At 41.3% G+C, this 1,153,433-nt stretch overlaps 6 protein-coding genes and 1 pseudogene across 22 annotated transcripts; 3 read left to right on the top strand and 4 right to left on the bottom strand.

The window, feature by feature from the left end:
* Positions 1-19,372: 19,372 nt before the first annotated feature.
* On the bottom strand, positions 19,373-398,738 carry KIAA1328 (the record flags this gene model as incomplete). 3 transcript variants are annotated; one of them, XM_082668274.1, is made up of 11 exons in its annotated part: positions 19,373-19,996; positions 74,381-74,489; positions 93,850-94,031; positions 163,991-164,098; positions 170,363-171,036; positions 265,114-265,233; positions 343,858-343,981; positions 383,962-384,056; positions 391,680-391,822; positions 392,553-392,588; positions 398,657-398,738. In XM_082668274.1, the coding sequence occupies 11 exons, from the start codon at positions 398,712-398,714 to the stop codon at positions 19,786-19,788; spliced, it is 1,860 nt and encodes a 619-aa protein (XP_082524400.1). In that variant the 3' UTR covers positions 19,373-19,785. The 3 variants fall into 3 exon arrangements, with proteins under 3 accessions (XP_082524400.1, XP_082524401.1, XP_082524402.1); XM_082668275.1 differs by lacking the exon at positions 163,991-164,098 and having other exon boundaries at positions 398,657-398,714; XM_082668276.1 differs by lacking the exon at positions 163,991-164,098 and having other exon boundaries at positions 265,114-265,227; positions 343,864-343,981; positions 398,657-398,714.
* LOC309831243 (large ribosomal subunit protein uL4-like) lies at positions 164,375-207,233 on the top strand (annotated as a pseudogene). Its single transcript has 2 exons — positions 164,375-164,425; positions 205,942-207,233. The product of its transcript is annotated as a large ribosomal subunit protein uL4-like (transcript).
* Positions 398,739-399,080: 342 nt separating the features above from the next.
* TPGS2 (tubulin polyglutamylase complex subunit 2) lies at positions 399,081-449,491 on the top strand. The gene is made up of 7 exons (XM_082668329.1): positions 399,081-399,201; positions 415,527-415,606; positions 436,072-436,159; positions 438,265-438,393; positions 444,829-444,942; positions 446,733-446,893; positions 448,209-449,491. The coding sequence occupies exons 1-7, from the start codon at positions 399,111-399,113 to the stop codon at positions 448,437-448,439; spliced, it is 894 nt and encodes a 297-aa protein (XP_082524455.1). The 5' UTR covers positions 399,081-399,110; the 3' UTR covers positions 448,440-449,491.
* A 14,886-nt stretch (positions 449,492-464,377) lies between these two features.
* Positions 464,378-958,517, bottom strand: FHOD3 (formin homology 2 domain containing 3). Of its 7 annotated transcripts, none has more exons than XM_082667774.1 (29): positions 958,249-958,517; positions 897,800-897,906; positions 884,259-884,323; positions 751,731-751,798; positions 744,846-744,951; positions 676,961-677,055; positions 660,702-660,813; positions 653,155-653,249; positions 646,097-646,240; positions 634,652-634,890; positions 611,376-611,468; positions 608,242-608,595; positions 607,754-607,828; positions 603,812-603,925; positions 582,598-582,732; positions 578,501-578,551; positions 572,561-572,775; positions 545,746-546,042; positions 536,937-537,817; positions 519,269-519,427; positions 509,512-509,694; positions 507,754-507,873; positions 506,861-507,022; positions 501,278-501,468; positions 495,361-495,553; positions 485,069-485,092; positions 483,530-483,704; positions 476,660-476,821; positions 464,378-464,980 (listed from the first exon to the last, which is right to left on the bottom strand). In XM_082667774.1, the coding sequence occupies exons 1-29, from the start codon at positions 958,411-958,413 to the stop codon at positions 464,898-464,900; spliced, it is 4,863 nt and encodes a 1,620-aa protein (XP_082523900.1). In that variant the 5' UTR covers positions 958,414-958,517; the 3' UTR covers positions 464,378-464,897. The 7 variants fall into 7 exon arrangements, with proteins under 7 accessions (XP_082523900.1, XP_082523901.1, XP_082523906.1 ...); XM_082667775.1 differs by having other exon boundaries at positions 582,598-582,696; XM_082667780.1 differs by lacking the exons at positions 884,259-884,323; positions 897,800-897,906; positions 958,249-958,517 and adding exons at positions 798,145-798,213; positions 845,403-845,690.
* Positions 958,518-981,449: 22,932 nt separating this feature from the next.
* On the bottom strand, positions 981,450-1,039,057 carry MOCOS (molybdenum cofactor sulfurase). 7 transcript variants are annotated; one of them, XR_014297519.1, is made up of 16 exons: positions 1,038,908-1,039,057; positions 1,032,617-1,032,706; positions 1,031,175-1,031,241; positions 1,029,653-1,030,297; positions 1,026,610-1,026,686; positions 1,023,673-1,023,872; positions 1,017,327-1,017,443; positions 1,014,907-1,015,353; positions 1,010,312-1,010,474; positions 1,000,922-1,001,000; positions 998,218-998,342; positions 993,545-993,650; positions 989,984-990,122; positions 988,513-988,658; positions 984,992-985,096; positions 981,580-981,708 (listed from the first exon to the last, which is right to left on the bottom strand). XR_014297519.1 is itself a non-coding variant. In XM_082667404.1 (15 exons), exons 1-15 carry the CDS (start codon positions 1,039,047-1,039,049, stop codon positions 981,556-981,558), a joined length of 2,655 nt encoding a protein of 884 aa, XP_082523530.1. In that variant the 5' UTR covers positions 1,039,050-1,039,057; the 3' UTR covers positions 981,450-981,555. The 7 variants fall into 7 exon arrangements, 3 of the variants coding, with proteins under 3 accessions (XP_082523530.1, XP_082523532.1, XP_082523531.1); XR_014297521.1 differs by lacking the exon at positions 981,580-981,708 and adding an exon at positions 985,214-985,319 and having other exon boundaries at positions 984,995-985,096; XM_082667404.1 differs by lacking the exon at positions 988,513-988,658 and having other exon boundaries at positions 981,450-981,708.
* A 14,600-nt stretch (positions 1,039,058-1,053,657) lies between these two features.
* On the bottom strand, positions 1,053,658-1,104,428 carry ELP2 (elongator acetyltransferase complex subunit 2). Its single transcript, XM_082667731.1, has 22 exons — positions 1,104,276-1,104,428; positions 1,101,167-1,101,245; positions 1,098,136-1,098,206; positions 1,094,297-1,094,453; positions 1,093,826-1,093,903; positions 1,092,345-1,092,409; positions 1,091,540-1,091,606; positions 1,090,731-1,090,871; positions 1,089,070-1,089,165; positions 1,087,912-1,088,012; positions 1,087,593-1,087,724; positions 1,084,019-1,084,168; positions 1,081,021-1,081,209; positions 1,078,618-1,078,687; positions 1,077,994-1,078,089; positions 1,077,781-1,077,838; positions 1,077,094-1,077,166; positions 1,061,101-1,061,293; positions 1,059,604-1,059,725; positions 1,057,937-1,058,070; positions 1,057,075-1,057,188; positions 1,053,658-1,054,198 (listed from the first exon to the last, which is right to left on the bottom strand). The coding sequence occupies exons 1-22, from the start codon at positions 1,104,411-1,104,413 to the stop codon at positions 1,054,042-1,054,044; spliced, it is 2,481 nt and encodes an 826-aa protein (XP_082523857.1). The 5' UTR covers positions 1,104,414-1,104,428; the 3' UTR covers positions 1,053,658-1,054,041.
* Positions 1,104,429-1,104,996: 568 nt separating this feature from the next.
* Positions 1,104,997-1,129,344, top strand: SLC39A6 (solute carrier family 39 member 6). Of its 2 annotated transcripts, none has more exons than XM_082668055.1 (10): positions 1,104,997-1,105,277; positions 1,107,503-1,107,642; positions 1,109,131-1,109,314; positions 1,110,149-1,110,318; positions 1,111,055-1,111,273; positions 1,121,649-1,121,754; positions 1,123,971-1,124,348; positions 1,125,443-1,125,523; positions 1,127,144-1,127,334; positions 1,128,103-1,129,344. In XM_082668055.1, the coding sequence occupies exons 2-10, from the start codon at positions 1,107,607-1,107,609 to the stop codon at positions 1,128,253-1,128,255; spliced, it is 1,518 nt and encodes a 505-aa protein (XP_082524181.1). In that variant the 5' UTR covers positions 1,104,997-1,105,277; positions 1,107,503-1,107,606; the 3' UTR covers positions 1,128,256-1,129,344. The 2 variants fall into 2 exon arrangements, with proteins under 2 accessions (XP_082524181.1, XP_082524180.1); XM_082668054.1 differs by having other exon boundaries at positions 1,106,911-1,107,642.
* The last annotated feature ends 24,089 nt before the right edge of the window (positions 1,129,345-1,153,433 follow it).

The raw sequence follows: 1,153,433 nt of genomic DNA, 5'->3' as shown, positions 1-1,153,433 counted from the left end.
TTGCAAAATGACCTAACCTCCCTGAGCCTCAATTTTCCTATCTCTAAAAGGGGGATAATAATACACCCCGCCCCCAAGAGTTGTGAGCAGTAAACAGAGACAGACACAGCCAGACCACATCCCAAGGGTCCTCTGAGTTGTAAACTCCTTAATAATGCAGATACTCAGAATGAGAAGGTCAGGCTCTGATCCCTTCTTCCTTCCCTTTCCTTAGTTCCATTCCCCTGACAATTCCCGTCCCAACAGAAACGAGCTTGAACTTGACACCAGACCACTTTCGGTCGTTTTCTCTTGAGTTCAGTCAGCCCGTGACACTCCCAGAGAATGCCTGTCATGCTGGGGTGCACACACCTCTGTCTCTCGCAGCTCACACTCCTTCCCAAGTACCCACACACCTCTGTCTCTCGCAGCTCACACTCCTTCCCAGGTACCCCGATTCGCGGATGCTCCTCTGCCCCTTCCCTTTCCTTTCCCCACACCACTGTGGCTGTCGTTGTCTGCAGCCATCCTGTCCCGGTTCATATGCCCTCAGGCTGCAAATTAGTTTGGTCTTTGCATTTAAAAAGAAGTGCTATCTATTGTGGGGGGGCTTCCCTGGTGGCGCAGTGGTTAAGAAGCCGCCTCCCAATGCAGGGGACACGGCTTCCATCCCTGGTCCGGGAAGATCCCACATGCTGCGGAGCAACTAAGCCCGTGCGCCACAACTACCGAGCCTGCGCTCTGCAACAAGAGAAGCCACCTCAATGAGAAGCCTGCGCACCGCAAAGAACAGTAGCCCCTGCTCGCCGCAACTAGAGAAAGCCCGCGCGCAGCAACGAAGACCCAACGCAGCGAAAAATAAATAATTTTTTTAAAAAGTGTTATCTATTTTTTGGAATAGGTAACATATTGATATATTTTAAAATTCAAAAAAATATGAAAAAGCATATAATGAAAAGTCTTCTTCCCACCCCTGAATCCAGCCACCCATTCCTGTCTCCAGAGGCAGCCAGTGTTACCAGCTGCTCTTGTTTATCCTGGTCTTTAGTGTGTAGATGTGTGTGCCTTGGTGTAAGGAACTCAGCTATCACCCTCACTTTCGGGGGGCAGACCCAGAGCCAGGCAGTGCCATGCCCAGGCCTGAAGCTGGCCTGTGGGATTCCCAGGAGATGAGCCCAGGCCTGGGGCTGCTGAGGACCCCCTGGCTGAGTAGAGGAACTGGGGACTGTCCAGTCCACACTAATCAACTGGGTGCTTCCCTCTGAGGCCCGGTGGAGCTGTCATTGCCGGGGTGCTTGCCCTGAGCTAGACACTAAGAGCTGCTTAATTATAATCTCATCTAATTCTCTGAGGTTGGTGTTATCATCCCTATTTGACAGATGAGGAAACAGGCTCAGAGAGGTTAAGTCCTGGCCAAGATGACCCAGCATCAGGGTTCCAGCCCAGGTCTGTCTGCAGAGCTCTGCTCTTAATGTCAGCATCTTGTCTCCCTCAGTTGTAAATTCTCTGCACAGTCGCTCCCCTCCAGCCCTTCTCTTGTGTCTCCCATCTCCTTTCCCTCCTTCTCACTTTTTTTCCTCAATAATATCAATTCTACCTTTAGGGAATGGCATCGCCTCTACTGACTTAGGTACCTGTCCTTTTCTTCCCTCCTCTCCTTGATTATCTGGGCTGGTCCGGAGCTCTTAAAGGTGAGGGAGTGCAGGTTACTGAACGTGACCCTCCCCGCCTGTTGGTGAGGACAGAGGGAGTACGTGGAGGGAGACAAAAAAAGACCCGGTTAAGCTTTTATTATGAACAAGGAGAGGAAATTAAATTGAAATAGATGGAGAATTTGTTAACATTTTATGCAGCTACCTGAAGTTCAAAACCCTTTTGAGCTGTGTCAGCACGATTTTCCCCAGCACAACTCTGGAAAAAACTACAAGTACATTGTTAAGATCAGTGCAAACTCGTTCTCCATCACTAAAAGTCAAGGGGAAATTGTAGCCAATCCTGAATGCCCCACGCTCCACTAACTGAGGCATGAAGATTCCTCTCGGCTCCAGAATCTCCACGTGAATCATCTTTGCTGTTGCCCTTCTCTCCCCACCTCCTCCTGGGGCCTGGCTCCGGGAGCCGTGGGCATGCGGGTGGCAGGAAATCCAGCGCAGCAAGGTGCTGTCAACCTGCATCCCTTCCGCTCCCTGAAGAGGGGCTTCGGAAGCAAGGCGACTGTGGGGCATTTTCACTCTGCACAGGCAGCTCCTGGGAACTAACACGAGGGCCACCAGACAGACCCACCCCCTGCCCCACTGCACTCCAGCCCTGCTCGGGGCCTGGGATCCCATGCTTAGGCCTTTTTCCTTGGGTGAGACTTGGGCCTCAATTAGTTCTGCTTTTTTAATGAACATCACCTTGGGATGGGGGTGTACATGTTTCCGCACCTGCTCAACCAAGTGCACATACCAAGTGCCAGCTGGGTGGTGAGGATCCAGGGGTGGGGTGATGACGACGTACACACGCAGCTGCCTTCTGGGCACAAGGCCGGGTGTGTCGTGGGTGAGCTCTCTACTCCCGGGAGCCGTCCTGCAGGGTGCTGCCAGATGGCCAATCAGAGGCTTGGGGAAGGTAAGTAACTCGCCCCAAGTCACACTGCAAAATCAGCTGCGCTCGGGCTTCCCTGGTGGCTCAGTGGTTGGGAGTCCGCCTGCCGATGCAGGGGACACGGGCTTGTGCCCTGGTCCGGGAGGATCCCACATGCCGCGGAGCGGCTGGGCCCGTGAGCCATGGCTGCTGAGCCTGCGCTTCCGGAGCCTGTGCTCCGCAACGGGAGAGGACACAACAGTGAGAGGTCCGCGTACTGCAAAAAAAAAAAAAAAAAAAAAAAAATCAGCTGCGCTCACCCCTCCCGTGGGGTTTTCTGACAGGTAGAAGACAGCTTCAGGACGACGTGATAAATTGTGCAGGGGCCCCAGGGTAGCCCCGAGGAGGGAAGCCCAGTAGCCCAGGCTGGGGAGGAGGAGACCCTTGGGCCGAGTGTTGGAGGGTGTGCAGGGGTTAAACAGACCCCAAGGGAGGGGGACATGGAGGAGCAAAGGACCCCAGACCTGAAGAAGTGCAAGATGTCTCAGGTAGGTGGGGAATATGCTGGGGAAGACACAGGGCCTTGTCTAAAAAGACTCCATTACTGATTGCCCAGGCAGTGTCCCGGCTACTTCACCGACACCATCCCAGTTAACCCTCCCAAGAAGCCTTGACCCAAAACTAAAAATAGAACTACCATAGGACTCAGCAATCCCATTACTGGGCATATACCCTGAGAAAACCGTAATTCAGAAAGAGTCATGCACCACAATACGCACTGCAGCATTATTTACAATAGCCAGGACACGGAAGCAACCTAAGTGTCCATCAGCAGATGAATGGATAAAGAAGATGTGGTACATATATACAATGGGATATTACTCAGCCATAAAAAGAAATGATATTGAGTTATTTGTGGTGAGGTGGATGGCCCTAGAGTCTGTCATACAGAGTGAAGTAAGTCAGAAAGAGAAAGACAAATACCGTATGCTAACACATATACATGGAATCTAAAAAAAAAAAAAAAGGTCATGAAGCACCTAGGGGCAGGACGGGAATAAAGACGCAGACCTACTAGAGAATGGACTTGAGGACACGGGGAGGGGGAAGGGCAAGCTGTGACGAAGTGAGAGCGTGGCATGGACGTATATACACTACCAAACGTAAAATAGATAGCTAGTGGGAAGCAGCCGCGTAGCACAGGGAGATCAGTTCGGTACTTTGTGTCTACCTGGAGGGGTGGGATAGGGAGGGTGGGAGGGAGGGAGACGCAAGAGGGAAGAGATATGGGAACATATGTATATGTATAACTGATTCACTTTGTTATAAAGCAGAAACTAATACACCATTGTAAAGCAATTATGCTCCAATAAAGATGTTTAAAAAAGAAAAACTAAAGAGAAGCCTTGACCCTGTATTATAGGCGGGCTTAGTGATGTGCTGGAAGTCACATGGTTTGGCAGAGCTGGGGTTTGAGCCCTGGTCCCCGATAGGAGGTTCCACGCTTGTAATCACTGTATTACTCTGGAGGGGGCTACCGTTCCAAGACACAAGTGTAAGAACCCTTCACTTGGAAGCCTCTTACTGGCTGTATTTCCAAGCCTCAGACAAAGACGCACAGCCTAACTACAGGACAGGAGAGTGGAGGCGGGACTGGCCTGGAAAGCCTCAGACCCCTGTGCCTCAGTTTCCTCCTCTGCAAAGTGAGGTCTCAAGGATTCGGCAGAGCGCCCACGTGCCCAGAGCTCTCTGCTAAGTGCCAGGAGGGAGAAGAGGGAGGGCAGAGGAGGGATGCCCCGAATGCCCTCAGTCAAGCTCTCGAGATGAGAGTCACCTGGATGAGGGAACTGAGCACCTGGATGAGCAGTGCTTTACCCACCCCTCTATTCCACTCTCGACTGGCAGATGACACTTGCTACCTTGTCCCGAGTGCAGGGTGACCTGGAGAGGCCTCGGGCTTGAGGCATCCTCTTTAATCAAGAACCACCTGAGAGCATTTTGTACTTTTAGCACCGAACTCAGTGCCCAGCACAGAGCCGATGCCCGATGATGTTTGCTGAATGGACGAGAAGAGGTGCAGGGTTGGGAGACTGCCTCTCGTGAGCCCCTTCCGAAGCACCCAGCGCCTGCACCCTCTCGGCAAGGCCCCTCTGCCCTACCTTGCCCAAACTCTGACCAGAAATCAGAAGAAAGCCTGGTCTTCTCAGTACCCGGGGAGCTCCCGGGATGACAAGGGTCCTCCTGGGATGAGGGTCCTACCGGGGCCCTCAAAGATGGCTTAGGACACAGATTCTCCTGTTTTCCCAAGTTTCTGACCATTCAAATTCTCCTGCCCTTAGTTCAGGGTCCATCTGCTCCAGGGGGGCTCCAACTCAAACTGAGCACCTATTTTCTGACTTCCTGTTGCCCTCAGAGTGGGGACCACTTCACTGGGCCCTTGTTCACACTGTTCTCCGTTGCTCTGAGTGTGTAGCTCCCTCCTAGCTGAAGGCCCTGAGGATAATCATTGTCTCCTTTTCCAGCCTGTCTCCTAGTGCTGGGATGGTCAAAGAGGGCAGTGGGAACACAGCAGAAGACTACGGACTTAAATGGAATGTGCCCAGTCGTCCTCAATGCATGCTGAAACTCGTGGGTCAAAGGTAGATGAGACATGGTGTTTACATAGTCTCAAGTAACCCCCTCCTGACACACACACAAGATCCTTATAAATTACACAGGGAAAGGTAGTGATTTTACAGTGGAGTGACCTGGCAGACATCGCTTTAACCTGGTGATCAAAGTTAATATCACCTGGAATGAAGGAAACAGCCATCATGGGCCTCCTGGTATAATCACTGAGAAGGACACAACATCACCTATTCTTGCTGAAAATGCACAGCTGAATTTGGCCATAAGAAAATAAACAAACCCAAATTGGGGAACATCCTACAGAATAAGTGGTTTGTACTCATCTAAAGAGACATGATGACTAAATACAACTTTTTTTCTTTAAGTTTTTATTTTATATTGGAGTATAGTTGATTAACAATGTGATAGTTTCAGGTGTACAGCAAAGCCACCCAGCCATACATATACATGTATCCATTCTCCCCCAGACTCCCCTCCCATCCAAGCTGCCACACGACATTGAGCAGAGTTCCCTGTGCTATGCAGTAGGTCCTTGTTGGTTATCCTTTTTAAATATAGCAGTGTGTACATGTCAATCCCAAACTCCCGGTAACTATCCCTTCCCTTCCCCCTTCCCCCTCGGTAACCATAAGTTCATTCTCTAAGTCTGTGAGTAAGTTTCTGTGTTGTAAATACGTTCATTTGTATCATTTCTTTTTAGATTCCGCATATAAGTGTTATTATACGATATTTCTTTCTCTTTCTGACTTACTTCGCTCAGTATGACAATCTCTAGGTCCATCCATGTTGCTACAAATGGCATTATTTCATTCTTTTTTATGGCCGAGTAATATTCCATTGTATATGTGTACCACATCTTCTTTATTCATTCCTCTGTCAACGGACATTTAGGTTGCTTCCAAGTCTTGGCTATTGTAAAGAGTGCTGCAATGAACATTGGGGTGCGGTGCATGTATCCTTTTGAATTATGGTTTTCTCTGGATATATGCCCAGGAGTGGGATTACAGGGTCGTATGGTAGCTCTATTTTTAGTTCTCCATAGTGGCTGTACCAACTTACACTCCCATCAACAGTGTAGGAGGGTTGCCTTCTCTCCACACCCTTTCCAGCATTTATTGTTTGTGGATTTTTTGACGATAGCCATTTTGACGACTAATGCAATTTATGATCGCAGATTAGATCCTGGCTAGATTTTATTTTTCTTTTGTCGAAAAGGATATTTGAGGGAAGGAAATTAAAAAGTTAAAAAGGAAAGTTGGAAAATTTTAAATATGGTCTGTAGATTAGATACTAGTGCTCTATTAATGTTCATTTCCTGATTTCAATCATGGTCCTGTGGGTATGCAAGAGGATGTCCTTGTTTTTAGGAAATACATACTGAATTATTAGGAGAAAGAAGAGTATTATGTCTGCAATTTACCCTCAAATATTTCAGAAGAAAAGTAATAATATGTGTGTTCGTTTATATATGTGTGAGAAAGAGTGAATGATAAAGCAAATGAGTTAAAATGTTAACACCGGGGAATACGGGTGAAGGGTGTACAGGAGTTCTTTGTATTATTTCTAAAACTTTTCTGTAGGTCTGACTTCAAAATTAAATGTCTGAAAAAAAAAATCTGGCCAGTTTGAGCATTAGCTGGGCCAGCCTGGGGACAGTTGTCAGCCGTTTGGACAGGGTGCTCCAGGGACCAGCACCCCTCCCACCCCTTCTTCCCCTGGAAACGTCCCGGGGATCTGAAAGGAGAAGCTCTCCGACATGGACATGAGCAGCTGGTGTCACGGGCTGCCTGATGGGGCCACTGTGGCTCCTGCCTGTAGGCCACTGAGAAAACACTAGCCAGCCCTGGCTCCTGGGGGTGCCTACTCCCACCCTCATCCCCAGGAGCAGCCTGACTAGCAAAACAAGAAAACAACATCATCTTCAGTTCTGAAGGGAGATGGGACAGATTTGAAAATACTAGAGGTGGAGAGTGGAGACGGGTGGAGAGTGGAGACGGGCGGAGAGGGAAGGGCTGCGAGCCGCTCACAGGCGCCCTTATGGAGGTGGGCGGACCGCAGCCCCAGGGACCCCTCTAGAACAACTCTTGACTCTGTCTGCTCCAGACAGCTCTGAAGGCTGGGGTCTGGAGAGTCAGGGCTGTGGAAGCAGAGGTGGCCAGGACGCTGCATAGGGTATGAGGTGATGAGAGCACAGTCCCCACTCCCAGGCTGAGGGGAGAGATCGAGGTAAACAGTATTCTGAAATAGGCAGCTGTGCAGTGGGCTGCCCTGCTGGAGACTAAGGACGGGGGGCTGGGAGCATCAGTGAGGTGGGGACCTGCAGCAGGTAAGCAAGACGGTGGGGGGCTGGCCATCCTAGGTTTGCCTGGCTGCCATGGAACCCGCAGTTCTCCGTGCTCCGGAGGGGCCCGCTGCCCCTTGCCAGACTTTAGATAAATGACAAAAGCACCCGATATGTAGAAAGTGCTTCTCAGCTGTTTACTCAGCAGATGCCTGAGCATCCTTTCGCCGCATCCCCATGTAGTCTGTGGGCCAGCCGTGCACGAGTGTGCTGCCCTACATTTGGCAGGTAGAGGCACTGAGTTTGCACTGGTGAAGGGACTTGCACATGTCACACAGCTACGGTGGCACAGCAAGGACCTGAACCTCAGCCTCTGACCGAGCACTAGGTAAACTGGAAAACTGTTGCTGAGTAACGGAGTCTACACAGTTCTCTTTCCGCTGGGCCCTGCTGCTCTCCAAGTTTAAACACTAGGCCTAGCAATGAGCTCATTCATCTTGGGGTCCCTGTCTCCATGCCTTTGACACAGTGTTCCTCTGTCTGGGGCACCTTCCTTCCTTCCTTCCTGCCCTGGCCCAGCAACAATATCTTATCTTCCAGGAAATTCTGATTGAAGTCCCCCTCCTAGGGGCTACCGTTCAGGCCTCTGGGGCTGCGCCGACTTCTGGGCACTTTAATTGCAGCTCGACACAGTTCCTGGGTGCTGCTGGAGGCCAGGAACCACATCACTGGACTTTGTCTTGTACCTAGTGGACAGTTCAAAGATGCTTTAGAGTTTCCTGAAGACCAGTGATTCCTGAACTCTTTGGATTACAGATTCCTTTGAGAATCTGATGAAAACTATGAATCCTCTGGTCCAGCCAAGTGAGGAGGGAGGTGAGACAGGTAATGAGAGAGGGCTGTACGCGGGGCAGCTCTCTAGCCAGACTAATGCTTTTGGAAGGGATTTCACATCATGGGAAGAGAGAGTTTTCCTTTCTAATAGAGCCCCACTCTAACACCTCCCCCTGGACAGGACAGAACAGAAGGCCGCTGGAGTCCCTGGCCGCATTTCTCCGTTCAAAGGCTCAGCTGGCAGATTTCAGGGAGGTGCCCCTAGCCAGGCCCTCTCGGGCTGTGGCCACACGTGCTGCCCCTCCTGTCGGGTGAGAAGCAAGCAGAGAGGCGGGGAGAAGTTCTGATTGGGGGTCACGCTCTCAAGTCCCTTCTCAGACTCATTGCTACTCAACTTCCTTTTTTCTCCAACTCAGTAAATCTTCTATTATTCTCCAAGTTGATATAGTAAGCTGTGTCATTTTGAGAAGAAATACACAATGGTATATTAGAGGAATCATGGATCCCCTCATTCATGCTTAGAAAAAATTTATTACAATGTAAGAAAGTCTGAATAGCATGAATTTATTATAATGATTTAACACTCCTGCACTTGAGTTAAAAATGCCCCTCCATAAATAACTTTCCCTGGAAAACATAGCAAATTTACACAGTTTACCATTCCTCAGTGTTATATAAATCCAGCAAGCTTAAATCACTTCCAGCTGGTGGGTGAACACCACCCACTGGGGCCGAAGCTCATCCTGTCTCAACCGGAAGCCACAAGAGGCAGGAGAGCAAACTCCCCTTCCTGCAGCCCCTCCTCTCAGCACCAGACAAGCCCACCGCAGAGCTTAAAGTGGCTCAAGTATGGGGAAGAGAGGGACAACGAGGGGGAAAACCAGAGTTTATAACTGCTGCACAGGTGAAGGACAGTGGGCCCTGGGCATCCCCGCAGCCGTCAGGCCGTGGGCCGTGGTCTGCGTGCCGGTGCCAGGGCGGCGCCTGCCAAGGCCGCCAGCCGTCGGCTGCGGAGGAGGGGGCGGGAGAGGCCAGCGCCACACGCTGCCCAGACCTCAGACGGGGCCTGGTCTTCTGGCCAATCACCTCTTCAACTCCTCACAAACGCAGCCCTGCGCTTCCCTCCTGGGCCTCTGGCTCCTCCTGTTCCAAGGAGCCCCTCTCAGAGCCTCCTCTGGCCCCACTGGTCGCCCTGCCTGCCCTACTTTCCTGGACGCTTTGGCCTCGTCATTCTGGCTTTCCTCTGGGCTAGTTTCCAGGGCTAGGTCAGCATGCCAGGCCCCAAACTTGTAAGGTAGGGATATCATCTCCATTTTTGCAAATAATTTTCTAAGTTATTATACCTGAGGCTTAATGGGTATGAGTAACTTGCTTAAATGTACACAGCTCTCAGGTGGTAAGGCTGGGTTGATTCCAAGGTCAATATATGCTGTATTTAGACACTTAACATTCTAATAGGGAGGACAAACAGTGCACAAAACAGTGCAGCACAGTTTGAGGTGGGCTGTCACAGAAGGGCTCTACAGGGTATTGTTGGAGCCCAGAGAAGAGTTGATGCTGATGTCTGGGGGAGGGGGGCGGAGAGGAGAACATGGCAGCGATGACACTGGAGCTGGCTCTGGGAAGATTCACCCCAAAGGAAGGGCCTGCAAAAGCCACGTAGGCAGGAAGGAGCGGCGCGCCTTCGGGAGACACCAAAGGCTGTGAGGTGCCAGGGAAGCAGAACGAAGGGAGGGCGGTGCAGGGGAGGGGGATGTGGGCCAGGCGCGGGGAGCCTGGGACGTCCCTCTCAGGCGTGTGCTCCTTGCCCGAAAGCACTGCTGAGTCCTTGGATTTTAGGCAGGGAAGTTACAAATCTCAGATTTGTTTCGGAAAGAAAAGCCTAGTCAGTGTGGGGACGCAGTGGAGGCGTCCCAAGCCCCACTCTCCCCCAGGCCTCTCAGCACGGTCCTCTCTTCCTCATGAGAGACTTGCAAGCAGCCTGGAATAGTGTCAAGAGTGCTGGACTTTGGAAACACAGCTCTGTTTCATTTCTTCCCTCCCTCCCTCCCTTCCTCCCACGCACCTTACCTATCCATCTGTCTGATAAACAATGAATGAGAGCCTGCAATGTGCCAGGAACCATGCTAAGCTCGGGGGAGTTTGTGATAAATGAGACCGACAACTTAGTCTGACTGTATAGTCTAAAGGAGGAATCAGACATATAGGTAACCCAGCACAGTAAATGTTACTGTGTGCAAAGGGATAAAGGATGCACAAAGGGCTAAAAGAGCTCATAAGACAGTCAGGAAACGAACATTACAGTGCCTTTAGGAACTAAGAGAAGTTCATGGTGGTTGGAGGACAGAAGTCAAGAGAAAGAAAGCAGGAAAAAGGGGCTGGAGGTCTCCAGACTGCAGTGGAGCCTGTGCACTGCGCTCGGAAATCCAAGCTCTCTCTTAAGGGCAATGGGAAACTACCTAACATGCTAAGCCGGGGTGTGACATAATGACGACCCTGGTTTTCTGGAGAATGGTAATAACAGGTAACCCATATTGAGTGCTGATTTATTCTCTGCTGAGCACTCTTCACACATTAGTTCATTTAACCTTCACAGTAACCCTGTGAAGTAGGTTCTGTTATGGTCTCCATTTAATGCTAAGAGTGAGGCAGAGAGAGGTGAGGTCACATACTGAAGGATGAATCCAGGCCACCTGACAGGAAGGTCAGTGAAGAGACTGTTGTACTAGAGAAGCGTCAGCAGAGACAGAGAGAGAGAGCAGTGGGCAGGCTGAGAAGTAGGAGGACTTGGTGCTACTTGGAGGCTGAGGGGAGGAGAACGGAAGGAGTGAGAAATGACCCTCCCAAACCCCAGTTTCTGAGTCTGAATTCCATTCATTTGGAATGGTCTAGCGGACGACCTTGGTTAAGTCTTGGTTAAGTCTTTCATTATTGGTGCCAAAGATATCACCCTCAGATTTTAGGTGTGCATCGATGTAGCCTAGCCTCATTCCATAAAGGATTTGAGGTGGCTCACAAGAAAAACCCCATATAATGAAATTATTTTTTTTTTAAGTATGAAAGGAGGCCCCGTCTCATAAGGATTGAATAAGACACACAGGGCCAGCCCAGGGTCTGGTGCCCAGTAAGTGCTTTGTGAGTTTCTGATGTTTTCCTGGCACCCATCGGCCTCAACTCACATGCCTGATGTTCTGTATTTATTCCCCCTTTCTGGGGCAGGGTCTGGGTTTCCATCCGTCTTTCCTGGCTCATTCTGTCCCTCCCACGTCATCACCCTACAGTGATGTTATTTTTGTTCCCCATCTCTATTTCTTCCTATCCATGGCTTTGTTCTCCCCTTTGTTTGTTGAAAGTAGTCCCTGATTTTTGCATCTCCAAGGAGCCCCTTTGATGATACCCCCATGTACCCCACGTTGGGAAACGATCTGTTTCCTGAAACGCATATATAGATTTATCTGCCCGTTTTTATTAAGCACAGATTAACGTGTTGTGCATATAGATATGCCAACAAATCAGAGGTGACCCCCCGCCCCAATAACTGAGGTCATCACAACTTGATAGAGTGATTTCCAGTTGAACATAAAGAAGTAATGTTACAGTTGGCCTGTGCAGCTTTTCTCCACAGACATGCAAGGTTTCCATCAGTCTTTCTAAAATCATGAGAACTGCTCACGGATTACTGGTAACCCCTGTGGCGACCAGGCTGGGAATCAAGGGGAGGCCCCCACCAAGTTGGAAGAGTGCCCTGTAGCCAGCCCGAACTTTCACTTCCATCAACCATTCTGGTCTCGCCTTCCTTTCACAGGCTGATTTCTAAGATAAGCGGTCCTGGACTCACTCTCCCCTAACACCTTGCAAAATGGCTTCACCCAAGCTCAGTTCAGAGCCATAGTGATCAGGTGTTTACTCTTGACTTTCCAGCACTCCTTGGCTGGCCAGCAACCAATGCCCATAGACACTTCTTTTGTGATAGCTTTATGAGATCTAATTCACATACCATACAATGTACCAATCTGAAGGGTACAGTTCAGTGGTCTTTAGTATATTCACAGTTATGCAACCATCACCACAATCAATTTTTAGAACATTGTCATCACCCCAAAGAGAAACCCCATACTCTTTAGCAGTCACTCTCCATTACCCCTATGTACCCCTGCCCTAGGCAACCATTAATAGACTCTCTGTCCCTGTAGATGTGCCTATCTGGACATTTCATATAAATGAAATCATACCGTGTGTGGTCTTTTGCGACTGGCTTCTTTCACTTAGCATGATTCATGTTGTAGGACATACTTCATTCCTTTTTATTGCCAAATATTCCACTGTGTCTATATGCTACACTTTGTTTATCCATTAATCAGCTAATACACATTTGGGTTGTTTCCACCTTTTGGTTATTATGAGTAATGCTGCTATGAATATCCATGCAAAAGTTTTTGTGTGGACATATACTTTTATTTCTCTTGGGTATTCACCTGCGAGTGAAATTGCTGGTCATATGGTAACTTTTTTTTTTTTTTTTTTGCGGTACGCGGGCCTCTCCCTGTTGTGGTCTCTCCCGTTGCAGAGCACAGGCTCCGGACGTGCAGGCTCAGCGGCCATGGCTCACGGGCCCAGCCTCTCTGCGGCATGTGGGATCTTCCCAGACCGGGGCACAAACCCGTTTCCCCTGCATCGGCAGGTGGACTCTCAACCACTGCGCCACCAGGGAAGTCCCCATATGGTAACTTTATGTTTAACTTTTTGAGGAAATTACAGATTGTTTTCCAAGGCAGCTGTACCATTTCACATTCCCACCAGCAGGGTATGAGGGTTCATGGACATTTCTTACTTTCCTTTAAGATCTTCCCCTTTGACACTACTGGGGTTTAGCACCTTATCAACCCTCCTGTCTACTGCTTCCGTGAAGGGAGCTCCACTGGAGCAATTTCTGACTTCTTTCCGTATCTCCTGCTCATCACTCCCTCCTCGATGCTCTATTATTTATCTTTTCAGCCAGTGGCAATCTGACTTTTGGTGCACATTCTCAACTGAAGCAAGGCTGATCTAAGTGCTGCATTCGAGGTCTTTCTTTCCAACTCAGTCCCGGGCATGTGACGTGGATCCTAGGTTGTCTGATCTGCAGCCCCTACCTCTCCTTTGGTTGGGTCGTCACAAGGTCCACACTTGGGAGGAGGTATTAGCAAGCCTGATGGTAGCGGTGTATCAACTCTACACCCTTCTAGCCAGTCCTGCGGACGAGGGGTGGCAATCTCTCAACACCTCACCTGACCTATGGCGACAGCTTTGTAACAATTGGTGTCTCTGCCTAAAGTGCCACCCGCTTAGGCTAGAGGAAGGCTTGTACAGTAGAAAGAGCACAGCTGTGGAACTGGACAGCTCCAGTCTCCAGGCCACTTACTAGCTCTGCCATTTAGCAGCTGAGGCCCAACGCCTAGCCTCTCCAAGATCAGTTTCCTTACCTCTAACAGGGGTATACTGCCACCTATGTTTTGGGATTGCTGTGTGGATTAAATGAAATAAGGTATCTATGGACCTTGCTCAACACTGAGTAGGCACACAGTAGATGTTTCCTTCCCAACCTTATCCCATCCCCTCTGATAGAGCCTGACACTACTGCAAGGTAGATATTTCTAAACAAGTAATTCCAAAATAGTTTACGGATTTTGTTGCTTGAAGGATGGAACTCCACTGCCTGACATTTAACATTCTTCACAATTTGGGCCCAGCATATTTCTCTCGGTGTAGGTCGATGCCTCCTCTTGTGGAACCTCACCTACTAGCTGTGATCTCCTCATCATTCTTTCAAAACACATCTTGAGCTTTCTTGCCAATGAACACTCAACTTCTGCACTTTCCCACCCCCCAAGTCCTTCCCCACTCTCCATCCATCTTAGATACTCTAAGATACTCCAAAGCCTAGGTCAAATCTCCCTCCTTTTACTCCTTCTCCCACAAATCCTAAGTAAACTCAGCCCAGCAATTTGCTCTCTGAAACCATAGTGTTTACAGCTTCCTACCTGTTGCTGGAAGACATACTGTAATGGCTTCTGTTTTATTATTGTTAAAAATTTGAAGTACAAAGCTTTGTCTTCTATCTAGTCTGTAAGTTAACTGAGACATAAATGATAATAATGATAGCTACCATTAGTGGAACACTTTGTATGTGCCAGGTACTATTCCTAGGCCCTTCACATACATTATTTCACTGAATTTCACCCTTACAACCATCCTATGATGTATGCATTATCATCCCAATTTTATAGATTAAGAAATTTAGGTTTAGTGTGGTTCATATATTGCCTAAGATTATTCAGCTAGGAAGCAGTGTAACTGAGATTTGTATAAGGTCTACTGAGTTCCACAGTTTGTGCTGTTAACCTCTTCCTTAGTGGGATCAACAACATCTAACACAATGCTGGGCCCAGGGGAGCCACTCAACTGGCCAACAGCACTGATGAAGACAAGCCTTGGGTTCTGGCAAGTCATGGTCAATGCGGTAGCCCCACTAGCAACATATGATATAGGTCATTCCTACTGGTTTTACTAGCCACCTCCCCTACCAGTTGAAGGTGTGCCTCACCCTAATTTTGGCCACTGTCTTAAGAAGTCTTAACTAGGGCTGTAACAGCCTGTATTATTTAGAGAAGACAGTGATGTCCATCATGCCACCTGGAGAGATTTACCTTTTTCCCAGGGATGTTTCTTGAGACAGCCTTCCCATGGCCTCCACCTCCACAAACGGAAAGCAGCTCCAGACGGTGGCACTTGAGGGTTACTGACCTAAACCCCCCGAGGAATGGACACGCTGCATTTTTGCCCCCTTGGCCCAAGTGGTTTGTGAGAGCTCACTTCTAACAGATGGTGGTAGAATGTTCAGTCCTAGCTGAGATTCTTAAAAATGTTCATCTTGGAACACCAGATCAAGGTCGTGATGCCCTGCAGTGGGGAGGGTAACATCTTGGCAGCCAGACTGGCCACTGACAGGATGAGAGCTCACCTTTCTCTGAACTTTCTTCATCTGTAAAATGAAAGTGATGGATTCCATGGGCTCTAAGGTCCAATCCAGCCACAGAATTCTGTGACTCTGGAAGGTGATGGGATTATGGGGGGGGGCAGTAAGGAGTGGAGGTAGAAAAGGCCCTGAGTATTTTCTAGGTGCTCACTCAATTCTGAGTGTGAATGTGGTGGAGGTGGATGGGAGGGAGAACAGCCATGGAGCTGAAGCCTGAGAGGGTAGAAAGTCCCAATCCTAAATGGAACAATGGAGCCCAAGGGGCTCAGGAACAACCCACTTTGAATAGCAACTCTGAGGAACTCTCAGGAACGGTGTAGCTGGCTACTCATTTATGAACCTGGCTCTCTGGCTGCCAGGTTACTCTTCCTCTGAGGACCAGGGTGTCACCCTCACCCTACTCATCTCTAGCTTTGTTCCTAGACTCAAGGGTTATCTTATTACAATCGGGGCAACGATTACTTAGCTCATTTTCAGCTTGGGAGCCAGGTGAGTGATTTTGTCCTTGCCACCTCTGTCTCTGAGGGGAGCTGCAAAGCCTCCTGGCTCAGGGGAAGGTGTCAGGCTGACTGGGGGAGCAGGGGCAGGACAGGGTCTCTGGCTGTCTTGGTTGAATCCACAGAACTGGCTGTCTCGGTGATCTCAGAACTGGGCATTTCAGGTACCCAAGCCCTCGCCTATGTTCTCCCAGCACTGAAAGCCAACTAGGCAGCACTATTTTTCCTGTGTCAAAGTGCCGAGACATTTCGTTGCTAAGCAGTTTTGGGGAAAAGCACAAAGAAGGGACTCAGAGGTGTGCAAAGATGGAACCTCCCATTCTAGTGACCACACAACCTAGAGGAGGCTTGGTGTTCGTGTGATGGGAGTGAACCGGACTCAGCCATGTAGGACGTGGCAAACTACTTCCTTTCTTTCAACTGACCATAGGTTCCTGTTGTTTTAATAAATACTGAGAGAAGTAACATTTTGATAACCTGAGGCTCTTCTCTTGCTTTCAAGCTATACTCCACTTATCCGATGGGGGATGTTCAAGGAACAATTCAATATCCAAACCACATGGGGAGGGCTTCCCTGGTGGCGCAGTGGTTGAGAGTCCGCCTGCCGATGCAGAGGACACGGGTTTGTGCCCTGGTCTGGGAAGATCCCACGTGCCACAGAGCGGCTGGGCCCGTGAGCTGTGGCCGCTGAGCCTGCGCGTCCAGAGCCTGTGCTCCGCAACAGGAGAGGCCACAACAGTGAGAGGCCTGTGTACCGCAAAAAAAAAAAAAACAAAAAAAAAACAAAAACAAAACAAAAAAAAAAACACATGGGGAAAACAGCCACTGAAACATTGGTTATGACGTCAGACTTCGTCCAGCCCTGCTCCTTTAGGCCTGTTCCCTCCCCAGAGTTTCTGACCAGCAAATCTCTCATGTGAACAATGGTGCTGAAAACAGCGCCAAGTGGAAGGAACGGCTCTGGGGGAGGAGAGAGTCCCTCCATCCCCATGACATTTGGGGAGCTCTGGACAATTCCCCTCACGGAGGTCAGGTTTGTAAACACAAATGTGCCTCCTGGAAGGGCGGCTGTCAGAGAAAGCTTCTCCTTGACTGACTTTGGTCTTCTAAATCAAGCACTTTGGGCCCTGCGTAAGGAGCTTCCATGGGCGTTTGTCCTGCCCCGTTTTGTAAACACTGATTGGTCTTTCTCTCCCAGAACAGTGGGAAGCAGGGTAGGCAATGTGGTAACACTACCTGCAGCATCGCCAACACGTGTCCCGTCTTGCTTTGGGGAAATGGCTGGAGGCTGGGCAAGTGCATTACAGCCACTCACTGTTGGGAGCGCTTAACAGGGAGGAAAGGCAGATTCCTGTGTGCCAGGCCCTCTCCCTTGGTAGGTTAGTCTTCAATTAGGTCAAGCCTCTAGGCTCCACAAAAGCCTCGAGGCTCTAAAACAACCTTTAATACATATATATAGATCTCAAAGTGAGACACAGATTAAAATGTTAACATATATTGTTCAATTCATAATGAAGATGTTAGACTAGACACAAATTCACATCCTATTGCCCTGACGACCAGAAAATGCCTACAGGATAGAGAAAGGCAACTGGTGGGGGCAGGGAATGTGGCATATGAAAAATAGGTTGATTGATGCTCTCCTGAAAATCCATCTTTGCTCTTCCAAATTGCTCATTCAGGAGAGGCAAAGAAGCAATTAAACTCCATCTTGTGGCTTGTGACCCCCCAAAGCCTTTACTTTAGGTCCTGTTTGATTGTTCTAAGGCAAACAAGCTTCTTGAAGAAATCACAATCTTTTTCTTGGTCTTTCTGGCATCCTCTTACTCCAGAGAGCAGTAAGGGCACTGGTGTCCAGAATAGGAAAGTGTGATTATGGATGATCCGAGGGAGCTGGGGGTACTTAAGGTGGTCATGACACGTGGGGCAAGGAAAAGGTAGCTTTGGAAACCTAACTTTAACTGAGAAAATGGTCAAGGGCTCTCCGTCTGTTTTCACCCAGTTTTTGGCCACACCAAAGAAAGCTCTATTTTCCAAAGGCTTCTGGAATGGGATGAAACTGATTCAGTTGCTTTCTTAGGGGTGAACTGTAAGAGGAAACTGTAATCTGCAATAATTTTCAACCTTTCAACTGAATGACTACAACTGGTTTGTCCTGACCTGGTATCTACCTCAGATTAAGAATATAGCATGGACATATATACACTAACAAACGTAAGGTAGATAGCTAGTGGGAAGCAGCCACATAGCACAGGGATATCGGCTCGGTGCTTTGTGACCACCTGGAGGGGTGGGATAGGGAGGGTGGGAGGGAGGGAGACGCAAGAGGGAAGAGATATGGGAACATATGTACATGTATAACTGATTCATTTTGTTATAAAGCAGAAACTAACACACCATTGTAAAGCAATTATACCCCAATAAAGATTAAAAAAAAAAAAAGAATATGGTATTGGTAGGCTATATTCTTCTCTCCTCCAAAGAACAAAAGGACCCAAGTGAAGGAAGGTTGGGCAGAGGTGACAGGGCCTCAGTCTGAAGAGACAATGAGATGTGGATTTACCCAGACAAGGAAGTTGCTCCAGAAAGCTCTTGTAGGCTGAAGTAATCTAGTTTTGATAAAGACTTCAGGGAAGCTGTGCAGTCTCACTAAGTGCCGGCTGCCCTGCATGGTCTGACGTTAGCTACCAATAATGACTGACAGGCCAGGGGCTGGCGAAAGGGAGAGAGAAAAAAGCAACACGCTCCACACCAAATAAAGTCATCAAGTGATGCATATCTTCCCCTGGCTTCCAATGAATGGCAAGTGTTAAACTCACTGGCTTTACCAGGCTCATCATACTGCCCATAAGCTTGAGACGCCTCTAGAGTCCACTGTAAGCTGAGGGACCCATCTCAAGAGCCCTGCCGAACGGGAGAGCAGAGAGAGTACGTTTCGAGTGCACTTCTTCCACAGGCTTTCTCTGTGAGGCCTAGTGGGAGAAAGGGGGAGACTCTGCGTGGGGTGGTGGAACATTATCTGGCAAGTGGAGGTGGTTCTTTGGGGCCATGAGACAGTGGTCTTGAGCAGAGCACGCAAGGCCTGGTCAATCAGGGCCTTGACTCCACATGGGGAGAGAAGGGAGGCCAGGGGAAGTCTGTCAGCCTGTAGCAGCTGATGGGAATTTCACCAGGGTGAGTAAAACAGACACTTGGGGCAAGAAAAAATACTGAGAGAGTGCTCTTATTTACCCTGGGAAATGGCCGACCATAGGACAAGCATTTCAGGCCAGTGCCTCCCCTAGGGCAGTACTCGCTTGTGCAATCTCATGCTGATTTCTAAGGGTTGGGAGGGCCTCCCTCTAGCTCATTAAGCCCTTTTGGTTATAGGGTGGGCAGCGGCCAGGCTGATGACTGCTGAGACTGACTCACAATTGGCCCTCAGTGTTGCTTGTGATGGGAGAGGCACCACCAACTCTAACCTCTGAATTAACTGACTGACTTAGAAAGAGGTAGGTGGTAAGAGAACAGGGTGGAGAGGTAAAAGGGTCTATCTTTCTGAAATTGCTTATGTTACAAAGGGGCTACGTTTAAACTAGAGGGATCTCTCAATGGAAAGGTTTTCCTTGTGTACAAAAGAGAGCCAACCTTTTCCAGCAAAATATTGAGAAGGAAACACTTTTGAATGAGGCTGAGTATGCAAAGGCCTCTGCCATGCAGAAAGTGTCCCATGTTAATGTTCTAATCTCTGCTTGGCATAGAAAAGCTACTGTCCTCCACCCCCATCCATCCTTAATGTGTTGTCTACTGATTGGTCTGATCAGAAACACCCTGGGTTGTTAGAATGATTTCTATATTCGACACGTAACAGGATGCTAGTGAGATAGGTCCCTCCCTGTGAAAGGAGAGACACAATTACGTTGCAGTCAAATAATTAAAAATCCTGGATCAGTATATAAAAACACCCACTCATTTCTGACGGAAATTTTGCAGCATGTACTTCAGTGTCAAATGAAAAAGATATCTTCCAGAATTTGATCCTCCTCCAGGTCTTCAGGGGTCCTGTGTGCCCCGGTCTTGTTCCAGGTTGATTTCAGAGGACTGAGTAGGCAAGTACTGTGATGCCATGACCCAGCTTCTCTGGAGCGATGGGGCCGCGGTTTGGAAGCAGTCTTGGGACTCAGAGATTGAACCAAATCCAGTAGAGATGTCTCATACCTGTTAACACATACAACCCAGACAGAAAATGATCAGATCAGTAAAACATTAAAATCCAAAACGCCCACAGAGATGGGCTTCCCAGGGCAAGAATCAGACCACAGATCACATCATACGCAGGAGGGCCTTCTAGGGGAACTTTAGGGAAGTTCAGAGGGGCTCTGCTGTCTGTCTGTCTCTAAGCTCTTCTTTTCTGCTGACTACTAACATTCTTTTCTAACCTGTGAAGACAGACCGTGGGGTGGACAAAGTAATCATGATAACAATAACAGTATTAGTAGCAACATTTATCGCAGGCTTACTAAAGCATCAGGAACTGTTCTCAATGCTTTACATGTATTTCACTTTCATTTAACCGTCTACATAATCCTATGAGGTAGGTCCTGTAGTACTCTGATCCCCATTATATACACGAAGAAAGCAAGGTTCAGAGAAGTAACGCGCCTAGCAAGAAGAAGACACTACACGGCAGGGTCAGGATTTGAACCCAGGTCATTTGCTTCCAGCCCTTGTACACAGGACACTATGCTGCCTCTCAACTTCTTTGCAGCCAGACAGACTTGGCTGAAATCTCTGCTCTACCATGTGCAAGCTCTGTGACTTAGGGAAAGTTATTCAGTCTCTCAGTTTAGTTTGTCATGTGTAAGGGACCAACAGAAATCCTGTTAGGATTAAATTAATGAGTTGGTATAATTAACCTGTGATAAGTACTCAAATGAAATGAACCACCACCAACCACAACAAAGACCGGTTTTCACCCAAAGAAGGTGATGTTGTGTATATGGTGGGACTGGAAGGAGTCCTCTATTATGAGCTCCTTCAGGAAATCCAAACAATTGATTCCAACAAGTACTGCTCCCACTTAGACCAACTGAAAGCAGCACTCGACAAAAAGTGTCCAGAATTAGTCAACAGAAGATGCATAATCTTCCATCAGGATAACGCAAGACTGCATGTTTCTTTGAAGACCAGGCAAAAACTGCTACAGCTTGGCTGGGAAGTTCTGATTCATTCATCGTAATGGAAAATATTTCAATTCCCTGGAAGACTGTAAGAGGCACCTGGAACAGTTCTATGCTCAAAAAGATAAAAAGTTTTGGGAAGATGGAATTATGAAGTTGCCTGAAAAATGGCAGAAGGTAATGGAACAGAAGGGTAAATACGTTGTTCAATAAAGTTCTTGGTGAAAATGAAAAATATGTCTTTTATCTTTACTTAAAAACCAAAGGCAGAGGAGAGGGGGAAGACGGCGGAAGAGTAAGATGCAGAGATCACCTTCCTCCCCACAGATACATCAGAAATACATCTACACGTGGAACAACTCCTACAGAACACCTACTGAATGCTGGCAGAAGACCTCAGACCTCCCAAAAGGCAAGAAACTCCCCACATACCTGGGGAGGGCAAAAGGAAATAGAATAAACAGAGACAAAACAATAGGGATGGGTTCTGCACCAGTGGGAGGGAGCTGTGAAGGAGGAAAGGTTTCCACACATTAGGAAGCCCCTTAGTGGGAAGAGACTGCGGGTGACAGAGGGAGGAACTTAGGGGCCGCGGAGGAGAGCACAGCAACAGGGGTGCGGAGGGCAAAGCGGGGAGATTCCCGCACAAAGGATCGGTGCCGACCGGCACTCACCAGCCCGAAAGGCTTGTCTGCTCACCCACCAGGGCGGGCGGGGCTGGGAGCTGAAGCTCGAGCTTTGGTCGGAGCGCAGGGAGAGGACTGGAGCTGGCAGCGTGAAGGGGTTAGTGCGCCACGGCTGGCCGGGAGGGAGTCTGGGGAGAAGTCTGGACCTGCCGAAGAGGCAAGAGACTTTTTCTTCCCTCTTTGTTTCCTGGTTAACAGCTGATCTTTCAGCAGAAACTCTGCAAGCCAGAAGGGACTGGCAGGACATATTTAAAGGGATGAAGGAGAAAAACCTACAACCAAGATAACTCTACCCAGCAAGGATCTCATTCAGATTTGATGGAGAAATTAAAACCTTTACAGACAAGCAAAAGCTGAGAGAGTTCAGCACCACCAAACCAGCTTTACAACAAATGCTAAAGGATCTTCTCTAGGCAAGAAACACAAGAGAAGGAAAAGACCTACAATAACAAACCCAAAACAATTAAGAAAATGGGAATAGGAACATACATATTGATAATTACCTTAAATGTAAATGGATTAAATGCTCTCACCAAAAGACACAGACTGGCTGAATGGATACAAAAACAAGACCCATATATATGTTGTCTACAAGAGACCCACTTCAGACCTAGAGACACATACAGACTGAAAGTGAGGGGATGGAAAAAGATATTCCATGCAAATGGAAACCAAAAGAAAGCTGGAGTAGGAATTCTCATATCAGACAAAATAGACTTTAAAATAAAGACTATTAAAAGAGACAAAGAAGGACACTACATAATGATCAAGGGATTGATCCAAGAAGAAGATATAACAATTGTAAATATTTATGCAACCAACATAGGAGCACCTCAATACATAAGGCAAATACTAACAGCCATAAAAGGGGAAAGCGACAGTAACACATTCATAGTAGGGGACTTTAACACCCCACTTTCACCCATGGACAGATCATCCAAAATGAAAATAAATAAGGAAACACAAGCTTTAAATGATACATTAAACAAGTTGGACTTAATTGATATTTATAGGACATTCCATCCAAAAACAACAGAATACACATTTTTCTCAAGTGCTTATGGAACATTCTCCAGGATAGATCATATCTTGGGTCACAAATCAAGCCTTGGGAAATTTAAGAAAATTGAAATTGTATCAAGTATCTTTTCCAACCACAACGCTATGAGACTAGATATCAATTACAGGAAAAGATTTGTAAAAAATACAAACACATGGAGGCTAAATAATACACTACTTAATAACGAAGTGATCACTGAAGAAATCGAAGAGGAAATCAAAAAATACCTAGAAACAAATGACAATGGAGACACGATGACCCAAAACCTATGGGATGCAGCAAAAGCAGTTCTAAGAGGGAAGTTTATAGCAATACAATCCTACCTTAAGAAACAGGAAACATCTTGAGTAAACAACCTAACCTTGCACCTAAAGCAATTAGAGGAAGAAGAACAAAAAAACCCCAAAGTTAGCAGAAGGAAGGAAATCATAAAAATCAGATCAGAAATAAATGAAAAAGCAATGAAGGAAATGATAGCAAAGATCAATAAAACTAAAAGCTGGTTCTTTGAGAAGATAAACAAAATTGATAAACCATTAGCCAGACTCATCAAGAAAAAAAGGGAGAGGACTCAAATCAATAGAATTAGAAATGAAAAAGGAGAAGTAACAACTGACCCTGCAGAAATACCAAAGATCATGAGAGATTACTACAAGCAACTCTATGCCAATAAAATGGACAACCTGGAAGAAATGGACAAATTCTTAGAAATGCACAACCTGCCAAGACTGAATCAGGGAGAAATAGAAAATATGAAGAGACCAATCACAAGCACTGCAATTGAAACTGTTTTTAGAAATCTTCCAACAAACAAAAGCCCAGGATCAGATGGCTTCACAGAAGAGCTAACACCCATCCTCAAACTCTTCCAAAATACAGCAGAGGGAGGAACACTCCCAAACTCATTCTATGAGGCCACCATCACCCTGATACCAAGACCAGACAAGGATGTCACAAAGAAAGAAAACTACAGGCCAATATCACTGATGAACATAGATGCAAAAATCCTCAACAAAATACTAGCTAACAGAATCCAACAGCACATTAAAAGGATCATGCACCATGATCAAGTGGGGTTTATTCCAGGAATGCAAGGATTCTTCAATATATGCAAATCAATCAATGTGATACACCATATTAACAAATTGAAGGAGAAAAACCATATGGTCATCTCAATAGATGCAGAGAAAGCTTTCGACAAAATTCAACACCCATTTATGATAAAAACCCTGCAGAAAGTAGGCATAGAGGGAAATTTCCTCAACATAATAAAGGCCATATATGACAAACCCACAGCCAACATCGTCCTCAATGGTGAAAAACTGAAAGCATTTCCACTAAGATCAGGAACAAGACAAGGTTGCCCACTCTCACCACTCTTATTCAACATAGTTTTGGAAGTTTTAGCCACAGCAATCAGAGAAGAAAAGGAAATAATAGCAATCCAAATCGGAAAAGAAGAAGTAAAGCTGTCACTGTTTGCAGATGACATGATACTACACATAGAGAATCCTAAAGATGCTACCAGAAAACTACTAGAGCTAATCAATGAATTTGGTAAAGTAGCAGGATACAGAATTAATGCACAGAAATCTCTGGCATTCCTATACACTAAGGATGAAAAATCTGAAAGTGAAATCAAGAAAACACTCCCATTTACCATTGCAACAAAAAGAAAAAAATATCTAGGAATAAACCTACCTAAGGAGACAAAAGACCTGTATGCAGAAAATTATAAGACACTGATGAAATAAATTAAAGATGATACAAATAGATGGAGAGATATACCATGTTCTTGGATTGGAAGAATCAACATTGTGAAAACGACTCTAGTTACTACCCAAAGCAAGCTACAGATTCAATGCAATCCCTATCAAACTACCACTGGCATTTTTCACAGAAGTAGAACAAAACATTTCACAATTTGTATGGAAACACAAAAGACTCCAAATAGCCAAAGCAAGCTTGAGAATGAAAAATGGAGCTGGAGGAATCAGGCTCCCTGACTTCAGACTATACTACAAAGCTACAATAATCAAGACAGTATGGTACTGGCACAAAAACAGAAAGATAGATCAATGGAACAGGATAGAAAGCCCAGAGATAAACCCATGCACATATGGTCACCTTATCTTTGATAAAGGAGGCAGGAACGTACAGTGGAGAAAGGACAGCCTCTTCAATGAGTGGTGCTGGGAACACTGGAACACATACTTTTACAGGTACATGTAAAAGTATGAGATTAGATCGCTCCCTAACACCATACACAAAAATAAGCTCAAAATGGATTAAAGACCTAAATGTAAGTCCAGAAACTATCAAACTGTTAGAGGAAAACATAGGCAGGACACTCTATGACATAAATCACAGCAAGGTCCTTTTTGACCCACCTCCTAGAGAAATGGAAATAAAAACAAAAATAAACAAATGGGACCTAATGAAACTTCAAAGCTTTTGCACAGCAAAGGAAACCATAAACAAGACCAGAAGACAACACTTAGAATGGGAGAAAATATTTGCAAATGAAGCAACGGACAAAGGATTAATCTCCAAAATTTAGAAGCAGCTCATGCAGCTCAATAACAAAAAAAAACAAACAACCCAATCGAAAAATGGGCAGAAGACCGAAATAGACATTTCTCCAAAGAAGATATACAGACTGCCAACAAACACATGAAAGAATGCTCAACATCATTAATCATTAGAGAAATGCAAATCAAAACTACAATGAGATATCATCTCACACCAGTCAGAATGGCCATCATCAAAAAATCTAGAAACAATAAATGCTGGAGAGGGTGTGGAGAAAAGGGAACACTCTTGCACTGCTGGTGGGAATGTGAATTGGTACAGCCACTATGGAGAACAGTATGGAGGTTCCTTAAAAAACTAAAAATAGAATTACCATACGACCCAGCAATCCCACTACTGGGCATATACCCTGAGAAAACCAGAATTCAAAGAGTCATGTACCAAAATGTTCATTGCAGCCCTATTTACAATAGCCAGGAAATGGAAACAACCTAAGTGTCCATCAACAGATGAATGGATAAAGAAGATGTGGCACATATATACAACGGAATATTACTCAGCCATAAAAAGAAACAAAATTGAGCTATTTGTAATGAGGTGGATGGACCTAGAGTTTGTCATACAGAGTGAAGTAAGTCAGAAAGAGAAAGACAAATACCATATGCTAACACATATATATGGAATTTAAGAAAAAACAATGTCATGAAGAACCTAGGGGTAAGACAGGAATAAAGACACAGACCTACTAGAGAACGGACCTGAGGATATGGGGAGGGGGAAGGGTAAGCTGTGACAAAGTGAGAGAGTGGCATGGACATATATACACTACCAAACGTAAAATAGATATCTAGTGGGAAGCAGCCGCATAGCACAGGGAGATCAGCTGGGTGCTTTGTTACCACCTAGAGGGGTGGGATAGGGAGGGTGGGAGGGACGGAGACGCAAGAGGGAAGAGATATGGGAACATATGTATATGTATAACTGATTCACTTTGTTATAAAGCAGAAACTAACACACCATTGTAAAGCAATTATACTCCAATAAAGATGTTAAAAAAAAACCAAACAAAATAAACAAAGGCAGTTTTTGGCCAACCCAATAAAATCTGATGGGACAAGGGAGCATGTGCATGAACAGAGGAGATATGCCAGGCATGTATATGTGGGTTCTGGCCCACAGCACAGTGTGTATGCCGAACAGTTGGCTGCTTGCTTGGTATGCACATTCATGCCAGAAGCAGTCTGGGGTGGTGCAGGGCCCCAGATTAGTGATGGTGATGGTGGCAGAAGCAGCAGTGGTGGTGGCAGTCGTGGGAGGCTGGCTTGCCTATCTTCCCAGAGCACATCCCCAAGGCAAAAATATTAGCTCTCTGGCCTGAGCACTGGGATAAGAACTGCTAGTGTTTAGGCAATAAACGTGAATAAATTATTACAAAATAAAAGCATACGCATGGACATTGTAATACAGCATATCAAAGAGATATCAGAAATCTTCAAAGAGTTTAGAATCTCTGGTTTTAAAAACTGCTGCAACATTGCAAAGCAAATATCCACAGGCTGAGAAACAGAAATTAAATATAAAGGTTGTTGCATTTGATGGAAAAGAACATTGTTTTTATATACAGCTTCAAATGAACCAATTAATGAGGAATACAGTTTTAAAATTATTTTTTTCTTTGTAATTTAAGATACAGTAATAGAAAGCATAATAGGCATTTTGAATTACCTACAAACCATTAGGTGACTTTCGGTTTCTCATATGACCTCTACAAGTTACAGAAAATGCCAGAGAAAACATTAAAATGTCATTGTACAAATTTAAATTTATACACATACATGAAACTATGTGTATGAATAGTTAAATCTTTTAAAAAAATTGTTCCATAAGAACCATCAGTTCTAGATATACCAAAATATACTATTTATATTTGTATAATATACAAAATATACTATTATATTTTGAAATAATTTATCAGAAATCTCTCCGAATGTCACAGCTTATAAAATATCCTTAACAGTTCCAGTGTCAGTTGCCTCAGCAGAAAGATCTTTCTCAAAATTAAAAATTACCAAAATTTATGTGTGATCTTTCATTTGCCAAGAGCAACTAATCTGCTTTTAAGTATATCACTTAAAATAAAGTTGCTAAAAGTATAAACTTTGATGATCTAATAAATGAATTTGAAAAAACAGGAACCAGAAAAATCTTATGATCAACCAAGTTATCACATTAATAAAGTATTACTATTTATTATATTATATAAAATTATAACATCAAAAATATTTTTTTTGCTGTCTGCAGGTTTATATTACTCATGTATCACCTGTTATTTTATAAATTTCTTCTTAAAGGAAAATGCTTTGTAGTTTAGTCCCTTTAACTGCATTTTTCATCCTACCTTTTGAACAAGGGATTTTCATTTTGCACTGGTCTTGTAAGTTATGTAGCTGACCCTGCCCTTAAGTCCCAGGCAAGACCCTGAAATGAAACAATTTCAAGGTCCAGTGCATAAGCTGCACTGGATGAAAAGCTAAACATGATGCAGGAGCTTTCCCTTCCCACTCTCTTTTTTCACCTTTGGTGATTTCAGTAGACCTCTCCCGATTACTCTCCTCTTCTCTTACCTTTTAAATGATGGAATGTCCCAGGGCTTAATCTTTAGTTCTCACGTCTTAGGTAATTCCATTCATTCTCATGACTTTTAATAACAGCAATATGTCAATGACTCCTAAATGTCCAGCTCTACCATCAGCCTCGCTCTCGAGCTCCAGACTCATACACCCAACTGTTGCCTGATACCTCCACTTGGATGTGCGATAGGTATCTCAAACTATCTAAAACAGAACTATTATTGTTTTTTCTCTAAATCCCACTCCTCTCCATCAACGCAGCTGCTCAGGGTTGCCAAAAACCAAAAACCTGCTGGTATGCTTGATTCCTACCTCTGGGCCTGTGCGTGTGTTGAATCCTCTGCTTAGGATGCTCTTCTCTCAGATCTTATTTGCTTTTATCTTTCAACAGTTACAAGAGTAGGGTCATTATTTTGTTTATGTTATTATCTCCAGTGCCAAGAATGGTATCTGACCCAAGGTAGGAGCTAAATATTTGTTGAAAAAATGAATGGTTCTATGGTTCAAGTTTTAGCACCTTCCTCCATAGGCAGCTTTTTAGATCTTTGGACAGCTAGTCTTTTAAAAAATTACAATATATTTCAAACAGTATGGAAGTATTACTCATCCAATTATTCTTCTTGTTCTTTTATAAAAAAGGATAATATACATATGGATTGTATAAACTACTTTTTCACTTAATATATTGGGAATATTTTTTCCATATCAATTTTTTGTAACATTATTTTTAATGATTTCAGATTACTTTGTCTCCTGGAAGCACTCTTAATTTAGTTAACCAATCCACTATTGAAGAACACTTAGGTTAGGTCCAAGGTCTTTTGAGACTAAATCAGCTATGTCTCTCATTCCTTTTTTCAATCAGTCAATGCCCAAAGGGTATTCTCTACCCCAATTCATCATAAATTAGCAAAGTACTGCTATCCCTATTACGTTCTATAGTTTTACTCTCTTTTTTTCCCAACACTTCCCATCTCCTATTTTAACTGAAACTTGATTCTTTCCTGAGGTCAATGTTTCCCTTACATCCTTCTCAGTGAGAATTGTTAACACTCAATATACCTTATATATTTCAGGGCCAAGAGGTAGTATTTGGATCATCACTGCTTCCATTTTTGCTTTTTGATCATTATTTTCCCTGTCTCTCATTAAACTCCCAGTGCTCTGAGGATTCTGTCATCTGCTCTACCACCTTCAACCTCTCTTCATCTGTAGCATCTATTTACCCATTCACTCTCAATCACTGATGATAACACTTGATTCAGTCTTCTCCTTCAACTGTTACCATCATCCCTGCTAATGTCAACATTACATGAATGACACTCAACCAACACTCTGACTTAGTTCTTTGACCTCTCAGGTCAAATACTTTCTCAGTAAGGCTTTCTTTTTATATCCAGGAACTTGTGACCAATTAAACAGCATCTCTTCTGGATTCAGTAATTCAAACATCCTACTACTTCCTGATGCCCACATCTTACCCTCAAGCTTGGTTTTTCAACTATTCCCACTATCTCTGCCCATTGGTCTCAACGAACCATTAATTCAAACAATCATTGCTCTAAGAACTGGGAGTGAAGTGGTGAACAAGATAGCTCAAATCTCTGTCCTGTGGGACCATTAATAGCTTACCTTCTTCCCAACCCTTTACTTCTTATTGAACTTGAATTTCATGGTCCAGCATTCCAAACACTCATTTAACAAAGCTCTTAAAAACATGTCCCCTGTATATTTGTCCCCTCCCCTAAATCTGGCAAAATCATAATACTGCATGAATCCAAATGTCTGCCTTTTCTGTGAATTGTAGTTGGGAAACTTAGTGTAAATAAAACAAAATCCAAGAAACAAGAAAGAAACAAAGAGCAGATCCAATATAGATTCCTAGTCACTAACCTTAAATGGGTGCTAAACATTTACTTTTTTTTTTTTGCGGTACGCGGGCCTCTCACTGTTGTGCCCTCTCCTGTTGCGGAGCACAGGCTCCGGACGTGCAGGCTCAGCAGCCATGGCTCACGGGTCCAGCCGCTCTGCGGCATGTGGGATCTTCCCGTACCGGGGCATGAACCCGTGTCCCCTGCATTGGCAGGCAGACTCTCAACCACTGCGCACCAGGGAAGCCTGCTAAACGTTTTCTGACAGAGCTACTGTATTTCTCTAATCAGCTGTTCTGCTCTCTTCATTTTCCCTTCTCGCAATTTATGCTAAACAGATGGCCTTGCTTCCCACATCAGAGAAAGGAGGTCATTAACGAGAAACTGTCGTCACTTTGTCACAAGTCTTTCAGCACCTATCATTTCCTCCTTTTACACTGAAGGAAGTGATCCTTCTCTTAGACAAGGCTAATCACTCCATTTGTGCTTCTTAGGAACCTTTTAGTATTGACTATCCACTCTAGAACCTTCAATCTTTTCCTGTTTACTAGATAACTAAGAGCACTTAAGACATTCTTTCATTTCCATAACCACACCATTTCTCAATTTTTTCCAACCTGGCTTTCATCTTCTGTACTAAAATTGAACTCACCAAATTTCACCAGTGACTTCCATGCTGCTAAATCCAATGGACATTTTGTAGTCCTTGTTTTACATAATGTCTCGCCAGCATTCAATGTGGCTCATTGCTTCTTATAAACTTTAAACTGTTTTATTGGGGTAAAATATGCATACATAAAAGTACACCTATTTAAAGCATTCAGCTCAGTGATTTTTAGTTTAACAGAGTTGAGCAACTACCATAATTTAATTTGAGAACATTTCATTCCCCGCCTCCCTCCCCCCCCGAGAAACTACCCATTAGCAGTCACTCCCTATTACATTCCTTTTTTTGCCAAATAATATGCCACAGTATGAATATACCACATTTTATTTATCTTTCATCACATGATAGACACTGGATTGTTTCTATCTTTTGGCTATTGTGAACAGTGCTGCTATGAACAGTCATGTATGTGTTTTTAGTAAACATATGTTTTCATTTCTCTTGGGTCGATACCTAAGGGTGGGATTGCAAATTCTATGTTTAACCTTTTAAGGAACTGCCAGACTGTTCTCTAAAGTGGATGTGTCACTTCATGTCGGTATTTGGAGGTCTTTTTTCTGGGACTATTCAGCTTCTTCAGAGAAGAATCTTTCAGTATTCTGGGAGGGAGATGTGGTCTACTTCTGGGACAGGGAAGGAGGTCGACTTTTTCCATTTTTATACTTTGAATTCATCCCATTTTCAGTGCTTATCTAATCTTCCAAAGTACATGACATTCCTGTGTCTTCTCTTCTCTGTTGAATTTCTCCAGAGAATTCATCTCCAGTCTTTTGTCTGGGACTAATATTCCATATATGGCACTGTGGCAGGAGTACTGGGTTTTTTGATTCTTGCTTCAAATGTCCACCTCATTTCTAGTTCTACCTCATACCACCACTCTTTACTGTTCACGTTGCTTCCAATTCCCAAACTTTTACAAAGTTCTGTGACATCAATCTCTTTTCATTTGAATACCCTTCTCAGTGCTTTCTATGTGGTAGCTTCCTCTGTCCTGTCTAGTAAGTTACTAACCCTACATTCATTTTCCATTTTCCAAAAATGTATATAGATGTCAGGTATATTGATGACTCTTCTCCCATTTATTCTTGTGGATTTACACCTTTAAAAACATTAATTTACTCTCATCTTACTGGTGTCTCAGGAAATAGAAGAGATAAATACAAGTTCTCAATCATCTTAGCTAGGAAATACATTTGCAGAAAGGTTCCATAAATTTCTAGGTTTATTATTAGAAATTTCTGAGTTTTTTCATCGCTATTATAAATGAGTTTCCCCCTCCCCACTTTATCTTTCAAATAGCTAATGTTGGTATCAAGATTTATAGTAATTGAGTTTTTTGGTTTTTGTTTTTTTGGCCACACCACACGGCATGTGGGATTTTAGCTCCCACGTCCTCTGCACTGGAAAAGTGGAGTCTTAACCACTGGACCACCAAGGAAGTCCCTACAGTGATTGAGTTTTGTACATTATTGAACTCTCAATTCTTTATTTTTTCAGTTGATTTTTATGGGTGAACAATTACAAACCTTATAATCATAAGGTTTATGTGTTCTCCCATATTTGTATTATTTTTTCTTATATTATTGTATTGGCTAGAACTTCCAGGGCAATACAAGTTTTATAGCCACCTTTGTATAATTCTGATCTAAACAGAAATTATTCTATTTTATCACTATTAAGTATTTCTCATCTAGATACTCTTTATTATATTAAGAAGTATTTTCTCTTTTGGCTTACTAAAAGCAGGAATGAAAAATTAATTTTACCAAGTAACTTTTAAGTATATACTGAGACGATAATACACTTTTTCTTTTTTGGCATATTGTTAAGAAATATTCTATTTTTGGCTTCCAAAATAGTAGGCGTATTTTAATTATTAGAATACATTCTTCCTGGTTATATAGTATTATTCTTTATATTTACTCAGATTTTTATGATTATTTTAGGGTTTAAAACATCTATATTTATAGGAAATATTTGTTCATAATCCTTCTTATGGTTCTTTATATCCCTATATATTAGTCTTACCTCAGTGGGAGAAAAGGAATAGTACCAATTTAAGAAAGAATGAATTTATAAAGAAGGTAGAAGGATAACCAATTACCACACTGGACTAGGAGACCTAAAATAGGTCATCTCAGGAATCCTAAAACAGTTCCTCTCAGAAGTTTCCTACTTTTTAATTGCTAAAGCAAACCTAGACTGGCATTCAGGTTTCTGAAAAATAGAAGATATTGCATATTTTATAAGTGCTTCCCAATCATCTGTCAAACATCAGCCAAAAGGTTAGTTAAGAAAAAAGGGTGGTCTTGAACCTGCGTATGAGGCTGCAGATCTCATAGAAGAACTACTCACATAGTTGGAGAGAAAGTCAGATATGTGCAGACACAGAATTGAGGGTAATACTCAGAAAGTTACCTTTCTATTTCTTGTTCTCCATTCAACAGAGGCGCTGTCACAAAAGGACGCTGCTAATCCTAATTTAATATATTTCTTCTTGAAGTGCATATAAGCCACAGAGTGAATACTATGCAAAGTCAGTGCACCTTGGAGGGAGGCTAAAGAATTTACCAGAAAGTCGACGGGTATACGGGAGATCCTCTAATCAAGAACAATTTTAATATAACATATTAAAAGGCACAAATAACAGAGTAAAATCTTTTAGTCATGTTATTATATTTATATTTTGTATAATATTTACATTTTATCTAAGACTCCATTTCTTACAGGGAAGAAGAAGGAACTAAAGTAGCCACAATAATTTTGAAGAAAAGAACAAAGCTGGAGGGCTCATATAACATGATTTTAAGACTTACTGTAAAGCTACATTAATCAAGACAATGTGGTATTAGTGAAGAATGGATAGACAGATCAATAGAAAAACAGGCAGAGTCCAGAAATATACCAACACAAATATGATCAACTGAGGTTTTTACAGATGTACAAGGTAAATTCAGTGGAGAAAGGATAACCTTTTCAACAAATAGTGTTAGTGTCTAGTTTCAACAACTAGACATCATGTGCAAAAACAACCTTTAGCATAAACCTCATAACTTATACAAAAATTAACTGTACATTCACCAAGACAGAACACATTCTGGGTCATAAAACACAGCTTAACAAACAGAAAAAAATAGAAATCATATAAATCATACAATGTCTGCTATTAGACCACAATGGAATTAAATTAGAAATCAATAACAGTTATTTTTATAACTGGAAAATCCAAAAATACATGGAGAATAAACAGCACACTTCTAAATAACAAATGGGTCAAAGAAGAAATCTTAAGATAAACTTAAATATATTTTGAATTAAATAGAAATGAAAACATAACTTATCACAGTTTATGGGATGCAGTGAAAGCAGTGCTTAGAGGGAAATTTATAGCATTGAATGCATACATTAGAAAAAAAGAAAACTAAAATCAATCGGAAATTTATAGCATTGAATGCATACATTAGAAAAAAAGAAAACTAAAATCAATCATCTAAGTGTCCACTTTAGGAAACCAGAAAAAGAAGAACAAATTAAATCCAAAAAGAGGGGATGTATGTATATGTACATCTGATTCACTTTGCTGTACAGCAGAAACTAACACAACATTGTAAAGCAACTATACTCCAATAAAAATTAACAAAAAAACCTAAAGCAAGCAGAAGAGAAGAAATAATAGGAAGTAGAGCAGAAATCAGTGGGACTGAAAACAGGAAATCAACAGAGAAAAATCAATGAAACCAAAAGCTAGTGTTTTGAAAAGATCAATAAAATCGATGTCTTCAGCCAGGCTAATTAAAAGCAAAACAAAGCAAAACAGATGGCACAAATAACTAACATTAGAAATGAAAGTATATCACTACAGATCCTATGGACATTAAAAGGATAATCGAAGAGTTCTATGAATAACTCTATGCTCATAAATGTAATAACCTAGATGAAAAGGAACAATTCCTTAAGACACAATTTGCCAAATCTCACACAAGAAGAAATAGACAATCTGAATAGGGCTTTATCTATTAAATAAATTGAATCAATAACTAATAACCTTCCAAAATAGAAAGCAGAGGCCCACATTGGTTCACTGGTGAACTCTAGCAAACATTTAAGGAAGAAATTATAAGAATTCTCTACAAACTTTTTCAGAGGACAAAAGAGAGGGAATTCTTCCTAACACATTCTATGAGGCCAGATTACTGTAATACCAAAACCAGACAAAGAGATTACAAGAAAAGAAAACTACAGACCAATATCTTTTATGAGCACAGATGGAAAAATTCTCAACCAAGTGGGATTTATCTCAGTAATGCAAGGCTGATTCAACATTTTAAAAATCCATTAATGTAATCCATCACATCAACAGGTTAAAAAAAACCACATTATCATATCAATAAATGTAGAAAAAGTATTTGACAAATCCAACACCCATTCATGGTAAAAACTCTCAGTAAACTAGGAATACAGGGAACTTCCTCAACTTGATATGAACATCTACAAAAAACCTACAGGTAACATCATACTTAATGTTGAGAAACTTGTAGCTTTCCCACTAAGTTCAGATACAAGGCAAGAATATCCTTTCACCACTCCTTTCCAACATCATACTGGAAATGCTAGCTAATGATTAAGATCAGAAAAGGAAATAAAAGGTATACAGATTGGAAAGGAAGAAATAAAACTGTCTTTGTTCACAGATGACATGATTTTCTATGTAGAGATCCAAAAGGATCAAACAAAACCCTCCTGGAACTAATAAGCAATTATAACCAATGTTGCAGTATACAAGGTTGACATACAAAAGTCAACTGCTTTGCTATATAGTAGAAATGAACAGATAGAATTTGAAATAAAATTAGCACCCCCCAATGAAATGCTTAGGTATAAATCTAACAAAATGTATAAGATTTATATGAGGAAAACTACAAAACTCTGATGAACAAAACCAAAGAAGAACTAAATAAATGAAGAGGTATTCCACATTCATGGATAGGAAGACAATATTGTTAAGAAATCAGTTCTCCACAAGTTGACCTACAGACTCAACATAATCAATCCCAATCAAAGTCCCAGAATGTTATTTTGTGGATACTGACAAGCTGATTCTAAAGTTAATGTGGAGAGGCAAAAGATCCAGAACAGACAACACAAAAATGAAGGAGGAGAAAAAAGTTGAGGAGTGACTTTACCTGACTTCAAAACTTACTATAAAGCTACAGTAATCAAGACAGTGTGGTACTGGCAAAAAAAAAATAGACAAATAGATCAACAAAACAGAATAGAGAGCCCACATAAGTATTGATATAATCAATTGATCTCTGAAAAAGGAGCAAAGGCAATGGAGCAAAGATAACCTTTTCAACAAATGCTCAAAGATGGCCTGGAACAACTAGATATCCATATGCAAAAAGATGAATCTGGACACAGACCCTACACCTTCCACAACAATTAACTCAAAATGTAAAATGCAAGACTATAAAACTCCTAGAAGATAAATAGGAGGAAACCTAGAAGACCTTGGGTATAATTATTACTTCATAAATACCACGTCAAAGGCACTATCCATGAAAGAAATAATTGATAAAATGGACTTCATTAAAATTAAAAACTTCTGCTCTGCAAAAGACAATCTCAAGACAATGAGAAGACAAACCACGGACAAGGAGAAAATATTTGCAAAACCCACATCTGATAAAATACTACTAACCAAAACATACAAAGAACACTTACAACTCAACAATAAGAAAACAAATGACCTGCTTAAAAAATGGACCAAAGATCTTAACAGACACCTTTCTGAAGAAGATACACAGATGGCAAATAAGCATATGAAAAGATGCCCACATCTATGTCATCAGGGAAATGCAAATTAAAACAACAATGAGATACTACTACACACTTATTAGAATGGCCTAAATCTGTAACACTGACAACACTAAATACTGGGGAGGATGTGGAGCAGCAGAAACTCTCATTCATTGCTGGTGGAAATGCAAAATGGCACAGCCACTTTAGAACACAAGTTGGCAGTTTCTTACCAGACTAAACATATTCTTACCCTATGATCCAGTAATCATGCTCCTTGACATTTACCCCGAAAAGCTGAAAACTTATGTCCACACAAAAACCCGCACGTAGATGTTTATAGCAGCTTTACTCATAATAGCCAAAACTTGGAAGCAGCCAAGATGTCCTTTAGAAGGTGAATGGACAAATAATGATGTGAATGAATGTGGGACATAAAGACAATGGAATATTATTCAGCACTAAAAATAAATGAGCTATCAAGTCATGAAAAAACATGGAGGGGCTTTACATGCATATTACTAAGTAGCCAATCTGGAAAGGCTACATACCAAATGATTCCATCTATATGACATTCTGGAAGAGGCAAAACTACAGAGACAGTAAAAAGATCATTGGTTGCCAGGGGCTGGGGAAGTGGGATGAATAGGCAGAGCACAGAGGGGTTTTACGGCAGTGAGAACACTCTGTATGATACTATAATCATGGATACATGTCATTATAAATTTGCCATAACTCATAGAATGTACAACACCCAGAGTGTACCATAATGTAAACTATGGACTTTAACTGATTATGATAGGTCAATGTAGGTTCATGCATCAGTTGTAACAAATGTACCTCTCAGGTAGGGCTTGTTGATAATGAGGGAAGTTATGCAGGTGTGGGGGCAGGAGATATATGAGAAATTCCTTTATCTTCCTCTTAGTTTTTCTGTGAACCCAAAACTGCTCTAAAAAAATAGTCTTTTTAAAAAGTTAATCTAAATGGATCACAGGTTTAAGTGTGAAACATAAATTGTAAAACTTTTAAAAGAAAATATAGGAAAAAACATCTGTGACCTGAAGTTAGCCAAAGAAATTTTAAATACGACATCAAGAGCACAATGTATAAAATAAAAAATTAGATTTTATCAAAATTAAAAACATTTTATCTGTGAAAGATACATTAAGAGAATCAAAAGACAAGTTCTATATTGGAAGAAAATACTTGGAAATCACATATCAAACAAAAGACTTCTATCCAGAATATATAAAGAAGTCTCAAAATGATACTGGATAGAAATTTGGACGGACACAAAGTGGTGTATACATATGTATAAATTAAATGTATAATAAAAATAGCACAAAAGCTGGGAGGGGGGAAAGTGAGAGTATACTGTTGTATGCGTCTTATACCATACATGAAATGCATGATGTTACTTAAAGGTAGACTGTTGCAATTATTTGGAACTATCGTGAATGGCATTGTTGCATTAATTTCAGTTTCCAATTGCTCTTTGTTAGTAAATAGAAGTACTATTGAATTTTGTGTGTTGGCCTTTTATCCTGCAACCCTTAATAAACTCATTTAGTTCTAGGAACCTCTCTGTAGAGTACATGGGATTTTCTATGTAGACATCATTTCATCTTTGAACAGGGACAGTTTTATTTATCTTTTCCCAATACTTCATCTGAAGTACTTTTAGCATTTCTTTTAGAGCAGGTCTGCTGTTGATGAATTCTGTTCCCTTCATCTGAGAGCTTCTTCATCTCACCTTTATTCGTCAAAGATATTTTCAATGGAGATAGAATTCTGAGTTGAGAGGTCTTTTCCCTCAGCGTTTTATAACTTCTACTGTCCTTGATTTCTGATGAGAAATATATAGTCATTCGAATTGTTGTTCCCCCGTATGATATATGTCCATTTTCTCTGGCAGTTTCCAGTATTCTTTCTATATAGTTTTCACAAGTCTAATTACGATGGGTCTAGGAGAGATTTCTTTGAATTGATCTTGCTTGGGTTTGCTGACCTTTGTGAATCTTGTGTCTTTTACTGAATACATTTTCTTCTAATATTTTTGTACTTTATGTTTTTTCTCTTTCTAGTATTCTCACACAATTTGATGAGGCTCTGTTTCTATATCTTTTTCAATCTTTTTTTTTCCTGTCTGTTGTCCAGACTAGATAATCTCCAGTGATTTATCCACAAGCTTACTGATTCTCTCCTCTGTCATTTCTATTCTGCTATTAAGCTCATCCAGTGGATTATAAATTTTCAGTTACTTTACTCTTTATTTATTTTTTTTCCAGTACGCAGGCCTCTCACTGTTTTGGCCTCTCCCGTTGCGGAGCACAGACTCCGGACGCGCAGGCTCAGCGGCCATGGCTCACGGGTAAAGCCACTCCGTGGCATGTGGGATCTTCCTGGACCGGGGCATGAACCCGCGTCCCCTACATCGGCAGGTGGACTCTCAACCACTGCGCCACCAGGGAAGCGCCCAGTTACTTTACTCTTTTAGTTCTAAAATATGCATTTGGCTCTTTATATTTTCTATTTCTATGCTGATATTTTCTGTCTTTCCATACGTTTGAAGTCTGTTGACCCTTACTTCATGAAGCATGGTTATAATAGTTGCTTTAAAGTTGTCTGATAAATGCTACATCTGTGTTATCCCAGGTTTGGCATCTATTGATTAAAAGACAATCAAACTCTTGGGAGAGGAGATTTTCAAGGTTCTTCATATGCTGAGTAATTTTAGTCGGTATCCTGGACATTTTGAATATTTATGTCACCTAGGTATTGTTTAAATCCTAAGGAGATTCCTGATTTTGTTTTGTTTTGTTCTATTGTAGCAGGCATTAAACTAGGATTGGTTCAGGACACAGTTCCAAATGGTTTTCTTAGTGTTGCTATAATGTCAGTTAAGTTTTCAAAGTATTTGCAGTGTTATTTGGATAAGTCCTATCTGCATCCTACCCAGCAGACAGTGTGGGATCTGGGCAGTGGTCAGTCCTCTAGTTCAATGCCTGTGATTGGCTGTCCATGGGAGGGGTCAGACATGTTTTTCTGTAAAGGACCAATGTAAAGTAAATATTTTAGGCTTTGCTGCCAAGAAGCAAAATCCATGAGAAGGTTTTCTTACATAACAAGGGAGAAAACAAATTCCACAAAGTTTATATTGGCAAAATTAAAAATAGAATAATTGAGTATACTTTTAAAATTTTTCATTCAGGTCCACTAATGAGAAGACTAGAATTCTTCTTTTTTGGAGGGGGAGGGGAAATAATTTCACTTAATTAGGGTTCAAAGTTAATGTTCCCTATCATCCAAATTGAAAATGTTCATCTGTTAATGCTGATCTGTAATGAGATTTTTAACATTTTAATATACATATAAATATATATGAAATATATGTAGTATATTTTATTAAATATGTTATATAATAAATATATAAAACATCAAATAATATTAATATTATATTTAATTATATAAGTATAATATAATTATAACATAATTATACTATAGTTATATATATTTATAATATATAATACATATAAAATGCATAATATATAAAATATAATACATACAATATATATTATAAAATACAATTATTATAATTATATATAATCATAACATAATTTATAATTTTAATAAAATTTATTATTAAATTATATATAGTTATAATTTATAATTGTATATAAAGTATAAAATATAAAACATAAAATATATAAAATATAATACATAACATATAATAATATTATATATAATACTATATAACGTATTATATATTATGTACTATATATATTATAACATTCAAATTTACATATAATATATTATATTATATATTATATACTGCAATACATATATTATTAATATGATGCATATAATGTATTATATACATTATATTTACTATATTATAATATAGAATATATATTATGTTATAAATACATTATATATAATATATTACAGTATATATTAATATAATGTGTATATATATAGCATTAATATTATTATCAATATATGTTATATAGTATTATATATAAATAATATATTTATATGAAATAACATAATTATTATATATTTAAAGTAATATATTTATATATAATATATAAAAATATATTTATAATATTAATGTTATATATGATATATATTATTATATTATATTAATATATATTAAAATGTATAATATATATTAGTATATTAATATTATACATTATGTGTTATATTATATAATATATAAACTTGAAAATATATAATATATTATTATTAATAATATATAGTATAATACACCATATATTAATAATTATTATATTATTAATTATACAATAATTAATAATTATCAGCAATATATTAATATATTATACAATTTAAATACTAATATTTAATAATATATAAAATTATATTTATATGTTATATTTAATATATAATATATATTTAAAATATATGAAATATATTTTAAATGTATTTCATATGTGAAAATGCAGACTGGTATTGTCAAATAGTGATATTAATCCACAAGCATATGATTTTAATTTAATATATATAGAATTCTATTAGATTCTTCTCTTAATATTTGCCTTTTAGCATGTCATTACATTGAAGACTAATCACTCCAATTGATGGTTAGGCAGAATGGCACAGTTAAACGAATTTTGCAATGTAGAAATATCCTTTCCCTGCATTTGCATCCAAGTCACAAAAACGTTCCTAAAAGTGTAGGTTGAGCTCAGAAATCATATCCATGACAGATTTTTATGAGAATGAACATCTCACTTCTTTTAGGTTTTGACAGCATGAGAAGCCATAATTCAAAAAGAGTCATGTACCACAATGTTCATTGCAGCTCTATTTACAATAGCCAGGACATGGAAGCAACCTAAGTGTCCATCAACATATGAATGGATAAAGAAGATGTGGCACATATATACAATGGTATATTACTCAGCCATAAAAAAAAACGAAATTGAGTTATTTGTAGTGAGGTGGATAGACCTACAGTCTGTCATACAGAGTGAAGTAAGTCAGAAAGAGAAAAACAAATACCATATGCTAACACATATATATGGAATCTAAAACAAAAACAAAAAAAAGGTTCTGAAGAACCTAGGTGCAGGACAGGAATAAAGATGCAGACGTAGAGAATCGACTTGAGGACACTGGGAGGGGGGAGGGTAAGCTGGGACTAAGTGAGAGAGTGGCATGGACATATATACACTACCAAATGTAAAATAGATAGCTAGTGGGAAGCAGCCACATGGCACAGGGAGATCAGCTCGGTGCTTTGTGACCACCTAGGGATGGGATAGGGAGGGTGGGAGAGAGATGCAAGAGGGAGGGGATATGGGGATATATGTATACATATAGCTGATTCACTTTGTTATACAGCAGAAACTAACACAACATTGTAAAGCAATTATACTTTAATAAAGATGTTAAAAAAAACTGTGTAAAAACAACAACAAAACAACTTGATATTACTTGTGATTCACAAAAGGTTAGTTCACTGAAATGACTATCACAGTACAAATTTGTATATAAGCATCTGTTTTGCCTTTTAAGTTTAGGTTGAATTCATTAAGAAACATTGTCAAACCTGCAGCAAAAGCTAATTTTCAAAGTGAATCTCAGTAATAGAAGTCAAAGGGGATTTTTCTCGTTCAGAAAAATTTCAATTTCAGTCCTCAAAAAAATCACAAAACTGGGCTTCCCTGGTGGCGCAGTGTTTGAGAGTCCGCCTGCTGATTCAGGGGACACGGGTTCGTGCCCTGGTCTGGGAAGATCCCACATGCCGCGGAGCGGCTGGGCCCGTGAGCCATGGCCGCTGAGCCTGCGCGTCCGGAGCCTGTGCTCCGCAACGGGAGAGGACACAACAGTGAGAGGCCCGCGTACCGCAAAAAAACAAAAACAAAAACAAAAAAAACTCATGGAACTGATGATGGTTAAGACCATGAGGACAAATGAAGTTTGCCATTGACACTACTGATTTAATAACCTGTAATAAATTAAAATATGTTCCTCAAAGTAGCTGCTGATGAATAAGGTGATGAATAACAATAAGCTTTAAATACCTTACATTTTTCACAAGCTTTATAAATTGGGTTAATTAAACCTTTTTCTGCTCCATACATAATTTTGCCACCATCAGTTGTAATACTAGAGGATTCCACTTAAGGTTGTACTGAAAATATATTTTCTCAACTTCCTTGAAAATATTCTTGCCTGTAATTTTTCCACATAGACTATTCACAGAAGGTAATTCTTCAGTCACTGGTACAAACTTGGCACTTGGCACTGACTCCAACAGAACCCAATCTGTAATATGAGTCAACTCATTAAGAGTCAAGGAAAACCACCTGAAATCATTTGCCTTGTTTTTAAATTGACTATTGATGCTCCTCTTAATGTTAGCTTTTTAAGCAATTTTAGACACTACAGATATCTAGAGCTCTCTCTTTTTGTAGCTCTCTCCTGTTCACTCCTCTGCCCTGCAAACACTAGCCATCTTGGTATCCTCAGACTCCCAGCTCTGCCTCCTCAAGTCAGTGAACTTGCTGGGCTCCACAGAGGTTCCTGATTTGTGGCCTAGAAATGTGACTGTAGAGCTACCTCATTTATTTCTCCTCTTTCATGGATAACTGTCCTTGACGTACAATATTTGAAAACAGTTGTTTCATGTATTTTGTCTGTTTGTTTTCTTGTTCAGGTGGGGGAATAAATCCAATCCCTGTTACTCTATCTTGGCTGGAAAAGGAAGCACCTTGATAGGACCTAGACTTGAATTTTAAGAGCAAGCTTTAAGAATATGCTCTAAGTCACATCACAGACAAAAGTAAACTCAAAATGGATTAAAGCCTTAATGTTAACACCTGAAACGATAAAACTCCTAGAAGAAAACATAAGCAGTACACTTTTTGACATCATGCTTAGAAATTTTTTTTTTAGGCAAGGGAAATAAAAACAGTTAAACATTTTTTTGATATTTTGATTGATTAATATAAATCAATGAATTAAAATTGCTTGTATATTAATTTAAAAAATAAAATCAATCGCAAGATTAAAAAAAGCAAATATAAACAAATGGCACTACATCGAAATAAGAAGCTTTTGTGCAACGAAGGAAACCACCAACAAAAGGAAAAGGCAGTCTCCTTAGTGGGAGAAGATATTGCAAACAATATATCCAATAAGGATTTAATACCCAAAATACACAAAGAGCTCATGTAACTCACCTAATTTATGACAAAGGAGGCAAGAACATACAGCGGAGAAAAGACAGCCTCTTCAATAAGTGGTGCTGGGAAAACCGGACAGCTACATGTAGAAGACTGGAATTAGAATACTCCCTAACACCATACACAAAAATAAACTCAAAATGGATTACAGACCTAAATGTAAGACCAGACACTATAAAACTCTTACAGGAAAACATAGGAAAAACACTCTTTGACATAAACCACAGCAAGATCCTTTTTGACCCACCTCCTAGAGAAATGAAAATAAAAACAAAAATAAACAAATGGGACCTAATTAAACTTAAAAGCTTTTGCACAGCAAAGGAAACCATAAACCAGACAAAAAGACAACCCTCAGAATGGGAGAAAGTATTTGCAAATGAAGCAACGGACAAAGGATTAATCTCCAAAATATACAAGCAGCTCATGCAGCTCAATATTAAAAACAACGAACAACACAATCCAAAAATGGGCAGAAGATCTAAAGAGACATTTCTCCAAAGAAGATACACAGATTGCCAACAAACACATGAAAGGATGCTCAACATCACTAATCATTAGAGAAATGCAAATCAAAACTACAATGAGGTATCACCTCATGCCGGTCAGAATGACCATCATCAAAAAATCTACAAACAATAAATGCTGGAGAGGGTGTGGAGAAAAGGGAACACTCTTGCACTGTTGGTGGGAATGTAAATTGGTACAGCCACTATGGAGAACAGTATGGAGGTTCCTTAAAAAACTAAAAATAGAACTACCATACGACCCAGCAATCCTACTACTGGGCATATACCCAGTAAAGCCATAATTCAAAAGGACACATGTACCCCAATGTTCACTGCAGCCCTATTTACAATAGCCAGGGCATGGAAACAACCTACATGTCCAACAACAGATGAATGGATAAAGACAATGTGGTACATATATACAATGGACTATTACTCAGCCATAAAAAGGAACAAAATTGGGTCATTTGTAGAGATGTGGATGGACCTAGAGTCTGTCATACACAGTGAAGTAAGCCAGAAAGAGAAAAATGAATATCATATATTAACGCATATATGTGGAATCTAGAAAAATGGTACAGATGAACTGGTTTGCAGGGCAGGAATAGAGACACAGGCATAGAGAATGGACATGTGGACACAGGGGGGAAGGAGCGGGTGGGATGAATTGGGAGATTAGGATTGACATATATACACTACCATGTGTAAAATAGACAGCTAGCGGGAACATGCTATACAGCACAGGAAGCTCAGCTTGGTGCTGTGATGACCTAGATGGGTGGGAGGGAGGTCCAAGAGGGAGGGGATATAAGTATACATATAGCTGATTCACTTCATTGTACAGCAGAAACTAACACAACATTGTAAAGCAATTATACTCCAATAAAAAAAAATAAAGGAAAAGGCAGCCTCCTTAATGGGAGAAGATATCTGCAAACAATATATGCAATAAGGATTTAATATCCAAAATATACAAAGAACTCATATAACTCAACATTAAAAAAAACAAACAACCCAATTAAAAATGGGCAGAGGATATGAATAGACATTTTTCCAAAGAAGACAAGCAGATGGCCAACAGACACGTGAAACTATGCTCAACATCACTAATCATCAGAGAAATGCAAATCAAAACCTCACTGAGATACCACCTCACACCTGTCAGAACGACTATTACCAAAAAGACAACAAATAATAACTGTTGGCAAGGATGTGTAGAATGCTGTTGATGGGACTGTAAATTGGTGCGGCCACTATGGAAAACAGTATGAAGGCCCCTCAAATCATATGATCCAACAATTCCACTCCTGGGTATTTACCCAAAGAAAACAAAAATACTAATTTGAAAAGACATATGCACCTTAGTGTTCACTGCAGCATTATTTACAATAGCCAAGATGTGGAAGTGACCTAAGTGTCCACTAATAGATAAATGCATAAAGAAGATGTGGTATACATATACAATGGGATGTTACTTAGCCATTAAAAAAAATAATAAATTTGCCTCTAGTGACAACATGGATGATTCTAGAGGGTATCATGCTAAGTGAAATAAGTCAGACAGAGAAAGACAAATACTGTATGATCTCACTTATATTTGGAAACCAAAACCAAAACAAAGAAAACAAAATGAAAACAGACTCAGAGATACAGAGCACAAATGGGTGGGTGCCTGATGGGAGGAAGGTGGGAGGATGGATGAGATAGGTAAAGGGGATTAAGACGTACAAACCTTCAGTTATAAAATAAGCCACAGGGATGTAACATACAGCATAAGGGATATGGTCAATAATATTGCAATAACTTTGTATGGGGACAAATGGTTATTAGACTCACCGTGGTGATCATTTCATAATGCCAAATCACTATGTCCTACACCTGAAACTAACATGATATTATACATCAACTATATTTCAATTAAAAAAAATAATATGCTTTAAGAGGGTATCCTGCTTCCTTATGGTATTTAGGTTTTGCCACTGGAGGTATTTAACCGTGCCTGCGAATGTTAATTATTTTGCTTAAAATAATTACTATTTTACTATTTACTATGATTTTACTATTTCCAAAAGTAACACTTTTGGAAATATACTTAGCATTTGCATTCTAGAGGGCCAGAACATAATGCATTTATTTCCCAAAATACCCAGATTAAAGTTACAAGAAAAAAGCTGCATGAATTCATGTAATGGCAATCCACACTTCCAGTTTCTCAGGGACCAAAAGGATAAGTAAGACATTCACAGGGTGAAACAGATCTCAGAGGCAAACAATCACATTTTCAAAAATGTATATCAATGTGATCCAAATCAACATCAAGAATTAACTAACAAGAAGAATCAGGCTAAGGTCTCAGGAAGGAATAGAGAAAACACAGACAGAACTGTATATTGGAACAAATTCTTGATTTCTTCTTCCATCAAAGAGATTAGACAGCTTTCAGGAATCCCTTTGAAAGGTAAGATTTCTAAGAAAAAGTAATTTTAGTTTGAGGGCTCCAATAAAGCCATTGGCATTACAGGAATTTTCACAGTTATTTTTTTTTAAAGTTGTCACTAAACATAAAAGCAAAATTAAAACTTTTGCTCCCCTACTTCCTTCCCCCAATTTCTCCACCTTCTAGTCAATGACTTTGCTGTGTACTTCATTGAAAAAATATAACCACAGGGAACTAAGGAAACTAAATTACTCTTCTGATCACCCAATTACCAACTTCCTTGCATCTGCATCTGTCTTGTTTCTTCCCTCCCTTACAATGGAAGAAGTGGACCATCTCCTAACAAAAGCTGACCCTTCCTTAACTGCTCTGAATCCCATCCCCTGTCACCTTCTTGGGGATCATCATCATTTGATCATCTCTTCTCTCTTCTTCAGTATCAGTTTTTCTCTCTCTACTAAATCATTGCCATCAGCATCACCTGGTACCTTCCAAAATTAAAAAACATCCTTAAAGTCCTTCCTGTGTTAGAAAAATCGTAGCTTATAAATGAAGAGGGAATAACAATAGAAAAACTGTCATTTTGCAGCCCCTAATCTAGTTAGCAGTCATCAATGGCTGCTAAATTCCTAAGTGAAAGGTCAATAGTGACCTTTATAATAGATGGATCAGGATGACATCATCTAAGCACGCTGATACATCTTAACATCATGAAAATAGGACAACCAGTAATTATTTTCTTCCTAATATACTACAACAGGAAGTACACAGCATCACCTATGAAGTATTCTTACTATAGAACAATTAGACTTTAAACTAACCAAACCTCTCCATCTACTTTGTCAATTTGCATGAAATGCAAAGTACAGAGGAAGAGGCTAAATGATATAAGGATGTCATTATCTAAGTCCCAGAATATGTGAAATTCCACAAAACAAATGACTCAGCTACTTCAGCAGATAAATGTCATTACAAAAGAAGGGAAACCTGTTATAGATTAAAAGGGATTTAAGAGATCCATCAGCCAAAAGCAGTATGTAGACTTTAATTGAATAGTGATTAAAAAAATCAATGATAGATATGTATGTTTGAAACAAATGGGGAAAAACTGAATATGGAGAGAGTACTAGATGATATTAAAGAACTTTTATTTTGTTGGGGGCGTGTTAGTGGTATTGTGGTTATGTTTTAAAAAATAATTATCTGTTAGAAATACATATTGAAGTATTTATTGGTAAAATGATATGATGCCTCGGATTAAGAGGGAATAGTGAACACTGAAGGTTGCTGAAACTCAGTAAAGCATATGGGTCCATTATATTCGCTCTATTTTTGTGTGCATTTGAAAACTTCCATACAAAATTAAAAAGAAATCCTCCCTTAACTCATATTCCCTTCTGCTTCTTTCTATAACAAGCTTTTTGAAACAGTAGCACGCACTGTCACTTCTTCCTCACCTCTTATTTGGTCAGCAATCACTTCAACTTGGCTTTCTCCTGACCACTTTCTTGAAACCATTCTTCCCAGGGTCACTGAAAAACCTCCATTTTGTCAAATCCAGTGGACATTTCAGTTATAATATTTTGACCTCTTAGACTCATTCTACAGAATTGATCATATCCTCCTCCTTGAAATACTTTTCTCTCTGTTCTTGGTTTCCATGACATTACAAACTCCTGAATTTCTTCTGGACTTTTGGGCCGCTTCTCAAAATAATTTGCTAGCTCTTTTTCTTCCATCCAACTTAAAAATACTGACATTCCTCAGGGCTTAGGTCAGAGGTCTCTTTTCTGCTTTTCTCCTTTTACTCTTCCTTTTGAGCCAACCTCAGTATTATATAACATCTCCGTGCCAATTCTTGAATGTATTATCTTTAGTCCAAGATCCAAAATCCAATCATTTACATGATTTCTCCACTGGACATCTCAAAGCATCTCGAACTTAACTTTCCCTAAACCAAAGTCTTCATCTTTGCCTCATACCTACCTTCTCCTCATGGCTAAATTTGCTTCCTCCTCTCCCAGTTTTCTCATTTCAACAAAAGCTCTTTCATCCACTCCATTACTAAAGCCAAAACCTAAGAATCATCCTCGACACCTCCCTCTCTTTACTGCCCTCTCCCCTGTAAGGTCCTGTTGGTTCTGCTTCCTAAATATATTATGGCTTGATTGTTCTTATTCCATTTCAACCTTTGGGTCCCAGTTCCTATCATCTCCCATCTGTATTACTGCAACAGCCTCAATGGTTTCCCATTTTACTCCTGTTCTCTTCCACAGAGCAACCAGAGTGAACTTTTACAAAGTCACAATGGATCCTGTCAATCCCGTTCAGGGACAGCCCCTTGCACTTAAGTATAAAATAGCTAACAAGGGCAGTGTGATGGGTAAGTTATGTGTCAACTTGGCTAGGATGTGGTACTCAGTTGTTTGGTCAAACAGCAGTGCAGAAAATATTTTTTAGATGTAATTAACAATTACCAGTTGACTTTAAAGCAAATTATCTTTGCTTTAAAGCAAAAGATATCTTTTGCTTATCTTTGTGTGTGTGTTCTTAAGGGCGGCCTTAAGAGCAAGGATTGAGGTTTCCTAATGGAGAAGGAATTCTGTTTTCAGACTGCAGCATAGATATTCTGCAGGAGAAGGAATTGTCTTAAGACTGCAACATAGATATTCTGCCTGAATTTCCAGCCTGCTGACCTGCCTTACGGATTTCAGTGTTAAGACTGCAAACATCAACTCTTACTGAATTTCCTCACAACTCATGAATTCCTTACAATAACACCCTCTATATCTCTCCTAATTGGTTCCATTTCTTGGGAACAAGACCCCGAATGTCCTGTCTCCTGCCTGCTTCTCCTTTCTCATTTCACATATGACTTTCTGCTTCACTCATTACAATCCAGCTACAATGGCCTTCTTTCTATTTCTGGAATGGACAAGTTATTTCCTGCTTTAAGACCTGCATATTTGCTCTTTCATCTGTTAGGAATGTTTTCCCTCTCTCATTCTCTTTCCTTTCTCTCCCTTTTTTTACTTTTTAATACAGAAGAGTGCATATAGTATTTTATGTATAGTTAAGAATAATAACAAGATAAACACTTGTATATCAACTATCTACCTATTTTTCTCCTGTAAAACTGTAATTCATCCTACTGGATATCAACTGAAATATCACTGCTTCAGAAAAGCCTTCCTTAACTCCACTATCTAAATTAGATTGCCCTAGTTATTTTTTTCTCATAATAATCTTTTTTTTTTCTTCCTAGTATTTATCACAATTTGTAATTATTTATTTGTATGTGTTTATTTGTTTAATGTCTGTCTCCCTCATTACACTGGAAACGAGGGCAAGAAACATTGTATTCTTGGGCTTCCCTGGTGGCACAGTGGTTGAGAGTCCGCCTGCCGATGCAGGGGACACGGGTTCATGCCCCGGTCCGGGAAGATCCCACATGCCGCGGAGCAGCTGGGCCCGTGAGCCATGGCCGCTGAGCCTGCGTGTCCGGAGCCTGTGCTCCGCAAAGGGAGAGGCCACAACAGTGAGAGGCCGCGTACCACAAAAAAAAAAAAAAAAAAAAAAAGAAACACTGTATTCTTAATGTAAAGTATACAATAAATAACAAATGAAACTACCTTGTCACAATTGTTTTCTTAATTATAATTGCTCAAGTAATATGAGTATGTTTTCATTATAAAAATTCAAATATATAGAATTATACAGAGAAAAATAAAATTCCCTTCAACATGTTATCTCCTACCAAAATACAAATCCCATTCTGTTTCCCAGAAATCAGTGTAAATAGTTTAGTATATATCCTTCCAAATCTTTTTTATACAATTACATGCTTATATGTGCATACACAAATAAACATACATTGACACACATGTATTGATATTTAAAAACTTAAATTGAGCCATGCTTATGTGTTATGATCTATGATCTGCTTTTTCACTTAACAGAATGTTTTGGAGATCATTCCACAATAATGCATATAGATCTACCTAATTCTTGTAAACTACAGCAGTATTATATTTTATGGAGATGCCATCGCTCTAATTTTATTAAAGAATCCCCATAGCTTTTATTATCTTACTCTAGCTATATTTTGTATTTATTCTGTTATCTGAAGAAAAAAAATCAGTATTTAGTCATTAGTGTTGATTTAAGGACAGTTTGCTTGAAAATATTTCCTTTAAAGTATGCTTTTCTTAAACTTCCTTTCTACTACCTTCATATAAGATAATGTCAACATAACTTGCTTTAATGAGCAGAAATAAGATGAAAAGACACAATGAAGGGTTCAGGAAATCTCAGCTAAAATAGTTCTAATTAGGTTTGTTTTACCATGCCATAATCTAGCCAGGTTCATAAAGATCTAGCTAGCATCTATCTTCCTTTCTGAGATAGTGAATTCAGACAGGCATCAGTGATCCGCATGAGATAAGTACTTTTTTCTCACATTCATGCCAACCAGTCCCCACAGTCTATAAGCAAGGTGTGCGGAGCCCAGGCATCATTCTGGTACAGGCACTGGAGAAATTAAGAGTTCCTCCAGGTTCTCTTCTGCCTTCTTAATGCTGTTAGTTCTATAGTATCAGTTAAACTGAAATTATGTTGGCTGAAAAGTTTAACTCCTATTTCGTGATCTCAGCCTCTAGATCTACAAAGTCAATATTATCTGTTGTGTTAGGGCTTTTAAAAGTGAATCCAGTTGATGAAACTGTTACTCTGATAAGTCATTACCACTTAAATAAAGTTGTAGCTAGAGACTTTCAGCAAAGTAGAAAAATTCAATGGGCTAAATTCATGAGTATATATACTTCTAATAGATGACAATTCTATTTTATCTATTTTAAATGGCATGGCTTTTCAGACACCAGTGGGAAACAGGCAATAACAAAGTGAATAAATATGGAAGAATTTGGAAATCTTCATGCCCAAGACTTTTCTATTCAAGGAGAATAATATCTTAGTCCCCCTTATAGGGCTGAGCATAATCCTACTATAGCATTTCTGGTAATATCTCCAAATTTATATTCTTTATTAAAACACTTCATTCAAGGTAGTGGTAAGAGCTCAGGCTCCAAAGTAAAGATGCTGTATTTGAATCCTGGTTCTACCAATTTCTAACTAAGTGATTTGGAGCAAGTTGCTTAGTTTTTCCAAGCTTCAGTTGCCTCACCTTTAAATTGGGGATAAAGACAATGTTTATCTTTGGAATTATGATAATGTATGTAAAGTGTTTAGCTCTATGCCTGGCATATAATAAGTGCTCAATTAATGAAAGCTATTACTATTTTTTTTGAAGTATTGTTAGGAAGCAGGATATAGGCAGAGAAAGGGAGACTAGCTAGAAAGATTAGAAAAGAACTCTGGATAAATATGCCATTAAAGCTATCATAACAAACTATTACATGAATGAATGCAGAGTGAAACGACTGAAGACAAATTAAAGGTAGAATCAGCTGAAAGGGCCGTGAAAAGTAATTTGTATGGGAGAGTTTTCTGCATGGGAAAAAATGCCATAGAACCCAAGTTAAAAGATGAAAGAGAAGCTGGGAAAAATGTTTGTAACATGTTACAAAAAGAACTACTTTTTTTCACATATAAAGAAAATGACTAACATATTAGTGGAAAAATAGATAAAAAATAGAACAATAGTTTGTAGAAAATACAAATGACTCAAATATAAAACTTCACTAATAACAAGAAAAATGTAAATTATAACTAAAAGATACCATTTTCATCTCTCAGATTGGCAAAGAACTAAACTTTTTGATTATACTCTTTAAAGTATAATAAAACAGGCACTTTCAAATATTGCAAGTGGGAACATAAGTTGTACAACCTCTATTAAAGCAATTTAGCAGTATCTATCAAAATTTATAATGAATTTATCTTTGACCCACAATTACATTTCTAGGAATTTATCTTACATATATCCTCACACATTTATAAATGACATGTATAGGAATATTCATTGCAGCATTATAGTCTGCAATCATGAAAGACTGAAAATAACTCAAATATTCATTCACTAGTGGGCTGGCTAAATGCACTGTGGTACATTCATACAATGCGACATCGTATGGATTTTAAAAAATGGGGTAGTTTTACAGTGCACAGATTCATATACATAGTCAATATTGTATATGTATAACTATCCCTGAAAAGACACGCAGGAAACTGAGAGAGGTTACATCCAAGGAGGGCGCTTTGGCTGGCTGGGAAACTGGGGTGTGAGAAAGCCTATTTTCACTAAATATCCCTATGAATTTTTATTTCTTGAATACGACAATAATTATAAAAGCAATTTAGTTCAGTTCTCTGTCTCTGAAGGTGAATATTTAACCCAACTGGATTTGAAATTCCTTAATGGGTTCCTCCTGAAATCTGTATAGCCTTTATCTAGGAGAACAATATGAAGATATAATTTAGAGAAAAGCAGAGACAATGCCTTTTATGGAGATTCCTGAAGTAGGAATAGATAAAATAAAATGGTGATGTGGGCCCAGAATCCTTATCTGTAATTGTGAAATCTTTTTTTTTTTTTTAAATTTATTTGGCTGCACCGGGTCTTAGTTGTGGCATGTGGGATCTTCACTGTGGCATGCGGGATCTTTAGTTGCAGCATTCAGGATCTTTAGTTGCAGCATGCTTGATCTTTAGTTGTGGCATGCAGGCTCTTAGTTACAGCATGTGGGATCTAGGATCTAGTTCCCTGAGCAGGCATTGAACACAGGCCCCCTGCATTGGGAGCACAGTGTCTTAACCATAGGGAAGTTCCGTGAAATCTTAAGAGTAATGAAAAGTGGAAGTTTTTTTCATAACCTTTTTGGTAGCAATATCTGACCTAACCCAAATTTATTTGGTTGTAAAATCTGACCTGAACTGATATGAGGCTATTTATACTTATTGTTTATTACATTTAATGTGAATAATCATACATCATATTGTATCCCACATGGTATGTAAACCATGTTAGCTTAAAATTTTGTTAATTCTGAAATACGTTTGGTTCTAAGAATTTTGGATGAAGGACTGTGGACCTGTACGATTTTCTCTCCTGGCTGTCAGTCCTGAGTTAAATCTTCACACAAAAATATTATCATTACCAGAAAGAGCCTTCTGACAGTTAGTTATCCAATCCTCTTCTTCAACAATACCCAACACTCAAGGTTTATGAGATGCCTACTTTTGGCTTTTTGTTCTTACTCTTTGGGAGTTTTGGTTAAAGACTATCACTATGCAAGCAACGTACCTGATCTCAGAGATTCTGATATGGAAAGAAAATTTGGGCAAATCTGATAATTTATGCAACTATAAAAATGAAATTGTTTAAGAAGAATTTATTTTCTTTCTGTCATTGTAGCAAGAGCTACACACAGGTTAAAAAGAAAATTACCACCCCCCTCCCCATGCCTGTACTTTTCAGTATTGGGAAACTTAAGATATCTTAATTATTTTCTAGTGTCTTAATCATTTTGTGAAATCATGAAGTTGGATAATGGTCATTTAATATAAAATGTTCTCTTTTCTGTGGAATTGTAGCTTCTTACTAATTATGAATTAAAGCCTTATATAATATGGCTGGAAGCCAGAATGACAAGTGAAATTTAGAGACCTCAACCTTGGTTATCTTGAGAGAAAAGCACTGTTAGATAGTTTGGAGTCAAAGAATGTTATCTTCTAGGCTCCAGTTGCAAAAGCAGTAAGCTGACTTCCGGAGAACACGATGCAGAAACCAAAACCGAGAGGAGAAATACCTGCTTGTGAACTCTACCAGGCCGAAGTGATGCAGGTTACCCTGTTTATTAGCCTGCAGTTTAGAAAATTCAGGGCACGTATGGATATGCATTTATTCCATTGTATGCTACACATTACTGAAAACACATTCTACAATATAACATAATTCATCCACGCATTGTTTGAAATTTAAGATTACAAAACTAAATGGTAGTGTTTTGTTTTGTTTTGTTTTTTTTGCCTCTCCCGTTGCGGAGCACAGGCTCCGGACGCGCAGGCTCAGCGGCCATGGCTCACGCGCCCAGCCGCTCCGCGGCACGCAGGATCCCCCCAGACCAGGGCACGAACCCGTGTCCCTCGCATCGGCAGGCAGACTCTCAACCACTGCGCCACCAGGGAAGCCCCGGTAGTGTTTTGTTTTATGACTGCCTGTACTTTCAAAAAGAAAGACGATATGGCTAGATTGACTTTATAACTTTTATATGCACCTATTAGGGAGAACAACACAACAGAAAAGAAACAACCCCCAGCCCCTACACACACACAGTTTCCCTATGTGTGTGCCACAGGCTGTTACCTTTAGTTTAGGTAAAACCAGGTGTTCAGGGCTGTGTTAGTGGGGAGAGCATGAGCTGGAGATTAAGGTGTTCTGCGTGTTCTCTGTGCCACAGCTGAAGCTGGGAGACTTGAACTGACTGGAAGCAAGTTGGAATGGAAGTTCTTTGGAAGGAAGGGACCTCAGATTCTTCCAGTTTAATATAGCAGATTATACCCTTTCATCCTCTGGTCACAAAGAAGGTGATACAGGTTGGCAGAGGGCAAAGTCATGAAACAACAGAAACTGGAGGACATACAGTTAAAGAGCTCATGCACTTTGTTGATAAGTATAGGTAGCTCCCAGAAGAGTCACTACTTAAATGGTTTTTCAGGATTGTGGACTCAGACTATTTCCCTAATTCTGGACACAGCTGCATAAAGAGGCATGTATTGGTTAACATATGACCCCCAACTAGTCACAGTCTGTGACGGCTTGGATGAAAATTAGAGATGGGGGAACATCTAGCGTTTTGGGGTGACTAAGGGCAACAACAGAACACAGTATGTATCCTGGAAAAGGCAATTGCCCAACTCCCCTACTAAATGGAACACCACTGGTACAGCAGCTGATATGCTGTGAATGCAAGTCGTGTTGGACTGGCGTTACTGTAACCAGGATGTTCTCCTAATGAAGATGCCTGTGACCCAGACCACCATAAGAGATGTGATTAGAGTACACCTAATGTTCTTCCCAAATTGCTTTGTTGCTGGGGGGTGGTGGTGGGGAGGCAGGTATGGATAAGAAATAATGCAAGAAACTATGTCTGATTTACTGTTCTAACTTCTTTCAATGGGCTTTACTGATGCTAGGAAAATTAGAATGATTCAGTAGAAAGAGAGGAAAGGAAGGGGAGTCAACAGAGGAAAAAACAAAATAGGATGAAAATATTTCAGTTGCTGTAAACACATGGAATGGAAAAAGCAGAAACTGATGGGGAAGAAACCAGAGTGTTGACAGAGCATTACCAAGACTGGGGAAGCCACTGGCTCCGGCAGTAACAAGACCCAGACAGATCAACTATCTATCCCAGTTTGGAAGAATTTAGAAAATTGGATGACAAGGAAAAGCACAGTAAATTTGATATTGAAATACAAGAGGTGTCAGTAAGAAAGGCTGAAACTGATGAAGACTGATGGGAAGGCCAGGATCTCCTGGCTCATTAGAGCTGGCATGGAGCCAGTATAGTAACTGAACCTGACGTCCATTGTTTGGGTCAAAGTTAATGATAAAATGTAAGGAAGGAAGTAAGAGAATAAATAAATGGCGTATGCTACGGTGAAATCCAACCTTACTTTGGTGTCTTAAGAGAGGCTAAGAGCAAGACAATAATATTCTTTCTTAGCTCAAACTCCAGATGCCTGGAAGGTAAAGCAACATGGCTTACCAAAGCTTCCTCTGCTTCTGAAAACTTGCAAAACAGCATGGCGACTGGCAAATAGGAATGGTATCCTCCAGCACACACCTTTGTCTCACATTACTCCTAACCAGGAAGATTACATTTAATCACTCTTTTTTCCTCTACAAAGAAATTCATTCTCACAGTGTGATTTAACTTTAATACGTATTTTTCTCATCTAAAAGGTAGACATGGGAGTCATGTTTAGAATATACCATACGTTTATAGCAGTGATTTATACTTCTGATTAAATTTGTGTATAGATCCAATAAAGAAGAAAAAAGGAGGGAAGTTTATTGGAAACACAATCACATTGTAGCACCCCTAAGGTAACTTATGAGAGAAACATGTACATTCTCATTCCAACAATCAACCTTGCTAACAGGTCTATCTATGCACTTTTATTTAGCACTGCTAATTCTCGCCTACCTCTTTCTTATTTATTCATGGAATGGTTAACACAAAGAAGAGTTTTTGCTTTTTAAACTTCCAGATATTTCGCAATTTAGAAAGAGTTAGTCTAAAAAAAGGAGAAGTATATAAGAAGTGAAAGAAAAAAAAAAGGATTAGAAGGAAATATACCAAATACTAAACTATTAACAGTGGGTAGAAGGATTATAGGTGGTTTAAAATATCACTTTTAAAGATATATATTCCACCACAATTGTCCCAAGTAAGCACAGGTGCTTAAGCAATTATTGCCAATTCACTGGTGTCAGTTTCTTTAAAAACAAATTAGCAGAGAGCAACAGCCAGCACTACCCACCACCAGTCCCTCCCATCAGGAAACTTGCAGAGGCCTCTTAGACAGCCTCAAACACCAGAGGGCAGACAGCAGAAGCAAGAAGAACTACAATCCTGCAGCCTGTGGAAAAAAAACCACATTCACAAAAGAGAGACAAGATGAAAAGGCAGAGGGCTATGTACCAGATGAAGGAACAAGATAAAACCCCAGAAAAACAATTCAGAATAATGATAGTGAAGATGATCCAGGACCTAGGAAAAAGAAGAGGCAAAGATCGAAAAGATGCAAGAAATGTTTAACAAAGACCCAGCAGAATTAAAGAACAAACAAGTAGAGATGAACAATAAAATAACTGAAATGAAAACTACACTAGAAGGAATCAAAAGCAGAATAACTGAGGCAGAGGAATGGATAAGTGACCTGGAAGACAGAGTGGTGGAATTCACTGCTGTGGAAGAGAATAAAGAAAAAAGAATGAAAAGAAATGAAGACAGACTAAGAGACCTCTGGGACAACATTAAATGCAACAACATTCGCATCATAGGGGTCCCAGAAGGAGAAGAGAGAGAGAAAGGACCCAAGAAAATATCTGAAGATATTCTAGTCAAAAACCTCCCTAACATGGGAAAGGAAATAACCACCCAAGTCTAGGAAGTGCAGAGAGTCCCATACAGGATAAACCCAAGGAGAAACATGCCGAGACACACAGTAATCAAATAGGCAAAAGTTAAAGACAAAGAAAAATTACTGAAAGCAGCAAGGGAAAAAAGACAAAAAACATACAAGTGGGGCTTCCCTGGTGGCGCAGTGGTTGAGAGTCCGCCTGCCGATGCAGGGGACATGGGTTCGTGCCCCGGTCCGGGAAGATCCCACATACCGCGGAGCAGCTGGTCCCATGAACCATGGCTGCTGAGCCTACAGCACGTTCGGAGCCTGTGCTCCACAATGGGAAAGGCCACAACAGTGAGAGGCCCGCGTACTGCAAAAAAAGGAAAAAAAAGAAAAAAAAATACATACAAGGGAACTCCCATAAGGTTAACAGCTGATTTCTAAGCAGAAACTCTACAAGCCAGAAGGCAGTGGCATGATATACTTAAAGTAATGAAAGGGAAGAACCTACAGCCAAGATTACTCCACCTGGAAAGGATCTCATTCAGATTTGATGGAGGAATCAAAAGCTTTACAGACAAGCAAAAGCTAAGAGAATTCAGCACCACCAAACCAGCTCTACAACAAATGCTAAAGGAACATCACTAAGTGGGAAACACAAGAGAAGAAAAGAACCTACAAATACAAACCCAAAACAATTAAGAAAATGGTCACAGGAACATACATATCAATAATTACCATAAACGTGAATGGATTAAATGCTCCAACCAAAAGACACAGGCTGCCTGAATGGATACAAAAACAAGACTCACATATATGCTGTCTACAAGAGACCCATTTCAGACCTAGGGACACATACAGACTGAAAGTGTGGGGATGGAAAAAGATATTCCATGCAAATGGAAATCAAAACAAAGCTGGAGTAGCAATACTCATATCAGAAAAAAATAGATGTTAAAATAAAGAATGTTACAAGAGACAAGGAAGGACACTACATAATGATCAAGGGATCAATCCAAGGAGAAGATATAACAATTATAAATATAAATACACCCAACATAGGAGCACCTCAGTACATAAGGCAACTGCTAACAGCTAGAAAAGAGGAAATCGACAGAAACACAGTAATAATGGGGGACTTTAACACCTCACTCAATGGACAGATCATCCAGACAGAAAATTAATAAGGAAGCACAAGCTTTAAATGACACAATAGATCAAAGAGATTTAATTGATATTTATAGGACATTCCATCCAAAAACAGCAGATTACACTTTCTTCTCAAGTGTGCACAAAACGTTCTCCAGGATAGATTACATCTTGGGTCACAGATCAAGCCTCAGTAAATATAAGAAAATTAAAATCATATCAAGCATCTTTTCTGACTATAACGCTATGAGATTAGAAGTTAATTACAGGGAAAAAAACATAAATAAAACAAACACATGGAAGCTAAACAATACACTACTAAATAACCAAGAGATCACTGAAGAAATCAAAGAAGAAAACAAAAAATACCTAGAGACAAATGACAATGAAAACATGAAATCCAAAACCTATGGGATGCAGCAAAAGCAGTTCTAAGAGGGAAGTTTATAGCAATACAAACCTACCTCAAGAAACAAGAAAATCTCAAATAAACAACCTAACCTTACACCTAAAGGAACTAGAGAAAGAAGAACTAACAAAACCCAAATTTAGCAGAAGGAAAGAAATCATAAAGATCAGAGCAGAAATAAATGAAACAGAAACAAAGAAAAAAATAGCAAAGATCAATAAAACTAAAAGCTGGTTCTTTGAGAAGATAAACAAAATTGATAAACCATTAGCCAGACTCATCAAGAAAAAGAGGGAGAGGACTCAAATCAATAAAATTAGAAATGAAAAAGGAGAAGCTACAACAGACACTGCAGAAATACAAAGCATCCTAAGAGACTACTACAAGCAACTCTATGCCAATAAAATGGACAACCTGGAAGATATGGACAAATTCTTACAAAGGTATAACCTTCCAAGGCTGAACCAGGAAGAAATAGAAAATATGAACAGACCAATCACAAGTAATGAAATTGAAACTGTGATTAAAAATCTTCCAAACAAACAAAAGTCGAGGACCAGATGGCTTCACAGGTGAATTCTATCAAACATTTAGAGAAGAGCTAACACCTATCCTTCTGAAACTCTTCCAAAAAATTGCAGAGGAAGGAACACTTCCAAACTCATTCTATGCGGCCACCATCACCCTGATACCAAAACCAGACAAAGATACTACAAAAAAAGAAAATTACAAACCAATATCACTGATGAATATAGATGCAAAAATCCTCAACAAAATACTAGCAAACGGAATCCAGCAACACATTAAAAGGATCATACACCATGATCAAGTGGGATTTATCCCAAGGATACAAGGATTCCTCAATATATGCAAATCAATCAATGTGATACACCATTGAAGAATAAAAACCATATGATCATCTCAATAGATGCAGAAAAAGCTTTTGACAAAATTCAACACCCATTTATGATAAAAACTCTCCAAAAAGTGGGCAGAGAGGGAACCTACCTCAGCATAATTAGGCCATATATGACAAACCCACAGCAAGCATCATTCTCAATGGTGAAAAACTGAAAGCATTTCCTCTAAGATCAGGAACAAGATAAGGATGTCCACTCTTTCCACTATTATTCAACATAGCTTTGGAAGTCCTAGCCACAACAATCAGAGAAGAAAGAGAAATAAAATGAATACAAATTGGAAACAAAGAAGTAAAACTGTCACTGTTGGCAGATGACATGATACTATAGAGAACCCTAAAGATGCTACCAGAAAACTACTAAAGCTAATCAATGAATTTGGTAAAGCTGCAGGATACAAAATTAATGCACAGAAAATCTTGCATTCCGATACACTAATGATGTAAAATTTGAAAGAGAAATTAAGGAAGCACTCCCATTTACCACTGCAACAAAAAGAATAAAATACCTAGGAATAAAACTACCTAGGGAGACAAAAGACCTGTATGCAGAAAACTATAAGACACTGATGAAAGAAATTGAAGATGATACCAACAGATGGAGAGATATACCATGTTCTTGGATTGGAAGAATCAATATTGTGAAAAGGACTATACTACCCAAAGCAATCTACAGATTCAATCCAATCCCTATCAAACTACCACTGGCATTTTTTACGGAACTAGAACAAAAAATCTTAAAATTTGTATGGAGACACAAAAGATCCCAAATAGCCAAAGCAGTCTTGAGGGAGAAAAATGGAGCAGAAGGAATCAGACTCCCTGACTTCAGACTATACTACAAAGCTACAGTAATCAAGACAATGTGGTACTGGCACAAAAACAGAAACATAGATCAATGGAACAAGATAGAAAGCCCAGAGATAAACCCACGCACCTATGGTCAACTAATCTATGACAAAGGAGGCAAGGGTATACAATGGAGAAAAGACAGTCTCTGCAATAAGTTGTGCTGGGAAAACTGGATAGCTACATGTAAAAGGATGAAATTAGAACACTCCCTAACACCATACACAAAAATAAACTCAAAATGGATTAGAGACCTAAATGTAAGACCAGACACTATAAAACTCTTAGAGGAAGAACACTCCTTGACATAAATCACAGCAAGATCTTTTTTGATCCACCTCGTAGAGTAATGGAAATAAAAGCAAAAATTAACAAATGGGACCTAATGAAACTTCAAAATTTTTGCACAGCAAAGGAAACCATAATCAAGACAAAAAGACAACCCTCAGAATGGGAGAAAATATTTGCAAACAAATCAACGCACAAAGGATTAATTTCTTAAATATATAAATAGCACATGCTGCTCAATATTAAAATAACAAACAACCCAATCCAAAACTGGGCAGAAGACCGAAATAGACATTTCTCCAAAGAAGACATACAGATGGCCAAGAAGCACATGAAAAGCTGCTCAACATCACTAATTATTAGAGAAATGCGAATCAAAACTACAATGAGGTATCACCTCACACTAGTTAGAATGGACATCCTCAGAAAATCTACAAACAACAAGTGCTGGAGAGGGTGTGGGGAAAAGGAAATGCTCTTGCACTGTTGGTGGCAATGTAAATTGATACAGCCACTATGAAGAACAGTATGGAGGTTCCTTAAAAAAACTAAAAATAGAATTACCATATGATCGAGCAATCCCACTACTGGGCATATACCCAGAGAAAACCATTATTCAAAAAGACACATGTACCCCAATGTTCATTGCAGCACTATTTACAATAGCCAGGTCTTGGAAGCAACCTAAATGCCCATCGACAGATGAATGGATAAAGAAGATGTGGTACATATATACAATGGAATATTACTCAGCCATAAAAAGGAACGAAATTGGGTCATTTGTTGAGACGTGGATGGATCTAGAGACTGTCATACAGAGTGAAGTAAGTCAGAAAGGGAAAAACAAATATTGTATATTAACGCATATATGTGGAACCTAGAAAAATGGTACAGATGAACCAGTTTGCAGGGCAGAAATTGAGACAGAGATGTAGAGAACAAACGTATGGACACCAAGGGAGGAAAGCAGCAGGGGGGTGGTGGTGGTGGTGGGATGAATTGGGTGATCGGGATTGACATGTATACACTGATGTGGATAAAACTGATGACTAGTAAGAACCTGCTGTATAAAAAAATAAAATAAAATTCAAAAATTCAAAAAAAAACATTCTGGAGTAAATTTTATCATCTGTGAATTATATCTCAATAAAGCTGCTATTAAAAATCGAAACAAGGGCTTCCCTGGTAGCGCAGTGGTTAAGAATCTGCCTGCCAATGCAGGGGACGCGAGTTTGAGCCCTGGTCTGGGAAGATCCCTCATGCTGCAGAGCAACTAAGCCTGTGCACCACAACTACTAAGCCTGCATGCCTAGAGCCCGTGCTCTGCAACAAGAGAAGCCACTGCAATGAGAAGCCTGTTGCACTGCTCCCGCTCGCCGCAACTAGAGAAAGCCTGCAGGCAGCAACAAAGACCCAATGCAGCCCAAAGTAAATAAATTAAATAAATAAATTTTTTAAAAAATTAAAAAAAAAACCTGAAACAAAACAAAAAAAAACAAATTAGCAAACATATCCTTGAATGGCTCTCCCCTCGCCCCTACCCAACAGCTCTCTAAAAGGTTACATAAATAAATAAATAAATAAATAAATAAATAAATAAATAAATAAAAAGGATTAGAGTTGGCATGATGAGGGAGTGAGAGTTGGGTGCCTGTGTCATAGCCAATTGATCTCATTCAGTAGTTAAACCTGACTGGACTATAGGCTGCAGGTGGTGGCAAGAAGGTAAATTTGAAAGAGTTCATTGTAGGCCACACAGTATTTCATAATTTTTGTAAAGGCTAAATGAATACATCTCTTAGAAGTTAATGTTAAATAATCTATGATAGTAAGCTACAATTCTAATTCTGTGATATCTTTGATCTTCAACCTCTGATATGGAAAACTTCAGGAGGTAAGCTTTTTATTTCATCTAAAAAATCCGTTTTAATCAAATATCCAATTTAAATAATAAGTTCCGATTTGTTTCCACCTGGTTTGCTATTAACTTATTCTAGACATTTCCTTATACTGACAGCTTCCTCTACTACAATGTTTCCTTTTCTCTTTCAAATAAATAGTTGTGTGAAGGAGAAATTTTGATTTCTTTGCCAGCAATGACTAGCTAAAAAAAGATCTTGGGGACTTCCCTGGTGGCGCAGTGGTTGAGAGTCCATCTGCCGATGCAGGGGATACGGGTTCGTGCCCCGGTCTGGGAAGATCCCACATGCCGCGAAGCGGCTGGGCCTGTAAGCCATGGCCATTGAGCCTGTGTGTCCGGAGCCTGTGCTCCGCAACAGGAGAGGCCACAACAGTGAGAGGCCCGCGTACCGCAAAAAAAAAAATGTATAAAGGATGAATTCTCCATGTATGCTAAGAAACACAACTGCCCGCAAGGCTTTTACAAGACATGCAATTGTATACAAGGTTGGTCTGCTTTCTAAATAACTTGCCATCCTGGTATTAGGCTGGAGCCTTCTCAGGTCTAATGACTGGCTCTGGTTTTCAAGTAGCCCATGTCCTGTGACAGGGAAATCCTGAAGCAGCGTCCCTATTCTAATACAAGTCACAATCCACCTCAGAATTTTCCAGCTTTCCCAAAGGAAGAAACAGCCTCTCATGTATAATAGTAATTACTCTCTCCTTGCTGGCCAAGAGGCTTACATTTCAGACAAGTTGATCATTTTATAACATTTAAGGACAAGTACAAAGCAACGAGATGATGCGCTTTCAATCTCAGTAATAGTCTTACTTTAGTATGCACCCACGACAGAAAGAAAATCAATGAAATGCTTGGTAAGTAAACAGGTAATGCAATGGCCAATTACTCTTGAGCTTCAAGACCAACTTGGACTCTTTCTTTCATGGGTAATGTTAGGATTTGTACAGCAAGTGGCTCATTCATATTCCCTATAAAGATATAGAAGACATATCCCAGACGTCTTAAGGCTAATGAAAATAATTAGCCTTAATTACACATAAACACATAAATTAATTACACATAAATTATTAGCCTTAATTACACATAAACACATAAATAAAATATTTAACACATAAATAAACACATAAATAATTAGCCTTAATTACACATAAATAAACACATAAATAAAATATTTATGTGTTTCCCTTTATTATTTACAAATAACTTTCATATGTACCTGTCTCTTAAGTTTTGTGGTTAAACTCACAAAAGTTTACAGGTAATACAAAATGTTAAAATGAATTTCTCCACAAGAAATAAAGAGAAGGTAGATTGAAAGAAAATAAAGGACTGTCATATCTTTTTTGGGGGGGAGCTTATTAATATCAAAAGCAAATAATTTATGGGGAAAATATGAAAAGTGTTAAATATGTTAAAAGTGGTATATATACACATATCAATACATATATTTGAATATATAAACAGTGTACAAAAGTGTCCAACTGAGCTGAAAATGCATTAGTCAATGACCATTAACTACTACCTTATTCTGTTCTCTTCACTGTAAGTATTCTCATTGATAATGTCTTTGATTTACTCAGTGGCATACTTGGCACTATCATGCACAATCCTGACCATTCTTTTCCTAAGGCAAAGCATGTAGCCTACACTAATATACAGTAACCTTTTTCAATATGACTAATGACCTCAATTTGGACTTCAAGGGGGACTAACTTCTTTCTGTTTTTCTCCTAGTGTCCTTCCTAAAGTAAAATCTAATGTTTTCCAGACACAGTTTCGTTTAAACCTAAAAATGAAAAAACCTTCAGTAAACACATGTTCACAGAGCATAATCTCAGGAAATGTAAATTACACCTGGCCCCCTGTCAACTGGGAAGGCCAAAGATATCCGAGGAATGGCTCTTCCCTGTGCTATGAATGACATGGTGCCAAGTTTGCTTATCTACTTAGCATTTCTAAACTACCGGCCAGCGGAAACCCCAAAGATTTCGAAGAGAAGTTTAAACCATGTTATTCTGAAATCAATTACTTAATTTTTAAAAATTAATTAATTATTATTATTATTTTGGCTGTGTTGGGCCTTTGTTGCTGCGCGTGGGCTTCCTCTATTTGCAGCGAGCAGGGGCTACTCTTCGTTGTGGTGTGTGGGCTTCTTATTGCAGTGGCTTCTCTTGTTGCGGAGCACGGGCTCTAACCCGTGTCCCCTGCATTGACAGGTGACTCTTAACCACTGTGCCACTAGGGAAGTCCATATTTAATTATTTTTGAAAATACTCATCTCTTTATTATTTTCTCCTCAAAATGTGTAAATTACTCTGAAATCGAGAGATAGATGTACATGTTTTCATTTTGATTTCATCTCTAAACAAAGGGTATGGTTCAGACATAGGATGGACAGCTGGAAAACTGAGGTTCCATGTGGTCAAGGGACTTTGCCAAGGCTCTGCTACTGCTAAGCTGTGAGGCAGGATGAATACAGGTCTTTGGACTTTAATTCTCAAGGCCTTTCCTGTAAGCCATGTTGCCTGTCTACATGCAAGGATTTTTAATTTGAGAAAACCAAAACAAAGAACTGGCCACAGGCCTAAGTAGCAGAAGCTCTATGATACGGCTGAACACAAGATAATGGAGTGGTATATATTCTATACTAAGTGAAAACAATTGTGAGATGTTATCTAAGCAATCAAATCCCAATGCAGGGACTTCCCTGGTGGCGCAGTGGTTGAGAATCCGCCTGGTTCAATTAATCGGGTTCAATGAATCCAGGTGAGGGCTAGAAACAGGTACTTTGTCAAAGGTTCCTAAGTGATTTCAATGTGCAGATAGATTTTAGAACCACTGCTCTGAAGGGAATTAAGCCCTTTCAGAATTTTTACAAAGAGCTAATTATGAGAAGAAATCCATTATCAATAACTTTGAATGCAGGGTTATTCAGTTTGCTTCTAAGCCACATTTCTGCACAACACTGTCACTCAGTGCATTTGGCAAGGGGGAGCCTGTGTCATTCACATGTACTGTGCTCCAGGTGCCCCCCAAAATCTTGTTGCCCAGAGCATAGAGAAAGAAGCTAACACTGAGGGCACACTGTGGCCCAGAACCAAGTTAAGGCTTTGGATACCTAGTCACGTTTAATCCTCTGACCAATTTGCAAGGCAGTTATTAATACTCTTATTTTCACATGAGGAATCAGGTTCAGGCATGTTTGCAAGCATGTTTCCATGGTGAATATTAAAAAATACAACCCTATCGCCCACCTCTGAGATGAGTCTAACTCTATTCCTAACCTTTTGTCAGGGAACGCACATAGAGTTTAGAATTAAAATAGCAAGGTCCAAATCTGAGCTCTGTTTCTTATTGCTTGTACGGTCCTAGGAAGTTCTACAATGACAACTACTATTAGCCAGGTACCAAGACTCTGCTAAGTACTTTATATAAACTATGTTGCTTAACCATCATGACCAGACTATGAGGGAGATATTGTTACCCCCATTTTATAGATTAAACTAAGTGATTTGTTCAAAACCACATAGGCTAGCATTCAAACCTAGGCCTATAAACCTAGGTGTTATAATTATTACCCCTGGGCTCTTAAATGTTCTATTGCCTCTCTGAGCTTTGTTTTCTCATGATTGTGAGGATCACATTAGGTAACATACATAAAAGAATTTTTTTTTTTTTTGCGGTACGTGGGCCTCTCACTGTTGTGGCCTCTCCCGTTGCGGAGCACAGGCTCCGGACGCGCAGGCTCAGCGGCCATGGCTCACGGGCCCAGCCACTCCGCGGCATGTGGGATCTTCCCGGACCGGGGCACGAACTCGTGTCCCCTGCATTGGCAGGTGGACTCCCAACCACTGCACCACCAGGGAAGCCCCCATAAAAGAATTTTTATAAAAGCATTTAAGTGCCTAGGACAGCAAGTGGCACTCAACAAATGTTTCTTAACATTGAAGTGAAGGGAATTTGATAATCTTGGACCAAAGGCACAAGTCTAAAACAGCAGTTGACGAGGCCAAAAACTGAAATGATAGCAGGAACTGGCAATACTGAACAGATGTCACTAATTGCAGCATTTTCCAGAATTCAGTGCCCTGGACAAGACCCACCAGGAAGCATAATCCTCACCTACTGCTGGCTCAACAAAGAAATAACATAATTATGTCTTATGTTCCAAGGGTAACCTTAGATTTTTTGCAACTACTTGGAACTACAGAGCATAAAATTTTGAAATGGGTTTACCTCCTATAAATGTGTGCCCTTTGTTTCTTTTTAAATATTGTTTTTAAAACTACGTAATACATTGTTGTTATAGAATATCTGGAAGATATAGAAAAGTGTTAGCAATAAAATAGCTCCTATAATCCCTTCCCCTAGAATTTAGAGAGATTTCCTGAAGCCAAGGACTAGAACTCTAAGTGGCTAGTAAGCATAAATTGTTGTAATGTACACTTTCCCTACTGTAAGTTCATCCTATGTCAAGAGTGTCTTGACAAGATTCCTCAAACTGAATTCATTTCTTGGAATTATACTGTGTCTTTATTATTTCTACTTAGCCTATTTGTTTCTGTTTTCTTAATTTACACACTCTATAAGCAGTGTTTGCAAGAGGAATGGATGATTATATTAATGGCTTTTAACAGTGGGAATTATTACAGTAACACCCCCAAATCATGGCTTAATTAAAAGGAACATCTTTTCATCAAACACCTAAAAATTTCCATGCATTCAGCTGTTCTTGGTAGTAATGTACCTGCCAGCAGGGAATTTCAATTTATCAACCTAGCTTCAATAAAAATCCTTTTGAATGGCTGGACTTTTCATCCTCCTGATAAGGAAGACAGGTGTATTTATAACTTCATATTTTCTTTTACATATTCAACCAATTATTTTCTGAAGTTTTTGGATTATCCCTTTTTATTGCCATCATTTATGTGCAATATATCATTCAATTTTGTTTTTATTTTGTTATTTGCAATATACACAAAATGGAAAAGTTATAGTAAATAGCATTTTGATTGTGTGTAGTGTGTAAACTATTATTCGGAGGGCATATAAAGCTAAAATGATAGTTCTTGGCCTAGAAGCCCACACTTGTGGAAATCATTTTGAAAAAAATCTAAGAAGAAAATTTATCTAATACTTTGAAAATGAATTTTAATAGTCATTAAAAAGAGCTTTACAATGATACGTAATTTGTATAAACATATATTGTGAAAGGACATAGCTGAACTTGCCCAACACAAGATCTGATACATAATAGGCATTCAGTGAATAGTAGCCAGTATTGCCACATATGGTCACCACTCATGTGCTCTATTGTATAGCAGCAATGAGTTCTGCTATTCAAACCTACCACATAAACCCAAGTAGTGCCTGTAAGGCCCTAGTTTGAGGTTTGGGATTTTAATTTAGTTCCTCTTTCTCTACCTTGGAAGGATAGCACATTATGTGCTAGGCACATGAGGGGATCTGGTTAAGTTCTAAAAATATTTGTGTGAATGTACAGGTGAGAAAAAAGTCTGATTTTTTTAAAAAAAGGATTTTGTTACAGTTAGGATTCTGGGCACAAGTGCAAGAAAGCGTTGCAATTTGGCTGTTGTGTGTAATAGAAACACAGCACTTCCCCTTCTGTGTAAGACTAAGTTTCTTCCTATCAAGTTATAAAAACAAATTCTAGGGCTTCCCTGGTGGCGCAGTGGTTGAGAGTCCACCTGCCGATGCAGGGGACGCGGGTTCGTGCCCCGGTCCGGGAAGATCCCACATGCCGCGGAGCGGCTGGGCCCGTGAGCCATGGCCGCTGAGTCTGCGCGTCCGGAGCCTGTGCTCCGCAACGGGAGAGGCCACAACAGTGAGAGGCCCGCCTACCGCAAAAAAAAAAAGAAAGAAAGAAAAAAAAAACCAAATTCTAACTCTTAAAGTAAGTTTGTCGGATTCCTACTCTAAATCAGAATTTTATAGGCTTAGTGCCTACACCTAAGAACAAAATTCAAGTTTCACACAGTGTGAGAAAATGAAAAAACAATGAAATTTGGGATGAGAAGAAAGAAAGAAGTAAAAGACATCCAAATAGTTAAGAAGTAAAATTATCTCTTTGAATGACATGGTTTTATATGTAGGAAACCCTAAAGACTCCACACACAAAAAAAACCTGTTAGAACTAATAAATGAATTTGGTGAAGCTGCAGGATACAAAATCAAGATACAAAAATCAGTTGTGTCTCTTTACACCAACAATGATCTATCAGAAAAGGAAATCAAGAAAAAAATCTCATTATGATAGCATAAGAAAGAATAAAATACTTGGGAATAAATTTAATCAAGGAGGTGAAAGATTTGTACACTGAAAACTATAAAACATTGAAGAAAAGAATTGAAAAAGACACAAGTAAATGGAAAGATATCCTGTGTTCATGGATTAAAATAATTAAAATTGTTAAAATAACCATACTACCCAAAGTGATATACAGATTCAATGTAATCTCTAACAAAATTCCAATGAAATTTTTTGTAGAAATAGGAAAAACAACCTTAAAATTCATATGGAACCACAAAAGACTCCGAATAGCCAAAGCAATCTTGAGAAAGAAGAGCAAAGTTGGAGGAATCCCACTTCTTGATTTCAAATTATATTACAAACAGTATGGTACTGGCATAAAAAAAGACACATAGACTCACTGGAGAGAGTCAAGTGCCCAGAAATAAACCCAAGCATAAATGGTCAATTGATTTTCAACAAGGGTGTCAAGATATGCAACGGGGAAAGGATAACCTCTTCAATAAATAGGACAGCATGTGGGAAAACTGAATATCCACATGCAAAAGAATGAAACTGGACCCTCATCTTACACTATACACAAAAATCAACTCAAGGTGGATTAAAGACTGAAATGTAAGATCAGTGACTATAAAACTCCCAGAAGAAGACACAGGGAGAAAGCTCCTGACATTAGCCTTCAAAATGATTTTTTGCGTGTGACACCAAAAGCTCAAGCAACAAAAGCAAAAATAAACCAGTGGGACTACATCAAATAAAAAAGCTTCCGCACCGCAAAGGAAACATTCAACAAAGTGAAAAGGCAACCTACAGATGGGGATTAAAATATCTGCAAGCTATGCATCTGATAAGGGGTTAATATCCAAAATATATAAGGAACTCTTACAACTCAACAGCAAAAAGCAAAGAGTCTGATGAAAAAATGGGCAAAGGACTTGAATAGACATTTTCCCAAAGAAGACATAGAAAAACACTGTCTTCAAGACAGAAGTTTAAGTTTTAGATTGCAGGGTACTTGGATCCTTCCAGCCTGGGTTGGCAGAGTGTGGTCTCAGGTTCCCAATATTCTGAGCCTGGGTCCCTCAATCTCAAACTCAGTGGGCAAGGAGTCTCCACAAGCCACCTTCAAGTCAGCCGTGTGTGAACAGTTGCCTGTGAGCATGACTGTGCACTGGGAATTGCTCTATAGAAAGCTCGGCAAGGTGGAAACTTACAGCAAAAATTTCAGAACACATAAAGCGTATGGTCTGACAGCAAAGGAACAAGGTCTTAAAAAAAAAAGAACAAATTAAGCTATTATTTTTTAAAAGTTCCCCAAATAAGCTATTAAGTCCTTCAAAGCACATACACAAATATTTTCCAACCTCCCTCAACAAAAAAAACAAGCTCTACAAAATGATCCCTCTTGACATAGCTCAAAAAACAAACCAAACAAGTAAAACAAAAAACATCAACTTGGTGTTGTGATAAAAACGAATCTTTCTGAAAAAACCTAGAGTAGTGAGGTGAATAGTGCTTCCTAGAAATAGGCTAACTACAGTTCCAGTTCCAAAAATTCACTAATTGGGCATGATTTGGTGAGATCAGTCTTTCTCTCTTCACATCTCACAGGGAAAAATAAAAAAAGAGGTCAAGAGTACCAGTCTTAACTCTTACGAGTCAGGAAAGAACAGAGAGAAGGAGCCTTAGTAACCTTTTACTTCAGGGGCTGAGCGTGTAAGCCTGCTGCTGCAGGCCTGGTATTTACCTCTGTCTATCAGTTTGGAAAGAATCATTATTGCGCTGTCATATGACTGAGAGATAGAAACTCCACCGGTATTTTAAAAAGTGACAAGATATCTGTTTCACTGAACAATTCCAGAAGATAGTCTTCATTTTAATATAAAATGTTCCAGATTTACATACCTGAATAGAAAAAAGACACCAAAATAGAAAAAATATACTGCATGCAACAGACTTTTCTCCTTGGTCAAATTTGAAATAAAAGATTTGAAGATCCAAAGCTACCTTAATGCAAATATCTGCCTGTTGCAAGTATACTGTTTGATGAAATTGGCATACATCAAGTACAATTAGAAAGCTTATTTATAATGAAGAAATACACAATTCTGCATCTTAATGGGGATGACAGTTACAGCTGATGGTTGTTAATTAACGTTAACTTCTTTTGCTCTGGGTCTCAGAGATTTCTTATAAGGTCTGTATGCTGGCAATGGACACAGCTAATTCTGCAAGGTACAAAAGGGGTAATTATCAGCAACATTTGTGCTCCTAACAAATTCATTGGTAACTTGCCCAGCTCTGGCTCCACACTGGAGACCTGAGGATCAAGTAGAATTGGTAAACTCTGACTCAGTGTCATGGCAGGAAAGGTATTTGTTCAACTTTCTGAGCAAAGGCTCACCTACCCACCAGGTGTTCGGAATGACAGAGAAAAGCCCCTCCAGTTCTCTCTCCTGGTGGAATGGTCTGTGGGTGTTGCCTGTTCCAGGCAAGCAGAAATGCAAGGCATTGTTTAGTTCAGTGGTGCCACCCTCCTGTACCGAGATGCCCACTGTGCTTACTTTCTTGGACAGCTCAGGGGTGTGTGATCAGTATTGGAGGCCGGAAGTAAGATGGAAAGGGAGAAGCACTGCAGGTCTCAGCACAGAAAACTATTATAAAGCCCTCTTTGCTTGTGCTGTAAATTACATATTTATTTTGTTAGCATGAGATAGATGAATATTTCCACATACAAAGGTGCCCTGCTAAAATCAGGATAAGTGATATTAATGTCCTCTGGTCAGTATTATTGAACCTCGAAAGCAATAAACTTTATGCGTCAATAAATATTACATTTGCAACATAATTAACATTCCTTTACTGTCTCTAGCACTTATTACACATTGTAACCACAAGTCTACAATACATTATTCACATTTGGGGTGTCACCAAGTGATGGATTGCTGTAGGAGAGGCTGTCCTTTAAATAAATCAACAAATAAAAATGCAAATGTTAACATTTTCAGCCACAACTTCTCCCATCTTGAATGCAGAATGAAAATTTCACATTACATTGACACGCAGCAGAGAGAACAATTAACAACGTACACTGTGAATGAGAAAGATGACTTTGCCAAGCTAGGTTTTATCACCTGCACATGGACCCACATGGGACTCTTATAGATGCCAGCACTTTTCAGAGAACAAAGGAAACCTGTCGCCCACTGGCATCTGTCCCATCCCCATCCTTTTCTGCAGGTCTTGAAAATTCTTGGAATTTAGGGTGGACAGGGAAAGGACTTTTATTCTTGTTCTCCTCAGTACTTTCAAAGGTTTCTTGGAATGAAGAACAACAGGCTTTCCTCTTGCGTTGAGTTTATATGTAAAAGCAGTCTATAAAAAATGCCTTTTCTACACTTTGAAATAAAAATAAATCAAATAATCTTGATTCTGAAGTCTGGAAAGCAACCACTGTGCCTTCCTGGTAACTGATTTTCATAGTACTGAATCTTATTCTTTCAACTCTGCACTTTGTATAATAGACCTATAATAGGCCATCAAGCACTTCTAAGGATAAAATCTGGTGTGCTGCACATTGTTTTGTTTAGCCAAATGCTCATTATTTAAGAAGCTTCTGAGAATCTGTATTTAGCTGAACTGCAGCATTAAGAACTAATAGATAAAGAATCCTTTTTTTAAGGTTTGTAGATATGAGTCTTCACAGCAATTTTAACCTGGGCTTGTAAAACTCTACAAAGTTGATATGGCCATTTCAGAAAATGTGTACTGAGGATGTACTATAAAACCCTTACTGGGGAAACATTTTATTCTTCTTTTTCATGCTTTTCTCTAAACTGAAGTGCAATCATCAAAAACACATTAGAGTAGTGTTAAAGATCTCATTGAAGATCTTAGTGTCAAAGATAGGAAAATTCATTAAGTTTGAAAATCCAGATTGTCTTTCCTCTTTACCTATAACTCCTCCAAAGAAATCCCTCAAGATGAGCTAGGATGGATCCTCTCTGAGCACAAGCGTTCATCCACAATGTTAAGTGGTCCAAGGTGGAAGCCCCATCAACCTTTCAGAGCCACAACTCACTGTAGGTCTTTGGCAAAATGCCATGCATGGTAGCATTAAAAATAAAAGAAAGGAGTAATGGACAAAGAATGTGGTAAACTAGTTAAATTTTCTTTTGACTGTGGGTGGCTTCCAAAATAGGGACGTTGTCATTGTCAACTATTATAATATTTAAGATCATGGGCTTTGGAGTCTGAAATGCTGGCTCTACCTCTTACTAGCTATGTGACCTTAGGCAAGTCACTCAATCTCTCTGAACCTTAGTTTCCCGATTTTTAAAATGAGTATGATAGTAGTACCACCTCATAGGCTGTGATGAAGATTAAATCAGATAATGCGTACAAAGGGCTGGGCACATAGTAGATGCTTAATAGATGATAGCCATTATTATTATCCTCTGTGTTAAGAGTCATTTCCCAAAAGTTCTTAATTAAGTCTTAAAATCTGTATTTATCTGATAAGATGCTAGGAATTTAAGTGCTCAATCATATCCCCAAGGAAACATAAACCAAGCCCCTTTGGTGTTGATGTTTATATATTCAGCCTTAAATGTATAATATGGGAGTTGGCTTATTAGATATGAGAGATTTTAATAACATAGTTCTTTTCCTGACTCCAGAAAAGGCTGATCAAAGTATTAACTCCTCAAATGTCTCTGGTATAAGTAAATGTTGACAGTCACTTAACTGTAGTACAAAACCCACTACAGTTTTTAATATCAATGAATTCAGTTAGTTAAGCTTACAGTCCAAGTGTATAACCATTCCATGATAAGTTGGGAAGGACCTGCTGCTAAACAGATTTTTTGATGAAAGGCAGGATTAGCTTTGTGTTTCTGTGGAAATCCTTGCCAATTGCCATTATCAATTAAGGAAAAGCATGCATAAAGGAAAGGGCTCCATGAGTTCAACCTGGTCATATCTAGATGCTTCCAAATAAGGGCCTCTCTTTTGAGTAGGAGGCATTAACAATTGTCAAGATTTTTCAATACTTATTAAATAACTCAAAAAAAGTTCTTATCTGCAGAATATTAAAACAAAGAATCCCTGAAACTTACCGGGGAGTGTCATGTTGCAATGATGCTGTGGTTGTGATTACAAGCTCCTTTTGGCTTCCTGTTGTCATAGGAGATGTGGACGCATCTTTTCTAACTTCTGCCATTGTCCCTGCATGAACAATAAAGGAAATAATTTGGGCACTTAATAAAAGGAAAAGTCTATTCTGAGTAATATATTCGTATAGGAATCCCCAAGCTTTAGAAGCAAGCCATTTTCCCCCATGAAATGAAACAATGGCAGATGGAAAACTCGGTGAGTTGTTTTGGTTTTGTAAACATCAGTGATCCATAATATCTTGTTTTTAAAAAAGTGCATTTGTGCAATAACAGACTAACTAGAGATTTTGTTTTTAAACCTGATGGCCTATCAAAGTCCTGCTGATTTGGGTTTATTGTAAAAATGCCCAAGGAGGTAGACTGGTTTATTTTGTTCCTTTTAACTATCAATATCATAAGAAAAGTTCTTTCCTCTCTTTGACAAAATTGATAATTCCAGCACTTTGTACTTCTACACCCTCCAAATTAAATTGATCCTAACCCCAGAACTTTCAAGGTAGACATAAATCTTGAATATTTCTTTTAAAGAACTCAACATGTAAGATGCTAAACAAGTAAGATGCAAAAACAAGTAAGATGTTAAAACAAGTAAGATGCTCAACTAACCATTCTAGGGCTGATTTGGCCTTTGTTCCTTTCTAGCAAGAAATGTTTAGTTGATAATTACTTTCTTCTTCTGGAGTGCTCAAGACTAAGATGGCATGGACAGAAAGACCTTTTGTTTGTTTTATAATTATTATTATTTCTAATAATAAGAAATTTATCCTCCTTTTTAAAAAAATTAACAAAATTGCCAACTTTTTATTTATTAAAAATACAATAAGGCTTTTTCACATATCAAATTCTCATGTTATAGCTGGAAGAGACCTTGGACATCATCTCATCCTGCTTCTTATTTGATAGATGCTTTTTGTAGGATGAGCTTCAGTAATGTTTTATTTTTTAAAAAAATTTTATTGGAGTATAGTTGATTTACAATGTTGTGTTAGTTTCTGCTGTACAGCAAAGTGAATCGGTTATACATATACATATATCGACTCTTTTTTAGATTCTTTTCCCATATAGGTCATTACAGAGTAATGAGAAGAGTTCCCTGTGTTATACAGTAGGTCCTTATTAGTTATCTATTTTATATATAGTAGTGTATATGTCAATCCCAATCTCTCAATTTATCTCTCTTCCCTGCCTCCCCACTTTCCCCCTTGTAACCATAAGTTTGTTTTCTACATCTGTGACTCTGTTTCTGTTTTGTAAGTTCATTTGTACCATTTTTTTAGATTCCACATATAAGTGATATCATATGATATTTGTCTTTATCTTTCCGACTTGCTTCACTCAGTATGACAATCTCTGGGTCCATCCATGTTGCTGCAAATGGCATTGTTTTGTTCTTTTTCATGGCTGAGTAATATTGCATTGTATATATGTACCACTTCTTCTTTATCCATTCCTCTGTCAATGGACATTTAGGTTGCTTCCATGTCCTGGCTCTTGTAAACAGTGCTGCAATGAACACTGGGGTGCATGTATCCTTTTGAATTATGGTTTTCTCAAGGTATAAGCCCAGTAGTGGGATTGCTGGGTCGTATGGTAGTTCTATTTTTAGGTTTTTAAGGAACCTCCATAGTGTTCTCCACAGTGGCTGTATCAAGTTACATTCCCACCAATAGCGCAAGAGGGTTCCCTTTTCTCCACATCCTCTCCAGCATTGGTTATTTGCAGACTTTTTGATGATGGCCATTCTGATTGGTGTGAGGTGAGGTATCATTGTAGTTTTGATTTGCATTTCTCTAATAATTAGCAGTGGTGAGCAGATTTTCATGCGCTTTTTGGCCATCTATATGTCTTCTTTGGAGAAATGTCTATTTAGGTCTTCTGCCCATTTTATGATTGGCTTATTTGTATTTTGATAACGAGGTGCATGAGCAGCTTGTGTATTCTGGAGATTAATCCCTGGTCAGTTGCTTCATTTGCAAATGTTTTCTAACATGTTTTGGGTTGTCCTTTCTTTCTGTTGATGGTTTCTTTTGCTGTGCAAAAGTTTTAAGTTTAATCAGGTCCCATTCATTTATTTTTGTTTTTATTTTCATTACTCTAGGAGGTGGATCAAAAAAGATATTGCTGCGATTTATGTCAGAGAGTGTTCTGCCTATGTTTTCCTCTAAGAGTTTTATAGTATCTGGCCTTACATTTAGGTCTTTAATCCATTTTGAGTTTATTTTTGTGTATGGTGTTAGGGAGTGTTCTAATTTCATTCTTTTATATGTAGCTGTCCAGTTTTCCCAGCACCACTTACTGAAGAGACTATCTTTTCTCCATTGTATGTTCTTGCCTCCTTTGTCATAGACTAGGTGACTGAAGGTGCATGGGTTTACCTCTGGACTTTCTACCCTGTTCCATTGATCTGTATTTCTGCTTTTGTGCCAGTACCATACTGTTTTGATTACTGTAGCTTTGTAGTATAGTCTGAATTCAGGGAGCCTGATTCCTCCACCTCTGTTTTTCTTTCTCAAGATTGCTTTAACTATTCAGGGTCTTTTGTGTTTCCACACAAATGTAAAATTTTTTATTCTAATTCTGTGAAAAATGCCATTGGTAATTTGATAGGGATTACATTGAATCTGGAGATTGCTTTGGGTAGTCTAGTCATTTTCACAATATTGATTCTTCCAATCCAAGAACATGGTATATCTCTCCATCTGTTAGTGTCACCTTTAAGTTTTTTTTCATCAGTATCTTATAATTTTCTGAGTACAGGTCTTTTGCCTCTTTAGGTAGGTTTATTCCTAGGTATTTTATTCTTTTGGATGCAATGGTAAATGGGATTGTTTTCTTAATTTCTCTTTCTGATCTTTCATTGTTAGTGTATAGGAATGCAAGAGATTTCTGTGTATTAATTTTGTATCCTGCAATTTTACCAAATTCATTGATGAGTTCTAGTAGTTTTCTGGTGCCATCTTTAGGATTTTCTATGTAAAGTATCATGCCCTCTGCAAACAGTGACAGTTTCACTTCTTCTTTTCCAGTTTGTAGCCCTTTTATTTCTTTTTCTTCTCTGATTGCTGTGGCTAGGACATCCAGAACTATATATCTTCTTCATGGATTGATCCCTTGATCATTATGTAGTGTCCTTCACTGTCATTTCTAATTTAAAATTCTATTTTGTCAGATATGAGTATTGCTACTCCAGCTTTCTTTTCATTTCCATTTGCATGGAATATCTTTTTCTAACCCTTCACTTTCAGTCTATATGTGCCTCTAGGTCTGAAGTGGATCTCTTGTAGACAGCATATGTATGGGTCTTGTTTTTGTATCCACTCAGCCAGTTTATGTCTTTTGGTTGGAGCATTTAATCCATTTACATTTAAGGTAATTATTGATATGTATGTCCCTATTGCCATTTTCTTAATTGCTTTGGGTTTGTTTTTGTAGGTCTTTTTTCTTCCCTTCCTCTTTTGTTCTCTTGTGGCTTGATGACCATCTTTAGTATTGTGTTTGGGTTGCTTTTTCTTTTGTGTGTGTGTTATCTATTGTAGTTTTCTGGTTTGCATTCCCCATGAGCTTTTGAAATAGCAGTCTATATATATACAAGGTTGTTTTAAGTTGCTGGTCTCTTCATTTCAAATGCAATTCCCATTTCCTGCATTTGTACTCTCCTCTGCTCATGGCTGCTGATTTAGATATCATATTTGTGTGTGGATGATTTCCTCCTTTTACTGTATTTTTGCCTCTACCAGTGAGCTTTCCCATTTGTGATTTTCTTATTTCTAGATGTGGCCTCTTTATTTTCCTCCCTGCCTAGAAAAGTTCCTTTAGCATTTGTTGTAAAGCTGGTTTGGTGGTGCTGAATTCTCTTAGCTTTTGCTTCCCTGTAAAGCTTTTGATTTCTCTGTTGAATCTGAATGAGAGCCTTGCTGGGTAGAGTATTCTTGGCTGCAGGTTTTTCCCTTTCATCACTTTAAATATACTGTGCCACTCCCTTCTGGCCTGCAGAGTTCCTGCTGAAAAGTTAGCTGATAACCTTATGGGGATTCCCTTGTATGTTATTTGTTGCTTTTTCCTTGTTGCTTTTAATATTTTTCCTTTGTATTTAATTTTTGACAGTTTGATTAATATAATACAATATAATATTATAATTAATATATAATCTCAGGCCCTTTCTCTTTCTCTTCTTCTTCTGGGACCCCTATAATGTGAATATTGGTGAGTTTAATGTTGTCCCAGAGGTCTTCATTTCTTTTCATTTGCTTTTCTTTATTCTGTTCTGCAGAAGTGATTTCCACCACTCTGTCTTCCAGCTCACTTATTCGTTCTTCTGCCTCAGTTATTCTGCTATTGATTCCTTCTAGTATATTTTTCATTTCAGTTGTTCATCTCTGTTTGTTTGTTCTTTAGATCTTCTATCTCTTTGTTAAACATTTCTTGTATCTTCTCAGTCTGTCTCCATCCTTTTTCTGAGATTTTGGATCATCTTCACTATCATTACTCTGAATTCTTTTTCAGGTAGATTGCCTATCTCCTCTTCATTTAGTTGTTGTTGTAGGTTCTTTATCTTGCTTCTTCGTCTGCAATATATTTCTTTGTCATCTCATTTTGTCTAACTTACTGTGTTTGTAGTCTCCTTTCTGCAGGCTGCAGGACTGTAGTTCCTCTTGCTTCTAGTGTCTGCCCCCTGGTGGGTGAGGTTGGTCCAGGGTCTTGTGCAGGCTTCCTGGTGGGAGGGAATGGTGCTTGCCCTTTTGTGGGTGGAGTTGTGTCTTGTCCCTCTGGTGGGCAAGGCCATGTCGGGAGGTGTGTTTTGGGATGGCTGCAAGCTTAGTACGACTTAGTACGACTTGGACAGGCAGCCTGTCTGCTGATGGGTGGGCTGTATTCCTGTCTTGCTGGTTGTTTGGCCTGAGGCATTCCAGCACTGGAACCTGCAGGCTGTTGGGTGGGGCTGGGCCTTGGTGCTGAAATGGGGACCTCTGGGAGAGCTCATGCCAATTAATATTCCCTGGGGCCTCTGCTACTAGTGTCCTCACCCCCACAGTGAGCTACATCCAACCCCTGCCTCCCCACAAGACCCTCCAAGACCCCTAGGTAGGTTTAGCCAGGCTCCTGTGGAGGTACTGCTTTGTGCTGGGTCCCAGTGCATTTGAGACCTTGTGTGTGCCCTCCAAGAGTAGAGTCTCCATTTCTCCCAGCCCCGTGGAGCTCCTACACTCAAGCCCCACTGGCCTTCAAGGCTAAATGCTCTGGGGGTTCTTCCTCCCGATCCCAGACCCTTAGACTCTCTTGAAGGGCTATTTTTATATGGGAACGTCCCTGTGTAGCCTGCATGGGTTTGACATATATATATATATATATATATATATATATATATATATATATATATATATATATATATATATATTTATTTATTTATTTTCGGTGCAAGGGCTATGTTTAGTATGGATGTCTGCTCCCTCTTTCCTCAGTGTATGCTGGACGTTATCCCCTTGATAGGGGTTTGACTGGTGTTGTGGTGACTAGAGCCTGCCCTGGGTATTGTGTGGGGCCTCCCCTTTGCTCTGTGGTTGTCGGGGTGGGGTCTGCTCCCTAGTTGGAGTAGAGACCCCAGATCTGTTTCTTAGCTGTGTTTCTGATCTGTGATGCGAGGTAGGTGGGATTGGAGCAGTCCCACTGGAAGAGAAGCCACTGAGTATTCCTCCTCTGGAGCTGTTCACCTGTGAGCATGCTATGTTGTGTCACCTTCCACCTGTTGTGTGAGCTCACAAGTTACTCTGTTATTGGCACTATTCTCAGCCCCATCTTAACTGTGGGTATGCTGTCAGTTGGCCCTGGAGTCTCTCAGGCGTTGTTTTTACCAGGCCACCAACATAGATACACTGAAGTCACGTCCCAAGATTGCGGTAATCCTGGATCTGGACCCACTGTGGCGCTATGGGCGCTATGGGGGCAGCTCTAACTCTGACCTGGACCAACCCCTGCATGTACGTGCCCACAAAGTTCACACCTGCTAAAGCCAGACCCACCTCAGTTGCAGGAGCACTTGTTGTCTGTTCAGATGTTCTGCAGGCACTGAGTTTACCAAGCCAGTTGCAGGGTTTTAATCTGTGGTTTGTGCAGGTAAAAGGAGAGATTTCAGCTCTTCTTCCTTAGTCACACAGCCCCTGGGGCTCAGCTTTGGTTTCAGCCCCACCTCTGCATGTGGGCCATCCATAGGCATCTGCTCCCTGCCCAGTCGAGAGTGGGTGGAGGCAGTGACGGGGGTGCACTGGCATGCTTTGGTGGGAGGGGGCAGAGGTGGCGACTGATGGGGACGTGCGAACCCGCTCCAGCAGGAACCCCTCCTACTGCCTCTGGGGGCGGGGGCCGGAGGGCGGGGAGAGAGACTGTCATGGTGACCCTGCCCTTCACATGTCACTTAACAATGGCGCTTCACTTCTATGGTGGTCTGGGCTTCCTCCAGGAGCATTCCCAGTTGTGGAGTTCCTCACTCCCAACCCTTCAGGCTGTCTCCACACAGCCCACAGCAATTCTCTCCCCAGTTCTGCTCTCCAAACCCCACATTCCAGCATCTAGCCCCTGTCCACACCAGCAGACACACAACTCAGGCTGGGGCATGCAGGGCTGTGTCATGGACCATCTGTGTAGGTCTCACTCTGTCCTGCCTGCCACAGACTGGCTGCTGTGCTCTCCTTCAGGCCCCTGACGCTCCCCTTCTGTCTCAGCTGATCTCCCCACTGGCAATGGGGGTTCCCTGGGTGCAGGGACCTCTCCTCTCCTTCAGCTCCTCCCAAAGCCCCCACAGGGTGCAGGTCCCGTCCTGCTTCCTCTTTTCTTTTTTTCCTTTTCTCTTTTCCGTCCCCCCGGTTATGCGGGGATCTTTTCTTATCCTTTTAGGTGTCCGAGGTCTTCTGCTAGTGTTCAGCAGGTGCTCTGTAAGAACTGTTCCATTTGTAGATGTATTCTTGATGCCCCTGTGGGAAGAGGTGAACTCCATGTCCTCCTACTCTGCCATCTTCTCCTTCTCCCCACTGCTTCTTAATATTATTTTCCACATAACACAAAACATTCCTGTCTTTTTCTTGGAAGACTATAAAAATCTCATTCACAATTTTCTTCTGGTTCCTAGGAAACTGTTGCCCAGGCTACTGAAAGAAGTTATTTGGGAAGAGTCACTATTTCTTTGAGAAAAGGGTGAATATTCAAATGACCTGAAATCAGCTTTGGCTCTGGAATACCAGACCAAGAATACCACGTGCTAACTCTGGGAGTGGCACAGTTTAAGTGTGACCAGAGAAAATCAGGTCTGGAGAAGGCAAGAGTCTTATATCTGCAGAGATTAGCATCAAAACAATCACCAAGATCCTTGGTATTCAAAAGTCACACTCAATATTGACTGTTCTCTATCATGTAGAGATATAAAAGACCAGTCATCCAAATGTACAATTCAGACTTATATACAAACCTGTGGGACCTTCAACCTAAACCAGTACTTTCTCATACTGGACACAAACTCCATTAGTTCATACAATGCATTCAGTCAGTAAATGTTTACCAAGTACCTAATGATTCACAGGGGCTGGTGCTAGGATTAATCTCAGGCTTAGTTTATGGAGAGGGGAAGGAAGATGTGAGAGTAAGAAATGAGATACTGTGAACAATCTGGTAAAGAATCATAAATAACTCAAGGCAGTACAAGGTAATAATAACCGCTAACAGATATAGTATGCTTAGTATGTGCCGGGTACTATTCTAAGCCTTTTCCATATACAATGTATTCTCTTAAAAAAAGTAGCTTTATTGAACTATAATTTGAATACCATAAAATTTACGCCTCTTAAGTGTACAGTTTGATAAATAGTAGTAAATTTATACAGCTATGAAAGCATGGCCACAACCCAGTCTTTAATATTTTTGTCATGAATTTACTTATTCACTTTTGTAATTCAGTTTTAGAATATTTCATCACTTCAAAAAGTTCCCTCATGCCCATTTGTAGTCAATCTCTTCTCCCTGTTTGGCCTGCTCCCATTACCCTCCAGCTCTATCTTTATAGTTTTGCCATTTCCAGAAATAGATACTATTTCTTAATATATAATTTACAGATAAGGAAAATAAGCTGTAGGGGACTTAAATGACCTGCCCAAGATCACAAAGCTAGTAAGTGACCAGCAGTCATATCCAGCCAATCTGATCCCAGGGTTTTTACCATTATGCTATACTGCTGTAAAAAATAATAGGAGAAGTCTGAGGAATTAAGAAGTGGCAGAGATCACATCTGGCTGTAGGATTAGGGAAGATCTGATGCAGGAGGTGAACTTTTGAAAGAAAGGAATAAGGAGCATGGAATTAGCAAAAGCATTAAATTAGAAAACCTTAAGGCTAAATAATGTATTCAGGAAATATTTATTGAGCATCACTATGTCCTTTTAGCTTGCTAATCACTTTAAATCACTTTACCTGCATTATCTCATTAATCTTTATAGCAGTCCATAAATTATATTATTGTCCTCAATTTACAGATAAGGAAGTGGAAACTGTGAAAAGGTCAAGCAGCGTGCCCAATATCACATAGGGGCTGGTCGGAACAAGGCTGGGCTTTGAATGCAGTCAAGGTCTATTTGCCTCTGAACTGCAAACTCTTAAACATTGTGTTAGTTGAGCTCTAAAATAAAACAAAGCAGCAACAACAATTAAAAAACCCAAACTGGGACTTCCCTGGCGGTCCAGTGGTTAAGACTCTGTGCTCCCAATGCAGGGGGCATGGGTTCGATCCCTGGTCAGGGAACTAAGATCCTGCGTGCCACATGGTGTGGCCTAAAAAATAAATAAATAAAAATTAAATTAAAAAACAAATAAATGAATAAATTAAAAAAACCCAAACTGATCTTTGGGGAGATTATTCTTGTGGCAGAACTTAGAATAGAGTGGAACAGAGACAATGGAGGCAGGCAAAGCAGTTCACTACGACTACAACTGCTGGGTGGAATCTTGGGTGACAGAAGGGGAAATTAAAATAGGTAATAGGAGGAGAAACAACTGGAAGGGATTTGTGGCTGAGGAGAGAGGGGAGAAGAAATGCCTGGTAGTGAGAAGAAGAGAAATATCTTTTTAGTCGCTATCATGGAAAACCTGAACATCAGTCTTTTTTTTTTTTTTTCTGTTTTGATACTTCTGTCAAAAACTTGGTTGAGACAATTGATATTTGATGGGGAAAATTTTAAAAAGAAATTTTAACAGAGCGTGCAGGGACTTCTATGTACTTCAGGAGTACGTAGAATTATGAGGAATCCCTCATAATTGCAGGCACAATAATGTATGTATACATGCTCATTCATTTTTCTGGGTAAAGAGACCATAGTTTTCATTATATTCTGAAAGGAACCTCAAAAAGTTAAGAATGATTGCTCTAAGGCATAGGGCAAGTTTATTCCTTTTTCTTAATTCTATAAGCTCTATTCCTTATTAAGTTTCCAGAAAGCTATATATCAGCTTTTAATTATATTTGTTCCTTCTATAAAATTTGATTTAATATTAAGTATACCAACAATTACGTAGTTAATGCATATTCATAGAATGACATATCTCTCTATATTTATACACACACACACACACACACACACACAACCACACACACACAAACACAATGTACACATTTTAAAAATAAAAGTGCTGGTAAGACTATCATCCACTAAGCAGATAAATCTCATGTATAAATGCATATGTTTATATATATGTAAATATATGTGAATATATTTATGTAAATAAACACACATATATTTTTGCATACACAGATGGAATTGAACATAATGGATCATGTCCCATTTATATAGAGCTGGTGGTATGTCTGCTCATCCATCAATCGACATCTCATGATAAGAGAACTTCTTAGAGTTAACATTGAAGAAAACTCTGTTTCTTGACCCTTTGTTTCATTTTGCATTTTTAAAATAGCTGAGCTATATTATAGCATTCAGTTTAGTTTAAAGAATAAATGATAAAGAAAATACCAGGGTGAGCCCTTTCTAGATCAAGAAATAAAATACTGGCAGCATACAACCTGGAAGCATCACCAATACCCCTTCCTGATTACAATCTCTTCTCACATCCAAGAGCCAGCCACTATTCTCCAAAGTACTCCCTTTCTATTCTCTATAGTTTTACCACTTATGTGTGCATCCCAAAATGTGATTTAGTTTTGACACTTTTGAACTTTATACAAATAGAAATATACTGTATATATTCTTTTTGAGACTTTTTTTGCTCAGTATTATGTCTGTGAAATTGACCTGTGTTGATGATCTACGTAGCTGCAGTTTGTGTTCTTTGCTATACAGTATTCCACTGTATGCATTTATGACTTTTTATCCACCCTGTGATTGATGGACATTTGGAATATTTCTGGTTTGGGGCTAATGTGAATAATGCTGCTGTGACAGAGGCCGCTAGTTATCCACCAAAACACACTCTTCCCTTCTTCCGGGCTACACAGCTAGATTATATTCCTCAGTCTTCCCTGTAATTATGTATGGTCAGGTGGAAAACTAGTGGGCACTGCGTGGGCCATTTCAGGCCTGTCCTATAAAAACCTTGAAGCCTTTCACGTGCACTCTTCCATACCCTTCCTACTCTTTGTTGACCTGCTATGGCAGGGCCAACAGTTTCTTACACAAACTCTTTTAGAAAACAAAGGAGGAAAAAAAGACTTCCTGACTCATTAAAAAAGAAAACTGGTGAAATACACATTTACCATTTTAATCATTTTAATGTGTACAATTCACTGGCAATAGGTGCATTATAATGAATGTTGTAAAACCATTGCCACGCTCTAGTTCCATAACTTTTTCATCACTCTAAATGGAAACCCTGTACCAATTAAGCAGTCATTCTCCTTTTTCCCCTCCTCCTGAGCCCCTGTGAACCACTAATTTTTTTTGTCTATTCTGGATATTTCATGAAAGTAAAATCATACAACATGATTCCATCAACATGGCCTTTTGTATCTGGCTACTTTCACTTCGCAAAATGTTTTCAAGGTTCATCCACATTGTAGCATATATCAGAAGTTTATTCCTTCTTGTGGTTAAATTATATTCCACTGTATGTATATATTGCATTTTGTTTATACATTCATCTGTTCATGGACATTTCTGTTGTTCCCACCTTTTGGATATTATGAATAGAGTTGTTATGATCATTTCTGTACAAGATTTGCTTGAAAGCATTTTGTCAATTACTTTGGGTATAAACTTATGAGTGGAATTGATGAGTTATATGGTAATACTGTTTAATGTATTGAGGAATCACCAAAGTGTTTTCCACAATAGCTCCATAATTTTAAAGTTCTAGCAGCAATGTATGAGGGTTCTGCTTTCTCTGCATCCTCTCTAACTTATTTTACATTTTAAAAATTATAACAATCGTAGTGGGTGTTAAAGTGGGTATCTTATTTGATTGGATTTCCCTAACAATTAGGGATGTTGAACATCATTTCATGCTTGTTGGCCATTTGTACATCTTCTTCAGAGAAATGTCTTTTAATGTACTTTGCCCAGTTTTTAAATGGGTTGTCTTTATGTTTTTGAGTTGTAATAGTTCTTTATATATTCTGGATACCAGACCCATGTAAGATACATGATTTTCAAATTTTTAACCCACTCTGTGGACTATCTTTTCATTCTCTTGATAGTGTTCTTTGGCACAAAAATTTTTAATTTTCATGAAATCAAATTAATCTATTTTTTCTTTTGGTTGCTTGTGTTTTTGGTGTCAAATCTAAGAAACCACTGCCTAATCCAAGGTCCCGAAGATCTGTACCTATGTGTTCTCTGAAGAGCTTTATAGTTTTAGCTCTTATACTTAGGTCTTTGATTCACTTTGAGTTAATTTTTATATATGGTATGAGGTATACAAATGAAGGATACAGCTTCATTTTTTTCACATGTGGATAGCCAGTTGTCCCAGCATCACTTGTTGAAAAGACTATTCCTTCCCTATTGAATTGTCACAGCACTCCTGTCAAAAATCAATTGTATCAACTATCTATCTATCTATCTACCTACCTACCTACCTATCTATCCATCTCTAGCTATCTCCTTATATCAGTACCACACTGTTTTGATTACTGTACCTTTGTAGTGAGTTTTGAAGTGACGAAGTTTGAATCCTCCAACTTTGTTCTTCTTTTTGTTTTTGCGATACATGGGCCTCTCACTGTTGTGGCCTCTCCCGTTGCAGAGCACAGACTCCGGATGCGCAGGCTCAGCGGCCATGGCTCACAGGCCCAGCTGCTCCGCGGCATGTTGGATCTTCCTGCACCGGGCACGAACCCGTGTCCCCTGCATCGGCAGGTGGGCTCCCAACCACTGCGCCACCAGGGAAGCCCTGTTCTTCTTTTTCAAGACTGTGTTAGCTATTGGGAACCCTTGCAATTCTTTATGAGTTTTAGGATCAGCTTTTCCATTTCTGCAAAAAAGTGTTGTTGGGATTTTGATAGGAATTGCACTGAATCTGTAGGCCAACTTGCGGAGTACTGCCATCTTAAGAATAGTAAGTCTTCAAATCCATGACCGTGGGATGTCTTTCCATTTACGTCTTCTTTAATTTGTTGCAGCAATGTTTTGTACTGTTCAGTGTACAAGTCTTGCACTCAGTTAAATTTATTGCTAGGTATTTTATTGTTTTGATGCTGTTATAAATGGAATTGTTTCCCTGTTCTTTTTCATTAGTTCATTACTAGTGTATAGAAATACAATGGATTTTTGTGTTAAATTCTTTGCTGAAACTTTGCTAAATTCATTTATTAGCTCTAAAAGTTTTTGTGCAATTAGCTGTAGTAGTTTTTGGTTTTCTTCTGCATTCTCTAGGATTTTCTATATATAAAATCATGTCATCTGCTAATGCAGTTTAACTTCTTCCTTTCCAACTTGAATATGTTTTATTTCTTTTTCTTGCCTAATTTTTCTGTCTAGAACGTCCAGTAAAATGTTGAATAGAATTGGCAAACGTGGGAATACTTAGCTTGTTCCTGATCTTAGAGGAAAAACTTGCAGTCTTTCACAATTGAAAATGACATTAGCTGTGGGTTTTTCATAGATGCCCTTCATCTAGTTGAAGAAGTCCCTGCTACTCCTATTTTATTATTGTTTCTATCATGGAGTGTTGAATTTTGTCAAATGTTTTTTCTGTGTTAAGATGATCATATTTTTTCTTTTTATTAATATGGTATATTGTATTGATTGATTTTCATATGTTGAAGTAGCTTTGAATTCCTGGGCTAAATCCTATTTGGTCATGATATATAATCCTTTTAATATGTTGCTGCATTCAGTTTGTTATCATTTTGTTGAGGATATTTTCATCTATATTCACAAGGGATTTTGGTCTGTAGTTTTCTTGTGATGTCTTTGGCTCTGGTATCAGACTAATGCTGGCCTCATTTTAATGATTGAGTAAGTGTTCCTTCCTCTTCTATTTTTTGGGAACAGTTTGAAAACAATTTGTGTTAATTCTTCTTTAATATTTGGTAGAATTCACCAGTGAAGCCATCTGGTCCTGGGCTTGCCTTGTTGGGAGTTTTTTGATTACTGATTTAATCTCTTTACTTGTTATAGGTCTATTCAGATGTTCTACTTTTCTTGAGTCAGTTTTGGTAGTTTGTGTATTTTTAGGAATGTTTCCATTTCATCTAGGTTTGTTGCCTTTTGGTTGTCTACTGTTTGTCTCAACTGTTATTTTTTACCCCAGGCGGCAGTGCTCATTTGGCTTTCAGTGTTTTCAAAGAATGTCCTACGTGTAACTGCTTCTCTGTCCTGAAAAAGTCCAGAGGTAGGAAAAACAAAGGCAGTCTCCTTGTATCAGTCTTTTGGGAAATCCACAGACAGGTTGAAACAGACAAACACAACTCCTTGAGAACAAGGTCTGCTTCCTCTGGGACCAGGTACTCACACCTGGAACTTGGCTGCCATCTACAAGACTGCTGCCATGCTGTGGAAGGGGGCAGGGCAAGGATAAATTAAAACTTTATTAAGTTCTCCTATCATGTTTCAGTGGCCTTTTTTTCTGGTTAAGAATTTGCTTGGTTTCCATAAATCATTCACCATCTTTCAGAGCTCTGATAATGTTGGTTCTGACAGTATGTGCCAGGTTTTTCAGTGTTTCTGGCAAGGGACAAGCCCCTGGAAGTCCCTACTCTGCCATTTTTGCTGACACGCTCCTGACTCATTTATGACACTAGTATAACTCTGATACCAAACCTGACAAGGTCATTACAAAAAAAAGGATATTACACACCAATATCTCCCAATCAGTGTAATTCATCAAATTAACAGAATAAGGAAGAAAACACATGATCATCTCAATAGGTGCAGAAAGAAAAGATCTGATGAAATTTAACACTCATTACGACAAAGGCTCTCAGCAAATGAGGATGGAACTTTCTTAACCTGATAAAAGGCATTTACAAAAAGCCTACAGCTAAAATCATACTTAATGGTGAAAGACTGTCTGCCTTCCCTATGACAGTGGGAACAAGGCATGAAGTCCACTTTTACCATTTTATTCTACATTGTAACAGAAGTCCTAGAGAGTACAGTGAAATAAGAAGAAATAAAAGGCATAAAAAGATTGGAAAGAGAGTAACTGTTATGGACTGAATTGTGGTGTCACCCTCCACCCCCCCAGCAATTCATATGCAGAAGTCCTAACCCCCAGTACAGCTCAGAATGGGACTGTATTTGGAGACAGGGCCTTTAAAGAGGTAATTAAGGTCAAATTAAGTCATATGGGTGGCCCCTAATCCAACATGACTCTTTGTCCTTATAAGAAAAGGGAGACACACCAAGAATGCACATTCACAGCAAAAAGGGCAAATGAGGACACACTGAGAAGGCAGCCATCTGCAAACCAAGGAGAGAGGCCTCACGGGGAATGACTGGAAAGGAACATGAGGAAGTTTTCATGAATAATGGAAATGTACTATTTCTTAATTATGTAGGTATATCCAATTGTCAAGGCTTATTAAACTGTACTATTAAGTCCTGTGCAATTTTATTGTATATAAATTAAACCTCAATTAGAATAAAAGAAAATGAAAAAAACCCCACAGTTTTCTTGCCTCTCAAGCAGTGCTGTTTTTAAGACCCCGCTCTACTCACTTTGACATTACCAATCAATCAGCATTAGGACTTTGAAGGGACCAGCACATACACTTCTTAAGCCACTAGATCATTGCAGGGACTGAGGTCAAAAGGTCTAATTGATTAGATCCTTGTTGTGGGAAAATGGGGCAAGGACACAAAAAGAAAAATTAATATTTATACAGTCAACCCTTGAACAACGTGAAGGTTAATGCGAGTGTAACTTAGAGTAGGCCCTCCGTATAGGCGGTTCCTCCACATCCGTGGATTCAATCAATCATGGACTGTTTAGAACTGCAGTATTTACTACTGAAAAAGCTCCGCATATCAGTGGACTCGGTAGTTCAACCCTGAGTTGTTCAAGGGTCAACTGTAATATATTAATTCATTAAACAAATACATTACAAAACAAAAACATTAATACCACATGTTAAGCAACATTCAAGGAAATGGGGAAACAAAAGTGAACATAAGGAGTTCTTATATTCTCATGGGAGAAGACACAAAACATACATAATAAGCAGGTAAATTATATAGTATTTTGAGATACTTGTATTGCAGAGGATAGGAAATGTAGAGCCTCTGGTTCAAGTTACTATTCGATATATAGCAACTTCAACTCTGAATTTTAGTCTCTTGCGTTTGAAGTTTTTTTTTGAGTGGGCTGGGCAGGACGATTTAATCTACATGTTTAGGTTTATTCATAGCTCTGTACTATGCTTGTCTGCTGTGTTTTAATGATAAAGGTATCAATTTTTAACAAATCTTTTAGCTCAGACTACTGGGAACCAGAAGTAATATATTGTGGTATCCTTTCTAATGATTAAACATATAATGATAATGCTAATGCTAATAATAAAAGAAACATAAATAAATGTTCCTTAGAGGCAAGATGGAAATGGTTTCTGTACTTTAGATACTCCTACTTGCTTATTTCTTTAATCAGGACTGCAATATTAATCCAACATGGGCTACAAATAACGCTCACATCATTGCAAGCACAGGCTCACGTAGAGGAACAACTAGGAGCTTCAGAGATTATTTCTCACTTCAGATCATTCCTTCATTTCCAGTAAAAGAAAAATGTGTTTGGGAGTCTCTCAGGGAGTCTCAACCAGTGACAGCTGCTGTATGTTATATAACCTATAAAACCCCGAAAGACAAAATGAAGGGCATGGTCAATACCATCCGGTAAATCCAACTTACTCTAGGTTCAGCCTCTCTCATACCCTCTCAAAGTGTTAAGGGGAGTCAGAGATCGATGTCAGAGAAATAAACAGGAGGTAGCTCTAAATGTAGTATTGGGCTTTTAGTATTGGGTTAGTATTTTCCTAATTAATTCTGGAACATGCGTGCTCAGTGGCCTCACAACCTCTGCCAGCCCATCAGCATAACAGGAAAAAATATTCTCCCAGCTTTGAGGGCTCTTATAAAAGAGAGTCAGTGATTGTTCAGGAAGGGGAGGTTCTAGGCAAGCTAGGAGAGAATAAAAATACTGCTGTGTAGGGAGGAAAAAAGAAGAATGAAGATTGGGTATTTTTAGATTTATGCCTTTGGCTTAAAAGTTCTTGACGCAAGTTTGGATTTTCCTAAGTAATGTCTCCTTGTTCCACAGAGCTCAATAAAAGCAACTAAGACAGAACATTCCAAGCATCTATGACTGGAAAACAATTTACATTTTAAGCATAATTCTGACAATACTGTACTGTACTGATATTTTTGCAATCACAAGGTTATTTCTTGAGACAAGAATCAGGTCTGTTTTTTTTTTTTTTTACATGTTTAGTATTAATAAAGTCGACAGAATGGTGAGGAGGATAGGAGAGGTAAAGGAGAAAGAGACTGATAATAAAGATTAATGGTCCTTCAGTAAATGTCCTATGTAGTACTTAATGATTAAAGGACAACAAAAGTAACAAAGGATATAAAACAGAATAATAACATATTTTAAAACTTAGACATACTAAAGAGAGGAAAGCAATTAAGGAGATGCTAAACCAAGCAGTGTAACTTAGGTAATTGGTGTCAGGTCATTGACTCATGCTAAACAGGGGGTCCAATCCTGCTACAGCACACCTTGGAAAGTTGGTCTCCCACAAAAAATGCCAATGCAATAACTTTGCCCTGTACTGTGATCTGTGTATACCACCAGCTCTGCAACGGGCAGAATGGCTCAAAGGGGCCGTTTTAGCTCCTCAATGATCAGGTATACCATAATTTTGCTAATGGCTCCATATTAGAATAAAAGAAGAGAAAAATACAAGATAGCATTTCTTATTAGTAGAAGAAAAAGTTAATAGTTGCTGTGAATACCTTGAAACAAAACTCTTTTAAAAAGATGAAAAATTTTCCATTTTTCTCACTATAATGCTACAACCCTCCCCACCCCCCAAAAAAAGAGAAGGAAAAAAAAAAAACTAATGAAAAAAAATAAAACCATGAGTGAAAACTGTTCTTGAAAACTGCAGAATTATAACAGCTTTCTGTTGGTTAAATTGATTGGTATAGTAACATTATAAAATGACTATTAGGACTCATTGTGCACAACAGAAAGTCCTGAAATGTCAGCAGACTACACAGCAAAAAGTAATGGGTTCTGAACCCCTGTTAGTCAAAAATGATATTGTTTCAAATTAGAAATTGATTTTTTTTTTTTGGACAAAAGCCCTTTCTAGACTTCTGGCTTCTGTAGCTGGGCCTGGGAGAGATTAACCTCCACCATGGCCAGGGCTGGCCTGATGATACCTTTCTCAAAGTGCCTTTTCAATTGCAGTTTTCTAATGTTGCTGCGGTCTCAACCAATAACACAAGTTATTTGTCCCTTTGCTATCACACTGTATTTTTCTCATTTTGCTATTTTATTTTACTGCTGACACACAATACAAATTTATTGTCAAGTTAATAGAAGACTATGTTGAGCCTTGCAGTATAACTACCACACCAATTCTGACTGGTTCTCCACTCTCCAAAGTGCAATGACTAAGAATAGAGGGAGCCAAAAGTAAGAGTTTCCCATCTCTGAAGGACTATTAATAGAGAAAGTAGAGAAGATGCCATCTCAGATACTAAGTCTCCTCAATTTCAGTTTTGTTTCTGTTAGCAAAGTCTAAAAAGACAGAAGTTGTTCTAAGTTGTCCTAAAACAACAGAGGTCTGCAGAACTTTTGCCCTATGTCAAACAAAAATGTACCTTTGCTTTTGTTTCAAATTGTGGATAGTCTCCCTTCTGAAGCTTGGACTAATTATCATCTCTCAGTTATCTGGGAGAGGACTAAGCGATTTCTAGATTAATCATAATTAAAACCAAAAAACATGACAAAGTTGGCAGCTCATGAGGAAAGGTAGAGAGTAGTATACCTGTAAGATCTCATAAAGCACTGCTCAATTCTCAAATAAATAAATGTGAACGTGGTTAGAGAGATTATGAAAAGTTGGTTGATTACCACTAGCAGTGGGCAGTGCTAGCTAGCCCAGTAAAATAAGAGGTAAACAAGGAGGAAATCAGGGTAAATGGTTGTGAGCAGGAACAAAAGATGTCTGGGAAAGAGGCGTGAGCAGAAGGGGGCTCTGAGACCTTTTGTGCCCTTTGTTTTCTGTACATCATTTCTGACTGATGAAGCTCAGACTTGTTCCATTCTGTCCCAGAGTCCCTCCTTTAACGATTCCAGGAGAGATTTAAGCCAAAAGTCACTCCAGAAACAACTGAGAAATGCAATTAAATTTGACTGCCTCACTCAACCTTTCACATAGTTATTTATAATTGATTTCTTTTAAAATATCTACGATATATAAAATAGGAAGGATTATTGGCACTTCAAAGACTGCTAGGCAATATAGGCTTAAGACGTATGAGATTCTGTTTTAGACGCAATGACCTCTCCTCCACCCTCCTTTTATTTCCAGTTAATCGAGGATTAACTGTAGTTATTAGAGTTTACTTTCCCAGCAAAGATTTATGTTCAGTTTCTTGTCCTCTTTATTTGCTTTAAGCATTATTTTATGTCTATGACCACATTTACTGCTTAATAATTCTTGCAGTTTGCTGTTTGCAAAAAGAGGGACACATTAGACAGTTTCTCATATGAGTGTTCTAAGAGAAATGTTGATGCAATTCACTGATCTAGGTGACGTGCTACCTTTGGCCTTGCAGGCCCATGTCAGTCTGTAACACATTTAACTCTTGTTCAGGGTTATAGGAAATCATCTGGAGCTCATGGCTAGCAGCCATCAGCAACCAACTGCCCCCAAGAGCTTCCTGTTTTGCTACTACAGATGCTGAGCTTACCTCTTTGGGGCTGATATGCATCTTTCTTTTGACCTGTCCACAGGGCATCATCTTCCACATGTGACTGAAACCCAACTGTCTTCTTCTCCCTTCTATTCTCTCCATTATTAGTGAAGTCTTGGTACTTTTTGCTGGATGATGATGTTCCAAGCGTCCAGACATCACATTTTGACTTCAATAAACTGAAAAGAATAAACATTTATGAGCTGTAGGCAGCACAGCAGGGGGTATAGATCACACAAAGGCATATACATTCAGTATGAATTGAAATGCAATTCATGGCAATAGAAACTTTCTTTTTCTTATCTTTTATTGATGTATAATTTAAATAATTTACTGAAGGTCTATTTTGTGTTCTGCCAAAACAATTTTGGAGAAGAAATGGTTTTTATCCTCAAAAAGTTTATATTTGGGGTTGGGGAAATGAGACTCAGACCCTAAAACTGCTAATAAAGCCATAGAGTATGACTAAGAACCAGAGTATCTGTAAAAATAAAAAGTATGCTAAAAGAAGACTTGCATAACTAAAATGTTTCCGAGTACTAAAAATGAATGAGGGATGAAAATATCACCAATTTGCTTCAAAATGTATTTGTGTTTCTCATTTTCAATTGTTATAGTATTTATTATGTACTCAGGGTATGTGAGGAATAGTACTATAGTGCTTGTGGGAGAATTGGTCTCTGTCCTCACATAATTTCATTATAAAGTCAACAAGGCAAATATGGAGTAAAAGAAATTTTAATGAAAATAAACACATGTGCATATGTTTTTTTCTCCAATGAACTATGTTCCCACCATTAGCACAATTCCTCTTATAACATTTTATTTTTTAGAGAGAAATGTTATGATGATGTGTATCCCTTACTATTCTACCAGCCCCTTCCTTCTAATTTAAGTTCACCATAGACTCATGATACTTCAGTTTTGTCTTCCCCATGACCATAAACAAGGTGAAAATTAAAATGAAGAAAAATAATTTATTCAAAAAGTAACATTCTAAAAACTAGGATATTTAAACTCCCCAGCAGCAGAGGCAATCTCTAGACAAGAATAGGTTGATGGAATATTACTGGATCCATTATGAATGCTAGGTGGTCCTTGACCAGGATTGAAATCACATAAACCCATCAAAGTCACTGGGCTCCTTTTGTGTGGATCAGAATTTTTAGTAATGTTTGCTCACATCATAATTTATTAATAAAAACCAATACATTAAATGGTTTTATGTTCAGCGTGGTGAAAAGAAACAAACTATTAGCAGTATGGCTTTACAGGGGAATAAAGCAGTGTATTAAATTTATACACTTAAAATTTTTTTTACCAGAACCCAAGGATCACTTTCCCTTGTGGACCTACCAGTGGAGGCATATCTTAGCTAATGTAACTTCTACTCATGGGACAGGAAAATACAGAGAATAAAACTGTATTACTGTTAATGAAAGATAAGTTTACCTCAACCCAGAAGTCCCAAACCCTGGCAAATCCAACAACGACATCTCTACTTGTTCTTACAGAAAAGTTAATGTGACCAAGACTACTGGGTTTCCCAAAATCATACATTCTCAGGTCAGCCAAGCTCCCAATACTAGCCAATGTTGATCACTCCCAATACTGAATAGTTCCTTCCATTTTACACAGAAGCTTGTCTGTACCTTTATTCCAAATCCCATCCTGGGAACCTGGGTTCTAATTTCCCTGAAATAAAGATGACTATATAAAAAAATTTCTTCTTTCATTTGCATTTATTTCCAACTTTACCCATCTACTATTCTTCTATTAACATCTCAGAAGGAAATCACACCTTTTACTCATACTCTTGATACCATTTTGACCCCTTCCCTCTGTGACTATGGCCTGCCAATCATCTCCTTTTCTTATAACTTAAAAACTCCTCCTCTCAAATGAATTCTCTCCTAGGATTACAAATAAGACCAGACTTTCCATTAAAAATCAAAACCTAAATCTAAATCCCAAAACTATCCCTTAAGTGGAAAAGTATAATAGTACTCAGTGTCAGTGAGAGTGTTGGGACAGGAGGATTTTAGTATAGTACTAGGGAAACTGCAAATTGGGATAACCCTTCTGTGAGTGATTTGTCACTACAAAATAAAAGTGCACCTAACCTCCTACAATTTCACTTTTAAGAAGTTACCCTATAGAATTACATAAACAACAGTGGAATTAGAAAATTTTCTCACACTACACACAAAAATAAACGCAAAATGGATTGAAGACCTAAATGTAAGACTGGAAGCCATAAAACTCCTAGAAGAAAACATAGGCAGAACACTCTTTTGACATAAATCATAGCAATATTTGTTTTGGATCTGTTTCTAAAGGCAAAGGAAATAAAAGCAAGAATAAATGAATGGGACCTAATTAAACTTAAAAGCTTTTGCACAGCAAAGGAAACCACTGAAAAAATGAAAAGACAACCCACTGAATGGGAGGAAATATTTGCAAATGACATGACTGATAAGGGGTTAACAATCAAAATATATAAACAGCTCATACAACTTAACATCAAAAAACCCAAACAACCCAATTTAAAAAATGGGCAGAAGATCTGAATAGACATTTTTCCAAAGAAGATATACAGATGGTCAACAGGCACATGAAAAGACATCGCTAATCATCAGAGGAATGCAAGTCAAAACTACGATGAGATATCACCTCATACCTGTCAGAATGGCTATCACCAAAAAGACAACAAACAACAAATGTCGGCAAGGATGTGAAGAAAAGGGAACCCTTGTATACTGCTGGTGGGAATGTAAATTGGTGCAGCCTCTATGGAAAACAATATAGGGACTCCTCAAAAAGCTAAAAATAGAACCAACATATGATCTAGCAATTTCACTCTTGGGTATACATCTGAAGAAAACGAAAACACTAATTTGAAAAGATGCATGCACCCCATTGGTCATAGCAGCATTATTTACAGTAGCCAAGCTATAGAAGCAACCTAAGTGTCCATCAACAGATGAATGGATAAAGAAGATGTGGTATATATATACAACGGAACACTACTCAGTCATAAAAAAAGAATGAAATTTTGCTATTTACAACAACATGGATGTACCTGGAGGGTATTATGCTCAGTGAAATAAGTCAGACAGGGAAAGACAAATGCTATATGCTATCACTTATATGTGGAACCTAAAAATTAAAACAAATGAATGACTATAACAAAATAGAAACAGATTCACAGATAGAGAGAACAACTAGTAGTTACCAGTGAGGAGAGGGAAGAGGAGAGGGGCAGGATAGGGGTACGGGATTAAGAGGTACAAATTACTATGTACAAAATAAGTAAGCTACAAGTATATATTGTACAACACAGGGAATATAGTCTGTTTTATAATAACTATAAATGGAACATAATCTATAAAACTTCTGAATCACTGTCTCATACACCGGAAACTAATACAGTATTGTAAATAAACTATACCTTAATTTAAAAAAATAAATAGGGACTTCCCTGGTGGTGCAGTGGTTAAGAATCCACCTGCCAATGCAGGGGACATGGGTTTGAACCCTGGTCAGGGAAGATCCCACATGCCATGGAGCAACTAAGCCCATGCTCCACAACTACTGAGCCTGCACTCTAGAGCCCATGAGCCACAACTACTGAGCCCGCATGCCACAACTACTGAAGCCCGGGTGCCTAGAGCCTGTGCTCCGCAACAAGAGAAGCAACCGCAATGAAAAGCCCATGCACTGCAACGAAGAGGATCCCCCACTTGCCACAACTAGAGAAAGCTGGTGCGGAGCAACGAAGACCCAATGCAGCCAAAATAAATAAATAAATACATTAAAAATAAATAAATAAAATCCTACTATCATCATTTATAAAATAAATAAATAAAATAAATGAAAACAGAGAAAAAAAGAATGAGGTAGTTCTCTATACTACTGTGAATAAACTTCATGACATACTATTAAGTAAAAAAAGGGCAATTTGCAATAATAGAATATATAATATGATCTCATTTTTGTAAAAACAAAAATATACAAAAAATATTTTTTAAGTTCTGGATGGATAAATAACAAATCAGAAAAGTAGAACAGAGTTACTGAGGGAACAATTTTTATAATTTAATTTATATACTTCTGAATGTTTAAATTTCTTCCAATAGGATGCACTTTCATAATTACAAAACAAAAAATTTCACCATCTCCTTTATGTTACCATCTTCTCTCCTTCCCTTCTTTGCCAAACTTCTAGAAAACAATAATTTTAACAGATATGCCTACTAAAACTATTTTTTAAAGAACAAATCTAGTGGCGTATTCTCTTTCAACCATCTTGCTTGTTATAAGACTACTTCACAGCAACTGACTCCTTCCTTAAAACTTATTTCCCTTGGAGTTCATGACATATATCTTGATTGATTTTCTAGTTTTAGGAGGCTGCTGCTCATATTCTTTTATTGGGAGCTCTTGTACTTCCCTTCCCCTAAATGCAGATATTCCTGATGATTCTGCCCTTGTCCTTCTTCTCTTCCTCCCTTAGCACTTTCTTAGTGATCCCTGTCACACCACTGTATCTTCAATTATGATTTCTAAATAGATTCATCTAGCCCACAATGTTCTCCAAAACTGCTGACCTCTTCAACTATCTGTTGAAAAGCTGTGAAGAGATGCCTTGTCCTACCTCCCAAAACCAACTCACGCTAAAGCAATGAATAATCTTTATCTTGAAACCTGTTCCTTTATCTGTTTCCATTCTCATTTAATGTATCACCATCCTCCCTGCTACTCAGATGAAAAACTTCAGCTGTCTCAAATTCTGCTTTCCTTATTCTTGTTCAATAAATTGCCAAATCAATCATTCATTTATATATTCCTTAGATATTTATTGAGGACATACTCATATGTATGAAGGGGCTGGGGTGGGCAATAGGGAAAAGAAATATTTACTGAGGACTTGTTATATGCTAGGTGCTAGGTATACAAACCAGCAAGACCTGGTTCCCGCTCTCCAAGTGATTTTAATGGCGGAGACAGACATGGAAACAGATTTTTTTTAATATGATATGATACAAGTTATGACTCAGGAATATGTGTGGTGTTTAAGGGAGCACAAAGGCAGGGCATCTAACTGTATTTGAATAACTGAAGGGAAATTCCTGAAGCTTTCAAACTAAGTCTTGGTGGATAAGCAGGGGATAAGGAAGGATAGTAGGATGGAAGGCAGAAGAGAACAGTATTAGCAACTATACTAATTAGTAAAACTTCAGCATATATTTTGGGCAAGTTAAATCATTTGGTATACTGTTAACTGTTATAGCATTGAGTTTGGGGTATTGGGTGGGGATAAGTGTGAGGTGAAGCAAGACAGATGGGCTGGGTCAGAACATAAAAGGTTTGGTTTTCCATGTCAAGGGGCTTGAACTTTATTTTGTCGGCAAAGCAAAGTCATTGAAGGGCTCTAAGGAGAAAAATGACATGATACAACTTGAATTTATGAAGAATTGCCCTGGCACAATTTAGAGAATGGATTGGATGAGTGGGAAGGCTGCTGAAATAGCTGTGATGAGAGATGATGAGGGTCTAAATAGAGAAGCAGTGGTAGGAATGGGAAGGAGACAACTTTTAAAATACACTTAGGATTTAAAATTGGCAGAATTTGATACGTGTTTGAATGTGAAAAGTGAGGGACAGGAGTGAGTGAGAATGAGTGGCAGAATTTGGGTGGATAAGCAATATAGAGAAGGTGGTGGTGGGGGGATTAAATGTAGCTTGAGGTGCCTATGAAGCATCTGGAAAGACATTTCAAGAGAGCAATTGGATCAATAACCCTGCAGTTTTTTGCTTGTTGGCTGACTGACTTGAGAAAGCATGTGCTTTACTTTCAATTTCATTGGTGAAGGAGGAGGTAAATTCATTCCTGTAGGTGAAAGAAATGGGTATTGAGAAAAGTGATGATTTAGAGAAGGTATTTAGGGAATTCAAGGTAAAAATGACCAAGAACAAAAACAAGACTGTCCTGCAACGTTTAGGGCTATAACAGAATTAGAAATCATAAATTTGTATCTGGGCTCAGGTGCACAGATGTAAAAGCAGAGAAAGCAGCCTGAGAGCTTGATCCAGGGTTAGGATTTTTTGTATAGGGTGTGGCAGACTAGAGGTCAAGGGAAACTTGTATGCTAATAAGGGAATAGTTTAGGTCAACCATTTGGTCCAGAATGTACATGGGGAAGAAAGTGAGACAAAGAGGGGCCTGAAAGACTGGAAAAAAAAAGGGGAGAAATGAAGGATTTAGATGTCTCTTTAAGATAAAACAAAACAAGAAAAACAAACAAAACACTTGGTATAGTCTATATGAGAAATGAGAACATGAACGGACCCAAGTGAAAGAGGTGAACTATAAAGGGGGTACCAGTCAGCGATTTCTGAGATGGAACCACAGCAGGGGAAAGCAAGCTCCGGATGGGGCCAGGGACAATACGGCTAAAGAAAACGAGTGAACCACGGAAGACAAATCTCTTTAGCTATGGCAACGGAGAGATCAACCACGTGAATACTGGAATCTCACAGAATGGGGTTAGGAGACGTGGGGGAGGAAGTGACTGAGTGGATGTCAAATTCCTAGTGAGATCACAATGGAAAACAAAGAAAAGGAAGGATGGACTGTAAGGCCAGATATCCTGAGATTCACATAAACAAGGAGGTTCACTAGAGAGTAAACTAGTTAAAAGTTTGAGATGTTGGAATGAGGAGAACAGGAAATGCTGGCACTACTGTCTCTGTTGTTTGCCAAATGTGACAGAAAGAATGGCCTGGATAGTAGCATTCTCAGAAAAGATGCCAAATTTAGGCAGTGATTCACAGCCTGCTATACATTAAAATTACGTGGGAAAATTTTTAAAAGAGCGATGGGCTGTCCTACCCATTCTTAGAAATGGAATGAATCCATCTGGAGTGAGCTGCATTATGTGCCTCCCTCTCTCACCCTCTCTTGTCCTTTTTTTTTAAAGCTCCACAGGTAATCCCAATGTCCAGTCAGTGCTGAAAATCACTAACTTATGGCCAAGCATGAAAATATTTTTTTTGTGTGAAAAGGTTGAGGATGAAAAGAGTTTATTTTCTATGAAATAGGTGTTTGGAAAGGCACCTTTAGGAAATCCTGGGGGCAGCAGGAAGGAAAGGGGTGTTAGGGAAGGAAAGGTAGACTTTTAAGAGAATAAAAGTACAAGAGAGAAAAATCAATACAAATTACTCAAATTTTGGCATGAGTCACTTAACAAAAAATGAAGGGGAACATGTCCTCGATTTAGAAGACTATAAAATCTAGGATGGGGAAACATGTATTAAATCTTTCCTTCCTTTTTCCAGTGGCCAAATTTGGGTGCTAGTCATGCCATGTCTAAACAATTGCTATATCATCCAGTTTCTGGCTCAGTCATGGAATCAGCCATTTCTTCAAGGAGATCTAGTATCTTTTAGTTAAAAAAAAAAAAAAAAAAAAAAAAAGAGCTAACGGAATTGGATTATCACTGTTCCTAAGTTCTCATAGAGCAAGAGACTATATGCATGTATGTATGTATATACACATGTTTATTTATATATCTAGAAATATATTGAAAATCATGAGTTTACACTAATGTCTTCAATTCCAAACCAACAGGGTTCATTTTAGTTTTCTACCTTTCCGTATATGTAACTCCATTCTGTAACAGTGAAAAAACTTGGCTACCATTTTCCTTAATACAATTACTTACTCATTTTGTATGAAAACTGTATTCCATCACCACTGCCATGATCCCTTCCCCTCCCTCCGTTGTCAGTCACCACCACATCGCTCCGGGTGTTTCTGCCAACACACCTCTGTATAGGCACTCTCCCCATTAAGCTCTGAGTGGGCTACCTCTGCTGTGAGAAAGCCCTCCTATCTCAGGCTCTCAAGACCCCATGCATGGCTGACCTCCACATGGATACCATCCTCATTTTGTTCAAGCTCCAACACCCTACACCAATACAATCACCAGGATGAAAGCACTCCCCACCCTGCACAAGCTCTGACATTCAGTGCCAAGCTGCCCTCCTCTGTGGATCAAGCTCCAACCCCATGATCAAATAAATTTGGGGTATGATGTTAGGCTGGGTTCAAGGTTAATTTTTTTCATATCTATATGCAGTATATCCAGCATTATTTATTTAAAAGACTTTCCTTTTTCCACAGAATGCTTCATACCTTTGTCAAAACGCAGTCAAACATATGACTGTGTGGGTCTATTTCTGGACTCTATTCTGTTCCATTGATAAATAGCTAATATATAGCTATCATATGAAAATAAATTTGATTTTTATACATTGAACTTGAACTCTGTGGTTGTGTTAAATTGACTTAATAATTCTAGCAGTTTTGGGGTAGATTCCTTAGGATTTTTCTATGTAGACAATCATATTATTTAACAATAAAGACAGTTTTACTTATGTATTTCTAATATTTTTCATGCCCAATCACATCAGCTAGGACTTCTAGTACAATGCTGAATAGAAGTGGTAAGAGTGGACATCCTTACCTTATTCCTAAGTGTTCATCACTAAAGAGATGTATCTTTATCTATATGCTCTATCTGATTTCTAGCTTGATAAGAAGTCATTTTTAAAAAATGAGCATTGGAAGAGTTTTTTGCATCTGTTTGAAAAGGTGTTTTTCTTCCTTACTATGTTAATATGGCAAAGCACATTGATTGATCTTCAAATGTTAAGCCAACTCTGCATTCCTGGGATAAACTCTATTTAGTCAAGCTGGATTATATATATATTTATATATTCCAGGACTTAATTTGCTAATATTTTGTTAAGGAACTTTTTTTGTTTTGCATTTATGTTCATGAGGAAGATTAGTCTGTCATTTCTTTTCTTCTCATGCTTTTACCTGGTTTAGGTATCATAAAAGGAGTTGGGAAAAGTTCTTTCTTCCTCTAGTCCAATGGTTCTCCAGTGGGGTAGAAGAAGAGGATTTTGCCACACAGGGGACATTTAGCAATGTCTGGAGGGTTTTTGATTGTCACAGTTGTGGGGGTTGCTAATGGGTAAAAGAGAGGGATGTTGCTAAACATCCTGCAATGTACGGGACAGACCACCGTCACCCCACAACCTCACCCCAAGCTATTATCTGGTCCAAAATGTCAAGAGTACCAAGGCTGAAAAACCCTGCTCTAGTCTTTGAAAGAATTTGTGTAAGACTGATATTTCTTCTTTAGGTGTTTGGTAGAATTCATGAGTGAAGTCTTATGGGATTGTGATTGTAGTTTTATTCATGGGACATTTCTTAATTAAAAATTAAATTTGTTTAACAGAGGGCTATTCAGATTCTCTACTTTTTTGGTATCAATTTTGGTATATCATCAATTTCAAGGAATTTATATCATTTAAGTTATCAAATGTGCTTACAAAAATTATTCATAATATTCTTTAATTACTTTAAAAATATTGTTAGAATCTATGGTGATATCTTCTTTTTCATTCCTGATACTGATAATTTGTTTTCCTCTCAATAATAGGTTGATCATCTTGAAAAGGCTTATTGATTTTATTTACATTTTCAAAAAGTCAACTTTTAGCTTTACAGATTTTCTCTATTGCCTGTTTTCCTTTTCACTGCAAGACTTAACAAACATTGGCTGCTACAATGATGAAAGCAGAATATAAATACAGAAATAATACAAATTGGGCAATGCTGAGAGAAACTGGAGTTCTGGCCCAGAATGGAAGATACTGTTAATGTCCCCTGAGACACTAGAAAGTCCATATCCTGGATAAAGGCTTACTGTAAAGCTCTAACAAAGCCTAAAATCAAGCTATAGGAAAATGCACAGGGACAAAAAAGTTTGGAGATTGATTCTTACCAATTTAGAGGGGCTTGGAAAGCACTTCAGGCTTTCCAGAGAACTGTCCTTACAAAGTATATAACCAAACCTATCCAAGTTCAAGGTGAATAGGAGGTGATTGAATTGCCGAGAAGAGCAAAAATCAACATTCTTTAGAGAATGATAATAAAATCCGCATCTCTAAATGTATCATCCATAATACCCAGAGTACAATACAAATTGTCAGACACAAAAAGAAAAAATATGTGATCCATAGTTAAGAAAAATATCAATTAAAATCAGCCAAAAGATGCCCCAAATGTTGTACCTAGCAGATAAAAGACTTTATTTAAACCAGCTATTATAAATATATTGATGGACATAAAGGAGAACATGGTTTAAATGAATGAAAAGACAGGCAGTCTCAGCAGAAAGAGATAGAAACTCTCTGGCTGGAAATTAAAGTGACTGAAATAAAAATTGGAAAATGGAGATGAGAGGTTAAAGAATAAGTGAAATTAATGGAAGAATCAACAAAAATGACCCAATTTGAAGAACATAGGGAAAAAAAGATTGAAGAAAAATGATGAGTCCCAGAGATTTTAGAGACAATATTAAACTGCCTAACAAACATAACTGAAGTTGCAGAAGGAGAAGAGACTGAGAATGGGGTAGAAAAAATATTTGAAAAAATATATGTTAAAGAAACAATGTCAGAATATTTCCAAATTTGATGAAAAAGTTTGACCCACAGATCACAGTCAAACTGTTGAAAACCAAAGATAAAGACAACCTTGCAAACAACCAGATGAAATGTCAATTACATAAAAAATAATGATTTTAACAGTTAACTTCTCATAAGAACAATGAAAGCTAGAAGATAGAACAATATCCTTAAAGTGCTAAAAGGAAAAAACAAAACAAAACAAACCCAAAGTGTCATCCTAGAATTCTGCATCGCATGAAAATATCCTTCAAATAAAGGAGGGAGAAACAACATTTTCAGATAAACAAAAACAGGGAAAATTTGTTGTTAGCAGACCTGCACTTTTGGATTGAAAGAAAATGATATTAGATGGAAATATGGATCTAAGAAATGAAGAGCATCAGAAATACTACATATGTGAATAAATATAAAACTCTCTATGTTCTTATTCTTCTCTTAATGTCATTAAAAGATATATGAATGTTTAAAGCATGGGATTTATAATGCACTTAGCTGTAATGTATATGACAATAATATCAAAAAGAACGGAGAATATATCTATACAGTATAAAAGTTCTTACAGTCTACATAAAATCACACAATGTTAGTATTATATAATAAGACTTTAATACGTTAGGAAAGCATATTATAATCCCTACAGAAATCACTAAAGGAAATGCAAAAAGGTATAGCTAATAAAATATTAGAGGAATTTTTAAAAAATTGAAAAACAATTATTATTCTCCCTTTCCCCTCCCGATAAAAGTAGAAAAGGAGAAACAGGAACAAAGAATAGATATGATTAGCAGGAAGGAAAAAAAGAAAAGAAAAATGTTAGACCTAAATCCAATAGTTTCAATAATAAATTAAATCAGACTATACTACAAAGCTACAGTAATCAAGGCAGTATGGTACTGGCACAAAAACAGAAATATAGATCAATGGAACAGGATAGAAAGCCCAGAGATAAACCAACGCACATATGGACACCTTATCTTTGATAAAGGATGCAAGAATATACAGTGGAGAAAATACAGCATCTTCAATAAGTGGTGCTGGGAAAACTGGACAGGTACATGTAAAAGTATGAAATTAGAACACTCCCTAATACCATACACAAAAATAAACTCAAAAAATAAACTCAGAATGGATTAAAGACCTAAAAGTAAGGTCAGACACTATCAAACTCTTAGAGGAAAACATAGGCAGAACACTCTATGACATAAATCACAGCAAGATCCTTTTTGACCCACCTCCTAGAGAAATGGAAATAAAAACAAAAATAAACAAATGGGACCTAATGAAACTTCAAAGCTGTTGCACAGCAAAGGAAACCATAAACAAGACCAAAAGACAACCCTCAGAATGGGAGAAAATATTTGCAAATGAAGCAACTGACAAAAGATTAATCTCCAAAATTTACAAGCAGCTCATGCAGCTCAATAACAAAAAAACAAACAACCCAATCCAAAAATGGGCAGAAGATCTAAATAGACATTTCTCCAAAGAAGATATACAGATTGCCAACAAACACATGAAAGAATGCTCAACATCATTAATCATTAGAGAAATGCAAATCAAAACTACAATGAGATATCATCTCACACCAGTCAGAATGGCCATAATCAAAAAATCTAGAAATCAATAAATGCTGGAGAGGATGTGGAGAAAAGGGAACACTCTTGCACTGATGGTGGAAATGCAAATTGATACAGCCACTATGGAGAACAGTATGGAGGTTCCTTAAAAAACTAAAAATAGAATTACCATACAACCCAGCAATCCTAATCCCACTACTGGGCATATACCCTGAGAAAACCATAATTCAAAAAGAGTCATGTACCAAAATGTTCATTGCAGCTCTATTTACAATAGCCAGGACATGGAAGCAACCTAAGTGTCCATCAACAGACGAATGGATAAAGAAGATGTGGCACATATATACAATGGAATATTACTCAGCCATAAAAAGAAACGAAATTGAGTTATTTGTAGTGAGGTGGATGGACCTAGAGTCTGTCATACAGAGTGAAGTAAGTCAGAAAAAGAAAAACAAATACCGTATGCTAACACATATATATGGAATCTAAGAAGAAAAAAGAAAAAGGTCATGAAGAACCTAGGGGTAAGATGGGAATAAAGACACAGACCTACTAGAGAATAGACTTGAGGATATGGGGAGGGGGAAGGGTAAGCTGTGACAAAGTGACAGAGTGGCATGAACATATATACACTACCAAACGTAAAATAGATAGCTAGTGGGAAGCAGCTGCATGGCACAGGGAGATCAGCTCGGTGGTTTGTGACCACCTAGAGGGGTGGGATAGGGAGGTTGGGAGGGAGGGAGATGCAAGAGGGAAGAGATATGGGAACATATGTATATGTATAACTGGTTCACTTTGTTATAAAGCAGAAACTAACACACCATTGTAAAGCAATTATACTCCAATAAAGATGTTAAAATTAATTAATTAAAGTGAATTAAACACTCAAATCAAATGGAAGGGAGATTGTCAGGCTAGAGAAAAATGCAAATCCCAAGCCATATGTTGTTTACAAGAGTCATACTTTATTTTTATTCTTTTTAACATGTCTATTGGAGCATAATTGCTTTACAGTGTTGCGTTAGTTTCTGTTGTATAACAAGGTGAATCAGCTACATGTATACACATATCCCCACATCCCCTCCCTCTTGCGTTTCCCTCCCACCTTCCCTATCCCACCCCTCTAGGTGGTCACAAAGCACCAAACTGATCTCCCTGTGCTATGCAGTTGCTTCCCACAAGCTACCTATTTTACATTTGGTAGTGTATATATGTCAATGCTAAGGAGTCATACTTTAAATGTAAAAGAATAAATAGGTTGACATAGAGGATGGAAGGTGATAAGCCAAGCAAACAGTACACATGGAAGGCTAGAGTGATTATATAATGTCAAATAAAGTAGATGTTAAGAAAACGAGTAGAACCAGAGATAAAAAGATATATTTCATCATGATTAAAATATTTTATCATGATTAAAGGGGCAAATCATGAAACATCCCTAACAGCCCCAAATATATTTGTATCTAAAATAGTTTCCAAATACACACAGCAAAACTCATAAGGGTAAAGAAGGAAGTAAAGAAATGCACAATCATATTTGGAGATTTTAACATCTCATTATCAATTGATAGGAAAAAAATGAAAAAAATTTAGTAGGCTACATAAGATCTGAACAACACTACTTGTCAATTTGATTTAATTGACATGTACAGAACATTATACTCAATAGCAGAATATGAATATTTAAAAGTGCACATGGAATATTGACCAAGATAAATCATGTTGAGTCATAAAATAAATTTTAATATATTTCAAAAGAATAAACACTTATAGAGTATGTAACCACAATGGAGTTAAATTGAAAATAAAAAGATATCTAGAAAAATCTAAAGTATTTGGAAGTTTTATAACATACTTCTAAGTAACTCATGGGTCAAAAAAAATCACAAGAGAAACTAATAGCATTTTGAAATGAATGATCACGAAAATACAACCTATTAAGATTTGAGGGATACAGAAGGCAAGTGCTTAAATGCTTTTACTAGAAAAGAAGAAAAGTTTAAAGTCAATGACATAATGGAACTTCCCTGGTGGTCCAGTGGTTAAGATTCCATGCTCCCAATGCAGGCGGCACAGGTTCAATCCCTAGTCGAGGAACTAAGATCCCACATGCTGCACAGCATGGCCAAAAAAAAGAAAGTCAATGACATAATATTCCATTTTATTAAGCTAGAAAAATAAGAACACACTAGATATAAAGCAAGTAGAAAGAAGGAAACAATAAAGAGTAGAAATCCATGAAATAGATAACAATAAAAATACAAAAGAAACATAAAAGTCAGCCCTTTGAAAATATTAATAAAATTGATAAACTCCTAATCCAAGACAAACTAAGAAAAAGGGAAAATTTATGAATATCAAGAATCAGAGAGGGGATATCATTATAGATGCTACAGATAGTAAAAGAATATTAAGGCTATCTCATAAACAACTTTATGCCACCCTATACAATAACTAAGATGAAATGAAATGCACACATTGCTTGGAAAATATAACTGGTTAAAACTGACTCAAGAAGAAACAGGAAATATATGAATAGCCTCATATCTATTAAAGAAATTAAATTCATAATCAAAACATCCCCACAAAGAAAACTGATCAGATAGCTTCACTGGTATATTTTATCATATTTAAGGAAGCGATACTACTAATTTTAGACAAGCTTTCAGTAAATAGAAGAGGAGTGACCTCTTCTCAACTCATTTTATGTTACCATGTGATACCAAAACCTGATTAAGCTATTACAATAAAGTAAAATTACAAACTAGTATCGCTCATGAACACAGACACAAAAATCCTCAACAAAATATTAGCATATCAAATCCAGCAATATATAAAAGGTACTACATCATGGCCAAATGAGTATTTTTCCAAAAGGTAATGTTGGGTTAACATTAAAAAAAGTAAATCCACGTAAACTGTCACATTAAAAGAATAAAGGTGCAAAACCATATGATTATATCAATAAATGTAGGAAAAGCATTTGACAAAATAAAAACTCAGCAAACTAGCGAACTTATTTCACCATGAAAATTCTGTCATACATTACTAGTCCTACAGTTAATGTGTACTACCCTTCTGGAATGTATTTGGCAATATGTAGGTATCAAGAACTATAAAAACGTTCACATAAAAAAAAGGGGGTGGAACTTACTTTAAGCTGATAAAAGGCATCTATCAAAAATCTATATTTAACATTATATTAATTGGTGAATTACTGGATGCCTTTTCCTTGAGAACAAAGCAAGGGTGTCTTCTTTAATCATTTCTCTTTAATATTGTATTGAATGTCCTAGTCAATGCAACAAGTTAAAAATAAGAAACACAAGGCACGAAGCTTGGAAAGGTTTAAAGCTGTTATTATGGCTGTTCATGTGATTATGAACTTGAAAATCCTAAGGAATCTACCAAAAAACCCCCAAAAACAAAAAAACCAAAACAAACAAACCCCCTGCTAGAATACATGCATTTAGCAAGACTGTAGTATATGATGTAAATATTTAAAAAATCAATATGCTTTCTATATACTACTAATAAATTCAATGAAAAAAATGCAAGATTGTTACACTAAAAACTACATAATATAACTGAGTTAAATTTTTAAAGATCTAAATAAATTTAGAGATATACCATATTCATGGATTGTAAAACAATATTTTTAGGATGTAAACTCTCCCCAACTCGATCTAACCACAATTCCACTTCCTTAATAGAAATCAAAAACTGAATCTAAAATGTAAAGAAAAGAAGTTGGAATAGTTAAAAGATTTTTAATAAGAAAAATATTTGGAAGACAATCTAATTTCAAGATTTTTCTATAATGTTAAAGTAATCCAGATTGTGTAACATTGACAGAAGAATGGACATGAAGATGAAGGGAATAGAAATCCATAAATGTGTGTCCATGTGTGTACATATCCAACTGACGTTTGAAAAGGCATCAGGCAATGAACGAAGAAAAAATAGTTTTTTTCAACAAACGGTGCTAGAATAATGGCATATCTGTACAGATAATGAATGAACCTTGAGCCCTATCTCACACCACACAGAGAAATGTATTTGAAATGGATCATAGACTTAAATATAAAGCTATATAACTTCTATAAGAAAATACAGGAAAATATCATTTTAACCTTGATCAATAAAAAGTTTTGCTCTTCAAAAACACCATTAAGGAAATAAAAGAGCAAGTCATGCCCTGGGAGAAAATATTCACAAAACATATACCTGATGAAGGTTTTATATCCAAATATGCAAAGAATTCTATGTGCAATAATTGAGTTGTTTACCCAATTAAAACTGATTAAATAGAGACTGGTTCAAGATGGCGGAGTAGAAGGACGTGCTCTCACTCCTTCTTGAGAGAGCACAGGAATCACAACTAACTGCTGAACAATCACTGACAGGAAGATACAGGAACTCACCAAAAAAGATACCCTACATCCAAAGACAAAGGAGAAGCCACAGGAAGACGGGAGGAAGGGCACAATCACAATAAAATCAAATCTCATAACTTCTGGGTGGGTGACTCACAAATGGGAGAACACTTATACCACAGAAGTCCACCCACTTGAGTGAAGGTTCTGAGCCCCACGACAGGCTTCCCAACCTGGGGGTTGGGCAACGAGAGGAGGAATTCCTAGACAATCAGACTTTGAAGGCTAGTGAGATTTGATTGCAGGACTTTGACAGGGCTGGAGAAAACAGAGACTCCATTCTTGGAGGGCACACACATGGTAGTGTGTGCATTGGAACCCAGGGAAAGAAGCAGTGACCCTATAGGAGACTGCACCACACCAACCTGCTAGTGTTGGAGGGCCTCCAAAAGAGGCAGGGGTGGCTGCATCTCACTGTGAGGACAGGGACACTGGCAGCAGAAGTTCTGGGAAGTATTCCTTGCTGTGAGCCCTCCCAGAGTCTGCCATTAGCACAAACAAAGGGCCTGGGTAGGCTCCAGTTTGGGTTGACTCAGGCCAAATAACCAACAGGGAGGGAACCCAGACCAACCCATCATCAGACAAGCAGATTAAAGTTTTACTGAGCTGTGTCCACCAGAGCAACACCCAGCTCTACCTACCACCAGTCCCTTCCATCAGGAAACTTGCACAAGCCTCTTAGATATCCTCATCCACCAGAGGGCAGACAGCAGAAGCAAGAACTACAATCCTGCAGCCTGTGGAACAAAGACCACATTCACAGAAAGATAGACAAGATGAAAAGACAGAGGGCTACGTACCAGATGAAGGAACAAGATAAAACCCCAGAAAAACAACTAAACGAAGTGGAGATAGGCAACCCTCAAGAAAAAGAATTCAGAATAATGATACTGAAGATGATCCAGGACATCGTAAGAAGAATGGAGACAAAGATTGAGAAGATGAAAGAAATGTTTAACAAAGACCTAGAAAAATTAAAGAATGAACAAACAGAGATGAACAATACAATAATTTAAATGAAACCTACAATAGAAGGAATCAATAGTAGAACAACTGAGGCAGAAGAACAGATAAGTGACCTGGAAGACAGAATGGTGGAATTCACTGCTGAGGAACAGAATAAAGAAAAAAGAATGAAAAGAAATGAAGACAGCCTAAGAGACCGTTGGGACAACATTAAACGCACCAACATTTGCATTATAGGGGTCCCAGAAGGAGAAGAGAGAGAGAAAGTACGTGAAAAAATATTTGAAGAGATTACAGTCGAAAACTTCCCTAACATGGGAAAGGAAATAGCCATCCAAGTCCAGGAAGCCCAGAGAGTCCCATACAGGATAAACCCAAGGAGAAACATGCCGAGACATATAGTAATCAAATTGGCAAAAATTAAAGACAAAGAAAAAGTATTGAAAGCAGCAAGGGAAAAACGACAAATAACATACAAGGGAACTCCCATAAGATCAACAGCTTACTTCTCAGCAGAAACTCTAAAAGCCAGAAGGGAGTGGCATGATATATTTAAAGTGATGAAAGGGAAGAACCTACCACCAAGATTACTCTACCCAGCAAGGATGTAATTCAGATTCGATGGAGAAATCAAAAGCTTTACAGACAAGGAAAAGCAAAGAGAATTCAGCAACACCAAACCAGCTCTACAACAAATGCTAAAGGAACTTGTCTAAGTGGGAAACACAAGATAGGTACAGGACCTACAAAAGCAAAACCAAAAACAATTAAGAAAATGGTAATAGAAACATACATATTGATAATTACCTTGAATGTGAATGGATTAAATGCTCCAATGAAAAGACACAGGCTGCCTGAATGGATACAAAAACAAGACCCATATATATGCTGTCTACAAGAGACCCACTTCAGGGCTTCCCTGGTGGTGCAGTGGTTGAGAGTCTGCCTGCCGATGCAGGGGACATGGGTTCGTGCCCTGGTCCAGGAGGATCCCACATGCCACGGAGCGGCTGGGCCTGTGAGCCATGGCTGCTGAGCCTGCATGTCCAGAGCCTGTGCTCTGCAACGGGAGAGGCCACAACAGTGAGAGGTCTGTGTTCCACAAAAAAAAAAAAAAAAAAAAAAAAAGAAAAGAGACCCACTTCAGACCTAGGGACACATAAAGACTGAAAGTGAGGGGATGGAAAAAGATATTCCATGCAAAAGGAAATCAAAACAAAGCTGGAGTAGCAATACTCATAGCAGAAAAAATAGACGTTAAAATAAAGAATGTTACATAAGACAAGGAAAGACACTACATAATGATCAAGAGATCAATCCAAGAAAAAGATATAACAATTCTAAATATATATGCACCAAACACAGGAGCACCTCAATACATAAAGCAACTGCTAAGAGCTAGAAAAGAGGAAATCGACAGTAACACAATAATAATGGGGAACTTTAACACCTCACCCAATGGACAGATCATCCAGATAGAAAATTAATAAGGAAACACAAGCTTTAAATGACACAATAGACCAGACAGATTTAATTGATATTTATAGGACATTCCATCCAAAAACAGCAGATTACACTTTCTTCTCACGTGCGCACAAAACATTCTCCAGGATAGGTCACATCTTGGGTCACAGATCAAGCCTCAGTAAATTTAAGAAAATTAAAATCATATCAAACATCTTTTCTGACCATAACACTATGAGATTAGAAACCAATTACGGGGAAAAAACCGTAAAAAACACAAACACATGGAATCTAAACAATACATTACTAGATAAGCAAGAGATCACTGAATAAATCAAAGAGGAAATCAAAAAATACCTAGAGAAAAATGACAATGAAAACAAAACAATCCAAAACCTATGGGATGCAGCAAAAGCAGTTCTAAGAGGAAAATTTATAGCAATACAAGCCTACCTTAAGAAACAAGAAAATCTCAAATAAACAACCTAACCTTACACCTAAAAGAACTAGAGAAAGAAGAACAAACAAAACCCAAAGTTAGTAGAAGGAAAGAAATCATAAAGATCAGAGCAGAAATAAATGAAACAGAAACAAAGACAACAATAGCAAAGATCAATAAAACTAAAAGCTGGTTCTTTGAGAAGATAAACAAAATTGATAAACCATTAGCCAGACTCATCAAGAAAAAGAGGGAGAGGACTCAAATCAATAAAATTAGAAATGAAAAAGGAGAAGCTACAACAGACACTGCAGAAATACAAAGCATCCTAAGAGACTACTACAAGCAACTCTATGCCAATAAGATGGACAACCTGGAAGATATGGACAAATTCTTACAAAGGTATAACCTTCCAAGGCTGAACCAGGAAGAAATAGAAAATATGAACAGACCAATCACAAGTAATGAAATTGAAACTGTGATGAAAAATCTTCCAACAAACAAAAGTCCAGGACCAGATGGTTTCACAGGTGAATTCTACCAAACATTTAGAGAAGAGCTACCACCCATCCTTCTCAAACTCTTCCAAAAAATTGCAGAGGAACGAACACTCCCAAACTCATTCTATGAGGCCACCATCACCCTGATACCAAAAGCAGACAAAGATACTGCAAAAAAAGAAAATTACAGACCAATATCACTGACGAATACAGATGCAAAAATTCTCAACAAAATATTAGCAAACAAAATCCAAGAACACATTAAACGGATCATACACCATGATCAAGTGGGATTTATGCCAGAGATGGAAGGATTCTTCAATATATGCAAATCAATCAATGTGATACACCATATTAACAAATTGAAGAAGAAAAACCAGATGATCATCTCAATAGATGCAGAAAAAGTTTTTGACACAATTCAACACCCATTTATGATAAAAATCCTCCAGAAAGTGGGCATAGAGCGAACCTACCTCAACATAATAAAGGCCATATATGACAAACCCACAGCAAACATCATTCTCAATGGTGAAAAACTAAAAGCATTTCCTTAAGGTCAGGAACAAGACAAGGTATCCAGTCTCACCACTAGTATTCAACATAGTTTTGAAAGCCCTAGCCACAGCAAACAGAGAAGAAAAAGAAATAAAAGGAATACAAATTGGAAAAGAAGAAGTAAAACTCTCACTGTTTGCAGATGACATGATACTACACATAGAGAATCCTAAAGATGCCACTAGATTAAGTACAGGTAATCAATAAATTTGGTAAAGTTGGAGGATACAAAATTAATGCACAGAAATCTCTTGCATTCCTATACACTAACAATGAAATATCTGAATGAGAAATTAAGGAAACAATGCCATTTACCATTGCAACACAAAGGATAAAATACCTAGGAAAAAACTACCTAGGGAGACAAAAGGCCTGTACTCAGAAAACTATAAGACACTGATGAAAGAAACTGAAGATGATACAAACAGATGGAGAGGTATACCATGTTCTTGGATTGGAAGAATCAATATTGTGAAAAGGACTATACTACCCAAAGCAATCTACAGATTCAATGCAATCCCTCTCAAATTACCAATGGCATTTTTTACAGAACTAGAACAAATATCTTAAAATTTGTATGGAGGCACAAAAGACCCCGAATAGCCAAAGCAGTCTTGAGGGAAAAAAACAGAGCTGGAGGAATCAGACTCCCAGACTTCAGACTATACCACAAAGCTACAGTAATCAAGACAATATGGTAGTGGAACAAAAACAGAAACACAGATCAATGGAACAGGATAGAATGCCCACTGAGAAACCCACGCACCTATGGTCAACTAATCTACAAGAAAGGAGGCAAGGATATACAATGGAGAAAAGACAGTCTCTTCAATAAGTGGTGCTGGGAAAACTGGACAGCTACGTGTAAGAGAATGAAATTAGAACACTCCCTAACACCATACACAAAAATAAACTCAAAATGTATTAGAGACCTAAATCTAAGACCAGACACTATAAAAGTCTTAGAGGAAAACATAGGAAGAACACTCTTTGACATAAATCATAGCAAGATCTTTTTTTGATCCATCTCCTAGAGTAATGGAAATAAAAACAAAAATAAACACATGGGACCTAATGAAACTTAAAAGCTTTTGCAAAGCAAAGGAAACTACAAACCAGACGAAAAGACAACCCTCAGGATGGGAGAAAATATTTGCAAACGAATGAACAGACAAAGGATTAATCTCCAAAACATATAAACAGCTCATGCAGCTCAATATTAAAAAAACAAACAACTCAATCCAAAAATGGGCAGAAAACCTAAGTAAACATTTCGCTATAGAAGACTCACCAATGGCCAAGAAGCACATGAAAAGCTGCTCAATATCACTATTAGAGAAATGCAAATCAAAACTACAATGAGGTATCACCTCACACCAGTTAGAATGGGCATCATCAGAAAATCTACAAACAAGTGCTGGAGAGGGTGTGGAGAAAGGGAATCCTCTTGCACTGTTGGTGGGAATGTAAATTGATACAGTCACTATGGAGAACAGTACGGAGGTTCCTTAAAAAACTAAAAGTAGGGCTTCCCTGGTGGCGCAGTGGTTGAGAGTCCGCCTGCCGATGCAGGGGACACAGGTTCGTGCCCCGGTCCGGGAAGATCCCACATGCCGCGGAGCGGCTGGGCCCGTGAGCCATGGCCGCTGAGCCTGCACGTCCGGAGCCTGTGCTCCACAACGGGAGAGGCCACAGCAGTGAGAGGCCCGCGTACCACAAAAAAAAAAAAAAAAAAAAAAAAAAAACTAAAAGTAGAGCTACCATATGACCCAGCAATCCCACTACTGGGCATATACCCAGAGAAAACCATAATTCAAAAAGACACATGCACCCCAATGTTCATTGCCACACTATTTAGAATAGCCAGGTCATGGCAGCAACCTAAATGCCCATTGACAGATGAATGGATAAAGAAGATGTGGTGTGTATATATGTGTGTATATATATATATATATATACACACACACACACACACACACAGTGGAATACTACTGAGCCATAAAAAGGAATGAAACTGGGTCATTTGTAGAGACGTGGATGAATCTAGAGACTATCATACAGAGTGAAGTAAGTCAGAAAAAGAAAAACAAATATTGTATATTAACGCATATATGTGGAACCTAGAAAAATGGTACAGATGAACTGGTTTGCAGGGCAGAAATTGAGACACAGATGTAGAGAACAAATGTATGGACACCAAGGTGGGGAAGTGGCTGGCAGGGGGTGGTGGTGGTGGTATGAATTGGGAGATTGGGATTGACATGTATACACTAATATGTATAAAATGGATAACTAATAAGAACCTGCTGTATAAAAAAATAAATAAAATTAAATTTAAAAATACTGATTAAAAAAGTATCTTAATGGATACTTTGCAAAAGAAGATCTATGAGTGGCCAAAAACAACATTAAAATATGCTGTTCATCATTAGTAATCAGAGAACTGTGTGTTAAAGCCACAATAAGGTACCATTTCACATCCATTAAAATGGTTAAAATGAAAAAGTCTGACTATACCAAGCCTTGGCAATGACACGATGCAAATAGAATTCTAATACTTTGGTGGTAAGACTGTAAAGTTATACAACTCTGTATAATAGTTTGGCGATTTCATATATAGTTAAGAATAAAGTTAGAATATGATACAGTGATTCTACTCCTGTCTGGTTACTTAAGAGAAAGAAACCATGTCTACAAAAGATTGGTATACAAATGTTTATAGCAGGTCAGTTTTTCTGTCTTCTGCCCAAATCTGGAAACAATGTAAATGTCCATCAACAAGTGAATTGATAAACTTGTTGTGGTGTACTTATACAGTGCACTGCTACTGAGGAATAAAAAAGTAAGGGACTAATGAAACATGCAGCAACATGCATAAATTTCCAAAACATATGGTGAGTAAAAGATGCCAGTTACATGCATACTGTATGATTTCATTTATATGAAGATTTAGAATAGGCAAAGGTATCTTAAGTGATAGAAATCAGATCATTAGTTGCCTGGGCCAGGGGTTTGTGAGGGGATTTACTGGTATCCATCTGGGACGATGAATGGATAAAGATGAATGGATAAAGTATCCATTTCCATCTGGGACGATGGATACTTTTTATATTAATTGGAGTGTTAGTTACACAGGTAAAAACACATCAAACGTCTTGTACATTTTATTAAATGTGTATTTCAATAAAGTGGATCAAAAAAATAAAGTTAAAAGAGCAAAAAAAATTTACCGAAGAAACTTTTTGACATGCTGAGAGAAAATCAAAATTAATAGCTATATTTTATTTCCAAACTTACACAGAATCAGGTACTAAGCTGAAGAACCATTCACTGTCCACATACTTTGTACCATTCATTCTCTATGTGAGGCACCATAAAGTCAAAACCTAATTGTCAGATGATCAGTGTTTCTCATCACTTCATACAGTCCAGACAAAATGTGTATAAAATTCATTGAGGGGCTCTAATCTAAAACATCATTTACTGATATGATGAAATTATTAGAAATAATTTTCTGCTATTCTTATCTAGTATCTGTTGGAGCTGTTAAAGTGATAGTAAAATGGTGAAAATCAAGATAGCAGAAGAGGTTAAACTCATGGCATTTAGGACTGCCACACTGTATAAGCCACTCTTAAGGTACTAAGATTTTATTGAATTATATCTCCATATTTTAACATTATAAAATACTAGATGGGAAACTTTGGTAGCCCTGACTTAGGATGGGGAAATAACAAAACATTTTCAGTTCTTCAAGTTCAATAAAATTCTAATAATCCAAAACTCCTTGAACTTTTCTATTTTGCCCAAATCTAATATCGCGATAGTCTGTCTGAACTTGAATAGTAAATTGTAGATGTCATTCAGGACCAACTGAATAACACTTGTATTTGCATTCCTTAAAAAGTAGAAAAACATTAACCTTTTGTTTTATTGAATTAAAATGCCACGGAAATGCTGATGTATTCTTGAGAGACTGGAATACTTTTACAAAGAAGAATAGCTGTCATTTATTAAACACAAAGAACAATTACTTGATAGGATGCCTTCTGACAAAAAGCAGATTGGTATTCTCATCATAGAAAAGGCATTATAAAAAAAAAAATCTAGCCCAGACCTCTGAGATTTGAATAATTTAAAGCTGCATTTGGTGCAATTTGAATTTTTCTTTAGGGAGGCAAAGTTAAATACCTTTAATTTGTTCTAATTATTTCAAATTTGCAAGTTAATTATGGCTGATCATTAAATAACAAAAAGGACTATCGTCTCCATAGAGTTTTACCTCCTACCCTCTGAATTACTTAAGCTAGATTTTAGTATGCATGAATTAACTTTCTAAATAATCACACGGTTTGACTAAGTGGCTCAGTAAAATGAGCTCTGATCCTCAGAATAGGCATTAATGGACATTAGAAATGCTATTGGGACTCATGTTACTTACATTATAAGTATTTTTAATGGGGCTTTATTTACTAATCTTTATGTACTATTCAAGATAGAACACCAGATAGATACATTATTCTGCTTTACTGGAGGAAAAGTTCAATCTTTGAGACAATAAAAACAAATGTCCATTTAATACCAACTAAATTCATTTTAAAATTATGCAGGCATGTGACGATGGATTTTAACTTGTTTTAGCTGTTCATCTCAATGAATCAATCCAGCAAAAATGGTCTGCTTGGTCTGTAAATGGACTATTATGGATCTACTGATGCGCTAAGTAGCAAAAGGAGGTCCAATAAGCTAGTATTTAATTCCACCTGCTACTTCCAAAGAAAGAATTCATGATTTATTGTGTTGTGAGTTTCTAGTTATCATTTCTCTGCATACTTGGCTACCAACGAATGTGAAGCCAGATGGCACATAACCCTAATGCTTAGAACTCTTAAAAGTAATTTTTCTAAATGTCCCAACTAAATCTTTACACTCCCCAGAAATGGACCTGTCAATGAACAAAATATTCTGAGATCAAAGAGTTTAAAGAATAAATCTTCAAAAATGAGATATTCCATATACTGTCAGATCTTTATATTTTCCCACTCCAAATTATTAATACAAATTTTATTTCCATATATCCAATAAATATTATCTGAGAGCCCACTGTGTGTCAGTTCTGTGTTTGGGTATGGGAGTACACAAGGGAATAAGTGACTATACCTTTGAATATTTGCAAGTAAACAAGAAGAGATAGCTAGCTCGACAATGAACATACAATGGCAGGTGTGATGATGGCAGTATAAGCAAAGTGCTACATGGAGCTGAAAAATGTAACAGGAAGCTTGCAAGAAGGGAATGAGGGGTCATGAAGGGGATGAGGTAAGAAAAGTCAGTTAAAAGAAAAGATAACTTTATCAGCGTATAATATAGAAAAGGCACTGGCCTGGTCCCTGGTTCCAAAAGTTGTAGCCATCCTAGTAAAGAATTTACTTATGAAAGGATGCCAAATCTCTCAGGTATGCTGGGTAGAATAATGGTGTCCAGAAGACGATAGGTGAGCAGAAAACACCTAACTTAGATGTGTATGGCACAGGAAAGAGAGAGTCTGACCCTAGTTAGCCCCGTGTAATAGTTTAGTATATTAGTTTGGGTCAGACAGAACTGGGTACTCTAGAGCTATTTATAAGTTCTTATAGATGTGATTTCTTAAGCAAGTTACTTAAAGTTACTGAGCCTCATTTCCTCATTTATAAAATGAGATAAATAACAGTGTGTAGGATTGTTGTGAGGATTAAATGAATTAACATATGTAAGATACACAAAAGAGTGCCCAGCACATAAACACCACCTAAATGTTAGCTTCTATTCTTATCATTATTTCTATTACTATTAAATGAAGCAACACTTAAAAGACTTAGAGCAACATCTAGTACTTTGTAGTTGCTTAATAACTTATTAGAGACTAGCTAAATAAATGGATGGTATAATCACTCAGAATTATGGAGAAGGAGTAGGTCACTGGGGCAGTGGGAGAGATAACTAGATTAGATTTGAAAACCTTGAATTTGAGGGACCCTAAGTCATTTGGGCTAGATAATATTAATATTATCATGCAGTTATAAGGACAGGTTTGGACCTCAGGAGGGAAAAGCTGAGACCGGAGATAAAGATTCTAGAGTTATCAGCATGGAGATACGATCTAAAGTCATGGGAATGAATTAAATTTCCCACAGAGATATCTATTGAGAAGAGGGAAGAGAATGGAATTGTCACTACTTAAACAGTAGGTAGAGGCAAAGGAAACCATAAAATACTCTGGGGAGAGGGGAAGCAAATGCCAACAGGGAGAGAGACTCTCCAACAGGGAAATAAGCAGAGAAAGAAAGAATAGTATCTAGAAAACAAGTGAATGAAGGTATATCAGAAAGATTAGCTGTGTTGCTAGCTATTGAGAAGTCAAGTAAGATGAGGATCGAAAAGTAGTAAAAAGATTTAGGAATTAGGAGGATACTTGTGACCATGGGAGCAGGGTTTTAGTTGCATGATACAGTAGAAGAGGAATAAATGGACGATGAGGAAGTGGAAGCAGAGACAATGTAGATTATGCTATCAAGAAGTTTGGAAAAAAGAAAGAGCAGTGCGGGGTTTTTGTTGTTTTTTAAAGAAGGATCTTTGAGCATATAGAAGAAGAACCCAAAGACGTATGAGAAGTATTGATGCAGTGAAATCGTTGAGAAAATGGGAAGGGGATGAGAACGAGGTACTGATGCAGGAGGTATGCGGATTTGAGATACACTGTGGGACCACTAAGCAGTAATGCTGTTGGGCACTTTAAACTATGAACTCTGGAGAGACGTCAGTGTTTCACACAAAGATAGGATCCTCACCATATAACTAGAAAGGAGGGCAGACCTCATTTTTAGTGAAGGCACACTTTGTACTTAAAGATGTCACTAGATTGTAATTTGCTCCCTCACCAAAGGGAATGTAGCTGGATTTTCATTAATTATAATATCTTTATTTTAATTCTTCTCAGAAGCAGCAGCAACTGAGGGAGAATCAGGAAAAAGAGAATGGTGATGAAGCTGTGCTAAATAAAACACTACTGTATCCATCACCAAACCACTAATTTAGAGTTCTGTTGCTCTGATCCTAGAAATGCCTTCAGAATTTCTCTATGGCCTTCAATAAGGAAAATAGCTCTTTAAGCTAATTAATGCACATTTTAATGTAGAATGTACACTTTTTAACTTTTTAAAAGTATGTTTTTACATACTTCTACAGTCTTCTTTTGAAGATTGACAGTTGGGAAGATGAAAATGTCAGTTCAATATCAACTAAGAAACACAGGTATAAACAAAGATTGCCTACTACACAATCAATTTCCTAAGGGCAGATTCTGTGCCCTCCTCTTCTTTGTAACCCCAGCAATGCCTTCTATGGGGGTGCACACAGAGAAGAGGCCCCACATACATCTACTGAAGAAATGGTTATAATTTGGAAGGCATTTGTGGAATGAAAACAACAGAACTCTGAGTTAGTTAACTATTACCTCTTCCTTGCATTGTGGACCATTCATAGTCATTCCTAGATCTATAATCCATATTTTAATTTCATCAAAACGTGCACTTACAAAACTTCAAAAATCTGGTATAAGATGAGATTTGCAAAAATGTAAAGCAATGATACTCTTTTCACTAAATTTTTTTGTTTTGGAAAATATAGTTTTCATAAAAGTATATTATTTATATCAATATGCAATGGGTTTACTATTATTTTTAAATGAATAAATATTTAATTTTTCTGTTTTTATTTCTAATACAGTAATAGATATAATCCACATTAAATAATGTACATAAAAGCTCCTGGGGGAACTCCATAAAGTTTAAGAGTGTAAAGGGGTCCTGATATCAGAATATTTGAGAACTGCTACTCTATGTAGCATGATAAATGATGAGTCCATGGAAATAATTACCAACATGCTCTTTCAGAAGTTGAATTTGGCATCAATATGGAAGATTCTAGAGAATCAATGGCAGGAATAAATTTTCCTGCAAAAAGTTTTAATTTAAATAGTATATAGTAAAATTGACTTTGGGGATAAGGTATATTTTCTGTGAATCTTAACACATACATAGATTCTTTAAAGCATCACCACAATGAAGATACAAAATCGTTCCATCACCCTAAAAAACTTCCTCTACTAGTCCTATGTAGTCACATACTCTTCCCATCCCTAACCCAACTCTGGCAACCACTGATATGTTCTCTATCACTATGGCTTTGTCTTTTCCAGAATACCACATAAATAAAATCAAACAGGATTTGGTTTTGTTTTGTTTTTAAGATTGGCTTCTTTCATTCAGCACATCTTTGAGATTCATCTAAGTTTTTGTATATATCAATATTTCATTCCTTTTTATTTCTGAGTAGTATTCCATTGTATGAACTTACCACAGTTTGTTTATCCATTCACCCACTGAATAAACCATTGTGTGGTCTCCAGGTTTGGACTATAGTAAATAAAGTTACTATGAACATTCAACTAACTAAAGGTAGCTCCTAAATTTCAGTCAGAGGATACAGTAGGAAGTCTTCTGGCTCTTACCACTGATAATAGTATGTATAAAAAGGAGCCCTGTTCCTGCATTCTCAACAAAAGTTTTGTGACAAATTTCAAAAATACCATCCAAATTTTCTGAGATCAGACTACATCGTTTACATGAAAGGGAATTCCTATTCTCCATTTATTGAAGGAAAGTAAACTTGCCTTCCAATAAACACCTTGAGAATTTATCACGAGTTCCAATTCCAATTTGCCCTTCCCTTTTGTCCATTTAAGAAACTCACATTAACCTTGCCTGATCAACAATCATCATGAAAATAACCCATTTTCTGGCATTTACAGAATCATGTGTTTTGGGGTCTGACTGCTGAGTAATACCAATTAGCAAGAGGTCAACAGGCTTTCTCATCTCCTTGGACCAAACAGAATGAAGAATCTCCCTCTAGAGCTTTGATTATTATATAAGGGGAAAACCAAACTGGCAATGTGAGACTCAGAATCAAACTTTCTATAAAAATCCTGGGCACATCAGCATGCTACAAGATCTTTTATGTTTTCATACACTCAATATGACCATAAGTATATACACACCATTCTCTACCACAGGGGTCTCAGAACTGGCTCACAGCCACTGACAGCAGGAAGCTTTGGGTAAATGAATAGCAATTTTGAAATCCCTCCCCACCCCCCCCTTTTTTTTTTTGCCAGTGGGTCCTATTCATAGAACCATCACCCACTGAAGTAAATGAGAATGTAAAAATAGAAAGCTGGCAAATAGAAAAGATAGCATTTTAGAGGGGTTTAAAGAAAACACTGAAAAGGACCCATAATTAGAGCAGCCAGCTTTGAGCTATAAAATTGTGGTTTTATTATAGTTTGTATGGGCCATGGCCTGGCACCATTTGACCCAGAACCCTCCAACAGTATGAAAAGCCCCAGAGTATAAGGATAAAATGAAAGCCTTTAATTACCTCAGTATGACTCATTTAAAGGAAATCAATCATGCTACCTTAATGTTAATAGTTATATATAATTTACACAAAGACAGTCCTTTTTGCATGTTTTTCTCATATAACGTTTCTTGCTATTGGTGTTACTATATAGTTACCAGATGAACCATAGTTTTAAAATTCTGCTAAAATTTAAAATTGATCTCGGTTGAGTTGTGCTGTTTTGCAAAGGCTTCTGTGCAGTATGTTTCATCAAAAACCTTACTGCTAGGTGTCATGCTGAATCTCTTGTTGGCGATAAGTGAGAGGTCAGAACAGGGAGTTGCTAAGTATGAACATAGCATAACCACTTGGCCACGAAAAACAAATCATGACAGCTTATTATGTCTATCAGCTCATTCATTTAGAGATGCAACTTCCTTTTACATTGCTCAAAGGCTGTGCAAGCACAAAATCAACGGATGAGAAGCCATGGTTCAAAAAAGGTTGACTTCAGATAGCACTACTCAGCCACCTTTGGCACATACCTGTTCTGGAAAGAAAAGGCAATTCTGATACAGCTTTGAATCTCTAGTGGTCATAAAAGTATGTAAATACTATTTGCTAAAGATAATGACAATAATAGCATTATAATAAAATGTTTACTGTTCATCAGTTACATTATAGTAGGACATGTAAGAATTATAAAGTAATTCACGTAACAAGCACAACCTGAGCATAGAAAGGATTTTTCTCTAGTTGGTTCCCAAACTAGACAGCAGAATCTCCTGGGAGCTTTCTGAAAATACAGATTCCTGGGCCCCATCGATGGTTACCGTGATTTAATAGGTTGGGGTTGAATATCCTTAGTTTCCTCCGTTATTTCTCCTGTAACATGGATTTTAGTTCCCATACCTCCATGAAAGGACTAAATAACACCTATCTATAAGATTACCTCTAAACACTGTTTTATCTGCATCCCACAAGTTTTAATATGTTGTGCTTTTACCTTCATTTAGTTTTATATTTTCAATTTTAACTGTGGAGTCAGCTTGCTTTACAAAACAAGCTATATTTTCACCAGATATCATATTATAATTTTCCCTGCAGCCCTACAAGCATGGGTGTTATCATTCTTTAATTTTTATCAGTATACAAAATGAGAAGTGACAGTTGACTGCTTTTTCCTTGATGAATAAGAAGCCAATCATGTAAGAATCTAGGAACAGACCATTCCAGGCAGAGGAACCTGCCAGTACAAAGGGACTGGGGTGAAAATAAGCTTAGCATATTTGAGAAACTGAAAGGCCACTGTGGCTGGAATATCCTGAGCAGAGTGACAGCTGTATACAACGAGCTCAGAGAGGTACACAAGGACCACTTCATGTAGGGCCTTGCAGCGTTTGGATTTGTATTTCAAGTATAATTGGAAGCCATTAGAGGGTTTTCAGCAGAGGACTGACATGATTCTGACATATGCTCTAAGAAGGATGGGTTGTAGGAGTTTCAAGCAGAAATAGGAACATCAGTCAGCAGGCAACTGCAATAATCTGGGTGGAAGTGGAAATGGTGGTAGTGTGGATTAGAGTAGAAAATGGAAATGGAGGGAATTTGACAGAACGTGGATAATTTTAGAAGTAGGGTCAATAGGACTTACTAATGAACCAGATATGGAGGGTGAAGGAAGAAGGGAAATAAAGTCAAGGTGGTTTATGTAGTTTTTGACTTGAGCAACAGGACACAAATCTACTTGAAATGGGTAAGAAGAAAGGTATAAATGTGGGTTTTCCAAACAACTCTTTTGGTCACCTTAGTGGTATTCTGTAGGAGAGAGTGGTAACCATGTATTCAATCTAATTTCTTAGATCATAAATAATTTTATAATTAAGAATCATGTTCAGAATCAATGTCTAGTTCATTGGCATATGATATGCAGAATCCATCGTTTTAAAATTTTTTTTTACTGAACTTTAACCGTCTAGCCTCCTGGTACCTCCAAAGTTTTCCATAAATCTTCAAGGTTACCAATTAACATTTAGCAGCCTTATTTACAGGAACTTTTACTACCCTGAGATGTATATAAACTAAGCTGGAAGAGTTGAATTTATACATCTATATCCAAGTATGTATGTAAACTCCTCACCTATCTTTTGCTTCAGTTTTCATGTACGAACCATTGTTCTGCTCTTTCTAGACCAAAGATCATTCATCTTGTGAAGAAAAATAGTAATGGGGTAGTGTAATAATAATACATAATAATATTAATAATTATTATTATAAAAAATATAGTAATAGCAACTGGAACACTCTTTGCTATGTGTTAACACATCATAGGTCCTAAATAATAAGGCTGTTCTTGATTTGCCCTTAATCCTTTAAACAAAATCAAATAAGCTACTCCAGTCATTCATGACATGTTTTAAAATCTTAAACGTATTTTGGACTTTAGTATATTTTACAGTATTCTTACTGTTCTTTGAAATCCTCTTAAACCTTACCCTTAGACATATCTTCCTATTTTTGCAGTCATGATCTAAAGAATCCTCTCTTAATTCCTCAATTAATTACATTTGAATGGTTAGAATTATACTTTTGATAGTTTCCCAGCTCTTTCAACTCTTATACTTTTGAATTTCAGATCAGAAGAGCATGCTTCTCTTTTCTCTGCCTTTCTTAAGTTTTGGTTACATATCTAATTATTATGAATTTTTCATTTGTCAGAAGTAGGATGACTATGTCAACTCTACTGGTTGTCTTCATCTCCTTTTAGGATATGAAATGCTAACATGAGGCAGTCAAGACATCTTAGAGTGAAATAAAATTTCCAGGGTCCTTTCTCTTTGATTTTAACCAAATGCTCTCCAGTATAACGACAACAAGTGAGAGTGCCTTTTCTCTTAAATCTGACCTATAGTCATACTTTCACACTTAATGAATAAATAGATTTGAAAAGTCTCAACGGGTTTATTTTTAATAACAGTATAGACAGAGGTTCTAATGATAGCCTACTTTCTTATGAACTATGTCAATTCTATATACCTCCAAATGAATATAAGAGAATTATCAACTAACCTGATGAACTCCATTCTCATAGAAGACAACAGTAGATTTTCTTGATCTGCTAGAACTTAAACATTTTCTTTACTGCTTTTGTGATTTAAAATTGTTGGACATATACCTAGTGGTAACTGAATTTATTCTTTCTCAAATTTCTTTATTTAGTTTACACACTGATAAAATGAGATTTGGATTATGCTTCTACAGGTTCTTTAAGCTCTAAAACTGTAAAATTCCATCTTTATACTCTGGTTTTTATTATTTACTTATAACTTTTCAAGAAGCACAATTTCTCTCTCAAAAAACTAAAAATAGAACTACTGTATGACCCAGCAATTCCACTCCTGAGTATATATCTGAAAGAAACAAAAACACTAACTCAAAAAGATAGATGCATCCAATGTTCATAGCAGCATTATTTACAATTGCCAAGATATGGAAGCAACCTAAGTGTACATCAACAGATGAATGGATAAAGAAGATGTGGTGTGTGTGTGTGTGTGTACATATATATATACTCACACATATACACACACATATATATATATACAATGGAACACTACTCAGCCAATAAAAAAGAATGAAATTTTACCATCTGCAACAACATGGATGGACTTGGAGGGTATTATGCTAAGTGAAATAAGTCAGACAAAGAGAAATACTATATGATATTACTTATATGTAGAATCTAAAAAATACAACAAAATAGTGAATATAACAAAAAAGAAACAGACTCACAGATATATAGAACAAATTAGTGGTTACCAGTAACATATAATACTGTACATCAAGTATACTTCAATAAAAATAATAAATTAAAAAAAAAAAACCCATAGGAAAGCCAAGGTAAGAAATGCTATCTGACTCACTTAAAAAAAAAAAAAAAGGAGTATAAACATATTGATTGCCTCCAATTCTAAAATATACATTTTAACCTTAAAAAAATGTAAAATTTCTACTGTATAAGTATGGTAGAACAGAGATTGTTTTTCCTCTTTATACTGACATATTTTTCTACTTGCCACCTACCTGATAGTGCTTTTCACGTTAAGAAAGGAGGAAATTTCTAAAATCTACATCCTTGCTTGGAATCTTATATTTCCAGATTCCTTTTATATTAGTTTCTTCATTTTTTTTGTTCTAGAAGCTCATCAAACTTTCTAATGAGGTAGAGTTTAAAATGGTATCCTTTTCTACTTTTGCCTCAAAGACACTTGCTTTCACATAAAACACTTATGATTGAAAGACAAATAGAGCAAAATTTCTACAGTTTATCAGAATAGTAAACAACCTCATGCCTAAAACTTTCACTTTCAAGCAGAACTAGAGCCTTTTCTGGTTCTCTTTATGAGTTCCTGGGCTGGCTCTCTGGATGAACTGCAAGACCTTTTGATTTCTTGAATAAAACCATTCCTTTCTTACACCATCCAGAATTTTTGCCCTTTACTTTACTAACAAAGAACAAAGATTATATAATCCCTTTACCAAGCCACAAGGAATTAGAAATAATTACTCATCTTTCTCATTCTCCATGAGCAGTAAGCTCAAGTTGTGCTTTTTTTTACCCTTCCAGCTCAGCCAAACTAATTTCTGTGTATCATTTTACAAGCAAATAAGCAAATAAAAACCAAAACACTTGACATTAATATTCTATGGAGGGCATTTTAGTAAGTGTCACTGAGATTCAGTGCATTGAAGTTCTGTTTACAATCCCACCTTTTCTTATTGCTAAAGCAGTGCAGCTACCATTAGATCACACTAAGAAGTCATGGACTAATTAATACACTGTAAAACCAAGATGAATTTTTTTTTTAAAACCTATGCTTTCTGGAGGGTTTTTATAACAAATGGGTGTTGAACTTTGTTGAAAGCTTTTTCTGCATCTATTGAGATGATCATACGGTTTTCCTCCTTCAATTTGTTAATATGGTGTATCACATTGATTTATTTGCATATATTGAAGAATCCTTGCATTCCTGGGATAAACTCCACTTGATCATAGTGTATGATCCTTTTAATGTGCTGTTGGATTCTGTTTGCTAGTATTTTGTTGAGCATTTTTGCATCTATGTTCATCAGTGATATTGGCCTGTAGTTTTCTTTCTTTGTGACATCTTCATCTGGTTTTGGTATCAGGGTGATGGTGGCCTCATAGAATGAGTTTGGGAGTGTTCCTCCCTCTGCTATATTTTGGAAGAGTTTGAGAAGGATAGGTGTTAAGCTCTTCTCTAAATGTTTGATAGAATTTGCTTGTGAAGCCATCTGGTCCTGGGCTTTTGTTTGTTGGAAGATTTTTAATCACAGTCTCAATTTCAGTGCTTGTGATTGGTCTGTTTATATTTTCTATTTCTTCCTGGTTCAGTCTTGGAAGGTTGTGCTTTTCTAAGATTTGTCCATTGCTTCCAGGTTGTCCATTTTATTGGCATAGAGTTACTTGTAGTAATCTCTCATGATCCTTTGTATTTCTGCAGGGTCAGTTGTTACTTCTCCTTTTTCATTTCTAACTCTATTGAGTCTTCTCCCTTTCTTTGTTGATAAGTCTAATGGTTTATCAATTTTGTTTATCTTCTCAAAGAACCAGCTTTTAGTTTTATTGATCTTTGCTATCATTTCCTTCATTTCTTTTTCACTGATTTCTGATCTGATCTTTATGATTTTTTCCTTCTGCTAACTTTGGGGGTTTTTTTGTTCTTCTTTCTCTAATTGCTTTAGGTGTAAGGTTAGGTTGTTTATTTGAGATGTTTCTTGTTTCTTGAGTTAGGATTGCATTGCTATAAACTTCCCTCTTAGAACTGCTTTTGTTGCATCCCATAGGTTTTGGGTTATCGTGTTTTCATTGTCATTTGTTTCTAGGTATTTTTTGATTTCCTCTTTGATTTCTTCAGTGATCTCTTGGTTATTAAGTAGTGTATTGTTTAGCCTCCATGTGTTTGTATTTTTTACAGATTTTTTCCCTGTACTTGATACCTAGTCTCATAGCATTGTGGTCAGAAAAGATACTTGATACGCTTTCAATTTTCTTAAATTTCCAAGGTTTGATTTGTGACCCAAGATATGATCTACCCTGGAGAATGTTCCATGAGCACTTGAGAAGGAAGTGTATTCTGTTTTATAGGATGGAATGTCCTATAAATATCAATTAAGTCCATCTTGTTTAATGTATCATTAAAAAAATTTTTTTTAATGTATCATTTAAAGCTTGTGTTTCCTTATTTATTTTCATTTTGGATGATCTGCCCATTGGTGAAAGTGGAAAAAATAATAAATAAATAAATATTGTTACTCATTGGGGGGGAAAAACTGATAAATTTGACATTAAAATAAAAAAAAACCCACTTTCTCTGATTCATTTGCATATTATTATGTCTTTATACTTTCCTGTTTTAAAAAATAAAGTTTTTAGCTTGGAATAATTTTAGATTTCCAGGGGAGTTTCAAAGACACACAGATCAATGGAATACAATAGAGAGCCCAGTAATGAACCCACACTTATATAGGCAATTAATCTATGACAAAGGAGGCAAGAACATAGAATGGTGAAAAGACAGCCTATTCAATAAATAATGTTGAGAAAACTGGACAGCTACATGCCGAAGAATCAAACTGGACTACTCTTTCATACCATGAACAAAAATAAATTCGAAATCGATTAAAGACTTAAATGTAAGACCTGAAATAATAAAACTTCTAGAAGAAAACATAAACAGTATGCTCTTTGACATCAGTCTTAGCAATATTTTTTTTCGGATATGTTTCCTCAGGCAAGGGAAACAAAAACAAAAATAAACAAATGGGATTTTATCAAACAAAAGCTTTTGGACAGTAAGGAAACTATCAGTAAAATGAAAAGGCCACCTACTGAATGGGAGAAGATATTTGCAAATGATGTATCTGATGAGTTAATATCCAAAATATACAAAGAACTCATACAACTCAACATAAAAAAAAACCCCAATTAAAAAATGGGCAGAAGACATGAATAGACATTACTCCAAAGAAGACATACAGACGGACAACAGACAAATGAAAAGATGTTCAAAATTACTAATTATCAGGGAAATGCAAATCAAAACCACCGTGAAATATCACCTCAACATGGCTATTAATAAAAGATGCCAAATAACAAGTGTTGGCAAGGATGTGCAGAAAAGGGAACACTCATGTAGTATTGGTGGGAATACAACTGGTGCAGCCACTATGAAAAACAGTATGGAGATTCCTCAATAAATTGAAAATAGAACTACTATATGATCAAGCAATTACACTCCTGGGTATATATCTGTAGGAAACGAAAACACTATTTGAAGAGATACATGCACCCCTATGTTCATTGCAGGATTATTTACAATAGCCAAGATATGGAAAACCCAAGTGTCCATCAATAGATGACTGAATAAATAAGCTATATATATGATGGAATGTTACATAGCAATTAAAAAGAATGAAATCTTGTCATTTACAACAACATGGATGGACCTAGAGAGTATTGCGCTTAGTGAAATAAGTCAGACACTGAAAGACAAATACTGTATGATTTCACTTGTATGTGGAATCTAAAAAACAAAACAAATGAACAAACATAGCAAAAGAGAAATGGAGTTATAGATACAGAGAACAAACAGGTGGTTGTCAAAGGATGGAGGTTGGGGGAAGAAATGGGTGAGGGAGATTAATAGGTACAAACTTCCAGTTCCAAAATAAATGAGTCACATGTATGAAATATACAATGTGGGGAATCTAGTTAATAACTATGTATGGTGACATTGTAACTACACTTGTTGTGGTGCTCATTTTGAAATGTATAGCACTACCAAATCATTATGGTGTGTAAGAGGAACTAACAGTGTTGTATGTCTATCATACTTCAAAGTAAACAAAGAAACAAACTCTTAGATCAGATTTGTGGTTCCCAGAGGAGAGAGGTGTGTGTTGGGGGGAACTTGATGAAGGCAGTCAAAAGGTACAAACTTCCAGGTAAGACAAACAAGTACTAGGGATGTAATGTACAATATGATAAATATAATTAACACTGCTTCATACATAACACCATATGTTATACATGAAAGTTGTTAGAGTAAATCCTCAGAGTTCTCATCATAAGAAAAAATTTTTTCTATTTCTTTGAGAGGATGGATGTTCACCAAATTTTTGTGATAACTTCATGATGTATGTACGTCAAATCATTATGATGTACACCTTAAACTTATACAGTGCTGTATGTCAATTATATCTCAATAAAACTGGATTAAAACAGCAGCAACAAAAACAAAGCTATATTAATCAAGATAGTATGTTAATAGTATTAAGAAATTGATCTAATTTAACAGAATACAGTTCGGGGGAACATAAACAAACAAATAAAAGGTTTTTAAAAGTTAACATCTTTTGGTAGTATATATAAGTCCATGCCACTCTCTCACTTCAGCATAGGGAGATCAGCTCCGTTCTTTGTGACCACCTAGACAGGTGGGATAGGGAGGGTGGGAGGGAGATGCAAGAGGGAGGGGATATGGGGATATATGTATATGTATAGCTGATTCACTTTGTTATAAAGCAGAAACTAACACACCATTGTAAAGCAATTATACTCTGATAAAGATGTTAAAAAAATGTTAACATCTTACAATAGTATGGTACATTTGTCGAAACTACGAAAACAACATTGGTGCATAACTATTAACTGCACCCTAGACCATTTGGATTTCACCAGGTTTTACACTTACTGTTGTTGTTCCAGGATATTCCACACTGCATTTAGTCATCATGTCTTCTTAGTTTCCTTTGGCCTGTGACAGTTGCTCAGTCTTTCATGACTTTACTTGACCAGTTTTGGGGGGAAATGGTCAGGTATTTTGTACAATGTTCCTCAAATTGGACTTGTCTTTGTTTCCACCACCATAAGTACAATGCTATTAGTGTTTGGGAAGAAAACTACAGAGGTGAAGTTCGTTCCTTATCACAACATATGAGGGGTTACATGATATCTACATGACTATTCATTGGTGATGTTAGTCTTGATAATTTGATTAAGGTAGTATTCACCATATTTCTCCACTGTAAAGTATGGCTTTCCTCCTTTCCAAATCCTTCTTATTCCTTGGGTGTGAGTCACTAAGTTACACTCAAGCAGAGTGAAGTTCAAGCTCTACATCCCAGAGAGGGAAGTATTTACTTAAATTATTTGGAATTCTTCTGAAGAAAGTTCTGTCCCTTTTCTTTCATTTACTTATTCATTGATCATCCATTTATATCAGTATGGTCTCATCTACGGTTATTTTGTACTTTGGGTTGTAATCTAGTATCACACTATTTGATTTGTTGATCAAATTGTTCCACTTTGGGCCATTGGAGGCTCTTTTAGGTTAGCTCCTCTGTCCCCTTGACATTCCATCATCCTTTTGATTTTTGAGTACTTTCTTTCTTTCTGGCTTCAGGCTCATCTTTTCTTTGTCCCATCCTTCGAATTAGGCATTTTTCTTAGGAGTCTTGGTTTATTTTACTGGAGAATGGTATTTAGAAACCAAGACCTATGTGCTGGGTGTGCTCATTGCTACTCTGTATCATTGCTTCCAGCCAGGACCTCTCAGCACAGGAAATATATATTATGTATACTAACCTATATGTGTATGTGTGTATATATATATATATATATGTACACATCCATCTCTGTGTGAACACACACACACACACACACACACACACACAAAATGAATTATGTCCCCCTAAAATTCATATGTTGAAGCCCTAACCTCCAATGTGATGGTATTGGTATTTGGAGATGGGGGCCTCTGGGGAAGTAATTAGGTTTAGGTTATGAGAGTGATGCTCTATGATGGGAGTAGTGCCATCATAAGAGGAGACACCAGAGATCTTGCTCACTCTCTCTCCACCATGTGAGGACACAGTGAAAAGGCAGCCATCTGCAAGCCAAGAAGAGAGCCCTCACCAGAACATGAACATGCTGGTACTCTGATTTCACACTTCCAGCTTCCAGAACTGTGAGAAAATAAATTATTTTTGTTTAAGCCACCCAGTCTTTGGTATTTGGTTATGGCAGCCTGAACAGACCAAGACAATACATAAACATGTATATATACTAATGTCTCCAACTCTAATCTAGTACTACAGTATTCATTCTAGCCTTATGCTTTTGTTTATGTTTAATTTTTCCCTCTGTCTTTTTTCAAATTATAGATTGTAGGTATCTAGTATTAGTAGCTGTCAGGGGGCTGGAGATATATCTTACTGGAATAGACATTTACTCTAGATATGGATTTGTCTTCTGTGCCCACATTGCTTATACCAAAATTACCATCCATGGATCTACAGAATGGTTTATTTATCATCATGGTATTTTACACAGCATTGCCTCTGATAAAAGAACTTACTAAAGGGAGGAAAAATATTCATTGTATATCAGTCAAGGTCCAGTGAGGAGAGAGACATTATAGAATTATTTGAACAGGAAATGTTTAACATTAGGAATGATTAATTATAACATGGAATTGAAGTCATGAGTGATTGGCTAGCAAGAGGTACATGGAACTCTGGAGAATATAGAAAGAGTAGATAGAAAGAGCAGTTACCACCCCTAGGTGCTGAGCTAGACTCATGAAGATGAAGCCTTCACTCACAGAGGTTAGATTCATATTTTATTGGAGGGAGCACGGCCAACAGAACTTTCTGGAAATCTGACCTATGATCTTGCTAGAAATCCATCTTCTCGGACAAGGGTTGGCAAACTTTTCTGTAAAGGCCAAATGGTAAATATTGTAGGCTTTGTGGGACATACAGTCTCTGTCACAATTACTCAGTTCCGCAGTTGGAATGCAAAAGTTCCCGGTACTGACTAGAGGAATGGCTGTAGCTAGGTTTCAGTGAAACTTTACAAAAACACCTGGTGGCTCGATTTGGCATGCAGGCCCTAGTCTTTCAATGCCTCCTCTAGAGTGTCTGGGAGTTCTGTTCAAAGGATGATGTCTCACCAGAGGAACTCTGCTACAAAACAGCCTAGAGGGGAGAGGGGAGTATTGGGGAAAGCTGCTGGCTGCTGAGTGCTGCTTGGAGCCTGATGCTCGAGAAGCCCACATTGCTAAGGGAGCTGGGTGCTGAGGAAGCTGTGCATGATGCAGGAATCACTTATTTGTCCAGTGCTCCCCCCCCCCAAAAAAGGGCCTTTAGAATTCTATTATAAGTTTTATATTTACAGTATTTTCATTCCTATAATACATTTGTCTCTCATAGCTCATGTTTATTAATAAATTATTAAATATTCCTTCAAAAAAAAAAACTTACTTCACAGCAAGTTAAATAGTACAATATGCCCATGCTTATGGAATTCACTTGTCTTAGCATATCCCCCATTATCCTGAAGCAGCTATCCTGAAGAACAATGAAGTGGCCTTTAATGACTTGCAACAATGCCAGCTTGGAGGCAATACCTTGTGGGGCTGAAGAAAGGTCCTCCAGGATGCTCTAAATATGCTTTAAATCAGTATCCAGTATGTGGCGCTGTTTCTCCCATAGCCGTGATTCACAAGTCCAAGAAAGAAGATGGAAATGGAAGTAGCCCACTCACCACTGACCAGAGTGATCCGTTAGCAAGTTTTTTGCTTTCCTTCCCCATGAACTTAGGGTCTATTGGTCTAGAGGTCTTAGTTCCAAAGGGAGGAATGTTTCTACTAGGAGACACCACAGTGATTCCACTGAACTGGAAGATGACACTGCCACCCAACCACTTTGGGCTCCTCATGCCTCTGAATTATCAGACAAATAAAAGGGTTACTGTACAGGCTAGGGTAACTGATCATAACTACTGAGAGGGAAATGAGCTGCTATTACACAATGGAGATAAGGAGAAATATGTTTGGAATACAGGAGCTCCCTTAGGGTGCCCTGTGATTACAAGTCAATGGGAGGCTATAGGAATCCAATTCAGGCACGACCGTTAATAGTCCACCCCTTCAGGAGTGAAGTTTTGGGTCACCCCACCAGACAAAGAACCACGACTAGCTGAAGTGTTCGCTGACAGCAAAGGGAATATGGAATGGGTAGTGGAACAAAGTAGTTATAAATACCAGCTACAGCCATGTGGTCAGTTGCAGAAATAAGGACTGTAATAGTTGAGTATTTCTTCCTTATTTTGTTATAAATATGTTTGTATACGTATATTAACCAAATATTTTTGTTTTCTCTCCTATCTTATCCCTTTATCACCTAAGATGTGTTAATAATAATTAACTTTACATCACAACATTGAAATGAAAGGATATCAAGGAGAAGAGTGACCATCACCCAAGGACTTCACATCCTCTTCTGGGGAAAGGATGTTCTGAGTTGTATTTGGGATAGTTGTATCACATTATGTGGGAGTACTCCTTTTTTATTATCTCTATTTAGAGATTAAATACAGTTTAAGGAGATGCGTATGGGTGCCAAGTTGACAAGGGGTAGACTGTGATGGTCTTATTTATATGTCAACTTGGCTAGGCTACAGTTCATAAATCAAACACTAAACTAGGTGGTGTTGTGAAGGTATTTTACAGATGTGATTAAAATCCATAAAATCTTAGGTAATCTTGATGGGTGTGATTCAATTTCTTGAGAAGCCTTCAAAGCAGAGTTGAGGCTTCCCTGAAAAAGAAAAAAATCCCCACTGTGGACAGTAGCTTCAGCCCTTACCTGAGATTTCCAGCTTGCCCTTACTGATAGCCTGCCTTATGGACTTCAGACTTGCCTTAGCCAGTTCCTTGCAATACATCTCATAATACATACCTCCTACTGGTTCTGTTTCCCTGGTTGTCCTTGACCTATACAATCCTTCACCATACCACATGATATAATAAAGAAAGATTCTCTTTCCATCAAATAGCTAAGGGTTCAGATTCAAGGTTAAAGGATTAAAGCTTGCACACCCTATTTACCAAAAGAGAAAATGCCAAATAGCAAAAGCAACACAGAAATCAATCCTTTTCACCACTGGAGAAAGAGAAAAACAAATGAGTTGAGTTCAATATAAAATTTTTTTTCTGTAGATTATCAAAAATTAGCACCGTTTCATATGTAATAGCCAGTTCTTCTGAGACAGGCATCCACCTACAGCAAACCACCACAGGATAATCAAGATCATAACCATATCCGCAGACACTTTATGATCAAAAGGTATGCTCAGAAAGTCATTATTTCTTTTCATCTTACCTTCAAATAACCCCCTAGTTACCCGATCTACCCAGAGTTCCTGAATACACACTTCTACAAATAAAAGAATGCCTTGATTTTTAAACTTTTGCATTTATATGTGTTTGTCCTCTGCATATTCAATTGTCCTGAATCCAAAAATCAGTTTTTAAACTATATCCAGGCAGTTAGAAAAGCCACCCGAAGCTACTGTTAATTAAAAATAAAAAAACTTTTATGGCACCTAAAAACTTTACATCCTTTCAGAGAGAACTGTTGGGACTGCTGAAAACAAGAATAAATAAATTGACCTAATAATCACTAGCCTTAATCTTGCTGCCTCCACTCTTTTATAGGCATATAAAAGTCTTATATGCCATGGTGGGGGCTTCCCTGGTGGCACAGTGGTTAAGAATCCACCTGCCAATGCAGGGGACACGGGTTTGATCCGTGGTCCAGGAGGATCCCACATGCTGCGGAGCAACTAAACCAACACGCCACAGTTACTGAAGCCCGTGCGACTAGAGCCTGTGCTCCGCAAAGAGAAGCCACCGCAATGAGAAGCCCATGCACCGCAACGAAGAGTGGCCCCCGCTTGCAGCAACTAGGGAAAGCCCTCTTGCAGCAACGAAGACCCAGCACAGCCAAAAATAAATAAATTAAAAAAAAAAAAAAAGGTAGCATGATGGTGTACTAAGGACACAAAGAAAATAAATCAGAATCAGTCTTTTAGTTATTTATTCTCTACCTGTGTTTCATTGTTTTCTTAGAACCTTTTTTCCAATTGATTGTGTAAAATTCAATGTATAAAATTTAAAAAAGGAACATTTAATGTATCTTTTAAAAAAAAGTCATATGCCAATGTGACGCTTTTGGTAAAATGCTTTTGGCTTCCATTCATTTTGTCTTAGCTCTTACTCCCTCTTCCCTCTGCAAAATATCTTATGTGCAAATACTTCAACTGTACAGATGAAACACAGATTCCTTTCATAGAAAAATATTATGTATTTGTAGAGAGATTCACAGATTCCTTTCACAGAAAATATGTTCACAGATTCCTTTCATAGAAAAATATTATGTATTTGTAGAGAGAAAGAAGGACTCAAGAATGGACATATTTTATCAACTAGGTAATAATATCCAGAAACAGTCCTTTGTATTCTACCAAAGATTTGATATGATAATTAAATCTGCATTTGTAGGCTTCATACTAATCTCTATTTATTGGGGCTTGCAAAAAATGCTAAAAAATAAATGATATTTTTAAACCAACTGACACCTCTAGCACAACTGTTTTTCTCTCTCTCCTGGGAAACAATGTTCACTATCCAAGATGCCACCTCTGTTCCATATTGTGACAAGAACCCATATGTTTCAGATTGGAACAGGACAGGCAGTTACTGTCTAAAAAGAAATCAAATAGCTCTTATTCTAAATAAATCTGGGAATGAGGTTATCAAAGCAAGCTGCACTGAAACTTCCAATTCCCCAATCCCGCTAATATTGTTGGCTGTGAGAAAATTATTTTCACAAAGATTTGTGTAAGTATGTTAAAGCAAAAGGTGGAAAACCACCATGTTATTCATTTGTGTGCAGCTGATAAAGTGTAAATATTTATACAATTTGTTATCCAGCTCCTTGTATTTAACCAGTGGTAGGGGTAATATTCTTCAGATTTTTCTAATTTCTATAGATGATGCTCTCTATCCTCTACCCACATGTACATATAAACCAGACCCTGGGAAAATGCTATGCAGCCAAATAATCTAACACCCTGAAAAATCGATGACTTGCCAGTTCAGAAAATACTTATCCCACAAATTCATTATGTTCTAAGATGACAAATGTGATTTAAATTATCCAGAGCCAAGAACATGTAGATATCACACATGAAGAAGCTAATTCTAAGGATATGCTATACAAGGGGCAAAGGTTTGTCTTTTCCTATTTGAGTGCTATCAATCTGCAAAGTAACAAAGCATGTGCAGACAATAGCTTGGGAGAACTCTAAGTAGCCTTATGTTTCAATCTATAGCTATTATTTGAAAACCTGTGTTTGTGCTAAAGGTAGAGAAGGGAGGACACTAGTATGGAATGTAAGAAGGAAGCTTTGCTCTTGAAGGCTATGTAAGGTCATGGTAAGGCACGGATAGAACAGGCACCAGACTGAGGGATGTGCTTCCATCCCCATAGTGCTTAAAATTAAGAAAAAGGAAAACTTGGTTTAATAAATTATATATTTATCACCAGTTTATCTTTAAAAAATGTTTGGTTATATAGTTTTTTAAAACAAAATTGTCATTCACCAGGAAATAGGTCTCATAAATAGAATTTGAATAGTATTTGCTCCTGCTTGTCATATCATTGTATCTGTTATAAATAAAGAATGGGATGCCATCTTGGAGAACTAAGTTTTAAAAAGCAATTCCCAAGTACAGGAAGGGGTAAGAAAAATCTTGAGGAGAAAGACAGAAAGGCTGATGCAGTCTGAAAGCAAGCAAAGCTTTGTACTATCTCTTTTGTTCTTAGCTATCTTTATTTTGAATATTGAAACATACTAAAAATGGAAGACAATTTTTTAAAGTTTTACTGAGATAAATTTAAACATATACTATAAAATTCACCCATTTAAAGCAATTCTTAGTAAGTTTAGTAGGTGCACTTAGTAAGTGCAACCATCACCACAATCTAACTTTATAACAGTTCCAACACCCCAAAAAGAAACCTCATGCGTTTTGCAGTTCCTCCCCATTCCCACCACCCGCATTAGGCAATCACTAATTTACATTCTTTATTTATAGATTTGACTTTTCTGGACATTTCATGTAAATGGAAAGACACAATTTGTGGTCTTTGTGATGACCTTCTTTCAGTTAGCATGTTGTCAAGGTTCATCCTTGCTGTAGAATGTATTAATATTGTGTTCCTTTTTATTGCCAAATATTACATTGTATGGATATATGACATTTGTTTACCTATTCACCAGCTACTGGACATTTGGCTTGTTTTTACTTTTCGGCTATTCTGAATAATGATGCCATAAGCAGTCACACAGAAGTCTTTGTGTGGATGTATGTTACCTGGGAGTGGAATTGTTGGGTCATATGGTAATTTTAAGTGATGATTTTTATATTTATCAAAAAGGTGAAGGATTTAAAAAGATTAAAATGTGGGTCTAGAAGAAAGTACTGAAGAGGAAAGAGATTTTTATATTATAGCTCCAAAAAAAATTGAGAGAAGATATGAAGATCACAGTCTAATCCCTGAAAATTTCTCTATTATCAAAGCTATGTAATATTCAACTAATAGGACAATTTTTTCTCATTTTACTTTAGTTATGCTTTATGCTGCAATGTCTCTGAGCCCTATTTTATAGTTTTACTGATGATGTCTAATGTGTCTAAGGTAGACAGCAGTGATCCCCACCCACGTTAGTCAGACATGTTGTTAAAGAATTTTAAGAGAGATAAATGTTCTCTTTTTGCATGAGTGATTCTTTAGGCCAAAAGGTTATCTATGAGTTACAAAGAGCAAAGAAATGAAGAGAAGTTAGAAGGCAGGGGAAGATAATCAGAAGGGGGGTTGCTATGCCAAAAATAATTGTAAAATGATATTGCCAAATTGACCACCAAAGTGGCTCTAGCAATTTGCATTCCTACCAGCAGTGTATCAAAGGGCCTGTTTCCCCACAGCCTTGTTAACACTTGATATTATTAAACTTTTCAGTTTTGCCAATTTATTGATTTAAAATCAGTTTAAATTGATCTTAAAATTTTACTTTTGCTGTTTTTAATTTTCATTTTTCCAAGATTAGTTGTGAGAAGATTTTATATATGTACTGGCTATTTGAGGTTTACTTTTTGGAGAGTTGCCTATTTGGGGTAGTTTATCTTATCAGATAAATCAGAAATTCGAGGGAATTTCTACATTATAGATGTAATACTTCTTATTCATTATCTTTTGATGACTTCTTCCTATACCTTCTTTTGAGGCTATTCCAAGCATCCTCCTACCAGATGCTATCCTTACTGTCACCATTTTTAGTAGATGATCTCCCTTCTTACTTTACTGAGAAGATTGGGATCTTTAAAAAAACCCATTCCACAAATATTTTATAAGCACCTACTATATGCTGAAGATACAATCTGCAAAACATGTATAAGATATATCAACTGTAACACATATTGTGATCTATGCACTCATGAAGCTTAAAGTTGGGTGTTGGTGTGCAGGACTTCAGAGTACTGAAACAGGGAGCAATGGGAGACATGCTTTTTACATAGGGTGATCAGGAAAACACCCTCTCAGGAGATGATATTTAAGCTCTCATCTAAATAGGTTAATAGAAGGAAGAACAGGGTTAAGAGTGCTAAAGGCAGCTATACATATGATGCAGCACGCACTAGAAACTGAAAGAAGACCAACGCCAATGGTTGGAACATAGGATGCAAGGAAGAAAGTGCAAAGTCAAGATAGTAGAGCATAAAGGGCCCTAAAGGCCATGGTAGGAAGTTTGAATTTTAAGTAAAATGGGTGTAGGGATGACTACGTGTTTAAGACACAGAGTGGTATGAGATGAGATAAGTAGAAGCCAGATCATGTAGAACGCTCTAAGCCAGCCAAGGAGTTCAGATTTTATTCTTTGTGCACTGAGGGCTTTGAAGAGTTTAAAGCAAGAAAGTAGATTGATATTTTTGAATGATTTTTCCAGCTGCTGTGGAAAATGGATTGTAGGGGTGGTAAGAACAGAAATAAATAAAGTGGACTACTTAGGAAACCTCTGCAGAAGTCCAGGCTTGGACTGTGGTGGGAGGAGTGCATATATTTTGGAGGTAGAATAGAAACAAAAGAATGTGCTTATAGATTGTTTGGAGGGGAGAAGGAAGGAAGGAGAGAAATCAAGAACATTTTTTGACTTGAGCAACCAATATTAATTCTTGAGATGGCGAAGTCTGGGATGGGGTGAATGTGGAGTGGGTGGTGGAAAAAGGCCACAAGATTTGTTTTAGCTTTGTGATCTGTGAGATGTCTATCTGTGAGACAGTCTAGTGGAAGTTGTGTGGACAAGATCTGTGGGTTTAAGGCCTTGAGGAAAGGTCAGGACTGTAGAGATAAATTTGGGAATTATTAGCATATGGATGATATTTAAAGTCAAGGGCCTACATAGGGAGAATGTGTAGAAAGAAGAAAGAAGGTATGGGTCCAGGTACAAGCAGAGAAAGAGAAGCCAGCACAAATAATTGAGAAATTGACAAGTGATTTGAATTGATCCCCCTGCCTTTTCTAGGACTACACTCCATTAATTATGGAATTTCTGTAATCTCTTCCTTAACTAGCCACTTCCCCAAGATTATAAAAACGTTTAGGTCATTCCTATTCTTAAAATTATACTCCCTCAACCAAATTTCTTTCCAAAGTACCATTTCTGCCTTTTCTCCTTTGTTTCCATGACACTGCCCCAGGCTGCTTCTTTCTCAACTTTTCACATTGTCACTCTTCTTCTTTCAGATTCCCACATGTAGGCATTTTCTAAGGTTCTGTTTACATTTCTCTATAAACTTTTTCCCAGAAATTAGTATCTTTTCTCACAGGTGCAACATCAATGCAGATGACTCCCAAATTTAAATCTTTAAATTCAATTTCTTTTAGGAAATTTAGATCCAAATTTCTACTTATATCCTCCCCCACTCCTGCCCTTCCTCCTCCCCCTCCTCCCTCAGGCAAAGATAGCTTTGCTGGAAACCTGTTTAATAATCATGAACTGTTAGAGATGGAAGAAACTCTTAGTAAAATCCAGTTTAACTCTCATTTACAAAGCAAGAAGATTGAGGCACACAGCAATAGTTTTAAAGCCACACGGCTAATTATTAGAAAGACTAAAACCTGGAATTCTTGATTCTTATTCCAATGGTCTTTAAATCAACTTAATCTTCTTCATCACAAAATCAGTTCTTTTTTCTTAGTTTTTTATTATTCCAGTCACACAGGTCCATAATCTTTGGCCTGAGAGTAAAACCCTTTCATAATCTAATCTAATTTACTAATGTAATCTTTGGTTTCATTTTCCCTAACTCTTCTGGTCATACTAGAGCATACTTACTGCTGTGCCTCATTGTGTGATTTCCTTCCTTTACTCAGACTGTTTCCATGTCTTCTCCCATCAGAAACACACACATACACACACCTCTCTATATATCCCATAGCCTATCAAAATTCTACCCTATATTTTAGGACTTATCTTAAATATTACCTCTTAGAAAAACCTTTTTCTTAATTTCTTTGTATTTCTTTCATAGCTCTTCTATTCTTTATAGATGATAAATATTTGTATATTTGCCTTACTCTACTGTTAGGGGCTTCTTACATTTCCTACAGTACTTAGCAAGCCAGATTTTTAAAAATAATAGGTGTTTAATAAACTTTTTGTTGAATTGCTCATTATTACATGAAAATACAAAAATGGTCATATTTTTAGAAATCTGCAGATTTACAAAACTAATGTTAGTTTATAAGGGTCATCTTTGCATAGCTGACGAACAAACATCAAGCAAACTAAAAAACAAACCAGAGAACCTATGAGCAATCAGAATTGCTCATGACTTTTTGAGTCTTTACCATCTTTCATGTGACAGTTACCTTCCAATGGTTTGGCTCAGCTGTGCTCTACTATTTGCTCATATTTGTCATTCAGGCCTCACATATTATTGATTCTCATTCTATAGCATTAATGCAGGAAAGCAGCAATGTGAGCTCCCTTGACTGTGATTCTTCCCACAGATAATAGAAAATAAGTTGCAATTAGATTTTGCTAATTGTATATAATTAACTCAAAATGAGCTGTTAATTATAAAAAATATGTTTTTCACTTCCTCATTATCTCATTTATTTTAGTTCCAAATTCTTAATGCCTCACTTGAGTGATTTAATATTTTAAATACACAGAGCATTTTTAATACTGAGATAATTTAAATTTCCAAATAAAGAAAATTCAGCTTAAAATTAAATTTTATCTAGGGAGTTCTACTGGCAAAATCAAAGAGCCTGCAAGGTAGAAAAAAGGTCATTTCCCATAACAATTCTTGATTACATTTTTTAAAGTCAGCAGACATTTTCATTTAAATAATTCTACAAAGCCTGCTCAAGGCTGTACACTATTCTCCCTGGACTCATCCCTACCTCTTTCTTAGGTTTGGCTATCATTTCCATAGCCAAATGAATCAAGAAGACAAATGAACTCATTGTCTCTACTTCTTTTAATCTCACATTAGATTAAATAATTTAAGGGCTGCTGAGTGACAATTCTTGGCTTCCCAATGACCGTCAGACTTCGGAAACAGTTGCCAGAGTTTCTTCAAACCCTTATACTACATATTAAAATTTTAAAAGATCTATGATCTTATCGAAGACATATTAGGGAAGACATTTTTTGGAAGCAGTGCATAGTCTTACCTTATTTTTGTCATAATTATTTGAATGTAGGACATGCATGCCCAGATGCACTAAAGTTTAAAGCATGTCCATCTCTTAGATTGGAGCACTAGTTTCTAAAGCATTTAATACATCTACCTGACTAACAGTGATGAAAACTTTCATAAATTGCAAGTGTGAGTATGAATTGCTATAACCTTTTGGAAAAGAAAGTTAGCATGGATTATTATAATTGTAAATTATATAAAATAGCCTAACATAAAAATAGCCTTTGACCTAGCAATTTCATTTTTGGAAATTTATCCTAAAATAATAAAAGTACCAGAACACAAGAATGTAAGTACAGTCATGCTTATTACAGCATTCTGTGCAGTGGTAAAGAACTTGAAACAATATCAATGTCTGACAATAGAAGTGCTGAATAACTTACAGTGTATATTATTTCATGTTTCTATAGAAACCAGGAATGATTATCCATTTATAGGAAATAAGTTAGTATTTGTATTAACTTTGTATTGCCAGTATAACAAACTACCACAAATTTAGTGACTTAAACAACACAAATTTATCATCCTATAGTTCTGTAGGTGAGAAGTCTGACACAGATCTCACTGGGTGAACACTGAGGTGTCGGCGGGTCCTATGTTCCTTTCTGGAGGCTGTAGGGGAGGATCTGTTTTCCTTGCTCATTCAGGCTGTTGGCAGAATTCCGTTCCTTGCAGTCTGAGGACTGAGATTCCCACTTCCTTGCAGGCCAGCAGATGAGAACTGTTCCAAACTTCTAGAAGCTACTTATATCCCTTGGCTGGTCATACATCCTTCCTCCATCTTCAGAGCCAGCAAAGGCAGGTTGAGGCATTCTCTGCTTCATATCTCTCCTCCTCCTTTGTCTTACCTCTCTGACACAGCAAGGGAAGGTTCTTCATTTTTCAGAACTCATGTGATTAGACTGAGCCAATACAGATAACCCAGGATAATCTCCCTCTCTCAAGGTATGTTCCCTTGATCATAACTGCAAAGTCCCTTTAGCCACGTAAGGTAACATACTCAGAAGTTCCAGGGATTAGAACACTGATGTCTCGGAGGGACAATTATTCTGCTTACTACAGTTCTACATCTAAGAACCTGACAAATGACCATTAAAGCACCATTAAGTGGAATAAAAAAAGATTAACAAGCAATGTGTTCAGTTTGATCTCAAATGTATATAGATGTTTATATACATGTAAGCATAAAAAAAGTATAGAAAGATAAACATCAGGGTGCTAACACTAATTCCACCAAAACAGGATAGGGAACAGGATAGTGAATGAAAGATGACTGATCTTTTCTTAATGTGTCTTTGGATGTTTTATTTTTACAAGTGTTTTTCTTTTGAAATTTAGAAAAAGTTTAATTAAAAATAAGGTGAATTATAAGACAAGATGTATAATATAAACATACATCACATGTTCATAAAAAAATAAGACCTAGAAGTTACGACCTAACATTACCTCTAGATGATATTATGGGTATGCTTTCTTTTGGCTTACCAGCATTTTACATACTTTTCCTACCATAAGCAAGTAAATATATGAAGATATAGGTAAACATGAGTAGCACTAAGAATAAGTAAGAAATTAAGTTAAAAACCTATATAATTAAAAAAAAACATATATAATAAAAAGTTCTTACACATCAACTAAAGACCCATACATAGAAAATGTGGATACAGTCAGGAAATAAAAATTCTACAAAGAAACACAAAAATTCTACAAAAAATTCTACAAAGAAACACAAAAATTTCTATGTATTAATAAATACATAGAAAAACATTCAGCTTAACTGAATATTGAATAATTGCAAATTACAATAAGATTCCATTTTGGTACCTATTAAACTCCCAAATATTGCTTAATTATACAAATCAACATTGGAGAGCCAATTTACATGGTTGATTGAAAACAAACCACTATTCTTTTATGACACCTCTCAAATAATTGTAAAAGGATAAAAAAAGACATAAAACAATGTGGTTTCCGGAAAATAAAGAGGAAAGGACAACAAACGAGATGTTGCAAAATTTAAAAAGCCTGGAAATAAGACATATAAGTTCAAACTCAATTAACCAACCTGAAAAATCAAAACTGAAATATTGGCTGGCTGAAATGGAGGAGGGTGTTAAGCTGAAACATGCCAGAGAACTCCTGACAGGCTAAGAGATTGAAGGGACCAAGTAGGGCTGCACATCGAATGAAAGCATGGCTGGCTGGAAGTATGTATAGCAGTAAAAATCCAAGAAACCCTCCTCTATCTCCAGAGCCAGTCAACTATCTCTTTCCATCTTGTGAGATTGGAGGCTTATTTCCCTAGAGTGGTTGAATCAGACTGACTCTGGTCTTAGGGGTCTACAATACAGTTGAGGGCAGAAATACCACAGAGTTAAAAGGGGTATTAAGTAAAACCCTACATATGAGTGATGGGTCTCATTCCTCTTCTTCCACTGAGCTCCCCACATTAGCAGCCAAGCTTATATAATGCTCCCATTCTTTCTTCCCAACCAGACAGAAGGTTTATGCCTACGAAAATTGATCATCTAACAGAAAAGACCCACCAATACTAACAGGCAGGGGAGTCCCAGGGTCCCTACATAGTCACCCCACAGTGAAGTCTATCAGTTGACAAGCCCTGCTCATATATAATGAGAACTTTCAATAGCTTTTCACCATTTTGTTTGCAAATATAAATAGATCATCAGACATCTGTGGAAAAAGGAAACTTGAACTTGGTGAAAATAGACAACAACTGTAAATAAACAGAAACTTTAAAAACTGTTATTAATACCCTCAGAGATAATAAAAAATATTGCAATAAGCATGGTCTCTCATATTTTTTAATTTACAGAGTAAAATGTTCTTAGAAATTATAGCAGTAAAAAATTTAACAGAAGGGTTAAAAAAATAAAGTTCAGGAAGTCTTCTAGAAAGTAGGAAAAAAAGACAGATATGAAAGATAAGAGAAAAAATAAGAAAACAAGAGATTCCAAGAGATTCAACATCTGGCTAATAGCGTAATGAATGAAAAAAGGCCCAACTTATGCACATCAGCAATAATTTTTACAACAATGCAGAGAAAGATAAGATCCTTATAGTGTCCATGGAAAATGGGTCACATAAAAAAGATAACGAACTCCCTCCTGTGAGAGCACCGGAATCACAACTAACTGTTGAACAATCATCAACAGGAAAACACTGGAACTCACCAAAAAAGATATCCCACATCCAAAGACAAAGGAGAAGCCACAATGAGATGGTAGGAGGGGCACAATGACAATAAAAACAAATCCCATAACCACTGGGTGGGTGACTCACAAACTGGAGAACAATTATACCACAGAAGCCCATCCACTGGAGTGAAGGTTCTGAGCCCCACGTCAGGCTTCCCAACCTGGGGCTCCGGCAACGGAAGGGGGAATTCCTAGAAAATCAGACTTTGAAGGCTAGAGGGATTTGATTGCAGGACTTCAAAAGGACTGGGGAAACAGAGACTCCACTCTTGGAGGGCACACACAAAGAAGTGTGCCCATCAGGACCCGGGGAAAGGAGCAGTCATGCCATAGGAGACTGAACCAGACCTACCTGCTAGTGTTGGAGGGTCTCCTACAGAGGCTGGGGGTGGCTCTGGCTCACCGTGAGGACAAGGACACTGGCAGCAGAAGTTCTGGGAATTACTCCTTGGCATGAGCCCTCCCTGAGTCCACCATTAGCCCCACCAAAGAGCCCGAAGCCTGAAGTGTTGGGTCACCTTAGCCCAAACAACCAACAGGGAGGGAACTCAGCCCCACCCATCACCAGACAAGCGGATTAAAGTTTTACTGAGCTCTGCCCACCAGAGAAACAGTAAGCTCTACCCACCACCAGTCCCTCGCATCAGCAAGATTGCACAAGCCTCTTAGATAGCCTCATCCACCAGAGGGCAGACAGCAGAAGCAAGAACTACAATCCTGCAACCTGTGGAACGAAAATCACATTCACAGAAAGATAGACAAGATGAAAAGACAGAGGGCTATGTACCAGATGAAAGAACAAGATAAAACCCCAGAAAAACAACTAAATGAAGTGGAGATAGGCAACCGTCTAGAAAAAGAATTCAGAATAATGATAGTGAAGATGATCCAGGACCTCGGAAAAGGAATGGAGGAAAAGATCGAGAAGATATAAGAAATGTTTAACAAAGATCTAGAAGAATTAAAGAACAAACATCTAGAAGAATAAAAGAGCAAACAAACACAGATGAACAATACAATAACTGAAATGAAAAATACACTAGAAGGAATTAATAGCAGAATAACTGAGGCAGAAGAACGGATAAGTGACCTGGAAGACAGAATGGTGGAATTCACTGCTACAGAAGAGAGTACAGAAAAAAGAATGGAAAGAAATGAAGACAACTTAAGAGGCCTCTGGGACAACATTAAATGCACCAACATTCGCATTATAGAGGTCCCAAAAGGAGAAGAGAGAGAGAAAGGACCTGAGAAAATATTTGAAGAGGTTATAGTCGAAAACTTCCCTAACATGGGAAAGGAAATAGCCACCCAAGTCCAGAAAACACAGAGAGTCCCGTACAGGATAAACCCAAGGAGAAACACAGCAAGACACACAGTAATCAAACTGAAAAAAAATAAAGACAAAGAAAAATTATTAAAAGCAACAAGGGAAAAACGACAAATAACATAAAAGGGAACTCCCATAAGGTTAATAGCTGATTTTTCAGCAGAAACTCTACAAGCTAGAAGGGAGTGGCACAATATATTTAAAATGATGAAAGGGAATAACCTACAACCAAGATTACTCTACCCAGCAAGGACTCATTCAGATTCAATGGAGAAATCAAGAGCTATACAGACAAGCAAAAGCTAAAAGAATTCAGCACCACCAAACCAGCTTTATGACAAATGCTAAAGGAACTTCTCTAAGTGGGAAACACAAGAGAAGAAAAGGGCCTACAAAAACAAATGAAAAACAATTAAGATAATGGTAATAGGAACATACATATCAATAATTACCTTAAATGTGAATGGATTAAATGCTCCAACCTAAAGACACAGGCTGCCTGAATGGATACAAAAACAAGACCCACATATATGCTGTCTACAAGAGACCCACTTCAGACCTAGGGACACATACAGACTGAAAGTGAGGAGATGGAAAAAGATATTCCATGCAAATGGAAACCAAAAGAAAGCTGCAGTAGCAATACTCATATCAGATAAAATAGACTTTAAAATAATGTTACAAGAGACAAGGAAGGACACTATATAATGATCAAGGCATCAATCCAAGGAGAAGATATAACAATTATAAATACATATGCACCCAACATAGGAGCACCACAATACATAAGGCAAATGCTAACAGCTATAAAAGAGGAAATCGACAGTAGCACAATAACAGTGGGGGACTTTAACACTTCACTTACACCAATGGACAGATCATCCAGACAGAAAATTAATAATAAGGAAATACAAGCTTTAAATGACACAGTAGACCAGAGAGATTTAATTGATATTTATAGGACATTCCATCTGAAAACAGCAGATTACACTTTCTTCTCAAGTGCACACGGAACATTCTCCAGGATAGGTCACATCTTGGGTCACAAATCAAGCCTTGGTAAATATAAGAAAACTGAAATCATATCAAGCATCCTTTTTGACCACAATACTATGAGATTAGAATAAATTACATGGAAAAAAACATGAAAAACACAAACATATGGAGGCAAAACAATAACCAAGATCACCAAAGTAATCAAAGAGGAAATCAAAAAATACCTAGAGACAAATGACAATGAAAACATGACGATCCAAAACCTATGGGATGCAGTAAAAGTAGTTCTAAGAGGGAAGTTTATAGCAATACAATCCTACCTCAAGAAACAAGAAAAATCTCAAATAAACAATCTAACCTTACACCTAAAGGAACTAGAGAAAGAAGAACAAACAAAACCCAAAGTTAGTAGAAAGAAAGAAATCATAAAGATCAGAGCAGAAATAAATGAAATAGAAACAAAGAAAATAATAGCAAAGATCAATAAAACTAAAAGCTGGTTCTTTGAGAAGATAAACAAAATTGATAGACCTTTAGCCAGACTCATCAAGAAAAAGAGGGAGAGGACTCAAATCAAAAAAATTAGAAATGAAAAAGAAGTTGCAATGGACACCACAGAAATACAAAGCATCCTAAGAGACTACAAGCATCTCTATGCCAATAAAGTCGACAACCTGGAAGAAATGGACAAATTCTCAAGTAACGAAATTGAGACTGTGATTTAAAACCTCCCAACAAACAAAAGTCCAGGACCATATGGCTTCACAGGCGAATTCTACCAAACATTTAGAGAAGAGCTAACATCCATCCTTCTCAAACTCTTCCAAAAAATTGCAGAGGGATGAACACTCCCAAACTCATTCTACGAGGCCACCATCACCCTGATACCAAAACCAGACAAAGATACTACAAAAAAAGAAAACTACAGACCAATATCACTGATGAATACAGATGCAAAAAACCTCAGCAACATACTAGCAAACAGAATCCAACAACACATTAAAAGGATCATACACCATGATCATCATACTTAACCTCAGCAACATACTAGCAAACAGAATCCAACAACACATTAAAAGGATCATACACCATACATCATACTTAACAGTGAAAAGCTGAAGGCATTTCCTCTAAGATCAGGAAAAAGACAAGGATGTCCACTCTTATCACTTTTATTCAACATAGTTTTGGAAGTCCTAGCCACAGCAATCATAGAAGAAAAATAAATAAAATGAACCCAAACTGGCAAAGAAGAAACAAAATGATCACTGTTTGCAGATGACATCATACTATACATAGAAAATCCTGGGGTTTCCCTGGTGGCACAGTGGTTAAGAATCCTCCTGCCAATGCAGGGGACACAGGTTCAAGTCCTGGTCCAGGAAGATCCCACATGTTGTGGAGCAACTAAGCCGATGCGCCACAGCTACTGAGCCTGTGCTCTAGAGCCTGCGAGCCACAACTACTGAGGCTGTGTGCCACAACTACTGAAGCCCGTGCACCTAGAGCCTGTGCTTCAGAACAAGAGAAGCTACCACGATGAGAAGCCCTTGCACTGCAACAAAGAGTAGCCCTGCTTATTGCAACTAGAGAAAGCCTGCGTGCAGCAGCGAAGACCCAATGCAGCCAAAAATAAAATAAATAAATTTATATGTAAAAAAAAGAAAATACTAAAGTCGTTACCAGAAAACTGCTAGAGCTCATCAATGAATTTGGTAAAGTTGCAGGATACAAAATTAATAAACAGAAATCTGTAGTATTTCTATACATTAACAGTGAAAGATCAGAAAGGGAAATTAATGAAACAATTCCATTTACCATTGCATCAAAAAGGATAAAATACCTAAAAATAAACCTACCTAAGGAAACAAAAGACCTGTATTCTGAAAACTATAAGACACTGATGAAAGAAATCAGAGATGACACAAACAGATGGAAAGATATACCATGTTCTTGGGTTGGAAAACTTAATATCATCACAATGACTATACTACCCAAGGTAATCTAAGATTCAATGCAATCCCTATCAAATTACTAATGGCATTTTTCACAGAACTAGAACAAAAAAATTTTACAATTTGTAGGAAATACAAAAGAGTCTGAATAGGCAAAGCAACCTTGAGAAAGAAAAATGGAGATGCAGGAATCAGGCTCCCTGGATTCAGACTAAGCTACAGTAATCAAAACAGTATGGTACTGGCACAAAAACAGAAAAATAGATCAGGATAGAACAGGATAGAAAGCCCAGACATAAACCCATGCACCTATGGTCAGTTAATCTATGACAAAGGATGCAAGAATATACAATGGAGAAAAGACAGTCTCCTCAATAAATGGTGCTGGAGAAACTGGACAGCTACATGTAAGAGAATGAAATTAGAACATTCTCTAACATCATACACAAAAATAAACTCAAAATGGATCAAAGACCTAAATGTAAGGCTGGATACTATAAAACTCTTAGAGGAAAACAGGCAGAATATTCTCTTACATAAATCGCAGCAGTATCTTTCTGGATATGTCTCCTAGAGTAATGGAAACAAAACAAAAGTAAACAAACAGGACCTAATTAAACTTAAAAGCTTTTGCACAGCAAAGAAAACCATAAACAAAATGAAAAGACAACCTAAAGAATGGGAGAAAATATTTGCAAACAAAGGACCAACAAGGGATTAATCTCCAAAATATACAAACAGCTCATAAAGCTCAATATCAAAAATACAAACAACCCAATCAAAAAATGGGCAGAAGACCTAAATAGACATTTCTCTAAAGAAGACATATAGATGGCCAAAATGCACATCAAAAGATGTTGAACATCACTAATTATTAGAGAAATGCAAATCAAAACTACAATCAGGTATCACCTCACACCGGTTAGAATGGGCATAATCAGAAAATCTATAAACAACAGATGCTGCAGAGGGTGTGGAGACAAGGGAACTCTCTTGCACTGTTGGTGGGAATGTAAACTGATACAGCCACTATGGAGAACAGTATGGAGGTTCCTTAAAAAACTAAAAATAGTATTACCATATGACCCAGCAATCCCAGTACTGGGCATATACCCTGAGAAAATCATAATTCAAAAAGACACATGCACCGCAATGTTCACTGCAGCACTATTTACAATAACCAGGTCAAGGAAACAACCTAAATGCCCACCGACATATGAGTGGATAAAGAAGATGTGGTACATATATACAATGGAATATTACTCAGTCATAAAAAAGAACAAAATAATGCCATTTGCAGGAACATGGATGGACCTAGAGACTGTCAGACTGAGTGAAGTAAGTCAGACAGAGAAAGATAAATATCATAGGATATCCGCTTATATGTTGAATCTAAAAAAAAGGGTAAAAATGAACTTATCTACAAAAGAGAAATAGAGTGACAGATGTAGAAAACAAACGTATGGTTAGCAGTGGTTAGGGGTAGGGATAAATTGGGGGACTGGGACTGACATATACAGATTACTATATATAAAATAGATAACTAATAAGGACCTGCTGTATAGCACAGGGAACTCTACTCAATAGTCTGTAATGGCCTATATGGGAAAAGAACTTAAAACAGACTGGATATATATATATATATATATATATATATATATATGTATAACTGATTCACATTGCTGTACACCTGAAACTAACAAAACACTGTAAATCAACTATACTCCAATAAAAATTAAAAAAAAAATTAACAGAAAAAAAAAAGAAAGAAAAGATACATGTACTCCAATATTCATTGCAGCACTATTTCCAATAGCCAAGACATGGAAGCAACCTAAATGCCCATAGACAGATGAATGGATAAAGAAAATGTGGGGTGTGTGTGTGTGTGTGTGTGTGTGTGTGTGTGTATACACACACAGACACATACATATACATATATAATGGAAGATTACTTAGCCATAAAAAAGAATAAAATTATTTTTATTTACAGCAATGTGAATGGACCTGGAAATTATCATTCTGAGTGAAGTAAGTCAGACAGAGAAATACAAATGTCCTATGATATCACTTATATGTGGAATCTAAAAAATGATACAAATGAACTTATTTACAAAACAGAAATAGGCTCACAGACATAGAAAACAAACTTATGATTACCAAAGAGGAAAGGTGATAGGGATGGATAAATTAGGAATTTGAGAGTAACATATACACAGTACTATATATAAAACAGATAAACAACAAGGACCTACTGTATAGCACAGGGACTATACTCAATATCTTGTAATAATCTACATGCGAAAAGAATTTGTAAAAGAATATATATATATATATATATATATATATCTGAATCACTTTGCTGTGCACCTGAAACAAACATAACATTGTAAATCAACTATACTTCAATAAAAATAAATTATTTTTATTTATTAAAAAGACAAATACCGTATGATTCCAGTTATATGAGGTATCTAGAATAATCAAAGTGTAGAAACAAAATAAAATGGTGGTTGCTAGGGGATGGAGGTAAGAGGAAATGAAGAGTAGTTATTAATGGGCACAGAGTTTCAGTTTTGTAGGATAAAAGAGTTCTGGAGATTGGTTTCACAACACTGTAAATATGTTTACTATTATTGAATAGTATACTAAAAAATGGTTGAGATGGTAAATTTTATGTTATGTGTATTTTACCACAATTTAAAAAATTAATTATGGCAAAATTGTGCTAAAATAAGAATTCTTGGGTTCTGATAATGGCTGAGTAGCTCCTATAGGATCAAATCTACACATAACAACTATAAACTCTGGGAGGAAAAAAATAACTTGAATGCACTGAAAAGTGGCCAAAAGGAAGCAGAAACTGTAAGAGGATTAGCACTTAAAAGAAAACAGTGGCACTGGAAGAGTTCCTGACTTTTTTTAATGGCTTTTAGCTGAAAGTAGGCTTAAAGAACCAGAGGATAGAGTCTAGGTTGACCAAAGTAGCTAAAAAGTGAAAAATCTTGGAGTGGAGAGAGAGAAACAGGAAAGCCTCAAATTCTATGCAACAACCCTGCCAGTTTGGGCTGACCCCTGAACTACACATGAACTACACATGAACAGGGCAGACTTAAGCAACCTAATTAAAGTTAAAATAACTCAATAGTGATTATCGCTGCCACTTACTCCAGGGAGATAGAGCTTGGAATCTGAGTTCAGTTAAATTAACTGCCCACTAGCACACAGAAAATTAACATTGTTCAGAGAAATACAGGCATACCTTGAAGACACTGTAGTTTTGGTTCCAGACCACCACAATGAAGTGAATATTGCAACAAAAGGAGTCACACAAATTGTTTGGTTTCCCAGTGCATATAAAAGTTATGTTTACACTATATTGTAGTCTATTAAATGTGCATAAGCATTATGTCTAAAAAAAAAACCCACCTTAATTAAAAAATACTTTATTGCTAAAAGATGCTAACCATCATCTGAGCTTTCAGCAAGTCATAATCTTTTTGCAAAGTAAAATCAAAGATCACTGATCACTATAACAAATATAATAATAATGATAGTAACAACAATAATAATATTAGAAATATTGTAAGGATTAGGAAAAGGTAGCACAGAGATACAAAGTGAGCAAATGCTTTTGGAAAAATGGTGCCGATAGACTTGCTCGACACAAGGTTGCCACAAGCCTTCAATTTGTAAAAACCACAATTATTTGTGAAGCATGATAAAGTGAAGCATAATAAAATGAGATATACCTATATAACTGAATTCTAGAGTTACTCACAATGACCAGGAAACAATCCAAAATTACTAAACATACCAAGAAACAGAAGAACGTGACCAACACTCAATAGAAAAGTCAATTAGTGGAAACAAACCCCAAGATGAACCAGGTGTTAGAATTAGCAGACAAGGATTTTAAAGGAAAAAACACACCTGTAATGAATAAAATAGAAAATTTTAACAGAGAAATAGAAATTATAACAAAGATCCAAATGGAAATTCTAAAACCAAAAAAACCAACATCTGAAATTAAAAAAAATCATTGTATGGGCTTAATGGCAGATTAGAAATAACAGAAGAGAGTTGATGAATCTGAGGATAGATCAATAGAAATTATTCAATACGAAGAATAAAGAAAAATAGATTTTAAAAAATTAGCAAAGAGCCAGGGACCTCTGGGACAATAAACTAAAGCTCTAATATACATGTAAACAGAGTTCCAAAAGGAGAGGATAAAGAGAATAGGGAAAAAATATATTTGAAAAAACACTGGCCAAAAATTCTTTATATTTCATGAAAACAGCATTCTCAAACATTGATTTTGGGGTGTAAACTGATTTAACTTTTTATGAAAAGCAATTTGGCAATGTGAATCAAGAATCTTAAAAGGGGGGAGAGGGGGAAGATGGCGGAAGAGTAAGACGCGGAGATTACCTTCCTCCCCACAGATACATCAGAAAAACATCTACACGTGGAACAACTCCTACAGAACACGTACTGAATGCTGGCAGAAGACCTCAGACCTCCCAAAAGGCAAGAAAGTCCCCACGTACCTGGGTAGGGCAAAAGAAAAAAGAATAAACAGAGACAAAAGGATAGGGACGGGACCTGCACCAGTGGGAGGGAGCTGTGAAGGAGGAAAGGTTTCCACACACTAGGAAGCCCTTTCGCGGGCGGAGACTGCGGGTGGCGGAGGGGGAAGCTTCGAAGGCACAGAGGAGAGCACAGCAACAGGGGTGAGGAGGGCAAAGCAGAGAGATTCCCGCACAGAGGATCGGTGCTGACCGGCACTCACCAGCCCGAGAAGCTTGTCGGCTCACCCGCTGGGGAGGGCGGGGCTGGGAGCTGAGGCTCAGGCTTCCATCCGCACGCAGGCAGAGGACTGGCGGCGTGAACACAGCCTGAAGGGGTTAGTGCACCACCGCTAGCTGGGAGGGAGTCCAGGGAAAAGTCTGGACCTGCTGAAGAGGCAAGAGACCTTTTCTTCTCCCTTTGTTTCCTGGTGCGCGAGGCAAGGGGATTAAGAGTGCTGCTTAAAGGAGCTCCAGAGACGGGCGCAAGGCGCGGCTAACAGCGCGGACCCCAGAGACAGGCATGAGATGCTAAGGCTGCTGCTGCCACCACCAAGAAGCCTGTGTGTGAGCACAGGTCACTATCCACAACTCCCTTCCGGGGAGCCTGTGCAGCCCGCCACTGCCAGGTTCCCGGGATCCAGGGACAAATTCCCCGAGAGAACGCATGGCGCGCCTCAGGCTGGTGCAACGTCACGCAGGCCTCTGCCCCCGCAGGCTCACCCCGCATCCGTACCCCTCCCTCCCCGCGGCCTGAGTGAGCCAGAGTCCCCCAAGCAGCTGCACCTTTAACCCCGTCCTGTCTGAGCGAAGAACAGACGGCCTCCGGCGACCTACATGCAGAGGCGGGGCCAAATCCAAAGCTGAGCCCTGGGAGCTATGCCAACAAAAAAGAGAAAGGGAAATCTCACCCAGCAGCCTCAGGAGCAGCGGATTAAATCTCCACAATCAACTTGATGTACCCTGCATCTGTGGAATACCTGAATAGACAATGAATCATGCCAAATTGAGGAGGTGGACTCTGAGAGCAAGATTTATTATTTTTTCCCCTTTTTGTGAGTGTATGCTTCTGTGTGAGATTTTGTCTGTATAGCTTTGCTTTCACCATTTGTCCTAGGGTTCTATCCGTCTGTTTTGGTTTGTTTGTTTTTACTTTTAAAAAATTTTTTTCTTAATAATTATTTTTTATTTTAATAACTTTATTTTATCTGACTTTTATTTTCTTTTATCCTCTTTCTTTCTTTCTCCTTTTCTCCCTTTTATTCTGAGCAGTGTGGATGAAAGGCTCTTGGTGCTGCAGCTAGGAGTCAGTGCTCTGCCTCTGAGGTGGGAGAGCCAACTTCAGGACACTGGTCCACAAGACACCTCCCAGCTCCACATAATATCAAACGGCAAAAATCTCCCAGAGATTTCCATCTCAACACCAACACCCAGCTTCACTCAATGACCAGCAAACTACAGTGCTGGACACCACATGCCAAACAACTAGCAAGACAGGAACACAACCCCACCCATTAGCAGAGAGGCTGCCTAAAATCATAATAACTTCACAGACACCCCAAAACGCACTACCAGACATGGACCTGCCCACCAGAAAGACAAGATCCAGCCTCATCCACCAAAACATAGGCACTAGTCCCCTCACCAGGAAGCCTACTGAACCCACTGAACCAACCTTAGCCACTGGGGAAGACACCAAAAACAATGGGAACTATGAACCTGAAGCCGGCAAAAAGGAGACCCCAAACACAGTAAGATAAGCAAAATGAGAAGACAGAAAAACACACAGCAGATGAAGGAACAAGATAAAAACCCACCAGACCTAACAAATGAAGAGGAAATAGGCAGTCTACCTGAAAAAGAATTCAGAATAATGATAGTAAAGATGATCCAAAATCTTGGAAATAGAATAGAGAAAATGCAAGAAACATTTAACATGGACCTAGAAGAACTAAAGGTGAAACAAGCAACGACGAACAACACAATAAATGAAATTAGAAGGGATCAATAGCAGAATAACTGAGGCAGAAGAACGGATAAGTGACCTGGAAGATAAAATAGGGGAAATAACTACTGCAGAGCAGAATAAAGAAAAAAGAATGAAAAGAACTGAGGACAGTCTCAGAGACCTCTGGGACAACATTAAACACACCAACATTCAAATTATAGGGGTTCCACATGAAGAAGAGAAATAGAAAGGGACTGAGAAAATATTTGGAGAGATTATAGAAAGAGATTATAGAAAACTTCCCTAATATGGAAAAGAAAATAGTTAATCAAGTCCAGGAAGCACAGAGAGTCCCATACAGGATAAATCCAAGGACAAACACGCCAAGACACATATTAAGCAAACGGTACAAAGAAAACATATTAAAAGCAGCAAGGGAAAAACAACAAATAACACACAAGGGAATCCCTATAAGGTTAACAGCTGATCTTTCAGCAGAAACTCTGCAAGTCAGAAGGGACTGGCAGGACATATTTAAAGTGATGAAGGAGAAAAACCTACAACCAAGATTACTCTACCCAGCAAGTATCTCATTCAGATTTGATGGAGAAATTAAAACCTTTACAGACAAGCAAAAGCTGAGAGAGTTCAGCACCACCAAACCAGCTTTACAACAAATGCTAAAGGATCTTCTCTAGGCAAGAAACACAAGAGAAGGAAAAGACCTACAATAACAAACCCAAAACAATTAAGAAAATGGGAATAGGAACATACATATCGATAATTACCTTAAATGTAAATGGATTAAATGCTCTCACCAAAAGACACAGACTGGCTGAATGGATACAAAAACAAGACCCATATATATGCTGTCTACAAGAGACCCACTTCAAACCTAGAGACACATACAGACTGAAAGTGAGGGGATGGAAAAAGATATTCCATGCAAATGGAAACCAAAAGAAAGCTGGAGTAGCAATTCTCATATCAGACAAAATAGACTTTAAAATAAAGACTATTAGAAGAGACAAAGAAGGACACTACATAATGATCAAGGCATCAATCCAAGAAGAAGATATAACAATTGTAAATATTTATGCAACCAACATAGGAGCACCTCAATACATAAGGCAAATACTAACAGCCATAAAAGGGGAAATCGACAGTAACACATTCATAGTAGGGGACTTTAACACCCCACTTTCACCAATGGACAAATCATCCAAAATGAAAATAAATAAGGAAACACAAGCATTAAATGATACATTAAACAAGATGGACTTAATTGATATTTATAGGACACTCCATCCAAAAACAACAGAATACACATTTTTCTCAAGTACTCATGGAACACTCTCAAGGATACATCGTATCTTGGGTCACAAATCAAGCCTTGGGAAATTTAAGAAAACTGAAACTGTATCAAGTATCTTCTCAGACCACAATGCTATGAGACTAGATATCAATTACAGGAAAAGATCTGTAAAAAATACAAACACATGGAGGCTAAACAATACACTACTTAACAATGAGACGAGCACTGAAGAAATCAAAGAGGAAATCAAAAGATACCTAGAAACAAATGACAATGGAGACACAATGACCCAAAACCTATGGGATGCAGCAAAAGCAGTTCTAAGAGGGAAGTTTATAGCAATACAATCCTACCTTAAGAAACAGGAAACACCTAGAATAAACAACCTAACCTTGCACCTAAAGCAATTAAGAGAAAGAAGAACAAAAAAACTACAAAGTTAGCAGAAGGAAAGAAATCATAAAGATCAGATCAGAAATAAATGACAAAGCAATGAAGGAAATGATAGCAAAGATCAATAAAACTAAAAGCTGGTTCTTTGAGAAGATAAACAAAACTGATAAACCATTAGCCAGACTCATCAAGAAAAAAAGGGAGAAGAGTCAAATCAATAGAATTAGAAATGAAAAAGGAGAAGTAACAACTGACCCTGCAGAAATACCAAAGATCATGAGAGATTACTACAAGCAACTCTATGCCAATAAAATGGACAACCTGGAAGAAATGGACAAATTCTTAGAAATGCACAATCTGCCAAGACTGAATCAGGAAGAAATAGAAAATATGAACAGACCAATCACAAGCACTGAAATTGAAACTGTGATTAAAAATCTTCCAACAAACAAAAGCCCAGGACCAGATGGCTTCAAGGCGAATTCTATGAAACACTTATAGAAGAGCTAAGACCTGTCCTTCTCAGACTCTTCCAAAACATAGCAGAGGGAGGAACACTCCCAAACTCATTCTACGAGGCCACCATCACCCGGACACCAAAACCAGACAAGGATGTCACAAAGAAAGAAAACTACAGGGCAAAATCACTGATGAACATAGATGCAAAAATACTCAACAAAATACTAGCAAACAGAATCCAACAGCACATTAAGAGGATCATACACCATGATCAAGTGGGGTTTATTCCAGGAATACAAAGATTCTTCAAAATACGCAAATCAATCAATGTGATACACCATATTAACAAATTGAAGGAGACAAACCATATGGTCATCTCAATAGATGCAGAGAAAGCTTTTGACAAAGTTCAACACCCATGTATGATAAAAACCCTCCAGAAAGTAGGCATAGAGGGAACTTTACTCAACATAATAAAGGCCATATATGACAAACCCACAGCCAACATCCTCCTCAATGGTGAAAAACTGAAAGCATTTCCACTAAGAACAGGAACAAGACAAGGTTGCCCACTCTCACCACTCTTATTCAACATAGTTTTGGAAGTTTTAGCCACAGCAATCAGAGAAGAAAAGGAAATAAAAGGAATCCAAATCGGAAAAGAAGAAGTAAAGCTGTCACTGTTTGTAGATGACATGATCCTATACATAGAGAATCCTAAAGATGCTACCAGAAAACTACTAGAGCTAATCAATGAATTTGGTTAAGTGGCAGGATACAAAATCAATGCACAGAAATCTCTGGCATTCCTATATACTAATGATGAAAAATCTGAAAGTGAAATCAAGAAAACACTCCCATTTACCACTGCAACAAAAAGAATAAAATATCTAGGAATAAACCTACGTAAGGAGACAAAAGACTTGTATGCAAAAAATTATAAGACACTGATGAAAGAAATTAAAGATGATACAAATAGATGAAGAGATATACCATGTTCTTGGATGGAAGAATCCACAGTGTGAAAATGACTCTACTACCCAAAGCAATCTACAGATTCAATCCAATCCCTATCAAACTACCACTGGCATTTTTCACAGAACTAGAACAAAACATTTCATAATTTGTATGGAAACACAGAAGACCCCAAATAGCCAAAGCAAGCTTGAGAACGAAAAACAGAGCTGGAGGAATCAGGCTCCTTGACTTCTGACTATACTACAAAGCTACAGTAATCAAGACAGTATGGTATTGGCACAAAAACAGAAATATAGATCAATGGAACAGGATAGAAAGCCCAGAGATAAAGCCACGCACATATGGTCACCTTATCTTTGATAAAGGCGGCAGGAATGTACAGTGGAGAAAGGACAGCCTCTTCAATAAGTGGTGCTGGGAAAACTGGACAGGTACATGTAAAAGTATGAGATTAGAACACTCCCTAACACCTCACACAAAAATAAGCTCAAAATGGATTAAAGCCCTAAATGTAAGGCCAGAAACTATCAAACTCTTAGAGGAAAACATAGGCAGAACACTCTATGACATAAATCACAGCAAGATCCTTTTTGACCCATCTCCTAGAGAAATGGAAATAAAAACAAAAATAAACAAATGGAACCTAGTGAAACTTCAAAGCTTTTGCACAGCAAAGGAAACCATAAACAAGACAAAAAGACAACCCTCAGAATGGGAGAAAGTATTTGCAAATGAAGCAACTGACAAGGAATTAATCTCCAAAATTTACAAGCAGCTCATGCAGCTCAATAACAAAAAAACAAACAACCCAATCCAAAAATGGGCAGAAGACCTAAACAGACATTTCTCCAAAGAAGATACACAGATTGCCAACAAATACATGAAAGAATACTCAACATCATTAATCATTAAAGAAATGCAAATGAAAAGTACAATGAGATATCATCTCACACCGGTCAGAATGGTCATCATTAAAAAATCCATAGACAATAAATGCTGGAGAGGGTGTGGAGAAAAGGGAACACTCGTGTGCTGCTGTGGAAATGTGAATTGGTACAGCCACTATGGAGAACTGTATGGAGGTTCCTTAAAAAACTACAAATAGAACTACCATATGACCCAGCAATCCCATCACTGGGCATATACCCTGAGAAAACCATAATTCAAAAAGAGTCATGTACGAAAATGTTCATTGCAGCTCTATTTACAATAGCCAGGAGATGGAAGCATCCTATGTGTCCATTATTGGATGAATGGATAAAGATGATGTGGCACATATATACAATGGAATATTACTCAGCCATAAAAAGAAACGAAAATGAGTTTATTGTGGTGAGGTCAATGGACTTAGTGTCTGTCATACAGAATGAAGTAAGTCAGAAAGATAAAGACAAATACCGTATGCTAACACATATATGTGGAATCTAAGAAAAAAAAATGTCATGAAGAACCTAAGGGAAAGATGGGAATAAAGACACAGATGTACTATAGAATGGACTTGAGGATATGGGGAGGGGGAAGGGTAAGCTGTGACAAAGTGAGACAGTGGCATGGACATATATACGCTACCAAACTTAAAACAGATAGCTAGTGGGAAGCAGCCGCATGGCACAGGGAGATCAGCTCGGTGGTTTTTGACCACCTAGAGGGGTGGGATAGGGAGGGTGGGAGGGAGGGAGATGCAAGAGGGAAGAGATATGGCAACATATGTATATGTATAACTGATTCACTTTTTTATAAAGCAGAAACTAACACACCATTGTAAAGCAATTATACTCCAATAAAGATGTAAAAAAAAAAAAAAGAATCTTAAAAGGATTTATACGTACTTTAAGCTAGTAGTTCTGCATACATTAAAAATGTATGTACAGAAATGTTCCTCAAAGCATAATTTATTGTATAATAGTAAAACCTTATATTATCCAATAACAGGCTTATTGATAAATATTGAGTAATATTCATCACATGATAGATATTGGTTAAATGAATTAATATCATGTTTTCATAAAAAAGGACATCAGAAACTGGGATACACAAAAAAAAGCAAAAAATAAAATTCTGTATAAGCATAATCCCTATTATGATATAGAAATTATTATTATGAAAGAGAGAGGGGAAAAGGCCTCATAGGATTGTCTCTGAATGGTAGGATTATGAATGATTTTTATTTTCTTCTTTACACTTTTCTATATTTTTCAAAAATTTATAATGTGAATATATTTATTCATATGATCAGAAAACTGGATTCACCAATATGAAGCTATAAATATATACCAACCATATCCTTAATATCTGTGTGCTACATATTTTGCCTTCACCGACCACCCAAGTTTACCTTGGTCCAGAGCCACTCTCATTCATATCCAGCCTCAGCTCTCGGGGTGTAGTAATGTCTTTATTAGCAACCAGTTCTCTTGACTTAAATACAGCTTGAGTTCTTAACCTGTAAAAATAGATTTAGACATAGAAATAGAACAAACAATACTAAAATTTGTATGGAACCATAAAAGACCCTGAATAGCTAAATCTTGAGAAAGAAGACCAAAGTTGGAAGCATTACATTCTCTGATTTCCAACTATATTACAAAGCTATAGTCAAAACAGTACTGGCATACAATTCAACACTAAAACACCAAATAAACAGGTTAAAAAAATGGGCAGAGGATCTGAATAGACATTTGTTCAAAGAAGACATACAGATGGCCAACAGGGACATGAAAAGATGCTTAACATCACTTATCATCAGGGAAATGAAAATCAAAACCATAATGAGATATCACCTCACACCTGTCAGAATGGCCATTATCAAGAAGACAGCAAATAACAAGTGTTGACAAGGATGTGAAGAAAAGGGAATCCTCGTGCACTGTTGGTAGGAATGTAAATTGGTGTAGCCGCTATGGAAAACAGTACGGAGATTCCTCAATAAATTAAAGATAGAACTATTATATGATGTAGCAATTCCACTCCTGGGTATTTATCTGAAGAAAACAAAAACGCTAATGATTCAACAGAAAAGATACATGTGTCCCTGTGTTCACTGCAGCATTATTTACAATAGCCAAGATACGGAAGCAACCTTAGTGTCCGTCAACAGATGAATGGATAAAGAAGATGTGGTATATGTATATAATGGAGTATTACACAGCCATACAAAAGGATAAAATCTTGCCATGTGCAACAACATGGATGGACTTGGAGGGTATTATGCTAAGTGAAATAAGTCAGACAGAGAAAGATAAATACTGTATGATTTCACTTATATGTGGACTCTAAAAAACAAATGAACAAACATAATGAAACAGAAACAGAGTCATAAATATAGAGAACAAATAGGTGGTTGCCAGAGGGGAGAGGGGTCAGGGTAGGTGAGAAATAGGTGAGGGAGATTAAGAGGTACAGTACAAATTTCCAGTTGCAAAATAAATGAGACATGGCTATGAAATGCACAGTATGGGGAATATAGTCAATAATTATGTAATATCTTTCTGTGGTGACACATGACAACTAGACTTATTGTGGTGATCATTTTGAAATGTATAGATATATCAAGTCACTATCTTATATACCAGGAACTAACATAGTATTGTAGGTCAATTATACTTCAAAAACAAACAAAGAAACAAACTCATAGGAAAAAAAGGTGAGGTTTGTGCTACCAGAGATGATAGGTAGGGAGAAGGGGAATTAGATAAAAGTAGATAAAAGGTACAAACTTCCAATTATAAGCTAAACAAGTACTAGGGATGTAATATACAACATAATAAATATAATTAACACTGCTGTATGTTATATATGAAAGTTGTTAAGAGAGTAAACCCTAATGGTTCTTATCACAAGGAAAAAACATTTTTTTCTATTTAATTTTGTATCTATATAAGATGATAGATATTCACTAAACTTATCTTGGTAGTCATTTCATGATGTATGGAAGTGAAATTATCATGCTCTACACCCTAAACTTATACAGTGCTGTATGCCAATTATAGTTTAATAAAACTAGAAGAGGGGCTTCCCTGCTGGCGCAGTGGTTAAGAATCCACCTGCCAATGCAAGGGACATGGGTTCAATCCCTGGGCCGGGAAGATCCCACATGCCACGGAGCAAGTAAGCCCGTGTACCAGAACTACTGAGCCTGCGCTCTAGAGCCCACGAGCCACATCTACTGAGCCCATGTGCCACAACTACTGAAGCCCGCACGCCTAGAGCCTGTGCTCCGCAACAAGAGAAGCCACCGCAATGAGAAGCCTGCGTACCACAACAAAGAGTAGCCCCAGCTCACCGCAACTAGAGAAAGCCCGTGCACAGCAACAAAGACCCAATGCAGCCAAAGATAAATAAATAAATAAATAAATATATTAAAAAAAAAACTGGAAGTAAAAAGAGTAAATCAGAAATAAATAGAAGTGAGAAAAATACTAAATCAAAATACAAAATCAAATGAGTAGACACACCCACACATACAAACTGACATATAAACAGTCACAAAGACCAATAAAACAGAATAGAAAACCCGGAAATAAACCCTTGCATATGTGGTCAACTAATCTTTGATCAGGGCACCAAGAATACACAATTGGGAAAGGATAGTCTCTTCAATAAATGGTTTTGGGAACAATGGACAGCCCCGTGCAAAAGAATGAAATTAGACCAGTATCTTACGTGTTACACGTCACATAAGAATTAACTCAAAATGGGTTAAAGACTAGAATGTAAGACCTAAAACCATGAAACTCCTAGAAGAAAACATAGGTGGTAAGCTCACTGACATAGTCTTGGTGATGATCTTTTGGAGCTGACACAAAATATAAAGGCAACAAAACCCAAAAATAAATAAGTGGGACTACATCAAACTATAAAGCCTCTGCACAGCAAAGGAAACCACCAACAAAATGAAAAGGAGACCTACCAAATGGGAGAAAATATTTGCAAATCATATATCTGATAAAGGGGTAATATCCAAAATATATAAAGAACTTATATAATTCAATAGCAAAAACCCAAACAATCCAATTAAAAAATGAGCAGAGGATGTGAATAGACATTTTCTCAAAGAAGGCATACAGATGGCTAACAGATACATGAAAAGATGCTCAATATCACTAATCATCAGGGAAATGCAAATCAATACTACAATGAGATGTCACCTCATACCTGTTAGAATGGCTATTATCAAAAAGACAAGAAACAACAATTGTTGGTCAGGATATGGAGAAATGGGAATCCCTATATATTCTTGGTGAGAATGTAAAGTGGTACAGTCATTATGGAAAACAGTACGGAAAATCCTCAAAATTTAAAAATAGAACTACCATATGATCTAGCAATTGGGTATTTATCTTAAGGAAATGAAATTTGTATCTTAAAGAGATGTCTGCATTTCCACGTTCATTGCTGCATTAATCACAATAGCCAAGATATGGAAACAACCTAAGTGTCTATTGACAGAAGAATGGATAAAGAAAATGTGAGATACACACACACACACACACACACACACACACACACACACACAAACATACAAACAGTGGAATATTATTCAGCCAGAAAAAAGAAGGAAATCCTGCCATTTGCAACAGTATGCATGAACCTAGAGGACATTACATTCAGTGAACATATCAACATACCAAAATATGTGAGACTAACAGTGCTGAGAGGGATATTTATGGCCCTAAATGCTTCCAGTAAAAAAGAAGAAAAGTATCAAATCAATAATCTAAGTTCCCACCTTAAGACAGAAAAAAAGAACAAGATAAATCCAAAGCAAGCAGAAATAAGGAAATACTAAGAAATGAATCAATTAAATAAATGAGACCCGTATTATCTTGATACCAAAACCAAAGCCAGTATAAAAAAAGAAAACTACAGACCAATATCCCTCATACATATTGATGTAAATATCCTTAATAAAATATTAGTAAATAGAAATTTGTAGTATATAAAAAGTATTATACACTATGACCAAGGAGATTTATTCCAGGGATACAATGCTAGGTCAATATTAAAAAGAACTGTCAATGCAACCCACCATATTGGCAATCTAAAAGAGAAAAATCAAACAATCACATCAATTAACACATAAAAGGTATCTGACAAAATTCAACAGTCATTATGGAAACTTTATATCATCTACAATAAAAAAAATCAAACTTCATCAAAATTGAAAACTTTTGCTTTGTGAAAGATCCTTTTTGAGACTGAAAAGACAGGCTACAGACCAGGAGAAAATACTTGCAATCCACCTATCTGACAAAGGACTTATATCCTTTGAATATATAAGGAACTCTCAAAACTCAACAGGAAAACAATTCAAACAATCCGGTTGGAATATGGCAAGAGATATTAAAGGGACAATTTACCCAAAAGGATGGAAGGAGGGCAAACTAGCAAATGAAAAGATATTCAATATCACTAGCCATTAGGAAAATGCAAACTAAGACGACAATGAAATATCACTACACACAGATTAGAACATGTCAAATAAAAACCTGTGACACTATCAAATGCCGGAAAGGAGGTGGAGAAATGATCTTTCATACTGGTAGAAAAGTATTTTAAACTTAATGTGGTATAAGTTAAGTATGATCTTATCATAAGATTTAGCAATCTTACTCCTAGTTTTCATTTGTAGAAACAAAAACCTTAGGCCACACTAAAACTTGTATTAGAATATATAGCAGCTCTATTTGTAGCAGAAAAAAACTGAAAACAACCAATTGTCCTTTAACAGATAAATGGTTAAACATACCATGGTATATCCATATCGTGGAATAGTACTCAGAAATCAAAAGGTACAATATATGCGACAACCTAGATGGATGTCAAGAACATTATGCTGAATGAGAAAAGCCAATATCAAAATTTCACATACTGTATAATTCCATTTATATAACATTTTCAAAATAACAAAATTATAGACATAGACAACAGATTAGGAGTCTCCAGGGGTTAGGGATGGGGGCACAGAGAGTGACTCTAACAGAAGAGTACAAAGGAAATCTTGGTGGTGCTGAAATAGTCCTGTAGTTTGATTGTGGTGGTGGTTACACAAATCCACACGTGATAAAATGGCATAGAAATACACATACACACTGTACCAATGTTAATTTACTAGTTTTGATAATATATTACAGTTGTATAAAATGTAGTCATTGGGAGAAGCTGGTTTTTGCAACTTCTATCAATCTAATTGTTTCAAAATAAAAAGTTTTTAAAAATCTCTATACATATGCATAAACGTTTACAATTTATATACACAAAACTTGTTCAAAATCTGTGTTTCATAGCTCTTTCATCTAAGCTGGGGTGATCAAGAGAACAATAAAGACTTTATTATCATTATGCAGCACTATTTGAACATACAATCCTGTTCAAATGAACATGATGCCTAGTCTAAAATTACCCTTTCTCCCCTGCTAGACTGTGACCTCTTTAAAGACCGCACTTGAAATTTTTTTTACCTATCCCAAGTACCTAGAACCATTCCTCACATAACATAGGCATTCGATAAATGTTTGTTGAATGAAGTTCTCAGGAGAGACTACACATGAACTGGAGTATTAGAGACTGGGGTCATAAAATTGAAGCAACATTTCAGCCTTTGGTTACAATCTTGTTACAAGAGACTTCATTTTCACTTCCTTTAAAAGCCTCCAGGTTTCAACAATGAAGAATAAAACTGATCATGAAGAGAAAGAGGAAGACCACTTTTGCTTCCTAGAAGAGTCAGTATTACACTGAAGGAAAAATGTCAAGATGGAACTTTCAAAGAAATTAAAATTTAAAAAATATTAGGCAAGATCTGAAAATGAAAGAAAATTAACTCCAAGAAGTAAAAGAAAATAACACTAGTATTAAGTGTGTCTGTATAGGATCTATGTGTCTAAGAATGCGTACAAAGGGGAAATGGTATGTTTGACCAAGGAGGAAATGGCAGGGAAAGACGCGCACACACACACACACACACACACACACACACACACACACACAAAAATTCCCTATGAAAACTTGAAACTTACTTTTTAAAAAAGACATAAATGTCATATTTTCTTGTGTTTAAAATACAATTGTGTCTGATTTATTACTATTTTTAAACTAAGATAACAAACTTTATGACTCTGCATGTAAAACTATGCTGAACACTACATGATATAAAACAGGACTTTAGCTTTTGAAACATTGTTCTCAGGGAAAAATTGTTAGAGGAAGAACAGTTTAAATGTGGGTATGTGTATAAGAAACTGGTTATTGAACAGGCTATGCTTCATGACCAGAAAAGACTGAATTTAGAAGGTTCCCATCATTCGTTGCATGGAATGATGACAGCTAGCCACACTTCGGTCTGATTTCACATCCTGAAACCTCATGCTTTTACTTAATGGTAATATTCTCTACAATGACATCAAACAGCAAAGGATTTTGTGTAACGGTAATATTTAAAAATACTGTCTTTCGAATCCAGCAAAAATTATACTGGACTACTGAGAAGTAGATATTCTAAGCTAACATTTTGGAAGACAAGGTAATCTTTCAAGTCTTCCCCAAAAGACAGTGCAATTTACTTGCAAGTCATAGCTGCTGTGCATCTTGAGCAAACCAAAGTCCCGAGGAACTTCTGTTCCTACACATCTGTTATAGTAACACAGCTGTCATTTTATACTGTGTTCTCCAAGCTATAGATACTGCTGAAAGAACAGGTAGGACTCACCAGTTACAGTCCAGTCGAGACTGATGAAGCTGCTGCTGCTTTAGGAGTAGTTTTGTCTCCTGCTGGGCCAGTAGATGCTGAAGGCGTTCCTTTTCAATTTCCAGCTCCATTTTCTGAAGCATGAGTTGCTGCCTTCTATCTTCTGAGAGCTGCTTTTTGACATCAGTTTCACTAGGCTGCAGTGCCCCTTGGCCACGCATCAGAGATGCCCAGGAAAGCCCACAATACCTGCATGATTCCAGATGTGTCCTGGAATATTCAGGGACCATGTTTGTCGGATGGCTCTCACGAACATGATCCGCATTTTCAGAAAGTCTATGACCACAACACTGACTAGGTGGAGTAGCCTTACGGTGTTGGCATTCCTTCATGTTCAGGTCCTCTGGTGGAACTTTCTCTGTAGGTACTGCATCTACTAGTTTTTTCCCTGGGGATCCATAATTACATGTTCTGGTCTCTGATGGCACCTTGTCCACATCCTCTTTGGGATAATGAAGGGCTGCTTGTTTCAAAGAATTATTCCTAAATTCCGCAAGGGATTCTGAAGCTGAGTCCTGATTTGCAGACTTAGGCCTTTGCTTGGTTTGAGTGTGGGTTTGTGGTTTGGCTACACTCAAGTAGGAACCATCCAGTTCCACAGATGAAGACCAGAGAGTGCTTTTCCTATCGGATACCTAAAAGGAATCGCAAGATCACTTGTCAAATAAGAGCACAACAGGAGTTCTTTTGACTTTTCAGAATTCAGTGATATATGTTTACCAAGACAAAGCTGTGTTTTTGTCTTCTTAATTAATAAATGATAGTAGTCACATAGCTAAACAGACATGTGCCATAAAGCTAATCTCATTTTCAAACAATCTACATTTCAGTAAATCCACAAGGATGAGAAAAAGAAAGTGTTGCCGCTCGCTGCTTAAGCAAGATTTCAGGAATTGCAAATAATGAGGGGTATATAGCATCAACTTTGAGAAGAAGAAAAACATTGAATGTTAATGCCTTAAAATGTTTAATTTTGAATACTAAGCCAAGAAATCCATTCAGCCACCTTAAGTATCTTTCGATTGGCCATTACATAGCATGAGGTTTGATGTAGAACATTTCACCTTATACTGAACAGGATGTTAGTTACTGCTAGAAATTTGATGAGTTCTTATAAATATCTTTACAGCACACAGACAAGACCAAGCACTTTCCACAAAATATGATTCTAATCAAAAGCAGTTATTTAAATACAAAACATATTTAATTTCAGCTGTAAACGTAAGTGATTTTTCAATTAAGCTGTTCAAGTGATTATAGTCTGATAGAACTCAGGCAGAAAGGAAGAGTTGCAAACTACCTTTGACAGGCCAGTAGAGTGAGCTTTCCCAGCATTTTAGCCTCAACCCTGTTTCATCAAGGAGAGCAAAACTTAGTTTGTATTAATGACTCTCAAACTTTAGGATGTATCAGAATCACCTGGAGGGCTTGTTCAATGTGAATTGCTTGGCTTATTCCCCAGAGTTTCCAATTCAGTAACTCTAGAGTGGAGTCAGAGAATCTGCATTTTTAACAAGTTCCAATCTGGAACCACACTTTGAGAACCACTGGTCTGTACCATGGGCCATTGGACTGCTCCTTTGTCCCTCTTTTAAGGACCACTTTGATTACATCGGGCCTACCCATGTAATCCTGGCTAATTTCCTCATCTCAAGATCCTTAACTTAATCACGTCTGTAAAGCCTCTTGTCATACAAAGTCGCTTGTGCCATATAAAATGACATTTACAGGTTCCAGGAATTAGGACATGGACATGTTTGGGAGGCTATTATTCAGTTTGCCCCAACTTCTTTTAAAGTAAGAACTAATTCATAAACAGTTGAGATGGTTATGTATTCCAGAGACATGTACTCTAGAATGAATGAATAATTGAGATCCCTAGCAGAGGGGGGAAAAAAATCCCACCAATTTACTTTGCAATAGTTGAAAATGATGAACTGATTGGTAAAAAGTGTCACCTAACATATATATAGCAATACAATTTTTCCTCTCCTATGATAAAAGGGGGCTATTACAATGACTCTTTTAAGATTTTGAGTTTCTAAAGCAATGCTAAAGGAGTTCTGTTTAAATTAGAATGAGCCACATCTGGGGAGATGACTTGGGCCTCTTCAAAGAAGCCATGTAATTTTATATGCTGAGCAGATGACACTGAGCAGATGACAAGCTACACAAAAGGAACTAGTCCTAGGGCAAAATTTATGATAAACTACCTCATTAAAAAAATTAACCTTATTTTACACCTAAAGGAAAACTCTAGTCCACATTCATCTCCCCTATTCTGAACTTCTGTAGCACTTACTGTCAACAGAAATATTTAACATTTATCACCTGCTATTTTGTATGATAAACCATCTTTTTATAGATTATACTTTTAAAATGAGAAATAAATTTTTTAAAAGTCCAGAAACTTAAATCAACTATTTTATATCATCATACAGTTTCTAATCCATGTATCATTAATGTAACAGTAGATAGCATGTATATATTATTTTATATTCTCATTTTTGTTCCTTAACATTATTTACATATGTGCATTTTTAGGTATTTATATAGCTTACACTTACTTTAATGGTGTTGAGTGTTACATTATTCACAAATGTCAGGTATTTGGAATATTTCTAAAATATTTTGTAGTTAGCTTTTATGTTTTTGAGAGGCACTACAACTTAATGATTTCCATGCATGTTTTGCTCAGAGAATACTGCTTTGCCAATTATCTGCTGGGTGACTGTGCAACTTGGTAGACCGAGTTCTAAGATGGTCCTCAAGATTCCCATCCTTTTGGTGTCCCCACCCTGTATTATCTCCTCCCCTTAAGTGAGGGTAGAACTTGTGAATATGATCAGATCAATCCTGTGGTTATGTTACCTTATATGGCAAAAAGGACTTTGCAGATGTAACTGAGGCTCCAGCTGACTTTGAATTAATAAAAAGGGAGATTATCTCATGCGGGCCAGACCTAGTCAGGTAAGCCCTTTAACAGAGGGTCTGGTGCCCTCCCCAAGATCAGAGATTCTCCTGCTGGCCTTGAAGAAATAAGCTACTGTGTGGTGGGAGGGCTTTTTTTTTTTTTTTAAGATTTTATTGAAGTAGAGTTGATTTACATGTTGTGTTAATTTCTGCTGTACAGCAAAGCGACTCAGTTACACATATATATTGGGTTGACCAAAAAGTTCATTCAGTTAGTGAATACATTGTTCAATAAAATTCTTGGTGAAAATGAGTCTTTTATTTTTACTTAAAACCGAACGAACTTTTTGGCCAAACCAATATATTCTTTTTCATATTTATCATGGTTTGTCACAGGATATTGAATATAGTTGCCTGTGCTATACAGTAGGACCTTGTTGTTTATCCATCCTATACATAATATTTTGCATCTGCTAACCCCAGACCCAGATATAGAGAACAGTCTTGTGGTTGCCAAGGGGCGTGGGGGTGGGGGGAAGGAATGGGAGTTTGGGATTAGCAGAGGCAAACTATTATACATAGGGTGGGATGGCTTATGGAGGGGCTCATGTGGCAATGACCTCTGGAGCAGAAGGCAGTTTCCAGACAACAGTGAGCAAGAAAATGAGGCACTTACCATACATATGCAAGGAAATAAATCCTGCCAACAACCCACTGAATGTAGCCCAGCTGGCATCTTGATTGCAGCCTTCTAAGACCCTGAGCATAGGACCCAACTAAGCTGTGCCAGACTCTTGAACCACAGACACTGTGAGATAGTAAATGTGTGTTGTTTTAAGCTGCTAAGTTTGTAGTAATTTGTTACACAGCAATAAAAACTAATATAACATATTATCCAACTTGCCTGAGCCTCAGGTTCCTCAACAGAAAACCAGGGATTAAAAATAGCAGCTACATCAAAACTGAACGCGGTGGTGAGACAGATGAGCAGTTATCAAGGGTGCTAATTTATAAGGGTACTAATTTACAAAAAGGAAACACAAACCTTATATTTATCCAACTTCTTTCAAGGAGAACATTGTGGTGTATGTGTGCGGGGGGAGTGGGGTGGGGTGAGATCACCAAGGGGCACATTCAGTTACAACAGATTATCTCTGAACTGTCTTCAAGGAAAATGAGTTCAGTTATCTATCTTCATTTTGCTACAGTGAGGTTTGTAGTTGGGCCAGAGTTGAATTGCTTGAGATAATAGAGAGGTTCTTCATCTTTCTCCTTCATATAAAGGATGTCAGTCTTAACACTAACATCTTGCACTGCCTCTTAAGGTTGTTGTGATGATTAGATGAGATAATTCATATAAAGTGCTTTGAATGGGGCTTAATTTGCCTTTGCGACACACGGAAGTCACTGTGGGCTTAAATGAAACTGATGTATTTTTCTTTCTGGGGCTGCTCCATGCTTTCTATATGATATTTACAAATATAACTTCTCTTAACTAAGGCTTAAACTAACAACAAATCCCAAACTGCTGTCTCTGGTATATGGGTTTGACATGAATTTTTCAGATATATAACACTAACTTAGAAAACATTAGATATATTTTTAAATGGAGGCATAACTTATACATAATAAAATGCACATATCTTAAGTATACAGCTTGATGAATTTTTATACTTGCATTTACCCAAGTAATCATCACCCACATCAAGTTATAGAACAATTCCATTACCCCAGAAAGTTCCTTTGTGTTCTTTCTAGTCAATATCACATCCTCACACTCCCAGGAGTAACCATTGTTCTGATTCTTATGATCATAGATTAGTTTTGCCTATGTTGAACTTCATATAAATGGAATCATACAGTATGCTACCCTTTTGTACCTGATTTCTTAAGCTCAACATAATTTTTGAGTATCTTCTGTGTTGTTGTGCATATCAATAGTTCATTCTTTTTTACTGCTGCATAGTACTTCATTGTATGAATAAAGCAAAATTTGTTTCTCCTTTTATTGGATTAGGTTGTTTCCAGTTTAGGACTATTATATATGAAGTTGCTATGAATATTCTCATACAAGCCTTTTTTTTAGACATACACATTTGTTTCTCTTGGGCACAGGGTAGGCATATTTGACTTTATTAGAAACGCCAGTAAGCTTTCCAAAGTGGTTATTCTGTTTCACACCCCCATCCGCAAATTAAGAGAGTCCCAGTTGCTTCACATTCACAGCAACACTCCCTAGTGTGTTTCATTTTTAGACAATCTGGTGCCTGTATAGTTAAATAACACTGTGGTTTTATTTTCCATTTCCCTGATATGTAATGATATTAATGAACATATGCTTGATGGTCATTTGGATATCTTCTTTTATGAAGTTCTTGTTGAAACTAATATATTTAAATAATTCAAAATAATTTTTAAAGGAGTGAAGATGAGAAATGAAAAATGAAGGTCAGGGAAGACAATGTCATGCAAATTGTTTCTGATGAGATAACTTGGCTCTAAATGGTCACCTTCATTGACCACTGAATGCAGAACATGCTCCCAGAACACCCTGTCACTTTGGCTGCTCTCAACTCAGAGTTTACCATATACTGTGCTAAATGTTTTACATATTCAACCTATTATTCTTAACAACAATTCTGTAAGGTAGTTATTATAATTAGCATTTTACAGATGAGAAAATGAAGTTCAAGGAATCAACACAACTTTCCCAAGGTCACATCAATATAGTATGTGAGACATGGGGCTATGCCTCACTCCAAATCCATAATCTTCCATTGCTTCCTGCTGTAGATCTTTTTAAAAAAATTCTTTAATATGAAATACATGAAACATAGAAAAGTACACAAAACAGTTATGAGCAAGGCAATGCCCAATGTAACTACCATCCAAGATACAGAAGACGACCCTTGTCTTCTGTACTCAGAAGACCCTGATGGCCCTGAGCAATCACCACTCTCTACCTCTCTTGCCAAAGGGAATGACTACCTTGACTTTAATGGGAATCACTTCTTTGCTTTAACACTTCTCTGCTTAAATATCCATACTAGAGTTCAGTTTTACCTGCTTATTTTTAAAGTATAAATGAAATCATATGATATACATTCTTTTGTGTTTAACTTCTTTCACCCAAAGTTATATTTGTGAAGTTCATACATAGTGCTGCATGTGGCTGTATTTTCATAGCTTTATAGCAGGGGTCAGCAAATTTATTCTGTAAAGGGTCTGACAATAAACATTTTAAACTTTGCAGTCCATACAGACTTTGTCGTAACTACTCAGTTATGCTTTTGTAGTGTGAAAGCAAGAGATAATACATAAATGAATAACTATTCTAGGAAAACCTTATTTGTAGACACACTGAAATTTAAATTTCATATACTTTTCCTATTTCATGAAATATTCTTTTTTTCCCAACCATCTAAAAAGCTAAAACCATTCTTAGCTCATGAGTTGTACAAAACGATACAGTTAGCTAGATTTAGCATCCCACAGTTTGCCAAGTGAACTTGATAATTACGTTGCGTGCTCTTCCATTTAAAGGAGTCTATGAATATCCTAAGATATGGTCAAAACTCAATAAGCAAACTGAACAATATGACTTGGGATGTGCTATCTATTTACATGTTTTCTGTGTGATGAAAATGAGTTGGACTGAGTGCTTAATTAGAAATAAACATAAAGCATGTAGAAGAATATACCTGGGCAAGTCACACACATTGTATAAATTAAAAAAAAAAAGTTTAGACAGAAAATGATCTATGGAAAACAACAGATAAAAATGTTAAGTTCAAAATGGTAGCATATTAGGATTTGTCTTATATAAAAGGTACCATAACCTTGGCTACATCTTTAGACTCTAGATGTGGCAGAAATGAAGCCATAAAATCTTTGACAGGGTATGCTGTGGGATTTACTGTACAAAAGAAAGATGAGGAGAAAATGCAGGCAATACTTGGCTTATGACAGAGTAGAAGCATAATAGCTCTTAATTTGGGTAGACACAGGCCAATGACTAGATAAAAAAACACCAATGAGAAAAGTATAAGGTTTAAAAAAAAGTGTGAGAGACTTATCTTGGACACAAAGAAGAATTTTCTGATACTGAAAGTTAGTAAATTTCTGAGTTGGAAGGTTTTCAGAATCTTTAAGATACTCTTTTAAAATATGACAGATATTTTTAAAAGACTTCATAGAAAATAAAGGATGTCTATTTTATAAACATTTATGATATGATCTTGTATGCATGCATGGAAGCACACACAGGTGTGTAGGCACATATATGAACATACACATTCCTATGGTAATCTAGGGCTTTCTGGTGTTCTCACATAATAAAAAATAACTGCAGTATTGCTTCGTGAAACACCATCAACAAGTAAACAGTGATGTTTTATAAATTTCTGCAAATCATTTTTGCAGGCCTGGCCAATCTCTGCTATGAGCCGTAAGGAGAGAGCCAAACTAAACTGCAGTAATTATTTCCTGCAACAGGTTGTTATTTATATAATTAGGAAGAGATTACTTACAATGCATTTATGAGTTGTTAACTACAGGATTAGTCAATAGCACCAACAGATCTTATTGGTATTCATTTCTCTAATGGTAAATAATAATTTACGATCCTGGCAAGCACCTTATTAAACAATCCTCATATTCCCACGGACAGCCTTATAAGAATAAAAATCTCAATTTTGTAACTTCAGAATTTCCCCCTATCCTCTTTATTTTATGATGAAGTCAGAAATTCAAGAGCTAGATAAATATTTCTAAACCTAAACTACTGTGTGTGGGGCAGGTCATTGTATTACCCAGAACGTTTGGAGTTAATATAAAATAAGGCACAGAATGACAAGTTGCATTTTTAGTCAGGCTTACATGAACCAGTTGTCAAGCTGACAGAAGCTACGTAATGCAACAGCTGCACTGTATGGTTTGCCAAAGTCTCATCCCAAATAAATGTTCATTCTCCCCAGTGCAATTAACTCTCCTATACTGGCAGATTTTGCTAGATCATCAAGGTAGATTACCTTCTAGTGTTATGAACTAAATACTTACAGGTGTTATATCATCAGTTATAACTTACAAACTTTGGCATTTAGCAAGACATCCAGGCAAATGAATCATCTAATTTATGAATTATTTATAAGAAATTCACAGCATGCTCCTGGCAACATCCATGGCCTTTTCCAGGTCATATGACACCAATTAGAGCTGAATTTTAAATTATTCAATAACCTGAACTCTCTTGTCATTTAACATATAGATATCAACGCAGCAAACAAGTTAAATCTAATGGGCCCTCGAGGTTTAAGCTTCTCCACTGCACAATCGCTAAAGCTGTAGGCCATCAACGGAAGTAACAGAATGCAGCAGTCAAACACATTTGCAAGGCTCTAATAACTTTTTCTATTTCCCAGGGACTGTGGCACAATCTAGGATTATTGAATCTAAAAGGCACTGAAGCCAATAATTATGAGATTTAAAAAGTATAGGCACACAAGATTGTACAAAAGACAGAATATTAGCAACAGATACCAAATGCGGTACCAACTCTTAAGATACATACACTATGGGTCTGCCAAAATTTTTAACAGTAATTACCAGACTCAGAAAAGGCTAAACCTCATATTCTTTAATCATTACTACATTTCCTGAAAGCTGGAATGTGTTGATTTGCTATAAAAATGAATACAGAGCACAGAATAATTGACAGTATACTTAAGGTCAAAATACCTTGATTAGAATTCCAGTACAGCTACTTGGGAATTCTATTATTTTGCGCAAGTCATTTTACATCTCTTAGAGGCGATTTAGATTGTTAGTAAAATGGTTGGGTTTGATAAGCTCTATAGTTTATGTTATCCTTAAGTGCTGAAAACCCTCGGATTGGGTTGTTGTACCCCAAGGAAATGAGAGAAAAGAAAAGGATAGATGAGAAATTATACCAATCAGTAAATGTTCACCTATCAACTAACAGACATACTAAAAAATTACTGAATGCCCCTTGGTTCTATTTCCCCTAGCAAATTCTGTGTTTTAACATTACTGCCTTATATGACTCACATGCTCAAGAACTTAAATCAGCATCTTAATTTATCTATCTGGTCACTAAATCTGAGAGAGACACAAATGAAGATTGAGTAAGACAAAAATACAATTGCGAGGAGAGTCCTAAATATTTGATGGGATTTAAATATTTTGATGGGATGGGACAATCATTCACCATAGAAATACATAACAGTAGTACTGATTCAAATCACTTCCACGTATATGATCATAATTGCTAAAAGAAAAAAAAAAGGAGCTTTATACACGGTTTTCTAAATCTACAAGAGGAAACAGATACCCAAGGCTAGCTTTAATTATTTAATGAAGATCAGAAAGAAGCTAAAATAATTTTTATAGAGAAAACGAGACAAAGCCAAATTAGAAGTGGTGAGGACAATCTTCACAGGTACAAAATAAAAACAAGACATATTGAATAATAAAGCCAAGGGCACTTGGATTCAGTTAGGGATGCAGCACAAGAAAACGATCCAAAAGAGCTAACACCAGTTTTCCCCTGCCACTCCCTTGGCGTTACGTTTGGACAGAGTATCCTGGGGCTCACTGTCCTCTCATATATCCCTCTAGTAACAGCCAGGCTCAAGGATGGAAACAAAAACTGCATGTAGGCAAGATGTTTCAATGCAGTTTTTCTTCTTAAAGGAAGCAAACAAGATTAGTTTGTGTCAAATGAAGGAAAGTTTTAACAAAGTATTCTTAATACACCTTCTAGAAAACATAAAGTTAACACTATTTGAATGTGACCAACTGTCCCTGAAGGGGAAATCAGAATGCATTTATGTTGTTGGTTGAGGGGAAAAAGTATTTGTGTTATATTTTTGAGACTAGAAAATAAAAATAAACTCTCTTGAAAAAGAGCATTTACAAAATACCAAGAAATATAACCTATAGTCTACTTGCAGGAAATAGGAGGAAGGTAAAACCAGGCTCTTTATTATATCAAGATGTCCCAAAGTGAATCACAGCCCTTTTACTAAAGATTAGTGTCTTCCATATTCATTTCTCCCCCATATAAATGGCTGCAGACCGGAAATGTTGAAGAAACCTAATGAGAAGCATTTCTGAATGAACAAAAAACTACCAAACCAAAGAGGTGGTCACCCTTAAAGGGCAAGCTCTCCCTGGGAGCTCAAGATTTTTTAGAATTCTTAGTCCTTTAATTATATAGTACCAAATCCCGACTTTTAAAAATTTAGAACATTTTTTACTAGCTATTTTAGTTTACTGTAAAAAACCAAGAGAAAAGATTTCATTTAGAAACTGATAAAAGATAAAATGAGTGATGCAATTTCCTAGTACTCAAATGCCCTAACTCCTTTTTCTATGCTTTGAAAGTCTACTCTTGTTTTAAGGCTGGCTTAGTACCACTGCCTCCCACTGTAGTTCCCTCACTTCCCAAGCACAGATAAGCTGTGCCTTCCCCAGGAGGCACCCAAGGACAACTCTGTTCAGCCCTTTATTGTCATATTTATTTCATCCTGCTCTATCGCAGTTAGCTGTTTTCACATCTTTAACTTTCTTTGTGATGTGTAAGAATGTACATTTCTCCTTGTGGAAATTGTGAAACCTTTGAGGGCAGTGACCTCAAAAGATACCATCACTTTCATTCATTGCTGTATCTCAATAAGAGATAATAGGTGCTCAATAATTTTTTTTTGCATACAGTTTGGCCCCTCTCCAGTACACGTTGTACGGAACTTGAGGAGAGGGGCAATTTCATATTTCAATGACACTGGTCTTTATAAATAAAAGATACTTAAAGTAATAAATATTTGTGGAATGAACCAGTAAGTAGGAAGCAGGAGCAGCAACAGCTAAATGACCTAATTTGTATCCTAAGGAATTTGATAACTTAGTTTTACTTATTATAAAATATATTGTACTTTTTGCAGGAGCCACTTACTTCTTCTATAAGTACTTTTTTCCAATAAGTCTTTAAAAGTTAATAAAAATTCTATAAATGCAGGAAAAATTCCAACTATATCTCTATATTACACAGGGTCAATAAACACAGGAATCTCAATGCCTTATTTGGTTTGGATCTATGAAACAGTAAATTACAAGAGCACTTTTTGCTTTTCAGATGAGAATCTAAACTTAAAGCACATCATTATATTACTTTCTAAAATGTTCGATGAAATGGTTTTAAAACAAGAAACTATGTTGAAAGACCACAAAATGTGTGCTATATCAACCTAGATTAGGGATAGGCAAACAGACTGGTTGTAAGACACACCTGAGAATAAAAGGCAACTAACTGCCTCAGGATTCCTACTTTGAGTTATTAAAAAAATATGTCATGACATAATTGACTTTCATATCATAAACAAGGCTGACATATTTTGAGAGAGACAACATTAAGTTCAGAAGGAAGATTTATGAAAATTTTGGACAAGCCGGGCTTTCAAAAATGTAAAGTTAATTGTGTTTTCCCCCAATCCTTTTTCAGTTAAGGGTGTCCTCCAATTTGTAAAAGATACTCCCAAACAAATACAGTCCTAGAACTATTTAAAAAAATACTTAAAATAATACATTATTAAGCAATATACATAATAAACAATAATACATAAATAAGCAAAACTTTTGCAGCTAACAGTCAAATCTTGCATATTTGTTTAACAATAGAAGGGAAGGGTATATATAAACAAAATACTATGGATAAACACATTTGGTATTATTATCCTCCTCCTGCTCTATAATTTTACCCAAAGGTATAGGCTGTCACCTTGGGGTGAGTGAGGAGGACGGGCATCTGGAAGTGCCCGTGAGATACTGTCCTAGCTGCCAGGAATACAAAGTTTGATGAGAATCCCAACATTCATGGCTCTCAAATTTTGGCTAAGGAGGAAAACATTTTATGTGATAAGAGTGTTATTGCAAAGAGTTGAGGACCATTAGTGATGCGACCTTTGCCTTTAGTGGGGGGAGGGGAAGTTGGGGCATTTTCATAATAGAGGGGGACATTTAGACTAAATTATGGAAGACAGATTGGAGTTTATTAATGATAAAGGTATATGTGAAGGTGTATAGTGTATGTAGGGTAGGACATTTCAGGCAGTGGGGAGAATATAAGTAGAAAACCAGAGATTATGAAAATAAATATGTATGGTGAACTCTAAGTAGTCCAGGGCATGGTGGACAGGGTGAGGCAGAATGAATGAAGCCAAAATGTCAGAGAGGTGGCAGAGTACAAATGGTGTAACTGCCATGTTAAAGAAGTTTCACTTTAAATTGTTTATGCCCACCTAATACAGAAGATGGCCAATAAGCCATTTGTGGTGGGCAGCTGGAAGCAAACGAAATAACAAAAGGCAAGATAATCTACTCAGTACTTAAAGGAATCGCGACATGAAATATAAATGGGAGATAGTAAAAGACAAAAAAGGAAAGGAAGACCTATCATAGACCAAAACATTAACTAAACAAATTAGTGTAATTAAAATTAAAGTGTTTAGATCTACATATTATATTGAGTGATCTTTATAGAGAGTAAGGGAACTCGGTAGAGAGTAGGTGCCTAGCCAAGGCACAAAAAGGAACTATAGCAGGAGGAAGTTACCAACAACCTTTCTACAATTTGTTGATTAAGTACCCTATAGAACTCCATCAGGATCCAGTACCTCCAAATTCTCAAAAGGGTTGGACAGAATACACTGTAGATTAGTTTGTTTTAATCCTCCCTTCATGAATAACTATGAGAACAAAATATATTATATATTTAAAAATCTGTTTGAAGGCATTGAAGTGTTACCAAGGTAGTGAGGACATGAGGGATCAAGATCCCAGATCAAAGGTAAACAAGAAGGAAAGAAAAAAAAAAAAAGACAATTGCTCAGCAAGATAACCCCTCCCCCCAAAAAAAAGGTAAACAAGAAAAGTTAGCTTTACATTAGTTGCCACTCTTCTGTTCAAGACAGAAGGAAGTGCTGGCTGAGAAGCTGAGAAGAGCTTTAAGCAGTGTCACAGGGGTGGAAACAAAATTTAGACTTCAGAGCCTTCCAAGAAAGAGGTCCTGTCAAAACCCCTAGACTCTCAATTGAGATCCCTAAAAAGCTAGTAATAAGAATGTAATAGAAAAGCCCATACTACAATTGGACTTCAAATCCACTCAGTCTAAGACTGGGTTAAGGTTATTTGAACCATGCTAACTGCCTGCAAGAAGCAGCAGCAAATTCTCTCTGGAGAAAGATAACATCAAACAGAAACTCATATTATATCTAATTTTTCCACAGACAATGTCTAACATTCAATAAAAAATAATGAAGCATACAAAAAGATAAAAATAACAGACTTACAAGAGAAAAAAAAGTCAATAGGAATAGAGCCACAAGAGGTTTACATATTGACATTATCAAACATGGACTTTAAAATAATTGTGATTTATGTGATTAAGAAATTAAACGATATGATGAAGATATTGCAGAGAACTGGAAACTAGAAAAAATCAAATGAAAATTTTAGGACTGAAAATACAATGAAAAACTTATCAGCAGATTAGATATATCTGAGGAGACAATTAGTAAACTGGAATAAAAGTCCAAAGATAATATCTAGACTAACATGAAGAGATGGACATAAAAGGATGGAGAGATGTAAAAGAATGTGTGAAACATGATGAAAAGAGCCTAAAATAAATGTAATTATAATACTAGAAGAAAGGAAAAAGACAGAATGAGGAGGAAGTAATATTTGAAGAGATAATGCAGAGAAGTTTTCAAAACTGTTATCAAGCCACAAATTTAAGAAGTAGCGTGGGGCTTCCCTGGTGGCGCAGTGGTTGAGAGTCCGCCTGCCGATGCAGGGGACACGGGTTCGTGACCCGGTCCGGGAAGATCCCACATGCCGCAGAGCGGCTAGGCCTGTGAGCCATGGCCGCTGAGCCTGTGCGTCCAGAGCCTGTGCTCTGCAATGGGAGAGGCCCGTGTACCGCAAAAAAAAAAAAAAAGAAGTAGCGTGAATCCAAAGGAGGATAAATACAGAGAAAGCCAAAATCCACCACAGAGCACAGCATAGTAAAATTGGTAAAAATCAAGGACAAATAAAAAATTCTCAAAAGCCAACAGAAAAGCAGGCACTTCACAAACTTCAAGGAGACAATAATAAAACTTACAAATGACTTTTAAAGTTAAAATAATTCTATTACCTAACAAAAATATTCACTAAAAATGAAAGCGACACATTTTTGCTTCCAGTCCTGAGTAGGTCAGAAATTAACCTCCAAACTGAAACAAGAAAAACTGATCTCAAGAAAAGAAGAAAAACCTATCTCAAGAGTAGGAAACAGGTAGCAGAGATTGTGTTGTCTGAGAGAAAAGAATAAAATTCAGTGAATTCAACAATAGCCTATGTTTTCTGCCTGAAGGGAACTTCTAAATTGCAGCACAGAGGAGGGACACAAATGGAGCCGAGCAATCTCACTGAGTTGAGGAATCAGAGATTAGAGTTGGGGGAAGCAGAAATGGCTAGTATATGAGGGACTAAGTATCCAAGGGAAGGGAGCGTAAGGGTCTGCTTGAGTCTCTGGCTGAATACCAATCTGTGCATGTGCAGGATGAAAACTCATGAGGAACTCCAGGGAAAGAACAATTACGGGGAAGCTGCAAAAAGAACAATTCACAAAACTCAAGAGATGGGGAATTCATACCAGTCAGAGTGGAGAGGTCTCAATGAATACAGCAGCATTCAAGACAGATCACAAAAGGGCCACACCTTAGGTGTGTGGCAAAATTAACCCTGGAGTAAAGGCTAAACTAGAATTACTCTAAAACTGCTTAAATAAAGGCCTTGAATTGATCAAACTAATCTTAAAGCAAACTTACTGCTGTCCAGAACAAACCTCAACACTTTGTAGAGGAACAAAACCAAATTCAGCACTGAACAACAGAAAATTCATAATGTATGACATTCAATTACTAGACAAATGAAGAAACAAAAATGTGACCCATAACCAGAAGAAAATCAATCAATAGAAGTTGAAAAATAACAGAAATGATGGAATTATTTTAAAAAGACCTAAAATGAGCTACTACAAATATTTTCAAAGATATCATGGAAAACATGATAAGGAGAGAAATGTAAGAAATATTTTTTTAAACATGGAATTTCTGGGGAAGAGAAATATAACGTGTTAAATGAAAATTTCACTTTATGAGATGAACAGTACCTTAGATACCTGCAGAAGAAATGATCAGTGATCATGAAGATACAGAATGACAAGTTATCCAAAATGAAGCAGAGAGAAAAAAAAGATGAGTCAGTGAAAGAGAAAGGGGAGGGGAGGGGAGAAAGAAATAGAATATAGGTAACATTTATAAAATATGAAACAATCTAATGTTTTTATGTATGAATATTTGTTTATATATATATACATGCATATATGTATACATACATGTGTACATACTCACACATACTAAAGTGCCAGAAGAAAACAATGGGGGTACAACAGAAAATATACTTGAAGGGATAAAAGCCTAAAATTTTTCAAATTTGTTAAAGAAGCTCAATAAAGCCTGTGTGGGAAAAATATAAGGAAAACCACATCAATTCACATCCTAATAAAATAACTGAAAACTAGTGATAAGAAAAAAAATCTCAGTAGTAAGCACAGAAAAAGGAAACATTACATATAGAACATAAAGAACTATGGCAGACTTCTTACTAGAAATTATGCATGCCAAAAGACAAAGGCATGATATCTTTAAAGAGCTTACGGAACTATCAACCTAGAATTCTATATTCAATGAAAATATCCTTCAGAAATAAAGAAGAAATGATTTTTTTCCCTCAGAAAAACAAAAGCTATGATAATTCATTGACAGCAAATCTGCACTGCATTAAATGTCAAAGAAGTTTTTCACGCACAGGCAAATGACACCAGATAGAAACCTGGACCTGGTAAAAGAAAAATAAAATGTTACAAACAGTAAGTTAGTTACAAATGATCACCAAGCAGATAATATAAAAGGCTTTTCTTTCTCATTAATTGATCTCTTTAAAAGATTGTTTAATGCAGTAATAATAACAATGTATCGATATTTTAAATATATGTAGAAGCAAAATGTTTCACAACAATAGCACCAAGGACAAAAGCATATTGATATAAGGTTCATATATTCTATATAACATGGAATGATAGTATTTGAAAGTAGAATGTAGTAAGTTAAAGGTTAACATTATAAAACTTAGAACCACTAAAAAACAAAACATAGAAGCATAGCTAATACGTCAATAGGAAATCCCAAAACATAATCAATTAACCTAAAAGAAGAGAACAAAAAGAAAAAGTACAGATGGGACAGAGAGAAATTAAAAAGCAACATGGTAGATTGAAATACAAACATATCAATGATTACAACTAATGTAAATGAACTTAATGCCCCAAATCAAAGGACAAGATTCTCAGACTGCATAAAAAAGCAAGACTGAATTATATGCTATCTACAAGAAACTCACACAAAATATAAAGGTGAGGACAGATTAAAAGTAAATTGAATAGAAAAGAATGTACCATTCAAACATTAGTCAAAAAAAGTTGGAATGGTTGTTAATTTCAGACAAAGTAGACATCAAAACAATAAAACTGCCAGGGAAAATGCAGACATTTCATAATGATAAAGGGTTCAGTTCATCAAAGCATCAAAGTAATCCAACTGAGTATGCACCTAACAACAGAGTTTAAAAATATATGAAGGAAAAATGACAGAATGGAAATGAAAAATAGAATAAAAAACAATAAAAGTTAGAGATTTCAACACTCTTCTGTCAGTAAGCAATAGAGGAAGAAGAAAAATCAATAGGGTTATAGAACACAAATGAGACTATCAACCAATTCAATCTAATTAACATTCATTTTAAGTGCACATGAAAAAGCTACCAATATAAACTATATGCTGAGCCATAAAACAAGTGTCAGCAAATCAAAAAGAACTGACATTGAGACAAAGAAATTAAACAAGAAATAACAGAAAGCTATCTGGAAAATCACCAATTATTTTAATATTCAGTAGCACACTTCTAAATGTACTATGGGTCAAAGAACTCATAAGGGAAATTAGAAAATATTTTGAACTGAATGAAAATGAACACATAACACATCAAAATTTAGGGGGTGCAGTTAAAACAGTGTATAGAGGGAAATTTATAGCTCTAAACACCTATTTTAGAAAATAAGGAAGATCTCAAATCAATACAGTGTTTCCATATTAAGAAACCAGAAAAAGAAGAATACACTAAACCCCCATAGCAATCAGGACAGAACTAATAAAGATTAGGGCAGAAATGAATGAAGTATAACATGGACAAACAGTGAAACAATGAAAACAAATCCTTTGAAAAGGTAAAACTTTAGACAGATCAAGACAGAAGACAAACTACAGTACCAGGAATCAAAGACAGACACCACTACACATCCTAGTCATTAAAAAGATAAAGAAATATGAATAACTTTATGCCAATAAATTTGACAACCTAGATAAACAAATTGCTTTAAGGACACAAATTACCAAGACAGATCAAGACATAATAGAACACTTATTAGCTCTAAATCATTTAAACAAATTGAATTTGTAATTAAAAACTTCTCATAAAGATAGCTTCAGGCTCAGATGGCTTCACTGATGAATTCTCTTAAAATTTAAGTAAAAAGTAATACCAGTCTACACAAATTCTTTCATGAGGTAGAAGAAAGAGGAACATTTTATGTGGCTGATTAAAAAAAAAAAAAACCCAAAGGCTTTACAAGAAAAGTATAAACCAAAATCCTTTATGAACATGAATGAAAACATTCTTAATAAAATGTTACCAAACTAAATATAGCAATATGTAAAAAGAGTAATATAAAATGACCAAATGGGATTTATCACAGAAAAGGTAGATTAGCCTAACAATTGAAAATCAATCCACTATATTGATAGAAAAAAAGATAATTATATGATCACATTGATATAAGCAAAAACAGCATTTGAGAAAACTCAACAACCATCTAGCAAGTTATAAAAAGAAATTTCCTCAATTAGATAAAGGGTACTTACGCAAAAACCATAGCTACAATTAGACTTAATGATGAAAGAAATAATGCATGCCATATGAGATTGGGAAAAACCCCAAAATGCCCACTCTCAGCACATCTCTTTGCATCTCCTCTGTATCGTATTGGAGATCTTAGCCAGTGCAATAAGGAAAATGAATGAATAAGTGAATGAATGAATGAATGAATGGCATAGAGTTCAGAAATTAGAAAATAAAACTGCCATTATGTATAGACAGCATGATCATATATGTAGAAAATCATAAGGAATTCAGAATATCAAAATTACTTATTAATTTTAGCAAGCTTGCAGGGTATAAGGACAATATATACAAATAAGGTATATTTCTATATTAGCAAATAGAAATTGTAACAAAAATAATATTTATAGTAACATCCCAGATATGAAATCACTTAGAGATAAATTTAACAAAATATATACACTATTATACAGTGAAAATTAAAAAGTACTACTGAGAAAAATTGAAAAAGACCTGAATATATGGAGAGAGAGATTGTGTCCATGGATCAAAAGACTCAATATGGTTAAGATGTCAGTTTTCCCCAAATTGATTTATAGATTCAGTGAATTCCCAGTATATTCTTTTGTAGAAGTTGACAAGCTTAATCTGAAATCTATATAGAAATTCAATGCAACTAGAATAGCAAAAACAATTTTGAAGACAAAGAATAAAGTTGAAGAATTTACACTGCCTAATTTCAGAATTTCTTATAAAGCTATGTAATAAAGACATTGAGGCACTGGTATTAGGATTAGAGAGATAACTGGAAAAGGGTAATGAGTCCAGAAATGGACTCACATATAGGTGATCAATCGTCTCTTGACAAAGGTACTGTATTAGCTTTCTAATGTTGTGCAACAAATTACCACAAAGTTAGAAGCTTAAAACAACATACATTTATTATCCCACAGCTTTTGTTAACTGGGGTCTCTGCTCAGAATCCTAAAAGGCTGCAATTAAAGTGTTGGCCATGGACAAATATGAAGCTTGAAGTCGTCTTTCAAACTCACGTAGTTGTTGGCAGAATTCATATCCCTGCAGTTGTGGAATCCATGGAGGCTTGCTTCTTTAAGTCCAGCAGGACAGCTCTTTACAGAGAGGGCCCTACTCTCTCTTTTAAGGGCTTCTGCTTGATTAAATCAGGTTACCTAGGTTCTCCTTTTTGATTAACTCGAAAGCAACAAATTTGGGACCTTAATTCCATCTGCAAAATTCCTCTACCTTTGTCACCTTCTGTTGGCTAGATGCAAGTTACAAGTTCCACTCCCATTCAAAAGGAAGGAATTGTACAAGGACATGACACATTAGTGGTCACCTTAGTGTGTGTCTGTCACAGGTAGGAAGGTAACTCAATGGGGGAAAAGATAGCGTATTCAACAAATGATCCTGGACAACTGCACAGCCATAAGGAAAAAATAAAACTTCAATCCTTACATCACTCCATACACAAAATTAACTCAAAAGGAGAATATAAAAAAAGAATGTCCATATGTGTATAATTGAGTCACTTTGCTGTACAGCAGAGATTGGTACAATATTGTAAATCAACTATACTTAAATAAAAAATAAATTTAAAAAATAACTCAAAAGGAATTATAGACCTAAATATAAAAACAAAAACTAAAATTCTGAAGAAAACATGAGATAATCTATGCAACTATATAGTAGGCAAAATATGGTTTCCAGATTTAGCAAATAAAAATACAGGACTCCCAGTTAAATTTGAAATTTAGATAAACAACAAATAACTTTTAGCATACATATGTTACATTACATAGGACATACCAATATTTTTAAAAATCCACACATGGGTTATTGGTGGGCTCGGGTAGTTAAATCGGACACAGACTCTTCCAGGTGATTTTGAAATCATGACTGAGTCATGAGCTGCAGACTAGTTTTGTACTAAAACCGTGGTATAATGTGTGATATTTCAAGAATAGTTTGTCATTTTTACCCCAAAATTGTATTAAAATCTGAGAAAATTTTTTAATTACATGATTTTTACCTATAATAACTGAGTTGCTGTAGTAATACTGTTTTAATCCTTTTTTTTTTTTTTTGGAGTATGCGGGCCTCTCACTGTTGTGGCTTCTCCTGTTGCGGAGCACAGGCTCCGGACGCACAGGCTCAGTGGCCATGGCTCACTGGCCCAGCCGCTCCGCGGCATGTGGGATCTTCCCAGACCGGGACACGAACCAGTGTCCCCTGCATCGGCAGGCGGACTCTCAACCACTGCGCCACCAGGGAAGCCCTAATCCTTTTTTTAAATAAATTTATTTCATTTATTTATTTTTGGGTGTGTTGGGTTTTCATTGCTGCGTGGGGCTTTCCCTAGTTGTGGAGAGCGGGGGCTACTCTTCCTTGCAGTGTGTGTGCTTCTCATTGCAGTGGCTTCTCTTGTCGCGGAGCACAGGCCCTAGAGCACGTGAGCTTCAGGATTTGTGGCACGCGGGCTCAGTAGTTGTGGCTCGCAGGCTCTAGAGTGCAGGCTCAATAGTTGTGGCACACAGGCTTAGTTGCTCTGCGGCATGTGGGATCTTCCTGGACCAGGGATCGAACCTGTGTTCCCTGCACTGGCAGGTGGATTCTTAACCACTGCGCCACCAGGGAAGTCACAATACTGTTTTAATTCTTAATCAATCCTGTTTCTAAATTGTGATTTTATATTATTAGCTAAATTAGGGAAGTAATATTTTACTTATTTATTTACAATTTTATTTTATATGTAGTGAAAAAAGCTTCACTGGACTTTTTGGTCAAGAAAAGACATCCCTTTTTTTATTAAAAAAAATTGAAGTATAGTTGATTTACAATATTGTGTTAGTTTCAGGTATATAGCAAAGTATGGTCACATATGTATTCTTTTTCAGATTCTTTTCCATTATAAGTTATTACAAGATGATGAATGTAGTTCCCTGTGCGATACAAAAAATCCTTGTTGTTTATTTTATATACAGTGGAATGTATCTGTTAAACCTATACTCCTAATTTATCCCTCCCCCCGCCAAGACATCCCTTTTCTGAATACAGAAGTAGTTTATTACTATAAACCAAATAATGATGATGGAAGTGATTCTAAAGAAATAAAGGCCAAGGGGTCATACTAGCTTTACTTCATACTAGTTTTACTTAGAAGTGCGATCCCTCATATACTGAGTTCAGTTTTGTGGCCATAAATGACAGTAAAGTGCTAAAACCACAGTGTGTTACCCACCGATATATTCTGGCTAAAGAAGCAATGAAATTATCAAAAGTTAAGAAGCATTTACATACATACATAAAGAAATAAGGGATTTTGAAATAAAGAGTACTGATCCAACAGAAGCAGTGTACAATATTCACATATAATCATTACTATTTTGTAGGCTTATAAAGTAGCAATTTGGTTTGCTAAGAACACAAAGACCATGTACAATTGTTGAAACATTAGTGCAAGACTGTATCAAAGGTGTATGCGCGATGTTGGGTAAATTTGTAGAAAAGAGAGTAGCTCAAGTACTCTTTTCTCATGACACTATAGCTTGATGTGGCTATGCAGGAACTAGCTAGTAATTCAAAAACAACTCCATATAATAAAACTAGCAAAGTGTTTGTCATTGGAAGCTGAAGAATGCAAATATTCCACTAACATGCCAGTTTTTCTAGTACACATGCATTTTAAACATCATAATGATATGAAGAAAGAACAGCATTTTTTGGCCTCATTGCCAACAAACATAACCAATTTTGAACAGTATAAAACTATGAAGGCTTACATTATCCATAAATGTCGTTTGACAGCACAGCAGCAATAGGAAAATATTCTGGACCATGAATCAAATTATAAATAAACATATTAATTCCTTCATCTAGAATGTTTTACTATTTAAAAAATCAGGTGAATTAAATAGTGTGCTTAGCAACATGTTAAAAATGTGGATTTTATAAAGGCAAATGCATAAAATTTGAGTTTATTCTATTTATTTCTAATACAGAAGCCAACCGCTAACAAATTACATGCTGAGGCATGATGGCTATAGAAGGGAAAAGTTTTGTTGGGAATTTGGAACAAATCTTAAGTGTTTCTGCAATGTAAGAAACTAATTTGGTCACAATTTTTATAAGATAGGAACCGGAGAGCCAACGTGCCTTATCTGACTGATATTGTTATTTTTTTACTGATTTTTAATACTTCTTTGCAAGGTTGAAATCCAACATTGTCTTCAATGGCAGATCAGATTGAAAAGCAAAAATGAATGGCAGTACTTTGGAAGAGCAGCGTCACTATGTATTTTTATGTCATATTCCATAATTTCAATAAAATTTATTTGTGATGATTTTTTTTTTTTTTTTGGGCCCCACTGTGTGCCATGTGGGATCTTAGTTCCCTGATCAGGGATCGAACCTAGGCCCCAGCAGTGAAAGCGCAGAGTCCTAACCCCTGGACCACCAGGGAATTCCCTATTTATGATGATCTTGATACTGAACATCTGTGAAAAATTATCATTGAACTCCTCTCAAATTAGATGTTTCAAATTTTATTTTCCATCAAAATAAGATCCATGCATAGAAAATCCATTTCTTTCATTGAAAGAATTTTAAATTTAACTATAATTTTAAAGAATTGTTGAAACTGGTTAGTGATAAAGGGCTAGAGACAAATTTTGAAAACATACCACCACTTCCTTCATTTTGAACAAAAAGTTAAAAGTTTAGAATGAATAATCAAAGCTTATTGAAACTGCTTTAAAATCTTTTCCATTCCTAGCAATATACTATTGTGATATTTCTCTATGTGAGTGTTAATAAAACAAAACAGAAAGAGTTTAAATATATGTTATCACCTGTGAGTATCATATCACCTCTCCAAACAAGACTGCACAGGTTATAAATGAAGGAGCAAGCTTGTGTATCACATTAAAAACTTTCAATGTTAACATACATAGTACTACTGATATAGCTGGCGCTCATTCAAAGTGTGTACAGGCACTTATTCTGGGGGAATTGTGATTTCACACATACATTTTTTTTTTTTTTTTAGTTATGATTGCAAACAAGAAAAAGTTATGTAATAGTCATTCTCTGTATTAATCACCTGTATGCATACTTTCAATGAAGCTTTTTATCATTTTTTCCTATGTTGTGCCTGTTCAGATTATGTTTACTAAAATATAATCTGCCTATTGAAACTTTTAATAAAAATGTCACATTTCATTTTATAGTATTTAATTTTTAATAAATTTTTAAAAAGTTTTAGTCCATGGAGATGGACAAAAATAATCAAACCTGGTTCTTCACCACAGGTAATTTAGGAAGCCCTGACCCAAATCATCTAGAACACAGTGAGTCTATTAGAACACTACTTTGAAAAGATGGATTTGTTCCAACATGATTTATATATTAGGGAATAATCTGAAAATAATGCAAACTTCATGTTTGCTCCTGAACAGTTCTTTTTGTGAAACACACTACGTGAACACAGAAAACTGCACCCAGCTGAACTGGTCCATGTAGGAATTTACACAATGCACACACCCACACACCTGAAACAACCATCAGTTATCTCAGTTCCTCAGGAATGTAACACTACAAGGTTGTGCTTTGCTATCCTTTTACATTGTGAACTTTTCAATATAAGAAAACAATCTCCTAAATGTCTAAGCATCCTGGTTCAGAAACATCAAGCAGTACATGCAAAAGCCAAGTTTCAAGTATTGAGGAGAAGCTTGATATAATAAAGTATTTGGAAAGAAACATGGGAATGTGTCATTCCCTGAGCAACGAGCATAAAGGAATCCACATTGAGGACCATCAGAGACAATCTGCAAAGAAGTCTATGGCTGATATAACTTCAAGTGCTACAAAGTCATTAAGAACACGGCCTAAAGAAAAAAAACAATGGAAAGACTGGTGAACATTTAGATTGAAGGCCAAACAGCAAAATAACCAAGAACAACCTTTTTCACAAAGAGAAAGCAGTATCAATATACAATGACCTTCAATGTGAATCACCCAAACGTGTAGAAGTGGCTCCTTTTCATGCTAGTTATGGCTGGCTTAATGCTTTCAACTACCACTTTATCTGTCTCACAAAGCTCATAAATCCAGGGACTATTGCTATTTATTTTAGAGAAACTGAAAAGGGATACTTTGCAACTGAATAATGATATGTCTGAGAATTCCTCAAAAAAGTAAATGCTAAACAGAGTTTTAAATAAAGTTAGAAAGCAAAATGCGTGAAATGTTATAGTGCATGAATTATGAAGTTAAAGGTCAAAACTCCTACCCATTTTGTTTGAGATGTCTTCAAATACGGTACTTGCTTCCTATTTTGAGGGATTCACCTTATACAATCAAGCATATGGAACCAACAAAGGTGCCATTTTGCCTGCCATTGGTAGCTTAATTTTAAAGTTTTTTACATTACTACTAGCTTAGAAAATAGCAACATGAAAAGGCATGGCAGACAGTGAAAGCATTCCCCAACTCACAAACATCCATTGGCAAAGGGTGGAAGCCATATTGACTCAAGGTATTTGAGCACAACCTATCAACAATCATTAACTATTTGCTAATTAAGTTATGTTGACTCAGCACTGTCCCCTATGAAGCTACATTTAAAAAGAAAACAGGAAAAGGTTGAGCAGAGACATCAGTGGACACACATTGAAGGGAAATATATTCTACAGAATTAACACAGGCAAGTCACAAAACAAACAAAGAAAAGGACAGCAACAAAAATAACCTTCAATAAGAAGCCAGAGTTGCTACAATATATTACATAAAACGTCCAGTTTTCCATGAAAAAATTACAAGAATTTCAAAGGAATAGGAAAGGGTTACCCATGTTAAGAAAAAAAAAGTCAACTGTCTCTGAAGGGGCCCAAATATTGGACTTACAAAGGTTTCAAAAGAGCTATTATAAATATGTTGAAAGACCTAAAGAAAAACACATTTAAAGAATTAAAGGAAAGCATGATATTGACAACAAATGGAGAATCTCAGCAAAGAGATAGAGGGAAAAAATATATATGAAAGAACCAAATGGAAATACTGGAATTGAAAAGTATAATGAGTAAAATGAAAAATTTAGTAGAGGGGCTCCTCAGCAGATGTGAAATAGCAGAAGAAAGAACAGTAAACTTAAAAGTAGGTCAACAGAGATTATTTAATCTGAAGAGCAGAAAAAGAAAAAAAGGGATGAAGAATAATTAGTGTCAGAAACCTGTGGGTGACCAAGAATACCTACATACATGACATGGAAGTCCCAGAAAGAGAGAAAAGAGAAATGGGGGAGAAAAATATTTGAAAAAAATAAATGACAGTCAAAATATTTTTATTTTGATGAAAAATATTAATCCACAGATCCAGGAAGCTCAACAAATTCCAAGAAGGATAAACATAAAAGATCCACATTTAGACAAGTTATGGTCAAGCTGTTTAAAGCTAAGCAAAAAGAAAATCTTCAAAGGAGTAAGGGAAATGATTTATTACATATAGGGAACAAGAACACATTACACACACATACACACACACGCGCACGTGCGCACGCAAAGAAATCAAGGAAGACACAAATAAATGGAAAGATACTGCTAAAAAAAATATTAACAACTAACAGCTTATCAAAAACAGTTGAACAAAAAGGCAGTGGGATGGTACAAAGTTCTAAAAGGAGTAAACTGTCAACCAAGAATTTTATATCCACCTAAACTATCCTTCAAAATGAAGGCAGAATAAAGATATTTCTATGTTTAAAAACAAAGCAAAGCAAAACAAAAAGACTTAGAGAATAGTTGCTGGTAGACCTGCTCTATAAGAAATGTTAAATGAAATCCTTTAGGCTAAACAGAAATTTACACCAGTTACTTCATTGTACAGACATAAAGGACACCAGAAAAGATAATCTTGTAGGTAAACGTAAAAGAATTTGTATATGTGTGAATTCTTAATTGCTTTATAAGACAATTACATAAAAATCACAGTTATAAAACAGTATTATTGGGCTTTTAACATGAAAAGATTATGTGTATGACAACAATAGCATAGTAGAGTAGGGAGGAAATGTTATATTGGAGCCAAGCTTATATTTTACTGGAATACTGTTAGAATTCATCTTAAGGAGATTATGGTAAATTAAAATGCATATTGTAATCACAAGAGCAATGATTTAAAAAATAGCCAAGGAATTAAAATGTTACACTACAAAACATTTATTTAACACAAAAGAAGGCAGTGAAGAAGCAGCAGAGGAAAAAAACCACATGAGATATAAAGAAAAAAAGGAGCAAAATGCAGGATATAAATCCAACCATATCACAATTACATTAAATGCAAATGGATTAAACTTTCCAAGAAAAAGGCAGGGATTGTCAAACTAGATAAAACAACAAGATCCAAATGTATGCTATCTATAATAGCCACACTTTAGATTCACACATAAATAGCCTGAAAGTAAAAGGATGGAAAAAGATATACCATGCACATAGTAACATAAGAGAACTAAAGTAGCTATGCTAATATGTTTAAGTAAAATATATTACTAGTGATGAAGGACATTTCCTATTGATAAAATGATCAATTTATAAGAAAAAAAGTGATTATAAACTATTATAAACTATTATATGAACCTAACAGCTGAATTCTCAAGGCGCATGAATCAAAACTTGAAAAAAACTGAGGGAGAAATAAACAATTTAATAATAAGAAATGGGAGACTTCAATACTCCACTTTCAACACAAGGTGGAATAACTAAACAGAAAATCAGCAAAAACATAAAAGAACGATAAGCCAACCAACCTGACCTGACATCTATAGAACATTCTGTCTAACAACAATAGAAATCATATGAAACATTCTTTGGGGAAAATTTTTTTTTGCTACAGCATAAAACAAATCTTAACAAATTTCAAAGGGTTGAAATTATGTGAAATATATTTCCTGTACATAATGAATTTAAATCAGAAACCAACAACAGAAAATAATTTGGGAATTCAAATGTTTAAAAATTAATGCATGTCTAAATAAATCATGGATCTAAGAAGAAGTCAAAAGGTGTTACTACTATGATTATGTTATGTTATATGGCAAAAGAAAGATCATCTGGATGGGTCTAATCTAATCATAGAAGTGCTTTAAAAGGAAAGTTTTCTTCAGCTGGTAGAAGAAGGGGAAGTCAAAGAGATTTGAAAAAACAAGAAGAAATCAACATGCTGTTGTTGGCTTGAAGATGAACAGGGCCAGGTGATTAGAAATGTGGGCAGCCTGTCAAAGTTGAGAGTGGCACCCAGATGACAGTAAGCAAGGAAAAGGGGACCTTAGTCCTACATTGCAAGGACCTGAATTATACCAAAACCTGAATGAGTTAGGAAGTGGATTCTTCTTCAGATTGTCCACAGGAGAGCCCAGGCCAGGGGACCCCTTCATTTCAGCCTTGTGGGACACTCAGCAGAGAACCCCATCAAGATCAACCAGGCTTGTGACCTATAGAACTGTGAAATAATCAATGAATGTTGTTTTAAAGTGCTAAATTTATTATAATTTGTGACACATAAATAGAAAACTAATAGAACTCATAACTAATAAGGAAACTGAACAAGTAATAAAAAAAATCTTTCCACAAAGGAAAGTTCAGGCCCAGATGGCTTCACTGATTAATTCTCTCAAATATATAAAGAAATAATAACCCCCATTCACAAACTTTCAGGAAGTAGAGGAGGAAACACTTCTCAACACATTCTATGAGGCTAGTATTACGATAATATCAAGCCAAAGATATCTTAAGAAAAACAAGGATCAGTCTCTCTAAGAATGTAGACCTAAATATCATCAACAAAATATTAGTAAACCAAATCTCACATAAGATAAAAGAACTTATACACAATGATCAAGTGAGATTTATTTCAGGAATGTAAGGTTGGCTTAACATCAAAAAAATCAATTCAAGTAATACAGTGTATTCATAGAATGAAAAACAAAAACCAAGACCACACAATTATCTAAACAGAAGCAGAAAAAACGTTTGACAAAATTCAACAACCATTCACAATAAAGACTCTCAGCAAAATAGGAAGAGAACTTTCTTAACTTGATAAACAGTATCTATAAAAAAACCTATAGCTATAGGTTTTATTTAAGAGTACTTAATGGAAAAAGATCAAAAACAAAATATGCATGTCCACTGTCATCTCTTCAAGTCAACACTATACTAAAAGTTTTAGTCAGTGCAATAAGGCAAAAAAAAAAAAAGACATTATGGAAAGAAAGGAAAACTTATTTGTAGACGTCATGATCCTTTATGTGGAAAATACTGAGGAATCTACAAACAAAACAGAAAAACTACTAGAATAGTTAGTTCAGCAAGGTCACAAAATACAAGATCCATATACAAACATCAATTTTACCCTTAAACAACACAGGGTTTGAACTGTGTGGTTCCAGTTACACAAGGATTTTTTTTCCATGAGAAAAATAACTCAATTTAAAAATGGGTAAATAAATGGGCAAAAGATATAGTAGGCCTTTAACCAATGAAGACATACAAATGGATAATAACCATATGAAAAGATGCTCATCATTATTAAACATTAGGAAAGCTAAAGTGAACAGCCTGGGACTTCCCTGGTGGCGCAGTGATTAAGAATCCGCCTGCCAATGCAGGGGGACATGGGTTCGCGCCCTGGTCTGGGAAGATCCCACATGCCTCAGAGCCACTAAGCCCGTGCACCACAACTACTAAGCCTGTGCTCTTGAGCCCGTGAGCTACAACTACTGAAGGCTGCGCGCCTAGAGTCCATGCTCTGCAACAAGAGAAGCCACTGCATTGAAAAGCCCACGCACCACAACAAAGAGTAGCCCCTGCTCGCTGTAACTAGGGAAAGCCCGCACACAGCAATGAAGACCCAACACAGACGAAATTAATTGATTGATTAATTTTAAGAAAATAAAGTGAATACCCTGTTAAAACCAAGGAGAGAAAGTACTTCACATCTACTATAATGGTGATAACCAAAAATATAGAAAATGAGGAGTTGGAGAAACTGGAATTCACATATACTGTTGGTGAGAATGTAAAATGATATGGCCATTTGGGAACAGTTTAGTAATTTCTTCAAAAATTAAGCATAAAATTACCATACTACCCAGCAATTTCTCTCCTAGGTACCTATCCAAGAGAAATGAAAACATATGTCCACATAAACACTTGTAACACAAATGTGCACGATGACACTATTCATAATAGCCAAAAACTGTAAACATTCCAAATCTCTATTAACTGGTGAACTGTGAAACCAAATGTGGTGTATCTATAAAATGGAACAATAAAAAGAAGTATTCAGCAATAAAAAGAAGCAAACTACTGATACATGCTCCAACATGGATGAACCTCAAAAAATGATGCTAAGGGAAAGAAACCAAATGTAAATGGCTCTCTATTGTATGACCCTATTTATATGAAATGTCCAGAAAAGGCAAATGCATAGAGGCAGAAAGCAGACTAGTGGTTGCCTAGGGCTGAGGGTAGTAATAGGAATGACTGCAACAGGGCATGAGGGATCCTTCAGCAGGCATGGTCCTTAATGGACCAATGCTGGTTGAATGTCATAAAACTGGATTGTGTGATGGTTGTATATTCTATAAATTTATCAGCATCATTCACCTTTAAAATGGGTGAATTTTATAATAAAAAGACAACATTCATTCATTCACTAACATTTACTGAATGCATACCTTGTACTAAATACTGATCTAGGTACTACGGAACCATCAAACATAATGAGCCTGCTGTAATGAAAATCCACATTTTCGTGGAAAGAGACAAATTAGTAAACAAACTAATTACAAGGTCATTTGTCATTTTTTAAGTAGTATAAAGACAATAAAAATCAGGCTTTTTGATGAAGAATAACTGGGGTGAATGACAGAGGCTCAATGAACCCTTTCCACTTCTTTTACTTGCCTCAAGATTTCTTTACAAGGTCCCTTCTGCTATGATAGACAACATGTCATTAATACAGGAGATCCACACTTCATCTTGTTTCAGGTGGGCCTTTAGAGCCTATTGGCTGGAAAGTAACTTGATTTGGGAGAGATTTATTACACAATGCCCTGAATACTTAATGACAATATAGAATTAGAGAACAATACAATTTGTAGAAAACAGGTGGAAAGAGGTAGTTAACTATAATGACAACAAAAAATACAAGTGGGGCAGATGTTGCTTACTTCACTGCTGAGAGGGAGTGATGATGAATACTCAAATCAAAAATTAATCACTGCACAATTTATAATATATAGCTTCTTTAGGGCCTGAAAATCATTATGATATACTGTATACTGATAACTTTTGGACATATTTTGGCTGAGATCATGATTAGGATGATTATTTAAGCTTGAAACAGTCTAAAGAGCACAAAAACTTAAATTAGTTCTTTAGACTAAGTCTAGAAAGTAGGAGAAGCCCTGCTCACAGAAAACTGTCCTAAAATGCTGCTGTGGAGGAGGGAAGGGGTATGGGTAGCAACAACACAAACCTGAATTCTCACAGCACTTTTCATGTAGGATGGAAGGGAGTGAACCCAGGCATTTAAACCAGGCCATTACTCTTGGCAATGATTCCAAATATTGGGTTGGCAAAAAAGTTCGTTCGGGTTTCCCATAACATCTTACAGGAAAACCTGAAAGAACTTTTTGGCCAACCCAATACAAAAAGCAGGTACCTGTGAGCACAGACTGGCCTACTCGCAACAGCCTTCATGTTTCTACACGTCTCAACAAGAACTAAACAAGTCAAACTGTATGGAATATCTGTGCATGCCATCATCTGTTCAACACAGCCGATCCGTCTAAATGACCTGTATGTAAAGGGCTTCCACCAATAAGTCTCACCTAGGAAGACTGGCACAACTTGGGTAGGCACAGACAGCATCCTCAGTCTATCAGGTTTATTAGCGGAGTCCTAAACACCTAGTAATTTAAATGACACTACAGTCAACGTGATTTTGATTAATCTCTTAGCGAGAAGGACAGGACAATCGGCTTCTTCCCAAGAAGTATTCAAACCTGGAAGTCTTGCTCATTAGTATAATATTAGTCACAGTTATAGTTCCTCTCCCAGTTAATATTTTTCAGGCTGGTGCAATGGGTGTCCAGCATAAAGTGGCTGCTAATCCATAAGGTATTTAATATATTTCTTGGAAATACAAATAAACAACTGTACATGTTTGTTAACTTGGCTATGAAAGACTGCTAAATCAGCCTACTTTAGTCCGCAAGAAAGGCATTTTCCTTAGTTGTCACAATGTTGCCTTTCAACGCTCTCTGGAAATCACTCTGACCAAGTGTGGTTTCTTTCACAGGGCAGCCAAAGTTGCTAGGCAGCACCAAACACACCTGCAATCAAGTGCTTACAAAACAGAGTGAGAACTTTTTTGGCACTATTAAGAAAACAGAAACAGTCATTAATGTAAGACCTTCCTAATATTCGTAAACCCAAACCTGACACAGAACCTCTCTTCTCCTCGGAAGGCATACTTTGAGGGAAAGGCAGAGGGGAGAAAGCTGAGGCATCGTGGAGAAGTAGAGAGGAACAGAGGGGAGCAGAGAAGAGTAGAGGAGAGAGGAAAGGAAGAGCAACATTGAAAAAATAACACTTTAGTACAGTTCATACAGGTTTTTAAAAACTATTTTAAACTCAAAGGACTCATTTTTGTGTTAAAAATTGCATATTTGATTACCTCACTCCAAACCAAAATTAGTTTAAATCCTTCTATCTACACAGAAAAATCATAGAAAAAGGACATAAAGAATGGATAGAAGTGATGACAAAGAGACTTGTCAGTTTCCATCTTATAGACTTTTCCTGTTTTCTAGTACTTGTGTGATTAAGCACACTGCACACTGATCATTTCTTCAGACAGAAAATATTTCTAACCTATCTGTACCAAGAAGATAATTCAGGAAGATGTATTTATAAAATGCTGCATGTGATAGGACTCACCAGCAGTTTGATTAACAGAAGACATTTATTTCTATTACACTAGCACAAATATTCTCCAACTTTAGTGTTCATAAGAATCACCTGGAGGGCTTGTTAAAAATGCAGATTTCTGGGTCCCACTGCCAGAGTTTCTAATTCAGTAGGTATGAGTTGGGTCCTGAGGATCTGCATTTTTAGAAAATTTCCCAAGTGATGCTGATGCTGCTGGTCTAGGAGACACATTTTGAGAACCACTGTGCTACCAAATGCCTCCTGACTTGATGAATGTGTTCCATCTGGCTGTGGGAAGTCAGTGTTCAGATATTTTTCATTCCCTTACCTCATACAATGGGCCAAACACAATTTCCTTTCCTGCTCTGGTCTCCTCCTCTATGACTGGTTTATACCTAAACATTTATTATTTATCCTCTTTTTGTGAATATTGGAACAAATAATTCTTTCCCATTAAAGTGGGTACCTTCTGTCCACAAAGTATCTTTTTCTCAAAAGTCTCTGTGCGTTCTATATGTAACTAATAGAAGAAAAGTATATTTGGAGTTCTTTTCACTCCTTTTGCTCTCCCCTTTATTCTTATTTTATATCCATTACTTTTCAGCATCTTTTAGTTCTGCACAGTAGCAGATGAACCTCATTCAGCTCTTTTGTTCAACAATGTTGATTAAATTTTCTCCTTCCTACGTTATCTGAATTTGCTTTTATTTTAAGACCAAATCTACTTATGACAAGAGCACACATAAACCCTTGGGATGCAGAGGATAATTAACCTATCCGTAACTACATTTCATTTCTCTATCCTTTCAGGGTATTAACAGATTTTCACAAAGTACTGCATCATACAGAAGGCACATGGGATATACCTGATAGAGCACCTTTTAGTGGGTGAAGTCACAGTTTATTTCATTTTATTTTTTTAAAGAGAATTCTTTATTTATTTATTTAATTTATTTTATTTTTGGCTGTGTTGAGTCTTTGCTGCTGTGTGCGGGCTTTCTCTAGTTGTGGAGAGCGGGGGCTACTCTTGGTTGCAGTGTGCGGGCTTCTCATTGTGTTGGCTTCTCTTGTTGCAGAGCATGGGCTCTAGGCGCATGGGCTTCAGTAGCTGTGGTGTATGGGCTCAGTAGCTGTGGCTCACGGGCTCTAGAGCGCAGGCTCAGGAGTTGTGGCGCATGGGCTTAGTTGCTCTGCGGCATGTGGGATCTTCCCAGACCAGGACACGGATTCGAGTGTCCTGCATTGGCAGGCGGATTCTTAACCACTGCACCACCAGGGAAGTCCCCAAAGTTTATTTTTATTAAGAGTTAAATCTGATTCCTATAAGGAGATGTTAATAAAGCTCAAAGACATGCCCAAAGTAACTGAATCTAGAGCCAAAACCATGAAGTTTGGTTTCCAGCGTGAAGGCCAGATATTTATATTTCTGTAGTTCTTATTTAATCTCTATTTCTCTTTTATTACTTTGGACTCTCAAAATAAGTATTCTTTACAAGATTCCTATTACACATCAATTTGGGCTTTAATTACAAGTTACAATAAATCTGACAACAATGTATCTTCTCTTCCCTTAAATTTTCTCAGTTAAGTATTTTTCTGGTCCATAAGGTTATATTTTTACCTTCTTTAAAAGAGCAAAAAGCATTCAATACTATATCTCCTATAAGGTTTTGTTACTCTGCATTTGTTATGCTCACAATACACTTTCTCCCTCCCATAAAGCCTCTTTGTTTTCTTAAGAATACCATTAAATTTGTATGCTAAAATTTAAAAACTACATTTAAAAGATAGTTTCAATGAAAATTTCCATTTTGGGGTATTATAGAGGGGGATACACTTACCTGTCCACTACAAACTAGAAAAAATATATAAAACAACTGTTTTCAGACATTGGACAGCAGCTAGTAAAGGTATATGATCCCTGGAAGAAGGCAAGCAAATGAGCTAAGCCCTACAATGGTCCTTCATTTCTGTTTGGACAAACATCCCAGACTACGCTAGAGGGAGGGTAGTGCTAAGCAGAACACAAAAGTCTTGGTGAATTACGGAGACAGAGATCGGAGTTCAGGGAGGCTGAGGTGGCTACAAGTTACAGAACAGAGTCCCAGAGAAGAGAGAGCTATTCAGAAAAATAGCTGAGTAATCGGCACATAGGCCGTTTGAGTTTTTGCTGAATGCCAAGACTGCACATGTGTAGAGCTAAACTGCGATAGCCTGGGAAAAGAACAACCAGGGAGTTGGAAGTAAAACAGTTCCCAGAAGTCACACGGAACAGGGAGGTGTACAAGTTTTGACCAGTCAGAATGAGAAAGTCATAGCTGATCCCAGGATACTCAGTCCTATTGAGAACCCAGAAAGAGCTAACTAAATGGTTGTTAGAGAAAAATCTAGCCTACAGACTAGTCCTAATAAAGCCTAAACATAAGCTTCTGAGAAGTCAAGATCTACCAATAACTTAAATGCCCGCTAGGACACTCTAAAAAGGAAGACAACAAAATCTAGATACTCATTAATGTAACATACACACTAACGAACAGCCAATAAAAAATTACAAGACATACAATGAAATTTGACTAGTCAATCAAGAGGAAAAAACCCAGAAATGACAAATTAGCATATGAGGATTTTAAAAAATCTATTATAAATAAGCCCAACATAATTAAAGATTTAAAGAAAAACATGAACATAATAATAAGATATAAAAAATAACCAAATGATAGTCAATAGATGAAAAGTGACAAATCTAAAATGTTAACTCCATGCAGTAAAAGTTTCAGGAGATTAGATGTTGCTTAAGGAACTTGAAGACACAGAAATAGACACTATCCAAACTGAAACACACAGAGAAAAAAATTAAGATTGGGGAACAAAGCCTTAGTAACTTGTGGAATGATACAAGTGATACATGTAATTGCAGTGACAGCAGAGGTGAAGATAGAAAAAATATATGAAGAAATGATGATTTAAAATATTAAATTTAATAAAATCTATAAACCCACAGACCCAAGAAGCTCAATGAAACTCAAGCAGAAAAACACAAAGAACACCAAGGGGCACCGTTATCAACTTGCTAAAAACTAGTGATAGAAAGTTCTTGAGCAGGAAGATTAAAAAACACATGACATACAAAGAAATAGAATAAGAATGAATCTTATTTTAAAATCTCATTAGAAAAAAACATACCAACCAGAAGAAATTATAGAATATTTTAGAAGTGGTGAATAGAAAACAAAAACACACTGCTAAGCCAGAACTGTATAAAAATTTCCTTTAAAATTGAAAGTGAAATAGATATTTTCACACAAACAAAAGATAGAAGAATTTATTACCAGATAATCTGTATGGCCATAAACAAACAAACAAACATATATCTTCAGGTATAAATAAAATAATACTAAATGGAAACTTGGAAACAAACGAATAAAGACTTCCAGAAAATGGAAATATAAGCAATATCTTTTCATATTTAAAATTTACCTAAAACAAAGATAATGAGCCCAAGCTTTTCCCATGGGAGCCGCCAGGTCGAGAGGAGCGTAGTCTTCTCCTCTCACTGCCATGGCATGTGCTCATCCACTGATATCAGTGTTCTCTTAAAAGGAGGAGTCATCTGGCATAAATGTCACTTTACCTGCTGTGTTCAAGGCTCCTGCTCAACCAGATATTGTGAACTCTGTTCACACCAACTTGCACAAACACAGCAGATAGCCCTATGCTGTCAGTGAATTAGCAGGTCATCAAACCAGTGCTGAGTCTTTGGGTGCTGGCTAGGCTCTGGCTCAAGTTTCCAGGGTTCGAGGCAGTTGGACTGACTGTTCTGGCCAGGGTGCCTTTGTAAATAAGTATCATGGGGGCCACATGTCTGTGCCAACCAGAACCTGGCAACATTGGCACCGCAGAGTGAACACAACACAGAAGTGATATGCCATCTGCTCTGCTCTGGATGCCTCGGCCTTATCAGCACTGGTTATGTCTAAAAGTCATTGTATTGAGGAAATTCCTGAACTTCCTTTGGTGGCTGAAGATAAAGCTGAAGGCTACAAGAAGAACAAGGAGGCTGTTTTGCTTCTTAAGAAATCTAACAGGCCTTCTTAAGGCATGGAATGATTTCAAAAAGGTCTATGGCTCACAGCAAATGAGAGCTGGCAAAGGCAAAATGAGAAACTGTGTCATATCCAGGGTAGGGAACCCTGCATCATCTATAATGAGGACAACGGTATCACTGAGGCCTTCAGAAACATCCCTGGAATTACTCTGCTTAGTGTAAGCAAACTGAACATCTTGCAACTTACTCCTGATGAGCACATGGGACATTTCTGCCTTTGGACTGAAAGTACTTTCCACAAGTAAGATGATCTGTATGGCATTTGGCGTGAAGCTGCCTCCTTCAAGAGCAACTACAACCTTCCCATGTGCAAGATACTCAAAACAGACCTTTGCAGAATCTTGAAAAGCCCAGAGATCCAAAGAGCCCTCAGAACACCACACAGATTCATCTGTGAGTCCAGAAGAAGAATCCACTGAAAAACCTGAGAATCACGCTGAAGCTAAACCCATATGCAAAGACCATGCACTGGATGGACATAATTCTTCTCTAGGAGAAGAATCACAAACTCTGGATGGATAAGGCAGCAGAAGCGTTAGCAGCCATATCGGATGAGGAAGGGGTTCTGGGCAAGAAGCCTGTGGTGGAGAAGAAAGGAAAGAAGGCTGCTGGTGTTAAGAAGAAGGCTTTTGTGGGGAAAAAGGCTGCAGTGACCAAAAAACCACCAGCTGAAAAGAAGCCCACAGAAAAGAAACCCACCACAGAAGAAAAGAAGCCTGCTGCATAAACTTTAATTTGTGCATTCCATAAAGGTCAGATCATTTCGGACAGTTAATTCTGAATAAAGACCTGATCAAAGAGGCAAAAAAGAAAAGACAACAAAAACAAAAAAATGAGCCCCAAGTAGAGATAATGCTAAAAATGTTGACATATATACATTACTATGTATGAAATAGGTAACTAATGAGAACCTACTGTATAGCACAGGAAACTCAGTGCTCTGTGGTGACCTAAATGGGAAAGAAGGGGGGACATATGTATATATACAGCTGATTCACTTTGGTGTACAGAAGAAACTAATACAACACTATAAAGCAACTATACTCCAATAAAAATTAATAAAAAAAGGCAGGAAAAACTAAAGAAAAACTGAAAAATTGGTGAAAAACAGAAAATAAATTACAAGATGGTAGATTTAAACCCAACCATATTGGATAATTAATCAAGTGTAAAAGATACTAACACTCCAATAAAAAGCCAGGGATATCAGACAGGATTATAAACCAAAGCCAACTACATGCCAAATCCAACTATGAGAACCCTACTTTAATTATAAAGACAAAGATAGGGAAAACTAGAAGGATGGAGAAGAATATACTCTACAAATTCTAATTATAAGAAAGCTGGAGTGGCTATATTAATATCATACAAGGTATTTCAGAACAAGTAATATTATCAGGGACAAAGAAGCATGTTACAAAATGAAAGAACTTAATGCACCAAGAAGACATTACAATCCTAAATGCAAAGGCATCTGATAACTGAAATTCAAAATATGTGAAGGAAAGATAGAAATAAAAAGAAAAATAAATCCATAATCATATTTGGAGCTTTCAAAGCTCTCAGTTAATGACAGAAAAAACAGACCCCAAATCAGTAAGTATATAGAAGACCTGAACAAATACTATAAAAACATTGACCCTATTGCTATATATTGACTACTCCATCCAATAATTGTAGATTAGGTTACTTTTACATGTGGATGAACTATTCAGCAAGATAGGTCGTATCACAGGATATAAAACAAGTCTCAATAATTTCAACATATTGAAATTGTGGAGACTCCATTTTCTGACACAGAGGAATTAAATTAGCAATAAATGTCAGAAAGTTATCTGAGAAATCTGCAAAAATTTGAAATTAAGAAAAATTTATAAATGATTATAAACCGTTCAAAGAGGAAAACACAAAGGGAATTAGAAAATATTTTGGGGCTTCCCTGGTGGCGCAGTGGTTGAGAGCCCGCCTGCCAATGCAGGGGACACGGGTTCGTGCCACGGTCCGGGAAGATCCCACATGCCATGGAGCGGCTAGGCCTGTGAGCCATGGCCACTGAGCCTGCGCTCCGCAACGGGAGAGCCCACAACAGTGAGAGGCCCACGTACCGAAAAAAAAAAAAAAAAGAAAATATTTTGAAAAAAAAAAGCACAACATAAGAAAGTGTGGGATGCAGGTAAAGGAGTTCTCAGAGGGAAATTTATAACATTAAATGTTTATAACTTTAAATGTTTAAATGTGTAAATCTGTAATTTTAAATGAAAAGAATAAAGTCCCAAACCAATGATCTAAATGTCAATCTTGGAAGTTAGAAAAAGAAATGCAAATTAAAACTGAAATAAATAGAAGGAAAAATTAACATAAGGCCAGAAATAAATGATATAGAAAACAAACAATAGAGAAAATCTAATACAAGCTGTTTTGTTAAAAAATCAATAAGATTGATCAAGAAAAAAGATACAAATCATCAAAATGAAAAAGGGGCACACAGATGCAATGCCACAGACATCATCAAGTTGAAAAAGGAATATTATGAACAACTTCATGCTACTTATATGACAACTTATGAAATGTACAAATCCCTTAAAAGACAGAAATTACCAAAACTGACTGAAGATAAAAGAGAACATCTTAATACCTCCATGTCAATTAAAGAAATTATAATATCACAAAGATAGAAAATAGAAAAAGGAAGAAACAATTTCCAATTCATTTAGTGAAGCCAGAATTACCTTAATACCAAACCAGATAACTACTAGGAAAAAAAAAAAAACCTACAAATAACTTCACAAAACATAGATGATGTTAAAATGTTGGGGAAACAAGAAAAATAAGACAATGCAGAGATAACGAAATGGTCAGTTGCTCCTTGCCAACTGCTGCCACAGTCTCCACACACAATCACTGTCAGCTGTAAACAAATTAAGCCCAGTGGTTCACAGGTGTTCACAGTCATAACACAAAAATGAACCTTCCTTCAGAAATGTAGCATTTAAAAGTTCTGAGGTGGAACTAAGAAAGATAAAAACCAGAATCAAGTGTACTGCTTGCTACCTTATGCTTCACTCCAACGCAGATTTTAAGTAGTCTCCTACTGGTATGAAAAAATATGATAACCATCTGCATTTAAATGTTAGCAGTGGTATTCAAAGAATGTATTAGAACTCGCTTGTTTACTGTTAGTCTTACAGCAACATGATCAAATTATTTGCCTGATGGACTATGGAAACTTTATCCTAAGCCAGTAGAATATGTATGATGGCTTAGATTTTCATAATTATTTTTTCATCTTAACATAACTCTCATCTCCCAAAACCACTTCTTAACAATTTAATGAGAATAAAACCACAGTAAGATAATCTCTATTTCTTACATTCAGATTAAAAATATAAAACCACAGAAGTAAAGGAGTAAACTTGGAATTCCAACCAGTCTCCAGATTCCTTAAACTGCTGTGTGATGACAATACTGTGTACCAAGCAAAAGCATAAAGTATGTTTTAAGAGATTTTCCACTGGAAAATATACACAATTTAACATTCAAAGGTCTTTAATTTCCCACGGCATTATCAAATAGCAGCCTTTTCTCAAGGCACTTTGCTATCTAAACAGAAGACAGCAACAGAAACAACCCGCCAGTCCCTGTGCAGTGAAGTTCTCCTAAGACTGCAGTACCACCCTGAGACTTTAGCCACCTTTGAATTTAAAGCCGTCATTCTAAAATTTTAATAGGGAGTATAGTGGGTGATAGAGGATTTAAATCGGGGCTCACTCCTAGTAAATTCTCATTATTATATGAATTTTGAAAAATTAAAATTATATCCTCTATCTATACTCCATTAATAAATTTAACCAGAAATTCTATACGATCAGAAGAGAAATTGGCAATTCTTATACTCCTGAGTGTCAACAGCAGCTCTGACCTCAATTTCACTGAAGCACACACCTGGGTGGGTCTCTGCCAGGTCAAGTGCCAACTAAATTCTTCAATTAAAAAAAAAAAGCGTTTAAGGAACATTTACGCACTAACTGCTGCAAGGTAACTTTCAGGAAACTATCTTAACACCAAAACAAACACAAAGAAATCCTACCAAATAATTTTTAGAAACTGTGAAATGCCATCTCTAGAGTCAGAAGTTGGTAGTTGGTAGTTGTGTTAAGGACATTTTTCCTCCTTAAAAAGAAGTTTCTTATACAATAGGTTTCATTACAGGAATGTATTGATTGAAACTAGTTTCACTACCACTAATGTTCTGCTTAATTTTAAAGATAACATAATACTGAACAGAATAATGTGTTCTATTAATAACATTTTATTGAAACAGTAGACTGATTTATTGCATGTTTGTCCAAATAAACACCCAGATCATTTGCCATAAATCTTCTTGAGTCTAAACAGAAGGCTGACATGCAACTTGATAAAAATAAAAAGTTATCATAAAACATAATGAAAAATCCAATCTGAAAATTAAACAGTGCACTGCCCAGCTTCATGCTTTGTTTAGGGTCTGAAGCTTGCAATGAAGATGAAAGAATTGCTCTAGTTTACTTAAAATGGCTATTGTGAGTCTTCATTTGGGAAAAACTATAAAAATAATTAAAATCTGTTAGAGGAAGTCTGGCCATTTAGTTTCTGAGGCAATTCACTCTAAGCGCATTGCTCGTACACTTTAAGATAAAATAGCTTATTTTTTATTTAAAGATACTTTTTAACTTGAACTTTATTTTGTGGGGGTGAGAGAGGGCCGAACTTAACAGGCTTGTGTCCACGAACTAAAATACTTCTCCCTGGAGCTTTAAGTTTGCAGTGAGTCTACTCAGACCCATTCTGGTGGTGTACGTACACACAGGAGTGTGCATGTACACCAGCTATGTCGTAGGTGATATGTGAGAGGATGCCATCAGGGCATTCCTCTGAGAACAGTGATCCACATGCCACTTGGAAGGCAACATTTGCATTTCACAGCCAAGAGATAAGGCTGTGTTCTACTACATATTCTATATAAACTTAGTCCTTTATCTGTAGCTGATCTGCCTCATGTAGAAAGTTGTTAAAGATCTCTTCTATATTATTTACCATTTCGAAAAATTCTTGTTTTCTAAATTTATGTATGGCATTCTCGATATTAGGAAGTCTAACTTGTCCTGTAATCTTTCAAATTAATTTTGAAAAAGAGAAGTTATTTAACTATCTTAAAGAAATAGCAATGTTTGCTACACAAATTTAAAAGTAGGATTATAGAAACTGCAATATATTGACTTCAGTACAGTTAGATGTAAGAGCTCTATATTTAAAGCACCAGAATTTAATAACCAAGACTCAACAGTGCAATTATATACTCCAGCTTACAGAATACCCGCCACCTGGGTAAATCCTTCATCTACTGTATAACATATCATAATTCATTAAGCAGTCCCTTATTGATGGAAGCTTAGATATTGTGCTGACCACTGACGCATGGCTTACTCCACACTCCATTTAATTATAAAATGTGGGAAACTACAGACTCCCTTCTATTAGCCAGAGCTCTGGATGTCAATTAGGTTCTGCTTATTTCACATGATTTTGGGGGTCTTCTTTGTTTGTCTCTGCTGGCAAGGACAATGGTGAAAACATGAGAATTCTCTCCAGCATTAACAAAATAGGGAACATTTTTCAGTTTTTTGGGGTAAGAAGCAGCAGTGTGGCAGCAGGAGAAGCACCAATGGCTTGTTGACCTGGCTTCCTAACCTTTTGGTCTCACTGGTGGGAATCTATTCTGTGGTTTCCTGGATGTCCAGAGACCAGTGCAGCAGCAGTAGATGCTTTGTTCTGGATTCCAGCATAGCTCCAGTGATGGTCTCAGAGCATTATGCCCTGAGTATATAAGTTCTATATTGTTCTGAAGTCACCACCCGAAGTCCAACATAAAATCGCTTCTTAGGCCCTTCCAAAGCTTTTATTCCTAGTATATAAAATTCCTTCTTGTTTAAAATATCTTGAATGGTTTCTGTTTCCCACATTGAACTCTGACTGACAAGTCTTCTGCTCTTACTAACAATGAATTCTTTTTTTTTTCTGAATAAAGATACAATTTATGTACAATAAGATTCATCCTTAAGTCTATGGTTTTTCAAGTTTTAAGAAATGAGTACAGTCGGGTAAGCACCATAATAATCAAGAGAGTTCCATCATACCAAAAAAACTCCTCATGCTTTGTAATCAGCCTTAAAAATTCTTGATTTGCTTCTGTCTCTGTAGTTTTCCTCTTCAGGAATGTCATATAAATGGACTCACTCTTTGAGTCTCGCTTCTTTCACTTAGCATAATGCATTGGAGATTCAGGTATGTAGTGTGTATGTTAACAGTCCGTTCCTTTTTTTGCTGAGTAGGGCCATGTGGATTGTTTCCAGTTTTTAAGGAATATGAATAAAGCCACTGTAAATACTCACATATAGGTTTTCATGTGAATATAGGTCTTCATTTCACCTGGGTAAAAATCTAGGAGGTAATCCTGGTAAAAAGTGGACCTGGACTAGGGTGGAAGCAGTGAAGGCGGTAAGCAATGGTATTAGTTGTGATATGTTTAGAATGGGCTGGATGTGGTGATGGATTGGCTCTGGGGGTGAGAGAGAAAGAAAAATGTCAATTATGACTTCAAAGATTTTTCCTGAGAAACAGAAAGAATAGGAATGCCAATTACCGAGCTAGGCAGATGAGAGAGTTACAGGTTTGGAAGGGAAATCAAGAGTTCAATTTTAGTCACACTAATTTTGAGATGTTAGTGGACAGACCCAGTATATGTTTACTGTTAGCTTCATTAGATTGAAACCCTTTAGGGTACAATCTGTATCTTTTACTGATATACAATTTCCCACAATAGTAAGGGAATGGATTAGAAGGTTTGGGGGTGTTTTTCACCCCTAGAATTCTGCAGTGAGAATCAGGCTGTCACAGGTATAAATTTACAAGTGCACTAAGTTTCTTGTATTCCACAAATGGCTACTTAAAGGGTCCCTATAATTTAGGTAAGTATGGCATTGCTCTGCGACAGCTTCAAACCAGCATTTTTAAAGCAAAGAAATACCATTTTCTGGAGAACATGAGGCAATTTCATGGTTAGGGAATTTTTTATGTTGAATTTTCCATTTTTTGTTTCCATCAATGATTGCTATACCTCTATCCTATTTTTGGTCAGAACAAACAGCTTTAGTTCCTTAGATCTTAGTGTGGCATGATTTCAAATGACAGCATCATTTTAACTGAATTCCAAGGCTAGACATGGTGTTTTAGCTTTGATGTTGCCCCCATAATCAGAAAGGGATCCCCCAAAGCTCAACCAACATTACCTCTTATCCTTCCATAGTATATACAATGCTTAACCTCCATCACTTTCCCTTTAATGGATCTGCAACCCCAGGCAATGGAGACTCAGGTAGTTAAGTCCCTATGTGATCCAAGCTAACTACAGATCTAGTGGAAGCTGAGGAGACCAAATTATGGCACTAGAATGAAATATGTTATAGTAACAACAGAAAAGTTCTTCATTAAAAAAACCCACAGAATGGTACAACTCCCTTCAAGATAATCTTTAGAAAAAGATACTTTCTTCAAATGCCTCTTTGCCCAGATAAACATAAGCTCTTCCTTATTCTTTTCAATACCTAAGACCTCTTCATTACTATTTATATTTTAGCTGCCCTAATCTTTATGACTAACAACTTCTAAATAAATACTCTACCAGTTAGTAAATGAGTAAGGAAAGAGAAATCCATTAGCTTAAATAAATTAGGTGTTTTCTTTTTCTTGTAATGAAGCCTCTGGAAGAACACAGTCTGCAGCTGTTACAGCAGTGTCACAATGTCATCAGGACTTCAGTTCCTTCTATATTTTTGTTCAGACATGGACTTGCCACCTTCTACTCACAAAATGGCTATTTAATCTGCAACATCAGGTCAGCATTCCATAGAGCAAAGCTTCTCAATCTGGCCTCTTGACATTTGGACAAGATGATTCTTTGTGGTGGGAGACTGTCCTGTACGCTGTAGGATGTTTAGCAATACCCACGGCCTCTACCTGCTAGATGCTGCTAGCAACTGTCAGTTGTAAAAACCAAAGATGTCTCCAGACACTGCCAAATTTCTCCTGGGGGTCAAAATCATCCCTGGTTGAGAACCGCTCCCATAGGGGAAAAAGAGACTGGACAAAGGATGAAAAGAGGCATAAAATCGAGTGTAGCAGACAGTGGAGCCTGCTACACTCCCACCCCACCCCCACCCCCGGGCCCTCCTAAGGGAGTTTCTTAGAAACCCCATGGCACAAATTCTACTTACATCTCACTGGCCAGACCTGTATCCCAGTGCCACCCCATCTGCAAAAGAGGCTGGGTAATGCGGGTTTTATCCTGCGACACTGTTACTCTCAGTAAGACTGGCATTCATTTAAGAAGGAATAAGGGAAGAATAGATAATAGGTAGGCAACTAGCATTCTCTGTGACAGAAAATGTTTCAGTACTTTATTTGCAAGACAATTTTGTGCAAACTGACATTCTTGAGCATATCCTTGCAAAGGCTCCCAAGATTTTAAAAAGAAAGTTTACCTTGATTTGTGTCTTATATAAAAGACTTAACTCTTTTTTGGCAGAGGCTGACTTCTCCCTTAAGAATTGGTTATTCTTTCCAGCTTTTTGTACGTAATCTTTTTCTTCCTTCTGGACATAAGTTAGGTTTTAAGGCTCTGTTCATTTTTTTCCCCAATCTTTCTTTTTTCTTTCTGTTTTAAAAGTTGAAAAATATCTATTGATCTATCTTTAAGTTTACTGACTTTTTTTTTTCTGTCACTCCACTATGTTGATGAGCCCACCCAGTGAATTTTTTATTTCGGATACTGTATTTTTTTGGTTCCAAAATTTCCATTTGGTTGTTTTTAATAGTTTCTATTTCTCTACTGAGAAATTAATTTAAAGTGTTTACATTTATGCCACGCAGAATTGCTATAAAAGCTTCTTCAAAGTCTTTCCCTGATAAATTTCAAAATCTGGGTGACCCTGGGGTTGGCATCTCTCTTTTCCTTTGAGAATTGTTTATAATTTCCTGGTTTTTTTGTAGGCAGCATAATTTTGAATCATACCCTGGACATTTTAATGTTATGCTGTATTGGCTGTCAGTCCTTTGATCTTTTATAATCTGCTAGAGGATTTGTTTGTCTGTTTTAACAGGCAATCAGGTCAGTTAGGTTCAGACCACAAGTTCTTCCTCACCTCCTCTGAGGAGTGGTTCTAACTGAAGGCCAGTTCTCAAAGACTGTGGTATGCTGTTGTGGGTTTGTCTGACACATGCACAAACTAGTACTTGTGCTGGTTATACACAAAATGAGGGGACACCCTCCCCAGCTCTCTTTTTTTCCTAAGATGTCCTCCTTAGTCTTCATCACAGATGCCCCTTTCTGGGTTATCTGGCAGGAAAGACAGGGTTTCTCTTGTAGCACTTCTACTATAGCTGCAGCCTTGCAACTGGGTCTGTTTTAGGAGCAAAGCTGGGAAAGGTAGAAAAAACATAAAGATCCCTCCCCCATACTATTAAATGCAGGACCCATTTACTTGATTTCTCTGGATAGAAAAATGAGGTTTCTATCAGAGTTTTAATTGCCAGAGCCACTGTTGCCCAGCTCCATAACTGGGGGCAAAACCACGGGAAAAAAGAAACAAAACAAAATAAAACACTAGGAAACGCACCCCAAACTAGTTGCCCCTCCAGGTTTTAATTTCCCAGCACCAACTGTCTGCTTTTGATTATTTATGTAGTTGCTTTTATATTTTGTCCAGAGCTTTTAGTTCTAATCAGCAGGAAAGGTAGGCTATAGGGGGCTTACCTCAACGAGGCAGGAGTATAAACTTTCTAAAATGTCTTTTATGTGTCATAGAAGTATAAGCTTCTATGAAAGTCATAGGAACTAGCTGCACAAATCACAAAACCTTAGTAAGTTAATAACAAAAAATAAAGAGCAATTAAATACATTCATTCTTAAATCAAAAGTGTTAAAATAAACAATAATCAGGATGAAAAAGGAATTTTTCATAGCCAAGTGTCTGAACTAATAAAGTCAGACTGTCAGTGGGTCAATCTGGTTATGGAGAAAGAGACCAAAATACTTTTATTATTCTTCCTTTTAAAGCAACTTTTTGGGAGAGGGAGTGAGGGGAGAAGGGGACAAGCCTAATAAGAAGCAAGGCATTTAATACGGCAAAGTCAAAGCATCATCCAGGAACCCTAGAGTGGCTTCCTCCTATATGAATGTCTTACAGTGTCACAGACATAACAGGAAAGCAAAGCCAGTGTGTATGTCCAGGTTAGACACAGGCAGTACTCGAACAGATCGAAATGTCTAACTCTAGACATGGGAGTTTTCTCCTAAAACATTGCCAAGATAATGCATGCTATCTTCAGCCTCTTGGTATAGTTAAGGATGGATGAAATATATATTATAGTCTCTCTTGGAATTAGAAACAACATTAAAGAGTACAGCAAAATAAACAGGGTACTTCAGAGAAAATTCTTGAGCTTTTCTCAATCTGCAAATGTTAATGCCAGAACTCTAATACAAAAACACCTCCCCTTTCTCCTGCTCCCCCACTATTTAATTACTTTTTCTTGGTAAGGGTTGGTATACTAACTAGAAACCTTAAGCTGTGGCAAGACGTTTATTGCTTCATGTTATCTTCTCATAGCTTTAAAGAAAAAAGAACCCAAATATTTATTTACTTTCTGTTTTTAAAGTTTAGAGCCCTTTTAACAGACTCAGCAATCAATGAGAACAAATATAAACATTCTCATCTACTCCAATAACAACCAAACAACTGTCTTAGAATCCTGGTCCACATCACTATAGCCGTAACTAATTGACCTTCAGCAAGTTACTTACTCTCCTTGACCTCCATAGAAGAGGATAATGATGGTGCTTACCTCATAAGGTTAAGGGACGAGAATTAAATATGTCAATATATATAAAGAGTATAAAACAGCATCTAGTAAAGACTATGTGCTATATAACTATCAGCTATCATTGTTGCTGTTATTAAAATAGTATGAGTCTAACAAGGTGGAAAAGTGGGAAAAGAATGGATTTTAGAGTCATTTGATAATGTGCCCAACACTCACTGTGTAACCTTGGGCAAATTACTTAACCTTAGAAAAGTTATTTCATCCTTTGTAAAAAGGAGTAAATAATAACTACTTATGGCAGTTTGAGGATTAATAAAAGACACTGTTTATAAAATAAATTGCACACAGAAGCAATCAATAAATAATAGTAATTATTATTATCACCATCACCCAGCTTCTCCCCAAACAATAAGGAATTCTTCTGCCCTCTGTAGAAATCACACATTTTACTTTGAGTTCTTCAAAAGAAACCAGAAAGATGCAACTTTTCTTGCATTGAAAACCACTAGAACTTTCCTTCATTCCAAAAAAGGAGAAGTAGGAGAAAGGTGTATTTAACTAAAGTTTTTGCCAAATCCAATCCTCTGACAAAAGAATGATTCTCTTGTTAGAGGTCTAGGTCAGAACATATCAACAAAGCAGTTTCATCATTATGCATGTCTCATTTTAAGAGCAGTCACTTCATGTTGTTGCTTTACTAATGCATCAGTGATTATTCTGGTATGGAATGGTTTTTTAGTTGACACTTGTAAAAATAAAACTGGACCTTAGATTAAACTTGGTGGATTGAATAGTAGAGGAATGGCAGGAAAGGAATATAAAAAGGTATAGACATACTGAGAAAAAAACTGGAAAAGATACCAACAAAATTTTGGATGTTAGAAAGCAGGTGGATGAATCAGTAACTGATTTAGCATGAACAAAGCAGAAACCTCACTCAGAAGCAGGCTGACTGGTAGTAGCTCAGGAATAGGAAACACTGGGTATTACCAAAAATGAGAGAAGTGAGGCTGAAAAGAGAAGGACTGATAGAAAATCTCTTCAAGGAGACACTAAGTTTTAGGAGGAGAGTTTTTAAGAGTTCACTCAACAGAAACTCACTGAGAGCTTTCCTATACAACATCTTAAAGCACATCAGAGACAGGCATAGAAAAATAACAGTATGAACTTACTCCACTCATGAATGTCTGTCAAATGAATGAATGTATCCATGTATTGTCATGAGTTGAATTCTATAACTCAAATTAAGTAGGTTTATTTCTTATTAAACTACTATACGGTATAAACTTTCTTGATATGGAAAGTTTATAAATGGACTCATAAGCTATATAACTAACACCCCTAAGTCTATTATTGTCCCACTAACTGATTTGACGTTGATATTGCTGTTTCCCACAACTGTCTTAATTATCCCATCATGGAGTTATAGCTTCAGCTTTCCTTTTTAAATCTATTTTCTATATTATTTGGAAAGTAATCAATAAACACAGAACTAGAAATATCAACATTTAAAGGAGGAAATAAAATGAAAAATAAAAACATCTCCGTTCCCTACTACCAATCTCACTCCTCAGAGGTAAACTTTCTTCTCTATTTCTGACTTTAGTTATTCAGTGTTACCTCCAAAACTTTAAATTATATGTTTAGACCTCTATTTCTTCTGTAATTACAGTTACAGATTTGTTAAGGAAAATCCAGTATTTTCCTCCCTATGAAAGATATACAATTTAGCTCATTTACACTACATCCTTTAAAGTTTTTCTTAGCCGTGTTTTTATCTTTAGTTCTTCTGTACATTACCTTTCTAACGTTGAATAATAATTATAATCTCTACTTGATCCACTACTTTAGATTGTATCTCTGTAAAATGAGAAAGTCAGTATCCATACTTTCTTCCACCTCCATGCATCCCCTTCCCTATCTAATTCTAAGGACCAATGAATAAATGGAAAGAACAAATATGAATGAGGAGTCAGGGAAACTGTTAATTTTTTTAAGTTCTAGAAATCACTATTAACTGTTTACACAAGGAGCTACCTCAAGTGAGGGCAAAGCAAAGCCTGCCATTCCCACTGTCAGTATCTACTATTAATGTTATGAGTTACTTTTTTCTCTCAACAAGCACCTCTGATTTCTCAGTATCTACCATTTAAAATTTTTTTTATTCTTTGAGCATACATTTCCACTTTAGGGAATAGAACTTGCAAACACATTCAAAATTATGTGTACAAGGATATTCACTGCAGTATATTTTGTAATAGAAAATTACAAATAACCCAGACATGTATCAATAAGGGATTGAATAAATAAATTGATATATCCGCACACTAAAATGCTGAATGAACATTAAAAAGGATGCCGTTAATATATACATGTAATCCCCTGGAAAGTACAGGATACATATTATTAAGTAAGAAAATAAAGTTGTAAAAATTATATGTATAGTATTAACCTACTATCCTAAAAATTAAAGTATTAGATCTGCATAGAAAAAAAACTGGAGTAATATACAAAGTTAACTAGTTACTGCTGAGGAAGGAGAATACAGAGGACTTGGAATTAATACACCGTACATTTTTGAATTGCATGAATATTCTAAGGCCAGAATATATTAGCTTAACAATAACAAAGAAACAATAAACAACCTTAAAATATAATATACTAACAATAAACTATCTTTAAACATTTTCTGTTTTTCCCGGCTCATGTTCACAATGACTAAATACTAATCTCCCCAGCTATTTCTGGAGTTCTTGGGACAGAACCTCTCTCCTAAATGATTTAAAGAAACCAAAGGGGGCTTCCCTGGTGGCGCCGTGGTTGAGAGTCCGCCTGCCGATGCAGGGGACGCAAGTTCGTGCCCCGATCCGGGAAGATCCCACGTGCCGCGGAGCGGCTGGGCCCGTGAGCCATGGCTGCTGAGCCTGCGTGTCCGGAGCCTGTGCTCCACAATGGGAGAGGCCACAACAGTGAGAGGCCCGCGTACCACAAAAAAACAAAAACCAAAAACCAAAGGGCCATGCTGGAATGAAAAGAAAAGCAGAAAAACATTAAAAAAAATTTTGGGTGGGGCTTCTGTTAGTTCTTGTAGATTTACCCATGTTCTCTCCTTGAGAACCTATCCAAGAGCAAATGCTAGTCTAGATGGACCACAGATCTAAGCTTAGGCAGTAATTCTCAGGAACTCAAATAACAGTTGAACATAGTAATCCATTTTATAAAGCACAATTTTTCCTTGTGCTTTAAACCAAATGAATACTGGTGGCTACAAAAATTTTATTCCTAGAAGATTAAAAAAAAATCCTTTATTCATCAATCTCAATTTTATTCTCAAAGTGCTCAATTCTGATGAATTCAGTACCTCAGGACCAACAGAAATGAAAACCAGGTGTGATAATCCCTAAATTGACATAATAATTCTGACTGAATGTCATAAGTACAAAAGATGAATAACTAAACATAAGGTCATTCCCAAACACATGATATTTTTGGTTTCCACCAGAACCTACTCCACAATCACAATAAAATCAATTATAACAATAAATGATGATACCAACTGGAAAGCTAACTGTTATATATTACTTACTGCATGCAAGGTACAGTTCTACTTGCATTTATTAACTTTTCAATCCTGAAAGATAATCTATGAGCTCTATTCATTACATTTTCCCCATCTTTCAGATGAAGGAATTGAGGCTTACTGATGTTAAATAACTTGCCAAGGTGGTAGAGTTTAATATATAGAAACCCAAGCATTCTGGATCCAAAGTTCATACTCTTAAGTGGCATTCAGAAAGAATCCTTGAGGAATGAGCAGAAAAATATCTTGTCCACCAAATAGCAAGCCCTAGAGCAAGACTATAATTATAAGTAAACATCCCCAAATATGGCTTAAGGAAGTAGAATGCTGTAGCTTATCCAATGGTCACTCAAAATCTTTCACACCCACACAATATTTAAAAGCCATGAACTATATTCTAGGGTACAGCCAAATGCCTAACATTTCTAACTCATGGTGATGGTTGTCTATTTATTCGTCAGGAGGGAAGTAATTTATTGCAGAGTAAACAATGAAGTGTGCACAATACCTAACTATATCATGTTAACAGTCATGGTAAAAAAGAATTGAAACATGGAAATTTCAGGTTTTATAGCTACTTCTTCAATCTATATTCACTTATATAAAGATGTCACAGTCCAGGCCTAGTCCTCTGTTCTCTGGGGGCCCCCGCCAGGCCTCGTGGGCCCTAGGGGTGCAGGAGGGAGGTGGGGGGCAAAGAGGAATGGTGGGCAGGGAGGGGCTCTCCAGGATCAGAGGATCAGGAGAGGTGTGGAGGGCCTCCAGAAAGTGGGCAGAGACGGAACATACCTCAACATAATAAAGCCCATATAAGACAAACCTACAACTAACACCATATTCAACAGTGAAAAGCTGAAAGCATTTCCTCTAAGACCAGGAACAAGACAAGGATGCCCACTCTCGCCCCTCTTATTCAACATAATTTTGGAAGTCCTAGCCATGGCAATCAGAGAAGAAAAAGAAAGAAAAGGAATACAAATTGGAAAAGAAGAAAACTGTCACTGTTTGCAGATGACATGATACTATATAAAGAAAATCCTAAAGATGCCACAGAAAACTACTAGAACTACTAATCAATGAATTGGTAAGGTTGCAGGATACAAAATTAATGCACTGAAATCTCTTGCATTCCTATACACTGACAATGAAAAATCAGAATGAGATATTAAGGAAACAATCCCACTTACCATTGCAACAAAAAGAATAAAATACCTAGGAATAAACCTACCAAAGGAGGCAAAAGGCTTGTACTCAGAAAACTATAAAACACTGATGAAAGAAATCAAAGATGACATAAAAAAATGGAGAAATATACCATGTTCTCAGATTGGAAGAATCAATATTGTGAAAATGACTATACTACCCAGAGCAATCTACAGATTCAATGCAATCTCCATCAAATTACCAATGGCATTCCTCACAGACTTAGAACAAAAAATTTTACAATTTGTATGGAAACACAAAAGACCCTGAATTGCCAAAGCAATACTGAAAGAGAAAAACGGAGTTGGAGGAATCAGGCTCCCCGACTTCAAACTATACTACAAAGCTACATTAATCAAGACAGTATGGTATGGCACAAAAACAAACATAGATGATTGGTACAGGATAGAAAGCCCAGAGATAAACCCACGCACATATGTTGACCTAATTTATGAAAAGGAGGCAAGAACATACAATAGAGAAAAGACAGACTCTTCAATAAGTGGTGCTGGGAAAACTGGACAGCTACATGTAAAAGAATGAAAATTAGAACACCGCCTAACACCATACGCAAAACTAAACTCAAAATGGATTAAAGACCTAAATGTAAGACTGGACACTGTAAAACTCTTAGAGGAAAACACAGGAAAAACACTCTTTGACATAAACCAGAGCAAGATCTTTTTTGACCCACCTCCTAGGGTAATGAAAATAAAAACAAATGGGACCTAATTAAACTTAAAAGCTTTTGCACAGCAAAGGAAACCATAAACAAGACCAAAAGACAACCCTCAGAATGGGAGAAAATATTTGCAAATGAAGCAACGGACAAGGATTAATCTCCAAAATATACAAACAGCTCATGGAGCTAAATATCAAAAAAACAAACAACCCAGTTAAAACATGGGCGGAAGACCTAAATAGACATTCCACCAAAGAAGACATACAGATACCCAAGAGGCACATGAAAAGCTGCTCAACATCACTAATTATTAGAGAAATGCAAATCAAACTACAATGAGATATCATCTCACACTGGTCAGATGGCCATCATCAAAAAATCTAGAAACAATAAATGCTGGAGAGGGTATGGAGAAAAGGGAACACTCTTGCACCATTGGTGGGAATGTAAATTGATACAGCCACTATGGAGAACAGTATGGAGGTTCCATAAAAAACTGAAAATAGAACTACCATATGAACCAGCAATCCCACTACTGGGCATATACCCTGAGAAAACCAGAATTCAAAAAGAGACATGCACCACAACGTTCATTGCAGCTCTATTTACAACAGCCAGGATATGGAAGCAACCTAAGTGTCCATCAACAGATGAATGGATAAAGAAGATGTGGCACATATATACAATGGAATATTACTCAGCCATAAAAAGAAACGAACTTGAGCTATTTGTAACGAGGTGGATAGACCTAGAGTCTGTCATACAAAGTGAAGTCAGAAAGAGAAAGACAAATACCATATGCTAACACATATATATGGAATTTAAGAAAAAAAATGTCATGAAGAACCTAGGGGTAAGACAGGAATAAAGACACAGACCTACTAGAGAATGGACCTGAGGATATGGGGAGGGGGAAGGGTAAGCTGTGACAAAGCAAGAGAAAGGCATGGACATATATACACTACCAAACGTAAGGTAAATAGCTAGTGGGAAGCAGCCGCAAAGCACAGGGAGATCAGCTCGGTGCTTTGTGGCCGCTTGGAGGGGTGGGATAGAGAGGGTGGGAGGGAGGGAGATGCAAGAAGGAAGAGATATGGGAACATATGTATATGTATAACTGATTCACTTTGTTGTAAAGCAGAAACTAACACACCATTATAAAGCAATTATACTCCAATAAAGATGTTAAATAAATAAATAATAATTTAAAAAAACTGCAATGAGGTGTCACCTCACACTGGTCAGAATGACCATCATCAAAACATCTACAAACAATAAATGCTGGAGAGGGTGTGGGGATAAGGGAACCCTCTTGCACTGTTGGTGGGAATGTAAATTGATATAGCCACTATGGAGAACAGTATGGAGGTTCCTTAAAAAACTAAAAATAGAACTATCATATGACCCAGCAATCCCACTACTGGGCATATACCCTGAGAAAACCATAATTCAAGAGGACACATGTACCCCAATTCATTGCAGCACTATTTACAATAGCCAGGACATGGAAACAACCTAAATGTCCAACGACAGATGAATGGACAAAGAAGATGTGGTAAATATATACAATGGTATATTACTCAGTCAAAAAAAAGGAACGAAATGGGGTAGTTTGTAGAGATGTGGATGGACCTAGAGTCTGTCATACAGACTGGCATACAGTGACGTAAGCCAGAAAGAGAAAAACAAATATCGTGTATTAACTTATTTGTGGAATCTAGAAAAATGGTAAAGATGAACCTATTTGCAGGGCAGGAATAGAGACTCAGACATACAGAATGGACATGTGGACACAGTGGGGACGGGGAGGGTGGGACGAGCTGGGAGATTAGGTTTGACATAAATACACTACCATGTGTAAAATAGATAGCTAATGGGAACCTGCTGTATAGCACAGGGAGCTCAGCTCAGTGCTCTGTGACGATCTAGATGGGTGTGATGGTGGGGGGATGGGAGGGAGGTCCAAGAGGAAGGGGTTATAGATATACATATAGCTGATTCACTTCATTGTACAGCAGAAACTAACACAACATTGTAAAGCAATTATACTCCAATAAAAAATAAAAAAATTAAAACAATTTAATTTAAAGTTAAAGACACAGTTAAAGACATTTAAAAAAATTATCTGGAGAAAAGATTCATATAAAATTTATTTTCAGAAACTGATATTCAGCCTTTTGCTATCGGAGTTGATTGCTCTTATATGTAAACTTCATTTTAGTTTTTGCACATTTGAAAATACAAAGACTGACATTTAAAGCCTGTGTAATGTGTCATTAAAAAGAAATTCAAATGGGAACATTTCTACTTTGTCAGGAATATATAGTTTGTTAGGATAGTGGCTATACTAACTGCTTACAAGTTTGAGTACTAAATATATCATGAACTGTTAAGTATATTACAAGGGAAAAGATAAAGCTGAAACAGGGCTGGAGAATTTGTTCTGATCCCAATGAGGCCAGGCAACTAGAATGTTGAAGGAAGATCATGCAGTTTTCCAAAAAGCTGCTTTATTGAGGTATAATTGACATGTAATAACCTCCACATATCTAAACTGTACAAACTAATAAGTTTTGGTATATGTACATACCCAGGAACCATCATCATAATCAAGATAATGAACATATCCATCACCTCCAGAAGTCTCCTTGTGTCCCTTTTTTTAAATGTAATTTTTATTTTATATTGGAGTACCATTTATTTACAATTGTGTTAGCTTCAGGTGTATAGCAAAGTGATTCATCTATACCATATATATATATCCATTCTTTTTCAGATTCTTTTCCCATATAGGTTATTACAGAATATTAAGTAGAGTTCCCTGTGCTGTACAGTAGGTTCCTGTTTCCTGTGTCCCTTTGTAATCCTTTCCACTTACTCCCCTACCCCTGCAACTGCCCAACCGGACAAGCACTAATCTACTTCCTGCCATTAGAGATTATTTTGATTTTCCTAGTGTTTTATATTAATGGAATTATAGTATGTAATCTTTTAAGTCTGGATTCTCTAACTTAGCTTAATTATTTTGACATCTATCCTTGTTGCATGTATCAGTAGTTTCCTCTCATTGCCAAGTAGTATTCCATTATATAAGTATACCATAATTTATCAATGCACCTGCTAATGACATCTAGGATGTTTCAAGTTTGGGGCTATAAAAAATAAAGCTGTGGGGCTTCCCTGGTGGCGCAGTGGTTGAGAGTCCGCCTGCCGATGCAGGGGACACGGGTTCGTGCCCCGGTCTGGGAAGATCTCACATGCCGCGGAGCGGCTGGGCCCGTGAGCCATGGCCGCTGAGCCTGTGCGTCCGGAGCCTGTGCTCCACAACGGGAGAGGCCACAACAGTGAGAGGCCCGCGTACTGCAATAAAATAAAATAAAATAAAATAAAGCTGTGAAAATTAGTGAGTGGATATATGCTTTTACTTCTTCTGGATTAATAACTAGTAAAATGGATGGAGCACATAGTAAGTGTATGTTTGGCACTTTCTTAAATAAACTTTTGTAAAGTTGTACAATTTTACATTCCTATCAGCAGTGCATGAGAGTTACAGTTCCTCCACATCTTTGTTTGACAGGGCTTTTAACATTTTGACCAATAGCCAAATGTTGAATAGAACATTTTGACCAATAGCAAGCTTTTAACATTTTGACCAATAGCCAAATGTTGAATAGGTGTGTAGTGGTATGTTATTATGATTTTTATGTTCATTTCCCTAATTACTAATGATATTGAGCATCTTTTTAAGGTGCTTATTTGCCATCTGTACATCTTCTTTCATGAGGTATCTGTCCAAATATTTTTCCCATTGTTTTAATTCAGTAATTTGTTTCCTTGTTACTGTGTTTTATGAGTTCTTTATGTATTCTGGATGAATTTTTATCAAACATACTTTTTAAAATATTTATTTATTTAGGCTGCTCCAGGTCTTATTTGTGGCATGTGAGATCTTAGTTGCGGCATGCAGGATCTTAGTTGCGGCATGCGGACTTTTTTTTTTTTTTTTTATAAAAATTGATATACTTTATTTTTTAGAGAAGTTTAAGTTCACAGAAAATTGAGCAGAGTACAGAGTTACCATATACCTCCTTTCTCCCAACCTCAGTTTCTACTGTTACTAACATCTTACATTACTATGGTGCATTTGTTACCGTAGCTGAACTAATGTTAATACATTGTTAATAATTAAACTGCATAGTTTACGTTATGGTTCACTCTGTTATACTGAAAGTTCTATGGTTTTGACAAATATATAATGACAGTTATCCACCATCACAGCATCATAAAGAATAGTTCACCGTGGTAAAAATCACCTCTACCTATTAATTCCTTCCCTGAACTCCTAACAAAGAGTGATCTCTTTACTAGTAATCTTTTTACTATCTGTAAGTTTTATCTTTTCCAGAATGTCATATAGGTGGGATTATATACTATGTAGCATTTACTGACTGACTTCTTTCACTAAGCAATATGCTTTTTATGTTCCTCCATGCCTTTTGTGTCTTGAGAGCTTGTTTCTTTTTATTGCCCATTAACATGCTCTGGATGCACCACAATTTACTTATCCATTCACCCTTTGAAGAACATCTTAGTTAATTTTAAGTTTTGCAAATTCTGAGTAAAACATTTATGAACATTTATGTGAGGGTTTTTGTGTGGACGTTTTCAGCTCATTTGAGTAAATACTTTGGAGCATGATTGCTGGATCATATGGTTAAGAGTATATTTCATTTTTTTTAAAACTACCAAGCTGTCTTTCAAGGTGGCTGTGCCGTTTCGCATTCCCACCACCAATGAATAAGAGGTCCTATAGCTTCACCCTCACCAGTATTTGGTGCTGTCAAATGTTTGTAGATGTTCTTTAGCAAATTGAGAAAGTTACCCTCTATTACTAGTTTGCTAATGTTTTTATAATACAGCGATGTTGCATTTTGTCAAATGCTTTTTCTACATCAATTGATATAATCATGATTTTTATTCTGCATCCTGTTGACAGGATGCATTACATTAATTGATGTTTGAACATTGAACCAACCTTGCCTACTTGAAATAAATGCCACTTGGCCATGATGTACAATTTTTTATTCATTGTTGTATTTGATTCACTAATATTTTGTTGAATATTTTTGCATATGTTTATGAAATATTGGTCTGTATTTTTCTTTTCTTATAAAGTTATTGCTTGGTTTTAGTATTAGAGTAGTGCCGGTCTCATAGAATGAGTTGGAAATTGTCATTCATCACTGCTGGGAGAGTAACACATCTATGATTCTATGGAGTGAAGGCAATGGGAGTCCCATATTTGGTAAATCTTCTGGATTCTGTCCTAGGTGCTTACTCTCTTGGCTGATTTGAATCTGTATCCTTTCCTTGTAATAAAACATGTAATAAAATTATAACCATGCTTTTTAACAGCTTTCAGTTATTTTTGTAGTCTTTCCAGTGAACTGTCAAACCTGAGAATGATTTGGGGAATCCACTGAACTTGCAATTGGTGTCAGAAGTGAGGGCAATCTTGGAGACTGTTCTAACTTTGCAGTGGGCCTAAACTCTATACACCTTTTTTTTTCATGTAAAAGCTTTTTTTTTAAAAAATATACATATATTTAAGGTGTAAAGCATGATTATTTTATATGTGTAGTTTAATGACTGACACAGTCAAGCTAATTTTCATATCTTCTCACACAGCTACCATTTGTGTGTGTGTGTGTGTGTGTGTGTGTGTGTGTGTGTGTGTGTGTGTGAGATGAGACAACCTGAAATCTACTCTCATAGCAAATTTCTGGTATTCAACACAGCATTATTAACCACAGTCATCGTGCTGTACATTAGCTCTCTAGACATTCATCTTACATAACTGCAACTTTGTGCCCTTTGTCCAGCATCTCCCTGTTTCCCTACCTCCCTGCCCATGATAACCACTGCTCTACTCTCTGCTTCTATGTATTTGACTTTTAAAAATTGCACATGTAAGTAGGATCATCTTTTTGTTTATGCCTACCTTATTTCACTTATAATGTTCTTTTTATTTCTCTTTTGGCTTAAACAAACATTTATTTCTCAAAGTTCTTGTCAATATCTGTAAGTCTGCTTCTACTTGTTTTATTCACTACTTCACTGTATATTTTAGATTCCACATGTAAGTGATATGATACAGTATTTATCTTACTCTGTTTGACTTATTTCACTTAGCATAATGCCCTCCAAGTCAATACATGTTGCTGCAAATGGTAAAGTTTCATTCTTTTTTATGGCTGAGTAATATTCTATTGTGCATATATATATATATATATACCAGAACTTCTTTATCCATTCAACTGTTGATGGACACCTGGGTTGCTTCCATGTCTTGGCAATTGTAAATAATGCTGTTATGAACAGTTGGGTGCATGTATCTTTTTGAATTAGTGTTTTTGTTTATTTGGGTACATACCAAGGAATGGAGTCGCCGGGTCATATAGCAGTTCTAATTTTAGATTTTCGAGAGACCTTCATATATTCCACAGTGGCTGCACCAATTTACATTCCCACCAACAGTGTAGGAGGGTTCCCTTTTCTCCACATCCTCACCAACATTCGTTATTTGTGTTCTTTTTGATTATAGGTATTCTGACAGGTGTGAGATGATATAGAGACTACTACAAACAAGTATATGCCAACAAAATGAACAATGTAGAAGAAATGGACAAACTCCCAGAGAGGCACAATCTCCCAGAGTGAACCAAGAAGGAACAGAATATATGAACAGACCAATCATCAGTAATGAAATTAAATCAGTAATTTAAAAACTCCCAACAACCAGAGGTCCAGGAACAGACGGCCCCTCAGGCAAAATCCACCAAGCACTCTGAGAAGAGCCAACACCCACCCCTGTCAAACTACTCCAAAAATTTCAGAGGAAGGAATACTTCCGAACTCATCCCACGAGGCCAGCATTGCCCCAGTTATCCAAACCTTGTATTTGTCAAAAAGTTCTTTTTATGAATCTTCTTGAAGATCTTTATTTTACAAGAGCATCAGAGTAAAACAATAATTGTTCTCATCACCCGCTTGGGCATTAGCACAAGGTGGGAATCAGCTGCATTCTTTATTTATCCCTCTGATTTTTCTGGAAACTTTCCTTTAAGGAGAAATCACTGGGTTCTGCGGAAACTGTGAGTGGTGACTATCAGGTAAATCTGAGACCAGACCAAGTTCAACCAAAGTTGTCATACTTACTTCCCTTGTAGGATTCCACATGGTATTAAGAGGCACTGTGGGAAGAGCATATTAGTAACTGCCATGTCTTGGTCCTGTGGATTACCTCTGCCCGGGGAGAAATTCCAATGGCAGGCATGGGTGACACATGCTCTTCCTTAGCAGATAGCAGCCTGGGAACTCGTCTGACACTTTGACCTCCACATGGAAAAATCTTTTCTTTTTGTGAATAAAGGTGGCCTTGGAGGTCCAGATTTCAGGGAACTGGCCCACAGTCCCCAGGAGGGTCGCGGCTTCAGCCGGTGGGGCCTCTCCAGAGCCGGCAGTGTCGTGAGGCCGCCCTGACCTGAGGCTGCAGGGCAGCCAGCATGCGGACTTCTTAGTTGTGGCATGCGGACTCTTAGTTGTGGCATGCGGACTTTTTAGTTGCGGCACGCATGCGGGATCTAGTTCGCTGACCAGGGATCGAACCCCGGCACCCTGCATTGGGAGCAGAGTCTTATCCACTGGACCACCAGGGAAGTCCCTATCAAATATTTGTATTCCAGATGTTTTCTCTCAACCTGTGGCTTGTCTTTTCATTCTTTTAACAGGGTCTTTTGAAAAACAGAAGTTTTACATTTTGATGAAGTCCAATCTCAATTGGTTCTTTTATGGATTGAGCTGCTGGTGTTGCAGCTAATAAATTTATAACTGATTGCAAAGATTTTCTCCTGTTTTTTTGGGGGGGGAGTTTTGGGGTTTTTTTTTGCGGTACGCAGGCCTCTCACTGTTGTGGCCTCTCCCGTTGCGGAGCACAGGCTCCAGACACGCAGGCTCAGTGGCCATGGCTCACGGGCCTAGCCGCTCCACAGCACATGGGATCTTCCCGGACCGGGGCACGAACCCGTGTCCCCTGCATTGGCAGGTGGACTCTCAACCACTGCGCCACCAGGGAAGCCCGGGGTTGGGGGAGTTTTATAGTTTTAGGTTTTCATTGTTAAAAAGAAGACAACCAGCTCAAAATGAAGTCACTTGTCCAAAACCCAGGTCACCAAACTGAGACTTAACACCTAACTTTTACAGTTTTCAACCTTTCCCAGGAGAGGACTCTTAATCCAGTCAATCCAAAATTACCTATGAGGGGACTTCCCTGGTGGCACGGTGGTTAAGAATCCACCAATGCAGGGGACACAGGTTCGAGTCCTAGTCTGGGAAGATCCCACATGCTGCAGAGCAACTAAGCCTGTGAGCCACAACTACTGAGCCTGAGAGTCACAACTACTGAAGCCCGTGCACCTAGAGACCGTGCTCCGCAACAAGAGAAGCCACCACAATGAGAAGCCTGAGCGCTGCAATGAAGAGTAGCCCCCACTCACCGCAACTAGAGAAAGCCTGCATGCAGCAGTGAAGACTGAACGCAGCCAAAATGAATAAATAAATAAATAAAATAAATTTATAAAAAAAAATTATCTGTGAGGTAATGCACCTGATAGATCCCTGCCCTCCCCCAAAGGATGGTGACCTCACCTGAAACAATGCACTCTTTACTAGTAACTTTCTTGTCCTGCTCCCTTCTGCCTATAAGAGTCTTCCATGTTGTATAGCTCCTCAGAGCTCCTTTCTATTTACTAGAAGGGATGCTGCCCTATTCATGAATTGTTGAAAAAAGCCAATAAGATTCTTAAAATTTACTTGGTTGAATTTTGTTTTTTAACAACATTTAGGTCTATGATCCATAAGACATGATTTAATGGGAATACTCTACCTAATGCCCCAAGAATTATAAATTTTATCCCTCTGGTTGATAGGAACAGTTACTATTCCCAGTTGTTATTTTACTAATATGAATTCTAAAATGAAATGGTCACTTTCTCTGAAAGGTTCCTATCACTTGTTCCTCACCAATTAGGTTTTCCTTGTTAGGTGGAATTAACTCAAAATAAGAGTACTTCTCACTACCTCCTTCCCTTCATCTAGACCAGTCAAACATCATTACATATTCCAAACTGACAACAGTGAGTGTTCTAGCATGTACCCAATATTATACATTTAGAGCCCCTATTGCTATCTTATTTCTATGCCAACCTTTACTTCTTTTTTAGGGCAGCATCATCTACTTCCTATTCTGTGGACTCCCACAATTATATCACTTCCATATTTCTTTTCTATTGTCTTTACCCAAATGCTCTTAACTATGATTCCACCTGAAGAACAGAAAGGTTTCTTTATTCTTAAATTCTTAAATCACTTGGAAGTATGAGTTGACATTGATTTAGACTTGATTTAAAGGCCCAATTTATATTTCTCAGTCTGCTCATATACTGGCTACAGTTTATATCTATGATAGACACAAGGGCTTCTCTAAGATGCTGCAGTTCAATTCTAAGGTTTCTAAGTCTCAAGAAGCATATCGATAGGCATTCATGCAATACTAGCCTGGAGCTTTAGGGGAGAAAGAAATCTGTGGTTAAAGGCTCAGATGCAACTTTGAGACCATACTCTTGAAGAAATGAGCAAAGCAAATCCAAAAAGAAAAAAAAAAACAGTGGCAAGGATCAAGAGGAAAGAAGATTAGGTGCTCTAGCCTACAAGAAATTGAAATGGCTCCATTCGGCAAAAGTAGGTGTGTAGTACACCACATTTCCATTAATCTCTGAGTGATCTAATGATCAACAAAAAGCCAGTAAAGAGACTAGACATAAGAAAAGTTAAAAACAGATTAAAAATTCCAAGTCTGAATGGCGACCGACGCATACCCAGATGCAGAAGAGAGTTAACGTAGCAGGCTTGAGACTGTTCTCCTTAGAAGAGCCTACTTACAAGGCTGGCCCTTGGATGGCATTTGGGAAATTGGATTTGGGGAGTATGCCCACCATGTCCTAAGTGATAAGAGTATTTTATTGTGCCTAAATTGTTTATACAAGCAATATGTTTTATACTGAATAAAACTGGTACATGCTAGACAGAGGGTGCCAACATGACCAGCTTCCAATGAAGACCTTGGGCACTGAGTCTCTAATGAGCTTCCCTGGTAGAGAGCACTTCACATATTTCATAATTAGATGCTGGAAGAATTAAGAGTGTAATATAAGTTAGCAGGTCCCCTGAGAAAGAGAACCAGGAATGGCTTTCTTGACATAAGAGAAGCCATTTTGGCCTAATTCATTTTGTTATCTAAGCCCAGCCATAATGCCTGCCCTTGAACAGGTCTCAGTAATTAATGATCGTAAGGGAACAAAGGAATGCAGGAACAGAGAAAGGGCAGCCAAACAATAGTGCAGTGATGAAGCAGAGTCCCAGTTCCTCCTCAAGGGGTATACATAATATATCTTTGAGTTCTGCAGGAACAAAGGTCCCCACCCAGGTGGAGGACGGAATGATGAAGTGGACCTTCCTGACTTCAATCTACTAAAGCTTGGACTCTGTCGACCTCTGCTCCAATTCTCCTGTGCTCAAGCTCTTCATGAATATGCATGTACCCTCAGCTTAAAGCTTGCCCAATTTTGCTGTTCAGTGAGACACTGCTTTGGTCAAGATCTCTGGTGTTCTCCTTCCTTGCTGCAAGCAATAATAAACCCTTCCTTCTCTTGATCTTTGGCTTGATTGTGTCTACTGGCTCAACACCCACCAAGAGGTGAAACCAGTTTTCGGGTAACAAGTGAACTGGTGTGACTCCACTTCGACAAAATTCTTATAAGGCTGTACATGATTTTCTCCAGACTTCACCCCATGTACCTTTTCCCTTTGTTGATTCTGCTTTGTATCCTTTCACTGTAATAAATCTTAGCCGTGAATATGACTATATGTAGAGTCTAGTAGGCCCTCCTACCAAATCACCAAATCACCTAGTGGGGGTGGTCATGGGAACCCTGATACACTCAGTTTCTGAGTTTAATAGATTAATATGGTCCCTTGCTTTAAAAATAAAAAAGAGTGATATGAAGGTGGCACATAGTTCCAGCTGGGTGTGAGTGCTGTGAGAACTCAGGCAAATGCTGAGAGCAGAGGTGCCAAGCAAGAATCATTTATGTAGCAGAGTGAGGGTAGATGGAAAAACAGCAGTCACTCAGCCTGCCAAGCAGGTGGCTTTCATCAAACACTTACTTCATGCCCAAGGCAGAGCAAAATATTTAAGCCTACACATCTTTTGAGAACTTTGAACACTGTGCAAAGATTTAAGCCACACAGAGCAATAGATTACAAATCAACAAAGCATTAAACTTAAAAAATTAATACTTTGACTCAGTCTGGAAGGAGAAATGAAGCTACCAACATGTTTAGCTAACTACCTAGAACAGTATTACCTCCCAGTGCCAATGTAAGGCCTTACTGATACACAGTGAAAGACAGGAACAATGGACTGAGAGGTTCAGTGCTTAAATAGTGCTGTATTTGGGAAGACACATAGGTTACCATTTATGTTCATACCGCCTTCTAGCCTATTCTCTCAACATGTTGCCTCTATAAGTAGTATATTTATATCTGACTGATTAAAAAGCATGCCTATCACTGTTTAGAAAGCTATTAAAGTAACCAGGAAGATACCATACTCTAGAGAGTATTTATCAGAGCTTTCTGTTAATCAGTACATTGGTTGAAATGAAATAAATTTACTTAGCAATACAGAAATCATTCATATAGTATGGGACATTACGATCATATAACAACACCAGTGAAACACTGAACTCCAAATCCTAAACTAATCTGACTGCTCCAGTCTCAGAGATTTCCTCCTGCTCAATATTCTTCAGATTTAGCATCACAAAAGTTAGAGCAGGGAAACAACCTTACGTAACATCAGGTCTGTTCACATTTGATAAAACAGACTTAATATAACCCTCCTGTGGCATTTAGAATAGAATATCTTGCATTGTTTTCTTGTCCATCAGACTATCCATCTTTCCTTCTCTTCTTTCCTCCTTTTCCTCCCTATGTATCATCTGTTAAGTCTCTTTAATCAGAGTAAGTCATTAAAAGGGAAGTCTTGCATCTACTTTGGGTTTTTGGTGGCAAATGCTGTAAACTGTAAAATGAAGACTTGCAATAATTATACTTAATTTTGACATTGAAATTTTCATTGGGTTTGATTCACTATTGTTCAACAGTAAATTTTTCTACTCGTATAAAGGTATAACATATGCAATAACATATCAGAGAATCTTTCTGAAAAGGATGGATCTTACTTAAGCTAACAAGCCCAGCAGTATTGATCTCTTTAAATAATCAGCTTATTGATTATGGGAACTTATAAACTTCTCGTATCCAGGCATTAATCACCACTCCCGAACTGCACTATTTAAAATGGCAGTCACTAGCCATGTGTGCCTACTGAAACTACACTAATTAAAATGAAAAGTCCAGTCTCATTACCCATATTTCAAGTGCTCGATAGCCACACTGATGATGTGTTACCATGTTGGACAGTGCACACTAAGAACAGTTCCATCAGCACAGAACTGATGGGACAGTTTTATGGGACAGAACTGCTCTAGGAGTTGTTCTACTTCTTCTATTAATAGGGAACTTGGATTTACAACAGATTTCTCAGTCTCTCTGTCTGCTTTACTTATATTCCATGATGTGCCTAATCCAGAGGCTTTCTATCATGAAAAACAGTAAGCATATACGTATCCTTACATAAAAAAATCAGTTATAGAAATAAACAGAGTATTTAAAGTAGCCATGTCATAGAACTTTAAAACTATTATTTCTCTAAAAGATACAGGATTGGCCAGTGATTCTGAGATGGACAAATGCTTTAATTGGTCTTAAACATTTTTTTTAATTGGAAAAGTTATTTAGAAACTATCATTTGGTTGAAGGTGGTCAAAAAGGACAAACTTTCAGTTACGAGATAAGTTCTGAAGATATAATGTACAACATAATATGGTTAACGAGACCATACTGTATATTCAAAAGTTGCTAAGAGAGTAGGTGCTAAATTTTCTCATCGCAAGAAAAAAAAATGTAACTACGTGAGGTGATGGATGCTAACTAAGCTTACTGTGGTAATCACTTTGTAATATATACATATATCAAATCATTATGATGTACATCTTAAATTTATATTATTTTTATGTCTTTATATCTCAATAAAACTGGAAAAAAAGAAAGAGAAAAAAGGGAAACAATATCAAACAACAAAAAAGTGTAAAAATAAGGTATATTAACACTCATATGCCCTTTTCCCAGATTTACATACTTTTTACATTATACCCCATTTTATCATTTGCACAGATATTTGCACACATACATATGTAATATTTTTCTGAAGTATTTGAGAGTAACTTACATATATCATGACCATTTATCCCTAAATACTTCACTGAGCATTGCTTATGAACAGGAATTTTCTTACATATATAACTACAGTACAGTTATCAATTTCATAAACTTTATCTCACCTATCATCCACATTATGATTTTATCAGTTGACCTAATAATATTTTTTATATTATATTCCTCCCAACGTGGTTAGACACTGCATTTAGTTTTCATATCTCTTAATTCTCTTTTAATCTGAAATATTGCCATAGGCTTTGTCTTTTATGACATTTCCATTTTTGAAGTATACAATTCTTTTCCTCCTTTATTTAGAAGAAAGTTTGTCAATTTGTGTTTGATGTTTCCTTGAGATTTAGATTCAGGTTGTGTACTCTCACTGGGAACACTGAATAGGTGATGTGTTCTCAGAGTTTAACACCTGCAGACATGATCTCTCCATGCTGTATAATTACTGTTTTCTTTTTCTTCCTTACAATTAATAAACAGTCTTAGAGGAAACACTTAAAGACCGTGAAAATATCCTGCTTCTCCTCCTCATTTCTCCCTAGATTTAGCAGCCACTGACGACTCTTGCTTGATTCAACCTTTTCTATGATGGTTTCAAAATAATGATTTTCCTACTTTAGCACTCCTTCCACATTTACTAGCTGACCTTGCAAAATTTTACTGTAAATAACAACCCTACTTCCTCCCCAGCCACCCACACATATATGTATATATGTATCTGCCTGTCTGTTTGTCTATCTATCTATGTCTCTATCACTGATATACACTCATGAATGTCTATTTTCCCCCCAAAGTATATAATTAATTCATTACTGTTCTTAATTATTTAGTTTATTTAAGTAAGTCCTTATTAAGTAAGATAGTTCCTGTATTTGGTGATATTATTTAAAAATGAAGCAATGACTGGGTTATTAACACAATGCCAAACTGGCTGGAAATGTCAGGCCTGATGCCTGACCAGAAGAAAGTCGGGGAGGAGGAGAGGAAGGTAAGAGAAATGGAGAAGGCTGGATGGTGTGGAAGTGTTCCCACATGGACATCAGACTCATGAAAGAAGGGTAACTAGAATTAAAGCAGCCACAGGCTTTCCAACTATACCTGTTAGTCGCAAATGGAAATGTCCTATTTTACATTTTGAAAATTGGCTTCCCTTTAAGGGAAAACATATGGTTAATGATTTAAGCTTCTGTGCAAGAAAATTCCTGAGAAATTGTGATGCACAAAAAAATGGGGCTAAAATAAATGTAAAAGAATGACAACAGTGGCAGCACTAGTTGAACATGAATAGAATCAGGACTACAATTAAATATAAAAATATGGTTATAGCTACTCTTGTAATTCAGCATCTCCACAATTAGTTTTTTCCTCACTAGGACTAAAAAGTATGCAGTGCTGTCTTGCATCCTCCCCTCCACTATCCAATTCAATCAGTGCTCAGAGATCCTAAAGAAATGTGATTTTTTCCAGTGGTTAATTTGGAGCTGTAGCAAAGGGCAGACTTGTCATTAAATAACTACCCTTGAATAAAAGAAATCTCAGGAAGTAAAAGAATGAGAAGACAACTGTTTCTGCATGTGAAAATTTAGAAATAAGTTTTCCAGCTAGGTATGTTCAAGATGACAATCGTAACAATTGATTTTCAGTTTTAGAGTATGGTGTGCTTTAAAGACAGAAAAAGTAGAACTGGAGTGACAATCCCACTGGTGGCAAGACAGGAAAACAGGGCTGCAGCCAGCAAGGAAAGCTTACTAGGCAATCTTCTGAGAGTTTGTGAGGTACATATGTCACTCAATAGAGACAACTTTCATACAACAACTTGACTCATAGGAGAGTTCATTGATGGTAAAAAGAGAAAAAGAGGGAGAAAAAGGTTGAGCAAGGGGCAGGAAAAGTGAAGGAGAACTGAAGGATAAAAAATAATAGAAAGTTAGAATGAAAAGGGCTAAGGTCTTTCTTCTTTCCTTCTACTTTCTCATTTTCTATCTGAGAAAATGGAAGATGAGAGAAATTAAATGACTGAACCAAGTTCACACAACTGAATAGTAAGAAGAGCAAAAATTAGAGCTCCAAACTCATTTTCAACCAAGCAGCTGAGGCAGAACAGAAAGAGCACTGACTTTCAGTAATCTGACCTTCAGATTACAAAGTCTGGGTTTGAATCTTTACTACCACTGGCTCATTCTATGGGCCTAGGCAAAGTCATGGCATTTCATGAACACTTTGAAGAAACTCATTGGCAGTCTAAGAAAAGTGAGTTAACAGAGATTTCTGTGAGTGGAGACTAGGGTAGCATTAGCAGCTAGCTGTTAAGTCAATGTTAAGAGGTCCCCAACACTGAACTCTGAAATGTAAGTAGTGAGACCTATAGAAACCAGAGAGAACCTATTACCTCAGTGTACACAAGAGATAAAATTCCAAATAGTACTGAGGATATTTTAAACAGGGTGAATTTGGAAAAAATACATTTGCATTTTCTTCTCTGTTCTCTCTGCCTTTGAAACCCAACAACAAAGTTCTAGAAGTAGTAAAGGGCTAGACTCTTAGTTTCTCTTCCTAATATTGAGTTTTGAGAGTTCTTCATATATTTTGGATACAATTTATTTTTGAAATTTTGAATTTTATTTTTTTTACAGCAGGTTCTTATTAGTTATCTATTTTACACATATTAGTGCATAATGGGATACAATTTTATCAGATGTGTGATTTAAAAATATTTTCCTAGAGTCTGTGATTTGAATTTTCATCCTCACCACAGTACCTTTAGAAGACTAGTTCTTAATTTTGATGAAGTGCAATTTATCAATTTTTCTTTTATAAATCATGCTTGTGGTATTGATTCTAAGACATTTTCCCTTAACCCAAAGTAAAAAGGTTTATTTTTTTTCTTTTGGTTGGTTTTTTTTTTTAATGTTTTCTTCTAGAAGTTTCATAGCTTTAGGTTTCACATTTAAGTTTAGCTATAATATATTATATATAAGTCTATATATAATATATATATATTATATATATATATATAAAATATATAATTAGACCTTAGACCTATATAATTAGACCTATATATAATATATATAAAGTCTAACTCTGGATGCTGTATTCTGATGCATTGATCTGTTTATCTTTACCATATTGTCCTAATTACTGCAATTTAAAAATAAGTCTTATTTGACTCTTTGGATTTTAAAATGAATTTCCAATTCAGCTGTCTATTTCTACAAAAAAAGCATGCTGGAATTTCAGCTGGTATCAGTTGAATCGTTAGGTCAATTTTGGGAGAATTGACATATTAACAATATTGGTTTTCTGATCCACAAACAGTATATCTTTCCAATATGGGGGTGTTAATCTTTTGCAGAGCAGCTATCAGAGTACGAGTCACATTTATCCCTAAGTATTTCATATATTCTGATGCTATTATAAAATGGTATTTTAAAAATTTAACCATTTAAAATGTTTTTAAGTTTTAACATCCTACTTTGTTGTTAACATGTAGATATACAATTGATTTTTTAAAGTTTTTGGGGTAAATACACATATGATTTTCCATCTTAACCATTTTTAAGGGTACAATTCAGTGGTATTAAATACATTCATAATGTTGCATAACCAACACCACCATCCATCTTCATAGCTGTTTTCACCTTGTAAAGCAGAAACTCTGTATGAATTAAACAACAGCCTCCCATTCCCACCCTACAGCCCCTGGCAACAACAATTCTACTTTTTGTCTCTATGATTTTGACTACTCTCAGTACCTCATATACGTGTTATACAATTGGTTTCTATAAATTGATCTTGTACTTTGCAACCGTCCTAAACTCATAACTTCTATTGGCTTTTTTTGTAATTACCTGCAAAGTCTGTTTGTACACTTATGGTTTATGGTTTACATTTTGATCATGTCACCTTCAAATAAAGATAGTTGTAGTTCTTTTACAATCTGTATGTCTTTTTCATGACTTACTGCACTGGCTAGACTCTCCAATACAATGGTGAATAGAAGAAGTGAAAGAAAATAACCCTGCCTTATTCCTAATCTGTCACCATTAAAAGTATTATGCTAACCACATGTTTTTCTGAGATGTACTTAATCAGGATAAAGACATTCTCTTCTATTCTTACTTTTTGAAGCTTTTATCATGAATGGAAGTGGGTTTTCTCAAATATCTTTTTTGCATCTACTGAGATGAGCATATGTTTTTTCATTTTTAGACTGCTAATATGGTAAATTACACTGACTGATTTTCAAATGTCAAATCAACTTCACATTCCTGAGGTAAACACTTAGTCATAATGTATTATTAGTTATATTTTTTGAATGAAATTGCTAAAACTGTGTTGTATTTTTGCATCTATTATAACTGAGAAATATTGGTTTGTAGTGTTCTTTCCTTGTAATCCTCTTGTCTGTTTTTTAATCATAGTGTTGGCCTCATATAAGGAGTTGAGAAGAATTACCTCTTGAATTTTCTGGAAAATGTGTGTAGAATTAATACTATTTCTTTTTTTTTTTTTTTGCGGTACGCGGGCCTCTCACTGTTGTGGCCTCTCCCGTTGCGGAGCACAGGCTCTGGATGCACAGGCTCAGCGGCCGTGGCTCACGGGCCCAGCTGCTCCGCGGCATGTGGGATCCTCCCAGACCGGGGCACGAACCTGTGTCCCCTGCAACGGCAGGCAGACTCTCAACCACTGCGCCACCAGGGAAGCCCAATACTATTTCTTAAATAAATAATAATGTTTGGTAGAATTCACCAGTGAAGCGATCTGAGCCTAATGTTTTCTTTGTGGGAAGGCTTTTAGCTACAAGTTCAATGACTATTATAGGGCTATCCAGTTATCTATTTCTTCTTAAGTAAGCTTTGGTAGTTTGTGTCTTTCAAGGAATTTATAAGTTGTTAAATTTATCAACACAAAGTTGCTCATTATACATCCTTATTTTCCTTTTAATATCTGTAGAAACTGTAGTAATGTGACATATCTCATTCTTCCTGCTGGTAATTAGCATCCTCTCTTTTCTCTTTTAAATATTTATTTATTTATTTTTGGTTGCGTTGGGTCTTAGTTGCAGCACGTGGGATCTTTCGTTGCGGCACACGGGCTCTTCACTGCGGCATGCAGGCTTCTCTCTAGTTGTGGCACGTGGGCTCCAGGGCGCGCAGGCTCAGTAGTTGCAGCACACGGGCTCTGGAGCATGTGGGCTCTGTAGTTGTGGCACGTGGGCTCTAGAGCACATGGGCTCTGTAGTTGTGGCATGTGGGCTCCTAGTTGTGGCGCATGGGCTCAGTAGTTGTGGTGCGTGGGCTTAGTTGCCCCACAGCATGTGGGATCTTGGTTCCCCGACTTGGGATTGAACCCACATCCCCTGCATTGGAAGGCATATTCTCAACCACTGGATCACCAGGGAAGTCCCACTTCTCTCTTTTTTTCTTGAGCAGTTTGCCTAGAGGTTTATCAACTTCACTGATCTTCTCAAAGAACCAGGTTTTGATTTCACTTTTTTTTAGTTTTCTATTTCATTGATTTCTGCTCTAATCTTTATCATTTCTTATCTTCTGCTTACTTTGAACTTAATTTTCTTATTGTAGTTTCTTAAGGCAGAAGCTGAGGTCATTTACTTGAGACCTTTCTTTTCTGATCTAGATGGTTAGGCCTATATGCTTCTAAGTACGGCTTTACCTGTATTCCACAAATTTTGATGTGTTTTCATTTGCATTCAGTTCAATATACTATCTAATTCCCTTTGATTTTTTCTATGACCCATGGGTTATCCACACTTTTGTTATTTGCTTCCAAATATTTGGTGATTTCACAGATAACTTTCTGTTATAGATTTCTAAATTAATCCTACTGTGGCCAGAGAAGTACTTTGTATAACTTGAATTATTTTAAACATATTGTGACTTGTTTTATGGTACACAATATAAATTATCTTATTAAATGCTCTGTGTACACTTGAAAGAATTGTATTAGATTATTGTTGGGCAGAGTTTTAAATGTCACCTTAAATTGGCTGATGTAATTCTACTTTTTTACATCCTTACTAAATTTTCTGATGAATTGTTCTGTCAACTGTTGAAAGAAGGATATTAAAATATCTGACTAAAATTGTCAATGTGTCTATTTCTCCTTGTAGTTCTATCATCTTTTGCTTTACATATTTTGAAGCTCTGTTATTAAGTGCATAAACATTTAGCATTATTATATTCTCTTGATGAACTGAACACTTTATCATTATGAAGTGGTCTTCTTTTTCTGCAAATATTCTTTGCTATGAAATATACATTGTCTAATATTAACACAGCTACTCCAGTTTTCTTTTTATTAATGTTAGCATGGTATATCTTTTTTTTCCCCATCCTTTTAATATTGTTTTTTGTTTCCTAGGTGTCCTTTCTGTTCTTTGTTCCCTTTTCTCTCTTCTTCGGCCTTCTTTAGGATTATTTCTCATGATTCTAATTGATCTACTTTGTTGACTTATTAGCTATAATGTTTGTCTTATTATTTTGGGGATAGATTTAGAGTTGCTAGCATATATCTTTAACTTATCAGTCTACCTTCAGGAGATATTATGCCACTTCAGACATCATGTAAGAAACCTTACAACAGTATAACTTATTTATCCTCACCCAGTCTTTGTACTACTGTTATACATTTCGCTTCTACATACCTTATATATTCCACATTATATTATTTTTCTTAAATGTGTAAACTGTCTTTTACACTTAAACAGACATAAATAATATGAAGAATATTATTTTATATTTATGTTTAGTGCCTTTCTTCTTACTGGCTTTTCTTTCTTCACACAGCCATCTTGTATCTCTGCTCTGCTTTTTGTATTGTTCTCAAAAGGCTCATTCATGTATGCCCTGCCCAATTATTTATCATAAAGCACTTGTCATTATCTGAAATTTCAAAAATTTAATTTCTTTTATTTTTTGAGATTATAAGGTTCATGAGGGCAGGATCTGTACCCACATAACTCAGAACAATGAGCACATAGTAGGTGCTCTATAAACATTTGCCAAATAATTCCATCTTTACCTATTTGTTCCACTTATCTTTCTTCCATATTAGAAAATTAATCTTTACACACTGACATGAACATTAAAATCTCAAATCAGATAATGAGCATTATAACTGTAATGACAGAATTAATCAAATAATGTACCAAGGCTCAAAATCACATTCATTTGAAGAAAAGCAACAAACAGGCTAGCAAAGGTTCAAAAACAGTTAATAATTAAGGGAAGAAATAATTTAATGTTCATTGAATAATGAAGACAATAAAAATCAGGTGGCAAAAGTATCTGAAATTTAATTTAGCTAACAGGCACTTGAAGGAAGATAAGTTATAAGAAGGTTTGACTCCATAAACACAGTCAAATATTACATTTTTGTGTTTACCTGCACGGTGCCTGTCAAATTGCTTTGTCAGTAATGCCTGATATATGAATTTCAATATTCCCATACAAAATGGGGGGAAGAGTATTTAGGACTTCTTCCAGTTTAGAGAGGCTCTTGGATCAACAGCTTAGCTTTGAAAGAGTACAGATGGATACCAGGCGATGTCAATATAATATTGAAGAGTGGGCGAGATCTCACGCTCTGATTTCTTATCTCAGCATGCTGATGTTAACTCTGCAAAATCAAGTACTACTAATGTGGCTGCTTATATACCACAACAGAACTGGTTCCACATCAAGCCTTTCTGTTGCATGAGTAAACATTCATTCATACTTTGGCTGAGACAATCTATCTATTTATTTTTAATTGTGGTCAAAACCACAAACATAAAAGTTACCATCTTAACCATTTCTGGTCTGCAGTACAGTAGTGTTAACCATATACATTGCTGCATAACAGAACTCTAAATTTTTCATCCTGCAAAAGTAAAACTGTCTATTCATTGAAAAGTAACTCCCCTTTTCCCCCTTCCCCAGCCTCTGTCATCCACCATTCTACTTTCTGTTTCTAAGAATTTCACTATTTTAGAAACCTCATATAAGTAGAATCATTGAGGCAATCTGTTGAGTACTAGATTCCCTTTCCTATCCCATGATGCTCTATGACAGATGGCGCAGTCTTAGAGCCAAAGCTCATTTGAAATAAATGAACAACATAACTAGCTTTCTGTGATCTAGGGTTGAGAATCAATATCAAATAAATAGTCAAATATAAGGACAAACATTCTTGACTCCAAAAAGAACGATCATGAATCTAAATTTGTCCTACACATTTTAACCACTGTATCCCAGTCATACCTAATGTAGAGAACATACAAAGTTTAATATTATTAGTATCATATTATCAGTTTAAACACCTTTCAGATTTCATTTTGAATCTATAAACTACTAGTATAAAACATATTTCTTCAAGTCAATAACCAGGTATCAATGTCTAGACTGCATTTTTCAATAGATTTTATGGTTTGAAAAAATATTTGTGGAATATGCAAGTATATATAAAACTGTGCACCAAGTACCAATAATCAATTTGATTTGAAACAATTAACATTAAGACAATAGTAAATACATGTCTAAAATGTTGATTTGGTTTTCAGCTATTATGATACTTGTAGTATGTCACCAAATAATTATTTATTATTATTAAATTTAGCCTGATTCGAAGATCTGGAGTAGGTATGCATGACTTTCACTGGAGTTTACAGAGGCTTATCCCTTCTCTCACACTGGTAGCAACTGGTCTATAATAATTTGTATAAGTGTCCAAATAAATAATAAAAAGGAGATGATAAATAACTGGTAAAACATACAGCAAAGTAAAATATTTAAAACCTAGTAAGAATAATTCATTCTGCAGACTGGTCAGCTACCACGACAACATCTTCAACATAAAATTCCCATACAGTTGACCTCTGAACATGGATTTGAACTGCGCAAGTCCACTTCTGTGTGGATTTTTTCAATAAATATATTGGAAAAATTTTTTGAGATTTGTGACAATTTGAAAAAACTCACAGAGGAACCACGTAGCCTAGAAATATAAAAAAAAAAATTAAGGAAAAGGCATGTCATGAATGCATAAAATATATGTAGATGCTAGTCTATTTTATCATTTACTACCATGAAATATACATAAATCTATCACAAAATGTGAAAATTTATCAAAATTTACACAAACATACTGTACATGGCACCACTCACAGTTGAGGGAAATGTAAACAACCATAAAGGTTTAGTTTTAAATCATAACTGCATAAATGAACTGTACATGCTGTAGTACTGTAATAACTTCTCAGCCACCTCCTGATGCTATTGCGATGAGCTTGTGTTGCAAGTATGAGTATCCGCTTAAAACATCATGTGACACTTATCATCTCTGCATGAATAGGTTGCCTCTCCAGTAAACTGTGTAACTCAGTAAAAAAGTGATCTCTTGTGGTCCTCGTGTATTTTTCATCGTGTTTAGTGCAATACCATAAACCTTGAATAAAACCATGGGACCCATACAAAGTGCCACTAACAATGCTGGAAGTGGTCCCCAGAGGCAGAGAAAAGTCATGACACTACCAGAAAAAGTTGAATTGCTTAATATGTACTGTAGATTGAGGTCTGCAGCTGTGGCTGCCCACCATTTCAAGTTAAAGGAATCCAGCATAAGGACCATTGTAAAAAAAAGAAAAGGAAATTCGTGAAGCTGTTGCTACAGCTACTCCAGCAGACACAAAAACCTAACACTTCTGCGAAATATCTTTTTATCTCATACTGAAAATGCAGCGTTTATGTGGGTGCAGGATTGTTATAAGAAAGGCATACCAATAGACTCTAACATGATTTTTTAAAAAAGTGAAGTCATTATATGACAACTTAAAGCAAAAGGAAGATAAAAGGTCTAAAGCTGGAGAATTTAATGACAGCAAAGGATTTTTTTTGTTTTGTTTTTTCGGTACGCGCGCCTCTCAGTGTTGTGGCCTCTCCCGTTGAGGAGCACTGGCTCCGGACGCACAGGCTCAGTGGCCATGGCTCACGGGCCCAGCTGCTCTGCGGCATGTGGGATCTTCCCGGACCACGGCACGAACCTGTGTCCCCTGCATCGGCAGGCAGACTCTCAACCACTGCACCACCAGGGAAGCCCCAAAGGATGGTTTTATGACAGAGCCAATCAAGGAAATCATGAAAGAGATTGTGGATATGGGGGAGAAAAAGGTGGGGGGGTGAAGGGTTTTAAGACAAAGATCTTGGAAAAATTCAAGAGATAACAGACACCACACCAGAGGAATTAACAGAAGACAATTGGATGAAGATGAGTGCTTCTGAACCAGTGCCAGATGATGAGAAAGAAGACATAGAAGAAACAGTGCCAGAAAACAAATTGCATTAGACAGTCTGGCAGAAGGGTTCAAATTATTCAAGACTGCTTTTAAGTTATTTTATGACATGGACCACTCTGTGATACAGGCAATGAAACTAATGCAAACAGCAGAAGAAGGATTAGTACCATATAGAAACATTTTTAGAGAAATGAAAAAGCAAAAAAGTCAGACAGAAATTAGGATGTATTTCCATAAAGTTACACTGAGTGTGACTGCCTCCCCTTCTACCTCCTCCATCTCTTTCACTTCTGCCACCTGAGACAGCAAGACCAACCCCTCCTCTCCCTCCTCCTCCTCAGCCTACTCAACATGAAGACAAGGATGAAGACATTTATGATGATCCACTTCCACTTAATGAATAGTAAATAATCATCTGAGTTAATAAACAAACTAATCTGTTGGATATGTGTGTGCGTTCATGTGAAAATCAAATAAATGTACAGTAAGAACTGTGTGAGACCTTTTTGTGTCACCATCATAATCACCTAAGTTTTCATGATATAGAACATCATGTGCAAGACTTGTATTGAAGTGGATAGCCTTTCCTTACATAGGCATAAGGTGAGTGATATTTAATATAAAATTAATAATGTGTTAGTTTTCTTACTGCCTTATAACTTTGCTTTCAAAGAATTACATTACCATACAGTATGCCTCTCTCATACTTCGAGGAACTATGTATCAGTCTATCATCACAGGTAAGTGTTTTTTAAAAAAAAGTAACAATGTTTCCAATACTATATTATGAATATGACTATAATACTGTATGCCATAAAAATTGTATTTGACAATGATTCATTCATTAGTGTATAGGCTAGGCTACCTTGAAGCAATCGTTATCGATTATACTAGGCTACCATGAACAATTGTATTGTTGCTTCTTCATTACCAATGGATAAGTCGTTATACCTGTAAATAAAGATGAATTTCTTTTTCACATTATTTTTTCATTTTGATTCCAGTGCTAGTGTTATATGTATAACATCTACAGGGTTTTGTATCATATAAGACAATGTTTATATAGGTACTGAGAGACAGCCAATTCATCTTGTAAACAGAGACAGCCAATTCATCTTGTAAACAGATGGAAACGTAAACTTATGGTATTGATAAATACAGTACAGTACTGTAAATGTATTTTCTCTTATGATTTTTTAAAATAATATTTTCTTTTTTATAGCTTACTTTGTTATAAGAATAGGGTATATAATAAATATAGAAAATATGTGCTATTCAACTGTTTATGTTATCAGTAAGGGTCAACAGTGGGCTATTATTAGCAGTTAAGTTCAGGGGGAGTCAAAAGTTATATGCAGATTTTCAACTGTGTGTGGGTTTAGCACTGTTTCTAACCAAACAAACTTGGGACCAGGATATAGAGAGTAGGCTATGGCCAGAGCTAGAGTGGGTCTGCCCTGGTTTAAACTCTGTTCCAGCCTAACAAGGAAAAATTGGCTGGTTTGGGGTCTCTACCTTTGCCTTTAAGTCCTGATGTAACTTTCTTCCCCCAAGGTTGCTAATTAAAGAATAATAATAAAAAAAAAAATCCAATCCCCACATTGTTCAAGGGTCAACCGTATTCAGATATCAGAGAAATCAAGTATTTAGAAAACAGGAAATAAAGATGTAAAATTCCATAAAACAAAGTAGAATCTAACTAGAGAAATATGTCCTAAGAACTAATTTCCAAATACTCAAATACCACTAAGGCATACAATTTACTTAACTTTGCCTCCTGTGGCAGGCAGGCAGCTTCTCAGATGGCCCCAATGATCACAGCCTGTCTCCTGGTACTGGTGCCCTTGTGTGTGAACATCTGCCCCGGCATGTAGGCAGGACCTGTGACTTGCTTCAAATACAGCAAAGGTGATGAAATGTCATTCCCACAATTAGGTTATACAAAACAGCAACTTCTATCTTGCTAGTAGACTCTAGTGCCTTCTTGACTCACCTGTTTTGATGAAATAAACAGCCGCATTGGAGAGGTCTATATGACAAGGAACTGAGGTTGGCCTCCAGCAAAGAGCCAGGTAGGAACTGAGGCCTGCAGTGCAAAAGCCCACAAGGAACTGATTCTTTCCAACTACATGTGAGAGTGGAAGTGGATCCTCCCCCAGGCTGTTAACACCTTTGTTGTAGCCTGTGGAAGACCCCAAAGCACAGGAACTAGCCAAGACTTGACTGGATTTCTGACCCACAGAAACTGTGTTAGGTGTGTTTTAAGCTGCTACTTTTGTAGTAATTTGTAATAGAGAACAGAAAACTAATACACCATCTTTAAAGTAGAGATATCTCAGAGTCTTATGACATTAATTAAACGACTTATTGAAGATGGCGGAGTAGAAGGACATGCTCTCACTCCCTCTTTCGAGAACACCAGAATCAAAACTAACTGCTGAACAATCAACGACAGGAAGACACTGGAACTCACCAAAAAAGATACCCCACATATAAAGACAAACGAGAAGCTGCAATGAGATGGTAAGAGGGGCGCCATCACAATAAAATCAAATCCCATAACTGCTGGGTGGGTGACGCACAAACTGGAGAACACTTATACCACAGAAGTCCACCCACGGAGTGAAGGTTCTGAGCCACACGTCAGGCTTCCCACCTGGGGGCCTGGCAACGGGAGGAGGAATTCCTAGAGAATCAGACTTTGAAGTCTAGCAGGATTTGATTGCAGGACTTTGGCAGGACTCAAGGAAACAGAGACTCCACTCTTGGAGGATACACACAAAGTAGTGTGCGTGTCGGGATACAGGGAAAGGAGCAGTGACCCCATAGGAGACTGAACCAGACCTACCTGCTAGTGTTGGAGGGTCTCCTGCAGAAGTGGGGGGCAGCTGTGGCTTACCCAGGGATAAGGACACTGGCAGCAGAAGTTCTGGGAAGTACTCCTTGGTGTGAGCCCTCCCAGAGTCCGCCAGGGGGCAGACAACAGAAGCAAGAAGAACTACAATCCTGCAGCCTGTGGAACAAAAACCACATTCACAGAAAGATAGACAAGATGAAAAGGCAGAGAGCTATGTACCACATGAAGGAACAAGATAAAACCCCAGAAAAACAACTAAATGAAATGGAGATAGGCAATCTTCCAAAAAAAGAATTCAGAATAATGATAGGGAAGATGATCCAGGACCTCGGAAAAGCAATGGAGGCAAAGATTGAGAAGATGCAAGAAATGTTTAACAAAGATCTAGAAGAATTAAAGAACAAACGAACAGAGAGGAACAATACAATAACTGAAATGAAAAATACACTAGAAGGAATCAATAGCAGAATAACTGAGACAGAAGAACGGATAAGTGACCTGGAAGAAAGACGGGTGGAATTCACTGCCGTGGAACAGAATAAAGAGAAAAGAATGAAAGGAAATGAAGACAGACTAAGAGACCTCTGGGACAACATTAAATGCAACAACATTCGCATTATAGGGGTCCCAGAAGGAGAAGACAGAGAGAAAGGACCCGAGAAAATATTTGAAGAGATGATAGTCGAAAACTTCCCTAACATGGGAAAAGAAATAGCCACTGAAGCCCAGGAAGCGCAGAGAGTCCCATACAGGATAAACACAAGGAGAAACATGCTGAGACACACAGTAATCAAACTGGCAAAAATTAAAGATAAAGAAAAATTATTGAAAGCAGCAAGGGAAAAATGACAACATACAAGGGAACTCCCATAAGGTTAACAGCTTATTTATCCTGAGAAAGTCTACAAGCCAGAAGGGAGTGGCATGAAATATTTAATGTGATGAAAGGGAAGAACTTACAACCAAATTACTCTACCCAGCAAGGATCTCATTCAGATTCGATGGAGAAATCAAAAGTTTTACAGACAAGCAGAAGCTAAGAGAATTCAGCACCACTAAACCAGCTCTACAATAAATGCTAAAGGAACTTTTCTAAGTGGGAAACACAAGAGAAGAAAAGGACCTACAAAAACAAACCCCCCAAAATTAAGAAAATGGTCATAGGAACATACATATCCATAATTACCTTAAACGTGAATAGATTAAATGCTCCAACCAAAAGACACAGGTTTTCTGAATGGACACAAAAACAAGACCCATAAATATGCTGTCTACAAGAGACCCACTTCAGACCTAGGGACACATGCAGACTGAAAGTGAGGGGATGGAAAAAGATATTCCATGAAAATGAAAATCAAAAGAAAGCTGGAGTAGCAATACTCATATCAGATAAAATAGACTTTAAAATAAAGAATGTTACAAGAGACAAGGAAGGATACTATGTAATGATCAAGGGATCAATCCAAGAAGAAGATATAACAATTATAAATACATATGCACCCAATATAGGAGCACCTCAATACATAAGGCAACTGCTAACAGCTAAAGATGAAATGGAGAGTAACACAATAATAGTGGGGGACTTTAACACCTCACTTACACCAATGGACAGATCATCCAAACAGAAAATTAATAAGGAAACACAAGCTTAAAATGACACAACAGACCAGATAGATTTAATTGATATTTATAGGACATACCATCTAAACCCAGCAGATTACACTTTCTTCTCAAGTGCGAATGGAACATTCTCCAGGACAGATCACATCTTGGGTCACAAATGAAGCTTCAGTAAATTTAAGAAAATTGAAATCATATCAAGCATCTTTTCTGACCACAATGCTATGAGATTAGAAATCAATTACAGGGAAAATAACGTAAAAAACACAAACACACGGAGGCTAAACAATACGTTACTAAATAAGCAAGAGATCACTGAAGAAATCAAAGAGGAAATCAAAATATACCTAGAGACACATGACAATGAAAACACGATGATCCAAAACCTATGGGATGCAGCAAAAGCAGTTCTAAGAGGCAAGTTTATAGTTATATAAGCCTACCTCAAGAAAGAAGAAAAATCTCAAATAAACGATCTAACATTACACCTAAAGGAACAAGAGAAAGAACAAACAAAACCCAAAGTGAGCTGAAGGAATGAAATCATAAAGATCAGAGCAGAAATAAATCAAACAGAAATAAAGGAAACAATAGCAAAGATCAATAATACTAAAAGCTGGTTCCTTGAGAAGATAAACAAAATTGATAACCATTAGCCAGACTTATCAAGAAAAAGTGGGAGAGGACTCCAATAAAACTAGAAATGAAAAAGGAGAACCTACAACAGATACTACAGAAATACAAAGCGTCATAAGAGAGTACTACCAGCAACTCTGTGCCAATAAAATGGACAACCTGGAAGAAATGGACAAATTCTTAGAAAGGTATAACCTTCCAAGACTGAACAAGGAAGAAATAGAATATATGAACAGACCAATCGCAAGTAATGACTGAAACTGTGATTAAAAATCTTCCAACAAACAAGTCCAGGACCAGATGGCTTCACAGGTGAACTCTATCAAACATTTAGAGAAGAGCTAACACCCATCCTTCTCAAACTCTTCCAAAAAATTGTGGAGGAAGGAACACTCCCAAACTTATTCTATGAGGCCACCATCACCCTGATACCAAAACAAGACAAAGATAGTACAAAAAAAGAAAACTACAGACCAATATCACTGATGAATATAGATGCAAAAATCCTCAACAAACTACTTGCAAACAGAATCCAACAACACATTAGAAGGATCATACACCATGACCAAGTGGGATTTATCCCAGAGATGCAAGGATTCTTCAATAAACGCAAATCAATCAATGTGATACACCATACTAACAAATTGAAGAATAAAAACCATATGATCATCTCAATAGATGCAGAAAAAGCTTTTGACAAAATTCAACACCAATTTATGATAAAAACCCTCTAGTGAGTGGGCACAGAGGGAACTTACCTCAACATAATAAAGGCCATATATGACAAACCCACAGCAAACATCATTCTCAATGGTGAAAAACTGAAAGCATTTCCTCTAAGATCAGGAACAAGAAAAGGATGTCCACTCTCACCACTATTATTCAACATAGTTTTGGAAGTCCTAGTCATGGCAATCAGAGAAGAAAAAGAAATAAAAGGAAAACAATTTGGAAAAGAAGAAGTAAAACTGTCACTGTTTGCAGATGACATGATACTATACATAGAGAATCCTAAAGGTGCCACCAGAAAACTACTAGAGCTAATCAGCTTTGGTAAAGTTGCAGGATACAAAATTACTGCACAGAAATCTCTTGCAATCCTATACACTAATGATGAAAAATCTGAAAGATAAATTAAGGAAACACTCTCATGTACTACTGCAACAGAAAGAATAAAATACCTAGGAATAAACCAACCTAGGGAAACACGAGACCTGTATGCAGAAAACTGTAAGACACTGATAAAAGAAATTAAAGATGATAACAACAGGTGGAGAGATATACCATGTTCTTGGATTGGAAGAATCAATACTGTGACAATGACTATACTACCCAAAGCAATCTACAGATTCAATGCAATCCCTCGCAAATTACCAATGGCATTTTTTACAGAACTAGACCAAAATATCTTAAAATTTGTATGGAGACTCAGAAGACCCCAAATAGCCAAAGCAGTCTAGAGGGAAAAAAACGGAGCTGGAGGAATCATACTCCCTGATCTCAGAGTATACTACAAAGCTACAGTAATCAAGACAATATGGTACTGGCACAGAAACAGAAATATAGATCAATGGAACAGGACAGAAAGCCCAGAGATAAACCCATGCACATACGGTCAACTAATCTATGACAAAGGAGGCAAGGATATACAATGGAGAAAAAAAGTCTCTTCAATAAGTGATTCTGGGAAAACAGGACAGCTACATGTAAAAGAATGTAATTAGAACATTCCCTAACACCATACACAAAAATAAACTGAAAATGGATTAGAGACCTAAATGTAAGACCGGACACTATAAAACTGTTAGAGGAAGACATAGGAAAAACACTCTTGGACATAAATCACAGCAAGATATTTTTTGATCCATCTCTTACAGCAATGGAAATAAAAAGAAAAATAAACAGATGGGACCTAATGAAACTTAAAAGGTTTTGCACAGCAAAGGAAACCCTAAGGATGAAAAGACAACCCTCAGAATGGAAGAAAATATTTGCAAATGAATCATCAGACAAAGGATTAATCTCCAAAATATATAATCAGCTCATGCAGCTCAATATTAATAAAACAAACAACTCAATCAAAAAATGGGCAGAATGCAGTGGTTGAGAGTCTGCCTGCCGATGCAGGGGACACGGGTTCGTGCCCCGGTCCGGGAAGATCCTGCATGCCGCGGAGCGGCTGGGCCTGTGAGCCATGGCTGCTGAGCCTGCGCGTCCGGAGCCTGTGCTCCGCAACGGGAGAGGCCACAACAGTGAGAGGCCCGCGTACAGCAAAAAGAAAAAAAAATGGGCAGAAGACCTAAGTAGACATTTCTCCATAGAATACATACAGATGGCCAAGAAGCACATGAAAAGCCGCTCAACATCACTAATTATTAGGGAAATGCAAATCAAAACTACAATGAGGTATCACCTCACCCCAGTTAGAATGGGCATCGTCAGAAAGTCTACAAACAACAAATGCTGGAGAAGGTGTGGAGAAAAGGGAACCCTCTTGCACTGTTGGTGGGAATGTAAATTGATACAGCCACTATGGAGAAAAGTATGGAGGTTCCTTAGAACACTAAAAATAGAATTACCATATGACCCAGCAATCCCACTACTGGGCATATACCCAGAGAAAACCGTAATTCAAAAAGACACATGCACCCCAATGTTCACTGCAGCACTATTTACAATAGCCAGGTCATGGAAGCAAACTAAATGCCCATCGACAGATGAATGGATAAAGAAGATGTGGTACATATATACAACGGAATGTTACTCAGCCATAAAAAGGAATGAAATTGGGTCATTTGTAGAGACATGGATGTATCTAGAGACTGTCGTACAGAGTGAAGTAAGTCAGAAAGAGAAAAACAAATATTGTATATTAACGCATATATGTGGAACCTAGAAAATGGTATAGATGAACCGGTTTGAAGAGCAGAAATTGAGCCACAGATGTAGAGAACAAACGTATGGACAGCAAGAGGGGAAAGCGGCGGGGGGTGGGGGTGGGGATGTGCTGAATTGGGAGATTGGGATCGACATGTATACACTGATGTGTATAAAATGGATGACTAATAAGAAAATAAATAAACATTGAAAAAATGACATTAAATAAGTAAAACTAAATTGCCTAAAATACAGATATTAGATGGTTAGTTCTACTCATTTTCTAGTTAATTAACTTGTGGCATTCCAACCAACAGCTGGAAGAATATAGTTTGTTTAGAATATAAAACAAATTTTGGTAGCAAACAACTTTATAGTAACTTAAACCCTGTACTTTATTTTCATTGTATTTTTAAAATTAATAGACTTTTTGTTTTTTTTTTTTCCGGTACGTGGGCCTCTCACTGTTGTGGCCTCTCCCGTCGCGGAGCACAGGCTCCGGACGCACAGGCTCATGGGCCCAGCTGCTCCACGGCATGTGGGATCTTCCCGAACTGGGGCACGAACCCGTGTCCCCTGCATCAGCAGGCGGACTCTCAACCACTGTGCCACCAGGGAAGCCCCAAAATTAATAGACTTTTTAAGAGCAGTTTTAGATTTAAAAATTGAGCAGACAGTTCCCATATAATCCCTCTCTCCCCCTCATGGTTTCCCTGATTTTTAACATCTTCCATTAGCGTAGTGCATTTGTTACAATTGATTAACCAGTATTGATGCGTTATTATTAGTCCATAAAATCCATAGTTTAATTAGGGTTCACTCTTTGTGTCTTGTGTTATACAGTTAGTTCTATGTATTTTGACAAATGTTCTAGCTATTCATCCCTCATTCCCTCTCCCTGACTGCAGGCAACTGCGGATCATTTCACTGTCTGCATAGTTTTGGCTTTACCCTACACTTTGGGTTGTGATCTCCTCCAGTAATATAGCTTACTCTTTCCAGACCAGATAATATACGATGAGTCAGAGCCAGTAAATGTGACTCAGTATTCATGCTTCTCATGTTCCCTATTAGAGTTATTATCATGTTCTTTATTAGAGTTATCCTCATTTATATTTCAGCTAATTCTTCTGCATTTTGATAAAGCATTACCTTCTTTGGTCAGTCTCTCTCTCTCTCTCTCTCTCTCTCTCTCTCGGAGAGAGAGCCTTAACTATTTTCTTACAATAAATTGTTTAAATTGTCACATTTTAAGTTTACTTTCTGGGTAAAGGACATTACAGTAGCAGACAAGCCAAAATTCTATGCACTGGGCTTAAGAATATATTTGATTGGGGCTTCCCTGGTGGGGCAGTGGTTGAGAGTCCACCTGCCGATGCAGGGGACGCAGGTTCATGCCCCGGTCCGGGAAGATCCCACATGCCGTGGAGCGGCTGGGCCCGTGAGCCGTGGCCGCTGAGCCTGCGCGTCCGGAGCCTGTGCTCCGCAACGGGAGAGGCCACAACAGTGAGAGGCCTGCATACCGCAAAATAATAATAATAAATAAATAAATTTAAAAAAAAAAGAATATATTTGACTGGTGGTGGAGGGAGACACAGAACTGCCTTTCTAACTGTTTGTTTAGCCCAATCCTCACAGTTCACAGTGACATAGAAATTCAATAAGCATAATCATCTTAGGATTCAGAATTCATATGGCACAGTATGCTACACGCAGACAACAGAGCCTTGCCTGCACCCGAGACCTTCATTATCATTATGATTCATGCCACTGGATCACATTTTAAATAAATCTATGTCAAAATGAATCCTACAAACACTTTTAATATTAATTCCTATTAAACTGAGAATCTTTGCAATATAACTGATATAATACCAGATTTATTAGGTTCACCCATCTGTGAAGAGTAGCATTTCCTTGGTTATTAAAAGTATATATTTTATTGACTAGGATTGTTTATTGACTTAAGGGTACAGCTGTTAAAGTGATCTGGCAATCGATCCTACAAGCACACTGAATTTATCAGCAAGATACCCAGACATTCGGAAATGGTCTTAATATTACGGCTCCAAAAAGCAAAGCTTCAGGCAGTATTCTAGGATCTCTTGAAATTTGTAGTTACTTGAATACCAGATCATTCACTGGTCTTTTTTTTCTTATTAAGGACTTCATGTACCATAAAAGTAATACTCTATTCTTTTTTTTTTTTTGTAGTTAAATAAGTTGGATTTATTATTTGCTGCAGCGAGGGGAAACACACACCTTGGGGGAACATGGATGTGTTAGGAAGATCCTACTATATAGGATTTGAGCTTTGATTGAGTAATTTGAGGGAAGCAGGTGGGAGTTTGCTCTAGATTGGATGCTGTCAGAAAACAGGGATGATTCTATGAGTGGATATCTCAATAAGTTTTATCTTTAGGGCGGGGAGACTCACAAGAGGATAAGCTATAATTGGTAAAGAAGTAGCAGTCACTCATTTTGGCCAAGAGAGGGGATGTATGGTAACTTGTGGGCTGCACAGTGACCTTGGTTTTGTCTGTATTTAGATATAATTATGAAGTGGCCTTGTTTTGTCTTATTTTATCATGGTCTCAGAGTAACCTTGCATGGGGTTAGTGTTCTGTGAGATTGTTTCTGTTCAGTAGGGGAATAACATGGCCCACAGTGAGTGCTAGGCCAGTTTTCAAGTGTCACGTACCGCCCCCTCCTCTTTTTTTCCTTTCTCACAAGTTCCAGGTGATGCTGATACTACTGGTCAGAGACCACCAGCCTTTGAGGACCACTCTCTGAGAGGGTAAAGAGACCTGAGACCTATGTTTGGAACAGGTACATAATAAAGTAATACTGTATTCTTCTTAATTAAAGGCAGTACTTCTGGTTACTATTAATTACATAAGACTAAATGAAATACTGCGATCAATGTTCAAGTTCAGGTGGTCACTGTAATACGCATAAAAAACACTGTACCTAAAGAAGAACAAAAACTGGTACTGAGAAAAATCAATATATGAAGTTAGGCTTCAAAAAGGGTGTCTTCAATGTTGGAATAATGTTGAAGTTAATTTTTGTGCATGGTGCCAAGGGTCTAAATTTATCTTTTCTGCATGTGTCCAACTGTCCTATCAATGCTTGTTGAAAAGATTATTTTTTCCGCATTGAATTGTGTTAGCACCTTTGTTGAAGATCAGTTGACCATAATTGCTAGAGTTTATTTCTGAATTCACAATTCTGTTCCACTGGTCTAAATGTCCATCATTACGGCAGTACTATATTCTTGGAAACTGTAAGTATTAGTTTTCTATTTCTGTATAACAAATTACCACAAACACAGCAATTTACAATAACACAAATTTATTACTCCACAGTTCTGTAGGTCAGAAGTTCAGGCAGGCTTGGCTAGGTTCTCTGCTTAGTTTCTCACAAGACTGAAATCAAGCTATCAGCTAGGCCAGGTTCTAATTGGAAATATCTGAGGAAGAACCTACTTCCAAGCTCAGGCTGGTGACAGAATATAGTTCCTTGTGGCGGCAAGACTTAAATCACTCTTTTCTTGCTACTGGTCAGAGACAGCTCTCAGCTCCTAACCCCTTCCATCTTCAAAGCCTGCAATGGTATGTTGAATACCATTCTTATGCTTTAAATCTCTCTTTCTCTTTTGCTCCCAGCTGGGGAAAACTCTCTGCTTTTATCATGTAATTAGGTTAGGCCCATCTAAATATTATCTCCTTTTTATTATATAACATAACACATTATGGGAGTAAAACCATTTCGGCAGGGGTCAAAAGTCATGCAAGTAAGGTTAAAATTCTATCTACTATACTGTACCTTTAGAGTAAACATTAAGATTAGAAAGAGTGATCTTATACTGTACTGTTCTTCCTCAAATTTTTTGGCTATTAGTATTACTCTGCATTTCCATATAAACTTTAGGATCATCTTATCAATTTCTATAAAAATGAAATTATCAAAATTTGCTGGAAATCTGATGGAGATTACAACAAACCTATAGACTAATTTGGGGAAAATTGCCATTTTAATAACATTGAGTCTTGCAACCCATGAACATGGAATAATATCTTAGATCTTTATTTCTCTCAGCAATGTTTTGTTATTTTCAGTGTTTTTATTGCACTGCTTTTATTAAATATATCCATTTTTGAATTGTTCATTGGAATTAAATAGAAATAACATTGACTTGCATACTGATCTTGTATCCTGCAACTTGCTGAACTTATTTATTAGTTCTATCATGTTTTTGTGTGTGTGTGTTTGTGGATTTCTTAAGATTTTCTACATATAGGACCATGCTGTCAATGAATAAAGACAGTCTTATTCCAGTAATATAGAGAAAATTTTCTCCAACAGTTCTGCCTTCTGTCCTCCTCCCTTTGTGCAAGTACACATACACACACACACACATACAACGTCTTTATATCTTATAAGCTCAACAATACAGTTTTATAATTATTGTTTTATTCAGGTGTCTTTTAAGTTTTCTATTTAAGAAAAGAGAGATATGTAATTACTTTTACCAGTGCTCTATTTCTTTATGTGAATTTGAGTTGCTGGCTTATGTCATTTTCTTTCATCTGAGCAGACTTCTATTAGTATTTATTGTAAAGCAGATAAGCTAGCAATGAATTCTCTCAGTCTTTATTTATTTAGGAATGTCTTTATGTCACTTTCATTTTTGAAGGATAGTTTTATTTGATTGCCAGTTTTTTTTTTTCCTTCAGCTCTTTGAATATGCCATCCCACTGCCTCGTTCCTCCACTGTTTCTGATGAGAAGTCAGCTGTTAATCATATCTTTGTTCTATGTACAAATCTTTTATTCCACAAGGAGTTTAGTAGTACATTTGAGTCAGACATATAACAGATATCCAAAGGGCATAACATTTTTGATTTGGCTTCTTTGTCAGTTAGAAGTGTGGTGACACCTCTGGACTGCCAAGCAAATCTGGGCTTCTTATAACAGACTCAAAGATAGCTTAGTATAGATAGAATTAAAATAAATATTACACAGTAAATACGCATTAAAATGCATAAGTAGGTTAGACAGAATTAAAATGGTAAGGAGCTCTATTAGCACATGCCTATATGAGGGAGTTAAAAAATGTTTAACCAAAAGAATACATGAAAATAATCACAGAATAGGAAATAGTCCCAAGACACTGTGGCCCTAAGCACTACAAAAACTCTTTTAACAAACTATAGAGACAATAGTAATGGAAACCACCCAGAAACAATTAAACATGCACTCAGCAATGATTTACCTATTATAATTCAGATTCTGTCCAGTCCATGACCTAGACCTAAATAAAGACAGAACAAGTAATCATAGGAAAAATGGAAATGTTTCTATAAAAGGCCTTTTACTAGATCAGAACAGCATGGATTCATTAATATCCATTGCCCATGGCTGAAAAGTAATGATGATTTTATGCATTTTATAGAAAAGGGGGAAATCTCAAGATGAATCCAAATCTACCTTTTTATATCTACTTGGCAAAAACATGGAAGAGTTAAGAAAAACATTAAGGCAATCTTGCATAGTGACATTTTCAAACTGCAGCGGGAAAAGCTACTCAAAGTGCTGCCTAGGCTTTCTCTTAATATAAAGAATACTATGGAAATACCATACCTCTCCTGAAATGATACAGCCTATCAAATAAGATTAAAATAGAAGTTATAAGCATCAGAGTTTATGGTGACATTATTTAAGTTCAGATTCACACACACACAAAATAGTAACACTCAACTGTGACAAGAAGAGCTATATTCTAAAATGTACTCTGGTTAAAACTATGGTTACTAGATACTCCCATGTCCAAGAACAAGGTTATACTGTGGGTAAGTATTGTTTCTTAAGATAAGGAAATGGAGTAACAGACACACATCAGTGAGGTATCTCAGTCTAAATAGAACAAGTGAAAAATCTTTCTAGATTCCACAATGAAGAACCTGTAATGCTGAACAAATTACAAGATGAATGGAGAATGCATTCATCTTTGAGGCAAAGCAAGAAAGAGGATGGGGGGAAAAGCAAGGAAAAAATTTGCTCTGTAAATGGAGCAACTTCTTTTCAACCAAATGGCAGAAGTAAAAAGAAAACCATAAGCTAGCACATTCTTCTGAAGAACTGCAAATTTAATAAAATTATAAACAAAACCTATAATGAGCAAGTTGAGCCACATGGCAACCAACACAAAGAAGAAACAAAAGAAGTCTCTTAAAGTCAAATGAATGCCTTGTGAAAAATGAACTGCTGCATCTCTATCACAAAATCTGAAGGTGAGTTTAAAAAAACCTTACTTCTTTTTGCCTATTTATTTATTTATTTATTAAACATCTTTATTGGCGTATAATTGCTTTACAATGGTGTGTTAGTTTCTGCTTTATAACAAAGTGAATCAGTTATACACATACATATGTTCCCATATCTCTTCCCTCTTGTGTCTCCCTCCCTCCCACCCTCCCTATCCCACCCCTCCAGGCGGTCACAAAGCACTGAGCTGATTTCCCTGTGCTATGCGGCTGCTTCCCACTAGCTAGCTATTTTACGTTTGGTAGTGTATATATGTCCATGCCTCTCTCTCACTTTGTCACAGCTTACCCTCCCCCCTCCCCATATCCTCAAGTCCATTCTCTAGTAGGTCTGTCTTTATTCCTGTCTTGCCCCTAGGTTCTTCATGACTTTTTTTTTTCCTTAGATTCCATTTATATGTGTTAGCATACGGTATTTCCTTTTCTCTTTCTGACTTACTTCACTATGTATGACAGACTCTAGGTCCATCCACCTCACTACAAATAACTCAATTTCGTTTCTTTTCATGGCTGAGTAATATTCCATTGTATATACGTGCCACATCTTCTTTATCCATTCATCTGCTGATGGACACTTAAGTTGCTTCCATGTCCTCGCTATTGTAAATAGAGCTGCAATCAACATTTTGGTACATGACTCTTTTTGAATTCTGGTTTTCTCAGGGTATATGCCCAGTAGTGGGATTGCTGGGTGGTATGGTAGTTCTATTTTTAGTTTTTTAAGGAACCTCCAGACTGTTCTCCATAGTGGCTGTATCAATTTACATTCCCACCAGCAGTGCAAGAGGGCTCCCTTTTCTCCACACCCTCTCCAGCATTTATTGTTTCTAGATTTCTTGATGATGGCCATTCTGACTGGTGTGAGATGATATCTCATTGTAGTTTTGATTTGCATTTCTCTAATGATTAATGATGTTGAGTATTCTTTCATGTGTTTGTTGGCAATCTGTATATCTTCTTTGGAGAAATGTCTATTTAGGTCTTCTGCCCATTTTTGGTTTGGGTTGTTTGTTTTTTGGATATTGAACTACATGAGCTGCTTGTGAATTTCGGAGATTAATCCTTTGTCAGTTGCTTCATTTGCAAATATTTTCTCCCATTCTGAGGGTTGTCTTTTGGTCTTGTTTATGGTTTCCTTTGCTGTGCAAAAGGTTTGAAGTTTCATTAGGTCCCGTTGTTTATTTTTGTTTTTATTTCCATTTCTCTAGGAGGTGGGTCAAAAAGGATCTTGCTGTGATTTATGTCATAGAGTGTTCTGCCTATGAAAAAACCTTATTTTGAGAACAAATAAAATTTTATGTTTACCTGACATTTTGGCTACTCACAGGAAAATCAAATAATTTCCCACCATCTCTAGTGTATTTGTGCTCCGGCATTCAAAAAACTGGATTTCAGATTAAGATCCAAAAGAGGGTTGGTCATAGAAACAAGGGCTTGTAAAGCAAATTTTCAATATTTTTTAGCTATCTCAAAGTTTTCTTGTCTTTCTCTCTTCAAGAAAATATGGAGTCAGACTGTTTAGGTTCATATCTTGATTTCCTAACTTGCTACCTGGATGACAAGGCAAGTCTCTTTTTCTGCCTGGGATTCCTCCTCTGTAAAATGGGGATAATAACTTCATTGGGCTACTGAGGGACTAAACGATTTAATGTGTGTTAAGAGCTTAGAACAGTACCTGGAGCACACAGTATTTACCATAATAAATTTTGTTAAATAAAAATTAAAACTTTATTAGGCCAACCTATATTAGGTTCTGAGTATAAAGAAACCACCAGGATGCTGTTTTTAAGAAAGCTTCGTGAGAGAGTTGGATGAATAAACAATGATTACAAAAGAACAAGAACAGTGCTATGATACAGATGAGTAGTCTATTTGTGAGCACATAAAGAGGACCTCTAACTTTACCACATCCTCATTCAGAGTGTTCACAATGATGCCCTTCCTGACAGGAAGTAGATTTGTCCACCAAATCCACCCAATTCCCATGAGGGTGAGTGAGAAGGTGCTTACCCTTGCTTAGCTAAGAGAAGCCTGTTCACAGCCTGTTCACAAAGAACAAATCAGATAACAAAGGAAACGGGTGACAATCTCCACTTGGTATTCAACAAGAAACTTATTTTTCCTCTCTAGGTTCAAATAGCAGAGTCTACAAGTGCTCTCAATTTCATTTTCATTGTATGTACGACATAATCTAAAGTCTGACCACTGGGCACTTTCTGAAAACGTGGTTTTAAAACTTTCTCACGATTAAGTCAAAATGAAAATTCAAAAGTATCTCCTTTTTTTTTTTTTTTTTTTTTTGCGGTAGGCGGGCCTCTCACCGATGTGGCCTCTCCCATTGCGCAGCACAGGCTCCGGACGCGCAGGCTCAGCAGCCATGGCTCACGGGCCCAGCCGCTCCACGGCATGTGGGATCTTCCCGGACCGGGGCATGAACCCGTGTCCCCTGCATCGGCAGGCGGACTCTCAACCACTGCGCCACCAGGGAAGCCTCCCAAAGTATCTCCTTTTGAGAGTATACTTTCTCCATACCTGTGACCAACAGTTTCTTCCTAGTATTTGTAATTTTTTTAGTTTTGCTCCTCAAGGTTGAGGTTAAGAGAGGCAGTGTTAACTATGATTGGTCTCTAGGGAAACCTCTAAGAATCACTCTTTTAAACATAAAACACTACCCTTTAGAAAGTTTTATTTTCCCCTCATTTCAGCAGTAGATAGAAAAAGGGCTAGGCCTCCTTATCTAGATGTCTTTAAACTCCCTAATGACTATTTCTTGACTCAGTCTATATCCTTAACTACTGGCAATTGAAAAGTCACTCAGCCTCTCCTTCACTACCCTTGGCCAACGTTTTTGTGCCCTTTAACATCTGTCATAGAGGCAGAGGGAGTGGAAATGTAAAGACTAAAGTCAGAAATCTGATCTTCATGTTACAGTTTTCTCTAACCCGACCATGAGAGCATTAGGAAAGTGCCACCTTAAACACTGCCTCTGCCCTTTTCAAAGTGGCAAAACAAATCCAGATAAAAGGATTAGCTTCCACCTTCCTCTGCCTCATTTTATAGCATAGGTTTTCAGAAAACAGAACAAAAGAAAGTATTTCCAGTTAGAATACAAATTAACCATTCATACTGTGGTTCTTTCTTATAAATATTGTGACTTCAAAAAAAAAAAAAAGGGAGGTTACGTTAAAAGTCTAAGCTATGCCACATTCCAGCAAAATTATTATTGTTTCTTTTCTTTTTACTTTTCCATATGTCCAAACTTGAGGTTTAAAAATGGATTTTCTTAGCCGAAACTCTGAACCCATCTGAGACGGGGTCTCTAGGTTGAACAGAACAGCGTTCTTTAGAAGGTTTACAGAAAACCATTCAAGACCTGCTACTATTCAAAGGGAGAGGATAACCCTTTAGTTAGTACATTATCCATGTTTTAATAATAATATGAATGACTCTGACACTCTATATAGTGTTTTCTACAACGTTTTAATACAAAAGTTATCCTCATCCATTTAAATTCATTTGGATATGAAAAAGACAACCAATGTCACTTGCTAGAGGGCAAGAAGTAAGTCTTCAGAATTTGTTTCACATCACAACTGGCAGGGTTCTGAACTTTCATTTAATTATATAATATATACTATTTGATGATATGTATATAAATGTTAATATGCAAACACTCTCATATATACTTATGTGATTAATACATATATACAAACACAAAATCATGCTAAATGTTCCAGTTTTCTCCAGTTAAAGCTTTTACAATTTGCCAAGACACTTTCATTACTCTAAAACTCTAAACATGAGTTATAAGAGGCTTATGAGTAAAAAAAAAAAAGAGCCCACCTGATCTTCATTAAGTAACAAGAGCAGTGGGTTTTCTTTACCACTCCTGCTGTGCTTTCATACAACCAGGAGCTTCCCTCCTGACCCAGAGCCTGCTTCAAGTAATCATTCCTGACCTCTGGGCCCCAGGAACAGAAGAGGAAAGGGAAACAGGGAAGTAAATGAAGCCAACTCAATCACATGCTGTAACTGTAGGTCTAAAGACAATGTTGTATACAGTGAGACAAAGTAAAAGGCAGATAACTCTTCTGACATCTTGCTGATCCATTAAAGACAAGAAAAGGTAAGAAAAAAGATGCTTACCTGTTGTTCCTGAATTTTAGCAGCACCAAGTTCTGAGAGAGACACAGTGAGCTTCTCCTGCTGTTCTGATAGATATTTCTGATAGAGGCTTAGAAGTTCTTGGCATTCTTTATACTGTAGCTGAAGAGGTGAGATTGCAAATTAAGGGAAAAAGCTAATAAATGGATTTAAACTGCATATATCGGTATTGTTTTTCAGATTTCAACAAACAAAATAGAGACAGAAATGTAACCATACTTGGTGAGAGTGCAGGTAAGCTATAGTCTTCAGATGAACACAGCATATGTACCCCCCTCAAAATCATGAAACAGTAATTCACAGGGAGTAACAATGTTTATCCTATTAAAATTTTTCTTTCTCAAGTCTTTAAATTTGATAAAAACAAACATATGCACAAGAATGAAGGTGGACCCCCATCTCACACCATATATAAAACTACCTGAAAATGGATCACTGACCTAAATTTAATAGCTAAAACTATAAACTTTATAAAAGCAAATCTTTGTGACCTTGGATTAGGCAATGGTCACCTAAAAGCACAGTAATGAAGAACAAATAAATAAATTGGATTTCAAATTTTAAAACTTTGTGCTTCAAAGGACACTATTAAGAAATTGAAAAGACAACCTCCAGAATGAGAGAAAATATTTGCAAATCATACAAATGATAAGGTCTGGTATCCATATATATGTAAAGATGTTATATGACTCAACAATAAAAACTATTACCTAATTAAAAATGGGCAAAGGACTTGAACAGACATTTCCCAAAATAAAATATACAAATGGCCAAGCAGCACAAGAAAAGATGCTTTACATTGTTAGCCATTAGCTACTAGGAAATGCAAATCAAAATCACAGTGAGATACCACTTTGCATTTACTAGGATGGCTATAATCAAAAAGACTGACAATAACAAGCACTGGCAAGAATATGGTGAAATTAGAACCCTCCCACTTAGCTGATGGGAATGTAAAATGCTGCTGCTTTGGAAAATAATTTAGCAGTGCCTCAAAAAGTTAGACACAGAGTTACCATATGACCCACAATTCTACTCCAATGCCCCAAGATAATTGAAAATATAGGTTCACATTAAAAACTTATACATAAATCAAAGCAAGATCCTTTCTGACCCACCTCCTAGAGTAATGGAAATAAAAACAAAAATAAACAAATGGGACCTAATGAAACTTCAAAGCTTTTGCACAGCAAAGGAAACCATAAACAAGACCAAAAGACAACCCTCAGAATGGGAGAAAATATTTGCAAATGAAGCAACTGACAAAGGATTAATCTCCAAAATTTACAAGCAGCTCATGCAGCTCAATAACAAGAAAACAAACAACCCAATCCAAAAATGGGCAGAAGACCTAAATAGACATTTCTCCAAAGAAGATATACAGACTGCCAACAAACACATGAAAGAATGCTCAACATCATTAATCATTAGAGAAATGCAAATCAAAACTACAATGAGATATCACCTCACACCAGTCAGAATGGCCATCATCAAAAAATCTAGAAACAATAAATGCTGGAGAGGGTGTGGAGAAAAGGGAACCCTCTTGCACTGCTGGTGGGAATGTGAATTGGTTCAGCCACTATGGAGAACAGTATGGAGGTTCCTTAAAAAACTACAAATAGAACTACCATATGACCCAGCAATCCCACTACTGGGCATATACCCTGAGAAAACCAGAATTCAAAAAGAGTCATGTACCAAAATGTTTATTGCAGCTCTATTTACAATAGCCCGGAGATGGAAACAACCTAAGTGCCTGTCATCGGATGAATGGATAAAGAAGATGTGGCACATATATACAATGGAATATTACTCAGCCATAAAAAGAAACGAAATTGAGCTATTCGTAATGAGGTGGATAGACCTAGAGTCTGTCATACAGAGTGAAGTAAGTCAGAAAGAAAAAGACAAATACCGTATGCTAACACATATATATGGAATTTAAGAAAAAAATGTCATGAAGAACCTAGGGGTAAAGCAGGAATAAAGACGCAGACCTCTTAGAGAACGGACTTGAGGTTATGGGGAGGGGGAAGGGTGAGCTGTGACAGGGCGAGAGAGAGTCATGGGCATATACACACTAACAAACGCAGTAAGGTAGATAGCTAGTGGGAAGCAGCCGCATGGCACAGGGATATTGGCTCGGTGCTTTGTGACAGCCTGGAGGGGTGGGATGGGGAGGGTGGGAGGGAGGGAGACGCAACAGGGAAGACATATGGGAACATATGTTTATGTATGACTGATTCACTTTGTTATAAAGCAGAAACTAACACACCATTGTAAAGCAATTATACCCCAATAAAGATATTAAAAAAAAAAAAAAACTTATACATGCATATTCAGAGCAACATTATCCATAACCGTGAAAAAGTGAAAACAATCCAAATGTCTATCAAGTGACAAATGGATAAACAAAATGTGGTATACCTATAAAATGGAATATTATTCAGCCATAAAGAGAAACAAAGTATCCCTACATTCTACTATATGAGTAAAACTTGAATATATTATATGCTAAAGAAGCCAGACACAAAAGGCTACAAATTCTATGTATGTTGTTGTTTAAAATACCTCTTCCAATGAGCCAGGGAAAAGAATACTTAGTTCTAAGTATACCAGATCACAAGTAAGAGTTACATTCATCCACGTTCACTTTCTGTCCTCTTCTCCAATTTTCTGAAGTACCCATTATGTGAGAAAAGCTAAATGGGGAAAAAAAGAGAAATGTCCAGAATAGGCAAGTCCATATAGACAGAAAGTATATTAGTGGTTGCCAAAAGATGGAGAAGGGACATAGGGAGCACTCGCTGATGGGTATGCGTTTTATGGGGGAGGCAATGAACATGATCTGGAAGTAGAAGGCTGTCTTTGCACACCTTTAGGAATATACTCAAAACCACTGAATTCTATACTTCCAAAGGGTGATTTTTATTGTATGTGAATTATATCTCAATAAAGCTATTACTAAAAAATTCAGGGTAGAAGTGATGATACTGTTCTGGTCAAAGTAATTACTGCCTAATTTACATAGGAGGTTCTAACTATATTAAACATAACAGGATTATGATTAGATTTTTGTCCTATTTGTTTGGTTTTGCATAATGGCAATTTAGTCAATATTTCATTAATAAAAGCATCATCAGGAAATTTTCTGCCCATATACCTCCCTACATGTTTTACAGTCTAGTATGAAGAACACAGCAACCTAACTTGGGGTACCCTCTCCCACAGCTCCTCAAACTTGCAAAGTGCTCAGGAAGAAGATACTAAACTGCACAGATCAGGTGTCTGGAAGACAGGGAGTTCTATCCAAGGGAGAGTTCTCTGTTCCTTATTTCTCACTGTGGTAATTTCTTCCCAAGGCTCATTCTTCTCTCAGATCATTTCTGAATCTCTCTAACACCTAATTATATATGCTGTTGTATAAAAATTACTGTCCAATAAGATTATTCTGTATAAATACTTTTATAACAGGTCATCATGATTAAGGGTGGGAATAGTATTTCTTAAATGTCAAAAATGGTGACTGGCTTCAGTGTTCTTCTTAACATTTTCATAACCATATCATTGCTTCTGGGCAGATTCCTATTCTAATAACTTTTGCCAATCCTGACTGAATAAATAACCAATTGCTTCATTATTCTCATTGTTAACCTTTAACAAAAACCAGAGATGGCTTGCAGAAGAGGAGCTGGTTCATAATGAAAGGATAGGTTACTAAGCTAAACAATACATTAAGTAGAAGAGCATGTTTAATACTCAGCATCTTAAAAACAACCACAACAATACAATGAACAGTGGTCTAGATAAGCTAATATGTTTTCAAAGCCAATCTATATCAGACCAGGTTGGTTTTACATCTCCATGCTTTTCCTCAGCAAGTTCAAAAAGACAGGAATGATTTGTGGCGGTCCCAAGAGCCTCTGCCAGCTATGATGTATATAAAAAGAATTTTTTATTCTAGCTGTTACCATAGGCAATAATGTCTGTAATAGGTGAACATATTAGCCTGGACACAGAATATGAATTTGTCTCGAAAAAGCCAGCACAATTATACAGTCTAAGAGTTAAATGTCAGCATTTGAAGACAAATTATAGGCAAATTCATTTAAACACATGCTATGTGGCAGAATATAAAAACAAGCAGTCCTATCTTTATCAATTTTTTATATCTGTATTGATTCACCAGATTTTGAAATGCCCTCCCCTTTCCTGTAAAATCCAAAATATATGTACATGCAAAACAGTAATTTTCCTTCCTCCTTAGCACAATGAGACTTCAACCCTCCATCTGGAGAGAGAGATTTATGTTAGGAAAATATAAGTAAAATGCCTTCTTAACTGATTTGGGGGAGGGAGTACAGTGAGAAAGAAGACATATTTAACTCAAGTCTGGCCAACTGACAGAAAAGAATGCAACAGATGAAGGAAATTGAACCTAAGGGAAGGTGTGCACCAACCATGATGTGAACCTAGCATACTGCTGGTCTGCCCAACGACCATCAAGAACTGAGAGAAACTGCAGTCATCACAGCCTCATCAAAGAAAGCAAGCTTCGTAAGATAACAGAAATAAATATAAATTAATATTGAGCAACATCACATCAAAACCTAAACATATCAAATTAATTAGCTGAAATGGATGTTGGAAATGGTCATTTTGCAAAGCTTAAAGCCTTAACTCCAAAATGCATTATATAGAAAAATAAAACTAAAGATTGAAGCAGAATGAATAGGGAGATGAAAGAATAAAAACTGTGTGAGAAAAATTAGGGGTGGAAGTAGAAGGACCAGAAGACAGAATATACTAGTAGTATGCTGTCCAAGTGATTGTCTTAAACTGGAAGAATTCCTCTGGTGGAGCAGAGACCACTCCCATCACCCCATCTCACCCTTGCCTCAGGTATTTAGGATACTTGAATCTGGTAGTTTACTACGTAAATCCTGATCTAATACAGAATGAAATGAAGAAAGGTCTCCATGAGAGGAGAAAAGGAAGAATAATCAATTTTTTAAAAACAACTCCATTTTGGGAACCGACTCCTCAGAAAAATGGCTGATTCCCATTCTGGGGTAGGGAAAGTACAAAATGAGCTTGAAATTCTTATTATTTTAATGTAAGAAAGTGTTTAAAGACGAATAGATGAGGGCTTATCAAAAGGAACAGCAGCAACCCTGAAGGGGACTCAGCCAAATTTGGGACAATCTGAGCATCAAAAGGAATGACTCTAATTAATAGCAATTTAAATAAATAAAAATCTACCAGTTCAGAGTGATACTTCAAAAGAAGGGAAGACTGAAAGTGGAAAAAATTGAAGTTCTTCTTTATAGAAAAATGCTAATTATTTAGAAGGAATGGTCAAATTTTAAAAATCACCACTTTGCAATCCCCAATGTAATAACTAATTCAGGCGAGGATCATTAATTGATATTAAAACCAGTACGCAACAGGTTAATAAATAACATATTCATAAGGTGTCAAGATTAGTTATTTATAGCAAAGAAGAAAATGTACCTTTAAATGGTAAAATCTGGTAGTCATCACCTAAACAAAGTAAATTAATGTAGGATTACTAATAGTGAAAAAAACAGACATTATGTACCTCTTAATGTCTGAAGCAGGCAACATCACCTAAGAAATATTCTTGCCAAGAATGTTTTACCTGAATCAAACCAAATCTGTAAATCTAACTCCCACTGCACAGGAATTAAAAGAAACAAAGGAACAAATTATATTATACCACAAGGAAACAATCAGACAAATCCATAATGTGGGAGATTTTGCAAAGCACTTGACCTGAACTCTTCAAAAAGTAAAGTCATGGGGGAAAAAAGTGGGTAGGCCTATTTTAGATTAAGAGAGCAAAGACACAACCAAATGTAAGCCATGAATCAGACTGAATCCTGGCTCAGGAAGAGAAACAGCTATAAAAGACATTCTTGGGACAACTAGGGGAATTGGAATAGGGACTCAATACCAGTTGATATTATAGAATTACTGCTTATTGTCTTATGTATCATAATGTGGTTTATAAAGATTCTTATGAATGTGAAGTACTTAGGGGTGACATATGACACCTGCCACTTTAAAGTAGTAAAAAAAATAAGCAAAATAAATTTTATATATGTAAGTAAATAAATTTATTTACTTATATAAATTTATAATATAAATTAAACATAAATATGTATATAGATTTGTGTATATATATATATATATACACATATATGAGGAGGCAAAGCAAATAGAGCAAAATGTCAACAACTGTGGAATCTAGGTAGCAGGTATATGGTGGTTCATTGCACTATTCTGTCAACTTTTCTATATATTTGGAAACTGTCAAAATAAAAAATTGTAAAAATACTTTTTTTTGTTTTTGTTTTTTGTGTTTTCTTCTTCCTACTATTAGTCAGTCACTTCTTGTCTTCCTACTCCCACCATAAGTTATCATGAAAGAAGCAGAAACCTAAACATCAGGTCAGACTCATAAGAGTTCTACAACTCCATTTATCCGTGGTCATTAAGTCAGGTGACTAACTCTTAGTATGGTCTAATGATACACTAACTGGAACCTGTCATTTGAGCGAAGAATAGGCACATCCATGGCAGCAAAAGGCCATATAAAAAAGGCCCATTAAGGTTTCTTCCAGTTATTTAACAAAGGTACTAAGGTAGAATGAGGAAAAGCGCAGACTTAGGTGTCATCCAACACTCTTGGCTCAAATCTTAATTCTGGTACTTAGTAATGATATAACTTTGACAAGAAACTTCTCTGACACCCTCACCTGGGAATAATAATACCTACCTCACTTCACAGGGCAACTATGAATATGAATGAGCTAATAAAAGAATTTAGCATAGGGCAGAGCACAAGCATACATTCAATAGACTTTTTACATCAAGGGAACAAGAGATAACAAGTGCTGGTGAGGATGTGGAGAAAAGGGAACCCTTGAAAACCACTGATGGGAATGTAAATTGGGGAAGCCTCTATGAAAAACAGTACAGAGGTTCCCCCCAAAATTAAAAATATGATCCAGCAATTCCACTTCTGGGTATATACCTGAAGGAAATGAAATCACTATCTTGAAGAGATATCTACACCCTCATGTTCATTGCAGCATTATTTGCAACCGCCAGGACATGTAAACAACCTAAGTGCCTGTCAACAGATGAATGGATTAAAATGTTATACACAAACACACACACACATATACATATATACGATGCAATATTATTCAGTATTAAAAAAGAAGGAAGTCTTCCCATTTGTAACAACATGGATAAAAACTTGAGGGCATTATGCTAAGGGAAATAAATCAGACAGGGAAAGAAAAATACTGCATAATCTCACTTATATGTAGAATCTAAAGAAACTGAACTCTAAGAAACGGAGAGGAGATTGGTGGTTGCCAATGGCTCAGGAGGGTGGGGGAAATGGGTGAGCGTGGTCAAAGTATACAAACGTACAGTTTTAGGATGAATAAACTCTACGGAATGTAATGTACAACATGGTGACTACAATTAACAACACTGTATTGTATACTTGAAAGTTGCTAAGAAAGTACATCTTAAATGTTCTCAACACACACACACGTAATAGGTGTGTTAACTAATCTTATTGTGGTAATCATTTCACAATATATACATATTACATCTTAAACTTACATAATGTTACATGCCGAATACATCTAAATAAAGCTGAGATAAAAAAGACATCAAAGGGTTTAGAGAAAGATTTAAATAAATAAGGATAACATGTTCTGGGAGAGACATTTAAACAAAGGGTACAATGAACTTTTTTAAATGGGGGTAAGTAGTCACTTTGGCAACACTGAGAGGAAGTCAGAAAATGTTTCAGAGAAGATGTGACCCTAGAAATGAATTCTGGAAGAGGAGTTTACAGATGCACTGGGTAGGAAGAGAAGGGAGTACCCTTGGCTGAAAGGTCATCAGGAGCAAAGGCATGGAGAAATGAAACAGATTTGCACATTAAGGGAACTGCAAATAGGACAGTATGGATGGTCAACTGGTGGTGAGTAGGGAGAATGAGTGAAGAGGCTGCAGAGACAAACAGGGGCCAGATCTTGAATGTTACACTACGTTGTTTGGATTTTATTTCTATATAACCCATTGATGTCTTACAACCTATTTGTATGCTGTAAAGATACCTTTGGTCAGAATGTGAAGGGTGGAGTGGAGAGCTTGAAGAGAGAATGAAAGCAACCAATTAGAAAATGGCTATAACAGTCTAAAGCTAGAGATGAGAGGGGTCTGAATTGAAGTAATAACGGTAGGAATTAGGAGGTGACTGAGTTGAAGAGGGAAATTTAAGACAATGTCAACTTATAAATTGGGTAGCAAGGTGTATGACCAGTTGTATGATGCACAGTTCCATTTACCAAGACAGGGAATGCAGAACAAAGAAAAGGTATGGGGGAAGGGGTGCAGCTTTAGACACACTGAGCTGGAGATGCTTGGGGAGCATTTAGTTGAGATGGCCAGTTGGGACATTTGAATCCCTAGGCCTGGAATTCAAAGAAGAGGTCTCATTAGAAACAGAGATTTGGGAGTTAATCACTTTGTAAGTGGTGGCTGAAGACACAAAAGTGTTTAACATTGTCTAGGAAAGTATTCAGTTTTGTTTTTTTGTTCATTCTTTCATTCATTCAACAAATAAGCACCGTTAGGCCAGGAATATTTGTCTGTTTTGTTTACTGCTGAATTCCTTAGCTTACATAATAGGAGCTCAATAAACACTGAATAATATTTACTGAGTACATTAACACCAGAGACTGTGCCAGGTGCTAGACATACAATGATGAACAAGACCAACACTGTCTCCTGCAGGGAGCTTACCTCCAGCAAGAAAGGCAGGTAATCAAGCACATACTTAAGATAACAAATGATGAAAGCAATAGCAAGAACATTGATGTAGTTCTATGCAAGCACTTCCTAAGGGGACCCAAATGATGGAGGAGCCAGGGAAAGCCTCTTGGAGAAAAAAATGTTCAAACTGAGAGAAGAGAAGAGGGCCAATGTAACAACATGTAAAGGGCAGGCAGAGAGGAGGAATCAATAGAAAGATGTAGTCAACTGTGCCCAGTGGTGCAGAGGCCACACTAGTTAAAAGATGACATTGAGGAGGCTACAGTGACCCTTGCCAGAACACAAGTTTGTTCACCATTTCCCCCACTGTTTGGCTAGATCCTGTTTTCCCATCAGAGAGAAGCTCCTGAACAGAAAGAGCTATTTTATTCAGGGTCCCTCAAGGTAAAGACAGCTGACCATGTGCCTCCCACTCTCACGCAGTCCATTAGTCATGAGGCTCTCAGGGGATCTAGAACTCAAAGAGCTTCACTAGGGCAGGTCCTCCTTTTACTCTGAACACCTACATACTACTTAATATATAAAGAGAGCACATACTCAGTATTCTGCTTCAAATGTTTTGCCTACCCCCAGTCCTACGCAATTCCTACTTATCCTTTCAAATTTAGCTGTATGTCAGCTCTTCCTCCTAACTTTGACCTCCATGCAGAATTAAGCACTTCATTATAGTAAATAGCATAGATAAAATTATTTGATTATGTTACTATCACCTGAAGTGGCCTGTGAGTTCCTGAAATCATAGTATATTAACCTTGATCTCTCTCTATCACAGCAGGCACTTTAAAAATGAGAAATGAATAAAGGAATAAAACTAAAGGAGTGCCTACTGAATTTCATGTGAGGTTTGGATTTGGAATCAAAGCAAACCAAAGATAGGCTATGTGGTCTTTAGCCAAGAAGACACCTAAAAATACCAATTCATTAAAAATTTTAAATTGTTCTAACCTCACAGATTTTCCTCTCTTGAAGCAAATAAAGTTTCTGATCATGTTATATTTCTTACTGCACAATCATTTCCTTTTTTCCCTTTTCAAAAAAAGAACATATTTTCTGAGATAAACAGTGAGGTCCAAATTATATATCTAGTTTGGCACTCAATGACAATATGTGCAATTGAAAACAGATTATTGGTAAAAGAAAAACTGATACCAAGATGAACTGACTAGCAGAGCTAGACAAGAATTTCATATGAATGTTTATACTCTTTTATTAAGTTGTGATCTGTACTGGGGTACAAACCACTGATACAAGTCTGAAATTATCCATTTAATTAAAAGAGGAATTTATGGGAAATTTCCGGACAACAGTAACCTGTTAGGAAGGGAAACAAATCTCCAAATCAAACAGGGGAAAACTCAATGCTCTGGACACTTACAAAGGGAAGAAGAGGTAAATGCCTCACCCATTTTCTTCTGGACTCTACTCATTCTGTTTGAATAATAGCAACAAAACAAGAAGCCATGGAAAGATACCTAATTAGAATATATAACTAGCTTTATAAGAGTTTTCTAAGCCTTACGGTCTTTACCTTGTTTCTTGCAGAGTCACAGAACAACATGGGGCAGAAACAGACTTGGAACTAAGATGCTTTACATCATGTATTTCGCTCAGATCATTGAAGCCTGAGGTTTTCCAGGAAACCAGCTATACAATGGAGACACAATATTTATTTCTCCAACTTTAAAGGCAAGGACCCTTATTTAAAAGTTCATATGCAGATATCTTAAAAAGCAGGCTATCAATGTACCAGGTCGATTAGAATTTTGAATTCTTTATACTAGTTTCCTTTCCACATAACACTCTAAGGATATACATTTTTTCAAGCATTCATGGTAGATGTTAAAGACAAGGTTACAAAAACATTTCTAATGAAAGTCATGCATTTTATCTTGCTTCTAACCTGCCTAAAAATGTATCTTTTGTGTAAGGATCCCTGTTTCAGCTAGACCTGAAGTATTTTCTCCATTTGGAAGGCTGCTTTAAATCAATACAACCTTTTTTTTAAAACATCTTTATTGGAATATAATTGCTTTACAATGGTGTGTTAGTTTCTGATGCATAACAAAGTGAATCAGATATGCATATACATATATCCCCATATCTCCTTCCTCTTGCGTCTCCCTCCCACCCTCCCTATAGCACTCCTCTAGGTGGAGACAAAGCACCGAGCTGATCTCCCTGTGCTATGGGGCTGCTTCCCACTAGCTATCTATTTTACATTTGGTAGTGTATGTATGTCTATGCCACTCTCTCACTTAGTCCCAACTTACACTTCCCGCTCCCTGTGTCCTCAAGTCCATGATCTACGTCTCCATCTTTATTTTTTGTCCTGCCCCTAGGTTCTTCAGAACCATTTTGTCTTTTTTTTTAGATTCCATATATATGTGTTAGCATACGGTACTTGTTTTTCTCTTTCTGACTTACTTCACTCTGTATGACAGACTCTAGGTCCATCCACCTCACTACAAATAACTCAATTTCGTTTCTTTTTATGGCTGAGTAATATTCCATTGTATACATGTGCCACATCTTCTTTATCCATTCATCTGTTGATAGACACTTAGGTTGCTTCCATGTCCTGGCTATTGTAAATAGAGCTGTAATGAACATCATGATACATGACTCTTTTTGAATTATGTTTTTTCTCAGGGTGTATGCCCAGCAGTGAGATTACTGGGTCATATGGTAGTTCTATTTTTAGTTTTTTAAGGGACCTCCATACTGTTCTCCATAGTGGCTGTATCAACTTACGTTCCAACCAACAGTGCAAGAGGGTTCCCTTTTCTCCACACCCTCTCCAGCATTTATTGTTTCTAGATTTTTTTGATGACGGCCATTCTGACCAGTGTCAGGTGATACCTCATTGTAGTTTTGATTTGCGTTTCTCTAATGATTAGTGATGTTGAACATCCTTTCATTTGTTTGTTGGCCATCTGTATGTCTTCTTTGGAGAAATGTCTATTTACGTCTTCTGCCCATTTTTGGATTGGGTTGTTTGTTTTTTGGATATTGAGCTGCACGAGCTGCTTGTACATTTTGGAGATTAATCCTTTGTCAGTTGCTTCATTTGCAAATATTTTCTCCCATTCTGAGGGTTGTCTTTTCGTCTTCTTTATGGTTTTGTTTGCTGTGCAAAAGCTTTGAAGTTTCATTAGGTCCCATTTGTTTATTTTTGTTTTTATTTCCATTTCTCTAGGACGTGGGTCAAAAAGGATCTTGCTGTGATTTATGTCATAGAGTGTTCTGCCTATGTTTCCGTCTAAGAGTTTTATAGTGTCTGGCCTTCCATTTAGCTCTTTAATCCATTTTGAGTTTATTTTATTGTATGGTGTTAAGAGGTTTTCTAATTTCATTCTTTTACATGTAGCTGTGCAGTTTTCCCAGCACCACTTATTGAAGAGGGTGTCTTTTCTCCATTGTATATTCTTCCCTCCTTTATCAAAGATAAGGTAACCATATGTGTGTGGGTTTATCTCTGGGCTTTCGTCCTGTTCCATTGATCTGCATTTCTGTTTTTGTGCCAGTACCGTACTGTCTGGATTACTGTAGCTTTGTAGCATAGTCTGAAGTCAGGGAGCCTGATTCCTCCATCTCTGTTTTTCTTTCTCAAGATTGCTTTGGCTATTCAGGGTCTTTTGTGTTTCCATACAAATTGTGAAATTTTTTGTTCAAGTTCTGTGACAAATGCCATTGGTAGTTTGATAGAGATTGCATTGAATCTGTAGATTGCTTTGGGTAGTAGAGTCATTTTCACAATGTTGATTCTTCCAATCCAAGAACATGGTATATCTCTCCATCTGCTGGTATCATCTTTAATTTCTTTCATCACTGTCTTATAGTTTTCTGCATACAGGCCTTTTGTCTCCTTTGGTAGGTTTATTCCTAGGTATTTTATTCTTTTTGTTGCAATGGTAAATGGGAATGTTTCCTTAATTTCTCCTTCAGATTTTTCATCATTAGTGTATAGGAATGCAAGAGATTTCTGTGCATTAATTTTGTATCCTGCAAATTTACCAAATTCATTGATTAGCTTTAGTAGTTTTCTGGTAGAGTTTTTAGGATTCTCTATGTATAGTATCATGTCATCTACAAACAGTGAGAGCTTTACTTCTTCTTTTTCGATTTGGATTCCTTTTATTTCTTTTTCTTCTATGATTTCTGTGGCTAAAACTTCCAAGATTATGTTGAATAATAGTGGTGAGAGGGGGAAACTGTGTCTTTTTCCTGATCTTAGTGGAAACGGTTTCAGTTTTTCACCATTGAGAATGATGTTGGCTGTGGGCTTGTCATATATGGCCTTTATTATGTTGAGGTAAGTTCCCTCTATGTCTACTTTCTGGAGGGTTTTTATCATAAATGGGTGTTGAATTTTGTCAAAAGCTTTTTCTGCATTTATTGAGATGATCATATAGTCTTTATTCTTCAATTTGTTAATATGGTGTATCACACTGACTGATTTGCATATATTGAAGAATCCTTGCTTTCCTGGGATACACACCACTTGATCATGGTGTATTTTCCTTTTAAAGTGCTGTTCGATTCTATTTTGCTAGTATTTTGTTGAGGATTTTTGCATCTATGTTCATCAGTGATATTGGCCTGTAGTTTTCTTTTTTCGTGATGTCTTTGTCTGGTTTTGGTATCAGGGTGATAGTGGCCTTGTAGAATGAGTTTGGGAGTGTTCATCCCTCTGCTATATTTTGGAAGAGTTTGAGAAGGATAGGTGTTAGCTCTTCTCTAAATATTTGATAGAATTTGCCTGTGAAGCCATCTGGTCCTGGGCTTTTGTTTGTTGGAAGATTTTTAATCAGAGTTTCAAGTTCAGTGCTTGTGATTGGTCTGTTTATATTTCTATTTCTTCCTGGTTCAGTCTCGGAAGGTTGTGCTTTTCTAAGAATTTGTCCATTTCTTCCAGGTTGTCCATTTTATTGGCATATGGTTGCTTGTAATAATCTTTCATGATCCTTTGTATTTCTGCAGTGTCAGTTGTTACTTCTCCTTTTTCATTTCTAATTCTATTGATTTGAGTCTTCTCCCTTTTTTTCTTGAATGAGTCTGGCTAATGGTTAATACAACCTTTTTTGAGTTACAGGAGCTAGCCTAGAATTGTAGAAGAAAAGGCTGTTATCACACCCCTCCCCTCGTCAGAAGCTACTTTATAAGGCAAACTGCAGTAACAACGATTAACAGTTGAAAATTTCAAATTTCAATAGGGGTAAATTCCTGACAACACAGACAACTGAAAATGGTCTGCACACTAAGCTCTCTAGACTGTGAAAGGCCAATAAGTGAAGTTATGTGTATAATGCTTTGTGAAGCAGGGCTAAACATACCAAGCCAGGGCCTACTATCTCCAGCCATGAGGAACAGGGTAAAAGCACCTTAGAAAGAAGTCATCTCATTCTGCTCCCTACCTTCAAGAAGAAGAGTCTTGTTCTTGTCATTAAATTAAAACCCTTCATCAACTATCAATATCAATATATACAACACCTCTCTCTCTTCATACACCTCTATTTGTGTACTTGAAGTATTTATGCTGCTGTGTAAGATCATCCATTTCTGAGTGGAAATGTAAAATGAGTGTAAGAGGTCCCTTAATCTTCTCTTTTCCAAACTAAATAATCCAGGGGCATTACGCTTCCCTCATATAGTTCATCTTCCAGCCCTTATCAGTTTTGTGCTTGTCATCTCTTCCTTCTTCAGTTCCTCATTAGAGTTCTTTTATAAGAGTCAGACCACCATCGCCTACTAAACAATTAAATGTTTATCACCAAGAATAGGTACCTGCATTAGAATATCTGAATACGGCTCAGTATAACCTCTACTTGGGGGTGGGGTACTTCTAAGTGCTTTAAATAAATTATATTTAACCCTCATCAAAAGAAAAAAACATAAAGTACTATTATTACTCTCACTTTAGAAATAAATTTGCAGCACAAATAAATTTGCAGCACAGAATGGCTAAACACTTATGCAAGGTTAGTTACTCTGCCAGTGAGCTGGGATTTGGAGTATAGTATACACAGGTATCACCTGTGAATCTCGTTAGAAAGCAGACACTGATTCAGTAGATCTGAGGTAGGGCCTAAGGTTCTACATTTCTAACAAGCTTCTGAGGGATGCTGATTGCTGGTCCAGGGACCACACTTTCAGTGTGCATATCACCTCCCAGAACCCTCCCTACTCCATATCAGTGGGAGGAGGCCCATCCTCCTTCTTTACGTTGAAGTGTAATACATTATTGGACTCCGTTGCTTCCTCCCTTTAATCTATCCTTACAAATGATGATGCTTTTTCTCTTTTTTGGTCAACTGTTTTGTTTTGGAAAGAAGCATACAGAAATACATTTCTATTGTGGCTGACTACTGAAGTCATAACAATTAGCAAGTATTAACTGTAAGGCTTGACAATCTATATTGGGGAAGAGTCCACAGGAAAAAACAAACAACCACATTTTGTCTCTTCTACTTTCAAATAGATATCCAACCCCTACCTTGCCCAATCACACTTTTAAGCCTAACTTTATAACTTCTGAATTCAGTTTAACATTGCAGACCATTAGCCTTGGGGAATAGCACTCTCACCAAAGTTGCATGCACTTTTTAGTGCAGTATGAAAATATGACCAATATAATAATTCTAAGTAAAAAATCAAACAATTTCCATAAAATAGTATTCATAACTAGAGTAAAAAAGGAGAGTTCTTATAGAATGGAATCACATCTAACATTTTAAGGTTAAATTGGAAGAAGCAGCAGGAATATCTCATTTCTTCCCTCTTTGAAAATGACTAGGGCTACTGCTCACAAATGTAAATTACTGCACAGAGAACAATTAAGTAACATCTATCTGCAGGTTTATTATCTAAACCCAGCAAATGCTGCAAAAACCGAAGGTAATAAAGCATTTTATGAACAACTTCACTTCACTGGTTCCTAACCTAATTGAGCTTACGTGAACTGTTTAACAGAATGATATTTAAAAACCTGTTAAAGAACCAGATTATTTACTTGACCCTCCACTCAAGAAAAGTTATAGAGAAACAGCCCAAAATATTCAAGGAGAAAAGTTTTACAGTGTCATTAAAATCAAGAAGTTAGGTTTTTGACTTACTATTTTTTAACAATATTGACTATGAAATAAATTAATCCAAGAGGCCACATTTAAAAGAACAATCCCCTGGGCTTCCCTGGTGGCGCAGTGGTTGAGAATCTGCCTGCTAATGCAGGGGACACGGGTTCGAGCCCTGGTCTGGGAAGATCCCACATGCCGCGGAGCAACTGGGCCCGTGAGCCACAACTACTGAGCCTGCGCATCTGGAGCCTGTGCTCCGCAACGGGAGAGGCCATGACAGTGAGAGGCCCGCGCACCGCGATGAAGAGTGGCCCCTGCTCGCCACAACTAGAGAAAGCCGTTGTGCAGAAGCGAAGACCCAACACAGACAAAAATTAAATAAATTAAAAAACATTTAAAAAAAAAAAAAAAAAAAAAAAAAAAAGAACAATCCCTGAGACCTGTGTTTTTATCCACATATGCTTAACAGAGAATTGAAATCTACCATAAAATTCAAAAGTAATGAACTGAATAGCCAATGATTTATATTCTATTTTTTGACTAGTTTAAGAAATTCTACTAGGAGGCAGAAACTTTATATATTTAGTTTCTGTCTAGTAGTGATATTTTTTTTTGAAAAATCAATTTTAGCTAAATCAATTCACCCATGTCTGCACTGGGAGGGAAAATATCATCTTATGGACTAAGGTAAAGTGTCTAAATACAATAGGATATGTTCAGAAAATTGAGTCAATTTAAGTAGCCAGAAAAAAAATTTTAAAGAAAAAAGTAAAATAAGTATAATGGGATTTCTGGTTCCAGAGAAGATGGCGTAAACATAATTTTCCCTATCTCTTTCACAAATGGTAGTTAAAAGTCCTGGTCATGATATACAATATAAACATAAGAAGACTCTAAAAGATGGAGAGGCGGTAGAATGGCTAGGAGTCTCAATCTGGTGAACAACACAGAGGAGAGCTGCCTAGTTTTGTTTTTAACCTCATATATCCAGGACTGAGTGCTGGAGAAAACAACCACCCAGAAATGGCAATGGACACAGACAAAAAGAAAAATCCAAGAGAGGCCTGCTTTCACCAGCCAAAAGAAAAAATGGGGGGGGGGAACCTAGCAAAATGTAAACCTTTTAGACAAGAACTGCCTTAATCGAGCCAAACACCACAGAAAAGATTGCGACACTACCCCACCTCCATCAGCAAAGGCTCAGTGAGGAACTTAGACTTCTAGGTGTCCCTCTATTCCCCCACCCCTCTCTGCTGGGGTGGTATCAGAGAAGACTGAATGGGGAAGACTGATGGTAATGACTCCCTCCCCTACCTCTTTCACCCTCATGATTATCAGCAGAGGTCTCTTAGTTTGGACTTCCACTCCCATCTACCTTTAATGAGGTACCCTTCCCTACTGGGGTGGTGTCAGAGGAAGCTGAGTGGAAAGCCAAGAATTTCATGACATATCAGCAGTAACAGTGGAGGCCATCTGGGAAGCCCCTGTCCAAGCCAGGTGGTGTCAGCAGAGGTCTAGTACAGCACTGAACTTCTATTCCCCACCCAGCAGTAATTAAGTGCCCACCTCACCCTGGGTGTCAAAAGAGGCTGAGTAGGGACCCTGGACTTCCACTTTCACCTAAATGTAATGAGGTGAAGCCTCCTCTTTCCCCACTAGTGTGATGTCAGAAAAAGTCTGCTAAAAGAGATGATTTAAATAAGACCATAACATAACACTCAAAATGTCTAGAATACAATTAAAAATCACTTGTCATACCAAGAACCAGGATAAACTTGAATTAGAAAAGACAATCAACAGATGCCAATACTGAAATGACACAGTTGTTGGAATTATCTGACAAGAATTTTAAAGGCGCCATCATGAAATGCTTCAATAAGCAATTACAAACACACTTAAAACAAAATGAAAAAAGTCTCAGCAAAGAAACAGAAAATATAAAGAACAATCAAATGGAAATGTTAGAAATGAAAAAAATAATAACCAAAATAAAAAGCTTACTGGATGGGCTCAACAACAGAATGGAGGGTACATAGGAAAGAATTAGTGAAGTTGAAGATAGAACAATACACCTTTTCCAATTTGAATATCAGAGAGAAAACAAACAGACAAAGAAAATAAACACAGCCTCAGGAACCTGAGGGACTATAATAAAAGATCCAGCGTTCCAGTCACTGGAGTCCCAGAAAGAGAGCAGAAAGAGGGTGCAGCTGGAAAAATATACAAAGAACCAACACCTGAAAATTCCCCAAATTTGGCAAGAACCATAAACCTACAGTCCAGAAGTCAAGCGAGGGACTTCCCTGGTGGCGCAGTGGTTAAGAACCCATCTCCCAATGCAGGGGACATGGGTTTGATCCCTGGTCCAGGAAGATCCCACACACCATGGAGCAACTAAGCTTGTGCACCACAACTACTGAGCTCGTGCTCTAAAGCCTGAGAGCCACAACTTCTAAACCCACATGCCACAGCTACTGAAGCCTGCGTGCTCTAGGGCCCCTGTGCCACAACTACTGCACGTGCATGCTGCAACTACGAAAGCCTGCACCCCTAGAGCCCATGCTCTGCAACAAGAGAAGCCACCACAATGAGAAACCTGTGCACTGCAATGAAGAGTAGCCCTTGCTCGCCACAACTAGAGAAAGCCCGTGTGCAGCAATGAACACCCAATGTGGACAAAAAAAAGAAGTCAAGCAAACCCCAAACAGAATAAACCCCAAAAAATCCACGCCAAGAAATATTATAATCAAACTTCTGGAAACTAAAGACAAAGAAAACCTTGAAAGCTAAAGAGAAGCAACACCTCATTTAAAGAAGGAAAAAATTGAATTATAGGACTTCCCTGCTGGTACAGTGGTTAAGAATCTGCCTGCCAATGCAGGGGACATGGGTTCGAGCCCTGGTCCAGGAGGATCCTACATGCCGTGAAGCAACTAAGCCCGTGCTCCACAACTACTGAGCCTGTGCTCTAGAGCCCGTGAGCCACAACTACTGAAGCCTGTGCGCCTAGAGCCCGTGCTCCACAACAAGAGAAGCCACCGCAATGAGAAGCCTGTGCACCGCAACGAAGAGTAGCCCCCGCTCGCTGCAACTAGAGAAAGCCCGCATGAAGCAAAGAAGACCCAACCCAGCCAAAAATAAATGAATTAATTAATTAACTTAAAAATTTTTTTTTAAATGAATGACAGTGGATTTTCATCATAAAACATGAAGGGCAGAGGAAGTAACACATTCTTCAAGTGCTGAAAGAAAAGAACTATTGACCCCAGAATTCTATATCCAACAAAAATATCCTTCAGAAATGCAGGAGAAATCAATAAATTCTTAGATGAAAGACAGCTAAGAGAATTTATATCTATTCTAAAAGAGTAGATAAAGATTCTCTAAATAGGAAGGAAATGATGAAGGAATTTTGGAACATCAAGAAGGAAGAATGGAAAGAATACAAATATGGATAAACAGACTTTCCTTTCCCTCTTAAATTTTCTGAATTATGTTTGACAGCTGAAACATAACATTGTCTGATGTGAATTTAAAAAGACTTATAATGGAATGGTAATGCTTTAAGCAACTGTGTCTGGAAGCAAAAAACTTACTCATTTTTAAGTACATCGTATTTCACTGAAAAGGCAGATGGCCAACATGACCTTATTAAATATCCCCAACTTCCATCTCAACACATCATTCCCTCAGGTCTTGGCATTCAATAAATGTTGAAAGAACGAGTGAATGAATGAATGCTTTCTAAGACAAACTTCTCCATCTGTATTTCTGACTTCACCTTCTTCTATATCATTCAGACACTGTCCTATAAATTATACTATCTTTCTCATGGTCTCAACAGATTTTGGCTCCTTCCCATAAGTCTTCAACTAAGTGCATCTTAAGAAACTCCCTCCTCAAATAAACCTCCTCCTTGAACAGCCAACATCTCTCTCTCCTCCCCATTACCAAAACTCTAAAAAATTAATCCATATTCATTATCTCTATTTCTCATGTCCAATTTAATTTTGGCCCAAAACAATGTTTCCCTGTCTTCTCAGTTTATTTATACTGTATTCTTGACAAATAGCCTCTAATCTATTAATTTATAAATATAACACCCTGATTTTATCTTCCTTGCTGGCCACTTTTTCCCCTCTTCAAAGGATCTCCTCTTCTGGTTTCTGAGCTACTGGCCCATTCTACTTTTTCCTTACTGATTTCTCCTTTTAAATCTCTTTCACTGACTTTCCCTTGCTTATCCTTAAATGCAGATATTCCCTAAGATAATGTCCTAGAACTTATTCAGTACCTTTTCCCGTGACCCTATATAATACCATAGCTTCAAATTCAATATATATGCTGGTGATCCCCAAATTTCTGTTTTTTAGCTATTCAAGAGAAGTGACTATGCTTCTATAGCAGTCCCATGTTACAAACATGATTATTATCCAGTAGAGTACATGCACATACTTGGCACTATGTTTTATAAAATATAGGTAAGATATTTGCTAAACTTCTAATTTCTGAAATCATTTTCAGTATTTTCAAATCATAATGTTGAGTTTTCATATTTAAATAACCAAAGTTAGTGCTCCAAAAAAGTTTTCACATCCTACTATCATTTAGAGCATCATCATTATATTGTTGAAGGATGTCACTTTATTATAAAGTGCTAATACATACCAGTTTCATTTGAAGGAAACATGAAGTTTACTTTACTAGAGAATAATATGGCACAATCAGTTCCTGACTTGATTACCCTTTGAAATGAATCCAAAATGACATATGCTATAATACAAGTGAATTAAGTTAGGGTACCATATACAACAAAAAAGAAATCACACTGAATAAAATTAAGGACTATGTTATCCATCAATATAAAATTTTTTTCTTTTTCTCCAACTGGTGTCAATAAGATTACAGTAATATTCAGGTTTCTAACCCCCAAAATTAATTGTTTTCTAATTTCATCTATACCACTTGTGCAACAATTGTTTTAAAATGACTTAAAAGCAATGAAAAATGCTAAATAACTCCCCACTCTGATAAAATCACTGATATGACTTATTTATACTAATGGAATAAAGATCACAAGCACTACATTACTTCACTGAATTTAACATTTTCAATGATCAAGCAGTTTGTGTGTATCTTCTCCCCAGTTCCGGTAATGGCCCTGAATATACAGACCACGTAAAAATGATAGGCTGTGTTTTAAGATACAGAGATCACCATATGGGTATCAACAGGTATTAATGCTATGCAAGCCAAGAAAATATGTAAGGAAGACTTAATAACAAACGAAATTGTGTACTTAAATAAATACTACAAACAAAATTTGCCTTTACTCAAGGCAAATCCATTGTTTTATAATAGAGATGTATTCCAAGTTGGATACCTGTGGAATTTCACACGAGTGTTAGGTACTGATTTTCTGACACTCCCTTTGAATATACAAGTCCCAAACAACCAAGGTAGGCACTCTGAACATCTTTTCCCTGGCATGTTCCTTCAATTAAAAAAAGGGTTGTATGTATAGATGCCAATGGGCCATGATGCTTATAACCAGCAAGCACTCTAAGTAGCACTGTACCAAATCCTGTTAGCGCTCAGGGAAGTAAATTTGCTTTGGCATCATTTCTAGGGATGCCTCCTGGAATAAAATTTGGGAATGTTCTGTCTCTAGGAAATGGTGGAGGATTTTTAAATTTACATATTTTCAATCCAATTGCCAGCAAAATCTCCCTTTTAGTAAGCAGTAAGAATTATGATAATGTAGCTGAAAACAACACTCCCCAGAATACAGACATAACCTCTCAGCTGTGTGCTTCACTTTCTATCATACACAAGAGATCCGTTAAAAATGAAATGCTAGCTCCACTGGGTGGCACATGACTAAGACATAAGAAGGGTTACTCCTACTACTAAAAATTATTCTGCCTTTTGTTTCCTCATGAAAAAAATATTTAGATTACCAAATTAAAACAAATAAAAGTAACACTGCATAATTTAGCTGTCGTTTTCTACCAAATTGCTTATAACTGTAACCATAAAATGATAATAATCTACCATATGTGCAGCTGCAAAACTAAGAAAAGCACTGGTCAGTGCTGCTGAGAAGTGTGAACCTACTACTCTCCCTGGTGCCTGTGCAACTGAATTGCAATAAAATCAAAGTTTCATTTCTCCAAGTAGGAAATTTTATATACTGTCAGTTCTGCCATAAGGCTTGTTTTGAAAATACAAATTTGTTTCAGTGCATTTGATGTATCTGAAAATAATCTGAGCAGAATGTGACTCTCAACTCATAAGAAATGCTAGGTGCAGGCAGAAAATGGCAGCCAGCTGACTCAAGCCCAGTAGGAATACACAAAAACACACCCACACACCTCACACCTCAAACATCTACCAGCTAAGGTAGTTCACCCTGTGTTATGGCCACACACACACACACCTAGTGTTAAAACTTTCTATACAATCTCAGTAACTCTTCTTCTACCACTTTACAATAACTCACAAACTGCAACCCTTTTCAGTATCCATTTCCATCAGCATACTTCAGGTATTTTCAAGGTAAAGCACCATGTTTATTGCAGTATTTATGCGTTTCTTAATTAATATTTGTAAAACTGTGCTATCATTTTTATTAGTTTCCTTTAAAAAAGTGTTGCAATGATGAAGTTTTGAGTGTTGTGCCCCTAAACACATTTTTGCCATAAGTGGGGTTTTGGGGGCATGATTTTGCAGTGTGATTTTTAGGAACATGTATGTCTCCTTTTAGCAGAACTAATTGTATAATAAATGGTAAAATGTATGCCTCTACTATATTTGTGTATAGGACAAGAGTAAATATAAATAATTATTTAAATTTTGTAACTTAAAAAATGTGTTTTATGTGTTTATTTTCATGAGAGTATTACTGACTTTTTCTATCTCCTTTTAGAAAATCTCTTTTCTCAGTTATAGACCTTTATAAGAATTCAGGAAGGAAAAAGTTTTACATATATACATAATACAAAATTTATTATGTGTGTGTGTGTACACACACACACACACTGCCACTTTTCCCATTCAAGCTATTAATCATACCAAATAATTTGTGCTCCTGCTATGACTTGACAACCAAATTCTTTCCAGAAGTCTGAGGTGAGAAAAGGTCCAAATGACTCAGAAAACAGACAGGATGATTCCTTGTTTTGTGTTCGTATGTCACTTAAAACCGGAATTAACCAAAAAGTTGCATAAGAAAGTAAGCAATCCATTAAGGAGAGAGACTGGGGTTCAAGGCAACACAAACAGCCCAAAGAGCTGTTCTCACCAATGATAAATGCAGTTTCTTATAATAGGTTTTCCATTTTTCTGAAAAAATACCCGCATTGTATTCAGATAAAAGGGAAGTCACCATAACCTTTAGGAATTCATAAGCCTTCACTTAGTTAAATACTCTTGCTTACATCCAATGCTTCTCAATCACAGCAAGGTTTGTCAACTGCATACCTTCCTTATCAGAGTATATACTTCAACATTAGCAGTTTGTCTACATCGGGTTTAACCTTTTCACATTATCAACCTACTGTAAATAAAGAAAAACTTACTGTCAGGCAGGAAAGTCTAAGTGTGGGGCATGGAGCATCGGTATCACCTGGGAGCTTTTAAGCAATGCAAAATGCTGGGCCTCTCTCCAGATATGGCTTAGTCTGCATTTTATCAAGCTGCATAGGTGACTGATGTACACATTAAAGTCTGAGAAGCACAGGTCTAAACTACTGTATGACAAACTCCCAGGCTCCATTTCTGCCTGTTTTGCACTTCTATGAAGTTAAGAAAAACAGATTTCCTGACACCAAAGTATAAGTCTTTTACAGTGAATTAACTGGAACGCTAATTTACAAAAAATATGCTGCCATTTTGTTAGTCTTTCTAACCTTGTTAGAACACAATCTGTTTGGATCACAATGGATAAGAATGGAGAGTATGGTCACAAAAGATATGTGAGATAAAACTGATTAAATATGACTAAATATTAATTCCTAAAAAGGCAGAATTTTATATATAAGTATATATAAAACATTTTTTTTCATTTATACATGCAAAACAGTAGACATGTGTGCAATAAAAACCCTAGCAACTCATGCTTATGTCATATGCCTAGGACATATTTCATTAATTAGACAAACATTTAAAAAACTACAGAGAGTTAATGTTTCTTCCCCAATTGTATATAAAAGCACTAAATTGAGTGACCTGGTTACAATGAATTAAAACCTACAGAAGAAATGGTTTAATAATGGTACCTTTATACAATTCAATGTGATAGGACAATTTATCACAGATTTTTACTGAAAACCAGTATACAGCTCATTAATACATGCATATTGCCATATAATTTTAAGTGCTAAGCACCCAGAAATTCTCTGGTAAAATGTCCCCTGTTATCTCAGTCTATCTCCTTTGACCTCTAAATAGGCACACACACAGTATACATTTGACACAGACTAGCCTGGCTGCTTCATTAGGACAAAGGGCTGCAAAGTGCTGAGGGATACAGCCTCCACTTTCCCTATTTTTTTTTTTGTGTGTGTGTGTGTGTGTGTGTGTGTACGCTTTTATTTTTTAATTGAAATGTATTTGACATATCACATTGTAAATTTAAGGTGTACAAAACACATGTTAATTTGATAATTTATATATATACTGCACCAATATGATTGCATTACAGCGAGAATTAGCACCTCTATCATGTCACATAATTATCATTTCTTTTTTGTGGTGAGAATATTTAAGACCTATTCTCTTGGCAAGGTAATAATTATAATGCAATATTGTTATCTATATTCACCATACTGTGCATTAGAGTTCCAGGACTTGTTTATCTCCTAATCGCAAGTTTTCCTCTCTCCTTGATCTGTTTCTTACAAGTCCATGACAAAACCAAACCAAACTAAAACCAAAATCCCAACTACGCAAATATATGGTTCCAGATAACATAATGAATCAGATGGTCATATGCTATCTGGGATGGCAAAGATGGCATTATCTGGGCAGCTATTCACGAGCAGGGGAGATGCCCTTTTCCTTAAAATATAAACTGAAAGGCTTATACCAAAGGAGCTCCAAATTTGCTATTTTTAGTAAGTGACTTCAGGTCTGGGTAAGTGGGGAAAGGGAAAAGGGAATAGGAGAATAGAATAAAGGAAAATGCAGCAAGGAAGAAAATATGTATGCTCAGGCAAACAGACTAACCAGTAAAGGTCAAAAACAAACAAAAGTGCAAAAAATAAAACAAAAAAATTTCTTCCTAATTCACTGGGCGAATTATAATGTCTTGCTTTCCTCGGAAAGATAAGGGTACAAATTCTTGAACTGATATGTTGGAATTCCAGATATAAGTAGTATTAAAAATCAGATTCAGCAAGAGAAGAAAGACAAAATAAACTATGCTAGCTAATAAAAGCACAACAATAGAGATTAAGACAAAAAAGGGAGACCTGTTTGGATCTAGAGATTTCATTTAGGATGGATGCTTTCCACCCAAACATTGGCAAACTTTTTTTAAAGGTCCAGATAGTATTTCATGTTTTGCGGGCCATACTGTATCCCACAAATGAACAACTCTGTGATTGCAGTGTAAACATAGGTAATACAGAACCAAGTAAGCATGGCTGTGTTCCAAAAAAGCTTAATTTACAAAAGTAGGCAGTAGCTTGGATTTGACCTGTAGGCTGTAGTTTGCAAGTACTGCTATAGCCTAGCTTAGAACTAGAAAAACTATGGCTGCAACTTTCCTGGGGTTTTATGAGAAACAGAAATGATGAGTGAGAGTCACTTGGCCTCCAGCAGGAAGTGGTCTCTAAGATCTCTGTCACTGATTTTGAGAGTGATTAGCCCTTTGAAAACTAACTTGGGCTAGTATTTATATAGTTATTACAGACCTTGTTCTATCATATTGCAGTGACATATACTTTTCCTTTCCCTAAGCTTCCTTCTTGTTATTTTCATAATAATAAAAAAACAATTTTCCACTGGAAGTGCTAGCCAGAGCAATTAGGCAAGAAAAAGAAATACAGTTGGCTGTCCATATCCACAGGTTCTGTATCTGAGAATAGAGGGTCAACTGTACAACACCCATCTTGAGGCAGACTCAAGATGCCTATTAAAAATATGCTCCTGGGCTTCCCTGGTGGTGCAGTGGTTGAGAGTCCCCCTGCCGATGCAGGGGACACGGGTTCGTGCCCCGGTCCGGGAAGATCCCGCATGCCGTGGAGCAGCTAGGCCCGTGAGCCATGGCTGCTGAGCCTGTGCGTCCGGAGCCTGTGCTCCACAACAGGAGAGGCCACAACAGTGAGAGGCCCGCATACCGGAAAAAAAAAAAAAAAAAGCTCCTATCCTTTCATTTCAGCACTGCTACTATTATTTTAAAACGTACTACTATTAGCCTCAAAGTTAGAAAAGGCAGTTCTATATGTGATGTATTTCTTCTTAGAGCTCTTTAAGTCATATATAAAAGATATATCATGATTATAAGGGAGGTCCACTCTGCTTAGAATGTAGAAAGTCTCAAGAGGTTACTCCCACACTAATGATGAGAAAGAGCCAGAGAATCTGTAGACCTTTTTTGCACCCATCAGAGTTCATGTCACAAGAACTGAACTCCAAAAGTGACAAGCCTCTCCAAGGAGAGACAGGACACAGAACTCAGAGGAAGAAGTGGTCATCATAAAAGGCAGATAAGAAAAAACAGCTGAAAAATTATAAAATTTTAATAAAGGCTGAGTGTGGGCTAATATGACAGCTTACACATTCCTGGGAGCATCAGACATAGAAGACATAGGAGAGTATGCATTCCCTCACCAGATTTTTCTCACAGGCCCCTACCAGGGGCTTATAGGACATATAATGAAGCAAGAGACCTAAGAGAATTCCCATCAGTGATGCCTATGTACAAAACTCTGCCTACTTCTTGGATCATTCTCTTATAGAAAGCAAAAGCTAGAAGTTTCTATGAGGTCAGGAAACACTGCTGCCCTACCTATACCCAGAGAGACCAGGAACACTAGGAAAACCCTGCCAGTACTCCAGAACCCACAATAAGCACAAGGTAGCAGAAGCCCTCCACTAGAGAAATTTCAAGTCTGGTGCACTGAGGATAACTACAGTAATAATAAGACACGAATCCAACTGAACAATTGACTAGAATGACTCAAAGCACATACTAACTGCCTGCCTGATAGAGGAGAGAGGTGCCTTTTCTGAGCATAAATACTATTGACCTCAATCTCTGCTGTTCTTTAGCACACAATATCAGGTATTAAATAATAAATAAAGAATTCCTTGGATGGCTTTATCAGCAGACTTGATACAGCACAGGAAACAGTCAACTTGAAAGTAAGGCAGCAGAAATTAGCCAAAATGAAACACAAAGAAGATAAAAAGAACAGAGCATCCCAGATCTGTGGTACCATCGCAAACATGTAATACCAGAATCCCAGAAAGAGAAAAGAGAGAGAAGGGGATGGAAGGAATGTCTGAAGAGATAATGAATGGTCAAGAACTTTACAAAATTAATGAAACACAACAAACCACAGACAAAAGAAGCTCAAGGAACTCCAAGCAGGATAAACACACACACATACATACATACACACATACATACATACACACACACACATCCCTCCCTAGACATATCATGGTCAAATTGCCGAAAACCAAAGCCAAACACAAAATTTTGAAGACAGCAGGAAAAAAGCATTTTAAAGTATTTTAAAAAGCATATCACAATAGCAACCATATTCCACATTTGTGACTTGATAGTTAAAAATAATAAAACAGGAATATCTAACACTTACTGAGTACTTATTACATGTCAGAAACTAAGTGTCACAAAACCCCTATGAGGTACATTTAATATCTTATTTTACAGATGAAGAAACTGAGATACCAAGAGGTTAAATAAATTGCTGAGGGGCTTCCCTGGTGGCGCAGTGGTTGAGAGTCCGCCTGCCGATGCAGGGGACACAGGTTCGTGCCCCTGCCCGGGAAGAACAGAAAGTTCTTCTATCACTACTGCGGTTGGCAGTGAATGTTAGTATAGTTTACACAGCTCCTTCTAAATTAGGTAAATACTTCTGGGCAACAAGAAATCTGGACTTTAAATGTACCGCATGAATATATTTTGGTGCTGAATTGCACCTACTTGTCCTTACAATGGCACTCCCATTTGAAACCACTTTTCTCCTTTAGAGGACAGTGAACATAATATCAAGGAAAAAGTTATTACTATTTCTAAATTGTCTCTGCTCACAGCAGGCAGTCTTCAGGCAGCAATTTTGTCATAGCATTATGATTAATTTGTTTTCAATAGGCTTTATTTTAGAATAATTTTAGATTTATAGAAAAGTTGAAAAGACACTCTCCTCCAATTTTCCCTATTGTTAATATCTTATATCACTGTAGTGTATTTGTCACACCTAAGAATCCAACACTGTTACATTACTATTAACTAAACTCCAGAGTTTATTCAGATTTCACTAATTTTTCCATTAATGTCCTTTTTCTATTCCACAGTCCTATTCAGGGTACATTGAGTTTATCATGTCTCCTCAGTTTCCTGTAGTCTGTGACAGTTTCTCAGTCTTTCCTTGTTTTCCATGACCTTGATAATTTTGAGAAATACTGGCCAATCTCCAATCTGAGTCTGTCTAATGTTTTTCTCATGGCTGGAGTGGGGTTATGGATTTTGGGAAAGAATGCCACAGAGGCGAAATGCCATTCTCATCCCATCACAGCAGGGGTATCTGAGAGCCACAAGATTTTGGTGATGTTAACCTTCATTACCTGGTTAAAGTAGTGTTTGCTGGGCTTCTCCATTGTGAAGTTATTATTTTTCCTTTCATTCTCTATTCTTTGAATGCAAGTAAGTGAGACTATCTCAGGAGCAGAGGATGGAAATTAAGCTCCACCTTTTGAAAGGGGGAGTATCTACATTTATTACTTGAAATTCTTCTATAAGAAAGAGTTGTCTCTCCTCCCCCATTTGACTAATTTATATTTAAGCTATTGTTTAACATGGGTAAAATGATCATATAAAGTACATGTTTTTAGCTGAGATTTCACTCTCTTAAAGCCAACGAACAAGCCCCTAGCCCACTTTTCAGCCCAACCGAAAAGAAACAAATTTAAAGTGTCACAGTTGAGTAAACAATTTTGCCCAGCATCTGTATAACCTTAGGAAAGAAGCAAAGTTCATTCAGGGTATGCTTTGAATGGAGGAATATGGAACAGGACTTGGTATTCTCATCACTGAGCAACCAAAGTCTGTCTCCATTCCTCCCTCCTTCCCTCTCTCTCCCTTCTCCCCCTTCGGAGTAGAGGTGTTCCTCTTTCCTGATAATAACACAAAGATGCCTCGTGCTGGCATCTGCTAGATGCTGCTAGAATTTATATCTCTAGAGGCCAAACAAGGCATGATAACCAGATATATTAAAATAAGAATTTCAATTATTCTTGGTTAGACTATAAATAATTTCTCAGATAATCTATCCTTCATCCCATCAGTTAGACCCCAGGAAACAGAACTCCTTGAGCAAGGAGCTCAACTCACGGTAAAATGAATGTGAAACTGCTTAGAAAACCGCATACCCAGAAGACCTACACTCAAAAGCTACAAGAGCTGAGGGTTTCAGACAACAACAACTAAAACAGTAATAAGAAAAAAATAAGGGTTCAGAGAACTTTTAAAAGAAGAAGAAATCAAAGGGCAGAAGAGAGAGAAGAAGAAAAACTAGATGAAATCAACATAACCCTCGAAACTAAATCATTGGTAAGAAATACATGAGTCAATTTTTTTTTTCAAGCAGGCTAAATTGTAACTAATGTAACTAGCATGAACATATCTAAGGAAGAGTGACCTGTTTGCACAGTACAAAAAAGGCTTCAAACTTGTTTAGTGTATTCTAGATCTGCCCAGGAAGAAGGCATTCAGCCAAATGGTCCGCTAATCACAAATATTCTATTTCTCTTCCTCACTCAGTCCAGCCTTACTCTTTTGTCTCATAACTTCACTGTTCATACGATTCTAATTGGTCCTCCAGAATCTCTAATATTCTACCAAGATATGTCTTGGTGTCTTCTGGCTTTACCTAAAATCCTCCCTCCCATCTTCTTAACCTTCAATTAAACATAGATTTCACCTAAAAGTAATCACAATTCTGTAAACTTAAAAAATAAACTTTAGGGTTTACAAAATACTTTTTCTCTTATTCCCTCACTTGATCTTTATAATAATAAAAACACCATGGTATATTATCATCTTACAAATAAAGCAAGGGTAACTTACATGGTTGAAGTTACCCATATCAGTTCTGTTACTCCCAATGACCCTTTACAAATTCACCTGAAGTGAAGACCTGAATTCACTTGGTAGTTCAGCGTACTGTAATTCCTAAAGGTCCCTAGTGACTTCTTGTTCAACGAATCCAATATATACTTTATGGTTCTCCTTATATGACTTATCTGTACAAGTAACTCTCTTGAAATGCTATTTTCCTTCAGCTCCTTCTGACCCAACTTTTTATTAACACTATTCCCTTGTCTCTATTCCTTCTCATTCTCATTCTAAGGCCCTATCCCTTTACACCTAATAAATGTTAGGGTCTGTCTTTGGCTTTTATCTCTCTTCATGTTGTATGTTCTTCCTGGGCAATCTCACCCAAACTCTAAGCTTCAAAAGACAATTATATTCTGACTCCCAGAAGTACATATCTAGTCCCAAATTTTATTCTCAACTCCAGACTCTTATCTGAATTAGACTGGGCCTATCTTCTAAGTTAATGTGGCCAAAATTAAAGTCATAACCTTTATCTCTTTTTAAAACCTGCTTTTCCCCATATATGTCCTATCCCATCTCCCTACATGCCTAACCCAGAAATCAGAGCCACCCAGATTCTGTTAGCTCCACAATCATCACACCTACTCTACCTCTAAATAGCTGTCAAGTCTGTCTCCCCCTTTCTATCCTCATCATCTCTGATTTAGCTCAGATTTTAGCATCTCTCCCACCTGGACTACTGCTCTACTACACAGTAAACTTCTGAACACTAATTTCACCCTTTCAATCCATCTTTTGTCTTGCTGCCTAAAAGATTCTTTTACAACACCAGTCAGATCAATTCACCAGGCCCTACCTTCAATTATCAAAAGTAAACACCAAACCTCTCCCCCACCCCAAGCTGATAAGGGTAAGCCCAAATACCTTGGCCATTCAAGACCCTCAGTGATTTGGACTAAGCTTACCTTTCCAGCATCATTTCCCTCCACCTTGCCTTTGCAACTTCAACCTCACCATTGCAACCTGTACTTTCAGTAAATCAAACTCCTGAAATTTCCTAAACACATTATGACAGTGCTGTCCAACAGAACTTTCTGTGATGATGTAAATGTTCTATATCCATTCTATACAGTACCAGTCACATGTGGGCATTTGGGAACTTAAAATACGTTGTGGTGACTAAGGTACCGAGTTTTTTATTTTATTCAATTATAATTAATTTAAATTTAAATTGTCACATGTAGCTAGTGGCTTCCATATTAAAGAGGGCAGCTCTATGCTCTCTATAACTCTATATCTTGGGATGCCCAGAATGTTCCTTTCTTTACCCCTTACTTGCAGGCATGGTCATTTTCTATTCACCTTTCAAGCCTCAACTCAATGACTATTTTATTCAAAGTCTTCTTTGCCCCATCAACTCCCACAATCCCTTATGCCAAAAAAAAGTACCATTTATCATATTGTGTATATTGTGGTCATTCTTTCAAGAATTATTTACTCAGGATCTGTTATGTGTTAAATGCTGTGCAAGACACTGATGTCACAAAGAATAAGTAAACATTTTGTAATAAGAAATTCATTGTTCACTAGGACAAACAACTGCAAGCTGATTAAGAGGTGCTTTACTGGAATTATCTGCCAATACTGTTCTCTGAATAATGCCATGCTTATTTACATCTTGATGCTTTTTCACATGCTTTTCCTTTTGTGTGACATTCCCTCCTTTGCCTTCTCTATTTGATAAATTCCTTTGTGCTTTAAGATTCAGATCAAGAGTCAATTCCTCTGGGAAGTCTTCCTTAATCCCTAGCCTCTCCTCTGCTCTCTGAAATCTCACCCTGCAAATATCTCTATCATAGACTTAGCACACTGCATTACAAATATCTTGTTTGTTTCCCCCATACAACATGTCAGACAGTGCTTAGTACATAGCTGGCACTCAAAAACTGTTTGTAAAATATATGTCTACATACTAAATAAGATATTATCAATTAATATTATTCTTACTTTCACTTCTGCCAATAATATATATATACACAACTCTGACTTTTCACCTGAGCCTTATAGGCAAATTTCCATTTACTACTTTGGTAAATGGACATATTCCGAAAGACCTACACACTAGTCAAACTGAACACATCCAAAATTTATTTAACTTATCCCAAACTACCTGAGCCTTCTCCTGGGTCCCTGTCTCTTCAGGGGACCAATACCTACAGGGAAAAAAAAGGATTTTAAGCATTTTGAAACCAAGTACAATATATGTTAAACATGGTTCACCTTTACTCAAAACACTACAATCACCTAACACTATTTTAATCTTGCACCACCTCTCCTCTTAAATCAAACTAAACAACTTAAGGATCACAAAATGGCCATTTTATAATTTTGGTTATATATGCTCAGAAGAGTTTTAAATCAAAATGACATTAATATCTTCCAGAGAGTTTCACAGAGCAAAACCAAAATTACTCAAAAGAATATATATTACTTTTATTCTTTATCCCATTATCCACAATTCCTATTTAAATATGAAATTAAATAAAATAAATGATAATAAAACAGAAGGGGAAAAAAAACCACAGGAAAAGAAGTGTCCCACCAAGAAAAATAAAAATGTATTTGTTGCGCTTAAGTATTAAAGTTCCATACATATGTGAAAGTAAAGAATCATAAATCAATTTAAAATGATGATTTGGAGTTCTAATTCCAACTACCAGCCTTGCTTCTAATCTTAACTGGAAAAGTATAAAATCTTCACATTTAAGTATGAGTGTAAATTTTTCATAAATACCCTAGAACAGGTTGAAGAAATTCTATTTCTAGTTGGCACAGACACTTATAAGAAAGGGATGTTGAATTCTGTCATATTTTTTTCTCCATCTATTGAGATAATCATATAGGTTTTTCTTTTGGTTTTGGTTAATATGGTGAATTACACTGATTGATTTTTGAATGTTAAACCAGTCTTTCATTCTAGAAAAATTTGGTTATGATATATTATGGATTTTCTATATTGTTGGATTTGATTTGCATATATTCTATTGAGAATTATTGCACCTATAATAATAACAAGGAATGCTGGGGACTTCTCTGGTGGTGCAGTGGTTAAGAATCCACCTGCCAATGCAGGGGACACAGGCTCGAGTCCTGGTCCGGGAGGATCCCACATGCTACGGAGAAACCAAGCCTGTGCGTCACAACTACTGAGCCTGCGCTCTAGAGCCCGCGAGCCACAACTACTGAGCCCGTGTACCACAACTACTGAAGCCAGTGCACCTAGAGCCTGTGCTCTGCAACAAGAGAAGCCACCACAATGAGAAGCCCACGCACCACAATGGAGACCCAATGCAGCCATAAACAAACAAACAAACAAGGGATATTCGTTTGCAATATTACTATTTCTTGTAGTATCTTTGTCAGGTTCTCCTATCAGGAAACTGTAGGTAATGAGTTGGGAATTTTCAGAAATATTTTCAGAAAAAGTTTGTGTAGGACTATCTGCAAGGTTTGATTTGCTCAAATCTTGCACATTTCCAGAAGTGCCTGATTTTGTGACTGGCTCTTGGCTGACTCTTGGGAACTGAACTCTTAGAATGCTCTAAAAAAATTGTTTTGCACATTTGGAGTCTTGAATGGCACTGTACCAGTATGTCAATTTGTCTAGATAGTTTATGCAAACAATGTGGTTTATAGTGAATACCTGGCTTTCAGTAACTACAGTGGTCACACAGGCACTGCGTGACTGATCTCCAGTAAAAACCCTAGATTACTAGGATCAAGCAAGATTCCCTGGTAGACAGCACTTATACATATCACTTTTGCTTTGTATCCTTTTGCTTTTTTAAAAAAAATGTCCCTATGAGTATGATGACTTCTGGGTCCTAGGGATCCTTGCAGCAAATCACTAACCTTAGAGGTGATCTTCGGGACACCCAATACAGTGTGATACTGGGGACCACTGAAAGACACTAGTAGTATTTTCTCCTTAAACACTTGGCATCATTTACCAGTGAAGCCATCAGAGCTTGATATTTTCTTTATAGGAAATTATTTTCCTCCCTTAATTAACAGACTTTATCTTTTAGAGCAATTTTAAGTTTATAGAAAAACTGAGCAGGAAGTACAGAGAGCTCTTATACAGTGCCCCCCACCCCCAGTTTCCCCTAGTATTAACACATTGCATTAGTGTGGTACATTTGTTACATTTGATGAACAAATCTTGATTATTTCTAACTAAGCTTAATAGTTTACATCAGGGTTCACTCTTTATGTTGTACAGCTCTATGGGATTTAACAAATGAATAATGTCATGTATCCACCATTACCGTATGATACAGAATAGCTTCACGGCCTTAAAAAATCCCCTGTGCTCCACCTATTCATCCTTCCCTCCTTCCCGACCCTGGGTCCCTGGCAACTACTGATCTTTTTACTGTCTCTATACTTTTGTCCTTGCCAGAACTCATATATTTACAATCATTCAGTATGTAGCCTTTTCAGATTGACTTCTATCACTGAACAACATGTATTTAAAGTTCCTCCATGTCTTTTTGAGGCCTGAAAGCTCATTTCTTTTAACAATGAATAATATTCCACTGTATAAATACACCACAATTTGTTTATCCATTCACCTATTGAAGAACATCTTGGTTGCTTTTTTTTTTTTTTTTTTTGGCGGTATGCGGGCCTCTCACTGCTGTGGCCTCTCCCGTTGCGGAGCACAGGCTCCGGACCAGCGGCCATGGCTCATGGGCCCAGCCACTCCACGGCATGTGGGATCTTCCCGGACCAGGGCACGAACCCGTGTCCCCTGCATCGGCAGGCGGACTCTCAACCACTGTGCCACCAGGGAAGCCCTTGGTTGCTTTTTAAGCATTAGCAATTATGAATAAAGCTGCTATAAACATCTCTGCGCAGGTTTTTGTATGGATGTAAGAGTTCAATTCATTTGAATAGCAAGGAGCATGATTGTTGAACCACATTTTAAGACTATGTTTAGCTTTGTAAGAAACTGCCAAACTGTCTCCCAAAGTGGCTGTACCATTTTGCACTGCCATCACCAATGAGTGAGAGTTCCTGTTGCTCCACATCCTCATCAGCGTTTGGTGTTGGCAGTGTTTTAGATTTTATCCATTCTAATAGGTGTGTAGTAGTATCTCATTGTTGCATAAACTTGCAATTACTAATGACATATAAAATTGAGCATCTTTCCATATGCTTATTTGCCAAGAGTATGTCTTCTTTGGCGAGGTGTCTGTTCGTATCTGTTGCCGATATTTAAAACTGAGTTATTAGTTTTCTTACTGTTAAGTTTTAAGAGTTCTTGATATAGTCTGGGTATAAGTCTTTTATCAGATAATGTGTTTGCAAAGATTTTCTCCCAGTCTATGGCCTGTCTTTTCATTCTCTTAACAGTGTTTTTCACAGAGAAGTTTTAAATTTTAATAAAGTCCCACTTGTTAATTTTCCTTTCGTGAACTGTGCTTTTGGTGTTATATCTTAAAACTTATCACCCAACCCAAGGTTACATAGATTTTCTCCCATCTTCTAGAAGTTTTGTTGTTTTGCATTTTATATTTAGGTCTATGATCCATTTTCAGTTAATTTTTATGAAAGATATAAACTCTGTGTCTAGATTCATTTCTTTGCATATGGTTGTCCAGTAGTTTCAGCACCATTTGTTGAAAAGACTGTCTTTTCTCCATTGAACTGTTTGTGCTCCTTTGTCAAAGATCAGCTCACTATATTTGTGTGGGTCTATTTCTAGGCTTTCTATTTAGTTTCATTGATCTATTTGTCTATTGCCAATACCACACTCTTTTCATTACCATAATTTTATAGTAAGTCTTGAAGTTGGGTAGCATCAGTCTTCTGACTTCATTCTTCTTCAAAAATGTGTTTGCTATTCTGGGTTTTTTACCTTTTTGTATAAACCTTAGAATCAGTTTGTAAATATCTACAAAATAACCTGCTGGGGTTTTGATTGAGATTGCATTGAATCTATAGATCAAGCTGGGAAGAACTGACATCTTCCCAATGTTGTCTTCAATATCTGAACACAGAATCTCTCAAGTTATTTAGTTCTCCTTTGCTTTTGCTCATCAGAGTTTTGAAGTTTTCCTCATTTAGATCTTGTATATACTTTGTTAGACTTATACCTAGGAATGTATTTCTTTCTCTTTCTCTCTGGCTGTGAATGTAAATGATGTTATATCTTTAATTTCAAATTCAATTGCTCATTGCTGGTATATACGAAAGCAATTGACTTTTGCATATTAACCTTGTATCCTGCAACCTTGCTACAATTGCTTATTAGGTTCCAGGAGTTTGGGACTAGATTCTTTAGAATTTTCTACAGAGACAATCATGTCACCTGTGAACAAAGGCAGCTTTTTATTTCTTCCTTCCCAATATGTATACCCTTTCTTTTCTTGTCTTATTGAACTAGTAAGACTTTTAGTAGGACATTCTGTAAGAGTTTTAAACTACAAGTTCATTTTTAAAAATAGATATAGAGCTTGGTAGAAGTCACCTGTGAAGCCATCTGTTCCTGGACTTTTGTTTGCTGGGAATTTTTTAATCATGGATTCAATTTCAGTACTTATAATTGGTTTGTTCATATTTTCTATTTCTTCCCGGTTCAGTCTTGGGAGATTGTACCTTTCTAAGAATTTGTCCATTTCTTTTAGGTTGTCCATTTTATAGCATTTAGTTGCTTTTTATTTATGGCATATAGTTGCTTGTAGTAGTCTCTTGTGTTCCTTTGTATTTCTGTGGTGTCAGTTGCAACTTCTCCTTTTTCATTTCTAATTTTATTGATTTGGACCCTCTCCCTTTTTTTCTTGATGAGTCTGGCAAAAGGTTTATCAATTTTGTTTATCTTTTCAAAGAACCAGCTTTTAGTTTCATTGATCTTTTCTACTGTTTTCTCTATTTCATTTCTCTCTGCTCTGATCTTTATGACTTCTTTCCTTCTACTAGCTTTGGGTTTTGTTTGTTCTTCTTTCTCTAGCTGCTTTAAGTATAAGGTTAGGTTGTGTATTTGAGATGTTTCTTGTAAGCTGTCAAATTTATATGCATAAAGTTGTTCACAGTAATCCCTTATTCTTTTAATAACTGTAGAACGTAGAAATGAGACCTATCTCATTCCTGATCTGGCAATTTGTCTCCTCTTTTTCTGCCTGATCACCAGTATGACTAATGTTTTATCAAATTTATTATCTTCTCAAAGAAACATGTTGGCTTCACTAATTTTTCGCTATTGTTTTTCTGTTTTCTGTTTCATTGATTTCCTTCCTGGTCTTTATTATATTATTTCCCCTGCAAAGTCCTGATTTTATTTTTTTTTATTTTTCTACTTTCTTAAGGTGAAAGCTGAAGGTACTGACTGGAGACTTTTCTTCTTTTCTAACATAGGTGTTCAGTGCTAAAAATTTCCCTCTAAGTACTGCTTTAACTGCATCCAAGTAATTTTAATATGCTATGTTTTGATTTTTGTTAAGTTAAAAATACTTTCCATTTGAATTTCTTCTCTGGCTCATGGGTATTTAGAAATGAAAAGCAAGAAAAAGGGGAAAAAAACCTCAGTCATAAATGTCTTCATTACTTTTTGACATAGAGGAAGCACCATCTCTTCTAAAAAACAAGGTTAAGAATTATATTCCAAGGGTTGATATAGTTTCTTTCACTATAACAAGTTCTGTATCTAAATGTTATACATACACTTTAAACCAAGAGATATCAAAGGCATTTGTGCTAAGTACCACTTAAATAGTAAAAGATTTGTAATAGGGGACAAATGAATGAAGCAGGTAATACTGCAGACTGAAAGAAAGAGATCAAAGAAGAGTGCAAAAATATCAGATGAGTTTATTTGATGGGCTGCAGGGGAGGGGGATGACAAAAGGATATTCTTTTTTTTGGGGGGGGGCTACGCAGTCCTCTCACTGTTGTGGCCTCTCCCGTTGCGGAGCACAGGCTCCGGACACGCAGGCTCAGCGGCCATGGCTCACGGGCCCAGCCGCTCTGCGGCATGTGGGATCTTCCCGGACCAGGGCAAGAACCCGTGTCCCCTACATTGGCAAGTGGATTCTCAACCACTGCACCACCAGGGAAGCCCCAAAAGGATATTCTTTCAAACTAATTTACATATATGAGAATAAAAATGGGAGTAAGATAAATGTCCAGCAATCGATCTATAAATATATTAACATATATATTGCAATACTATGCAAATAATAAGAGTAGAATTACGATAGCAAACCAAAAGGCAACAAGATTCCTCTCAGGGAAGTGTGTAAAATGTTCCCCAAATAATCTCTATTATGAGAAACACATTTCCAACCTAAGTGACTTAAAGGATGAAACCTGAGTATAGTCATATGCTCATTAACCCAACACTTGTGTTCTCTATAAAATATGAAACAGTCTACCTTTTTTAGACTTCTATTGAGCTAAAAAGTTTTTCCCTTTTACAAAGGCATGCATAAAAGGAAGAAATATTACCTCAACAAGTCCAAATGTAAACATTTTTAGATGTAAACAACTCAGAAGGGCATTCACAGGCCAGCCTACTAAATTTGAACTAATGAAAAAGCAGCCTATTAAGTTTTAACAGAGAACCACATTTAACCCCTGTGGCAAAATACCAAGAAACTTCTCAATACCTGAATCAGAAGGATAACATGTAACATGATGGATTCTTCATGACTGATTTTCCAGGATGATGCAGACCCCAAATATAAAATCTTAAATTACTGAAAAATAGCTCACCAACTCCACCCTTCACTTAAAGAGGCAACCAAATTGCCAACTGAAAGCTGGGGTTAGGAGAGGTAGGCAAACATGTTTGGACTAAATCAAAGTATGGTACCATACAGAGGATGAAAGGAAGAGAAAGCAGACCCTGCCTACTCAAGGATTCTATGATCAGGAGGTAAGTGTAGGCAATTAACATTCAAAACACAGCAAACAAAGACAATGGCATCAATGCCTGAAAAAAACCTAAGAATGGTGTTAAATGCTATCCCTATCCTGCTGAGATCTATGTAATCTTCTAAAATATAAAATAAAATGAAATGCTATGACTTGACTCAATAATACAGGTTGTCTCTATTAAAAAGTATTCAAAAATTTCCAAACCACATCTGAAATAAACTAAGTGTAAGTACTTTGATAAAAACGTGAATAAGGGTAAATGAGCACTAGGAGTGGGTTCCTAGAATAAAAATGCAACCATAACGAGGCAGCTTGTCAAAATCCAATAATTTATATGAATCTTGGAAGATTCTGATAGTGAAAAGAATGGACCAGACAAGTCATACTAAACTTGTAAGCTGGATATCTGTTAAATTTAAGACCTTAGATGACCTCAGGTAAAAATATATCTAGTATTTCATTCAACCTGAACTACGAAAAAACTCTCTGGTTATCATGACCATAAAAACTGTCTTTTCAGGGACTTCCCTGGTGGCGCAGTGGTTAAGAATCCATCTGCCAGTGTAGAGGACACAGGTTCGAGCCCTGGTCCGGGAAGATCTCACATGCCGCAGAGCAACTAAGCCTGTGCACCACAACTACTGAGCCTGCACTCTAGAGCCTGCGAGCCACAACTACTGAGCCTGTGTGCCACAACTACTGAAGCCCACGCACCTAGAGCCCATGCTCTGCAACAAGAGAAGCCACTTCAATGAGAAGCCTGTGCACCACAACGAAGAGTAGCCCCCAACTGCTGCAACTAGAGAAAAGCCTGTACACAGCAACGAAGACCCAACGCAGCCAAAAATAACAAACAAACAAACAAACAAAACCTGTGTTTTCAGGAGCTTCTGCTTCTACCCATGAAGGAAGGGTTGGGACAAAAATTGCCCTCCTGTCATGAGTAATTAGAAAAGAGGACAAAATATATGAAATAACTGTGTTCAGATGATGGACAATGGACAGAGCAGGATTACAGTGCCAGGGAAAAGATTTTAAGTTACGTAAGCCCTATACTTACCTAAGCCTTCTGCTTAAAGGAAGTTGCCAGGCCACAGCACAGTGAGAGGAAATCCCTATTGAACACGGCAGGCTTGCTGAGTTAAGTAAGAGACTGACATACAGGGAGGCCATGGATGCTAGTATTCACATGGTTAGTACCAGGGAAGAAGAAGCTGCACAGAGAGAGTGTTCTGGAGAGCTGCAGAGGGATGCAACCTTTGGCTGAGTACTAATCTGCATACTGATGAAGTGAAACACCATGAAGTCAGTGAAAGAACCACTGGGAAAGCAGAAGGCTGGACAATCCCAGAGATCACACAGGGGTGAAAACAGGCAGCATTCCCATCAGCCAGAGTAGAGAAACTATGTAATACAAAAGGTATTTGATAGGCTCCTCAGAGAGGTCACACCTTAATAATGGTGACTTAACCCTAGAATAAAGGTTGACATAAATATACTCTAATAAAACTTAAAAGCAAGATTTGAAAGATGTAAACTATTTCCAATAACTTATTTTAGTGTCTGAACAAAGACCAAAACTTTTTACGATCTACAAAAACTGAAACAAATTAAGGTTCACAAGGTAGAGCGTAAATGTTATTCTACTTTTGCAAGGTTCCTTTAACAAGAAATAGTACAATATTAACTCTATGTAGATTTTGATAATTTAATGTTCATACTGTAATCCCTAGAACAACTTAAACAATAATGTAAAGTGGTAAAGCTAAAATTCCAATAGAGAAATCAATACAATATACTGAATATTCAACTAACTCAAAATAAGGCAAGAAAGCCGCCTCAGAGACAAAACACAAATATAACAAAGGGTAAGCCAACAGCACAATGGAAGACCTAAATTCAACCATACCAGTAACTAAATAAATATAATAGACTAAGCACTCATGATTAAATACAGAGATTGTCAGACTGGATAAAAAAATACCCAACTATATGCTATATATAAGAGAGGCACTGGAAATAAAAGTAACAGATATTATAGATTGTAAGTATGAAGAATGAATAAGATATATTATGGAAACAGTAAGCTTAAGAGAGTTGTGACCATATCAATGTCAAATAAAATAGATTTCAAGAGAAGAAGTATTACCACAGATATAGAAGAAAATTTCATAATAATAAAAGGATAAATCCATCATGCACATATCACTGCTTCAAATGATACCATCAAGCACCTTGATCCAACTGACAATTAAACTGAAAACACTGTAACAACAACTGTAAAATATATATTCTTAACAAATGCACATAGAATGTTCTTCAAAATATACTACATACTGGGCTGTAATACAGGCATACCTCAGAGATACTGGGGGTTTGGTTCCAGACCACTGCAATAAAACAAACATTGTAATAAAGCAAGTCCAACAAACTTTTTAGTTTCCCAGTGCATTTGAAAGTTATATTAACATTATACTGTAGCTTATTAAGTGTGCAATAGCATTATGTCTAAAATAACAAAGTATATACCTTAATTAAAAAATACTTTATTGCTAAAAAATGCTAACCATCATCTGAGCCTTCAAGAAGTCATAACAGTAACATCAAAGATCACAGGTCACCATAACAAATATAACAATAATAAAAAAAGTTTGAAATATTGTGAGAACTATCAAATGTGACACAGAGACATTAAGTGAGCAAATGATGTTGGAAAAATGGCACTGATAGACTTGCTCGACGTAAGTTTGCCACAAAACTTCAATTTGTAAAAAATGCAATATTTTTGAAGCGCAAAAAAGCAAAGTACAATAAAATGAGGTATGCCTGTACAAGTCTCATTACATTTAAAAGGGTAAAATTATACAGAGTATGTTCTATAAGCATAAAGGAATTAAATCAGAAATCAATACAATACACTTCTAAATAACTCACATGTCAAAAAAATATTTTTTTTAATTCAAGAGTATTTCAAACTGAATGATAATGCAAGTACAGTATTTCATAATTTGTGGAATGCAGCTAAATCAGAGCTTAGATGGGTATCTATGTATTTAAATGCTTATGTTAAAAATGAATGAAGGCTTAAAAACAACGATCTCAGTTTCTATCTTCAGATGCTAGAAAACGATTAGCAAATTAAGTCCAAAGTCAGTGGAAGGAAAGAATAAATATAAGAACAGAAATCAAGAAAATAGAAAACAGACATGAAAGGAAATTAAGAATGCCAAACACTGGCTTTCTGAATATTAATAAAATTGGTACGACCTTTGCAAAACTAACAGAAAAAAAGGAAAAACACTAATTACCAATATAAGGAATAAGAGAAGAGGTGTCACTATAGATGTTACATAAATCAAAAGGAAAATAAGGAGAATCCCACTTCCCGTAACAGTGAAGTAGTTTGATTTGAACCAACCCTCCTAGAGATAACAAATTAAAGCTCTAAAATTAGAACACTCCCTAACACCATACACAAAAATAAACTCAAAATGGATTAAAGACCTAAATGTAAGACTGGACACTATAAAACTCTTAGAGAAAAACATAGGAAGAACATTCTTTGACATAAATCACAGCAAGATCTTTTTTAACCCACCTCCTAGACTAATAGAAATAAAAACAAAAATAAACAAATGGGACCTAATGAAACTTAAAAGCTTTTGCACAGCAAAGGAAACTATAAACAAGATGAAAAGACAACCTTCAGAATGGGAGAAAATATTTACAAACGAATCAATGGACAAAGGATTAATCTCCAAAATATATAAACAGCTCATGCAGCTCAATATTAAAAAAAAAAAACAACCCAATCTAAAATGGGCAGAAGACCTAAATAGACATTTCTCCAAAGAAGACATTAGTGATGGCCAAGAGGCCATCACTAATTATTAGAGAAATGCAAATCAAAACTACCATGAGGTGTCACCTCACACCAGTTAGAATGGGCATCATCAGAAAATCTATAAACAACTGCTGGAGAGGGTGTGGAGAAAAGGGAACCCTCTTGCACTGTTGGTGGCAATGTAAACTGATACAGCCACTATGGAGAATAGTACAGAGGTTCCTTAAAAAACTAAAAATAGAATTACCATATGACCCAGTAATCCCACTACTGGGCATATACCCAGAGAAAACCATAACTCAAAAAAACACATGCACCCCAATGTTCATTGCAGCACTATTTACAATAGGCAGGTCATGGAAGCAACCTAAATGCCCATAGACAGACGAATGGATAAAGATGTGGTGTATATATATACAATGGAATATTACTCAGCCATAAAAAGGAACAAAATTGGGTCATCTGTAGAGGCGTGGATGGACCTAGAGACTGTCAGAGTGAAGTAAGTCAGAAAGAGAAAAACAAATATCGTATATTAACGCATATATGTGGAATCTAGAAAAATGGTACAGATGAACTGGTTTGCAAGGCAGAAATAGAGACACAGATGTACAGAACAAATGTATAGACACCAAGGGGGGAAGAGGGGGGTTGTGTTTGTGGTGGGATGAATTGGGAGATTGACATATATACACTAATATGTATAAAATACATAAGTAATAAGAACTTGCTGTATTAAAAAAATAAAATTCAAAAAGAAATAAAGCTCTAGACATCAAGATTCTAGATATTAAAAAACAAAAAAACAAAAACACTATCTCAAGGCACTAGAGGTTAACCAGAAGCAGAAAAAATGGAAGGGGAAATGACAATCGGAAGAAGGGTGCACTGCGTGAGCTTCCTGTTCTTCGGAAAAATAGCTTAGGAAAAAGCTTCTTAGGAAGCTTTTTACCAGAGTGCAAGTCCCAGTAGATGTTCAGCAGAATTGATAGATTTTAGAGAAATCATCTTATCTGTTATTAAATTAGAGAACAGAATTAAGGATGATTATGGCAGCTTGAAACTGAGGAGGAATATTCCAGGAAGGAGAAAGGAAGTGCACAAATCCTATGTATTAAACTCTGTTTAAATCTCTGGGCTGACACCTGAACTACACATACAGTCTCCAAGCAGCCCAGCTAGGACTAAACGAACTGAGCAAGGATTTCAGCTACTGCCCAATGTTGGAGAGTTTAGAGTCCTAATTCAGGCAAAACAAAACAAAACAAAATTCAAAACTCTTTAGAGTAATATGATAGAATACTAACTGTCTACAATGTATCATTCATAATATGGAGGAGAAAATCCAAAATTATAAGAAAATGTGACCCATAAAGGCAATCAATGCAGATCTTACCCTAAAATGACCAAGACATTAGAGTTATCTGACATGGACTTAAAGTAGCTATTATAACTATGTTCATAATTAATAAACAGATGAGGAAATCTGCACAGAGGAAGAGAAAATGCAAAAATTACAAAACAGATGTTTTAGAACTGAAAACTTCAATATTTGAAATGAAAATTTCACTAAATGGGCTTTAAAAAACAAATTGGAGATGTCAGAAGAATGAGCCAGTGAGCTTCAAGACATATCAATATCTATCATCTAATCTAAAAAGCAGAAAATAAAAAGATCTTAAAAATAAACAGAGATTCATTGGACTTTGACACAGTAATAGAGGGACACATACATGTAAACTGAAGTCCCAGGATTAAAAAAAAGTGAAAGAAAAAGTTAGAAAAATTTTTTGAAAACATAATGGTTGAAAATTTCCCCAATAATTGAAAAATATAAATGTGTATGTTCAAGAACCTCAGTGAACCCCATATAGGAAGGAAAATCACACCTAGACATAGCACAGTAAAACTATTTGAAAAAAAGAGAAAGGAAAAGAAAACATTACATACACGTGAAAAATATCAATCATAACTTACTTCTTATGAGAAACAATGTAAGTCAGAAGAAAATAGAATAACATCTTTAAAGAACTGAAAAAAATGAATAACGTATTATGAACTACTTATGCCAAGAAATGCAGTAACATAAAGAAAAAGGAAACTCCTTAAAAACACAACTGACAAAAACTAAAATAAGATGAATTAGAAAATATAAATAGTTTTTAACATATCAAAGAAATTTAAAATTTTTTATTAATTTTAACAAAGACAACTTCAGGCTAGAAAGCTTCACTGGTGAATTCTATCAATGATGTAAAGAATAAACACAACCAATCTTACACAAACTTTTTGGGGAAATAGATGAAGGAACTTTCCCTACCCACTGTACTGACTTCCATAACAATAAAACCAAAATCTGAAAAAGATATTATAAGAAAAGAAAACTATAGAACAATATACTTCATATGTTAGAATAAAAATTCTAGATAACTTTAATCTGGTGATATATGCACAAGACTCTCCATCATGATCAGGTAAGGATTATTCCAGGAATACATTTCAAATTAATATTTGAAAAATCAATCAATGAAATCCACCATATTAACTGAATAAAAGACAAAGACTATATGATAGAATCAAATAAATGCAAAATAAGCCTTCAAGGTAGTTTAATCCATTCACAATAAAAATATTCAGAAAACTAGAAGTTATTCAACCTGATAAGAAATCTATGAAAAGCTTACAGCTAACATCATAGTATATATTATGAAAGACGGAATGTTCTCACTAGTATCAGGAAGAAAGCAAGAATGTCTGCTCTATTCAACACTGTACTGAATGTCCTGCCAGGAAAATAAACTATGAGGAAAATTAAAGGCATACAGATTGGTAAGGAAGAAATGCTTCCATCTGTAAACCGTTTAGGTAGAACACCCCAAGAAATCAACAAGTAAACCTGTTAATTTCATTTAATCAGTTGAGGAAGGTCTCAGTATACAAAATCAATGGACAGACATTACTTACGTTGTTCTTTGCTAGCAGCAAACTGGAAAACAAAATTAAAAAAAAAATCTTTCACATATAACAGTATCAAAAAACCAAGTACTTAGGAATACATTTGACAAAAGGTATGCAATACCTTCACACCGAGAACTTTAAAACATTGCTGAGAAAAATTAAAGAATAACTACATAAATGGAGAGATGTAACAATTTTAGAGATTGGAAGACACAATATTAAGATGTCAATTTTCTGCAGATTAATTTATGGATTCAAGTCTCCTAATCATAATCCCTGCAAAGTTTTTTCTTTTTTTAAATAGAAAACAACACGTTGATTCTGCAATTTATATAGAAATGCAAAGACCTAAATAGCCAAAACAACCTTGGCAAAGAACTAAATGGAGGATTTGCATACCTGGTTTAGACATTTACTATAAAGCTACAGTACTCAGCACAGTATTGTACTGGCATAAAAATAAAAAATACATCATATGGAGTCCAGAAATAAACATTTATCATCAACAAAGATGACATAGCAACAATGTGATAGATATTTGCATGTTGATTTTGTATCCTGTAACATTTTAAACTCATTTAATAACTGTAGTTTTTTTAAAGACTGTGAGATTTTTATGAAAGTAATCAAAGTATTAGAGCTTAACGCTAATACCTAATCCTCTCTTCCACCACTATGTCCAGGATTTTTTGCTGTCTCATCAAAAGGCCTTCCTTTATGGATCACATGCTTATGTGCTTTGGCACACAAAGAAAGAGACCGACTCAACTGAGCAGTCTTTGTTTCTCACATTTCTTTACTACATCTGTATTATACTCTAAAGATATTATGGTAGGAAAATGAAATGCTCAAGTGATTTCACAAGATCACCCTAAGAATTTATCATGAGACAACCTTCCTGTATTTTTTCAGCTAAAATTTATACTACCTGGACGGTATAAGATGACATTCCAGATTATACAGAACACCCAAAAGGGACCTGGAAAAAACCCCAAATCTACTTTGGAAAAACCTAACATTATCACAAACAAATCTCAAAGAATTCCCCAAAATAAAATTGCAAAGCAAATAAGTAATTCACAGCCCCAAATTCAGTAACTACACAGCAATAAACACCATGAGTGAGAATCAGCAAAACAACAGACAGCAGATATACACCTACAAAGGCTTCACAAGGCTTCACATTTTGAAATTATTTCTCAAGGAATGTAAAATAAAACATATTTAATAAGCCTAATAAAAAAAATGAAAATATAAACAGAATAGAGAAAACGATTAAGAATACCCAGAAAGACTTGAGGACCTAATAACACTTTTTAGCTACGAAAATATAATGACTGAAATTTAGAATTTCAATGAATGCATTTAACACAGTAGCTTCGACAGAAATAAAAAGAGAAATAGGTTTTAAGAGAAATCTGAAAAAGTTAGCTAGAATGCTGCATATAAAACAAAGAAATAATATGAAGAGAGATGAAAGTATAAGAAGGATGGAATGAAGTGATCTAAAATATATCTACTCAGTTTCCTGAAGGCAAAGAATGAAATAAATGAGCAACAGTAATATATAAATAATTAACTAAAAATTTTTCGCTAGCAATGAAAAAAAATCTACAGATTTAAGATAACAAATGAATCCTAAGTAGAATAAACAGAAGGAAATTCATACCTAGAGTCATCACAAAGACGCCACAGAACAAAACAGATAAAGAAAGGAGAACTGAGAATTATGCAAACAGCTCTATAAGAACAAAAATAGAAGCCATAAGACAGTGGAGTGTTATCTTCAATGAGCTGACAAAATGTAACTGTCAACCTAGCATTTTAAAAATGAAGGTAAAATAAGAACATTTTTAGACAAAAGTGTAAATGAACACCAGGAAATCCTCACAAAAAGAAATGCTAAACAACATACCTGAAACAGAAAGTAAGTGATGCCAGGTAGAAGGTCTCAGATGGAAGAAATAATTTGTGGGAATGTTTTTTAAGCTATAACTCAAAAAAGCTTTTAAAAAACCCTATAACTCAAACTATGTAACAATGACAACATATAACTCGAGAGCAGTTAAGAGAATTAATGTGTTCTATTGAAGAAGGAAAATGATTAACTTTAAACTTTGATAAGTCAAATATATATGTGAAAATCTGTGGAGGAACCAGTAATAAATAGATACTTAGAAACAAAGTGCAGAACTTTCTTTTTTCATGAAAAATATTTATAAGTGCACACAATTTAGTATAAATATTTATAATTAATAAAGAATTTCAAAATAAGGGCAAAAACATCTCCTAATAGTGTGAATTAGGGAACATTAATTTCTTTGGTTAGTAGGGGAGAGACTTAGCTTGACAGAGAATAAACAGTGTTGTAGCACAGAAAACAGACAACATGAATAAATAAAAGGAAAGAAAATGGGTGAACTAACGAGAAGACCTGTTTTAGGATAAAATGGCTACGTAACATGGGAGTCAACTAATGCAAAGACAAATTGCCAGACGGAGCATAAATAAAAATAAGCCAATGAAGTATTTGAAACTGTGTAAAACTGACTTTTATGCTCTTAAATGTACTAAATGACTATTTGTATATAATGGAAAGATTACGATCTGTAGCTGTCAATATAGAAGAGACTGCCACTTAAACATTAATCTTTGTAGTAACATTGGAAATTAGAGGAAACTCTACTTAAACATTATTTTTTTGAGGCATGCAAAATAAAAAATATATAGACAGATATAATTATAACCAATTAGACCACCTTAATTCAATACAATACATAAAATACGTTACCTTTTAAATTTTTCATCTCAAAGCCAACTGCTTCTTTAGTATAAAAGTGTCTCTGGCAGGGGGACCTTCAAGATGGTAGAGTAGTAAGATGTGGAGATCACCTTCCTCCCCACAAGTACATCAGAAATACATCTACATATGGAACAGCTCCTAGAGAACACCAACTGAACACTGGCAGAAGACCTCAGATTTCCCAAAAGGCAAGAAACTCCCCCACGTACCTGGGTAGGGCAAAAGAAAAAAGAAAAAACAGAGATAAAAGAATAGGGACAGGGCTTCCCTGGTGGCGCAGTGGTTGAGAGTCCGCCTGACGATGCAGGGGACACGGGTTCGTGCCCTGGTCTGGGAAGATCCCACATGCTGCGGAGCGGCTGGGCCCATGAGCCATGGCCACTGAGCCTGCGCATCCAGAGCCTGTGCTCCGCAACGGGAGAGGCCACAACAGTGAGAGGCCTGCGTACTGCAAAAAACAAAAAAACCCAAAGAATAGGGATGGGACCTGCACCTCGGGGAGGGAGCCGTGAATGAGCAAGAGTTTCCACACACGAGGAAGCCCCTTCACTGGCAGAGACGGTGGGTGGGTGGGGGGGAAGCTTTGGAGCCACAGAGGAGAGTGCAGCAACAGGGGTGCAGAGGGCAAAGCAGAGAGATGACTGCACAAAGGATCGGTGCCGACCAACACTCATCATCCTGAGACACTTGTCTGTTCACCCGCCAGGATGGGTGGGGGCTGGGAGCCTGAAGGGGGCTAGTGCACCACAGCTAGGTGGGAGGGGGTCCGGGAAAAACTCTGGAACTGCTTAAAAGGCAAGAGACCACTGTTTCGGGGTGCATGAGAGGGAATTCCTTCCCAGTCTGCCCACAGAAGGCAGAGCACCACCTACGAGCTCCAGAAATGGGCACGAGATGTGGCTGTCAGCTCGGACACTGGAGACAGGCATGAAGCTCTAATGCTGCCACTGCAGCCACCAAGAATCCTGTGTGCAAGCACATGTCACTATCCCCACACCCCCGGGAGCCTGCGCAGCCCACCACTGCCAGGGTCCCATGATCTAGGGACAACCTCCCCAGGAGAACACACGGTGCGTCTCAGGCTGTTGAAACATCATGCCGGCCTCTGGCGTCACAGGCTCGACCACATTCCAATTATGACTACAGTAGCCCTCCCTCCCCTCATCCCCCCACATGAGTGAGCCAGAGCCCCCTAATCAGCCGCTGCTTTAATCCTGTCCTCTCTGGGCAGGAACAGATGCCCTCAGGTGACCTACACGCAGAGGCGGGGCCAAACGCAAATCTGAACCACAAGAGCTGTGCGAACAAAGAAGAGAAAGGGAAATTTCTCCCAGCAGCCTCGGGAGCAGCAGATTAAATCCCCACAATCAACTTGAGGTACCTGCAACTGTGGAATACATAAATAGACAACAAATCATCCCAGAATTGAGGAGGTAGACTTTGGGAGCAACGGTAGACTCATGGATAGCTGTCTGTGACTGACTTGTTTCTGATTTTTATATTAGTATAGCATTTAGGGCTTTTTATCACTGGTGGATTTGCTTATTCGTTTAGTTGCTCTCTTCTATTTTTTTTTAATTATTATTACTTTTAAATTTTTTTATTTTAGTAATTTTTAAACATTTTTTTATTTTAATAATAAAAACTATTTATTTTTTTTTTCTTTCTTTTTTTTCCCCCTTTCATCTGAGCTGTGTGGCTGACAGGGTCTTGGTGCTCCAGCCTGCTGTCAGGCCTGAGCCTCTGAGGTGGAAGAGCAGAGTTCAGGACACTGGACCACCAGAGACCTCCTGGCCCCATGTAATATCAGTTGGCGAGAGCTCTCCCAGAGATCTCCATCTCAATGCTAAGACCTAGCACAACCCAACAGCCAGCAATCTTCAGTGCTGGACACCCCATGCCAAACAACTTGCAAGACAGGAACATGACCCCACGAATTAGCAGAGAGGCTACCTAAAATCATAATAAGGTTACAGACACCCCAAAACACACCACCAGACGTGGCCCTGCACACCAGAAAGAAAGATTCAGTCCCACCCACCAGAATACAGGCACCAGTCCCCTCTACCAGGAAGCCTACACCACCAGTGAACCAACCTTACCCACTGGGGGCAGACACCAAAAACAACGGGAAGTATGAACCTGCAGCCTGCAAAAATGAGACCCCAAACACAGTAAGTTAAGCAAAATGGGAAGACAGAGAAATATGCAGCAGATGAAGAAGAAAGGTAAAAACCCACCATATCAAACAAATGAAGAGGAAATAGGCAGTCCACCTGAAAAATAATTCAGAGTGGGCCTCCCTGGTGGTGAGGTGGTTAAGAATCTGCCTGCCAACACAGGGGACACAGGTTAGAGCCCTGGCCCGGGAAGATCCCACATGCTATGGAAAAACAAAGCCAGTGAACCACAAACACTGAGCCTGAGCTCTACAGCCTGCAAGCCACAACTATTGAGCCCATGTGCCACAACTACTGAAGCCTGCGTGCCTAGAGCCCATGCTCTGCAATAAGAGAAGTCACAAAAATGAGAAGCCCGCACACCGCAACAAAGAGTAGACCCCACTCACCACAACTAGAGAAAGCCCGCACACAGCAACAAAGACCCAACAAAGCCAAAAATAAATAAATAGATAGATAGATAAACAAATTTATTATAAAAAAATAAAGAATTCAGAGTAATGATAGAAAAGATGATCCAAAAATCGGAAACAGAATGGAGAAAATATAACACACGTTTAACAAGGACCTAGAAGAACTAAAGAGCAAACAAACAATGATGAACACAATAAATCAAATTAAAAATTATCAGAAAGGAATCAATAGCAGAATAACTCAGGCAGAAGAATGGATAAGTGACCTGGAAGATACAATAGTGGAAATAACTACCACAGAGCAGAATTAAGAAAAAAGAATGAAAATAATTGAGGACAGTCTCAGAGACTTCGGCGACAACATTAAATGCACCAACATTCAAATTATAGGGGTCCCAGAAGAAGAACAGGAAAAGAAAGAATCTGAGAAAATATTTGAAGAAATTACAGTTGAAAACTTCCCTAACATGGGAAAGGAAATAGCCAATCAACTCCAGAAAGCACAGAGTCCCATACAGGATAAATCCAAGGAGAAACACGCTAAGACACATATTAATCAAACTATCAAAAATTAAACACAAAGAAAAACTATTAAAAGCAGCAAAGGAAAACCAACAAATAACATATAGGGAGTCCCCATAAGGTTAACAGCTGATCTTTAAGCAGAAACTCTGCAAGCCAGAAGGGAATGGCAGGGCATATTTAAAGTGACGAAAGGGGAAAACCTACAAACAAGATTACTCTACCCAGCAAGGATCTCATTCAGATTCGATTGAGAAATTTAAACCTTTACAGACAAGCAAAAGTTAACAGAATTCAACACCACTAAACCAGCTTAAAACAAATGTTAAAGGAACTTCTCTAGGCACAAACAACAAGAGAAGGAAGTCACCCACAATAACAAACCCAAAACAACTTAAGAAAATGGTAATAGGAACATACATATTGATTATTACCTTAAATGTAAATGGATTAAATGCTCCAACCAAAACACATAGACTGGCTGAATGGATACAAAAACAAGACCTGTATATATGCTGTCTAAAACAGACCTGCTTCAGACCTAAGGACACATACACACTGAAAGTGAAGGGATGGAAAAAGATATTCCATGCAAATGGAAATCAAAAGAAAGCTGGAGTAGCAATTCTTGTATCAGACAAAATAGACTTTAAAATAAACATTATTACAAGAGACAAAGAAGGACACTACATAACGATCAAGGAATCAATCCAAGAAGAAGATATAACAACTGTAAATATTTATGCACCCAACACAGGAGGACCTCAATATATAAGGCAAATGTTAACAGCCATAAAAGAGGAAATCGACAGTTAAAACAATCATAGTAAGTGATTTCAACATCCCACTTTCACCAATGGACAGCTCATCCAAAATGAAAATAAATAAGGAAACAGAAGCTTTAAATGACATAATAAACAAGATGGACTTAATTGATATTTATAGGACATTCCATCCAAAAACAACAGAATACACTTTCTTCTCAGGTGCGCATGGAATATTCTCCAGGAGAGATCATATCTTGGGTCACAAATCAAGCTTTGGTAAATTTAAGAAAACTGAAATCGTACCAAGTATCTTTTCTGACCACAACACTATGAGACTAGATATCAATTACAAGAAAAATACAGTAAAAATACAAACACACAGGGGCTAAGCATACACTACTAAATAACCAAGAGACCACTGAAGAAATCAAAGAGGAAATCAAAAAATACCTAGAAACAAATGACAATGAAAACACGACGACCCAAAACCTATGGGATGCAGCAAAATCAGTTCTAAGAGGAAAGTCTATAGCAATACAATCCTACATCAAGAAACAAGAAAAATCTCAAATAAAGAACCTAACCTTAAACCTAAAGCAATTAGAGAAAGAAGAACAAAAATCCCCCAAAGTTAGCAGAAGGAAAGAAATAATAAAAATCAGATCAGAAATAAATGAAAAAGAAATAAAAGAAACAACAGCAAAGATCAATAAAACTAAAAGTTGGTTCTTTCAGAAGATAAACAAAATTGATAAACATTTAGCCAACATCATCAAGAAAAAAAGGGAGAAGACTCAAATAGAAATGAAAAAGGAGGAGTAACAACTGACACTGCAGAAATACAAAGGATCATGAGAGATTATTACAAGCAAGTATAGGCCAATAAAATGGACAACCTGGAAGAAACGGACAAATTCCTAGAAAAGCACAACCTTTTGAGACTGAACCAGGAAGAAATAGAAAATATAAATAGACCAATAACAAGCACTGAAATTGAAACTGTGATTAAAAATATTCCAACAAACAAAAGCCCAGGACCAGATTGTCTCACAGGTGAATTCTACTGAACATTTAGAGAAGACGTAACACCTATCCTCCTCAACTCTTCCAAAATATAGCAGAGGGAGGAACACTCCCAAACTCATTCTGCGAGGCCATCACCCTGATACCAAAACCAGACAAAGATGTTACAAAAAAGAAAACTACAGACCAATATTGCTGATAAACATAGATGCAAAAATCCTCAACAAAATACTAGCAAACAGAATCCAACAGCACATTAAAAGGATCATACACCATGATCAAGTGGGATTTATCCCAGGACTGCAACGATTCTTCAATATAAGCAAATCAATCAATGTGATAAACTGTATTAACAAATTGACGGATAATAACCATATGATAATTTCAATAGATGCAGGAAAATCTTTTGACAAAATTCAACACCCATTTATGATAAAAACTGTCCAGAAAGTAGGCATAGAGGGAACCTATTTCAACATGATAAAGGCCATATATGACAAACCAACAGCCAACATTGTTCTCAATGGTGAAAAACTGAAACCATTTTCTCTAAAATCAGGAACAAGACAAGGATGCCCACTCTCACCATTATTATTCACCATAATTTTGAAAGTTTTAGCCACAGCAATCAGAGAAAAAAAAGAAATAAAAGGAATCCAAATTGTCATTATTTACAGATGACATGATACTATACATAGAGAATCCTAAAGATGCTACCAGAAAACTACTAGACCTAATCAATGAATTTGGTAAAGTAGCAGGATACAAAATTTATGCACAGAAAACTGTTGCATTTCTATACACTAATGATGAAATATCTGAAAGAGAAGTTAAGGAAACACTCCCATTTACCATTGCAACAAAAAGAATAAAATACCTAGGAATAAACCTACCTAAGGAGACAAAAGACCTGTATGCAGAAAACGGTACGACACTGATGAAAGAAATTAAAGATGATACAAACAGATGGAGAGATATACCATATTCTTGGATTGAAAGAATCTACATTATGAAAATGACTATACTACACAAAGCAATCTGCAGATTCAATGCAATCCCTATCAAACTACCAATGGCATTTTTCATAGAACTAGAACAAAAAATTTCACAATTTGCATGGAAACACAAAGAACCCCAAATAGCCAAAGCAATCTTGAGAAAGAAAAACGGAGCTGGAGGAATCAGGCTCCTTGACTTCAGACTATGCTACAAAGCTACAGTAATCAAGACAGCATGGTAGTGGCGCAGAAACGGAAATATAGATCAATGGAACAGGATACAAAGCCCAGAGATAAACCCACACACATATGGTCACCTTATCTTTGATAAAGGAGGCAAGAATATACAATGGAGAAAAGACGGTCTCTTCAATAAGTAGTGCTGGGAAAACTGGACAGCTACATGTAAAAGAATGAAATTAGAACACTCCCTAACATCATACACAAAAATAAACTAAAAATGGATTAAAGACCTAAATGTAAGGCCAGACACCATCAAACTCTTAGAGGAAAAGATAGGCAGAACACTCTACGACATAAATCACAGCAAGATCCTTTTTGACCCACCTCCTAGAGAAATGGAAATAAAAACAAAAATCAACAAATGGGACGTAATAAAATTTAAAAGCTTTTGCACAGCAAAGGAAACCATAACAAGACTAAAAGACAACCCTCAGAATGGGAGAAAATATTTGCAAATGAAGCAACTGACAAAAGATTAATCTCCAAAGTATACAAGCAGCTCATGCAGCTCAGTATCAAAAAGCAAACAGCCTAATCCAAAAATGGGCAGAAGATCTAAATAGACATTTCTTCGAAGAAGATATACAGATGGCCAACAAACACATGAAAGGATGTTCAACATCACTAATCATTAGAGAAATGCAAATCAAAACTACAATGAGGTTTCACCTCACAATGGTCAGAATGGCCATCAACAAAACATCTACAAACAATAAATGCTGGAGAGGGTGTGGAGAAAAGGGAACCCTCTTGCACTGTTGGTGGGAATGTAAATTGATACAGCCACTATGGAGAACAGTATGGAGGTCCCATAAAATAATAAAAGTAGAACTACCATATGATCCAGCAATTCACTACTGGGCATATACCCTGAGAAACCATAATTCAAAAAGAGTCATGTACCACAATGTTCACTGCAGCACTATTTACAATAGCCCGGACATGGAAGCAACCTAAGTGTCCATCGACAGATGAATGGATAAAGAAGATGTAGCACATATATACAATGAAATATTGCTCAGCCATAAAAGGAAACAAAATTGAGTTATTTGTAGTGAGGTGGATGGACCTAGAGTCTGTCATACAGAGTGAAGTAAGTCAGAAAGAGAAAAACAAATACCATATGCTTACACATATTATGGAATCTAAAGAAAAAAAGAAAATGGTTCTGATGAACCTAGGGGCAGGACGGGAATAAAGATGCAGACGTAGAGATTGGACTTGAGGATACGGGGATGGGGAAGGGAAGCTGGGACAAAGTTAGAGAGTAGGACTGACATACACACACACTATCAAATGTCAAATAGACAGCTAGTGGGAAGTAGCTACATTGCACAGGGAGATCGGCTCAGTGCTTTGTGACCACCTAGAGGGGTGGGATAGGGAGGGCGGCAGGGAGATCCAAGAGGTAGGGGATATGGGGATATATGTATACATATAGCTGATTCACTTTGTTATACAGCAGAAACTAACACACCATTGTAAAGCAATTATACCCCAATAAAGATGTTAAAAAAAAAATAGGCCACAGATATTATCAGACACCTCACCAAAGAACATAGGTGACAAATTAGCATATCAAGACATGATTAAAATCTAATGTCAGCCTTCCCTGGTGGCGCAGTGGTTGAGAGTCCGCCTGCCAATGCAGGGGACACGGGTTCGTGCCCCGGTCTGGGAAGATCCCACATGCCGCGCAGCGGCTGGGCCCATGAGCCATGGCCACGGAGCCTGTGCTCGGCAACGGGAGAGGCCACAGCAGTGAGAGGCCCGCGTACCGCAAAAAAAAAAAAAAAAAAAATCTAATGTCATTAAGGAAAGGCAATGAGCTACCACTGCATACCTATTAGAATGGCTAAAGTCCAAAAACACTGAAAATAACAGTAGTTGGTGAGAATGCAGAGCAAGAGTAACTCTAATTCACTGCTGGTCGTAATGTAAAACGTTGCAGCCATTTTGGGAGAGAATTTGGCAGTATCTTACAAATCTAAACATATTTTTACCATTCAATCCAGCAATCATTTTCCTAGATATTTACCTAATTGTTTTGAAAACTTATGTCCACACAAAACTTGTCTGTAAATGTTTATAATAGCTTTATTCATAATCACTAAAAAACAGAAGCAACCTAGATATCCTTTAATAAATGAGTAGATTAACTAACTGTGGTACATCCATACGATGTAGTACTATTAAGTGATAAAAAGTAATGAAGTATTAGGCCCTGCATAAACATCAATAAGTACTTACCAGCAATGATGAGATGTTATTCAATAATTTGCAGATATGGGAGTCAGTGAATGAGCTGTGCTTAGAGGCAAAAAGGAAGGTGGTCAGTAAGACAAAGGGCAACGACGGCTCATTGGTAGAAATGACTGTGTAATGATAGCAGAGCAACATTTTTAACGAACTTAAGGGAAAAAACTTTAAAAATGAAGGAAAAACAAAGACTTTTTCATATATTCAAAAACAAAGAATTCATACCAACACTAATTGTTAATGGAAGTCTGTCAGGCAGAAGGAAGTCGTAACAGAAATATGGACTACATGAAGAGCACTGGCAGTAGTTATAAGGGTAAATATATGTTGTCTTATTATTTAAACCTCCTTAAAGATAACCGATTTCTAACACAAAAAATAAGGTATGGGTATAAAATTAAAATGTATCTTGACAACTGTACAAAGATCAGGGAGTGAGAAATGGTATTACACTATTGTAAGGTAGTTAAAATGGTATAATCCATCATTGGAAGGTTGACTGTTAATAGTTAGGTGAATATATACACCTTAGAGCAACCAATACCAAAAAGAACAAAGTGATAACTAATAAGCCAACAAAGGAGATAAAAATTTTTAATATTCAATTAATCCAAAGGCAGAAAAAAAAGGAAAAGAGGAACAAAGATCAAATAAGACAAATTGCAAAATGATAAACTCAAAACCAACATATCAAGAATCATAAAATGTAAAATGGTCTAAATACCCTAATTAAAAGGTATAGATGTCAGATTGGATTAAAAAGCAAGACTCACCTATGTCCTGGCTACAAGAAATGTGCTTTAAATATAAAGACACAATTAGGTTAAAACATAACGGATACAAAAAATATACCATGATAACACTAATCAAAAGAAGCTGGAGTAGCTCAAGAAATATTAGTCAATGTAGATTTCAGAGCAAAGAATATTACCAGGAATAAAGAAGGTCATTTCACAATGATAATGAGGTCAATTCATCAGGAAGAAATAATCTCTAACTTCTGTGCAACTAAAAGCAGATCTTCCAAATACATGAAGCAAAAACTGAAAGAACTTCAAGGAGAAATAGATAAATCTACAATTATACTCAGAGATTTCAATTCCTCTTTCACAGTAATTGATAAAACAAGTAGATGAAAAATCAATAGGCATAGAGAAGCTTTACAGCACACATCTGACACTTGTAGAATAACCCACCTAACAGCAGCAGAATACAAGTTAATACAATACACTCCTCTCATATACACATCCCTTCATTATCCAAAGATATTAATTGGAAAGTGAGAACTGAGAAAAGAGAGCAAAAGCTTTTATTTATCCACTGCTCATATCTCTTACACTAAACATTCCTTATTGAAAGAAATTAGTACAAATACTACTATACAGGGGTCTTGTTAAAATGCAAATTCTGAAAAAATAAAATCTGGCACGAGGTCTAAGACTCTGCATTTTTTTTTTAAGATTTTTTTTTTTTTGATGTGGGCCATTTTTAAAGTCTTCACAGAATTTGTTACAATATTGCTTCTGTTTTGGTTTTTTGGCTCCGAGGCATGTGGGATCTTAGCTCCCCAACCAGGGATCAAACCTGCACCCCCTGCACTGGAAGGCAAAATCTTAACAACTGGACCACCAGGGAAGTCCCAGATTCTGCATTTCTAACAAGCTTCCAGGTATTGCTGGGGATGCTGACATTACAAGTCCATGGAGTATGCTTGGAGTTGCAAGGGACTAGAAGATGAGAGGAAAGTGAATAAAGCAAGCCAGGATCACTTTAGCATTGCCTGCTTCTAGGAAGTTTTCTGAGTGATTCTAATGTGGTTAGTCATATGAATTATTTCATTTAACCTTCAAAACAACTCCTTGAAATAAATACTATTATGATCCTCACTTTTCAGAGAAGGAACCTGAAGTTTAAAGAGTTATTTACACACATCACAGAGCCATCTAACCACCTGGCTTAGTAAAGCACAGGTGTTCTGTGCAATATATGAGCTCTATGGAAATTTTTTTTTCCCAACATTTCCCTTAAAATCACATCAATTTCAGATTTCTCTTTCTTTTGGGTCCTCCCTCACACTCCTCACTTGAAAGACCTAAGCATAACCACAAAACTGAGCAGAGAACTTTCACAAATACCATTATACAATTGAACTGGCAAGTATTACTGTAAATATATACCATTAAACATATTTTGGCTGGCTTTTCTGTTGTGCTTAAAACAGATGTTTAATATTTTACCTTAAATAATATAATTAATTCATACAAAATTAAAGGTAAGAGAGCTAAAAAATTCTTTCATTGTAATGTTAAGTTATATAAACCTATATACAAGTAGCTACTCAAGTGATGATTAAATGATGAACTAGGAAAACATGAATACACCACACTGATGATTTCAATAAAGCAATATTCTGCATTATTCCAAAATATCCCATAACGTACATGTATTGTTTTTGAAATCAGGAAAAACAGGGTAAAAGTTTTTAATTAAGTAAGGCATTAATTTTCAAGTATTCCAAAGCTCCCCCATGTCCTCAAATACTAGCACTAATCATATAGCTGAGGAACGATTAACAGATATATATTTGTAAATATCTCAGGCTAGACAATTTTAAGAGTAATTACTGTCATACCCAGAAATGACAAAATAAATAAAATATACGAACTGAAAAATCAAATACCCTAAATTAAAGTTTCCTTAAACAGGTGTAACACAGTGGATGCCGAAGAGTCCCTGCAGTTTTGCACAACATGTGGCACTCAGGCATCTCACAGTGCTTGATGTTTATTTCAAAGCACTTGCACCTCTCTATAAGGGTGGTGGTAATTGTGTTCCCCCAGCCATAAAAGAGAAAATAAGTATAACCAAACAGGTAATGTCCTCCTACTGGCTGGCACATTATGGAAAATACCTGACTTGGTCTCAAATTTTTAACTTTATAAGAAACCTACAAAGAGACTGTCGTAAAACAAAATTTAGAATTCTTTTATCCTCTCAAGTCAGGGCTTGGAAACCAGTCACATAGCACTTAAAACACACCTCCTTTGCCACCTTGAAGGTAGTAACGTTCTACAGCAACAGAGACATTCAGGGGCAAGTTGTCAAAATTAACTATCATGACACTTTAAAACTGAATAGGCGGATGAAATTTTCATTTCATCATTAAATCTCTTTCCAGAAAAGAGAGAAATGTGCACAGGGAGGAAAAAGATAAATGGTATTTTCTGGTGACAGGGAATGTATTTCTTTAGTTTTGTGAAAAACTGCACCCCACCAAAAAGAGTTTCGTTGCTAAAGAATACAATCACAAATAGTTTTATAAATAACTGAAAATATCGCCTTGCTTATAATAAGGCTAGATTTTAAGAACTTTCTAAAATTTTTCACATACAATGTCTACCTGGCAACTATGAAGGCTACATTTTCCCTAGGCAGAAGGGCATGACCAATGATTTCAATACCATAGTTCAGAGGATCCCATTGTTGTGAGAGGTACTAATCTCTGAGAAAATTCATTAAAAAGTTGGGGTAAAACTGAATAGCTATGAAACTCCACCTCCATAGTAGTTTCTTCACAGCCCTTATCATCCTTCTTCCCTGGAAATTTCCCCAAATTTCAGTTGCCTCCTGACCTGTTTAAGCCAAATAACATTTCTATGCAAATAATCCTTTTATGCTACATCAGTTTTATGCTCTATCAGTTCTAAAATATTTTTAGCAAGTAATTTGGGGCAAGAGCTCTTGAAGATTTTTCTTTAGCCTATCTTGCCAGAATGCCAACCTTGCATTTTGAACTTTGCAGAGTCAGCTCTGGCACTGCAGGTCCACTAAGAGTCAACAATAAAATGCCACCTTGAGCTGTAAGAACACAAGAAAAGAAAGGGCTGGAAAAAAAAAAAAAGTGGTAATCCCCAAAAAGACCTGAATTAACTCCCAAAACAATTCTTTAATTGGTTGCTCCTGTTTAAACTTTTCCAACCAGCTGTTCAATTGACAGCATTCACAAAAGCATCCACAACGTTGGAGAAATAAAAGCTGATAGTACACATAGATGTCCAAAAGGCACTGAGTTTTTTCAGAAAATCTGTCCTTTCATATTAGTTCTGCTACCTCACTGACATGCTCGTGGCATCCCATCCTGCACCCCTCCCCCACCAAGTGACTTTTTTACATTGAGCATTTTCTAAGTGCATACAAAAAGCTTAGATGCCCAAGAGTATTAACATAACAGCTTCCACCATGAGCTATTACAATCTAGGTTCTGAAACTAAAGGAACAAAAATACAGGGAATACTTTCAAAACTAACGCTGTGGCCTGATATATGCAAAGGCACTGAAAAGCGTGCATCTCAAGATCAACATTTCAGAAGCAGAATTCTAAATATTCATAAGCAACAAGATCTTTACTAAGACTCATATCGCCTCATTCAAGACAACAAAACTAACCTTAGTCAGGTAAATAGCTATTCATAATGAAGTATTTTGAAGAGAAAACCAGATTATAAAAGTTTTATTTCATAAACCTATTTATATGGAGACAGACTCTATATCTAAAAGTGCAGATTTAAAAAATTTCCTTTGCCATTGGGGGGATGGAAAAGCATCCCTGATTTGTATATTAAAGCACAAGCATCTGTCCTACTGATGATATTCTAGGGAAGCACATTAGCATAAAATTTAACGATGTCAAATAAGTGGATGTGAAATAGGGACTGCGTAAAGACACTATTTCCAAGGCTGACAGAAACATCACTGTTTAGAAATGCAAATGAAACCATTATGTTCAATAATTATATGAAAATATGAACAGTTCAGCATGTTTTCCAGCCCTGATGGCAGTTAATGGGATGTACGCTTATGTAAATAACTACTATTAAAGCTAATGCTGAAAAAAACTAATAAATTCATACTAAAGCAACTGATTTAGTATGCTTTTAAAACCCAGCAGTGCTCACTTATTAGAAAAGAGTGCATTATTATGTTTAGAACTCATTACTGCTACAAGTCACTGCAGCTCCATCAATTACCATGCATTAATGAAAATGGGACACATACAAAAAAAAAATTATCGCCTCTCAGCAGTTTTCTTTAATGACAAAATCTAGGGGTATTACCATCATGGGGCCTTGTAGGGAACTTATCCATACTATAATCTTTATTACTAAAACAGTACTCCCAATACTATTGCCCTTGGGTATTTTGATCATAAGAAGGGCTAACCTTCATGTAAAAATATCAATATTTTACAAGATTGACCATTTAACATAAATAAGAAAGTTTTAATATTTGAACTGCACTTAAAAAAATTTATTAACATATATGTGGCACATGGTTCTTTATTTTTTATGGAGGCTAAGAAGTGAAAATACACATTGGTAATCATACCAGTATAGAGGATAGACAGTTTCATTCGAAGATGCTGCCTGATAAAACAGATAAATCCCACTCAGTTCTACATTTATGTCTCAGTGAATTCCATAGAACTAATTCTACAGAATTAGTTGGATTGGATATTTAAGAACAAACCTAAAGTTTCCTTCTTGGCCGTAAGATGGACTTTCTTGAAATATATTAAATATTTAGTGCAAGAAATTAAGAAGCTGGAAAATCCCTGTTGTTTAAAATTCAAATTTGGCTAACACCTAATAGCAAGGAAATGCTGACAGAGCAGGAATGCAAATATAGAAATGCCTTTGCCCTCACTCTACTTGTGTCAACTTTCACAATTTATTCTGTTTCTTTAACATGTGTAATTAAGCTGATCCTTTAGCCTTTTCTAGCATCCAGGAAAAGAGAAAACACTTCAGCACCTACCAAATGTGAAAAATATTTGCTAAATCTCAGACACAGTCTTGTCATATATAATGAGTACATGTTTATTTGAAATTATAACCGGCACATCAGCCCAAGCATTTGCAGTTTTAGTTCTCATAAGTTTATTCACCTCCCAAGAAGCTTTTACTACAATTTATATATATATCACCATGTGGCGATAAAGTGCTATGATCATTCAGTTCCAGCAGTAAAGTACAAGTTCTCTCTTCAGAGTCTGATCAAGCAACTCATGTATGTTTAAAATTCGTTCATGTAACAAATATTTTTTGAATACATACAGAGTACCAGGTACTATGCTAGACTCTCAATGTACAGTAGTGCACAAGACAGAAATGATGTCCCATGAGGGAAATAGAGAATAAATAAATATGTAATCAAATGTCAAGTACTATGAATAATCAATGTTCATTGACAACTTAAGAATGAAAAAAAAAACTTTTAGAAAACTAGATATAAAATAGAAATTCCTCAGTATGATAAATGGCACCCATCAAAATACCATACAGCTAAATCAATCTTAAGGATGAAATATGTATTTCCCACTAACATGTGGAATAAGACAAGGATGTTCTCACTCATCATTTCTGTTCAGTACCTAACTGGAGGCACTGCAATAAGGCAAGAAAAAGAAATAAAAGGCAGACAGAGTAGACAAAAAGAACTAATTGCTTTCATTTGCAGATGACATAATTGGTTGAATATAAAACCCGAAGAAACCTGTAAAACAACTATTACAATTAACAAGTGAGAATTTAGCAAGGTCAGAAGATATAAAATCAATATACAGAAATTGACTATATTTCCAAATCCAACACTGAAAATTAAAACTAAATTGAGAACAAACTTTTCAAAATTAACAGACTCCTTCCTGCTGATTAGAATGTGCACACGATGGCTGAAGCTTAGAATGCCAAGATAAAAAAGTTGTGGCTCCCCAAAAATCTATAGAGTCATCATATCTACCTCAAATTGCCAAAACTCAGATGTCTTTTACATGAAAACTAAATAAACATATATCCTGTTTCGATTACTGTTAACTTTGGCATTTCTTGTTATATACAAGGAAGCTTAATCTTGACACAGATTCACAAAATATCCTTAAGTAGGTTCCATCTAATCCTAGTCTTTTCAGCTTTGTTTCTATATTACTTTCCTTGTGATCTCTTCTACACCTTGTCAGAACAGCATGAGATTCCTTAGCAATTCCTACCTGATTTCTCTTAACAAAAAACTTCCTTAAAACTGCTTTAAAAATTTTAAAGCACGTTCACTCATATAATCAAAAAACATTTTGCTTCAAAAACTATATTGTCTCTTCAAAAACTAGAAACCTAGACACACTTTGGGCAACAGAAATCTGAATGAGAACTCTAAAGGCAAACAACAACAGCAACAAAAACTTCAAATAGAAGACAGCATCTGAAATAAAAGATAACTTTTGAAAGATTTATAATACAGCGTGATTTCAGAAACATGGCAGGATGAAAAACTACTTTTGTCTCCCCACTTTAATCTACAACCAGTAATACAACCACAACTCATCAAAGGTGCCTCTGCCCGACACAACAGGATGCCGGAGAATTCCACACATCTGTACGTCTAAAGGTGGGTAGGCTGAAACACATAGAGAAGGCAGAACCAAGGGAACAGCAGAGATGGTGCTTGCAATCCTGGCCCTCTGACCATGGCAGCAGAGCCCACAGCTACAGAGAACCTAGTAGCAGCAGGGAAGGTGGTGCACACAACTCCGGCCACCAAACGGCACCAGTGACCATGACTGCAGGTAACCTGGGCAACAGCAGCAGTGGGGCCTGGGACCCTACCTCTCCAATGCTGAGGTGCCCATGACCCCAGCCTCTGCCCCACCATCCACAGTGGTGGAAGCCACAAACCTTACAAACACAAACACGGTGGAGGTGCCTGTGCAATCCCAGTTTCCCCACCAATGCACCACTCAGCCCACGGTGTAGCCTGTGTCTCAGGGGATCCCAGACAGAAGGAAAGAGCCCACCATCCTGATGGATGACAGTGGCTCTGGAAGAAGCAAGGCAGCAACAACCCAGGTGGCACAAGGAGCAATAATGGAGGCAAGAAGCCACACCTCTTACAGAGATGGTAGAGGTTGGAAAGTGCCACTCTCAAATATAGAGGCAGTGCAGGTAAGAGAAGCCAAAAACTTGTGTGATAGTGCCATCTACCAGAAAACAAAAGAAAGGAAACTAACTCTTAACCTGTCATTTAACTTCAAATGAGCAGGCAGAGGAACAACTCAAGCAACAAGAAGAACCACAGTAACACCATACCACAAAAAGAAAATGACAATTCTGCAGAAACTAAACTTCAAGTCATGGAATATTGCAATCTAACTGATAGAGAATTCAAAATAGTTGTCATGAAAAAACTCAACAAGATACTAGAAAACTCAGAAAGGCAGTTTAATGAGCTCAGGAATACAATTAATTAACAAGTGGAATACTTTACCAAAGAGACTGAAACTCTAAAAAAGAATTAAACAAGAATCAATCAAATTCTTAAGCTGAACAACACAATAAACAACATTAAGAATGCACTAGAAAGCACTGGAAATAGAGCAGACTATATGAAAGAGAGCTAGTGAGCTGGAAGATGAAATATAGAAATGATACAAGTGGAAAAGGAAAGAGAAATAAGATGTAAAAAAATATATAAGGAAATCCTATGAGAGCTGTTCATCTCTTTTAGAAAGGGCAACATTAGGATAATGGGTATCCCAGAAGGAGAAGAAAGGGAGAAGGGAGCAGAGTTTATTTAAAGAAATTATAGCTGAGAACCTCCCAGACTTGGGAAAGAAACTGGATATACAAGTCCATGAAGCTAAGAGAACATTTAATTACCTCAATGCAAAAAGACCTTCTACCAGAAATATAAAAAAATTGTCAGAAGTCAATAACAAAGAATTTTCAAGGCAGCCAGGGAAAAAAGGATGATAACCTACAAAGAAACCTCTATTAGGCTATCAGCAGATTTCTTAGCAGAAACCCTACAGGCCAGGAGGGAGTAAAATGACACTCTCAAAATACTGAAAGATAAAACCTGTCACCCAAGAACACTCTATTCAGCAAAATTATCATTCAGATATGAAGGAGAAATAAAGACTCTCCCAGACAAACAAAAGCTGAGGGAGGTCATCAACACTCGACCTGTCTTACAAGAGATGTTGACAGGAGTATTTCTACCAGAAACAAAATGGAAAAAATATACAAAACTTTGAGCAGGTGATAAATAGACAAAACTGGAAAACTGCATCTATCAGAATAGATTTTAAACACTTTATTATAGTATAAAAGTTAAAGGGGAAAAAAAGAAAGTAAAAGAATAACTATAGCTATCTCCATTTGGTAACAAACCCACAACATAAAAAGGGATAATTTAAGACAACAGAAACGTAAAAGGTGAAGAGGAAAAGAATGGAACATAAATCCATTGCATTTCTATATGCCAATAATGAGCTAGCAGAGAGAGAAATTAAGAAAACAATCCCACTTATAATTGCAACAAATACAATAAAATACCTAGGAATAAATTTAACCAAGAGGTGAAAGACTTGTACACTGAAAACTATATGACATTATTGAAAGAAACTGAAGAAGACACATATAAATGGAAAGATATTCCATGCTCCTAGCTTGGAGAATTAACATTATCAAATGTCCTCATTACCTAAAGCAATCTACAGATTCAATGTAATCCCTATCAAATAACAAGCGTTGGAGAGGATGTGGAGAAAAGGGAACCTTCATAAACTGTCAGTGGTAATGTAAATTGGTGTAAATACTATGGAAGACAGTATGGAGATTCCTCAAAAAAAAATTAAGACTAGAACCAGCATATGATTCACTAGTCCACTTCTGGGTATTTATCCAAAGAATATGAAAACACTAATCCAAAAAGATATCTGCACCCCCATGTTCATTTCAGCATTATTTACAATAGCCAAGATATGGAAACAACCTAAGTACCCATGAACAGATGAATAAAGAAGATATGATATATATATATATATATATATAGTAATACTACTCAGCCATAAAAAAGATGAAATCTTGCCATCTGCAATAACATCGATGGACCCTGAGGGTATTATGCTAAGTGAAATAAGTCAGACAGAGAAAGGAAAATACCATGGGATGTTGCTTATATGTGGAACATAAAAAACTAATAAACAAAGAATAAAATAAATGAACAAACCAAACCAAACAAAAACAGACATGTAGATACAGAGAACAGAGTAGTGGTTACATGGGGGTAGGGGGAAGGGCAAAATGGGTAAAGGGGATCAACTGTACGGTGATGAATGGAAAATAAATTTTTGGTGATGAGCACATTGTAGGGTATACAGAAGTAGAAATATAATATTGTACAGATGAAATATAATGTTATAAATCAACATTAATAAAAAACAAAATAAAATATATGATAACTTGAAAAAGAATTATAATAGCATTTGCTTTGGTACAAAAAGAGGCTTATTTAAATTCACAGCATGCTTGAAATGATAACATTTTAAATGTGTGAGGGAATATAATAAAGAATAAAAATAAAATGATTTATCAAATATATCTTCACATCCATTTGTATGTTGTAAACTTTTCCAGGGAGAGAAAATATTTTTGTAGACTTCAAATTTTTATAGAACTTTTACAATTTTGATCACCTTTTGTGGTAAACAGTTCAGATATTATTAACATGTTAAATAAGATAAAATTCAGACTTGCAGAGGTTAGTTTATCCAAGGTCATATAGCTAGTTTAAAGGTAAAATGAAGTCAAGATTTCAAGTTTATGATTTTCGTGTTCTTTCCAAAATACTACAGTGTTTTTATTATGTCACATATTGAGATAAGCCATATTTGAGACACCCAATTGCTAATTAACTAAAAGTTTACAAAAGAATTGTTTATATAGATTTTTTACTTAATAAAGATAAAAAAGCTGCCTTAGCAGCATAAAGCACTTCTCTGCCATCTCAAATTACTGTATAATACTATATGAAGAATATGCTTATAAAGGCTGTGATATCTCTAAATGATTACACTATCACACTAAAACCTCCTCTCACTCCCTTTGCCTCTAGACTGTTAAACTAGTCCTTGTGCTTTTAGCCTGGCACACGGATGCCTTGGGGTTATTATGTGAGACAGAGGTAGCTATCTGGCGACTTTTCCCTGCACTCAGCTAATAACTATTCTCTTCTATCACCATATCCTAGGCTCTCTTCTCAATTGTCAAACTTTCTCTAGTACAAATTTCTCATTAGGGTAATTTCTATTATTTCTAACCTTCTTTTGTATTGCTTTCATCTTTCTTTTTCTCTCCTTTGCCTGTTGCCATTTTTCCTGTGTTTATCAGCCTTTGTGTAGATAAAGGTCTTTTAAAGGTATGGCCAAAAAATAAGACACACACATTATAACTACTATTAGGAAAACTGACCAACTGGAACACCAACTGGAAGATAAACAAGTATCATCTTTAGATATTTAAGTTTTCTAGGTCATATTTATTTAGAAATTCAAGGAATGTGTAAGACTTTTGTTAGGAAGGGTTCTTTCTCCATTTTTCACCAGCCTGAGCATTCAGGAAAAGAGTTGAACAGCCTGCGATTTCTGTATTAACAAAAGATAATGAAATTGGGAGAAGGTGACAATCCTTACCATCTTATCTGTAGGGAGATCCATTTCAGATATTCAGTTAATTTTTGTCATTACATGACTATACCATAATCAGATTTACTACATCTGAAAATTTAGAGTTGGAAATGTAAAATCTTGGGCATAAGTATAAAAATAAAAAAGGAAATGCTATTGTATAAGTCTATAACTGAGGTGAGAATATTACCATCTGAATCATTTAACTATTCAAAAGTGAAGGCCATACTGAGGTTAAGAACACTTAAGACAAATTTGCTACTGGTCAATAATAAAGTCATTCATCATATTCTTCAAATCTAAAGCAATTACAAGCTGTGGTATGGCAAATGGATTTAGCTGAAGAGATTACATCAGAACAGTCCTTTAAAGAAGATCAGTTAATGTAAAAGGCTAAATGAAATAATGAACTCTCCTCAACAATAATTATTATGGAATTGATTTATCAAAAGCCTATTTCTTCATGCAAGAACTGTTGAAACTTCCCAAAGTAATTTTAAATTATGCTAAACAGATTAACTACCGTTTATCCAGTACAGAACTATTACTAAAAACAAATTTAGTTAAACAGAAATGTAGAAAATAAATATTTTTGAATTTCAGTCTGCTTAGCTTATTTACATGTGGGCATCAAAGTGAATACTTTAGCTACTAGGGTAGGGCTATTTTAGAAGCCCCAATCCACATCTATTTGAATTCCAGTATCACTTACCATAAAGCAACACAGAAATTGCTCTCTGGGGGTGCTCAGGCTCCACATCTAGAGCCTTCAGCAAGTCAAAGAAATCAAAACACTGTCAAAACCAAACCTGCAAAGTAAAGCTATTTGTTTTATTATAAAATGGTACACCACAGATATTAAAAGGATCTCAAACAATAAGGCAGAAAAATCCTTAAAAGCAAATCTCATTAAAAAATACAAAATAATATCTTAAAAATTAGTGTTCAAAGTTCAATAATACCCAACCAGGAGACTAAAAATAAAGGAAAACTATCAGAGAATGATACCTGAAACCACACTAATTATTTAGAAATTTAGAAACATTACCCTTCTACAGATACACTGAAAGGCTTTTTCAACATATACACAGAATAGAAATACCAAAGAACTAAGTACACATTAAATACTGTCTAAATCTGCTCAGGTTGACAAAATACCATAGACTGGGTGGCTTAAAACAGAAATTTATTTTCTCATGGTTCTAGAGGCTGGAAAGTCCAATCAAGGTCTCAAAGGATTTGGTTTCTGGTAAGAGCTCTCTTCCTGGCTTTCAGATGGCTACTGTGTCCTCACATGTGGGGGATGCAGAGAAGGGAGGGAGAGAGAGAGATCTCTCTTTCTTTTCTTATAAGGCCACAGTCCTATTGGATTAGGAACTCATCCACATGACCTCATTTAACCTTAATCACCTCCTAAAAACCCTTATCCAGATAGTTACATCGGGGGAGGGAGGGAGGTGTTAGGGGTTCAACACACGAATTTTGGAGGGACACAATTCAGTCCATAACAAACACTAAAATAACAAACACATACATACGTAAACAAATGAACCTTGCTAAGCCCAGAATAGAGGGCAAAGTGGTTGAAAAGCACAATCTTATATCTTAATACTCCAAAACATCTAAGTTTAACAGTTAGATATATTTATCACAATTTCTTTAAGACTTGTTTCATTTTCACAGAAGAAAAACTAAAAATCAGAAAAGGTACTATGAGATGGAAAGCAGATCTTAATCATTTCCTAGCACATTTGTTTCAACATATAAATATACTCAACATTCTTTTCCAGCCTTAAAACAAAACAAAAAACATTTCTTCAAATATAGATACCCTTTGGCTAGATAATATCTCCTTTTCTTCACAGCCTTCACTTTCTCTACTACTCAAGTCTAAAGCAACTAAATTGGCTTATTCTTCTAAAATGAAATTGACATGGTCTTGCGTTCAATGACTGTGTAAAGTCACAAAGGTATAAATTAACTGATCCAAGACTGACGTAAATTTTCTTATTCAAAACCCAGTACTACTGAAAGAGCACTACAGTTGCCCAAGGAAGCACAAGATGCACAAGTTAGGGCAGTTGGTATAGGTATGAATGCTTGAAGAGTTCTAAGAGTCAAATACTGTTAAAAAAATTTCAGAAAAATGTCCTGAAGTCTCAAAGAAAACTAGCGAAAGGAACAATGACAAATAGAAATAAACTGTAATAAGTAGGAAAAACTAATGAATTTTTCCTACCTCGTATGTAGGTACCACACAAGGGAGTCATAAAAATGAAGGTCACATGTGTTACATGATATCAGTAACGGAGGGCTTGAACGTCAAAATTAAGAAGACGCGTTTGATATTTTAGGTCATAAGAAGCCAAAGCAAGTTATTAAAAAGACAAGTGATGTGATAAAAATAGTCCTCAAGAAAGATTAATCTGGCAACAGTGATGAAATGAAGTCAATCAAAGGGTGGCTGTAGATAATGGAGATGGGCAAAAGGATACTACACAGGAATGCAGTGAAGTGTCAGTGAAAACAGCAAAAGACAATGGGTTCACAACTTCTTTATCCATATATACAATGGTATATTACTCAGCCATAAGAAAAGAACAAAGTAATGCCATTTGCAGCAATATGGATGAACCTACAGATTCTCATGCTGAGTGAAGTAAGTCAGACAGAGAGAGACAAATATCATATGATATCACATGTGAAATCTAAAAAAAAGGCTACAAATGAACTTATCTACAGAACAGAAACAGAGTGATAGATGTGAAAAATAAACTTATGGTTACTGGGGAGTAAGCAGGGGGAGGGTAAAATTGGAAGATTGGGATTGACACATATAAAATACACTACTATATATAAAATACATAACTAATAAGGACCTACTGTATAGCACAGGGAACTCTACTCAATACTCTGTAATGGCCTATATGGGAAAAGAAGCTAAAAAAGAGTGGATATATGAATATGTCCAACAGATTCACTTTGCTGTACACCTGAAACTAACACAACATTGTAAATCAATTATACCCCAATAAAAATTAAAACAAAAAAGACAATGGGTTCAGAATAACATTTCAGAGGGAAAAATGATAAAGACTTGGTGACTGAATAGAAAAGCCAAAATACAAGTGAATCTCAGGAACATTCTACATACCTGGATTTCTGGATAATTAGGTTACACTCTATTAAGTAATGCTCCCCCCTCCCATTTTTTTTAACCAACTTTGGATAAAAAGCACTGTAAAATCTAATTTTTTGATAAAACTGTGCTTTAACTATAAAGCAGGTTAGAAAAGTAAGGCTTATTGATATTTGTATCATTCACTGCTGCAGAAATAATTTGGTGTAAAGACAGTTGGTGTCAAAAAGATTTCACTCTTAACTCTGCAATGGGCTGTTTCAGTTACCTCTCCAGTCCTATATCTTTATCTGTAAAATAAGGATATGAGTATCTGCCTCACCTAACTTAATCAGGTTATTGTGAAGATTAAAAAGTATAAGTGAAAGTACTCTGTAAATAGAAAACCAACACACAAATGTAAGATGTCTTACTAACAGAAGTACTAGAAGTACCAAGAAAAGAGAATGGGATAAAAACAATTTAGCATTATTTTGATGCCTCAGAATCATCATTACAAGTGTTAAGTACATCATTTAATATATGATGGCCTTGAGATATACCTAGGTGGGGAGAAGCTCTAGACTGCTGTGCATTTTCAGTTTTTATGTCATTTTTAATAGTTTTAATAGCTGACTCTCCTGTCAGCTTCAATATTCTCACTGTAGCTCCTTTCCCTACTTCTAATTTTCTACTTCTAATCTACAACGGACTTACAAACTAGATACCAGATAATGAGTTTATTATTATACATGTGACAGCCTCAGGAATTTTCATATAAGAAAAGTCCATATATAGGGGACCAGAGCAGGTGAGGAGTACTTCTTTTTATTCTTATTCTTGGATGAGTTCCAGAAAAGTAAAGTGTAAATATAACTCACTACCACAGAGTAACTCAAACCCTAAAGGCTTATTGAAATGAAGTTGTATATAGATAAAATTTTAATATATTTTTTTTACTTTCTGCAAGCATCTATCATTAATTTCTCCCTTCAGTTAGCATTAATATCTAAGTATTTTTAAGAGAACAACATAATCTTTAAGAACAGCTTAAAGGGACTTCCCTGGTGGCGCAGTGGTTGGGAGTCCGCCTGCCAATGCAGGGGACACGGGTTCAAGCCCTGGTCCGGGAAGGTCCCACATGCCACAGAGCAACTAAGCCCATGCACCACAACTACTGAAGCCTGCGTTCTAGAGCCTGTGCTCCGCAACAAGAGAAGCCACCACAACGAGAAGCCCGTGCACCGCAACAAAGAGTAGCCCCCGCTCACCGCAACTAGAGAAAGCCTGCACGCAGCAACGAAGACCCAACGCAACCAAAAATAAATTAATTAATTAAAAAAAAGAACAGCTTAGGCAACAATAATACTAGTAATAACTAGTTCTTTCCTTAAGCATGCTTATTTCTTTGTAATACAAATGTAAAGGGTTATTTAATCTGTTATTATGATTTATAATGACATTACAGGACAATATACAATAATAATGGTCCAAAACCTGCTTAAGTTATACAGCATCACAGAGCAAATAAAATGGCCCCCAAAAGCACAACTTCTACAGTACTAGAGATAGTTATTAGATTAGTAAAACAATATTGTCTAGCACTTGTTGAATGGAATAAACTGACTATCCAAGTGCACAGAATATATCCTACCACCATAAAATTCAATTTGTAAACATAAAAAAACAAAAACCCAATATTTATTCAAAACCAAAAGGCTGATAAGGCGTTGGGCAACATACTTTGCTATGTTCATATACCACATTGCCAGACACCACAATACCCTCTCCTCTGCCTATAGGCTTCTTCACTAAGTTTAGATTTTTAATTCTCCCCAAACTATTTCCAGGACTGGAGAATCTCCTGCCTTTTCTTATGAAGGATCAGAAAGATTAACTAGAAAGGGAAGACGTACCCTTTCTTTTGAAATTCATTTCCTTTCTCATGAAACTTATTTCTATTTACTATTTTTCCCACCCTGCCTACCCACCCAAGACCACTGCATCCAGATCTATGATAGAGCTTCCTACAGTATGGTTCCTATTCTTGGTAAAAGTCTATCAGATCGTGGTAGTTCGGCTCATGTAGCAGAGATGTATATAGTTAAATGGAAAGCTGTGAATACCTCTGAAGTATTATTGCTATTTGCACAAATGATTTCTTTTCACATAATTAGATAAAATTCTTGTGAATTTTCTCTAGTCTAATTTCAGTACAGACATACTGAGACCTTTGGCTCATTCTAAAACATTCCTCAAAAAGGTTAAGGTTGGTTCCTTTAAAATTCTTTCTTCAATGGGCTTGAGAATCTAAGCTCTAAGTACCTCTAAACCTCTTCAATTTACTAAGTCTCAATCAGAGAGACAATGGAAACAGACCAGAAGGAGAAAAAACCAAACATTTCTGTCAGTCTGGTTTCTGGGAGAGGAAAGTAAGACCTGGTTTGTTCTCAATGAGCACCTAACTGGTATATATGATGCAGAAAGGTTTCCTCTTTCATAGAAATAGAAGATAAAGCAGAGAACAGATCAATTTCACTCTCCTACTGGGCCTCTAAGCAGCCTAAGCACCTGCTTAACCTAATGAAAACCATCAAAACCCCACTGAAGAAAGGCACAGAAGTGAGAAACAGAGAAGCTAGTCAACTCATCCCTCATCCATATTAACAGTAGTAATAACGAGAATTGCTATCTTCTTTTCAGTGTCCCAAAGTATGAAACACTGCTAGATTCTTTACACACACAACACAAAGAGTCTGCCAAATTTCAACAAGCCTGCAAAAAAGGCATTATTAGCTATCCATATATTATAGATGAAAAAAGAGACTTAGAAAAGTTCAGTAGCATTCCCAAGGTCAGACAGCTAGGCAGTGCTGAAACAATTTTGACTCTAAAGCCCATTGTGCTTTCTTCTCTGTCACTTCCCTTGCTCTGTCAGTTAAAACAGTGAAATCAGAAAATATCAGACTTTACTTTCCTTCTGTAAGCTTTTGATACCATCCTGACCTGAGACCTATGTTCTGGAAATATAATCAGCTCAAACATTAATCAACTTTTGTAATGGCTACATCCTCTATGTCTTATACTATTACATGCTAACATCTTTTAGAATTACTCCTATTGGACATATTTCTCTCTACATTTCAGATTTATCTCTCCATTCATACTCATTTAGCTAGGCAAAAATCAACTAGGTTCATCAGACTGCTTGACTTTGTAAATGGCATATTCATTTACATAGTTAATTTCTCAAGAAATAAGCTTTCTTTGTTCAAAGACTGAAAACTACCAAGGATTTTTATGTTTTAGTAATAAATTCTCTATTTCATGTAAGAACAAATCCTTCAAAAGCCTGATGCAAATGCAAATATGTAAAATATCTTTACTCTTTTCTACTAAGGGACTGGACTGGTCTGGGTTCGTATAGTTGATCAATAAATCCTGTTATTAGAACTTTTAAAACAAAAAACCCATAAATTAGGATAGCACACCTTTAAAATGCCAAAAATCAGAATCCATATAGTTCCTCACACAGAAACAGGCTTTAAAATAATTTGAAATTATCTGATTTCATGCATGAGTCTGAATCATTCATATACGAGAGGTTAATGCATCTGTAGTTAAAACTGTATTGTTTTAAATCATATCCTTGTTTTATGTTTCTAAGTTTTACAGAGTTTTATGTACTGTAAAATCATCTGTATTATCCTTTGACAAGTTTATACTGGTAAAGGGGATTTGTACTTGAGCAATCTACTTGGAATAAAAACCATGGATGTCACTGGTTTTTAATCATACCTTTCATTCTCTTTTCTTTGACAAATTCTACAAATACCACTTATCTTTAGGTGATTCAAAAAATCTTAATTGAACCAATTATACTAACTAAACCATTTTAATTTTTGAACATGGTCTAATATTTACTCCAATCTTCACTCACAATAATAATAAACGCTCAAATCAAATCCTTTTATACCAAATGCAAAATTGGTCTAACTACAACACATGTCTAAGACTTTGACTTCTTTATATGCCTTTTCCTTTACTTTAATCTTATAAGGTAGATGGGGGCGAGCAAACTTTTCTGCTGAGGGCCAGATATAAATATTTCGGGCTATGTAGGCCACAGGGTCTTTGTTGCAACTGCACCACTTGCAGCTGTAGCGCAAAAACAGCCACAGAAGATACATAAATGAATGTGTGTGGCTGCACTTAGCTGACACCCTGATAGATCTGGCCCATGGCAGTAGTTTGCTGACCTATGTGCTAAGAAAACAGGGAAAACTGTGTCACTACAATCACCTGGGGGTATCTTAATATTCATCCTGATAGAAGAAACTATTCTGCCCATAACCATGCTGAGTTTAGACTGCTTCGACACTAAATACAATTAATCTTGATCCAGAAGAGTGCTAAATGTAATAGTCCACCAAAGTTAAATTCTGCTTTACCAGACAGACACACATTTTTGTGTGTGTTTTGTGTGTTAGGTCGCACCCTAACTGTGGCCAGGATTTCTAAATTGTCTGCTACCTCCTCCTTCTCTCACTTTATTTCTCCAACTCACCCCAATTCCACTTAACATAATATTTATTTATTTATTTATCTTGTTCCGGGGAGATCAAGGTATCACCACCTCCTCTGTATTTAAAAAGTGATTTCAGGGACTTCCTGGCGGTCCAGTGGTTAAGACTCCGTGCTCCCAATGCAGGGGGTATGGGTTCGATTCCTGTTTGGGGAACTAAGATCCCACATACTGCATGGAGCAGCCAGAAAAATAAAAATTAAAAATTTTTTTTTTAAAAAAGTGACTTCAATTTCCCCTACTTCTGCTACCAGAGTTGGAGGCTGACTTCATTTCCAATCCCCTTCCCTGCTGCCTCCCACTGTCTAAATTGGATAAGCTAAACGCTCACTTCCTCAGCCTCCCTTGCAGGTTAGCATGCCCATGTGATAAAGTTCAGGACAATACATATCTCATGAAAGACTGCTGTGGGGCATCGTCGAGGGAAATGCCCTGAGAAAGATTTTATGTATTTTGAAAAAGGACAGGGAGTCACAACTACCAGAACGTCTTCCTTCCCCTTTCTTTCTGCCTTAATGCAAATGTAATGCCTGGAATTGGAGTAACCATCTTGAAACCTGGAATCCTGCAACCATTAGAAGAAGCTAAGAGAACTGTACGGACCCAGCACTGAAAACTTTAAGCCACTGAATCAATGCCAGAGGCCACTTATCTCCAGAATTGTTATGTACAAAGAAATAGACCCTGTAAAGTGAACTTCTGTTACAAATAAAAGCATTCCTAGTCCACCTTTTCTTGAAAGTGCTAGGGTCCTGAGTCACTATTCCTTTTGCAAAGTGAAAGACTAACACTGGCTGAGCACAGATGTGAATTCTGACTAAACAGTGCTATTTTAACCAAGAGAGAAAAGTAGCAAGAAGAAAATCACAGAGGTGGGGGCATAGGCTGAGAGTTGACAACCCAGCGCAATAAAGTCAAAGAAAGCAAAGAAAAGAGAAGGCCCAAGATGATTATTCAAATGCTAAAGAAATATAGAAAAAAAAATTGAAAAAGTACTCCTTTCAAACTGTGGGGCCCATAAAACTAACAAATGTTCTACTCCACAAATCAAATCGGAGAATTCTGATTCTATTAATTTGCAATCATGCACTCCCACTGTTTGAAAAATACAAGTTCAGAACTCAATTTTTATTGTTATTTTTTGTGCTTTTTTTTCCAGTGAATTAATTTATCTTTATGCTTCTATTTCCCTGGTTTTCACAAAGGTATAGTTACTGTCAATACATGATCATTTTTGACACTCAAAGAATCTTCAAAAAAATTATTAAAATCAAGTAAATGGGGGACTTCCCTGGTGGTCCAGTGGTTACGATTTTACCTTCCAATGCAGGGGGTGCGGGTTGAATCCCTGGTCGGGGAGCTAAGATCCCACATGCCTTGGGGCCAAAAAACCAAAACATAAAACAGAAGCAATATTGTAACAAATTCAATAAAGACTTAAAAAATGGTCAACATCAAAAAAAAAATCTAAAAAAAAAAAAATCAAGTAAATGATGCTACTGACAATAAGGACAATCGTTCCTTTAAGCATTCACATACTCCTTTAGCTGGCAGATCCTAACTTTAGGGACAGTCACTTCTCTTTTATACCAATGTCACTGCAAAAAACACCCAAAGATAAGTATCTACCCAGTCAAAGCAAACTTCAGAAATATGCTTATTTCAACTCACATATCCCTTAAAGTACAATTCTTAAGTTAAAACACCATTTAATTTTACTTTCTTACAAATAATGAAATTATACATATTTACACTCACACACACATAACCCTCTCTCTAATTCTAAACCCAATAGTTTTCTCTTCCATGAGAATAGTTTGGTAGTATTATGTTGCAGTATAAACATTTATCAATTACAACATCTATAAGTTACAACGCATTTTTTTTATTTTTATGATTTCAGAATAGAATTCCTTAGAACTGTCAAAGCTTTACATAGAAAGAATACCAAACACAAAGAGGGTTCAGGCTCAATTACAGTAGTGGAACGGAATTTAATAAAGTTCCAATACTACATTTTAATGCCCAAATTTCTTATTGTCTCTTTGAATTGACAAATGTGTGCTCCACAGTATAACAGCAGCAGTGGAACAGCTGGACGACTGTATCAAGCACAAAGGAAGCAACAACACATGCTGTTAAGTGTCGTTCTGATTGCCTAAAAATGGCAGCCCATGCAGATTTACTCTCTGTTATAAATTAAAACAATTATTTCTCTGGAGTTTACATTTTCTTCATGAAAGAGTCAAACTTTCTGCACGTTAAGAAAGAGGACTTTCAAAAAGGATATCTTCCCTTTCTTTTATGATCAGTTCATTCTGTTCTTCCAACTGCCTGATCTTCTTCTCAAATGATTCCTGCTCAGCTTTGAGTCTTTCTTCTGTTACTTCCTTTTCCTCACTTACTCTGAAAGAAATACAAGTGAAAAGAAAATGCCCATGAGAATAAAATAAAATATGTGCCTACAGCTGTGGTTTACCAAAACTAGATTTATTCCAGAGGTATGCTGGTTTCTTCAGGGATACTTTATGTTTTTTGAATTTTTTAAAATTAACCTTTCACAAGGCAATATTCCACACCTTTGTAATAAAATATGCATGTGGTTTTTACATCAAGAACTTTTGCAATAATCAGAACTGTCTTAAATATGGAAAGTCCTATACTTTATGGGTTCCCAAATATGATCCAAGACTGAAAAATATCGAATTTTTAAAACAAAGGTTTCACCTTTTCATTATCAAATAAGGCACAATTTATTTTGATTTAGATCTTTTTCATACTTCTATTTAAACCCTGTCAATAAAATAAACAACATATATACTACGTAAATATTGCATTAAACATACATAGGTGATTTTACTTTTTCCTGGTACTAATACCCTGCAATCTTCAGTAGCATATAAATAACTGGACTGGAATTTTTAAATGGCATTAAGATACAAAAAGGTTTGCACATTTATTCTTAGTTCAAAAAGGGGTTATAAAGTAAAAAACACTGACCAAAAATATGTATCTTTAATGCTTAACTCTGAAAGGTATTCCAACTCAATCCTATCAAAAATGGGTGGTTTCTGATAAGAGCACAGAGGGGGGAAAAAAAACTAAACATTAGAACTTACCTTAAAATGACAACCCTAATTTTCATGTTACTCTGTGAACAGAGATGTTAGCTCTGAATTTCTGTCACTGGTGATTAATTCTCCAAAGAGAGTACAACACATTTTATTCTATAAGATCACACAGGGATATGTGTTAGTGAAATCCACAGGGAAGCCAAATCTTTTCTTTGAGCATCTAAATTTATTTCCTCCCACACCTGTACTCCACCAGAGCAATTTCTGAATAACATGAACTCCACAGCCTTTCCTTTGTTGCTAGCTTTCTGGTGGAGATATTAAGATCAATGAAATAACAGAATGAAAATTAGAATTTTGAATGTTCAAGAGTTGACTGCATCTTGTCTTTGAATTAATTTGTGTGAAAGTGCAGGGCATATAGTAATGTTCAAAAAATAGCTTTATTTTTTCTTGCTTATCATGACATTCCAATCATTTTCCCGACTCCTATTATTTACATTTAGCATACTACTAGGCTCATGTATGGGACTCAGGACCTTCTTTCTACGAGCATAATCTCTAATACAGATACAATTACAAGGAATCCACACAACTAAACAAGGAACAAATATACACATACGTAGAGGATTTATAATCTCGTCTCAGGTTAGCCTGCTCCCTTGTTGCCATCTCTTTACAATGCCTTCGCTATTCTTGTCATTATCCTCAACCACATTTATACTAACATCTTTCACAGTAATTCCCCACTGCCTCTTAAGTTTTTTCTAAAATTGTCAAACATTTGAACCATTAATTCATTCTATCATCCAAATCACTCCTCTTCAATCTATCAACTGGCTTCTGAAACACCTTTGCTAGGAAACTGTTCCAGATCAAGTACACCCCCAAACTGTAAATCAGAAAACCACGTACATATGGTGACTGTGGCAAAGCATGCTTATTTCTCTGGGCATCATTACTCCCACTCATAAACAAAAAAGGCTAGACAATTTTAAAAATTCCTTCCAGCTTAAGTTCTATAATTTCCTTTACTATACTATAAACATACTGGAACTATATATATGTCCTTTACAAATATGGAGAGCATTTGTAAAGAACTAAGAAAGATGTTAACAAACATCTGGTCAGGGTACAAGGCATACAATACTGTAATCTATGCAAAAGCTACAGCCATAGGATGAAAGAGGCAGTGGAAGAGGATGACAAGAGAAATATTAAAAAGTGTAATGATGCAAAATTTCGCATGAGGTTAACGTAAAACAAAAGAAGTGATGAATCTGTAGGATTATGCATAAAAGAAAGATGAAATAGGTAATGCTATATATTGTAAGGAGAGAATAAACACTGTCAAGGTGAGAAAATATGTGGCAAGTTCTCTCCCTGTTTAGATTGGTCAAATCTTAAAGATGAGACTGAAGAGGAAAATCCATAAGCAGATAAGAGAAGATTTATTTTCATTTACTTATTAAAAAATATTAACTGAATGCCTACTATAGGAAAAAATAATCACAGTAAGTTTATCCAGTTATGGGATATCCGAAAGGAACCTCACAATGGCCCCTGTCATTTCAATTCCATTCATAAAAGCCAAATAAATATGAGGAATGACCCAAAGATTTGTTTGTTCAAGAAAGCAAGGCTTCCAAGGTCATAAAAACAGTAACAACAAAGTACACTGCCACATTTACCTAACATTAAAGTAAATGAAGAAAGTATGTCTAGAGACTGCCAGGTCAGAACATATACCCCAGCATTTACTTACTCTCTTTGTCAAACCTGAAGAAAATCCATGAAAACTCTAGGGATCACTGACGGCGAAAAATGCTTGTACATATATTCAATAATGCCAGTGGCTATGATGAGCTTCTCCCAAAACTTAAAGTGCTCTATCCAGAAGAACCACTCTTTCCTAAATTTAGTTTCTAGAGATATTTAAAAATTTTGTTGCTACACTATTTAAACAGGGCTTTTTTTTTTAAAAAAAGAAAATCTTTTCTGTTACGCTGCTATGATTAGACTACCCGTTAGCAATTATTATGCTCTGGAAGGCTATAAACTTAACAAGCTGTGTTAAGCACAAAAGGCAACACTTCTATAGGCCTATCTAAAGATATGCATGGCTTCTCTGTGGTCTATTAGCATAGTTAATAGGAGCAAGTGTATTAATACAGCCTTTAAATGCAAAGGACTTGCCAATAAAACAAACTCGAGATTTTATATCCACTCTGAAATATGTCTTCCTGTTTAATTTATGTTCAATAATATTTCCCATGAGGTGTATGTATGAGAAATTATCTGGTATCATGATCTACATTTTTATCAAAGCATTCTCAGACCACAAAGTAACATAAAAATACCTAATCCTCTATCTCATTTAGAGTACAGCAATAAGCTAGTTAACAAAATGAGAATGTAAACACAAAAAAGGGAAATATTTGACTAATAGGATAGAAAAGTTGAAAACTCTGGTCAAGAGGATATTCCCAGTGTTGATTTGTTAATTATTTACAAGGAGGACAATAGTCTGTTCATAAAGAAATAATCATTTCAGCATTTATTTAACATCTCAGAGTATTTCTCAATTATGTCCACAAACTGTACTCTTATCTCACAAGGAATGATAATTCATACACTTAGAGTTGGGTGGTTCGGCTGAAAACCATGGCAAAAAACCTGAGTTTCCTTGAAGGCTTATGTTTTAGCTTAAACATCCCTGCACATTCTGTATTTTTCTCCATAAAACAATCTTTTCTGTTTTAATATAAAAAGTTTCCCCATACCCATCTATTCTAAACTTTTTAGTAAAACTAATGTTCTAGGAAGAGATTTATTTTATGGCTTTACATATCCCCAATGTTCTTCTAAGTACTCCAGAAATGTCTTTCTAATGTGAAAGACAAGGTCAAGGCAACGAAGCTTCTATCCCAAAGAGAATTAGTTAGAGCTCACCAATGGTCAACCAGATAAATTTCTTTCCCTGGTTGATATCTCACATTTGGAAGCAGAGAATGCTGGTAGCATTCTATAAATTCTCAATATTAACTTAGTGGATAAGATTTAGAGAGATTAGATGTCCTAGATTTCACAGAACATCTAGCAGACAGAAAGGGATATACTGTTTTTAAGCAAATGTAAATGCATGGTGAAAAAGAAGAGCTTTCATCATTAAAAAAAATATATTTATACAAATATATATATATATGGCAGTGAAATCATCTTAATGCCCTCTTTACAAATTTTAACATTTGACTGTAATTTAAAATGTACTGTCTAAAGGAACAAAGGTGCTTTAAGAAACGAGAAACACAGCAATCTATGTCAAAAGAGCTCTAAGAACTACAAAACAACAGCAAATGAATGTAGATGCAAAAAATCCTCAACAAAATACCAGCAAGCACAATCCAGGAACATTTAAAAAAAAAAAAAAAAGGATTATACATCATGCCTAACTGGAATTTAACCCAGGAATGAAAAGTTGGTTTAATAATCAAACATCAATTAATGTAATATACCATATCAATAAAATAAAGGACAAAAACCACATGATCATCTAAATAGATGCAGAAAAGGGTTTGAAAAAAATCCAACAATGATTCATGATTAAAAAAAAAAAAACCTCAGTAAATAGGAAGAAAAGGAAACTTCCTCAACCTGAAAAAGGCCATCTACGAAAAACCCACATCTAATACCATATTTAATGGTGAAAGACTAAGTGCTTTCCCCCTGTGATCACAAACAAGTCAAGGATGTCTGCTCTCGCCACTGCAAGTCAACTTTGTATTAGAGATTATAGTCAGGGCAATTAGGTAGGGAAAAGAAATGAAAGGTATCTAGATTCTAAAGAAAGAAGTCAAACCATCTCTATTTTGCGTGACACAATTTTGTACACAGAAAATCTAAAAAATCCACTTAAAAACTATTACAACTAATAAAGGAGTTCAGCAAGGTTACAGGATAAAAGATTAATATACAAAAGTCAACTATATGTTTATACAATGATAGTGAACAACCCCCAAAAGAAATTAAGGAACCAATTCCATGTATGTCTGCATCAAGAAAAATAAAATACAAAGGAATAAATTCAACAGAAGAAGCAAGACCTGTACACTGAAAACTATGAAAACATTGTCAAAAGAAATTAAACACCTGTATTAATGGAAAGACATTCCATGTTCATGACTGGAAGACTTAACATTGTTAAGATGGCAGTACTCCCCACATTGATCTTCAGATTCAACTCAATCTCTATTAAAATCTCAGCAGGTTTATTTGCAGAAATTAACAAATTGATCCAATCCTAAAACTCATATGGAAATGAAAGGGACTCAGATAACCTAAAATATTCCTGAAAAAGGAGAAAAAGATGGGGATCTCACCCTTGCCAATTTTAAAACCTACTACAAAACTACAATAATCAAGAGTGTGGTACTGGCATAAAAACAGACATATAGATGAATTAAACATAAATAAACACTCATTTTTATAATAAACTGATTTTTCAACCAGGGTAACAAGAAAATAAAAGGGAAAAAACAGTCTTTTCAACATGCAGTGCAGGGAAAACTTGCTATCCACATGCAAAAGAATAAAGTTGGGCCCCTATAACTCACAGCATTTACAAAAATTAACTCTAAATGAATTAAAGACCAAGATGTGAGAGCTAAAACTATAAACTCTTGGAAGAAAATATTGGCATAAATCTTCACAACCTTGAATTAGGCAATGGTTTCTTAGATATGACACCAAAAACACAAGCAACAACAACAAAAATAGATTGGACTTCATCAAAACTTAAAAACATTTGTGCTTCAAATGACACCATCAAGAAAGTGAAAAAACAATGCACAGAATGGGATCAATTTTTGCAAATAATATATCTGATAAAGGACTTGTAAATGGAATATATAAAGAACACTGAGAACTCGACAATAAGAAGACAACCCGGACTTCCCTGGTGGCACAGTGGTTAAGAATCCGCCTGCCAATGCAGGGGACACGGGTTCGAACCCTGGTCCAGGAAGACCTCACATGCCACGGAGCAACTAAGCCCTGTTGCCACAACTACTGAGCCTGCACTCTAGAGCCCACGTGCCACAACTACTGAGCCTGGGTGTCACAACTACTGAAGCCCGCATGCCTAGAACCTGTGCTCCGCAACAAGAGAAGCCACTGCAATAAGAAGCCTGTGCACCACAACGAAGAGTAGCCCCCACTCGCCACAACTAGAGAAAGCCTGAACACAGCAACGAAGACTCAACGCAGCCAATAAATAAATAAATATTAAATTAAAAAAGACAACCCAATTTAAAAGGATCTGAATAGATATTTCTTCAAAGAAGATACACAAATAGACAAAAAGTACATGGAAATATGTTCAACATCATTAGCCATTATGCAAAAGGACAGATAAGAATCTTCACAGATTTCTGGTGGAAACATAAAACGGTGCAGCCTCTCTGGAAAACAGTCTGGCAGTTCCTCAAAAAGTTAAACAGAGTTACTATTTGACCCAGCATTCCTAGACATGTATCCAAGAGAAATGAAAATGTATGTCCACACAAAAACTTACACATAGGGCTTCCCTGGTGGCGCAGTGGTTGAGAGTCCACCTGCCGATGCAGAGGACACGGGTCCGTGCCCCGGTCCGGGAAGATCCCACATGCCGCGGAGCGGCTGGGCCCGTGAGCCATGGCCATTGAGCCTGCGCATCCAGAGCCTGTGCTCCGCAACGGGAGAGGCCACAACAGTGAGAGGCCCGCGTATCGCAAAAAAAAAAAACAAAAAAAACCTTACACATATTTGTTCACAGCAGCATTATCCATAATAATAAAAAGTATAAATAACCCAAATGCCATCAATAAATGAACAGATAAGTTAAATGTGGTACTGCCTATAAAATTTAATATTATTTGGCAATAAACAGAAGTGAGATACTAATACATGCTACCACAGAAATAAACCTTGAAGTTATCATGCTAAGTTAAAGAAACTAGTTTAAAAAGACTACATATTATATAATTCTATGTATATGAAATATCCAAAATAGGCAAATTCATTGAGACAAAACTAAAGAGTGGTTGTCTAGGGCCAGGAAGGTTGGTGAGAAGTGAGGAGTGACTGCTAATGGGTACAGGATTTCATTCTGATGTAATGAGAATGTTCTAAAATTGATTGTGGTGATGACTGCACAACTCTGTGAATACACTTTAAAAAAACTGAAAAATAAATCAAAGGAATCCAAATTGGGAAGAAAGAAGTAAAACTGTCACTGTTTGCAGATGATATGATACTATACATAGAAAATCCTAAAGATGCCACCAAAAAACTACTAGAACTCATCAATGAGCTCGGTAAAGTTGCAAGATACAAAATTAATATTCAGAAATATGTCACATTTCTATACACAAACAATGAACTATCAGAAAGAGAAAATAAGGAAAAAATCCCATTTACAATTGCATCAAAAAGAATAAAAAACCTAGGAATGAACCAACCTAAAGAGGTAAAAGACCTGTACTCAGAAAACCATGAGACACTGATGAAAGAAACTGAGGACAACACAAACAGATGGAAAGATATGCTGTGTTCGTGTATTGGAAGAATTAATATTGCTAAAATGACCGTATTACCCAAGGCAATTTACAGATTCAATGCAATCCCTATCAAAATACAAAGGACATTTTCACAGAACTAGAACAAATAATTTTTAAAAATTGTATGGAAACACAAAAGACCCCGAATAGCCAAAACAATCTTGAAAAAGAAGAACAGAACTGGAGAAATCACACTGCCTTACTTCAGACTATACTACATAGCTGCACTAATCAAAACAGTATGGTGCTGGCATAAAAAAAGACATTTAGATCAAAGGAACAGAATAAAGAGTCCAGAAATAAACCCATACACTTATGGTCAGTTAATCTACAACAAGGAAGCAAGAATATACAATGGAGAAAAAACAGTCTCTTCAGTAAATGGTGCTCGGAAAACTGGACAATTACATGTAAAAGAATGAAATTAGAACATTCTCTAACACCATACACAAAAATAAACTCAAAGTGGATTAAAGACCTAAATGTAACACCAGAAACCATAAAACTCCTAGAAGAAAATACAGGCAGAACACTCTTTGACATAAATCGTAACAATATTTATGGATCTATCCCCTAAAGCAGAAGAAACAAAAGCAAAAATAAACAAACGGGACCTAATTAAACTTAAAAGCTTTTGCACAGCAAAGGAAACCATCTACAAAACGAAAAGACAACCTACCAAATGGGAGAAAATATTTGCAAATGATATGATGATAAGGGGTTAATATTCAAAATGTATAAACAGCTTATACTCAACATCAAAAAAGCAAACAACCTGATTAAAAAATGGGCAGAAGATCTGAATAGACATTTTTCCAAAGAAGACATACAGATGGCTTACAGGCATATGAAAAGATGCTCAACATTGTTAATCATCAGGGAAATGAAAGTTAAAACCACAATAAGATATTACCTCACACCTGTCAGCATGGCTACCATCAAAAAGAACACAAGTAACATGTACATCTGAAACTTATACAATATTGTACATTAACTATACCTAAAATAAGAAGTCTGAGATGAAAGGTGGAATGCATGATTTCCCCTAAAATTAATATAATAGTTAAGACATCAAAAATGGAAATGACAAAAATGAATCTGAATACAGGAAGAAAGATCAGGTACAGAGAAAACTGATAAAAAAAAAATGTTGCTTTAAAAGAATAAAACACATTTTCCAAGGAACAAAGCATAAGACGCAGCATGATATGTAATACTTAAAGCTGTGAGATGTCTGACAATTTAAATTCATGTTTAAATTTGAACCCCCCCAAAAGTTAACATCCTAATATTCACTGGTTATTTCTTTCAGTTCAAGTATATCCTCATTTTATGAAGCAGCCATAATAATTTTCTTTTTTTTTTTTTTTTTCGGTACGCGGGCCTCTCACTGTTGTGGTCTCTCCCGTTGCGGAGCACAGGCTCTGGACGCACAGGCCCAGCAGCCATAGCTCACGGGCCCAGCCGCTCCGCAGCATGTGGGATCTTCCCGGACCAGGGCACGAACCCGTGTCCCCTGCATCGGCAAGCGGACTCTCAACCACTGTGCCACCAGGGAAGCCCCATAATCTTAATACCAAAATCTAACAAGGACTTATGGAAAACAAAAATTATAGTCCAATCTATCTAATAAATATAGCGGAAAAAATCCTAAAAAACAATTAGCAAAGCAAATTCAGTGTTACAAAAAGAAAATATATCCAAGTTCAGTTTAGCCCAGGAAGGCAAGATTTATTTAAGAGTTGAAAATTAACTGATGTAATTCACCATATTAATAGAATAGAGGAGAAATCTTACATAATCATCTCTAAATGCAGAAAAGGCATTTGTCAAACTTCACCTTATTCATAATAAAAACTCTTCTACAATCTAGGAACTGAAGGAACTTCTTCAATCTAATAAAGAACATCCATGAAAAACCTCCAGTATCGTATCTATGAGGATGAAAAAAGAGCACTTCGTCCCTTTCCTTGTACTTTAGGAATAAGGCAAGAGTGTCAACTATTACTACCTCTATTCAATAATGATTGGAGGTCCTAGCCAGTGCAATAATGCAAGAAAATAAAATAAAATGCATACAGATTGGAAAGAAGTAAAATTTTATGTGCCAATGATATGACTGTTATGTAAACAATATTAAGGAATCAGAGAAAATATATCAGAACAAGTAAATTTAGGAAAATCACAATGTTATTGCGGTAGCCAGCCTCTAAAATGGGTCCTGGTGATCCCTGTCTCTTGCTATTCATGTCCTTCTTTAATTCCCTCCCCTTGAGTATGGACTGACCTAGTGATTATCAAAGTTAACTGAATGTAACTTCTGAAACTAGATTACCAAAATATAGTGACTTCTGTCTTGATTGCTCTTGCTTACTCTGATGGGAGCCAGTTGCCAAGTTGTAATCTACCATATGGAAAGGCCCTAGAAACAAGAAACTAAGGGAGGCCTCTAGCCAATAGTCAGCAGGGAACTGAGAAACTCAGTCTCAGGAAGACATAACTGGAAATTGTAGGAAGGAGAAGTAATACATGTGATGGTAGAAAGTTTACCAACATCCTTAGACATGTGGAAAGGAGGAAATGTGCCTAATGAACTGGGTAACTAATCTAAGGAGATTTCCAAGTAAAGTGTTGAAAGTACTGCCTGGTTTCTTCCTGGTGTTTACAGTAAATTGGGAGAAGAGAGAGATAAGTTGAAGGAAAGACTATTAAACCAAAATGAGGCAGGGTTTTCATAGTTTCAAAAATTCTCAGTCTCTCCAGATAGCAAAACTGCTAAAATTAAGAAATGTCTTCTGAGTAGATTTCAAAACCAGGACACTGCCAGGAAAATAAAGCTCTGGAGATAAAGACTAGGTAATAACTTCTTTTGAAGACCTCAGAAACATCAAAGTTGATGCCTCAATAGAGTCAAATGAAAAGCACTTTGAAGACATTAAGGTTGGGTCTCACAAATTCTCTCAAACAATGGGGCCTCTGGGAAGCTTACTAGTATTTTAAATGGCTAAAATTTTGTGATAATGTTAGGCAGCCATAGATAACTAATACAGATTTTAACATTAATCAGTCACTTTAAACTCCTCATCAGATCATTCCACCTGCATCTGCTGCTTTATCTCTTTCCAACATGTTGTTTTCTCTTGCCTTTTCATATACTCATAGTTTTATTAATATCTGGATATCTTGGGTAGGACAGTAGTAACTGAGGCAAATAATTTCTATGCTTGGTAATGAGCAGACTTTTCCTTTGGCCAGGTGTTTAGGGTAGAGGTTGTATTTATCTAATCACATGTTAGGCAGGTTTAAGGTTTACTGTTGCTACGGTTACTCTCAGTACACCACAGGCTTCAAATTCCTCTAGGCATAATCACCCCCTCAAGTGGACCAGATGTTTTCCTCAATGTCTGCTCCACCCTTAGCTTTCAGTTTTCCCCTCTAGAGGGTCTGTCTCTCGTGAGGTTCTCATTAGTATTCAACTGCTACTTTTTTTTTTTTTTTTTTTTTTTTTTGCGGTACGCAGGCCTCTCACTGTTGTGGCCTCTCCCGTTGCGGAGCACAGGCTCCGGACGCGCAGGCTCAACGGCCATGGCTCACAGGCCCAGCCGCTCTGCGGCATGTGAGATCTTCCCGGACCGGGGCACGAACCCGTGTCCCCTGCATCGGCAAGCGGACTCTCAACCACTGCGCCACCAGGGAAGTCCTCAACTGCTACTTTTATTAGACACTTATTAGTCTAGGGATGGGGGTCTGGATTGGAGTGGTATTCTCTATTATTCTAATTAGGCTTGTGCTAATCAGACTGTATGCCTGAGTCTTACAAGTGCTCCTGTCTCTCCTCCATAGTTCTGTGATCAGCATGTAACCCTGCCTTCCCACCAAGTTATTTTCTGCTTACCCCCAACTTCAGTGTTGTTTTTTTTTATCTTTTTTCTTTAATTTATTTTTTTTATACAGCAGGTTCTTTTTAGTTATCTATTTTATACATATTAGTGTATATATGTCAATCCCAATCTCCCAGTTTATCCCACCTCCACCACCCGCTTCAGTGGTTTTTACCAGTGCCATATAGGCTACATTTTACAGAATCCCTCTTCCTAAACTTACGGTTTTTGTTACATAGCAAAGATACAGAAGGATCCATGAAATATTTTGCGCACTTTCCATAACAACTGTTGTTCCTCCTCCCAGGCCTGTACCAGGAGGGATGCTTAATCAGGACTCTCATCAAGTGGGGCCTATGGAGAAAAAGTTTGCAAGAGAGTTCAAGCTGCCCCTATACTTGCTGCCCTAGGGGGCTCCCTATTCTTACCTGCCCACATCTGGCCTCTACCAATTTGTTGCCTATTGTAGCTGAAATGTTCTTACCCATTTCCAGAGGTGTCTGCCCCATGTAAGCTAGTGCTCACACCTCATCTTTCCCTGTAGGCACAGGTCTCTCCTGAGATTTTGAGTTAACTGGTTGAACTGAGCGTTCTGTTTCAAGAAATGTCCAGAGCTTGCAGTTTGTTCCACATTTTTTTTTTTTTTTTTTTTGCGGTATGCGGGCCTTTCACTGCTGTGGCCTCTCCCGTTGCGGAGCACAGGCTCCGGAACGCGCAGGCTCAGCAGCCATGGCTCACGGGCCCAGCCGCTCCGCGGCATGTGGGATCTTCCCGGACCAGGGCACAAACCCACGTCCCCTGCATTGGCAGGCAGACTCTCAACCACTGCGCCACCAGGGAAGCCCTCCACCTTATTTTTAAGTGTAAGGTTGGGAGCAACATTCTTTACAGTCATGTAGACTTAGCTACATAATTATTTATACATATTTATATATTAGTTTTTGCTCCTGTTAAATTAAACAAGGCCATTAGACTGAGGTGCTTCTCGTACCTTAGGAGCCTACTTAAGCAAACCAAAACCTATGCCTATAATGTGCCAAGATTAAGAAGTCAAAACCCAGGACTTACCTGGTGGCGCAGTGGCTAAGACTCTGTGCTCCCAATGCAGGGGGCGTGAGTTCGATCCCTAATCAGGGAACTAGATCCCACATGCTGCAACTAAAAGATCCTGCATGCCACAAGTAAAAGATCCTGCATGCTGCAACTAAGACCCAACACAGTCAAATAAATAAATATTTTTTTAAAAAAAGGAATAAAAACCCAAGAACAACCTGTCACAAACAGCCACCTAGGTTTTCCCAAATAAGGCAATTGCTTAAGCTACAGCCAATCAAATACTTTCCTTGCTTTGCTTCTGAGCTTGCTTTATAATAAAGTCTCTCCCCTCACTCTTGTGCGTAGAGGGCTCCCAACGACTTCTGGTTCAAGGCTGCCCTATTTGATTTTTGCTCAAATAAAGTCTTAAAAATGTGATATGCCTCAATTTATTTTTGAAAACTCTTATTTTCCTCCCAATTTTCAAAGCTGGAACAATTTTAGCAACAAAATAACTATAACATTAGATTATAACCCACAGAACTATGATATTTATTAATGTTAAAAGATAACCTGAGGCATTATTACATTACCCACAGGAGCTAGGAAAGAGATTTTTACAGAGAAGGGGTGGAAGCCAAGCAAGGAGAGTATTTTCCTGGCTACAGTGTAAGCAACTGCGTTATTTAGGAAAGCCCAGGTGGCTGTTTGTTATGGGTTGTCCTTAGGTTTTGATTTCTTAACCTTGAGGCATTAAAGGTATAGGTTTCGGTTTGCTTATTTAGGCTGCTAAAGCATTAAAGCCTCCTCAGGCTAATGACCTCCTTATTTAATTAATTTAATATTACTTTAAAAGGAGAAAAATAGCTTTCACAGTGAAAAAACCTGGCAAAAGCTACCTTAATCATGCGATCAAGGTTAATATCATCAGTAAAAAGACATATTAATTTCAGGTAGCCCCTGCTATGACATACTGGAAAGGCACATCGCTTCTGTGGTATTCTTGCCAAAAATGCATAATCTGAATCTAATCAAGAGAAAACACTAGACAAATCCATATTGAGAGACATTGCACAAAATATGTGATTAGTGCCAAGGTTATGAAAGACCAAAGAATTATCACAGATTAGAGAAAACTAAGGAGATGTGACAACTAAATATGATGCAAGATACTGAACTGGATATTAGATTAGAAAAATGTTATCAGTGACATGACATTGGTGAAATGTGAATAAAATCTATAGTTTAACTGACACTACTACATTACTGTTAATTTCTTAGTTTAGATAACTGTACTATGATAATGCAAAATGTTAACAGTATGGAAAACTGAGTAGAGAATATATGGAAATTCTATCTTCATAACTTTTCTGTAAGTCTAAAATTATTTCAAAATAAAAAGGTTAAAAAGAAACAAACTCAACCTAAACATAAACAGAGTATGTATGGGAAGTAGGGAGAGTGTCAAAGAGGGATTTTTCTTTATTGCAGTTTTTTTTAATAAGATGACAATTTTAATATTTGTGTAATTACATTAAAATTAGGAGGAAAGGTATACCATAAAGTGAATAAAGATGCAATTTCTGGCTCTGTAAGAGCGAATATAAAATATCACTCAATATTATCCAATTCCCTTTGTTGTGTCCTAATCAATTAATTTAAAAACTACTAGAGAGACCTTCAAGATGGCAGAGGGGTAAGACATGGAGATCACCTTCCTCCCCACAAATACATCAGAAATACATCTACTTGTAGAACAACTCCTACAGAACACCTACTGAATGATGGCAGAAGACCTCAGACTTCCCAAAAGGCAAGAAACTCCCCACGTTCCTGGGTAGGGCAAAAGAAAACAGAAAAAAACAGAGACAAAAGAATAGGGACAGGACCTGCACCTCTGGAAGGGAGCTGTGAAGGAGGAAACGTTTCCACGCACTAGGAAGACCCTTCACTGGCGGAGACAGGGGGTGGCGGTGCGGGGGGAGCTTCGGAGCCATGGAGGAGAGTGCAGCAACAGGGGTGCAGAGGGCAAAGCAGAGAGATTCCCGCACAGAGGATCAGTGCCAACCAGCACTCACCAGCTTGAGAGGCTTGTCTACTCACCTGCCTGGGTAGGTGGGAGCTGGGAGCTGAGGCTTGGGCTTCGGAGGTCAGACCCCAGGGAGAGGACTGGGGTTGGCTGCGTGAACACAGCCTGAAGGGGGCTAGTGCACCACAGCTAGCCAGGAGGGAGTCTGGGAAAAAGTCTGGAGCTGCCGAAGAGGCAAAAGACCATTGTATCGGGGTGTGCGAGGAGAGGGGATTCAGAGCACTGCCTAAACGAGCTCCACAGACGGGGCGCTAGCCGCGGCTATCAGCGCAGATAGTAGAGACAGGCATGAAATGCTAAGGCTGCCAGCAAGAAGCCTGTGTGCAAGCATGGGTCACTAACCACACCTCCCCTCCTGGGAGCCTGTACAGCCCACCACTGCCAGGGTCCCATGATCCAGGGACAACTTGCCTGGGAGAACGCACAGTGAACCACAGGCTGTTGCAATGTCACTCCGGCCTCTGCCACCTCAGGCTCGCCCCGAATTCTATGCCCCTCCCTCTCCCGAGCCTGAGTGAGCCAGAGCCTCCTAAACAGCTGCTTATTTAACCCCGCCCTGTCTGGGCGGGAACAGATGCCCTCAGGTGACCTACATGCAGAGGCGGGGCCAAATCCAAACCTGAGCCCCTGGAGCTGTGCGAACAAAGAAGAGAAAGGGAAATCTCTCCCAGCAGCCTCAAGAGCAGCAGATTAAATCTCCACAATGAACTTGATGGATCCTGCATCTGTGGAATAACTAAACAGACAACAAATCATCCCAAAATTGAGGTGGGGGACTATCAGAGCAACAGTAGACTTGGGGTTTGCTGTATGCGAATGACTGGTTTCTGGTTTTATGTTTATCTTAGTTTAGTATTTAGAGCTTATTATTATTGGTAGACTTCTTTATTGATTTGGCTGCACTCTTCCTTTTTTTGTTTTTTTTTTTACATATATATTTTTTTCCTTTTTCTCTTTTTGTGTGTATGTGTATGCTTTGTGTGATTTTGTGTGTATAGCTTTGCTTTTACCATTTGTCCTGGGTTCTGTCCATTTTTTTTTTTAAATATAGTTTTTAGTGCTTGTTATAATTGGTGGATTTGTTTCTTGGTGTGCTTTCTCTCTTTTTTTCCTTCTATCCTTTTTCTTTTTTTCTTATTACTTTTTAATTATTTTATTTTATTTTTAATAATTTTCTTAATTTTTTTATTTTAATAACTTTATTTCATTTATTTTTTTCTTTCTTTCTTTCTTTTCTTCTGAGCCATGTGGCTGACAGGGTCTTGGTGCTCTGGCTAGCTGTCAGGACTATGCCTCTGAAGTGGGAGAGCCAAGATCAGGACACTGGTCCACCAGAGACCTCCCAGCTCCACATAATATCAAATGGTGAAAGCTCTCCCAGAGATCTCCATCTCAACGCTAAAACCCAGCTCCACTCAAAAACCAGTGAGCTACAGCGCAGGACACCCTATGCCAAACAACTAGCAAGACAGGAACACAACTCCACCTATTAGCAGAGAGACTGCCTAAATTCATAATACGGTCACAGACACCCCAAAAAATACCAGTGGACACGGACCTGACCACCAGAAAGACAAGATCCAGCCTCATCCACCAAACACAGACAATAGTGCCCTACACCAGGAAGCCTACACAACCCACTGAACCTTAGCCACTGGGGGCAGACACCAAAAACAATGGGAACTATGAACCAGCAGCCTGTGAAAAGGAGACCTGAAACACAGTAAGTTAAGCAAAATGAGAAAACAGAGAAAACCACAGTAGATGAAGGAGCAAGGTAAAAACCCACCAGACTAAACAAATGAAGAGGAAATAGGCAGTCTACCTGAAAAAGAATTCAGAATAATGATAGTAAAGATGATCCAAAATCTTGTAAAAAGAATGGAGAAAATACAAGACATATTTAACAAGGACCTAGAAGAACTAAACAGAAAAGAAACAATGATGAACAAAACAATAAATGAAATTAAAAACTCTCTAGAAAAAATCAGTGCAGAATAACTAGGAGAAGAACAGATACGTGACATGGAAAATAAAATAGTGGAAATAACTACCACAGAGCAGAATAAAGAAAAAAGAATGAAAAGAAATGAGGACAGTATTAGAAACCTCTGGGACAACATTAAACACACCAACATTCGAATGATAGGGGTCCAAGAAGAAGAGTAAAAGAAAGGGACTGAGAAAATATTTGAAGAGATGATAGTTGAAAACTACCCTAATATGGGAAAGGAAATAGTAAATCAACTCCAGGAAGCGGAGAGAGGCCCATACAGGAAAAATCCAAGGAGAAACACGCCAACACATATTAATCAAAACTATCAAAAATTAAATAATTGATATTATTAAATAATTATAAATAATAATTAAATAATTGGTAATTGATATTTATAGGACATTCCATCCCAAAACAACAAAATACACTTTCTTCTCAGGTGCTCATGAAACATCTTCCAGGAAAGATCATATCTTGGGTCACAAATCAAGCCTTGGTAAATTTAAGAAAATTGAAATCATATCAAGTGTCTTTTCTGACCACAATGCTATGACACTAGATATCAATTACAGGAAAACATCTCTAAAAAATACAAACACACAAAGGCTAAACAATACACTCCTTAACAACCAAGAGATCACTGAAGAAATCAAAGAGGAAATCAAAAAATACCTAGAAACAAATGACAATGAAAACACGACGATCAAAAACCTTTGGGATGCAGCAAAAGCAGTTCTAAGAGGGAGGTTATAGCGATACAATCCTACCTCTAACAAGAAGAAACATCTCAAATAAACAACCTACACTTATACCTAAAGCAATTAGAGAAAGAAGAACAAAAAACCCCCAAAGTTAGCAAAAATAAAGAAATCATAAAGATCAGATAAGGAATAAATGAAAAAGAAATGAAGGAAACCATAGCAAATATCAATAAAACTAAAAGCTGCTACTTTGAGCAGATAAACAAAATTGATAAACCATTAGCCAGATTCTCCAAGAAAAAAAGGGAGAAGACTCAAATCAATAGAATTAAAAATGAAAAAGGAGGACTAACAACTGACACTGCAGAAATACAAAGGATCATGAGAGATTACTACAAGCAACTATATGCCAATAAAATGGACAACCTGGAAGAAATGGACAAATTCTTAGAAAAGCAAACCTTCCGAGATGGAAACAGAAAGAAATAGAAAGTATTAACAGACCAATCACAAGCACTGAACTTGAAACTCTGATTAAAAATCTTCCAACAAACAAAAGCCCAGGACCAGATGGCTTCACAGGCAAATTCTATCAAATATTTAGAGAAGAGATAACACCTATCCTTCTCAAACTCTTCCTAAAAATTCAGAGGAAGGAACACTCTCAAACTAATTCTATGAGGCCACCATCACCCTGATACCAAAACCAGACAAAGATGTCACAAAAAAAGAAAACTACAGGCTAATATCACTGATAAACATAGATGCAAAAATCCTCAATAAAATACTAGCAAACAGAATCCAACAGGACATTAAAAGGATCATATACCATGATCAAGTGGTGTTTACCCCAGGAATGCAAGGATTCTTCAAATATGCAAATCAATCAATGTGATACACCATATTAACAAACTGAAGAATAAAAATCATATGCTCATTTCAATAGATGAAGAAAAAGCTTTTGACAAAATTCAACACGCATTTATGATAAAAACCCTCCAGAAAGTAGGCACAGAAGGAACTTACCTCAATGTAATAAAGGCCATATGACAAACCCACAGCCAACATCATTCTCAATGGTGAAAAACTGAAACCGTTTCCACTAAGATCAGGAACAAGACAAGGTTACTCACTCACACCACTATTATTCAACATAGTGTTGGAAGTTTTAGCCACATCAATCAAAGAAGAAAAAGAAATAAAAGGAATCCAAATCGTAAAAGAAGAAGTAAAGCTGTCACTGTTTGCAGAAGACATGACACTATACATAGAGAAGCCTAAAGTCTCTACCAGTAAACTCCCAGAACTAATCAGTGAATTTGGTAAAGTAGCAGGACACAAAATTAATGCACAGAAATCTCTTGCATTCCTATACACTAATGATGAAAAATCTGAAAGTGAAATTAACAAAACACACCCATTTACAATTGCAACAAAAAGAATAAAATATCTATGAATAAACCTACCTAAGGAGACAAAAGATCTGTATGCAGAAAATTATAAGACACTGATGAAAGAAATTAAAGATGATACAAATATATGGAAAGATATACCATGTTCTTGGATTGGAAGAACCAACATTGTGAAAATGACTCTACTACCCAAAGCAATCTACAGATTCAATGCAATCCCTATCAAACTACCAATAGCATTTTTCACAGAACTAGAACAAAAATTTCACAATTTATACAGAAACACAAAAGACCCTGAATAGACAAAGCAATCTTGAGAAAGAATGCTTGAGGAATCAGGATGTCAGACTTCAGACTATTGTACAAAGCTACAGTAATCAAGACACTATTGTACTGGCACAAAAACAGAAATATGGATCAACGGAAATGGATAGAAAGCCCAGAGATAAACCCATGCTCATATGGTCACCTTATGTTTGATAAAGGAGACAGGAATATACAATGGAGAAAAGACAGCCTCTTCAATAAATGGTGCTGGGAAAACTGGACAGCTACATGTAAAAGAATGAACTTACCACACTCCCTAACATCGTACACAAAAATAAACTCAAAAGGGATTAAAGACCTAAATGTAAGGCCAGACACTAAAACACTTAGAGGAAAAAAAAAGGGAGAACACTCTTTGACATAAATCACAGGAAGATCCTTTTTGACCCACCTCCTAGAGAAATGGAAATAAAAACAAAAATCAACAAATGGGACCTAATGAAACTTCAAAGCTTTTGCACAGCAAAAGAAACCATAAAAACCACGAAAAGACAGCCCTCAGAATGGGAGAAAATATTTGCAAACGAAGCAACTGACAAAGGATTAATCTCCAAAATATATAAGCAGCTCATGCAGCTCAATATCAAAAAGACAAACCACCCAATCAATAAATGGACAGAAGACCTAAATAGACATTTCTCCAAAGAAGATATACAGATGGCCAACAAACACATTAAAGGATGCTCAACGTCACTAATCATTAGAGAAATGAAAATCAAAACTACAATGAGGTATCACCTCACACCCGTCAGAATGTCCATCATCAAAAAATCTACAAACAGGGCTTCCCTGGTGGCACAGTGGTTGGGAGTCCGCCTGCCGATGCAGGGGACACGGGTTCGTGCCCTGGTCCAGGAGGATCCCACATGCCACGGAGCGGCTAGGCCCGTGAGCCATGGCCGCTGAGCCTGCGTGTCCAGAGTCTGTGCTCCGCAACAGGAGAGGCCACAGCGGTGAGAGGCCCACGTACTGCAAAAAATAAATTAATTAAAAATAAATTAAAAAAAATTTTTTTTTAAATCTACAAACAGTAAATGTTGGAGAGGGTGTGGAGAAAAGCAAACCCTCTGGCACTGTTAGTGTGAATGTAAATTGATACAGCCACTATGGACAACAGGATGGAGGTTACTTAAAAAACTGAAAACAGAACTACCATACGACCCACCAATCCCACTACTGGGCATACACCTTGAGGAAACAATAATTGAGAAACAGTCATGTCCCACAATGTTCACTGCAGCTCTATGTACAATAGCCAGGACATGGAAGCAACCTAAGTGTCCATCGACAGATGAATGGATACAGAAAATGTGGCACATATATACAATGGAATATAACTCAGCCATAAAAAGAAATGAAATTGAGTTATTTGTAGTTAGGTGGAAGGACCTCAAGTCTGTCATTCAGAGTGAAGTAAGTCAGAAAGAGAAAAACAAATACCGTATGCTAACATATATATGGAATTATATTTAAAAAAAAGGTTCTCAAGAACCTAGGGGCAGGACAGGAATAAACACGCAGATGTAGAAGCAAGAAGAACTACAATCCTGCAGCCTGTGGAACAAAAACCACATTCATAGAAAGACAGACAAGATGAAAAGGCAGAGGGCTATGTACCAGATAAAGGAACAAGATATAACCCCAGAAAAACAACTAAATGAAGTGGAGATAGGCAAGCTTCCAGAAAAAGAATAGGAGATAGGTAAGCTTCCAGAATAATGATAGTGAAGATGATCCAGGACCTCGGAAAAATAATGGAGTCAAAGATCGAGAAAATGCAAGAATTATTTAACAAAGACCTATAAGAATTAAAGAACAAACAAACAGAGATGAACAATACAGTAAGTGAAATGAAAACTACACTAGAAGGAATCAATAGCAGAATAACTGAGGCAGAAGAACGGATAAGTGACCTGGAAGACAGAATGGTGGAATTCACTGCTGCGGAACAGAATAAAGAAAAAGGAATGAACAGAAATGAAGAAAGCCTAAGGGACTTCTGGGACAACATTAAACGCAACAACATTCACATTATAGGGGTCCCAGAAGAAGAAGAGAGAGAGAAAGGAACAGAGAAAATATTTGCAGAGATTATAGTCGGAAACTTCCCTAACATGGTAAAGGAAATAGCCACCCAAGTCCAGGAAGTTCAGTGAGTCCCATACAGGATAAACCCAAGGAGAAACACGCCGAGACACATAGTAATCAAATTGGCAAAAATTAAAGACAAAGAAAAATTACTGAAAGCAGCACGGGAAATACGACAAATAACATACAAGGGAATACCCATAAGGTTAACAGCTGATTTCTCACCAGAAACTCTACAAGCCAGAAGGGAGTGGCATGATATACTTAAAGTGATGAAAGGGAAGAACCTATAACCAAGATTACTCTACCTGGCAAGGATCTCATTCAGATTCGATGAAGAAATCAAAAGCTTTACAAACAAGAAAAGCGAAGAGAATTTGGCACCACCAAACCAGCTCTACAATAAATGCTAAAGGAACTTGTTTAAGTGGGTAACACAAGAGTAGAAAAGGACCCACAAAAGCAAAGAGCAAACAATTAAGAAAATGGTCATAGGAACATACATATCGATAATTACCTTAAAAGTGAATGGATTAAATGCTCCAACCAAAAGACACAGGCTGCCTGAATGGATACAGAAACAGTAACTTATGCTGTGTACAAGAGACCTACTTCAGACCTAGGGACACATACAGGCTGAAAGTCAGGGGATGGGAAAAGATATTCAATGCAAATGGAAATCAAAAGAAACTTGGAGTAGCAATACACATATCAGATAAAATAGACTTTAAAATAAAGAATGTTACAAGAGACAAGGAAGGACACTACATAATGATCAAGGGATCAATCCAAGAAGAATATATAACAATTATAAATACATATGCACCCAACATAGGAGCACCTCAATACATAAGGCAACTGCTAACAGCTAGACAAGATGAAATCGAGAGTAACACAATATTTGTGGGGGACTTTAACACCTCACTTACACCAATGGACAGATCATCCAAACAGAAAATTAATAAGGAAACACAAGCTTTAGAGGACACAAAAGACCAGATAGATTTAATTGATATTTATAGGACATTCCATCCAAAACCAGCAGATTACACTTTCTACTCAAGTGTGAATGGAACATTCTCCTGGATAGATCACATCTTGGGTCACAAATCAAGCCTCAGTAAATTTAAGAAAACTGAAATCCTATCAAGCATCTTTTCTGACCACAACGCTATGAGATTAGAAATCAATTACAGGGAAAAAAACGTAAAAAACACAAACACATGGAGGCTAAACAATACGTTACTAAATAAGCAAGAGATCACTGAAGAAATCAAAGAGGAAATCAAAATATACCTAGAGACACATGACAATGAAAACACGATGATCCAAAACCTATGGGATGCAGCAAAAGCAGTTCTAAGAGGCAAGTTTATAGTTATATAAGCCTACCTCAAGACAGAAGAAAAATCTCAAATAAACAATCTAACGCTACACCTAAAGGAACTAGAGAAAGAAGAACAAACAAATCCCAAAGTGAGCTAAAGGAAAGAAATTACAAAGATCAGAGCAGAAATAAATCAAACAGAAATAAAGGAAACAATAACAAAGATCAGTAAAACTAAAAGGTGGTTCCCTGAGAAGATAAACAAAATTGATAACCATTAGCCAGACTCATCAAGAAAAAGTGGGAGAGGACTCCAATAAAATTAGAAATGAAAAAGGAGAAGCTACAACAGACACTACAGAAATACAAAGCATCCTAAGAGACTACTACAAGCAACTCTATGCCAATAAAATGGACAACCTGGAAGAAATGGACAAATCCTTAGAAAGGTATAACCTTTCAAGACTGAACAAGGATGAAATAGAAAATATGAACAGACCAATCACAAGTAATGATTGAAACTATGATTAAAAATCTTCCAACAAACAAGTCCACGAACAGATGGCTTTACAGGTGAATTCTATCAAACATGTAGAGGAGAGCTAACACCCATCATTCTCAAACTCTTCCAAAAAATTGTGGAGGAAAGAACACTCCCAAACTCATTCTATGAGGCCACCATCACCCTGACACCAAAACCAGACAAAGATAGTACAAAAAAACAAAACTACAGACCAATATAACTGATGAATATAGATGCAAAAATCTTCAACAAAATACTAGCAAACAGAATCCGACAAGTTAAAAGGATCATACACCATGATCAAGTGGGATTTATCCCAGAGATGCAAGGATTCTTCAATATACGCAAATCAATCAATGTGATACACCATATTAACAAATTGAAGCACAAAAACCACATGATCATCTCAATAGATGCAGAAAAAGCTTTTGACAAATATCAACACCCATTTATCATAAAAAACCCTCTAGTAAGTGGGCATAGAGGGAACCTACTTCAACATAATAAAGGTCATATATGACAAACCCACAGCAAATATCATTCTCAATGGTGAAAAACTGAAAGCATTTCTTCTAAGATCAGGAACAAGACAAGGATGTCCACTCTCACCACTCTTATTCAACATAGTTTTGGAAGTTCTAACCACTGTAATGAGAAGAAAAAGAAATAAAAGGAATCCAAATTGGTAAAGAAGAAGTAAAACTGTCACTGTTTCCCGATGACATGATACTATACATAGAGAATCCTAAAGATGCCACCAGAAAACTATTAGAGCTAATCAATGAATTTGGTAAAGTTGCAGGACACAAACTTAATGCACAGAAATCTCTTGCATTCCTATACACTAATGATGAAATATCTGAGAGAGAAATTAAGGAAACACTCCCACTGACCATTGCAACAAAAAGAATGAAATACCTAGGAAAAAACCTACCTGAGAGACAAAAGACCTGTATGCAGAAAACTATAAGACACTGATGAAAGAAATCAAAGATGATACAAACAGATGGAGAGATATACCATGTTCTTGGATTGGAAGCAGCAATATTGTGAAAATGACTATACTACCCAAAGCAATCTATAGATTCAATGCAAGCCCTATCCAATTACCAATGCCATATTTTACGGAACTAGAACAAAAATCTTAAAATTCGTATGGAGACACAAAAGACCCCAAATAGCCAAAGCAGTCTTGAGGGAAAAAAACAGAGCTGGAGGAATCAGACTCCCTGACTTCAGACTATACTACAAAGCTACAGTAATCAAGACAATATGGTATTGGCACAAAAACAGAAACACAGATCAATGGAACAAGATAGAAAGCCCAGAGATAAACCCATGCACCTACGGTCAACTAATCTATGACAAAGGAGGCAAGGATATACAATGGAGAAAAGACAGTCTCTTCAATAAGTGGTGCTGGGAAAACTGGACAGCTACATGTGAAAGAACGAAATTAGAACACTCCCTAACACCATACACAAAAATAAACTCAAAATGGATTAGACACCTAAATGTAAGATCGGACACTATAAAACTCTCAGAGGAAAACATAGGAAGAACACTCTATGACATAAATCACAGCAAGATCTTTTTTGATCCAGCTCCTAGAGTAATGGAAATAAAAACAAAAATAAACAAATGGGACCTAATGAAACTTCAAAGCTTTTGCACAGCAAAGGAAAGCATAAACAAGACGAAAAACAGCCCTCAGAATGGGAGAAAATATTTGCAAATAAATCAACGGACAAAGGATTAATCTCTAAAATGTACTGGCAGCTCATGCAGCTCAATATTAAAAAAACAAACAACCCAGCCCCAAAATGGGTAGAAGACCTAAATAGACATTTGTCCAAAGAAGACAAAAAGATGGCCAAGAAGCACATGAAAAGCTGTTCAACATCACTAATTATTAGAGAAATGCAAATCAAAACAACAATGAGGTATCACCTCACACCAGTTAGAATGGGCGTCATCAGATAATCTACAAACAACAAATGCTGGAGAGGGTGTGGAGAAAAGGGAACCGTCTTGCACTGTTGATGGCAATGTAAATTGATTCAGCCACTCTGGAGAACAGTATGGAGGTTCCTTAAAAAATCAAAAATAGAATTACCATATGATCCAGTAATCCCACTACTGGGCATGTTCCCAGAGAAAACCATAATTCAAAAAGACACATGCACCCCAATGTTCATTGCAGCACTATTTACAATAGCCAGACCATGGAAGTAACCTAAATGCCCATCAACAGACAAATGGATAAAGAAGATGTGGTACATATAAACAATGGAATATTACTCAGCCATACAAAGGAACAAAATTGGTTCATTTGTAGAGACGTGGATGGATCTAGAGACTGTCATACAGAGTGAAGTAAGTCAGAAGGAGAAAAAGAAATATCATGTATTATTGCATATATGTGCAACCTAGAAAAAATGGTACAGATGAACCAGTTTGCAGGGCAGAAACTGAGACACAGATGTAGAGAACAAACTTATGGACACCAAGGGGGGGAAAGCGCCAGGGTAGTGGTGGTGGTAGTGTGATGAATTGGGCGATTGGGACTGACATGTATACACGGATATGTATAAAACTGATGACTAATAAGGACCTGCTGTGTAAAAAAAATAATAATATTAAATTTTTAAAAAAAGACGCTGATGTAGGGAATAGACTTGAGGACACGGGGAGGGGAAAGGGTATGCTGGGACGAAGTGAGAGAGTGGCATGGACATATATACACTAGCAAATGTAAAACAGATAGCTAGTGAGAAGCAGCCACATAGCACAGGAAGATCAGCTCGGTGCTTTGTGACCACCTTGAGAGGTGCAATAGGGAGGGTGGGAGGGAGATGCAAGAGGGAGGAGATATGAGGATATATGTATAGCTGATTCACTTTGTTATACAGCAGAAACTAACACACCATTGTAAAGCAATTATACTCCAATAAAGATGTTAAAAAAATAACAACTACTAGAAAATATGCAGCATAATATATGACAAGAATTGATTACCTCTTCCACAAATGCTTTGAAAAAGTAGATCATCATGTAGCAAATACTCAATAATTGTTTTTCAATAAAAACTGGGTAATTAATATGGTTAGAATAAACACTTTCAGTTATAAAGTACTAACCTGATAATACTCAAATCACAAATGCCATAATTCAAGCTATAGTTCCAATTTTGAGACACCAATCTAATAAAATAGTTGTATAAGAATTTCTGGTAATCTATGCTCTTCACTCTTCCCTTAGTTCAATGTTTTCCTTTCGCCTGTTGATTTCAGATGTAAGAAATCTGAATCCATTAAAACAGGCATATAAAAAAAAGAGAATAATCAGCATATATAAAGACTCTTGGTAAAAAAATAAAAATTGCCTGAGAAAAGAATGAAAAGCTACTGCATATACTTACATATCACATGTACCTACAATTGTGGCCTTTCAACTTTTCATAACCAAACTGTGGCCCAAGCATAATTCTGAGTAGGTCAAGCAGGCATAATTCTGCATAGATCCAGCAGGGTCAGAGGAGCCTGTCCACATTCAAATGGCACTGTGCATGCTTCCAGAGGCCATGCAGAAGGGAGGAAAAAAATGCTATAGAAAAATTAACCTCTTTTAGGAAGAAGTATCCGGCCAGAACCAAGAGAAAGATTGTACGCTAGTCACTCAAAAACTGTTCTTTCAATTCTAGAGCTCAGAATCGACAATCTGAGAATGCATTTTGGCATATTAACTGTTCTACAGCATGAAGATACACTAGAGTTCAGAGAATGCCTTTCTAACTAAAGCAATTTAAAAATTCCTTATCTTTTCTTGAAATTTACTATATAATCCATTATAAATTCTATTTATACCCCGCCCCAAGTCCATAAAGGCTTCAAATGGGAAGAAAAAAAACTGAGTCACTGAAAAATTAAAGTCTAACCTTCTTATTGTACTGCAACGTACACTTAATTATGACCCAAAATTATGATTGTTTTCAAAAAATAAAAGACAGGAATAAATATAAAATAATGATGACCTACTTATTTTACAATGGGAATCTAATGGTGCTACACTTTCTATTTTTCTTCTGAGAAATGTTAAGTAGAAATAGCAAACTGTCCTCTAGGAAAAATCAGAGTATCTGAGCCTAAAAAAGAACCCTGTCCTCAAATGAGTTAGCACACAGGTATTCACTAGGGAACCATGCACTATGTGACAGTGTGGGCTCAGAACATGAAATAGTGGAGCTTTTCTAAGGCTTCTTAGAATATGGCTCATATACATCAAAAACTGCAATTGTAGCCAAGATTATTTTAAAACTTTTTTTTCCCTTTAAAGAATGAGCTATAGTACGGTTTGTGCAGTAGTCTATGGTACCCCTGCCCATCTTAAAAAGTCGCAGTAAAAAAATGCAAATGCGTAAATAAAGAACTGTCACCATCTTTCAGCACAAGCTACAATATTTTGCAGAGCCATTCATTTTTCAAGTCCTCATAAATGAACTACTTTTCCCATCCATGCAAACAATTCATTAATTTTACTGTAAAAGACTTTCTGAGGTCACTTAATTCAGCAATCTTGAACAAAAAGAATTTTCTCTAACCTAATACCTCTTAAAAAGATTAATCAATATTCCACTTATCCTTCTGCAAATGTAAATCAATGCTGGACACCTCAGGGAAACCCTTTTATTTACTTGAAACTCATATATCAAGTCATGTCTTATACTCTCTTTTATAAACTAAATAATATATAATATTCCTAATTTATCTTTGTGGTATGTGTTATCCATTAGCCTGTAAATTTTGATTTGTATTTGTATTCTATTATTTTATTAGTGTAGTTAACACAAGTGAAAAAGTTCTCTGAGCATATACAGATTATTAAGGAGGCATCTACGGATTAAAAACTCACACCAAGTGTTTTTATCTATTTGTTTTCTTGCCAAATAGCATAATATTGTTTGCTCATGTTCAGGTTAAATTTAACTAGGAACCATGCATTTTTTTTCTTTCACTCACTGGGCCTAACCAGTAAGCCTCTCTCTAAAATGAATTTTTTTTTTTTTTTTTTTTACGGTAAGCGGGCCTCTCACTGCTGGGGCCTCTCCCGTTGCAGAGCACAGGCTCCGGACACGCAGGCTCAGCGGCCATGGCTCACGGGCCTAGCCGCTCCGCAGCATGTGGGATCTTCCCGGACCGGGACACAAACCCGTGTCCCCTGCATCGGCGGGCGGATTCTCAACCACTGCGCCACCAGGGAAGCCCGTAAAATGAATTTCTAATTTATTTTTATCCTAGGCACTTAATAACCTGTACTTGTCACTACTGTCTTCTGTCCTGCTTGAATGAAACCATTTTCCAAGCTCTTATACCAATTCTGAATTTTATTTATATTTTCTATTAACATTTACTTTCATTTAGAAACAGCAATAAATCTTATAGGCATCTTTTTTATTCTTTCATACATAACACTGATAAAGATACTGACTAAAAAGGACCTCACAGCTAGATTCTCAATGGATCCCCCCAAGATATACGTAAGCCAGTCTTAGAATTTGGATATATTTGGTTTTCCCTCTTATACTGATAAAGTCAAGGCCATGTTTTTATTAAAAAGGCTATGCTTTGGTAAGAATGCTTTTCATCTCAAAGGCAACATTAAAAAAAAGATACAGTTATCACTTTGCCTTTATATTGCATGTTACTCTGTAATTGCAAACACGCTGTTTGTTTTGTATGTTGTACTGAGAGTTACTGAATACTACAGAATTCTGAAAATAAGCTTGTTAATGGTCAACTCTGGGTGCTAAGCACTCAGTGACTTCTCTCCTAAAACAATGTTAGTAGATCTGCACAGTAGCTGAAATTCTTAAGCATACTATACTTGAATATGACATAGGAATACGTAAGATTTCCTAAATCTTCCAGCACTTTCCCCATTTGGTTTGACCTTTATCACAACCGAAACAACCTCCATTCTTTATGCCTAATTTTTACTGAAAAAACATGAATTGAAAACAACTTTCAAAACTTTAGCCTCCTAATAACCCTCTATTAATACATTTTCATTATTCTCTATTTATTCAAAAGTATATTAGTTTTAAAAAAGCAATAGGGCTTCCCTGGTGGCGCAGTGGTTGAGAGTCTGCCTGCTGATGCAGGGGACATGGGTTCGTGTCCCGGTCCGGGAAGATCCCACATGCTGCGAAGCGGCTGGGCCCGTGAGCCATGGCTGCTGAGCCTGCACGTCCAGAGCCTGTGCTCCACAACTGGAGAGGCCACAACAGTGAGAGGCCCGCGTACCGCAAAAAAAAAAAAAAAAAAAAAAAGCAATGTACCAGGCAAGGTAGGCAGAACACAAAAGAATCAGAGTTTTTGTCTTATTTTATATGACACGAGTTGGAAAGCAAAGTATATAAATATAAAACAATGTGTTTCTTCAAGAATAAGAAAATACATCTAAATGTCCTTTACGCAAAGAGAAAACTTTTTTCTCTTCTAAACTGAACATTGAGTTTTCATTTCCTATTTCTCTTCTTCATTTTCGACTTTCCTTTTTCTTCCTGAACAATTAAGTCCTAAAACCATGACACAGGGCAGAGTCAGAATCAGAGTGACATCAAGAGGTGCACAGAAGGTCTGCCCAGTGGGATGTCACTGGCCAAGCTAGTTGAGGGCATCAACAAGTGAGGGTAATCGAGCACGGGCAGCAGAGCCTCAACGAGATGAGAAGAGCATCCATGTGGAGGGGTAGCCCAGCATGGGTGTCAGAGCCTAAGTATTTGAGGTAGTTATCCTTGCAAGAGGATGGGAGTGATCCAGCATCGAGATTCAGAGTCCCAGTATGGTGAAGAGGGGTCTATGCAGGGGTTGGGAGTGGGTGCTGGTGTAGAGTAGTCTACAAAAAGTAAAGAGAGCATCCACACAGTGTTAACCTGAAGCAGGTTATCACAGCCCAAGGAGGATGAAAAGGACACACACTCAGAGGGCAGCCCAGTGAGTAGTATCAGAGCCCAGGCAGAGTGAGAAGGGTCAATCTCAAGACGGGGCAAGCTGGTGAAATGTCAGAGCCAAGATGAAGAAGGAGGGCATCCACACAAGGGAGAGGACCAGCATGTGGAGGTCAGAGCCAGAGAAAGGTAAGGAGGACATAACTGCAAAGGGGTGGCTTGGTGTAGGGTGTCAAAGCCTAATCAGAGGAAAGAGGAGAGGACATCCAAGGAGTGGAGACATCTCAACATGAAGAGTCAGAACCAGAGTGCAGTGAAGAGGACATTCAGGCAGAGTATGGCCTGGGTTGGTGTGCTGGAATGTAAGCAGAGAGAAAGGGCATCCTTGAGGGAAACTCGTGGACGGTAATGGGGAGTTCAGCCTCCAGCAGGATGAGGTGGCTTCTGTGCAGGAGAGGGAGTAGAGGCAGAGATGGAGGATTAGTTACATACAGGATGATCAAACAAAAAAAGGAAATATATTAAAGATAATATAAACCAGGTTTTTCAATGTAAACTGGGAGAATTACAATTATAAACATTTTCTTCAAGCACTCATGAACACTCATCAAGATCAACCATATCTTGGGCCATGAGACAAACCTCAAAAAAATTTTGCAATTGTTCTCTTAGCATAAGAGAACCAAACTAGAAATCGATAACAGAAAGACAAGGGGAAAACCTCCAAATGCTTGGAAATTATACAGTGCAGTTCTAAATAATCCATGGGTCAAAGAGGAAGTCTCAAAGGAAATATTTTTTAAAAATACATAGAAGTGAATGAAATGAAAATACAAAAAATCAAAACATGTGAGATGCACTGAAAGTAGTAATGAGAGGGACTAAATAGTTATATCAAAAAAAGAATAGTCTCAAGTTCCTATTTTAATAAACTAGAAAAATAACAAAATAAATATAAAATAAGAAGAAGGAATAAAATAACAAACATAAGAGCAAAAATCAATGAAATTGAAAACAGGAAAAATAGAGAAAAAAATCAATGAAAGAAAAAGCTGGTTCTTTGAAAAAAAATCTCTAAAACTGACAAGCCTAGCAAGACTGACAAAAATAAGAGTGAAGATACAAATAATATCACAAATGAAGCACTATAGACCCTGAAGTCATTAAAAAGATAATAAGAGAATACTATGAACAACTTTATGTTGACATAAATTAGAAGAAATGGAACAATTCTCAAAAGTCACAAACTCCCAAAACTCAACCAAGACAAAATAGACAACTTAAATAATCTTATAATCATTAAACAAATTGAAACTGTAATTAAAAAGCTCTTCAGAAAGAAATATCTAGGCCCAGACGGTTTCACTGGAGAATTCTATTAAATATTTAAAGAAGAACTAACACCAATTTTATACAATTTCTTCCGGAAAATAGAAAAGGAGAGAATACTTCCTAACTCACTTTATAAGGATGGTACTAAAAGCAGACTGAGGCAATAAAAAAAGAGAAAACTACCATCTAATACCTCTCACAAACTTTGATGTAAAAATTCCAAACAGGGAATCTCTGGCAGTCCAGTGGTTAGGACTCACCGCTTTCTCTGCTGGGGCCGAGATTTGATCCCTGGTTGGGGAACTAAGATCCCGCAAGATGCGTGGCGTGGCCAAAAAAATAAATAAATAAATAAGTAAAATAAAAAAATTAAAATTCTAAACAAAATACTATAAAAGCAAGTCCCGCAATGTAGAAAAACAATTATAACAAGTGAGATTTATTACAGGTATGTAAGGCATGTCCAACATTTAAAAATCAATTTTAAGATAACCCACCAAATAAATAGCTAAAGAAAACTCATATGATATAGAGGCAGAAAAATGTATTTTACAAAACCTTGCATGGAATCATAACAAAAACTCAGCATAGAGAGAAAGTTCCTCAACTTTAAAAAGAGTATCTACAAAAAATCTACAGCTAACGTCATACTTGATGATAGATTGAATGCTTTCCACATAAAATCAAGAACATAGTAAACATATCCTCTCTCAACACTCCTATTCACATAGCACTGGGAGTCTTAGCCAGGACCATAAGAAATAAAAAGCATACACATTCAAAAGAGAGTAATAAAACCGTCCCTATCTACAAATGACATAATTGTCATTGCCCCAAAGAATCAACAGTAAAACCTCTAGAACTAGTGAGTTCAGCAATGCTCCAGGAATCAAGATAAACACGGAAATTTCAATCACATTTCAAACAGCAAACAAACATGAAACGACAAACGTGAAAACCAAAATTTAAAACACAATACATTTATAATTGCTCCAAAGAAAATTAAATACTTAAACATAACTGTGAGAAAACACATACAGGATTTATATCCTGAAAATTATAAAATGCTGATGAAAGAAATCAAATAGCTAAATAAATGGAGAGTCTTGCCATATTCATAGATTGGAAGACTCAACAGAGTAAACATGTCAATTTTTCCCAAAACTGATCTATAGTTTTAATGTAATAGCTATTAAAATACCAGCAAAGTTTTTTTAATAGACATTGACAATCTTCTAAAGTTATCATGGAAAGGCACAGGACTAGAAGAGCTACAATAATTTTGAAAAAGAATAAAATGGGAGGAATCATTCTATCCAATATTAAGGCTTACTATATAGCTACAGCAATTAAGACAGTTGGCAGAAGGATAGAGACATAGATCAATGGATTAGAAAAGAGAACTGAGAAAGAGACATATGCAAATATGTCCAACTGATGAGAAAGAGACATATGCAAATATGCCCAACTGATTTCTGACAAAAGTATAAAAAAGATTTCAACAAATGGCGCTGGAGCAATTGGACACAGTAGGCAAAAAAAAAGGAAGCTCAACCTAAACCTCACACCTTATACAAAAATTATTGCAAAATGGATCATGCACTTAATACAAAACATAAAACTATAAAACTTTCAGGAAAAAACAGGAGAAAATCTTCAGGTACTAAGGCTAGGCAAAGAGTTCTTAGACTTGACAATAAAATCATGGTCTGTAAAAGGAAAAAACTGATAAACTAGACCTAGTTAAAATTAAAAACATTTGCTCTATGAAAGACCCTACGAAAGGGATGAAAAGACAACCTACAGACTATGAAGAAGTATTTGCAAACTACATATCCAACAAAGGCTCTCTATATAGGACATATGAAGAACTCTCAAAATTCATCAATAAAAAAACCCAAATATTACACAGGAAATGGGCAAAAAGGATGAAGAGACATTTCTCTGAAGAAGATGGCAAATAAGCACATGAAGCAATGTCCAACATCAATATCCATTAGAAAAATGCAAATTAAAACCACAATTAGGTCTTCCCTGATGGCGCAGTGGTTGGGGGTCCGCCTGCCGATGCAGGGGACGTGGGTTCGTGCCCCAGTCCGGGAGGATCCCACATGCCGTGGAGCGGCTGGGCCCGTGGGCCATGGCCGCTGGGCCTGCGCGCCCGGAGCCTGTGCTCCGCAACGGGAAAGGCCACAGCGGTGAGAGGCCCGCGTACCTCAAAAAAAAAAAAAAAAACGCAATTAGATAACACTAAATACCTATCCAAATGACTACAATACAAAATAATTATAACAAACGTTGGCAAGAATGCAGAGGATGTAGATCTCTCTTGCATTGTTGGTGGGAATGTAAAATGGTAAACCCTCCTTGAAAATAGTTCAGCAGTTTCTGACAAAACTATATATGCATTTATGACACAATATTCCAAGGAAATGAAAATGTTACGCTCACACAAAAATCTATACATTGAATATTCACAGCCGTTTCATTTCTAACAGTCTGAAGCTGAAAACAATCCTTTAACAGGTGAATGGTTAAAGAAAATGTAGTACACCCATAGCATGGAATACTATTCAGCAATAAAAGGAACAAACTATTGATACATTCAACAACTTGGATGGATCTAAAAAGTACTATGTTGAGTGGGAAAGAAAGCTAATCTCAAAAGGTTACATACTGTATGATTCCATTTATATACCATTCTTGAAATGACAAAATTATAGAGATGGAGAGTGGATCAGTGGTTGCTAGGGATTAGGGAAGGAGAAAGCAGTACAAAGGAAAATAGCTATGTTTATAAAAGGACAGCATGAGTGACTCTTGTAACAAAACTGTTTTGTATCTTCACTGTGGTGATGGTACACAAATCTACATATGTGATAAAACTGCACAGAACTAAATATACACACAAGTAAGTACATGTGAAATCTATACAAGGTTGATGAATTCTATCAATATCAATTTTCTGGTTGTGACATTGCACTACAGTTAATCAAAATGCTACCATTGGTGAAAACTGGGTAAAGGGGACATGGACTATCTCTCTGTATTATTTCTTACCACTGCAGATGAATCTATAATTACCTCAAAACAAAGTGTTCTTTTTTTAAAATGTACCACTGTGCTATTCCATTTTTATTTCTGTGAGTCCTGGATTAGAATAAAATAAAATGTCCATGAGTCTGGTAATGATAAAAACAAATGGGACAAATGGATTTCCACATGCAAAAGAACTAAGTTGAACCACTACCTCTTACCATACACAAAAATTAAACCAAAATGAACCAAAGACCTGAATAAAGAGCTAAAACCATAAAACTCATAGAAGAAAACATAGGGTTAAATCTTCATGATCTTTGATATGGCAGTAGTTTCTTAGATATGTCACCAAAAGCACAATCAACAGGAGAAAAATTAGAAAATTTCGACTTCATCAATAGTAAAATCTTTTATGCTTCAAAGGACACAATCAAGAAAGTGAAAAAACAACTTACATAATGAGAGGTTATTTGTAAATCATGTATCTTTTAGTGGTCTAAAATCTAGAATATGAAAAAAAAATCTAGAATATGTAAAACTATTACAACAACAACAACAAGACAAACAACCCAATTAAAAAATGGGCAAAGGACTTGAATAGACACTTCTCCAAAGAAGACTTACAAATGTTGACATCATTAGCCACTAGGAAAATGACAATCAAAACCACAAGCAGATACCACTTCATACTTACTAGGATGGCTATTATCAAAAAAATGAAATACAACAGGTGTTGGTGAGGATATGGAAACACTGGAATCCTTGTACACTGTTAGGGGGAATATAAAGTGGTTCAGCTGCTGTGGAAACGATTGGTAGCTCCCCAAAAAGTTCAACATAGAACAACCTAAGACCTAGTAATTCCACTCCTGGGTATATAGCCAAAATAACTGAAACAGGTGTTCAAACAAAAACTTGCACATGAATATTCATAGCGCACTACTCGCAACAGTCAAAAGGGAGAAACCCAAATGTCTATAAACGAATGAATGGAGAAACAAAATGTGATGTATCCACACAATGGGGTATTTTTCAGCCGACCTTGAAAACATTATGCTAAGTGAAAGAAATCAGACACAAGAGGCCACATATTGTATGATTCCAGTTAAATGAAATATCGAGAGTTAGCAAATCAATACAGACAGAAAACTGATTAGCTATTGTCAGGGGTTAGGTGGAAAGGGAGAATGGGCAGCAACTGCTTAATGGGTACAGTTTCCTTTGGAGTGAAAATGTTCTGGAACTTAAAAGTGATGGTTATGCAAAACTGTTAGTGTACTGAATGTCACAACAGGTCAATGGTACGTTATATGTATTTTACCACATTATGGTAAAAAACACAATGATTTGACATATATATAAGGTTCTAGAATAGTAAAACTTGCAGACAGAGAAAGTAGAATGGTGACTGCCAGGGGCTGGCAAAGGGAGGAATGGGGAGCTTTAATGGGCACACAGAGTTTTAGTTTTTCAAGATGAAAAGGGTTCTGGAGACTGGTTGAACAACAACGTGAATACATTTAATACTACTGAACTGTAGATTTAAAAATTGGTTAAGATGGTAAAATTTATGTTATGTGTATTTTACCATAATTAAAACATAAAGTTAAAAAATATATAATGACATTTCATGAAAACTACAAGCATTTCTCATGTTACAAAAATCTCTAATAAAATATTAGCAAATCAAACTCAGTAATAGATGAAAAACAAAACCAAAAACCACCATGACCAAATGAGGCTTAGGCCAGGAAGGCAAGGTAAATTAAGCATTCAAAAATCAATCAACATATTTTACCAGAGTATAACAGAGAAAACAAACCATATTATCAGCACAGTAAATGAAGAAAAATCATTTGACAAAATTCTACTCCTATTTATGACTAAAAAAAAAAAAAAACCTCACCAAACTAGGGACAAAAATAAATATCCTCAACCTGATAAAGAACATCTACAAAAAACCTATAGCTTACATTGTGCTTAATAGTTAAAGATTTAAGATAACAAAAAGAAGGCAAAGATGTCCACCCTCGTCACTTTCATTCAACACTGTCCTGCAGGTTCTAGCCAATGCCAAAGGGCAAGAAAAAGAAAAAAAGAATCTATAGATTGTAAAGAAAAAATAAAACTGTTTTTATCTGTAGATGACATAATCTTGTATGTGGAAAATCCAAAGTACTCTGGCAAAAAAAAACTACTAGAACAAGTGAATTTTAAGAAGTTGATGGATACCAAGTCAATGTTAAAAAATCAATTCTGTTTTTTTTCAAATTAGAAATAAAATTTAAAATTCAGTGTACAGTATAATATAAAATTAAAATTACACCATTTATAATAGTATCAAAAAACATAAAATACTGAAGGATAAATACCACAAAATATGAGCATATTTTACACACTGTACCCCTGAAAACTACAAATCCTGCAGAAAAAAATGCAAGAAAATCTAAAAAAATAATGGAGAGATATGACATATTCATAGATTGGAAGACTCAGTGCATGTTAATTTTCCTCACTTTGATCTGTAAATTCAATATACCCCAAACAAAATTCCAGGAGGCAATGTTCTTTTAGGAATTAATAAGCTGACTCTAAAATTTAGTGGAATGCAAAGGACCTCAAAGAGCCAAAACAATTTTCAAAAAGAACAAAAAATCAATAGGATTTACCTGATTTCAAGACTTACTATAAAATGACAGTAATCAAGTTACTGTGGTATTGGCATCAGGGCAACATATAGGTCAGTGGAATGAAATAAAGTGCCCAGAAATAGGCCATGCATATATGGTCAACTGATTTTTGACAAGGAGGCGGAGGTTAATTCTGCAGAAAAGATATAGTCTTTTCTAACATAGGAAAAAATCTTTGCTACTGTGGGATGGGCAAGATTTCTTAGATGGAACACTAAAAACATCAACCATAAAAGAAAAAACTGATGAAGTGAACTTCATCAAAAGAAAAAAAAATTGCTTTTCAAAAGAAAATATTAAGAGCATTAAAAGCAAGCTGCAGGTTGGGAGGAAAAAACAAATATTTGAAAACTTACATCCAGAATATATAAAGAACTCTAATACTTCAATGTCAAGAAGGAAGCGGGTGAGTGGGAAAAAAAAAAAAAAAAACAGGCAAAAGATTTGAACAGACACTTAACAAAAGACTGGCCAATCATCACATTAATCATTGGGGAAACACAAATTCATTCCACAAGGAGATATCACTATACTCATGAGAATGGTCAAAATGCAAAGAAATGATAATACCAAGAGTTATTGAATATGCAGAATGATGGAACTCTCGTAAGTTCCTAGCGGGAGTGTGAAATAGCACAACTAAATTGGGAAACAGTTTGGCAGTTTTTTATAAAGTTAAATATACACTTAACATATAACTGAGTAATTCCACTCCTAAGTATTTACAGAAGAAAAATAAAACATCATAGCCACACAAAGACTTGTACATGAATGTTAAAGTAACACCATTCATAAAAGGCAAATACTGGAACAACCCAAATGTCCATTAATAGATGAATAGATAAACAAATTAAGGTACAGGCATACAATGAAATACTACTCAATGATAAAAAATGCATTACTCCTATACAAAACAAGTTTTTAAAAGTCTCAAAAACACTATGCTCCGAAATAAACCAGATACTAAAGGACAAATATTATATGATTCTACTTATATAAGGTATCTAGAATAGCCAAATTCATGAAGCACATAGAACAGTGGTGACCAGGGAATAGGCAGTGGGGAGAGTGAGGAGTTATTTAATGGGGACAGAGTTTCAGCGATGAAAAAGTTCTGGGAATGGATGGCAGAAACGGTCACACAGCAACACGAATGTACTTAATATCACTGAACTGTACACTTAAAAACAGTTAAGATGGTAAATTTTATGTTATGTATATTTTACCACACACCAAAAATCATTTTGCTGAGGGAAAAAAGCCAGACAGAAAAAAGTACATACTGTTGGGCCATTTATACTGGTGTGTCAGATATAAAACTAAGCAGTAATAATAGAAATCACATCAACGGCTGCCTGGGATGGAGGATAGAGGAGGGGACTGACTGTAAAAGTTCTCAATGTAACTTTCTGGAGTAATCTTACATTTGTCAAAACTCAGTGAAATATATAATTAAAACGGGTACATATTATCGTATATAAATTGCACTTCCATATATTATATTTTAAAATAAATGAATAAGTTTGAGGAGGGGATGAAATGCAACAGAGTAGAAAACAGTATTATAGATATTACAGACTCTTTTCTAGGAGTGAGGTTATGTTGTAGTACAAAGAAGGTAGTAGCTAGAGGGAAATATCTGGTCAAAGGAGTATATACTTTATTTCTCAAGCTGAAAGAGAAATGACTGTATTTAATGCCAACAGGAAACCAGTTATTTGAAATCAGGTTGAAAATTCAGAGGTAAAAGAACATGAAGGCTAGAAATGTTTTGTTGCCAGTGTTTGAGGTACATGGAATTCTCTCTACTTTCCCACTAGCACAAAACTGTCTTGAAAAAAAAACAGTTTGGCAAGTATGAGTAGAAAAACATAGACTGAAATATCCAGCAGAGGAAACTTAGCAAATTCAAGGAATCAAGAATACATTATTCCCATATACCTGTATGTTAATAGTTAATATAGTAATAACAGGGGTTTTCAGCAGTCAAATTTGTACTAATATTAACCTTGTACTAACACAATGACCTTCTACCGAGAATTGAGCACTTTGCTAGAAAGCAGCAGTTTACTGAAACCAAAACAATATACTCTAAGATGTCAAGTACTCTCTAAGCCTGGTAGCTGAAAATGTATCAGTCAGGACAATAATGGCAATTCAGGACCAGTATATATGAAGTCAAACTAACTGTAATTGCTTTAAGGACATCCACATCCATCTTCGTGGTAAAAAGCCTTGTGAGATGATCATAAATTAAATGTTTAACAATTAAATATTTTCCCAATACAAAAAACACTACTTGAGATCATGAAAAGTCTACTTCAGGGAACAAAACAGTCAAAGAAGTCTAGTGAAAGAGGTTACTGCTTATCTCAGGTGGCATATCACATTCAGACTAAGGCATGTACTTTGAAATCTCAGACCTTGTAACCTAAGCCCCCAAAACATCACTGCTTTTTGTCATCTTTTATACCTGTGATTCTATGATTTAATAAGGTAATTTTTAACTTCGGTCTTTCTAGAAAAGCCTCTACAAACATTCTTTTAAGGTCTCAAAATGAAACACTTCATGTAGTTATCTTTAATTAAAAATAGAGAAAGAAGAAAAAGACCTACTATTTCCAAACATGCAATTCAATGATAAAAATAAATATAATTTTATCAGTTTTTAGGTATGGCCTTCCCCTAAACTTAACTTTTATAATTTATATTAACACATTCCTCTATAAGCATCTTCATTTATTATTTAAGACCCCAAAACTTGATATGTATATTAACAAAAAATTATACAAAGTAAATATTCTTCATATACATCATTAATAAACTGGAATAGTTTATTCCAGCTAAGAACAGCTAAGAACTCTCATTCTCAAAATTTAAAATCCCTTACTTGAAAGTATCAGAAGTTAGCAAAATGACAACTAGTATTCTTGTGAAAGATCACAATAAAATGAATGTTCTTTTCTGTTTCAGATACTAAAGCAAAACCAAAGTGCTATGCCTCTGATTACAATATCAACCTACATCAATAGCAGAGCTAAGTTTCAAAATGTTCCCTCTTGATAAATGACTGCTGCAGATATTTCCATGAAACAATTTGGGAAATTAAACCAGAAAACATAACTGAAGAGTGTTTCTTTTCCATTTTACGTTTTCTTCTACTTTTCTTTTTGGCACCACAGGATACCTTTTATTCTAAAAGTCACTGCTCCCATAAGATCAATGACACAATGACACAATGACATGAGAACATATTTGTAATTTTCTATTTTCAAAAAAAACCACTCTCTCATATAGTAATGCATTTCATATAAGGTTTTGTCTCACCTGGCCAGTTCTTTAATTAAGTTTGCAATGCGTCTTTTATCTTCAAGACATAAATCCTTCAATGATGCACTCTTTATTCCTCCCCTGCAGAAATTCTTAAAAAAAAAAAAAAAATCCTTCTGATCAACTTTCACAAAAAACAATTTTTAAGACTTTTTGAGAAATTTCTTAAAATAAGCACAGGAGATGAAATTTCTTGGATCTCTTTTATCTGGTAAAATAGAACGCTATTTACCCATTTCATTTAAACCTACTGTGAACTCAACACAGGCTAAGGAACTATCTGTCCACCAGGGGACATCTGAAATTTACACAGAAAAGCACACAGAAAGAACTCTTAGGCGGAAATGTGCCTGCTTAAGTGTTAGGGAGTATTAAGGAAACAACTTTCCCTTGATGAATGTCACAGAAACAAACACCTAATGGAAGATACTGAGAATCTTTCCTACACCATAGCCCCACAGCTGCTTAAAGATATACTAAGGCTGGCAGCAGAAGCACCAGTTCTAAGCTCTCAATATATCCAAAGGTTCATTCCAAAGGGTATTAGACCAAAGAGTAATAGTAATAATAGATAACATTATACCTAGTATTATTAGGAATATTCTAAGTATTTTATACTTATCCATTTAATTTTCACAATGTTATTAGGTAGGTATTATTCCTATTCTATGAGGAGGTTACATATCTTGCCTAGGAATATAGCAGTTAGGTAGCAAAATCAAGACTCAAGCATTGATTCCAGAGTCTATGTTCTTACCCACTCTACTATCCTATCTCTTGTGCTATAAAAAGTTCTCCTAGTTATTGAACATCAAAGGGGGGTTTTAAAGCCATGAAACCTAGGGATTCACAAGGGAACTGGAGGTAACATGTAAAAGGAACATGTTAAAAAAAAAAAAGAATCCTTGGCATTTGCCTAACCACGAAGTAGGTTAGTCCAATTACTTCAGGTGGCCAAGAATAATCCAAGACCCCTAAAATGAATCCTGGAATTACTGCTATCCAAATATGGAAAAGACAGGGGAGAAAAAGGAAATGAGAAAGAGGATATGGTAAAAAAAAAAAAAAAAAAATTAAATGGGTTTGGCTTTAGATGTTAGATATGGTCAATTTAAGATGCCAGGAGGATATTCATGTGGAAATGTTTAGTCAGGAAGTTAGAAATGTGGGTCTGGCTCTCAAGTCAGAGTTTTAAAGATTTAAAACTCAGCCATATGTTATTATTGGTAATGTTTAGATTTTTATTATTTTCTTTACACTTTCCTATGTTGTAAAATTTTCCTTAAAGAAAAAAATATTAGTTTTTAAAAATCATCTCCTAACCGAAGAAAATAAATTAAAATTGGTTTTTGAAAAGACAAGAGGAGAATCAGAAGCATACGACACTGTGGGAGAAAAAAGTTTCAAGAAGAATGTGGGGTTAATGGTGCTAATGATCAAAAAAGTTAAACAGAATATAAAAAGAAGTCACTGGATTTGGCAATGTGAAAAATTGCTGAAAACCCTTTAAAAGAAATTTCAGTAAACAAAAAAGAGAAACCCTTGCACACAGGCAAGAACTTCAGCTGCATTGTGTTTAGGCAAAAACCTGAAGACACAAATGTTTGTCAACCAGAGTTAAACTGTGGTATATTTATACAATGGAATTCTGTAGCTACTGGTTGTTACGCTGTTGACATTCATCTTCAAACCCATCCCCCATGCTCTGTTTTGTGATGCTGAGGCTGAGACTCTGGAAACTTCATTTCTTCTTTGCCACAACGTTCTGTTAAACTCTGCCAACAGGAAGAACCAGAGGCTCTTAGAGGAAGAAAGGACACATTCCTTTCTCTTTGCTTCCTGTTTCTATCAGTGCCACCCCTGTCAGAGATCTTTACCCTGGCAAGAACAGCTGATTCCAGTTGGTAATTCTTCTAGTCCTCATAGAACCAGCCTTTATCATATCTGCTTGGGGATAGCAATACCAGTCAGGCTGGTTTCCCATCATCAGAGGTCAAAGTTCCAGCTCTAAGTGGCTCCCCCTCCAAGCTTCTAGGTTTTAATAATTCCAACTTGTTCTGTTTTCCCAGCCCTAAAGATGGTGGTTGTTTCTGGCAGTTACTACCTACACGATAACCTAGTGTGCCCCTTTTGCTTTTCAGTTCTCCAGCACCAATTTAACAAGTCTTTATATTAAATACTCTCAGTTAAAATAACTGACTAAACCCTGACTGAAATATCAGTGAAAGGAAATGAAATGTAACCATATGCAACATAAATAAATCTCAGGAACATAATGTTGAACAAAAAAGCAAATCACACAATACGAGATCATTTATATAAAGTTTGAAATATATATAAAACTAAACATTGTTTAAAAAATAAATACATGTTTAGACCATATAGGACAGGGGTTGGTAAACTATGACTGCAAGCCAAATCTGGCCCAAAGCTTGTTTTTGTAAAAAAGGTTTATTAAAACACAGCCATGGGGGACTTCCCTGGTGGCGCAGTGGTTAAGAATCTGCCTGCCAATGTAGGGGACGTGGGTTCACGCCCTGGTCCGGGAAGATCCCACATGCCGTGGAGCAACTAAGCCCATGCACCACAACTACTGAGCCTGCGCTCTAGAGCCCGTGAGCCACAACGACTGAGCCCACGTGCCACAACTACTGAAGCCTGCATACCTAGAGCCCGTGCTCCACAACAAGAGAAGCCACCGCAATGAGAAGCTTGCGCACCACAACAAAGAGTAGCCCCCACTTGCCGCAACTAGAGAAAGCCCGCGTGCAGCAACAAAGACCCAACAGAGCCAAAAATAAATACATTAATTAATTAAAAACAAAACAAAACACAGCCATGCACATTCTTTTATACATTGACATACATAAGGCTTTTTCCACACTATAGTGGCAGACTTAGATAATTAAGACAGAAACCATGTGTCTCACAGAGGCTAAATATTTTCCATCTGGCCCTTTACAGAAAAAGTTTGTCAACCCCTGATATAGAAAAACAAAAGAATGACAAACACAAAATTCAGGATAGAGATTACCAAAAAAGATGCTATGCTATAATAAGGGAAGGATACATCTCTACAGACAGACACTACCTCAGACTGCAAGGAAGTCTGAGACTCTTCCTAGTCAATCTTTCTTTCTTTCTCCTCTCACAGTTGCCAGACTTGTAGTGAAATTTTAAGTCTCTCCTTGAATTACAATAGCATCATGGTAATTCAATGGGGAAAAGAATGGTCCTCTTAATAAATGATCCTGGACCAACAGACTATCAGTATGGAAAAGTGAACTTGCTATAAAGTTTGTTGCATTTTTAAATCTCTTTAGAAGACAGTTGAAATAAAAGGAATCCAAACTGAAAAGGGGTATGTAAAACTATCTCTATTCACAGATGGCATGATCTTATATATAGAAAATTGTAAGGAATTTACCAAAAAACTATTAGATTAGAACTAATAAATGAATTTAGAAAGGTAGCAGGATAAAAAATCAACTGTTTCTGGACACTAGCAGTGAAAAATCCAAAAATGAAATTAAGAAGACAATTCCGTTAATAGTAGTACCAAAAAGTATAAAACACAATACTTGAAAATAAATTTAACAAAAGGAGTATAAGGCATGTACACTGAAAACTATAAAACATCACTGAAAGAAATTAAAGAAGACCTAAATAAATAGAAAGACATTTTACACACCATATTCAAGGACTGGAAGACTTAATAGTATTAAGTTGAGAGTACTCTCCAAATCGATCTAAAGACTCAACACAACATAGGGGTGGGGGAGTAGGAAATACAAACTGTGGGGTGTAAGACAGGCTCAAGGATGTATTGTACAACACGAGGAATACAGCCAGTATTTTGTAATAACTGTAAATGGAAAGTAACCTTTAAAAATTGAATTAAAAAATTTTAAAAATTAAGAAAAAAAGATTCCCAATCTCCTAATTTATGAGATTAACATATACACAGTACTATATATATATATATATAACAGATAACCATCAAGGACCTACTGTATAGCACAGGGAACTAGACTCAATATTTTGTAATAACCTATAAGGGAAAAGAATCTGAAAAAGAAAAAATATATATACACATATATAATATATAGGTATATATACAATATATACATAAAAAACTGAATCACTGTACTATACACCTGAAACTAACATAACATTGTAAATGAACTATACTTGAATTAAAAACTTTTTAAAATTTTTTTTAAAAGATTCAACACAGGGCTTCCCTGGTGGCGCAGTGGTTGAGAATCTGCCTGCTAATACAGGGGACACGGGTTCGAGCCCTGGTCTGGGAAGATCCCACATGCCGCGGAGCAACTAGGCCTGTGAGCCACAACTACTGAGCCTGCGCGTCTGGAGCCTGTGCTCCGCAACAAGAGAGGCCACGACAGTGAGAGGCCTGCGCACCACGATGAACAGTGACCCTCGCTTGCCACAACTAGAGAAAGCCCTCGCACAGAAACGAAGACCCAACAAAGACAAAAATAAAAATAAATAAATTAAAAGAAGGTTCAACATTAAAAAAAAAAAAAGATTCAACACAATTGCTACTGAAATCCAAGTTGACTTTTGTGCGGAAATTGACAAGTTGATTCTATAATTCTTATGGAAATGCAAAAGACCCAGAATAGCCAGAACAACCTTGAAAAGGAAGAACAAACTTGGAGTATTTACACTTCCTGATTCCAGGACTTACTGCAAAGTTACAGTATACTAAAGCAGTGTGGTACTGCGATTAAAATAGAAATATAGATCAATGGAATAGAACTGAGATTACAGAAACAAACACATTTATGATTAACAGATTTTCAACAAGGGTGGCAAGACAATCAAAGGAGAAAGAATGGTCTTTGCAACAAATGACGCTGGGACAACTGGAAATCCACATGCAAAAGAATGAAGTTGGGTCACTACCCATAGCATGTACAGAAATTACATCAAAATGGATCAAAGCCTAAATGTAATATCTAAAATTACAGAACTCCTAGATATTGGTATAAATCTTTGAGACCTTGGTTTAGTCAATGATTTCTTAGATATGACAGCAAATAAATAATTAAATAAATAAAAGGAAAACACTGATAAGCTGGACTTCATCAAAATTTAAAACTTTCAAGCTCCAAAGGACACCAATAAGAAAGTGAAAAGAGGATTTCACTTGTGGCACAGTGGTTAAGAATCTGCCTGCCAATGCAGGGGACACGGATTCGAGCCCTGGTCTGGGAAGATCCCACATGCCGCAGAGCAACAAAGTCCATGTGCCACAACTACCGAGCCTGCGCTCTAGAGCCAGCAAGCCACGACTACTGAAGCCCCCTTGCCTAGAGCCTGTGCTTCGTCCACAACAAGAGTAGCCCGCACAACACAACGAAGAGTAAGCCCCCATTTACCACAACTAGAGAAAGCCCACGCACAGCAGTGAAGACCCAATGCAGCCAAAAATAAAAATAAATAAATAAATAAATTTTATTTAAAAAAATAAAGTGAAAAGACAATTCACAAAATTGGAGAAAATATCTGCAAATCATATATATGACAAGGAACTTGGAGATGGAATCTATAAAGAACTCTTACAACTCATCAATAAGAAGACAACCCAATTGAAAAAGATCTGGATAGACATTTCTCTAAAGAACACATACAAATGGCCAAGAAGCACATAAAGAGATGATCATTATTGGCCGTTAGGAAAATACAAATCAAAACCACAATGAGATACCACTTCACACTCACGACGACAATTATAAATAAAAAAGATGGATATAAAGTGTTGGTGAGAATGTGGAGAATCTGGAATCCTCATATATTGCTGGTGGAATGTAAAATGGTATCGCTACTTTGGTAGTTCATCAAAAGGTTAAACAGAGAATTACTATATGACCCAGAAATTCTACTTCTAGGTGTATACACAAGAAAATTGAAAACATACATCCACACAAAAACTTGTACATGAATGCTGACAGCAATATTATTGATAATAGCCAAAAACTGTAACAACCCAAATGTCCTTCAACTGGTGGTTAAACAAAATATGTATTGAGCCATAAAAAGAAATGAAGTAAAGATACATGATACAACATAGATGAAACTTGAAATCACTATACTTAATGAAAAAAGCCAGTCACAAAAGGCCACATGTTACATTATTCTAGTTATATGAAATGTCCAGAACAGACAAATACAGAGACTAAAAGCAGATTAGTGGTTGCCAAGAGCTGATATGAATGGGGAATAGTTTCTGTTCACTATAAAATACACAAACTATTATATGAAAAAATACTTTCAATTTTTTATAAGAACTTGCAAATTCAACTATTCACATCCTAGTGTGAAGTGTACACACTGGGGATATAAGTAACATAGGCAGGCTTTTTGAGCTAATCACAGTTAAATCCTGTAGATAACTAAACGTAAAACAGTTGACCCTTAAACAACATGGGTTTGAACTGCGCAAGTCTACTTACAAGCAGATTTTTTTTCAATAAATATATTGCAAAACTTTTTGGAGATTTACAACAATTTGTATAAGCTTGCAGACGAACCACAGAGCCTAAGAAATATTTTTTAAAAATTAAGAAAAAAGGTGTGTCATGAATGCGTAGAGTGTATGTAAATATACATATAACATTCAAAATATGTGTTAATTGACTATTTATGTTATCAGTAAGGCTTTCATTCAACAGTAGGCTATTAGTAAAGTTTTGGGGAGCCAAAAGGTATACGCAAATATTCAACTGCCCGGAGTTCAACACCCCTAACACCTGTGTTGTTCAAGGGTCAACTGTAATCAGTAACAAACTAGACATTGAAAATTTCAATATCTGAACATAAACCAGGGACTGAAAAACATTTTTTATATAGAATTCGATAGCAAATGATTTTGGCTTTGTGAGCATTCATCTTTACAGCGCCTCTGCCATTGTAATACGAAAGTGGCAATAACATAACACTAAAAGACTGAGAGTGGCTGTGTTCCAGTAACACTTTACTCACAAAACAGGAAGAAGCAGATTTGGCCTACAGGTCATAGATTGCCAAACCCTGAGTTAAACTCTGGTTGGGGAGACAAAATATAACAAAAAGTAAAGTGAAATAAACCAATCAGATAGAGCATATACCAAAGGAATGTACAGACACTATTAAAGAGGCGAAGAAAGACAAAGGAGAAATCAATGACTGAGCTATAAAAATAAAGTCTTTATGATATTATTTGCCAAACGAAGGAAATAATAACAATAATAATACAGGCTAATTTTGTTTTAATAAAGCATTTTCTTATATACAAAGGTTTATCCACCATCAACTAACAAATTTACATGAACAAAAGTCACAAAGGACACCTAATAAAAGAAAAAAATTGTCAATTTGATTTACTAACTCCACACAGATCAGGATTTAAGTCTTTGGAGACATACTAAGACAATAAATGTTTCTTAACTAAGGCTTAAAGCAAGCCTGGACATTTTGGAACAAAATGAGTAACACACATTTTATATTCATACTAAGCAAAGCATCCTAGAATCCTCTGTATCTTTAAAAATGCTTGTAGATCATCTAATGTTCTTTCAAGGGCTCCTCTACCCTTATCTATCAGTTATTGGTCAGCATAAAAAAATGACTTACTGGTTAGCATTTATAAAGACTGGAGAATAAGGAAAAAAAAAAAAAACAGAAAAAGAAAAAAAGAAATTACTGACCTGTTCATCTACTGAATCCCCTGCACCTTTTAAAGACTCCATGGAGACTGAAGTAGCAGTCACCCTGGAAGTCTTAAGTTTAACATCAGCTTTTGGATTCACCATCTTGTGTCTTGATCTGATATTTCCTCCTGTAGAAATTCCTAAGGATTTCCATCAAACAAGATTTCAAAATTATATCTTTTCATTCTCTTAAACCCTCCCCCCATCAACCTCCTCCTTGATATCCTCTACTTATGGCACTTGATGGGGAAATCTCTTACTTTATAAACTTCATTTTAAGGCTCTGTTACTAAATAATGAATCATGAAAAGATGATGTTTTGCATGCAAAGATTCAACTGAAGTATTTTTAAATGGGGATGTGAACATCTGTAAGTCACATTAAAACCAATAAACTACAACATACCATACATACCTTAACTTATTGAAAATTAAAAATCTGATTCTTCACACAATTAGGATGCCTCCAGTGGTTCAGTTTTACTACTCATCTCTTAACAACCAGTAAGTAAGCTTTAAAGTCTATTACATAAACACTATATAAAGAAGTTTTCACATTTTTTTGAAATATAAAATTTAAACTATTATTTGTAATATGACAAGAAAGGAATCTCTTGCTCTTTAACACATGAATGAAGTATTCTGTAAATTCATCAAAAGCTGACTTGCCCAGCCAGCCCCTAAAATAAGGCAGTATTTCAAACCTTAGTGGGGTCATACCAAACATTAAAAAAAAAAAAAAAAAAAAAAATTAGGTTCTGATGAACTGTTCTGCATCTACTTATACCTGCAAAGTTATCCTAATGTTTTTATTTTCTCCTAACTCTTAAGAAGCAAAGGAAGTTTACCAAATTAATGCATAAAATCATACCTGGAACATACACTACTGACTGTTCTTCATCAGAAACTATGCAGGAAGACATAAAGGAAAATACTAGAAAAGATTATCCAACATCCAAACATTGCTGTTCTGTATTTGTTATAATTTGTAATTTGTTTTGACCTGGGAGTTTATAACTAGCTTTTAAAAACAAAACTAGAAAGCACCATAATTAAAATAAATGTAGCAAAATTAATAATCTTTTAAAGTTAATCTTTATACATTCACAACTATCTGCTTTGTAAAAATTTTGGAAGGCCTTGTTCCATAAAAGTTTTATCCATGCTTATTCCCAAGTGAGATACACTACAAATTAGTTTCCTTTCATTTTCTTTCCTTTCGTAAACAAGGAGTTAAATACTCCATTTTGCTCATCATCGGTGAATGACAAGTTATTTTAGGCATGAATTCGTAATTTCAAAGGGAGCTTTAGCTTTTAATTTTAAAGTAAGCTTCAGCATTGACATATATACAGTACCAAATGTAAAACGGATAGCTAGCGGGAAGCTGCTGCATAGCACAGGGAGATCAGCTCTGATGCTTTGTGAGGACCTGGAGGGGTGGGATAGGGAGGATGGGAAGAGGCTCAAGAGGGAGGGGATATGGGGATATATGTATACTTATAGCTGATTCACTTTGTTGTACAACAGAAACTAACACAACATTGTAAAGCAATTATACTCCAAAAAAGATATATTAAAAAAAAAAGAATCTGTAATTTCAAAGTGAGCTTCAGCTTTGAAGAACAAACACTGTTTGGGGGCAAGTCAATCATGCCAACACAAAAAACATTTTTTATTCTTCTGCAGTATATTCATGAAATGTCTCAAGAAGCCCTACTATTTAACAAGTTGAAGAAATTTAAGACAAAAAGGACTATTCTGAATTTCAAAAGGAGAAATTCAGAAAGGCTAGAACACTGCTATAGAAAGGGAACCAATATAATAAGAAAGTTTACTTTCCAGAAATAAAATTTTATTCAGAACTATATCTAAATCCAGGTATGTCCACCATTTGATAACCTTCTATTACACTTCCAGGAAGTAAGTGTCTAAACAATTTTTTTCAAATGATCTAGAAAATACTAAAGTTTTGTTACTTTATAAAACACTTTCTTTTCCAAAATTTGTAGACAAACCAATTATTAACTATTTCCTCCTGGGAAAAGGCTGGAATAAAACAGTGGATTAATAACATGTTAAAAAATCAATATATTTCAGTTCAGAATCAATTCTAGTATTGGAATCTTTTCAAGGAATGCTGATTGGAAATGCCTAGAATCCCTATGGAACACAAAGATGGTGCTTACTGTCTGAACTGCCAGGTGGTTTCTAACAGCTCTCTGCAGCACTATCACAGCTTCAAGCTTTTGGCTGATAGGGCCTCTAAAAACTTTAAATTCCCTTACACATCAGGGATGGAGCTTAGAAAATCTTAGGAGGCACATAAGACAAGTAAACAAGCAAAAACTTAGACCCCACAAGTCCAAGGAAATTGACTGCAACTAACACTGGAGCAGAGAGAGAATTTCTAAATTCACTGACATACAATCCAAAAAAAAATCCTTACAAAATGAAATTGTGCACGCTCTTTAACAGCAGATTCATTTTTTACATCCCTTGGGACTGCACACACTGCAGGTGCTCAATAAATGTTTAATCATTTGCTGTTGGAAATATACACATGGGAGAAAGTACCCAGCGGAAAAAAGTCAAGATGACCCAGGACATGTTCCATACGGCAGTGTCTTCAACTAGAGTATAAAGTAGTGATGAATTTGCAGAACATTCTCCATCTCCAAGGATGACGTATGGAAAGACTGACATAACAGAGTCCTGGAAAACATACTACGCTTCTCTGGATCATTCACAAAGGAGCCTGCTCAACAGCTGGAAGAGACCAGCCACTGAGGACCCCACTCAGCTGCACCTTGATTTGGAAGCTCATCAAGTATTTTACACTTTCTCCTCTCTTCTCAAACCAGATGCCACTTCCCCCATCCTTACTCTAAGCTAATAACTTTGCTTCCTACTTCTTTAAGAAAAACCAACTGTAGAAGCCTTCCACAAGCTTCTGTTTGCAGATCACATGATACTACATATAGAAAACCCTAACGACTCCACCAAAAAACTGTTAGAACGAATAAATAAATTCAGTTTGTTTATAAACAAAAGTTGTAGGATACAAAATCAATATATAAAAATCTGTTGCATTTCTATACAAGAATAACCAACTATCAGAAAGACAAATTAGGAAAATAATCCAATTTACAAATGCATCAAAAAAGAATAAAATATCTAGGAATAAACTTAACCAAGGAGGTGAAAGATCTATCCACTGAAAACTATAAGACATTGATAAAAGAAAATGAAGAAAACACAAATAGATATTCCATGCTCATGAATTGAAAGAATATTGTTAAAATGTCCATAAAGCAATCTACAGATTCAATGCAATCTCTATCAAAATTCCAATGCCATTTTTAACAGAAATAGAACAAACAATCCTAAAATTTGTATGGAACCACAAAAGACCCCAATTAGACAAAGCAATTTTGAGAAAGAAGAATAAAGCTGGAGGTATCACACTTCCTGGTTTCAAAATATTACAAAGCTATAGTTATCAAAACAGTACAGTACTAGCATAAAAACAGACACAAAAGACCCCCATGATAGCTACACTTTTCCTGCTTTATTTTTCTCCATGGCACCTGTAATCACTGGACATATAATATTATTTTACTTATTCATGAACTAATCTCATTTCACTAAAATGTAAGCAGCAAGCGGGTGAAGATTTGCATCGTTTTGTTCAATGTTGTATCACCTAAGGTCAAAGCATGCCTGGCTCATGGTAAACCATCTATGAACGAATGAAATTGATATTTATTTAATCCTATGAGGCACTGTCCAACAACTCAGTGTTATCCTTCTCTTTTTGTCCTATTCAAAATATGCACACAAAACCCACTAGCTACATCCATGCCAAATTTCTTTTCAAGTATAAAAACGCTAAATAAACAGACCTTAACAAAAGTTTTTATAAATAAGACAGAAATATTTGAAATTGCCTCCATCCAACCTATCCTTTCTAATCATTTGTAATCTATCTTCAGCTCTTTATCTTAAGAACCCAAATATTTACCTTCTTCAAATACAAAGATTCCCAACAAATATATATATTTTATGGCAAAGTCAAAGAGACACAATATATACGAAATGTATATTGGACCTCTTATTGGGTTCTATGTGCCACCTTAGTTCTACTTGGTTCATTTGGAAGTGCCTCAATAAGACAAGTACAGCAAATTATAAAGAGTCTTTAATGCCCAAGTTTCCGGAATTAAAGTAGTAATGAGAAACCCAAGGCAGAAGTGGTAGAGAGAAATAAGTATACCTACCCTAACCAGGATCTCAAGAAAATAAACTTAGTACTTCCCACTCTACCCTAACCTTATGAGTTTGAATCACTTACCAACAACGTGCGTATTATTATTACTAACCACAACTATTTTCCTGACTAGTGTATTATTTTAACATCAACGTAAAGTCTCTATTTTTAATTAAAAACTCAATGGCAGAGATTATAGCTACCGCAATGTTTTGACCAGGTCCTTTACAGTTCTAACTAACATCAAGTTCATAATATTGTTAATGATAATACACTTGAGTGCATTTCAGCAAATTTAGATACTGAAGAAACACTAACTTCTTTTGATATTACCAGGAGCTATAATGAAGGAGGAAAGCAGTTTATGGCCAAACGGGCATATTCTACTTGCAGATTTAAGCCATAAATGACAACATGGCCTACTCATTGTTTACACATTGGGTATAAAGACATACCTTGTGCAAAACAGCACTGCTGAATCATATTGTGCAGGAGATACATAACTCATAAGAACAACAGTATGAAAAAGGTGATATTCAGTCACAGATGATCTGTCCTCAGATGACAGAAACATCTAGGACTAGGAAATCGCTCAATCATATTTCTCTAATTGCTTAGGTGAAACACTGAAAATCTTTCAATAGTGTGAAAATAATACCAGATTATAGGTGCATAATTTTTGGTCTTTTTCTATTGAAAGTTCTAATTATAAATGCTTTGGGGTGGTCTGGGAAGTCATCATTGTGACAAGAAAAGAGATCAAGATCAAAAGACACGTGACTAAATCAAATGATTGATAATTATTGTTATGCTTTTTAGCAAAGATTCAGTAACAAATTTATATTTGACATTGCTTTTATGTCCTATAGAGATTAAAATGAAAATATCTGAGTCTGGATATTAATTGGTCATTATGTGGAATAGGAAGGGTGATAGTGGTAACCTTGCAATTCCTTTCAAGCATCTGAATTTCTACAGAATGTAATCATCACCATTTTCCCCATATAATTTCAACTCCCCACTTTGAATGGGAAGATTAGTATTTTACATAAATGTTTAGAGTAAGGGAGAGTGTAAGACAAAAGGAAGGCTATGTGACTTCTATATGAAATAGGGAGTAATATGACTGCACGAATAACTGAGAGTACAGTGTTGCTAAGACCAGGAGCATAGATTTAGTTTACATACCTATTAACTTAATCAGACCCACTGCAACAGACTGTCTCCCCTCCCCACGCCCCACACACATTCTATATCACAACAATATTCTTACATATTCTGTATCAGCACAATAGCATTGGTTATACAGAAAGTTAAGGAATAATAACCAAAGCCACATGGATGGTTATGAAAATGATTACACTAAAGAAGCACATTATAAGCTAATAATCTTCAAATATCTCTATCACAAAATTCTAACAATGCAGAGGTAATGTTTCATGAGAAAGTATGACTCATCCCAATTTCCTAACTTCCTAATTCAGCCCACTTGTTCCCAGTGTACATATTCTACTGATAGGTAAAGAAAAAAATATTTTATTTGCACAGTGCATCAGTGTGCTTTTATCCACCGTGTACACGATTTCACTTGATTCCCACCGACCTATCACACACAAGTGTAATTATGTTTAGAAAGTGCATAACACTAAACACGGAGCAACAAGAAATGCAAAAATATCCCACTCTCCACGGCATGACACTTTAATCCTAGTAATTCAACAAGGGTAACTGATAATACAACGTTCTAAGTTTTACTGAGAGCTAAGCAGAATGTGCAAAGAAAGATTCTGCCAAAGTTAAGAGCAATGCTTCCAACAATGCCATCACCAATCCTAGTAAACAGACAAAAAGACTTGCCTCTGCGGGCACCCAATACACTGAATGCCTTCCTTTCAGGTAACACTCCTCTAACATGAAACAAATTATCAGAACCAAAGATCAGCCTAGAACAGTCTACCTAACACAGGGAAAGAACCAGTTTTGTCAGACATCTCATCATAGATACTAATCTGGGAATACTACTGCAAGGATAAAAGCGCCACAGCTTCTCTACCATAAAACAACCCAAGAACTTCAGTCCTGCTAGTGGGACCCGCAATCTACATGCAAATCAACACCACTTCCAGGCCCTAAAATCTGCATCGCGTCCTATTCCATAATCATCATCACCAGATCATGTCCGCGTGAAACCAAGTCCACACTTCTCCAAAGATCTCAGTATGAAAATAAATCACCACTGACAGGCCTTCTAAGTCCGACAAGGTCCCGACTTACTCTTAACAACGCAGACTGAGGACACTCCTAAACCAAGACAAAAAGCTCTTGGACCACCCAACACCATGCACTCCTCCACAAGCTCACTCCGAAGAGACTAGGCCGGCCGGAGGTCATCCCGGGCAGAGGGACCCTTCCAGCCCCAGGAGAGGCCAAGACTCTAGGCCATCTTTCCAGAGCTCACCGCCAAGGAGGGCTGGGAAACATCTGTGCCGAGTCCCCACGCCTGAACTCCAGCCTGGAGACAGTGCAGGCTCTCTGACACCTAATACCCAAGCAAGAGCATAGCCCAGCACCCGGACGGCGGCCGGACGGGACGGCCCCGCCACCGGGGTCCGCGGCAAGCTTCTTCCCTGCACTCCGCGTCCCTCGCGACCGTTCGCCGCACCGGGTAAAGCGCCGGCGCCCCCTGCCAGGCGGGCAAAGGATACAGTCGCGGCTCCAGAACGCCGCCGCGCCGAGTCGGGAGGGGCCCTCCACGTCCGCCATCTTGAAACAACCGCCACTCGGGGCGTCCCGCCGAGGCCGTCCAACCCCGGCCTCCAGGCCCGGTCCCGATTGGCCGCACTGCGCAGAGGCCCGCCCCCGCTTACGCAGCCGGCCCCGGCGGGGCGGGAGGGTCCGGGCGGTGGAGTCGCCGTGTCCCGGCGGCGTGGTGTGGAGCCCCCGCCGGGGCGGCGGGAACGAGCACCTCGTAGAACTGCTACTCCCAGAGCAGCCCGGGCCCCCCATCTCCGCCCAGCCGCGCTCTCAGGCTCCGAGCACTACAACTCCCGGCATGCCGTGAACTTGACGGCCGCGCCTCCCGGGCGGAGTCCGGCCCTCCCGGCCGCCCGGCTCCCCCGCCCTGTCCCAGCCGCTCCTCAGACTGCGCGCGGAGCTGGGATGCAAGCCATGGAGGAGACACCGCCCCCGTTGCTGGGCAGCAACAAGCCGCACCTGGAGAAGCTGACCTTGGGGGTCACCCGCATCCTAGGTGAGTGGGACGGGGGGGCCGTGGGGGCCACTGCGGGACGAGGGGTGTGCCGTGGAAGCACGGAGGGAAGGCAAGAGCCGGACCCTGTAGGCCAGTGGGCATCGCGGCTGTAACTTCCGTTGTTAAGGGGGAAATTGGGGAATGGGGTGCTTGACTAGGCCGGGGAAGGGTTTGCGGGGAGTGTGGATACAGAGATGTGAAGCTCGAAGGTCGCCCCACCCGAAGTCCCACAACAGGGCCCAAGAAGGTCGGGCATAGATGTTCAAAGGGGAGGCAGCAGGCACCTGACAGTTGGGGGGTTGGCTGTCCCGAGAGGCCTTCTTGGCCTCTGGTAGCAGAGAGAGCTGGGGGAATGTTGCAGCCAACCTCCCAGGGTACCAATTCCCATGCGCCTCCCCGTACATGGTACCTGAAGTGGTCCAGAGGAATCAAGGCTGGCACCATTGAATGAATGGGTGGTTTTCCTTTACTAACCTTTAATAAGCACTAACCTTTACTTAGTACCCACCGCTCTGTTACATGCTGGGGCAACAATAAAATAAAATGAAATGAAACACAAACACAGTTCAGTAATCTGTTATCGCTCAGAAGTAGCACACAGGAGGAGGTGATTGACCTTACCTGGAGAGTTAAGAAATACGTCCCACGGGAGATGATGCTAAATTTTGAAAGACAAATGGGAGTTAGCCAGATAACTAAGGAGGAAGGCAATCTAAGCAGGTCGGAACAGTATGCTTCAGTGCCTTCCCATCGCATTCATAATAGAATCCAAATTCTGTACCATGGCCCACAAGTCGGCTATAATTTGCCCTCATCTGTCTTTCTGACGTTATTTTCACTCTGGCTTTGCCGCAGTAGCCTCCTTGTACCATTAGCACACTAAGCTTATTCCCACTTAAAGGCTTTTGCGATTTACTAGACCTTGCATCTGGAATTCTCTTCCTGTCAATGTCTGTCTCCGACTTCATTCATATCTCTGATTGAATATCATGAGCTCAGAGAAACCTTTCCTGAATATAGTCTTAATAACACCCTTCCCTATTACTCTGTTCCCTTAACCCACTTTTTTTTTTTATCCTCACGGCTTTGTCACTACTTGAAATTATATATTTTACTTGAGATTATATATTTATTTGGTTGGTTTTTTTGTCTGTCTTTTTTTCTGTAGTAGAGGTCCATGAGAATAGGAACTTTGTATTGCTCTTCCCTGTATTCCCCAGTGCCTAAGACAGTAAATGAGGCATGAAGCATCCTGATGTGTTTGGGAGAAGTGATAGATTTTAGAAATGAAATTATAGAGTAGGGCAAGGAGAGGTCTAATCATCAAGATCACCCATATCCTATCTCCTCATTCTTATCCAAACTTCTGCCCTGTTGCTTCTTGTACTCCTGGGCTTAGGCAGGTCTTGCTATTCCACAGGCATGCTTCATTAGTATCTTTATAAGTCTAGGAAGTTTTCTCTAAATAAGAAGTTATTTTCTTTTGATAAATGTTTAATCCACTTAAGTCAAGCCAACTAAATTTCCCTTAAGCTGTCAGCTCGATTTAAAGACCTAAATAATTAAGTGACTGTAAACATTTTAAATTTCATTTATGCATTTAATATATTCTATCTATTAAGCATTTCACATGTCTGGCAAACTGGTAATAGCTACAAGTCAAAAACTACATGAGGAATTAACTGACTCTGTTAAACTTTTAGGAAATCTAGCCTCCTGTAAACAGTCTATTTATAAACTTAATCAAAACCTAATAATTTCAAGTTAAAAAGCACAAGTCGAAAATCATTTGCAGACATACCTCAGAAATGTTGGGGGTTTGGTTCCAGACCACTGCAATAAAGTGGATATCCTAATAAAGTGAGCCACACAAATTTTTGGTTTCCCAGTCCATATAAAAGTTATGATTACACTATACTGTAGTCTATTAAGTGTGCAATAGCATTGTGTCTAAAATAAATGTATATACCTTAAAAAAACTTTATTGCTAAAAAATGCTAAATATCATCTGACAATGCAGGGTTGCCACAAACCTTCAATTTGTAAAAAACACAATACCTGAGAAAAACAATTTTACTGCACAAAAAAGTGCAGTAAAATGAGTATGCCTGTATATTATTTTTTCACATTTGTTTTTTGTTTGAAAAGATAATATATTAAGGGGATTTTTTTTAAAACAAGGCAGCTGAAGTCAGTGGTGGGTGTATGGTAAACAACCTCCCTAAAAGATATGAAATGACTCCACAATTGCATTTTTATCCAAAACCAAACTCTCAGCATTGCTTAAAGACAGAGAATACCATCTGTTCAGAATGGCTGAATAAAAAGAGAAAAAGCAACAAATCACAGGGCCAGACCCTAATTGTTCCTGCCACACTCCCTCACTACTAGAAGGCTCTGTGACAAGCAGACAGACCCATGAAGAGGCTAGTTGGAACAATCAACAGAAACTAGAAACTAGCGTCAGTAACCTAGAAATCTTTTTAAACAGCACAATAATGCAAAATGAAGGAGAGAAAAGTAAAACCCATAGAGAACTAATGCTAAAATCAGGAAATAAAATGTCCAACAGACAGCTGAGGAAAACTCTTAACCAAAAACCAACTGTGAAGCAGAAGAAAATGGTAAGTCTAAACTCCAGACAAAATTAAAATACATGAACAAGTATAGAAAATTCAATGAAAGAAAGGGTGAACCAAGGATATAATATCTAGCCAAACTGTCTTTAAAATAAAAGAACTTAGGGAATTCTATACCCATGAACCCTTCCTGAGGAATCTACTGGAGGATAGATTTCATCAAATCAGATATAGCTTGGGAAACCTTCAGCAAAAAAACTGATGCTGAGCATCATTTTCATACAGACACATACACGTGAACATACATAAATACATACACATAAGACTAAAGCAAAGATGGGAGGAGAGTGGAAGAATGATATACCAGTTGTTATCTATTATGACAAATTAAAAGGGCATTTGAAAGGGTATAAGTACAATGTAACTGGTGGGCAGATTTCTTAGATGACCTCCAATGCCACCTACCTGTGTATAATACTTTACTCTTGAAAATGGGCAGGACCTGTGAAGATGATGAATGTCATTCTATGGCTTAGGTTACATTATATGACAAAGGCGGAGATTTTTTGGTGTATGTAATTGAAGTACCTAATCAGTTGACTTTGACTTAAAAGGGACATTATCCTAGGTAGGCCTGACCTAATCAGGTGAGCATTCTAAAAGAGGGTATAGAAGTCAGACAGATTTCCTCCTGGGTTTGAAAAAGTAAGCTGCCATGTTGTGAGAGATCCTAGGAGAGGACCAATAGCAAGGAACTGCTAGTGGCTTCTAGGAGCTGAGAGCAGCCTCCTAGCTCATGGTCATCAAGAGAACAGGATCCTCAGTCCTACCACTGCTAAGTGTGGTAATTTGTTATGCAGCATAGAAAACTAGTACATATTTTATTACCTGGAAGTGGGTGCTTCTGTAACATATACCTAAATGGAAGTGTCTTTGGAACTGGGAAGTGGCTGGAGGCTGGAGGAACTTTCAGGAACTTGATAGAGAAAGTCAAAATCACCATGAAAAGACTGTAATAGAAATCTGGACTATAACAATATGGAGAATACTGCTGGTGAGGACTCAGAAGGAAATAGCATAATGGCAGAAATAAATCCTACCTTATTAGTAGTTACATTTAATGTAAATAAACTAAACACTCCCATGAGAAGGCAGAAATTGACATAAGATTTTAGAAAAACAAAAACATGATTCAAATATACCCAGTCTACAAGAGACACATTTTGTATTTAAAGACACAAATAGTTAAAAGTGAAAAGTTGGGGGAAAAATATACCATGCACCTAGAACCCAAAGTAGAGCTTGAGTGGCTATACTAATATCAGGCAAAATAATCTTTAAAACAAAGTTCATTATTAGAAACAAAGGAGGAGGGCTTCCCTGGTGGCGCAGTGGTTGAGAGTCCGCCTGCTGATGCAGGGGACATGGGTTCGTGCCCCGGTCCGGGAAGATCCCACATGCCGCCGAGTGGCTGGGCCCGTGAGCCGTGGCCGCTGAGCCTGCGCTGTCCGGAGCCTGTGCTCCTCAACGGGAGAGGCCACAACAGTGAGAGGCCCGCGTACAGCAAAAAAAAAAAAAAGAAACAAAGGAGGACAGTTCATAATGATAATAGGTGTCAATGCTCAGAAAGGCAAAACAATTATAATCTATGTGTACCTACAAAGGCCCAAAATACATGAAGCAAAAACTGACAGACTTGAAAGGAGAAGTAGACAATTCAACAATAATAGTTTGATACTTAAATGCCCTACTTATAACAATGGATAAAACACCTAAGCAGGAAGTCAACAAGGAAATAGTAAACTTAAGCAACACTGTAAATCGACTATACCTAACAGACATCCATAGAACACTTTACCCTAAAAGAGTAGAATAAAAATTCTTCTCAAGTATACATGGAGTAACCTCAAGAATAAACCATATGTTTGACAAGCTGAAATAAATTTTAAAGGATTGATGTCATACAAAGTGTTCTCTGATGATAGAACACATCCAAACTGTGGGATAGAGTGAAAACATAAAAACAAATCAGACTTCCTCAATCTGATAAAGGGCATCTATGAAAAATCCATGGCTAACATTATACTCAATGGTGAAAAACTGTATGATTTACCATTAAAATCAGGAAAAAGGCAAATATTCATGGGATCCCCAGCACCACACCAGGTTTGACAGTTCACTAGGAGGATTACAGGACAGACAGTCATGTGATTTATTACAGCAGAAACAAAGGGAAAGGTGCATGTGGGGAAATCAAGGAAACCAGATGTAAGTTTTCTCTCAGTGAAATCACATGGGACACAATTGTTCCAGCAACGTGTGACAACACATGTGAAATGTTGTCTACTAGGGAAGCTTATTTGAGCCCAGAAGTCCAGACCTGTTATTGGAAATCCATCATTCAGACATCCTCTACCTAGTATGTACCAAATTTGAGACTCCCAGCGGAAAGCTTGTGTTCAGCATAAACCATATTGTAACAACAGGTAGGTACAATGAGCCATTCTTTTTTTTTTTAAATAAAGTAAGCCATTCTTACCAGGCAATGGTGGGAACCCTCCTGAAATCCAAATTCCCAGATGCCAGCCAAGAACCAACCTTACAAGCAGGCCTTTCTAAATATTGCAGTCTCAGGCATGCTGTGTTCACTCTTTTTTGCACATAAGAACTCTCCTCTTACAACTTCTATTCAGCATTTTACTGGAGATTCTAGTCAGAACAATTAGACAAGAAAATGAAATAAAGACATACAATTTGGAAAGAAAGAAGTAAAGAGCTATTTGCAGATAACATGCTCTTGTATATTAAAAAAGTCCTAAGAAATCCACCAAAAAAAGGGGAAAAAACCCTACACATTAGCAATGAACAATCCAAAAATAAAATTACAGAAACAATTCAATTTACAATTGGGTCAAAACAGTAAAATACTTAGTAAAAAGTTAAATTAACAGAAGTAAGGAGTGAACGAGCACATTAACAGAAGTGCATGACTTGTACACTGGAAACTACAACACAATATATAAAGAAGGAGCACCTAAATAAATTGGAAGACATCTCATGTTTATGGTTTGGAAGTCTTAATACTGTTAGAATCCCATACTCCCCAAATTGATCTAAATCTACAATCCCTATGAAAATGTCAGCTGCCTCTTTTGCAGAAATTGACAAATAACCCAGTCCTAAAATTAATATGGAAATGAAGGACACCCAGAATAGCCAAAACAATCTTGGAAAAGAGGAACAAAAATTAGAGGACTTAAACTTCACTATTTGAAAATTTACTACACTTGGGATAACGAAAATGTTCTGCAGATGAATAGTGGTAATAGTTGCACAACAATGTGAGTGTACTTAACTGTACACTTCAAAATAGTTAATATGGCAAATTTTATGTATATTTTACTATGATAAAAAAATTTACTCCAAAGCTACAATAGTCTTCACTGTGGCACTGGCATAAAGATAGAAATATAGATCGATGGAATAGGATTGAGACTCCAAAACTAAACTAACACATTTATGGTCCACTGATTTTCAACAAGGATGGCTGTACAACTCAGTGGGGGGAAAACAATCTTTTCAACAAATTGTTTTGTGACAACTAGATAGCCACATGCAAAAGAATGAAGTTGGACTCCTACCTCAATTCAAATACAAAAATTAACTCAAAATGGATCTTAGATATAAATGTAAGTGCTAAAACATAGACCTTGGATTCATTTTTAATGACTTTGGATTAGGCAATAGATTCTTAGATCTGATGCCAAAAGTACAAGAAACAAACAAACAAAATAGATAAATTGGACTTCATCAAAATTAAAGATGTTTGTGCTTTTAAGGATACCATCAAGAAAGTGAAAAGACATCCACGGAAAAGGAGAGACTTTTTGCAGATCACATATACAATGAGGGACTTATGGGTGGAATCTATGAAGCTCAACAAAAAAAGTCAAATAACCCAATTTAAAAGGATCTGAATAGATAAACATTTGTCCAAAGAAGACATACAAAGGCCAATAAGCATGTGTAAAGATGGTCATCATTGATCATTAGGGAAATTCACATCAAAACCACGGTGAAATACCACTTCACACCCACTAGGATGCCCATAATCAGAAAGACTGACCTAAGTGTTGGTAAGGAAGTGGAGAAACTGGAACACACACATACACCACAGGTGGGAATGTAAAATGGCACTCTCACTTTGGAAAACAGTTTGTCACTTCCTCAAAAAGTTAAACATAGTTACCATATGACCTAGCAGTTCCACTTCTGGTTATATACCCAAGAGAAATGAAAACATTTACATGCAAAAATATGTACACAAATGTTCTTAGAAGCATTATTTGTAATAAAGTAGAAACAGTCCAAATGTCCATCAACTGATGAATGGGTCTAAAAAATGTGGTATATCTATACAATAGAAAATGTTGGCAATAGTAAGGAGTAAAGTACTGATACATGCTACAATATGGATGAACCTTGAAAACTAAATGAAAGAAGAGTTATGAAGCCCATGTGTTGTGTGATTTCATTTATATGATCTATAGTAGGCAAATCTATAGAGACTTAAAGTGAATTAGTGATTGCCAGAGGATGCTGGAAATGGGAAAGGGTACAAGGTTACTTTTTCAGGAAAGGACACATAACTCTGTGAATATACTAAAAACCACTGAATTATATACTTTAAAAGGGTGAAATTTATGGTATGTGAGTTATATCTCAATAAGGCTTTTTTTTTAAATAAAAAGGAATCCTAAAAACAGCCCTCCAAGATTTCCTGCACCAGGACTGTGAAACTGATGAGATATAACACCTGTGATTTGTTGTGTTAAATGGCAAAAGGGAGATTATCCAGGTGAGCCTAATCTAATCACATGAGCCCTTTACAACATGCTGTTAACAGAAGGGGGAGTCAAAGAGATTTGAAACATGAAAGATTTGTTATGCTGTTGCTGCCTTGAAGGTGGATGGGAACACATGGGAAAGACTACAGCTGAGAGTGGCCCCAGGTGACAGCAAGCAAGGAATGGAGACTTCATTGCTACAACCACAAGGAGTTGAATTCTGCCAGTAACAGGAATGGAAGATGACCTGGAGCACCAGATGAAAACAGAACAGCTGACACCTGAGCAGTCAGTGCACCTGGCTTATGGATTTCAGCCTCAGCAGAGAATCCAGTCATGCTGTGCCAGACTTCTGAGCTACAGAACTGTGACCTAGGTGTTGTTTAAAGCTGCTAATTTGTGGCAATTTATCATGCATCAGTAGAAAATGATACATTCCCCCGAATATTTTAAAGAGAGGAACGAATGATACCCATCTCGAAAAGAAATATGTGTAATGTAATACGTATAATTATAAAATATTAAGATAAAGCTGAGACCAGACATATCCCTCATAGCAACAAATATGAATGGGCTTAAGTCACCTAGTAATAGAAAAAGATTTTAAATCTAGCTTACAAAACCCAACTTTTTGCCGTTTCCCAAAACTAAAACAACTAAAGCAAACTAATTCAGAAATATTAAAAATGAAGAGATGGATACATGTTTTGGGATCCCACAACTGTCCACAAGTTCAGTGATTCACTAGAAGGACTTACAGGATGCAGACAGGACTCCCAGCTATAGTTTATTATATCAGTCAGCTGGTGCCTGGGAATCTGACCTTTGACATATCAGGTGGCATCTAGAGGAAGCATGTATAGGCTTCTGCAGTTTTCCCTGCTGCCAGTGGTCGCGTAGAATACACTCCTTCCTTAAGCAGTGAAGTGCTGCAATATGTTTGCAGTGTTTCTGCCCAGAGAAGCTTGCCTAAGACTCAAATTCCAGAGATTTTACTGGGGCCTGGTCAGGTAGGCAAAACAACCAGCCACAGCTATTGTTACCAACCCTTTGAGTTAGGCCCCAACAAGGGTCCTTCTGCCCAGTATCCTTAGAGCCAATAGAACGAGACCGAGTTTGGTTCAGAAGCACAGGAAAGTTTTATTCTTTGGTCAAAGAATGGAAAGGTGCCAGCTCACACTCTAGAGTCCAGCTCTCCCTCACAGGCTGTGGGTGGGGCTGCTTTGTAGGGTTCTAGTCAGTGGGGAGGGAAGCGGGTAGAGTTCTCACATGGCAGCACAGCTGTGCTGTTTGCGCTCCAGATTGCAGTGCCAGGCGTAGCCTCTCTGCCCACGGCCCACTGAGGCCATTTTGAGTTGAGGTGTTACACACAGAGCTGCACACAGTCCATTGAGGTGTCTGCACAGCCATTTTGCACCAGGAGCTCTGGTCTGAGGTGCTGGGTGCGAGGCCTCTGCACACAGTACACTATGAACAAGTGAAACAAGATGAAGCACAAAGGAAAAAGAAAAAGGTTAGACTTTATTACCCAGATTCTATTTTTTATTTCCTGGGAATTGTTAATTCTGGCTTTGCGGGTGACAAACCCCTCCTCCGGTTTTTGTCCTGCTCCATTCTTGAGGGGCGCTGAGGGGTGCAGGTCTGTCTTCTGTAACTACTTCCTGCTGATTTCAGGCATTGTCATCACCCCGGGTGGAGGAGTGGAAGTCCCCAGCTGCCTTTAGATCTGTGTGGTTGTACCTAGGCCTTGGCCCTGAGCAACCACCATTTGTCTAACCTTTTGGGAACAAAGGACTTCAGACAATTTAAGATACATGGCCTAAGAGAACAGTGGTTACATGTCAAATGACAAGAGAATAATGGTGATATGTCAAATTTTTCCTAAAAATGAAAATATCTCGGTCTTTGGCCTGTGGGCAAGTCTGCCCTGATGTCAAGGCTCAGTGCCAGGGCTGCGTCTCCCTGGTCATGCTTTTGTTGTTTTGCAGGAGAAAAGCTTAGGGTCTTAGAGAGGATCACACGAGTAGTCAGGGGCGCCATTGCCCCATGTTGTGTCTCTGCAGGTTGGGGCTCGGGGGTCTCTTCCCTTGAGTGCAAAGTCCCCGTGGAGTGATCCCTGCAACTTCAGGGCAGAGTGGGTGGTTAGGCTCACCAAGTGGGTTCTGTCCGACTTAGCCGTGAGCTGATCTTGCAGCTGCTGGGTTTTGAGATTTTTAGGTTCACCCAGGCCCCTGGCCAGAAGGGGTGGAGGGCCAGGTCAGTGGGTGTGGGCAGCACCTGGTCACCATCTTCTGTGACAGCTTTCATTATTTCTCCTACCTGGAGGGCATGCTTGAGTTGTTCCATTTCAAGGGGGCTAAGGTGTCCCTTCTCTTGGACTTGGGGAATGGGTCTACCATACATGAGTTCAAATGAACTTAACTTTGATTACCCCTTGGGGTAACCACATGCAGAGCAGGGCTATCGAAAGCAACTTAATCCAGTGTTCTTGAGTTTCCTAACATAGCTTGGCTCAGAATGATTGGACCTTGAGTTTCAGGGTATGATTGGATCTCTGTCCTTGATGATTGGGGTCTCCAGACTGAGTGCAAGGTCCGTTTTATGCCCAGGGCACTCATTACCTCCTTCGTCACTTGAGACACAAATGCTGTACCATTATTGCTTTGCAGGGATCTTGGGAGCCCAAACCTGGCGATTATATCTTTTAGTAATGCCTTAGCCACTTCAGCTGCCATTTCAGTTCTAGCAGGGAATGCTTCTATCCACTCAGAAATTGTGTCTACTAGCACCAAGAGATACCTGAAATTGCCCAGTACTCTTGGCATGACGGTGAAATTAATCTGCCAGTCTTCTCCAGGATATGTCCCTCTGGTCTGAATGGGCCTGATCTGGGGGCCTCTGGAGGGTCTGGTTTGGGGGGTTGTTCATTGTGCAGATGGGGCATGTCTCATCTATCCGACTGATTATACTTTTCATGCCAGGAGTTACCATGAGCTTAACTAACCAATTATATAGGGCTTCCTTCCTGTAGTGAGTCTTTTGATGAGCCTCTCTGATGGCTTGACAAGCTATAGTTTGGGAAAAGAAGCATTGACCATGTTCATTAGCTAGCCACCCATGGCCTCCTAGGTCTCTGTTGAAGCCCAATTTTCAGTCTTTGTCTAATTTTGTAGATTTTGTACAGTCTTTGTGTAGATTGGGGAATAATTGGATGGATCTGGCCTTTGAGGTATGAGGGGTAGTTGACAAGTTACAGTTTCTAGGACCACCCTTTTGGCAGTTGCATCCGCTTTGTTTCCCTTTATTACCTCTGTATTCCCTTTTCGTGAGACCTACAGTGAATCACTGCCACCTTTTTTGGAAGCTGTACTCCTCCTACGAGCTTCAATATGCTTAAGCCACGTTTCACCTGTTTATTCCCTGCAGTAAGCATACCTTGTTCCTTCCAGATAGCCCTGGCTGTGGGTAGGATGGCATACACATACCTGGGAATCTGTGTAAACATTTAAGATTTTCCCTGTCCTGTGCTCTAGGGCTCAGGTGAGGGCTATCAACTCCACCTTTTGGGCGGAAGTCCCGGTGGGGGGATGGGGGTGGGTAGCTTCTCACTTCTATGACTTGGGTGTGGGAGGTTACTGCATGTCCCACCAGCCTTTTCTCCTCTCCCATAAAACTACTCCTGTCTGTGAGCCATTCCTCTTTGGCATTTGGGAGAGGCTCACTTCCTAGGTCGGGGCAACTGGAATAGACTGTGTCTGTGGTTTCTATACGATCATGCTACAGGGGCCCTGTTTCTGTGGGTAGCAGGGTGGCAGGATTTAGTGTGTGACAGGTTTTTGTGGTAGCCAATGGGTTGTCTAAAGGCATAGCCTGAACTTGAATCAACCTTCCAGGGGATAACTATTCTGTTCCCTTAGAACTTCCTAAAACCTGAACCTGGTGTGGAGTCAAGCTGAAATGTCAGGTGCAGCTGCTTTGCACTAGGAACTCTGTTCTGAGGTGCCAGTACAAGGCCTCTGCACGCAGTACCCTATTAAGGAAGTGAAACTAGACCAAGGCGAAAGGAAATAAAAAAGATTAGACTTTACCTTATTTTCCAGATTCTATGTTTATTTCCTGGGAATTGTCAATGAGCTTTGCCCATGACACTATGGAAATTTTAGACTCCCAAAAGGATAGCAAATGTTTATTGGTTTAACCAAAGATGGGCAAAACAGCCTTATCAATGTAGAACACGTGCAAAGGCCAGATTACGAGGCCCCAGCTACAGGTGAACCCTACAAGCTGGTCCTTCTAAAGATATTAACCTCAGGTTGGCTATGTGCAGTCCACCCTACTCCACCCCCAGCCCTCCAGATGCCTCACCTTCAAGCCCTGGCTTCATGTATTCTTCTTACCCAATTCTTTGATTTGTGTAATAAACTGTTAACTTGTTCTCTTTGAATAATCTTATGTAGTCTTAAGTTTTATTTTCTGACTCTAAAGGCCTTCAGTGTCATATCTTGGATTCCAAAACCTCTCACACTTTTTGTCTGGTTCCGTGGCCACAATTTTTAAATCATATAAATGACCACTTCCTCTGACCTGCACACATTCACTTGTCCTGAAAGTGCATCTACAGATGCAAACTGTCTGTGTCTATCAGGGTTCTTAGTGGCAGACCATAGAATACATAGCTAGTTTAAGGCTAGAAGTACACTCTAGCTAGTTAAGGCAGAAGGGGCCTGATTAAGGGGCATTAGCCCATAAAATCATTGGAAGATTAAGCGGAACAGATTCTAAGCTGAGAACCAAACTGAAAAGGGGATGCTAAGTGGGGCGTACCTGCAGCTAGTGTGGTTAGGAAGCTGCAGAATTGAGAAATTGCTGCTGCTTCTGCCACACGACAACTCTCAACCCCATGAGATCAAAACACCTTTGCAACTACGACTGTGAAAAGAGCCAGTCTCCCCATTTGCCCCTCTACCTCACCTGCTCATTCCCTCCTTCCAGGTTTTATGGGAGTGGTTTTCCCTGCAGAAAGCTTGGCCTCCAGTGGGTGCCTAGCTGCAGTGGAATCTGGGAAATGTAGTCTTTAGCCAGCCAGTCTCTAAAATACAGGAAAGCACACTGGAAGGAGCAGGAGTAGGTGTTAATTAAGCCAATCCGCAGGAATGGCCATGTCATCCTTCAAGGCCCATATCAACTGTGCATAGTTTGTGACAGCAGGTCCTCATGGAATACCTCAGGGATTATTGACTCAGTGACTGTTTTCTACTAGGCAGTCTGTTCCAGTTATTTATTCCTGGGTAACAAACCACCCCAAAACAGTGGTTTGAAACAGCAGTTTACTGTCTCTCCCAGTCCTGTGGGTTGACTAGGCCCAGGTGGGACTATTCTCATTTCGAGTCTCTCAGGTGTATGCAATGAGATAGCAGATGGGGCTGGAATTATCTGATGGCTCAACTAGGCTGGAAGTCCAAGATGGCTTCTGCACTCACATGTCCGGCCCCTCCGTGCTCCTCAGCATGGCCTCTCTGTCCAGAAGAGTAGCTTGGATTTAGTATGTGATGGCCCAGAGCAAAAAGAGGAAACGGGAACCTAACAGTCCTCTTGAAGTCCAAAACTTGCATGGTGTCTCTTCGCCATATTTTATTGGTCAGGGCAGTCACAGGCTAACCCCTGTTAACGTCTCTTCACAGAGGCAGAGAAATAGACTTCACCTTTCATTGGAGAACTGGTGTGGGCAGGGAGTGAAGGAAGGAAGTGATAGCACCCAACTTTGGAGTAGGCTACCACAGAGAGTTTTCATCTGTGGCATGTCATAGTTACCTAGAGCAGACTGTGCTGTGTCTGAAGCCCTGACCTTCATATCTTCATTCAGTATTTCATTTCATACTCTGCCATACAGATTATTCCAGCCAGGCAGCTCACAAATGCTTGTCATTGGTCACAAAGGCAGGAGAGTAGGGATGGCTATATCTAGTCAGATACTACTTCTCATGTAGCATATTAATAAACCAAACACAACTTGTTATTGCTATTGCTTTCTAAACATCCTCATGATGTTTTTGGTTATCTGTAGTATTATGATTTATAATAAACATATATTTAGACTTCATCCCTGTTTCAGGCAGAGTTCCTAAAACCCCTCGAATTTCCTAAGTGGTAGGAGAGAATGTGTCTTTTGTTATGTTAATTAGGTGACTTTTGGAAAGTTCTTGGGTAACCTAAAGATGGGGCTGGTTCCCAAGGGAACCAACCAGGATTAGAGGGTTGGAACTTTCACTCCCCCACCTGATTTCCAGGGAGGGGAGAGAGGCTGGAGGTTGAGTCATTTGCCAACGGACCAGTTATTTAATCAAGTATGCCTATGTAATGAAGCCTCGGTAAAAAACCAAAAGGAGAGGGTGCAGAGAGCTTCCAGACTGGTTAGCCAGACACTTCCTCATGCCACTGTGCCAGGCCCCAAACTCAACGAGGACAGAAGCCCCTTTGTTCAGGACCTTGCCCTATGTATCTTATCTCCCTGTTGATCTGTAATATCCTTTATAATAAACCAGCAACCTGGTGAGTAAAGGGGTTTCCTGACTTCTCTAGCAAACTTATCAAACCCAAGGAGGGGATCATAGGAACCCCTGATTTATAGCTAGTCTGTCAGAAGCACAGGTAACACCCTGGACCTGCAATTAGCATCTGAAGTAAGGGCAGGTTTGTGGAACTGAGCTCTTAACCTGTGGGATCTGATGCCTTCTGGTAGATAGCGTCAGGATTGTGTTGAATTGTAGGACACCCAGCCGGTGGTGAGGGGAAAACTTCCCTTCATGTTGGAATTAGCTACTAAGGCAACATGGTAGCAAAAGCATTAGGCTTGGTATCTGAGGCTGTGGTCAGAGATTTAGTTCTGTGAGATTATTTAGTATTGCTGAGCCTGTTTCCTTATCTTTAAAATAAAGTCACGATGCCTGCTTCACACGATTGTTGAAAGAGTAAATGAGATAACTTGTACCAGTTCCCAGAAGTAGAGCATTATACAAATGGAATTTATTGTGCGTCCCTCTCTTCCTCATCCCCAGCACCTCCTCCTTATCAGTGCTGAAGTATTGGGTAGCGGGGTCTCTGCAGCAGGTACTTCCTAAGCAACTTGTTATATGAAAGTTCTTAAAGTCAGTATGTTGACCAGTTGTCCTATCCCGGAGGTGTTCAGAGGTTGAAAGTGAAATGTTCTCATCTGAAGTGTATCACAGCAGTTCTGTCTGAGCCTGTAGCCCCTCCACGTAGGTCTGTTATAAACTGAAGAAGGGTGTGTTGTGTCTGTCTCAGCTTATTGATAGTGACGCTGTTGGCTAGGAGTACCTGAGGCACTCACCTAGGTCTGTACTACTTGGATGAGCTCTACAGACATTTCCCTGACTGGAGCTGATGTTGTGGCTGGACCAGCCGTTGTGGTTTTTATTATGATTGAAGATACACCTCAGCAACAACTGTCAGGGAACTTTGAAAAAAATTTTTTTATTACGCACAGGTCCTGGAGGATACATGGTATGCCCAGGGCCACACAGCCAGGTAGCTGGGAGTGAGCAAGCAGAGCTGGGTCTTTGTCTTTATTAGGGTCCAAGGACTTGGTGTCTAGGGTTTTGTGGGTTCACTCTTTATTGGTGAATTTAAAACATAAGAGCAAGAATTAGGGCATGAGAAGGGAAAAGGTGGGTGACCACTCAAGTGGTCCGTTACCCAGGGCTTTCTGAAAGGGGAACTCCATAGGTGGGGGTGGCCTGGTTCCTTACCTAGTTACTTAGTTAGTAGCTGTGTCATACAGCTACTGTGGCAATTTGTTTATTCAAGATGGATGTATTTGAAATGGATGCCTCGGCAAAACTTAATGTCAGGCACTTACATTAGCTGTGTGTCCTCTTGCAACCCTAGACACCAGATTACCCTGTGAGTACAGTCAGATGACATCCCTATGTAACCAGCTGGTTTGTTGGCAAGGAATTCTATATTCTGTCCCACTGCAGGTGGAGCGGTAGGATGCTAAGACTGATTAAAGCTAGTCTCTGCATTTGCATAGGATTACTGCTTTAAAGGGCTGTGCCAAGGGGCATGTAGTGACTTCTGCACATGCTCTTCATTTCTCAACTAGACCCATACTTGGAGTCAGAGGCTTGGCTTTGTGGCTTTACCTCTCAGGCTCAGTGTCCTTGCTGTAAAATTGAATAATGACATTTATTAGTCACTATCTTGGCTTTCGTGGAACAGTGCCAAATAGGACCACCCTTGAAGGGCCAAGACAGTGTCTTCCATCCTAACCAATCATGGGGATAGCAAGGACTCACCCCAGGTCAAATGGCTTGAAGCTCACAGTGGTTTTCTACCACAGTACCATGCTTCCGAACATATTAGGAAGAACACTGAACAGAAGGCAGAAAAAAAATTGTATATATGGTACTTTTTGCTTTTCCAAAGCACCTTCATTTCTGTTTCCTCTGCTTCGCTTATCAAGGAAAGTATTATTGTAATTCTTGTCTTACTAAATGCAAAGGGAAGTGAGCACTCATGTAAGGTTACACAACTAGTGAATGCATAAAGCAAGACTAGGATAGGTGGAGTCCAGAATTCTTAGCTGGTATATTGGACTATTGCTGCATCCCAAGATTTGAGCCTTCTGAAAACTTAAGGGAAACTTTATGATGCATAGAAAGGATACTGGCATAATTATTACCAGGAAGACTACATGGTCTTAGGTTATGGGACCAAGTGCCTTTGAGGGACCAATTGCTTTTATCACAGGGGTAATAAATGCTCCTCAGAGGGATCTGGTATTCCTAGAGCAGTCTTCAAGAGCTAGTCAACCTCTAGTGTAGAAATACGTGAGAATGGACCAACTGAAACTCTACAGACTCTCTCTTTCCTCTTTCAGAATCGTCCCCAGGTGTGACAGAAGTGACCATCATAGAAAAGGCGCCTGCTGAACGTCATATGATTTCTTCATGGGAACAAGTAAGTGTTGCCCTATTGAATCCTCACCTCCCAGCAAAGGGAGGTCAACTCAAATGCCCCTGAGAAAGAAAGATTGGACAGGAAACCTATTCTTATCTCAGGCCACAGCCACCTTCAAGGTAGGGTTCACCTTTCTCTCTGTTCCTGTTCAGGCCGTTTAACACTCCCTTCCATTCCATGCCATCTCCCCAACACAGAGCAGCTCCTCTGAGCCTGTCGTATGGAGGCAATGGAACGTTTGAAGTTGTATATACAACAAAGCTGAAATCCAGCAAGGAAAGGAAGAATTAAGTATTAATAAGTGTGTGGGGCAGAACGTGGTTAAATGTTGCAGAGAAGTATCAATACTAACCAGATTAAAAGTGAATGCTTTCCAACCCTCCTCTGAACTTCCATTCATTCATTTATTCAATAAACGTTTTAGGCCCCTAAAATGGGCCAGGTATTGTGCTTGAGGTTGAGTCCTGGAGAGTCAGTGATAATCAAAAAAGAGCACAGTGTCTTACCTCTTGATCTTACTGTCTAAGGCATAGTATAAGTCATTCCAAATATAATTACAAAGCAGATCAAGTTCTGTGAAAGAGAGGTAAAGGGAGCATTGTCAGGAGGCCTGACCTAGTCTGGAGGTTGAGAAACGTTTTTCCCAAAGAAGTTTTGAGAAGTTGTTAACCAGATAGGTGAGATCTGGGAATAAGGGGCTTTTAGCCTGTGTGAAGGCTTCAAGATAGGAAGGATTACATTTTTCGAGAGTATAAGGAAGGTCCATGTGGCTAGAGCACAGGAGAGCAAGGGAGAGAGGTTGACAAGGACCAGGACATGCAGGGCTTCGTAGATCATCAGGATTTCGTTCTTTATCTTGGGAGAAAAGGGGAGCCCCTGAAATGTTTTAAGTAGAGAAGTCAGATTTCTGCCCATGAATGGAAAGTGGTCCATGGACTCCTTGAAATATGTGTTAATTTATGAAGTATGTACATTTTTCTGTGGAAAGATCTTTAGATTCTGAAAGGGGCTTGTAACCCCATAAACCTTAAGAACATGTTTTTGTATGATTTTTTTTTTTTACATTCAAACTAGAGGCAATATACTATGTGCCGTTTTGTCATTTAAGCAATGGAGAGCAGAAGTTTTGGTCTGAAATTCACCCGCCCCACTTCTTCACCCGAGGGTTAACTGAAGAGCACATTTCCACAGGAGCAAGCTAGGCAGGGCCCCTCTGACTCGTGCCTGCTCCCAGAAGTACCTGTACCAGAGGAGCAGGAGGGCCCCAAGGAGCTGGTAAGTCCCTTCTCTAGGGGACTGACCCTTGAGAACTGTGTCCTTGGAGACGGCCCAGCCAGAGCACAGCCATCATGTGGTAAACCTGCTGTCTACAGATGCATCTATATAGCCAGATAATATTTTTTCCTTCCAAGAAGAGGCCCACTGCCTCTGCCCTGGGAAACCCACTGAGATAAGATAATGGTAAGGCTAGAGGCACTGATGTGAGGAAAACAGCCTAGAGTAGGAGTCTTGTGCCAGCTCAGGCCCTTGGCTAAATATCATAACTTCTCTGTGTCCCCTGTTCATCATCCATAAAATAAATGGTTTGACATTAGTGTTATTTTTTTTTTAATTTTATTGAAGTATAGTTGATTTACAATGTTGTGTTCATTTCTGCTGTTCAGCAAAGTGACTCAGTTATACATATATATTCTTTTTCATATTCTTTTCCATTATGGTTTATAACAGGATATTGAGAATGGTTCCCTGTGCTGTACAGTAGGACCTTGTTGTTTATCCATCCTAGATACACTAGTTTGCATCTGCTAATCCCAAACTCCCAGTTCTTCTCTCCCCCCTTGCCTCCCCCGTTGGCAATCTGTTCTCTATGTCTGTGAGGCTGTTTCTGTTTCATAGATATGTTCATTTGTGTCGTATTTTAGATTCCACATATAAGTGATACCATATGATATTTGTCTTTCTTTTTCTGACTGATATGATAATCTCTAGGTCCATCCACATTGCTGCAAATGGCATTATTTCATTATTTGTGGCCAAGTAATATTCCATTGTGTGTATGTATGTGTGTGTGTGTCTCTCTCTCTATATATATACATATAGACACACATACACACCACATCTTCTTTATCCATTCATCTGTCAATGGACATTTAGGTTGTTTCCATGTCTTGGCTATTGTAGATAGTGCTGCTATAAACATAGGGGTGCATGTAGTTTTTGAATTATATTTTTGTCTGCGTATATGCCCAGGAGTGGGATTGCTAGATCATATGGCAACTCAATTTTTAATTTTTTGAGGACTCTCCATACTGTTTTCCATAATGGCTGCACCAATTTACATTCCCACCAGCAGTGTAAGAGGGTTCTCTTTTCTCCACCCCCATCTCCAACATTTATTATTTGTAGACTTTTTTTTTTAATTTTTGGCTGCATTGGGTCTTTGTCGCTGCGCGCTGGCTTTCTCTAGTTGCGGCAAGTGAGGGCTACACTTCATTGTGGTGCGCAGGCTTCTCATTGCGGTGGTTTGTCTTGTTGTGCAGCACGGGCTCTAGGCGCGTGGGCTTCAGTAGTTGTGGCACGCAGGCTCAGTAGTTGTGGCTCACGGGCTCTAGAGCACAGGCTCAGTAGTTGTGGTGCACGGGCTTAGTTGCTCCGCGGCATGTGGGATCTTCCCAGAACAGGGCTTGAACCCCTGTCCCCTGCCTTGGCAGGCGGATTCTTAAGCACTGTGCCACCAGGGAAGCCCTGGAGACTTTTTGATAATGGCCATTCTAACTAGTGTGAGGTGGTACCTCATTGTAGTTTTGATTTGCATTTCTCTAATAATTAGTGATGTTGAGCAGCTTTTCATGTGCCTCTTGGCCATCTGTAGGTCTTCTTTGGAGAAATGTCAATTTAGGTGTTCTGGCCGTTTTTCGATTGGGTTGTTTGTTTTTTTGTTATTGAGTTGTATGAGCTGTTTGTATATTTTGGAAATAAAGGCCTGTCAGTCACATCATTTACAAATATTTTCTCCCAGTCCGTAGGTTGCCTTTTCATTCTGTTTATGGTTTCCTTTGCTGTGCAAAAGCTTGTAAGTTTGATTAGGTTCCATTTATTTATTTTTGCTTTTATTTCTATTGTTTTGGGAGACTGACCTGAGAAAACATTGGTGGATTTATGTCAGAGAATGTTTTGCCTATATTCTCTTCTAGGAGTTTTGTGGTGTCATGTCTTATAAAGTCTTTAAGCCATTTTGAGTTTATTTTTATGTATGGTGTGAGGGTATGTTCTAAAATCATTGATTTACATGTGGCTGGCTGTCCCACTTTTCCAATACCACTTGCTGAAGAGACTGTCTTTACCCCATTATATATTCTTGCCTCTTTTGTTGAAGATTGTCTGTAGGTGTGTGGGTTTATCTCTGGGCTCTCTATTCTGTTCCATTGATCCATATGTCTGTTTTTGTGCCAGTCCTATGCTGTTTTGATTGCTATAGCTTTGTAGTATTGTCTGAAGTCTGGGAGGGTTATGCCTCCTGCTTTGTTCTTTTTCCTTAGGATTGCTTTGGCAATTCTGGGTCTTTTATGGTTCCATATAAATTTTAGGATGATTTGTTCCAGTTCTGTGAAAAATGTCATGGGTAATTTGATGGAGATCACATTGAATCTGTAGATTGCTTTGGGTGGTATGGCCATTTTAACAATATTAATTCTTCTAATCCAAGAGCATGGGATATCTTTCCATTTCTTTGAATCATCTTCAGTTTCCTTTACTAGTGTTTTGTAGTTCTCAGCATATAAGTTTTTCACCTCCTTGGTGAGGTTTATTCCTATTTTTTTTTTTTGGATGTGATTTTAAAACGGACTGTTTACATTCCCTTTCTGATATTTCATTGTTAGTGTAAAGAAATGCAACTGATTCCTGTATGTTAATCTACCTCTTCCCTACCAATTTGAATACCTTTTATTTCTTTTTCTTGTCTGATTGCTGTGGCTAGGACTTCCAATACTATGTTGAAGAGAAGTGGTGAGAGTGAGCATCCTTGTCTTGTTCCAGAATTTAGCAGGAAAGCTTTCGACTTTTCACCATTGAGTATTATATCGGCTGTGGGTTTGTCGTAAATAGCTTTTACAGTAAGTCCCCTACATATGAACAAGTTCCATTCCAAGAGCGAGTTTGTAAGTCCAATTTGTTCATAAGTTCAACAAAGTTAGCCTAGGTACCCAACTAACACAATCAGCTATATGGTACTGTACTATAATAGGTTTATAATACTTTTCACACAAATAATACATACATAAAAAACAAACAAACACAAAAAATAAAGAAAACATTTTAAATCTTACAGTACCTTGAAAAGTAATGTAGTACAGTACAACAGCTGGCATACGGGGCTGGCATCAAGTGAACAGGCAAGAAGAGTTACTGACTGGAGGAGGAAGAGGAGGTGGGAGATGTTAGAGCTGAAGGATCATCAGCAATAGGAGACAAGGGCAAGCTGCAATTTCACTCATACCTGATGTTGATGGCACAGGTTCTGGCTTTTTGCTGGATTCAATTCTATCCACCTTCTTGAAAAAATGATCCAGTGATGTCTGGATAGTACCTCTTTTTTTCTCGTCATAGATGGCCCAGTAGCACTGGATTGCATTCTGAATGGCTCCTGCAGCCTTTGTGTACCATCCTATGTTCAGGTCCTGTGCCTCAAAAACTAACGGTGCCTCCTCAAATAGAATAATTTATGTGATTGGACATGCAAATGCATGTTTGCATCTTTGAAAGTTCGCAACTTGAAGGTTCGTATGTCGGGGACTTACTGTATTATGTTGAAATATGTTCTCTCTGTACCCACTTTTGTAAGAGCTTTTATCCTAAATCGATGTTGAATTTTATCAAATGCTTTTTCTTCATCTATTGAGATGATCATGTGGTTTTTGTCTTTTGTTATGTGGTGTATCATGTCATTCAACACACGCAAATCACATTGATTGGTTTGTGTTTGCTGGAACCATCCTTGCGACCCTGGGATGAATCCAACTTGGTTGTGGTATATGATCTTTTTTATGTGTTGTTGGATTGGGTTTGCTAATATTTTGTTGATAATTTTTGCATCTATATTCATCAAAGATATTGGCCCGTAATTTTCTCTTTTTGTAGTGTCTTTGTCTGGTTTTGACATCAGGGTCGTGGTGACTTCCTAGAATGTCTTCAGGAGTGTTCCTGCCTATTCAGTCTTTTGGAAGAGTTTGAGAAGGATCAGTATAAGTTCTTCCTTGTATGTTTGGTAGAATTTGCCTGTGAAGCCATCTAGCCCTGGACTTTTGTAGGGAGGTGTTTTTTTTTTTAATTACAGATTCTGTTTCACTTCTAATCATCAGTCTGTTCAAGTTATCTGTTTCTTCTTGATTCAGTTTTGGTGGGCTGGGTGTTTCTAGACAGTTGTCCGTTTCTTCTAAGTTGTCGAATTTGTTGATGTATAATTGTTCATATAATTGATATATTAATTGTTCACTTGTAGTTTTTTGTATTTCTGAGGTGTCAGTTGTGATTTTTGCTCTTTCATTTCTTATTTTGTTTATTTGAGTCTTCTCTCTTTTCTTCTTGGTGAGCCTGGCCAGAGATTTGTCAATTTTGTTTGCCCTTTCGGAGAACCAGCTCTTGGATTTTATTGAGTTTTTTTTCTATTGTTTTTTAATCTCTATTTATTTCCTCTCTGAACTTTATTAGCTCCTTCCTTCTGCTGACTTTAGGTTTTGTTTTGTTCCTCTTTTTCTAATTCTTTTAGATGTTGGGTTAGGTTGTTTATTTGAGACTTTTCTTCTTTCTTAAAGGCCTGTGTTGCTATGAAATTCACTCTAAGAACTGCTTTTGCTGCATCCCATAGATTTTGTATAGTTGTGTTTTCATTGTCATTTGCCTCAAGGTATTTTTTAATTTCTTCTTTAAATTAATCATTGACCCATTGGTTTTTAAAAAGCATGTTGTTTAGTCTCCATGTAATTGGGTTTTTTTTGGTCATTTCTTTTTCTGTATTGATTTCTAGTTTCATGCTGTCGTGGTCAGAAAAGATGCTTGAAATAGTTTTTATACTCTTAAATTTGTTGAGGCTTGTTTTGTGTCCTAGTGTGTGGTCAATCCTAGAGAATGTTCCTTGTGCACTTGAAAAGAATGTGTATTCTGCTTTTTTTGGATGTAATGTCCTGAAAAAATCAATTAAGTCTAACTATGCTATTGTATCATTTAAGATGTCTGTTGCCTTGTTGATTTTCTGTCTCAAAGATCTTTCCATTGATGTGAGTGTATTCCTATCAATTTCTCGCTTTATGTCTGTTAGTAATTTTTTATGTATTTGGGTGCTCCTATATTGGGTGTATATATGTTGATGAGTATAATATCCTCTCCTTGTATTGATCCTTTTATAATTATATACTGTCCTTCTTTATCTTTCCTTATAGCCTTTGTTCTAAAGTCTATTTTGTCTGATGACAAAATGATGAGTAGTGCAACCCCACTTTCTTGTCATTTCTGTTTGCATGAAATATCTTTTTCCACCCCCTCACTTCAATTTTTGTGTGTCCTTTTCCCTAAAGTGGGTCTCTTGTAGGCAGAATAATGTAGGCTCTTGTTTTTTTAATCCAATATACCACTCTGTGTCTTTTGACTGGAGCATTTAGTCCATTGACATTTAAGGTAATTATTGATAGATACGTATTTATTGCCATTTTAAATTTTATTTTCCCGTTGCTTTTATATTTCTTCTTTGTCCCTGTCTTTTTGTTTTGCCTTTTTTGTGTGGTTTCATGAATTTCTTTTGTATTATACTCATGTTCTCTTTTTTTTGTTTTTTTTTAATCCATTGCATGTTTTTGCTTTGTGATTACCCTGTTTTCAAGTATGTTAACCTCTTCCTATATCTACTTGCCTTATTTTTTTAAATCTATTTTAATTAATTATTTATTCATTTATTTTGGCTGTATTGGGTCTTCGTTGCTTCACATGGGCTTTCTCTAGTTGTGGCGGGGGGGGACTCTTCATTGATGTGTGCAGGCTTCTCACTGCGGTGGTTTCTTTTGTTGTGGAGCACGGGCTCCAGGCACGCGGGCTCAGTAGTTGTGGCTCACAGGCTCAGTAGTTGTAGCAGGCGAGCTTAGTTGCTCTATGGTATGTGGGATCTTCCCAGACCAGGGATCAAAACCATGTCCCCTGCATTGGCAGGCAAATTCTTAACTACTGCACCACCAGGGAAGTCCCTCTACCTGCCTTAGACTGGTAGTCATATAGGCTCAAACACATTCTAGGAAAAAAAAAAATCTACATTTTATTACTCTTCTCCCCCACATTTTATGATTTTGATCCTCTTTTACATCTTCATTTTCATTCTTTTGCTGTTCATTGTGGTAATCATCACTTTCACAGAAGTTTTTTGATTTTTTGTTTTAATCAGTGTACTGGGTTATTTAAGTGATTTACTCTTTCCTGTAGATCCTTACTTCTTTTTATTTAGAGAAGACCTTTCAATATTTCGTTCAGGGTAGGTTTAGCATTGCCGTATTCTTTTACTTTTGCTTGTCTTTATCTCTCCTTCTATTCTAAATGATAATTTGGCTGGGTATAGCATCCTAGGTTGCAGTTTTTTCCTATTCAGGACTTTGAATATATCTTGCCACTCCCTTCTGGCCTGCAATCTTTCTGTAGAGAAATCAGCTGATAGCCTTATGGGGGTTCCCTTGCAATTAACTTTTTGTTTTCCTCTTGCTGCCTTTAGAATCCTCTCTTTTTTTTTTTTTTTTTTTTTTTTTTTTTTTTGCGGTACGCGGGCCTCTCACTGTTGTGGCCTCTCCCGTTGCAGAGCACAGGCTCCGGACATGCAGGCTCAGCAGCCATGGCTCATGGGCCCAGCCACTCCGTGGCATGTGGGATCTTCCCGGACCGGGGCACAAACCCATGTCCCCTGCATCGGCAGGCAGGCTCTCAACCACTGCGCCACCAGGGAAGCCCCTCTATCTTTAACTTTTGTCATCTTTATTATAATATGTCTGGGTGTAGGTCTGTTTGCATTTACCTTGTGTGGGACAGTCTGTGCTTCCTTTACCTGGATATCTGTTTCCTTCTTTAGGCTTGGGAAGTTTTCAGCCATAATTCTTCAAATACATTTTCAATCCCCTTTTCTCTTTCTTCTCCTCTGGGATCCCTATTATTTGTAGATTGGCATGCTTTATATTATCCCATAGGTGTCTTATACTGCTTTCATTTTTTTTCATTTAGTTTTCTGTCTGCTGTTCTAATTGGGTGATTTCCATTATTCTATCTTCCAAATCACTTATTCATTCTTCCACACTATTCATTCTGCTATTCATTACCTTTATCTCAGCTTTCATCTCGGCGAGTGAATTTTCTAATTTTTCTTGGCCCCTCCTTATAGTTTCTACAGTAGTTCCTTTTTATAGTAATCTGCATTTCTATCAATAGTCCTTCTTAATTCCTTCAGTATTTTTATTATCTCCTTTTTGAACTCAGTGTCTATTAGACTGAAGAGGTCTGTTTCATTGTTTGTTCTTTCAGGGGAATTCTCTTGATCTTTTAATTGGGAGTGGTTCTTCTGCTTCATTTTACTTATATTTCTCTTGCTCTATGAGTTTAGGAGACACAATTATCTACTGTGGTCTTGGAGGGCTACTTTTATGTGGGAGTATCCCTGTATAGCCTGTGTGGGCATAATATTTTTTGGTGCAAGGGCTCTTCTTAGTGTGGATGTCTGCCACCTCTTTCCTCAGTATGTGCTGGCCATTATCCCCTTGATAGGAGGAGTGACTGGTGTTACGGTGACCAGAGCCTGCACTGGATATTGAGTGGGGCCTCCTCTTTGCTCTGTGGTTGTCACTGCCCTGTCAGGGGCCGGGTCTGTTCCCTATTCGTTGGAGTAGAAGCCCCCAGATCCATTTATGAGCTGCAGTGTGAGATAGATGGGATTGGAGCCCTCCCACTGGGAGAGGAGACACTAAGTATTCCTCTGCCAGAGCTGTTCACCAGTGAGTGTGCTTTGTTGTATCACCTGTCACCTGTTGTGCGGGCTCACAAAGTACACTGCTGTTGGCACTGCCTTTGGCCTGTCTCAACCTTGGGAATGCCATCTCAACCCTGGGAATCCCGTCTCAACCTTGGTGTCCCTCAGACATTGTTTTCACAAGGCCACCAGTGCAGATCCACCAAAGTCAGGTCCCAGGACCTCATTAGTCACACATTTGGACCCACTGTGGCAGATATGGAGGCAGCTCAGACCCTGGCCCAGCCCAGCACCCCCACGCGCATGCCCACAAAGCCCACAGCTGCTAAGCCAGAGCCATCGCAGCTGTAGGCACACCTGCTGTCTACTCAGATGTCCTGCAGGCACTAAATTTACAAAGCCAGTGGTGGAGGTGTAAATCTGTGGCTCGCACAACCTCAGGGTGAGATTTCAACCCTACTTCCTAAGGTGCGTGGCCCCTGGGGCTCAGCTATTGTTTCAGCCCCACCTCTGTGAGTGGGCAGCCCGCTGGCATATGCTCCCAGTGCCCCCGAGGCAGCAGCTGGGGCATGCTCTCACAGAGCCCGCGGAGGCGGGGCCGGCACATGGAGAAGGTGGCTTTAATGGCAGCCCCGCCCCTTCCTTCATGCACCACTTAACAGCGACGCTTCACTTCTGTGGCAGGCCCAGGCTTTTTCCGCGAACACCCCTGTTCCAGCTATGCCACACTCCACCTCCTTCAGGCTGTCTCCGCGCAGCCAACAACAGTCCTTTCCCCAGGTCTGTTCTCTAAACCCTGAGTTCCAGCACCCAGCCCCGCCCATACCAGCAGACGTGTCCCATGCTGGGGCATACAGGGCAGTGGCGCGGACTGTCTGTGCGAGTCTCTCTCTGTTCTGCCTGCTACAAGCTGGTTGTTGCATTCTCCTATGAGCCTCTGAAGCTCCCCTTCTGTCCCAGCTGATCTCCCCACTGGTGAAGTGGCTTCCCAGCGTGCAGGAACCTTTCCTCTTTATCCGCTCTCCCCGCCGCCCCCCGGCACAGGTCCCATCCTGCTTCCTTTTGTCTTGTCTTTTTTTTCTTTCTTTCGTTCTACCCGGTTACATGGGGATCTTTCATGTCCTTTAAGGGGTTTGAGGTCTTCTGTTAGTGTTCAGTAGGTGTTCTGTGAGAATTGTTCCATTTGTAGATGCATTTTTGATGTATTTGTGGGAGGAGGTGAGTTCCACATCCTACTCTGCCATCTTGATTGGAGCCCTTGACATTAGTGTTATTGAAGGATTCATCCACTTCTAATATTTCGTGATTCTTTGCTGCAAATGCAGAAGAAAAGGTTGAAACTAAAACCTAAATGACTGTATACCTGCTGCAGTCTCCTAAGGTTAGAGAAAAAAAATGCACAACCTCTTTTTATTTTAATAAAAGGCAGTTTCAAACTGCCTGGTTTTGTGCCCTTACATGATTCATGTTCACTGTGCCTGCTACCTGCCTTTTGTAATGATGGTAGTTAGTAAGACGTAATGTCTACACAAAGCTTTTCATCACTATGAAAGCATCTGCCTCTTAATCCACACAGCATCCTGGGGTCAGGAGCGTTCTGTTATTAAACATTTCAGTGACATTTCATAGTTGCAGAGTGCTGTACAATTCTTGATTGGTTAGACTTTTCAGTCCCCAGATAAAAATTCAATTTACTGGTGGTGAAACTATGGCCCAAGAGACCAAACAATTTGGCAGAATATCCCCTCTCTTTTTAGCCTCACTTTTTCTACAGTCTGCAGAGAAGAGAGTGGGTTCTGAACGTTCTTGCAAACGTGTCCCTCACATGCCCCTGCTATGAATTTATTCTAAGCACCCCTGGTGGGAGAGAGCAGCCTACAGCATCCTTTCACTATGGAACCCCTCACATTGTGCTCTCGCTCTGCCCCAGTAGCTCTTCTGTGACAGGTAAGGCCCCTCTCTCCAGTGCCTCACTTCCTCCCTCTGCACCGACAACTGCCCTAGAGGGTCTTCCCCATCTCTTTAAAATTAAAAACAAAAACAAAACTTTCAACCTTACGTCTCCCTCTGGCTGCTTGGCCATTTGTTGCTTTGCACAGCCAAGCATGTAGGAAAATGGTCTAAATCAGGGGTCAGCAAATGATTTCTTTAAAGGACCACATAGTAAATATTTTTGGCTCTGTGGGCTGTACAGTCTGTATCTCAACTACTCATCGGCCATTGTAGCACTAAAAGCAACGATGGATAGTACTAAAATGCATGGGTGTGACAGGGCTCCGATTAAACATTATTTACAAAACCAGGTGGCAGGGCAGAGACCCCTGGTGTAAATTACTGCCCCCTTCCTTCACTTCCCAGTCACTTCACCCTTTTGCATCCTCTGTTTCTCCGCCACCATTCCGTGGACATCGCTGTGTCAAAAATCACCAGGGGCCTCTTCATTGTTAAAGCCATCTTCTCTCTTGACATCTTTCCTGCATTTCTTGCTGTTAACCACCCTCCTATACCTAGCTATCTCCTCCCTTGGATTCTGTAGCTCCACCCTCCCTGATTCTTGCCCTGCCTTCTGACTGTTCCTTCCTAGTTATCTCTGCCTCTACAGATCCACAACACTCCTCTGTTACACATTTGTCTCTGGATCAAGTAGGAATATGTTTGGCTCAAAGAGGTATAATATTAAACTAAGGATAGCTTAAACAAATGGTAGTTAACTGTTCTTACATAGCAAGATCTGAGGTAAGCAGTTGTAAATTGTTCATTGGCCCTGACAGTGTTCAGCCATTATCTCTGTAATTCTTTTGGTCTTTTCCTTTATAGTGGCCAAACGACCACTAAGGCCCCACCTGTCACCTCCAAGCTCAAGGCAGGGAAAAGGTAAGGGATGTTGCCAGCTATACCTGTCACGTTTTAATCGGGAAGTGATAGTTTCCTAGAAACCCCGTCATTGGACTTGGGTTTACATTTTAATGTCCAGCACTAGTTACAGAGGAGGTTCTGAAGACAAGCATTCAACCAGGCACATTACCATCTCAAACAAAATGAGTGTTCTGTCAAGGAGGAAGTAGAGGAAGATGGATTTGAATACGCAACCCATGTGTCTGCCACAGTCTTCTCTGCACCTTGCCTCATTCCTTTCTGTTTCTAGTGCCCAACACAGTATTTATTCCACAACAGACACGAATAAATGTTGAATGAATGAGTGAATTAGGTAAAACACAAAGGGAGGAAAGAGTGTGGAACTTACCCAAGGTCACCCAGCTTCTTTTCCATAAACAGTTCTTAGTTGAGTCCCGAGAGTGAGGCCGCCACAGCCACCATCTCCGGAGCAAGGCGGCCACAGGTGCAAAGGCTTCCCCCACTAATGTCGCCGTCTGTAAGATCCTAAGGACTAGTTACGCCTGGGGGCATTGCTGTTCGGAAGGTTGTCTTGGCTGATACCTGCCTTATATAGAGTTTCACCAAGACATGTGGTGCCCCAGACAGGCCAGTATTTATATTCTTTTTTATCATGCATTTTTAGAGGGAGACTGATGGTTGTGTGGAGAAAGGATTTAGGGAAGAGTATGCTGCCTCTGCTCTGCGTCTTAGGCAACTCAGCTCTGTCCCCAAACTGTTATACCTGCCCCACCAAGACCAAAGGTTCGTTAACCAGGCCTTCCCCCTCTCCTTAGGAAAGAGTTTGAGAATATACTTGAGACTTCTCCTGAGGATCTCACCCCATCCCTCCACAGCCCATTCGGGTTTTCCTCCATTGCATGGGACATCCTCCCTGAGAAGAGTTTCAGTAGATGCAGGTGTCCTCACTCTCTCACGTTTCCAGTTAGATTTTAGTGCTCCTCATTGATGGGCATTCTGGGCAACCCTTCCTCTGCTGTTGTTGCAAATGGACTCATGGAAAGCCTGTCCACTGTGGATAAGCACCTACAGAAACATTAATTTCCATGCTCTGGCCCCTGGCCTCTTTGCCAACCTGATCCTGCACCTCCCCACCAGCCCACTTCCCTGGTGAAGTGGCCTCTGAAAGTGAGGGAACAGTGGGCCACAGGATTCTCAGAAGTACAGCAGGTGAGCAGGAGGCTGTGGACGGCCCTTACCCCTTCCCTCAAGGCTCAGGCAGTGCCCAGGAAGGCTCTCTGGGAATCCAGCTGACGACTCCTAAAACGTCAGAGTGGCTCTACGGTCCAGCTGATGAAGCAGTAACACAGCTTGTGGTGGACTCTTTCTAGCATAGCTTAAAGAAACTATTGTAGATAGCCTCCTCAGGAGGAGGGGAAGAAAATCAAAAGTTGGGAGTTATGTGACAGAATCATCACTGGGGTGCAGGGAGATTGCAATACCATGTTGATGCCACTGTTATTTCAAACACTGGTCAGCAGTGTTCCTCTCCCTTCTTGACTTTCTCCCAGATCCTCTCTCTAATCCTTACACCCCGACTTCCATTTGCTTTCTTCCAGTCTTCTTCCTTCCCCTTCTTTTTCATCCCCTCAAAATAGAGACTGAGCCTGAATCTGGCAAGAGAAGCCCTCTGAAGTGGGCAGATTACTCTCCACAGAAGAGCAGTCTTTTCCCACACTGTGCAGGAGAGAAATTAAAACAGCAGCAACTCTGAGTTACTGGCCAGGGTGTAGGAGCACCTAAAAGTGGTGCCCTGAAAGCCACACTCAGAAGGAAGCCCTACCATGCAGGCTGCCCACCATGCAGGCTACAGCAAGGAGGCCGCACAGCTGGGCCCAGCTGATTTATATGAAAATGACAATGCAGGTTTAATGTTTTTTTATTAACTTGGTTTACTTGACATTTTGCATGTTTATGTTATTATTTGAATTGTATTAAATATTTTATTTCACTGTTTTTTTCTATTTTTATGAATTTCAAATATTTTTTAAATACCAGTATAAAGTATTACCAAAATTTCCTTCTTGAGTGAAATCAATACTGTAATAAATGTTATAGTCACTATTATTGAAACTCTCCAGCCTAACTTAAAGGTGAACAATGGCTACCAGCCCATCTCGGCTTGGATCTCATGGAATCTGGGTTAAGAAAGACTTACAGACAGTAGTTTCCTTGTCTCTACCACTAGATGGCACTAGTGACCAAAAATCTCACATTGGATGCTGGCCTTTGGGGATGACAGAGGGAGCAAGAACTTTGTCAGAACACTGACAGCTATAGGCTTCCTGTGCTAGGGTCCCAGGGATGGGAGAAAGGCATTCCGTGTACACACTTTTTCTCTCGGAAAGCACAGAGAATGTGTCATACTTGGAGGCATTAGGAGAAAGCCCTAAACTGCAAATAACTTAATGAGCAGGAAAATAAATGGTTAGCCCAAGGAGTCAGAGAGTTCTTTATGTTACTCATCTCTGAAATTGAGAACTAGATGGTGAAGAGAGAAAAAACAAAAGAAGATCAGAATGCATATTTTAGTTCTTAGATCAAGAAAATGCAAAACCTGTTTCATTAAAATGACAACTATTTTATATTTAACAATATAAAAACTGCTTACAATTACCTGCAAGCTTGAAGCTTGCTTCTCACATATAGTTCTTGAAGATGCTATTCCCTAAAACCATAATAATTACCCTGATTACCTAATCTCTCTTCCTCCCAGGCTTCCACCTCCTCCCACCTCCAGTGTTTTGTAGACTCAATCTTAGAGATTATTCTTGAACCTGGATTCACAGAGTTTGACACTCAGGGTAACTCAGCTAGTGGCAGAAATGGGAAATAAATTCAGATCGTACTGCTACACTCAACTTCCTCACACATTGGGTACCTGGAATTGACTGACAGTATGACCTAAAGCAAACTTGATGTAAGCAGTGTTCAGTAGCACATCTCAAAAAGGTCCAATAATCAAAAAGTTTGGAAATTGCCCCTCCACCTGTATAAACATAAGACATGATAAGAAGTCAGAAAAGTAATTGGAGAGCTCATCCTTCTGTACTCAGTGGTTTGATTGGCTAGAGAAGACTGGCCAGACATGTGCACAGATGTGAGTTACTTAGAATTTAATGCGTGCTCCTAGTACCTCCTAAAAGGAATCAAAGCTGTTCCTTTGTTCTTTCCACACCAGTTTGGATGATTTGTTGTTCATATGAAATATTTTTTTATATCCTATTGTGCTTCTTTACTTTCTAAGAACTTTCAGAACTGTTAGGTTTATTGCATTAAATGCTCTAGAAGTATTTACTTTTTACCTTTAAGATGTTCTCATTGAGCCAATAATTTGTTTCAGGAAATAATTTATGAGCATGGGTCTGAAATTTACAGAAGTGATTGCTTTGCTCCAGCATCATCAAAATTTTGTGTAGGATCTCCTCTCACACCACGTTCCTCTAGGTCTCCTCCTCTTCTTCCCTTGATCCCCTTTCTCCAGCTAACTCTCCAGAGAGGCATTACCACAGCAGAACACACACCTACTCTGCCTTATCAGGTGAGGCAAAAAAGAGGTCAAACTGGTGGCTCTGCTCTGTCTCTCTAATAGCATTTTTTTGTTGTTTAATTTTTATTGCAATATAATTGACATATAACATTTTATTAGTTTTATGTTACAAAATAATGATTTGATATATATGTGTGTGTACATATATATACACACACACATGTGTTGTGAAATGACAGGTGTAATTAACACCCATCTCAAGAGTTAACAGATTTTTTTTCTTGTGATGAATAACTTTAAAGATTTACTCTCTTAGCAACATTGAAATATACAGTACAGTATTGTAAACTGTCATCACCTTGTTGTACATCACATCCCCAAGACTAGTTTATCTTATAACTGCAAGTGTGTACCTTTTGACCACCTTCACTCATTTCGCTCACCCGCACCCCCCCACCTCTGGCAACCACCAATCTAGTCTCTGTAGTTATGAGTTCAGTTTTCTTTTAGATGCCACATATTAGTGAGGTTATATAGTATTTGTCTTTCTCTGACTTACTTCACTTAGCATAATGCCCTTAAGGTTCATACATGTTGCCACAAATGTCAGGATTTCCTTTTTTATGGATGAATAATATTCTGTTGTGTGTGTGTGTGTGTGTGTGTGTGTGTGTGTGTATACACACACACACACACACACCCCATATTTTATCCATTCATCCATCGATGGACACTTAGCTTGTTTCCACATCTAGGGTACTGTAAATAATGCTGCAGTGAACATAGTGGTGCAGATATCTTTTCAAGATAGTGATTTTATTTCCTTCATATAAATACCTAGGAGTGGAATTGCTGGATCATATAGTAGTTATATTTTTAATTTTTCAGGAACCTCCATACTGTTTTCCATAGTGGCTGCACGAATTTACATTCCACTAGCGAATGCACCCTTTTCTCCACATCCTCACCAACACTTGTTAATTTGTTGTCTCTTTTGATAATAGCCGTTCTAACAGGTGTGCAGTGATATCTCACTGTGGTTTTGATTTGTATTTCCCTGATGATTAATGATGTTGAGCATCTTTTCATTTACCAGTTTCATCTACCAATTTCATACAATTGGCCATTTGTATGACTTCTTTGGAAAAATCTGTCCATTTTTTAATCAGCTTGTTTCATTTTTTTCCTATTGTTGTATGAGTTCTTTATATATTTTGGATATTAACCTCTTATCAGCGAATTTTCACAATCAGTGAAAATTGTGAATATTTTCTCCTCTTATCTAGGTTCTCTTTTCATTTTGTTGATGGTTTACTTTGCTATGCAGAAGGTTTTTAGTTTGATATAGTCCCACTTGTTTACTTTTGCTTTTGTTGCCTTTGTTTTTGGTGTCAAATCCAAAACATTATTGTCAAGACCAATGTCAAGGAGCTTGTACCTATGTTTTCTTCTAGAAATTTTATGATTTCAAGTCTAACATTCAAGTCTTAACTCGATTTTGAGTTGATTTTTGTATATGGTGTAAGATAGTGGTCCAGTTTCATTCTTTGGCATGTGGTTGTCCAGTTTTCCCAACACCATTTATTGAAGAGACTGTTCTTTCCCCATTGTGTATTTTTGACTCCTTTGTCATAAATTCATTGACCATGTATGTGTGGGTTTATTTCTGGGTCTCTGTTCTGTTCTGTTGATCTGTGTGTCTGTTTTTATGCCAATATACTGTTTTGATTACTCTCCCTTCCTACTCCAGTTTGAAATCAAGGAGAGTGATTCCCCCAGCTTTGTTCTTCTTTCTCAAGATTGTTTTGGCTATTTGAGGTCTTTTGTGGTTCCCTACAAATTTTATGATTGTTCTATTTCTGAGAAAAATGCCATTGGAAGTTTGATAGGGATTGTATTGAATCTGTAGTTTGCTTTGGGGAGTATGGACATAACAATATTAATTCTTCCAAAACATGAACATGGAATATCTTTCCATTTATTTGTATTTTCTTCATTTTTTCCCCATCAGTATCCCCATAGCTATTTCTAGCTATTTTGTAATTCTTCTATTTCTTTCTTCTTCTCTTGCTTCCTTTGTGATTTGATGATTTTTGGTAATGCTGTGCTTAGACTCCTTTTTCTTTATCTTTTCTGTGTCTGTTATGGGTTTTTGCTCTGTGATCACCATGAGGATTATATTTAAATGTAACAGTCTATTTTAAGCTGATAACAGCTTGTTTGAATGCATTTTAAAGCTTTACATTTTTACTCTTCCCACCACACATTTTAAAAGGTGTCACAATTTACATTTTTTTATCTTGTGTATCCATTAACAAATTATGGTAGTTATAGTTTTTTTTACTACTAAAATATAGTGTATTTTACTATAGTTACTTTACTCTGTCTTTTAATCTTCATGCTATATCTATAAGTGATTGACCCACCACCATGACAACATTAGATTATTCTGAATTTAACTATACATTTACTTTTGCCAGTGAGATTTATATTTTCATATTTTTTCCTGTTACCAATTAGCACCCTTTTGTTTCACCTTAAGGAACTCCCTTTAACATTTGTTGTAAGGCTGGTCTAGTGGTGATGAGCTCCTTCAACTTTTGCTTATCTGGAAAATTTTATTTCTCCTTAAATTCTGAAGGACAGCTTTTCCAGGTAGAGTATTCCTGGTTGGCAGGTTGTTTTTTTTTTCTTGCAGCACATTGAATATATTGTGCCACCCTCTTCTGGCCTGCCAAGTTTCTACCTAAAAATTTGCTGATAGTCTTATGGGGGTTCCCTTGTACATAACAAGTTGTTTTTCTCTTGCTCCTTTTAAGATTTTCTCCTTTAACTTTTGACAATTTAATTATAATGTCTCTTTGGATTCTTCTTTTTTGGAACTCTGGGATTCCTGGATTTATTTCCAGGTAGTCTGTTTCTTTTCCCAGGTTAGGGAAGTTTTCATCCATTATTTCTTCAAATAAGTTTTCTGCCCCTTTCTCTCTCTCTTCTTCTGACACCCCTATAAATGTGAATATTGATCTGCTTGATGTTGTCCCATAAGTCCTTTAAACTCTATTCACTCTTTCTTATTCTTTTTTCTTTTAGCTGGTCTGATTGAATGAATTCCAATACACTGCTTCTAGTTCCCTGATTCTTTCACGTCATCTAGTCTGCTGTTGAACCCCTTTATTGAATTTTTCAGCTCAGTTATTGTATCCTTCACCTCTGTGGTTTCTGTTTAGTACTTTCTTATATTTTCTTTTTGTTGAAATTCTCACTTTGTTCATGTATTGTTTCCCTGACCTCTGTGAGCATCTTTATGACATTATTTGAGCTCTTTATCAGGTAAAAATTATTTATCTTAATTTCATTAAGGTCTTTTCCTGGGGTTTTATCTAATTCTTTCACTTGGAATATATTCCTCTCTTTCTTCATTTTTTTGACTCTCTATGTTGGTTTCTATGCATTAGATACAATAGCCAGTCTTGAAGGAGTGGCCTCATGTAAGAGATGAACCTTATTATTCAACCCTTCCGTGGCTCTTGGTTGTCTCTCAAACCTTTGTCAATGTCCAGCCTACTTTGTTCTTAGTGGCTCCCAGTAGTTGTGGGTATACCAAGACCTGTCAGTGTCCCAAAGAGAAGGATCTCAGCACCTAGATGCAGGCTGATTGGAAGCTGGACACTCAGGCAGCAACTTTTAAAGTATGCCCGTATACCTCTTTCAGGGGAAGACTGAGAGATGGGCATTCTGTCTGCTCCCTCTGCACTGAGCCCTAGGGGGATAGCAAGTTAAGAACTATTTCTTTGTTTGCTACCATGCAGTTGAGCCCATGAACACAAGCCGTGCTGCTCACCAGAGCCAGATATCAAGGGATGTGTCCTCTGAGCAGCAGCCACAAAAGCTGGAGCACCAGCTGTTTGCACAACCTCCATTCATAGAAACACTGGTGACCCAGGGCAGGGCAAAGGGAGAGCGCAGAGACGGCACCCACTGGCCTCCCCAGTCTCTGGAGAGGATTGCAGTTGGCCCCTAGATGTTGTTAAATTATAAGCCTGACCCTCAGGCTGCAGTTAAGATCTATAAATAGGCCTCTTTCACTTACATACTGGGCATTTCAGTCTGCTGCCTCTGCCCTGTGCCCTGGTGGCATAGCTTAACATCTGCTACTCTGTTTATTAGAGTCCTGTGGGACCCAGGAACATAAGCCTTGTTGGCCAGCAGAGCCAGGCAATCAAGAGGTATGTCCCCTGGGCAGTAACTGCAAAAGCTGGGGTGCCAGACGTGTGTATAAGCTCCTTTCCAGGAGATACCTGCTAGTGAGGCAGAAGGAGAGCATGAAGATGGTATGGTGCCCACTAGCCTCCCTGGTCTTTGGAGAGGATTACAGTTGGCATCTAGATGTGTACTAAATTAAAAGCCTGCCCCCTCAGGCCAAAGCTTTTAAGATAAGCAAATAGGCTTCTTTAATGAAAAGACTGGGCATTTTAGTCTGCTGCCTCTGTACTGGGCCCTGGGGGTATGTCCATGGTAAGTCCATGAGAGCCCATTAAGAACTATCTCTTAGTTCACTACAGCCTTATGGGTCTCTTGGACCCAAACCCCACTGGCTTTCAGAGCTAGATGTTATGGAGGCCCATCTCTCAGGTGGAAGTCTTAAAAGTTGGGGTGCTAGATGTAGGGTCCAAGCCCTTTGCTCCTCAGGGAGAATCCAGGAGTTGTGAGTTCCCTCCTCATTGCGTGTCGCCCTGCCGGGAGTGGGTTTTATAGCAAGGTTGTGATCAGCCTCTCATACCCATTTCAGTGTGTCTTCTTGTTCAGTCGATGCGTAGGAGTCGCTCAGCTAGTTTCTGGATTTCTTTCAGAGGGATTGTTGTTCAATTTGTAGCTGTAGATTCAGTGTGTCAGTGAAACGAGGTGAGTGGAGGAGGCTGCTTTGTTGCCGTCTCAAACCAGAACTCTCCAATAGAGTTTTACAGGTAATTATTCAGAGTTTGTCTATTTTGGGGCTCTGAAACACAGTAAATAGCATCCCCAGATGCTTTGAGGCATAGCCCTACGCCCTCCTTCCCAGCCCTGACCTAACAGTCTGCTTCTTTGTGGTTCTAGAAAAATAACTGTGTGCTGCCTGAGGATCTGAAAAACTTTTACCTGATGACCAATGGCTTCCACATGACATGGAATGTGAAGCTGGATGGTGAGTCAGCCTCCTTGCTGTAGAGGAACATTTCCCTGGCTGAGAGGTTAGATGAGACAACTCTGAGGGCCTTTACAACTTATGAGTCTGAATCTGGACAGTTTTTGTGGGTTCTTCTAAAGTGCAGTGTCCAGAAGCTGTGATTATCTCCCAAAGCTAACACATGCCATCATTGCATCACCCACTGCCTCCCCAGCCCCCGTGCCAGGGTCTACCCAGTACTTAACTGGAAGCTCAATTTAGAGGCTTCTTGTTGGCATGAGGTGGAGGGAAAGATTAGTCACTACACAAAAATCCTGAGCCACCTCGAACTTAAATCCTCTGAGGATTCCACCTTGGAGCAGTCTCCTCAGGATGAGCTGCAGTGACAGCCTCTGGTGGTCATAAGAGGGGCTCCTTCCTTCATTCCCAGCATGGTGGAGGCCTCAGGGCTCCGAGGTCTGGACCGCTGACCCTCAGACCAGAGCCTTTCCTTCTCTGCCTCACATCTCCTCAGCCTGAGTCATCAACCGCTTTAGTTCACAGGCCATCATCCTTGGTATTAAATACATCCAGGATAAACATTTCTATCGTGAATGTGGGAAATCGCACCTTGGTACATGTCAGAGATTCAGGTACTATGCAGGCATGAAAGTCAGTGCTGCACATTCAGGTGAAGACTCTAGTAACATTCCACAGACTAGGAAATCCAGATCTAGCCCCTGGAGTCCAGTTCATTCCTGACACAGACTGCCCTGTCCTCAAGAGGACTTTATTATCTCCAAACTGCAGCCACATCCCCAGATCTACTTTGGTCCTTGGGAATCAGCCTATACCTCTCCTTACTGCCACTAAGAGTGCAGTCACTTCTGTGACACAGCAAATCTGCAGAACTGACTCCTCCCCTTCATTGCTGCTACCTCCTAGGTTCCCTTGTTTTGGTGACTCCCCAAACCTTCCTGTTTTTCTCGCAGCTGACCAGGGGCATATTTTATAGCTTACTACTAAGCATTTAACATGAACTTCTGGCTTAGAATCATTTCCTCCGATGGTCTAGAAACCATTGTTGTCACCAATATCAGAAACCCTCATGGCCATGGCCTTTGGAGTCTGGAGCAACAGAGAGAGTGGACAGAGGCTAGAGTGACTGTCACATTTTCCCTTGCCCACATCACGGAGACAGGCTAGCCCCTTCAGAAGCCTGCATCAGAAAAGAAACATTTCATGAAGGTTTTATGAATGAGTCCCTATTCATTACTAATACTTTTTTTAATGTAATCCTCCCAACCCATCTTCTTATCCTTATCCCCATTGCTGTACCCATTCTTTACTGGATGGCTAAAATCATTATCAGAAAAGCCAGCAAAGGCAGCTTCCAATGTTTACCTCCTTAGTGGTCTTTTCTTGGACATTCCATGGTCTGTACACCAGCTGTTTTATTGCCTTAAGTTATTCCAGTTTTTTAGCAGTCATATGTCCAAGTCTTTGTGTGCCATCCCATGTCCAGCACCCTATATTATAAGAATTCTGTATGATAGATAAGGAAAATACATAGTCTGCCTATTTCTTGTTTATACCTGAATTACAGAAGACTGAACCAAGCAAGAAGCCTTTCAAGACAGTTTGCTCCGTTGAGTAAGAAAAAATGATAAGTAGAGGGGGAGATAGTTTCCATAGTGAAAGCTTATGACAAGAAGGGTAGAAGCAGTCAGTTATATAATCAAAGCTGTTACTCCTTTGGAAAGTATAACCCTTCATTCAAGGGATGGCGGGAGCAAAAACATTTTTTAAGTCCTTTGCTCTTCAAACTAGGGCCCCTACCCTAGAATTGCCAGTTCTTTTTGAGAATCCCCTTTTAAAATTTCCTTTGGTGCTCCACCCTAACACATGCAGTGGGGACTCTTCACTCATGGCCCCAGCTGTTTGCTTTTTTTTTTTTTTTGCATAAAAGGCTGGTGCTTTGGAGCATGTAGTGCATTGATTCTCTCCTTTCCACTTTCCATTCAATTCCTCAACCCTGGGATCAAATAATAGCTGGGCTTAAGTTACTCAAGCAGAAGCCCTTCTGATGACCATGGTAACTAGCTTATTACTCCATGTAATTCTTTTTGTTAACATTCCCATAGAACATACCATTCCATTGGGCAGCATGGCAATTAACAGCATCTCAAAACTGACTCAACTCAACCAGTCTTCCCTGTACTCACTTCCTAACGCACCAACTCTTGCAGACCTGGAGGACGATACACAAGAAGGTAACTAGAGGGACTTCTGCTTTGAGTTAGAAATCAGCCTGCTTGTTTCCATTTTATAATGTTGAAAATAATAGGAAGAAATTGTGGCATTGTTACATGTTCCCCTAAACCCAACCCTTCCCATTTATGGCTTCTCTGAACCATGGAAGTAAGGTTAAAAAAAAAACAAAAAAAAAAACAAAAAAAACCCAGCCTGTGTCAAAAAAGGAAATTTTCATGAAGAAAATGCCAGGGTTGGGATCTTTGTTTCCAGCACCCACTTCAGTCCCTGGCACATAGTAGGCAGTTAATGAATACCTGGTAAGTGAATGAATGTTACAGATTAAACTTCACTCCACATTTCAGTATTGAGAGGTTTCAGGGACCGTGACAGTCTAAATGCAGCTCCCTTCCTCCCTTCAGGCTCTTTGCCACTTCTGATTGAAATGGCTTATAATTCAAATGGCTGCTAAAGCTATGATCAACTATGTATAAGTGAGGACTTCAGTCAGAACTGTGTTTGGCTGCATATAACAGACCCCCCATTACAATGTTTAAATAGTTTATTTTTCTCATAATAAGAAATCTGGAACTAGGCTGGTGTAGCTGCTTGAGAAACTCAATGATAAAGTCTCCCTCTGGATTCCTGGCGCACCAGCCTTTGTGTTTGTTTGGTTTTCATCCTCATGTTTGAAGAATGTGGTCTCTACCTCCAAGCTTCAAGTCTATGTTCCAGGCAGGAAAAAGAAGAGTAAAGGGCAAAATAACTGTCTCTTGGCAGACTAGTTTCCTTTTTGTCAGAAAAATAATAGTTTTTCCAGAAGCCCCTCCCAATAACCATTCGCCAGAATAGAGTCAAAAAGGTTACCCATAGTGCAAGTGAATTTGAGGAGATAAGTATTTTTAGCTATGTAGTATTGCCTCATCAAACAGAACTGGAGTTTTAAAAAGGGAGAATGAATATTCAGTAGGCAACTAGTGTCTCCAATACTAATGCCTTGGAGTGCATTGAAATTCTGACAGAGAGAACTGATGCAAGGCTTTCTCCTTCAACTGGACAAGCAGCTGCACAATAGGAGGAGGAGTACAAGAGCTGAGCCTGGAAAGTGTTGGGCCCTGGGAAGAGTTTATCACTTAGAAATGTGTGGAATCCTCAAGGATGGGGAGAAGGTCACATTTGCTTCATATGTGTATACTGGGGCTCTCTAACCCCTAAAAGGCAAAGGAGTTGTTAAATAAGTAGAATGGGTGTACCCTGCTTTTGACGCTGGTAGATAAAGGTAGACTAGATGATAGGATTTCAAGGGACCTCAGCAAAGGACAGGTAGGGGTAGAGACCACACTGTCCTACATACTGATGGGGATAAAAACCACGTGGGCTTCTGGCACCTTCTGAGTTCATGCTTTTTAGGATAGTCCAACAATTAGACCTAAGTTTCATTAACTTAAGTAGAAAAATGCTGACTTTTCTCAGGGGACTCAGCAGTTAGAAAGAGGACAATCAGGAAGCAATATCAGAATACACAACCAGAGAAATAACACTGCTAGAGGACACAGATGAAAACCTAAATAAAAACAAGAACACTTAAGGGCATTTAAGACAGCACAAAGACTTCCTATAGAAAAAAAGTAAAAATTCTTGATTAAACAACTGACTAGATGAATTGAAGACAAGGATAAATATTGAGACCTGAGTTAGTAGCCTGAAAAAGCAAGTGCAAGAAATATCTAAAAGGACAGATAAATAAATTTTAAAAGGAGAAATGAGTGAAAAGGTGGAGGGTGAGAGAAATAGAAAATACATCCAGGTGACCTTCCATTGGAATTACAGGTGCTCAAAAAGAGAAAAAAAGCTGGAAAGGGAATAATAAATAAACAGTAATAAACAAAAACTTTTATTCAATCTGCAGATTGAAAGGGCTCTCCTAGACAAATTGAATTCAGGAGAAAACAGACACCTAGGCATTACATGATGCAGAAAAAAATCACAAGCTTCTAGGCAAAAATAACAAATTACTTGTGAAGAGAGAATAATCAGACTGACATCAGACTTCTCACCTGCAACAGTGGAAACTAGAAGGCAGTAAAAAAAAACATAGGTTACTGAGAGAAAAAGTGAAAATCAAGAGTCCTATATATACAGATGAAACATACCTCTCAGGTTATTAGAAGAATATTAAAGGATGTGTAAAACTTTAAGAACAGAAATACTCCAACCAAAAGACAGATGAAACGGAATGGAGATCTCAAGATGCAGATATATAAAGAGGAAAAGAAACAAGAGATTAGTGAACCTCCTATGAAAGAGAAAGACTTAATTAAATCTTAATATCCAGGAATGTATACAACTTTTACATAAGAACTCTTGGAAAAAAAGGGGACATAGTGCACAGAATATGTCTAAACATATACCCTCAGCTAAACCTAACAGAAAGGAGAGAGGCAAGATATAAGAGCTTTATGCGTTAAATTGTGTCCCTTCCCCCTGGAAATATTCATATATTGAAGTCCTAACCTCACTCCCTCAGACTGTGACCTTATTTGGAAATAGGGACATTATAGAAGTAAGTAGGTAAGGTGAGGTCATATTGGAGTTGGGTGGAGCCCTAATCCAATATGACTGACAACCTTTTAAAAGGGGAAATTTGGAGATACAGATAGAAAAGAAAGCCATGTGAAGATGAAGACAGAGATGGGGTGGTACTTCTACATACCAAGGAAAGCTAAAAGTTGCAAGCAAACCACCAGGAGCTAGGGGAGAGGCATAGAACAGATTCTTCTCCACAGCCCTCAAAAGGAACCAACCTTGACCTTGGATCTGTGGCCTCCAGAAGCGTGAGATAACAAATTTCTGCTATTCAAGCCATTCAGTTTGTGGTACTTTGCTACAGTAGCCCTAGCAACTGATACAAGGAATGTTCCAGAGAGTCCTTTTAAAAGAAAATGTAGGACAAAGAGGAAAGGAAGTAGAAAGTGGAAGCCCTCATCCTACTCTAGGAAAGAAATAGTATGCCTTGTTGGGGGAAACAGAGTGTCTTGGTGTATTGGTTTTCTATTCATGTATAACAGATTACCAAAAATTTAATGGCTTGAAACACTACAAATTTATTTGTGACATTGTATATTTGACCTTATGATTCTGGCCATATGGCATACTACCTTTTACCAGATCAGGACTTGTGCAGATAATACTCTAAACTCTGGGGAAACTTTTAAAATAATTACCTAAAAGGACTGGAGAGTAACCAAAAATAAGCAGAAACTGGAGTGGCATCTACAAATGGCACAAGGGAACCACACTGAATGATTTTCCTATTTTTATAACTTTTCACCTGAGGGCAGACCCCAGTCAGCATCAGTCAAGGCTGCTAAAACTTGGTGGGAGCCTACAGTCTGGACTTTTTATTTCATCCAAGATGGAATAGTAGAGGCCAGATTTATCTTCCCACCTGGAACAACAAAAAAACCAAAAACAGACAAAATATATAAAACAATGGATGTTGTCAAGATACTGACCATGAGACAGGGAAGAATGATGAGCTCTGAATGATGGGAAGCAAATGAGGTGAACACTAGCTTATTATCTGAAAGTTTCCAGTCGACAGCATAGAGAAGGGAACCCAAGGAGAACCTGTTGTACCTGTTGAGAAGACATAACTAAGAGCCCAGCTGGATGAAGACAGGTAGAGTTCACAGGACTGAGTAACAGAGAGGAATGAGCTGCATAGAGAGAGAACTGCAGAGATCTGCAGAGTGTCCTCAAGTATTCAGGAAAGAACTGATGAGCACACACATGTGAAGATACTACCCAAGGCCAGGGACAAAACCACCCAAGAAGATTAGAGGGAACAATGCCTGGTACTCACACTGAACCAGGAATAGTGTCCATTTCTACTGTCCAGGTTGAAACACCTCATGGCTTACATAGAATTAGGTAGAGTACTCAGAAGGGTCCTGCCTCAGTAATGGGGAAAAAATTAGCCCTAGGTTAAATGCTGCCTTGGGTTCTGCCTGTCAAATACTAAGCACAAGACCTGAAAGTATCTGTTTTCAAGTAATTTAACTGTGTCACAGAACAAAGTTCAACAATATTTATAGAAATATAAAAATAGCAAGCACTCAACAATGCAAAACTAACAATTTCTGGCATCCAATCAAAGATTACCAGGTATGCAAAAAAGCAGGAAAAAATGACCATAATGAGGAGAAAAATTAATTGAAACCAATCCAGAATTGAGATACAGTTTAGAATTAGCAGATACAGACTTTAAAACAGTCATTACTGTATTCTATATGTCCAAAAACTTAGTACAGACATGGAAGATAGGAAAAAACAAATCCAAACTTAACTTTTAGAGATGAAACTAGTTTCTGAGATGAAAAATACACTGGATGGGACTAACAATAGTTTAGATATTGCCAAAGAAAAGACTGGAGAACTTAAAGACATAACAATAGACAATCCAAAATAACACAGAAAGAAAATAAAAAATTATTTTAATCAAAATAGCATCAGTGAACTGAGGGACAACAAATGGTATAATGTATGTATAATTGGAGTCCCTGAAAAGTGGGGGATGGACCAGGAAATACTATTTGAAGAAATAGTGGCTCAAAACTGTACCAGTTACTTGGAAACTTAAACCATATCTAAGAAGCTTAACAAGCCAGGAACAAGAAACATGAAGAAACAATACTAGGAAACATAATCAAATTGCTCAAAATCAGGGATAAAGAGAAAATCTTAAAAGCAGTCAGTGGAAAAAGACAATTCCATACAAAGGAGCAAAGATAAGGATAATAGCATATTTCTCATTGGAAACAATTCAATCAAGATAAAATACTCAGGGAAGGGGGAGGGATAAATGGGGAGATTGGGATTGACATATACATACTACTATATATCAAATAGATAACTAATAAGGACCTACTGTATAGCACAGGAAACTCTACTCAATACTCTGTAATAACCTATATAGGAAAAGAATCTAAAAAAGAGTGGATATATGTATAACTGATTCACTTTGCTGTACACCTGAAACTAACACAACATTGTAAATCAACTATCCTCCAATAAAAAGAAAGAAAGAAACAATCAGAGGAAAATCATGCTGTTAGACCGGAATAAAAAATAAATACATTAAAAATTTAAAAATAAAATATTCTTTAAGCAAATTCATTTGATTAAAAAAAAGTTAAAATACTCAAAGGAAAAAATTGTCAACCTAGAATTCTATACCCCATGAAAATATCTTTCAAAAACAAAGGCCTTTTCAAAAAGCAGTCTGGCAATGTCCATTCTATAATACTTCAGGGTGTCTAGCCATATAACAAAAACACCAGAACAAAGGGACAGGTACAGAGATGATTACTGTAGCATTTGTAGCAGAATAATATTGGCCCCCTATCAATAGGTGGCTCACAGGATAAATTAGGGTGCATCCACTCCCACAGACTGTCAGGCAGCCATTAAAAAGAATGCATTAGAGTTACAACCCTTAGAGGGCTTTCCACATTGTATTACTGTATAGAAAGTAAGATTCAGGTAACATGTGTGGTATCCCATTTTTATATAGTAAATGATCTCACAAAATTTAAATGTATACCTATATGTCTGCCTAGGACCATATGAGATGAAGAATATGAAGGTATAACCGCCAGGGGAGGGTAAAACCATGTTAAAGAAAGAAACAAAAAAAACACAAAAAGTCTTCTTATTTAGAAATGTAAATATTTATGCATTTATGTAAAATTATATGTATGGGTATATGTGTAAATCAAAAATATTATTTTTATATACTCTGTTTTATCCAATCTCTCCTAGGTTTGTTAAACACTTTCTACTCTAGTCACTAATGCTAATCATTATTGCATAATTACTATAATGAAAGAAGCAGGAGAGAAGGTTTCTGATGGTTGCATTTCTAAGAATTTATCTTTTTTTCTGTTACATCATGGTATTTCGTTTCTAGGTAGGTATTTCTAACAGAGCCAGACTTAGCATTAATTATAATGTTATAATAGAAATAAACATAACATGCCACGAATATACATTTTAGACAGAGGAAAAAGGATTCTAATCAAAAGATCATGAAGTGCTATAAACGAGGGGAAACCATGTATCTGGGGAAAAAGAAAAAAGTTGTTCAGATTACTCTGACTTACGTAGTCCCACTCCCAAGAAGTTCAGTTTGCTGTCCTCATGCCCCCTTCCCCAGATTCCATGACACTCTGTTGGTGGTAGGGGAGCCCAGACAGAGGCTTAGACCATGAATAAGACCCAGGACATTTAGAGTATAGAATACATTTGGTCCACATTTGAAAATAATAGTTAAGAATATGTTTGAGATAAGGCTTTTTTTCCCTCTGTTTTTTTTTCATCCAAGCAAAGCTGGATGAATAAGTATGTTTGAGCTGAGTGTGTTTGAACATTACCATTAACTTCTGGGTTTGCAGCTAGTGAGAACCAGCCAGAGAAGCCTCACTTTGATTCTCGCAGTGTAATATTTGAGCTGGATCCTTGCAACGGAAATGGGAAGGTTTGCCTTGTCTACAAAAGAGGGAAACCAGGTAAGAATCATGGCAGGCATGGTCCTGTAGCTTGGGAATGGCCTTGGCTGACCTTGCTCTCCAGCCATCACACAAAAGGCATGCTCTTCCCTGACCTCCTGAGGTGCTGCTGGGTCTCTTGTAGATGCCAAGACCCAGAAAACCCCTTTGGTCCTCTCTGAGCATCCCCCTCCAGGCCAATTACTAGAGTCTTTTTAAGCTATTGTCATTTGTGTCACTTGTGAGTTACTGCAAAATAATAACATTAGGATAATAAGTGAATAAATGCTAAAAGAAATAGTCATTCTGTTTATAACTCCTCTAGCAGGCTCATGCATTAGAAAAGCATCCAGGAAAAACATTGTCTTTCTTTTACACGTATTTATGTAGGCCAATTAACAGCAATAAAAATCTGAATTACTAGACCTCAAACTAAGATCCCAGATGGGAAATCAAGAGAAGAAGGCTCTGGCTTCTTGAGCAGTGGGCACCGCCTGGCCCCCTAACAGCAGTTCAGTCCCTAGGAACTACAGAGTTGGACAATGTCCAGCCCTCTTCAAGTAGCTTTCTGCCTGCAAAGGGTGAGAAGACACACCAGGGTTTACCTCTGGGGGAAAGGAGAGATCATCTCCAGCTGGAGGAGTCTTTGTGAAGTAGCCTTTGAGGCGCATCTTTTTTTAAAAAAAAAATATTTATTTATTTATCTATTTGGTTGCACCGGGTCTTAGTTGCAGCATGTGGGGCCACAACTAAAGAGCTCGTGTGCCACAACTAAGGAGCCAGTGAGCCGCAACTAATGAGCTGCATCTTGAAGTAGAGGTCTGAATGAGATATGGGGGGTGTGGGGTGTGGGGCAAAAGGGGGCATCCAAGCAAAGGGATATGGGTAAAAAAAAAAAAAAAAGTTAAAATACTCAATGCCATGAGAGAATGCACCTGATTTGGGGGGAATGACAATTCCAGTTCATTGGCCACGTGGTTCATCTTGTGGATGAGGAGGAGATGACACCAGAAGCCCTGTGATTCCCTCTCATGTGGAGTTTTGAAAGCCAGGTGAAGGGGTTTGGATGTTACGTGGAAGTAGGTGGGGAGTCAAGGTTATTTAGCAGAAGTATGGCAGGATTCAAATGAAAATGTGACCACAAGCAGAAATGGAAGTGGAAGGTACTGGAGGATGGAGGCCACTTAGGGAGATGTTACAGCCATTAGACAGGAGATGAAATAGGAGAGGCCTAGGAGATGAACTAGGAGTACTAAGAATGGACGGTCAGAAGCAAGCGTGAGGCAGGAGCTGGTACAATAGTGCCTGCTTCAGCTCAACCAGCACATCACACAGCCGCACAGGCAGGAGTCCCAGGAGAGGAAGCTGGTCTGGGCTCCTCCATGGTGGTGTCTCACAGCACTTCTAATTCCTGACAGACCTGAGAAAGCCAGAACTGTTCAGACAGAGTGCCTCTCCATCAGGAAGGCTGAGACCACAGTATGTACCTATTGGGGGAGGGAGAGTGTTGAGTCCGCACAAGAAAGGAGTGCTGCTTAGATCGCCTGAATGCACAGATGGCCAAAGCCCAGCAGACAGATCAGTCGACTGACTGATCAAGAATTTGTAGAAGAATATAAAGAAGCCAGTAACAGTGGCCACTGGAGAACAGAACTGGGAGGTTGAAGGGAAAAAAGGGAACTTTTACTTATAGTTTACATTCCTTCTACTATTGAAATTTGTTTTAACCATGAGTAGATGTTGACTTTATAGATACAAGGAAAAAAGTGTTAAGCCATCCCTTCCTTTATGTCCTTTGTCTGCTATTTCAGCATTAGCACAAGACACTGAGATCTGGTTCCTGGACAGAGCATTATACTGGCATTTTCTCACAGATACCTTTACTGCCTATTATCGCCTGCTTATCACCCACCTGGGCCTGCCCCAGTGGCAGTATGCTTTCACCAGCTATGGCATTAGCCCACAGGCCAAGGTAAGGGGGGACCACCTGTCATCTCAAACTGTAGAATGTATCAGAATCTTCTGAGGAAATGCTTAAATTGCAGATTCCCAGCTTCCTCATCTGATGCAGGAGATCTGGGGTTGAGCCCAGGAGCGTGTATTTTCAATAAGCAAGGCAGGTGCTTCCAATTTAGGTGGACAACCTCACTTTATACTAATCTAGTTAAATGGGTCCCAAACTTGGCTGATCCTCAGAATCACCTGGGGAGTTTTTAACTTCTAATGAAAAGGGGTTGGTGGTGGGGGGAGATTAGGTTTGACCATTCATTTTGGATAGGCAGTACATGCATACAGGAACAGTGAAAAATCAGTCTGTTACTCACTGGTTCTCCAGCTTCCCCATCCACTTCCCCACAGGGAGCCACTGTTAGTTTCTCTTGTGCCCTCACTGAGATACTTTATTGGAAAGAAAGCATGCATGCATGCATACAGTTTTTGGTTCCTTTTCTCTAAATCACAAGTGCGATATACTATTCACATTGTTCTGCACCTTCTTTTCACTTAACTCCATGTTGAAGCTCATTCCCTATCAATATATAGAGAGAGCTGTCTTTTTCAATGATATAGAGTATTTCAAAGTATGGCTGTGCCTCATTTATAGATCCAGACACCATTTTAAACATACAGATGTCAGGTAATGCTGATATACTGCCTGGTTTGAGAACACCAGGTGTGTCTAGAAGAACTTTTGACTGGGTGGCAAAAAATGAGGGACTCGATGAATGTACCCATCAAGTGGACCTCACTTTCCTCAAATGTCACATGACAGTGACATACATCCAGGCAACATAGTGGGTGGTTGTGATCAATGAAAATAAATGTAGATGCCCTTTGCCCTCAGCTGCCCAGAAAGCCTGTAGGGAAGAGAGCAAGCAACTTCCCTCAGTAGAGGCCTGCTCTGGCCTCTGTCTGCTCCTTCCCTGTGGGAAGGATGCTACCAAGTCCACCTGATGGGCAGTGGCTGGTTTGGAGGCAGAACAATTAGGACACTGTACCCTGATGATTTGGGACCTAGCATACCAGGCTCAGTGCATACTAGGTTAGAAGGAAGCGCATTTACTCAGATTCTTAGTCCTCATGTTTAAAGGTTATGAGACCCCATAAAGCAATGTGTGTCTTCCCTTTTACCTAAAGGAAGTGCTAATAGATTTTAGAGGCAGTTTTTCCTAAAGTCTTTTACTCTGCCTCATCTCCCCAGCTCTCTACCCCTGTATCTCCCCTGAAGAGCGTAAACACATACTCCTCTCCTTTGAATTGTGACCCTCTCGCCTAATTCTGCCTTACAGCAATGGTTCAACATGTATAAACCCATCACCTACAACACAAACCTACTCACGGAAGAGACCGACTCCTTTGTGAACAAGCTGGATCCCAGCAAAGTGTTCAAGAGCAAGAACAAGACCTTAATCCCCAAAAAGAAAGGGTCTGTTCAGCCTGCAGGTGGCCAGAAAGGGCCTGCAGCTCCTCCTTCCACCACTAAATCCTCCTCTGGCTCTGGAAACCCTGTCCGAAAATGAGCGCCCCACCTCCAGCTCCCTGCCAGCCCCACAGCGATGATTTCCATGCACAGATGCCCCAGGCGTGGCCCAAGCCTCAGATTCTGTGTGTGGAACCATAGTCCCCTCCCCATCTGAGTGACAAAATCCTAGGCCTTTTTTACTGCCATTGGCTTGAGCCAGGACTTGGAAAAGCATACTCAGGTCTCCCCAAGAATCCTTCCCTCATACCCCTTACAGCAGGTTGTACCACCTACTGATTCTGGAAGCTGTGGAGAATGTAAGGTGCTGTGTAAGTGACCAAGAAGATCTGTTAAGAGCTTTCTTCTCTTTCTACTCCAACCCCCTACCCCCTCAGCGGTAATTAGAGAAGTCCCCCATAGAAACCACTGGTTTTGACCTATGAAGCATTACAACTATGCTGCTCAATTGGTAGCCACTTTTTAAAGCAGCTAAATTTAAGCCATGTTAAAAATTCAGTTCCTCAGTTATGTTAGCCACAATGGGAGTATTCATGTGGCTAGTGGATTCTGTATTAGCACAGAGATGATCAAACATTTCTATCATCGCAGAAAGTTCTATTGGGCAGCACTGCATTAGAATACTTTTGCATTATCCTTCCTCAGATCAGTTAATTTTGTTAGAGAATATTGATACCTTAATTTGATGGGTTATAATGTTCCATGAAAAACCTTGAATATACATTTTTATGTTCTTTATATCCTTCACCACAAAGATCTTGCGTTGCTCATTTTCAGTTTCCTATAGTTTCTCATCTTCATCGGTTTCCTAGAAAGCTTCTTGTTTCCAGTTTTGTGATGTGATATTTGCACATTTGCCAAAATTATCTTTCTCACTTGTTTTTAAAAGAAGAGGTGATTCTGCTGTACCATTAAAACCAAAACAAAATAAAATCTCCCAAGCATTGCTTTGCCAGGACTCTTCATGCAGAGTTTTGATGAGATCAGTCACTGCTGACAAGAGCCTCCACCTGCTCTACCTACTCACAATTGCTTAACAATTCATTGGGTAGCAGAAAAGAATAGAGAGGAACCAAGTTGTCAAGGATAATAGCTGAGGTTTAGTCTTCCAGAAGCATTTTTCTGCCAAAACTCATCAAAGAGAGAACCAGCAGTGCCAGATAAGAGATTCCAGCATTTGGCTGCTTCCCCAAGTCAGGGTTAGAAGGGAATTGAGAAGTTGTGTCATCTTCCACTGTGGCAGGTGTCCTTCCTCTAGAGATCATGGAGCCCCTGAATTATTTCTTAAGTCCTGGTCCAGCTCTGGATTTCATAAATGAAGCAGCAGAGGAGCCACGAAACAGTGGTGGCCTTCAAATCAGTGACAATCAGGTGGACTCCCCAAAGGGCTGTAGACAGAAGGGGGTTCCAACAAGGAAAGATTTGAGACCTGCCTCAGGAGGAGCAGAGCACCCAAGAGCGGAAATGGCTACCCAATATATAGGACCCAGTGCAGAATGAAAATGTGGGGCCTTTTCTCCAAAACTCAGATAAACAGTACCATTAAAAGTACTGGACTTCCTTGGTGGCGCATGAGAGTTCACCTGCTGATGCAGGGGACACGGGTTCGTGCCCCGGTCTGGGAAGATCCCACATGCCGCAGAGTGGCTGGGCCCATGAGCCATGGCCGCTGAGCCTGCACATCCGGAGCCTGTGCTCCGCAATGGGAGAGGCCACAACGAGAGGCCCGCGTATGGCAAAAAAAAAAAAAAAAAGTACTAATACGGAGTAGCAATTCTAATATTAGACAAAATAGACTTTAAAATAAAGACTATTACAAGAGACAAAGCCACTACATAATGATCAAGGGATAAATCCAAGAAGATATAACAATTGTAAATATTTATGCACCCAATATAGGAGTACCTCAGTACATAAGGAAACTGCTAACAGCCATAAAAGGGGAAATCAATATTAACACAATAACAGTACGGGACTTTAACACCCCACTTTCACCAATGGACAGATAATCCAAAATGAAAATATAAATAAGGAAACACAAGCTTTAAATGACACATTAAACAAGATGGACTTGATATTTATAGGACATTGCATCCAAAATCAACTGAATACACTTTCTTCTCAAGTTCTTGTGGAACATTCTCCAGGATAGATATCTTGGGTCACAAACAAAACCTTGGTAAATTTAAGAAAATTGAAATCACATCAAGTATCTTTCCTGACCACAACGCTATGAGACTAGATATCAATTATAGGAAAAAATCTGTAAAAAATAAAAATACATGGAGGCTAAAAAATACACCACTAAATAACCAAGAGATCACTGAAGAAATCAAAGAGAAAATCAAAAAATACCGAGAAACAAATGACAATGAAAACACAACGACCGAAAACCTATGGAATGCAGCAAAAGCAGTTCTAAGAGGGAATTTTATAGTAATACAATCCTACCTCAAGAAACAAGAAAAATCTCAACCTAACCTTACACTTAAAGCAGTTAGAGAAAGAAGAACAAGAAACCCCCAAAGTTAGCAGAAGGAAAGAAATCATAAAGATCAGATCAGAAATAAATGAAAAAGAAATGAAGGAAATGATAGCAAAGATCAATAAAACTAAAAGCTGGTTCTTTGAGAAGATAAACAAAATTGATAAACCATTAGCCAGACTCATCAAGAAAAAAAGGGAGAAGACTCAAATCAATAGAAGGAGAAGTAACAACTGACACTGCAGAAATACAAAGGATCTTAAGAGATTACTACAAGCAGCTATATGCCAATAAAATGGACAACCGGGAAGAAATGGACAAATTCTTAGAAAAGCACAACCTTTGAAGACTGAACCAGGAAGAAATAGAAAATATAAAGAGACCGGTCACAAGCACTGAAACTGGAACTGTGATTAAAAATCTTCCAGCAAACAAAAGCCAAGTACCAGATGCCTTCACAGGCGAATTCTATCAAACATTTAGAGAGGAGCTAACACCTATCCTTTTCAAACTCTTCCAAAATATAGCAGAGGGAGGAACACTCCCAAACTCATTCTATGAGGCTACCATCACCCTGGTACCAAAACCAGACAAAGATGTCACAATGAAAGAAAACTACAGGCCAATATTACTGATGAACATAGATGCAAAAATCCTCAACAAAATAAAGCAAACAGAATCCAACAGCACATTAAAAGGATCATACACCCTGATCAAATGCAGTTTATCACAGAAATGCAAGGATTCTTCAGTATACACAAATTAATCAATGTGATAAACCGTATTAACAAATTGAAGGAGAAAAACCATCATCTCAATAGATGCAGAAAAAGCTTTTGACAAAATTCAACACCCATTTATGATAAAAAAAAAACCCTCCAGAAAGTAGGCTTAGAGGGAACTTACCTCAACATAATAAAGGTCATATATGACAAACCCAAAGCCAACATTGTTCTCAATGGTGAAAAACAAACCATTTCCTCTAAGATCAGGAACAAGACAAAGGTGCCCACACTCGCAACTATTATTCAACATAGTCTTGGAAGTTTTAGCCACAGCAATCAGAGAAGAAAAATAAATAAAAGGACTCCAACTCGGAAAAGAAGAAGTAAAGCTGTCACTGTTTGCAGATGACATGATACTATACATAGAGAATCCTAAAGATACTACCAGAAAACTACTAGAGCTAATCAATGAATTTGGTAAAGTTGCAGGATACAAAATTAATGCACAGAAATCCCTTGCATTCCTATACACTAATGATGAAAAATCTGAAAGAGAAATTAAGGAAACATTCCCATTTACCATTGCAACAAAAAGAAAATACCTAGAAATAAACCTACCTAAGGAGACAAAAGACCTGTATGCAGAAAACTATTAGGACACTGATGAAAGAAAGATGATACAAACAGATGGAGAGATATACCATGTTCTTGGATTGGAAGAATCAACATTGTGAAAATGACTCTACTACCCAAAGCAATCTACAGATTCGATGCAATCCCTATCAAACTACCAATGGCATTTTTCACATTTTCAGAACTAGAACAAAAAGTTGCACAATTTGTATGGAAAAACAAAACAGCCCGAATAGCCAAAGCAATCTTGAGAAAGAAAAACGGAGCTGGAGGAATCAGGCTCCCAGACGTCACACTATATTACAAAGCTACAGTAATCAAGACAGTATGGTACTGGCCCCAAAACAGAAATACAGATCAATGGAACAGGATAGAAGCCCAGAGATAAACCCATGCACATATGGTCACCTTATCTTTGATAAAGGAGGCAAGAATATACAATGGAGGAAAAACAGCCTCTTCAATAAGTGATACTGGGAAAACTGGACAGCTACATGTAAAAGAATGAAGTTAGAACACTCCCTAACACCATACACAAAAATAAACTCAAAATGGATTAAAGACCTAAATGTAAGGCAAGACACTATAAAAGTCTTAGAGGAAAACATAGCAGAACACTCTATGACATAAATCAACAGTAAGATCCTTTTTGACCCACCTCCTAGACAAATGGAAATAAAAACAAAAATAAACAAATGGGACCTAATGAAACTTAAAAGCTTTTGCACAGCAAAGGAAACCATAAACAAGACGAAAAGACAGCACTCAGAATGGGAGAAAATATTTGCGAATGAAGGAACTGACAAAAGGATTAATCTCCAAAATATACAAGCAGCTCATGCAGCTCAATATCCAAAAAGCAAACAACCCAATCCAAAAATGGGCAGAAGACTTAAATTGACATTTCTCCAAAGAAGATATACTGATTACATTAAAGGATGCTCAACATCACTAATCATTAGAAATGCAAATCAAAACTACAATGAGGTATCACCTCTCACCAGTCAGAATGGCCATCATCAAAAAAATCTAGAAACAGTAAATGCTGGAGAGGGTGTGGAGAAAAGGGAACCCTCTTGCACTGTTGGTGGGAATGTAAATGGATACAGCCACTATGGAGAACAGTATGGAGGTTCCTTAAAAACAAAATAGAACTACCATACGACCCACCAGTCCCACTACTGGGCATATACCCTGAGAAAACCATAATTCAAAAAGAGTCATGTACCACAGTGTTCATTGCAGCTCTGTTTACAATAGCCAGGACATGGAAGCAACCTAAGTGTCCATTAACAAATGAATGGATAAAGAAGATGTGGCACATATATACAATGGAATATTACTCAGCCATAAAAAGAAACGAAATTGAGTTATTTGTAGTGAAGTGGATGGACCTAGAGACTGTCGTACAGAGTGAAGTAAGTCAGAAAGAGAAAAACAAATACCGTATGCTAACATATATATGGGATCTAAAAAAAAAAAAAAAAAAAAGGTTCTGAAGAACCTAGGACCAGGACAGGAATAAAGATGTAGACGTAGAGCATGGACTTGAGGACACAGGGAGGGGGAAGGGTAAGCTGGGACGAAGTGAGAGAGTGGCATGGACATATATACACTACCAAATGTAAAATAGATAGCTAGTGGGAAGCAGCTGCGTAGCACAGGGAGATCAGCTCGGTGTTTTGTGACCATCTAGAGGGTTAGGATAGGGAGGGTGGGAGGGAGATGCAAGAGGGAGGAGATATGGGGATATATGTATATGTATAGCTGATTCACTTTGTTATACAGCAGAAACTAACACACCATTGTAAAGCAATTATAGTCCAATAAAGATGTTAAAAAAAAAAGTACTAATTTGTTTTACCTTTCTTCTGTGGTCTCTCTCACAACTTGTTACAGTGTTTTATCTGTTTGCTACTTGATGCTGTTCTAGGAAAAATTAGAACTTTAAATTATTAGTGTTAATTTTATCATTGCTCTTTCTATTGTGCTATTCCAGTTTTTAGTGCAGCTATAGAGCATTTAACTCATGTACAGCATCACCAAAAATTACACAATTATTACTTTATACCTTTTATATGCATATATGTTTCATTCTTATCAGAACAGTGGAAACAACACGCAAAAGTAGCTCAACTGATATTTCACTTCCTGATATGTACACATTCTATCAACACTCAACTTACTGATGACTAAGGAAGGACTGAAAGAGAAATTTTGAGCTGCCCTATGTTTTCCTTCTGTGTCATCATTTCAGCGTAAGTGGCTGGCTAATACAGGAAAGTAACATGAGTAAAAAAGGGAATGTTTGGGTGCCATGGTCATTCATGCTTCTTAGAATGCCATTACCTTCTTTTTGCATTCAAATCAAGTCTGGTTCAAATAGAAAGTATGACCTTTTGGGGCCCTTGTGTCCCCATTTTCTCAGTTGTAGACATAACATGCTTGCCTTGTACTTAACTCTGAACCTCCCTGGACTCTCATGTATGGTGGGCCCACTAGAATTCTGTGCTCACGAGAATCACGATGGCTGTAAATGAAAGAGGTGGTAAGGAACAGTGGACACACATATTGCACATATCTCCTCTGCTCACGTGTATGCTTGTCTCATCACGCTTGACTTACAAAACACAAGTTCAAAGATAAAACTAAGAATTTCAAGGCAGTAACAGGAGAGCATTAAAGCAAGTGTGAGGCCTTCTGAGTGTGGAGCTCTGTGTGACTTCACAGGTCACATGCCCATGAAGCTGGCCCTGGTGAAGGGGGAAGGGAGCATTCCTGGCAAAAGGCTTCAGACAATGCATAGGTTGAGTGGGTTACATGGGGAAAAGCTCACAAGGATACTAATGTTTTGAAACTAAAGCAACTAAAATGGCAATAGGCACTACTATAAATCAACTGCCCAGGAAAAAGACTCTATGCTGGAATTACAGAAAGAGAATAAATGGCAGGATGCTTCACGATGCCTCGATGTAGGTAGGACTGCGTGAAGTGCCACATCGTCATGCTGCTTGCGTCCTACAGCAGGGAAGTACCCAAGCCAAGGATAGGCATGACAAGGGGCAGCTTGCGTAGGATAATCCACAGAATATGGGTTATTCCTGTGCTCCCCAAAGGTGGGCATGCATCAGTGTCACTGGAATTGTGTGTAGAAAATAAGAGGCATAGATCCCACTCCAGACCTACTAAATCAAAATTGCAAGGAAAGATTCCAAGCATCAGGGCTTTTAATCAACCACAATGACGACAGTAATGTTCACTGACTCTGAAACTTCCTACTTAATGGGCCTGGGTGGTTTTGCTTTCATTGCAGGAGAAGAACTCAAAATGTTTTTAATCTAGTGAAGCATATACAATGACTGGAACAGAAGAACCAAGGGACCTTTTAGTTTCTGTATGAAATACATCCATTTTTAAAACTTTATATTATGGAGAATTTTAAACATTTACAAAGATAGAATAGTATAATGAATCCTCATGTATCCATCACCCAGTTTCAACAATTATCAGCTTATGACCAATCATATTTATCTATACCCCTGTTCTTTATCCCTTTAATTTTAATTTTTAAATAATTCCATTTTAACTTACCTGTTGATTTAAGTTATACTTCTGTGCATTATATTTTAGCAGTTGCTCTAGAGATTACAATATGTATTCTTAACTTTTTTTCTGTTCAATACAGTAGCCATTTATATATACATAGGGTCCCTGGTAGCCATATTTGTGTAGTATAACTCTGCCTCCTTGACTACAGTTGACTGACACTGGGAGAGTACCAATCCAAATTGGAATCTTGTGATTAATTTCCTTTGGCTTAAGCCAACGCAGACTGGATTCTGTTTTTCCCACCAAGCATTCTCTGGTTAACACATCAGCCTTCATTATGGAGTTACTGTGAAGATTAAATACACAGGTAAGAACTCAAAGTTTAGTCCCTTCTTCCTTTGTAACGCGACTGTAACCTTTCTTTCTAGCCGTTAACTTTCTACATGAGCCATCTGGCTCTGCCTACTGCTCCTCTCACTTTGCTTCCTAAACACCAGTGGGGTTCTCCTTCTGTGACTTTATACCTATAATTTCCTACCTGCCAGTGCTAGCCAGTTGTGCCACGACTTCCTTCCAAGGTCCAGCTCCAGTCCACCTCCACCTCAAAGCTTCTGAGAAGCTGAGCTCACAAGGAGAGCCCACTCGAGGGGGGAGCACTTCATGCCTGTACCGCTCAGTTAACTTTTAATCATCTTGCCTTGTTTCCTCTGTGTCCTCAGTGGTAGTTGAGATGGGGGCCTTAATTTACCAGTGCAAGCTATGCTGCTTATTGTGAAACCACATGAAATATTAGATTAAACTTAATTCATAATTTTGTGCTAAATCAGGAGCTGCCACATACTTAAATCCAGGATAGACCAATAGAACAGACTACCAAATAATGAGAAAAAAAGTTGTGAAAATGCCGTTAGTTTAAGTGTTCCTTTAAATCCTCAAAATGCAACCAGTGCTTTATTTTAGAGGCAAGGCAGCTCAGAGACCACCTCTCTCAGGAGACCCTGTTATGTGATATGTTGCTGCTATGCCAATGTTTTGGCATCCAAACAGTCTCTCCCAGACTGCCTCTTGCCACTCACTGGCTGTGACTCAGAAATCTTTTATCAGACAATGTCCCTCTGTTTGTGATTTCAGAAGTGGGATGTTTGTGGGCACACATCCTTATGTTTCCTATAGCACCCAACACCCAGGCCTTGCCCAATATCCACCTTGGTAGAGGCAGCACTTCAAATAAACGCAGCCATCTAACTGGATGTTTGCCAATATCCAACCAATTCGTCTCACATGGATAAACTCATATTGAGAGAAGGCCTCCCAGATGATAAGGGTGAAATGCAGTAGTGAGGACCATGGTGAAAGCAATACAAGAACGAAGTGATGCTTTGTAAAGCTTTATTACAGGGTGGATTTAGCTGTTGGAGATGTGTTCTTGGCCATGGCGTATATCACTGGGTCACGCATACAGCCTTGATGTGGACTCTGCTGAGGGGAGTGCGCATCCTCTAGGTGGGGTGTGTAGGGAGAGAAGAGTGCGTATCTCATGGCAGTGAACATCAATCACAGAATTCTCCACTGAGGACAAGAACTCTCAAGGCTCAGGGCACAATGTAGGCAGGCAATGGACATAGCTTCTTAGACACTGTACTTAAGTTCTTGATAGAACAGCAGTCCAAAGCAATTCTATACACAATTTCACATAAAAACTTCCTTTTTGTAAAATGAATAAACAGCAACAAAGTACATAAAAAGATGTGATCTCTCAGACCTGTGATATCCAGTACTGTACAGTAGTGACTAACCACAGGTAGCCATTAAACGTAAATAAAATTCTGCTTGTCTCTCTAGTCACATTTCAAGTGTTGCATAATCATGTATGTCTAGTGGCTTCCGTATTGGAATAGGGCACATATAGAACATTTCCATCATCACAGTTCTATTGGGCAGCCCTGTCTTAGACCACACATGCCTTGTTTTTACATAACAAATCTCAGAATAACTGCTGCAAAGCCCTTTCATAACATGCTATATTCAACAAAGAACAGGGACATTTACTCGATTTAATATACTTTTATAAGATACAGCATCCTTTCATCCTTTATTTTTACAACCCCTGGCTCACATGGAAGGCCAGGGATGAGTCAGCATGCCACTGCATACCTTGGAAAAGGGCCCATTTCTCTGGCTGCAGAGTGGCCAGTGTGGGTTCTGGGCTTTGCCCCACATTGTAGCCAACGGCCCGGGAGCAGCTCAGCCTCTAGGGCTCTGCACGGTCTCCAGCATGGAAAGCTGAGGTAAATGAAGGTGCAAATTTTCTACATCTTAAAGCAGTTCATCTCCTCTGCCCTCCCAGGAAGCAGGTGGGCCTGACTGAGAACACACTCCCAAGTTCAGAAGTAATCGCTCAAGAAGTCACATTTCTCAAATCACTTTCTCTTCCTCTACAGATCAGTTACCTTTTTCTTTTTTCACAGCATGAAGAGTGGCAAAGAATACCTCGGAGAGCAACCAGAGCAGGGACACAAACAGCCCTCAGAATAGTTCAAGACCAACACAGACACCTCGTCCCTCAAGCAAAAGCTGCACAGTGAGGGACAATCTATTAAGGGCAAGATTAAACCTCTGGGAAAACAGCTTACCTTTACCAAGGCTCCAGTTCCCAACTTTATACCTTTAAGCTGTTTTTTCTTTAAATGAGGTCATCCCTTGGGAGAGATGGAGACACAGATTACACTTGAGGATCTCTGTTTAAATCTCTGGTGGTTCCTGAGGCACACCTGCTCCCATAGGTGGCTCTAGACCATGGCCACACAGGTTCTAGACAGAGTGTTGGGATTCTAGAGTATAGGCTTGTTGAACAACTTAATAAGAAAAACTGTTTTCCTTTAAACATGTGATTCTAAAACAGACTGCTGTGACCTTAATTACCATCCTCACAAATCATGTTTTTGGCCATTTAAAAAAATGGGAAATCACCTTGAATATTATAATATCAATAATAGGAAAAATTCAATCAAGCGCAAGACAAATTTAAAAATTAGTCTTACAACATTCTTCTATAAACACAAGCTTATAAAGCTTAATTTAACCCAAAGGTGAACTTCCATTTACAGATGTTGATTTAGGAAGTTGTTTAAACTTCTGTAACCTTTACAAATTTCAGGACAAGTTCTTCTTCCATAGATAGACAAGTTGTTTTTTTTATACCACCTACTGACGGGCTTCTAGATCAGAGCCCATTTTCCACTGAGACTGCATATCTGAGGATGGTTTACACTGGGAATGGACTCCTTTATTCCCTTGTCACTTCCAATCTTAGGCCTAATGTTCTGAGCCAAGAAGCGCTCTCATGTTGGTTGAATTCCTCTAATTCTGTAGCCAGGTCTACCACCAGCTGCTGTGTGCTGAGCTCCAGTCAAAATGACCTAAATCAGCATACCATCAAGGACACCATTTTTTTCTGAGGCTGGATAGAACAGCTACAAAAGCTTGCCCAGGCATCCATCTCTTTCTGTATAGCAACATTTTAGATTCTTATTTGAAACTTGGGGTTTACAAAAATATAGTTTTTCCATTGGGTACTCAATTCAAATGTTTTTTGGAAGGGGTGACTGCTTCTGTCTCCTAGCCCACTGCCGTGCCCAGAAGTGTCTGGCTGTCACCCTGTGGAACCCCCCTCCCAGAAAGCAGCACAGGGTTAAAAAGCATTTCTAGGCAGGGTCTCTCTGAAGGAAAATGAGACTTCTGGTCTGTTTTCTGAAAGAGCAATAGCCAAGGCCTCTGCTTAGCTAGGCCAACTGAATAGTCCAAGTACTGCAGTGACCTATCGCAGTCCAAGAAAGCCTGCCGCTCACAGAGGAACAGAAGGTGTCCTACTTACCTCGTGGTGGATTTAATGCCATACCTTTAATGTGCTGCGCCAATCCTCTGTGGAATATCTTTATTTTCTTCCAGTTTTATTTAGATATAATTGACATATAGCCCTGTGTATGTTTAAAGTATACAGCCTAATGATTTGACTTACATACATCATGAAATGATTACACAGTAAGTTTAGTGAACATCCATCCTCTCATATAGATGCAAAATTAAAGAAACAGAAAAAAAGTATTTTTTTCTTGTGATAAGAATTCGTAGGATTTACTCTCTTAACAACTTCATATATAATATATAGCAGTGTTAATTATATTTATCATGTACGTTACATCCCTAGGACTTATTTACCTTATCTGGAAGTTTGTACCTTTTGACTGCCTTCATCCAATTCCTCCTCCCCCCACCTGCTGCCTCTGGTAACCACAAATCTGATCTCTTTTTCTAAGAGTTTGTTTTGAAGTATAATTGGCCTATAACACCATGTTAGTTTTTTCCTAGTGTACAACACAGTGATTCAATATTTCTATACATTTCAAAATGATCACAAGTCTAGTTACCATCTGTCACCATACAAAAATATTATGTAATTATTGACTATATTCCCCACACTGTATATTTCATACCTGTGACTCATTTATTTTATAACTGGAAGTTTGTACCTCTTAATTTCCCTCACCTATCTCTCTCCTTCCCCCAACTCCTTCCCCTCTGGCAAACACCTGTTTGTTCTCTGTATCTATGAGTCTGTTTCTGTTTTGTTTGTTCATTTGTTTTCATGTATAGATTTCACATTAAAGTAAAATCATATGGTATTTGTCATTCTGTCTAACTTATTTCACTTAGCATAATACCCTCTAGGTCCATCCATGTTGTCACAATTGGCAAGATTTCATTCTTTTTTTATGGCTGAGTAACATTCTAGTGTGTGTGTGTGTGAATATATATATATATATATATATATACCACATCTTCTTTATTCATTCATCTATTGATGGGAACTTAGGTTGCTTCTATATTTTTAGCTATCGTAAGTAATGCTGCAATAAACATAGGGGTGCATATATCTTTTCTAATTAGTGTTTTTGTTTTCTTCAGATAAATACCCAGAAGTGGAGTTGCTAGATCATATGGTAGTTCTACTTCTAATTTTTTGAGGACCCTATATACTGTTTTCCATAGTGGCTACATCAATTTACATTCCCAGCAACAAGGTTTCCCTTTTCTCCACATTCTCCCCAATACTTATTTGTTGTCTTTTTTAGGGTATATCTTTTTTTTTTTTTTTTTTTTGCGGTATGCGGGCCTCTCACTGTTGTGGCCTCTCCCGTTGCGGAGCACAGGCTCCGGACGCGCAGGCTCAGCGGCCATGGCTCACAGGCCCAGCCTCTCTGCGGCATGTGGGATCTTCCCAGACCGGGGCACTAACCCATGTCCCCTGCATCGGCAGGAGGACTCTCAACCACTGCGCCACCAGGGAAGCCCCTGTTGTCTTTTTTTTAATAGTTATCCTGACAGGTATGAGATGATATCTCATTGTAGTTTTGATTTGCACTTGTCTGATGATTAGTGATGTTGAGCATCTTTTCAGGTGCCTATTGACCATTTATATGTCTTCTTTGGAAAAATGTCTATTCAGGTCCTCTGCCCATTTTTTTAAACTGTTATTTATTTATTTTTGGCCATGCCATGCAGCTTGTGGGATCTTAGCTCCCCAACCAGGGATCGAACCTGCACCCCCTGCATTGGAAGCATGGAGTCCTAGCCACTGGACAACCATGGAGGTCCCCTCTGCCCATTTTTTAATCAGGTTTTTTTTTCTTTTTTTTTATGTTGAGCTGCAGGAGCTCTTTGGATATTTTGGATATTAACCACTTATCAGGTATATTGTTTGCAAATGTCTTCCCACACTCAGTAGGTGGTCTTTTCATTTTGTTCATAGTTTCTCTGCCTATGCAAAAGCTTTTTAGTTTGATGTAGTCCCATTTGTTTATTCTGTTTCCCTTGCCTGAGCACAAAAAAAAAAAAAAAAAAGTCAAAGACCATACTGCCTGTTTTCTTCTAGAAGTTTTATGGTTTCAGGTCTTACATTTAAATCTTTAATCCATTTTGAATTTATTTTTGTGCATGGTGTGAGAGTAGTCCAGGTTGATTATTTTGCATGTAGCTGTCCAATTTTCCCAACACTATTAATTTAAAATGCTATATTTTCCCCATTGTGTATTCATGCCTCCTTTGTTGTAGATTAATTATGACAATATAAGTGTGGCATTTCTGGGCTCTCTTTTCTGTTCCATTGATCTATGTGTCTGTTTTTGTGCCAGTACCATACTGTTTTGATGACTGTAGCTTTGCAGTATAGTTTGAAATCAGGGCGTGTGATACTTCCAACTTTGTTCTTCTTTCTCATGATTGTTTTAGCTATTCAGTGTCTTTTGTGTTTCCATACAAATTTTAGAATTATTTGTTTTACTGCTGTGAAAAATGCCATTGGTATTTTGATAGGGATTGCAATGAATCTGTAGATTGCCGTGAGTAGTATAGTCGTTTTAACAGTATTCTTCCAATCCATAAGCATGGTATATCTTTGTGCACCCTCCCCTCCATCCCCAAATCCCTCAGTGTTATTTTTTAAATAGAAAGTAAAAACCTTAAGACTCCAAAGAAACCAAAACCCAGGCATCTTTAAAGTATTTGCCTTTCTTTACCAGCAGTTTTGTAATTTCAACCCAGATTAAGAAATAGACACAAGAATATATATGGTGGTGACCAGCACAATTAGCAACAGCATCTCACAAGTGTGAAGTATCATTCACTTTAATGCTTCTCAAAAGTCTTTTAGAGAAATTTAACCTCTTGAATTAAAAACACTAATAGAGGCAGCCAGAATGAGTGGCGACAAGGAGAGAGGAAGTGAGCAATAGAAAAAAATCCTTCAGATTCACTAAAAACTACTAAACCCATTCCCAATAAAAAGAGACACGCTTTACCTAGCTGTAACCAAGAAATTAGTTGACCTAGCTTACTTCCTCTGAGAATTTTTTAATCCCTAAAATAAAATTAACATTAGATTTATTCAGTCACTTCCTTCCAAATGTGACCTTTTATTCTAAAGCAGTAACTCTCAGCAGAACACCAGGGGCCCCCGGAAGGGCATCAAAGTATTTGTTCACTAAATGATGAAAAAAAAAAATGCGTCTTCCTTCTGTTTGCCCACCACAATCCCCAGTGATACAGATATTCCATGTTCATATTCAGTGCCGAGGCTCTCATAAACCACTAAATCACATGCAGAATATTATACGTTATTTAGAACCATAAGGAAATAAACATTGATACTCTATGCACCCTTTTCAATAAAGTGATTAAATAAACTCAATTGTCTGGAATATACAGGCCTAACTCTTGTAGGTTCCAGACTGGGGGGCTCACATGCATCATGTATTATTTGACAAATGCCCGCTTGGAAGAGCTCCCTGTCTCCCTGATAGTGGAGATGCAGAAGATGGGGTGGGGGGAACAGTCACAGAAGCCTGTGGGGTGGATATATTATCTTTAGCTCTTTAGACTACAGGACTGCATCCTGTCTCTAAATCACATTTGCCCAGATTCAGGAATGCACAGTCACAGAGGTTTTGAAAGTGAGGCACAGGGGACTTCCCTGGTGGCATGGTGGTTAAGAATCTGCCTGCCAATGCAGGGCACACAGGTTCGAGCCCTGGCCTGGGAAGATCCCACATGCCACGGAGCAACTAAGCCCGTGTGCCACAACTACTGAGCCTGCGCTCTAGAGCCCACGAGCCACAACTACTGAGCCTGAGTGCCACAACTACTGAAGTCTGCATGCCTAGAGCCCGTGCTCCACAAAAAGAGAAGCCACCACAATGAGAAACCCGCGCACCACAACGAATAGCAGCCCCCACTCGCTGCAACTAGAGAAAGCCCGCGTGCAGCAACGAAGACCCAACACAGCCAAAAAATTAATTAATTAATTAATTTTTTAAAAGGCACAGATAGAATTGGTGACCTGATGATCTTTTGGCACCGCCCCCATTGAATACCTGCTGCAATTGTTGACCCTTCCCTATTTTCAGAGGCAGAGTTTCTTCACAGGGAGCCATGTGACCCTGGGCTGAGGGTCTCTGTGGAGGGCTTGGCCACCACCTGGGCATCAGGCCCCTCAGCGTGGCTCTTCAGTTGCTGAGAGCTCCTCACAGCGCCTTGCCCTCTGGACACCTGAGCTGCTGATGACCTGCACTTGAGTGCCCAGGACAACACTTCTGAAGTTCTCTGCAGGCAAAGCTTTAAATTTTCATTTTGTTTTGGTGACTTGGTAAATTTTTTTGAGAAAATGAATTTTTACATAACAAGCAAGTGAATGAGTTGCAGAACAGTTCAGGTTTTTAAAATGCTACTCTAATTTTTGTTTCTACATCACGAAGGAGCAAAAACAAAGCACACGGGTAACACAATACCCGTGAGGTTATTGCTAACTTGTACTGCCACAAAGATTGATGCCTAATTAATCTGGAGTTACAAAGAGCACATGTCAGTGCTTCTCACTCAATTAACAACAAAAAAAAGGAAACCCAAAGGGCCTGGAGGCCATTCCGAGCCACGGTCCTTCTGATGAACCCAAGAAAAGGTTTTGCTGATTCAGAAGGGGGCTAGCCTATGGAGCCGTTTAAAGTCCTGCACCAGGAGAATGAAAATTTCCAGTTATGGCATTAAACTCTATTTATTTAGTATTTGAAACATGGTGTACATTTCTGAATTTGTATAAACATTTAGTACATCTAAAATCCACAACTGGTAGACAACCTGTGTTTTCTTTTGTGTACAATTTCGGAGTTTACATCTGGATATTCTGGTGTTATGGAGAGACCCAGTCTGTGAACCTAATCAAACTGCCTCATGACCATAGTAACTGTGACAGAAGTGATTTGCTCCTTAAAAGGGATGTTCCTTGCACAGAAAAGGTGCCACGCTTTGGAACTACTAAGCCAGGTGTCAAGGAAACAAGAGAAACACAGCTGACATGATGAAGAACGTCTGTGAAGGGGACTCCAAGATCCATGTTCAGTGCACAGCGGGCTACGCAAGTCACTCGGTGACACCTAGGCATGGGCACCCCTTTCAGAACCTTTGGGTGTCAGAGTCTCCTCACCTCCCACCGGAGGGGTTCCTTCCAGCAGGAGCTTGCACTCTGCATGGGCACACACCTTAGGGCACCAGGGGGTCACAGCTGCAGCTCTGAGGTGCCCACCAGGCCCAGGGCTCTGGCTTCTTCCGGAGTCAGACCGCTCTTCAGGGTCCTCCGCACTGCAGCGGCGCCGGCAGACCAGAGGCGAAGGGACAAGAAGAGAAGGCGGTGTTAGCAACCGGGCACATGGCAGTCAGGCCACAGGCCTCCTTCCCCCGAAGGACTCCCAGAGGAGTCACAGCGCTCACGGACACTTGGCCCCGTCCTACTCCTGCTGAAGTGCCCTGGCTGGCTGGCCGCCAGGGCAGGGAAAATCTAGGGGCTGCCAGGGACCGACCTGAAGATGACACAGGCACTGACCTGGAAAGTCAGGCAGATAGGGTACCTCGTAAGAGGAGGGGGGGGGGGAGGAGAGGCCCACCCTCATGAGGTGTCTGAGAAATGGTGCAAACTACAAAATGCAGGTGGCATGTTGAGAGCTCAGCCTTTCCCAGCATAAGGAGCAGATCAGAGCTGGAAAAGGAATTACTGAGCATAGGAAAATGCAAATTCCAGTGATGCAAATTAGGTAAAATAATCCCGCAAATCTGCAGGGACATACCTCTGTAGAGGCCCCGCAGCAAGGCATTAACGGAACCCGGCACAAGGGGTAGCTGTCAGGATGAGCTCTCCACGAGCATCAGGGTCTTAGTCTCAACTCATCAAAGGGCCTCTACAGAGAATAACCAGTGACTCCTTGTAGACTGGATGCCAAGGAGCAAACTGCCAAACTTCTGAGTGGATTTGGGGGATGTTCTCTGTGAAACACACAAGGCTCAAGGAGGACCAGTGACCTTCCCGCCCTGAGGTTTACAACTGGCAGCTGGAGGCACACTCATATTTAACTGACTTAGAATTGGCTTATGTTTAGCCTGACATTATGGGTTTTTCATTGTTTAGTGTTGATCAATTTCGATGTCAAAATAAAGGCTGAATAAGGCTGCATGATGAGGCAGCTGCCCCTTCCAAGACTGGTTCTTTCATTTGAAAGGTTCCTAATTACATTTTCCTTAGTTGATAAATTGTATTTGGCCTACTCTGTATGGAAGTCATACAGAGTTTTGGGTATTCTATTTTCAGAAGAGATGTGTTACAGATCTACCATCTACCATAAATCCTCAGTCAGCTGGAGTCCCTAAGATCCTCAGGGAAGGCCCTTGATCAGAATGTGGAGAAAGTAAAGCTCACCCTTAGTGTTTTCCCACCTTCCTTGCCAGGCCTAATTCCCCATGCCCCCTCTATGACAAGAGGGCCTGTGTCCTCTGAGGCCTCCCCAGAGGTGAGGGTCCCACCTCGTGTGTCTGCAGCAACGCCCAAATCGACGCCTCCCCTGGGCAAAAGCCCACTTAGCCCACGGACAAAGAATCGGAAAGAGCTAGGCCTCTGGTAGAACAAACAGCGGCTAATATCTACTAATAAATACTTTCTTCTCTCCCAGGAGTCAGCACTCTGATTGGGAGCCAACACCCAATCCATCAGTCTGTCAGTCAACAAATACTTCATGGAGAACCTATTGTGCGCTCAGCACTTTAACTCAAAGAATGGACACACTTAGGGAAGATTCACAGACATTAAGCATGGGTTTATAGATGCACAAAGCTCTGTGGTGAGGGGTACCGTCAGATCATGCCACCGCACGCTGCTGTATTTTCAAGCCCAGCTCAGGGCCCTAGAGCCACCCGTCCGCAGCTGTTCCTACACTGGCTAACCCTCCCGCAACCCCGGACCCCTTGGGCTCCAGACTGAGTATTTAACTCATCCAGACAAAATGTTTGGCTCCAGAGCCTTGGCTGGAGGCAGACTGCATTTAACTGAGTAATGGAATTCGTTCTATGGGGCGGCAATAAAAATACTAGTTTGTAATACCCTTTATGTTCTTTAAACACTCCTTCAAGTGTTTGTTAAAGAAAGATAATAACTTTAATGGCAGAAAACAAGATGAAATATTTCTCATCCTTGACAAGGACTGCTGAGACCTCTTATCCAAGATCCAAAATTCTGCCTGAATAAGTCCATGCTGCACTAGGAGGGCATCTCACGTTTCCTTAGCAGCAGGAGGTGGCATGGGCTAGGAACCACACCTTTGTGCCTTGAGGTATACACACGTGGCCAAATGACCACAGAAGACTCCACGAACTGATGGCATTGAAAGATGCCTCTTACAGTTCTGTTCACATGTCTGCTTTAGCCCTAGAACTATAGGGTTCAGTTCATGTAAATACTTGAGTGAGGATCCTGGCACCTTACGGAACAGGCAATAATCTGCTAATAGATATGGGCATCGGGCCAGCCTATCTGGGACCAGCTCAGAGAACAGAACAAAGGTTAATGGTGCTGCACCAGCCTTGCTGCCCTCAGCCTCACGGTCTACTCGCAGCTTTGATGCACGAGACCCCTGAGGACCCTCCTGCCCCCTCCAGCCTGGGCTTTCCTCTGCTGTGGGGAAAAGCCAGTATAAGTGAAGGTCCCTTTGCTTGCCAGATGTGTCCCTGAAAGGCAGGTATTCATAGAAAAATCGGCCCCATTTATGGAGTCCTACTTTCTGCGGGCCTTCACGACAATTCAGATAAATTCTCCCAGAAATACATTAACCCTGAAAAGGACCTTAAGAATTTGAACCCTTCCCTTGTTAAAGACTCTTGAAAGAAGGTGTGAAATGAAGGTAATCAGTTGAAATCAGTTTTGTACCCTGATTCCAGTCCTGCATGCAAAGGGCCTGTTACGGTGTCTGTCCATCTACCTGCTCGTCAGTTAACTCATTCATTCAATAAACGTTACATGAGCCTCCACCTTGAGCCAAGTGTCCCACCAAGGAGGCCGGGAGCTGACAGGAACACGGAGTGAGGGGAAGGGCGCAGGGCAGCAGACCCTGTCCGCACAGGAGTTGGCTCTCACGCAGAAAGTTTCCAGAAAGCAAAAAAGGGCTGAGGACATATGAGAATGAGAGGACCAACACACAGGAGCTGGCAGGATATGGAACTTGCACAACAGGAACAAGCCTTCCATCAAATAGGGAATTCTCAACTAGCACTTCTCAAATGCTGGCAGGCGGGGGGCAGGGGGGAGGGGTGCAGGGGGGAGGGCTGGCTGACATCTGATAAGATAACGTCCGGGCCCCTCTCCACTGCTCCCCCTTCCTGCTTCCCACTTGAATGCCCTGGCTGCAGCAGAGCTGCTCGCCAGCCTGTCACATGTGACAGCCTCCCCGCCCCGCAGCTGCTTAACAGAGAACAGGCCCTGGAAATGTTTATCCCTGTCTGCCTCGCGCTCCTTCCATAGATGGCATGGGGCACTCTGCCGGCACCAGCAGCCACTCGATGCCCCAGGCACTTGGGACGGCTCTCACGATGTCAGCAGCGGGGTCTGACACAGAGGTGCCTCTGCTGTCAACACGCAGCACAGGGGGGTCTGGGGCTCACGGAAGAATCATAAGTTCGCTTTCTCTTACTTTCCCCCCTCCCTTGAATTGAAAAAAAATGTTTTGATCCTACAAAGTGCTCCCAGGCAACTCTTTGCTGATGTGCATCTGAGAATAATGGCAGTGGTGGCTGCCATTTCCTGAGCACTACCATGGATTCCCTCACCCCATATCTGTGGAAACCCTACGAGATGGGGACTGTGCTCATCTCCCCAGGGAACGAGCAGCAGCGGCATAGAGAGATCGAGTCTCTGGCCCCTACGTACACAGTAAGGGGAAGAGAAGGATTGGGGCCAGGACGTTTGAATCAGAGCCCACCCTGGAAACAACTGTGCCCTGACGCGCCTGGCAGCACATGTTCTGACAGTCTTTCATGTTGATGGCAAATGGACCGAGTTTTACTTCCATGTGACGGAAACCCACATGTGTGCTCTTTCACCTTTGGATCACTGACAGGGTTTTTTTTTTTTTTTTCATTTTTTGCACATAATGTCAAGCAATTTGGAAATAAGTTGTGTGTGTGTGTTTTGTTTTGTTTTTTTTTTGTAATCCCGAAGATCCTAAAAATTGTTCTATCGAGTATACTAAGAGCACTGTGTCTAGGATGACAGGGGCTCATAGCAGAACTTGAAGATATCTTACATGTTTGCTTCTTGGGATTGGGAGGTAACTGGCCCCACTGATATTCAAATGCTGCTTGTCGATTTGTGCAGCCCTTGTTCCTGGAGGGACCTGTTTGCGACTGGAGAAAAACGGCAGGCCTAGTCCTGCCTCTTTGGACTTAACTACTGGGAATCGTTTTAAGGTGTATCATTCTTAGTGATTCGATGTTAGATATTCTGTGGGATTTTCATGGGTTTGGGTTTTTTTGGTCAACGTCAATTATTTAACCATTTGGGTTATTTTTCTTACTTCCACCCTCCGTCATAAAATCCCATCCATTAAAAGAAGAGGTTTCCCAAACTGACAGCATTCTACAAAATAACTAACTGACTGGTACTTTTCAAAAGTGTCAAGGTCATGAAATGTTCTCCACAGATCAGAGGAGACTAAGGAGACAGAACGACAATGCAACGTGGGACCCTGGGTGGGATCGTGGAACAGAAAGAGGGCATTAGGGGAAAATGCTGAAACCTGAGTCAAGCCTGCAGCTGAGTTAATTTTCTGATGCATTGTCCGACCGTGTGCAGGGTGTTAACATGACGGGAAGCTGGGCGAAGGATGTAAGGCAACGCTCTGTGCTATTTTGGTGATGTTTTTGTTAAGTCTAAAATTCTTTCAAAATCAAAAGCTAAGAAAATAAAACGTGGAATAACAATGACAAGAAGCCAAGGTTCCCAGACCTGGTTGATTTAAACTCAACTTCTTAGACTCAGCCTGGGCACAAAGACCCAAGGTCTCTGGGAGAGGCCCTGACAGTGCATTCTAACCTCCCCAGGAGATTCAGATCCCTGACTTAGAACACTGCCATCTGAGTGAGATGCGGGGAAAGGGGGCCACTCATGAAGGCAACGGCCTTTGTGGTGATAGGGCTGAAGTCTCCGAATTCTGCCTAACCCGGAACTAAGTTCACTCATGCTGAGATGGCTCTCGGCAATATTATGGTATCAGGCGCTTTCTACAGCCACTGGTCTGGCCACGGTCTTGGCTGCGCAGTGCCCCTACCCCACTTCCCTCCTCCATCTGTGGCTACGTTCACACCCCGTGCTCCTCAATAATCTCTTTGGTTCCTAGGTAAGCACTGAACAGAAAGCAATCAGTTGGAATGCAAAAGCAGACTGCTTCTTATGAGTCACGTTGTTGGGGAGGACAGGGAGAGGATGGAATCTGGCCTGGGTGGAAAGAAATGAAACAGTTCTCTCCCTTGCTTTCTGAGCTCAGAGTTCTCAGCATTATTGCAAGTCCTGGGCAGGACAGAACTGCCTTCCCCCTTTCCAGATGAAGTCTAGCTCTTTAGTACTTACTGGGATGTCACAACAATACTAGACACATACATTGCTAACAATCCAGGCTTCCGTGCACAGGGGCAAGCCATTGCACCAGTGTCCTGGGGGTAAAAAGAGAGGGGAAGATGGGTCTGGTCTACAAATTACAGCAGGCCAAGTGAGGTGGACAATGGTGGACGAGGAGCCAGGAGGGTGATGGGAGCAAAGTGATAAGGGGGCAGGTGTGGTTTCTGTGCACAGGCTCATGGGTGACTTCCCTGGCAGCTCCTAAACGCTTGCAGGCAGCTTCACATTCCTACCATGTTTGGGACCCTTGGACAGAAGTGTGAAGGGAAGGAGGGTGCTGAGAACCCGTCATAGGTGCCCCGCTTAACCCTCACAACCATCCCGGGAGGCTGGCACGACCGTCTTCACTGTATCAAAGAAGACGGAGGCTCAGTGAGGCCAAGCCATTTATACGGGAACAGTCTCCTCGGCTGTATGACTGTGCAAATTCCCAAGCATGGAACTGGATTCCATCTGAACTTGGTAGCAAAGGCAATGAACTACTGTAACCCCCTGCCAGTAAGGTGCTTGGCACTTTCCAAAGCACCCTTCCTAGAACCCTCTACTTTGCTCTCACGCAGGAAAGGCAAATTCTCAGGTTCCTCTTGTTTACTGATTCTCCCTCCTCTTGAACTTCCACTCTGGGGAAAAAGGGTGCCTGGCATACAGACAGACACAGTGGAGGACACACAGCCAGCCTCCTTTTTCAAAGCGCTAGTTCCCAATTTGGAAGGGAGATTTGTCCGAAAATACAACAACCAGAGAGTCATTCAGGGCAGTGAGACCCTTCCAAGCTCTTCCGGCACCACCTGTCTAACCCCAAAGCTTCTACCTAAGCTTCTTTCCACATCAGAGTCCTGGCTACCAGCCTGACCCTGCTCTAGAGCAGGGGGCTGCTTCCACCCCCTTGGGCTTGGGTACAAGGCCCGTACACCCTTGTTTAGGACCTGTCTCCAGGTGACTTGGAGTCTGTTCTGATAGCACCTGCTCTGATCTGGGCCTCATTTCTCTCACCTGTCCACAGACTCCGTCAAACCCCTTCACAGTCCCTTTCCTGTGCCCATCCAGCCCGGCCTCCAAGACCTTCCCAATGCAGAGCCAGGCTGCAAATGCCTTCCTTACTTCCCCATCTTCCTTTTCTAGTGACAAGGGCTTGACACCCACCATAGGTTTAAAGTCAGCCCCAGTGAATCTTAGAGCCGCTGTCAGCTCCATCCCCTCTGGTCACTGTAGTCCCGAAGCCTTACGTTGGCCCTCTAAAATGCAGTGACTCTCCACCTGGGTTTAGGGAGAAGATTTTGATTCTCTCTTGGACTTATTCTATTTATCCTCCTGTCATGTGTCCTGTGCACAAGGGTGGCTGCCCTTAGCTGTCTTTAGAGGAGGAATCAGTCCAGCTTTAATGAGCTCGAAGAATAATGAGGTGCTGAGTAAATAGTAATGATGTTGAGAAGACAAAAATTTGATTGAGAAACTTTGGTCCTTTCCACTAACATCTTATTTTACTGTATTCTAAGAGCATCCGTTTTAAAGTCTCTGGCCCATTCCATTGTCCCTATAAAAGAATATAAAATTTTTAAGTAGGGAAGAACTATGTAAATAACACGCAGGGAAATTTTTCTTAATGGGATTAGTGGGAAAATTCCTGAACATTTTCAAATACCACTTTGGAAAATTAGAGACAACTAAACTAAGCTGAGTGCTGATCAGTTCCAGGGATCAATCTAATATTTTGTGAGGCATATCTCCCATTTTCCCTAAAACAGATTCAATATTTTTTTTTTCAGATTCATTCGTTCTCCTTCTCCACGGAATCCTACTTAACAGATAGCATGGCAACAGCCCTCAATATTCTGTAAAATAAGATTTTAGTTATATCGAATCAACGTGAATATGTCACATGCCTTTCAAGAGGACTGTCGAAGCCTCATAAGAGACGGGGTGAGATGAGAGCCTGAAGTCAAGTCAGAGTTCAGTGTTCCTTTCCTAGCAGCCCCTAGAACCAGGCTTCTGGCCCTTCCCGTTGAGAAACTGTTCTTATGTCCCTAAGACACTGTTAGATTATTTGTAGGTCACATCGAAGTGATTGCATTTTTAAAGAAATATAGCCCTGAGCCCAAAACTGCATGGTCACGTCACAGGTGGGGCCCAGACTCCCCTTGAAGAGAAACTCAACAGGAGAGGGGGCATTCAGCCTCTCTAGCAGGAAAGAGAAAAAGGCCAACTATGAGTCCCTAATCCCTGCTCTGCTCTGTGATAGTCCAGGGTAATGGCTCCCTGCAGACAGCCAGCTGGGCAGAGACCCTCTTCCGAAGTTGGGTCCCACAGAAAAGAACACAAGGGGTCCTTTTCTTCCCCAGGCCCCAGGCCCGTCCTGCAGAATCACAGTGGGAAGGAGATCTCAGATGCCCGTCAGCTTCAGGGTTTTCTAGGGAAGACCAACATCCGGGAGGCCTAAGAGAACAAGTAGCCCCGGGACAAAGGACTTGCCCCAGTATGATGAAAAAAGAAACCCAAATAAGGAGAAAACAAAGAGCTTGGAGAACGCTCTCCTTGGCCATCTCCACCAGCCGACTCGAGAGCCGTGGCCAGAATCTGGGGAAGCATATGAGGCGTGTTGTGTTGACATTTCACAGGCTAGAAATCAACTGGACAATTCGCAACATTTTACTTAATGAGACCCCGATGGCACCAGCTGGGAAAACAACAGAAGGGGCAGAGCCTGGGAACCTGCGAGTCCATTACGGTGCCCTCGGTGCGTCCCAACTGGCTGCATATTTCAGGCTTTAAGCAGGACATTTGGTGGATGTAGGCCTAGCCACCAGCATCAAACACGAAAGCAGATGTTTTAAGCATCTCAGAGGATTCTTGAGGGGCTTGCAGGTCATACATTTCTAGGTTATGAGCTGGATTCTGTTTGGTTTCTTACAATAGCTGGACTATTATTGTCTTTAGCCAAATGAGGTATAGCCCAAATATGCTGGTTATTCGTTTATCCACTTGCCACATGGCCACCATTACACAATCAAATCAAACGCAGCATCGTTTCAGGGTGAGGCCCCAGCCCAACACTTCACATCGATTTTGCAAACTGTTTTTTTCTCATTCCTTTAACTTCTTATGAAAAGCTAGAGTTTACATCCCTTTATATTAGAAATCAAAGTAACTTCCCCCATCTTACATTTCTGTGGATGGTGCCATTACTAATTAATTAAACCTGCTAGAGATAAACATTTACATACATGCAGTGCTGTATTTGTTGTAGTAACTGCATCACAGGACAAAATGTGTTGGGCTAAATAAAAAGAATATAGGGCTGTTTTGCATAAGATTGGAATGGAAACGATACCACAGGAAATTATTTTATGTCAACCACAAAAACAGGCAAAATTTCTCTCTGGCCAGATTGAAGAGGAAAACTCATTATGACTGTGTTATTGTTCCCAGTGACATTCTGTGTCTCTCTAAGAATCTGTTTCTCTCCAGACCAGAGGGCAGGGCCAACACTCTTTGCCAACACAGACATGTAACCTATAGGAGGAGTACATACCCTGGGCCAGGCCCCTCTCAGGCAATCTCCCTTACTGAGGTCCCTGACCCAACCCTGCCCACCTTCTGGAGGGCACTCCCTGACCTGGCATCCTTTCTCAACTCCTCTCCCGTGGTCTGATTCCCCACATGCTTTTCCCAGCTCCTCCCAGTGGAGACTCTTGCACTAAGGTTGCCCACTGCAGGAAGGCCAGGCGTTAACTGGTGCAAAACTTCTGCCATTTGGTTACTGGTTTATTGAAGTAAATAAGAGGAGGGCAATAAAGGGCAAATGCTGAAGATAATCTACTTAAGGCACCTGAAAAAGCCTCTCATAAGTTTCATTTAAAAAACTATTTAAGAAAGAGATTTCTGTTCACGAAAAAGAGCAAGAGAAAAACAGGCAAATGGTATGGATAAGCCATACACAAAAGAAGAGATGCAAATCACGAGAGGCTCGACCTTCCTAGTACACTAGCAGGGAAAAGTAAGCTAAAACCATAAGGAATACTATTTCACACGCTTCAGACAGGCAAAAAGCCAAGTGCTTTGCTGGCCTGGCCTGGAGCATGCAGTGTGGAGAGAGTGTGGGTCAGCCTCACCCCTTTGGAGATGAGTTTGCTCCCCAAGATGTGCACACCTGGGGATCCTGCAGTTCCAGTCCTGGCCTCATACCCCGTTGACCCCCTCCATGTTATCGTGCATGGGGTCCCCTGGGGATCTTGTTAAATGCAGATTCTGAATCAGTTGCCCTGGAGAGGTCCCCCTGAATATGCATTTCTAACCAGCCTCCAAGAGGTGCCCACACTGTCTGAGGAACAACTTTAAATAGCAAGTCCCTAGCCAAGTTCTTACATGGGAGCACCAAGAGAATGGCAAAGAATTCACAGCAGCACCAGGAAATAGTGAAATGTCGGAAAAAATAAATGTAAAGGTCTTAGATATTGATGTTGGAGCCCACAAACATATTTCTGAAGATGTAAAAAGCCAGTGCCCCTGAATGACAGTTTTCCATTCAAGAAACAGAGGGAATGTGGCAGGGGGCGCACAGAGTGGAACAAGAGTCCTTCTCCTAAGGCCACTAATCACCCAAGGGGCCTGGGCAGGGCCCAACCGCAGAGGTTCTCAGGTGGTCAGCTTGGGTACAGCCCAGACATCTGGAATTTTTAAAGCTCTGCAGAAAGTTCTAATGTGCAGCCATGGTTGAGAGCCACAGTTCAAGAAGTTACTCAGGGGCTTCCCTGGTGGCACAGTGGTTGAGAATCTGCCTGCTAATGCAGGGGACACGGGTTCGAGCCTCGGTCTGGGAAGATCCCACATGCCGCGGAGCAACTAGGCCTGTGAGCCACAACTACTGAGCCTGCGCGTCTGGAGCCTGTGCTCCGCAACAAGAGAGGCCGCGATAGTGAGAGGCCTGCGCACCGCGATGAAGAGTGGCCCCCGCTTGCCACAACTAGAGAAAGCCCTCGCACAGAAACGAAGACGCAACACAGCAAAAATTAAAGTCTTTAAAAAAAAAAAAAAAGTTACTCAAAGTGTGTACCAGCAGGATGGACCTCATCTAGGAGTGTGGTGAAAACAGACTCTCAGCCACCCATCTCACTGAATGAGAATCACATCCCCCAGCCCCAGCCCCCAAGTTCTGTGGTTTGAGAAACTCTGCTTCTCCCTGGTGGAAGTGTCAAGTGATACTTTCTTTTCTGGGGAAAAATTCCTGTCAGAATCTAAAGCCAATGATATAAAAGGAGCAGGGTCCGAGAGTCTGCAGCAATTTGGTTTAGTGTTCTTTACCCTGGAAACAAGCATGTCAATGGGTCAAACAGAACCAAGGCATCCAAAATATGCAGCCCAAAACTCAGTCACCTCTTGTACGAATCTCAAAGGTGGCAGCGCCTGGGGGGCTCTGAGTATGAGTTCTTACTGAACTCCTGCCTCCTGACAGCCACTCTCCCTCCTTTCATTTTTGGGAGCCAGGAAATGAGGAGGCAGCCAGATTTCCTCTTTACAAAACATCATAAATCCCTGTCCTAGGGATTGACCTTCAGTGACCAGCACCAGGCCAAAGCTTGGGGGCTGAGGTCTCTTCTGAAATGCACTAGGGCCACGGCCATGAAGGCAGATGTCAAAGGTTCAGAGAACCCTGCTTCTCTACAGTGAGCCATCCCTGTGAGAGTCAGCATGGTGCCCACAGAGGCAACTCCACACCCGTCATTCGGCGGATAGGGGCAGGTAACAGGCTGAGACTACAAGGGCGAATAAGTCGCTTTGAATCCTCTGTTTGGTAGGAACAAAACACAACTGGTGAACCTAGGCTAACATGAACTATTTTAAGCATCCTAAGGACCAAAAATCGCTTGCTACCCCTGGTTTCACCTTCAGCATGTTCATGAGCAGCAGTGAACCCCTGGGGGAACAGTCTCCAGCCCAGAAAGTAGCCCCTGATGCTGGGTGAGGGGCAATAATATGGCCTCAGCAAAGCATCCAGGGCAGTACTTGGCAACGGGTCCCACTGTGCCCACCCCTGCACATCAGAGTCATCTAAGGGCCTTTCACACCTTCCTGGGGACAAAGTGTGAATTGGGGGAGGCCTGACCAGAAATAGCAAATACACTGGACAGGTGGCTGCAGCATCCCTCCTCCCTAGTGGCCAATGCCGACTGTCCAGCACGAACTCTTTTGCCGATGGGCACAGGTGGGCCCTCGGGGCACCACTGACAACTCACCGGAGCCCACCCCTGAGTCCCTGCCCTTCCTGGGTCATACAGAACTGGAGGGCTGGTCCCTGCAGGCAGAGTCCCACATCCCAACTCCAAGGCACTTACGAGACTTCCGGTTGGCCCGGGAGCGCTTCCTCTCCCGCGGCACCACTCGCTGACTGGGCACTTGGGTGGCTGACTTGACGATGCGGTCCATGATCTCATCAGCTGCATCATCCGTGACATTAGGCGAGTCATCCATTCCCATGGTCCACGAACTAGTGGATCCTGAAGAATTAAACAACCAGAGAGCACGAGGTACTCAGAGAGAAGGAAAACACAGCACTGCTCCTGAAGCAGCCAAGCTCATCAGCCACAGAGCACAGCAGAGGCCAGAGCCAGGGTTGAGCCTCCTGATGGATCTAAGGGTGTTTCCCCCATCCCCACTGCAGGGGCACCACAGTGACCTGTGACCATCACCCTCCAGATTCTGACCTCCCATGAGTCCATACCTGGGGCCCTTACGTCATACTACCCTGTCACACAGCTGTGTTGTCATCTCTCACTGTCGTGGATGTGCCTCCACCTGCCAGGTCCTGTGGTCGTGGAAGGGCAGACTTCCCACGCCGTGTGCCGCTATGTACATCACAGATACCCAGTAGAGTGCTTCCAGAAATGTCCAGAGACATTTGTTAAGTCAGCTCCCCATCTGTGGTTGTATGTGCCTAGTGAATGTCAATTAGCCCTAATTTCTCATTCAGTTAAATAAAAATCAATGGATTTTGTAACATATAGCTTATCTTTGGATTAACTAGCCTTTAAAAATAATAACAGGATTGCCCTCTTCTACCAGGAAAAGGGAGTTAACACAACATTTTCTTTGGTACATTCATCTGCTCCCTGACCAGAAAAAAATATGTTTATAAATAGCTGTATGTTAAGACAGTCCAAGTCTGGCATAAAAGCATCTGCCCTTAGACCAGCAAGAAGAAAATACCACAAAAACATGGGTTCCCGAGTCATATGAAACACTTAGAAATGAATGCTATTTTAATTCATCAAACACTGTGCCTTCGTGACTGATCAACTTCCTTGTGAAATCTCTTCTCTAAGATGGGAAATAGGCTTCTGTAAGAAGAAAGATGTACAGTGTGCTCAAAATTGTGAATTTCCTCGACCTATACTTCTCTTTGTAATAGACATACAACTTTAAAATCCTGCAGGTGAGTGTTCTCAGACTTTTATGTTTATGGAACACAGGTACCTGAACTTGTCCAAGGTCCAGCTAAAGCTGAAGAACAGTCAGCTTTTCTCAAACCACAGGTGAAAAAATGTTAGTAAATATATATCTTAAATTTTGAATTCTATATTTCTATACTAATTTTTCAAAACTTTCGGTGTTTGGATATTGATAGAAATAGTTGGGAATAGTTGATTACAGTTCAGTAGACGGCACATTTTATAGACATGTGTTTGTGGTTGAAAGTTCACTGCAAATATGTAATATGCTATAATTTAGTCATAATTTCTGCTAGTAAAGTTCACATGACTGAATTAAATAAACACGTTGCAAAAGGAGTACCAGGATTCCAGTGTTGGACCACCTGCACTATTTGAGACCTGTGGCCACAGGACAACAATGCTTTCTGATGACAACGTTTTTGTTGTGGTCATTTATAAAAATCGTTTTGCGTTACGAGCGGGAGCAGGCCTACAACACTGGGATATACAAAGTCAGGACATTTTACTTTTTCTGCTTGTGCCCAAGGGAGTTTGATCTACTTGCTTCCATCAGAAGACTAGCTTTTTCAGCATCATAAAACCCTTTAAAAATATGTTCTTCTCAGAAACGAATATTTGAAATTGCTGAATTTTTCTGCATTCTCAGGCTGGTCCAGGTGTTCAAGTTGGAGGCAAGAGGCCTCATAGTGGCACAGCTCTCAGGCTGGGGCTCTGCAGAGCCTCTGAACCACGGCCCTCCTCATAGCAGAGCCATCCATACAGCAATTGCTTTTTGCCCAGCAATTTCCTGTTTTCCCTTTTACCTACTGATTTATAATTCTGTGCCTCATTTTGAAATGCCAAGCTACCCTTCCCAAAACACACAAAGCTCAATCAAGTGTCTTTGCTCATAATATAATATAATTTGCTCCTGATGAGCCAGAAATGAAGGCATCATCTGATCTTTCCATGAGAATTACCTATACTTTCATCTTATAAATTCCTGGGAATCTGCTTTCACTGTGATGGGTCAGGAGATGCTTACAAGGAACATCTTGCCATTTGTCCAGGACTGTCAGACTCAGTTTTGTGATGCCATCATTTTCTCATGACCTCATTCTTGGTTCTGCTTTCTTATCCCCTTTCCCCTTGGTTACTGTTGTCACTACCTGATTACCATTTATGCCCATTCTTCTTGGTCGTGTATATGCTTCTCTTTCTGGAACCTCTGCACTCACATACAGCCACAGGAGAACACTGCCCATAACTTACAGACTCCAAGGGGCCATTTGGCTCCCCATGGTCTCCCAAGTGTTAGCCAGGCATTTATATATACTGAGATGTCTGTAAAATTATTATATATAATATATAGGAATATATATAGATAGAGATATGGTGGAGGGGATAAAGCATTATAGACCTTGATAGGACTATATCACTTTATTTGAATTTTACTTTTGAAAATATGTAAACTGTAGTTTGAAAGAAACCACTGTAACTAATTTTTCCCTTAAAAATCTAACTTAAAGAAATAGTCTAAAAGGAAAATAATTATATCCAAATAGATATTATATTAATGTAATAAACTCTTACCTTTGCTTTTGAAAGAATTTCCCTGGGTATAGACTTCTAGTTTAGAAAGTTCTCTTTTTGGCAATTTAAAGATGCCATTCCACTTTCTTCTGACTTCCATAGCTTCTGTCAACAGTGAGTCATCATTCTTACTGTTGCTCCTTAGAAAGTACATTCTTTTCTCTCTGGCTGTTTTAAAGATTTTATTTATATCTTTGGTTTTTGGCAGTTTGCCCATGGTATGCCTAGATGTGGTTTTCTTTGCGTTTACTCTCCTTGGATTTGTTACGTGTTTTAAATATGTGGGTTGATATCTATCATGAGCCTTTGGGAAATTCTCAGCCATTGTTTCTTTAATTTTTCTTCTTACCCATCTTTTCTTTCTGGTACTCCAGTTACAGACACATTAGACCATTTGACTGTGTCCCACATATCTCTTACATTTTGTTCCATTTTTTCTATTTTTTCTCACCATGCTTCAGTTTGTACATTTTCTATTAACCCGTGTTGTTTGAATTCACTAATCTCTTTTGCTGGGACCAGTCTGCTGTTAAACCCATGATATCAGTTAATCATGTCAGATCTTTCTTTTTTTCAGTTCTAGAATTTCCATTTGATTCTTTTTTATAAATTTCAACCTTTTTATCAATTTGTCTCTATTTTCCTTTATTTTTGTTAACACTGATAAATGGTTAAATTTGACTGCAAATTTCAACCTCTGGATCACCTGTGGATCTGCTGCTCTACTTTTCTTCTTGTCAGCCATGTTTTCATGTTCTCTTGGCTCATAATTTTGACTACGCACTGGACTTTGTGTAGAAAAGAATGCAGAGACTGAAGTCGGTGTCATTTTTCTCCAGTCTTTACCCTTTCCTGTTAAGCAGACACAGTGAAGGACTGAGCAGGGTTGGGGCCAGACAGCAGTTTTCATTGAGTATCAGTCCACCCCTGTCTTTAAATATTCTGTCTTTAACTATCTGTATGCATTTGTTGAAGGCGCTTACTCTAGCTTGTCTTTGTTTCCTCAGAACTTCAAGACTGTAGGCGATTTCCTGCAGCCTTTCTGGCCCAGCCTGCCCCTCCCCATGCTGCCCCAGCACTTAGCAAATGTCTCATGGAGAAAACTGTCTGCATTTGAAGATCCTCTAGCTCCAACCTCTTACGCCAGCTCACATGACCACTAGAAGTCCTGCTGGCTTCTCTTTACTATTGAAGTCACTCTGCGCATGGCAAGTCCAATTCTCAGCCTGTGCCCAGACTTGGCAAATGCTCTTAGAGAGGTGCTCTCAGCTCACCTAGAATTCTAGTTTGTCTAGTCCTCTTCCCTTTCACAGTTCCCTGGTGGATTTTGAGAGAAAGCTTTTGTTATGTTATTAAAGTTTCTGGTTATGGCAGCAGGAGTGGTGGCTTGTTCCTCCCTACGACATGCCACCTGGAAGCAGAAGTCTCTGCATGTGCAGAGAAACTGAATAGCTTTCCTTTCTAATCCCTTTCATCAATTAGTGAAAAGGAACCCATATTGTACAAACCTAGCAATATCTTTTTCTCTTTGTCCTTTCCAGTCAGGAAGGATTTTCTATTTTCTCTTTTAAAATTAGCACAGCATGTTACGTTCCATTACAGATACTGGACTCCATCTCCCAAGGTGGCTTTCATTGCACTACCCTTGCATCCACCAAGGTACAGTGGCTCAAGACTCCTGATGGCTGGGGTCACTGTGGCGCAGGTACTGATGCTGCCCTTGATCTCCTGGTGTCCACGGTTAGCCTAGCAGACAAAGCCTGCAAGAGCTGCTGAGGCACAGACAGACTCATGCATGGGATGTCCTAGGCCTTTTGGGAGACCAGTGATTCCCATCCCCATACCCCCCAACACTGCAAAGCTGCTTTATTTTATTTTTATCCTTGTTTTACACTTTGTCTAGACTGACAGTCACTACTGCTCAGCATTTAATGCTGTAATTTTCTTCAACTTCTGACCTTCCCCACTTTCTTCTCTCCTCTTATATTCTGCCTTATTTACACACTCTTTCTCTCCTGTTCCTTCTTGGTTTTTCTGAGAAATGGAGGCGTTTTATAGACAGCACTGGCCAAGAAGAGGGCACCTTTCTTTCCACATAGAAAACCAGACAATCAGAATGTCCCACACGAAGTGCTCAGGACTGTGGTTTGTCACAGCTGCATCTGTCTGATGTTGGTCACCAAAAGTCTGCCTTTGTGTTGCCAAAGCGTAATTTATTTTCTTTCCCTAATTCCACATCCAAAACTACCTACAAGTCAGAGGGTTTGGAAAGACCAAATCCCAGAGAACCTAACCTGTGATTCTTTGATGTAATAATAATACCTGCATGTATTTGGGGTATAGTCTGGGAATCAAGACTGTAGTAGGAGGGATGACTTTTCTACGTATCATCTGTGTCTCAGGCAGGATAACACTGGGGAAGGGTGGGTGGAGGCGGCCCTTTTTCCGGCATAGTCTAAGCTGTATATCACAGAGTAAAAGCCCTGTTAAAGGTCCAACGTTGAGAAGAGGAGAAGGAACTAGATTCAGTGACACTGCACTCATGTGAAATAAGAAAAACATTTGGTCATTTATAAAATAGCCTGAAGTGCAGCTCCACTTGGGAATCCCGTGTAAACCTTACGGATCTAGAACTCAGCCTGGAAGCCCCTTCAACCCTCCTCCTCTAGAGCAGCTTGTGGCCCTTGGTTCACAAGAAGCTACAAGAAACCATATGCACCACGTGACTCCCTTCCTGCCAAAGAACACCTGGAACTGCCTTTGTTTTTTCTTTTATGTTAAAGTTGTTATTCCTATCATCATTTTTTAATACTTAACATAGTTGACAACAGCAAAATTAAAATTAAAAAAAAAAAAAGGGCAGTCAGCAAAGCTAGATAGAAGTCACTGTTGGGTCTTCTCAGGAGTTTCTCCAGATCACAGCCCTCTAGATCTTGGCTGCCTTTCTAACATCTCGTGAGCCTGGATGTTCGCTGGAGCCTAGCAAGGGCCTGATGGGCGCTGCACACTCATTCGTTACTGAGGTTCTGTGACGTGTAAGGTAACCCATGATCCAGTTCACCCGGACTGCACAGTTTTATTTATTTTCCCACTGTAATTACTACTTGAACCCCTTTTACACACTAAAACATTCCAATGTGGGCAATAAATGCATGGTTTCTTCTAGCTTGTGTGCTAAGCAAACACCAAGAGGACAAAGCTGGTCCTCCAGGAGTTCATCCTCTTTAGTTATAAAGTTTTTAAGTTCCTGAGAGCTAAACTGGAGTACGTGGCAAGGCAGAGAACACGGAGGAGGTGGATTCTGGAGGTGAAGAGGGGCAGGCAGAGGAGAGGGGACGGGATGAGCAACGGCAGGGGCTCAGGCAGACACAGGGTGTGCAGAGTAGGGCACTGCCCACAATGTGGGGCTGAGTGAAAGCCAAGCGTGGGAGCCAGGAGGGGACCAGACCCCAGGGAACCTCAAACAACAGCATGAATCGAGTGGGCTGGATCCTGCAGGCAGCGAGGAAACTTAGGAAGGTTCACGTGGCATCAGACTAGACCAGGGAAATACGGGTAAACATTCTCAGATGCAAAGTGCATCTCAATTCTTAATTAAAACAAAAAGTCCCTTCCAGGTTATGAAACAAACCTGGAAGCTCTTATCTGTCTTTACCATCTTGAAGTTTTAGTTTCCTCTCTGCCTCCAAGGATTTCAGAAGCAAAAAGGGACAGCGTTTTAATCCAAGGGTCATCAAACTTCTTCTGTACCCCGCCTGAGAGTAAAAACAGTCTCTATGGTCCCTGTAGTCTCCGTCGCAACCCCTCAACTCTGCCACCGCAGTGCAAAAGCACCTAGACAACACACACACAAGGAAGGGTGGCTGTGTTCCAAGAAGACCTTATTTACAAGAATAAATGGCTGGCTCAATTTGGCCTGGGGGCTTAACCCATGAGGATTCGTTCACAATACTAATTCCTCTTGTTCGAATTAAGTTGTGCTTTTGGGAAGGGTTGCTTGTTTTTGAGATGAAGCTACTGAAGGTGGGTCACAAAGGTGTGAGTGAAGGAAAGTATGATGACGTCAGCACGGAGAACCCTGGGGAGTGGACGGCCCTGAGCAGCCACTTCCTGGGTACAGTAATCTGTACCCTGTGGTGGGGACAGACACCATGGGGTGGCCACCCTGGAAGAGGGCGTTACCTCGGCTTGCTCGGCTGCGTGTGCGGACGCCCAGCACAGGGGTGGCATCCTCCAAGGCAGGGGACGAGGTTTTCAGCACAGCCTTCATGTTCTCATGCTCGGCAGCATCCTCGGCATAGCTCAGGCCTTGGGGCTGGCTCGGGGGCGCCGGGGAACCGCTGGAGAACTTGCCAGACTGCAAGAGCAAGAGGGGTTAGGGCGTGAGGTGACTAAAAGCCAACTCAAGCTTAGAAAACCTTTAGTTGAGGAAAGGCTTCTCTTCTCTGTCTTTTGTTTACGTGCATTCTGCAAACAAGTTAGTGATGGGCAGTCAATGAGGGGTCAATGAACTAATGACAAAGCATCTGCATATCCAGGAAGTTCTCTTATCAGAAAGAGAAGCCTTGGCCCCAGAAGGACCACACCCATCCCTCCAGGTAGTGGGTCTCCCAGCTCACTGCAGATCCCCTCAGCGGGAGCCAGCAAGGGGCAAAAGACTTCAACTCTGGGAAAAATTCAGAAACCAAATCTGTTTCTAACACCACAGCCTTGATAGGAGCATTGAAATATGCTTGTTTGTCAAATATAGTGAGATTTATTTTTGAAAACGTAGTGCCAGAAAGCAGTTAGAAGTTTCTCATATATCGCTTAAGATGGTACAAGTTGAAAAGTGGGATTCAGTTTCAGAATCATACAGTGTTAGGAGTTGGGAAGGATTTTTCCAGAACTAGTCCCACCTCACTTTACAGAGAAGGAAACTGAGGCCATCCAAGATTAAGTGACTTGCCAAAGGCCCCAAAAGGCTTTGATTCAGGGCCCAGATCAGAACATGGCACAGAAATTCATGCTGAAACTGAGTTTGGCAACACTCGCTACTTCTCCTTGTGTCAAAAATTTAGTTGTTTTCACAAGCATTACACTCACATGATGATATTCTCTAATTCTAGCTGAACAAAGACAGCATATATGTTTTACAAGAGGTATGCTAGAATATCAGGCCATATGCACACAATGCCAAACATCTGGATGAAAAAGAAAAAGTCAGTTAGAATAACGTTTGCAAAGAGCAGCTCCATAGACTTCTGGCTCCCTCTTTGTATCCAGTGTATGAGCCCTGGTGCTAGAGCCTGGGACACATCCGTGACTTGTACCATCTGCACAGCTCCTTCCTCATCCTTCAGGGCTGAGCAGCCCTGCCTTGGTCTCTGGTTCTGGCATCTGCACCAGGGTCAGGGGGAGGAGCTGCTGCCCATCCCACCCCTCTGTCCATTTGTCCATCAGTAGGAAGAGATCTGCTGACCCTGCCACTTTTGACAGGGCCTGGAACTCAGGGACAGCTTGGAAAATGCAGTTACCCTTCAGTCAGTCCCTGGCACACACATCATGATAAGAACCCGTGTAAGGGGGTTAGTGATCACATGGAAACCCAGCAGAAAACAGTCATGCAAGGTTTAAAGCACTGAACGGGGCTGACACTTCATGCTGCTTATGTCAGGTTAGATTATACGGCACGCTTGAGAAGGTCACACGTGGCATTCTTTGTGTTTATAAACATCCTACCTCAACTTCATCCTCTTCATCAGTCTACTCGAGAGGAAAGGACAGGACAGGATGGGAAAGACAGAGGGGATTCTTAGAAGGCACAGAAGTCAGCAAAGATGAGATCATCTGACTGTCACATCAAATTCCAAATAAAGAATTCAGCCACCACAACCAGGGTGCACCCTGTTGATTTGGGAGCTGCTGAGCCCTGCCTGCGAAGCCCTCCTGTCTGGACATTCTCTCCAAGAGCCCCAAGACCGGTCCTGACCAAAGTCAGGAGGGACTTGGAGCTCCAGGCCCGTCTCCTGAGGCTGCCTAGGAGGATGATAACCGGCTTACCTGGTCCCCTGACCATTACAGACCTCACTCTGTGCCCTGCCGCTCAGCTGGCCATGCTCCGTGAAACCACCACCTGCCAGCAATCAGGACCTCAGTTTACCAGCTTCCCTCTGCCTGTTTCCATCCATCAGCTATCGCCCCCACCTCTCATCCCAAGTGCTGGACCTCTCCCTTCCCAGGCTGCTGGGTCTGGGTCCCCATGAATCCTTCTACAGACAGGCCAGACAGGACAAGTGGGACAACTGCCGGGCAGAACAGGTCCTATTACACTTTCCGCAGAAACATGAAATTCAGTTCTTTTTAAAATCTTACCTGTCCTTCACGGAGGCTGTCTGAACTGACACGCCATTCTTTTAATTATCACCAGACAAACTGCTTTACGTAACTAAATACAATATCCCTTTTCCAAAAATAAATTGAGGGTGAAAGTCATGTCAATTTCTTAATTTTAAATCAAACACACCCTCAATTGAACTTGTGCTTCCACTGAGGTTACAAGCCAGGCCAGCAAATCCGGCACAGGCTTTTGAGAACTGACTAAACTTTTGGGAGCTGAAATGACAAAATGCTTCCAGTTCTGCACTGCCTCTAGGCAAATGGCCTTGTGACAAGAGATGACTTTTTTTTTTAACCTTAGAGCTTTTTTTTTTTGAATTTTATTTATTTTTTTATACAGAAGGTTCATATTAGTTATCCGTTTTATACATATTAGTGTATACATGTCAATCCCAATCTCCCAATTCATCCCACCACCACCACCACCCCCGCCACTTTCCCCCTTTGGTGTCCATACGTTTATTCTCTACATCTGTGTCTCTATTTCTGCCCCTCAAACCAGTTCATCTGTACCATTTTTCTAGGTTCCATATATATGCATTAATATACGATATTTGTTTTTCTCTTTCTAACTTACTTCATTCTGTATGACAGTCTCTAGATCCATCCACGTCTCTACAAATGACCCAATTTTGTTCCTTTTTATGGCTGAGTAATATTCCATTGTGTATATGTACCACATCTTTTTTTTTTTCTTATTTTTTATATTATTTTTCTTTAATGGAGTATAATTGCTTTACAATGGTGTGTTAGTTTCTGCTTTATAACAAAGTGAATCAGCTATACATATATCCCCATATCTCTTCCCTCCTGCATCTCCCTCCCTCCACCCTTGCTATCCCACCCCTCTAGGTGGTCACAAAGCACTGAGCTGATTTCCCTGTGCTATGTGGCTGCTACCCACTAGCTATCGGTTTTATATTTGGTAGTGTATACATGTCCATGCCACTCTCTCACTTTGTCCCAGCTTACCCTTCCCCCTCCCCGTATCCTCAAGTCCATTCTCTAGTAGGTCTGCATCTTGATTCCCATCCTGCCTCTAGGTTCTTCATGACCTTTTTTTTTTTTTTTTTTTAGATTCTGTATATATGTGTTAGCATACGGTATTTGTTTTTCTCTTTCTGACTTACTTCACACTGTATGACAGACTCTAGGTCCATCCAGCTCACTACAAACACCTCAATATCATTTCTTTTTATAGCTGAGTAATATTCCATTGTATATATGTGCCACATCTTCTTTATCCATTCATCTGTCGATGGACACTTAGGTTGCTTCCATGCCCTAGCTATTGTAAATAGAGCTGCAATGAACATTGTGGTACATGACCCTTCTTGAATTATGGTTTTCTCAGGGTACCTGCCCAGTAGTAGGATTGGTGGGTCTTATGGTAGTTCTATTTTTAGTTTTTTAAGGAACCTCCATACTGTTCTCCATAGTGGTTGTATCAATTTACATTCCCACCAACAGGGCAAGAGGGTTCCCACTTCTCCACACCCTCTACAGCATTTGTTGTTTGTACATTTTCTGAGATGCCCATTCTAACTCGTGTGAGGTGATACCTCATTGTAGTTTTCATTTGCATTTCTCTAATAGTGATGTTGAGCAGGTTTTCAGGTGCTTCTTGGCCATCTGTATCTCTTCTTTGGAGAAATGTCTATTTAGGTCTTCTGCCCACTTTATGATTGGGTTGGTTTTTTAATATTGAGCTGCATGAGTTCTTTATATATTTTGGAGATTAATTCTTTGTCCATTGATATGTTTGCAAATATTTTCTCCCATTCTGAGGGTTTTCTTTTTGTCTTTATTTATTTATTTATTTTTTTGCGGTACACGGGCCTCTCCCTGTTTGGCCTCTCCTGTTGCGGAGCACAGGCTCCAGACACACAGGCTCAGTGGCCATGGCTCATGGGCCCAGCTGCTCCACAGCATGTGGGATCTTCCCGGACCGGGGCACGAACCTGTGTCCCCTGCATTGGCAGGCGGACTCTCAACCACTGCGCCACCGGGGAAGACCTTTTGTCTTGTTTGTACTTTCCTTTGCTGTGTAAAAGCTTTTACGTTTCATTAGGTCCCATTTGTTTATTTTTGTTTTTATTTCCATTACTCTAGGAGGTGGATCAAAAAAGATCTTGCTGTGATTTATGTCAAAGAGTGTTCTGCCTATGTTTTCCTCTAAGAGTTTTATAGTGTCCAGTCTTACATTTAGGTCTCTAATCCATTTTGAGTTTATTTTTGTGTATGGTGTTAGGGAGTGTTCTAATTTCATTCTTTTACATGTAGCTGTCCAGTTTTCCCAGCACCCCTTGTTGAAGAGACTGTCTTTTCTCCATTGTATATCCCTGCCTTCTTTGTCATAGATTAGTTGAGCATAGGTGTGTGGGTTTATCTCTGGGCTTTCTATCCTGTTCCATTGAACTATATTTCTGTTTTTGTGCCAGTACCATATTGTCTTGATTACTGTGGCTTTGTAGTATAGTCTGAAGTCAGGGAGTCTGATTCCTCCAGCTCCATTTTTTCCCTCAAGACTGCTTTGGATCTTCAGGGTCTTTTGTGTCTCCATACAAATTTTAATATTTTTTGTTCTAGTTCTGTAAAAAATGCCATTGGTAATTTGACAGGGAATGCACTGAATATCTAGATTGCTTTGGGTAGTATAGTCATTTTCACAATATTGATTCTTCTAATCCAAGAACATGGTATATCTCTCCATCTGTTTGTATCATCTTTAATTTCTTTCATCAGTGTCTTATAGTTTTCTGCATACAGGTCTTTTGTCTCCCTAGGTAGGTTTATTCCAAGGTATTTTATTCTCTTTGTTGCAGTGGTAAATAGGACTGTTTCCTTAATTTCTCTTTCAGATTTTTCATCATTAGTGTATAGGAATGCAAGAGATTTCTGAGCATTAATTTTGTATCCTGCAACACTACCAAATTCATTGATTAGCTCTAGTAGCTTTCTGGTGGCATCTTTAGGATTCTCTATGTGTAGTATCATGTCATCTGCAAACAGTGACAGTTCTACTTCTTTTCCAATTTGTATTCCTTTTATTTATTTTTCTTCTCTAATTGCTGTGGCTAGGACTTCCAAAACTATGTTAAATAATAGTGCTGAGAGTGGACACCATTGTCTTATTCCTGAACTTAGAGGAAATGCTTTCAGTTTTTCAGCATTGAGAATGATCTTTGCTGCGGGTTTGTCATGTATGGCCTTTATTATGTTGAAGTAGGTTCCCTCTATGCCTACTTTCTGGAGAGTTTTTATGATAAATGGGTGTTGATATTTGTCAAAAGCTTTTTCTGCATCTATTGAGATGAGCATATGGTTTTTATTCTTCAATTTGTTAATATGGTGCATCACATTGATTGATTTGTGTATATTGAAGAATTCTTGCATCCCTGGGATAAATCCTACTTGATCATGGTGTATGAGCCTTTTAATGTGTTGTTGGATTCTGTTTGCTGGTATTTTGTTGAGGATATCTGCACCTATATTCATCAGTGATATTGGTCTATAATTTCGGATTTTTGTAGTACCTTTGTCTGGTTTTGGTATCAGGGTGATGGTGGCCTCATAGAATGAGTTTTGGAGTGTTCCTTCGTCTGCAATATTTTGGAAGAGTTTGAGAAGGATGGGTGTTAGCTCTTCTCTAAATGTTTGATAGAATTCACCTGTGAAGTCATCTTGTTCTGGATGTTTGTTTGTTGGAAGATTTTTAATCACAGTTTCAATTTCATTACTTGTGATTGGTCTGTTCATATATTCTATTTCTTCCTTGTTCAGTCTTGGAAGGTTATAACTTTCTAAGAATTTGTCCATTTCTTCCAGGTTGTCCATTTTATTGGCATAGAGTTGCTGTAGTAGTCTCTTAGGATGCTTTGTATATCTATGGTGTCTCTTGTAACTTCTCCTTTTGCATTTCTAATTTAATTGATTTGAGTCCTCTCCCTCTTTTCTTGATGAGTCTGGCTAACAGTTTATCAATTTTGTTAATCTTCTCAAAGCACCAGCTTTTAGTTTTATTGATCTTTGTTACTGTTTTCTTTGTTTCTATTTCATTTATTTCCACTCTGATCTTTATGATTTCTTTCCTTCTACTAACTTTGGATGTTGTTTGTTCTTCTTTCTCTAGTTCCATTAGGTGTAAGGTTAGATTGTTTATTGAGATTTTTCTTTTTTCTTGAGGTAGGCTTATATTGCTGTAAACTTCCCTCTTAGAACTGTTTTTGCTGCATCCCATAGGTTTTGGATCACCGTGTTTTCATTGTCATTTGTCTCTAGGTATTTTTTGATTTCCTCTTTGATTTCTTCAGCGATCTCTTGGTTATTTAGTAATGTATTGTTTAGCCTCCATGTGCTTGTGTTTTTTATGTCTTTTTCCCGGTAGTTGATTTCTGATCTCATAGCGTTGTGGCCAGAAAAGATGCTTGATATGATTTCAATTTTCTTAAATTTACCAAGGCTTGATCTGTGACCCAAGATGTTATCTATCCTGGAGAATGTTCCATGTGCACTTGAAAAGAAAGTGTAATCTGCTGTTTTTGGATGGAATATCCTATAAATATCAATTAAATCTATCTGGTCTATTGTACCATTTAAAGCTTGTGTTTACTTATGAATTTTCTGTTTGGATGCTATGTCCATTGCTGTAAGTGAGGTCTTAAAGTCCCCCACTATTATTGTGTTACTGTCAATTTCCTCTTTTCTAGCTGTTAGCAGTTGCCTTATGTATTGAGGTGCTCCTATGTTGGGTGCATATATATTTATAACTGTTATATCTTCTTTTTGGATTGATCCCTTGATCATTATGTAGTGTCCTTCCTTGTCCCTGGTAACATTCTTTATTTTAAAGTCTATTTTTTCTGCTATGAGTATTGCTACTCCAGCTTTCCTTTGATTTCCGTTTGCATGGAATATCTTTTTCCATCCCCTCACTTTCATTCTGTATGTGTCCCTAGGTCTGAAGTGGGTCTCTTGTAGACAGCATATATATGGGTCTTGCTTTTGTATCCATTCAGCGAGCCTGTGTCTTTTGATTGGAGCATTTAATCCATTCATATTTAAGGTAATATCGAAATGTATGTTCCTATAACCATTTTCTTAATTGTTATGGTTTGTTTTTGTAAGTCCTTTTCTTCTCTTGTGTTTCCCACTTAGAGGAGTTCCTTTAGCATTTGTTGTAGAGCTGGTTTGGTGGTGCTGAATTCTCTTAGCTTTTGCTTGTGTGTAGAGCTTTTGATTTCTCTGTCAAATCTCAATGAGATCCTTGCTGGGTAGAGCAATCTCAGTTGTACGTTCTTCCCTTTCATCACTTTAAGTATATCATGCCACTCCCTTCTGGCTTGTAGAGTTTCTGCTGAGAAATCAGCAGTTAACCTTATGGGAGTTCTCTTGTATGTTATTTGTCGTTTTTCCCTTGTTGCTTTCAGTAAGTTTTCTTCGTCTTTAATTTTTGTCAACTTGATTACTATGTGTTTCAGCGTGTTTCTCCTTGGGTTTATCCTGCCTGGGACTCTCTGTGCTTCCTGGACTTGGGTGGCTATTTCCTTTCCCATGTTAGGGAAGCTTTCAACTATAATCTCCTCAAATATTTTCTTGGGTCCTTTCTCTCTTTCTTCTCCTTCTGGGACCCCTATAATGTGAATGTTGTTGCATTTAATGTTTTCCCAGTGGTCTCTTAGGCTTTCTTCATTTCTTTTGGTTCTTTTTTCTTTATTCTGTTCTGCAGCAGTGAATTCCACCATTCTGTCTTCCAGGTCACTTATCCGTTCTTCTGCCTCAGTTATTCTGCTATTGATTCCTTCTAGTGTAGTTTTCATTTCAGTTATTGTATTGTTCGTCTCTGTTTGCTTGTTCTTTAATTCTTCTAGGTCTCTGTTAAACATTTCTTACACATTCTCAACCTTTGCTTCCATTCTTTTTCCGAGATCCTGGATCATCTTCACTATCATTATTCTGAATTTTTTTTTTTGGAAGGTTGCCTATCTTCACTTCATTTAGTTGCTTTTCTGGAGTTTTATCTTGTTCCTTGATCTGATACATAGCCCTCTGTCTTTTCATCTTGTTTATCTTTCTGTGAATGTGGTTTTTGTTCCACAGGCTGCAGGATTGTAGTTCTTCTTGCTTCTGCTGTCTGCCCTCTGGTGGATGAGGCTATCTAAGAGGCTTGTGCAAGTTTCCTGATGGGAGGGAATGGTGGTGGGTAGAGCTGGGTGTTGCTCTGGTGGGCAGAGCTCAGTAAAACTTCAATCCACTTGACTGCTCATGGGTGGGGCTGGGTTCCCTCGTGTTGGTTGTTTGGCCTGAGGCCACCCAACACTGGAGCCTAGCAGGTCTCTGTGGTGGGGCTAATGTTGGACTCCAGGAGGGCTCACGCCAAGGAGTACTTCCCAGAACTTCTGCTGCCAGTGTCCTTGTCCTCACGGTGAGCCACAGCCATCCCCCACCTCTGCAGGAGACCCTCCAACACTAGCAGGTAGGTCTGGATCAGTCTCCTATGGGGTCACTGCTCTTTCCCCTTGGTCCCAATGTGCACACTACTTTGTGTGTGCCTTCCAAGAGTGGAGTCTCTGTTTCCCCCAGTCCTGTCCAAGTCCTGCCATCAAATCCCTCTAGCTTTCAAAGTCTGATTCTCTAGGAATTCCTCCTCCCGTTGACAGACCCCCAGATTGGGAAGCCTGACCAGGGGCCCAGAACCTTCACTCCAGTGGACTTCTGCGGTATAGTTTCTCCCGTTTGTGGGTCACCCACCAAGCAGTTATGGGCTTTGATTTTATTGTGATTGCGCTCCTCCTACCATCTCATTGTGGCTTCTCCTTTGTCTTTGGATGTGGGGTATATTTTCTTGTGCGTTCCAGTGTCTTCCTGTCAATGATTATTCAGCAGTTAGTTGTGATTCTGGTGCTCTCACAAGAGGGAGTGAGTACACGTCCTTCTACTCCGCCATCTTCAACCTTAGAGCTTCTTTATTTCACCAGCTGGCTGGCATTTTGTTGGCAATTAGCACACATGCAAGGTGCTGCACATACAAATCTCTAGCCCTCTTGATATCCCCCAGTCACTGGCATTTCATTTTCATAGAAAAGGAAGCTGGGGTTGGGAGAGATTAAGTCTCACCCAGGATGACCACGGTCCTTGGCTGGGCTGTGGGAATCCTTGGATGGACAGCCTGCATTCTCACCACTCATCTGGGGTGTGATGACGGCAGAAAAGGCCACACTTACCTTGTGCTGCCTTGTCTGTGTCACCATTTTGCCTGGCACTAGTTTGGGCCACAAGGAACAAGGAATGACTTAGTTTCTCACTGAACCTTACATGGCAGGACTCCTGGATTGTAAGAAAGGAAGCCTTCTGCATAATCAGAAACAGAGAAAGAAGAGGAAAGACAGGCACACAAAAGCAGATGTGGGGCTACGAATGCAGGGTCTTCAGATTTTACCCAGACTGCTCTGTGTCTTATAAAATAATGTTTTTTCTAAAGTCATCTCTGTTTAATTGCAACCACTTCCACCATCATTATTCAGCATCTATATTAAAAATGACTTACTACAGTTTTCTCTAAAAATCACTTCCAGCTCTAATGCTCAGGGGCTCCGTGATTCTCTATTAAGAGGTTTTGTTTTCAGTGGTCTAAGTTGTGCATATATGTTGTTTTCTACCCAGATCCTGACATCTTTGGGGTACAAGCTTGTCTGTTATTGCACTCACATCTTCCTAGGTGCCCTGTGCCGCTTTCTGGGCACACGATAGGCGCCTAATTGAGAGTTGGAAAAACTTGAAGCTAAGTACTTTGCTTCGGGTGACAGTGTCCTAATTTTCCAGCAGATGGCAATCTCTCTACATGAATGGTGCCACTTGGACCACTAAAAACAGGGACTACCTTGAGGATGAACCCTAAAAAAGTCTGCACTGTCCAGACTTTAATGAGAATTTAAGTATTTTTGAATCCAGTTCTAGAAACATTTACCCCTGTTTATAAATAGTAATACTGAATATTTTCAGAGAAGGACAGAACTTAAAAATTAGTGGGATCTGTAAAAAATCTCAAGAATTTGGCAAGAAATTCTGGTGTGTTTTCATAACTATAAGCATATGCATATTGGTCTTGTATTTTTCACCCTCCAGTATGTTTCATTTCCACAAACATAAGCACTTCCCTTTTAAAACTTTTAAAAATAATACTTTGGAATGAAATGTGGGCTATAGTTTGCCCAAATGGATTCAGTTTGCTTCCTTAGTTGCTGTCCTCCAGGAAGCTGAAGATCCGATTGAACCCAGATTTCAGGAGAGGAGAGAGAAGACTCAGCTGATGGCACTGGCCTTCAGAACAGTCTGTAGAAAGGGTCCATTCTGCAGAAAAGTGATCTGAGCGCTCCCTAAGGGTCCAGAAAATTCCAAGGAAACAAGGGATCAAGGGTGGGGTGAATGGTGAGGGGATTAGTCCCTGGTTCTCCTTAGAAATGCCTTAAAATGGTAACAAAATTGTAATGCATCCAAGAAAGTTACACCCTCAGGAACGTGGATAGTAACCATATGTCTTCTGTTTCTCCTACAGTGTGAACACCCGTCTGGCACATAAGGCAGCCTCGGTGAGTTCTTAAGTGATTTTATTCCTCCCGGAAGAAATCTGCCTGACTTGGGTTCGGCAGAGGTTTGCAACCCCAGGATGATGCCACTCCCTATGGCTTACTCCTTTGCCTATCCAGTCCCTGGATCACTGAGAGGCAATATGACGCTCAGATATATATAAAGGTGGGCTAAACTTCATAAAGGCTCGTTAGAGAGGCATCTGCACTGTGTGTCTTTGTCTGTCTCTGGCATCCTTATGCATTGCTTTGCCTTCCACTTACAAAGCATCTCCCATCTGATGTTTTCCCACTGCACCCGTGGTGTGGGTGGGCTCAGGGCTGAAGTAGAAGAGATGGGGGAAGAGCCCAGGAGCAGGGGAGGCATGCAAGTGTGCAGGGCCCCCCCAAGGGGCTATTGGGAACTCCTGCTGAATGAATTCACTGTCCTCTGGGCTCTCCTTCCACCCTGATACCCTCAAACTCAAGGGACTGCCAAGAGCCCATCAGATTAAGTCTTTGAGCAACCACATCAATTATTTCTCCATTCGGATGCCTAGAATGGGTGGTCCATGTGTCAGCTGATTGGTTACATAGTATCATTGTGATTATTAAAATCCTGAATCAATTCCCAAATAAGTACATTTGTCTTCCTATTATAAGTGCCGTTATTTTATTTTTTATTTTTTGCCGTACACGGGCCTCTTGTATTTTTTCTTCTCCACTTCCATTCTATCCACATTGCAAAGGTTGAAAATGGAATCAAGCATTTAAAGTCATCAGCATCATACAACACACCAAGTTAATTAATTGTGTGGTGGGTTAAAGTTCCTCCACCAGCCACGCATCCTTAATTTATATCTTAGTTCTATGTTTTTGTTTCCTTTTTTTGGCCGTGCTGTGCGGCATGCAGGATCTTAGTTCCCTGACCAGGGATTGAACCCACGCCCCCTGCACTGGAAGCGTGGAGTCTTAACCACTGGACCGCTAGGGAAGCCCCTGTAGAGAGGTTTATGGTTGATCAGACTTTCAGAAGAAATGAAATAAAGAAACTGGTTTCATGAAACTTACATCAGTGATCATCTTCCCTCGGGTCTTATTTCTCTCTCTGTGGTTGGCCCGTTTCTGTTTCTGCTGCAAAACTCTTTCCCTGGTGGTGCGATACTCCAGTGCAAACTCACTGATGATCCTACAGAACTTGTTTATGTTCACTTCCCGAATCGCATAAGGTGGGTGACCCATAAAGAGCAGAAAGGAGTGGAACCTGCAGTGAAGAAACAACGGTGGCAAGGGCTTCAGGTTTAAGGAACAAAAATCAGTTGCCTGCAAACTTTCAGTAAAAAACCAATCAGCCAAAGACATGCTCTTCATTCTTGGGGCTCTGAGGTTGAAGAATGAAAATGCAACCAGAAATCAAGTTCAACTCACTTTCTCACTGACAAAGGTGGTGGGATTTCAGGAGATTAATTACCTTTTCTTCGTGCTTACCTGTGTTTTAATGTCTTTTAAAACTGGGGTGTAAAGCTTTTTTTTAATATAAATTTATTTATTTATTTATTTTTGGCTACAATGGGTCTTCATTACTGCACACAGGCTTTCTCTAGTTGTAGTGAGTGCGGGCTACTCTTCATTGCAGTGTGCGGGCTTCTCCTTGCAGTGGCTTCTCTTGTTGCGAAGCACAGGCTCTAGGTGCACGGGCTTCAGTATTTGTGGCTCGCGGGCTCTAGAGCACAGGCTCAGTAGTTGCGGCGCACGGGCTTAGTTGCTCTGTGACATGTGGTATCTTTCTGGACCAGGGCTCGAACCCGTGTCCCCTGCATTGGCAGGCATTTTCTTAACCACTGTGCCACCAGGAAAGTCCCAAAACTGGTGTGTAACACTTTTATAAGAAAAATGATAAAGTACTATTTTAAGAAAAATATTGCATAGTTTCTAGATCATATGAAAACTGAATAAGGGATAAAGAAATGTAGCTTAGCAATTTTTTGGGAACCCACTTTAATGAATACGTGGAATTGACATGAACATATTTTGAATAACATGTTAATTCGTGACTTGTAAAAAGATGCTTAAAGTAAATATTTTGAAATATTTTCTTGCAATATTATATGCAATCTTAATTTAATTAGGACACAACAAACAAGCAGCCCTAAATCAATTTATTTCAGCTATTTAGTATATAAATTAAAAATTACTGGATTCTATGTACTTAAAACTTTTGGAAAAGAAATTAAATGAACAAAGAAGTTCCCAATTTTTAGGTATTAAGGAAATGAGAAAGAAGATAGTAGGAGACAGAGGATAATTTTTATGTTGAATAAACAGTATTATATAACTGATACCATTAATTGTATAAAAAAACTTTTCTGATCACTCTTATTTGTACAGCTTGAATAGGGGTTTGGTTTATTTTTCAAATGAAGGACAGTGGCTTATTCTTTTTGTGAAAAATACTAAAGGAAAGCATATGACATGCATTTAAAGGGGGATAAAAAATGCTGTTTAAAACCAAAAATGCTAGCTAAAACTATAAAACTCAGAAGAAAACATAAAGTATAACTTTTCATGAGTTTGGATTAGAAAATGATTTCTTAGATATGATACCAAAAGCATAAGCACCCAAAGAAAAAAAATAAACTGGACTTCATCAAAATCAAAAACTTTTGTGCTTCAAAGGATACTCTCAAGATTGAAAAGACAACCCAAAGAATGGGAGAAAATATTTGCAAATCACATCTGATAAGGGGTTTGTATCCAGAATATATACATAAATCTTACTACTCAACACTAAAAAGACAAATAAAAATGGACAAAAGATTTGAACAGACCTTTCCAAAAAGATTATTGGCAAACAGCTAATAAGTAAATGAAAAGATGCTCAACACCATTAGTCATTAGGGGAATGCAAATCAAAACCACATTCAGACACCACTTCACAATCACTACAATGGCTGTAGTAAAAAAGACAGACAATAACAAGTGTTGGTGAGGATGTAGAGAAATTGAAACCCTCACACAGTACTGGTGGGAACACAAAATGGTTCAGCTGTGGTTGAAAAGACACAGTTCTAAAGAGTCAAACACAGAGTTAACCTATGACCTAGCAATTTCATTCCTATACATTTACTCAAAAGAAATGAAACTATGGGTCCACACAAAACCTACACAAATTCCATGGCAGCATCATTCACAATAGCCAAAAAGTGGAAACGACCCAAATGTCCATCAACAGATGAATAAACAATATTTGGTGTATCCACACAAAACTGGCCCCGCTACCTCTCTGACCTCATTGCCTAGGACGCCAGACACACAGGACTCCTGGTGATTCCTTGAACAAGCCCACCTCAGGGCCTCAGGCCCCCAGTGTGGTGTGTAGGGGACCCTCGGGGGACACAGCTGAGCTGAGAGCCTGCAGGGACTCTAAGGAGGGGCGGGGTGGCCACTCCACTGGGAGGACCACAGGCCCTAACAAGGCATCCAGTGCTAGCTCTTCCCTACGCCCAGAACATTCTTGCCACAGACAGCTGCCTGGTTGGCTCTCTTACCCCACAAGTCTCTGCCCAAATATCACCTCTTCAGAGAAGCCTCCCCTAACTGCCCTGCATAAAACAGCATGTCCTTATCACTCCCTATCCCATTTACACTCTTAATTTTTCTTCCTGGCTCTTATTACTGCCTGACATTATATACTGGAGATATGGCATGATATTATATATATCAGGATAGGATAGTGTAATATACACATGCATTGCCACTTATCACTACTCAAGATCTGTGTGTAAGAGGAATCAAGGGAGGATCAATCAGCCCACAGCTGGGTCCTCTTTTATACATAAGTACTACTCAAGATTCCTTATCCTCTGCTTTCCAGAACATTGTTTTTATCTAGAGGGGATCCAATCTTAACATATAAGTTGGAGATATGATTCAAGTACAGTAAGTCCCCTACACACAAACCTTCAAGTTGCTTTCAAAGATGCGAACATGCGTGCCAGCCCCTGTATGCAGGCTGTTGTACTGTACTATTGTACTTTTCAAGGTACTGTACTGTAGGATTGAGTGTTTTCTTTGTTTTTGTGTTTGTTTTTTATGTATGTATTATTTGTGTGAAAAGTATTATAAGCCTATTACGGTACAGTACTATATAGCCGATTGTGTTAGTTGGGTACCTAGGCTAACTTTGTTGGACTTAACGAACAAACTGGACTTAGGAATGCACACTCGGAACGGAACTCATTTGTGTGTAGGGGACTTACTGTATATATTTTGTAAACAGGGGAGAGTAATAAGCAGCAAGTAAAATTCACACCTGAAAAAAGATTCAGATGTACCTTTGAAAGGAAAGAAACTGTGGCATTCCTTCAGAAGAATAAAGTGGGTATGCCTTTAAGGGAGTAAAACATTTCAGGGATTTTTGTTAGTTGAGTTTGTAACTTTAATAACACATGACAAGAAGGTCTTACGGTTATGGAGGGGCTGGTTCCCCTCATCAGTGTCGTGAGGCACAAGCCAAACATCTGTGATATGTTCCACCTTCCGCCCTTTTCCTCATGTGTGCCACTGAGTAGGGTGTCTGGCCCGGAGGGGTGGATTTGGGGGCACCGGGGGGAAGCCAGTGTGGGTGTTCGCTTGTTTTCCACCTGTCTCTCCCCGGGGAATGCCAGGTCCTTGCTGTAGTTCTCCGTGCCTCTCAGGAAGGCATTTCTCCCCACTCTCACCTGGTCCCCTCTGCAGTGCCTGCCACGGTGTAACTGCAGCCCAGTGACTCCATGGGAATTGGCAAGTCAGTTTGTACATCCAGAGTGGGACTGGCTCTCACTGCAGCAACGCAAAAGGGCAGGTTACTCTGCAGGTTTGGACATCCAGAACAAGATGTTCTTAGCCAGGCAACAGTTTGAAAGTCAGGTTTTGCCTAAAGAGAATTGTCTAAGTTCTTTTTTCTGCTCCTTTATTAAGAGGGGTCACTAGAGTCACTAAGCGGGGGTGGGGGGGCGTCAGACAGGAAAGGGAGCTGGAAGCACCTGCCCCCGTTAGCTCCATGACAGAGGGGAGCAAAGAAGGTGGGCGGCCAGATGGGTGTCCAATAATGAGCATCAGGGATCCAGGTCACACAAGAGCAACCAGCATCTGGGCAACCAGCTTACCAGGGAGAAAATCAGAGCAAACACCATATGCATAACATACATATTCGCACATGCCATATATATACACACACACATACACACACATACACACACACACACACACACACACACACACACACACACACACACACACTAGCTTAAGGAACAGATATATGACCAAGCTGAGTCTTAAACTGTCTGGGATAAGATGGTTACTGTGACCAGGCATAATAACTTTACAAGACTTTCATAAAACTGCTCCAGTTTCCTGCCATTCCAAATGGAAACTATTTGTTTATTTGAGTAGTTTTAAGTTGGAAATTGCTTGTATCATACAAAGCCTGGAGGGCCAAAGCAGCTTACACTCTCTGTCTCCCCTTTTTAGCCATGTTAAAAGCAGGGTGTACTTTGCTTGTAGTAAGAAATTTGACAAAATCTCTGATAAGATCCTCCTACCCCGAAGGCAGCTGTGAGGTCCAGATGAAGTACAGGGAGGGGGATTTACAGTTGAACAACTAAATTCCAAAAGTACTGAGTAATGGTTAGTTGTCAACCTGGAGGGAAGATTCTGTTCCTTATTCCTATCCAGTCTAACATTTAAAGACTACCCTCACCACCCCCCGCCCAGAAAAGTCTGGATCAAGACCCAGGAGGTGTGATCACCCAAATAGCACGTGCCACAAGCTGAGAGAGGGCTCACAGGCAGACAAGAGAATGAGGTGTTTTCAAAGTTCTGTATGGGTTCAAGAAAGGTGAAGGAAGGAAGGAAAGACAGAGTACGGGGCAGGGGGGAAGAGATAAAAATAATAAAAAATGTGAAATGTACAGGGATAAATGAAAATACCATACATTTGTTTAAAAATAATAATAAAGTACTCAAGCACAAGAGTGGGAGTGGGCTTGAAGAGCAGTTCTCTGGGGAAAGCCTGTGGTTTAGATGACCCCAAGGGAGGGCTCCCTTAACAGAATTGCAAGGAGGCCTGTTTCAGAGGGTCTGTTATCAGAGCACCTGCTCCAGGGAAACCGCAGCCTGTAGGCCTGAACATTTGCTCACCAAGGTGCAAGGCCCAGCACACAGCACGCAGACCCAGACACCAGGGGGAGGGACCGGCAACCATGTTCTGTGACAAGACAAAGGGGAAGAAAGTGGGGGATGCCTAGCAGGAAATGGCTTGACCTGGGGAGCTGGAAGACCTAGCCCTGGTGCTGCCACCACTTACAAGGGAGACGGCCCCGGATAGCCATGGAGCTGTCCCAGACCCCAGCCAGCCTCCCTGTAGTCAGGCAAGGCCTGACACATCACTGCTGTGTCTCCCAGGGTCCTCATGGATCCTGGGACTTGAAGGAAGGCTGATCCAGAGGATGGGACCCATGGTGGGACCCAGGCTGTCTCTAGGAGGGCTGCAGCACAGAGTAGCCGTCTGAGAATCGGTGAGAGAAAGGTCTCAGGAGGCAGGCTGTGCTTGATATGAGGAAGGAACCTTCCTAACAAGCCAAGCTGCCTTCCAAGGATGTGTACTTTCTGCAGGTAGAACTGTTCAGGCAGATGCAAAGATGCAGGGGCCAACTTGCCAGAGATCTTACAGATGCAATTCCTGATCGAGTAGGATTTGTGGATGACAGCATCTGTGAGATTCCTTCCCATCTCAAGATTCAACGGCATCATATTATTGGTGTGTGTGTGTGTGTGTTTGAGAAAAATTAAGTGCTCATGAAACAAAAAAGTCCATAAAAGGTGCACTTGCTATGTACCAAGAACTTACAGGACGATGTTAGTAAATTTAACCTTCAGATCTTGGTTTGCAGAATATCTTCAACATGCCGTTTTACTGATGTTTGCATAAGCTCCTCAATCCACTCACCTGTTAATTATTCTTCTATGGACAATCTTTAAAATTATAATTCTCTCTGCACAGTCTTTTAGGAACTCTGACATTCGTTGTTTTAAAACTGGTTTCATTTCATGTTTTGCAATTGCCTTGAGGTGATCCCATGAAGCTTTGCATCGTCTCTCCATCTGACATAAATTATCCTGAAGTTGATCAAAGTCAACCTGAAAATCAGAGAGAGAACATTACCAAATGCAATGAAATAACCGGACATCAACCTGACCCAGGAAACGGAACTGCCTCTGGGAAGAAACAAACATCAAAACCCAATTTACATCTTGAAATACAAACATATTTATGGCCTAAAAATTATCCACATGTCTTGACATCAAATTATTTAGTAATAAAACTTCTCCAAATGAACTCAACGCAGTGTCACCTTTTTTTTTTTTTGCCGTATTTGGAAAGAAATCTTAAAGTCTTTGGGAACTGTAAATTAAAACATGATATCAAGGAATCTAGTACAAGATGAACTGAGCAGATATCTCATAAAATTTTTCAGAGCTCTCTTTTTCTTTAGATATTTCACTTGAGGTTGGAGGAATGCACCATAGTCCTACATGGATGGCCTTGATATGCTGGAGCCAGTTAAGGGGCAGCCAGAGCTTCCCTTCACCATGATCATTTTTACATTGTGTGACAAATTACTTTATTTATCCATTCATTCTCTCATTCAAACAACACTCAGGGAAAAACTAGTGCATGCCGGTCCCCCTCCCAGGTATGAAGAAGACAAAGATCAATGCGGAAAGAGACCAACTTGCTGTTCCCAAGGAGGCTCATAGTACAGACAGGTGGTCACCGAGCTCTGAGTATGTACAGAACCCACCAGGCCTCTGTGTCTGGGTGAGTATCGGGGTGTGTGGTCCATCCCATCTGCCAGCAGATGCAAACCATGTGTACAAAGAACAGATGTGACAGAACATTCACTTTGCTCTTCAGGGAAGTGGGACCAATTTGGATTGACTAAAGTGGACTGAGATGAAGCTTTCTAAAAGAACGCTTTGATAGAATTTCTAGACTAAAAATTATGGGAATCAGAGAGTTAGCCGTGAAATAATACACTTGAAGGTATTTAATGGAGGGAGATGTGAGATAGGGGAAAGAAACTGAAAAGGCTAGGAGGGGAGGAAGAAATAGATAAATTGGTGAGCTGAAGGGAGGGGACTGAGGTGGACGGAGAGTGAGAGATGGTGGGAAAGGGTGAGAGCCTGGCAAACAAAGGTCAGGAGGAGAAAGAGAAGGTGGGGAGAGGTAAGCCGCCATCGCTTAGATGCCGTGACTGTGGTCACCAGAGCAAGGCTTGGAGGCGAGTGCCCAAGGGGACTGGCTGGAGTGACCTCAGACCTCCAGCTCCGCCCTGAGAAAGACAATGGAGGAGGCCAAGTCAACAAAAGTTGAATCCGTGAGAAGATCTGTCACCAAACAGGATGAAGGTACGCTGAGCATAGGAGATGCCCAAGGGGCCAGGCAAGACTTCACACGTCCTGGATTTCTTGGGTGCTATGGTGCCAAAAACAGAAGGCAAGTTGAGGCAGAGGCTGGGGATTCAGGTGAGCGGCGAGCACTGTGGAACTTTGAGAAAAATAATTTGCCTGAAAACAAAGGAATTCTGGATCCAGATTAGAAAAGCTCCATTTTCCTATGATACGATGGAGCTGAGAAAAAATCTGGCATCTACCTGAAAGAAAACGGAATGCAGGTTTCGAAAAGAAGGACTGAATATTTCAAAGAATAAGTCTAGAAAGGGTTCCAGACGGTCTGGGATTGACACATAATATCTAAGAGGTCTAGGAGATTTGATGCCAATTGTAACAGGTCTAATCATAGCTTCGCCACCTGTCCTCATTTGCATCTAGCAGCAACCTTGATCCGCAATGTCTGTAATAACTTTAATAAGCGTAGTAACTTCAGTTCAGCTCAGAATGTACTGAGCAGCTTGGTACAGTCTAACCAGGTGACGCCTGTCCAGCACTGCAGTGGACACAGAGCGGTCGGGCAGAAACCACGTTAGAGATGGTTTTCAGGGAAGAGAATCCACTGTGAGCCTTTAAAGGTAGTGGCAGAAAAAAGTGACCTCACTGCCAATGGAAACCAGGTGGAGAGCCTTTGACCGAAAGGTGTTTGAGGGTGGAGCTTAATGCAGCACCTTTTGAGGAGACCTAGAAGGCTGCCTCAGCTGGCTGTCTCCTGGGGCTGACGAAACCACCATGATCTGAGTCTTCACAGTTACTTCATGGCCTCAGATCCTGTAACTGGCCCCACTTCATGGGGGAGAAACTGTTGCACAGAAAGGTTAAGGAACTTGTGAGAGGCCACACAGCTGGTTAGTGGTAGAGCTGGGATTTGAACCCACATCTCTCTGGCTCCAGAGTCTAAGTTCTCAACCGTCATGCCTTAAGCCTAGGTTTGTCCCTAAAAAATGCCACCCCAGGGAGAGAGCTGGCCTGGCCTTCTGTTGTGAGAAGGAAGTCCTCACCAGGAAGCCCTCTCCTGAGGACTGCTCCACATGGGCCACCTTCCGTGTGTAGAAGGACATGGAACCGTGCTGTGAGGTAGTCAAGTCTTATCAAGTTAGTCTGGGGTGGAGCGGGCCAACTCAGGGACGAGAGCCAGGGCTGCAGAAGGGATGGGGCAGGGAAAACACACAGTATGAGTAGTCTGGTGCTTTAACAGCAAATTCTTTGACACTCAGCCCTTCAGAACGTAAAGCCTAAAATCCTTCCCCTTGAATGTGAGCCAGCTTTAGTGACCTGGTTCTAACAAATAGAATGTAAAAGCTAGGTCATAAATGGGGAAGAGCTTCTGCCCGGAGCTCCTGTGTGCTCTGTCTCAGACCACATATTTGGGGAAAGGCCATCTGCAAAGTCATGAGGACATTCAAGGAGCCCTGGGAGAGCCCGACCTGGGAAGGAACTGAGTCCTCTCTCTAAGAACTAACAGATGAGTGAGCCACCATGGGAAAAACTTCCCAGCCCCAGTCGAGCCTTCGATGACTGCAGCCTCAGCTGACATGTTGACTGAAACCCCAGGAGAGAACCTGAGACAGAACCACTCATGAAATAATGTTTCCTATTGCCAAAATTCATATGTTGAAGTCCCAACTCCCAGTACCTCAGAATGTGTCCTAATCGGGAAACAGGGTCATTATAGATGTAATTAAGTTAGGATGAGGTTGCAATGGAGTAGGGTGGATCCCGATCCAATATGACTGGTATCCTTATAAGAAGGGGAAATCTGGACATAGACACACAAGGAGAACACCATGTGAAGATGAAGGCAGAGATGGGGGTTATTTCCAGCAAACCACCAGAAGCCAGGAGAGAGACATGGCACAGATTTCTCTCTCAAGAGAAACTGACCTGGCCAACACCTTGATCTCAGACTCCTGGCCTCCAGAACTGGGGAACAAATTATTTCTGTTTTTCTAAGCTCCTAGTTTGTGATACTTTGTTACAATCCTAGGAAACTAATACATTATCCTGAGCCACTAGCTTTTGGAGTGATTTGTCACACAGCTGTAGATAACTAATACATGCGGGTAAAAATGTAAGGAAGAAGAGCCTGCACGGTCACCTGCCTCCACTCCTGGAGCTGTGGGGTCAAGTCAGTGATCACACTTCACTGTCGCTCTCTGAAAGCTAACATAACTTGTCAGCACTCTGCACAAGCCTGTGAGTCCCCCCCTCCGCTGCCCCTCTAGGAGCAGCCAGAGCTATGCCCACCTCCACTCATTTCCACCAGCCCCTGGTGGGACAGTTTTCTTCCAGATGCCAAAGTAACCTGCTCTTCGTGGGTTGCAGTGAGGACACCCAAAGTGACACACCAGGGGACGGAATGAATGCAGCTGGGGCTGGGGGTCCTTGAAGCTGATTTTGTACCTGTCTACACATAAGAGCCCCTCAAAGCCCCCCAGAACTTTGGGAGTAAAGGCTAAGAAGTGGTGGTAGATGCCCTCTTGGCGTCCTGTTGTAAGTCACATGGACCTGGGTCAACAGTCATCCTTCGTAATTGCCGAGGTTAATGGGGAGAAGCTACCTGCACGTCTGGCTTGTGTAGCCAGTCTTTAGGCAAGGAAAGGCCTGATACTGAGGGGGCCCAGGGCAGTCACTGGGGGCCAGCCTGGTGTCAGGGCCCCTAGGCCAGGGCGACTTTCATCAAAAGCAGGCTCCACCCAGCAGAAGGACCTGGAAAGAACAAAGGACTACTGATTTGTAAAAAGGGAACTGATTCGTTCTGGAAACAGGACCAAATGAAGGGGATCCAGAAGCCCTGTCTCAAGAATTATAGGCAGACTCTATCTCAAGAATTATTACTAATAAACTGTCTTCTGAGAAGGTGCTCATGGGGCACCTAGAAGACCCCCGTTGGGACACTCAGAAGGGCTTTTGGAACACTGAAGTAATATTTCTAGAGACTTCAGAACAGTGCCTGGCACAGAGTACATACAGAGAGAGCGCCTGTGAAACAGAAAAGTCTGTCCACTCTCAGAGCTGCAGGATCGCTGGCCTCGCCTGTTTCTGCCTCAAGGCAGGACCACCGTTAGGCTGGCTCAGGGCGCCCAGCTCAGTGGACCTGGCAGCTGCTGGCCTGAGACAGGTGAAGGAGGGTCCCAGGCCCCAGGTCCCCACAAGCCAGCTCTGTGGGAGAAGGCAGAGAGAGGGAAAGCTCCCTGAAGGGGAACCTAGCAAAGCCCTTTCCCCCTCTGCCCACCACAGTCTCTCCTATGTTCATCGCTAGATTCCAATGTGTCTCAGAGCTAAACACTGTTCTGCTTTCAGCTCCCCAGACAGGTTGTATTTCTGGGAGTTTCTTCCACACTGACCTGGCCCTACTGAAGCCCATCCCTGTGAGTTCCCTGTTGCTTCCAAGACCCTCACATCTCCCAGTTCTGTTGTGTTTGGGATCCCTCTGGGGTTGTTTGGCCCCAGGGATGCTCCTGCAGCGGGGCAGCTGGCTATCCAGCTCTTACAACTAAGCCATAAGCTCATGAAGATTTTAACTCTGCACTCAGTTTAAGAGTTTGCAGCTGAGGGGCAATGCTCTACGCTGTTTATAGCCCTATAAAACTGTTCCCTCGGTGTAAGATCATAGGCAGGGCCAATCTGTAGGGGTCAGCGGGCCAGGCGTGCCCTCAGTTTCCTGGCTCCGCACCTCACTGCAGGGTCCTATGGAAGTTTGAGGAGGAGGCCAATTGCATCTTGTGCACATTTTTGCCCACCTAAAACCAGCTGGGTGATTTCACTGCTCTGGAGAAGCCAGCCTGGTGAGTAACGCAGCTGAACAGGGGACCCCAGGGTTAGGACTGACTGGGATGGCAGGCTTGCTTCACATACCTCAGCAGGAAAGAATCTGACAGAGAACCAGAGATGGGAAAATGATCTCAAAAGTCCATTAGACATGGCACGAGACGAGTTTTATTCACAAACTCTAGAGCAGGGGGTGCAAGCATTACTTGGGCGTTTTAGTTAACAGAGCCTGTGCTCCGCAGAGATGACTGATGCAGAGCCAGCCTCTGGGGACAGGCTCGCCCGCTCTTCCGAGCCCCGGACATACCTTGGCTGACCTGGTGACGGCCCCAATCTCTGAGTACAGATCAGAGCTGTCCGGGAAGTTTTCCACCACCATGGTGCACACGTGGTGGAGAAGGGACTGCTTGTGCACGGTGTCTTTGACTTCTGGAACCTTCTCGAGGTAGCTTAACTCAAACGCTTTGGCCTGTTTGGGGAACATTCAATAAAAGACAGGAAGAACAAGTTTCACGCAGGTTCTCAGAAAGGTCCAAATGGTTTCAGAATCAATGCTGTCTTGAAGGAGCCCAATATTCAGTTCCTCTGTGAGCGAAGCATCTCAGGCCACACGCTCCATCATCCTTAGCTGATTCCACACGGACCAGCCACCCTGAGAGCAAAATGAGCCTCCAGCCCTTTCCCACCACGCCCATCATCCACGGACTATCCCAGGGCTCTGCTCCTAAATCAGGGTGCCGGGATAGGGCGAAGGGGGCGGGGTCTCTGCCATGTAGGTATCTACAACTTCCCTAATCCCTTCCCTGCTGCTTTTCTACTTCCTGGCCGAAGAGAGACCATTAAAACAAACAAAAAGAAGTTTGTTTATAATGTGTATGAGTACAAATATTTAAGTGATAAGCTCAGGGGAAAAAAGGGAAAAAGAAAAAAACAGGGTAGAAGAAAATAGCTCCAAAGTCAATTTTGGGAGGAGCCAAGCTTCACAAGGAATAAAGTGCTTATTTTTCTAAGTTTTCTTATTTATAGCAAGATACAGGCTTGAATAAATAGGCCCTGATATTTTAAGGACAAAACTTCTAGATTTTCACCAAAAAACACAAAAACTGTTTGTTCAATTGTGCTTTGGAGGACCAGAGGTATGACCTCCACTGGCAAGTGAAGGGCAGGGATTTTGTGAAGAAAGCGATGGGAAAGACTTACATTAGTTCCATTTAGAAAGTTCCCAATGGCTAAGAGAGTAGACAGGATAAAGCCCAAGGTTTTATTGTTCTCCAACTGGTCTATTCCTTCCTTCAGGTCCAAAAGTGGTTCTGCCACTTCCTTTCAATTAAAAAAAAGTTAGAAGAAGGTGATAGAGAGCGTAAATTTTGGTTTTACTTTGTTCTTTTTAATTTTTGTACAAGGTCATTACCAGTGGAGTTCTCCCAGTATAAGGCAATCCCATGTGATGGAAAAGAGCAGAAGGGCAGCAGGAGAAAGTCTAGCCCCAAAGTCTCCTCAGTGCAGACCAGCTGGGTACCTGTGGCTCACAGGAGCTTGGTTGGGTGACATCTGCTCTGTCATCCCCTGTTCCTGCCCATCTCCCAAGTTCAAGCAGGACCCTCAGGTTATACTCTCCTCCCATTCTCTCTTCTGACCATGGTTGATGTCTATGAAACTCTTCACCTGCAGGTTCCTTCAGCATCAGAACCAGTCTTCCTCTTTGCCTTTCTCCTCCCAGGCAGATGACACTGGAAACTGTGGCCTCATTGTCCCTGGACCCAGGTCTCCTAACCTCCCCTCTAGGCACTCTGTGGCTGGCCACCTCTTGGCCTGGGTTACTTTCTAGAAGGCCATCATCCTCATTACGCCAACTTTCTTCAAAACTCCCACTCTCTCAGGTGTCTAGCCTGCCCTGTGGCCTCATGGCCTCAGTCTCCCCTTCCCTCTGTCTTGTCGTTCTGTAACCACCCCCCACCTCAGCGTCCTCACTGAGGCTCTCCCCACGCATGGACCCCAAAGCCAGAAGCTTCAGCTGCATTCTCTTCAGCCTCGCTTCTGCTAGGCCGGCCCTCCCAGCCCCTGGCCAAGGCTGACTCGATGACCTGTTTTCTCCCTGAAGTTACCTCACTTTTCTCCAGAAAATCATCTGAACATGCTGACTAGTTCTGCAACCACGTCACCCTAGCAGTTCTAGGCTTCTTCAGCCCTGCCTGATTCTCGAATAGAGTCAAATATAGTTTCCTCCTGAAGCAGCCTTAGCCCACTGCTACCTGCCTGGCCCTCAGAAAGGACCGTGCTCCCTCCTTTGCGGAAAGAGGAAGACCACACATCCTCTCCACTTCCTCTGGGCACTTACTCTCAGTCAAGCTCACCTCCAGCTCACCATCCCTCCCTCCCTTGTCCTCTCCATGGTTCCTTCTTCTCAGCCTGCAAAAAATACTCACCTCTCGCCCATCCGGAGAGGACACCTGCTTCTTCTACTTTCTACTCGGGATGAGTGTTCCCATGCCTTCACTTTCCTTCTACTCTCCTCTCAACCTCTTGCAATCTGTTCATCTCGGATTTTCTACTGTGATACTCTCTCAAAGGGACCCAGTGACCTGCTGGTTGCCACAGTCAATGGCAGTGAGGTGACCATCATCAGCTAGAAGGATTGCAAGTCACTTCCCATATTGTGTCTTTCTGTACTGTCTAAATTTTCTACAATGAGCATATAGAGTCAGAAAAACATTTGATAGTTTTTTTTTTTTTTTTAAGCAGTCAAGTATCTGAGGCTGGTGCCAGACAGACACTTTAGAATAAGCCCTCACTGGTAGGCTGCACATCACTCAGTGTAGACACGACCCCATCACGATCAAACCCTCACCCTTCAAACCCTGTCTCAGGAATGATACTTCACTATGTTCACCGGTAAAAAAATGAACATTCTCAACTCTGGGGGCATAGGACTGGCTGCCTCTCTTCCTAAGTGCTTACCTTTTCTGTAGTTTCATAATCCATTTTGAACGCCCAGAGGTGGAGCCGAGCTGAGAGCTCGCTGATGGAGCACAGTGTAAGGAGGAACTGCTCTGCACTGCCCAGGGGCACCTCAGGGTTGGCCAGCTGCGCTTCCTGGATTTTCTGCTTCTCTTCTTCAGTGGGAATCATGGTTAGAATTTTCTGGAAAGATGGAATGATACAGTATATTCTTAGTGATGGACCCCTCGATGTTTCCAAATTCATATGGTAACTTCCCAACCAGGTAGTAGAGATGTTCTGCTGTCAGTGCTCTTATCATATACAGCTGCTATATACCAAATAAACTTTAGAGTGGAAAAGCCCTACGTAGCATCTAAATTTACATTCATTTGTTTTAACATTCTTTCTCTTTCTTTAAATCTCCTGTTCCATAAGCAACTTGCCCTAAATTTCCTGGTCTTGTACATGAAGGACATTCTAGGCAAGAAAGGGATGGGGGTGTGAGAGAAAGGTGAAAGAATAAGATAGAAGATTAGAGAACAGCTCCCCGTTCCCTAAGAAATAGAGTAAAATGTGTGAAGCATATAATCTTCTCACAGATTAATTTAAGAGCTTACAAAAATAAATCATTTACCAAGAGCTCAGACTAACTTTTGTACATGGGCCATATTGTAACTTTAATTGTTTTAAATATTTCAAGTATATTTCAAATTTTATATAGAAATGAAAACATCTTAACATCAGGCTCAGCTCAAGTCTGACTGAGGAAAAAATGATGATGGTACTTATAAAGAGCAATACTTACCTACTAATGGAAAGAGTATCACTTTCTGCTTTTATTTGTTTCTGGTAAAAGTCAATTGTGGAAGGCAGAGGGAGCAAACAGGCATCAGAAGGACTCTTATAAGTTCAAATTCCTTAGTGATTACATTTTAAAAGAAGGTAAAAATTCCCATCACGTGACATTTAACATACAACATTACGAAAGAGGAGGTGTCATTATTTTTCTCTCGTTTATCAAATGAGAGTATCAAAGCAAAGAAATACACATTGTGCCATACTTTTCGGTAACTTATGTTAATTCATTAATTCTAAGTGGCTTTGGTTACTGCTCTACAATAGCAACCATCTGGATAAAGTGTGGGAAGGAGTTCCGGTTCTGGGGGAGATAGATAGAGTAAGCAATACTCTGTCTGTCCCACTAAATGCAACTATACACCCTGGACAGCAGGCATGGAGCAGGTACTTGAAGACTTTTAAAAAAAGAAATAGTGGTAGGTGGATTGAGGAAGAAGACCAGAACTGAAAGTTCAACTGAACTGGTAATGAGTTGACCATTTTTCCTCTGGTATTCCCTAGCCTGGGCTCAGGTAGCCCCAAAATCTGGAAGAGGGTATCGGGTGCAGACAGAGAGAACGCCAGGGGAGCCCTCTAGTTCTGACTCGAGGTGTGGGAAAGGGCCTCCTAGCGGTGGCAGCAAGGTTGGCAGGTCCTAAAACTCAGATGAAGTGAACATTCCTCTCCAGTCAGTGGAGCTGTGTTCCCAAGAGATGGGGCAAACCCCTTATGCTTTTCTTTTCTATCTTCTCTCTGCTTGGCCCCAGACATGGGCACAGTCATAGCAAGTGCATGGTAAAGTGAGGTAACTAAAGACCCAGCTTTCACTGGAGGACTAAAAAGGAAGGCCCCAGAAAACCAGAAAGCAGTGGGGAGGTCATGAAACATGAAGAGCCTGCAAAGCAAGGGCACCAAGCTGTTTAAGAACTTCTGAGACTCTCCTTGAGCTGTTCATGTGTGAATCTGACCTTCAAAAGCACATTAAAGACTTTGAGACCTGAACTGCTCTTTGAAAACTGAGCTGACGCTGGAACAACAGTCCACAGAAGGTGGGTCAGAATCTGTGGCTTGAACTCCAACAAGTGATGGAACAATTCTTAATTCTTTTTATGAAACCAGAATGACCATGATACAAAAACCAGACAAAGTTAATCTAGTCGAGAAAAGAAAACTACATACCAATACCCTGATGAATCAGATGCAAAAATCCTTAACAAAATATTTTAAAGTATATAAATAAATGCCAATATATTAAGATATATAAATCTATTGCTATATTTCATATAGCAATATATTTTAAAATAGCCACAAGTTTGGTTCAATATGAAAAAAATTAATCAATGCTATTAATCTACCTGATTAACAGTGTGAACAAGAAAATTCACACAGTCATTTCAATTGACTCAAAAAAGTTTTGATAAAATTCAATTTCCATTCATGACAAAAAAATCTCAGCAACCCAGTAATAGAAGGCATTTCCCCCACCTGATAAGATACATTTATAAAAAAAAAAAAAACCTACAGCTCATTTCATACTTAATGGTGACAGAATGCTTTCCCTCTAAGAATGGGAACAAGACAGGGCGTCCACTCTCACCATTCCTATTTAACATTGTGTGGAAATCCTAGCCAGGTATATAAAATTTTAAAAATACATACAGATTGGAAAGGAAAAGATAAAACTCTTCCTACCACAGATGGTATAATTGTCTACATAGGAAATTTTGAGGAATCTACAAAAAACTTATGAAACAATGAGTTAAACAATGTTGCATAATATAAGGTCAATATACAAAAAAATCCATTTTATTTCTATATATTACTAAGGAGCAATTACAAACTGAAATTTTAAAAAAAATGCTGTTTACAATGAAATACTTAGGTATGAATCTAACAAAGCATGTGTAGGATCTGCATTTGGAAAGTAGAAAATGCTGATGAAAGCAATCTAACCGTCTAAAGACGATCTAAATGAAGAGAGAAGGAACAGTGTTCACAGACTGAAGGACTCAACATAGTCAAGATGTTAGTCTTCCCAAAATTGATGTATAAATTTAACTCAATTCCAATCAAAATACCGTGATTTTTTTTGTGGATATAGACAAGCTGATTCTAAAAATTGTATGGCAAGGCAGAGGACCAAAACAGTCAAACCAAAATAATTTTGAAAAAGAATACCCTTGGAGGAGTCATACCACTTGACTTTAAGATCTACAATAAAGCTGCGGTATTAAGACAGTGTGGCATGGGCTGAATGATAGATACAGAGACCAGCGGGACAAAACGGGGCACCCGGAAATAGACTACACAAATATGGCCCAGTGATTCTGACAAAGGTATGAAGGCAGTTCAGTGGACAAATGGTAGTGTTTTCAACAAATGGTGTTGGATGGACCAACTGGAATCCATATGCAAAAAGTGAACCTCAACTTAAACCTTCCACCTTCTACATAAGTTAACACAAAGGGGATCATAGATCTAAAAGTAAGAAGCAACACTACAAAACTTTTAGAAGGAAACACAGGAGAAAATTTTTGTGACACAGGTTATGCAGTGAACCCCTAGACATGATACAAAAAAAGAATAGGTTGATAAATTAACCTTTATCCAAATTAAACACTTTTTCTCTGTGAAAGACACTGTTAAGAGAATGAAGAGACAAGTTACAGTTCCTCAAAAGATTAAACATAGTGTTATCACATGACCCAGCAATTCCATTTGTATTTACCCTAGAAAAATTAAAACAGTATTCACACAAAAACTTGTACATGCGTATTTGTAGTAGCTTTATTCATAACTGCTATGAAGTGGACCAAGCTAAATATGCTTCAACGGGTGGATATTTATATTTACAAACAGCCAGTGGTACATCCCTACAATGCGAAGATACTCAGCAATAAAAAGGGACCAACTGTAGATACAAACTGCGACTTGGATGAATCTCAGAGGCATCGATCATGCTGAGTGAAAGAAGCCAATCTCAAAAGGTTACTCGCTGTATGATTCCTTGTGTATGACATTCTCGGAAAGACAAAACCATAGTGATGAGAATCAATCAGTCATTAACAGGGGCTAGGGGTGGGTTAAGGGTGTGACTAGAAAGGGACAGCACAAGAGCTTTTTGGGGAGAGGGGACTGCTTTGAATTTTGACTACAGTGGTCATTGCATGAATTTATATATGTTTTAAAACTCAATAGACCTGGACCCCCTCCAAAAGTCAACTTTACTCTATATTAATTAAAAAAAAAAGTCAAAATAAAAGACTGGGCACTTGACACCAGAATCAGCAAACATGCAGATATCTACATGATTGTGCCTTAGGATGTATCTGGGTGGGGTAGCAGTTGTCCTAAGCTTCTGAAAGTGTTATCAGGGAGGGCTGTCTCAGGAGCTTATCAGAAGCCAGTGATGACAAACTGTATTGAAGACCTGTTTTGGGCTGTGGTCAGAGTGAGGTCACAGGTGGTGAGCCCTAGATACCTCTTCTTCCAACATCCTCTTCATCACGACCCCAAACACAGATTATGTGGGTGGAATGGAGCACTGGGGAGACGTTCAGTGATGATCCTCCTTGTTCTCCCACAGGCTGATGCTACTGATTCCACCTGTCCACACAGATGGCATTTAAAAAGGACCAAAACAATCCAAGCAGATGTCACTTCTTCCAAAACACCCAGCATTTGAACTCAACTGGTTTTCAAAAGAAAAACTTAAGTAAGAATTTGTATTTTAATTTTCTTAATGCTCAAATTGTTTTAAGCATGTACAAGAATTCCGAAATATAAAGTTGTCAACGCTTTTCCCCCTTCCTCAGAAGGCATTTTCCTGGGATGATTTTTGTTTGCTTTTTTCCTTTGGGAAAGTAATCAAACACTCTTTTGTTTTTCCTTTCTCTAATTTAAACCATTTGTTCACTACTGAAGATTTATGAGGTTACCATCTGCCAGTTTATTTTACTTATTTTTTACACATCACTGACAATAAAAATAGCCGTAAGATGGGGACAGGAGATCAACGCTACCTCCTATGAGGTGATGGTCCCTTTTTTCCATGAGCAGATGACAAGGGAATGAGCATACCTTTAACTTGCTCTTTACCATGTCAGTAGATTTACTGATGTTTCTGTGATGACCATTTGGCTTCACAAGAAGAAAAACATCAAACAGGCCCATGACATAATAATCTCAGTGTTTTTTTGCTTTCTTCCAGACAGTGTTTCTCCAGCACTGCTTTAACTATGCTTGCTTTTGTATCTGAAAATCATATTTCAGATGAAAATTCATAAGTCTTACTTATTTTTTTACAGACCCAAATGCTTTGGGGTTTGGCCATCTCATTCACTTGCAGATGAGACCATACTAAGTAATTATCATGTCTTGTGAGTTCTTTTTTTTTTTTTTACCATCCTTCTTGTAGTAAAATTGTTTTACAATGGTGTGTTAGTTTCTGCTTTACAACAAATTGAATCAGCTATACATATACGTGTATCCCCATATCTCCTGAGTTCTGGACAGAACCCTGGCTATGACTCTGGATGAGAATCTAACAGCAGAAAGTTGGAGCCTTTATGCAGGGCTTGGACGCAACTTGCAGTCTCATGAGACAATGGCATTCTCTTCATGCACTTCATCTCAGGGAGGGGCTTTTTTTTTTTTTAGTTAACTTCTCAAGTTTATTTCTTGATAGTATCTTCTTTCGTTCTTATGATTACTCAAGTGAGGCATGTAAGGCAGAAATTATGCACCAAATTTACAGATGAAGATGCAGTGCCTGAAGCTAGGCTGGATAACCAAGGTAGCGCTGGAGAACCACCCAGGGGCTCCTCTTACTTTCTAGCACCACCTCCATGCTCATGGCGATTCCACAAACTACCAGTGTGGGACATTCTCATTCCTGGCACTGTGGACCCACTGATGGGCGCCTGCACTCAGGCTCATCTGCGCGTGTCCAGCGCTCACTCAGGGACCCGTGGACGGAGTTCCCAACACAAACTGCTTGAGAAGATACTGTAGCTTTGTACAGGTGGCCAAAGGGAAATTCTGTTTCTAGGATGCTGACTGGCCTGGCAGCCAAGCAGGGCCAAGTTAAATGTCGTTTGGGGCCATTCAATTGTGTTACCCTCTGAGTAAACACAGACTCTAAAAATGAGAAAAGCAAGGAGAAAAATGAAAACCCTTCCTACTTCCATCTGTGATACCTCAGCAATGTTTTACTTGGGAAAATACCATTAATAATACTTACAGGTGCCCCCAAACCATATTCTAAAGTTTAATACTCTTATGAAAAACGACTTCCTTAATGAAGTTACTTGCTCCCATGGGTTTTCATGATGAACCAGATACAAAACATGGGGGTGACAAACAGGATGTCAGTGAATACATCCTAATCACGTCCAGGTACACAGAGGTTTCGTTTCGAATGACCCCATTAAGCCGTGGTGCCACGCTACAGGGCCTGCATCCAAGAAGCAGACGGCTTGGCAAAAGGCCATTTGGGCATAAGCTGGAAATCATATTAGTGGAGATCTGTAAGGACGCAACTTACATCTCTTCTCAGTCCTGACTTAACTCTTGAACAACAAGCCTAGACAATAAGCTTTGGGGGAGTAGCTCTGCACTTGGATGAAGACCATCTCTACCCCTTGGGCCCCTGGGATCAGTGGCCAGAGACAGCAGGTAACAGCTGGGAGGGCCTGGGTTCTGTCTTCCCCACAAGGACTGGTTTCTTCTGGATTCTCAGCTACAGCTGACAAGAGTTGAAAATATACACAGTCTCTGGATTTGCCCAGGCAGCTTCAGATGAGGGGTTCTCAATCAGGGTGATTCTGTCCCCAGGGTATACTGATGAAGTCTAAGAGACATTTTTGGTTGTCACCCCTGGATGGGTTCCACCGGCATCTTGTGGGCAGAGGCCAGGGATCCTGAACACCCTACGTTGCACAGGGCAGCTCCCACAACAAAGAACTGTCCAGCCCAGAATGGCAATAGTGCCAGCTGATAAACCTTGCTTTCAAAAACGGTGTGGTAAAAATGTGTAACTCCATGTCTTGTGACTATATATGAGTTTAGCGAGCACTCATGACACAACAAGCTCTCAGGAAGGGTTAGGCAGTGATTTCCATGGCTGTGTCCTCTCACTGTACCTCATTTCATATGACAGCTACTCCCAGAGGAAAACCCTAGGCAGCGCTGTGATGCGGACTGCGTTGCCTCATGCATCTTCTCACTCCCCTTCCAGATTCCCTCTTACTCTTTTCGGTGGGTGAGCCCAGGCCCAGACAGCCCACCCAGGCTGGCCGCCGCCAGAGCTGGCCTGTGGATTGCACTTCCGGCTCAGGCTCTAGAAATCACATTTCAGCTCGACCTCTTGCTGGCTTGTGAGCTTGGACACAGACAAACGTTGGAACTCACCCTCTTCATCTTTAAGATGAAGAACATAATAGTATGTACAGCGTAAGGGTCTGATGAGCGTCTGTGTGAAGCACCTACCTGGTGTCTGGCCCAAAGCAGGAAACCTAGGAAAGTCAAGTTTAGTGCTGTGCTGCTCCCATATCCGTCATCATTATTGTACCTAACATCATTCCTTCCTGGATTGAAAAACCAGTCAGAAAAGGAAAAAATAATTTGATTCATTCTAAAATCTAACTAACTTATTGTATCTGAAACTCTCCCCACCCAGGGAGACTGACATTTCAGGAAAGAAAAAAGGCAAAACCAAAGGCATCCACCTCTCCTGATGGACTTTCAAGTTCTCATGGCAATAAGGGGAAATATTTTTAAAAGGGGAAGTTGTCATTTTTTCCTTCAATCAAGCTGGCCCTGGCTGCATTTGGAGCCTATGTACGAATCTGAAGCTTTTACAGTCTTTAAAAGATCCTGTGAAGTAAATAGGATGGCCAGAATGTGCGCTAGGGCCTCCTACTCTGTCTGTCCTATGTGAGAGACACTCTGCACTTGGTTCGTCCCGCTTGGCAGCTCCCACCTGCCCAATGCCCTTCTCTCTTGCTGCTCTGTGCGTCCCAGGGTGGAGGTGCCTCACACTGAGGCTGGGCCTGCTCCCTTCTTTCTCGCTGTCTGGCAGCTGCCTCAGTGTCCCTCTCTGTATTTGCCTACTGTCACCTGCTCTCTCCTTTTTACACCCTCCCCGGTGTGCCACGTGCCCTCACTCCCTGGCTCTGCTGACCTGCTGTGCTGCATGGCCTGACTCCAGGGCTCGGGCTCCACCTCCTCTCCAGCCAGAAAGAAGTACCATTTCCCTCATCGTACCTGCTCCTGGCACAGGCTGTGTGTGTGTTTCTCAGGGCAGAGTTGCTTAGGCCTCGTACTGGTTTCCTAGGTTTGCCATAACAAAGCGCCACAAATTCAGGGGTTCCAAACAAAGGAAATTTATTCTGTCACCGTTTGAGAGACTAGAAGTCTAATATCAAGGTGTCGGCAGGGCCATGCTCTTTCTGAAGACTCGAGGGAAGAATCTTTCTTTGCCTTGTCCTCGCTTCTGGTAGTTGCCGGCAGTCCTTCATGCTCCTTGGCTTGTAAACGCTTCCCTCCAATTTCTGCCCCCATCATCACACGGTGCTCTGTTCTGTGTGTCTCCCTGTGTATCCTCTGTGTTCCCATGGCATTCCCCTCTCTGTGTCTATGTCCAAACTTCTCTCTTCTTAGAAGGATATCAGCCAGTGGAGTAGGACCCACCCTAATCCAGGATGACTTTATCTTAACTTGATCATGTCTGCAAAGACCCTATTTCCAAATAAGGTCACATTCTGGGGTTCTGGGTAGGCATGGATTTTGACGTTTGTACTCAATCCAGTACAAACCTCTGGAACATGGCTTTTCCTGTGGAGGTCTGTGCTTTCCAAAGCACAAAGTCACGGCTGTCCTCCTGGGTTCAGGCGTCACTTTGCCCCATGGGCCCCATTGCCCCCTACCACACTCAGGGCTGGAGACGCGTAGGGCACAGCCCCCCAGGCCCTCCTCACTTTCAACTCTCCCGCCAAAGCCCGCTCTCCCTCCCTGCAGCCAGCCTTCATTGGCTTCCTTCGCTCTCGAGGCTTTCAAATAAGACTGGGTATGAAGGAATCTCAGATATGGAGAGCCTTTAAAGGAACCCAGGGCTCTTTGCCAGTAGAAGGATGGGGTGGGTGTCACCCAACGTCACGAAGCAGTGTCTTCAGATCCCCACTCTGACCCAGTGAGCCCCCAGGCCATCCACCCATCTGTAGGAATCTGTGGGCTGAGCCACTGGTTTCACTCACTCTTTCTCTGTTATAAGAACAGGAGATTTAACTTCCTACAGACAGGCACCAGCCCACAGCGAAGGGTGAGCAGGGCCTGGTGGAAGGGCACTGGGCCCTGGCAGAGCAGGGGAGCTGTGGCGCCAGCTGGGCCGCCTGCCAGCCATGTAGTCACAGCCAAGGCACCCAATCTCTCTCCACTTGTGCCACTCAGATGAACAAATGCTGCAGACTCAGTTGGCTTGGGTTTTCCAGCTGATCACATGAAACCCATCTCTACACACCCCAAAGGGTGCCAAGAGAGAAACAAATCCGCTAACACGGAGTGAGCACGTATGGAAAACCCTACTTTTGAGACTGTTCATTAAACGTATTTGGTTTGAAATGATGTGAAAGAAGGCATCCCAGCCCCACCCCCGTCGCGGTTGTCAAATTCTTCCACATCGAGGCAGGTGGAATGTGGTCAGAAGGAAGTTAGTAAATGAACCAGAGAGTGAGGATCTCTGAATTTCCTAGGCAAAGTGGGGCTTCTTTTCCCCCAGAAGTTAAAAAACAAGATGTGAGAATTATTAACATTATTCAGAATCTGGCTGAGACAGAAAAATGGCAAGCCACCCTGTGGAGAAAGTCACACTGGACACAGTAATGTTTACATATGCAACGTATTACAGAACACAAATAACGCTCCACAGAGCTCCCCTTACCTCAATCCCTTCTTTGTTTAAGGCATATTCATCAAAATTCAAAATGGCTATCTTAATCGTTCTTGGAGGGGGCAGTACCGTCAGACCGATATTAATAGCATTGCTCCTCTTGGAATCCAGGACGATGATCTCCTGCTTTTTTCCATCTGCAGCAGTTTTCTTGTGATAAAATAAGGAGAATCCAAGATTAATGCATCATCTTTGGTCCTCTATTAAAAGCAAACTCACAACTTACTTAGACATGAAAACAAATGCCCTCAGTTTAGCTCAGGGAAGGACTGGCTACCTCTCAGCACAGCAGAGATCAGGGATTAGTTCCAAGAGGCCGCCAAGAGCAGGGCAGCAATGGAACTTCGCGAGTCAGACACGTTACAAAATAAAATTGATTTGCCTTCAATTGGGAAAAATGTGATATTTTGCAAGGAAAAAAAAAAACTGTTTTTTTTCCATAGAAGCAGTGGAAACAAAACTCAAACCTCTCAGAGTTCCCTTCCTGCAGGCTGCAAGGTGTCGGAATGTGCCTTGCTTGGCCCTGGAGCGTGTGGTGTGTGCCCAGAGATGGAGAAAGCTGGTCTGCGCACCGAGGAGACGGGAGCCAGCGGGGAATCCGGCATCGCTGGCCGGTCAGCCCTTCTGCATCTCAGGAGCTCCTCTCATCATTCCAACATCCTCCGCCCCGACACCTGAGCACTTCCGCCTCTCCTGCTACACACAGCCATCTGGGCAGCTGCCCAGTGGGTGGGAGAAGAGGAGTGAGGGATAAACTGGCAAAGAGGCCGAAGAGGGGGACCAAGTCCCCACAGAGCCCTGATGTATGTGGCCTCCCTGCTGGCCTGGCATCCTCGGGGCAGTCCCTGCGGCCAGCCCCGGGCTGGCACACGGCCAGAAGCCAGGAAGGTGTGAGGTGCTGAGCCAATGCTCACCTCTGCCCAGAGCTGTGACAAGGCCCCCAGCCTTCCCCTTCAGCTCTCGGGAAGTCAAGGGCGGGTGGCAACTGGGACAGGTGGAGGGGGGTCGGCCAGCAAGCTCCCTGTGCTGCACAGCTTCCCTTGAGGCCACAGGGCTGGGAGGAGGATGATTTTGATTCATGAAACAAGCCTGGGGTGACGAGGATGGGTAAGACCCGTCCAGCACAGTGATGGGGTGTGCTCACCGTGTGAGGGACCCAGCTGTGGGGTAACTAACTCACCTGGTGGTGGAGGGGGTTAGGGTCTGGAGAAGGTGCCACCTGAGCTGGACCCTCAAGACTGTCTAGGACTAGCCTGGGGCTGGGAGAGAATATAAGGAGAGAAGTGCCTTTGTCTAGTTCCAGGGAACTGCCAGGGATGAAGCTGGAGGTTTGGAGGCCATATGGGGGAGCTCCATGAATCAGCTGCTCAGAAGCCCCCTGCAGGCAGGTCCCAGCTGAACAGCTGACAGCTGAGGCCTCAGCCCCTCCTCTGAGGAAGGGAACCAGGCTGGGCCTGGGAGCAGCTGAGCCGCCCAGGGAAGCTGGTCGCTGTAGCACAGGAGGTTGGGAGCTGGCAAGGAAAGACGGCTGCGGCCCCTTAAGTCCTACTGAGCCCTTCCAAACTCAATTGCTAACATTCTATTTTAGGTCCTTAAATATGCATTTGGGAATAAATTACAATTTCTTCATGAAGAAAATAACCGAAAGCATCCCAGCTGTTTGGCCGCCTGGAAGCCGGGAGGAACAATTCCTGTGGGTGTGCTCGTCGGCTTGGAACCGTGAGCTCCCAGGGACACGCGGCATAAATGCACCCTCACTCTGTAGGGCAAGCTTGTCTTCTATATATTTAAGCAAATAAGCTTATCAGGAGCCCCTGAAATTTAGCTGAAATCTACTTTAAAATATTATTTTGTGTACAGAAGGCTAAGAAGGAATGAGAAAAGGTTTGACAAAACGCTGATTACAGGCAATGAAGACAGATGTGATGACTTGCGATGCCCACGTTAGGGTGCGGGGTGTCCACCCCTCCAGGTGCTACAGGGAGCCTGTCCAACATCCATTCCCTCTTCTCTGCTCACCAACAGGGACTTGATTTTTTTCAGGCTGGTAATATGTCAGTGAAATCAGCCACCTCCCTGGACCCTTGGCAGGTAAGGCTGGCAGTTTGGGTTTTTGTTTTCCTGATTAAAAAGAGATAGACCCAGTGAGCCATGCCTTTTGCCTTTCCTTCTTCTTCCTGCCTAGAATGTGGATGTGAGGCTCAGAGAGACAGCAGTGAGACATCTCACGAGCATAAGGAATGAAGCCACATGGACGGCAGCATGGAAGATGGAAGAAGCCTGGGACCTGGCATTGGAGAGGCAACTACCCACAGCCAGGCTCCAGCGCAGGAAGCATTTATGGGAAGGCAGGGGTTCCCTGGGAATCATTAGCCCTTAGCCCCCCATCTATAGAGTCCCCGTCATTCTAGGAGCCTGCAGAGATGACTGAGCAGGCCCAGCCCAACTGCAGTCTTTGTGCAAATGAGAAGAAGATGCCCACCTCCAGGGAGACACAGCCCCATGGCAAACAGCTTGAGAGGGAAGCACCGCTCAGATTTCAGCCCTCCCCCCTCAGCCAGCATCCACGTGCAGCAAGCAACCCACACAGACTCAGGGGTGGCTCTGAGCCTGAGATGTCCTTGCCCCCATTCTCAGTAGAACTCAGTTCACACCAACGGACACACCCACACCCACACCCCCATAAGTCGGGAAGAAGCAAGCTGCTGGGCATCCTGAGATAACGGGGAAGCTACACGTTTTCAGAGCACTTCCATGGGGAAGCTATCTTAACAAACGACGCTACACGTTTTCAGAGCACTTCCAACCACTTCGCAAAGGAAGGAATGAGAATTAAAGTCATATCTGAAATTGAATTGTTAAATCTCTGGATTTTAGCCAAGAGGTATTTTAAATGCTCTTCTTCATAATTAAAACAGACTCCACTGGATGCTACTGACCCCTCAAGTGCCTTGGCGGCTGTCCTGCCCGACACGAGCCGGGGGGGGGGGTCATGCGGGCTCGTCCAACTCTCTCCTCCCCTCCCACAATGAACTGGAGCAGCGCCTGAAAGAACAAGCCAAAGTTCTCCGTGCCCGGAGGCATGAGTCCTGTCTAGGGATTAGCCATCATCAGTTCTGATCCATTTCAATCATCTTTCAGGGTCAAAGCCCAGACCAGCAAGAGTGACCTTCACTACGTCCTTCACCTGGTCCTGTGTCTGAGTCACTGTCGCCCATCCTCTTCCACAAATCCTCTCGTGCCCCGTCCTTCATTCCTGCCACCTGCACCCTGAGCCTGACCCCTGGTGCCAGCCTCCCAGGGCAGCCCACCACGGGCCTCCTGCTTCCAGCCTCTTCTCACCCCCAGCCCAGTCATCCTACTCTTGCTAAGAGTCTTTCTCAGGCACTCATCTCCTTATTGCACTTCTTTGATCAGACAGTCTGTGACTGTCCATTGTTTGAAATGAGAAAAATAGGAAATTGGTCAATGATAGAAAGAGGAGATAAAGCAGATAAGACCCAGTGTTCCCTGTAAAGGAGGTTAGGAAATGTTAAATGACCCTCTAAAGGCATCTGGAAAGGAAGGGCTAAGATGTGATGGGACAAAGGTGGAACAGGGTTGGGAGGATGATAGGAGGTGATACTTCTGGGCAGGAGATGAGAAAGTTGTTTTGCATTTTACTTGAGCCCAGACACACCCCCGAAAACAACACACAAACAAGGAAACAAAATGCCCAAACCTCCTGAAATATCAATACAGGGCCTACTTGAAGGAACTGACAACATTTTCTTGAGAGAAGAAGAAAAAGATGTGCATAAATGAGAAACATCATGTTCCTGGATAGGAAGCCTCAGTGTTGTAAGGATGTTCATTATCTCTCATCATGGAATTTATATATAAATAATATATATATTTAAAATGATTCTAATCAAATTCCAACAAGATTTTTTTGGAATTAAAAAATATTCTAGAGTTACTATGAAAGAATATATGTGTAAAAAATCCATAAGTAGAAATATATATAATATCTACCCAATTAGCTCTAAAAAGGTATTATAAAACGGATATAATTCATGTGTAGCACTGGCACTAAACAGCTACAATGATAGAACAGAATAGAATGAAAGTACAGAGAAAGCTCTCATACAGCGATCCAGGGCATTCCAACAAGAGCGCAAGATCAGTGAGTCACAATCCATCATGAAAGCCCAATTCTAATACGGAACCAAAGAAAGTAACTTTAAGTCAAAAGACTCAACATGGTAGGTTAACATCATGACAGACTGGATTGACTGACATCTTCCTTCTTTAAAAAAAAAAGCCAGCAGAAAGCAAGAACACAGGCTGTGTGGGAATGTCATCGTGGTTGGAGTATGCCACACCCCATGAGACCGCTCTGCTGATAGGCTGTTATCAGCGATGGTCCATGACAGCAAACCCTGAGCAGGAAAAGAGGCTGAGAAGCAATCTCAGTCCTTCAACTGCCTCTTGCTGGTTGGCAGGGTATCTTCCCACATTTATTTATTTTTTGCCTTTCTTTGATATAGATCTCATTTCCTGAGTACCTGTTAGGCTCCTACACCTTGAATGGGGACATTTTTCATGGAGACCAACAAAAATGTGGGGGGCCACGATGCCACCGGCAGCAATGGTCGGTCCTGGGACAACAGGAAATAAGCATTTCTGCCTCAATTCTTTGATAAAAGGTCTATCAGCCAAACCTCTGCCCTCAGTTCTCAAGAATTCACAGGGCAGAAAGGATGCTGAGGGAGGCTCCTGTGGGTGGGGCTTCAGGCACAGGATGCTGGACTAGGGAGCTGCTGGAAGTGAAAATGGGAACAACTGTCTCTGGGGCAAGAGAGTTGCCCCAACAACAGAGTGGAAGTGAGCAGAGTTGGGGGAACCAGGGTGGGGATGTCTTTGAACGTGAAATTTCCCCACGTACATCCAGAAGTTCTCAAGGTAAAAGAGGAACTTACTTCTTGAAGGGGCAGGAGGCACTCTAGGAAGAGGCCAGGCTCTGATTTGCTTCCAGAAAGCCTAGTGAAGCTGAACTTCTGAGCTGAACGAGCCAGCAACACCCAGAACCTCCTTCAAAACAACAACTATCAGGGAGCCTCCAACCTGCCAACAGTTGCCCTTCCAGAAATACAGTCTCTGGAGAAATGCTTCTGGTTTGCATGGAATGGAGGGCTTCTGTTTGATTTTGACTTGGCCAAGAAGATTGCAGGGAGTGGGGAGAGGGTGTAACAGCCAAAAGGGTGAGAGACTGAGGTTACCCTCTATAGCAAGAGGTGCTGTCAGGGCCAGCAGAGACCTCTTAGAGAGAAGGGGCAGGAAGGAAGTCACCAAGGCAGTTCAGCTCCTTTCTCCCAAGCTGTCCAAGAGGGCTGAGGGTCCAGTTCCAGGAGGCAGAAGTGAGCTCCTCCAGGAGGAAGCTTCAAACAGGCGGTGCCCATGACCACAAGACTTACAGAATTTCTAAGAAGCAAAGAAGAGGTACTCAATTTAAGCAGTGAGTGCTAACTGCCAAGGCTTAGAGGTAAGGGCTGTGACTTTCCTCTGCAGCCCTAGATTCACCTGGTGGTCAGCTCCCTGGGTGGGGGCCGTCTCTCTAGAACCAACCAGCTCCAAGAGGTTGGGCCCTGCAAACTCAGCCACTCCAAGGGGCAGAAAGTCACATACGACAGGAATATTTTTTAGAACGGTTAAACCACCTATTCAGGTCTTCTCAGGGGGACTCCGGGGCAATGCCAATCCTGATACAGAGATGGATGACCACAGGCCTCGCAGGGAGGAGACATGCAAGTCAGGTTTTTGGATAGAACAAAGTATTGCCTCCAAGAACAAGTCTTTTAGAATCTGCAAGTAAAGAGACAAACTTGATTCTGAATGGTTATGGGGTGGGTGACCGCCATGTAAGAGTGACCACAACCTGACAGCATTCAATATCCTGAGGAGGAGACCATTACTCCCCCTCGTAATCATTCAGTTTTGGAAAAGAGAAGGGTGAATATTCAGGCAGCAGTTAGGAAAAAGTGGAAAGGAAAACTTTAACGCTAAATAGTAGTCATTAAGCTTAGAGGCTAATTTAAAATCTCACATCGGAATCTCAGGAAAGTCATGTTGAGACAAAGGCTAAGAAAATCAATAGCATAAAAAAAGACTGACCTGTTAACACAGCACAAAAGCACATTCTCCCCTGTTGCACTGGGTCTACCGAACAACCCTGGGAGGTCAGGCACACAGGATCACGCCTGGTTTCTTTCTTTTTTTCCCCCCATAATCAAAACCAGGCTCAGAGAGGTTGACCGACTTGCTCAAGGTCACACAGTTAGAGGTAGAGTCCAGACCAAATGAAATTTAAAGTTTCAGTAGCAAAGCATACAGATCATTAAGGAGAAAGAGAGAATCTTTTTTTTAAAAAATGACAAGATTTAAAAATCCCCAAGGGAAGAGCACGAGGAAGTGTTCAGAGCATGAGCTTGAAAGTAGCCGAAACAAAACGTCATCCAGGGATGACACGAACAGATTCAGGAGCCCTGAAGGGTAACTGCAAATATGCAGAGCATCAAGTCACCAGGGGGGTCAGCTGGGGTCTGACCCATTCACAGCCTGGAGACCTTGCCAAGTCACTGAATCTCTCTGTGTCTCCTGTCCTCTCTGGGACCCAATCTCACAGGGTTTGTTGTGAGGATGAAAGGAGACAATGGATATAAATCAGTGAGAACAAGGCTTGGCCCCTGGTAAGCACAACAGAAGTGTCTGCTGGGACTATTAGAAGAGTATTGCTGGTATTGATACATGTAAAGTATTCAGGACAATACCTGGAAAATAGTGCTTTCTAAGAATTAGCTCTTAGCTTTTTTCACTACCAATGACTCCTTTTTTTTTTTTTTATCATTTTAACCTAATAACATTGTATTTTAAAAATATATGGTTTACCAAAGTGTATTTTTCATAACTAATGCATCTACCACGCTTACTGATCAAAGGCACCTACATAAACAGGAGCGTCAGAGCAGACCGGTGTCCCCACCCTGAATAGTGATAGTTGCAGGAGACAGTGCAGGGACTTGATACTCAGTTTAGCCTGCAGAGCTGCTTCCCGGGGACATGGACAACTTGCCCGGGGCTTCCTGAATGAATGAAAAGAGCTTACGGATGCTCATTAGAGTCTGTGCAGACTCCCAGGCACATGGACAGTGCCTGGTGTGGGAAGTAGATCTAGTAAATGAGCCGTGGCACACCCTGATAAAGACGGCCAAGGTCCAGAGAAGGGCCACCTTGAAGGCATAAAATTCCACGTGGGAGGAGAGGACAACGTGAGCAGAGTAGGGAGGGGAGCACGGGCAAAGACTGTGGAGGCTCACAGTCTGGGCAGGTGGATAGGGCTTGCCTTCCAAAGTTTTCTGAAATGTTGACACGGAGAGTCACCCCTTTGAATTTTTAAAGAGTAATTTTACTAGACACAAAGGATGCAGTTTTTAAAAAGCAGTTATTCAGCACACAGAACTTGTCATCACAGAGGGTGCTGTGACTGAAAACAGAAACTGGGCTAAGGACATGATTTATTAAGAGAACTCAGAGTCTTGGAGAATACCGCTAAGTTTGAGAGCATTTCCATGAAAGGCGACTGACCTCTCAAAACGCTTGTCAGCATCACTGTCACAGACCCTGGGGCTGGCTCAGCAAGGCATGAGCTCTAGAAATGGTAAATCATTCCTCCTCGTTCCCCGCTAACTGCCAAGAGTGATGCTACAGGATATTTTCGAAACTGTCCATTGAGAAAGTGACAATGACAGTGATGCCACAATACAGATGTCATAACGATGTGACTGCTATGGAATTTCCCTAAGTCCTGTAACGAGGGAGAAGGCCATATACATGGGAAAGCATTAAGGCAAAAGACAACAACAACATCGAAAAGCCAAAGATACCCCACATCCAAAAGCCAAAGAAACCTAAATAAAAGCTGAAAAACCTTTAGTTAGGAATAGAGTTTCTGAGGACCTGGCCCGAACAGGCTCGCTTATTGGTAAGTTTAGGAAAAAAATGTTAACTTCCCATATTTGTTCTTAGAGTCTTTTACAGCAGAGGCCAACGGAAAAAAAAATACATTTCCAATGTTAATGTAGTTTATCTAGTACCCTAACCAGCAGACTTTTGAGAGGGGAAGCGAGTACTCTTAATAATTATGCTGGGACCTCCACACACACCAGGATCATCTTGGATACACTAGGGTGTGTGATCACCCCAGATAAGCTCCAAAGTTGGGTTTGGAATTTCCAGGGAGAATTCAGGTTTTCTGAGGGTGCTGTTCAATAAAATAACATACTTCCTTATGATCTGAACTTGAATATAAGGTAGGAAGATTTTCCTCTCTTCTCAGGAGAATAAAATGGAGGTGGACGTGAGGGGCCAGTGAAGGAGTCAATGTGGAAAGTGATGGTGGGAACAATGCCCCCCTCAATGGTGCCTCATTTTTCACCTTAAATCAATGGTTCACAACTTTGGCTAGGACCCTGGGGAGATTTTCAAAATAACCCAGGTCAGGGCTTACCTCAGACCAATAAATCATCATCTCTGAATTTTCTTAAAGAGTCACTGCTAATAGTTTCTGATATATTTCGAAACTTCAAGGTAAATAAAGTTGAACAAATTTCTCCAAATCCATTCCGGAGCCCCCTCCCCTTAATAAAGCAATGAACCCAGGTGAGTAAGACAGCAATGAGTCCCCAAAGGGGAAAACAGGACACTTCTTCCTTCTGTGTGCCTCTTCCACTCCATACCTTTTGTGGTCTCTCTGGATCTGAGAGTATAAAAGCTGCCCTTTGGGGGCAAGAGGGAATTGGCTGTCCTGGATTAGGCACAGGGGTAGAAGGTCACTTCCTGAGGCTCCTCAGACTGATGTCAAGTCCATGGAGGGTACCTCCCCACCCCCAGGGGCTTTCTGCCCTGACATCCTACCCTGGGGTCATTTTAACCACCTCTTAAGCCATTCTCCACATCTTAGACTGGCAGAAGAGACTCAACATGATGAAATTTAGTGCAGGATTTCTGTCTCTTTCCTCAAAATATAATTAAAATCATCTTACTAAAAAGCTATATAGAGAGATTGGTTCAGGATGGTGGAGTAGAAGGACATGCTCTCACTCCCTCTTATGAGAATACCAGAATCACAACTAACTGCTGAACAATCATCAACAGGAAGACACTGGAACACACAAAAAAAGACATCCAAAGACAAAGGAGAAGCCACAATGAGATGGCAGGAGGAGCACAATCACAATAAAATCAAATCCCATAACTGCTGGGTGGGTGACTCACAAACTGGAGAACACTTATACCACAGAAGCCCACCCACTGGAGTGAAGGTTCTGAGCCCCACATCAGGCTTCCGAACCTGGGGGTCCGGCAACAGGAGGAGGAATTTGCAGAGAATCAGACTTTGAAGGCTACAGAGATTTGATTACAGGACTTCAACAGGACTGGGGGAAACAGAGACTCCACTCTTGGAAGGCACACACAAAGTAGTGTGCACATTGGGACCCCCAGGGGAAGGAGCAGTGACCTCATAGGAGACTGAACCAGACCTACTTGCTAGTGTTGCAGGGTCTCCTGAAGAGCGAGGGTGGCTGTGGCTCACTGTGAGGACAAGAACACTGGCAGCAGAAGTTCTGGGAAGTACTCCTTGGTGTGAGCCCTCCCACAGGCCGCCATTAGCCCCACCAAAGAGCCCAGGTAGGCTCCAGTGTTGGGTCACCTCAGACCAAACAACCAACAGGGAGGGAAGGCAGCCCCACCCATGATCAGACAAGTGGATTAAAGTTTTACTGAGCTCTGCCCATCAGAGCAACACCCAGCTCTACCCACCACCAGTCCCTCCCATCAGGAAACTTGCACAGGCCTCTTAGATAGCCTCATCCACCAGAGGGCAGACAGCAGAAGCAAGAAGAACTACAATCTTGCAGCCTGTGGAACAAAAACCACATTCACAGAAAGATAGACAAGATGAAAAGGCAGAGGGCTATGTACCAGATGAAGGAACAAGATAAAACCTCAGAAAAATAACTAAATGAAGTGGAGATAGGCAACGTTCCAGAAAACAATTCAGAATAATGATAGTGAAGATGATCCAGGTTCTCGGAAAAAAAATGGAGGCCAAGATCGAGATGATGCAAGAAACGTTTAACAAAGACCTAGAAGAATTAAAGAAAAACACCTAGAAGAATTAAAGAACAAACAAACAGAGATGAACAATACAATAACTGAAATGAAAAATACACTAGAAGGAATCAATAGCAGAATAACTGAGGCAGAAGAACGGATAAGTGTCAGAAGACAGAAGACAGAATGGTGGAATTCACTGCCATGGAACAGAATAAAGTAAAAAGAATGAAAAGATATGAAGAGAGTCTCAGAGACCTCTGGGACAACATTAAATGCAAAAACATTCGCATTATAGGGGTTCCAGAAAGAGAAGAGAGAGAGAAAGGAGCTGAGAAAATATTTGAGGAGATTATAGTCGAAAACTTCCCTAACATGGGAAAGAAAATAGCCACCCAAGCCCAGGAAGCACAGAGAGTCCCATAGAGGATAAACCCAAGGAGAAACACACCGAGACACATAGTAATCAAATGGACAAAAATTAAAGACAAAGAAAAATTACTGAAAGCAGCAAGGGAAAAACGACAAACAACATACAAGAGAACTCCCATAAGGTTAACAGCTGATTTCTCAGCAGAAACTCTACAGCCAGAAGGGAGTGGCATGACGTATTTAAAGTGATGAAAGGGAAGGACCTACTACCAAGATTACTCTACACGGCAAGGATCTCATTCACATTCGATGGAGAAATCAAAAGCTTTACAGACAAGCAAAAGCTAAGGGAATTCAGCACGACCAAACCAGCTCTACAACAAATGCTAAAAGAACTTCTCTAAGTGGGAAACACAAGAGAAGAAAAGGACTTACAAAAACAAACTCATAACAATTGAGAAAACGATAACAGGAACATACATATTGGTAATCACCTTAAACGTGAATAGATTAAATGCTCTAACCAAAAGACACAGGCTTGCTGAATGGATACAAAAACAAGACCCGTATATGTGCTGTCTACAAGAGACCCACTTCAGACCTAGGGACACATACAGAATGAAAGTGAGGGGATGGAAAAAGATATTCCATGCAAATGGAAATCAAAAGAAAGCTGGAGTAGCAATACTCATAGCAGATAAAAGAGACTTTAAAATAAAGAATGTTACCAGGGACAAGGAAGGACACTACATAATGATCAAGGGATCAATCCAAGAAGAATATATAACAATTATAAATATATATGCACCCAACATAGGAGCACCTCAATACATAAGGCAACTTCTAACACCTATAAAAGAGGAAATTGACAGCAACACAATAATAGTGGGGGACTTTAAGGCCTCACTTACACCAATGGACAGATCATCCAGACAGAAAATTCATAAGGAAACACAAGTGTTAAGTGACAAAATAGACCAGAGATATTTAATTGATATTTATAGGATATTCCATCCAAAAACAGCAGATTACACTTTCTTTTCAAGTGCACACGGAACATTCTCCAGGATAGATCACATCCTGGGTCACAAATCAAGCCTCAGTAAATTTAAGAAAATTAAAATCATATCAAGCATCTTTTCTGTCCACAACGCTGTAAGATTAGAAATGAATTACAGGGAAAAAAACATAAAAAACACAAACACATGGAGGTTAAACCATACGTTACTAAATAACAGAGATCTCTGAAGAAATCAAAGAGAAAATAAAAAAATAACTACAGACAAATGACAATGAAAACACGATGACCCAATACCTATGGGATGCAACAAAAGCAGTTCTAAGAGGGAAGTTTATAGCTATACAAGCCTACCTCGAGAAAGAAGAAAAATCTCAAATAAACAATCTAACCTTACGCCTAATGGAACTAGAGAAAGAAGAACAAACAAAATCTAAAGTTAGTAGAAGGAAAGAAATCATAAAGATCAGAGAAGAAACAAATGAAATAGAAACAAAGAAAACAACAGCAAAGATCAATAAAACTAAAAGCTGGTGCTTTGAGAAGATAAAATTGATAAACCATTAGCCAGACTCATCAAGAAAAAGAGGGAGAGGATTTAAATCAATAAAATTAGAAATGAAAAAGCAGAAGGTACAACAAACACCGCAGAAATACAAAGCATCCTAAGAGACTACTACAAGCAACTCTATGCCAATAAAATGGACAACCTGGAAGAAATGGACAAATCCTTAGAAAGGTATAACCTTCCAAGTCTAAACCAGGAAGAAATAGAAAATATGAACAGACCAATCACAAGTAATGAAATTGAAACTGTGATTAAAAATCTTCCAACAAACAAAAGCCCAGGACCAGAGGGCTTCACAGATGAATTCTAAGAAACATTTAGAGAAGAGATAACACCCATCCTTCTCAAACTCTTCCAAAATATTGCAAAGGAAGGAACACTCCCAAACTCATTCTATGAGGCCACCATCACCCTGATACCAAAACCAGACAAAGATACTACAAAAAAAGAAAATTACAGACCAATATCACTCATGAATATAGATGCAAAAATCCTCAACAAAATACTAGCAAACAGAATCCAACAACACATTAAATGGATCATACACCATGATCAAGTGGGATTTATCCCAGGGATGCAAGGATTCTCCAGTATACGCAAATCAATCAATGTGATACACCATATTAATAAATTGAAGAATAAAAACCATATGATCATCTCAATAGATTCAGAAAAAGCTTTTGACAAAATTCAAAACCCATTTATGATAAAACTCTCCAGAAAGTGGGCACAGAGGGAAACTACCTCAACATAATAAAGGGCATATACAACAAACTCACAGCCAAGATCATTCTCAATGCTGAAAAACTGAAAGCATTTCCTCTAAGATCAGGAACAAAACAAGGATGTCGACTCTCGCCACTATTATTCAACATAGTTTTGGAAGTCCTAGCCATGGTAATCAGAGAAGAAAAAGAAATAAAAGGAATACAAATTGGAAGAGAAGAAGTAGAACTGTCACTGTTTGCAGATGACATGATACTATACGTAGAGAATCTTTAAGATGCCACCAAAAAACTACTAGAGCTAATCAATGAATTTGGGCAAGGTGCAGGATACAAAATTACTGCACAGAAATCTCTTGCATTCCTATACACTAATGATGAAAAATCTGAAAGAGAAATTAAGGAAACACTCCCATTTACCACTGCAAGAAAAAGAATAAAATACCTAGGAATAAACCTACCTCGGGAGACAAAAGACTTGTATGCAGAACACCATAAGACACTGATGAATGAAATTAAAGATGATACAAACAGATGAAGAGATATACCATGTTCTTGGATTGGAAGAATCAATATTGTGAAAATGATTATACTACCTAAAGCAATCTACAGAGTCAATGCAATCCTTATCAAATTACCAATGGCATTTTTTTACAGAACTATAACAAAAAATCTTAAAATTTGTATGGAGACACAAAAGACCCCAAGTAGCCAAAGCAGTCCTGAGGGAAAAAACAGAGCTGGAGGAATCAGACTCTCTGACTTCAGACTATACTACAAAGCTACAGTAATCAAGACAGTATGGTACTGGCACAAAAACAGAAACATAGATCAATGGAACAGAATAGAAAGCCCAGAGATAAACCCACCCACCTATGCTCAACTAATCTACGACAAAGGAGGCAAGGATATACAATGGAGAAAAGGCAGTCTCTTCAATAAGTGGTGCTGGGAAAACTGGACAGCTACATGTAAAAGAATGAAATTAGAACACTTCCTAACACCATACACAAAAATAAACTCAAAATGGATTAGAGACCTAAATGTAAGACTGGACACTATAAAACTCTTAGAGGAAAACATAGGCAGAACACTCTTTGACATAAATCACAGCAAGATCTTTTTTGATCCACCTCCTAGAGTAATGGAAATAGAAACAAATATAAACAAATGGGACCTAATGAAACTTCAAAGCTTTTGCAAAGCAAAGGAAACTACAAACAAGACAAAAAGACCACCTTCAGAATGGGAGAAAATATTTGCAAACAAATCAATGGACAAAGGATTAATCTCCAAAATATATAAACAGCTCATGCAGCTCAATATTAAAAAAACCAACCCAATCAAAAAGTAGGCAGAAGACCTAAATAGACATTTCTCCAAGGAAGACATACAGATGGCCAAGAAGCACATGAAAAGCTGCTCAACATCACTAACTATTAGAGAAATGCAAATCAAAACTACAATGAGGTATCACCTTACACCAGTTAGAAAATCTACAAACAACAAATGCTGGAGAGCGTGTGGAGAAAAGAGAACCCTCTTGCACTGTTGGTGGGAATGTAAATTGATACAGCCACTAAGGAGAACAGTATGGATGTTCCTTAAAAAACTAAAAATAGAATTATCATATGACCCAGCAATCCCACTACTGGGCATATACCCAGAGAAAACCATAATTCAAAAAGACACATGCACCCTAATATTCATTGCAGCACTATTTACAATAGTCAGGTCATGGAAGCAACCTAAATGCCCATTGACAGACGAATAGATAAAGAAGATGTGGTACATATATACAATGGAATATTACTCAGCCATAAAAAGGAACAAAATCGGGTCATTTGTAGAGACGTGGATGGATCTAGAGACTGTCATACAGAGTGAAGTAAGTCAGGAAGACAAAAACAAGTATCTTATATTAATGCATATATGTGGAACCTAGAAAAATAGTACAAATGAACTGGTTTGCAGGGCAGAAATTGAGACACAGATGTAGAGGACAAATGTACGGACACCAAGGGGGTAAAGGGGGTGGTGGTGGTGGTTGTGGGATGAATTGGGAGTTGGGATTGACATATATACACTAATGTGTATAAAAGGGATAACTAATAAGAATCTGCTATATAAAAAAAATAAATAAAATTCAAACAAAAAGCTATATATATATTATACCTATATACATATATCTCCTGCTGTGAGATAAAAGTAGATCCAGTTCCAGAAACTACTTGGAAAGGAAATCAAAAAGCACACCTTTCCGTCCTTATCATTTCCATTACGTGGTCACCCAGCCTTGCATCTGGCACATGGCTCTTTAGAGGTAACTCGGTTGGTCATAACCATGCCCTGTATCTCTAGTCTGGTGTAAGTTTTCTGATGGAAACTACAACTGATTCCCTTTGCTCTGTGCTGCCTTGTGAAGTCTATTTTACTTTTGATGCACTCTATCGCGTTTAATGAAAAACTTCTCATGAGCCAGAATTCGGAAGTGGCTGTTTACAGCTGAGTTTTATGAAAATCACAGTCGAGGATTAGAAACAGAAGTAAAATTGGTTGTACCTGTATGGGTAACATACACATAACAGGTTCAATGCTCCAGTTTGTATTCTCACCTTTTGTAACATTTATCAATTACCCCCTACTCACATTTCCTAGCCTCCCAAGATGGTCTCCTGGGTCTCACTGTAGAACATTCTGGAATCAGTTTGGTAAATTTTTCAATATATTACTCTTCCTCTTATGCTCTCACTTTATAAAAGCTAGGCGAACATTTGTCCTTAAGCTGGGAAATAAAGGATTTTAAGAGGTTGCCACCTACTTCAAGCACGACTGGAACTTTGGGCTACTGAGAGGGCAGCAACCAGGCTCTTATCACCGACCACAGTGGGATCAAGAGGAGGCGGGGGAGGTGAACCCATTTTCTGTATTCTCAAGGAAGCTTTTAACTTTGCCATTTCCTTTGTAAAAATGAAGTCAGAAGTGCCTTCACTGCCAAACTGTTACTCTTTTATTCTTCCCACCCTGAGTCAAGAGCCAGCCTCCCCGTCAGCAACCTCCGAGGCTGAGGAGCAACCAGGGAAAGCCCAGAGGGTGCAGGCAGCCACGCGGGACGATGGAGACGGGCCAACCAGATCAGCGTGTTGGAGCGTGAAGGGAGTGAGGGCACATCCTAGGTAACTCCCGGCCACCACGTCTGCTGTTTCAACCCCGCCAGGCCAGTTTTCTCCCAGATGCCAGGTCTGACAGTAAGAATTGAAGGGGGCATGAGGGTGGCTCATCACCACACGTGACCAGTCCTGGGAAGTCAGGACACAGAGACACCAAGAGCAGGTGCCCAACATCACTTCTCTTAGTGTCATTTTCTAGAGAGGACAAGAGGGGGTCTACTTCCAGTTGGAGGAGAGGACTGGTGGCACGATTTTCTGTATTGGATCCTAGCAATTTGATTTGTAAACAGGAGAAAACTTTAATCTTGACTCGGGGGTGGGGTGGGGTAGGGCTGGAAATGGTTTAGATTCACATCCTTGCTGGGACTGGGCAGAAATCATTGCAAGGGTAAAAGCCAACTCAGGAAGAGCAGCAGGTAGATCCAGACCCCCAGGCACAGGTTTTAACAGGAAGTTGACTGCTTACAGCTCCCGCCCTAGCCTTTCAGCATCACACAGTGGTGACAGGCGCTAACTCCATCACTCGGTCCTCGTCTGAAGGATACTCCTGTCCTGAGGATGCTGCACATACTTTTTGATTCAAACTCAGTGCCCGATTGGCAGGTCAGGGAGCCCAACTCAGGCATCTTTATACTCACCCAATACGATGCTAAGTGAAGCAACCCATGGAGCTGGAATTAATTCACAATAATAAGTTCTTACATGTTTAAACTATACTTTACAAAGCATTTTCTCTTACCCTTAGTTCCTGAGAAGATAGTCTTAAACCTGTTTTAAAATTGTAATATACCCAGAATCACAAGAGTTTTTTTTTTTTAAAAAACAGTTCTTTAAGATATGTAAAGGAGACCCTATTAATGCAGTGAATTATAAGAAATAAAATCTGTGACAGCATCATGCAGCCTCTTCCTCAGTGTTCATTAGCCATGACTTTACCTTTGATGTCCAGTAACTTCATGCACAAGCTTTCCATTTATAAAAGTGGATAGAATATCTGTTAAAAATATCACAGCAGCAATGCCTACAGGGTTCTCAAACATCTATGAAAAATAAGCAATCTAGATGCATGTGTAATGTTTACAGGATGCTAACTATATGGTTATTTGGAAATATCTAGATAGTTGCAGCATGCTGACTCAGCCAGGGGATTATCTGAAGAAATGCCACGCGGATTGCCTTTGTGAAAGCACTGTGTGGTTACAGCTGAGGTTCAAACTACTACTATCAACCATAAACAACAAAGGTTACGTGTGAATAAACACATCCCCGGGACGAAGTCGGTATGTTTGATTAATTAGCAAGCCTACTTTTCTCTAGAGAATGTCAACATCTGCTGTCGGGCCATACTAACATTCCCTGGGTAACCCTTTTGTTTCTTCCTCAAGGTTACTGGGTTCTGTGAAAGCTATTTCGCCTGTTGGTGTTAGTAAGCTGCTGTCCATGTTAGCAATGAAGTGTCCCTTACGCATTTAGCTCACACCTAGCATGTGGCACTGAGAGTACTGTATTAAAGGTTAGATTTGTATACCAACTCGCTTTTTTAGCAAATAGCAAGAGCAACATGAAGGGCATTTTATATAGAACAAATCTCTCCATTCCACCCAACAGCTGAAAGTAACTGCAAACCAAGAGGCATGCTGGATGCTAGCGGTACCTTGGAGACAGCCAGTTCCTTCGATTTAGACTCAAACAGGTGCTCCAGCTTGGAAGTGTCCACCTTAATAGGTTCCAGTTTCGACCACAGGAATTCTCTGCAGCGGCCGTTCTTCTTACACGGCCACTCAAAAGGCCGCACTTCATTCCAGAACAGACGGATGGTCTTCTTTTTCTTGGTGAATGCTGGCTGACCCCTGGGTACCTGGGGCCACCCTAAGCCCTGAGGAGGAGCACTGAATACTGGAGGAGGAGCCAATAAATTACCGGGGACTGGAGGGGGAGGCACGCCGTCCAGCAGGGGTGGAGGGGGAGGGGGCGGCAAACCGAGAAAGGTGGGCGGGGGTGGGGGAGGCAGCCCCGGGGCCTCCCTGTGACCCAGGTCCACGTCCAGGACGTCAATGTCGTCCTCCTCTCCCAGGTCAGTGAAATCCATGTCTTGGATTCTGAGCTCCCGCGGATTGGCCATGAGCTGGTCCCAGATGTAGTCAGATTCCGTCTTGGGCTGTGCCGACACCTTCTCCGTGACCTTGTCATTGGGCTCGGCATCAGGGCAGACGGACCCTCTCCCTAGGTCCCCGCTGTTGAATTTCTCAGCAAAGGCTTTCACGCTGCCCCGATTGTCCAGACAGCCAACGTCCACCCTCCTGACGCTCTCATCCTGGGCCAGAGAGTTGGCCTGCAAGGTGGATATCCGGCTGGCCAGGCTGGCTACGGCCTCCGCCCCCTGCGCGGTCCTCGTGGTCTCGCCCTCCCCCTTCTCATCATCCGTGGGCTTTCTGTTATGGGCATACAGCATGTCCAGCATGAACCGTTTGCTGGTAAGGATGTCGCCACACTGCTCATTTACACCGGCATCCTGAACACCCGCAGACCACAAACCTGAAAAGTTCACAGGAAAACAAAAGATGAGAACGTGGCATGGGCCTCAGTACTATGAGAAAAGCAGCTAGGCAACATGTGGACATTGCACACAGAGGGATTCAGGAAGGCACAGAAATAAAGCAATTGGAGAGGAAGGTGGTCATGCCTGACAAGATGCTCTTGATCAGAAAGAGATGCTACATCAAAGAGCCAATGACCCACTCTAGGACCCAAGACTCTTGTAGGTATGACACCGCTTGTGGCTCTGGCCTAGGCTCATGGGAAAAATTTTCCGCACCTTTGCTGCCCACCCATGACAGCTGGTCAGGACCCACCCAGGATAACTAAGGGGCTTCTGCCCTAACTACACACAGGGAGGCAAGGAAATGCTCGCTCACCCGTGGCAGATGTTGGAAAGGCTGTAGAGTTATCCCCCTTTCTCCCCCTACTCCACCTCTGCACCAGGGCAGCCAAAGTGTCTGGAGAAATGCACAGACCATGCCATTGGTCACACTTTTAAGTTCATGGCCACCAGTCTTCAGGTGATGCTGCCTGGCGGTCCCATCCATGACCTCTCCTAGATGACTTTTCACACACCGCCACTCTCCTCTAGCATCCCCCACCCATCTCATCCTCTGCAAGCATGGCCTTGTTTCCTGTTTCAAAAACTTAATAGACAAAGTCAGAGATCTTCCAGGGCCTCCATTCTGCCTCCACCCACCCACCTGCACCTGAACCCTGACCATGGCCTCTGTCCTGTGACACTGACAAACCGTCCTCTTAGCGGGGGTCAACCGCTCCACTCGTGCATTCGGAAGCCACTCCAGCAATTCTCCATCCTGCATCTCCCATGCTCCCCCTACTAGGCCTTCCTACTGGCATATAAACATGGTATAATTTTACCCATGAAACAAAAACAGAAAACCTCACTTGATTCCACTTATGCCTCCACCTATAATCCAAATTTTCTCCTTTCTTTTAAAGGAAAGCTGCTTATAAGAGTTGTTTTGCTATCTCCAGTTTCTTTCTTTATTCTCTCTTGAAGCCAGTCTAGTGAAGTTTTTGCTCCCTTTCAAAGAGGCTCCTTTCCGGGTGACCGATGACCTTGCTGTTGCACTAGACGCAGCTGTCGCTCCCTCATCCTTGACTTATGTTCTTCACTTGGCCTCCCAGACATTGCACTCACTTGCTTTGCCTCCTTCTTTTTGGCTGCTCCTTCTCAGTCTCCTGGGTTGGTTCCTCCTTGTCTTTAAGTGTCCCTGGACCTCTTCTCTCCATCTCCTCTCACTTTCTTAGTCACCATCTCATTCAGTCTCAGGGCTTGAAATACCACCTTCTGCCCTCACTCCCATCCACTCACTGAAACTGCTTCTCCTGCAGTCATTTCCTACCTCAGACATGGCTACTTCACCCATCTTGCTGCCAATTCCAAAAGCCTCAGAGTCATCCTTGACTTTTATCCTGTTCTTTCACCCCACACAGCAGGGCATCCTGTTAGCTAAATCTTCATGTTACATCCGGAATCCAGCCACTTTTCTCGTCACCACTCCTGCCATGACCCCGGTCCGATCCAGCATGGTTTCTTGCCGACGGTATTGCAGGGGAGCCCCTAGCTGGTCTCGGCTTCCACTCTTGTCCCTCTGCGGTCAGTTCTCAACACCACAGCCACGCGATGTGTTACAATGTCCGATCGTATCTCTCTGCTTAAAGTCTTCTAATAGTGCCACATTTCACTGAGACAAAAAGTCAATGACCTGTCAATGTTCCCAAGCCATGTGTGATGCCACCTTAATTTTCTTTCCTCTCCTACCACCACCTCTACCACTGCCACCACCCCAGATATACACACGTGAACCTCTTCAGCTACAGCAGCTTCCTGACATTCCTAGAACTCACCAGGCGTGAGGTGATCCAGCCTCAGGATCTTTGCCCCTCCTGGGACAAACCCAGGTAATCACACAACTTGCTTCTCAACTTCCTTTAGGTCTTTGCTCAAATAGTATCTTCCCAGTGAAATCTTCCCCGATCACCTTATTTAAAATTGTGCAAACCTCCCTCTCCCCCCCAGTTTCATCCTTTCCTGCTTTATTTTCTGCCCAAGCACTTCTTACTGTCTAATCTTCCACACGTTTCCCTTTTTGATTTTACTGTTGCCTCTGCCCCATCACTGGAATGGTTATCATTACTTGTTAAGCTGTGCTCCTCCTTGAAATGTAAACGCTACAACAGCAGGGGTCTGGGTTTGTTTTGTTCCCTGTTGTATCCCCAGCACCTAGGATGAATGAATGAATGAATGGTCACCAATGTTATCCCTCTGAATTTGCTTCCTAAGGGCCAGCAGGGCTGTGCAGTGGGCATTTCAGGATGTGAGTTCCATCAGATATCTAGGGCCTGTGTGGATACTTGTTTGGGGAGGGGGCAGAAGACCTAGGCCGTGGACATGAGCATCAGGAGTCTTCTTTCTACCAAAGAAGAGCCAGATCAAACGGGCTGGGGGGGGGGGGACACTGGTCTCTCCCACATAGCTGGGCCTTTATCTTGAGGAGGTATTTACTGGGGAAGCACAGAGGCCCCCTGGTGCTCCATTTTTTCCTGTGTAGCTTTGTCCTCTATGTTCTCCTCGACAGTGGCCTAAGCTCACCAAGCGACCAACACCAGAACAAGGAGCTCTTAAGCCCTCTTGTAGGTTGGTTTCACAAACAAAATACACTTAGGCGATAACCACCATCAAAGAGAGAAGAGGTGGCATTTGAGGACACGACGGAAAAACTTCTACAGCTGGTCAGACAGTGCTGTAAATAGGGAGACTGCTTTGATGCCAGGAGGCTGTGGCAGATAAAGTGGCTGAGTCTCTCTGAACAGACTGCCTCACTCTCTCCATTTATTGGGAAATGTTGGCAGTTACTTATTTTGGCAACAGGGGAAAGAGCATAATCATAATCAGGTAACATTCTGAATGCTGGTTTTCTCGTTTACATTCTTCATTCATTTAGGTCTTTTTAAAATCATTATGTACGGTGCTTCTTTGTCCCTAGTAATTTCCTCTGCTCTGAAGTCTACTTTATCTGATATTAATATAACCACTCCAGCTTTTCTTTGATTAATGTTGGCATGATATCTTTTCCCAACTTTTAACTTTCCATCTGCCCATGTCATTACGTTTGAAATGAGTGTTGTATATGATAGCATGTAGCTGGGTTGTGTTTTTATACACTCAGCAAATCTCTGTCTTTTAATTGATATGTTAGGGCTTAAGTCTGCTGTTTTATTTGTTGTGTTTGATCTCTTTGTTTCAGTGTCTGTTTCTCCTTTCTCGTCTTGGGTGGATTACTTGAACATTTTTTAGAATTTCAACAGGATTCATTTAGAGTGTTTCTGAGTACATGGCTTCATGTAATTTTCTTAGTGGTTGCTCTAGGTATTACAATATATACACTAACTTATTTAGTCTATTGGTATTTACTACTTTGAAGTGTAGAAACCTTACTTCCATTTCGAGCCCATTACCCTCCCACTTTTAAAAATACAATTGTCTTAAGTACTTCCTCTACATGTACTGAACACCATATATCAAATGTAATTTTTGCTTCCACTATCAAATATGATTTAAGAAGCTCACGAGTAAAAAGAGAGCATTTTTTAATTTACCCCTATTTTTATCCATTCTGTTGTTCTTTTCTTTCTGGAGTCCCAAGCCTTCTTCTGTCATCATTTCCTTTCTGTTTGGAGAACTTCCTTTAGCCATTCTTCAAGGGTAGGTCTGCTAGTGTCAAATTCTCCTAGTTTTTCTTTAACTGAGAATGTCTTTACTTTCCCTGCATAGTTAAAGGCTACTTTTACTGTATATGTAATTCATGGTTGATAGTTCTAGTCTTTTAGCACTTGATAGATGCTGTGCCCCTTCCTGCTGGCCTCCATGTTTCAGATGAGAAACCTGCTATCCTTTGAATTGCTGTTCCTCTATAGGTACCACGTTATTTCTTTCTTTCCAAAAACTATTTTTTTGGTTTTTAGTTTTCAGAGGTTTGCCATTTGTCTTGGTGCAGATTTCTTTGGATTTATCCTTGTTAGGATTTGCTCAGCTTCTTAAATCTGTAGATTTATACTTTTTGCCAAACTTGGGAAATTTTCAGCCATTATTTCCTCAAATATCTTTCCACACTGCACTCTCTCTCCTCTTATTCTCAGACTCGGATGAAATGAATGTTAGTTTTATTGACATAATCCCATGGGTCCCTGAGGCTCTGTTCATTTTTTCTAGTCTATTTTTTTCTCTGTTATTCAGATTTGGTAATTTCTACTGATCTGTTTTCAAGAACACTGATTATTTTCTTTGTTGTCTCCAATCAACAATAAAGCATGTCAAAAATTTTATTTCAGTTACTGTATTTTCCAGTTCTATAATTTCCCTTGGGTTCTTTTTTAATAACTCCTATTTCTTTGCTAAGATTTTTTTTCATGTATTTCCTGAGTCCTGAGTGTTTGTAACTGTCCACTGAAGCATTAGTATGACGACTGCTTTAAAATTTTTGACAGATAATTCCAGCATCTGATTCATCTCAGTGTTGGCACCTGTGGATGGTCTTTTCCCATTCAAGATGTGACTGCCCTACTTCTTGATATGATGAGTGATTTTCGATTGTATCCTGGATATTTTCGGTATCATCTGACAGACTCTGGATAATATTCAATCTTCTCTTTTAGCAGGTAGTCACCCTTTTGGGGTGTAGCATACAGGGCTTGGTGCAGGTAGATGTTCAGCTCCCTGCTGGGTCCCACTGTCACCACCCAGGAAGAGGGCTGACTCACACTCCCTCACTGCAGATGGGTAGGTTGGAGGTTCAGCGCCCCCTTGACCCCACCAGCATCTTCCCAGTGGAGGTGAAGCACTAACTCACGTTGGCTCATTGCCTCCAAGTGAGGTGAAGGCTCAGCTTCCCACCAGTCCCCACTGACTCTGGCTTGGGGAGAACAGAGTGCAGACTAGTACCACCTCCAGCCACATCATTCTACCTTGTTTATACCAGATGGCGATGGAAGCTCAGCTCTCTGCTGTGCTCCCATCAGCATCAGGGACAAGGATGGTGGTGGTGGGGACAGAGAATGCTATTAGTCCCCTCTCCACTCCTCATTAAGTCTAGCTCCTTCTGGGTGAGGGTGAAGGCTCAGATCCCCACAGGACCCCATAGACACTACGCTGTTGGAGGAATTGGGACCCACTTGCTTCTCCCCTTCAGGGGACAGACTGAGCTCCCCATTAGGCCAACACCACCCCAGCAGGGGAACTGGAGCACTACCTGCTTCTACCGGGCAGGGGATAGAAGACTGGCTCCCTTCTGAGTCCCGCTGACACCACAGAGTTGAGGAGGGGAAGGAACGGCAGAATTGTCACTCCTATCTCTATGGGGGTGCTGTATAGAAAGCCACTTCCTCTTCAGTCTCACTGAAACCACTGGGTTAGGGGGAGAGGTGGGACAGTGGCAAATTTTCCATTAGACCTTATTTAGGATAGAGCACTTATTAACAGCAGAAAAGATTTTCTGTTCTGTTAGGCAACGCCTTTTCCGATCCTTTGGCTAAGGGAATCGGCTTTCCTTGAAGCTGCACTGCCATGTCGTTCAAGTCTAAAGCCTCCTAGGCAGTCTGCTTCATTCTTTCCAACTTTCAGAGTCCTCCTATGATTGGCTGTTCTGTTACATCCAGGGTGTTGGTATTTTAGTTGTAAAACGGAGGACCTGGGAGCAATGGGGGCGTCTCCATCTTAGCCAGATTCATTCATTTATTCATCAGTGGTTTTATGAGCCCCTACTATGTTCTGGGCACCCAGCCAGGAAGTAAGAACTCACAATGAATAAGATAGACAACCCCATCCTCACAAAGCTTACATTCAAATAGAGACAAAGGACAGTTATACAAGTAACTACAACAAAGTGTGATGAATGCTACAGTAAAGCCTCTTACTCTAATGCCAGGGAGTGGAACACATGAAAACAAAGAAAAATAAAAACACACATCTGCAATAAGTTGGGTCTCTTTCAAGCCCTACAAATTCATTCTCAAGTAATAAGTACAACTGTGAGAAATAAGACTGGGAATCACTTTGATTGCCTTTGTGATTTAATTGAGAAAATTCTGAAAAGCAAAAGCTATGGTGAGAGAGCTTCTCTGTCTCCACAGCGGCTGATGTGCCCATGAGCAGCGGGAATTTTTAGGAACCAATAAGCTACAACAAATAAACATGGTCACATCTCTTAACAGCACCAGACTGAAGCAGAAGTCACTGCAAAGCTCCAATTCCTGAACACCACCAGCTTTTGGGAGAAAGTCAATGGTTCTTCACTGGGAGCAGAGTCTCCATTTTTGGAAAGTTGTCCTTATTTGGAAGGATATTGGGCAATCTGATCCACGAAAGCTCTGTTCCCTGGCTTATTTTTACTAATCCAACTTGTTTATATGTTTTAGGCCTGCTAAACCTAGTTATGATGAATAATACTTCAAGCTACTCATAATAGAATAAAACATGATTTAAGGCCAAATGATCAAGCAGACTTACCCGACACCCTGTACTGTGACCATAATTACATTAAATGTGAATAACGACAAGTAGAATTTGAGAGTGTAACTGTAATCTGACTTTGAAAGAAATTTAGTGTCAATATACGTAATCCTTTTAGCACATACATCTTCAACCAGACAAGATTTTCAATGCGATAATTCCTAAGACATAAAGTATTTTAAGTCCTCCTTTTTCACTATATAATGGTGACCAGTGATATATAGAATAAAATCGAATAATATAACTGTGAAAACTCAAATATTAACTATTTAGACTAAGCCATTGATTGACAGGTCTCCTAGGAGACATTATGGCTTCATTCATTCATTCAATCTTTGTTCACTCATCCAGGCTTCAGGGACAATGTATTCTTAATCTGTGAACTAACATATCATGCCTGGGTTGTGCCACTCATTGGCAGGCCCTTGCAGCTGCCCTTTGGGCCTAAGATGTAAGTTCCTTGAGTCTGTGTCACTGTGTAGCCTTAATGAAGCCTGGCCCATAAGACATGCCTTCACTGGTGAGGAGAGTCAGTTGAAAGAGGTGGCTTCCTGCCACCCTGAGAGTGTACGGATCGTGGGTAGGAAAACCAACTCCATGGTGTCACATATGAATCATAATTCAAATGATTATTTGAATCGTTTACAATTTCTAGAACCCTCTGTGGCACCCTCCCCAAGTCCCTAGTGAGGACTAACATTCCATTTGATCCCTAAACATAAAGTCACCATTAAACAGGAGAAACTGAATGAATATTGGGGATAACACCAAAAAGGTATGATTCCATAAGAAAAAGCACGTACTTAGTATCGAAGAAAGAGTGGTCCTGAGCATATTGCGGAAAATTACCTAAAGGACATACATTCCAGCTGAGCACATCAAATTGATCTCTGCATGCTGTGAACTGGCAGGTTTTCAAAGCACTCCTATGATTCATTTCACCAAATCTGCTCTGGTCTGCAATGTTCAGTCATAGTGGCTTAACACACTTCCTTGCAAACACTCTTTCAAGGGAGTAGACAACAACATGACATGTCTCTAAATTTAAATCAGAAAAAAGCCACACTTACTACTCACAATTAAACAGTTAGAAGGAAATGAGGAATTTCTCTTCTGGGGTTTGTTCCTCAGGAAAAGTCCCTTGTTGCCCTCATTATCAGGCCCTTTTCCCAGCTGTAGAAGTGATGGTGCAGCCTGTGGCAGAGGGTCAGGGCCCTTCTGCAGGGCAGGAAGTTGCTGGCTGGCTGAGTGGGGCCACACCCCCCTCCAGACACTGGGGGACAGTCTGGGGAGTGAGCTGGGCCAGCCGGTCAGCTCAGAGGCCAGCAAATCAGGTCCCCTGCCCCGGCATTCCCTGGGATGTGTTCACGGGGAAAGGGGGCCTCCTTACCGGTCCCCCTGTCCCGAGAGAGCTTGTCCTCCTTGTCCTCCCTCTCCAACGTGCTGCTGGAGGACGAGACGCTGGAGGCCGAGCAGTTGTCCCGCTCGTTCACTGCCTCATTCTGTTGCTCCTTCTCGCTCAGGGAGGCTCGCTCTTCAGCCTCTGGCTCCAGGGCCCGCTCCACCTCGCTCTCTGCTCCCACGTGGGCAGGGGCTAGTTCCCGGCTGGCCTCATCGGCCACCCGTCCCGCCTCTGCCTCTGCCTCTGCTTCTGCCTCTGGTTCGGGCTCAGGATCCCCGGTGCTCGCTGAGGGAGATAACAGTGGAGATTATGAGCAGGACAGGAATTTCTAGGAAGCGTCGAGTGAGGGTGAGATTGAACATGAGGCTGATTTCTTCGTGCTGTCTGAGGCAGGCAGAATTCTAAACTGGCCCCTGAGATTCCCGTCCCCTGGTTATTCAGTCAAACACAGACTGAGGCACTGCAGGGAAGGGGCCGTGCAGCTGGTGTTCACATCTCAAGTCTCTTGACCTTAAGATACGGAGCTTATCCAGGTAGGCCTGATCTAACCTGGTGAGCCTTTTAAAAACAGAGTGTTTTCTGGTTAGCATCAGAAAAGAATGTCAGAGATTAGAAGCACAAGAAATATTTGATGAAGTACTTCCCTGGTGGCGTAGTGGTTAAGAATCTGCCTGCCGATGCAGGGGACACGGGTTCGATCCCTGGTCTGGGAAGATGCCACATGCCGCAGAGCAACTAAGCCCGTGCACCACAACTACTGACCCTGTGCTCTAGAGCCCACGAGCCACAACTGCTGAGCCCGTGTGCCACAACTACTAAAGCCCGTGTACCTAGAGTCCACGCTCCGCAACAAGAGAAGCCACCGCAATGAGAAGCACGCTCATTGCAACAAAGAGTAGCCCCCAACCTGCCGCAACTAGAGAAAGCCTGTGCACAGCAACGAAGACCCAATGCGGCCAAAGATAACTAAAATAAATAAATTTATTTTTAAAAAAGTATTTGACACATCAGTGCTGGTTTTAAAGATGGGGGGGCCGTGTGATGAGGAATGTGGTGGCCTCTAGAAGCTGAGAATGACTCCTGGCCGACAGCCAGCGAGGAGCAGGGACCTCGGTCCTGCAAGCACAAGAAATTGAATTCTGCCAACGACCCGAATGAACCTGGAGGTGGACTCTTGCCAGCGCCTCCCGATAAGAGCCCAGCCAGCCACAACCTTGACTGTGGCCTTGTGATACCCCCGGCTGAGAACCCAGTTAGCCATGCTGGGCTTCTGACCTATGGAAACTGTGAGATAATATAAATGGGTGCTGTTTTGAACAGCTATGTTTGTGGTAACTTGTTACACAGCAATGGCAAACTAATACATGATCCTTTTGCCTCTTCAGGGAAAGAGGAGAAAAGTCCATGGTGAATCAAGCTGATAAGCAAAGAGCAGCCTGATGTTCTATCAGTGGCTAAACCAGTGAGGTCCATCACCCTTTGCTTGAATTACGTTTGCTCATAACGTGAAGTTATTCCATACACTTGAAAGTGACTTAAAAGAAGCACTCACGGGCACAGAACTCTGTAAACATGTCGGGGCTGGAGATTTGCTGCTCAGTCTCCGTGGGTGTCCCCTAGGAAGCAGGGAAATGGCACAGTCTGCCGTAGGCATGTTTTTGCTGAGCAACCCTCTCAGATGTGAGCTGTGAATGGGTAGCAAAATGATTGGGAATTAAAAAAAAAAAAAAATGTCATCTGTGAAGGCCAGAGGAGGATGAGTCACTCCTGAGGGTCTGACCCTCATGGCTTAGCAGAGCCACATTGCTGGAATCCTGGCAGTGCCACCAAGAGCATGTGCTCCAGCCCTACGTACATACTGCTCGAAGCAATAGAGATTCAGGCAGGATTGGTGCATGTAAGGGGCCTGCCCTGACCCTATAAGAACAGGCGGATCAGAGGGCTCTCTCTCTCTGTGGAGATATCCTGCCAGCTCAGGTGAGCAGGGATGGCTGGCAATGGGGTGCCCAGAGCAGGTCTCCCAGTAGGCCAGGCCTCACTGGGCAGGGGGCCCACCCGCCCTCAGCGTCCCTGCAAGAAGTCATTCTGCCAGGACTCACTGGGTCCAGAACCCCCGCCCCTCACCTGCTCTCAGGCTGCCTTCCTCAGAGAATGAGTATGGAATTGTGGGGCAAGAGAGGGAGGCAGTGCAGAGAATGAAATGCCAGCCTCTCCTTATATCCTGGGTAACTTCCAACCTCCACACGGAAGAAATCCTCCTCCGTGGGAACTGCACCAGTGCCCTTCAGGTAGGAACTGGGTGTAGAGGACAGAGGGACTTCTGCCCGCCCGGGCTTGATGACACATTATACGTCTTCTGCTGGGGACTCCAGCCTAGTACATGCACCTGCTTCCTGGGGAGAATGGGGGAAATGAGGACGGGGTGGCAAAGGCCCTCTGCTGTCTGCTGGGTGTCCTTGCTGGGTGTCCCCAAGAGGGATGGTTTTGGAACTGGTGATAAGAGAGCAAAGTTTCCAGGCTGAGATGCACTGGCTGGCAGTAGCAGGAGGAAATTGAAGGGCACACGACTGTGAACCCGTGTGCTCAAGATGGGTGTGTCAGGCATTCATCCTTCCTTCCTTCTTTCCTTCCTTCATTTATTTATTTAGGCTGCGTTGGGTCTTCGTTGCCGCGCATGGGCTTCCTCTAGTTGCGGTGAGCAGGGGCTACCCTTCGTTGTGGTGCGCGGGCTTCTCAATGCGGTGGCTTCTCTTGTTGTGGAGCTCAGGCTCTAGGCGTGTGGCCTTCAGTAGTTGTGGCACACGGGCTCAGTAGTCGTGGCACACGGGCTTAGTTGCTCCGCGGCACGTGGGATCTTCCCGGACCAGGGCTCAAACCCGTGTCCCCTGCATTGGCAGGCAGATTCTTAACCACTGCGCCACCAGGGGAGTCCCAGGCATTCTTCCTTAAAAGCAAAAACCAGGCTGGGTACAGGGAAAGAGTGAAAAAACCTTTGAGAAAAATTCCCTTTGGTGCTGAAGGACTTTTTATGGTATTTCTTTTTCATTTGATAATAGAGCATTTAGCAAAGAGAAACAGAGCCCCATCGTTTTGCTAGCACGGCAAAAGCATAGTTTTAGCAACAGCAGTGTCATCGTTTGGTTGACAGAAAGCATATGTTCTTGCACACATTTACTTCAGAATAGCCACATCAAAACGAGAATGTGTTTCCAACAGCCTAGCATGTGGCGTGCATTGAAGTTTTAATTGGTGAGCATATGGCAAAACTGGCAAGGGTGCCTCTGTGGGGCTTTACCACTGACGGGGAGATGGGTGCAGTTGGTTGCCATCAGCCTGAGTCTACTCATCATCCCCAGGAGACTGGCAGACAAACCAGGAAGGATCCACGATTCGATGGCTGTTTTGACTGCAGCCTACATGCATGTTTCCTTCCACTTCAGCAGTGACTCTGGCCCCTGATCAGCCAGCAGTTGCAGGAACAAGTGAGGCAATGGACATGCAAGCTCTAGAAAGCCACACATTCTTGGGAATAAATAGTGTAATTTCATCCCCCTACGTTCCAGCCTTACTTCCTGGAGTCAGACATTTAAATGTGCTCTAGAGCCGCTGGGGTAGTTTCTCTCTTTCATCACTGCTGCAGAGGAAATCATCTCCAGAACTACCTCTTGACCAGAATGCAGGCTCAGCGTCCGCAAGGCCTCACTGCACATCTGCGGGGTGTGAAGCTGTTCTAATGTTCTCCAAAGATGGAGAATGGAGCTGAGAGAGAGCAAACACGTGTGGCCGCTCATTCCTGACACCCTCTGCACTCAATACACCAGGCGACACACGTGTCAAGGGCACAACACACACCCCTGCTTTCAGAGAGCTCACCACTTGGCTAGTGACACAGGACATAAAATCCTATCAATGGGGGTCACGGTGGTATGCGGCCAGGTACCCAAGTGAGGGTCCTGGGTACCAAGCGGCAGGGAGTCCCTGGAAAGGACCCACGGCTGAGCCCTCTTCGAGCTGTATTAATCAAACACAGGACTGACAAGGCACAAGTTCTCTGGGGACCAAGACTCTGCCTTCCTCTCACGTCCAAGGGCCCCCAGTGTGGTCTTGGGGCCAGCATCTTCTCACAAAGTTCTCATGGACACAGGAAACACTGTGAGACTACACACTGAATTCCCGAACGTTTCTGCCCGCCTTCCTATTCTCTTTCATCAGGACCTCGGTCACCAGCAGTCCCGTCCACATACTCACAACCATTCCTTCAGAGTCATTGCCCTAAGCCACACCAGCTGCCCTCTCAGCAGACCTGGTTTGAAAAAGTATCATCTACCCTTGCCGAGTCCCCTGGAAATAGGAGGGACCGTGAAAGTCGGCAGGAAAAGTCCTCAAGGGAGCTAAGATATTTGTCAATACCAAGGGATGAAAATTGCTCACAACTTCTCACTGATACCCAACAACAGTACCAGTGGTGAGAGGCACATGGACACACAAGACAGACCCAGCTCTTGTTGCTATGGAGGTTACAGGGATGCTAAGAGATCCTACATGTCACCCGTGGCCTCAGCACGGCAAAGGTGGGCAAACCCTAACACCAACGGACACAGGGAAATCCCAGCCCCTCAGCTCCCACCAGACACAATAAAAAACATTTATAAACATGATGGATATTCTAAGAGCAAATTCATGTTGCCCTGAGAAGGTCTGGCAAGGGTTTTTGCAAAGCCTAGGACGGGTCATGAGTCTCTGTGCCAAAAGGACATTTAAGCAGAGTCTCCAAGGATGAAAAGGAGTTTAAGAGGGAAAACTGGACACAAATGTTCTGGGCAGAAGGAAAGAGCACATGCAGCCGGGAGCACAGGGTGGGCAGGAGGAATGAAAGCTGTCCGGCGGCAGTGGCTGGGGCAACGGGCCTCATAAGGTGAGTTAAGGACCTGGGGCTTTACACGGAGGGCAGTGATGGCTGCTTCACGGAGAGACAGGCCACATTTCACTTTGTCTGAGAGGACCCCTGACGACACCCAAATCACAGGCAAACCACACTTCTGGCTGGGACAGCTGAGGTGGGCCTGTAGCTTCAGAGGAGGCTCTTAGTCAGTGTTGGGTGAGCATTCGGGAAGCAAACCCCACAAAGAGACTGAGGAGGAAGAGGTGAATGCCAGTCAGGGGGGCTCAAGAGAAGAAGAAGATGAATAAATGGCATCAGTGGAAGAACACGTGGGCAAGTGACAGAGATTCTGGACAGTGGGAAGAAGTTTTCCATCCCAGGATCCCCTGGAGGAAGCAGTGTGTTTGCATTCGAGGAGAGCAGGGGTGCTGCAGGCCTGTGGCCCCCTTTGGGGCGCTGTTCCTGAGCCCTGCGCACCAACTCTCTACTAAACCCTCAGACCCCTCTATGGGGAGGGGTCTCTTACCGCCCTCAGAAAGCTGAGGCTGGGAGGGAACAGCGAAGGCCCAGGCCCAGGTGCCCAACAGCCCTTCTCCCCATGGTGGGTGCGAGCTTGGAAGTGAAATGAGGACATGGCAAGATATGCCTGGCAACATAGAAGGCGTCCAAAACTGGGATCTGTCTTGCTGGACCACAGCCTGAGAGAGCAGACTGATGGGATCTTGGCATTGAGAGAACATACTTAGCAAAGGCCAGAAAAATGTATTTGGCCAGAACCTGCACTGACCTGATTCAGAGAACTTTAAACTAAATTTTAAGGTTGGAGGTGGGGGAGTATAGGGAGGAGAAAAAAAACCCAACGAAACAAAATTAAACTGTATAAAAGGATATGGTAAGGGATAACTCATGGAATGTGGAAGATATAACAGGAAGGAAGAGGTCCACGGTATATTCAGAAGGAAGTAACAAGGAACCTGGCTGCTGCCAGCCTGTGGGGAAGGACCCATAACCTGAACACGGCCACTATAGGGAATTCTTTAACCAAAGGAAATAGACATTACAGGAGAGAGAGGCTGGGGAGCCAGGGTAGGAGCCCATCAACGTGAGAACCACAGTGAAAGAGGAAAAACCTAAGTGTGTTTGTTGAGAGTAAAAAAGGGTGCCCCGTCTGATGACTGGGACGTCCCTCATGCAGATCACAACACTGGGGTGAGAAGAGGAAAGAGCAGGCCTTGAGGACTTCAGCTCATCCCCTGTTCCAAGTCAGCCGGGGCAGACATTGACTCAGACTAGCTAGTTCAGCACCAACTTCTCATCTGATTCGCAAAATCTTACTCGACATCAGGCCCCGTTTGGCCTTAAGTGAAGTAAAAATAAATGCTACCGTCTATAGAGTGCCTTCAACACACTGGTGCCGTCCTAGGAACTATAGACACGTCACCCTATTTAATTCTCATGCCAACAATATGAAGATTAATGTTCCCATGTGAGAAATGAGGAATGATGTTCGGAGAGGTTAAGTAACTTGTCCAGGGCTACACAGCATACTGAACACTCTCGGCCTGCTCTTCTAGACCCATTCTTTGTGCTGCTTTGTGCCCTGGGAGGCTGGTCTCTGCAGAGTTTGCGTTCCCTCTCACTTTCAGACAGGTCGGCCCCGGGAGGTACCTGCAAAGCTAGGAGGAAGGAGAGGCTGGCGTATTTATGGGGGGCCACTTTGGCAGAAGGTGCCAGGCCAGCTTTTCTGTCCCCAGGGCTCCCTCCCAAGGCTACAGCTCTTACCAAGTCCTAGCTGTTCACTAAGTTTTTCCAGGCCTGGAGGCAGAAACAGTGTTGGCAGTTTCCCACTGCTGCTAGTCTCTGGGTGCTTCCCTGCCCTCTGATGGTCCCGCGACCCTCTCCGCACCTCTGCAAACCGTCCCTTCACTGCCTGCCTGCGGGCACCCTCTGAGCATGCGTCATCTACTTCCAACAGAACCTTGCTGATGAGCAGAGCTGGGATTTGAACTTGGATTGGCCTGATAGAAAAGCCTGGGCTGTTAATCATAATGTTACACTGTGCGGTGGGTGACTTAAGCCGCAAAGGACAAGTATATAATCATTCCTGAAAGAACAAAACAACACAAAACAAAAAGTGGGCACAAATGTTCCAGTTCTGCTTTCATCAATGTCCCTGACAGCTGAGTCCAGAGTGTCCAACTAGAATCTCCCGTCATGCAATTTTTCTTTGAAGAGATAAATTGCTGGTAGAAAGATCTGAACTTAATAAGTCTTTGGGTGGCTTCAATTGATTTCAGTCTGTGATGGTGTCTCGATGACTTTGCCAGGACTTGGCTTTCTGGCAGGTCTTATGAAACTGAGGGCTGGGCCAGCCAGTTCTATAATAGTTGCTCCAAACTGTGTAGATTCCAGGGACCTCCCCCGTTCAGAGCTAATAACTAACACCATCGACTTTAAACTTGTGGTTTAATCATATAAATGTGAAAAAGGTCCCATGAGATGAAGCTCACAACTTTGAAAATTCTTTAGATTTTGCTTTTGGTGTTGGGCCAATTCTTGCAAAGCTGTTCACTCAGATTCACTCTAGAGCAGGATTTCTCAGACTCAGTACTTTGGATATTTGGGGTCAGATAAGTCTTTGTTGTGGATGGCACTGTATCCTATTATCCTGTGCATTATGGGATATTTAGCAGCACTCCTCGCTTCCACCCACTGGAGGCCAATACCACTTCCTCCCCAGTTGTGACAACGAAAAATGTCTTCAGATGCTACCAAATGTCCCCTGGGAGCAAAAAATCACTCCTGGTTGAGAATCATTGCTCTACAGAAATAGTTTCATTAGGATGGGCACAAATTCAGCCTACTTCAGCTTTCCCAAAAGACACTACCTGCAAAATACTGATTCATGGGTCTAATGAATTTGTATGCCTTTAAAATTAAGCCCAGCTTTGTCCTCAAAATTAGAGCTAGATCTTCCAAACAGGTTCGGGCCTAAGCCACCTCTTAAGATGAAAACCATATATGGTCAAGATTACCTTCAAAAGTCCTTTTGGAAGATGCCACCTTGTAGGATCCCACACCCACCCTCAGAGTTCTGACAATCCAGGTTTTCACTGAGTTTCAGTGTAACGGTGTAAGAAGTCCTGGGCTTATAGTCACGGGCCATGCTATCTCCAAATACAGGTTCTTAAACTCTTAAATCACACTGGGTGCAGCAAGTTGTTCAAATGACAAGAGGCACATGAGAGTCAGGAATGGCTCAAGAACAAAACAGATCCATGGCCCTCATGTTGTGTTCACCTGGGGACACACACCTGAGTTGTATGTTAAGCAGAATTACAAGCACTATTTAAATTGTAATTTTCACTCCCCCCTTTTGCCCCTCAGATTATGCTCCTGATTAAATTCACTTGGTTAAACATGTATATGATATAACTCTACTGTAATATCATATAGGACAAAAAAAGAAGAAGCCAGTTTCAGGTCCAATTACTGTAATATTGATTAATATATAGATTCTATTTCACACTAGAAACAGAAAATGAAAAGCAATTTAAGATGACCATATCATTTACTGCTCTGCTGTTACCTTGAACTCAAACCATATCACCCCAAACATCAACCCACGGTTATAAAGACTTCCTTTGAGCTTATTTAAATTCTTCTTCTAAAGTCAGATAGATAGGCCTTGTCTTGGTTCAGTGTCAAACAAGAATAGACTCCAGTATGCGTTCATCCTTCCATTCCCAGTAGGGCTGGAGAAGCTCCTGGGTTAATGACATGCCCATTTCCTTACAAGAGCAAATAGAAAGACAAGCCCTTCCTCAAGGATGAAGACACTGTCTAATTCCAAACCGGCAATGCATTTCAACAGCACCCCTAGCTCCTGTCAGGTCCCAGACAGAAACAGCAGTGACATCAAAACCCAAACTGCTATTGTGGAAGAGATACACTAGCATTAAAATGGATGGTCCTGAATAATAACAGCTAGCAAAAAAGTGATCAAACTTGAGGGTTTTTGCTAATTCAGGCTTACCAGGATGTAGCTACTCTTAATGAGATGTTCTAATGTGATTAGTAGCAACACTCATTCATCCTATAAATACTTACTGAGACTTCCCAGGCGTCAGGCCTTGTGCTAGGCACAAGGAAGTCAGATGTGAAAAAATATCTTCCCTAAACTATTTTTCAGGCTAAAGTGGCCTCTTAGGTAATATCCAAGAGACATTATAAGATCAAAACAATTAATATCGAAAGAAAATGTTAGCTCTTCCTGCCAGCAGAGTCTGGCCAAGCCTAAGCAGAGCCAGCTGGCCTGCAATTGGGGTATGACTAGAAATCCCACTTTTAAATTCTCATCCCTAAAAGCTGACCCTTCCTCACTTACATCTAGTCACTAATAGATGTGGCTTTCCACTTAGCCAGTAATTCAGTTTATTTGCACTTGTTAGCAAATTTATTCACAAAGAAATGGAGAAAAGTTCACTTAAAATAAGGAGTATTTTTAAAGGTAGTTGAAGGAATATCTTAATTGTCAATTTGTCAAGAGTCATCCTCTGAATTTTCTCCCGCTTTTAGAGTTAGATCCTGAGAAAGAAATGGTCTACGTACATTATGTTGACTTTCTGCCCGAGTTCTCTGTCTACATTAGGCCACCAATACTTCTTCAGTCTTTACAGAGGGGCCTATATAGTCAAAGATGTGCCCTCTGTCATGGTCCATGCAATAAATTTCTGCGTACAGGGGAAACAGCTATCTCTGTAGATTAATGTACTTGCTTACTTTTTTTCATTTATTAGCTCATAAAACATTTCCTGAAGGCTTATTCTGCTTCAAGCACTGGAAGATAACAAAGGTGAGTACAGGCACTAGCCCTCCTCTGAGAAGCACACAAAGGAGAGAGGACCACTTGTTGTGTATACAGTGAAATAAGTCCTATATCCCAGACATGCACAAGATGTAAGGAAAACACAAGAGAGGGCTCAAAGAGGCTTTAGAGAAGATGCTTCAACTAGATGGATAAAAGTCCAGTGGGCATCCCATGGGTGAAGGCACTCAAGTACAGAAGCATGCCTGAGAGAATAGAGCACTTTTCCATGACTGAGGGTGGTTTGGTCCTGATGGACAGTAACATGTACAGGTGGTTACGGTGGTAAGAGACTGGCTGTAGGACTGGATAACCAAGAGTCTTGAGTGCCATGCAAGATCTTACCTTCACACTGTAGATGATGGAGAGCCACTAGAGGATTTTAAAAACAAGATACAGACATGATTCTTTTTTTTGGCTGGGCTGTAAGAAGAACCTGGAAGAGGTGAGATATAGTAGAAGCTACTGAAATGGTCCAGATGACATATGGTTAAGATTGGGACTAAGGCATTGACAATGGGGAGGCATGGGAGGGGGCTGATTTGAGAGAAAGGAGCACATAAACATTTGATGATTGACTTGATGTAGGGGTGAGCATTGAGGGGGGAGGCAAAGTTACATGTCTGCTTCCAATTTAAATAACTAGGCCAGGAGAGATGGTCTTAACCAGATGAGGACTAGGAGGTATGAGAAGGTTAGGGGTTTTATGGGTGAGAGATGAGTGACATCTCCCATCGAAAAGCCCCCGAATGGCACTTGGTAAGTCTGAAGTGTCTAAGGAGTATTCAGATGGCGATGCCTAAGGAGACTGGATACATGTGTCCTGAGCTCAAGAAGGCCACGGCTGGAGATGCAGACCTGGCGGTTTTCAGCACTTGGTAGGTAGTTAAAAATTCACAGATGGGGATGTGGAGGTGCAGCCAGAGGGTGTGGCATGAAGATAGGGGGTTGCTGGGGAAGGAATATTGGAAAAATCTGACACTTAGGGGGCAGCCAGAAGAAGAGTCAGTAAGAAGACTGAAACAAGATGCTGAGAAAGGTTGAGACAAAATGATGAGAAAACAATGATGACAGAAGTAGAAGACATGAAAGCCCGATAACGTGTTGAGTCTAGAGATTATCTAGAAGATACACAAGGATACAGAGCTGCTGGATCTAGAAAGTCAACAAAAAGCTACTGGAACTTCCCAAAGTACCTGGTGGAGGCAGCTTCTTCAGAAGACATTACAGCTTTGGAAAGCTCTAAAGATTCACTGAACCCAGGAATCCTCTTGAAAAAGCACACTTTTAAGGACTGGAAAACCAATGTTTGATTATCTTGCCACACTGCCGGCGTTGTATCATTCTGTACAAATGTTTTATGGGAGTGGGTGGGGGAAAGACAGGGGTGTGGGGGAGGCAGAGGTGCTGGGCGGAAAAGAGGAGTGGTGGAGATGGTGGAGTACAGTTTGAGCACAGATAAAGATGCTAGAAGAAACCTGAGAGTTATTCTTCTTTGCTATTTCCGAGCTCTCAGTCACTGACTCTGGAAATGTGAAGTACTACACTGACTTAAGAATGTTCACTGTCCCTACCTGTGCAGGGCCTTCTGACTATACCTGGAAGCATTTACCCAAGGCTTTTACCTGGGATGAAAGGCACTGATGTCCTTGCAGATTCGCCGGTAGCACCTCCAGATGCAGACAGTGCCTGCTCCGGACTGGGCTTTACAGCTCCTGATGCTCTTTCTTTTTCTCAAATAAGAACAAACAAGGTAATGGCTGTTTAAAACTTGAATTTTTTGTTTACATTAAACAGATCTTAGGATGAAAATTTGATTGTAAAAGTTGGTTGAAAACCATTATAACCCAAAACTTGGAAATAGTTCTCCATGGGTCTATCATGTTTCTGAGGTCTTACAAGCTGATGCATTGAAAGCCTTTGTTCTGGACTATCTAAGGATGTGTGCATAGCAAATAGCCTTGAAAGACAGAGAAAGAGTCTCCCTCTGGAGCTAGCTACTGCCTGGTTTATTGTGCACTGTGATCAAGATCATGTTTCCCTCTGGGACAAAGGGAAGACACACTTACTGCCCAATATAAGATTTGACGTCCTTAAACTCAGGGTTCCATTCAGTGTGTGTGCAGGTATCACTTGGGCTTATTCACATCACCCTGTGGAAACTGGGGCTTGGAGAAATGGCAAAATGCTGGTATTTTGGCTACTACTATTGCTATGAGTAATAAAGTCCTTTGTTTCTGACCCAGGAGTTTCGTGTCTTCTGACAACATCCATGAGACAAAAGCAGGCTAATTTACTAGCTTATAAGTAGGGTAAAGTCTCGGATCTTTCACAGATTTTGATGCCTATTTGCCATCTATGAAATTATCATGCTGATCATATAATATCCTTCTTTAAAAACTTTCCCAATAAGAAGAACTACAGTCCTGCAGCCTGTGGAACAAAAACCACATTCACAGAAAGATAGACAAGATGAAAAGGCATAGGGCTATGTACCAGATGAAGGAACAAGATAAAACCCCAGAAAAACAACTAAATGAAGTGGAGATAGGCACCCTTCCAGAAAAACAATTCAGAATAATGATAGTGAAGATGATCCAGGACCTCGTAAAAACAATGGAGGCAAAGATCAAGAAGATGCAAGAAATGTTTAACAAAGACCTAGAAGAATTAAAGAACAAACAAACAGAGATGAACAATACAATAACTGAAATGAAAACTATACTAGAAGGAATCAATAGCAGAATAACTGAGGCAGAAGAAAGGATAAGTGACCTGGAAGACAGAATGGTGGAATTCACTGCTGCAGAACAGAATAAAGAAAAAAGAATGAAAAGAAATAAAGACAGCCTAAGAGGCCTCTGGGACAACATTAAATGCAACAACATTCGCATTATAGGGGTCCCAGAAGGAGAAGAGAGAGAGAAAGGACCAGAGAAAATATTTACAGAGATTATAGTTGAAAACTTCCCTAACAGGAGAAAGGAAATAGCCACCCAAGTCCAGGAAGCGAAACGAGTCCCACACAGGATAAACCCAAGGAGAAACACACCGAGACACATAGTAATCAAATTGGCAAAAATTAAAGACAAAGAAAACTTACTGAAAGCAGCAAGGGAAAAATGACAAATAATATACAAGAGAACTCCCATAAGGTTAACAGCTGATTTCTCAGCAGAAACTCTACAAGCCAGAAGGGAGTGGCATGATATACTTAAAGTGATGAAAGGGAAGAACCTAAAACCAAGATTACTCTATCCGGCAAGGATCTCATTCACATTCGACGGAGAAATCAAAAGCTTTACAGACAAGCAAAAGTGAAGAGAATTCAGCACCACCAAACCAGCTCCACAACAAATGCTAAAGGAACTTCTCTAAGTGGGAAACACAAGAGAAGGAAAGGACATACACAGAAAGTGGGTTCAAGAATGCAGGATAGAAGGGAGATTCGGAAGATAGCGGAAGAGTAAGACGCGATCACCTTCCTCCCCACAGATACATCAGAAATACATCTACACGTGGAACAACCCTAAAGAACACCTACTGAACGCTGGCAGAAGACCTCAGACCTCCCAAAAGGCAAGAAACTCCCCATGTACCTGGGTAGGGCAAAAGAAAAAAGAAAAAACAGAGACAAAAGAATAGGGACGGGACAGCAGTGGGAGGGAGCCGTGAAGGAGGAAAGGTTTCCACACACTAGGAAGCCCCTTCGCGGGAGGAGACTGCGGGTGGCGGAGGGGGGAAGCTTCGGAGCCGTGGAGGAGAACACAGCAACAGGGGTGCAGAGGGCAAAGCGGAGAGATTCCCGCACAGAGGATCAGTGCCGACCGGCACTCACCAGCCCAAGAGGCTTGTCTGCTCACCCGCCGGGGTGGGCGGGGCTGGGAGCTGAGGCTCGGGTTTCAGTGGGAGCGCGGGGAGAGGACTGGGGTTGGCAGCATGAACACAGCCTGCAGGGGGTTAGTGCACCACGGCTAGCCGGGCGGGAGTCCGGGGAAAAGTCTGGACCTGCTGAAGAGGCAACAGACTTTTTCTTCCCTCTTTGTTTCCTGGTGCGCGAGGACAAGGGATTAAGGGCGCTGCTTAAAGGAGCTCCAGAGATGGGCGCAAGCCGCAGCTAAAAGCGCGGACCCCAGAGAAAGGCATAAGATGCTAAGGCTGCTGCTGCCGCCACCAAGAAGCCTGTGTGCGACCACAGGTCACTATCCACACCTCCCTTCCAGGGAGCCTGTGCAGCCCGCCACTGCCAGGGTCCCGGGATCCAGGGACAACTTCCCTGGGAGAATGCGCGGCGCGCCTCAGGCTGGTGCAAGGTCCTGCTGGCCTCTGCCGCCGCAGGCTCGCCCCTCATCATGCCCCTCCCTCCCCCCGGCCTGAGTGAGCCAGAGCCCCCAAAGCAGCTGCTCCTTTAACCCCGTCCTGTCTGAGCGAAGAACAGACACCCTCTGGCAACCTACACGCAGAGGCGGGGCCAAATCCAAAGCTGAGCCCTGGGAGCTGTGAGAACAAAGAAGAGAAAGGGAAATCTCTCCCAGCAGCCTCAGAAGCAGAAGATTAAATCTCTACAATCAACTTGATGTATCCTGCATCTGTGGAATACATGAATAGACAACAAAAAATCTGAAATTGAGGAGGTGGACTTTGAGAGCAAGATTTTTATTTTTTTTTCCCTTTTCCTCTTTTTGTGAGTGTGTATGTGTATGCTTCTGTGTGAGATTTTGTCTGTATACTTTTGCTTTCACCATTTGTCCTAGGGTTCTATCCATCCATTTTTTGTTTGTTTTTACTTTTTAAAAATTTTTTCTTAATAATTAATTTTTATTTTAATAACTTTATTTTATCTTACTTTATTTTATTTTCTTTTATCCTCCTTCTTTCTTTCTACATTTTCTCCCTTTTATTTATTTATTTATTTCTCCCTTTTATTCTGAGCCATGTGGATGAAAGGCTGTTGGTGCTGCAGCCAGGAGTCAGTGCTGTGCCTCTGAGGTGGGAGAGGACAACTTCAGGACACTGGTCCACAAGAGACCTCCCAGCTCCACGTAATATCAAATGGTGAAAATCTCCCAGAGATCTCCATCTCAACACCAACACCCAGCTTCACTCAACGACCAGCAAACTACAGTGCTGGACACCCTATGCCAAACAACTAGCAAGACAGGAACACAGCCCCATCCATTAGCAGAGAGGCTGCCTAAAATCATTATAAGGCCACAGACACCCCAAAACACACCACCAGACGTGGACCTGCCCACCAGAAAGACAAGATCCAGCCTCATCCACCAGAACACAGGCACTAGTCCCCTCCACCAGGAAGCCTACACAACCCACAAGCCACTGGGGACAGACACCAAAAACCATGGGAACTACAAACCTGCAGCGTGCAAAAAGGAGACCTCAAACACAGTAAGATAAGCAAAATGAGAAGACAGAAAAACACACAGCAGATGAAGGAGCAAGATAAAAACCCACCAGACCTAAAAAATGAAGAGGAAATAGGCAGTCTACCTGAAAAAGAATTCAGAATAATGATAGTAAAGATGATCCAAAATCTTGGAAACAGAATAGACAAAATGCAAGAAACATTTAACAAGGGCCTAGAAGAAAAGGGAAAAAAAAAGGATCCAAACTGGAAAAGAAGAAGTAAAGCTGTCACTGTTTGCAGATGACATGATACTGTATATAGAGAATCCTAAAGATGCTACCAGAAAACTACTAGAGTTAACCAATGAATTTGGTAAAGTAGCAGGATACAAAACTAATACACAGAAATCTCTGGCATTCCTACCACTAATGATGAAAAATCTGAAAGTGAAATCAAGGAAATACTCACATTTACTAATGCAACAAAAAGAATAAAATATCTAGGAATAAATCTACCTAAGGAGACAAAAGACCTGTCTGCAGAAAATTATAAGACACTGATGAAAGAAATTAAAGATGATACAAATAGATGGAGAGATATGCTATGTTCTTGGATTAGAAGAATCAACATTGTGAAAATGACTCTACTACACAAAGCAATCTACAGATTCAATGCAATCCCTATCAAACTACCACTGGCATTTTTCACAGAACTAGAACAAAAAAATTTCTCAATTTGTATGGAAACATAAAAGACCCCAAATAGCCAAAGCAATCTTGAGAATGAAAAACGGAGCTGGAGGAATCAGACTCTCTGACTTCAGACTATACTACAAAGCTACAGTAATCAAGACACTATGGTACTGGCACAAAAACAGAAAGATAGATCAATGGAACAGGATAGAAAGCCCAAAGATAAACCCACACACATATGGTCACCTTATCGTTGATAAATGAGGCAGGAATGTACAATGGAGAAAGGACAGCCTCTTCAATAAGTGGTGTTGGCGCAGTGGTTGAGAGTCCACCTGCCAATACAGGAGACATGGGTTCATGCCTCAGTTTGGGAAGATCCCACATGCCACAGAGCGGCTGGACCCGTGAGCCATGGCCACTGAGCCTGCACATCCAGAGCCTGTGCTCCCCAACGGGAGAGGCCACAACAGTGAGAGGCCCGCGTACTGCAAAAAAAAAAAAAAGTGGTGCTGGGAAAACTGGACAGGTACATGTAAAAGTATGAGATTAGAACACTCCCTAACACTATACACAAAAGTAAGCTCAGAATGGATTAAAGACCTAAATGTAAGGCTGTAAACTATCAGACTCTTAGAGGAAAACATAGGCAGAACACTCTATTCCATAAATCACAGCAAGATCCTTTTTGACCCACCTCCTAGAGAAATGGAAATAAAAACAAAAATAAACAAATGGGACCTAATGAAACTTCAAAGCTTTTGCACAGCCAAGGAAACCATAAACAAGACCAAAAGACAATCCTCAGAATGGGAGAAAATATTTGCAAATGAAGCAACTGACCAAGGATTAATCTCCAAACTTTACAAGCAGCTCATGCAGCTCAATAACAAAAAAACAAACAACCTAATCCAAAAACGGGCAGACGACCTAAATGGACATTTCTCCAAAGAAGATATACAGATTGCCAACAAAAACATGAAAGAATGCTCAACATCATTAATCATTAGAGAAATGCAAATCAAAACTACAATGAGATATCATCTCATACCAGTCAGAATGGCCATAATCAAAAAATCTAGAAACAATAAATGCTGGAGAGGGTGTGGAGAAAAGGGAACACTCTTGCACTGCTTTTGGAAATGTGAATTGGTACAGCCACTATGGAGAACAGTATGGAGGTTCCATAAAAAACTAAAAATAGAACTACCATATGACCCAGCAATCCCACTACTGGGCATATACTGTGAGAAATCCATAATTCAAAAAGAGTCATGTACCAAAATGTTCACTGCAGCTCTATTTACAATAGCCAGGAGATGGAAACAACCTAAGTGTCCATCATTGGATGAATGGATAAAGAAGATGTGGCACATATATACAATGGAATATTACTCAGCCATAAAAAGAAACGAAATTGAGTTATTTGTAGTGAGGTGGATGGACCTAGAGTCTGTCATACAGAGTGAAGTAAGTCAGAAAGAGAAAAACAAATACCGTATGCTAACACACATATATGCAATTTAAGAAAGAAAATATCATGAAGAACCTAGGGGTAAGACAGGAATAAAGACACAGACCTACTAGAGAATGGACTTAAGAATATGGGGAGGGGGAAGGGTAAGCTGTGACAAAGTGAGAGAGTGGCATGGACATATATACACTACCAAATGTAAAATAGATAGCCAGTGGGAAGCAGCCGCATAGCACAGGGAGATCAGCTCGGTGCTTTGTGACCATGTAGAGGGGTGGGACAGGGAGGGTGGGAGGGAGGGAGATGCAAGAGAGAAGAGATATGGGAACATATGTATATGTATAACTGATTCACTTTGTTATAAAGCAGAAACTAACACACCATTGTAAAGCAATTATACTCCAATAAAGATGTTTAAAAAAAAGATAAGGATCTACAAAAACAAATGCAAAATAATTAAGAAAATGGTCACAGGAACATACATATAAATAATTACCTTAAACGTGAATAGATTAAATGCTCTAACCAAAAGACACAAGCTCGCTAAATGGATACATAAACAAGACCCATATATATGCTGTCTACAAGAGACCCAATTCACACCTAGGGACACATACAGACTGAAAGTGAGGGGATGGAAAAAGATATTCCATGCAAATGGAAATCAAAAGAAAGCTGGAGTAGCAATACTCATAGCAGATAAAATAGACTTTAAAATAAAGAATGTTACAAGAGACAAAGAAGGACACTACATAATGATCAAGGGAGCAATCCAAGAAGAAGATATAACAATTATGAATATATATGCACCCAAAATAGTAGCACCTCAATACATAAGGCAACCGCTAACAGCTATAAAAGAGGAAATTGACGGTAACACAATAATAGTGGGAGATTTTAACACCTCACTTACCCCAATGGACAGATCATCCAAAATAAAACTAAATAAGGAAACAGAAGCTTTAAATGACACAGTAGACCAGATAGATTTAATTGATATTTATAGGATATTCCATCCAAAAACTGCAGATTATACTTTCTTCTCACGTGCACATGGAACATTCTCCAGGATAGGTCACATCTTGGGTCACAAATCAAGCCTCAGTAAATTTAAGAAAATTAATATCCTATCAAGCATCTTTTATGCCCACAATGCTATGAGATTAGAAATGAATTAAAGGGAAAAAAATGTAAAAAACACAAACACATGGAGGTTAAACACTACATGACTAAATAACCAAGAGATCACTGAAGAAATCAAAGAGGAAATCAAAAAACACCTAGAGACAATGAAAACATGACAATCCAAAACCTATGTGATGCAGCAAAAGCAGTTCTAAGAGGGTAGTTTATAGCTATATAAGCCTACCTCAAGAAACAAGAAAAATCCCAAATAAACAATCTAACCTTATACCTAAAGGAACTAGAGAAAGAACAAACAAAACCCAAAGCAGCAGAAGGAAAGAAATCACAAAGATCAGAGCAGAAATAAATGAAATAGAAACAAAGAAAACAATAGCAAAGATCAATAAAACTAAAAGCTGGTTCTTTGAGAAGATAAACAAAATTGATAAACAATTAGCAAGACATCAAGAAAAAGAGGGAGGGCTTCCCTGGTGGCGCAGTGGTTGAGAGTCTGCCTGCCGATGCAGGGGACACGGGTTCATGCCCCGGTCCGGGAAGATCCCACATGCCACGGAGCGGCTAGTCCCGTGAGCCATGGCTGCTGAGCCTGTGCGTCCGGAGTCTGTGCTCCACAACCGGAGAGGCCACAAGAGTGAGAGGCCCGCATACCGCAAAAAAAAAAAAAAAAAAAAAAAAAAAGCAGAGGACTCAAATCAATAAAATTAGAAATGAAAAAAGAGGAGTTATAACAGACACCACAGAAATACAAAGTATTCTAAGAGACTACTACCAGCAACCCTATGCCAATAAAATGGACAACCTGGAAGAAATGGACAAATTCTTAGAAAGGTATAACCTTCCAAGACTGAACCAGAAAGAAATAGAAAATATGAACAGACCAATCACAAGTAATGAAATTGAAACTGTTATTAAAAATCTTCCAACAAACAAAAGTCCAGGACCAGATGGCTTCACAGGTGAATTCTATCAAACATTTAGAGAAGAGCTAATACCCATCCTTCTCAAACTCTTCCAAAAATTTGCAGAGGAAGGAACACTCCCAAACTCATTCTATGAGGCCACCATCACCCTGATACCAAAACCAGACAAAGATACTACAAAAAAAGAAAATTACAGACCAATATCACTCATGAATATAGATGCAAAAATCCTCAACAAAATACTAGCAAACAGAATCCAACAACACATTAAAAGGATCATACACCATGATCAAGTGGGATTTATCCCAGGGATGCAAGGATTCTTCAATATACGCAAATCAATCAATGTGATACACCATACTAACAAATTAAAGAAGAAAAACCATATGATCACCTTAATAGATGCAGAAAAATTTTGACGAATTTCAACACCCATTTATGATAATAACTCTCCATATAGTGGGCATAGAGGGAACCCTACCTCAACATAATAAAGGCCATATATGACAAACCCACGGCAAACATCATTCTCAATGCTGAAAAACTGAAAGCATTTCCTCTAAGATCAGGAACAAGACAAGGATGTCCACTCTCACCACTATTATTCAACATAGTTTTGGAAGTCCTAGCCACAGCAATCAGAGAAGAAAAAGAAATAAAAGGAATCCAAATTGGAAAAGAAGAAATAAAACTGTCACTGTTTGCAGATGACATGATACTATACATAGAGAATCCTCTATGTATAGAGATACTATACATAGAAAGATGCCACCAGAAAACTACTAGAGCTAATCAATGAATCTGGTAAAGCTGCAGGATACAAAATTAATGCATAGAAATCTCTTGCATTCCTATACACTAATGATGAAAAATCTGAAAGAGAAGTTAAGGAAACACTCCCATTTATCATTGCAACAAAATGAATAAAATATCTAGGAATAAACCTTCCAAGGAGACAAAAGACCTGTATGCAGAAAACTATAAGACATGGATGAAAGAAATTAAAGATGATACCAACAGATGGAGACATATACCATGTTCTTGGATTGGAAGAATCAATATTGTGAAAATGACTCTACTACCCAAAGCAATCTACAGATTCAATGCAATCCCTATCAAATTTCCAATGGCATTTTTTTACAGAACTAGAACCAGAAATCTTAAAATTTGTATGGAGACACAAAAGACCCTGAAGAGCCAAAGCAGTCTTGAGAGAAAAAAACGGAGCTAGAGGAAACAGACTCCCTAACTTCAGACTATATGACAAAGCTACAATAGTCAAGACAGTATGGTACTGGCATAAAAACAGAAACATACATCAATGGAACAAGATAGAAAGTCCAGAGGTAAACCCACACACCTTTGGTCAACTAATCTATGACAAAGGAGTCGAGGATATACAATGGAGAAAAGACAGTCTCTTCAATAAGTGGTGCTGGGAAAACTGGACAGCTACATGTAAAAGAATGAAATTAGAACACGCCCTAACACCATACACAAAAATAAACTCAAAATGGATTAGAGACCTAAATGTAAGACCAGACACTATACAACTCTTAGAGGAAAAACACAGGCAGAACACTCTTTGACATAAATCACAGCAAGATCTTTTTTGATCCACTTCCTAGAACAATGGAAATAAAAAAACAAACAAACAAAAAAAAACAAATGGGACCTAATGAAACTTTAAAGCTTTTGCACAGCAAAGGAAACCATAAACAAGATGAAAAGACAATTCTCAGAATAGGAGAAAATATTTGCAAATGAATCAATGGACAAAGGATTAATCTTCAAAATACATAAACAGCTCATGAAGCTCAATATTAAAAAGACAAAAAACCCAATCCAAAAATGGGCAGAAGACCTAAATAGACATTTCTCCAAAGAAGACATACAGATGGCCAAGAAGCACATGAAAAGCTGCTCAACGTCACTAAGTATTAAAGAAACGCAAATCAAAACTACAGTGAGGTGTCACCTCACACCAGTTAGAATGGGCTTCATCAGAAAATCTACAAACAACAAATGCTGGAGAGGGTGTGGAGAAAAGGGAACCCTCTTGCACTATTGGTGGGAATGTAAACTGATACTGCCACTATGGAGAACAGTATGGAGGTTCCTTAAAAAACTAAAAATAGAATTACCATATGACCCAGCAATCCCACTACTGGGCATATATCCAGAGAAAACCACAATTCAAAAAGACACATGCAACCCAGTGTTCGTTGCAGGACTATTTACAATACCCAGGTCATGGAAGCAACCCTAATGCCCAACGACAGATGAATGGATAAAGAAGATGTGGTACATATATAAAATGGAATATTACTCAGCCTTAAAAAGGAACGAAATTGGGTCATTTGTTGAGACGTGGATGGATATAGAGACTGTCATACAGAGTGAAGTAAGTCAGAAAGAGAAAAACAAATATCGTATATTAACGCACATATGTGGAACCTAGAAAAATGGTACAGATGAACTAGTCTGCAGGGCAGAAATTGAGACACAGATGTAGAGAACAAATGTATGGACACCAAGGGGGGGAAAGCGGCGGGGGTTGGGGGATGGTGGTGTGATGAATTGGGCGATTGGGATTGACATGTATACACTGATGTGTATAAAATTGATGACTAATAAGACCCTGCTGTATAAAAAAAATATAAAATAAAATTAAAAAAAAAAAACTTGCCCAATGCCATTCTGTTCCTTATCTTTACTTAGGTATACTTCAGGTAAGATTTATACTTTTCTTTAAAAAAATTCAAGACTATTTAATGTTTTAAAATTTGGTACAAGAAAACACATTGTAGGCAACTGTCGTTCTCTGTAGCAGGAAAAAAGGGAAAGTTTTTGCCTTTTTCCATTTCTTAGAGACAGAGAAATGGCAAGCAGAAAAACCCAATGATTCGTGAAGGCTCTCAAAAAAGTTCCACAGCAGGTTTTGCAGGCAGGGCCTTGGCCTTGGGTTGAGTTCCTAAGAGATTCTGTCTCACTGACCAAATGGCATTAAGTAGCAGCAGTCAGGTGAGTTATGGGAAGCTGGGGCGGCCCTGAGTCATAGAACCACAAGGAATCTAGTTTCCTGCCAATTCATGAAATACTAGACTGGAGGTGTCCAAAAGCTTTATGCAAGGGGACCAGCACGCGTTAGGCTGATGATTGACAATATTCCATCGCTGCCGTGTCCTTTGGAAATAGGATGCTAGACGTTTCTGATTTCTGCCATGTGGACTGGGTAACCTAGGAGAGTGTCTCTATACCTGAAGGAAACTGAAAACATGTTACACAATGAAGGTGACAAGGATGCTCAGTCAATGACTGGTAACAATGACAACAGCCGTGATGATAAATGAAAATGATGAAAAATGATTATTCATTTAAATAAACTGATAACTATATGTCTGTATTTTATTTCCAGGTGTGAAGATCAGGAAGCTAGAGGAACTATCATATTTTCCAGTACTTTAAACGTTTGGATCTGTGAGAGAAAATATTAGTATACCATGTCCGTAATATCTGTAAGTGCCTCCTGCTGAGTGCTGGTGAAGAGGCCATGGCCATATAAGCCATATTTTATATCTTCAGGGCCAAACAATGAGATATTTGGAAATATCTAGGAATTGATTACAGGTAGAAAAAAAAATCACTGTCGAACATATTTATCCTTGACATAAAATTAATAGAGTATGGTAAAAATTTTAAATGCATCTCTAACATTATTTCTGTGTGCAAAATAGAGAGTACTGAGCTAAAAGTAAGAAAAATAATCTAGCCATGATGTATGCTTTCATGGCTGTATCAGTGAGTGAAAGCACCTCATAAACTCTTGGCAGCAGCTTTCTTTTACTGGGAAATGGTCATTTCTCTCCATTTGGCCTCAAGAGGGACTCAGGTATGCAAGCCAGGGAACCTGGAAAGAACACAGTTCTAGCTTCCACAGAAGGCAGTTCAACCTTGGAACACCCTGCAGGGACCATCTTCAACCTGGTTTTGAGATGACTGGTTTTCTCCACTTTGTTTCCACAATATAGGTTACCTAGATCTGACACCCACTGGCACGATAGGTTACCTTGCTGTATTGACATCACTGTGGGTCCAGAGATTATCATTATCTTTAATCCTCAGAATAACCTCCTCAAGAGTCACATCGAAGAACTCTAGCCCAATAAGAACACTGTGCCTTTTTCTCTAACTAGTGAGAATAACTTGTTTCCAGAGTCATCTATAAGTTTCTTAAAATAATAGGAAGTAAACTTATTATAGAAATTCTGATGGATACCACCAGGCTCAGTGAAAATAAGGAAAGGGTAATTAAAGCAATGGATGAAGAGTGAGGCCCTTCCATGTTTACCTAAAATGGGGGCTAACTGTCTCGGTTAATTAGAGCACAGTGAAAATGAGAAGACATGTATATGTTTGTTCACCACTTGGGCCTGATAGTTTCACACAAAGGAAAAATATTCAGACCCTCACCACCAAGCTTAGGCACCAGTGGGACAAACGCCTGCTGTGAACCACAAGAGGGCCAGGTGAAAAATAATTCAAGCACACGCTGACTTGATGGTGGGAGCAGTGGCATAATTTACACAAATGTTACAGCTGGGAAGGTTCTGGGCTGAAAGATCTCACTAGATGGCACATAACGCTACAGGTATTTGACCATTAGCCCTCCCCTCTTTGTAAATATATTTTGTAAGAGAAAAGGTAAAGAAAGCTTTAATGTTTCCATATCTTCTGCTATCAAAAGTTCTCCAGAATCCAAGTAAGCACTCACCAAGTGACTTTTAACCCTGAGGTATATCTAATTCAGGAACAAATACCTGCTTTCCCTTTTTTTTTTTTAACAGATGTAATTCTGAAATGTAGATCACAATTTTTACAGACACTGGGGAGAGGGTCAGCAAGGGGATGGCGTGGCATTCAGGGGAGCACCACCACGAATGTCACGGCACCGTGATTGCCCTGATAAACGGCTTGGTTGGAAGTCAAAGCAGTGGTTTTACTCTCAGCATGGCATCAACAAGATCTGAAGCACATCTTCCATCTATTTGAGCCTCAGTAAAACACGGATAATAGCATTTCCCCTACTTACTGAGATGCACCACAAGGTATTAAATAGCAGCATTTGGAAGGAAGGCACTGAGCACTACAAAAATGTGAGATGAATTATTAGCATACGAGTCCACAAGGATAAAGAGTGAAAAAGTGAGTCAACCCCCGGCACGTTTGGACCACGTGCCAGGTGTTTGGTGCAGGACAAACATCTGGATGTGTGATTATATTTTGTATTCTTCCTTCAGCTGTTAGAATATTCTAAATATTAGGGATCAGCAAAAAATTACTTTGAGCTTTGAAAACGGGACCTGGTGAAAAGTTTAGACTATTAATTGGGAGCTGGCAGAATGCTTTCAAGAATGATCACAAACCAGGCTGAGAAAAACCTTTCTGTCATATATACAGAAAGGCTTCTGTCGTAAGGGCAAAGGCTCCAAATCAGGAGGAAGCTTCAGCAGTTCTCTTTGACAGCATCCTCTTATAGCATTTCTTCTTCTACCCTTAGAATTTCCAGTTGTATAATTCAGTTATGTATTAGGACAAGGTGTTAGAACACTTTGCGGGTTCCAACTGATTTGGATGATAATGAGTTAACATACGATGGGCAGCACTTCTAGATTCTACAAGAGCCACTGCTTCCCCCCTCCCCCCAAGGAAAAAGCAAACGTCAATGCTACTTTATTAATTTTTAATTATGTCTAAATTGAAGCCCAGTATTCCTTTTCCTGATGCAGATACCACTTATGGTGTGATTTCAGTCAAAACATTTTCTTAGTCTCTATTAATCCCTTCTCTGTAAAGGAAAATGACATTTGCTATTTATCTCTCTGAAATCATACTGAAATAACTTTATTTTCCCCAAATGCATATTACGTATACACAAAATAAGTATTTTCTACGTTCTTACTGAAGTTTAAAATATTGTCTTTTTAATGGGATAGGATGGCCTCAAGTTTGACTATAACTGTACAAAATGCTCGAGGAACTGTCTTTTTGCCACAAACATCAAGCAGATTAAAAATCTTGAGGACAAACAATATTTACAGATACTGACAATTCCTTCTCAGCTTGGGGCCATTCTGTACTTCACAGTTTGGACAAAACCATTCTGTAAAGTGCTGCAGATACAACTCTTAGAGTTAAAAGTCCCAAGATTAAGTCCTGAGCCACAGCTTTGCAGGGGAATATTTTTTATATTGCCTCTGGAAATACCACAATTTAGATAGAACAGTGATATCAGACAAAGTTGAAAAGCACACTGCTGTTACAGAGCAGTCTGTTTTCCTGATTCTCAGAGTCTTAATATTTTAAGACTGTCATTACTCATTATGACTGAGCCATCTGCCCGCAACAATTTTCCATGGCTCAGGGACCAGGAGTGACTGGATGTGATGGGAAGCTGGGGTGCAACCAGCCTGCTCAAGCAGATTGAGCCCTGAGGCTCAGCGAGCCAGCAAAGAATTGGACAGACAAGATTATTCCATTACATCCAGTTCTGCTGAGGTCATGGAGTCCTGCCTTGTTTAAATTAGACTTTACGCCATATTTAGTCAACCCTCATAGAGTTAAAAGTTTAGTGTCTCTGTTGTCTTCAGTTGGCTAAGTCTACATCAGGCTGCAAGCCATAACACTCAATTAAACCAAACAGTTCTGGCTGCAGAGCTAGTCAACACGCAGTGTTAGGTGCCTGTAGCCGAGAACCATCCTCCCTGATAATGTGAAAGAAAACGGACCCACAATTCACAGAGCCATCAGGAAAACTGCTGATGCTCTAAGGCTGCAGTGTACAGTATCATCGTTTTTCTCCAGATAAGCTAAGACAAGAGGGACTTTCTCCAGGGAGAGCCTGTCTGACTGCACACAGGCATCTACACCCGCCCCACACCATGTGCCAATCATCTTTACTATAGTCTATTTTTTCTTCTTCGATATTTAACTTCTATTTTCACGAGGTCCACGTTTCTTTGCTCACGTTGATTAATTTTATCCTCCATCAGTTTAACTTAAACCAGACCAATAATTCTTACGGGAGAAACATTTAAGAGGGGTCACTTTATCGGGCAGATCCAATAGATAAGTAACATGCAAATTACAGAGTAATAAATTAATCCTAACTTATTACCCTGTGAATTAGGACTGAATGTCAAAGTAAGTCTTATTTTTGGCATTCTCCCTTTTCAGTGATCACACACTGCAATCTTCACAATAAATAATTTTGCTTTAGTAAGTGGCTCTGCAGACCCCTGGTTATTAGGGACAGCTCAGGTCACAGTCACCCCCGAAGCCTCCCATCAGTTGCCTCTCAGTATGAGTTTGCATGTAGGAATGGTTACTGCTGCCCAGAAGAAGCCTGTCTGATGTTAATTAACTCATCAGTTCCCCTCTACTCTCCCTGCACTCACCTTGGGGATGCTGAGCTGTTCCTGGGGAGGAAGATGATACCGTGAGAGCCTCTTGCGAGTCTAGAGATGAAGGGCAACGGCTCAGGCGGGTGGGTGAGGCAGGGGCTGCCGGTGAGGTCAGGTCCAAGGAGAGGTCAGCTCTACCCCGGCTCACACTTCGGCTTCTCAGTTCCTTCTCATGCGCCTCAGCTGCCAACTGCTCCAAGTATTTGTATCTGAAAGTTAAATTCCAAAGGGTTTCCGTAAAAAGAAAGAGGAGCCCGTGGCTGATGCTTGTTTATGGATGAAACACCTGCAGAGTGAGCTGGTTTCCTGATGCACAGAGTACAGCGCAGGGCTGGCTGGAGGGCCCGTCTGCCAAAAACACCCAGCAAAGCCAAGATGCTAATGATTAAAAATCCTGCATCATTCATAACCAAACAAACAGGGGGAAGTGGCAACATCACAGTCTCCAGATACTAGATCCCTGCTGCAGAATCCTATTTTGCTCTTTTAGGAAACATTTGTACCAGCAAGCAAAACAGCATTAATGACCATCAAAAAGCCCCAGCAGTGACAGCTGAAAACCACACTCCCTCAGAGCTCGCAGCTGTGAAATGCGAGGGTGCCTTGGTGCGGCAGAGAGGAACAATGCCCCAAAATACCAAAAGGTTGTTGGACGAAGCCCTCTCTGGATTTCTGAACCTGCTTCAATGCTAACAGCAATGTGGCTGGAATTCACTTTGTTCTCTCGGTGTCGACCATGGAAAGTTTTTTATATTCTAAAATATTTCTGAGTAGGACTCAGACATCCAATAGCTTGGACCTGACGTCACATATAGTTTATTCATCAAAGTCAGTTTAAAAGAACAAAGATACATCTGTTTTGCATTTCAGGCAGGCAGAACCCAGTAACTGTTTATTAAGACCAGCTACCAATCATCTTCCTCATAGTGTGCTTTATAGATCAGACCAAAATAACTTTGAAATATGTGCCTCTTCCAGATGTCTGCTAATTTTACCCACCATTATTTGTTCAGGAATAAATTTATCAACTCAGCTGTAGCAGGTTTCTGACTATCGTACCCTCCATGAAACTTTGAGACAGCTTATTCCAGACCCTCCCTCACATCGATCCAGGTTCACTGCTTCAGTTTCTTCCAATGGGCAGGCCCCCACCCCCAGACACTGCACACCGCACTTTTACTTCAGCCTGATAAGAAAGGCAGAGCGCACAAGTAAAACCTTTCAGAAGGATGCATTTAAAAAGCACGTGTTTCTTCGTCCATCCTTCGGGGGGCGTGGCCCCCCACATCTGTAGTCATCACCCCTTCTCTCTGCCAGTCCCAAGGCAGTCAGTCTGCCCTTCAGGACAGGCTCGCACACGCGTCTCCCTCCGGGAGGCCTGCCTTGACCACCACAGCTGGAAGTGATCCTGGCCTTGCCTCTGAACTCATGTCGGATATGTAGTCCATTCAACTCAGATGGCATTTTACATTTACTGCCCGGCATATGTAGTCGTCTTTTCATGTGTGCAGGTCTGTTTTCAACAAACAGATAATAGGATTTTTGAGACCAGGAAGGTTACCATCCTTTGCCCTTTCCTTCGGCACTGTGCATTCGTTGGCCAACGGGAAGCAGGCGACGTGTGCATTGAGGGACCTGCCAAGCAGTAGCCTACCTGTACATCTCCCTGCAGCCCAGGGCACCAGGGGGCAGAGCCAGCTGACTGCACTTTCCTGGGGAGTGAGTGTACTTTCATGGTGAATCTCTGATAAAAGACGTGGGACGGATCTGCATTTACAAACGTCTGCGTCACCCTTACCGGGTGAAGCTAGACCCAGAAAGAAAGCTTTAGAAACTCTGGACTTTCCTTGCCAACAATGTCACCTCTCGAACAGCGCGAGAGGGGCCAAAAGGAAGATATTTCTGAACTTGAATCAGACCAGCAAGGAAAAACCACCTGGCTGTGGAAGTGACAGGAAACGTGGAAGAAAGTGTTCTTGAGGGCAAGAGTCAGAGCCCATATTTTAAAAAGTCTGGGGGCAAACGGAAGGCCAGGAATGCTACGAGCCCAGGAGGAGTTCCTGAGCACAGGTGTCCCCACATGGAGTCCAAGCCATCTGCGACAGGATGGGGGACAGGAAGGAACAAAGTGCAAACCAAGGGGCCTGCACATGTCCAGGAGATCGGAATCCTGGAGGAGGGAAACAGTGCCCTAACAAAATCAGAAGGGTCCAGGGAGAGAGGTAAGAAAGCCTCACACAAAACACTTCAGGCCAGGAGGACAACCGATCACTAACCTCCATTCAGCTGGCCTGGCCCTGGACCTGGCCTCTCCATTCCCCTCCCTGTGGGCAGCCAAGCTAGCAGGTATGTACTGGCAGCCAAAGGGTTCACCCCATTTTCCGGGGGACCCCAGGGGTGGCTCATCCAGGTTCTGGGTAGACATGACTCGAAGACTACTCCTGTGCACCCCTCGGCTCACAGATGTCATCCCTGAGGATCCTTTAGACAGGGGGAGAGTCAGGGGTTGAAGCTGAATCATTCCGAGGATGTTTACATGGTAAACCAAAATGGCAGGGGAAGGGGCACGGGGCCTTACTAAATGGGTAGAAATTTTCAGTTCTACAGATAAAGAGTTCTGGAGGCTGGTTGCACAAATACGTGAATGTATTTAACACTACTGAATTATACACTTAAAAATGGTTAAAATAACAAATTTTATGTTATGTGTATTTTTCCACAATTAAAAACTTTAAAAAATGGAAGGGGTGGGGAGGCCCAGGTGTCAAGAACCACTAAATCTTTCAGTGTTCCCCCGAGATGGGCCAGAGTGGGGAGGGTAAACGGGCGTGCACGGGGAAAGCCAGGCTACCCGGCATGGAGAGCTATCTCCCACAGAACCTGGGGAGGAAGCTGGACCTATATCCCGACCTTCCCTTAGACAGTGACTCTAAGTGGTACTTGATCTAGGAGCCCGCCAGCCCATCTGATGACTGTCACATCTCTGGCTGCCTAGCAACACCACCCCCAACCCACAGACTCTGATGTAGCCTCCCAGGTACAAAGCACTGGGTTTTCTATCCACAGACCACAGCCCCCCAAAAAGGACTTTTTCACCTTTGCTACCCTTGTTGAAACAGTCTCGTTGTCCTGCCTCTGTCCATGTCTTTGTCTTTTTGTTATTTATTAAATATTCTGTTGCGTGCCTGTCATGTGCTAAAAACTGCAGTAGGCACTAGAGATTTAATAATACATAAGAAAAACCCCACCTTCTTGGCACTCATAGTTCAGGCGGAGGTACAGAAACAAACTTTGGTATGAGCTCAATACCCAACAGGGTTGCAGGTGGCAGGGCTGGTACTGCCATCAAGGGCACATACGATCATCTCTTTTCTCAGGGTCCAACAGAAACCCTGCTTGACTTTCAACTATACCGACTTACTAATGACTCTTCCTGCCACCCAACTACTCGGAAATTCTACCTTACATTAAATCAAAACCTGGCTCCCTCTAAGTTCTACTCTGTCCACAGACCGTGCTCAGAACCCTCTCTTACTGCTTCATGATCACTTTCAGGCATAATTTCCCAAATCCTTGCCCAGTCCCAACTTCCCCCCTTGCACTCTGTCCTCAGAACCTGTTTCCCATAAGGTACCTCCTCTCCATGTCCCGCTGTCTCCCTCAGACTACTCTCCACCCTGACCCCCACCCCACTCCAATAGTTCCCAGCCTGCATCTCATTCCTTACCACACCTAAAAAAGGATTATTCATGAATGTCAAGTCAATCAATATCAGAGAGATCCTCTCTTATAATACTTAAAAAAAATTAGAAATAAACCTAACAGAAACTTACTCTGGGTCTGCACCATTATCAATAAAACACTGCCTGAAATTATGGAATGAGATGACATGAATTGAAATTTTAAAATTACAAAATTCATTACCCCTCAAAATAGCAAAATGACATTTATCTTGTTACACTCGATGATATGAACCTCAAAAACCCTCTGCTGTGCCTCTTGCTGTCTTTTTGATTCTTTGCATTAGGGGAAAGAGTCATGGGACCAAACAAACATGAAGAGTTAGAGTCCTCTTCCATGTCTCTTTCCACCTCTGATCTCCATTAGTTTCCCTATCCATTTCCAAATTCCATTATACTTGGAAATCTTATCTTTTCCTAGCTCAACAGGAATTCCCAACTGCTTTCCAACAAGGGATGAAAGTATATCTCCCTCACTTCCATCTTTACCAGGTAATTCAAGCATCCAACTAACCAGGAAAAGTGGCTGGTCCAAATCAAAGGAAAATGCTTGGCTGCTTCCCCAAACCTCTGGGGAAACAGGGGTGGGCTGTAAGGAAGGAATCCCCCGTGGAGCCATGGAGAGCCCACTCCTGCACCAGCTAAGAACGCCCAGGCAGATAGGTGGTGTGGGGCTGAGGTCGGAGAGCAGAACGACAAGGGAGAGAAGAGGAGTGGAAAACTCCTCTGCATGAATTTTCCAGGTATAAGTGATGCTCCACTTTGGGGGAAAGAGCAGTAAATAATACTCGGAAAGAGGTAGTAGCCCTAAGGGATCTGGGAAAAATTTGAGGTCAGTCTGAATCAATTCAGACCTTGACACAGCACCTGGTCATCTCTCCAGGAGCTTTGAGGACTTGCCTGTGCAGACATAACATGACAGTCAAGTTGTCCAAAAGTTCAAAAAAGTGCAGAATCTGGTGGGGAATCTAAAAAATAAAATTTGATTTCTTAAACCTGGGTGTATACGTCATGTCCCCCAATGTCAAAAACAGGTACTAATTAGACACAAAAAAGTCTCTTTGTTTCTTTGCCAGCAACTTTCACTCTAAACTTGCTGGCCACAACTGATTACCAGGATGGCAATAATCTAACAGAATGCCGGAATTAAAGCAATGCCATGGTTTTGTTTATGAGGCTGACGTAAGCATCTAATTTTTAAATTGAACACAGGCAGTATCCACTCTTCCCTGCCTCAGACTGTCCTGATCTATTTAGCTGATGGTGTCTAAAAAAAATTAGCACAATTCCACTTTTTATTGGCATAATTCAGAGACTATTAGGTTCCTGACTGGCTCTGGCATGAACTCAGCCTTTCAGCTCTCCATGCAGTAACCCCATCTGGTGGTGGAGGGAATAACTGCAGGCTGTACAGTGCTGGGGGTAAACTTGCCTTTTGCTGGTCTACTTCCAAAAACAATTTCCTGTGCTTATCTAAGTTTACCAGACACTGAATACATTAACTTGGCGTGGTTTAATGGGATTCAAAGTATGTTGCTATTGAAATGAACATTGAAATGGTTTACAGCTTAAATATTTTAAAGCTGTTGGTTCTTTTGCTCATTTATTCGATACATCCTTCTTAAGTGCCTGCTATGTGCAAGCCCTGTGGCGGGCACTGGGACACCAAGGAAAATCAGGTATGGTTCCTGCCATCCAGGAACTGAGTGCGGTTCAGTAGGAAGACAGGCAAATGATCAGGCATCTCCATGGAGAGTCTCAGGAGGGTGTGGCACCCCAGCCAGTGCATGGCATAGTGTGTGTGCTCAAATATTTGTTGAAGAAATGCTGAACAAGTGACTTGGAAACACACAGGAGGGACACCTAACCCAGGCTCAGCAGTGGTGGTGCAAAGCATTTAAAATATATACCATATGCCAATATGCCAAATGAATATGCTTATTTGGTGAACAGTTTTGGAGGAACAGACACATATCTCACACCATGAGGGCACTAAATAATAAATCTGCACTTTCTTGGAAAATTGAGATAACCAGGACACTCTATTCTGCAAAATGCCAGGTACCCAAGGTCTTAGGTGTCTTAGGTGAAGCTATTATATTTTAATTAACACAGTCTCCTCTGCATGCCTGGTTGAGTGCAAAGTCACGTGCCATTTGGTTACAAGGGGAAAGAAACGAATACAAATACAAACCTTTCTTCTCTTGCTTGTCTTTGCTCTTCTCTTTTGTCTAAATATTCTCGGCTAATGGAAATATGCAGAAGAAATGAAATGGGAAAGGAAAAGAACAGAATTAGATGCTCATAAAATTGCCAAGAAATCATTAACAGAGTATATAATGAAAGCCCACTATCGTATCAGAAATGGAAAGTGGTTGTCATTGAATTTTTAAAAAATAAATATAAAGGCTATACTTTAAAAGTACTAAATATAATGAGTTTTCTATAAGATCACAGGGATGAAAACATGGGATTACTGGATTCACTCAGAGACTTTGCTAATTACTCTTCAGAAAGAAGACTAAGTATACGAGGGGAGGGGAGATAAAAACATTTTTAAAAGTTAAAACAATTCATAAATAAAATATGGCAATGACAAGCAAGCAATAGCTTTCAGAAGTGATTAACACATAATCAAGCTCTGGTAACTCCCCAACATTCATCTCAAGAATTAAATCTGAGTGGGCCCAAGTGTCTTGGCCATTTTGTGTTGCACTCTACAGTTTGCATGTTCCTTCCAGGGCCCAGGATTCTTTCTCCACATCCCTCACATTCTCGGTTTCTAATCAGGGATCACTGGAAGCTCTTGCTTTGTGCATTCTCTCTTGTCTTTATCCACAAGATGTCCAAATTTGTCTAATTTTAATTTTTGTTTTTCTGTTCCTACTGGAGAGGTTCCAACTTGAATCTAAGTTTAAGACTGTGTGGTCAGTCACTTCTCAGTTAACCATTTGTTTTCCTGGAGAATTCTGACATCACAGTTTTCTACCTCACAAGGTAGCTTAAGTACTCCACCCCTCTGTGCACTGATAACTGGATATAAAGGGGTACTAAGTCAGAGCAACTAAAGCAGGTTAGGAGAGGGAGAAAAAGCAACAAAGACACAAATTTGTTATCATTTATAAACATCCATTCTCATCACTTACCACACTAGAAATAATATTTCCCATAACCCAGGAAACTTAAGATCATATTCGACAAAAATAACAACAGATAAGAATGCTTTGCAAAGAAAAAAGCACACGGATCATGACTAACTTAAATCAATGAAGTGGCTGATAAAGGATCAGCCATTTGGGTAATCCCAGGGACTACTCTATAAAGCTTTTCCTATTTCCTTCTTTGAATTTCTTTTCATTCACATCCTCAGATTTTCAGAATGGAACTGAAGTCATCATAATTAATAGTTCTCTGCAGTCTTTACTGATGATCAGCATTCCTTTCTGGACAAGGATTATTTTGCCAGGGTCTCTCTATGCTCTTAAATGATGAGTGAGATCCTTTTATGACCAAGAGGAAATAGTGAATAGCTATGAACGTGATCTCTGAAGACAGGTTGCCCGGGTCTAATTCTCACTCTGCCAACATGTGTGCTGAATATATATTACAAGGCACTCTTGTCCTATTCTTCTGGGACTTCAAAGATATAAATACTAGATGTATTGTTTCACAGGTCCATGAGGCACTGTTCATTTTTTTCAATATTTTGTTTTGTCTTTCAGATTGGAGAATTTCTGTTGTTTTAACATCAAATTCACTGACTCTTTCTTCTCTCATTTCTATTCTGCTGTTGAAACCATTCAATGAATTTTTTATTTTGGTTATTGTATTTTTCAGTTCTACAAGTATTTCCATTTGGTTCTTCTTTATATCTTCTATTTCTCTGCAGAGACTTTTCATTTGTTTCCAGAGTATTTGTCTTTATATCTTAGAACATGTTTATAATAACTGCTTTAAAGTCTTTGTCTGATAATGACAACATCTATGTCCATTTGTGGTTAGCATATTTTGATTCTCTTTTCCTTTAAGAGTTTTCCTGTTTTTCTGTGACAAGTTGTTTTGGATTGCATTCTGTACATTTTAGGTATTTTGTAATGAGACTCTGGACATTATTTAAATTCTATGAAGAATCTTGATTGTTTTCTTTTAGCAGGCAATCAACTAAGTCAAGCTCAGCCGGCAAGTTCTGACTGCCTTCTGATATCGGTTCCAATGTTAGCTCAGTGTTCAAATATTTTTAGTGCTATTCACATCAGGCCCTTATATGCACCACCCAGTGGCCAGTCTGGGACCTGAGTGTGTTCCACTCAGTACTTAGTTCTTAAAGCCTGTGGTATGCTGTTTAGGTCCTGAGCCACATGTGCACAAAACTAGAGAGGATCTCAGGATTGGTCTCTTGATGTCTCTCCTCTTTGTGGCTTTCCCAACATTTTCTGGATTCCCTGGGTCTCCCTTCCTGGTCCTCTAGCCAGAAAGCTTGGGCTTTATTTCCCCTGCTCTGCTGCAGACTTTCAGTAATTCTATCTGCATATAGGGCAATGAAGCAGGATGACACAGAGGAAAAAAAGTGCTCTTGCAGTCACGCTCTTCTGATCACAGGAAGGGTTCCCTCCCTCAGAGTTTTAGGCGCCTGCCTGGACACTGCTGCCATCACTGTGCTTCTGTAACAATATAGCTTGGAGGCTGGGGTAGGAGAGAAGAAAAAAATAAGAAAAAACAGGAGACTTCTCAACTCTCTGACCCTCAGGAATTCCTTTTGCAGCTCCCCAGTCCAGAAAAAGAGGGCTTCTTTTACAGCTCTTTCAGTTCACACTTGGTATGTGATTCTGAGTTTTGGAGTGCTGTTGAGTACATGCCATGTGATATTGGAGGGAAAAAATGGTAAACTCTCACTGGTTTGGTGGAGCTTTGAATGCTAGTCTCCATCCCCAATTCACCTGCTCCCTTTCACAGTTCAGAGTTCTCAGAGCTCCATGCTTTAAATCTGTCCATGATTTATGGTTGCACTGAATGATGTGGTAGAAGAGACAGGAGGGAGTGTGCTGATTCCATCTTTCCCAGCACTGGTACCCTGTTTTAAGAGGTTTTCAATCAAAATCTTTAGATGTGTCAGCTAATCTCTGAATTTTCCATGTGTTTCAGTCAGATTCTCTGCTGCTATTTGGTGGTGAAATATGTGAATCTCTCAGAAGGCACTGAATCAGGAAGCATTTAACCCGTTCCAGTGGTTTTACAAATCGGTCTTTCCAAAAGTGACAACTTCCAGAGCTACCTCATGAGAAATGGTGCATACAGGTCTGGTCTTTCCATATATCATTTGGTAGAAATCTGACAGCTCAAGGTATATACCACACAATTATGGTATGAGAAGGATGTTGGTTTACTTCACGCAGCCCATTAGCCCCATCTTACAAAAGTCGGGATTAATGTTTCACCCACAGACTTGGGATACTTCTTTTCATATAGTAGTGAGTTACGGTCAAGGCAAGCTCACAACTCTGCTCATGTTTTGGTCATTTCTACAATTATACGTACTCTTCCTGGCTGCTGGAAAAAAAAACATTATTGAACTTGTAAATCCTCATTGACAATGCTTTACATTCTTTGTAGATTTCACTGGGAGTAATCGATCGGAATACTTTTCCCAAAAAAGTGAACTGAGGAAAAAGGAAGTGGAGATGGGAGAGAAATAAAAAAAAGAAAGAGTGTGGAAGCTATGGGAGAGGTGAATGGGAAGATGAAGGAGGGGGAAGGAAGGAGATGGGGAAGGCAAGAGGGAAGTAGGGGAAAGATAAAGGGGACAAAAGAATAGTAGAAGGTATGAAATGTGTAAGGAAAGTGTCTGGCGTTTTATAAAGCACTGCCCAGCTTGAACCCAGGCAAAGGGAGTGTTAGAAGGTTGACCGGGAAGATGGGGGCAACGGGGACAGCTGATCTGGCTGAAGGAGAAAAGGAGTGACGCTGGACTCAGCGGGGCAGACAGGCCAAGACATGGAAGCTGGAGTGGGCCACACCAAAGAACACATCCTTGGAGCTGGACAGAGACCAAAGCGATCAGGGGGACAATGGGCTGGGAGTAATCAGCACAATGCCTCTTTCTCCCCCATAGAAGGAAAAATTATTGCTTAAAAAATATGAAATATTGCTACAGGGAGTAAGAAACAAACCAGAAAGTGGGAAAAGCATCTTCTTTTAGGCGTCCAATAAAATAAGTATTAACCATATGCAATGGTGAAGGCATGTGATTTAATTTTCAGCTCATTCTTTAAAAAATCTTAAAATCTGTCTTACCTGAATTTGTTTCTTTCCTCCCGTTCTATTCTCTGCAACCTTTCTTCTCTCTCCTGTCGCCGCCTCTCTCTCTCTGCCGCCAAGGACTCTTGGTGCTGCCTAAAGGATGACGTGAGAAGACCACTCAGTGATGACCTAAAGATACAATGAGTTAATGTTTGATTGGCTTGTCCAGTGATTAAAAGTACTAATGCAGGAATCAGTGAGTCCTTGGTTAGAACTGAGGGTCTGCTAGTACCTAGGTAATACATGGGGAAAATTACTGAGTGTCTCAGGTCTTCTGTTTCAAGATCTTCATCTGTAAATGGAGGTAAATAACCTGCTTCATGTGCTCAGAGGACAGAAATGTGATAATGCATATAAAATACTAAGCAACATGCTTGGCATACAAGCAGTCATCAATAATCAGTGCTATTATTATCAATAAGTATTCTAGGAATATACTTAAAATATATATACATTATTCTCTACACACACACACACACATTTTAAAACTGGTCTATGATAAGACTTTGATGAGCTGGAATCAACATTCAATCTAAAACTTTTCTATTTTACATGTACTAAAAATATTTTGCTATACACCAGTTTCTCAATATACCTCCAAAAATAGCTATGTCATCTTAAAACAAGATGTTGGGATGACAGATAAGGAGAAAAAGACAGCAATGGTCTGAAATCTCAATGCAATTAAGGAAGTTTCATTCCATGTCAAGAAGCATCCATGAACATGCAGCTTATTCAGGGGACGGCACTTGACTCTGGTAATACCACACAAACAATCTGGACCGTTCACTGAAGATGCTGTGTCGGGGAAGGTCAGCTGTGTGACTGCCTCAGTGAAGAATCACAGGAAATGTTAAGTCAGGAGAATGGGTAGAAGGCAAAATTAGATAACTACATGGAAAATAAAGAAGAGGGTTAGCTGGTAAGAAGAGTCTGTTGGACCCCTGGGGAATAATAAACATAATCTGTTACAGACAATTGGCCCTTCATTTATTGAGGGGGAAAAAAAAACTTCTAAACTAAGACACAAATATTTCTAATATATAGCTTGGGTAATAGCCTACTTGAATTTGATGAAAATATACCTGTCTGGTGGGGAACACAAGGTCCTCCCAGGAGAAAGATGTGACTCTTGCATCACATACATTCTGCCGTAAGTCACACAGCTGCTCTCCCTAGAAAAGGTAAGTCACCTCTGGATATCAATCAGAAGTGGGAGGAGAAGTAGAGGGAAGAAACCACTATCCCCAGTAGCTACAGGGAGGGAGTAACCAAATCCTATGTAAGCAGCTTTTGGCAGGAAAGAGCTCTCTGCAGGAGAGAGCTCCTTTTGTCTTGTCACTTTAGCAAAGCTATATTGTAACTAACCTTAAACCAGGAGCCCCCATGCCCTACTCATCTCCGGCCCAAGCATACGTTTTAAACCTTTTGATCACACAATACCTTGCTTAACCTGTTGGTTCTTTCCTTAGATCAAAGAAGTAAAAATGAAGAATAAGTAAGTAACAGATGACTAAATCTTTTCCCCAGCTTCCCTGTCAGTAATCCTATGAACAAACTGTTAAAACAAGATAGCATCTAAAGAAAGATTACAAGGAGTTGACAAGCCTGCATGCAATGGGAGATGGCAATGAAGCTGACCCCCTATCTCAATGATTGAGATTACTCCCCCTTTTTCCCTTTAAAAATGTTCATGGCTGAGCAAAAGCTTCAGAGTTGGTTTTGAGACATGAGTCCACCTTCTCCCCAGGATGCCGGTTTTCTGATTAAAGCAAACTTTCTGTTTCTACCAGCACTTGAATCTTTTCAATTTTAATTTAATTTTACTTTTTAAAATTAAGTTTTATTGGAGTATAGCTGCTTTACAATGCTGTGTTAGTTTCGCTGTACAGCAAAGTGAATCAGCTATACGTATACATATATCTCCTCTTTTTTGGATTTCCTTCTCAGTTAGGTCACCACAGAGCAATGAGTAGAGTTCCCTGTGCTACACAGCAGGTTCTCATTAATTACCTATTTTATACATAGTAATGTACATATATCAATCCCAATCTCCCAATTCATCCCCCTTCCCCCTTCCCCCTCCCCCCACCCGGGGGGGACATCTGTTCTCTACATTTGTGTCTCTGTTTCTGCTTTGCAAGTAAGTTCATCTGTATCATTTTTCTAGATTCTACATATAAGCGGTATTGTACGATATTTATTTTTCTCTTTCTGACTTACTTCACTCTATATGTCAGGCTCTAGGTCCATCCACATTTCTGCAAATTGCACAATTTCGTTCCTTTTTATGGCTGAGTACTATTGCATTGTATATATGTACCACATCTTCTTTATCCACTCTTCTATTGATGGACATTTAGGTTGTTTCCATGTCCTGGCTATTGTAAATAGTGCTGCAATGAACACTGGGGTACATGTATCTTTTTGAATTATGGTTTTCTCCAGGTATATGCCCAGGAGTGGGATTGTTGGGTCACATGGTAGTTCTATTTTTAGGTTTTTAAGGAACCTCCATACTGTTCTCCATAGTGGCTGTATCAATTTACATTCCCACCAACAGTGGAAGAGGGTTCCCTTTTCTCCACACCCTCTCCAGCATTTATTGTTTCTAGATTTTTTGATGATGGCCATTCTGACTGGTGTGAGGTGATACCTCATTGTAGTTGTGATCTGCATTTCTCTAATGATTAGTGATGTTGAGCATCTTTTCATGTGTTTGTTGGCCATCTGTATCTCTTCTTTGGAGAAATGTCTATTTAGGTCTTCCACCCATTTTTTTGATTGGGTTGTTTGTTTTTTGATATTGAGCTGCATGAGCTGTTTGTATATTTTGGAAATTAATCCCTTGTCAGTTGCTTCATTTGCAAATATTTTCTCCCATTCTGAGGGTTGTCTTTTCATCTTGTTTATGGTTTCCTTTGCTAAAGCACTTGAATCTTGAGTATTGACTTTTGAGCAGAGAGCAGCCAGACCTAAGTTCATTAACACCTATATTCTGGGCTCACTAGGCAGCTACTATAGCACCTTGGACCTGTAGGCATAGATAGAATTTTATTTATCTTTCATATAAACAAAGTCCAGACTAGCTTGTGTAATTTCTATCTTATTTAAGATACTGTTACCTATTTATTTTTCTGTTATATACAGCCAAATCTAATCCACGATCAGAGTGGAGGGGTTTCTTATGCCACTCACACAGTGATTGAGAGAAATTGTTATGAATGTAACAGACTTGTTTAACTTGATTAATAGGTTTAACCTAGCAGATGACCATATATAACCTGGTGCCCCAAATTAAAGAAAATGCAATCTTCTCAAATACACAGGAACTATTCAAAAACTGATGGTCAATCCTGTGACAAAGTTCAAGCGTGAATGAATACCAAGAATTGGTTTTCATGTGGGCTACCTTCCTAATCACAATGCAGTTGAGTTAAAAATAAATAATAAGAAGATACATCTGAAAAATCCATATAATTGGAAAAATTTAAAACCTTTCTAGTTAACTCAGGTCAAAGAAGAAAATTAGAAAACATTCAAAGAGTATCATAATGAAAAGACTATATATCAAAACTTTTAGGATGCTTCTAAAGCGTAATGAGTGAGCAACTCAACAATTTGAAAAGCAAGAATGTAATAAATTCATTACTCTTAGGAATAGAAGAGAGCTTTCTAAACCTGACAATGGGTATTCAGTAAAAAAAAAAAAAATTTTAACTATGGTAAGCGTCATTCTTAATGCTGAAACATTAAGAGCAGTTTAACATTAGAAGTGATACAAGGATACCCCCAGAATTGCCTGTATTTGAAGTTATTCTTAGCCAGTACACTAAGTAAAACAAATAAAAGCATAAGGAAGGGAAAGAAATACGTCATTATTTGCAGATAATATCAGCTTTTTAGAGAATCAAAAAAAAAACCCTACAAGTTATTAGAATTTATAAGAGTCTAGCAAGGTTCTCAATATAAAACGTACAAATAGCAATTGTATTTTCATATATCAGCAACAATTTACCAAGTTAACCACAAGGTAACTATGAATTACTTAATTATATGAAAGACATTTATAAAACTTTATTAAAAGACCCAAATGAATGATAATTATATCACATTCACATATAGAAAGATTCAATACAGTCGAGATGCCAATGCCAATTCTTTTTCAACTTATACAATTCTAATACAATTCCAAATCAATTTTATTCAACATTCCAAAAGGATTTTCCATGGAACGTTACAAGGTGGCTCCAAAATTTTTATGGAGGAACTGAGATCCAGGAATAACCAAGACAATTTTGAATAAGAACAAAGTGGATCACTGGCCCCACTGTATATCAAGCCCATTCTAAAACCACAATGATTAAATGTGAATGTGGTCTTGGTGCAAGAACAGAAACATGGAATGACACAGGCTCATACACATACGGAATCTTGATTCATGATAGATGTGTCATTACTTATCAGCAGGAAGGAAATGAACTATTTAACAAATGGTGCTGAGACAACTATTAGCTACATAAGACAAAATACAGTTAGCCCTTCCTCATACCAGACACAAAAATAAATTCTAGGAAGTTTAAGTGAAAACGTAATAAGCAAAACTTTACAACTTCTAGATATTAGGATAAGAATTTTTTTAGACAAGAAACCCAAAAGGGAAATCAAAAAGGGAAAATTTAATACATATGCATATGTTAAAATTTAAAATTTGTATACATTGAAAGACTAAGGATAAAGAAAAGCCACAGCCTGGGAGAAGCTAACTATAACACATACAAACCACAAAGTATTAGTAAACTCAATACAAAGAGAACCCCTCTAAATCAGTATGAAAAAGACAAACTACCCAGGGGAAAAATGGGCAATGGAAAAATGAGCAAAAGAAAATGGGCACTTCACTGAAGAAGAAAATTAAATCGCCAATAAATATATGAATGCTACTCATCTTCACCAGAAATCAGGGAAAGGAAATGTAAGCTAAACCCATAGTGAGATATTGTTTCACACCTCTCAGGGTGAAGGTCGACAAAAATTAGTGCCTGATGACACTAAGCACAGAACGAGACAACAAGAACTCCTATATATTGCTTCTGGGAGTCTAAGTTGATAAAATCATTTTGGAGAAACTTAATACATTTGAAGATGTGCATATCCTGCAACCCAGCAATTCCACTTCCAGGTTTATACTAGAGTAACCTTTGCATGTATAAGGATGACAGACATGTACAAGAATACAAAATATTACACCGTTTTGTACTGTTAATAGCTAATAATTAGAAACAGCATAAATATCTACAAATGGAATACTCTATACTTGAGCAAATGAATGAAATACAGTGATACGGACTAACTTGGATGATTCTCAAAAGCACAATATATTGATAGTGACAAGTAGTTTGAAGAACATGAACAGCATGCTATCATTTTTATGAAGTTTAAATACATGCAGAGCAAAACCACACACTATTTAGGGATACATGATATTTAGAAAAATATAAAAACATATATGGAAATGGTAAACACCAAATTCAGGGTAGTGGTCATCTCCAGAGAAGAAGAAAAGAGATGAAGTCTTCAATTTTATATATAATGTTCTTTATTGCTCTATAATTTCTGTAATTATCTACAATTTTCTGTAAGCCTGGAATACATTTTTAAAATTCATTCCACTTCTCTTTAATAATCAAAAGTCCTTGGGTAGACAAATAGCTCACAGTTAATATAAAGTATCTTTGAAGCCCCAAGCTAGCTGAACATTAAAAGTTATGTCCAATTACAAAATTTAAAAACAAAACAAAAAATAAGGTACCCTACATAGGACAATTATTTTAGGCGAATCTGATTCTAGCTCGGCTCCCAGCCTGCCCTGTGTGGTGGTCTTCGTAAGGATCAGCAGCTTCATCTCTTGAGTTCTCTTTTCAGAGTGAGGAGAGAGAAGCTCTTGGGTGAGGAGCCAAATAAGGACCTTGCCATTTCCCCTTATGCTTCTGACTTTAAATTTGTTCTTCTAACTATATCAGCTTGTTTCAAGAAAACTTCATGCATGGTAACTTAATAATGGGTCATTAGTGGCTATGCTAATGAGGTCACAGTGAAGCTTCTCTATATCGTTCATTAACATCATTTCCTTGTTTCAAATGAGAATATTGCAGCTTGTTTAAAATCAGAATAGTATTATAACTTGAGAAGGTAAAAAGTGTTCAATCTTATCTAGTGGATGCTGTCATTCCTTCCTGGGTGCCTCTAAGGAAAGGGAATGCAGATGATCCCCTGTCCATTGAGACGCTGCAAAGGCAGACCTCGTGTTGGCTCTGAGGCCAGTGTATATCAGTGAACACACAGGCAGGCAGTGTTGACAACACGTGGAGGCTCTTTCCTTTCAGAACTGAGATGTGAGCTGCTAATGCAAAGCAATGAAGACTGGTTCCTCTTTTCCTAAAATGCAGCAAATGCCTTCTACAATTCAAGATCCATTCTTTTGGGTGCCCTAACACAGATTCCTATAGCAGGAAAGGGCAATTAAAGGGCCTCACGAACATATAATCTACTTTGGTCATACTGGGAACAAAGAGTTATACATATAATATTAATAACTTAAATTCCCCTCGATCTCCCTCTACCTAGATAAGCCAAACATGTAAGAGTATAAACCCTGGCCTTATAAATCCTATTTCTGGAAATAAGCTTACCTATAATACCAATGCTGGAATGCATTCAAACCATACAAAGGGAATATCCCAAATCATTGCTAGAAAAAATTAAAATACCCAAACACCAAAATTCAAGGTAGTATGGTGAATTTTTCTCTTTATAAAGGCATCTTTAGCAGATTTTTATCTTTCATATTCAATCTTTCAGGAAAATGCCTGTAGTGATTGGAAGTTGCTGCATTGTTTAATCTTGGCCAGGCTGGGGACAAGCTAGGGTGTAAAGGAATAAGCACAAGGCTTTGGATTGAGAAAACCTGAGTATGGCCAGTCATTTTTACCTCTCTGAGCCTCACTTTACCTGCGTGTAAAATGGCGATAACAATACTCCCAACTCATGAAGTACTACTGGTTTACATGAGAGTGTGCCCATGAGTTTGCTTAGGACAGCATCTGGGCCACAGTAGACACTGAACACACATCACTTTATGTTGGGAGTCTAAACTCTACAGATGCAGGGGAGTTCCAGCCTGAGGTTCCCAGCCTCAGGGGCCAGAGTGGGATGTGGGTTTGATCTGAACCTTCCCATCATGGCTACAAGCTGGGTCCATCATCAGGACTGCGTGCCACCCGGAATGCACCTGGAAAGTTGAAGTCATCTAAGTTACACCCAAGGCAGCTGCAACCAAATGAAGCCACATAAGAATGCGGGTGGCCAGAGGCCAGAGAGATTTTGCAAGGGAGTGGATGATATACTCTGAGTGAGATGAACTGCAGTATTTAATCTTGGCCGTAAAAGTCTCCAGGAACTGCCCCAGAAATCCCATCTGGTTCAAGCCTCCTTTGCTGGGACGTCTGGAACAGGAACTCGATTGCACTGAAATATGGTTGATAATAATAGTTAACATTTATGGAGACAATACACTGTGCCAATTATTTTACACAAAATGGCTCTTTTAATCCCTACCACTTCTTGTACTAAGTTCTATTATTATCTCCTTTATAGATGAGGAAATTGAGGCACAGCAAAGTTAAATTTAGGATGTAGCAGAGCTGAGCTTTTAAACAGGCCTATCAGGCCAGAGCCCCCATATTGACCTATATTCCTTCTGTCCCCACACCACGGGTACTTAGTAAAGTACCATCCCTGTAGTACTTGCCACAGTACATGTCTCAGCTTAAATATTTACTTTTTTTCATTTCTTTCCTAAAAATGACCACTACCCTAAATTTGGCCTTCATCGTTTCCATATATGTTATTATATTTCCTCTTGCAGTCTAAGTTTCTGGGTCAGATCCTATTTTCTCATTCATCTCTGCATCCTGGCACTTAGAAGAGCTGCATGACTAGTCACCCAATGAATCAATTAGATACTGAATAATGAGGATGTATTAAGTCAGAGTAATCTGTATATGTTAGTCTGCATGTGTCTACATCCCCAGCCCATTCTCTAAGGGAAGATACATGATGAAGACCTGCTGAGATAATGATTTTTGCATAGGACCCTGTGCCCCTGGCAACAGCTAAGTGAATACAGAGTGGGTTCCTGCCCCAAAGGTAGCTCATCCAGAGGCAAGCTGTCTAGCGGTGTGTGAGGCTTCTGGTGTAGAAGGACGAGCTAATCATAGTCGTGCATCCAGGACTTTAAACTGGAAAGCGGGGAGAGATTATGTAGCTGGGAGAAGCAGAAGCCAAAGGGTCAGGGGGCATCAGTTAAAGTTGTAAGAAGTAAACTATTGGACTTTATAAACATAGCTCTGGTCCTGCCTAAAGCTAAAAACATGAGGCCTGCAAGGATCAAACTTTTATTTTATTTTATTTTATTTTATTTTGGCCACATTGTATGGCATGTGGGATCCTAGTTCCCCAACCAGGGATCGAACCCTCACCCCCTGCATTGGAAGCATGGATTCTTAACCACTGGACCACCAGGGAAGTCCAAGGATCAAACTTTCTGAATGAATCACATCGTAGAACAAAGCTCAAGAATATTTATAGGAATCCAAAAAAAAAGATAATTTACAAGGTGTGGCATCCATTAAGAAATGACCAGGCAGGCAAACAAGGAAGAAAATACAACCCATAAAGAAGAAATAAAATCAAATCTATCAATTGAAAACAATCCAGAAACGACACAGATGATAGAACTAGGTGACCAGAACATTAAAAGTTATTATGACTATAGTCCATAGATTCAAGAAGTTAAAGAAACTATGAACATGTTAAGACATGAAAGGTATAAAAAAGAGTCCAGTTCAGATGATCTGAATAGACATTTTTCCAAAGAAGGCATAAAGATGGCCAAGAGGCACATGAAAAGATGTTCAATGTCACTAATTATCAGTGGGATATCAGCTCACACCTGTCAGAATGGCTATTATCAAAAGGACAAGAAATAACAAGTGTTGGCAAGGATGTGGAGAAAAGGGAACCCTTGTTCACTGTTGGTAGGAATATAAATTGGTGCAGCCATTATGGAAAACAGTATGGAGGTTCCTCAAAAAATTAAAAACAGAACTACCATATGACCCAAAAATTCCACTGCTGGGTATGTGTCCAAAGGAAACAAAAACACTAATTTGAAAAGATATATGAATCCCTATATTCATTGCATCATTATTTACAATAGTCAAGATGTGGAAACCTAAATGTCCACTGGTGGATGAATGGATAAAGAAGATGTGGGAAAAAAAAAAAAAAAAAAAAAAAGAAGATGTGGTATATATACACAATGGAATATTATTCGGGCATAAAAAAGAATAAAATCTTGACATTGGTGATAACACAGAAGGACCTTGTGAAATAAGTCAGACAGAGGAAGACAAATATCACATAATTTCATTCATATGTGGAATCTTAAAAAGCATTTTGAACTAAGTGAAAATAAGAACACAACATGTTAAAAATATGTGGGATGCAGCTAAAGCAATACATAGAGGAAAATTTACAACACTAAATGCCTATATTAGAAAAGGCAATAAGTCTCAAATCAATGGCATCATCTTCCAACTTAGAAAAATAAGAGCAAATTTAACCCAAAGTAAGTAGAAAAAAAGGATATATAGAGAGTAGAAATCAATGAAACATAAAACAAAAATATTAGACAATTAAGTGAAACCAAAAACTGATTCTTTAAAATCAATAAAATTGATAAACCTCTAGCCAGACTGATCAGGAAAATAGAGAGAAGACAAAAATTGTGAACTTTAGCATTGAAAGAGATATTAAAAGAATAATAAGGGAATATTTTGAACAATTTTATGCCAATAAATTTGACAACTTAGATGAAATGGAAAAATTCCTTGAAAGACAAAAACTCCTAACAGTCACTCAAGAAGAAATACATGACCTGATGTGGATTGATATCAGATAAACATCTATTAAAGATATTGAATTTGTAGTTTAATACTTTCCTATGAAGAAAACTCTACTCCCAGAGAGCTTCCCTGGTGAATTCTAAGAAATATTTAAGGAATAAATAACACTAATGCTATGCAAACTCTTCTAGAAAGTTGAAGAGGAAGGAAAGATATTTCATCTCATTTTATGAGGCCTACGTTATTCTGGTATGCAACCATTTTGGAAGGTAGCTTAACAATTACTTACAAAGCTAAACATGCACCTACCATATGACTGAGCCATTTCATTTCTAGGTAGTTATCCAAAAGAAATGAAATCAAATTTCCATACAAAGACTTGTACACAACTATTCATAGCCAAAACTGGAAGCAACCCAAATGTCCATCAACAGGTAAACAGATAAATTGTAGTATATTCATACAACTGAGTACTACTCAGTAATAGAAAGGCATTTACTATTGAAACATGCAACAAAAGAGAGGAGTCGCAAAACGATTACACTAATTGAAAGAAGTCAACCCCTCTCTAAGAGTACTTACTGCACGATTACATTTACATGAAATTCTTTTTTTTTTTTTTTTTTTTTTTTTTTTTGCGGTACGCGGGCCTCTCAGTGCTGTGGCCTCTCCCGTTGTGGAGCACAGGCTCCGGACGCGCAGGCTCAGCGGCCATGGCTCACGGGCCCAGCCGCTCCGTGGCATGTGGGATCTTCCTGGACCGGGGCACGAACCCGCGTCCCCCGCATCGGCAGGCGGACTCCCAACCACTGCGCCACCAGGGAAGCCCACATGAAATTCTTATAAATGCAAACCAATCGATAATGACAGAAGGCAGACCCATGGTTGCTTGGGGATAGGGAGGGGCAGCCATAATCACAAAAGGGCATGAAAAAAATGCTTAAGAGTAATGAACTTGTGCATTATCTCAATTGTGGTAATAGTTTCACTGGCAAAACATATGTCAAAACTTATGTGCAGGGCTTCCCTGGTGGTGCAGTGGTTGAGAGTCCGCCTGCCAATGCCCGCGACGCGGGTTCGTGCCCCGGTCCGGGAAGATCCCACATGCCACGGAGCGGCTGGGCCCGTGAGCCATGGCCGCTGAGCCTGCGCGTCCGGAGCCTGTGCTCCGCAACGGGAGAGGCCACAGCTGTGAGAGGCCCGCGTACCGCAAAACAAACAAACAAACAAACAAACAAAAAAACTTACGTGCAGTTTTTTGTATGTCAAGTATACTGCAAAAGCTGTTTAAAAATAAATGCTCTTTTGGTAAGTTTGAGTTAAGTAAAATCTTATTTGTGAAAGAAGCAAATCTTCAACATTCCTTATTTTAAAAAATTATAATCTCTGGTTAAATATTAACAAAACCCAAACTAAGTTCACAAATTGATATTTGAAAGTATCACTTAAGTCACAAGTAGGTAATTTAATATGAAGACTCAGAGGTCAATAATAATAATAAAATGGTAATTCAATGATGCAGAATGGCTGTCTTTACAACCTGGCTATGAAACTGGGGTGACCCAATCTGATGATCACAGGACAAGAGGTAACTCTGGGTTGTGCCCGGTTATAAAAGGCACTTTGCTTGCCTTGAAACAAGAAAATGGCAGAACCTTTTTCACACCTTCAGGGTCACATCCCAGCTTTCAGGATGAAATGAGCAAGCCCCAGAGGCAGCCTCAAGAAACAGGCAACTTTCCTTCATCGTCACTGCTACAGTCCTGGAGACAGCTGTCATCAAAGATGGGGATGTGGATTTAAAGGTTCCTTCTGCTCTCCTTCTCCAGCCTGTCACACACCATTTTGGTGCAGGTCTGAGCTTCCCGGCCACAGGAGGAAACAGCAGGGCTCCCAGAGCTGCAGTAGAGACTGGTCCCATGGGCTATCTCATGGACTGTGCTGGCTCATGCATGAAGCATGAAGCCATCCTCCATGCCTGGCTGGCATCATGCTTCAGCCTGTCCACCTGCCCCTTCTGCAGGCCCTGAGCCCAAGCATACAGCAGTTCTTGCCAGTTCCCTCTTACTTCCCACACTACTGTCCAAGACCAAGTGAGTCCTCCAGCCAGAAGGAGGTCAGGCCTCTCCTGTCACAGGTCCACCTCGATTAGGCTTTATAATTAACCCATTCTCCTGACAGCTTCCAAAAGCACTGATTGCCACCAGCCCCTCCTATGTCCTGCAGTTTCTGGGCCTTGCTGGCTCGAACTGAAGCCCATCTTTCCAGTCGTCCCCCTTCCTCTCCACTCCAGGTCAACTTACCCCTCCCCTGCATGCCCGCCTCTCCTCTGAACACCAAATGTCTTCCAAACACAATCTCCCAACTCTTCCAGATCTTCAGGATCATGACTTGAAGAAAGATGTGGAATCACTCTATTTTCTTATCTCCCTCTTTACCTCCCTTCCCCACCCTCGCCCTCCCACCAGGCAAACCTAGGGACAAAGTGCAATTTGCCTTATATTGGTGACTCAGTTTCCCAGACCTCTTACTGGAGGTGTCAATCATGAGGATGGAGGACCGGTGCTAGGCTCCCCACACTGACGGCCTCTCTTTCTCCAGTTCTTCTATGACGGTTCATTTTCTCCACAATACTGTTTGCTGATGCTTTGCTTACCTTCTGTTTCTGTCACTAGAGTGTAAGCTCAATGAAGTCAGGGACAGGGTCTGATTCAAGCAATGCTGGATTCCCAGGCCAGCACTCATGGCACACTGTGAGCACCTGATAAACACTCACTGAATGAAATGGATGAGTATGTAATGTGTGCGTGCATGTGTGCATGCGCACACGCACGTTCACAGCACCTAACAGTCAGGTTTCCAGTTGTCACTGGCTACCATGATTTTGCACTAGCATTGTACAAAGACTAGAGAGTGAAAAAGGGTAGGAAGGGGTGTGTGTTTCTATATCTATCTAGATATCTATCTATATTTCTATCTATATATGTGTGTTTACATACACACTTTCCAAAATCAACCCAGAAACCCAGTCTCTTCCACTATAATAGTAAAGCTTACTCACTCGTGGCCTGGCTTTGTGGGAAGGAGCAAGGAAATGGGACCAGGGACCCAGAAACATTTTCTGAGGGAGAAATCTTCCCCATCCTTCCTACCCATCTTCTCTCTGTGATCTTACAATGCCAGTGCAAAACCACTGTAGCCAACGACAACTGGAAACCTGGCCGTCGGGGGCTGTCCCACTGGGAGAGGTGCCCAAGCAGGGATGATGGCGCAGGGCTAGGGCTCAGTTTATAGCGCAGAACAACTGTAAGTGTCTCCAGGTCTGTCGTGTAGCTGTTCTATCTGCACTATTTTGATGAATGATATTTGCACTTCCTTGTTACAGAGCTCACCTACCTCTCTTACACACACACAATGTTCTCACTTCCAAACAAAATTACAGTATATACCTCTTAAGGTTGCTATAGATACCCTTTAAGTAAACAAGGGTGAGAGAATTGTCTAATTTAAAAAAATCTATTCCTGGGAATTTCCTGGCAGTCCAGTGGTTAGGGCCTGGAGCTTTCACTGCCAAGGGCCCAGGTTTGATCCCTGATCGGGAAACTAAGATCTTGCAAGCTGCACAGTGCGGCCAAAAAAGTAAAATTAAAAATTATAAAATCTATTCTAACCCCACTTTCCAAAGGAAGGAAACAGGATTAGAAGAGATTAAAACTGCTTTTACATTTGTTCGCCTGGTTATTTGACAAAGAGGTAGGGGGCAGGGCAGTGAGGAATAGGGAATCTCATGCTGGAGAGATGTAGAGAGGAGACGCCCAATAGCGAAGCAGCCAAAAGGCTGACAGAAAGGAACATAGGACGAGCAGAAAGTGCTTCCCTGCAAAAGCAAACACTTTTATCTTTACAATTTACATGTATGTGGATTCTCCAGTCCTGCTTGTCTTAAGGATTCCTGAATCTTTAAAAAAAAATGGCCAGTCCAGAAATGTGAACCATCTTTATCCCATGGCTTTGTGGAACCCAGGTTCACTACCCTCAGACCACTGTATGTTTGTGACCCTTATTTTAGAAACAGAAGGATAAACACATAATGATTCAAAGGGCTGAGAGCTTAAATTGAGGTATATGAGCCCATAAGAATGTCACAATTCATTCTGCTTGAGGAAGTCAGAGGAGTTTTACAGACAGATGTCACCTACTTGGATCCTGGAGGATGAGAAGGAATTGACTGAATGAAGAGAGGAGGAGGCTGGTCAGAGGACAGAGCAAATATGAAGGAAGGGGCCTCAGGAGAGCCTGGTAGCACTTGTGTGCGGTTGCAGTACAGTGAGGATGGGGACGCTGATGGCTGATGAAGCTGCAAGGTGCCTGCAGGACCCAAACGCGAGAGATCCTAGCGATGAGGTTAATCAGGTTAGGTTCACAGATAGGCAGTGGGAGGCAAGGTTTCTAAGCAGGAAATGTCAGATCCATATTTCAGAAAGGATGGGAGACATACATCACTGCACTACATAGTCCAGGCATGACACAGATCTCGGACTAAATCTACGGTAGTAGGAACGGTGAGAAGAAGTCGGATCTAAAACCCACGTGGGCTACCGCAGAGCCCAGGTCCCCTAATGCCCACAGTCACTGTATGAAGCTGCCATCAGGGAGCCAGACCCTACTGTAAACTCACTCCGTCAGTGGACCAGTGCGTCTCCTCTTGTGCACTCTGGATGTAACACAATGGATTAATCAGGACCACATTGGGCCTTCCAGGAACTCATTGCTTGTAACAAGACTGCTATCAGGAACTAGCAGCAGGCGAGTAGGAAATTTACTTGGTGCACAGTACCTACACAGCCTCTTGGTTTGAACCGTAGGGAATCTGTCCCTGTTGGTATCTTTTTCCTTCTGTTGGCCATTGTGGGCTCTATGCCATTAACCGTGATCACAAAGAAAGGCAATGCCTTTTATCCCACTTTACATGCTAATCAGGATTGTCTCTGATATTTTTTAAAATCTACTTTGAGCAATTTAAATTAAAAATAAATTAGTTATCCATTTTATACATATTAGTGTATATATGTCAATCCCAATCTAATAAGAACCTGCTGTATAAAAAAATAAATTAAATAAAATTCAAAAATTCAAAAAAATAAATTAAAAATAAAAATTTAACTAGAGCCCATTGGACAATGGAGCTCTCAACTCTACTGACACAATGTTTGAAAAAGTACTGTGTAGACCAAGAGATGGAACACAGCCAGCAAGTGCTTGGGATCCAGAAAAATACATGGATCATATATTTGGAAAAAGCAGTGATTTGAAAACCAGACAAGTAGAACCTCAAGGCATACGTAGATACTAGCAAAGGCCAGAAATAATAAAAGCCAAAGCAGACTAGAACAGAAAGACACAAGCATCCAGACACCCATACAGAGCAGTCCACGTGGAGGAGAAAATCAGGATGAGGGAGACACAGGTAGCAGCAAATTATACTCGGGGCAATGGTCACTGGGCCTGCAAGCAGCTAAGAACTACAAGAGTGAAAGTAACCGAAGATAGGCAGGAAATGCATGGAAACGGAGACTTTCATTCAGAGGGAGGAGTTATGATATCAGTGGTAGGGACAGGTGTCCTAGGGGGTCACAGGAAGTGAGGGGGCCTTGAGCTCAGTACAGCAGGCTCCCACTCTCCTCATCCTAGCTGCTTGGTCCCAGCTTCCCCAGATGTTCCCATTCTCTTTATCGCAGCACAGTCAACCACCATACAAAACCCCACAACAGCATATGACAAAAATAACGGACTATTTCAAGGTAGCACATGATACAGTCATATTCCAAAAACTGGGAGGAAGGGGGGCTCCTGACGGCCTCAAACAGTTGATCCATCCGAGAAGGTGGGCACCAGAGGAGATGGGAAATGCTCCTATGGGAACAGCTTGCACAGACACATAAACGAGCCCATATTCCTGTTGGTATATGACAAATCGATAGGGAAGTGATGGATTGTTCACTAAATGGTACTCAAACAAGTGAAAAAATGTAACTTGGATCTCTGCCTCATACCATATGCCAAAATAACTTCCAGATAGAGAAAATATTTCCATGTGAGAACTGTAGCTATAGAAATAATGGAAGAAACCATGGGAGAAAAGGCTGTCCTCATAAGGAACACTAAACCCAGAAGATAGAAAAGATTAATAAACTTGACTCCAAAATCTAAACCGTTATGGTAAAAACACCATAAACGTTGTAAAAAGACCAACGACTGAGGAAAATAATTGGTTCACCTATTGCAGTTTATAAAGAACCTGTATACCTCAATAAGGAAAAGAACAGTGATTGTGAACCAAAAATTCACAGAAAAGGAAAGGTACCCGGACATATGAAATCATGCTCAATCACATTCATAGTAAGAAATGCAAATTTAAATGTTAATGACACACAACTCTTCACTACTGGGGGAAAATGGTTGACTAGTTGAACAACACCTCTTTGGCAGAGGTGTGGGGAAAAAAGCTCTCTCACACACCTGTGGTTGAGAACCAAAACTGGTACAAACTTCACGAAGAGCAACTTGGCAAAAATCAATCAAAATTTTAGAAATACAAAAACTTGACTTACTCAATCTATTTCTGGGCTTTTATCCTAGAGATAATCACACATGTGCAAAATGACACATGGACAAAAAGACACATGGATAAAGATTACACTGCAGTATCGTTTGTAATAGCAAAAGATTAGGGCCCATCATTACAGGACTAGGTATATGAAGAAGTGCCCAGAGAACAAAGTATTAAAAAGAATGCAAAAGCTACAAGTATTGCTGTGGAAAAAGAACCTAGATATATTTTTAAGTGAAAAAGCCAGATGCAGAGTAGTTTGTGTAGTGTATTACTATTTGTGTAAAGCTATATTAAACACATATATGCTGATATTAACGTAAAATATCTCTGGAAGTACACATAAGAAATTGCTAGGAGTGGTTGCTTCTGGGTAGGAGGAAGCTTCACTTGCACTGTGCACCCCTTCACACCTTTCAAATGTTATACTGTGTATACAATACATGCTAAGCCCATATAAACAGTAATACAACAGAATTTAAAGTTGCATCCTTTATTCATCCCTTATTATCCATTTATTCCCAAAGGAAGTGTCACTACTAATATCTGGGCTTATAGTCTTCCAGGAAGTCAGAAAAACTCTGCTGGGACGACTATACAAGGCAGACAATTCCCAAACTTCTAAGGACTCCTGACATTAGTCTGTAAAACAGGCAGGTGATTGCCATTTACAGTAGACAACAGCGCTATTATAAGGGGGAAAGAGAGCAGAGTCAATGCTTACGGCACATACTGCCAGGTCTACAGGGAAGTCCTCCCTGGCCTCCTAAAATCTCCAAGGTGTACCCACTGAGCTCTCAGCATCTTCACCTGCTCATTCCCCTCACTCCAGGGGGCCTCATTCCCAGAGCACTTACTTCCTAGCCCCAGCACAAAGACTGACCCGCCTCAAAGCACCTTCAACCCCCCCCCCCCGCACTAGACTTACCATTCCCCCAAACTCCCTCCGTAACTGCTGTCACATCACCAGACAAGCCTCCAGCTGCCACTTCTGAAAAGGCCACCAGATGGGGATGGCGCCGCAGGGATGGAGAGAGGATGAGCTCTGACCAGAGCCGCAGTGACTGTGCTGTGATTATTGTTTGCTCGTTTGTTTCATTTGAATGTTTGAACGTGAATGGTTCAAATAGTCTTGGAATTTTGTTTTCTTTTAAAAAGAAAATATTTAGAACATTTCCACTCAAAAATCACATTTTCAAAATTGAAGCATTTTAAAAGTCTGCTTTCATTAGACAGTTGCATCTTGTATCCCTGAGGGCTTTTGCAAATAGTTCCGGTTTTCTTATTTTGTTTTGTTCGGGCACAACTCAAGTTGCAATTTCATGAAAATCAATGCTACACTCTGTTTCGAAAAGAGCCGTATAAATGAAGACTGTACTAGGAGATGTGGAGATGGATTCGTTTTAATACCCCTGCCTTGATTTAATTTATATATTGTTTCTTCAGTTCTTCCTTTCTAGGTTGATTTATCATTCCGAGTTTTATTAACATCCAACACATTCATATGCTTGGGAAAAAGATGGAAAACTCCAAACTCACAGTGATGCCCAGCTGTAGTCCCAAATCGTCTGACTTGCCTGAAGGAGTGTTTTAGTTGGCCTGATTTTCCTAGGACTTCAGAGAAGTAAGACTTGCTTCCAAATCAAGGGAAAGGATTTCTAGAACTGCCTGGTACTGCATGGGGCCCTGTCATGCTGTTTATTAGTCAGGAGTGTTCTGACAGAACATGTGGGTTCTCGTTGCAAATTTGCAATTGTTCATAATAGCTCAATGTTTTTCCTAAGAGTTTTCTTTTCAGTTTCAATAATTATGGGTATTATAAAACACCTCAATGATAAATCTTACAAACTCTACTGAAGTATATACCTCGGTAAAAACAATCATGTATCTTAATAAGGCAGAAGATATTTGTAAATGTAAAAATGGATTATGGATGACATCCAAAGAATCCTGTTATTAAATAGGAAAAAGAAAAAAATAAACTGTATGAAAATACACATTATCATAAATACAACTGACATAATATGCTTGGGTGGTAGTATACAGATATGATTTGGAGTTGGGGCCCCTTTGATTTTTCTTTTCTTTAATAGTCACAAAACATAAGCTAGCAAGGTGAGAGTAAGAAGTGATGATGCAGCCCGGCCTGGTGGCTTCCTGGCCTTAATGAAATGGCACATCTGATGTTTCAAATGATCCATCCCATGGTTTTTCAAAGTCGCAGATGGTGATAGTTGAAAAAACCATGCAAATGGAAAGGAAGTAGGGAACTCTTTGAAGCTTTCCTTGCTAGTGGATACAGTGGATGTAATGAATTTCCTATGGTGGAAGTGCACAGTAAGAGAGAACAGGACGGGCCCCTGCTGTCCCCAGTGACTGGGTCTCAGCATGCAGGCTCCTTCTAAGGAATCTGAACCCAGTGCCTTCTTCAAGCCGAGGACCACTGAGTTCTCACCTCCCCAGCTCCTGGCGCATCTCCCTGGGTGTCAGACAGACCCCTCAGGCCTTGCGTGCCCCAAGATGAACATCTCCATCCTCGATTTGCTTCTCTTCCAGTATCTTCTACCTCAGTTCCTTGTTTCTAACACCCACAGGCTCCCGCAAGCCTGAACCCTCACTTTGCTTCCCCTGCTCCCACCCTCCCAGCAGCAGCCAACCCGCTGATCCTCTCAAGCCCCAAGGCCTCTGCCCTTCTTGGTCATGGTCACCTCTCTCAGACTCAGAGGCGGCTTCTGGCGGTCCCTGTCTCTGCAGCCTCGCCCCACTGGCTCCTTCTGCACTGTTGACAAATTAGAGAGCATCACCAGCTGCTTCAAAACTCTAAAGCCCCAGGGCCTTAGGATGAAGACCAGCCTCCCCCCAGGGCACTCTATCCTCTCTGCAAACCAGCCCCTTCCTTCCTCATTTAATCCCCCAGCAACCCCAGGGGACACTCAGCCAGCCCCAGCAGGGAAAGAGACACAGACAGGAGTCCTTCAGGGGCCTGCACTCCTGGAACAGCCCAGACTGGACCTGGGTTTCCAGTAGGCTGAGGCTGGGACTTCCGTTAGGACCTGGGAACAATGTCCCCCAAAGGCCAGGGCTTGGGAAACCTGCAGACCTTCTATCCTTGTAACTTCTCAACTTCAGGGACCTCCAAACTGTTTTCCAACCAATGAGTGGATAATTCACCTGGATACTTCAACTCTGCCACAGCCCAGCCCCAGGTACCATGGGGGACACAGCAATGAATGGAGCCTGGTTCCCTGCTCCCGAGGAGCTGGCAGCCAAGCATGTGCGAGGTATGTGATGTGATATCGGTCCGACTCTCATATTCCTCACTTCAGCCCCAAATCTCACATCTAATAGGACAAGGGTTCTCTTTACTGGTGACCTCTCTGGGAGCACAGGCAACCTCAGCTGATCCCCAGAAGAGGTGCCCTAGGGTAAAGGGCAGAGAGTGTCTTCAGGGTAATCAACTTGTTACCTTATTACCAAGACCAAACTGAGCCTAAATATGGCCAGCCCAGCACCACACTGGACTGTGGAGCCTGGGATTTTGACACCATGGGGTTTATGCACCATCTTAGAAGTTACAGGTGATGTGTGGCCAAGTAAACCCCATTGGACAGCTCTTCCTCCTGGGGCTCTGTATCCCAACCAAACCCCCAACCACCAGCAGCGCTCAGCAAAACACACTTCAGAATGCACAGGAGACGACTTGAATTTGGAATACAGATAGAATTTGTTTTAAATTCGGGATTTGAGGCAAATGACTTCTGTGAATTGCCCATGTCTCAATATCTGATCAATCACGAGCTGCTGGAAGTTATATCTCATCATCATACATCGTCACTTCCCGCTGGACCCACACGGTGGGGTTCACACAAGGCTTTCATGTGTACTTTTTCATCTGCTCATCAAAACCAGCCTCTAAGGTAAGGGTTGGCATAAGGGGCATCTACCCTCAGGGATTAAATAACTTCCCACTGAGTGAGCTGGAACCCTAGCCTGTGTTCTCTAACTCAGCACTCTTGCCATATAAGGGTACCTGTTTTTAATTGTTCTAAGATTACAGGTCTTACCTTTCCCTTGTAAACACATCCTGTGCAATCATTCACTTCTAGGAGTAATAATCAGTTCATTTCTGGTGGTCTAATTAGTACTCTTGCCAAGTTACATTCCTTCCATGGACCCATACAATTTGTTTCTCTTCTGGTAGGTCCTGGTTTAATAACACAACACCTTAACAGGCCCATTACCTCCTGATTTACATAAAATGAATCATTCAGAGATGAAAACTGATGTGTATAAGACAAATTGCATGGTTTACACAAACTCTAGACCAGTTTTTAAGAGGTGAATAGAAACATTCACATTTAAATATTTTAGAACAAACTGGTATACCTATCTATAGTATGTAGGGAGATGAGACAGTATTACCAATAAAATATCACCTCTAATAAAATAGTTACTTAGTACACAATGCGAAAGAGACAGAAAAGATTCTTACCTTTGGGCTATATTCTGTAAAGGGAAATATTTCAGATTATTCTTTTCATTTACACTTTTCCTTTGGGCCCTCTTAATCAAACTGATTCCCTTCACTTGAGGACAGGGAAGTCATCACCATGCTTCTTCTAAAACCCACCTTTCCAGCCCGGGCTCCTGTTGAGGTGAAAGAGGTGACGTGAGGGTGATGGGCACATTGGATCCAGACGAAGGCCTCGAGGAGTGATGAGAGTTGTTGCCAAAGTTGCTGTATCTGGAGAGTGCAGAGATTTAAGTTGTGGGGCAGGAAGGGACAGAAAAATGAGTACCAGTCAATAAATGAATAACACGTGGCAAACTATGCTAATTTTTGCAAGAAAAACAGGTCTGGAAATGCTAGCACTGTTAGTGATTACCCTAACTTGAAGAAACTAGTAACTTCTTTGTTTTATTTCTCATTAGAAAAATTTCCCAAAGTCGAAAACTGTTAGGCAGCAGGGTTTATGACAAAGGGTTTAAATAAAACCCTCATATTTCCTTTCTTTTTAAGTGTACATTAAAACTAGTTGCTAACATAAATCAAGAATCCAAATTACTTTCAATTGAATCTGAAGATTTTCTTGCCTCTCGTGGTGGCACAATTAGCATTAATTGCATCAAAGGCCTGCAGAAAATACCAGATGATTAGCTAAAGAAACATCGGATTAAAAATTCTCCTTTAGATGTTTCTGAATCAGTTTCATCCATTAAATGCTATAATCTCACCACATGCCCAAGGATCAAGGAGAAACTCTCCCCAGACCTTCTAGGCTGGCCTGCTGCTTAGAGGTGCACGTATTCAATGTTTTCATCCAATATTTCCCTAGAACCAAAACTATAGCCACTAGGTTTAAATGAGCTTTTATCATTTCCCAGTCATCTCTAACAAGTTTCAGGATTTGTAAAATTCTAGAGTTTTCTTTGTTTTTCAGAATAGCTGTTCTTTAGCTATCTATTTGTATTTAGCTATCATGATCAGAGCTTTGCCTTACAACCTCCTCAGCTACAGGGTAGGGCCGACTCCTTCTTCTAAACTGGTGAGGACACAGTACTGGAGTGTGTGGGACCCCAAGGGTCACTATGATATAAGTGCACAAAGACCTTCCCCCATGCAGTGAATCCAATATAAACTCCCACCAACTAACCTAGAATTGCTAATTCTAGGAAGCAATTTGACCTCAAAATGTGGATACCCCTTGACCAAGTAGGTCTACTTTTGAGGCGTTAACATAACTTTATGGTTATTTATATACTAAAATATCACCCAGGAAGATACTCACTGGAGCCTCATTGAGATCATGGCAAAAAACCAGAAACTACCCAACCAGGTAACAACGTGAGAATGGCTAAGAAAGTATGATGTAACATTCGTCAATGGAAGATTACACAACCATTAAAATGATTGCCAATTTATAAGTGATAACATGGCAAATATACACACACACATACTGCATGTAACATCAAGATATAATATTACACATTGAGTTTGATCACAATTGTAAAAAATATTCTTAGAGGTTAAAAACCACGTGTAGAAAAATGTAAAAAAAACAGGCCATCTTTTTTTTTTTGGCGGTACGTGGGCCTCTCACTGTTGTGGCCTCTCCCGTTGCAGAGCACAGGCTCCGGATGTGCAGGCTCAGCGGCCATGGCTCACAGGCCCAGCCGCTCCACGGCATGTGGGATCTTCCCAGACCGGGGCACGAACCCGTGTCCCCTGCATCGGCAGGCAGACTCTCAACCACTGCACCACCAGCGATGCCCAGGCCATCTGTTTTTAAAACTGGAATACGGAGGTGAAATTTCAGTTTTCCTTAACAAATTACATTATTATAATGGGAAATAAAATACTTACATTATCCCAAATCTATCCTGTGTTGCTAAGTCTGGTGTGTTGGCTGTTGCTCTTCTAATTTGCTTATTTGGTATCATGTGTCAGCCTCTGCTAAGTACCAGGCACTCTGGCAGGCACATGGGGACTCACCGTACTACCCCACCATCCTCCCCTGTTAACATACCACCTTCATGGGACTTGGTTTCCGGACACTCATCTTCTCATCTCTTAAAGTCCCAACACTCTACCTGTCCAACAGGTTGTTTACTGCTTCTCCAAGTGAGTATTGGTTTGATTTTTTCAAGAGGGCCCCCAATTATACAAATATTGAATCACTACGCTGTACACCTGAAGCCAATATAACGTTATGTCAATTATACCTAAATAAAAAAATTAAAAGAGAGGGCCCCCAAAACCACAGGCCACAGAGAAGACAGAAAAGCAAAGGATGAGAATATACAAAAGAAAGGAAGCAGCAGAGAGGGGAGCACAAGCTCAGCAGGGAAGAGAGCGAGAGAAGCAGGAGGCAGTGGGCCCCACTTGGGAGGGAAGGACGCTGCCCAGGACCTCCAAGTCCTCAGAGACAGGCCCTGGGCTCCAGCGTCAGCCCTGCATCACCCAGCTGCCTGGACACTAAGCTTGTTATTCTATGCAAACATCTAAAACCATCCCCTTCCCAACCAAAAGTGGGCATCCCAGAGAATGTTTTAACAGGATTACTTCACTAAAATTATGTTTCGATGATGTTATGGAAATAAAACAAGCATAGTGTCGTTCTCCCTCTTTTGGTTTTTCTACTGGTTGAGCAATTAATTCAACGACCTCATGGTCTAATTTTGCTTCTGAATTTCAGCCAAACTAACTGGATCATACAATTCACTACAAGGCGTTTTTTGGTTTTGTTTGTTTGTTTGTTTAACATCTTTACTGGAGTATAATTGCTTTACAATGGTGTGTTTGTATTTTTAAAAAATTCTTTTTAATGACTAACTGGTTGGTCTCTATTATAACCCATTCAATTTCAGTTGACCACTGAGCAGTCAAATCTGTGGCCATACAGACCTCTGAAAACCACAGTCAGTGAACATCAGAAAATTAATTGGCATGAACGATATTTATACAATATTCAAATTCCTGTCAAATAATTTAAAAAATTGTAAACTTTTCTCAGTGAAATCCAAGCCAATCTTCATTCACAAACATGCAGATGCTTTTCTCAATTTATGTGTATATTCGTTTTGTCCATTTCCATGTTTCTATTGCTCTCATCCCCCAGGACTGTCAGTGGTACTGAAGCCTGGGGACCAAGTGGGAGGGACCTGGGTCCCAGGAAAGCCCCGTCAGAAGCTGTGAGACCATCACCATCCTGGGCTAACACCACCCTGCTGGGGAAGATGAGGTTGCCAAGATATTTTTCCTTCCGGTCAAACGTGCAGCTCCTGACTTGTACACGGATACTGTTCTTGGGGAACATGAGAGCTATGTTGGATGCATTTCATGAAAACTGTGTGAAAGATCACAATAACTGAGAATTTTAGACCTAAAAGAGACTGGTAGAGGACCTGTAGTTTGGAGGTGTTCAAACTGGAGGCCACGTACTCCTGATGGTATACAAAGCCATTCTGGTAGACACCACTCCCCACTTACCCAACCTCTCTGTGCCTCAGTTTCCTCACTGTATATAAGGGCTAGAAATAGAACCTACCTCCTCAGGGTTAAGTGATACTTTAAAATACAGGGCTTGGCTCTCAATAAATGCTCAATAAATGTTAGCAAATGTTAGCAAATGCTCAATAAATGTTAGCAATTACTCTTAATATGGGAGTGGCCATCAGTCAATACTGACTTTTATTATTGACTTTGGACAATTGATTGTTTAAAATATGCAAACCCTCTGTTCCCCATTCCCCGCTCTGCAGAGAGGTCCTGATCCAGGCATCAGTGAAGGGCAGACACACAGGCAAGCTGACAAGCACCTGCTGAAAATTCCCTGTGCCCTTCTGATCTGAACACCTCCCTCCCTTTGCCTCATCTCCGGTTTGCATAAGAATCATTGAGGTGTCCATACTTAAATAATGTAATTATACTAATGCCTGTGAAGTGATTCAAACTGCAATTGTTTGCCATCTCGTGGGAAGCTATGAGCAATGTCTGAAAGAAACTTACATACATTAGAATAAAAACAGAAAGCTATAGAAAAGGGAGAGGAGATAAAGAAAAGACACCCACCTATTGGAAGAGAAAGACCGGAAGTTGTAAGGCTCGGAGGCAGAATACGTGCTCGGATGGAGAGAATCAGAGGAACTGTTAAACGAAGGAAAACCCCACTCAAAACGCTGCCTGGAGAGCTGACAAAGCACCTGGCTGCCTTCCGCAGATCAAAAGAGAGCCCGTGCTAGAGAGATGGGCTTGAAATGTGTAGATTTTGACAGACTGTGCAAATTTTTATAAACCTTAAATTCAAAAATCCATCTTTAGTAATTACATTATAACACAAGAGCTCCTCAATTCAAGCAGCGGGAATTTTCTCTTCTGCCTTTTGCCTACATACTGGTAATTAGTGAGCGCCCAGGGAGCTCACACCACAACTGCCCTCTGCTCTGACTGGAATCTCCGCAAACGCAGCGAACGAAAGACAAGCCCGAGGATGCAGCTAAGGCGCTGCGTCACCGTCCCCGGGTTAGCCTCGCACAGGCCATCACGTGGGCCGGATCTACCTGCTTTCCTGCTGGGATTCGGCTTCCTTTTCCTTGGTGGACAAGGGCGAGTCCTCAAAGTCATAGGAGAAAAGGTGGAAGGGGCTGTGAAGCACATAGGGCAGCTTTTCTACGGTTGGTGACGCCTGCGGGGGGCCGGGTGCGGCGCGGAAGGGCTGAGAAGCCGGGGAGGGCGTGGAGGGCGCCCGCAGGGCAGGCCCTGAGGACCCTCTGCGCAAGGGGGTCTCCGCCGCACTGCCGGCCGGGAGCTGCTTTCCTGGGGAGGAGGCACTGGAGGCCGCGGGGAGGGCTGGACTCTCGCGAGCAGCATCCTTTCCGGCGGGGACCTGCTCTGAGGCAGGGCTGGCCTCAACCCTGGGTCAGCACGGAGGAGAGGAGGAGAGGAGGAGGGGGAAGGAAGGGGAGGAAAAGAGATTTGGGAGAGAGGGAGCAAAAGTTAGGAAAGAGAAAAAGACACGTCAAAGCTCACTACTGTTAGGGACGCTCACTTAAGAGTCCAGCTGTGTTTCTCGAGCTGCAGCATAAAAGCCAGAAGCCCTGGTTTTCCCAATAATCCTGGCGCCCTGGGCTTGCCTATCTGGGGGGTAAGACCCATCTGGCCTCTGAGCATACAAGGGCCTTGATGAGGGGATTTAGTGGAACCTCAAAGGCTCTTCTGCACCTGCCCCTCAATCCCCAAGTTTCTCCCCACTGGTTGTGTCGGCACCGGAATTTCCACAATTTGAACTTCATTTCTTTGTCTTGATCAAACGGGGGATCTGCCCTCCTCCTGAAACACCCAAACTTGAGGATGAGGTATCCCACAAGCCCCATACTTACAGTCACTGCTTTCAGATCCTTTCTGGAAAGCAAGTGTGGAGAAGGAGAAAAGATGCCAGCAAGAAAGGCAAAGAGCTGGAAATGAGGGGCGGGCAGAGTGAAGACACATTTTGCCCGGTTCACACTTTCCCCAGGGCCTCCTCTACCACTAAGCCCTAGATGTCTAGACTCCTGCAGGCATGCCTCATTCTGCCACAGATACAGTTATGAAGACTTTCCATCTTCAGGGGACTGGATTTAGACCACTTAGACATTTTGAAGCCTACCTTTGTAACAGCAGAATCTACATTAAACTCTGCAGTTTTCAAAACCATAGTCCTTTCCCCAGAGAACTTGACTCCCAGCCATGCCCACTTGGGAAAGGGATGTGAGCTGTTTTGTTTCCTACCTCAAATCCAGAGCTCCGTCTGTATATAAGGGCAGGGACATACAGGTTTCCCTGGCTCAAGGGGAGGATGGGATGAGACCACACTGCAGTGCCCAGGGCAGGCCTGGCAAAGGTGGTACACACACACAGGGGGCACACGTGGTGGGCACACATGGAGTGCAAACACACGGAAGCAGCCAGCAGGAAGGGGAAGCAGTGGAAGACACCAAGCCCACAGAAGTAAGCAGAATCTTTCCCACCACTTTTAAGTCTAGTAGGTTGACATCAGGGAAGAAATAACATGCAGATCAATGTTAATGAACGCAGGGTTTGTTTAAGGTCAAACCCTGGTGTTTAATATGCACACCTTTGCTTCCTAAAACCGAAAAGTCTAACTGTATCATCTCTGATGAAGACACCCTCCAGAATCAGTCATATAGTCACAGACACTGCAGAGGACAGGATAAACCACCATCTACCGCTAATAACAATCCCATGTAAAGACAGCACGAGTCAGTAGGGACGCCTTTGGAGGCTGCTCTTTCCAGCCAGGTTCCTCCATCTGCTCTGTAGGTACTGCTGAACTGTTTGAGTCCCTGGGGGTGAAAAGTTTGTGGGTGGGACATACCATGCACATTTAAGCACGTGTGGAGCCACACCGATGTATTTATTGAGGGTCCACAAAATTTTCTGTGACTCATTTTTGACCTTAAGTTGGGACTGTCAATTGAACCTCCTCCCCTCCCAGAGCATCCCTAACTAAAGGCACTACCCCCAGGCATGGCACTCGGCATGGGTGGGGGCCCTTGGTTAATGCCGACCTTTCTCCCCATCTCATTCTGGAATATGTACCTCACTCTCTGTCACTAGGTCATTCCTTTCCTCTCTCTACATCCAGCTGGCTTCTTCCCAGACATTTCCAAAGGGCGGAAGCAATCAGTTCAGAGAGGATTCCATGACCCCGGGAGGGGTGGGCATCTCAGCACGTCAAATGAGCCTGTCTGAGAACTTTTACGTGCACCGGTGGCCCCAAGAATGAGGCCACAGCAGCAAAGAATCACATTAACTTTGAACTTGGTAAGAGAAAGATTTTACCCTAATTCATCCAAGGTCCTTTTGACTTTGCTTATTTGTGGAAAAACTAACAGCAACAGTATCAGTTGGCAGCGTAATCAATCAAGTGAAGGAACCCTTCAGTTCTAGAATTATTTTTGAATATCAGAAAATGAACTTACCCATGATCAATTTTTATTTTTCATACAGACATCATTTGGGGAAAATACCACAAAATTTACACGTATCTGCAAGGTGCCTGTGTCTGTTCACACTGCCCGAAGACAGAAAGGATGCACCTTGGAGAGGTGAGTGGAGGACAGAAAACTCCCCCAAAGGGCTGTAGAGCTATGGTAGTTATTCTAGGCATGCAAATAAATGCTGGGAATTTTTTCTATGCTACATGGGGTGAAAAGTGTTCCTGTCCATTTGGATAAAAATCAAAATGCATTATCCCTCCAGCAGTCATCCACACATTATAGATAACATTGTACTGGTAAAATTAGTAGCAAGAAGGGGACACGTGGAATTATTCTTCCTACAGTGCAGACAGGGTTAAAGTTTTCTGAGCAGAGAGGAACATCCCGTTAGTTACTGTCAATCTGACTGAGCCGAAGCACTCAATGAGGGAGGGGACAGTGGGGAGAAAAGCTCCTGGGTGTGTCTCCCATAAAGCAAGGTTAGGCAAAGCAGCGTCTGCGTAAAAAATACGGCTCTCTAGGGAAAACGTGCTGTTATTTCTATAAAACTAGTCACTCTGTGGCTCCGTGTAAACGTTTGCCGGTGGGAGCTAGTGAGGAAGGGAGGAGGCTACTGCAGGGCGGCTGCAAACTATCCGTTAGGAAGGAGACTCCAGGCTTGTGGTGGGAGCCGGGGAGTGTGCAGCCCTCGGTACCTGTCCGTGCCCGGACAGGGGGCATCATCATCTTTCTCTTCCTCTGAATTGGGCTCCGTGACTGGCTGCTCCTCTTCCTCCTCCTCCTCGACCCTGAGGCAAGGCCAGGAAAAGAGAAATGCACATAGAGACAAGATGGGAAAGCAAGATGAGCGTTACAGACAAACAGGAAGATGAAGCAGAAAAACTCCAGCTGGCTGAAATGAAAAGAGCACACTTAGAGGAGGCAGTTGTGAGATGGGGAAACCTGAGTGGGGCTGGAGATGCAATAACCCAGCATAAGCCAAATTTCTTTGTCAAGTTGGCTGGATGCTACTGCCTGCAACCCCCGACCCCACTCCTCCCATCCCCCTACCACACATGATTCACAACAGCTTCTGGCCTTGGGCAGGCTCCCAGGTGGTTCTCCTTCTGCATACAGAGTCATGCAGTGGCTGTTCTCAGGGCTGCCCAGCGCCTGCAGCGAGAAGTCCTCATGTCTTCACTGCATTCCTTCCTGCACCACCCTCTTCGGTGGACGGATGGTTTTTGCATGTCACTCCCTCATTCTCAGTCAATGTGTTTGGGGGTGGGGGGCTGATCCCCCCGCCCACTTCAAGGGTTAACACATGGTCCAGGTGGAGTCAATCTGGGCCACCCCTGGGATTTCTCCTGGTGCCTTCAGGGATGAGAAGGTACAAGCACACCCTAAGTCTAGTGGAGGAAGGCTGCCTGTGAGTGACCCCGGCCCAAGAACAGCAGAGTTGGAGAGAGAGGGACAGACATGGAGAGAGAGGAAAGCAGTCTCCATGACAGTTTTAACACTTGCATCCAATACTTCTGAAGCTTCACCCTGGCCTTTCACTAACAGAAGATAATAACTTTTCATTTTTGCTTAAGGTAGTTTAACTTGGGTTTTGCCCTTGCAGCTAAACAAATACAGACTTTGATAACTGAATCATTACCCTCCTTTGGCCTCTAAATCCTATCAACACGTGACTTATGAGATGCAAGTGTTCCATGTGGAACACTTACCCAAGCTTCTCAATCCCTTGCCAAAGGGATTAAAACTCCTGAACTCCAATGACCTTCATCTTTGTTCACTTCAGGCCCTCACAGGCTGGACCTCACCATCACACCTAAGTAGCCCACCTTGGAAACCTTACATCCAAACTTCTACCCCCCGACCACAAGCCCCCATTCCCCCAAATCTCTCATTCCTCTCCTCCCACCGTAACTCTTCTTCAATCTCAGTGTCCTCCTCTACTTCCTAAATGTCCACCAGCTCCTTCTTGCCTTCAATCCTTATGAATCGACCGTTTCCCACTGTAGGCATCATTCTGCCAAAATCTGTAACTCTTTTGCCCCACTCTCCTTCAATTGATTTTTCTTTTTACTGAAATATAAAATACATACAGAAGAGGACACGAATCCCTGAGGTTTCACAGAACAGATACATCTACATAATCAGCATTCCTTTAATGCTCCCTTTGAACTGCTTCCCTCCCCTACTGGAAACAGCACAGGTCAGCTTTGCCTGATTTCCTTCTCCATCTAAAAGGAACCATACTGTATCCAGCTCCTTTTGTTCAATATTACACTTGTGAGATTCATCTATATTGTTATAAGTACTTGAAGATCATTCTTTCTCATTGCTGTATAGTATTCTCTTACATGAATATACTATAATTTAGTTATCCATTCTACTGTTGATGATAATCAGGTACCTTTCAGTTTGGGGTCATTTTGAATAGGGCTGTTATAGATATTGGAGTACATGTGTTTTAGTGTTTTGGGTCATGAGATATGCTTAAATTCATCTTTATTAGAAACTGTCAAACAATTTTTTTAAATGAATGAATGAATTTACATTCCCATAGACAGTATATGAGCATTCTGGTTCTTCCACATCCTTGCCAAGATTTTATATTTTTGTCTATTTCATTTGCTATCTAATCTGTGTGTGATGATGTCTCATTGTGGTTTTACTTTGCTCTCCCCGATGACTAATGAAGATGGGCACATTATCATACTTTTAATGTCTATTTAGATATCCTCTTTTTGAAGTGTGTAAGTACTTTGCCTTTAAAAAAAAAAGAAAAGGCTCGGACTTCCCTGGTGGCGCAGTGGTTAAGAATCCGCCTGCCAATGCAGGGGACACAGATTCAGTCCCTGGTCCAGGAAGATCCCACGTGCCGTGGACCAACTAAACCCATGCACCACAACTACTGAGCCTGTGCTCTAGAGCCCGCGAGCCACAACTACTGAAGCCCGAGTGCCTAGAGCCTGTGCTCTGCAACAAGAGAAGCTACCACAATGAGAAGCCTGAGCATCACAACAAGGAGTAGCGCCCACTCGCCACAACTAGAGAAAGCCCACGCGCAGCAACGAAGACTCAATGCAGCCATAAATAAATAAACTAAAAAAAAAAAAGGCTTTTTATTTGTAGAAATTCTTTACATAATTTGGACACAAGTAATTTGTCATATTCTAGTGTTGCAAATATGTTTTCCCTGTGGGTTGCCTTTGCATTCACTTCATGGTATCTTTTAATAAACATACGTTCTTAAGCTTAATGGGGCCCTATTTATCTTTTTTTCTTTGATGGTTAGTGTCTTTTTTGTCCTGTTTTTTTTTTTTTTTGATTACACCAAGGTCTTAAAGGCATTCTCTTATGTGACCCTCTAAAAGCTTTATTATATAACCTTTCACATTTAAATTTGCAGTCCATCCATAATTTATTTTGTGTATCATATGAGATAGGGGTAAGATACATTTTTTCCCCACGTGGACATACAATCAGCCCAGAACCATTTAGTAAAAAGGCCATATTTGCCCCATGTTACTATCATCTTTATCACAAATCAAGTATATATCTGTGGGTTTCTGGACTTTTTCTCATCATTAGTCAATTTTTCTATCCTTGCGTGAATACTCTGCCTGAATCTTTGCATGAATACTATCTTAATTATTACAGTTTTATGATAGACCTTGACATTGCAAAGTCAGTCCTTTGCCCTTTATACTTTCATAGAATTTTTGAATCAGCTTGTCAATTTTCACCAAAATCTAGATGGACTACTAGTTGGGATTTTATTGAATTTATACACAAATTAGAACTGACAATTTTACATATTGAGTCTTCCAACCCATGGCTGTGGTATATCCTTTATTTAGATTTAATCTTATTCCAATATTCTTTCATTTCTTTTAAAGCTTTAAATTTTCAGTAGAGGTCTTATATATTTTCTGTTAAATTTATTTCTAAATATAAATTTTAATGCTATTGTACATGTTATCAATTTCCAATTTAATTTTCTATTTATTTGATGATATATAGAAATAAAATTGATTTGGGGGGTAAATTTACCTTGTATCCAACAACTTTTCCAAATTTATTAATTGTAATACTTTTTATATAGACTCCTTTAGATTTCCTATATAGACAGTCATATCGTCTGTAAGTAACGATGGTTGTATTTATTTTGCTCCAATTCTTATGCCTCTCTTTTTCTTGCCTTATTACACTGGCTGGGAACTGCAATATTACATTGAACTGAAGTGATGACAGTAAGCATCTCTTCATTGTCCCAAATATCAAGAGGAAATATGAGCTTTGCCACAGATTTTTTATTCTTTATCAGATCAAAGAAGTTTCCTTGTTCGCTAAGAGTTTTTACCATATATGAGTACTGAATTCTATCAAATGCTTTCTTTCCATTTATCAAGATAATCATATGATTTTCCCCTTTATTTTTGTAAATGCAATGAATTACAAAACTGCTTTTAAAAGGTTAAACGAACCTCGCATACCAGCAATAAACCCCACCTTGTTATACCATGTTACCCTTTTTATAAACACCTGGGTTCTATTTGTTAATATTAAGAATTTTTTAAATTGAAGTATAGTTGGTTATAATATTATTAACAATTTTTTACATATACTGGAAAGAGATTGATCTATAATTCCTATTTCTTAAAATGTGCTGATCAGTTTATGGAATAAAGGTTATGCAAGCCTCATAAAGAGGTAGGGCAGAGAGGGTGACAGCTGTGGAGCTAAAGAAAAAGAGATGGATCCGAAAAAAATTAAAACAGATTTGGCTGAATTTGGTGACTGGTTAGATGCGGCAGGAAAGGAAGAAAGAAGTATTGGTACAACCCCATGGTTATATACCCCATACCTGGATTGAGGGGTGCTTCTGTCAGAAACAAGGAAGCCAGTGGAACAGTGAAGACAGCATTCCTCCTGTAATGCCACAAGCCACAAACGAGCACACCTCATCTCTCCTTCCGAGCCTGGTACAGCTCACCCTCACACAGCACAGTCCTTTTTGTTGGCAGTCCTTTTCTGCTCTGACAGCAGTCAAGTTAAAAACTGTACCCTCAACCTTCAGCCTGAGGCTACCTTCCCTCATCTTGATCAGGAATTTGCAAATGTTATTACTTCTGGTCTGCCCAGAACCCACAGATCTCTACCCTGCCAACCAATGGGTCTCTCCTCTTTAACTCAAAACAGGGAGCCCCATCCTCCAAAATGACTTGACTTCATTTGTTCTCCCAGGTGGTAAAGTCATTTAGAAGCAAAGTCTGCTGGAGTTGGAGAGGCTCGGAGCCAACTGCCTGGGTTGTACTCCAGCTCCATAATTTACCAGCTGTGTGACCTTGGGCCCCACTTTCCTCATCCCAATTTAGGGTATCAACAGTACCTACCTTCTAGGAGGACTGGGTTAATATGTAAAGCACTTTGAAAAGGAGCAGTATACAGTGAGCAAATCAATTTGTTTTAGCTATTAGCTCCCATCATCATCATCACCATCATCGTCACTGGCTTTGGAGCCTTCTTAGGAAATCTCTACCATCCCCCACTAATGGATACTCAAGAACTCAATAATCAAGAACTCAATAATCAAGAACTCAACAATCAATCATCAACTCAATCAATTACTCAATAATCAAGAACTCTGCTTGATTCACTAAGGAAGAGGACATAGTACTGGGCAAAGCATTCCCAATCACTGGCAGATAGTAACACTTTCCCCTTTATAACTTCCACCTGTGTAAGCTGTGTATTTCTGATCCTCCTCTCTTGCATGTAGCTGTCTTACAGATGTGTGAAGACAGTGATTCTGATAACATCCCAACCTGTTTCCTCTTTGGGCTCAACATCTCTGACCCTGCAATAAATCTTCTGATGACTTGTGTATATCATAGCTTTGCTATCATGAGTGGCAGAGCAGGACCAAGGGCAGGCAGCACAATGACTCACTCAGGGAATCCACTTCCAGGAAGTCCCATGGTCAAAGCACTGGCCTTGCCCTACAACTCAAATGCATGAAGAAGGAAATACCCTCTCGTAGGGCACGGGACTTTCTATGCTTGATTTTATTTGGTTTCATCCTAGTAGAATTAGTCAAATGGAATGATATTTTATGCTGCCAATATTTAAGACTGAAGAATTAGTTCAGACAATTTTGCTTTTTCCCTAGCTGAACTGTCTCTTAAAGTATAACTTAATTTTGTTTATACTTGTTCTAAGGCATTCTGGGTCTTTGGTCTCTGGCTTTCAAATACCTCTAGGGGTATTCTGCTTGTTTGTAATTGATAGGGAGTTACTCTAGGGCACAGGCCTGTTCTGAACCCATCAGCTAGTCTCCTTTTAACCACAAACAGTCCCAGACTGGAGGCCACCCTCTTCACGTTGGAAAAGCAACAGGCCCACCGCCTGACCAATTCTGCAGGGCACAGTTTCCTTCAAAGTCAAATTAACTTTCTCAAATTCGGGTCTCAGGCTGACGTCACGTATCTTAGGCTTCAAAAAACAAGAAGGAAAATGGATGTTGCTGAGATGTTCTAAAAGTACAATAGAAACATTTAAAACAGTATTAAAGTATATTCTAGGACCAAAGCAATCAGGATGAGGAAGAGTTAAGCAACATATTTGGAGCAGACATTTCAAGACATCTAATAGACATAAACTCAAATCAGGAATATGAAAAAAATATATTTTAAAAATCAGTAGAAACACAACTATAAAAGTGAGCAAAATATACAACCACGGCCAATACATTTATATGAAATGATATTTTAAAACCGAAGTTTAAATATAAATCAGTCAGAGTTTAATAGAACTCAATTGGAACTACAATGAGATACCATTTTTTATCTGCTTGGCAAAATTAAGATGTCTGAAGATAATACTAAGCACTGAAGAGCATTTAGACCAACTGGCTCTCATATACTGCTGATAGGAGTGTGCATTAGCATAATGACGCTGGCAAAATAATTGGCACTATCTCACAAAGTTAAGCATTCATATCATGAATATGACTGACATCACCTAGAAGTGGCATTGCTGTAGCCTGGGGCAGTGGTTCTGAACCAGGTGCTTCTGCCCCCTAAGGGACATCTGTCAATGTCGGGAGACATCTAGTCTTAGATGCTGCATCCTACAATGCACGAGGCAGCCCTCCACAACAACATTTGCACCGAATACTTTTGGTCCAAAATGTCAACTGTGCCGAGGTTGAGAAACCCTCTCTAGGGATGCCGAAGTATGTGCACCGGGATATGAGTCTGAGAATATTCTCAGCAGCACTGTCTGTAATTACCAAACGATGGAAACAACCCAAATGCTCACCAATGGGAGAAAGGATAACTAGACTGTGGTATATTCCAATCAGAGAAAATGGAAGACCTTCAGCATCACATGACAATACGGATGAACACTGGAAGCATGATGTGGAGTGAAGACAAGTGCAAAGAGAAACTACAATATTCTAATATTTTTTATAAAGTTCAAAGAGGCAAAATTGTATAATATACTATTGTTATATATATATATATATATATATATATGATAATACTAAAAACAAATAACAACAAACCCATAAGACAACACTAAACGATATTTAAGAGTGCTGGTTACCCAGGTTCAGAGATGTGAAAGTTGGAAGCTCATAGTAAGTTAAAGGTAATGCTCTGTGTTTCTAGCTAGACCGTAGTCTCATGGATGTTCTTTATATTAGTATTTATATAACATTAATAATATTAATAATACTAATCATGTTTATAATATTTATATTTATATAAAATAAATAAACTAGGAGAGGGCCACACATGGACCAATGATGTCAGTGTATCATGAACTAAGGATTATGATTAATTCAATTCTGGAAAATTAGAATTTTTTAAATAGATTTTATTTTTTAGAGCAGTTTTAGTTTCACAGCAAAATTAAGCACAAGGTACAGAGATTTCCCATAATAAGTAACAATACAAACATTTTTAAAAGTGAAGAAGTGTAACCATGGGGCAAGGGCTCTCCATTTACCCAACAATTATTTATTGAGCATTTATTATGTGCAAGATGCAGGGGTACAGTGGTTAGTAGAGGTTCTCACCCTTAATGTTTACAGGTCTGTAGGGGAGAAAGACATTAATCTAATTGTACCAGGAAGTACTCAAGTGAGAAAAATGTCCACAGTGCTCTTGGGGCAAAACTCAGAAGGCCAAGCAAGGAACTGACCAGAGGACAAGATGGGACTTTACACATGACACTCTCCTGCTCCAACACGTACACGCTAACCTTAGGATTAAGTCCAACTTGCTCAGCTAACACCCCCATCATCTCGCTAACTTCATCTCCCTCTCTCCCTTCAGCAACTCCCCCACCCTAGTCTTAATCAGTCTATTGAGCTGTCCACCCAACACCAAGGGCATTTCAGCTTGGGGTCCCCAAAGCAGCCATTCTCCCTGCCTGGAGTTACTCCTTCTGCTCTGTTTCTCTAGTGGACGCAGCCGCCAGGGACGTCCAGTAAGTACTCGTTGCCTGTTGCAGACCTGTGGCCCAGTGGACCTCGCATGGTGCTCAGCATGGAGATACTCGCTATGGATGGTCAACAGACAGAGTGGCAAGAACTGGAAAAATGACCTTGGAGATCTCCCCACGTTGCAGATAAGAAAGACGAGGTCCAGAGAAGGCAAGATCACACAACCTGCCAGTAAGAACTGGCGACGTCATGAACCTGAAGCAGAATCTAAACTGGTTTCATTGCTCCACCGTCACTGCACATTTCCTTCTAAGCAACAGCACCCTGGATGGCGCTTCTCAGTCCTCCCTACACAGGGCATAGACAAGAACATCTGCACAGCCCACCAGAGTAACAGACAGGAGACCCGCCCAGTGCCCCAGTCACCCCAGACCTGCCTGGTTGCCCTGGGCGGGGGGGGAAAATCAGTGTCTTGACACAGGTGTGATCCATTTGTGGCAACTAGTTAGTATGTTCTGTATTAAGGTTTAGATAAGATGCAGGCATTTTAAATGCCCCATTTAGTTCTGTAAAATGCATACGGCATACTATAATTAGATGAAAAAAAATGTCATAGAAATAGTGTGTTACTGTGAATGTAATTATGCCACTAAATTGTACAATTGAAAATGGTTAAAACGGTAAACTTTGTTACGTATATTTTACCACAATAAAAAATTTTAAAAATTTACAATTTAAACAAACAAACAGATAAACAGAAGAAATAGTGTGTTAAATTTCTGTCAGACAAAATGCCCCCTTGGGCTCCATCTGTATCCCTCAGATGGAGCAAACACTACATCCCTCTGTGAGAGAGTACACTTCAACTGGAGTTTGAACTTAGCCTCCTGGTGACTCATACTTTCTGCTCACTTCAAGGCTGTTTCTAGGTTACCAAGGCCCCAAGAAGAGATCTAAAAATTTCCAATTAGTTATCTTAATCAGTTAAGACGTATATCTGACCAACTGAAGCAGTGATTTCATTCAAACATAGTTTTGTTATCCACCAAAAAAAGAAGCTTCCCTCAAAAGATTTTTGCCAGCTACTAAGAGAATGAAAAGACGTTTAAGAGAGCCCAGCTGTTGCTCTGATGTTTCCATGGTGAGAACCCAAAGTTAGACAGGAAAGTATTTATTGTCCCTGTAACACTCAGAGTTTAGAAGGAGAATATTTACAGGCCATGGATACTAAATATACCCAGGAACTGGACAACTGGCCAGAACCTTAATGCACGAGCCATTATTTTGCTATTTTGTTTTAGAATAAAATACTAATGGATCCAGCACATTATTTCTGCGGAAGACATGGAGCAGTTTAATATAATGGAATTCCAGTCTGCATAGCCTAAAACCAATAGGAAGAAAAACACAATTAGTAGCCTGGCTGCAGGTTTATTTAGGAGTAAAACAAATCAATCCAGGGATAACTGCGGACTATGAGGTGTCTCACTACTTTCTTTTGTGGGTACTTTGATTTTATGTTTAAAAAAGACTTTATGTCAAGCCAGAGATACTACCGAATTGCCTTAAGTGTCTCTTAGAGGCCTGAGAGAGCAGAAGAGAAACTAAGATGAAGGTAGACTGGAATGCTCTGCGACCTTTTGGAAACAGCAGGGACGCCAAGCACAGACCCAGGCTGAGTTTGCAAGATGGCGGCCTCCAGAGGTGAAAGCAGCACTGCCTGCATCTGGCTTGGCTCCATCCTGAGACCCGGAGGCTCTCTTATGTCACCCATAAAATACAGTGGAACAGCAGAACAGGAGCCTTCATCTCTGGTAGTCTATGATAGCTGACGAAATGAAATTGTGTGGACATCAGACAAGTTCTCTCATCTCCAGAAGTTGTATAACTATTAGTCAAATAGTGTGCTGTCTAGCCAAGCTCACTTTTAAACGTTTCGAATAACAGAATTCCTTACACACATTCTGTTTCATGTTTTCACAAACAGGAAGGCAATGATACTAAAGAATGAAAGACTCCAAGTTAGAAAGAGACATGACATGTGTGTCTTTAAGAGGCAGATATCAAATGTAACCACCAAGAGGAAGCCAACCCCATTTCAGAGTTTTGTGTGTAGGTCCATCTTTCAAACTCATGACTCAGTTTGATTCTAGAACTCGAATTGCCTTTTCACATGCTTTGGACTTGGACACACCACCATCAGTCATCCTTCAGGACTCAGCCCAAATGCCTGAGGAGGCTTTTTGGACCCCCCCCCCCCGCCCCATCCCACTATCCTCTTTTCTAAAAATATCTTTTAAGTTAATATTTAATTATAAGAATTCATACTCCCTTTGAAAAAGTATAATATTACTGATAAAAATTAAGTCCCCTTTGACCAGAGGTAACCACGGTTATAAATTCGGTGGGTAAATTTCCAGATTAAAAAGAACGTTTTAACATATATAATTCTACAGTCCTTTTAATACAGCAATTGATGTGGCAAGTATGTTGGTACTTCTGGTGTGACGCATTCCTTATAATTGCTGGTTGCATCCCATCACGTGGCTATGCCATGTTTTCCTTATCTAGCCACTCCCCAAGTTGCTGTTACAAGTGACGCTGTAATGACAACACCTGCACATGTCCTTGTGAGCTGCACGTTATTGTCAAGTGCATATCCTTCCATCCCTGCTACCTGCACACAGCCCTGTTTGCAGCCTTCAAAAGCCCTCTTCCAAAGCTACACACATTTACTTGCTACAATATTTATGTGCACACTGTCTTATGAGGCTGGAAGAGTCATAAGGGCCATGCTTACCACTTTATCCTCAGAACCGAAAATCTGGCATGTACAGGAAAATACAAGCTGGTGAATAACGAAGGAATGAACGAATATCATTTTGTTCTCCTTTGGCTCATAAGCTACTATTCCTGGCTCAACAAAATCAGGGCAGTAATCATAACATCGAAGTTCAGAAAATGTCAGGACTGACTAAGAAGTCTATCCCTGTGTACTTACTGTGAAATAATATACTCAGTGCTGGGGTTTCTCTTATAGAGAATTGGTGGCTTATTCGTTTACTTGTGGGCGTGAACTATTATGGATGTGGACCCAAGTCCCAGCCACGTTTTAACAACCGCAAAGTCACTTCTTCTTTTTCTTTTTTTAAAATACATTTATTTTATTTTATTTATTTTTGGCTGTGTTGCTCTTCATTGTTGCGCGTGGGCTTTCTCTAGTTGTGGCGAGCTGGGGGCTGCTCTTCGTTGCGGTGCGCGGGCTTCTTATTGGGTGGCTTCTCTTGTTGCGAAGCACGGGTTCTAGGTCCGTGGGCTTCAGTAGTTGTGGTGCGTGGGCTCAGTAGTTGTGGTGCACGGGCTTAGCTGCTCTGCGGCATGTGGGATCTTCCCAGGGCTCGAACCCGTGTCCCCTGCATTGGCAGGTGGATTCTTAACCGCTGCACCACCAAGGAAGTCCCAAAGCACTTCTTCTCTGCTTCATGATTTTTTCCCCTTTTCACAATCAAAATCATTTACTCTTCTAACTCAATTTTGCAAAGCTTGTTATAAGTGAAAAAAATATAGATAAAGAAAGAAAAATATCTTCCTAAGTCCAGTAAGTATTTGTTTCACTTCGGAAGGCCTGCCACTGGCACGAAGCCCTGATACCCTCCACCCGCTCGCCCTGTTCTGTCCCAAGACCTCTAGGAGACCAAGGCCTGCACTCAGCAGGTCCCGACTGGCCACTTCTTCATGGGGGCTCATCTCCAGTCAATGTTTAAACTCATGTTTATAAAACCAGAACTGCATGACTGGGAAAAAGAAAAAAAAACAAACCTCAGGAATTAAAATAATTTCTCTGGAGGCAAACGTGATTACTGTAATGGAGTATTCCTGAAGTGTGATATAATTGTCTCTGATTCCTCACTGAGTTACTGTGTCTTTGGGAAGCACGCTTTATCAGGATGTTCAAATGGCACTTAGGCTGCAGATACCCGTCCCAAATGTGCCCAGCCTTCCCTGCTCTGCAGGCCACTCTCTCAGGGCAGGGGGTAGGCTTCCCTCTACCTGGCTTGGCTCTGCCTCCTGTTTCTCTCCAGGGAAATCAGACTCTCACTGGGCTGGGGGGGTGGGGGTGAGGCTGCAGTCACTCATTTATTCTAGTTATTTAACCAACTCCCTGACGGGTGCTCTCACGCAAAGCACTGTACAGGGTTCACCCCTTACCTCCTCGCAGGAACTGCTGAGGTGGTACTATCACTACCCCATTCACAGCTGAGGAGCTGAGGCACAGAGAGGTTAAGGAGCTTGCCCAGAGCCACAGAGCTAGAAGCCGGGATCTGAACCCAGGTAGTCCAACCTTAGCATCTAAGCTCCTGACCATGATGCTCTGCTACCTCCACTATGATCATTTCTTTGTGGCTGGAAATAAATGCCTCTTCTCTTTAAGGACTGGAAGAAGCTGTGAATCTTTCGTTCTTTCAGATTCTTTTCATGTATTCAAGTGTATAGGGAGTCTACCAGTTCTCATCCCTTGCCCATCTCACCGAGGTCCCATTCCACCATGAGGAGAATCAATGATGCCTTGATATAGACGAACTTGGACCACAACTATAGCCCATGTAAACCCTCATCAGTCTCTGAGACATCAACATTACCTCCCTTAGAAATCAATGTTTTTTCTACAAGGATATGATGCTTCTGTGATCACTGTCAGCTCGCTGAACACATGTGTGAGACAAGAATGACATTAGGCCAGGTCTCTCTTTCTTTGGGTCTCTCCTCGTCAATTTCCAAAGCCTATTCCAAAGGGGTCCCTTGCAAAATGCTTCACCAGCATCACAGTGGTCCACTATAAACACCTTTTCTGCCACGTCAGATTTGACCTCCTCAGCCTACATTTTCAGGGTTTTATTTCCCTGCTAATTCAACCTTCATCACTGAACAGTTACTACCAGGCTCCCTCCACAGACTCTTGTAAAAGAGACAATCTCATTCTTCCTTCCATGATTGGATTTAATCGGCTCAGTTTAGTAATCATTAGCAGTTTAGCCCCTGCTCCATCTCCAAAGAGATCCTGGAATTACCAGGGATATAAAGAGAGAGATGCTTGCTCTCCAGAAGGACCACCCACACCCATACCTGCATGAACTGCCAACAAAATCAGCTCTACCAGGAAGGGCTGTGAACAGTCAGGACATGGATGGGAAGACATGTATTACAGAAAATGGAGAGTTTTCGAGGTCAAGGGCAAGCAGGCTTGACACTGAAAGAAAATACCCAAAGCAAGTCAAAGATGTAACTAGAAACAAAAACCTTTCCTTCTCTTTGAAGCGGGTTCACCACTCCCACAGTAAAGGGCTGTCTCTTCCTGCAACATCACACCAAGTAAGGCTACTCTAGCTTGAGAAGCATTCACACTTGAAGACAACCAATATCAAGGTTCATTGACTTGGGAAGTGAGTGAACTTCTCAGTTTCAGAATTTCATGACAATTCTACACTTTATCCATTCCCTTCTCTACTCACTTGGTTTGTTTTCCCTGGGTTATGGCATCTAAGCCCAAGCTTAGAGTTCCAGAGGTGCCTATCCAACTGCCTATGGGACGTTCTACCTGTGACCCAGATATCTCAAACTGAAAATGCCCACAGCTTACTCAGTGGCCTGAGAGCCATCCCACGACCATAAGTTAGTGGTTGCCTAGGGATCACCCCGGACTCCTTCCTCTTTCTCACCATACAGTCCAGTCACCATCCCACAAATGATGTCCATCCTGTATCTCATCACCTTCTCCTGTTGCCATTCTCCCTGCCACTGCCTGTCGGGCCTTTCCACCTCTCTCCAGACTGTGGCCCAGGCCCCACCAGGCTCCCTGTTTGCTGTCTGCTCTCCTCCCATGCACTCTCTGTGCTGTTCCCACAGGGGTCTTGCTGAAATACGACCCCGATCTCACTTCTTCACTTAAAATTCATCAGTAGCCCTGTTCAGTTTTAAAGTTTTGCCGTTTTCTTCAGAATCTAGAAAAACCCCCCAAATTCAATTCAGCAAAGTCCAAACCACCAAAGAAATCTGCAATCTGATCACAGTGAATCTTCTGAGAAACCAGAAGTCCTACGCCAGAAATCAGGAGCTTTTGCAAAGTGACCTCTTCCTCATACCTTTTGCTCCGTCCTTTCTTGGAGCAGGTGCTCTCAGTTCCAAGTTCACAGCCCTCTGCCCAGCCTCCCACCCCCCAGCCATCTCCCCTCCTATCCTCACTTTGCTGTTCAATACTCAGGACACCACGAAGGGCTTCGGGACATTAACTGGTAAATCTGAATCACTGGCTGTATTCTAATCATACCTACCTGAGGAGGTCACATCCCTTGCTGGTGAATCCCACTGGTAATGAACCATCACCGTCAGATCAATCTTCCCAAGTAGCTACTTGCCGCTCATGGTACCAGTGGTCGTTAATCTAGTTGTGGGAAATCCTCTAGCATGGTTATGCCAGTGCACAGAATCTTCTCGCCAGTTCACGTTCATATTTATTTAACGATTACCTTCTTTAATAGCACAAAATCCGGGAAAGCTCCAGGGCATGGAGTGACTACAACACACTGAGCTAACCCCACACTTGCGCTGCCTCTCGTGACTCCCCTGCCCCTCTATTAAAGCGGCATCAGCGCCCTGAGTTTACAGCGGAGGAGACCGAGGCCAAGCCTGGGGAGGAAGTGGGAACTGCACCTGGAAAGGCCACGCCTGTGCCCTCAACAACCTGTGGCTACTCCTGTTCTGCACTTGGCCAAACCTTCCCCAGGAGCCAGGACTGAGGTCACCTGAGTCGTAAATTCTGTAGGTTAACACCAATGATACAAACCTGACTCCGTATTGGATCTAGTCCTTTAGCTCTAACCTCTGTGCCCTGTTGCCTGTGCTTAGTCTTGCTGGTTCTGTGCCTTTATAAAAGAATGTTGTCTATAGCCTGAAATATACATGGTAGCCCATTCTCAAAGCCCTGCTCCCAGGCTTATATAAAGGTATAACACTTCTCACACACATAGACATAAAAAGTTGCAGAACAGAGAATGACGTTTGTCTTGTTGGAGGTTTCCAGCAACATCGTGACCAGACCTATGTGGACAGCTGCAAGAACAAAAGATTATCACATCCCCTCTGTCTGGCCGGCTCCAAGAAGTTTGCAGCAACCAGTCATACTCTGTCCCCTTTTAGTATAAAAGAAATCTGAATTCTAATTCAGGTAACATGGCTCTTTGTGACACCAGTCCACCATCGTCTGGGTCTGCTGGCTTTCCAAATAAAGTCATTGTTCCCTGTCCCAACACTTGGTCTCTCAATCTATTGGACTGTTGTGGTGAGCTTGGACTCCATAACACTACTATTTATATAATAGGTTTTTTGCTTGCAAATCGATTGTTCACTGCCAACTACTTCCAAGAAAGACAGAACTAGGGCTACTCTGCTATTTCTGCTGCAGATCCTGCAGCTAAAGGAGGAGTGGAATCCGTAAGCCCTGGCAATGAAGCCCTGTGGACAAGGCATGACACAGACCAGAGGGCAAGGCACGGCCCTGGAACTAAGCATCCAAATATGCCTCCTTCCTGACAAAATGCAGGAAAATGGTCTCCCCAACGCTGCACAGTTTCAGAGTTAGGCTCTCCCATCTGCCCGCTGGTTCCTGGGGCTGGTAGAAAGGTGCCAATACCCTTTCCTACTCCCGCAGGAAAATAGAAAGCCACACCCTCTCCAACTGCCTCCCTCCAGCTCCCACCCTGGAGGCTCAGCCCCAAGGCTTGTCTCTCTTCTGCCCACCACCCACTGGGCCACTAACCGGTGCACATCAGGTATGATCCCCCAAAACGTGAGGACAGCTTAGCCTCCGATAATTGATAGTTAACTGTGGCTTCCTCTCAACCATGAACTTTTCTTCTCTATACCTTCTTTCCTGCTCCCATCACCAAGATTACGGCTGGTTAGTTATGATTAACTGGGAAGGCTGTTCCGGTGTTGCAGTTATTGCTCTGAACATTTTCAGAACTCGTTAGGAACTGTCTTCAGTGCCAATTTATGAGAAAAACAAGCAAACCAGTATGATTATTTCAGGATCAAAATCTAACAGTGATTATAAACAACACAGCTCTTGGGATGACCAAGTTCCAATAAACATTTGCTCTGAATGATTTTTTGCTTTCTCAACAAATTCTCAACTAATTCATCCTCAAAAGAGAAAAAACTTGTTACTACAGAACACATTCTATAGATTCAGAGACTAGTTCCAGGGATGTTTAGCTCTGAGTGCAGGCTCTGGACTAGGACTGTCTGGTGTGGGTTCAAACCCAGCTGTGCCACTTACCACCTGTGAGATCTTGTGCAAGTTCTTTAACCTCCCTGTGCCTCAGTTTCCTCATCTGTAAAATAGGGAGAATACTACCACCTGCTTCATGGAATTTACAACATATGTCAAATTGCTTAGCACCATAGTTGGCACAAAGTAAGTGCTCCACAAATGTGGTTCCTGCTATCACCACTGCCGCTACTACTCACCTCCTAGAGAGTGAAGGAAAAATAGAGAGCATTCTCCCAGGACAACACAGAGAGGCCGCAGTTAGAAAGAGGACACACTTCCCTGAGTGAGCATGGCGCCTAAAAGCCACACAGGAAAAGACTAACAGATTGCACACTATAACAATATATTTTATGCATATATCAAGAGATGCCATAAAGTAATTTAAAGATAGTTAAAATATAGGGAGAAAATGTTTGTGACATAGTTGTCCAAAAGTTAATATCTATAATGTATTAAAAATACTACATTCTCTCTACTTTTGTATCTGAAAATTTCCACATTAAAAACAGAATGGCTGTACGCCAATTAAAATGCTTAAACCTTTCAGGAGACAAATGAGCCAAGGATATAAACAGACAATACTCAGAAAAGGAAATGTCCACAGCCAATGAAGCAGCTGCAGATGAATAACCTCTGTAGTAATAGAAAAATGCAAATTAAGATGCTGAAGCACCACATTTCACTTTTCAGCACTTTTCAGCACTTTTCAGCACTTTTCAGCACTTTTCAGCATTATAAAACTTCTGAAAAATTCTTAACATCCAGTGCTGGTGATGGTGTGGGAAAATGGCCAATCATATGCTTACGGCAGAACAGCCAGTTGATATGGCCTTTTAGAGAGCAATATGGTTGACACCAATATGTAATACAATATTATAAAATGTAAGTGTCCCATGATCTAGGGGATTTCACTTCTAAGAATCTCTCCTGAAAGAATGTTAATGTATGTGCACAAGCGTGTGTGTGTGTGCGCGCATGTGTGTGCGTTCATTACAGAAAGTTTGGTATTAGGAAGAAAACTGGAATCAAGCCATAGCAAAATGAATGAAGGCACTACGGTATTATGGTATATCCTTACAATGGAACACTAAGTAATAATTTTTAATGTATTGTAGTAATTTTTTAAATGTACTGACAAAAAACTAGAACTAATAATATAGAAGAATGGCAACACGCATTTGATAATGGCTTACTAATTGCCAAGTACCCAGTATATCTGTTTTATTTCTACAGAATCACAGGGGGAAAAAAGGGTAGTTTAATAAAATGGTGAAGGACGGAGACTCCGGACCCAGACCACCTGAACTCTAAAACCAACTCCACATAGATTAGCTGCGGGACTCTGGACAAGTTACTTCAATGTTCTGTGCCTCAGTTTTTCCTCCTGTCACGTAGAGATAATAACAGTACGTATACCTCATAGGGTAACAGTGAAAAGCGTGGGACACTAAAGTTCTTAGCATAATGCCTGGCAGATACTTAAGCGCTCAGTACATTATTTGAAAACATAAAAGAGCTGCTCTTTATTCTGTTCTCACTCTGTGCCAGGGGCCATGTCTAAATGGGTACAGGGCTAGTAGTGGCAGAGCCAGGCACCTCCATTCTACGTCCTGTACAGCAGTGATTCCAAATTCCACGCTGGTGAGAATGTGTGCAGACAGTTTCTGCTTTTGGTGTCCACAGTCTGTCCCCACACCACACCCTGCCAGGCTCCTCGCTGCAGCATGGGTGGGCTAGCTACCACCCATCAGTACCCGTGGCCTGTAGCCCACATGGGCATGGTCCCTCCTGGTCTCCCCTTCTCCAGGACCAAGGGGGCCAGGCCACAACCTCTCTGTGCTGCTTGAGGGTCAGGCATGTCTGTAGGTCAAGCTACTGCATCCAGTCCTTCCCAACTGCGAGCTCCAGGCCTGGCCACAACCCTTGACTCCTGGTCAGTCTGTCTACTTCCTGATTACTTTCAATGTATTAGAATGAGTAGTTTTGTACAACAAATATTAAGCCTTTTTTCCTTATTTTTACCCCTAATCTAACCTCCATGGACGAAATCGTAATTCTTGAATTTAACTTTTTCACTTCTGGACCCTCAGCTGATGACACCATCAGTCGAGAGGAGGGCATCCACCTCTCCTCCTCAAGCTGAGTTCTCAACTCCACCCAAACACCTGTGAACACTGCGTGGACAGAGGTGGCTCTAGTGAGTTTGTCCCCTGTGTTCCTCTTCCTCCAACCAGGTTCCAGAGCCTGGCTGCAGAAGACCACACCTTCTGTCATATAATCATTTTTCTGTCTTGCCATTTTGTTGTATGCTGGTGTCACATTCCACTACGTCAGTATTTCTGGAATGTGACAGGTGTGAAGCTGATTAGAATTGGTTACGCTGGGCACTTCAGCTACTGAGAAAATCATGAGACTTAGTCAAACTTTCGGTTCTCAAAGAGGGCTTAGCATATTCCCTGAGAATGTGAAGTAGAAAACTTTGCTAAATGGAGTTAAAACACAACCAGAACACAACAAAAAAGGGACTCTACTGTACTATCTATACAGTAGCCCCCAAATTGAAGAATTATATTCTCTGGGGGAAAAAGTCAGTTTTGACCCACGCACATGAGCATTTACGATAGGTCCACAAAGTTCAAGAAAGCTACCCTGCTTCCAACAGTCGAAAGACTCCCTGCCTCAGCATCGTCCCAAGGAGGTGAAAACCACAACCAATTACGTGCCTTCCCCTAAGGCAGGGTTGACATTTTAGAACAGATAATTCCTCATTGTGGGAGGCTGTCCTTGCACTGTAGAATGTTTAGCAGCGTCCCTAGACTCACCCACCGATGCCAACAGCACCCCCCACCCCAGCTATGATAACCCAAAAAGTGCCAAGGCATTGCTCAGTGTCCCCTAGGGACAAAATCACTTCCGGTTGAAGACCACTGCCTTTCGGGGCCACTGAGACCGGTCCCAGCCTGCCTCTACATCCCTGAGCAGCACATCCTTTTCTGGGCTCATTGCCACATGCCCTCCCCCGCCCTGGCTCTGTATGTCCCCCTAGTCTGACTCTTCTCCACCCTCTCCAACCCCCTCAGCCTCCTACTGGGAACGCATGAGCAGCCATCAGCAAACAGCCTCCACACCTTCATGGAATATTCCTTGCTCTAACCCTGGACTTAAGGATGCTGTTCCCTAACAGACTTCTCATATGGCGTGACGGGTTCTTCTCTCTTACCCACATACTCTCCTCTTTGCCAACTCGAAACCACTTCCCCTGCAACTTCCCTCAAGAAACGCAGCCCCTTAGAATATGGGTTGGCAAGTCTGTGGGCCAAATGTGGCCCACCACCTGCTTTGGTACAGTCTGTCAGCTAAGAATGATTTTCACATTTTTTTTAATGGTTGGGGGAAAAAAATCTAAAGAATATTTCCTGACATGTAAAACTCAAATCTCAGTGTCCATAAATAAAGTCTCAGTGGAAGGCAGCCACACTCATTCTCTAGGCTGTTTTCTATGGCTGCAAAAGCAGCCACAGTTGCAACAAAGACTGTCTGGGCTGCAAAGCTTAACATATTTATTACCTGGCCCTTGACAGAGAATATTTCCAACCCTTGACTTTGAGGAATGTGGGAGTCGTCTGTACCATCTACTTCCCAGCTGTTGTCGCCATCCACTACCCGCCAGGTCACTCTTCCGTGTGTGTTAAAATATACATATGACTGAAAGCTGGATGGCACAACTGCTGACATGAACGACTAAATGAAGTTCAGAATTACCTCTACGGGTTAGAATGTTGTGTGGAACTCAACAGGATGAAATTAAACTTTATATATTATATTAAGTCCCATGCCAAGTTCATTGTCAGAAAGATGGATATACAGAGCAGGAAGAAGACCCAGTGTGTGTTGACAGAGGTAAGAACCAGGATGAATAGGGAAACATTATAGGGAAATTCTATCCATATAGTGAAAGGCTAAGCACCAACAGAGCTACCACATCATAGAGCAAATTTAGACCAGGTGACTTTACTAACAAGCCAAGAAGTCCAAGGATAGGATGGGGTGCCTCAGGGAGGAGAATGTCCGAGGCTGAGTACACGGAAAGGGCTTCTGGTCTGGGCTTGACAACCCTGAAGACTTTTTAGTCCTAACAGTATATACTCTTACAATTTAAAGCAGAGACACTGGCTCTATTGATGATTAGATGCTAAAAATAACTTTCTTGGTAAAACAATGAAAGCACCAACATTTTTCTTCCAATCAGATCTGTAAATTTAATTGCAAAGGTGAAACTCACTATGGCACACATAGTCACAAGAGGTACTTTTAGGTGGCGGATGACCAATAAACTCACACCTTATTTGGTAAATGCTCACTGTGGACTTCTATTTCTTCAGAAGAGCAATGTGAGTTTTGAGGCTTACTCGTCCTTATTAAAGCACACAGCCTAGCCGGCCTAAGTCTGTAAGAAGACTGGGGGATTTTCTCCTGTTCGACTCTCCTTGATTTTTATATTAACCTGAATAAAAATACACATACATGGTATGCAAACAAATTCCCTGTCTACAAAGTCAGAAGTACAAATCTCACTCAATGACTATGTTTAGGAACGCGAGGGTGGCAAGTGGTTCTATACGATTCGGACATTGAGCGGCAAAGGCCAAAGACTCAGGTTTAACCCAGGGCTTAGCTCCCGAGTCCTGAGATTCGTTACAAGGCACCAAGCCCCTGACTGTTTTCTCATCTGTAATGTGAGGGTAATGATGCTTGTCCTGCCTGGATCCTACAGAGGACCATCATGAGAATCCAATTCAAGTGACAGAGAAGAACCACCTGAGTGGAGAGCGCCAGATACAGTTTAGGACAACATGAATCTCTAACCTGTAACATAGCTCTACCTTCTTTTCAGAAGTACTGGCATTAGTTGGGACACAGAGTAATACAATTCAGCCTAAAATTCTTCATATGTGACATAGGCAGGCACGTTGCTACAAGTTAGCGGTAAGCAGGGCTGGAACGTTCGCATAGATGAAGAGTAATCTAGGTCAGGCATGCGTCTGTGTCTTTCAAGGTCTACGGGGAATAGAGCACAATTTTGAGGCACAGATGCTGAGCAGGTGACTAAGCTATGCATGCAGGGATTGCTTCCCAATTTGCTTAGCGTCACACTTTCCCTCTATCCTACTCCCACTTCTGCCAAAATTACAGTGTCATCTTGGGGCCACAGGGCAAAATCCCTCCGACAGGCTTCATGGATGAAGCCACTTCATAATCATCAATCTGAAAACCTTTACCTTTCTTGGTAAGCTGGAAAGTGTAGTTTTCTTAAACAAATGCTATGAAATTTACATTAAAGTAATAATTTCATTAAAATGAAAAATCAGTCCTATTTGAAAACACCGAGGCAGGAACATTCAGAGGAGCATCTGTGGCCTCCTGTTCCAGATCCCACCAAGCCCAGAGGCTCCAAACTGTGCCCAGGAAGGTCCACTCCACTGCTGTTACCTGTGCCAACGTATCACAAGGTGTGGTCACCTGAACTCACAACACAGGGACCTTTGAAAAGTGTAAAAACAAGAAACAGAACAGAAACAAACATGACACAAGTCAGACAGAGCAAAAGAACACCAAATGCTGCTAACAAGGCCTCCTAACTCCTACCTTCAGCCTCTTTGGTGGTTTTAAACCGATTTTTCAGCCCACTGTGTACACTTTCCTTAACTCTCTCCACGTTAATTTCTCAAGCTATTAGCCAGAGGCAGCACTACAGAGAGCTTCCAGGGCCCTCTGAGCACTGCCTGAGTTTCTTGAAGATCTTAGATGACAAAGTACAATGTTCATAGTAGAGGTTCTCATTCCTCAGTCCGTTCAGAAGTTTTGGTCTTCTTTTCACTAAAATAGAGATTGCTATACACAGACTCTTAGAGACAGAAAAACCTGTAGATGGAGGGCTAGGTGATGGAGAAGGGTGTCAACATGGACCATGCCTTGCACATCACTCGCAGACCGATGTCCTCCTTCTCCTTCTGTAATAGGGGGCACCCAAAGGCCTGGACCGGTTCATGTTCCAGTGATCCCATGAGTACCAGACTGCTCAAGTCACTTCTTGGTAGTAGTGGGGATGGGTGGGTGTCCCCTTAGGGATAGAGCGGAAGGGACATATGTGGATAGTGACAGACCTCACTATCTTAAGGTCACACCACTTATTCTGAGTTATATTCTTCTATACCAAGCAGCCTCCTGACCTACACCTGGCTCCCAGGTGGATCTCCATAATGGGGGGAAAATGCTTCAGTCAAGTGATGTGAGCAGGGTTTCCGCCAGCAGCAGGAAGAGGTGCACTGGCAACCAGTGTATCTGTCAGCCTCGGTGGAGTTGGCTGGCATGGACTGGTCCACAGAGTCCCACCATCCTAGTGAACTGAGAGCATCCATTTGGGAAGATATAACTGGACCCAGGCCCCAGAGCAGCATGGCCATCCTTCTGCTGCACCTCTGTTTTGTGGAACCACTTCTGAGCTCCTATAGATTTTGTCAAATTTTATATTTTGGACATACATAATTTCTCATGGGATTGTCAATCTATTTCCTTTTATGTCCTTGTCTTCATTCTTACCTTCTCCCTGCCCAGATGGGAGGTTCACAGGAATGGAGATCAGACCTTTTCTATTTATATGTCTTCACGGTTTCAAAGAGTCCTGGCCTATAACAGACACTTAATAAAAAAGTATGCTGCATGACTGACTGAATGAATGATGGCATCAGTATTTACTGAAGTTATATGAAAGCACATATTTGTTCTATGTAACTCAACCTCAACCATGTACTATCATGAGTACCTCAGACTCTATCGATCTCGCATTCGTGTGGTGGCATACCATTTATTTCTAGGCCAAAGTTTTGTGTTTTGGATTCTTTTCTAGTTGATAAAGCACAGCATTTCTACACAGATATTAACTGAGATGCTAAATAATACGAAAACACAAGTGGGTGAAGATGAGTTCACGGCGTTAGTAAGACCAAGTCTACGCATGTCACCAGGGCCACCTCGCCCCTGGGAAGTTCCGGGGGAATTAGGGGTGATGGTTTAATGGTAGAGAAGAGGCAGGGAGCAGGAGAGGCGGGGATGGTCAAGGGCACCGGTGGGGTTGTGGCCTCCCTCCCTCTTTCCGGCATCCTTGTGCCCCTCTCTGCGGCTGGGTTAATACTTACTTTTCACGGAGATCTCGCACTTGACTGGTCTTGAAGTCGGGAACCGACGGGGAGCAGGGGCTGGACGGAGGCGACAGAGGACTCTTGATGTTCTGCACCGAGTGCCTGCGGCTCCGCCTGCGGTCCAGGCCCTGGTGCTCGCTGCCCGTGCCGGAACACACACTGGCCCTCCTCCGGTCCCGGCACCCGCTGGGGGGTGGTTCAGCCGTCTCGTCGCCATCCTCGAGCCTGAGTGCCACCTGGAAAAGCAGAGAGCGCCCAGCGCGAGCTCAGACCTGACAGCCTTTCACAGTCCCACCCCAATGAGCACTCTAGGCCGTCTCTTCCCATCCTGTGGCTGCGGCTTCTGCACAAGGTCATCACAACCACACGCATCCTAAAGCGCCACCTGCAAACCAAAAGATGCTCGCCACTGTGTGATTTTCCCAAACGGATACAAAAAGGTCAACTGATGTCACGAGAAGACCTGAGAAATATTTTGTAATTAGATGGGCTCTTCACTCTGCGGCCCAGCACTGCCCTTTCCGAGGACCTCTCTCGTGCGCGCCCCCCGCCCCGCCCCGCCCCCACCGCCCCGCCCCCACCGCCTTTGCCCTTCCCTGGTCCAGGAGGCGGAGTCTCTCCTGACGCCCAGCGGCAGCCGGAAGCCCCGGAGCTCCTGACAGTTTCGGAGCTCGCCTTCCCAGCTAGGCTGTTCAGAAGAGCACAGCAAGGAGAACGGCGGCAGCCGCAAACTAGGTGAGCCGAACGGCCTCACCTGCAGGTCTTTTGAGAGGCCTGACTTTAGATCCCCGCGCACCGCGGCTCTCAGGGAACCCTCTGCAGCCTGGTCTCAGGAGCCTGCTTGTACTTGCGGTCGCAAAAATATAGACCAGAAATACACTGGACCTCTGGAATTCCGTTTTTTAAAAAAGTTTCCTCTTAAAAGCACTTACACTAGGAGCCCTGCTCCTAGCTGGGTGGTACCGTGTCCAAAGGTCCAGCTCGGCCCTCTCCTAATCTGCTCTATCCTGGACCCTACTCCATGGCTCTCTCAGCTCGCATTAACACCCACCATCTCTATGCATTCGCTCCTCTCTATTGGAGCTCACTCTTCTCAACCATGGGTTACACCTATCTGTATCTCCAGCTTCTTTAATTATTTTTATACCTACCTTCTCAAAAACTATACGGTCAGACGAGCACAAGTTATCGTTGACTAGACCTCTGTGTGGCTGCCTGTGCCACTAGTGGACCAAGGGTGACCTGCAGCAAACTGCTTGCCTGAGAGCCTCTCTCTCGGCAAATGAGGCTAAGAGGATTGCATTTTCAGGTTTTTGTTAAGAAAACTTATCTAACATATATAAAGCAGCTAGGGTAGGGCTTTCCCTGTGGCTAGTACTCAATTAATATGACCATTCTTCCCCAACATAGGCCCTCGGATGAAGGGGCCTAGGATGCCCACAAATTCCTCCATCACACAGAACTGGCAGGTCAGGCCACCTCGCACACCAGGTGGACCAGGCCAAAGCAAGTCCAGCAGTCTCTCTGATTTGGCACCCAAGGACCCACATGGTCCCCCGACCCCAAAGGTGCATATTTTCCAGCCTTGTGTGTGCTCTTGGTCACAGTTCACAACGTGGTCCTGACAAGTGAGAGAATGGAGAAGTAATATAAAGACCCAGATGGCTAACCATTGCTGTTTGGCTTTGACATCAATCACCTGTCTACATAAAACCTGGCTACTGCAAAATCAGTGGTCTCCTCTGTCCAAAGCATTGATGCCAACTGTGTTCACATAGCTAGGTGAGCCTGGCTTAGTCAGGGCCAGACTGGCCACTCTCATCCTGTTCACGAGGATGGACACCTGAGATGCACGGCCTGTTTCTCAGGAGTGCAGCCTCCCTTGATCTGCTCCATCTCCAGTTTCCTCCAGTTCTAGCTTTTGGGTGAGACTGATTTAGTGAAAACTCTTCTATCTACATGCCAGATACGTACTATAACAAACTCCCAGATAGATGAAGACAATTTAATAATATTTTGACTATTCTGTTCCCTTAGAATTTACAAGTCAGACATAATTTGGGGAGGTTTGAGGTAAGAATTGATAAGAGTTCAGAAAAAGCTCTATTGTTACAAAATCTCACTGGAAAGTCTGTTTCCTGGGGGAGGGGGGTGCAGCGCAGGGGGGTCTGTGGTATAACTGCAAGAACTAAGAAAGAAGTTATGTATTTGGTTAACCACTTTTATCATCTCAACTTTAGCACTTTAAACGGCATTCTCTGGGGAAAGTTTGAGAATGATTATACACCTAACCAAGGAGAGTATTTTAAAATATTACTAGCCAATTATTTTTCTTCATTTTTAGATGTACAAATTCTAGACCATTTGAACTTATTCTGACCTGAAGTATTGATTCTGCTTCTAATTAAGCACACATTTGGAATGATAAGATTAGGGGATAAAGTAGAGTTCAGATATTTCTAATTCCTTGCCTAACCTCAGAGATGCAAGGATCAAATAGCATTCCACTCACAGTGCCTTTCAGAGAAGTACACGGAGTGTGCAGAAAGTGAAATCTACTTTAACTGCCTTTTGTCAAGGAAGATGGAGACAATCAGAAAGTTTACATGAAAAGTCTTGAAAGATTATCAAAATGAAACCATAAAAGGGAATTCAATGAGGGCTGTCTAAAGTTCAGATCCTCAACAAAACATCCATCCCCTTAAACAAAGAAAAGGGTGCATGGGTGCGGAGGGTAAATGGGGCTCAGAATCCCAGGAGATCCAATGGCAGTCTCGAGCTTGGCAGTCAGGAATGCTGTAACACGAAATTTGGGGCTGGTCTTCACTCCTGGTTTTGTTTTTACAAGAAGAATTTTAGAATCACCAGTGTCCACTGATGATAGGAAGAGAGACGCACTTTCTTCAGATACTAGGGAGCACTATGGATTAGAGTCAAGTCCACTAAGGGCTGGAAAACACCTGGAGAGAACAGCACTTATCAAGAGACTTATTCAGAATCTGTGGTGTCAGATCTAATTAACTACAAGTTCAGTGTCCTCCATGGGACCCAAGGTGAGATCAACTATGTCCTGAACAATCTCTAATCTCACCCAAATGATGGAGTGTTTTGTTTGCTGGACCCCTCGTCAGATACCTTCTGACACTTTTAGTCAAATGTAGAACATGGGCTTCCCTGGTGGCGCAGTGGTTGAGAGTCCGCCTGCCGATGCAGGGGACACGGGTTCGTGCCCCGGCCCGGGAGGATCCCACATGCCGCAGAGCGGCTAGGCCCGTGAGCCATGGCCGCTGAGCCTGCACGTCTGGAGTCTGTGCTCTGCAACGGGAGAGGCCACAGCAGTGAGAGGCCCACGTACCGCAAAAAAAAAAAAAAAAAAAAAGTAGAACACTGTCTGTAAAACCAGGATGAGGAGCAAGCAGGTTCCTCCTCCAGCACTGATTGCTTGCACATCCCACCCCATCTTATCAAGAAAGTAGTGAGGAGCGGACTAAGGTGGCATCTGTGACAACTTCGACCAGTCTTTGAGGCCACTGAATGACCTAAACATTCTTTTTAAATTTTTGTGGAAATTTTCAAACATATACAAAGACTTTTGTGCTCATCACCTATGACAGTTCAACAACTATCGACCCTGGCCAATCTTGCCTCATTTACTCCCTGCCACCAACCCCACAGCCAGATTTTTTTTTTTTTTTTTTTTGCGGTACGCGGCCCTCTCACTGTTGTGGCCTGTCTCCCGTTGCGGAGCACAGGCTCCCGACGCGCAGGCTCAGCGGCCGTGGCTCACGGGCCCAGCCGCTCCACGGCATGTGGGATCCTCCCGGACCGGGGCACGAACCCGCGTCCCCTGCATCGGCAGGCGGACTCTCAACCACTGCACCACCAGGGAAGCCCAGCCAGATTTTTTGGAGATAAATCCCAGATCATATAATTTCACCCATTAATATTTCAGTATATATCCCTAGAAGATAAGGATTTCTAAAACCCATAACCACATACCACTGTCCTGCTTAAAATAATTTCTTAGTATCATCAAACATTGAACAATCTGACCATTCTTAATGGAGGTCAAAATCTATTAACATTTCTTTGAGTTTACGTTGTTATACTACTACTAACCTCCATGACAGGCAGCCATCTTTACACAGCAGATGTTATCATTTTCCAAATTGCTATCCCACATTTTCTTTTTAATTCATACCTATACATCTTGATTCAGCTTTTAGGTGAAGTGGATGCCAGTGCTAGTACCATTTCAAAAAGAAACTATGCTGATGACAGGTTGTGGCAGATGATTATAGCACTAGGTTCCCAGGGAATCATGCCTCTCTGTTTCCTTATCCTTGTGTAGCCCTCTCCTACAATGAGTCAACAATTTTCCATGTGACTTGCTTTGGCCAATGGAACATCAGAAGACATAGATGCCTCAAAAGTGTTTGCACTTTGAGACTTGTCCTTCTGAAATGCTGCTACATGTGAAGAAGTTCGGGCTAGTCCGCTGAAGACATATGGCCCAGCCAACAGCAGCACCAAATGCCAAACCAGGTGAATGAGACCATCTTAGACCATTCAGCCCCAGTCAAGCCATCAGATAACTGTAGCTCCCTGAGAATCTTTCAGGTGAACCAGGCCCAAATCTCTGACCCACAGAATCATGAGCAATAATTGTTGTTTTAAGACCACTCTTTTTGGCATATTTGTTATACAGCAAGAGATAACTGATACACATTTTAAAAATCACCTATGATAAAGGAAGAATTTTAAGAGAATGGATCTATAAGTTATTTATTCCTGACAGTAACAGTCACCCCCTCACCCCCAAAGTCTTCATCCCTAAGATGCCTTTGCCATTACTAGGACCACATTTTCAGAATCAAAAGCTAGAATACAATCTGACAAAAGACTATTTATTTTGATTCGTGAATTTATGTATTTGAAAAATCATTCAAAGCTATAAAAATTCAAATGAATTTAATTAAACATGGATTAAATCACCTTTCTAAAATGGAATTAAATTACATGGAATTGAGCATTCCCCAGAAAGTCCAGTACATATGGTCACCAGACATCCTCCACTATTAAGGAGAATTCTAGAAACCCAATCAAGGTCTCTACAATGGCTTGAAAACATTCATAGTCTATTGTGAGGAAAATATTGGCACTGCTTATAGGCCTCCTTGCTGCCCTTGCATATAATGAACTTAGTTGTCCTGTGGCACTAAATATTTTTAAAACTGCATTAATTTTCAGAAAGGAATAAAAATCCTGACTCTACCTGGTACTCCAAGCATTCAGTAATCACCTTGAGTGATTACTCAAAGCATCTCCCCTTTAAGGTAGCTGATTTCTGATTAAATCATGCCCTTCCTTCAACCCAGCATCTGTTAATAAAATGTGTGATATTTAAAAGAGACCTTCATTCAAGTGCCCACTGAACTTCTACTCTGGGCAGGTGCGCTGCTGGGCGAAGGGGTTAGAGAGGAATGAGACAGATGACAAAGGCAAACAGATAGACAAGTGCGACCTGAGGACTGTTCAGTCTGAGGTGTGGACACAGACAAGTGCTCCTTCCTGGGTTATAAACAAAGTGCAGGCGACAAGTAGCAGGAACTCCTTTTACCTTGTCAGGGAGGCCTTGCGGACGAGGGGATATCTGAGATGACTCCTACAGGAGGAGGAGGAGTTTGCCAACCTGAGAATGGGAAGGAAGAGCACTCCAGGCAAAGCAAGGAGAATGGATAAAGGGAAGCTCCCTGATGACCTGCCTTTCACGTTCAAGAAACAGAAGAAGTTGAGTGTGGCTGAAACTTCAGAGACATCTTAGGAATGACCCGAGACAGGCCACAGAAGCACGAAGGCCACAGACGGTGTTAGCTCTCGTACCAACTCAAAGAGTTTGGGCTTCATCCCACGGGCTGTGAAAAAGGTTTTAAGGTTTTTCATTCATTCTTCACTCCTGTTTATTTTCTTCAATAGAGGAATGGCGTAGTCAGATCTGACTTCCAGGAGGATCCCTTGTTTTCAGTTGCAGGGAGTTAGGAAGAGGGAATAAGCAGAGAAGCCTCCAGGGGATGCCACTTTGCAGGTGCCAACCTCTCCAGGCCCTGCCCGTCATCACACCTCCTTTCAACCCTTCACACCTGCCAAACCTGAGCTCCTCCACTACTCTCCCCTCTGTCACTGTCCTTCTTTAGGCCACCACCTCAGATGGGCCTTCCTCCCCCTGCCTCAGTGTCTCACCTCTACCTCATCCTGTCTCTTTTCTTCATAGACACGCCAGCAATCTTGGATCCTCAGCTTACTCACGTACTTTGATCACTGTCTGCACCCCATGAGAATGTGTATCCCCTCAGGACACTGGCCTTGTCTGTCTAGTTTGCTGCTGTGTCCTGGGGCCTAGAATAATGCCTGGCACATAGTACGTGCTCAGTAAAGTTCTATTGGATGAATGGATTCATAGAGGAACAAAAGAATGAGAAGATATTGCAATAATCCAGGCAAGAAATGATGAGGGCCTGAGCTAGGGGAATGGAGAAGAAATCACAGTCTTCAGCAATCAGACTGTCGAGCATGGGGACAGAGGAGAGAGGAGGGAGTCCAGGACAGCTCCGGGTTTGTAACTTGGGAGACTGTGCTCTTTGTGGACATGGAGAAATAAACAGATTGTGTGGGATTTTTGTTTTTGTCATGGGAGAAAAATAAAAGGTTTCGTTAGGGCTGGATACATGTCACATGCAGCCTCCAGGTGGCTGTGACTGACATAATCTGAGCTCCTCTGGCATGTTCCATGTCCCTTCTTGTGCCATCACATTTAGCTGCTGGGGGAACCAGCCACCTGCTTGTCTTAGACCACAGAATGAAAGTTGCTTGGGGCAGGGACAGATCTTCTAGCTCTGTATTTTCAGCCCTAGCAGAGTATGTGACATACCCTCAATGAATGAATGAACGTAATACAAAAAGACAAGCAGGCAGAGGGTCAGGCAGCCAGGAGTCTTGGCAGGAAGCTCAGGGTCAAGGTATCAGCCACCAGCCTCCAAAGCTGCTGAATTCACTGGGTGAATCATAGTGCAGGCTGCATGTACTGAGAGAGGAGGAGGTTTGATAAGGAAACCCCAACACTGAAAGGGAAGAGACAGAGAAGAAAGATCCACGGGAGGACATCGAGGAGGAACAATCAGAGAGGTACCCTGGAGACATCCACAGACATAGTCGCCGGGAGTGCATTCTACAGGAGCAACATACAAAAGTGGTTTCATGACCACCAGCGTCATCTTTTTATGATGCTAGCATAACAGTGATGCCCAAGCTACTAGGGACGGCATACAGAAAAGGAAGAAAGGAAGAGGGGGGAGGCTGAGAGGGAGGCCAATCTTACTTATGACTATTCGCGTAAAAATCCTAAATAAATTAGTATCAAACAGAATTCCAACAGCACACTTTACAAAAGAACACATCATGACCAAGTGGGCTACAGTCCAGGAATGCGAGGATGGTTAAAGGATAAAAGGAAATAAAGTAAATAAACAACTTAAAAATCTAAAAACAGAACAACAAAGTAAACTGAAAGAAAATTAAAGAAGGAAATTATAGAGATAAAAACGTTTTGGGTTACAAAACAGAAGAGCACTGAAAATCATACATAAGTCAAAATTAACAACAACGACAAAACAGACAAACCACTAGTTAACCCAGAGGAAAAAAAGGGAGAAATTGCAAACACAAAAATTAACAAAGGAAAATAACTTCTGAACAAGAGGAAATTAAAAACATTCCTAAGAGACTATTTATGTATCTCTTTAGTAATCAGTTTAAAAATCCAGATAAAGTGGATAATTTCCTAGGAAAATATGATTCAGAAAAACTGATCTACATAAAGATAGGAAGTCTAAATAGACCAATACCCATAGAAAAAACATAGTTACCAACGATCTCTTGCCTCCAACACACACACACACAAACACACACACTCCTCCTCTGCCCCATCATCATCATCATCATCACAGGGCCACCCAATTTCCCAAGGGAATTCTATCAAATAATCAAAGACCAGAGACAAGGGCAGAGAGAAAGAAGAAAAACTTCTAAATATTTTTACAAAGCGAGTATAGAATTGATATGTAAACATAAAGAGTATTGGGCACGCGCGCGCACACACACGCAGAAAAGAATGGTCATGGTAGCATTGTCATGGCAACAAAACTGTAACCAGCCGACATCCATCAAGAGAAGAGCAGATAAATAAATTGGGATATATTCATCAGCAGTGAAAGTGAACAAACCAGAACTTCACATAACAACATGGGTAGGTCTCAAAAACAATAAGCAAAAAGAGAAACTGTAGGAGGACACCAAAGGTATGGTTCCATTTATAAAAAGACAAAATTAATATGTTGTTTAGGGACACAGACTGGGAGGAAGGAGTTAAAACAACTGGGCTGTGATCCCTCCACTCCTTTTGTAGTAGTGATGCTTCCGCGGAAAGAAAGAAGACAATGACCCCATCTAATCTTTTGTAAATATGCTAATAACTAGACTATCTAACAAACAGCCTGATGATATTTGCTAAAATGAGAGTGCTTGTTTCTGGAATGCCCTTAATTAGCAGGGTAGGATTGGCTAAGGATCACCTACACTAAATAAACACAGAATTTATGGATTTATACGCCATGACTCTCTGGACTATGTAGTAGAGAGCCTTCATAGTTATGAAGCAAATTACTCACTGGGCGAGGTGACGCGTGAACCACACTTGGAGACCTCATCTATTGTTCTGGGTCAGAAAGCACATGTCTGATATACGAATAAAAGACCTGGGAGTCACAGGTCTCTGCACCTCTGCATTCTGGAAATTATTAGCCTAGATAGATTAGTATAGCTCTGCTATAGGTAGCAAGATCTCAGATCTGTCAACTCTTATTTGATAATCTGATCCTTTGTGTTAGCTCACAGAATAAGTTATTTTCAGACAAAATTATTAAAAAAAAAAAAAGAGAACAGTGCTGGAAATTAGTTGGATGACACCAGGAAGGACCATCAAGGACACTTCCGAGTTACTGGTAATATTCTGCTTCTTAAATACAGGAGTGCATGAGGGCTCTCCAAAGAAACAGAGCAAATAGGATATACATGGAGATTTAGTGTAAGGAGTTGGCTGACATGATTATGGCAGCTGAGAAGTACCAAGATCTGCGGTCCAAATGCCTGGGAACCAAGGGAGCCAATGGTGTTAGTTCTAGCCAGAGGTCAAAGGTAAGAGGCAAACTATGTCCAGCTCATTACCATCAGCAGAGAGTGAATTCTCTCTTGCTCAGCCTTTTGTTCTATTCAGGCCTTCAGTAGATTGAATGAGGCCCACCCACAGGGAGGAGGGCAATCTTCACTACTCAGTCTACCAATGTGAATGTTAATTTCATCCAGAAATACCTACACAGACACAGAATAATGTTTGATCAAATATCTGGGCACCCCGTGGCCCAGTCAAGCTGACATATAAAGTTAACTATCACAATGGGTGTTTGTTTTGTTGTTCTTTGAGTGAAACATATAATCTACATTTGTGAATGATATGTTCTTAATGTTAAAATATTAAGCAAATGGGGCTTCCCTGGTGGCGCAGTGGTTGGGGGTCCACCTGCCGATGCAGGGTACACGGGTTTGTGCCCTGGTCCGGGAGGATCCCACATGCCGCGGAGCGGCTGTGCCCGTGGGCCATGGCCGCTGGGCCTGAGCGTCTGGAGCCTGTGCTCCGCAACGGGAGAGGCCACAGTGGTGAGATGCCCGCGTACCGCCAAAAAAAAAAAAAAAATTAAGCAAATGCCATTTGACCAAAGGAAGACTGTGAACACAGGACATCTTTTAAAACGTTTGGCATGAATGGAAAGAGGAAGATGGGGAGGTAGCTTGAGAGTCAGGTAGACTGGAGAGAAAGTATGCCCTGAAACCAGAAGTAGTCTTCTGGGGGAGGTATCCAGGCTACTTTTCAAAATGCTCTCCCAGTTGGTTCACTAGTAGGAAATTCACCTGCATTATGCTATCTTCTGATATACACTGACCACACAGAATCCAAAGCTATGATAATATAAGCCCCTGGTTGAGCAGAGTCTCAGAGACTGGAGCTCTGATCAGGGGGAAGGGGGTAAAGAAAGGGAGGTATATGTACTGGGAAACGTCCTTCTACCTTGATGTGAGCCAACTGTCTTTAGTCCCTTCCTTCTCCATCTTTAGTATTCTTACTTAATTCCTACTTTATCCTGTCTCTTAGGAGCCATGAGAACATACTCCTCCACCACCCACTGATAATAAAACATGAAAGTGTGAGCAGATTACTGGGTAAGTGAGGCTTCATTAGAGGAGAAGATGCCCAGAGCAGGGGCAAAAGAGCTGGCCAGCTGTGGGAAGCTTTATGCTCTGACAGCAGATCTCTCTGGCTCAGTTTCCACTGATTTTTCCTAAGATCATACAAAGATAATTCTGTTCTGTTCCTCAGCTTGTCATTTATTATGACAGTAACTTTAAGGAAGTAATGAGTTACATGTCAGTTTCTCCACTTCTACCCAGTGAAGATCACAATGGAGCCATTCAGCTGGGAAATATCCCTCCTAGGACTCTAGCTGTGCACACAAATTTATGAATAAAGCTGTTCATTATAACAGCATTTATCATTTTCAAAAACTTGGAAGCAATCTAAATCTGAGAAAACGGGGACTGGTTATATGTATTAAGGTTCTTGCAGACAGACAGGCTATTATGTTCCTAATAAAATGAAATTCTTGAAGACAAGTCAATGACAAAAGTAAATGGTTCCAAAATATTTACTAATAAAGATTCAGGACACAACACTGTATACACACTATTATCTCCGGAGTTCATAGTCTATGCATTTACAAAAGACTAGAAAAACAGACCAAAACGTTAACCATGGTTAGTAATAAAATCATGGGCGGTTTCTTTCTCTTACACTTTTTGGTATTTTCCAAATAGTCTTCAATGCGTACATACTTTTAGCAAATTAAAAAAACCCACCATGACAAGGTGAGAGAGAAAGCAGAAGAAAGTGAAAAGTTTAGTATCTTTAATAGCACTTTTTCCCCGCATTTTCATTTTGCACTGGACCCTACAAATTATATAGAGCCCTGCCGAAAGTTCCACCCCTATCCGAGGATAAGAAACACGATCTATGTGCCTCCTTCCCCACCACCCCTCATTCGGAATGAATGTTCTTTAAAATAAAATAGCAATTAATCAATCTGGGCCCACCCTTGGAGTTTCTGACTCAGCAGGTCTGGGGCGGAGCCTGAGAGCCTGCGTTTTGGCAGTTCCAAGGTGTTGCAGATGCTGCCACATCACACTCAGAGCCACTGGTCTAGAGTATGTCTCCCTCAGCCTTTGACGTTTGTCCAGGCTGTATGAGGCCCTACAAAAGGCATACACATATCCTGTTACCTCATAGATGTTCAACTGCTCCACTAAGTCCAGGTCAGTCCCTTTCTTGGTCAAGTGCCGCTGGGACACAGCTGCAATGCCCAGCTCCTCCAGGCAGTCCACCACATCGTAGAAGGTGTCTTGGTCTGGCAATCCTGACAAGGTCTGGATGCAGAAAGAACAGGACACAGACATGTCTTAGGGGACGGTCACAAGGCTCTCAGGGCATTTTTTGCATGGTAGCCAGTGGCCACGAGTGTAACAATGTGGGGCAAAGCAAACAGATGCTAAGTTCATTTGAGAAAAAGCTTCTCCAGTGTGGTAAGCAGAATGAACCCCAGGATCCCGCCCCCTGGGATACAGGTGCTATACAATTCCCTCCCCTTGAGGGTAGGGAGGACACTCCCATGATCATGATCAGGTGACATTATATGGCAAAGGTGAAAGCATTCTACAGATGTCATTAAGGTCCCAAATCAGTTGATTCTGAGTTAATCAAAGGGGAGAGTAGCCGGGTGGTCCTGACCTAATCACGTGAGCCATTTAAAAGTGGGTTTAGGCCTTTTCTGAGCACAGAGACTAGAAGAGAGATTGTCCTGTTGTCCCAGAAGCAGCAGCAAACCGCCATGAGTCCCACAGCTGCAAGGAAGTGAGCTCTGCTCACAACCACAGAAGCTCGGAAGGGGGCCCCAAGCTTCAGACGAGACACCAGCCCTGGGTGACACCCTGACTGCCGCCCTGTGAGACTCTTGTGAGCAGAGGACCCAGCGAGGTGGTACCTGGACCCTGCCCCACAGAAACTGTGAGGTGATAAGCCTGGGATGTTTCAAGCTGCTCAATTTGTGGTAATGTGTTCTACGGCAATTGAAAACTAACATACCCAGTGATCAGAAAAACTCCCGTTAAGATTGATCTACCAACAGCTGGAGTGATGACAACTGAATGACTCCCTTTTCTTTCAGTTCGGCAGGCCTTCCCCTTGGTCTAAGACATTTAGGAAAACATGAGAAATTTCAAAGCGGCAACCAAGAGACAAAAAGATAACCCAAGAAAGGAAAAGCTGACTTCTCTGTGAGTTCTGCTTCTCTTAAAAGAAGGATGATAGCTCAGATCAGCCCTCTGCTTAGAACCGGAAGGACCCTTGAGGTGATTTACTCAAAGTCCCTTATCTTATAAACGAGGGAGATGAAATCAGGGGAGGGAAGGATTCGCCTGAGGTAACAGGAAGTTACTAAATAATAACTAATAAAACCCTGCGCTCAGACCTGCTATTCCGGTCTCCTTTCCTCACACACCTGTGCCATCTACACAAACTACTCTGGCCTGAAATTTCAAGGTCTCGACTCCCTATTTATTTCATTATTATTGCATTTCAAAAATACTCTAAACATGGTGACTTGTCTTGCAAGAAAAAAGACCAGTACTTTCTTAAGGATCATCTCACAGCACCAACTTCTTTTAACACTTCTATTTTGGGGCTATTAATATTGGAAAGAATGTCTCTACTCATAACCCAAATAACGGCTGTTTCCCTTCTATGCTGAACAAACAGGATACAACTCACTGCTGTTGAGACCAGACACTGAAGAAAAAGAACTGGGATGCGACAGCTTAATCCATCAGGGGCCCCAGCAAGGAAACAGAACAGGAGGCTGTGAACCAGTCAGCAGCTGTAATAAATAAACAGGTGCTCACACCTAAGTGGCCAAGTGTGGAAGCACACATAGGGGTCTGCAGATGCCGGGCAAGGCAGTCACTGCTGCGTTAGCAGATAGCAGTCCACTGAGTTAACTTAAAAAGTACACACCTGTCCAAAGAACCCTCTTATCAGAACAAGTCCACCTTTTGGTTTTAGTGAAAACTCCAGAACTTGTTAAAAGATGAGAAGAGGGAAATGGTGATACAAACGCCAGGGCAGGGCTAATGATTGGAGGTGCCCTGACTGACCGCTGACCTGCCAATCACAGGTGAGTAGACATTCAGGGCTAGATTCAAAACTTTCTACACCGCAGTGTGGGGTTGGGGGTGGGGGGTAGGATGGGCACAGAGAGGGGCCTCTGGCAGTCTCCTCACCTCCCCGTTCCCCTCCTTTCTTCTTCCCTTTTTTCCCTGCTGAGAGTCAACTGAGGTTCCTTCTCTCAGAAGTTTCCAGGAGGTTAAATTCCTGGACCTAGTCCCCATTGCCTTAGCAAGCCCAACCATAATGGGTTGGTGGGGAGATTTCTATTAAATAATTAGGTCTGTAGAACCAAACAGATCAGAGAGCCCTCGCTTAATAAGAGGCCCAGATCTGAGGGTATTGACTGAGAGGACATCTGTTATTTCCACGGTGAAAATGTGGGCTTGAGCCACACCCACGTCCCACCACCTTTCATGGGTGGCTGCAGGGGAGCTGGCCTTCCACCACGATCAAAGACAGCTTCTCTAGTCCATGGCCATACAACCCTGAATGCACTTGATCTTGTCAAAGACAGCTTCGTTCTCCGCCTGCACGGGGAGGGGACTGTGCAGCCCAGAAACACACTCACCTCTTTTCAGCTGATTCTCTGACATGTTCAGCAAATGCTGCCTGCCACACTCCCACCCCTCCTGGGCCCTGAACTCCCATTTCTACCCTGACAATCACTGCTAAGGTGCCTATTTCTGGCAAAGGAGGCAGCTACTCCAGAAACGTCTATGAGCAACTGTCTCTTGACGCCTTCACTCTCAGACGACACTCAGGACCCCCTTCCTGGTTTCTCTTAGACCTTGTCTTGCCAGGGTTTGTGACAAGTAAATCTTTACAGCCTCTCTCAGAGGGAGAAATCTCTGTCCTAAAGGACATTTTATTTTCCAGTCCCTGGGTTTTCACTGATCCCATCAAATCTTTCTCGTGGGGTAAAACCAGTATGGTGAAAGCCTGTACACAAGTGTTCATAGCAGCAGCATCTGTGAAAGCCAAAAGCTGTGAGCACCCAAATCTCCTTCAGTGGATGAAGAGATAAAAATTGGAGGCATATTTATATTATACAATGGCACACTAGACAGCAGCAGAAAGGAGCAAACTATTAATACGCGTAGTAACATAGATGAATCTCTAAGGCGCTGTGCTGAGTGAGAGAAGCCAGCCTCGAAGGGTCACATTCTGTATGATTCCCATTTTTTAAATAATAGAACTATAGTGATAGAGAATAAATCAGTGGTTGCCAGGGGCATGAACAGGTGATCAGGACGTCATTATAAAAGGATAACATGAGCGAGATTTGAGGGGAGATGGAGCCGTTCTATATGCTAATTGTGAAGGTTATCCATAACTATATATGTGTTAAAACTTACACAGCTAAATACCAAGAGAAAAAAGTCAATTTTACTATATGGTAATTAAAAAAAACAATATAATCGAATCTAAAAACAAATGCTCAGTGTGAATCCCATCAGGTAACTCACCCGCTGGCTCCGCTAGAGCAGCTTCCCTCCCCAGGGCTCCCTGGGGTCACCTTCCCTGAACGCTCCAAGCCAGCCCCATGGTAATGGCTCTTGTAACTCATCCCCCGCCCCCCACCTGCTTCATCTGATTCTACAAGGTGGTCAATATCTGAGCCCCCAAAGCGGGGAATCCCACCTAGGAGATTGCAGCTGGATCAGGACAGGGCACCATGCAATTTCAGCTTGCACGGTGAGAAACGGTTCGTTTCTGACGCTCCCTCAGATCTTCTGAAGACATGGTTTGGGGGTGTGGGGAGAGTTCAGGGGGGCGTTAGTCTGGATCCTGGAACCCCTCATTAATCTCCCTGTTTAACAAGGGGAGCAGACTTCAGTTTCAGAACCATGAGCAGGCTAGAATTTCATACCCTTGTTTTGTCATAAAAATGTTAATGTTTTGAATTCCATGTTATTAGGCCAGCTTCCATCTTGCTGAAAGAAAAGTTAGAAAAGCAGTATAATTTCCCACATTTCAGAGTCTGAATTTTTTCCAGACCCATATTAGCATTTCAATGTGTTATGATGTTTGGGATCTCAGAAGATGTTACTCACTGGAACGATAAACGTGACTAAAGTTCAACAACAGAAAACAAACCCAGTGTGGGTGCCAGCGGCCTGCTGACCTTTTTGAGGAAAGGATGACACTTAGAATCATGTCCTCAGGACCTTCCTGGACTTCCCCTGGCCCAGAACAAAAGATGAGACGGAACTGTCAGAAGAGAAAGTGAGGAATTCCTGGACGTTAGATGCCTTATGGTGCCAAGGAGAGTGTGACACGTGCTGGGTCCTTGCCAGTGATTGGCAGCAGGATGCCCACGCCATGCGGCTGCTGCTGGGATCGTTACACAGCCAAGCATGGCCTCTACCACTAACGTGGAGAGCATTACAATGAAAACACTGTGCAAGAGTGAAAATGCCATTTTTGCTGAATTTAATGTTTTCCGAAACAGTGGCAGTGACTGAAAACGACAGGAAATAGGTGACCTTCATCTTCAAAAACCAACAGAAAATTGCTTTCAAATTGCATGGTAAAATCAACTCACAAAGAGCTTTGAAAATAAAAACCGAATTCTTAGGATTATCTTCCAGAAAAATGATGCCCATTCCCCACCAGGACTGTAGGAAATTTCCTGTGACCTCATCAACAAGCGGCATTTCATTAAAAAGCAATCACTGCCCATGTGACCCGGAGAAAATGGCTTGTTGTTTTACTATATATTTCTTTTAATCTTAGTAGGGTTAATGTCATTCATTTTTCAACTGAGTTCTTAATATATTTAGGATAGTATCATTTTCTGCCCAGTTTTTTGCAAACAATTTCCCAGTTTGTCACTTGCCTTTAGTTTTTGTTTTGGATTTCATTTTAAAATAAGATGTTTTATAGTTTATAGTTTTATACAGTGAAATATTTAAGTCCTTTGCTTTGGAATCTTTTTGGCTGGTTTTACTATTTTATTATTCGGCAACTAGAGACCAGTTAATCTTCACCTCTAGTTTTTCCTCAGTTTTCTACAGTTTGATATGTTACACTGAACTCTTTAATCTACCTGAAATTTATTTTGGTATACAGTCAAAGTATGTTTTTGTTTATTTCCATTTATCAAAACCTCTCCCAGTCATGAATAAAGCTGACCATCCCTATGGATTTCAATCACAGGATGAGTCATCCTGTGCACTGAGGTCTGTCTCACAGCCCCTCTGCTCCAGCCATCTGCTGAGGAAAGAGTCAAGACCACATTGTTTTAATCCTTAGAGTTTGCACAACATTTTAATATCTAGTAGAATTACTCTTCATAATTATGTTGCTTTCTACTAATTTGTCCCCAGTCATCAGGGGAAATGTTTCTCCAGTTACATTTCAGGAAGAGATTCTGGGTCCTTTCTGAAGAACTAATGATCACTGCAGTTGGTCCTCAGGCTTGCACCCGGCAGCCTGGGGCACAAAAAGGGAGGATCTTGGGGTGGCTGATGTAGCGTCTGGAGTCCAGGGAAGAGAAACAACCCCACCCTCCCTCAATTATTAATGAGGAAGGGGCCCAAGCACCGGGATGAAGGAGCTCCAGTCCTGAGAGTGGGCTGTCCCAGGTCAGCATGGGACCCACGGTCAGAGCACCTCTCAGGACGGACACAAGCTGGTGACCAGGGAGGACGTAATGGGAGGAAAAGGAGCACAAGGGTGAGGTCACTATCACAGGAGGAGGACGGGACCCGCCCTCAGGAATCCATACCTCGCCCCCAGCAGTCAGAAGTCAGTAAGCCGTGGAACAGGGTGCTTGCTTTTCTGTCTGATTGTGAATGATTTCCTTAGAGTAAAACTTGCTAATCTATATTCTTAAGGGAAAATGTTTTCAAGGGGACATCTTGATAGGGCGAGCAGGCATAAAATTCTCGCTACCCTCTTTCCGGTTTCATTGGAAAGAACCAAAGCACAGAAAGCATGCAGATTCTCAGGCCTTCACAGGTATGAGCACCAGCACACGTTGCACACATGCCACACGTGGGTGTAAAGGGTTTTCTCTTGCAAAGAGGCATGCTGAAGGGTGTTCCCGCCACGGGGGTGCACATGATGTGGTTCTTCTTCAGAGGGCAAATTTTAGACTTTCACATGTACTAATTCCCTAGGGCTGCCATAACAAAGTACCACAAACTGAGAGGCTTAAAACAACAGAAATTAGGTATGGAACTTGATAAACTGTAAGCTGAAGACCAATCACATTTGCTACACAGGCTGCCTGAACACTGTGACCATCTCTCCAGATGGACCCCTCCGTGCTTCTGGAGGCAAGGATGGCCAGGCCAAGCTGTGGGACCTCAACGAAGGCAAGCACCTTCACACGCTAGATGGTGGGAACCTCATCAACGCCCTGTGCTTCCGTCCCAAATGCTACTGGCTCTGTGCTGCCGCTGGCTCAGCATCAAGATCTGGGACTCGGAGGGCAAAATTATCGTAGATGAATTGGAGCAAGAAGTTATCAGGACCAGCAGCAAGGCAGAACCACCCCCCAGTGGACCTCTCTGGCCTGGTCTGCTGATGGTCAGACTGTTAGCTGGCTACAAGGACCACCTGGTGTGAGTGTGGCAGGTGACCCTCGGCACCCACTAGAAACATGGCAGAGCTTTAAAAATAAAAAACTGGTTTTTTGAAGAAGAAAAACACCCAGAAATTTATTCTCTCCCAGGTGGAGAGACTAGAAGTCTGACGTCAAGGTGTCGGCAGGGCCGCGCTCTCTCCGATGGCTCTAGGGTAGGATCCGTCCTTGCTTCATCCGGGATTGGCTGCTGACAACGCTTAGCATCCTTTGGCGGTCCTCAGCTTATAGATGTATCACTCCAATCTCTGCCCCTGCTTTCACTGGCTGTCTTCCTCATGTATGTGTGTCTAACTTGTCTTCCCTCTATGTGTATCTCTTTTCCTCTTCTTATAAGGACACCAGTCCTATTGGATTAGAGCCCACCCTAATGACCTCATCTTAACCTGATTACATCTGCAAAGATCCTATTTCCTAATAAGATCACATTCACAGGTACCAGGGGTTAGGACTTCAGGAACACATCTACAGGAACACATCTTTTGGCGTGGGGGGACACAGTTCAACAGGTAACAAACATCAACCGACCTTGTTCACTAAAGTCATTGCATAAACCAGCAACTCCGTGTCGACCCCATCCTTTTCCTCCAGGATTTCCATGATATTTGACCAAGGTTTGACTCCTAGAATAAAGCAAAAATCATTAGAAACAGCAAGTCAACACTCCTTGTCCAATTCACATCACAGTTTATCCAGAGACTTATCACCCAATGATGGCAGTGCCTTTCAGTCACCAAATTTCAAAGCATGACACAATTCTTAGGATGGACTTGAATATGTTTCCAATTAGGTGACGATATACCATGTCATCCTTGTCTACTTGAAAACGTATACTCTTCAGTGTCAGGATGCCTATCAGTTTGTTTGAAAAGTTCCCTTTATACTAAATAGGTGATTTTTTAAAAATCCATTCATATGCAGCTTTTTTTAGACCATGCATTTTACTCTCCAAGTGTGGAAATTCTTTGTAAGCACTCTCTGTATGTCCATCTCCTGCAAGGAAAGGGGACACAGGAGAGCTTTACAGTCACTCTAGCAATGAACTTCAAACAATAACTGTGAAACGTCCATCTAGCAAACATTTCAAGAACAGAAGTATATTATCTGTATTCAATCAAGGCACAAATAACTATTTAAGTATCAACCAGGTACCAAGGAACTGGGTCTCTGGGAGTCTGTCATCAAGAGGTTATAATCAAATGGAACAGTCAGGCATAAGTACAGGAACACACCTCAGCACAGGGTGAAAGCACTTAGAAGGCAAGGCGCTTAGCCAAGCCTGTCACTCAGCAAGGGAGGTCTGTCTCTTGCAGTGCGATGGTCGAGGAAGGTTTGGTTCAAGAGGTGACTCCTCAGTGGAGCTCCTGGGGGAGGCTCCTGGAGGCTGTCCCGTGGCTCCAGGGAGGGCAGGGAAACCCTCCACGTTCAGGATCGCCAAGCCAAGGCCAAGGCCACAAAGGGTACACGACGTCCTGATGTGATTTCCTACGCTGGAGATAAACATCTGCAGTGAAGTGTTGCCTTGCCCTTGGCGTGGCGGTGTGGAACGTGCAGCTCTTTCCTGCTTTCTCTTTAAAGATCTCAAAGGGACATGGCTTATTTTTGCTGAAAAAGTAAAGTCTGAAATAACCTAAAACCAGTGGGTTCCAAATGCTGAGTCATGGGTGGGTTATGTCAGAGCTGATTTCCTGGCCTTGAGAACAAAAGCTCCCCAAGGGCAGTGATGTGTCCTGTCTTATCTCTGTGCCCGTGGCAGAGTGCCCGGCACATAGTAGGTGCTCAATAAAATGTCTGACTAGTGACTGGAGACCCCTGAGAGGGCATGGGTGGGTTAAACTGGGGCAGTTTTAAAAGAGCCAGAGGGTTAAATGCACACAGTAAGAAAAGAAGAGAAGACAGGAGAATTTTAAAAGGAATAGGCACCTACTATACAATGTGAAAGACACAGATGTAGTTTGATGTACAGGTCTGTTGGTGCTCCCAGCCAGGGAACAAAAAGCCTTTTCCTTTGGACTAGCTGCCCAGTTGGTCCAAACTATGAACCTATGGACTAAGCTTCTATGACCCTTTGTTACTGTGAACACAAAAGCATGATCCTTTGCCTGCTAACTGTTGAAAATTCTTGAAATTCTTGAAATTCTTGAAAATTATCTTCTTGCTGATCTTTATCATCAAACTATTTTGAAGTCCACACCTGTTCTCCAAAGCCCAGCAAAGTAACTGCTTCCGCCCTCAAGACAATCAGTGTGGTCAGTAGGTCATGGGTCTCACTGTCCAGGAATCGGTCAAGCATTCCAAGTGCCTTTGCTCATGTTTATAACAAGGACAACTTCCGTCATTCACACTCACACCCGACCTCAGTACAAAACACGAAAACACGAGTTCTACTGGGTTCCCCACATACGCGTAAAGAAAAGCCTATGCAAGAGGGAGAGCATCAGTGCGAAGGATTCCTAGTGGGGCTCGGGGGTCCAGAACTGCTTCCTGGTTCCTTACTTTGGGGTCACACATGTCAAACAGGGCCTGGGGAAGGAAAAGCCAAGAAGCAACCACAGGCATCCCAGAGAGAGGGATGTACCTGGACTATCTCCTCTCTTCCTCTCTCTCTCATGCAGACACACATATCTGTGCACTAGTTTATCCATTATAATGAAAACACTCAAACACTGGTTTAATTAAAAACCGTGTTCTTCAGCTGTAATATCTGACTCCCTTCTTACCATTTAAGGATTTCAAGACTGGAAATTTGCATGTATTCATACACTGTTGGGATAAATGTTCACTGTCCTTTGACTGTTTGGGGACCAGAAAATAGAAACTTTTTAGAAGAATGAAGGGGAAGGGGAAGAAACCTTCTAGTTCAACACAAATAGCCCTGGCAGGGCTCCAGCTGGCCTGTATCAAGCACCAGCAGTCGTAACTGTCCCAAGAGCCGCCACCTGTCAGAACTAAATGGTCCAGTTCACCCCCACCACCATCACCTTTGTTGCTCCATTTGGGGTTTACGTGTGTGTATGTGTAGGTAGGGGATGGTCCTGTATTAGAATCATAAACCACACGATCTTCCCCCTTCACATAACAGAGAACGAAACCGAGCCCCAAAGTAGTGGAATGAACAGAGGCTAGAGAGACGCGTCTAACCTGGAGGGATCGGATCCACCCTAGAGGCTCACTGTGAGGTGTCATGGAGGTAGAGCACTTTGTCGATTCTCCTGAGCACTGATGGAGAACGTCAGGAGACAGTAATTTCCTTCACCATTATCATCCGTCTCCCTCCAACTCTACCTCCCCTTCCTCCACCCCAAACACTGCAGTGAGTGTAGGCTCCATGACAGCCTGGCTTTTCTCTGATGTTTGCAAGCACATGGTTGGCACTTATAAATTCGTCAAACAAATGAGTTTTACACGAAGAACGCTTAGAACAGCGTCTGTTGTGTGGCAGGCACTCGAACAGCAGTAGCCGCCACTGCAGTGGTGGTGGGTGGAGGACACCCACACGGACCCATAGGCCTTCCACACAGGCTCCCAGGCCAGAGTCCTCCTCCCACCAAACCGCAGCACTCCTCCCTCAACCCAGAATAAACCGCTCAGCACTTCTCCCTCTTACTCTCCCCCCGAGTCTCTGTATTAAACCCAAAGGAAAAGAGTAAGCTATTTTGCACGATGCCTTGTACACAAGTTGGTCTAACGCTCAAATACAAGGTCCCAGCGGCATGTTCCAAGCCTTTCAGCGTGATCAATGAACACTTAACAGGTATGCTTCTGCTCTAAGCAGCAATGGAAACAGAGCTTGAGTTCTGCCCACTCTAACCTCCACCATGCTCTGTGCATTCTTCACAGAGCAACGTATCCTTGAGCAGAAGTCAGAGACGGGATCGCTTGAAAAGACGGCTGGATTCTTCTTCCCCTGTTAATCATGTGTTAGACACATGTTTAAAAATTATGTCATATCTCATCACCTCACATTCAAATGAAAAATGGAACTTCTTCAAAAGCAGTGCTGAACCAAATTAGCAGGACTCAAGATTTATGACTGAAATTTCAAAATAAGTTACCCAGTCTGCGGGTAACAAAATAAGTGCCGCCCCCTGTGTCTGAGAGGCAAACTGATACAGTCAGAGGGAGGGGTACCCCGCCCAGGGGAGCAGAGGGTTCTCAACCAGTTTCCTGTTGATCACCACAGTGAAGGTCCCCAGGAAAGGAAGTCTCTGATGATAGCAAAATGACAAGGCAAGGCCCTCCCGTGGGCTTCCATGAGTGTTTACTGCCCTTCTCTCTTCCTGCCTGGCCCCATCCACTAGGAAGGGAAACTGACTTGAAGATACAGGCAAAACAGTTGCCCCTGGGACTTCCCTGGCGGTCCGGTGGTAAAGAATCCGCCTTCCAATGCAGGGGACGCGGTTAGATCCCTGGGCAGGGAGCTAAGATCCCACATGCCGCAGGGCAACTAAGCCCGTGCGCCACAACTACTGAGCTTGCGCGCCTCAACTAGAGAGACCGCGTGCCGCAAACTACAGAGCCCACATGCTCTGGAACCCGTGCACTACAGCTACAGAGCCCACACGCTCTGGAGCCTGTGCGCCATAACTAGAGAGAGAAAAAAAACCCGCATGCCACCATTAGAGAGAAGCCCGCGTGCTGCAACGAAAGTTCCCTCATGCCTCAACGAAGATCCCGCATGCCACAACCAAGACCCCATGCAGCCAAAGATAAATAAATAAATAAATAATAAATCTTAAAAAAAAAAAGTCTGCCCCTGCAGTTTGTGCAGACAGGTGTGACACTGAGCCATGCCCTAGAGACTAACTCCAGTCCACCATTTCATTCTAGCCCCTGAGCCAAAGGGGCAGTTGCCGGGATCAAATGGGGCCCATTGAATTTTCATTAATTCATGCATATTTATTAGTCTCTATGAAACACCTAGATCCCTCAGCTTTTATTGCTGTTCCCTAACTGGCCCACTCTTGGCCTAACAGCAAATTGTCCATCCACGCTCACAAATGAACACTTCTGGTTAACCCACGTGTGGGATGTGCGATGTTTATAAAGCAACCAGAGGAATCTGTTCTCAGACAACTTCATCTGCCGTAGGCGGTAGTAATTTTTGAGGTCTTTTAGCTCGTTTGTTGATTTTCTTTGCTGATTCTTTAAACTTAACAGTTTTCATCATCCAAAAGAATTCCTTTCTACTAAAAAAGTCTATAACATGCCCATTCTCCACCCTATCTCCCCCAAAATGAGTCTAAAGCCACCTTGAGGAGTCAAATTTATGGCTTATTTATAAACTTGTGTGGAAATGGACGTACTCGGCTGGCCCTCAGTCACCTCTGGCACGTCTGTCTACTTGCTGGTCCAGCTGAGAGGGGACTGGAGAGCGAGAGCAGCTTCTAAGCTTGCCAGGTGGAAACACACCTGCTAGTCATGCTGCTTCCTGCAGAAGAGCATGACATATTTAAGATTTTTTTTTCTTTTTTTTTTTTTTTGCGGTACGCGGGCCTCTCACTGCCGCGGCCCCTCTCGCCACGGAGCACAGGCTCCAGACGCACAGGCCCAGCGGCCATGGCTCACGGGCCCAGCCGCTCCGCGGCATGTGGGATCTTCCCGGACTGGGACACGAACCCGCGTCCACTGCATCGGCAGGCAGACCCCCAACCACTGTGCCACCAGGGAAGCCCGAGCATGACATATTTAGATGTCCAATTCCAGCACAGGGTTCAGGAACAATTTTACTAGCAGTAAAAGAGGATGATGTTATATGTATATGTTAGAAAATCATGGCCGAGACCACACATGCCATAGAGAAACATGGGAATGAACCACACATGATAAGCTATGGATGAGTTTTTCCATCAGTGTTGTTCCTTTCTGTTCTCAGCCACTAGTGCTCAGTAGCAGACAGGTGACAGCACTTGCCAGAAGCTTAAGAAATTTTACAGGCAAAAATCGTGACATTGAAGAAACAACCCCTTGGCTGTTTTGATTTTATATTTTTACAAATTGGGGAAAGATGGCCATTGTTTTGTCTTGGGGGAGAGAGTAGAGCTGACAGCCTCTGACTTGGCCTGCAGGTAGAGTCTTGGGGGTAGGGTGCCCTCGGGATCACTCCTCTACGTCCACAACATGCCCTCCATGAAATGTGCAGTCCGAGGAAGGAAGGTCACAAGAAGGTTGTCCCCTCTAACATGGCGCCCACGACAAGGGCCCATGGGTTACGAAATTTAGGACAGGCAAATGAAGAGTCCGCTAATTGTCCTAAAGCAACCCCCAGAGTTGGAGGATGGAGTATGAATCTTCCAAGGACCGATGAAAGGACTGGCCTCACTCTCTCCACAAATACCCACCTTTGGCCTTAGGCCTCATTGACTGGCCCTGGGAAAGCCCGGCCTGGCTTCTGAGCCATTGAGAGCCTCCATTAGGATTCTCAGGGGGTCCCACTGATCTGCTCCTGAGGCCATGAAGGTCTTCATGCTCGTGCTTCAGATGGCAACAGGCTGTGGCAGAAAGAAACCTGCCCCTGTCTGGGATCCACTTTCCAGACTCACAGCCCCCGACCACACACTAGGGACTGCCTCTGTGATACACCTACACACAGGTCTGGAGTCCCTTCCAGCCTGCAATCCACCGAGCTGGGGACTGAGGTCTGCCTGCGTGTTTGTGGGGAAAGTGCGGGAGCCCAGCTCACGGTCCTGGATGGCTTTCATTAACTTATATTCAAACTTTCAAAGCAACTAGTAAGCTGCTTTCTTTCATCTTTGGATTCAGCCCTGGATGTGGGTCTCTGAGCAATGCTAAGTCAGAGACACAAGTGGTTTGAATCAAAGAGGACTATTTAGGCCTCTCGTTCCTTTTTGACAGTTGTCCCTCGGCTGACTTGTTCATAAACATGTGTGTGCACATGCAGAGACACACACACACACACACAAAACCATACACCAACATGTTAACAACAATTCTCTCTGGTGAGATTAGAGGTGATTTTTTACGGTCTCCTTTACATTGTTTTTTCCAAATTTTCTACAGAGTGTTACTGTTATAAAAAGAAAAAAAATAATGTTATCAAGTTTTTGTTCTTGTTAGAGTCTTTGTGGGAATGATAATATTAATAAAAATGTCCTACTGAGGAACAAAACCAAAATATTTTTAAAAGAACAAAACAAAACAAAACAAAACACCCCATTTTAGCTTCAGGCTTCACAGTATTATAGGAGCCACGGCCTGCTTTACAGTAAACCGAATCCAAAGCTCATTCGTCATCAAGTGTGTACAGCAGGCCTGCCTGCTATGGGCCAGCCAGGTGCTGGGACACCAAGAAGAGACAGACACCCTGCCCTTGAGCAGGGCACACACTCATGGGAGACGGGCAGTGACAAGAGCACAGCAGAGAATAGGGATGCGTGAGGGCTTTGAGAGCGTACGCCCATCTGACCCAAGATAGGGAGGGTGTGCTGCAAGCCGGGTAGGAGGCGGAGGTGATGGGTGGACAGGGGCTAGATGGCGAAGCATCAGGTCCTAATCCTGTGGGCACCGGGAAGCCACTGGCAGGTTTTAGATGGAAAACGATGTGGCCCAATTTGTGCTTCAGAAGAATCCTCCAATAGCAGAGGGGAGGGTGGGCATGCCAGGGAAGGGAGAACATTCAAGGAAGCAAGGGATGCCAGGTGAGATGGTGAGGGTGTGGGATGTAGGGAAGCGAGAACATTCAAGGAACATCTGGGGGTCAGAGCCAACCAAGCAGGTGTGAGGGGAAGAGAGGAAGGAGTCAGAGTGATCCCAACAGGATGGGAAAAGAGGATAAGGAACTGGTTCTGTGTGTTCAGTCGCGGAGGCTGAAGACGGCATAAAGATAAGCTGGGTTAGCTTTATGGGTTAGCCCAGCAGTGCTTTTCTTTCACTGTTCCCTCCCTAACCTAATCTTTGTACACTTAACTATCCTAAAATATACGTTTCCTGCGGTGGGAAGTCCACACAAAGGGAATTCTGTTCATTCTTAATTCTGTTTTGAACACGTAAAAAGTGGAAGCCTTCTTTCATTAGGCGCTTCTACTTCGATGACATAGTGGGCAGGGACCACTCACCCCTTTTTGTGTCGACAGCAGAGACGGCCTGAATCAGAAGAGGTGCATTGGACTCCGAGTACTCCACAAACACCAGCAGCAGCTTCAGGGCCGTCTTCACCACCAGGCGGAACTGCAGAGAAAAGATACAACCATCGTGTAGCTGCAGACACGGCAGGGATGCCTGAAAGCTTCGTCCTAACAGCAGCTGGCACCCAGCCCCTCTTCTCAGCAATTACACAGATTCCTTCACTGGACGCCTCAGAAGGCAGGCGTTAGTACAGTCTCCATTGCACAGGTTAGGAAACTTGAGGGCACAGAGGCCCCTGCCCAAGATTGCACAGCTAGAAATAGAACCAGAATTTGAACACAAGGCCTTTGGCCCCAGAGCTCACACCAATGGTCTCTCAACAGACGAGGTAACAGCTGCTGGGTTGGTTACTTCATTTTATCCAGACTAGATCATTCTGAAGTAGAACAATCGATTCTCATTTTTCTGGCGAGGAAGCAGGCACAGCAGGTTAAATGACTTGTCCAGGGTCACAATAGGTCACCTGAACCAAGTCCTGCCCTTAAAACTGCAGAGAGGTCTGCCTGGGGCCTCACCCCACAGTCCTGGGCCCAGAACACTGCACGCACGAGGAGCCCCACGGAGCCCAGGGGCCCTCCCTCACGCGGGCCGAGGGTCACTCACCCAATCTCCCAGCTGATGCTACCACAGATCCCTAACTCAGCTCAGCAGCTGGGGGACTGTGGCAGCCTGGGGGTTCCAGCTCAGCTCCCTGCCCGTTCCCGCAGGTGCTGCAGCTGCTACCTCCACCCACAGTCTCCTTTCCTGCACCCCACTTCCTTCCAAGAACCTCCTTCTCAAGGAACTCACACACCATGTTCCTCCTGGAAATGGGTTCAAATCTTGCTTCTGAGAAACAGCAAACCTGCCTTGGGGCTGCTCCTCCCACCCACAGCAGGTGGCTGGGCAGTGCCCCGCCCCCCACCGGCAGAAAGCACTTTCTAGGGGACAGGGGCTGATCTGCATCGTGTCTGAAGGGCCTGGAACTACACCTGGAACTACAGAATGGGCTCAGCCATGTTTGCTCGCTGAATGAATGGATCAGGTAAGGACCAGCCAATCAGCCCACGTCCCCTCGCCCCACCCCCGTGGCCATGGAGAATCGGCTCCAGGCTCTCCACTCACTCTGCAGCGCAGAAAGGCCCAGTGCCCCCGTAGGCATCAGCTCACATCGAATTATTAGGGGCACGTGTACGCACTAGGGGAGAACTAGAGCCCTGCACACGCCGCGGGAAACAGCGTGAAACCACCACCCACCCCCAGTCATTTCTCCAAATACATGCACCTCCCTCTACCCCTTGCCCCTTCTCCTCTGTCCTACTTCCCTAGTAAACCAGCTGGCTTTTCCTTGATTCCACATCTCTCTCCAGCCAGTGCCCTGGTTCCCAGCTCCAGGTTATAGGAAAACATTTCAAAAGAGTTGTCACCCTCCCTGGCCCCCCTTCCTCACTTCCCATGGACTCCTCAATCCAATGTGACAGGGCTTCTACCTCCACCGCGCAGATCACATTACTCTTGTCAAGGCTGCTGATGACCTCCGCGTTGGTCAGTGCTTACTCTTCTGTGCTCACTTTGGCTCAACCCTCAGCAGCACGTGACACGATCAACGGCTCCCTCCAGAAACAATTTCCTCTCGTCATGGCCGACCACAGTCTCCTACCTGGGTGGCTCCTTCTCCAGGAGGAGCTCAACCTCCAGGTGTGGGAAGGCCTCAGGGCTCACTACTCCCCCGGTCCCTTGCCGTGCGCTCTCTCTAGGTGAGCTGATCCAGGCTCTTAGTTTTAAGTCCCATCTATGACTCAGTGCTCTCCAGGCCTGGCCCCCGACATCGCCACTCAAATGCTTACAGGCCCTCAAATTCAATATGGCCCAAAGAGGACTCCTGATTGGCACGCATGCTCATTCCATCCCACAGACCACTGCCAGCATGTTCCTTCCACAGCCCCCACCTCAGGACAAGGCCCCGCCATCCACTGAGTGCAAGTGGGAGTCACCCTGCCCTTCCCCCACCCAATCCTACGATGACGCCATCGTCCAGGGCTGTCAGCGGCTGTCCTTGCCCTGACTCCCTCCACATCTCCATCTCCCTGTCCACCATGACAGCCTCCTAAGTACTTCTGGGCTTGTCACCATGAAGTCCATTCTCCACGTTGCAGCCAGAGTGACCTGGGCACTCTCAACCCTCTATTCGCTCTGCGTCACATTCAGGGTGGAATCCACCCCTGTGGGCTTTACGTCTCTGCCAAGCTCTCTGACCTCATCTCCTGTCACTCTCCCTCTGCCCAGGGAGCTTCCATTAGCCACCTTTCTTTAGTCATGCGACCGTGCGCTTTTCACACGCTGAAGCTTGTGCATGACTCAGTCTTCTCATTGGCTATTCCTTAACCAGTCACCACAGGACGGGCCTTTTCTTATCCTCCAGGTCTGAGAAATTTCCCCTCATGGGAAGTGGCTTCCTGACTACTTCATCTAAAGGAGCCCCCTGGCCACTCACATCACCCTGTTCTATTTTCTTCACATCCTTTATCATGACCTGAAATCGCTACATACAAGTTTGTTCACCTGATGTTCCTCTGTTGCCCCCGACTAGAGCAGAAGCTACCTGGTGGCGGAGATGCTACTCTATTTGACACACAGGAAACAGCATCTGCCCCGAGGAACTACTGGGTCGGTATTGCACACGAAGGGCAGGCCGGCGCGCCCTTTTCACCGAGGTTTGCTCTGTATACCCAACCACTAATGTATGTGTAGCCAGCCTTGTATCCCCGACTCCACGCCCCGACAACTTCACGGAGGACAACCAGCGTATTGGGCTTCTGTCCTCACGGCGACATCCTTATCGCAGTGGCACCTGAGTTCCTGTGAGGGCTTTGAGCTCTTTAGAAGTTTTCAACTTCATAACCTGAGTCCCACATTCTCTGCTCTCCCTGACTGAGAACAGACTAAATTCCAGAGTATTTTTCTCAGCAGCTACAAGGTTGGGGGCAGGAGGGGAAGGCATGGCATGATGAACTGTGCTATCTTTGTACGTTGAGAGCTGAAAAAAATTTCTTCAAGTAAATAAAACAACCCAGCAAGCCCAGGCTTGGCGCCCTCCTCAGTGGGTACACTATTATTATGTGGTTTAAGCCTCCTCAGTGCCTTCGTGGGAAAGAACCTGGCTGCTGCCCAGCCCACTCCCCCATCAGCTGGTCTCAGCAGGACCCCCTTCTGGGCATCTCTGTGGTCACGGGGCCTTGGCCGGCATGGTCCCAGGGACCCACTCTCCCATATGAGGCTCTCTAAGTAAGAAGCCACTGACTGTTTTCTCAGGGAGCCTTCTTTCTCTATTAGTCTCAACATGCCTATTCATGTCATCTTCTCCTTTGCAATAAAGGCTCTGTTTAGAGATCTTTTGGCACTGTTATTTTATTTTTTTTAAATCCCTAAACTCTTCTGATTCATGATTTTAGGTTTCTACAAATTTGGCTTCTACTGAGTCTAAGTGGACATTTATTTATGTTTGGAAGACTTACTATGTGAAATTAATCACAAACATATTAGACAGTTAAACTACTTTAAAAAAGAGCATCAGCACGTTAATTTCATGGAAATGAATGGTACTAATTGCAAGCGTGTCCCAACTAACCATCAAAATACATCCAGCAGGACTCCTCCTGATAAATACCTCACTAACATTACTGCACAGACTTGAAAGTAATAAAAGTACCTGACTTCAAAAGATTTCTACATCAAACCCTTATTTTTCCAGAAATCACTTAATTTGATGCCCTCCAGAACCTGGAAAGCTATCAAAACCCTCCAAAACCTTGGAATAGCCACAGTGGAGGCCACACAGCCATTCCTCCAAGTCCAAACACGCTGCTCATCTCAAAGCTCTTAAAAATCCACACCTGGTGCCACAGCACTTATCCTAAGACACATGCTAACAGGAGCGGCCACTGAGCTTCCCGACCTGCTGAGAAGAGGCAAACCAGAGGCCAGTGATGGGGAAGGAGAGGCAGGCCCACTGTGGCGGCAGGAGCAAGGACCGCAAATGAGGGGGCGGGAACAAGCGGCTCGGATGCCAGCACACACTCCACCGCGTGGCTCAGACACAGAAGACTTCTCAAAGGGCAGTGACACTCCAAGGACGTTTCATCTCTGCCTGGTGCTCCTTCATGTTCTAATGAGGGGTTTCATTGCAATGACTCACAGGCTCAAACACCGGCCTATCCATCTAGCACTGAGGGAAAATCAGTAAGAATAGATTCTCATTCCGGTGGAGCATCAATCACTTGGGAAGACAAAGCAACTGGTCACAAAACAGTTAAACATGGCAACATGGAGTCAGCCTCAGAAGCAGTGGCTCTAAGACCAACCAGATGCTGGGGTGGTAGATTCCCCACATCCAGAGGTTCTGAGTGGCCCTTGCTAAGGCTATTGCAGAAGGAATTCAGAACCCGGATGGGGGTGAACTGGCTGAGCCCATTTAAAGTTCCTCTGAATCCCAAGAGGCTCTGCTTCTTCTTTCAATGTCTTGAGTGCCTTCCAGATGCCCAGCACCAGCGAGGTTCCCTGAGAGAGTCAGGAAGCTGTAGCCCTGCCTTTAAGGAGATGGTCATCCTGCTGTGGAGAGAGGACTCAGAACACCTCCATACCACACAACTGAGAGCATTACCGTGTTAAGGGCCCTCCGAGCCAGGCTGCTGAGAACAGAGAGCGCTTCCCAGAGCAGGGCCCTTGCAGTGGGGAGAAGAGACAGCTGGACAGGCTCGGGGCTGATCCAGCCGCCCTTCGGGGCCTCCATGGTGCAGAAGAGCCGTGTGACAACCTGTGGGTTCCTGCTAACACAAATAAGCCCTCTTTTTTAGGGTTGGAGGAAACACCCTGGGGGTCGAGACTCAGCCTTTGGGCTACACATTACCTACTTTTTATATACAGTCGACCCTTGAATAACCCTTTGAATTGCGCAGGTCCACTTATATGCAGATTTTTTTCAAAAGTAAGTACTACAGTATTACATGATCCATGGCTGGTTGAATCCACAGGTGCAGAACAATGGATACAGAGGAACCACAAATACGGAGAGCTGACTAATTCATACGTGGATTTTTGACTCCTAGGAGGGTCTGTGTCCCTAACCTCTGTGTAATTTAAAGGTCAACTATAATTACATTCTAGGAAAAACTAGTACTGTAGTCTATTTTAGCGCTGTCCATTATAATAAATTATGCTTTATATTGCTTTAAAACATGCAACTAAATCACAGTATATGACAGGAATCTGAGACAACCCCTTTGCACAAGGACAGGCACATGCAGGCAGCACTGAACTGTGCTTCTCACAAGTATGAGCCTTACTCTTGGCTGCAGCTGTCATTCTCGCTCTCTGCTCCTACACAGCGTAAAATAGGGGCCATGAGGCTTCAGAGGAACAAGGATGCCTGATGACCCAGGGATGCAGCACTTGTCAGGTCAAGCCTCAGTCAGGGACCGAGCTTCCATGAACAACTGCACGAACAACTCGGGACTCCCGCGTCACCTCCGTGTCGGGAGGCAGGGACTGAGAGTAGGAGGATGGTGTCCACACGGTGCTTGGCTGGATTTTGTTTTTGTTTTTTTTTAATTTTCCGAGTCAACCCACAGGGAGGGCGTGGAGTCAGCCTGTACAGAACCCGGGTGTCTAGGTTTTGGATAAAATGTAACCACCAGTTGTATGGAAAAGAAATAAAAGGCAGCTTCTCAATAATTCTGCACTTAAAAGCAAGCCAGAACTCCCTTCATGTTTTATTGTACTTAGAGAAAACCAACAACTACACTTAGCAGGTCAAATATGCTGTTTATTAGGTAGAAATAAATATTCCCCGAAATCTCCAAATTCCTACTCCTCTTCTAAAATTCAGCAACCATAAAAAGAAAACAATTTCCAAACCTCAGGATTTAAATTACAAAGGGGGTTAGAAAGACATGCTTCATTCTATTTTCATTTTCCACTAAAAAAGGCTAAATATGTTATAGAAGGGGATGCTGGTTATTAAAACTGAATTAGAAATTGTAAGGTTAACTGGATCCACAAAGCTTTGCCACTTTGTTTACAAGCTTACCAGAACTAAGAATATACTAAATATTTTAACAACAACAAAAAATTCAAGTGACTTAAGATACTTATCTTTAAGAACTTCTCTTAAACATATACTTAAGCTCAGAATTCCTAAGCGAAAAGCTCAGAATGTGCCCGGAACCTTTTGTAACTGGTTATCAAACAGATACCTTGGACTCCAAATCTTTCCCCTTCTGTGATGTTGTCTGCAAAATGAGGTGGATCTTATCAGAAATAAAGTATGGGCCCAAATATATTCCCTGAGTCCAGAATTCTGAGCTGTGGCTTTCAGGTTTCTTGAGGGAGGGGTGAACACACTAAGGTTGGCACCTCTGCCAGGACAGGAAGTCACCTGCCTCAAACCCTGATGGCCGACCTGTTTATGACCCAGTGCAATGTGCAGAAAGGGAACCAACTTGGTGATTAACGGAGTAGCCAAGTGTGAGGCTGGTAACCCCTTAAGTTTTTACTAGTCAGTGGTAGGAAATCTTACAGAATGTAAAATACAGAAGACTGTTCAAAAATAATTCAAATAAATGTCAAAATAGTAAATAATGCTACAAATGAACATGTTCTATTGAGATAAAATTCTGGGGTTTAGCTGGAGGTTTCTTAAAGAATAATGACTAAAAGTGGACAAGACCAGAAAACATCCACTGTGCTAACTTTCCCTTAGGAGACTCAGTGTAACTATGAAGAGTTAGTTGGTAACAGGTAACATAAATCCACTGTTGTTAACTAAGCACTACCGGAAACCCTGCACTGAAATACTGCCTGAAGGAACACCTTGATAGTATCTGATGAAGGGGGGAATCAACCAGGGTGGGGACTTTTCCCATGAGTGATATCTCCACCTTCAGATGCAAAATCTCCTGGTCTAGGAGGCTATGTGACTTGTCACGCAGCTAATTTCTGGAGGAAGTCAAAGAAAAACCAGGCCTATCTGATTCTTTCTACCATACTGTAGGGAACCCCATCTTTCCCTCTGGTGCAAAAACATAAGCCTTGGGGAAATGTGACATATATCCTTCTCCAAGGAATAATCAAAGTTAAAGAACTTTCTTATATAAATAGCTAGCTCTGGAAACATGACAGTGGACAACAAGCAAACCTCAGGAATGGTGAATGTGCTACTGGCAAGAATTCGGCCGTCAGCTCACATCTCCTTGGATGGGTGGAGAAGGTGGGCAGGTGAGTGCTGGCAGGTGGAGAGAGGCTGCGGGGATGCGGGTGAGCGGTGCTGGCAAAGGCAGACCTGAGCTTGTAGGGCTATTCCCAGGGCGGCTCCAGGAAGCCTATGCTTCTCCCAGTCCTCCTGTCCACCCAACTCTCTAAGAACATCTCTTCCTAAGGAACGGCACATCGGCTACCGTGGGGTTTTTACATCACCCCAGATGTCTTCCATATTAGAACCACCCATTCTTACTCTCTCCAGCAGCTAGAACACAGCTGCTAGTCCTTGGCCACATGTCCTAAAAGGGCAGAAGAGTCAAAATCCCACCCCTGCTCCTGTGTCTCCCATTTACGTTCACAGGGGAACTTGTCTGTGTAAAATAGTAAGCTGCCGTTCTGGTTTATCGATAAGCCTCTGGAGAGCTGTGGTTCCTTCCACATATCGGCTCCCTGAAGTAGATCATCTCAGAGTGGATTGAAGAAGCTGCTGTTCCAGCTTTGTGGCTGGAGACTCATCCTGGACCACGGGGTCCCCTCAACCTGCTGGCTCGTTTAAGGTCTGGCTTGAACCTCTGGCCTCTCCCTCTTCCCAAACAATGACTAGTAAAACTTCCTTTTTTTTCCCTTCCACTGAGATTATCTGCATATGGGGGCATCCAAGAGATCAAATCAGTGAGAATTAGTTTTCTGGGTGTATGGAGCCAAATAACCAGCAAAAGAGCAATAGTTATAAAGGGGAGGCTGGCTCTTTGCACCCATAATATCTCTGATACACATATTACTTGAACCTGCCATTACAACTTGTGGAATTTAAAAAATCTTACCTAATGAAATATTGATAAACATGGAAAAAAACTGAAATACAACCTCATTCACTAAACGTGTTTTCATGAAGACACAAAGAAGCTCTATAGTGCATAATTAGAAACAATTTGATTTTACAAAATGAGAAAAATCAAATAAATTATAGTACACTTGTATGATTAAATATTACATAGACATGTTTTGAAATGCCATAAATATACAGGAAAATGCTTATAATATATTTAGAGTTAACTACGTAAGAACATTTCAAAGAAAAAGAGTAGAAAGAAATGTACAAAGTTAACAATCTTTATATCTATATAGTAGCATTTCAGGTGATTTTTACTTTTTTTTTTGTATTTCTAAAGTCTTATACAAAGAGAATATATTACTCTTATTATCATAAAAAAATCAGTAAAAGTTTTTAAAGGTTATTTTTTAATATCAAGATTTCATATTACACCAATAAACTTTAGCTATTTTTTCTTCAATCTGTTATCATTAACTGCATCATGAAATTAGTTTTAATCCAATTTTCTATTAATAAAATACATATTAATTCAAGTAATTTGGAAAGATTAAACATAAAAATCTGATAGAATTCATTGCCTGAGTAGCTCTCATGGTATTTTATTTATCGTGTTTTTAAATATACAAAATTGAACCTCTGGCTCCTACTCAGAAAGCTACAAAGAGTGTTGCTCCAAACCTAACAAGAAAAAAGGCCAAATAATCATTAAAATCAACTTTTCTTGAATCCACTAGAGAGATGGGATTTCAGGGCAACCAAATAGCATGAAAGCTAAAAAGGAACAGTTTTCCTTCCACCAAGAAAAGGTGGGACACAGCAATGGCCCATATAAGTAGAGCAGAGTAGGAAGACGGAGCCACCATGCCGAGAAGCAAGTCAAACTCAGATCATAGTTGCAGCAAATGGCCAAGGATAGACTATCATGAGAGTATGGTACCCCTGGGAGCTACAGACACAGAGGGATTCAGCATCCACTCACAGCCGCTGTGCAATGACCTCCACGGCACCACGAGGAAGATCGGGCAGGGATGGAGACCTAAGAAAGTCTCCCCGTGGTGCAGGCTGGGGGATGCACAAGCAGATAACGAGAACGACAGCAACCACCCCATAGGAGGAGGGGAGCAGCTACCACACCACCCGGACAGGCAGGAAACTACACCCTGGGCCTTCTCCTCTATGAGACAAAAGCCGTAAGCCGCAGGGAAGGACAGCAAATCTTGTTGCCCCTGACGCACAGGGGGCGTAGGAGAAGGGAGAAGAATAAGACTCTGTGCTGCTGCGGCAGGAGCAGGAAACCATCCTCAGCACAGAACTTTAGAGGTCCCCTACTACCGAAGGAGGTACAGGATCACTGAGGTAGTCACCCCCCGCACCCCGCCACCAAGACCCAGGCACACTGACCCTTCTGAAGACCAACGTCGAAAACAAAGATGATGGAGAAAGCCCGGTCCAGGAAGTGTCACTGGTGCTTGTCGCTAGCAGAGGGACAGGAGCATGGAGAGAGACCCCCTCTGAGGCTCAGACGCATAAAAAGGTCTCAAGCTGACAGTGAAAAAAGGAACTTTGAGAAAAACCCTTTGGCAAACCAGTCCTCACCTCAAGCACAAGATAATGCCTTAAGGAACTTGAAAACTGGTGGTGCAGGAACATACCAGAGCAACAGCAAAACCCAAACCCTGCTCCCCTCGAGAGCAGACTGACAACCTCTCAAATAGCCTAGCGTTAGAGACTTGCCCATTTATAGGCATAAATACTACCTACCGCAGTCTATACTGTCCTATACATGATACCAAGCTTTCAACCAAAAATTACAAGACGTACAAAAAAGCAGGAAAGCTCCAACTCCCCACCTCTGCTATCAAGAAATGAAGCCATCAACCGAACCAGACTTAGACTTGACTCAATACTGGAACTATAAAATTCACAATGATTAAGATGTTAAAAGCTAGTGGAAAAGGTACACAACTTGCATAAGCAGATGATATATTTCAGCAGAGAGAAACTAGAAGAAAGACTCAAATGGAAATGCTGGAAATAAGCATTAAAGGAGATGAAGAATGTGTTCAGAAGTTCATCAGGAAGACTCAACACAGAGGAGCACAGAATCAGTTTCCTTCATGATAAGTCAGTAGAAACTGCCCAAATGAAACATAGAAGACAAAAGAGTGAATAGAAGTTTTACCCATGCAAGACATATTTTGGACGAATGTGTCATGAGCACTTAGAAAAGAGAGGGAAACAGCCGGGACCAGCAGTTTCCAGGTGAACAGGTCCTGGCAAGCTGAGTGCATCTCTCTTTTTTTTTAAACAGGAGGTGGTAGACAAGTGAAAAAGAGTTTTTAACTCACAACACTGAGCACTTAGGTGCAGGTACAATGCTCAGTGTTTTACATATTCTTCATTATTATTATCCTCATTTTATAGATTATTATCTCCATTTTATAGAAAAAAATAATAATCTACCCAAAGGATCACACAGGTTGTCTGACCCTAAAGCTCTTACCCTTACCACCAGTTTACCTTGTAAACTCAATGAAGAAACGAGGCTGGATGATCATAGAGTTAGATGCCTTCCCACTAATTGCACTAAAATGGCCCCAGTGCCCTAACTGATCAGTGCTGACCTGCAGGCTGCACTGCCTTACACATTCCTTGCCTCTGTCGACATTTTGGTCAATGACACAGAAACTCTGCTTATTCAATTTACGTTAAATAAAACTAAGATTAAGAGTTAATGTGATGAATGGGCAAAGTTCAAAAGTATATTGAGGCTGAAACTCTGGCCTGAAATCAATGGGAAAAAATGCAAAGTTCTGCACTTAGGTGTAAAACGATCACAGAGATGCAGAATGGAAGAAACTGGCAAACGTGGATGAGTGGGGAAAAAAAAAACAAACCTGGGAGGTATAGTGAACTACCAGTTTGATTTGGGCCAGCACCCAGGGCTGCTGCTGAAATCAGAGGTAAGATTTGTGGAAGAGTGACATCGTATCCCAGGAGCCTATCATATTACTATTCTTTGTACTGGGTAGACAGAAAAATTAGTAACCCATATGATGAGGATTTGCAAACTACATCCCCAAGGACTATCTGTGGAAACCACTGAGTTTAGTTTGGACAGGGTGGCATGATAACTGCCTTTAAAAACTCAAAGAGCATCATGGGGAAGTGAGTGTGTGTTGTTCAAGAAAGCAGTGCACAGCGTTTGGTTAATTACAGAGACGCCGAGGTGGGTCCCAATAAGGAAGGCTTTCCCTCAATTCCAGTGTCTATTAATGGCTATTGGGGGGAAATGGCACTCTCTCTGCCGGAGTATCAGGAATGTGGCTGGTGAATGTCAGGAACACCTTGAACAAGACTTTGCCATCTCTTCAAGGCTAGGATCCTATTTTATATTATGTAACTCAAAAAGCACTTCAGTGAATCTTCAGATAATTCTGCTGAGTGAAAAAAAAGCCAGCTCCAAAAGGTTACATGCTGTGCACACTACCATTTATATAACACTCTTGAAATCACAAAAGTGTAGAAATGAAGAACAGATGAATGGTTGCCAGGGATGTAAGTGGGGGTGGGAATAGGAGGGAAGTGATATTAGGGCTCCTGCTGGTAATGGATATATTCTGTCTTTTGACTGTACCAAATCTCAATCTCCTGATTTGAGATATTGTTGTACAGTATTACACGATGTTACCTTTGGAGAAAACTGGGTGAAGATTACACAGGACCTCTATGTATTATTTCTAACAATTATATGTGAATCTACAATTATCAATTATCTCAAAATAAAAAGTTTAACCAAAAAAAAAAAATTAAAAAGCGCTTCAGATCTCACCCACATGTAGGTCATCTCAGTGGATCACACTGGCAGTGACATGCCAGTGACCATGACCAAAGGGCTCACGGAAGGTCCTCTCCTCCACAACGAGGCAGCACTTCCCGGAGCACCTGGCACCCTGGACACACCTGCTTAGCTCTCCTGGGAGACACTGCCTTCATCTCACAACCAGTATGCCAAAGCTTTCCTGCTAATGAACCCCAATATCCAACTTTTCTACTCCTGCCAGAGGCAATGATGTATTTCTAGCTGCCCAGATTCAAAACTATGACCCTAGCTTTGATTCTTGATTTTGTTTTTCTACATGCAGGAACCCCATCCTAGGAAGCTGTTCCTCAAAATGTCTCCAAATTTTCATCGTTCCGTTTCTGCTGTAATTCTTAGCCAGGCCTCACCACCTCAGAGATTTGATACTGTGCTAGCCCCCCAGCTTCCCATCCCTGTCAATTTCTCCCCAACCCACCCACCTCCATCCTACACACTGCACCGTTACTTCTCATCATTCTACCATCCTAACGAAACTTTGAGCAGTGTTCCCAGTGTGTGTGTGGGGGGGGGGGGGGTTGTGGGGGGGTAGGGAGAAGAGCGAGCATGGCTCTCTAAGGTGTGTAAGAGAGAGAGAGAGAGGAGTGTGTGTGTGTGTATGTGAAAGGGGGCTGTGGCCAGAGCTCCCCTAGACTCAGGTTTAGCAACTAGGCTACATGGGAGTCGGGACACAGGGCCATCCCCACACAGTACAAAGAAAGTCTGGAGATCTGTGACCAGCAACCTCGGGCACAGCTGGAAGAATGAGCTTCAGTGGGGCAGACAGAAAAATGCAGAAATAGCAACACAGAATGGGCGGATTTCATGATGACATCAGGAGGTCATGAAACCCACAAGGAGGTGGACAACCCCTGCAGCCTCCCCCATGGCCAGAAGGGGATCCATACGGATACAGAGAGGCAGACTCTGCGTGAGGATGATGAAAGGCTATGCTGTACAAGCTGAATCACCTTACCCCAATTCACGAGACTTCCAGATACACTAAAAGAAAAAATCCATACTGTGTGGAAAGCCATGGGTTGAGCATCTGTTTCTTACCTCTGACTGGGAAGTTTAAAGATGGATTTTTGTAAATAGAATGAAACATGTTATTGAAAACACTTTTTCTTTCTTTTAAAAAGTAATTATTTAGCTGCAAATGTAACATTTTCTCCTCTGTCTGTAAGACTCAAATATCTGCAAATATTGCATAATGGCCCTCTGGCAGACTCACATCTTGTTGCCTTTCATGGAAGGAAAATGAAGAATTATGAAAATAGAATGACAAGGTTTCTCTAACCCAGGATTCCATTATCAACTCTGTGCCTGTTTAAGGTGAAAACAACAGGACCTCATGGTTTCTGTTCTTTAGGTTCCGAGAAATCTTCATCAAAAGAAAATCCTAGGACCCCTGGCTTTCCTGATTTCTTAATTTAATTTGAACCAGGAAAACCACTGTGGCTGTACTGACCAATCTGAAGGTTGAAGGAGGGGCCCGAGGCTTCCTTCTCAAAACCTAAGGGTTTCATGCTGGTGCATCCAATCGTCTTTGCAGATTCCTCACTGTCCAGTCATGGGGGCGAGGGGGAGTGTTGAGACCACCATACTGGTTTTGTAAAGACAAGTGATCTCATTAGAACTGCACTGAAGATAAACGCGGTGGCTGCTACCACTGCTGACTTTCAGCCACTAGCCTGGAACCGAGCACCCCTTGCAGGGTCAGGCGTGGACACGGGCTGCGAGCATCACCCACGGTCCCCTTTCTAACAACGCCATAAGCTCCAAGGCTTAGGCTGACCTTTGACTCTATTTTCTTTTTCTCAGGGTGACTGGCCTGGTATTGAACACAAGAGCTGGAGACTATTGTGGACCTTCCTTCTGGAAAATGAACGATGGAGAAAGAAACCAGCACTGATCTGATGCTGATGCCCCAGGTGGCTGGGGAGGACGCTGGGGAGACAGAGGCCCTGAGGAGAGATGCCCAAGGTCCCAAACGCTGTGTGTGCTACACAGGGAAAGAAGTGGGGGAAGCATAATTCCTACAAACTCATTCTTAAGGACTTTTAATTTTGTGATTTCTCCATGGTATTTAGAAGTCAGTAAGGATGTCCCTGTGCATTCCTTTTCCTTGCAGAATGATTCCAAAGAAAAACTGACAGGATGCTGTTGCAACACTGAAGGCTCTGAGCCTTCCTCCCATCTACTGAGCGGACAGAGGCACTTCTGTTAGGCCCACTTCCTTTTTCTCATCTCCTCTTTTTCTTCCTAGCCCATGGTCTCTCCTCTCACCCTTTCCCCTCTCTCTCTTCTCTTCTTCCTGCCTTTGTCATCCTCTCTCCCCTCCCACTCCCACCACCGGGACCTTGCCCTCCCTCTACTCCCTTCCTGGTGATGAGCTAAAAGGTTGTCACTTTTCCTATCACAAGCACAGCTGCTAGGTTTTATTCCCTTTTGGAAATAGGGCTGCTTGTTGGCATTTTATGATGACCATAATAAAGTCAGTTTTTATTGCAAACTCTCCCACCTCCCTAGCTTTTGGGGTCCTCGAGGCCATGCAGAGAGCACAGGGGAGGGAGCAGCTTCCAAATGAACATGAAGGTCAGGGAAGGCTCCCAGCAGAAGGACAGAAAAATCAGAAAACGCTGAAACAGGATATGAGATACACATCATCCCTCAGCCTGGCTAAATCAGTCTATTCGGCCCAGAATTCCACTCAGCTTGCAAGGTCACCTACAGCAGTTTGTAAATAGAGCCATATCCATTTTCCATAGAAAACAGAGCCAAATTTTTAAAAAGAAGAACAGATTTTCCGTCTCCTAAGAGAAACCATGGCTGTTTCTATTATAAAACGGGACTGGGGGGATTCTATCATCAATAATACTGGGAAAAGGAAAATTGAGAGGAAGATGTAAGGGCAACCAAGGACCTGGGACCCAGTGGGCATTGCACACCGAAGCCATCCAGAGGGGAAAGGCCCTCCCACCCACACAAGGGCACCATCACCAAGTCTGGAAGGAAGATACAGCCTCAACTAGATCTATTCTTGTCATAAAGTCAAATCAAGGCTGAGTGCTCCTGACATACAGCAGGGTCCTCAGGAAGCAGGTACTTTGAGAAGCGAGGTCAAGGGATGTGACTCATTGCTTAAGAGCATGGCACTGGTGCCTGCCAGCCTTGGCAGGCTCGCCCAACTGGGGGTGGCAGTGAACATAGGGATGGGAAGCCTGGGATGACCACAGGTTCTGCAGGGACCCCTGGGAAGCTATGTTGATTCTGTGACCGAAGTCAGGCTGAAATTCCCCACCCAGGCCCTCGATGCCCTCCCTGCCTGATCCCGTTGCCTCCTCTAGTCACCGTGGTCTCTGCTATGGTGCCTCACCCCACAAGCTGACCATACTTCAGCCTGGGTTCAGTAGCATCTGCTCAGGACAGGATCCCTTCTTACTTCCTCCAAATCCACGCCGCCCCGCCCCAGCCAGGTACCTCCCAGTCCCACCTGAATCCAGAGAAGACCACACCAGAGCCTCACTCAGCTTCCAGCACCCCTTGGGTACCAGGGTGGATCTTCCTCCTTAAGGCAGCACCCCCAGAGTGTGGGCACTCACAGCCGAGGCACGGCCAGCCAGACGTAGGCCAAGATCCGTGGGGGAAATTAGATAGATTCTCATAACCAAGCACTATTTCCTCAACTACAAAATGGGGATGGCATTATTTACCTTAGAGTGGTCTTATGTGGATTAAAGGTGATAATGCTTGAAAAGTACCTACTATGGTGCCTGGTGCCTAGGTAAATTGTTAATAAATGTTGGTCACTTTTATAATTGATGGCAGAGTTGAAAGGCAATCTCAAATTCATTCATCTATATATAGGAATATGCATATACATATGTATAACATATAAGTATGTACTTAAGTAACTGAAAGTATTAAACATGAAATACAGCGGGTAATATTAATACTCTATCCATGGCATAATGTTTTAATTAAACATTAAAAACCAGAGGTGCCAAAAGCATTTGATTAATGCTTAAAAGGAAAAAATAAAAATACATTAAAAATTCGTAAGCTCTTTGCAATTTGAGTGAGTTTTTTTTTTTTTTTAAATCTATAAAACAGTAGTCCTTATTTGTACTGTGACAGGGCAGGAACAAAGCTGAATAGGACTTCTTTCTGCAAAACCATCTCAGAGAGGGTAACAGGGTAAAAAGACAGGTGTATAATATGCAAACTGAATAAAATGTTCAATCATAACCTCCTCTTACCTTTGACCCAATGAGCGTGTACAGCCACTGAATGGTTTCATTGTGGTTTATTACTCCATTCATCCCATCCACATACAACATAATCTGGCCCAAAGCTACAGAAGAGAAGAGAAAAAGAAGCAAGGAGACGTTATGGTTTATATGTAAATATAACCTCCAGTGATCATAATGTCAAGTGAGATTTTCACACTTTAAGTACACTGTATGTTAAGAACCAAATCTGCAGAGAATCCCTGAGCTCTGAAATTAGCGCAATCTCATTGCAGAAAGTGTTGATCACTCCAGAAGAAATAAGGGTTATCCTGGTGTCTGGAAGATGCAATTAAGGCCCCAAATCCAGTGACTGTTGTTTCTCTGTGCCTTGATGTATAAATGCATGTTTCTACGTTTCTATATCTGTATGTAGTCTCAGACGAGGCAGAGATATCCATGAGATGGTGTCTGGGTCATGGCCTACCGCTGGGGCCAAGAGGGTGCATGAAGTTTCTAAAAACAACTTGTCTGGTGCCCCAGCCTATGGTCAGGCAGGTCCCTGACACTATGGAACCATTTTGAGCCAATACAATTTGAACCCTTAAGATAAGGAACAAATATGTATTTAAATATTATTTGTAATCCTTTTAAAGACTTTCAGGTTTTAAAATGTCAGAAATCATGAAAACAGAGGGTGGGGGTGGGAAGGGGGAACGGGGAGGTTAGTGTTTAATGGGGACAGAGTTTCAGCTTAGGAAGGTGAAAAATTCTGGAGATGGTGAGAGTTGAAAAACAATGTGAATGTACTTAGTGCCACTGAGAACATTTAAATATGGTTAAAATAGTATGCTTTATATTATGTGACTTTTACTGCAATAAAAAAATTTAAAAAAGAAATCATAAAAAAATTGTTGATACCAAGTCCTAAATTCTTAGTTAAGAAAAATATAGTCACCACAGATTGTTATTATTCACCAAAAAAACCCAAAACAAAACAAAACCAAAAAAAACAAGCCACATTATTACTTTAAAAAATATATATATTAACTCTATTTTTTCAGTTCCCTTGGTATCAAAATAATTTGGATTCTAGAATACGAACAAACAGAAGTTACATACTCTTAAGTAAATAGGCTTCCTTAAATCAGGTCTGACCTTACTGCAGCCATAATTAATTGGCATGGCATTGGCATTTTTAGGTAACACTTTTTTTTCTGGTAATATTAGGATGTCTTATTTTAGAAAACTGACAACAAGAGGTGTAAAATGAAAATAATTCATAATCTCATAGTTTAAAGAATTATTCTTAACATGTTGATATGTTTTCTTACATTCCTTCTTTTATGCTTTACACACACACATACACACAACTTTATACGTAGGTCGTGGGAACAGTCCAGATAAAATGGTGATGATTGAAAAGAGCAAAGCACAAAATAGTGAGTGTACACTAATTCCAAGCATACAAATACATGTGTTATGTTAGAAAACTCACTATTATACTATCCAACAAAAGATCAAATGACAAAACCACAGCACCATTCTGAGAAAAAGTATGCTCTTAAATATGTAAAAACTCAAAATTTTTTTTGGATTTATTTTATTTATTTATTTTTTAACATCTTTATTGGAGTATAACTGCTTTACAATGGTGTGTTAGTTTCTGCTGTGTAACAAAGTGAATCAGCTATACATAAACATATATCTCCATATCTCCTCTCTCTTGCGTCTCCCTCCCACCCTCCCTATCCCACCCCTCTAGGTGGACACAAAGCACAGAGCTGATCTCCCTGTGCTACGTGGCTGCTTCCCACTAGCTATCCATTTTACATTTGGTAGCGTATATATGTCCATGCCACTCTCTCACTTTGTCCCAGCTTACCCTTCCCCCTCCCCGTGTCCTCAAGTCCATTCTCTATGTCTGCATCTTTATTCCTGTCCTGCCCTTAGGTTCTTCAGAACCATTTTTTTTTTTTTAGATTCCATATATTTGTGTTAGCATACGGTGCTTGTTTTTCTCTTTCTGACTTACTTCACTCTGTATGACAGTCTCTAGGTCCATCCACCTCACTACAAATAGCTCAATTTCGTTTCTTTTTATGGCTGAGTAATATTCCATTGTATATATGTGCCACATCTTCTTTATCCATTCGTCTGTCGATGGATATTTAGGTTGGTTCCATGTCCTGGCTATTGTAAATAGTGCTGCAATGAACATTAGGGTACATGTATCTTTTTGAATTATGGTTTTCTCAGGGTATATGCCCAGCAGTAGGATTACTGACTCATAAGGTAGTTCTATTTTTAGTTTTTAAGGAACCTCCATACTGTTCTCCATAGTGGCTGTATCAATTTACATTCCCACCAACAGTGGAAGACGGTTCCCTTTTCTCCACACCCTCCCTAGCATTTATTGTTTGTAGATTTTTTGATGATGGCCATTCTGACTGGTGTGAGGTGATACCTCATCATAGATTTGATTTGCATTTCTCTAATGATTAGTGATGTTGAGCATCCTTACATGTGTTTGTTGGCCATCTGCATTATCTTCTTTGGAGAACTGTCTGTTTAGATCTTCTTCCCATTTTTGGATTTGGTTGCTTTTTTGATATTGAGCTGTATGAGCTGACTGTATATTTTGGAGATTAATCCTTTGTCCGTTGATTCATTTGCAAATATTTTCTCCCATTCTGAGGATTGTCTTTTGGTCTTGTTTATGGTTTCCTTTGCGGTGCAAAGCTTTTAAGTTTCATTAGGTCCCATTTGTTTATTTTTGGTTTCATTTCCATTTCTCTAGGAGGTGGGTCAAAAAGGAGCTTGCTGTGATATATGTCATAGAGTGTTCTGCCTATGTTTTCCTCTAAGAGTTTTATATTATCTGGCCTTACATTTAGGTCTTTAATCCATTCTGAATTTATTTTTGTGTATGGTATTAGAGAGTGTTCTCATTTCATTCTTTTACATGTAGCTGTCCAGTTTTCCCAGCACCACTTATTGAAGAGGCTGTCTTTTCTCCACTGTATATTCTTGTCTCCTTTATCAAAGATAAGGTGACCATATGTGCGTGGGTTTATCTCTGGGCTTTCTATCCTGTTCCATTGATCTATATTTCTATTTTTGTGCCAGTACCATACTGTCTTGATTACTGTAGCTCTGTAGTATAGTCTGAAGTCAGGGAGCCTGATACCTCCAGCTCTGTTTTTCTTTCTTAAGATTGCTTTCGCTATTCGGGGTCTTTTGTGTTTCCATACTATTTGTGAAATTTTTTGCTCTAGTTCTGTGAAAAATGCCATTGGTAGTTTGATAGGGATTGCATGGAATCTGTAGATTGCTTTGGGTAGTATAGTCATTTTCACAACGTTGATTCTTCCCATCCAAGAACATGGTATATGTCTCCATCTGTTGGTATCATCTTTAATTTCTTTCATCAGTGTCTTATAGTTTTCTGCATACAGGTCTTTTGTCTCCTTAGGTAGGTTTATTCCTAGGTATTTTATTCTTTTTGTTGCAATGGTAAATGGGAGTGTTTCCTTAATTTCTCTTTCAGATTTTTCATCATTAGTGTATAGAAATGCAAGAGATTTCTGTGCATTAATTTTATTTCCTGCTACTTTAGCAGATAATTTGATTAGCTCTAGTAGTTTTTTGGTAGCATCTTTGAGATTCTCTATGTATAATATCAAGTCATCTGCAAACAGTGACAGTTTTACTTCCTCTTTTCTGGTTTGGATTCCTTTTATTTCTTTTTCTTCTCTGATTACTGTGGCTATAACTTCCAAAACTATGTTGAATAACAGTGGTGAGAGTGGGCAGCCTTGTCTTGTTCCTGACCTTAGTGGAAATGGTTTCAGTTTTTCACCACTGAGAATGATGTTGGCTGTGGGTTTATCATATATTTTATTATGTTGGGGTAAGTTCCCTCTATGCCTACTTTCTGGAGAGTTTTTATCATAAATGGGTGTTGAATTTTGTCAAAAGTTTTTTCTGCATCTGTTGAGATGATCATATGGTTTTTCTCCTTCAATTTGTTAATATGGTTTATCACATTGATTGATTTGCGTATATTGAAGAATCGTTGCATTCCTGGAATAAACCCCACTTGATCATGGTGTATGATCCTTTTAATGTGCTGTTGGATTCTATTTGCTAGTAGTTTGTTGAGGATTTTTGCTTCTATGTTCATCAGTGATATTGGTCTATAGTTTTCTTTTTTTTGTGACATCTTTATCTGGTTTTGGTATCAGGGTGATGGTGGCCTCGTAGAATGAGTTTGGGAGTGTTCCTCCCTCTGCTATATTTTAGAAGTAAAAACTCAAAATTTTAAACACTTAATTGAACATATCCTTGACACAATAAACTGTACATTTTTGAAAATAACAGTTTCATATTCTATTTAGTGGTGAAACACTGTAGATACTCCTATTAAAATCAGAAAAAATTTTAAAATGATGCCCATTAATCTCATGATTATTTAGTACCATGCTACAGACTTTCAAGCAAATTTAACAAGACATGAAAAACAATTAAAGGTAGGATGTTTAGAAATGAATACATAATACTGTCATTATTGCAAGAAATATTATAGACCCAATAAAAAACTCATCTACAGAATTTATAATGAAGAGATCACAATTATAACCACTTTCTCATCTTAATGAGAAATAAGTATGTAACATACAAAGGAAATTAAAGTTTGATATAAAAATATAATACTAGATAAATGATATGACAGCATATATGATAAAGGCTTAAATGATTTATTGTATAAACAATTCATACAAGTTGATAAGAAAATACTAAATGCCAATAGAAAAAAACTAAAAGCATTTCATAAGAGAGATGACAAGCTGGTTTACAATAACAAAGTTGTTCATTCTTACTATAATAAAAATGCAAACTAAAACAATAATGAGGTAGAATTTTCACTTAAATCATGAAAGATATTTTTTAAAGAAATGATTAGGTTATCAATTGCTGGAGAGGTTAAACCAGTAACTTCATACATTCCTGGTGGTGGGGCAAGTTGGTACAAGTCCTATAATAAGGCTATTTAATGCTATAGTTGTTTTAAAAATAGTTACCATTTAGTGTCTACCATGTCCCAAGGTCCGAGGGTGGGACTTTTTACGTGTTATTAATACAACAGCCCTGCTGTGAGGCAGGTATTATAACTCCCGTCTGACAGAGGGAAAAACTGAAGCTCTGAAAAGTAAAGGAATGTGCCCCCAAATCCCATCACTACCAAGTGGCGGAGTCCACCTCCAGCCAGGGCAGGCGGGCTCCTCCATGTCTGTACTCAGAGCCTGGAAGTCCTCTCGAGGCTCTTCCCAAGCCAATGTGATTTCAGGAATCTATCCTAAGGAAATAACCCTAAGTTAAAGGGGGAAAAAAAAGAATGAAGCAAAGATACTCACTGGAGTGTCATCTATAACATCAAACTATCAACTGAAATCTAAATATGTATCAGACCTAGAACTCAGCATACACAGCAATTTATCAAAGCTATGTCCTAACCTGTGAACCGTTTCTGATAAAATAATTAAAAAGTGGAAACTTATAACGATTATGTAATTCAGTAAAACACTAAAATCTCAAGCACAGAAGGAAAGGGAAACCCATGATATATTAAGCACTATGATTGGTTATATGTTCTTTGGATGTATTTTTTTCTACTTTTCCCTGATTTTCATTATGAGCATCTATTAATTTTATAATTGGGAAGTAAAGAAATATACAAAAAGGAACCAAATAAGACTGTATAATGTAAAGTGTTAGGTGCTTCTCTTGGTTTTTAGAATTTTTTTACTAGCCCATCCCTCTTGGCATACCCCTCCCTCCTTCAGAAAGATACAGCACCCACTTCATGAAAGAGTTCTGAGAATTCAGCACATTCTACCCACTTTTCCCTTTCCCTTTTTCTTTCCTCCTCTCCCTTCCAAAACAAACTTGCAAATCTCCAGGGAAGAGGACTTTGTACCACAGTCCTTTTCCCATTCAAGTTCCACTGCTGAGGAAGCAAATCCAAGGCAGATTTAGCATCTTCTAAATCAGCAAAATGGCACAGGGAAGTCAATGTAGACTGTTCAGCCTCTGGAAGGTACATTCCTTGGGGAGACCTTCCCCCCAAGGCTGAAAAGCCAGGAATGAAAGTCTCCTCCCTAACTGCTCAGGGCCTCTGGTACTGCAGAAAGCCCAGCAAGCCAGGGCACCACTACAAAAAGGGAGTCAAAGTAAGAATTTCTATAAGTTTTCGCTCTATGATGTTTCCCTTCAAGGTTCTATTAACTGCCCACTTTGGAGGAAGAAAGTCACCAGAAAGTCCACGTCTAATGGAATTCAACTTTCTGATCATACTGATTTGTCATAACATTGTGACAATCAAGAGCTTTCAGGCTAGATCTTTTGCACCCTAGCCCTAAAGCTAAAGCACTCCATCCTGCAAAACACACTGCAGACACAAGATGGCACTAAATAGATTTAAGTGGGTTAATGTCTCACTAAGCTTCCACAGCAAAATACCACCAATGTAAATGAGGGCCTGTGAATAAAATTCGCCCAGGAAAAAAATAAAAAAAGAGAGAGAGTGGCATGGACATATATACACTACCAAACGTAAAATAGATAGCTAGTGGGAAGCAGCCGCATAGCACAGGGAGATCAGTCCGGTGCTTTGTGACCACCTAGAGTGGTGGGATAGGGAGGGTGGGAGGGAGGGAGACGCAAGAGGGAAGAGCTATGGGAACATATGTATATGTATAACTGATTCACTTTGTTATAAAGCAGAAACTAACACACCATTGTAAAGCAATTATACTCCAATAAAGATGTTAAAAAAAAAAAAAGTAGATGGGCTGGGTCACAGGAATCACAAAAATTAGTGATTTCCATTTCTAAGAAGGATGAGGAGGATGAGAATGTCAGAACACAGTGGTGGGTAACAATAGCACAGGTCTAAAAAGAGACCAAGGCCTTGGTTTTTATGCTGCTCATGGAATTTACTCGAGGCATTTTTATTAATTTTCTGTGCTTCAGTTGCCTCATCTCAAAAATAAGATAGTAAGACTGTACTACCTGCTTTTCAGGGGTGTTGTAGGGACTGAGTTAGAGCAATGCCTGACTCAGAGTAGGTGCTCAATGAACATTAGTCATATCAAGTACGTCACTGAAGTCACATCAGTTATCTACTGGACAGAAGCACGCAATGAAAGACTCTCCAAGACACACAGTGGGGGAGAGCCCTCTGCCCAACTCAGTCACAATGATTTTTTCTAAAAATTTTTTGTTTTACTTTTTATATTTAGATATATGCTCCATCTTGAGATATTTTTTGTATAAATTGTGAGGTTTAGATTGGTATTCTTTTTTTTTCACATAGATGTCCAATGGATCTAATACCATTGTTTGAAGAGACTATCCTATCTTTATTTGCTTTTGCAAATTTGCCAAAAATCAATTGGCTATGTTTGCATGGGTCTATTTCCGGATTCTCTATTCTGTTCCACTGATCTATCCGTCTATCCTTTGGCCAACACCACAGTATCTTGATTACTGTAGCTTCATAAGAAGTCTTAAAATCAGGTAGTATGACTCCTACAATTTCATTCTTCCTTTTAAAAATTGTTTTGGCTATTCTTGTCCTTTGGCCTTTTCACATAAATTTTAGAAGCAGTTTTTCTAAATCTGCAAAAAATCTTTCAGGAAGTATTATGGGAAATGCATTAAATCTACAGATAAATTTTGGGAGAATGACATCTTTACTACATTCAGTCTTATAACCCATGATCCTATTATGTCATCATTTAGATCTTCTCTATTTTCATGAGTGTTTTGTAGTTTTTAACTAAAGATTCTGTATATGGCTTTCTGCTAAATTTATAAGTATTTCATATTTTTTGGAGCTACTGGAAGTATTTTTAAAACTTCTCCATTCCCAACTATTTATTATTAGTATATAGAAATAAAAATATTTTTTTTGTTTTGACTTTGTATTCTGTAACTTTATTAAACTTACTAATTCTAGGGGTTTGGGGGGTTATGTTTTTGTAGATTCTCTGAGGTTTTCTACATAACCAGTGATGTTGTCTGTGACCTAGAACAATTTTATTTCTTCCTTCCCAACCTATATCCCCCACCCCCACCCCACCCTTTATTCCTCTTTGCCTTATTGCACTGGTTAAGTATTTCAATAGGGGTGGTAGGAATGGACAACTTTGCCTTTTTTCAGTATTAGGGGGAAAGCATGTAAGTCTTTCAGCATTGATTATGATGTTAGCTATAGGTTTTTGCACATTGCCCTTTATCAAGGTGAAGACGATCCCCCCCAATGTCTAGTTTGTTAAGAAGTTTTTTTAAATCATAAATGGATGCTGAATTTTGTCAAATGTTTTTTCTATATCAATTGATATTATCAAGTGGTTTTCCTTCAGACTGATAATGTGGTGAGTTATACAAAGTGAATTTCAAATACTGAACCAGTCTTGCATTCCCTCTTGGCCATGGTGAATTATTCTTTTTATAGATTGCTGAATTTGATTTGTTGATATTTTGCTGACGATTTTAGCATCTTTGTCCATGAGACATATTGGTCTATAGTATCCTGTCTCCGTCTTGTTTCATATCATGGTAATGCTGGTCCTATAAAATGAGTAGGGAAGCATTCCCTCCTCTGATGTTTTCTGGAAAAGATTACATAAAATTGGTTTTATTTTGTCTTTAAATGTCAGAATTACCAGGAAACCATCTGAGCCTGGAGATTCCTTTTTCAGAAGATTGTTAACTACAAATCAAATTTCTTTAATAGTCATAGTTAATAACATTTATAGTAATAAGGCTAGTCAGGTTATCTATTTCATCTTGGGTGAATTTTGGTAATCTGTGGTTTTTAAGGAACTGGCCCATTTCATCTAATTATCAATTTTATATACCTAGAGTTGTTCATAGTATTCTTTTATTACTCATTTAACGTCTGTGGAGTCTGTCATGATAGCCCATCATTACAGATGTTGGCAATTAGTGTCTTCTCTTTTTCTTTGTCATTGTTGCTTATTATCTTCCTTTTCAAAGAATGAGATTTTGTTTCATTGATATCAACTCCGTTATTTCTCTGTTTTCAATTTCATTAGTTTTTACCCTTATCTTTATCATTTCTTTCCTTCTACTTGATTGAGTTTGTTTTTCCTTTTTTATTCTAGTTTCTTAAGGCAGGTGTTTATATTATGGATTATTTTCTTAGAAACATGTAATACTATAAATTTCTCTCCATGCATTGCTTCACCTGCATCCCACAGATTTTTGTTTTTCATTTTAATTTAGTTCAAAATATTTTCTAACTTCCATTTGAGAATTCCTCTTCAACATATGGATTATTTAAAAGCATGTTGTTTAATTTCCAAGCATTTGGAGATATTCCTGTTACCCTTCTGTAATTGATTTATAGTTTAACTCCATTATGGCCAGAAAATATAACATATGATTTCAATTCTCTTAAATTTGTTATTTTTATGACCCAGGGTATTACCTATCTTGGTGAATGTTTTATATGTACTTGAAAAGAATATGTATTCTGCTATAGTTAGGTAGAGTACTCTAAAAATGTCAGTTAGAACTAGTTGTTGATGGTGCTGTTTAGTTCCACTATAGCTTTGCTGATTTTCAGTCTACCAGTTCTATTGATTACTAAAAAAGGAATGCTGAAGTCTTCAACTACAACAGAAGATTTTCCATTTCTTATTTCAATTCTCTCAGTCTTTGCTTCATGTATTTTGAAGCTCTATAGGTTTTCCATTTCTGGATGAATCAACTCTTTTATCATTATAATGTCCTTCTTTATCCCTTGCTATTTTCTTTACTTTGGTCTCTGCTTTCTCTAATGTTAATATGGCCTTCTTTTGATTAGTGTTTGTATGATATATATTTCTGTATCCTTTTGCTTTTAAACTAACTATAGCATTATAATTAAGGTGGGTTTCTTATAGGCAGCATTTAGTTGGATCTTGTTTTTTGTATCCATTCTGATAATCTCTGTCTTTTAATCACTGTGATCAGGCCAGTTACATTTAATATAATTATTGGTACATTTGAATTTAGGTCCATCATTTCCTTTCTGCTACTGAGCCCATCTAGTAAGATTTTTATTTTGACTGATGTATTTTTCATTTCTAAATTTTTCATTTGGCTCTTCTTTATATCTTCTGTTTCTTTTCTGAGACTTTCTATCTTTCCATTCACTTCAATAGTGTTCATCCTTACTTCTTTTTTTTATAATAGCTGCTTTAAAGCATTTGACAAATTCAGTCAATGTCACCCTGGCCCTGGGGTCTACTGATTTCTCTTTTCCTATGCAAGTTGAAATCTTCCTAGTTTATTGTATGTCAACTAATTTTGGCTTATATCCTGGACATTTTGAAAATTATAACTCTGGATTTTGTTTAAATATTAGAGAAAATGTTGACATTTTTGTTTAAGCAGGGAATTTAACCTGTTCCCTTTAAGCCACAAGTTCTGACCTGCCTTTTATGGGCTGTGGTTCCAATACCAGTTCAATTTTCAAAGTCCTTTGTTGTGCCATTTGGATTGGCCCTGCATGTCTACCACCCAGTGGCTAGTCTGGAACCTGGTCAGCGGTCTACCTTGTTGTTCAGTTCTCAAAGTCTTTGGTATACTGATTAGCATCAGATTCATGCGTGTAGTTTGTGGTGAGCTCAGGGGCTCATAAAAAACTTTGAAGGTCACTTTCCTGAGCTCCTCTTTTTCCATTATCTCCCTGATACTTGCTTTTAGGTTCCCTGGGGCTCCCTTTCTCGGTCTTTCAACCAGAGAGCTGGGCCATTATTTATCCTGCTCTGCCACTGACTTTTTGTGACTGTGTTCACATCTGGGGCCAGGCAGTGGGAAAACAGAGAGGGAAAAATACAAACGGAATTCACCCCAACCCCCTTGTGACTACAACTCCTCTCAATCAAAGCAAAAGTTTATGCCTCCTTCCCTCAGAGTTTTAGGTGCCTGCAGGTTCCTGCTGTTCTCACATTATTATCACAGCTGTTCTTACCATGGGATTACCTGGGGGCAGGGGTTCAAGATAACAGAGAAAAGACTAAGAAACACCGGGGTACTTTTGCACTCTTGAGTGTTTGGAGTCCCTTTTCCTCCTACTCAAGCCAGAAATAGAAGGCCTCTTCTGGAACTCTCTCTGAATACATTGATGGCCACTTTTGGGTTTGGGGCTGATTTGAGTCCAGACCAGGAAATACTAGAAGAAAAATGTTAAAAGCACCATCACAATGCTATCGTCCAATTCTAGTCTTCTTCTCCAATCTGTCCACTACCGTTTACTCTTCAAAGTCCTCAAATAGTTGCTTCACATATTTTTTTCCCAGGTTTATAGTCACATTCAATAGGAGAGATAGTTCCAGTGTGCTTACGCCCTCTCAGGCAGAACTCCTCCCTCTCTGCTTTTAGAATAAGAACTCTAGCAGCAACATGGAAGGTGGCCTGGAGTGAAGTCCTGTGTCTGGGTCTGCTCAGAACTTTGCCTCAACAGTCTAACCACATGGTTTTCAATCCTTTTTCTCTTTTTCATTTCTCCTCTTCTCCCTTCCTCCCTCCTTTTTATTTTCCTTCTTATTTTCCTTTCTTTTTTGAAGCTGGAAATCTTTTAGTCCAAGGATCTTCTAAAAGGAACAATAACATACGCCACAGATAACTCCCAGATGCTTTGCTGGAAGCAGGACTGGTGGGTTTTAAGTGCTTCCCCCTTAACACTTGACACTCCTCACCCTGCCTACTGCAGTGAGTCCCAATGGGGCCTGTTAAAAGCATCCAATCACCCAGGCTACACACTGGAGCTCACTGCACACTTGCATTTTCAAACACCACAAGTGGGTTGGGAAATCAATTTAGTGAGTCTAGACCGGCAATTTATTTTTTCAGGAAACAAAACAGAATAGAAAATAGAGTGCATTTCATTTTAGGTAAGGGCTGTTTCTATTTTTGTTCTATTTTATATAAATACGAAAACTTTTCCTATAGCTCTCAGCCACAGAAGTTTGGAATCTATCATTCCAAACTCCTTTCCTTCCCTTATCCTTTGCCTCCAGTGAGTCATCTAATTCCCTCCATTTTCCTCTGAAACAGGCCTCGAATTCACCTTTTCTTCCCTCCATCACTGCCTCAGGTCCAGCTTCCATTGTCTCTCTCGGATTATAGCAACTGCTGACCCAGCCTGATTCCCACTCTTTTTCTAATCCATGAAAGATGTCACCACTGAATTTTCTAAAACATTAACCATATCAGCTGAAGCTGGAAGACCTCCTAGCTCCCTCCCATCCCCAGCCTCCCACCCACCTTTCAGCTTCCTGTCCACCCCATCTGGGCTCCTGTGTCTCTGAACCTTCTGCTTCCATTAAGGGCTTCCTAAGACTGTCAATCTTGATTTAGTTACATGTGCCTTGCTTTTAAAGAGAAGTTCTTACATATAAAATATATATTCATTCTACAAACCAGAGCTAGATGTAATTTTTTTAAAAAAGAAGTTCTTACTCATCGGAGACGACCACCCCAAGAAAACAATCCCATGTAGGTTATCTGCCTGCTTGTTCATGTCCTTTCCTTTGGCCAAAGATGCCAAAAATGCCATGGAAGAAATTGAAAGGTAATTCCTTCCTGGCAGAGTCATCTGACTTTTTAAACAAAGAGCTCTTAAACACTGCTGCCCTGAGTAGTCTTTTAATAAACACCTCATCCATTCTTTCCTTTCACTGGATATTGCAGTGAAATTACAGGTCACATGTACTCTGTAAATGGGCTCGGAGATTCCAGAGCTGCATTACCTTCTTAAGGGAATTACACAGTTTAGACTGAAGTGTTTTTAATGCAATGTTGTTGGGTTTTTTAAAAAGCACTGAAATAACTATAGGCATATCATACATTTGACTATAAACTAGCCCTTTTTTTATGTCCTGGACAAGGCTTTCACTTGCAAACTAAGCATCCGCTTGCATATCTGACCGTAGAGTTCCACCATGAAACAAAAGATTTCTCCCACTGAAGTCTGAGTATTTCAATTTACCTTTGTACATCACCTCCCCACTATATTTTATATATATATGTATATATATATATATATATATATATATATATACGCATCTTACGGTAACTTTTAATTTTGATACAATTTCAAAATTACAAAAAAGTAGCAGAAATAGTGCAAGGAACTCTTGTTTACCCATATACATTTTACCCAGATCCATTAATTGTTTATATCGTGTACCATTTACTTTATCATTCTCTCTTCCTGAACTTTTAAAAATATTTTTTAAATAAAAATTGTGTATATTTAAGGTATACGTCATGATGATGTGATACACACATACACAGTGAAATGATTACTTAGTCAAGCTAATTAACATATCAGCTCCTCACAGAGTCACAGTTTGTGTGCGTGATGTCTACTGTCTTAGCAAATTTCGCTAATTCAATCCAGTATTGTTAACAATAGTCATCGTGCCTGGACATTAGATCTCTAGACTTATTCAACTGCATTTTCCCACTCTTGACTTGGCTTTCTTTTGACAAAAGCAATAGGAAGAAAAGCCTATTCTACAGCCATTCCATTAGATCAGAGATTTTTACCATCTGAAAATGTGACTGCAAATAATGCCTACTTATTTCAACCAAAAGTACAGAAAAACTAGACTGGATGTATGAAAAATTAAAGAAAAATTACCTTACCCACAAGGGCAGTTTTTTGTTACAAACCGTTACCAGTGGTCACTAGGGTTGGTTTGGGTTTGGGGGGGGTCTTTTGGTTTTGCTTTTTTGTTTTGTTTTGGAGGACGGTGACCTGCGACTTGCCCATTGGGAGTGAAGATGGATTTTGCTGTGTTGCTGGATACATTCACTACCCCCTGGAGGCCATGGAAGCACAAGATCATCGACACTACTTTCTTTCTTTTTTTTTTTTTAACATCTTTATTGGAGTATAATTGCTGTACAATGGTGTGTTAGTTTCTGCTTTATAACAAAGTGAATCAGTTATACATATACATATGTTCCCATATCTCTTCCCTCTTGCATCTCCCTCCCTCCCACCCTCCCTATCCCACCCCTCTAGGTGGTCACAAACCACCTAGCTGATCTCCCTGTGCTATGCGGCTGCTTCCCACTAGCTATCTATTTTACAAAATTGAGTTATTTGTAGTGAGGTGGATGGACCTAGAGTCTGTCATACAGAGTGAAGTAAGTGAGAAAGAGAAAAAAAATACCGTATGCTAACACATATATATGGAATCTAAGGAAAAAAAAAAAAAGGTCATAAAGTACCTAGGGGTAAGACGGGAATAAAGACAGTACTTTCTTAAAGCAGAACACAGCAGGGGCTCTGACAATCTGGGGTGCGAGTTCTTGAATCAAAGTTATCTCCCGAGAGGGAAAAAACCATGACTATCACTAAAACCTTATCTCCTGGGATGAGCTAATTCATCTTAAAAACGGATTTCAACTTATTTTAATCAGACCATTAAAAGTTACTCTTCTTAACTCTGAAATGGATTTGCCAATTCCCAATTTCCACTATGCACTAAAGCCCGCAGTAAATATTGAAAAGTGATTGATAAGGTTGACATTTTTGGAACTAAGTGGAGACCTTGGAGTCTGCCTTATTAATATTCTCTTCCACTTAACCGCCCTAAATAACAAGCCCAGGCCCAGTTTTACCCAAGGGCAACTGTCAAAGAAATAGTCTTTCAACACTGACTACTGCATGAAAATTAAGGAGAAAAAGCTGCCAATTCTAGACTGGAGACAAGAATTTAATCAGCACAAAGAGCTCCAACAAGGTGTCAAAGTTTGGAGTCCCCTGCTGACATTCAGCAGTTTTTGCAATGCAAATTTTCAAAACCATTCTTGGAATAATTACTAACCTCTCTCTACCCCTGAAAAAGGTCTCTAAGATAAATTTTAAAATAAATCAGGCTTAAGGGCCTCTCTTCACATTTGCAAGCCTAAACAGTAGCTCTCAGAGGAGGGAGGATCCTCCACCCAGGGCCCTTAAAACAGGATCTTTTGTGTGGTTCTTTCTGATGGACCTTCCCACCAGGACATTAGGTAGCCAAGCTCTCTGCATCCTCATCTCCCATCTAATGCCACACATAGGACGGATAAGTTTCTACACCATTCCTTCACCTTCCCACCGGCATCAAAGTTTATATTTCAGATTTCCACACTAAAGGTTTAAAACTAAGCCTCCATGAGCCACCAGTACAGGAGTAGCCTTATTACTGCTGGGCCTTTGTAGCCTCAATTACACCTATGCTCAATCTCTCTCATTCCACTTTCTCCCATTTTTTAGATAAGGAGGAACAAAAGGAATGAAGAAAGGTTTAATAGATTAGCAGGTTTTGAGCTTCTAAAAAATTTGGCAGACTCCTAATTTCTCCATGAAAAGAAAAACAGTCATTTTAATCATCTGTTCTGTAATGATCTCCAGGACTTACATCCAATGAAATACCAGTGGAAGCACACAGCCTTCCCAAGGCACCTCAGAGCCAGAGATGAAATGAACCAGAAACGGACTCCACAGGCTCAGCAGTGACTGGACCGTCCTGCTCACCTCATGGACTCAATCTAATCCTGCTTTTCCCATAAGGACCTGGGGTGGCATCATGAGTCAGTAACAAGGGCTCCCTTCACAGTGACCCTAGGGGAAGCAGCTCCTCCCCTAACCTAGGGAGGGGACACACAGAAGGCATACACATGGGGCATCGCCTCCTGAATGGCTTTCCTGGATAAGCCTTTGTGACAGAGGCAAGAGGTATGAAGCTTGGAGAGAGCAATTAAGTCCAAGCGGGGTGGGATAGAGCTCATAAAATACCCAAATTCAGAGAAGGGTGGGGTTGGTATGAGCCTGAGTAAGTAGAGGAGGTTTCACGGGCAAGGACAACAGAGCCATACCTTAAAAGCTGGCGCATACTTAGCTTCGAGAAGACAGATGAGCTCCCAGGGCACGAGAAAAGGTACATCAATGGTTCTGCTGATTTCTGCTTTCAGGACAGCACAGCATCAAGGAAAACTCACAGGACTTGGACCCAGGGAGAAGCTGGCTTTCATGTTGCCTCCACCATTTCCTAATTCTAAAAAAGTGCAAGATATGTAGCTTCCTGGGCCTCAGTTTACACATCTGTAAAATGGAAGATGCATCCAACTTGGATTCCATGTTGTCAGCATGAAATGAGATTACATATTAGCACACACGGCTGATGGTCAGCCAGTTCTTGTTGATGATGTTATGCTAATTAATCTCTCTAGACCTCAACTCCATCATCTGAGAGATATAGGGTTTATCCTGAAAACCTCCAAAGCCCCCCAGCTCCAAAGTTCTGTATTTCCATAACATTATTCTAAAGCGCTTCATGAGGATGTAATATGAAGTGTCTGGCACTAGGCGGCGCTCTTCTAATAGATGTTTATACCTGCAGTCCTGGAATCCCAGATGGGACTTCATAAAAAAATTCACTTTGGGGCACTAATTAAAGCAATCAGAGTATTTTTCAGTATATTAATTCTGTATTTCTCTCTATTTAGGATTTCAACATATTTAGAATTTTAACTTCCTAAAATAACCTACCTTACTCAACTTCCTAGCTTCCTCAAATTCTAGCAACTGCTAGTGAATCCGCATCTAGACAGGATTTGCTGCTGGCCCCCCTGCAGGGTGCTGGCTCTTTCCAGGGTGTCCCGCTGCCCCCTGAAAAGGGCCTGAGTCCTGCGATTACCTTGGCTGCCAGCATCCAAGGTACTGACCCTACTCGGGGTTCTCAGGGGAAAAAAATCATTGCCTGGGAAGCCTTAAACCACAACTCCCACCCCTCTTCAGCCTCACCTCCAGCACCTGATTTAATTGGTTGTGGGCGTGATCCTGGCCTCCCTGGTTGTCAGAGTTCCACAGGTGATTCTCCTGCACAGCCAGAGACGGGAACCACTGGTCATTGCTAAACCAAACCACAACCTAAGGGTTGCGCCTGGTTAGGTAGGGCTCTCTCCTAGCTTACTATCAGCACCTGCTTCTGATCAAACTCAAAGGCAAACAGAGGGAAAACCAATTTCCCACATCCTGACGACCAGTTTCCGTGCTCTATCACTGGGGCAGTGATGTGGCTAGGGACCAGGTAGGTGGCGCTGGTCCCCACCAGCCCAGCCTGCTTCCCTCAAAACTCCAAATTGCTGGAAATGGCTTCCAGGCCTCCCCATGTTTGCCAAGCTTTACACGGGTGCCTGTCTGACACAGGTTCAAATTTTCACTTTTAAACATTATTTTAAAATCAGAGCATCATGGAATACAAGAAAATAATGTTTTTAAATATGACGGGGCTTCCCTGGTGGCACAGTGGTTGAGAGTCCACCTGCCAATGCAGGGGACGCGGGTTCGTGCCCCGGTCCAGGAGGATCCCACATGCCACGGAGTGGCTGGGCCCGTGAACCATGGCCGCTGAGCCTGCGCGTCCGGAGCCTGTGCTCCGCAACGGGAGAGGTCACAGCCGTGAGAGGCCCGCGTGCCGCAAAAAAAAATAATTTTATATATATATATATATATATATATATATATATATATATATATATATATATATATATATATATATGACAATCCCTTCGTTTCTTCTCAGAGGACTGTTACTTGATTGTGAACCTCCACAGTGGGATTTCAAAGACTTTTTTAAACTGTGGATCCTGTGTAGTAGTCACTTGCCTACAACTTACTTAAACCTGAATTCTTTAGAAGTATTACAAGCTTGCCAAATGTATTTTATGATAATATTTTATCTGTATTTTGTAATCTAGAACAAAACCAAAATATGCATAGTAGTCAAAGAATGAGAAACCTTCCTATTGTGACTCATTCACACCTATTGGCTATAAGTTGGTGATGTTCAAAGAAAAGGAGAGAAAAAAATAATAAGCTTCCTTTAATAAGAGAAAAATAAATAATAAATCTCTCCGTTGGCTGTGCATGTCTATCTGCATCCAAAAAAACTGAAATATGTGTGAATACATTTAACGTATAGACACATTTAAAAATCATATCAGATATATGCTCCAACATGAGTGAATCTTGAAAAAAAATCATACTGAGTGTAATTAGTCAGACACAGAAGGACACATATTGGATGACTGCATTTCCATGAAATATCTAGAATAGGCAAATTCATAGAGACAAGAAAAGGGGGTGGGGGAGGACAGAGTGGGGAGTTACTGTTTAACGGGTACAGAGATTTTCTTTGAGATGACGAAAAAGTTTTGGAAGTAGTGGTAATATCAGTACAACCTTGTGAAGGTAATTAATGTCACTGAATTGTACAATTAAAGAGTTAAAATGGCAAATTATACGTTGTATATATTTTACTACAATAAAATAAGTAAAAATAAAATCATAGCAACACACTACTTGACTAAAAACCAATGGCCTAATGTCCACAGCAAGAAATCCCAAAAGCAACTAAGACGATGTCTCCGGGGCCAAGTGTGTTCTCTAACAGTACTGGGCAGTTCCCTGAGCACAAACAGGTCTAAGACCAGTGCAGCCTCTGCAGAGCTGACGAGGCCACAAGGCCATGTGTCCGTGAACTTCACCATCACCCATCCCATCTCTGTAGCCAACACATTAGACTCACATTTATGTAATAGCTATTTCCTGGCAGCTGTAATCACATGTTCATCAGAGCTGACTGTTTTGCCATATGCTAATAGTCATTAGGGGCTGTCACTGGCAAGTACTTTGTTTTCATTTCTATAAGTATATGAGCATTTCACATGTCACCAGCTACTGAAACTGAATAAACACTTTAGACCATGCATTCTCAAAAGGGGCAAGAACCAAGAAAATTGGTTCTTGGGGGCAAAAATACCTTAGATATATATTCCAATGGTTTATGGTCCTCTACAGGGACATGGTACATAACAGATATAGAGTATGTCTGTGGCATTTAAATTTCATTGGGGTGGAATGACGGTAGTTAAGGAAAAGATGTATAAAAAGGCTCGGGGAGGGCAGCAATCATTTTTAAAAATTGACAAACACGGCTTTATATTCAATGATTAAAGATGTTCCTTAAACCAAAAAGAAGCAAACCAACCGCTCTTTACAATTGAAAAAAAAGAAAAGAAAAAAAAGAACTGTGCAAAGTGTTAATTGCAGGCCTCCCTCTAGTCTTAGCAGCACATTGGGCAGTGATCTGTGAGGGGTACCGCCCTCCATTTGGCCCAGACTCTCTTGGCTTTTCCCAGGACTGCCACATGCATTCATTCATGCCAGCAGCCAACCACGAGCATCTGCTAAGCAGCAGGCACCCTGCTAGGCCCGTTTGGGTGGACCCACCTCGTCCAGATGGACAGAGCCCCGCAGCTGTCAGGAATGGAGAATGCTTGGACCCCTCGCCCCACATAAGCCTTGGAAAAAGAGAAGCGGGGGTAGTCCAGGGAAGTGGTCGCAAGCCCGGGCCCTGAAGCCAAGAAACCTGGGTCTGAGACCAGGTGGCACTGCCTCTTACCAAATGAGCAACTTTGTGCAAGCGGTTTGACCTCTGGTGCTTCAAATTCCTCCTCCGAAAAAAAGAGGTCGTGATGTTTCTTAGGGGGACGCAGTGAGGACCAAGTGAGAGATGACAGTACACATTTGGCTCTTACAAGCTCGAGTGACTACTGCTAATGCCTTCCCAAGTGAAATAACAGGACGATTAGAAAGTATACAGCTACCTGCCATGATTCCCATGAGCAGATTCTGTGTACAACACCCTCACCACTCCCGCTGGGGCCCTGCAGCTACCTCTTGGGGCGAGCTCTGGCTTCAAGGTCAGCTCACAAGAGAACAGGCTCTAGCAGGCGACATGCAAAGTCCAGCCCGAAGTGGCAGGGGCAGACTGAAGCAGCAGCAGGCTGGGTTTCTAAGTCAGTGAAGAACTTCGGCAATGTTTATCCCCCTTCACACCAGTTCATCTAGCCAAGATGAGACACACTCACTCCAGGTGCCCAAGGACACACTGAAACGTGTCACTTCCCACAAGCTCAGACTCACAAGCAGGTGAAGAAGTCTGCTGCATGTGAGGTATGAGTTCAGGAGCCCCAGAAGGAACAGGCCTTTGCAAAGTATGCCTCGCCCCAGCTTGCTGAAACTTTCTTTTTCAGTAGATACATGCTTCCTTTCCACAAAGAACAGTAAGGTTCAAGCATCCATCCCCTAGGAAGTTAATAGAATTCATGCTATGGGACAGAAGTTATTAGCACCAGAGCCCTCACTCCCTCAAGCCCCTTCCCAGACCTTGGGAGGGGCCCTAGCAATGTGTTCTGATGGCCCTATATTTTCATGTAACTTGCAAAAGGAAGGTACACAATCACTTAAGACCATGGTCCCTATCCGTGTCGGCTCCCTCTATCACACTTTCTCACATGGCAGATGGCAGAATTCTCATGAGCATTTGGAGGTTCTAGCTCAGGGGAGTGAAGCAGGGGGTTGGCCGGATGCATTTACATGGTTTACCATTTCTTCGGTGTACATTTAGCTTTTTGTTAGTTGTCCTGATGAAGGAATAATTCCCTCCAATACTCCTGCCACCCAATGTGGTAACAGCGGATTGTGTGACCTGAGAGGCAGACCAAGAGCTCAGACTGCAATATGAATGTGATCTAAGTGTGAGGTACCTCAAGTATGTGATTGGAGGAAAACCAGCACTTCAGATGGAAAGAGCTGGAAGCTTGTCTGTGGTATATACTTCCAATTCCTACAGCTCCTATATGAAAGAAAACTAATAGAAGTTTCCCCCCCATTTGCAAAAATCCTAGACATTTCCAAGAGATTACCATAAATGACCTGTGAAGATGAAAGAAACAGTCTAAAGCAAGGGTTGGCAAACTATGGTCCAACAAATTACAGCCCATTGGCCAAATCTGGTCCACTGCCTGTTTTTATAAAGTTTTGTTGAGATACAGCCATACCCATTCATTTACATATTGTGCAGGGCTGCTTTTGCACATAAAGACAGAGTTGATTAATTGCTACAGAGACCATGTGGCTCCCAAGCCCTAAAACATTTATTAGCTGATCCTTTACAGAAAAAGTTTCCTGATCCCCACTCTAAACTATCAATAATATAAAACAAAGTTCAATCAGTCATACCAGGACAAAGACTGAGTTATCTTCCTGCTTTTTCTATAGTAAATGCAACAAAATCACTGCAGTATTAAGAGAACAGAAAGCATTCAGTCAAAAAATGCAGGAAAAACTGTATCCTAGAGGCATGTTAGTGTAATGAGTAATAAAAATATTAAGATTTTTGTGGGGGGGGTTTGAGATGTCTATGGTATCTGTCGGCCTTTAATAATCTGTAATTTGTTGTGATTCATCTTCTCATTCTAAAATATTCACTTTTATACCCCAAGTCATATAAGCTTCAGGCCAGACAAACGCTGCATATGCTCCTACTACTGTATAAAGAAGTGACACCTGACCATTTCTGTGGCCCTCAGTCACCCCCATACAGAGCTGTCCTTGACGTTTTGGGGTGTGGGGTGGAGGTCAGGGACTGCTAGGAAGGAAGAGGCCTATAGAGGAAGCAAGTTGGACACAGGAGCTCAGAATAAGACAGTGATGAAGACCAAAACACACACGTCTTCGGGAGCACCAATCTTACACAGGGAGGAAAAATCACTGTGCGGATCGGTTTAAAACATGAGTGTGTTCCGTCCAAGCAAAGTGCTAAAGAGGTACAGAGGAGGTGGGGGTATTGGTAGGGACTGCAGCTGGATGGTATGTAATTAGTAAATAATAATCGCACGCAAGTTGCAATCTATTAGCAATGAGGAAAGAATAGTCAGCTAGTCTTACTTTAAAAGCTTCCTTGAGGGGTGGGGGGGTGGGGATCGATGCCACAGCAGATGCTGCTGCTTATGTTTCCCTCCTTGCTCTCTCTGCTGAGTCAAGAGCGTCAGAGGAGAGGGACAGGCTCTGGGAGGAGAAACAATGCCACTGGGTCATCAGCTGGTAGGTGGTCTTGTATTACTGAGGTGATCAGAGGCGGAGGGCTTTGAAATCTGGCTGTTCTACATCATCCTGCCCTGAAAAGCTGAACCAGCCCCAGAAGAATCCACCTCCCTGACACCATCAAGGAACATTAGGAAGTGATGGCTGGCTGTGGTCCAAAGAGAAGGTCAGCAGAGAGAAGACAGTACTTTACAACAGGTGAAGATGAGGGAGAGGGCTGGAGACAGGTGATGCTTCCTGTCCCGTGAAAACATTGGTGGCACAGGACAGGTTGCCAGAGGAGCCAGGGTTGAAGGCTGAGCTGAGTACAGGGGTCTGGATGAGAACGTGGGCACAGACTGGAGGCGCTGAAGCTCACAGGGAGGCCACTGAGGTGACTTCCGCCAAAGGTGGGCTAACAGGACAATCCCAGGAGTCTCTCACAGAGTGGTTTATGCATAAGGAATCATTTATCAATGGTGCCAAAATCAATACTGAAATTCTTAAGGGACTCCCCTGATTCTAGATAACTAAGGCATAGCAATATGGATTAACCAGGAAGGTTCCAGATTGTCATTTAAATTTCAGTACATCTGATTAATAATGCAATTTATGGTGCTTTTCTTTTAGAATCAAATTAACATGTTTTTAATATATACCGGGAGATATAAAGCAACCCTTCTTCTGGAGAAAGGTAAAACGAGAAAGGTTATGAAACCTAGCTCCATCAAACGTAATTATCAACCTCACAAGCCTATGACTTCTGTCACACCAACATGCTCTAGCCTAGAGATAGTCTCATATATGTGCACAAGGACATGCATGCAAGAATTTTTATAACGTCGGTGTTTGTTGCATTGAATAACTGAAGCAACTTAAATGTCCATCATCAGGAGATGGCTCATGAAACTGTGAGTATCCACACACAAATATGCCACGCTATGATGCAAATAAATACACAAGGATGAGTCTTAATCTTGTTAAAGCACAGAACACATGTAATACATTTATAAAAAGTTTGCAAACATACACACAGGACTGTAAAAGGATTAGAGATTAATAGGGGCAGTAGTTGGGACAGTGGTCACCTCTGGAGGGAGAAGAAAGACGTAACTGCCAGGTGCTATGCAAGGCAGCTTCAACAACACTGTTAATTTTGATTTCTTAAGGTTAATAGTGTGTCCACAGGTATCTTATTTTTCTTTATACCTCTTTTTATACTTTAAATATTTTGTAATAAATTTAGAAGAATAATTCTCAAATTAATTCCAAATTGACGGATTCTAATACAATGATGAATTGATTCTTTAAGGTAGAAGAAAAATACTCAATTCAATCTCCCTAAAATGCTGTCATTTGGTGTATTCTCTTTGAGGCTTTATCCATATGAATGTTTTATGAGGTTGTAATGATGATATTAATGTGCTATATTAATTACCATATCATTAATAAAGTTAATATTAAATATTAAGCATTTTTAACATTGAAAATCTTTGAAACCATCATTTAAAATAACCCCTAATATTTCAGTGCATAGATATGCTGTAATTTTAACCACTCTCCTATTCTTAGATTTCTTCTAACTTCCCATTACAAATAATGCTGTACAGACTATTTTTGTGTGCATAATATCTTCTTCCTTTTTAGAGCTACTTAAGTTATGTGCCCAGAGATAGGATTTTAGGTCAAAATCTCTGATCATTTTTTTGTGAATCATTATACATTATCAACACATTTTAATATTAATAGCTGCAAAACTTCTGCTTTTGGCCAAGTTTAAGGAAAATGCATCACATTTCCCCTTCTGCTTAAGACATACAAAACCCTGCCTTACTGCTAAATCCCAGGCCATGACACAGGGAAAAGGATCCTAGGCAGAGCTAGGGAGTCATCAGATGCCCTGAGTTGGGAGACCTGGGAGAGCAAGGTAGGTAGAGTTCACAGGGCCGAACACGAGTGTGTGGCCCAGAGAAAAGTACCTGGAAATCTACAGAGGGTCCCTTTGAGTATTCAGCAGAGGACTCAGTGCATGCAAGCACCTGAGGCCAGGGAAAGAACCACCCAGATGGTTAGGGGGAAAAATACCCAGTGCTCATACTGGGCTACTCCCACGGGCCAGACTAGAATTTCATAATTCATGGGACGTATTGCTCAGAAGGATCTTGTCTTAGTCATGGTGAATAATTAGCTCTACACTAAATGCTTTTCTGATACTACCTAACTAATCTTAAAAGCAAAACCCAAAGTATCAAACTGTTTCCAAATAACTTAACTGTGTCCCAGAACAAACATTACAAATTTTATAGGAATACAAAAATATCAGCATGCAATCAGGTAAAATTCAGCCTGGAATTCAATTTTAAAAATTACTAGGCATGCAAAGAAGCAGGAAAATATGTTCTGAGTTTGGAGAAAATAATTCAAAACTGAAACAGAACTAACAGAGATAGTAGAATTATCAGACAAGGACATTAAAATGAGTATTATAACAGTATTCCATGTAATCAAAAAGTTAAGTATGGACATGAAACTATTAAAGAGTAAATTGAACTTCTAGATGAGAACCACAATTTCCGAGATGAAAATTACATCAGATGTGATTAATGGCAGATTAAACAAGGAAGAAGGAAAGAGTGGTGAAACTGACATGGCAATAGAAACTATCCAAAATTAAACACAGAGAAAAAAGACCAAAATGCTTCCTACAAAAATCAAACTTTTCCTATAAAGATAAAAATAAGCTAAAAGTGAAAGGATGGGAAAAAGAAGATAAACCATGTTAATGCTAATCCAAAGAAAGCTGGAGTGACTATATATCAGACAAGATAGGTCTATGATAGATAAATGAATATTGCCAGGGATGAAGAATGTCATTTCAAAACAATAAAGGGGTCAATTTATCAAGTGGAAATAACAATCCTAAATGTTTATGCACATAACACAAAGCTTCAAAGTATCTGAAGCAAAAATTGACAGAAGTGAAAGAAGAAACAGAAAAATCCATCATTATAGTTGGAAACTCCAACACTACTCTCACAGTGTTCTATAGAATAAGTACACAGAAAATCAGTAAGAACAGAGATGACTGAAACAAAACTATCCATCAACTTGACTTAATTGACATTTATAGAATATTCTACCCAAACAACAGTAGAATACACGTTCTACTCAGTCCCAAGGACAACTGGATTCTAGCCTATACAAATAGTCTCAATAAATTTAAAGGGATTCACATCATACAAAGCATGTTCTTTGACCACACCAGAATTAACCAATAACGGAAAGATCTCTGGAAAATTCCCAAATATTTATATAATAAATAACATACTTTAAAGTAACTCAAGGGCTAAAGAAGAAGTCAAAAGGGAAATCAGAAAGTATTCTAAAATGCATGAAATGAAAACTCAACATATCAAAATGTATGGAATGTAGTACTTGGAGGGAAATTTATAGCACTAAAAGTCTGTATTAAAAAGAAGAAAGGTCTTGAATCACGGACCTCAGCTTCCACCTTTAGCAACTAGAAAAAGAAGAGCTAGTTAAGCCCACAGTGGGCAGGAGACAGGTATAATAAAGATCAGAGGAGAAATCAATGAAATGAAAAAGGAAAACAATAAAGGAACCAATCTGATTTTTTGAAAAGGTCAATAAAATTGATATATCAGGCTAATCAGAAAGTGAGAGAAAGAGAGGACACAAATTACAATACCAGAAAGGAAACAGATGACAACACTACTGACTCTGCAGATATTAAAATGATGATAATAATCTATTATGGACAACTTTATGCCAAAAAAAATTGACAGCTTAAATGAAAATGGACAAATTCCCTTAAAAACATAAACTAACAAAACCTCACTCAAGAACAAATAGATAACTTGAATGGTCCAATGTCTATTAAAGAAATAGAACTTGTTAAATTTTTTCCAGAAAGGGATCTCCAGGCCCAGATGGATATATTGGTGAATTCTATCAAACATTTAAGGAAGAAAAATGCCAATTCTACACAAACTCTTTCAGAAAACTGAAGAGGAGCAAATTTTCTCAATTTACCCAATGAAACCAGCATTATCATGGTAACAAAACCAAACAAAGACATCAGAGGAAAAGAAAATGATAGACCAATATCTATCATGAACATAGCTCTCATGAATCATAATTTTAAAATTTTAGCAAATCAAATCCAACGATTTATTTGTAAAAATACATCATAACCAAGTAGAGTTTATCCCAGTTTAACAATTTAAAAAATGGATCAATGTAACCCACCATATCAACAACAAAAGAGACGATCACCACAGATGGAGAAAAATCATTTAACAAAATCTAATGTGCTTTTCTGCTATAAACTCTCAGCAAACAAGGAACAGAAGGGAACTTCCTCAACCTGATAAAGGATATCTATAAAAAACTTATAGATAACATCATACTTAATAGTGAAAGACTTTTCTCTTGAGACGGGGAGCAAGATAAGAATGTCCACTCTTATATCTTCCATTCAACATTATTCGAGGGAATTCCCTGGCGGTCCAGTGTACAGGACTCTGCACTTTCACTGCCAAGGGCATGGGTTCAATCCCTGGCCGGGGAACTAAGATCCCACAAGGCACATGGCATGGCCGAAAACAAAAAAAACAAACAAAAAACATTATTCAACCTTATAGTCAGTGCAATAAGAAAAAAATTAATAAGTAATTTAGATTGGAAAGGAAAAAGTTAAACTGTTATTATTCACAAACAACATGATCATCTAGGTGGAAACTGCTATGGGATTCACAGAAAAGCTAGTAGAACAAATAAATGACTTTAACTAGGTTGCAGAATACTAGATCAATACACAAAATTCAGTTGTATGTCTATGCAGTACCAAGGAAAAATTAGAAATTGAAATTTTAAAAATACATCAAAAATATGCAATGCCTAGGCATAAACATCATAAAAATATGTAATGCCTACATACTGAAAACTACAAAACATTGCTGAAAGATATTAATATCCTAAATAAAGAGATACACCATGCTCATGGATTAGAAGACTAAATATTTTGAAGATGTCAATTCCCCCAAAATTGATCTAAAGATTCATGCATTTCTAATCAAAATCTAAGCAGGATTTTTTTTTTTCTGGATATTGACAGACCAAATCTAGAATTCATATGGAAATGTAAAGGGTCTAATACAGTTTCTTTGAAAGAGAAGAACAAAATTGGAACACTTACACTACCTGACTTCAAGACTTATTATAAGACTACAATAATCAAGAGAGTGTGGTATTGGCGTCTAGATAAATACTGTATTGTATATTTGAAAGTTCTAAAAGAGTATATCTTAAAAGTTATCATAAGAAAAAAATCTTGTAACTATGTATGGTCATAGGTATTAACTAGACTTATTGTGGTGATCATTTTGCAACATATACAAATATCAAATAATTATGCTGTACACCTGAAACTAATATAATGTTATATGGCAATTATACCTCAATTTAAAAACCTAAAAAATAGACAAATAATCAAGGGAAGAGAATAGAAAGTCCAGAAATAGACCCACATATATATGGACAACTGGTTTTTAACAAAGGTTCAGAGTTAATTCCATAGAGAAAACATAGTTGCTATTTTTTTTCCCAACAAATTGTGCTAGAACAGGTGTTTATACATAGGAGGAAAAAAAAGAACCTTTTTCCATACCATGTGCGAAGATTAACTCAAAATAGACCTTAGGTATAAATTTAAAATCTGAAACTATAAACCTAGAAGGAAACATGGGAGTAAATTTTTGTGACCTTGAGTTAGGTAAAGATTTCTTAGATATGACACTAAATGTACATTCCATGAAAGAAAAACACCTGATAAATCAGACTTCTTTGAAATTAAAAATGTCTCCTCTTTCAAAGACACCATTAAGAAAATGAAAAGACAAGTCACATACTAGGGGAAATATGTGCAAATAACATATCCAATTAAGGACTTGTTTTTGTGTGTGTGTGTGTGTGTGGTATGCGGGCCTCTCACTGTTGTGGCCTCTCCCGTTGCGGAGCACAGGCTCCGGACGCGCAGGCTCAGCGGCCATGGCTCACGGGCCCAGCCGCTCCGCGACATGTGGGATCTTCCCGGACCGGGGCACGAACCCGTGTCCCCTGCATCAGCAGGCGGACTCTCAACCACTGCTCCACCAGGGAAGCCCCAACATGGGTGAATTTCAAAATAATTATGCTGCATCAAAGAAGCCAGACAATAAAAGAATGCATACTATATGATTCAATTTATATAAAAATCTGAGAAAATACAAACTAATCTATGGTGACAGAAAGTAGAACAGTGGTTGACTGGGGAAGGGATGGGTGGAGTTGTGGATGAGAAGAACTATAAAGGGGCACAAGGAAACTTTTTGGGGTGGTGGATACCTTCATTATCTTGATTGTGGTGGTGGTTTCATCTGTGTATACATATGTCAAAACTGTACACTTTAAGCGTGTACAGATTATTGTATATCAATTTGACCTCAAGAGTGGTTTTGAAATATCAGTGGTTGAACCTAATGAAATAGAAAAAGGAATATTCTATAAAACTGAAAGAACACAACAGCATAACAAATACACTCATCTCAGTGAATGAACAAACTTCAGTTTTAACTCATCAAACCCAATTTCACTCTTCTGCTTTAATCCTTTTTTGTGTGTGCTTTAAAGCCTAAGTTCAAAACTACCTACTTCATGAAGGAACTGGCTACCAGGTGCCCTCACGCCGGGCTCACGCTGGGGGCTGACAAGTCACCACAGGAAGAAAGGTCACAGAATGTATAAAGCTATCAGCAGGTGACCAGTTCCCACAAACGTTACTTCCTTTTCTGCATTTCTCTATGGTTTCACCATCCCGTGCTCTTTCTCCCACCTTTTTGGTCTTATTGTATCTGTGGAGATAACTGTTCAAGGTCTTTGTCCTGGTTTTTAAAATTAGATGGTTTAGGGCTTCCCTGGTGGCGCAGTGGTTGAGAGTCCGCCTGCCGATGCAGGGGACACGGGTTCGTGCCCCGGTCCGGGAAGATCCCACATGTCGCGGAGCGGCTGGGCCCGTGAGCCATGGCCGCCGAGCTAAAATATATATATATATATATATATATATATATATATATATATATATATATATATTTTTTTTTTAATTAGATGGTTTAGCATGTTACAAATCTACCTCACAGTAAGGGAAAAAAAAAAGAAACAACCAAAACGATATTCTTTTCTACCTTTGGTTGTTCTGTAAGGCTTGACTGCTGTGCTTTGAAACAATAATGTTGGAGAGAGAGAAGGGAAGGAGCAGGCTCTCCCACCTTTGTCAGCGGACCAGACCTTGGACTTCACCTGCAGGATGGACGGCCCTGTGCTGCCAGGGGCTTGGCCCTTCCCCACCCATACTCTCCTGTGTCCTCCAGCCCCTCAAGGACACCACGCCCCTCAGTGTCACTGTGTGCCTCCAGGATCCAGGGGTCGGGGTAAAGCTCTCCCCAGGAGACTGGCTCAGGGCAGGGAGGGTCATCTCTGGAGTCCACACTTCAGTCAAGAGTCTGCCCGTCTTGAGCGGCACTGACCTTACGGTCCTGACACATTTCTGGCTTTGAGCTTCTGTACTGAGTTCCCCATAAATGAAATAAGAAGGAAAGGCTTGAGGAAGCCAGCATTTAAGACTCAAAGGGAAGCATTAAGTAAGTACCCAGTGTCATTGCTAACCTCTTCATGCCATGCCAACTGGTGTCCCTGACGGCACCTGATAATTATTACACCGAAATGCACTGTGTGAAGTGGGGACGCCAGTGCACAAGCAAATACACCCATCCCTGTCGATGTACTTGAGATCCTGAAGTCCACGTTAAAAAACAACACACGTCGGGCTTCCCTGGTGGTGCAGTGGTTGAGAGTCCGCCTGCCAACGCAGGGGGCGTGGGTTCGTGCCCCGGTCCGGGAAAATCCCACATGCCGTGGAGTGGCTGGGCCCGTGAGCCATGGCCGCTGGGCCTGCGCGTCCGGAGCCTGTGCTCCGCAGCGGGAGAGGCCACAGCAGTGAGAGGCCCGCGTACGGCAAAAAAAAACAAAAAACAGACACACTTCATATTTCAAGAGAAGAAACTGGTCTCGTAATGACCATTCCAGTCTGCCCCTCCCTTCCTGTTGCTGGAGACAGAACACAGGGAACTTCCCAGCGTTGCTCATGAATGCCACTGTCCCTGAAGAAAACGACAGACCAACATCTGAAAAATCACCAGGCTCCTAGGACCGCCATTCCCTGTTGATGCCCCAAGGCTGAAAGTCGCCAACCACCACACACCAAGTTGCTTTAAGGCTGCCCAGGCGTCAAGTTTTCAATGAAATATCAAAACTCAGAAGCATAAGCAACAGGAACTGGTACAAAGAAACAGAACACTGTTGAGTAATACACAACGTGGAATAAAAACAGCCCAAATTCCACTAAGACCCTTAGCAGTAAGTATATCCTGGGGGCAGGGGGGTGTGCAGTAAGCAAACCTGATTTATAGCAACACTGAAAGCAGCGTATTACCAGAAACATCTAGAGATGAAGCGTGGTGGAATGACGGCCTAAGGAAATGCAGCCTGAGAGGGATTTCTTCTTCCTGTACACCTACAAAAAAGGGCTTCTAGCACATTTAGTCCCAGCACTTCTTATTTCTCCAGGAAGAAAAACCTGATGTCTCACACACACACACACACACACACACACACACACACAGAGACACACAGATATCACACTGGTTGTGTTCCAAACGGCAAGCCTACAGTACACACAAAGGGTCCTTCCAGGAAACAGGAGCCCAAGGAAGACCTCAGCACCTCCTCACAAGCAGTCACCTCTGTACCCTGCTTTGCTAACAGTTGTAGGGGCATAAAACTGGTTTTAAACAGCATTTTTTTATACCAATGTAGCAGATTTTTTTTTTAAAAAAAGACAGAGACATGTAAAATTTTTACCTATTTCCACATGTTAAAGAAGCAACAATTCAGTAATTCCTTTCAACCACTACTTGAAAGAGTAACGAACAGTAGCACCACCCATATTCTCTACCTTCTACGTAAATTCTGCTAAATCATGCACAATTACTTTCTCTTCTTTCAACAGTGTCTTCATGAAGATAAAACACAGTCCACGCCAAGGAAAAGGCACCTTTGCCACACACGTCAAAAACAAACATACACACGTACACACACATACACATGCACAGAGATGCAGACACTGTTTCCCAGACTTAAAAACATGTCATGATAAACATCTCTGAGCTAATATGCTATCAGTAGCATGACTGGTTGCTGAGGATTCAGGAAACATTGCCCTACATAAAACAGAATCTGCCCACCTCACATCCGCCACCCTCCATGGCCAAGTCTCGCTTTCTCTCTCTTCACTCCTATCATTATTACATATACCCTTTACATGCTCCTGTCTACTGCCTCGGCCAGAATGGAAAGTTCCATGAGGCAGGGCTGTATCTGTCTTGTTCACCACTGTATGCCCTGGTCCTGGCTCACTGGTCACAAAATGAGTTTTTGTTGACCAAAGCAGGGCAGAGAGGGGTGAAGAGAGGCGGAGCATGGATAAACATTAAATTCTGAAACCTCAAGTAAGAGTTGACACTTCTAACGCCAAAATCGTGCTAGCATCTACAACACTGAGATAACCTACAAGCATTGCTTCCTTGAATCCTCATGACAACACAGGCAGATATTATCATCATCCTAATTTTATTTTATTTTTTGGTCATGCCGCACGGCTTGCAGGATCTTAGTTCCCTGACCAGGGATCACGGAGTCCTAACCACTGGACCTCCAGGGAATTCCCTAACATCCTAATTTTCGAGATGAGAAAACTAGATTGAGAAAGTTTAAGTTATTTGCCCAACGCTTTAAGAAATCCCAACTTTTGAAGATAGGCTGTATTTGGTTTAATTTTTAAAGTTAAAATCAGCTGCATATTTTCTCTCTTTAGAGCTTTATAGATAGCTGGAAAAGTACCCATCACTCTGTTCAAAGAAAATGCCTGGGGAAGACATCGCGGGAGGAAGTTCAGTAGGAAAGGGGGGGAGCGGCACTTGGCTTTCAAGCCCTGACTTGTCCACCGACACTCACCTGGCTTTAGGTTTCCTCTGATGCGTATTTGCTGCACCACAACCCTGGTTGGTTTTTCTTGGCTCTTTTCAGTCTCTGGCCAACTTCTCAGCTCGCCAAAGCCTTTGCAAGTCCAGAGGCGCTGGGGTAGCCGGATGCCGTGACCATGACCGGCACTGCAGCATCGGCAGCCAGCCTCCAAGTGACTCAGGTGCGGAGGCACCTGACGGCGAGAGCTGACTCAAGACAGAACCTGATTCATCAGGCTTAGAGGATGCCTGGGCTTTGGCCCCAGCTCATAAAGCACTTACCCACAGACTGGATGCAATTAGATGGGGAACAAACAAAGAGAAGTAAAAAGGGAAGTCAGCACGTGATGAGCACGTGGTGTATGATCTTCCTCATGAACAAGCCCTGAGTGGGCCCAGTGAAGCACTGCAATGGGGAGCGTGTCGGGGCGCTGGTCAGGGAGACCGTGCCAGCTTCCAGCACGGATTCCACAGCCCACCTCTCTCACCTTATGCAAGAGTCTGGTCAGGTGCCTCTTCAAGTGTAACACCCGGCCTGCTCTGATAGTCAAAGACTGCACTACAGAAATTGATAGGGATCTACCTCTCGAGGGAGCAGCCAGAGAACTTCTCATTCACGTGACATATTTAATGAACATCTACTATGCGCCAGAAGACTAAAAAAAGACATTAAAACTATTTTGTGTTTGGCATGAAGATTTAGCTAAGCTATATTCAAACCCCTCCTCCTGTCCTGGACAATTCAATTCCTCTGGGATTGTAGCCATAGAGCGACCGGCCCCCATCACAGAGATAAATGAAAGAGATTAGAAGCATGATCTTTTTCCATAAACGCGTTTATTTTAAGAAGTAGAACTGTTTAAGCGCTGGCAATATTACCAAATACTAATTCAAAGTGGACAGAGAGCAAGCGCTGGGGAGAATAAGCATGTTGTGACATTTTGGTGCCTCTCCCCACAGCACTCAGGTGGACCTCACCTTAATGCCAACACGCCAGGCCTGTTCGTTTACTTCCACCAGAGTCCCTGGTGGGCAGCAGGGCTCCTAGGTCTTCAGAACCTTAGCCCAGTTGGCTTCAAAAGCTTTTCAGCATCTGCAAACTTCAAAAATGTTCTCCTTGGCTCACCCTGGGCAGAATGATTAGACTTTCTTCTTGGTTCAATGGGCTGCTATTCCCCTGAGTGCCCTGAACTTTCCTCTCTGGATACAAGCAGGAAGGGTGCCTATGTAATGGTGCCTGGTCCAACCAGGCTCTCAAGGAAAATGCCATGCAGTTAAATTTGTGATTACAGATTTCTCTGCTGGTGGATGTCTCCAAAGGCGGAGTGTTTAGTCAGTGTTCTCCGAGAAACAGAACCAGTGGAAGATAAATATATATAAAGTATATATATAAAGACACATACGCACACACATATATATTGTATATATATATACACACACACACACAAATATGTATGTATATATGTATACGTACATACAGAGATTCATTTTAAGCAATTGGCTCACTGAAGCTGGCAAATCCAGAATCTACAGGGTGGGCTGGCAGCCTGGAGATCCAAGAAGAGCCGATGTAACAGTTCAGATCCAAAGCCCGTCTACTGCAGCTCCTCCTGCTTGAGGGAGGCAAGTCTTTTGTTCTATCCAGACCTTCAACTGCTCGGATGAGGCCCAGCCACAAAATCATCATGGCAAGCAGTCTGCTTTACTCAACGTCCACTCACATGAATGTGAATCTCATCCAAAATCCCTCACAGAAACATCCAGAATGGTATTGGACCACATATCTGGGCAGTGTAGCCCTGCCAGGTTAATACATTAAAATCACCAGCACGGGGAGCAAATCCCCCTCCTCACTTTTTTTGTGCTTCCAGATGTACTAAATGTTGTTAAAATACAGTAACATGTCTCTTGGCAATACAGGTGCCCCCGGTAACTTCGAGGCTTCAGAAACCATTTTTGACAACTTACAAATTCACCCCTTTTACAAAGGAAGTCACACAAATATCAAGTTTAAAAATTTGTTTTCTAAATAGGTCAAATTTTGGGGAGAAAAAATATCAAACTTTTGAAACTGGAAAAAAGTGTTTTCAGACAGAGTGGATTTTTTTCCAATATAATTCCTTTTCATCAAGTTGATTCTGGGAAAAAGATGAAAATTCAAGGTGCACCATGTATATTTGTCAGGCGGAAGGATAAAGTCCAAAGCCAAGAATACAGGATACACAGTGTAACTAGAGTGGCCTCTCCTTTAACATCTTTGTTTTTAGTTTTAGAAAATATTAGTTGAAATGGTTGCTCATTATTTTTCTTAGAATTTACCAAAAACTGATGCTAATTTTTTAATCCTTACATATAAAAGTAAATTGAAGAGACTTGAGTCTATAAAAAAGATAAAGGCACCTCCAACCCTATCCCCCCTTGAGATCCATGAGATGAAAAGTGCATTAACTGTGGAAATCATAATGTGTTGTACTTTCTGTTTGGGCTCCGGCTCTGATCTAATTTTCACAAGGCATCTGTCATCAGAAAAATACAAGGATGGTACTAACTCTACAAAGAGCTGTGAGGAAACCCATTAAAATCATCCTCATTAAAAGAGCTCTATCCTTGATATGTCAGCCTTTTAATTCCACTGTTATAAACTGGGATCCAAGTTCCCATTTGTTAAACAGCTTTGATGGGGAGCTAGTGAGGACTGGACTGGCAAGGGGTAGTTCCCAGGAGCCTTAGATGCTGGCATGTAACTTCTACCTCCCGCTCAAGCTAGTATATGAGCAAAGGGTACTTTATAAGCATTGAGTATTATTATCTGAAGATCTCTAAGTACATAAAAGAGAGGGCATTAATTTCTCAGAATTCTCAAGGGGGATGACCTAGAGATTTAGCTCAGCTCAATTTGAGGTTCAATTCCAATTCTGTCCCACAAAGACACACATTAGATTAAATGCCAACTTTAAAGAGATTTTAGGAAACTATGGATCCGGACTCTCAACCATGTAACAACTTTCCTGTAATCCTGATGTCCCAGAGCTAGTTCTACATTTGACATTTTACCTGCTTAACTTCCCACTCTATTTTTTTTTTTAGTTTTTTTTTTTTTTACTTTAATTTAATTAATTCATTTTTGGCTGCGTTGGGCCTTCATTGCTGCGTGTGGGCTTTCTCTAATTGCGGCGAGAGGGGGCTACTCTTCGTTGTGGTGCGTGGGCTTCTCGTTGCGGTGGCTTCTCTTGTTGCACAGCATGGGCTCTAGGCGCGTGGGCTTCAGTAGTTGTGGTGCGTGGGCTCAGTAGTTGTGGCTTGTAGGCTCAGTAGTTGTGGCTCACGGGCTCTAGGGCGCAGGCTCAGTAGTTGTGGCACATGGGCTTAGTTGCTCCGTGCCATGTGGGATCTTTCTGGACCAGGGCTCGAACCTGTGTCCCCTGCATTGGCAGGCAGATTCTTAACCAGTGTGCCACCAGGGAAGCCCCACTCTATTTGGAATGAGTATACACACATATACCTCTATGTCTTGCTTCAGATTTCTGGCTGCTAAAACTGAAAACAAAAAAATAAACTTATAGCAACGTTTCTTTTCAGAATCTTCGTTTGAAAAGTGACATTAATAGGAAAAGAAACAAAACAGAACCAAATACTTCCTGTTGGTGAGGGCAAGCCAGCCTAGAGAAGAGGGTTAGGGGAAAGAGAGACCAAGTGAATGGGAATGGGGTTAAGTGTCCTCTGCCCCACCAACCAGGGCCTGGAAGCAGGGATGCCACACCGAGTGACCACAGCGCTGGTATTAGGATGGGCTACTTCCAGTTCTTCCCCTAGAAACTGCTTCCTAGGCAACCAGCCATTCCTGTTCCCCCTTTTGTGAGAACTCTCCCTCCTCTTTCTACACTCTTCCATCCCACCCTCTCCCCCACGCCTGTGTAAATCATTGGATTATCACTCAGTAAACAGAACTTGGCCAGACAAGAATGGCCTGGATACAGCAGCAACTGTCAATTATGTTACTTCAAACGCATTAACTTCATGTAATCAGCAAATCCCCAACGTCTCTAAGTTGCATTTGGCACCCTTCTGCCCAAGCCCACCTTCCAACTGTCTATTAAAGTTTTAGCTCGGGTGACCCCAAATTCCGGTCGTGAGGGTACCTGACATGGCTATGAATGATTTCTGTTTGTAGGGTTCTTTGTTCTATCAATTACCTGCACTTTTAGCCACCACAGTTCTGAGAGTCATTCCAAGAAGAGGAGAGTTTGATGGAAATTATACTGCATGCAGATGAGTATAAATGAAGTGAGTAATTAGATAGCGCTGCCTTGGCATTCAACCTCACCACCATAACTAGAACCTGGCCCAATCGGACATCCTTGATTATGCAGAATGTCCTCCTTTCTTAAAGGCCCTACAGACCTGCCTAACGTTTCACGGCAACTCCACTCCACGCCTGCAGTTCTGTGTGTGTCATCGAGGAATCTGCTCTGATCTGTGGAGAGCATGCTCGTTGGAGCAACATAATGAAAGGGATTATTACTTAAATGCAGGTTACATGAAGCCAGAGGCAGCAGAGAACCTTCTGCAGGGCCTCTCTTAATGCTTGAGTCCAAGGCTTCACAGGGATGTGTGGACCTGCAGCCCCATCACCACAATCAAACTAGGCCTCTCCCCGAGATGCTCATGTTCTGATTCCTCTGAATGCTCTCCGTTCTGGGGGCGCTTTGACGAGCACACCACCCTCAAATCTTACTCAAACCCAGAGCCATTCCTACTCTGGAACTAGTATTCTAATGGGACCAAAAATAATCCCAGAAAATTATGCTTTGGTTTTAATTTTCTCAAAATAGTGAAGATTGATAAATGGTCCATTTGAAGGTTTTGTCACCCCTCATTCCATTCACCCAGCAATGGGGTTTCTTTAACCACAACTTGACCAGCGGCTTTCGTGTGCTGTCGAAAGGTGCCATGCGGTCCCCATTTCTGCCACTGCAGTCACCACCTTGACGGCATCCCCGGTGGATGTCCACGGAGTCTCAGCTCAGCACTCCAAGCTGGTTTGAGCAGCTGGAGAGCTGCAGCCCGTTCACCTCCCTGGACAGTGACTGGATTTCCTTACACACTGAGGCCCAATCTCACCCCGGATACCTTCCATCCACTGGCCCTGGTTTGGGCCTCAGGGCCTAGACACAGCATAATTTGAACTACTCAAATAATTAAAGTCACAGCCTGCCCTCCCTGGCAAATCTTACCCAGGTTCCCTCAACTACCTCATGTCCTGAACTCCAGCCAGGCCAGCCCAGTCTAAAGTGCAGAATGCACGCAAGCTGTGTCGAGTCGGCATAGACAACGTGAAGACGTGATGTCCCTTCATCAGATACAACAAATCCATTAACACAGCCCATGCTAACTGTGGATAATTTTTGCTGGGGACAACGGAAGTGGTTTTATAGTAGCTGAGTGACAGATGATGCCCTGATCTTTTCTCAACTTTTTATTTGAAATAAAAATACACAGGCAAATATACAGGTACTGCAGAGAGGTCCCAGGCACTCTTCACCCCCAATGGTAACAGCCTACACAGCTATAGTACAATATCGAAACCAAGAACTTCACCCCGGTATTAGGTGTGTGGATGGCTCCATATCGTTTTATCACACGTGCAGATTTGTGTAACCACCACCATAGTCAAGATCAAGGGCTACTCTGTCACTACAAAGATCTCCCCCGTGCTACCCCTTTATAGCCACACTCACACCATCCCCCCACCCCGCCAACCCACTACCACCATCTAAGTCTGGCAACCCATGTTTCTCATTTCTATAGTAGCGCTGTTTCAAGAATATTACATAAACGGAATCAGACAGTATGTGATCTTTGGGGACTGGCTTTTTCCAATCAGCATAATGCCCTGCAGATCCATCCAGGTTGTGTGGGCCAGTGGTCATTATGTTTTTATTGCTGAGTGGTATTCCATGGTAGGACATATCAGTTTGTTTAACCTTTCACCCACTGAGAGGGACAACTGCTCCATTTAACCGAAGGTGTCAAATTTGTGTGTGTAAAGCTGTTTGTGGTATTCCCTTATTATCCACTCGATGTCTGCAGAGTCTGTCAGGATATCTATCCCCTCTTTCATTCGTGATATTAGTAACTTGTCTCTTCTCTCCTTCTTTCATCATTCCTGCTAGAGATTTATCAATTTTATGGATCTTTTCAAATAACCAACTTTTTGTTTTATTGATTTTCTCTACTGTCATTCTATTCTCAAGTTCACTGATTTCTGTTCTTGATTATTTTCTTCCTTCTGTTTATTTTGGGATTGTTTTGTTCTTTCTCAACTTTCTGGAAGTAGAAACTGAGATGATTCATTTGAGGCTGTTCTTATTTTCTAATGCAAACATTTCGTTCTATAAATTTCCCTCTCAACGGTGCTTTAACTGTATCATACAAGTTTTGATATGTTGTTTTTCATTTTCATTCGATTCAGTATTTTTTTTTAATTTCCCTTCAATTCATGGATTATCTAGAAGGGTACCATTAGTTTCCAGGGGCCTGGAGATTTTCCTGTTATCTGTCGTTGATTTCTAGTTTAATTCCATTGTGATTTGAGAACACATGCTGTATGATATCAGTCCTTTTAAATGTATTAGTATATGGTCCGTCTCGGTATATATTCCATGGGCCTTTGGTTCATCTTGGTATATATTCCATGGGCCTTTGAAATGATTATATATTTTGTTCTTACTGGTTGGACTGTTCTGTAAATGTTTGATGGTGCCATTAAAGTGTTCTATATCCTTGTTGATTTTGTCTAACTCTGTTCTAACAATTGTTGAGAGAGGGGTATTGAAGTCTCAAGCTATAACCATGGGTTTGTCTATTTCTCCCTTCAGTTTTATCAGATTTTGCCTCATATATATATATATATATATATATATATATATATATATATATATATATATATATATATATAGGCTGCATTGGGTCTTCGTTGCTGCACGCAGGCTTTCTCTAGTTGCAGCAAGTGGGGGCTACTCTTCGCTGCGGTGCGCGTGCTTCTCATCAAGGTGGCCTCCCTCGCTGTGGAGCACGGGCTCCAGGCACGTGGACCTCAGCAGTTGTGGCTCACGGGCTCTAGAGTGCAGTCTCAGTAGTTGTGGTGCACAGGCTTAGTTGCTCCGCGGCACGTGGGATCCTCCCGGACCAGGGCTTGAACCCATGTCCCTTGCATTGGCAAGCGGATTCTTAACCACTGCGCCACCAGGGAAGCCCTGCCTCACGTCCTTTACAGCTCCATTGTTTTGTGCATACACATTTAAGCTGCTATGCCTTCTGGGTAGACTGATCTTTTCATCATTATGTAATGCCCTTCTCCATCTCCGGTAATTTTCTTTGCCTTGTTTCAACTGAGCAGTAGTAAAAGTCCTGACTGTCTACCTGGCCTGTTCTGGCACCATCTCAGCAAGGAGGAGGAAGGGCACCTCATTGCCCCCAGGTAGAGGTGGTTGTCCAGACTCCCCATGCAGTCTCCACTGACTCCCTGGGCGAGGAGAGGGGGTAGGGAGACTCCTTCTGTCAGAAAGGGATGATCGTCCCAGCTCCCCATCTGAGAACAGCACAGACAAAGGTCAGGAGGAAACCAGATGGGGTAGTGGAGGAACCAAGAGAAGCAGCCTGACGAGATGGTGACAAATGGGGAGGCCAAGAAAGCTGGAGGGCTTGGGGTCTTCCGCCCACAGCGACTGCGGATGATGGGGCATCTCCAAGGACCTCCCAGGCCACAGCCCGCACCCTGACGTGCAAATGTGATGTTGTGGGAGGGGGTGATGTGTCTGCAGTGTAGACCGGCCAGTGTGACTGCCCTACACGTGAGCTGCAGCCTGGAGGCTTGAGGTGATGCAGCAGGCAGTGCAGGCAGAGGCCTTGGCTTCAAAACAAGACAGGGAGAGGAGGGGACGGGCCTCCACTTAGGGGAAACCAAGGCCAAGTCAAATTTTCCTCAAGTTAGAATGTTCTAATCAAGCTCTACTCTGATCCAGTAACTTTACCTTTCTCTACTTTTGTTTTTCTTTCCTTTTTTTCTTGTTATTTCTAGAAAAGCTTCCACTTGAAAAATAACAGTATTTTAGCTGAACTAAGGGGGGAAAGGGAATATCTCCTGAGCATTTGTATTGGGGCCAGAATTGCCAGCCGAGTTAGTGGGTCCCGACTGGCTGTGATGGCGTCTCCTTGCGGCAAAAGCAGACAGGAGCGTGGGAACACGGCCTCCCCCCACCTCCTCCCTGCTCTGATCCTCACCAGGATGCTACTCAGGCCCCCTCTGCTCCGGCAGGGAGTCTGTGCTCAGGGCAGCCTCTCAAGCAGGTGGCCTGGATGGGGAAAACACACATGGAGCCACCTGGGCACACAGTAGGACGAGCTCAGTGAGTGACCCCTGTGCACAGCAGACTATAAAAGGCCTAAGTGGGCGCAGAGGGACAATGACTGTCTCCAATCCATGTTTGTTAATGACAGGAAGTCACCAAGACTTATTTGTAAAACTACACAAACACACAAAGCAATGGTTTAAAATCAAAGTTCACATTCAGAGGCCATTACATTTAGATAAAATTGTATTTTGTAAGACCAGACAGACAGTTATCTTGGCCCCATTCGTGGGGAGGGAGGACAAATTTTCTAAGCAAATCATTTGTGTAAACCAGGGGTCGGCAAACCACAGCCCACGGGCCAAACCTCGTTCACCACTTGTTTTTGTACAGCTAAGAACTGTTTTTTACACATAAATACTGGTGGTCAATTTGACAATAGGCAACACTAATTTTGAGTCTCAGTTAAGTGAAATGTTATTTCTCCTCACCAAAATTCCATTTGTATCATTAGTAAACCTGAGTTATAAAAATACGGTACTCGATTATTATTACTTTTTTTTTTTTTTTTTTTTTTTTGCGGTACGCGGGCCTCTCACTGTTGTGGCCTCTCCCGCTGCGGAGCACAGGCTCCGGACGCGCAGGCTCAGCAGCCATGGCTCACAGGCCCAGCCACCCCGCGGTATGTGGGATCTTCCCGGACGGGGGCACAAACCCGTGTCCCCTGCATCGGCAGGCAGACTCTCAACCACTGCGCCACCAGGGAAGCCCCTATTATTACATTTTGAACTTAATAAAAAGTCTGTGCAAATTTGCTTTCTCTCTTATCACAGAAGTAACTACTCACTATCCTCGGCTTGCCTCGTGGTCCAAAATGCCTAAAATATTTACTTTCTGGCCCTTTACAGAAAACGTTTGTTAACCTCTGGCATAAATTAATAATATAAATAAAATGGCCAAAAACTTTCTCTCTGAAATGGTGTTAAAGCTGCCAAAGAAAACATGTGTTTACATAATTACCTATTCATTGAAGCCCAATGAAGCACCACCCAATTTACCTCTGTAACTCGAAGACTTAAAAGCGACGGGCACGTTTACCTTAATCTGTCCTCTAACTCAGACTTTTTCTCTGCAAGGGCCTTCTGTTTGCAGGGAAAGGAAAGGAACATGGGACCTGATTAAAGGGATTCCTGATAAATGTGTGCCTCAGTGACCCAGCTTTTTACTTTTCATGAACTTCAAGGGTTCAGAGCTCAGGTTAACCCTTTACTTCTCCTGTAAGCAACTAGGAAGGGACCGTGGTGGGCAGAGGGGCGAACGCGGGGAGGGACAGGCAGCAGGGAGAGGGAGAGTGGGCTGCCTGCCCCAGGCAAGCAGGGTGAGCACCCCTAAGCAGGGACCCATTCCGGACCTTCCAATCTAGGATGAAGCCATCGGTCTAGGGCATGTAATTTTTGCTCCTGGATTGTGCAAATTGCACTTTTAATTTAAGCAACTGACCAACATATTGAGTCTTGCATACTAGCTCACAGCCCAAAGTCACAGGCAACACTGTTTTGGTATGCTAAATTTGTTTGTTTGTTTGTAACACTGATACTTTATAATCTGAAAAAGTGGGCTTCCTACAGTAGCAGTGGGGTGGAGTTTGAAGGAACAAATGGGACAAGAAACACAAGAAGAAAAACATGATAAAGACATTAAAGTGGCCCAGCAGGGTCTCTGTACCTTGTTCTGCTCCCCACGGTGAGGGTCAACTTTCACAGATGGTCCTGAGTATTTTGAGTGGCCCTCCAAGGACAGTAAATTTATATTGTCATGTAAAAGCTAGACCTGGGCTTTACAAGTGAGCACCAGGGAAACAAGCCCTCTCTTGTGCTAGGGGCTGTCTTGGGAGCCACTGGTTCAGGACAGTTTTGCAAAACAGGGGAAAGGTCAAACGAAGAGGCTAGACTCAGCTTCCCCATATCTTTTGGAAGTACTAATCAACAGTAATAACCCAGGGCAGCTAGACAGGCAGGTGCTGGACCTATGAGCCACACTAATCAAATTCCACCTCAGACGGTCACCCTGGTGGGGAACGGCCCCTCCCAGGACCAGCTGCAGGAGCATCCTTCCTCCATATCGCCCGTGCTGTGCACCCACCCTCCCCAGACACAGCTGGCCGTGAGTGGCCGCCCTCCTTCCTCACCACTGGAGAAACAGTGCAGCGCTAAGGAGGGCCAGGCAGGAAGACCACACCCTGACTCAGCTGTGGATCTATCTTCTCCTAGCCCCGGAGAAGAGGAGGCTGCAGGACTGTGACCCTTGTCTCTGGACATCTGAAGGGCTGTCACTGGGATGGGGATTAGAGTTGCTGTGTGTCCAGGGCCAAGAGCAGGATGTTACAATGGTGCAGACTTCAGAAAGGAAGGACTTTTATTAGTCAGAAGTGTCCAAAACGGGGATAGTCCCCACTCCAGGGGTGGGAAGTCTCCTTTCACTGGAGGTAGGAGGCCCACTAGCCGTGAATGAGAAATCAGTCCAGATGCCCCCGTAATCCTGGCATTCTCAGATTCTTCACACTAATGGGGAAAGTATTTCTCAACATACAGGTATTTTAGATCTCAGATCACACTATTCAGTTTTCCCCTTCCCCACTCCTGTCCTACACACACACACACACACACACACACACACACACACACACACACCCTCAGGGAGACTCGGCTGTCAGGTTTTCACAATTTGTCTGCAACCCTGGAGGGTAGGCCAGGCTGTACCATGGTTTCCTCAATAGCTAAGACATTAAGCCATCTCCCAGGAGGCCTTCACAAGGTGGTCAGCCACCATGAGGTGGTCAGAACTACCCACCCATCACTGAGCCCCTCTCCTTCACCTTGTGAAGCTCACCTGGAGACCACCAATAAGGCCCTCAGACCTTTACAGGAGCCACTGGGCGTGCACCAGCAGCTTGCACCCCTGAACTCCTCCTGTGCCACTCACACAGAGCACAGCTAACAGCCCACTCAGAAGACAGCATTCTGCACGGGGCCGACCCAGCAGCCTGCCCCGAAGACAGCAGACGCTCAGTCAATCTCCAGGAGGCAGGCTGGCCTGTAGGATCCAGCCCGAGCCCCATCCTCCACCCCGGCCCTTCTTCCTGAAGTGCCAGGAGTAGAGCGAGCGTCTCTACAGCCCTTACTATGTGCTGGGAGGAGTCAGCTTTTCCCCAGTCTTTCCCTATTCCTCTGGCACTGGGAGCACGAGGGCATAAGACTAAACACCCATGGCTCCTGGGCAGCTCCAGACAGCTACAGTGACATGGTGTCAGGGGGACCACTCCCAGGAGAGCAGCTTTGGGGAACGTGCACAGTATCGCCACGCTCGAGCCAGGGTGCAGGCTCTTAAAATGAAGAAGTGGGTGGGAGACGTCCATAATGGGGCGAGGACCACGACTGCTCCAGAACCCCGTCTTGGACCCACAAGGCACGGACCTAGATCCTGAAGGACATACTGGGCAGCAGGCACAACACTGTGCAGAGGACACGTGGGTCAGCTTCACGCAGAGTGGGCAGGGGGAGTCCTTACAAAGACCCCAGCACCAAGGGGAGCCCAGGTGGACAGGGCACCAAGCAGGCATCGTAATGGAGACCCAGTACGGACGGCCTTGAACGACAGGATGAAACACTGCATTTCATCTCATCTAACAACAGCTTCTGACCTTTAAATGTTTTAACAACCAAACCTTTCCCCAAAGAACTCTATGCGTAACCCTGAAACATAAAATGGACCAAGTGAAGGCTTGGAGGTGCTTTCTCTGCTTCCGGGTGGGGTGGGGCCCCCTGGGGTCTCAAAGGGAGCCCAGGGTTTGTGGAATAACACATGGAAACTCCTGGCTCCTCGTACAGATGGAAGTGGGGGAGGCTCTGAAGAGGTTCTTGGGAAAGTTTTGGGTTCCAGTCTTCCACTAAGAGCGGAGCAGGTGAGACTCTCAGAAGTGTTTCTGACGGGGAGGGAGAACCACAAGTCTCCCACCCGCTACTGAGCTGAGATCAAGCCCAGCGCAACAGCTCCTTCCACCAGCCACGAATCCCCAGAGTTACCTCGGCTGGTCAGTCCCGCACTAGAGCTTGTAGAAGCCACTTCAGTGTCTCCCCTTCCTGCCTTCTCTCTTCCAGGGAGGCTGGGACCAGAGAGGGCGGGTGGGGGAAGAGGGGAACGAGGGTCCTGGAGTTTCCCAAACGTGCAGACCAAGACTAAAGACTTTCCGAAGCGTGGCATCACTGCTCTGTGCGCACGGGATGCCTGCTGAACAGGAGCCATTCCGAAGCTTAGCATACTTCAAGCATTAAATTTACAGAGCTCTCTGATGTCCCAAATTATAGTTATGGAGAATACATGTTTAGGGGCACGATCTGGGGCACGGGAGGAACTCAGCGTTTTCCTTCAATGATGCATAAAAGAAGCACGGTAGGGGGATTTCTCCAGAGGCAGAGAACAGAAGCAGGCAGGCAGCGAGGTCAAGGGTTGGTGTGAGAGCAGAGGGGAAGGGGCAGAGACAGACCTACATCAGCAAGAACGTGCGAGACATGGGGAAAGGAGAAAGGGAATGCAGGGGAGCCAGGCAGGGCAGGGGACCCCAGGGCACACACGGGAAAACCCGGGAGGAGCCAGGAGCCGTGGGCAGGAACTCTGAGTTGGGGCATCTGACTGAACGGATGGTAGGCCGTAGACAGCCGAGGGTGGGAGAGGAGCTGGATGAAGAGCCAGCCCCGAGATTCTCATTTTGGAGACATTTTCCTGACTTACATCAGCTTATAACCTGTTCCTCTAAGTTTTGTTGCATCAGCAGGACATTCAAGGCACAATTTTGTTTTGTTTTGTTATTTGGGGTTTTTTTTTCAGTTATATAATATATATTTTCAGATTATTTTCTACTGTAGAGTATTATAAGACACTGAATATAATTCCCTGTGCTATACAGTAAATCCTTGTTACTTATCTATTTTACATGTAGTAGTTTGTATCTGTTAATCCCATACTCCAAATTTATCCCTACCCGCCTCCCTCTCCCCTTTGGTAACTATAAGCTTGTTTTCTATGTCTGTGAGTCTGTTTCTGTTTTGTATATAGATTCATTTGTATTATTTTTTAGATTCCACACGTAAGTGATATCATATTTGTCTTTCTCTTCATTCAGTGTAATATTCTCTAGGTCCTTCCATGTTACTGCAAATGGAATTATTTCATTCTTTTTTATGGCTGAGTAATATTCCATTGTGTGTGTACATATCACATCTTCTTAAGCCAATCATCTGTTGATGGGCACTTGGGCTGTTTCCATGTCTTGGCTATTGTAAATAGTGCTGCTATGGACATTGGAATGCATGTATCTTTTTGAAACAGTTTTTGTTCTTTCTGGATACATACCCAGGAGTGAAATTCTTGGATCATATGATAGTTCTATTTTTAGGTTTTTTAGGGAAACTCCATACTGTTTTCCATAATGGCTGAACCAATTTACATTCCCACCAATAGTGTACAAGGGTTCCCTTTTCTCCACACCCTCATTAGCATTTATCACTTGTAGACTTTTTGAATTATAGCCGTTCTGATCAGTGTGAGGTGATACCTCACTGTGGTTTTGATTTGCATTTCTCTAATATTTAGTGATGTTAAGGATCTTTTCATGTGCCTACTGGCCATGTGGATGTCTTCTTTGGAGAAATGTCTGTTTATGTCTTCTGCCCATTTTTTTATTGGGTTGTTTTCTTGTTATTGAGTTGTATGAGTTGTTTGTATATTTTAGATATTAACCCCTTGTCAGTCACCTCATTTGCAAATATTTTCTCCCATTAAGTAGGCTGTCTTTTCATTTTGTTGTTGATTTCCTTTGCTGTACAAAAGCTTTCAAGATTAATTAGGTCACATTTGTTTATTTTTGCTTTTATTTCCATTGGTCTAGAAGATGAATCCAAAAAAATATTGCTGCAATTATGTCAAAAAGTGTTCTGCCTATGTTTTCCTCTAGGAGTTTTAGAGTATATTGTCTTACACTTAGGTCTTTAATCCATTTTGAGTTTTTGTATATGAAGTTAGAGAATGTTCTAATTTTATTCTTTTACATGTAGTCTGTCCAGTTTTCCCAGCAACACTTTTTTTGTTTGTTTGTTTTTGTTTTTGTTTTTCTGCGGTACGCGGGCCTCTCACTGTTGTGGCCTCTCCTGTTGCGGAGCACAGGCTCCGATGCACAGGCTCAGCAGCCATGGCTCACAGGCCCAGCCGCTCCGCGGCATGTGGGATCTTCCTGGACCAGGGCACGAACCCGCATCCCCTGCATCGGCAGGCGGACTCTCAACCACTGCGCCACCAGGGAAGCCCCTGAAGAGGCTCCTTTTAAACCAAGAAGTTCATGTAACCGGAGGTGCTACAAATATGTCCTGGAGACATCCTGTCCCTCCCAATGACACAAGAAGTGCTTTTCAGAGACCAAAAAGGGGTTAGGGGCTAGCTGGTGAGAATACAGGAAGGGGGAACGGTCTGAACAGCCAGAGTGGCTGTGAGCACTGAAACAAGTCACAGCTGAAAGGAAAAACAAAGGGACAGACTGTGACAGCAAGGTCACCAAAGAGAAAAGCATCACCAAGGGGAAGGAGTGAGGGGTGACTGTGTGCGCCGGGCCACACACTTATCTGAGGCCAGGCCATAGACATGGAAGGTGCAAGGGAGGCACAGAGGGAGACAGAGGCTCTTGGTGCCCATCCTCATCGGGCCTGTCATTAGTGTTTTGGAAAGCACCCTGGTCTGTGACATCCACAGCTCCGAGGCCATGGCCAAGTCACCTCCACCCTCCAGACCTCATTTTCTCTATGGTGCAATGAGAAGGGCCAACTAGGCAGCTTCTAAGGCACCTTCTGGTTCTAATATCCCTCGTCTAGGCAGGCTGGCCACTGGATGGAACACTGAACTAGGCAGCACGGTGACAGGGGAAAGGTCCTGGGGGCCAGTGGAAAGTGGCCAAGGAAAAGTCTCTTCTAGACCAAAGACTCCAGTACGAGGCTCACCAGCCACTGCAGTCACGTGGTCACTCACCACCGGGGTCTTGGGGAGAATAAGACTCAATACAGAAGCCAAGAAGGGGCTTCCCTGGTGGCGCAGTGGTTGAGAGTCCGCCTGCCGATGCAGGGGACACAGGTTCGTGCCCCGGTCTGGGAGAATCCCACATGCCGCGGGACGGCTGGGCCCATGAGCCATGGCCGCTGAGCCTGAGCGTCTGGAGCCTGTGCTCCGCAACGGGAGAGGCCACAACAGTGAGAGGCCCGCGTACAGGAAAAAAAAAAAAAATATATATATATATATATATATATATATATATATATATATAGTAAAAGCCAAGAAGCAAGGACGTGGATGCAGGACGCCTGGGTTCAGTCACAGCAGTTCACACAGCATGTTACAGAATAACGTGAACACCCCTCGACCTCGCAATCCCACTCCTCTACTTACACCCTACAGGAACTCACACCCATGCACAAGGAAACAGAACGAGAACGTGCGTGCTAGCCTTGATTACAATTCCAGAAAACGGGACACCACTTAAATGTGGACCAATCGGACAGCTGATAAATAGTGGCAATACATTCACCCTGTGGAAAACCACCCAGCAGTGAAACAGACTAGGGGCACATTCGCAGCTTGTGTCTCACATAGTTATGCTCACTCACCTTCCAAGCACTCACAGCACGAGACTCTGTGCCGAGGCTGGTCTAGGCATGGGGGACACTTGATTGAACAAAATGGATGAAGTCCCTGCCCTAGTGGGTGGACAGAGAAAAGAAAGCACCACCCAGTAATACAGGTTGTGCAACAGACTACGTGGTGTCCTGCAGAGAAGCATGAGGGAAGGAAGAGCAGGTGCTACTTTATACAGTGGCCAGGTAAGGCCACATTGCGTACTGGTGATGTTTCTTATCTTAAGCTGGGTGGTGGATGCACACAGGTTCCTTTCTGTTACTCCTTATGCCTTTATCTGTTGGATATATTTCAAAATAATCTTAATTACAATTAAGACTGATAAGGGAAGTAATTAACAGATGAGTATATGTTCTTCTACCTTAAACTTAAAGATATTCCATCCTCCTGACCCCGGCCATCTGTCCTCTCCCCCCACCTCCCCCACCCTCTCCCTTCCTGCCTTTGGTGGTGCGAGCACAGACATGGCAGGCCACCGTTCCTGCCTTCCACCCCCAGAGAACCAAACCTCCCACACCCAGGGAGGCTAGTGTCTCTCAAGAAGGAGAGGCTCTCAAGGTCGAAAGCGATGCTCCCAGAATCCAGCCAAACCTCATAGCGCCTGCCAGTACCCAGCCCAGCAAGGAACCTCGTCAGAGACCTGACTTCCAATGTCGGACAACAGACTTTCACTCCAAATTACACGGCTTTCAAGGCTTTAGACTGCCTCAGTCTTCTTACATCTTTTAAATACATGGGATATGAAAGTACTCCCCCCAAACTCTATGTCTCATTAGTCCTTAATATTGAAAAGAAAGATCAGAAAGAAAGATACATTTATTCAGTGAAGGCCCTCTCCCCCTGAAAATATAAAGTGGCTGATGTAAACCGCTCCCAAATCTTAACCATGAACAAACTGGAAAAAGACATGGCCACTGCCTCACTGTCTCATAGCGGTCAGCTGAACAGAAAAAGAACAGACAAAATCACACGTCAAATTTTATCAGTCTGATAAGGAATCTGAATTTAAACCCATCTGTCCTTGAATGCTACTGCATTTCCAGAACAACCACAGGAACTTCCAATCACCAAGATATTCAGAAGCAACATCAGAGCTGGCCTGAATGTCACCGACAGCCACACCCACTTATAAAACTCCAAGTAAGAAATCTGCCTCCAGACCCCCTCTTTATAGCAAATGATGGTGATGTTTGCTTGGGGTCAGAATCCCCTCTGGAAAGTCTGAGGAGCTAATTGTGATGGACGGCGTTCTGTCCAGCTGACACCAGCCCATTAAGTAGGGCAGTGAGGGTGCACGAAGCGAGGTGAATGGTGATTCAGCACAGCACACTGGCAATGCAAGCCAGGGTGGAAATAGGTGAGGTCATGTGCACCAGTCCAGGTCTCTAAAGGGACAGAAGCTATGCAATGAAGTCCATTTATTTTTATTTTTTTTGTGTGTGTGTGTGTTACGCGGGCCTCTCACTGTTGTGGCCTCTCCCGTTGCGGAACACAGGCTCCGGACGCGCAGGCTCAGCGGCCATGGCTCACGGGGCCCAGCCGCTCCGCGGCATGTGGGATCTTCCCGGACCGGGGCACGAACCTGTGTCCCCTGCATCGGCAGGCGGACTCTCAACCACTGCGCCACCAGGGAAGCCCTGAAGTCCATTTTTTCAGCACCCAAAACCTTCAAGCCATAGTCCGACAAATCAGCCGTGTTCGCTTTCAAGAAGTCCAGCTAACAAAGAAAGCCAGCGGCATTCAGCTGAGCTTCGCATGTAGTCCAGGCTCCACATACACTGAGCAAATGCAATCACTCACTACACCCTTCTGCAATTGCCCTTTGCTTCTCTCAGCTGTGCCCTTTGCACAGGAAAAAGGGAAGTTCGCGACAAAAAGGCCGACTTCGTTCTTGAGAAACACAGGGCTCTAGATCGGGAATGCAGAGCACTCTCTTCCCAGCAAAGCCTTCCAAATGCCCAAGACGGGGCTCATTTTCTCAGGTTCCCATCGTCTAACACGGCAGCCTGAATGCGACAAGCCAGGAACGCCGAGGTTCCACCCAACTGCCCACATGTGCGTGGACATGGCTTTGGCAATAATCACGTTCATCTCTTTTGGGTCTTTCCCTCTGCTTTTCTAGCTTTTGATTCTAAGATTTCTCTGCCTTATCCATGTTGCACGGATTTGTTCTCTCCCTGAAACCCTCTGGACAACAGTCACTCATTGAGTCCTTTATTGAAAAGCGTTGCAAGCACCACGCTCTTTTTGAGCTGCCTGCTCAGAGTGGAACATGGAGGATCCAGGTGCAAATAAGAGTGTTTGGTCCATAAGAAGGACCCCACCTAGTCGGGGAGAAGGACAAGGGGACAAATGGTTATGAATATTCTGTGAGGTGGGAAGACCACATCCCAAGAGGGCTTTAGGGAGGGTCCCCCAAGAAGGCATCACGGGAAGCGTGTCAGTGGAAAGGTGTCACAAAGGGTAAACAGAAACCCTGCAGTAAGACGAGGAGGAGGAGAAGAAGGGTCAGCGTGCACGAAAAGGTCAAGTACCCAGTAGATGCAGACACTTGCACGCAGCTCAACCTCACGTACCTCCCAACACAGAGCCAGAGTGGAGGCCATCTTACCCCCTCACCCCTTGTCAAGATCAATATTCATCTTCTCACTTCCACAGCCATAAGCCAAGCAAGTGAATGGGTCCCATGGCTGGAACATAGACTGTGGCCCAAAGGTGCTCATAATGGTGGCTTTCAAGAGACAGCACTGCACTCAGATGACAGAAGACCCAGAAGCTGACAGAACCAGCAGGCTTGGGAAGCTCTTGTATGCCCACGATCCTTGCCGTCAGCAGCATAGGGAGAGAAAGCCCCAAACCACTGCCCTCTACTGTGTCCTGTGACCAAGAAGCCTTCAAAGGGAAAGGGCAAAGAAGCTCTAGCCATTGTTCAAGAAGTCCATCAAGTTACAAGACAGGCAGCACTGCTATCATCTCTCAAGGTTTGGCAGGTGAGAGGAACGCTCACAGGGTACTTGCTGTACATTCTAAAGAAATCCCTTTTTATGAGAAATTAGACTTATTTCTCAGTGCATGACTAGTCAGAAAATCTAATTTAGACCAGATGATTCAGATGACAATATGCCTCTGCCTTTTGACTTAAAGAGTCCAACAGCAACCACCCTGCTCAATGCTGACTGGGCACAGCTCCCCGGGGGAACAGCTGGAACGGTCTTAGAGGGGATCACGCTCCCAGGAGCCCTCTGCGGGTACCAGAGAGCATCAGCCATTGTTCCCACCCTCGGTGCCAAGGCGTCCAGATGAAGCCTCCACGGAATATCTGCTTATCCAAGCAGGTGGGGAACGAATCGTGCTTCTTAGTAGGTCTGGAAGGTTCCTACTATCACAACTGTAATTTACAAAAAGGTCAGCCATTCTTGGTTCCAAGCACCATTCACATTAGATCTTCAACTGATATCAGAGGGATTTTGTAATCCACATGGAATTTAGAAACAAACCCTAACATTACATATTTCCTTTATTTTCAAGCCTGATAATGCCTAGAAACCTTAGTGCTGTGTTTTGCCTACACGAGAATGAATAATTGATTCAAGTACCACATTTCATGTTTTATGAAATTCCCATGAAACGTGATACATTAAGCTGATTCTTTGTTTTAAAAAAAGCTGAATTTTGAAAAGCAAACATCTTGAATGACTGAGCAAAGAATAACTGAAAAACAGTTTTCTGTGTCTTTGAAATGGATTCTATAGGACTGAAGTACTTAAAATTTATCAACCACCTTTGGAAACATAATGCTGATGCAAGCAAAGTTGAGAGAAAAAACAGGATTTTAGGATTTTCATCCAAAACCCAACTTAATACAGTGTTTTTGTGTATATCCATCCTTACTTGATGGCTCCTATCCTCAGAGCACTGCCAAGTTCCTTGCGGTGAGGGGCCTCAGCTGGAGCCCTCCCCACCCCCCCACTGCTGCTCTCTGCACAGGGCACGTGCCGGATGCGTGAACGTGTGAAGGAGCGAACGGTGTGGATGTGGAAGAAGATGAGCAAAAACCACTTCTGAAGACTTGCCCCGGAGCCCCTGTGCCTGGTCAACCATCTCTAATTCATGGGCAAGATGACCCATGTGATTGCTTACCAACTTCCCTTTTCTTCCTAAAACTCAGCCCAGGGACTTCCCTGGTGGCCCAGTGGCTAAGACTTCACACTCCCAATGCAGGGGGCCCGGGTTCGATCCTTGGTCAGGGAACTAAGATCCCGCATGCCGCAACGAAGATCCTGCGTGCCACAACGAAGACCAGGTGCATCAGGTACCACAACGTTCACTGCAGCACTATTTCAATAGCCAGGACATGGAAGCAACCTAAGTGTCCATCGACAGATGAATGGATAAAGAAGATGTGGCACATATATACAATGGAATATTAGCCATAAACAGAAATGAAATTGAGTTATTTGTAGTGAGGTGGATGGACCTAGAGTCTGGCATACAGAGTGAAGTAAGTCAGAAAGAAAAACAAACACCGTATGCTAACACACATATACATGGAGCTAAAAAAAAAAAAAAATGGTTCTGAAGAACCTAGGAGCAGGACAGGAATAAAGATGCAGACATAGAGAATGGACTTGAGGACACGGGGAGGGAGAAGGGTAAACTGGGACAAGTGAGAGAGTAGCACTGACATATATACACTACCAAATGTAAAACCGATAGCTAGTGGGAAGCAGCTGCATAGCACAGGGAGATCAGCTCGGTGCTTTATGTCCACCTAGAGGGTTGGGACAGAGAGGGTAGGAGGGAGGGAGACGCAAGAGGGAGGGGATATGGGGATATATGTGTACCTATAGCTGATTCACTTTGTTATACAGCAGAAACTAACACACCATTGTAAAGCAATTATACTCCAATAAAGATGTTAAAGAAAAAACACTCATTTTTTTTTTAACATGTAAAGATGTTAAAAATAATAATAAAAGACATGATGCAGCCAAATAAATAACTATTAAAAAAAGAAAAATAATACTCAGCCCAATCTTTTTCAGACCTCCATGTCCTCTCCTGATGCTGGCATACTGGAAACACTGAACTTTCTCCTGGATCACCCTCTCCTTTAGTTGCCCATTGGTGTGCAGCACAGAGCCCTTTAACTGCACGGGCCTGGACTCCACCAGTAGTTGAGAGGTCCCAGGAGCAGCCAGCACCCTAGTGAGGGGTCTCAGGAAAGCGTGAGAGACGATGACTCCAGCAGCCGCAGGGCACCGTGGGGGGCTCAGCTGGAATGGGTGGCGGTCATGTGGTTGCCCGTAAGGCCCAAGAAGAAAATACAAAGTCCTTGTCCTCATGAAGCCTTCCCCTAATGGCTCCCCAAGACGTCGGCCTCTTGTGAGGTCACATGGTATTTTGTACCAATTTTAGCCCATCCAGATGGCTTTGTATGGCGATCGTTTGTATGTAACTGTATTCGCTTCCTTTTGCTATATAACAGCTTACCACACGCTTAGCAGCCTAAAACGACACATATTTATTATCTCACAATTTCCATGGGGCGGGAGTCCGGACACAGCTTAACTGGGTCCTCTGCTCAGGGTGTCTCAAGGCTGCAGTCAAGGTGTCATCTGGGGCTGTGGTCCCATCTGAGGCTTGGGCTTGCCTTCCAAGCTTATGTGGTTGCTGGCGGCATTAGTCTCCTTGCAGCTGTAGAACTCACGGCAACTTGCTTTTTCAAGGTCAACAGAATGAGCTTCCTTTTAACGGGTTCAAATTCAACTGATTTGGGACCTTAATTACACCTGAAACCTTTACCACATAATGCAACCTAATCACGGTTTTGTGATGTTCACACATCCATCATAATCACAGGTCTTGTCCACACTCAAGGGGAGAGGATTATACAGGGCACAGACCGGGGGAAGGAATCTTTTGGGCCATCTTAGAACTCTGCCTTGACCACTGTATGCCCGTCATTTTCCCAACTAAATTTAAGCTCACTCTCCTTAGCACCTTATTCTTGGACTTAACAGCACAACCTGTAATTATTTAGTTCGTATCGTTCTCTGCTTCTCTATACTCAGGCCCCAAAGTGACTGACTCAGATAAGGTAATCAGGTCACACTCACTGACGAATGAATGAACCAGCCCAACTCCATTTACTGAGGCCTCCAGCCAGAGACAAATTAGAGCCACAAACTAACCAAAAGCAACGAAATATAAAATTAGGAGGGGGTCAATCTTCTTGCAACTCTCCAGTTAAGACCTGGTGCAAAGGACAGGAAGAGCATCTGGAACGAAGGGTGTGGGGCAGCTAGGCGCACACAGGGAGAGAAACTATTTGGACGAGGGTGGTGGTATGGAGTGATGCCAGGGAAGTCAAGAAGGCAGCCAAGGAGGTGGCCCTGTCGTGGGCCTGTCCTCATAGCTCCCAACCCACTTCTCCAGCCCGGCCATGTTTAAGTAGTGAGTCCAACCCATGATGTTTCTGTGAGTCCTCTGAGCTCCCAGGCCTCAGGCTCTGGAGAAACAGCAAGGCCACCACTGTCCCCTGTGCTCCTGACCTCACCATGTACAGATGAATTCCTGGGTAGAAACCAACACTCCCCCTGCTAATCCTTCAAACTCTTGCAGATAAATTGGAATGCTGGCCCCGAAATGACTAAGGGCAGTTTATCTATCTATTCAATGACTTGGCTGGAATCTATGCCATGTAACCAGACGGTCTTCTTTGAAATTTTCTGGAAAAGGACAACATAGGCTTGGTGGTGGCCTAGGGAATCCTATAACAACTGCTACAGAACATGCAGAAGAGGGAGAGTCAAATGGCTCTGCTTCCATCCCTTCTGCTTTTTATGTTTTACTCAGAATCACAGAAATCTCAGAGCTGGAAGGGATCGATGAGGTCACCCAGTAGCACCCTACCCAACCCCAGCAGCCCTAACAGGTCATCAACCTAGGCTCTGGTGGAACATTTCCGATGCAAAGCAGTGTGTTCTGTGGTGGGAAAACTAATCGTCCCACACACCTGTCTGAAATCAAGTCAACAAACATTCCGAAAATGCCTAGTGTCCCCCAGAATAAGCAAATGCCATATTTGGTATCCTGCTCTCACTCCCCACGTCTCAAGCCGTTGACAGACATCACTAATCAGTCGTGGCACTCTTTCTGCTGATGCTGGATGTGGCTTCAGAATCCTCAGCAGAATGCCCCAGAAAGTCACCACTGATCAGTTTACACTGGCAAGAGAAATCAACTCATCTTCCAACTCTCTTCTTGGAGCTCGTCTTCAGTCAAAAACCACTTTCCTGTAACTCCTACTCATTGCTCCTAATCTGCCTTTAAAAGCAACAATTTTGTCCCTTCCTCCAAAAACAACCCTTACTTATCTAACTACATCTAAACGTATTCCCTACTTAAACCCTTGCAGGATCAAGGCCAGCTCCAAGGACAGGGTCACCTGGGAGAGAAAGGAGTCGAGCTCTAATTCTGGGACGGTCAGGTGCCCTCATAGTGTGTCAGGAAACCCTAGAGCCAAGAAGGCACCAGGGGCAGAGATGAGTGTGTGCGGCGTGGGCCACGGAGCACTGTTCTGCCTGCGGGAACTGACTCCAGAAATGAGTCAGGCCAGCTTAGCACAGGAGTGGCTTTGGCAGAGCCTGGCTTTCAGGAGCTGGGGAAAGAAGAGGCAGGGGAAAGGAAGCAAGGGATAACGCGGTTGATGTAACAAGGGTACCAAAAACCAACTCAGAGGAAAACCCTCCAAATCACACTTCATCATTTAGCATATGACTGCTGTCCCCCCATTTCACATCTTCTGCACACTTACCCACAATCACTCAGAATACAAGACAGAGCTCTGTGTCATGTCTCTGGAGACTCTTCTTTCTCTCTCTCTCTCTTTCTTTCTCTCTCTCTCTCTTTTCTTTCTTTCTTTCTCTCTCTTTTCTTTCTTTCTTTCTTTCTTTCTTCCTTCCTTCCTTCCTTTCTTTCTTCATCAAATAGAGCTCTGTGTCATGTCTCTGGGGACTCTGTTTTCTCTCTCTCTCTCTCTTTTCTTTCTCTCTCTCTCTCTCTCTCTCTTCCTTTCTTTCTTCATCAAATAGACAGAGCTCTGTGTCATGTCTCTGGGGACTCCCTTTTCTCTCTCTCTCTCTCTCTTTCTTTCTCTCTTTCTCTCTATCTCTCTCTCTCTCTCTCTCTCTCTCTCTCTCTCTCTCTCCTTCTTTCTTTCTTCATCAAATAGACAGAGCTCTGTGTCATGTCTCTGGGGACTCCCCCCCCCCTCTCTCTCTCTCTTTCTCCCTTCCCTTCCTTCCTTCCTTCCTCCCTCCCTCCCTCCCTCCCTCCTTTCTTTCTTTCTTTCTTTCTTTCTTTCTTTCTTTCTTTTTTCTTTCTCTCTCTCTCTCTCTCTCTCTTTCTCTCTTTCTCTCTTTCTCTCTTTCTCTCTTTCTTTCTTTCTCTTTTCATCAAATATCTGTCGAAGATCTACATGACACCAAAGAGCAGGCTGGAGCTGGGGCCACAAAGTCTGTGAGTTCCTGACACCAAGGAACTCATAACATATCTATTTTGGTGGCAGGTACATAATTCCTTGAGAACCAAAACCAGTTATAAAGTATAACCCATTTTTGTGTGTATTTTATCTCAGGAAATCATGACAAATTTAAAATCAAGATATACACTGAATCTGAAAAAGAATATATATACACACATATATATAACTGAATCACTTTGCTGTACCCCTGAAACCAATACATTGTAAATTAACTATACTTAAATAAAGAAAATGGTAAAAACATCAAGATATTCACTATACTGATGACTGAACTAGTAAGCTTATCAAAAAGAAAAATTCAATAATTTGGCATTTCTTTCTAAGTACCAAAAACAAATCAACGTGTGCTGTAGTGCTTCCAAAACAAGAAGATCTGGTGAGCTAAAGCTTCAGATTAGCAAGTCCAGGCTCTGTCGAGCTCTTAGTACAAACCAGCAGCTTCCTCAAGCATTGTGAGTTCTCTTCCCTGCAGACATTCTATCATTCATCTACTCTCTCCTTCAGCTGCTTTTCACTGAGCTCCTAAAATGTGCCTGGCGTCAAGGATGGGAACTGACACGAAAGCAGCCGAGTATGGTGCAGGGAATTAGCCTAGGGTCTCTGGCCTATAGTTTATACTCAACAAATATTTATTGTCAGTGAGGTGAGTGTCACGATCAGGGTATACACAATTGTAAAGCAATTATAGTCCAATAAAGATGTTAAAAAAAAAAAAAGATCAGGGTATGCAGAGAGCGCCAAGATACCAGAGGGGCAATGGAAGGTCTCCTGCAGAATTCTGTATCTGAGCCTCATCCTGAGGACAAGCAGGAAGCAAGGGATAAAGCGTGAACCAGGTGAGGAGGGGTGAGGCTGAGGCCAGGCAGAGAGCTGAACAGGTACACAAGGGTAGGACCAAGGTGGGCGCTACCCACGTGGGAGGGCCAGGACTTCATCTGAGGATGAGAGAAGCCACTAGCCGTGTACGCCAAGGACCAAGGAGAGAAGCTGGGCACTGTAGAAGGTCAACCGGGCAACAGGGGGCAAAATGGACCATGGAACGCAGGGTTGAAAGCAGAGAGACTAGTTAGGGGGCTAGGAGAGCAGATAAGGAGGAAAAGAAATGATGGTCTGACCTCAGACTCTAAAACTGGGAATGAAAAGAGATGCAAGGACTTGAAAGCGGGTGAAGGGTAGAAGAGCCCAAATTTGATAGTTGATGATTACAGAGAGTGAGTGAGAGAGAGGGGTCTGGGAGGCCCCCAGTAGTACCCGAATATGATGGATGACTGTGCTCTTCATCCATATGCTGGATAGAGCCATGGGGTGCTGGCCGGGGGGTGAAGCTGTCGGGTTGGGGTTTGGACATGGTGCACTGGGGACACCCAGGACGCGCCAGCTCCACAGATCTGAAGTGCTGCAGAGTGACCTGGGCTTGGGGACCTTGTGCACATCACTGGCTGGGGAAGTCACAGTGCCCAGAGAAAGAGCAGGAAACAACAATTGTGATTCAAGGTACACCTCGTCAGCAGTTCCTCTGGAAAAGTCCACTGAACAAGGAGAGAAGAATGGAGTGCAGAGGCACATCTTCGGTGTAAATAAAGTGGAAAAATTCCTGATGAACACAGAGCAACGAGATTCAGTCACGGAAAATTCCACACGTAGGAATGGCCAAATAACACTGCTTTTCTTTTTTCCTTCTCATCTCATAATAAAGAAGAAGATGGGGGCTGCTAATGGAGAGGAAAATTCTGGAGAAATCTCTTTGGCTGAGACTATGACAGGGTGAAGTGCTCGAATGCACGACTGAACAAAATAGCAAGGGCTTTTAGGGGGTTTTTGGCGAGTGGGTTGGGTTTTTTTTTTTTACCTTGGTCTGCAAACTTGCCTGAATTTCCGGAGGGCTATGACTCTACATAGAACGCGAAGTGAATTTTAAAGAAGCATCTTAGCAATCCAGGAACAAGTCAAACTTAAATTATGATAATAATATTAAGTTAAACCATTCAGCTTTTCCATTTCTACGGTAAAAAAAAAAAATGGTCATGGACTTCCCTGATGGTCCAGTGGTTGAGAATCCGCCTGCCAATGACACGGGTTCGAGCCCTGGTCCAGAAAGATCCCACAAGCCGCAGAGCAATGAAGCCCGTGTGCCGCAACTACAGAAGCCCGCACGCCTAGAGCCCGTGCTCCGCAACAAGAGACGCCACCGCCATGAGAAGCCCGCGCACCGCAACGAAGAGTAGCCCCGACTGGCCACAACTAGAGAAAGCCCGCACATAGCAACGAAGACCCAACGTAACCAAAAATAAATTAAAAACAAATTTTTTTTAAATGGTCACATATCAGCAATTTCACATGATTTGGCGTAATGATGCTCCAGGTTGGGGATAATGTTGACCAGGTAGACCTAGCCGTGTATCGCTTCACAAAGACTATCCTGTGAAGTGCTTCTGTTACTACTTAACAGAATTGAGCAGAATTAATCACTGATTTTTACTTCAGAAAAATTAAAACTTGAAAGAAAAGCCTCATTCGTTCTAAGGTAAACTTACCAAAATAAGTGTCATCTAATTATAGGGGAAAAATACCTTGCAAGGGAGTGAAGAGGAAAGCCAAAATCATGTTTAAAGCTGGAAGTACTCATCTAGAGTTAGATGTTAAAGGCAGATACACTGCTTGCTGTCCAATGTGGTGAGGGGCTCAGGGACATGCATGTTGCCTGCCTCACCTGTGCTCTAACCCAGCACCTGCCTCTCTCACCTGAGAACCCAGAGGAAAAACAAAGGGCACTTTGTCCCATCGAAGTTCAGGACCCGGCTCTGACCTTCCCTCGCTCCCTCACCCACCTGACCCCACGTTCCTGCACGCAGTGCTGAAGACTGAGGGCCTGGCAGGACCCAGAGCATAAGCAATGATGATTCTGATGAGTTTGCACTTCCAGAAAAGTAGCAGCACAAGCAGAAGCCTCCAAACCCCTTCTTACCAACCTACCCAAATGACCAATGAGAAGCACAAGTGAAGAAGAGATTCCACGAGCCCTGAGACTGGGGTGACAACCACACACCACGGCCTTTGAGGGGTCCGTCTAGACACACCAGAGACTGCAGCTGGCCGTGGGGAATGGTGTGTCCAGCACCAGCTCCCTCTCCTGGGAGAAAGTCCTGGAGAAAAGCTGGGCAAGTCCACAGTATCCGATGGTCATGTGGGCCACGGGAAAGACATAAAGTACCCCAGCACGAGTCCATTTTTGGCCCCTGTGCCTGAACAGGCTGGGAGAGGAAAGACATAAGCGCAGCTCTAGACTCTCCTCTGACCCATTTCTTTAAGAGGGTGCAGGCCTGACACAGGGTGAGGACGGCAACGGTGGCAAGCGGGGCCACAGATGGGACACTCAGAGCACTCGGGGTGACCCTTCTGTCACCACACACCAACAGCAGCGGCAGCAGTGACTCAGCCCCCCTCCCCAAGCAGGCCGGTCTTTGGCTTTCCTGCCCTGACCAAACCCCTCACAGCAGGTGTGTGGCTACTTCAACCTGGAGGCATGTCCCCAACAGCGCGCCAGGTCTGTGAGCAGAAAGGTCAGGCCGAGGTGAGATACACCAGGGCACAGAGAACATTAGACACCAAACGCAGAGGTCTCAAAAACTACAGCGGAGAAGAAAAACAAATACACAAACAAACTGCGGAGACCACGTCCCACGGCTATGAGTGGCCCAGCTTCTCCAGCCATTCCCAGCCCACACGCCACAGCTGGTGAATGCCCGGAACTGACAGACCAAGTCTCCAGCAGGCGTGCTACGCATCCAAGTCCTCAAAGGAAGAATTTCGACATGCAAACAGAGGAAGAGGAAGCTAACTCTCCCTCAGGGAAAAGGACCTCACCCATGAGCCTGACTGACTTAACCAAGCGGTTGCCACAACTGAGGAACCCAGGCCCCAAGACACAGAGTGTTCCCTGACTGAAACAAAACAGGAGGGCAAGAGAGACCTTTCTTAGATGACATTCCCAAACCAAGTTTACAAAAGAAACAGGAAAAGGACCCAAGAGAATCCTTTCATCCTTTCATGCGGTAAATACCAGACCTAATTCAAAAATGAATAAATAAGAAAAACAAAATACAAACACACCTGGGGGGATATGCATAAAATTCTGTAACAAACAAGAAGGAAATGGACATTGCACACAAGAGTTAGATGGAGAACTTGCAAAGGATTTGTCCCAGGCCATGAAAGAGCATGCCCGCAACAGTTTTGAATTTTTAAATAAGGACGTCAATTCTTCCCAAATTAATGGACAAAATTAACACAATGACAACTAAAATTTACAAGCCACTTTATAAAAATGACTATAAAATTGGTCTGTAGGAATAAGTGCACCCTAATGACCAGGAATGACAAAGATTACCAAAAAATTATCACCCCCGGCCTGGGGCAGATAAGCAGAAATGGAGGTCACTGGTGGAAACATAAACGCACACATCCCTAGAGGGCAATTATTCAAGCAAAAGCAACACAAAAATGTACAAATCTTTGAACCCAACAACTCTAAGCAACAGATATTTACTTCTCACAGTTCTGGAGGCTGAATATCCAAGCTCAAACTGTCCACAGAGTTGGTTTCTCCCGAGGCCTCTCTCCTTGACTTGTAGATGGCCGTCTTCTCCCCCTGGACAGATCTGTGTCTCAATCTCTTCTTCTTATAAGGATACCAGTCATATTGGATCAGGGCCCAATGATCTCATTTTAACTTAATTAGCTCTTTAAAGGCTCTGTCTTCAAATACAGTCATGTTCTGAGGTATTGGGGGGTCCGATGTCGACATATGAATTTGAGGGGTGCATAATTCAGCCCATTACAGGTGCTGCATTAATATCATTGATTATTATTGATAACAACTGTCATACCTACAATTCAGTCTTTTACTTAGACCTTTCTATGAGCTCTTTAAGCTTCACAACACTCCTATAAAGAAAGTATTATCTCCCTTTTGTAGGTGAGGGAGCAGCGGTTTAAAGAAGTTACAGAATTGTGCCAAGGTCTAGGAGCCATCACAAAGCCAGCTGCCAAGGTCCACTGCTCCCTTCCAGGAGACGAGGTTGACAACATATGTAGAGGACACTTCTTTTCTGTAAAAGGCATGTGCAAAGCAAGTACGTACATGGGTGGGTAGAATATGGTCTTCGTTTTGTGGGATTATGGGTGATTTTCATGTTTTTCCTTTTTTTTTTCATGTTTTTCCTTTTTATGCTGTTTGTTTTTCAGACACTTGTGTACTCACAAATTATACAATAAAAAGTTATAAAAGCTATTTCTGTTTTAAGAAAAATATCTACATCACTCAGTTTTTACAAAGTTTTCTTGTCAGCCATGTCCATCTTTGGCCACCTTTACGTCACTGGCCTTGATGCTCTGACACTCTCATCTCTGCAGGTTCAATTTGGCCCAATGGGTTGCTAATTTGTGCCAGCCAACATGACTCCTCACTGACAACGGCCCCTGTCACATTGACTGACCAAGAGGAGAAACATCAAGTGAAGGAAGATTCTGCCCTTGACACTGGTCTCAACTTCCCCCTCCCCGGGGGGCTGGGGACAAACACTACTAGGACACTTGGGCTGCCGTGCCATCCACACAACTGGCCACGTGGCCGCCATGATTGATTCCTGAAGTCTTGACCCGGCAAGAGGTAAGAAAGAGGAAGTTCCCTCCGAGACAGTCCGGTGCACCTCAGGACTAGGGTAAGGGGGTGGAGGAGAGTCAGGCCAGGCTGGAGGGTAGAAAACAGTATCCAAGGGATGCGTGATTCAGGAAGTAAGCAGCTCTCCCCCTTCTGTGCTCATCTCCTCCCCTTGGTGCCAGTTTGGGCCCCTCCCTCCCCTCCCCATCTACAGTCTGAACCCACCCTCTGCTCTCCTCTTTCGCTCTGAAATGTCAAAAGATAAACTTTTAAGTTTTCCTGGGATGGAGGATGTTAGTTTAATCATCAATTTGATTACCATCTGATCACTTTGTGTCACTGCCTGGTTCCTGGTGCTGTAGATGCCAACAAAAGCTATCTGACCACAAGCCCCGATCCTCATTAACAGACCCCCTAATACACAAGGCATTTCCCCCCTATAAGTTTAAGTGATATTTGGCAAGGCACTGAAATTCTCTGGTTCCGGTTTTTCCAAGGAGACCTGAAGTCTGGATTTTTTTATGTCAAATCTCCCAATTTTTAAATGTTGACAACCATTAAAACGTTTTTTAAAACCACAGAAGCAAACAAAATATCTGCAGTTTTCTTCTAAAATGCAAGGGTTGAGCTAAAGGAGCTCTAAGATCTTATCCAGCTCTGATGATGACTAAGGTGCTTTAGGATTAATGGGTACTTTGCTTTAGGTGAAATGATCAAATCCATGTAAAACTAGCCCTTAAGAGGCAGCTTCCCTGGAGGTACAGCCAGAAAAGGCAACTGGTCTCACTGATCCTACTTATCTCTTTCTCTTTTCTTCCCCAAAGCAGATCACCTATATGCAATTTCTAAACACGTAAGACGTTTTCAATACAGCATATAGTGGTTCAGAGGCAGCACCTTCCAGGGAGCTTCTCCGGGGCAGAGCTGCATCCTGGTTTTATCGGCTCATTCCCAGGGACTGACAGGGCCCATCGTGAAGGCTCAGCATGTGTGCGGAAAGTTTAAGTTCCCAGGAATATAGCTCTCAAGGTCCTACTTCAATAAGAATAATTGTGAGATATAAAATTCCACTATCGATATATATTAAATACTGGTGATCACACACACACAAACCCTTTAGAGCATTAGCTATAGCCATCCAAAAATAATGTCGGATAAATATTATTTCTACATGTGGTGCATTTAAGACCTCTTCCCAGCAGCCGGCTCACATTTTTGGAGAGCGCTAGGCTACACCATAACTCAAAACCTATCTTTACCTCTCAGCAGATACATCCTCAACACAGAGCAACAGATTCCTGGGCCTTAAAAAAAACAGCTGACAGAGGGCTGAGTGCAAAAATAAAGATAATTTAAACGAGTCCTAAAAGCAGATGTGGAAAGGACTGGGTCCTCCAAATGCTCTTGTTTCCTTTGCATCCGGGGGCCTCACACATGGTCACATAGAAACTGAGGAAACTTCATGAAGGGCATGCTCCTCCACAGCACTGTGACAATTGGCCCACCTTACGGCTTGTAAGAGAGTTTTTCAACGCGGTCTGGACCCAGTTTTGAGGCTCTGCTTAGAAGTCAGTCAGTCCCCTTCTCCAGCAGCCCAAGCCCACTCTCCCAACCCGCAGGCATGTGGGCTTCTCACACGCCAGAGCCCCGGGGCCCACTGACATAATGCAAACTGGCCAATCCTAAACCTGCTCACCCCGCCTTGTGTGGAAACCACAACAGAGGTGCCTGCCCTCGCCCTCCACTCCGCTTCCCCCGAGTGGCCCAGAGCGGGCATGACGTTTTCTCCCCGGGGAACGGTGAGTTACAAAACTAAAAACCTCCTCCCAGTTTCTCTCCCTTGATCTGCAACAGGCCTCACCATCCTTCACCCAAGGTAATTCGGTTAAAATGAGGCGGGACAAAGAGGCAATTCAAAGGTTGTCCTTGATTGTAAATGTCTGGTGGCTGCCGGCAGCTGATCACAACCTAAAAAAGCCTACATGCCTTCAAGGTCAGGAAGGGGTAACTCAACATGTGGGCTGGGGAAAAAACCGATAGTTTCCTTGTATCAAAACACAAAGGTCACAGCCTAAGAAATCTGTCCTTTACATCCCTCAGAAGTACACTTTCCTGGCACGGGCTTCAGTCAGATACGTCCAGATGTGCTGACGTGTGTGCACACAATGCCCTGGTTACCCCGAGTCTTCTGAGACTCAGTGGAAGTGGGGTGGGCGTGCAAAGGCCCCTCGGCTGCATGGAAAGCAGGACATCTTGTAATAACCTGAAAGGGAGGGAGTACCCGCTCGTTTCCCAGGTAACAGATGGTAGCCGTCTGGCCTCCATTAAATAGACATCACTGGAAAATCAAAATCAGAAGGCAAGGCCTTGGTGGTGGCAATGGAAGCTCAGAGGCAAGGAAGGGTCTTACCTCGGTGGCATTTTCTTCAGGGACAGAGAAGCAGCAGGTGGCTGGCAGGGTTCTCCCTTGGCTGTGCTTGGGAGTTCTGATTCTCAAGCATTCGTTAACTGCTTTCGGTGCCTTTCCAGGGCAGATCAGAACACCGCAGATTAATAAACCACTGCACACACTGGGGCGGAGAGCCTAGCTGAAGCATCTGTGTCAACACCATCTTTCATTACCGCCAAGTACCACTGACACAACTCACCATTTGGGACCTTGCAGAACCATTGGGCTTACCCTGCCCCTATACGATGATGCACTCAGTGGCAGGGAGGCCCTCTCTCCCTCCAGCCAGACCACCACGGGGCTGCTTACTGGAAGGCTTTCTCCGCTGGGCTGAGTTTTTCCTTCCCAAGTCCCTCTATGTGGCACGCACGAGTAACCTGCAGGCACAAAGGCAGGCCTTTCTCTCTTGCCACGTCCCCTTGGAGTCCAGGAAGCCAAACACCCACTGTGCCAGCCTCCCTAGCAGCTACAGGCGGCCATGCAACCCAGTTCTAATCCATGGGAGGTCTGCAGGGGGCTCCTGATGAGAATTTTGCTTTCCTGATAAGGCGGGGCTGACCACCGCTGGCAGAGCCACCCTCCTCGCCACAGACTTGAATGCAGATGAACCAAGATGCTCACACTGATGATGGCTCTATAAAAACGCACATATAGGGCTTCCCTGGTGGCGCAGTGGTTGGGAGTCCGCCTGCCGCTGCAGGGGACGCGGGTTCGTGCCCCGATATGGGAGGATCCCACGTGCCACGGAGCGGCTGGGCCCGTGGGCCATGGCCGCTGGGTCTGCACGTCCAGAGCCTGTGCTCTGTGGCAGGAAAGGCCACGGTGGTGAGAGGCCCGCATACTGCAAAAAAAAAAAAAAAACGCACATATACACTCCTAGGTAAGGGTCAGAAGAATAAAGATAAACATGTAGATGGTTATTAGTTCCATACAGGTGTGTGTAGGTCTGTGCATTCCTACCAGCACCCACTGGGGAAGACTTTTTTTTTTAAGTTAAAATGATGCATACTTTAAACCCCGCAAAAAATACGCTGTGAATTTGGACCCATTATTCAGAATTAGGCCATTTTAGGTGTATTTCTTTCCATGTGGTTCAACTTATAAGCATCCATGGAAAATAAAATAGAGGAATTGCTCCCACCCTTATTCCTGTGCCGTCCCCTCTTCCAGGTGTTGGGCCAGTGTGGATGGAAATGGAAGGATGAGAATCAAGGCTTATATGCATTTCTTCAGACACAGAAGGACAGCTGTATTCGGAGGCAACACAGCAGGACAAAGTTTATGGTTAATTTGGTACACGTGCCATAAAAGTTTCCATATAAATGTTTTAATCATACTGAGACTAGAAATCATAAAATTCATCCACAAAGCATCTCTGCTGACAGCTTATAATGAGGACCTACCACACACCCAGGGAAAGATGGAAGGTAGACAAAAGGAGGTGTCTCCCCAGCCTCACAAACACCGTGGAGCTGAGAAACTGAGGCTGAGGAACCCTCTCTCACACACACACTTGGCATTTATCAAAATGAACAGAAACAATTAACACTGACTTAAAAATACGTCCCCCCCAAAATTTTTTAATGAGCCGTCAGTTTTCCCTTTTGCTTTTGCCCTTGTTGCAGTGGCTCTCCAGGAGCAGAGAAAATGGGGAAGGATTCAGAGAGTTCGAGGTGCTGGGTCACAACTCAGAACGTAAGGAACCTTCTCAGGGTAAAACACAACAGGACACTGCAGGAGACTGTCTCGTTTTGCCTGCCTCATTCAACTCTAACCAAGGACATTTGATATTAAATCACACGTTTCGTGTATTTTTCCTTCATCCAAGGGAAAGAAAAGGAGGTATTTCTTTTTCCTTATATGAACACGGAGTTGTAGAGTGACAGGCATAGATGCAGAAGGGGGAACAGAACCTTGATCAGTCATGATGTGCCCCAGTGCCTGGCCACGGTCCTTGCTCGACTTCACCCTAGAGGAAGTGATTTTTTAGGAAAACACTCAACCTCTTTGAGACTCAGATTTTTCAACTGCAAAATGAAGATAATATTGAACTATATTAAATTTTTCATTTGGTAAGTCAAAACTGTTGGTAACAGCTATGTCATATGGTCCAACCTAATAATTCCTGCCCTGCCTATTCACAGATTTTACGGAATCAAATAAAATTATTTATAGGAAGGTGCACAAAAATACTCAAACTCTGAAAAGAGCATTAACTTTATGAACTGGAACGGTAATCAGTGCTTCAAACACCACACACGCACCACTTTGTAAAAAATGAAATTACGGAGGTAGCTTTCAGCATCCTTCTTTAAAATGCAAATTCTGGGCCCACCCCAGACCTACCAAGTCAGAAACAGGAGGACCTGGTGAGGAATGTGCGCTTCCTACAGGAACTCCCAGTGATAAGCCAAGTCGGTGACCATATTTTTCCCAGGAAATAACTGGCCTCTTCGGTTTTGAGGGGCTTTCTGTTCAAATGCAGGCCTTACCCAAGCCCACTTGGTGTGCACCTTTCCTCACCAAATAAAGGAGATTATAAAGAACCTAGTGTGCAGAATATTCTTTTCTTAATAACTGGGAAGAGGGCTTCCCTGGTGGCGCAGTGGTTGAGAGTCCGCCTGCCGATGCAGGGGACACGGGTTCGTGTCCCGGTCCGGGAAGATCCCACATGCCGCGGAGCGGCTGGGCCCGTGAGCCATGGCCGCTGAGCCTGCATGTCCGGATCCGTGCTCCGCAACGGGAGAGGCCACAACAGTGAGAGGTCCGCGTACCACAAAAAAAATAAAAATAAAAAAATTTTAAAAAGTAACTGGGAAGAGACTACAAGTAAAGTCAGTAAAATGAACTCAGTCACTGATTAGTTACGAGGAATCGATAAAACCTGAAGGGGTCTTCTTTTGCTACAGGATGTCTTCATCTCCTTACTCCGTAACCAAATCTTTCAAAAAGTTCTCAGTATCGAAGTTCCTGGAGGTGATCCCAGACCCTCCTTGCAGCAGGGGCTGGGCCGCCCCATGCCCGGCGTCACTTACCCCTCAGAATGTAGTTCTGATAGTTCTGATCTGCCTCAGCTCCCACCTTGATCAAACACGTCAGACCTTCAGCCACTACAAATTCATGCACCAAATCCTTGTCATCCTGGCAGGAAACAGGGAAAGAGAGAGAGAGAGAGAAAAAAAAAAGACTTCAAATACTGTCCCGGTCCATCCTCCATCCAGGCTGTTCTGTGAAAACTATGTACAAGCCTTTGACGCCAGACCGCGCGACCTCTGAAGATTGTTCTGCTCTATTCAAATGAGGCATCTTAACTGTTGCCAGAGGAATTTTACAGCCAGTCTTCACATCGTTGTTTGCCAAAGACCAATTATTGCCTTCTGGGCAATCTAATAAAGATAAGGCAAATGAATCCCCCGACTGTCAGGAATACTTAGAGTGATCTGTTTTTCATTCTTTAGAAATCACCAGGCTCCGTATCCCCACAGGTCCCAAGGGACCAGCCACATGAAGCCTGCTGGGTTTCAACACAGGAAACACTGGGCTGCAGCACAGACCATCGTGTAAAGGATTCAAAGCAACTCGTGTGTTTCAAAAGACGGTCCCTAAAGACGGTTACGAGCGTCTTGCAAATGGTATCTGAGAAAGTAGGGGAGCAGTTTCTCCACCTCCCAAGTCGTGCAGCTTGCAGGACAAGCAAGGAGGCAGAGCACAGAACCGGCCGTGTGTCTGGACCAGCAGCTACACTGTCGCTCAGAAGAGCCACGGCGGTCAGCCTGATGACCGGATCACAGAAGGCAAGACCTGGAAGGAACCGCAGGAGTCATCTAATCTGGTGGTTCTCCAAGAGAGGTCTCCAGACCCACAAGCACCTATGCATCACCTGGAAACTTGTTAGAAGTGCAAAATACCCAGCCCCACCCTGACTTACTGGATAGGAAACTCCACTGTGGAGCCCGGCAACCTGTGCTTAAAAAGCCCTGCAGGGGATTCAGAGGTGCTCAGATCCTTCTCACCTCTGACTCCCTCACATCAGGACCATCTGCAGAACTTAAAAAAGGGACAGGAAGCAGGTCCCTGCCCAGATGGGTTTAATCCGAATTTCTGGGGTGGGGCCCAGGCTCTGCTATTAAATTCCCAAGGAAATCCTAAAGGGCAGCCAGTTCAAGAACCACTGATCTAATCCTACATTCCCTTTACAGATGAAGATGCAAGAGGGGCAAAACTTTGGCCAAGATGACCTAACTATGGTCCAGCCAGCCCCCAAATCCAGTCCTTTGCCTGGAGTAACAAGTTCCATGGAGCTCTATAAGAGGGATTTTTCCACTACTGTTTCAGGAGATTTCCTCAGTTGGACACTGTCTTGTCTCAAACACAGCTAGGATACATTCATCTTCAATTATAACAACAGAGCAAAAATAAAAAACCTCAGTGATGTAAACAGTAGAAAGCTTAATGGAAGGTTATTATTATAGGAATGGTCAGCAACCATGGTTTACCTCCAAGAAAGAAAAAATAATTTAGACAAACTGGTATAATTCTCCCATCTCCACATTGAAATCAGCCCCTCATTTTAATTTTATGGCATTTTCCAATTATATGGAAGGAGGACGTGAGGTAACGGGGAGGTGGGGAGAGGGAAGCAGGGGGCAGGCCAGGCAAATGCTCCCTTTGAACCAAGAACACACTCAACATTCAGAGGGCACTGGGGGGAGGGGGGAGCACTGCTGTGCCCCGAAGGTAATGAAAGACAGCTGTGTTAACTCAGACTTTAAGATAATCATGGCGTTGGAAGCAAGAGAAAATGGGACAGTATCATGAGTTTTTGGAAAATTACTTTACACTCATATGTATAAAGGAAATAAAAATAATTCTCCCTCCATCCATATTCTTTTCCACCAGCATATGTGAAAAGTGAACATTTAGATGAGCTCATGTCTAGTCAGAAAGTTTTTCCAAGCATGTAACAAATGTTTATTACTTTAAAACTAGATTCACACATGACTTCATGGTGAAAAAGTGAGAACAAGCTCTCAAGAAACCACTCAAGCTAATCACTAATATTAATATAGCAGAGAGCTGACTGTCTGGAAAAGGCACTTGGAAAAAAACACTGGACAGTGTTTATAAAAATAATTCAGAACCCTAACTAACATTTATGCACATATGTAGATAAGGTATTTAGAAAATAAAAGTGTACGAATGATTAATGTAGAAAATATCTTCCAAATTGGCAACGCAGAAGATTTTGAACACACATCTTGAAGTACACAGGCATTAATAAATGATTTTTAAAACACTGGTTTCTAACTAGAGTGAAGTCAACATGTTAACACTAACTGGTATGAGATTATCCTTGAATTTCAGAATTCTCTATAATAGCCATATTTTAACCTGTGATCATTTTTTTAAAATGCCTATTAGTCAAGGAATATTCAACTCAATCCAAATGACCAATGGTTCTGTTTTTACATCCTTACACTCTAGTTCCAAAAAGAACCTCCACATCCAGAAAACATAAGACATGATGGAGGTGCAGCCCAGTGGGTGTGGGAGAAGGTGATCTAAGCCCCAGACAGCCTGCAGCCTGTGGAATCCACCCAATACCCAAAGCAACCCTGCCCTGTGTGTTAGAGCTGTTTTGTGCACAGGTCTGTGGTCTTCCAAACAGATTAAACTTTTGGTAGCAAATGGCTTCTTCCTTGCCTGCATAATGCCAACAAAGGCTGCTCAAGAGTATTTGTTTGCTGAATAAGTGGTGGAAACAGCATCCCTGAGAATTCAGAGAGACAACACTACAGAACAAGTATGGTGAGGGGATGTGAAACAAGACCGACATGTGTTTATCTTTTAACTTTGTCACCATGGAAAACTTGAAACATATACAAAAGAAGACAGAATAATTTAGTGAACCCCAGGTGCCAATCAACTCATATCAATCCTGCTCCATCTATCACCCTACCCTGTCTGCTGCCATATTAATTTGAAGCAAATCCCAGACATCATATCATTTAACCCATAAATATTCCAATACGTACCTCCAAAGGACAGAAAGTCTTTTCAAAATTATGTACTCATAATAAAAAATTAATACTTTCTTAATATTATCAAATGTCCAGTCGGTGACCAATTCCAACTGTCTCGAAAATAGTGTTTTAAATTTTGTAGTAGGATCCAAATAGGAGTCACATGTGGCAATTAGCTGATATAACTTTTAAATGTCTTTTAATTCATCTCTTTTTTTCCCTTGAAATTTGTGTGTTGGAGAAACTAGATCATTTGTCCTACAGAGTAATCTATATTCTGGATTTTGCTGATTACATGCCTGCTGTGTGGTTTAACATGTGCCTCTGTCCTAGATCATTTGTAAATTGGTTACTGCATAGAAAGGCAGGATCAGATCCAGAGTTGATTTTGCTGGCTTGACCCCATCCTCAATGGCAGTGCAAGTTTCCATGAGAAGGCATGTAATATCTGATTGTATCTCACTTCCATCACGTCAGCAGATCCTGATGCTTGATACCTAGATCCATTACTTCATTCAGGGTTGCAAAATTCTGACATTCTCATTGATACTCTCATTATATCACTCCTTCTTACTTGCTAGCTAGAATATTTTTGAAAGCGAAACTTCCTCTCAACTGAACTTTTGATTATCCTAAACTTCATTCAGGAAAAAGTTAAGCTAAATGTCTGATTCTAAAATTTTACCCATTTTTCAAAATAACGTGCTGGTTCACCACCATCTTCCTTCCACTGGTGACCAATTCATTGTCATTCTTTAGTATTATTATGAACTCATCAATGCAGATTAACCTGATGTGTTTTAATCCACTGTAATTATCATCCTTATTGATGCTTAATTGTCCATCTTCAGCCAGCCAGTGGGAGACCCTTCAAGTGCTCCCGAGTCCCTTTGGCAATAATCCTAGTAGTATTTGATAGCTACCTTGCTATCTGCATAATAATATGTTCCAGGTTTATTTTACTATTTATTTTATTCTGGTTTCCTACGCCAGACTTGGAGTCAGCTATTTCTCCAAGGAGCTCTGGTCCCTTTCTGTATTTTAAAACGGCAATCTCGGTGCTGGTGGTGCTTTTTGCTCATGGGTTCGCCATTGCTTCTAGTCCTCTTCAATAAACTTAGTGCTAGAAATATGCTTTGTTGCAAGTTTGTTAAGATAATAGACACCCTGGGTTCATTCCGATCCTTCCAATTAAATTCAGGAATCCAGAGTTTTTTAACCTAACCCTTCTATCTTTCTAGCCACTTTCTTCCACACACCAAGAATCCAAATCCTTAAGAACTCTAAGAATGACAAAATTAGAACACACACACACACACACACACACACACACACAATTATCAGAAGAGCAATACCAACACTACCACCAGCAATATGATTGTTATAAACAGTTGATTTTCGTGTGTGTGTGGTTCTCTTTCTTCTTAGAGTATATCCTACCCAGGGTACACAAACTGCAGTGTTTTAAAGCCACTCGGAACGACTCTTCTCTGTGTGGTTCTGCCACCAGCTCAATGAGGTGAACACAGGTTTCAAAAGAAGTCAAAGCTGAACAACGGGGCTTTCCTGGTGGTGCAGTGGTTGAGAATCCACCTGCCGATGCAGGGGACACGGGTTCGTGCCCCGGTCCGGGAAGATCCCACATGCCACGGAGCGTGTGGGCCCGTGAGCCATGGCCGCTGAGCCTGCGCGTCCGGAGCCTGTGCTCTGCAACGGGAGAGGCCACAACAGTGAGAGGCCCGCGTACAGAAAAAAAAAAAAAAAGTTGAACAACGGAAGCAGCAGGCAGGCTGAGGGGCTGCACGAGCTGGCGTGAGGAGTGGCAGGAGTGTGGTCCTCCGTTGGCACGGTGAGAGCCCAGCCCAAGTGCAGTCAGGGATCTGAGTTCGAGAGGAGGAGGTTAATGGAGGGTGAAGAAGTTCTGTTTTGTTCAGCTAAGAAGCAGGGAGACACAGATGGATACGTGGGAAGTGAAGCTTTGGGGCAAGTAATTAGCGAAGAATTTACTTAATTAGAGCCAGGAAAGACTGAAGACAGACACCTGTGACAGGAGTATTCAGTTCGCCCAATTCATTCATCTATTGCTTCAGTGGCACTGGCCACAGCGTGAGGCCCCAAAGACCCAGTGATGGAATCCAGGGAGCTCACGGATGACCAGACTCAGGCACGCACCCTGTGGTATCTTAAATTCCATTCCAGAGAGGAGCACAGAGAACTTTATAGAGGAGAACCCTTGACTTCAGTGAGGGCTCATCTGGAGGATCTCCCTGGCAGGAGGAGACACTAGATGGGAGACAGAGACATGGGGAGTGGATGTGGGGCAACAACGCATCCTGAGATAGAAGCAATAGGTCCAGGGGCAAAGGTGCAGAGGAGACTTGCCCCCAGAACACAATCACAGGGGAGACAGCTGCAGCCAAGGACAGGGAGGTGGGCCACAGAGGCCAGGTCCAGAAGGGCCTCAACGTTACACTGAGAGCTTCAGACGTAACTCAGACGGCTACACGGAACCAGCATGAGAAGGACTTGGTCAGCCCCTCTGGTGGGAAGCTAGAGGACGGACCAAGCAGCAGGTGGTGCCCATGACATCTGTTACAATTTTTCCAGAAGAAACGGCCTGAATCAAGGCCAACCCCAAACCCCAAGGCACTTCTGAGACATGCAGCATGAGGCAGCAGTGGTGACTCAGGGTCACGCCTGTAGCTATGGGAAGATGAGAAATGAGGACTCATCTCCAGAAACACTGTCACTGAGAAGGGCTCTGCTCTGGGAAAAAGATGAGGGCATGCATGGTTGAACAAGTTTAAAAATGGGACAAGAACGTGCAGGTGGGATGGACTGTTGGCCTGCCTTTCTGCCAATCCCCCTCAGACAGGAAGGCACCCATGAAGGGGACGGCCACTCGGCTACAACTACCACAGACGGAAAATCCTTTAAGTATGTGAAGGAGACGGGAACTGAAGAGATGTGGACCGCACCCTAGCGTCTAAAATCATGCCAGAAAGAACGATGAACCTACGGAGACACAAGCTCCATCTTCTCCACGAAGCCTCACCCTGCTTCTGCTGACCCTGCCCTGCTTGGCACAGCGGCCTCACCCTCCTCCCCTGACTCTCTGTCCCTCTTCCCTGTGGGTGACAGCTTGGAGTTCGCCTACACTCCTGTCCTAGCCCTCATCGCTAAGCTTGTGGCTTGCCCAGGGGAGAAGCAGAGGGAAGGTTTAGGAGAGAAGGTTAAGCCAGAACCCGACAAAGATGCTTGCACACGTGCACAAGGGGGCTTGTCCCTAACGGCACGGTTTGTAACAGCAGAACCCTGGAAACGAACCCAACTGTCTGCCAATAGAAGATGAATAAGGCAAATTTGTGCTTCCTCCATACAATGGTTACTCACTCAGTTAACTCGGTCACGCCCACACCTATCCCGCTCTCACTAAGTAAGCCGCAGCGTGATACACACAGCATGATAACACGCATATACAGTTCATAGAAAAGAATATCACATATTGTTGGTGAATATGCACCATTAGTATGGAAACGTGCATTTGCATGATAAACACTATATGTGACATTCAGTAGAGAGGGGCCCCGGGGTGGAGTAGGAAGACAGTGGTTGATATTGAGCAGAACACAAGACTTCAGTTACATCCGTAGTAGGACTTTTTTTTTTAATCTGAAGTAAATATGGAAAAACATTGTGATTTGATAACTTTTTTTACTTATTATGCTTGAAATATTTGGTATGGTAAAAATACTCAACTGACATTTTGACAGAATTTACATTGTACTCTAAAGAGACTTTTCTTTTTGTAATCAGTAAAAGGTATAAACTTGTCTGCATCTAATTCCACAAGCAATGCAAAAACAGAACCTGAGAGTACTTTTGTCTTTTTTTTACCTGAAATATCTGCTTCAGGGAGAAAAGGGCCCTTCTTAAATCTCGTCCACCGGAGTTGTACAGTTTTTCTGAAATAAAGAATACAACATATACAATTAATTGAACTGACTCGACAGATGGCAAAAACACAGAGAGGATATGAACAACTAATGAATTTCCACTGGAAAGGTGAGTAAAACAAATTCATTTCATGCAGGATATCGACCTTACCCCCAGGGGTGCAAAGGACAGTCCAGCTGTTGCAGGACGCAGGAAGAGGAGATTGCAAGTTGTGGGAAAGATGCCCTGATCTGCACCCTCAGTCCTCAACTCCCTCTCTCCAGAGCTCTATTTCCAGCTGTTTACAGACTACTATACTTGGTAGCCAACTATATCTGGAAAGTTAACACAGCCAAAACAGAACCTCCTTCCTTGCCTCACAGCCCCCGCACCACCATGCTTTCTGCAGTTGGGCTCAGAAAGCTTCAAGTTGCCTCTTTTTCCCTGTGATCCAATGATCCAAGAGCAGCAGAGTGGCTCTAAGGACTGACTAGCTCCCTTGGTGACGGCCCACTTCCAGCAGGAACCCAGCCTTAGCTCTGCCTGCACCCAGGCTCTCACTCATGTGAGACGGGTTCAAGGATGGGTCCTGGCCCAGAGCAAGGCAGATGGAGAAGCCCCTGTCAGTACCCTGGGGCTCGACACCGAGACCAACTTCTACAGGACCCACCTTCCAGAGGTCATAGTGAGGCAGGAGAGGCAAATGAGTAAGGCACAACTCCCCACTGGTCAGTGGGGTGGCACTACGATGCCCTGAAGGAGTGTCCCATTCTTCTGGTGTATGCATACTCCCAGGAGCATGGATTCCACTCAGCTTCCCAGAACCCAAGCTTGGCCCAGACCCAGGTGGCTCAGGTGCCTGGGGTTGGGTTCCTAACACTTCATGCCAGACCGCCCCAAGGTAGATCATCCAGCACATATTTACTGAGCGCCTGCCAGGCACTGAGGGTACAGCAGTAAAGAGTGAACTTACAGCATAGACTAAGCAATCAGAGCCTGCAGTTCAAACCTGGTGTCACCACCCACAGCTATGTGATCTTGAGCAAAGTATTTCATCTCTCTCAGCCTTGGACTCCTTATCCGTAAAATGGGAACAGACAATAATAGATTTAGAGGGAAATGGTTTTGCATTCAATCAAGCACTGATATGATGGAGTAGAATGCAAAATATTGAGAATAATAGAGTTCAAAGCAATGTCACATGCATGGCCAGCAACCCTGGGCTTCAATGACAGCCTATGGGGGTGGACTGGGGGGGGGTAATGGACAGAGCCACATTCTCCTCTTGTGTGAGTGGCATGGACTTGAGTGGAAGGGCGTGGAACACTCAGATCTAAATGACTTAGCAGAAGTCTGGTTGTGAGAAGGACATGCCTGCTTTGCACTATGGCTCGAGAAGAGAACAGGCTCCCATCTGAGAGGCACTTAAAATGAAAGAGTGGCGAGGCTCAGCATGTGAATGGCAGTAGTTTCCTCGAAGGCCTCCCCGCGGACATCCTGCCCGCTTCCCTCTTCCCATCTACCCTCCAGACCAAGGCCAGAAAGACTGGGTGGAGATGACCACCTGACGACATCACTGTCCCCATTTAAACCCTTCAGTGGCTGCCCGCTGCACTGAGCAGGAAATCCAAAATCCTTTAAGGGGCCTGTCAAGCCCTTGGTCACGCAGCGCTGGCGCCCCTCCCTCTCTGTGCTGCAGACACCCTGGTCTCTCGCTCCTGAGGCGGCGAGGCTCCTCCAGACTCAACCCTATACACACAGCTTAAGGGGCAGAGGCAGGATTCTGTGGGGTTGGAGTCTGGGGGGTGGGGTCTGACCCCAAGGCCTCCCAGTTGTCTGCCCACCATGGAATCTCCCACCTGTAAATACAACATGCAGTCCACAGTCACTTGTTAATTATGAAGAGTTTCGATTAAGAGAGAACCCCTCACCTTCCTGAACAGAAGGAGCCGGGAAGACTCCAAAGGAATCCACCATCCCCAAACTGAACGTCTAATTCATCATAGACCCTAAACATTGAGGCCCAATGACTCATGAGCTGCCCGGTAAAGTATATGCGTGGCCTCAAAGGACATGAGTAATAAATAGAGTGGACTGCATCACCCTGCAGTAGAACCCAGGTCCCTGGGGAGATCACTTCTTCCTCCAGTTTCTACAGCGAATGTCTCAGAATTCTCAAATGCCGGAGGAACAGACTTTGTTTTTAGCCAGTACCACTTCTAATAAGAATAAAGCTCTCAGATGCCAAGCATGGGGCTACGTATACCCTGAAGGACAAGGGCAGATTTAGCTTATCCAGGAAAAGCATCAGTAGAGAGTCAATTCCAGGTACTTCTTTATAAGGTAATAAAGCTTGCATTACTTTCTTGCTTATATACCACCAGACGACAGCCAGAAATATGTCTTACAGAGATTCACAATATCCCAGTTAGAGTCTCCTTTAGTTATCAGCGATCTGTCACGGCTTCCAATTCATGCGAATGAGAATTATGGTTTGTTGTGCTCTGACTGCTAAGGTTTTACTACTTGGTGCTATAATCAAAATAATCATTTTTAAACAAGGATTAAGCATTCTTTTATTGAAGTATAGTTGATCTACAATGTTATGCTAGTTTCTGGTGTACAGCAAAATGATTCAGTTATACACATATATTTTTTTCATATCCTTCTCCATTATGGTTTATTACAGGACATTGAATATAGTTCCCTGTACTATACGATAGGACCTTGTTGTTTATACATTATATATATATATATATATATATATATATATACACACACACATATAGCAGTTTGCAACTGCTAGTCTCAAACTCCCAGTCCAACCCTCCCCCGCCACCCCTCTCCCTTGGCAACCACAAGTCTGTTCGCTGCATCTGTGAATCTGTTTTGTAGGTAAGTTCATCTGTGTCATATTTTAGATTCCACATATAAGTGATATCATATGGTATTTGTCTTTCTCTTTCTGACTTACTTTGCTTAGTATGATAATCTCTAGGTCCATCCATGTTGCTGCAAAGGCATTTTTTCACTCTTTTTTAGGACTTAGTAATATCTCATTGTATATATGTACCACAGCTTCTTTATCCATTCATCTGTGGATGGACACTTAGGTTGCTTCCACGTATTGGTTATTGCAAACAGTGCTGCTATGAACACAGGGGTGCGTGTATCTTTTTGAATTATAGTTTTGTCCAGATACATGCCCAGGAGTGGGATTGCTGGATCATATGGCAACTCTATTTTTAGTTTTTTGAGGAACCTCCATACGGTTCTCCATAGTGACTGCACCAATTTACATTCCCACCAACAGTGTAGGAGGGTTCAAACAGGGATTAGGTATTAATAGAAAAAAATTCAGCTGAGAATGACAACTTTTTGTTGAGGATTTTTACATCGATATTCATGAGGAACGTTAATCTATAGTTTTTGTTTCTTGTAATGTTGTTGACATTGAGGCAATGCTGACCTCATGAGTTGAGAGTACTCCCTCCTCCTCTACTTTAAGAAAAAGTTTGTGTAAACTTGGTATTACTTATTCCTTAAATGTTTGGCAGATTTCTCCAGTGAAGCTACCTGAGTCCTCTTTAATAAAAGTTTTTAAACTATGGATTCAATTAACATAGGGCTATTCTAATTATATATTTCTTCTTGAATGAGCTTTGATAATTTGTATCTTTCAAGAAATTTCTCGAACTTCCCTGGTGGCACAGTGGTTAAGAATCTGCCTGCCAATGCAGGGGATACGGGTTTGATCCCTGGTCCAGGAAGATCCCACATGCCATGGAGCAAATAAGCCCATGCACCACAACTACTGAGCCTGAGCTCTAGAGTCTGCGAGCCACAACTACTGAGCCCGTGTGCCACAACTACTGAAGCCCACACTCCTAGAGCCTGTGCTCCGCAATAAGAGAAGCCACCGCAATGAGAAGCCCGCGCACCACAATGAAGAGTAGCCTCTGCTCGCTGCAACTAGAAAAAGCCCACGCGCAGCAATGAAGACACAACGAAGCCAAAAACAAATAAATAAATAAATAAATTTATTTTTTAAAAAAAGAAATTTATCCATTTCATCTAAATTGTTAAATGTATGGACATAAAGTTGTTCATAATAGTCCCTTATCCTTTTATTGACTATAGCAACCTCCTCTCTTTTAACCTTGATATTGGTAATCTGTCTTTTCTCCATTATGCTTGGTCAGTCAGGTTAAAGATGTATAAATTTTATTGATCTTTTCAAAGAATCAGCCTTTGATTTCATTCCTTTTTTCATTGCTTTTCTGATTTCTATTTCATTGATTGCATTTGGCTTAATTTGCTCTTTTTTTCTAGTTTCTGACAGTAAAAACTTAACTAATGTGAGACCTTTCTTCTTATCAAATATAAGTATTTGATGCTAAAAATTTCTCTCTAAGCACTACTTCAGCTGCATTCTACAAATTTACATATATTGTTTTTATTTTCATCCAATTCAAAATTGAATGAATCTTGAACATTTCTTTCATTTCAAAAGGGAATAACTTAATCCTGTGGGGTTTTTGTTGTTGTTAACCTCTGGTTTATTTAGAAGTATACTGCTTAGCTTCCAAATATTTGAGGATTTTCCAAATATCTTTCTGTTACCAATTTCTAGTTTAATTTCTTTATGGTGAGAACATAGACTTTGTATGATATCAATTATGTTAAACTTATTAAGGTTTACTTTATGGCCCAGAATATGGTTTATCTTGATGACTGCCTCATGTACACATGAAAAGAATGTGTATTCTGCTGTTATTGGCTGAACCATCCCGTAAAAATTCAGTAGGGTCCAGTTGAATGATAGAGCTGTTCAGGTCTTCTTCTCTTACCAAGTTTCTGTTTATCTGTTCTATATTTTACTATGAGAGCAGTATTGAAATCTCTATTATACTGAATTTGTCTATTCCTTCCTTCAGCTTTATGAGTTTTTGCTTTAGGTCCTTTGAAAGTCAGTTGTTAGGTACACTCACAATTAGGATGGCTATGGCTTTTAGGTTAAGTGACCTTTTATCATTTGTAACGTCTCTCTTCATCCCTGGCAATATTCCTTTTTAAAGTCTACTTTTCTAATACTTATACAGTTAGCCAGTGTTTGGTTAGTGTTTGCATGGTGTATCTTTTTACATCCTTCTATTTCTAATCTGTCTATATAGAGTTTCATGTAGGTACAGTTGCAACTTATTTTCATCCGATCTATCTTTTAATTGGTATGCATTCTCTGTATTTTTAACCTCTAGGACATCACAAATGACTCCTCTGTGGCACTAGAACAGAAGACCTCAGGGAGGCCTCACCCTTTGATGAGAAACATCCTTGTACAAATGCCAAAGATATCTTTGAGTGGTGCCAAAAGTCTCTCCCCCTCCGTTTTTTGCCAAGTGTCTTAATTAAAACAAACAATTTCTATTCAAGGAGTAAGTACTTTTCATCCCAATTGTCTTTAATTTTTTTAAATTAATTTTACATTTTATTTAAATAATCGTATATTTCAAACAAAGCGGAATTAAAAAATAGTATGGTTTCCAAATAATTCTTTCTTTAAAGTGAGAAAATTATCACTACCACTTCAGAGAGCAAGTTATGAATTTTAATGTAGTTTTGTTTTTTTTAATATCAAAGCTCAAAAGATCACCTAACCTATATAAGAATATTACATATTTTGGCTGAAATGTCCTTTAAAATACTTCATTTTTTAATTCCATAAGCTATAAAGCACTAGGTGAGGTCTAAATCAGAAATCCTTCCATCTGGCATCTGTTAAAATAGTAGCTTTTTTTTTAACCTTTCATAAAAGTGATTGACAGCAAAATTTCATTTTTATGGCATAGATACCCTCTCCCAAAGTACTGCAAACCTTTCCATTTTCTGTACGATAAACATTTTAATAAATGTCATGAGTTGGTCCCCATATTATATGAGAACAATACTGGAATTGTCACCATTTTGGTTGAAATTTAAATGACCAAATACTCACTCAAAGAAATATTACTCTAGAGTACTGATTTTTTTTTGGAAAAGGCAACTGATACTACCTCTCTAAAAAGAACCAACATCGTAGTATAAAATGAAATCACAATGCTTAATTAAAATTCAAGTGCTTCCCTGGTGGCGCAGTGGTTGAGAGTTCACCTGCCGATGCAGGGGACACGGGTTCGTGTCCCGGTCCAGGAAGATCCCACATGCCGCGGAGCGGCTGGGCCCCGCAACGGGAGAGGCCACAACAGTGAGAGGCCCACGTACCACAAAAAAAAAACAACCTCAAAATTACCATCTATCTTAAAAACATAGGGTACCCAAAAGCCTCCATGCCCTACCTGACTTGTTCTGTTGATACTTGACATATGTCTTAGGAGACACCACTGTTTACCTAGAGGTTAGGAAGGATTGGGGATCAAGGATGTTTGTAAATGACATATAATTTGTCATTTTATGAGAGGTACCATTCCTGCTGGTAGAAGAGCAGCCAGCAGGTGTTTTACCACGTCAGATACCACACCCAAACCAAAGACTGCTGACAGCCCTTCAATAAGAGGAGCCTACACAGGCCAAAGGAGAGGTACTACTTCCCACAGCCCAGGTCCTGGCTTCCTTGCTGCTGGGCTAGCCATGCTGCGGGTGGTGTGGTCTGGAGCTTTAACTGCTGGGGGACCCTCTGAGTTCAAGGAATTGGGTGTTCCGTTTACATCTCATCCAGGCCTCACCATACAGAAAGTCAGACTCACCATGGCTGTGCTGGCTTCCTCTTCATCTTAGACTAGAGTGTGAAGGGCTCACCTAGGAACAGAGGATGGCCTGCCAGCTTCCCAAGGGTGTGCTTGATGTCTCTCCTGGATGCATGTCCAACAGAACATCAATCACACCTTTAGAAGTAGTCTGTCTATTCGGGTGTGATTCTCAGTCCTGGGTTACATAGCGAATCCAAGGCTTCCTCAGTGAGTAGGATTGATAACCTTGGTGCGCCCTTGGTCTGCCACCAGTGTCTGCAGGCTCTCCTCTCTCTACGTGGGGCTCGCGTGTGTGTCTCTGAGTCTGTGTATATAGGTGCAGATGCACCCTTGGCTTCAGCCCGTGGATGGTGGAGCAGAGCTTGGAGTTCCTCTGATCCTCCTACTATACCCAATACACTGTGTGAACTGTCTTCATGGGTCCCAAGTCCCAAGGGAGGGAATTCTATGTGTGCACATTGCCTGAAAATCAGGCAATTCAAAAGAAAAAAAGACCTCAACTGCTGAACACAGGGAGGGACGTGGAGCCCAGCCTAAGTCAGCAAGAGGGCAGCTCCAGAGGCTCCACCTGTATGTGAACTTCACACTTCTCCCAGGAGCTCAGAGGTGCTCCCTTCTCCTTGAACACCTCAGTCGTGAATGCATGCTGACGAGGTGCAGCCCCTCCCGGGGGTGGGAGGGGGCATGTAAGGAAAAAGATGGTTCTTGCCACCAAGACCTGGCTTGAGAGTCCCAGGTCGGAGCATCAGGGAAAAAGGTGCCTGGGGGACTAAGTAGTGAAATGTGGGATACTTCCTGGCAAACATCAAAAGAGCACAGCCAAACTCAAAGCAGAAGCTTCATATGTAAAATGTAAGGCTGGGATCAGATTGGATTCTCAAAGGTTTGCCATTCTCCCAAAGTTTTGACACTGCCAGGTCGGAAGTGTGCAAAGAAGTCCCCTCCCACCAGCACAGCCCGGGGTGGCCTGTAGCTCAGGAGAGCTCAGGCTGCAGAAGGTCCCATGGAAGAGGCAGCGCTGGTCCCAGCAGCTGGGGAGAAGCTGTAGGTGGGGGCAATTAAACATTCATTATTTTTAGGTCAAGCAGACAGAGCGTGCTTGGCCAGTAAATGAATGTGCACATTCATTCTCCCCACCTTTCCAGGCTGAATCTGCCTGGCGTGCAGGCATTCGCCTTTGAGTAAAGGGCAGTTGGGAGCCTACAGGTGGTGGGAAAGGAGGTGTAATCAGGACATTGTTTAATTCTCTATAAGTCCTCCCATCTTTTCTCTCCACAGTTCTTGCCATTTAAAATGAAATATGTTTCCTTTAAGAGATGTAATTAGTGTATTACATGCTAAACTAGCTTATAATAACAAGGGGTTGAGGGCAAATTAAATAAAGGCCATCAGAGACCATTCCTGCTCTGTCTTTGGGAAGGAAACCTGCATGGCTCGAAAATCTCAGTGCTGAAAAGCACAACCACAGAGGTCCCACGCTTCCTGCTCAACCAAGAGCACAATGAAGAAAACCTCAGTGTGAGGGGAAAGACCAGAACATGAGAAGGCACCAGTGAAAAAAACAGAACCAACTTCCATCTGTGGAAGAATGTGGAGGGGAAGAACCAAAGGCATCTGTGGGTGTGTCTGGGGAAGTGGGCTAGTGAAAGATGCATCTAGAATATCATGCTTTCAGGTCCATAAAAGTCACTGACTTTAATAATTACAGCACACCCTTTTCTCACCAAGAGGCAAACTCAGTAACCAAGCACTCCATGGGGAACTGGGACCAAGACACAGGGATCCCTCTTCTGCACGAGGACACAATAACTTTCCTCCTACCCTTGGGCTACTACAAAAGACATCACACGTAGAGATTTATTCATCAGCTAAATGCCATGCCTACATTTAAAAATCTGTTCGCCCCAGCTACAGAGGATGCAACCAGCATGGTTTTTCAGATGCAGCAATGAGAAATGAGCTCCTGCTTTGCCTGGATGTAGCTGTGACATTTGCTCTTCAGACTCCCCACTTAGAACTGGTAAAATGTGACAAAAGACAACCTGAAGGTGGGTGGCCAAGCTTGGCTTATGCTTCTCTCCCCAGCCAGGAGCCCACAGCCCAAGTTACTGTCAACACTGAGTGAGTCAGAAGAATTCAACTCTGGAAATTCTTCCCATGAATTCTAATGTGCCACACGATACACTGATGACTGGGAAGTATAACGCATTTCAACCTGAAACTGTTACTCAGTATAACAAGTTGATATTTTAAAGAAAAAAAAAAAAGTGGCACAGTAGAAACTATTTTTCAGTGAAAAAAACTGCTGGGTCAGATTTTGGAAGCCATTTTTTCCAGTGATTGGAGTCACACTCTTTGAAAATCATACACAAGTCACAAAAAGATGTTCAGACACACAAAATGTTAATAGTTTCAGAGAGTATGGGTACCCAGAAGCTCCCTATGGGCCTTCAGGAGATTCTATGGACCAAGAGGTAAGAATCCTTGATCTAATCCAACATCGTCATTTCACAGGAGGAGGAACCAAGGCCAGAGAAGCGACATCATCGCTGGCCCCAGCCCTGGGACTACAGGCTCTCAGAAGTGGAGGAGAGTAATGGAAAATGCCTAGCAGAAATGGAAATGGCCTTATGTTCTGTTTGTACAGTAAAAATAAACAATTGGGCCACTGACATTTGCTCACATCCTAACCATGACACTCCTGTCACCACGTAAATTCCGAAGAAAACACTCACATAAAAGCAACGGCTTCTGTTCTGGGGGACCGACCGTGACAAGTGCCACTGGTGATGATGGTGAATCAGGATGCATGATGCCCCAGTTACCCGAGGGGCAGCCTCCTCAGCCTGAGGGTGGAGAGGCTAAATGTGAATGATGAGAAGGTCCCAAGACCCGATGAGGCAACACTGCTTAAGACGACCTCCTTTAATTCCAAATTCCCTTACAGTGCAATCGCCCTCTACATATGTGTAACATCATCCTTCTAACAATCCTTTCCTGATTATCTACTAAGCAGGGAACATGCCAAGCCCTCAGGTGACAGACGGAAATGAAGACACCCTCAGGCATAAAGAGTTGATGGCCAGCTGGGGAGGACAGACATGTCCCCAGATGATGCCACTGTCACGTGAGAAGGACATGATGACACTGAGGGGCCGCAGAGGAAGGAGCGGAAATCCCTGTGAAGCTGGGGCTGGAGACGGAGCTTCAGACGTGGTGACATGGAACAGACTTCGGGGGCTTGAGTGAAAATCCACCAGTGTGAGAAGTGCTGTGCGGAAGGCGAATGTGAGGAAGAGAAGAGTAGTTGTGCAGCCCGCACGGCTGCGAAGTGCGTTCAGAGTGGACCACACTTCAGTGGGGCCAGGACACGGGCAGGTCGCGCAGGGAGAGCATCAGGCTGACGATACCCGGAGGGTTCACGCGGGCGGGGCCCGAGCTGCTGTGCCCTGGAGTTTCAGCTCCATGTCTCTCAGGCAGGAAGGAACCCAAGGAGACAGGGTTGTACAAACTTCACTGCCAGTCCGGTGAGTGAAGGCAGATAAACTGAAGGGAGTTAGGAGCAGGAAACCAGTTAAGAGGCCTCTGGAATCATGCCAGCAAGATGCGATAGGTCGATAGGTCAGGATAGAGAACAGCGGGGATGGAGAGGAGGGGTCGACTTGAGAGAGCTTTAGGGATACAGCTGACTGCGGGATCAAGCAGGTGGAAGACTCCCAGATTTCAGGCTTGGCCCACTGGGCTGGCGGCGGTGGGGTTTGGGGGGACACTCCCTGAGAGATGGGACACTGGAGGAGCTTGGGCATTCACTGTCAGCAAGCAGTGCCCCTGCCTTGAAATGGACCCCGAGACAGCCGAATGCCATCCTTGACTCTTTCAGAGACGATCTGGGGTCAGGAGGAGCCTCACTCTCCGGCCTTCATGCTCCGACAGGGAAAAGGGCTTCCCTGCTTCCTCCATCTCTCCCCTCCCTGTGTGCCAGGTCACCTCCTCCTGGAGACTTCTCTGTGAATCCTGGCATTCACCCATATTGTCACACTTGTCATGCGGGCTGGAATGAGTTCTGATGATGGTGGTGGTTTTTAACCCTACAAATCGGCCATTGTCCTTAATTTTTCACAATCAGTGTTTGTTTAAATATTCCCAACATGTAATGATTCTTTTGCAATTCTACCCCCTCACTAAACTGTGAGCACCTTGATGTCAGGGCCCATGAATAACTTACCTCTATACCCCCAGGATCTAATATCTCAATAAATGATTGATTAATGAAATGACCAAGTTGACTCTGGGGGTTGGAAAAAGAACCTAGGAGGAACACTCACCATCCACGTTCCTAATACCCCCAACATCTGGCCTGGTTATGGCTTTATAGGTTCGCCCAACCTAAGAACATGCTAGAGTCTTGCTTTCTGTGAATGAGCCCAGCCCCCAAAGACACAGCCCCACTCTGCCATGACCCTGTGGCCACAGGGCCTAAGAAGACGTGAAAAGCATATTCACAATCATAATTGCCAAAACTTGGAAGCAACCTTAGGGTCCTTCAGTTGGTGACCGGCTAACAAAATGTGGTACATCAGGCAATGGAATACTCTTCACTGATAAAAAGAAATGAGCTATCAAGCCACAAAAAGACGTGGCAGATCCTTAAATGCATGTTACTAAGTGAATGAAGCCGATCTGAAAAGGCTGCGTACTATATGATTCCTGCAATATGACAGTCTGGAAAGGCAAAACCATGGCAACAGTAAAAAGATCAGTGGTTGCCAGGGACTCAGAGGGAAAGAGAAAAGAATGAATAGGTAGAGCATGGGGGAGGTTTAGGGCAGTGAAACTATTCTACGTGACACAATAATGGTGGCTACATGTCATTACATATTTTTGTCCATACCTATAGAATGTACAACACAAAGGATGAACCTTAATGTAAACTACAAACTTTAGTTAATAAAAATGCATCAATTGCTGTTGTGTTGCTGAAACTAACATACAACATTGTTAATCAACTATACTCCAACACAAAATTTAAAAAATTTTTAAATGCAGCAATATTATTCATCCGTTATAACAATGTACCACATTCATGTAAGATATTGATAATGGGGGAAATTGGGGGAGGCTGGAGGGGCATATGGGAACTCTCTGTACTTCTTGCTCAATTTTTTCTGTAAAACTATAACTGCTCCACCCAAAAATAGTGTCTATTAAAAGAAATCGTAACCGAAGGCGAGCCTACAGGAAGTGAAAGGCCACAAGCTTGGAGGTTATGAAGGGCACTGCTTTCCCCAACCACTCTGTGCACGTGTGGCCACAGGCCTGAAACTCGACATATTCTGCCACAAAGCATTACTGGTCTTTCCACTCACACTTACGTGGATCTCCCCGCTCCAGAACTAACTCGCAGCCATGCCAGTTTCCCTCCGGGCCCTGGCAGCAGCTGGCAAGGGGCCGGGGCTCAGAATACATGGCTAATGGACAGATGTACGTGTTGTACTGCTTAAGGCCAGGGATCTGTTGACCTTGGGTCCCTAAAAGAGGGTCCACAGAGGAGATTCAGGCACATCTGTGCATACATTTTTAGCCCAGGTTTGTAGCCTTCCCTGACTTCTGAAGGGCAGGGCACAGAGAACTTTTAGGACCCTAGACATCCCAGGATGCTTCTTTGTAGCTCTCAACAGGCTTTCCCCTTCCTTCAAACAATCACTGGCCACTTATTGTGCTCCAAGGGCCGTGCCAGGCAGGGGAATAAGAGAGACGCACAAGGCACGCCCCGGCTTCATGAAGCTTGCAGTCAGCGGAGATGACGTGTCAACAGCAGACAGCGGGGACACAGGCGCTGTGCTTAGAGAGGAACACGAGAGGCCCCCCTGCAAGTGGCGAGCAGCGTCCAAGGAGCCGTGGACCAAAAAGCTGCACCAGACTTGAAATTATGCAATTACGTGCATGGTTGCTGGCCTGTCATCACCACCCTGCCGAGCCCCACCCAGCTCCCTGTTCTTTCTGCCTGTGACCTTGGGAACCACCCTTCTCATCTTCACTGAGGAAGGCAGCCCAGGCAGAGCCATGGACCTCTGGTTCTGAATCCCATCGTAGTGAAACTGCGTGGGACCCTATGGGACTCCTGGGCATGGAAGCCTTTCTGTCCCCCATTTCTTGTTTGTAGGGAATAGACTCCAGCCTCCAGGATGTTCCCTGAGTTCCAAAGGGCAGATTCGAAGAGTTGCTAATCAGAGAAGGGAGGGGATGCAGAGACAAGGGAGGCACAGTCAAGAAACAATAGTGCAGCCTTGGGGCAGGGTCCTGGTTCCGCCTCAAGGGATACACATAACAATATCTTTGAGCTCTTCACAGAACTAGAACCCCCCAACAAATGGAAGTGTTAGCATTCTTCATTCCAGAGAAGACCACCTGAGGCCAGATTAAAGGAACCAGAGAAGCTCTTTAGGAGGAGACCGCCTCAGGCCAGATTAAAGGAGTGCAGGCACACACCCTAACCTTATCAGCAACCCCAGCCTTGAACCATTGCTATAAAACTCCTCACCAAATCCTTCTGGGTCGCGGACACAGTTTTTCAGGGGCACAAGCCCGCTGTGTCCCCCTTTGCCTGGCAAAGCAATAAAGCTATTCTTTTCTACTTCATCCAAAACTCTGTCTCCAAGATTTGATTCGGCACCGGTGCACAGAGGCTGAGTTTTTGGCAAGAGTAGGCAATGATTTTTCCCTCTGAACTTAGGGCACCAGCTAGCTTTGGGCCCCAGCGAAGGGCGCAAGGGTACTTCCGTCTGCTCCCATCTCTGCTTTAACAAAAGTGTCTCTTCTCAGAGGCAAAAAGGCCGGGGTCAGCTAGTGCAGGTCACTTAATGAATTGGAATTCTGTTTAAAACACGCCTTCATTTTTCCCCAGGATCAAAGAATGGTAGCTAGAGAAGGGTCCTCAGAGACCATCCAGCTCTTCGATCACTTGCCCAGCCACAGGGCCCTGTGCAGGGGCCCAGGGGGCCTGCACATTGACACCACCCGCTGAAAAGGCTGCTCACCCAGGGTAATCCGATCATTAGCATCTGAAAGCAGCAGAAACACCCTGGTGTGAAAAACAGGTGATGGAGACCTTTCACTTCAGAGCTCCTCCCCTCCCTCCATCTACACGCCTGTCTCTCTCTCCCGCCATGGCTTGGCCCCTGCCCTCCTGCCTTTCCCCTCTCCTTCTCTCCTTCGACATTTCCTTCTTCCTTTGCTCTCTTCTCAAATTAGGAACCTGGAGAACCTCAAAACAGTTACTTTATTTATAGGCTTTTATCATTCCCTTTATTTTAGAATTAAGTTGAAACGTTTAGATGGATGTGTTTTGTTTGTGTTTTTTCCCAAAATGACAATATATTTCTCTTCCTAGCTCCAACAACCACAGAGAAACTGCACTGCCAAGTGGTTTTGCTTGAATGTGGGGTGTTTTGCCCCCGAAATGGCCACAGCACAGCGGCAGTCACTGACTTCAGCTCGGCACTTCTCACCCCCCACTGGCAGGGCACAAAGGGAAGAGAGGTTTCCCGATCAAACAAGCCCATTTTCTCTCTGTGCTTCTGGAAGCATCCAGAGTCCTTGGCGGTGTCCACAGGAGACCATTCCTCTCTATCGGGTATGAGGCCCAACTTGGCTTTACTCTCAGGGGGAAAAAATTTAGGAGAAGAGAACCATCCCAGCACAGTGGCCCAAAACCACATACCACAACCCCAAGCAGCCCCAGAGGACACACATCCAGTCTACTCAGCCTCTTACCCAGGCACCGACTGCAGCCAGGACTGTCCCAGTCTTGGTCTCAGTGAAGCACCCTGTTATTCCCAGGCTCAGCTCACAGAACCTACCAGCAGTGTCCCCCATCCTCCTCTCGTGCCCACCGTCGGGGGCACAGTGCCCACTTCCCCTGCCCTCTCCTGCACTCCCGGCTGGCGAGGCCCTCTCCAGGCTGCACCGTGCACTGCGCTGGTTTGCACATGGCTCCCACACCACTCTACTGCCATCCAGACTACTAAATCGATGTTTGCATTTCGGAAGACATTCCTCTCTGTGCCTTGGTTTTCTTATCAGTAAAACAGGATTTAAAAACACACATTCCAACATGCTAAAGCAATGTAATAAAGAACACAATAACGTTGGCAAAGCACCTGGCACAATTCAGCGCTCAGTAAAGACTACTTTTCCTTCTCTCGCCAGCCCCAAAGGCTTCAATGATATTTCTAAAACATACCCAAGACCCTCCACAGAGTGACTTAGTCAGTCCTTTCACTCTGGGCTGCCAAGGCACCTCCTGTCATCTGTCAGGTCCTTCTTACTGTGCTGAGAAGGTCGCCTGAGCTCAGACGACCCAGGCTGGGCCCCAGGGGTGCCTCTCCAAGGCACCGTCACTCCTGCAAAGAGATGGTCTCTTCCTTCCTGGGGTCGATGGCTTTTGACAGGAAAAATGTTCACCATCCCTGCCCTAAACACTCTGAAAAAAAGAAGTGAATGTCTAATCCTTGGAGAGAAGATAAGGATCATTAGCTGGGGTCAAAAGGGAACAGTCTGGCATCAATCATGTCACCAAACAGAGATGGCAAAACTCAGTAGTTCACCTGACCCACCCCATGGGGCCAGGCTCTTCCTTTAAAGATTCTTCAAGATGGAAACAGCCATTAATCTACGGCGAGCATCACAGAACGCAAACCGAACTGCAGCAGAGGAAAGGGTTTTTAAAACAACTGTTTTGAATAGAGTTTATTCACTGACCAAGGGGGAGGGGGGACCACAGTCAAAGAATGTCGTGTTGCATTTTTACAATTAAGTGCAGCAAACCTTAAGTCTTGGTCATGTCATGGAGCAAACGCACGTCTGAACTGAATGTTTCTACACAGCAAAAGGACAAGCTGCCTCCCAATCCTCCCTGACCTCCTGACACTCCGTCTGGGTTTATTTCTAGGCCGTGCCAAGGTCCTGTGCCCAGGACGGCTGAGCCGAGGGTGCCTGACATCTGCAGCAAGTAGTCGTAGTGAAAACCCGAAACGAGCCAAGCGTGACTGCTCGTCCCCTTGGTGGTAACGCCTAGGCGCGTCCAACGTACTGGAGAACCTAGTTAGGAAACAACGTGGATGCAGCTGCCGGCAGACTCCATCACAGAGAAGAGGGCCAGAACAACTAGGGTTGGGCGGCTCAGCGGAATCGGTATTTCTAGACCTGATACTTAATCAGTAGGCATTTTCTGATTAAATCAGCTAGCGGCCTAGGTGTAACTTCTCCCACGGAATAAAGGACCTGTACAGTGACCCATAGAGAGAGGGGGGCTGGTGACTCTGAGCCACTCACAGGAAGTCACTTCGGCGGGTGGGGGGAGGGCACTGCGTCCTAGCCTCAAAGATGAACACTACACAGTGCTCCCGTGAGGAACCTGGAGTCTAACGGGAGAGAGAGACCCGCGGGTAGATACGTTCAGTCCAGGTAAACTCTGGGAGAATCAGTCAGTTATTCAGGTGGGTAAAGGCAGGCACAGCTTTCCAGGCTGAGGGGCCAGGTGTGAGAGACCCCAGGAAGTGACAGAGCCTGGTGTTACTGGGGAAGCTTTGCAGTCCTGTGATGCCAAGGGGAGGAGCCATGAATGGGCAGCACCGTTCCGTCTCTCCGAGTTAGACACAGGCTGAGTCCTGAACCAATCACCATCACGTTCGCGGCAGGCTGGCTGAGCAAGGGTTTTCTGGTATTCACTCAACCAACACTATGTCACTATGTATGTACCAGGCTCATGCTGTCCCAGGCTCACTCAGTGTGCACGGTGACCTGCCACGGTGGTGCCGTGAGTCAGCCCGTGAAAGTGCTCCAGCTGCGCTCTCCCCCCCAACCCACAGCTCCTCAGCCTGTAAGGCCCGCTTCCTGGATCAGGCTGACACTGACCCTGACCTCCTTGCCCCTCCAGGGCCTCGGCCTCCGGGGGAACAGCTCCAAGCAGGGGCCCACCTGATTCACCTGGTACCATTCAAAGGGAGGGCACTGGGGAGCCCTGGATCTTCAAGGAGCAGCGGAGAGGAGACTACGGTCGGGCGCTCACCCTCAGTGACTCCACCACCCATTCACACTGGGCTCTGAGCCAAGGCGGCCTTTAAAGGAAAGAGTCACAACCACAGGCCACTGAAGGGAAAGGCAAGCACGAGGGCATGCCCTCCCAACACCACAATGCAGTCGTCAAGTCCCCGTGACTCAGGGCAGGCCTAACACGGGTTGGATTATTTCAGGCAGGGAAAGTGAGTCAACTTCTGACTGTACATGACAATAGTCAGGGCGTGGGAGTGGGAAAGGGAAGGGGGGCTTAAAGTACCTTTGCAAGAGGTGGCAGTCTCTGTGGGTCCTGGCAATCTACCACCCACCCGGCCCTAATGTCCAGGATCCACACACACTCGCCCCTAGACGCAGATGGCGGCCCCCTTCCCTTCCCAAGGGCAGCCAGTATTTCCAGGAGTAAAAAATGGGATAACGGGGTACGGGGCTCAGCCACACCCTCTGTCTGAACCGTTATCCGGGTGGCAATGCCAGGTGCAAGGCTGGGAGGGTGGGTGGCGACAGAACCAGGAATGGGAAGCAGGCAGGGCTGGCTTTCTTCGGTGCCCTCTCTGCGGTCTCCCTTGGGCTCTGCCCCGACTCCACACAGACCAGAGCCACAGGCATGGAAAATGTCCTCAGTAATCTTTGTGGTCGGACAGCAGGGCCCCAGACTTCACCACACCCCCTGATGGGCTGGAGCTCTTTCCTCAGGAAAGAGACATGAATACCCGTCATTATACCACACTTAGAGGCTCCCTGAAACACTGACTGCAGATAAAGGTGCCATTAGAACAAAACCAATCGCCCAAACTGTTGCTTTGCCTTGCAAGGAAGCAGGGATTTGTTTCATTTTTCTCCTAGTCTGAACATTATGAGGCCTGTTTTTTCATATTCCCATTGGGACCTAAGACGATTTTAGCCTCATTCCACCCGTTTATACCTGTATTTAGACGATATAGAAGCCAAGTCAGCCTTAAGTCGGGGAAGCACTTTTAGCATCTCCATGAGTCAAGTCAGAATTTAAAAAGCAACCCTTCCCTGTCCAGGCCCATACATGGCATGTGAGGGACACAGAGTGGGCCATGCCCCATGCCTACCTTCAGTTGCAGAGCAAATCATCAGAAACTCGGGCTGCACATTTTCTGAGGCATATGTTGAAGGAATGAGACAAGTGAAGAGAAAAAAGTTTCAAGGAATCAGCAACAAAAGGGAAGCGATGAGAGCCGCGGTTGCCTGTAGGAGAGCAGCCTTCCTGATGGAGAACTAGCCACAGGTGGGGTTGTCATGTGACGTGAGGTGATTTATTTTAAAACAGACCAGCTGATGCTTGGTACCCTTAATCTTCTCACGCTTGAATGTGCATAGAAATCACCTGGGGAGCTTGCAAAGTGCAGACATGGATTCAATCCATCTGGGGTAGGCCTGAAATTCTGCGTTTCGACCAAACTCCCAGGGCCCAGGACCACACTGGGAGAAGCACCGACCTTGGGGGGCAGGTTAACACCTGAATTGCTAGGAGAGTCCCCACCCCTACCACCAGGGATGACCAGTTACAATCTGAAGGGGTACACACCGAGGGTGGCTACCACAGGGGGTCTAATCCTGCTAGACCTGCTCCTCAAAGCGCAGTAACCAGCATCACAGATGATACAATACTTCAGTGGTGAAGTGTACGGTATTCAAGATATGTCACTGACTAAGAAAGGCACCCGTGGATAACCTCTGAGCCAGCCCTTCATCAGAAGATGGGAGTAACATAGAACGCACCTGCTCCTGTGAAAATACTTGGGGAGGTATTTTACGTGCATGAATTATGACCTTTTCCACCTGGGAATGAAACAAGAAGGGCCAGTGGAGAGTGGACTCCTATGACACATTCGTGCTTCTCACATTCAATAAATAAACCACAGCAAAACACACAAAAAATGACAGGGTAGGAAGAGGAGAGGGCAGGTGTGATGTGACTGCCGCCTCTCCTCAACCCCTTGGCTCAGAGACACTGACTGGCTGTGTCAAGTGGGGCGGCGAGCTGAGCTGGGTCACAGCCGGCAGTGCCCACCTAAAACCACCCCTGCCCCTGCAGCAACCGCACTGCCCTGCTGGCTTATCCTGGGTTCGGGACACACTAAAAACCCTGGGTCATTTTCAGTGACTAGCCTTCCAACCAGAGGACACACCACCCGGCAAAATCCCAAATTCTTCCGGTCCCCCCTCCCAGAGCAGGACATTCAGGTGGCTCTGGAGGAGGAGCCTGAGGGGCCGCATATGAAGGAGGCCCCACCTCTCCTCCTGGTGTTCTGAGTTCATGAGCGCATCTGGTTGTCCCAGAGAAGAGCTCATCGTGGCCCGTGGCTATCATTTTGACCTCAGAGGAGCCATGCATTCTATGCCTGGTAGGTATTCGACAATGTTCTGTGTTTCTAAAGTGCTCATCTTGGACTAGTCAATTCAGTTCAAGTCAACAAACATTTACTGGACTCTTTGAGGTGTGAAGAAAGACAGAAAGGAACTAGGGTGGCTCTTAGGGAGTTGATAACCTAGTGTGGAAACAATTACACAAAGTAGAATACAGCACAAACTGAAAATCTTAGGTGACAGCCTCAGAGGTCACAGCAGAGGGACCATGGGGTCTGCATCAGATGCTCGACTAGAACCCTGAAGCCAGGCTTCCTGTTTCTCTCTCCTATGCCCCTGATCTCATTTGGCAAGGAACTCCACATCCAACCTTTCTTACCACTGACCTGCTACACCTCTGGCCTGAAGCAGTTCATCCCTCACCTGGTCGTGCGGTGGCCTCCTACCTGCTCACCCCGCTTCCCCCTCACATGCCTCCCATCTCATGAAATCATCCCCTTCTGGGTGAGATCTCCCCCGGCTCCCTATTTTTAAATCTCCGACATGCACTCAGATACACACATTTCAGAACCACATGCCTGTTTTTCTTCTCACAGCCTCGATCACTGTCACACTCTATATTCATGTATTTACCTTGTCTACCGTCTGTCTCTCCCCACCCCCCTGCAATGGAAGGTCCACAGGAGCAGGGATTTTTGTCTGCTTTACGCATTACGGTAGCCCAGGACCTTAAACAGTAACTGGCACATAACAGGTACAGAGTACATTTCTGTGAAGTGAATGAAAGTCGGTTCCCTCCCTCCCTCCTTTTCCTCTTATCCTATGAATAGAGTGTTTGAACTCCTTTTCCACCCCATTCTTTTTCATAATTTCCAAGAGCTAGGAATAACTTTCAGGATGTTTAAGACAGATTAAGTGTCACACACACCCACCCACCTTCTGCCTAATTCCTTAAGACTCCAACCCAGGTCTGGGCATAAAATAGTCACAGGCTTGCTTCACATCCTTGTTTGGAATTAAGGAAACATGAATTAATTTGTTCTCACTTTCAGCTAAATTAACGGCAGAAGTCGCAGATCCAGAAACACTGCCTCTGATTTGGTAGCATAAGGACTTTTTCCTTAGTGGATAGGAGGGGAAGGAACGCCGTTTAAAAACGCCAGCCATCAGATAAAAATACCTTTGTCTTTGGTGATTTATGTAATAATTGTGTTCAACCTATTTTCAAAACTCCCATGTCTAATTGACTTTGGAAGCAATAATAACCTGATAAAAGTCAAATTTTTATCATTTACATTTTATGTCTATTTTGAGGTGAGATGCTAATTCAAAATACCAAGACAAAAATATGTTTGGTATCTGTCCATGGTACCAGTAGAATGCAAATGCCCCTGTTTTCGGAAACATGTAAAAAGCTCTCTGTTGCAACCAACTTGGGTGGGAAGGGGCGAAAGAAAAAAGAGAGGGAAGAGAGGAGGGTGGTAAACTCTGCCTCCCAAAAAAAGCGGAGTTTTCCGCTTTTTTCCCAGCCTCCTTTACAACAACTTAAGGAAATTTCACAATCTCAATAGAAGGCCACATGTTAATACTCCCTTTCTTTTCATTGTCTCCTCCCAAACCCTGTAGTCCTAGAGAGAGTGTTGGCTCACTTGAAGCGCTTGGTCCAAAGGAAGGCCTTTCAAGAGCAGATTAGAGCTGACTGCAGAAATTCCTGAGGCAATTTACTAAGAAAAGAGATGCAGAGCACAAACACGGAAAGCAACAATGATTTTCCCCCACTGCCCTCTTCCTTCAATCCTGTTGCTTTTCTCCTTCAGTGAAAGAAAAAAGCTGAAGGAAATTAAGGTTTATTTCCAACACCAGCTGAATAACACTTTAAAAGCTTTGAAAAAAAAAAAGGAATTATGCTCTTCAAAAGCAAAAGGACTACCAATGCCTTCAGCCCAGTACTCCACAAGAAAACTATAGCTAGAAATGACTTGAGTTTCCAGAGAAGTCTGAACGCTCTCCTAGGGCCACAAGGGAGGAAGGGTTCAATACAGGAGAGGAAGACTGCTGGGACCTCAACTTAGAGAAAAAAGCAGACTAGGTAAATGGGGGCAATTCACGGCACTCACTGCAATGATCCTTAAATGAGATCATTACTAATGTCTACTTAACGCATATGAAATGCAAGTCATTCACTCATATTGAAGTTGGTCTGTTCTACTGAACCTGGTTGCTACCAAGATAAAAATTAAGGACCAAATGCTGCTTGCCTGCTACGATTTATTTGTACACAACATCTGGTCACAAAATGATTAATGTCACTCTCCCACTTTTCTAGAGTCTGAAAACTCTAGAGGGCGAAACTGAAAAACTCCAGAATAAATAAGCAGGAAAGGCCTCTGAATTACTGAAATATTTGTCAACAGTGATAATGTCTTTGGAGCCATAGGCAACAGCCTCATGCTGTGTGTTCCTTGAGCAGAAGGACCGGGTTTAAGTTTGCATCCACTGTCCTGAGTGGACATTTCAGCTCCCCGCCAGTTTTCCACTACGGAAACCCTTTTATGGACATTGGATAATGAACATCTATCTCCATGCATGTGTGCAAATATTTCTCTACAGAATTAAATCAAATTTTGTCCGTGGCTCTCATGTGCTGGGTGACCTGATGTTTGAACACAGCAAGTGAGAAGCAGTACATAAAGTGAGGTATGGTTTGGGAAGCTAGGGGTATCTGGAGCAGCACGGGGGAAGAAAAGGCACCTGGCCACTGGACCTTGGCACTGCCCAAGGCTCAGAGGAAAACCATCTTCCATGGGGCCATCAAGGTGCCACCACATGGAAGCCGGCCAATTTGCAGAATGTCCACTTGCCTAAACCCAACTTGCAGAATATACTTGTTTCTCTTCATTATTTATGAAATTTTAGCAATTTGGTTAGATGTGATGGTTCTAACAGCTAATTCTGCCTACTTCTGGATGACTGGTTTTAGGAATGGTTAATTTGTTTCTGACCCAACCCCCTGCAGGTACAGCTGGGAAGAGCTGTGGGGAGAGTCGGGGGAAGGAAGTGGAGGCATGGACACTGCCTAACTGGGCAGCAGTGGACGGAGGGGGAGGCAGGAGTGGAAAGGTGGGGGGTAGTGCATTTTATATTTATGCATCCAGTCCTTTGATTACAGGCATTCCCTCCTGATTTAAACTTTCTACAAATAAAGAAATAGCTAATATATCCATTCAACACAGTAAAAAAAAGTTCTTAGGAATATATGTCTAAGAAAAATGAATATTCATTTTCATCAAATACATTCCAAAAATTATATATTTCGAAAATGAACTTTTATGATGTGACCAACTGAATATTCCTTAAAATGCTGTTATCGGGACAAATGAAAGCAGACTTAAATGTGAGAAATTTTCAGAAACTACAAACTTCATGACAGTACCAACACAAGTGGGTACAAACTTAACAAATATTGAGGAAACAAGTATATCTGGAAAACTATTCTCTAGACAAAAAGGACCCAAAAGAACCTGAAGTTCATTATAATGACAAAGAAAGGGTCAAACTGTGAGTAGGTTTAGTATTCCTTATTTAACCAACAAAGGCATAAACAAGGAAATGTATAGTACCTGTTAGACTTACACCAAAATCAGATAAACTTCTTTAAAATTTTGCTATTTAAGGGATAATCTTTAGTTTTCTTGAAGATTATATTATGTATACAGCTCACTCCCATCTTTGTAAAACAGAGATCACCCACTGTATCTGTAACATGTGCAAACAACGGAACACAATGAAGATACATAGGAATGGCCACCAAGGAGGGGGTGGGTGGTGCACAGGACATGGAAAGATACAAAAGATGCTGCCATCATTATTTGAGCTTCATTGACTATCTGAAGTTGATAAAAGTCCACTAAACCTGATCTTTATACATGCAATATACGCTATAATTAGAATTCTCCCTTTGATATGCCTACTGGAGAAGAAAAAAAAATACAGAATAGGGCTTCCCTGGTGGCGCATTGGTTGAGAGTCCGCCTGCCGATGCAGGGGACACGGGTTCGTGCCCCGGTCTGGGAAGATCCCACATGCCGCGGAGTGGCTGGGCCCGTGAGCCATGGCCGCTGAGCCTGCGCGTCCGGAGCCTGTGCTCTGCAACGGGAGAGGCCACAGCAGTGAGAGGCCCGCGTACAGCAAAAAAAAAAAAAAAAAAAAAAAAAAAAAAAAATATATATATATATATATATATATATATACACATACAGAATAAAAGCTCAAGTCCTAGTCCAGAAGATCAAAGGAGCAAAGTACCAATAGTTTGAAGGAGTGGAGGGGTTGGGGGAGGAGCGAGAGTTAAGGGTGGGAGGTTATCAGGAGTATCACAGCCGGGACTAACGGATGATATTAAGAAGAAGAGAAGATAAATGTTACAGAAAGCCACCGAGCAGCTTTAGGTGGAGAAGAGCGACACAATCCAATGCGTCTCAGAGAGATCGTTCTGACTACATTCACTGCGAAAAACCATTTGGACGGATCCAAGGGACTTGATAAATATTTGTTGAGTGGACAAAGGAAGGAAGGAAATCTGTTAAGAAGACACTCCGTCCATTGAAAAATGAGGTAACAGTGGCCTGGATTAAGGTAGTTTGCCAACATTACAGGTGACAGGTGGACCAAGAAAAGTCACATTAAAAACCTTTATATCTTTCATTAACACACCAGCCTTACAGGCGACCAATTACTACTCACCTTCCAGAACCTTCTGCTCAACAACCCTTGCCCACTCACTGCCACCGGAACAGATTCTGCATCCTCCTACATCATCCTGGGGTCTCCCTCCTCCCTTTCCAGAGCCTCTGCCCTTCTTTCGTTTGTCAAAATCCTGCCCATGTGTCAAGATCCATGTAGTGAGTTTGCTGGACCAGAGCATCCCTGCAGTCTGTTCAGCTCCGGCATCCCATGGGTCTTTGTCTTCCTGGACCGTTACAGTCCAGGGACTCTCCTGTCTGTGCCCTCACTTCCTGCCATGTGAGCCCATCGTCTCTAAGTGTGCTGCCGACTCTCCACACGTGTGTGCCTCTCCACTGGACTGTGAACATGTCGGGGCCCCCAGGGACTAGGACAGACGTTTGCACCTCCCACAATACCTAGCTCAGTACCTAGTACATTCCTGGTATGCAACACACACACAGGACTGGGAACAAACACACATTTTGACTACTTTCATGTCACAAGATCGAAATCACTTGATCTCTTAGATCCCAGTTACCTCCTCAGTAAATAAAGTTAAATGCTCTCTTTGGCCATTTGTGGCCCTAAGATTCAGTGAAAAGTGATTAATATTCAAAGCCAATCTAATCTCCTTTACAATCCATTTCACCAAGTTATTCCCACTTTGAAAACTATCATTAACTCCATTTCCTGCCTCAAAGCAAATGTCTCCTGACGAAGATTCTCGCCTTACTGAACTCTAAGCCAGGCTCCTCTGAGCCCTCTTCCTGGCCAGGCCTTAACCTTGGCCTATACAGACTTGAACAAACACTAACATAGTTTCTAACAGCTCAAGGCCACATCCCTAGGATGACTCATACCCCACTTAAAGTGCTGACCTGAGAAAACTCAAGGCTGCCAAAAGAATTTACTATTTGTTCCAGCCAACACCTGAAGATAGGGCCCCCCCTCCGTCTCCAGCCTCTGTGGGAGGGCAGAATAAGCGCCCTAAGCTGAATAAGCGCCAGTTTGTTTTTGTTTTTTGGTTTTGTTTTGTTTTCTTGGCCACCCTGCACAGCTTGCAGGATCTAAGTTCCCCGACCAGGGATTGAACCCCGGGCCCTCGGCAGTGAAAGTGTCAAGTCCTAACCACTGGACCACCAGGGAATTCCCCAATAAGTACCAGTTTGAAAACCCAGATGGATTTCACATGGACCAACCTCCCTTCTCACTTTTTGTAATGTTTCACCTCCCTCACTCGACAGAGCCTGGCTCAGCCACTCCCTAGCCCCTTACTCTCCTTAAACAGCCCAGTTACCTCCCTACAAATCAAAGTTGGGTTCAGGGCTTCCCTGGCGGTGCAGTGGTTGACAGTCTGCCTGCCAATGCAGGGGATGCGGGTTCGTGCCCCGGTCCGGGAAGATCCCACATGCCGCGGAGCGGCTGGGCCCGTGAGCCATGGCCGCTGGGCGTGCACGTCCGGAGCCTGTGCTCCGCAACGGGAGAGGCCACAACAGTGAGAGGCCCGCGTACCGCAAAAAAAAAAAAAAAAAAAGTTGGGTTCAGTTCACGCTGGCCTCTTCTCCCTATTACAACAGTGTATTACTGATTAAATCTGCCCTCGCCACTTTAACCAGTGTCTGGCTTTGTGTATCTTTGACATTCCGTCCAGCCTTAGGAACCCATCCCTCGTGGGGCCACTCCCCCCTCGCCACCCACCCTCCTTCTCCACCTCAACAGAAAGGACGGATCTGACCTCCCTCATGCATACCCCACGCTCCACCCTCCTTCCTCCCCTTCTTCTCGAGCCCATTTTTCTCCTGTCACCAGACTCTACAGACCTGCTGTGAAATCCATCCCCATCCACAGCTCCACTACTGCTTTTTCTCCCCTTTGAAGTCTCACCTCACATCACTTTGTATCACCCAATTCACCACTGAATTTTGACCCTGCATGGCGGTTGTGCTGTGTGCCATTCTTGCTTTCCCAACTAACGACGAGTATTTTTCTGACAAAACCCTCATCCTGTGCTTCGTCCACATTCTGGCAGCTCCAAGAACATTCCTTGGTAAAGAACGTGTTCAACAAGCCCTTTGGTTTAACTGAACCTCCATCCCCCCACGTTGAACTGTCTGCATCCAGTTTGGATCTTTACACTTAGGAACAGTTGGTTTTGGAAGGAAAAAAGGTCAAGAGATTGTTTTTCTTTGATGTATAATTCAATTTGCTTCCAGATTCCTAATTTTTTCCACAACTTGCTTTGAAGTGGCTAAAAGATGTGAAATGACTGCCTTTGATCGTGGGGATTCAGTGACTCAAACTGGCTTAAGATCTGACTTAAACATAAAAGTGCCAAGTATTCTGCGGCCCTTTCCTAGCTACAGGGGGCAAAAGACAGAGACCCTGCCCGAAGCAACATCTCGAAGAGTGATGCTTTCATCTGAAGATGGCTTACAGAAGAGGGCACGGAAGGAATAAAACACTATTGTACCATCCTTAAGAATCTGCTGCTTCTGGGCATCTCTGCCATTACTCTAGGCAGGTGGACCAGAATCTGAGGCCACATCCCCTTCCCACACACCCCGAGATCTCAGAGCTGTGGGAAAGGGGTCCACTCTGGGGAGCCTACCCTGGCCTCCCAGCTCACTCCTTCACACCCCATCAATGGCTTGTTCTTCACCGTATCCCGTCTGGCTGTCAGCGGTTCATGAAACATCCAGGCTTCACTACCTCCTCAGTTCAGAGGCTCAGTCAGGAGAAAAGCCATACAACCTTGATCTGGACACCCAGGGAATTTAGATATCACCACTTTATAACTAGACCACTTATTCTGGTCCAAAAGTCCTTATGAGTCCTTTTTTCACCTAAAGGTCATCAACCCATAAAAACAAACACAATAGTAAAGGAAAACTTGATGTCTTTCCTGTAATGAGGAATTTTTCAGAGGGAAAAAGAAAAAGCATATAGCACATCTGTATTTTTAATCAAGAATAAGAGCCTTCCAATTATTCAAATAAATATGGCAAGTAATAAAACATGATTATTTCAATATTATGACAACCAGGGCCAAGCAAAGGGGGGATTCAATGTAAACAGAAGAGAATTGGGGACAGAGAAAGTGTGAGGGGCACCAGGAGAGAAAGCAAAAGCCCCCGCCAATCTCACCTCCCACGGGGTCAAGGTCCCTCAATCCAGCCCTTACAAAGGCGATCCCTTCCTAGGATCCCTCCTTGGATGACTCCAGCTTCACGGGCTCTGCTCGCCCCGGAACCAAGCCCAGTTTACCATGAGGGGAGCTACAGAATGACCCCCGCCCCCTCATTCACACGGCCATGCTCTCCTCTCTCTCAGTCTTGCTGTGCTGCCTGCCATTTGCCCTGTGTGGAGTAACAGGCTCCGCCCACAGTCCCGAACCCTGTGACCAACAGCGACATCTGTGGACAAGAGACGGAGATTCCTTCCGCCCATCTGATGGCATCACCTTTCCCACCCCTGGCAGAGGTGAGCATGGCTTTCAGGTCCTCAGCAGCCTGTGCAGACACTCCTTACATCAGGACCCAGGGGAAACGGCGCTGTCGAAGTCAGCAAACCCATGTAAGTCTGGGAGGTCAGGCACCATGGCCCGGGTACCTCAGCATCCTCAGGCACTCAGCACTGTGACAAGTAACACGGTTCAATAAAACACTGATGGGTTGATGGATGGACCAGATGAATGAATGAAAGAACAAACTTTGTAAACTACAAATCACTATATTAGTGAAATGCTTTTAAAAATAAATTTCTCTAGACCAATCTTCGGATCATGCTTTTCCTAACATACCTAGTGAACTGGAAGTTCTGACAATCACATTTTTTAACTCATAGGTTTTAGATAATGTTATCTAGGCCACAATTATTTTTTAACGTGTTTATTTTCCTGATTATAAAAGTAATACATTCCCACTGGGGGAAAATGCTGTTATTATACATAAAAAATTAAAAAACACTATAATTACGTATCTGTATATGAAGTAAAAGCCTCCTATAATCCCACCCCTATAGATTTTGGTATATAGTCTTCCAGACTTGTTAAATTAATAGGTTAACATCATATATACATTTAAACTAAGCAGTGTTTTTACTAGTTACTGCACCTAATTATGTTAGGGAAAGTTTCTCAGAAATCATGTTGTCAGTCTTTATTTCAACGGCAGGTTCTTCCCATTAGAATTCTCAATTCCCTTTGTGTTCCTTCACCCCTCTATGAGATTTCTACATCTTGAGTTGACTATTTAAAACACCCTCACGGCAGTCAATGACGAGTAGCAGCCACAGCCTTCCTCACCCCATGGCTGGGCCTCTGCATGGACCACAGGTGGCTGAGAATGCCAGCCGGCCGAGCTGCCAGGGCCCCGCGGGCACCATCCTTGCACATGACTTAGCCCAGGGGCAGCACCAAGCTGCTAAAGGCTCCAAGGACAGGTGAGCACCCGAGTCCATCAAAAATGGGGTCACAGCCACACATGGGCCAAGAGAGAAGATGAACCACCTGGGGGCCAAGGGTGGCATGAGGGAAACACTGCCATGAAAGGCACAATCTCCGACCTACACTGCAAGTAAAAACCCTTTATAGATTAAATAAGTGAATAACAAAATAGTCCCAAGGCTTTCTGTTCTCCAGGTACAAGGCATAAACCTTGGTTTTTTGGCTTGTTTTATTGAGATATACTTTACTTTATATATCATAAAATTCATGTTTTTAAACTGTACAATTAAATGATTTTTAGTGTATTTTTCAAAGTTGGGCACTCATCCCACTCTCTAATTACATTTTCATCACACCAAAAAGAACCCCCATACCCATTAGTAACCCCTCCCCACTCGCCCTTCCCCCCCAGCCATAAGCAACCACTAATCTACTTTTTATCTTATGGACTTACCTATCCTGGAAAATTCATATCAACAGAATCATACAATATGTGGCCTTTTAATGTTTGGCTTCTTTCACTTAACCTAATGTTTTCAATGTTATAGTGTGTACCAGTATATCCCTACTTCTTATGGCTGAATAATATTCCTGTGTATGGATGGATATACCACATTTGTTTATCCATTCATCAGTTGATGGAGGTGTGAGTTGTTTCCACCTTCGGCTCTTGTGAATAGTGCTGTTATGAACATCTGTGTATAACTTTTTGTGTGGGCATACGTTTTTAATTCTCCTGGTTGTAACCTAGGGGTAGAACTGCTGGGTCACATGGTAACTCCATGCTCACATAACCCTGTTTTTTGTTTGTTTGTTTTTTGCGGTACGCGGGCCTCTCACTGTTGTGGCCTCTCCCGTTGCGGAGCACAGGCTCTGGACGCGCAGGCTCAGCGGCCATGGCTCACGGGCCCAGCCGCTCCACAGCATGTGGGATCTTCCCAGACCGGGGCACGAACCCGTGTCCCCTGCATCAGCAGGCGGACTCTCAACCACTGCGCCACCAGGGAAGCCCGCATAACCCTGGTTTTTGATGAATGAGTTTTCTCCAGCAAATCTCTGTAGTCCCCTCCTTACCAACACACACAGTTTTCATGATCGGTGGCCACAGCACATAAGACCCTGACATTTCACAGAATGCAGAGGATGTGAAATGCCCAGAAGACCTTGACCCCTGGAACATTCCAGAACTAACCCTAACCTCCTTAGAGCCGCAGGATATTCAACCTCCTCAAAAGACCCTGAAGACAGAGCTGAGCCCCAAACCAGCCAAGAACGGCCTGCAGCTCCAAGCAGCTTAGGCCTCAGCTTGAAGGGAAACTGGCCACACTTTCAGAAGTCCAGGGCCCCAACCTGCCAGAGGCCTCAGGGGTCTACTCTGGGCTAGGAGAGGGCTCAGGCCGAGTCAGAGTCAGAGGTCACTGAGCCAACCTAGGTAGACCTCAGCCGGCTCAGGGTCCTTCCCTGGCATTCCCAGGGCTCTCCTCCATCCCTAACCCCATTCTCTGACCCACTCTCCTCAGGCACCTGCCTTCTTGGGTTTTAGCCCTTCTGAGTCCTCCTCGCTTTCCAGGGAGTGTCCGGCTGTCAGCTGCCAGCTGCAGGGAAACAGCTCCAGCACTCAGTTTGCAGGCTGCCTCCTACTCTAAAAGCTCAGCATCCTAATTACAAGGGCACGGCCCAAACGATGGATGGGACAGGACGAGAATCCTCTTTAAGAGAATTTGCCGAAACCCGTGGAAGTAATATCGATGTCTCAATCCTAATTCCCTTCCTCTCAGTCCACACCCCCATCACTCTCGTGCCTCGTGGGTGCACCCCTCCTGTAGGAACTGAACTAACTTATGAGACAAAACAAAGGAAAACCATGTTCCTGCAGACATGGTGGAGTCAGTGAAACAGACAAACAGGTCTATCTCCTGGAGTACAGTCATTCTTGTTTTACAAGATCAACCCAAAATCAAGAGGCCTCTATAGGGATCTCTAAGTCCCTTCCAAGGTCTTTTAACTGTGTTATGTTGCATAAATATTAGAAAAAAATGTGGTTTCCTCAACTCCATCTTTAACTGCTAGGGTCAATGGAAGAAGAAAGTCAGAAGTAAAGAAACCAAATATTAAATAGAGAACTTGGATGTCCCTGCCACGTGACCATAACATACGGGTAGGACGTGGGATCTACAACACTGGGATCAGATTTGTTTCCCAAAATGGGCTCCAAGTTATGATGGTCAATTTTATGTGTCAGTTTGGGCCGAGGGATGCCCAGATAACTGGTAAAACATTATTTCTGGGTGTGTCTGTGAGGGTGTTTCTGGAAGAGATTAGCATTTGAATTGGCAGAAGGAGTAAAGATCACCCTCACCAACTCAGGTGGTATCAGCCAATCCACAGGCCTCAGGATAGAACAAAATGGAAATGGAGCAAATCTGCCCTTTCTATGCTTAAGCTGGAACATCCATCTTCTCCCGCCCTCAGATATCAGCACTCCTGATCCTTGGACCTTCAGACTCAGAATGAACCACATCCCCAGCTTTCATGGCTCTTCAGTTTGCGGATGGCAGACAGTGGGACTTCTTGGCCTCCATTATTGTATGAGCCAATTCCTATAATAAATCTCAGCTTCTATACGGGTATCCCATTGGTTTTGTTTCTCTAGAGAACCCTCACTAATACACAAGTGTTATTAATATCTGAGGATGCTTCTCAAAATATGTGTTCTGGAATAAAGAGCTCTCTTTCCCAAGGTATTCTCAGCCATTGATACATTCCAGGGGAATGGAAATTTTGCAGAGGGAGGTTAGACACCACTGGCCTAGGAGGGATTAGCAACACACTCTGAAAATGATGAAGAGTGATGCTAAAATATCTTCCTATTAGTTTTATCTATTCCATTGACTCAATGCAGAGAGGGTATTGGTTTCTCCATGTCTCACTTTGAGTCAGTGAGGAAGTTATTAAGTATTTTATAGAACATCAATGCATTCAGAAAATGTCTGGATGTAATATGGAAGAGAAAAAAATCCCCCTAGACTAGAGATTAGGAAATCACGGCTCTAGCCCTTGCCGTGTGACTCAGAAGTGCTTCTCAAACTTTAATGAGCTTACGTACTATTCAGGAATCGTGTGGAAACGCAGGTTCTGATTTAGCAGTTCTGGGTGGGATCTGAGATTCTGCATTTCTAACAAGCTCCCAGAAGAAGCTGGTGCTGCTGGTCCAAGGACCACACTTTGAGTAGCCAAGGTTACAGGACCTCATTGCATTTCACTGGGCTGGTGTCCTGCCTTCAAATGAAGGAAGCTCAGTTGGATTTGAAAACAAATCTCTAAGGACTCCGCTTGCTGTAAAATCCTACTTTTCTTTGGAGCGGATTCAATGTATTAGTGACAGTCACATGCAGATAACAGGGTTGTTAAGAGACAAGTTCAAATTCTAGCTCCTTCTGCCTATACAATGGTCACAGCAGTGTTGTTTAGAATAGCCAAAAGGTGGATATAATGCAAAATGTCCACCAACTGCTCAGTGGATCAATGAAATGTGGTAGATACATGCAAGGGAATATTATTCAGCCATTAAAAAATAATGAGATACTGAGACACAGATCAAACTCAAAAACATCATACTAACTGAACGCGGCCAGTCACGAAAGACCGAATACTATGGAATTCTCTTGCATGAATTGCCCAGAAGAGGCAAATGCATAGAGACAGAAAGCGGATTAGTGGTCACCTAGGGCCAACCAGGGGAAGATAGAATGAGGACCGACTGCTAACCAGAATGAGGTTTCCTTCTGGGATGACGGAAATGTTCTGGAATTAGATACTGGTAATCGTTGTACAACTTTGTGGATATACCCAAACTCGTTGAATGGTACACTTTAAAAGGGTGCATTCTATGGTGTATCAATTATATCTCAATAAAGCTATTTTTAAACGTTCTGGTTCGTTCACTTCCTAAATATGTGACCTTGGACAAGTTAAATAGTTTTTTCTCATCCATGAAACAGGGATGATGTAAGAGTAACTCCCCCCTACCTCAGCGGGTTAGTCAGAAACACTACCAGACACTAATTTGGGCTTCAAAGTTCATACGTTGCACCTCTAATGGGAATCACATAGGCCACATAATTTATATGTTTAAGACTGTAACAAAATACGCACTATAGAGAAATGGGATTTGCACTTAACACTCTCTTCATTTTCATTCGAGACTTCCTTTTTTCCCGCCCCAAGCCACATCATTACCTGAGTTTGACGATTTTATCCTCTCAAATAACACTTGCTGAGGTCCTGAGAACCCTGGTACTAAAATGATTGGAAACAGCATTGTTTCTCCACCTGGTTCGGATTCTTTCACAGCTATTGTGTTACTGCCCACAAAAGCTATGAAAACCATTATTCGTATCATCTAGTTTATGTAAAACTCCCTGGGACAGAAAAAAAAATTGCACGTTGGAAGCTAAGCCCTTAAAACAAATAACCTTTCCAGGTGCTGCAAAGAAAATATCCCTTACACTCTGGATGGACAGACAAGCAATTGTGAGAGTAGCAGAAAACCAGCGACCTTTAAACTGGGGCATTTTCCCAAGAGGAGGTTTTCTTTTACTGTCTTTGCCCTGGTGATTCTAATTTCCTACAGCAAAACCTCAAGAAGAACTTTTCAAAGTCAGCAATCGGGAAGAAAGGAGCCTTTACTTGGAGAAGTGTTGAACAGACCATCGTTCAGATCCTAACTGCACGGACTACTCTTTGTTTGAACGAGGCCAGTGCTCAGGAGGAGACCGGGAGCTACCAGTGCAGGGCAGCTGAGGACAACCGCTCGCCACGCACACAGGGTGACCAAGGGAAGTAGAAGGGGTGGTTTCTATCCATAACAACCTTGTAGCCTTTGGGGAGAAGGTGCAACCACAGGAAACCCCGAGAGGGTGCATCGTGAAGCCGGACACAAGCCAGCTGGGGTCAGGTGGGAGCAAGCACTGGGGCTCGGGTGTGAGACTGCGGGTTCCCAGGAGGCAGCCAGGCTTTCACAGCTCCTGACAGCACCCACACGGCACGGACTGGTGTTCCTCTACCTCCTGGGGCAGGACAGAGGAACAGGGGTAGCTTTTCAAGTCCATCCACTCAAAAAAGCACACATCCTCTGCCCTTCCTTCTATGGCAGAAATGCATTAACACTGTTGACTCTGGGATGTTGCAGTATCTGAGCCACAAGGGAACGCCAGAGGCAGGAATGAAAGCCCTCGGTCCTCGCTCAGAGAGCGGAAGTAGGTTGCCATGCCAGACACCATGGCCTCTCTATGGGAAGGTGTCACCAGTCCAGGGGAGAAGCTGCCAGCTACTCGCCACTCACAAAACGCTTACCACCTGACAGCTCTTCACCTGGGACTTCACTTCCAACCCCATGACCTTGGCCTTTCCATCCCTATTGCCAGTGAGGACATCAGTGTCCAGAAGCTTCAACACTCTGCCTGACATCCCAGAGCAGAGCAGGAATCTGGCTAACTTTGTTGCATTGCATCCAGGTTTGGGGTGCTGCGCGGCGCAGATCGGGGGAGAGGCGCTTCTCTCACTGCGCCCACCAGGAGACATGCGAAGTCAGGGAACGTATCCAGGGTCTATACAGATCATCGAGCACTACCCCAGTTACAAGTCTCATCAGTTTTAAATATCTCAATGATATGTAATTATAGAACCACACAGGTTTTAGAAAGCACAGGACGGGAGAAGTACATACCCTGCCACCCCCTCCCCTACTTACCTGCCAAATCTGTGCCTCAGAAACCTCTCCGTAAAGCTCTCCTGTCCTACAAGACAATGGTCACAACTTGAATGACGAGATCCTTTGCCATCTCTGAGCTAATCCAGTTCCTCCGTGTTACGCCTGAGGAAGCTGAGGCTGCAGAGACTATGGAACTTTGTTCATATCACTAACATTTATTGAGCATCTACGGTGTGTTGGGCGCCTGTGAAGCACTGAGGAAAGAGTGGTGGGCCCAAAAGGGTGCAGTTCCTGCTCAGTGGCAGAACAGAAACCCCATCCAGGGGTCTTCCGACTCTAAAAGCATATGCCAACCGCTGCCCGTATTCATATCTGTTCTTTGTTCATCGTGTTCTGCATTTGAACTTTTCGGGGTCTAGAGGGACAAAGCAACACAGAGGAGGCCGCACCTTCTCCTACCGTCTGGAACTCCTGCCAGCTCTCCACTCCAGAATTTCCTCATGAACCAATTTCCTAAAGTTTTAGGTCAGTCTCTTGACAAAGTAGAGGGACGCGTTTTCCAAAGACTCCTTCCCACACATACGCGTTCCATAATTACACTGATCAGGACACCAGCGGAACTGTGCGTGAAAATGGCTTGATCTGTGGAAATAACAATGCTTATTCCAGCTTAGCCACAGAGCCCTGGACCTTCCCCACAGAGCCACTGCCACCCCCTGAACCTCCAACACCTTCCCTCAGGGCCTGCTAGAGCCCACAGTCTGGAACACTCGAATGCCCTTAGAAGCTGGTGGGAGCACCAACTGGTTTCACACTATGATCCAACCCCATGCAACAAGGCCTTACGACCCCTCGTGAAGCCTGACATTCCTGCCAAGTTATTTTGGGGCCGCATCAGCTGCCTGTCGGGTGGATGATCACTGAGAAGGCAGGGTTTGATTTCTTGGAGCTTTTGAAGCAGTTTGAGCTTTTTGTCTTAAACACGCCACTTGGCGCTCCCGCTGCTGAAGGACAAGGGGGTGGACACCTTGAGGGGAGCCTGGCCAGCCTGCAGGGCATGGTGCCAGGGAGGATCAAATGCTCCAGAGCCACTGCCCACCCCCAGTCGTAGCACCCGAGGAGGGATGGGGGAGAGCTTTCCACACCTCGGGCAGCCAGTCTGGCCATCAAGACACAGGGATCTCTGACTGTGACGCCCCTTAATCTGCACCCACATCCACAGGACCTAACCCTGGGGGAAACGTCTCAAGTGTCACAAAGACAAGTAAGCAGTTACCCAGCCCTGCGAGGGTCAGTACTCACTGTGTGCAGCCCTGTACTGGGGTGGGGGACAGGGGCATATGTAAAGCAGAAAATTTCACCCCAATTCTCAGGAAGTGTCCTAGTGGTCACCATTCTAAGAGGAAAGACCCCCAAGTACAACAACGTCAAAGTCCAGAGGTGGGAACAGCTGCAGCCCCACGTGGCTCAGCTCCCTGCCTGGCATCGCCCGAAAGCAGCAGCATCGTTTGTTTGTTTACTGTCTGTCTTCTCTCCTTCCCCAAGTGCCCGGAAGGCACAGGCCTTCTCTGTTGTATTTCCCATTACATCCCCAGTGATAATGCCCAGACCTGCGGCCTAGAAGGGGCCCGGGGCTCATCTGTGGGATGAGTAACGCCCGCACCCTGGCCAGCCCCACCTCGGGGTGCCCTGCGCTCCCCGTGTGGAGCAGAGGTCACAACCACAGGGGGGCCTGGCCTGGTGGTGGCAGGAGCCAGAGGGCTAGGGTGGGACTAAGCTCCGCCACCAGCTTTGAAGTGGTCCCTTCCTACCTCTGAGCCACAGATTTCTCCCACAGAAAGTACCGTGGATGGAGGTTGGCGGGGAGACTGTAAAACTGCTACAATCCAGCTGGCTCCCAAATGCACGACTACGCATGGCCAGCTCGCCCTTCCTCTGCACTGACTCGCACCCTCAAGGCACACCCGGCGGGCCTCTGGGCAGCTCCGTCGCCCACGGCTGTCAGGGCGCCCTGTTGACACCATGCTCCCACAGCCACCTCCAGAGCCCCAGCTGTGCATTCCTGTGTCGCAGCCCCTATCTTATCACCCTGTTCTTTCCCCACCACCTCCGCCTTCCCTGTCCCCAGCTGATGTCCCTGACCATCTGGGCCCTTATCTCCACTATTCTTAGCACCACATTCACCCCTAGAGCCCCGTCCTCCTTGCTCCTGGGCCTCCCTGCTGCTTTACCCAGACGAGGGTGGAGACGCCACCGCACGTGCAGCTCCAGTACTGCAGGGTCTTTAAGGTGGAAGGCACGTCAGAGACAATCCGGCCAGACCGGGGCCCTGCAGGGGATGAGCGCAGCTACTCCCGAGTCAGCATTCGCAGGCCGGTGTTTGCTGCTTCTCCTTCTGTTGCTCCTCCCACACCTGGAAACTTCACCCAGGAGCATCTGTCTTCATGCCAGTGTAGAGGGGGAGTGGGGGGGGGGTATGCGGGAGCCCAGGGGCCACCCTGACTGTCCAGCTGAGGACAGGGTCAGGGCCTCCTCTCTGCCTTCAAACTGTGCAAATCTGTCGAGGTTTCTTGCCATTTGGATTTGTTTTAACTAGTGCCTCCATTTCCATCAGGTCTGCAGTGCGGCCACCTGTGCTACCGACGATGCCTGGTGTCATCTGCCCACCTGCCCGAAGCAGGAAAGCACCCATGTCTGGTGGGGGTTGAAAGTTAACAGGGCGGGGAGGCTGTTCATTTGGCAACACGAAGGCCAGCACAGCGCACTTCTAGGATGCAAGCCAGCGTAACAAGTGCTTTACACGTGCTCTGGGTCCTGTGAGGAGGGTTTTCTCAGTTTTATAAACGAACAAACTGAGAATAGGAAAGTCAGGAGTCCCCTCCCAGCTATAAGCTGACATTCCAGAGCTGAGAAGGAATCTGGCTAACTTTGTGGCCTTTCATCCCCGGGGAGCAAGGTGCTTCTTTTGCTGCACTGGCCAGGCAACATGCCAAGTCAGCGAACGGAAAAAGCCTCTGCCCTTGGCCCCTCGCTCCCTCCCAGATGCACCGTAGGGTCTGGGCTAGACCACCTCACGCTGCTGAACGGGAAGGAAGAGGGACCCCAGGCTGGAGAGCCCCAGGGGGCAGCCACAGGGTGGACTACTGCCTCCTCGCCTGCACGGGGGGGTGTGCTCTCAGGGATACAGGGTACACGGGAAAGGGCATTTCTAGCTGTAAATGTTTCTTGTTTTCTGTGGGGTTTTTTTTAACATCGTTATTGGAGTATAATTGCTTTACAATGGTGTGTTAGTTTCTGCTGTATAACAAAGTGAATCAGTTATACATATACATATATCCCCATATCTCCTCCCTCTTGCATCTCCCTATCCCACCCTCCCTATCCCACCCCTCTAGGTGGTCACAAAGCACCGAGATGATCTCCCTGTGCTATGCGGCTGCTTCTCACTAGCTATCTGTTTTACGTTTGGTAGTGTATATACGTCCATGCCACTCTCTCACTTCGTCACAGCTTGCCCTTCCCCCTCCCTCCCCGTATCCTCAAGTCTATTCTCTAGTAGGTCTACGTCTTTATTCCTGTCCTGCCCCTGGGTTCTTCAGAACCTTTTTTTTTTTTTTTTTTTTTTTTAGATTTCATATACATGTGTTATCTAGCTTTAAATGTTGATGACATTCTTCACACAAAGACCTTCCAACCCCTCCAGGAGAAGAACCATTCTGCAGAGTGTTGGCAGGATTGCTCAGTCACCAGAGGAGCAAGACAAAAAGCATGGAGGATGCGTCTGTCCCCTAAGACAAAAGGCGAAGTTGGGAGGCGCCCAGGAGAGGATGGGAAACGGCACTCTTCTCTTCTTCCTAGTCCCTCCCCTGGAATGCAATGTCTTCTCCACCTTCTTTAAGGAGCTGGACTTGCTGGTCAGCAGGAGGGGATGGGGTCTGGGAACACCAGGTGGCCAATCCCAGACAAGGGCTCATCCAAGCTTAGGGGCAAATCCACTCATTTGCAGTGATCCGTGTCCCTGCGGGGTGGCCTGAGGGTCTCCCTCTCCCTGGGAGAACAGGTGCTGAAGTAATTCAGCCAGGGGCAGGGCAGCTCTCTGTGGGAGAGGTGAAGAGTCTTCGTTTTCTCAGCAATGCCATCATTATGCAAGATTTGTACGTAATGTGAGATGGGGAGAAGGCAGGCACAATGGACATACAAGAGCGTGAGAGAGCCAGACTGTCTACAAGCAACTGACAAGTATTATGTACTTTGAGGGCCTGCTCTAATTTTATGCTTTAGAATTGAGGTCAGAGCCAATCTCAGTCTGAGCAGGTAAAATGTACCAGTGCATGGAAAAGAGAAGGAGGAAAATCTAAGTTTAATGTGTTATAGAAGGATTTAGATTAGAAAAGGAAAAAAAAAACCTCTTTCTCCCACTATCCTCATGGCAGGTACTAGTTAAATGAACTCACCAAGCCCAGACACAACCTCAGAATCATTCTTAACACAGCATTTTTGAAGTCCAGTATCAATCAATAGGTGTTGCCCTTACAATAAAACCTACTTAGAGATCCTTGGTTTAAATCAATGTGTGGATGGTCAAACTCTAACAGAAATTTGATGAACCTAGAAATATTAGGAGGACATCAGCCGAACCTTCTCCCACTGTATCCCTGGATGACACTGTCAGTGTTGGGATAATGAGTGAGAAGGACCTCCACAAAAGCTGGAGGGTGGTGCCACACTTCCTGTGCTAACTCTTGGTTCCCATCCCAATGCTCTGCAGAAGCAAGCCCAGGCCACAGTCTCACCCACAGTCAGCCTAGGCCTCTGGTTATCCTAGGTCACTTCTGGACCCACAGTTTCAGGAAGGTGGCCACCAATATCACTGCATGAGATCCTCTAAAGTTCTGAAATCCACGTCTATCTATTTTTGCCTACAAGTGTCACACCATTTTTTATTATGTATTTCTGCTTTACTTTTATTTTAAAAGTTTTAAACATTCCATGATAGTTTACCCCTGTGTGTGTGTGTGTGTGTGTGTGTGTGTGTGTGTGTGTGTATGAGAGAGAGGAAGGCAGATGCACATGCAGATGCTGAAGGGCAGCTATCCTGTGTATGTTCAGGACCTATGGTACCAAAGAAAGAAAGAGGGAGGGGAAGAGAGAGACAAAGAAGAGGGCTGAGGGTCTTTGTTCTGGCTTCCACTGAAGCCAAACCACTACCACCTACTCCTTGGGGCCTCCCTCCCCCTCTATGCCTCATCCCGGGCCTCCTCCCCCGACAACCGGGGACCCATCCACATCTCCCTCCCTGACTCTACATCTCTGGAATTCTCTTTCTCCACTTGCACACAGATCCTTTCCACTTCTGCAAGTTATCTCACTGGCAGTCTCCAAAGGAAAAGAAACGCAATGTCTCTTAGCTGTGAGTTGAGGAATTTTTATCTTCCTGACCCAAGTTTCCCCGACTGGGCCTGACTCACTCTGCAGGAGCCAGTCCACCCCCAGCCTGAGCCTCCTGGGTGCGGGGGCCCAGGCTGCACTGCAGTATCACACACAGCATGTGCTGAGCCCGCACAAGGACCCAGATGTCGGCCTGGCTGCACATCTCAAACAGCAGCTAGCAGGCTGCTGCCATTCAGAGCCTTTCCTGGAAGAATTTTAAGGGCAGCAAAATGTCCTCAGGAACCATTCGAATGTTATTAATGAAAGGAATGTTTATGGCTCTGTAACTGACTTGTCCTTTACTAATCCTCTCCCCAGATATCTTTTATCAGAGAGGCACACAGTTCATTTCTGCGACACGTCAATATCGACACACTCATCTGAAACCTTAAGTACCGTGGCATGTTTCCCAAGAGAATTATCAACCTGGCCACAGATATGGTCCCAGTCGAATGCCAGCTACTGAAAACAGAAGGCTCTTCTGATTAAACACAATTAGAGACAGTTGCCTTCTCCTATTTAATCTCATTGCAAACACTACCTGCTCTACCACTGTGAGAACATTTCCATCAATGTTATGGATTTCCTTTATCTTAAGAACCTATTTTTCTGAGTCAATTTTATGTCTCTGAGTATTTTTACAGTAAATGGAGACCCAAATAAAGAAAAAACTTCTTTTAAAGACCATAATTGTATTGTCAATCTATCCATCTATGAAGCACTTTTAAGAAATTACTGGATTTTAATTTCCCCAACTTCCAGTGTCTCCTAAGCCTAAACACAGCAAGAAAGCACTGAGAACATTTATATTTTCTGCAGATAAACTGACACTTAGATTAAATACTTGTCACAGACTGTAAGGCTATCAGAAAGGAATTCCTAGGTATTCAGTTCTGACCGTACAGGGATCATGGAAACCGAAGACAGTTGCCTACCTAATTTGGATTTTCCTGAAATGGTTTAACTCTGGAGATAAAAATTAGTTAATCTCTGGAGATAAATATTCCCATTAACAAAGCTGTCAATCTTAAAAAAAAAAAACATGCAAATCAGAGTTACAATGGGTTGCTGTATAATGGACACATATTTGTCGCTGTCTTTAAACTACTAGGAACATTCTAGGGTCAACAACAGATAATCTGAAGTAATCTGATATAAATTACTTTTGGCCATGTAATACAGCAAAGACCAGAGAAGTAAAGGCAGGCAGCTGGAAGGAAATCTTCCTGCTTGCACCCAAACTGCTCCACCAAAGCCACAAGAAAGTTCATCTCCTTTTTCTATAGCATCTGACCAGTGAGCACTGGGCACATGGGCCAGGGTATAGGAATAGTTAAGGCAGCCTAGCACTTTCCACTGGAAGAAAAAATAATGATAAAGTAATTTTAATAAAAACAGGTTTGTCTAAACTCATCTAAAAATTACTACAACTGCTTTCACTTTTGCACATCACTCTACAGTGGTGCGTAAGTTCTTAGACCTAAAAGGGATCTTCAAGATCTTTTAGGGCATCTTGATTTGATTGAAAAAACATTGAAAAGCTCAAGCTTGGAAGGGACTGGCTCAGGTTCCCCGTAATTTGTGACAGATCCATGACTGAGGCAGAGGTCTTCCAACTCCCAGGGCAGCACTCTTTCCACTACATCCCCCTTTCCTTGCTGGAATCCTGCTGTTTCTTACACAACAGACAGGCAGAACCCCAAGTCTGCAAGGCAAACTACCTAGGTTCCAAGAACTTATTGGTAAGTTAGTTACTTGAAATTAAAAAGAAATTTCCCTATGAAAGCAGTGTTGCCTGTGTTGGATGAGTTCCCAGGCTAGTCCACAAAAGCGAATTTAGAAGCTATGAGAAGCAGAAGCAAGTAATCCTCGAGCCTTCTGAGATACCTTAAGTGCTCAAATACCTCTAATTGAGGTTCCGGTGCCAAGCAAGCATTGACTCACAAGCCAGTCACTGTCAAACCGTGAAGGCAAAGTAGGTAAATACAAAGGCTTTGAAATGAGGCCAGCCTGAGTTCAAGTCCAGGTTCACCCAACCTTAGCAGAGAGATATAGCCTTTATTTCCTCAGTAAGAATCTAATGGAAAAAGAGGAGAATGGGATGCGGAAATCCTTTTACTCTTCGTGCATGTGCCTGCCACACTGGTGGGTTAGAAATCCAAATAGCCCTTCTCCCTCCAGGAACAAGCAAAGAGAAAGGATGGTGAAAAGATTATGGGCCCCAGAGGAAGGAGAGAAGCCTTCCTCGGAAGCAACGAATGTTGTCAGTGGAAAAGGACGTGGGCAGCCGGCCCCAGAGCTTGGGACAGAAGCAGAGGACCATGTGAGGACTTGGAGAAAGACACCTCCCAAGCCTGCCCTCCTTTACTCTACAGGGAGGCCCCTGCCACCAGCCCTTCTGTCCCTCCCGCTCAATCCCCAGCCTGTGCATCTCCCAAAGGTCTCAGCCCCATCTTCACTTCCAATGACTCTCCTCTGCTGTGACCGAGGGGGCCCCAACTGCACCTCAGCCTCCGGGGAGACTTGATTCTCCCTGGTTAGCAGGAGAGGGGGTGAGCAAGGGCGAGTAGGGAATTTAACAATCGTCCTCCCCACGACAGGCACTGGACAGGCACCTCTTTATTCACTTCCCACAACAACCCTGACACAGGTCTTCACGTCCTGATCCGACCAGTTAGACACTGATGGTCAGAGAGGTTTAGTGACTTGCCCAAGATTACACGGCAAGCAAAGGGGAATTTGCTTAAATCTACAACTGTGTGGCCATATGGGACATGTGCCACTGCCCCCAGCTGGCCCTCTGAACGCTCGTTCCCATGCACCGCTGCACACAACTTAGGGGCTACTGCTCTGACCATCCACCTTGTGTGTTGCACGGGCCACTGGGCCTATTCAGGAAACGGCTCACGGCAAGGCCTCCCGGCAAAACGACCTCCAGGCTAGCATATAACACAAAGCTTATATTAATGTCTCCCATGTGCATAATGATGTGTGGTTTACAAAACCCCTGCTCCAAAGTAGTACTGGATTATAATCCAACATATAAAATAAATCTCTGCAAGTCTATACTGATATAAATAAAAGACCAAATAAATCAAGGGGAAGAGCAGACAAATAAATGGAGCGTACCTCCCCACCCCCTGAGTTGGGGCTACATGTAGTGACTTTCTTCTGAAGAGGCCAGTTTGAAAAGGGGAGAAAGAGTAACCTCACAGTGGAGAAACCTGACAAACACTACCTCAGCCAGGTGATCAGAGATACATGTAGCTATAACAACGCAGTCCAAAAACAGGTCAAGTTCCATAGAGACTGATTTTTTTTTTTTTAAGGTTAGAAAGTACTAAAATATTTTTGAAGATTACGGGGAAAAAAAGGAGGCGAGAAGGACCCATGAAAACCAGTTTGACCAAGCCATCCATATGGTTCAATGGAGCCATTTGGGGATTTCATGGGGAGGAAGTTTGATTTTCCACCAAACCAGGACAAAGGAATGTGTTTTGTTACAAGGCTTGAGGACTGTCCCACCTCCCCTCACGGCAGCAAAAGATCAACAGGCCAATGGAGGCAGGAAGGAGGCCCTCAGCAGAGGCAAGCACTAGTTTAACTCAGAGACACCCCAGCCTTGATTCTGCTGTTCCGTCTTCTCTGCAGCAACACCTGGTGTGCGGATATCATCATAAAGGTGACGAGGGGTAGGTAGGTGGGTGACTGGAAGCTGCATGCCACCAAAAAATACATTTTTAAAGCTGTTCAGTCCTCTTTTATTTCGGTCCTCACAGAATTATAAAGAAGCAATGGGGTGCAACAGCCACCCAAGAGGCAACCACAAGGGCCCCCAAGACCACCCTCCGCACCTCCGTGGCTAAACCTAATTACTACATCTGCATGTCCATCTTTCTTTCTCATTCCACCAACCAAAGAGTCATTCCTGTGAGTCTGTATTTCCTTTGAACCTCCAAATACCCCCAGAGAGAATTCTGTGATTTGCTCACGCACGCCACATGCGCAATTGCTCTAATCCCCTCCTGCAGACGGAGCGCCCTTTGACACAGTGTGTGGGAAGAGGTGGATCACAGGAGGTGGAGGCGGCCATCCACTCCTCTAGTTTCTCCCTTCCTCTTTTTTAGGATTTTCAAGTGTTCTCCTCCTTCTTGGGGACTCCAGAACTTAGCCTTTAGTAAGCTCAGGACTTTCTATGTTAGCTGAATATTAAGTTAAGATGTTAATGAAATAACTCATGATAGACTGTGAGGCTGTAATTTGTCTCCTCAGACCTTTGCTTACTACATGGCCTATGATTAAGCAGAAACAAAATTATTTTATTATTTCCAGGCTGTGATGTCCTCAGCTAAGTTAACTGTACTAGGCTCTGGAGATCTTTCTGAAAGAAATCGAGAAAAAGCAGGAACTAGCACTATTCACAGTAGCCAAGACATGGAAACAACCTAAATGTCCATCAACAGATGAATGGATAAAGAAGATGTGGTATATACATACAATGGAATATTACTCAGCCATAAAAAAGAATGAAATAATGCCATCTGCAGCAACATGGATGCAACTAGAGATAATCATACTAAGTGAAATAAGTCAGAAAGAGAAAGACAAATACCATATGATATCACTCATATGTGGAATCTAAAATATAACATAGAGAACAGACTTGTGGTTGCCAAGGGAGTGGCATAGGGGAGGGATGGACTGGGAATTTGCGGTTAGTAGATGCAAGCTATTACATATAGAATGGATGGACAAAAAGAGTCCTACTGTATAGCACAGGGAACTATATTCAATATCCTGGGATAAACCATAATGGAAAAGACTATAAAAAAGGATGCATATATATGTATAACTGAGTCATTTTGCTGTACAGCAGAAATTAACACAACATTGTAAATCACCTATACTTCAATTAAAAAAAATTTACTCAGAAATCTCCCCCTGGGACTTCACTGGTGGCACAGTGGTTAAGAATCCGCCTGCCAATGCAGGAGACACGGGTTCAATCCCTGGTCAGGGAAGATCCCACATGCCGCGGAGCAACTAAGCCTGTGTACTGCAACTAGTGAAGCCCGTGCACTCTAGGGCCTGCATGCCACAACTACTGAGCCCGTGTGCCACAACTACTGAAGCCCGCGCACCTACAGCCCACGCTCCACAATAAGAGAAGCCACTGCAATGAGAAGCCCGCACACCGCCATGAAGAGTAGGCCCCAATTGCCGCAACTAGGGAAAGCCCACGTGCAGCAACGAAGACCCAACGCTGCCAAGAATAAATAAAATTTAAAATAAAAAAAGAAGTCTCCCCTGCCCTGCCAAAATAAAAAGGCAGGAATTGATTCAGAGAAAAAACAGTTCAAAGCAAACACACCACTTTCCACCTGCTGCAGTAGCTGTTGTGGTTTTCTTTATTCTCATCCTATCATACAAGACTGTCAACCTCTATGGAATCAGTTTCAGCTCTACCAACTTTACCAATAAAGGCAAATTACAAAAGCTGTCTTTTTCTTTTTGAATACTCTGCCTTTTTACTGCTGGATTCAGACACCATTAGTATTTGAATTTAAGCCAAAATTCTTGCAAAAACCAGATGTTCTATACAGAAGCTTATGCTTACTACAGAGCTTTCTACCACATGTGAAGATGCTCTTCCCGGTGGACAATCCACAATGCTGAGGGCTACAACTTTCACCAGGAGGTCCACATGATGACTCATCCCAGGAGGACCCAGACCAAGATGAGTAACTGCCACAGCTGTGCCCAGCATGACACTGCATTCATTAAAAAAAAAAAAATGAAGTCCAACATGAAATGAATACTCAGTGGATTTTTAAGTCCATAGTGAAATCTCTTGAACAGGCATCAACACACAGCCAAACACCCTCAAGGTTTTCTCCACCTGTCTCTCCACCCAAGTCACATGCATCCTGGCAGCTGTTCCCTTAAAACCTCTCTCCTCCCAAAACATTCTGACCCCTTGTCTCACGTCCCACTTCCCCACAGGCTGGATATAACCTGTAGCTCCATGCCCCGTCTAACCTCTCTCCTAGAGGTTTTCTCGTTCTTCTCTTTTCTGTGCCATAAAAGCAAAAGTGCAGGTGCTAAAAAGGGAAACACGAGAGCCTTTAAAAGAAGATCCCCTCACCGGAGAAGACTTCCACACCATCGTCTTCCTTCTCACACTCATATTCCTCGGCACTAAATAGCTGTGACAAGTCACCCCATGACACAGGGAGGGTGGTGGTCACAGTTTCGTGGCCCTGCTTCCCATGGACGGGCAAGAGCCGGGCTGTATACAAAGCCCAGGCTTCAAGCAGGCCTCTCTCAGGAAGCGTCGTGCAGCCCAGAGAGCTCGACGCAGGAAGGCGGTAGAAGTGGGTCGCTCTCTGACCCCATCACGGACATTGTCACCCTTGGGGGGCCCATATGCTGGAAACCCCTCCCTATCCCTTCCAGCCACCCCTAAGGCACACTGAGAGCCTCGATAAGCAGTTTGAAAACTCTAGGCTGGATGATGGCTACAGCTTTCCTGTTCCATCCTTACCTGTGACCTAAGAACGCACATTTGTTTTTACAAGAAATGACCATCTCTTTTCAAAATACCTTCTAATGCATTACAATCAACTACCCTTTCTCCCCTCTCTCAAGAAAGAAAACCATCCGGATATCCAACCTACGACCTCCTGAGCTGGTGCAGCTGATGAAGTCTGCACCTGAACCCCAGTCCTCAGGGCAGCCTGCCACATGTATCGGAAAACTAAATACTTCCAGTCACTGTCAGAAGTTGACGCATCACAGACCATCAAAGGTTACGCAGAGATGGAAAATCATGCATAGCTAAAGGATCTGTTTGAGGCCCATAGTTAATGCTAACTGCACCAGGAGCCCAGGAGCCAGACTCACCTGTCACTGTTCACTGCTCCGGACAAAAGAAGTTCAACAGGACAGAGCCCCATTAACTCCACGGGGGGCCTGGAAAACAGTGGAAAAGTACAGGCCCTGGGGGGTGGCACATCCAAATGCCACTGCATAGCCGGGATGCACGAGGACTTGGCAGTATTTACATGCAGAGCTTCTGCACTGGGGCGCAGCACCCAGGAGCCACTCATGCCTGGCAGGTGGCTCCAGCTGTTAACACACCCCATGCAGAGAGACTGGGAGGGGAGGGGAGGGCAGGACCAAACCACAGACGGAAAGGGATGAGCCTGCTCCTCTCCTTAAGGCCGCAACCCCATCTGTTTCTACATTTGCCCCAAATGGGAGCAGAAGCCAGGATCAAAGTGTGTGCAGTATTCCCTGAAATGTTCACTCCGATACCTGCCGACGCATCTCAGAGCCTGAGGAAGGCGGAACTCATAGCATGGTTTACGTTTTTATTCTTTTTAATTCCTTGGCTCTTTCTGTATTAAATACATTTTCCTGTGATCCCTAGACAATTGTTATAAAAGACTGAAGTTTAACAAATATTGCCAGCACCTGTCCAAATGAAAAACAAATCTCTCTTAATAAACTTTTACTTATAAGTTTTCCCCTAAAAGAATTATGATAGATACATTATCACTATAGAGATATAATAAAGCAAAACAAAAGATCTACAGTGAAACCCTGAGGATTCTTCCCCCTTCTCATTCTCCCCACTCCACCCCAAGATACCTCCCTAACAATTTCTGTTCTCAAATCCCAGTGATCCTTGACAGCAGGCTCTTCCTAGGGTCAAGGCTGATAAGGCTGGATGTAAACTAGCACCTTGGGTGGGCTCCATGCCTGAAGCAAGGACAGAAGACTGTGGCAGAAACTCTGCAGGGTGGAAGGTTCTGGAACAGTCACTTCAAGGCTTATACTGGGGAATCAATAAGAAACTGAAGTGACCTCCAGCTAAACCCAGCAGCTTGAACACATGCAGTCTGGTTTCAGAAATATTCCTGACACACCTGTGATGCTGTCATTTCCTCTCCAGTTTTCTTTGTTCTTGTGGATTTAGGCCTTTGTTCCACAAAACGTGGATCTCACATTAGAGGGTTTGAAGATCAAACAGAGATAAACGGGCATGTGCTCTGACTCTGCAGACTAGAGGAAGCCGAAGCCTAAGTGGGGCAGTAAGAAGTGGGTCAGTTCACAAATGTTCTTACTACAAAAATTTTAAAAATTAATCTGTAAACATTAAGATGCAGGAATAGCCACCTCTGGTTTTCTTTTGACTTTTCAAATTCTTTGGGCTCCTCTTCTTGACTCACACTGACAACCAACAACAAACGGTAAATGATTCCAAGCCTGACAGGCCTGCTGTGCAGGTGGACTCTTCCTTAATTCTTCAAGGAAAACTACTGTTAGACGCTGCAGCTCTGAAAGGGGACACAGCACTAAGAAGGCTCATGAGATGCCTTTACGGTTAAAGTCTTAATGTTCTCAGCATTTGTGGCACAAGAAATGCCAGCAGGCCTCTCCTGATTCTCATAAGTCCTGACGACACTGAAGCTGCAATGACAGTTCACAAGGTGGCCCGTCACTCAACGGGGCAAGTGGGATCCACGCTCCCAGCCTGGCTCAAAGGAACTCGCAGGCAAGGGAGGCTGCTGACTGGGGAGGGGCTGAGGACACACTTTCAGGGGCAAACCTGGGAGAACAAATCAAGGGCAGGAAAGTAAGGATCTGGGAGAGCAGGTGGTTTGAGACTGAAAGGGAGCAGACACCAAGGCCAGAGGCGGGCCGCGCAACTGTGGTGGCCTGAGAATGCAAATTTCAGTCTGTCCCAGGCTCATTCATTCTGTACACGTGACATCTCTGACAAACAGGTCCCACATGAGGATGGGACAGAACAGTTAGCGGTAACTGTGCACACTCTGGCTCTCCTCCCGCCCCCTGGACACCCACTCCCACAGAAAATCTGCACTTTGCCTTGAGGAGGACTCGGCACCTGCCGGGTGGCTTTCAGATTATTGGTGTGCAGCCTCCAGGACATGGGGGGGAAAGGAGGGAGGCAGAAGTCTAAGGAATGACCACACTGGCTAAAGTGATCTACTTTCTGCAGTACCAACAGGTGGAAGGGAAAGATGGAGATACCATGGTTGCCAGTGGGGAGGAAGGACAAGATTTTTGGCTTTTCCATCCAAGCAGTTTTGAGTTCTGATGAATATGGAGAGGAGAGAAAAGGGGACTTATAATCACTTTGAAGAAAGTCATGAACCAATTTTAGCGCTGCTGAAATGACTTTCAGCTGCCAGATCCTCTCTTTACCATGGTCCCACTCCAAGACAAGACCTGCTGAGTGCTGGCTTCCTGAGGGGACACACAGCACTGGTTCACCAGCTCTGTGATCTGTGGCCTTGGCTGCATATTTGAACATTATGCATAAACTAGTTTCCTGTTTCCTGTACCCATCACATTTCAGTTCATGATAACCACTACAGGACCAAGAGATATGCATTAGATTAATTTGGGAAGTCATAACAAGGTTATCCGTACTTTGTTTTTCAAGTGATTTGGGTATTTTTCCCCCTCTGGGAATTATGAAAGAAATGAAAGTGGTTTGCTAAGAAAATTCATAATGTAAATGTGGGTATGTTTAGCTTGTAAAAAGGAACTAAATGGAAAGACTATTGCAGTAGGAGCAAGTAAATGAATGAAAGTGATGTTATTCTTCTGTTAAGACCCCAGAGACTGGAGCCAGGTGCAGCTTTTCTGGGGTCACTGCCCACTAAGTAGTTATTTCACGTGCCCAAGGTTAATTAAATTTTTAAAAAAAAAAAATGTGTATTTTCTAAATATTCTCTACAACAGTGAATTTTCTTTTAAAAAAAAAAAAAAAAGAATTATTGGGCTTCCCTGGTGGCGCAGTGGTTGAGAGTCCGCCTGCCGATGCAGGGGACACAGGTTCATGCCCCAGTCTGGGAGGATCCCACATGCCGCAAAGCGGCTGGGCCCGTGAACCATGGCCACTGAGCCTGCACGTCCGGAGCCTGTGCTCCGCAACGGGAGAGGCCACAACAGTGAGAGGCCCGCGTACCGCAAAAAAAAAAAAAAAAAAAAAGAATTATGAATGATATTAGTCCAAACCCTCCCCTATTTTAACCACTTCACCTCAAAAACACCATACATGATCTTAGCTGAGACCCGTGAAGTCCTCAGTCTTCTCAATCCCTCCAGGAAGCCCCACTGGTTGCCTTCCCTCTCACATTAATTCACTCCTAGATTTATCACTGGCTGCTCACCAAATGTAGATTTTTTTTTCCTTATCAAACTATAATAAAAACTGACTCCAAAAATTCCCCCAAACCAGAATATGGTCATTTTCATCATGATTATCACCATACAAAATCTTTAGTGTTTATTTACCTACCCTGGGCACCTATTCAATAATGAATCAATAATTAAATTGGACTTAGAAAGCAATTTTTCCCTAATTTGTTCTTTAAGCTACATGTATCAAGAAAAAGTTACTGAACAAACTATTATGTATATTAGAACACAAGGAAAGAAATGTCATTTTAAAATTCCAAGAATTCTAGCCAAGCATAAAATGTTAAAAGTTTTTTTAGGTTTCACATTTTGTTGCTATTTTCGAATGCATTTAATTATCTCCTATAGTAAAATTCTGTGGAACAAGCTGGGGAGGAAGGGAGTAAAAAAGTGAGAAAAACAGTTAACACAGTAACGGAAGTTCTGGGGTTGAACAGACTTGGGTTCCAATCCTACTTTCTGGCTCTGAGACAGTAGGCAGGTGCCTTAAGCTCTCAGAGTCTCCTCCCAATAACATCAGCCATAACCTGTAACATCAGGATAACAAGGGCATATGCAGTATAAATGTAAAGTGAACATGTAAACAAAATAAAGAATTAAATAGTACTAAAAAGTATTCAAGCTATATACTTAATATTTTGTGCCTTCCCTGTATGCTTTATCTTAATAAACACAATAAATATTTAAAATATATATACGTACCATTTCCTTTCAATTATCTAGCAGTCAAGCCCAGTGACAGAACTGCCTTTAAACACAGGAAATGTGGGCAGTTTCCAAGTGATTTGAGGGTCAGCATGTCCCTGCAATGCAACCTGAAATTCTACCATTAGGGATTAATTGCTTTGATTAAAACACTGTACTCTTCAAGAATATTTTAAATGCAAATACCCCCATGAGGCCTCAGAGGAAGGGAGTTCTTCCCATCACTCCCAGAAAAGAGAGCACTGAGAAATGCTTGTCCTGAAAGGGCAAGCTGGCGTGGGAAAGTCAGGAGAGAAGAGGGAACCCTGGGTTGAGTACAGGAGAACAGACAAAGACTGCATGTTTGGTCACAGAGAGTGCAAGCAGGTAAGTGGGAATAAGACCCCAGAGGGGTCAGGAGCACAGCAAGGAAAGGCACCCAAATTTCCCAACTGCAAGACCAGCTATGGGTGGCCCCCAGGGACAGCCAGAGGTCACTCTGTCATGTACCCCATCCTGAGTCATCCCACACTCTGCCTGGAGTATGACTGGGCCTAGCATGAGCGGGGGGAGGGACAGTGATTTAGGCCCTATCCCCGGCCTGGGCCTGGGTGGGCAGAAGGCTGTCTAAGAAAACACTCCCTTGGGTAGGGAGAGGCAGGGAAGCCAGGTCAGCCTGGCCCCAATGAGCCACGTGGGAAAAGGTAAGGTTCACCACCTTCAGGCCTCCACACGAGCCAGCCCAGGCAGACGCATGTTCACAAGGAAAGAGATGCTGGCGGGGCTCGCCAGGGCTCTGCAGAATATGGCTTGATTACGATAAAAATGGGTCTTCGTTATTAGAGTGTATGTGTGGCTCTGAAACAAATTAAAAATTCAGTCCAAAGTTCTAATCAAATTATTGTTACATACCTGTTGTTTTGCACTATATGAGATGGCTCCTACCCCATCTTTTATGCACCAACACAGGAAATCAGGAGGGGACCCTGTCTACTTTCTTCAACATTTGAGCAATTTCAGAGAAATTCTTTTTGTCACATATATTTCACACTTGCTCTTTTAATTCAAAATAATAATAATAATTATTATTATTATTTTATCATTATTTCTTATTATTTTAAGAAGCCTGGAGTGAAATGAAAACATTCTTCACGGCACCACCTAACACAGCCACTATCCTCCTTTTGCTGTATTTCCTTTCAGTTTTTACACATTTCTCTCTTCTTTATTATTTTTGAAAAAGAAATACATTCACATCGTATAAAAGTCAAAAGGCACAAAACCTCTCCCCTCTCCTGTCCCCCCGGCTGCCTGATTCCCCTCCTCAAAGGCAGCCAGAGGAGCAAGTTTCTTGTTCAGATATGCATTTAATGTGTTCCTAAATCAAGTCTGAAACTTGCTTTTATCTACCTTAACAACCCTGTTCCAGGTTGCTATGCAAAAAATGATGTTAATAACTGCGTGATTTTCCATGGTCGATAATGTTCTTACACTTAACCTGTTGTAACTAAACATAAAGGTTGCTCTCAGGTTTTCATTATAAATAATGCTGCAGTAGCCATCAGGGGACACTGGCTGGCTTTTGCCATATTGTGGACTTTTTCCTGAGGCTGGAGCTGTCCATCCCCCTCTCCATCTCCACCAATCATTTTGATAGTCGCACTGAAGGTAAAGAGAAGCACGTGGTCCACACCACATGAAGCTCTGGAGTCCATAGTCCACACCAGCCCTGCCACCCTACTGGCTCATGTGGAAAAAACTAAACCTATCAAATTGGGTGGCGTCACGCTGACAACGCCCGGACACTGCATCACACACGACGGCCAAATCAAACACCGTGTCCCCAGACCGCCAAGCACAAAGGCATGTGTATGACAGCATCTTGAGAGATCCTCTGGACTGCTCCAACATGTGCTCATACCCCGGGATCCGCAGTGACACGGGTTAATCCACGGAGTTAACATGCCCCATCCTGAGCGTCATTCTTACCCAAAGGTTTGGGAGATGAAGTATTATTACATTTATATTAATCCTGATCCTTGGAAAGGGGAAGGCACAGTCTAAATGAGTTTCTAAAATAAAGCTCAGATAACAAGAAAAGATCTCAACAGCATTTTCCCAGAGGCAGGCAGTTTAGGCGCTGCTCCCAGGCCACCCTGAACTTGTGGTCTGAGGAGTGCTGCCCTAAGTGTAAACCACTTACTCTGACCTCCAGGTCCTTAAGACACTGAGGGCTTTGATAGAAATTCACCTCAAATCCAAAAGCGAAGGAGCTGCCATGGGTGCTGTGTGCAAGGCCTTTTAAGTGATCAGGCAGGAACAGGGCAAGGACCCAGGGACTTTCTGCCACGCTCTCCATCTCCCCAGCAAGGGAAGGACCAGGCAGGCTTTCTTCACGCCTCCACCCCGGTAAGCCGTTCTCTTGCCCATTTGGATAAGCTTTTATTGAGGAAGCTTAAGGCCAGGTATGCAGTAGATTAACAGAGGAATAAAACAGTTCACCTTTCAATAATTACTCTTGTGGAGGGAGACAGATACATTAACAACTATCAAGCACCAGTTTACACCAAGGGCGGGGGAGCAACAGGAATGTGAATCGAGTTTGTGTATGAACTGGCCACGGCACACAGGCAGCTTTCCTTTAGGACCGACCTTGGACAGGATGTGAATTCATAACCTCCCCAACCGGGGCGCCTCCCTCAATTCTCTCTACTTACTTGCAGATCTCTACTGACTTACAAAGCCTTTCCGTTCAAAAGGGTTCAATCTGGGACGTGTGGATTAAAGTGAGGCGAAACTTGCCAATGAGGAATTATCCCCTGACCTCCCGGGGGGAGCGGTCTCCAATGCTGATGAGACAGCGTGCTGGAAAAAGGAAGATGCCCACAGAGGCTGATGCTGCTGAGTAGGAGAAATCAATACGTAGGTTTAAAACTGTTAAAAGACAGCCTGACTCTGTTGCTGGCTTCTAGTGTTGCTGGTGATTCCAGGCTGTTGCTAATAATGACCCATCATTCTGAAAATCCCCAGGGCCCTTCTGCACTGCATGAAGACTAGGTCCCCAGAATTCTGGATCCCCAAGTGCCAGTCTTGGGTGACAACATCACATTTTTTTTAAATTAATTTATTTCTTATTTATTTATTTTTGGCTGCATTGGGTCTTCGTTGCTGCGCGTGGGCTTTCTCTAGTTGCGGCGAGCAGGGGCTACTCTTCGTTGCAGTGCGTGGGTCTCTCACCGCGGTGGCCTCTCTCTCTGCGGAGCACAAGCTCTAGGCACACGGGTCTCAGCAGTTGTGGCATGCGGGCTCAGCAGTTGTGGCTCACAGGCTCTAGAGCGCAGGCTCAGTAGTTGTGGTGCACGGGCTTTGTTGCTCTGCAGCATGTGGGATCTTCCCGGACCAGGGATCGAACCCGTGTCCCCCACATTGGCAGGCGGACCCCCAGCCACTGCACCACCAGGGAAGTCCAACATCACATTTTGAAGTCTGGTTTTCAAACACTTTGCTTACCCCACATGGATCAGTCCTGGATTTACAGCAGAATTAACTGTTGACGATTCTTCAGCAATTCTAAACCCTTTAAAATATCTGTTGTCCTAGCAATGTGTTCCAGTCCTTGAAGCCTCACCCAGTACGGGAGCCAGGGCATCAGTTCATCAGCAGAAGCCTGGAGGAAGGCTTCACTGCTTTGAATGCAACAAAAAGCACCGGAGAACCCTGGAAGAGGGTCGAGAACTCTTCATTAATTGACTTAGAAAAAATGTGTGACTTCATTTTCAACCTGACTTGTATTAAGATCCAGGAGACTACAATCATGATTGCTGTGGCTAACCGGATCAAACCTCAGTGGTACTGTCTGGAAACGCCCATTATTCCTGGAACCCACCAGCAGGGCATCCTCAACCAGAAAGAGGAAACCCGAGATGAGGCAGAGGCCCAAACCTTCATAATCACACCCTTAGCCAGGCTGTCAAATACTGAAGTAAAACAAAGCTTATTTTTATAGAGATTTTAAACACAGTCCCACCGTCAGTCAGTGAAATGATTTAGAATCCCTCTTCTTACTGCAAATAAATTGGACAGGATTGGGAAGTGGAGAGCGGAAGTAACGTTCACTGTGTGACACTCCATTGATGATTTATTTACTCTTCAGACCAACCATATCAACCCTACCAGATGCCATGAAATGCACTTTCCATTCATTAGTATTTATTATTCTAATTTTCCAGGGAAGTTAAATAAAATGCCTACTTAGGAGTCATACCACTAAAACTCAAGGCAGGATTCAGATCCAACAGTCCTTAACCCACCTCCCACCCCCACCCCATGCTCTTTCCCTAAAATAGAGGTTATTTCATTCACCACCATAAACAGCAGCCCATATGTCCCCCAGGTAGCCTGGAAAAGCATGGGTTATCTAAATCCCAAGCTGGCCTCTACTCTCTTTCCACTGTACTGTCTTGTTGCCCTAGAAGACAGGATGAGGGAACAGGGCAATGGGTCAAGCTCCCTACCCTCCAAGGGAAACACTTGTGCCTATCTCTACAATGGGTAAATGCCATCTCAGCTGCCACCTTTGACAAATACAGTTTGTTAAGCCTGTTCTATTCAAATTATCCTACCACAATCTTTCGAGGGGAATTTGGCAACATCCCAGCTGTAGAGGTACTTTATCTTTTTGTTTTTTTAATTGTTTATTTATTATTTATGGCTGCATTGGGTCTTCACTGCTGCTAATGAGCTTTCTCTTGTTGCAGCAAGCGGGGGCTACTCTTTTGTTGCGGTACATGGGCTTCTCATTGCAGTGGCTTCTCTGGTTGTGGAGCAGGAGCTCTAGGTGCGCGGGCTTCAGTAGTTGTGGCGCACAGGCTTAGTTGCTCCGTGCCATGTGGGATCTTCCCAGACCAGGGATCGAACCCTTGTCCCCTACACTGGCAGGCGGATTCTTAACCACTGCATCACCAGGTAAGTCCCAAGGCACTTGACCTTTTGACTTATCTTTTATTTCTAGGGATTTACCCTGACAATACACCTCCCACAACGTGAAAATACACATGCATGAGGCAGCATTGTTCATAACTGCAACACACTGAAAACAAGCCAAATGCCTACACATCAGAGCATTGTTGAATAAACTATGGTACATCCACACAATGGAATACAACCCAGCTGCAAAAAAGAATTGAGGAAGATCTCTATGAACTGATATGAAGTGACTTGCAGGACATTCTGTTAAGCAAAAACCGCAAAGTGCAAAAGAGTATCTATAGCATACTACCTTTCATGTAAGAAAGAGAAGATAAAATATTCATGTACTTTCTCATTTGTGCAACGAGAAATACAGTACGAGAAACAATAAACTAAGGAGATCGGTTATCTACAGGGGGTGGGTGGGAACAAGGTGGAAAGAAGAGGGAAATGGGAAATTGAGAGGAGGTTAAGGAGGAAGTAACACTTCTCTGAGCAAGACTTTTTGAATTGTTCTGATTTTTAAAATCTTGCTTATGTTTCTGACATATTCAAAAATAAAAAACTAAAATCAACCAGGATATGACAGGAACCCAAAATGGAGTATAAAAAGAAACAAATGAATCTAACTGTACTACAAATAAATAATATAACAACACTGAAGGGGGTGGGGAAAGAAAGGGAGTAACTTTGGAAAATAGTTACTTTCTTGACTAGATACTAGAGTATAAATCTTTAGCTTTACAGTAAGTTTTTTCCACAGCCGCATGGGTTAACAATTTGGAAACTACTGTACTTTATCCTGTATTCATTCTAAGGTTGAGTAAATAAGTAAACATATTGTGACTAAAAGGAGCCAGGTGTCTCTCTGGTGCAGAAAAGAGTTACAAATAATAAAAGGGGGGAAGACTAAAATAAGCCCCGTGCAGGTAGTTTCGAATCAGTCATATCAGTAGAAATTCAAAGATTTTTGATAGACAGATACACAGATACATAGTCAGATAGAGGGAAGTGTGTGTGTATATATACTTTTTCTACCTCTGTGCTCTGAGAAGGTATAAAGCTCATGACACCCCAGTGTGAATGAGTACGTCTAGCCTCTAAGATCTTGGTTTCTAAGCACCATTCTCCGCTAAAGGAAACAGAGCTCCTTAGAGAAATGACTGCTTCCAGGACTGGGCAGGGAAAGTACAAAACGAGCATAAACATCTTTTGATACCATAAATGAAAAAGTCCAAAAAAATATGATGTGGGACTATCTAAAGAACACAGCAATCAACTCGAAAGGTCTCCTAATGGTCAAATCTGGAACAATTTGAGCAACAAAATAAATGATGATAGTAATGGAATAAAACAAATATCCCTGAGTCCATACTGATATTAACAAGTAAATGAATAAATAAATACAGAAGGGAAGCTGTTTCTTACAGTAGAATTCCAATGCACAAATGCATATGGGATGACAGAAATAGAAAATTACCATTTGGCAAACATCATAGTAATGATCATCACAGGCAAGAATTATCAAGGGATTTCAAAGTATGATGAGAAGCAGGATATTTATGTAATCTCAAAGCACTTCCTGACAAGATGTTTACTAATTGCAAAGGGGGAAACAGTAACTTTTTAGTGGAGAAAGCTTACAGACAGCACCCTACCCAAGTGACCAAAGTTACCATCAGTAGCAATGAAACCTATCAGTATCACGCACCTCCTCACATGATTAACTGAGACAGACACAACCTTTCTGTGGTATTTTTTCAAAAATGCATAACTTAAACTCAGTCATGAGGAATCATCAAACAAACCCATTTTGAGGGACAGTCTACAAAATAACTGGCCAGTGCTCTTCATTCGTGTCAACGTTGTGAAAGAAAGAGACTGAGGAATGGCCACAAACCAGAAGATACCAAGGAGACGTGACAACTAAAATGAAATGTGTGATCCTGAATTGGATGCCAAATTAGATGCTGGAATTGTAAAAAGGGCAACAATGGGACAAATGACACAATTTGAACAGGGCATCTTAGAAGAGTTAATAGTATCGTAGCAATATTAATTTCCTGGTTTTTATGTCTGTACTATGGTTTGTCAGACGATAGTATCTGGGGAAGCTGGGCGAAGCACAGACACAAAGTCTGTGTAGCTATGTATTATTTTTGTAATTTGGGGAGTGGGGAGGAGGTCTGCAATTATTTCAGATAAAAAGTTAAAATATAAAAGTAAATGTAAAACACAAAAATTTCCATCAAATTCTCGTTTCTTGGGAAGTTGCCTTTTTCCTATGCAACCACATAAGGTGAGACAAGGAAACAGACTGAATGAAATATAAGCAGATTCGTGTACGAAGTCCACGTGCCAATGTAAGAAAGTCACGTGACAAAAAAAAAAACCCCAGTAGAGGAAATCCATGTATAAAGAGCTGAGGAATAGAATTCACTACTTTTGAGCTATATGTGGAAATATATTTGTGTGTATGATAAACACATGTGATAAACATGTCACGAATACACCTTCAAAGAAAAGAAAAGAAAAATAAACTGTTGGCCTCCGCAGACTACTTTCTGCTTGAAAAATGCCCCATACTCAGAGGACTGTTTGAACCACAATCATGCAAACATATTACATGAAACAGCACAAAGAGGAAGGGAGCTGGGGGTGGCGGGGAGGGAATGGGATCAGGGAGGGGACGTTTCAAGAACACACGAGACGTCCAGTGTCTGGAAGTTTCTGAGTATTCCAGTTGCTGGCAACAACATTTCTAAATTGTGAAAAATAATGACATTAACACACCATGACTCACAGAGGAAACACTCTGTAATCAGTAATTTATTATTCTATTCCTCAGCTTTACTCACTGACTTTCACGAACTGAAGTGAAAAATCCTCACTTAGCGGAATCTGACTTGGCCTTTCTCATGGGAGGGGAGGGGACACTTTATTTCCCAACATGCAATGTGTCGCTGTTAGTTAATCAAGGTCCCTTCTAGAGCTACCACACAAATTCAGTGAGTCCACAACTCTATGAGTAGGTACATTTTGTTCCACAGGCAGGCACTGCATCTAAAATGTGTTGGAGAGAGGCCGCTTGACTTTGCTGTCTATAACTAAGGCACATAAAGTCAACTGCACAGCCCAGCTGTTAGAGCGATCCTCCCCCTGTAATGTATGGTTCTCCAATGTAACATCTCTACAATGACCTTAGAAATCAAAATAAAAGAGCCACCACCAAACTCAAAGCCTAGAAGGATACTGCCAGCCAGGGTTCCACCCACTACATCAGCTGTCAGACATCCAGCCTGCAGCATAGCTGTCAGACACGTGTTGAAGCCTTCTGGATCCCAATTCAGGCCTCCCTGTCTCCAGGTGGACTTTCTTTAGACCCCAGCCTCAGTCTGGTCCTCTTCCTCTATGTCTCCAAAGAACCCTGTGCTTCCACACTTGCTAGCACTTCAAACAATGAAGTATAATTGGCCATTTTCCTTCTCTCTCTCCCAGCGGGATTTGACCCTGAAGGCAGGGTCCACGCACACCCTTCGGTACATCCCCAGCATCTGACACAATGCTTGGCCCATACAGGCACCTGACGCATGCTGGCAGGCAGGTGGCACCTGTGTAAGGCACGCCTGTTGTGCATGCAGTCCAGCCACACAGCACGTGGTTATTCATGTAACTTACTTCACGGACCCCTGCATGCCAGCAGTGTTCTAGCCGGTGAGAACACTGGGATGACAGAGATGGAGGAGGGGCCAGCCTCTGGAATTGAGAATCTAGTGGAGGAGACTGACTTTAAACACACAGCCATGCAAATAATTATGTAATTACAATTGGGAGAAACACAGTAAAAAAGCAAAAGTATAGCAGGGCTATAAGATCATGTAACTAGATAACCTGACCACATGAGGTATGAATTTTAAAAGGTTACCCAAGGCAACAATGGAGGTTGGGGAGGTTGGGGGCAGGGGAGAGGGGAATAAACTCAGCAGACAGTCACAACTCCACTATTTAGAATTCGAGGAAAAAACCTGGAGATGAGCCAACTGCCAGCCTCAAGGGAATGGCTACACATGGCCTTACCCAGGCAACCGGAGGGAATGTAACTACTGAGCCATTTAAAAATGACAAGTATGTGAACTATGTTGATATGCGGGAAGATATTAATAGAGTTTATTATGGATTGGATTTTCTTCAACCATAAAGGTGCTTAGGTTCATTAACAAAAATTTTGGAACTCAGCCTCAGCCAATCCTGTCAAGATAATCTCTACACTCTGGGGGCTGGCAGCACTGGTGGCCCTCAAGGTCTTGGGGCAGAATAGAAGCGCCAGGAGGGCTGGGGAGGTCCTCCAGTGGAGCCGTCATTTTCCAGATGCAGACTCAGAGTCAGCTGGTCAGAGCACCCACCTGGGAGAGTGCTTCACTCCCCTTCCATCCCACGTGCGGTGCTTTCAAGGGGCTCCTCAAATAAGGAAGGGAGGCTGGAGATCAGGCGAGTAACCACATCCTGCATCGGGAAGAAAAGGCTTTCTCCCAGGCGGATGTGGAAAGGCTTCCTGAAATACCCTGGAGCCTGCTCTTACTACAGAAAATGACAGCTGGCCAGTCCTCACAGCAAGTGGCTAGCTGAACCTGAATGGCCCCTACATGTTTTTAAAGGTAAGGGGTTCAATCCTTAGCTAGTGAAAGCATAGAGCCTGGACGACCAGCATCAGCATCACCCGGGAGCTTGTGTTTTTGTTTTGTTTTTAAATTTTATTTATTTATTTATTTATTTATTTATTTATTTATTCATGGCTGTGTTGGATCTTTGTTGATGCTCACGGGCTTTCTCTACTTGTGGCGAGCAGGGGCTTCTCACTGCAGTGGCTTCTCTTGTTGTGGAGCACGGGCTCTAGGCGTGCAGGCTTCAGTAGTTGTGGCATGCGGGCTCAGTAGTTGTGGCGTGCGGGCTTAGTTGCTCTGCGGCATGTGGGACCTTCCCGGACCAGGGATCGAACCCGTGTCCCCTGCATTGGCAGGCAGATTCTTAACACTGAGCCACCAGGGAAGTCCCACCCGGGAGCTTGTTAGAAACACAGAACCTTGGTCCCACCCAGACCTACTGAAACATCATCTGCACTTTTTCTCTATTTTTTATTTATTTATTATTTTATTGGCTTACAGTTGCTTTACAATATTGTGTTAGTTTATACTGTATGGCAAAGTGAATCAGCTATACGCATACATATATCCCCTCTTTTTTGGATTTCCTTCTCATTTAGGTCACCACAGAGCACTGAGTAGAGTTCCCTGTGCTATACAGTAGGTTCTCAGTAGTTATCTACTTTATACATAGTATCAATAGTGTATATATGTCAATTCCAATCTCCCAATTCATCCCACCGCCCCCCTTGGTATCCATATGCTTGTTCTCTACATCTGTGTCTCTATTTGTGCTTTATAAATAAGATCGTCTATACCAATTTTTTCAGATTCCACATATATGCGTTAATATACGATATTTGTTTTCTCTTTCTGACTTACTTCACTCTGTATGACAGTCTCTAGATCCATCCATGTCTCTACAAATGACCCAATTTTGTTCCTTTTTATGGCTCAGTAATATTCCATTGTATATATGTACCACATCTTCTTTATCCATTCGTCTGTCAATGGGCATTTAGGTTGCTTCCATGTCCTGGCTATAGCAAATAGTGCTGCAATAAACACTGGGGTGCATTCTGGGTATATGCCTGGTGGTGGGATTGCTGGGCCATATGGTAGTTCTATTTTTAGTTTTTTTGGGGTTTTTTTTGCGGTACGTGGGCCTCTCACTGCTATGGCCGCTCCCGTTGCGGAGCACAGGCTCCGGACGCGCAGGCTCAACAGCCATGGCTCACAGGGCCAGCCACTCTGAGGCATGTGGGATCCTCCCGGATCGGGGCACGAACCCGTGTCCCCTGCATTGGCAGGCGGACTCTCAACCACTGTGCCACCAGGGAAGCCCTATTTTTAGTTTTTTGAGGAACCTCCATACTGTTCTCCACAGTGGCTGTATCAATTTACATTCCCACCAACAGTGCAAGAGGGTTCCCTTTTCTCCACACCCTCTCCAGCATTTATTGTTTGTAGATTTTTTGATGATGGCCATTTTTACTGGTGTGAGGTGATACCTCATTGTAGTTTTGATTTGCATTTCTGTAATAATTAGTGATGTTGAGCAGCTTTTCATGTGTTTCTTGGCCATCTGTATGTCTTCTTTGGAGAAATGTCTATTTAGGTCTTCTGCCCGTTTTTGGATTGGGTTGTTTGTTTTTTTGATATTGAGCTGCATGATCTGTTTGTATATTTTGGAGATGAATCCTTTGTCTGTTGCTTCATTTGCAAATATTTTCTCTCATTCTGAGGGTTGTCTTTTCATCTTGTTTATGGTTTCCTTTGCTGTGCAAAAGCTTTTAAGTTTCATCAGGTCCCATTTGTTTATTTCTGTTTTTATTCTCATTACTTTAGGAAGTGGGTCAAAAAAGATCTTGCTGCAATTTATGTCAAAGAGTGTTCTGCCCATGTTTTCCTCTAAGAGTTTTATAAGTGTCTGGCCTTACATTTAGGGCTTTAATCCATTTTGAGTTTATTTTTGAGTATGGTGTTAGGGAGTGTTCTAATTTCATTCTTTTACATGTAGCTGTAAAAGAATGAAATTAGGACAGTTTTCAATAAGTGGTGCAGTTTTCGCAGCACCACTTACTGAAGAGGGTGTCTTTGCTCCATTGTATAATCTGGCCTCCTTTGTCATAGATTAGGTGACCATGGGTGCATGGGTTTATCTCTGGGCTCTCTATCCTGTTCCATTGATCTGTATTTCTGTTTTTGTGCCAGTAGCATACTGTCTTGATTACTGTAGTTTTGTAGTAGAGTCTGAAGTCAGGGAGACTGATTCCTCCAGCTCCATTTTTGTCTCTCAAATTGCTTTTGCTATTCAAGGTCTTTTGTGTTTCCATACACATTGTAAAATTTTTTGTTCTAGTTCTGTGAAAACTTCCATGGGTAATTTGATAGGGATTGCACTGAATCTGTAGATTGCTTTGGGTAGTATAGTCATTTTCACAATGTTGATTCTTCCAATCCAAGAACATGGTATATCTCTCCTTCTGTTTGTGTCATCTTTGATTTCTTTCAACAGTATCTGATAGTTTTCTGCCTATGGGTCTTCTGCCTCCTTAGGTAGATTTATTCCTAGGTATTTTATTCTTTTTGTTGCAATAGTAAATGGAATTGTTTCCTTAATGTCTCTTTCTGATCTTTCGTTGTTAGTGTATAGGAATGCAAGAGATTTCTGTGTATTAATTTTATATCCTGCGACTTTACTAAAGATCCCCAGAATAGTCACATGCACGTTAAGGTCTGAGAAGCACTGATTCAGTCCTAGAGTACAGGAGGATTCATTTACTCATTCCTCAAACATTCACTGACTTCTCTGCTAAATCCTGGGCAGATCCAAAGATCTGACTAGGCACCCACAAGGTCCAGCAGGAGAGAGAGCCAGGTGAGTGGGTGATGCAGCTGCCCTTCTGCAGCCCCAGGGAGAGGAAATCCATGGCTGAACCACTTAAGATCTTTTGAGAAAGAAGCCAGAGAGTCCAAGGTTGGAGATGGATCAATAAAAATCTTTAGAAAACTTATACATTAAATACAATGAAAGAGCACCCTTGATAAAAAACCATCAAGGGCCTTTTACACAACTTCCATCAGTAAGGTGCTGTACTGTTGCTTTACACTTTGCATCCTCTGCTGGCTAGAAACTTTCGCATTCTCTCTTGCCCACAGTTTCTGTGAGATGCTAGTAGATTAACTTTGTTGTGTTACAGATACTGATCCTGAACAGCCTGCATCAGCACTGACTGTGTTCAGCATGACTTGGAGTTCAAGGTGAACAGAGTCGTCCAAGGTGAGCCCAGACACGCTCAGGCCAGGCTGCAAAGGCTCCGGGCCTCACCCCGAGCCCACAGAGAGGTCAGATCAGGATCAGAACTGGGTTTCTAAGAGAAAACTCAGATCCCCGAGTCGGGGAGAAGCTGGAGGAGAGAGCCTGGAGGCAAGAATGCGGAGTGGATGAGAGTGAGGGCCTGAGCCAAGGCAGGGACAGGACGGAGTTCAGAGAGTGAGGCTGGAAGGTTTCAGGCAGTGGATGCCAGGCAAGGTCTCTAAGCCCAGGTGAGTGGGCAGCGGGAGGGAACTGGCCGGGCCTCAGGGATGGGGGTGAATGGTGAATACGCTGAGTCTGAGGGGCTGCGTGACATCCCATGAACTGACAGAGGTGCAGGTCGGAGGGGAGGAGCTGGGGTTTGTGCAGAAAGGCTACTGAAGCCACAGCTGGAGGAGAGCGGACAGAGTGAGACCAGAGGAAAGGGCCAAAGGGAGGTGTCATACCAGGAGCTAGAAAAGGACTCGGAGATGCTGCCAGAAAAAGGGAGAAAGCAGGGCAGCCTGTTGTCAGCGGAGCCAGTGAGAGAGGACAATTTAAAAATCACAGATGGCAGATAGCCTCCAGTGCTTGGGAGAAGGAGAGGACCAAAGATAAAAGGTCCTTGCAAATGCAAGGACCAAATCACTGGTGACCGGGAAACACATCCCCTGGCTGATGGCAACAGTGTGGAAATGCAGACAGAGGGCTGGGAGGCTGGCGTGTCCTCAGAGCTGAGGCGACAGCTGTTGCTGACAACACCTGCCATGCTGGTCTGCTTGATAAACCTAAGATAAATAATATTTCCCGATAACGCCTTCTACTGTCAAATTTTCTTTGTGGAGCTACTTAAGGTCTTCACCAAGGGTCCCCACAGCCCTGTGGTGGAAACTGCTTGTAACAGGCCCTCCAAGCCGCCTCTGCAGAGGTGGGAGGCGGAGGGCAGCCCAGGGGAGATGCCACCGAAAATAAATGCTCCCAAGGAGAAACCAAACATTAACTTCAGTGCTTCTCAAACTACCCAGGTTGAAGGAGTAGTTTTTCAGGTTGCAATTTCCAATCCATTGTTGACCAATGCCTTGGTAAATTACAACAAAAATGAACGACTAGTAAAGGACATAAAACAGGACATACAAATACAAGCCAAATACTTTATCATTACACTCAATACACAAAATTCTCTCTTAATATAATCTAAAAAACGTAACTCAGAAAAAGAGAAGAGTTACACAATATAGCATATAAAAGAAAGCATACAGGCAATTAATATAGAAAGTTACAATCACTCTCACAACTTTGTTGTAGTGCAAACAAAAAGTTGCAAGTTAAATTGATTTGCCACACTAAAACCTAATACACACACTGAATAAAAGCTATGTGTTATCTGTATTCAAAGTCTTTAAATGGGAAAAACTACTCTAGTTTTTGCTTGTTAACTTATCTATTCTAGGACAGATCTACCAAGCTACTCTCAGGGAATAATGTATAGCTAAGTTGTTTCTCTATTTTGTTTTAATAACACTCATCATAGAAACCAGTCTTGCAGAGGTATGTTGATGGAAATGGGGGAAGAGATTTTAGCATACTTTTGACAAGCTCAGAACATTAATTTTTAACTTTTGTCCAAAATGAAAGCAAATGATGCTGTATTTTCAAAATGCATCTTCAGTCCTTCAGTAGTTGCCAATTCCCCAACCTATCCTGTGCAGTTACTGTTAAAATTAAATTATCTTTCGATGAAATAAGTAGAAATGAGATCCATAAATTTCCCAAGCTTGGCTTCTTCTTGATAGAAAATAAAATTCAAAATGCTCTATAAAATCACAAAGTATTCAGTAATAATGTTTTCTAGGCGTTCAATGTGAAGATCATTACCCCCTTCACTGACAGCTGTAGCTAAATCATGGAACGTAACATAGTAATCTGCAAACTCCGTTCTTCCAAACTTCTAACTTTTGTTTTTGTCCTTTGATTTTATCTGCCATTTAAAAATATGTTGCATTCCTTTGTTGCAACAAGTTTTAATACCTAAGAGGTCAAACAACTAAGCAAGTCTGGCTAACTCATATCTTTAAAGAATTGAGAACAAGCTGGTTTCCTGTCTTCAAGAAATACGACAGCTTATTTTACAGTTCATTTTCCATAGACAACCACGATACCTCAGGATGCAATAACAGTTTGTAATAATTAGCATCCGTATTATCCCATATAAGGGAGGATAATCTTTAATGCCTTTGCCTTTATATAATTTACAATTTTTACATCATCACTAAGCACACTGTTGAGTTCAGATGACATCTTTCTGAACCACAACTTCTTTAATGAAGGAAGGAGTGGAGTGGTTTACACTGATGCAAGCTCCTTAATATTCTAATATTAATATTCTTAATATTCTAGAATATTCTCCCGTGCTGTCAGAACACACTCCCTTAAGCCAAACTCAAATTTCAAACTAAACTTGTTGACAGTGTAATTTTTCATAGTTTTATATAGTAGTTCAGAGTTAGCTGTGTTTATCAGCAATGAAGCTAAAAAGAATTCTTCCTATATCAACATCATATTCAAATTACACATTTACTAGAAGTGCCAATTAGTAAATCTGTGCATTCTTGAAACTATAATGAAAAATTCTCTACTACTTGTTCTGTGCCTTGGCTTTCTATATCAATAGCCAGTTTCTGAATACATCATTAGAAAGGGGTACATGAGCCATCTTCTTGGCCATAGATTTACTGAACATTTCCACATCAGCATTTTTGATGCAGTCCTTCACCACTGTCTGGATAAATGTATATTGTCTTTTTATTCCTAGTAAATCAAATTGTTATTTAATAAGAAGGCGACAGAATACTCATGTTGATATATGAAACAGTGAACACTTGCATCTGTCAGCTCTTTTTTGTTGTTGTTGTTGTTGTTTTTCTTTTGCGGTATGCAGGCCTCTCACTGTTGTGGCCTCTCCCGTTGCGGAGCACAGGCTTGGACGCGCAGGCTCAGCGGCCATGGTTCACGGGCCCAGCCGCTCCGCGGCATGTGGGATCTTCCCGGATCGGGGCACGAACCCGTGTCCCCTGCATCGGCAGGCGGACTCTCAACCACTGCACCACCAGGGAAGCCCCTGTCAGCTCTTCTAATTGAATACTTTCTTTCAAAGAATTCTTTTTGTTTTTCACTGTATTTCTTTAGTTTATCTGTAAATGCTTTTTAAGAATTGATGGTCTTATCTCTTCATCAGCCAGTACTTCCTCAGAAAATAGCACACTGTGTTTAGCAGTTTATTTGGCTACTTGTGGTTGCAAAACTGAACTGAATGTATGAAGGTTCATACAGTTAACTTAAACTAATATCAAATCTTTTGCTTTGAAGTGACTTCCATTGTCACCTTTTAGTTTACTACTACCATGCATTGAGAAAAGGAGTCTTTTCTTGACAAAAAGAAAAAATATCCAGTGACATTTGCTTTGCCTGTATTAAATTAAGGTTAAGAATAATTAATATACATTTACTGACAAATAACATTTAGCTAATAATATTAAGCTATAAAGAAACTGAACACGTGAAGAACTCATAACTCAAAAAAGACAAACAATCCAATAAAAAAGAATGGGCAAAGGCTTTGGACAGATACTTCACAAAGAAGATATTTGGATGGCCAATAAGCACATAAAATGATGTTCAACACAATTTGTCATCAGAGAAAAACAAATCAAATCCCAAATGAGATACAATGACAAGCCTATTAGAATGGCTAATACTTAAAAGACTGGAATACCAAGTGTTGGCAAGGATATGGAGTCACTGGAACTCTCATGCACTGCTGGTATTAATGTAAAATAGCATAATCATTTTGGAAAAAACTCTGTCAGTTTTCCATTAAGTTAAACGTACACTTACCATATTACTCATCAATTCCACTTCTAGATATTTACACAAGAAAAATGAAAAATATATAAAGCTTGTACATGTATGTTTCCAGCAGCTCTATTCATAATGACCAATATTGGAAACAACCCAAGTGTCAATCAATATTTGACATTGATAAATAGATAAACTGTGGTACGTCCATACAATGGATTAGTCATCAGCAATAAAATCTAATATACTATCAATAACACACAACAACATGAATGGATCTTAAAATCATTATGGTGAATAAAAGAAGCCAGACAAAAAAAGTACATAATGAATAAGTAAGTCCATTTCTGTGAAGCTCTAGAAAAGACAAACTCAATCCATAGTGACAAAAAGCACATCAGTGATTACCAGTGGCTTTAAGGTAAAGGGTGAAAAGGGGACAAAGCATAGAATGACTGAGAAGGGGCATAAGAAAGCTTTTTAGGAACATAGCCATGTTCTATACCTTGATGGTGCTAGTGGTCATTACATGGATGTATACATTTGTCAAAACTTATCAAATTGTCACTTAAATGGGTGCATTTTTCTGAAATGTAAGGTATAACTCAATAAAGTTGATTAAAAACAAAATCACACCTTACAACATAGTTCTAAAACACATAACTGACACACCACCTATGCCATATGTAACTTACCGCGTGAGTCCAACAACACCCAACGTGTTCTATACTCCGGTCAACACGGTTTGTCTACTGATCACTTGCGTGGATACTCTAACAATGTTAAATTATTATAAATGTTTCTAAATGCTTACTCTTAGGTCCTGTATTTAACTCACCGTGAACTGATAACAAACAAACAGTTCACAAACGAGCCGTAAGCTATAGATGACACTTTGAGTGGCCTTGTGCTAAATCACATGCCTAGAATATTCTAGATTCAGTAAAATTCCAACCTACTTTAAGGCTGAGCAAATTTCCTAACCTCTTCATTTATGCTAAAAGTAGTACTGAAGCTCATTCCCATACAGGGAGTTTGGTGAAATTCATAATAAAGTACTAATGACTGAACTTGAGGAGGAAAGGAATGTAAGGAAAAACTGTTACTAATCCTGTGCAATTCTTTGAGCCTTAAGTGAATAAATGTTTAGAGGAGTGTAATGGACAGAATTCTGAGATGGCGCCAAGATTCCCTTTCCTGGTACACAAAGTCTGTATAATCCCCTTCCCTTGAATGTGGGTGAGACCAGTGAATATGATAGGCTATCACTGCCATGATTAGATACACTATATGACAAAGATGGCAGAATTTTGCAGATATTATTAAAGTCCCATATCAGTTTGAGTTCATCAAAGGGGAGACTTCCTAGGGAGGCCTGACCTAATCAGGCGAGCCTTTTAATAAAGGGTCTAGAGGTAAGAGGTAAGTAGCTGCAGAGGAGCTTTTCTGTTGACCTTGAATTAGCAACTGCCATGCTGAAGAGAGGACCACGTGAAAGGGAAGGGCAGGCAGCCTGTAGAAGCTGAGGACCTCAGTCCTACAGCCTCAAGGACTTAAATCCTGACAACAACCAGTGAGCTTAGAAGAAGAACCTAAGACTCAGATAAGAACACAGCCCCGCTGACACTTTTATTTCAGCCTAGTGAGACCCTGAGCAGAGGACCCATGTAAGCAAAGCTGGGATCTATGTAAACTGTGGAAAAATAAGTTGTTGATTTAAGTGTTAAAAATAAGTCGTTAAAAATAAGTGTTGTGTTAAGGCCTAAGTCTGTGATGATTTACTGTGCAATGATAGAAAACTAATAAAGGCAGAATCCAAAAATAGAGTTTATTTGTAAATACAGCCAACTTTTGACAAGGTTCCACCCCAATGACATGCAAGTATATGGAGATATTGTTCTGAAAGGAAAGCAGATGTGACCTGGAAAAATTTTTCTCAATAGATAGAAGAGCCCCTTTGGAGGGAGGCTACATGGAAACAGGGTGAGAGGAGTCTCTGGAACAGACCAGATGTGGTTTCAAATTCAGCCTCTACTCCTTATTGACCCTATGACCTGTGGGAAATAATGTAATTTTTCTACACCTCATTTTTAGCATCTGAAAGACAGAAAAGTTAAACACCTACTAAATCAGTTAAGTTTCTGTGACTGCAAGCAAGAAAGTAACTGGCTTAAAAAAGAAAGAAAGAAAGAAAAATGCATTAATAGTATAAGAGCAGCTCTCAGAATCCAAAGAAAAGCTAATGGATGGGCCTTGGGAAGGGCTGGAAGCAGAACAGCCCTGGGGATGTGGGTAACAAATTATAAACAGTCTTTTCAGGGGCCGCTGCTGTTGCACTGAATCAGCTCCATCCTTGCGTCGCTCCCCTCAAGATCAGGATTCCAAGGAGGGAGATGCCCAGCGGGGACCCAGAGCCAGGGAAGTCTGGTGTAACTTGATTCACAGGCAAGCCTCCACCAGGACCACCCCACAACAGCACGCCCTGGGGGGAGGGTGGTCCCCCAAAGGAGAAGCAAGTGCTGCTACCAGAGAAGGTGGGAAAAGAACTTGACAGGTGGAAACAGCAGACAGCCCCCACACCTCCTCATGGAATGGAATGCATGAAAACAAGACTTTACACATGGCAAGTGCTCAAAATAGCAGCAATGACTAGTCTCACCCAATTTGTCAATGTCTCATAAAATATATTTGGAAACACAATCCAACTACACATTAAAGCTATAAGCTGCTAGACAATACTTGCATTAGCTTCTATAATTTGCAGGTTATCTTTTGGGCCCTGGTTTCTGTGTTCTTCCAAAATTCCCAATATATATTCTAAATGAAATATGCAGCGCTGTACAATTTCAGTAGATTTATTTCATCCATCTTCCAATACACAAGTTTTTCTTCAATTTTATTAATCCAGTGATTAACTTGTCCACTGAGTATTTAAATTAATTTCTTTGGTTTTGATTTAAGTCTGCCTTTTCTTTTTTCATAACATCTTTTTATTCTTATGCTTTAAATACGTTCTTTCATGTTTCCAATAGTTTGAAACATACTTATTTAATATTCTCCATCCAGCAGTCTCTTATATAACTTTATAGCAGTCTAACTCCACTGCTGGCCATGTGTACTAAGCTTCGGGTGTGGTAGATGGTTCCCTCAGGGGGTCTTTAATTTCGGATTGTGAGCCCATCTTCAGAAACACTTGATATGTGGGAATTCTGTGCAGCCTGAGTATAGTGTGTCCCTCAAGAAAAGCATCACCACCTTGGGACCCCTCTTATGCTAATTAATCAGAGTGAGGATTCTTACACAAGTAATAGCATTCAAACCCCAAACCCAAGTAAGAGTACACCTGAGATTATAAATCCCACCACACCCAGCCCCAAGCCAGAGGGGGTAAACTTCCTGCTAATCTCCCCAGTCTGGTGGGCGTATTTTCTGTGGTCTATTCTTTCACCAAGAATATGGTCCTGAGAAGCCTGGCTTTAAACAGAAATCCCCACCCTCCTCGGACCTAAGGTCTCATCATCTACCTCCGCAGCCCCCTAAGTGCCCTGTGGTCACCAAGACTGGCCCACTTTCCCAAGGATGCTCTAGCATCAGCTCACACAGTTCTCACTCATGAAAAGGTTTTTGGACACTGGATTTCCTATGATTTCTTGGCATCTCTGTCATGCATTTAAAACATCGATGTTTTACAGCCAGCAGTACCAAGTGCTCTATAAGAGCAGGGTTTTCAAGATATTTCATCTACCATACTTCCAGGAACAGAAGTCCCAGGGTATACAGTCACTAAGTATGAGATATCCTAAACCAAGTATTTTTTTCCCTTACACTAGCTATGCAAGAAAAATAAATTCCCTTTAGTCTAGCCTCTCACCCATAAAAGATGTGACCTACTAGCTGCTGGAACAAGTCAAATGAACACACTTTTAAAAGATGCTGAAAATGCAGATAATTAGAAGAAGAAACAACACCAATCTCGCTACTATTAGACATCTATAGTTTGTTTACAGTATTTATTATTAGAATTCATTCTTATAAATAAAGCTCTATGTCTATGTTTTGTATTTCATAAGACTTCCTAAGGACTGATTCCTAGAAATTAAATTACTGGGACAAAGAGAATAAATCTGTAAAGGTCTTTCCTAATAATAACAAAAGTAATAGCTAAATACATGTTGCTTAATTGCTTTCCTAAAGGACTGTACTTCCAAAGCAAGAGCAGTTTAAGAACATCCACTTCACAGTGTCCTATTAAGTTTGGGTTATATGAGTGATTTCATTCAAGAGTCAATGTGTAAGCGTAAGACATTAAGGCGTTTGAACAATTAACGGGAACAAAAAACAGAAAGATAAGGCTTTAATCTAAACTGCAAAGGCAGAGAATCATAGTACCAAAAAGAAAAGCCATTCCCTCCAAAAAATACAGTCTGAACATATGATAAAGAACACTGAGCAAAGGTCAAGACACAGCCATTATTAAGTAGGAGTTAAGCATTTGCTTTTCAAAAGCAACAAGAAGGTGCCATTTACTGCCCTCTGCGGTTGACCACGACCCACGAGTGAAAGTACCGTCTTGGTCGGTCCCACCTGTCTGCCTCCCTCCCTTCCACGTGTGACCCCGACTTGCCCAGAAAAGGACCAGTAGGGCAGGGCACACAGCACACACTCAAAGGTCTCCCGAGATGACAACTTCCCAGGCTGTAATCAGAGGACTAATTCCAGGGACCCACCGTTCCTTCCCTCATCTACAGAAGATGAAGCTGGAGGAGGCAGCCCTACCCCCTTTTCTAGGAAAAGACGTTTAACGTAAATCTTAAACTGGTGATTTTGTTTTCAACCTCCCCATCCACTGAAGTTAAGGAAACAGAAAGATACAGCACACCGATTTCAAAACAGCAACCACCAAAATTGACAGTCCAATTTAAAATTTAAAAAATAGAGAAAGAAAAGAAAGTCTTTAAACTAGCAACCAGCTGGCGCTCTGTAGACTCTTTGTAGAGTGGATTTTAAATTACAAATTAGAGTAAAACAACAGGAGCGAAAATAAAGAGTAATCAGGGTCACTTTCTGAAGAAAATCTCCAGGACAACCATGGTCCTGACGGGCTTCGGCCGCCCATGCCAGCTGTAATTGCTCTGAAAATCACAGCTCCCCGAGAGGCAGAGCTTTCTTGGTAAAACAAAGCTATGATTACTGGAAAGCAGAAATGCTCAAAAAGAATCACCAAAGGAAAAAAATATTTTTTTCAATCTTCAGATTTACCATATGGAGTCAACCTCTAGTGACTAAAGGCAAAATGCATTTTGGGGACACGTTCCCCATGCCACACGTTTCCTAGGCACTCCCTGCAGTCACCACATGTTTTTCCAATAACACGTTTATTTTATTATCACAGTTACATTCAACAAAACTCACTCTCTGCAAAACGGTCCTCGTTTCTCTTGCTTCTCTGGAAACTTCCTTGAGCCTTCCCACTTAAAGGACAGTCCTATCACAGTTTCCTTTTATAGTATTACACAATCCAAATTATAATGATAAACTCATCTCTAAACCATATGTTAGTGACTCTGAAATTAAAACAAAATGTAGATTGCCCAGTACTGCAGAATCTAAGATTTGGAAGGGACCTCAGAGGGCACCAAATTCTACTCTCCACCCACTAAAGACGCACCCTAACTCAGCCTTTAGGCTTGTTCAAACCTGAGCCCAGTCTGTCCACCAGTAACCTCTACCCACAGAGGTAGTGCTACCCCAGGGAGCCCCCCAGAACAGGCCCGCTCCTTCTCTAAGACAGTCATGAAAATTAGGAAGAGGCTCTTCACAACCCTGCCAGGTTTCTATACCAGGCCTCCCTAAGCCCTCTGGCTGCCCCCAAATTCTCCTGCATGCTGTTCAGGACACCCTTCACAGAGTCATGGGCCCTCCTAAGATACTGCTCACAGCGCACTGCAGCCAAAGCCTTTATATCCCTTTGAAAGAATGTAAAGCTTTACAGGCTCTCATCCATATAGCTTTATTTTCTGTAAATGTAGTCGAGTAAAACATACAGGTCATCTTTTATAAAAATGTTGTTTTTCCAGTATCTTTCTATACTCGTGTAGTAAAATTTTACCCAAGAGGTAGGACATTTATTTCAATTATGTTTCCTCATTTTAGTTGGTTTCAACCTATTAACATCTCAACTTTGTCATATAACATTAGGTATTCCTATCAGCCTTCTATCACTTTCAATTGTTTTGAGGAAGTCCTCCCAGATATAGGACGCTGATCTTTTTTTTTTTAGGTGAAGACATGACAGCATTATGACATCCAGTGAGTCTGTCTGTCCCTTTCTGATGACTCAAAGCAAAAATAAAAACAAAAAACATCAACCAGATTGTTTTTAAATAAATGGTGAGTTCATCTTACTAACATCTAGCCCACAAGGATATTATGAGAATCCCTATCGAGTGTATTCCTAAAGTAAGATCCACCAGCCCAATGTCACCTCCATTCACTCTTAGCTAACCCACGACATTGGTTCCTTGTAATTTTGCAGTCATTTAGAAATTCTAACAATATGCTTATCAACTTGCCCCACATTTTCACTTCTGATTTAATAAAAAAATAAAGCTACTGATTATCAACCAGGTACTGTGTGGAATAGACTTCACTAGAGATTACTGTCAAGCTTATGATTAAAATAAACTTGCTTATTTTCCATTTTTAAAAACTGGCTTATTTGCCCAACCCTACTCTTCTGGCAAATGGAGATCACGCACAATGAAATAACGTGTAATTTAGATCAACGCCAATGAGCTGTCAAAGTGCCGTATCTTTGTTCTCTTTCAAATCAAGATCCTTCCATAGTGAAAAGGGACGAAAGCTTCTCCTGTGTCCTAAGGTCTTTCACCTTCACACCCAGAATCTCAAGGTCTCTGGACCCTGAGGTTTAGGGCCTACACAAGGCAACAGCACCCATTGGCATCAGCGAGCTCTTTGGTAGCTCTGAGGTCTGGTCAGCCTCTGCTCCATCATGAGTACAAGCCCCAGAGGAAGGTACACAGGTCTGTCAGCAGGTCAGCTCTTCAGATGGCTGCTTCTCTACTTTTCTTGCTGCTAAGCAACAAGGTTCCTCTCCAGTGCTGGCAATGGCATGCTACCTTCTGGATGCTCCAGGGAACGGGGAGGCCTCTCCCCTAAGAAGCCCCTCATTTCTTCCTGCAGCTCCGCCCTCAGTTCTATTGTGCATGCCCCGCTTCTTGCCCTGCATGGCGTTTGTCTCCTGTCAGAGCCTCAGACTCCTTTTCACGTTGACTCCTGATTATTTCTCCCATCCTAAGAATTCCTTAATCTGTGTTAACAGGCAAAAAGCAGAGAGACATTCTTGAAAGCCATTCTCCTTCCCCATAGCAAAGGAAGGAGCTTCATCTGTAACAGATGTAACTGATGTTGCTTTCAAAGCACAAAGGCAATAAATATGGAGGCCCCTCTGCAGTATTTCGGTTGCTTGTAAGAAGTGCATCCTGTGTGGCTCCTGCTGGGACCTGCCGTACAAAACTGGGTATTTTCTTCACCCATTTTGGCTGGGGCTCTGAATCTCATTAGGTATACGTCTATCTAGTTCTTCAGCTCCTATTTCCTCCTGAAGTTTGCTAATTTTTTCAGATGGGTAGCAATTAGTACTGCGCAAGGTGTCACTCCCACCCACCTCCTCTAAACAGACACAACAGGTGCACACAACACCCTGAAAAACCTACGCCTCACAGCACTGCTTCTCACAGCAGAGTAAGTTACCTACATGACACTCCAGCCACTGCTTGCCATGCTACTTCATCAGAGTTCCTGGTGGCAGGGGCTTCTGGGAAAAACAATCTCTAATTTCTAATTGGACCTCAAAACCCTTCATGAGGTGACACTTCCTAGGCCAAACCTTCATGCAGCAGCATGGCATGTCTCTCTCTTTATTCCAAGCAACGTTGGCACTTGGCCCCTTAATTCATTTAACATTCTCATCTCAACTGACTCCTGCTGAAACATATTTTAAATTTCACTAGACAAGCTCGGGATGCCTACTCAGACCACACCATCTTTTGATGATGTAGTCTCACTACCTTGCTTGAAAATGTTGACACCTGGTGACCCCATCTATCTGGCCACAGCTGACAGGACCAGGGAAGAACACCTGACCTAAGGGAACCAGTCATGTTCCTCCTCCTAAAAATTGATTCTGAAAGTCAGAAAGTGTGAAAATTTCTTATTGAAAGCCAGAAAGTGTAGTATGGTTCCTTGAGTGGCCATTCTGATGCCATGTTCAAAGAGCAAACAGGTCCAGTCGACAGAGAAAACTAGGGTGGGGCACTGGCCCCAGGAGAAGGAGGGACGAGAGACCATCTGACAAGACAGGCAGACAGACCTGTTGGCCGAGGATGTCCCATTGCCATACCCTCTCCCATGATGCCCTGCTCCTTCTGCCCTTCTGTTCCATGAGACACCCCTGCACCCTCACAGCAAACCCCCTCTACGGAAGCAGCCCTGAGTGGGGCTCTGTTCCCCACAAGTGTGAGCCAAGAACGGAAGAAGGGCATTTTCAACTTGCCAAGACAAAGAAAGAGAGTGATGGATTCAACAAAAGTTTCCTTCATGCTTACTACACAGACATGCTTACCACTTTACACATGCTGAGGGGTGGGGGGAAAGGATACATGTGACCCCTGACCCCTAAATATTTATCATCTGGTTGGGCAATCAACAGTAAGCCAAGACAGAATTAATGAAAAATAAAGTCATGACGTATACCTTAGAAATGAATTTCAGAATAACTGACAACCACAGCAATGGACGCTCCCTGAAGAGGCTTGTCGAGAGGGTCCAGAGCAGGTGAGCGGGCAGTTGCTCACAGGTTGAGAGTTCATCTGGGACCAAGAAGGATGACTAGGTTTTGGAGAGGCAGGAAAGCAAATGTGCAAAATTGAACACTTCCTAATTGTGATCCACTGGAAGATACATATCTGTAACATCTCCTGTTCAACACCTATTTTGCATCCTAATATCCGAAAACGATTACTTTTCAGAAACAATGAAAAAAGCAGTAATTACATTCATTGTGGATAAACAATTCATCCAGTGACTGTGGCTGCAAAACTTTCTAATTTAGAATAACTTATTAACCATGTATCGTATTTTTATGGGATAATTCAAACATTTTACACATTCATTCATCCATCCATCCACCTACCTATTGCACAGACACTTGACTGAGTGTACCAGACTCTGGGCCAGGCACCAGGAGCGTGAATGTGGAGAAAGGATAGCCTCAATCCATGACAATCCTTGAACTATGTGGACAGTCTGCCAGTGGTTGCGAACCAGCGTACTGAATGCATGAGAGTAAGATCGGCAAAGATCTGGGTAACAGAAAACGAGACAACTAAATTTTGCCTGAGGGATTTTGAGAAGTCTTCCCCAAGGTAATAAGACTGAACTAGATTCTGCAAGAAAGAAAGGGGTGGTGCCTTTGGGAAGAGAGAAGAGCATTAACTGCATTATTATATGAAAACACAAGGGGTATTCAGCATTGGAGAGCGAAGCGCTTGTGTGAGTTGCCTGTGGAGGTGGCAGGAGACTGACCACAACAGCAGACATGCCAAGAATCATACTCCGCAGACAACAGGAACCAGGAAGGATTCTTTTTTGGTGGAACAGAGACAGGATCAGATCTGGTTTTGAGGAGAATCCCTCTGCTGGCAATGTGATCGTCCTTGTCTCACAGTTATATTTTAAATCATGTAAATTGTGGCAACTTGGTAATTGGTTTTTTTTCTAAGTAGAAGATCTCCATGATTCTAAGTACACATGTATTTTTATTAAGCTTTGTAGGAACTTAAATATTTCGGTCTCAAATCTCCTCCCACATTTTTTCTAGAAGCACACCTCAGCGTGTGCCTTATTTATAATGGGAAAAGCAAAGACTGTGAAGACAGATCTGATTTCAGATCCTAACTGTGCTACTTCCTCGCTGTGTATCCTCATTCTAAAAATAATTGCCACATTGGTTGGTGGCTGAGGACTAAACAAAGCCACTTACTGACTGTGTGACTTTGTGCACATTCTTTGAGTTTTATGGAAAAGGAAGGTAATATGAGAACCAACCTCAGGGGTACTGTAAAGGTTAAATGAGACAGAAGGAGTAAAAGCACTTACCACAAAGCCCAGATCCAAAATCATTAGTTACCAGTACAATGTATAAAAAGCTTTTGGTCCAGCCCTTAGAATGAAGTTAAGAATTGAATAAATTCTGAAGGAAGGTAGTTCCTTCCTTCACGCAGTGTCTGTGCTTTCTGCTTCTTTGGGTGTGTGGTCTCCTTTCGATGTAGAAGGCACCTACCAAAGCGCCTAGTCGATGGCTGAGAAGCCCACTACATGAAGCAGTCTAGCACCTGCTCCACCGCAATTCCTCATGCTCTCCTCACCTGGGTACCAACCGCACTGTTCTTTCTTACTTACATCTCCATCACCCCCTCCTGAAGGGCAGGACACAAGTTTTCTTAACTGGAATCACCAGAACCTAGTGTAATGCTCTCAATGCACGGAAGCATGGGCTTTGGCTCCAAAACCTGAGGTCCGCCACTCACCAGCTGCACAACTGTCACAAAGTTACCCTCTCTGGGCCTTAGTTTCTTCATGTGAAAGTTGAGAGTAATAGCTCCTACCCTATAGGGTTGTTGTCAGAATGAAATGAAATAATACACATACACTGCTTCCCATGATTGCATCACAAAGTTCCATGTATATGGATAAGTGTGTACACACATATACGTCTATATCTATAGTTCTAGCTAAGAGTTTTACATGCATACTCAATCCATGACTTCATTTACTGAGCACTAACCATATACATATTTTAAACATACATGACAGGTGCTGAAGCAATGATGCACTGACTCTGAAATTTCAGTTAAAAAAAAAAACCTTGGGTCCTTCCTAACAACTGATCGAAAATATCTTTCTGGATTAAAAAAAAAAAGTTCCTTTAACATTTATTAAATTATTTTGGAGTCAAACACCATCATTAGGATCTCTTCTTTTTCACTATTTTTATTAAATGAACATAACCCTTTTGTAGGTCTGACCACTTTGGCTATTATCCTGATTGTTCTTACTTTAATTGACTTTGAATACATTATTAGAATGTTTCTTCTCGAATCTAAATTTTAAAAAGCTCTGTGACCTTTACCCCAAATTTCCATCCCTGCCTCCCTTGATAAGCTCTGTCAGCCAAAGAGCCAGATGTGTTCGCCAAACTCAAATGCAATACTCTTTCCCTTAACTTTAATAACCTCTTTTTTAACAGAACCATTCATTTGCTATTTGCAGTAAAAAAAATCTGGTGATTCATTCATTCAACAAATATTTGTTGAGCCCCTGCTCTGTGCCAGACACTGAGAAGATGCTGGGGATGCAAGAGTGAGCAAATGATCAGAAGGCCCTGCCCCCCATGAACTGATATGGGGGGGAGGTGCAGGGAGACACAAGACAATAGACAACAAACACAATAAGGTCACGGTACTCATGCTGTCAGTTCTGCTGTAACACCACATAGGCGTTCCTGAAAATCACCATGCTATGCAAAGATCACTTACCAAAAACCAAAGGGCATAAGGGGGGAAAAAGACAGGAACCTAATAAACGCTATAGCACAATTTTATACATGCTGAATGGCTAAGAAATACATAAGCGCTACAATCACTGTGGCATTTTACTGAGGGAAAAAATCTGAAGGGTACTGGTGGAAGTGGTTACCAGAGGGGCTGCAGCTCGGGAGTCGTTGTGGGGTGTCAAGGAAGATGATCAGAAATCAGAGGAAAGCTGTAACCACATGTAGGCAGAGTGTGCCTCAGACAACAAGACATGAACTGAGACAGCTGGGAGGTGTCTGAGGCGTGTGCATGTGTGCATTTTGTGTATTCCCACGTGGCTTGGCTCAGCTCAGTGCAGTTTTCTGAGCTTATCTAGTGCTTTTGCAAAGAAAATTTCACATAAGCAAATTTGAAACTCATGTTATACTCAAATTGTTCCCTAATATGTCAATCATGTTAGAACGAATGTATGTTTTAAAAACAAATGTTATACAGAACTGAGTGTATAACATAAAGAGATAATTGCTGTGAAAAACTACAGCAGGATAAGGGAAACTCAGAGTGGGGATTTTGTTTAAATTTTTGCTGTATTATTCAATACCACTATATTCATTCTATACCAGCTGTTCATAAAAAACGCATGTGCACTGCATTTATCCGTGAGCCTGTGATCATTCTGGGACGACTTCTACCTTCAGAAGCACATGCTTTTGTCACACGGCCTCAGACACTGTGCCCACCGCCTAAAGCCCTTCTATGGGGTCTCGAAGAACTTTCTACTATTATTCACTATTATAAAGCAATATGATTCAATGCATTGAAAAGACAGCAGAGTATTTCCAAATCAGCCCCTCTGTGTGATTAGTGACCCCGAATACATTCTTTGCATCCATCATCATTCTAATTCTCACTGTGTGTTCAGGGACTCTCATCAGATTCACTCTGGCAAAATGCAGTTAGGCTGCCTTTTCTTTACACTTTCCCAGTGGTCAAAAATGTGGTGAGATGATTTCAGCTGTTCCACATACTTTGAGAACTTCACCCAAATTGAACTCAGCCCATTTCCAACCTCCTTTCCCATGCCTGCTCATTCCTTCTTTCTAACCCAATCTAATCTCTAACAAATTCCAAAACTGGAATCACAGCTTTAAATCATAAATATTGCAAATTTTCTATCATCAATGTGAATTGCTCTTACTACTAGAAAAAAATTTTCATTACTTACATTTTAAAATTCATAGCAGAATGGGGATTTGGACACCATGCTTCAGGAGGTGGGGAAGCGGGCAGAGGGAGGGGCCTGGGGGGCAGATGCACTGTAAACCCCCAGGAGGCTGGGAATGGCAGGGAAGCTGGGGCAGTGGGAGACCCAGGAAGGCTCCCTGGGCTGATTTACCAACCCACCAACCCCAGCTTGGTGGTTTCGTGTCTCATGTTAAAATGATGTCAATGTTCATTCTTCTCTGTTCAGTGTTAAAAATACTAAAAGATGTAAGCTGATTGCTCATCTCCCTGATACATCCTTCCTACATGTCTGATAAAGACAGCTTCCATCAGCGTTTAATTTAATCAGATCTAATTCACCAAGGGCTTACTCAGGGACTCTTATGTTTTCTAATTTGAATTGGATCCTCTTTGTTTCTCAAAAGGCTTTTTCAGCCAGGGCTGCTGCTGGGGGATTAAAGCAAGGCACCCCTCTGGGCAGCCTGGAGGGCGACCTGGATCCCAGGCCGATCACACGCCATTGGGCAGGAACTACAAGCACTGCTGTCGGGGGGCGGGGGGCTGTCTTACACAAAACCAGGACTCAGCGGGTCCCCTGCACTCTTGGGAAGCACTGCTGTCACATTTCTGATGGTGCTTTCAAACCCGCACATAGAATATGCTTTTTGCATCATTATTTGATGCATGAAGACATATTCCAACACATTTGAATTGACCAACCTCAAAACCTCAAATCGTTGGTGGGAAATGAGAACAAGTCCTGTGGAAGGCAACTGGGCAAAATATATCAAAATTATAAGCGCACAAACCATCTGACCCAGCAATCCCACCTCCCGGAATTTATCCTACAGATAAGCTTGTACATGGGCAAAATGGCACACATACAGTTATTTACTGCAGCATTGCTTCTTATGGCCAAGAATAGGCAACAAACCAAGGAGATGGATTCAATAAAGCTTCCTACATACATGTAATGGAATATTATGTATCTGTCAAAAAAGAAATAGGCAGCTCTTTATTTACTAGCATGATAAGGCCCTCAAAAAATACTAAGTGAAAAAAAAGTGCATATGACATGTTACCTTTATTATTTTAAAAAGGGGGATAAATTATGTATTCTTCGTTCATGCATTAAAAACACAGGGAATTAATAACACTGACTACATGAGGTGGCAAATTGGTGAGCTTTGGGAGTGGGAGTAGAGAACGTGGCTGGGGTACGAGGGCAGGATATTTTATTATACATCGTTCTATACTTTTCAAAGGTGCAGCCATGTGGCTGTGCCACCTTTTCCACAAAAGTTAAATTTAGAGTTTAATTAAAGAACTTTTAAAAATTAAAATAAAAATCACACACCTTGTTGAAATGCCACCCCACTCCAAAACTGACAGTTGTACACTGATCTAGGAGTGAGGCTTGGGGTGTCCTGGGATCCATGAGAGCCCTGCTCTTCTCTTCCTGGCTCTACCCTGGCCCACAGTCTCCCCACCGATTCCTATACTGACCCCTTCAGAGTTCTCCTTCTTCAGGTAGGACACTCCTTCCTCCTGTTACCCGCTCCCTCTGTGCTTATCCGCACAGGTGCTGCCCCCCAGAAACCAGCATGGCCCGGCTGTCCCCTAGAACTGGCACGTGGCCCCAAACCACCATCAACATTCACAGCAGCCCTGGCCAGATATCAATGTTGCATGTCACGACTGTCTTCTTGTTGACTACTGATTCTGGAAAATTATTCCAGAAAATCCGCTAGCGACTCCCACTGGACTCAGACCCACACTCGTGTGCTCAACGGTACATATCACCTTTATTGCTCTGAAACATTTTCTCAAGGGAGAAAACATTGAAGCCAGTCACCACTCCACTTCTGTTCTCCATTCTAACATTTAACCCATACAAAAAATTCATTATATACAATCTCAGTCTTGTTTTAGACTTTAAGATCCTTACAGCGTTAGCTCCACAAACTCTTGGTTTGACTGAAGTTAAGTTTTCAGGGCCGATTAACTTTATCAAAACGAGAAAGGTCTCACGAAAGGAGCTATCCAACTTCCTCACCATGTACTGTTGAATAAGTATTGATATTGGAAAATTTGAAGGCATCTCTCTTTTGTTACCTAAGCATAAAAGTTAGATTTAGTTTAATTGTGTGCATTTCCTCACACACGAATGTCACTTGGCAAATCAACCTAATCTATATTTTCATTAAAAAAAATTGTTCTAGTTTTTGAAACATGCTCAGGAATACTTTATTAGCTTATTATCAGAATACATTTTGATAATAAGCTATTAAACCTTAGTGAAAACTAAGACAGTTGAAAGGCCTGCATGCCGGTTCCAGGAGAACCTGGGATGGTGACACTCCTGATGGCCACTCCTGGGCTCGGGCTGAGCCGTGGCTGAGTCATGGCCATATTTAACCTCTCCATCTGTCTTTTGGGTAAGAAAGGGATGGGGGTGAAAGAGACACGTGATAAACATCAAAACTCGAGCACTACTGGAGTCATCAGCTGAAGTGAAAGGCTGGTAAGACATGTCCCCACTTACTATTTATACCACGCCAACTACATACTGCCCTGAACTGCCACCAGACCTCAGACCCCGACGGTCATAAAGCTGCTGGAATGGGAAAAGAATTTATCAAGCATCTCAGCTAATCACAGATAAGCTAAAGGACACTAGCCAAATACTAGGGCTCCTGCCTGACCCGTTCCCAGAAGCTGGCTCTTACTTTAGGTCAACACTGCGTTTAAAAAACCCTCAGTGTGAGGGGGAGAAATATTTAACACCAAATTCTGTGGTTATCTAAAGTCTTGTTGATAAAACCAGGTGTCCCGCACTCACGAGGGTCAGCCACAGGTAAAACTGTCTCTGAGCTTCTTTGTTTAACAGACCCGTTCCCAGGCCCACCTCAGATCCCTCAGGGCCACCCTCCCGGGGCGGCACACACAGGCACCAGCCACCACCACGTGTGGGCAGAGAGGCACTTACAAGAGTGCAGTCACGCTGGAGGGGGCAACACTGCCCAGGTGGCCAGCGGGAGATGCGATCCCAGGTGGACGCACGACATTCCCTGAGTGTTTGCAGCTGGTCCATGATTCACAGGCCATAAGGCTCAGTGTGCATGACACCTGACTGTACTTGACAGCCACAGACACCCCCAAATTGCGGCCCGTCTGCTTTCAAGTATGCACCGTCAATTAATTCAGCTCTGACGTGAGCCTGGCACCGCCGTGGCAGACCACGGGGGTGCGGACGGATCAGTATAAACCCACGACAACTGTAAGGAATGTCCAGGGCCACATCCTCCCTTCCCAGCCTCTGCAGGACCGGCCTCAGGAAGAGCTGAGCCCCGGAAGAGACAGAAGAGTGAACCAAGTGTAACTTAACACGAGAGTCTGTTGGGAGCCGTCTGACGCCTCCGAAAGTCATGTAGGCCAACGTCTTCTTCAAGAAAAGGGGCAAACCCTTTCTGAGTCCTATTTTTAGACCTTCCCAGTAGCCTGTGCTCCAGAGCGAACACTCCCCGAGCAGGCGAATTCTGTGAGTCGAGCATCTGCTCTTCTTGATGTGGAAAGGAAGGCAAGACAGAATGCGCCTTCCTCCCCTCGGCTGTGTTCCTCCCTGGCCACCCAGGACAACGCTGGCCCAAGGAAGCCCTCCCGACTCTGACGTCCATCAAACGCACCAACTGGCTATTTACAGCCGCCCCGTTCACCCGTTACTCAGGCACTTAAAAGAGCATGACTCCTAATCCCGGGGGCAGCACAGATGCTGCTTTGCCTTTAGCCTGTGCTCTTACAGGAAACCTAAACATTAAAAATAACAAGCTGCTACAGGGTAACTATGGAGTATCAGCATTCTTTCCTTCCATGGTTTATGTCAACTCAGGAAAACATGTGTGAAGCATCTGCCTTCTTATTTAAACAGAAAGCAAGAGCTCAGATTGCCGGACTGTGGTATTTTATGCACAAACCCAACAGCTAAATTGGGAGCCGCATCCATGGGAGGGGCACACTTGACTCGGGCCACCACAGCTGCCCTGGCCACCAACTGCCCAGGAGGCCTCCACTTGAACCGAAGGGGAGACAGTCAACAACAGAGCACAGCCAAATACACAAAGGAAAGAGTAAGACTTCCTGGTGACTGCACAGCCAGACAGCCAGAGTCCAAAGTCCTGTTGACTACAGAGAAGACAGCAAAGGATAATTATTTTAAAATTCCTTTGACTGCATCCAGTGCTGTTTCACAACATTTTCCTTGAATTTGATACTGGTAAGAATTTAATATGTGTATGGCCAGACCTATTTTAAAATGAATAAACCGTAATTTTAACATTAGAAGTTCTTCCTCCAGCTCTATACTTTTTCTACCATTCTCCTCCCTCTGACACGGAGGATTACTTCCCAGACCGCTGTTTCAGGCCTCTTTATCAAAATGAAATTCCCATTTAGCAAGAGTGTGTGGATTCTGACTAAAGGGTCTGACTTGTGTCACACCGTAAGAGCCAGGCAGCAGAAGTAAACACGTCACATGCCTTTCCTGCACACCTTTTTCGTCATAAACGTAAACTTTCCTATCAATTCAGGTCCGCGGTAATATTCCCAAGCCCCAAAGTGTCTAGTTCTTGAGGACAAAGCGTCCGAACTCACATGGAATATCTTTTTTTTTTTTTTGCAGTACGCGGGCCTCTCACTGTTGCGGCCTCTCCCGTTGCAGAGCACAGGCTCCGGACGCGCAGGCTCAGCGGCCATGGCTCACGGGCCCAGCCACTCCGCGGCATGTGGGATCTTCCCAGACCGGGGCACGAACCCGTGTCCCCTGCATCGGCAGGCAGACTCTCAACCACTGCGCCATCAGGGAAGCCCCCTGGAATATCTTGAAATTGCTTTTACAAAAGCAACATGGATGCTTTCTAAAAAACTGCAGCAGAGGATAAAGCACTTTATTCAATCCTTCTACCCCAAAAGTCTTTACTTGGACTTAGACAAACATTCTGAATCCTAATCTCTGTGCAATTCCTCTTCAGAATACATGAAAATGTGGAGCCGTTGTGAACATCTAAACTCTTGAGAGAGTCACCACCACGCTGAGCCTAATCAGAAATGGGTACATTTGTCTAGATGGATTGAAGGTGCAGCATTTTCAAATACCAAATGACCACCCGCCTCCAAAGTGTCACTGAGGTGAAAACTAAGGAGTCTCATTTTTGGTGGGAAAACCAAAGAAAATGATCGCATCTTACAATTCATATGATTATATGTGTCAATATGCCCAATGCTTTTCCTTTTTCGTTAAAAGTAACATTTTTCAGCCTAAATTTCATCAATTTGGTGGTGATTGTTATTTTTTTTAAAAAAAGCTCTGCAAACAAAAAAATTTTCCGGGACAGTTAATAGTAGTTGATTGGATTCATGTCCAGGAAATGGAAAGTTGGTAAAAGAAGTTAAGGCCAACATTATAATCTTCTCTAAGGCAGTTCATTTGCTGAGTGACTTTATATTTTTCCAAATATCTGGGGAGGGAATGTCACTGGAAGTTTCATATTTGTCTTCTTCGACAATATATCTGTCCTCTCTCGACAATCCCTTGCTGGCTCAGAAATATACACAACAGCAATAAAAGACAAAGCATGTGGTTATGGAAAGAGGTTTCTAAGGTACATAATCTCAAGAAACAAAGGCATGTGTATATATATTCTGGCTCCTCCAGTACCTCTCACCCAAGGGGGGAGGAACTGAAATAGAATTAAAGAAGTAGACCTCTCCGTTTTGAACTGCTTCTTGACAGAGATGACAAACCCGGGCAGCACAGGAGACAGGAGGTGGAGTGGCCACTGCAGGCAGAGGGAAGGGCAGGGGGAGTGGAGAGAGGACCCTGGCCGGCAAGAGGATGAGCCTGTACTGTACACCAGTCTGAAGGTAAGGCTGAGGGGTTCACCTAGAAAGGCTTTAAGCAGCAGAATGTCCTGGTCAGGGCTGCATTTCAGGGAGATCACCCTGCAAAGTGTGTGAAGGGCTGGCAGAGAATCCCACTGGAGGAGAGGGACCCCAGGGAGAGTACCACAACCATCCTCCATGCCATACCTCCGTACCACCAAATTATGGTGGTATGGAGTGGAGAGAGAGGGCTCATGGGAACAACTTCACAAATCAAAATTATATATTCTTTTTTTTTTTTTTTTTTTTGGCCACGCTACACAGCATGCAGAATCTTAGTTCCCTGACCAGGAATTGAACTCGTGCCCCCTGCAATGGAAGCACAGAGTCTTAACCACTGGACTACCAGGGAAGTCCCCAAAATTATATATTCTTAATAAGTAGAAATTAAAGATTAAACAAAATAAGCGCCATTGACCAAACAGTTGTGCAAGGATTAATGAGTAAATTACGGCTCACTCAGTCACCTGTGTCAGGTGAACAAAGATGTAGATGAAAATGCCCAGGACAGGGGTCAAGGACTCGTCACGCTTCCTAAGTGACATCCAACCCACCTTTTCATGTTTCAGAGTAATGACAGATGGTATCAACCTATATATATGACACTCAGACATTTATGTGTTTGAGATCTGTTTGAAAAGCAAATTTATTTAATTTATTTCCAAGTAAAACAGTAGAGAAGCAAAGAGATCACTTGATGATCGTTTGTTTGGATCAAACTTCAGAGACCAGATCCCTTTCTCTTTCTCTTGTGGGGATGCTGTGACACGGAAAGGAGAAAGACCAGCCTTATTATGCAGTCTTGGAAAAACTTGTTAGTGAGACAAGAGCATCCGTCTGAAATTAAGAATATACAACTGAATGTGCCCCAGAGCTTAGTATTTCTTTTAGGACTGAAAAAGCATGCTGATCATTTTAATCCTGTTGGAAATGACTTACAATGTTACTGGAGCTTATGCTAAATATAGATATACTGCAGCCTGGTAAACTTGTAAAACATCAACCAATTAAATATTTATTGCCTGGATAAAACAGTTGGAATGAAATGAAGCCTAAAAGGAACCACTTGTCCTCAGGGACAGACTGAATCATAAGTTTTAATGATGTATGAATAAATCCTAGCACACCAAGAAGATTGTTAAAGGTCAACATTTCTTCTTAATCTTTTCTTTCCCTTTCGCTTGCTGAATCAGTTCTCATCCTACACTGCACTTCTTGCCGCTGTGCCTGTGTATCAGAGGCGCCTCACTGCTCCCTTCTGATTTGACTTCGCTGATTTGTTGAGAACTAAGAAATGAGGTCATAAAGCTGACAGAAATACAACTGACCCTGGAACCTCACAGGTTTGAACCGGGAAGGTCCACTTATATGTAGATTTTTGTCTACAGTAAACCCTACAGTACTACACGATTCACCGTTGGTTGAATCCACTGATGCAGAACCACCTTGGCAACGGAGGAACTGGGGGCCGACTATAAACGACACTCAGATTTCCGACTAAGCAGAGGACTGGTGCCCCTAATCCCCACGTTGTTCGAGGGTCAACTGTAGAGGCAAAATAAGAATAAACAAGTGCCACGTGAGAGCCTTTCCTCTGTGAACGTGAATTAGCACTAACACACAGAATTTCAACAGCTGACTTTTATTCTCCGATTGCCCTGGTCGTCAGGGCCTGGCCCCACCTCCGCCTGTGCTCACATGAGACACGCGGCACTCAGCAGAGGCCCCGCATCTCCCAGAGACACCGTAAAGATCTCCCAGCCAGGAGGCCCAGAAATGGAGACCGTCAACATCCCTCCCCCGCAGTCCCTGCTCCCCGGGCCCGCAACTCCCCTCTCCTGATGGCCAGGTCCCTTGGCTACTCAGGCTTCTGTGTCTTGCCCAGGGCAGCAGCCTGGGAGTAGGCTCCCTGCCCCACCCTGACCAGAGCATGGGGCAGGCCTGCATTGCCCAGAAGTCAGGCAACCCCCCAACACGGTCCTCCAAGCCCGGTGCTGCCACCGCCAGCCAAGTGCTCTCCTGAAAGCTTCAACTTGACCTCTGGGAGCTTCCTTCTTCCCATGCTAAACCCACCTCTCTGGTGGAGTGTGCGAGTCAAAGAGAATGCTCGAGAACACCCCACCCAAGCCCAGCCCATAGAATGTGCTCAATAAACATTAGGGGTAGGCAGGGCGGCTACTGTCACCCTCGTTGTCATCATCACAGGCAGCCAGCTGGGGCCCCTGGATCATCCCCCCACAGCCCAGCATGTGGCTGGCACCAGTGACTGACTGCGGATGAGCTGACGTGAGTGGACAAGTGTTTGGTGGCTTCGGGTGAGGAGGGACTCCCCTCGCGCTTTCCCGGTGTGGCTCGTCAGTACTGCTTCCACCTTTGGCTCTGAAACTCACTCAGCTAAATATAATAATATTTAGAAATGCATGGTCCCGCCCTTACAAAATGCCCTTTGCACACTCCAGAAGACAGAGGAGAGTAATAGAACGAGATGGGCGTCTTGAGATCAGAAGGATTTGGTTTTCAGTCTCCATTAGTGACACAACTTTTATGTCAGTTTCTCAATGAAAAGCACTTTCTTTGTCTTCAAACAGGAATGGCTCTCTCACTTAGGCCACCGTGTGCAGCCGCTGAGATTGTGGACCTCCGTGCAGCGACTCCTGTGCACGACCTACGAAAACTCCTCAACAGCTCAGTCACCCTCCTCCCATCTCCTGTTTGTCTCTCCCAGCAGCTACGTGCAAAGTGAAGCAGGCCTCCTGGTTTTGCTCCACTAAAAATCTATAAAACCTGAAGCACGCTTGAAACTTTGAACTCTTCTATAAACTTTGCTTCTCAGACCAGTTTAAAATAATTTTTTAAAATTAAATCTTAAAATGATACAAGCAAATTCATAGAGACAGAAAAGAAGATTCCAGGTGAAGGGGAGAATGGGAAGGCATTGCTTAATGGTTACAGAGTCTCTGTTTGGAAAGATGAAAATGTTTTGGAAGTAGCAGTGGTGGCTGCCCAAAATTTTGAAGGTAACTACTGCTTCTGAATTGTACACTTCAAATGGTTAAAATGGTAAATTTTATGTTATATGTATTTTACCTCAGTAAAAAATTCTAATTATATGTAGGATGTGGTGAGCTCTGGAGAAGGGAGCATCTATCTTGGCCATGGATAAAATATATAAATCCAGCTGCCTAACGTTATGGGTGTGGCTCTGCTTGACAGATGAAGGGCTGGTGTTGGACTTGCTCCAAAAGCAACTCACCATCCCCAAGGAAAGCAGCCCTGGTCATCCCAGAGCCAAGCGTAAGGGCTCGAGGCTCTGGTCAGCAGGCCTGGCCTCAGAACACAGCCCACAGAACACCTGGGGCCACGTTCTGAGGTTCCCAGTTAGAATGTGTCACACTTTCTACTGGTTTTGTCAGGGGAGACATGAAAGAAGCTTCTAGAGGGACCACCATCTCACAGGGTCTCCGAGCATGTGCTCCAGCGGTGGATCTGAACATGTGTGGTACTGGGAAATCAGCACCCTTCCCTCTGGGTGGGTAGGATATCGCAGGCCACTCATCCCCAAGACACCTTTTCCTAAGGGCTCCTTCTCCAAACACAACTTGACAACAACGTTTGACTTATTTTAGAAAACATGAGAAGAGTCAGCCTTTTTGACAAGTTTCTGATAAATACTGCTGAAAACTAGGGCGTCTAAGTTATGTGACTGTGTTTCTAGGAGAAGTGCCGGTCTCTGGCTCCGGCCCTGCCCGTTGCTGGCTCGTCCATCATGCATCTCACTGAACAAGGTTCACCACGTGCCCAGGGTAGGCAGTGGCCCGGCCAGGCTCCAGTAACACCTCACCAGTGACATATGTCTGTGACATGCATTCCATGACGATGTGCCACCAGAACGATGAGAAAATGCTCATATCACACCTTCTTTTTTATATATTAGCTTTCTATGATCTTTTCACAGACTTCTGAACTTCACCAATATAGTTTAACCCTAATGTTATACAACAGTGATTTTTCTCTAATCAAAACAAAAAAATCCAAAATGATTGTGGCAAAAGGTATTCTGACTTTCATAAAACAATTTTAAGTGCAAATTCTTCTCTCTACCTTAAGTCTTGCTTCAGGGGGAATAAGTTCACCTGGGTAACTCTTCTCCAGAATCACACTGACTTTCACACGGGGAAAATGTCATGATAACCTAAGACATATTGATAGCTTTCCCAGCTGCTTAAGAATAAGTCTGATTTTACTCCTTGTCACCTGTCAATCACCCTGAGTTTAAATTATGTGCATTTAAGCAACACTTTTGTTTTTGTGTTAAGAATGATATCACCCTTTCCCCTTAGAGTTAGCCGTATTTCTATAAATTCGAGTTTAATTTTAAATACTAGAACTAAAGTAGTTTTTCATTTCTTGGTAAGTAGCTTTATCTCACATTGCTCTTCAATGTATATGTGAACATACACACGAAAGCCCTTGCCCTTGTACAGCCCTTGGTTCCTTTCTCCTTTTAAAAGCTAACAACTGCAGCATTCTACTGGACCACTCAGGCCAGGTTATGAAGATAAAGCCCTTGCCCTTGTACAAATTCCCTTATCACAGTTGTTCTAAAAGTACTAAAGAAAGGCCACTGGGCTGGAATAGCTTTTCTGCCCCTCCCCCACCATCCCCCTTAGGCAGTGGCTCTAAGCACTATTAACAATACCCCCTTGCCACACATGTAAGGTAGGGGTGGCGGGACTGTCCTGATTATAATTAGGCAGGCACAGAAGACACTTTATACAAAGGACTCAAATCCTACTCCACAGCTCCAGTGATCCATTGGTCACCCTGCAGATGGCTCACCAGGGAAGTCTCTATTTTAGGAGTGTGTGGATGGGGGTGAGAGAGGAGAGGACAAGGGAGCAGCCACTGCCTGCAGCAGGGGCTACTCAAAGGGAGAAAGTCAGCAGGCAGGCCAGATTTCCAGGCCCAAAACGGTGGCCATGTTTTTAGGATCAGAGGGAGGAGAGTGTCAAACAGCATTGGAATAAGAGCGCTCTCACTTTGAGAAGAGGAACCAAAATCTTGGTTCCTTTCTCCTTTTAAAAACTAACAACTGCAGCATTCTACTGGGCCACTCAGGCCAGATTATGAAGACAAATCCACAGGGATAACTACTCGGTTTTATGCTCCAAACATTTTAACTGTAGGCACTCTATATCATACTATAAAAAGCAAAAACAAAAAAAGCAAATAAGTATAGGAACCAAACAGGGAATAAGATGAAAAACCACTGAAAAATAAGAACAAGAAGGCAAGATCTTGGTGTGTTTTAAGAACTAGAATTCAGTGATTAAATATCGTTTAGGTTAGTTTCAAATATACAGAGATATGAAATCAATTGATTCCTCACTCAGGATCACATAACAATAAGTAAATGTTGCACTTTGATGAATTACATTATTTTAATAACTTCCTTTATAACAGATCCCAAATTATCAAAAGCACTTAAGATATAGAAGTGAAATTCAAAATATATTTATTAATTCATCAAAACATATGAGGACATGGTGCTGTAACTGCACATCAACAAACAAAAAATTAAGCTGAACCCCTACCTCACACCATATACAAAGACTAACTCAAAAAAGGATCAAAGACCTAAATACGAGAGGTAGAATGATAAAACTGGTAGAGGAAAACCTAGGTGTAAACCTTCATGAGTTTGGGTTAGGCAATGATACCTTACATATGACAGCAAAATCACAAGGAAAAAAAAAAAAACAGGTAAATTGGACTTCATCAAAATTTGAAATGTGGTACTTAGATGGTCATCAAGAAAGTGAAAAGGCAACACAGAGAGGGAAATATGTGCAAATCATAACCGATAAGGAACTTATATCCAGGATATATAAAGAACTCTTAAAACACAAGAATAAAAAAGCCAAATAACCCAATTTTTAAAATGCCTATGGATTTGAAAACCTTTTCTTCAAAAACAATAATGTCTAATAGGCACATGAAGAGATGCTCAACATCATTAACCACAAGGGAAATACAAATCAAAATCACAATGAGGTATCACTGACACCAGTAAAATGGCTATAATCAGAGACAGACAATAACAAATGTTAACAAGAATGTGGAAAAACTGAAACCCTCATACATTGCTGGTGGGAATGTAAAATGGTGCAGCTGCTTCGGAAAACAGTCTGGCAGTTTCTTAAAATGTTAAACACGGACTTACCATATGATCTAGCAATTCCAGTCTAGATATATACCCATGAGAAATGAAAACACATGTCCACACAAAAACCTGTACATGAATGTTCATAGAAGCATTATTCACAAGAGCCTAAAAGTGGAACCAGCTCAAATGTACATCAGCTGATGAATGGACAAACAAAATGTAGTATATCTATACAACGGAAAATTAGTCAACCACAAAAAGGAATGGAGTGCTGAATAAACCTTGAAAGCATTATGCTAAGTGAAAGAAGCCAGATACAAAGGCCACATACTGTACGATTCTATTTATAATGAAGTCGCCAGAATAGGCAAATCTACCGAGACAGAAAGTAGATGATTGGTTGCCAGGGCTGGGGAGGTTGAGGGGAAATGGAGGGGGACTATTAATGGGTGTGAAGTCTCTTTCGGTGATGAAATGTCATAAAATTGTGGTAATGGTTGCACAATCTGTCACTGTACTAAAAACTACTGAGACACTGAGTGAATTGTATAGTATGTGGGTTATAGCTCATAAGCCCCTTTTTTAAAAAAGAATATAAGAGGTCATACTTCTGGTAGGTTCACAGCACCATGGCCAGTGTGTAGGGGGTGCAGCCCCTGGGTAACGTCCCTTCCCTCTCTGATGGTGACTTTTCTCTTGAGCACTGTTGCTCTGACTGTTTTCTCCAACAGCAAAGAGTTGAACTGACAGAGGCCTTCTGGGAAGACAGGGCATTTCATTTTGAAGTCTTGGTAAGAATGGGATGATCCACCTTCCAAGCAGTGAGTGGTGCCTCTTCCTCAAGCTGCCACCACAGCTGCTGGAGTAGCCCCAGCTGGCCATACCAGCAGAGCTCTGGGACAAATACCAAAGTTTTGGCTTTTTCCAGCAGCCAAAAGTCTATGTTTAACAGTCAATGCTGGAGACTGAATACAAACTATGTCATCTTTAATCAATCACTCAATCAACATTTATTGAGCACCTACTGCATACCGAGCCCTGAAATGGACACAGTGCTTAGCATTGAGAGCACAAAGGTGAAAGACAAGTTCAAGGAGCACTGAGCCCAGTATAAGAGAAAGCAAGTCCAGAATAACACATGAGGGTAGCTGGGACACACATGTGGGGCACCCAGACCAGACCGATGAAATGAAGAAGGTCTGCTGGATGAGCAAGCACTGAGTTGAACAGTAAAAGACAACTGCAGCTAACCACCGAGGAAGGAGGGGAGCAGACATGATGCCAATGGCACAGATGGAGAGTCTGTAATCTGTGTTGTCAGCACTCCTCCTGCCTGTCTGGCATATCAAGGCTGCATCCTTCAGACTTCATTCCTCCACGCCTTAGAAAGCAGGGGCTAAAGGAGATGAGCTTACCCCTCAGCCACACTCGAGGAGAGGTTACTCCGTCACTGAAGCTCTGACCTGGCTGCGCAGCAAGAGGCTGTAAGCAGGGTCCCAGGAGCCCCTCCCAGCAACAACAATGACAGGTCAACTTACCTGCATTGTGACCACTTGTCTCAGTCATGTCTTGTACCCTTTTTACTTAGACAGCCGATTAGTGAGTCCCTTTAACAGCAGCCTGCCCTTTCCAAAGACATGATCCACCACACACTGTGGGCTTGGCTCCCGGGCTCTGGGCGGCCTCTGCCTTCCTCATGATGGACAACCCCCAGCCCTGGCCAGATCACTATATCTCTACCCTTGGCTCCTTCCTGACAACTCCTTGGCTGTGTTGGTGCCCATCCCTGGCTATCCAGCCCTCACTCCAGGTAAACACTGGCACTATATCCTGGGTGAGCCAACTCGTGTTGATCTTGAGCTCCATTCCCTGGTGATGCCGCCACCTCTGTCTGCCAAGAAGTCTCTGGAAGGTAACTTCCCACTCGGTGCCAACAGAGCTCCCTTGCCCGGGGCCCTTTATGCCTTTCACTCCTCTTTCTCAGCAACTCTCAGCTGCCCTGTAACACCTATCAGCCCTGCCCATACCACTCCCACCTAGAAGCATTAGGCTCTTACCTTCTCAAACAACCCTCTTTGGGCATGCAGGTCCACCCACTGGTGCACGTTCTGCCCCGCACATCCTGCCAACGGAGACTGAGTTTCACCAGGCTGACGTGGACATTATTCTTAGTGATCAAGACCATCTTTAAGATTCCTCATTTACATGCCCCAATTTTTGTACACCATTCAGCTTTTTCTTTTCCTCTACAGCTGACCATAATAATAAACAAGTAAATCCCCTGTTATTGATTTTTTTTTTAATTTTTACTTATTTATTTATTTTGGCTGGGCTGGGTCTTCACTGTGGCGTGCGGGCTTCTCTAGTTGCGGCGTGCAGGCTCTAGAGCGCAGGCTCAGTAGTTGCGGCGCGCGGGCTTAGCTGCAGTACGTGGGTTCTTAGTTCCCCGACCAGGGATGGAACCCAGGTCCCCTGCATGGGGAGTGCGGAGTCTTAACCACTGGACCGCCAGGGAAGTCTCCCTGTTATTGATTTTAAAGGTTAGTATATGGACAGGGCAGAGAATCACCCTGGAGAAGGGGTCATCAAGTGCAGCCCCAAGGGCTCTACAAAAGGCAGTCCTCAGGGCCACAGGGGCCCCTCTCCACAGGAATACCACCAGCCAAGGCCTCAAGCTGCACACCCTCCTCCAGTCCCAACATCATCTGCCTTACGTCTTTGTTCCCTAATAAGATATCTAGAGACAGCACCGTGCTGCTTAAAAAAATACTGACCTACGTGAAGTCAGACAGAGAAAGACAAATATCATATGATATCACGTAAATGTGGAATCTACAAAAATGACGCAAATGAACTTATTTACAAAACAAAAATAGACTCATAGACATAGAAATCAAAGGGGAAGGGAGTAAATTTATACCAAGGGCATAAATGAGGAGTTTGGGATTAACAGATACACACTCTGTACTATATATAAAATAGATAAACAAGGGCTGACTTACATAGCACAGGGAACTATACTCAATATCTTATAATAACCTATAATGGAAAAGAATCTGAAAAAGAATATATTGGGTTGGCCAAAAGGTTCGTTCGGGTTTTTCCACAACTTATGGGAAAACCCAAACGAACTTTTTGGCCAGCCCTATACATAAAGATAACTGAATCACTTTGCTGTACATCTGACACAAACACAACATTGTAAATCAACTATACTTCAATAAAAAATGTATATTTGACAATCACTGATCATATACCAGCCTCCACTCAGCATGCAACAACCCTACAAGATAAGTACTATTATCAACGGCTCACAGATGAGGACGCTGAAGGACAGAAGGGAAGTAGGATGTTCAAGCTCCCAGCCAAAAAGTGGCAGAGCGAGGTTTCAAATCCAGCCCATTTGACTGCAGAGTCCACGCTCTGAATCCTATTCTTCATTGGATGTGAATTAACGTAGGGAGTCTGCAAAGCTCAAAGCAGAATTTAGTGAAGCAGCCTAACTCATGGAAAGAACATGCCTTTGGAGTCCAACAGACCTCGATTCAAATTCCTGCTCTCCCACTTAAACCCGTGTCTTTGGCAGTCCATGAATCTCTTTAAGCCTCACTTTTTTTATCTGTAAAATGAGGATGATAACACCTATTTTGCAAGCCTGATAGACTTGAATTAAACTGAAATAATGAGCGTGAGGCTCCTAACACAGTGCAGATGTGTGACTAAAGCATCGTTATCGCTCGTGAGCTCAGACAACAGGGAGAACAGTAGTGGGGAAATGCAAAATTAGGGAGGATCAATGAACTGGTAGAGATTTGGAGCAAAAGGAGAATCTGTAAAGCAGTAATTCTTAATTTGGCTACACACTGGAATCACCCAGAAAGCCTTACAAAAGCAGGCCTGCCCTACATCTGCTTTTTCGAAAGCCTCCACGGGTGACTCTGGACCACGCTCCTGCACAACCGGGAAAGGGGAACAAGGACAGTCCTGGGAGGAGGAAGATGAGGCATGGGTAGAGAGGGGGAGGAAAACCAGAGGACAGCAGACCAATATCCTTATTGCTGTGTGATGCAGTCAGACTAGGCATTTACACCCATATCAATGCCCCTTGAGGCCCCACTATGTGCAAAGCCCTGGACTCGTACGTGACCTCATCCCTCAGCAGGACAGAAGCACGTGTGTTTAGTAAATGTTTACAGGTGAGTGAGTGGTGGGTAGATGCGTGGATGATGTGACAAACCCGGATGAGAACCTGCGGGTGGTCTGAGCACACCCAGTGAGGGTTCCAGGGGGACCACCATTAACATACAGCCTCCTGCCAACAGCCCTTCCTTTTTATGAACCCACGAAAGTGATTTATAGACTATTCGGACTTTTGAGCTCCCAGCCAGAGTACGCATCATGAACTCCAAAATTCCTTAATATCACTCCAAACATAAGACCACCCAGTCCCAGTGGGCAGCCGATCTCGGGTCAAAGGTAATCAGATCAAACTCATTCATTCCACGGTGAGAATGACTGATAGACTAGACAGGGCAGCCTTTCAAAAAGAAGAGTTCGCTAATCTGAATGTACCTCCTCTCCATGTCACACATAAGAGGTATCTGTATCCTTCTCTTACCTCCCATCCACTCTGAATCCTATGCCCGAGGGTCCCGACACAGACACGCTGCTCTCATCCTCACACGTGTCCAAGACTGTGTTTTCAGGCACATGTAGAAACCCTCTGAAAGGAAAACTCTTACAAAGGTGTAACGTGTAGCTCTCAAAAAAATGGGAATAATAAACGAGGCAGGAGGACTGGTGGGTTTGTGAGCTGTCCCACTAAGAGAGCCTAAAACCACATCTCTGCAGAAGGCCACCTGTCAGCAAGTCCATCTACAGTGGTGACGCCCACTAGACGCCATGTACAGAGGACGTGCGACCCTGCACCAGCCCATAAGCGTTCCGTGGAAGGCAGCATTCCTTTCCCACTGCCTCTAAGTGTGTTTGCAGGTGCCATCTTGCTTTAAAATCCAGACAAGAGGCCACAATATGAACTTAGAGCAGGTCAAAGTCCATCAAAGTCCCCACTTCTGAAATGAATTTGCCATCTGGCCATTATCAACTACTGTGCTTAGTTAGCAATGCTGGGCACAGACCCCTGCACAGCTGATCCAACTTCTGGAACCCACAGGCAAATCTGACACACCATGTTTTAAATAGCCTCGCTTCATTTAACCAACAAAGAGGGAAAATAATTATTATGCAATTCCCAGCATCCATGAACCTTACAGCCACAAACAGGAGTTATTCCTCCATGTGGACAAGAAGCACATCTGTTCCGTATTTTGACATGTTCACAGTCGTATAAAAATGTCCTCACAGGGCTTCCCTGGTGGTGCAGTGGTTGAGAGTCCGCCTGCCGATGCAGGGGACACGGGTTCGTGCCCCGGTCCGGGAAGATCCCACGTGACGCAGAGCGGCTGGGCCCGTGAGCCATGGCCGCTGAGCCTGCGTGTCCGGAGCCTGTGCTCCGCAACGGGAGAGGCCAGAGGCCACAACAGTGAGAGGCCCGCGTACCGCAAAAAAAAAAAAAAAAAAAAAAAGTCCTCACAGCTGGCTCCTTGGGAACCTTACGAAGATGTAATCTGTGCTCATCCTGAGTTCTATAAATATTGGTCATGGGCTTTATTCCTCTTTGGTTTTTGACTGTCCTATTTTCACCTTCATTTTATATATTCAAAAAATAATTAAGATGTCACACATCCAAATAATGTAGGCAAAACAATTAAAACTTTAAAATTTAAATTGCATCCTGGGAGCCCTGCATTTCATGCTTATCAGTTTTGCTCCTAGCATCACATCCCACCACCACCACCACCACCAAAGCAAGCAGAGAGGGCAAGAGAGAGGAACGTCTCCAGAGCTGTAAAAATATGTTTTGGTCTTTGAACTAAATTCCTCTGCAAATTAAAACATTTTTCCTTAAAATATAATCAGACAAAATGGTGGAATTTGAGCCTCCAGATCATTTCCATTTAACAACCCAGTGCTGTGGGTACTGTTCGGCCCATTTCACAGATGCACAAATGAAGGGCTGGAGAAACAGCTACTAAATGGGAGCATCAGGAACTAAACCCTAAACTTCCAACCCCCTGTCCATTTCTTGATCTGAGCTGATATGTTATAAATAATAAACAGCAATGACTTCACAAAAGCAAGAAAATGAAAAAGTATCAATGCGTTATCATTCAATAGTGCATTGATTTCACATCACAGTATTAATATATAAGTGATTTTATAATTCTAGTGATTGGTAACTGGAAGGACCAAAGAAATTCTACACAAAAGCTAGAAGCACTCACAGCCACGCTAGAAGAACAGCAAGGATGGCGCCCTCAGGTCTGGGAATGGAAGGGACAGCACTGTGAACACGTTAAGGACTCAGCTCGTCCTGTGGTCATGCCATCGGCACTCTGCTAGCTACTGTGATGGGTGCATGAGAATCCCAGGAGCTGACGACTTAGGCCTTGGTATCACTTAGAAACTTGGCAGAGATGCTGGATCTCAGGCCCCACCCCAGGCCCACCAAATCTATGTCCCGGGGTGATGCACAAGCACACTGAAGGCTGAGAAACTGCCCCTCAGGCATTTGGGACCTGGGGGTGTAGGGCCACATTACACACAACCCTCGTCCTTTTGACGTGTCAGCTGCCTTGCCAAGTCCTTCATGCTTCTATCTCATTTAATCCCTCCATCCACACTATAAGGTGGGCACTATGATCCCTGATTTACAGATGAGGAAGTGGAGACCTGGAGAGGTTAAGTGAGGCCACAGAGCAGCAAGAGGTCAGGGCCATGAACCAATGTCAGCCCCAGAGCCTGCTGCTTCCATTCCAGGAGGTACGTCACCAACACGCCCAGCAGACAACCCCTTAGCACCTGCCTGACTTGGGGCTGACTCTCCAGAGGGCTCAGCAGGATACAGGACAGCTCAGGAGGTGAGGGAGGCCTGGGCTGGGGTCCAGTACTGCCCAAACTTTCAAGAGGCAGCCTGGAGGTTGGGGGCCTTAAGTTTCTTAACCCAGGGAAGCTCAGTTTCTGCCTCGGTATGGAGGGGATAATGAAACCTCCCTCTAATGAGGCAGAAATGTGATCCCACAAGTCAAGCACTTAGTGCAGATGGAACACAGGGCAAGGGTTCGGCTGCAGTTACCCTGAGGGCACTGAGAATCACCTGGGGAAGCTTTTAAGGGACACCGAAGCCCAGACTGAGCCCCAAGAAGTCAGACCGCACTGGCCTGCAGTGGGGTCCAGGCACCAGTTCTTTCTAGAAATTGCTCGAGTATCCCAATCCAGTGACTATTCCTACCTTAAACTGACAGACACTGGGAAAACTCTGGAACAATTTACAAAGTGAATTATTTTAATGAAGGCTGTAATTATTTTGCTAATATCTTATTATGATTTATTATTTTTGTGTTTTTTACTAAACGCTCCAGTGTTTTTTATAACTAAGTGTGAAAATTCTGGGGTGTATCTTTTATTATAAAGATGAATAGTAAGGCCCCTGAATGATAATTCCCACGCTGAGAGCATGAATTTGTAAAAATGCCCTGGCACACACGAGGGCTTCTAATGTTCCAATCTCAGTAGGCAGCACAAAAGGAAGATGTGTCATTCATCTTGTAGATGACCTGAGATGTCTTTTTTTAAGGTGGGAAGAGAATCAGGGGGTTTCGTGAATGAATCAGGATTCTTCTTCCTACACCGACACACTCGTGGGCACGTGTCACCTTCAGTGATGTCCTACTCTATTCTGCCAGTCTTGTTCCAAAGGGTGGGTTGCAGAGAGGCTGCGGAGGACAGGACACAACCCTGGCCAGCCCCCGGAGGAAATAGGAGGAGGGCAGTCCCAGAGATGGCTCCCAGCACCCTCCACCTGCCCAGGGCTTTCCACTGAGCCAAGGCCTGCTCCAGCTCTGGCCTTGGAGGGCATCACCCAGCAGTTCATGAGGAACTCAGGAGCCTGCACCCTGCACCACCACAGCCCCTTCCCAACAAAACTGTCCTCACAGATTTTCACTTCATTGTCATGACTTAGCAAAGTCTAACCAAGGAGAACTTTCCTACCGCCTTGCCAGCTGGAGTTTCTGACTTGCGTCACTGTTGGCCACAGCTTCAGGCCAGGCCAACATGCCTCTCAGCAGATGTGAAACAAAAGATGTTGCCATGTGTAAACGGTGGGTTTTCTGCAGCTGATGAAAACTCACTGTGGTTCCAGTTTAGATACTCCGAAAAGTGGAATATATTTGGTAAGGCCTTAAAATTCGGAGAGTTATGAAATTCCACTCTGCACACAGCCATTTCCCCTTCAGACATAAAGGAAGGAGTTTCATAATGTCACCTCAAAGGAGAAGCAGTGAATGTCAGGGAAAGAGGATGGAACAAAGTTACGGAAAGGTGGACTCTAGTCTAGGCCTTGCTGGTTGCTAGCTGTGTGACCCTGGACAAGTCACCCTTCCTCTCTGGGGTACTTTCATATATATATATGGAGATACTGACCAAGATACTATCTGGATATTGATCAAGAGGAGCACTCAGGTTCTTTGCAGTCATCAAAGTTTATGGATCTTTACTCAGAAAGGCCTCTTGGCCGCCATGATGAAAGGAAGAGCAAGAGATGACTGGCCTTCTTCACCCCTGGAGCTCTGTCAGGTTTTCTGCTTTGAAAAACTAAAAGGCAAAGCCCTGCCAACTCGGTTCTTTTCTCCTACCCTGTGCCTGCCCCAGAGGCCCCTGCTCCCTGTCATCTTCTCCTCTTCTCAGAGCTAAAATGAACAATCACAACTTCAAAAGCACCATGTAAAAGATTCCCGCCTAAAGAAACCAATAGATTTTTTGTAATGAATGTTAAAAGAATATATCCAAGAGAACTGAAAACATATGTACGTTCACCTAAACACCTGTCCATGAATGTTCATAGCAGCATTAGTCCTAATAACCACAAAGGTGGAAACAACTCAAATGTCCATCAACTGAGGGATAGGTAAGCAAAATGTGCTAGAGCCATACAACGGAATAGTGTTCAACCACAAAAAGAAATCAAGTACTGATCCATGCTATAGCGTGGATGAAGCTTGAAAACAGTGTGCTAAGTGGAAGGAACCAGACACAAAAGGCCACATATCATATGATTCCATTTATATGAAATTTCCAGAAGAGGCAAATCCTAGAGACAACAAGTAGGTTAGTGGTTGCCAAGGACCCAGAGAGGGGAATGGAGAGTAACTGCTGTTGGGTATTTAGGGAGTTGATAAAAACGTTCTGGAATTAGATAGTGGGGATGGTTGCACAATTCTGTGAATATACTGAAAAAACAGGGAGAATACTAAATGCTTTTTACAGGAGGGGGTAGTTTTATGGTATGTGTATTATATCTCAATAAACTTGTCAAACATTGAGCATATGTACCTAGCTATGTGGGATGCTCGTGTAAAAATCTTCACGAGTCTGCTGGTAGCATCACTGAGGGAAACCTGCCCTGTCCCACAGCCTCCAGTCCCTATGAGACAGGCTGATCACACTGGGCTCCCCAAGCCAACGCCATCAAATACCTGAGTCATGTAGCTAATGAACCTCCCCCCTCACACCCATCTGCACCCCAGCTCCCAGCCTGCAGACCTGTGAGGGGAGAGAAGCTGGCCACATCTCCGTGAGCATCCTCTCCTGGGTGACTAACATATTTCTACACGTAAATCAATGAACTGGCCAAATGGGCGTTCAGGTTTGTTTAGCCAACTATGGCCAACCCGTGGTGCACCCCAGGTGAGGCTTCCTGCACAGATGCCTCATCCATAAAAGCTGAGGCCAGGTAAAGCTCCGCGCTCACAGGTTTCCAATACTTTTACTTCCTTAATTGCATCTGATCCTCACAAAAGCCCAGAGAGCATGGGATGTTGTTGTGTCCATTTTATAGACTATGAAACCGGCAATCAGAGAGATGCAATGACCCAACCAAAGTCACACACTAGTAGGAAGCAGTGCCCAGGGCAAGAACACCCAGCTCCTGGCCCCACGCTCTCCTGAAGACACCTGCCTGCCCCCCCTTCCCACGTTCTTGGCGGTTGAGAAAAACCGTGCAACACGTCGTCTGAAACGTCCTGTCTCCATAACTAGTACTCAGTGGCTCACCTCTGGAAGGAAGAGTCACCCAGCTGTCCCCCCAGAGCAAGAGGCCAGCCAAACTGCCACCTTCACATCTGAGACACAGAGACGGAAGCTTGTGGCCCTGACAGTTCCCTCTGGCTTTCCTCCCTAAAACGTCTTCACAATCCCTGTTCTTTTCTGACCATCTGATTCTGGGCTCTGTCCTCTCCTCCTCTGTCCATGAAGAAAAAAGAAGGACTCCATCTCAAAAGAGATGGCTGTAGGCACCCACTTCCTGGGCACATCTGGTGAATCCTCTGCCGCCCAGCCACCCTCACTGTCCCAGGGCCGGTGCTGTTCTCATCTCTGTGGACGAACTGGGTGAGAAGAGCACCTCCCCATGCCTGTCGCTTCCCCAGGCTGCAGGCCTGCTGCCTCAGTCTCACAGAGGCCTCCCTCTCAAATCAACCAGAGCGACACTTCTCCGACTTGAATGCGCTCACCATTCACCCAGAGATCTGGGTGGGGCCTGAGATGCTGCATTCTAACCACGTGACACTGATGCTGCCGGCCTGGAGACCACAGTTTGAGTAGCAAGGTCCTGGGGTCTCCACTAAAGAATTGGGGCTGGGGGAGACAGAAAGCAACCAACCAGATTTAAAAGAAAACTGTCCCTCCCATTTAGAAGGGAAGTGGGCAGGAACAGAGTTTCTATCTCTTCTTTGTATGATTCCACTTCCATGAGGAACCTAAGAGTCATCAAATTCATAGAGACAGAAAGGATATATAACTGATTCACTTTGTTATAAAGCAGAAACTAACACACCATTGTAAAGCAATTATACTCCAATAAAGATGTTAAAAAAATAAATAAAATAAAAATTAGTCTTCTATACAAAAAAAAAAAAAGAAAGGATAATGACGGTTGCCAGGGACTGGGGTGAGGGGAGGGAGAATGGGGAGTTATTGTTTCATTTGTACGCAGTTTCAGATTTACAAGATGAGAATCGTTCTAAGGATGGATGGTGGTGATAGGTGCACAACAATGTGAATGTATTTAATACCACTGAACTGTATACACTTAAAAATGGTCAAGATGGTAAATTTTATGTGGGTGTATTTTACCACAATTTTTTTAAAAAGCAGGGATTAAAGGGAGAAACAGTCAATAACTTGCTTGCAAACATGTGCGACTTGAAACCAGCTTGCAAACAAGCATGGCTTGAAGTGGAGGGAGGTATTTCAAAATACTGAAATTCTGAACAAGCGAAGGGAAAGATCAGGAAAGACAGGGCACAAGGGAAAATGACAAAACAGCAGAAACAATGGAGAAACTGAGAGCGAAGATGATGTATTCTTTTATTAGAGGTAAGTTGTCTACTTAAGAAAAAAAACGCCAAATTTTCTCTTGAAGATTCTGGGTGTTTCTGACCAAAGGGCTTCGTGTTGCCACTGAAGGACCTGAATAAAGGCCCCCTGCTCAAATGTTAACAGGACCTTAGTTACAGCGCAGCTTTAGCTGGGAGAAAATCAGATATGAGTAATGACAGTATTCAGAGCTTAGCATCTCTCCCAATTGAGCAGAACTTTTATTTTAACCTTTTGGAAAGCAGCAAATAATTTTGAAACGAGCAATGACAAGATCTGCTTCGAAAATAAAATAAGAAACCAAAAAATGTCTCCTATGAGTCTGAAGATTTTACTAAAAGGCAATTAACTTTAGCCTCAGTGATTTCACTTTACTTTCTTTTTGCAAAAGGCATATGGCCCCGCAGCACAACTACAAGGCGGTAACAGTTTCATTACAGGAGGTGAACACACAACTCCATGAAGTGCAGAGGAGGCTTCTTTCAGCCCACGTGGCATCACCTGGACCACATGGAAATCTGACTCCAAAACAAAGACCCGTTTAACACATAAAGAATATCCTAGGATTTCTCCATTTAACGATAATGAAAGTAAGGATTCAAAAATACAATGGTGGAAATTCATATCAAAACCACCACGAGATATCACCTCGCACCCACTGGAGTTACTGCTATCAAACCAAAATAAAAAATAACAATTGTTGGTGAGGATCTAGAGAAATTGGAACCTCATGCACTGTTGGTGAGAATGTAGAATGGTGCAGCCACAATGGAAAATAATATGGTGCTTCCTCAAGAAATTAAAAATAGAAGTACCATATGATCCAGCGACAACACTTCTGAATCTATAACCAAAACAACCGAAAGCAGGATCTCAAAGACACATGTGTTCACCAACGTTCACAGTAGCATTATTCACAACAGCCAACACACACATGATAGCAATGAGAAGGTGAGCCTGTTTATTAACCAAGTCACCAGAGACCATGTTGGCTCGTCACACTTCGTACAACAGTGAGCCCGATACAACTTTTCCCAACTCAACATCAGACTTGGATTCTGTCAAATTCTTTGACTCTAGTACGTCAGCAAACTTCAAAAACTCCCATGAGGACATCCCAGCTTCAGTATGAAAATGGAAAAGTCATCCCTCACTTGTCCCCATGGTACTTATGTTTTAAAGGCTATATGGATGTTTACCAGTCTAAATAGACAAAGTTAGGAAGCCAAGGAGCCCTTTAAATCCACAGTCATCACAGCTTGGATATTCTCAGGGGTCAACATTATTACCACATTTAAAAGACAGTGAACTCTAAAAGGCACCTGGAACAGTTCTTTACTCAAAAAGATAAAAAAGTTTTGGGAAGATGGAATTATGAAAATTTGTTTTAAAAATGGAATTAAAAAAAAAAAAAGACAGTGACTCAGGAAGTACGGCCAGAAAGGCAGAAAGAGGAGCCGTCTCTCCCCTCCCACCACGGCTGCCAAGAGATGAAAGATCTGCACTGACTGACAGTCCATCAGCGCCCTGAGATTTGTGCAAAAAGTTCAATTCATACCACTGAATTGTTTTAATTTGCAAAACAGCATAAATTTAATCCGAAAAATATGTGAGGATTAAAATCGCATTCAAAAATGTCCTTTTAACTTCTGACATGTTTATTCACTTTCTGTAAGTTTGTGTTCAAGCAAATAGAAGGAAAACTCTATTTGTTTCTGAGTTGCCTACCCCACCATTCACGCTCCCATTCTTTCTCAGGAAAAGAGCCCCAGTTTTACTTAGGGTGGCCCTGCAATCAGCTAAAAGAATTCATTTCCATGACTCTTTAGCAGCTATTGTAGCTACAGAACTAAATTCAGGGCAATCCAATGTAAGCAGAAACTTCCAGAAAGTCTCCTCAGACTCCCTCCTCTCTGCTGCCTAGAATACAGAAGTGATGACTGGCGCTCAAGCAGGCATTCTGGACAGGAGGGGATGTGCTAAGAATGACACAGCAACAAGAGACAGGGAACCACATCCCTGATGACCTTGGAACTACCGTACTAGCCCTGGAATGCAACCCCCAGTCTTCTTTTACACAATAGGAAAGGATCTACTATCTTTAAACCATTCACTATTGTTTTGGGGGGTTGGTTATACAACGTAAAACTGAATTTTAAGTAACAATTTTAAGGAAAATTTTTAAAAAAATCACCAGTGGAGAGAGGATTCCATGAAGATGGAGGTAGTAGCAGAGGCATACTTTTTGAATCTTCCAAAATCCCACATAAAAATAGAGAAACTAATGAGCTATGGATATATAGGTTCTCTCTGTATGACTCCTTATAACTGCATGCGAATCTGTAGTTAACTCAAAATATTTTTAATTTCTAAATACTATCTTAAAATAAAAATCAACCAGATAACAAAACAAAAACCTCATAAACAGCATTTACAATAAAATGACAAATGTCAAGTACAACTAGGTGAGAAAAAATTGCACAAACACTAAAACATAGGTGGATGAGGACAAACCACCACCTGCGTGGTATTGTCATCTGCTCGGCAGAAAATGGAGAGACGTGAGGTCAGAAGAACCCAAAATAGCTAACAGGTATTCACTGGAAAGTATGGCAGGCTGATTTGAGAATAGCAGCTGAAACTAAGAGGGGTATTGACCAATCCAACCCAAGGCAAGTCATGAGCCCACTGCTGGACTCAGAGACTGGAGCAGTGTAGTCCCTATGGACATTTAAAATTGGTCCCCAGGGCATCCTTCCAGGATAGGAGTGACTGCTGGGAGTGGAATCAAAATTGAGCAAGATAGGAACAATAATACAAAGGAAGGTGATGGTCCAATTAAAAATGAGAGATAGAAACAGAGCCCAGAAATCTCAGAATGTAACCAGCCATTTCTCTGAACACTATATTAAAATAGACGAGGAAGCTCTGTGAAGTTAGAAAACACATCTGAAACAAACCTCCTTCTAAAAGTTCAGGAAAACTAATTTCACATAAAAATGAGCAACATAAATGTATAAAGGTCAAATTGCATGCAGAGTTATTATAGGGAAAAAGTGAATAAGGAGCTGAATAACATCTTTATAGACAATGAAAGTGTGCCAGAAAGACATATCTAAAGAACAAATCAAATTTGTAACCTACTTTTTAAAAAATGTGATAAAAGATGTAGAGAAATGATATAAGATAAGAAAGAACAATATAAATCAGAATTAGGAAAACTTAGAAATGAAATTATAGAACTCAGATACTTGAAAGAAAAGAAAATCACTAATCTTCAGATACGGCTATTAAACTAGAAGAAACACAAGAGCAAATAAATACAACAGCTAATCCTTTAAGATATGTGGAAAGTTAAATGGAGATTTTTTTAATTCAAAAAGAAAAGAAGAAAATGATTCAAAAGAAAGTAAATGACTAAAGGTAGGCAAAGAAGCTCTAACACACAGAGAATAGGAGTCCCTGAAGAAGACAAGCAAAACAAGGGAACAGAACTAATATTGAAAACTATAATACAAGAAAACTTTCCTAAAATTAAAAAAGTATATGTATTTGAAAATACATATTGAAAGAACACACAATGTACCTGAGAATACTGGCCCAGAATGACCTACCCCAAGACACAGTCTAATTGTGGAACTTTACAGAAGAAAGAAAAAAAATCCTTTGGGAGTCTAAGCAAAAAAAGTGACATGTAAGGGAAAGAAAAGTGGATCATCACCAGACTTTTCAAAAGTAACACCTTATATAGAAGGAAATGGAGTAACAAGGAAAGAAAATGTGAGCCGAGGACATTATATACAGCAAAAAATTTAAGTATAAATGTACCAATAAACTGTTAACAACGTGCAAAACCCCAAAGCTTTTTCTAAAGAATCTACTAGAATGAGGGTCCTCAAATTTTTTTCTCCAACTCCTTACACTCTTCAAATTACGGAGGCGCCCAAGGAGCTTCGTTTATGTGGGTGATAGCCACATAATTTACCTTTTAGAAATTAAAACAGAAAATTTTTAATGTTTTATTAATTAGTCAAAAATAACAAACCCACTAAATGCTAACATAAATAACATTTTAGGAAAAATAACTGTCTTCCTAAATAAAAATAATTTAGAGAAGAGTAGCATTGTTTTCATCTTTGTAAATCTCTTTACTATCTCTCCTAATACAAAACAGCCTGACTCACCTGTCTCTTAATGCATTCAATCTGTTATGATATCACAAATCACATAGTTTCTAGATAACTCCACTCTGCACCCGTGAGAGACAGAGAGTGGTGGAAAAAGGGGGAAATAACATTTTGGAATTATCATGAAAACAGTTTTGACCTCAAGGACTCCCTAACTGGAGAATGAGCTGCAGACATACAAAATGACACAAAATGAATATAAGGATTGATGGTGAACTTTAAACATGAAGGTACCTGTAGAGTAAACGAGGGCTAAAATGAAGAGAGGAGCTAAACATTCTGACACTTTAGATACTGATATAAAAAATGAAGAGAACAAATGCAAAAAGAAAATCTTGAGTCTTCTCAGTAATTATACTGCTGAGTCTTGTTATTCTGATACTTCTGCAAGTGTGACATAAAGTAAATGGGTAAAAATGGGCTATTCTATCCATTCCTGATATGAGTGTAGCATCAGAGGCAACCCTACACTCATAACCCAACTCTTCCATCTCATGTGCCTCCAGTACCTTCTATCTAAGCAAGGTAACTTGTCCTTATTCTAGTCTGAACATGCCCAGAACTGAATACACAGACCATTTCTCCAAATCAGCTGCTCTTCCCAGTTCCTATGTTTCTTTTAGGGTTAGTTGTCCTCCCACCGTGCGGGGCTGGAAACTGCTGGATTTCGCCTGATTGGCTTTCTCTCCAGGTGAGCAAAAATACTCATAAAGAACATTGTCTGAACTGCCTCCAGATAGCCATTCAAAGTTTATGGGTCCTCTCACTCAACAATTCACTATCAGTGCATGGATTGGGGAGGGGCCAGTTAAATAAATCACTGTATCACCAGTCGAGCACTACATGTGCATCTGTAGGTGTGCTCATACTTGCTCACTCACACTTAGACCATCCCTGGAAAGATATACAAGAAATTGATGACACTGACAAGCTAAGCCAGGGTGACCAGGCAGGGTTGGGAGGGGACTGTTCACTCTTTGTGCCTTTTAATTTTCAAATTGTTTTATTACCTATTCAAAAGGATAAAATTACAGTTTCATTGCTAAATCAAGCCAATTTATTAAATGCGAATGACCCTGTACAGATAAAGACTTAGTTGATAATTCTAGGGAAACTCAGTTTATAAATACAAACCAATTAAAAGACAGAACCAGCTTTTAGTAGCTGGAAAAAAACAAAGTACGTGGATTCCTCTTCATCAAAACCCCAAGCCAGCCATCTGCCCAGACAGGCAGTAATTCTCGCCTGATAAAAATCCCCTGCCATATCCCATGCTGGAGACGGATGGATAATTGGTCACATCTATTCACTCTTCCTCTTGCTTCTCTGAGCCCTGCTTGGGTCTCTTCAAACCAAAGTGTGAGCTTGGTTCTCTGCAGAATTCAGCCTACACGAACGTCACCGAAACACATCCGTGCACCAGTATATCCCCTACAGCTCTTAGGGACCCTGGAAGAAACCAGAACCCAGACCTGCCATGCTCCATGGGCACCAGCTGAGCCTCAGAAAGGGTTTGGTAAAAACAGAAATGATATCATTCAGGCATCAATGAGGCAGGATTTTAAAAGGGGCCTCCATTTTTCCAAGGAGGCTCAATATAAGAAATACCCATTTTAATAAAATTTGGGTGGGTTTTTAAAACCTATAGCTACAAACATATTCTGTGCCTTTGTATGATGATCTAAATAAATCAGAGCCAAAATATTGGTTTCTTCCTCCAGACTATCTCAAAGGGATACCCCAAACAAAGAAAAACATCTGGGTTCTAAGGCAGTGGTCTCCCTTTACAACTAAACCACCAGGAGGTTTAATGACCAGCTGCAGTACCTAACTCATCCCAGATGCCTGGGACCATCTATTTCTTTGTTCCTTATAATCTTTCATGATCCATATTTATTTGATATACTGTTTTGTGTCGTTTTAATACTATATACCACTTCCAATCATTTTGGGAATCAGGAAAATGTCCAACAATATTCACTTAATCACGGGGTCAGGGCCAACCACGGCTTCCGCCAATCACACTTCACACACAATTATAACCCAGAGCCCCTCTCCACCACCAAGCCCCCCTCCAGTGCTTTGGTAGTGGGGGAAGCTGGTCAGCGACACCAGCCTCCTCTCCTCCACCCTGACCTCTTGGCTCTTCCCCAATTCATCCTATGTACCATTTCCAGAATATTCTTCCCCAAATCCTATTCCCATCATATTACTCCCCAGCTCAAAATCTGATTTCAGTGATTCTCTTATTTTCTACTTAGTAAGGTAAAAATCTCATTGTCTCTTTGTAAAGACTGTCTATGCAAAGACTTTATTAATAATCTTTATCTGGGCAGCACAATATTTAAATTGCTATTATCGTGTTTGAAACTAACAATGAACCCATGAAGCAGGTGGCATCCTCCCTAGTCGACAGCTCAGAAAACCCAGGTATTGGGCTTCCCTGGTGGTGCAGTGGTTAAGAGTCCGCCTGCCGGTGCAGGAGACGCGGCTTCGAGCCCTGGTCCGGGAGGATCCCACATGCCGCGGAGCAACTCAGTCCGTGGGCCACGGCTGCTGAGCCTGCGCTCTAGAGCCCGCGAGCCACTACTACTGGAGCCTGAGTGCCTGGAGCCCGTGCTCCGCAACAAGGGAAGCCACCGCAATGAGAAGCCCACGTACCGCAACGAGGAGCGGCCCTCGCTCACCGCAAGTAAAGAAAGCCCCTGCGCAGCAATGAAGACCCAACGCAGCCAAAAATAAATAAATTAATTAAAAAAAAAAAAAGAAAACCCAGGTATTTCATACCCACCCCACCCCTACCCACGTTGTTTCCTGCCCTGGTCTTCTGTCCAGGTAGGTAGGGTTCTCTCTCCTCCTGCTCTCGCCCAACTGCGCGTCTTTTCTCCAGGAGCTCCCTCAGCCCCTCCATGTTACCTGCTTAAACCCTTCCAGGCGTTGACCAAGCCACTCACCTCCCAAGACCAATTTCTTGACTAATTGGACCATAGGACCAATCTCCTATGACCAATTTCTCTGTAGACCCCAGGCCTGTGAATCCAGATAGATTAGCTCTCTGCCCTCACGTGGGATCCCATCAGAACCCAGTTAGGAGCGAGGAGTAGGCCCAGTTAGTACAATTTAAGAGGAAGCCTTCTGGCCCCATCAAAACACCCATTTTCTGAAACTTCTTAGAAAGCAAGGGTCATCTTCACTCACCTTTGCATTCTCTGGGTCTAACACAGTACCAGGCACACAACGTGGGCTCCTGACTTACTAGCTTCCTGAAGGAACGAGTCACCAGTTGTCCTGGTGCGGATCAGTCTATCAGACTCCTCTCAACACCAGTTGCGGTGGGCATGACCTAGGCTCCTGAGCACGGCGGTGGCTCTCCTGGGGGCACCTCCTGAGCCGTGGTTCTCAACTGGAGCCAGTTCTGCTCCCCAAGGGACATTTGGCAATGTCTGCAGTCATTTTTCGCTGTCACAGCTAGGGGGGTTGCTACTGGCATCTAGTGGGTAAAGGCCAGAGATACCAGTAAACATCCTATAACGCACAGGATGACCCATAACAAATAAGTATCTGGCTCAAAATGTCAACGCTACCGAGGCGGAAAAATCCTGCTATAGAGGGAACAAAACATTGACAGAGAAAGTGCCCAGAAGACCTAGGCCCTCCAGAAGAATTAATTGAAACATCACATTAGTCGCCAGATGCAGATCCATCGTAAATGCTTTCAACATGACATTTTGCATGATTTAAAATTAAGCAGCACAGGCTTCTGCCCCGCAGCCATCCCAGAAGCATGTGGTGGGCACGGCAGACACTCCGGAATGACCACATCACAAAGTACAAGAGCTGGCTGCCGCATCTCTGCCTACTAATTTTAATCTCTCTTTCTCAAAGGTCATGAATATTTTCGGACCTCTTAGCACATGCATATTGTGGGCAGACTTGATCTCTGCTGCTTCCAGTTGACAAAGCACTTCATTTGCCAGCACCCCGAGCTGAGTTTACAGGCTTAACTCTGTCCCTGTCACTCTCCAAGGGACTTTTTTTAGTCCATTATCCTAATTGGCAAATGATACGTAAGTGCCAGAAAGCTATGTGTCCGTAATTATATTTATAATGAAAGCTTAATCTCCAAAAGAAACAGTAATTCATTAAAACCTCCCTTCCCATCTGCCGTTACAGGAGCCAAAAGAGAAAGAATCGGCTTCAAAGTGAGGTACAAATTAGCTGCCGTAGCATGAAACGCAGACAAAGCCAGACAAAGAGAAGCAAGAGATGCATCCTGCCTGGTCACTGCATCTTATCAGCACTTCAGGGAAACTCCAGAGGGATTCGGGAAGAAAAGGCAGATGACTCCATGGCCTGATATTGCAGCTGGACTCTCACCATGATCCCAAACTCCACTCCCTTATTATTCATACGGCTAGATGAAGACCACCGTGTGCCTTGCGGCCGTGCATTGTGCTGGGGAAGCTGATCACAGCTGCCCCGTCATGCTTACAAAGCGCCAACTGTGTGCCAGATGGGGTTCTAAACCCCTGCTGTGGAACAACTCACCTAACCGCCAACAACCCTAGGACGGTCTCATTTTAACAGGTGAGAAAAGGGGCAGGGAGAAGTCGCTTGTCCAAGGTCACACAGCCTTTCAGTGGTGGAGCCAGGGTGTGAACCAGGTGAACTAGGGCAAGTCCAGCATCCCCGCAGCAGGACAACCAGCACTCACCACAGGCCAGGGGCCATGACAGTATTGACGTGCCCCATCTCACCTGTCAGGGACACGGAGGGCCAAGCGTCATCTTCCCTGTGGCGGGACACGTGAGCAGAGCCTGAAAGTCTGAGTAGGAATCAACAAAGGCAGACGCAGACCTGGAGTGGTGGGCCACAAGGCCTGCCTGGGAAGCCCCGCGGCCAGTCCTCCTGCGGAGCCCAGACCCCCAACCCACCTGTCAGGTAGGTGCACACAGTGACGACCACCCCCCTACAAGACAGTCACCTGAGGCCTGGGGAGTTGAAATGACCTGCCCAAGGTCACACTGCTGAGTGGTGGAACCAGGCCTCAACCTGGGCACGTGTGCTACAAAGCTCTTGCTCTCAGAACTTCCAAAGACCCAGGACAGGCCACCCTGGGGCACTCCCCTGTGGCTGAGGCCCTGAACTTGCCTGAACTCCAATTCCCTGAGTTCGCCACTGTCCACAGCACCTCCTTTAGAACCTTCTGTTGTAAATAAGCTTCCTGGGAAAGGCTGCCCTGACCTGGTTGAGGGAACCACGTGGACTACAGGATAATGCCCAGGTACCCACGAGCACTCCGTCAGGTGCAGGGATTCTAGCCCTTGTGTAGGATGAGGCCCAATCTTTGGCCAAATAGCTTCTCTTCACTTGTCCATGATTCTTCCCCCTTAGTGGGTACACTCTGCCCTCATGCACCCAGTGCCTCTATGGTCCTCAAAACCTACTCCACAGAAAGGCCCTGAACCTCGGAACACTGCAGGCCTACACCTGGCAACAGTGAGGCATCCCCTCCCGGAAGTGCTGGTGGCATCATCGTGTGAAACCAGGCCTTAGGCTCACGGAAAGATGCTCCAACATCAGAAACGGAGCCCTGACTGATCACTACAAGTTCCGGGCTCTCTGCCCTCGAATTCCTAAGTTCCCAATGCACAGGCAACAATTAGTTACAGGTGAACATTCACGGACCTTCGTTCATGCCCAAGAGGAAAGAAAGCTAAGGCAGTGCCATTCCCTGTCCACAGAAGTGGACTCTTGATCTGTCCACGTTGGTTGCATTCATGAATGACACATGATTGGTCCATATGGTCCAGTGGTTATTTCCCCCCAAATTTGGCAATCTCTCCATAAATTCTATTACACAATTACGCCAGGTACCAGGGTTTATTAGTTTACTAACTTCCTTCTTCCCCCTCAGAATGCTCTGAGTGGAGAGTCATGCCAGACATCACAGAACCACTGTCACCAGTGAACGTGTGTCCTCTGCTACATCAGTCACTCACAAAGGGACTTTTCTCAAGCAAATATGCTGCAAATCTCAAAACCATGTCTTGTTCATACCTTGATACACCAAGCTGCAGAGGCCCGAGTGTGATGGGCTAAACTGCTTTTTTACATTATTCAGACAAGTGTTAACTGAAAATATCAAGGGTATGTAGGATGTGCTCCCAGAAAATCACAACAGGCAGGACTCGGCACAGCGGCCACGGTGCACACAGAGCAGGACCCCAGCCCTGGAACAGGCGCCATCTCCTCCTGTACAGCAGCGAGCGCCAGGAGGGCATCTGGCTGCATGCCCCCGACAGAGTCACATTTTATTTTAGACTCACTCCCTCCCTTTAACCTCAAATGCTTTAGCCTTAAAAAGAACAAAACTCAGGGCATCTCCAGTTTTAATTTAGCCTGGCACAGACATCCTGCTCCGAGCCGCGATCCCTGCAGAGGAAAGAAAGGCAGGAGCAGCTGCCTGTCATCCCCGCTCTGGACACATCACCCCTTTCTTCCATGTACACAGCTCATCTATCCAAGCTGCTTGACAATGCAGCTCCATGCCTTCAGGAGAAGGGCTAGAGCTAAAAGTACTCACATCCCCAACTCCTGAGCCCTGTCTGCAGAGACCTTCTCTGTGGGGCTAATGGGGTCCAGGGATAACACTGTGGACTTTCCCCCCTGAATTCAGAAGCATGTGGGAAAAGAGGCACACCAGGCAGACTAACGGAGCCAGAAGACCACTGACACAGCTCAGGAGAGAGCTGGTCTTGCACCTGGGGCCAGAGGGCTTCCTAGCAGCTCAGGGAATGACCACCGGCCCACCACAGGGGCAGGCTGCTCGCTCGTGGCAGAGCAAAGACCTTGAGGGTCCTCAAAACAGGACACACGAAGAAGAGGGAGAGCCTGGGCCTTACCCGCTCACTGCTTTCTCCCATACCCACCCATCTCTCCTGGGGTAGGAGTGAAGGGGTCAGGGGAGGCCACAGTGTCCTCTTGGGGAGCTGAGTAGAATTCCCTGCTCTCTCTAGAAGTAGGAAGAGTGGGACATAAGGCTTCCCTGAGATGTACTCACATCAGAGGAAAATGAAAATACATGCCACAGCATCCTAGGGGCTATGTGTATAGGGAGCACCTTTTTAGCATTCAATCCTCTAGGAAAGGACAATACGGAACTAGGTTAAGTTCACTTGGAAATACGGAGGTGATTTCTTCAATTCTTGGGTGTGGGATTGTTGCCCTCCTAAGGAATAAGGAAGGAAAAAAAAAATGCACCTTGCAGGATCAGGTAGGAATTGAGGGCTGCCTGCCCCAATCTGACATCCTGGGCCTTTCATGGAGCTGAGCTACAGACTCAAAAACATACTGTGTCCATTTTCTGTTTCTATCTGGGAGACAACGGACCAAGGGAGGCATGTGGGGACTCCAGAAGTTTTATTTGGTTTTCTCTGCTTAGGTTGGGCCTCACGTCTAGTTGAAGAATCACTGAAAAGTCGGAAAGACATGTCATGTTACAGAATCAGGAGCAGAGAAATGAAGAGTATAATTAAAACTTTATGAGCAAATATCCTTGGAGAAAAACACAACAAAAAGACAAAATATTTAAGAGAAAGCCCAATGTAACCAAACTATTAAAAAGACCCCCCAAAATACTTTTTAAATGTATACAGAGAATTTTCCCATATTTAAATGAACCATGTCCCCAAGTTCAGGTGGGAAAATTGAGGCTCAGCGTAGTTCTATGATTGGCTTCTAGAAACCCCAAAATCCTTCCTCCTCCGAGTTCCCTTTACTCCTCTGCCCCCAGAGAGAAAAAGATCCTCCATCCCTGCCCTTAAGCGTCACAGAGCATCACTGGGAAACAGGACATGGACAGATCACACACCTGGAGAAGCAAGAGGTGAACGGTGAATATACTGTGCTGAAAGCACTGGGGAGAGAAGGTAGGTGGGCTGGAGCCCTTCGAATGGGGGATGGGAGACGGACATGGGATGAAGTTCAGGTATCCAGTGGACACAGCACACATCTCAACAATAGATCCAGCACTCAGGGAAGAGCTGGAAACTTCAAGCACACAGCTTCCAGTTAGAATCAAGAGTAGAGGGAACTGCTCCCAGACTTCAGACAATACTATTAAGGTACAGTAATCAAAACAGCACATGGTATCGGCACAAAAACAGACATATGGATCAATGCAACAGATTAGAGAGCCCAGAAATAAACCCACATATCTACGGCCAATTAATCTATGACAAAGAAGGCAAGAATATACAATGGAGAAAAGACAGTCTCTTCAAGCAAGTGATGTTGGGAAAGCTGGACAGCTGCATGTAAATCAATGAAGTTAGAACACTCCCTCACACCATATACAAAAATAAACTCAAAATGGCTTACAGACTTAAATATAAGACATGACACCATTAAACTCCTAGAAGAGAACATAGCCAAAACATTCTCTAACCTAAATCGTACCAATGTTTCCTTAGGTCAGTCTTCCAAGGCAATAGAAATAAAAGCAAAAATAAACAAATGGGATCTAACCAAACTTATAAGCTTTTGCACAGCTTATAAAGGAAACCATAAACAAAATGAAAAGACAACCTACAGACTGGGAGACAATATTTGCAAACAATGCAACAAATAAGGCCTTAATTTCCATAATATACAAACAGCTCATACAGCTCAATAACAAAAAGACAAACAACCCTGTCAGAAACTGGGCAGAAAACCTAAATAGACAATGCTCCAAAGAAGACATACAGATGGCCAATAGGCACATGAAAAGATGCTCAAAATCGCTAAGTGTTAGAGAAATGCAAATCAAAACTACCATGAGGTATCACCTCACACCAATCAGAACGGCCATCACCAAAAAGTCTACAAATGATAAATGCTGGAGAGGTTGTAGAGAAAAGGGAACCCTGCTAACGCTGTTGGTGGGAACGTAAATTGGTGCAGCCACTATGGAGAACAGTATGGAGGTTCCTTAAAAAACTAAAAATAGAACTACCATATGAACCAGCAATCCCACTCCTGGGCATATATCCAGAAAAGATGAAAACTCTAACTCAAAAAGATACATGTACCCCAATGTTCACAGCAGCACTATTTACAACAGCCAAGACATGGAAGCAACCTAAATGTCCTAAATATATACATATATATATATATATATATATATATATATACACACACACACACACACACACATACACACAATGGAATATTAGTCATAAAAAAGAAAACAATAATGCCATTTGTAGCAACATGGATGAGCCTAGAGATTATCACACTAAGTAAAGTAAGTCAAACAGAGAACGATAAATATCATATATCACTTATATGTGGAATCTAAAACTGATACAAATGAACTTATTTACAAAACAGAAACAGACTCACAGACATAGAAAACAAACTTATGGTTACCAAAGGGGAAAGGTGGGAGGGATAAATTAGGAGTTTGAGATGAGCAGATATAAACTATTCTATAATATAAAATAGATAAACAACAAGGTCCTACTGTATAGCACAGGCAACTATATTCAATATCTTGTAATAAACTATAATGGAAAAGAATCTGAAAAAGAATATATATATATACAAAAACACACACGTGTATATATATGTGTGTGTGTATATGTCTGTATATATATATATATATATATATATATATATATATAGCTGAATCACTTTGCTGTACACCAGAAACTCACACATGTAAATCAACTATACTTCAATTAAAAAAATTTTTTTTTTAAGTAGAGGGAATTGGTTCATATTTGTACTGCATTTACTATGTACCTATTTATTTCCTTTATAGCACTTCACACAGTGGTGGCCCCCAGGAAGCATTTCATAAATGTTGATGAGTTATTTTCTAAGTCAGATGGAAAGCTGAATATTTCTCACATTACAGTAATATAAATGACAGTGATATTTTAAATCCCACCCCTAAGTTACTGTTTAATCTTGACAGTAGCAGCAACAAAGCTCCTGTTCATGGAAATCCTGCAGGGCAGCTGGATGCCGGGTTCTTGAGCTAAGACGGCCTCCAGGCTCAACAGTCCTTTCAGCAGCTCCGAAGGGAAACGCAAGGGTCTCCATTTATGAAGAAGTCAGTGGCATGTCCCAGGCCTGGCCCCCTGACGATGCTGGTACTGGAATCAGAATCCTGTCTCCCAGGGTTCCACCCTTACCTGCCAGCTCCCCTCAACCAGAACACCCCTGAAGAGGGACCAACACCCTCAGCTACAGTCTGGGCCCCCAGACCTCAGCAGGACCTCTCCAGGACACCTGCTTTTTTATTTATTTTTTATTTCTTATTTTGTCTTCTAAGCCATTTGTTTAAGAAAAATGAAGACATGCCAAAGGAGGATTATATAAAATAAAAACTGATATGTTTTAAATATTTAATCTTGGAGTCTAGGCAGGTGACGTTTCAAGTCCTTCCCACAAGGCCCAACTGCCCTGCCCATGAGTGAGAACCCCACATTCCCTAAGCCCCCCAAGCAGGATGCCACAGCCTGGAGCCCCCTAAGAGTCCTGACAAAGGCCAGGCCTCAAGTCAGACTCTGGAAAGGACTGAACCCCAAACCTTGGAGGAGAGTCGAGGGGAGGCAGGGCTGCAACTAGAACCCCAAGGCCAAGTTGCCCCTGACTCCCCCATCCAGATACCTGCAGTGGGCACATACCAGTACTCTGCCCTCAAGAAGCCTGGCCTGAGTTGTTTCAGGCATTCTGGGAGGCCATCTCAACAGACACACCTCTCTTCAAGACTTCACTATCTTCTATCCAAAAAAAAAAATCTACAGCACAGGGCTTCCCTGGTGGCGCAGTGGTTGAGAGTCCGCCTGCCGATGCAGCGGACACGGGTTCGTGCCCTGGTCCGGGAAGATCCCACATGCCGCGGAGCGGCTAGGCCCGTGAGCCATGGCCGCTGAGCCGCGCATCCGGAGCCTGTGCTCCGCAGCGGGAGAGGCCACAACAGTGAGAGGCCCGTGTACCGCAAAAAAAAAAACTCTACAGCACAAATTACATCAGTGATTCACCCAGCCTTGGCAATCCCTTGCCAGGCAGCTTTGTGAGCTCCTCTGTAGAGTCTCTAATGAGCTGGTAATTGTTTTTCTGGCTTTCTGATGAAGTGCAAAGCACTCCGTGGCACTCTGCACTGCTTCCTGGTGGCCTCAGAGTCCTCGGAGCCAACGCCTGGTGAAGGGGACGGGGGACAAGGGGACAAAGGCCACCCATATCACCCTCACCAACCCAATCACCCACTCCCCACACCCAGGCGCCCTGAGCCACCAGCTCACTGCAGGGAAATTAGGGGCAGGAGAGGCCAGCACATGACATCATGGGGCAGCTGTTTAAAGAAACCTAGGCCAAACAAGTCATTTTTTAAAATCCCCAGGATACTGAGTCAGTTGACAATATTACTGTTATATGTGTACTGAAAGTTTACCATCACTAGTATAGTTGTTAACAAACATACTGATTGTATTTTTAGATACAATTGGAACAGCTCATCTCTGAGCATTTTGTAAATGTCAACTCATATAGAATTTTTTTTACTACTTTTATGGTGCTTAGAGCGTAATTTTTCAACCCTAAAATTATGATACAATGTAACTAGCACTAGGCATTATGTTATGGTGTTTTTATTTCTTTTCATACATTTGACTGTCTGATTTCTGAGAAGCTTTATCCTCTATTTCAGCAGTCCCTTCTGGAGAACACGATCTGGGAACACAAAGAATGGGGGAGAAAAGCTGCCTTCACTAACACAAAACCCACTTCATTTCAATGAAGATGAGAGTTTTTCAGTAAACATGCTATTTGATGTCTGCCAAAACTGAAGCATTCAAAAATGTATCAAAACCAGGATAATTAAAGAGAAGAGAACCACAAAAATGACCCCAATGTCACTAGCTACATAAGACTCAGAGTGGCCCTTCATTTCTCGGGTTGGCCAACTCCATTGTGTAATATCAAAGAGAATGTTAATGGAAATTTACTGACCTATAGTTTCAAATCTGCCAATCAGAAAAGGGCAGCGGGTAAAACATACTTTGAATACATTAGTTCAGTATTAGTTGCGTTTCATATTTAAGAGTTCTACAATTCACTGTTGCATTTTAACATTTAATACAACCCTGAGATCCAGTTCTGGATAAGGAACATAGGGTCATTCAAGAATTGGAGAGAAGACATGCATTTCATACAAGTCAGTTCTGTCTGAGAATAAATCAGACACCCTAAAGGTAATTTCCTTTAAGAACCACTGGATAATTACATTTCAATGTTGCTCTAACAAGCTGTAAAGCAACAAAACACAAACTTTGTGAAAATGATGATGATATTCACCACCATTTACCCCAGGTAGCACGTGTCGGGCACCATGCTTGGGCCTGTACACACACTATCTCCATAAATATTTACATCACTGCCGGGGGCAGGCACCAGGACCCCTTTGTCCTCTCTGTCACAAATAAGCAGATAGACCTCAAAGGGTTGAGTAACTTACTCATAGACACACAGAGGCAGGGCTGGCATTCAACCCCAATTTGTCTGATTCTAAAGCACATACCCGTTCTCTGAGCCCACAAATCAATACACGATATAAGCTTTGTTTTTAAAAACTGGATCCAGCACCAGTGAAATATTTAATCCTCATAATGATGCTTTAAGGAGATAGTATCATTCCCTCTTGATAAATGAGGACATGGGCTCAGAGAGGTGAGGTTACTTGCTGAAGGTCACACAGCTCCTCAGAGGCAGGTCTGACTCTAGAGCCTGTGTTCTCTCGAAGGGCTCAGCAGAGGCCTGGAGCACGGTGAGCACCCGATCGAGGCCAGCTAGCGTGAGGGCAGGCCCTGGAGTCAGGAAGACCCGGTGAGTATCTCAGCTCTGTCATATACTCCCCTCAGCACATTGGCCAAGCAATCAGACCACGAGTGCCTCAGTCTCCTCCTCTGTTAAATGGGAACAGTAATCCCCCTCAGAGGTTGTTGTGAGGATTAAAGGAGATAATATCTACAGAGCACTTCACTCAGTGTCTGGTGGGAAGGGAATGCAGTGGAAATTGCCCTTTCTGCTTTTATAAAAGAAAAGCTTGGTAAAAAGTAACAAAACTGTACTCTTCCATTCAACAGTGGACAGATGTGGATTTGAATCCAGCTCTGCTGTCCAGCCCTCTGTCACTGGGCAAGCTACCAAACGTCTTTGAATCTCACTTTCTTCTTCTGTAAAGTAAGGATAACGAATGTGTCAGGACGATAAATGACATAACCTATGTCAAGCACCCTGCACAAAGCAGGTGCTCAATAGTGGCAGCTGACAGGGCCTGGGGGTGACTCAGATGCAGCACAATACCCCCCAAAACGCCCCAGGCGAAGCCAGCGTTTGTCCTCCTTCCCTGGACAACGGCGCCGTGGCAGGGAGAGCAGCGTGATTCATAATGACATTGAATCTGCTTTCAGACAAAATCTTCAGACCTAAATCCCTGTGCTCTTTCCATCCATCCATCCATCCATCCCTAGGTGACATCTAGGGCACACACCTCACTCACCCAGGAAGGAGACTGCCAAAGAACAGGGGACAGTCGGGCTAGAAGGGCTCTCAAAAGTCGTCATATGCCGCCTGCACGGGTCACCCGCCAGGCCTTGGCTACACCCACTCTGAACAATCGGAACCAGCATGCCCACTGAGGCACACTCGACCACTGGTCACGGGAACATCCACGATCACTCTTCATGACGTTTCACCGTCTCCTTCATTTGTTCTTCAATGGTCTGTCATCAGCTTGTTACATTTGGGGCCAGGAGCATCCCACCTCATTCCTTAAAAGAAGTGATGCAGGCTCTGTTCCCCAGAGGAGTCTTATATCAGGTCGTTAGCCCAAATCACCACCATCTTACCTCCAACCACAGGACCCAGACTTAAAGGTCACAGCTCCACGGGGGGTCCAGACCACCCAGGGTAGAGGGAGCGAGTGGCCCCTCAGGTCCCACTCACATCGCTCTGCCTAGCACCCAGGCCACGAGCAACCACGGACTCTGTCTCTCCAGCTTCACACAAGACCTCACAGAACTGACAGTCCTCCTGGAAACACTCTTTAAATGACATTCTACCCACTTTCACAGCTTTGTTACTTTCTATTTACTTTCACATTCTATTTACTGCCTTTTATTCTTCTTTCTGAGAAAATACCAAAGAAATTCATTTCTGAAGCAAACGAATTAAACTTAAATACACGTCAGTTTCTCAGTCTTCTCAGTGGCTCTTTTGGGTTCCTGGACCCAATTCCAACGTGTGTGTGTGTGTGTGTGTGTGTGTGTGTGTGTGTGTGTGTGTGTGTGTGTGTGTGTGTGTGTGTGTGTGTGTGTGTGTGTGTGTGTGTGTGTGTGTGTGTGTGTGTGTGTGTGTTCCCCACACCAGCAAGCAATCCTCAGCCCACCAGCTGGGTGTCCTACAATTCACCTCAACGCTGACACTATCTACCTGGGCTCAGTAGTCGTCCTACAAGTGGTCCCACAAGACTGCCCCCACCCCACTTCAGAGGCCAATCCCAGGTCCAGGTTGTCACCCATGCTTCTGATCAACCAGCAATAGATCAGAGGTTTCAATGAACCACTCCTTGGGTTTGATTAATTTGCTAGAGCAGCTCACAGAACTTAGAGAAACATTTTACTCACCAGGTCACCAGTTCATTAGAGAAGGATGTAACTCAGGAACAGCCACATGGAAAAGATGCACAGGGCAAAGGAAAGAGGAAGGGCAAGGATCTTCCATGCCCTCTTCTCGCCTGCCACTCTCCCTGAATCTCCATGGGTTCACCAACCCAGAAGTTCTCTGAACCCATCCTTTTGGGGTTTTTAATGGAGGCTTCATTATATGGTCATGACTGATTAGATCATTGCCCACTGGTGATTCATTCAACCTCCAGCCCCTCTTATCTCCCCAAAGGTCAGGAGGTAAATCGGAAAGTTCCAACCCTCTAATCACATGGTTGGCTCCACTGGCAACCAGCCCCCATCCCTAGATGGGGGTCCAAAAGTCACCTTGTTAATATAACAAAAAACATCTTTGTTGCTCTCATCACTTAGGAAATCCCAAGGGCTTCAGGAGCTCTGTGCCAGAAACAGGATGAAGACCAAATACACATTTCTTAATACAAACCACAGTATCACAAGAGGCTTTATTTACTCAACAAATAATTTGAGGTCAGCTTCTGTAGGCTGGACACAAAACAGTTCACCTTCAATACTCAAGAGGTAGCTTCTACCCGACACAGAATCCCTACCTCATAGATCTTCCCAGATAAGAACCAGATCTCCAAACCAGGAACAGGAAGACTCATGGCTTCCAGCCCAGAGCCCTTCTGTTCCTTTTGGGCAGCTCCTAAAGCCAGAGGCAACCATTTCCAGGGACTTCCCAACACGAAGCCTAAAACGAGAGGCCGTGTGTCCAGTGGGTCAGGATGTAGCCTGGAAGGGACCCAGAAGCTCCAACTCCATCTCCAGGAGTCGGCAGCCCAGCTCAGAAGAAGGGATTTTTAACTGCATTACTAAACGTGGTCAGCTCTTGAAGGGTGAGATCCATTTCTCTTGGCTGTTTGCTTTTCCCTAAGACAATCTGCGAAGCACACGGGAACTCGACTGCAAGACCGTCCTTTGAAGCCTGGGGAAACTTCACTTAGGGAAAATGTTACCTTAGATGTTTCGGCAGCCTTTCTCAGACTTTTCAAACCAGAAAGTTGCATTGGTATCTGCAATCACATATCTAGAAAAGGGCTAAAGACTATATAAAATGGCCTAAAAAGAGAAGCAGCAGGCCAGGGCAAAGACCACCAGTCAGGGAATCGAGAGCGTCAAGCCTTACTCCCTGCACCTCCCAAGCACGTGGCCTTGAGAAAATGCCCACCTGTCTCAGCCCCTCCCGAGGCTCAGGAGGGCTAGTGAGGGTCCGTGAAACGTGGGTGAGAAAGGAAAAGCTGCAACGGTGTCATTCAGTGAACGTGGTTCCCATGACCTTTTTTAAATGGCTGAGATAAACAATTTACAGTTTAGGGTTAGGGTTAGTTCTTCTCAAACTAATCATCTCTGTAGCATTTTACAACTTTTGAAATACTGGTAGCTGCATTATCTAATTTTAAGACTGTTATTAAGTGGACCATTGAATCTAAAGTGGAGGCTTTCTAAAAGACTAGGAAATGACTAAAGTGTTAAATGCACACCTAGCACTATACTTCGTCCCACAAAGATTCCCCTACATCCTTGTAAAGTACACCCCCTTCCTGCCCACACCATCACAGTGCAGTTACTAGGATACAGATACATCATATCACCTCTGGGTATAATTAACAACAGAATTTGTTCTTTTCAGTGATGCTAACAAGATTTCAGTTATACTAACCTTACTTTTCTCCTTTGCCATTTTGTCGCTATTACTCTATTATGTGAACTGGAGACCAACAGCACTTTAACAAATTCTCCAACACCTTTTTTTCTCCTTTGAATTAAATCTTCAACTGGCTGCATGTTTTGCTGAACTACTAATGCTTTCCATGTGTTTTTTTCCAAGTTAAAATATTTCCCATTAGGTATTTCTAACACAACAGAAATTGGTAAAATGCCCAAAGAATCCGCCTCCCCAAAAATCTGTTTTCTCCAAGTTTCTCGGAAAGACCTGAAAAGTACATGAGTGTACACCCAATCCCTGGAGAATCTCCATGTAGCAGGACACTTGCAAGCCATCCATCTTACTTTTCAGCTCCCAAGCCCTCTGGATATCAATGTCTCTAGCAATGAGACAAAGCATTTGTTTCCTGACATACACTTTTATTGATCCATGGTAAGAACGAGTCTGTCTCTTCACGGGGATCGGCACAAGCGCAGGGAGCCAGGAACAAGAGTTTGCATTGCACCCCACATGCGGGGCAGACCTGTGAGTGGAAAGCATTATAGGAAAGACACTCTTTTTAAAATAATTAATTAATTAATTAATTTTGGGCTATGTTGGGTCTTCATTGCTGCACGCGGGCTTCCTCTAGTTGCGGCGAGTGGGGCTATTCTTCCTTGTGGTGTGTGAGCTTCTCATCGCGGTGGCTTCTCTTGTTGCAGAGCATGGGCTCTAGGCACGTGGGTTTCAGAAGCTGTGGCACGTGGGCTCAGTAGTTGTGGCTCGCGGGCTCTAGAGCGCAGGTTCAGTAGTTGCGGCTCACCGGCTTAGTTGCTCCGCAGCATTTGGGATCTTCCCAGACCAGGGATCGAAACGTGTCCCCTGCATTGGTAGGCAGATTCTTAACCACTGTACCACCAGGGAAGTCCCAGGACACTCCTGAAGAAATCGAAAGCACGGTGGCTTCTTTACCAGGGGTTGTTTTCTAGAACTAAGGTTCTGCTGGACAGCAACTTTGGAGTCTAACTGGCAGCACATGGTTTAAACTTGTCTTATAACATCTGCTACAGGTGTCTCCACCAATACGACTACATTCTCCAGTGTCAATTTTTTTGTTGGCTAGAATTTCACTAGCACAATGCAGAGCAAAGACAATGATAATGGTTCCAAGGCAACATTCAAATTCTATCATTCAACATCTAGAGATCCTTAGAGAGGAGAGGTAACAAAGTCCTATAGGGGCAATGAATAAATCATTTAAATAAGGTAAAAATCTTGGGTCAGGGGTGGAGAGCACAAACACAAAATAAACCTGCCAAAAGGGACCCTGATACACCTGCTTTTCTTGCCTGTGCAACTCACATTTGCTCGTGTCCATATTCCCTTTCTTGATGCCTCTTAATTTCCATAGCTGACCTGAGTTTCCAGCTGTACCTGGAAGGTTCTCGTGCTCTCTCATACGTTTGTGTCTCCTTTTCTTTATTCACCCCCATATTTATGTTTACCTGCATGTCTGCAGATGGTAGAGCAATTCTTCAAATTCATTCTCTAGCTGTTTTTAAATTTCTGGCAACAAATCCTTCCTGATCTATCCATCTACTCTATAGCATTTGTGACAGATATGTTGTTTGACAAGCTAGTGGTATGTTTCACATCCTTCCCATATCCTTTCTTCTGTTTTTGTCGGGGAGGGGGCACATCTGTCAATCGCCGTTTGACCGTAAGGCACCTTAGAGGAGCCACCCTACACACAGAGTGGGGAGAGGCTGACAAGCCGACCTCCCCCAGCCCAGACCCAACGGCCTTCTAGACACATGGACATCCTGTAGGGTCTGTCATCTGGGAGCTGAGACAGATTAATAGGAAGCAGATGATAAGAAGTGTTTAATCTGATTAATCCAGAGAGCTTGTTTTTACCTAGAGTGCAGAACTCTGGGCAAAAATGGGTCACAGACTTGCTGGGGTATAAAAGGGAGGAGGTTTTAAAAAACAATACAGGCACCAGTCTCCTTCTGCAAAGGGAGACTCAGGATTTCAAACCCAGGCCCGTCTTGTGCCAAGACCACCGCCAGCCACTCAGGGCTCCGCAGAAAGACAGCAGGAATGGGAGTGGGCTCCAGGGTTTATGGAGAATCACTGGATCCCTACAGCAAAGGACAGAAAACAGGAAATGTGACCCACTGCACCTAAACCCACTAGCGAAGAGTTTGGTCAGGACACTGTGAGTTTGGCCACTGTGACATCCACAAACAGGGCAGGAGGGAACCCCACCCCTAACCCAAGGCTGCAGAGGCAGGACAAGAACAGAACCGGCCTCCTGTGGGATGCGGGACACAGTCGGCAAGAAGCCCAGGTCCAAGACCTAGAGTCAGAGGAAGACGGGCAGGGGGCCCAAGAGGGGAAGGAATGACTCTAGAGGTGTCTCCTGCTCAGAGAACAGACTGTTCTACTCTGTTCCTGCAGATACCCAGTGGGCAGTGGGGGCCCTGCCACCTCGGGCAACAGGGCGCCAGCAGCACCTGTGCGGGCCTCCACCCCAGCACCCAGACGGGCTGGTCACCCAAGCTAATGCGTGTCACTGCACAGGCCACGGTGCCTCTGCATCCACGGTGCCAGGGGCTCCTCTTCTTCATTAGCTAATACAGAAGCACCACCCGGGTGCTACTAGGCCCAAGAGCGTCCAAAAGGCATTCTGATGTTAGCAGAAGGCCTAGTTTTCATGGGAGCCCCAAAGAGTCCACATCAAGAAGCAGTAAGGACCACATGGGAATCCAGGTGACACTCAGCAACCCGCCTGAGGGGTGAGGGTAACATGGGAAAAGGTAGCTGGAGGGGAGCCTCCCTGCAGGGCCTGGAGGGCCCAGCTCACACTGAGCAGAGAGGGAAAGACAGTGAGTCAGAAAGCTCGGCAAGGTGGAGAGGACGGAGGAGCCCTGCTCGTATTCACAGGCATAAGAAGAAAGGCAGAACCTGAGAAAGGGACTGGGGAACAAGGTGGGTTGATGGCAGGGCTCAGGGATCACGGCTCCATTCCCCACCCTCTGCACGCAGAAGCCCAGGGCCCTTTACACCATACCTAGAGGGGGTTCAGACACTGGACAGAACCTGTACCTCACCAGGAGCCCCTGAGCTGCTGTCTGCACCACACACACTCACACACTACCTCCATCACCGCCAGTGAAAGCCGGCACTGAGACAGGGTCCTTCCCCATTAGACGCCACATAGCCTCAGGATCCTTCTCAACACTGTGCCCAGGGAGCCACCTTCTCTACATTGGCTGGCACATGAGCTGAATCCCCACAGTCACTCTTGTACTAGAAGGTTCTTGAAGAAATGCTCCACTGTTTGTCATTCGGCTCCTTGCAGTGACAGAGTAGTGCAAAGCACACAGCTGCATGACTTTGCCTGCGAGAGGAAAATGCTTTGCAAATGATATATTGATGCCTCGCTCTGTTGATGTTTCTGTTGCTGGAAAATGACTACATTTCTGATCAGTGGATGAAGCAGTCTTCTCCTACGTGGTTTTCTTGGCTTAAAAAATATCTTTATCCCTGTGATTTGACCTTTAATGAGAGATGAGACTCATCTCGTGGAGAGCTTAATCCCTTCGGCCACCTTGCCAGCTTCTGCCGAGCTCACCTCTATCTTACGGGCAGACCTCATCATCTCAGAGGTTTGGGGGAAATGCCTCTAAAAAGTCTAAAGACGCTTTGCACTGGGCTGTTCTTCCTGACTACGAGCACCAATGACACTTGGGAATCTTCAGCCAATTTTTTATCCTTTTGTTTAACTCAATGCTGGATGCTTAAAAGTGCCAGGGCTTCCCTGGTGGCGCAGTGGTTGAGAGTACGCCTGCCGATGCAGGGGACGCGGGTTCGTGCCCCAGTCCGGGAAGATCCCACATGCCGCGGAGCGGCTGGGCCCGTGAGCCATGGCCGCTGGGCCTGCGCGTCCGGAGACTGTGCTCCGCAACGGGGGAGGCCACAGCAGTGAGAGGCCCGTGTACTGCAGAAAAATTTTAAAAAAAAGTGCCAGCATTATGAGTCCCAGAGGATCAATCAACAGGGTTCATTTTCTTGATGAGAAGACAGGGTTTGCTTCAGACAACTGAAGCACAGAGGTTTTAAGCCGAACAAAATGCCTTTGAAGTCAGCTGGTAGAAAACACTCAGATATTAACTTTAGGATTCTAATGACTTCAAACCTTATTTTTTTTTTAAATTCTCAATTCCATTCCTTACTCCACAATTCTTCCACTCCTTTTCTCTTCATTATGAGACTTAGTCATCAGAGCCAGTTGGCCCTCTGAACATTTTTCTGGTGTCTGGCAACAGGATCACTTGCTAGGACCAAAAAATTTATTTTCTCTAGCTAACCTCATTAAATGCAGACTTCACATACCGGTCATAGATTTTTTTATTTATATCTGTTAAGTTCATGCCCACAATATGACCATTGTTTTTTTGAGGGGCTGAAGCTAGATTAAGAAGGCAAGGTATGCACTGTTTGCTACCTTATGTTACATCAAGTGGTCATACTAGAGACTTCCCTGGTGACGCAGTGGTGAAGAATCCGCCTGCCAATGCAGGGGACACGGGTTCGATCCCTGGTCCGGGAAGATTCCACATGCTGCGGAGCAACTAAGCCCATGTGCCACAACTACTGAGCCTGCGCTCTAGAGGCCGCGAACCACAACTACTGAGCCCGTATGCCACAACTACTGAAGCCTGTGCGCCCTAGAGCCCAGGTGCCGCAACCACTGAGCCCGAGTGCTGCAACTACTGAAGTCCGCGTACCTAGAACCCGTGCTCCACAACAAGAGAAGCCACCGCAATGAGAAGCCTGCGCACCGCAACAAAGAGTAGCCCCCACTCGCTGCAACTAGAGAAAGCCCGCGTGCAGCAACAAAGACCCAACACAGCCAAAAAATTTTTTAAAAAAGAAAAAAAATCAGGTTTAAAAAAAAAAAGTAGTCATACTAAAAATGTGCAAAGTAATACAGTGGAGAGGAGCACAGAGGTACAAAAAGCTTGAGGCCTCTCTCGGTACCAAAATCTCATTCCAGCTTCCTACTATCAGCAAAGACCTGTCTCGGCTGCTTGCGGGGACCATCAAAGCAGTGCCCCGTGGCCTTCATTTCTCATGAGGTTTGCCTGGTTGCTCACCACGAAGGCTCCACTCCACTCTCATCCCAATGGGTACAGAGGTCCAAAGGTAACACTGGAGAATTCCAAAGGCATGTCTCCTCCAATTCATCCACACGCTGTCCTGGATTCTAAACATTCTATACTTAATTAAAACAGGGACAAAGGAGAAGAGAATATAGGGTGAAGAAAACATTATTTTGGAGAAATTTACTTGACAGCATTTTAAGCCCATGAGCCTAAGGTGATCCTGGATCCTTCTGGTCCAATCGTGCAGTGGGAAGGTAGGTCTTTGGGGGAGCTGCGTATAGTGCTAGGCCTAAGACAGCAGTCACTGTCTCATGCCTATAATCACTCAATCATTTCTTAGATGGTGAAGAGGGGAAATATCTTGAAAGGAAACAAGGACCCAACTAACTGATGTGAAAAAGGTTTTCTCCCCTTGTCATGCTTTCCTTTGCCATTTCAACTGAAGATTGTTCCCGGTTTGGTTTTTTTTTTTTTTAATCCCAAAGAAATCTCATCTAATATTGCCATTTGGAACGGGAAAGAATATGTCACAATGGGGGCTGGTACATCACACATACGATGCATACATTCCTTTGTCTACACATAAACCAAAGGGTAATATTTAATGCTATTATAATAAATCTATTCCAGATCTTGCCAATAACAGGAAGTGGAAGGGGAAAGAGGGTTTTTTAATACAAAGGAAGAACTTTGCCTTCTTGGGCATTGATGTTAATTCACACAGTCAAATCCTCTCATCCAACACACTCAGGCCTGAACTAATTAATGGTGAAAACTGATTAAAGCAGAAATCTTTTAAAAATGACACATACACACCTTAAGACTTTAACTTGCAGCCATGGTGACTGACCGTCCTGTTTCTCTGGGATGAGACACAGTTGGTTGCCAGGCACACAGCACAGGAGATGCACCCTCACATCATTTGGGGCATGACCTTTCTTTGAATAAAGGTCTAATGGGACTCCCCGTGGACCTTCCTTCATGAACCACTCACATAATATAGTCTATGATTCCCAATCTCAGTGTCTTAGAACTTACAAAGACTAGAATCCTTCTGGATTTTTACAACATTCCCCCACCTTCCGTAGTTATCACAACCCACTCATGTTGACAGAAATGTTTTTGTAGTAACTAATTTTGAATCTTTTCCAATATACTCACAGCAGTGTATACCTGCACTTAATCAGTTTATAAAACGTTCACATCCCATTTCATTAAATTACATAATTCCAATAGTAAGTGCACCTGGCATAAGCAGGTTTGAGAACAAACACGCTGATCCCGTCAGCACCCAGTTTAACCCTTCAAATAGGAAGACCTGGGCGTCCTGAGAGACAGTGGGCTGGACTGGCTGCTGGGGCTCAGGTGCCATGGAGATGAGATGTGTGTTTACATGCATGACATGGGACTACAGAACAACACACCAGTTAATGCGGTGAGTCAATAATGTGGAAGCTGGTTAGAAAAACCCTGTACTTCAAACATTTTAAGTGTATACTGCCAAAGAATGAATTTTGTTAAAAGGTAGTGAGCTCATTAGGATTTTGATCTAGCCAGTTTGAGCGTAAATCTGCTTTCCACAGCCTTACTGTTCCTGGGAAACACCAATTCATACTCATGTCCCAAATCTCAGCTGGTTATCAGCTATATTTCAACCAATATTCAGTATTGGTTGTATTCAGCACATGGTATGTGCCTGGATTCGTCCCAGATCCAGGATGAGGGTCAGAAGGGAATTCATCCAAAGTCATACGTCACAGGCTTTTTCTTCAGGCAGACATGATTTATACACATAAAATAATTTGAAAAATATAAAGCAAGTAATAAAGAAAGCATATTTTGGTGCATATTTTAAGGTCACTCAGTGCTACAGGCAGTTGCGGAGCAGGGTCAGTAATGAAGGTCCTACAGATCTCGTTTTGTCTCCAACGAGATCACGAACCCTCCTGACGCCCTGACCCTCCAGCCCCTGAGGTTTACGTGTCGGCTACACAATTACTCACCAGCCACAGAGTAAGACAAACACTGTCCCTCGGGACACCTGCAGCCTCACCCACTTCACACCAAATGAAGTAAAATTACACAGCTTCCCCTCCACATCCAGCTGTTCCCTCATCCCATCCCTGGGTCTCCAACAGGAAAGCAGGGAGAAAGAAGAGGAGCCAGAGACGATTCCCTCCACTCCACCCATGCATGCCACACTCCAGGTGTAGACTGGGCCTCGACAGGATGATTGATGCTCTGCTAATTACAGGCCTGAATTAAGACCACAACATGTATTAGATAAACACAAAATGACTCAGATATGGAAAACTTCTATGCATAAAATGAAATTTAGTTCCTTTCTTTTTCCTTTTTATATTACATACTTGCCTCAACTTGGCCCAATGCCAGGAGGACACCTTCCCATGGAGACTGTCTACTTAGCATAAATTACCACTTTTGTTACCATTCAGCCCACGTGTATAATGGAGAAAGCAATGGGTCCCGGAAAATCAATGGCTGCAGGAATGGGCGTCAGTGGGGTTTCCCGAGTGACCGCAGGCAAGCCATCTGAACCACAAATACGTCCGCTCAACACCGTATTGCTCTGCATCCACGTGTGCCCTGTCCTGCACTGACCTGAGGCTTCCCTTCGATCTCCTGAGACCACAGCCTGGAGCTTCAGGCCCCACTTCCCCACAGGGAGCTGCAGAGAGCCACCAGAAGGCACGTAAAGGTCACTTCAGATTGGGATTGACATGTATACACTGATGTGTATAAAATGGGTGACTCATAAGAACCTGCTGTATAAAAAAATAAATTTAAAAAAAAAAAGGTCACTTCAACTGGCTGGAGGTTCACACTGGCACAGCCCCAGGAAGAAGCCCATCTCTCCCAGCATTGCCAAAAAAGAACCTCATCACCGATGTGTCTGTCTTACCTCGAGCTCTGTTCACAAACCAAACAGCAAAGGCAGCCAGAATGAGACAGGGTTTCCAAACCTTGCCAGAAACAGCTTCCCTCAAATCTCTAACAATATATGACAGGGGCTAACCCCAGCATAGATAGCAAAATGGTGACTATTGCATTTCATTCCCGTAAGTGGCATTAATCATCACGTTTAATCACTGAGGGCAGATGACAAGCATCCCCTCCGGCAGATGTCACTCACCGATGCAGGCGTGGACCCTCACGGACAGCTGTGTCCTTAGGATGATGCTGTGCTTCTTGCCCCGCCTAACGGAGACAGGAGACAAAACATACATGGGCATCAGAGGAGTCAACAAGGTGACCCTACCTGCTGTCAATCAACTTGACGGTTCGCTTCGGACACCCACACCTGGTAGAGGTTCTCGATAAGCAGAAACCTACACAGAACAACAATGTATCCTGAAATGCTGTGACGTCACAGGGCTTTTTTGGAAATAAAACAATGACGTCTGACTCTGTTGGACTGGCACACACATTTCACTGCCAAACCCGGTCCACTCCACAGAGTTCCATGTACTCATGCCTGACCATGTTGGGAAATTTTTAAAATCTGTGCCAATGAAGTGAAATCCCTGGAATGTAACAGCACAAATCTGCTTGATCATTCCCATGGCTATTTTTACATGTTTTTGCATATCGGGAAAGGACACACATAGTGGGGTAATCAGAAAGAGCTGTTTTGCTGTGTATCAATTCAAGACGTGGCTTTTCCCTGAAGACAGGAGTCAGCAAAGGGGGCGTGTAGGCTATTTGTCAGCAGAATGTCAAGGTACACCACACCTTGTCTCATCTTTGCTTCCTTTCACTTCATTTCTTATAAAGGAAGGAAAAGGATGGCCCCCTCCCCAGTTCTCCTCCCATGAGGGCTCAGCCCGCTTTCACAGAGAAGGACCGAAGCCCAGAGCAGATGAGAGAAGATAAATGGGGAGAACATGAGTCCTGGCTACCTAGGGTAGCAAAGGCTTTGAGGTTGGAAGAAAGGGGGAAGCCAGTGGACAAAGGTAAAATGGAGCCAGGAACCAGCACAGGAGCGGGTAACCAGCTCAGTGGCTGAGTTCCCTCCCCATCAGGGCTTCATGTATACCAGTCTCGCAGTATTTTCCCACTTCCTGGTTTTGTGGTTGTGCTGGAGCAGAAGAGGACAGAAATCTCACCAGGGCACACTTAATATTGTGATATGAAGTCACAGGAATTATATTATAGTACTGAAACAATCATATTTTTTATTCTTGAGACCAAATAAGGGGAAAGTATGGTTTAAAAAATTTTTTTTTGATTCTTTTAAAGGAGAAAAGAAAACCACTTGCATGGTCCTACAAAAACATGCAGCAGCCTGCAACCCGGCAGCTCCTCGTGGGCAGAGAATCTGCATTCACAGTGCCTTCAAATGCAGCCAAGACCCTCCTTTTTAGTTAAACTATGTGCAAGGTACTAGCCTCGAGTTTACACAAATACACAACACTCGACCCATCTTCAGAAGACAAGTTTGAGATTCCTATAAACACAGACTTCTTCAAAACTTTCTTCCTCACACAGAAAAAATCTTTTCCTCTCTTGACAGTCCTTTACAGGTGAGCTTTCCCATTTGGTATTTTTCTTGCTTCTAGTTGTGGCCTCCTCTTTTCTGTCTAGAGAAGTTCCTTTAGCATTTGTTGTAAAGCTGGTTTGGTGGCCCTGAATTCTTTTAGCTTTTGCTTGTCTGTAATGCTTTTGACTTCTCCATCAAATCTGAATGAGAACCCTGCTGGGTAGAGTATTCTTAGTTGTAGGTGTTTCCCTCTCATCACTTTAAATACATTGTGCCACTCCCTTCTGGCCTGCAGAGTTTCTGCTGAAAAGTAAGCTGATAACCTTATGGGGATTCCCTTGTGTGTTATTTGTTGCTTTTCCCTTGTTGCTTTCAACATTTTCTCCTTACCTTTAATTTTTGTCAATTTGATTATTATGTGTCTCAGCATGTTCCTCCTTGGGTTAATCCTGTATGGGAATCTCTGTGCCTCCAGGAGTTGGGTTACTGTTTCCTTTCTCATGTTAGGGAAGTTTTCAGCTATTATCTCTTCAAATATTTTCTCAGGCCCTTTGTCTCTCTCTTCTCCTTCTGGGACCCCTATAATGTGAATGTTGGTGCAGTTGATGTTGTCCCAGAGGTCTCTTAAACTGTCCTCATTTCTTTTCATTCTTTATTCTGTTCTGTGGCAGTGACTTCCACCACTCTGTCTTCCAGCTCAATGATTCGTTCTTCTGCCTCATTTATTCTTTTTTTGGGGGGGGTCTCATTTATTCTGCTATTGATTCCTTCTAGTGTACTTTTCATTTCAGTTATTGTATTCTTCAACTCTATTTGGTTGTTCTTTATATTTTCTGACTCTTTGTTAAAATCTTCTTGTAACTTCTCGCTCTGTGCATCCGTTCTCTTCCCGAGTTCTTGGATCATCTTTACGATCATTACTCTGAACTCTTTCTCAGGTACATTGCCTATCTCCACTTCACTTAGTTGTTCTTCTGGGGTTTTATCTTGTTCCTTCATCTGGAACATATTCCTTTGCCATCTCATTTTGATTAAATTTCTCTAGACAGTCCTGATGTTGACATTCCTTCAATTCTTGTGATCATACTAGGAAGAAAGTTCCCATTAGTGCACTGAACTGAGCTGCTGAACAGCCTTTTGTGTGAATTCCCAGGAAAGGCATTCTGGGGTGGGGGCAGCAGCCACCAGGCTTGCAGCCTCACCCAGTGCTGAGCCAGGGGCTCAGCTGGGAGCAGAAACCAGTGAACCCCTGATGACGGCCAGACCCTATTAGAAACAGCAAACCCAAAGTTCTTTAATCTGGAAGATTTTTTTTAACTCATGTTATCAGCAGTTATGAATCAAAAATAAATACCAAATGGACAGTAGACAAAATACATGCTTTAGATGCCCAGAGGGGAAGAAGCACGGGAAGGCAGGAGAAAATATTTCAGAATTCCTCAAAAGTTCTAGAGAAGTTCACAAGGGCCCATTGTTAGCCCCCACTTTTATCTTCAAACAACCGCAAAGTTGCATTTTGAGGAAGTGCTTCAGTTTTCCCACAGAATTCTCCAGTCCCACAAGGACTGGAGACTGACCAGTCCCACAAGGACTGGTCACAAGGGATCCAGGCACCTGCATAAGAACTAGGACAGTGTTTCTGAGGAAGCCATCAGCACACCACTCTGGAGGTATCATCTTTTCTGCATTTTTCAATGTTTGTACATTGAGAAACCAGGCAATCAGACTGGTTAAGTTAAACCCTAATAGAATTTAGGAGCGCATAGAACAAAAAAGGCCTATTTTTAAGTAGTTTTATCACTTATAATTCCTCTGCTTCAATATATTCACCTCCTTCCCTGCCTGCCCCTGTACACAAAATCCTACAATGAAAGAAACCTGAGTGGAATTGGGGACCAAAGGCTGTGGAAGTCCCTCAACAGGGAATGAGGGTCCAAAGCCCAGGAGTCCCTGGCAAAGGAGGGGGCCTTCCAAAGCAGAGACCAGGGAGTGGTGAGTGCAGCCAGGTCCACAGAAGTTGTCCTTCATCTCCCCCTGCAGCCCCTACTTTCTCTCATCTTTGACGCAGGTACCACTGTTGTGCCCATTTTGCAGATGCGGGAAGCAAAGCTTGTAGTAATGACGTAACCTGCATAAAGTCACATAGCTGATGGTAACAGACCAGGGCTGAGAGCAGAGTGTCTGACTCCACCGTCACCCGCACCATCCTGCCTTTTGCTGTGTAAGTGCCTCGCTATATCACCTTCTCCAGCACTTTCTAAGCATAAAAAGTGTCCCAGGTTTTTTAAAGAACTGATTTGACCTCAATACTAAAATCTAACAAAAAAGGACACAAAAAATTAAGATGAAAATATCTAAGAAAATATTAGCAAACCAAAATAACAAATATGTGAATTTAATAAAATAGGACCAAATAAGGTTTATTCTAAGAATTCAAGAATTACAAGATGTCCATGTTTTATTTATCTATATCAAACATCAATGTATAGACGACACCCGTCGTAAGGTCCTTTAAATTTGATAGCTTCCCTCCCTCCACCACAATATTTTGTAATTGGGTAATGCTGATTGTTATGTATTTCTTCTATATATGCCATCTTGCTGCTAATATGGATTCTAAAAATCGTTTGGCTTATTCTCTTGGCTTCTTTCAGGGAAATAATCATTTCATACATCTTAAAATAATCACTTTATCCCCACTTTTCTAGTAAATATGCCCTTGTCTTCTGTTTCCTGGCTAAAACTTTCAGAGGAAAATTAAATAATCATGGATATACTTTCCCCTGCCCCCAGTGGGATACTATGTCAGTCTGGGTTCAGAAAATAATAATCATAATAGTTGTTAACATTTATGGAATGCTTATCATGTGCCAGATGAGGTTCTAAGTACTTTCTACAGATTTAGTCTTCAGAAAACTCCTATGAAGTAGGTAATATTATTGCCACTTTTAAAGTAAGGAAATTGAGGCCCAGAAGAGTTATGCGACGTAGCTGAAGTCACACGGAAAGTGACAGAGCTCGGACCCAACCCAGGCAGTCTGACCCCAGAGCCCGTACGCCTAGCACCTCCCTGAAGCTGCCTCCCACATGGGTGTTCCTTCATCCATTCCCTCATTCCACACATGTTCACTGGTGACTAGTGCGTGCTGGACTCTATGTTCGATCCACAAAGGATCGTCTGCCTCAAGACAGCAATGCAGAAATCCTGCCTGCTAGCCTGCCGGGCAGATTTTGGACTGAAGACTGCAACATCAATTCTCACCTCAATTTCCAGCCTGCTGGCCCACTCTACAGATTTCAGACTTGCCAGCCCCCAAAATGGTGTGAGCCAGTTACTGGAAGTAAGTCTCTCTAGACAGCCTAGCTGGATTAGATAGATTAAACTAGATTAGACTAGATGGATAAGACATATCTTATTGGTTGTATTTCTCTGAAGAACCCTAATACAAACATTGATTATTTGCCTTCATGGAGCGTCCACGTTCTAAAACTGAAACCAGTGGGAGGCTGTCAGTGTGTGTTCACCATAAGCACTTTAATGGTCCTTTTCTCCCCGATATTGGCTTGCTGTATCAGCAGCCTCTCCTTCCAAGTCGGCCTGTTTGCAGCAGAGTGAAATGGGGGTGCATCAGTTACTAGAATCTGGTGACCCAGAGGCAAAGGCAGTTTAGTTTGACCTAAAGCTCCCCACGGAGATCCAGATCCCATTCCTATCAGCACAGCCACTGCCAGAAAAGTAGCAGAGGCCTCAGAGACTAGCCACAGCCAACCGGCTGCCCATACCCAAGGTCAATGCTACCCAAGTGATGAGAGGACTAAAATAGATGCTTAGTTCAAGGAGACTCCAGCCGAGGCACACATGCCAGGGACTTGATGGCACTATCGCTGAAGGAACTTCCTGCAACTTCCCGGTTTCTCAGAACACCTGAGCTTCTCCTACAATAATGTCTATGGCCTTGGGAAAAAGATCTGGTGTAACCAAATACCACAGAACCAAGTCTGTTGGTTCTGAACCCGTGTGTTTCAGTCCTGTCCCTGTCTCTCAAGAAAATATTTTGATAAAAATAACATACAAAGTCTTCGTAATGTAAGAACAAGTGCTTACATTATTTTATTGAGTGGCATGGAGCCAAAGGCTTGAAGACTTTTTCGTGCAATCAACAGCAGAATCGATGCCCCCAAATATTCCTCCACTCAAATTAGAACTAAACTATGATTTCAGTCAACAGTAGAAAACATACGTTGGACAATGCAGCACAAGCAGAAACTAGGGCCCCCCAGCAGCTGCCCCAGGATAAGCTTCCTCTTAGTAAGCTCTGAAACTGTGAGACTCAGCCCATGCTCTGCCTGAGGAATGAAGAGGATTTGGACCAGTCATCAGCTAGTAAAAGGAGAGTACTAGTGAAGATTAATTTGCTCAGAAGCTCGAAGTCCAAGAGAGCTGGTTGCCACTACATTCGCCTCCAGATGCATTCTGGTCTCCCTTAGGAGATGGTAGTGGTGAAAAGCTAAACTCTGAAGCCATCTATGTGATCCTGGACAAGTTACTTAGCCTCTGTGAGTCTCAGCTTCCTTGTCTGCAACATAGGATAATATTGTGCTTGTGGTGTCATATCTAAGAAACAAAGACTTACTCCTGTTTTCTTCTAAGAGTCTTACAGTTTTAGCTTTTCCCCCTCAGGTCTCTCCTAGTGGGAATGAAGTCTCTGTTCAACCCATTCACAACTCGCAGCTCCTACGCAATCCTGCTGTCTCTCCTCCTCAGCCCCACATTCTCCCCTTGACCTATCTCCACCTGCCTCCACCCCACTACTCTTCTGCTTCCTCTCTCCCCAAGGACACCACAAATCTCCTCCTTACTACACCCCTGGCCTTGCCTGGGTACTGTCACAACGTGATTTCTCCATGGCATAGTGTTCTTAACTGCCCCTTCTTTGAAATTTTCTCCTTGCTGAGGCAGACATTGCCAGTTACCCACCGATATGCTTTTCCCCCTTTTGTCTTATAAAGAGAACCTGATTTTGTTTGGGGTGACAGTGTACCCACCTAAAACTATATTTTCCAGTCTCCCCAGCTACTAAGAGTGGCCACATGACACAGTTCTCTTCAGTGAACTGCAGACGGAAATTGCTAGTGGAGGTTCTGGAAAAACTCTTTAAAGGGGGCAGACCCAGCTGGCACCAACATCTGTTCTTCACTCTTCCCATCTAAGGCAGGGACCTCATACCCTTAGTAATAAAGGTAGAGGGTTGGCTGGACACAAGCCCAAAATTCATGGTATAATCATGGACCTAAGTTCTGGGCAATGGCATGTGACTGAAAGCTATGTGCACACAGAAGGGACATTCACCCCCTATGTCCACTTCCTTCTTCCTGGCAGCTGGGATGCCGATGAGAAGGGAAAAGGTAAAGCCATCACTCTGGACACAGAGATGGGATTCTCATTTTCAGGACGGTATGGCTGCTCCACCAGTCCAAGGAAAGTTGGCTATATTTCGACTCTTACACAACAAAGAAATTTTTACCTTTATATTTAAACTCCACCATTTGGTTACATCAGAGAAAACTATACCCTAACCAACACATGACTTCCTGCCCTGATGAGATGCTGGAGGGAGAGCAGCTATACTGTAACTATGATGAAGCATGAGAGATGAAAGCTACGTCATCAGGATGGCGGAGTAGAAAGGTAAAAGGAGGCTGGGTTCCTACGAGCATCTTGTAATCAACATATTGTCTTCAAAACGGCCTAATTATCTACCTCTTTTTTTAAACAGACTTCATTTTTTCAGAGAAGTTTTAGGTTTTCAACTCCCTTCCTCCAAGGGGTCACCTCCAGTCTCTCTGGTCCTTGATGTTTCTCACCTGAGTGCCAGGCCAATCTTTCTCACCTGGCCACCTTGCACCTTGAGCGTGGCTTGACATAACCTCAGAATAACATGTATAAACCTCTTCTCCCCCTCCCCAAACTGCACCCCGTAACCTCACTACTTCTCTAAGTAGTCCACCGTCCACACACTATCCACCTAATGGCATGTGTCCATGTTATCCTCCTGTTTGTCTCTGCTCAACTAGTATCACATCTCCAGATTCCCCCAATGGTCCAGGCCCCAGTCCACCCGCCTTCCTCAGCCACCAGGTTCAGACCCATTAGGTCACTCCCTTCCCCCATCACAGTGGGCCACACTGACTGCAGCCTCCCTGTTCAAGGTTCTGTCCCCTCACCCCACCCTCCCTGTTACTGGAGGAGTTCTGTGAGGGCTCCTTCTCTGCAGGCCAGTCCTCTTCTGACTCCTACCATACCATAGAGCCAAGCGCCCACGTGGGCTCCACCACTCCTACTTGACTCCATCTTTGTCCTGTCATACAATCTGGCATTTGAAGGAACTTAGAGCCATGCCAATTCCACTGTCCACTCAGCACGGAAGCTCACCTGTCTTGTCCGGGCATTCCTAAGCGGCTTTCCCCCAGGGTATTTGAAGGCACTGGCCTAGCACTGACCCGGAGCAGGTGTGCAGGGGCCTCTGGGCTGCTCCACTAAGCTCAGCACTGAGGCACCCCCCTGCCCCACAGGGCACCTTTTGTCTGAAAAGGGCCAGTTCTCTCATCCACCAGGACCGGAGCAGGGCTTGGTGGTCGGCAGTGTTAGCCTCGCACTGAGAAGACGGGAGACCCTTAATCCTTCGATGATTTGCCAAAAGAGCCTCAGACAACAACACACCTGCGCTCTCAGCTACAGATCATCACTCACGAGGAAAAGTGGGGGGAGACCCTTCCCTGCATCCCATCCACACCCTAACCAGAATCTCTCTTTTGTCCAGGTTTTTTGTTTGTTGTTCAGTTTGGTTCTCTGAGTTCAGCTGGTTTTTAGATTTAGGTTTAAAATGTATTTTAGGTGATTTCCCATCCTACCAGGTCCAGATGCAGAGGAAACCGGACAGAGATGTGACTGGATGAGGTTAACTATTGTATCAGACAGTAAGAAGGGAAAATGACTTCTTACTCCTTCAAACGTGACATCTGGAATGTAGAGAACTCTTTTGAGAATCTGATGAAAGGCGCTGAAACCCCTCTCCACCCCAAAACCCTGCATATCCACAAACTGCAGAAATCTCAGGGGTTCTTGCCCCCCGACACACACACATGGATCCTCGGCGCTCATGAGCTGCAGGCTGAGAAGTTAGGTGTCTAAGAATCAAACCAGAGCTCTCCCCAAACCCTTTCGTCCCTCCAAGCACATCCACTGCAAGGCTGGCGGGGTCGGCGCCCACCTGCCCCTGCGAACGGGCTTCCTCACAGCCCTTCCCACGTCCAGGCTTCACATCCTTCGTCTCTGAGCCACAAGCCTCCCACTGTGGCTCCACCCACCCCACTCCACAGGTTTTCATCTGACTTTCCCCACCTCTACCTAACACAGTGGGGACAGGAATGGGTGTGGCGGGATGAGGAAGATCAGAGATAAGCACTGTCTCAGCGCTGACCCTCTAGCGCAGGCCCGAGGGGAGTCAAGCCGAGGAAAAGGTGAGCGCCCTGAGGTACTCCAGGTCAGGAGCACCTGGGGATGCGTACACCCCGTCCAACAACCACACTGGTCCTCACAGCATCCCTGAAGGCCCGTGCTTCTCAGGCCCACTCTGAGCTCTACCACACCTCAACCTGCTGTCCTTGTTACCTTTGCAAAGCCCCACTCTGTCACCTTCAGAGCTAACCTCTAACCCCACTTCTCTGTGACAGTTCCCTGTGCTCCGGTTTCCTTTCAGAGGCAGTGAGGGTGGGACTAAGCAGAAAGGTCGGGGGTGGGGGGTTGGGGAGGTAGAATCTGGCCCAGCTCTGCCCTGTGGGTAAGTCTCCAACCTTGGTTTTCTCAACTAAAGCAATGAGATCTCCCAGTGATGGACCTGCATAGACCCCATCCCAGGTCTAAAATCTGGTGATTCCCATTTCAGTGTATCATCTCAAATTCTGACCGTAATTATAGTAAGGGCTACTAGTTTGGGGTTTGTATTACATGCTGGGAACCAGCTTAATGTTTTAGATGCATTTTACCTATTTACATTTAGATAAAATCATCACATTTGACCTTGCAACGACCCAAGGAGGCAGTATTATGATTATATTACCCCACTTACAAGGAAACTGAGGTTTGGAGAGGTGAAGTAACATCCCCATGGCCACACAGCCATAAGACTAACTGCAAAGCCCATGTCCCTAACCACCGTGCAGCACTGCTCTCTGCTACGCTCTGCTTGGGCAACAGAGACCCTGGTGGGATCCCTGCTCATACAAGGAGGGAAATGGGCTTGGTTAATATTGTCCTCATTTTATAAATAAATTTTATAAACTCCCATCAGAGGTAAAGTGGCTTGCCCAATGTCCCACGATGGCAGGGTCGGGAATAATAACCCAGGGGCTTTGGCTTCCGCTGTACCCTGCTGTGCCTGCTAACTTCGCTGGCTTTGGAAGGCAATAAACAGACCTGGCCCTACTCTGCTAGCATAATAATTGCTTTGTCCTTCTACTTTTGAAGGTCTTTCTCCTCTTCTCCAACGAGCTATATAGTCTGAGTGATCCTTCTAAACAAGAGGTAAGTTAAATTTTAGTCCGGCATAAAAGAGCAGCATATTGGACAAGAACAAAGAAACCAACTCCTCCACAAGGAAAACGGACTCAGAACACACTGTACCAACACCACCACCATCTCCATACAGCCTGCCACCCATCTTCATGAGATGGCCACAACATGAGCAGGTATTTTCCTATAATTTACACCAAAATATCAAGAGAAAGAATGGTTTCATTTGCCCTTTTCATCCCTCGACAGGGCAATTCTTAACTAGGAAGAAATTATAATTTAACTCCCATTCGAGGGAGACATGAGTTCTCAAGCACACAGACTTTGCCAAGTGCCACGCTTCTAGGAGAGGACCTAGGAGGGACACTCAGTGCAAGTGACACTGCAGATGTGCCCAGACACCTGCCACCTGTGCAGGAAATCTCCATCGGCAGGCTGCTTCCAGCCAGCTCCCAGTAGCTTGCCATGTGCCACCAGTGCTCAGTGCTGGTAAATGACCTGGGGATCGCTAGGGTGACCCGGCAATGCGGACAGCACCATCCTGGCGTGTCTTCTGCAACCCAGGCCAGGGACGGGGGATCTCCCCACCAGAGATCAGTAGAGGTAGATTCTTCACATTCTTCCAGACACAGAAGAATATCACCCTGAGTACGTTCCAGAGGACAAAGGGTGGGTCCCACAAATGAAGACTATTTCAAAGTCTGGGATGAGTTTGGGACACAGCAGTCAAATGTGCGGCTACCCGACATCGTCTGGGTCACCTTCCCCTGTTTGCAGTTTCCCACATCGTGAGTCCTGCCTTCTCATCTTGCCATAATTCGTTTCCCCAGCATCCCGTGCTGGTGGAAATGTGGTGCAGAAATGTGATCAAGGCTGCGTCTGTCAGAGGAACCCATGGCTGGCCAGGTGGTAGTTCAGAAGGGAGCAAAGTGAGAAGGAATGCCCCAGGATCCACTCCAGGGAGCTTGCAGTGGGCTCCCTGGCTCTTCAGGAACGGCCGCAAAGGGACTTCCAGCATCTGGACACTGGAGTTGACAGTGCGAGCTGCAGCGGCAGGGCCAGGTGACGGAGCAACCCTGCGGTGGGTGCTACTGCAGCTAGAGCCAGTGTGTCAGCCTGGAACTGAGGATGTCCTTGCAGGAACCAACCGTATGTCCCCACCGGTACGTATGTACATCTTCAGGAGAACCTGAAATGCCATTTCCCAGAAGCTCCTGGGACGGAGGAGGATCACAGACTTGGGAACCAGTCACACCTGTGTTCAAACGTGGCTCCGCCATCTACCGGCTCTGCCTCCCTGGACGTGTGATTTAACTCCTGGCCCTCGGTAGTTTCAAATGAAAAATGGAGACGATAAAATCCAATTCCATGTTTGTGATATTAACAGAATGAACTATTAAACAAACATACTGTGAAATAAGGTGCCTAACACAGTGGGTGGCATAGCAGGTGCTCCACAAAGCTTTATTTTCTTCCACTCTTAACTCTTGATATTGTTATCTAATATATTAACACTTTTTTCCTAAGCTGCCATCTCCAAACCAGTCAAGTTTTGATAAGAAAGAAAAAATATCAAACAGGTCATGGTCTTCAAGCACAACACCACTAGAGACATTATTCAAATTGGCAGTGATCTACTCATAACACTCCTGGGATCTGTTTGATCAATGAGACATGAAGTCATCCCATTAGACTGTCATCCAGCCTGAATGCTGACATGTTAAATAAAAGGATGTCATTATCAAGTACTTTGTAAAAACTACAGCAATGGATTTCCTCAAATCTATCAGTCTTATAATGTCAATTTTTTAAATGATGATGAGTAGAATCTGATGTGACTTAATAATGATACGCTTCACGTGTGTACAGCCTCTGGCAGTTTCCAGGGTCTTCTGTGGCCCTTGGAACCACTCAGGAGACAGGAGGAGCATCCTCAGAGAACCTGCCTGGTTCCTACCAAGGACCCTGGTCTTGGTGCTCAAGTTCATGCCATTCAGGAATACATTCTGGGACCCTGCCATTCACCTGGCCACCAGTGCTCACTAAGTGCCTATAACATGCTGAGAAAACACTAGGCTGGATATTCAGACAGGCCCAGTTCTGACCTAGCAGAGTTTTAGTAGCAGAAAAGAGGGACAATTAAGGGAGAAAAGACCATAAGTTGTGATGGGTGTTAAAGCAGGAGAAACTCGGGAAGTCATCGGTACACACTGGTGTTAGGTAGGAAACAAACACTAAGAAGCTTCCCATTTTTCCTCCTTTTTTTGAGCCATTCATGAAAAATCAGCAGTCTCAGATAATATTCATCTGACTGTAATATATTTTTAAGTCAGGCAAGGTAGCTTCAAAACAAATTTTGGGGAGGTCCTTGGATACCGATGAAGATGGCTGGGCATTATTTGGAAAGGAACGGGGAGCCTCTGAAGGTGTCTAAGGAGGAAGGCGATAAAATCAGAGATAAACTTGGCTCTAGATGAATGAGGAATAGAAAGGGAGGTGGGGGGCCCCCATCCAAACAGTATTTCAATAATCTAGTAAATATATAACAGTATCTTACAAATATTAATGTCTTGGTTTGGGCAAATTTGCCATGGTTATGTAATATGTTAACACTATGGGAAGCTGGGTAAAGTGTATTTGGGAAATATCAGTGCTTTACTTTCAACTCTTCTGGAAGTTAAAAATCATCTCAACGTGAAAAGTTTAAAAAATCTAGAAAAGGATAAAACAATTACTAGAAAAAAATAATCTAATAAATAGGGGAATGGCTAAGTGTATGACAATATTCCTACCGTGGTTTTGCTTTCTGTACACATCTCTGATTTTTTATGTGGACTGCCTTATTCAGACTCACAGCAATCAGAAATATTAAGCAATCCTATATGTAAGCTAAAAGTAACTTGATGTTAATTAACATAATTAAGAATTATTTTCTCCACAGTGGTGAATTCAAAAGATGATACAGTAGAAAATGATCTGCAGAGGCATCTGCCAAGAAAACTTAATATCCAGTAATTTATCGTTAAAAACAATATATAAAACAGCTGTCAGGGCTTCCCTGGTGGCGCAGTGGTTGAGAGTCCGCCTGCCGATGCAGGGGACGCAGGTTCGTGCCCCGGTCTGGGAAGATCCCGCGTGCCGCGGAGCGGCTGGGCCCGTGAGCCATGGCCGCTGAGCCTGCACGTCCGGAGCCTGTGCTCCGCAACGGGAGAGGCCACAACAGTGAGAGGCCCGCATACCGCAAAAAAAAACAAAAAACAAAAAAAAACAAAACAAACAAACAAACAAAAAAAAACAGCTGTCAATCCACTAAAATTTGGAAAGTACTAATTTAAGTATATTTGGTTTAAAAAAAAAAAAGACTATTAAATACCATGTGCTTAATTAAACTACACCAGAAATGTTCCTACTCCTGAGTAGCTTTATCAAGAAGAGCTACTCCAATTCAAAAGGGTCTGCAGTTACTACTGGTGAATCACTTGCATCTCCCTTCTTTCTGTGTGACTGTGAGTGAAGACAAGGTCAAAGCTATGGTGGTTTCTCCAAGATATTTTAAGGCCTCAATGAACCCCCATTTCGTGGAAAGTTGGGACCAGCTGGGAGGGACAGTTGTCGCTCTTACCCAGTGTCATCCTGGAAGCCTTCTAACTCGTCCCGTTGCTCGGCCAGGGTGGCCTCCAAGTCCAGGTAGGTGCCGTTGTGGGAGAGCTGCAGCGTGCAGTCATCTAGCTGCAAGAGAAAGAGTCTGTTATGCCCAGCCTGCTCCTGGGATGGGGATCTGTACAGGGAAATCACATCAGGTTGCCCTCATGTGTTTTTTAAAATCCAGCATTATTCTGAAATTTGGATCCTAACTGGAAGAAGTAGCATGTTCGTACAAATAGATTGGAAGCAAACCGCAAAACAGGTAGACAGAAATGGAACCTGCTAAGGGAGTGATATTGACAGGGCGCCCAATACGTGGGCAGGGGAGAGAAGTACCAGGCACTGGGCTAACGCCACTTTCCACGCTGAGGGGCCCAGGGGAAGCCATGGATTTGGGGAGTGGAGACCAAGATGCCAATGGGACCACTGATTGAGAGACACAGAGTTTAAAAGGCAAATCTGGTGGAGAAAACATGCTGTTTCCTTTGACTCAGCGAGAAGCCTACTTATTCAGAGTCTTTGGTCATAGCTGGGCCATTATAATTAATAGTCGCTCAATAAACATTTTTACAATTGAACAAAAAGAAACATTATCCGGGCTTCCCTGGTGGCGCAGTGGTTGAGAATATGCCTGCTAATGCAGGGGACACGGGTTCGAGCCCTGGTCCGGGAAGATCCCACATGCCGCAGAGCAGCTAGGCCCATGAGCCACAACTACTGAGCCTGTGCGTCTGGAGCCTGTGCTCCGCAACAAGAAAGGCCACAACAGTGAGAGGCCCGCGCACCGCGATGAAGAGTGGCCCCCGCTTGCCACAACTAGAGAAAGCCCTCGCGCAGAAACGAAGACCCAACACAGCCAAAAATAAATAAATTTATTAAAAAAAAAAAAAAAAGAAACATTATCCATCTGAATGATGATATATCCAAATTACAACACACCAAAGAGGACCTTAGGTCTCTTTGTTACTAGCCTCATTTTTCGAAAACTTATTTAACAAATCTTATATATTGTTAATTACATCCCATTCATAATTCTAAGCACTTTACATATGTTACATCATTTGATTCTCACACAAACTCTTCACTTCTTTTGGTATCCCCATTTTACAATGAGGAAACTGAGGCACAGAGAGAGACTAAGTTACCTGCCCAATGTCACATCTGATAAATGGTGGAGCTGGGATTTGGATATAGGTGATTTCAGTCCAGGTCATGCTCTTGACCACTATGCTCTGCATCTTCTCTATGGCCAGAGACCTTCTAAGGACTTGAAAATATGCTTTCAAAACACAACTTATGTCATCTGAGTGTTCTGGTGTGGCCCAGGTAACGCCACGTATTTACCAACCCCATTCCCTTTTCCCCCTGGGGACAGAGACCACATATCCCAGGCCTGTAGTTGGGCTACTACCATGTAACTGAGTGCTGACCACTGGAATATCAGTGAAAGGAAAGAAAGGTCCCAACCAGCCTGGCCATAACACCCCTGCAGAACCATCCACCTTTCTTCTCGTGCCTGTGGCTAGATGCAGAGGAGCCAGAGAAGACTCCCAAGTCTGGAAACCGACAGACCCTGGAGAGAAACAGCTCAGGTTCCTGAATCACTGCATGGAAGAGAGCATTCTGCTGCCTAGCCTCCACTGACCCATCCTGGACAGTGACAAGAGCAAGACGTGAGCCTTTGTGGCATTACATGACATTTAGAAAAACCGATACACTTAAAACTACAGGAAAGTAATTTTATCAAAGATTAACATTATGAGGAAATCCAAGTGTATAACTTCATGCTTCGTTTCTCAGGCTGTAAGGACGGCTCTGATTATTCATCCACTTGGGTGAGTTAAGGCTCTTATTCCAAAATGCCAGGAGATTGAGGAAAAGTGGAGGCAAATACGTGGCCGCTTCAAAACATCTAGGTAAAGGCCTGATAATCCTCCTGGTGTAAGTGAGATTTCAAACAAGGAATTAGGCTCCTTTGATAGAAAAGCTTTGCTTATTATCCTCAACAAGAGAAACGCAGACTGTCAACTTGTCCAGAATCAGCATCTATAACAAGCTGCTAATTCTTGCAGAAACCCCGCAGTTCCGTGTTTCTGGTTATCCTCAACAGAATGAAAGGAATTTGTTCTTTATTATTTGTAAGAAATAGTTAAATCACTTGAAGGGGTTAATCCTATTTGATTCACTTGTTTTATTTCTCTAATAACAAACTATTAAAGGCGTGCTGGTGAGGGTCAGCATTCCTGACTGGCATTTTACAGATGGATCATCCCATCTGAGAAAGCAGAGACCAAACTGGCCAAACTCACTGTGCTATGGTACGAGAGGTGTGCCCAGGGTTTGGGGGCAACACACGGGGGAGCTGGCTTCCCTGCCTGCGGAAGCAGCAGACAGGAAGGATTTCCTGCAGAAGGCGTCTCCTGGGCTAAGGGTCTCCTGTGGGCTGAAATCAGACTTTTATCATTGCTAGGTGGAAAATTCCACTGGAAACGGAACCCGTTACCATGTACACTGGACCACGTGTAAGTGGAGCTGTAATCACTGCAGCTCATCCTTGCTTTTAACTCCTATTGACATTTTCAACTAATAAAGCTTACGTGGTCCGTTCTGTTGATAGTATCAACACTTCTGCTCATTTTTAATCCCACATATAATCAACAGACTAGCAGATGGGGATAATGAAAGCCCTTTAAGCCATAACAATTTCTTTTGTCTCCATCCCTGGAAATGTGTGAGTCCAAAGAAAGCCCAAAGAAAGAAGCTTTTGGATAAAAAGTTTCTGCTTCCCCACTAGGGGGTCGAAGGCATTCTGAGGCTGTGGTCCACACTCAGGCCAGACAGAGAGAACCGAGTCCAAGAGGAAGTACTGCTGTGGTGTAGAGAGGCAGGATGTGCATGTGTATGTGGTATATATATTCCACCATGGCCCGTTTCAAGCTACCACCGTGAAGTCACTGAGCGTGGAGCTAAAAAAAGTTACACAGCAGCTCACCAGCATATAGTATTTTTATCATACAGATCCAGGAGATGTAAGTAACCTCCCAAGCATAGGTAGCAGAAAAATGTAATGAAACAATTAGGCAGTGACATGTTTTGAGTATTTTTTTTTATTGAAGTACAGCTGATTTACAATGTTGTGTTAGCTTCAGGTGTAGAGCAAAGTGATTCAGTTATACATATATATGTACATATATTTGAATATTTTTTACCTTTGTTTCTTTTTTTATAACTGTTTATTTTTATAAATATCTGTTTTTGGGGTTTTTTATTTTTAATTGTTTATTTTTATAAATATCTGGGGTTTTTTTAACATCTTTATTGGAGTATAATTGCTTTACAATGGTGTGTTAGTTTCTGCTGCAAAACAAAGTGAATCAGCTATACATATACATATACCTCCTTTACCTTTGTTTCTAATGTAATTTTTATTCGTTATACATTTATGCAGGATAATTTAACTTTTAATAATGGCTATATTGAACAAAATTCCTGAGATTTATTGATCAGCCCTTTCGAGCCACCCAGGCCAGCCCCAGCACACGCTGCTTCTGGCCCTCCTGGGTCATGAACTTGAGGCGCCTCAAGGGGAGACTAGCAGGGAGCAGACGGAAGCCTGAGCGACCCTGTCCCAGGCTTTCAGCCCTCACCACCCCCCAGCCCTACACTCTTCTCCTCAGTTGGGGCAGAGGTGGATCACTGGGGCCAGCAGATACAGCCCCATCCTTACTGGAAGCCGTGTTTATTTTCCACATCATCTCCACCCATAGCTTCTGATTTGATCCCCAGCCGCTGGGGCGAATATCTGGTTTGCCTCACGGCTCACCCTGGCGCGCCAAGCATCTGCCTCCACATGCCACCGGCGGCCCCAAATCACAGCAGAAAGCCCTACCGTGTCCCCAGCCTGCTGACCACAGAATCCCAAAACCTTAGCAGAACTGCCTGTTCTCATCATCCCTCTCCTCACAGCCAGGGCATCATTAACTATGCCACTTCCATAGTTCAATTTTAACAAAATTATATGTCAGGCCCGGGCTGGGCACCAAGGAACACATAGACGCTTCCTTCCCTCAAAGATCATTTTGTCAAGAAAGTATGACACACCAATAGAACACAAGAGCATAAAAAGTCATTTAAGCCAACCGTCAAAATGTGTGGAAGTTCATCCTCAGTTATATTCCTTCTGCTATAATTAGCAGCCACAGCCTCCGGAGACCCAAGCAGCCTCCATCAAACGGCCCCATCCCCCTGCCAGGAGAAAGGCTCCCTTGACTTCCTAAGCCAGGTGTCACAACCCTACCTCCCTAATTAACAGCTGGGCAATTTGTACAAGTCCTTCAACTAAAAGAGGGACGATGACTCTGTGCCTTTTAACCCTTCAGGTGGTGTGGGGGGATCCTCAAGTATGCCTATAGGAAGGGGGCAAGGTCAGACACTGACCCCCTTAGCGAGCCGGGGCACGTGGGCACGAAGGGGTCCCAGCAACACAGGCAGCCCGTAAAGACACCAAACAAACAAACACACACTGCCCGCTCCGTTCCACAACATGAGCCCAGCGATCATTACACCCCAGACACACACGATTAATATTTAAACCATCACATGAGCCAAAAAGTAGGAATACAGGGCTATTTGGCTGGACTGACACACAAAGAGTGAAATCGCCTCAGCACTTTGGGGTTCGGCTTTAGGTATCATTGTTAGAAACAAATTGATAGGTACACGCCAAGTGCAGTCTTCAATCTTGTCAGGGACAACTAAGTAACAGTTATGAAAGAACGCAACAACAATGGGAACAGGCAGCGAGTGGCGGTTCATTCCAATCTGTTTATTAGAAAGGTTTGGACAGAACTGTCCAGACTCTGCCTACAGAGTGAAGGACTCAGACACCTCCCTGCCAGACCAGTTCCTGACGGGAACCTCAATTCCTACTGACACGGAGGCAACCTGATCCCCTCCCTGGGCCTTTCATGTCAAATGTCTTGCCGAATGACTTAAGGGCCCTGGAATTTCCTGACTCCAGTGATTTTCGTGTCAACCCTCATACCCTGGGAGCACGTCCCCTGCACTCCTTTCTTGGCCCTGGGTTCGGTGGCCAGGACACCGCCAGGCACTTCAGGACATAAGACAAAGCCAGAAGTCCTGCGGAAGATAACATGGCAGGACGATCACAGGAGAGCGGTTAGGGTAGGTGAGGGGCAGTGAGAGTGGTGTGGCTGGAGGACCAGGTTGCAGGCTCTGAACCTGTAGCCAGGAATCGGGGCGGGGGCGGGGGGGGACAGGGTGCTGGGGAGGAGGTCAGTCACAGAGCCACATGAGGGACCCTTCCAAATACTTTGATATTTTGTGCCACTCCTCCGGGTCAAAACAAACCATTAAACGGGCCCTCGATCTCTGGGGACATGGAAAGAGCCCTCCGCTCCTGGCAGACAGCCTGGACAAGGTCACTCGTTTTCCTGACAGTTCCTACAAAGACAGTGCATTCAAAAGGAAATGGCAGACTCACCATCCTGGGGAGGAACAATATCTGAAACAAGGCTGATGTCACGCCTCAACTTATACATTCTTTTCTTTCCTTAATCCGGTGAAGTGGCGTGTTTCTGGATGGTTTAATGATTATCTGGGTTTGGCAGCAGGTCTAGAATAATCCTTAGTCTAGGCAATAAAGTTCTGTGGAACTCTGAAATAGATTTGCACGGAACTGTCCCATAAATATACATGAGGTCTATCCGTTAAGCTCATTTTGGTAAGAGTTCAGAAGTGGGAAAATATATGCTGATTTTTAAAAGAAAAAACCTAAAATAAATGCCATTTGCTTATGTCATTTCATGGGTTCCTCCCATCCCTCCATCCACATCCCTTGCATGTAATTTTTGCAGCTCCCTCCATCAAGAGGTGGATTCTTTCTCTGCTCCTGGAATCTGGGCCGGCCTGTGTCTAGCTCTGGCCAACATGGTAGCAAATGTGACACAGCAGAGACTTGAGAGGCACTTCCTCACTAGGGCCGGGCTCTCCTGTTGCTCTTGGAACTCTGTCACCACACGAAGAAGCCTGGGTTAGCCAGCCTCCAGGGTACCTGGTCGCTCCCGCTGCCCCTGCCAACAGCCTGCCAACTGCCACCCGCTGAGCGAGGCCACTCTGGGTCACCAAGCCTCCAGATGAGCCACCAGCTGATGACAGACACAGGAGGGAGCCAGCAGTTATGAGCCAAACTGGCCCAAAGCAGAACTGCCCAGCAGACCCACAGATTTGTGGGCCACTTTTCATGGCTGTTGCTTGAAGTCAATCTCCACTTCCCCTGAGCCTGCCTCCTCCACCCACAGCAGACAGGCGGCCCCCCAGGGGTTGCAATTTCACACTCGAAGTGCTCCGTACCTGGATCAGCGGTGGGTGAGAGGCTCACCCACCAAGGGGCCGCTGAACACACTATGACACTGCCAGCTCGGGGCAGGAATGCCAGCACCATGCCCAGCCCTCAGACGCCACAGAGCATACATGCCTGGCTCGGCCCGGCCAGAGCCCAAGCCCCACCAGGGACAGAGGCCAGCAGCAGTTGCTGGGTAGAAAGGCCTGGAGCCCCAGGGAGCTGGGGAGCAGCCAGCGGCAAAGCCCTCCCGTGGACGCAAGGAGGCAGCAGCAGGTGAAACCCCGCGTGAGTTGTGGCTCTAAGCCCTCGGAGCATGTTCCATTGTCCCATCACACAAAATGCACATTCAAAGGTTAAAAAGTATGAAGACTTTCAAAATAGCACCTGCAAGTGCAGGGCCCGCACTGGCCCCGCTCCTGGCTCGGAAGCGAAGCCCTGCTGTGGGCCCCATCTTGCTCCAGGGCCGGGTTCACTGTGGGCACCCTGAGTGGCCCCAATCCAGGCTCATCCCACTCGCAGAGCAGCACACAGGCCATGAGCGCGTCAGACGGTCAGTTCTAAGAGAGCTACACCATATCCTCCTCCAATCGTGCTCTGGTCGCCAGGCAGTCATGTAGCTTATGGCTTCCCTCAACTTGGTGGTTCCTTCTAAAAGCAGCAGGACTACAGACTGGACTTAGCTGACAAGCAAAATGAGTCAGGAAAGAGAGCTTTCCAACAAGCAGGGCCACATGTCCCTTTCACAATTCTTAATAAAACCTTCATAAAACCCTGGCTCAGCCATTCAAGCTTTTGTGGGCTTCGGTTGCCCCATATCCCATAAGTGCCACTGCCAAGGGCCAAGGTGGAGGGCACACACGCCGGGGATGCCCGCTGCCATTTCCTAAGACGGGCAGTGAGGACATGGTGCTCATTTCATCATCCTTCAAACTATACACACCATCCACATTCATCCCCTTCACATGTATTAACACACTTCACCATAAAAAGTGAACAGTTTCTTACAAAGGTGTGATTTTACATATTTTAAAAATAAAAGTAACACTTGGTCAGTTTTCTTAGGAAAAAGACCAAATGAAACTGACTCACATGATATCAGAAGAAATCGGTCCTGTTGGCTAATCTCAACGAATCATATTTAAACTTCTAAATCTCTCGGGGCCCATTGAGCCTCTTCGGAACAACGAATATATCATGGTACTTAATAAATGTTTTAGGGTCAAGGTCAAGGATATTTTTGAAGATCTAGCATATATGGGTTATGAAAAAATATGAATGTATTTACTTTGAAAGCGGTTGGATTTTACTTCCTCAGGAACCTTTCACAAGTTATGTTGTTTATGGCCAGCAACCTCAGTGAGGGAAGCAATGTCCTGAAATTGACTTAGGCAGTTTCCAAATCAAGCCCCACACTTCTATTTAAGTCAACAAAATTGCACAGCTCACCAACCAAAGGCAAAGACCTCTGCCAAATTCTGCAAGAAAGACAAAAGGCAAGTTTCCTCCCATTAAGAGCTTAAGCTGAGTGGGTGTGATAATCTGGGAAATATTTGGATTATTTTAAAGGGCCTTTCTATCATTAAATAAATAACCAAAAATGCATTAACTTTCTCTCTTGAAAAGGCTGGACTATATTTACTTGCGTTTACACGTACCTTTCTCCATTTCCTGTTTCCTTTCAGTCAAGTTGAAAAACAGTGTCAGCACCAAGTTTCAGTGTTATCCTTAATCTATTATCATTCACTCATTCAGATGAATAATGCTTTCCTGTCCACCTTCTCTGTGCCAGGCACTGTGCTATGTCCTAGCATGACAGACCAGGCTTCAGGGCTGTGGATAGGACCAACCACCAAACAGGGAAATAAGGGCAAGGAGTTAGTCACCTTTGCTATTTCTGTTCTTATTTTCACTGGGGAAGGAGTGCAGGGATCAGGGAGCTGAAGTATGATGGATATAAAAGCCCTGACACAGAAGGAGTATGAGGAGTTGAGATACAAAAAGAAGGCAGGCCAAGGGCTCTGGAGAGGGAGTCTTCCTGGCCACAGCAGATTTTAGACTTGATTCTAAGGCAACGAGAAGTCGTGAAATTGGTTGTAAACAGATGCATGCAGGATCAGCTTTGCAGTATGAGGACAGAAGGGGGAAGACAAATGAAGAGGCCACTGCAAGAATGGGGGGGGTGCGATCTGAAGGTGTCTTGGACAATAGTGGAAGCAGTGGAAATGGAGAGAAAAGAAGAGAGAGGGGTAATACAGGGAAAGAGGGGAAGGGAAGAAGGAAAAGCCAGAATGACTTGGTGATTGATAAGATGTGGAGGCATCCTTGCTTGAGAGTGTCTTGCTTCAGCAAATTAATAAATGGTGCTACCATGTACCAACATGGGAAACATAGAAAAAGTTGTTGGCGGCAGGGAGATAGGATAAAATTGGAATTTTTGTTTTTAAGATGTTATGTCTATAACAAGTGGAGGTGATGAACAGAGAAATAGAGTTGTGGGTTTGGGCATGAATAAAAACATGGTGGTTGAAGTCCCACAAGTGCACTGGTGAACCTAAAGACAGCAGCTAACTTTTTGTGGCTTGAGGATCTGCAGTGGTGCCCCCTTTTTCATTCCTAAGAGTGGAAATTCGTGCTTTCCCTTTTTTTTTCTCTAATAGAGGTCCTTTATTCACTGATCAGTCTTTCCAAAGAGCCAACTTTTTTTTTTAACATCTTTATAGGAGTATAATTGCTTTACAATGGTGTCTTAGTTTCTGCTTTATAACAAAGTGAATCAGTTATACATATACATATGTTCCCATAACTCCTCCCTCTTGCATCTCCCTCCCTCCTACCCTCCCTAACCCACCCATCCAGGTGGTCACAAAGCACCGAGCTGATCTCCCTGTGCTATGCGGCTGCTTCCCACTAGCTATCTAGTTTACGTTTGGTAATGTATATATGTCCATGCCACTCTCTCGCTTTGTCACAGCTTACCCTTCCCCCTCCCCATATCCTCAAGTCCATTCTCTAGTAGGTCTGTGTCTTTATTCCCATCTTACCCCTAGGTTCTTCATAACATATTTTTTTCTTAAATTCCATATATATGTGTTAGCATACGGTATTTGTCTTTCTCTTTCTGACTTACTTCACTCTGTATGACAGACTCTAGGTCCATCCATCTCACTACAAATAACTCAATTTCGTTTCTTTTTATGGCTGAGTAATATTCCATTGTATATATGTGCCACATCTTCTTTATCCATTCATCCGATGATGGACACTTAGGTTGTTTCCATCTCCTGGCTATTGTAAATAGAGCTGCAATGAACATTTTGGTACATGACTCTTTTTGAATTATGGTTTTCTCAGGGTATATGCCCAGTAGTGGGATTGCTGGGTCATATGGTAGTTCTATTTGTAGTTTTTTAAGGAACCTCCATAGTGGCTGTACCAATTCACATTCCCACCAGCAGTGCAAGAGTGTTCCCTTTTCTCCACACCCTCTCCAGCATTTATTGTTTCTAGATTTTTTGATGATGGCCATTCTGACTGGTGTGAGATGATATCTCATTGTAGTTTTGATTTGCATTTCTCTAATGATTAATGATGTTGAGCATTCTTTCATGTGTTTGTTGGCAATCTGTATATCTTCTTTGGAGAAATGTCTATTTAGGTCTTCTGCCCATTTTTGGATTGGGTTGTTTGTTTTTTTGTTATTGAGCTGCATGAGCTGCTTGTAAATTTTGGAGATTAATCCTTTGTCGGTTGCTTCATTTGCAAATATTTTCTCCCATTCTGAGGATTGTCTTTTGGTCTTGTTTATGGTTTCCTTTGCTGTGCAAGAGCTTTGAAGTTTCATTAGGTCCCATTTGTTTATTTTTGTTTTTATTTCCATTTCTCTAGGAGGTGGGTCAAAAAGGATCTTGCTGTGATTTATGTCATAGAGTGTTCTGCCTATGTTTTCCTCTAAGAGTTTGATAGTTTCTGGCCTTACATTTGGTCTTTAATCCATTTTGAGCTTATTTTTCTGTATGGTGTTAGGGAGTGCTCTAATCTCATACTTTTACATGTACCTGTCCAGTTTTCCCAGCACCACTTATCGAAGAGGCTGTCCTTTCTCCACTGTACATTCCTGCCTCCTTTATCAAAGATAAGGTGACCATATGTGCGTGGGTTTATCTCTGGGCTTTCTATCCTGTTCCATTGATCTATCTTTCTGTTTTTGTGCCACTACCATACTGTCTTGATTACTGTAGCTTTGTAGTATAGTCTGAAGTCAGGGAGCCTGATTCCTCCAGCTCCGTTTTTCATTCTCAAGATTGCTTTTGGCTATTCGGGGTCTTTTGTGTTTCCATACAAATTGTGAAATTTTTAGTTCTACTTCTGTGAAAAATGCCAATGGTAGTTTGATAGGGATTGCACTGAATCTGTAGATTGCTTTGGGTAGTAGAGTCATTTTCACAATGTTGATTCTTCCAATCCAAGAACATGGTATATCTCTCCATCTATTTGTATCATCTTTAATTTCTTTCATCAGTGTCTTATAATTTTCTGCATACAGGTCTTTTGTCTCCCTAGGTAGGTTTATTAAGTTTGCTTTCTATCTCATTAGTTTCTGTTACCTTTGCTATTTCCTTCCTTCCACATTCTTTGTGTTTAGTATGCTGGTTTCTTCTACTGTATAAAATCATAAGGTTTTCAGTCTTTCTTCCTTTCAGTCATGTGCATTTAAGACTATAATTTTCCTCTAAGTAAGGTTTACCTACAGACCACAAGATCTGATGTGTCATATTTTCATTATCTTCAGTCCAAAATATTTTCTAAATTCCACTGGGATTTCTTCTTTGACCCATGGGTTATTTAGAAGTGTATTACATAATTTCCAAATATTTAGGAATTTTCTAGCATCTTTTTTAATGTTGATTTCTAGCTTAATTTCACTATGGCCAGAAAATATACTCTGTAAGATTTCAATCCTTTAAAATTTCTTTTTGTAATTTTCTTGAAGTATAGTTGATTTACAGTGTTGTGTTTACTTTCTGCTGTATAGCAAAGTGACTCAGCTATACATATATATATATATATATATATATATATATATATATATATATATATATATATATTCTTCTCATAGTCTTTTCCATTTTGGTTTATCACAGGATACTGAATACAGTTCCCTGCGCTATACAGTAGGAACCTGAAATTTCTTGAAACTTATTTTATGGCCCAGTAAATGCCAAGGAAGTGTACTCAACAGCTGCAGTGTTTGTTAAGTGAGATTCTCAAATCTCCTCTATCCGTATTGCTCTTAATCTGCTTATTCTATAGAGAAGTATATTACTCTCCCACTACAACCGTACATTTTTCTATTTTTCCTTTTAATTCTGTCAATATTTGATTGACTGATTGATTTATACTTCTTACTGAAAATATAATTTCCTAGTCTTTTAGCACCACAGGATTTCTTCTTATCTCTAGTAATGTTTCTTGCCTTAAAGATTATGTCATCTGTTACTAGTATGACCACACCCCTGGGTTAGAGCTGCATGGCTTATCTTCTTCCAGTTTTTTACTTATAATATCTGGTACCCATATATTTAAGATGTATCTCTTGTAATTAGAATATAGTTTTTTTTATCCAATCTTGACAATCTTAGTTTTTTAATAAAAGTATTTAATGAAGTCTGTTAACTCTAAAGTGATTGCTATTGTTTGGGTTCAAATCTACATGTTCAATATTTGACCTACATTTGACCTACATTCTAATTTCCTTTTTTCGCCTTTCTTGGCATCTTTTGGTTTAATCTGCTATTCTTTATTATTCCATATTTCCTTTCTATTTCTTTATGTTATTCTATTTATTCCTAGTACATATTCTTTTATTAATTCTTTCAGTAATTCACCCTTGAGATAATCACATGGCTTCCTGACTCAACAGAACCTACTACAAATGAATGTTATCACTTCCCAGAAAAGGTAAGGGCAATAGACCACTTTAATATGGCCTATACCTTTTGACATATTGAGAAGTGTATTCTGGACCCTATGACATAGTATTGTTTTGGCAGTCAATATTCATTTAAATTTACACACATATTTACTTTGGTCTCTGTACTTCATTCCTTCCTGTGTTTCTGCGCTTCTGTGATAATTTCCTTCTGCCTGAAGAACTGTCTTTAGTATTTCTTTAGCGAGAGTGCATTGGCAACAAATTTTCTCAGTTCCTATTTTCTAGAAACATGTTTGTTTCACGTCCTTTTTTTTCGTAACAGCTTTTTTGAGATATAATTCACACACCATATAATTCACCCATTTAGAGTGTACAATTCCCTAGCTTATATATTCAGAGTTGCCCATCCATCACCACAATAAATTTTAGAACGTTTCCACCACCCCAAAAAGAAACCATGTACCCATTGGTAGTAACTCCTCATTCCCACAAACACACCCCCTCTATACCTAGAAAGCACTAATCTATTTTCTGTCTCTACAGATTTGCCTATTCAAAACATTTTATATAAATGGAATCACACAATAGTCTTTTGTGACTAGCTTATTTCAATTAGTATAAAGTTGTCAAGGTTCTTCCATACTATAGCATTTATCAGTACTTCATTCCCTTTACTGCTAAATAATATTCCATTACATGGATATACCACATTTGATTTATCCATTTATCAGCTGAGGGACATTGGGTTGTTTCCACTTTTGGGCTATTATGAAGAATACTACTATGAACATTTGTGTACAAGTTTTTACATAGACATATATTTTCATTTCTCTTGGGTATGTACCTAGGAGAAGAACTGCTGGGTCACATGACCTGTATATTTAATATTTTAAGAAACTGCCAGACTGTTTTCCAAAGAGGCTACACCATTTTACATTCCCACCAGCAATGCATGAGGGTTCCAATTTATCCAAAACTTCACCAGTGCTTGTTTCTTTGTTTTTTATTATAGCCACCTTAATAAATTTGAGTTGGTATTTCATGGTTTCAATTTGCATTTACCTGATGGCTAATGATTGTGAGCATCTCTTCATATATTTATCGGTCATTTCTGTATCTTCTGTGGAGAAATTGCTACATAAATTCTGTGTCCGTTTTTAAATTGGGTGATTTGTCATTTTGTTGTTGAGTTGTAAGAATCCCTTACATATTGTAGATACAAGTCCTTTATTGGTTATATGACTTGCAAAAATATTCTCCCAAGCTATGAGCTGTCTTTTCACTTTCTCAGTGGTGTCCTTTGAAGCACAAAAGCTTTTAATTTTGATGAAGTACAATTTATCTATTTTTCCCTTTGTTGTTTGTGCTTTCGGTATCATATCCCCTTTACTTTAAAGGATATTTTTGAAGGATACAGAATTCTAAATTAGCAGTTATTTGCTTGGAGTACAGGCATACCTTGGAGACATTGCAGGTTAGGTTCCAGACCACTACAATAAAGTGAATATTGCAATAAAGTAAGTCACATGAATTTTTTGGTTTCTCAGTGCATGTAAAACTTATGTTTATACTATACTGTAGTCTAAGTGTGCAATAGTATTACGTCTGAAAAAAAATGTACACACCTTATTTAAAAAATACTTTATTGCTAAAAAAATACTCACCATCATGGAACAATGCAAGGTTGTCACAAACCTTCAATTTGTAAAAAAAAAATAACACAGTATCGGGACTTCCCCAGTGGTCCAGTGGTAAAGAATCCCCCTTCCAATGCAGGGGACGCAGGTTCGATCCCTGGTTGGGGAACTAAGATCCCACATGCCACAGGGCAACTAAGCCCACGCGCCACAACTACTGAGCTCGTGCACCTCAACGAGAAAGCCCACGTGCTGCAAACTACAGAGCCCACGTGCCCTGGAGCCTGCGTGCCACAACTAGAGAGAGAAAACCCACACGCCACAACTGGACAGAAGCCTGCATGCCACAACTAGAGAGAAACCCAAGCAGACCGTGCCGTAAGGAAAAGATCCCTCATGCCTCAACAAAGCTCCCGTGTGCCACAACTAAGACCCAACACAGCCAAGAAAAATGAGGAAAATAAATAAATATTTTTTAAAAAACCAACAACACAGTATCTGTGAAGCACAATAAGATGAAGTGCAAAAAAAATGAGGTATGCCTATACTCACGAACTGTAACTCCACTGTCTTCTAGCCTACATCATTTCAGTTGGAACATCAGCTGCCAGTATTACTGCTGTTCTTTTGAAGATAATCTATTTTTCTCAGGCTTCATTTAATATTTTGTCTTTAATTTCCATCAGTTTTACTATGAAATGCTTATGTGTGGTTTACCTGTATTTATCCTGCCTGGGGTTTATAGCACTTCTTGAACTTGTGGCTGATGTCATTTGTTAATTTTAGAAAATCTTGGCCATTATCTCTTCAAATATTGCTTCTGCCCATTCTCCTTTTTCTCCCATTCTAGGGCTCCAATACATATGTTTTAGACCAGGACCCATATGCCTATCATGCTCTTTTCTGCATTCTCCATTTTTTTGCTCTCCATATATCTTAATATCTTCTACTGACCTACATTCCACATCATTAATTTTCTCTTCCTCTGTGTCTAATCTTCAGAGTGAACCCACCTACTCCATTCTTAATTTTTTGTATTTTTCATTTCTACATTTCCATTTGCTTCTTTAATTATATATATATATATATATATATATATATATATATATCCATCCCTGTTTTGTTTTGTTTAAATTCTCCATCTTGCCTCTTTCGTTGAATGTATTTCTCATAACAGTTTTAGAGATTATATCTGGTAACTCTAGTATCTGGATCACCTATAGATATTTCTATGGTTTCCCCCAATCCTTGGTCATGTCTCTGGATATACCAGGCACATTTTATTGAATACAATCATTGTTTACAAGAAAAATTTTCAAGGCTCTGGGTAATAGCTTCCTTGCAGAGAGGATTTTCCTTTAGCTTCTGACAAACTGTAGATCACCTTAATCCAATTAATGACTGAGCTCACTCAAAACTAGGTTTCAGTCTTTGTATGCCTGGCCTGTTTTCAGTTAACACTGACTTCTAGGGTGTAATCTTTAGGGGGTCCTAACTGAATGCATGGAGTGTTTATTGGGATCCATCTATCTTGGTGAGCTCTGATCTCTGTTTTTTTTCTTCCCAGCACTATGAAACTGAGAGTAGCTTCGCTTAACTTCTCAGCCTCCTCACAGTCACTTTCTGCTTACCTTCGTAGTCTCTGCACCTGCCATTGATGAACTGGTATACGCACCAAGGTGAAAAGAACTAAGAATGTCAGACTCATTGAGTATGACCTCCGTAAGTCTCCCTCCACTCTGGGATCTTGGCTTCCCCAGTCCTGGCTGCCTGGGAACTCTCTAGTGCCTTCAAAGACATGCTTCTTGTCCTCTGTCTACCTTATCTGGGTGTTCTGGGTAGAAGTATTGGTCTGCTACAAGCTAGTTCATTACAGCCAGAAGTGTAACCAAGCAGGACCCTATGGGGCCTTCCTGGGACTGACCCGTTCCACATATCCTCTGCTGTGTCTCCTCTCTGAAGTACCCAGATAATAGTATCTCATGCATATTTCCTGAGTTTTTCAGATGCTAAAAACCACCACCAAATGGAAGAAATTAACTACTTGATGATCATGAACACATACTCCCAGACCTTCTGGCACCTAAGGATTGATAATGTTCACTCCCCTGTTATCTCAGCATCACAGAGAATTGTGCACAAGTTGATCACATATCCTGGGACGACCTCCCTCACCTTGCCTTTAAAATTGCTTTGCTGAAACCCTTCAGGAACTTCAAGGTTTAGGGGGCATGAGCCAGCCGTTCTCCTTGCTTGGCCCTGCAATAAACATTTCTCTGCTCCAAACCCCGACATTTCAGTTTGTTTGGCCTCACCGTGCGTCAGGCACACAAGCTTCCTATCGGTAAAAGAAGCAGAAGCCCAAACATCTACTCAATAGTTTAAAACATTTACTATTCACTCGACATGAATTAACATTAATTATTTAATCCTCACACAAGGTATAAAGAAGGTACTACTATTATTCTCATCTTCTAATCAATGTAAAACTGTGGGGGCTTCCCTGGTGGCGCAGTGGTTGAGAGTCCGCCTGCCGATGCAGGGGACACGGGTTCGTGCCCCAGTCCAGGAAGATCCCACATGCCGCGGAGCGGCTGGGCCCGTGAGCCATGGGCGCTGAGCCTGCGCGTCCGGAGCCTGTGCTCCGCAACAGGGGAGGCCACAACAGTGAGAGGCCCGCGTACCGCAAAAAAAAAAAAAAACAAACTGGAGCACAAACTCACAGAAAACTGTAATTGACCAAACAACTTGCCCAAGATGACCACAATTAGTAGCAACTCAACCCAGACAGCCTGGCTCCTGAAACTGTGCTGTTAGCTACAAAAGTATATCTAATAAGGGGGAAAAGGCACAGAAGTAAGCCCTCTGCAATTCAAACATTTAGAGATTGCATCAGAGAAAAGGAGACTGAAGAGGATCAGCCAGAGGGACCAGAGGAAAACCAGGAGAAGGCTGTCTTATAAGCCGAGGGAGGAGAGTATTTTAAGGAGAACACGGTAAACTGAGACTGTTACAATTATCATTTGAAAATAACCAGGCCTAGTGTTATCAGCTGCTCATCCCTTCACACAAAAAAAATTAAAACCTTTGCAGAGACACTGGCATATCCAGTCCTCACATCCCACCCTTCTGCAAATGGTCACAGATCACACGCCGTGTCCCCAGTGTATCGTGCTCATCTGCCTGCCAAGGTGAGGTTGGGCAAAAGCACTCCTAGAGAACTAAACCACAGAAGCAAATTCATTCACTGAAAATGGAACGCTTCACAATTAGAGAAACCATGCAAATGTGACAGCGCTCACTGATGCTCTGTAAAGACTTCAAAACTTCTACCTAAAATTTACAAGGGAATTTATATTATTGCCTCATACTTCAAAAATCCCCATTATTCACAGTCACTGAAAGAGAAAGACTGCAATGGGAAATGTAAAGAAAGTTGTCAACATGTGAAGACTGTGTATATTACGACAAGAACGAAGAGTCAGTGAAATGGGGAGAAAGAGAAGATCTAGGGGAAGGAGCGCCTTACTTCACTCACATGAGCCACTAATAAAATAGATCCACTAAGAATAGGACTTATGCATAGGGCCACCTATGCCCACTATATAATTTGCAAGACCCAATGCAAACTGCAGGGCCCCATGTTCAATTCCTTTCTCAGCAGTCTCTCTTTCGACCTATAGAGGTGGTATTTTAATCTGCGATTTATTACTGCCCTTCCTTGAGCTCAGGGATACTCAGTGTAGACCCTCAGTGGTGCCCACAACCCACCTGCACAACTCAGCACGTGGGCACGTGCCCACCTGCACCAGGCCCCTGCTGGGGCACAGTCCAGCGGAAGTCACCGGGCGGGGTGGGCAGATGGCGCAGCCCGCATCAGAGACCAGGTGCTACGGAGGCAGAGGCAGGCAAAACCGCACGTGAGCAGAGGCCTCAAGCCCCCCAGCGCATGCTCCCTCGTCCCATCAGACTTTGCTTAAAAGACACAAAATCAATAGTAAAATTAAGAATTTCAAAACTGTGACCGTAGAGCACGAAACCCCAAGTGCAGGGCTGTATGCAGACAACAGTGTCACACACCCGTGAAACCAGTCCTGGGGTCACCACTTACCACTGCCCCCGGGGTTCTAGGTTGTGAGCTAGAACCGGCTAGTTGACCACCTGCTCCTCTGATCTACTCCCATCCCTGTGTGGTGGGGCCTTAGAACATAACTTGGAATCACAAGCCCTACTGCCCAGTGCCTCTGCCATCCCTAGAACAACGGTCCTTAAACTTCTGTGTGCATACTAACCTCCTGGGGGACAGTGTGTAAGGGAGCTTCCGAGGTCACGCCCCAATATTCTAATTCTGAGGGTCCGGGTGGGCAGGGTTCAGGACACTCCTCATTTCCCACCATCCCCAGGTGATCTGATGCTGGGGCCTGGGGCTCCACTCCGAGAACAGGTGCCAAAGCCACCTAACTTGAGCTCCCCTGGGGGAGGGCAGAAGTCTCAGATTAGGTTGAGCACCAAGAACAGAAACTGCAAGGGGGTTGGGGGGTGGGGGGTGGTACCAATCTCTCTGGAACTTTTCCCTCTTCACCCAGTCCCCAGTCCTGCTCTGCCATATTTGTGTGCAGTGTTTTTCACGCTGAAAAAGTATGTCTCGGGATCCAAGTGTGTGGGTATTAACCCAATGCCCCAGGGAAGGTCCACTGACTAATATCCTAGGAAAACACACAAACGGGCCAAGAATCCAGCCCCATCCGGCATGTGTGACATGAACACCCAGGAAGAGAAGCCACACCTCAGGGAAGTCCAGCTGGCCGTGACTGTGGACTTCTAGGAAGAGATTTCAAGAACTCTAGAGGTGAGCTGCCCACTAGCCAGGAAAACCAGAACGCCCGAGCCACTCCAGGGCGTCCCCAGAAATCGACCTTGGGGGGAAAAGAATATCAGCCTCAGAGACAAAAGGCTGGGTCTCCAGGCCTGCGGCTGCTACCAAAGCAGCGGTGGAACGTGGGGCCAGCCAGTTACGGCATCTGTCAAGGGAGACCGGGGACATCAGAGTGCAAACTGCAACTTGCTGCTGCGCTCATTTCGGCCCACGTGGCAGTTTAAAGTATACATGTTTAGTTGCCAACGGTTAAAAGAGATTTACATAAAATTCAGGTTTCCAGCATCTCTTAAAGAATGGAAGGATCTGGAAACCCGGGGCCATCCCTTCCAGGCCCAGGGAAGCCAGGCTGAAGCAGCACCCTCCCTTTATTTGGGGCAGTGCCATCCCAGTCCCCCGGGCCACCTGCCCACCTGGCTCATGTCCATTACTCATCTGGACAACCCTGGCTCAGGTGACTCAAAAGTCCTTTACCCTCAAACACTCTAGGATTAAATGTCCAGTTTCTTCATTTAGTTTCAACCATACATAACACCCATGTTCTTCTCAATAACCAGAGGATTTCAAAAATCAGCAGCGTGAAATCAGCAGGGTGTTTTACTCTACTTCATTCCCTTAGTCATTCATTAACTAGATGACCAGACAACTCTAGTTTAGTGATCAGCTGGAACCCCTCAACCAAACACTCCACTCTTCAGTAGCTCACTGAGGTCTGTGCCGTCTTTAAGATCCTCAGCAACCCAGGTACCCAAGTCAGCATCCACTGCCCCACTGTTTGCTCCTTCCTGTCACCAGAGCAAACAGAAAACCCCATCAAGATGCCTGAAGCCCCGGTAAGGGGGGCCTTGCGCAGCGGCGATGCCTCGCCACACCTGGCATGACGAAGAGTAGGGCTGGTGAGAGCTGTAATTAAAGACTGGTGCCTGTACGCTTTGCCACAATTTTTTAAATCCAATTTTAAAATCCGCAAGCATCCATGTTTTTCTACATTACAACTTGTCCATTTTTAATTGAAAAAAAAAAAAAAAACCCACTGTCCTGAGCAGTAGACCACACATGTCCTGGACAGATCCCTCCTGGGGCTCCCAGGCACTGACAGACAACCACAGGCAGAGGACGGCAAAAATGGAAAACTTCCATTTGTGAGGCCATATGCTCCAGTAAATTGTCCCTGAAAAACCTCCATATTGTCATCTTTAATTAGCGTTCGATAAATGTTTGAAGAGAAAAAAGTCATCAGCTCCTCTGAAGTTATTCACGTTATACAGCAGCAGAAGCAGAGCTAGCACTATAACCATGTCTGAAATATTTCGGGATCCCGTTCATTATGCAGGACACACATTTCTGGAACCAAAAATCAAAATTATCAGCACACGACTCAAGTATGTTCTGAGCTCATTTGAAAGTCTCAGACCTTCAATATATAAAAATAACTTTGAATCTAAGATGGTTGATGATCAAGTTTTGGAATCAATGAAAATTTTAAACATAGCACATTTTCTGGTGAGTGAAAATCCCATGTGAAATTTTGAATTTATAGACTACTGCCTGTGAGATTCAAATCAGTCTTCAGTCATCTTTGGGGATCCAGAGAAACTTTACAGCTAAAAAGCATACTCCAATGTTGGCTTTTTAAAAAGTCAAAATCAGAATTTTCTTCAGGTCCCAGAAGCGGTTGCAGCGGCTTCAGCCAGAAGCCGTGGCACGTCTGTGACAGGCCCTGGCTCGGGTCCCTTTCTGGTTGGGCACTCAAGGTAAAAGGATGCAGGTGTTTCTGGAAAACAGTTCATCCCTGCCACTTGCACAGAGGTGCACACGTGAACCCGACTGCCTCCTTGTTTTTGTAATTCACCTAAACGTGGAGCTGCTCGTGGCCGCCACACGGTTTGGTTAGGCAGAGAGTAACCGTTCCCAGGTGCTTAAGAGGAACACTCTGGCCAGGCTGACACTGTAGCACCAGATGTGTCTGGTATATGAACACGTCCTCCGTCCTGTAAGCTTGCCACCAACCCGCATGCTATTCTTGCAGCAAGAGGCCCAGACCATCGTCACGTGCACAGGCACACCTGCTTCTCACACACCTTCATGCACCCTCACGGAGGGTAGTGGCCAACGGGTGGGAGCCATTCATGCTTCAGGCGCCCTGTGCTGACCCTTCAGAGCCGCCGCTCCCTAGCAACAGAGGACTGCAAGGGGCACCCATATTTCTGCCCACCTGGAGGCTGGGAACAGTGACGTGTGCAGCGACATCCCCGTGGAGCAAGCTGGGCACCCCACACACACCCCGAGACAGGAAAGGGCTGAAGCAAAAGTGACAAAGGGCTCAGAGCTGAGAAATGCTGGAATCCTTGACACGAGGACTCCAAGTTCAGAGCTTTTTCTGCTGGGTGACTCCCATGAGCCCAGAAGGGGTCCTGGAGACTCACAGCTGCTCCCAAGGCCAAGGAGGGTAGGGACAGGCCTCAGGCACAGCTACTGAAAGACAGGGGCACACAGCCAGGCATGCTGGGCTGAATGGGCTGAAGGTGACTCTGGAATGCTTCAGAAAGCCTCTCCCCAGCTGTCGGGCCCCTTACAGGATTGATTAAATTAGCCCGGAAGCTCTGAGCCAGAGTGGCAGGCAGGACGATTCCTTCTCTCTCCCCGTTCACACTGGAGAATTCTAGTTAAACATACAGTCGCCTTATCAGTTTTAGTTGTCAGGGCAAGTCAGAAAGTGGGTTTCCTGGTACAGAGCATCCCGACCATGACTGAGAGCGGCCTGCAGAGCTTCTCTGTCCCTCAGGAAAGCCAGCCATGGAGGTTTCAGACAGACATTCCGGTCACTGCGCCGGGACTTAACAGCCATAAACGCTCAACCAAAAACTGCCTTGATCTACCTCTTTAATAGGCTGAGGACTCCTCTAGAAAGGAGACAATACCTTTATAGTGGTAGAGAATTCTTAAATTCCCTCTTTTATGTTTTTTAAGAGTTATTGAACACCTGGTTTATGCAAGACATGGTGTTAGCTGTTGTTGAAAGCGTGATTCCTGTCTCTGAAACAGGTCATCTGAATATAGTTCCTCCTAGAACAAAGGTGGGACGTTAATACTGACCCCTGAAAGTCTACTCATGTAAGTGTCAATTTCTGGGCTTTTCATATTTCCCTTTGTTTTCCTTGATGAATAAGTATTATTAAAATGTAATCAGTAAAAAAAAAAAAAATTATTTCTTTTAGTACACTCCGGGTGGTCTGATCCATGCTTCCTAGCCTTTAAAGTGGATAGGAATCACCTGCAGATCTTGCGAAATGCAGACTCTGACTCAGTCAGTGGGGCAGAGCCAGGATTCTGCATTTCTAAGGAGAGCCCAGTGACGCTGGTGTTGCCAGGAGGGGACGGTGGGCAGTGAACGGGGGTGGGAGGAGGGAGGGCGAGCACACACCTGTTGCGAGACGGGGAGTCAGGCGAGGCCTCCTGAATAAAGTGACACCTGACTCTGGCCAGGAATATGGACGTGATTTCAAAAGGCCCTTGTGAAGAATGGAGGGATGGGTAGGGACAAAGTCTCAGAAGCCAACAAGAAAGAAAAGAAGAGAAAGTACTTGCTTGACTTGTGGTGCCCTAAGGCATCCAGGCTGACTGCTGGGTAGGGCAGCAGTTCCCAAACATGGGCATGTAACAGTCATCTGGGGGCTTCTTACAATACAGAACGCAGGCCGCACTCCCAAAGTTCCAGGATCAACGGTGGGACAGGATCTGCACTTCTAACAAATCCCCAGGTGATACTGAAGCTGCTGCCCAGGGACCACACTCAGAACTGCTAGGACGAGGTTTGTCAAACAAAGACAAAAGATGCTCCACCCCTTTGGGACTGACATGTATACACTGATGTGTATAAAATTGATGACTAATAAGAACCTGCTGTATAAAAAAATTAATTAAATTAAATTTAAAAAATTTTTTTAAAAAAGATGCTCCACCCCAACCCCCCAGACATTCCAGGGAGGACAAGCCGATTGCCCAAAAGAGGCGGACTGTTCACATCTGGGAATGACCATGACAGCTCACGTTAGAACCTGCCAAGGCAAAAATGGCTATAAACCCCAAAGGGCAATATCGTACATTCCTCTGGATTGGCTTTAATCCATCCCGTTCAATTAAGTGGGGACTACATGGAATCCCTTGTCTGTAAATGAACTCCTGGAGAAGAATTCAGGTTGACAAATGACCACCCCTACACATCAGCGGGTCAAGTGTTCCAAGACCACGTCAGTCAGTGGCAGCGGTCTTGGCCCTACAGCCATCCTCTCCAAGACTAATTTCCTCAGTCTCTCCTTCAGCAAGTAAAAATAGGACCCTGAAAAAGTCTAGAAAAGTCAGATCTCACAGGTGGAGACAGTGAGCTTCTGGAGCTGAGTCTGAGATAAACCCGGGGGCATCGGCAACTCCACTGACATTCGGGAACCAAGGGCTGGTCCGTGCAAGGTGAGTCAGGCAGAGGCTGCCACCGGCCAGGGACAGAGTGGGGGACAGATGCACAAAGGGGACGACAAACCTCTGCCTTCAAGATGCTCCCAGGCAACAGCTGAGTGAGACGCACAAGCAAGTAAATGGAGGAGAGCGTGAGCCCAGGGGGCAGAGATTGATTCAAACCAAAGGGTCCTCTCTTTGGCAGCACCTTCAAGCCACACGGCAGAGCTGGCGCTGCTGTTAAAGCGTCACAATGCCAGAGGCCCACCTCAGGTCAACGAAGTCAGAATCTCCAGGAGCTGGGGCCCAGGCAGAGGGATACTGAAGGCCTAGGCCCTTCCAAACCTAAATCTGGCCCCTTGCCCCACAGGCCAAGAGCTGGATCCAGCCCTCGTGGTGACAGGCACAGAACATGCCATCGTGCCTGACCTGCACCAATAAAGAAACATTCCTTCCAGGAACTGCCTGAGCTGTGATGGGAATGGTGGTCCAGGACTGCAGAGACACACGTCCTTCAAGTGTTTTGCCCCTCCAGTTGGCTTGAAGACAGAGGGGGAGAGGAAGACGCCCTCTGTGAGCTGTCAGAGATGCCACTGCCCCAACCACAAGGTCAAGTTAAAGTCCTAAACCACACACTCCAGCAGGTAGGAGCGCTGGCCTAAAGCAGCTCGGTTCCTGACACACACACACATATCCTTTCACCCCGAGCTCTGCCGCAGGCCTGTGAGACAGAGTCATAATCGTCCCCTACCGCTGCCCCAGCTGCCAGAGGAGAAGCTGCAGTCTTATAACCAGAGCCAGCCCCTGTGTGAGCCAGTCTTGAGGAGGAAGTGGGGGAGCCCAGAAGAAGGGGTACCCTACATCCTCACAGATGTCTTGGGGCCACGGGTGCTGCAGGAAAGGGGACCCAAGGAAGCCAGTTATCAATGTGTTTCCCTCTCAGCTCCAGATTCACCCTTCAATACATGCTGTGCAATAATGGAAGGACTTCTTTCAAGCATTTCTCCGTTACAGCAGCACAGTGTTAAGCTTTCTCAGCAGAAGGTGCTGGAGGGATGCTGCAGGAGGAAGGAGCTGCAGGGAGAGAGAGTTGATGGTAAGGGGGTGAGGACAGCCAGTGAGGCTCTGCCCAGCCCCCTAGCCAAAACGTGCTGTCTCCCAGCATCCTCACAGCCCCTGCACAGCCCTCCCAGTACAGACCTCGGGCCCTCCAGGCTTCCTGCTCACACTAGCATCCTCATTCCCTCTGCTCACTCGTTGCCTCCCCCCAGTCTCATCTCCTGTGGTCCTCCTGACAATATGGCCTTCCAGACAGACACCTGTGCTCCAGCCTCCTGCACTGAGTGCCCCCTCCACTGCACACCCGCACCAGTACCACAGCAGCTGCCCACCCTGCCTGAACCCTGGAGGCTTGCTTCCTGTCTGCCCAGTGACTGAAGACCAGTGAAACCAGAGAACTTGTCTGCCATCCAGCATGCTCAACTACACCTTCTCCAACAAGGTGTGAACCCCTTCCCAATCTGTCCTCCCTTGGATGCCCTCCCTCAGCCCTGGGGTACCACAGAGAGTTTTCATTTATCTTATAGTTACTCTTTCATCATAGTTTAGTAAATCCTTGTATTCAACTTCCCCTGTTTAAATCACGGTGTGGTTTCTACCTCCTAACTGGATCCAGACCACTACAACAGGAGAACTGTCCCTGACACACACCCCACAGAAGCTACACAGTAATAGAGGGCATCACCCAGGCCAGCAAACCTTGCATCATTCATCTGCTGACATCGGTGTACTCAGAGGGACAAGGGACCCCCTAGAGACAGCCTAACTTCTAGTGTAGTTTGTGACGATCAGTCCTGTTTCTTTGTCAATTGAGTACCTACGGAAGCCAATAAGAGTGGCTCAGACCCTCTTCTTGAAAATTCTTAAATTATCCACCAATTCAAAAGTTTTTTGTATGCTTACTGACAAAGGGTATTTCGCAGCCTATTTCTATCAAACACCAGCAGGGAAAGTCATTTGTACCTTATTGTTTATAATTTTTTACCCTTTTACAAAAGAAAACAGGAAATAATTGGATATACACCTCTTTGGAGGAAATCAGAAGCAGCAGAGTCTTACAAAGAAATTAGTACTCAAACTTTGTGATCTGGATGTAACAGGTATTAAACGGGCAGGGAAACAGCTCAGGAGGGAGCAGAGAATATCCCCTCTTGAGGGCAGGGGTAATGTCAGGCCAGCTCCAGAGTCTTCCCAGCAGACAATCATTTTTCAGTGACTAGCCTGCCTCCCCATATGAAGGCAGCTCACACAAGCACTGGAGGCAACAGCCAGCTTTTCACAGGCTGGATCCCTACTGGACAAACTGCCCACCAACATGGTGGACCACAAGCCCCAATCGACCACTGGTCACCACCTTCAGCCTGCCCTCACCAGCAAAGACCTTATCCAAGTCAGGCAAAGCCCATCCTCAGAGGTTCTCTTCAGGTTCCAAGAGGAGGAAGTTGATTGTAGGAAGCAAGAGTAATAAGGAAGTCTGTTCTGTAATTGTCAGCATCATGGCTTAGCTGGTTTTCCTCCAGCAACGCATAATAATAAATCCTTACATTTATAGAGCATTTTACAGTGCTCCAAATACTTTCACAAACGTCATTTCCTTTTGGTGAAGGAAATCTCCTGCTACTTGAGATACTTTTTTTCTCTCAAATGCTTTGTTTCACCTGGTCAGAAGCTTCTGTGTAATTCACTCCATGATGTAAAACACAGACCACAACATTAAGGGTCACCTCCACAGCATGAGGAGAAAACCTATGACTTTGTAAAAGCTAATACATTTGGTTACTTTGCACTTCAGCTGCTTAATTTCAAGCCAGATCTAACTTGGTGGGTGCCCACTGAATGATTCCCCCCCACAGGCAGATGGAGAGCGCCAGCACTCCTGCACTCAGGGCAGCTCTGTCAAGTTCAGAAACACCCTCAGGACCAGAAGCAAAGGCAGCCCCACGAACTCCTGGTAGACATGACTAATCAATCACCACATTCATTGTCCTGAGACCTGACCTCAAAATTGCACCCCAGGCAGGCATTATCAGTTGACGTCACTTGGCAGAAGCAAGAGAAAGCTATTTGCCCTTCCTCAGCCTCAGGCGGCTGGGGGCAGGCCCAGCAGCGCCCTGGGCTCCCTGTTTAAATTATTCCCTGGGATTCCCTCTCCTATTGGGACGTGGCTCGTGGGTCCCTGCAGGCATCCCAAGACATCTGTAGCCTTCCTGGGAACCTGCTCACCTTTGGACAAGACCACAGTGCCAGCTGGCCTCACCCCTTCTTCAGGCCCATTCCCATCCTTCACAGCTAAAACTCAACTCATCCACTCTTTCTACGTCTCCCTAATATGGAAACATCTCCAACACCTTCTTCATCATCGCGAGGGAATATTTTTTAGAGATGTCAGTCTTCACACACAACGATTTACATCTCTCTAGAATCTTTTTACGTCTTCAGCACAACAGCTATATATTTATGAAATAATGATGGGCGAGGGAGTGTTGTACTTCCTGGTGGGAAGAAACACGGAGACTGAGGACAGCTGAGGACAGCAGCAGACTTCACTTTGCTTTGCCCACAGGCAGACTGTGGGCCAACAGTGTGGGAGGACAGGAGAGAGGCTAGCACCCACACACTCTCTTGCAAGCTGCACACATACACACCAAAGGTTTCAGAGCGGAGGGACATGGCTGGTGTTGAGCTCCAGGAATCCTTGTAGTTCCGTAGATCAGCAGTTCCCCAACCATTTTGGCACCAGGGGCCGGTTTCATGGAAGACAATTTTTCCATGGACCAGGGTGGGCAGAGCGGGGAAGGTGCGGTGGTGGTTTCAGGATGATTCAAGCACGCTACATTTATTGTGCACTTTGTTTCTATTATTATTACATTGTAATATATAATGAAAGAATTATACAACTCACCATAATGCTGACAGGAGGTGGAGCTCAGGTGGTAATGCGAGCGACGGGGAGCAGCTGTAAATAGAGATGGAGCTTTGCTCGCTCACCCACCGCTCACCTCCTGCTGTGCGGCCTGGTTCCTAACAGGCCAGGGACTGGTAGCGATCCGTGGCCCAAGGGTTGGGGACCCCTGCCGTAGGTAACAGACTAGGAAGGAAGCTATCAAGGTGCTTTTAGGTAAGAGTCTTGAGGTGTGAAATTGGCAAGGGCCAGGGATGGAGCAGGAGGGGGCGATGGCCTCCAGCTTAGCCCACCATTTCTTTGCACTCACACCCTAGGCAATTCCAGCTCACTCCTGGCTTTGATGACCACCCATCCCTTGCTGACTCCCTTCTGTAGAGCCCCGACTTAAACTCCAAACTTACAAATCCATTGCCTACTTGACATCTGCACTTGGGTATGAACTGACAGCCCCAACTTAACACATCCAAACTGATCTCCTCACCTTCCCCATAAACCTGCTCCCACAGTCCTTCCATCTCAGCAAAGGGCAGCTCTGACTTTCCACCTGCTCTGGCCAAAACCTCAAGTCAGCCTCGACCCCTCTGTACCTCCCACATCCTACTCAATCTGCTGGGAAAGCATTAGCTCTGACCTCAGAATATATTTAGAATTATGGGCTTCTCCCACCATCCTCCTCCTAAATGGCTCCCAGCACCCACCTCTTCTCACCCTATAGACTCTCTCCACCCAGCAGTTCCAAGGGATCCTCTGTTCCACAAGTTGGATCATGACACTGCTGCTCAAATGACCCCCTGCAAGGGCCACTCATTATAAAGCCCTGCTGTGACCTACAAGGCCCTACGTGAACTGCCCCTTATCTGTCTGCCTCTCTCCCACCACTCTTTCCCTCATTCACTGCACACCAGCTACTCTGGATCCCCGGTTGTTTCTCAGGCATGCCAAGCGCACTGCTGCTTCAGGGCCTTTGCACTTGCTGTCCTCTCTGTCGGGAACACTCCCCCCAAGACAGCCACGTAGTTTACGCCTCCCTTCCGGTAGGCCTCTGTTCCAGTGTCACCTTTTCAGAGTCCTTCCTTCACTGTTCCATACAAAACAGTAGCCCTGTCACTCTCTAGCCCCTTGCCCTCTTCTTCTACCCTTCGCCACCTGACATACACTTGTCTGTCTCCCCACCAGATTGTCAGTTCCATGAGGTCAGGAACTTTGTAGAATGTGGGACTTTGACAACTGAGCAGATAGAGTAGAAGCTTCCAAGAAGACAGACAGAGAAGCTGGAGCACCCAAGGATGTGAGGGTTTGAAGAGAACAGAAGGGAGCATGGAATAAAGCAGGAGTCAGCAAACAACAGCCTGCAGGCCAAATCCAGCCCATCACCTGTGTCCGAAAATAAAGCTTTATCCAAACATAGACATACCCATTTGTTTAAATATTGCCCATGGTGTGAGCTGCAGCAGAAGAATTAAGTAGTTGCAACACAGACTGTATGGCTTCAAAAGCATAAAATATTATCCGGTTCTTTACAGAAAACACTTGTCCACCTCTTGCACAAAGCAGTGTTTTTCAAACTATAAACTCATAGACAACCCTTCTAAGAAAACTTCTACAAACCTTCCAGGAGGCCCAGACCCCAACTGAGAAATAGTTTTAGAGAGACTATGGTGGTGGTGGTGGTGGTGGTGGTGGTGGTGGTGAAGGAAGAAGACAGACTTGGATTCAGTCCCCAGCACTGCCACTCAGCAGCTGTGTGAGCTTACATAAATCACTTAACTTCTCTGAAGCTCTTCTTTCTTATCAATAAAATAAGAACTACTACCAACCATCTTGCAGAACTATTGTGAGGAGTGGAGATTCTGAAGATAAAGCATCTAGCCGTGGCTAGCACACGGTACACGACTAATCATTTTTTGAGAATTTACCATATTCCAAGCACAGTCTAGATGCTACACATGTACCAACATCTAATCCTCACAAAACTCTAACTGGGCTGTGCCAACACCCAGTGGATTTTATTTATCTTTCACAAATACAATTTTTTAAAAACTTTTTGTAAATAAAGGTGATGAAATCCATGGTTTCAGCATTGTTGTGGGAGAAGTCTGACTGGGGAACCAGGGAAAGACCTGAGCCGCCCTGGGGAGCAGTGTGGATCCCAGGGACACTCGGAACCTCTGTCCATCTCCTCAGCTGCTTCCCAAATTAGCAGGAAAGTCTCCCAATTCAAAGAAACCTCGTGACACACTTTGCAGAGATACCACACAAAGCAACAGATTTTGTGCCTATTTTTGGCTGGTCCAGATAACGGGTCGTTGCAGACTCTTGAATCACTGGATTAAAATGCCAGACTCAGCACAGAGAAACGGTGGGGTGTGGTGAAGGCAACTCCGCTAGGCACCTGCTCCTGCTAAGTCTGTGTCCTAAACCACTGACGTTCTTTTGACTTTTTTACAAACCAAATAAGCTCAGTATTATTTTCTCAAGAAGTAGAGCAATTTAAACTACAATTATTAGTGTGAAATCTGTGGAGAAAATTCTACACCATTGAAACACACTGTCTGTTAAATCAGAGAAAAGAAGTTTCAACTCCCACTTGATATATGAGAAGCAGCACTAATTAAGACTGAGAGCAAATTCTTTTATGATCACTTTTTTAGGAGTAAATAAGACGTTTTAATTTATTTGGTTAGACTGAAAACAAGCAAAATTTAAAGGGAAACCCTGATTTTGGAGGTCAACCTAATTATGGTACTGGCATGCATATTTGAATCTTTCTGTTCCCAGAAACTCAAGTGTTTCTCATTTCTTTCCTTGACTTTTCTCGATACCAAGATAGGAACAGGCTGGAAACCTTAGTGCTTACAAAAGGCATTTTTTAATTTTTTTTTTTGCAGTATGCGGGCCTCTCACTGCTGTGGCCTCTCCCGTTGAGGAGCACAGGCTCTGGACACACAGGCTCAGCGGCCACGGCTCATGGGCCCAGCCGCTCCGCGGCATGTGGGATCTTCCCAGACCGGGGCACGAACCCGTGTCCCCTGCATCGGCAGGCGGACTCTCAACCACTGCGCCACCAGGGAAGCCCCAAAGGCATTTTTTTATTTCAACGTGACCACCATGCTCACAAAAGATGGACATGGCTGGGCTGCCACACGGTCCCAGCCAACACTACTCCGCAGATATATATCCACAGGGAAGAGGCAACTGCCCCAGCTTGCAGGAATCAGAGCCGATAAACCAAATTAAGTTTTATTTCCCTGTCTTAGTCAACTCGGGCTGCTATAACAAAACACTGTAGACTACATGACTTTAACAACAGAAATTCACTTCTCACAGAGGCTAGGAAGTCCAAGATTAATGATCTAGGAGGTTCAGTTCTTGGTGAGGATCCTCGTCCTGAATTGGGGGAGGGGGACAAAAACATTCAGCCCATAACATTCCCTGAATAAAATGTTTAACATCTTTTCATTCAGCTTCTGAAAATGGAATTCTTGCCTTCTCAAAGCGGTCCTCTCTACTGCCCACTGGGTCGAAGTTCCACCACATTCTGAAGTCTTAGCATTTGTGTCTCATCTACAAAATACTAATTTACATCTGTCCTTTTTCAAAATAAATGTCCTTCTGTCTTTTTCATCTGTGGGTGTGGGCTCCCTAGCAAGAATCCTGACTCTCTGCAGCAGAGTAAGAGAAGAGGAGGGGGCGGGAGTGGGGAGAGAGGAGGAGAAGGAGAGAGGAACCAGCATCTCTGGTTTCCTGCCTCCTGTACACTGCACTCCACACACTGCCAGCATCATCTATTATGGATAAAGCGGAGACGATGGAGCCCTAGTGTCTCCAAGGAAGACAAAGGGCCACAGAAATGGATACTTCACTACTTCCTGGTCCTCGGGCTCCACAGGGACCACAATGCTGAAGCACTCACTATGCTCAGGAATGAGCATAAGTCTGGAACTTTATCATCACCTCCCTCTTTTCCAGATAGCCAGTCCTCAAATGGCAAAAGCCAAGAGATTCTATACCAGCCTCTTCCATCGTCTGTGTCTTTTTAAGCAAGTTTTTAAAAATTATTATTTAAGTTTCACATTTAGAAAAGGATACAAATCAATGAATTTTCACAGTGAACACACCCATGTAACCAACACTCGGATAAAAAAAATAGAACATTACTGGTACCCCAGGAGCCCAACCAGCCACTGAAACCTCCTTATCACCAAAGGTAACTGCTTTCTTAACTTATAAAATCATGAACTAGTTTCCCTGTACTTGAACTGGATATAAATTACAGTAGGTAATCTCCTGTGTCTTCTTTTACTTCTCTCACTCAACTATATATCTGTGAGATTCAACCATGTTGTTACATGGATATAACAGTACATCTTCTGTGCTGTTTAGTATTCTATTGCAGGAGTATAATTATCCATTCCACTGTTGATAAACTTGGCATTATTTCAGTTCTGTTTTGCTACCACAGAGATTGCTACTGTGGACATTCAGATATATAGATAGATAGATAGATAGCTATAGATATATACACACATACATATATATACATATGCATATGTATATATCTGTATATCTTTGGGGACATGTATGTATACATTATCTGTTGGGCCTCTATTTAGGAGTGAAATTGCTGGGTCCTGGAGCATGCAGGTATACGGCTTTGTAACTATAAAAGAGTACTGAAGAGTGAGTATGTGAGTGTTCCTTTGATTCCACATCTTTGCCAACTATTAGTATTATCATGCTTTTAAAGTTTAACCATTTTGGTAGGTGTGCAGTAGCAACTTGGTTTTAATTTGCATTTCGCTGATGAACAAAGTCTGTGGGCCATTTGGATATCACCTTGAGGTGCCTGTTTAAGACTTCTGCCCATTCTTCTGTTAGATTGTGTCTTTTCTTATTTATTTAGTGGAAGTAGAAGCTCTTTATAAATTTTGAATGTGAGTCCTTTGTTGAATACATACATATACACAGATAGAGAGCACAAAATTATCTCCTCCCATTTTGTGACTTTCCCTTTCATGTGTATTGATGTCTTTTGATGAACAAGATCTTAACTTTAATGTACTCCAAATTATCACATTTATTCCTTTATGGCTGGTGCCTTTTTATCTTGTCTAAAAATCTTTGCCTACCCAAAGTTGTGAATATATTTTTCTTTGTTATTTTCTAAGGGCTTTACTGTTATACCTTTCACCATTAGATCTGTGATCCAACTGGAATTGAATTTTGAATACAGTGCAAGGTAAGGGTCAACATTCATTTGCTTCCATGTGGATATCCAACTGACCTAGCACTGTTTACTCAAAGAACAAACTCTTCCCACTACACTGCAGCATTATCTCTGTCATCACCAATGAGTGTGTGGCTATGTTTGTGGACTCTATGCTGTTCCAACACTCTAGTTATCTATCCCTGAACCAATACCACAATGTTTTACTTACTGTAACTTTAAAAGAAGTCTTGATCTCTGGTAGTGTAATTGCTCCAACTTGGCTCTTTTCAAGACTATCTTGGCCATTTGGGGCCTTTTGCATTTCCATACACATTTTAGAACACATTGGTCAATTTCTACCAAAAAAAGTCTCCTGGGATTTTTACCTGGGATTACATACATCAACTTGGGACAAATGACATCTTTACAATATTGAGGGTTCCAATTTATGAACATTTTATCTCTCTCCATTTAATTCAGTTTTTTAAAATATCCACCATATCTAAGTAGAGGTCTTGAATACCTTTGGTCAAATGTATTCCTAGATACCTGATGATTTGACTCCTGTCATTTTTATTTTCTAACTTTTGTCACTGTGATACAGAATAAAGTTTGATTCTTGCATACGGACTTTGTATCCAGTGACTTTGCTAAATTCATTTGTTAATTCTAATTGTTTAACTATAGATCATTTTGAATAATCTCTGTATTTAATCATGATGCCTACAAATGACAATTTCATTTTCTTTCAAATCCTTAGACTTTTTATTTCTTTTCCTTGCCTTGTTGTACCTGTAAGGACTTCCTGCAACATGTAGAAAAGAAGTGATTTTAGCTGACCTCCTTGTCTCAATTTCAGGACTTTCAAAATTTTACAATGAAATATGATATTTGCTCTATTTTTTAAAAGAATATCTGCAGTTCACTGAGATCCAAGTTTTCTAAGATTGTTTTTTTATCACAAATGGGTACACACTTTAGCAAATGTTTTTTCTGTATTGTGAACAACGATTTTTCTCTTTCAGTCTGTTAGTATATTGGATAACACTGAATTTTTAATATTAAACCAAATTTTAATTCCTGGAATGAATCCAACTTGGTGCTCTGTCCTATCCTTTGAATAAATTGTTGAACTTATTTTGCCAATATTTTGTTTAGATTTATATCTTCACTTATGAAAGAGACTGACCTAGGCAGTTTTCCTTTCTTGTAATGTCCTTGTCAGGTTTGGGGTTCAAGGTTATGCTAGGCTCATAAAATGAGCTGCAGAATGTTCAACTCTTCTTCCATTCTCTAGAGGACTTGGTATAAGATTGGTGCTATTTCTTCCCTAAATATTTGGCAAATTCACTAGTAAAGACATGTGAGCCTGAGATTTCTTTATAGGAAGGGTTTTATTTACAAATTCAATTTCTTTAAGACCCGAATATGCTAAATTTTGGTAAATGTGCCATGTGAACTTGCAAAGAATGTGTATTCCACAACTGTTGAGTGTAGTGGTCTGTATATGTCAGTTAGGATATGGTTATTAGTATTCAAATCTTCTGTAGCCATACAGACTTTCTGTCCACTTCTGCTATTAGTTACTAAAAAAGTATGCTAAAAACCCACTTTCATTATAAATTTGTTTATCTCTCCTTACAATTGTCAAAATTTGTTTTATATATTCTGTTAGATGCAAACAAATTTAGGGTTTCTGGTGTCTCCCTGACGAATTGTCCCTCTTTGTATCTAGCAGTGTTTTCTGTCTTAAGGTCTACTTTGTCTCATTTGCAATATCACCTTATTTTCTTGGTATATCTTTTTTTTTTAAGTTATTATTTTTTTATTTTTGGCTGCATTGGGCCTTTGTCGCTGTGCACAGGCTTTCTCTAGTTGCGGTGAGCGAGGGCTACTCTTCATTGTGGTGCACGGGCTTCTCATTGCGGTGGCTTCTCTTGTTGCGGAGTACAGGCTCTAGGGCACGGGCTCAGTAGTTGTGACTCACGGGTTCTACAGCACAGGCTCAGCAGTTGTGGTGCATGGACTCAGTAGCTCTGTGACATTTGGGATCTTCCCAGACCAGGGCTCGAACCCATGTCCCCTACATTGGCAGGCAGATTCTTAACCACTGTGTCACCAGGGAAGTCCTTGGTATATCTTTTTTGCTTTCATTTACTATCAGTCTTCCTGTGTTCCTATATTTAGGAAATATTTGTAAGCAGCATTTAATTGGATTTTGCAGGGGTTTTTTAAATTAAATTTCACAGTTTCAGAGTTTTAATTGGAATATTTAGCCCATTTTCATTTAATGTAGTTACTGATAGATTTGGATTTAAATCTACATTCTATTTGTTTTCTATTTGTCCTACATGTTCAATGTTCCTTTTTCTCTCAATTACCTCAATTTTCACCTTCTTCTGGATTAATCATGTATTTTAAAATATTCCCTTCTCTATTAGGTTGTTAATTATATATTCTTTTACTACTATTTTAAGGGTTATCACGTAAACAACATCGTTGACTTACAATTGACTAGCACTTTTCCATTCTCCAGAAAATAAAAGGGCTTCAATCCTATTTACCCCTCTTATTCTTTTGTACTGTTCCTTGTTGTATATTTCAATCTTACATGTACTTTAATCCCATGAGACATTTGTAGAATCAGTAGTTCATTTAGATTTACTCATATATTTACCTTATCCATTGATCTTCATTCCCTTCTACGTTTCCATGCTTCTATCTGTGAGCTTATGCCTCTTTCTGAGGAACTCCTGTTAGTATTTTTGGGGTGTGTCTGCTGACAATAAATTCAGTCTTTACTTGTCTGGAAATGATTTTATTTCATCTTTACCTCTGAGGAAAATCTAGATATAAAATTCTACTTTGGCATTATTTTTCTTCAACAGTTTAAAGATATATTTCATTGTCTTCTGGATTTCATCATTTCAGTTGAGGAGTCAGTCGTTAGTCCTCCTGTTCTTTCCTTGAAGGTAATATGTCTTTTTTCTCAGGCTGCTTTTAAATTTCCTTTTTGTCTTTGGTTTTCAGAAGTATTACTGACATATCTCTGTTTTTCTTTATCCTGCTTGGTGTTTATAGTACTTCTTTAGTCTGTGGCTTGGTGTATTTCAGTGGTTTTGGAAAATTCTCTGAATCTCTTGGAATATTGCTTCTTCCATTATTTTTCTGGGATTCCAATGGCAGGTGTATTAGACCTTTCCATTATGTATCGTATATCTTTGGTGACTACTTCCTTTAGTTTTCATCTTTTTTTCTCTCCCTGTTTTAGGCAGGATATTTCTACTCACCTATCTTCTAGATCACTAACTCTCTCTTCAGCTGTATCTAAGTCACTGTTAAATCCACCTACTTACACTTAATATCACTGATTCTATTTCAGTTCTAGAATTTCTATTTGATTTTTTATATATATAAATAGAGTCCAGTTCTCTTAAAACTCTCCATCTTGTCATTTCCGTTCTTGAACCTATTAATCACTGATATTAAAGTCTATCAGATAATTACAGTATCTGTATCACCTGTGGGCCTGTTCTGAGTGTCTTTTTCATCTCTTGATCCTGCCGCTTCATATGCCTGGCATTTCTTTAACTGAATGATGGATGTTTTATATATATATTTAAAACTATAAAGGATGTAGATGTTGTTACATGATTTTCTGATTTTCTTTAGTTTGTGGCAGGCAACTAGATCAGGAAGAGATTATCTTAATCCAATCAGGGGTTGAGCTGATTCAAGGCTTCGTTTGATTCTTTATAAACTTGGTCTATTCTGGTCAGCTAATTTGAGATTGGGTTTCAGTCTTTATAAAGTTGACCTGTTTTTAGTAAGCCAGTTCTTCTAGAATACAGTCTTTCAGGGCTCTTAAATGAAGCAAGAGGGTATTTATAAGCATGAGGTATTTCCAGGATCTCTCCATCTTTGTAAGCCCTTACCTGTCATTTTTATCTCCTCAGCATCATAAGACTATTTGTAGTTCTACTCAGCCTTTCAACTTCTCAGCCTGTGCTGCTTAAGAATCAACTTTTTTTTTTGGATAGGGGACCTTAGAGACCAGCCAGTAACATATGAGGGATTAAATTTGAAATGGAACTGATCTTTACAGATTTCATCTTCAGTCACTTTCTAAAATACACACCAGAAGCCTAGAACCAGGATGGAAATATCATCCAAAAAAATTAAAAAATTAATACTATAAATCTGAAGGAAAGAAAATAAATGGCTGAGAAAGTGTTGGAGGAGGCAGTGGCAATCACTTTGGGGGATACAAAGATGATTGAGAGCAGGATTCTATCCAATGAGCATCCCTCCTCTCCCGAGGCAGAAGAAATTCAAAAACATTATCATAATCTAAAGGGTAAGGAAAACCTGAAAAAGGTGGAGACTGGGAAGGCAAGCAGGAGGATGGTTACTTCTGGCCAAACTCAGCAGAGCAGACTCCATGGAGGCCACAGCATCTGTTAGAGCCAGACCCTGAAAGATAGGAAGGTTTTGGGGTAGCTGATCACTGGTATGGGGGGTAGAGTGTGGCTCAGTCAGAGAACAACTCAGGAGGGAGGTGCAGCTGCCTGAAACCAAGTTATTTCCTGCATCCCCAAACCTACCTTCATTAATGTATACAGTTTGGAAAATACACTAGGACACAAAGTCCCAAAATGATCTTCCCTCTATTTACTGCCAGGGACCTCTGCTTATGGAGTAATATAGTTATTGAAAGAGGCAGCCTGCATAGGGGCAAGAAACAGCTTGTGATCAGTGTGTCAGGGAATAGTAGGACAAAGACAGGCTGAATTCAGGTTGTGGTGAGCCATGAATATCAAATTAAGAACATCAAATTACTTTGGCTTTCGGCCACAGGATCCAAAGCAAAACTGTTCTAACCAAACCATCTTTCTTCTCTCAACTCAGCTCAACACAGTTCTCTCTGGGCACCATTCACCCAGGCCACAAAAGATGGGGAGTTGGCAGGAGCAGGCAAAGCAGATGGTAAGGAAAATTTAGAACATAAAGTCCTGCAATGGGGTGCACCAGCAAATTCTTCCACATAACACTATGGTAAAGAAGACACTTTAAAAAACTGCACTGGATGGGATTGTCTGTGAGGCAAGATTGCAGATAATTAGAGATATCAACTACCATGTTTTATTACTCATAAAATGCAGCCCTTGCTGGCTTGGGGGTCACAGCCCAGGCATATCAGAATGCCTCTACCCACCCCTTCTAGCACCCCCAGAGTTTCACTGTGACCAGGCAAAGTGAAAATTTTGATCCCCGTAACAGAAGACCTGCATCCAGGTTCCCAGCACTGAGGCACCTGGATGGTCCCCTTCTGCCCTCCACCCCAGCCCCAGGTCCTCTCAGAGGAGTATTCTGAGGTTGCTAAAACTACTTCCCCCCAAATACGTTCACCCCTCAATCATCACAATAGCACACAAGATCCTAATTGCCAGTTTAACTGTTTTTCTAGATTATAAGTAATTGGCAGATATGAACTATCTAATATCTCCCTGGATATTTAGTCCATACCTGACACTCACAATACATTGGCTTCATTTTTCAATTTGCTTGAAAGCCTTGGAACTTGACCCTAGATCTGCTGATCATGAGGACTCACTATGGATGGACCAAATCCTGGTTACAAAGGCCAAAACGTGGGCCTGGCATTCCAGGCCCTTCATAAACTGGCCTCTACTCATCTCACACTCCCCGCTCTCCAAGCCTCTAACCCACTCTCCCCTTCCCCATGCACCTAAAGCCACCTCTGCTCTCCAGACTTGGCTAAATCCTACCTCCTTCTTGAGGTCACCCCAGACTACATCAGTCTGACTCCCACAGGGGAAGGGACCCAGTCAGGGAATCCCAACCCTGTGATGATACAAGAAAGATAAGCAGCCCAGAACACCTCCCTTTCCCTGAGTGGGCCAAGCGCTGTGCTAAATGCTTTCCAGGTGCAATTCCATTTAAGGCTTGCAACCATCCTCTAAGGAAGGTATTATTGTTCCCATTTTGTAGATGCACAAATTGAAGCTCAGAGAGATGGGAAGCATGTCTGTGGGATACAAGGCCTGTGCTCTAAACCATTATGCTGGACTAAACAGAAGGCCAAAGGCGCACTCACAAGGGGCACCTACGTGGCCTCGAGGGCAGTGGGTGGGGGGGCGGTGGCAGGTGGCAGCACCCAGCAGCCACATCTGACACTTAACAGGCAGCAATAAGTGTTCGTGGAATGAATGAGGGAGTTTGTGCCAGAGCCGTCTGTTTAAGAAGATGAGGATGACCCAGCCAGGAGAAGGGGAAGGGGGCGGGATACCGAGGGAACGCAAAGCAAGGTCAGGCAAGCATGAAGCAGCGAGGAAGGTGAGGAACTAAGGCAGTCGGGCTACCGAAGCATAAAACATGAGATGGAAAAGGGAAAGGGACAAGACTGGACAGAGGGGACCCTGCCAGGTCACTGGAGGCAGCACCCAGGCCTCCAGGTGTTGGTGATGAGCCGTAACAAAAGGGGGTGGCCGGCTGAACCCCGCAGTTCCAACTCTACGTGCCCAACACCAAACCTCCCAACTGCCTCGTGAAACTTGCCCTTCCTTTCAGCTCCGCAGGCTCCAGGGCCGCCCCAGGTTCCTCTGGTGCCTCTGCTCCCGTCTTGCCCCTGCATCCATCCCCCACCCAGCTGCAAGGGGGCCAACCTGGGGTTCAGCAGTGAAGAAAACAGACACAGTATCTGCCCTCCTGGAGATTCCCCAAGGATGTCCCCCTTCCCGTCACCCTCTCAAGAGGAAGCAGTGTGTCCCCTTGACCATTCTCCTGGCCCAGTACACCCTGGGACTGTACTGGAAGGTGGGCAGTTTCCGGTCACCCGCTGCTCTTTCACTTTCAAGGGTGGAGCCACCCAGCTCCACCATCCCTTTTCATACCTGACCTCGAGGCCCTGGCACCCTCCGCCCCAATTTCTGCCACCCTCTTGGAAGGCCCTGCCCCTCCCCCCGACCTCAACAGCCTAGCACCCGGTTCCTCAGCAAGAAAGAAGTGGAGGAGACACACACGTACTGGGTCCTGGTTACCAACCACACAAACTCACTCACTTCCTGGGCTCCCAGCTGTCCCCCGAAGAGGTGCTGGCTACTCCCCACCTTCTCAGTCCTTGCGCCTGGCCCAGGGACTGATCGTAACTGTTTGATTTAAACTGAGGGGAAAGCAATGGTTCTATATACTCCAGAAGTGCAATACTTATTGATGAAGATCAGCAGTAGTTCCATTCCCAGAAAGCCCTGAGCCAGGAGAGAAAAGACAAATGACTTCAGCCTCATCATCCAGCAGCTGTGGAGGCTGAGCTGAGAAGACCTGGTCCCTCCGTCCTCTCGGGCCTCGCCAGCCACCCCACACACCCCCAGGGAGGGGAGCGCCCATTCCTGTTCACCTGAAAGCCTTCCCACAGTCCACACGTGGGAGCACCGGGCTTAGCGAAACCCACAGTAGCAGGGGTGGGTTCTAGCCTCATCCTGCAGAGATGACGGAGTCTCACCACTGCCCGCTGGACACCTGGAGAGCCACACACCCAGTGTCACCAAAAGGAACAATGACACTTGCTGGAAACGCTTCTGTGTTTTTAGGAAGAATACCTGTGGGTGAGAGAGCCTGCAGGATCTCCCTGCGAAGCGATGCCGGAAACACGTAAGGAAACCTAGAGAAGAGCTGGCAGGGAAGAACGCTGGGGTGAGGCCCACGTTTCTTATTTTACAGACCTGCACCGATCACCTTCTAACACCTGGTTAACTTGCTATTTTGCTTTTTTTATTATCTCTCCCTGCATCTCTCCCACTAGGATAGAAACTCCAAGAAGATTAGGATTCATGCCTGTCTTGTCCACTGTTGTTTCTCCAGTGTTTAAAACGGAGCCTGGCACATTTTTTGTTCAAGAAAAATGTGGTGACTGAAGGGATACATGAGTAACATGGTGATGACCGGGGTTCACGAGCACTGTGCTGTGAGGACATCACGAGGCTCCTCAACACGCCGCCAGTTAGCATCGATCCCAGAAGGAGAAGCAGTAGCCTCGCCTAAAACCGTGCGTGAAGCCCACGCCCTAAAAAGGCTGGTGCTGCAGCAGGCGGGGTGCAGGCGGGCAGTGCAGTTTGCCGTCGGGGTTCAGCCCTCAATCCACTGATTGGAAAGTGATTGGAAATTATTAAAACACTAATGACACCTAAGGCCCTTCCATCAACAATGACTGATCCACGTGACCCAAATACACTGTGGAATATGCACAGACAGCTCCATAAGGTCAAAGAGCGGAGCCTCTCCTGCATCAGACGGATTTTTAGCCCCAGTGACCCTGGCAGTAGAATTAGAGCAATCCCATTGTTGCCCGAGGACAACTTAAATGCGGCAGAGCCCAACCTTCTCCTACCCGCTCGAGAAGACAGAAGCAGAGCAGGGTCCGGGTGTGCGGTGGGCAAAACCTCTCCTCGACCCTCACAGATTCCCCCTGCTTTGGCAAACTCTAGTCACCAGAAAAACACTGCCCAGAATAATGAAATTTAAACTGTTTAGACTTCGCAGAATTGGGTACATTGATTTAATGGAGCTGGCATGTTCCGCTTCAGGGACCGGGCAGGCCTAGGGGCTTTGGTGAAATGAAAGCAACGGCTCTCCAAGAAAGCTTTAGGGGAGAAAAGAAGCTTACAGACCCCAGAGCCCGAGACACAAAGAACCTCCCCTCCCTTCCCGCTCCTCGGCCCAGAGGATTAGCTCTCATCTCACTCCTGTCTCACCAGCATCTGGCATGTACAGCCACGGCAGGCAGGGAGCTACCACTTCCTGGCCTGGCAGGTCACAGCCACTGGGGGCAGCTCACCAAGGAGAAGACAGGGGACACACACGCCAAATCAGGACACCAAAATCATGCTTCCAAAAATCACAGTGATGACAGAAGTGACAGGGACTTTGCCTGGCTGAGCACTGCTGGTGTTCGCAGGGAGAGCGCAGAGCAGGGGGGCCTCCCCACCGGCAGGCGCAGGGCAGGAACTAATGAGGTGCACGTGTGAGCACCCGCAGGTTTTGGGTTTTCATCTCAGTGCCCCACCTCTGCACTGGTGCCATGAGGCCGGGCCTCTAACCAAAAGGCTGTTCACAAACTCTACTCTTGCGAGCAAAGTTCAGAATCTCGGGATGTGCCAGAGGCCCCCGGGTCCACCTTAAGCCCTACATCCCCTCCAAAGAAGCCCCCCACTTTCATCTGTAAGGGAACCCGGTGAAAGTTTCTGCACGCTGGGTGAATGAGGGAACCAAGAGGCTCGGGGTTAGGAAGATGCGTTAGAGGGGAAAGACTTGGGTCATGAGAGGTGGAATCTGGAATACAAAGCTCTTGGGTATCCAAGGAAGTGGGCAGAGACCAGGAAAAGCCCGGGAAGGAGGGGGAGAGAGAGGGGGGCTGACTTCTCAGGGACGCAGCTAAGAGGCACTGTCCCAAACATCCTGGCACAACCAAAGGGCAAATGAAACTCACCTAAATAAAGGCCAATCACAATTGCCTGCATAAGCACAGTCCCCAACTTACACCAGGGTGGCCTTCACAAGTCCACTATGGCTTGGCTGTCTGGAGCTCTGAACGCATTTTCCATAGGAATGAAGTGATACCTATGGTTAGGATATCAGGCCAGCTTGTCACCATCATGGCCTGTGAGTTCTTGGCAACGTGGCCCATGCTTTATTCTTCCTTGATTTCCAAGTGCACCACAGAGAACCTGACAAAGGACAACTCACATCCGTGCAGGGTGAGTGAAGGACTCCTGCACAGGTCAGGCACGATTGCATATTGAACTTCCTTTTCTCAAAGGATGAACATGGTGACATCTTCAATTTCTAAAGGTACTTGGAGAATTGCACAGAACTCCCCTCTTTAGGTCCTTGACCTAATTTACGTACTCTAATACCCTCAGGACAGTAGGTATTCCCAGGTAACCCTGCAGAATGGAAAGGGAGCTGAAAGGGGGGCTCTGTGTATTTCAGGCAGGCCCCTAGGCAGGGAGTTTCATCCAGCCAAGCACAAATGGGATGAGTAGGAAGCCCAGATGAAGGAGGTGGTCCTCCACTGAGAGCCACCTTGAGGCCTTGGCAACCTTCTGGACATGGAGCTTTCCCTTAGTAAAGAGGTCAAAGATATTCGGGAACTGGACTTTTTATATTATAGCCTCAGAACTTAAATATGTCACTCCTCCCATTGTTCCTGCTGCCTCCCTCACTTCAGATCTGGTCTCTGACTTGGCAGAAGAAGAGAACCACATCCTTAGCCCTCTGTGCCCCTCGATTTCTGCTTACTTCATCTCTATGCTCCACCATCCAAGTGCAGTTTTCATATGCTAACATTCTCCAAGGCTGCTCTTCGTTTATTTACGGTATTTTGCCAACTGGTAGAACTTCTGGTGATTTGTGCTGCAGGGGTCATCGTCCCTTTGTAAAGCTGCCGGATGAGAGTGTGGAGCAAGTGCTGGGTGACATCAGGGCAATGAGGCTGAGGGGGGACACCGGGATTCCTCCACAACACAGCCTCGAAAGCTCGAGAATAAAGAACAGTCAAATAACTACAAACAATGACTTTTCAATGAAGGGTCCTTTCTGCGGGCAGTGTTTTCAAAAGTAATTATACTCTGAAGTCCAAAGACTCAAATAACAAATTCTTCTGACAAAGGGTAATTTGCCCGATAAGTAAAAACCTCCTGACAGTCCTGCTAAGGAGAGGGGCAGGTAATCCTCTGCCAAAAAGCCTTCCCACTTCTAGGAATTTATTCTAGCAAAATGAAAACTTATGTTCCATAAAATCTCTACACAAATGTGTAGAGCAGGAAAGGGGGTGTGGCGTGGCAGCAAAGAGATCAGCCTCCAGACCAAACGTCTACAGCCGCTTTGTATGTAAGCACTGAAAACTGGAAACAACACAAATGCCCTTCAACAAGTGAATGGGTAAACAGAATGGTACATCCATTCAATGGAATACCACTCCTCATTAAAAAGGAATGAACCAGGGATGCACCCTTAGGTGGATCTCAGGGGCATTACGCAGAGTGAAAGAAGCAAGTCTCTGAAGGTTACATACTAAGTGGTTCTATTTATATGGATGGCATTCTGGGAAAAAGCAAAGCTATAGGGAGAGAGAACAGATTCGTGGTTGCCAGGGATGGGGGTGAGGGGATGACTAACTACAAAGGGGAAGCCCTAGAGAATTCTTCTGGTTGCTGGAATTGTTCTGTATCCTGGGGTAGTTACAAGAATCTAGGCATGTAGTGGTACATAATCTACAAAAATATCGAATCACAATATTGTACTCCTGAAGCTATTATAATAAGTCAATTATACTTCAATTTTTTAAAAGCCTAAACATATGTTAAAACTCAAAGGATTGAACACCAAAAAACAAAAGTGAATTTTACTGTATATAGATTTATTTTTTATTAACTTTTTTTTTTGGCTGTACTGCGTGGCATGTGGGACCTTAGTTCCCTGACCAGGGATCAAACCCATACCTGCTGCACGGAGTCTTAACCACTGGACCACCAGGCAAGTCCCTAGATTTCTTTTTTAAAAGTTCACAAATTCTTTGACACTCTTCCCAGGAAACAATGGTGTCTAATTCCCCTGCCCTTGCATGTGGGCCAGGCTTGGCGACTCCCTTCTAAGGAGTACGATACAAGGAGAGCAATGGTTTAAAAAAGCGATACGACATCCCCCGGCCCTGGCCCTCACTCTTTGGAGCCCTGAGCAGCCACATAAGAGGTCTAGCTACCCGGAAGCCACCATGCTAGAGAGTCCTGATGTGAGACCACAGAGACATAGAGAGAGATGCCCAAGGAGCTCCCAGTTATTTGCAACTTCCCAGCCCGGACACCAGGCTTGTGACTGAAGAGCTCCTGAGTCCATCATCTGGCTGCAAACTCAAGAGAGACTCTGAGCCAGAACTGCTCAGAGCTGCTCCCAAATTCCTGGCCCAAGGAACTGTGAGTGATAATAAAAATGTTTTAAGCAACTATGCTTGAGAGTGACTTGTTCACAGCAATGGATAACTAATATAGGCACATTTTTTGAGCAACTGCCATGCGACAGACACTTTCTCATATATTATCTTGTCTATTTTTCATTCATTTCATCATTTACCAAGCACTTTCTATATGCTAAGGGCTATCTATGGAATGGAGAGAGAAGTGCTGGAATCAGACTGTGAGGGCTGAGAGATGGGGTCAAAGCCAGGGGGTGATTCTTGGTTTGGGCAGCTGGCTGGATGGTGAAGTTCCACACTGAGGCAGGATGGGTCTGTGGGAAGATAACACGATGCCTTCCATCTAGACACAGTGCACCTTCAACATCTGCGGGACCCCCGAGAGGAGCTGTCCAGGGGGCAGCTGGGTAGTTGGCCTCAGGACCAGAGAGAGCGCTGGGCCCCTGATGCCAACCAGGGGGTCGTCAGAAAGCCCTGGAAGCCGCCCAGGAAAGGAGCTCCACTACAAAGAGAAGGCCTGGTCCTGGAACAGAGCCAACGTGCAAAGAGCAGGAGGGAGCAGAAAGTTAGAGGAACAGAGGGAAGGTGGATCTCTCACCATCAAACTTAGAACAGCGAGCATTCCTCGGAGGAGATGACCAGAAACGGCAAGTGTTGCTAAGAGATTAAATAAGACAAAGACTGGAAGGTGTCCACGCCGTGAATGACAAGTGCCTCAGTGAGAGCAGTATCGCTGCACTGGGAGGGAGGGTGCCGGATAGAGCAGGAGGGAAAGTGAGGCAGACGGTAGGGCTCAGACAAGGTCTAAGGCTCAGGTTGCACAGAGGGGTGAACGTGGAAGAAAGATGGATGCAGGGAGGAGGGGATTTCTGGATAAAGGAGGCATTAGCCTATCTGAAGGCTAAACGAGGGATCCCAGAGGGAAGCAGTGGTTGAGGGTCCGGCGGAAAGGGGCCTGGCCGGTCCAGGAGAGGGGACACAGCTCCCGTTAGGAAGGAGAGCGGGCACATGGGGGCAGATGGACAGGCGGGTGGGGACAGGAGCTGCGTCTGAAGGTTCTGCTTTGTCTCTGCAGTGGCAGGCAAGGCAGGGAGAGGGAGGCCAGGGAAACAGGAGCACGGCCTGCCGGTGCCCACTGGGCAGCGGGACTGGAGGCCACGAAAGCCAAGTGATGCCAACATGCAAGAGTAGGATCCTTTTTTTTTTTTTTTTTTTTTGCGGTACGTGGCCTCTCACTGCTGTGGCCTCTCCCGTTGAGGAGCACAGGCTCCGGACGCGCAGGCTCAGCAGCCATGGCTCACGGACCCAGTCGCTCTGCGGCATGTGGGATCTTCCCAGACTGGTGCACGAACCCGTGTCCCCTGCATCAGCAGGCGGACTCTCAACCACTGCGCCACCAGGGAAGCCCAAGAGTAGGATCCTTTTTTTGGTTTTGTCCATGACAGCCCCATAAGGGAGATGCTGTGTTCAAAGATTTGAGGAGAGGGCGTGCGGAGCGTGCGGGCTGGGCCGGAACTGGGGCCCACCCCATTTCACCCACCCTTGGTTTCACTCATTTTGGTTCCTGTGTTGGCCCTAACAGAGTCTGACACTGAGCAGACACCCCATGAAAGAGAGGAAGGAGGGAGAAAGGGTCACATCTTAAACCCTCATGGGCTAACACCTCAGCCCACCAGGAATCAGCAGCAAGTGGGGCCCTGGACTTCGGGACAGCCTGTGCCCTGGGCCCAGGCCAGGCCCCTCCCGGGCGGCTTGTTTCTGATGCTTTTCCTCCTCCCACGCATCGGTCATAGATGGTTTTGCAGTTACTGCCTGTCCATCCCTCTGCCTCTCTTCTTTGCCCTGGTTTTCCTTCCCTCAATTTTTCTCTGTAATCATTTTCTTCCCAAATTTGTTATTTATCTCCTTTTCCCTTCCTTCTCCTTTGTTTCCACTACATGGAATGGAAGTAACTTCTGAAACAGTTTTGTGCTCGCTGTTTGTACCAGCCCAGCCCCGTGGCCCACAGCTGTAGGTCACCACCTTCCGGCCTGCCACTCTCACTCGCCCAGAGCCGTCGTACCTGATCCCAACGCCCGTCCCATCTGCTTCTCACCTGCATGGAACACCCTTCCCCTTCCCTTCCAACCACTCACACCCCACCCACTCTCTCCAGGAGGCTTTCTGGACTGTGCAGTCCACGTGGATTTCTTCCACTTCTGACTTTTCTATAGCCCAGGTTGCTTACATCACACTTAGACGTGAGTCATATGCTGCCTTCAGAGGTTACTTCACTTTTTGTTATGTTTCTGACTTATTTCCCCAACCAATCATGACAATAAAAGGGTTAATTATCATGTCCTGGGATCAGTGGCATTGATAGAAATAAAGCTTCCCATTTAGCCAAGCCTGCTCCCTTGTAAAAAATAATCACCAGGTGGTTACGTGTGACGTCTATGAACTCAGCTGAAATCTCCCCCTGATTGTGCTCGTCTATCAATACAAACTTCCCTGGGTGCCAGCATATGTTCCTCACACTTACCTCTGACAGACTGAGGCAGGGAGTCCTTGTGGGAGACTGTTGGGCCTGAGGTCAGAAGATGTGTACCTGAGCTCTAGCCCCGCCACCTTTGTGCGTCAGTCCTGAAAGCAACATAATTTTCGTTTTCTGAACTTGGAGACAGGGCCTAAATGCCCCATCTCCCTCTCCTGCAGGGTTGTGTGAGGATCAGCCAGGCGAACCTATGTCCCAGTGCCTTGTGAACTGCACAGACACGCCGGGGCTCTGTTCCTGGCGTATTCGGTGATGAATCACCGTCCACAAAAATGCACCCAGTTCTGGGAACAAAAAACCGCTCATATCCTTGACTATTGTTCTGGACAGGATGCCCAACAGCTCTCTTTTCCCTGCCCCCAGACAGACACATGGAACTGTTGAACTTGAATGCAGGACCCCAGGAAGACTGGACAGCCTCTTCCACCTCCGGGCACTGGTCATTCAGACACTAGCCACTCGGGACCTACCAAGTCCTACAGAAGCCAGAGGGCTGGTGATGTACAGAAGCTGTGATCAGGAGCCAGCCCGAGCACTCCTGTGACCTGCAGCTAGGATCTGATACAGCAAAGGGGTAACAGATCCCCCTTAGGTGAGTGCCATCACCTGAAATAAAATCTCCCCAGAGCCTCCAAGGTTGGCAAAGGGCTGAATCTCCCCAGTGGAGAGAAGGGCGGTTGGACTCCGCGGGTAGCACTCCAGTCTCCCAGATCCACCCCCTGCTCAGAATTTCCCACTGCTCACAGCTGCTGTGGCCACCTGGGCCCCCCGCACAAGCTCACAACTCTCTTCACCACATAACTGCCACGCTCAGCCTGGGCAGGAACGGTAAAGGAGGCCTGCAGAAGGCTCAGGTACAGCCAGGAAAGTGGGAGGCGGCAGCGCTTCCCCATCTTGCACTGCAGCCCTCAAGCCTGGCCCCATGGAGCAGACCTCATGGCCCCCACCCAGGAGGGCCCCAGGCTCGTGCCCGCCCCTCCAAACGCAACAGGAAATGACCCTGACGGATGGCGGGCCTTCTTCTGCCAACCTGAGGATTCCTGTCCGAGGACCTAGCCTGGGCCTAGTGCGGAAGAGGCCAGAATACAAGGATTTGAGACTCTGAAAAGCTGGTTATGCCCCACTCGCCCGCCGTTTGTGAGGGAAATTATAACATGCAAATCATGTTTATGGATTAGGAATCTGACAAAGGTTTGAGGATATCTTCTATTCTTTTTTTTTTTAACATCTTTATTGCAGTATAATTGCTTTACCATGCTGTGTTAGTTTCTGCTGTATAACAAAGTGGATCAGCTATACATATACATATATCCCCATATCTCCTCCCTCTTGCGTCTCCCTCCCTCCCACCCTCCCTATCCCACAAAGCACCGAGCTGATCTCCCTGTGCTATGCGACTGCTTCCCACTAGCTATCGATTTTACCTTTGGTAGTGTTGCGATCATCATGTATGTAAATATATACTGCACTTTTTTCACTTAAGCTTCTTTCAGATAGTCAAAAACTACTTACTAGGGCTTACTGTGTATCAGGCGCTGTTCTAGGAACTCTGAACTGAACGGTGAGTTGAAATGCACTTCCTGCTACTGAGGGTTTACAGCTGGTGGGAAGATGGTGACATGGGATGAAATAAGAACCAGAGTGTCACAAGTGGGAGGGGGCTAGGAGCACAGTCTGCACAGACCAAGGGGGAGGGCTGGCAAAGCCCAGCAGAGGTGAGCCTCAGACATGGTCTCACTCCAGGCTGGAGGATGGAGGGGCAGTCCAGGGAGAGGTAAGACATTAAACTACCATCCAGGGCAGCCTCTTAGTGAAACTGCAAGCATTTTAGCACAGCCGGGGCTCGGGAGGGGCGGGGTGGGGGGAAGGACAGTCGGGGCAATGTGGGAGTGGCAGACGAGAGGCCAGGTCCCAGAGAGCCCTGGGTGTCCTTACGATGAGTTGTGATTTTATCCTGTCAATAATGGGGAAGCACCAGAGTAAAGGAGGAGGAGGTAGGGAAAGTAGGTTGGGGGATGGATCACTTTTATCTGGAGTCGGGAGTCCAAATGAGAGCCCGGAAGACTCGGCAATGGAAGGGTGGGGACTGGATGGGTGCACAGGAACCAAGGCTGACAAGACGTTCTCATGGTGTCTCCAACGAATGAGATGCAGAAGGGGCGTGGTGAGCAGGTCTGGGGGAAAGAAGTTACTGGTCCCATCTTTAACGTTTCTTACCTACACGTCCGCATGTACAATTTCGTGCCTCATGCAGGGTGTTATGAATTGAATGTGTCTCCCCAAAATTTATATGTTGAGGCCCTACCCCTCAATATGATGGTATTAGGAGGTGGGGCCTTTGAGCGGTCACTAGGTTTAAATGATGTCATGAGGGTAGGACCTCCATGACAGGATTAGTGCCCTTATAAGAAATATAAGAGACACCAGAGCTTCCTCTCTGCCATGTGAGGTCACAGCAAGGAGGTGGCCATCTGCAAGCCAGAAAGAAGGGCTTCACCAAGAACCAAATCTGCCAGCACCTCACCCTTGGACATCCCAGCCTCCAGAACTGTGAGAAATAAACGTCTGTCGTTGAAGCCCCCCCAGTCTATGGTATTTTGTTACGGCAGCCTGAGCTGACTAAGGTATGAGTTATTTTAATAGCTACCCAATATTCTAACCATAATAAAACATAATGACTTAATATCTCCCTTGTTGTTGGACATTTTTTAGCTTTTCATTATAAAACAATCCTCAAATATCTTTATACATATAGTACTTTCATCATTTTTATGTATCTCTTCAAATAATTCCTGTAAGTAGGGTCACTGGGTCAAAAACAATCATTTTTATGACTTGTGTATATTGCCAAGTCTCTAGAAAGAGGCAGGGTCATCGACTACACTACCCACAGGATATGAGTGCCTCTGTTTTCTCAGAGCATTAACAACTAACGAGATGTATCTTTGTCTTACTGATATCATATTGTTATACTGAACATTGAATACGTGCATTCATGAAATGTAATCGATCTAACTTTAAAGTACAGTCATGATTTTGTCCCTCAAAATAGGGAGAGGCAATGGCATACATACACATAATTTATTCAAGGTTTTAACATCTTCTCTGAGTACCACCGGGTTATCTTCCCAGAATTCAAATGTCACTCTCTGCTATGACACCAGCTGCACCTGCAAGAAGGAGGTAGGACTGGAGCTGGGCTTCCCATCCTGGCCCAGGTCTTCAACAGTCCTATATGGACTTAGGGACCATCCTCCCAACCATCGCCAATGCTTAAAATGGGGGAAACTGCTCCCATCTAAGATGAATTCTTTACCCTTCTACTCAGCAACGAAACATCTAATAATTCATCTTAAGGAAGCAATCAAAGCATAAAGATTATTTTTTCTGCAAGTATATATATAAAACAGCATTATCTGCATTTTTTTTTACTGGCAACTGACTAAACATCCAATGGTTCATTCATTCATATATTCATTTAATGAAGATTTATTAAGGACCAACCACAGATAGGAAGGGTGGGAGGGAGGGAGACGCAAGAGGGAAGAGATATGGCGATATATGTATATGTATAGCTGATTCACTTAGTTATAAAGCAGAAACTAACACACCATTGTAAAGCAATTATACTCCAATAAAGATGTTAAAAAAAAAAAAAAGGACCAAGCACAGGAGAAATAAACATTGAAGAAGACAGAGCCCTTTCCCTCACAGAGTACGGGAGCAATGCTTACATCTGGGCCATAGTACATGCACAGGCTGGATCACCATGTTGTCATTAAAGATGATACACTCCAAGAATATTTAATGACTTGGGAAAGTATTCAGATATTTATATTTTTATCAAACATTTAAAACATTATAAATGTTTGAAAACATTATATATTTTAATTCTGGTAAGACGCAAAAGTGTTAAGAGTGGTTCCCTCTGGGTAATAAGGCAATGATTTCTATTTCTTCAGTGTGCTTTTCTGTAGTCTCAAAATTTATACACATGCTCATTCTGTGATGGGAACAGATGCTTTGTCTGTTTTATAAGGGTAGACTCCTTGCTTCCTGGCCTTTCTCTTATTGAACCTAGTTTTGTTAGCCGTGATCTCTCCCCAGCAATGTCTCCCTGATTCCACACGAACAGTTTAAGTTCACAGTAAAATGGAACTGCAAGTGTGAAGATGCCTTAGGGTACCAGACCATATACATATCAAGATACATACACTGATTTGAGTAATAAAAGCAATCCAGATGACTCAGCTTTAACACGAAAAGAAAGCAGCTTTTTACTTCTGCCACCACAGGGAAAAGTATACAAACTTCCTGCAACTCCCTCCAGGCACTATCTGCAGGTCCCAGGTCCCAGGTCACTCTACTTACCAAACCCTGAGGTCATGGTTCTTCTGCCTTATCCATCCTATTTCCATCCTCTTGGGCTCAGTCAGCCAGTTGATGGTCCAGACCCACTTCCATCCCCATCTGTGGGGATATGAGGATTCACCTTTCCAGGTGAAAATCAGGGACAAATAAAGAATAAAGTCTAGCAAATAAAGTTCAAAAATGGATAAACGCCATACTTGAAAGGAGGGGACCAACTGCTCTCTATCATACACGAAGAAGCAGCTAGAATGTGTTTGACCAGAGGCTTTACAGAAGGGACTTCTGCATGGAGACAGCTGGGGTAAGGAGACCGCTCTTTTTTCCCTCCAACTCTAAAGTGTGTGATAATTCACTCGTTCAACACCTATTTACTGTATACGCATGATGTACCAAGCACTGTTCCAGGCTCTAGGGCTACACCAGTAAACCAAGCAACCAACCCTCATGGAGCAGCAGGCCAGCCACTCAAGGGCTTCGGAGTAACCCTGAATGGCAGGGGGCCTGAGTGAGGTTTTAGAGCAGAGGAGTGACATGCTCTCTCTTTCCTCTTTAGCCAATCACACAGGCCTGATTCCTGAGCTTTTCCCTCACATTAAAACCCACTGAATGGGGGTTTTCCTGGTGGCGCAGCGGTTGAGAGTCCGCCTGCCGATGCAGGTTCGTGCTCCGGTCTGGGAAGATCCCACATGCCGTGGAGCGGCTGGGCCCGTGAGCCATGGCCACTGAGCCTGGGCGTCCGGAGCCTGCGCTCCGCAAAGGGAGAGGCCACAGCAGTGAGTGGCCCGTGTACCGCAAAAAAAAAAAAAAAAAAAAACACTGAATGGACCCTATCTCTAACCTTTTACTTTTTTCCTATTAATGGCCATGTTCCAAGGCAAGGAGGGAACCTTCACCCTGCCCCATCAAGACTTGCTGTAAACTACAGTGAGACAGTGAGAGGGGTGTTAGACCAAGAACACACTGCTAGATAGGGGAGCAGGGAGGCCAGAAACACCCCCTCGAGGCTGTGGATGCAACGGAAGTCGGGGAGGCAGTGGAGACTGTGCTCCGAGTGACTCAATACCCAGTCTTCAGTCGGCTGCTTCCCCGGGGGTCCAGCACCTGCACCCCCCAGCTGCCTGCAGCCTCCGTGATGAAATCAGAGGACCAGACGGAAGTGCCCTCACAATGGTCATAAGGGTTAAAAGCTAGGTTCCCAGGCTGAAGCACAATTAATAGTAAATTTTGTTTTCATCTAATAAAACTACAGATATGGGGGCGGGGGGGAAGCACTGCTTAAACCAGCTGTCTCCACCCCAGAACCACCGCTCACTCATGCTTTTCATGAATTGTGAGGGATGTTACCATCAACTCTGGATTAATCAATTATAACCAGGGGAGGGTTGGAGAAGGTGACCTCAAATCACAGATAAAACAAAACTCCCCCTAAAGTGGTATAAAGTGTCATTGGTATAAACTTCTTTAGTCAAAATTGTGGCCAGTTTTAGGCAACCGGGTGAATGGCTGCAATGCTGTGTGTGACCCTAGTTGAGCCAGAAGGACCTCCTTCTCATGTCCTCTCTGAGGACCCACTGCTCTGTCTCCAGCCTGCTCTAAGCACGTCAGCATCTGACCACTCAGGAGTGTTTGCTCATCAGCATTTTCTATGAACCCCAAGCCACTCTTGGGATCTGATAAACCAGTCAGAAGATGCATCAGTTAGTTACCTTCTATTCTGAGAACTTCACAATAATCTTTGGCTTGTCCTGTGCACTCTGGTTAAGACCCTGGCATTTCATTCCCTGCTGTAATACCAGCGTATGAAGAGTCCAAGTAGCCTAATCAATAACAAAAAAGTCTTCTTCTGGGTTTTCCTCTTTCCAAGAATGCTAAAAATATTTGATGAGGTGACCCACAAACTAATTTTTCTGTGTCATTCTTGCCAAACCTAGGAGTATTAGTCTGTATTGAATTGCAAGTTCTTTAACATTTTCCCTTTTCTCAACATCTTCAACAATTTTGAGATTTCTTTTTTTCTAACATTAAGTTCTAAACATTTTCCCTTGGAGTCCAACTTTTTAATTTCTAGGCTCCAAATCTAAGTGGGGAAGAGAAGGTATGTTTCCAAGTTGTATATAGATACAGTGCAGATTCTGTTTGTCACTACGTGGGTCTAAAAATAGACAAACTTCTGGGTGTATAGATAATTTTGCTGATGTGTGGTAACTTTATTTTTTGAATGAGCTAACATCAAAAGTTGCCCATGATGCTGAGTGCCAAGGTATACAATCAACTTACATTTTCATATGCATTACAACATCACTGCATTCACTGCATTCTGAGATCCTCTCTCGAGGCATACTGAAGATGGAGGCCAAGCTGACTCACTAGGAATGGGGCACAACCCCGGGGTGGCCAAGCAAGCATGTCACAGCCTCCAAGAGCCACTGGGAAACTGAGCACTTTTATATTGATATCGTTAATTATAGCCTTAGCAACTTCTCAGTTTAGTGATAAAAATTTAGATGCATGTGCTCCATGTATAATATCTCTACCCTAACACTTTTTACTAAACTAACAGTTTATGTAACTGATGATTGCTGAGTTCATCATTGGAATTGACTGAGCCGAGAAAGATACTCTGAACATGAAAAGACTGATGTCCTACGTTTGTTTTTCAAAAATCCTAAGAAGAACACGACTGTCAGGGTAGGAAGGAAGGTATCAGTGGAGGCACTACAAAAAATTTACTGATTGGCCATCTCAGCCACAGCAAACACACTAAGGACACACGGTGACACTTAATGAAAGGACGCTGATCCCAAAGGGAACATCAGAACTCATAACCTAATTTTTTAGCTCTTTTATTTAAAAAAAAAAAGTTCAACATATGCAAAAGTACAGAAAATAGTAATAATGACTCCCCCACAGACCTATAATCCAGCTTTAACTCAAATTCTATCTTGTTGCCTCTATACACTCACCCACCTATTTACTTGCCCCTCATCCAAGATAATTTTGAAGCAAATTCTAGACATTATATAACTTCATCTGTAAATATTTCAGTATTTATCTCTGAAAGATACAGACTTTTCCTTAAACATAACACAGTAGTATTATCACACTTTAATAATTTTAATGTTAAATATCTTTATTAATTTTGTTTTAATTTTTTATTTTTTTATTAATTTAACTTCAACAATGTTTAATATCAAAAAGTCACTATTCAGGTTTCCCCAATGGTCTCAAATATTTATTTACAATTTTTTTTTTTTGGCCGCACAGCTTATGGGGATCCCCGACCAGGGATTGAACCCACCCCCTTGGCGATGAAAGCGCGGAGTCCTAACCATTCGACCACCAGGGAATTCCCTACAATGTGTTTGTTTGAATCAATGTCCAGTTAGAGCCACACATTGCAATTGGTTGATATATCTCTTAAATCTCTTTTAATCTAAGGTTTCCTTCCATCTCCATCTTTTTTTCCTTTACAATGTATTTGTTGGTAAAACTATAATTTCCCACAATCTGTATTTTGCTGATTACATCCCTGTGGTGAGGCTTAACATTCACTATAACTTAATTTCCCCCATTCTTTCTTACTTAGTTCAGAACAAGGCACAGAAACACATCCCAATAAAATAGCTAAAACAACAAAACAAAACAAAAAGCAGTCTGATTGTCTCTGGAAAAGACCAGATGCTGACAAACCCAAGACTGAAAATGCCCCACAGACACGGAACCAGCTACATGGATTAGAAAGCCAGGTTTAAATCGGGGACATTCCTGAGCTGGCCACAGTAAACAGGGCCATCACCTGCAGGTGACACAGTGTGGAGGGTGCAGGAGTGGTGACTGTTTTCTGTCTGAGGACAGAAAGGTTTCCAAGGTTCAAAAGTTTCATCTTCAGAGAGAAATAAACCATGGAGGGGAAAGGAGGCTGGGGGAGGGGTGCTCCTGAGTTGGCCTTAGCATGTTAATCAGTTTTAAATCTGCCACCACTAAAAACTAACATTTCAGAGTCCAGAGGAGGGCAAAGGCAGTCCTGTTGTTTTCCAGAGGGAAGCAGGTTGGACTCTGAGGACAAGAGGCACAGACTCCCAGAGCTTCTACACTGGAAGGACAACCAAAGCACAACCATTTAAGTCACAAACTGTGACAGGCAGCAGCGTGAAAAGGCAATGCAGTCAGCCCCCTCCCCCCACCCCTCCCCCTGCACAGAAAGCATGTGCTCTGCTGGTTTTCTAATAACGGGACACAGTTGGCTACAAACCCTGGAGGAAAAAAAGACTTGACCTTAAATCCCAGCTCCTCCACTTAAAAGCAGTGTGACCTTAGATAACCTGCCTAACCTCCCTGTGCCTCAGTTTCCCCATCTGTTAACTGGAGATACCATTGTCTGTCTGCTAGAACTCTCGTGAGGGTCAGGGAAGTTATTCGCTGAGGCCCACAGTACAGTACCCAGCACAAGCTCATTATATGTTAGCCCTTTGCCCCCAAAGATTTCTACCAGGCCACCCCAACCCAAACCCTTGCCGGGAGCCAGGACAGCACCTGCTGGATGTCTAGCTGCGTTACCGATGCGGTCTGTGGCCATGCATGAAGCAAAGCCAACTGACCCATAAAGGGTTCAATCCCATGATCCTGATCTCAATAGCACGGCTCCAACCAACTGAGCTAATTACGGTACAGTTGGATTCGACTCAGCTTGCACGGAGACACTCTTAGCTGTTCATACAACATTCTTAAACAGTTTTGTCCTAAGATGCTATGTGACACAACACACTTGCCAACTTTACTAATGACCTCATCTTTAAAAAATCTTAATGTAATGTAGCAAACAGATGTGTCCCTTAAGAGGATTAAGGTGGAAATTCATTAGAGCAATAATACCAGTGGATTTGTGTTCTAAAACTAACACCCATCAATCAACTTAGTGCACACTCCACCTTAGCACTGCTCAGCTTCCAGGAGAACCCTGGAGAACTGGACAGCCCAGGTCTTTACCCTCGAGGAAGTTATCTGTGAACAGGGGAGACAGAGAGAACCCTCCTAGCCCTGTACTGAGTCTGATCTAAATGACCTCTAATCCATGCTGCTCAGACTGCAGTGTGTACAGGAATCACCAAGGCATCTCGGGGAAATGCACATTCTGCTTCAGCAGGTCTGGAGAGGCCTGAGAGTGCATTTCTAAGAGCCCAGGTGATGCCCAGCCCACACTGAGAGGACCAAGGTTCTAATCCTCACAGCAACTGGCTATCTGACAGGTGGGATAGCTGAGGCAGCAAGGGAACCACAAAGACAAAGGTAGTGAGAAAGGAATGAACAGGGCACAGTCAAGGCTAATCCAATGAGAGCATGGAACTCTGAAACGTGGGCAGGCTGCCTGGAAGGAAAAAACTCAAGACACAAAAGTAGTAGAGTCATTAAGGACTCAGACCTGGTGCCAAATGCCAGCTCTGGAATGTCCCACTCGCATGGCCCACCGACTTTTTTATGCTTTGAGCTCTTCTGCTGTGAGATGCAACAGTACCAGCACCCGACCCACGGGGTGGCCGCGGGCTTGGCAAGATGATGCGTGTCTGGGACGGTGCTTGGCTCGGGCACGTGGCCAGGACCTGGGAACTGTTATTACTCTACTCTCTGGTCCGCACCAGCCACGGAAACATTCCCTGAATTAAATTACTAGGTCATAATTGCTGTTTTGACACGCAAGCTAGTTACCAGTTTTTTGGTACCACCACAATTCCAGTTGTGCCTATCAAAAAGAAGCAAGAATCCTTACAGCCTTCACTTTTGGTGTCAAACAATCCAAAGACATCTAAGCTTTGAAAGGTCTAGGATTCTATTAATTCTACTGCACAGTTTTTTCTAAATTATAAGTCCTGTAATTACAATTATTTTTCTTCTTAAGACACTGAACCAGAAATAAACACCTGTTTATGCAGCATTTGAAAACAAAAGGCCTCACATAGTCCAGATAAAACATATAACCACCAAAATAAACATCTCCCTCAGTGAGAATACGGTACCTGTTCTGACCTTTCTGTTATCAGACTAATCATTTATTTAATTATTCTCTTAGAACTACTATAAAAGGCTAGGGTGGTTTTTTATTTTTCCGTCTAGCAGCTTGGGGAAAAAAATGATAAAGCATTATAAGCACATGTTGTTTTCGTCCAAGACAATGGTTTAAATGAACAACTAACTTCAAATGGAGTCAGCAAACATGAGATAAATGTATACATATTTCATTAGGTTAGGAAAAGATGCATAGACTCAAGTTTGGGCTGGAAAGGACCTAAGAGGTTAACCAGTTCAAAGGTTCCCAGCACAGGAGAATCTCTAGGGGAGCTTTACAGATTAAGACCCTCTGCAGGGGCCTTTTAGGGGGCTTGTTATACAGGTGTGTTCACTTAGTGACGATTCATCCAGCCGCTCACTTAGGCCCTGCACGCTTTGCTGTGTGTGCCGTCTCCTTCAAGCAGAAGTCTACACCCCCAGGCAGGACGGCTGAGGATGCTGAAGTGTCTGCATGTTTCACAATCACGCTTCTCCCCTCTCACCACCCAGAACGCCCCATGCCCCAGGAACTCCTCCTCTTGCCAGGCTGGGCTCCACGGGACATGGAAACCTTACCCATGGCAGGGGCTTGCCCATTCCCTCACTGTTAGCTAATTCACAGCAGGGTTCGTAACTATTTGTTCCCACCTCTGACTGTGAACCCTACCAGGCTGGAATTCTGTCTCAAGGCTCTTACTCATGCTTGTAACACCTGCCCCAGGCCAAAAAGTACCTGGCCTAGGAAGCTGATTCAGGAAACTCCCCAAGTTAATGGAATGGAAGCCCGAGGAGATGCGGCTTCTGCCCACAGCCAAACAGCTGGTCCAGGGAGCAGAACAGCAGTGGAGTCTCAAGCCGCACAGACAAGGTTTGAATCTCAGCTCCGCACTCGTAACAGAGAAACTACGTTATTTAATTGCTCTCTGCCTCAGTTTCCTCATCTGTAAAATAAGTATAGTAAAAGTCTGCACTTCACAGACGTCTGTAATATTAAATGAGATCCTGCACTGACATCCCTAATAGAGTACAAAGCTACATACCAAGTGCTCAAAACTCACTGGCTCTTTCTATCGCAGATGCATCATCCAATCCAGTAGATTCCCTGCTGGAAATTAACTAGCATTTTACAATATAAATGTGCACCTAGGCACATAAACGCCCTGAATTCTCCTTTACAGAACGCTGCTAACAGAACTAGCCAATCGGTCGGCTCTAGATGTGAAAAACAATGCCAAACATCTGACTATACTGCAAGGGTCTGCAGGCAAAAGACTCAGACTGAGCATGGCTGGGCCCCCCGCAGGACAAGGAGTCAAGGGTCTCTGTGGGACGTATTTGGGTTCCATTTATTCTACAAGGGCCATCTCAGAAAGTCCTGTGAGCCAGGGCAACTGCTGTGCTGTGGCTTCTAGGGGGTCGGGGGCAGTGGAGGGGGTGGTGTAATGCTGGAGCATCAGGATCTCCTACGAGACCAGGAACACTGGATCAAGGCTATGGGGCTATTCCATGGAAACATAAAAATGTACTTCAGGTTCCAGCTTGAAAGGTCAGCCGGTGTACATAGGGCTTGAAATCCAAGGAAAGTACTTCAAGGTCACAGGACCACAATTATGAGTCTTCTGTGGTTTCAACAAAAGATCACTGTAATCAGAGACCATAATGAATGAAATAACCATGATGCTGAGGAAGCCCTTCGAAAACTCTTAACTGAACCCACTGGTTGAGAAGAACCAAATAACTGACAAAAGTGATTCTGATAAGCTGAGTCCACAATAAAAACATCATTCTCCCAATCCAACCTTTTACGGCCAGAGAGGTTCCCAGGAGCAGTGACTGTATCCATCCTGCACCAGCACAGAGAAAAGTAGATAGAACTGCCCCATTCCTCATTCCTGAAGACAGGTTACTCATTAAGAAGTGGCGTTTGGGGGTGGGGGGTGGGAGAAGCAGTGATATAATAGACACCACTGCCAATGTTCACCAGTACCCACACCAACCTCCCTATTACCAAGGCAGGTGAACAGCATACAGAAGTCTAAAAAAAATTTTAAATCGATTTTGTTCTTTTTGGCATCAAGGGTTATCTCTTCCAAATATTTATCAGTGTTGATCCTCAAGGAATAAATCATCTACAAGCTCTGATATGAACCCTAAGCCAACAAAAAAATGTACGGGGGAAGTAATTCTTCAAGGTGCAGTCACTAAGTGGGAGGAAGGGCTCTCCTGGGTAACTAAATGCTTGGCTTTCAACGCCCAGCTCTTCGCAGCACACACTTTGCAAGATGCCTGCCCTGAAAAGGGTTAAAAAAAAAACTATCGGGTGGACTGAGAAGCCATTCTTCCCAGGGGACACTCATTTGGGGCTCTGTGCGCGCGCCGCCCCTCCGCGCCCCCGCCCCTCCTCCCACAGCCACTGCTCCTCCAAGGTCCCCCAGGCCACCTGCTTCTTCTAAGGAAAAGGGGCTGCTCCGAGCACTATCGTAGCGCGCGGGCGGCGCCCTCCGCGGTGCCCCGCAGAGGAGGAAGGAGAGGTGTCCCCGGGAAGCGTGCTTTGTCGCGAGGGTCGCGCGGCCGCCCGCAGCGGCCCCAGAGGCCTGAGAGGTTTCGTCCCGCGCGTCGCTCGGGTCTCCTCTGCGAAGGACCAGAGCCCCCCGGGGCCCGGGTTCTTTCCGCGCGCCGCTCGGCGCCCGCCCGGGTGCGGGGACCGACTGCCGGCGTCCGAGCCCCACCCCGCCCACCCGGCCGAGCGAACGGCGCGGCGTGGGGAACCTTCTCCATCCCGCCTCCGACCGGCGCCGCACCTGTTCTGCCCAGTCCGCCGCCCCCCCCCCCGCTCCGGGCCGGAACGCGGGGCTGTCCTCCTCGCTGGCCTAGGAGAACCCGAGCCAGCCGGCGGGCGCCCGGACCCCTCTGCCTAACGGAGAGGGGGGAGGTCTGCCCTTGGGCGCTTGTCTCTCGGCTGCGCCCAGCCCAGCTTGCCCGTGGCGACCCTACCCCGGCGCGCCCCGCAGCAGGGACTGCGTCCCGGGGGCCCAGCCCTCCAGCGCCGGGCCGTACCTTGTGTGGCGCCCGCAGCAGCCGGTGGACCCCGGCCAGCTGGGTACCGAGCGCGAGGTCCTCCCGGAACGTGAACAGCGGCGGCCGGCTGGGCTCGGGGAAGTTGGTGCTGTTGAAAGGGTCCGTATCGTCCAAGAACTGCACCCGGCAAGCCAGCGTGGCCATGATGCATCCCTGCCCCGGGGGGGCGCGGGCCCCGGGATTTGCGGGGCCGCGGACCGGGACGCCGGGGTCACCGCGAGCTGTGGAGGCCGCGGCCGCAGCTCGCTGGCTCGCGGGCTCACAGGCTCCGGCCGCGGGGGGCGGGGCGGGGGCGGGGCCGGCGGGCCCCCTCCTTCCTCTCGCTCTCCGGCTCCTCCCCTCCGGCGTCCCCCTTGTGCCCGCCCGGCTGCCGCCGAGACCCACGCGACCCGCCGCGTGGAACAGGAAAGGGAGGATGGCTCGTGCAGTATCCGCTGCCCTGCGCCAAGTCCGCTGGCGGCGGCGGCGGGGCGGAGAACCCCCCGACCCCCGGCGGGCAGACCCCAGCAGCGCGGACACCGCCTGGGCCACCGGCTGCACGTGCGCCCCGAGACCGAGGGAGCCCCGGCCGAGCTGCACCCCTCGGGGCTCGGGGAACCGGGGTATGGGGGCGGGGCGGGGGCATAGCCGTGCCCTGGCTGCTTATCCATCTGGGAGAGGGCTTAACTCTTTCCAGATGAAGGCGGCGGCGGCCGGGCTCCCGCTGCCTGGACTCGGAAAACCCCAGCTGGGCTCCAGGAGGCGAGGAAGCCGGCCCCCGGCAAGCAAGCGGGGTGGTGGCAGGCACCTGGAGCCCTGGCGAGGGTTCCGGGGGAGGTTTCCCTTGGGGAGAAGGAAACTACAAAGGAGGAGGGTGAACCGGCGAACCCTGGTAGCTGTTCTTAAGAGACAAGCCCGGGGGCGCCAGGCGGGAGGCCTGGGGAGCTGCGAGGCTCCGCTTCGACACCCCAGCGCCAGGCCTGACGCCCTGGTTGACCCTCGGCATGACTGCGGCCTCTTAGCCAGTTAGGTCTTCGAAAGCCCTAAACGGAGCTAGTGGGGCCGCGGGGGGCGCTTCCGGCGAGGTCACCGAATTGCACGGAGCCGGCAGAGAGCTAGGGACCCGCTGGCAACCGAGGGACTTGCAGGGAAGGTTTGCAGCCTGCCCGCCTTGGCCTGCCTGAGCCTCGAGACTCCTGGCTGCTCAAGGGTGACCCCCTTCGTTTCCAATAAGAACTCCCGGTTTTCTCCATTACCAGGCTGTGGCCAAGGTCGCGGTTCTCCCTGTATCTTAAGTAGGTCTTATGGAATATACCCAATCGCTCTCACATCCGCGTCTTCACAAGGCGGCTCAAGAACATGTCTCTCTCCTTTTCTTCTGGCTTCAAGGCAAGAAACACTCATCCCATACTTAGCCTCTTCACCCGCACCTTTAACCTTCTCTCTCTATGGAACCTCCCAGTCACTCGTGAGGCTTACGCCTGTTCTTAAAATAACAATGATCCATGACACCTGCTCATTCCAGCAGAACTTCTAGTTCTCCTTGCATTTGCTAATCAACTCTCTGCATGAGTCCTTTAGACGGGCCAGTACACCAACTTCACCATCAGCTCTTGGCCAGAACACTAAACCTGAAAATCCCATTCCTTTGACCCCCACTTCCTACCCTCCCATTTTCACCACCACATTCGCCCCTCCTCAGTGAGGGAGCCCTCCAGTCTTTCTGGCCGCCCTATTTCTCATCTCTGTCCCAACATGAATGCCACCCCATCAGCTCAGAGGCCTCCTTACTGTACCACTTTCCCGGCCTCACCTGTCAGTCCCTAGGTTGCTCCCTCCCCATCCGCCAAGTGCCTGCTGGCAATAGTCACTCTCAATGACCTATACACCCCAGGTTCCTCAGCACTGCTCAGTGTGGCCTCCCACTCCTCTCAGGCTGCCACACACTTCTGCCACTTTCCTCTACCTACAGATTATTCAGTAAAGAAAATCATGTCTCCAGTGTGAAGTCCTCCCCTTCCAGCACTCCCTCCTCTCCATCTTCCATCTCCAGCCTACACCTCCTCCATCTCAGAAGATGACCAAAGCCCTGATTTTCCTCTTGCTCAAGGCTCTACCTCCATCTGGACACTGAGTCCCTCTCTTCCCAGTTGCTCTGTCACTGATCTAGCCTCCTTCTTCCTTCCTTCCTGGGCTCCTTCCCCTGAGAATCAGGACTGGCTTCCTGGCATGAAACTTGGACAGTCACATAGATCCCCGCACTTAGAAGAGCCCCACACTGGTTTCACACTCTGCTGTTGCTGTCTTAAAATTCTTAATGATTTAGGGCTTCCCTGGTGGTGCAGTAGTTGAGAGTCCGCCTGCCGATGCAGGGGACACAGGTTCGTGACCCGGTCCGGGAAGATCCCACATGCCGCAGAGCGGCTGGGCCCGTGAGCCATGGCCACTGAGCCTGTGCATCTGGAGCCTGTGCTCCGCAGCGGGAGAGGCCACAACAGTGAGAGGCCCGTGTACCGCAAAAAAAAAAAAAAAAAAATTCTTAATGATTTAACAAGAGGACCCGAATTTTCATTGTGCACTGGGATCCACAAGTCATGTAGCTGGTCCTGATGAGAATAAATACTCAAGTGTTTTCCATCTTAAAAGCTACATCTTTATGAAGCTTGCCTCTCAGTAGCTTATCTCTTCTTCACTTCCTGACCAGCTTCTGAACGAAAGAGCTATATTCATTTCTCAGCATCCTCACCACCTCTTTGCTGGTGAGGATGACCATCTCACCACCTGGCGGGCAGCCCTCCCTGCTGTTCTGAGATCATCAATGCCATCCTAATTGCCTTGTCTGGGGAACACCTCAGCTCTGCTACCCACCTTCTCGGCAGCATCTGTCACTCTGGACCACTCCTTTCCCAAACTCTCTTCCTCTCAGCTTCATTAGTTCTACCCACTCTGGGTTACCTTCTCCCTCTTTGGCAGCTTCTCAGTCCCTCTGGGCTCTGTTCTCCTCTTAAGAATAGAGCATCACAGCTACCGTTACTGTTAATACATCTCTCTGCTCCCACTAAACTGAAAGCTCCTCTAGGGCAGGGACCATGTGGTATTCAACCCTAAACCACCACCACCCCCCACCCAGTGCCTGGCAGAGTGCCTAGCACAGAAAAGGACACAATAAATGTCTGATGAATGAGTGAACATCAGAGTCAGCTTGCGTCCTGGATCTTGCTGTTGGTCACTATGACCTGTCACTGAATCAGCTTTTGAAATATTTCTCAACTCTCCCCCTGTCTAGCCCTCACTTCCTATGCTAGACTTCTAATGAGCCTCTCTTCCCCAGTCTTGCAACCTACATTTGATCTTCTACTGGTTTCCCCAGAACCAGTGATCATTCTTAAATGTGCATTAGATGTGTCATATCTTAGGGTAAAATCCTTACATGCCAAACCCCTTCGCATCACCCACAAGACCCATCTAAGATCTGCCCCACTCTTAGGCTCCAGGCTCACCTCTGGTCAGTCCCCACTTCACATCCTGGCCACGTTGAACTTGTTACCCTTTCCTAGACATGCTGAGATTTTTCATGGTGAGCTTCTCAACCTGAAATGCTTTTATTGATGCCTATCTAGTTGGCCAGCTGAATCCATTTATCCTCCAATGCACATTTCTAAGATCAGCTCTTCTAGAGAGCCATCTCCAGCTTCACCCCAGACAAGAACGGTCTCTCTTTCCTCTGTGGTCTCAGATTACTTTCTACATGTCTCTATGGTAGCTCTTTTCATGTTGCACTGAAAATACTTGCTTACCCATATGCATAAGACTTTTAGGATTGGAATTTGTCTTAATTTTAGTTTTAAAACTTCAAATAGCGACTGGCACCTAAAACGAAACCTTTTAAAAATTTAATCATATAGGTCATCCTCAATTCTTTTGAGGATTTCTGCCCTGACAACTCCCTTGAAACTGCTCCTAGCAATAAATTTTTCCTCTGATTAACAGCCAATTTTTTTCTCAACGTATTTTTTGAAATCATTCTGTTTTAGTAATGTAATGCTTTCTCTTAGTTTAAAAGGTTAAGAGTAATAAAAAGTTATAACAAAAACTATCAGCCCCTGTTTCACAATCGCCACCCACATCCCACCCCACTTCCCAGAGGCACTCACTTCTAAATAATAAGGACACTGCTCTACTTTGATCAGGGAATTTTAGAGAATACACTGACTTTCTTACCTGCTAAAATTACAGACCACTTCCCCATGATTATGTTACTCTTGTTCACTTTTATGTCAAGTAGTGCACATGATTACATGGCCTTTCTAGTACAACTTTTTGATTTTTTCTGAAGTTAATATTTGCCTCAATTTTTTTTTCAGTTGCTTATTTTTTTCTTGAGCAGCTGGTTAGATTTCATATCCTGCAACAGCTCTGAAAACTCCTCTTTTAATAATGTCAGATAATTTCTCAATGCTATATTTTCCCCCTCAGACATCCCTCCCAGAAGCATTCCTCTGGCAGTCCTCCATCCTCCTGCTCTGATTTGGAATGCGGCTCTCTCAGCCCTATCCTACTTGAAATTTCCTTGTCATCTCTCTTGTGTGGGAACCCCTGGTTCCCAGGTCACATGTCATATTGTTTTTTGGTTTACTCTCTCAATTTTTGTCAATACATAGCCCAGTAGCTTCCTGAGAAAACATACGTTTTTGAGAAATTTTATGTCTGAAAGTATTTTTATTCTCTATCCTCACTCTTGCCTTGGTGTGGTTGTTTTGTTAGCAAAGATGGCCACATCCCTTCCCATCCCTTTTCCCCCCCACCATTTTGCAATATGACTTTGCCACTTTTCCCATCAAAAGGCAGGGTCTATTTCCCCACGGCTTGAATGGGAATGGCTGTGTGACTTACCTTGATAGAATATGTTGGAGGTGGAATCGTGTGGCTTTTGAAACTAGACCTCAAGAATCCTTACAGCATCTGCTCTCACCCTCTCGGCATATGGACTTGAAACTACCATGTGAAGAAGCCAGGTCCTAGGAAAAGTGGTAAGAAAATTACTACTGAAGACTGGGAATATGGTTACCTGTGTTATGCAGCAAGAAAACAATTGCCCACAGTAATTTGGAAGATAGAAAATGTATCTGATGAACTTGTAGACTTGACTAAGGAGATCTCTCCTCCTCCATCCAGTAAGTTAGACCTGGCTTTTTCCCATTGGCAGTCTTAGGGTAGCATGCTAAGAGTTCAACAGCAAAACCTGCAGGGTCTCTTGAACCTTGAGCTCAGAGTTTATGCTGTGTCACATTTGCCACTGCTTTTTTAACCAAAGTAAGTCAAGGCCAGCCTAGATTCAAAGAGCAGGGAAAGAGAATCCACTCCCTGATGGGAGGAGAAGCAAAGTCACATTGCAGAAAGGCATCACTACCCACATATAAGTGACTCTTGCAGTCGTCTTTGCAACACATAATTCTAGGTTGAAAATGATTTTCACTCAATTTTGAGACATTGCTTCATTACTGCCATTGAGACGATGTGTGGTCTGGTGATTACCTACTTTGTATATGTAACATTTTCTTTTCCCTCTCTCTGGAATATTTTGAACCTTTTCATTATTCCCAATATATTGAAATTGCATCATAAATTACCCTGGAGGGAGTTCATTTTCATTCATCATATTGAGACTCCATTGCTATTTCTAGCCTAGGGATCCTGTTCTTTGATTTGTGGGAATGTACTTGAATCATGTCTTTGATAATTTCCTCTCCACAGTTTTCTCTGCTTGCTCTTTCTGGAACTCCTATTATTTGGATATTGGACACTAAACAGACCTTCTAATTTTCTTAACTTTTCCACCCTGTTCATCTCTTTGATTATTTTGTTCCAATTTTTGTGAGATTTTTCTCAACTATATGTTCCTTCTCTTTTACTGAATTTTTTTTTTTTTTACTTTTTTTTTTTTTTTTTTGACTGCACAACATGGCATGTGGGATCTTAGTTCCCCGACCAGGGATGGAACCCGCACCCACTGCACTGAAAGCGCAGAGTCTTAACCACTGGACCACCAGGGAAGTCCTCTGAATTTTTAATTTCAGCATTCACGTTTTTAATTTTCAAGAACTTTTTTATTGTTCTCTGATTTTCCGTGTTATTCTTGTTTTCAGGATTTCCCTGATATTATTGATTACATTTTCTCTAAAGTTTTCATTTCGTTGTACTGTTTCTATGTTCTTTGAGGGTTTTTTTCCCTTCTCTTTCCTTCAGCCTTTTTCTTTTATAGTAGAATTTGTCCTCAAATTCCTGTGATCCTTGGCTGTTAGTTCATATTAAAAACTGATTGGGGGCTTCCCTGGTGGAGCAGTGGTTGAGAGTCTGCCTGCCGATGCAGGGGACACGGGTTCGTGCCCCGATCCAGGAAGATCCCACATGCTGCGGAGCGGCTGGGCCCGTGAGCCATGGCTGCTGAGCCTGCGCATCCAGAGCCTGTGCTCTGCAACAGGAGAGTCCACAACAGTGAGAGGCCCGCGTACAGAAAAAAAAAAAAAAAAACTGATTGGAAGCTTTGAGGTATAACAGAGGCACTTTGCCTGGTGGGCTTCACTGCAGACAAGCTGGTGGACAGATGGCTTTTTCCATGAGTATCTTCAGGTCCTCTCTCTGGGGTAATTTACTTTATCCAGGAAAGTTCTTACCAGTACTTCTCTTAGCCCAGAGCAAGAGGGGCCCCTGCCTTAGGCTCCATGCATTAGAGAGCCTCACTCTGCCCACCCCTCTCTAAAGGGCAAGGAGTCCATAGGTCCAAGTGTTCATGCCCACCTGGCACCCAAGCTGCTCTCTCTTCAGATTGGTCTCCAGGTACCTGGAACCACAGAACCCTCTGCCCAAATGACCTTGAACATATTTCCAATGCTTATGTGTGTCTCTTCCCTGGGTGATCCCCTTAAGGGTGGCCCCTGCTGCTTCCTGGCCTAAGAAGAGGCTATGGAGTGGTTGTTTGCAATGGGGTATGGGCAGAGTTCGGACGTGCAGGATCTGGTGGCCACACTTCTGGAGTTCATGTCTCAGGGGTGGGAGGAGAAAGGATACCGCTATGGTGGCAACCAGGGGCTTGGCCAGCTCTCCTCATGCCATCCTTTTCCTGTGTGGAGTGCCAAGGAGTCAGAATTCTAAATTCAGATGTGTCCTTCCAAGTCGTTATGAAGGTATATTTGTCAACGTAGGAAGAGCACATTTTACTTAACATTTTGTTTGATTTATGAATTTTAAATATATTTAGATGTATGCATTATGGGCCTCCATTTGAACTTTTGCCTTGGGCCACACATATGTTGGGAGGGGGCCTCGTTAGCCTCACTGCAACTGGGCCGGGGGGAAGGGGTGGGATCACTCCATCCACTCTGCTGTTTCACTTACCCTCCCCCATCTCCCACTGCCAGGCACACTCCTACCTTCTCCAAATCCTTAAGCCACTCTGGCTCATTTCTTCAGAATATGCCTGCTGCCTCCTTGGAGCTAACAAGTTGCCTACCACAAAAAAAATGGGCTAAACCAAGGAAGAAATGGAGTGTATTTTTCTTACAATACATCCAGGACCCCCAGTCCAGGGAACCTGAAATGCCAGGTCCAGCATGCTACTGAAACACTACAGTTATAAGTCAGTACATTTCTACTGGAAAACATTATAACAATACCTAACAATACTCTCATAGCTATTATCCTGGAATCCCACTCATGTTCCTAGGAAATCACTTGAAAGAAGCAAAAATAAACGAATAAGTAAATATATAAATAGCCATGTTCAAAAGGTTAGCTGCATCCTTACTTATAAAATTTAAAACTAGAAACGTATATGTCTGTCCATAGGGGTATGTTTTTAATTACTTACAATACATAAATACAGCCATGCATTCATTTAACATACCCATCAAGATCTCAGGTCTCAGTCCCGACTGGAGCAAGCAGTGTCCAGCATAAGTCACTATTTCAGAGTGATGACAAAAAAAATTACTTTCCACCCACAGGTGGGAGAGAAAAGACCAGGACAGGTCTTCATGTGGCTGTTTACCTTAGAAAGTGAATAAAATGTGATTTATTCTGTAAACTTCAAAAGAACAAAGTAGGGCTTCCCTGGTGGCGCAGTGGTTGAGAGTCCGCCTGCCGATGCGGGGGACACGGTTTCGCGCCCCGGTCCGGGAGGATCCCACATGTCGCGGAGCGGCTGGGCCCGTGAGCCATGGCCGGTGAACCTGCGCGTCCGGAGCCTGTGCTCCGCAACGGGAGAGACCACAACAGTGAGAGGCCCACGTACCACAAAAAATGCACCAGGAAAGAAGAGCAGCCAGAAAACCAAGCAAAGGTGAAGTCATTGCAAAAGTAACGAAGCTCAGCTCAGGGCCGCTCACCTGAAACAGACGTCTTCCAAAGCCCCGTCTTTTCTCATGCAAGTAAAGGTTAGCTTCTGTGCCCAATTTTTATTTGTATCCTTTTCCTTCAAGAGGACTTTAAAACTGTACGAACTTCGGGACCACAAGACCTGTATCTGTTGCTGACAGAAGGTACCATATATTAAAAAGAGGGGGAGGGAGGGAGGGAGAGAGAGAGACAGGGATAGAACTGCCAATTCAAAGCAGCATCCTTTAAAATCCTAAGAAAAATAGGGAACCTCAAAAAAATGGTTGATGCAATATAGGTTCAAAGTTCATCTGACGAAGAAATAATTCATGAACCAACTCTTTTTAAGAACCAACTTTTTAAAGGACTCTGCCATCAGCATAGACATTTTTCTCAGAGCTGGTCCATTAAGAAAGGCAGGCAAGGAGTCAGAAGTGCCGTAATGTTTGCCTGCCTTCTGCTGGATTTGCTGACCCAATCTGAACAATTTTTCAGCTTCTTGAAGGAACAAAATCTGCACTTACCTAATGTTGCCACCAGGTGGCAGACGTGGCTTACTCAGGCATAATTATTTTGCGGCACTGTGCTAAACACAAATTGTCCCATTTAATTCTCAAACAATTTTATGAGGAAAGTACTGTGGTTTTTCTCACTTTTCAAATGAGGTTTAGAGATGTTCAATAACTTGCTCACATGGAATGATGCTTGCCGTGATTTTAATTTGGGGATCTGCAAAGTGAGATACATGGAAGTTAATTCTGTCAGCCCCCCGCCCCACCAAAAAAAGAATTGGAAAAAAACAGGCTGAAGGTGTCTGTCAGCTGGAGCCTAGGTTTCTTTCTGCTTCCAGTTACACCCTGAACTCTCCTTGCAGTGAGATGAGCCTCAGCCTTTCTCGGAGAAATCAGGCGCTCCAAACACTGCCCATCCAGTGAAGCCTTCATCCACTGTCAGGGCCCCCGGCAGGCCGCTTGCATCAATCAGAACACTCCTCAAAAGCCCGCCGGCATTCAGTTCTAGCAGTGTATCTCTGGATCCACTGGATCCCTGCAGTCTGTGCTCTCCTCGGCTGCTTACTGGCTAGATAAAGGAACCTGAGAAAGATGGGGAACATTTGGCCCCAATGGCTTCTTCTTTTTTTTTTTCTTTTTTTTTTGTGGTACGCAGGCCTCTCACTATTGTGGCCTCTTCCGTTGCGGAGCACAGGCTCCGGACGCACAGGCTCAGCGGCCACGGCTCACGGGCCCAGCCGCTCCACGGCATGTGGGATCTTCCCGGACTGGGGCACGAACCCGTGTCCCCTGCATCAGCAGGCGGACTCTTAACCACTGCGCCACCAGGGAAGCCCTTCATAGTGTTTTTACTTGTATCAAAAGCAAAGCAGGGCTTCCCTGGTGGCGCAGTGGTTGAGAGTCCTCCTGCCGATGCAGGGGACGCGGGTTCATCGTGGAGCGGCTGGGCCCGTGAGCCATGGCCGCTGAGCCTGCGCGTCCGGAGCCTATGCTCCGCAACGGGAGAGGCCATGACGGTGAGAGGCCCGCGTACCGCAAAAAAAAAAAAAAAAAAAAAAAAAAAAAAAGAGCAAAGCAATTTGTTTAATAAAAAATATGGCTTTCCTAACTTTACACCACAGGGAGCTGGAAAAAGAGGAATGAACTAAATGCAAAGTTAGCAGAAGGAAGGAAATAACAGATCAGAGCAGAAGTAAGAAAAATAGAAAACAGAAAAACAGGAGAAATCAACAAAAACTGTGTTGGGTTTTTTGAAAAGATAAAATTTACAAACCTTAGCTAAACGAACAAAAAAGAGAAACTCATAAATAAAATCAGAAATGAAAGAAGAGATATTACAACTCTGATGACACAGAAGTAAAAAGGATCATAGGAGACTACTATGAACAAGGACTTGCCTGGCAGTCCAGTGGTTAAGACTCTGCGTTTCCACTGCAGGAGGCATGGGTTCAGTCCCTGGCTGGGGAACTAAGATCCTGCAAGCCTCACAGCACAGCCAAAAAAAACAAAACAAACAAACAAAAACAATTATACTCCAACGAACTGAATAATCTTTAAAATAAATAAATAAATTCCTAGTAACCTACAACCTATCAAGAATAAATTATGAAGAAATAGAAAGTCTGGGCTTCCCTGGTGACGCAGTGGTTGAGAGTCCGCCTGCCGATGCAGGGGACCCGGGTTCATGCCCCGGTCCGGGAAGATCTCACATGCCGCAGAGCGGCTGAGCCCGTGAGCCATGGCTGCTGAGCCTGCGCGTCGAGAGCCTGTACTCTGCAACGGAAGAGGCCACAGCAGTGAGAGGCCTGCGTACCGCAAAAAAAAAAAAAAAAAAAAAAAAGAAATAGAAAGTCTGAACAGACCTACAACAGGTATGGAGATTAAATCAATAATCAAAAAATCTCCCAACAAAGAAAAGTCCAGGATCAGATGGCTTCACTGGTGAAACATTTAAAGAAGAATTAAAGCCAATCCTTCTCAAACTATTCTCCAAAAATGAAGATGAGGGAATGCTTCCAAACTCATTTTATGATGCCAGTATTACTCTTACCAAGCTAAACAAAGACACCACCAGAAAAGAAAACTACAGGCCTATATCCCTGATGAATATAGGTGCAAAAATCCTCAACAAAATACCAGCAAAACAAATCTAAGAGCACATTAAAAGAATCATACACCATGACCAAGTGGGAGGAATCCCTTGGATGCAAGAATGGTTCAACTTATGAAAATCAATTAATGTGATACATTAACAGAATAAAGGATAAAAATCACATTATCATCTAAATAGATGCAGATAAAATATTTGACAAAACTCAACACCCTTTCATGATAAAAACTCTCAGCAAACTAGGAGTAGAAGGAAAGTAACTCAACAAAATAAAGGCTACATATGAAAAGCCCACACCTAAAATCATGCTCAAAGGGGAAAAACTGAAAGCTTTTCCTCTAAGTTCAGGAATAAGGCAAGGATGCCTATTCTTGCGACTTCTATTCAACATAGTACTGGAAGTACAGTGTGATGAAAGAAATTAAAGAAAACATCAAAAAATGGAAAGACATTCCATGTTCATGGATTGGAAGACTTATTATTGTTAAGGTGTCCAACTACCCAAAGCAATCTACAGAGTCACTGAAAACCCTATCAAATCTCAATGGCATTTTTTATAGAAATAGAGAAAAAACAATTCTATAATTCATATGGAATCATGAAACACTACAAATAGCTAAAGCAACCCTGAGAAAGAAAAACAAATCTGGAGGCATGACACTTTCTGTTTCAAAATGTATTACAAAGCTATAGTAATCAAAACAATATGGCATTGCAATAAAGACAGACATATGGGCTGATGCAACAGAACAGAGAGCACAGAAATAAACCCACACATATGCAGTCAACTGGTATTCAGCAAGGGTGCCAATAATACACAATGGGGAAAGGATAGTCTCAACAAATGGTGTTGGGAAAATTGGATATCCAAATACAAAAGAATAAAATTGGACCCTGATTTTACACCATACAGAAAAATCAACTCAAAATGGATTAAAGGCTTAAACATAACACCTGAAACTGTAAAACTCCTAAAAGAAAGCATAGGGGAAAAGCCTCATGACACTGGTCCAGCAATGATTTCATGGATATGAAATCAAAGCTGCAGGCAACAAAAATAAAAGTAAATAAGTGAAACTACATCAAACTAAAAAAGTTCTGAACAGCAAAGAAGCAATCAACAGAGTGAAAGGCAATCTACTGAATAGGAGAAAATAGTTGCAAACCATATATTTGATCATGGGTTAATCTCCAAAATATATAAGGAGTTCCTACAACTCAATAGCAAAACACACACACACATGCATGCATGCACACACACACACACACACACACACACACATGCACAAATAACCCAATTTTTAAAAATGGGCTTAGTGATTGAATAGACATTTCTCCAAAGAAGACATACAAATGACAAACAGGTATATGAATAAATGCTCAATGTCGCTAATCATCAGGAAAAAGTGAATCAAAACCACAGTGAGATATCATCTCACACTCACTATTATGAAAAAAGGCAAAAGTCAGCAAGCGTTGGTGAGGATGTGGAGAAAACTGAATGCTTGCATGCTTGCTGGTAGGAATGCAAAATGGTGCAGCTGCTATAGAAAACAGTATGAAAACTCCTCAAAAACTTAAGAATAGAATTACTATATGATCCAGCAATCCCACTTCTAGGTATTTATCCAAAAGAATTGAAATCAGGACCCCGAAGAGATAGTAGCACTCCCATGTTCATTGCAGCACTATACGCAATAGTCAAAAGGTGGAAACAACCTAAATGTCCACGGACAGATGAATGGATAAAAAAAAGTGATACATACATGCAATGAAATACTATTCAGCCTTAATTTAAAAAAGAAGGAATCCTGAGAAAGAAAAACGTGTGACAACATGGATGAACCTTGAGGACCTTCATGCTAAATGAAATATAAGCCAGTCTCAGGAAGACAAATACTGTATGATTCCACTTATATGAGGATACCCCACTTATATGAGGTATCTAAAATAGTCAAATTCATAGAATCAGAGAGTATAATGGTGATTGCCAGGGGCTGGGGGAAGGAGGAAATAGGAGTTACTCATTAAAGACCATAAAGTTTCAGTTAAACAGGATGAATACACTCTAGAAACCTGCTGTACAACATTGTACCTATAGCCAACAATGACGTATGTACACTTAAAAATTTAGGACGGTAGATCCCATGTTAACTGTTCTTACCACAATAAAATAAAATCTTTCTTAAAAATTCTATTCGTAAGTTTCATATAAGACCACCTGCTACTAACATAGCAAATCTATTAGCCTAAGTGCAAGTCCCTGCTTTCATGAGCCTGCCTTTGGCCTAGTTTCAGGGACGCATATGACACCTTAGCAGGCTGGGCACCATCTCTTGATCAATGTTGTGCTCTTTGGGCAAGAGAAAGAGAACTTAAGAGGAATAAAATATTCCCAATAGAGCCAAAGCCCCACGTGCCCTCCCTGTTTCTAGTTCTCCACCCCCAAAATGTATAACTTATCATTCCATCCATTTCTTTCTTTTACTACATACTACTTACGTATGTATCCCTAAAGCAATGCATGGTTGTGTTTTGCTTGATTTTTTGGGCAATCCTACTGCACATGTTCTGAAACTTGCTTCTTTCTCTCAACATTGTGTTCTTATCCCTTCATTTTCACTATCACTTTTTTTCCATTCTCCTGTTAACAGACACTTAGGTCCTTTCCAACTCTGGTTATTAGAAATACTGTTATAAACACTCTATTCTGTTTTCACATACATAAGAATATGGAATGTGTATGGAGGGCCACGTTCTAAATGAGTTTTTTGCCTGTGTGACCTGCAATGCAGGCTCATCTATCTCAGCCTAGAAGTCAAACCATAACATCAGAGGCGAATATCCTGGAATATTTGACTGTATTTTTGACCCCTCTAGAATTTTCTCACCAAGGAACATCTGGACATTTTAAGTAAATCCCAAACGACAAATGCATGCATTGGAGTTTAACATGTTTTTGAAGCACTCCATATCATACCTGATGATTTATTGGTCTGTCTTTCCCCTCTTGGTGTTGTCTCTATGGTGAGATCTTTGAATACACATTCTGCTTCTTTCATTTCTGTAGCCCTAGAATCTGTTCAGCACATTTTGAATGAAAAGCAAACGAATGGACATCTTTCAGTAAGAGGACGGAATCACTGGCTCCCTTTTCTGTCCCATAAGGCTGAGGAGAGGATGAGGATGCATCTCAGTGGGAAGAATTCAGCACCACCTCCCTGCTCAAAGGAGTCACTCTAAAGCGTGTAGAAGAGAACCTCTCCCCCGGCTACAAGAACCATGAAGGGAACACGTGATGTTGCCTATACTCAGGACATATAAAAAACACAGTTTGACTTTCTGTGACTTTCTGGAATTTGGTGTTAGAATTAAGTTCAAGGGACATGACATTGCCCTTGATTTTCATATTCTTCTAGAAGCACATAAGGCTGAAGTTCAGGAGGTGGGAACCAAGGAAGGGACAGAGAATCATAGATGCCCAAGAAATCTGAATATGAAACCACTCCACAAAGTCTACAAAATACACTTTTAGCTAAAATCGCATATGGGAAATCTTGAAATTAGGCCAAAAAGACAATTTACATTTGAAATCAATCAATCAATTTTAAAAACAGGACCAGCTTTAATAAAGCCAGTGAGTCAACAGATTTTATTGAGCACCTATTATCTGCCAGCACTAGAAATACACTGGTGAGCCAGACAGGCACAGGCCCTGTCCTCATGGAGCTCACAGTCTGATGGAGACAGATAGATGTGAAATCAACTATTATAAGTAATTAATAAAACACTTGTTCATTAAAACGTCTGAAATCATTCCCAAAATTATTGACTGAAAAAAAGTGACATGGGTACGGGTAAGAACAAAATGAATCACGCTTTGTATCTGAAAATATGTTCATGGCCTAGGTGACCAAATTCTTGAAGAACATGCTTTCTTACTTGGCTCCAGTCATATTTGATGGAATGCAAATTCTTGGAAAATGCTTTGGCATGCTGCCTGGGAAGAGTTTCCTCATGTATGGAACTGGCCTGAATGAGGGCCATCAGCTGAGTACGTTTTTCTCCCATTGGTTAGCTGATGAGGACAGGCCCAGATACATAATACAGTATTGCTGGGTCTTCAAAGAGGCTGAATTTATAATAAATAGCTTGAAATAATAAATCATCTAACCTCATTTTCCTCCTCTTTCACTCACCTCAGAAACTACTGAATCAGAGGCCACTTTTTACACTTAATCCTGCCACCAAATAAAAGTGCAAGCACAAAATTCCATCTCAACAACCTCAACAGAGGTATTCCTTGTCTTTAAAATCCCACATTATGCTGGGAAAAACACAAAGTCCTATAAATAAGGTAAGGAAACAGATTGGCTCCTACTTCCAAGGACTCTGACTAGGTCAGGCAGGGAAGCCTGAGCCTGCTGTGTTAAACAATTGAGCAGTAGGTAAGACCGGCTTTAGGAAGCTGCTGTGGGCAGTGGTGGGCAGGGGTTTAGGGAAAAGAAGTGACTGGACAAATGAACAATCCAGGTGGAAGGTACGAAATGTCTGGCCAATAACCTGGGGTTCACACGTGGACTCCATGCTTCAGAAGGACTTGGCAGGGTGGATGCCGAGGGTACATACTGTGGGTTGCTACAGACGACAGGGCAAGACCCATGGCTGGAAATCACATGAGGCAGATATAAGCTCAGTACAGGAAGGAACCTTTGAGCAACTCAATGGAATGGATAACTTCTTTAGAGAGTGAGCTTTCCATCACTGGACATATTCAACTGGAAGCTGCCGGAGGACTCATCGGAGAGGGTATAGATGGGATCCCTCAACCTCCAAAGTTCCTCTCTTTTTTATTTTATAATAACTATAGAGTATAACCTTTAATTTTTTAGATTTTATTTCTTTATACAGCAGGTTCTTATTAGTTATCTATTTTGTACATATTAGTGTATATATGTCAATCCTAATCTCCCAATTCATCCCACCACCACCACCCCCACTTTCCCCCCTTGGTGTCCATACGTTTGTTCTCTGCATCTGTGTCTCTATTTCTGCCCTGCAAACCGGTTCATCTGTACTATTCTTTGAGATTCCACATATATACATTAATACACTATATTTGTTTTTCTCTTTCTGACTTACTTCACTCTGTATGACAGTCTGTAGGTGCATCCACATCTCTACAAATGACCCAGTTTTGTTCCTTTTTATGGCTGAGTAATATTCCATTGTATATATGTACCATACCTTCTTGATCCATTTGTCTGTTGATGGGCATTTAGGTTGCTTCCATGACCTGGTTATTGTAAATAGGGCTACAATAAACATTGTGGTGCATGTGTCTTTTTGAATTATGGTTTTCTCTGGGTATATGCCCAGTAGTGGGGTTGCTGGGTCATATGGTAATTCTATTTTTAGTTTTTTAAGGAAACTCCATACTGTTCTCCATAGTAGCTGTATCAATTTACATTCCCACCAACAGTGCAGGAGGGTTCCCTTTTCTCCACACCCTCTCCAGCATTTGTTGTTTGTAGATTTTCTGATGATGTCCATTCTAACCAGTGTGAGGTGATACCTGATTGTAGTGCTTTTTGTTGTTGTTGTTGTTTTTTGGCTGCATCTGACCTTCATTGTTGGGTCTTCATTGTTGCACTCAGTCTTTCTCTAGTTGCTGCGAGTAAGGGTTACTCTTCATTGCAGTGCACGGGTGTCTCATTGCAGTGGCTTCTCTTGTTTCAGAGCTCAGGCTCTAGGTGTGTGGGCTTCAGTACTTTTGGCACATGGGCTCATGTGTTTGTGTTTCTTACATTTCTTTCCCTGTAGTTGATATGTAGTCTCATAGTATTGTGATTGGAAAAGATGCTTGATATGATTTCAATTTTCTTCAATTTACTGAGGCTTGATTTGTGACCCAAGATGTGATCTATCCTGGAGAATGTTCCATGCACACTTGAGAAGAAAGTATAATCTGCTGTTTTCGGATGGAATGTCCTATAAATATCAATTAAATCTATCTGGTCTACTGTGTCCTTTAAAGCTTGTTTTTCCTTATTAATTTTCTGTCTGGATGATCTGTCCATTGGTGTAAGTGAGGTGTTAAAGCCCCCCACTATTATTGTGTAACTGTCGATTTCCTCTTTTCTAGCTGTTAGCAGTTGCCTTATATATTGAAGTGCTCCTATGTTGGGTACATATATATTTATAATTGTTATATCTTCTTCTTGGATTGATCCCTTGATCATTATGTAGTGCCCTGCCTTGTCTCTTGTAACATTCTTTATTTTAAAGTCTATTTTATCTGATATGAGTATTGCTACTCCAGCTTTCTTTTGATTTCCATTTGCATGGAATATCTTTTTCCATCCCCTCCCTTTCAGTCTGTATGTGTCCCTAGGTCTGAAGTGGGTCTCTTGCAGACAGCATATATATGGGTCTTGTTTTTGTATCCATTCAGCAAGCCTGTGTCTTTTGGTTGAGGCATTTAATCCATTCACGTTTAAGATAATTATCGATATGTATGTTCCTATTTCCATTTTAATTGTTTTGGGTTTGTTTTTGTAGGTCCTTTTCTTCTCTTGTGTTTCCCACTTAGAGAAGTTCCTTTAGCATTTGTTGTAGAGCTGCTTTGGTGGTGCTGAATTCTTTTAGCTTTTGCTTGTCTGTAAAGCTTTTGATTTCTCCATCAAATCTGAATGAGATCCTTGCTGGGTAGAGTAATCTTCGTTGTAAGTTCTTCCCTTTCATCACTTTAAGTATATCATGCCACTCCCTTCTGGCTTGTAGAGGTTCTGCTGAGAAATCAGCTGTTAACCTTATGGGAGTTCTCTTGTATGTTATTTGTCATTTTTCCCTTGCTGCTTTCAATAATTTTTCTTTGTCTTTCATTTTTGCCAATTTGATTACTATGTGTCTCGGTGTGTTTCTCCTTGGGTTTATCCTGTATGGGACTCTTTGCACTTCCTGGACTTGAGTGGCTATTTCCTTTCCCATGTTAGGGAAGTTTTTGACTATAATCTCTTCAAATATTTTTTTGGGTCCTTTCTCTCTCTCCTCTCCTTCTGGGACCCCTATAATGCGAATGTTGTTGCATTTAATGTTGTCCCAGAGGTCTCTTAGGCTGTCTTCATTTCTTTTCATTCTTTTTTCTTTATTCTGTTCTGCAGCAGTGAATTCCACCATTCTGTCTTCCAGGTCTCCTTATCCATTCTTCTGCCTCAGGTATTCTGCTATTGATTCCTTCTAGTGTAATTTTCATTTCAGTTATTGTATTGTTCATCTCTGTTTGTTTGTTCTTTAATTCTTCTAGATCTTTGTTAAACATTTTTTGCATCTTCTCGATCTTTGCTTCCATTCTTTTTCGAGGTCCTGTACCATCTTTACTATCATTATTCTGAATTCTTTTTCTGGAAGGTTGCCTATCTCCACTTCATTTAGTTGTTTTTCTGGGGTTTTATCTTGTTCCTTCATCTGGTACATAGTCCTCTGCCTTTTCATTTTGTCTATCTGTGAATGTGGTTTTCATTCCACAGGATGCAGGACTGTAGTTCTTCTTGCTTCCGCTGTCTGCCCTCTGGTGGATGGGGCTATCTAAGAGGCTTGTGCAAGTTTCCTGTTGGGAGGGACTGGTGGTGGGTAGAGCTGAGTGTTGCTTAGGTGGGCAGAGCTCAGTAAAACTTTAATCTGCTTGTCTGCTGATGGGTGGCGCTGAGTTCCCTCTCTGTTGGTTGTTTGGCCAGAGGTGACCCAGCACTGGAGCCTACCCAGGCTCTTTGGTGGGGCTAGTGGCAGACTCTGGGAGGGCTCATGCCAAGGAGTACTTCCCAGAACTTCTGCTGCCAGTGTCCTCACGGTGAGCCACAGCCACCCCCCGCCTTGCAGGAGACCCTCCAACACTAGCAGGTAGGTCTGGTTCAGTATTCTATGGGGTCACTTCTCCTTCCCCCTGGGGCCTGATGTGCACACTACGCTGCGTGTGCCCTCCAAGAGTGGGGTCTGTTTCCCCCAGTCCTGTTGAAGTCCAATCGAATCCCGCTAGCCTTCAAAGTCTGATTCTCTGGGAATTCCTCTTCCTGTTGCCAGATTGCCAGTTTGGGAAGCCTGATGTGGGTCTCAGAACTTTCACTCCAGTGGGTGGACTTCTGTGGTATAATTGTTCTCCAATTTGTGAGTCATCCACCCAGCAGTTATGGGATTTGATTTTATTGTGATTGCGCCCCTCCTACCATCTCACTGTGGCTTCTCCTTTGTCTTTGGATGTGGGGTATCTTTTTTGGTGAGTTTCAGTGTCCTCCTGTTGATGACTGTTCAGCAGTTAGTTGTGATTCCAGTGCTCTCGCAAGAGCGAGTGAGTGCACGTCCTTCTACTCCACCATCCTGAAAAAACCTCCGAGTCCAAAGTTCCTCTCTTGACTAGGATTTGGAGGGCTCTGGGTGGATGGACCAACACTGTCTGATGGGCTTCTGGAAGGGAACACAATTGCTCATATAACACCGAGTCACTGAGTGTGACATCAAGCTTGCTAGCAATCCTCAGTGCAGCAACTCAAAGGGGGAGAGGAATGATGGGCAGGAGTAGGAAGTAGGAGGAAGGGGGTTGCTGGCCTGCGCCTTGATCAACACATCCTTGTCAAATGTCTCCTAAGGAATGTGGACACAAGTCACACTAGGGCCTGAGCATAAACCCAGCTCCTCTGTGTACATGAGGGAAGGGAGGCACTTTCTCATTCCCTCAAGATTACTGGGCACAGACTACCTTCCTCAGTGCAAGAAGACAGCCTAAAGTGTCTTTCTAAAGGCAAAGTAGGAGCATAGTAAAATGGCAAAATAGAGGAGGTTAAATATTCCCAGTGAGAGTCACTAAAAATCTCATCTAATTAGAAATGATCATACTTCTAACACATGTGGGAGCCTTGCTGGGTGTGGATGCAGCACTTGTGCTAAATTTGCCTCTTGGAAAGCCAGAAGCCTCAGAACTGCCCTCCTGAGTGGGGCTGTGCACACAAGGAGAGTGTGGAGTTAGAGGAAGAAGGAAGCTAGTGAAGGCACTCTCTACCTTCAAGAGGAAAAGAACTCTCTGTGTTCAAAAGACCAAGTTCTACCAAACACGTTGTTGATCTTAATGAGGGCAGAGACAGTTGAACACACAAAATCCAAAGTTAGTAGAAGGAAAGAAATCATAAAGAGCAGAGCAGAAATAAATGAAATAGAGACTAAAAAACAATAGAAAATGTCAATGAAACTAAACTGGATCTTTGAAAAGATGAACAAAATTGATAAACCTTTAGCCGGACTCATCAAGGGAAAAAACTGAGAGGGCCCAAAGAAATAAAATTGGAAAAGAAAAAGGAGAAGTTACAACCAACACCAATGAGATACAAATCATCAGAGATTACTACAACTCTACACCAATAAAACGAACAACCTAGAAGAAATGGACGAATTCCTATGGGTCTTTGTTGCTGCACACGGGCTTCCTCTAGTTGCGGTAAGTCGCTGTAGTGTGAGGGCTTCTCATCACGGTGGCTTCTCTTGTTGCGGAGCACGGACTCTAGGCATGCAGGCTTCAGTAGTTGTGGTTCATGGGCTCTAGAGCTCAGGCTCAATAGTTGTGGCGCACGGGCGTAGTTGCTCTGTGGCATGTGGGATCTTCCTGGACCAGGGCTTGAACCCATGTCCCCTGCATTGGCGGGCGGATGCTTAACCACTGTGCCACTAGGCAAGTCCCTATATGGGCAATTTATATATGTATGTATGTATGTATATGTATATATATATATATATGTGTGCGTGTGTGTGTGTGTGTGTGTGTGTGTGTATACATATATATATATATTTTGGCCACACTACGTGGCACGCAGGATACAGGATATTAGCTCCTTGCCAGGGATCAAACCCATGCCCCCTGCAGTGGAAGCACGGAGTCTTAACCATTGGACCACAGGGAAGTCCCTGGGCAATTAATCTATGACAGAGGAGGCAAGATATACAACAGGGAGAAGACAACCTCTTCAATAAATGATGCTGGGAAAACCGGATAGTTACGTGCAAAAGAATCAAAATGGACTACTCTTTCACATCATGTACAAAGATAAATTCAAAATGGATTAAAGACTTAAATGTAAGACTGAAGCCATAAAACTTCTAGAAGAAAACATAGGCAGTAGTCTCTTTGACATCACTCTTAGCAATATTTTTTGGATATGTCTCCTCAGGGCAAGGGAAGCAAAAGCAAAAATAAACAAATGGGACTATGTCAAACTAAAAAGCTTTTGCACAACGAAGAAGACTATCAACAACAAATAGGACACCTACTGAATGGGAGAGGATATTTGCAAATGATGTATCCAATAAGGGGTTAATATCCAAAGTATATAAAGAGTTCATACAATGCAACATAAACACACAAACAAACAAAAGCCCTTGATTAAAAAATGGGCAGAGCACCTGAGTAGACACTTTTCCAAAGAAGACATAGATGGCCAACAGGCACATGAAAAGATGCTCCGTCCCTATCAGTGGAATTGGTGCCGTTATAAAGGAGACCCCAGAGAGCTCCCTCACCCCTTCTACTAGGTGAGGACACAGGAAGAAGGAGCTGGCTGTGAACAGGAAGAGGGGCCTGACCAGACACTGAATCTGCAAGCACCTTGACCTTGGACTGCCAGTCTCCAGAACTGTGAAATATAAATATCTGTTGTTTATAAGCCAAAAAAAAAAGAAAAAAGAGAAAGAAAAGGAAAAGAAAGAAAGAAAAGATGCTCAACACCACTAATCATCAGGGAAATGCAAATCAAAACCACAATGAGATATCACCTCATACATGTCAGAATGGCCATCATCAAAAAGGCAAACAAATTACAAGTGCTGATGAAGATATGGAGAAAAGGCAACCCTTGTGCACTATTGATGGGAATGTAAATTGGTACAACCACAATGGAAAACAATATAGAGGTTCCTCAAAAAATTATAAATAGAGGGGCTTCCCTGGTGGCACAGTGGTTGAGAATCCGCCTGCCGATGCAGGGGACACGGGTTTGTGCCCTGGTCCGGGAAGGTCCCACATGCCGTGGAGTGGCTGGGCCCATGAGCCATGGCCGCTGAGCCATGGCCGCTGAGTCTGCGCATCCGGAGCCTGTGCTCCGTGACGGGAGAGGCCCCAATAGTGAGAGGCCCGTGTACTGCATAAAAAAAAAAAAAAAAAAAAAAATTATAAATAGAACTACCATATGATCCAGCAATTCTACTCCTGAATTGTTATCTAAAGAAAATGAAAACACTAATTCAAAAAGATATTTGCATCCCAATGTTCATTCCAGCATATTTACAATAGCCAAGATATGGAAGCAACCTAAGTTGAATGGATAAAGAGATATGGTACATATATACAATAGAATATTACTCAGACATAAAAAAGAATGAAATCTTGCCATTTTTGACAACATGGATGGACTTAGGATACTATGGTAATTGTGAAGTAAATTGGACAGAGAAAGACAAATACTATATGATTTTACTTATATGTGGAATCTGAAAAACAAAACAAATGAGCAAACATAACTAAACAGAAACAGAGTCATAGATACAGAGAACAAACAGGTAGTTGCCAGAAGCGGGGGGCGGGGGTGGGAGGAGGAGAGAAACAGGTGAGGGAAATTAAGAGGTACAAACTTTCAGTTGCAAAATAAATGAGTCATGGTTATGAAATGTACAGTGTGGGGAATATAGTCAATAATTATGTAATATCTTTGTATGATGACATATCACATCTAGACTTATCCTGATGATCATTTTGAAAGGTATAGAAATATTGAATCACTCTGTTGTGTACTGGGGACTAACATAACATTGTAGGTCAATTATACTTCAGAACAAACAAACAAACTCATAGAAAAAGAGATCAGATTTGTGGTTACCAGAGGGGGGAGGTGGGTGGGGGATTGGATGAAGGAAGTCAAAAGGTACAAACTTCCAGTTATTAGATAAATAAGTAGCAGGGATGTAATGTACAACATGATAAATACAATGAACACTGCTGTATGTTATGTATGAAATTTAGGAGAGTAAATCCTATGAGTTCCCTTCACAAGGAAAAGTTACATATTGTTTTCTATTTCTTTAATTTTATATCTATGTGAGACGATTCACTAAACTTACTAGGGTAATCATTTCATGATGTATATAAGTCAAATCATCATGCTGTATGCCTTAAACTTACACAGTGCTGTATGTCAATTACATCTCAGCAAAACTGGAAGAAAGAAAAGAATGGAGATAGTTGTAAAAGAGAAATTTTAATATATGCTGAAAAAAACTTTAGGAGATAACTTCCTGCTGTTTCTCAGAAGCAGGTAAATCATAGTGTTCTATGTTTTCTTTCAACACAGGGAGCACCTGAGATCCTACAGACAGGTAACATGGAGAAGATAAATCCAAAGAGGTATGCATCAGGTACAGCCCAAAGTTCACCTGTGAACAAAACAGTAACAACAGAAGTTAGATTATTTTAGCAGTTAAAATACTTTTGTAAATAATAATGTTCCACTAAAATTAAGTCAGATCTTTAAAAACATGTACTGGGACTTGATATGTCCTGTCTGTCATTTAGTAGAAGGTAGTGAGAAACAAGGAGAATCCTAATATCCTAGACCACACAGATTCTCATTTTAAAGTATTCTTTCCCGATAGTTAGCCTGTACCTCTTTATTGCTGGACCTATTATTTTCTCCTTCCTGTGTACCCTGAGTTTCCCACAGGAGGGCTTCTTCCTCTTCTGGGCCTCTGACCACGGTCAGGCCGATTTCTGCTCTGTTCCCTGATGTAAAAACCATTTTGTGAAAATACGGGCAAAACTCAGCATTTTCTATAAGAATGCGTGACGTAAATTAAATTCTCCAAATTCTCCAGAATAAGGATGGGAGGTCGAAAATGAAGAGTTGTGTAAGTCTACTCAAGGTTTGCCATCATCGGAGAGAGAAAAACAAATATCATATATTAACACATATATGTGGAATCTAGAAAAATGGTATAGACCAGGGGTCCACCACCCCTGGGCCGCGGACCAGTAGCAGTCCGCAGTCTGTTAGGAACAGGGCCACACAGCAGGAGGTGAGCAGCGGGTGAGCGAGCAAAGTTTCATCTGCCGCTCCCCATCGCTCCCCATCGCTCCCGCTCACATTACTGCCTGAACCATCCCGGTGTCTCCCATCCCCATCCATGGAAAAACTGCCTTCCACGAAACCGGTCCCTGGTGCCAAAAAGGTTGGGGACTGCTGGTATAAATTATCCTTTTTGCAAAGCAGAGAGAGAGACATAGACGTAGAAAACAAATGTATAGATACCAAGCGGGGAAGGGGGTGGGGTGGGAGGAATTGGGAGATTGGGATTGATACATATATACTATTGATACTATGTATAAAATAGAGAGCTAATGAGGACATACGATATAGCACAGGGAACTCTCCTTAATGCACCGTGGTGACCTAAATGCGAAGGAAATCCAAAAAAGAGGGGATATATGGATATGTATAGCTGATTCATTTTGCTGTACAGTAGAAACTAACACAACATTGTAAAGCAACTATACTCCAATAAAAATTAATTTTAAAATAAAACCCTACAAACAGTGAGAGCTGGAGAGGGCATGGAGAAAGGGAACCCTCCTATGCTGTTGGTGAGAGTGGAAATTGATAATAGCCACTGTGGAGAACAGTATAGAGGTTCCTTAAAAAACTAAAAATAGAGCTACCAGTATGATCCAGCAGTCCCACTCCTGGGCGTATATCCAGAGAAAGCCATGATTTGAAAGGACATATGCACCCCAAGGTTCATTGCAGCTCTATCTGCAATAGCCAAGACATGGAAGCAACCAAAATGTCCATCAACACATGAATGGATAAAGGAGATGTGGTCCATATAGACAATGGAGTATTACTCAGCCATGAAAAGGAATGAGATAACGCCATCTGCAGCAACACTGACGGACCTAGAGATGATCATACTAACTGAACTAAGTCAGACAGGGAAAGACAAATATCATAGGATCACTTATAGATGGAATCTAAAAATGGATACAAATGAACTACTTGACAAAACAGAAACAGACTCACAGACTTAGAAAAGAAACTTATGGTTGGGGGGGGAAGCGGGGGGGGCGGAGGGATAAATTAGGAGGTTGGGATTAACATATACACACTAATATATATATAAAACAGATCATCAACAAGGACCTGCTCTACAGCACAGGGAACTCTACTTGGCACTCTGTAATAACCTAAATGGGGAAAGAATCAGAAAAAGAATAGATATATGGATATGTATAACTGAATCAAGTTGCTGTCCACCTCAAACAAACACAACACTGTAAGTCAACTCTACACCAATATAAAATAAAAGTTAAATTAAAACAAAAACAAAAAACGTTTGCCATCAATGCAAGTGAGCCAGTAACAACACTTTGGAGTATGTGATGTGCTCCCAGATCTGTGATAACATCAGTTGGCCACCACTACGTTCCAGGCCCCAAGCTAGGGACTTGGGATAAATTAATTCCTTAATATTTGTGTACATATAGGTGAAGAGTACACAGGAACTCTCTGTACTATCTTTGCAATTTTTCTGTAAATCTAAAATTATTCCAAATTTAAAAAATAAAAAGATTTATGCACAAGAATTATTGTGATGCTGAGAAATACCACTTCCATGTACCATAGTATTGTGCGCACACATCCTCTCTCCTGGCAACCTGCATGGGGCAGGCTCCAGGTCCCCACGTCCCCAGCTGGCACGGCCTGCCATAGCTGAGCAAACAGACTTGTTGGTATAATACTCAAGCGCAACAGCTCTGCAGACCATACCTATCCATATCCGTAAGGAGAGTTTTGTCAATCAAATACTGTGAAACAAAGCTCTGGTTTTGGAGAAACACAGGAAACGATGCAGAACATTTTACCATGAGTTAACTTGCCAGTTTATTACTGGGAAGAGATGAAATGCTTGCATTATTTCTGTTAATTTTCAAGAATTGTTCTGTGCAGCCTGATTGCTTATTTGGCTTCCTGGAATTCTTTGCAAACCAAAAGTCCTCACAGAAAGTGCAAGCCCGGAAATAAATGGATGTTCCTAATGAATCAATCTCTTAGAAGTTCAGCTTTTATAATCTGGGATCCACAACAACACTTAGTCATTTTAGCCCTCAAGAAGATGACTTACAAACTTAGTATAGTGGAATTTATTTTCTATGCAGCTACCCTATTCACCATAAGGCATTTTTATTCTTCATGAGATTTCTGTGGCGAAGAAAATAATGATTGAGACAATAGAATTACTTTACTTATTTACTATTTCTCTCTTTTTTTCCCCCTTGGGTGCACCGTACAGCATGTGGTATCTTAGTTCGCAGACCAGGGGTGGAACACGTGCCCCCTGCAGTGCAAGCACAGAGTCTTAAGCACTGGACTACCAGGAAAGTCCCCCCCACTTTTTTTTTAAAACTATTTCTTATCTATACTCCATATCTCTTCAACAAGATTTGAAAGCATCAAAGATACATGTCATAAAAATAGTGAGGAAATGAATGGAAAGGAAAAATAAGACAGTGTCGCGGATAAGGTCTGCATCTTGATGGTAGCCCAACAGCCTTACAACGTTTTCCGACTTCTGAAAATTACTCAGCACTATTAAGGATTAGTTCTGGTGTAGACAATGCATCAGGAACTTAAAATGGGGTGTCATTTTTAGCAATCATGCTTACCTTTCTCTCTCGCCTCTCAGAAAGCTTTTGGAAAACATTTCGGTTTCTCTGCCCAGTTTGCTGATCGATGCAAATCATCTGGCATCTGTGACAAGGTCCCAAAACCTGGGAGGTGAGAAGGGAAAAGACAGCGTTGCCATGAAAGTGACCAGGCTGTCACACTCTGCAGGGAGGAATCTGGGTCCAGGAAGAATCGTTGTAAACAGCCAATTTCAGACTCACAGAGAAATACTCAAACTGCGCGGAGCCAGGAAGTGCCGCCTCTTCCCAATGCCCGCTAGGGAATCACCCACATTCGTTTATCAGCTTAAAGGCTACTGCATCAGGGCTTTGAAGAAAACGAAGAGTGGTTGTGACTCACAGGTGGTTATCAGGGAATGCTGGGCTTCCTCCAGGGAAGAAAAGAACTGATTGGAGGGCATACTGGGAGAAGATGGACAGCCACACACCCTGCGCTGCTGCTCTCGTGGCCACAGATCGCTCGAGACTGCGAGACTGCAGCAAGTAGCTCACACAGTCACACGCGCCCCTGTGAAACACACTCGCTGAGAGCTGAGAGCTGCTGGCTTTCTTTCTCTTTTTTAATTACTCCACAATACATAACGGACATTGTTCAGTGTCCGTTCGCAGACAGCTATCTCATCCCCGGATTTTGCAGTTTTCACCATGGCCTGGCATTCCCATGGGTTGATGCGCTTAGCTCTTCTCCTTTGAAGCCATGTGCATAATTTCTAATGCTTTGCTGTAATCAATAATTTTGCAATAAAGGTCTTAATTCACATAACTCTCTTTCCTGTTTGAATTTTTCTTTAGGCTAAATCTCCCAAAAGGAGATTATAAAGTCAACAAGTATAAACCTTTTATGACTTGATGATATCCAGTGAAAAATTGCTTTCCAAAAGAGATGTGTTAGATCTTTCCACATTGCAACTACTTCAGCACTGAGTATTATCACCAACAAACATCTCTTAAGCATTTACTTAAAAAAAATTTTTAATTGAAGTATAGTTGATTTACAATGTCTCAGGTACACAGCACAGTGATCTGAAAAAAATATAAATTACATAAATATATATATAATATAATATATATTTATATAAATATAATATTCATATTTATGTTATATAATATTTATATATAGTATAATAAGAATATAAATATATAATATAAATATATTCTTTTTCCAGATTCTTTTCCATTATAGGTTATTGCAAGATATCGAGTATAGTTCCCGGTGCTATACAGTAAGTCCTTGTTGTTTATTTTATATATATTAGCATGTATCTGTTAATCCCAGATTCCTAATTTAGCATTTACTTTTTGAAAGGCACATTATTAACTATAGCTTATACTTTTTAATGCCTGCACAGGACAACACTGTATGGATGTATTGTACTTTATTTAATCAACTTCATTTTTATGGAGACACAGATGTAGAAAACAAACATATGGATACCAAGGGGGAAGGGGGGTGGGTGGGAGGAACTGGGAGTTTGGGATTGACATATATACATAATTGATACTATGTATAAAATAGATAACTAATGAGAACATATATACAGCACAGGGAACTCTACTTAATGCACTGTGGTGACCTAAATGGGAAGGAAATCCAAAAAAGAGGGGATATATGTGTATGTATAGCTGATTCATTTTGCTGTACAGTAGAAACTAACATAATATTGTAAATCAACTACACTTCAATAAAAATTAATTTTTAAAAACTTCCCTTTTGGGCTTCCCTGGTGGCGCAGTGGTTGGGAGTCCGCCTGCCGATGCAGGGGACACGGGTTCGTGCCCCAGTCAGGGAAGATCCCACATGCCGCGGAGCGGCTGGGCCCGTGAGCCATGGCCGCTGAGCCTGCGCGTCCGGAGCCTGTGCTCCGCAACGGGAGAGGCCACAACAGTAAGAGGCCCGCGTACCGCAAAAAAAAAAAAAAAAAAAACCTTCCCTTTTATGGATATTTAGGATGTTCTCCAATTTTTCATATTTATAAAGTATTGCAATGAGTAATTTTGTAAAATATCTTTGCATATTTGTCACAGTATTTTTTATGGAATAGATTTCTATGAGTGAAATTATTGGGTCAAAGGGCATGCATATTTTAACTTTCATTAATTGATGTTTATTAAGTAGCATGACCTAAAGAAAGCAAAGCATCTCAGAAAGGTGTTTTTAGAGTCCTTCTTGTATTCATGTACCCAGGTACCTTACAACTTACTTGTTACAAGGTAAGTTTCTGACAGTGATCCTGGTCTAGTTGTAGTGCTTTCTCTTTTCCTTCTTTTCTTCCTTTATTTCTCCCTCTCTCTATCTATCATATACTTAGTGCCTACTCTGTACCAGGCAGGATGTGTAAAAGCAGGTGCTTTTTTTTTTTTTGCGGTACGCGGGCCTCTCACGGCTGTGGCCTCTCCCGTTGCGGAGCACAGGCTCCGGACGCGCAGGCTCAGCGGCCATGGCTCACGGGCCCAGCCACTCCGCGGCATGTGGGATCTTCCCGGACCGGGGCACGAACCCGTGTCCCCTGCGTCGGCAGGGCGACTCTCAACCACTGCGCCACAAGGGAAGCCCTTTTTTTTTCTTTTTTAACATCTTTATTGGAGTATAATTGCTTTACAGTGGTGTGTTAGTTTCTGCTTTATAACAAAGTGAATCAGTTATACATATACATATGTTCCCATATCTCTTCCCTCTTGCATCTCCCTCCCTATCCCACCCCTCTAGGTGGTCACAAAGCACCAAGCTGATCTCCCTGTGCTATGCGGCTGCTTCCCACTACCTATCTATTTTACGTTTGGTAGTGTATATATGTCCATGCCACTCTCTCACTTTGTCACAGCTTACCCTTCCCCCTCCCCGTGTCCTCAAGTCCATGCTCTAGTAGGTCTGTGTCTTTATTCCCGTCTTACCTCTAGGTTCTTCATGACCTTTTTTTTTTTTTTCTTAGATTCCATATATATGTGTTAGCATACGGTATTTGTTTTTCTCTTTCTGACTTACTTTACTCTGTATGACAGACTCTACGTCCATCCACCTCACTACAAATAAATCAATTTCGTTTATTTTTATGGTTGAGTAATATTCCATTGTATATATGTGCCACATCTTCTTTATCCATTCACCTGTTGATGGACACTTAGGTTGCTTTCATGTCCTGGCTATTATAAATAGAGCTGCAATGAACATTTTGGTACATGACTCTTTTTGAACAACCCAATCCAAAAATGGGCAGAAGACCTAAATAGACATTTCTCCAAAGAAGATATACAGATTGCCAACAAACACATGAAAGAATGCTCAACATCATTAATCATTAGAGAAATGCAAATCAAAACTACAATGAGATATCATCTCACACCGGTCAGAATGGCCATCATCAAAAAATCTAGAAACAGTAAGTGCTGGAGAGGGTGTGGAGAAAAGGGAACCCTCTTGCACTGTTGGTGGGAATGCAAATTGGTACAGCCACTATGGAGAACAGTATGGAGGTTCCTTAAAAAACTAAAAATAGAATTACCATATGACCCAGCAATCCATTACTGGGCATGTACCCTGAGAGCAGGTGCTTTTATAGCAAGGCAGGGACACAGCAACAGAAAATGAAGAAGAGTCAGCCAGGATGGAGGATTGAGTGGAATGACAGAAGGCTGGTGCCAGAGAGGTCTGTGGAAGAGAAAAGAGATAATTCTTTCAAGGGGGAGCAGCTTCCAGGATAAGAGGAAGCTTGGAGAGTTAAATGGGTAACAAAGATCTTTTGGACATCTTTTTCTTCTATTGGTGCCACGCAGTTTATCCCTACCCCAAACCCCAGACCTCTGAAATCCTTCATTAAGGGTGAAATTATTGTTTACCGCTTTCCTGGAAGTTAGAGTGATGTTCCATTTGAGTGCAGTAGCCCTATTACAATCAGTTTATACAACTGGCTAATTACTGTTATTAAGATAATTTCATTCCCCACTGAAGAACTGGGGACATCCTGTGCAGATGACCCATCCTTCTGTCCCCAGCTATTCCATAGCTTTTCTGCCCATTCATTCCATCAGCAGTTTGGAGCACTTACTCTGGGTAAGGACTGTCCTAGACCCCAGAGGAACAGCAGGGACTAAACAGACTTGGTCCCCACCCTCGTATGCTCTGAAGAAATAAGGAGACACTGTGCAGAGTGTGACCTTGTGGTGGGTCAGGAACAACCTTTCCAAGGAGGTAACATCTGAGCTGAGACCCTATAGGAGCTGGAGGAAAAGTGCTCCATGTGGAATGGACAGCAGGGCTAAGGTGCTAAGGCAGGAAGCTTGGCTTGTTTAGGGAATGGAGAGAAGGTCTACAGGGCAGGCAGAAGGGGAGGGGTGATGAGCTCGGGGAGATGGGAGAGGCCGGAGGATCAGGTCTCGGGGGCCTTATCTGCCCTAAGGAGGAATGTAGATGTTAGCTGAAGACTTCAGGTTTGGGGAGCCCAAAGCCTGGGGAGGGAGGGCATCCTGGAGGCTTCGCCTCTAACTGCAAGCTGCCCCCCAGCTGCCAACGAGGCCAGAAGCGAGAGAGCATGGGGAGAAGGTACAGTCACCATGGGCACTGAAGGACCATGAGGCATCTGGGTCCTCCTCCACAAGCTCCAGACAGCGAGAAAATCCAGCAGGTTTCAGGAGGAGGACGTTCTCATAGACACAAGCATTCCAAGAAACAGAGTTGAAGCCTAGACACGGCAACAAAGTCTGTACCTTCATCACCTGTACGTTCTCTCTTCCCCACGTGAAACTGCTGCCCTCCTCGGAGGAAGGAGGGATGGATCATTCCAAGGGGCACCCCAGGATGCAGGTGTCACATACCCTTCTGCTGAGATTTTGTGGGTAAGAGTCAACGCCTGGTGGGGGTGGGGCACGTGATGGGGCATGGGATTCCCTGCTACCTGCTACCATCCCGGCCTAGGACTGAGGTCAATCCCCATTGGCAACCCTTGAGGAAGGATAATAGAACTCCTGGGAACTTACCTGGAAATGCAAGGAACCAACTGAAATTTCATCCCATTTCTCTTCTTCAAAAGCCCTTGTTCCACTGGTAATAATATTGGCACGGAAACGCGAGATGAGATTGTTCACTGGGAATAATTCTTCCTTTCCATTCTCATCACTGTTTAAGACATACCCAAAAGAGAAAAGGTGGGGAAGGGTGGACAACTGCACTATTGTAATAATTCAACATTTCTACCACTCGATGCCTGAGTTCATCAATTGTACTCTGGCCTGAGGCTTTGATGATCAGAACAAGCTTTTATCATGAGTGCAAGGCCAAGAGACTCACATCTGTTGGACAGACCTCCGTGATCTCCCTGAAATGTGGTCCCATCTCCATGGAGAAGCCCACAAGAGGCAGTGCAATGGGTGAGTAGATCTTTGCTGAAGAGATGAAGAACTTTGGAAACCAAGTGAACTGGGATCGAGTGAATAAACTTATGAGAAAATACCAATTCTACAGAGTCAGGACAAGGCATTTAAAGACTGTCAACAGGCTTAATTATCAAGGACCTAAAAAGTATCAAGAGCTCACACTCTTTTTGGATATTAGAACATCATAAAGCAACATAGAGTATACATGGGAGGTTTTAATATTTATTTCCTATAGAGAACCGATTGGTGGTTGCCAGGGGTGGGGAGAAGGGTGGGCAAAATGGGTGAAAGGGGTCAAAAGGTACAAACTTCCAGTTATAAAATAAACAAGTCATGGGGATGTAATGTATAGCATGGCAACTATAGTTAATAATACTGTATTGTCTAAAAAATGACTGTATTGCATATTTAAAAGGTATTAAGAGAATAAATCTTAAGTACTCATAAAAAGAAAAAAATTTTGCAGGACTTCCCTGGTGGTGCAGTGGTTAAGAATCCACCTGCCAGCGCAGGAGACGCGGGTTCAATCCCTGGTCCAGGAAGATCCCACATGCCCTGAAGCAACTAAGCCCATGCGCCACAACTACTGAGTCTGCACTCTAGAGCCCGCAAGTCACAACTACTGAGCCCATGTGCCACAACTACTGAAGCACACATGACTAGAGCCCGTGCTCCACAACAAAGACAAGCCACTGCAATGAGAAGCCTGAGCACCATAACAGAGTAGCCCCCGCTCTCTACAACTAGAGAAAGCCTGCGCATAGCAATGAAGACCCAACACAGGCAAAAATAAATAAATAAATAAATTTATTAAAAAAAGAAATAAACAATCTTTAAAAAAAAATTTCCAGCTATGTGTGATGACAGATGTTTACTAGACTTAACTGTGATCATTTCTCAGTATATACAAATATAGAATCATGTTGTACACCTGAAACTAATATAATGTTGCATGTCAATTGTATCTCGATTAAAAATTTTATTTCCTAGCTTCCATCCCGTTTGCAGTTTTAACTAAGCATATGCTATTTTTGTAATTCTTGTTTAAAATTTTTGTTTATTAGCACCAGTTACCATTAAACAGCTCCCTGCACCTCCATGCACGCCCTCCCCTAAGGTAAAAAAGCACTGAAAAAGCATCTGCAAACTTCAACAGAGGAACACACTGTATGATCCCATTAAATTGAGTTTAAGAAAAGGCGAAACTGTCTAGGGTGAAAGAAGGCATAATAGTGGCAACCTTCAGTGGGGTTGACCAAGAAGGGACATGAGGAAGGGGTCTATGGTTCTAGAAATGTTCTCTACTTGATCTGGATGGTGGTTACGTGGGTATATACATCTGTAAACATTCACTAAACTATGTACTTATGATTTTTGCACTTTGTTGTACTTTAATAAAAGTTTTTGAAGTTTGGAGGGAGGGAAATCCTTGAGCATGACTGGAATTTACCCTGGAGACAGAACTGAAAGACACTGGGGGAGAGTAAGGGGTCCCATGTCTGTATCTCAAAGCCCCTGGCATGTGAAAAGCCAGGGACCAGGATACCCAAGTCCAGCTTTGCCAGTAACTATGTGCAACACCCACAATCGATGAGGACTGCAGGGCCCTTGTGGGAAATGAGAGGGTTAGCACTTTCCAGTCCTAAAATCCTTTGATTCTGGATTTACCCTCCAGGTTATAAACAAACAAACAAACAAAACTCCCTTTGTGCTTTTTAATAGGGAAAGTTTTATGAAAAGCTACCATGGCCCGCATGGAGACAATATCATCCAGCAAATTTGAAAACAGAACCAGGGACGCTGTGTACTAACCACAGGCTGTTTCTCCTACCTTTGACCACCTGGCCTTCCTACCTCCTGCTTGTCAGCTCTGCACTAAACCAGGACTGCAGGAACCAGGGCTGCAGCAAGCCTGTCCCCACCTCCTCTCTTTCCACACCAAGAATCCCAGAAAACTGCAGACCTGCTCCTTCCAGGGCCCAGGGTACCTGAGGAAGGGGGTCACTCAGTACCGGGAAAACTCAGTGAACGCCCAGGGACCAGGCATCACACTTCAGCTCCTAAAGAGGGCAGCCTGGACCTCGGCAAGGGAACACTGTTGTGTGTTTTTGCCAATGACTATAAGCAGGAATTACTACAAACAGTCCATTTTGTAGTTTTTATTAAGCTATATGTGTACATGTTTGTGCATGTGCACACATGTGCCCAGGACCACAGGGCACGTGAGCGTCACAGGAGCCCCAGCTCATGGTGTTGACAGGTGTGGACCATGAATGATCTGCCGGTCCCAACTCTTACGTAAGAGCTGGGTGATTTTTCTTTTTTGCCCCAATTGTCTGATTATCTTGGGACTTCAATTTCCTCTGAAGGACAATGAGGGGGCTTGAACCAACCAAGACCCTTTCTAGAGCTGACTTTTCCAGGACCCTTGGGAGATCCCTGGGTGGGAGTGAGCAGGCAAGGGTGCTAGTTCTGTCTGATGATACAAACAAATAGTATCTACAATTACAACTTTAAAAGCTTTCATAACCACTCTTCTTTTCACTCAAAATGAGTGTGGAAGTAATGCAAGGCTCCTAGGGGCCAGGGGACAGTGGGAGAGTGGGCACCAAAAGTGGGTCCAGGGGGCTTCCCTGGTGGCGCAGTGGTTGAGAGTCCGCCTGCCGATGCAGGGGACACGGGTTCGTGCCCCGGTCTGGGAGGATCCCGCGTGTCGCGGAGCGGCTGGGCCTGTGAGCCATGGCCGCTGACCCTGCGCGTCCGGAGCCTGTGCTCCGCAACGGGAGAGGCCACGACAGTGAGAGGCCCGCGTACAGGAAAAAAAAAAAAAAAAAAAAAAAAAGTGGGTCCAATTGCTGGCGATTACATTCAACTAAATGTTTAAGAATTGAAATGATTAAAAATGAGGGTTGGGATTCTCCGCCAAGCATCCTGAGGGCATCAAGAAGGACATTGGAAGATAAAAGAGAACCCTCTAAAAGATTAAGGGAAACTGGCTTAAAAAGTTTTGTGACTTCTCTGGGCCTCAGTTTCTCAATGAAGGGTCTGGACTCATGATTCGCAGACCTTTTCTCCCTAGGGAGGTGACCAGCTCACTCCCAGGGGCAAGTAGTTACACCTGTCTGCTATTCCCAAGGTAAATAGCAAATAGTACAGGGATCTTACCTGGTGCTTAATTGCTGCTGAAGTTCCAAAACACTGGATCTGTTTATCAGCAGATACTGTGCCTCATTCACCAGAGAGAGGGTGGCTGTTGTACAAGCAGATTGATCTAAAAGTGATGGAGTATTTAAAAGAAGAGTTGCTGGAGAGGGAAACAACCTAAGTGTCCACTGATGGATAAATGGTTAAGGAAATGTGGTATACATACACAGTGGAATATTATTCAGCCATAAAAAAAAATGAAATCTCGCCATTTAACGACAACATGGATGGACCTTGAGGGTATTATGCTAAGTGAAAAGTCAGACAGAGAAAGTCCTATACTGTATAATCTCACTTAGATACGGAATCTAAAACAAAACAAAACAAGCTCATAGATCCAGAGAACAGACTGGTGGTTGCCAGAGGTGGGGGGGGGGGTGGCGGGGTTTGGCAAAATGGGTGAAGGTTAAAAGGTACGAACTTCCACTTATAAAATAAATAAGTCCTGGGGATGTAATGTCTAGTGTGGTGACTTCAGTTAATAATACTGTATTGCATATTTGAAAGTTCTCATCATAAGAAAAAAATTTGTAACTGTGTGATGATGGATATTAACTGGATTTATCGTGATGATCATTTTGCAATATATACAAGTGTCAAATTATTATGTTGTATGCCTGAAACTAATATAATGTTGTATGTCAATTATACCTAAATTTAAAAATTAAGATAAAATAAATTAGAAAAGAAGAGTTGCTTTCTTGGAATGCAAATGAATCATGCTTCCATTGACTTGCATTCTTTAAATTTAATTTTTATCTTATAATAGAGTGTAGTTGATTTACAATGTTGTGTTAGTTTCAGGTGTAAGCAAAGTGATTCAGCTATACGTATACATATATTCATTCTTTTTCAGATTCTTTTCCCATATAGGTTATTACAGAATATTGAGTAGAATTCCTGGCCTGATTAGTACTTGAATGGAAGACTTGCATTTTTAAATATTAGGGACTGTTTCTAAAGGGAAGAAAATGGTGCCCTGGAAATAAAAAATGTTCTAAGCATGGCTCAAACTTCTCAAAAACAGAAAGAACATAAGCTTCTAGAATATGCTGTTGATAATCTGGAAAAAAATAATAAAATGCTGAAGTTAAATTCTTCCAGCAAAGGAAACTTGGAGGCAACACTTAGAGGAGGAGAGATGGGGCTGCAGGGCGGAGGTGAGGAGGTGGCGGGGGTGGGGGGGGTGGGGGGGGCCCTTCCCCAAGCAAGAAGAAGGGCCTTGATGAGGGTCACAGGCCCAGTGAGATCTTCTGAATCTGGTCAGTGAATCTAGTCAGGGAGAAGCTGGGTTCTGCCCTCGGGCAAGTGTGTAATATTGACTTTAGAAATAAATAATACAAGTTTTAAAACTACTGAAAAGAAAAAGAAAAAAGAGTGGAAGAAAATATCAAGGGCCTCCAGAACTACTGCAGCCCATCACCCAGCTTCCAGCTCCCACTTTTTGGGCCATAGCTGTCTTTATACAAGATGTTGATGATAAAGGCTGGCCGGGCCAAAACCTAGTGAGCTGTCTCTGAACTAGGCCTGTGGACCCCAGAGTACCCGAGAATGGACACTTCCAAGAGAATCGCTTACAGATTCTCTATTTCCATGTCTTCTTTGCTAAAATGGCTCTGCCGGAGCAGTGAGGTGCAATCCCAGGCCCCTCCACAAAAGGCCCTTCTCACCCTTCACAGGGCAAATGGCGCATTGGCCCTGGGGGCTAAAAATCTCCAGGGTGGAAAACAAAAGACCAGTTCAAAACCCTGGGGTCTGTGCTGAGAAAATAAAAGTCTCTCAAGCTTGGGTGACTGATCCTCCTGTAGGTCAGATGGGTTCCATTTCTTTGCTAACCACAAAACTGCCGGAACTAATTAAGTTGTCAAGTGACAGATGATTAAAGTCATCTTGATGTTAGATCCCTGTGCCTCAGAAGAAAGGTTTGAGTGACAGCGCGTTAACCAAACACCTTCATCCCCAGCTGTTTACTGACTTAAATAAGATTCTTCAGAAGAGAACCAGTGCTGAACACCAGCTATTCTGATGATAGGTGACAGTCATTCATGGACGTGGGAATTAATCACAGGTGACCAGCCATCTCATTAAGAGATTCATTTTCCACTATTTTTTTCTCTTTATGTTTAATAACTATTTTTTGAAATTTATAATATACTTTTGTTGCTTTGATCAACTGTGTACTATTAAAAACTATGATAAGAACTCAACCTAGGAAAAATTTCCTAACACTGAGACTCTACAATCACAGGAAACTTTAAGAAATTTTATACATTTCAATTTATATATAATTTTAGTTTCAGATAAATATGATAGGGTGATCAAGGAAAGAGTTTCAAGCATAAAATATATAACACTAAGATAAAATTCCTTCAAGGAAGTGGAATGGAAATACAAGTTGAAGAAAGAAAATGAAAGAAAGAAAATTTCTGTACCTTAAAAAACAGTTTGTTTATACACATATTTTTAAGTTAATACTCATAAGACTCAAATCACTATGGTATTGAGACTCCACTGGTTTATATTTAAAAGGGCAATGTACAAGTTTTAATTTTAAATGACTACAGGCGTACATTGTTTTATTGCATTTCACTTTATCATGCCTCGCAAGTACTTCACAGGTATTAAGTTTTTTACAAATTGAATGTTTGTGGCAACACTGCATCGAGCAAATCCATTGCACCATTGTTCCAACTGCATTTGCTCACTTCATATCTCTGTGTTGCATTTTGGTAGTTCTCACAATATTTCAAACTTTTTCATTATTATATTTGTTATAGTGATCTGTGATCAGCGATCTCTGATGTTACTATGACTTGCTGAAGGCTCAGATAATGGTTAGAGTTTTTTAGCCAAAAAGTATTTCTAATTAAGTTATGCACACTGATTTTTAGACATAATGCTATTACATACTTAATAGATTACAATAGAGTGTAAACATAACTTTTATACGCACTGGGAAACCAAAACATTTTTGTGACTTGCTTTATTGAAATGGTCTGGAACGAACTCTCAGTATCTCCAAAGTAAGCCTGTATATTTGCAATATGCTGGAAATCACATCCTTTGCAACTTTTTTTTTTTTTAAATTTAGATGACAACGTAAAGAGGTAGTGTAGCTTTAAAAAATTTCTTCTAAGGTGTACCAACACAAAAATGTTCAAAGGCCTAGACCTAGACCATCAGAGACCTCTCCACCGTAAATGGCATCCTTGAAGTATAATATTCACAAGCTGACACTCCTGATCCTGTATCGAGCAGCCAACGGATTCATTCTGCTCCCACCTTTGCCTACCCAGGTCCCATCTCCCACTAGGACAGTCACTGCCACCTCCTGCCTGGACTCTTTGCTTCCTTCATTTCCCTCTCCCTTGCAGCCTCCACACCTCACCAGGGGTGTCTTTCTAATGCAAGCTGCATCATGAAACTCCCCAGGGTAGAATTCTTCAGTTCTTCAACCTGAAGACAGTGCTTACTTACTCCTCAGCAGCACATTCATCTCTTCTCTCTAGCTCTGCCCCATCACTCCCCTACCCATGTCTGACCCTCCTAAACCCTTCTCTGAACCCATGAAATGCCAAGCTCTGCCATGCTGCTCCTCAGTAATCTTCTTGCCTTTCTCTGCCTGGAACACTTCTACTCTCCTGTTAAGATGCAGCTCCAAACTCACCTCTTCCCTGAAGCCCACCATGACTCACTCCAGGTGTAGATCTACAAGCCAGTCCCCCAGGGAGCTAGTGACTAAGCCAGGTCATTCCTGCACAAACCAGTAATGTGGCAACTCTCCAGTCCATTCATTTATTCATCTGGTATTTACTGAGCAACTACTATGTGCCAGGTCTGTTCTAAGCCCTGAACAAAGCAGAGAAAAACCCCTCCGTCACAGAGCTTATGATCTAACAGAAGGAAGACAGAACATAAACAGGATAACTGAGTCAAATGCATGGCCTATAGGATGTGAAAAGTGCCACAGAGAAAAATAAAACAGGGAATGAGCTGGAGGTTCAGGTAGGGGCCCTGGTTCTAAGGAGGGCAGCCAGGCAAGGCTCCCCCGAGAAGGTGACATTTGAGCAGACACCTGAAAACTCTCTCTTTCTATATGGTACTGTTAGCTCAAAGTACTTTCTTCTCTGCTGTCTCATTTTACGCTCACAACAGCTTATGGCGGGAAAAACTGTCAAAACCCTTAAATCTAAGTAGATGACATGCCGTCACAATGTTCTGCCGTCGAGTTCTACAGAAGTTCAACACCAATGGGTTCAAGGATTTGCCAAGGTCTCAACAACTACTTGGTGTCAGGACCAAGACTAGAAGTCCAGATTTTCTTAGTATACAGCAAGCTACCAATGTTTTTCTTTAACAAAACTTAATTGTGCTTCTAAACATGCAGGACTGAGGCAGAGAGCTTGAGCAGAGGCTGCAAGCCCCCCTCGGCCTCCTCGGGCTCATCCTGGAGACCACACATGGGTCCTGCTGACCTGGGGGACACCACAGCACCCTTCTGCCAGAGGCTGACCCCCCCTACTTTCTGTTCATGAGCACGTTGCCCTGTCAATCCATTTTGTGGGCTGATTTTCGTGTCTGCAAGGGTTAAACCCAAGTGCCTGTCCCCTAAGAAGCAATCCGAAATGTGATACCTTTGCCTCGTTTCTTCCTTGCATTTCTTTGAAAGTCTGAACTTTGTCTGATCAAATGATATGGACGGCCAAAAAACGTTGACAACCAGCTTGAAATTTTTTCTCCACAGTCATAAGTATTTACCCTGGCAGAAAAAAAAAAAAAAAAAGGAAAGATGTTATGTAGTATTCCTTTAAATAACTGAAATAGCAAAAAGTTATGTAATATAATATTATATAATTAATATAATATAATATATAATATGAAAACATGAAGCCCCCAACAAGACAGAAATCTACAGTGACAAGTGTGCTTAGGAAGTCGCAATGAGATTCCCAAGGCACGGGAAGGCCTGGGATCTGGAGCTTATGCAAAGCTTTCAGATCAAATTAAAAGCTTTAGAAATTTCTCTTGAAAGACTTTGTTTATATTACTTACAGCCACTGAGAACCACAAAGCTTGGAATTTAAGAGCTTCCAGAGCATTATTTTGCTTTAAGAAGCTCCGGAACCCAGACCCGTGTCCTGGTTTTTTTACTATAGGCCTGACTGGAATATCTTCTCTCACGGCCATGCTGTAGGGACTGACGTGTTTGGTTTCTGAAAAGAACACTATGGCCATAAGTCACCGATATAAGTACATTTTTTGATCTTGTTTTTTAAAACTCTTCAAACTTCTAGAATTTTTAAATAGAATTTTAAATTTTTTAAAAATTATAATCTATACATCTCCAGAACTAATCATGCAAAATTGCTAATAACGTACATTGGGATTACAAGATAGATATTATTGAAAACTTATCCTAATTTTTACGGGAAAAATAGCTGCCTTTAGGATCTAGAAAGGAAAAGGAAGAATGAAACCTTGCTTTGTAGACATTCTCTCTGGTGCTTTGAGAGATGCACCTAGGTCCATTTTTCATCATATTGAGCACTTGTGGTTCTGAGTATGAGAAGCCTGACCTCTAGCTATCGAAAAGCTTTATTAACCAGAAAATGCCATTCCTCTCAGATGCAGCTAAATGAAATCTACAACCAGGGAAGAGCCTGATAAATAATTGCAGATACCCCTGGATAGCTATATTTCTCTCTATAAGAAGATTTGCTATAGTGACATGCAGAAATGTTTACCCCAAATTCATTGCCCTAATTGAAAATGTGCTATGATGAGTGTTTAAATCTGCACAAGAACTAACAAGAGGATGCAGAGTGTGCTCACCCCTTGGGCTCCAGGATGGGCCAGGGCCCATGATGCTCAATTGTATAGAGCACAATCTTCACGCTATCACCTTCCCACCTTTCCTGAGCATGTAGCCCTTCATCATCCCAGAGTGACCTGGGGCACTAACAACTTGAGTCCAATTTGGATGTAGCTTGAGTATTTGACATATCATCTCATGACTTACTTGTTTGCAGTGCAGAAGGAAATGTACTCTGACTCAGTGCTATGCATATCACCAACTACTGAGCACAAACATACCCACCAACTACTTTATTGTGTTAACTAATAGGCAATTCATTTTAAAAGACTTTTACTATATATAAATCCCTACTGAACTGTTAAGGGTTAACCATTTTAGTATTTGGGGGGTAAACTAGTTGGGGTATTAGATGCGCTGGGAACCCATCAGATAGGGGCCCACAATCAGAAAATTTGTATTCCACATGTTTTCAGGTTGAAATTAGATTTAGGTTAAAAGGGATGCAGAAATTTGATGTATTCAATAAATTGATTTGTAAATATTTACGATCAAGAAATAAAATGAAATCCTATAACACTCAACCTCATTTTCTATGTTTCCTAGAATTCAGCAGATGATTTACCATCAATAACTCAGATTAGGTAATAATCCACAACCATACGGAATATAATTGTTGAACTATCACTTGAAAGTTCTACAACCTGAGGGACATCTTGACACTCCCCTCAGCTTCCACATCCAATTCATCGGCGAGTTCAGGTTATTCTACCTCCAGAATATATTATATCTGATGCCCACCTGATTTTCTCTCTGACCCTGATCCAAGCCTCCATCTCATCTCACCTGTGTTACTAACACAGATGCTCAGCTGGCCTTCCCACTTGCACCTTTACCGTCTTCCAACTTTTCTACACCCACCAGCCAATTTTTTCAAGCTGTGAATCAGGTCCCTTGACTCACCACTCCCCTGCGGCCACCCCTCTGAGCTCCACCATGCCTCCTCCAAACTGTCCCCTGCCTCACCTCACCTCCCGCCACACCACACTGTTCCAGGGTCTACAGGAAGCAACACAGACAGTCCTGCTCTCTCGGGTTCGGCATTCTAGCAGGAGGGACTGAAGGTATATGTTGGGGAAAAGATTAATGAGAAGGAGAAGAATTCAGCAGAGCAAGTGGAGAGGGAGGGGCTGGCTCCTAGGGGAGGTCAGGTGGGCCCTCTGAGAAGGAGGCTTTTCAGCAGAGACCCGATGAGGTGAGGAAGTGAACCCTGCGGGGGTATAAACAGGGAAAGAGCATTCCAGGCAGAGGGAGCAGCAAGTGCAAAGTCCTAAGGAGGAAGCATGCTTAGTAGGTGTGAAGAAGAGCTAGGAGCCAGTGTGCTTGGAGTAGAGTGTGCGAGGGGGAAGCGGCAGCAGACTGGACAGAGGATGCAGCCGAGGACCGATGGCACAGGGCATTGCTCTCTTCCCCACTCTGAGCCGCCCTGCAGCTAGACCTGCGAATGTCACCTGCTGCAGCCTCACCTGTCCGCACAGACCTTGCTTTGGCAAATCTGAGCTGGGTTGCTGTTCTCCTCAAGTGGCACCACTATAGGTTCCATCCCTATTGAATAAAGGTTAGAGACAAATTTATCATCATGGAAAAAAAACATGTCCAAAAAAAAGTCCATTATCCTGAAATATACAAGAATTTTAATGACACTGGAAATTGGTTGAATCAAGTCAGTGGCTGAGTCTTGGAAATCTCTTTATAACACAGAGATTCTCTTCCTCATTATCGGTACCACCAACAGCGTGTGCATCGAGCAGCTTTGCCATGGAAGACTCTGCACTGGGGCAGTCACATCCACAGTCCCTGGAACACTACAAATTCCTCTGAATGCTTTCTCTACCTCTGCGTGACTCCACATCCTGACATCATTGCTCACTAGGCTACCTTAGATCCTCTAGAAATAGGCAGGCAGACATGAAGGCTCACTCTGTAAGGATGTCAGTATAGTGTCAATTCTCAGTAGCCCCTAGGAATCAGCATCAAATTGGATTCCTGCATCAATCATCATTATCACCAAGAAAAAAAAACCCAAAAAACTGTTATTATGTCAGTGGGGTTGGGAAGCCATTCTTTTCTAAAAAATTGTTACATACATCGTACATACAAAGGAGTGTTTAACATATATACATAGTGGTCTGAAGAATAATAAACGCTCATATACCCAGTACTCAGCTAAAGTGGTATTCATTCTTTCAATAGATTTAGAATAAAACATGTGGAAGAAACTAGAGAAAACTGATCCATGGCTACTGATGGGTGAAAGACCTTTGCTAAAGGCTGGAACGGCTGAGGGCCTCTGCCACTCTGCACTCCTTCTCATCCTTCGTGAGTCATTAAAAATATAGGGAACTGCATGAAGCCAAGACACCTGAGCGGAATTTGTGGCGGCTCCTACTCTGTGGACTCCTCCTGTGTGGCCCACCCGTGCCCTGCACCCTCTCAGCATTGCCGCCAGTCACACTGCTCACCGGCATGACCCAACCTGCCCCCAGCAAGCACACAGCAAGCACACCTGTATCCCTGCTCATGCTGGTCCTGCTTCATCACACACAGCACAGCAACGGGTACATCCATTCCTACTCACGAGCGTCAGATCATGACTGTTACCCAGACCCATGCCAAGCACGACAAGCCTTTCACCACAACAAAGACAGAGAAGTAACAATATGCGTAAGAGGTATTTCATCAGCTCTGTCCCCTGTTTGTCCATGTCTTATACAAGCATGACCAGTTCCACACTCCTGTCCCTGTGTGGGGAAGGCCAGAAGAGGCCTCATCCAGAAAGCTCCAGAAGTTTGGAGAGTGCTGTGCTGAGTGATTAGAGATGCTGCTGTGTCAAAAGGCTGTTCATGGGGCTTCCCTGGTGGCGCAGTGGTTGGGGGTCTGCCTGCCGATGCAGGGGACGCGGGTTCGTGCCCCGGTCCGGGAAGATCCCACATGCCGCGGAGCGGCTGGGCCCGTGAGCCGTGGCCGCTGGGCCTGTGCATCTGGAGACTGTGCTCCACGGCGGGAGAGGCCAAAGCAGTGAGAGGCCCACGTACCGCAAAAAAAAAAAAAAAAAAAAAAAGGCTGTTCATGGAAGGATGGGATTGCACCAGGTGTGCACCCACAGGGGAGAACAGTAAAGTGAGTCCTGGAACATTGGTTATGAGGAAGTAACCACAGCAGGGGGACAGCACGTGTACAAATGCACAGTGGAAATGCACCCCTGGGCTGCCAGCAGGAGGCCTGCACTCAGCCTCTTTCTACCCTTACCCAAGACTCTGCACAAAACATATATAATCATAAATATGGCCCTCAGCTGGCTTATAAAGGTCATCGCAGGCCTCTTGCTAAACAGGCAACCTAATCTGGGGTCCCCATATGGATTGAGCTCAAGGGCTGCCCCCAACAAAGTTCATGGGGATTGAGTTCATTCCGGATATACTAAGCCCTGTGCTTGTACAGCTCGGAGATACAGAGAAATAAAAGATTCCAACCTCTGGACTCAAGATACCTGAAATCTTTTGGAGTGACAAGTCATTTACATAAAACAATTATAATGCCTTGTTTTAATGTTTATTATTTAGGGCCAAAAGTTTGTCCTACCATACGTGTCCTGAAAAGGATGCCCTTCCTCCACCCACAGTGCTGGAAGTCCCTACAAGTGAGCAGAACATCTGATATACCACACCACCTCACAAAGTGCTGCTGATTTGGAGTGGAAGATATTTGGGTATTTGTTTTCGCTCTCTCTTATTCCTTATATTCTGGGATAAATCCTATTTAGTCATGACATACATTTTTATGCTTCAGAGAATAGAAAGAAGAGTAACCCATTCAACTCTTTTTGTATGTTAATATCCTGGGTATACAAATGTAAACAAGAAAAGTATAATAGAAGAGGGTAACATCTCAATTCAAAGAAATGGAAAGATATCCCATGCTCTTGAATTGGAAGAATTAATATTGTTAAAATGGCCATACTACCCAAAGTAATCTAAATATGTAATACGATCCCTATCAAATTACCCATGACATTTTTCACAAAACTAGAACAAATAATCCTAAAATTTATATGGAACCACAAAAGATCCAGAATTGCCAAAGAAATCCTGAGGAAAAAGAGCAAAGCTGGAGGGACTTCCCTTGTGATGCAGTGGTTAGGAATCCCGTTGCCAATGCAGGGGACATGGGTTTGATCCTTGGTCCGGGAAGATGCCACATGCCACAGAGCAACTGAGCCCATGTGCCACAGCTGCTGAGCCTGCACTCTGGAGCCTGTGAGTCACAATTACTGAGCCCACATGTCACAATTACTGAAGCCCGCACACCTAGAGCCTGTGATCCACAACAAGAGAAGCCACAGCAATGAGAGGTCCACACACTGCAACAAAGAGTAGCCTCTGCTTGCTACGACTAGAGAAAAACCCGTGCACAGCAACAAAGACCCAACACAGCCATAAATTAATTAATTAATTAATTTTTAAATAAAAGAACAAAGCTGGAGACATAACCCTCCTAGACTTCAGACAAAACTACAAAGCTACAGTAATCAAAACAGCACGGCATTGACATAAAAACAGACATATGGATCAATGGAACAGAATAAACAGCCCAGAAATAAACCTACACACCTACGGTCAATTAAACTTCAACAAAGGAGGCAAGAATATACGATGGAGAAAAACAGTCTCTTCAGCAAGTGGTGTTGGGAAAGCTGGACAGCCACATATAAATCAATGATGTTAGAACACACCCTCACACCATACACAAAAATAAACTCAAAATGGCTTAAAGACTTAAGCATAAGACATGACACCATAAAACTCCTAGAAGAGAACATAGGCAAAACATTCTCTGACATAAATCATACCAATGTTTTCATAAGTCAGTCTCCCAAGACAATAGAAATAAAAGCAAAAATAAACAAATGGGACCTCATCAAACTTACAAGCTTTTGCACAGCAAAGGAAACCATAAACAAAATGAAACAACTACCTACAGACTGGGAGAAAATATTTGCAAATGATGTGACCAACAGGGCTTAACTTCCAAAATATACAAACACCTCATATAGCTCAATAACAAAAAAGCAAACAACTCAGTCAAAAAATGGGCAGAAGACCTAAATAGACATTTCTCTAGAGAAGACACACAGATCAACAATAGGTGCATGAAAAGATGCGCAACAGCAATTAATTATTAGAGAATTGCAACTCAAAACTACAAAGAGGTACCACCTCACACCAGTCAGAATGGCTATCACTAAAAATATATATAAATAACAAATGCTGGAGAGGGTGTGGAGGAAAGGGAAACCTCCTCCACTGTTGATGGGAATATAAACTGGTGCAGCCACTATGGAGGCTCCTTAAAAAACTAAAAATAGAATTACCATATGATCCAGGAATCTCACTCCTAGGAATATATCCAGAAAAAACAATAATTCAAAAAGATACATGCACTCCAACATTCACTGCAGCACTATTTACAATAGCCAAGACATGGAAGCAATCTAAATGTTCATCAAGAGATGAGTGGATAAAGAAGATGTGGTATATATATGCAATGGAATATTACTCAGCCCTAAAAAAGAATGATATAATGCTATTTGCAGCAACATGGATGGACCTAGAGATTATCATACTAAGTGAAGTAAGTCAGACAGAGAAAGACAAATATCATACAATATCACTTATGTGTGGAATCTAAATAATGATACAAATGAACTTATTTACAAAAGAGAAACAGACTCACAGACATAGAAAACAAAGTTATGGTTAAAGAGGGGGATAAATTAGGAGTTTGAGATTAGCAGATACAAACAATTATATATAAAATACATAAACAACAAGGTCCTACTGCATAGCATAGGAAACTATATTCAGTATTTTGTAATAAACTATAATGGAAAACAATCTGAAAATGTATATACATATATATACTATACATATATACTATATATATATTTATAACTGAATCATTTTGCTTATACCAGAAACTAACAACATTGTAAATCAACTATACTTCAATAAAAAAAATTTTTTTAAAGAAGATAACTTCTCAATCTCACTAATAAGAATAGGTACAAAAATACCAATAAAATATTAGCAAACTAAATCCATCAATGTATCAAAAAATCATTGCCAAATAGTTTTTTTCTTTTCTCCAAGGATGCAAGGATAGTTCAGTACTAGACAATCGACTAATGTTAAGATATCACACTAATAGACTATAGGGAAAAAATATAACCAACAGATGCAGAAAGAGCATTTAGTAAGAACTATTAATCATGATAAAACTTTTGGCTAAATTTAAAAAAATACTTTAGCCTGGTAAAACAAATCTATTAAAAATGTACAGTAAATACAACTCTTATTTCTGAAATTTTAGAAGAATTTTATTCAAGTCAGTAATAAAAAAGGATATTTCCCATCACTGCTCCATGCAACAAGAAAAGAAGAAAAAAGAGGGCGTGAATAAAAATTGAAAAGGAAGATATGAAACCGTCATTATTAGAAGATGATATGCCTATTTATATAGAACATGCGAGAAAATCTTCAGACCAACTAATAAAACTAACAGGAATTCAGAAAAAGTACTGGGTAAAACACTGATATACAAAAGTCAACAGTGTTTCTATACTACAACAGTGTTTCTATACTACAAAAATAACCAGTTAAAATATTTAATAGAAAAAAAAGATAGTGCTCAAAATACTCAAATAAACAATTATATAACAAAAAGTGTGCAAAAATTTTCTGGAAAATAGTATTAAAATTATTTTAATAAATTATTATTAAAATTTTGGAGTAAAGAAATCTTCATGGAGAGAGGTACTATTTATATATAGAGGACTCAATATTATATGATATAAATTCTCCTGAAATTAATTTATAATATTACAATCAAAATATGATTACAAAATATGTAATTTTGCAATCAAAATCCCAATGAAAATAATAGAGAATGTCAGAATGGATAAAAAGCATGAGCCAACTGTATGCTGGATACAAGAAACTCACTTTGAATATGATATAGGCAGATTAAATGTAAAATGGAGCCATAAAGAAAATGAAAAGGAAGTCTACACAATGGGAGAAAATATTTGCAAATCTGATCTAAAAAGTGACTTATATTCAAATATATAAAGAATTCTTACAACTCAATAATTTAAAAATAAGTAAGCAAAGAATTTAAATAGATATTTTTCTGAAGAAGATACACACATGGACAATAAACACATAAAAAGATGGTCAATATCATTAGTCATTAGGGAAAAGCAAATCAAAACCATGTGAGGTACTGCTACACACCCATTAGGATGGATATTAAAAAAAACAACAATAGGGCTTCCCTGGTGACGCAGTGCTTGAGAGTCCGCCTGCCGATGCAGAGGACGTGGGTTCCTGCCCGGTCCGGGAAGATCCCATGTGCCGTGGAGCAGCTGGGCCTGTGGGCCATGGCCGCTGAGCCTGTGCGTCCGGAGCCTGTGCTCCGCAACGGGAGAGGCCACAACAGTGAGAGGCCCGCGTACCGGAAAAAAAAAAAAAAACAGAAAATAACAAGTGTTGAGGAAGATGTGGAGAAATTGGAAACTTCATATGTTGCTGGTGGGAATGTAAAATGGTGATGGAGTCACTTTGGAAATGCTAAACACAGAGTTACCATATGACCCAGCAATTCCATTCTTAGGTACATATCCAACAGAATTGAAAACATGTCCACACAAAAATTTATACATAAATGTTCACAGCAGCGTTATTCATAATAACCACAAATGGAAACAATCCAAATATCCACCAACTGATGAATGGATAAAAAAATATGGTATATCTATACAATGGAATATTATTCAACAATATGGATGACCCTTAAAAACATTATACTAAGTGAAAGAAGCCAGTCATATATTGTTGCCATTTATATGAAACATCCAGAATAGGCAACTCCATAGAAACAGATAGTAGATTAGTGGTTGCCAGAAGCCAGGGATAAGGTTGGGAATGGGGAGTGACTGCTAATGTGTATGGGGTTTCTCTTTGAGGGTGAGGCAAATGTTCTAAAATTGATGGTGGTGATGGTTGTACAACCTTGTGAATATACCAAACATATCATTGAATGGTACACTTTAAATTAATACATTTTATGGGATGTTACATAAATATCGATAAAGCTAGAAGAAATAAATATAAAGGTGGAAAATGATACACCATACAAACACTAACCACAAGAGAGCTGAACGGCTATATTCATATCAGACAAAGAATTTCACACTTCACATTTTGAAACAAAGAAAATGACCATGCATAAAGAGGAGCATTACTTAGGGAACAATTCACCAAGGAGACATAATAATACTAAGTGAAGCAAAAACTAAGAGAACTAAGGGGAAAATAGACAAACCCACAATTACAGTTGGGGACTTCAACACTCTTCTTTCAGTAAGCAGCAGAACTGGTAGCGAGTACATAAAAATTCAGCAAGTACAGAGAAAAACAGCAATACCATCAACCAACTGGTATAGAACTGACATCTATAGAACACTCCACCCAACAACAGGATACACATTCTTTTCAAGTGTATATGGAACACTCACGGCAATAAATAATATCCTTGGTCATAAACCAAACCTTAACAAATTTTAATTTAAAATCTATAAAGTATGTTCTCTCTTTTGGAGAGTTTAGTGGAATTAAACTGAAAATCAATAGCAGAATGAAAACAGAAACATCTCCAAATATATAGAAATTAACACACTTCTGTAATCCATGGGTCAAAATGAATATAAAGAGAACAGGTAAGGACATAAAAAGATGCTTAACATCATTAGCCAGTAGGGAAATGAAAATTAAAATCATGACGAGATTGGAGTTCCCTAGTGGCCTAGTAGTTAGGATTCCAGGCTTTGACGGTTGTGGCCTGGGTTCAATCCCTGGTCAAGGAACTGAGATCCCGCAAGACACATGGTATGGCCAAAAAAAAAAAAAAAAAATCATGATGACATGCCATTACACACCTATTAAAATAAATAAAACAAAAAATACCGACAATACCAAAAGCTGACAGAATGTGGAACAACTGGAACTCTCATACATTGCTGGCGGGAATGAAAAACGATTCGGTCATTCTAGAAAATGGTTTGGCAGCTTCTTTCAAAGGTAAACATATCCTTACCATATGACTCAGCAATCAACACCTAGTATTTATTCTAGAGAAATGAAAACTTGTGATCAACCAAAAACCTGCACATGAATGTTTAGAGCAGCTCTATTCATAACTGCTCAAAACTGGAAACAAGCCAAATGTCCTTTAACAGATGAATGGATGAACACACCCTAGTATATCCATACAATGGAATACTACGCAACAATAAAAAAAGAATAAACTACCGATTCATGCAGTAACTTAGATGGGACTTAAAGGTGTCATGCCGAGTGAAAGAAGCCAATGTCAGAAGGTCACATATTGTATATTCTATTTATATAACATTCGCAAAAAAATAAAACTATAGTGATAGAGAACAGATCTCTGATTGCCAGGTGTTAAGGGTGGGGAGAAGAGAGACTATAAAGGGTTAGCATGAGGGAGTTTTCTGGGGTGATGGAACTGTTTTGTACCTTGATGATGGGAGTGACTACACAAATCCGTGCATGTGTTAAAATTCATAGAGGGAACAAAAGGCCAAGAATAGCCAAGACAATCTGGAAGCATGAGGTAGGAGGACATGCCCTACCAGATATCAAAATTCATTCTATAGTTATTAACATTGGCTTATTGGTTCAAGAAAAAATAAACCACTGGAACAGAATAGAACACCTACAGCCAAGAAACATAATCATTGAATATATGGAAATGGGATATATCACAAAAGTACAGCTATAAGTTAGGAGGGAAATTGGAATATTCTATAAATGGTAGGTGGGGTGTGGAAGGAGAAGGAATGAGACCAAGGAGAAGTACATAGGGAATTTCAGCTATATCTGTAATGTTTTTAAGTATTAAAAGAAGGAGGAGGAGGAAGAGGTAGCAGAGGAGGGAGGAAGGAGGAGGGTAGTAGGAGGTAAGAGAAGTGGGAAGGAGTAGGGAGAGGAGGAGGAGAAATTGAGGCAAATGTGGCCAAATGAGAAGGTTTGTTAAAACTGGATGCTGTAAGTACGTATTATAGTATTCTCTATACTTGTGCTGTCCAACACTGTAGCCACTAGCCACATTTGGTAATTTAAATTAATTAGAATCACATAAAATTAAAATGTATTTCCAGCGTCCTGCTAGTCACATTTCATGCACTCAGTAGCCACATCTGATTGGTGGCTACCAAACTGGACAATGTAGATGTTGAACATTTCCATCATCATATAAGGGTCCACTGGACAGAGATGGCCTATGAATTTATATGTGTTAGTTCATAATAAAAATCCACAAGGGGGAATTCCCTGGCAGTCCAGGGGTTAGGACTCCACGCTTTCACCGCTGAGGACCCAGGTTCGATCCTGGTCTGGGAACTAAGACCCTGCAAGCCGTGCCGCCAAAAAAAAAAAAAAAAAAATCCACAAGGAAGAATCAAAGCTTGCAGAACATATGATGAGTGAAGGAATTAAAAGGAATGTAAGTAAAAGGACAACATATAATTTCAATATCTATATCTCTTTACTTTCTGATTGGACCGTCAGATCTTCACCTCTTCCCAAAAATCTGCCCCCAAAGAAATTCCAAAAATGCAAAAGGAACAAACTTTCCGTTGTCTCTTCTAGACATCATTTCACTTCCTTTTGGATTATTTTAATATTTGGTAAAGGAAGAGCCATGACTTTACTTTCCTATGAGAAAAAAAGCTACTCTTGACAGCTGCTTTGTAAAACTGAACCCAGTTTTCAGACCTTGGGCTTTGATGACCATGATCCTTCGCTGCAGGTCAATGAAGGGCTGGATCAGGCAGAGCCGGGGTTCCTGCTTCTGACTCAGGCAAACACCGTTGTGATTCACAACCATCCAGCTCCGGTCGTACAGCAGCCCTTGATTTCCTAGAGGCCACCTGGTCACCTAAACAAAAAGGTCAATGTATTTTAAGCCAGGGCTCCTCAAAAATCACCTTTGCATTTATTGCACAGCGGCTGTACTAAAGCAGAGGACTTCAGAAATTCAGCACAGACTCCTGAAGGAAAAAAGGGATGAAGAGAAGGAAGTAAAACAAAGGAGACAATGCAAAGGAGACTTTGGGGTTGAGATACCTTCCATTCACCCTCCAGATCCAGTTTGCACCCTTCTCCACTTCAACCTGCTTTTTAAGTAGGTAATGCGTGTGCACAGCACAACATTCTGGGAGCACAAGAGTGTACTTGAAAAGTAGGTCTCCGCCCCAGCCTGTGTCCCACTCCCCTCCCCAGCCTGTGTCCCACTCCCCTCCCCACAGGCCTCCACCTGCTTTCTGTGTGTCCTTCCACAGTGGTGGATGCCTGAACAGGCATATATCCTTGTACTACAGACTTATTGCACAAATTGTGGCTACACTGGAATGGTCCCTGAGTTGATCCACTTTAAGTGTGTAAGTTTTCCTCAATTCTTCATATTTCTACAAAATTAAAATACAAATTATGCCCAGTGCCCAGATCTTGCATTTAATACCATTCTCCAATAGAAAGAACCAGGATTCTTTGGAGAAATGGTTTATTCCAGGGCTGGGTCAGGGAATATACAAGATGAGCCAGGAGCACCCTGTAGTGCTAGAAAAGTAAGGAAGTGCTCAAAACACAAACTGATGGAGGTATGTCAAAGGGATGCAGGAGTCAACTGAAAGCATGCCCAATGGCCAAAACTGGAAAATACTGAATAGTAATAATAATAATAATAATGTAGTACTGAATTATAATCCAAAGTATAAAATAAATACCCATGAGTCCAAATAAATAAATAGAAAAAGTCAAATCCCTCATACAGAAGAATCCCAAATAATTGATGTAGGTGTTCCCTCCTCAAGAAGGTGGAGCGTAACTCCCTATAACTCCCTACCCCTTAAGTGTGGGCTACACTTAGTGACTTGCTTCCAAAGAGAACAGTATAGGAACAGAGTGGAGGGGAAATTTTACAGTGAAGAAACCTGGCAAATACCGGGTGCTCCAGGTTCATGTCAATAGTGGTAAGTCATGCTGACAGTACCCTAATATGATATGATGAGAATAGCCCTTTACTTCTGTGGTCCTACTTCCGAAACAAACCATAACCCCAGTCTAATCCTCAGAAAGACATCAGACAAACCCAAACTGATGGATATTCTTTTCTTTTTTTTAATTCGGTACGCTGGCCTCTGACTGCTGTGGCCTCTCCTGTTGCGGAGCACAGGCTCCGGATGCTCAGGCCCAGCAGCCACGGCTCACGGGCCCAGCCGCTCCACGGCATGCGGGATCTCCCCGGACCGGGGCACGAACCCGCGTCCCCCGCATCGGCAGGCGGACTCTCAACCACTGCGCCACCAGGGAAGCCCTACTGATGGATATTCTAAAAAATACCTGACGGATACTCCTCAAAACTATCAAGGTTATAAAAACAAGGAAAGTCTGAGAGACTGGTACAGCCCAGAGGAGCCTAGGGAGACACAAGGACTAAATGTCATAAGGTGTCCTGGATGGGATCTGGAACAGAAAAAGAACATTAGGGGAAACCTAATGAAATCTCAATAACATGGGACCAGGTCTTTACAGGAGTTTTGTCCGCAAGTTACACAAGTTGCTTACAGCGCGGCAGGTGCAGTAGTTCCACCCGTGAGGGCTCTTCTGGAGCCAGCTGTCTGTTAAAGAAGGGTGTAGGTGAAGCAATCCTTTTGAAATAGTATTACGATTAAGAGACCAACATTCGCACACTAATTGTGAATCAATTTCATCCTGTCATTTTCCTCTGAGCACTCAAATCAACTTCTCCAAGGAATCTGAAAACTTCAATTGGGGGTAATGAAGAAAGGAAAGCAATTTTTAATCTAGGGGCACTTTGGGGAGGGTTCTGCTGGGAAGGACCTGAGGGAAGACTGAGGCATCAGGGGAAGTGAAGGAGAGGAGCTGCGGGCCCCAGGGGGAGGGCGCAGCACTCAAGAAGAAACAGTGTCAAGGCAAACTGAAATCAAGCAAGGTAAGCCCTGTATCCAAGACGCAGAAACGTGGTGCAGTGGGGTGGGAGTGGGGAGGGTACTTGGAGGACTGACAAACCTGGGCTTAAATCTCACGTCAGCTAGTTATTAGCTTTGGACAACTAACCTTCCTGAGCCTTGCCTTTGTCATGTGTAAAATGGACGTTATTATCATTTCTCATAGGACTGAGTGAAAACTAAAACAAAATATAAAATGTAAAGCAACTGAAATATATCAGATGATCCACAGATGTTAATCCCTTTACCTCTGCCCTTCACTTGTCTTGTGCGTCAGACCTCTCCCCATAGACTACAGCTGCTTCTGCTAGTACAGCACTCAAGTTCAGCAGTCTATATAATTGTAGCTAGGCCCAGAAACCACCATTAAATCGTTATTTCTATAGGAGAACATGTTTTGAATTACAAATAACTTTTTAGAAGACAGTCTGTTATTGGGAGGCATTTCTCCATGGATTTCTCATTTCTGCATGTCTGTTCCAAGAAGCAGAAGTACTAACTGTCCTTTTGATCCAGACTACTTTTTCAAGGATGTTTGTATAGTGAACAGCTCTACAACCCTCTGGAACAGAGGGCAGGTTTGCCCACAGTCCGATATTATAAAGGTAATGGCTTCTCCCTGATCGAAGACTACACAGGTTGGCTGGCATCCTATTATGAAAGAGTCAGGTTTCCTGAGTTAGAGGTTTCTGAACATGAGCACGGCATCCACCTGGGCCCCTCTGGACCCTGTCTTGGGACCTGGGGCACAAAGAGAAGCAACACACCATGAAGCTCATGCTGCATGCTGGGTTGTGAGTAAGTCCTTTATCTCTGACCCAGGAATCTCATGTCTTCTGTCAGCATCCATGAAACTGTGGCAGGCTGTTTCTCAGACCCTTCACAGTTCTTCACACCCATCTGTTGGAACATGTCTATCGTTTACTGGCTTCCTCGCTCCTTCTTCTTCTTTGTCTGGGCCAAGTTTTCAGCCAGTGTGTCTGTGTTGGCATGTGAGGGGTGAGCTTTCAGCTGGTGCGGCTGGGCTTTGGGTTATGGAAGGAGTTGGGCCAATAAGTATTCATTGAGGACAGTGGGAGCCAGGGTTCTCACAGGATTTACAAGTGCAGAAAGGGGGACGGCCTAATAAACGTTATGGTGTTGGGTTGGAATTGGAGGTATTAGTACGAAATCATGGCCTATGGATAGATGATGGAGATGGATGGATAGATGATAGATACATAGATACATAGATATGTGTGTGTGTGTGTCATAAAGTGTCTGCTTCCCTTCTGAGATACTTCACACCCTGAGAGAAGGAACCGTTTCCATTTTGCTCATCACTGCACAGCAAGTGCAGGCCCAGGGCCCAGCAGGTAGCAGGTGTTCAGTGTATAGTTTCTGAAAGAGCAGATGGATAGAAGACCTTTAGCAAAAAAGGAAACCTACTGAGTTTCAGTGTCCTTGTCTGTAAAATGGAACACTAATTCCTGCTACGCTATCTGTGCAATGCGGCTCTTCTATGGGACATGACTCATCTGTGAAAATAGAGTCCTGTTACTCCTCACCTGCCTCCATTCGAGTAGAGGTGAACTTACTTATTTATGGTCTCAGATTGGAGGACAGGCTCCTGTGTGACCAGCCCGAAATGCAAGTGACAAACAGCCTTGACCATGGTATGTCCGACCAGAAGCCAGGGAGCCTGTCATCCCAGAGGCTCAGGAGGCTGGGAACTTTCTATGAGGCTGTCTTTCTATGATCTATGTGTGTCCCTGGGACTTGGTCTCTAGCTCCCGGCTCCGGTGACTACCAGGCCAGCATGTTTACAGACATTATGTAGTTCACCTTCACGGGGAGAGCTGAGCTGAACAGACGCATGAGAGCAGGGACCCAGGGAGTCAGCAGACCTGCATTCAAATCCTTGCTCTATCATTTATTAGGGGGTCATGACCTGGGCAAAGTGCTTAACCTCAGTAGCCCCCAGGCTCCATATCTATAAAATGGGGGTGATATTACCCAGCACCTCATAATATTGTTTTGAGGATTAAATGAAACACACAAAGCACGTACGACGCTTCAGCAGGGAGCCAGCACACACACATTCGGTGAAAGTTACATCCTTAACTATCGACAGTAACTAGGTGGTCACACGAAGAAACAGGATCCTCTTGGGTCCCCCTAAGCAGAGCCACGGTCAAAAGTCAGCCCGAACCAAGAAAGGCAGAATGAGAGTGCCTACTACGATTTTGATTTTCTGCATGCTTTCCTCCACTTCCTGAACTTTTTCCTTTGCTTTATCAAACAACATTATAAAGTAAACAAAAAAGAAGCAATCTCTTTAGCTGCCACTAAAACCCTTACCTCAAATGCGGCACAGGATTTGATTGGGTAGAGGAAAATGTTGGTGACGATGTGTGACCCAAGGCTCCCATCCAGGATGCCTGCAGCTTTCTCTGAAGGGGTCTGCTGGGTTCTGGTGGTCTCTAGCAGAGGTGGGCGCAAACTCACAGCATCCGCAGTGGTGGGTGCATTGTCCCAAACCCTGGAGTCTGGGGAAGCATCTTCCTGAGGTGAGGGACTACGTCTGGCCCTGGTGGCAGGCAGGCTCTCTGCTGACAGGGCTCCAGCCTCCCCAGGCGTGGCCAGAGGGAGAGGCTGGCCATGAGACGGGCGCAGTCGGGTTGCTATGATGAACCTGAGAAAGGCCTGGGCATCCTCAAGCGTAGACATGTATCCAAACGAAATCCTCACAGATCCCGTCGGCTGCCCATCTATGAGGTCCACATCGTCACCGCAGACATGACCAGCCTAGAATAAAGAAATAAGTCGGCCAGAGTGACTCATTCCTCATGGATAAAGTGGAAACCATTTTGTAAAACAAGTTTTGTTAATTTTATAATATAAACTTAACCCAGGAAAAAAGAACTGCAACAGGAGCTGTGTGCCTGAGGCATAGTTCCAGAAGCACAGAGACTCACTCTCTGGACGTCACTCTTTGCTCAACTGTGAATTGGGATCTATACCAATCTTAGGGGGCCACTAAAAAGCCTAAAAGATACAACATTGTAAATCAACTATACTTCAATAAAAATAAATAAATAAATTTGTTTTTTTAAGTTTAAAAGAAATCATTCATGGAAAGCATTTACCAGAAACACGCACACAGTGCTCACCCACAGAGGTATCAAAAGACAGACCAAAGTTTCAGAAGCATAGATGGGTCAGCTCCTTGGTCTACCTAGGGCTTAAGTGACAGGACCACCTGCTGGCCATGCCTTTTAGCCTCTCTCAGAACCAAAGGGAGGTCTGCATCCCTGACAGCTGCCCTTTGACAAGAGGGCAAGACAGAGGTGCTGCCCCTATGAATAACCGGCCCAAGGCCAGGATGAAAGCCAAAGGCAGCATGAGTGCCCGGTCGGGAGGTGGTGAAAGAAAGGCAAGACGTCCCCAAGCCTCTCCAAGCCTGGCAGCCTGGTCGCTGCTCCAGCTGCCTACCTCCCCCAGAGCTGAACCCAAGTCAGTCACCCAAGGAGATGAGGCCACGGCATTCCACAGGATCAATATTACATCAGGAACTGCATTCGTTTCTGTTCTAAGACTCCTTCTCTCTCTTTCTATTTATTTTATTTTATTATTATTATTTTTTAACTACACCATGTGGTGTGAGGGATCTTAGTTCCCCGACCAGGCATCAAACCCACACCCCGTGCAGTGGAAGCACCGAGTCTTAACCACTGGACCGCCAGGGAATTCCCCCTTCTCTCTCTCTCTTTTTTTTTTTTTTTTTTAAGATTTATCTTTTTTGGGGTTTTTTTGGCTGCATCAGGTCTTAGTTGTGGCACGCAGGATCTTCACTGAGGCATGCAGGATCTTTCATTGTGGCGCGTTGGCTTCTCTCTAGTTGTGGCATGCGGGTTTTCTCTCTCTAGTTGTTGCGCGTTGGCTCCTGAGCACGTGGGCTCTGTAGTTTGCAGCACGTGGGCTCTAGTTGAGGTGCACAAGCTCAGTAGTTGTGGCGTGCGGGCCTAGTTACCCCGCAGCGTGTGGGATCTTAGTTTCCTGACCAGGGATTGAACCTGCGTCCCCTGCATTGTAAGGTGGATTCTTTACCACTGGACCACCAGGGAAGTTCCCCCCTCCTTTTTTAAATAAAATATTGTTCACAGTTGGTTGGGATTTAATATATTCAATATTTAGTGGCAACCAAAAGAAACTTAAGTTAGAAACTATTCTGATATAAAGAAGGGCTCTTTGCCACTCAAACCATTCTTATGAAATGGTTCAAAACAGGCTGTACCTTGAGGTAACAAACCAGCCCAGAGGAGCGGCAGGAAGAGAGGGGACCTGAGAAATGCAGAATGCCCCGTAGAAGAGTTCCTCTCCTCACCCAACCCAGACATGAGTTACCTCCTGCTTGGAGATTTCGCGCTGGCAGGACTGAACTAGCTAAGGGCCCTCTGCGTGTACGAGCACATTTTCACATTTGCTTGACCCCTGTTAAAAGCCCTCTTCTGGAAAAAAAAAAAAAAAAAAAAAAAAACCCTCTTCTGCCTCTAAATGTTTGCCCTCAAACTAAAAAATGACTGCCAGAGACATAGTATCTTGAAGTGGTTTCTATTTTTGTTGACCCTTTTTCTTTACACATTCACAGGGTGGGCTCAGAGAAATGAGCTCGCAGATCCAGCCCTGACCCCAGACACACGACCAGCCTCTAATGAAGTTAGAGGCACCGCCACTGGGGTTTGCTGGCTAGCGTTTGGACCACACGATCCAGTACCAACCTGAAGATGCTTCTTGATCATCTCATCACTTATCCCCAGGTGTCTCTGGCAGGCCCCAGTGTTACAGAAGCAGCCGGTTCGCACGTGGATGTTGTGAAGACTGGCCATTTTATCCACCTGCGGGTTTAATATATGACATGGAACCAGTGTTAGGAGTGTCCAGTTTTACTCTAATTGCCTGGGAAGGAGTTTCAGATCCACACTTGGACCTCTCTTTCTTAACAGTAAAATGAAAATATGAGCTTGGAATTTTGCTCTAAGGGGCCATGATCTATCGTGGGTTTACTAAATACATTTTATAAAATGTTACTGATAATTAAATCTTATCCAGTTGGGTTATAAACATAGGCCTGAGAAAAGTGAAAGATATCAAATTCACACCAAACTCCAAGTTAAGAGCTCACATGTAAAACAAACAATCTGATTTCTTAAATGAGCAGACATTTTTCCAAAGAAGACACACAAATGCCCAACAGGTACATGAAAAGGTACTCAACATCACTAATTGTCAGGAAAATGTAAATCAAAACCGCAATGACATCAGCTCTCAAATATCTAATAGCGAGCATCTAATATCACACCTGTTAGAACAGCTATTGTCAGAAAGACAACACATAACAGGAGGTGGAGAGAATGTGGAGAAAAGGGAATCCTCGTGCACTGCTGGTGGGAATGTAAGCTGGTGAGGAACTATGGAAAACAGTATGGAGGTTCCTTAAAAAATGTAAAATAGGGCTTCCCTGGTGGCGCAGTGGTTGAGAATCTGCCTGCTAATGCAGGGGACATGGGTTCGAGCCCTGGTCTGGGAAGTTCCCACATGCCGCGGAGCGGCTGGGCCCGTGAGCCACAACTACTGAGCCTGCGCGTCTGGAGCCTGTGCTCCGCAACAAGAGAAGCCGCGATAGTGAGAGGCCCTCGATAGTGAGAGGCCCGCGCACCGCGATGAAGAGTGGCCCCCTGCTTGCCACAACTAGAGAAAGCCCTCGCACAGAAATGAAGACCCAACACAGCCAAAAATAAAATAAACAAACAAACAAACAAAAAAAATGTAAAATAGAATGAATTGCTGGAACTTTGATCCAGCAATTCTACCTCTGGGTATTTATCCGAAGGAAATGAAATCACTGTCTTGAAAAGATATCTGCACCCCCATGTTCATTACAGTATTTGCACTAGCCAACAAATGGAAACAACTTAAGTATCCATCAAAGGATGAATGGATAAAAAATATGTGATTTATAAATATTATTATTCGGCTACAAAAAAGGAAATCCTGCCATCTGTGACAACGTGGATGGACCTTGAGGGCATTATGCTAAGTCATAATGAAAACTGCTAAGAAATGAGTCAGACAAAGACAAATACTGTATGATCTCATCTACATGTGGAATCAAATCAAAATTCATAGATACTGAGAGCAGATTGGTGACTGCCAGAGGCAAGGGATGGGGGTCGTGAAGGTGGTCAAAAGATACAAACTTCTAGTTCTAAGAAAAATAAGTCCTGGGGATGTACTGTACCGCATGGTGACTATAGTTAACAACACTGCATGGTGCATGTAAAAGTTGCTGAGAGAGTAAGTCCTGAAAGCTGTCATCACAAGAAAAAAAATTTGTAACTATGTGTGGTGATGGGTGTTAACTAAACCTGTAGTAATCATTTTGCAATATACATATATATCAAATCACTGCACTGCACACCTAAAACTAATACAATGTTATACATCAGTTCTATCTCAATTGTTAAAAAATATTTTTAGTAAATTAATCTTTGAAAAAAGAGCCCACATGTTTCAAGGGAGATTCACAAAAATAAAATCTGAGGGCGGCTGGGACGTGGGGCAGCTCCCTGGCATCCTCTGCTTCCGGGTAGATTCCCGGAGCAGGACTTAGCAGAGCTACCAGTCAGAGCAGCTCTGCCTCAGCTCCCAGCCCAGGCTACAAACATTACTGTGTTGACACTGTGGGTTATCGATTTGCTTTCATAATGTTTCAGACTTTGGGTTGAATCACAGAACTAACTGCTGCTCAATCCAGAAGTTCCAAGGCTCTTTCCCGTCCCCTGGAAGCTAGGCAGGTGATTCGTAGTCACAAGACTCAAAGGTGAGCTGGCACGAAGGATGTTTATCCCAGCTCTTCTGTTTGTGGGTCCAGGGCTCCATTCTCCCAAGGGCCTGGGGGTCCAGTGAGGGTCCTCAGCCCTGGTGACTCAGGTTAAACTTGGGGGAGTGCCCTAAATGCATTCAAGGAAACAAACACATCTTGCCCAGTCAGAGAAGCCTTTGAAACTTTTCTCCCTGGGAAGTACAGGTGGGGGACACAGACACAGGTCACCAGGTGGTCAGCCTGGCCTCCCCGCTAGGCAAGCGCAGCGGTGTTACCTCCCACACACCCTTATGGGAACTACACTGTCTTCCCTTTAGCCGTCTCCCCTGGATGGTCAGAGTGAAAAGAAGCCACCTCTGCTGGTGAAATCCCAGGAGTTCCCTGCTCTCTGAGGTGAGACCTGGCGGCACCACTGGGTCTGGCCTACTCCACCTCCAGGATCAGGTGGTCTCCATTCAAGGGGCAGCCCCTAGGAAAGCCCCTCACTCCCTGACCCCAACTCCAGCCAAGCTGAATGAGAAGTCTCCCCCACCCACCCCGTATCCACTATTCCAGCTACCACAGCCACAAAACAAGGCACCCAAACCTGGCGGCCTAAAACAATAACCATTTTATTGTGCTCACGGCTACAGGGGGGTCAGGAATTCAGAAAAACCCCAGAGGAGCTGGCTTGTCTGAGCTGGGAAGACTAGAAGGCTGGGAGCGACATGACGTCTGGGGCTGGAATCACCTGGAGACTCAGCTTCTCATGTATGCGTCTGGCCTCCAAGCCAGAAGGGGTCAAAGCAGACAGTCACCATCATGCCTGCTTTTGGCTTCCTCACAGCATGGCCGCTCAGTGTAAAACTCCTTACACAGTAACTCGAGGCTCCAAAAGTGAATGCCCCGGAGAGCAGTGCTGATGCTGCAGGGCCTTTTCTGACCCAGCCTCCAAAGCCAAGCAGTGTCACCTTCTGTAGCATTCTGTTGGTTATGAGTGATAGACCTGCCAATAGACCTGCCTTGGCAGTCATAGACCTGCCAAGATTCTAAGGGGAAGAGACAGGGACCCCACCTAGAAGAGCCTAGAAGAGCATGTGGGTGGAAGAGGCTGTTTCGGCCACACTTACCCTTCATACTAATTTCTCATCACAACTTCATCTCCTCTCACCCTGAGACCTTTGGAATCCCACACAGGCTCGGCCAGTGCCCAGCCAGGTGAAGGAGTTGGCTGCTGGGGCAGGATGAGCACTGCATCCAGGGAGGGTGAGAAACCGGCCTGACCACAGTGCAATAGAGCACTTGCTTCATACCAGCTCAGTGCTAAGGGGCTGTGTATTGTAACTCATTTAATTCTCATGACAACCTATCAGCAGGGAAGATTGTTACCCCCATTTCACGGAGACTTGGGGAGCTTACATTAACTCACCCAAGCTCCCAGAGCCAGCAAGAGGCAGTCCAAATCTTAACCCACCCTCTTAACCACTGGGTAGACTGACTTCCAACAGAGGGGAGAATGCAATTCGGAGATTTGGATGTCAAAAACAAGAACCCAAAACCTTCTCACAGAAGGCTCAATTCTTTCACGCATCCCTTGAAAAAGAGAAGCCAGACCCAGCCATGACGCCATCTGATCTTTCCGAAGGCCCCCCAAATCCCTGTGGGATTCCCACATGTGAAGGAGCCCAGGAAAACCCAAGATTCTCCCGGGCCGGCACAGCTGGCCATGCCTCAGCCTCGGCCTCCACTCATAGGATGAGCTTCCTCTACAAAGGCACAGAGGGAGAAACCCATCCTGTGCGATGCCTTGGAGAATGAAGGTCCTGGTGAAGTCAGCCAGGCACCCAGATAGGCTCCCTGAGGGGGAGGGGGAGTCTTCCTCTTGAGGCTTCTCTGGCAAGTGGTGGGGGGGGGGTTCTTTCACCGCTGCTTGGTCCAAGCAGAACCCTGTAGGCCCACCACCCCCCGCCAAGTACAAAGGCTGCCTCTTATTTGTAGAAAAGCTGAAGTCTCCCAGGCCTCCCAGAGTCACAAAAGAAAAGGCTTGAGCAGTTAATGATTAGGGCAAGAGAGTCACAGACTCTGTGTCTGATGAAAGAATGGGATTAATGCCATTGCTTGTAATAATCTATATCTTTGTGGGCATAGGAATAACTGTAGCTTGCTCTGCCCATATATGTGAGCGGGCAACTAAAACTGTCAACAAAGAGATGCTACAGACCCATGTCGACGTCTTTCACTCTAAGATCTTGACACCTTCTCTCAGCATGAAGCAGTTACAGAAGATGGACCTTCACTCCTATTCGCATAGAAATGTAATGATGTCTGATAGTGGGGATTTGTAAGCAGCTCTTTTGGCCCTTTTCTGTTTGTTCATTTCTGTTTTCCTCAGACAGACCTTAATTGTAAAAATGAGATCACTAGGTAACATTTAACCTAACTCCGGACTTCTGCTCTACTGAATGTACACAGTGCCTTGCTTAACCGGTTGATTCCTTTCCTGGATTAAAAGGAGTAAGAATGAAGAATTAAGTAGTTAAAGAATGACTGACTCTCTAATTAAGTAGTTAAAGAATAACAGCTTCCCTGTTAGCAAATTTGCAGGCGGATAACCGGGGCAAGAGAACATCCAATTGCAGGTGGACCATGAGGACAAGACAGTACCAAACGAAGATCAGAAGTCAGTGGGTCTGCACACAATGGAAAGATGATGACAATCTGATCTCCTACCTTAATGATTAACTGAGACTCTTTCCCCTTTTTCCCTTTAAAAATTGTCATGGCTGAGAAGAATCTTCGGAGTTGGTCTCCAGACATGAGTCCACTTTCTCCCCAGATTGCCAGTTTTTCTGAATAAAGCACCTTTCCTTTCTACTGACACTTGCCCCTTGATTATTAGCTTTTGAGTGGTGAGCAACCCAACCTGAGTTTGGTAACATGCCTGCCACAGCACACTTCATGGTCGCTTGTCTGCCCTCCTCCACACCCCTGAAAACATACACTTATTTTAGGTTTGAGAACGAAACTTATTGTACCAATAACCTAGAATAACATATTTGAGAAGGCAAAGCTTTGGCCCCGATGCATTTTCCACCATCCCTCAGAAGCATTTACAATCGCCTGCTTCTGAGTGGTGCTGGGCTGTGTAAGTGAGGGGCAGTGTGGGCTGGGGTCTTCACAGTCAGCTCACCCAAGGGACAGCTTATGGTTGTAGAGTGTTGGCCCCTGGACACCAGTGAGAACCAACATTTCCCCCAGAGAATATTTCTCAAGTTGGTTCCTCAGAGAGTTTATGGCTATTCAGAAGTGGGGACAAGATTCCTTGAGAAATGGATTTTGTTTGAGAAATTCTGGGTTTGACAAAGGTGTGTGGAGATAGTGGCTTTCAAGGGAAGACGAGCACTATCTTCCAAACTTATGTGATGATCAAATCTGCTCCTCACGGCAGTTCTAGAAACCCGGGCTCTGAGAAGGGCCTTGAGCTCCCCATGCCCCGTGTGTGACAGCCCATCTGCTGACCACCTAGGGCCATGTCTGAGTGCTCAGTGTGACTCTAGATTTCTTAATGTACTGGGCAGTGGCCAGCTTACTCAGCTGTGGTAAGGATCCAAGCAGTTCCCAAACCTGAATTGTTTTCATGGGAAAATACATACAAAGGGTATATCTACAGAAACTACTTGATAACCAATCTACCAAACCCTTTGAACTCATAATACGGATGAACTATGGCAGACATAAGGGCTTTTATGCTACTAAGGACATCATTCCTACTTCATTAAATAAAAAAAGAGTTATGAGTTCCAAGCAACATGCAAACAAATGGTGGTAAGGGGCCCAGAATTTTGTGTAACACTATGATATGGTCTGATGTATCAGTGGGGCCACCGAGCTGTTTGTACATGAAACGACATCAGACAGGCTGTTCTGTCTACACTACCTTAGGGTGTCTTCCCTTGCTGGCAAGCTTCAGCTGTCCCCTCCCACTGCCATCAGAGACTCGACCTCTCTCTTTCCATTTGAAATTGATCACCTGTAGCTAAATAAGGAGGGCTGAAGAACTAAATAGCTGTGCTTGTTAGAACAAGAGTAAAGAGCCTCTAAGGAAGGACCAGTGGCCTCTCCAACAGTGCACAGGATTCATCATGGCTATTGCAAGGGCCCAGAGGCCTTGACTGCAAATTTCAGGGCTCAGAAAGACTTCAGAATTCCAGACAAGAGTGATTCTGTTGTGAACAGGTCAGCAAGATGAAAAGAAAACCCACCTGGGAGTAACCAATGATGTTCCCATTGTCATCGAGCATGTTGAAGCTGATGACCGGACCCTGAACCTCTGGGCTGCTGAACTCAGAGTCGCTATAAATCTGCACGACAGGGGCTCCGTTGGGGTACCGAAGGGCAGACAGGGCGGCGTAGGTGTACCGAGCCAGGGTAAAGGTGTGCTGCCTGATGTTCTCCATTCCACCTCAAAACAGTTATGAAAACAAAAGGGGATCATGAACTCTATGTAAAATTCACTAGCTCATTTTTAAGAAAATGAGATCATTATAACTGGCAAACTTGGACCTCATATTAATGATTTTAAATACTTGTAAATAGTTCATGGTACTGCCCACATGATAAATGATTAAGTCATTGGTACCGAACGACAGTTTACCACTGCTGCTTCTGTGGAATTTTTCCATAGGAATTGTTGTTGTCATCTTCCTTTTTTTTTTTCCAGCTTTTTGCACTTTAATGTGTAATACTCGAGGTACAAGAAAACTGCATCTAACGTTGTCCTAAATCAAAGAAATCAGATCAGTCATCAAGGGCTCCAGAGTGAACAGCATCTTCATAACCTCCATGCTTATTGTCTTTGCTTTCTGGGTATAACTTGATAAGATCATTAATTTGAAGAATGGTGATTGCAGCTTCAGTTGCAACTTTCAAACTCTTAACTTTAACTATGGTTGGTTCAAACCCCCCTGCTTGTTTGTTGTCTTGGGGTTTACCATTGACCAAGTCAAGACCAATCCATTTTAGATTTTTGCGTTCTGGGTTAACTTGAGCCTCATCATGAAAAGCTCTTACTTTTGCAATCAGATCTGTGGAGTCTTGGGCAGCATTAACTGCAAGAGTATTAGGAATAACAGGAAGAGATCTTGCAAACTCGGCAATTGCAAGCTGTTCCCGGGAGCCCGTGCTGGTACATAGTTTTTGAGGTGCATGGAAAGGGCTGTTTCTACAGCGCCCTCACCCCGAGCCACAGATTTCGATTCCAAAACTCTTCACTACACAAAGAGCTCCACCTCGTCACACGTGAAATCATTTGCCCCATGTAAGATGACTGACGCAGAGGTATGAGCCTCAGTGCTATTTTAAAAACAGTGAAATTCTTAAATCAATGCTTTAATAAGTCCATGCAGAAATTCACTCTAAGTGCCTTGATGAAATCCTGCTTACACAGGACATTTAGACATGGAAGCAATGTCTAGACCATGGAGAAGAGATGAAATGGTTACTTCACCTCAATTTACAATGGCCCAAAATTATTTTACCCCATGCGTATAACTGCTTATATCACTGAAAGACTATAGCAGCCAATAAATGGGAAGTCATCTTCCTTTAAAAAAAAAAAATGTTACTTAAGCATTCAGATAATTTAGACCCTTTGGTAACAGATTGCAAAAATGTACAATTTTGTCTTTAAATGTATCTCTTTTATGCTGTTACTGTTTGTTTACGGTAATGTTTAAATCTTTTTTTTTTTTATTTTTTTTAAGTTTCTTGACCACACCGCACAGCATGCGGGATCCTAGTTCCCCACCAGGGATCGAACCTGCGTCCGTCCCCGGCAGTGGCAGCTCGGTGTCCCAACCACTGGAGTGCCTTTCTTCAGTTTGGGATGATGAAAGTCCTGGAGAAGGATAGTGGTGATGGTTGCTCAATGAGGTGAATATACTTAATGCCACTGAATTGAATATTTTAAAAGGGCTAAACTGGTACATTTTATGTTATATAGATTTCACCACAATTTTTTCTAAAAAAGAGCCTAACTAAGTAGGAAAAATCAGGGTTTGCCTTACTGTGAGGCTGATATTGTCAGTCTGCCTTCAGAGGTGCCCCTGGCTGTGTCAGACCCTCTCACTTGTGGTTTGGATACCTTGCTAGTATCTGTCCTTGAGAAAGTGCTCGTTTCTCAATGTCTATCTTGATTATCTCCTCTTTGTCTGGATGATGCCCACTCACCTCCCTGCATTACCGTCACGACAGCCCTCCTATGAATTCTGTCTGCCCGCAGTTTTAGGCCTAGGCTGAGGACCTAAGGGTCCTCTTATTATGATGAGAGAGAGAGAGAGAGAGAGAGAGAGAGAGAGAGAGAGAGAGAGAGAGAGGGCTGCCTAACTGCTAAGCCGCGTCCCTGGTTCACCATGACCCCATACCCATGTGGACGGTACAAGCAGTGTCACCCCGTTCTAGAAGCTTAGCCTCTGACAGGAGCGTCCAGAGCACAGCAGGAGTGAGGAGTCATGGCTCACCAGACAGAGGTTCTTCCAGCCTTGTGCCTTGTGCCAAGCCCCATAAGATGGGAAGTGGCATCCATCTGTGTGTTAGCCTGTGGGGAATGTCCCCCACCTGCTCACACACCCCAAGCACTTGTCAGGAAAGAAAACATGTATCATTGCAAAGGCCAGCAGAAGAGACAGTGCTTGGGGGCTCAGGGTTAGACGTTAGCATTGCCTGGGTTTAAACCCTAGCGCTCCCAGGTTCCAGCTCCCTGGTCCTGGGGAAGGCATTCAACGTCTCTGAGCATAAGCTCCTTCGTGGTCAAAGTGGGCTCATCATAAAGTTCCCCTGTGGGAAGACCCAGCAAGGTAAGAGCTAAATAAGGCCCCAGGATCTGTAAGCATTCCCAGTGCAGGGACCAAGGAGGGCTCCTCTGCTTCTGTGAGGTTATTAATCTCTGGATTTGGAATGTCTATCACTTGTTAAAATGTTCTTTTAACCGACCAAAAAAAAAGGTCCAGTTTCTTGCTCTTGCCTCAGAAGTCATTTCTGGAAGTTCTTTAGAATCAGCTTCATCTGCATCAGTACAGAGCTGCCATGTGCCGCTCACCTGCACAGACTCTCTCCTTATCTGAATCCCACCCAGGCCAGGGCTCCCTCGAGGACACGGGCAACAGGAAGCAAATTCCACACAGATAAAGAGGTCCACTGACCTGTGAGGCGCTCTAAGACATCGAATCCATGTTTTAGCGCTATCACGTCAAGGAAGGAGATGGTACCATCTTCAAATCTGTAATGGTGGTGAGGGCGACGAGGTCAAGCTGCGGCTAACTCCTCCGTGTGCATTTTGTATATGTGACAACGGGGCTTTGACTCTAGCCTTAGCCGTAATCCATGGAGACCTTGCCTCTGCTGCCTTATACAACGCTGCTCTCCCCTCTCCTTCTCAAGACAGAGGGCCATGCACACCAAGACATGCCGGCTACCTCTGGGCCTGACCTGGTCTGCAGCTTACTTGGGATGGGCTGGCAGTGGTGATAAAGGGCCCTGAAAGACAGTCACCACCTTGGAAGACTTCAGACTTGACAAAACCTCAAGTGCTGTGGGCTCTGGAAATGCTGCCCTTGACCCCAAGAGAGCACCACTGACAGGGCATCAATCCAGTCAGATCAATTGTGCAGCCACGAGGTTCTTGACAAGAGCCTATGATTATGAAGTCTATAGGACCACAGCTATTATAAGGCTCTCAATAAACTTCCTGATTATCGTTATAATTATATTTGCATTTTATAATTATTCATTTAGACAAAATCCTCATCAAATCTTTACTGTCCATGTACTGCATGCCGGGCACTGTTCTAGGTGCTAAGGATACGGCAGTTAACGTGACAGGTAGGATCCCTGCCTTCACAGGGCACAGAAACAAGGAGTAACAAACAGCAAACATGCAGGGAAGCCAAATAAGCATCAAGCCGGGGGGTGACGAGTGCAATGAAGTTGCCTAAGCAGGAGGGCTGGCGGCTGCTTTAGATGAGATGGTCAGGGGAAGTCCTCTCCGAAGGAGATCATTCAAGCAGAGACTGAGTGGAATTAAGGGAGCGAAGGAAACTGCTCATTTTTGAAAACAGTTTTGGAGGGAAACAGAGTTCCAGGGAGAGGGTGCAGCAAAGGCCCTGAGCAGGTAGAGCCAGAACAGCAAGGAGGTCAGTGAGGCCAGGAGCAAAACAGCAAGGCGGAGGGCTTCACCCTGGATGAGACGAGTGGCCGGAGGGCTCTGAGCAGAGAGGAGTGGCGATGGGGCCTAGGTTTTGATAAAACGCCTCTGGCTGCTTCATTAGTGAGGGGGAAGCCTGGGGCACAGCGAGGAGTTCCCAGCAAGCATCCCACAAAGGGTGGTGACAAACAGCAGTCTTTATGCAAGTTGAAGTTTTCAATGGAAATACCGTGCTTTGTATTTTAACACTCTAGGGATAAGAGTTGCTCAAAATATCATTACCGGAATGTTAATATCCTTATAAAACTAATGGTAATTAATAGATATACAGAAGTAATAATGAATTGGTTGATAGTTAATTGACCATTAATAAGTTAGTAACTAATGCCTCCTTAATAAATTAAACATGATTAGGCAATAATGGCTTCTGTTATTAATTGATCAATAATAAATAATTATTGATTGATCAATAATTAACAGACTCTTAGGAGAAAAGGGAGGTGTTTTTGTTTCCATCAGGGGTTGTTTCTCACTGGGTTATAAAACAGAAAAGGTTAAGAACAGAGTTCAGATGCATGTTCAAGAAACATTTGAGTTCGGTATTAAATCTCAAGCTCTAGTGCTAGGTTCACACGAAAAACATGAAGCTTCTAATGGTAAATAAGTACATTCAGCTTTCTGCGAATCCTGGTGCAGCACCTGCTATAAGGCGATTCACCCAAATTGAAGGCAAGAGGTCCGGTCCAGCCCAGCCCACTCATGCCGTGCCTGTAATGAGCTGCCCCACTCCTCTAGGTCTTCAGGTGCCCCTACTGACTAAATAAAGTTCGGGTTGTCATTTTGTTCTGCCTTTAATTTACATGATGTTGTGCCTGTCATTCTTTTCTCACTTGCTTATATTATATGCTACGTTATCACACTTGGATTCAAAAGGTTTTACATTAGCTTTCCTGTTTTAGAATCACGCAACTATGGAGAAGTCCTAAATGAAAGAGACATCAGAGAGCCTCATAGCCTATTGATGTCAACTCAACCTTTGTGCTTCACCTATATTAGCTCTAAAAACTGTATCCTTTTAGAGATGCACTTTATAGGAAAAACATGAGGTGCAGAGATCAAGTCACAGGCTCCTATTCCCACAAACAGTGTGCAGTGGAGCCAGGATTCACTCCCCAACGATCCAGCTCCAGAACCTACACTCTAGACTATGACTCTACTGCCGGGACCATGCGCCTACCTGCAGGACCCTTGAGTCTGCACCTGGGTCTGCGGGGCATCTGAGCCACCTTCCCATACAGGCCCCGGGGCCTTCTCAGGCACCAGCAGAGTGATCAGCTCCTGGCCCCCACCTCACGGTATCTCCCACTGTTGGACCCAGCAGAACCCTGGGGCAGCTGCCCTTTTCATCCTCTCATACCTTCAACCTTACGGTCCCCAGCCACTGGCATCTGGGGGATTCCTGGGCACGAGCCACACCACCTGCCCCTGCACCCTGAGAATGACACATAGACCAACAAACCCAGGCAAGGAGCTGCCAGCCCTCAAACTTCCTTGGTAACCCCCGGGAGGCTCACAGAGGCTGCTGTTAGCTGTGCCCCTGAGTCTGGTGGCCTCTGATTTAACTGGTTCCTCTTGCTGACTAGACACCAAGCTGAGCTCATACTAGCTGCTGAAATACAGCTATGCTGTCCACATGTATGCACACCTGTTCCAAATGGTACCATCCTTTCAATCACTGCTTCAGTTGCTGCCCCCTCATGTCAGTGCTGTGGCAAAAGGCCTGGGGCCCATCCTCCTCACTCCCTGGAAGGCCTTCATCTCTTCTGCTCGCAGCCCTTCCCTGCAGGCCCTCATCCTCCCACAGCTGTGGAGAAGCCCACACACAGGGCAGAGTTCACAGCCCGCTGTGGCAGCTCCAGCTGACCTCTGACTCCCGGATCCGGGCCCTGCCACCCAGCACCTCCCTTGCACCATCCTACATGTGGCATAGGCCAGACCCGAGCCTTGCTGAGCTCCAGCGGCCACTCCCATCGCCGGGTTACCTTTCAGCCACCGACTCTCTGGGGATATAGAAGTCTTCTTCTGCAAGGTATGCAGTGGCCGTGCCTCCTCCAAAGTAGGTTTTCCTCAGCAGAGGAGCTGAGCGGCTATTCACCAGCAGGGCGCCCAGGCCAGTGGGGAAGCCAAAGATCTTATAGAAGGAGAGGGGGACAAAGTCTGCCCGGTGAACCGACAGGTCCAGAGGCGAGGTGCCCACGTAGGCAGCCGCATCCAGCAGCACGAACCACTTCCCAGGCCCGCCCACGGGGCACATCCGCCCGGACTTGACCTCTTCTATCCAGGACAGGGGGTACCTGGTGCCGGAAAAGTTACTCTGAGCTGGGTAGCAGAAGAGATGCAGAGGCTGGCCGTCGGTGTCGCTGGCAGCGGTAGCATCCTGTTCTTCCGCCAGCCACATGTCCTCTGGCCTGACTGGGATGGAAGTGATGTTCATGGCCGCGACGACCTCCCTCATGCCCACCACAGACGTGTGGCTGTCAGTGAGGTAACAGAAGTGACTCCCACTGCTTTCTGGGCCTGGGGGCAACCACGGGAAAGCCTCTGCCACCAGTTTAAGAGCAGCTGTGCTCCCGGCCGTGAAAATCACAGTGTAGTCCTCTGGGGAGGTGTGGAAGTGTGCCAGGATCCTGGAAGAGGCACAGCATCACGGAACTCCTTGGTTTCCCTCCAGTGTTAAATGTTTGGAGCTAGTTGTATTTCAACTAAATACGACATCTGTCTACCTTAAGAGCTAGGAAAAAGCCAGATAGGGTTTGCCACATTGTGAAGTTAGGGCAGGGGCAGAGGAAGTTGTGGGAAGAGATGGCAAATGGGTGCAAACCGGCAAAATCACCCAGCCTCCCAAATCCCCACCCCCAAATGGAGAAGACAAAAATCCACAACTACCTTAAACTCAGTTGAAAACACCCCTTCTCGGTCTACTGTCTGGCTCTATCATAACAAGTTTTCAATCATCAACTTGTTTAACACTGCTTTTAATACGGGCAACCCTATAGCAAAAGAGTATCATTTTCAAACTGGAAATAATTCGAAATTGTATAGATTCAAATATCTTTAGGTACCACCTAAATTATTTGCCAAAAACTAATTAATTTGTTATGTGCAAATATTAGTAAAGGGGGGAAAACTGAAAAAACAAGATGTCTAAATCTGAAATACGAAAAGAAAAAAAAACAGAGAAAGCGGTTTTTTTTCTCCCTGAAAAGAAGACTTAGGAACCTGGGTCACTCTGGCCCCCAGGAACTCTGGCACCAGCCCAGAGCCACACACAACAGCTTGGGCACCTCAGAGGTGCCTACCTGTGCTTCTGGTCGGCCCCGCTCTGCACCTGCTCAGCCTCACCTTCCTGTCCTCTGACCCTGATGGTTATCAGCGTGCATGTGTGGCCATTTAGCTGAACGTGATCTTCCTGAAACCAGCTCAGAAGATTTGTGGGATGTGGGCAGGTGGCAGGAAGTCCATCCACCCACAGGTGCCACACAAGTTGGCACCTCTGCTGCTCACCTGTAGCGCACCTGCTCCACCGTGTCACGGGTGAGCCTGCTGCTGCTGTTCTGGCTGTGAGGATTACCTGCCAGGTTACAAAGACAAAGCGTTGGGTCACTCCTTATAGTCTCTCCTTTTTTTTTTTTTTTCTGCAGTGCGCAGGCCTCTCACGGTTGTGGCCTCTCCCGTTGCGGAGCACAGGCCCCGGACACGCAGGCTCAGCGGCCATGGCTCACGGGCGCAACCGCTCCGCGGCATGTGGGATCCTCCCAGACCGGGGCAAGAACCCGTGTCCCCTGCACCGGCAGGTGGACTCTCAACCACTGCGCCACCAGGGAAGCCCTATAGTCTCTCCTTTTGTGTTCCTCCAAAATCGTCTCCCTCAGTTTCTCAAAATTTAAGCAAAAAAAATATCATAGGACCCAGCCTTCCCCAAGTTTCAAACAGTAAATTTAATCAGGGAAGTGAGAAAATGCAGTAAGAAAGGAAAAGTCAAGCAAGACAAAATAATAATGGTTTAGCCATTAAACAAAGTCAAGAACCTTTAGTTCCTCCTCAAGGGCTATAGATAAGATTCCGGGCCCTATCCTTTGAGCTATTTTATAGATACTAAAACCCATACCAGGTGGAAGAAGTTAACTGTATGCTGCCCCTCCACAGTTCTCCATTCACATCTGCACCGCTCTCCTCCCCTCCCTGGTTCTGGGCTGGAGGGTCTTGGCTCACGCTGTTCCTCCTGCCTAATCTGCCCTCTCCTCTTTTCCGAGTGAATTCCTGCTCTTCCTCTAGCATCCACCCCACTCCTGTAGAAGCTTTCTGTGACACTCACGCTGCCAACTCACCGTCACTCTGCAGATACAGACCCCCGTAGTGCCGGGGCCTTTTGGTCACAGCCCTTTGCTCAATTGATAATTTACTTTATTTACATTTTACACTACTTTACTTTTCTTTTCTTTTTTTTTTAACATTTATTTGGCGATCACTTGATTGAGGTCTTGTCTTTACTAGACCACAGTCCATGAAGGCAGGGACTGTATTACTTTGTTCCCATTACAGCACCATGCCCCCAACACCAGAGTGGCTTAATAAACATTTACAGGGTGAATGAATGAATGAATGAATGTTCCTCCTGCTGTCCCACCCTCTGCACTGTGCTGGTCCCACAGGGTCATCCCACCACCAAACACAGCACCCCGTGCCCTTCCTGCCACTGACCCCTTCTTCTGGAAGTAACCTGTGTGTCCCTGAGGCAGTCCCTCCCACCCAGCAGCACATGTGCTACAGGGACTGACCCTGGGTGCTTGCTTGCCTGACACCCTCTCTCACGGGGCTTACTCAGCTTTGTGTGTTCAGCACTGTCCCCGCCTGTTAATGTGACATTTTATTAAGCATAGATATATTAGCTGAATGTAGTTGGCTAACGTTCAGCGCAAAATCAGTTATGCTGTGTTTTTCTTTACCATAAACATTTTCCATGAGATCTTTAGTGAAGCTTGTAAGCTGGCTCTGGGGGAACAGCGTGGCTCCTGCATGGTCAAGATAGACAGTTCCTGAAAGAAAACGCAAAATAAAGCTGGGATTATTCTTCAGAGGTATTCCACTCATCTCACCTAGATCTAGTTTGTGTGAACCTGACCAGCGCCCATATGATGTGTTTAGACATAACACCAGGCCCCTGATTTCTCCCAGCCTTTTGACATGCATGCTCTTTTTTAATATTCTTTCTCTTATTCTTTTCCATTAAGGTTTATCACAATATACTGAATACAGTTCCCTGTGCTATGCAGTAGGATCTTGTTGTTTATCCATCCTGTATATACTCGTTTGCATCTGCTAACCCCGAACTCCCAGTCCTTCCCTCCCCCATCCCTCTCCCCTTTGATGTGCGCTTCTGAATTCAAGTGGAGGCATGAGCAATGGCAGAACTGCACTTTCGACATCTAATGACCCTTAGAGCCCTGAGAGCCTTCCTGATGAACCAGCTCTCTTCTGAACCTGGGAGAGCAGCCCACACAGAGGAGAAGCCCAGCGGACGTTCATGCTTCAGGATGGCAAAGCTATTTCATGTTATGACACACACCCTCTTCTGGAATTTCCGCGCAGCTTCCCAGGCTGTCAAGCCCTGATTCTACATTTCCATAGTGAGTTCCAAAGTCCTCAACCCTACAACAGCTGTGACAGCTTCGGAGATGACTGGGAATGGCTGTGGTCTTTCCAGTCTCTCTCATAAACAGAGAAAGGTAAATTTAGATGACAGTGAGATACCAAGCGTTACCACTCAGATTGCCCCAGATCAAAAGGATAACTCACTGTATGGGGGAGGGTGTGGGGAAACAGGTCCGCTGCTACACGGCTGGTAGGAGGGTAAATGGGTGCAACTTCTTTATGGACAGAAATTTCGCAATATCGCTCATGCTTTAAAAATGCAAACTCCCTTGACCTAGCAATTTGTCTTCCAGGAATCTGTCTTATAAATTGTGAAATGGTCTGTCAGTGAGGACATTCAGTGCAGCACTGTCTGTAAGAGCAAAGCGTTGGAAATGACTTAAATATCTATCAACATGTATTTAAAATAAAGAATTTGAATACAGCCATCTAGTACTGACATGGAACAAACTCCAAGATATGTTTTCAAGAACATACAATATGAATAGATTCTTTCATGCACTTAACAAATATTTTTTGTTTTGTGCAGGATGGATTTTTCATTTATTTTATAACAGCTTTATTGAGATTAATTCACATACTGTAAAATTTGCCCTTATAAAGTTTATGATTTAGTGGTTTTAGTATATTTGTAAAGTCGTGCAACCATGGCCACTATCTAATTTTAGAACACTTCATTCATCCCCAAAAGAGACCCCATACCCATTACCACTCACTCCCCAGATCCACCCAGCCCTAGCCCCTGGCAATCACCAATCTATTTTCTGCCTCTGTAGATCTGTCTACACTGGACATTGCATATAAATGAATCATACAACATGTGGTCTTTTCTTCTAGCTTCTTTCACTTAGTATAATAATTTCAAGTGCATCCATGTTGTAGCATGTATCAGACTTCATTCCTTTCTTGGGACTGAATAGTATTCCATTGCATGGAGATGCCACGTATTTTGTTCGTCTATTCATCTGTTGATGAATATTTGGGTTGTTTCCAATTTTGCCTATTATAAATAATGCTGTTATGAATATTTGTATACAAGTTTTTGTGTGGACATATGTTTTCTCCCATTTGGTTGGTTGTTCTTTCACTTTCTTTATGATAGCCATTGAAAAAAATTTTTTTTAATTTTGATGAAGTCCAATTTGTCTATTTTTGTTGCTTGTAATTTTGGTGTCACAAGAAACCATTGCCTAATCCAAGGTCCTGATGATTTATACTTATGCTTTCTTCTAAGAGTTTTATTCTTTTAGCTCTTATATTTAGGCTTTGGCCCTTTTGAGTTAATTTTTTAATACAGTGTTGAAGAGGGGTCCAACTTCAGTCTTTGGTGTGTGGATACACCATTTAAGAGACTATTCTTTCTCCTGTTTAATAGTCTTGGCATCCTGTTGAAAATAAATTGACCATAGATGTATGGGTTTATTTCTGGTCTTACAACTCTACTCCACTGGTCTATGTATCTATCCTTAGGCCAATGCCACATTGTTCATTGTTTTGATTACTATAACTTTATGTAAATCTTAGTTACCTTTACTTTTATGGCAGTGTAAGTCCTTCCACTTTGTTCTCTTTTTTTCAGTAATTTTTATTTTATTTTATATTTTGGCTGCATTGGGTCTTCATTGCTGCACATGGGCTTTCTCTAGTTAACAGCGAGCAGGGGCTACTTTTCGTTGCAGAGCACGGGCTCTAGGCGCACAGGCTTCAATAGTTGCAGCATGCTGGCTCAGTAGTTGTGGCTCGCAGGCTCTAGAGCACAGGCTCAGTAGTTGTGGCACACAGGCTTAGTTGCTCCGTGGCATGTGGGATCTTCCTGGACCAGAGCTCGAACCCATGTCCCCCGCGTTAACAGGCAGATTCCCAACCACTGCGCCACCAGGGAAGTCCCTCAACTTTGTTCTTTTTCAAGATTGCTTTGGGTATTCTGGATCCTTTGCATTTCCATATGAATTTTAGGATCAACTTGTCAAAAAACTGTCCGGGATTTTGATAGGAATTGCATTGAATCTGTAGGTAATTTGGGGAGTATTGCCATCTTAACAATATTAAGTCTTCCAATCCATGAATACAGGATGTCTTTCCATTTATTTAGGTCTTTTTTTTTTTTTGCGGTACACAGGCCTCTCACTGTTGTGGCCTCTCCCGTTGCGGAGCACAGGCTCCGGACGCGCAGGCTCAGCGGCCGTGGCTCACGGGCCCAGCCGCTCCACGGCATGTGGGATCTTCCCGGACCGGGGCACGAACCCGTATCCCCTGCATCGGCAGGCGGACTCTCAACCACTGAGCCACCAGGGAAGCCCTATTTAGGTCTTCTTTTATTTCAATGATATTTTGTAGTTTTCAGTGTATGTCTTGTACTTCTTTTGATAAATTTATTGCTGTGTATGTTATTCTTTTTGATGCTTTGGGAATTGTTTCCTTTATTTCACTTTCATAGTGTTCATTGATACTGTATAGAAATTGAATTGACGTTTGTATCCTGACCGTCTATCCTACAACTTTCCTGAACTTGTTTTTTTAGTACTAATAGCTTTGTGTGTGGATTTTTTAGGCTCTTCTGTATACAAGATTATACTCTCAGCAAGTAGAGATGCTTTACTTCTTCCTCTCCAATCTGGATGTATTTTATTTCATTTTGTTGCCTAATTGTCCTGGACAGAACTTCTAGCACAATACTGAATAGAAGTGGTGAGAAGAGACGTCCTTGCCTTGTTCCTGATCCTAATGGTAAAATTTTCATTCTTTCACCTGTAAGTATGATGTTAGCTGTGGTTTTTTTGTAGATGGCCTTTATCAGGTTGATTAAATTTCCCTTTATTCCTAGCTTATTGAGTGTTTTTATATTCAAGAAATACTTACTGAGCATGTACTGTGTTCCAGGCACTGTTCTAAGTGCTGGGGACATAACAGCAGTCAAAATAGAAGCTGGTATGATAATGACAGAGAAAGACCATAAACAAATAAATATTAACTACGTCAGGTGGTAAGACATGTTATGGCTCAACTATGTAAAAAAAAAACTACCCATGTACACACACATATAAATATAGATGAGCACTGGAAAGGCAAACAAGACACAAAGGGCAGCAGTTGACTCTGGGGTGGCCATAGTGGTGGCAACTGGAGTTGGGGGTGCTCCCTGGGCATTCTTCATCCTCTTTTGACACCTTTTGAATTTGGTACCATGTTAAATGTATTACCTAGCCAAAAAAATTAGTTTTAAAATAATGTTCTCATTTACTAAAGATTCAGAAATAGAAAGGTACCACACCATAAGAAAGGCATTTGTCCACCCAGCATCAGGGAGACGCTCATGGGGAGCATTAGTGTCACTATTAGAAGAAGTAGGCAAACGACCCCCAAACCAATCAGCATCAGGTCTTCAAGAAAGGGAATTCCAGGGTCTCTTCTGACTCATGCACCTTCAGTTCTTGGTTCCATGCAGGGTGAGTGACCATCAGTCAGCACCCAGAGGCTTTAAGAACCACTTGAACCACAACTGTGTAATCAATATGCTCCCTTCACCAAAACAAGGACATTCCCATCCAATGGGTTATGCAAAATATTTCAGCACGTACAGGTTAAGCATTTAATTATCCAGAGCAACCATTTAACCAGACAAATTCTCAAACCTGCAAGAAAACTTTGGGGGTGGGTAGGGGTCAGGGATAGAAAGAGGAGGTGAATCTCGTTATTGTGGTTTGGTTTGCTTGTTTTTCCCTGCTCTCCTTCTGGTTGGTTTGTTTCTGTGTGAAAAAAGAGGGGGCTATGTTCCTAGACTCCCAGCAGCGGTAAGGGTGAGTTTATAGTCCACAACGTCTACTTCAAGCATAATGTAGAGGAAATGCTGGGAAATTGTACTAGATAGATAGGTAGGTAGGTAGGTAGATAATCACAGAACACTGTCACAATTACAGTAGATGTTAAAGGGCACTGAAGGCCAGCCTGGGATCCTGGCTATCACATCTAAACTTTACATTTGAGGAAAAGGGTGCTGTTCTCTGAGAGACAAGAAGGAAACAAGGAGGGATCTACTTTCTACTTTCCCAGGGTAGTGTTGAGGGGAGAGGTCAGCCAATGATGGGTGTGAGGGATGAGAGCTGGAGGGGATTAGGGGATTAAGGAGGAGTGATGCTGAAATAATTACCTACTGCACTATAACAGCTTCTGGGATTTGCTTAAAAAGAATGGGGAGACTTTCTCAAGTCCTCTGCACCTGTGGGTATTCATTCTATAGGTGTCTCTATTTCTGTGGGTAGGAAGTTTCTATAACCAAAAAAGTTCAGAGAGAAAAGGAAAGAGAGAGACAGACAGACAGACAGAGGGGGCACTGTCTCCAGCAGGTGAATGGGCAACTAGGAAGATCAGAGAGGGAGTGAAGAGAGGCTGCCAGAGGGCCCCTGTCTCCTCCCTTGAGCTTCCCTACTTAAGTACAGATGGGGCCACTCGAGGAGGAGCGCGCAGCCCTTAAAGCTCCCAAAGGGGGAGGGGGTGAATCACGTTCCGGAACATGAGAAAATGACCCAAAGAGCTGAAGTCAGCTACCTGATAACTGAAACGTAAATCATGGTTGCTGCTCTGCCACAAGCAGGCAAGCGGCACCAACTGTTCACCACGACAGAATAAATACACCTCAAATCCCAGTGCCCGGCGCCACGACCTGCCCACTTACCCGGCACCCCTCCCAGTTCAAACAGCACGCCCTTCTAAGGCTTGGTGAAGCCCCTCACAGAAGGTTGCTGGAAAAGGATGAGTCCCGACCCGGTGCGGAACGCCCTCCCGCCCTGCAGCAGTGGGTTGGGAGGACCACTGGCCAGATCAAGTTTGTCTTCCAAGTTAACCTGCCTGTTTGCCTTGTGGAACTCGAAGGCACGATAAGATCCCGGTCCTCACATCCAATGTACTGGCTTGTCCTGTACTTAAAGTTCAAATTGCACGGTTTGCTAATTCTTCAGGTACCCCAGCGAGCTGGACTTCCGAGGCATTGTTCTGCCTACACTAGTGAGAAAAATGAGACTTCGAAAATACAAACTGCTGGGAGCCATCCCAGCGGAGTCTGGAGCGCAGCCTCGGGAAGCTCCTGCACGGCGGCCGCAGCCCCTCGGTCTCCAACCCGCGCGCCCGCAGAGTCGCGGTCCCAACCCCGCGAGCTGGCCGCCCGTGCACCGCTCCCGTCCCCGGGCAATCACACGAACAGTCACGGCCGCCTGGCATTCCTGCATTTTGCAACCCCGGTTCCAGTTGGAACTTTAGAGCCGGGTGTCTCGTGGCAAGCGAAGGCAAAAAGAATCCTCAGCCCTTTTCGCAGAGGGCGGAGACAGGTGGCAAAGGACCACTTTGGTCCTACATCCCTGGAAAGTCTAAGGAGCAAGAAGTCTTGGGGTTGCAGATGGGACCTCAGGGAGCCGCGTCCACAAAGAGAGCTCGTGGACACATCCCTCCAGGTCTTTCGATTCAAAATGGGTCCCTAATGAGGTAACGCCGCTCCCGTCGGGAGCAGAAGTTCCTTCCACGTCGGTTCTAGAAACCGCGTGTCCCCCACGGCCTCCCGGCAGGCCCGGTGCAGCTGCCCCCGCCGGTCTCACCTGCCAGGCGGCCGAACTCGCGCGCCCGGAGCTCGTGCAGGCTGCGCCGGCCGTACCCGTAGACGAGAGGCTGCGGGCTCGAGTCCAGGAACTGCGCAAAGGCCAGCAGCTCGGTCCCCGACTGCTCGGCCCCGCCAGCCATGACACAGGCCTGAGCGCCGCGCAGTCCAAGCGGGCTGCGCCGGGGAAACACCGAGGCCCGCCCGCCGCGACTCCGCCCCGCCGCGCCCCGGCCGCGCCTCCCGGCCAGCCAGTGGCACCGCGTCCCCGCCGAGGGGCGGTGCCTCTCCCGGCAGGCCGGGCTTGCTCCGGGCTCGCTGGCTCATGGAGTTTCACTGCTTTCTGCCCTTTTCCCACCTGGGGGCAGGGGGAGAGAGTGCCAGTGGTTGTCTCTTTTAACTGCTTTCCAACGGAGTCCACGGAGACACCCTTGGAACACAAAGTTCTCGTTTACGGTACCACGGAGAGGCTGATGCAAGATGCAATGAATTGCTTTTTGCTGCTGGGCATCCTGGAACCTGGCGATCCTCCCCGCCGACTCTCCCTGGCCCGAGCCCAGCGCAGCGCCCAGGAGCCTCACTCTCCGTGGAGGAACCCCAGTGTGCGGGGCGGGGCGTTTGCAAGGAGACTTCCCCAATTGCTGTTCCCCAGTGGGGAGTGTGCTCGGCGTTTCTGAGAATGTGGCTGAGCAAAAGGTGGAAGAGGAAAAAGATTGGGGACCGATGAGTTTGGTTAATAAGATCGCGGCAGGTGGGCACCGTCGGGACCCGGTAGCTCCAGTGTGACCCAAGCAAAAGCACCTCCTCCGCTCCGCCAGGGGCCTGCATCCCAGGACACCATTGCCTCAAGTGTGGAGAGGCGGGCCAAACCCACGGGCGGGAATTGCCCGGCCCAGTGTGAGTGTGGAAGCGGGTGGGCAGGTGGGGGCCGGCTTCCGGGGATGGAGTGAAAGGTACTGGAGGCCCAGGAAAGGTGCCCGAGGTGAGGGGAGGTCTGTGCAGAACCCGCATCGGAGGGCGGCAAAGTCTGGAGGCTTAAGTGAGGACTCAGATTCGGGTCCTTGGGGACCGAAGGTGGGGCCCCAGGAATGGACCACTGGCTCTGTTGTAGGAAAAATGGGGCGTGAGAGGGTGGTCTTGGTCATATCCCAAGTCATATTCCTGGGGCAGACGGTGCAGATAAGAATTCAAGAGCTAGCCATAGTAAAGTGAAAGGTTTATTTAGACAGACACACACTCCGTACACAGTGTGGTTCGTCTCAGAAGGCGAGGGAGGTGCCAGGGAAATATGGGGTGTTTAGTTTTTATGGGCTGGGTAATTTCATAGGCTATGAGCGGGAGGAATATTCTAGCTATCTTAGAGAAGGGGCAGGGATTTTCAGGAATTGGGGCAGCACCCACTTTTGGTCTTTTATGGAACTGTCATGGCACGGGTGTGTCGTTTAGCAGATGCTAATGTATTACAATGAGAGTATAATGAGGCGCAAGGCCTACTGGAAGTTGAATCTTCCTCCATCTTGAGCCTAGTAGGTTCTAACCAGTTTTTGTCACTTCCTGTTCTTCTTAATGGCTGTGTCATTCCTTTAATTCTTGTGCTCTGCCCCCTTCCTTTCTGTCTCAGCTCTCAAAGCATGCTGCAGTGGGACAAGGTGGGAAGGGCACACAGGCCACAAGTACACTGCCTGTGCTACAGCCAGGCCCTCAGTCACCCTGTGTGGGCGCTGCAGGCACCTTGGGATGCGTGACAATGCGTGGAGTAGACTCCCCGGTCCAGCCTCTGCTTGTATAAAAAGCAAGGGTTCTGCTGCCCGGTGGCCCACCAGCCCCTCCTGGCTCAGCCCCCAATACCAGGTCTGAGAAAGACCCTGGGGGTCGGGGAGGCGGGTTGTGTCCCAGGCCAGAGCCGTTGGGTACCGGGCTGCAGTGCTACAGCCGGTGCCTAGGCTTCCCCTTGCCTAGGTGGCCCCTGCCTGAAGACCGCCCTAGCTAGTCTCACTCACTGCAGAATCCCCAGGATCAGGACTTCCCTGGAGGTCCAGTGGCTAAGACTCCACGCTCCCAACGCAGGGGCCTGGGTTTGATCCCTGGTCAGGGAACTAGATCCTGCATGCCGCAACTAAGAGTTCACATGCCGCAACTGAAGATCCCCGATTCTGCATGCTGCAACGAAGAAAGATCCCACATGCCTTAACTAAGACCCGGCGCAGCCAAATATATAAATAAATATTTTTTAAAAAGAATCCCCAGGACCTTACTCTGGAAGGAATGAACGTTATCGATGGATGGATGCCCGAGTTTGCCCCTTAGCATTCACCATCCAACCACCTCCCTGCGGCATACGGTTTGGCCATACTTGGAGCAGGAACCTTGGGCATCTTGGCCTCACTCCCTTGCACTCTAACCTCTAAATTTGACTTCTGGCAACAGTACCGACAGGAGCAGGCACTGCACTGGGCACATGTATACTCTTATCTATGCTAATTATTCAACAGTTAAATAAACAGATCTATGAGGTGGCTCTTACAGGTGGGGTAGCTGTGGCAAAGAGAGGTAGAGTAACTTGCTCGAGGGCACACAGCTAGAAGAAGGTGGACAAGCTAGCGCCTGGGAAGTCAGTCTCCAGAGCCCAACCAGTTCAATGTGTTCAACAATCTCTCCGGTGTAAGCCACGGTGGTCCTCAGGGCCTCCGCCTCCCCACCTCTAAGTTGGGGAGAGTGCTGGGGGTTGATGCTCCCCTCACCCCTCCTTTTAATGCGCTACTTCTCCCCAAGGATCTCCTTGAGGCCAGCCCTTTCAGGAATTAACCTGCCAGAATCATCTGGAAGCCTATTAAAATGCAAATTCTGATTAAGTTGGGGGGCGTGGTGGTTAAGGTTCTGTGCTTCTGACTCGCCTGGGCGATGTGGACACTAGAGTCCTTGGACTGCACCCTGAGCAGTGAGGGCCTAGGTTACTTCCCTGGGAATGTAAGGAGTACCTCTCCTCAAGATGTTATGTGGCCAAGTAACAAATCACAAATCCACAAGGGTGTTACTTTAGGACAAACTTGCTAGGGAACAATCTGAATGGGCCAAGTCAGAACTCCTTTAAAAAAAATTTTTTTTAATTGTGTTAAAATATACATAACATAAAATTTACCCCTCTTAGCCATTTTTAAGTGCACAGTTCAGTAATATCAGGTATGGGAAGGAATGAACCACCCTGTTGTGCAAACAATCTCCAGAACTCTTTTCATCTTGCAAAACTTAAACTCTATACCCATTAAATAAGAACTCCCCTTTCCCCCTCCCCCAGCCTCTGGCAATCACCATTCTATTTTCTGTATCTACAAATTTGGCTACTCTAGATACCTCATATAAGTGGAATCATACAGTATTTGTCTTTCTGTGACTAGCTTATTTCACTCAGCATAATGTCCATGTGGCAGCATGTGTTCAGAATTTCCTTCCTTTTTAAGGCTGAATAATGTTTCACTGTATGTATATACCATATTTTTTGACCCATTCATCTGTTGATGAACACTTGGAATACTTCCACCTCTTGGCTCTTGCAAATATGCTATGAACATGGGTGCATGAGTATCTCTCTGAGAATTTACTTCCAATTCTTTTGGATATATATAGTCAGAAGTGGGATTGCTGGATCATACGGCAGTTCTATTTTTAAGTTTGAGGAATTGCCATAGTGTTGCCCATAGCAGCTACACCATTTTACATTCTCACCAATGGTGCACAAGGGCTCCAATTCCTCCATATTCTCACCAATAGTTATTTTCTGGTTTTGTTTGGTTTGGTTAGGTTTTTGTTATTGTAACAGTAGCCATCCTACTGGGTGTGAGGCAGCCTCTCATAGTGTTGTTGATTTGCATTTCCCTAATGTTTAGTGGTGTTGAGTATCTTTTCACGTGCTTATTGGCCATTTATATATCACCTTTGGAGAACTGTCTGTTCAAGTCCTTTGCTCCCCCCTGCTCTGCCCCCAACTTGGTTGTTTTTTTTTTTTGTGGTACGCGGGCCTCTCACTGTTGCGGCCTCTCCCGTTGAGGAGCACAGGCTCCGGACACGCAGGCTCAGCGGCCATGGCTCACGGGCCCAGCCGCTCCGCAGCATCTGGGATCTTCCCGGACAGGGGCACGAACCCGTGTACCCTGCATCGGCAGGCAGACTCTCAACCACTGCGCCACCAGGGAAGCCCTTGGTTGTTTTTTTATTGTTGAGTTGTAGGAGTTCTTTATATAGACTGGATATTAACCCTTCATCAGATCTATCATTTGCAATATTTTCTCCCATTCTGTAGGTTGCCTTTTCACTCTGTTGACTGTGTCCTTTGATGTACAGTGCCGAACCCTTAAGGTCATTAAAAACCACTGAATTACCACTTAGTCAAGAAGTATCTTTAAGCCCCTGGCTCTGCCCAGGGGGCTGTGTGCTCAGGAGGGTGTGAAGATATTGTGCCTACATCCTCGTAGGGAAATGACAGACAATGGGGGCTGAGCGCCCTGTTGCTTCGCTCCAGGATGCAAGTGTAGAATGGCAGGATAGAAGAGAGAAAGGAGCTCCTTCCAACCAGGGAGTCCAGGGAAGGCACCCCAAAGGAGGAAGCCTGTGATCTGGGCCACAATAAAGAAGGGAGGGTAGGGTGGGTGGGGACATCGGGAGCCTCAGTCTCTAATGGGCACCTTAAAGTGCATTTCACCAAGATTCCCTGGGCCTCTACTGCCACAAAGAGACTGTCAGAAATCGGACTGCTCGCTCTTACCCGGCCTGAAGCAGAACCTCCAGTCCCCATCAGTGAACGTCTTACACGTGTTCATCGTTCAATGAACTCCTGTGCTATAGGCCTACCACTGCTTCATCTGCTGGCCCTGGGACCTTGGAATAGCCTGAGCTGTTCCATGCTGAGGTCCCAGGCAGCCAGCCTCTGCACCCAAAGTTCACAGCTTTGTAGTGGCACAGCTCTTCAGCTCCTCCAGACACCCCTCTCTCAACCAAGAACTGTGAAAAATATGTCTATAGCCAGATTGGGTAGACAGCCCCAATTTTGTCTTAAAATCTTTCCCCCTTGGTGAGGCTCTGCCCCGGTCCATCCCACTCAGCCTGGTTCTGTACTCAGGATGATGTGTTCCCTGGCAATGGACTCCATTCTTGAGAATCTCCACAATACAGGAGACATTCATTCATGCAGTATTTATTCATTCAATCACTTGGCAACAGTTCAGTGAGTGCCTCTCAGAGTTAGAGTCTGTGGGGATTGAGGAAGGAGGTGGAGCAGGTTTGGGGGCAGGTTTTGAAAGGCAGGTTTAAGTCGGTCTAAGGGAATAGAATTTCATTCCTAAGATTTTTTAGCAAGAAAGTGTCCCCAAGAGGTGATTTCGACCAAACTGTCTAATGACTGTGCCCAGGCTGGATGGGGTGGTGGAGTTGGGGGCAGGGAAACCAGCTACAACCTCTTGGAACTGTCCAGGCTTAATTACTGCAGATGAAAATGTGCTTTGGCAGGGACACTCATTCAATGTTCGTTGGGAAGCTGCTTCCTGCTAGGAACATGGACAACAGTCCATAAGGCAGCCTCTGGGCTGAGAGGCCCCCAGGACAGTGAAGAAGATGGCTCTACAGCCAGGTCGCCTTTCTGTGCTGCAGAGCCCAAGAAGGGGCCTTCCTTCAAAAGGTTGAGCCTCCTCCACCTAGGACTCCAGAGGGTCCTGGGTTGGGAGGTAGCATTCCATGTACAATGGCCTGGAGGTGCAAAAGGCTCAGAAAATTCCCAAAGCAGGAACTTCAGTGAGGCTGGAGCACAGCCTGTGGTAGGGGATGAGGGGTAGGGATGGGGACTGAGGCAAGAGAGTGGGGCAGACCCTACGGTGCAGAGGAGCATGGCTGGGGTCCAGGAGAGATGGGAAGAGTTGTGTCTGAGGCCAGTGACATTTAAGGATCACCTGCCTCCATGTCACTGACTAATGAGAAGGTACAGTCAGAGAGATGGGAGGAGAGCTAGAGGAGAGCGCATTGGTGGTAACTAAGGCTGAAAAGCCAGTTAGGAAAAGGACTGATCAGATTATTCAACTTGCTTGGTTCGGTGATATGCAGTGACCTAAGTGACCATTTCTGTTATGCTGGTGGGGATGGAAGCTCCATTATAACGGTCCAGTCTTAAATGGTAAGGAAGGGTAGAGGTTTTCCACTGACTAAAACCCCCGAGGCCTCTTGATCATGGAGGTAGTTGGGAGTTGCCAATTATGATGGATCATATTTTCTGCCAAGTAGTTGAGATGGGGTCGGTGTTTCAGAGGAGGTTGAATTTAGTTTGGAAAATGAAATTGGTGCTTCCTGCCAGAAGTGAAATGCATACCTCCCTAACAATGAGAACCTGCTGACCTAGATATCCTGACACCGGAGAAATCAGAAGGCCTGCAGAGCAGGAAGAGAGACAGCAGTGGAGCAGGTTTCTCTCCAGAGCCTGGAGGTTGGAAGCTCTGGCAGAAACAACTTGAGAGCCCTGGAAAAAGAGATCAGAAAACCCCAGGAAGCTCCCTCGCCTGGAGTGATAGGAGACCCTTTTTGTGAACAGAAGCTAGAAGGGCAGCTCAAAATCACCATGTTTGGGAACAAGGCTCCATTATATCCAGACTCATGTTCAAAACAACACCCGGCCCTCCGCCCCGAGTACTAGGCAGAACACAGGAGTGAGAGGGTGGGTGGACCCACAGCTGAGGCCCTTTTCCTGGGGGCCCAGCTTCTCCCTGATCATTCAAGGGTGGGTGGACTGGGCCAAAACACACCCTTCTTGTTCCCTTCTGGGTTGACATCTCCTTCCTGCTCTTTGTTCCCTACCTCTTTATGCCACCAAGACAGGGAAAGGATCTGATGCCAATTTCCCTATTTACTGACCGGTGGATTACACTGAAGAATGCTTCCTCCACCAGCCAGCCATCTGTGTGATCAAACTTATTCTTGAATTCAGCAAATATTTGGCAGTACACAGGGCCAGCTACATTGTGCTAGGTGCTATGGAAAACAAGAAAACAAATCTGATGCCCTGGACAGAGGGGGAAGATTGCGGAAGAGTAAGACGCGGAGATCACCTTCCTCCCCACAGATACACCAGAAATACATCTACATGTGGAACAACTCCTACAGAACACCTACTGAACGCTGGCAGAAGACCTCAGACCTCCCAAAAGGCAAGAAACTCCCCACGTACCCGGGTAGGGCAAAAGAAAAAATAAGAAAAAACAGAGACAAAAGAATAGGGACGGGACCTGCACCAGTGGGAGGGAGCTGTGAAGGACGAAAGGTTTCCACACACTAGGAAGCCCCTTCGCGGACAGAGACTGCTGATGGCAAAGGGGGAAAGCTTCGGAGCCGCGGAGGAGAGCACAGCAACAGGGGTGCAGAGGGCAAAACGGAGAGATTCCCGCACAGAGGATCAGGGCCAACCGGCACTCACCAGCCCGAGAGGCTTCTCTGCTCACCCGCCGGGGTGGGCGGGAGCGAGCTGAGTCTCGCTCGGGCTTCAGTCCGATCGCAGGGAGAGGACTGGGATTGGCGGCGTGAACACAGCCTGCAGAGGGTTAGTGCAACACGCCTAGCCGGGAGGGAGTCCGGGGGAAAAGTCTGGATCTGCCGAAGAGGCAACAGACTTTTTCTTCCCTCTTTGTTTCCTGGTGCGCGAGGAGAGGGGATTAAGAGCGCTGCTTAAAGGAGCTCCAGAGACGGTCGCGAGCCGCGGCTAAAAGCGCAGACGCCAGAGACGGGCACGAGACGCTAAGGCTGCTGCTGCTGTCACCAAGAAGCCTGTGTGCGAGCACAGGTCACTATCCACACCCCCCTTCCGGGGAGTCTGTGCAGCCCGCCACTGCCAGGGTCCCGGGATCCAGGGACAAGTTCCCCGGGAGAACGCACGGCACACCTCAGGCTGGTGCAACGTCACACTGGCCTCTGCCGCCGCAGGCTCGCCCCGCATCCGTACCCCTCCCTCCCCCCGGCCTGAGTGAGCCAGAGTCCCCGAATTTGCTGCTCCTTTAACCCCGTCCTGTCTGAGCGAAGAACAGATGCCCTCCGGCGACCTACATGCAGAGGCGGGGCCAAATCCAAACTGAGCCCTGGGAGCTGTGTGAACAAAGAAGAGAAAGGGAAATCTCTCCCAGCAGCCTCAGGAACAGTGGGTTAAATCTCCACAATCAACTTGATGTACCCTGCATCTGTGGAATACCTGAATAGACAACGAATCATCCCAAATTGAGGAGGTGGACTTTGAGAGCAGGATTTATTATTTTTTCCCCTTTTCCTCTCTTTGTGAGTGTGTATGTATATGCTTCTGTGTGAGACTTGGTCTGTATAGCTTTGCTTTCACCATTGTCCTAGGGTTCTGTCCGTTCATTTTTTGTTTTTACTTAAAAAAATTTTTTTAATAATTATTTTTTATTTTAATAGCTTTATTTTATTTTATCTTTTATTTTATTTTATCCTCTTTCTTTCTTTCCTTCTTTCTACTTTTTCTCCCTCTTATTCTGAGCCGTGTGGATTAAAGGCTCTTGGCGCTACAGCCAGGAGTCAGTGCTGTGCCTCTGACATGGGAGAGCCAACTTCAGGACACTGGTCCACAAGAGACCTCCCAGCTCCACGTAATATCAAACGGCAAAAATCTCCCAGAGATCTCCATCTCAACACCAACACCCAGCTTCACTCAACAACCAGCAAGCTACAGTGCTGGACACCCTATGCCAAACAACTTGCAAGACAGGAACACAACCCCACCCATTAGCAGACAGGCTGCCTAAAATCATAAAAAGGCCACAGACACCCCAAAACACACCATCAGACGTGGACCTGCCCACCAGAAAGACAAGTTCCAGCCTCATCCACCAGAACACAGGCACTAGTCCCCTCCACCAGGAAGCCTACACAACCCACAAGCCACTGGGGACAGACACCAAAAACAACGGGAACTACGAACCTGCACCCTGCAAAAAGGAGACCCCAAACACAGTAAGATAAGCAAAATGAGAAGACAGAAAAACACACAGCAGATGAAGGAGCACGAAAAAAACCCACCAGACCTAACAAATGAAGAGGAAATAGGCAGTCTACCTGAAAAAGAATTCAGAATAATGATAGTAAAGATGATCCAAAATCTTGGAAATAGAAAAGACAAAATGCAAGAAACATTTAACAAGGACCCAGAAGAACTAAAGAGGAAACAAGCAATGATGAACAACACAATAAATGAAATTAAAAATACTCTAGAAGGGATCAATAGCAGAATAACTGAGGCAGAAGAACGGATAAGTGACCTGGAAGATAAAATAGTGGAAATAACTACTGCAGAGCAGAATAAAGAAAAAAGAATGAAAAGAACTGAGGACAGTCTCAGAGACCTCTGGGACAACATTAAATGCACCAACATTCGAATTATAGGGGTTCCAGAAGAAAAAGAGAAAAAGAAAGGGACTGAGAAAATATTCGAAGAGATTATAGTTGAAAACTTCCCTAACATGGGAAAGGAAATAGTTAATCAAGTCCAGGAAGCACAGAGAGTCCCTTACAGGATAAATCCAAGGAGAAACACGCCAAGACACATATTAATCAAACTGTCAAATATTAAATACAAAGAAAACATATTAAAAGCAGCAAGGGAAAAACAACAAATAACACACAAAGGAATCCCCATAAGGTTAACAGCTGATCTTTCAGCAGAAATTCTGCAAGCCAGAAGGGACTGGCAGGACATATTTAAAGTACTGAAGGAGAAAAACCTGCAACCAAGATTACTCTACCCAGCAAGGATCTCATTCAGATTTGATGGAGAAGTTAAAACTTTTACAGACAAGCAAAAGCTGCGAGAGTTTAGCACCACGAAACCAGCTTTGCAACAAATGCTAAAGGAACTTCTCTAGGCAAGAAACACAAGAGAAGGAGAAGACCTACAATAACGAACCCAAAACAATTAAGAAAATGGGAATAGGAACATACATATCGATAATTACCTTAAATGTAAATGGATTAAATGCTCCTAACAAAAGACACAGACTGGCTGAATGGATACAAAAACAAGACCCATATATATGCTGTCTACAAGAGACCCACTTCAGACCTAGGGACATATACAGACTGAAAGTGAGGGGATGGAAAAAGATATTCCATGCCAATGGAAACCAAAAGAAAGCTGGAGTAGCAATTCTCATATCAGACAAAATAGACTTTAAAATAAAGACTATTACAAGAGACAAAAAAGGACACTACAGGGCTTCCCTAGTGGCACAGTGGTTGAGAGTCTGCCTGCCGATGGAGGGGACACGGGTTTGTGCCCCGGTCTGGGAAGATCCCACATGAGGCAGAACGGCTGGGCCCATGAGCCATGGCTGCTGAGCCTGCACGTCCGGAGCCTGTGCTCCGCAATGGGAGAGGCCACAGTGGTGAGAGTCCCGCATACCGCAAAAAAAAAAAAAAAAAAAAAGGCCACTACATAATGATTAAGGGATCGATCCAAGAAGAAGATATAACAATTGTAAATATTTATGCACCCAACATAGGAGCACCTCAATACATAAGGCAAATACTAACAGCCATAAAAGGGGAAATCGACAGTTAACACATTCATAGTAGGGGACTTTAACACCCCACTTTCACCAATGGACAGATCATCCAAAATAAAAATAAATAAGGAAACACAAGCTTTAAATGATACATTAAACAAGAGGGACTTAATTGATATTTATAGGACGTTCCATCCAAAAACAACAGAATACACATTTTTCTCAAGTGCTCATAGAACATTCTCCAGGATAGATCATATCTTGGGTCACAAATCAAGCCTTGGTGAATTTAAGAAAATTGAAATTGTATCAAGTATCTTTTCCAACCACAATGCTATGAGACTAGATATCAATTACAGGAAAAGATTTGTAAAAAATACAAACACATGGAGGCTAAACAATACACTACTTAATAACGAAGTGATCACTGAAGAAATCAAAGAGGAAATCAAACAATACCTAAAAACAAATGACAATGGAGACACAATGACCCAAAACCTATGGGATGCAGCAAAAGCAGTTCTAAGAGGGAAGTTTATAGCAATACAATCCTACTTTAAGAAACAGGAAACATGTCAAATAAACAACCTAACCTTGCACCTCAAGCAATTAGAGAAAGAAGAACAAAAACACTCCAAAGTTAGCAGAAGGAAAGAAATCATAAAGATCAGATCAGAAATAAATGAAAAAGAAATGAAGGAAATGATAGCAAAGATCAATAAAACTAAAAGCTGGTTCTTTGAGAAGATAAACAAAATTGATAAACCATTAGCCAGACTCATCAAGAAAAAAAGCGAGAAGACTCAAATCAATAGAATTAGAAATGAAAAAGGAGAAGTAAAAAAAATACAATGTATTTTTTTGCGGAAATACAAAAAATCATGAGAGATTACTACAAGCAACTCTATGCCAATAAAATGGACAACCTGGAAGAAATGGACAAATTCTTAGAAATGCACAACCTGCCAAGACTGAATCAGAAAGAAACAGAAAATATGAACAGACCAATCACAAGCACTGAAATTGAAACTGTGATTAAAAATCTTCCAACAAACAAAAGCCCAGGACCAGATGACTTCATAGGCGAATTCTATCAAACATTTAGCGAAGAGTTAACACCTATCCTTCTCAAACTCTTCCAAAATATAGCAAAGGGAGGAACACTCCCAAACTCATTCTACGAGGCTACCATCACCCTGATACCAAAACCAGACAAAGATGTGACAAAGAAAGAAAACTACAGGCCAGTATCACTGATGAATATAGATGCAAAAATCCTCAACAAAATACTAGCAAACAGAATCCAACAGCACATTAAAAGGATCATACGCCATGATCAAGTGGGGTTTATTCCAGGAAAGCAAGGATTCTTCAATATATGCAAATCAATCAACGTGATACACCATATTAACAAACTGAAGGAGAAAAACCATATGATCATCTCAATAGATGCAGGAAAAGCTTTTGACAAAATTCAACACCCATTTATGATAAAAACCCTGCAGAAAGTAGGCATAGAGGGAACTTTCCTCAACATAATAAAGGCCATATACGACAAACCCACAGCCAAAATCATCCTCAATGGTGAAAAACTGAAACCATTTCCACTAAGATCAGGAACAAGACAAGGTTGCCCACTCTCGCCACTCTTATTCAACATACTTTTGGAAGTTTTAGCCACAGCAATCAGAGAAGAAAAGGAAATAAAAGGAATCCAAATCAGAAAAGAAGAAGTAAAGCTGTCACTGTTTGCAGATGACATGATACTATACACAGAGAATCCTAAAGATGCTACCAGAAAACTAGAGCTAATCAATGAATTTGGTAAAGTTGCAGGATACAAAATTAACGCACAGAAATCTCTGGCATTCCTCTACACTAATGATGAAAAATCTGAAAGTGAAATTAAGAAAACACTCCCATTTACCATTGCAACAAAAAGAATACCTAGGAATAAACCTACCTAAGGAGACAAAAGATCTGTGTGCAGAAAATTATATGACACTGATGAAAAAAATTAAAGATACAAATAGATGGAGAGATATACCATGTTCTTGGATTGGAAGAATCAACATTGTGAAAATGACTCTACTACCCAAAGCAATCTACAGATTCAATGCAATCCTTATCAAACTACCACTGGCATTTTTCACAGAACTAGAACAAAAAATTGCACAATTTGTACGGAAACACAAAAGACCCTGAATAGCCAAAGCAATCTTGAGAACAAAAAATGGAGCTGGAGGAATCAGGCTCCCTGACTTCAGACTATACTACAAAGCTACAGTAATCAAGACAGTATGGTATTTGAGACTCCCTCAAATTCCCACAGTCTGCCTTTGGAACCAATAACCATGGCTGCCCCCCTTGAGGCTACTGGGAAGACAGTTATTTGGCTCCTTGTTGCCCAAGGTAAACACGTGCTGGGAACACAACCCAATCACATCTCCTCCATCTAGGACAGTCATGTAGGTCAGAAGATAGCAACTGCTTAGGTTGGCACTTGGCATCAGTCTGAGCTTTGATGCTGTGACTCAGGCAGAAAAATGAAATTATCAGGGAAAACAAGGAAGGGCAGGTCAGGGATTCTGAAATACTCCTCAGCAACTCCACAGCAAAGCTGCAAGACTGCCTTTTGCTTTAGATGTTATGAACTACTACAGTATGGTTCAAAGTGTTCTCCTTTAGCAGATGAAGACCATCATGGTAAAAGTACAGTGTATGTGTATGAAGTTCAATATACTGTCCAAATGTACAGCAAGTCCTGGGAACACTTACTGAACTGAATTAATTACACACGTGATTACTGAGGAAGATGCTTCAGGACAACTTGGGAAAACTGTCTATCTACAACTGGCAAAACAACAACCAACCATGAACTTGGTCTAAGACTAGGCCTGCTTTCAGGAGACCTTAGGGGGTTGAGTTCCGTGCTGGAAAAGGCTCTAAAGGACTGTTAGTCCACTGAATCTGCTCTAGAATCCCATGTGCGCAGGATCTGAACAAATTGCTGTGTGCCAATGGGAAGATTCAGATCCTTCAGCAGATAAGCAAAGAAATCATACGTCAGAGCATCCTGGTTTCTGAGGTTAAGAAGCTCAGGTGCTCACTGCCTTGGTGCATACACGCTCACATGCACACACACAGCCCTAAGGGTGTAAGACAAGTTTATACAGATTCAGTGGTCTAGAACTGCACTGTCCAAATATGGATATAGCCACTAGCCACAGGTGGCTAGTGAGTATTTGAAATGTGGCTAGTATGAATTGAGATGAGCTGTAAGTGTAAAATGCAATTTGTAGTGTACAAAGATTTCATACAGAAGAAAGGGTAAAATATCTCCATAATTTTTTATACTGACTATATTAAAATGATACTATTTGAGATATACTGGATTTGAACAAATGTGTCATTAAAATAAGTTACACCTCTTTCTTTTTACTTTATGTGGCTACCAGAAAAGTTTAAAGTACATAGGTAGCTCACATTATATTTCTGTTGGACTAGAAATACTGGATAGTTCTGGTCTAAAAACCTTCATTTAGACTAAGTATCACTTAACTTCTTTGGAAGTAAAATGTCATGTTAGATAATAGCATAAACTCCCACCAAGAAAATCCTCGCCTCCCTCCTTCCAGCTCTTTACTACGTACAGTGTGCAAAGTGGCAGTCTGCCAGGTGGCTCATGTTCCCACAGGGTCAGGAAAGGCCTGGCTCTCCCACCAGTCTTCGCAGGCTCTCCCACACCCTCTCTTAACCTCTCTCCACCCAACTCCCAAGTGCTCAGCTCTCGTGGGCAGCCTCCCAAAGCTCAGCAGGCACACCCAACACTGTCTTTCTGGTGTGTTCTTCTGCCCTCTGTTCCCATCGCGCCCTCTCCCTGGGGCACATCCTTCACGCTCATGACTTCATCCTTCCTCTTGTGACTCATCCTTGCAACTTCACAGAAATTCAGGTGATTCAGACGCTACTTTCCAGCCCCTATATCTCTCAGTTACTTTAAGCACTTCAAGTCAAACTCTGAAGGAAGCATCTATGTACTTTTAAAGAATAAGAGAAGGGACCAACTACAGTTCAAACTCGCAACCTGCCAAATTCCTAGAATGGTTGGTGTGTACTGGGAGGCAGGGGTCAAGACCACACTTTGTGTGGTCTGCGTATTTACAAAAAACTGTTAAAATAAAAATTGAGTAATCTGGGTTTTATCTCTCTTTATTTTTGAGGCTATCCCTCATAGGAGGGTAGTAAATAATGAAACGTCCCAAACATTTGAAAAGAGAAGGCCCGAAATGACACAAAATTAGGCAAATTTGCTCATGAAGAAAGAAAGAATAAAGGCTCTCAATCTGGGACACACAGATGCAGGTCTGAATCCCTGAAAGTATGGGCAAGGTTCTGAGACTGTGTGTATATAAACGTTTTGAGCAAAGAGTCTGTAGCTTTCATCATATTTCAAAGGGTCTGAGACTCACATGAGGACTACTGCCTTAGGTCTTAAGCATGAAATGCAATGAAATTATGAGGTAAAGAAAGGTTATCTATTTACATGATAAATATTTTTAAGACACCAACGAGTATATGCTTGCAGTCATTAAGTCCATTACAGAGCACATCTGTTAACTCTGTGTATCTTCACAGTGTGATCTTCACCACAACTTGCAAAGTGTAACCATTCAGTGCCTTCTGCTTCATTCTGTTCAGCTTTTCCATTACAGTTCTTCCAGCATAATTTTTTGATAGCAAGTGTATGACTTTGGCTAAAACAAAGATAGAGAGATCATGAAATGAATGTATGCTATGACTATGAAATATTTTTCTGGGTGCTCACCTGCATATTAATTCAGTTAGTATGCTCTTCCTATTAGTGTTGTTAACATAAATAGAAGTCAAAACCTGACCATGTAATTGTACAGGTTTTAAAATACCATCACTAATATTTTAGCAATTTTATGTTAGCCTTGAAAACATTTTACTTACTGACCAAGGACACCACCAAAAAGAGCAAGAAATAGACAATGCATTTATGTCAAATTTTGCTTTAACCATCAATTTTAACTATTAAAATCAGTCTTTCAGGTAACATTACTAAATGTGTTTCTTTTCTAAAGAATTCCAACTTTACAACATATTCTATATTTGATCTTCTGACATCCCTGTAACTTGAATGGACGCTTATTCTCATTATTTACTGCTGGGTAAGAAAAGATAGTGAAAGATTTAATAAACTACCCAGTGAAAGAACCTTGGTCTCCAATGTGACCTGTAACTGCATGACCCTGGGCAAGATGTTCATATTAACACACTACCCCCAGCCCCCATCCTCATGGCTGACCTAGGATGCTACCAAACATAGATTATTAATAAATCTCTATGAAATATAATATCCTCTATAAATTTAACCGGCAAACTAGTCCTCCAAACCAAAACGGAATAAGGTGAATATGGTGCATGTTTTAAAGCAGTAAACACTGAAAATAATACCTGAGCTCACAAATTATACTTGCAGACTCTGAGAGTCCCTGTCACCAACGCACTCTCAGGATCAAAAGAATGAAGCATAGCCTCGAAGTGATGAAACACATTTAAAAAAATCAGCACACCAGAACCTAAGTCACCAAATGACTGTGAGCCCTTGCAAGTGGCCACTCTAGAAGGGTTCACACATTCCAACAATGCTGCTGTGCCTCAGTGTTTCCTGAAATTCTCCTAAAGGAAATGCTTCCACACAGACTACGACCTGAGCATTCTCAATGAGAGCTCATCTTCCTTTGAGGATGAATTTGATTACTGAAAGAAGTCAAAAGTCATCTGGATATGAGCTTATAAATAAGATGAAGGTTAAGCTAAAAAAAAAAAAAAAGTGAATGGTCAAAATGAGGAAAACTTTATATAAAAGGTATCATAATTGGCTTTCTTGCATCACTAGTTAGCTAGTTTTGAACACAGTTCCTAAAGAGAAGTTCCAAAAATATTTTAAGTAACAGCAACATCACTGGGATCTCATTTGTTCTGGATTAATATTAAAGTTCTCTCATTTCATTAAAAGAATGATCTGAAGTAGTGACATCACTGAAACAAGAATATATTTAGACTAGTATATATATAGAGTACTTTGCTTCCCAGAGAAGTTACTTTGAGGGACAGTACTTATTTGGCTATATATGCTTTGAGATGGTATATTTCGTTTCTTTTCTTTTTTGGTAATGTTCTTTAAATCCAGCGTGTTAACAGGTCACATTTAGAAGACAGGGAGTTCGGGGAGCCAACCTAGAAGGCAGTGTTTGCTTATATTACCTTCGTTTATATATCATTATCAGCAAAACCTTTCATTTGAAAAGTACTCGTAATCTGATAGGTGTAATATTAGCAATCCAAATAATATAAGGTAAGCCAGGAATTAGTTCTTGCAAATCCAAAGTCACCATAATGACTAAAAAACTTTTAAATGAAAAACTCAAATTCTGTACATGTCCCCTGCCCATACTTTCTGAGGGGCTTCTTGCCACTGTTCCACATTCGGGCCACAGAAGTGGTCTGGGTACTAGGCAGAGGCAGAGCAAGCATCATGGGTAGGGCAAAGTGAAAGGAAGGAAAAGAAGAGGAGGGGAGGCCAGGAAGAGAGGAAGTTTCAAGTGCCTGAAACATGGAATTTCATTGGATACCTCTCTCTTCAGTAAGCCAATAGCATGAACTGTTTCAACAGCTAAACCCAGCATCAGAGAGGTGGGAGAGAACCCATGAGGACAGCAGTAATAAAGCAGATCTCATTTTAAATACATTTAAATAAATACAATTATCATGAGCATTAACATGCTTTGCTGGTAAGGAGACAAACTCCCCTGGAAGGTATATCTTGTACAATATGTCTCTCGGCATCAAGCCAATGACCTTCCTCATGATGCTGTTGTTTGGAATTGTATTTGAAGTTATATTTTGGATAGTTTAAATACATGAAGGTTGACGAATCCTAAAACAAATCTAACACAGAATGACATGAATGACTTTTTGAAAGTTTAGTCATTTTTAACTAACGAAATGGGTAAAGAAGTAGATTAAAAAGTGTTCCTTGCTGTCTAAGCAGGCGGATGAGGAGGAGGCTGTAAACAGCAGGTGCTCTGAGCAGCTCAGGTGGCAAAGGCCCACGCCCAGGGCACGAGGCTCAGGAGCACTTACTCTGCCTGAAGGCTGGTCACAGGGCTTTGAGGGGCACTTGACGGTTTACTCCATCTCAGGATATGAGCTAAAGTGTTCAAACACAAGATTCGCCTACCAAACACAATCTATAATATTTCCAAAACACCACCAACATTTTGAATTAAATTTTACTAAGATTCTACTTAGTCAAATTCTGAAACTCATCATTATGAAAATCACTTTCATCTCCAATGCGTTGTCTGTAAACACAGTATCATGCAAACAAGCAATTTGGTCAAATAAACTTTTAAAAAACAAGTGCAATATAGTAATAAACGTCAATCTCAAGAGACTGTCACAAAACACAGAGGTACAAATTAGCAGTAAGCACCATGAAGAGATTTGTGTTTCTCTCCATGCAAATGTGACATAAGATTTGCTGCTAAAGACTCCATGATATCTATCTAATCTGATGGAAGCAAAAACAGGAAGGAAATACCTTTGACTTGTTTCTACACAGTGCCTCCAGTCATTTATTTCTGGAACTTGATCAGTCTTTTTCCAAGAATATAAACAAATCTTTCCACACTCTAATCCTACTGCAACAACGTATCTGTTTTTAAGGGAAGGGAAAGACAGTGATTAATTTAGCATGAACTTCTGTTATCTCCATCATCACCAATCTAAAGTAGTTCTTCAGTGCTCCCAACTGTCTCTGGCTTACAAAGGACTCTGTTTAAAATTCGGGCCCAGGATCCAGTGCGCTGCTCTACCGTGCGCTCACAGAGCCTCCTCTCCATCGAGGATGCTCACAGTTTTACCTCTGCCCTCTGCTGGCAAGGCCCATAAGCCAGTGTTTCCCTGGCTGGCAGCAGAGACCCCTGTTCTACCGAAGATACTTGTTACAGAGAAAGCACCACAGTCCTAAATTTGGTGAAATAAGAACCTTTGAGCCACACTCCCAATCTCTATTTCACCACGCTGAATATCATCAAGCTCTATCAATTTAGCATCTTTTGAGGGGAGTTCCCCCGGTGGTCCAGTGTTTGGGGCTCTGAGCTTCCACTGTCGGGGGGGCCTGGGTTTGATCCCTGATCTGGGAACTAGGATCCCACAAGCCACGCAGCGCAGTCAAACCAACCAACAAATAAATAAATAAATAGGGGTTGATCAGAAAGATAAGATAAAATGGTGTTAAAAACAAAAAAGAAATCCTATGAGAAACATAAGCATTATAAAAAAAAATGGTTAACTTGGAAGCTAAGAGAACCCAAAGATGAAAGTATAAGAGGGCTACACATTGAGAAACTAAGTGGTCTTCCTAAAGAAAACATAAGATGAAGCCCCACACAGAGACTGACCTTTGGGAAAGGTTAAGTACTGGGCAGACACTGACGGCAGTCACAGCTCCGCCCACGTCCAGAACGGAGGAGCAGGGGCCGATGCTGTGCTCAGTGGAGTCATCGCTGGAGTCGCACTCACCCCAGACAACCACCTAACACAGACAGATCAAATGCTGTAAAACTTTCTCTTTGCAAGGTTTCTAGCAATGCATTAGAGCGTTTCAATGGCATAGAGGACACTGACATTTTAAAAAATGCATCATTTTCATTTGTGTTCCAGGACTTCTGACCATTTCAAGCATCACAGAGAAGCCACCATGTAGCAGATACATGTCTCTGAGACCTCAACTACCCAACTGTGCTGGTCCAAAGATGACTGCCCCCGCCCAGAGACCAGGTGTGTTTAGCCTGCTCTTTACACTCAGGAAACCAGTTCTGATCCAGTGAGATTCTGTCCACCACGTCCTCAAGGTGCTCGTGCACCACTCCAAGAAATTACCACAAAATGCATGAAACCAACCAAGTCCCTGGCTCTTCTTCTACACCACCCACTGCTCATGGAATCAGCTCAGCTCACTCGGGAGGCCCTAACCTTGATGATACACCGCATAAGAAATGAGGCTTTCCTGGAAGCTCATGCCTCAGAAGGGTGTGAATGGTCACAAAGAAATGGAGAGGGAAGTGAGAACGCAGGACCAAAGCAAGATTCTGAGCAGAGGGCTCCGCCCAAGCAAGCAGGAGTGCATTTCTGAGACTGCATGGCGATGATGCTTTGTCCGTTTCAGCCTTGACCTAACCGTGACAGCCACAGCTGGACCATCTGCTACCGGGCCTGACTGTGGAAGGCAGAAGCAGTCCTGCTGCCTGAGCAGCTAGCAGAGAGTAGGAAGACAAATGCCGGGGAAGAAATGAATAGGCAGATGACAGAAGTAAAGGTCTGAGAGAAAGCACTTCAGAGGCTAACATTTCAGTGTTTCATTGAGTGACAGCATGCTGTGTTAGTCCTCTGCTTCTGTAACTTGTACCATGACTGTGACTGGAGAGGGCAGGAGAGGAGAGGAAACGCTCAAGTGCCTCAGCGCCTCCGGTCTGCAGGAAGTGCAGAAAAAGGAAAGGATGCTTTAAAGAGCATGAAAACAGAGGAAAGACCAGAGGCCAGGGGAACATTTCCCAGAGAACAAGGGCGAGGGTCATGGTCAAGAACCTACTGCTAGCTAACTTGTTCTGATTTTTTTCACAGCTCATGACACACCCAGGCACACACCCCGCCTCCTTCGCTGAATGAAAAGGTAATAATCATTCATTATAGAAAGAATTTTAAATTCCCAAAAGTACGAAAAAGAAAAGCAGAAACTGTCTTTCCCTGTGTCCCTCCACCCACTCCTGCTCTCCTGCTTTCTTAGTCCTGACCCATTTCCTTTACTACTTTTCTCCTACTGGAGCCATCTGATAGTCATGTGTCTGAAGGGACTTCTTCTCGTATTTGATATTTCAGAGACATGTATTATAGAATTTAACAAGTAAGAAAAGCCTTTTTATGTATGCATATGAAAAACACAGAAGGAAATAAATAAACTGATTTTTAAAAGATGTATCAGAAAATTAGGATTATGTGCTTTTTATCCAAACACACCTGTAATATTATTATTTTACATTTGAAAAAATATTAAGTTAAAAAAAATTACCTTTTTGTCCCGACTTCCAGTGAAGAAATACTTGCCATCAGGACTCCAATCACAAGACCAAATAATTCTACTGTGCACAGCAGTGATTTTGTTAGTGAAGGCAAAGAGACTGAAAACTGGGTCTGAAAGAAACACATATGCACTAGTCACAAAGTGGAGAGAGCAGCTTTTTACCTGTTAGAAAGCTATGTTTAAATGCCATATACAACATGTAATTTAACAATCAATTTATATACACAGACTTTTGCAACCAAGGCCAGGCAGCTGATCCCTCACCAGAAGGCTATGTGCATACAGTTATTTTTCTAGTAGGAAATGCTTTTATACTGACTAGTCACTCTCTAGTGACTGATGACAAACATCTGGACACTTAACTAAAAGTTCAATTTATGCTTATGGAAGAAGCCTGATGAAATTTAAACTTACTCAGGAAGTAGCCAGATCTGTGTATTAAGCTATGGGAAAAAAAGACTAATGAACCCTTAAATAATGTAAAAGAAAAAAACGAACTTAAAAAAAATCTCTTCCCTTGCAATATTTTAAGTGTAGGGTAACTAACTTCTAGTCCTCATAGGGACTAAACGTAAAAGACGTAACTGTGTATGGAGGGTAGACTAATGTATCTATTAATCCACAATCCATAAAGATATAGCAAATTAAAGGATTTGTTATTAGTATAATATCACTTTAACTTTTTTTAAAAAAGTTGCATGTTAGGAAATCACTAGTTGCAAAGAAATCAGTCTGTTACAACATATACTGCTCAGTATGTGTCATAGTCCCTGGTATTCTCTAAAACACAAAAAACCCAAAGGACTAAAAATATCATAAGATCAAATTGCAGTAGGTTTTATCAATGGAAAAATTAAAAACAGGATTAAACAACACAAAGTACTTTAAACGCTCTCTAGATTTTACCTACTCAATGAAAGTGGAAGAGTAAGAATAGGCTACTGCTGCAATCACACGAAGCTTTTTTGCCTTTTCCTTTTTTTTTTCCAATTTATGCCAGATCCAAAGTAGAATGCAGGTAGGTGTGTTAACATTTTGCCCAGGGGTCATGTTATTCACAAATGGATGCCTAAAACACCCCCTCCCAATTATCACTGTGACAGAGGTGGGTAGGTGAATGGTAAAGACAATGGTCCTTCTGAGTTTCATAATTTAACTGTATATTCATTACTCCTGTCCCATAAAATCCTCAGTATATATCATCCATTTGGTTTTATGGTGGCATTCTGTAACCATCTGCAAAATCCAAATTTTCTACATGTAGATTTTTATGTTTCTTTAACTGAGATGTCTGAATACATATCATCCTTACAAGGAAGGTCAAGTCTTCCTCAGTTATCAAAAAACTTTGAAAGACTCACAACAACCAGACTCTGCCCTTCACCCTATTATCATTTCTATTTCTCTTTACACAATAGCTGCTCAAAGTAGGTAAATGGACATAACTGTTTCACTAATAATCTTCCCAACCAGCAGCTGTTTTACCTAACTCAGGTGAGATTGTGTCCTGCCTTTTCCACAGTGACCAGGTCCGATCTCTGGAAACAGCTAGTAAGAACTTGTCATCAGGAGAGAAGGCCATCTGTGTGACAGTCAAACTGTGGAAAATTAAATTCTGCACCTGTTTCCAAGATGCAGTGTTCCAAAGAATGATAGCTGCATGCTCTTTCTTAGCTGCCTATAGGACAGAGATGAAACAATAAAGCAATTAAAGTGAAATAAACTGAAAACATTTTTCAAAATAATATATTGTTTCTATGGTATTTTTTATGTATCTGTGTAAAAAATAAAACAACTTCTGAGAAAATACTATAAATACTATAACCAGGTGTAACCTCTGAGAAGAGACAGACTGGAATTAGAAATGATGAATAATTAGAGACTGGCACTGAAATCAGAATTTTAAAAATTGAGTTATATTTAACATATTATATTAGTTTCAGGTGTATGACATAGTGGTTCAATATTTTTATACATTATGAAATGATCACCACAGTAAGTCTAGTTACTATCCATCATCATACAAAGTTGTTACCATATTATTGACTATATCCCCTATGGGTACCTTACATCCCTGTGACTTATTTATTTTATAACTGAAAGTTTATACCTCTTAAACCCCTACTTCAGTCATTCCTCCACCCCCCTGAAAACACCCTGTCTATTCCCTGTACCTATGAATCTGTTTCTGTTTTGTTTGTTCATTTGTTTTGGTTTTTAGATTCCATATATAAATGAAATCATTTGGTGTGTGTCTTTCTCTAACTTATTTACTCATTTCACTTAGCATAATACCCTCCAGGTCCATCCATGTTGCCACAAATGGCAAGATTTCATTCCTCTTTTTTAAGGCTGAGTAATATTCCATCACACACACACACACACACACACACACACACACACACACACACCCCACCCCTTCCTTATCCATTCCTCTATCAATGGGCACTTAGGTTGCTTCCATATCTTGGCTATTGTAAACAATGCTACAATGAACATAGAGGTACATATATCTTTATAAATTAATGTTTTCATTTCCTTTGGATCAACAGCCAAAAGAAGAAGTGCTGGGTCATATGGTATAGTTCTATTTTTAATTTTTTGAGGAACCTCCATACTACTTTAATATTTTACAAAAAGAATACATCTGTGTATTAACTGTGTAATTAGTAGTTTAGAAACTTTCACTTCTGGTCAATATGGAGTAACAGGGACCAGATTTACTCTCTTGTGTGAAAAAAACTGAAAGATCAGACAAAATACACGAAGTAATGGCACTCCAAAATATTAGATATCTGGCAACAAAGAACACTGATACCTAAAAGACAAAATGAATCACAGAGCAGGAAAAAAAGAAAAAAACAATCACTGAACTCTATGACAACGTCAAGCAGCCAAATATAACTATGGTCTGCAAAAGGATAAGAAAAAAATGCTTAAAAAGATAATGGCCAAAAAATTTCCAAATTCAATGAAAACAATAAACCTACAGATCTAAGACGTTCAATAAAACCCAAGCACAAGAAACATGAAGAAAACTATACCAACAGTAATCAAATTGTTTAAAACCACTGAAAAACATAAAATTGCAGTTGGAGGAAAAAAACCCATTACTAAGTAACAAAGAAAAATGACAGTGGGCTTCTCATCCAAAACAATGCAAGTCAGAGGAAAATGGAGCAACATTTTTGAAGTACCTAAGGGAAAACCAACAATTCTTTAGCCACCACTAATACTGTTAAAAAATGAAGGAGAAATAGATCCTTTTCAGACAGGCAAAAAGCTGAAAAAATTCCTGACCAGCAGAACTGCATTATGAGGAATGTTAAGAACATCCTGTAGGCAGCACGAAAATAATATCTGATGGAAAAAATATTTTTATTATTTAAATATATTTAGGGATAATTAACTGTTAAAGTATAAATAATATTGTGGGATTTCTGTGAAGAAGTAAAATGTACAAAAACAATACCACAAAGTAGAAGGAAATGAAAGTATACTTATGTTATCATACACAAATAGTGCAGTATTACTTGATGGTAAACTGTGGTAAATTAAAGATACATAGTATAAAATGTGAAACAACCAATAAAATAACAAAGAGTTATATCTACTAAACAAAACAAAACAAAAGAAATAAAATGGAATCATAAAAAGGAATCACTTAATCCAAAATAAGTATAATGGATCAAAGAACAGATAGATCAAATAGAAAACAAATAGCAAGACAACAGGAGTTAATCTATCATATCAATTATTACGTCAAATGCAAATGATCTAATAAGCACCCCTATTAAAATGAAAGATTATCAAGATGAGAAAAACAGCAAGACCCAATTATATGCTGTCTCCAAGAAACCCACTTGAAATAAAAGGAAACAAACAGCTTAAAGTAAAATGATGGAAAAAGATACATAATTCAAGCACTACTCAAAGGAAACCTGGAGTGGCTACACTAACATCAGAGAAAGTAGACTTCAGAGCAGAAAATATTACCAGAAGTAAAGAGTTTCATTGCATAATAAGAAACTAGTCAGTTAATCAAGAGAAAATAACCATCATAAATGTTTAGGATCTAACAACAGAACTTCAAAAATACATAAAGTACAAACTGAAGGAACTATAAGGATTAAAAGACAAGTCCACAATTATAGTTAGAGATTTCAAAATGCCATTCACGATAGAACCAAAAGAATAAAGAAGACAATACTGTCAACCAATGTAATTCGTATTTTCAGAACACTCAACCCAAAATAAACAGAATCCAAATTCTTCTCAAAAGAACATGGAAATTTACCAAGATTAAATATCAAAGGATTGAAGTCATACTGTTTTCTGAACAAAATAAACTTAAATTAGAAATCAATAACAGAAAGATATCTGAAAAACACTCAGTATATGGAAACTAATACATTTCAAAATAACCTAAGTTAAAAAATAAAATCAAAGAGAAATTAGAAAGTGCTTTTAATTGAATGAAAATGAAAACACGACGTATCAAAATTTGCAGAATGCCTCCAAAGCAATACTTAGAGGAAAACTTATAGCACTTAACACCTATATTAGAAAGAAAGATCTAGAATCAATGACCTCAGTTTTAACCTTATTAGAGACAGAAAAAGAAATGAGGACTTCCCTGGTAGTGCAGTGGTTAAGAATCTGCCTGCCAATGCAGAGGACACGGTTCAAGCCCTGGTCCAGGAGGATCCCACATGCCGCGGAGCAACTAAACCTGTGTGCCACACTACTGAGCTTGTGCTCTACAGCCTGTGAGCCACAAATACTGAGCCCACGTGCCACAACTACTGAAGCCTGTGCACCTAGAGCCTGTGCTCCGCAACAAGAGAAGCCACCACAGTGAGAAGCCAGTGCACCACAATGGAGTGTAGCTCCCGTTCGTCGCAACTAGAGAAAGCCCGTATGCAGCAACGAAGACCCAATGCAGCCAAAAGTAAATCAAAATAAATAAAATAAATAAACCGAAAGCTTGTTCTCTGAAAATATTAATAAAATCATAAACTCATTAATTTCCTGGTCAATTCCCAGAATTCTCTCCCACAAAAAAAAAAAAAAAAAAAAAAGAGGGTATGAGAGAAAAGAGACAAATTGCCAATAACAGGAATAAGAAAGGTAACATCACCAGGGATTCTTCAGGTAATAAAAGGATCAAAAGGGAATACTATGAACAACTTTATGCCAATAAATATGACAAATCAGATAAAAGGGGCAAATTTCCTGAAAGACACAAACCATCAAAGTACACCCACGCAAAATTAGATATCTTGAATGAAATAGCCCTGTATCTATTTAAAAAATTATAGGTAGTTAAAAACCTTCCCACAAAGATAACTCAAGGCCAGTTTGCTTCACTGGGAAATTCTACCAAATATTTAAAAAAGGAAATACCAATTCTTCACAAACTCTTCCAGAAAATTGCAAAGGAGGAAATATTTCTATGAGGCTAATATTACTGTGATACCAAAACCAGATGAAGCCATTACAAGGAAAGAAAACTACACAGCAATGTCTCTCACATACTATATATGAAAGTTTTAAACAAAATTTTAGCAAATTGAATCCAACAATATATAAAAATATAAGAAATCATCAACAAAATGAAAAGGCAACCTACTGAATGGGAGAAAATGTTTGCAAATCATCTTTTAAGGGGTTAATATAAAAACTATATAAAGAACACATACATCTGAATAGCAAAATATAAAATTAAAATAAATAAATAAATAAATAATAGGCAAAGACTCTAAATAGACATTTTTCCAAAGAAGACATATACATGGCCAACAGAAACATGAAAAGATGCTCAACATCACTAATCATAAGGGTAATGCAAATCAAAACCACAATGAGATATCACCTTACACCCATTAGAATGGCTATCAACAAAAAGACAAGGAATAAGTGCTGGAGAGGATATGGGGAAAAGGGAACCCTGTGCCTTGCTGGTGGAAATGTAAACTGGTGCAGCCACTATGAAAAACAGTATGGAGGTTCCTCAAAAAATTAAAACTGGAATTAACATATGATCCAGCAATTCCACTTCTGGGTATTTACCCAAAGAAAATAAAAACACTAACTTGAAAAGATATGTGTACCCCCATGTTCACTGCAGCATTATTTATGATAGCCAACATATGGAAACAACCTAAGAGTCCATCAAATGGATAAAGAAAATGGATCAATGGATAAAGAAAACGGACAGACACACACACCATGGTGGAAGAGTATTCAGCCATAAAAAACAATGAGGGCTTCCCTGGTGGCGCAGTGGTTGAGAGTCCGCCTGCCGATGCAGGGGACACAGGTTCGTGCCCCGGTCCGGGAAGGTCCCACGTGCCGCGGAGCGACTGAGTCCGTGAGCCATGGCCGCTAAGCCTGTGCGTCCGGAGCCTGTGCTCCGCAACGGGAGAGGCCACAACAGTGAGAGGCCCGCGTACCGCAAAAAAAAACCCAAAATAAAACAAACAAAAAAAACAATGAAATATTTCCATTTGTGACAACATGGATAGACCTTGTGGGCATTATGCTAAGTGAAATAAGTCAGACAAAGACAAATACTGTACGATCTCACTTATAAGCAGAATCTAAAAACAGCAACAATAAAAAAATCCACCAAGCTCATAGACATACAGAGAATGAATTGGGAGATGCCAGAAGCCAAGACTGGGGGATATATGAAATGGGTGAAGGGAGTCAAAACGTACAAACGTCCAGCTATAAATAACTAAGTCAGGGGGATGTAACATAGAGCACGGTGATTATAGTTAATATTGCACTGCGTATTTGAAAGTTGCTGAAATCTTAAAAGTCCTCAGCACAAGAAAAAAATATTTCTTGTAACTATGTATGATGATGGATGTTAGCTAGACTTATTGTGGTGCTCACTTCACAATGTATACAAATATTGAATCATTATGTTGTACACCTGAAACTAATATAATGTTATGTATGTCAGTTATACCTCAATAAAAAGAATAATTGAAAATATATATATATATATATAATATAAGCATTCAGGGTTTGGTTCCAGGAATGCAAAGTTGGTTCATCATTTGAAAAATCAATCCATGTAATTCACCATATTAATAAACTAAAATGGGAAAAACATATGATCATGTTAAGAGATAAAGAAAAAACATTTGACAAAACCTAACATCCATTCCTGATAAAAACTCTCTGCAAACTAGGAACTGCAGGGAGATTTTGCAACCTGATAAAGAAGAGCCATGAAAAAAAATCCACAGCAAGCATAACACTTAATGGACAAAACTAAATATTCTGTTGCTGAGATGAGGAATAAGGTGAGGACTTCTGATGTTACAACGTCTAGTCAACATTAACACATCCATATGGGAAAGGAAGAAGAAAAATTTTCTTTATTCACAGGCAACATAAGCATCTATGTGGAAAATCCAATATCTACAATAAAGCTATAAGAAGTAATAAGGACTTCCGGGAAGATGGCGGAAGAGTAAGACGCGGAGATCACGTTCCTCCCCACAGATACACCAGAAATACATCTACGCGTGGAACAACTCCTACAGAGCATCTACTGAACGCTGGCAGAAGACCTCAGACCTCCCAAAAGGCAAGAAACCCCCCACGTACCTGGGTAGGGCAAAAGAAAAAACTAAACAGAGACAAAAGGATAGGGACGGGTCCTGCACCAGCAGGAGAGAGCTGTGAAGGAGGAAAAGTGTCCACACACTAGGAAGCCCCTTCGCGGGTGGAGACTTCGGGAGGCGGAGTGGGGGAGCTTGGGAGCCGCGGAGGAGAGCACAGCAACAGGGGTGCGGAGGGCAAAGCGGACAGATTCCAGCGCAGAGGATCGGGCCGACCGGAACTTGCCAGCCGAGAGGCTTGTCTGCTCGCCCGCCGGGGCGGGTGGGACTGGGAGCTGAGGCTCCGGCTTTTGTCGGAGTGCCGGAGTGCCAGGAGAGGACTGAGGTTGGCGGCGTGAACACAGCCTGCGGGGCGTTGGTGCACCGCGGCTGGCCGGGAGAGAGTCCAGGGAGAAGTCTGGAACTGCCGAAGAGGCAAGAGACTTTTACGTCCCTCTTTGTTTCCTGGTGCACGAGGAGAGGGGATTAAGAACGCTGCTTGAGAGAGCTCCAGGGACGGGCGCGAGCCGCGGCTAGGGGTGCGGAGCCCAGAGACGGACGTGGCTAGGGCCGCCCAGAGCGGCTAGGGCCGCTGCTGCCGCCACCGGGAGGCCTGTGTGCGAACACAGGTCACTGGCCACGCGCCCTTCCGGGGAGCCTGTGCAGCCCGCCACTGCCGGGGTCCCGGGATCCAGGGACAACTCCCCCGGGAGAACGCACAGGCGCGCCTCAGGCTGCAACGTCTCGCCGGCCTCTGCTGCCACAGGCCCGCCCCACACTCCGTGCCCCTCCCTACCCCTGGGCCTGAGTGAGCCAGAGCCTCCGAATCAGCGGCTCCTTTAACCCCGTCCTGTCTGAGCAAAGAACAGACGCCCTCCGGCGACCTACACGCACAGGCGGGTCTAAATCCAAAGCTGAGCCCCTGGGAGCTGTGAGAACAAAGAAGAGAAAGGGAAATCTCTCCCAGCAGCCTCAGAAGCAGCGGATTAAAGCTCCACAATCAACTTGATATACCCTGCATCTGTGGAATACCTGAATAGACAACCAATCATCCCAAATTAAGGAGCCCTGTGGATGAAAGGCTCTTGGGGCTGCAGCCAGGAGTCAGTGCTGTGCCTCTGAGGTGGGAGAGCCAACTTCAGGACACTGATCCACAAGAGACCTCCCAGCTGCACATAATATCAAACAGCAAAAATTTCCGAGAGATCTCCATCTCAACGCCAGCACCCAGCTTCACTCAACGACCAGCAAGCTACAGTGCTGGACATCCTATGCCAAACAACTAGCAAGACAGGAACACAACCCCACCCATTAGCAGAGAGGCGGCCCAAAATCATAATAAGTCTACAGACACCCCAAAACACACCACCAGACGTGGACCTGCACACCAGAAAGACAAGATCTAGCCTCATCCACCAGAACACAGGCACTAGTACCCTCCACCAGGAAGCCTACACAACCCACTGAACCAACCTTAGCCACTGGGGACAGACACAAAAAACAACAGGAACTACGAACCTTCAGCCTGCAAAAAAAGGAGACCCCAAACACAGTAAGATAAGCAAAATGAAAAGACAGAAAAACACACAGCAGATGAAGGAGCAAGATAAAAACCCATCAGACCTAACAAATGAAGAGGAAATAGGCAGTCTACCTGAAAAAGAATTCAGAATAATGATAGTAAGGTTGATCCGAAATCTTGGAGATAGAATGGACAATAGAATGGACAAAATACAAGAATCAGTTAACAAGGACCTAGAAGAACTAAAGATGAAACAAGCAACGATGAACAACACAATAAATGAAATTAAAAGTACTCTAGATGGGATCAATAGCAGAATAACTGAGGCAGAAGAACGGATAAGTGACCTGGAAGATAAAATAGTGGAAATAACTACTGCAGAGCAGAATAAAGAAAAAAGAATGAAAAGAACTGAGGACAGTCTCAGAGACCTCTGGGACAACATTAAACGTACCAACATTCGAATTATAGGGGTTCCAGAAGAAGAAGAGAAAAAGAAAGGGACTGAGAAAATATTTGAAGAGATTATAGTTGAAAACTTCCCTAATATGGGAAAGGAAATAGTTAATCAAGTCCAGGAAGCACAGAGAGTCCCATACAGGATAAATCCAAGGAGAAATACGCCAAGACACATATTAATCAAACTGTCAAAAATTAAATACAAAGAAAACATATTAAAAGCAGCAAGGGAAAAACAACAAATAACACACAAGGGAATCCCCATAAGGTTAACAGCTGATCTTTCAGCAGAAACTCTGCAAGCCAGAAGGGAGTGGCAGGACATATTGAAAGTGTTGAAGGAGAAAAACCTGCAACCAAGATTACTCTACCCAGCAAGGATCTCATTCAGATTTGATGGAGAAATTAAAACCTTTAGAGACAAGCAAAAGCTGAGAGAGTTCAGCACCACCAAACCAGCTCTACAACAACTGCTAAAGGAACTTCTCTAGGCAAGAAACACAAAAGAAGGAAAAGACCTACAATAACAAACCCAAAACAATTAAGAAAATGGGAATGGGAACACACATATCGATAATTACCTTAAATGTAAATGGACTAAATGCTCCCACCAAAAGACACAGATTGGCTGAATGGATACAAAAACAAGACCCATATATTTGCTGTCTACAAGAGACCCACTTCAGATCTAGAGACACATTCAGACTGAAAGTAAGGGGATGGAAAAAGGTATTTCATGCAAATGGAAACCAAAAGAAAGCTGGAGTGGCAATTCTCATATCAGACAAAATAGACTTTAAAACAAAGACTATTAGAAGAGACAAAGAAGGACACTACATAATGATCAAGGGAGCGATCCAAGAGGAAGATATAACAATTGTAAATATTTATGCACCCAACATAGGTGCATCTCAATACATAAGGCAAATACTGACAACCATAAAAGGGGAAATCAACAGTAACACATTCATAGTAGGGGACTTTAACACCCCACTTTCACCAATGGACAGATCATCCAAAATAAAAATAAATAAGGAAACACAAGCTTTAAATGATACATTAAATGAGATGGAGTTAATTGATATTTATAGGACATTCCATCCAAAAACAACAGAATACACATTTTTCTCAAGTGCTCATGGAACAATTCTCCAGGATAGATCATATCTTGGGTCACAAATCAAGCCTTGGTAAATTTAAGAAAATTGAAATTGTATCAAGTATCTTTTCCGACCACAACGCTATGAGACTCGATATCAATCACAGGAGAAGATCTGTAAAAAATACAAACACATGGAGGCTAAACAATACACTACTTAATAACGAAGTGATCACTGAAGAAATCAAAGGGGAAATCAAAAAATACCTAGAAACAAATGACAATGGAGACACGACGACTCAAAATCTATGGGATGCAGCAAAAGCAGTTCTAAGAGGGAAGTTTATAGCAATACAATCTTACCTTAAGAAACAGGAAACATCTCGAATAAACAACCTAACCTTGCACCTAAAGCAATTAGAGAAAAAAGAACAAAAAAACCCCAAAGTTAGCAGGAGGAAAGAAATCATAAAAATCAGATCAGAAATAAATGAAAAAGAAATGAAGGAAATGATAGCAAAGATCAATAAAACTAAAAGCTGGTTTTTTGAAAGGATAAACAAAATTGATAAACCATTAGCCAGACTCATCAAGAAAAAAAGGGAGAAGACTCAAATCAATAGAATTAGAAATGAAAAAGGAGAAGTAACGACTGACACTGCAGAAATACAAAAGATCATGAGAGATTACTACAAGCAACTCTATGCCAATAAAATGGACAACCTGGAAGAAATGGACAAATTCTTAGAAAGGCACAACCTGCCAAGACTGAATCAGGAAGAAATAGAAAATATGAACAGACCAATCACAAGCACTGAAATTGAAACTGTGATTAAAAATCTTCCAACAAGCAAAAGCCCAGGACCAGATGGCTTCACAGGCGAATTCTATCAAACATTTAGAGAAGAGCTATCACCTATCCTTCTCAGACTCTTCCAAAATATAGCAGAGGGAGGAACACTCCCCAACTCATTCTACGAGGCCACCATCACCCTGATACCAAAACCAGACAAGGATGTCACAAAGAAAAAAAACTACAGGCCAATATCACTGATGAACATAGATGCAAAGATCCTCAACAAAATACTAGCAAACAGAATCCAACAGCACATTAAACGGATCATACACCATGATCAAGTGGGGTTTATTCCAGGAATGCAAGGATTCTTCAATATACGCAAATCAATCAACGTGATACACCATATTAACAAATTGAAGGAGAAAAACCATATGATCATCTCAATAGATGCAGAGAAAGCTTTTGACAAAATTCAACACCCATTTATGATAAAAACCCTGCAGAAAGTAGGCATAGAGGGAACTTTCCTCAACATAATAAAGGCCATATATGACAAACCCACAGCCAACATCGTCCTCAATGGTGAAAAACTGAAAGCATTTCCACTAAGATCAGGAACAAGACAAGGTTGCCCACTCTCACCACTCTTATTCAACATAGTTTTGGAAGTTTTAGCCACAGCAATCAGAGAAGAAAAGGAAATAAAAGGAATCCAAATCGGAAAAGAAGTAGTAAAGCTGTCACTGTTTGCAGATGACATGATACTATACATACAGAACCCTAAAGATGCTACCAGAAAACTACTAGAGCTAATCAATGAATTTGGTAAAGTAGCAGGATACAAAATTAATGCACAGAAATCTCTGGCATTCCTATACACTAATGATGAAAAATCTGAAAGTGAAATCAAGAAAACACTCCCATTTACCATTGCAACAAAAAGAATAAAATATCTAGGAATAAACCTACCTAAGGAGACAAAAGACCTGTATGCAGAAAATTATAAGACACTGATGAAAGAAATTAAAAATGATACAAATAGATGGAGAGATATACCATGTTCTTGGATTGGAAGAATCAACATTGTGAAAATGACTCTACTACCCAAAGCAATCTACAGATTCAATGCAATCCCTATGAAACTACCACTGGCATTTTTCACAGAACTAGAACAAAAAATCTCACAATTTGTATGGAAACACAAAAGACCCCGAATAGCCAAAGCAATTTTGAGAACGAAAAATGGAGCTGGAGGAATCAGGCTTCCTGACTTCAGACTATACTACAAAGCTACAGTAATCAAGACAGTATGGTACTGGCACAAAAACAGAAATATAGATCAATGGAACAGGATAGAAAGCCCAGAGATAAACCCACGCACATATGGTCACCTTATCTTTGACAAAGGAGGCAGAAATGTACAGTGGAGAAAGGACAGCCTATTCAATAAGTGGTGCTGGGAAAACTGGACAGCTACATGTAAAAGTATGAGATTAGATCACTCCCTAACACCATACACAAAAATAAGCTCAAAATGGATTAAAGACCTAAATGTAAGGCCAGAAACTATCAAACTCTTAGAGGAAAACATAGGCAGAACACTCTATGACATAAATCACAGCAAGATCCTTTTTGACCCACCTCCTAGAGAAATGGAAATAAAAACAAAAGTAAACAAATGGGACCTAATGAAACTTAAAAGCTTTTGCGCAGCAAAGGAAACCATAAAGAAGACCAAAAGACAACCCTCAGAATGGGAGAAAATATTTGCAAATGAAGCAACTGACAAAGGATTAATCTCCAAAATTTATAAGCAGCTCATGCAGCTTAATAACAAAAGAACAAATAACCCAATCCAAAAATGGGCAGAAGACCTAAATAGACATTTCTCCAAAGAAGATATACAGAGTGCCAACAAACACATGAAAGAATGCTCAACATCACTAATCATTAGAGAAATGCAAATCAAAACTACAATGAGATATCATCTCACACCAGTCAGAATGGCCATCATCAAAAAATCTAGAAACAATAAATGCTGGAGAGGGTGTGGAGAAAAGGGAACCCTCTTACACTGTTGGTGGGAATGTAAATTGATACAGCCACTGTGGAGAACAGTATGGAGGTTCCTTAAAAAGCTACAAATAGAACTACCATATGACCCAGCAATCCCACTACTGGGCATATACCCTGAGAAAACCATAATTCAAAAAGAGTCATGTACCAAAATGTTCATTGCAGCTCTATTTACAATAGCCCAGAGATGGAAACAACCTAAGTGTCCATCATCGGATGAATGGATAAAGAAGATGTGGCACATATATACAATGGAATATTACTCAGCCATAAAAAGAGACGAAATTGAGCTATTTGTAATGAGGTGGATAGACCTAGAGTCTGTCATACAGAGTGAAGTAAGTCAGAAAGAGAGAGACAAATACCGTATGCTAACACATATATATGGAATTTAAGAAAAAAAAAAAAAGTCATGAAAAACCTAGGGGTGAAACAGGAATAAAGACACAGACTTACTAGAGAATGGACTTGAGGCTATGGGGAGGGGGAAGGGTAAACGGTGACAAAGCAATAAAGAGGCATGGACATGTATACACTACCAAACGTAAGGTAGATAGCTAGTGGGAAGCAGCCGCATAGCACAGGGAGATCAGCTCGGTGCTGTGTGACCGCCTGGAGGGGTGGGATAGGGAGGGTGGGAGGGAGGGTGACGCAAGCGGGAAGAGATATGGGAACATATGTATATATATAACTGATTCATTTTGTTGTGAAGCTGAAACTAACATACCATTGTAAAGCAATTATGCTCCAATAAAGATGTTTAAAAAAAAAAAAAAAGTAATAAGTTTAGAAAGTTGCAGGATAAAAGACTGATTACAAAAAGCAACTGCATTTCCTTACGTGAGCAATGACAATCTGACATAAAATATATGAAATAAGGATAAATCTGACAAAATATGTGTAAGACCTGACACTGAAAAGTACAAAATATTCCTGATAATATTAAGATGTTAACACTGGGGAAAATTGGGTAGGAGGTATAATGGTATTCTAGGTACTATCTCTGCAACTTTCGTTAATATAAAATTATTCCAAGATAAAAGGCTTACTAAAAAAAAAACAAACAAAACCCTGAGAGAAATTAAAGATCTAAATAAATGAGAGGCATACTGCATTCATGAGTCAAGACTCAATATTGTTAAAATTCTTCCACAATTAATCTATAGATTCAATGCAATCCCCATCAAAATTCCAGCACATACTTTTGTAGAAACTGTCAAGCTGATTATAAAATTCATGTGGAAAAGTAAAGAACCTAGAATAGCCAAAATACATTTGAAAAGTGAGAAGAGAGTTAGAAGACAATTACTTCCTGGTTTCAAGACACAGTATAAAAAGTTATAGTTGTTAAAGAGACTGTGGCACTGGCATCAAAACAGGAAAGAAAAAAAAAAAGATGAGTAGGACAAAATAAAGTCTAGAAATAGACCCAAACATATATGGACAGCTAATTTTGACAAAGATGCAAAAGGTACGAGGTGAAGGGATAGTCTTTTCAACAAATAATGATGGAACAACTGGATATCCACATGCAAAAAAAATCAACTGTAATATATACTTCATACAACAGGAAGAATTAATAAAAGATGTATCATAGGTCTAAACATAAAACTTAAAATCTATAAAACTCCTAGAACAAAATGCGGCAGAAGAACTTGAGTCAGGCAAAGATTTCTTTCTTTCCTTTTTCTTTTATGGCCACTCTGCACAGCATGCGGGATCTTAGTTCCCTGACCAGGGATCAAACCTGCGCCCCCTGCAGTGGGAGTGTGAAATCTTAACCACTGGACCACCAGGAAGTCCCAGGCAAAGATTTCTTAGATACTACATTAGAAGCACAAACCCAATACAGAAAAAAATTGATAAATTAGACTTCACCAAAACATACAACTTCTGCTCTTTGAAAAACATTGTTAAGAAAATGAAGGAAATGTCACTGGGGAAAACTACCTACATAGCATATATCTGATAAAGTAGTATCCAGTGTATATAAAGAGCTTTTCAAAATTCGGTAATAAGAAAATAATACAATAAAGAACTGGGCAAAAGATTTGACCAGATACTTCATCAAAGAAGACATACAGTTGGAAAATTAGCACATGAAAAGCTGTTCAACATCATTAATCATTACGGAAATGCAAATTACAGGCACAATGAGATATTACAAAACTATCAGAATGGCTAATGTTAAAAAGATTGACAATACCACGCACTGGTGAGGGCGTGGAGCAACTGGAACTCTCATATATTGCTAGTGGGATTGTAAAATGGTACAGCCACTTTGGAAAATAGTTTGTCAATTTCTTAAAAATTTACATATACATCTACCATATACCCAGCAATTCCACTCATATGTATTTACTCAAGAGAAATGAAAGCATATATCCATGCAAAGACTTGTATACAAATATTCATAACTGCTTTATTAATAAAAGCCAAAAACTGGAAATCACCCAAATGTCCATTAATAAGTGTATGGATCAACAAATTGTAGTATATCTGTAAAAGGGAAGACTATGCAGAAAAAAAATGAGCATCTGATACATGGAACAACATGGATGAATCTCAAATTATTATGCTAAATGAAAAAAGCCAGATGAAAAAGAGTGCATACTATGTGACTCCATTCATACAAAAATTTAGAAAATGTAAACTACTCTATCATGATAAAAAGCAGATTAGTGGTTTACTAGGGATGGGGCAGAGGAAATTTGGGGGGCTGATGGTATGTTCACTATCTTGATATGCAGTGATGATTTCACAGGTATAAACATATGTCAAAATTTATCAAATTGTTCACTTTCAACATGCAGTTGACAGCATGCTAATGACACCTAAATAAAGCAGCTAAAAATGTTAGTTCAAAAAAGAAATGCACATACTTGCTACAAGTGAGCCAACTTGAAAAGGAGAAAATAATTATGTGATTGACAGTACCCTAAGACACAAATTAGCTGCTCAGTAGAAGCACAGTTATTCTTGCTACTTAGCCCTATTCTTTCCAAAGGTCCTTGTATTAACAAAAGGAAGTACCACCCTCTCAGTACCACCCTCACAAAGAGGACAACAAACAAGGGGGTGGGGCAGAAGGAGCACAACAATTATTTCCTAGGATGTCCCTCAATACAGGCCAGTAGCAAGAAACCACAGCAAGAGCAGGGACAAAAAACAAACATACCAAAAAACCCCCAAAACAAAACAACCCCATAGGGGCCCATCCAGGTGGGCAGCTCTCATCATCATGCTTAAAACAGATAAATAAATTAATTTTCTTGGTGTTTTAATAAATAAATTTTAGGAAACTTAGGGGAATGTGTAGGTCTCAGACCTATCACACAATCCTCCACAGTATATAAATACTGAATAGCAAGTTCAAGATCATTCTCCCAGGCAGATGTCTGAGATGCACTATTCCGCAGTGTCACGTGCTGGTGGCTCACTGAGCTGGCCACCATCCTGCCTCACCGTGGCAAGGGCCAAGGGACTCTACTCACTTAGGTCAGCACCCACAGTGTCCTCAAGAGATGGTCAGATGGCATACATGGTGCGGGGTTTCACCTTCTCATTCCCCTCTGTCTCCTGGACTCCCATTACTAAAAATTTATGCTACCACATTTTTAGCTCTCATTTTAAGATACCTGATTAAATAGTTTCTGAGTAGGGGCATAAATTGGCTCAAACCAAGTATTTAAGAACAAAAATGTGCAGCTGAAACAGATTTAAAAGGCAACTGCAAGCTTCTGATGGGACAGAATGGAAAAGAGACTGAGAAAGCAAGATTCAGAAAAATCAGGCACCTGTGGCCTTTCATGTCAAATTCTGCCTCCATCACTACTAAGCTTGCAGGAACCTGATGACTCAAATAACCTGTGACCAAGTAGAATAAAAAAGTAAAATGCCCTACCTTACAAGCTGAGGCAAGCAGTGTCTTTGAATTGCTACAAGCAACACAAAATATTTCATAACCATGTCCGTATCTAAAATTTAAAAAGAGAAAATGGATGACCCCTGTAAGTAGGTAATTAGTAAATGTACCTATTCTTGTGCTGCAAAATTTTTAAATGAGAGAAGAAATCAATCTCTCCAGCTAGCACACAGTTCTTTTAAGAAACATTGTACTTTTGTCTGGTAAATATTTGGGGTAAAAGTAGAGACTGGAGAAAAATGCCAACTTCCTAGTAGTAATACAACTTATTCAAACAACTAGATTAAAATACAAGTTTTCACCGCCAGCCAGCCACTACCATAAATAACAAACCATAGAAAGGTCCTGATAGGGAAACACTGTAGGAAAAAAAAGACCAAGAGAATAACAAAACTTAAAATTTTTTTTAAAAAGGAAAAAAAATAGTGTTATGACTCTCTACTTTAAAAATCACGACCAATAAATCTAGTAAATATAATACACAGCAATATAAATATCTATGTGAAGTTTGATTTTCACCCCTTATGAAGGCCATCAAGAGATGTTTACAGCAGGAGGGAAAATGTAGGTAAGAGGAAAGCAAAGGAGAAAATCAAATTGGTTAGGAAGGGGGCATCACAAGTTACGATCGAATCAGACTAAAGAGCTAAGTACAATTTAACTTACAGTTTTTGAACTTCAGGCCACAAAGTATTTTGCAGAAGATGATCCTCAGTGGGAGGTTCTACAATAAATTTATAGCATTGCAATTAATTTTTCCACTTTCATGCAGATAAACAAGTGAATTCTGCAGCACTTATTTAGGTCAGTGGTGACAGACCCCATACTATGTGTACTGTACTAATGATTCTAGCGAACCATCTTTTTGCCTTTTCTTACCAGTAAGTATGGAGGGTTGAAAGGCCACCTGGTGATATTCGAAACCAGTACTAGTTAACAGCTCCTCTTCATCAGAAGGCTGAGAAGCTATATCTCCTAGTTTAAAACAAACATCAACATCATGAATGTAGTCACCAACTTTATGTCTCCTGGACATGTCCCAATATTAAGGCCACTAGTTAGAAAATAGTGGTACCTGAAGGCAGTGTAATTCAACGCTGTATCCGCGTGATGGCAAAGCCAAGGGTATTTCCACTACTCTGGTATTTTCCAAATGCGCTCCTTAGAGCACTGGTCAATTCCATAGATTCCTTCCTTTTCCTTTGACCTAATGCTTCCCAAACTTTTTAAACTGTGGAACACATTTTTCAAGCTATCCACATTAGCATCTGTGGTTGTGAGTGCTCCATGAAATACTCTTTGTAAAACCAGCACCTATTTCAGGGTCTGCATGTGTACACAGAGTAGTTACCATGAAATAGCTGATAGAAGAGAGATGCATGTACTGTGATTTTTAAAAATAATAAATCACCTGTAATGAACATTAGGTACATAATATACAAATGTGTAACTAGGTTTTAAGCACCACTATAGGTTCAGTAATTTTGGAGATGAAAGCCTTACCCTGAAAGACAGCTTTATTTGATAATCCCAAAGCAGGGATGGTAGCTCCTTCTGGAAGATCACCATCTTGCTGGAATAAAAAGTATGATACGTGTTTTAAATGCTAAAAGTTACTGTCACCTCAGTCACTATTAAAAAATGTTATGCTCACAAATGCTGAGAAGCAGTGTAAAGACCATTTTACCATTCTGTGTAGATATCTGCCCACACTTCCATTTCCTGCACTGAGAGATGCAATACTAAGCAATCACTCTCCAGCAGAGAGGCTCCAGCTAATCCCCAGCCCCGACCCAATCCATAAAGTCGGGCATCCTCTCATCCACAAGCTCATCGAACCCTGACAGCTCAATGGGTGTCAGGGTGTGACAAGGAAAGCACTGTGCTGGCTTCTAGCAAAGAATGGGCTGAGAATGGAAGGCCTGGAGCTTTATTTCCAAGAGTCTCACAGGCACATCCCTGGTGATGCTCATATAAACACACGTTTCCCAGGAAGGCACATAGCATTTTCATTAAACATATTTAAAATTTTGAATACTTTAAAACCTTGTAACAGAGTGCCCTTTGAAGTGGCAATAATCTGCTTATATCCTACAATATCAATTAAATTATTACATATGAAACAAATGCTAACCATCAAAATTGGCACATGTCCATAAGCTAAGAGCATTTCTTACAATTTAAATTTTAATACAGGGGCTGGAACTGAACACAAACATGAGCTATGGGAATTTAAACCATCACCAAGAATAGGTACCTGAAATGCAGGATGCTTTATTTTAGAAAACAAGAAAAATAAAACACCATGGAAAAGAGCAATAAGAGGCATTCCTATATATCCCAACATTTAGTATGGGAACAAACCCAAAAAGCAGCAAGAGGCTTTCCAGTCTACAGGATTCCTGTATCTTAGGACACAGAATTGAATATACACCTGGGACTAGCCTCTTATGGAATCCTAAAACCACATTTCAATCCCTAGAATTGTCAGATCCTCAAACCAACTTGCCCTCCACCACCATATGCTCAGCACGGTATAATAACCAGTCGAGGCCTCCCTTTTGATCTTGTTCCACTGTCCATTAGCATTAGAAACAGCATAACAGAATCTTTCATCTCCTTTACCTAATCAAGAGAGCCTGTGGCCTGAAGCGCCCATGATACACTCCAAGAAACATAGTTGGACATTTCTTTTAAAATGACTCTTACTTTCTTCTCCAGTCTTACCCAGACTGGTGCTAGTGTCCCTGCCTTCAAAGTCTCTGGGCTCAAAGGTATCCTGCTCCCACATAACTCTTCGCCCCAAAGTGCTTTTCATCACTTTCTTTGTTTAGGGACCTCCGCTGGTACCAGAGTCTGAACTATGCCTGCCTCCCAAGATCCTCCACCATTTGACTTTGCCCCAGCCCCTCCATTTCCCTCTATATACTCTTCATTCAAGCAGCTCTGGCCACCCCACTGCTCTCTGTCCTTCCATCTGCCTATCAAAACTGTACTCATCCTTTTCAAGATCAGAAGCAAATTCATGACCCAACTCTAAGTACTGCAACGGACTGTATGACGTGCACTTCTGTGTAACACAACTACCTTCCTACTTACTTTCCCTTCCTTCATAACTGGTTACTTTATAATGTTTATAACCTATGTATTTTTGTAAGTGCTCAAATCTTTTGTAGAAAGGGGGTATAAACAAACATTAATAAAAACTTACCCTTTCAAAACTCAAATGAAGCCCCATTTTCTCATTACTCTACTACAGCGACCACTTCCTCCTATGAAAATTACTTTAGTCACAAGATTTAGCAATTAACTGGTTTCATCTAATAATTACAGGTACATTAGTTCCATTGTCCACTACCCCTAATCTACATCTAGATGGTAATCTCCTTGAAAATATGACCCATCTATTATGCTTTGTTTTATCGTAGTTACCAAGCACAGTGAAGACGCACAGTATTCGTGCCTTAATTTAACATTTTAATTCTTTACAGTCTCTTGGGCTTAACTGTTACAAAATTTCTTATATTAATATTTAAATTACTGCCTGCCACAGTGCACACAAAAGTTTGTCAAGCCAATAATAAAATGATTTGACTTTCTTTCTACCCATATACTCCATTTACAGCCTTAAGTGAAACTTTCTAAAATTTTCTTTCTTTTTTTTTTTTTTTTCCGGTACGCAGGCCTCTCCCGTTGCAGAGCACAGGCTCCGGACGCGCAGGCTCAGCAGCCATGGCTCACGGGCCCAGCTGCTCCGCGGCATGTGGGATCTTCCCGGACCAGGACATGATCCCGTGTCCCCTGCATCGGCAGGCGGACTCTCAACCACTGCACCACCAGGGAAGCCCTAAAATTTTATATGAAGGGTTAACTAGATCTAGTTAAAACATTTAGAGGAATACTCACATTACAAAGTACGTGATTCAGTGACTGGCCCGTAATGGCACAAAAATTTTCCACAAAAATTCGAGGTGCAGAAAATACTCGAAGAACTTTTTCATCCGCTCCAGATACAAACTGAAACCTACTGATCATTGCCAAACATTTCAGGTCATATCCATGTATCTGAGGCCTTGCAATTTCATGCCAGGTCACCTGGGTATCAAAATAAGATAAACAAAAATGATCACACGTTTCAAAAACTGAATTCTTTTCAACAAGCAAAATACCAGACATAAAATCATTCATTATGCCATGGAAATGTGACCATGGGGCAGATTCATCCAAGTTGTTCTGTTTATCAACAGATCAATACTTTTTATTGCTGAGTAGTATTCCCTTGTACAGCTATACCACAACTTGTTGATCTATTCACCTACTTACAGACATTTGGGTTGTTTTCCAGTTTTTGTCTTACTAGAAAAAGTCACAAATTTTCGTGTATTAAGTCTTTGCATGAATATATTTCTCTTGGGTAAATATTACCTATGGGTATAATAACTGGATGATGTGGATGTATATTTAAATTTTTAAGAAACTGCCAAATGATGTCCCAAAGTGGCTGTCCAGTTTAGAATCCCACCAGCAGTGTATGAGAGATCCAGCTGCCCACACCCTCCCTCATCAACACTAGTGCAGTCAGCCTTTCAACTGTAATCATTCTAATAGGGGTGCCATGGTATCTCATTGTAGCTTTAATGTGCATTTCCCTAATGACTAATGGTATTGAGAATCTTTTCCTGTTCTTATTTTCCATCCATACATCTTCTTTGGATAAACATCTTTTGCCCCTTTTTAAAAAATGGATTGTTTTCTTATTACTGAGTTCCAAAAAATTCTTTATATACTCTAGATAAAAATCTTTATCAGGTATGTGTTTTATAAATACTTTCTCCCAGTTTGTGACTTCTCATTCTCCTGACAATGTCTTTCAAAGAGCAGAATTTCACATTTTGGTAAAGTCTGATTTATTGATTTTTTTTTAAAGGATCATGAATAAACAACAACTGAGTTATACTGATAACAAATTACCAAGAGCCACAGAAAACCACTCCAAAATTATTTGCCTTGTTTTTTACTTGACTATAGTGTTGTTCCCAATGTCCTCAACTCTACCAATTTTAATCTACCACATGCTGCTGAAGCAGAAATGTCAGTGGCCAATTTCATTAGCTTCATAGACTGACCCAGAGTCAGTTCCATGAATTTTTATCAGAAACTGAAGCTGACTATAGTTTCTCTGAGTATACAGTTCAATGGTTTATCAGTGGTAAAGTTTTATTGCGGTTTTTTAAAGCTCAGGGCCAAGCCTGAAAAGATCCTTGAACAAAAACTGGCCTCGACCACTATTATTTAACACTATATGATGTTAGAAATTAGCTTTTACTTCAGACTTGATAGTGTTTCTTTCTTTTTTTGGCTGCGCCACGCGGTCTGTGGAATCCTAGTTCCTTGACCAGGGACCGAACCCAAACCCGAGCCCTCGGCAGTGAAAATACAGAGTCTCAGCCATTGGACCATCAGGGAATTCCCTTGTCAGTGTTTCCTAATGAGTTAAATCTAAAATTACAAGGTATCATGAGAACTTTTATGTGGAACTGAAGTAAACACATTTTGACAGCTAACATTTTAATTGTTTGAATTATAAAGAATATGTGAATGCTTAAGTTTCCTTTAACTGAAATACAGTTGAAATAAAATGTAGTGTTATGTTAGTTTCAGGTGTGTAACATAGTGACTCGACATTTAAATACATTACAAAATCGTCAACCATGGTAAGTCTAGTAACCACCTGTCCCCATACAAAGTTATTACAGCATTATTCACCATATTCCTTATGCTGTATATCACACTCTTGTGACTTATTTATAACTGGAAGTTTGTGCCTCTTAATCCCTTCACCTATTTCACCTGGCTTCAAACCTCTGGCAAACACCCGTTTTTTTTCTTTGCATCTATAAGTCTGTTTTCACTTTGTTTGTTTGTTTTGTTTTTTAGACTCCACATATTAGATCATAAGGTATTTGTCTTTCTCTATCTGACTTATTTCACTCAGCACAATATCCTCCAGATCCATGTTGTGATAAATGGCAAGACTTCATTTTTTTTTCCATTTTTAAAAATTTTTTATTTTTTAATTTTATTGAAGTAGTTGATCTACAATGTTGTATTAATTTCTGCTGTACAGCAAAGTGACTCAGTTGTGCATATATTTCAGACTTCATTTTTTTAATAGCTGAGTAATATTCCATTGCCTATATACCACATCTTCTTCATCTACTCATCAATGGACACTTAGCTGCTTCCATATCTTGGCTATTATAAATAACGCTTCAATAAACAAAGAGGTGAATACATTTTTTCTAATTAGTGTTTTTGTTTTCTTCAAGTAAATACCCAGAAGTGAGACTGCTAGATCATGGGGTGGTTCTATTTTTAATATTCTGAGAAACCTCAACACCATTTTCCACAGTGGCTGCACCAAACTTACATTCCCACCAACAGTGCAGGAGGACTCCTCTTCTCCACCTCCTGGCCAACAGTCATTATTTGTTATCTATTTGATGATGGCCATTCTGACAGGTGTGAGGTGGTAACTCATTGTGGTTTTGATTTGCATTTCCCTGATGATTAGTGATGCTGAGCATCTTTTCATGGGTCTGTTGGCCATCTGTATGTCTTCTTTGGAATGCTTCAGTTTTTAAGAAAATACGAAACCGTTTTCCAGACTGGCTATACCATTTTGCATTCCCATTAGCAATGTAAGAAAGATCCGGTCACTCGGCATCCTTACAACCACTTGCTATTGTCAGTATTTTATACCTTAGCCATTCTAGAGGGTGTGTAGTGGCATCTCATCATGGATTTAATCTGCATTTCCCTAATGGCTAATGTTGCTGTTCCACTTTTCATGTGCTCATGGATGTTTTGTAAAGTGGATCAGTCAAGTAGGAAGACATTTTACCTGTGATTGGTCTTTTCTCTTCCATGGAGCAAAAAGTCGAGTTGTCTGGTCGTTACCAACAGTAATGATAAATTCTCCTTCTGGATCCCATGTTAGGTCTTGGACACCATCAAAGTGTCCTGAAATAACAATCTCTGGAGTCCACTCTCTCTGCAATGAAAGTGCTCATGACACATCAAAATGATCAAAGACCACCACTCAAAATTAAACCTGATAATGCCTTCATTCCTCAGGTCTGATATGGGAAAGACCTTAGCCCCCAAGCAAGGTGAAGAGCTAAGTAAACAAGATGGGAACTTAAAGTAATAGGATCTGTTTTCCAGTCAAGTATCAATATATTAGAACTTAAACATTCAAGCATGCGTTGTGTCCTTCAAAGCAGTAACCTTGGGAAAGTCCCCTCCATTCATCATTTATGACTGCCTCCTAGAACACTGCCTAACCTCTTTGTGCCTCAATTAACCCTTCTGTAAAAGAGCTACCTAGATCATACGTTTGTTACAAGAATTAGATGAATCTATATTTGTACAAGGCTGGCCCATACTAGATACTATGTGAGTATTTACCTGTCAAACTAAATAGTAGAGCACTGTGTAATGTGAGTCTGTAGATTCTGTGTGCCTGACCAACTTTCTTTATTAAGTGAAAAGAGCTGTAGGTGTAGAGGACAGAGGTTAAATCAAACATAGTTAGTCCACCTCCTGAGGGAACCTGCATCAGCAACCACATAAACAAACAGTGAAATGAAATACAGAAAATGTCATATGCCTGGTCCACAGAGCATCTTTTTCAACAACTCAAGTGGTGGTAAAACTTGAACTTTAGAGGAAAATTATATTTGTATAAATAGCTAAAAGGTCATTCAAAGCCAAGTCTGATTAATATGGTCAGCTAAGCTATATTATTTTCTGGTCAAAAACATAAATAGGCTGGAACAAAGAAATGCTGTTAATTTCTTCTGTGACATAAAAATTGATTCTAAAGTTAGCACTAATGGGAGGTTCCAAAAAGTTCTGAACAAAGTGCAGCACTTTTGACTATGGGTACAGTCCTAAAGGGCAGTGTTTGTTTTTAGAAATCACCCCTGATTACAATAAATTTCCACTCTGGTGTGGGATGCTGACAATGGAGGAGGCTGTGCATGTGTGGGGGGAAGGGGAAAATGGGAACTCTGCATTTTCTGCTCAGTTTTTCTGTAAACCTAAAATTTCTCTAAAAAATAAAGTCTAGGGACTTCCCTGGCGGTCCAGTGGTTAAGACTTCACCTTCCAATGCAGGGAGTGCGGGTTTGATCTTCGGTCGGGGAGCTAAGATCCCACACGCCTCTCAGCCAAAAAACCAAACCATAAAACAGAAGCAATATTGTAACAAATTCAATGAAAGACTTTAAAATCGGTCCTCATCAAAAAGCAAAAAAAAATATTTAAAATAAACAAAAGTCTATAAAAAATCACCCTAAATACTTGGTAAATAGCTATTATAAATATGAAGTCAAGTTACAAGCAAAAGTACAGTGAAATTCTGTCCTCTGGTTTGAGTTTCTCCCTACTTAACTGATGCTTTTTTCTATGAAGGCCCTCTGAAGACCAGCTGAAATACAGCTCAAAGGAGCTCTGAACAAAATTAAGGGACTTCCCTGGTGGTGCAGTGGTTGAGAATCCGCCTGCCAATGCAGAGGACACAGGTTCGAACCCTGGTCCAGGAAGATCCCACATGCCACGGAGCAACTAAGCCCGTGCACCACAACTATTGAGCCTGCGCTCTAGAGCCCGCAAGCCACAACTACCAAAGCCCGCGCTCTAGGGCCCATGCTCTGCAACAAGAGAAGCCACCACAGTGAGAAGGCCTGCACACCACAATGAAGAGTAGCCCCCGCGAGCCACAACTAGAGAAAGCCCGCACGCAGCTACGAAGACCCAACACAGCCAAAAATAAAGTAAAAAAAAAGAACAAAATTACATTTATCCTAAAAAATATCTTATTTACAAGTGTCATAGCCAATGGTTCCCTGGTTCATTTAACAGTAAAAACAGTCTTAAAGATCAACTCCAAATCGAAGATACAAGGGAAAAGTAAATCACTCCCTATACTGAGAATTCAAATCCTCCTACCTGACACAACTATTACAAAGCCCACAAAATAAAGGTCATGCAAATCCATGAATTTGTACTTAAGTACCACACACTAACCAATTGCGCCACTGGGGCTCCATGAATTTTTACTTTGTAAGGGGAGCCATTAGATGCACATTCAAAATCTGCTAACTCACATTTTGCTCTATGTTCTGACTTCTTTGATTTATTTATTTAAAATATATAGTACCCAGTATGTACCAGGCCCTACTTCTCATACTATACCAATATTAATTCATTTTAGTATAATAAAAATTCTCTGAGTAGGTGCTATTACTGTCCACATTTTACTGATGAGGAACCTGAGACAAAAGTTCAGTAATGACCTCAAAAACACAGCTAGTAAGTGCTAGGGCCAAGATCCGTGTGCTCCTACCCACTTTTCCTGCTATCTCATTTCCCCAAACCCAAAAAAGCAGATCAGAAGCAAATTAGAAAGAAGAGATTGGAATAATGCTGAGAGGCAGCTAAATGATTAGAGGAAGATTATCCCTCTCTGAGAAGAGACTAAAAACTATAAGATCTAGAACAGCCCAATATTCGGAGGACTATTTAGAATTACACATATCAAGAGCCCCTGAGAGAATTAATATATTCTGTCATAAAATAACAGGTGCTTCTAATGCCCTTGTGTCAGTCATTCATTCAATAATTATCAATGGAGTACCTAGCTATCCAACAGGAAAATAATCAAATTATGTTATTTTTAGGAAGACAAAGAGGGACTTCCCTGGTGGCGCAGTGGTTAAGAATCTACCTGCCAATGCAGGGGACATGGGTTCGAGCCCTGGTCCGGGAAGATCCCACATGCCACGGAGCAACTAAGCACGTGCACCACAACTACTGAGCCTGCACTCTAGAGCCCGTGAGCCACAACTACTGAGCCCGTGAGCCACAACTACTGAAGCCTGCGTGCCTAGAGCCCGTACTCCACAACAAGAGAAGCCACCGCAATGAGAAGCCCGTGCACCACAACGAAGAGTAGCCCCCACTCGCAGCAACTAGAGAAAGCCTGTGCACAGCAACGAAGATCCAACACAACCAAAAATAAATTAATTAATTAAAAAAGAAAAAAGAAAATTAATTTTAAAAAAGACAAAGAAATTATACATTTTAGGAAAAACTCCTACCACAAAATGTATATAGCTTTAATGGAGAGCTTAAAATTTATACAGCTTAAACTTCCCTTACGTAAGTTTACCTACCTGCAAATTTCAGTATCTCAACAATGCTGGACAACTGAATTTTATTCTTAGAAAAGCATGAGTTTCTTAACTAATATAACTACAGAATAAATTTACATAAAGAAGTGATGTCACCTGAACTTAAATGCCTCTACTATGCTTCTGTAGAGTGTTATACGTAAAACAACACTGTTTTCCTAGGTTTCACGTAGGATTCACTTTATCTAATCAGAAATGATTTAAAAGCACTTTTCTTACTGGGTTAGTGGCATTCTGTTTCCAAAGGTGCAGTGCCCCGTGGAAAGCATGAGCAATGATCATGGAGCCATCTTCACTGAACTGGCAATCATAAAATCCCAGGGTATTGCCACCTACTTCTCCTACTCGAACCTATTCAACAATAGACGAAAAACAATTCAGAACCAATTTCTCACAACAGAAATCACTCATTCCAGAGATTATGTTCTCACTTATTTAACGTACACAGAGAGCAAATATTTGCAGCTCTAGGAATACAGACTTGGGATTTATTGTCTAATAAACCCAGTTTTCTGTTCCTTAAGTATTCACATTTTACCTGTTCCAGCCAAACGCCTGACTCTTCATCTGGAGCCCAAAGAATCATGGTTTTATCCATTGAGGCAGACAACAATCTCACTGGCTGTTGCAGAACACCATCTAAAGAAAAAAAAAAAAAACTAATGCCTTTAGGTGATCAACAAGCATCCTGTTTGTAGATTACCAGAAAAACACAACATGGGTACTATAAGAACATTCACTGTTGCACTGCAATAGCAAAACATTGGAAACAACACAAAAGTCTATCAGTAGAAGACCAGATAAACAAATTGTGGTAATATTTAGACAATGAAATGTTATACTGCAATAAAAATAAGTAAATTAGAGTTACATGAATCCAAACCATGTTAAGCTAAAAAGGTCGTATGAGGACAAAGGCATATTGATATCAAGTTTTAATAGCTGTAAAACAATAGTTTATGGTTACACAAATGTGCAGTAAAAGTATAAAAATATGCATGGGAATAATATACACTGAATTCAGCCTCAAGGGAAGGATGAAGGGGAAAAGGTTCAGGAAAAACTATACAGGGATTCCCCAGTTTCTATAATATTTAATTTATCTTTTTTTAACTGCAGCAAATATAGCATAATATAATAAAAGCTGGATGGTGTTACCTGAGCATTAATTATTGCTATTCTCTATTGTTGTCTTGGGGAAGGGGCTGGGGGAAGAACATGAGGCTGCTGCCGTGCGCACCTCTACACCCCAGCATCAGTCGTCACTCCATAAACAGAAGTTAAGGGCAAAAGAAAGAGTGGGAAGTCTTTACTTTTTAATAAATGATGTATCTTGGTATTACCAACTTTATATTTCCAAGGGTAAAGGTTCCAGTGAAGCTGGCTTGAAAGTTAACTTCTCTTAAATCCCATAAGGACTAGGTAAAAACTTCAAAGAAAAAAAGTTAAAAGGCATATGGCAGTTATGGCATCATGGCAGGAAGCATACTTTTCCCTCTTAGAAATACAATTTTCAACAGAATTGAGTGTCTAGCAGAACAGGGCTGCAGTATTACACTTTGCCAACTTGAAACTGTCTTATAGTTGATATTTCTAATTACACTCAAAAAATATCCTCTACTTCATTTGTTCAGCTTAAAATTCTGTAAGTGAGATTGTACTGAAATGACAGCTTTGTGTATGTTTTTCTTCCTACCTTTGTAAAATGAAGGCTGCCAATGAACTGCATTTACCCAGTTTTCATGACCAGCCAGCACAGTCTCCAGAGTAACTGCAAATGCTATTTTAATACCTGCAACAACAACAAAAGGATTCTTTCCACAAAGCTCTTCTAAAAATAACATTTTCAAAACCAGCTCAGTTGTACAATTACATCCAAAGAAAAAAAATCAGAACAGAACATGATTTATTTGCAACAAAAAGCATTCATTCTAAATTTCATTAACTTTACCCACTGTTCATAACTACAGGAGAAAAAAGTTCTAAAGATATATAAATTTTTTTTACATTTTCACTACCTAGTCACCATAAAAATTAAGGAATATGTTCTATTTTAAATTTTCAGGGATACTCTTACACTGCAATTAAAAAACAAAAACAGGGAATTCCCTGGCGGTCCAGTCAGTGGGACTCCACACTTTCACTGCCAAGGGCCCGGGTTCAGTTCCTGGTCGGGGAGCTAAGATCCTGCAAACCACACAGTGCGGCCAAAAAAACAAAAAAGAACTCAAAAAAAGCAAAAACAGACATGCCAGCCTCCTTGCTATCCTCACTCATTTTGTGTAATAGTCTAAAGTACCATTTAAAAAAAAAACCTAAGATAAATGCAGAAATAAAGGAAGTCAAATCAGTACTGTGACCTTTCGAACAAAATAATTAATGAAAATATCACAAAAGTGTTCATATTTGGAAATAGCTACTCACAATATGCTGGTTATAGTATTTCTTGGTTCTCTCCAGAAATCTGTTACCAAATCTCAACTCCAATGGGCTTTACAACCAAGAAGAGTAATGACAAAGAAGAATATTCCTGGATGAAATGTTTACTGAGGACTTATTTTATAATTTAGATACACATCCAAAAATATCTCCTTCAAATACAACATCCCAACAGGATCTACCATGGAGGATTATTGTTCTGATGCCAGATAGTAAGAAAATCAGAATTATATATACTACTCAAATACAGGGATTTAGTTGTCTCTGATGAATATCCTCCAAAAAAGGTATGAATAATTCACATTAACCCTTTAGATCTTCCTATGCTAAAACTGCAAATTAAGTAATATTTTACAAACTAATTTATTGAGAAAATAACATTATTTTCAGCAATTTAAAAAAATCTCACTAACATGGTTCAGAAAGAAAATAAGTTTCATATATGAAAAATGACTTACCCTCATAAAAATAAAAAAGGAAAATTTCTTTATTTTCAGAAAGAAAATAAGTTTCATATATGAAAAATGACTTACCCTCATAAAAATAAAAAAGGAAAAATGCATATATCAGTTTCAGCTAGGGATCTGATACTTCTGAAAACCTAACCTTCGGGCTTCCCTGGTGGCGCAGTGGTTGAGAGTCCGCCTGCCAATGCAGGGGACACGGATTCGTGCCCTGGTCCGGGAAGATCTCACATGCCGCGGAGCGGCTGGGCCCGTTGAGCCATGGCCGCTGAGCCTGCGCGTCTAGAGCCTGTGCTCCGCAACGGGAAAGGCCACAACAGAGGCCTGCGTACCACCAAAAAAAAAAAAAAAAAAAAAAAAAAACCTAACCTTCACATATGTGTGTAGTGAAACATAAGTAAATCAGCTAGGAAACCTGAGTATTGTTAAATCAAATATTTTCATTATTACTCACTTTCATTTTCTATAGTAAAAGTATTTTCTTTCAGTCTTATATTATCATCTTCCTGAGTTTCTAAAAATGTCGATTTTATATACAGCCTCCATATGCGTATCAGGCAATCTTGTGAACAGCTTGCTAGGAAAAGATCTCTACCTAATTAAGAAAACAAATTTTATTACTTTTAAAACATTCTATTCTTAAATTTAAGTATGAGTTTTTCTTCTACAATATACACATTTCTAGATTTCCTGAAAAAATTTGACTTTGCTTCCTTATCCTTCATTCATTTGACCTATATTCATTTTCAATAACACTGACAAATACAGACAATGCTAATAAATGGTTATAATATGTGGTATTCCTATACAATCTATTAATTTCTAAAAAGAACTTCTCAAGAATGTCTGCATGTGTAACAACTAGTGTCCTCTTATAAACATCAACTTGTTTCATCCTCTACCAACCCAACTAATAGTTAATACAAGGGATAAGTATCCTCTTTTCTAATCGGGCCAATAGGAAAATGTTACATACGAAGAAAATTTTTAATTAAAACATACACAGGGGACTTCTCTGGTGGTGCAGTGGTTAAGACTCCACACTCCCAATGCAGGGGGCCCGGGTTCAATCCCTTCTCAGGGAACTAGATCCCACATGCATGCCGCAACTAAGGAGCCGACAAGCCACAACTAAGGAGCCCGCCTGCTGCAACTAAGACCCGGCACCACCAAATAAATAAATAAATAAATAAATAAGAGGTTGCTTTGAAATTACACATACTTGTCCCCATTATATGTACTTTAGCAAAATTTCATACTGACCAAAGGCTGCCCATTCCACGCCTCTTATCCAATCCTCATGTCCAGATAGAAAAAGCACTTTCTGAAACTGGTAAGATAACAAAAATCATAGGACTTGATGTAAGAATTTAATATTTTCATGTACATCAGTGACTGAATTTGGTCCCAGCCAGTCTGACTGCATTGCTTTTTTTTTTTACTGGGAACACTATCTGATCAGACATCAGATAGAGCTCTCATTTGGGAATGAAAAATCTCATAATCATACAAATTTAACTGAGCAATCCTGAGCAGATAATATCTGTAGTTCTCAAATACACTAAACATTCACAAGGTAAAATGACATATGCTGTGGACACAATATAGAAAAAAGCTGGGTGGTTGAACATTCACAGTCATTTTTAACTTTCTTATAAAATGCAAAGAAACACATACCTCTGTTATTAACTAAACGAGCCTAGAGTTAACCAACCCTCTTTCTGAAACTTCCCTTTAGTTTAACCACTCAAAGAATAGGTAAAGCTCAGAAGGACAAATAACCACTGCTAGGGAAGACAAAACACTACTACAGCATCTTCCTTCTCTTCTTCCCCACCTAACGACCTGTTTCCCCCAACGCCTCTGGACCTGGTAGCCAAAGCAGCAGCAGTATACCTGGTGTTCAAAGAATGCAAAACTGTTTAATGGAAGACTGCCAGAAAAGATTCTCCTATTGGATTATTTAGATTGGAACATCCCCAAAATCCTATAATCTAGAATAATCTGTATTAAGATATGTAATTAAGCAGAACATAATTCTAGCCTCTTAAGAAACATCATTAATTACCTGATCTTTCTGTTGAACAAATAAGTGAATTTTGCAGTCATCATCGCCACATGCTAATATTGGTACTGGTGGGGGGAAAAGAGGCATTGCTGTAAGTATTCCATCGTATGTTATGACCATCACCTATGCTGGATTCTAAGCTCTAGGTAAAGAATCCTGACTCCTGCTTCCCACACCACTGAACAAATAAATTGAAAGTGCTCAATAAACATCTTTAGGAATAAAATGAATATTCTAAAATGTTCCATTAAATGGTTACTCGGCAAAGAATGACTATTAACTGAGAATCCTTTCCTTTATTCTGTGTTATTTACGATAGAAGGAGCACTAAAAAGAGAAGCTCGAGAGCAAGCTGGGAGCATTTAACTATGTCAGCCAGAAGACTAACAGGAAACGTTGTTAGCCCAAGTGAATAATAAAATTTCCGGGAGAGCTACTATGAGCCCAGCATCAGGGCTACTGTACAAAGATTTAAGGGTATGTTTGTTACTTTGAGGACCCTACATTTTGAGAATTTGATAGTAAAACAAAATCCATGAAGTAATTAAAGAACAAAATAAAAGAGCATATAATTAACTATGTGGATAAAAAGTTATGAAAGGTGTAACTGTAAAATTAGTTTTCTTTAAATCAACGTAAAAAAAAAAAAAGCCAAAAACTCCAGTCACTTGGCCTCAAGGTAGATGCAAAGAAATCAAATTCTATGTAATGAAACCAGAATGTGCGTAGTTCCTCCTCCTGGGGAGCCCTCGCACAAAGTGGAACGTCACGTGAGACCACAGAGTCGCAGCTCCTGCTGCAAAGGGCAAAAGAGCCTGGAGGCTTCCAGGCCTGGCCTCTCCCCACCAGGTCTGTCCTCCAGGTAACTGAGGAGGCACAAGACTGTCTGACTTGCATTGGCCATCATCTTTGTGGAGGATAATCAAAGATAGGTACAGACGGGTTTCACAGCAAAAGGGGAATTTTTTCTTTGGAGATTTTAAGTGGTCTTAGGCAAACTGTCATTACACAGGGTGCTGTCATTACGCAGGGTGCTGTCATTACGTAGGGTGCTGTCATTATGCAGGTGCAGGGGCTGTCAGCTTGACAGAAATACTCATATGATCCATGTTCAGTACTTTTCTCAACTTATCCCAGACCTTCACCTTCTACAGAGCTAGGTAATTTTCCCAAATTACATCTATATACATCGACAGTATATTTGATAAATAGCAGTACCAATCTTGAGTACATATTGAGTCACTTAAATTTTTAACTGCTACTAAAGTTTCTAATAGCCACCCCCCTTAACCCCCTTTGACCTTATGTTTTATACACAGGTCATTTGAATACTGAGAACAAAAGTATGTTATCCATGTCTCAACTTGTTTCCTGAAAACATTTAGACACAAAATTGAGATCCAGTATGTTTTTTAGGTTCTGGTTGTATGGGGATATAAAAATACATTCCTCTTTCAATATACACTTAGCAGGATACTCACCATCAGTATTAGGCAAAAAAGACAAGCAGAGAGCCAGAGTGAATCCATTTCCAAAGTCCAAGGTCTGAAGGCATGTCACTAGGAAATAATAAAACACATCACGAACAACTAACTCTGAGTGTATCCAACCTTAGAGGTTGGGTAGCATCATCAGATGTCAGCAGGGAGATGAGAGAAGTCAGTCCTGAGCCCCCAGGGATGATGGGAATTTAAATGGCCAATTTCTAACAAGGTTACAGAGAACAAAAAGACATATGAAAAGACTTTGAAGGAATTTACATTATCAAACAGTTTGGTAAAGAGGAATTACGGAAAAGTGCAAAAGAAACAAACATGTAGATTAGAATTCTAATATTTTTAAAACAGCTTGAAAGACTGAAAAATTATATGAATGCTCTTCTAAGTTGTCCTTCATATGATAATTAAATTACTTAATTTCATTTGTTTGGATCACAATGTCTCTAAACTTACCTTCAGAACCCTGTTTAGACCAGACTCGAATAGTAGAATCAGAAGCTGCAGACACTATCAGTGTATGTAATGCAACATCCGATGCCCTCCTCTGGTAAACAGCATGCACTGCATAAACAGGTCCTTCATGACCGTGGAGGTGGACTGCTTTTAAAAGCTGAATCACAAAGAATAACAAAAGCATTATGATAAAAAAGGAATTATCAGTTTCACCTGTATTTAACTAGAATCAGAGGATTAAAGGTACTGTTAAAATGCCTGATCCAGAAGTAAGTCCTCTCAACTGAGAAGAATGTAAACGTTTGAGAATCCTGCCTGATCATGTTAACTATACACAAAATGTGCACACCCTTTGACACAGCAATCTCACATCTGAGAATCTACTCTGAGAGAGCAGTACTAGTTTAACAAGTAATAAAAGACAAATGCAGAAGGACATTCATCACACACCCTTTAGGAAAACTTCAATCAACCTGTAAGTATTAATAGGAAACTGATTAAATAATTGTAGACATATTCTAAGCCAACAAAAAGGATAATGCATGTTTATTACCATGGAAAGACATGCATGACTTTGACATTTTTGAAGAATATAGGCCAGCTTTGTGGACTGTCCCTCCTCTCGGATTAGTCTGATATTTCCTCATGAACACTCAGGGTGTACATTCTGACGTCACCACTACATAACTGCATCACATCAGGAGGCACACAATGTCAGTCTGTCTCACTTTTAGTAAAATTAACCCTGATATTTTAGTAGAGGGAGTATCTGCCATGCTTTTTCACTGTGAAATTAATTTTTTTTTTGGTGGTAATATGTGAGATTATACTTTGGGACTGAGTAAATACTCTATTTTCCATCAAACTTTTACCAAGTTATGTTTAGCATCCACTCATAATACTTACCTGTATCAGAGTTACAAAATGGAAAAATGACAAAAAGAACTGGGAAATCCCATCTGTTCATCAAGTCTTCTAGCTTGCCATGCAAGATTATTCCCTGCAGCAGCATTTCTATTTTGGATCTACTTTTTTAGAGTTCCAAATATGTGAGATTCTACCACTTCCTTTGAGACGTACCTTTTGTAAACTGTTGTCTGCTGAAACAGAGGTGGCTCTTAAATGTCTCCTCAATTATTTTCCCAATTAGTTAAGCAGAACTCTGCCACTCAAGAAGGTAATTGATAGTTACATATAAGGGGGTCTGTACACTAACTTCCTGTAATTAACCTTTGGCTTCTCTGAAAAAAACACTTTTTAAAACTCAAGTACAATAAAGTCACTTTCATGTATAATTATACACACATAACCAGAGATCTGGAACAATGTTCATTAGAATGTTAACTGTTGAAATTTTGTATCTTTTTCCTTCTTCCTATTTTTCTGTATTTAAACTTTACATGAGTCTGTATCATTACCCCCTGAAACATTAAATCTATGGAAAAACTCACTTCACATCCTTTTTTTTCTATTTTATTTTTTTAAAAATTGAAGTATAGTTGATTTACAATGTTGCATTGTGTTAGTTCATGGTGTAGTTATATATATATATACACACACACGTATTCTTTTTCATTATGGTTTATTACAGGATATTGAATATAGTTCCCTGCGCTATGCAGTAGGACGTTGTTGTTTATCTATTTTATATATTAGTAGTTTGTATCTGCTAATCCCAAACTCCTAATTTATCCCCACTCCCACCCCCTTTCCCCTTTAGTAACCATAAGTTTGTTTTCTATGTCACTTCACATCTTTTAAGCAGGGTTGTATTTCAACCATTAGAGAATCTTAAAAGCTCAAACAAAACAAATCTCTCAAGTTCACCAGCTTTTAAAAAAACGATGCCCACTGTTCGGAGACTCAAATCTCTCATTATACCAGCTTAGAATTATTTCCTTTTATCAGAAGTCAAGATGTAGTGAACACCTGTGTGCATGGAAATGCATACCAGAAGGAAGCTTTAAGCCTCTAAGGTTATAATATGTGACTTCTTCCCCCAAATCCTCTTATTCCCTTCATCCCTCTTTTATGCCTTTCATCCTCCTCCCTGTTTGGCCTCACATTCTACTTTCCCGTCCGTCTCTAAGTTCGCTGTCTGCCATCAGATACTCAGCCTGCAATCCTCTCTACTGACAGAAGCGTAGGGCAGCACTGAGGAAAGAGTCTTGCAAATCTCAACTCAAGGTCTCAAAAATGAGTGCTCAAATGGCTCTCTCTGGATTCCTCTGCCAAGGTAAATCCAAACAGGAGCTGCTTTGCTACACAACCATTAGAACTCTCATTCAAGTCTAAGTGACCCCACAATCCCCTCCTCCACACCTGCCCCCTGTCTCTGGCTGGCAATACAAGTAACATGTTAACAACTGAATTCCACATCTTCCCTCTAACTTGCCTATTTTGCTTTGTAAAAGTATCTTTCTTCCAGAGCCCTGAGCCAGAATCCCACTCTTTTTGATTTCTCACTCCTCTACCCAATAGCTCCCTACTCCTTCGACAACTATCTAGTCAATGCCAAAATCATTTTCCTTCAAAAATATATCCCATATCTCTTCCTTCATATTTTTTTCCTATCCTAATTTGGCACACTCCTGTCATTCATCTTCTTCGGTATTCATACTCCACTGGTTAGAAATCCTCAATGACTTCCAAATGCCTGCCAATAAAAAACAAACTCTTGAAGCAAGTATTCAAATTCTCACGAGATCTTCTCCTTCTCTACTTCTCTAATATTACAGCCCATAAGTGTTATCTAGAAACATTTCCAAAACTATGTTCCTCAAAGTTACAAGGGATACTAAAAGATCTGAAGAAAAAAAAAAAAATCAGACTTGAAGTTAAGTTTAGGAAATATTAGTTAAACAAAGATAAGCAGGTTTTTCCATATCAGAACTTTTCAGAGTCTTCACTATGCTCACAGGCATTATGATTCTCTAAGAGAAGTATATGATATGCATTGTTTCCCAAACTTGACTGGCCACAATCAATAACTGAGAGATGAATAATTCTCTGAACAAGCTCTGGAAAGCCCTGCCCTTAAAACATCTTAGGCTTTGGTTAACACTGGATACTTCTGAGCAAATGGTCACCTTTCTTACCTGCACTTTGATTCATATATTTTCCCTACCTGGAACCCTCACCACTTTAATGTTTCCTAAGGAAATCATCTCACACTATCAGACCTAACCGAAAGGCCACCTCTTAAATCTCTAGTGAACTTCCACAGCAGCATGGTTGTGGTACAGCAAGTGAAATCACCCACCCAGAGCCACCTTTGTACTTCAGTTATTCAAGTGCATTTTGCTTTCAAAACTATGTACACGATTCATGAATAGGATTCTGCCTCATCTACTACACCTTCCGCATGGCAAATGTTCAAACATATGATGCACTAACTTTACAGTTTTAATCTTTGCTTGTGACTAGAAACAACCTAAATGTCTATCAGTAGAGGTCCATACACACCCAGTATTGCATATTATAACATCACTCAGAATTATGTAAATCTATACCCACGTGATAACTGCTGTCCTATGCACAGAGCAGTATTAATTTTTGATACCAATGAAAACAAGACAAACATACCCTGTAAGAGCAGTCTGAAAATTATTCCAAATGATGAGAAATTCACGGAAATGACTGACAGCATATGAATACAGAAGCAGATTACAGGGAAGGGTACAAGGCCTGTGAAGTATGGAATATATAGGATCTGGATTACTGACAAGCAAGAATGAGGAAACTTCATAAAGGAAGAACACAGTAGAAATGAGGGAAAAGACTGAAAATAAAAGTAGATAAAACAGTCATTTCTTATAACCATAAACATGTCTACCCACCTGATTATTCTCTGTTTCCCAGTGAATCACTTGATTATCAGATCCTCCAGAAACTAATTCAGTAGAAGGAGCTGAAAAAAAATCATACCTCAGTAAACATTTTAATTCTTTTCCAGCTATTTTGAAAAATTTCAAAGCTATAGAAAAGATAAAAGAAAACTCATATACCTTTACCTAGCTTCACCAACTGTTTAGATTTTGCCATATTTGCTCAATTATCTTGCTCTATGTACACACACACACCCTTTTTGTTTTTGACAAACGATTTAAAAATAAGTTGGAGGGACTTCCCTGGTGGCGCAGTGGTTAAGAATCTGCCTGCCAATGCGGGGGGATGTGGGTTCGAGTCCTGGTCCAGGAAGATCCCACATGCCGCGAAGCAACTAAGCCAGTGCGCCACATCTACTGAACTTGTGCTCTAGAGCCTGCGAGCCACAACTACTGAGCCCACATGCCACAGCTACTGAGCTTGCGTGCCACAACTACTGAAGCCTGCCTGCCACAGCTACTGAAGCCCACGCACCTGGAGCCCGTGCTCCACAACAAGAGAAGCCACCACAATGAGAAGCCCACGCACCGCAACAAAGAGTAGCCCCTGCTCGCCACAACTAGAGGAAGCCCGCGTGCAGCAACCAAGACCCAACGCAGCCAAAAACAAATAGATAAAATAAATAAATTTACAAACAAACAAACAAAAATAAGTTGGAGACATGATGACCTCTGATCCTTAAATATTTTACCATTTTTCCCAAGAACTGGAACATTCTCCTGCATTACCACAATACAATTATCACATTCAACAATTTTAACACTGATACAGTATTGTTATGTAATACATAATCCATCTTAAAATTTCCCCAAATTGTCCCAGTAATGTATTTTATAACTTTTTTTTAAGTTAGAATCTAAGGACCACACATTGTGCATTTGGTTGTCACATCTTTTTAGTCTCCTTTAATCTTGAATAGTTTCCCAGTTCCCTCCTTTTTTGTGACAATGAGAGTCCAGGCCAGTTGTTTTGCAGAATGTCCCTCAATCTGGATATGTCTGGTTGTTTCCTCATAAGATTCAGGCTAAACACTTTTGACAGAAATAACACATATGAGACATTACAGTCAGCTGCTGCTATCAAGTAGTACATGACGTATTTTTGAGATCACATTTCAAAATACCTCTTTTAAACATTTACAACTTTTTGTTGAAGACAGAAGAGAAAGGGAGTAAGAACCAAAAAAGGGGGAAATAATCTAACATAATTTTGGTTTGGATTTTGCATCCATTTGCTTCTTCTGGCTTATGTCTAGATAGTTAGGTTAAGAAGCTGGGGAACTGTCTAAAGAACATTACATTTATACTCAGAAGTCCCAGGTTCACGTCCTAAGCCTGCTGCCAGCCAGCTGTGATCTTGGACTTTAATTTCTTCATGTGTCACAGAAATTAAGCCATTTACCTAACTACGTGCTTTTGATAATTACTATAAGGTACATGAAGGTAATGTGTTAAAAATCAGACACTTTAAAAATATGAAATGGTATTATTAGAATTTTATATGTCACTGATACCTGGGTTAGAAAGAATACATGAGTTATCTGACAGTGGAGCCAAATCTGAGGAAACCAATCATAACAGAGATTACAGTGATACACAAGCAGTTCATTTTACGTAACCTCACTTTTAAAGGGAAAATAAAACATACAAGCCCAAATTAATATTTTATAACAAATCCCTATACTGAGATTCAAGTAGTCTTTGATGTCATTTGGTGGCAGTTAATATAATTACAATTGTGTTTTAGTATCTGCACTAACAGCCACTCTTTCTAAGATTTAATGGTTTTTACTGACCTACTGCGACTAATCCTGCATCACCAACCGAGGTAAGTAGTTTATTAAACATTTTTTTTAATGTCACAGATAAAAATCATAACCAAGTCACACTAATTCAGGAAATTCTGCATTTGTGCCTAGCTCAGAATGCTCTCAATACATATTTAATAAACAGAATAATAAATAAAATTAATTGAGAATCCATAAAAATACTACTGTAGGTATATTTAAGACACCTGAGGAAATTCCATAGGATTTTAGAAGTCCACCTAAAAGCATTCTTAATTAAAAATTCTGGAGCTATGGAATCTTAGAGATGGAAGAGACCTAGAGATAATCTAGTCCAGCAATTCTCAGACTTTTTGATATCAGGATTCCTTTATACTCTTAAAATTTTTTCAGGACCCCAAAGACCTTTTGTTTATATAGGCTATCTGTACCAATATTAACCACATTAGAAATTAAAACTGAGAAATATGAAAAATACTTGTTTATTAGTTTACTTAAAAGTAACAATGAACCCCATTAACATAAGTAACATTTTTATGGGGGGAACCCTGTATTTTCCAAAACAAAAAATTAATAAGAAGAAAGGCACTGTTTTATATTTCAGCAAATCTCTTTAACGTCTGACTTTATTAGAATACAGCTGGATTTTCATATCTGCTTCTGTATTTAATCTGTTGCAATATCCCACACCATGCAGCCACTGGAAAATGGCACTGCATACTTGTGACGGAATGAGAATGAAAACTAGGAATAACTTATTATTATTCCGAAAATAATTTTGACCTCACAGGTGTCAAGAATCACTCAGGGTCCCCTGATTCAGTCCAAACATTTACTTTTCATATGTGACTAAGATGAAACTGGGGTCAAGAGAGATGCAATGCCCTGCCTAAAAAAACAATAGTTTGTCTGTGGTAGAAAGAGACCTAACAAGCCAAATCTTTTGAATCCCAACCTGGGCCTCAACACAGGCCCTGATTACAGCTTTGGATCAAAAGCAATGGTGGGGTCTTGCCTCAGTAATGGGCTGCCTCTACCTTCATCCTAAGCACCGCTGTGTTATCCATGCTTCAACTGCTATAAAATAAAAGTACAGGTCAGATAGTTCACTGGGCATACCATTTTTCTTCTATTTTCTAATTGCATAATATCAGATAAGCTAATGCTAAATTAAGAAAAGTCAGATTAATACTTACAACCATCCTGTTTACAAATCCACTGTATGCAGTTGACTCGAGCAGTGTGACCATTCAGGTTGGTAATAACAACACTTTTCTTTAGAGAAGAAAACACTTGTTAGTAAATTAGGATTTATCCTACAGAGGAATTAATGAATTAATAAAAATCAGATTTCAGCGTTTTTGATGCTAATAAAAAGTTCAGTATTATTTCAAACAGAATCACCTTCCTTTATGAACTATTAACCATGGCTTAAATCATCCATTCACTTTTTAATTCATTCCTGCCTTTCTCCCCACTCCACATTCACTCACCTCTGTCCTCTTCTTGTCTGGGAAGCCTGTCTTGAAATCCCAGACCAGATAAGGACCTTGTTCCCACATATCTTAGGGCCTACTTCTACCATGCTTGCACCAATTTGAGAATTTGGTTGACAAAAAAACCCTTCAAGAGAGGAATTCGTGATTAATGGATACAAATTCGTGGCTCACTTTGTATGCCTTGGCTGATCTGGTGTTGGGTTCTTCAGCCTTAATGACCCAAGGTCACCAGGCCACAACTACTAAGGTCCTCAAACATCAGATCCCTTCAGGGCCTACAGCCAGGTTCCCTGCAGAGCCTCAGATTGCTGCTTTCACCAATGTCACTCCACACTTGGGCTTTTCTTCCCCCACTGCTGAAGACTCTATTCCTACTGAGCCCTCCACTTTATAGGCCCTTTCTCTACTGATTGCCTAGAGCACTGGCTTGATACCTACTTGTATGTCAACAGGAATTCTCATGGCTGAGAAAAAGGTTTACGGGGTAAATGTGCATAAACTAACATATTTCACATATGGGTTGAGGTTAGGAAACAATTTAAAGCATTTCATTGTCTTTCTCACTAGAATCAGAATTCCTTGATGGGCAGGAGTTATTACCCATTATCTTTGTGTCATCACCACTCAGTTCAAGGTTAGCCCATAAAGGGTCTTCAAAAGTTTGCTGAATGAACATCACCCCCAAAACTTTACTTTAGCATCTGATGTGTTCTTATTCTTATATTTCATTAAATACCCAGCTAACAAATATTTAACAAAACAAAATAAGTACTTTTTAGGCTCCATATACTTTTTTTTGATGTTAAAATCCCCTAACATGGCCAGCACATTATCATTAAAAATAAAAATGTGATAGAGGGCATGGGGCACAAACCCATTAAACAGCTGCAGAAAGACAGGCTTCCAAAGCCTTGGTTAATAGCCATTGTAAAGTTTACCCCTGGTTTTAAATGCTTTATCTTGCCAGTTAACAGTGCATGGTAATAACAAAACAAAAACTGGGAGGAGATGAGCAAGGGCAAGATAAGAAAAATGAATACAATTATTTCATTTATAAGTTCAAATCTGCAACGGATATGAGGATGACGGAATTTTTTTTAATTGAAGTATACTTGATTTACAACATTTCAGCTACATTTCAGTACAACAAAGTGATTCAGTCATATATATATATGTATTCATTTTCAGATTCTCTTCCATTGTAGGTTATTACAAGATACTGAATATAGTTCCCTGTGCTATACAGTATGTCCTTGTTGTTTATCTATTTTATATATAGTAGTGTGTATCTGTTAATCCCAAACTCCTAATTTATCCCTCCCCCCTTCCCCTTTGGTAACCATAAGTTTGTTTTCTATGTCTGTGAGTCTATTTCTGTTTTGTAAATAAGTTCATTTGTATCATTATTTAGATTCCACCCATAAGCAATACCATACGGTATTTGTCTTTGATTTACTTCACTTAGTATGATAATCTCTAGATCCATCCATGTTGCTGCAAATAGCATTACCTCATTCTTTTTTATGGCTGAGTAATATTCCATTGTGTGTGTGTGTGTGTATATATATATATATATATATATATACCATATCTTTATCCATTCATCTGTTGATGGAAACTTACATTGCTTCCATGTCTTGGCTACTGTAAACAGCACTGCTATGAACAATGGGGTGCACATATCTTTTTGAATTAGAGTTTTTGTCTTTTCCAGATATATGCCCAGGAATGGGATTGCTGGATCATACAGTAACTCTATTTTTAGGTTTTTAAGGAACCTCTACACTGTTCTCCATAGTGGCTACACCAATTTACATTTCTCCCAACACACTGTAGGAGGAGGGTTCCCTTTTCTCCACACCCTCTCCAGCATTTATTGTTTGTAGACTTTTTGATAATGGTCATTCAGACCCGTGTGAGGAGAAACCTCATTTTAGTTTTGATTTGCATTTCTCCAATAATTAGCGATGTTGAGCATCTTTTCATGTGCCTGGTGGCCATCTGTATGTCTAGGATGATGGAATTTTTAATCAAATTAATAAAGCAGTGAGATAAGAAAAACATAATATCTATCTCCTGCACTGCATTTTAATTTCCAGCACTTTACTTTTTATACTGAGGCTCCTTTTGAGAAGCAACACTAACTGCATTGTCCAAAATTAGCCAGGGGGGATGAAGTCATGATGAACTCTGGGAAGAATTGCAGAAACTAGTCACTTGAGAAGTTTGATAGGGAAAAGGCCAAGGGTGCAGTTCAGGGAATGGCTAAGTCCTGCCTTACACCTAGTGCTTAGGGTCCCCATCCCCTATGACCTTTACCCCAATGGCACTTTCTTTAAAATGTCCATTCTCAAAGCTAAAACACAAGTGATATGCCTTTGAAATTCAAGAAAACAAAAGCTTATTTGGTAACACCAAGGGAAACACAGAAATGAGATAGCATCTGTGTGATAGCTTCAACCCATACCTAAACTGCACATCTTTTAAAGCTCAAACTGATTCTTTAACAGTACTACAGTTCCCACAGGCGGCTTCGGAAAAGGTTGTCATCATTTGAGATTCTACCTGGGGCTAACAGGCCACTGGTAGGACATGGTGACCTCAGGCTGACGCAGCGCACAAGAGGGCGAGGAGCGAGTCCCGCTCTCCAGAGCCAGACTCCTCGCCCAGACACCCTCCCCGAAGCGGACAGGACAGCACACCCGGTCTCCACACTCTGGAGCGGCGTCTACAGTCCGCCCCAAGAACACCCAGCATATTTGGCCCCAGAAGCACACGGGGTCGGGCGTATGGCCACTTCTCTTACCTGAGGGTCATAGAGCACCACGGAACAGGACGTGCCGAAGGCCAGAAGTCCTCCGGGCCCGGAGGTCCAGCTCAGGGCTCCCCGCACACGGTTCGGGCAGCAAAACACGTGAGAGGTCTCCAGCACAGGTGCCACCATGTTGCTGCCTGGTCAACGACCGAAAGCTGGGCACGCACTTCCGCCCTCGGAGCGGAACTGCTCGGCCGCCGCGTCTCCCGCTGGCGTTATCCGCACCGCGTTTCCAAGGCGGCCGGGGGCGGGACGGGGGCGACCCCACCCACCTCCCCTGCCAGTGGTCCTCAGTGCCCGGTTGCCTCTACCAGCGCCTGTCTCCTGGATCTTGGCCCAGGGCACAAGCACGGCCTCCGTCCCAGGAGGGAAGACCCGACCGGAACAGCTCAGGACCCTCTAGAAAGACCCGGGGCTCGTGTGCCAGGGCGGCGGTAGGAGCGTTCCACTGCCCCTCACGGCCGGGCTCCCAGCAGCATACGGGGCTGGCTCGGTGGGGAGCCTTGGCGAGAGTGTCGCCGGCCTCAGAGAGGCGAGGGCGCAGAGGGGCTCGAGGAAAGAGCCCCCGACTGATCTCGGCGCTCAGAGCTCACCCGGACCGCGTCTCCGCCCCCTCCCGCCCTTCGAGCCCCGCGGAGCCGGCAAACCGGCGGACGCGCGGATCCGCTTGCCGGGGACGGGGTGGAGCCGCACTGCGCATGCCCCGCAGTCATGGCCGACGGGGGCGGTGGTTCCCGGCGGCGCGCTACGAGCGGCGGTAATTAGTAATTGTCCTCCTCCCGGGAGGCTACGGCGCGTTGGGCGCTGCTTCCCGGTGTCTGCGCGGCGGTACCCCGACCGAGGGGCAGCCGGGCCGATGAGACCGCCGCTTCTCCGTGCCGTGTAGAGGTTTTTAGGGAGAGAAGCACGGGCCGGTTCCGAGCCCTCCGGACCGCCGGCGGGAACTGAAGCGGCGCGCGGGACCGGGCCGTGGGACGGCGAGGCCGCGGAGAGGTGAGTCCCGCAGGTCCGGGAGAGGCGGGCGGAGAGGGGTACCCCGCGGGCCGGCAGGGCCACACTTCCATTTGGACTTCCCATCCCACAGATGGGCTTCGGGGTCCAACGCGGTAAGGAAACGGTTTGTCCTGTTGATCTCATTTTCGAAAAAGGTACTGTCGTGTTTAAAAATAGCCCTTAGAAACAGTTTTGTGCCCTCTTTCCCGTTTTCTCCACTCACCCGTTTCTCCAGGCCCTTTTTTTCTGCTTTCTTTTCTCCAACACCCGCGGACTTGCGGGGACCGGGACCGCCCTAATCATCCTTCGTGGAGCAAGGCACGGAGCTGCCCTTGAGCCGTTCGTCTGTGTTGTCCCCACGTATCTCTCTCCTCTCCTCTCTTCTGCGAATTATTTCTTAATGGTTCTCTTCTGCCTATTAAAACTTCAGGCCCCAAGGATTGTTCTTTCAGGAGTCTAGCCCCGTGGTAGTGCGTACTTCCATTTTCCACAGTACGATAAGCAGCAGTTGTGCAATACTGCTGACAGTGTTTGGAGCACTTCCACATACATCCATTCATGTGGTTTTCTCAGTCACCCTATAAAATGGGTATTACCAGTGGGTCCAAGGAAGAACAGCTGAAAGTGGTGAGCTAGGTTGCCTCTCTCGCCCTTGCTGTCTCACTCCAGAGTCCGACATCTAAGTCTTTCACTGGAGGCAGATGAATTTAGTCATGATCACTACCCATCATTGGTGCTGGACATCTGCTGGCTGGGTCCTGAGATATTAGCCTATACGCTTATCTGGATTATACCTTCCTCTCCTTAACTGAATTCAGTGCTTAACTGGATTCCTAACTCCTCTTTGGAGCATAGGCCTTTGGTTCCAAACACTATTGTATGAATGAGTAATAGTCTGACAAAATTTTCACTGGTTTATAGCAATATAAGAGCAACATAGTTTTTTTATGAAGTTTAATTTACTTAAAAACTGCAGTCATTCAAAAGAATGTGATACCTTTATATGTACTGACATGGAAAGATGTCATTTGTTGAGGGGGAAGAAAAAAGATCCCATTTGTGTGGTTAGGGCACACATCTGCCTGAGTATGCATGAGGGAGTCACAAGAAAGTGGCAGAATTGGGTGCCCTTGAAGAGTGGGATTTCAGGAGAGAAGCCTCAAAGTGATTTGCATATAGTTTAAGAAAAAAATTTTAAAGGCGACTTACTCTGAGATTGCCATTTCTGCTTTTTTTGATGTTGAAAGATTGTTCTATGAAATGATGATGGTGGTGGTGGAGGTAGTTAGTCGGGTTTTCTTTTGTTTTAAACCGTTGTTCGAAGCAATAAGAAGTTGCCAGTGTGGCTGTGGTCACCTGGACCCCTCCGGTCTCTGAATTACTGTTGCATTTACAGTGCTAAGTACAGAGTCTTAGCACTCAGCTGCTTTCCAGTTGTTTCCCATGCTTTAGCAATGCAGGGGTAGAGCCTAGGACTCCAGTTCTTTTTTCTTTTGTTTTACTACACTGATCACACTAGACGATGCTCTGTAAAACCTGATTATTTGATTAGACATCGGTTTTCAGCATAGGATTTCTTAATTCAAATTGTTTTGGAAGTGAAGGCAAGGATTTTTTTTTCTGTCTTCTTTAGGAAGGTGCAATGGCGAGGAATTTATCAGTGATCTTGATCCTGACCTTCGTTCTGTCAGTCACACATCCCCTTCATGAAGTAGGACCAGCCACTGCTTTCCCTCAGACCACTGAGAAAATTATTCCGAATTGGGAATCTGGCATTAATGTTGACTTGGCAGTTACCACACGGCAGCATCATCTGCAGCAGCTTTTCCATCGCTATGGAGAAAATAATTCCTTGTCAATTGAAGGGTTCAGAAAATTGCTTCAGAATATAGGCATAGATAAGATTAAGAGAATCCATATACACCATGACCATGAGCATCACTCTGACCATGAGCATCACTCTCACCATAATCATGCTGCTTCCAGTAAAAATCGAAAAGCTCTTTGCCCAGACCATGACTCTGATAGTTCAAGTAAAGAGCCTAGAAACAGCCAGGGGAAAGGACCTCATCGATCAGAACATGCCAGTGGTAGAAGGAATGTTTTAATCAAGGATGGTGCTGGTGCTAGTGAAGTGACCTCAACTGTGTATAATGCTGTCTCTGAAGGAACTCACTTTCTAGAGACCGTAGAAACTCCAAAACATGGAAAACTTCTCCCCAAAGGTGTGAGCAGTTCCACTCTACCCAGTGTCACAGAAAAGAGCTGGGCGACCTGGCTGGCTAGTAGGAAAACAAATGAATCTGTGAGTGAGCCCAGAAATGGCTTTATGTATTCCAGAAGCACAAATGAAAATACTCAGGAGGTAAGATGAGTGCTGTTCATTATTTTAATCAATATGCCTGCTTGTCTGTCCTGTCATTGCCATTCTATCTCAGTTGTAAGGAGTTTAAAATAAAAATAAAATGGTGAGTTCATTGAAAGGGGAATTTCTACTCTCTCAGCAAGGCACTTAGCTCAAAGTGTCCCTACTATGTTGTAAACATCCCTGATACAAAACTTGGGGCGGGGGGTACTTCTTTGGTAAGAATAGTGCTGCCTGCTGAAACCACTTTCTAATATAGACTTTAAAGTAAGTGTAGAAAAAAGATATCAAAATTATTTTTGGAGAAAATCTTTAAAGGAGAATCCCATTAATTAAAACAGAGAAACCGGAAGGTCAAAAGAGCAGGAGTTAGAATCCCTGTTTTAGGAAAAGGTGTGGTTGGAAGGGCTGAAGAGTGCGGGAAGAGCAGCTTCGCCTCCTTGGCAGAGGGATCACAGTGACCTGTGGAGTGACTGGCAAAGCAGCGATATGCTGGACACGTGAGAAGTCTGGGCAGTGACCTTCTGAGTTCATGTGTTTTTTCCTAGACTAGACTTCCAGACTGTACACAATTTGCTTTGGCTGAGAGATGTCAACAACAAGGAGTTAGTTGGTATACATTAATAGGCAAAACTTAAGCACTTCATTCAAACCGTCACATGATTTACTAATTCTGGGATAATCCTACTAATGGTCATTCCCATAGCGACACTAGTGATAAAGTTGTTCTGAGTAGTATTGGCCAAGATTTGTGGGGCTTTAAAGTAACTTTATAGAAGATGAGAAACAGGTGCTACCACCAGTTTTTTTGGTGAGTCGGGAGAGCTTACATTCCCCAGAGATTCTCTTCAAACTAAGCTTGTCATCTAATTAAATGTTCGTTTGAAACAACAGCCTGCTGGTACAGGTTTATTTTATTAACCAGCCTTGTCATCCGCAAGAGTAATCGACATAACTTAATATTCTCTCGTTGTGGAGCATTACTTTGCCAAGTATGCAGACAGAACTGAGCTAAGTTTTGCAATTACAGTTGTTGCTAGAAGAGTGACATGTCTTGGGCTTGTTTAGACCAGGTAGGGTAGCGTTAGTACTAAAACAACATATTTCTCAATCTCTAGTGAACCTGTCTTGAAATTAAAGCTCATTTCCTTAATAGATTTATACAATGAGTTAACAGGCTTGTGAATGTCCATTTATCCTCAAGTTTTTTCCACTTGAGGCTTTCTCCCAAGGTGACTAGTGATGTGACTGCTTCTCCCAAGAAGAAATAGGTAGAAGAGATGGGAAATCACCACTGTGACGTCATATCTCCAGGTAGCTTGAGGCAAGTTCCAAAGTACTTAAAACTAAAGTTGATTTTGATTTACCTTAACTTAAATAAAAAAGTAGGTACCTTCAGTAGGAAAAGGGTGTTGTGTCATCAAACAGCCTTTATGGATTCTCTAATGGGAGTACCTTTTGGTGATTTCACTGTTTCCTTTTCTTCAGTGTTTCAATGCATCAAAGCTGCTTACATCTCATGGCATGGGCATCCAGGTTCCACTGAATGCCACCGAGTTCAACTATCTCTGCCCAGCCATCATCAATCAGATTGATACTAGATCATGTCTGATTCATACAACGAGTGAAAAGAAAGCTGAAATCCCTCCAAAGACGTATTCTTTACAAATAGGTAAAATTGCCTTTTTTGTGTAAAAATCATTTCCAATAGATACATTTATGTTGTACTTTTCCTTATATTTACATCAACCTATTCATTTTTCAGCGTAATTCCAAATATATCATCTTAATTGTTCTCTGCCTTGAATGTGAAGAAAGCAAGTGTGTTAGCCTTACCCTTAAAACAAACAAAAACGAGAAAATAAAATTTAGATCATAACTTGTCTGAGGTCCTCCCACAGGATATGTCAGGGTCATTCAAAATTTGGGATCTTTATATGTTGTCATACTGTTTGGAGGATGGTCAGAGTTAATCTCTGCTGTTAAGGAGCCTAATTCTCGTACATTCTTATTAATAGATGAAATCAGGATACGCTCTGCTATAGTGTAAGTTGCATTGCTCAGAAACTATAATGAAGAATTAATTGCTTTGTTCACTGAAGAAATTATTGAATTCCCAGTTTCCTTTTCTTACTTTTCTTCTCTGCTTCTTTCCTTCCTTCCTTCCCTAACTTTTTCGTCTTCTCTCTCATAATTTAGCTGTTATGGGAGTCTGAAAGCTCAGTTCCCAAGTGAGCTAGAGTTCATCCTTGGTAACCGTGTTTTCCCCTCCCTTCACCCCTAGCTGAAGAATTTTCCACTAGGTTTATGCCCTTTACCTGGAGGGTTCAGTCACATTGTTCATTTGATCAAATTTCTTGGTTATTACTCTGTTACCACAGTCCTATTCCACTGAGTTTGTATTTCTTTAGCTCCCCTGCTTTTAATTTGTCTTAAGCCGCTCCACAGTCTCTCTTTTAAAGGTTATCAATTGTATTCTTTTTCCTTTCTCTGTTTTGTTTGACAGCCTGGGTCGGTGGCTTTATAGCCATTTCTGTCATCAGTTTCCTGTCTTTGCTGGGTGTTATCTTAGTGCCTCTCATGAATCGGGTGTTTTTCAAGTTTCTTCTGAGTTTCCTTGTGGCATTGGCTGTTGGGACACTGAGTGGTGATGCTTTTTTACACCTTCTTCCACATGTAAGTACAGTAATTTATCCCATTAGTGTATTTTACTATTCAACATTAAATATATGTGTGTGTTTGTCTATATATATGTGTGTGTGTGTGTGTGTGTGTACTTTTGGTTTGTGCTTTGTATTGATATGTATAAAAGGCTGGAAATTTGGTTTCTAGGAGCACGTGGGTGGGGTGTACCCTGTGACCCCCCGTCTCACCTCTGTTAGTGTGTGCCACACCTGGTTCCCTCACACGCAGTGGCAGAATTTCCTGTTGCACTCAGCTGCAGGCCACTGGGGCAGTGCACCTGGATCTTGGGTACCTGCCAGGGCCCATTACCCAGACTGGGCTTCTTGTAAGCACACTGACGACTATGGTAGGGGCTTTTCAGCTGGGAGTATAAGCAGTAGACACTATATGCCTATTAAGTTTTGCAGTTCCCTCTTATTTGTGGCCATGGGAAAACATTGGAAATACCCACTATCTTATGTTATGAGGGTCATTGGGGAATGTGTCTATCTTTACATTGAACAGATCCACTCTATTAAGTGCCATCGTACATTACATACCTTAAGCTGTAGATCGCTGCTGCTTGTTGGTCATTTTATTTTTAATATCCTAAACTTCCCCTCATTTCGAAGTATCACATTAATTGCCCAATTCTGAATAATTTCAAATTTGATGTTAATTATCTTAGCCAATTTTTCTGACGTGTGAAACTACTCAATTTATAAAATCCATATTATTTTGCCTTTAGTCTCATGCAAGTCATCACCATAGTCATAGCCATGAAGAACCAGCAATGGAAATAAAGAGAGGACCGCTTTTCAGCCATCTCTCTTCTCAAAACATAGAAGAAAGTAACTATTTTGATTCCACGTGGAAAGGTCTGACAGCTCTGGGAGGCTTGTATTTCATGTTTCTTGTTGAACATGTCCTCACATTGATCAAGCAATTTAAAGATAAGAAGAAAAAGGTAAAAGTATTCTGAATACTTACTAGGCATTGGACATTTATTTAGAGCAGTACTTGAACTAAACTGGGCTTGTCCAGGGTGTATGATCTTCATTTGTGAGGGGGTTCAGTACCTTTTTGTTCCCAGAAGCATTCATGGAGAGCAGTTCTGTATCTTTATAACCCTGGAGATCTCTATCTTCAGTACTCCTTCAAAGTCACAAGACCGTAAGAAAGGCAAGGTAAATATCTATACAAATCACCAAACAAGGCACACACAGGGCCTTGAAGATGAGAAGCATCGTGATTATGGCATTGATGGTGCCAGTGATTTCACGGGTATATACTTATCCCGAAACTCGAGTTGTATACATTAAATATGTACAGCTTTTTATATGTCAATTATACCTCAATAAAGTGGCTTAAGAAAAAAGTATCATGGATTAACTTTTAAATTACTCATGGAGTAGCTGAATATTATGTTTTGTTTGAAAGACTATGTGACTTTCACATACTTGCCCTTTGCAAATTGCCACCAGAAGATAGTGTGAAGCAGAACAGTAGGCTATTTCTGGTAAAAATGTCTTTGGAGTTGCCTATGATTATCTGCCTCTTCCTATCTGATATGACTGGGCAAATGAGTCAAAAGACTGTCCTCATGGGGACTCTTAAAAATGACATGTATACATCTTGGATGTTTGTGTACTCATATACTGGTCATTTGATGTTGACCAAACTTTTCTTTGAGTTGGAGTTCTGTATGATCATTTTTTTTCTCTATAGCCATGCTGCTTCATCTAAATTTCCAATTTTGGTTTCTCTAAAATTGAGCAAGAGGTTACATACTTGTAAAGTTATTTTAAGTGTAGAATCTAGATTTTTGGAAATATAAAAAATTTTATACAGTGATTGCCTTATGTAATTTTTTTTGAACTTTATTTATTTTTCTTGTGCAGCACGTTCTCATTAGTTATCTGTTTTATACGTATTAGTGTATATATGTCAATCCCAATCTCCCAATTCATCCCACCCCCCCGCACCCCCTCTTTCCCCCCTTGCTGTCCATATGTTTGTTCTCTACATCTGTGTCTCTATTTCTGCCTTGTTAACCGGTTCATCTGTACCATTTTTCTAGATTCCACATATATGCATTAATATATGAAATTTGTTTTTCTCTTTCTGACTTTCTTCACTCTGTATGACAGTCTCTAGGTCCATCCACACCTATACAAGTGACCCAGTTTCGTTCCTTTTTATGGCTGAGTAATATTCCATTGTATATATGTACCACATCTTCTTTATCCATTCGTCTGTCAATGGGCATTTAGGTTGCTTCCATGACCTGGCTATTGTGAAGTGCTGCAGTGAACATTGGGGTGCATGTGTCTTTTTGAATTATGGTTTTCTCTGGATATATGCCCAGGAGTAGGATTGCTGGGTCATATGGTAATTCTATCTTTAGTGCCTTATATAATTTAATAGCCTTTTTTTTTTTTAACAACTTGCCTTTGAATCTTTCAGAAGCCTTCAACTTAAGTTTTCATGGAAGTAACTATTCTCACCATCATTTCATAGTTTGAGTAATATGTAATTAAATTGTGCAATTGCAATAACAGGTATAGCTGGCATGAAGAGGCTTGAAAACCAACATAGTTGATTCTTGCTGAGCATAGAGCTCACGTTGGGAATCAAGTGCATGTGTGAAGAGAAGAGTGGCCTCCTCCATCCCGTGAATATTTGCCCATATGGATTCTACATTCACTAAAATCTCAAATTGCAAATTTTGAACCTTTACTGAACCTCAATTTACAGGAAAGAAGTGAAATAACAAAAGCTTAATCGTTCTTAATCCAGGAAGTCATCTTCTATGTTCCTGTTGTCCCTGTTGCTTCACGTGGATGGGTTTGAGACTATATCCATACTTCTTTGCATTCTCTGGGATTATTCTCACCTTAAAACAAAAAAAAAAAAGATCATTTTTTAGGGTGTTTTTGGGGGAGGGGTTGTTTGTGTTTATTTGTGTTACTGTGTTTCTATTTCAAATGCCATAATTTAGCATTCTACTTTCAATTTACTTTTCAAGTTTTACCTAAAGATTGCTTTATATTCATCTGGCACTCTAACATGGGACTCTAAGAGGTAGGCTCTCTGTTGTCTAATACAGAACAGTATTTTTTAGACTCTTAATAATCATTTGTGAATTGTGAAATAAATCTTGTGTCACGACCAATGTTTTTAAATGCAACCGTGATATTACAGTATATTCCATATATTACTGTGTTTATTACATACATTACTGTGAACTGTAGTCAAAGAAGTTTGATAATCTCTGTTCTAAAATAGTTTCTACTAGAATGTAAGATCTTAAGAGCCAGGACCTCTCTGTCTTCTTTACTGCTGTATCTTCAGTGCCTAGAATAGTGTCTGGCACATAATAGATGATTGGTAAATATTTGTTACATGTATAAAAAACATTAAATGGCAAGTAAGCATAATTTCTAGACAAAGACTTCACACAGGAGTTTTGCAAACATTACATGTTCTCTTCCTTTTTATTTTTTTAGAATTTTTATTTATTATTATTTTTTTATATTTTTATTTTATTTATTTTTTTATACAGCAGGTTCTTATTAGTCATCAATTTTATATACATCAGTGTATACATGTCAATCCCAATCGTCCAATTCAGCACACCACCATCCCCACGCCCCTGCGGCTTTTCCCCCTTGGTGTCCATACATTTGTTCTCTACATCTGTGTCTCAAATTCTGTCCTGCAAACTGGTTCATCTGTACCATTTTTCTAGGTTCCACATACATGCGTTAATATACGATATTTGTTTTTCTCTTTCTGACTTACTTCACTCTGTATGACAGTCTCTAGATCCATCCACGTCTCTACCAATGACTCAATTTCATTCCTTTTTATGGCTGAGTAATATTCCATTGTATATATGTACCACAACTTCTTTATCCATTCGTCTGTCGATGGGCATTGATGTTGCTTCCATGACCTGGCTATTGTAAATACTGCTGCAATGAACATTGGGGTGCATGTGTCTTTTTGAATTATGGTTTTCTCTGGGTATATGCCCAGTAGTGGGATTACTAGATCATATGGTAATTCTATTTTTAGTTTTTAAGGAACCTGCATACTGTTCTCCATAGTGGCTGTATCAATTTACATTCCCACCAACACTGCAAGAGGGTTCCCTTTTCTCCACACCCTCTCCAGCATTTGTTGCTTGTAGATTTTATGGTGATGCCCATTCTAACTGGTGTGAGGTGATACCTCATTGTAGTTTTGATTTGCATTTCTCTAATAATTAGTGATGTTGATCAGCTTTTCATGTGCTTCTTGGCCATGTGTATGTCTTCTCTGGAGAAAGAAGACATACTGCATGAGCTGTCTGTATATTTTGGAGATTAATCCTTTGTCCATTGATTCATTTGCAAATATTTTCTCCCATTCTGAGGGTTGTCTTTTTGTCTTGTTTATGGTTTCCTTTGCTGTGTAAAAGCTTTGAAGTTTCATTAGGTCCCATTCGTTTATTTTTGTTTTTATTTCCATTACTCTAGGAGGTGGATAAAAAAAGATCTTGCTGTGATTAATGTCAAAGGCTGTTCCTCCTATGTTTTCCTTTAAGCGTTTTATAGTGTCCAGTCTTACATTTAGGTCTCAAATCCATTTTGGGTTTATTTTTGTGTATGGTGTTAGGGAGTGTTCTAATTTCATTCTTTTACATGTAGCTGTCCAGTTTTCCCAGCACCATTTATTGAAGAGACTGTCTTTTCTCCATTGTATATCCTTGCCTCCTTTGTCATAGATTAGTTGAGCATAGGTGCGTGGGTTTATCTCTGGGCTTTCTGTCTTGTTTCGTTGATCTATGTTTCTGTTTTTATGCCAGTACCATATTGTCGTGCTTACTGTAGTTCTGTAGTATAGTCTGAAGTCAGGGAGTCTGATTCCTCCAGCTCCGTTTTTTTCCCTCAAGACTACTTTGGCTATTTGGGGTCTTTTGTGTATCCATACAAATTTTAAGATTATTTGTTCTAGTTCCGTAAAAAATGCCACTGGTAATTTGATAGGGATTGCTTTGAATCCATAGATAGCTTTGGGTAGTATAGTCATTTTCACAATATTGATTCTTCCAATCTAAGAACATGGTACATCTCTCCATCTGTTGGTATCATCTTTAATTTCCTTCATCAGTATCTTATAATTTTCTGCATGCAGATCTTTTGTCTCCCTAGGTAGGTGTATTCCTAGGTATTTTATTCTTTTTGTTGCAATGGTAAATGGGAGTGTTTCCTTAATTTCACTTTCAGATTTTTCATCATTAGTATATAGGAATGCAAGAGATTTCTGCGCATTAATTTTGTATCCTGCAACTTTTCCAAATTCATTGATTAGCTCTAGTAGTTTCCTGGTGGCATCTTTAGGATTCTCTATGTATAGTATCATGTCATCTGCAAACAGTGACAGTTTTACTTCTTCTTTTCCAATTTGGATTCCTTTTATTTCTTTTTCTTTTCTGATTGCCATGGCTAGGACTTCCAAAACTATGTTGAATAATAGTGGTGAGAGTGGACATCCTTGTCTTGTTCCTGATCTTAGAGGAAATGCTTTCAGTTTTTCACCATTGAGAATGATGTTTGCTGTGTGTTTGTCATATATGGCCTTTATTATGTTGAGGTAGGTTCCCTCTATGCCTACTATCTGAAGAGTTTTTAACATAAATGGGTGTTGAATTTTGTCAAAAGCTTTTTCTGCATCTATTGAAATGATCATATGGTTTTTATTCTTCATTTTGTTAATATGGTATATCACATTGATTGATTTGAGTATACTGAAGAATCCTTGCATCCCTCGGATAAATCCCTCTTGATCATGGTGTATGATCCTTTTAATGTGTTGTTGGATTCTGTTTGCTTGTATTTTGTTGGGATATTTGCATCTATATTCATCAGTGATATTGGTCTTTAATTTTTTTTTTTGTAGTATGTTTGTGTGGTTTTGGTGTCAGGGTGATGGTGGCCTCATAGAATGAGTTTAGGAGTGTTCCTTCCTCCACAATTTTTTGGAGGAGTTTGAGAAGAATGGGTGTTAGCTCTTCTCTAAATGTTTGATAGAATTCACCTGTGAAGCCATCTGGTCCTGGGCTTTTGTTTGTTGGAAGATTTTTAATCGCAGTTTCAATTTCATTACTTGTGATTGGTCTGTTCATATTTTCTATTTCTTCCTGGTTCAGTCTTGGAAGGTTATACCTTTGTAGGAATTTGTCCATTTCTTCCAGGTTGTCCATTTTATTGGCATAGAGTTGCTTATAGTAGTCTCTTAGGATGCTTTGTATTTCTGTGGTGTCTGTTTTAACTTCTCCTTTTTCATTTCTAATTTTGTTGATTTGAGTCCTCTCCCTCTGTTTCTTCATGAGTCTGGCTAATGGTTTATCAATTTTGTTTATCTTCTCAAAGAACCAGCTTTTAGTTTTATTGATCTTTGCTATTGTTTTGTTTGTTTCTGTTTCATTTATTTCTGCTCTGATCTTTATGAATTCTTTCCTTCTGCTAACTTTGGGTTTTGTTTGTTCTTCTTTCTCTAGTTCCTTTAGGTGTAAGGTTAGATTGTTTATTTGAGATTTTTCTTGTTTCTTGAGGTAGGGTTGTATAGCTATATACTTGCCTCTTAGAACCGCTTTTACTGCATCCCATAGGTTTTGGATCATCGTGTTTTCATTGTCATTTGTCTCTAGGTACTTTTTGATTTCCTCTTTGATTTTTTCAGTAATCTCTTGGTTATTTAGTAACGTATTGTTTAGCCTCCATGTGTTTGTGTTTTTTATGTTTTTTTCCCTGTAGTTCATTTCTAATCTCATAGTGTTGTGGTCAGAAAAGATGCTTGATATGATTTCAGTTTTCTTAAGTTTACTGAGGCTTGATTTGTGACCCAAGATGTGATCTATCCTGGAGAATGTTCCGTGCGCACTTGAGAAGAAAGTGTAATCTGCTGTTTTTGGATGGAATGTCCTATAAATATCAATTAAATCTATCTGGTCTCTTGTGTCATTTAAAGCTTCTGTTTCCTTATTTATTTTCATTTTGGATGCTCTGTCCATTGGTGTAAGTGAGGTGTTAAAGTCCCCCACTATTATTGTGTTACTGTCGATTTCCTCTTTTATAGCTGTTAGTATTTGCCTTATGTATTGAGGTGTGCCTATGTTGGGTGCATATGTATTTATAATTGTTATATCTTCTCCTTGGATTGATCCCTTGATCATTATGTAGTGTCCTTCCTTGTCTCTTGTAACATTATTTTAAAGTCTATTTTATCTGATATGAGTATTGCTACTCCAGCTTTCTTTTGATTTCCATTTGCATGGAATATCTTTTTCCATCCCCTCACTTTCAGTCTGTATGTGTCCCTAGGTCTGAAGTGGGTCTCTTGTAGACAGCATATATATATGGGTCTTGTTTTTGTATCCATTCAGCAAGCCTGTGTCTTTTGGTTGGAGCATTTAATCCATTCACATTTAAGGTAATTATCGATATGTATGTTCCTATGACCATTTCCTTAATTGTTTTGGGTTTGTTTTTGTGGGTCCTTTTCTTCTCTTGTGTTTCCCACTTAGAGAAGTTCCTTTAGCGTTTGTTGTAGAGCTGGTTTGGTGGTGCTGAATTCTTTTAGCTTTTGCTTGTCTGTAAAGCTTTTGATTTCTCCATCGAATCTGAATGAGATCCTTGCTGGGTAGAATAATCTTGGTTGTAGGTTCTTCCCTTTCATCACTTTAAGTATATCATGCCACTCCCTTCTGGCTTGTAGACTTTCTGCTGAGAAATCAGCTGTTAACCTTATGGGAGTTCCCTTATATGTTATTTGTCATTTTTCCCTTGCTGCTTTCAATAATTTTTCTTTGTCTTTCATTTTTGCCAATTTGATTACTATGTGTCTCGGTGTGTTTCTCCTTGGGTTTATCCTGTATGGGACTCGTTTCGCTTCCTGGACTTGGGTGGCTATTTCCTTTCTCCTGTTAGGGAAGTTTTCAACTATAATCTCTGTAAATATTTTCTCTGGTCCTTTCTCTCTCTCTTCTCCTTCTGGGACCCCTATAATGCGAATGTTGTTGCGTTTAATGTTGTCCCAGAGGTCTCTTAGGCTGTCTTCATTTCTTTTCATTCTTTTTTCTTTATTCTGTTCTGCAGCAGTGAATTCCACCATTCTGTCTTCCAGGTCTCCTTATCCATTCTTCTGCCTCAGTTATTCTGCTATTGATTCCTTCTAGTGTAGTTTTCATTTCAGTTATTGTATTGTTCATCTCTGTTTGTTTGTTCTTTAATTCTTCTAGGTCTTTGTTAAACATTTCTTGTGTCTTCTCGATCTTTTCCTCCATTCCTTTTCTGAGGTCCTGGATCATCTTCACTATCATTATTCTGAATTCTTTTTCTGGAAGGTTGCCTATCTCCACTTCATTTAGTTGGTTTTCTGTGGTTTTATCTTGTTCCTTCATCTGGTACATAGCCCTTTGCCTTTTCATCTTGTCTATCTTTCTCTGAATGTGGTTTTCGTTCCACAGGCTGCAGGATTGTAGTTCTTCTTGCTTCTGCTGTCTGCCCTCTGGTGGATGAGGCTATCTAAGAGGCTTGTGGAAGTTTCCTGATGGGAGGGACTGGTGGTGGGTAGAGCTGAGTGTTGCTTGGGTGGGCGGAGCTCAGTAAAACTTTAATCTGCTTGTCTGCTGATGGGTGGGGCTTGGTTCCCTCCCTGTTGGTTGTTTGGCCTGAGGCAACCCAACACTGGAGCCTACCTGGGCTCTTTGGTGGGACTAATGACAGACTCTGGGAGGGTTCACGCCAAGGAGTACTTCCCAGAACTTCTGCTGCCAGTATCCTTGTCGCCACGGTGAGCCACAGCCACTGCCCGCCTCTGCAGGAGATCCTCCAACACTAGCAGGTAGGTGTGGTTCAGTCTTCCCTGGGGTCACTGCTCCTTCCCCTGGGTCCGGATGCACACACTACTTTGTGTGTGCCCTCCAAGAGTGGAGTCTTTGTTTCCCCCAGTCCTTTCGAAGTCCTGCAATCAAATCCCACTAGCCTTCAAAGTCTGATTCTCTAGGAATTCCTCCCCCCTTTTCCAGACCCCCAGGTTGGGAAGCCTGACGGGCTCAGAACCTTCACTCCAGTTGGTGGACCTCTGTGGTATAAGTGTTCTCAGTCTGTGAGTCACCCACCCAGCAGTTATGGGATTTGATTTTACTGTGATTGGGCCCCTCCTACCATCTCACTGTGGCTTCTCCTTTGTCTTTGGTTGTGGGGTATCTTTTTTGGTGAGTTCCAGTGTCTTCCTGTCAGTGATTGTCCAGCAGCTAGTTGTTATTCTGGTGTTCTCACAAGAGGGAGTGAGAGCACGTCCTTCTACTCCTCTATCTTGGTTCCTCCCCTATTCCTTTTTAGAAAATATTTAGCTTCTCTTTTTTCAAGGGCATCCAGATCTTAGTGTTATTTGCATAACAGGTTTTAATCTCATTTGGTTCTCTCAAAATGAAAAAAACTATTCGTTATATGGCAAGTATTCAGAGCTCTTCAGACCCATAACAGAAAATGTTACCTACGATTTCCCTTAAGACATCCATCCTGCACCCCTGGAAAATTCTATATGTCATTGTTTTAGGTTACCTTCCATATATGTCGATCTGAAATCTCTACATTCAGATTAGGGTTAAATCACATACTTGGTGTAGTTAGATGGTTATAATAGTTCCATGTCAAACTTTCTTTCTACTGGATTCTCAGGTTTCTTGCTCATGCTGGAAACCAGAGAATCATCTCTGTCTCCCTCATCCTTATATCCTACCTAGTTTTATTAGATGTATCCAGAAATGTAATTTTTCATTTCTCTCCATCTTCCTTACTATCATCCTGGTCCACGCCAGACTTACATGGGTGATAGCAGTTGCCTCCTAACTGGCCTGTCTACATTATTCTGTTGTCCTAATGCAGAGGAGAGCAGGCAGAGGGATTTGTTTAAATGTTTGTTATATGCTCTCATATATATATGCTCTCATAGCACTGTGTATTTTTCCTTGTAAAATATATCAAAAATTTCAATCAAAGAATCGTATAATCATTACCTGTGTAAAGCCTCCCTCCCTGTGGGTGATAAGCTTCCTTGGGAACAAGGACTATGTGTATCTTGTTTTACGACATATTGATATATTGCCGCCATTCAGCGCAGGGAACATTACAGGCTCTTAATACTTAGGGAATGAAAGAATTGCTTAAAAAGTCTATGTACCACAGATAATCATTGGCAAACAAATAAAGTATCAACTAAAGTAATATAAAATATCATGAATTCACTTATTTTCACAAATATTTAAGTACTTTCTCTGTGTTTGAGGCATTTTGCTAGAGGTAGGTATAAAGATTTGTCTGTGCTTGCCTTTAAAAACTCTTATAACCTAAGAAGGTACAGATATTTTATATACTGTTAGAGCTAGAATGAAATCTCAGGTATGGTGATGATTAAGTCATATTCAAATGATACTGCAGATAAGAAATCTATTATTTTTGTGACAGTTTTCATTATCTTGAATATTCTATGTAAGTAGTAATAAACAGGCACCTTTGTTCAAACAGTGACCTTTATTCTTGGGCTCTGAGATATGGACAATATCTCAAGTATGGTATTCAGTTGGTTAAAAAACCTAGTGATAAATTCAAGGCTAACTAATAGAGATTTGTTTAAAAAGACAAAAGCTTGTTAATGGTGTTTTACTACACGAAGAGTATTTTAGTTTTATAACAAGTACATATCGATATCACGGTATAGTTTTAATTTATAAAAAGTATGGAAAGTATGGGGTTTCAGTGCCCAAAAGAGGCACTGGAGGAAACTAAGCAATTGGTTAGCAGATCACTAAATTCCTGGAGAACATGCCTCTAGCTGGTTCTAAATCAATGGCCTGAGGCAGAGCTCAGCTTTAATGTGTATATGAGTCGCCTGGAGATCTAGTTAAACTCCCCGTTCTAATCCAGTAGGTCTGGGGTGTAGCCTGAGACTGTGCATTTATAACAAGCTCCCAGGGGATGCAGTGCTGTTTGCATAAGACCAAATTTAGACTGTGTGACCTAGGGGGACATTCAGAAAGATGAGTATGTAACTTCTCTTTCATACTACTGAAGCATTAATTCTTTACCTTTCTGAAGAGTTTATGCCTAAAACAAACTACCAGGTGCTATGCAAGTTAAGTACAGGCCCTGCCCTTAGATGGGGTTTATTCCATTAGAAGTCTGTTACTCTGCTGTCTTTTCCGATGAAATCTTTTGCTTAACCGTTTACCTAAAGATGTATGCATAAGCAAACTGCCTATTTTAAAGTATTGCTTTTCCTTGCTATTGTAGAATCAGAAAAAACCTGAAAATGATGATGATGTGGAGATTAAGAAGCAGTTGTCCCAGTATGAATCTCAACTGTCAACAAATGAGGAGAAAGTAGATGCAGATGATCGTAAGTCCTTATAAATCTGAGAGCTGGAGGGAATTCAGTGCTCTGTGATTTGCAGGCAACCTGGACTGTGTGGAAGAGGGGGAACCATATTCCAGCCCCACCCGCACCCCCTTTTTTTTTTGGCTGCGCCACGTGGCTTATGGGATCTTAGTTCCCTGGCTAGGGATCGAACCTAGGCCCTAGCAGTGAAAGCACGGAGCCCTAACCACTGGACCGCCAGGGAATTCCTCCACCCCTCCCCCCGCTCTTTTTTTTTAAACTCATACTTTCTTTTAATTGCCAGTGAGTTGGTTATTTCTATATATACTTACATCTCTTTTTTCTCTAATTTTTTATTTTGAGGTAAATTCAGACTTAGAGAAAAGTTCCAAGAATAGTACAAAGAATTCCTGTACCCCTTTCTTATATTCCCCATTTATTTTACCTACATTTATCATTCTTCGTCTCTTTCTCTCTGTAGACATACATACACATTTTTTTCCTAAACCATTTGAGAATAAGTTACAAACATGATGCTTCTTTACCTCAAAATACTTAAGTTTATGTTTCCTAAGAAAAAGGACATTCATTCCCTTGTAATCACAGTTCAGTGATCAAAATCAGGAAATTAAAGCTGATACAATGCCATTTTCTAGTCTATAGACCTTTTTCGTGTTTTTCCAATTGTCTTAATAATTTCTTTATACTCCCCTAACCCCTAAAAGGAAAAGAAATGATCCAGAGTACAATTCAGGATCAAATGTTGCATCTAATTTCCCTTCATTTGGGGTTTGTCTAATGTTTTCACATTAGGTTGATCAGTTTGGGCAGGAATACCACAAAGTGGTATTGCATCCTTTTCAGTGACATGGTGTGCCACCCGACATGATGCTCTCTGTCACACACAGGTGGTGTTAATTTTGATCACTTGGCTAACGTTGTGTCTACCATGTTTCTCCACTGTAAAGTTACTGTTTCCTGTAACTTGTTAGCTTGGCATTTCTTGTTGGACAGACTCAGTTAAAATTAAAATTTTAAACAAAACGCCTTACGACGACCTTCAAGGTCCTGCCCTGCCCTCCACTCTCCCCGATGGTTTGCCCTGTCCAGCCTCACTGGCCTCCTTTTCATCCTTTGAGCACACCAGGTCTGTCTCAGGGCCTGGCACTCACTGTTTCTTCAGTTCGGAGTACTCTTCTCCCGGGTCTTCATATAAATTCCCCCTATCATTCCAATCTCAACTCAGACATCTCGTCCTCAGAGGTCTTCCCTGATCACCTGAATACAAAGGTCTCCCAGTCATTCTCCTTCATGTTACCCTGTTCTATTTTCTTCCCATGCCTTCCAATGCCTTCGATTACCTTATTCATACATGTATTTCTTTGTTAAGTGGCTATCTACCCACAAGACAATAAGCTTCTCGAAGGCAGAGACTTTGTGCTGATGCACTTTGTCCCAGTATCTGGGCAGGTGCCTGGCCCAGAGCAGATACTCAATATATAGTTGCTGACTAAGGAGGAAGAAGAACTTTATTGTTGCTACCAAGTTATTTGTAAGATTTCCTGTCCACCCTTTATTTTCCAGCATGTTGCTTTTCTCTAAAGAGCAAGTGAATACTCTCATTCGTCTTCCTGTATCCAGATTCTTGTTTTTCCTTTTTTTTTTTTGACCATGCCACGCGGCTTGCAGGGATCTTAGTTCGCTGACCAGGTATTGAACCCAGGCCCTCGGCAGTGAAAGCACCAAGTTCTAACCACTGGACTGCCAGGGAATTCCCCTCTTCTGTTTTTCCTTGAATTTTGAAAGAGAGGAACTCAGATGACAGAATTATGCATGTTTTTTATTTCCAATTTTCAGTATTTTTCTGGAATATTTTTCTTAAATATTTTAAATACCAAAAATGAAATATTTTTATAAAGTAAGTATGTGCTTCTTTTATAATATATGGAAAAAAATCATCTTTAAAAACATAAGGAGGCAGAAGAAATTAAGGGAGGATCTGGGGGTAGTTACTGAAGGTTAACATTTAAAATTCATTCTTAGTACGTGAGATCATTTAACTACTGATGTTTTTCATCAACAATACTCTAATGTCTAGTTCTGCCAGGTCTGTGTGAGAGAGTTGCCATGCTTTAAGATCTTTTGTTGACTTTGTCAGTGGAGATGTTTGAAATGTGTCCATGCACATTAACAAAGCCATTTGACTTTGTCCCAATGTCCTTTATGTTTATACCTAGGACCTGAAGGCTATTTGCGAGCTGACTCACAAGAGCCCTCCCACTTTGATTCTCAACAACCAGCAATCTTGGAAGAAGAGGAGGTCATGATAGCTCATGCTCATCCACAGGAAGTTTACAATGAATACGTACCCAGAGGGTGCAAGAATAAATGCCATTCGCATTTCCATGATACACTTGGCCAGTCAGATGACCTTGTTCACCACCATCATGACTACCATCATATTCTCCATCACCACCACCACCAAAACCACCACCCACACAGTCACAGTCAGCGCTACTCTCGGGAGGAGCTGAAGGATGCCGGCATTGCCACACTGGCATGGATGGTGATCATGGGGGACGGCCTGCACAATTTCAGCGATGGCCTAGCAATTGGTATATATCTACGTATCTGTCCCTTGTTGGTTGACTCTGAAAATGTCACATGAAAGTACCAGTCTTATTTTAACAAGGAATAGGTTGGTTTGATAAGGCTATTGACTTCTAAGATTATCAAACTGTTATTTCATTTTTGGCTGCTTTGACAATGAAGTACTTGATAAATGTTAGTTTAAGTGCTGCAAACTGTGCTTGGCCTTTATCTAAATTGTGACTACCAAAAGTTGTTTTAATTTGCAGGCTCAGGCTCTAAGGTGTTTGGAGCACATGTGAGGCTTTTTTTTTCCCCCCAATACATTTGAGTTCCCTTATCTGCAATATAAACAGTATTTATTAAAGTGAAATACTTCCATCATCTTTTCTTTTATGCTAAAGGAATCTTCATATATCTGATAAGTTTAATTACTAATCTCTACCCAAAGAAGAATTATAGTTTTTTTGCTATTAAATTGTTTGCTACAATTGAGCGGTAATAGAAATACTTAAAAATTGTAGTAACTTAGTGCTGGGAGGAACCATGGAAATAAGTACAGATTAGGTAGCCAAGGCCTGGCAAGGTGAACCACTTGCCAAGGAGGCAGTGCTGTTTTGTAGCCCAGCCTGGCTCCCTGGGAGCTTGGTGCTCTTCCTTCTCTGCACTGTGCACAGCATAAGGGACAACAGAGGATGTGCGAACACTCAGACATGGTAGCCTAATTATATAGTGAATTCCTCTGAGGCCAGGAAACGTATTTGTACTCTTGACTGCTGAGGGTTTTTTCCTAAACCTTTTAAATCAGTTTGTTTCATATTTTTAAGTAAGTGTTCTATGTGGTAGCAATTTACTTCTCAGGTTTGTATAAGATCATTTAATCACTCTAAGGCATAGTGGAACCTTCCCTTCTCAATTGTATCTGCTTGTGCTCCTTTGGGAAATTTAAATCTAATTGAATGTAATCTAACATTACTTATGGAGAAGGTACAGAGTGCAGTTGAGAAAGTTCTGTTTATTCACAACCAGAATATATTTTATTTCTTTTGTATTTCATTGTGTATGCTGTTAAGATTTTAAAAATACACACCCACAAAATAATGCAGTGATTTTTACACAGGTGCTGCTTTTACTGAAGGTTTATCGAGTGGTTTAAGTACTTCTGTTGCTGTGTTTTGTCATGAGTTGCCTCATGAATTAGGTAAGAGAACCCTACAAATGGTATTTTCCAGGTGGGTAAAGTGTCTTAGTGTCCCTGGCTTTTGCTAATGATAGCTTCCAGCAAGCTTCCTCATTTGTGCCTTCTCCTAAGTCTACTAACCTAGCCAGCTTTCTTTCTTACTGAGGACAAGTTTGTTTCCAGCCAGAATTCTAACCCTGCGACTACAATTACACAATTGCCTGTGTGGGGTTGCCAGAGAGATACCTGAGTCCCCTCTCTTTTCCTCTTCCCCTACCAGATATCTTCCTATACCAGCATACTGGTGACATCAGTGATCGTTTTCTTCATATGCACAATATGAATAAGACCACAGGAATCTAAAGAATCATCTTCCATTAACAGACAGAAGTTGACAAAGAGTATTTCAGTCACTAGAGCTAAAGAGATGAGAAGTTGATGAATAGTGTTTTGAATTCTTTTTCTCTGTCACTGGGACTTAAAACCCTCCCAGAGTTGTCCTGGTTCCCAGTTCGTGTCCTTGTTCTTCTTCATATAGATGCATATTCGCACACACCTGTAACGCCGTTTTCACTTTTGTTCCTTGGCATGTGATCTGCCATTTAGAAGGCCTCCCGTCTTCATGCTCCATGCTTGTAATCCTCAGCATCTGGTCTGTGTTGTGCATTCTATTTTTATTTTTGTTTATTTATTTATTTTTGGCCACACCACGTGGCTTGTGGGATCTTAGTTCCCCGACCAGGGTTCGAACCTGGGCCCCCTGCAGTGGAAACGCAGAGTCCTAACCACTGGACTGCCAGGGAATTCCCTATGTTCCACATTCTAGATCCTTCATGCGCCATGAAGCCTCTCTCAGCTATTCTCATCTTAATTTCTTTTTTTCTCCTTTTATAACCAGAACATTAGACTCTTTAGCTCTTAATTATATATTTCCTTAATCATTTGCTGATCATTTCATTTGTGTTCTCTACTCCCTCTTCCTCCTTGTAGCCAGTTAAAAGCTCCTTGAAGACACTGCAAGAGCACAATAGTTGATACTTATTGACATTTGTAGTATTGACATTCATTGACAAAGTGGAAACCTTAAGAAATACTTTGGATACAAGATATCTTAGTTTATAAAGCTGTTAGGGTGTTTACACTCATTAACACTGTTAACCCTGAGTAATTCTTTTTTTTTTTTAAATTAATTAATTGATTTTTCTGTCTGCCTTGGATCTTTGTTGCTGTGCTCAGGCTTTCTCTAGTTGCAGCGAGCGGGGGCTACTCTTCGTTGTGGTGCGCGGTCTTCTCATTGTGGTGGCTTCTCTTGTTGTGGAGCACGGGCTCTAGGCACGCGGGCTTCAGTAGTTGCGGCACGCAGGCTCAGTAGTTGTGGTATGTGGGCTCAGTAGTTGCGGCTTCCAGGCTCTGGAGCACAGGCTCAGTAGGTGTGGCACATGGGCTTAGCTGCTCTGCATCATGTGGGATCTTCCCAGACCAGGGGTCGAACCCGTGTCCCTGCGTTGGCAGGCAGATTCTCAACCACTGCACCACCAGGGGATCCCTGGAGAATTTCTTAAATCTGGAAAGTTTTTTGCGTATGTGTCTTAAAAATGATTTTTTAATTACCTTATCTCCTTTTTTTGTTTTCTGTTAAAGGTGACTTTGCTGTTTTACTAAAGGCTGGCATGACTGTTAAGCAGGCTGTTCTTTATAATGCTCTGTCAGCCATGCTGGCATATCTTGGAATGGCAACAGGAATTTTCATTGGTCATTATGCTGAAAATGTTTCTATGTGGATATTTGCACTTACTGCGGGCTTGTTCATGTATGTTGCTCTGGTTGATATGGTAAGTTTTTAAGAAGTCAGTAGAGAAAATGTTCAATGAAACCATTTTTAAAAGGGTTTAGATTAAATATCGTTGCAGTGAGAAGTGATTCTGTGCTTGACAAAGTAGCATATAAACTATAAGTCCTTGATGGTTTTATCTTTTTGGATTGTTGCTCACAAGCACATCTTTGTCCTGCCTAATGTGTATAAGGATACACAAAAGTATCTACCCCCTTCTGATGTGTCTTTTTGAGAGGAGAGTTTCAGTAATTAGGCATTGAACTGTCTATAGACATGTAGGAAACCTAGCACAAGCCACATACTGTTGGCGAACTGTGTATACTTCAGAATGCTTAAAGGTTTCTTATTAATGGACGAAGGAGTCATCTTTTTGTCACCAAAGTCCGCCTTACAATCTCAGCCAATCTTATTGCTAAAATTATCTTTTATATGATGTAAGCTTCCATATCTGAATTTCAAGCGAGCCACACGTTATATACAGATACAGACAGTAAGCAGGGTAATCAGTGTAGCTCTCCATTTTACAGTGGAGCAAACTGGACCAATATAAATTTTGACTTGCTGAGCAGACCATGAATAATCATTGTTAATTAAGCTGTTAGAAAATGCTGTGTGACATTATTAACTAGAGTCAGTGTGTATATGTGGTCATGTTTTAGAGAATTGACTCATAATATATCCAGCTACATATAAAGCCGTCTTGCAGATTCTTCTAAAAACTAATCTGTGGTTCTGGAAACTTAAAGGTTGCTCTTTTTTTTTTAAGGTGCCTGAGATGCTGCACAATGATGCTAGTGACCATGGATGTAGCCGCTGGGGATACTTCTTTTTACAGAATGCTGGGATACTTTTGGGATTTGGAATTATGTTGCTTATTTCCATATTTGAACATAAAATTGTGTTTCGTATAAATTTCTAATTAGGGTATAAATGCTAGAGTAGCTTAAAGCTATAGTTTGCTGTCTATAGTTTGAGTAGGTCATAGGGAGATGAGTTAGTATGCTGTGATGTGTAGCATTTACGGTTAGTGGATTTTGTGATTTTTGTATTGAATATTGCCATTTGTTATGCTTATAAGGTCAGTTATGGTGGTAACATAAAGGTACGTTTAATATTTAAGTTATTCTATTCGGGGAATGTAAGCTATATGTGCAATTTACCAATATTACCGGTTTATGGTATAAACAAGAGGTTTGGCATGACATGTTCTGTATATTTCAGAAAAAAAATGTCTTTAATGCTTTTTCTAGGACTAATTTAATATAGTAATTCCCATGCTGGATTTTAGGCGTCTGAAGAACTGCTGGTGTTTAGAAGTAAGAATACACGTGAAGCCTAAGATACCAATAAAGCTTAAACTGAATTTAAGCTAAGAAATAAGGGAGAAAAGAGAAGAAACTGTATAAATTGAGAAGGCATAGGTTTCATATTAAAAAATCACAAAACTGGTTTAAAAATAGAAGGGAAAAATTTAGATTTAAATGAAAAAAAGCAATATTGAGTATAGAGTACATTGATAAACATTTTTGTCAGAATATTAATGTTCCCATAAAATCTCAGCACTTTTTACTAATTTAGTTGTACATTTAACTTTGTATAATAGAGACATCTAAATGTATTTAATAAACTCAAGCAAAATATATCACTTGACCAAGAAATTGGAATTTTAAAATATTTGTGTGGATGTACACCAGATGAGTATGAGCAAGTTTATGTATTGTCAAAAGACTTGGATATCCCAGGTTAACTTACATGTCACCCAAGTTACATTACTGGATGTTCTGGTTATCTGGTTTACCACATGTCAGCATATTAGAATTTCGATATATATTAGGACATTAAAACCGTACTGGTTATAATTTGACTTCTTGGATTCAGAAAGTACTTTGGTATCTTTCAGTGCTTCAATGTTGTTGTTATGAGCAATTGTCATTTTTATATGTAGTACTTTAGATGTACTAGGGTTGTATGGCATTCTCTAGATGTTGCTTTTCTACAAAATAAATTCCCTGTGTCAGCTTGATATCAGATAACAGATTTTCTTTTCTTTTTTTTACCATCTTAACCATTTTTAAGCATACAGCTCAATAATTTTATGTATATTCACATTGTTATGCAGTTGATTTCCAAAACTTTTGCACCTTGCAAAACTGAAACTATACCCACTAAACAACTCTTCGTTTCCTTCTCCCCACAACCCCTGGTGACCACCATTCTACTTTCTATTTCTATGAATTTGAGATATCTGATTTTCTTAAGTATAATCCAGATTATATATACTTATCAACACATTTATATTATTGTATTGGGTGGGCTTATTCAATTTTTAAACTGTTTATCACAAAGGGCACTTCAGAAAATATTGGTCCACAGTTTATTCCAAGCTGTCCCTAACTTAAAAAAACAAAAAACAAACCCCAGAGCCTAAGCTTGAAAAGATGCACTAATGCCCTACATTCTAAAGAGAATCAAGAACAACTGGACAAGACCATATAGCCCACCTACTGAAAGACAATTGGACCAGCATTTCTATTCCCCAAACCAAGTGAAAGAGGAATGAGTAATGAGAATTACTTGGATTGGGGGGTGCTTGAAAAGATGAGATGAGGCATCTCCTTCTCGGACTGAATGATTACTCTGCTTCAGAAACCCACAAATCTACCCTAATGCCACTGCTGGATCAGTGCAAGATGAAGTTCTAGAATCATTGGAAATGTCCTCCAGGAGTTTTGGAAACACAGACTTGTACCTACTTCTTTCACACAGATTCTCAAGGTGGGAGGTGTGCTGGACCAGCCCACAAAACAGGATGATAGCAGCCTTAGTTCCCACTCCAGTTTGAACTCGCTAGTGAGTATGTAGAAGATTTAAGTAGTTGGTTCCCATGGCTCCCTGTGGGAGAGAATGGAGATTAGAGGAAAATGCAGGAACTGTAGAATATGAACCAGAGGCTGATCCTTTGCGGGGGAGAAACTTATCAGACTGATAGAAAATGAAAAGGCACAAATAAATAATATCTTGAATGAAAAAGGAGACATAAATAGAGATATAAAGTAGATTCAAGCAATCATTAAAACAAATTATTTGGAATTTTTACGGATTTTTCTGGAAAAATAAATGTCCACTCAAGGAAAAATTGAGAATCAGTAACTGTTAAAAGAAAATGCTCACCACCTAACAGTCGTCCTCACCTTCCCTCAAAATAACACCCTTTTGCTGTGAGTTTTACCAAAACTTCAAGTAACACGTTTATCCAAGCAGATTCTGGGGTAAGAAAAAGAGAATGTTCATCATGTTAATTGAGGTTAGTGTAATCTTGATACAAAACCATGCTGGGAAGGCAATCTGCCTTGTACCCTAAGTCTCCCTACACATTCACGCCAGCGACGTCAAGAATATAAGGCCCTGAACACTCTTTCCCTCGATTAATTATCAGTGAACAACCCTGAAAGATGAGGGCTGAGACAAAGAGCAGGCCTTGTATAAGAGAGGTGGATTCCCCAAGCTCAGTTTTCCTCAATGCTACACAAACAGCGTGTGTGGCATCTGCCTGAGAACTTTCACTTTGCTTCTGTGAAACTTGGGGTCAAGAGGGACTGATACAAGTGCTGCTCATGCTGCTTGCTATGCTGTGAGCAGTAAAGTCCTTTGTGTCCAGGAGTCCCATGTCTTATGCCCCTATCCACAAAACAGACAGGCTAACTTCTAGCTTCTAAACTGGATAAAATGTCAAAACCTCACAGGGTTTTATAACGTATAGGGAAAGTATAGTATAGGGAGAGCAAAAATGAATATAGATATAAGAATCTTAAATGAAACAGCAAATCAAACTCAGCAGTGTATGTTATGATCCGGTAAGTGGTCCTAGGAATACAAAGATGGTTCATCAGAAAACCCATTACTGTAATATACCATGTTAACAGATTGAAGTGGAAAAATACAATCAAATTTATTTACTATAATTCTCATTCAGGATTAAAGAAAAACATTTCTTTAGAAACAAGAAAATTATTAGAATTTGAGAAGTCTAAAAACTTGTCTCCTTGAATATTCCCATCCTGTGAAGTCAAGGATTTAAGAAAGAGTAGCAGTGGAGTGGGGAGGGGAAATGTGAAGAGAGGGAGGAACTGATGGAGACCAAAAAGAAAGAAACTCCAACTCCAAAGATGGAGTGGAGCTTGAAACTCCTAACTTGCATGCTTACATATAAAGTATAATGAATGCTGAAGGAAGTAGCAGGCTGCCACAGTTCTATAGCTATGTCATTGATAGCTAGAATGGATGTTTTCCTTTTTAAAAATCGTGGTAAAATATACATAACATAAAATTTACTATTTAAACCATTTTTAAGTATAGTTCAGTGGCTTTACATACATACAATTCACATTGTACTTGGCACCATCCATGTCCAGAACTCTTTCATCATCCCATACTGAAACTGTACCCTTTAAACAATAATTCCCCATTCTTCCTTCCTCCCTCCATTCTTACCTTCCTTCCCTGGTAACCATGGTCCTACTTTTTGTCTCTACATACTATTTGACTATTCTAGGTACAACATATAAGTGGAATCATACAATATTGGTCCACGTGAGTCTGGTTTATTTCACTTAGTATGTCTTCAAGGTTCATCCATGTTGAAGCATATGTCAGAAATTCTTTCCTTTTTAAGGCTGAATAATATTTCATTGTATGTATATACCACATTTTGTTGATGCATTCATCCATCAATGAACATTTGAGTTGTTCCATCTTTTGGCTGTTGCAGATTCGCTACTATGAACATAAGTACAAATATCTGTTTCCCTGCTTTCAATTCATGGGAGATATATACACAGAAGTGGAATTGCTGGATCATATGGTAATTCTATGTTTAATTTTTTGAAGAGCCGCCATACCATTTCCCACAGTGACTGCACAATTTCACATTCCCACTAGCACAAGGGTTCCAATTTTTCCACATCCTCACCAACATTTGTTTTCTGTTTTGTTTGTTGCTTTTTGATAATAGCCACCCTTATGGGGGGGTTAAGTCATGTCTTATTGTGGTTTTGATTTGCATTTCCATAATGACTAATGATGTTGAGAATATTTTCGTATGCTTGTTGGCCATTTGTATATATTCTTTGGAGAATTTATTCAAATTCTTTGCCCATTCTTAAACTGAGTTGTTTTTTGTTGTTGAGTTGTAGGAGTTCTTTACATATTTGGAATATTAATCCCTTATGAGATATGTAATTTACAAATATTTTCTCCCATTTTGTGAGTTGCTTTGTTACTCTGTTCATACTGTCCTTCAGTGCACAAAAAAATTTAATTAAGTCCAATTTGTCTGTTTCTTTAGTTACCTGTACCTTTGGTGTCATGTCTAAGAAATCATTGCCACATCCAATATCATGAAGATTTTTCCCTATGTTTTCTTCTAAGAGCCTTGTGGTTTTAGCTCTTTGATCCATTTTGAGTTAATTTTTCCATATGGTATTACATAAGGGTCCAACTTCATTCTTTTGCATGTGGATCCAGTTTTCCCAGCATCATTTGTTGTTATCCTTTCCTCCACTGAAGAGTCTTGGCACCCTTGTTGGAAGTCATTTAACCATATTTGCAAGGGTTTATTTCTGGGCTCTCTATTCTATTCCATTGGTCTATGTATCTGTTCTAAGGCCAGTGTCACACTATTGATTACTATAGCTTTCTGACCATATTTATTTGAGTATTCTACTGAAGTTTCTATTCTGTCTTGATTACTGTAGCTTTATAATAATCCTTGAAATCAGTAAATCTTGAAATTATGACTTCTTCAAGTTTGCTTACTTTTCTTCAAAATGTTTAAGCTATACTATTTCCTTCCTTTCCTATGTAAATTTTAGAGTCAGTATTTCAATCTCCAAAAGTATTGTGCTTGGATTTTTACTGGAATTAGGTTAAAAATATAGATAAATTTGGGAAGAATTGACAGCTTAGCAATATTTATTCTTTGGATCAATGAACAACAATATATCTGCCCATTTATTTAGTTCTTTACAATTTTCTTTCACTGGTGTATAGTGTTCAGCATGCAAATTCTGCACACATTTTGTTGGAATTATACTTAAGTATTTCGTGGTTTTGGTGCCATTATAAGTCATTCTTGTTTCAATTTCTAATTTCTTTTTTAGTATGTAGAAATGCAATTGATTTCTGTGTGTTAACCTTATATCCTACAACCTTGCTAAACTCATTTATTCTAGGAGATTTTTGTAGATAGTTTGGGATTTTCTATGTAGTATTGTCTTCTATTTCTTTTATGCCTTTTATTTCTTTTCCTTTTATTATTACACTGGCTAAGACTTTCTGTATGATGTTGAATAGGAATGGTGAAAGTGGACATCTTTGCTTTGTTCTGATCTTAGTAGGAGAGGCAGTCAAGTTTTTCACCATTAGGTAGTGTTAGCTGTAAGTTTTTTGTAGATCCCTTTTATCAGCTTGAGGAAATTCTCTTCCACTCATAGTTTGCTGAGAATTTTTATCATGAATGAATGTTGAATTTTGTCAAATGCTTTCTTGGTATCAATTAATATGATCTGTATGGTTCTAATATGATAGACTACATAAATTAATTTTCAAATGATGAACTAACCTTGCCTTCCGAGGATAACTCTCATTGTACATGATATGTTATCCTTTTTGTATATTGCTGGATCCAGTGTACAAATATTTTGTTGAGTATTTTTGTTTCTGTTATGTTCATGATGGATATTGGTCTGAAGCTTTTTGCACTGCCATTATCTGATGTTAGTGTCAGAATAATGCTGACTGCATAAAATGAATAGGGAAGTGTTTCCTCCTTTTTTATTTTCTGGAAATGATTGTGTATAGAATTGGTATTATTTCTTCCTTATATTTTTGTTAGAACTCACCACTGAAACAATCTGGACCTAGAGTTTTCTTTCAAGGTTTTTAGTCTATCTATTCAATTCCTTTAATAGATATAGGAATATTCAGGTCATCTATTTAATCTTGAATGAATTTTGGTAATTTATTTATGTCTTTCAATAAATTGGTCCATTTTATCTAAGTTGCCATATTGATAGGTATAAAGTTGTTTATAGTATTCATTTATCCTCTTAACAACAACAGTAGGTCTGTAATGATATCATTCCTACTACTGGTAATGTGTGTCTTCTTTTTTCTTGATCAGTCAGACTACAGGTTTGTCAATCTTAGTGATTTTCTCAAAAAAATAAACTTTTAGTTTCACTGATTTTCTCTATTGTTTATCTGTTTTCAATTGCATTAATTTCTATACTTTATTATTTCCTTCATTCTCCTTGTTTCCGGTTTATTTTGTTTTTTGTTTCCTAACTTATTAAAGTGGAAGCTTAGATCATTGATTTGAAATCTTTCTTCTTTTCTAATATAAACATTTAATGCTATAAATTTCCCTCTAGATATTGCTTTAACTGCATCCTACAAATTTTGATACATTGCATTTTTCATTTTTCTTCAGTTAAAAATAAAAGGATAAAAGAATACCATACTGACATAAAGTTGGCAACTTAGATCAAATGGATCAATTCCTCAAAAACCACAAATTACCAAAACTCACCCAAGATAAATAAGCAACCTAAATAGTATTGTAACGATTAAAGAAATTGAATTTGTAGTTAAAACCTTCTGATAAAGAGATTTACAGGCTGAGATGGTTTCATTGGTGAATTCTACCAAATATATAAAGAAGAAAAATACCAAAAGTAAATGATGTCTCTTAGGAAGGAGGGAACACTTCCCAACTTATTTTATGAGACCAACATTACTGATTTCAAACAGACATGTCAGGGAATTCCCTAGTGGTCCAGTGGTTAGGACGCAGCGCTTTCAGTGCTGTGGGCCCAGGTTCAATCCCTGGTTGGGGAACTACCATCCCACAAACTATGCGGTGCAGCCAAAGTAAAAAAAAATTTTAAAAAATCAGGTCAGTACAAGAAAACTATAAGAAAAATCACATGATCATATCAATTGATGCAGAAAAAATATTTGACACGTATTAGCCATTTATGATTAAGAAAAAACAATTCAGCAGACTATGCCTTACATCATACTTACTGGTGAAAGACCAAATGCTTTCCCCTAAAATCAGATATAAAGCAAGGATTTCCACTCTTACTACTCATTTTCAACAGCTTACTGGAAATCCTAGCCAGTACAATAAGGGGAGGAAACTTAATTAAAATGCATAAAGATTGGAAAAGAAAATATAAAATTGTTCCTAATCACATATAACATGATTGTCTACATATAAAATCCCAAGAAATCTACAAAAAAAAACCTCCTAGCACTAATAAGTTATTTTAGCAAGGTTACAGTGTGTGTCAACAACACAAGTCAATCGTGATTCTATTTTTTGGCAGTGGACAATTGGAAACTGAAATTTTCAAATAAAATTCTGTTTATAATAACTCCTGCCAAAATGCAACTTTTAGGTATAAATCTAACAAAACATGTACAGCATTTTTATGCTGAAAGCTACAAAATGCTGATAGAAATGAAGGAAGGAAGGAAGAGAGGAAGGGAGGGAGGGAGAGAGGGAGGAAGGAAAGCTAAATGAGAGCCATACCATGTTCATGGATTGGAAAGCTCAATATAGTAAATATGTCCATTTCAATCAAAATCCCAGGAGGATCATTTTATTTTATTTTATTTTATTTTATTTATTTTAAACAGGTGCCCACCTCACTTTCTCTTCCTTGCCAGACTTTATCTTTATTTTTATTTTTTTACATCTTTATTGGAGTATAATTTCTTTACAATGGTGTGTTAATTTCTGCTTCATAACAAAGTGAATCAGTTATACATATACATATGTTCCCATATCTCTTCCTCTTGCGTCTCGCTCCCTCCCATCCTCCCTATCCCACCCCTCTAGGTGGTCACAAAGCGCCGAGCTATCTCCCTGTGCTATGCAGCTGCTTCCCACTAGCTATCTATTTTACAATTGGTAGTGTATATATGTCCTTACCACTCTCTCACTTTGTCACAGCTTACCCTTCTCCCTCCGCATATCCTCAACTTCATTCTCTAGTAGGTCTGTGTCTTTATTCCCATCTTACCCCTAGGTTCTTCATGATATTTTTTGGTTTTTTCCTTAGATTCCATATATATGTGTTAGCCTACAGTATTTGTCTTTCTCTTTCTGACTTACTTCACTCTGTATGACAGACTCTAGGTCCATCCACCTCACTACAAATAACTCAATTTCGTTTCTTTTTACGGCTGAGTAATATTCCATTGTATATATGTGCCACATCGTCTTTATCCATTCATCCAATGATGGACATTTAGGAGGTTGCTTCCATTTCCTGGCTATTGTAAATAGAGCTGCAATGAACATTTTGGTACATGACTCTTTTTGAATTATGGTTTTCTCAGGGTATAAGCCCAGCAGTGGGATTGATGGGTCATATGGTAGTTCTATTTGTAGTTTTTTAAGGAACCTCCATACTGTTCTCCATAGTGGCTGTACCAATTCACATTCCCACCAGCAGTGCAAGAGTGTTCCCTTTTCTCCACACCCTCTCCAGCATTTATTGTTTCTAGATTTTTTGATGATGGCCATTCTGACTGGTGTGAGATGATATCTCATTGTAGTTTTGTTTTGCATTTCTCTTATGATTAATGATGTTAAGCATTCTTTCATGTGTTTGCTGGCAATCTGTATATCTTCTTTGGAGAAATGTCTATTTAGGTCTTCTGCCCATTTTTGGATTGGGTTGTTTGTTTTTTTGTTATTGAGCTGCATGAGCTGCTTGTAAATTTTGGAGATTAATCCTTTGTCAGTTGCTTCATTTGCAAATATTTTCTCCCATTCTGAGGATTGTCTTTTGGTCTTGTTTATGGTTTCCTTTGCTGTGCAAGAACTTTGAAGTTTCATTAGGTCCCATTTGTTTATTTATGTTTTTGTTTCCATTTCTGTAGGAGGTGTGTCAAAAAGGATCTTGCTGTGATTTATGTTATAGAGTGTTCTGCCTATGTTTTCCTCTAAGAGTTTGATAGTTTCTGGCCTTACATTTAGGTCTTTAATCCATTTTGAGCTTATTTTTGTGTATGGTGTCAGAGAGTGTTCTAATCTCATACTTTTACATGTACCTGTCCAGTTTTCCCAGCACCACTTATTGAAGAGGCTGTCCTTTCTCCACTGTACATTCCTGCCTCCTTTATCAAAGATAAGGTGACCATATATGCGTGGGTTTATCTCTGGACTTTCTATCTTGTTCCACTGATCTATATTTCTGTTTTTGTGCCAGTACCATACTGTCTTGATTACTGTAGCTTTGTAGTACAGTCTGAGGTCAGGGAGCCTGATTCCTCCAGTTCTATTTTTTGTTCTCAAGATTGCTTTGGCTCTTTGGGGTCTTTTGTGTTTCCATACAAATTGTGCAATTTTTTGTTCTAGTTCTGTGAAAAATGCCAGTTGTAGTTTGATAGGGATTGCATTGAATCTGTAGATTGCTTTGGGTAGTAGAGTTATTTTCACCATGTTGATTCTTCCAATCCAAGAACATGGTATATCTCTCCATCTATTTGTATCATCTTTAATTTTTTTCATCAGTGTCTTATAATTTTCTGCATACAGGTCTTTTGTCTCCTTAGGTAGGTTTATTCCTAGATATTTTATTCTTTTTGTTGCAGTGGTAAATGGGAGTGTTTTCTTAATTTCACTTTCAGGTTTTTCATCATTAGTGTATAGGAATGCCAGAGATTTCTGTGCATTAATTTTGTATCCTGCTACTTTACCAAATTCATTGATTAGCTCTAATAGTTTTCTGGCAGCATCTTTAGGATTCTCTGTGTATAGTATCATGTCATCTGCAAACAGCTTTACTTCTTCTTTTCCGATTTGGATTCCTTTTATTTCCTTTTCTTCTCTGATTGCTGTGGCTAAAACTTCCAAAACTATGTTGAATAAGAGTGATGAGAGTGGGCAACCTTGTCTTGTTCCCGATCTTAGTGGAAATGCTTTCAGTTTTTCACCATTGAGGATGATGTTGGCTGTGGGTTTGTCATATATGGCCTTTATTATGTTGAGGAAAGTTCCCTCTATGCCTACTTTCTGCAGGGTTTTTATCTTAAATGGGTGTTGAATTTTGTCAAAAGCTTTCTCTGCATCTATTGAGATGATCATATGGTTTTTCTCCTTCAATTTGTTAATATGGTGTACCACGTTGATTGATTTGTGTATATTGAAGATTCCTTGCATTCCTAGAATAAACTCCACTTGATAATGGTGTATGATCCTTTTAATGTGCTGTTGGATTCTGTTTGCTAGTATTTTGTTGAGGATTTTTGCATCTATGTTCATCAGTAATATTGGCCTGTAGTTTTCTTTCTTTGTGACATCCTTGTCTGGTTTTGGTATCAGGGTGATGGTGGCCCCGTAGAATGAGTTTGGGAGTGTTCCTCCCTGTGCTATATTTTGGAAGAGTTTGAGAAGGATAGGTGTTAGCTCTTCTCTAAATGTTTGATAGAATTCGCCTGTGAATCCATCTGGTCCTGGGCTTTTGTTTGTTGGAAGATTTTTAATCACAATTTCAATTTCAGTGCTTGTGATTGGTCTGTTCATATTTTCTATTTCTTCCTGATTCAGTCTTGGCAGGTTGTGCATTTCTAAGAATTTCTTCCAGGTTGTCCATTTTATTGGCATAGAGTTGCTTGTAGTAATCTCTCATGATCTTTTGTATTTCTGCAGTGTCAGTTGTTACTTCTTTTTCATTTCTAATTATATTGATTTGAGTCTTCTCCCTTTTTTTCTTGATGAGTCTGGCTAATGGTTTATTAATTATGTTGATCTTCTCAAAGAACCAGCTTTTAGTTTTATTAATCTTTGCTGTCATTTCCTTCATTTCTTTTTCATTTATTTCTGATCTGATCTTTATGATTTCTTTCCTTCTCCTAACGTTGGGGTGTTTTTGTTCTTCTTTCTCTAACTGCTTTAGGTGCAAGGTTAGGTTGTTTATTCAAGATGTTTCCTGTTTCTTAAGGTAGGATTGTATTGCTATAAACTTCCCTCTTAGAACTGCTTTTGCTGCATCCCATAGGTTTTGGGTCGTTGTGTCTCCATTGTCATTTGTTTCTAAGTATTTTTTGATTTCCTCTTTGATTTCTTCAGTGATCACTTCGTTATTAAGTAGTGTATTATTTAGCCTCCATGTGTTTGTATTTTTTACAGATCTTTTCCTGTAATTGATATCTAGTCTCAAAGCGTTGTGGTTGGAAAAGATACTTGATACGATTTCAATTTTCTTAAATTTACCAAGGCTTGATTTGTGACCCAAGATATGATCTATCCTGGAGAATTGTTCCATGAGCACTTGAGAAAAATGTGTATTCTGTTGTTTTTGGATGGAACGTCCTATAAATATCAATTAAGTCCATCTTGTTTAATGTATCATTTAAAGCTTGTGTTTCCTTATTTTTTTTCATTTTGGATGATCTGTCCATTGGTGAAAGTGGGGTTTTAAAGTGGGGTGTTAATTAGGGTGTTACCCTAATTAAAACTTACATTTACACAAAAACTTGTATAAAAGTTCTATACGTAATTGCCAGAAACTGGAAACTACCCAAATATCCTCAACTGTTGGATACATCATACTCTGGTGTATTTGCTCCATACAATACTATTCAGTATTAAAAGGAATGGACAACTGATATATATAGCAACTTCTATCAATATCAAAGGCATTGTGCTTAGTGGAAAAAGAGATACAAAATGTTACATATTAGATGTTTCCATTTATACGACATTCTGGAGGAGATAATATGAGAGGGAGGGACTTCCCTGGTGGCACAATGGTTAAGAATCGGCCTGCCAATGTAGGGGACATGGGTTCGAGCCCTGGTCTGGGAAGACCCCACATGCCATGGAGCAACTAAGCCCGTGCACCACAACTACTGAGCCTGTCTCTGGAGCCCACACACCACAGGTACTGAGCCTGTGTGCCACAACTACTGAAGCCCATGTGCCTAGAGCCCGTGCTCCACAACAAGAGAAGCGACCTCAATGAGAAGCCCACACACCACAACAAGGAGTAGCCCCCGCTCGCTGCAACTAGAGAAACCCCGCACGCAGCAACGAAGACCAAACACAGCCAAAAAAAAAAAAAAAAAAAATAGAGGGAGAACAGGCCAGTAGTTTCCCAGGGTTCGTGTTGTGGGGAGAGTGTGACCATGAAGTGTTAACACACGGAGTTTTATTTGAGGAGATGGAACCAGTCTGTATCCTGATTCTGATGATGATTACACAAGTCTATACATGTAATAAAAGTTATAGAACTCTACTGAAAATTTAAAAAGTAATTTTCCTGTAAAACTTTTGTTGATTTAGTTATACAGTGAATAATATCAAGTTATTTATTTATACAAGAGTGTGGATGTGTGCTTATTGATTTTGGAAGTATATATAGTAAAGTGGGAGAGTTTAGTATTCCTTTTTTTTTTTTTTTTTGGCCACGCAGAGAACTCCCATTTCGTATTCTTTATAAATTTTCTCTACTTTAATTTTATTTTCTTTACCATGCCTTATTTTTGGGGTAAAATATACATCTCATAAATGGTACTGTTCAACCATTTTTAAGTGGACAGTTCACTGACATTAAATACATTTATATTGTCGTGAAAGCATCATCACCACCCATCTCCAAAACCTTTTCAGCATCCTATTCTGGGGAAATCTGTATCCATTAAAGAATAATTCCCTATTCTCCCTACCCCCAGCCCTTGGAAACCATGGTCCTACTTTCTGTTTCCATGTATTTAACTATTCTAGGTACACCATATAAATGGAATCATACAATATCTGTCCTTTTGAGTCTGGCTTATTTTACTTATTTTAATGTTTTAAGGTTCATCCATGTTGTAGCATGTGTCAGAATGTCCTTCCTTTTTAAGGCTGAATAATGTCCACTATATCTATGTACCATACTTTATTTATCCATTCATCCAGTGATGTAGGATTGCTTCCACATTTTGGCTATTGTGAACAATGCTGCTATGAACATAGGTGCACAAACATTGATATCTGTTTGAGTCTCTGCTTCCATTCTTTGGGGTATATGCCCAGAAGTGGAATTGCTGAATCATAATTATATGTTTAATATTTTGAGGACCTGCCATACCATTTTCCACAGCAAACCATACAATGTTAAACTTCCAATGCCATGTTTCTTTGTGTGGTTTTTTTTTAATTTTTATTTTTTAGAGGAAAGGTAAATCTAAGGGTCCTTTTTTTAAAACTTTTATATTGGAGTATAGTTGATTTACAATATTGCGTTAGTTTCAGGTGTACAGCAAAGGGATTCAGTTACATAAACATATATCTATTCTTTTTTCAGATTCTTTTCCCGTTTAGGTTATTACAGAATATTGAGTAGAGTTCCCTGTGCTATACAATAGAACTGCCATGTTTTTATTTTAAGCCAAGACTAAGTATATTTGCATTGGGGCAAGAATTATATAATTAAATTATTTTTAAGTTTAAGTGTAAAATTCTATGATTCTTTTACAACTAATTTAATGGTAAGGTTTGTGAACTGATTTACAAAATTAACCATCATTTGTAAAGTTGTTTATGGGAGAAAATGCCTTCATAGATTCCTTGTGTTAGCTTAGAAAGTTTTTTTATACTTGGGGATGCCAAGTATAAATATCTAGACGGTATTTAAATCAGTGCAGTAAACCTGATTTAATGGAACCAGTCTGCCGCCTTGTGGAATTTTAATGCAACTTCCAATTTTACAAATTGAGAGGATGGCTGTAATTTAGAAGCGATGCCACTTGTGTTCAACCGTTAGGTTTTTTCCAGCGTCAATTTAAAGAACCAGTTTTATTTAACATATCTATGCAAGATCTATATGAGGATAACTTAAAAGTGTTGCTAATGGACACAAGTATTTGAATAAATGTAAAGGTATTTTATGTTCTTGTCTAGGAGGAATACACAAAACACATGCATTGAGTGGTCATGGAAAAAGATTCAAATCGCTTTTCACCATATAAAAGATTGCATATTGCAAAACTTCTCACTTTTAAGAAAAAATGCAATTTAAAAATAAAATTGTTTACAACGTGTATGAACCTTGAAAACATTATGCTAAAGTGAAATAAGCCAGACACAAAAGGACAAATATTGTATTTGTCCTTTTTTATTGTATGGAGTTACCATTACAAAATAAGCTCTTAGGCTTCCCTGGGGGCGCAATGGTTAAGAATCCGTCTGCCAATGCAGGGGACACGGGTTCGAGCCCTGGTCTGGGAAGATCCCACGTGCCATGGAGCAACTAAGCCCGTGCGCCACAACTACTGAGCCTGAGCTCTATAGCCCAGGAGCCACAACTACTGAAGCCCGTGCGCCTAGAGCCCGTGCTCTGCAACAAGAGAAGCTACCGCAATGAAAAGCCTGCGCACCGCAATGAAGAGTAGCCCCTGCTCGCCGCAACTAGAGAAAGCCCGCACACAGCAACGAAGACGGAACGCAGCCAAAAATAAATAAAAATTTAAAAAATAAATAAATAAGCTCTTTATTTCCACTTTATCTTAGCTGAAAGCATTTAGCAAATGGGAAGGAGTTATGAAGTAAGAATAATAGCATTTATTAAAGTCTGTTGTAGGCCTGAACATAATTCTCTCAATCCTCATAACAACCCTGCAATATATACCTGATTGGTTACATATTGCAGATGAGGAAAATGAAGCTCAGTAAAATTCATTGGTGTGTCAAAAGTCTCAGCACCACTTCATGCCACAGAAAGGGCTTAAAGTCCTGTCAGTTTCCAAAGCTGAAACACTGGGGAGTTCCCATTGGGCACCCCACCTTAAAAGGAATTTCCCAATCTGTTGTCTGATGTCCTTTTTCTCCATATCCTTTGAAACACATGGTTCCACATTAGAGATGTGGCTCATATCCCGAGCTCTGCGGGGCTGGCTCTTTGTGGATTATTTTCCCCAGTTCACAAGAAAGTATATGGTGCTGAACAGGGAGGCGTGATGTAGCAGGGCGGCTGCCTGCCAAACAGGCTGAGCTTGCTGGGCTGCACCATAAAATGCCAGGCTTTGAACAAAGGGGAACCATCCTAGTATTCCAGGACTTGGCTAGAATATACTCTAATAGTTTTAGAGAAACATTGCCAAATGGGCATGTTCATAGATGTCAGGCCAACATAGTTATGGATCCGAAAACCATACAGTCAACAAATACTTACTGAGTTCCTACTATGACTGTTCTATGTAATATTTTGTTAAGTATCAGAACAGACAAAAATCCCTGCCCTAATAGAGCTTTCATTCTAGTAAGAATAGGCTGACAATAAGATAAATAGGTAAATTATGGCATGCATTGGAAAGTGATATTTTTAAAAAAGGATTACAGAATCAGATGTTTCTCCGGAAAAGAAAAGGCCAAAGGAAAATGTTGCTAAATCTTGCTAGTCAATATAACAAAATTGCTAGTCAATTCTCATCCTCATGTTGGTCAATTAGCAGCATTTGACATAGTTGATCATTCCCTTCTTCAAATGCATTCTGGGTTCCAGGATTCCACACTGCTGCTTTCCTCCTATCTCAGTGGCTAATATCCTTTGGCTGTTTTTAGGTTATTTCTTCTCATTTCCCCAACCTCTAAACATAGTAGTGCCCTGAAACCTTCTCTGTCAGTCTGCACTCCCTTGCTTGGTGATCTCATCCAGTCCCATGATTTAAATACTGTATATTGCCAAACTCCAAAATTATAACTACAGCCCAGACCCCTCCTCTGAATTGAAAGCTATTCAATTGCTTACCCAATGTCCCCACTTGTAATTACAAATTTAATATGAATTTCTGTTCCTTCCTCCTAAGAAACCTGCCCTCCCCACTGTCTTCCCACAGTTAATGGCAACTGTCAGCCTTCCAGTTTCAGCTTGGGCTGCAAACCCTAATGTCTTCCTTGACTTTCCTCTTTCACCTCTGTCTTCTTACCAGTAAATTTGGCCTGTTGTACTTGCCAAATATATCCAGAATGTGCCAGCTTCTCACCTTCGATATTTCCAGCCTAGTTCAAATTATCATCATCTCTTACTGCATTATCACAAGTACGGTTTTCCTCTGCTTTTCAAAAAGTTCGAGTTTTGCCACTTCACTTCTTGGAAAAACCTACATTAGTGACTATTTTCTCTAACTGATAAAAGTCCAAAGAGGATTTTCGCTTTCATAAAAAAAAAAAGAAAATAGTGTTCAAGTTTGTTTTGCAGCTAGCTGGTTATAGAGGTTGCACCCGAAGCTCGGAGAATAACACCGCCAAGCTCCTTCCCCTGGAAATACACTCAGCATCTCAGCATCAAGCCGCCAGAGCTTTGCACTGTGTCTGTGAGCATCTGCACTTTATCTCGATTTATTTTGTTCATCTGTTAGCAAGATGTGTCCTAAGGCAATTGCTTTTTCGCCTTCCGCCATTTCAGCTTAGAAAAAGTTTCATAGGATCGCTCTGCTTTCGGAGAGCAGGGCAAACCTGTACCTGGTCTCCCTCCTAACACCTTCGTCCCCGCTCCCTCAATCTTTTCTTAGAATGGCAGCTAGAGTGTTGGCTTTTTAAATTAAAATGTAAATAAGATCATGTCCTTTTTCTGTTCAACGCTTCTCAACAACTTTCCATCTCAGAGTAAAAGCCAAGCCCAAGTCCTCGCAGTGGTCCGTAAGGCTCTATATGATCATTCTTCCCTCCCTGGCCCTGTCTTACTCTCTGTCTCCTATTTCTCTCCTCTCTGATCACCCCACTCCAGCCACATGAGTCCTCCTTGCTGTTTCTTGAGCCACAACAGACACACTCCTGTCTTAGGACCTTTGCATTTGCTCTTCCCTCTGCTTGGTTCACCCTGAAATAACCGCTTGACTCAGGCTTCCCCTCCTTCAGATTCTAAAGTGTCATCTCGGTGAGGCTTTCCCTGGCTAACCAATTTAAAACTTCCAAGTCACATCACCTCCCCCCCTCCCGCCCTTTACTTTTCCAGATGGCGCTTAATCTAACACCATATAACATTTACATACATGATTCATTCTTCACCTCTCTGGAAGTTCTATGAGGGGCAGGGATTTTTGTCCACCTTATTCATTGCTGTATCCCTAGGGCCTGGCTCATATTAGGTGTTCAGTATGTCAACGTCCACCAGCCAGACCACCAGTCACACACCCACTGGTGAACAGTTGGGTTGTTGGCGTGTTGCAATGAGGGAGAACGCACACCAGGGGGAACCATGGAGTGACTCAGCAGATGTTAGCGCTGACTTAGAGCAGTAAGGCTTGTGTATATTAGGTGATTTGCGGGGAGGTTTCGAGGAAGTGGGACTTTGCTCTGGATTGGATGCTGTCAGGAAACAGTAATAATTCCCTGGTTGGGTATCTTAATGAATTTTCTGGATAGAGGGAAGAGTGCAAGGCTGAAAACTGTCGGTAAAGCAGCAGCAGTTATATTAGCGAGGAGAGGGGGATGTTCAGTATTTTTGTGGTTTACACAGTGACCTCGTTTTTTATCTCTGCTTAGATAAGATTTATGAAGTGGTCTTGTTTTTGCTTTGTTTTATCCTACTTTATCAAGGTCATAGAGTGGTCTTGATTGATGTAGGTGTTCTGTGAAATTGTTTATGTCCACTAGGGAAAATACATGTCTATCTGTGAATGCCAGGCTAGAGGCTAATGCCACTTAGACCTGCCTAATAGGACCAGGCTAGTTCCCAAGGTCAGTGGTTGCTTTTCTCTTGTTCAAGTATATATATTTTTAATGATTTAATGAATGAATATAATGGTGGTCTTCATATACCTGAAGGGCTGTCCCATGAAATAGGCTCATTTTATAAGAATTCAGAGGGTAGAGTTGGGACAATGGAGAAAGTCACAGAGTGAGCAAGCTTCCACTCACTGTAAAAGCTTTAACAAAATGAGCCCCTCAACAGGAAGATGAATTCCAATGATTTGACTTCTCAGTGGTGACTGGAGAGTTAATGGATTGGGATATTATAGACGTGACTAAGGCACTGAATGGAAGGCTGGACTAATAGCCTCAGATTTTTGTGCAGTTCTGTGAAGATCTCCCCAAACCTGCTTGGCCTTCCAGCATTCTTCTTATGGAGTTCCCAGTAAGAATCAGACACTGGCTCCGCTAAGATGAAGAAAAACTGTCTAGGGCCTTTTAGGATTTCACAGTCTAGAAGTGGAGACAGACATGGAAGCAAACATCTGCAGTGTAGTTCTTAAGGGCAGTTCTGAAAAATAGTTCTCCCTGGAGGCAATTTCACCCCCCATGGGACATCTGGGAATGTCTGGAGACGTTTCTGATTGTCACCAAGGTGGGGGGTGGAGCGGTACTACTTACATCTAGTTGGTAGAGGCCATGCATGTTGCCAAGCATCCTACAGAGCACAGGTCAGCCCCACATCAAAGGATCTGTCATTCATCTCAGAATGTCAACAGTGCCAGTGTTGAGAAACCCTGTTCCAGAGGGAGGGGGAAAAAGTGAAAGATACATAGAGGGAGGAATGGGTCATGCTAGCTCTAGGGAACATCAGGAAAGGTTTTACAGAGGAGGTCATAACTGAGCTGGGTTTTGAAGGTGGGATAGGAATTCCCTGGTTTAAAAAAAAGTGCCTAATTATTTTAGAGAAACAATCTGAAATATTTATTGATAAATGATATGACGTCTGGGAATTCCCTGGCAGTCCAGTGGTTAGGACTCCACGCTTTCACTGCTGAGGGCCTGGGTTCAATCCCTGGTTGGGGAACTAAGATCCTGCAAGCAGCTTGGCAAAAAAAAAAAAAAAAAAAAAGCGTAATTCACTGCAAATAATTTAGTGTGGGTGTAGGGGTGGTGTGAGAAAGAGTCGAAGTTTGGCCAGGAGTTGAAAATTGTTGAAACTGTGGATGGATACGTGGAGGTTCATAATATTCTTCATTTTTTTATGTTCTTGAAATTTTCCGTAACAAAAATTCCAATCAAGTTTTTTCTTTTTATATTATGGTAAAATATACATAGCATAAGATTTACCATTTGAACCATTTTTTTAAGTGTACAATTCAGTGGCATTAAATACATTCACAATGTTGAACAACCATCACCACTATCTATTTCCAGAACTTTCTCACCATCCCAAACAGAAATTCTGTACGCATTAAACAATAACTCCCCATTCCCTACTCCCCACAACTCCGGTAACCTCTGTTCTACTTTGTGTCTCTATGGATTTGCCTATTCTAGGTACTTCATATAGTTGAAATCATATATTTGTCCTTTTGTGTCAGGCTTATTTCACTAAGCATGTTTTCAAAGTTTACCCATGTTGTAACATGTATCAGAATTTTATGGCTGAACAATATCACATTGTTTGCATATAGTACATTTTGTTTGTCCATTCATCTGTTGATTCAAACCAATTTTAAAAGGAAATTCTTTATTTGGGGGAGGTGGGGGCAGGTGGTTGCAGGAAGGATAGTGTTTGCATGTTTAAAAGGATAGAAAGCAGTGGAGGGACTTACCTGGTGGTCCAGTAGTAAAGAATCCACCTCCAAATGCAGGGGACGCAGGTTCGATCCCTGGTCAGGGAACTACGATCCCACATGCCGCAGGGCAACTAAGCCCGCGTGCCACAACTACTGAGCTCATGCGCTGCAAACTACAGACCCCACGTGCCCTGGAGTCCACTCACTACAACTAGAGAAAGAAAACCTACATGCCACAGCTAGAGAGAAGACTGAGTGCTGCAGTGAAAGATCCCACATGTCTCAACGACGATCCCTCATGCTGCACCTAAGACCCGACACAGCCAAAAATAAATAAATAAATAAGTAAAGAAAATAAATAAATATTTTTTTAAAAAGCAGTGGAAAATGGAATTGTATAGGATTGGGGAAATAGAGAAGTTTGTCACTGCTGGGGGCTCAAGAGCACAGAGAGGGGAACTGTGGCTGATGGGGCTGCTGAGAATGCTAGAACTGAGTTAATATGAGTCTTGTATGCCATACTAAGGCTATGATATTTTTCTTATAGGCAAGGGAGAATCAGTGGAGGTCCCTCCCCTGCCCCAATCAAAATATATTTATTATTTCTTCTCATTATACAACTAATACATGCTTGTAGTCAAAAATTCAAACCATACTGAAATATAAACATTTGAAAGAAGAAATCACTATTTTCTTATCCATACAGCTAACCACTATTAAAAGTTTGATGTATATTTCATATCAGAACTCACCAGCTGGGCTTCCCTGGTGGCGCAGTGGTTGAGAGTCCGCCTGCCGATGTAGGGGACACGGGTTCGTGCCCCAGTCCGGGAGGATTCCACATGCCGCGGAGCGGCTGGGCTCGTGCGCCATGGCCGCTGAGCCTGCGCGTCCGGAGCCTGTGCTCCGCAACAGGAGAGGCCACAACAGTGAGAGGCCCGCGTACCGCAAAAAAAAAAAAAAAAAAAAAAAAAAAACCTCACCAGCTGAAGACCACAAGAACCACCTAAAGTTAAAGTTAGATTTATTTAGCTTGCTGCAGCAAGGAAGAGCACACGCCAGAGAAACTGTGGGGATGGATCATTAAGAAGGAATTGGGGGGAATTCCCTGGCAGTTTTACTGCCATGGGACCCGGGTTCAATCCCTGGTTTGGGAACTAAGATCCTGCAAGCCTCGTGGCATGGCCAAAAAAAAAATTAAAAAAGGAATTAGGAAGGGTTTATTACAAGATTTGATCTTGTGCTGATTTTAAGGAGGTTTTAGGGAAAGCAGGATCCTGTTCTGGATTGGGCACTGCAGGAAGCAGGGGCAGTTTGGTGACTGAGTAGATCTTTGGAAATTTTTAACTGAAATGCCAAAGGATTAAGATTGAGCTAGAGATACCACTGGTAAAGGAGTTGTAATTATTTATGTATTTACAATATAAGAAAAAGGTAGTAGCCATTTTCATGGTTTCAGGGTGGCCTTGACTCTGTGTTGTTCCACAACAGTCTCAGAATAGCCTTTTCTGATTATTGTTTATATCTTGTGAGGCCTAGCTGATGTTTTGTTAGGAACATTATAGCTTAGTGTGAAAACTAATGAAGGGAAAAGTCACCAAAATGGAGTCGGGAGGTCAAAAGGGGGAGCTCTCACACACTTACCACTAGACCTCAATACAGATCCCAAAAGGAAGAGACAAACCCCATCACTCCAGCAGAAGTGACACTACTACCACCAGCAGGAGGAAAAAAAATAATTTCTTCTTGCCTGGCAACAGCCCAGCCAATGAAAAATCCACTATACTTCAAACTCCCAGTTTCCTCCAATGGACCTCTTGTTTCTAACAGCCCCTCCCAACTCCTCCTCCTCTATAAAAGAGTTTTCTCTCTTGTTTTACTGGGCTTGCCTGTGGTTTGCCATAGTCGCATGTCCTGAATTGTACTTCTTTGCTGTTCCCACATAAACTCATTTTGCCACTAAAAATAACTGGATGTTTTATAGTATCCGCCTGCCGATGCAGGGGACGCGGGTTCGTGCCCCGGTCTGGGAGGATCCCACATGCCGCGGAGCGGCTGGGCCCGTGAGCCATGGCCGCTGAGCCTGCGTGTCCGGAGCCTGTGCTCCGTCCGCAGTGGGAGAGGCCACAATAGTGAGAGGCCCGCGTACGGCAAAAAAAAAAAAAAAAAAAAAGATTCCAGAGAAGTCTGTAGGAATCTAAGTACATTTTTCTTTTAAGATAACATATATTCCACCTTGAGGGGTCAATATTATATCTAGAGCAACTCTGTTTTGATCACTGCCTATCCAAGCTTATGAAATTTTGAAAGAGGGGTTCTAGGACTGGTGGTATTCATTTACCTTTCCTGTTACTTCCCTTCCCTAACACATAGCATCCCCCCTCTTACTTTTTGGTGGAGACAGAAACATCCCTTCCTAGGTGTGAAATGATAGGGATTTTAGACTTTTGAATGTCTTGACTGTTGTGGTGTAAGCCATATAAAAAGTTGTTAATGGGGCATTGCCTGGTGGTCCAGTGGTTAGGACTCCACCCTTCCACTGCAGGGGGCATGGGTTCAGTCCCTCGTTGGGGAATTTACATCCTGCAAGCCACAAGGCTCAGCCAAAAAAAAGTTGTTAGTAATTGAATCTAATTAACCAGGGAATCAACTGATTTTTTTACAAGGGAAATATACTAGAGGGAACTGGGTAGCACTCAAAGGAAAATGGATACAAACCCAACAGTTAGTTTTATTATATGTTTTAGCTAAATCACAAGAAAATCACATTAGGTATTAGACTCATACCAAGGACTAACTGAAGATAAAAAGAGCAATATTAAGAATGGGGCCTTACAAGTATTGTGGTCAAGAGGTACCCAGAGTCTTAAACCAAAAGAGAAGAAGAAAAATAACTAGAAAAATAAAGAACAAGAGCATACGTATTAAAGCATGATAATCTGTGATTCTTGGTATTTGGGTCTAGTTCTGTGGGTCTTGAGTAGGAGTTGTTTACTTTATGCAGTTTTTAACTTGATCTGAAGGGCTTGGGTGGATGTTTCTCCTATCTGGAGTTTTCTACTTCTGCGGATTCCTAAGACTCCTGAGATGAAGGTCTTTTCCTGTAACAGTCTTCCAGTGTGGTGGTTCCAAAACATGTCTGTGAGTTGTTGACGCTCCTTCCATCAAGAGGTGGAGTCTATGTCCCTACACCCATGAACTGGGGTGGGCTTTGACTACCTTGTCTAATAAAATAAGATAGAAGCAACGTTGTATGACTTCCAGTTGCCCCTGGGGCACTCACTCTAGGAGGCTTCTGCAGTTCTCTAAGGGATCTGCTTATCCTGGGGCTGCCATGCAAAGAGATCATGTGAAGATGAGAGGGAGGAAGGAGGGGAGGAGAGAGACAGATGAGGAAAAGAAGAAGAAGGAGGAGGAGGAGGAGGAGGAGGAGGAGAAAAAGAAGAAGGAGAAGAAGAATGGGAGGGGGAGGAGGGGGAGAGATGAGAGGGGAAGGAAAGAAAGGGGAGGGGAGGGGAGGACAGGGAAGGGAAGGGGAGAAGAGATGGGTCTGAAGGTCCTAGCTCTTTCAACTCCCAGTTGTTTGAGTGTTCCCAGCCCAGGGACCAAACATGAGTGAAGAAGCCTTTGAGATGACACTAGCCACAATCTGGCTGTAACCGCATATGAGACTTTAAATGCTAACTGCCTAGATGAGCTCAGTTAATTCCCCAGATTTTAAAAAGATTTTATTTATTTATTTTTGGCTGCATTGGGTCTTCACTGTTGTGCGCGGGCTTCCTCTAGTTGCAGCGAGCAGTGGCTACTCTTCATTGTGGTGCGCGGGCTTCTCATTGCAGTGGCTTCTCTTGTTGCAGAGCGCAGGCTCTAGGTGCGCAGGCTTCAGTAGTTGTGGTGTGCAGGCTCAGTAGTTATGGCACACGGGCTTCATTGCTCCGCGGCATGTGGGATCTTCCCGGACCAGGGCTCAAACCCATGTCCCATGCACTGGCAGGCGGATTCTTAACCACTGTTTCGCCAGGGAAGCCCAATTCCCCAGAGTTTTGAGCAAAATAAAATGGTTGTTATTGTTTGAAGTCGCTCTTTTAGAGTGGTTTGTTATGCTCCAAGAGACAACCAGAACACAATGAATTGATGATGGCTTGTGTCCATCTATTGAGAGACTTGAATCCAGGGATCAGTACCTTGGAATTTTATTGTCATGTAACTTGATAACAGCACTTGCTAAGGTCCTTTCTATTGAAATTGTTCTCTGATCTTCTTCATAATCTAAAAGCTCCTGGTCTAAGATTATGTAGAAGCTGATTAGGTGACTGGTGAGGACAATGGCCATGCATACCTTTTGGTAGCAAGACTAAACAGCTTTCCCTAATTTATTATATTTAGTACCATTATCAGAGTAGAGGAGAGTAGTATACTCTATTGAGGATTAATTCATAATTATCCTGAGAGCATCGAAAAAACTCCATAGTCTTTAATTTAGTTCATAAAATGTATTACACACACTATCAGTGGACAAGAACATTTAAACCTGAAATCTGTAAGTAAAATCTTTTGTAGACTGTTATAGTACAGTCTTTGTATATGAACATTAGTATGCTTTTTTTAAACCTGAGAAATACATTATTGAAACATATGTAGGGACTTCCCTGGTGGCCCAGTAGGTAAGGCTCCATTCTCCCAATGCAGGGGGCCCAGGTTCAATCCCTGGTCAGGGAACTAGATCCTGTATGCATGCCGTAACGAAGCATTCTCATGCCACAACTAAGAAGCCCGCATGTCGCAACAAAGATCCTGTGAGTGGCAACAAAGACCCAGTGCAGCCAAAATAAATAAATATTTTAAAAAAGAAACATATGTATATTAATAACTTACTTATACATAGCACAGGGAATTATAGTTATCATCTTCTAATAACTTATAAAGGAGTATAATCTGCAAAACTGCTGAGTCACTATGCTGTACATCTGAAACTAATATAATACTGTAAATCACTTATACTTAAAATTAAAAAAATTTTAAAGTAAAAAAATAACTTACACAAAGTTTAACTTAGAAAGACTGAAATTTTTTAGCTTGTAAATTTTCTTTTATCCTAAGTTTGGTAAACATAAGAGCTCTCATAGCAGTTTTGGGTCCATTACAAAGTGGAGAATGTGAAATAAACTTAATTATTTCTATTAGGTTTCCTTTTTTTTTTTTGTACTGAAATAAGATGCATAGAATTAACATCTTAATTACATAGAATTAACCATTTGAAAACGTACAATTTAATGGTATTTAGTACATCTGCAATGTGTTGCAGCCACCACTTCTGTCTTGTTCCAAAACATTTTTATCACCCCAAAAGAAAATCCACATTAAACACTCACTCCCATCCCCCACCTCCCATGCACCCTAGCAACCACTTTCTGTCTCTGGATTTACCTATTCTGGATATTTATATATAAATGGAATCATAAATATGTGATCTTTTGTGTCTGGCTTCTTTCACTTAGCATAATGTTTTTGAGGTTCATCTATCTTCTACCACGCATTACTATGTCATTCATTTTTATGGCTGAATAACATGCTACACTGTTTTTATTATTGTAGCTTTGTAGG

Source organism: Grampus griseus (assembly GCF_964374135.1).
Source record: "Grampus griseus genome assembly, chromosome: 12".
NCBI classification, from domain to species: Eukaryota; Metazoa; Chordata; class Mammalia; order Artiodactyla; family Delphinidae; genus Grampus; species Grampus griseus.
This window is presented reverse-complemented; position numbering and strand designations above follow the sequence as displayed.

Excerpts from the sequence above, each read along its gene's own strand:
- SLC39A6 (XM_082668054.1), top strand. The coding sequence starts at position 1,106,920 with ATGGCGAGGAATTTATCAGTGATCTTGATCCTGACCTTCGTTCTGTCA. Across the intron at positions 1,107,643-1,109,130 it reads CAAATGAAAATACTCAGGAG|TGTTTCAATGCATCAAAGCT; the intron begins GTAAGATGAGTG and ends CCTTTTCTTCAG. Across the intron at positions 1,125,524-1,127,143 it reads TGAGTTGCCTCATGAATTAG|GTGACTTTGCTGTTTTACTA; the intron begins GTAAGAGAACCC and ends TTTCTGTTAAAG.
- FHOD3 (XM_082667774.1), bottom strand. The coding sequence starts at position 958,413 with ATGGCCACGCTGGCTTGCCGGGTGCAGTTCTTGGACGATACGGACCCT. Across the intron at positions 660,814-676,960 it reads ACACGCTCATTGGGTCAAAG|TTCCGCCTGGTGGTGAAGAC; the intron begins GTAAGAGGAGGT and ends TTTTCTCTGCAG. Across the intron at positions 653,250-660,701 it reads TGCTGTCGACACAAAAAGGG|GAGTCAAACCTTGGTCAAAT; the intron begins GTGAGTGGTCCC and ends GCTTTATTCTAG.
- ELP2 (XM_082667731.1), bottom strand. The coding sequence starts at position 1,104,413 with ATGGTGGCACCTGTGCTGGAGACCTCTCACGTGTTTTGCTGCCCGAAC. Across the intron at positions 1,091,607-1,092,344 it reads TTGTTCAACAGAAAGATCAG|TTTCAGAAAGTGCTTTTTCT; the intron begins GTAATTAATGAT and ends TTATCTTACCAG. Across the intron at positions 1,078,688-1,081,020 it reads TGAATCACGTACTTTGTAAT|CAAGATGGTGATCTTCCAGA; the intron begins GTGAGTATTCCT and ends TTTTTATTCCAG.
- TPGS2 (XM_082668329.1), top strand. The coding sequence starts at position 399,111 with ATGCAAGCCATGGAGGAGACACCGCCCCCGTTGCTGGGCAGCAACAAG. Across the intron at positions 399,202-415,526 it reads GGGGGTCACCCGCATCCTAG|AATCGTCCCCAGGTGTGACA; the intron begins GTGAGTGGGACG and ends TTCCTCTTTCAG. Across the intron at positions 436,160-438,264 it reads ATGGAATGTGAAGCTGGATG|AACATACCATTCCATTGGGC; the intron begins GTGAGTCAGCCT and ends ACATTCCCATAG.
- MOCOS (XM_082667404.1), bottom strand. The coding sequence starts at position 1,039,049 with ATGGCTGGCGGGGCCGAGCAGTCGGGGACCGAGCTGCTGGCCTTTGCG. Across the intron at positions 1,032,707-1,038,907 it reads CGAGTTCGGCCGCCTGGCAG|GAACTGTCTATCTTGACCAT; the intron begins GTGAGACCGGCG and ends GTTTTCTTTCAG. Across the intron at positions 993,651-998,217 it reads AAGGAAGAAACGAGGCAAAG|ATCAATCTGCTTGTACAACA; the intron begins GTATCACATTTC and ends CATCACTTTTAG.